Source organism: Gallinula chloropus, assembly GCF_964237585.1.
Source record: "Gallinula chloropus genome assembly, chromosome: 10".
Taxonomy (NCBI): Eukaryota; Metazoa; Chordata; class Aves; order Gruiformes; family Rallidae; genus Gallinula; species Gallinula chloropus.
In genome coordinates this window covers 5,380,802-6,534,234 of record NC_140095.1, presented here as the reverse complement: position 1 = coordinate 6,534,234, position 1,153,433 = coordinate 5,380,802, and the positions used below count along the sequence as shown (strand labels likewise).

General features: G+C 41.7%; 6 protein-coding genes across 12 annotated transcripts in view; 3 read left to right on the top strand and 3 right to left on the bottom strand.

Moving 5' to 3' along the window:
- The window catches only part of SLIT3 (slit guidance ligand 3), a gene marked incomplete at its 5' end in the record, with an annotated part of 502,705 nt that extends 155,062 nt beyond the window's left edge, over window positions 1–347,643 (top strand). The window contains 32 exons of the mRNA XM_084268563.1: window positions 101,598–101,669; window positions 126,731–126,802; window positions 147,915–147,986; window positions 153,066–153,229; window positions 167,972–168,113; window positions 182,914–182,985; window positions 188,974–189,045; window positions 199,407–199,478; window positions 210,126–210,269; window positions 212,890–213,053; window positions 226,903–227,053; window positions 228,252–228,326; window positions 237,841–237,984; window positions 241,045–241,188; window positions 246,346–246,509; window positions 248,632–248,764; window positions 258,682–258,750; window positions 259,885–259,956; window positions 260,140–260,211; window positions 266,964–267,035; window positions 271,556–271,719; window positions 275,371–275,495; window positions 291,705–291,802; window positions 298,058–298,197; window positions 311,085–311,178; window positions 316,718–316,855; window positions 323,740–323,980; window positions 326,335–326,465; window positions 340,357–340,511; window positions 343,547–343,832; window positions 345,924–346,132; window positions 347,259–347,643. Of these exons, the coding sequence (XP_084124689.1) occupies window positions 101,598–101,669; window positions 126,731–126,802; window positions 147,915–147,986; window positions 153,066–153,229; window positions 167,972–168,113; window positions 182,914–182,985; window positions 188,974–189,045; window positions 199,407–199,478; window positions 210,126–210,269; window positions 212,890–213,053; window positions 226,903–227,053; window positions 228,252–228,326; window positions 237,841–237,984; window positions 241,045–241,188; window positions 246,346–246,509; window positions 248,632–248,764; window positions 258,682–258,750; window positions 259,885–259,956; window positions 260,140–260,211; window positions 266,964–267,035; window positions 271,556–271,719; window positions 275,371–275,495; window positions 291,705–291,802; window positions 298,058–298,197; window positions 311,085–311,178; window positions 316,718–316,855; window positions 323,740–323,980; window positions 326,335–326,465; window positions 340,357–340,511; window positions 343,547–343,832; window positions 345,924–346,132; window positions 347,259–347,497 (4,162 nt within the window). The 3' untranslated portion in view covers window positions 347,498–347,643. The remainder of the gene's footprint in view (window positions 1–101,597; window positions 101,670–126,730; window positions 126,803–147,914; window positions 147,987–153,065; window positions 153,230–167,971; window positions 168,114–182,913; window positions 182,986–188,973; window positions 189,046–199,406; window positions 199,479–210,125; window positions 210,270–212,889; window positions 213,054–226,902; window positions 227,054–228,251; window positions 228,327–237,840; window positions 237,985–241,044; window positions 241,189–246,345; window positions 246,510–248,631; window positions 248,765–258,681; window positions 258,751–259,884; window positions 259,957–260,139; window positions 260,212–266,963; window positions 267,036–271,555; window positions 271,720–275,370; window positions 275,496–291,704; window positions 291,803–298,057; window positions 298,198–311,084; window positions 311,179–316,717; window positions 316,856–323,739; window positions 323,981–326,334; window positions 326,466–340,356; window positions 340,512–343,546; window positions 343,833–345,923; window positions 346,133–347,258) is intronic.
- Window positions 347,644–362,794: 15,151 nt separating this feature from the next.
- On the top strand, window positions 362,795–382,013 carry PANK3 (pantothenate kinase 3; the record flags this gene model as incomplete). The annotated part of the gene is made up of 7 exons (XM_084268941.1): window positions 362,795–362,822; window positions 372,034–372,386; window positions 374,196–374,449; window positions 375,093–375,269; window positions 376,689–376,812; window positions 380,476–380,601; window positions 381,963–382,013. The coding sequence occupies 7 exons, from the start codon at window positions 362,795–362,797 to the stop codon at window positions 382,011–382,013; spliced, it is 1,113 nt and encodes a 370-aa protein (XP_084125067.1).
- A 20,316-nt stretch (window positions 382,014–402,329) lies between these two features.
- On the top strand, window positions 402,330–453,655 carry LOC311195459 (rho GTPase-activating protein 7-like; the record flags this gene model as incomplete). Its single annotated transcript, XM_084268867.1, has 11 exons — window positions 402,330–402,444; window positions 441,545–441,616; window positions 443,098–443,179; window positions 444,272–444,335; window positions 445,855–447,212; window positions 447,677–447,847; window positions 448,561–448,720; window positions 450,386–450,584; window positions 451,196–451,415; window positions 453,086–453,200; window positions 453,638–453,655. The coding sequence occupies 11 exons, from the start codon at window positions 402,330–402,332 to the stop codon at window positions 453,653–453,655; spliced, it is 2,574 nt and encodes an 857-aa protein (XP_084124993.1).
- A 2,093-nt stretch (window positions 453,656–455,748) lies between these two features.
- RARS1 (arginyl-tRNA synthetase 1) lies at window positions 455,749–473,459 on the bottom strand (the record flags this gene model as incomplete). Its single annotated transcript, XM_084268428.1, has 15 exons — window positions 455,749–455,883; window positions 456,229–456,476; window positions 457,048–457,220; window positions 458,386–458,491; window positions 459,311–459,420; window positions 459,933–460,111; window positions 461,124–461,228; window positions 461,547–461,676; window positions 461,992–462,112; window positions 462,425–462,546; window positions 462,984–463,084; window positions 464,077–464,188; window positions 467,678–467,866; window positions 468,336–468,470; window positions 473,415–473,459. 15 exons carry the CDS (start codon window positions 473,457–473,459, stop codon window positions 455,774–455,776), a joined length of 1,986 nt encoding a protein of 661 aa, XP_084124554.1. The 3' UTR covers window positions 455,749–455,773.
- Window positions 473,460–473,813: 354 nt separating this feature from the next.
- On the bottom strand, window positions 473,814–543,514 carry WWC1 (WW and C2 domain containing 1; the record flags this gene model as incomplete). 2 transcript variants are annotated; one of them, XM_084268545.1, is made up of 23 exons in its annotated part: window positions 473,814–474,546; window positions 475,061–475,182; window positions 476,022–476,252; window positions 477,096–477,188; window positions 478,615–478,779; window positions 479,478–479,646; window positions 480,353–480,453; window positions 481,051–481,203; window positions 482,537–482,729; window positions 483,438–483,524; window positions 484,342–484,422; window positions 486,171–486,279; window positions 490,305–490,858; window positions 493,146–493,235; window positions 494,718–494,960; window positions 499,856–499,929; window positions 500,979–501,125; window positions 501,682–501,811; window positions 502,708–502,787; window positions 503,576–503,652; window positions 505,306–505,509; window positions 510,891–511,000; window positions 543,396–543,514. In XM_084268545.1, the coding sequence occupies 23 exons, from the start codon at window positions 543,512–543,514 to the stop codon at window positions 474,480–474,482; spliced, it is 3,399 nt and encodes a 1,132-aa protein (XP_084124671.1). In that variant the 3' UTR covers window positions 473,814–474,479. The 2 variants fall into 2 exon arrangements, with proteins under 2 accessions (XP_084124671.1, XP_084124672.1); XM_084268546.1 differs by having other exon boundaries at window positions 479,478–479,625.
- Window positions 543,515–558,790: 15,276 nt separating this feature from the next.
- Window positions 558,791–1,067,855, bottom strand: TENM2 (teneurin transmembrane protein 2; the record flags this gene model as incomplete). Of its 6 annotated transcripts, none has more annotated exons than XM_084268596.1 (30): window positions 558,791–559,552; window positions 560,742–560,872; window positions 563,741–565,355; window positions 566,225–566,521; window positions 570,392–570,627; window positions 572,178–572,353; window positions 578,133–579,007; window positions 579,501–579,655; window positions 581,163–581,395; window positions 585,391–585,411; window positions 588,336–588,585; window positions 590,114–590,257; window positions 591,370–591,637; window positions 592,408–592,669; window positions 594,168–594,287; window positions 598,515–598,725; window positions 609,347–609,493; window positions 637,457–637,669; window positions 639,026–639,226; window positions 644,711–644,905; window positions 663,977–664,078; window positions 666,419–666,614; window positions 674,327–674,532; window positions 684,639–684,761; window positions 723,087–723,325; window positions 735,919–736,153; window positions 783,645–783,854; window positions 859,191–859,274; window positions 1,023,812–1,024,087; window positions 1,067,630–1,067,855. In XM_084268596.1, 30 exons carry the CDS (start codon window positions 1,067,853–1,067,855, stop codon window positions 558,791–558,793), a joined length of 8,409 nt encoding a protein of 2,802 aa, XP_084124722.1. The 6 variants fall into 6 exon arrangements, with proteins under 6 accessions (XP_084124722.1, XP_084124723.1, XP_084124724.1 ...); XM_084268597.1 differs by having other exon boundaries at window positions 637,484–637,669; XM_084268598.1 differs by lacking the exon at window positions 859,191–859,274.
- Between the last annotated feature and the right edge of the window lie 85,578 nt (window positions 1,067,856–1,153,433).

Sequence of the window (1,153,433 nt, the reverse complement as noted above, 5' to 3'; positions counted from 1 at the left end):
GATCTTACCAAGCTCCGGTGTAATTATTTATCCCTAACTTTTCTGCTGTAGCCTTACATCTCAGGGCCATATCTGTTGCATCTGTATTGTCTCACTTTCCCCCTTCATTTCTCTACCTCATTTTTCTTGCTTTTGAAATCTGTGAGAATAAATATCATAGTACTTTTTATACCTTTAGCAAGTTGCTCCTCAGAATTTTTCTTGGCTTGTCTCATTATTTTTCATTTGTTACTGCAAAGATGGTATTTCTCTTCCTTGAGATCCTTATATGTCTTCAATCAATCCTTCTGCTATTTGAAATACCGATTTAAAAAAGAAAAAAACAAACCCAAGTATTGTATCTAAAAATGCGTAGTGGCTAAAAACTACTTCCCAACACAAAAAGTAACTGATCTATATCAGGATAATTCCTACTGCCAGTATAGAAATGAATGTGTTTTGGATTTTAGTCTGGTTGCATGAAGTAATTTTGCTCCTTTTAAACGAGTGATCAACTGGTACTTGTCTCCAGTCTCTTCTGTTGCTTATTCATTTTGGTTGTACATTAAATTAGGACGCTGCAGAATTACTAGCTAAAAAGTCCATTGGTCAAAGAAATTGTTTCAGTGGTTGGAAATTTCAGGACCTATTAATTTAGGATGCTTAACATTTAGAATCAATTGAAGAGTCTATAATTATATATTCAGATAATTTCTTGATCGTATCTTTGTTATTTCACTAAACAGAATTATCTTTAAAATATCTCTGTGTGATCTAGCCATGCATATAAAATAATAGTTATATGGGCGCGCTCAATACATCACGTGCAGATCTGAGGATGACAGCACACTAGTGACCAGACCATGCTACCTGTGAGTGGCAAAGCTGCTGGAAAGTCACATCTGTAAGGATCCAGCTTTGTGCTATTCTGCTGCTGATGTCTCGTACTAAGGCAAAATAATTTAAAGGAAATTTTATTCAAGTGCCGTTGCTTGGTTCAGTGCATCTTGTAGGTACTTCTAGTTTTAAAAAGGAATTGCAGAGAAGAATTTTCAACTGCTTTTACCACTCTCTTGATGTAGCTGATGTAAATTTTCATGAAACTCTTAAGAAAAACTCAGTATTCTTTTAAAAAGTTACCCGTTGCTGCCTTGGCTTATAGCTACAGCCTTTCTCATTCTAGTGCTATGTTATTACCTGCTGACCTTTGCTAAAGTCAGATTAGTTTGATCTTTATATCTCCTATGCTGGAGGTTATGTTTGTGTAGTACACAGGTAAAATTTCATTGCTGTGTCAACATTTATTTTCAACTGTGCAAAAAGTAGTTGTTTGCCTATCAAATAAGTGAGGTCAGCAGCTGCGTTTCATAAGCAGCATGGCTACAGTTTCCCTTTTTTCTTACTGAGCTCAGTGTGTTCTTCCATCTGATGCTCAAACCAGCTCCAAGCAGCACTTAAAAATAGAAGGCTGTGCTTTCCTGTGTTTTCAAGTTTGTTTTGACCAGTAACTAAAGTATCAGATGCCCAAGAGCAGTCATTTCCCTTTCATCTCAGGTGGGCGCCTGGCTGCAGTGAGACATGGAGCTGCTGTTCTTACAACAGCCATCTCCTGCGCAGACCGCATGGAACGGCCTTAACACGGATTTCTGTATTTCCATTGTAGGGGGGAACAGTGTTTTCTGCTTCCTATAGGATCACAGACTTCCCTGTGTGATCCCCTGGTGTCCATATGGCAAATATCTGCCATGATTGCTAAAACAGCTCTACCAAGATTATTATTTGCGTAATTAGAATGTATAAATGAAACCTGTCACATGATTTTGATTCTCTTGCTGAAGCTTTAGCATATGATGATGTGTTGTGATAGTGTGCCACAGTAAAGGCAATAACTGAACCGTCAGACCACAGTTTCCTACTAACATCTATGCCTTATAATTATATTTTTCCACGGCTTAAGAGAAAATTCACAGGGGGACAGTCTCACTCTGCGTGGCTTTCTGCTTCATAAATCAGTGTCAGCAGTTTAACCTGGGGCTCATCAGCCAAGTGAGCTTATTGCCTCTTAGCGGGTGTTCATGGTACAGAAAGAGATGATGAACCAAAAAGAAGTGGTGCAACAACTTATGCTTTTTCCAGAAACTACAAGGAATGAAATTCTAGGGATCTCATGGCTTTGAAGTTTATTTCTGTTTCCACTTCACTCACAAAACTTACACAGTAGCACATTTGTAGAACACTAAGCTTTGTGTAGTATGTCAGCTCTCAGGCTTCCTAAATCATGAATGTACTGGTTTTGAGCGTCTGTCTGCAGCCTGTGTTAGCAAGGAGATATCAAATGGAGATGAACTCAGTTGCTCCTGGCCTTCATGAAGTGTAGGATTGGTACTGTTTTATTTTTCAAAATGAAACGTGCCAGTAAAGGCAGAACTATGATACCATTGGAATAACTAAGAAGGGAGGTAGCTCATGTGTTCAGTGGTGAGAGGATAGACGGTTCTCAGTAAGGACAGGTAGGGAAGAGGGGAGTTTGTCCTTCATGTGAAGGAAAGGTACATGGAGAGGTAATGCCTCTGGAAACATTTCTAGGCATGTGAAAGAGGAAAAGGTGAATGGGAGCTGCCAGCACAGATTTTCCAAGAGCAAATCACACTTGACCAAGTTGACTGCCTTCTGTGCCTAAGTTACAGGGTCTGTGGATGAGCAGTGGGAAGTAGACATTTTCCACCTTAGTTTTAGCAACTTCTGAATTTGGGGTAGCCTGGTGCCTTGCACAGGCTGGGGGCTGGCCACCTGGGAGCAGCTTTGTTGAAAAGCTAAAGAAGAGTCTGGGGGCTCTGTTGGATGCAGGGATGGATGCGAGTCAGCTGTGTGCTCTGCCAGTGACTGAGGTTGACAGCATAATGAACATCATTAACAGGAGTATAATTAGTAAACTGAGTTGATTCTCAGCCTGTATTTGGTACTTGTTAGGCCAAGTGTAATACTGGGTCCGGTTTTGTCCTCCCAATGCAAGAAAGTTGTTCCTAAACTAGATGGGCACCAGCAGGGCAATCAGGATGGTGGGGCTGGAGCACTTGCCTTGGGAGGAGAGGCTGACAGAGCTGGGCTTCTTCAGGCTGGAGAAGACAGGGCTTGGGAGGCCAAACAACAGTATGCCAGTGCCCCAAAGGCCAGCGGCAGGAGCTTAGTTGGGAGACATGAGAGGAGAATGAGCTACATGAGCTGTGAATTGAAATGGGGGAAGGTTTGAAATAAGTATAGGGACAGAAAATGTCACTGGGGGTAACAAACCTGGAACCTCCTGTGAAGAGAGGTGGGAGAATAAGCTTGGAGGTTTTCCAGACCAGACTGGACCTTGGAGCTGACCCTTCTCTGAGTATGAGGTTGGACTAGAGACCTCCACAGCTTTGATACCCAACCATAGCGATGGTCTGATATACTGTGATATTTTCTGATGTTGTGGGAGGCCATAGTGCTGGTAAAGTGTTAAATAACAATCACAAGGTTGATATAAGTGAGGAGCCAAAGGACACTGCACAGTAAGAGCAAAACAGAAACCCCAAAGCAAAGGGGGAAAAAAAGCAGAACAGGAGAAAACAAAGGAAAACAAAAAACTAAAAAAACCCAGCAAAAAATATATGGGAGAAAAATAAGCAAACCAAAACCAGCACCCCCCAACAACAGCCCACAACAACAACCAACCAACTAAACCCAAGAGTTGGGGACCTTTTTTTTTTTCCCAGCACAGATACGTCTCAGCAAGTACCAGATCTGTCAATGAAAACATTTCCTTGTCTAGTCAGAAATAAAACATGCCTTCCTCTGCAATTCAGAGAGCAAGCCTCTCGGAAGAGCAATAGTAAATATTTAGTAGTAGAATGTTAGTTCTCTAAGTAGTGAATGTTTGTTTTCCCCTTCTTCCGCTTACGGGAGTAGGTGAGCTGTGTTGATCTCACACCAACTTAAAGATGAGGAGCCTCTTGGATTAAAAATCAATTCAGAAGTATTTTGTATAAAACTACATTGAGGGTGATTGGGAAAAGGAAATTCTGGGTGGAAATGAAAATGCTGAAATTCATGTACATCCTTACCTAAACCAGCCTTTGCTTTATTTGATGGAAAAGCATCATATTGCCAGATTCGAGTTACAAATTTATCCTGTAAATTGCCATTCATTTTTTTGATGATTCAGCATTTGATACTTAAATCTGAACAGTTGTATGCATTTATTCTCCTTTGTTGAATTGACAGAGAAAACAAAAACATTGGTAAAGTAAGTATTAGTTTTTATGGGTTTGTATTTATTAAATAATTAGCCTGGAGGCCTTTATTTTGGTCACTAGTACCTGTGCCTTCAGGAAAATATTTTCCTAAATATCCTTTTATATTGCAACCTGGATGTTTAATGGATGCACAGGTAGAACTAAAGGTTCTCAGTGAGAGATGCATATTTTTGTACTTGTATGATTTTTAAGTCATCTCCAAGCATTTCTGCTGAGGGGGGAAAGATGAGAGTGTTCAGAATTCGTATGCAAAAGTTCTGGCAAATAAATTAACCTTTCAGACTTAATTGAGGATATGCACTGTAGAGTGGTTAGCAGGCAGTGTGTATTCAGCCTTAAATGAATTCAGAATGGGGTGTCTAAAATTGCAGTAATGGCAAGCAACATCTTCGCTCCTACCCCATTAAACTATTTAAATGCCAGAATATTCCCTGCGAGTTAATGGGCAGGTTGTGATTTATGGAACTGCCTTTGTGCTTGGTGGCTTACAGCAGCAGAGCACACTGGAGTCCTGTAGTGTCTTTTGGCTTTCCAGCTCCCGCCTCAGATCTGCTGAGGAAAGGCAGCATCTAAATTACTTCTGGGCTGGGAGAGACTGTCTGAGATCCTTGTGTCAGCTTTCCCAGGCCTTTTAACACAGCTGAGTAGTCTGTAGCAGTGCCTTGAGCAGGTTTCATCAGCTGGTTCGCTCACCCTAATTTTTAAGCATCCAAATATTCCATGTGCTATGACTTTTATATTTTCTGAATAACTATTTTCTAGCTCCTTTGACCTTCTGCAGTGCATCGTAAGCAGCTCGGCAGTGACAGCAGTGCTTTCAGCAGCATCTGTGGCATTACTCCACTGCAGCAGCCCACAGTCAAGTAATGTGCCTGTGTGATAGTGTGGTACATGCAAACCTCTGGTATCCTCTTCACACACTTCCAGAGAGAAGGTTTTATGGACATTTTTCCTTCCTGGGAGGCTTGAGGACTGGAAACTTACAGGTGATGGTAGGTTGTGTTTGGACTGTTCTGTGAATGTGCTCTAGTGGCCTCTGTGAATCTTGTTTAGGCTGTGTTAGCCTGGTTTGGGTTTTTTCCAAACTCATTTGGATGGAGAGCATTTTTTGTGTCAGTGGGTAATGCTGTTGACAGCAGAGTTGCGAGGTGAAGACTTACTTCTGTTCAGTTGTCCTAGTGAAACATGATTGTTATTAAATCTGCAATCACGGTTTCATGAGCAGAAATAAAAGGTTTGAATAGGAATGTAGAGAGAGAAAAAAAATATTTGAGTACATTTCTTCTTCCCTTCCCTGCTTCCAATAGGTCCTTTGCCTTGTTAGAGAGATCAGTGATTCACTGAGCATATGGCAACAAATCTGTCGAGCTGGTAATCCCTGTGGCAGCAGTGGCAATTTCCAAAAGTTAGGTTGGGTGATTTTTGAGGGGAAAAAGTGTTACTTTCTCTGGACACTTACATCAAACAGTATCTGCACAGGAATGCTTCATTTCGTCTTGAACTTTTTGAGCTTGCCTTCCTGCAGTGCTGGAGCAATGCCTTTCACAAGAATTGACTCTGGCAACACATGCTTTGCTTGGAGCTAAGGCATATGCTCATGGTTCTGACAGTTGTTGCAGTGAAAAAGTGTTATAGCTCATCCTCCACCAAAGGTCAGGAATCGGTTTGAGCCATTCTCACACCTGCTTCCCGTCGGTCCCGGCTTCTCCCCTTCCTGAGCCTGAGCAGGTTGCTCAGTTGGGTGGTGGGAGAGGCGAGCGGCCTCTCCCCTTCAATAAAAGAAAAAGGAGAATCTGTTTGTGATTTCCTTTTGAAATCAGCCCACACATATTTTTTAGTAACTGGGACTGATAAATGTGGGTGAGCAACGACTGGTACAGGTACCTCATGATCCCCTTTTCATTAGATCCGAGAACATACATTGCTCAATAGCCTCGTTACAACGTCTCGGCTGCAGCAGAGGTGCCCAGCTACCACATTTGTTGGCTTTTCATAGCAGCAGATTGGTCTCAGCATCTCCTGCACAACCTGCTCTTGAGGTCTTCAACTGGCAAGTGCTGCTTGTATGAAATGTGGCTTTGTTTTGTTTCTGGAATATGGCTTTTAGCATGATAATAGAAAAACATTTTATGAAGTATTTGATTTGTAAGTGTTATTAGCAATATGTGGTCCCTTGGAATTGGTGTGCTCTGAGGTTGTTTTTTCTTTGTTTTATAAATAATTATCGCAGTCTGTTAATGGTAAGCCATAAGTGCTAAGCTGCAAGACATGACTTGTGCTCTGATAATCACATTAATGAATTAATGAGCCTTTAGTATTGCAGAATCCTATGTTAACATCATATGTTTGTGTATGGTTGAAACAGTCTTGTACTTAGAGCTGTAAAGTTGTAATTATTTCCAAGTAAAAATAGAGAAAAGCGTCTGTGATACTCAGTAATGAAGCCAGAGTTCCTAATGTGATGACTCCCATAATAAAGGCAGACCTGATTGTGTTATCACAGTCCTGCACCCTTGATTTCAGAAATAATGCCTGCTGTCTTGCCAGGAATGCATCTAGAAGACAGTCATTTTCCACTCCTGGCCACAGGAGGAAGACACACACATTTTTATGTGTGTTGGGTGCAGCATCTCCTATGATTCAAAGTCCATCCTGCTGCTGATGCTGACTGTATGACTCGTTACTAGCTCGGTGAGATTTACACACAACTCTGCGCATTGAAAAGGAGGGTTAATGCTAAAACCCAACCGGTGATCTTAATTCTAATCTCACAGAAGTAGTTCTGATACAACTCTCATCACTAGAATCAAACCATTACTTATCAATAAAGCTTTCATTTGGAAGAAAAACATGAAGCTTTAAAGCTCTAATGGATGTGAAGCTTGAAAACCTGAATGCTTACGTGTGCCGAGGTTGAAGAATAATTTGGGGAATAAAATGGTATAAAATCCATGATAACACATTTTCTGAGGGGTTTTACTGATAATTTCCCAGTATTTCCTGGGTTTGATGCTGTTAACTCTCAGATGGCTACTATCATCTTTGATAAAACACAAAGCCAAGTCCCTAGTTGTGGGACTTTGGAAAGGAGATGCCTGGACCAGGATTTCCCATCAGTTGCAAAACGGGATTGGAAGAATATCTAGAAGAAACGTTTGCTAAACATGGATGTGCAAATATCAGAACTTTTAAACGTGGTTTTAATGAATTATTGGAATTTACTTTGCACTTTATTTCTTCCCTGCATCATTTATAAAGCTTTATCTAAAATATTGATTGCTTGGCTTGCTGCACTGATTTTGGTTTTATTTTTCCTGTGTGGGATAAAGAGTAAAAGTGACTTAATCCTCAAAGGCTGTGAGGAATGTTGGATCTGGCACGGAGAAAGAAAATAGCTGGTTTGCAGTGGGAATGGTATGGAAACCAAATACTTCTAATGCTTCCTAACAGAAGAAAAATGAGCAGCTGATGCCAATGTCTTGCACTTTCAAGTTTTTATCACAAATAATTTAATAAAAGCGCTTGTGTATTTTGTCAGCCATTTTTGCAACAGTTTCGTGCTGTTACTGGAATAAGACGTCACTGGATTAGTTCCTGTTTACACAGAGAGAACACAGTTTGGCAGATAATTAAAAGCACAGATAAAATTTGGCAATAAGTGGCCTCGAGATCATGAGTCTGTAAGTGGGCGTAATGACACCAACGTGTCTGTGTGTGAACCTGTGATATTGCTGCATGTTGTGGAGCTGACAGCGGCCGCTCTTCGTAGATGGTAGTGCCTCACTGAACACTTCACAGACACACATCGCTGCAAAATCCTGCAACACCCGTGTCCCAGAGCACACAGGGTCTGTGAGAGAAAGCATGGACTTTTAAACCCCTCTGTGGAGTGGGCCCTTAAAGCTGGGATTGCGGGAATTTGCTATACATTAGGCTAATTTTCTATAGAGTGTAGATGTTCCTTTACAAAGCTCCTTTAGACAGCATCGCAAGTCGTGTGAATTAAGTTTTATATAAAATTGGACTGGTTTGCTCCCAAGTTTTCATACAGTTGTGATAGGATTTGGTTTGGCTTAAAACATGTGTTTGACATTTGTGGTAAAACTAATTGATGGTTACTGTTTTTTATGGTAGATGTCCCAGCATATTTTAGACCAGGATTTAATGCTAGTCTGTATATATCCTTTCTAATCTCACTTTTGTACTCCTAGAGTATTATATGGGTTATGATTAGGGTGCTTCCTGAAACTCGAATGCTTAAAGGTCGTGTGGAAAGAGATCGATCCCTGCTGTTATCCCTGCTGTTCTTGTATTATTGTTCAGGTTTCTGCACCACTGACTGCATAATGTATTAAATCTTTTTCTCCCTTAGTTGTATGTAATGTTTTGTATTCCTACTAGAAAGTAATGAAAATATTTCCTTAAAGGTATGAAACCTAATGATTAATGTTAGCAATATTAAGTATTGCTGTGTTTTAATAGTGGTTGTCGAAAAAGAGAAGGTAGAAAGCTAGTACTGCAGGGAGAAACACAAGTTTGAGCTTCAGATACTTTGAACGATAAAAGTGGCTTCTTTTTTCCCTGCCATTGTCTCAGTTGCAACGTAAAATATTGCCTATTCCTGCAGATGTGGCCTCAATGTAATGGTTGTAGACCATAATTTAAGCTAAGATGTAAGGAATTGGAGCTTTCCAGGCAGTGGTTCCTTTGCTTGTCATTGTATTGGTGATATGTCAGAAGTCTTGGGAGAGAGCAGGTGGAAGTTTGGGTAGCTTGTTCCCAGCTAGGGAAGGTCTGGTTGAAAGAAGGCAGAGATGTGCATTTTCCCAATTCCAGGTATAACAGAGAAATCCATATAGCTTTATTTTTTACTGAGGAGATTCAGTGCTTACCGGAGTGGCTGAACTATGCTGTAGACTGCAAAGAAGTAACTGTGAAAGTTTGTTTTCTCCCACCAGAAATGTTGCAGGTTTTCTGTACTTTGGTGGTAAGGGATAAGTAGTTTAAACTTCCCTTGGCGTTTTCTATAGACCTCCTGCCAAATCTCTCCCAGAAACTTCTGGGATTGTAGGCTCTGGAGGTGGTAGACCCTACCTAGCTTACTCCCCTCAGGCTCTTCAAGACCATGGGTTGCGTTAGTCCAGTTGTAGCAGGCAAAGAAACTGTTTTGTTGTGGTGTCACAAAATGGTGCCAGCGTTTCATTTCACTGTGCTCCCTGGTAATGGACCTCAGAGAGCACTGCCCATGCCATCTAATCCCATACCCTGTTCTCTGGGATCATGTTCTAGAAGACTTCCAAAGACTAAGATTAAAGAATATATTTAGATTGTATTACAAATGTATTTTTTTCTCTTTAAAAACATATATATTGATAATTGCTTCCATTTCTGCCTGACTCCCCACTCTTGTATGCATTCAGTTATGATGCATCCTTTGCCCTACTCTAGTAAGTGTTACCCTATGCCACTGAGTTCTTCAATAATAGAGGTGCTGGGAATAGGTTGGGGACTGATAGTAGTATGTCACTGCTGTTGAATGGTAAATGGCTTCACTGTTGATAAAATCTTGCTACTTATTTGATGCAGTGATGAAAATCTATACAACTTCTGCTTACCTGAAGGTCTTGAGTATTTGAATGAGACTGTAATTTAAATAAGAAGAAGAATTTCAGATTTTAGATTAGAAGAATAGACCATGAACAAGGAAGGCCACTCTTACAGCTGGTGTAAAGCATAATAATTCTGTCATTGAGTTGCTGGCTTTCTGCTTTCATGTTAGTGTCTTGCTGCCGCCTTCTTTTCTCGTCTCTTTTTGCTTTCTCAAGAAGGATATCAATTAAATCAGTGGTATCTTTTACCCAAGCTATGGTTTTCTTTAAAGCTTTGTTTTGTTTCTTTATCATATTATTTTTCTTTGAAGTTGACATGCTTAGAACATTCCTTTGGGCAGCAGCTTAGAACTAATGAAAAATTTATATGATCGTACTACACCTGGTACCTTATTAGAGGTCTAACCTGCTCATGTTGGGTGTCAGTGATTTGCAGTAGTAACAGGGAGATGAGTCTGGAGTGGCGTGGAACCCAGTAAAATATGGGTGTTGAAGCGAGGGTCAGCCCAGACACTGAGGGGAGCTGAGAGGTAGTTCATTTGTTACCTGTAGTAAGATCACAAAATCTAGATGCTGCTACCAAAAATAAAGAGATCACAGTTTGGAGGAACTGTGAGGAAGTCATAGGTCCAACCCCTTTTCTCCTTCCTTGTGAGAAGGAAGGTGAGTCTCTTCCTACTGGTGAGTCTCGACACCAAGACTGGCGTAACAGCTACAGCGTTGAAGAAACAAATAAATGGAACTTGACAGTGCAAGAGTGAGTCAGACCTCCTGTTTGTAAGCTAGTGGCTTGGTTAAAGCAAGGAGTAGTTCCAAGGTGCTGTGGCTTTTCGAGTGAGAACTTTCTCCCAGCGAGCAAGACATAACTCCAGTGGAAGCAGTCTTCAGGGAGAGCTCTTCAGTTGCTTGCTTTTTTCTAGTCAGTCTTTGCTAATGTGTAAATCAGTGTGTACAGTCCCCACTGAATGTAACTCAAGCATATTTTCTTGAGATTTCCTAAATCTTTGTCAGTGGAACAAAGGTTTCACAATTGCTTTGGTATGATGAAATGGTTTCAAGGTGCTCTATAGAGAATTGGGAATTCTGGTTTGGATGTTTAATAACTTATGTAGAGATGCATATGTATTATCACTGTTTTCAATCTCCCTTCCCTAAAAGGTGGGTAAGGTTTCTGGCATTTCCTTTCATGCATCTTGCGCAATTTAGGAAACTAAATTGCAAAAGAAAGAGGGAATGAAAACTAAGAGACACACATAATTCTCACATACCTTATGGCCCAGTTGATTTGGGAAATCTGTATTTTCCTGTATGCTTCACAGCTTCTTGTGAATATTAATTTGTAAGATGAGTTGCTGATTGATTTCCACCTGAATCACTTGCTACAAGTGTGTTTCCAAAGAAACATGCATTTATGGCTTGAGAAGTAGTTCCAGGGAAGAGAGTAAAAACTCCCCAGGTTGATTTATATAGAAGAAATGCTTCCAAAACTCACAATGCTCCTTCATGGTAGGAAAATATTTGTGTTGTCATTTCACTTTCCCATTGATTTGGGGCAATGAAATTCAAGTATTAGTGGTGTTGATTTGGAAGTAGAACAATTTGGCAAACCTGGGTTACAAAACCCACAGGAAGATGTCATTCAAAGCATATTATCAGTCGAAATCCATCCAGCTGGGTTGGGTTGACTGAGGTGAACTTCTCTGTAAAAAGGAAGTCCTTTCTCTTTCTCTCTCTTGTGAAATATGTTAAATGAGCTTTTAATTTTATTTAAGACTTTTTTTATTTTCTGAAGTCAAATGTAAAATTCAACAAATACTTTTCAGCTAATTCTCATCTGAAGTTGTTTTAAGCATCCCAAGTGTAGTCAAGCTGAATTTCCTTCACTTGAACTTAAAATCTGCTTTCCTTGGCTGAACCTGTTGTCACCACAATTTTTGGTTTTGTCTTCCCAGAATCTTTCAACTTTTATCTCTGTTCCTGTATTTAATGCTCTCCCTGGATGGGATTTTCAGATGCAACTGAGGAACCAGATGGCATTAAAAAAAATAATGGGATTTGGCTACCACATCATATGAGGTTCTTTGCCAGTCCTACCATATTCTGTTCACTGCATTTGATGCATTCTCACCTATGAAATATTGCCCTTCTCTCTGGCTTGGAGAATCTGTCATCTTTTACCATCACTTTAAGTTGGACCTCCCTCGTTCCAATCACTTATAAATGTGGTGTGAAGAGCATCAGAGGGGCTGCAAATGCTTGGCCCCTTTTGTACATGAAGACCTTAGTTGTCTTCTGGTTTCATGTAGTTAGCATAACATGTATGATCCTGGCCTTGTACCACTGTGTCTAAACCTGTAGTCCCTCTGAGGATGTGACATGTAAAGCCTAGAATTGTGAGCAAGTGTGCCTTGATTTTTGGGTGACATTTTAACTGAATCTCCTCTCCTCCATTGTTGGGGGGTTTAGGAGAATTAAGGAAGGAAATGTGTGGTATGTTTGTGGTTTGAACTTTGTGCTAAATTACTTGGCTTAGGATAAAGCTTAACTTTATATGCTTTTTGTTATTGCTTTGTTGTAATGCAACAGAATCACAGGAACATTGACATTATAGTTCTGCCCAGCTTTGATGGAGTAGATTATGTTGGGCAGTCTCTGTTAATGCTTCTTCACAAACTAAGCCTCTGGAGCAAAATATGTTTCAGAGCAGATGGACAAGGCCTCAGATGAGTTAAGTTTTCTTTTTTTATCCTTTTCAGAGGTTGCCTAGTCAAGTATGTAAAGCACCAGCAGCCACTCCACTCTAACTTAATGAGTGTTATGTAAAAATAGATCACATCAGAGTAGTGGTTTGTCAAGCCCAACATTGCATTCTGCCTGTGGTCATGTTAGGTGCCTGGAGATGCACATAAGAGGCGAGCAAGAATGTGGTGCCTACAGTCCCTGCCATATGCTACTGGTCTCCAGCCCTGGAGACAGCATAATTCCAGGAGAATTCTGTTTGAATTCGTCTTGACTTTTGCATCTAGAAGATCTATTTCAGCAAGAAGGTGTCCCCAGTTCACCATGTTTGAACAACTGCTTCCACAGTTTATTTTTGCCCCGGCTTTGTTTGGCAGCCGATCTCTGGATAAGAAGCAATAAACGTTTGCACCCTGTGGCCATGTCACACATGAGTTTGTAGACCTCTGTTGTATCCCCTCTCAGTTGCTGCTTTTCTGTCTTGAGTAGTCCTGATGTCGTTCTGATGTGGAAGCAGGTTCTTCCCAGTGGCCTGTCTGAACCTTTCCCAGTTCCACCAGTAGGATCTTCCTCAGTCATTCTTAGCTCTTTGTGTAGCGAGTATAACAGAGAATGCTAAAGGTTGCATTGAAGGTGGAAAGCACATTTGGGATTTAAAGTGTAATATGATGGCTCATTCTTTGTGTTTTGCTTTACTCTTGCTAATATCTCTTCCTGTTTTGATTTTTTTTTAAATAAAATGCTGTTGAGGTGATGTTTCCATGGCTTTGACAATTTAATCCTGGAAATCCTGTAAACTTTTAGGTTGAAAACCTCTCATCCTGACAGTATCTTGCTGTTCACTTCACTGATATCTCCCCTAGTCTAATGATGCTGCTGAGGCATTCACTGAACAGAGGTGTCCTGGAACCAGAACTTCCTTTCAATCAAAGCACAGATACAAAGAAAGTTTCTTCTGGTTTTGTTCTGTCATTATCTCTAGAATGTTACTGGTTTGCGTAGATCATCTTGTGGTCCTTTAGGCTTTCTGGGAGGGTTCTCACTTTGGCTAAAGGAATATATTACTGGTTTTGAGGATTTCTGAGAGTTCTTTTCTGAGTGTTGTTTATGTGGATTTTTCTTTAACCTAATTGTCTTTTTGCACTTAACATGTTGGATTTCATGATCCTTCCTATGACATTTGGAACTTTTGATGCTTTTTGAAATTGATTTTTTTGTGGTGTCCTGTACCATATTTTCCAGCTGTGATGGCTTTCTGTTAGTCTTTCCAGACTTGTCAGTTGGTTGTGGGATTTTTTTTGATAAGTGATGTTTTCTCTGAACCTTCCATGTGGTGTCTTTAAATAGCTTCTGTGCTGCCCACCAAGGACTTAGTACATTGACTGCTTTTTAAAACTCCTTTAAGAAGCTCCTTTTGCTTTCCTGTAGCTTCTGTTTTTAAAGTTAAACAAAAAAAGCCCACTAAGCTACGTTTTGAGTCTCTACATGGATATTGCATTCGAATGTGCTGCGGTCGGTACTGCAGAGCAGTTCTTATGGTGACATTTACCTGGGTACCTCACAGGGTTAAGTGACCTGTTGCTTTTCTGTTTGTGGGTTTCCTGCTTAGCTGCTCTACGAAGCTGCTGCTCACCATATCCTGGGATGTGTAGGCTTTGCAGTGCCTCCTGATGTGCCGTTATCTAGTTTCCATGGAGGTGATGGAAGGCTCCCATTACTGTTGTGTTCTCATTCTTTGCAACATTTCTGCTTTCTTCCTGTGTCTATTTACATGCTTCTATTTCTGTGCTCTCTGTTGCTACTGCTGGCACAGCAATGTCAGATTCTTTTTTTTTTTTAAAAATACCCAGAAAAAGCTACGTGTGACTTGAACTTCTGGTGCAACCTCTGGTTGTATTTCAAGGAGCTTTCAAAAGATTTAATTAAGAGATGGTGCATATGAACTAAAGCTGAGTTACAGAACACATTCTCACACTATCCCTAACACAGGAAATAGCAGAAGTCTCTGATAATTCATTTCTAAGCAGCGATTGCTGCTGTGCTTCCCCGGTCTCATTCTACTCCTGTTGCATGTCCATGTATGCCAGACTTTGAGAAGTGCTGTCATTGCTCGTCAATCAGCATTATCCAACACCGCGACTGCCAGTAAGTGCTTCCTGTAATAGTTCTCTGTAGCGGTGCCGCGGAGGGTGGGAGGGTTTGGGGGAGTATAGCCTCCTTCCTCTTCGGTCTTGTGTTGGGAGCTGTGGGTGATGTGATGGCAGCTGGGGTGTGAGCCACTGAGTGAAGCACATTAGAACTCTAGAAAGAAATTATAAGATGTGTGATGCAGTAAAAATGGGGATGGGGAGGAAGATTAGTAGAGGAAGAGGAGAATTTCCCCAGATGTGGGGAGTGAATGTGAGGGAACGTGGTGTAAAGCCACCTCCTGTCTGTGCTGGGCACCCATGGGTGCATGGCTGAAGTATATGCCCGGCAGGGCAGTTTGTACTGCATAGGATATTATTTCATTGGCACGTTAATTAATGAAGTTGATGCTTCCCTACCTGTTTGTGAAAATATTGCATGAGTGCAATGCTGTGTATGGGCTTTGATTTGCCTTTGGTAATGTGGCTTTCTGCAGAAACCAAGTCTTCCCTGCCTTGTCCTCACTACTGTGGGAGGATCCTGATCCTCTCCCAGAGGGAGACACCTGTAATAGATAATTAGATGGAGGTAGCTGGAAGAGATCGGCTGCAGAACTGACCAGAATTAGGACAGGGGTGTATCACGAGCTTGGTTTTCTTAAGCAATGGCTAATCTACTTTTTAAATGCTACAACTGCTGGAAAAAGCTCAATCAAATCTGGCTTGCTAACACAGCAAAACAAGTCAGTCAGGAGGGACATGGTTGTGGCCAAGAGAAGAGGTGTTTCTACTTCTGTCACTCACAGAAATCAGCTGCCTTTGCTCCTGCTTTTCCTTTCTTTCCTGTTTAGAAGACAGGAGTGGTAATTTACTTGGCTTATTTTTCTCTGCTGGTTGGAACCCTTTCTGAAGTTGGACAAACTTCAAGAGGGACAGAGTAGGGAACACAGTCTCTGCGTACGGGATTTCTTCCACGGGCAGATGAAGGAACTGAAGAATATAATTTGCAATTAAAACCAGAACAAATGTGCACTGTCAGTTCCCGATGAGCTCAGATTTATATTTAATTTAGAAATATTTCCATAAAAAGAAAAACAAAATCTAAAAATACATTTTCCTTTGGAGCATAATTGCTGTTAACTGATTTTACGGAGGCCAATACCTCGGCCCTGGGTGCAGCCTGGCAGCACTGGCTGGTAACTGCCCTTACACTTGTCTGTCTGCCCTGGCAGTAGGAGCGGGAGGGAGCAGTGTGGATTCCTTTGCTGATGAATAAAATCCATATAATGAAGCACAAGTATAAGATAAAAATTCCATAAGGGAAAAAGAACCAGAAACACAAACAAGGAAAGCAGCTGAGCGATGAGGCTCACGCTGAAGATGTCTGTATGTCTCATCAATTTTATAATATGAAACTGTTTTACACTTGTCAACTTTCTTTGCATCAGACTTGTTGCAAAAATTATTTCCCTTTACCCCGCTAATATGCCAAGCTGTTCTGTAAATATAAAATGTATTTCTGTGTAACATGTTTTTTCTTGCTGTTTGTTTGCTGGGTAACGCTGTAATGATGTTAATGTAGTTTGTTTGATCTGTTGAGGTAAAAGCAAGATGGAAAAATGCAAAAGAAGTGTTGGTATTTTAATCTTCTTTGCTATTGAATGTAATTTGCCCATACTGTGCTTTTATTAGGAAAAGCTGTGCTTGAAAAAAGAAATATATTACTAGTAACACAGATTTCCTGGAAGCTCCTCTCCCTCTTCTAGCTTCTTTATTCTCACTACTTTAAAAAAATATATATATATATATATATATTCAGCGGCTTTTGTTTCCACCCAGCTAGAGCTTTGGGTTTATATATATTTGCATACATCTGCAATAGCATTTTTCCCATCAGCCTGGGGTATTTTTCTGAAACATATTAGTCAATGTGGAGAGAGGAGCTCAGAGCCGTTTCTGAAGTAGCCAGTCTCCTTTTACTTGGAATGTCTTTTGGAAATGAGAGTAAATTGTTCATCGGGGCATTTAGGAGCAGTTGCCTGGGAAGGAAAGGTATTAGAGGAAGAAAGAAGGAAAAGGAGAACTGACCACCTTTCCTTTTTTCAGTTCTCTTGAGCTGTGTGTAGCATTTCCTTGGAAATGATTTGTGCTTTCATTCTTTCTTATTTGCATGTCAAGCTGATTTAAGTGTGGACCAGTATTTAATTAGGGATTAATGAAAGACAAATCACAAATTAGTGTATCTTCAAGCTAATTTCCTCTGTTTAAAATCCCACATTGCTGATCGTTAAAAGTTTGAAATAAGTAAAATAAGTTAATCTCTTTAAAAACCCCCTCTAATTATGAAGCTGTACAAATCTGTGCATCGCTGCCATCCCATTTCAGTCAAGCAGTACTCAGCGAATTTGTGCTGTGTCTAGCTTTTCTTTCAACTCCCTGGAGCCAAGATAAGGGACCTCTCGCTGTTGAAATGACTCTCTTGTTTTGTAAAGTTATTTCCAAAAGTCTGGTTCCCAGTTTAGAACTCGAGCTGCAGTTTTGCTGCCCGCTGTCCCCATTGGCCATGCTTATCTCGAATGGCCATCTGGGGGGACGAGAAATGCCAGCTCTCCCCCCAGGCTCTTATACTTCTTTGAACCAAGAATGAGCAACGCAGGAATCAAAGCAACAACAGTGAGTAACTGTGCATTGATTTCCATTTTGCCAACCTTTGCTTGAGATGATAAAAGTAACTGGCAAGGGCTGTGTCATTCATTGTGCTGGCTGGCCCCCTGAAAGTCAGATTTTTCTATGGCACAAATCTTTTCTGTTTTCTCCCACATATCTTTCTCTTCATTTGACATCGAACAGCAATGGGGATTTGAGTCCCAATGAATCCCCTATCACCAAGAAGGAATTTCAAAAGAATTTTTTTATAGTTGAAAGAGCATTCCACAGCATGTGAGCTGTGATTGTACGTATGCTCAAGCATCGTTCACAGCCTCGGCCTTCATAGGTCTCTGGAGGAATATAAGTAAGCCTCAGCAAGCTCATTAGTTAATTCTCTCCATACAAGCATTTATTTTCCCTGCCCCCTTTTCTCTTTCTCTTTGGTGGGTAGGGAAACCCTAGGATTCGACAGTGAACTTTTGGTCTCAATAAAGCAGTTATACAGGGTTCGGGTGGAATTTCTCTGAACTTTGCTAAGAGGGAGAAAATGTGGAAAATGCTTCCTCCAAGCAAAATATGAACAAAATGTTGTGATTCATTAAACTCCTTCCTATTTGCCTGTGAGTGAGAACCTTACAGTTATCCGGCTGAATAGTGCATGGCCCTGAGGGGGCAGAGTCAGAAGAAAAAGAGATGGCATTAATCCAAAGAGCAAAATGCATGTTTTCAGGAAAATCAGCAAATTTTGCTCCAGGCACATCCCTACTTGCACAGCAAGTTTGTTATATTGGGATTTTATGTTGCTGTTTACTTTGGTTTCAAATAAGAAGTGAAAGCTGCTTTTTGGTGCCACATGCTATCTGGAGGGTGCTCCATGGAGCAGAGCAGCTGCGTTAATGGTTCTGTATACATTTGAGTGTCCTACTTGAAGTGTTTCAAGTTATTTTGACTGATCCAAGGGCCAGTTACTTTGCGTGATTTTGGAGAAAGTTTGTATCAGCTTTGTAGTACTATTTTTTCCTGAAATACGGAATGGTATTTACTCACCTGTGAATAACCACATTGATATCCCATTGTTTAATATTAGTCTAGTACCTCATTTGTTCACTGTTGCTTGGAAAATTCAAATCTTTACCAATTTTGGAAGAAGAAAAATGTTGAAAGCTGATCATAGAAGTTGAGCTGCTTCCAGGAGAGGGCAGTAGTGTCATGCATAGCATTGATGGTAGCCTTCCAGCGCCAGCTGCTTGGTGAGGTGTCTTGAGTACTAGTTTCTGTATTGTCCTCAGTGTGCAGAACAGGAGATCTGTATGGTCCCTTTCTCCGTATGGTCCTGTTTGTGACGTGCTTGTGGAAACAGAAGCCCGACAAGTCCTGTCTTCCAATTCAATTAAAGCTCTTTCTAGGATAAGACTTGCTCAGGTCCCTTGTAGTTGAATGGAAGTGAGGGGTGGTTTGTTGCTGTGAGTAAGTAACTTTAATCCTAGTTAGCACACGGGACTTGTGTTTGCATTTTCCTCTTTTCTGTAGGTTGTGTAAAAGTCCTTGCTGATGAACATAGTACTTGAGGTGCTAGCTGGGAAGTGGTGGTCCCTGGAGCTGGGAGTATTTCACCTGGACACATGCCTGTTCCATGGCCTAGAGTAATTCCCGTAGTCTCCCCATGCGGTTACTGCGTGTGTATTGCTATGCAGAACACATTGCAGGGTATTTTTAGGCAGCATTTCCTTTTGAAGTAACTGTTATCTATTTACAAATGCAAATCTTGTTTTGCAAGTGAATTTATGTTCACTCGTGGTATATTACGTTCAGATGCTCCTGTAGTTGTGCAGGTCCTCTTACTGCCAGCAGAACTTTCAGAGAAGGATGTGGGACCGTCTGCCCTCTCCTGGCAAGCAGGAAGGCTCGTGTTGCCATCTCACTGCCAAACTAAACACCCTGGAAGCTGCTCCTTCTCACTATCTTGCTTTATCTGCCCAGATGGCAAACAGTGCCGAGCTGTAGCTGTGTTTCAAACCACAGAGGGTCTGATTGCTTGTCCTCAGTGCCATTCAAAGTGTTTGAGCTGCATGTATGGGACACTTTACAAGATTTCACATTGTGTTACACTACTGTCTGTGTTCTCTATTAGACAAATAGTGGAAATGACAAAATAGTTCCTTTTCCTTTATTTTCATTTAGTTGTGGCCACAACTGCCTGAGTATAACTGCAGGCTATGCTTCACTGGTAAGAGGAAACCTGGGGAATGTGACATGGGGGAGAGATAAGCAGTTAAAAGATGAACTGTGAGCTTAATACCTTTAAGTAGCCAACAAGAACAGGACTATAATAACCCTTTATGTTCTCAGCTTGTCCTGCTGTGGGGTCTTGGCACAGCAGCTGGGGAGCCTTACTAGAGTACCTATGGAGGGTGCTGCCCTAATGAATCACGGTCTCTGAAGTGAGACACTTGATGCTGACTCTCATTAACTCCTTGTTCTTTGCTTTTTGTTCATGTCATTGCACTTCCAAGTGAGGTGTCTCAGAGTAGCAGATCTGTGCTACCTTTATTTCCAGAGCCCTCCCAGTGAATCAGGCCTCGTAGTTCCCCTGTCCTGGACACACATGGAGAGATGTTGTTCTTTCTCTACTAGCAAGAGGCACAGGATTGTACTGGTCCAAATTTCAAAAAAAAACCCTAAACAACCAAGACAGTCATTATCCTTATCTGAAGAAAGGCTGTTACTTGAGACTACCCTGTATTTGTTTTATACCAAGTTGTCAACTTTTCAGACATTAAGCTGACTGTGTACAGATGAACATGGTAAATTCCAAGAGACATAAGCAGAAAGAACTCCTGTGGATATCACCACATAGAAATTTTACATTAAAAAATTAGAAAACCTGCTGAAAAGCTACTGGCTGCTGAAAAGAAATGGAAAAGAAAATACTGATGCCACATGGATCAACTCTGCATTGTGGGAAAAATGTTGACAGCCCCAAATGGTGAGGAGAAAATCTATGAGTGCTCCAGGAGCTGCAGTGCCAAAGGAAAGAGCCTTCAGCAAACGCCAGGGAGGGAGGCAAGGGAAATCTGAGCAGCACACGGCCCCGGCAAAGCTGATGTGCTGTAGCTGGGCTCGTAGCTGTTGGGTACGTGACAGTAACACAAGCCCCCTGAGCTGGCTAGTGGTGGGAAGGAAAAACTTGGCCAATCTGAAGCTACGCACAGTGAGTGTTGGAATTTCTGTTGTCTCTCTTCAGGGGGAGATATGTGATAAATGCTTTTTGCCTTATACATCTTTAAGAAGCAAAGGAAAAGATTCATCTGCATTTTTTTGTCACTCCTGGGTCTGCAGATGCCGTCAATGGAGGGGTCTTTGAGGAGTGTCCATAGCCAGGTCATGGGATCACTCATAGTCCCAGGCAGATGGGAGTTCTTAATTTATTTTAAGCGTTTGTTTTCCTAGATGAAAATAATTGTTCAGCAAGTTGAGCTCAGAGTTTTAGAATGACTTGTCTTGAGTACATTACAGCACCCACATCCTATTGAATCACACTGTGTGTAGGCTCTTGGCAGGAGTGACTTCACATCTGTTTTAAAATTTCTGAATCTCTCTTAATATAATAAAGATAATGTTTATGAGCCTTTAAAACTGTGGTGTGGGAAAGGGTCGGCTGTCTGCTGAAAAGCTGGTGTGATGATGAAAATGAAATAACAAGAATAGACATGGTCTATATTATAAAAACATGTCTGACATGAAAACAATGGCTTCTTCTAATCCTTTAAGGCTGTGACTATGATTTGTCCTGTAGATGCTGCCTTCAACTTCGTTTATCTTTGAGTTGGAAAGGGAAAGACTATATAAATACAATAAGTTGATCTTTGTTGGGATAACTTGTGGTGCCATGGTACTATCAAAAGAAACAAGCAACCAAGAGTGTAGCTGTAGGGCAACTTCTCAGTGCTGCAGCGGCTGTGAGTGTATGTCTAAACTTTGCTGATTTAGCTGTTAATCAGGTAGAGGAGATGAAGGCACTAATCTAGATGTTCAGCGAGGAGAGAAATGATTATTGTTGAATAATTTCAATATGGGTTTTTGAGTGTAATCTCAAATATTTGTTGATGAAATATTACGAGTTATCTATGGGCTGCTATGCTGATGAGAATGAAGAAAATGTTACATGGGTAATGCAAAACAGATGGGTATAACCAGGCTTCGTTAAAACATATGGGAAGTAGTTATTTGTCTTAGTAAACAAAAACAGTTGTTTGTTCAATAACTATTTCAGCAACCCTCCTCCTCCTCTTTCCCTCCTGTGCTACGTTTTAGGGAAACTATTGGTAAAATTTGCTGTACTGATTGTCCATTGATGTGCCTCTTCACTGTACTTCGCCTGTCAGGCACTGCAAGGTGTCAGTGATGCTGGTTCAGGAGCAAACTTAGAGCTATACCAAAGGAAGGACTTTTGATTAAGGTCTGTGTTGGGCAAAATAAATTCTCTGTAGTGGTGAAATATCTTTTCTTTAAAAAAAAAAAAAGGTGCAGGGTTTTATTGGGAAGAAGCATCAAGTAAAATTGCTTAACGTTCTAATACATCATTCCAGAATCCATGTTGTTTTTCCAAGGATTTTTCAATCGCAATTAAACTGAGCGCTGCCTGTTGCACACTTGGTTATTGAAAGGTCACTGCCAGACCTTCTTTTAAAGTTTAGAACTTTTAGTCTCAGTCACCATCAGTTACCAGGCTGATGAAGCAACTAAACGCTGAATCCCAGAGAGGGTTCAGGGACAGTTCTTTACCTTCATGTTGTGTAAAAATCTCTAAAAACGTCTAAGAAGAACAGAATAATCTAATAAAGTCTTTTTTTTCTCTGCACCTGTTAAAGATTTTGACCTCCTCCTTGTATAAGTAGATTGGTGGATGTGTTGGAAGGGTTTTCCCTGAGAGAAGTGGACCTGTTTTCACAAACATTTTTTTTTTACTTTTTTTTGGTGTTTTTATATCTGTCTCACCATCTGAAAACGGTGTCATGTCAGTGCTTTGGGTTTAAGAAAACTGAGTCAGGAAAGCTATGGTTTGCCAGAATGGTTTCTTTCAGGAATATGTTTTTTAAATCACTTGTGTGTTTTTTTCCTCAAGAAAAAAATGTAATGTGGTTCTGAATATAAAAAATGGATTGCATGGGCCATGAAAGTGATTTTTGACACTGAGATTTCACATTTTATGGCATTTTGCTCAGTGCTGTGCTGGCTCTGCTCCTTCTGCAGCCATATGCCAGTGTGTATCAAGGAAGAGATCCAGCATACAGAAAACCCAGGGGTTTGAGTCTCTTAAAAACAACTTGTTGAACTGTGTTTGATATCAGGTGCTTGCCACAAAGGTGGTCCACACTTGGATGCTATTTTCTTACCCTTTTGGAAAGTTAAGATGGAGTACTGTAGTTATTGTAGTTTTGTAATTATTACAGAGTACTGTAATTATTACAGGCTATAAGGGGTCAAGGTTCTGTTATAAATGTAATGTGATTGGAAAACTTATTTGTTTATAGCAAAGTATCATGAGAAGGATCTTAGATGCATTTAAGGTAAACAAACAAAACTGAATCTCTGTGGTTACCCTGTGGCTCCATCGTCATTTTTCCTTGGGATTGCCGCAGTTGTTTGGTAAATTGAATGTTCTTTCATGTTATTGGCTCAGCTGAAAAGTTGAGAAATATGAAACTAGAAAGATGTTGATGCTCTTGACATAATAAATGGTATAACTCAAAGGCCAAGCCAAGCTTAGATAGCAAGCCTGCTCCTCTAATTACCAATAGTTTTGTGTGGGTCTTGAAAGCAATTGCTTGGTAGTTTCACAGGTCAGCGTCACGTGTGATGTTCTGTTGTTTAGCTTCTTACTTACACGTGAACAGAAATGCCTCACTACTGCTATTTCCAGAATTTTTTGAGTAAAATTATCTGCTTAAATCGTTCTTTTGAATTCATATGCTTCTACAGCTGCAGTGTAAGCACCTGAATGAGGTGTCTCGACAGACCAAGCACGGTGTTTGAAGTATGGAATATGTAGAACTAAATCACCAGCTTCTGATTATGACAGAAAAGCCACCATCAGTCTTTTCCATGCAAAACATTGCATCTGTCAGGAGCAAGGCTGCTCCTTCCAGAGGGGCTTCAGGAGAGAGAGATCCATAGCTGTCATGTGATGAATGTTACTAATTAACAGGTGGCTTCCAGTAGTTGTAGTCATTGCTGATCAGAGGGTATATAACACATGTTGTGTTATGGACCAACATGTGCTAGAAATGGAGGGAAAACCAACAGAAATATGTCATTCTTTGCTTTCAGTGATGGCAATAGCCTCACTAAATAAATATTGAAAGAAACCAGACACCAATACTTCCCTGCATGGAGACCAAAAACTAAAGCTTTGTTGGTTCAGTTCAGTCAACATATAATTCTTGGCCAGTGAAGAGAATTCCTTGATGTGGCTGTGATAGCAGTTTCTCTGAAGATGTGTCACTGACCAGAAATTTCCATTGTTGTTGAACATTACTCATATTTAGGCTCAAGACATGAAATATCTCCCGCTGGATATGACAAGTGGTGGTGGTGGTGAGGACTGAGCGTTACCCTCAGGAGAGCAGGGACCATGGGGCAGGGCAGCACAGCTGGCAGACGGGTGGATGGTGCTGGCTTGGTGGGACTGAACACAGGAACTGGCTGCTTCAGTGTTATGTTAACTTGTCACGGACACTTAGTCTCCTGTGGAGTTGGGTAAAGATGAAGGCTATCCCAACTCTTTGTTCAAAAATCTCAGTAAGAAATGAATGATGGTGCAGCCAGATGGCTTTTCTTGGAAAAGCGATAAAATGGATGGAGGCTTGTAATGCATCCCTGCATTAGTGAGAAAAAGCATCTCTTGAACCTTGAAGCCTATCCAGTACTTGATTTGTCTGGTGAACTGATGCTCTGTTAAATTTTAGTGAGGCAACAGTGACATCCAAAATTAAAATAGGTGATTTGGCATTATTTTGTGTCTGTACTTTGAGTGCATTTTAGGTTTTCTATTGTAAGATGTGTTTAATTTATAGAATACGTTGCCTAGCTTTAAATAAATTTTCTATGGTTAAAAAGTGACATAATGAATACCACTACAGGAACACTTATGTGATATTTTAAATTAAACCAAACAATTACAATATGACTATTTGTAAATTATAGTAGTAGGAGAAAAATCAATTAGATACTTGTTGCAAAAACGATTACATCAATTGCAATTTAGATTTTCTTTCATTTGCTTAATAGAGAATGGGGATGACAAAGTCAGTTACCACTCTAATAGTTTTCTCTAAGACAAACAATTACATTTGTTACCAACTTCATGACAACATTCACATTTTCATTATTTTACACTGCAATACACGCAGCCAAATGTAACAGCTATGAGGATTGTGAATTGATGGTCATGGCTTTCTAGTATCTTGCTGTATTGTAATTACTTTATTCCTTCTAAAATGGTGAATGTTTCCAGGTTTTAGTAGCTACTAAGGGGAAAAAAGAAAAGCTGCTTCTACTTTTTTGGGTATGGAATATTTTAGCATCTCAAAAGAGTTTTCAAGGAAACTGGAATATATTTATATAATTTTAAATCTATGTGTATTGATATATATTTAATATCAATATGTGTGAATATATATATTTAATATATGTGAAATATATTTGTAAACGTGTGTGTATGCAATGGCAATAACCACATCCTCCTGAATTTCCTTCTCCGTCTTCCTCCTCAGTGCTATTCCTAGCACACTGGAATCTCTAGAGCACCTGGTCAGTGTTTCTTGTTCACATGCTTGGGCATGTTCAGGCTTAACAGGTCAGGGTTTGTACTCTCCATTAAGCCATGGAAAGGGGTCAAGTAGACCCAAATTAGTGCAAATCAGCTGTTAGTACTATACCAACTGTTCTCAGTCCCAAACTGCATCCACTGTGTTCTGGCATGTGAAGACTCATGTGAGCAGCTTTCCTTGATTCTTTCTGCAAAAGAGAGAGAGAGAGAGAGAACACCCTGTAGGCAACTCAGTATAAATACTATTAGAAGTGAAGTCTTCAGTTTAAAATCTGCTTCTGAGTTTTTCTGCCACAATTGACTTCTCTTCAGGATGCCTCATTGATCTGTTATGCCCTGAATCTTGATATCTGGACATAAGGAGAAACTTGTTTGCCTTGGACACAGTTAGCAGCAGACCCCAGACTGTGCATACAGGTTAGACAGTGTCTACCTTGGGAGGTTTTGAAGACCAGGCTGAATAAAAGCATGAGCAACCAGGTCTGACCTCAGAGCTGAGCCTGTTTTAGCCCAGGGAAAACCCAAGTTTCTCTTCCAACCTGAGCTGTGTTAAGACTCTAGAGTCTTGGGTGAAGAGTGGGAGGACATGGAGACCCTATTTCTACTGGTTTTAGCTGCAGTATGAACAAAAAGATACTGCTCCAAAGACCCAGAAATTTGTTCTGGTATAACTTTAACTGGTTCAAAATATTTTTCCCATGTATTCCTTGTGATTTAGTGTTATTTCGGTCCCTGTGAATATGCTTAGTAGAAAGTCATGCAATTAACTGAGTCATCTACATTAGTCACTCCATTTTTATTGTATGAAGAGATTTCCTTACACTTTTCTTTGCTTATTTTGTTGTGACCCTCCTAAAATAACACATTTTCATTCTTCAAGAAACAGAGAAATGGCCAGTGGATCTGGGTTTATAATGCACTGGGTTTTAAATTAGGTTCTGAACTAACTAGGTTCTGAACTCAGAAATGGATTTCTGAAGAAATCCTTCCCAGTAAGGATTTCTGTTTTGCCTTCTCATTATGTTTGGATTTCATTATGAAATTAGGACTCTTTTTTTTTTTAAATCCAAACCTGGTAGGATAACTTCTTTTTTTGGAGTGTATTTCCAAAATAAATTTCACTTTTTTCCCTAAGTTAAGTATATCTGTTTTGTGAAGTTTTGTTTAAAGAATTACTCAAATGCATGATGATTATCTGTTCTGACTGAGTCAGTGTATCAAAAGCAGAGGCACACAATCAGAAGGAACACTTGTGCTGGAGATGATACCATTAGAATGTCATGCTCACACGCTTGGGCTTCATACCATGATCATTTTTTCAGGGCAGTGCAGTGTGTATCAAGTAGAACAGACCAGTCTTTTGGAATGCAAATGGGTATCTAATTCAGTGATTGATTGTACTTAGGAGTACCACTAAATAACTCCAGGTGTTACAATGCTGATGAATTTCTCTACTTGTTTGTACACTCATTTCCAGTGGGATCAAACGAAGAGAGGAGTGTGAATTTGTCATAGTTTAATGAGTCAGCTGAAATACTTCTGCTGTAATTAAACTCACTTTTAAAGTATATTTTGTTATTCAGTAATGAAAAGGGTAGAACGAGTGATTTAAAAGTAGGTTTTTGTTGGAGTGGCAGTTTGGTTTGGTTGGTGAGGGTTAGTTTTGGTTTTCTTCTTTATTTTCCTTTTTTCTTGTTGTTTGTTCTTGCTCAGGGTGATGGCAGCAGCTCCACAGAAAATTCCATTTGGGTTTTAGTAACGTTCACGTGGCGTCGAGACCTCGGCTTTATTTCAAGCAGCTGGGTTCAACAGTGGCGTAATACCACCGATATCAATGTCCTCTTTGAAAGCAGCCAGTCCCATAGCAGAAACTTCAATCTGGTTAGACTAAAGCTTGCCATAGTTTAGATGTAGTTAATACTACCGGCCACTTCTGAACCATGGTGCCCTGCTCATCTAAGAGCACAGTTTAGTACAGACTAAAAACAGTGTTTGTGCACGGTTTGTCCTGCATGTGTGAATATTCATTTAGTTTCATGTAGGATGTAAATCCTTTTTAAAGGCTCAGAATAGATGCACTGTGGTATTAATAGTTCAGATAAATTACTAATAGGTAAGTCTGTGTTATACAAGACTTTGTGAACACAGGAGTCTGTTCTGGTCTAAAATCTGTGGATAGATGCTTATTTGGTTTCTGGGGTTTGGGTTCGTGTGATGCATCTGAATTTTGACTTAAGTAGCATTAATGTTTGTTCTCCTTTCTCCTGCCCTTGCAGTCTGAGAATTCTTGCTTGAAATGTGCAGTTTAGACAAATATTTATAGTATGAAGAAAAATTAATTTCATTTGTTCGTGTTTAATGGAAGCAATGATTGCTTTCGTGTGTTCTGCCATGAAATAGGACTTGGAGGACTTGATTCTGAGAGGTGCAGAGGGAAGCAAGCAGGCACTAGGACCGTTGTCCTGTTGTGTCTTTTCCTTTTATATTATTTGTAGATGATTCTTGATATTCCTCTGATAATTGGAAAAAAGAACTGTCTCAGCCTTTTTCCAGTGCAGTCAGAGCTGTGTGGTACTGCTGGCTGTGCCTGGGCAGGGACAGACAGTCCTTGGTATGCTTCCCCAAAGGCCCTATTTGGGTAACCTGCTTTAGATCGTGTCATCTTATCTACATTAATAGTAGATGTGTTCAGTTTTCCCAGTGCTCTGAATACCCATGAATTTCTTGGGACAGACCTTACAGGTTGGTTCCACTGACCATAAGGCTTATGGAGGGAATCAGAAATGTGCTAAGAAGACCTCAACAAGGTTGCTGGGCAGGGCTGGATTTTGCTTGGTGTGTGTGCATACACATCTTTGTTGCATATCCCCATAAATATTTCTATGCAAATATGTGTCTCCCCTATAGTGCCTTGAGAGTAATTTACAGATGTCTGGTAGAGGAGTTTACTTTGCAGCCCCGCATACCCTTTCCCCAGATGACTGCTTTCAAAGCCTGCTTTCAAAGTGATGTTTGCATACACAAAACAGAGGGAAGCAGCTTGCTGCGTGCCTTATGTAAATAGAAAGAAACAAATATATATTTTGGTTACTTATAAATGTATAACTATTTGAAGAATGAATTTTCAGGAAAGGGAAGTTGAATCTCTGGGCAAGTGGTTATGCAGGCTGCTGGCTGGAGACCTTTAGTCTTTCCTCTATGCGTATCCCCTTGTTTTCATTCAGGTGCAAAGAGAAGACAGAGCTCTCTGTTTCTGGAGAGTGGTGTTAGATTCATTTTCAGTGAGTAACACCTCCATTGTCATTGAGATAACATTAAATCTATTCAAGATCAGTGCAAACAGTAAAAAGAAGGTACGGATTAAAACAACCCCAAAGCTGTATAGCAAATACAGCAGGATTCCTTCCTGGAATTACTTTCTTTAGCCTGAGCTTGTTCCACAGTGATTTCAGATTTTTTTAAAAAATAAATTTCAACAATAAAATTAGTATATGGTACCTAGTAAAAACACAGTGTAGTGAAATGGCAAGTAAATCTCAGGATCAACAATCTTAGAATTATTTAAGGAAAAAATAGTCTAAGCAAAGGTACTTTCCTGGGAATGGTTATCAGAACCACTGGTAGTGTGAAGACACGCATAACGTGTTGTTTGTGATTCCCATGCCTTCTCCGCCCAGAGCATAAAGAGAAACAGAAAAATCCCAAAGTAAATAAGAGGCTTTGCAAAGAAACAGTTGTGCAGTCAGGACTGTACAGCTTCAGCAACACAAGACGTGGCCAAGAATGGCATTCTGTACCAGATGCTGTGAAAATCAACTGCTGTAAGTGCAGATAGATCTTTAAACATCTTATGAAAGACCTGAATGCTTGCAACAGATCTCCAGATAAAGCAATAAAAAAAGAAAGCCTCTCTCAGTGGTGTTGCCCTCAGTTTAATCACAAACAGGCAGCGTGCTCCGTTGGTGAAACCACGCTCTGTGCCATTGCTTCTGTGCCTGAAGATGGTACGGCGCAGCTCTGCTACACATGGGGGCTGAGGCTGAGTACCTGGGGGGGTATTTTTATGACTTACTCTTAAAGGAAGAAAGCACAAGTAATCTTACACATTGAATCACCCAGTGATTCTCAGGGTATTGCATGTGGTACTTGTGATCTTTGTGAAAAGTTTGTCCTTCCTGGTGCTAGAACCATCATAGAGTCCACATAGAAATAGTTCTAGCTGCATCATGCAATTAAATTTCAGGCAGTTAAAAGGAGGGAAAGGGAGTATGAAGGCAAGGCTGCCTGCTTTCACTGGAATTTTTTGGGAATCCTTGTCTTTGCAAATAATTTCATGGAGTCTAAACTTAGACTAAACAGCGTATTAGAAATGTATCATTGTATGGAAGATTGCTTCTGCCTTGGTAAACAAAAAGGGGATAGAGTTGCTCTTTGTTTGATGTGCCTTCTAGCTTCACATAGTACATTTAATTCTTCCCAGAATGTACTCTCCTACTAATACAGCTCTTTTGAAGGTTTTCTTCCATGTCTCTATCCAAATTACAAAGTGGTTACTAGGCACACACACACAAACACACAGAAAGAGCTCACCACCCGGCTTTCCGCTGTTGTTTAAAGCAAGCAAAACATTTATCCTGCTTTTCTCTTCTGCCTAACAATTCGGAGCACAGCATGGTTTTATTAGCTGGTTGATTGCAGTTGTAAGCCGTTCCCTTCTACTCCATCACTTCTTGTTTTTCTGGGAGGTTCATGCACCATCAAAGTCCTAGTGGGAGTGAGACCAGAGGGCAATGCTGTCAGGGAGCTTAGGGGCAGCCTTGCAGTGGGAAGGGAAGGGGATTTAATGCTGATAGTTCTTGGGCAACAATTTGGGGGGAGAGTTAAAAGATTAGACAATAAATTTACTTAATAGAGACTAATCTACTGGGACTGAACTTCATATCCTGTTTTGGGATAATGTATTTCCTTCTGTCCTCTGGAATGAGTCTGTCATCTCAAGTCTAATAATGAGAGGCAGAGGATTTTTAATCTCTGACCCCCTTCCATATAATTTAATAAAGGCTAGTTTTGTTATCTTGTTTGGAAGCTAACTGATTAAACTGGTTCTTACGGCTCTTGTGAAAAACACAATTCAGGATTTTGCTTTTTAAGGTTTTTAAAAGTGGAATTGGATTTTTATTTAATTGGGGACAGTAATGTACTTGTGAAGTATTTGTTATAGCCCTCGTTCCAGAGTGCAGTTGTTTATCTCTCAGCATCTCTGGTGAAATGCAGAGATGAGAAGCAGAGTCAGGCATGCTGTTTGCACATTCTTGGCTCCGCATCATCCCCGGATTCCATCTGACTGGGGTAGACACAGGCGGGAGACCCAAAGCTGGCGTGTGACTTTCTGTAACAGGGAATGATCGTTATGTGGGAAGCAGAGTGGGGTTTCAAATGTGGTAACCACATGCATAATTAGCTCTAAAATCATAAAAGTTGTCCTCCTCCCTCCAACAGGCTGCTTCTCATGTGGCAGTGATTACAGCTGCTGTGGAAGTGCCGCACCACTGACCTGACACGTTGGCTTTGCCAAGCCACTCGGTCCTCTGCAGTTCTCTGGAAAAAACTCTCTCAATTCTTGGGGCCCCCAAACCCTGTTTTGCTTACAAATCACACAGTGGGACTGAAGATGAATGTGGAAAGTTGTTACTCCCAAGGAACATCTTGTCAGGTCATGCCAGATCTCTCTTCTTGCTGTACCTGATTAAGGAAGAGTCAGTAAACCTAAGCAAAGTACAAGGGTGACTTTCCAACTGCAACATTAGGAACAAAACCTAAAGGTTTCAGGCCTGTGTGAAGGACTGGCATCTTCTAAGGATCTCTGACCAAAAGATGTCTCCAGCAGCAGTCCAGCTCCTTCCGTGCAAACTGACCAGTCTCTGCTCATCACAGATGTGTAGCTGTGATGCTTAAAGTATTTCTGAGATTCTGCTTCCTTCAGAAGCCTGTTTACCATGGTCTTTCTATAAAAAGCCTTTCCATATAATTTATTTTTGGCTTCAGAGTTTTTACTTTGTTTTCTGTATTGCAAAAGGACCAAACAGGAAAGGGGATGAATTTCAGATTTGTCACAGTGTATTTTGGAGACTGAATTAGAATAGTGCAGGGCTTGTGAGTAGCCACACAATTGATGCTTAGATACCTGTCAAGAATAAGCGTGTAGTCTTGACTGATGAAGAAATTCTTTCAACGCCTCCCTGAACCCCTTTTCCAAACAGGCATCTCTTGAAACTTGAAGGAGATGAAGTGGTCACTTTCTTTTTAATCTTCCAGGTTTATGTGCCCTGAGAACTTTTTCACAGTGAGGGTGACAGAGTACTGGAACAGGCTGCCCAGGGGGTGTGGAGTCTCCTTCTCTGGAGATATTCAAGACCCGTCTGGATGCCTATCTGTGCAATATGAGCTGGGGAGCTGCTTTGGCAGGGGAGTTGGACCCGATGATCTCTTGAGGTCCCTTCCAACCCCTACAATTCTGTGATTCTGTGAGTTCAGTTCGTGTCTGTACACTCTGTTTGCTGTGCAGATAATGTTGAGCTGTGGGAGTTTGAGTGCCCTGTGGTGATACTGCACGGTCGATGCGGTACGTTATCCATTCCTTTTCAAAAGGGTGCTTTAGAAAACATGGGCACAGCTAACACAGGACGGTATGCTGAGAGCTAAAATTAGAATTAGTAGTATCAATGTAGAGGACAGTCCTTTCTTTTTGAAAAGGGAGCTAAAGAAGTAATTATATGTGTATGTTGGAGTCCAGATGCTCAGCAACGGCAGTGCTGGGTTTGGCGTAACCGGCGTGGAACTGTACTGCCATTCAGCCTGAGCTTTGTGTATCGGGTGTGCATGACGCAGGAACGGACAAGCACGGCTCTTCTGTGACTTTCTAGGTGACTCTTTTGTGGTTAATATTGGATTAGTAGATTAGCAAAAATCTTGGATGCAAAAATAGAATTAATTTAGGGATGTCAGCCCTCTAGGGAACACGATAAATGTGAATATTTTGTTATAATCGCTGATTTCCATAGTAACAGCCAGTCATAGACTCATAAGATTGCTCAATCTCTTTTATAGCCGACTGTTACCTTGTTGTTGAACAGCTTTTCTCTGCAGAGCAAAACCCAATAACTCTTATTTTCCATTAGCTGTAACAGGTCCAGTAATTAGAACAGTAAATTCTGTCCAGTAAATAGAGCATGTACTTAGCTGTGATACTGCTGTTTTTACAGCAGAAGAAGAATGGTGACAGTGGCAGTTTTAGAACTGATTCTAGTATTTTTGTATAATTAAACAGCAATTATGAAAAAAAATACTGTTTTGCCTTGTCTTGATAATTACATATTGTGGATGCCTCTGCTATATAGTATTTTGTCTTCAGAGAGACTTTTATTAAAATGTTATGTATACAAAGTACGTTTACTCCTTCGTTGTGATTGTGTAAGTGGAAGAAAGAAGATAGATGACAATTGACTATTCATGAGTGGTAATGGAAACAAAGTGCAGGTTGAAAGAAAGACAGTGTTTTTTCATTGGGAAAGGTGATTTTCTGTAGCGTAGAGACAAGAACACTGGCTTAGAACATCTGGAATGTTTGGTTTATCCCCATTAATCTTGGAAAAAATCAATCTTGCGACTTCTGTGGATTTATTTCCCCCCCCTTTTTAGCACTCTAAGTCATTAAATTGTCTCCTTCATTATACACATTAGTACATCACACTCCATAAATCTAAATAGTAACTGCTATTCTCATGAATGTAGCGATTATTTCTGGGTTTGCTGTCCGTCTGTGTGAATTCATATACTATTCCCCTTCCCCCTCCCCCTCATTTTTTGAAGGTTCTGAAGTGATCTGTTTGTTTAGTAACAAAGACCTAAAGGCACATCAGTGACTTCAAGGAGGTCTGATGCTTCAGTCAAAGCAGGCAGGCTTTCAAATCACATTTCTGAAGAATTCTTTGAACTGTTCCTAGATGGCAAATTCACTTTTCACATGCTTTCTCCCGTAAAAAAAAGAAAAAAACCCAAGTCATAGGTGGAGTGGGAGGAGACGAGCACCCTGTGTCACCTCTGCCAGTTGTCTCTCCAGGTCAGGTCCCAAGGGGCTTTTAACTGGGCTCCTGGGGCAGGTGCACATGTAGTTTGTGCTTGTTCTGTGGGTAAATAAATGACTTCAGTCTCCAGGACTGTCTCCAGAGCCTTGCTCCAACACTATAAATCCTTATTATGCAGACAAAGTCAAAACCTATTTCTAATAGAAAAAAACAGCTCTTTTGTTTCTTTCCTTTCTGAAATTCTTCTAAGGCAAAAGAAGCCAAGTAAAATTGCCTAAAATATGAAAACTCTCACACAAGTTTCATTCTGCTCCCATGCTTGGGCTTCTGTACGGAATCGGGTCGGACACTGAAACACGTGGGGGTTTTTGGAGAGAGAAGCAAAAGCAAGCGACTCTGTTCCTGATGTACCCTACAAATCCTGTGAAGAAATGTAGTTTGCAGCTTATTTTCATAAGCTAGGATGTAATTTTAGCATTTAGAGGGTTTATTTGGCTGATCCTATGGCAGGAGGACAGCACAAAATGCTCAAATTTTTTTATAGTTTCTTCCTTACTATACTGGAAGTAGAAAAAGCCAGGCAGGCTGACGTCTTCTTGATGTTGTGTGTCACTGAAAAGATTTTGTGAGAGACAGTTTTGGGCTCTCTATTTTCCATTTTTAAGTTAGTGAAGCTGTTCAAATAGCAAAAAATCACTCTTCAGGCTGCCCAGAATGAAAAGAGGTTATGGGCTGGACTGCCCATGGGCTGGAGTAGAGGAACAGTAAGCCATTTTTAATATCTTTGCGAACATTTCCTTCCAGAGTTTGCGTTTGTTGTATTCTGGGTGTGTTACAGATGAAGAGGTTTTACATGTTGATCTCTAAGTTTAGAGTTTTAAATGAAAGTCTGGGAAAGACTGTTACTCCTTGTGCTAGTGCCACTTGGAAAGGATTTCTCTAGTGGTAGTTAGGATCCACTCGCAGTAGCTGACCTGAGACCCCTTCCTTCCCTTTGTCTTTTGCCCTGCTTTGACCCTCACAAAGTTGCCTGAAAGGAGTTTTCTCATCAAGTCCTTTTCAATATTGTGGGGCGAGGTGATCGTCAGCTGTTGCAGAGAAGCTGGTGGCTGCTTGCGGCGCCATCAGTCCCCCGTACCGAGTGTGGCCTGAATCCGCATGACGCGCCTGCGTGGCTGGCTCTGTGTCAGTTCACGTGTCTGTGACGGTGTTCGCAGTGCCTGTCGCATCTCGAGCACTGTAAGTATGATTGAAATGGAACCATAATAATCAGAGCATGGTTGCTTATTTAAATTTATAGAAGAAATGCGTTGGGGGTTGGTTCAGTAGCTGAACAGGGACCGTTAGCTTTGCGGGCAATAGGTGTTGCGTGCAACAGGCTCTTTAATCCTCACGTTCTCTCTCTTGGACTTATCATGAGCTGAAGAGCCCTTGACAGCTGGGGTGGAGGAAAGTAACTGCAAGTTTTGGAAGCACAGAGGCACCCACCTCTTACTTTTGCTCATATTCTCAACCAGTAAGCCTTAGCTTTCTTCATTGGATCTTCCTTTCAGATCTTTCATGGGACCTCTGCATGGGCTTGATTTAAATTATTTTTGTTAGAACAGTGTTCTCTGTTTATACTAATAGTGGAAAACATAGCGCAGAGTGTAAATAACTTAGGGAAGGAAAAAGATGGAGCTCTGGCCAGCAGTGTGAGACAGGCAGAGAATAAACATCTTCCTGGTGCAAAAGGCTGTTGTAAATGGAGGGGAAAAAAAGAAAAAAAATCGATGTAAACACAAATAGTAACTTAATGTCATCACTGGAAGTGTTAACTATTTCAGTAGTTAGGATATTTCTGCGGCAAATACATAATGAGCAGCAAGCCTATGCTCTTTGTGACAACTGCCTGAAAAATATTTCACTTTTAACTGTGTATTAGAGTTATAAGTATAAAAAGATGCTTTAACATGGGGACGATGTGCGTTTGTTTCATACCTTTGCAAATACAGGGGTAACAATAACAGAAATAACAGAGCTGCAAAACCTGATATAAAGTTTCCCACTGTGGTTCACCTATTAAGTTTATAAAATACAAATTATAATCAAAGTAGTACTTTTCAGCAAGTTCGGGGGATGTGATATCTGTGCATTATAGGAGAAGTTGCAATGTGTCTGTTTCTCTCACTCAGACTTCTCCATGAAGCTTTATATAGTCGCACTCATCTATTAGAAACTATAGGTGCTGGAAAAGTTATGAAAACATTGGCTAATATTTTACAGACTGGAGTTTATTTTTCCAAGGATTTTACCTTTCATTTATCCCAGAGCCTTTCTCTCACAAACTGGGTGGTGAAAGTATCACATTACATTTGAAGGATAGTACATGGGGGTCAGCTTTCTCCAGAACGGGTGATGTACAGAGGGGAAGTGTGTGGGCACTGGCTCATCGAATGTGTCCGGCATGACCTGGCCTTAGTGTCTTCTCAACGTGTTGATGTCCTGACAGATGTGCTTTGGTTATTGCTGGAGAGCGAGGGGATGTCATTCTGCTTACAACCCCCCACACAAACCAGCCATATAGCTCTGTTGGGGTGGGTTGATGAAGACATTTCTGTACCTGGATCTGGATCCAACATTACCGACGAGCTTGTTTAGGTGGGATAAACAGTATCCTATGGTTGGGAGCTGGAAAAGGCAAGGTGAGGACAGGGTGGGAATTAGTTTTATCCAGAGCATGGTTGCTTCCTTTACTGACAGAACCTACAGTTACAGAAGATGACTCTCCTGCTTTGCATACACATTGTTTTAAATGAGTCTCATATATTTATTTGTGAGAAATGTTTTTTTCCTCAGGATAGCAAGCCAAATCATTATCTGTCGTGTACTGTCAGTTTTTTCAGGCAATGTAGGTAGATAAACATTGTGTTTTGTTCAGAGTAAGATTTGTAATAGCTAAATTGTATGTTTATTATGATAGAGACAAATAGTTATACAATAATCTTGCATGTTTAAGTGTTCGAGTTGCAGAAGCAAAACCGAAATATACTCCAGTCCTGTTTTTAACAGTATCAGTGGCCAAGGCAGCGTATGACAGGGTTTTTTATAGTGATTGATATGGCAAAGGATAAATACAGAATATTTTCTTGAGTGTAGCCAAGATGTTGTAGAAGCCTTAATCTGAGAGTCAAAAAGAGGTGTTCATGCAAATATTCTTGGAATAAAATTCTTACTGTGAATAATTGTGTGAAGAACAGATGTTAATCCAAATTAGAAAATGCATAAAGACAAATAATAAACAATTTATAAATGTGATTATTTGTTCTTGAACCTAATTTTAAAGGATATGTTCCAGTTTTTGCACAAGGAGCCATTCACAGGATTAAATTTTTAGTATTTGAAGCACTTTTAAAAATGCTTTCAACATTAACAATGTCAGTGTTAGAACTGTTATTTATGGAATGTAATTGGCCGGTTTTGCTGTTTGGAAGTCTGGGCATACAAAATGGAATATCAGAAAACTTGTCAGTGCTGGTAGGAACCTTTATAACCTGCTGCAGTGGAGCAGTTTGTTCTTGAGAAGGAGAGTCGAGTCGTTGCAGATCAGGAGGTCGGAACGAGGTGCCAGTTTAACACTGGGAATGTGGCAGTTTGCATTTGGGTTGTGTAGCCTTAGGAAGCAAAATTATCAGTAGGTAAGAGTTGAATAATATGTAGTTTCATGGCTTTTGGATTTTGTTATCTTTAATTCTCACCCTGGGTGCCAGTAGCGGCTGTGAGTAATGAGTCTGCCCAGATTGCAGTAGTGGATGAAAACTGTGAGCCCTGCATTCGATCAGTTGTCAGTGCTGTACTTTAATGAGACTTCATTCGAGCTCATTACCAGGGAAGGAGCCCCGGCGTTTTGCTGGCAGAAAAGAAGTGGTGGTAGACCAGCAAGCCAGGATCGTTCTTCCTCTCGGTAGCTGCAGGAGGCCAGGGCTGCTCCAGAAACAGGCTGCTCTGGCCCGGTGCTTGGAACTGGGCTGCTTTAATCCGCTTCTGCTCAGCAACATCTGAGAGTGAGGAGGCTGGTGAGGCCTTGCTGGAGAATTGCGGCCTGCTGCCGCGTGCTCGCCGTGACCGCAGCAAGGTGCGCAAGGCTCTGTGGTGGCGGAGTGATGAGGGGATGTGCACCTGGACCATGAAAACTTACTTTCAGAGGACGCTGATCTATGTCCTGTCTGCTTAAAGCAGCTAGTAACCAGTTGGCGGCTGTTGTGGTTACTCCCGGGGCTGCTATCAGCAGAGGGCACCATACCCTCTAAACACAGCGCCTTGGTGAAAGAGCATCACTTCCCTTTGCCTTATAACATACGTCCGATCTTCAACAGAGATTGAAGTTCGATGGTTTCAACACTTTATACATGCTTTCCTTCAAGCCTTTTGGACTGTAAAGTGACGTTATTTCAATCCTACAGTATATTGTTCAAAAGAAAAATTCAGGCAAGTCGCCTGCTCCAGTATCTCCTTTCCAAAGGCTGTGGGGCTCCTCAGGATGTACTCGCAGTGTTTAGAGGCTCAGCTGCCCTGCTCTGTCATTTCAGAGGGAGTAAGAGTACTCAGTGTGACTTAAAATTCTAAAACCAAGGAAAAAAGCTCTATGGTGGGTTTTTTCCCTCTATTTTTCTAATGGCGAAAGGTCTAAACAGACCAAGAGGAGATGATTGATTGGAGAGTGAAGATGGTATTCATTTTGCATTGCCAGAGCTGCTGCATGAGGAAAGCTATCAGAAAATTAATGAACAAAGCTTTTTAAAACAATTTCCAGCTTCTGGCTTGTTTTTTTGCAAAGAAATTAATGTTTATTGACATTAACCTCTGCAAGAGCAAGAAAAAAGATGGATGAAAACAAATGGTTTGACAAGGGAAACAACTGTTTAAGGAATGAAATGCTCACAGGTGTTCCTGGAGGGTGCCAGCCCCGCAGTGGCCTGACCCTTCCTTCCCTCTTGCAGTACAGCAAAATGTCCACAGCTTCTTCTTGCTATTCCTAAAGACTGTGTGAGTGTTTAACTGCCATAAATTACTATTTTGGTGGAACAAAAAGTTGAAGCTTTTCTAATACAAGAATAAAAGGAAGAGTAGGCAGAAAATCTGCGGATATCAACTCTGTTTTCCAAACTATACAAGTTAGCTTTAATGTTCTTACCAGAGAGCATCACCCCACATAATTTTCCAAGCTTTTTATGGCTTTACTAATGATGTTCTCATTTCTTCTGTAATCTCTTGCAGTCCTACATATTAGGTTCAGTGATGACTTTGCAGAAAACATAGGATGCGATGTTGGCTGGGATTCCTTTCCCTGGAGGTACGAGACATTTGAGTTAGGTGAGAGAGGGCAAAGAGTTTTCAGTTTTTCCTGGCAGTGGTTCAGTGCATTTCTGTATTTGTTGTGACTCTGATAAAGGCTTTTATTTAGTCTTTGTGTGAACTACTTCTTGCCTTTCTCTTTGGAAACAGTGAAAGTTGAGAGCATCATATATCCTTGGAGACTTTATATTTTTTACTGGTGTATGTCACTGTGGCAGGAAAGTTTGATTAATAATACCTGTGGTGAGGGAATGGAGGGTCTGAGAGATTCGCAGTTTATTCAGGGAGAGCAAGATTAGGGTGTTGGTTGCCAGTCCGGCCACTGCTACGGGAACAGAGCAATCTGTATTTAATTTACCTTTTCTGAGGGTGACACGGAAAGGAAGAAGTCATTTGATAGACCGGACAAATGTGAGTGTGTTATTTTGATACATTGTCATGGAAATGTTTTAAGAGACCTGCTTAGTTAATAATACATAATGCTGTAGGTAATACATTAGTTAAATCTATGAGTTATACAGGTCAATGAGCTGAAACCAGTCTTAGAAGGAGCTGAACAGAAAATTAATAATTTAAGCTGTACTGTATGTATTTTATAAAGCTGAAGATAGGCAGAAGAAGAGATGGATAAACAGCCTGATGGACAGGAGGAAATGGAGAGAGACAGATGATTTGTGTAATTCATCCAGCTGTCGCAGTAAATATGAAAATCTGTTTTCTGTCCTAGATCAGCTGCCTTCACTCATAGGTTACCTTCTCTCTGCCTTCTGTTCCTCTCAAACTATTTTGCAGAAGGTTAAAGTCTCAGGAATTTAAAACTCCCAGTGTAAACTTGGTGTTTTTAAATACTGTTGGTGTTGAGTTGTGGGCACTATGCATTGTCAGCTTCCCTCCCTTGTCACTTAAGGAAGTACTTTCAGGAGGACGACATGGATTGATACGGGTCTGGTGCAGGAGGGCGTCCTTAATGCATGTCATGTGAGCACGGGAGGTTTATTGTGAGTTGAGGACTACAAAATCTTACACTGTGTAACACTGGCTGCAAAGCTATTGAGTATGGTGTGTTGGTAGAGCTTCTAGATTTATCCTAGAGCAATTTTATTTGTTCTTCCCTTACTTTTCTGAACAGAAAAAAGTCAGTGACTGAAATATGTAAACTGCTTAAGATACCAGTACATCATCTCCCCACCCTCCACTATATAAATAATGTTTAAAAATTAGTATTTGCCTACCTACAGCAGTCAGGCCATTGAAGTCTTGCCCAATGAAATTAAACAATGATTAAAGTAACTGAGGGACCACAATATCCTTCAGGGTTTCTCATGAAACATCAGTAGAGCCCTGTGGAACAGGCCAGGTGCTAAATGTTACCCTTCAAAGGGTTCTGTGGAGGCACTACTGAGTGTGAAGTCTTGTAGACCTTTTTTTCTGAACTACTTGTTTAGGTAAGCACTGAGATATTTTTTTTCTGGAGTCTGTACACGAACTCTGAATACAAGAGATCAAATTAAAAAATATTAACTGCCTTCCCAAAGGAACTATGTTACCTATAAAACTTGTTTTCCTTTGGGCTACGATTAGTGTTTCAAATAGCTTGAAAAGGAAAGGCAGCACAGTGATACTTGTGCTTATAGTATCAATATGAGAAGGGGGAAAGAAGGGAAAAAAATTCTGTGAGTTCTTGTTTGATCATTCGTTTTGTCTGAGTTTTGTTTGCCACTTATGTAGTAATGGATGTCATGAGAAATATGTGATGCTGTGCTCTTTAGTGGAGAGCAACGTACACAACAGGTGTGTACGTATTTCCAGTGTAGTTTTACTTGTTTGTTGACCCATGTCCTGGTTCGTGGGTCAGCATGGAACAGTTATATAAAAAATTGAAACCTAATGGTCAGGGCACTTAATTTTGTAAGAAATCAACACAAGTGTTTGAGACCCCTTGGCTACCTTAGGCATTCTGCAGTGGTAGCATTCTTACCCTTCATATGGCTAGCCCAGAGAAAATGAGGAAACCACATGAAGAAGGTACAGACCAGCACAGAGTGATAAATGGGGTGGTGCAGGTCTTCTCATAATGGGTGCCAGAAAATGGAAGAGAGTTGATTACTTGGGAAATGTAATTAACTCAGATTCTGAATTTGGATTCTGTAAGCCTTCTACAGGTGTCACTTCAAGGTGGTATGTTTTGTAAGTAGCAATACAAGCTGTTCTGCTGAATGTTTTTTTTGTGTCATTTGTGGTTCATGTACATTTGAATAATGTAAAATATCCCTTGTAAAGTGATAGGCCAGTGGATTTGGAACATCCCTGCTTGGAATCAAAAGTCAGACAAGCAGATCAGTTTCTGCATGTGTTTTTGGAAAGGTCTAAGGAATTAGAAAGTTAGTGGAAACAGCATCTGTCAACTATTATTGTGGTGTTGCTCTTCCTTGCTCAGCAAGCTGTCAACCCATAAATGGTCAAAAAATCAGGGAATTATATTTTTGTGTATAGGCTTTGTCAAGTGGAGGCTCGTTTGTGTCTTGTCTTGGCAATGACACTATAGGTTCATGCAAAAAAAAATCTCAGCAACCTGTTACTTCACTGAGAAACGTTGAGTTAGGACAACTGAGAAGACTTGTGTTCTCCTACAATAAATATTTAATAACTCTACTGTAAATAAGAACCAGTTGGAAAACAGAATTTCGTAGCAGGATACTTCAGATTTCTCTGAAATGAGCTAAATGCTCCTTTTAGCAGTTAAGCCTTTACAGATGTCAGCTGAGGAGAACAAACATCTTCATAATTTATTTATCACAAGTGAAAGCTGATTTGCTACTTGTTCACGTATATGTTACCTTCATTTCACTTTCTCTGACATGACCAATTCAAAGAAAATAATAAGCTGAGATTCTAAACTAAGTTTTTTTTAACAATGTTTTTTTTTAGACCTTAGGCAAGAGAATCTAATAAAGGAAGGACAATCACCATCTGAAAAACTTTTCCAGGAAATGCTCTTTTTTCATTAATTTGCACATTATGTTGTTTGTGTTAAAATCACCATAAATACAGTAGGAAGTTACATTTGCTGATGTGAGATCTCAGCCCCCTAGCCTCAGAACTACATGTCTGCAAGAAGTGTGTTCAGACCTACTGAAGAGGAGCACCTTGGCCCCAGACTTTTGGATTGAGCATTTTACTTTGTCTTTGAAAAGCCTTTTTCAGCATATGTGATCAAACAGTATTTTTAAATTCTGTGATTTTGTGATTTAGTGGAGATTTTATGGTAACTGCAAGAGGGATGATAGGAAAGATCACTGAAGAAAGTGGTAGGGGCAGGACACGCCCCAAACCATTCTGTACTTTTGTTCCCTCCGAAGACTCTGAGTTGATACTGCAGGACATTTCTCTCACTAATGTAATGTTTGCTTGAGGAAGATGGTGTTGAAGAAAAAAATCTCCCCCTTTATTTTAGCTGTAGCATTCCTAGGGTTGCTCAGCTGCTAGACTGTGCTGTGCACTGTTTCAAAAGCAGCAGAAATTGTGAGATAAGATCAACTGCTCACCTGGGGAGACTTAGAAAAGTTTCATATTTGAAGCACATGTTCCAAATGCTAGTCAGGGGTGGATAGCATTAAATTCTTACATCTGGTGCAGAACTGCTTGCTTTTATGTTGGTTTCTTTTCTTGTTTTATTGTTTAGAAGGATAATAAAACCTCACAATAATATCTCATAATCGGTATAGCATATCTCCAGGCACCTTTTGCATGTTGTATTTGCCAAGAAGAACATACGTCCTAGTTTATTTTGCCTACAGAAATGTGGAAGGTTTGCATCTGGTTCCCTTTGGAAATAAATTTATGATTTGTACCAGTGCAAAAAAGGAAGAGAAAAATATTCTGCACTGGATGAATATATGGTAATTAGTTTTGGCTGGGTGGTACACAGGATTAATTATCCAAGCAAAAGATAACACCTTTTGGCACGACTTCAGCTGCTGGTTATTGCTATAAATGTCTCAAAGCCAAAGTTCCAGCCATTTTTATTTGGCATTGGTATTATTTCAGTGACATAAGTTAATTCTGAGTAAACTGAAGATGTATGGGAATGAGTTCAAAATCCACCTTAAAATGAACAGTAATTCCAACTCTTGTTCAGTGTATTTCAAAGCAAATCCTAGCTGTGCTTTGGACATACTGGTTTTCACTGCTTGTTTGTAGGATTGTAGGGAATGCCTGAAAAGCAAGGAAAAGAGTTGAACAGTGTTCAGGGTGTCTTTGTGTGAGCTTTCTCTTCAGAGTTCTTTCCAAGTAGCCTCCTTTGTTTCCACTAACTCCTTTTTATTTTATGTGTTTCTTACTAGCAAATGTGTGTTAGCTGGGTAGGTATCACAGCATGTGTCCTGTTTGTACACTCCTCTCTAGATAGCTGCTCTGGGCAACTGTAAGAAACAGGTGCCAGAGCTCACCAAAGCCTTTGCTAACTCTGGGCATCCCAGACTCTTCTTATGTTTCTATTGCTGAGGCTTCTGCTCTAGATTTCTTTCACCTGTTCAAAGCCCAACTCTCTCAGCATGTCCTTATAGCAGAGATACTCCAGCCCTCAGATGATCTTTGTGGCCTCTTCTGGACTCGCTCCAGCAGTTGTATGTCTGTCTTGTACTAAGGACCCCAGAGCTGGACACAGCACTCCACGTGGGGTCTCACCAGAGTGGATTAGAAGGGTAGAATTGCCTCCCTTAACCTGCTGGTCATGCTGCTTTTGATGCAGCCCCAGATGCAGTTGACGTTCTGGGCTGGAAGAGCACATTGCCAGCTAATGATGAGCTTCTCATCCACCAATACCCTTTATAATTCCTTTATAGTTTGTGAAAACAACTGTTTCCTTAGGAATCAGAGGAGATCAGGAACAATCAGCCTTTGGAAAATCCAAGTCAAAATGCTTCCAGCTGGTGATTTTAGTGTCATCTTGTCTCTCAGTTATGTTTAAATGGCTGACGTTAGTCTTTCCTACAGTTATTCTTTAATCCTTCCCTTAGTCTGATGCAGCTACTTTTAACTCTAAGGAAAAAGTTCTTTTGAAGGTGTCAGAACGTTATCCCATGACTGTCTGGATAGTTTTTCCAGTAAGAGGAAAGCCATGCTTTGACTAGTGCTATTTTATTATGTTTGCATGTTCTGATAACTTCACCCCCTTGACTGGAGCCAGAAGTTGAACAGTGATTACACGGACTTGTACATCCCCTTTATCCTACATCTTTTTAGGTGTGTTTAGTATATGGCTGATGGAAGTGGTTTTGTGGCTTGTTTTATCCACACTTACAGCTCCATCAGCTTGACTTCATCTTAGATGCTTTGTTCTAGCCACCTAGAATCGCTGTCCCCTGTTTCATCAGTGCATTGTAACACTGCCCGTGTTACAAAGGGGCTTTTCACTCTTTTTCTTATAGATGAACTATCTGAAAACATTCTTTGAAGATGCTGCTTTTCCTAACAAGGTTCTGATTACTAAGCAGTTTATTTTTTTGCCTTCAGCAAGTGATCATTCACTTACTAATATAATGAACCATCTTCAGAGACTTTGTGTTGTCTGTCTTCTCTTAGTGTTTCTTATTATTGGCTGTCTGATTCAGTCCCGTAACTCCATGCAAATTCTTCCCATTAAGTTATATTTTTAAACTATGACAATGCTAAATCCAGTTAATCATTTATAGAGTTTTCTATAGCGTAGTTATAGAGATAATTTTGATAAATCAGGTAGCTGTGAAGCATACAGATATATTACTGCATCAATATATTCAAAAACTCATTAGTGTTGCTTTGAAAAGTGCTAGTCTCAGTTAAAGGCATCTGCAAATTTAAGGGGAAAACAAAAAAAATCTCTTTTAAAATCTTGGTTTAATTTAAAAGTTGATGCTGAAAAGCATACAATCAAAACATATTCCTTTTATTACACCCACTGATGACTGTCATTAGAGCAATAGGCTAGACAGGGGATTAAAATTGTGTTAGTTAAGTAATTTACCAACTACTATACCACAATTCTACTCTTTCTTTAGACTGCTGGCTTGAACTGTAGACATGAGAATTCTTGCACCTTTAGGACACTTTGCTAAACAAATATTAATTTAATATTACTAGTTACAGAATGGAAACTATAGCCTATACTGTACTTATAGCATTTCAAGGACTGAATTTAATACAAAATCCAATCTTTCATAAAAGACGTAAATTGAATTCTTAAAGAAATACTTTCCTACTAAATCTTTTGGTATAGACAGGTGTTTTCCTCCAGTGTGCACTGAATAGATAATGTGAGAGTCAAGGTGGGAACATGTCCTGAAACAATACTTCAATTTTCCACGGGAAGTTGTTACACTGACGATAAATTATGTGACTTCCTCATGCTAAATAAATTAAAAATGAAATCTAGACAAGTCATTAAGAAAATAAAGCATTGGTTTAATTCCATTGTATACCAACACTATGAAAAGACACATCTTGGAACTGGAATGGCTTGAAAAATTTTAAGACCAAATAAGCTGATAGTGAAATACAAGTATTCCTGGTCTAGCAGAGGGTGTCCCTGCCTGTGGCGAGGGGTTGGAATTAGATGGGCTTTAAGGTCTCTAACAACCCAAGCCCTTCTGTGAGTATATGATTTTTTTCTGTAGATGCTTAGATACATCAACTTTCTGAGCTGCCAGCAAAGATCCTGTTTGCATATCAACCATCTTTCCCAACATCCTGATCTTGAATGTTCCTCTGGTATTATAGACCAGAAGCATTGTCCGTGTCTAAATAATTTTTAACCAGGACAATATATGTTGGCATTTCCCCTGTGTGGTCCCCTTAGGATCCCTGGAGAAACTCACTGGGTCCAGTTTGTCTTTGATACAGATCTCTCTTGTCTAATGTACTTGTTTTACGGGGTCAGACTTTACAAGGGCTCATGTCGGACATCTTATTCCTGTACATTCAGTTGGTGAATGTACATTCTCAAATTGCAGGTTTCCACAGCATACATTTGTCCTCCCAATTTGCTCAGTAACAAGAGCAAACTGCAGTCTTGATTTTGGAGAAGCTTATCCTTGGGAGTTCAAATCCATCCTGTGGTGTCTGATCACGTATGGAAAGGGAAAAATCTTTCATTCCCAACAAGTTACTTTTGTTTTAAATATTTTTCAAGTGGGGTTTTTTTGGTCATTCAGTAGTAAAGATAAAATCATTAATAAAGTCAGAAAACTCCCTTGCCTTGGGGTCCTTGGGGTTTTGTCTCTAAACAAAAGAAAGGAAACACTCGGGCCAGGTGGAACCATGCATCCCAGGCTTCTTCCACACTGTTATTAATATGTTTATATGACTTGGCAATTTTGATTAATAGTATATGAAAAAGAGGCTACTCAAATGGTTTATTGATTAATGGTTAGCCAGGGATATGCCATCTGTCACAAGGAAGTTTTAAAGAGAAATAGAGCAGATCTTATGTCTCTGTCCATTAGGAACCAATATCAAGTGGTTCAGGAAGAGTATCCAGGATCATTAGCTGCTGTTATGACTGAAGCACTTAGGTGTGCCTCATGCGTCAGAGTTAACGATGCCTACAGTTTTGTGTTTGCATCCAACGTGTCTTCAAAAGTAGGACTTCCTTTCTTCTGCTTTGAAACTTTCTGTTGAAAGGAGAAACTTTTTGTGGGCTATTTATCTTTGTTATGTTTTTAGGAACTGAAAAATTATCTTAGTCTTTCTCATTTAAAAAAAAATAATCTGAAAACCACCTCATCTTATGAAGCTCAGCTGAAGAACTGGAAATTTCTCCAAGTTCGTGTTTTTCTGTTGCTGTTGGAGATTTTTTTAATGACTGGAGTGTATTTTTTAGTCATTTTTCTGTGTATGCTTGAAGTAGAAAGCCTTGAGGTATGTTATATTTGTCAGATATGACAAACCAAAGCAAGGGTTAAACAGACTGCTTCAGAAATGTCAAGTTACATAAAACCACATGCCAAGTGTTTCTACAGTGAAAAGCATGTGAGAAAACAGGTCATAAATCACTACATCTCTAGAAGATATGAAGTCTTTGGTATTTATTATTTATGCAATATTTAGATTTCCCAGGAAGGATGCTCCTTGTCCAGATAAATACTGTAATTATAGTGGTAACATAGTTGGAGCGTCAGCATCCACAGCTAAGAGAACAAGTGTCCTGCTAACATGTTTCCAGATACGAAGCTTAGCATTTGCTTCTAGCATGTTTTTTTCTTGTGGGAATCTATACATAAAACATACATAAACTAAAGGGAAAGGAAAGAGGAGTTAAAATGCCTCAAGGAAAGATGCATACATCTTTTTCCTCGTGTATTCCTTGATAGCAAGGAAGAACAAAGAGGGTTTTTTTAAGAGTTTTTGAAAAAAAATGTAAATTTATATTCTAAAGATATAATTTCATATTAATTTATATGGAAAGTTATATATCTATTTTATGTGTACACATTTAGATCTAAATATCTTCATATCTCTGGCTAGAGCCCACTGACCAAAGGCAGACACAATGTGAGCATTCCCACTATACCTCTATCAAGACCCACACATGGTTGCCCAGTCCTTTGAGAAGAGGCTGCCAGATGGAGCAAAGTGTCTCCATATAGATATATCTCAATATGTGAAAAAACAGGTTTGATACATATTTAAAAGGTCCCTGAGTGATCTGAGAAGGTTTTAAAGCTTTCCATGAGATCACCTGTTTGATTTTAATTTGTTGCAGGTATCAGCTATTTCATTGCAATCTGCTGGCATAGAACTCACAGTGCTGGTTAGTTCTGGTTTAGCCCTCTCTTGTGCTGTGTCTTTTTGGGATTGAAAATGAATTTGTTATTCAGAATCCTAATAGTCACTGAAGAAGAGCGGGTTGTTTTGTGACATTGAAGTGTGCGTACCTACAAAGCATGTTCAGCGGCTGGGAAATAGCGGCTGTGTTCTCAGCACGCCTGGACCTTCTGTAGATGGTGACATATGGGGAGCTGAAATTGTATGACACATTTTTTAAATTACAGCGACTATTCTGAGATAGATTGGCTGTATGATTCTTCTGGTTTTGACTTTCATTTTGTTTACAAGTTTTTAATAATCGAGTGAGCTTTTATTTAGAATGGCGCGGGATGATATGTGCTGCAAGAGTGGTTTATGCACTCTAAACAAATGCAGATTAAGTTTCAAGTAAAAATTTCAGACTTTTTTTTTTTCATTGTTAAAGGCTTGAAATGTCAGTGTGGAAAGTTTAGGCTTGCTTCTTTTTTTTTGCAATGGTGTTTATTCCTTCCATCTAATCTGTAAGATGTTGATGTGCTCCCTAGGGACAATGCACTCAACCAGTACTCTGCCCCCTTGGGTTTGATCCCTAGTTTGTTCTTTTCTGGTTTTCTCCTGAATAAGTCACTTCGTGTTTCTCTTCATCTCATCTATAAAGTGAGAATAATGATACTGTGGCTTCCATTGAAATAAAGTAGAAATTTCTTCATGAAAATCAATACGTAAAATCTATGTACTAGTGAACTAAGGTGCATTCACTGACAAATACGTTGCCTTGAGAATTTTCTTCTCAACTTGGGTAAGATGCCTGTGGAAATATCAGATATCTTGGTGTCATAACAGTAAAAAGCGCTGTGAGAACTGAGGGTATTTTCTAATTTTCAGACAAAAAATTATTTTAAAAGTTTTCTGAGAGATGTGTGATTTCTCTCAGCTGGAAGAGAATTAGATTCTCTCGCTGCATTCATGGAAGCTGTTTGCCAGCAAACGCTTTTCCCCTCCATATTCCCTAATTCTAAATCTCGGAGACATGGGTGACTTCTGAAAAGGCTTTTCCAAAAAACAATGTAGCAAACCCTTGGTGGAGAAAGTTTGGTGTTAGGGATTCCTTCTCTGCCATTTCAAATATGTCTCCATCTCCGTCTAGAATGGCTCCCTACTGACAGCACAATTCCCGTGAACTCTGTCAAAGACGAATGTGAAAGGATGTGAACTGCAGCAAGTATGAGTAGCAGAAGACACAATGAATAGCTCCTGAGGGTGTACAACACGCAGGAAGACAAAGGAGATAGCACTTCAGCTCCCAGGGAAGAGGCATTATTTCTCAGCATGATTAAGTGCTTCCACAGAGCTGTAGCAGCTACAATAGCACTTACATCTGGGAACTTAGCTTTTATAGAATTCTTTTGCCAGATTTTTCAGTATTTCAATGAACATATTTATGTTTATATTGGCAAAAGGAATTTGCTTTAATGTCACCCCTTCTGAGACAGTCTTGGTAATAAACAATTTGCATAATTCTTGCATCAGGAGTGAACTCAAAATGTTATGCTCAATTTCAGACTAACGCTATTTATCAGTTGACGGTACACCTGGGTTTTTGAAAAATGCAAGTCCCAATGCAGGATCAGTGTGCAGAATTTGGGTCCTCTGAGTTGGTTATTTTCTTGATTTTAGGCCCTAATATCCTTTGGGTTTTGTCACTGAAGTGATCAGAGCTGAATGAAACTTCATTTGTACAGGTTAGGGAATGTGAGGAATTGGTGCCATGTGTTTCCCATTGCAGGAACCTTTATGATATCAAGGTCGGAGAACATGCTCAATATGCCTTGTGGACTTGGCATGCTTTTGGGGTGTGTGATTGGCTGGGCCTGTGTCAGTACAATATTCTTATCCCCCTGGGTACACAAATAGTAAAAAATTAAGACATTTAAAACATTAAATCCATAGAGGGTAGGTTTACTGCCACCACCCCCCAAAAAAGAAAAAAAGGAAACTTTGTATTTCTAGTGAAAATGTGTATCTCATGTAACTGCTTGACCTCTTTTTTCTGTGGGGATTTTAGGAAACTTTCTATTCAGTGGACCACAAATTCTTACCTATCTGTCCTTAGGTACTCACAGAAAAACATATTTCTGGTCCTGGTTGCTGTGTCAGCATGTGGATAACAGCTGTCATTACCACTAGCCAGTTACGTCGTCTGCCGTCCCAGTTCTTTATCTGACCAACTCCAGACACTAATTCAGAAAATAAGAATAAATAATCAAGACGTGGAACTGAGGCCAAGCTTCTTTTATTTACAACACCTGCTGCCTTTTATAGGCTTGTCACAGTGAGTCTGCAGCCGCAGTGGCGTTCTAGGTTTCATGATTACTGGACTTTCTGCAGAGTGTCTTTGCCCTGTTTTGGGATAACTTCTTATTTTGGTTAAAAGTAAAACAAAACCCACCACCAACAGCCAGTGCAAAGCAACAGGGAAAAAACAAAGTTTGAAGAGGTCAGAACTACACACATGTTTACATTGAAAGGTGAATTATTGCTTTCACTTGTAGCACTGTAGTTCCATTGCTGTTGATGCCTGTGCTATGGTGGGGATCATTAAATGCCTCAGAAAACTGCCTTAAGTGTCCTTCTCCTCTTTATTCTTTTTCTCTTTCACTAACTTGCATCGTCACCACAATTCTCTTGAAATACACCTGCATTTTTTTTTCTCAGTTTTCTTTTCTCATTATTTCAATAGTTTCACTTGATTTGTGTCTTAATTTCTGCCATGTCAATTCACACTGAGAATTTTGTTGATGTTTTGAACTAAGCAGATCTTGGACTTTGAGTATTTGAATGCAAGATCAGAAGAGCCTGGGCTGGCTCCTGGCTGTTCGGTCACTGGTGGTTTGAGATCGTGCTGAACAGAGCTGCTCAGTGCAGCCATGTACAGCTGTCCTTCCTTAGGTGTGATGGTGGGAATAAATCCCTGAGGTGTTTTTTTCAGGCAGACCTATAGACTGCCTGGGTTTGCTACCAGTTTTAACCAAGGCAGAAAATGTTGTACTCCAGTTCCCAGTATCGGTGATTTTATGTGCTATTGAAAAACTCTTCATTGCTTTCTTGAAAACTGGTTGGTGTCTGGGTTTACAGGTACGTAAGTACAGGATAGAAAGGAGAAATGGAAATACATCCTCTTGATCAGATACATGCCTATGTTTACCTGAATTTGAAATAGTTACTTTCGGCCAGTAAAGTAAAATTTTGGCCAATGATTTCTTATTTCTGTGTGGAAAAAAAACCCCTTTATTATAGAGCTAGAAAAGAGAATACATTTTGGGGAAAATGTCAGTTACAAAAATCTTAGAATATTTTTGTTAGTTCTACATAGAACATCTTTTCTGAACCAAAATTTTTTGGATCCTATTTGAAATAGGTAATCATGTGGGGCTTCTACTCACCTGGGTTTTTTCTGAATCATTTAGTATATTTATATGTAATACAACATGTGTATTATATATATAGCATGTATATAATAGGTAACTATAAACATACATATTACACTCAAAGTAAAACTGATACAGCAAAACTCTGAATGTTCAGTTTCCAGGTGAAATGACTCCACTGCAAATGAGCACAGAGTTTGACTTGAGTGCAGGGCATGACTGATGACCTGGGCTTGCAGCCATTTCAGTGCTGCTTGGTGGAAGGTATGCATGTACAGGGAAGAGAACAGGGAGCTGAAGATGTTCTAGGAGTCTACAAATATTTGTTGATTGTCCTGGCCATGTCCCCTCCCAGATTCACCAGGACAGTTGATCCAGAAGGGAAAGATGAAAGGCTTGCTCCAGTGCAAAACTTTTCTATAGGTACAGTTAGCATTTTCTAAAAATGTACCTTTTTAAAATTGTTATTATTTTTTAAGCCTTGGCCTTGGGAACAAAGTGAGTGCTGTGCTATTTACACCTCACTTTTAATATATTGTGCCAAAAGGAACGTTTCTTTATAGGTAGCAGAGAGCCATAATAGTTTGTGGAGGGAAAAGAAAATGCTTTGACCTGAGTTCTCACCGAAAAGCTGTAATTATATTGTATGTAAAGAAGAAAAAGCATCGTTCTTTGAGATCTGTTATGTTTTGCCAGCACATGTCCAATGTTGGAAACCATACATACCACCAGAGAAAATGTCATTCTCGTCATTTCTTTTTCTTACAATGTCAAAATAAACTCAAAACTACCTGCCTGTTCTGACATGTGTTTTCAGGACCATGAGTGCCTCTAAGTGGCAGGAGTAATAGACTGTCAGAGTGAAAACTTTATGCAGTGCATTCCAAATGGGATTCAATGTCAGCAAATCTGTACTGAAAACACCTCTCAGTTCATAATTTCCCCAGTTGGAATTGCCACACTTTGGAGGAATAAACCCCAAATTGCAGGCATTGACTGAGCTGTGAATGCAGGGAGATGCTGCCACTTCCCTGCTGGAGTTGTCCTCTCCCCTTTTCAGGAGTGCCTCAAATGTACCCATTGTTAGCAAACCACACCTGAGATTTTCAGTGCTCCTAGAAACACTCGTATTATTTGGCATTTAAACACTGTGATAGACTAGAGTAAAATGTATTAGCAAAACTATTAACATTTCAGTTGTTAAAATTGTTTTTTAATGTATGTTCCTACTGTCTGTTCAGTAAATGTTCTAATAATGGGCAGCTCATGGGGGAAGTTGGCATTAAAGTCAAGTCTTTGCAAAGCTCTGTGGGCTCAGTAACTGTTACCTTAGCATGGGACATCTGTTGAATTTTGTGCATTTCATATGGGCTCACCTCTCAAGACTGTTGAGGTCTCTCTGGATGGCATCCCTTCCCTCCAGCTTATGAGTATCAACCCCACTCATCACTGGTCTCCTCTGTTTTTGTGATGGGGTTACTGATCTCATGTGCTGATCTATGATTTCATACATTAGCCACAAATTCCAACCTTCTCCAACAGTTGTAAGTCTACCCCAATGTAAAGGTTCTCTTTGGACAGTACCACAACCACCCCTGAAGAAAGTATCCCATTTTCTGAGTCTTGTTAGAAGCTTTAGCCGGTTTTTGTTCCTACAGAGTGACTTTAACTAGATGTCTTTTTTTTTCTTAACTGAATAAATATCTATTAAATGCCTACAAGGACAGTAGAATAATAAAATGTTTCTAATTTAGATTTGTTGCCTTTGTGAGAGGAACATTCTCAACACTCTGTCCCTGACAACTCCTTTGGCAATTATGTAATTTTTCTTTCACTCTGTAAGATTTCATTTAACTTTCCTGTATAAAAGCTAGTGTGAAACAACTATTGACTGATTGAGACAGTTTAGACCTTTTTTTTTTTAGCCAGTAAGGAAGACATATTCTATTACAATGACAAATTTGACTTCTCCAACCCTAAAAAATCCAGAACTTTGTTTTTCATTAATAGCAGGAGTGGAAGATTCCCTCGGGTTTTAAAACTGTACTTAAGCTAAAAGTTTATTTTGTATGTTCTCAATTAGTGTGAAAATGTGCAAATGTCACAGATTGTTAATTACTTGAAACTAGAAACATGGAAGAAGGAAAGGAGGCCCTGCAGTTTTTCTTTGATGTAGACGTGCTTCAGAGGACAGCAGCTTCCCCATAACTCAGAGCTGAATGAAGGACGGGGGTGTCTCCCAGGTGATAAATTTGTGCTCTGCAGCCAGAAATTTATTTTAAGCTGTGGAAGCTGAGATATTGGCCATAGGGTCAGTTTAGGAAAATGCTGCCAGCAAAATGGTTATCTGGGCCTGGTACTACCAGCATGATATAATTAAATATGTTGTTTGGCCAGCAGATCAGAGTGGGAGCTGGAATAAGGGTTATGAGAGTGGAGCTGGCACAGCCAAACAGTCAGGCTGTCAAATCAGCCCTTCTATTTGCATTCTTCCTTACTTTGGGAAAAAAAAGTGAAAAAGATTTGTTCATGTTGTCATTACCTCTTGAAAGAAGGTCTTGCAGAGTATGACACTTAGAGGAGAAGGTAGGAGGGCAAGACGGGGTGGAATGGCAAGGAAGATTGATCCTTGAGAGGCTCGGGGAGTGGGGGAAACACGTTACAAATGGTAATAAGGCAAGTTAAGAAAAATGATACCAGATGTGGCTGTAATGCCAACAATCAGCAAAAAATGTAAACATACATAAAGCTGTAGTAATAAAGCTGTTACAGCTGTAATGTTCAGGATGGAAAGAAAAATGAGGTCTCTCTTTTTAACTTCAGCTCTATCAGGCTCTGGCCTGTACGTGTATTTATTTTTCCCCTTGTCCGTTTCATCCTTTTAGAGTAGCCATCCATCTGCACTGCAATTTGTTACAGGCCATTTTCAGCGTTTTGAATGAAAATAAAATACGATACTGCCAACATCTTTCACAAGAAATGATTGTATTTATATCAAAGAACACTTTGAAACTCTTCAGCATATTTCACAACCAATTAGATATTTAAGTGTGTGGAAGCCTTTGGAAATCCATCCTGTTCAGTTAAAGAACCTGTAAGGCTTAGGATGAGACCTGTCTTTCTGCACACCCCTGCAAACACCTGCGCTGCGGCTTGTTCTACTGTGTAACTGCTCAGGGGTCAGTGATGCCCACTGATGTTGGTGAAGCAGGGAGATGTGATAGATGTGGGCCACCCAGGAGGCTGCAAGTCAGCCAGTGAATCTTGCTCGAGGGATTTGTGGCTCCCGTGGTCTACCTGGCCAAGACTTTAAATCGCTTGTCTTCTATTCCAGATACACAGTACTGTGCCCTGACAGCACTATAATAAAGCCTGTTGACAACAGGGTGATGATTTTAAGCACAAGCTTTATTTCCTCATCAAATGCAGGAGCAGGGAAGTCCTTGTACTTTTAAAATATGTATTTATTTTCCATATGCTGCTCTCCCTTACAAACGTGGTTTTTCAAAGGCTGTTGAAGTTTTGTACTCGTGCAGCGTAGGGAGTGGCCCATGCTAGCAGAAAGCTTTCCTTCTCACTAGCTATAAATATAGTGATTCAGTATTTGATAATTAGCGTTAGTTTTCTATTGATCCCACGAGTCTTTCTAGACTTAAGAATGCAATAGCATTTGGATCATTTATTGTTAATGATTAAAACTTTCAGGACTTTCCATTGTTCCCTGACCAATCGCTTTTTGGGACTCTCTAATGATTACAACACATCAGCCTAGTGAGCTAGTGAGTCCTAATACATCCTGACTGCAAATGACCAAAAAGTCATTTGGCTGTTGTAGAAGCTGTAGATGTTGCATGTAACCATGCAAAAAAAGTATTCTCTTCTTTGGTTTGTGGGGGTTGGTTCACTAGGTCTGCAGCACACTTCCCTCACTTTGCAGGCTCTTGTATGTATGATTAAGGGAAATGTTTTCAATGAGCTGATTTGTATTGCTGTCTCTGAACTTCAAGGGAATTGGATGAATTGTAACAGTGGCTGGAATTTCCAGCCCTGTTTGTTATACAGTGTTGCTCAGTAATTTCCTTATTTAGTAAGGAACTCTCTAAGTTTGGTATAAAACAAATGTTATTTCTCTCAGCTTCAGTCTTTTATTCATATGTATTCTTCCCATCCTTATCATGGCATAAATACTTCATCCCTTTTGTCTTTATTTGTTGACTGCATCCTTTATTTGCACCCAAGAGGGAAATAGCCTGATGTCCAGGCAGAAATATTACGGTTGTTTCCATCAGGATGGATTCAGCTTTGCACTTGGCGAGGTTAGCAGAGAGAACTGTGTATGGTTACCCTGACTGCAGAAGGATTTCATTCTTGTACTACGTGAGAAGTGTTGCTGTCAAGAGGAGATGTTGAGAGCAGGGAGATTATGCTTTCTTATTTGGTACTGTTTGTATGTTGTGTTGCTTTTGCCTGTGATGGTTTGATTTGCTGCTACAGCTGACCACACAGTCACTGTTTCTGAGGTGTACTCTCCTCCTGAGAGGAAATATCTGAAATTTGTGACTTTGATTAGTATATCAGAATTGTTCAAGTAGATTTCCATTTCTCTTTTGGTCTGACTACATGAAGCATCTTCAGTAATCCAAATTTTTGAGTCATCCTTCACAATCAGTTGTCCTAGTAGTGATTTAAGATTCCTTAGTGTTACTGCTTCGTGCCAAATAAGATCACCAGTCCTGTCTAGCAAACTTTTCAAGTACCTGTGTTGGCTTCTGCTTCCTCACCCTAAGTATATAAATAGGGAAGTCTTAAGAGAATGATCTTCAGGAGTAACAAAAGCTTTTACATGTTGCTGCTACAGCAATAAGAAGCAGAACCTGTCTGATACTTCCTACTGTATGTAAGCATCGATCTTTCAGTAGTTTCCTCCCCACACTTCTTTTGCTTCTATTTGATCATGACATATCCTTTCCCCAAGCCTTGTGTACCCTAAGCACCTGCAGTCAGGCTCGCCGCCCCTCTGTGCCCAGCTCATGGATGTGAAGGGGAGAGGCTGCAGCACTGTCTGGTGACTGTGGCTGTTGCTCTTGGAGGGGTCGTCTGCTCAAATCCCTTCTGATGTCATGTCATGCAATTTCAACAGCACTGTAAACCTGCCCTGAAGAGTTGATCTCATGAGTTTGTCTAGAAAGAGTCAGTGGTCTGGAGTTGCGGAGGAGCGTATTTCTGAGAGAGGAAATAGCAGAACAGTCAGATAAGGAGAGGAAATAGGTGTTAGAGGGGAGAAAATTGCTACAGGATTGTAATGAGCCACTTCTCTCAGGTGTTGGTACAGAAATATTCTGCAGAAGAGTTTGAGTTGAAAAAAGTAATGGCCCCTGAGAGCCATTTGGTATTCACTTGAAAACAGAAAAAAAATTAAATGTTTTTATGTAAAAGCCCCGAAAAAACATAGTTTGGAGCTGTGGATGGCAAATGAAGTCAGAGAGAAGGAAACTGCTGTTGACAAGTTAACTTTCTGCTGTGCAATTTGCTATGATTTTTGCTGATCAGATTTATAGTAACTTGGGATATACTTTTAAGATGACAGTGTGTTATCAGAGATATCTCTGCAATTGATTGGAATGCTGAAATAGTTGTTCAAGATGTACAGTTTATTTTTAGAGAATTAATCCTTATTGTTAGGGCCACCCACAGAGCACTGCAACTCCAGTGACTTAACTGGAAATGCTCATTTTCTGTTTTATTTCTAATGTGTATGTAGCCACAGAAACTGCTGCTGTCCCGCTGGTGTGCCCAGCCTTCACTGACCATGCCACCACTCCTGAGATTCCCCCTTCTGTGTCCGCTGAAGCTGCCTTGCTTCCTTCATCACAGTGGAGACAAGTGGGGAGATAATTCAGTGCAGGCAGGAACTCTCTCCAGCCCTTTGCCCTGAAGATAAGAATGAATAAATAGCGATGCTGTGGTCAGGGAGGCAGGTTGGTTAGAAGGGAGGCAAGAAGTCCAGTGTGGGAGTTGAGAGGCTGGTGCAGGTTCGGAGGGGAGAAGATTGAAAGTGTGGGATGACATTGATTCCTTTATTGAGTGCACTATTAAGTTTACATTTTCACTCGGTGCTTAACACAAACAATGGAGTTTTTAATAGGGAGTTTTAAATCACAAAATACTGTAATAATCCTTTGAAAATCTTATTATTTTGGTCCAAAATGATACTATAACTTTTTTCATGGCACTTGATTTCTTTTTAAGATTTCTTTAAAAGAATCTTACACCTGTTATAAGCAAAGTTTAAAATTGCAATGCTAATTGCATGAATACAAATATAGGTGTGGTTTTTAATTTCAGTCATGAAGCAGTGCTGGGTGGCCTCACTCACTCCTCACAAGCTGGTGCTCCACAACTGAGTATAAAATGCCTAAATTCACTGCCAACAAATTGGTAGCCAGAGCCTAAAATTTAGGAAGTCAGTTACTTTTCAATAATGAGTTAGAACTCATCCAGGGCTGAAAGGCCGGGTGTGGTAGGGTGGGCAGTTGGGTGCGGTGAGCTTCCCCGCTACTGGGGATACCTGAGGGAAGGAGCAAGCTCCTCTCCTCCCGCCTCTGTCTCCCCCAGGTGTCACTGTTGGTCCACACGAGTGAGGATCAGATACCACTCATCTGGCTTTATGGCACCTCTGCATGTGGCGGAGAGGCAGGTGCTGGTAGAGATCTGAGGCTGGGCACTTCTGATAACGTTTTGGTCAGTATTGGGTGATAGTCATGGAAATACCATAGGCTGGTTAATTATACATTTGAAACAAGAATCATTTGCTTTCCTAAATACCCCCACTGCTCATGCACTCCAGAACTGAAGTTCTGACAAAACTGGTCAGAAGGTGTGTGGTGGGACCTCCCATACATGACTATGCCCAGGCCGATTTTGCTCCCCTGTAATGGCAGTACCACACAGGGCAGCATGCTTCCCTTTCTCAGCAGAGACTGAGCATTGCAGAATGGGGCCCAGAGCTTTGCAGCCACTTTCCCAGCAGCCATGTCCCTGTGGGGCAGCTGGTCCATTGGCCAGAGCAGCCTGTCCCTGGGAGGCCCAGCTGCCACCGTGCTGCCTCAGGTGCTGGACCCCATCAGGGTGTGCTAGCAGGCAGCCCACCCGACTTGGCAGCCAGGGTTTTCCCCTATTCCTTCTTGGAGCGACACGCTGAGAGGGAAGAGGCAAAAAGGAGGGAAGGTGAACTGAGCAGAACCAGGGCTGCTGAGGAACCAAAGCTGAAGAGATTGTTGGAAATGTGAGGGAAAAAGAAGTCTGTTGGGATATTGTGGAGCATCCCAGAGCTGGTAAGGTAAGCTAATTGGCTTGTGGTCACCAGAAACATAACACAAATTAAATTTGTCCTAAATGCGGTTTTAATTTCTGTGAGGCCACCGGTGTTGTTATGATGGTCACCCTCAGGAGCACGGGCAGGGAGCGGCCCAGGGCTGCCATGGCCCATCGGTGCTGGTGGGCGTCCCCTGCTCTAAACAGTGTCTGCTGCCGTAATGAAATAATTACAGAATCTCAGGCTGTTATCCAATTACTCTGACATTCGCCATTCTTTGCCGCTAACTGGATTAAGTTCATTGTAAAAAGATTAGCCATGGAATAGAGCTGAGCGTAAGGGAGTGAGGCGCCTGCGCCGCACGGGCCCGGCGGCGGGGACGGCTGCTTGCGGCAGGAACTCTGTGCATGGAGTCACACAAAGTATTAAAAACCTGCAGCCGTGGTGTTGAAATCTTGTGCGTCCTTGAGAAAGGTTTTTCTAATAAATAATTCAGGGGAGTGGAAAAGAGAAATGTTTCTCTGACCATTTTCTCTTCATGATTACTGCTTATTGCCATCTGCATTGCCACAGTAGTTAATGTCCATTTTCTAGAGTAGCAAAATGTCTTAAATCTCTTTATCTGTTAACACTGGAATTCATTTTGCCTGTAATAGTTGTTGTGATGCTGTGCCTTCTCTCTGACAGATCTGTTTTTAAAAATATTAGGCAGATTAGTAATCATTTCAGTTATTTACATCACAGCAGGCTTGATACTTCTGTAAGTTCTTTCACTTGCAATTTTTTTTCCTTTGTTTCTCTCTTCTTGTTTTCCAATTTGGATCAGCATAAACATTATGAGCAATGGTTGTTATTAACCAGTCAGACTGTGCAGATCTCCATTTCCAGCTTTACACTTCACTCACATTAACCACGCTGTCACTAAATATGTTTTTGCTTTGGTTATTATGATCTTCCATGCATCATGGACTTTGGTGTGTTTTCTCTGAAAAAAACTCAGCATTTTAGAGGCTGCTGAAGAACCACTTTCTCTGTTAAAGTACGGTAGCTGCAGCAGCAACAATAAAAAGAAGAGAATAAGAAATGAAAAATGAAACGGGCTTGTCAGAGTTTTGAATGGAAAAGTGTATTGAAATTGTTTTGAAACTATTTAATTCTGCTTGTCTTTCTTGTGCCAAATCGTACTCATTGAAGTCAATGGGATCTTTGCTGCAAAATTAAATAAGGACATAATGGGACATTGCTAACGTCACTGCCTTGGTGGCTTTTCCCCTCCCCTTCCTAAAATGGTTTTCTTCCCTTCTTTAATTTTTATTTTTTTCTTTCAATGAAAGCCAGCATAATCGTCTGGAGCCATATTTAGTGAGTGTACTTATAGTATCTTTTTTCATATATATTTACTCTAAAACGTTAAATCTGATTTATTTTAGTTCTGGATAAGATTTACTACTCTGTACGCAGTACTTGGATGCCTTTTAAATTACATTAATTGTTTCAGCATCTTAGAAAGTAAGTGTAGTAAAAAAAGTTTAACAGCTGTGCACAAGACTTTTGTGCACATATCAGAGCCAGGTTGCCAGCCCACAACCTTCCTTCCCAGACCTGTTCTCTAACTGGCTTTAGTTCAAGACAATGTTACTTGAATGAGAAGTCTGGCTGGGGACAAAATGCAATTGTCTTAGAGACTTCCTTGGTGTTAGTGCATGGATTTGATTCAATAGCAAAAATCACTTGTAAGCTTTCTTTTCTAGGAAATTTAGACATTTCCAAACCTTTCACTCTGTATAATTATTTGGGAAATTTCTAAGTAGGTTTTAAACGTGCTTCAGCGCTTATTTTCTTGTTTAATGCAAAAATGAAACCATTCCTGTTATATATGTTTGGAGTTTTTTACATGAAAAGCTTATCCTATTTGGAAGATCTCAGCTCTATTACATTTCAGTTACCCAACTTCTTCTATAGAGACAGGTTTCAAGCTTAACTAAGCATAACCTTTTAGTCTTCCTAAATGGGGATATAGTTCAGTAGCTCAGATTCTGGAATTTTAAAAATTTACTGTGAAAACTGCAGCTCTTGTTTATGCTGTAGTATTCATTTCCTGATCAAAGCCAATCAGCGCTGAATTTATGAAGTATTTGGGGTTTTTTTACTAGGTGAATTGCTGAAGGACTGAACCTGTATTTCTTTGTAACTGCTGTAATAGAATAGGTGTAGGAAACGAGACATGCAGAAAGCTTTCTGTCAAAGTTTTCCCAGATTCGGCATCTAATTTTCCTTTAAAGTACACAGCGTAAACTGTTACATTTTTCCACTTCATGCAAGATAAACCTGAAGTGTAAAGCACATTTTGGCAAATTCCTCCTCTTGGTGCCAACCAATGTCCAATAACAGCAGCTGTCCCAAGCAGGTGACACTTGACCTTTTGTAACTTTTTTCCTACCTTTCTCCCTACCTTTCCACTGCCATCATCCCATCATTTTACGGATCCTGTCTCCCCCATTTCCTAATTATGTCTGTAGAACTCGATCATTATATGAGTAATTGGAGTTCTGATACAGGCTTACAGCATGCATTACAATGTAATATGAAATGTAGACACTTCTGCTGTAAGTGGAAGTGACAGATCAGAGCTTACAAATTGCATTCATTCACTTAAGAACCGCCTGGGACCTCTAAATTGATCACATGTGTTGTATGGATTATGTAATATTAATTAGGGTGGTATCCAATAGTGCAGCTGTGGTCCTTTTGATGGTTCTATTAAATCTCTGTTTTCAGGGGGCTGTAATTCAGTTCTGCAAGTCTTTTAGTTCAAGGGAAGAAAACTTGAAGTGTAATTCTTTCTTCACAGAAATTGAGAAGGGTTAGCATAGGTAGATGTAAATTTAAGGGTGAATCAAAGAAAAAGAGTATTCGGAAGGTCTCAGAATTCCAGGTACTTTTGAACCTATCCTCAACTTTTATATCTTAACAATGAACACCTTTTGTCTCAAAACAATTTTCTGTTTTAATTAAAAATAATAATGTACTTTGCCCTAAAGCATTAATACTTTATGTAAGCTGATAATACTTTTGTGTTTCTTGAAGTATGCTGACAATTGTTACTCTGTATTTATGGCATATTTGTATAACATACAGTATTTGTGATTGACATCTATGATCGTTATTAGAGAAGGATTAAGCAAAGGCATAGGTGATAGATTGTTTGTCCAGGACACGTAAAAAAAAGTTAAATCTTTAAGACTAAGGTTATATCTTCCTGATTCCTTCGCTCAGTCTTTCTAACTTCAGCTTGTCAGCAATATTGGCCTGATGTTAAAATATTTTTATGAGTGTATGAATATGTGGCAATTATTTTATGCAATGTTTTTAGTTGCTTCTGGACTGGATGCTTGTACTGAACTATATATGATGTTAATGTTTTGAAGTTAATTAGAATTACTCACAAACTTAGCTCTGAAACTCAATTTCTGTTGAATCTCAGAAGCAGCATCCTAGCTGATTTAATTTGCAGTACAAGTAGTATAACTTCTGATTTCACACCTTTAAGCTCCAGTCTTCCCAACATAAACTAATATTGAATAGTCATAAAATAAATTAAAGGATCGTATTAGCTTCCTACAAATTATATTAAGAATTTAATAACTACATTAGAGCTCTGTAGGCTAATGAGCCTGGCTGGGTGTCGGTGATTTCATCTGCAGTGTGACTGATACTAGTGAATTCCTGTATGTGACCTGTTTTCCTTCATATCTGACTTTCAGTTCAGAACAACACACTGCGTCAGGCAGGTTGCTCACAGCACTGCCCAGGCTATTGGAGTGTTAAGACTTAGGCAGGATCATCTTACAACATGATTAATTTGCACTGTTTTCCCCAGGCACTATATACAAACCTTATTATTTCAGTTCTGGATACATGCTTTTTATATATTAAGAAGTTTCCTACTTTAGTATGTAGTGATAAAAATCTGTCATTATGGGGCTATTTGAGATTCCTTGCTTTTTTTTCTTCTTAAACATACATTAATATTCATATTGAAATTACCTGCTAATTATTATTACATTATAATAATTATTATTAGAATGCCTCCTTTTGTTTCTTGTTTTGAAGGAACAGTGGCCCTTGTTCTCTTTCCTGTCCTTTTGCATTTCTATTCAATGCTATGTTTGCTCTGAAGTTTACTTAGATAGAACAGTTCTTTTCCTTCTAGCCACTTTCAGTATCTTTCAGCCCTGAAAAGCTGCCCTGCAGAGCCTAAGCCCACATGCATGTTACATTTTCCCATGCACAAAACTAGTTTTTTCCTCAAAGCAATGATGCTTTTTATGTTTGTATAAGCATTGTGATCCTTACATTAGTGGTGTGAAAATAAGAAGTTGTGTTTCTTTTTTTCCCCATTTGTGTGCCACTTTAGTTTCTGGTATATACAGTAACAGTTTCAGTCTGTACAATATCATGGCAATGGTTTTTACCTTTTTCTTTCAAAAATTCACAAGAAAAGATTGGACTAACAGATAGAGTGGGAGACAGATAAAAGCTTTCCTCTGGGATTGCTTAATTTTCACTGTGTTCAGATGTATTTGATCACAGGATATCAGAGATACTATATAATGATATAGATGATTAACACTCAGGCTCGTTAGCTGCAAACTAAAAATGCTCATGAATACACATGCCTTCTTGTAGGGGATTTTTGTTGTGAGAACTGGCTTTATCCATTGGGGCACATATTTATATTGTCAGTCTTTGTAGTTGATACAGAAAACTAATTTTGTTTTTAATCTTTTAGTGAATGCAAAAGATTATCCTTGTGTTAAAAGGAGCTCCTTGATTCTGAAGTGCGAATCGTGTCACCTGCTGAATTAAATTTTAGCTCTATCACAAAAGTAATTGCAAGTAGAATGAGCTGTTACCATGCTTTAGTCTTCATATTTTTCCTCATTTATTTTGGCTTAATTATGATTTAAATATGAACAGATACCACCTTTGGCTTTTGGAAAATAACTTCTTTAAAAAATGCCCACTTTGAAAACGCTTCACAAAAACCCATCTAAAATTCTACAGTAGGATTGTTGCCAACAGGAAAATATGACTTCTGCACACCAACATAAAGCATCACCTTGTGCTTATTGGAGAGAGGAGTGTTTCCAGGGGTGTTTCTGTTCGAGCATGTACTTAATGGATTTTATTTAACGGAGTCACTCCAGCTCACTGCTTACTCAGCCAGCTGAAAGATTTGTTATATCCTGAATATAAAATGTGATTATATTTTTAATATAATCCTCTCTTCTGAGGAACAGATAGTAGCTTTTATTCCTAAAATAAATTATAAAACGCTGTCTTGGATAACAGTATTTGGATGTCTCAAGATGACAGATTACAAAGCATTCAGAGCTGGGTCTTTCCACCTTAGTAGTTGCACGTGGGTTTGTGTTTAAAACACAGGCAGCTACAGGGTGACTGTCCCTCCTGCTCCTGGGTTGGGTGTTTGAGCCCAAGTCACAGTTTTCAGCCTGTTTTGTGCCATGCCATCTCAGTGCTTCTGAGCACTCATCTTGAGGCTGTGCTATGGGATAGTCAGGGGGAACACAGCAGGCACACCGCTGGAGAGGGGGACTTGGGTAAAGATTTAAGCCAGGAGGGAAACTTGCTCTGCTTCTCCCTGGCTCTTCCCAGGCCAACAGGACTCTGCAGGGAAGAGGTGGGTACCGTTAGTAGGTACTGGTGCAGTGTTAACTTTTATGTCTCAGTTAATTTCCTGTCTCCTGTAGGGTGGATTTCCCATCTCCCTGGGGAATTTCCATTTCTGTGAGAAATCAGACTTTTTTTGAATTTATTTTTTAGAGAATTAGATGGACAAGCTGGATGGCAGCATTTTGCAGCTCTTGGCATGCTGCATGATCTGTAAATGTGTGGAAAAGCCTTTTTCCACCACTGAAGGAAGGCTTCAGTGAACAGGCTTTCCTATCTAATGTGGCACTTGACCTCACTGGTTCCTAGTATAAATTACTGCAGTATTTTGCATTTTCAGAGTAATGAATGAATAGGGAATATGTTGCCAGAAACAAAAGACATCACTGTGACACAGGCAGCAGGTATCCTCAGAGGCAGCCCAGCCCCAGCCACACATATGGCCAGGGTTACTTTCTGGGGAGCTGTGAAAACATGCTCTGAAACTGTTCTAAGGTTCACTCCATTGCTGGTTTTGCAGCAGGTCTTAAAGCAGATTTCCTATAAAATCTAGTGGATACATACATGTTTTAATCATCTAGCTTAATAGGGTGGCTCTTGTATTAAATACTCTGCATGGCTGAATGTTTGAACTATATTGTATTGCTGGAAAATCCATCTCTAATGAGATTTCACTGGAAGTTAACGGAGTGTTATAAAGAAATAAAGTTAAAGGGCAATTTAACAATCTACTGTTTATATGAAATTAAAACTTTTTGGAAGGAAAAAGACTTTTAACTTGAAATGCTCAAATCAAAGAAATGAATCAAGTAACCATTTATTACCGAGATTTTTATTTAATCCTTTTTGTGACCTCAGGAGTTTTGTTTTCATAAAATTTCTCCTTTCTTGCTAAGCATGGAGTTAAGGCATTCCATGATTTCTTATCTACATGAGGAATTTCTGGGGTGTTTTTGGAAAATGAAGTCTGTTGATTGTGTGGTGTCGATGGGATTTGCAATCTGTTTCCCTGGTTTGTAGAGATTTTCCTACAAAATGTTTTGAAAGATCCCAGAAGCATCTAATTACTTTAGGGGTCCTGTCTTTATTTTACTCAAAATAACAAGGAAAACTTGATAGATTTGATCAAGACTAAGACTTACTTGAGACACTTCTTTGTATTGTTTTATACCAGCAGCTTTCATTCCATATAATTTTAAACTTTGCATATATTGAGAATAATGTTCCATCATCCAGCAAAAATTTAATACCATGTAATACTATCTGCAGCTCATATTTAGTTCTTAAGCTATAGACAATTTTTAGAGAATGCCATAAACTATTAAGTAATTTTTTCTATCCCTTCCTGAAGGCCGTAAAGAGGAAATGAAGCAAAAGAAACGCTGTTATGCATGACAAATAGTTGAAGCAACACTATTAAATAACTAGACCACTAGTAGTTAATGAGCAAGCTACAGTGTATTTTAATATGATAAAGCAAACTATTAATATTTGTTTGGTTTTCTCACTGTAACAGTTTGAGTGTTTAGTCCCAGAGTTCATAGGCTGCAGATCATGTTTTACTCTGCGTAATACCATTTGTTTTGCTGTCTCTTGTCCGGGGTCAGTTCAAATGTTTGAAGTTTACCAAGCCATTCCTGTGCCTCCAGCTAAATGTCTGACAGCATTGTTACTTATTTCTGTTTTCATGTTAAGCCTGCTGGAAACGTGGTACAGGTGATGCAGCAGTGCAGCCCCCGGTGAATATCAAGTTAGTTCCCTCACAGAAATAAGAGCCTTTTTGTGATTTCTGTAAGCCAGTTATGTTTATCTGGTGAAAGGCTCATATCTTTTGCCTTGTCCTGTGACCAACCTCTTGATTTTCTGTAGCTCATATACCATGTTTGCATTAGTCAGGTAGGACAGTCAGTGCTGTATCAACAGCTTTCATTGCTGATGCCATGTCTGAATTCCTTGCTCATACTAATGTTTTCAGGTCATTAGTACACAGATGAATACTGAAAAAAAGAGACCAGTGGTGATGGTTTCCAATGTTACGTAGTTCCCTGGAGGAATTTCTAATTTTCTTTACTGTGCTCCTCCTGGCATTCACTATAATGCTTTTATTTTTTTTCTTTGCTGAAACAAGAGTACTTAAACCTGGTGTTGCTCCAAGGTAAGGTACTGGTAAATTCTACCCCTTCCAAACAGTAGTAAGTTCTGTTTGTCTGATGGATTCTTCATATCTAGATGGCTAAAAAAGTGCCTGAGATACTGGGAAGTACTAAACTTAATGTTTCTTCTTGCTTGAGTCCTTGATTAGGTTGCTTTGTATAAACAATTTATTCAGATACTATAGATGAAGACTAAATAGGTTACATAGGTCATTCATGTGGCTGCTGAATAATACAATTACAATTCTAATTTGATAAGAAACTCAATTTTCTGTTAAATATGTCAATCATATATAGTCATGTTATACTATCAACAGGTCCATAGCCAAACAGCTTTGTAAGCTGAGTGGCTTTCACCTTACAAAGCTGATCCCTGATCAATGATAACAACGTCCTTAGATTGGCTCCAACACTTTCTGGTCTGTGGTTGTGTCAACAAATGTCAGTGTAGCACCACAGTGCCTTTTTACCACCACAGTGCCTTTTTCCTCACCAGCTTTATTCATGCCTGGGAAACTACTTAAGAATTTGACTCCATTTTAGCAGAATTTTTCGGACTAGTTCTTGGTTTAAGCAAAAGTCAAGTGGTCAGGGCACTAATGTAGGGCGTGGGACATGCCTGAGACTGAGCAAGTGTTAAAGTACATCTACCACCAAGGCAAGTGGCGCACTATGAAATGACATGCAGCCATCCTGCTCAGAGGGACTGCTCCATCCTGTGTGAAAAGTCAAACACTGTTTGATGGTTTCTCATCGAGTAACACTTGCTAAAGATAGATCCCAGCTAAACTCCTGGTTTTCTTTGTCCTGGGAATAATAGCGAGAAAAAGACCTTAAATGTTTATGTATCGGTGTAAGTGGAAACAAATCCAACCTTTCTTCCTACGCGCACTTGTGTCACATAAAAGTACTTAAAACTGTGGGGATGCTGAACCAGGCCTGCAGTAATGGATGGGTTTGCTCTTTTCATCTTTAACATTAAGCAGAATCAAGTTGAGTGGAAGGGAGTGATAGTGCCGAAGAATTATGTGACAGTTGCAAAATGATGTTTTGCGTCCTCTTCTACCCTTTGCAGTATTGCTAAACATTAGGAAGTTGGCAAGACAGATGGTTTATTGGAGCTCTGTGGAAATACACTTACCCCCAGACTTCAGTTAAGCTGCATTTTTTAATAATATGACTAACAAATAGCACTTCTTATTTTGGCTGCTAATAATAAATGATAAAAATACTATTTATACTGTAAATATGATGATAAAAATGCTATTTATACTATAATAACAGCATAAATGGAAGCCTTCATCTTGAAAGGTGCTGCCTTTTGTAAGCAGGGATCTCCCAGTTTGCCTAAGTAAAATAAGGATTGCAGACTCTTCTGGTGGGATGAAATCCAGATTTCTTGAGTATTTGAAAACTTAGGCTAAAAGTGAATTTTCCAAATCCTTCCTTCCTTTTTAAAATCCAGGGCCAGCATTGCAATATAAGGCTGTTGAAACAGCTGAGCTTTCGCTCTAATCTATGCTTTAGCTTTAAGCATCATCAATTAAAGTAATTAAGATTAATAGAATTAAGTTGTAAATAAGACAAGGCATGCAGATTCTGAAATCTTGTTTGCATTTCCAGTTTAAGGAATATTAAGAGTACTGGATGGTTTTCCATTAAATAAATGTGTGTAGTTGTACTAACTGCTCTTTTGCTTCTTTTGTTTTTTTTTTTTTTCCTAATCAGCACAGACTGTTACAGGTAAGAGAAATTACTGTGAAGGGCAGGATATGTATTAAAATGGAAACATTTGCTTTTACAGATTATTTTGCAGGGTGGTTTTTATCTCTTTTTAAATATATTTTTTATCAAACTATCAGATGCCTCAAGGTGAGGATTTGTAGAGTTGAGAACAGAAATTTGGGAAGGTAGAAGGTTTATTCATTGTTAGTATGGAAAAGTATTCATTGAAAGTGTGGAAAAGTACAGGTTGTGAGAAATAAATTTCTAGAAAATGTCATAAGTGATGACAGTGAAGTGTGGTGGCATTAAAGAAAAGGTTTAGTTAATAAATGAGGAGTTATTTATGAAACATTGTTATTTTTGAAATGTTGTCATGTGTAAACTCTGTGTACATTAGTACTCATGTTAAAACTGCTGTGGCACGTTCTCTGATTGCTGATGCACCTCCTGGGGGGGTGGCTTGTGTGCATGGCACATCATAGCATGTTAGAGGGCCCAGGGTGCTCATGTGAGGATAAATAGTGGGTAGCACATCTTCTGACTCCTACAGGATCTAAAAATCCTCTGGCTTTTGAAAAATATGGCTCCTTTCAAGTGGGAAAATGAGCAGAAGGCAACAACAAATATCATCCTTTTTATCCAGGGAGCACACAGAGCAGTTTCTGTGTTTTTAAGAGAGACAGATTAAGATTCTCGCTGAAGTTTGGGACTGTTTTCCCAGATACATTATGGAAAGCGTGTTTTGCCATGTAAGATTTATAATAACCCTCTAAGTGTTTTGTGTGACTCGGGCCTGTTGGATTTCAACAGCAAATCCCAGCTATAGCAGTGACAGGCAGAGTGCTTCACTGCTCCCAGGGTCATGTTATTGTACCCAGAAGGCAGGAGGTGACGCTCAGTGTGCGGAACCGGCTGAAGAGCTCTTGGGATCAGAACATCCACAAAATACATATATTCATCGTATTCATGGTGTCTCCCAGGCAACCCCCAGGCATGCCCCACGTGAGGAGCCCTGCCTGCCATGTGTTTCAGAGAGCCCCCAGGGAACAGCTTGTCACCTCTCAAAGCGAGCGTAGATATGGAACGCCTCCGATTTCACCCTCTTCACCAAGCTCAGAAAGCAGAGCCCCTCTTTTATTATAAGTAAGCATTCATGCTCTTTTGACCTCTGAGAAAACAGCTTTTGTTCCAGAGTGGAGCTGTGTTTTTTTCTCAATCTACTCCATTATATGAGGTACTGAAGGAAAGGAATTAAGCGAAGTTGTAAAGTGATGATGACTGCACAAATTGCTGGGCTCTGTACTTGCTTTGCTCTCGTGTTGAGGCAATTACAAAGTCGATTTAAATGGAAAAGTTAGAACGTAGCCAACTGTTATGTATGTTGAGAGAAAATTGTGTGCATGTAACACAGATCGCTCCAGCAGTGCTTTCCGATTTATGGTGCTTTCGGGAGTGGGATGAATCCAGATCTTCGCCCATGTTTCCAGCCAGTGCTTCAGAAGTGCATGTCCTTGGTCAAAGAACAGACATGTAACTGAACTTCTGTGTGTTGGTGCTGCCCACACACTGGTTTTGTTCTTGTCTTTGCCATGGTACAGTGGGATCGTAGGGAGGGAGAGAGGTTCTTTCAAGGCTGTGGTGGGTGTTCAAATAAACTACTTTTCCAGTGTTCAGTACACTCCTTGGCTTGCCTCAAGATACATCCTGTTCATCTATCCTCTTGTCATGCTTTAGTGCAAGACTCTACTGATTCACAAGAAAAGCCTGTGTTACACCACAAAGGGGTATTAATTTACTATATGCTGCTACTTTTTTTCCCTGGTATTTGTTTAGTGGGACCAGGTCAGAGCGACATCTGTTCTTGGCAACTCAGGAAGTTGTTGTGTTTGTAGCTGTACGTACTTAGTTGGACATCTGAACTGAGATCTTTCAACATAGGCAATATTTTTTAATTAATGTGAGGAAGAGAAAGGTCTTGAGAAAATCAGTGCTGGATCTTTGGGAGCCAACACTCCAATGTACTTTTAGTACCTGTGCCAGTAGTTCAGTGTACTGTCATTTATAATTCATCATCTGTATCCATGATATGTGAAGAACAATTCCCATGAATGTCATAAAGTTTATATTGAATATTTGAATGCCTTAACTTAGTTGCCTAGGAAGGCAATGCATTCTAATGATGATATTTTGATTCTAGCCTCTCCATACACTGGAGAAATCCCTATTTGCAGGCACAGACTTGTAGTAAAATAGCACTGGAGAATTGCAGAGAAGTAGATGTGCAGTAGCAGGAGTGCCAATGTAATTATATTTTGTTCTTCTGTACGGCTACTCCTAGGGGAGAAGGAAGTTGGTAATTGAAATGATTAGGTACCAATATTATTGTGGTATTAGATGGCACACAGGCAGTACTCAAAGCTTTGTCACTCTATAGTGGAGCTTTCTATATGATTCACTCAAGGTAGAAGTATTTAGAGTAATTAAGGGAAATAAGAGCTTAGCTGTTTAGGGGTAATAATGACTACAGAAGAAGTAGCAGTAGTAATGATAATTTGAGATACCTGGTGACAATCTGGCCCTGTTTTTATTTCTTCAAGATATGGTTAGACCCCTTGGTAGTTTTGAAAGCAACTGTATTATTTCTCTGACAGATTTTATGCAATCAAGCACCTTATGCTTAACCTCTGGTTGTATTTGCCCTTATTTTTCCCTGACCTTGAGTAAATGATTGTCATTTTCTGTTCTAGCCAAAGTCCTTGAAATGTTCCTCTCCAGAAAAGGACTCAATATCACTGTTCTGTTCCCAGAAGATTGCTGGGTACTGTGAGGGTGGAAACCATTTGCTATTACTTAATGAAAAAATGTCCTCCATAAATCACCTCTTCAAGTGGAGCCCACAGTGAAACAGCATGAGTCTTTAGCACTGCCAGCACTCTAATAGACTTATATATCCTGGGTACTCATTATTTGCTGGTTGTTAATTATAGAGTGTGTTTAAGACAGGAAATCTGGTGTGCTTCTTAAGGAAAAAGCAGCATGCCCTATGCTACTCTTTAAAAGGAGAGGAGACAGGCAAAGGAGGGAAAGGAAATGTCTTTTGTTTTAATTTAAAGGAACGGACTGTGTACTTCACACACAGTGACACACATCTGATGATTTAATATGTGTAACTTCTTAAGCCTGGATGTTGATGCAAAAAGATTTTAAAACCCCTGGAGAGGTTATTGCTGAGGCAATTTGGGTGCATTTTAGGGAGAATTTGTTTGTCATCATGGTAAAAATTCCCTTTGGGTAAGTGTATGAAGCATGTCTCTGGGGAGGAAAACTGGAGCTTTAAGATCTTCGTGCAGCCTCCTGCTTATTAGATCAGTTAATCTAATTAAGTGGTTTACTCTGACTTCACGCAGGCATGAATCAGAAGCAATTGATCTTGAAAGTCAGTTGCATGAAATCATTATAGTGGTGGTGGGGGCTAAATCCAGTGTGAAACCACCAGCTTCTACTCTCCTCTCCAAGAGATCACTCTCACGTTTTACTTTCACACGTAAGTCACTGGATAAAGTATATAAATAGCTTTACAGCAAGAATTGACAACCCAGGTTTTCCTTCCTTCAGGCAGCTCTTCTAACTGCTGCTCTTTAGTCCTGCTTTGTTCTGATTCTGTCTTTCTGGAAAGTGCATTTTTTCTTTCTGTGAATGGCACAGCTTCAGGAGGGAGGCTAGAAGAGACTGTCCTCCCCAGCAGAGCCTCTAGTTTGATGTTAATGACTCCCTCTTCTGATGGGGAAAGGCAGGTTTTGAACCCACTCAGATAATGTCTGATGCTAGTGACTTGCATTCCAAGCTGTCTTACAGAAGAGTGGAAAGCTTCATCTTCCATCTCCTTTGGTTGAAAGTGTGCTTGCTCCTTCTTGTAAGAGAGGATCTGGAGGGTAAATATAAAAGGAAAAGACAGGAAAGTTGGTGCACAGCTGAAAATTCTAACCAAGCTTCATTAGTCACCTCTTTATGTTCAAATGTTATCAATAACAATAAAAGCCAGATGTTGGTTATACATAAGCTCAGAGGTGATAGTGTTGCATTTAGACATTAGGGAATGGAAAACTGACTGCTGTATTTGAGATACTCTGTGTGAAGTTGTGATACACATGGGAGCAAAGAAAGTAATTGTAACAACAGAGGTTTCTCTTGATTTCTTGCTAGCTAATGATGCTCATTTGTCAAAATGTGGAAGAGACAGTGTTCCTTTCCTCATGGAAACTCTTGTATCTTAATTTCTAAAGTATATGCACATTGTTCAATGCACATTCATGCTCAAAATTTGTTCTTGGCTCCTCTCAGATATCATTGAGCATGGAAGGTGCTTAAAAACTCTTTTCTGCTGAAATAGTAGTTGTATTGTGTCCAATTCATGTGTTTTGCCTTGCAGCAGAAAGGAGCTGATAGAAAACTGATGACAGACTTTCTGTAAGGACAGATTCTTGTCTTCCTGCAAGACAAGGACAGTACATAGTCAAATTGTTGTGTGAGCCCAGGAAATGCTCTGTAAAATCATGGGTTATAACTTGACAGTTAATGTGGCAACTTTCTTTAACAGCTTTATTGTACTATACGTTTTAATAAAGCTAACTGCATGTAATTTATATCAATATTCTATCAGGCTTTAAGACCAACAGTATTAGAGAACTTCTATTAGAAACATCAATTTCCTTGGTGCCATTGAAGACATTCTTGTTTTGAATTGATTGATGCAACATAACGATTATATAATTGATGTATAAATGTATATTTATATTGATGGAATGTAATATTAATAATTTTGCAAAAGGTGAGTGATTTTCCAAAGTCTTGTGGACAGCAGCACTATCACAGTTGGGGATTTGACTCCACCAGAAGTGGTGTGTGAAAAACTTTCCAAATGACTAAGACAAAATATAACTAAAATGAAAAATCTTACCTGGAATGTGTCCTGGAAATAGGCATCAGTATCTGTGACTTACAGCACGTGTTTGAGCGAGGTTAGTAGCAGAAGTGCCATACAAATACTGTGCTTGTGTACTGTGGTGTGTTGTGCTTGGGGTTTTAAGAGAGTGTGTTTCCTAAGGCCATACAAACTGAAAAAATGTATCTGAAATTTATCTGGCTTTTAGGGAAGGGGATTCTTAATGAATAGCAGGGTCAATGACAAGATGTATGTGATACATTTTTTAGCATCAACTCTGTTGCTTTCTTGATCTGTAGAGTTGGACAACTACATGGACATCCATACATACAGGAAACATGTATGATTAGTTGAAAGTACAGATATCCAGCTGCTGGAAGAAACTGGAATCTCTTGTTCCATTTAAAAACACACATCCATGTCTGGCACTGGCTCCAAGGGCTGACCCTTGCTCTTATCGAGGCTTCTGAAACTTAGCCACAGGTTCAAAGATCCCAGCAGACGTTGAGACCAAGTTATGGCCTAAGACTGTAGCAACAAGCTGCTAGTCAGAGTTCATCCATATCTCCTTCCCTGGAGGCTTGTTTTTCTAAGGAGTCATCCTCTGAATAATTTTATTGCTTTGTGGGCATGATGAAGAGTGGGAAGCTTGGCCTGTCAGTCCAGGAATGGTCCTTCTCTGTTCAGACAGCCACCAGCTATATAGCTGCTGTTGATGCCCTAAGATGTCTTTAAAAATCACTGTTCAGACAGCAGTGAGCAGCACGGCTGCTGTTAGAAAAAAAATGAACCTCACCCAGTGTCCACCTTCACCCCAAAGCAATCGCTGGAGAACATCATCTGCTTACCTGTCTCATGATTAGGTGCAGTGGTTGTGGGAAATAATGCAGGTCAGAGCTGTCATAAAGCCAATTGGAAATTTTGACAAACCACAGAGGAAAGATTCTTAATGCTAAGATTGGCAGTCAGTTGTGTTCTGTATGCTATTAATTAGTACTTCTGTGTTTGTTAAGTTTCAGTGGGACTTGCAGGCCTATGCCTTTGCAATGATCTTTCACAGTATTAAAAGGCATTGCTCTAAACAATGCGTCACTGCAGTTGCTGTGGGACATCATTATGTTGTGCAAAGGAGGCTGCTTAAACCTGTGAGCTCCAGCTGTGACTTCAGCACATTAGTTACTGCCAGGAGGTGGTGACAGCCCTGTAAGGTTGTTGTGTGGCCGGGGCTGTGAGGGTCAGGGGCCACCCCTGTTTGGAAAGCTAGGTCTAATAGTTGGCAATCCATAATAGTCTCATAAAGCAATTCTTCTTGTGGTGTTTGTGAAGGGACTGGTATTTGCCGTCTGATTTCCAGAAGGCCTGCTGAAGATAAGAAGACCTGAATAGTCAGATGGCATAGGGAGCAGCAAAGAATGCAAAATATGGTAAGGACAACCAAGTTGGGACATAAAAATATATTGCAGGGAGAGAAGGATGAGAGGAGCCCTGTGTCCTGCAAACCCTGCTGTAGGAAAAACTGCTGGTTTACGTGGACTGTGGCTCTGCTCCATTTTCATCCTGCCAGCCAGAGAGGAGCTTGCTAACCATCCCAAAGCAGTATGTTACACCCAAAGGGTTTAGAGGAAAATTACTTGTTTGAACTTTCTCTCTGCAAAGTTAACATCTATGTAAGAGTTTATGTGGCTAATATAATCCATCTTCTTCTATTTTCCCCTCAATAAAAATGAAAGTTGTCTTGAAGTGTTTAGGATCCAGCCAGTGAAGTACTTTGCTATCACCATGAGGAGGCTGAAGGTCCTTCTGTTTTCCCATGTATTTTTCCAGCCTTTGGATAAGGAGCAGCTACTGGTATGGCATATACTACCTCTCTGCAAACACCTTCTTCTGAAAGGAAATAATTTTTCATATCGAGCCTGCTCTGGCAAACCTACAACAAGCAAATAAGAAATGTGTATTTTCTAACTAAAAGCATACTGAACATCAGATAAAGTCCATCAGGCTCAAGACCCGATTCTCCATTTAAAATTTTCCTGAGAGCAAAAAGATATCATAAATAATACCTTTTTATGTCTCCCAATGAAGGAAAGATTAGAAAAAAGCTCTTTTTTTTTCCCATAAACTCTTTCTGAAACACACGTGAAGCATTGGAAAAGTTAGTAGGCATATGATAAATTGGCCACAAGCTGCAGATGCAGTAATCTGTGTGCCTTACTAAAATAACTCTTAAGGGGAAGTTTTATGTCATTATTTCTTTGCTACTCTGGTTATCAGAATAGCTTTGCACTGTGGCATATATCATGCTTTTATTTTAATTAAACATATCTCCAAGAAGAGCTTGTAAAAACGTAGCTAGAGGTACTTTATAGGATTTGAACTTGAGGTCATTTTGTTCTATCCATCTCATTTGCATCAGTAGCTTCTTCACGTTCTCTGTGAGCAAAGGGTACTGGCCCAAAGGATGTTGGCGTGGGTAAAGATCATGGGTTCTGCAAGGCAGCAGTTTCTACTTGAGGAGACTTCTTTGTAATGTAGCTTCTGTATAACACTTACACATCTATTACAGAAGAAGAGTGGCCATTTCCTTTAGAAACGTGTCTTCATTTTCCAAAACAGGTTTATGTATTGTCACACACGTTTCAAATCACCAAGGTCTGCCTGGGTTCCTTCATGCCATCCCTTCACAAATGCATTCACAAATGCTTGAGTTTTGATTATGTTTCAACATTAATATTTCTAGAGTCACCTTTTATAAATATTTTCTGTTGTATTCTGTAGTAGCAAAGAGGCAGATGAGCAAAATGCTCAGTTCCTCAGAATTATCAGGAAGGAAAGGCTGAGGCAGTTGTTTCAGTACAAAGTAATTTTAAAGTAGATCGGTGTAATGGAGTTTTAGTGGAATGAGCATGAATAAAGAGATATGTGAGAGAGTATATTAAATGGACTTGTGTCAGAACTCATTTGTTCTATTTACTAGGGATTTGCCTGCCTGCTGTGCAAGTACTCTTTATTACTGTATTGAATTTAAGCATCATCTACTCCTTTGGAAGATATCTTTTTTCCTTTTGTCTGCTGCAATTTACCTTTTTATTATCTTCCATCTAATATCAAAACCACAAATGATATAATTCATTATCAGTAATGCAGATTAAGAAGGTATTTCAGTGCAGTGACTTCTGCACAGTGCATTGGTAATCTGGCCTCTTCCCTTGGAGAAAAACAGGTAACACTTTACAGTTGGGTTGTTGGCCATGCGTGATATGGATTTGATAGGGCAGAGAAGAGGGATTCCATTGGAATTTTCAAATGAATATTCTAAACCATCATATCTGCTGTTATGTTGGACAAAGCCTTTGCAAACTTATTTGATCTTTAACAGAGAAGCTTCATACAGACCTTGCATTAGCTTTTAAAACAATTCTTATGAAAGACACCAAGTAATTAAGGCTGAGGTGTGAGCGATGTTTTTGCCATGAGACAGATTTCCTAAGTTCACTTAAATACAGAGAAGAGATTATTTTTCTAGCTACAGCACCGTGCTGCCACTGCTTAACTTCACGGGGCTTTCATAGTAATGTCAAAGGCTGGGAGATCAGCCACACTGTGAAAAAGAAGCTCAATTCTGGTAAATATGTTTTAGTTGATTGCTAAGTTAGCAAGGTCCAAAATACATACTTTTTTTTAAGAGCTTTTAGGGTTTTGCATGTAGTTGTACAGTACATGAGCCAGACTGATACCCATTTTTCTCCCTCTACAAGTGTAAATATCCTTCAACCCCTATTATTTTAGTTGCTTGATGTTATTAAATCCAAAAGAAATCTGAAAAAACCCTGAATTATTCTTATGCATGAAACCTGATTGCAAAGGAATGGTTCAGGAAGCAAAATTCTGAATAACCAGGTTGTTCCAGTACAGCAGAGCTGAACTTTTTACATAGACATAGTTGTGTCTACTCTAAAATCGTATGATAATGTGGTGTGATTATTCTTGATTTAAAAATTATTCTCTGATGATAGCAATAATTTGAACTTTTATAACACCTTTAGGCTTAGACCTGCAAAGTTAGTAATGGGCTGTTAGTTTTTCTAAATAACAGTTGCTCCTTCATGAAATGCAGCTGTTCCATGTTTATTTTGAATAAGTTATATGTGTATTTTAGAGCTTCTGCAACTAATTAATCAAATGCGGTCTGTGTTTTAGTGATAACATTTGAAATATATGTTATTTATATATATAATCTCATAGTTAATATGATGTTTATGTATGCTCACACATATATGTTATGAGAGGGAAGATGTGGGATCTAGTGTTACTGAGCTGATCCAATCCTGAGCTGAATTTTAATCATCTTGTCACCATCTAATAGTGTTGTAATGTACAGAGGAGGGCTAATATTTCTGAGTTTTGGTGAGTTGGGGCAGTTTAAATTCTGCTTGCATCTTAAAAACAGTAGGAAGTTATACATTAATTGTATCATTTCTCCTTTTGCTGAATGTTTCTTTCTAAACTTCAGTTACTGTGGTGGTAACAATGGTCTTGTTTAGTTTTCTACACTGGCCACAGAGCTGTTGACTCAAGAAAGCCCATATTGGATCAACCCAAGCTGGTGGGAAACATAAATGTAATATTCAGCAGAGCCACCTCTCTTCATGTAAAGTGAAGCATGGCTTTCCAGTCAACCTTTGAAAACAAATCTACGCTGTCCCTCACAATATGTACAGTATATATTGTTTCACTGGCTATTTTCTCTCAGGTACTTAGTCACTTCTAACTAATCTTGTATGGAAAGGGATTGAGAATGCAAATCATTTCAGGCAGTGGAGGCTGAAAGAGTAGTGAGTTTTTCTGAACTGTTAATACTTTTTTGACAGAGGTTTGTCTTGCACTGGGTTAATAATGCACATCACAACCCTTGTATCGGTTTGTGGTTCGTTTAGCTTCTGTTAGCAACACAGTTGGGCTCCTACATTGCTTTTACCTTTAAAAAAAAAAACACTAAAGAATTTGGTCATTAAACTGCGTTAGCATCGATAATGAGCCCAGGCTTCTCTTTTCTTGCCTGTATTCAAGAAGCCTCTGTAGGCCTGTTTGATGCAAGCAATGTAGTGAAATGCAAAATTTTCTAAATGTTCTAAGAAACAGTATGATAAAATTTTAATTAGGCTTGTTATTTATTCTGATCCCTCAACAGCAAATGAATTCTTTGACTGGAATATTTACTGGTTTATGGATTTATTTAATGACCCACTGCTTCCATGTTGAAGCAAATGATTTTTTAGTTACTAGTAAAAAATGCATAGGTATGACAAGGACAGCAATATATCAGTCCTCGTGTTTAGAATCTCTCTGCAACTTGAACATTGGACTTTTAAAACTTATTTTAATATGTCTTAATTTTTCTTTCCTGTCATTAGCTGATTTCATGTGAAAATTTCTTCATTGGTTCTCTTTTTCTTAATTCATTAGATTTGGCATGACTGTTTATTGTATCAGCTTGGCATCTGGCTAATGTAGCTCATTTGAAACAAACAATATGCTTGAACAAACCCTATAAAATTAACCCTTATGGTCAAAACAGACTAGTACGTATTCGGTATGACTGTAGTTCTTGCTCTGGAAAAATTACTTAGCCAAATGAAAGCATTTCTGTGTTCTCTTGTTAACCTGTTCCCATCCAGTGTATGAAATGCTTAACAACATCTTCAGTCTGTTTTTGCATGCAGTATTTTTCTTTCATCCAGTGCATTCCATTGTCAAAGACGTTTCTTTCTTGCACTGAGGAAAAAACCCCAAAGCAACAGACTAAAAAGAACTTTGTGCATCTGCACTACAAATAAAGAAGTTTCAGTCTAGTTTTGAAATGTTGTAAATCCCTGTGTTATAACTTATGTTCTAGGGGAAGGTAGAAATCCGTACGCAGTTGTTGATGTTTGTAGTATCACCCAAACTGGTCAGACTTCTGAATGTAATGCAGAGGAATGTAGTGTGTTCATGCAGGAGTGACAAGTGTCATGAAGTTAAGTATTTATACCTATGATCAGAGGCTGATGAGCACAAATGAGTTTTTTGGTGGTTTGTTGTTTGGTTGGGGATTTTTTTGGGGAGCGGGTGGGGTGGAGGAGGTCATGGTGGTGATGTTTGATTGAGATATTCCTTCTTCCTTTGCTCTTGAACTGGCTGTCCACTGCAATGGCCTCATGCTCTGTCAGAGGATCGTTGTCTGGTGCTTTCCTACTCCTCTGCTTCTCTTCCTTTTTACTAAATGACCCTTCCTTTTGAAGAGAAGATCTGATAACTACACAGTATCACTTTCTATTTAGTGCAGAAATTTGTTTTCATCTTACTTATTTTCAGTGTACTGGAGAAAACCAACATTTAGTTCTGTCCTGGCAACCTGTAGCTTTGTTCAGTTCTTCCTTCCTCTCCCTCTTCTAGGAAATCAGTTCTTCTCTATGATAAGAATGAAATATTTGAGACAGCAGTTCATTTTGAATGTAATCAAAATCAGTGTGTGCTAGGACCTTGGGATGAGTTTCCGTGTTGCTTAATGCAGAGAACACATCACTCTATCACTGCTGATGCTATGCTTTAAATCTATCCAGCACAGCAACTTTCTGAGCAGAGTTGGGCAGAGGGGGGGGATCATTTTGGGGTTTTGTGGGTTTTGTTGTGGATTGGTTGGTATTTTACTTTTCTGTCAAATTGTTTTCTTTTTTCTTTTTTATCTACGAATTCAAACATGTTATCCTGCTGATGAGGACTGTGGGTTATTCTTAATGACTTACAGCTGTTCTGTGCCAGAAGGGACAGACATGCAAGTTAAAAATACAAAAGATATGTTTTTTTAATAACAAAATGCCAAAGAGTGTTACAGTGCTGTAATAATACCAGTACTCCCACCAGACACCTCATACATATGTATGATAGGAGACCACCACGTGGGAGAAATGCTATGAGCATGGGGGAGAGAGAATGAATATTGATAAAACATGTCACAAACTGTGAATAGCCCACAGGAAATATATAATCTCAGTGGGTACACTTAATTGAAACAGATTAAAATCTAAATCCACATAGCCAATAATGTTTTTATCTTGAAAGGTCAACTGGGTTTTTGACACTCCTAGGCTCACCAGAAACCTGTGTAAAAGACATTGGGCAGGGTGTCTTCAATACATTTTATTTAGAATGGACATTTATGGCTGGTCGTTGACCTTGAGATTCCATTAGCAGTAATGAAGGGCAGTCGGTAATGCTTTGTGGAGAGTACAGTAAATGATGCATATACACAGATGAGAACACATCCCCTGCTCCATGCTGTGTTGGGATATACCATGGTACTGTCACTGCATTCGTAGTTCTAGTAAGATAAAAGGAAGCAGTGAGCAGCAACAGTGAGACTACTTTAGGAATGGTTTTAGTATAAAGTGTTTTCTGTTTCCCATTTACACACTTTCTCCATTTCCCTTCTCCACTCTCACTCTTCTCCCTATTCTTACTGGTAAATCATTAGACAAAATTCCAAATTCTCTACAGAAAAGAGAACAAACCCCATTTGCCTAATCATCTAAGGTAGTTAGTTGACTGCTATCATAAGGAGGTATTAACCAAGAAATAAAACACAATAAAATGTTTGTAGAGAATATTAACATGTTTTAAAACTCCAGCCGATCAAAAAGTTTCAGACTGGCTTGGGGTGACAATTAGATGAACCAGCAGTACAATGTGTTGATTCAAGGATTGCCTTCTCCAAGCTCAGTTGCTCATCCCAGTGAGCGGGAACTCAAAGAAAGGTGGCAAGGAGGAACAAGAAGTCCCTGACAAAACTCAAATATAAAAAAGAAGCATGTAAGAGGTGGAGGCAAGGAAAGGTGGCTAGAAAGAAATACGTAAATACTGTCGAAGCATTTTGGGTGGGACTGAGAGTGACATCCCTGTGGGTCTCAGTTATTGTTCCTATGTGGTGGAATGCAAGGCTGGTTAGACCCCAGAGAACTTTAAAGCAAATGAAATCAGCTGCTTCATCGTGTGGCTTCTTCAGTCACGTTACATTGTTTGGTTACTCATAATGAGAAGTCGCAGTGTCTTAGGTTAAAACCAATAGCAGCCATATGCAGAAAGGCTCATACATGATGAAAGAGCAGTAGGGGAAAAAAGCATATTCTAGGCTGCAGGTATTCAATCTATCATAGTGGTCATTCAGTATTAAATATAGAATTCCTTATAAAATACTGAATTCTTATTGGTCATGATAGTTGGATTCAAACTGAGAGAATTTTTAATTCTCTAGATTGTCTTCCCTACTCTCATTATTTAATAATTAATGTGGCAGTGAGGGTTTGCAATCATGAAGGGCATGTGTGTATTTTTGTTTTTCTTGTTGGTTTCTTGTAGAATGACATATTTTTAATTAATATGTTCCAGTATATAAAATTCCACTAATTTAATTTCATTTTATTAAAAAATGCATATATGTATAGCTGTATGTGCTCCAAAGAATACTGACTACACAGTGCTTCAGTTTAGCCCTCCCTGAAAGGACATAAGGACCTAACTTAAGGATGAGAATGTAAGTCGCTCTTAAATGATGAAGAACAATGGAAGTTGAGTTCCATACTTAAGTGACTTTTATTAATTGTTTCTCCTGTCTCCACTTGGATAATATTTGCTTAGAGATAATACCTTCAGCAGTATTTTTTTTTATCCTGCAATGTTAGGTAAATGCGTGGTCATGACAAATTCACTCAGTGGACATAGCAAGCGAATTAGAACCATAAAGGTGGGTGGTCAGACTTTAGAAAGTACAATGTTTTCTAAATGAAATAATTTGCAAATAAAAACCAATAAAAGTTTGCCACTTAGATTTCATTGAGCTCTGGCAATCTTGAGAAAAGGATAGAGCTTGGAAAGGTTATCTTGCATAAATCTTATTTTTAAATGTAAAGTCACCTGAAAATCATCCATTTCCTTGAGAAAAGCAAGTTTGCTTTTGGAAATGAGCCTTGCCAACCTTTGTCAGTATAACAAGCTGAAAAAGCAATTGTGAATCCCCTGCAGACTCATATTTTTCTCTTTCAAAACAAAAGGGAGAGAGGGAAGAAAAGCTGCCACCACCTAAGCAGCAAACTTTACCAGTCTCATGTTTTCCAGCAGGTACCACCAAAAAGATCTTTTCCCGAGACACAGGGATCATCATTTTCTCTTTCCTTTGGAGGCTTTGTAGCCTTCATGATGTGATTGTCTATGATGATAGTGGCCTCTTGGTGCGCAGTGGAGCTAGATGAAGCTACTTAAGCCTAAGCTGTCCATAAGACAACAAAGCTCAGGACCTTAAAGAACATGATCTTAAAACTAGGCATGAAGCGTATGGAGGTTTCTAATGTGATGACCATGGTATTGGAAACAGTCTTGCGCTCAGAAAATGTTATCCCTGCTCTAGTTGGTTGATTTATAAGCACTGCGAAAGAAAGGGTGAGGAGACAGAAGGAAGTGCAAATGCTGACCTCTTCATCCCCTCCGAAGTGGAATGTGGCAGGTCAACTCGCTATGAAGACCTTTTTTAATTAGGTGCACTTTTTTATGCTCTCTCTCATGGAAGGAGCTGAGTAATTTTTAACTTAGCCCTGCTAAAGGTATGTAAGGGAATCTTTTCTGCTTATAACTGGGAGCCCAGGAAAAAGGGACTCTGGTAACCACTAGATATATCTGTCTGGGATCTTGTAACACCTTTATTTCATGTTCAAAAACCGACATGTTGAATTTTAAGGTGCCCTGATATACACTGTTGTCTCTTTGGCCCAGATAGGTGAGAGTTATGCCTGAGTCATACTCAGAGAAACTCTTTGATATATAGTAACTGTGACCAGACCCCCCAGAAAGGTGGAGCATATTGGGTAACCTTCTTCCTTTTTACATTAGTAAGCATTAAGTCGATCCCTTATCCGATAGACATTGACTGTATGCATCCTTGGCTCATTTAATCTTAGCTGATTTGATTAAAAATAAAGCATTTAGTATTCCTGTTGCACATTAGAAATATTTTCTTAGTTTTAGACAATATTTGTAATATGTTTTCTATTTTAGCTTACAGAACACTAGTTAAATAAAAGAGTAGGAGTGCATTATATGCTAAAAACTCGTCTATTCCTGTGCCTGCCTCTTCTGTATTATGGCACACTTGGATTTGAAGAAATATCATTATTATTTTAAGCATGAGTATATTAAAAATATACATATTCTCTAATTATTCTTGTTTGGAAAGTATGTTTTTAATAATTAGCATTAAAATAAAATACTCTGATTCATCTTGTAAAGCTTAAAGTAATAACTAATTAAAGCAGTAGTTCTCTTTTTTTTGATGAACAGTTATTTCTTTTGGAATATAGTGTAAGCCTAGTTTTAAAGTAAATTAGCCTTGTTCTCTATTTATAAAATTGAAGTGTTCCATTTGGAGGTCTTAATTTCCAGTTTACTGCAGCAAAGTTGTTGAGTGGCATGAGCGGTGGTGCACTGGGAAGCCGGGGGGGGAGGGGTCACTCAGAACTTGGGAGGCAGCTTGCAAACAGAGTATAATTTTCTTTTTGAAGCTATGTTTTAATAGAGATGGATTAATATTTTTTAATATATTTCTGATGCTTGCAATTTCAAATTAGAGTACTGTGAAGCACCAAAGTACTGGAGAACTTATGCAGAAAATGCTTTCTGACTCTTAGGACAGCGTATTTTGGTGTTGCCTGCAATTTTTCATTTGCAGAGAATTCTACCTTTGGGATACTGACCTAAAATTCTACGGCATCTAAATAGTTGAGTTTCATGTCTGCCATTTGGATTGTCCAAAACCCCCCATAGCTTCTTTTTTCATTAAAATATATATATATATATTCCTGAGCAACTTCTTTAGTAATGAGAAAATCTGCTCGTTAGGGCATTCCAGCTTTGATTCCTTGGTTTCTGTGATTTGGAGTCAGCTACCCAAATCTTAGGTCTCATTAACACCGAGGTAAAAACAACCTTCCTCTCAAATGTTTGGGTATAATCACTCAAATATTTAAATAGTCTAATAGGACTACCCTCTTAAGGATGACTGATGGTCTAGCCCTGTATGAGGTCTTTTGATTAGATGTTTTTCTTTTCTTTGAATACACATCCCTCTCTGGGCATCTTTTTCCAAGAACATAACCTATTTTATAAGAATCTTCTATGGTTGGCTTAGAGTAAATACCATGAAGAAAAATTGAATTTGCTCTCTCATAACCAATCAAAGCTGCCCCATTATTCTGTAAATGTGGAACACTCCAGTAATTATCAGGGATTTTTAGCTTTGCTTCATATTTTTGTCTAAGCTGAAACAGCACTAGTTTCGCATTTTTAGGGGATGAAAAACTTGGGAAATAAATGCCTGTTTGAAAGTTACATATGCCCTGTCATTTTGTTGTATTCTCTTTCTTTGTTTCTTGTGTTCCTAGGAAAGCTAAAAATTAAGAGTAACCTCTGATAATCACGCAGGTACTGAAGTCTTCTAAAAGTGGTATATTGAGGTGTCACACCTGTTAGCCATTTTTACATAAAATGAAGGTTAGTCTTAAATGAAATCAAAACTAAAACTCTAATAGTTTTTATTTAAGTTAAAAATCTTACCCTTATATCTGCAGTTTCCATGAGAATTAGATTTGGGCTGAAGTGAAAGAGGGGAGATTTTTCAAGAATGTACCATGGGATAACAAACCAGTTGTTTCATCAATACAGACAAAGAGAAAAAAAATACTGAAGGAAAGAACACATTCATTGTGGTCTGAGTTTTGGAAGCAGTATTTACAATAGTGTAATAGGGTTTAAAGTCAACTGATAAAGGAAGGAATGAACGTAAATTACATATCATATAAATAATTTTGCATATGTGAATCGTATGTAAGAGTCTTAGAATTTTTTTATTCCTTAGCCCAAAAGCCTCCAGCAACAGCATAGCATGTGAACTGTTGCTGCCGTTGGCAGATCTAGTGATGCTTTGCTCATCTAATTTTGCATTTTACTAGGCAAGTAGAATATCACAGAGCTGCTCTTCATTTGCAGAGAAAGCAGACTCACCTTGAAAGTAAGCGACAGCGTAGACACCAGTTCTGACACACTGGTAGGTGTAGAACTGTTGTGGGTATAGACACATTCACACACGCGTCGTAATGAAGAGACTCTGCTAATGAGAGGTCACAGCAGATAAATCAAGTGGAGAAGCTTTGACTTTTTTGTATTATAACATCTTATTTAGGCCATCAGCTGGCTGGAATGAGTTATTTCATCTTGAAATGTACTTTATTAGATACAAATTTAGAAATGTATGATGAATCAGTGTTTGGTATTTCTTTAGCCGTACTTGTCGACTAGCACGGTAAATGGATAAAAAGCTACACTGAAATGATTAGCTGTGATGGTTCAGAATGTAATTGAACAATCTAAGGGGAATAATGCAATTTCAACAGAAAACAATTGGTTGCAGTTGAACTCTATGAAGTAAACAGTGGGTACCCTAATCAAATAAGAAATTATTTCCTGTTTTATTTAAATAATTGTACTTCAATATATGAGAAACACTGCTATAAAGACAGCAAATTGTGCTTGTATACCCAACTGAAAATCAGTTTAAATCTTTAATATTTGTAAGAGTAGTGGAGAGAGGTAGGATGTGGTTTATATAAATTATTCCTGCTCCTCTTCCCTGACGTTTGAGCCATCATTCTTGGGATTTTTTTAACCTAACAAACTGTTATATATCAAGGAGTTTATCCTTCACTGTCACAGATGCTGCTGCTGTGGAATTCATCTAAAGAAATCAATTTAATGGTTTGACAAAGGAGAAAAATTAGATTGGCATTACAGGGAAACATTTAATAAGGGTAAGAAATAAAGTCAAAGCACTTGTAATGCAAGAGTCTCTCTGTTGTTCAGGAATATCATTTAAAATGCTATTGGTAGATTTGGAGTGGGGAAAATCTGGGGAATGTTGTGTCACAATGAAAGTCAGGAGATTTTGACTTACATGAAAAACCATATAGCTGCTATGTTTTTTACTTCTGAATGACCATTGTCAAGTCACAGTTGACTTTAATTATAGTTTAGGTTTACACAGCACCCAGTACAGATCACAGAATGACTTAAAATAAATAATTTCTTGAAATACTTTCAGACAAAATCTCTCACCCAGCTGGAGTGTAATATGTAGAAACCTGAAATTTAAATTACGCGAAGTTTTGAGCTGGACGTGATTATTCAAGTAAAATTCAGTAAATCATTCAGCTGAAATAAAAGATAAAGGCATAAGTGCTCCTGTTTTACTTAGGTTTGTGTATGCGAGGCTCCCCTGGGATGATTTTTGTTATCTTCATTTTTTCTGTATTGTTACTAGGCAATGAGAAGTGCACATGAACAGAGATTTTTCCTTAGTCTGTTCTTGGCACAGCAAAAGGTGCTTTGTGTGGCCTGGTCACCTGCAGTCCTGCTGGGGTTCTGCTAGCAACCACAGGGAAGGCACTTCTGTAATACTTCTCACTTGAGGATGTAAACACATTTTTATGTGTGAGTTAGGTCCTTCTCATCTATGAAGTCAAATGTCCTTTGATATAGCCAGGCAAAAGTATGTTCAGGACAGCACCAGGAGTTTGGCAGCATAGGTAGCATCCAACTTTCTTCTTCATACCCCACCTCCAGACAAGAATTGTCCAGAATTTGGGACTGCAAGAGGCTTTTGATTTGGTTCTGTTTTTTTCTGAGGCTATGTTGTTTTGGGGTTTTTTAGATATGTTTTAATAGTAGTGGATTAGTATTTCTTTCTTTATTTTAACAATGCTTTCAGTAGCAGGTTAGAGGAGTGTAAAGCATCAAAGCACTAGAAGAGCTTCTTCTCCAAGATGTATTTTCTGACACTTCTGCACAACTTCTTCAGGTATGGCCTAGGTTTTGACCAGGCATAGTGGATACAAAATCGAAACAAATAAAGGATGGGAGTAAACTCAGTGGTTTTGGTGGGGTAAGATCCATGCTCGTCAAGGCATTATGCTAATGTGGTCAAATACAGAAGTCTTTATAGTAATTGCATGTCTGGATAGAAAAGTTTTACTTCCTTTTTACTTAGAGGAAAGGCATAATAGTGAGCCTCAAAGGGGGAAAAAGGCCTATAATCATTTAGGTTGAAGTGCTTCTTAATTCAAATGGTGTGCTACTTAGAGAATTTGATAAGAAGGATTAGAACTGGAAAAGAAAGACATTTTTAAAAGCAAAGCTATTACAGGGTTCATTACTTTATTTATATGTTCTCCAAAATCACATGAATGAAGGAAAAAAATGAAAGAAAAAAATACTGGCTTCAGTTCAGAATGTCAATTACTACTTTTTTAATCCTCTTTTCACAATTTATTTGACATCTTGAACAGTGGCCAAAAAAGCTATTATAACTATAAAACATATTCATTGGTATAAATCTCATTAAGTTGAGCAATTTAATTAAGGTATTGACATGCTTAATTGATACGCGCAAGGAGAGACCATTTTTATATCTAATTTCCATATGCTTTCTGCTTTTAAAAAAACTAGCTCCGTAAAAATGTTATAGATTCAGCTAAGCCCTGTCATCCCAAAGGAGCACTTGCTACCATTTACCTTGATTTAGAGCCAACTACTCTTCTAAGTGGAGCTCCATTAAATGGATCTGATGTATGCCTGACTCAAACATGCGTCAGCTTCTCTTATGATCAATAGTGGAATATTTATATTAATAAAGCACCAAGTTAATTAAATAAAATAGTCTTCTGGGTAAACTTAAGATACTAGGGGATGGGCAGAGAATCAATATATTCTGCCATTTGAACATTAACTATGTGCTCTGAAATTTTATGTTATCTTAGCAAGATGCTTGCAATGTGGAAGCCTCAGATGCACAAAACTCCCAGTGCAGAAAGTTCCTCTGTGTCTTATGCAGAATTTGCTTCCTGAGTTGGAGAAAAAGAAACAAAAACCTTGGATCTTCTTGGCTTCTGTGACTACCCTCTTCATTCCTACAAACATATTGGAAATCCTTTCTTTTGGGTTGGGATTGGACACAGGCAAGTAGGTACTTTCCTGTTCCAGCCTTGCCAGAGAAGGGGCATGCATGAGAAATTCACCAAGTGAGGGTTTATCAGGGATAGCAAAGGGTCATAGGCCATCTGGTCTGTTTTTGAAGAAAATACCCTACAGAAAGCTTAAAAATTGCCTATAAAATCACTTGGCCCACTCATGACTGTTGGAACAGGCTGCCCGGGGGGGGGGGGTGGAGTCTCCTTCTCTAGAGATATTCAAGACCTGTCTGGACGCTGACCTGTGCGACCTGTCCTAGGGAACCTGCTTTGGCAGGGGGTTGGAACCCGATCTCTTGAGGTCCCTCCCAACCCCAACGATTCTGTGATTCTGTGATGAGCATGCCTAGTTCTAGTGTACTCTGTGTTTCAGCCAAAGGACAACCGTTCTTCAGCCTGCTCCAGCAGCATGGCCTGCAGCTGCCCCCATAGGCACAGGGACAAGCGCTGGAGCATGCAGGGACCATGCTGCTGGGCCTCTTCTGAAACCCACTCTGAGCTTTGAGAAAGGTTGCTACATGTGGGGGTCACTTCTGAACTCTGTGGAAACCTACCCCTGTTAGAAATATAACAGTCAGAAATTCACATCATTATTTTGCTCTGAAAAGCCAAACTCCACTGTCCTTGGGGCATCTGTATTATTTCTATAAAATGTAGATGGCCTTTGAAGGAATTATGTTCCTCCAGGTGCCATTGCAATGCACAGATATCACATTATTCTACCTTTTATGTACATTTTAAGGCTCTAGTTCAATACAATAAAGTGAAAAATGTTTCTGTAAATAATGCCACTTTAAAAGACTGCCTGACTTTGATAACCAAATGAGATGCATGCAAGGAAAAGAAAATCTTAAGTCAATATTAATAGGTTATTCAGTCAGCTTAGAACTTTTTCTGTGCACATGTGATACCATCTGTTTAGTCAAGGGCAACATGGCATTGCTAGAAATACTGTCTCTGGTCCAGAGGTGAGCAGTTGTGTGCCAAAGCCCTCAGCAAAGGGGGAGAGCGGAGTGCTCCTGCCCAGAAGCTTTGCTGGCCAGCACTAGGCTCCTTTCTGCTCCCCCCTAGCACTCTTCACACTTGGTGTGAAGGTGGTGAGCTAAAATTAAGGCAATAGGAGAGGTCATCTAGGCCTTCTCATTTTGAAAATCTCCGATGTGCTGGGCTGAACAGCAGTCATTGCTGAGCATGCAGGGATTACTGAGTGTCTTATGACTGTGAAATGGGATGGGTATTGGAATGGAAGATTTCAGCAAGCCTGTTCTTTTCTAACTTCTGTATGAGAGATGCTGCTGACCAAAAAAATATTATGTAAACCCATGGGAAGGTAGCATATGGATTGACATACTGTGAAAATAGTCAGTAGTAGTAGTAGTTCTGGGCGGTTGCAGGAAAATGGTGCCAATACATTCCTGTGATGTAAGATTTTGAATTGGTGAAAATATTTCTCATTTCCAGGCATTGTGGAAAAGCTGAAGGAACAGTCTCCCCTGTCTTACACTGAATTTTGGTCTTCTAGTAGCTAATACCAGCATTTACTGAAAATGTGTTGGTTTGTTTCTATGTTTGCGTTAATATAGAACCTGCTGAAGAAGGCAACTTTGGTGTATTCAGTATTCCCAAACATGCTTCATATATGGAGAAATATACTTTGGCTCTAATATTTCTAGTCAAAGCATCTATGTGACATGTGAAAACTCAAAATATTTCCTGGGTGTAAAGCTATCCTTCTGCTGTATTAGTGTCTTTGGTAAAGTGTTGGTAATGCATCCCAACCATACCATTTAGTATTTGTTTTGCCTTTCTTCTTTTATATCATTCTTATGTTCTATGATTTAGAAAGACTGAACAGAGAGTGCAAGCTAGAAACAACATTGGAACCATATGTGTTATAGTTGTATATAATCTATAGCATAATCATATAAATTGAACAGGGTGGAATAGGTTCAGTTAGAAAACCACTTTCTGGGTTAGACATAGCTCCCCCAGTATTTAGAGTGGTCTTTCCAGAAATTAACTGTTCAAAGAAAGGACAAGTGATTGCATCTGAGCTGGGATAAAACCAGATTCTGCCATGAATTACTTTCTGGAACCAAACAAAACCCTTTGTGTGTGGAATGGTGATGCAGAAATTGTTGTATTTTTCTGACTGACGTTTAGTTTCTGCTTCGTGGTTGTTGGTTTCTGTGTGTACATCTGGAAGTAATGACGTGAATAAATAATATCAGAATGTAAACTTTCCAGGTTTTATAATGAAGTTAAATTTGAGGGGTTTAGGATAGAACTGTTTGCGTCATATGAAAAGGTTTTAAATTTTGTAGTATCAAATAGAGGATTTAAGGGAAATCACAGGCTTTGTGTGCGAGTGTAATGTTGAGCAGCTTGCGAGATAAGGTGCCTCCCTGTTCATTACTGGAAATGGCTGTGTTTAGTTCCAGTGTTCTTGGGCAATCAGTTTGTTTCTGTGTTGTTACTTCTTTTTTTTTTCTTTTTTCCCTTTTCACTTTGGTAGTGTGCATTGATTTTATTTCTAAAATAATAATAATTCTGGATGCCAATTTCCTGGTCAGAAGCTTAGTCCGATCAGTGCTGGGTGGGGGGCATTTATGATTTGAATGTAATACATCTAAAGTTGCAAATAGAGAGGCTTCCACTGTCTGTATGACACGAGTTCTCTCTACCTTTGCATTTAAACATCATTTTTTCCAAGTCCTATGCTTTATTTTGAAAGGAAAGAAAAATATCTTTAGCATTGAAAGCTTTCTTGTGAATGATGTTGTACGTAGTGCCACATATATGCATGACACCCCTTAGCTAATTACGTTAAAGTAGTTGAACAGAGGTATCATAAATTGAAGAAACTTTAAGTTTGGGATAATTGAAAGCCAAGTGTTGCTGTCATGCATAGTTTCTTCTGCAGACTCACATAGCCGTAGTGGGCAGTCATCATCCTTCCCAGCAGTGATGAAATCAGATCACTCTGAAATTTGATATTCTTTGATTCAAGAGTGCTTCAATGATGAAACAGCAATGTGTGGACTTCTTGCTGCTTCCCCTTGGAGTCTGTTGTGCAGGAGGCCCTCCTCCCTCTACTCTGTCAGCTATCAGCTTTTCTACCTTTAATTTAATTTTCTGAGCTGACATTGTCAATCTGAAATTCAGCAACATGCTTGACAGTGAGTCAGAGGAAAGCCGAGCTCATTTTTGGAAGTGGCTTTATGCAAATCAATCCTTGTGCAGATCGCTGAAGCAAGGCATTTGCTGATGAATCACAGTGGTGCCCTTGTTTCCTTGTCATCTTCAGGATAAAGCTCGAAATGAGCCACAAGAATCTTTGTGAGTTACTGTAAACAAGTCACACATGCCTACATCCCCCTGTGATTACTTTGGGTGTTTGGAGGTAAAAACTGGATTTGTTCTCAAAGTTGAATCTGGAGGTTTTCACAATGCCCCCTTTGGTTGGCTTCAGGGAACTTACCTCAGTGTCTAACTTATTTTGCCAAGCTGCTTTGAAGTGGCCATGCAGTCCTAGGGAAAGTGTTCATTCTTGTGAATTATCGTGATCTTAGCTTGGTCTTCACTGAAGTTTTATCTCCTCGGTAGAAGATCAACCAAAATATTAAAACACTCAATAGGCTGAGTGACATGATTAAAAGTTTAACTTTTTTTCTTGTTTTTTTTTTCTCCTGTGATGAATTTCTCATTTTGTGTGAACATTAGCTATAAGGAAATTTAGGTTTATGTCTATGTTAGGTTAGTTAGCATGTTTGTTCTACTAGTATACGGTATTTTCTGTATTTAAAACACCTATCTGTTGTTTAGATGCCTTTTTTTGAAGCATAGCACTGTTGAATAATAAACTTTTTGTGCATGGGGTGGGATGCTTGAAGGTGCTTTGCTTACCCAGACAGCCACTGGAAAAAAAAAAAAATTTGGTTGTGCTTCAGTGAATCTTTTCTTGGGTGTGTGGGTAAGATAGCAGGCTAAGGTTTGTCAGTATCATTGAGCTGCAATGGTCAGGGTGGACTTGCTCTGAAATAATGGAATAGCTTGTGGATTCGTGGAGCCTGCCATAAAAAGGAGGAACTGGCACTAAATAGTTGCATCTTGCATGAATACCCCCAATAGAGTTAACCACTTTGTGGTATTACATTGTGGTCTGATAAATGGAGATGCCATGTCCACATAGGAAGATGAGTTAAGGCTACAAACGCATTGCCCAGCCTGCACTGTATCTTCTTACATCTGCAGCATTTCACGGAGGCTTTCAGGGACTAAACGATTCATAGTGGGGAAGATATATAAAGCTGAAGTTGTGGATGAAAAATAGAAGCCAAAATGTCATGAAAGAAAGAAGGGAAAAGATCCATGAAACACTTTGGTCCTTTGCCTAGGGCTTCAGCACCTGTTAATGGAGTGCAGGCTGCCGACTATCACTGCAACAGACACTACTGGTCCAATATTGTAATTGATTTTTAAAACTTTAATGGCAGCTAAAGCAATAGTGTATTCCTCTTATGCTGGTACATGTTTTACCACAGAGTAATAGCCTCAAGATAACCAGGGCTTAGCTGTAACCAGAATGTTGTTTTTCAGATGAATTTGCAATTCTTTTCTGCCTCACTGGAATAAATGGGGAATATCTCTGTAGTTGGTTTTGCCAGCCATGGATTCTGTATAATTTTCATTACTTTTTTGTAGCCACAAAAATGGCTATGGTGATCATGCAAACAAATAATTGGTCTCTTTCAGGAGAACTTTGTAAAAAATAAAGCTTCAATCTTTACACATGCAATGGCTACTTAATCCTACAAAAATAATCTATTTTCATACCTAAAGTACAGGATCACAGCCTCAATTAAATAAATACCATTATGACCATCATTTTCATTCTACTGTGTGATGGTCACATGTATCAGAATATAACTGGCCAGGTCAGTATTTTTATGAATACATCAGTAAAGTGCAAAAAATTCTTTACTATAAAAATACTGGTCATTAACAAAGACGGAATTAGGTCAAGAAAGATCATTAAAGACTGAGTCTTCCCGCAGATGTTGATCAGCTGCAATACAACTTATTAGCTCATGTTACAAACTTTTTGTTTTCACATATTTATCTCCTAAAATACCATATTTAAAAACATAAGCAATAAACTGTAAATACCTTTTTGCTAAAAGTGATCAAGCGGGGCTTAAACAGGAGGTCATTTTTGGTTGGTGGAGGACAAGGGAGGGTGATATTGCCTAATGATATTTAGAATTTGCAAATGCGTAGGATTTCTCTCCAATACAGCTCAACAGACAAAAGTATAAAACAGCAAGCAGCATAAAAATTGTTGTGGGTTTGTTGGGGGGTGGAGGTGTTTTAATTAACTTGAAATAAAGGAGCCTCCATATAGCTGAATTTCCACATTAGAAAATATTAATATTAATAACCAGCAAGAGAACTTTTTAATTCGCATCGATTTAGCAGCAAGCACATCTTTACAAAACTGGAAAAATCAGAGATTTGTTTCTTTATACTGATGCCAGTGGTTCCCTCCTACCTCTTTGAGGTGTATGTTGTTTCTACTAAATTATTTTAGTGGCTCTGTGTTGCAATCTCCCTTTTTCAAAGGACAGTGTAATAGAAATGTGTTGGTAGAATTCGGTATTGCATAGGAACGCCAACGCTTGGGATCGCACCGCTTTGCTTTGCCAGGGATTCAGTTGCAAATGCATCCTACCTCTGGATAATTTCACAGTAAAAAGGATTTTCCTAGCAAAATGAATCTCCTGCAAATAGATTGTCAGAACCGTGGGTGCTGTTTTGCTGCCAGCAGGCCAGTCGCACCATAAGCAGTAAGACTCGGCGGGTAAATTGTATCAAGTGGATTGCCTAATGAATGTGAGGTTTTGTCTCTTCCCCCACCCTGTCAGAGTACCTTGCTGTAGTCACATACCACCTCTCACTGGGTCCCATTGTCCCATCTATTAAAAAATTTTATTAATTATGTTGATTCCATTTTGCAAAGTACTGAAGAAATACGTTGGATACTACCAATGAAGAAAACTTGTTGTCATTAAGTCAGAAGCTTTACTGTATTTCTGGAGGGATGCTTCTCTTCAAGCATTTCCTCCAAGCCTACTGTCACCTTCTTTCCTGCCCTGGACACAGCCAAACTTGAATATAAAGACATCGAGGTAAAATAGAATTTTGTGCTTATGTTCCAAAAGACAAATCAGATGCTGCTTGCTGAAATGAAATCTCTGTTCTGTCTCAAGTTGGGTGGTTTCAAAATGTGTCTTCTAAACGCTGTCTGAGCAGTATTTCCCAGGATTTTGGAAATGGCAGGAAGAGGGAGGAAGACTTATAAAAGTCATGAAGGCAAACGTTGTATTTAATTGGGCATTGACACATAGATTATTTTTACAATTCATTTAAAATAATATAAAAATATTTGCTAATCTTGTAAGAGATGTTCTGGAGGATTAATTTTTTTTCTGGTTTTGTTGGGTGCATTGATAGCCAAGTGTTGTAGCACTGTGTCTCTTTTACTGAAACAGTGGGATTTTTTGTTGCTGTTGTTTGAAGTGACTAAGAAGGTTTAAAAAGGCTCTTATGAAGTGTGCAAAAATGTGTATCCCCTGTTCTTTTAAACATTTAGAAAGGCTCCACCATGTCCTGAGTGATCCTTGTGCTTTTATTAGGACAGAAGTTATGAATCTGTCAAAGTCCATGCAGGTTGGATCTCTTGAAGGGTCTTTATTAACAGACGGTTTTTAATTTGGCCTTGGAGGAGGCGGAATATGATGCTAAAATAATTACCTACTGCTGAGCTATTTACTCCTTGATTGCTTAGTGAACATCCTTCCCCAGTCTTTAAGCTCGACCTCTGTTCACTGTCATCGGCCTCAGAGAGGGATGTGTATGTGACTTTGGTTAATTAGACTGCGAGAAGCTTTGAATGTTCAAGTGTAGAAGTACAGAGTTAGCATCTGTCACCTCATAGTAGAACCAGATCAACAAAGAAATCATGGTGTTTATCTTCTGAAAGCTTAGCAGTAGTACTTGTGCAGTAGTGCGTGGCTGTGTGGAAGCAGTGAGGACTGCTTTAAGTGGAATTTTTGAGCTAAATTCTTTCCCTTAAAACAAACCAACCAAAAAACTAGAAAGCGTTTTCAATGGCATAGCAGAGCATGAATTGAGAGCCAGCTGTGTTATATTTAGCAAGAACACAATCACCTTGCATTGTTCAGGGTACAAAACATCTGTAGGACCTGCTCTTGTTTTGCAGAACTCAGATGCTGTCAATATCCTTGTATTGCAGTAGTAGCAAGATTTTTTTTCCCTTTTAGAAACCCAGCAGTGATGCCAAGTTTCCACAGAGCGAATGCCAGTACTATTGTTCTTAAGCTCATGCCTTGTAGCCCACTGGCAACCAGAGTTCTCCATTTTTCCTTTGAGACAGAGAGCTGTAACTGCTGCTTTGTGGTCAATACTGAGTCTTTGATACAGAACACACAGGAAGGGTGAAGCTGCTGCTTCCCTAAGTGCATAAGGCCCCTCCTCGGTATAGAGGTGCTGATGCGAGTGTCAGACTGCTGCAGCCTGTACTTATTGCTATTGTATTTAAATGATTTCATCAGTATTTTTTCCCACCTGGAAGAATAACTTGAATTTGTCTTGTATATGTACAAATTACCAAATCTTCCTCAACAGGTAACTCAGTTATTTGTTAATCCATTTATAGAACAGGAAAACCTCTGCTACTGAACATTTTGGAAAATATATAGCTCCTACCTAAGAATAATATTTAGCTGTTAAAAAGTTAAATATTAATTTTAACCATTAAAATCTACCATGTAATTTTTGGCAAAACGGGGAAAGAAATAACCATCTGTACTTTGCTGTAAAAGAAAGACCAGCTGAATGTAATACAAAGACTTTTTTTAAAAATTGTTGTGGTTGAATATATTTACAGAGTCTATTTGATCTGATTGCCACATCTGTGTCCTTGAGCTTGTGCATACTGGCACTTAGACCTCCAGATACATTTACCCCCCAAGTAATTCGGATCCATTTCTTGCATACCTCAAACGTGGTGATTGCTCTCTTGGATCAGTCTTAACACGCTTTTAAGGCACAGCAGCCTTGGCAACTGCACGCTTACTGCAGGGGAGACAGATCTGCATCCTCCTGCACTGCTGCTGGGAAGAAGTGGCTGGAGCTGCAGAAGAGGACGTAGCCAGATAAACTGTAATATTTCTCACTTCTTTGAAGGGACATTGTACCAATGGGCCAGAAGAAATTGTAGCAATTAGAAGGCAATGTGTTCTGCTGGTCGTTTTATGAGCCTGGTTATACCATTGAATTGATTGTTACAGTTGTAATTGAGTAAATTTCTTTTTTTCCCTTTGTTTCTCTATCTCTTTGCACATTAGCCCCTTTGTCTTGCAGACCCTTCCCTTAGTAAGCATTGCTCCCTTTGCCCTCTTGCTTCACTGTCTGTAGAAGTTATCTTCCCTCCAGCTCTTGCTCTGTGAAAAGAGCTGACTTGTGTCATTCCCCACTTCACTGACTTGCTTATCTTTTATTACGTGTTACTTAGAAACACCTATTCTCTTTGCATTATACTGTTTTTCACCCATCTGTTACTCTTTAACTCCTTAATTGTGTTATTTAACTCAGTAAAACATTGTAGGATAGAGTTTGTGTGTAGCATACCGTACAAATTAAAACTAATTCTAATGAGACAAATTGCAGTGACCAGGTTGTGTTAAGTATGTGACCTTTTGCGGAGTAGTTCAGCCTGATTTTACTCCAGTTGTAAAGAAATTTTGGTTTGAAGAATAGTCACTAAACTTCAATAGTGCACAAAACCTCAAGAACTTTCTATTTTATTTTGGTAAATGAGTAAGACTGCAACGTTTTTAACCCAGAAATCATATTTGGTAAAAGAATGTAAACAGTCTACCATCACAGAATAACTAATCCTCATTTTTCTCAGGTGCATGTCCTATAGCTGGAGTGAAGCTAGCGGTGAAAGCCCTTATTTCTTAGCATTGGTGGTAGTTGATGCTCTTTCTTAAAATCAGGATTCATACCTTTCCATTGTTTGCTTTGCAAAATAAAACTAAAGGGCATCAACTTTCCAATATGATTGTGTCAGGAAAAGATGATGGGAAACGGTTATTTTGCACTCAAGCCACAGACAGCTGAATCAAACTGTTTTATGGTTTGGTGTCAGCTGATGCACGAGTTGTGTGAGAGCTCTTCTCTCTTACTGCAGTTGAGTTGTGGATAAGGTACTTGAAGGAATTGGGTTAGTTATTCTGGATTTTCCCTTCATTTTAGCTAAACATTGGTTCCGTGTGTTAATGGTGTAACTGTCAGTTTTATAATGGGATCAACATACAGTAACATACTGGGAAAGATACATGCTTGACTGTAAAGCATGTGCTGTTAAAAACCTAGTTCTTTAAGTCTCTGCAAAGCCTGGTTCTTCATGGGATGACACTGAATGGTGATCTTTAGCCCATCTGAGCGGAAGAAATTGAAGCAGATACTCCTTAATCAAGCTGCTTTTCAGGCAGTTCTTTGTTTAGAAATAGTTTTTTTAATTTATAGAAATTGTATGCCAAAAAAAGTCTTGAAAATAACTGTAAATGCACAGAGAGATTTTTTTGGCGTAATTTTTTTGGTGTGTGGTTTTTTTCTTTGTTTTGAAAAGGAATACAACCTAGGCACAATGCTGTCAGTTCCAATTTTTTGATTTTCACATAAAATATCTTTTCAGTAGAGCTGTAATTTGCAAGTTGTGTTCAAGTGGCTGTTTCAGTGTTTTAGAACTGAATTTCATAGGGCGTGTGTTCCACTTCAATATGTTCTCTTACTGGCAAATTAAAAACAAGAAGAGTCTTGATGTATTTTATAGCTGTGGTAGTTGAAATTTCACTTAGGATGCCGTAACCATCATTAAAGTAGTTAGCTAACACCAATATCCTAGCAAAGACTGCACTGAGACACGAGCAGTTCTGGTTGGTATTTTGTTACTCTTTTCCAATCCTTTTATCAGTGAGGCTCTTGCAATTCACCTTTGAAGATCAGGAAAACAACATTGTACTTGCAGAAGGAGTTAATCTGTGTCCAAAGCATTTTAGTTAAACTAAAAACTAAAAAAAAAAAAAAATCAGTTGTTTTGTGCCAACTCTTGTTGGAGCCTGGGTCAGACTAACATGTGGTCTGCTGTGCTGCAAGGGCACGTGAGCCAGAGCTGCTGGATTTCTTTCTGATCTATGCAAACTTGAAGCCAGAGAGAGGTCTGTAATATCTCTGTGGCTCTGTTGGTCCATCTCTGAAATGAGAGTGCTGTTTCCTGAGGGATGTTCACTGCTCACTGCTGGCTGTGGAAGCTGCTAGTTGAATGTACCCAGTATCATTGCCTGCTGTGCTTTTCACCTCGTTGGTTGCTCTGTGATCTGCTGCTGGGGTCTTTTCAAGTGTGTTTCCATCAGACAGGACCCCTGGATGAAGGCAGCAGGGGTCACTTGCAAAGAGAGCGTGCACTTTATGTAGGCAGTGCCTGGTGCCTGGATCCCTCTTCCATTCATGCTGCTTGCGGGCTGTGTGGTGGGATGAACTGGATGAAACTTCCTTGGATTTACCAAAGTAACAGGAAAAATACTTGAACCCTAAAGTGTTCATTTAGCTCAATGTGTGCATTTTGTCAGGATACAAAAGAACCTGTTTCCATTGTTGTTGGGCTTGCTGCTTTCTGTACAGAGGAACATGAAGGAGGGCGCTGCTCACATCCCAACACCTTTTAGATTGTCCTTAGGTCAAGAGCTTTTTGGTCAGCTCTCTAACATCATCTGTCAGGGTGAGCATTTTTGGAAGTGTATGTTTCTCTAAAGCTGGTATTTTCAGATTTCCTTCTTATGATCCATCAGGCATGCAGGCATTGGACTTGTCTTCCATTGCAGAACTAGATGGCTTGAAACACCTATCTCAGAAGTAGGAAATGTATTAGTAATCATAATCTATTTTTCTCCTGATTCATTGTTTATTTTTTTCTTAAATACCACAATTGGGGTTTTTTCTGTCTTTTTTTTTTTAGGGTTTTGTTTTGATTTGGCCTCACATTAGTTTATTTGGTTTTATGCAGTTACTCTTAATAACTAATAGTTATTTTAGGTACTGTCAGTGAGAGCTTCCCATTATATCTGTTATGAGAAGTAGGGAATGAAAAGCCAAAACTTTAAGACAAACAGCATAGACAAGTTGCTTGTTCCAGCTTTCTGCTCCCTTAGAGCAAGTTCTGTGAAGTGCACGGGCTGAGCCTGGTTGGTGTTTGCTTGCTTATGAAAGACGCCTAGCAAAAGTTTGGCAGAGTGTTAGGAAGAAGAGATGAACACCATTCCTAACCAATATTCCTCAAACAGGGAGGATTGTGACTGGGAGAAGGCAGTTTTGGAGAATGAAATGCATGGCTGTGAATTTTCTTCCATGCTGTGTCACTGATGCCACGCAGGCTGTCAGTTCTTCAGGCCACTAGAGATATTTATTAAATCACTCCATGATCCTGGAGGTTTAGAGATGTGATATTGTTAGCTAGAGGTGTGTGCCTAAATAGAAAATAAAATTAATACAATTTACAAGAAGATTACCATAAAGAATGGATGGATTTCCTACAGTCCCCTGGTTTTGCCTGACTGCAAGTAAAAGCTGAGTGCAAACACAAAGCAGAACACATAATATATAAATTAGACCTTTTAGACCATAGTAATATTAGAAAAAAGTACTTGAAAATTTAATTTCTTTTTAAACCTGGTTTAAAATAGCACACAATAAAACACCAGGCAAGTGCAGCTTGAGGTGTTGGTGCATTTAGTAGGGTTTTGTTTGAACACACAGTTCCATTTTGGCAAGCCTCTTTTGTTGTATTTGGTGTGCCTCTTGCTCTCAGACCTGATTTTTGCTTTCCTAAGCCATTTTCCTAAGCCTTTTACCACTGGCTGTAGCTCTGCTGTGCCTCTCTGTCACACCAAAGTGACTCCCTGCCATGAAATCAGTCTTCAGCGTAAGACTTCCTTCTCATAGGTCTGAAATACACTTTACTTTTGACTCTTCTCTGTTCGGGTTGCCTGATCATTTGTCTGGGTTGAAGGTCTGTCTTTAAAGAACTAATATTTTGTTGCTGGCAAAAAAAAAGGGAGGTGAAGGAAGGGTCAGAGTGTGGATCAGTGTTAAACAAATTGTGAAGGTCACAAAGAATTTTAATCTGGCTTGAAAAAGAGACTTGTACCCAGCAGCACATTTTTGTTTGTGATAGTCTGAATGGACAATTGTGGCTACTTTGAGAATTTGATGTAGACTGCATGACTGGTATAAATTGAATTAGTCTCATGGCAAGGACATAGTCCCCTTTTTTTTTCTATCTGCCTGATGGAAAGCAGAAGAAAGCCCTGTGTGACACGTCTTGACCCGCAGTGTCACTGTGGGCTTTTGTGACAGGCTCTGATTTCTGGCCTCTCATTTGATAAAGCCAATTTGGTAGAGACTAGAAAGGAGGCTTGCTGCAACACAAAATGTACTTACAGAAAAGAGTATCTGGTGGTGAGTACAGATGCCTGCCATTCCATCTTAATAACCATTAAAAAGGCAGAGTTTCTTTCTGAAAATGGGACACTCTTGGGTTTGTGTGGTATAGGAACACAGTCACACCACACGATGCACTGTGCAGTGTTCCACGCCACAGTATCACCTTTCTTTGTCCTTTTCTCCAGCTATCCCTGTGCCTTCCATTTCCTCTGTTTGCTCATTTTTTCCATTTTTCTTAATCAATCTTCTGCCTTCTTTTCATCTTCCTACACTCCTCTCTTGCCCCAGCTATGTACTGTGGAGTGAAATTCTTCCCTCTTTTCCATGTTGACAGGGCACCAGCAAGGAAATCATTATGAGTGTTGCTTTTCCTTAGCATGAAAACATCTCTTCTTTCTGATTTTGTGTCCATTTCCCTCCCATTCCTGATTCCCTGCTTCCTGCCTCTATTAGAGCTGGGGGGGGGGTTGTGAACTTGGAAAATTCCAGTGGAAATACCTATAGTGCATCAAAGGAAAAAGCAGCTGAATGTGGGTTGTGTAACACAAAACGGTAGCCTGCAGTGCTCGTTGCTCTACCTGCACTCACAGTGCAGATGTGATGATTTAAATTGAAGCATTTTGTAAAATTTTAAGTACTAGAAAGACATCTTGAATTGCTGTTTTGTTTCTGTTTTCTTAAACAAGGTTAAAATTCTGCTGTTCCTGTTGAGGCACAGTGCAGTGGGGGGATTTACGCAGTGGATCGAGATCTTTTCATTGTAAATTTGCAAAACTCACAAAAGAGTGATTGTCATGTTTTTCTTGGATATTGATTTCAAATAAGGGTCTGTCATCTGAGCAGGGGTAGCCAAGTACTTCTGCAGTTGGTAAACAAACAGGAGCATGGTGAGAAAATGACAATTACGCTACAGGGTTGTCATTTCAAGGCATGAGACTTGGCTACAGGTACTCTGACAGCAAATCATGGCATTGTGCCAGCGTCATGACCATATTTGAGTGATGCTTTCTGGAAGTTCTGTCATTTGCATGATGAATTTTGGTGGTTTTCATTGGAGAGTCATTCCAGCTCATGCCACAGACCTCTAGAGGAGATAAAAGAAAATTGGAAACATTATGTGGTGTAACAAATCCAGAAAGTTCTACTTTTCCAAGCGTGCTTTTGTCCTCTTGTAGGTTTAAGAAACGTGCTCCCTTTGTTAACACAATGTATTTTTTTTCCTCTTGCCTTATTCAGAGACCTGAGTGAAAACCAGATAAAAGGAATCCCTAGAAAAGCCTTTCGAGGAATCATTGACGTGAAGAACTTGTAAGTGACAACTTCATTAATATTTGTGGTGAAAGACATTCTCCCTAGGTTACATCTGGCTGTTAGGATTTGTTTGAGTACCACCACATGGTACTTACTGTTCTGTGCTTTAGAAGAGGGAGCTGCAGTCCCTGCTGTGTGCAGCACGTTATTGTCAAGGGCCTCAGTGCTGCTTTGGTCCCCGTGTGCACTGCGCAACACACCTGGGGAACTTTGGAGCAAAGGAGAAGGTATACTTAAAGGCTTTAGCCCTCCCTGCAGTATTGTCCTGCAAAAAACAGTGAGATCATGGTCCAAGCCTTAAAGCAAGATATTCTTAAGGAAAGGGCTGGTAGAGTTTGGGGTTGACATGGAAATATTCAGCTTAGATTTTCTGTCCCACCAATTGGATGAAAGGTAAAAATGGCAAAATGTGGCAGCCAGGCACTATAGCTGAGCACAAATATCCCAGAATGAAAAGGTAATGTGGGAAATCAACCATGCATGATCTGACAGTTTCTATATTAAAATTTAAAATAATTTTTAGAAGTCATTAGAGAGAGAAAAGCAGGTTTTGCTGTTTGTGCTAATGAAGCTGGCCTGTCCTAGGTGTTTTTAAAAGTATCCAGTCTGAAATATGTGTATAAACAGACTTTCAGCTCTGTATTTCCAGAGCTGCTAAAGGCTTCTTACGTGTTACATACCAGAAGTGCATTTTTGTGCACACCCATGCACTAATACACCACTGGCATAATTAGAGTCAACACAAGGTGAATTGAAAAAGGAATGAACAGCCTGCAAGTGGGCAGTCAGGTTTTCCTCCCAAAACCTGGGGCATCTCAGAAGAGCAGTTAGCATTAACACTGTGTTACCACACCAGGAGCTGAAATCTGATAACATGTTAAATATGGTGAGTGTAGCATAAATGGTGTGAAATTTTTTTTGTTTATTTAGAAGACTCAGCTGAAGGAGATCTGAAAAGAAGCACCTTTCTGTGAACAGTTTTGCAATGTACTTGTGCTCTGTTTTCATTTCTTGCCCCAATGAACAAGCTCTTTAGCGTCCAGAGTGGATTTTTTTCTCTAGGCAGCATGGAAGCTGTTAAGGGCAGTCAGCATGACTCAGACCATGACCACATCTTCATCCAAGGGCAAAGCACAGTTCTTGTACTTTGTCTGGTGACCCTGTGTTGCATGGAATCTCACATCACTGGGGGTTGTGCAAGGGAGACAGCATGGCAGAAGACCAAAGCAGGACTTCCCCCAGACTGGAAAACACGGGCACAGGAGCGATGCTGAGAGAGGCCCCCTGCTCTGTCTGAGCACTGTGTGAGGTTCCTTTGGAGACTTTAGGAAAGACAGAACATAAAGACTTTTAAACCTCATGTCACATTTACAGCTGTTTCTGCAGGCACTCAGCGTACTGAACTCGTGTTTCTTCAGTGGTTTGTTACTTCATGTATATTCAACACTGGCTTTAGCTTTTCATATAGGCAGTTTCTTTACCTGATTGTCAGCCTGAGAAAACACAACTTGAGGAACCAGTTAAACTCTCCTAAGCCTGTACTTTAATATTCCTCTTCAGAGGGTGAGCAGGTCTAGTTTTTAAAAGACACAGGAAAATACTGGAGAGTGCAGTTTATATTTAGACAGAAGCATTGCTTTTATGTCATGTTAGTATGAACCTCACTTCGTGTGATCTAGAGGAACAATAGATGGTGCTTTGTTTCAGAAAAATCTAGCTTGCCCAGCTATAATTCACTGCTAGTTGTCTAACTTCATTTAAAATAGCAAAGTTTGCATTCAGAGTCCATTTCACCTCTGGCAAGCTGTCAGAAAAATCACAGGTATTCTTTGATTTATGAACCTAATCTTGGTGCAGAAGGAACCAGCACTTCACCTTTACATGAGCTGATATCAAGGGATGGATGGCTGGAGTTGGGATCTGAATGTTGGGATCTAAAGCTTTAATAAAAACCAGTGACTTTGAAGTTATGCAGTATCTATTAAAAGACATGGTGTCAGAAGAGCTTCCCTGTAGCCAATGTTTCTGTCTTTCAGGAATACTGAAGTTATCACAGAATCATGAAATAATTGTGGTTGGAAATGACCTCTGGAGGTCATCTGGTCCAACCTCCGGCTCAGCAGGAATGCAGAGCTTAGGAGTCTAATTAATAGATTTGCTGACGTGAGCCATGAGTACTGAATGTTTAGACAGGTAGCAGGAGAAGGAGACTTTTTTCGTTAAGGAATGGTGTATCCAGAGTGGTTCATTTGATCAGATGAGTGTTGCTTCCAGACTCAGGCTAGTGGCCGATGGGTGGCTGTGACAAAATGTTGAGCCAACTTGCAGCTGGAAACGCATTAAAATTTCTGCAGCAATAACTGTAAGGGTGTGATGCAAGTCAGACCAAGTTAATATTTAAAGCTCTTAAAGCTTTAAGGACTAAGCTTAAACATGCCAACTCCCATTCTCAGTCTACATTTGGCAGCCAAACTGCTCCCTTCTGAGTCGCAGAAATGACCATGCCAACGAGCGGGAGTGCTGGAGCACCTAGAGGGAGGGAATGAGGCTCTGCCTTTCGGTGCCGGTGCCGTTCAGCTGCTCGAGCACCTGCCCTGCGAGTCGCCTGGTGACTCTGACACATACGCGCTAACGCGATAGCAGCAGGGTTGGCTGTTTCTATGGTTATCACTTTGCAGGTTCATTGTGCTATCTCAGAGCTCTTGCACCATATAAAGCATGTTTTTGAGTGAACTTGCAGAATTTTAGACATAAGAACTACAGCTGTGTATTCTCCCACACTGCCCAAGCCTTTCCAGTATATCTTTAAAATTGACATAGGGAAAGGCTGGCCTGGAATTATCTCTGTCTTCATGGCTCTGCATTTAACAGGGCTTCAAATTCTTCTGGTTTCTACATAAAGTGCCTAAATGTGGTGTCTAGTAAATGTGGTGTCTAGTAACTAGTAACTTTGTAGATATTATAATAGGGACACAGACAGTGCTAGACCATGTGAAAGGCTCTAGATGAACAGTCAACGGCAGCTCGGAAAGCTTCCCTCAGGAAATAATGCAGAGAAGTTGGTGCAACACATGAAGCTGGGGCATTAATTCCTTTTGGATACAAGCTCCCAAATACACAGCTAAAGGGCTTACTGTAAATTACTATGGGTGCCATTTGGAAACCCTGCCTCAGCAGGGCCATAGCAGTAAGCAGCACAAGGCGCCAGGCTGTGTCCAGCTGGAGCATACTGGCATTTAAAAAATTCCTAAATTTAAGAGAAGAGCTTCTGTTGCACATGCTAAGTGATGAGAGTCTTTGGTGATGTCTGTCTATCACCAGGGCTGCAGACCTGGCTTGGTACCGATGAATTTATTTTTTATTAGAAAAATAAATGGTAGGATGACAGGAAAGGGAAAAAAAGTGTTATGGAAAGCAGTGCTTCAGGATATTTTTCACCATGTCTTTCTTTTTAAGTGGTAAAAGCTTGCTGTCTTTTGTCATTCCCTTAGCAGAGCAGTGAGCCCAGGAAAATGGGCTTGTGTAAGGGCTGTGCTAAGGAAGAGCTTTTGAGCGTCAGGGAGGACAGTGTTTTTTGCACACCACAGAGCCAAGGCAGAGGCTGGCGAGGTGAGGCCTCAGACCTCCCAACTGGGGGAAGTTTTGTTGTGTGACTCATTTTCATGTGATTTTTGATTTTTGTAAAATCCAAGAAAGAATCTGCACACAAAGACTTAGTTACTACATCTATTTCTAATTAAAATACAGAAGTAATTGTACAGCTTTTAGAAAGTTTCGTGAACTCATAATGTCCATTGCTATTAGTGAGCTTACATGGGAATTTGATGTCAACTGATACTTTGAGCATATTGCTGCATAAATGACACTCAGTGATTCTAAAAAAGTTTAGAACCAAGCAAGGGCAAGAGAGGGACAACTTGCAGCATGCACCTGTATCCAATTTCTGTTACTTATTACTTGGAGAACAGGAAATGTCTCTTGCAGGAATCTAGCCCCGAGTAAGCACATTTATTTCAAGCATTAAAGTATATGGATTTGGGTCTTGTTGAACTCAGCACTGTCAGCTGTGGCCTTCCATCATAAAAATATATGGAGCCACTTCTTGGACTTCTGCATGCCTACCCAGCTTGTATCACATCTTGGCACTCAGAGGAGTGTTTCTCTGGTGAGGCATTCCTCCAGTTTCTTTTTAATGAGCTTGCTCACCTTACTGGGGGCAGCCAGATTCCCAGAATAGGAATACGCAGAGGTTGACTCAAAGATCCTGCAACAGCAGCAACTGTTCTTTCAAGGTGTTTGTGGTTGCTGGCACTATGCTCCCAGCTCTTCTCCCTGTGCTCTCCCCACATCTGTGAAACTCACCATTGGGTGAGGATTGCAAAGCATTGTTGGAATGTGATCCTTGGAGGCATGGTGACACCAGGGTGTTGTATCACAGGGATTGTTCCTCCATAAGAAAGGCATGGGACAGATTTTGAAGTCCTGCTCTTCCTGGCAAGTCGATGCCCTGTGTCCTTTTGCCATCTCTTGACCGAAGTTTAGTCCCTTGTTTTGCAGCATTGCAGGAAAGAAGATCAATAGCCCAGGACTTTCCAGTAAGGAGAGAGCTGTCTGAGACTGTAATGGCTCTTATTGTGTGTTTCCCTGAGCCTTTGCTCCTTTGTCACCCATTCACATCTTGCACCTTCCAGACAGAAGGAAAAGCTGCTTCTGTAAGCAGCAAGAGTGGGAAAGTGCATCTCATACATACAGAGTGTACAGATGTGGTGGCAGGGTCAGTGCCAATGGGGCCTCCATGACTCACGTTAGGAGCAAGTGCTGGTGGCAGGGCTGGGTGGTGGGAACTGGCTCAGATCCATACGTTCTCTGGGGTTCCAGCTCTGCTGTGCATGGTTCTCTCTTTCACATCAACATCTCCCAGCTAAGGAAACTAACTGGTTCACTGAAAGGCAAACATGAATACGTATGCAGTGTGGATGTGTAGGGAATGACGCAGCAGTAGAGCAGAGGGGGAGCCAACCTGACAGTGTAGACACTCTGAGCACCACACAGAGCTAGAGCCACATGAAATGACACACTTACTGCTTCTTCTGTGAGGACTTGCTGCCAATTCACATTCCTGATCCACTGGAACTCTGTTCTGTGCATATTCAGCTTCTGCCTTTTTCCTTTTGTAAGCTTTGTCTAGAAGAGAGGATTTTGTAGCATTGGGATTCAGAAAAACAGAAACTAGCAGGTTCATCTGTCATCATAATCTAGGCTCATTGCATTTCTATCTAAATATTTCTCAGCCACGCATAAGATAATAGCTCATATTACTAGACCTGCAAGCTGCTTTCCTGGCATCCTGGGGCCACTTAGGAAATTGTGGGTAATATCCTTCTTTATAGCCCTAAATGTTCCTTTGGAGGAAGGAATGAAGCACTTAGATTTGGAAAAAAAAGTAAAATATGCAGAAATACATCAGCACATATGTAACATCTAACACTCTGTAAGTCAGGACACATTTATTTTGCTAGTGGCTGCATTACCTACGCCATGTAAAAAATCAAAGCTGTGCGAGCGCTGTAAAATACTTTTGTGACTATTAGTTTCAGATTCTTATTTGCTAAATGGCTTTTCCTGGAAGATCCTCGTACTTTTTCTGCATGCATCTACTCTTAGCATTGATCCATGTGACTTTTACAAAAATTAAACATCTAGATTGCACATTCAGGTTTTGGAAAAAGCTGAACTTGCTCTTTATGTTGAGAGGGATTTTGCATTCACCTACACAAAATATAAAAATGTTCTGTGCCATTTTTTTCTCCATCACAACCAGCACTGCAGAGCATATTTGTAATTTTTGCCATTCAGCCATAGAATAGAAATAATTAAGCATACCTGTCAAGTTAAAATAATGGGTAAACCTAAGGAAATAATGATTGATTTGTGTGTAGCCATTTCACTAGCAGCAGCCAAGCAAGTGATTGTGAATTATTTTCTGTACATAAATATGCAGTATATCTTAATGAAATGTTACATGAGAAAACTTAACTCCTTTAGTCTGGGTTCTCAAGGGAAGCTGTTACCCAGAGCACTCTGAAACTCCTGGCCTTGGTTTCTTGACATTTGTGTACAGTATCCAGTGTCACTATTGCAGTTTGCAGTATAATAAAACAAAAGGAGGAAGATAAACAGTTGGCCAAATTTTTCACTTGCTCCATGTACTGAAGTCAGTGGTTGGCCTAATATAAAAGCAATCAAATGGCTAGAGGAGAATTTATTATCACATGTTGGCTTGTGCATTTGCTTATGTATCTTTCAATAGACTGCACAATATATGTCTGTAGTTAATGATGTGCATGAAAGGTGCAGTATATTTTAATGTGAATACATGAAAATTTAAAGAAAGGATACATTTCTCTTAGAGGACAGATTTCAGGTTACTTTGATCTCAGCTGGTATTCTTGAGTGTTTTCAGAGCTGGCAAAACAGGTCAGAGGTATTGAAACAGTCAGCTATTTGAAAATACTCATTAGAGCCAAGCCTTATGCGCTCTTTAGGGGGTGAAAAGATCGTATTACTTCAACCTTAAAAATTTGCAAATAATTCTTCTCCTCCTTGTCCATAAATTCACACCACGCTCAATGTATTCCAACAGTGTTTTCCTTTCTATCTCCTGTAATTGGTATTCATTGTGATAGTGACCGTAATGAATTCAAGAGAGATCTCTGTGGCCATCACATTTGCTTTCCTAGAAATTCCGTTGTAAGGCAGCATTATTATAACATTAAAATAACACATTACCAACTTACCACCTTCTATGCAGAAACATCACCTGCAGCGTAAGTTAATTTTATGAATATATTAGTTTGAGCTTTTGCCATCTGTTCTACCCTTTGTAATAAATGCAAAAAGCATATATTTCACAATTAACTCATTAAAAAGATATGATTGATTGAAATGCACATGCATGTTCCCTACACAATGCAGAATGCATTTAAGGTGAGATATGCAAAACCAATCAAGCAGAGAGTCTGACTCTTTGCAGTGGATGTTTTGTGATGCAGTAGCCGTTTATTTCTTTATATCTTCTGCTGTCCTCAAGCAAAGGGCCAGCACACCTAGTGCCACATCAGCTGGTTGCTTTGGTTGCCTCTTGAGAGTGCTGGCCCACCTTTGCAGGGACTGACGGGCTGTGTATTGCAGTTTTCCTTGGGGAACTGCTGCTGGCTATACTGTCTGAGGACAGTTTGCCTTGTATCATCCCTTTGCTTTGCTCTGTTCTAGTGTATCCAGTTCAGAATAACTAACTGTTAAAATCTACCTACCCTGATCTTTCTTCTCTTTTATAGTAAAAATCTGAGGGGGAAAAAAAGCACAAAACCCTAAATGCTGTGCTGTGTGACTTCTGGTAGGCAGGGAGGTGTCGGGAGGAACTGTAGTTTCATTAGTCCCCAGCTGAAGATGCCATACAGCTCACTCTCCATTTCCATCAGGAACATCACAGCTGCTGCTGCCATAGCCAAGAGTTAAACCTGTTAGGAATTTAAAGATTAAAACTTGGATCTTAAATCGGGAACCACATCCTTTTTTCTACAGTGAATAGGCAGTCTTTTTTCTTGTTTGAGAAGGGTGCCATTGGTACATGCTGACGGCAGGTAGGAGAGCAGGATGGCTGAGGGTGAGCAAAGTGTCTTGAATAAGGCCTTAACTGTGTATTTTTCTGGAGCACGATACCCATTGGCAGTGCCTTCTGAATGGCTGTGCTTTCTACCAGTTTATCGAGATTGGCAAGGAATGTTACGTTTTGCAGGTGGCAATATAGTCCTGAAACTGTGCATATATCTCTCTTTACATCATAAGGAGCAGTCATTATTAAAAATTACCTTCTTGGCAAGAAGGTCTTGTGGGATTTTTGCATTGTCCACTGATGCTAAAAGATGCCGGTTCAGCAGTGCTCTTGCTGGCTAGTGAGCTCATTTCAGTTTTGATTTTTGCAAATGCTCTGCAGTAATCTTATGTCAGCTCTTCACATGGTGAACTGCAGGGCTTGGTCCCAGTCTGCAGGAGTTTCATGTATTTTATGAGAAGAGCTGCTAAAAGGAATGTTGCTTCTCTGCTTTATTCCTGAACGATTTGGGATTATCCCCTGTGCATCAAGGAGCAATGGCAGAAACATGCAAACTAATAACCTGCAAATTCTGCAACGCATGTGATAAATACTGGAAAACTCCAGAACCGTTTCATGGCATATTTAAATAGATGTCATATTTGGTAGTGTGATTAGACTATACTTGCATTTTTTTCAACTCATTTTGGTTTGTGTAATCCCCTTTCCCATGTTGCTCACTAATAAATAAAACACCAGGTGGACTAACCAGATCTTAAATCTGTTGAATGTGCTGAACTACCACTTGTACTTCACTTGAGATTGATTTCACAGATTGAAAATGCACTGCTGATTTTCTTTTTTTAAATGAAAGCATCTGCATTAAGTAGAGTGGATGTCTGCCCTATTCTCCTGTCCAGTTGCATTTCAGGAAGGATTTGTTTCATGGATGCCCGTAGTTGTGGGCTCAACTAGCCACAAGGGATCTGTCACCAACAACTCACTGAAAGCCAAACCATCACTCCTGAAAAATAGATTTCCTCACTGTAAAGGTTGCTTTCCCCTGAGTAAAATGTCAGATAAATAAAAGCTGAAATATCTCTTAAGTGGGCTCTACCTATAAAATAGAAGTACATAAGCCAGCAGTACTTAGTTGTGGGAGGATGTATGGTTGTTGGCATGTAATATTTTTATAATTTTCTTTTTTTCTGATGCAAATCAGAGTTACATGATAATGTTACACATAATTTTGATTCACCTGATTTCTTTATTCAGTGTATTCATTGCAAAATACTGTTTTCAATATCAATTTCTGGGCAAACTAAAGCTTTTTGAAATATTTCTTGTAGGCATAAGACAAACATAAATACCAATTGTTTTTTCTTTTTTGGGAAATGTATTTCAAGCACCATTTAAAGGGTGCATTTTCCTTGTACTTATGCTAAAGTGCTGATGACAAGAAAGACCAAGTGTAGTATATAGGTCTAAGTCATCCTTTCCATCTACTTCAAATTCTGTTCTGATCTTCCCAGTGCTTTCTATTTTACATGATTTATTGCCTTCTCCTGCCTAAGAGGGCTGCTTCTGTAGCCATTAGCAATGCAGCTCTGTAACTTTGTCATCAGTGGGGGTTTTGCAGTGTGACATGGATGTGTCATTCCCATCAGGAAGAGAGCACACCTGACAGCGTGATGTGAACAGTAAGCAGAGAGACTGAAAAACTTCTGTATTTGGGAGTGAGCACCCCAGGCTTGATGGTCACTTTTCAAATTTTTAGTGAATTTTCTGCTTGATTAGGTGGAAAATAGTTAAAAAAAACAGTTTCAGAAATCTAGATATTTAAGTTGCATACTATTAACTTGCCTAGATGTGTCATTGGTGTAATTTTTTTAATGAAGCCACAAGGTCCTCGTCGTTAACAAAGGAAAACCTCACCCTGAGTTCGGATGGGATCCATTATCTGGCTCTGAAATCTGCTGCAAAAAGTCAGGGCAGCTATTGATTTTGCCAGGGATTACTTAGCTGCTTGCTGAGCTCCACTCCGTGCTTTCTGGGCTCGGTATTCTTTTATCCTAATAAAGCATAGATAAATTTTGATGCAGCACCCATGCTGCAGCACTGCTTTTGTGCAGAGGGTAATGAATAGCAGATTTGGCCCTTTTCTTGATTTAATAGTCTTACAAAAGTCTCTTTGACAGAAACAAACTCCAGAAAATGCCATGATTTCAAAACAGGCTATGTGGTATTCTTACTGTCCTTTTGATACAAAGCTTGATTAAAATGGGATGTGACATCAGTTGAAAAAGTATGAAAATCAAATTTTCTTTATTTTGTACTTTTTTAGGCTAACCTATGCCTACAGTTTATCTTTGGATGATTAATGCTTTCTTTGTGCCATACCTTAATTTTGAATGCATTTGTTGAAAATTTCCTGTAGCGTTTATCTCTGATTGTCAAAAGGAGCTTTTATTCTGAAAAAAAAATATACTACTGGTTTTAATTATAATTCTAAATAGCTTCATAACCACTGTGAACTCTGAATTTACATCATTTTTATGATAGCCACACCATTGCAGGTTTATTGATTTTGTCATTTGCTTCATTACATTTAATGCAAACCTTTTGTATGGAATTATTCTGGTGCTGTGCTGGGCACGCAGGGGTCAGCGTTATGCAGTCTCTAGCCAAAACAGCATAGCAATATCATTTTAGTGCAGACTCCATGAATAAATGGGGGTTGTAAATACTGTCCAGCAGCAGAACAAAGTTTGCCTTCTCCTCCTGACCTTTCCAGCTGGACAAAGTTAAAACCATAGCTTTTTTTTTTCCCTTCCCCCTGTGTTTCAGCTCAGCTCTTCAATCCCTGCAACACATGGCTTTGAGCTAGAGAGAAAAAGCCCTTTGGCATGAGAACAGGCGTTGGGCAGTGCCTGCTCCTTCCATGGCATTGCCATGCTTTGCCAGGGGACCCGACTGGCAGGACAAGTGCAGTGCAGAATGGAAATCTTGCCTGTCGTGAGGGGATGCACAGGGAGTGCTGACCTGCTCCCGGAGTCAGTGTGGAAAAGCCAATGTGCCTTTCGGCTTTCAAGGCAGAGATACTGTGGGTGTCTGGAGTCCCAGGGTCTTTTAACATTGCACTGGGACTACATTTTGGTATTTCAGTTTGTAAATAGGCAACACTGTCCCTGGATTTGTTGTAACTTTGAATAAAACTTCCTCAGTTCTTAATTAATGCTGCATCATGATTCGGATAATCTGTTATTATTAATCTAACTTCATTGAAAAAAAGTGATAAGAATACTGGTGCAAACGAGGTGAGTGAGTGGATTCTTGTTTTCTCCTGAAGGCAATGACTTAGGCTCAAAAATTAATTTCAGTAATTGGCTGAGGGGACTAGATTTCCTGCACTGCTCTTCTTTGACCACAAAATAAGATAGATGGCCCCCCTTCTTGACCCCCACCTCAGCAAGGCTGCTGCTTGGCTATTGTCAGTCCTCAACTCAGCTGCAGCTTTCTATGAGAGAGCAGAACTGGGTATTTAAAACAACGGCCACAACAATGGCAAAGCCTGTTTAGTTTCTTGCCACATTCAGCACACAGAAGGGAATGATTATGTTTCTCATTCGGTGAGTCAGTCTGTTGTAAGGCTTCACTATCTTGCAGTTGGGTGGCTCCATGACATCAAGTGGCTGTAGGGAAGTGAAGCCACCTGTAATTCAGTTCAATCCAAAATTGTTATGCTTTGGAAGGAAAACATTTTTAGAGGGGAAAAAAATTAAACTGTAATGGTATAATTGTATTTTACAGTTTTTTTCATCATAAATTGGTTTTATATGAACATGTGGTCAGTGCTTGTACAGCAAGGGATGTTATAGAGCCCTTTTAAACAGCTAAATTGCTGTGTCTTTTGAAAATTTCCTGGAAAGAAGTTTCAGATCGTGTAAATCCTGCAAGTGTATTAAGAACATCCTGTGGAGGATCCTCACTTTATTTTCTTTAAAAAAAATCATTTTTGTGCTTGGATCTGCACTTTTCTTCCAAAGTAAAATAAGGATCTAATGCTAAGTGAAGCACAGAGACAGTGCTCTCAAATATCTGTTATAGGATTAATAGAAATAGTGTAAAGTTGATTATCTAGGTGTAAATCTGAGAATGGCTTTAGTAAAGTAGCTTTGAGGTAGGCAAGAATAAAACCCCTTTTGTTTAAGGTCAGATGACATAGGGTGATGCGTGATGCAGCACTGGAAAGGGCTGTTAGATGATGGTCTCATTTGTACAACTGATTTCTGCTACCGAATACCATTTTCCTCCACTTTTTTCCCTACCAAAAGCCTATGGGATCTAATTTTGCTTTTGTTTACCCTTTGGTAGTCCCATAAATGTCAAAGAAACAAATGAGAGAATTCTATCTTCATGTGGAAGTAACCTCTGTTCCAGTCTTTTGTGGGTTTTTTCAAAGCTCTTTTTGGAGTTATTTTTCCAAATCATTGAACAGTAGTACAGTAATGCTCTGATAACACGCAGACACAGCTTGTCCAAGGTGCTATTTTCACACTTAGAGTTCTTCTTCCTTTTATTTTACAAGGGAAAGTGAGGATTCCTTAATTGTTCTTTTGAAGGAACATGAGGCTTTCAGTGATCGAAATGACTTCCCCATATAATTGTACCTCAAAATCCTGTCAATCAGACGTTAACTTGCAAGCAAAATCCTAGAATTTAACTCATTTACACAGTTAATGGTGTAAAACTGTGAGGTGGCATACAAGATTTCTTAAGGCAAATGGTTTGCATTAGGATCCCCATAAGCAGTTCTTGCAGCACTTCCAGGCACACCGCATGCCCGTCACCACATCCAGGCTACTCCTCAGTGCAGTGGGACATTATTCCTTTCATATATGTTAAAAATTGCTTGTGGTGGTGTGTGGTGGGAAATCTTTCTGGTGTGAAAATCAGCTTTGCAAAGTAGATTTCTTTTTTTCCCTTTTTTTCTTCTTCCTCCTTTTATTTTTGGTGACCCCTCAGTACCCCTGTACGTGAGTTTCACCCTTGAACCTACTTTACTTTATATTTAATTTATATGCTTAAGCTCAGGTCATACACAGCATCAGCTATTGATTAGGTCTTGCTTTTAAAGCCAGTCTAGTAAGGAAGGTGACTGCTCCAAGGAGGTCAAGTGGTTTCCCTGGAATGCTTCACTGAAAAGGGGTCTCATAGTTACTGGAACAATTTTGGTGGGGGCTTTGGTGACAGTGGTGGGGTTTTGTTTGCTTTTTAGTGCTCTGCCTTGAGCTCATGTTGCTTTGCAAAGACAGGGTGCTCTCACTTCTTGTGGAGCAGCTGGAAAGCATAATTAAGGGTTAATGGCCGGGCGGGGGATAAGCAGCGGGCTCTTGCCAATAAGTTAGGCAAACAGCTCTCTCAGGAGAATGACTGAGAAGGATGGGAGAAATGTACAGTGAAGCCAGTTGTGCAGGTATCCTCTTTACCTACTTACCAAAGATTTGTTGCTTTGATTGCAAGAAAGAAAACTCTGGGGCAGGGCTTTTTTTCTGACTGGTTAATTTAAATGCTGTCACATTGCAGTGTAAAATAGATGCTTGGGATTTTGTTTAAAGGGTCAGGGAAGGTAACTGGTGTGCTCTTTGGATCCAAGCTTGCTGCCTGATCCTGCTAGGGAGTAGAAGTTTTCTTGCTTATGAGTGCCTTTTTGTTAATGACAGTCCTGGCAGAGGAAGCAGCTGTCTCTGCTACAAATGTATTTATGGACTAATGTCTGGAAAAAAATAATAATTAAAAATATCACCTAACAAGAAAGTTTCAAAGTCTTAGGGATTAAGATAACTTTAAGATTCTTTTATTAAGGTCTTCAGCCTTGTAAGACTTGTAGAATGATTATTCAGTGGCTAATAAGTAAATGTGAATGAACAGCTTAGATGTCCAACCATTTAAGAAATGACAATGTCTAAGACATGAAAGTTGATAGTATTAATTTCAAAATTAAATTTATTCTTTAAAAAAATAAAAATCAGCAATTTGTGGAGAAAACTATTTAAGCTTATGCCTTCTAGGAAATTCTGTATATAAAACTGCATCTGCGTTGTTTCCTGTTGTTGTTAGATGTAAGGTGTAAAAATTAGTTAATAACACTAATGATTCTTCTAATAATAAGCCATCTTCCATCTATTTTTTAATTATGCAGTTATTTAATTATTCTGTTTTTACAAGTTTTAAATTATGTAATTACTTATATTTTTGTTCATTAGAGTTCTGCATTTCTAGGTAAATACAGACTTCTAATTTACCTTACTCAGGTTTCCTACAAGATGGAGTAAAGCCCTTCAGAGGTGACCTATCATCCTGTTTTTGCAGTGCATGTTGTCTTAGAGATTATGGTAGTCTCTTGGTACTGGGATTTCTAAACTGTGAAGTTTCAGATCCAGGCTCAAGTTATTCCTTGTCCAGCAGTTAATCTCTCCAAGTGAGTAGTGATCCAGAGGGAAAGCTGAAAGAGAGACTACAGCAAATTCTTAGGCACCCTTTAAATGTAACCCAAGAGCTAAGCTTACATGATGATATTAGGAAACAATAGAGGATTTGATGATATTTGTCCTAAGTACAATAAAATATTAGTGCTGTGATCACTGTTTTACCTGTATCTTTATAAAGGTGCTTTGTGACAATAGCAACATTATCAGTAGCTACTGCAGTGAGTGGTGTGCAGCGCTTCTGATCCAAGCTCTCCCTGTTAGTGTTTTAGGTTTGTTCTTTACGTGTCCTGAGGCCAGGGAAACAGATTTTAATTTAGAAATGATGTGGCTTAGTGGACCTGGAAGTGCCGCGCTCAGTTCCTGAAATTTTGTCAGACCTCCTTCTGCTGCTGACAGCTGTGCATCTGTGGGGCCAATGAATGAATATATTAGAGGATGAGGGACTCCAATACTGCAGCAATCACATAAATGCTAAAAATAGATGGATGCCGTTTGCTTTTATGAATTAAAAGAAATAGACCTGTGGTTTAATGTAGGGGGAAAGAAACACTCCCTGGTGAATATGCAGAAGAGTTGTCACATATGCTCTGTGCCCTCTTCTTGCAGGATCTATAGTAGTGCCACATTGACTTGATAAAATGTTTTCAGAAAGTTGAAGATCTACTAACAAAAAGTGAATGCAGGAATCCAAACATATTGGATGCTTATGGTTCATACGGGTGTTCGAATAGGAACATTTGTTCCAAGATGCTTATAAACATAAATCTGTAGGATGGATTGCTGTCCTTACCCTGGGTGATAAACATTTCACAGATGACATGAATTTGGCTCCCTTGAAATCAATAAAACAAAATGGCTTTTTTTTTTCTTTCAACTGTGATTTGGTTTGCTGTGTATTTCCATAGCACTTTTCTAAGTATTTCAAAATTGAAGTAATTACCAAGTCCCAAGGTTACCAAGCACAACATTATTTTGGGTTCACATTTAATATGTCAGGTCTTTTATTTGCTTTCTGCTTCTATTATCTTTTGTGGATTTTCTTTTGACTGACTTTTCTTTAAAGTTCTCTCTTCCCACCTTCTAGAAACTAGTTCTTTCCTAACCCTACTTGTTCTGTACATACTTTTAAGTGGTTTTGGCTTTTACTTTTTATGTGCATGTGTTTCATTGACAGCACAGGTTGAGTTTTGCAAGTGTTCCAGAAATGGTGTAGACTTGGGCAAAGGAGTGGATGGCAGAGGAGGACACAAGTCACGGAGGCATAGTTTGTGTGACATTTTTATTTTGAACTGTGTCATGAGATGATTAATTTGAATCTGGATAACTGCTGGGGGAAGATTGGATGGATCTTCAAATTCATATATAACTTCCCAACAAATATTATATGTCTGTGGGTGGACTTTGGCAATGATGATAATGAGAAGTCACCTGTAGGCTGGCTTGCTCAGGACTCTTGCATGAGGCTCAGAATCCACACCAAATTAGGGTTTCCTCCCCAAGGACCTCACCACGTAGCAGACAGGATGTGACACTGCTCACATCTGTGAAATGGAAGGTTGTGAGTTTGGAGAAGGCTATTTGGTGAAAGTTCAGCAGTCAGAGCTCAGTATGTATGGTGTATGGCCCAGAGCAGGTTCCAGTTGAGTCTTTTCCGTCCTGTGATTGCTCACAGCTTTCCCTACAGATAAGATCTCCTATGTTTTGGGGTCTCTGTGACACGGGTGCTTTCACCACACTAGTCTCCTAGCTCCTGGGTAAGGCAGTGACCCAGCATCCTCTGGTGCTGGAGTTTCTCTCAGACAATCACTGCTTTTTCACTGAAGCTTCTACCCTGCAGAGTACTGTTGTTATGAGCGTAGAACCAATAGCAGTAAACATGTAAAAGCAAACAGCAAGGACTCAGCCTTTCATCAAAGCTTTTGTCACACAAGCAGGTAATGCCGACGTCCAAAGCACATGGTATGCTAACATAGTTCTCTGAGATCACGGAAGGTAGCAAGCAAATTAGGGACAATGGAGTCAGCACTGTAACCATAAGAGGTGATTCCTGTGGGAATTTGGATGTGGAACTTGAATTCATTGCCTTGAGTAGTGAGAATGAAGCTTGATATAAATGCCTTAAAAACTGAGAAGCTGCATCCCGCCCCCCAGCTTCCAATATCTGGAGCACCACTTACTCATCCTAAAATTGGAGCCCACAGCTGTACCAAAGATAAAATGGTCTGTGCCTTGGGACTCCTTAGAGGAGTTTGTGAGCCTGTGCTCAGGAGCATCAGCACTGGGAACCTGTATCAGTGATTGAAAACTAATGTAGCATCTTGAACCATGTAGTACTCATTAGCTGTGCTCCAGTGACTGGGTTTCGGTTATTATGTAGCATTTCTCTGATGTTGAGGAACTGAATAGAACCATGTCCAAAAAATATTATTCCCCCATACCAGAATGGGGTATTGAGACAGTGAAAGCTGTTCTTCCCTCCCTAGCATTAACTGACCTGCTTTGTTTTTTTAAAACTGGGGTCTTATTGAAAAATGAGACATGATTATTACTAAGCATGTTATACTGAGATTCTGCAGTTTGTAAGATGTTAGTTGATTGGGTATTCATCCACTAGGTATTAATATTAATTTGTAATTTAAAAAGTCACCAAACCACGAGAATCTCTACTGTCTTGCCCAGATTTCTCAGTGTTGTAACAAGGTTGACTCTGCTGTGACTTTACTCACAGCATTTACTGTTTCAGTATTATTTTCTCCTAGCTTTTGTCTTAAGAGCTAGAAAACGTATCAAATCGTTGTATGACTGCAGGTGATAGAATTAATTTAACGTAATATGTGATTTGAAAGGGGACACACGTCTGGAGATCGAATGTCAAGATTCCTTTTTGCTCCATCATCTCCCTAAGTGTTCAGAAGAGGTGCTTCTGGTGCCTGGCCCCCGGGCACCTTCACCTTTGCTTCATTATCAGGGCCTCTGCCACAGCTCTATCTCATCATGTAATTGTCATGTTTCCTGAAAAGGCCTAAGCCTCTAAAAGTCCTGAGAGCCCAAGTTTTCCTCTCAAAGCTGAATGTAGTAAATTAATAATAAAAATGTGTAGACGATGACACACCAGAATTAATAGGATTTTTGCTAAGCATCCCACTGAATGACCATCTTGCTTTGCTACATCCTGCCTTTGTCCTGGCAGTGTAGGTGAGCATCTTTAGCCTCTTGTCCAGCCAAGCTCTGGGTAAACCAGAGCGTCCCTGGGCAGTGCTGGTGTCTTCTGTGTCCAGAACGTCTCCTGCTCTGCGTTGTGCATAAGAACCAGGAGAGCACTACTCCTGCCTTGTTGTGTTGCTCTGCAGAGTTTCTAGCAGTCCTCTGGCCTGCTGAAGCCCCACCTTAGAAATACTCGTAGCTCCAAACAAATTTTGACTGTCTTTGACAACTGACAGCTGATAGAAATTTTAATGTTGAGGGATGAAGCATTCTGTGTCTTCTTTTTAAGTCTTGTTTCCGTAGTGAATGTGTTACTACACAGAACATACACACAGAATAATTTTCAAGGAAAAAACCCAAACCCCAGTCGTGTGCTGCTGTATCGATCTGTCGTAACAGCTAGCCTGTGGAGGCTTATTTGTTTTTCCTTCAAAACAAGCATGACTTACGTACTATTAGTTCCATGTAAGTAATTCCATGATGGTACATGAGCCTGTGTAAACACTGCCCTTGCTTATGGTGAGCATCTGGGGCAGCAGGGCAATCAAGGCTGGCCATGGTGCAAGTGGTGCCACTGCGCTCGAGGAGGGATGCAGGCAGGGGAACTGGTCCCTCTGTCTCCCCAGTTCACCATGCAGGTATGCTGAAGGGGAGGAAAGGACTTGAAGTTTGATGGAAGTGATGGCCACAAATGTGTAAACAGAGCTAACTTCCAGCCCTTACTGCAGGTGAGGGTGCGAACTGGTGGTTCTTAGTGAGCTGATTCCACCTGCAGCAGTTAGGTGGGTTAACCTTCTGCACCTCCTCTACCTCGTGCCCTTGGTACATTACAAATTTCTACTGATTGCTTAGATTCAGCATCTGCATGCTTTTTCTATGTAAGTGCCATAGTCCAGATTTTCTGGTTTCATAGTAGAATCCCTACTGACGTGATTTCCTGTTGATACTCCTAGTATGATTTCCTTGTATGATCTCATATTAATAAGGGAAATATTTAGTAACATTTTGGAATTAAAACTTTTCCTTACATGTTGTATTTGCTACTTCTCAACAATAACGTTGCAATAAAATAGAGATTTAAGTAAGTGTAAACCACCTGAAAATGTAAAAACTGCTATAGTAAATAACTTTCATATTCTCTGTCACCCATTTTATCTTCCTCATTTCTTCCCCTTTTCCCCTTTGGGGCTATGGCAGAGGAGAACAACAGATGGTTATCAGTCAAGAGTAACTAGGGAAACCGCAAAACCTGCCCAATTGCTATGGAGACAGCCATTTCTGTGCTTGGTATGCACTATTTGTTACATCAGCAACCAGAGAGAGTTAAAAAAAGAAAAAAAAAAAGATGTTCTAACCCCCTGATATTGAAGGGAAATGTTGGGTTTCTGTGTACATACACTTGTGGGAAGAGGCAGGAGTAGCCTTACTTGTTCATTTGTCACGTAAGTTCTGCATTAAGCGAATATGATGTCTGGGTTTTGACAGCAGCATTTTGAATTGTGAGTTAATGTAATAAAAAAACTTAAATACTTAATACTTTTGAATAGTCTGCAGAGTAATTCTTTATAAGCAACTCTTCTCCCCCAAATCAGATATCCCTCCCTTCTTATTTAACAGCCTGACAACATAGGTCAGGTACGAAAACCGAGGACAGAGAATATGACAGTGCCCAATTACTTCATGCAGATGAGTTCCCTCTGCTCAGTGCTTCAGCTGTAGCTTTTGGCAAAACCACACCTTTAGGGAATAAACAAGAGAAAAAGGAATTTTGGAACACTTGTCAAAATCCCAGAGGGCAATTTCAGCTTGATCAACAGCAGTCATTTGTGTTTTGCACCACTGATGTACTCCACTTGAGAATTATTTTACTATTGAATATAAGGTATCAATTCTTTAAATTTTCCTAATATAAGTAAGTTCTTAGAGAATTCTTTTAGTAAAATGTCAATAAAGAGAAAACATTAAACATGAAAAATGCATTAATAGCTACTTGGAAATTATTTTATTTCAATTTAATTTAATTTATTGTTAATTCGGAGGAAATATTAATATTTATGGTGCTTCCTTATCAATTTAATTTTAATGATTTTATTGTTAGTTCAGAGGAAATATTACTATTTATGGTGCTTCCTTATCAACTTAATTTAAGGATAAGGACTTCAGTTTGGTAGATGATCAGTTTTACATAGACGTATTGGGTAACTCTCCTTTGAAATTTTACATTCTCAAAGTTGTATAAGGACTGGTTTGGAGGCTGGACACAAAGTGTTATGGAGTATCTCTCTAATTTTTAGAGGTTATTGAACAGTTTCAGGATAAGGTTGTAAACTTAGAGGAAAGTGATGGTGTAGCCCTAGCAGTTTGTATTAGAAAAAAACTGGAAAAGGTTTTGGGGAAATGTTGTCCCAACTGATGTTCTTTGGGAGATGTAATTAACAAAATAATTTTTTCTCTAAACAACTATTTTATAACAAGTGACAGTGAATTTGCCTTCCTGTGAAATGGCTGGTGAAAACTCCTCTAATTACTCAAGTGATACAGTGCCCATCGTATGGATACTTCTGGTTAAACACACGAGTCTCTTTCTGATGAGGAAATGGCTCCTGCTTACTCGGGGATCTACAGCAGTAGATACCTATGAGAGTGATAATTTCCTGTCTGTAACAGAAGTTTCTTAAATATGCAACTACTCCACCACTTCTTTTTATGCTAAACATGTAAAATAAGAGAAGCAAATCTGCAAAGTATTTATTACAAGTACTTCTAAATACAGCCTTTTATTTAAATTTTTAACTAGATTCTGGACAAAATATATAAAGAGGTTATAGTAATTAAACTACTGTCACAGTATAATTAAAAACCAGATTAACACTTGAGCTCTGCAGTGGCCTGGGTAATGTTTGTAAATGGAAAAAAAAATCCCTTACTGAAAAAAACCCAACGTACAAAACACTAACTGTGTAGTTTGTGATTGAGAGATGTTGGTGCTTCAAGGACCTCTTCATCGTGAATGTGAGTGTGGCTGATTGTAGAAGAAATATTGAAAGCTCTTAAATGGCATGAGGTTAGTATTTACACTATGAAGAATTATGCCAGAGATATAAATGGAGGATTTTAAACATTAACTAACTTTTCATGTTTGTAAAAGCTTAGATTATTTCAGTCTTGGAAAGTTGTACCCTGGATTAGTTATTTTCTTTATAATTTTAGAGCAGTTTCATGGGTTTGTTTTTTTAAAATCTTAAATCTAGTAGCATGATAAAAATTACTTTAGCTTCATTGCTGGAGATTTTTCTCTCTCAAATGTATTTGAAACTTAAATATTCCCCATTGTTGTGAGCAAAACCTCCAAGCCTCCGTATTTAAAGGATTATTTCAAATGGCAAAAGAATATCAACATTATAAATTCCTATTCCTTCCAAATGTTATTTGAAATTTAGCTCTCATGTATGATAGATAACGTACAAACCTAAGTGGATAAGCTGGAGTTATACAGTGTCAGGGGAATTGTGTTTTAAACAGTTAAAGCGGGGTCTTGGCCAAACCACAGACTGTCCACTGATGTAAATCTACGAGGATGCAGCGTTATTTCTCATTTCACAGAATAGTGATGTGTCTCGTTTTTCTTCTTTAAAACATCAATTTTAAAGATAGAAAACGATCAGTCAGTTGTGTATAATTCATTCACAGTCTTCCTGCTTTTTAATAAAAACTGAGATTAGCTCTTGAGCCATAGCTAGAGTCAGACTGTAATAATATGTATGGCATTGTGTATGCCATATGCTCTACTGTAGGCAAGGTGCCTTTTTCTCCGAAGACTTTTGTAAACTCTCACATTGTTTATAAACATTTCTCTGTCAGACTTCACCTAACTCCCATATATCTATTCAGTGTTTTTCTTGCTCGTGTGGTTTGCTCTGAGATCTTCTGGCATTGCTCTTTGGATCTGTTAGTATTGTCTGGTTGGTAATTGCCTGTCATGGAGATCTCGGATCCCTGGAGCCTCTTAGGTGAGGTCAGAGTAGGTAATTCAATCACAGCTGAGCTGCTGGGTTTCCCAAGCTGGGATCTCAGCTCACTGACGTTGGAGCAAGCGCCCTCCTGACAACATCATGGAGCCTGCTGGGCATCGTGTCTAAAGTGTGAGAGACTGGACATTTAACCCAAACACTGTAACCCAAGTAAAAGTTAGGTATATAACATAGCAAAAACTTGGAAGTTCAAAGTTTGGCAGTGGTTTTTTGTTTGTGCCTCAGGTTGTACCCCTGGCAATGTGCCCTAAGTATTGTACGGCAGTTTCACACAGCTCGGTTACCGTGGTTTCATCAGCCTTCAGCCTCTTTTAGGTAGAGAGGCTCACCTTTTCTGCACGAGACCCCTTATTTTCTTCAGAGACAGTTGAATCGCTTCATAGTTTTAGATGAAGTCTGAGCTTAGTGCTGTATTCCTTCAAAAGGAATGGAGGTATCAAATTGTGTCTTAAATGTGAGTTTGTGCTATGCCACCGTATTTTTACCATTAAGTTACACTGCTCTATGCATTGCATCCTGCTTATAATGTTTAGGACAAGAAGATCTTCCAGAAAGGCTATGAGCACTGACAAACAAGGTGACATTTGAATAAAGGCTGCTACTGGCTCAGACCATTGTTTAAGTTTACCAGTAAGCCTGGAGCAGCTGATCTATGCCTCAGGTAGTAGTGCCCCGTGCGGGTCTGAGTGCTCCCTTCAGACAGCAGCAGTGAAGAAGTGTGAGCATGTTCCACAAGGGAATGTATGTGCTGCCTGGTCTGAAACACCCAGGGGCTTGTCTTTTTTTTAAAAAAAAAAAAAAATTGCATTTTTCCTTTCTCTGCATACGAGGGAAAGCTGTTCTTTTTCACAGCTGTTAGGCTGCACGCACAGCTTACCCACCTCGAGTGTGTGATCTGGCTGGTAGCCCACATCACAGGGTTCTTATTTTTTATTCACAGGTATAAAATTATGTTGAACACCTGTCTTTGCCTTTCTGTCAGGCTTTACCTGAAGTTTTCTCAAAACTTTAAATTAGCACATTGCCTTGGAAGGAAGACTTCTAAATCTTAAACTCTCAAATCTCCGTTCTCCCCTAAACCACTCACCAGAGTGCTGTACAGATGCAATGAAACCGAATTTCCATCTTTGCACAGAGAGAAATAAATGGGGAGGTGAAGGGTCTTAAAAACAGTCATGCCTAATTCTAAGACGAGTAACAGTTCTTTTCCCTTTGAGAAGAAGTTCTCATGCTGAAATACAGATGTGAACGTTTTGGCGGGATGGATGTCAAGAGGCAGGAGCTCTGTTACAAAGAAGCGTTAAACATGTGGATCTCTCCCAGAGACTCTCCCAGAGACTGTGCAGGTTTAGTTTGTGAGGCACGCAGACACAGGCTGTGCCTCTGAAGAGTGTTTCCCCTATTTACTGACTATCCTCCTAGGTGCCTGTCTTCTGGGCATCTCGAAGTTTCCCTTGACGTGGTCCCACAGATTAGTCACACGAACTAAACTTGGTTGTTAGCACTGGCATGGCTGGACCTATAGAAACATGATTAAGATTGCTTTTGCAACAAAAATCAATCTTTAAGAGTAGCATTAAAAAAAAGGCAAAACACAGCTTATGAAGCCCTCTAATCAGAAGACTGTGACTAGTACACTGGGTTTATTTGCTTATTTTAGTGTATTTGGCAGAAAAATCAATAATATAGTATAACTCAAATAAAAATAGGCAATATAGAGTACTTCCTGTAGAAGAAGAGAGAGGTATATTCTGAAATTGCGCCTGCTCTCTCTTCATCATGCCAACTTTATGCTTAATAAAGCCAACTGAAGTGTAAAGTACTTAGTCATGCAACCAGCATTATATTTAACTCATGTTAAGTTTATCTGTCCTGCAAGGCACCATCCTTTCTGTTTGAGCAACAAATTTTTAACAACCCACACAATTAAATAGGGATCTCAGAAAAAGCCACTCAGCAGCCCCTGGTCCTCCCAGCAGTCAGAAACATGTAGTTTTTAGCATCTTTGCTAGGTGGTGGGAGAAACTGAGAGAACATAAATATGTTTGTATATACGTAAGTAACTATACTAGGCATGGACTCTTATGCTGCAGAAAACCCCCTTTTGAATATAGTGCATCCTGGTATCTGTCAGCATAGGAGACTTCACTGAAGTTTTACCAAATTCAGCATGTTCTTCAAAGTTAACAAGAGAAGCTTCAGCTGGGATTTACGCTTGCTAAGGTTTTTAGTGGACCTTGTAGTGCGTATGGGTTTTCATGCGCTTTAAATCATAAAAAGCATGGTGTTCATCGAGACCAGGCTGCGTTCTAAGACATCAGTTTCCCATGGTATCCAATTACATACATATTCAAGATGCTCAATGTTAGTAGATCAAACTCAATCTTTAAAGGGTTCCATAAAGACTGTTTGCTTTGTCTGTGGTTTATTGTTTTATTTGCTGCACAAGAAGAAAGCTGTGGCAAATACCTATTTAGACAAAAAATTAGGTACAGTAAATGGCTGGAAAGTTGGTGAAAGTATACAAATGTATTAAACATGGGTGTAATCTATTTGCTTTCTCTGCATATGTATTTATTATTTTCTAACAGCAACCAGAAACAGCAATGCAATCTTGATAACTTTGTTCATGATGCTTTGCACACACAGAACCAATGGTCCTTCTAAAGTTCATGCTGTGCAAAGAGCAGTATAATATAAAGTCAGGAGCCTGAATCTATTTTATTTTTTTTTAAGAAATGTAGATATTTTACTTACACATGGGTAGATATATCATTTTATTCCTCTAAGTGTAAAATTTAAGAGATCAGATGTCAGAAAATATAATTGCTAAATTATAAATTACAACGTACTACTTCAGTTTTGCAGGCAAAAGAGACAGATGCAGCTGTACTGCCGTATCCACGTATATCGTAAAATATATTTAAATCATCTGTATGCAGGGAGACAAATGAGAGACCTCCACCATCCAAATATTAAATTACACATTTTGAAGCAAAATAGTGTTTTAAGTGTACGTGTGCATAATGCTTTCTGTCACTGGATTGCTCTCCCTGATGCAGTTAGACAGAATCTGTATTTAGTCAGAAATCTTTCAATAGAACGGGCTACCAGATGGGACCAGTAACAATGCAGAGAGGCATCGAACCACCACAGACATTTGGTGCTTAGAATAATAAAAAGACTATAAAATTAGATTAGTTGAGTCTAATTTGGAATTGGTATATTCCCTATGCACTCTCACAGCTCTTGGGCAGATAAAGCCTGGAGATTTAGTACTGTCAGGACAGAGGACTCCAACTTCCAGTAAAAGAAAAAAAGGCATTCTGGGAGGTCACGGAGGGCAGCACAGTGACCTCCAATGATTTACAGGCCTTTAGCTTAATGAAATTGTTTCACTGACATGACGGTAAAAGCTCATAATGGATTGGATGCCCTAATGTAATGAAATTACTCCCTTCTGCCTTTAAAAAAAAAAAAAAGAAAAAAAAAAAAAAGGCGCAATTAATATTTACTGAGACCTGACAGGCTTCAGTGTGCGGGAGCGTGCAGCGCTGTCAGGCAGCAGCCAGCACAGCCGGAGCAGCGTGGCAGCTGAGCAGCCCTGCGCCGGGGTGGCGAGCAGGCGCTGCGAGGGGGTGGAGGGACACCTCGGTGACGGGGGAGCCCCCAACCTGGCACGCCGAGGCAGCTCTGCCCGTACCGGCCAGCCTTCATCCTCTCCCTTCCTTTCTGCAGGCAACTGGACAACAACCAGATCAGCTGCATCGAAGATGGAGCCTTCCGAGCCCTGCGCGACCTGGAGATCCTGTGAGTTGACTTGGTGCTGTGCTGGGGTGGCGGGGAGGGGGTGGGGGGTGGCTCTCCCCGTGCTGCAGTGCTGGGCGAAGCTGGGGGCTCGATATCCTTCCTTCCCACCTCTGACCGGTGGTGCAGGTAGCAAAGTGAGATCTCGCACTTCCCCCAGGCTGGGGGCTACTGCTAATTAAACCACAATAGACGACTTCTCTGCTACCGCTCCTGAGGAGCAGGGATATTGCCGTGCTTGCTGCTGCGTGGAACAGATGGGGTTCAGCAGTATTCAGAGTGCGTCCGATGTAAGCTCTGCAGCCAGAAACCCGGCCAGGTCTGCGTGATGTCGAGTAGCGGATGGGTAACAGGTTCGTGGGGAGCGATATTATGAGATATCTGACAATTGCCCTAGACAAAAAGCTGCTTAAAAGGTGTTCGGTATGTAAGAGGGAGGAGAGACGGGCGTTTGGCAGGCTTGTTCACTGCATTCATTGGCTTTTGGGGAGGATCCTTCTCTGAGGGCTGAAATAACACCACGTTGTGCTCTTCATGTGCCACAAACTTTACACATCGGCTGTTAAAGCTGCAGCACAGACCAAAGAGAGAAATGACAGTGAAAGTTGACTGTAGCAGAGAAAAAGGACATTAGAATTACAGCACCGTCATTGTAACGTAAAATCCAGTATTACCCAGAAATCAGTGTCTGAGCAGATCATTTGCTTATTGCTAACACTTGGTTGTCCACTTAGAGACCTTTTCTGGAATCGGTTTTGACTCTCTGAACTGATATAAAGCTTTCCCTGTTACCTGAAAGTTCATACTGCAAAGCTGAAGGAGTTAATACTTCTGAAGGACGCAGTCCTAAGCTGCAATGGAGAGGGATGGGGGGGGGAAGAGACCCTTCCAAAATTCAAACCTCAGCATCTGAACCAGAGTTAATACTGGTCGAGCACTGAGCAGTGTGCACTGAAACGCAGGAGGGAAGGGCTGCTCAGACTGCTGAAACCCTTCCCTTACGTTACCTGGTATGAAACAGCAAATGGTAGATGGTTAAAGGAAGCACCTGCCTCATGCAGCCGTGGCACCTGGAGGTTCAGCAGAGTCAAGACATTGCCTTTGGCTTCTGGAACAGGCAAACCAAAAGGCTTTATAGGCACCACTGTGCCATGCAACATAGTGGTTTTAATAGTACACATGTGATAACATGAGGAATTCTTCCCCAAGGGTTCTACCTGCTTTGTACTGATGCTCAAAGGAGTTTTACCTTCAGCTTCAGTAGAAGCAAGTTTGGCTTTCTGAGGGACCTGGGAGTGGTGGCTGCATGTGTGGGCTGTCAGAGTCCTCTGAGATCCCTTTGGCCTCTCTCTCTCCCAGGCTGGAATGCTGATGTTGATCAGGTAGCGTGTGTCATTCATATTGAGCTAAAAGTAGGTATCTGCAGAGCATCTTATCTGGGTGGGAACTTATGTTATCAAGAGTATTGTTTGAATTCTATATTAATAACACTTTTCAGGAACGGTAATGTGTTACCACTATAAAGTTTTACTTGTCAGTCAGATTGAAAAGTCTACTGTGTGGTGAAAGAAAGGAAGAAAAGAAAAAAAATCATGAACTCCTATACAACTGACTTTTTTTCTTTTGACAGACTGATTTTCCATATCTGTGGAGAGTGAATCAGTCCTCCACTCACAGTAGTCTGTGCTATAACTTTCACTAAGACAGGCTGGACAATAAATGGAGCCTTTTTTGCAATATACTGAATTCTGTAGGCTCTGCCAAAGTCGCTGGGAACGCAATCCTTCTCCCCAGGATGTTGTAAATGATGAATTAGTTTATTTACCTCTCTGCTTTGAATTGGTTAACTGTATGCCAGGTCTTTGTGGATGGGAGAAGAGGGAGGATATGTAAAATACATCATAATCTATTCTTTAATAAGTTTTTAATTTTCAGCACATACCACTACGCTGAAAATTACTCTTAATTCTAAAAGACGAGGAAATAGACTGGTAGTATCTATTTCTAAAGGTACATTTTTTGCAATACGAGTTTTACACTTCCAGCCTAATCTAATCTTCTTTTCCAAGTTTTTCTTCAAAGAAAGTTTGAGCATTTAAATCTCTCTATCAAAATAAATTTGCTTAATGCCCTGGAGAGTATCATTATCTTCAGTTGTAAAACGGTGATAAATGGTAAAAAAATTAAAGCAGTTTGAACCATCAAAGAATATTAACAAGTGAAACCAAATTGCAGCATTTCAGACCTGCTATGCATTTTATGCAAATATATTTTAACCTGTAATGCAAATATAGAAAATATGTAATTATTCTGTCAGAAATTAATCTAATAATCTATTTGAACAGTTTGCAAGGGTACCAAATAATGTACTCCTCCTTTATCTTACTGAAATCTTGTGACCTTTCTGATAGCAAACAGTTACAGTTCTGCATCTCTTCTCTGCACACCCACCTGTCTACAGAATTTTAAATTCTACAGACAACTCGAAGCAGAGACAAATGCTTAACATTACCCCCAGAAAAACAAAATTAAGAACACTTTCTTTAAAAGCACTTTGGTTTCTGCATTGCACTTTTCATTCACCTTGAACTCCTTGAACAACATGTGGTGATTTGGTGTATGCAAGAACAGAGGGAAGTTGGGCAGTTATCCTTCAAATGAAGAGCACTCCATCATTCCAGGTTACTTATTTCTGCTGTTTTCATTTACTACTCTAATTTTCTTTCTCTGTGTTACAAATACGTTCCTATACCAACAAACAGCACAGAGGCAGAGATGAAAATGAGGGAAATTTGTGGCTAATTTCAGTACTGGATGGGGTGTAATGGACTGTGAACTTCAGCCAAAGCCTGGACCAGACCAAGGCTCCCAGCACAAACACCACCTTTCGATCACTTCTTTGCTTATGAGCTTCTGTGTTTTGAATGCCCCAAAAGGTGTCCCTGATCCTGTGAGCTGAACTATGCAGATTGCAATGCAGGTGCCAAGTGCTGCTGGTGACTGAGTTTTGGGTTAAAAAGCTGTGGCAGTGTTGAGTATCAAGTGCTTCCGTGCCTTCTGTTGATTGTCTTTGTGCCTGCAGCAAGGTGAAGATAACGTCTGAGAAATTACATGCAGAACTGACATGCTTATTTAAACCTCCTGTTGTGGTGGTTTTGTACAGGGGCTGGGTTTTGTTCATTTTTGCATCACATTTCCCGTACTGCTGCCCATAAAGGTTTTGGTTTTAATCTGCTGAGAAAATAGGGATTTTTCTTGTTGACACACTTCCTTTCCCCCTTTTTGTAAAAGGCTAAAGCATATTTCAGTGGGTTTGCTCTTGCACTGGCACTTAAAGATGTGCCCGACCACTGAAACAGTATAAAATGTAAAAGGGGGATGTATTTGTAAAGGGAAGGGAAAAGTTATTAGATAACTTATGACCTGTTGGAACAGAAATGTGCAGAAAACTTGAAGAAAATTGATGTGAAAGTTTCACTAACTGATGTGTCATTTTTAATAGAAGAAGGTTTTCTGCTCTGCTTAATTTTTCGTTATGTCCTGCGGCAATACCTGGCAATAACTGTGTTATTGAGAAATATGTATTACTGTAGCTGTAAGCACGTTTAAAGATTATTAAAAAACCCCCAAAGAATTCTTAAAAATAATTGTCTGGTATTCCTTATGGTGTGTGGCAGCACAATGTTCATATCCTTTTGAGATTAGAAATTAGTCCATAGCTTTACTTCCAAGTATCCACAGTTATGAAGAGTAGGAGATAAAACTCTTTCAGGGATTAGATTTTTCACCTTCGGTCTCTTAGGATGCATGAAGAAAAGGAAATAATTTCCAGGTGGTTCAACAAGCCTGGACAAACTGGTAATTGAGTGGATGAGTGTGCTTTTATCATTGGACTGGAAGTGCTGGACAATACTTGTGGGTTTCGGATCTAGTTCTCAGTATGACACAGAAGTCAGTTTAGAAAAAAAAACCCCACTTTAAATTACGTATTTATTATTGTTTTGCCTCATTGGGGTAGCTGGAAAGCTGCTTGGTGACATGGCAGTTTGTGCCATGTGGACAGGACGAAGAGAATTATGAGTCACTGTTGGCAGCTTAGGTGGAGTGTTTTCCTTGGTTTATATTGTAAAAGCTGTTCTTCTTCCTACTTTATAATGGTAGCCAGAGGGACTGGTGCTTGAACGCATTTTGTTCATTGCAGATTTTCTGTAAAAATATAAAACAAAATTCCCAAACCCAAAATCAAGAGCTAATCCTGGGAGGTCTGGGGATAGTATTCTATTAAAGGAGGTAAATGAGTTCTTGCTATACAGCGCTAGTACAGAGCGATGTGGGGGCTGGTTTGCTGTTAGCCATGTTAATATTTGTAGGTCTTTCATTTAATATCTCTGAGCCTGAAAATTCTCTTTCCTGAGCTTCATCTGCTTATTGAAATGAATGAGCACTGACTCTGCCCTTCAGTCTGTAGCAACAAACTGCGCACGCAAGAATCTGCCATTCCAGGCTGGGTCCTTTAGTGTGGAAAATCGTGATCATTCACTCACAGGTATTACTGAAGAAGGGCAAGTGTGGTCACCCAAATATTCACAGCAATTTGAAGTTGTCATTCCAATACTAAATGAGCCCTAAATACTTGATCTGAACAGTAAAGGTATTTTTTCAGAGTGTTAAACCTAAACATAAATGAAAACATACCAGCCTTCCATCCCCAAAATCTTAGAAATTAAAATTATTCTATCAGGGTTTGTATGTGGAACCTTTTCTCTCCAAGCATTGGTGCCTCGCTCTCCCTGCTCCATGACAAGCACCCACAAGTGTCACACACTGGAGCTTTCCAGCTCCAATTCGGCACCGAGTCGTGTTCAGCAGGGCACTGCGTGATCTGCCAGACCAGTGGTGGTCTGCATCCCCATTTCTTCTGCCACTGCCACATCCAGTCATCACAGGCATTTTACAAGGGGAATAGCATTACTCACACTTTCCCTTTTTCAGTCCAATACACTCCTGTTATAAAGGGTTCTGTTTCATTAAGAATGTAGTAATCTGCACGGTTTCTTTCTGATGCAGATGTCATGGATGAGCGTGCTTGTAACACACACTACCTTTTGTTCTAGCAAACTTTAAGGAACTTTTTTGAATGTAAATCATTATTTTGTGCTACAGCCAGGATTTAATTGTTCCTAGGGTGGTCTTCTGTTATACTGAATGTTGTTATATAGCCAGTTTTACTTCTCTGGATAATGCTATTCTGGGCATGTCTTAACTAGATAGGAGATGTTTATTTGCTTTCCCAACCTGGAGAGACAGGGAGTGAAAGTCATGACATAATTCTAAATATATGAGATGTCATTGCTTAATGAAAGCCTGAAAATGCCACGCAAATGTGATTTCCTTCTCTATTTTGCTGGAAATTATGGTTGGTTGGGGTAATCAGGATCAAATTTGAAGTCTGTAAATTGTTTTCCTATAACTGATATCAAAATACCTAAATGCAGTAATGAAAATGAGATTTCTATTTAAATGTTGTACATTTTAGTTTCTCAGGCTCGAGTACAGTAAAATGAAAATGACTGGCTTTTGTTTGTTTGTTTTTACCCAAGACTACATGTTAACCCAAATGTATGCAAATTAATAAAATTAATACCTTTAGTCATTTCACCAGTCAGCATGTACACCCTATGTGTCATAGAAAGAAAACTGAAGGGACTAACCATTGGCAGCACATGAGTAATTGAAGTATCTACCAGCTAGGTGAAATTGGGTGAAAAACAAGGAGGTTGGCTTTTTGGAGAGTACCCTCAGTTTTCTGTGCAGAGCTTGTGTCATGGGCAATCAGATTATGTCAGAGGAAGAGCAGAAGTTAGTTTGGCAATTGAGAAATGGTGTGCCCAGTGTACAGAGCTATCAGTGGAAGAATGATCACTTCCAATTTTTTTTCCTCCATTACTTATTAGACTGTGCTGTAGTTGATACCCTTCCCATTCTTCCTGCCTCCTGTCTCGCTTCAGGCCTTTAAGGGAAGAAGTGATGCTCTTGAAGAACCTGGCTGTCATTCTTACAAGGTTTCTGTTATATAAATCAGTTGGAGATAAGCTTAACTACAGAAATGCCTTTTTCTGGAGAACTTTGCAAAAGTACTGCACCCTCAGCGGACCCTAGTGAAACGAGAGTTGTAATTAGCATAAAGAATTGATGGAGGAAAGATGGGGTGCTCTCATGGTTGCTTGATAAGGACAGTTTTTATTTGCTGATACATGTTTATGAGAGACCTGGTGTCATTGCTCAAGATATGGAAGTGAAATCTGAGATAACCTCTGTTATAACATACTACAAAATGTGAGGTTGGAAGTCCGGCATAGTGAAAGGAACACTATCCAGATGGCACCGTGGTTGACAGGCTTTATATCAAAGAGCAGCTGAGGTAAAATAGGAGCGGGCAGGAGAGGGCCTCTGAAAATCACTGGTGCTGTAATGTAACTCTCTCTTTATGGGGAGAATATATTTGCATAAATTCATTGATCAATGATTTTGCTAATCCTGCAGTATTCCAGGCATGTCCCAGCAAATTGATGAGCATTTCTATCAATCCTCAGTGCGGATGCCTAATTATATTACATATTTAGAAAAGATGGATTTTTCCCCTCCTGGAGCATATGTAGTAGTCGAACGCCGAGCTCATTCTCCCTTCCTGCTCCCATTAGGTTGGAGAATTTTTTCCCTATAAGAATAGCCTGGAGCCATGCAGGCTGCAGAATTTACCAAGATAAGAGCAGTGCCAGGTTAGAATTATTAGTTTCATGAATCACTGACCAATATGTTTTTGAGGAAGCCCAGTTTTATGGCTTGTGTAGTATAAGCCCTTTATTGGTGCTGCAGTCTGCTCCGAGAGACTCCAAAGTCAGAAGTCCAGGAGAGAAAGAGATTTCTGGCAAACCTTCTCTCCCATGATATTAATTGTTTCATTTGCATGCTCTGCTCATCTTGTGACCTGCCCTCCCTCCCCTTTGACTAATATAGTTTCTTCGTCAGTAATATAAAAGATGTAGAACAAGCATTTTGACTGCTGAAAGTCAAATGAATGTGAACGACTTAATCCAGAGGACACTCCACTGTATATTTAATGCAGATGTGCAGCTCAACACCTTAACCAAGAGCTGAGCTGAAGAGTACTCTGGGAATCAAAGCCCCCACAGATAAAGTTGAAGTGATGACAGAGTTCTGAGAGAAAGGAACAAGTTTGAGGTGGATGAGTAGTCATTTTATGCCATAACTTGCAATTCATTGTTTGTATGACTCCCCAAAGCAGCCAGGTGACGATGCTACAGTAGCTGGTGCAATCCTATCAGAATTAGTAAGGTCTCTTTGGCCAGGAGAGGAGGCAGCATGACTCTGCGGCTCACAGTTCTGTGATACCACTAACAAATATACCAGCACATCCTCAGCCTTTCTGGGGGTCCAAAACTGCAGGTGAATGAGGGAACTCCTGCTCACTTAGGGGTTGCTTACCACCTGACTAAAAAAATAATGATTTCAAAACAAGTGATGGCTACCTTCTCTTCTTTCTGGGTGCAATTAAAGGTATTGTGTATGACTGTAGGGGTACAAATGTTTTTTCAGAGGGTGTGTTTGTCCCTCTGTTGTGCTGATAGAACAACGCAGACAAAGGCTCTGCGCTGTAGCCAGCCTCTATACAAGAGAGGACTCAAAAGCCTCGTTTCTCTGGAAAGAGGGTAAAATTGGCATGGGAGCTCTTTGCACCAGAATTCTTGGTCTGCCACTTCGAGCATTGTGTCTGATATTTAACCTTAAGCTGTAGCTGTTGGGATCAGGGTACCATGCATTTCTTATTGTTAGCATTATCCAGTCTTTGTAGCTGGGACACCAACATTCTATCTGAAGTAAAGTAAAAATCAAAACAGTAATATGGAGATAGCTTGCAAGTGAAGTTGGTAATTACATCTGCACCTGAAAATAATGCATAGGTAAAAGCTTCTTATGATCTAAAAATCAAGTGGTGTCATCTTTTCCTGCTGTTCACGAGATTATGCCTGCAATGTAAATATGTATGTGTAAGCCTGTGTGATGAAAAGGGCATGTATGTTATGGTTAAATCAGGGAAAATAATCTTTAGATCTTTAAAAAAGAAAACCACATGATTAGTGTAAAATAGACTTTGTGTATCCAATTTTGTGCTTAAGAAAAAGAAAATTTAAGAGCTGTGGTATGGAAGTATGAAACAGTTACACAGTAATGTGAAGCCAAATAATCACAATTTCTATGTTAATTTAGTTACCGTAAATGCAGCAATTTCATGTTAACTGGTTTGATACCTTGGAAGTAGAGTTACCTTTCTTAAGTTTCTGCTTTGGGGTGAAAACCTGAATGCCTTGTTTTAGTATGAACGAGTATTGATGGCCACGCTGAGGACTTCTGCCGATCCCTAGAAACAAATTTCACAATGCTGTACGGTCATCCAGAAACCGTGCCTGTGACATACTGTGCTGCTCTTGAGTATTTTCAGAGGTGCCTCAGAAAATAGCTTGGTCAGTTGAAAGAGCATCAAGTGGGGTGGCTACATAAACTCATCGAAGGAAACAAGGACAGTAGTGCCGTTAATTTTTAGAAATTGCTTGCATACCTCTTCATGGTACTAGGTGGTGTGGTTTGCTGTGGTTTGCAAGTGCCAGACTCTGGCTGAGATTGGTTTTTATTTGAGGACAAAATAGAAAAGAGCATTATGGAAGACAGGTTGATGGCAGGATGTGGGAGCACATACTGGCCAAGGTCTTTGTTCGACAGGTTGATGATTTAGATTTGCTTTTACATCTTTTGCCGTTAGAATCTCAGATTGTGTCTGTCACCAAAAGTGCGTTTTTGGGGAGAAGGGAGGGCGGGAAAGCAGATCTTCTTCATGGCTTTCAGCTTTGGACATGGCTACCGTGATCGATAAATTGCCGCAATGCAGCATCTCTGCGACGGTGCTTGAAGGCCCCTGAGAAGCCCTCGTTGGTGCAAAAGGCGGTTGCGGGCTGGGCGGGCTCTGGGGAGGGGGGTAGTCCACTCCGCGAGCACCCGAGCTTCTTACTGGCTCCTTGGGCAATTTCACTGATGTCTTAAAAGGGTTGGATCCATTTTATCTGCGAGACACCCCATCTCCCCATCCACAGCCAGGGCGTTAGAAACCAGGTGAGGCACTACAGCTGATACTTAGGCTGAAACAGGACAGACCATCCACAATGGCAGTTCTATTTTATTTCGCATGCATGCCGATATCACAGACAAACAGCCGCGTATGGAGAACAGTTGACTCCTTTTATTTAGCTACTTCTTGCTCTTGTAGAACATTCCTGACCAGATCACGAGTGCTTCGAACTTTTTTCTGTGTGTATTTTATTTTTCTCCATTTCACTCTGTGGACTGAAGGCAGATGAAACACTGTGAGTATTTGCTATTCAGATTGTTGCGGTTTCTTAGCTGTGTTGCATCCGTGTGCATGAATATAAGCGGGTAGTGCTGCTCCTCATGGGCAGGTGGTGTTTGGGAGAAATGTAAAAATTGGAAAGATAGGTGGTTTTAAACATATTGACCTTACTCTTGTGTGATGCACACAAGCACTGCCTAATGTATTATTAAAAGAAAAACTCAATGTTTAATTCCTGATGGAAAGCAGATCCCTTTCCAGCTTCACCAGGAAACATGTAATTGCCCTTGTCTAGGAACTACGTGTTGTCTTTGTTCTTTCAAAACATTTCTTTCCTCTATAAATGTAACTTTTCCTTAAAACTGTTCATACATGGATGTTTAAATTCACAGAATGTGCATATCACACGTTCCCTATTTCATCCACGCGGAATTATGTTATCCTTAATTTCTGGCATGTATGAATTGCAGGTAGGGGCATCGCGTACTGTTTGCATATGGAATTACTCCATGAATGTGGTCTGTGTCTCTTGTATCTTGGGGAGGTGCTTTTGGCAGTAAAGGTGAAGTTCCTTCTTTAAAAGATTTGCTTCTTTCCCTTCTGCTGTCAAAAGTAGAGAATTGCCTTTGCATTTCCATGCTGTACCGTGCCCATTGTCATGCTGCCGGAGATGGGAAAGATCTCTTTATGATTTCCCAGTGGGAATCATAATGGTCTTGGGAGCTGAGAGGCAGCTGAGGCACTCGCTCCTGAAACCAGGAGGAGCAAGGAGCACACTTTCACCTGCAGGACCTGGTAGGTCTGCCATTGGAGGGAAACAGGAACCTGGGGTTCTGGCAGCAGGCTCTCCATGGATGCCTCCTGAAAGGATTTTGTAAAACCTTTTGCACTGGCACCCAGACACTCAGGCTAGACTGCTGTTAGTGCCATGTCCCTTCAGTGTTGTATTTGTGCTCCCCAAGAGCTGTCTGCCAGAGATGTGGGGGTTTGGAGCTGGTGCCTCCTGTGGTCCCAGTGGTCAGCATGGGAGGAGCAGGACCCGCAGTCCCGCAGACAGTGCCGCATTGCGGCAGCTGATGAAGAGGTGGCAACAGGCTGGCGCAATGACTGTCCCAAAGAGATTGAATATTGTCACATCACCCCTTACAATGGGTGCAGAGGTGTAGTTTTGGTCGCTTTCTCTAGCTCTAAAAAGACAACTAATTTTTATCTGCAACTTGGAAGGACTTTTCCATCCCTGAGTGTGTTACATGGACAAGTATTAAAGGATGCATTATTTGGGTAGGGAAGCCTATCAAAATAGGGGCTTTGCCCACAAGGTTAGAATGTTAAGGTTGCAGTGTATTCAGAATGGGACAAATTAAAACATGGTTTTGAAGAATGTTACTGTTCCTTTTTAATCTGAATTTAATCAGTTTCTTTAGAATTTCTTTTGGTTGAGTGCTGTAAGGAAACTACAGCACTCAACTGACTGAATGCTGAAATCTTTTGCTTTGGAAATCTTCATCATTAAATGCCTTCAGCCCAAACTAAGGTCAAAAGTAGTTTTCTTCTTTCAAATCAGAGAATCAGGCTGTGTCAGTTGGAATTGGATTATGTTCATAAGACTGCTTTAGCTTCAGAAAGGACTGAACAGAAAAAGCAGTTCAGGTAGGAACCTGAGAAACCATTTTATTTTGCTGAAGTCCTGATGCATCAAACCTAAGGTTTATATGATCTGGCTCTGTATTGTTGATTCTTTTTCATCCTTTCCACAAATACTCTCTGGTAGGCTTTCAGACCTCTGCGCATGTTGAGAACCCAATCCAGTTTCCATTGATTTTGGCAGGTGTAGCTCAGAATCCATAAACTACAGTACCTGACATGCATGCAGGTGGGTAACACCAAGAGCTGTATTTAGTAAAAGAGATCTCTCTATAACCTAAAAACCCAGAAGTATTTAACAATTGCTTTATATGAAAGCAATATAATTCTATTATTAATATTATCATATTAATTAATTAATTGAAAAAGATATTTTTAAATTAATCTACAGAGCAAAATGTAGGTGAATTGAAGTTGGATACAATTATATTTTTGATTGCTGCAGGTCCTGTGAAAATCTGCACCTAAATAAATAGATTGCAGAGACCAGATTCACTCCTGGCTGAAATCAGCAACAGGATTAGCACTGACTTCACTGGACGTTGGTCTGGGTATTATGATAATTGGGCTTGTTCCCAGTGGTTCTACACAGTAATTTCAGCCATGGAAACTGGGTACCATAGCAAAACATCAATACCCCCCCGATGATGTAAAACCTTCAGTCAGTGTTTGCAGAAATGCTTTTTTTTTCCTCTGAGTCCAAATACTTACAGAAAATTATGGATGTAATTGGGACTTAGAGCCACAGCAGTCATTCCCAATGTAGTCAGCTGCAATTTGTGTAGCCTTTGGGCAAAGAATTGAAAAAATTTCTTGATTCAAGAGCACGTAAAGGCAGCATTTCCCGTGCCATCTTTGAGTTTAGAAAAAGAACTCATTGGAGAATTCTTAATTTAAAATAAAGCAGTGGCAGAATAATTTCAGCCTCCGTTCTTTTGTCTGCACCAATGCTTTTATAGCTAAAATTTCTATTCAAATTGAATTTGTATTTTCTGCCTATAATTCAAATGCCATGTAAAAGATTGAAAAGCTGATTGAAATTTTGCTAAAATAAAGCTTTTTCAACTCTCACTGGGCATAGGCATTAGAAAGAATTGGGGGATGCAACTGGTACCTGTATTTTGTGTAGCTAATAGAGGTGATTTCCTTGGTATGACTTCCCATGGATAGAAAGAGCGGCTTCTTTAAGGGGACGTGGTAAAACGCTTCATGTGAGACCATGAGAGCGGCATTCTTGACTTAACAACTAACAGAGCCCACATCCTAAATGAACTGTGTACCCTTATTCTCTGTGTAACCTTTTTTATGTTTTATTTTACCTTAACTTGCTTTAACCTTTTTTGTTCCATTTTATTCTGTTTTTCTGCTTTATCTTGTTTTAACAGATTTTACTTATTTGTGTGTTGGTGTAAGTAAGAAAATTCAGGCATAATGATACATGTGTGCACATGTCCATGCAGGCCTAAAGGTAATACAGGAAAGGTTTCAGCATCAGTCACCGCTGGAATCCTTTATTTTTCTCCCACTTGTATACAAATGACAGTACAATCTTTGATTCCACAGATGCATACAATTGTTTTCTGGCCTCTTTTACCCATTTGCACTGATTCCTAGCCCCAATCTCTGTACCCAGATAGCTTGCCCAAGCGTTCTCTTAGCTGTAGGTCCTGTCTTTCCCTCTCCTCCACTCCTAGCCTCAGCTCCCGCCCTCGCCAGGCCCAGGGACTCCAGCCAAGGCACAGCCAGTCCCTAGGGATGGTTAATGCAGCAATTATAGCACTTTGGTTAATATGCCCTAAAGTTATCACTGTAGGCAAATGTGATCGCCCTGCTTCTTGCCAGGTGACAAAACAGGCATTTTAAACAAAGAATTTGTTATTATAATAATCCAGTTTCCCCAAAGCCTAATGTTTTTGAAAATAATCTTACTCCTTCAAGGGAAAAAAAAAGAATCTGCCATAAACATCTGGCCTTTATAATAAGCTTAAATAGTTAAAATCTGACAGTTATATGCAAATTAAAATCAGCCACAGAATGGGAAGAATCAGGCAATTGTAGCAGTAAACAGTGCTGGCAATTTTGTGCATAATTCCATACTAAGGTTATTTTATTTTATTTGTTCATACATTTCTAAAAGGAACATTTTCTTTCTTCTGAACCCTTGAGACTAGTCGTATTTCTGATGTCAGCTTCCCAAGTTAACAATGCCACAGCCTCTTGCAGTGCTCGGGTGAGAACATTCGTGAACACATTGGCGAAAGGCTGATACTGGAACAAACCCCACGGCCTGGCAGCTAGTTGTTTTTATTTATTTCAGAAGATTTTATATGTCACCTGGAGACTGTTTAGAAGATTATTTGCCTGGGTTAACATTGGGTTTCAAAATAGCATTTACATAGTCCCAACTCATTTTAGATTTGGGTACAAATATTGAGACAAAACCCCAGCTGTTAGTGCTTTTACTTCTAATTTGAGGTGTCAGATCGGAGCTGTGCTGCTCCATGTCAGCGGATAAGGCGCCTTGTGAGATCAGTATGTTTTCTAACAGTTCAGAGTAAAGGATTAATCAGTGCAGCATCATTTGTTTTCATTACGTGCCCATGTGGTAGTTACAGGCTTTACCTTAATCTGTGGGGAGATCAAGGGATTGAGTACAAGAGGCACTGAGGACTCACCGAAACTCCAAAGAGGTCCAGTTGAGTTTTGGACCTTGATTGATGAGCATATCTTGCATCCCTTGAAAGGTGAGGGTGAGGATCATGCTCAGAGCTGAGGATGGAGTACCCAAGCCGCTTTGCTGCTTCGTCAGAGGCCACGGAAAGCACTAAATATTTAATTTAATGCAAATTCCTTCTGACCTTTGTGAAAAATAGCTCTGCCTTGCAACTATTGAAAATATAGCTCCTTTTACCCTACAGTCTCAAAGTTAATTACAAACATTAATTATGGCAATGTATAAAATTCAAGTCTTGGTTTTAGTACTAAAAATAGATTTAGATTCACTTTCATGAGTTGGTGGAATGTCCCTGCCATTAGTTACATTAGGTGGTACTTAGGGGCTGGGAGGGGTCTGAAGTTGTCATCTCTGTTCCCACCCTATGACAGGACCATCCAATCCGTTCCTGACAGGGATTTGTTTAGTGTTATGACAGGTTTCCGCTGCTGCTGGCTGCACACTCTGCAGCAGCTCCTTGCTGTAATTTTCCTGTTCTTATTGCAAGAAACATTTCCCCTGCAGCTAATCAAAATTCCCCTTTCTGAAATTTAAACCTGTTCCTGCTTTGCTTAACCCCTGTCGAATACAAGGAAGAGAGAACTTCTTTTCCCTTTGCAATGACAATTTCTGTAGTTGGAGAGAGGCCTGAGAAGCAGTCTGCTACCATAGAAGTCGAAGGTTCTGTCACTGTGAGTGGTCAGTTAATGCAGTCACCCAAGTGCATGTTTCATCTCAACATTTCAGACAGACCCCAGGATCCTCCCCTTTATGTGCATACATACTGATGGAGATGTCTGATCTTGCAGGTGTTCAACAGTTTCAGTCCACGTGTACGCTGTGAAAAAGATTCCTTCATATAATTTTATTTACCAGCACTCTGTTTCTGGCCCCCTGCCCAAACCTTTGGGGTCTTGGAGTTGTCTTTCTGTCACGTCCGGGGCTGGACTGCTGTGTCCCCTTCTGAGCTCTGCTGGCAGCTTGGGGTGAGCTGCTCAGTCTTTATGTTGGCATCAGTTTACCCGCTTCTGAACAGAAGTAGCATATCAAGGAAACTATTTACATCAGAGGCTTCATTATGCTCGGAGCTGCCTTGGTTAAGTCTTAATAAATTTTCCAGTCTCATTTACTGGATGTATAGTTGCACTGGGGATAGGAAGCCTGGAATCTGCGGCAGTTGTGGGAGAAGCAGTAATGGGGGAGTATGACAGTAATTCACTCTGGGGACTGTTACAAGCCTGCAGATGCACCATTTGTAGCTCTCTGTTGCATGCGCACAGATAATAATCTTGCATTAGGCCCAATTACATGGTGTTATGGACACACAACACACGGATTACATACACAGCCGACGAGCGGCCTGTGACAGAGGAGGGGTGTAATTGAAGGAGACAGAAGGAAATGTTAGACTTGTTAGCGCTACCAGTGCTGCAGCGCCTGAGACGGCTGCTCCCCCCCCAGCCTTCCCCATTTGCCTTTTTGCTCTGTTTCCAAGTCTTGCTTTCAAAATCGAGCTGTATCACAGAATGAGGTAGCTCAGCACCTTGCTCCTTCCACTGTGTATTTCGAGAGTTTTGCACAGAAAAAGGAAATGAACATCAGTGTTTAACTCCAGGTGAAGCCCACAGACACATAGAAGTATGTGCTGCCTGAGGAGGATGGTGGTTTGCAGGATTCCTGCTATCCTGTGTATAGAATTGTCTGTGTCAGAAGCCTGTAAAGAATCTCCAGTACCCAAACAGCATTCAAACCTAGAAATGTAACAAATGAGCTGGTGTCTTTTCAGATCTCTTTCTCCCTCCACCTTTCAGTAAATGTGCCTGAATATTTCCTTCTAACTGAGAATTTTGCAAATGCTACAGCATCCCGTGGTCAGCCAAATGTGACACAGAAGCAGCCTGGCATACATCAGAAACCTGACTGGCCAGTGGAGCAGACCTCTGGTAACATGGTAGATGCTTATTAAGGCTTGGGGAAAAGTGTTAATCAAAAATCTAATCTACCATATAATTTCTCAATTTGATTAGCTCTTTGTGCTAATCAGCTGCAGAAATGGAATGTGAAAGAAAATCAATCTCTGTTACCATCAAAAAACAAAGGATGTCTTCAGCGTGTGACGAGCTCACCCCTTCCCCTTTCATTTTAATCCATTCAAATTGTAAACAAGAAGGAAGCATCACTGTGGATGTAGTACTGATGCACAGCTACTAACCTGTGTGCATTATGGAAATGCCGTGTACTCAGATAAAAGGACATTTGTGTGGTGGTCTTTCCTTTGCCAGTGATAAAACAGGATACCATAACTTTTTTTTTAAGCCAGGAGGTAGCAGGTGGTAACTGTCATCAAACAGGGTTACGTGTTGAAGAAAAAAACCCAACCCTCCTATGGATTTACCACATGAAATACGACTGGGAAACATTAAGGCAGTTACTGCTTTACAGTGTACTTCCTGAAGTACTAATTGAAGAAATGCAATAGTTAATGCTTAGGTAGTTCTGTTGCTTAACTTTTTCTGGCATTGTTACCAAAAGAGCCTTTTCCTTCATGTCTAGTGCTTTACTGGAACAGAGTGGGTAGATAGGTTGTAATGGAAGTCTTGTTATTTCAGATTAATAAGTCACCAGACATTCTAATGTTCATCGTATGCTTTTAATTATATAATTACTTGAATTCCAAGTAAGAAAAGCAAAATCTTTGTGTACTCTGTATTTTACAGAATTCAGAGTGTTTGACTGTTGATTTGACAGCCTGGGATTTCTGCTCTCTGCATGAGTCTGAGAAACATGAAGGGGTGCTTAGTTCCTGAGTTTTTAAAATAAAATACTTGCATTATTAGTAAGGTGCAAAATTTAAATCCCTTCCTTTATTTTTTTCCCCCAAAAAAGTATCTTCTGTGAAAGTTGTGTGATTTTTCTTTTTTTTTCTAATGTATAATTTTTAGAGTATAATTTTTTTTCTGGCTCTTCTTCAGTCTTAAATGCCTGTATTCCTATTCAAGAGGATGGAGAAAACGGAAAAGAATACTGCATAAATATTATTTTAAAAAAACACACATGACGGTAATTTCTGCAGGTTAATGATATTAATGTAATTACATTGAGTCTGGAATTAACAGCTCTCCGTCAGGGAACTACAACAGTGGTGTACATGAATTTGGAGCAAGCTGGAATAGACCAGGAATGCGACTGCATGTAGTTAAATTTGAACAAGGGGTTTGAAGAAGGAGATAGGTAATTGTTTTCGAATCGTGACAGGATTGCAGACTGAGCATTCTTTCCTTTCAAAAAAAAAAAAATATGTGATTAGTAGGAGCTATAAATCAGCTTTATTCTTCAGGAGGAATGATGCAGCTCCATGCGTGCCTCTAACCAGTTTGGGCAACTGGCAGAGGAGTGAGTTAGTGGAGCAGTTCCTCTGGGGTTGTAAATTGAAGTCAATGGGACTATGACAGTTCATACCGGTGGAGGATGTACCACCTCGAAGATTGCTGATCCCACGTTCTGCATCTTCCAAGTAGTCCTTGGAGGATCCTTAGGACTGCTGCAGTCTGCTTCTGCTTAGCTGGCAAAATCTGACAAGGATCATGGCCCAAGGTGGGAAGTTTCCTGGCATAAATAATATTGTCTGTAACCTCAGTTTCCTGATTCAGCAGTTTGGATGCGAGTAGTTTACAGGGAGAGGACTTCTAAATGAGAGGACAGTGCTTTTTCAAGGGACGAGGGTATATTGGGCTCTGGAAGATGGAGATGGCATAAGGCTGGGAAAAAACTAGCAGAATTCAAGTTTCCCCATATGATGTTGGAGGAGTCAGAAGATTCTTAATTGGATCAAAATGAGACCGGGGCCTTGAAGCAGCTGGCAGTTGACTGGAGCACGTTTATTTTTGCCCTTCACATGTTAAAATGCAGCTGTGTTGTGTGCTTACCCCTGTCAGGACATGCACTCCTAGGAATCATTGCTGGGAAGGCTTCACGTCCATGACAGAAAGCTTTGCAAACGCCTCTAGAGCACACCTCTACCTGAAAACATCCCCACTAGAAAGGCAAAGAGCTCTTACTGCACGGGAGCTGTGTGCTCTGCACAGCCAGAGCAGCAGGGTTAAACTCCCGCGGCTACGACCAGGCTGTAACGCAGCCCATTCGCTGTCAGTTAGTGCCCTTTGCAGTGTTTGGCCTTATTTGTCCTGAAATAATTGCTGTTATCATAGATGTTTTATTGCCTTCATTATGGTTAACATTTAAATATCAATGAAATAGCCATGCTAGTAAGTCATCTGTACAATGGCTATCCACTAGAGTTATCCCTGAAATTTGTGTTTAAGGAATATATTAATTCAGCACTGACTTAGGGTTCTTAGGATGAATATACATTCGTTGGTGAATTATTGGAAACCTTCATTTATTAGGGGCAAAACCTGAGCCCCTCATCTGATATAGTGTGAGTGGAAATACTGCATGAACAGAATAATGCTTTCTCTGTTAAACAGAAATATTTTAAGAAATTCAAAAATATTTTTCAATCATCAAACCAGACAGGGAAGGCTGACCTTTCTGCATCCAGATGAAGAATTGCTCGGGGAGATGGGGATGTGTTCTCTACCCTCAGCACAGGAGGAAGCTCGCTGTCACGTCCTGTTCTGCCTAAATCTAATCCCCATCCTTTTGAAATCAATAGGAAGTCTTCCTTGAATTCCTGTGGTTTCTGTTGACTCCCATAGCGCCACGTGTGACCTATTCAGCCATCAGCTATGTATATGATTTTTGTGAGCTGACTTTACATGTGGCTTTTATTTGTAAACGTATTCCTAAAATCTTCCAAGCAAGTGCATAGCTCATTTTCATATAACAAGCAACTGAGGCAGAGAGTGAAGTGTATTTTCATGTTCACAGAAAAAATGTGGTGATGCAATTAGAAATTCCATTTGTGACCTCTGTTTGCACTTCCCAACACATATGTGCAAATGCAACTAGCAAATACCAATATTCAGGGCTGGGGTTGTTGATGTCTGTATGTGTGCACCCTTAGAAGAGGTTTTGTTTGCTTTCTGAAATTGCTGTGCATGTTTATGTACATGCTTATGCTGGCTGTCCACAAAAGGCTTTGGTTTGCATCATGGGCTAAATAAAGCAATGAAGCAGTAGCAATTATATGACAAAGAGGTTTATCTGTGCCGTATGAACTGCCACAGTGGGACATTTGTGTTGTCATCAGGACATTAGCAGGAATTCCAAGGTGGAGCTCTTCAGCCCTACAGGTCGTGTCTCATATTCGCTTCTAGAGCTGAAGCAGTGGCATGTAGGCTGGTGATGCCCAGCTGATGAACTGACATGGCTGATAGCTGTAAGAGCTTGCTTTCAGGTTGACTTCCAAAGTTGTCAGTTGATGATTACTGGATTTGATGACAATCCAGTACATTGAATAGAACACAATAGACTGTGTTTGGGGAATTGAATATCAAACCTGTAGCTCTGTATACCCATTGATCCCAGTACTAGCTGTGTTTCTTGTCCAATTTTTGGTATCATCAGGTTTTCCAGAGGATCTGGCATGGTACTATATATTCTACTCTAAGCCATGATGAACTGAGGCCTACAGCTCGTGTCCGCCTGGTGTGCGAACGTGTGTGACTTGACTGACAGAGATCTCTGGGAACAGATTTCACACGCAGGCTCCAGATTTCCCAAACTTTGTTTTTACTCACATAACTCGCTCTCCTCGTGCATTTGGAAAGGATGGGGATTTGCTGTGCTGGTGCAGTTTGCTGTTGTGGGTATGTCAGCCCCCAGGCTGGCTGCAGATCAATAGTGCGTCCATCTGGTGCAGCGCTGTGCTGAAATACAGCCGTGATCCCGGCACCAGTGTGAGCTTGTTCTGTCCTGCCGGGCTGCAGCACAGCAGCAGCACAAACCCACTGCTGCTGGTGTCAGAGACGGCTCACACGCCTCTCCTGAGCGTGCCTGCGCATAGCGGTGCTGCTTGTCAGCCTCCTGGCTTTGCCAGCGTGCCTGTCGGTCTTCCTGTGTACCAGGAAAACAGTCTTAATAGGGTATAATCTAATTTAGCTTTAATCTGCTGATGTTGTGGATGATGATTTTGCCAAGGGACTTCTAGGCAGAATTGTAAAAATGTTTTAAAATTGGCACATGACCAAGAGGGCTCGTTAACGTCTGTAAATGTCTTCAAGAGCTTTTGATTAGATGTCCTATGTAAATACAGAACGTTGGAACAACTAAATAGTTCAGGGAAAAACGTAATGTGCGTTTAGGTTGCTTCAGCAGGTATTTTCTTCAGCACATCCACAAACACACAAATGCGCTGCCTCCTGCCAGTGCTGCTGTGGAGTGCCGTGGGCCTCACACGAGGCTGAGGCAGCTCCGCGCTGCAGTGCTAAGGACACCTCGCCTTCCAAACAGGCAGCTGTGGCAGGGCCAGCCACACTGGGACACAGAGTCATCACCAGCCCTGTCAATTCTCATGACAAACTGGGCTATGGTACTTGCAGGTTTGGTGTGCTTGGAACACGGCAATTACGCCCTGTTGGAGTGTTTGCCATTTCCTGTGCCATCTTGATAAACTTTATAGCTTCTAATTTGCTAGAGAGTCATTGATATAATTAGGAGCAACATAAATGGGAGCAGCACATTCAGCTGATGATAACGTGCCAGTTCATTTTTCATAAGAAGCACTATGAGGTCCCTACCAGCAGCTGAGGTCATTTTCTCTTTAAGCTCTCCTTTGATAGAGCAGCAGAAATCCTGCACACCTGGGTCGTGACCTGCTTTATTACAGCCCTTCCACTACCCATGTATTTTTTCGTAAGGAAACCAAAGGAAGGGTCCCTGTCCAGCCATGTGTTTTCAAAAGGCAGCCTGAGCTGTCTGTCTGCGTAAGCTGGCTGCCTTAACAAGCCTGTGAGAGTCAATAGCTCTCTTTTTGTGTGAGCGGGAGGGCTTTGAGTGCGAAGCTTTCCTACTGCAGCGGGGGAGCTGGAAGTTCCTCTGCTCAAGTTGCACCAGGTTTTCAGGCATAGTTGGGGCTTAACCAGAAAGTCTGGACCTGTTCTAATAGTCGATAAAAACTCATCTCCTGTACCCCTTGATACTCGAACATGGTAAATAACCTTCATCTGTTTTTAGGCAGCTGTTGGTTGCTTTGCCCTAACAGTATCTTTCACTTGTCGCAGATCGTCTGAGGTGTCGGTCAGCATGTCAGTGTGTCTTACTGCTTGCAGCCTGGCAGATTTATTACCAGGAGCTTTAGCGGTGTTTCTGTAAATAGTGTGTTGGTGAAGACATGTAAATAATTGAGCAACTATTCTCTTTTTTTCTCTTAACAGCACTCTCAACAATAACAACATCACCCGCATTCCTGTCACCAGTTTCAATCACATGCCAAAGATCAGGACCCTGTGAGTAATATACTTTTAAAGTATGCAAAAAAGATGGTGTAAGCCAACTTTGTTGTCTTGTGATAATCTTATTTAAGTCTGTTTCCTGTACTCTGATGTAGAAGGTCAGTGAAGAAGCCTGACACTGTGAGGGTGGTGGTGAGAGCAGCCTTGGGCTCCTCAGCTTCCTCTGCAGGATGGGGCACAAGCCCCCCGGATGGGGACCCATAGCCAGGGTGTGGGCTGGGACAGGGCTAGAGACCCGCAGGGCTGAGACATCACTGGGACAGGGCTGGAGACCCGCAGCTCTGTGGCATCACTGGGACAGGGCTGGAGACCCGCAGGGCTGTGGCTTCACTGGGACAGGATCAAGAGCCCCTGGCTGGGCTGGGGTCCTGGGCAAGGCTAGGAAGTCAGGCAGGGTTGTGAGGGTTGCTGGTGCCCTCGGGGCCCTGGCAGTGAGTTCCCTGGATCTATCCAGGGTTAAGTGAGATCCAGGTTTGACTTGGAGTTGACTGGGAACTGAAACTGGTATTTTTTTTCTACGGGAAAATCTGTAACATGAAAACATGTTCCAAGCTGGAATACCATCAACATGCAGAAACCTGCTGGGATGGCTCAAATTATTTAATTTTGTTAATATCCTGTGTTTAAATTCTATTTCTTCATTTCGAATTCTGAATACTAATTTATAAAAAAATAAATGCTTTTTAGAACTTGAAAAAAGCTTCTCTTTCAGACACTTTCTGAAACAAAATGTCACTCATTCTGATGCATTTTTTTATAAAAGGCTTCTTTTACATTAAATCCATTTTTTGTTGCCAGAACCATCCCACTAGCAAAGCTCTGATCAGCTTTAATAGACCAATATACAAAGATTGTAAAATTAGGCTGTGTGCATCTGTATAATTTAGCCATAGCCTACCAAAACCATTTTCTCTAAAAAGAAATATTCCTTTAAATTCCTTTGGGGAGTACACAACTTAAGGAAAAGTCATGTTTAAGCAAAGTCTCTGTTTTTTATTCCAAAAATCTTGAACTCAACCAAGATGCATTTAATCCTAAAAGGAAAGAAAGGGAAATAGTAGCTGCCCTGAAAATTTTCCATTCCATGACAGGCATTGAAAAAACGAAATGCATCAGGGATACTACAGATGTACATGTAAAATAATATTAAATAAGTTTACAGAACTAAAGAAAAATGGCTCTATGTCAATCTATGTAAGCATAGCCTCTGATTTAAATTCACATTCTCCCTCACAGATCTTAATGTAAGTAATTAAATGGAAATTAGATGTTTGTGTTTTAGAAGAGAATGGATAAAGAAGATAAAGGTAGGGTTAAGGTTCCTGGAGCTTTGCCTGTTCTCATCCAGTCACAGTGGTCCAGAAAATTTGCCTGGCTTCTTCAGATTAGTCAGTCTTGTCTGTTACCAGAGCTCAATGCCTTCTGCCATTTTCCTTTTAGTTTAATTTCGGAGATGGCTTTGTATATAGCTCCCCGGAGACTCACCCTGACTAATCCCCCTCTGCTGTAATTAAGGAAAAAAATAAAAAAGGAAAAAAAGGGGGGGGGGAAGGAAGTCATAAATAGGATTTATAAAGGGAAGCTTTTATATTGAATCCTGAGAGCCACTTTTTACAGAACATGAATGCTGACCCACTCTAAAAGGATTTGCTGGAAATTTAATTTAGGGTCTATGGCTAAAAGGGCACCTTTGCAAACTTGCATTCGTATTCATTCACCTCCTGTTCTGTAAAGGTAGTTTCATCAGTATCAAGTGGCATGTTTCAGTCCCCAAAGGCTGCCAAATATCACAGAGTACCCTTCTGAGCAGTTCAATACAGGGATTAAAAAATCCTCCATAGACAGGTGGAAATGCAGTAAAATGGTTTAGTTTTCTATGTTTCCTCCCATCTGTTTCAACAGAGGCAGACAAATCATCAAAATAGCAATTAATGTAAGATAAATACAGGAATCAAGCAGCATATTGTAATTTCTTCTGCTGTTCCTTCCTACTAAAATTTCTTCCTCTGTCCCCAAGTGCTCTTAGTGCTTTTCAAAATTAATGCTTTATTAATTATATTTATTAATAAAATCAGTTTGCACAGCTACGTATCACTCAGTCTTTTGTGAGTATCTTCCTTTCAGAATGTAGGCTAATGCTGCTTTGATTTAACCCCGTTTGTGTAAATGGATAGTGACACCCTCACAACTGGCATACACCCGAGCACATGTGAAACTGATAGTTTTGGTTCATGTATGTAAAATATTTATATAAAGATATTTTATTGGGAGAAATGTTAATGCTCTGGCCGGTTTCCTGAGCTTTATTTCACTTGATAACCTGGTTTTCCTGCGTTAATATACAATCTCTAGGAACAGTTCCCATGAAAGGAGCAAGCTGCAGATTCAGTCCAAATGGATTACAAATGTTCATGGCAGTTTGGTGACTCTTCCAGCTTTTTAAAAAATTATCAGCAGTTTGGGCACCTTCTCAAACAGCTTCACACCTTGCTGGGCTTTTTTTTTAGCAGCTCCCATAAGGAATCTCTGGTCTGAATGTTATTTGAGTAGGGACAAGCCATTTTTGCCACTCAGCAGAGGCCCAGCACAGTGTGGATAGTCTTTTCCCTCCTTTATGCCTCCCTTACACACAGATGAGATCCGTGAGCAAGACATTGGGGCTGTTGGTGTCGCAGCTCTACCTGCTCTGCCAGTTCTGGGGATAAGTTGTTTTTCCTTCGTGGCTCTCAAAACAGTCTGCTCATGTAAGAGGAAAAGAGAAAGGAAAATAAAAAGCATATTCAACTTGAACATGAAGTCTCAGGGAAAAGAAAAAAGATTAGAAGTGTGATTAAAGTTTTGAAGTACTAGCAGAATTCTTTTAAGAAATAAGTGCTGGCTTTAAGATAACTGGCTTTTATTTAAGTGTCTTTTCTTTTGCTGTTTCATTGATCTTCTAGCCTTGATTGGAAGTGACAGGAATTAGTTTTTATTGATCTGCTTTGCTTTGCTTGAAACACCTTTATTTATGTTAAAGCATGTTCCCCCATACCTATTTGCTTAATGGTAAATGTCCTCTTGTCACTGCGTGTGTGAGTGACTGCCAGGATAGGTCAGTGCATCATTTCCTTTATTTTTTTTATTTAAGGTTACACTGAATACTTACCAAATCCCTTCAGTGCTTTTCATGTCCACCACCAGGGAATTGGTGTATTATACTTTTGAAGTACTCCGAAAAGGCTTTTTGTGGCTGTATTCATCAATATAATTATAAAAAATACATGCTAATGAGCTGTTTTGTTAAGTTTGATAGGCTCTCTAAATAAATGGTCACCTCTCAGAAGGAAACCATGGATTATCTGCACAAAAATTCTGAACAAATGACAAGGTAGGGCTCTCTTGGGGCAAGCGAGGTGGCAGAGAGGTGAAGATTCACATTCCTAGAATGGGAAAACCCAGAAACCAGCTATACAAATGTAATGAGGAAAAAAAACCCCATTCTTGGAGCTGGAAAACTTCCCATTTTGTGAAGTTGCAGTGTTATCACTCCTGCCTGCCTACATCCATATGGGAGATGCAGGGATGGCATGGGATGAGCTCCCTTTCAGATGAAAAGATGCCGCTGAATATCGCTGTTGGCCGCTGTGGTGGGAAGGGCGAGCGAGGATTGAATGAAAGGGTAACCTGCTTAAGTTAGAATGAAGTCTTCCTCAGGGCCATTTCTGGAGAGATGATACTCGTTGCCTTGTCTTTGTAATTGTATTTTTCTTTCAATCAACATATTAATGGTTCATAATAACAAAACATCCTACTAGAAATCCAGCTTACTGCAGTGTCAGGTAAATAGCTTCCTAATCCCTAAAACCAAGGTCTCCTGACCATCCTTCTGAAACAGTTACATTTTGCAGAGCTCCCTGGAGACTGCCGTCTTCCAGCACTACAGGATAAGCTCTCTGTTCCAGATTTGTGGTCTTTTACTGCGCCTGCCCACCCCAGGCATAGGAGTCTGGGGACTGTCAGCCTGGGCGCCACCGCTGACCTGCTCTGCTGCTGTGCGATACAGAGATCTCACAGATAGACAGTTAATTTCTTTGGTGGATGGACAAGGCTAAATCCTGTGCACACCAATTTTGTGGGGGTTTTTTAATGTAATGTCTGTAATATTAGTGAATAATGCTTTGTCTAACCATTTCTGACAGGATTTTCAATCTGTTTTATCATTTCAGCTTTGGTATAGCACTGCAAATGTATGACTCATTACAGGGAATGAAATAATTAATGTCCTGGGCTTTTTGTTTTGACCTAAAATTTGGTAGCTATTAAAATTACCAGATTCACTCCCTAAACGCACCATAATTTTGCAGACTTCCCCCCACAATGTGATAATGCTTTTCAAGGCTCTAGTGCCAGGCATGAAGCAGGCTGGGAAGAGAGCTCTGTGGCTATATCTTCTGCTACACAGAACAGCCCCAGCACTGCTGTGTGGCGTGACTCTGTTGTGGTCCCCTTCTTCAGCATGAGCTGAAAAATCCTGCCTAGAACCTGTGCATTTGTGTTATATTGCCACAGTAAAAAGTGCATTGGTGAGTTTGTGCAGGCAGCAAGGTATGAAAATCTTCTGGTATGTGGGGTCTGTCTCTCTCTCTGTCCCTCTCTCTCTGTCCAAAGGAGAGACAAGAGGGAAGGATCAGCTATCATCCCATGTTTCAGCCTGGTTCTCATGCTTACACAAGCCTTCCTTGGAATTCACTCAAAGATATCAGATCCATGTAGTTATTTCTGATATGAAATGTTAACTTGGATGAATCTTAAATTCTTCGTGCTCTTTTCTCTAGAATTGCCAGCTCATGTTTTACCTGTAGCCAGGTAATTCCTTAGCTTCGTTCTCCCAAGACATTGTAAATAACATCACTGATTTACATGTCTGTCTCAGAAGGCAGACAGTTGAGATCTGACCCAGCTGTAAGCAGCAACTTGCAATGATCCTACCGACACTGCAGTGAGGAGCCATGCTGACTTGCACTTGATCGCTCTGGTTTCTGTCTTCTGTTTAAAAAGCTGCTGATAATTTCAGGGTTGTTCTGTGTTTTGTAGGCGGCTTCACTCCAACTTCCTGCACTGCGACTGCCACCTGGCTTGGCTGTCGGACTGGCTGCGGCAGAGGCGCACCATCGGGCAGTTCACCTTCTGCTTGGCACCTGTAAACCTGCGGGGTTTTCTCGTGGCAGAGGTTCAGAAGAAGGACTTTGTCTGCTCTGGTAATGATGCCAATTACTCATTTACCCACCAACTGATGGTTTTGTATTGATACTCACATACAAACAGCGAGTGGAAATCATTGTCTTGTGTTTGAATGCTGTTCTGTAGCAGTCCTGTTTGTTTTTATCACTGCTGAACTGTTTGGGAGTAGACCAAATGGTTATTTTTTCAGGTTTATAAGAATTATTGTTTTCCAGTCAATCGTTCAGTTCTCAAATTTTGTCTACTTTAGCATTGGCAATGATCTTAACATGAGAAATCATTAAAGTGTAGGTAATTTGTTATTTCTCAAGGGAAGAGCTCTATAGCGGACTGGAGTACGAAAGAAGTGAAATAGAAAATGCCAGTTTGAGGCTGTTGATAAATTATTGGACTGTAGAACAAGAGGAGCAGATTTTATCCCAGGGACTGAAACAGGATTCTTAGGGAGCCAGTGCACTTCTCTGTTCTCCAAGTTCCTGCACTGATAAATGAGACTGATGATGCACAAACCGTGTGTCTGTATGTTGGGCTTATTCATCAAGTCTATGAAACTGCACTTGGCTCTTTTGTGATAGAAATGCATTTTCTTGAAGAAAAAGAAAGAAAAAGGAAGACAGAGAAAAATTGGACAAGGAAATTTCTAAGGTTGGTTGGAAGGAAGAGACCTGGCAGAGGAGAAACATGGCTGCATGTTTACTGCGGGGCGAAAGAAAAAGAGAAGATACAGGACAAAAGTTTGGAGATAGTTTTGCAGGGCAAATGGTAAATGACACAAGGAGCTTGTTATGAAGTGGATGTGAGTTGTCATCTTCAAGGACTGTGGGTATTGAGCTGTTTATCTCTTTCAGCCTGGGAGCCCTGAAACTATTCTCTTGGTACATGGGTTGACTGATTGAAATGCAATACAAATATGCATACTAAAAATGTGTTAGGAATAATTTTTTTTTAATAGTTTGATTTATTTGTGACAGAGAAATAATTGTTCTTGAAGAATAAGGGTTTGATCCTCTTAAGTATATCATGGATGGTAAATTAATGCCCAGCCCTGGAGGTGTGCAGGAAATCTTATTGGCAGATGGAAAATGAAGTTGTGCACCAGTGATTTCTGTGATGTACTTTTCATGAGTGCTGAGCAGCTTCTACACACTTTTGGAGATTTGAGGATACCCAAAATAGCTGATAAATTACATCAAAAGTTTAACTAAAAATTTAGAAATGTAACCATCTTTGGAGAGGAAGGATAAAAGAAATGGATAAATGAATTAAGCTATTAGCACAATCTAATTTTATCAAAGATGTAACCACGGCATTTCTTTCTTATGAAATGAAGTTTTACATAGAGCATGAGTTCAGATATTTGGGTTTATGATATAGTGAAATAAAGGAAAAAGAATTGTTCTGATCAGGATTGGGAATTACAGTTGTGGAATGAGAAATGTAACATGTCCAGAACTCAGCTAAACAGCTTTCTGGGCAGACTATGACTTCCAAAAGGGAAAAGGTTTTTAACAATTGCCTGTTGGACCAAGAACTCCTAATCTTTTTATTAAAACATAAATTAATAAAAATTAAAGGAAAGAAGCTTTCAGTGAGACAGTCCATCAATCATATCCCCTAGCCCTCATTTGAGAAATGAAATATACTGAAAAAGAAATCCATCTGAAGAGCTTGTTTCAGTGGAGGATTTAGCAGAGGACTCAGCTTAGTATGTGCCAGTTCCAGAAAACCCTACATGGGTCGCTAGTTTAAAGAGGGTATAAATCTTCCCTGCTCCTTATTAGAGTTCCTATTTTATGGCATAATTCGTTCGTGTTTGACTACGAAGTCAAACTAGGACAGGAGGTGAATGGTGAACTGAACTTGTCCCTCTGCAAAGGAATCGTATGCGGTTTGAGCCTGTATGAATCACTGTAACTGGCCTTGAGCTGGCAGTGAAAGCAGCCCTTGTATCGCAGTCGTGAAGCACTAAAATGCAGTGTAGTGAGTGAACTGCTCTGTTTAAACATGGGCTCAGCGTTTCAAGTGCCTGTGTTTTTATGGCAGTGGGAACATCATTACAGCAAAAGAAAACCCAGCTCTTCCTCAGTGCAAAATGGCTTCATCAGAGCATTCCAGTTCAAAACTTGTGCCGTTGCATGCTTTAAAGCAGAAAGAGGAGAATCAATCAAATAATTTGGGGAAAAAAGAAAGACACCCTTGAAAAACTGACCTCTAGTTATCTTTTAGGCAATAGTAGGGTTAGGGTTTTTATAATTCTATGACAAATCTTCATTTGGTAACAAAATTTTGAATGTTGCATACCAAGGAATAGCCTAAATTGGAAAAGAAAAAGTGAAACATTGATAGAGAAGAGACATAACTGGGATGCAAATTGCTTGATTCCATTGCACACTATGCACCAGCCCTGTGCAGTGATGTTTATAAGCATTAGGTGCGAAGTCTCTTAGGATAATGTTGCTGAAGTCAGAGTTAAGTTGAGATATACCCGTGTAAAGTGAGAGTCTTTCAAAAATGTTGTTTGACTTGTGCACATAAAGTACAAAAACACTAATTCAAACAGCACTCGTAGGCAAATCATAAGCAGTGGAAAAGCTATTCCAGGTTTCACTTGTTCAGGGCCCTGAGCATTTGGCTCAGGACCGTCAGTAAATGTGTAGGATTAAATAGTACACAGTTGCCTGGAGAAAGGTTTGCAAATACGTCTAATTGGATTTGTGTTACTGAGGAGGCAGGGAGAAGGTCGCTAACAGAATGGAGCAGGGTTGGGACTAGATCGCCACTCGCCATCAGGGGAGAGCGCTGCGTACTGCTGGTATTCCTGTCACCCACCAGAGCCTTCTGGCTGGCTTCTTCAGCAAGCTGTCTCCTCCAGAGCCACCCCTGACAGAGCAGCCTTCCTAGGCCTTTGCCTTAAAGCCATCTGCTCCCAAAGACATCTCCAAGCAGACTCTTTCTCCCGCCGAGCCGCTTAATGAGCCCCGGGATGTGTTTGGTGAGACAGTCTCCTACCAGCCAGTATGTTGTAGAAAGGGAGATTGTGTAGCACCCGAGGATGAGTACCCCTGGTGATGTGTGGCACACAGCATGATGTACTTCTCTGCTCTCTCTACCATGACCTTGCCATTCACTGCTGCGTTGCTGTGAGAAAAGAAATAGTGCACTAAGCAAAGACTTAATGTCAGCTGAAATACTACCTGCACTCTCATCCTTGGTAACTGTTTATTTTTATATTCCCTTAGCTAACAGGGAAGCATCTGGGGGTGCTGGCTTATGCTCGTTACTTCTTAAAGCCTCCCAGTCTTTGCTTGGATCAAACCCAGCTTCCTTCCTGTGTTCAGATGTTTCCCTGTCTCTCAAAGTCTGTGTCTCTCAAACACACACTCTCTCTCTCTGCCTATTTGCCTGTTGTCCTCCTCTGACCTCCTTAGGAAAGTAATTTTATTTCATTTTCCTCTCATATAAGTTTTATTGTAGCTCTTTGATTTTTCTTCTATCTCCTCTTTACTTATTGAAGTTCAAATTAATCTACATATTGATCAGTTATGTCAAGTTATAATGGGTTTCTCATCAGCGCTAGTGTGGCTGTAAAGCTTTACAAGCTGAAGCAGTGGGTTCATGCAGTTATATCATGCACAGCACCTTGGTCTCTTCAAAGCTCTGTGCAGGACCTCCTGAGCTGACCCCATTTGGATATTTTTTCTTTTTTTACAATGACAAATCATTCTGGTTTTCCCAAGTATATACATAAGCAAACAAATGTGCATCTGACTGCATACCTAAGAATAAAGGAGATGCATTCAGAAGCCTGGTATCTCATACTTCAACCTGCTGTCCTCAGGTAGCCACTGTCAGAGCAGCTCGCTCGTCATCAGTTCTTAACTGGTTGCTTGTGGAGTGACTACCTGACAGATAATCAGGCAGAGCCTGTGGGTTCATTTCAGTGGGTAGTGAGAGGAAGTTGATTTTTCTCTTGTACTGTAGCTGTTGGTTCTAAGGCCGTATGTAAGGACTCGGTGTTGACTCTGAAGGTGCAGGCTGCTACAGATTTGTTATAGTTTTGGTCAGTAGCTTGAGGTATTTTACAGTGGACAGTGTTTACAATGGAATATCAAGACTGGGTGAGGCTTCCTAGACTAGACCAGAGATGGATATTTCTAACAGTTAATGAATTGATGCCGTTCTCTTGTAAGAAGCGCCAGGTTCTAAAATCTTGGAATTTATCTGGAGCTGATTTGTCCTATATGTCTTGTCATGTGAAATTTATAAGCATAAAATATATGATTTTGAAGTACTTTTCTAAGATAGTTTTCTTTAATAATGAAACAAGCATTATAGAAAGGGAAGATGGATCCCTACTTCGTGCTCTTTTTCATTAGAAACCACTTTCTCTGATTCTTGATCCTCAGCTCCCATTTGGAAGATCCACAAGAACCTGAAGAAAATCAAGATGCATAATTTGGATTAAATTAAAATTTACCATGAAATCATTACCAGAGCCAAGTGTCTAGTGATTTCTGGCTAAACAAACACATACTGATTTTAAGGAAATAGTGGATTGATTCAAATCCTCAAATCGAGAGTTGAGTTTCTGATTCATACAGTGAGACTGCAGAATGAAATATAATAAAGAGGGAAATATGTTAGCTTCCTGATGCTTAACACAGACTGGAAGCTCTAATGAGAAAGCAGATTTATTTATTTATGTGAGGTCAAACCATCTTAAAACATAACTGTTACTCTCTGGCCCAGCCCACAAAACCCTGTCTTGCTCCGTTTTTCTCCTAATAACTTCACAGCATATTGTTGAACAGAAAACCAACAATGAGTAACTAATAATCAGCACTCCTCAAGCTTAGTGTCTTAATGAGAACATTCAGAAGATGCCAAAGGAAAAGTGTGTGGGGAGAGGAACTCCCCCCATCTGCTCCTATTTAAAAGACTGTGCAGTAGTGTATCTGCGTAACTAGCAGCAGGTCTGCTGCTTTCAACATGGGACCTGAAGGTGCTGCCAGCAGGGAAGATCAGTGCTCCCTGGAAACTAAAGAGGGGGGCGGACTATCTGGTAATGATGAGATTTTGCTCGTTCTGGGAAGTAGCAATTGCTCCTGTGGGAGCAGAGCAGTTTCTCCCCATGCAGTCCATCCCAGTTCATGCAGAGAAGGGGCTGCTAATGGCCCTTAGTTTTAATGGTCACGGGAAGCTGGATAAACAGAGTGGGAGGAGGTGGCCTTTTTCTCTGTGCCTGTGAATGGTCACTTTCTGCCATGCATGACATCCTCATTGTGCAGCTGGTTTATTGCTTTTTGAAGCGAGCATAACCATTTCATCTAACTCTGACCTCCTTCTAAGAGATAGACCTGTGATTCTTATTAGACAAACATTTTTAAAGCATTTTGGTAAAACACATACTTTAAATTTGGTCCCAGAAACTTTCTGTGGAACTCTGATGGAATTTTTACCTCCTGTAATAATTTGCTACCACAAACGAACATCAATATCTACTCCAATGAAATGCTTCAATGCTGTACATTTGTTACTTACCAAAGTTTGCTTGTTTTAAGTTTTCTTTAGGTTTCTTCTTACAAATTTCAATATTGCTTCATATTGTAAGAATTTACTTCTTGAATTGCTTCATATTTAAGATGCCATGTAGAGTGTTTTTTATTTGGGGGACCATCTTGCAAGTCTCAGGGATAAATTTCTCTTTATTAAGGCACTTAATATTTCTTTAAAGACCCAAGTTGAATATTTGCTTTAAATTACCACTATATATATATATATATTTTTACTGTCCAAAAATGATACCTTCCCTTTTCAGTATAATTACCCTTTTTTTGGGATTCTCTTTCCCCCAAACCGGTGCTTGTATTTCTTTAATGCTTATTTAATGATGATGGGTCGGGCGCTGATTATTCAGCCATTGAGCTTTTGAATAAAAATGCTATTATGTTATTTATGTTACTGTGCAAAACCACTGACTAATTTTATTACTAGTAAGTTGGTAGCATTTTGGTACAAAATGGAAATGCATTGTGGTGGTCTGTCACGACACGGATCAGTACCACAGCCTTGCTCTGAGCTAGTTCACAGAGATCAGCTGTGTGAAATACAAAGGAACAGGGTTGACTTGGAGTTGGTGGCCAAGCCTTCCTATTGTAGACTGTTTCTGTTCGATGCATGTATGTGATCGGCAACAAGAGTAATTAAAAGAAGTATGGAGCTGCTTATTAAATGACTGCAGGATTCCATAAATGAATAGGTGGCAAATACAAAGTTGCATACAGTAAATATCAGGTTTGTGTGAATTTCCATGTTATTGACAATGAAATTTAGTGCCCTTGTGTAGTTGTATTGAAACTGGTGGGCGGGCGGAGGCCAGCTGCCGGGCACCCACCCAGCTGTTCTCACTCCGGCTGCTCAACACGACCGGGGAGGAAACAAGATCTGCCCCACCACCTCCTCCAGCTCCTTGTCCTCTGCCCTTGCTGCTAGCAGGGCTGTTTCTCCCTCCTTACTGCCTGGCACCTTTCTGCCCCGTCTCAAAGGCGCAGTCACAGAAGTGCCACCAGCTTCTCTGGCCAGCTCAGCGGTGGCTGCAGCGAGGCTGCTGGGAACCGGCCAGAACAGGCCTGAGGCAGCCCCGGCCTCTCCTCAGACAGGCCCTGCAGCCCTGCTCTTAGCGCCTGGGCACCGACACCCTGTACCAAAGGGATCTCCCGCCTCATTGAATTAATTACTTGTAATTGCAAGCAAATTTGTTTAGAAGATCCATATGCATTTTATTCTGCAAGTTCCAGGCACCATCTAGAGCTTGAATGTACCAGAGGTCTCTAGCAAGAGACCAAAGGCAGCAGCCTTGGCCTGTCCCAGGAGGAAGGTGAGAAAGGTCACTATTGCCCTGCAGTACTTTAACAAGTCCCAAATGCCGAAGAATTTAGTCCAAGGAATTCCAAGGTGGCTCTGGAAAGGGAACAATGCCTCGTTCTTCAGTCCTTGCCCACTCATCTGGAAAAAAATGCTACCTCGCTCCAGACCTGGCCATGGGGTGAGCTTGTGACAAGGCTGAACCCCTCGGGGGTCCTCATCAGGAGAAATGTCACGTTCTGCCCAACTTCCTCTAAGTAGCTGTGTCACCCTGTAATGCTTCTGACTGCAGTGAATCCCTCTTTCCTTCTCTTCTTGAGAAGAGCGGTGTTTGTGCTGAGGCAGGGAATTTCCTATGTTAGCTGGGGCAGGACACCAGGAGCTAAGGCAATCATGCAATCAAACAAAATCAAGTCATGTTTAGAACTCCTTTTCACATACCAGCAAACCCCAGGAATTCAAAGGGTAGTCTAAACTATTCCCATCCCTTCCATAACTTTATCAAACTTCATTGTGAAATGGTTCAGGTTCTTTAATGGATAACCTGTTAAGAAGGCCACTGCAGAACTATACTCCCTTCACAGACTTATAAGTGATCATGACCATTATCTATCATTTAACCTTGTATAGGTGGTATCTTTTCACTTAAATAATTTGTCTTCCTCTTCATTTTTATGCTTGAATATATTTATAAGTTCACCATATTATTTCTGGACCTATTTTTAAATGTCACTTCATATGCACCTTCCAGACTGCTGATAGAAACTGTGGAATTTTCTTTGAGATTACAGTGTATAGATGCCATTTGAACTGCAGGGGCACTACATCTTTTAAGACCTTCTAGTAACTTTATTTTTTTTTTTAGTCTTTAGCCTGTTTTGGGAGAGCAAATAGTATAGGAACTCAGAGAACCAAAGAAATGGTAATAGCCTTCCTTAGGGTGCAGTGGTCAGAAAGTTATGACTGGTTGAGGTGAAAATGCCTGTGCTGAAAAGGCTGGAGAAAGACATTCAGAGGAAGCTCAGAGTGGGTACAGGGCATAGGAGATGTTCAGACTCTACCTTTTCAATCCCTCCTATTGAGGACTTAAATGGAATCAGTTTCCCTAAGAGAAACAACATTGCCATAGATTTGAAAGGACTCAAGTTGTAGCATGGATTCTCTTTTGTTAATCCTTCAAAAAAGCAAATCTACCTTTTAGATCTCAGTTGTTACAGGTGAGTCTGCTGCTTTGTTCAACTCTCTTCCATTTTGTTTAGAAGTGTTCCTTCATACAGTATCAGTGCTATTACTGTTTAAATAACTGCAATATTACTTCTTTCAGGATAAGACAATGGGGAAGTAAGGTCTCACTGTCAATAGTGTTACTTTACCGATGTATTTCAAAATATGCAAAATAGGTCTTTTGTACAATAAGGTAGTCTTCTCTCACTAGACCTTTCTTTCACTGCAATTTAATATTTCTTTTTTTATTCCTCAATATTTGTTTGTAAAGCAATTGGTGTTGACTTTGTTCAGTTGTGTTCATGTGTCATGAATTTTTTAACAGATAAATTTACCATTTGGGAATGTTCAGCAAAATAGTGAACTTGAATCAAATAATGAATATTCATGACTAGCAAATTTTTTCATACTATGAACTTGATGGTATTAACATCATCAATCAGGAGCTTGAGTCACTAATCATAAATACTTAATGTGCTCGGTGAAAAGATGTTGAACCACCATAGATGGAAATATTTCTGGAAACCATTTGCCACACAATCCTGTAGAATAAACACATTGGTGTAAATTTTTCTCCATTAGCTGAATATTTGCCATTGGTAAGGAATGTCAACTTAATGGATAGTCAGTGGAGACTGACTTACCCATATCTCTTTGCAGAACTGTGCACACAGAAGTGTATTTTAATATATGATGCAAACACCAATCAGGAGCAATACATCTGCTTTAGGTATCTTGTTTTGAGATTGTATTACTGGGAAAACTATAGCTCATGTAGTAGTAATTGATTTCAGATGTCCCAGCATTATAGAAGTTCCAGTGGGTTATTTAATTAAACCACAAAAGGTCATAATATATCCACAGATCTCCAGTACTTGTAGTGTTTTGTTTGTTGATCAATAATTTCATGTCTGCTATACTTAAAGTGATTTAATGTCACCACAGATTTTTAGCTGGTAAATCCTTTTAGATTAATCTTAAAAATCTATTAATGTTTTTTATAAGTAACTAAAAAATTGGTAGTGGAAAGAACTGCTGGAAAGGCAACTGGATAGATGAGGAGGTAATAAAGCACACTACTAAGCGTGCTGTAATTGGGTGTCAGTGCAAATGAGATTATTTAGTTTATTTAGTCATTGCAAAATTTATTTTAAATGCCTGTGACATTTAAACTATTCATTTATACACCGTAACCATTCTATTCCTAATTGTAATATCATTCCATTTGCAGCTCTTAAAAGGCTAGAGGCCAACGAGATGCTTATTTGAAAAAACACTGAATTTCTCTGTAAACTGCTGGGTCCTAAGTCACACCCCGTCTCCTCTCTCCCCTGAATCCATAGTCTCAGACTGTGAAATAAAGTGGTGCAGCCTAATGCCATGCCATATATTAACCAACATAGTCATTGAGGCTGTCATTCCATTAAATCTGGCACAAAAAGCCTAGTAATTTTTGTTAATCGTGTTCCCATCCTGGCTTCCCCTTTTTCTTAGTGTTGTTTTTTAAATAGCAAAATGTATAATTGAGTTGATGATTTTTATCTTTTAGGGGAAAATGTAATTAACATTGTGAACTAGTGCTGCTGTGTAACAGAAAAAAAAACCTGAAATGACAAGGTGACAGATAGTAAGAAGAACTTCAGAATTAAAAGAATATAAATGCAGATGGCTTGTCTATGACCAGTTTGTTGCATCCACTCCATAAGGAGTTCACTGCACTTGCGAAGGATGCAAACAGAAATAATGAAATATTTTTGCTTTTCCTGTGTCTTTCCCTTTGAAGAAATATGGGCAGCAAAAGGCAAATTCAAATACCCGTCTTTAGAGGCTGTACTGCCTTGGGGCCTTTCATCTATCTGTATGCTTAAACTCTGCACAACTATGAAAATCATCCCCAAATTTTAATTTTGAGAACTTTAGATTCCACAGTCTACCTAGAATTCTCTTCTTGACCACTCCTCTCTTTATCAGCTCTCCACAACTATACAAGCAGTAAACTGATTAAACTCTCTTGGGTTTTTTGTGCTTTAGTTCTAGATTTGAAATTCTGTTTATAGCATTATTCAAAAAAACTTCACCTGAACAGATGACTGTTTATATGAGAGCTGATGGAGTAAGTAAGAGATGCCTGTTCAGTGTAATGCAGTATTTTGTTCTTTGCACAGGAAAAAACACAAGCAAAAGTGTTGGTAGATAATGTCAGCAATTTAAGCACAGGCTTTTTATTTCATTAAAGTTTTCAGAAATCTACAGCCTAGATCTACTTTTCTTCATGAAGAAGAAAGAAAATCACCAAATATGGAGGGCTGTGCTCAGCATAGAATCAAAAGTATTTTTACTCGGAGCAGTATGTATTAGTGAATGCTGAGAAACATCCATCTACTCTGGCAGGAGAATCAGATATTTTGGAGCACTCAGAGAATTCAAGTTTAGAATGAGAAATTAAGTTTATAAAAATACTCATTTTTCTGTAGTATTTGAAGTGAAATGAGAAAACTGATTACTCATTATATGTGAAAAATAGAGTCCACACAAAGACAGCCTCTTTCTTTATCTTAGTTTCTTTCAGTGAGATGTAATTTTTTTCCTGCCATTTTAGTTGCATCTGCAGTAAAAATAAAGATATCATATTGCTTTCTCTACTTTGACATCATGTCATGATAAGTCCCTGGTAAATTAATCGGTTATTTGTTTTACTCACTAGCCATAAATCAAAACTCTGTTCACATAAAAGTTTCTGGAAAATCACAGGTAAATGCTTTTTGGTCCAAATTTGGGGTAAATAAAAGGAGTCCTATTGGCTTCAGTCAACTACGTATCAGGTGTTTGGAGAGGATCCGAAAGGCTGAGTGAGTGGGCAGTGCAAATAATGTTCTGACTTCCCTTTTGGCCTTTCCATTCAAAAAGTTGCTGGAAAGTTCCATGATAATTAGATGTAGTGTGATATTATCACCCTGTTACTGTTGCTACCTGTATTTTGTGCAAGAAAGACTGGTGTTACTGTCTTTTTTCTCTTTCCAGAATGCTTAATATAAGAACCTACTTTCAATCCATTCCTTTGGTGTAGAGCACTCTGCAGTATTGTGTCACACAAAGTGTGTGGGGGGGGGGTGGGGGGGGAACGGGTGCGCTGAGTTCCTCTGAATTGCCTACTGTTGATTTTGATTCAGTAGAGTCTTAAAACTCCAGCTGGCAATACATCAAGTTTTTTGATCTTACGCCCTACCGCAAAGGGAGTGTATTAGTGCTTCCTTATCCCCCAGTGATACCTTGTAGCCTTACAACTGTGCAAACTGCATTTTCCCCTTGCTCCAAAGCCTCTTCAGAAAGCACCTTGGATCTGTGATGATAAAGGGCATGTGGAAGGTTTGACCTTGCTGCCAACTTTCTTTTTGCCTCCCAGTGAGCAAGGATTGTTCTGAAGTGTTTCTTCCCAGTTGGATAATTTCTCCCTATCTGTAAGAGCTTGCGGTAGCTCGTCTGCACTTCCCTCCTCCTTCATGTGGTTTTGGGCATTGCACCACAAGGTAGGCAGGCAACTAGGAAGTGTAAAATGCATGCGATCAGGTTGTAAGAACAAACCCCTTGTTCCTCTGCAAAGATAATGGTGGCCTGCGTGCCTTTTGAGGCAATATAAGCTACTTTTGGAAGTAGTCACTGCTGAAATCCTACAGAAACCTTGCGCTCTGTGAAAGGCCGAGCTGGCAGTGCTGCTGGTGATATGTACCAGAACTCCATTAATTTTGAAGGAATTCTATTAATTCACAACGATGGGATGTCTGCCCTGAATTTCTGTAGCCAGAAGACAGACTCAGAAGAACTGCTTGTTCTGCCTGCTTTACATGTGGAACTAGTGAAGATGGGTTTTATTGTTTATTTCAAATTGCTACAACTTATTACGCAGATGCTCACATATGTTAAGGCAACGCCTAATAAGATTTTGAAACTGGAACAAGTCTAAGTTCAGATTGGCTGATAAATATGAATTTGGTTCATTGGACCATATGTATTATGATTTAGATTTTAATTACATTATTGAATGTATTTTTTTACCGTAGATTTTTGCCCAGTGGTTCTGTAGGGTAAAGCTGCTGTAGTACAGAAAGCAGCTCTGTGTTGTGATAAAAGACTGTTGCTGGTAAAACTCCTCATCTGCAGCTGTCATGGAAGCTGGAAAGTGGACTGTAAATGAGACAGGATATTTCAGCAAGGAGAAAGGATCATTAGGATTGTCTCATGATGAAAGCAGCTGCCCACTCTCATAAAGTATGAATTTGACTCCTGCCCATGCCACAGATATCCTGCGAGATCCATTATTTCAAGAGGGCCCCTACCTCTGAAAATCTAATTTCTGGATGCCTGGAATTCTGAGATCTGGTCTGCCAAAATACAGTCACTCATAGTTCTGAATAGCATCAATGAAAGCTATATTTAAAACACAGCTCTGTGAACCCCGTGTTTTTCTCCTGCTATTCAGACAGAAAGTCAGCTGATGTCTCCATTAAAAAAAAAAAAAAACAACCCAAACCACAACAAATTCCAACCTAATACTTTAATTTTGCCACATTTCATAGTCACTTGAAAATGGTCGTCTTCTACTGAAACTCGACAGAATACTGTAATGTGAGGCAGTTCAGTCATCCCTGGCTACAAAGTGATATTTAAAGGGGATGACTCCTTGCTTGAACCAAGGTAAATTCAGACAAACAGAAATGAATTCACATCAGAATTCAGTACCTTGCTAATGGAAGGCATGGTCTTGCAGTAGTTGTCTTTTATTCCCTCTGCAAGTGTAAAGTCAGCCTGTAGAAATTTTCAGCTGACATCTTTTCAAACTATATCTGCTTTTCAAAATAATAATACTTCCAGGTGCCACTGGATGTCTTTCTGGTGTTAGCTTTTGTCCTCATTCTGGCCAGGACAGAGTCAACCTCCCCAAGCAGGCAGCCCAGGTGAGCTGAGTCAGCCCAGGTGAGCTGAGTTAGCTGGGGCTGTTTCCACACCACCTGACATCCTCCCCCATAAAAGGGGAGTCAGGAGAGGTGGTTCTGGGTGCTTCCAGGGCAGTCAGAGTGTGGCTAGGGACATCAGGTCAGTCTTTGCATCGTGTGGTACTCTGTTATTACTGACTGTACATGGTATTTACTGCAGACTGTTGCTGTTCTCCTTTTGCCATGATTATTTTTTTTTTTGGTAAAATGTCCTTATCTCAGCCCATGGAGGCTCCATCTGTCAGGAGTGAGCAAGTGGTGTCTGGTGCTCAGCCACTGCCTGGAGTTAAACCACCACAGTTTTTCATTGCTGTTTACCAAACTTTGAAAACATAGGAATCTATGTGGACTTGGTACATGAGTTGATTTATTGTGCGTATTGAAGGGCTAGACCAGAGGGTGTATAGTAATGAAAGAGAAATGAAAAGAGAAAATTTATATGAAAATTTCATTGTTATAGAACTTTAATTGTCCTAATGACATTGGATTGCAAATTGATGTGAATAAAGATTTTTGGATCTGTTGTCACCTGCAGGTATAACTTCGAAAGTAACACTCATGAGTCCTTTCCAAGTCAAACCCCAATCACGTACAGCTTTGTAGTTTTCTGTGTTTTCATGCTTTTGTGATTTGACAATGTTGATGTTTTAATTTTTCCAAACAAAAGACCAAATATGTTTTGTGATTATGTTCTACTGTAATCTAGAAAAATACTCTTTTTTCTCCCTTTTTCTGTTGTGATTTTGTCCCTTATTACCAACACAAACCCTTACGTTTAGCCCTCTGTGTCTGGTCAAAAATCTATTTCAAGTTGTTGTGTTATGTGCCCCTTGGAAATATGACTTGCCATAAATAAGTCAATAACTGCCACATCTTGATAAACCATTAGCTACACTAATTAAGGTTATAACTGTTTTATCTGCATCTATATATATGTGTATATCAAAATGTTAAATGTAAGGATCATAACCATTTGAGTAGAACTGATATAATTGCTACAGTTTTGAAAAAACTTAATGACACTTAATTAAATCTGAGTCTCATGGATTGACTAGAATGTATATAGAGCAGCATCCTTACGCTAAGTCTTTGCTTCTAAGTACCTTCCCTTTTGGTGGAATTATTAGATTAAACAAGTATTTGAAGGTTTGAATTCATTTTTCTCTAAATTCTTTCCATGTTTCCATTAACTGCACTGTCTGATCATGAAAAAAAGTAGCTTTATATTTTTGGCCTTTATGACATAACAGGTTAACTCACTTCAAAAATGTAAGTCATCATTGATCACAGCCTTCTCTCAGTATGCAAAAATACTCAGGGAGTGTTTGTGTAATGGAAACTTTTAAGTAAAGAGCACTTTCGTAAATACTGCTTGATCTTAAGGCTTATTTTTTAAATCCTTGAATAAATTGCTATGGCTGATCATGGAGACAACCAAGTAAGTGTTCATGAGGGAAAGAGATTGATAGAATGGCTACTGAAAAAAGAGTAATAACGCAGTCACCTTTTAAACACTTTCGCTGCCTCTGAGTTGGAGCACATCATATTCACTGAATCCATATAAATTATTACTTAATGTAGTGAAAGATCTGGAAAACTCAGAGGCTGATGTATTTTGTTGTTAAAATCTTAGCCGATCATTTCTCCAAACTAACGTTTCTTGTTTTCATTATGTCTCAGGCCCCCAGTCTGAACCTCCATCATGCAGCGCCAGTTCCATCACTTGCCCATCTGCCTGCACCTGCAGCAACAATGTAGTGGATTGTCGAGGAAGGGGCTTAACAGAAATTCCAGCTAACCTACCAGAGGACATTTGGGAGATGTAAGTGCCAGTGTAATGCGCCGTTCTTTTCCATGTCTCCCAGTTTTTAGCTTGTCAGTCTCCTGCATGGAAGATTGGCACCTGTTTTGAAAACTATTCTGAGCAGGTATCTGCTATCAGGTGTATTGTACTTGTCCTCTTTGCTTGCCTTCTTTTGTTCGAAGGGCGCAAACTGAGATTTGTTTGAAGTTGTCCTACTCCAAAGCAAGATGAAATTCTTGGTCTATTATGTTCAGATTGTCTTTAAATCTTGTAAATCTCAAATTGCAGTTCTATAGACAGGAAAAGGAAATACACAGCTTGCTTTTTTTTAATGGAATTGTTTTAGTTTTAGTTAGTGAATTCCACAGAGGCAGAGGGATTTCTTGTAATCTTGGCCGGATTCTAATGTTAATTTCTAATGAATGGAAGTATGACATCAGAAGATGTTACCGTCTATTTCTTGTCTCCCACGTTTTTTAGTCCCAATTCTTCAATGCTTTTGTGACTGTTTGTCTTGTGAAAACAGATGCTGGTTTTACCAATTTCTCTTTGCTACCTTTAGGAATTATAATCATCTATTTTTGAGTCCGTGACTTTATGGTACTGTGGTCCTCAACTACTGTCACGTTAAACTGAGTTTCTTTTTGTTAGTCTATAGAGTGTGCAAGATCAGTTCTTTCCCTATTTCTTACTCTCTCACCCTGTCAAAAGGAGTACAGATTTTCAGGAGTGGCTGGAATGGTTCAATAATAAGAGTCAAAGGATGAAATCTGTTCAGACTTGCTCACAAATTAGGATTAGGGTGGGGGGAGTTGTGAGATTTTATTCTGTAGCATTGAAAATGCTAGCAGAAGTCAGATGAACTTTGTGGCTGCAACCTGCAGTCACATGGAGAGCAGTGTCTCCAGGAGGACTGGTGTGCCCCAGCACTCTTCTGACAGCCGTGCATCTCGCTGAGATGAAGCGAGTGAAAAAGTTCAACTTTCGTGTGGTTATAAAGCAACAAGTATCCAACTCTTGTCTCCATTTTGGTTGCTCTAGTCCACAAACCTAGCCCCAGCAACTTGTACAAAAAGCAGCTTAGGACATCTGCTTAGGAGAGCAGAAAGTGGAGGAAGACTTAGCCTTTAAATTAGATGACGAGGTAACAAGTCAAGATGCAAGTTCAAGAAATTTTTGTAATCTGGAGGTTCTAGATGCACAGAACAGCACATAAAGCTCTTGGCACACCATTTAATGAGCCAGGTCTGTCAGGCTTCTTGCATTTTTGGCGGTACACTTTTGTGTCTTTGTAGATAAACCTCTTAGCTAGCTTTAATCCTACAGGTACCCTTTGCTATCACAGGAAGTTTGGGTGGGAGAAGTTCTGCAGAACTTCAGAGTGTAACCCTCATAAAAACATTTATTGCTCACTTTTTGTAGGAATCAATTCTATGGAGATTGCATTTTTATGGAATATATATATAAAGGAATTGAAGTAATTCTATAAGAATATGTCTTAGCAAGTGACAACACTTGCATATGGCTTTTCCTACTGGTAAAACAGTGGTTTCATTGTATAAAAGTACTGGTAAAAAAGAGCAATTAACCTTATATCCAAGGGCAAGGTATTACATATTGTTACATGGAGTGAAGGATGTAGTCACATAGAAATATGTTTCTGCAAAGATGGGAGAAGCTGACAGAGTGTTTCTTGAGAAAACTTCTAACATAAATTTCTTTGACCATGAGAGCTGTTCTGGTTTATGCAGAAGTCTCTCATACTGCTCAGAAATTCAGTTTGTCTGAGGCTGCTCTGGTCTTATTCAATATAAAATCCATCCAGAGGTCTGGTTCCAGCTTCACATGGAATAATGACTGTCTTTTGATTTGATATAGTAGGCAGAATAATACTTTTTCACTGTAATGTTAAAGCAATAGGGTCAAGTAAATTGTCTCTGCATGTTGCAGCCGACCTCTCTTGCTCTCACACAGCAGTACTGGTGGGGTATTTTCCCTTGGGATTTTTCCCTCCCGTTAGCATTTAGACTGACCCGTTGTATAAGAGGTGGCTGTGTATGGTGCTGCCTAACAGTTCTTTCTGGAGTCTCATTCTATGATCTGATCATCTTTTAGAGATGGGGCTCCTCCTATGGAATATGAGGTACTGACAAGCTACGTGGCTGGGCTGCTATTACCTGAGAGGATGTAGTTTTCATTCAGCTGTTCCTATCCAGCATTGTAAATATCATTTCACTAAGATGTGTTTCCCCTATAGACTCTAGTCCATTCATAATATTTATATGATAGTATTAAAATGTTGTGCCTTCCTCGGTTCCACTTGGGGTGTTTCCAAGTTCCTTTGCTTGGTTATTAGTCGCAGTCAGTTACAGCTTTCTAGTTCCTGTATTTCTTTGTAAGCTGAATTGTACCCAGTAAGAACCCTTGACTGACACACTGTTCTACAAAAAATAAAACACACAGCTGTTACTCTAACATGGTTATTACAGGTGACCTACGTTTCACACTCTGTTCCAGTATTAATTAAAGATCTTTTCCTCAGCCTTCCTGCCTGCCTACATTAGCATGGGTAGGCAGAACCTTCTCTGACAAAGCTGCTAACAAGTCCTAAGTTTGGTTTTGTTGATAAAAGTGCATCACAAAACAGGCAACTCACTTGTCACTGAGCATAAAACAAGCTTCATATGAGACTAATTTTCCCTTGGTGCTGACCTCTGCCTTGTGTCACTTAGGAAGTCCAGGTGTTACTCCCTGAGGTGCGTTATCCCGAAGGCCCTCATTGCAACACTGTTTATTATTAAAGGAATTTGGGAAAGCCAGAAATATGTATCCCAGTCTTGTTTTTCTATAATTTCATAAGCTTGGTAGCTAAAATGTACAGAACGCAATTCACTTTTTTTATAAGGCTTCTTGTTCAGTGGGGAGCTGACATCAGCATCCAAATTGACAGAGGAAAAATGAGTTACAAGAAATTGAAGCTGAGGAATACAGACTGTGTGTTGTACATTATAAAAGATTCTCTGCTTACAAAGTAGTTCTCCTGCTTTTTTCAGAGGAAAAATGAGCAGTGTGTGTTAGAGAAACACATGAGAATAAGCACAGAAAAGTTTTGTGTGACTTCTTGGAAGAAAACAAAAGTCATTAAGCACCTGGAGGCACTTCCTGAAAAAGAAATACCAAAACAAATACAGCTTGATGGTTTGCTGGTAAATGAAGGATATAGTCATTTCACTGCATTGAAACAGCATCTGCAATCAAAGGAGAAGTTTCCATTTCTTTAGAAAGGGTGAGAGAAAATGCAAGTGAGATAAATAGGGAACACAGTTGGAATGAAGAATGGCCTTGACCTTGGAGGACTATAGGGAGTGAGGGTAGACCTATGAACTACCAGGAGATAAAGTCACCAAAGAAAGTCTTTTTCTCATCAGGCTTGATCACAACCTCACAAGCAATGCCTGCCAGACAGAGTGACAGCTCAGCCCACAGACAGCAGAGCCAGGATGTAATAGAGACCTGTAAAATCCAAAGCTACCAGCCGTGCCTGTGGGAGTCCCTGCCCTGCAGCCTTGGGAGCTTGGGAGGGTGTTGTGAGAAACGCGTGCCACAGCAGCGGTTTTCACTCAGCATGTGGTTTGGGCTGTTGGTTGGCTCATGACATTGGGCTGAATGCATCTGAGCTTTGGCACTGTCTGCCTGTTCTCAGTCATTAGTGTTTGGTTAGGTTTATTCCAGGGAAAGGACAACTTTCCTGCACTTCCACATGTGTGGCACTGGGAGTAATGGCATTGCTAGGCCTGTCTGTAGTGGTTCAACGTGCTGCCAACCAGGTTTGGTTTATGCCTCTCAGTAATGGAAAGTGATCAGAAACTCCCTGTTAATCCTTTCACCACCTCATCTCGCTTTTCCTCTGTCCCTTCATTGATGGTTTCATGCTGTTCTTTGTCTCAGGCTGATCTGTGTCTTTTGTGTTTTGGGTTTTTTTATTTATCACTGCACACAAGGCTGTATTTTGAATATCAATTCTGATCAGCTTTCATCTGAGAATGTTGTACACCTTAAAAGAGTAGAGTGGGGACTACTCCTTCTGTCTTCGTGTTTTGTGAAAGTCTATGTAAGTCTTTCCTGACTGAAAGCAGGGAACAGCCCCCAAAGGCTGGGTCTCCGGTCCAGAGTATGGGGTGTCACGCTGTGGTACCCAGACACAGCCAGGCTCTGGGGCTGCTGGACCAGCAGACACTGGCATCAGTGCTAGCACAGGGCACTGCTCCTCTGAAGGATCCTCAGGTTGTGTAAAAGAAAGATCTGATGAATTGCTAGTGCTAAGGGCTGGATTGTGAGTTGGGACAGACACTTGAGAGAATAAAGAGTAGCTGGGCCCAGTACAGAAGCTGTTGGGGAAAAAAGGATTGCACTTAAGTGAGAAACAACAAAGCAGAGGATGAGAAAGTCTGAGAACAAAGGAAATTAAGGCAGTTTGATAAAAGTGCTATGAATCTGAGAAGGTGAGGAATATTTGGTGATAAGGGCTGAGATTACTGATAGTGAGCCTAGGACACAAGCTTTGCAGGGTGGGCTTTGGGGATGTGGCAGGAGGGCCGGGACATTGGATGGCATGGATTGGGGTTGGGCAGTCTGCAAGGCCAGGAAAGGGTGGTGCAGGAGGAGATGGAGCCAAGGAGTGTCTTCCAACCAGAAAGTGCACACATCTAGAGTCTTCCTGCTTTGTCACTGTGTATTTGAGAAACACAGCAATTTGTGAATTTTTGTCCCTGTGCACTAGTGACCATCTACAGAGAGATGAATTATTAGACTGCACAGGGTTTACTGTTTTAACTGCTGCCATTCCAGTTAGACATCAATGCAGAGGTCTGCATGGTGTACTTCTGTTACACAGGAGTTTTCTTGTGATGGAATTAATTATTTCAGCTTTTGGTTTTGAATCCACTAAATTAAATAGATTATAAATAGAAAACAAAAAAAGTGCTGTGGCTTAACCTAGCAGGTGGCTAAAACAAGCACACAGTTGTTTGCTTGTCCCCCCACCCCAGGGGAACGAAGAGAGAATTAAAAAGGAAAAGGTAAAACTCTTGGGTTGAGATAAAGGCATCTTAACAGGTCAGGAAAATGGAGGAGAATAATTATGATGATAAAAGAATATACAAAACAAGTGATGCACAGTGCAGTTTACCACATGGATCTGGTCCTCAGCTAGTTCTGGAGCCACAATACTTCCCAGCCCACCCCACAGTTATATATGGAACATGATGTCATATGGTATGGAACATCTCTTTGGCCAGTTTTGGTCAGCTGTCCTGGTTGTGTTCCATCCCAGCTTCTTGGGTGCCCTCTGCCTTCTCGTTGGCAGACCCATAGGAGAAGCTGAAAAGTCCTTGACTGCTTGGCAACAACTAAAATACTAGTGTGTTATCAACATGATTCTCATCCTAAATCAAAACACAACACTACACTAGCTGAAACTAACTCTAATTAACTCTACCCCTGCTGAAAGCAGGACAATTAAAAAATGCCAAAGTTAATGTTTGTAGCTGCAGTTTTAATTCAGTGCTTTTGTGTGTATTTGTTGTAGTATGGAGTTCAATTACAGCCTAGTCTGGTGTTGCTGAGAAAAGACTGGATTAGTTTCTGATTGTCTAGTGATGCACCAGGGCTGTGTAGTGGGAGAGCACGTGTATATAGGATCTTTTTAGTTGCAGAAACAGGAAAATTCTAAAATAGGGACTGTGGGGAAGGTAATCTCATGAATGCTGTTCAGAGAATTGGGTTGTATCTCGTCTTGCCAGTGGTTTTATTAATTGATTCTGGGCAAGTGACTTGCACAAACTTTGCATGGGTGGTCACTAGTGACGTAATTCTTGGTTTCTGGCTGACTCAGCTGAGATATTCAGAAGTGCTGAGGACTTACAGCTGCAGCAATAGGAGCTGTGCTTTGAATGTGTTGTGCTGTGCAACGCTAATTACTTTGAAAAGCCAAGTCCCAATCATCTGCAGACTTATAAATCAAACTCCAGAATCTAAAGTATATCCTTAGGTCTTGAAACTGATCTTCAAATTCAGACTGGTGCTTTTTCATATTAAGCTTGCTTTTATCAATGTTACTTAACCTTTACAATGCGCTCTGGTGAGATCAAGAGAAATATAATTGTATAAACTAAGATTAATGCTGGATAGGATGGATCTAAAGAAGCAATGAGGACCTTTTGTCTAAATGCTGATGTAATTGCTCCAGACAAAGTAGAGAGGCTGGCAGTCCCTTAAGGAAAAGTGCTGCTGAAGCACCCATATCTGGTGAGATAATAACCACAGCTTCCTGTCTGGCTTCTGAGCAGAGTAGGAGTAAAATAGGATGGCAGCCCTTCCACCACCATCTATGTTTGGCTGAAGGTCAGTTTTGAGTCACTTGTTCTATGTTGGTTTAGTTTGTTGTTGCCATTATGGACAGCTTAGTTGGTGACTGGTATGTTTGTAGGTATATGAGGCTTGCTTGCTTTTGGTGCAGAATTCCTATTATTGGGAAGAACGATAGAGTTGGAGCACTAAGGAAAATGTAATGCATTTAACTGTTGGTTTTCTCATGGTTCTGTCAAAATGAAAAACCAAAGCTGCTTTTCTGCAAGACAGTCGCTTTGAAATACAATGTTTGACTTGCACCACCTTCAGTTAATGCTTTTCTGTCAAATTTAATATTGAGATAATTGCGGTCATGAGAGCACCGCTGTGCTGGGCAGGGGTGCTGGATAGCAGAGACCTGGAGATAGACAAGTTTGTAGCTTTTGTTGCTCAAGTGATTCTCTTGGGAAGAAATCATCTTCTCTGTTCTTCAGTACCTGTAGGAGTGTGTGTTATAGGAGAGCTGGGACTCCTGTCAGGAAACTTAATGAAGCTTTTGTGATTTGAGGAAAGTGATCAACAAATTCTGGGCATCTAAATTACTGGTATGTTCAAAATCAATTTTCCACTGATTAAAATAAAATCTCAGAAAGGCTATTATAAGAAGATTAGCACTGGTAACTCTACTTATTGTTATAAAATTAATTCTTATATGAAATACAAATTAATTGTACCATTGCAGTTTCATATATATTAACAATTGGTTTTGAATTCCTCATCTTCTTAAAGGCAAGATGTGCATGGTTTGCTCAAGAATATAAGTGTAGAGAAACTATAAACTGTAGGGATAGAGAGAAGACAGTTCTGCATTTAACGTCATTCTACCTTCTAAAAGAAAATTATAATTATTCTCCCAGGCTTCCAGTAAATACTGTAGTTGAAGCCAGCACAGTATTTTTGAACACAGTAATAAATGTTCCATAATTGCCTCTGGTGGCAAGTTCTCTGGCTAGGGAATCAGGTTGGCTCCTGTAGTTAAATCATATAATATGATTTTCATTCAGTGCTGTAAACTCGCTCTGGACAGCTTCACATGTCAAATTTGACTACTATTTCCTGGATCTCACTAGGCACACTGTGTCATTCAGTCCTTGCAGTCAATATGAAAAAAAAAATGATTTCTAATGTCAGACCAAAAATACACAGAAAATCATCTATGAGAGCAAGACACAGAAATAATAAAGAAATAATAAATTAAATATTTTAGATTGAGAGCCAGCAGAGAAAATATAAATATATGAGAAATGTCAAGAATAAAGGTTTTTTCAATGCTGAGACAGATTAAGGAAAGCAGGAAGGCATGTTTCACAGTTTTAGAAACAAGCAGTAACAGAAGGGAGTTTCTGCTATAAGATCAAGGCTGGGTTTATTTCTTAGATCTCTAGTATTATTTGTGAAATTCAATGTAGCTATGTCATCCGTAGGCTTAGGAATATGTTTTTGTTTTGAGACATCTAGATTTCATACACACTATTTTCATTTTGACTGTATACCTTTTTTACCCTGTTCTCTCCTCTTTATATTTCTGATATTTCTATTAATAATGAAAAAAAAAAGTTATGTGCAGGTGAATTTTATGCAGGCAAGCTGTGGAGGGGCAAGTAACCTTACAAGGTTTGTAGGTTTTAGGTGGCTGATTTGTTTGTTTGTTTGGAATTTTTTTTTTGTGCATGTACTTTTTTTTTTTCTGAGATGTCACTTTTGCCCAGCAGGAACATAAATTTAGCCTTGTTAATAAAAATGAATGATATCAACAAAATGACATGTATCTGTATCTAATACAAATATCACTCAAAAAGCTCCTGTTTTGCCAAGCAAAATGAGGAGGTTGTAACATATAATGAGTTTACACGTCCTGGAAGTTGATTATGAAAATGTAGGAGGAATCACAGAAAATAAAATAGGGACCATAAAATCATAATTTGAAATAAAATATGCTAATCAGATTTTCTTTACTGCATGAGACACTAATTGTCTTTTGGCTTACATGTGTTCTTCTGTTTAGTTTCAAAAAAAAAATAGGTGAAGAACACAGGATTTAAGGAATGTTTATATTCAAGTTCTAGAATCTGTTTTCTTGACAAAATATTACAGGTGGCAGAACTTCAGCTACCAGAAAGCCATTTAATTTTCCTATTTATTTCTTGTGTTTTACGTTTTCCTTGTCAGTATTTGTAAATGTGTGCTTAAAATAGATGTACAGAATGCACAGAGCTCTTCACATTAACTTAATTACAGATTAAACAGTTAGTTTTTTCCTTTCTCTCTCTTTACTGCTTCCATTTCCAGTAAGTCTAAATTATCTTTCTGTTACAAGTTGACAAATGTAATGCAAATCAACTCAAAACCCTCAGATCCCTGAGCTCTACTCACTGAATTGTTAGAAAATGTTGGAAGTGATCTGTGCTGAAGTTTCTTGAAGTAATTGGAAGCCAATGGAGTTTGGGCAGGACCAACCTACTAAAGTACCAGTGAAACAGCAATGCAACTTGTCTTTCTGGAACCTGATGAAACAAGTAGTAAAGCAAATTTTGTGAGTCTGGTGTGTTAAAACCCATTTCTGTTTGTTTACAATTGTGAAATTGTCATGGTTTAGACAATGCTTTCCAGGAGGCACTGTAGAAACCATGTGTCTGCTTCAAGTTTCAGATAAAATAAAAACACCCCCCAAATGAACCCAATAAATAACATAAACTGTGCAGCACAGGTCTAAGGTTGAGTCAGCTTCTGAGCAGATTCTGTGTAGTTGATGTGAATGCAAGAACCTCATCTGCAATGTAGCACCTTGTGAACTGGGCTCCTTGGAACCTTCTGATCAGAAATTACTTGGTCTGACCTGGAATCAAGCCTGGCATCCATGCTTCTGCTCTTTGCTGTACCAAAACATCTCAGAAACACAAAACTCATCAATGCATGTGTGGTGGTTAAATGAAGTATGCAATTAGGCTGTTTTGCAGCAGTAGGGAGTTGGGAGTTGACCAACCTAATGTCTCTTTTTCCTGGGTTTCTGTGCACAGCCACATGCCTGTATACAGGTAAAATTCTTCCTGCAAACTCTGATCCCTACTCCATGTGACCCACTAAAGACCGCTGAGATGGGAAATTATCTGAATGGACACATTTGCTTTGCAAAATACCAGTCATTTCTCTGGTGTCTTCCTGTTTTTCTGTACCCTGTGTGAGGCAAAAGTAACATCCCACAACAGAGCTGGTGGATTCATCATGCAACTGCCGTTAAAAGTTCAGCTTTTACAAGCAGATACCTTAACCACCTGCTCAACTACAGAGTATTGTCAGCTCAGGCTGAATTCACTGTGTTATGCCAGAAAATCCAGTATCACTAGCACTACTTTCAGATGAACACCGTGCTATCAGGGAACATATCAAAACATCTGTTTTCATTCTGAAATATGTCTTCTGATGAGTAGAATTATCTGTGTAGCTTCCTAGGTAGATTATTTTGAAAAGTCACTTCACTCTTGACAGGATTTTGTCTATCGAAGATCTGCCCTTAGGTGAATAGTTAAGAAGTCCTTTTTAAACCTGTAGCAGGAGCTCAACAGCTAGACTGAAAATCACCACCAAACCTTGGAATAGGAAGGGAAACTCTAGTTGTCACCCTGTATTAATATAGGTGGACAGTTTACTGGCTCTCAGCTCTCCACTTCCTAAAGCAGACTCCATGAGAGGGATTTATAATACATATAATGAATTTTATTTGGATGTCGTTCAGGCACTGTGATGAAAGGCAGCAGTATAAAATTCTTGAAGAGCCATGCATGTTTAAGGTTTTTATAGTGGTGTGGTGCCCGATGTAGAGATTGAAAGTTTAGCTGCCTGTCAGAACAAGCAGCAAGCACAGGTACTTTAAACACTGAGTGTCCTGCCTTCACAAAGAACTTTGTTGTCTACTTGTCAGAGAACTGAGGGTTGAGAGATGGAGCTACAAAAAGGCTCATCTTTCGTGATGTAGGTCCATGAACTTTCAGAAGCAGCAGGACTGCAGGTGTTTCACTTCACAGCTTGCAAGGCAGTGCCCTGTGCAGTGCTGCAGTGTAAGGGGGGGGATAACTGTGCCTTCTGGGTTTTTTACTCGCAGAATAAGCCACGTGTTCTGACAGTGTAACTGCAGGGCAGGATTCCTACCTTCCCAGCAAGGGTGCCTCCCATCCATGGCTATCTTTGGGTAAATACTTCAGTGCAGCTCTTGGAACCTGTTGTGCATGGTAGGAATAAAGCTTTTATTTCAAATAAAGAGTCAAGAAAGGGATCAGGACAAGCATCAGATCTAGACCATATTTGTACTAAGAAGAACAGATAATAAGTATGATTTATTCCTCTTAAATAAGGAAAATATATCTGTGGAATTTTCTTCATCAGAGTCCAAAACGTCTGATAAGATATTTAAGTCCAAAATATGAGATAAATGTAAGATAATGGTCCAAGCAGCTTTTATAATCCAGTTGTTCTCACTCCTTGGCAAGGAGAGGCAGTCTCTTGATTGTTATGTGCTGTAGAGGTTTCCTCCTTCCTTCCTAATATAAATGTTGCTTCTCAGCCCTGGCCGTTATCGCTGTGAGGGAAACACATGCAGCTCATTCCCCCCAAACAGTCCTTAGCCAGTTCCCTGCAAATTCCTGCTCAAGGGGCAGGGGAAAAAGCGAGAGTTTTGCCCTTCCTAACGACCTTCAGACAGGTTGTGTGTATCCTGGTGGGGTGAGTGTGCTACAGCTTACTACTGCACACTGATCTGATCTTATGCTTTCTCTCTCTCAGAAACTGCTTTTGGTTATTGGCTGCCTGAGTGATGCAAGCCTGAAAGAGCCCTGGCACTGGGAGCAGAGCGACGTGATCCAGGGAGAAATCTGGCTCATTCGCTCACTTTCTGTGTCTCCCAGCAGGGAAGTTCATGACTGCCCAATGCAGAGGGACATTTCTGACATGTCTCAGGCAAGAGCTTGGTGGCACTGTTAATAGAGCATGGCTGTCTCATTTGTAGGCTCTATTCATCTGACAGCTAAGAATTACCAGTACTGATGCTTCACTCCCTCTCTCTTTTTCTTCAAGCTAGTGATTTGTCTATGTTATGGGTAGGTAAACTTGACAAAACATTACACATTAGCAGCTGAGACGGTGTTTGAAATGGGAAAATTGCTAGCAAACTGCTCCATTAGAGACCCAAATAACAAATTCTTTCTTTCTCTCAATGAGAGAGAGATAGTTAAGGCCCAAATTAATACGTCTGTCTCCCCCGTTCTGCATGGGGAATCACTCTTCAAGACAAATGGCTTAGTCACTCCTGAAAGTGTGAGCTAGCTCCAGCAAGGCTGCATTAGGCAGAGCTTTTATCCTTTGTGTCTTGCCATCCTGGGTGTGAGCAGCACAGGCGCCAGATGAGGAGATGATGAAAAGATTTGCACCTCAGTGAACTTTGAGATGGATTAGCATGGGAATTTGAGTGCTTATTCTTTACTCTGGGATCGCTTGTCATATTTAACTGCATAGCTTCATCCGGTTTGTTTTGTTGGGTTTTTGCTCTGATATGTTTACTCTCTGCTTTTATTGCTGCAAAGGCATTTAAAGAAAGTGGGAAGGAGGACTTTAGCCTGTCTAACATCGTGTTATAACAAGAAAAATGCATCTGAATCCACTGGGTCCTCACACTTTCCAATCTCTGGTAATATATTAGTGAAGAGAAAGGAAATTGTTCTTGTTCTTTGATGTTGTTGTCAAAGATTCTAAAATAAAGCTCTGAGAGGCAGATAGAGCATTGCTGCCTGTCAGAAGTGGGGAGATAGGCTTCACTTCATCTAAGCGATATAGCTGGCAGCAGGCGACATGGCACAGTGACAGGGGTAACTGAAAGGAGGAGCAAAAGCCCCTGAAGGGTTTGAAAACCACCAATTTATTTTATCAGTTTTGCAAAGTCTACTTGTAGAGGTTTTTTTAATGGATGTTATTATGAAGTTCCAGAGGAAAATCAAGGAAAACTTTGTTGAGTTGTAAGAAATCTTAATTGTGGGGAATATTAGTTCAGATGATCAAAATTTAGCCTCTTAGGACTGAGTCTCTTGTACAGAGTTCTCAAATGTGCTTATTTAATGCAGCAGTTAATGAAATGTTCCAAGTTCAGCTGCTTTTTGTGCCCAAGTTGGAACCCACCTCCAAACACACCCTGATGTGACTGCAGGATATGTATGTTGCTTCTCTGGTAGCATCTGCAAAATGTAAAGCACTGAGCATACCATTATGTGTAGCCTATAGTCTTTCATTTAGAAAGAGCCTCATACAATTAAACCATAAGGTGCTAAGGTGAAAATATAGCAGCAGATGACAACAGCCTTGTCCATCTATTTCTGTACAGGCCATCTGCTGCAAATTTTGTAAGAAAGGGTCAAGAATTCAGTACTGCTTCAGAAGGCAGCTCTCTGAAACAGCTCTGTGTTCCTCTCCACCTTTTCTAGAGCTTTCATTTTTTCTTATTACTTGGGATTTGTGGCTATTCAAATTCTAGAGATTTTTTGCCCTTTAGGGATAAAATTGCTCTGTCCATTTCCACCCTTGGGTCACTAAAATTCTTTTAGAAATGCAAGTGATTATAAAAAGGGGCCATGTTTCCCCAACCACTGTGTCTGAGTTTCCCTGTACTGTTTGCGCCAGTGTGCAGCATGTGTGAACCCCCAGTTTCCCTCCAGAAGGCAAGGGAATTGGACAGGCAGGCCCCTCTTTTGTTCCTAGAAGTGTCTGCACAGAAACACTTGGGAGGAGTTACACACCAAGCTGGCAAGCTGACAAAAAACCTTTATGGGAAGAGTATGTGTACTGCTAATTCTGGTGACAAACACCCAACAATAGTAGCGTGCTGAAGCTTACAGCAATTTGCATTTCACTGTGGACTTGCCAGAAATGAAGCACGTTATATTTAGACCAACTGGAAGGGAAATCTCAGACACTAATTCAAATCACAAAACAAGGAATAGAATTAACTCTGATCACAACCATTAAAATAGACCTCTGCAGAAATAAAAGAATGGATGCACGCTGACTGTACAAGTTGGCTGTGTAAGAATCACAATATTCATGATTAAACAGCTTCTTAGAGCATAACTGAGCTGGCAAAATATCTTATTTTTCAAGGGGATTTTTCTTTTGTCTATTGAAAGCATGGAGCAACAGAAGGGTAAGCTGTTCAGTAGCGGGTTGATGGGCCTTACATGTTTTCTCTACATTATTCCCAAGTCCTTTAAAAAACATGATTTACTTTTCCTTGCATCTCACTTTATCTCAGTTCCTCATTTTAAATTTTTTTCTCCCCTCTGCATTGCTGCAGCAGCTCTAAATGACTAGAGTGATTCATTCCATCATTCCAGTATGTTTTTGTGTTTCAATTCTAAACCACTTCCCACCACAGATTTTTGCTATTGAAACTGTTTCTTTTTATGACACTTTTGGAAAAAATACATAACATTTGAATAATAAGTTAGAGCTGGGTAAAATGCAATTCTGCTTTGAGTTCCAATTCTGACTGTACAATTTTAGCTGCTATGGCCATTTGAATTTGTATGGGGATCCACTTCTATATTTCTAATGGAGATGAATATTTAGGGTTCATCTAAGAAGGTGACAATCCTTTTAGCAGGAATTTGGGGAACTTGCTGACAAATATTTGAAAATACTTCAGGAAGGAACAAAAATTAATCTCAGTGGTTACTGTATGTGGTATCTTAAAGCTTCTTACATTTTATGTTATTGATATGTGCATTTATGATACTTCATAAAGAGTACTACTTTTTAACCAAATCTCAGAAATGAAAACAAGTCTGAACTGTATTTCAGAACACCTTCAGTATTTTTTAGTTAGAATAGGAAGATGCAGCCCTGTTTTGCTCTGCTTTACCATAGACTCTCCTCCTCCCCCTTGAAAATCCGGATTCGTAGTGCAATGAATTCCATTTTGGCTTTCAGCATCTTCCCACAGTTCGATGCTCCTGAGTTACTCTGATAGTATTATTAATCTGTTCATTATAGGCATAGCTTTTAGGTTGTATATCTACGTTCTATTTACAACAGCTAGTCAAGGAAAGCATCTGTGTTTTCTACATTAAGTTTGATTAAGTAGTAAGAAAAATATGCTTACTATTTTTTATTAATCCCATGTGCTTTAAAAGTACAATTTCTAGGCCCTGTGACTTTTGTCTATATAGATTTAGTGTAATCAATGAGATTATTTTTTTCTAAGTTATTTTCTCAATTTTTTCTCCGTTTAGTGGCTTTCAAAAGAGAAAGTCTGTCTCACATAAAAACTCTATACAAATGTTTTATATTTATATAGAAATCTGCTATCATGTTTAATGTTATTCCTGTCCTGTAATTGTGTAGTTAACGTGTATATTACTTTGTTTGTTTTCAGACGTTTGGAACAAAACCTCATCAAAATCATCCCCCCTGGAGCTTTTACCCAGTACAAGAAGCTTAAGAGAATGTAAGTTTTAATAAGACCAACATGCAAGAGCAATCCTGAATCTTCTAGCTTGAAGTTCAGTATCTTTATTTTAGAAATGTATTGGCAATTTCCATGTCAAAATCTCTGGTGATTGCACAAATAATCTCTTCAAAGTGTAAGCAACAATGGAATTTGGTTCAGGATGCCTAGCCGTGCATGAAATCCTTAATAATGCTTAATTTCACTTCCTTTTATAAATGATGCGAGCTAATTAGTTGTTACTCTGTTTGAACTTTGAACAAATCCGCTTCCTCAGAAAAGATTTTAAACTCTCTGTTTTTCCTCTCATTCATTCTGGTATCTGTTTGCATCATGTCAGTTTAGTTGACCCCAGTTATAGCAGGAGTGCATGTTCTTGCAGTAGTCAGGATATGCTTTTGCAGTGCATTCAGTGTCCTGATGTTGAAATGGTTTGACTGTTTTCAAGAAAACAAAGAAACCTGCTGGAGCTTTTTTTCTGTTTCTTAATCACTAGTGGATACACAGACAATTCTTTTCTTATTAGCTCTTGTGTTTTCTCTTTGGTTTAAAAAGTTGTTGTGATTTGTAGCTGGTAATCTGGGCATTTCCCCTGGTTGGTCAGTCTCTTCCTTTTTAAGTGGTATGTAAAAGATGTGACAGTAGTACAATGACAGAGACGGTACAATGAGTTACTCCTGCTTCACCATAGTATCAATATGTTGATGGGTACCACTGGTACAATAACTTCCACAGGCCATTCAGGTTTTGTAGCTCAGTGCTAAGACAGTGAAAAATGTGCCTTTGCAGTTCTTGTTTGCTGGTGTGAACAATACTTAATGGAATTAAGAAACTGTCAGATCGTTTCACAAGAAGACACTGGCTTACCAGATAACTAATGCTTTTGGAACCAGAAGACAGCTTGTGCTGTGCCTTTGGATTTGAGGGCAAAATTACTGTGTTTGCCAGTCCAAACTTACCAAGTTCCTAGAGCTGAAGAGCTGTAAATATGGATCTTAATATTTAACAAGCTAAATCATCAATCTTCTTGACTCTCTATTCTTCTGTCTTACTTTCAATATAGCTGTATGTATTTTTAAAGAAGCACTGTATTAGATAGCAAGACGGTAATTTCAGTGAAAAATGATGGATTCCTTTTCAGTGACCTAACTTGTAACTTTTTAATTATTAAAGTCATACTTACTTCTTTCTGAGGTATGACTACTTTTAGATTTGGCAATGTTTTACTGTCCTTTCATTTTTCATGATTGGTGAGCTCTAGTTTTATGGGAGTTGACCGAAAACTGTTTTTTAACTTTACTAGCTGCTCAACCCAATGCTGCAACACTTACTATGTGAAATGATTCATGTTAGAATTCCACGTCAAACTTCTATTAGCGAGTTGTGTGAGCAGATTTCTGGAGTGTAATTGGGATACTCATTGAGATGGGAATTCATGGTTACATAGTAAGATATTGTGCAAGATGGTCTGTATCAAAGCTTAGTTAATGTGGCAGCCTTGTGAGGAAGAACTTGGGACAGGGCTGCAGAATGTCCCATAACAAACGTGAGGTTTTGCAGTTTGTTTGTTGACCTGACTGCTGTATAGTGAGGCTCAAAATTGGGCATCTCTGATGTTACATGAAGTTTAACTGAGGACATGCATTCCATTATTTGACGAGACGATTCGCTTTGTTTTTTCAGAGTGCAAGAATCTCCATGTTTTTAACACAAAAAATATGCTCTAGTCAAAAGTTTACCTCTTAAAACAAAACAATTATCCATCTTTATCCTATAGAGGAAAGACATAGTCAGTATCACTGAAGTCCTCAACAGTTTTTAATTTCTGTTACTTTGAATTCAAGGACCAGTGCAATGGCATGAAGATTATTGATTTAATAATACCCACAGTATGAATGAAGAAAAAAATGCCTATGTGATATTATATTAATAAGCTTATTGAAATTAATACTTTTTAGAGGGTAGTTTTAGCATAAAATTACTAATTTTACTGTCTTTTTCTCTTTATGGCGAATAAACATTCGAGAACGTTGGAGAAAGGACTCCTCACTTGCAATACTCTCAGTATTTTGAATGTTTATTGATTATTTCCTGAAAGATTATTCAGTTTCCTTGTCTTAAATAATTGGATAACTGAGATTAACTATTAGGTCGGAGCTAATTGTCCAAGATAATCTTTATATAACTTGATATTAATAGTTCAAGATGATATCAGATTATATTAATTCAAGTGTTATATTTGCATCTAGCTGAAGTTAACTATTTAGAATGTGTCTTTAATAGCTTTCAGGATGGGAGAGTTATTTTGGTGATTGGGTTTTAGCAAAGGAGCTGAAATTTTTTGTTTCTTGGACTTCATCATAATTGCCCACATCTTCTCACACAATGAATTGCATGAAGGTAACTGTATCTGTCTCAGGAGGATGATTTGGCACCTGTAGGATTCAAATATGCAGCTGAATTACACAGTCATGGGTGATGGCTCACTTGATTTTTGGGGTGAATGTAACAGGTCCTAGTTGGGTGCTCAATTATTCAAGGCCCTTGAAGAGGCTTGAGGGGTTTGAAGGAGGAACCATCCCATCTCTAGAGATAGAAGTTGTTGTCATTATTGCATGAAGTATCCAAGCCCAGCTGTGCCATTTTGAATTAATTTACATAGCAGTAGTGCTTGTACCACAGCTCTGTCACTCCTACCCTGCAAGTTCCAAAGTTTATGCTATTATGTCCTGTTTCGTCTTTGCTTTTCTGAGGCTTTTAATTAACAAGTTTCTAGCACAATTATGAGCCAAGTACATAGAGCCACTTTGATAGATGTGGTTGTACCTCTCTAGTTCTGATGCTTGTAGTTGTATTTCTTATTGCCAAATTAATGTTACCATATATATTAGCTGAAAACACATTGAGATTTCACAGCCTTCCCAGTAGCTGTGTTTTGCTAAGTAGCTTCTAAAAACTGAACCATATATGATATGGATTTTTGCTGAGTAGTCTTGTCAAATGAGAATAGTTCATTTTACATGTTGGAGATAATCGAGTAATCTGTTTCTAATAATGTTAGTCGACAAAGAGAATATTCATCCAGTGCTATTAATAGTTTTGCACTTGGCTGCATCTAAAAATAAATCTGTTTTGTTTCAAACCCTTTTACAGTAAAGACATTTAAGCCATACAGTCATATGTTATACAGTGACTCACAGGGTATCCTTGCTCCCCTGTTGCAAAGACAAAAAGAATTTATGTCCCTAAGTTGTAACTGAGTGCAGTCACCCTCCGAGGTGTGTTAAACTACCTTTAAAGATCATCTCTGTGATGCTGTCAGAGGTGTGGGGAGACTAGAATGAGGTGATTAATCTATTCCTATTCCCTGCCTGGGTGGAATCTTGGTAAGCTTATTACAGTTCCAGCTAAAGAGCTACACTTCCACTGAGTGACTCAAAGATATCCAAAACAATGAATATGAACCTTATGTGATCCCAATTGCCCTAATCGTTCAGGTTAAAAAACCCTGTATCTCTTTGTCTTGATGTAAATCAGGCAGAGAATTGGATGATCTTGCCAAAGCAAACCAAAAGAAGGGAAAGAAAGCGCAAGGACATAAGGAAATCACTTTTCCTCGATCAAGTCAGAAGGAGATGGAGCCTCTTTATCCAACAATAGTGGAGCTTGAGCTCTAATGGAAAGGAAATAATGTGTCTAATTATCTTCTAATGCTGATTGTAGTGCATCTGCATGAACTGAGTGTCATCATCTAGCATGGCATTTATGCACGTTCAGGCACCATTAGTTATACACTCATTAGAGTCTGGACATGGGGAGAGAGAAAGGATAGAAATTATTCTGTGTTTCTGTGTTCAAATGTAGCTGAAGTTCAAATAGTGCTGAAGTACTTGTTTCAAAAATGAGGTGCCCCTTTTCAGATGGTTTTCATTGCTCAGCAAACTCATGATATCATGTCTTTGTAATAGGTTTTAGTATGTTCCTTGGTAAATGGATAGCATAGATTCACATCAGACTTCTGCTTACGTAAGAATTATTAGATAAAAAGCAGCAAATGCTACCAGGCAGTCTAAGCAAGTTTCACAAAAGCAAATAGATAAAAATAATCCTGCTTTCATTGTCACAAATTTGGCTTCTGTGAAATGAGCTGAAGAATCAGAAACCTTCACCGAATGCTGTCCTTGTAGGCAGGATGTTACAATAGAAAACCCTGGGAGATAGAAGAGCTGTTGTTTCACGAGCCTTGAAAAAGAACCAAATAAAATCCCACTGGGTGTAGCTAGATTTGAAAACAGAGAACTTCACTCAGATTTTAACCAATAGAATATGTAGCTCAAAACATCTAGAGAATGGAAACCCATCTTACTTTCTGATTCCTAAGTTCTCGTTAAAGTGACAGTAGAGTCTGACTGGGATCCTTAGCATGTGCCCCAGAAGAAGTAATGGTGAAGGTGTACATGAAATACCAGAAGCTGGAGTTCCAGGTATCAGTGAAACACGTTTGATAGTACTGATGCAAGCTGATACCAACTGTCAGTGAGTGCAACGAGGTGGCTGGAAGTTATGCCTGTAGCTAAGCACCTGGTTGAACTGATTTGCACAAAGTTTGGATTGCAGTGGCAGTCATGGCAAGGCACCCAGTTCTGTGTGTCTGGGTCCCAAGTGGAGTAAATTTGGCTCCATGTATAAAGACATTTGACATAGTCTGTATTTGTCCTTGTGTACTTCATTATGGTTAAAATTGAAGGGCATTTTCTAAACCAGGAACACACTTTTTCCCTTGAAAATGACAGCAGGCTGTAACTGAATTCCACTCACATAGCTGAGGTGGAGGAATCTTGCTGGGGCTCCCTGACAGGGTCAGCAACATGCTGGGTGTTCCCCACAATGCTTCTGGCTTCAAAGGTCCACGATTTCCATTTAGATGCTTGAAGACTTTCCCCAGAGCCTGCAAACTGTGCTGTGCTGTGTTGATCCCCATCTCGCCTGCCTCACCAGATCAAGTTCACTGTAGAATTTTGCTCTGCTTGTTTCCTCTAAAACCGAACGTGGCTGGTGCAGTGTGGAACTCCTCCGTGACACTGGTGTCTGCTTTGGCAATGGGGGCTGAGCAGTCTGTTTCCCACCCCGTTTCTCATTGGAGGTGGTGTGGGAAAAGTCTTATCTCAGAAGAATTTTATCATCCTAAGTATTATTGATATTGTTTCATGCAAATGGAGACTAACAGCTGATTTTTCCTAGGGTTTGATGGGAATTTTTTTCAAGTCTAACACATATTTCTGGTGTTTATGGATAAGTTCATCTTTACATCTCGTTTATCACGAAGATTCCCTTTCTTAGACAAACACAGCTTTGCTGCCCCAGAAGCCATTCCTCTGGTGCCTACACCATGCTGACACCATTAATCCCACTGCCTTCCTTAATGCATGTCCTGCCAGCTCTTTCCAGCTACCTTGGAACCTCTCCTCCCCTTATCTATCATTTCACTTAGAATCAAAATATGATCCTCTGCACTGTTACAAAGCTGGCCTTTGATGCCTGCATTTAAATGTTCAGACAACAGTTTTGCTTGGTCACAGTCTGCTCCTCATGCTTGAGGGCCACCCCACAGAGTCACAATGCTATCTCCAATATTAATAGTTCTTAAGATGGTTTTATAAACAGCTTTTATCCAATGGGCTACCTCACTGTTGTTCTGTAGAGCTCTTCATAAAACTCCTTATGTCACTGCCCATAAAATGAAAGATCTTATTAATAGGGAAGCTGATGATTTGGTGAGGCTATTGCCTGTTGTACTGACTGATGTTTTCTGATAATTCCTGGAGTTTGCCAATCTGTGTCCTCACATAGCTCATAATTTTTGTGAGGTAATATGAGCTTTTAGTTCTGCTTTTGTATCAAGTATATTCTTCCAATAAACTGCAGCTAAAATAGTTTCATCAAATTCCTGCTTACAAATAATTTTTTAATCCTTTCTTCTCTTTACAGAGACATCAGCAAGAATCAAATAACTGACATTGCACCTGATTCATTCAAAGGCTTGAAATCTCTCATTTCATTGTAAGTAGAAAATAGAACTGAATGGGCATTTGGGGAGAGCTTGCATGTAAGAGAAATAAAACCGATAATGTGCTGTCTGGGAGAACTTATGTTCCTGTGTGCAGTTGCCAGCTTGCGTGAAGCATCTAATCTTTCCTAAGTGAAAAATTGGTCATGAAGGTTAGAAGGAGAAACTGTTTACACATCTCTAGTAAGATCTTTTATAGATGAACACCCCCAAGGTTAGTGACTTATTCACTTCTTCAAAGCCAGCGCATTAGTTGATCTACTGTACATGTGCACCTGCAGGCAAAATTGTGCCCCCCAATTCATCATGGCACACAAACCCTTCATCATAGCTAAGGCGTTGTTCAGTGGTGGTAATTGGGGAGGGGCTAGGGGAAATACTTTCATACTGAATTTTTCTTCTGGTTTAAAGAACTGAGATTACACTCTCTTGTGAATTTTTTGGATTGTTTGATTTTTGGATGTTTTTTTCAAACCAGTCAGGGAAGAACTCTTAAGAAAATGTTTATATTTCTTAGCTGTAATTACTACTTTATTAAGCTGGAAGGGGACTAAAATATGCCTTCATACAGAAGATAAAACGAAGGTAGGAACTCTTGACAGCCATTTGTTTCTCTCTATAGAACACAGAAACTGTTTTAGCACCAAGCTGAATATAATGCAGCTATATTTCAACGTAGCTACCCAGAGCAATACTAAAACAGCGGAGCTTTTAATGGGTAAAAAGAGCAATACAAGGTCAGAAGCTGCATATAGAGAGTGAACTAGAATTGAGTGCTAGAAGGAGCCCCAGATTGGGATAAGAGGGTAAGCTCAACTGGAATGATACTGTGTTAATTTTAAAGACAGTTTTAAAACATTTAGCACAGTAATGTTCATATAAGAGTTTGATTTTTAAGACTGTGGTTCTTTCTAAAAGCTTACATATTTTATTCTCTGAATACTGGATAGTTCTAACAACCTATATGACTTGTTGACAAATGCTAATGTTAGAAGGCACTGAACTTATACATTGCAGTAAACTTCTGAGCCAGAGTGCAGAAGGACGAGCCTTTTTTTGTGCCCTGAATCCAACTGGGAGAATGCCAGAAGTATAAAGTGTTGCTAGCCTTTGCTGAGCAGTTAGGGCAGTGTTAATCAACATGCTGTGGGAATGGTCAAATTCCTCAGTGCTCTCTGGAAACGATTCAGTAAGAGAATGACGTTTACTGAACACTACAGTTCTGGCCTAGTATGAAACTACTGCTGATGCTGCCGTGCTACAGCTTTCTGGTCTTGGCAAACCTCCTGCCTCGGAGCAAGCTGGACAGGCAGGACATTTCTACTGGGATTGTCTTCCCAACTCAGAAGTTACTCAGCTTGAGCTGTAGCTAATTCAAATGCGCCAAGGTGGCCTCAGGAGTGGGACAGAACACACATGTTGGGGCTGGACTAGATGAGCTTTAAAGGTCCCTTCCAACCTAATGTGCATTCTGTGACATCAGAGTGGAGAGGGGTAAGAAGAATATAAACTGGGTGGAAATTGATAGTGAAATCACGTACAGAAGGAAGTGAAATAACTGCGTATTCTCTACCTAGTAATCCAAAATGATATTTTAACCAAATTTTAAGTGTTTTTATATCCAAGTGGGTAAAATAGTGCTTAAGTTAATGCCAGGAGGTTACAAGGGGGAAGAGAGAGCAGAGAGATGAGAGGCAGCACAGAAAGGGTTTTAGTAAAGGAACTACCTCTGAGCAGACTTTCCCTTCTCTGGTGTCTGAGTTTCCTTCTACCACAGCCACACAAGGCTGTTGTAACACACTCTGACTCTTCTGTCTTTGGCAGACTGGTTTCTAGGACAGCATAACTCCAACCTTGAAATTGTCAGCCTCTTCTGGGTTCAGTCATCCATTGTGCTTGGCTTCTACTTACTTTCAAAAGGTTTTATTCTTGCTGTTCATTTCAAGTAGATCTTAGAAATGTTTTCCCTATGGCTGATAGGCAGGGGTTGGTTCCCTGATCTTTCATGACCTGTCACCCAGACATCTGGCTGATTGTTCTCTCCTGGTCACTTCTGTAGTTGGTTCGTTATGGAGCAAGATTATCTGCTGTTCTGCAGAATATGGGTTTCTCTAAAGAAACCTTCCCCAAGTTTCTACTTCTGAGAAGTAGATGATCTCCTTTCATCTGATCTCTGCTGTAGCCACCATTCCAGTTCTGTGAGCTGCAGAAAGACAAGTGCAAGAGAAGATGACTTCTTTGAAGTGCTGGCTCTCCCAATGAAACCACCAAAGGGGAAAGAACAAGGAAGTAGGAATGAAGTAAGACAGTTTGCCTACTAGTGTTTTCTCTTTTAAGTGGCTCCATCTTTTTTGGTGCCTGAGGCCCCAATAAGTTGTCAGCTGCATGCCCTGAAGGAAGGCTGCTCTGCGTACAATGCTTCGGCTCAGCTGAGAGGAACTTCTATTTTCCATATATGTAAGTCAAATGTGATTGGCAGCATACATTTTAATGAGACACCGGTGAGGTTTAATCCATGCACAGAGCAGCTGGACTCTTCAGCTAGCTGAGTTAAAACAAGAATAAAGGAGGGGAAAATATTAATGTGCAAATCAAAGTAAGCAACTTTGTTTCCATTAAAAATGAAGTACTTCTGTACTGTCTAAAACCCTTGCTTGCTTTTCTCCTGCTTTATTCCCATTTTCTGCTCCTCCCTTTACTCCCTGCTTGCATGCAATTGCCGTGCTCCCTATGGGTCCAGGAGAGTGAAAGTGCTTATCTGGAAGCCAGCCAACATTGTTAGGCTAGGTGGCTAATGGAGGCCTATATATAGTGGGTTGCTACTCTGCTTAATTCTGAAGTTAACTTGGGTTAGTGTTTCCAGGCAGAAATGTTCCTCAGTGCACTCTGCCTATGGTAGTTATGTAGAGATGAAGGGAAAAAATGGTGTATTATTGTTTTCAAAACACAGGATTGTTTATTATAGAAGCATTTTCCTCTAAAATATATAAACCTTAAGTCTTTCAAAAGTGCTCAGCAATCCATATGCTAGCAGCTGGTCATAAGCTTTTATTTTAAATCCATGTATTTTCTCTAACAAGAAATCTGCCTATGGGAGTCAAACAGCTCACAAAATCTTAACGCTTTTAACTAAGCCATGCCTACCTTCAGTTCTCTCTGCATTTAGCAAAAACAAGGCAAGTTTTTTCTTGTTGAACTCCAGACTTCTCCATTCCCCAAATACAGGGGGGAAAAAATGTTTTCTCCATGCCTGGGATTTTGTTCCCTATTCATATAATGACTGTGTGGGAAAATACTTGGGCATGTGCATAACCTTTTTTCCCCTGGTTGTGACATCAATTAAGTAACCAGAATCATTCTTTAAGATCCAGCTTCTGGTTTTGAACAAACAAGGTTGTGGAGAGTTTGCTGTAAAGCTGCTGTGGAGACTGGAGAGCTTTGTGGAACAAGGCCTGAGAACAAGGGTCTTTAGTCTGAAAGATGCTGGTGTGGGATTTTAGAGGAACACATTATGTTGCATAACTTTGGTGATAGCTGTATGGCCAAATAAATTGTATGTCTATAGCAAAGTCTTCCCTCTTGAAAAAGTGGCATTGTTTCTCTGAAAGAGATGATGCCAGGATGTATACACTGCAGGCAGTGCAATGTAGCGATACTGCTGTTAGTTAGGACCATATGATGTATCCAAGATAGAAACAAATAACTAGAATGATTTGAAACACAATAAGCAGCACAGATGTCAGCAAGCCATGGTAATGTAGCCATGGCTTTTGTGTTGGAGGGATTAGTCTTGCCATCCAATACTTCCTTCCATATAAACATGAGCAAATAGTACCATTGTGTTGGGAAGAGTGTCAGAATTGTTGGATTGCAAAAGGATGTGTTAATTCTAAATAGAAGTTTGAGAACAGCTCCATTTGTAGTGCACTGTGTTTGCACTTCACTGCTGGAATTGCACTTTGCTAGAGTTGGAATGGTTAATAGCACAGAACGTGGGGTCTAAGCTATGAGTAGTTTCACGTTTCAAGATTGCTGCTTGCACTTTCTGAAGTAAATTAATTTTGCATTTAATCAACTCAAAATCTGTCTGATATCATGGAGAGGATTCTATCAGCATTTGGTTATTGTTAATAGTATCAAAGATAAATGTTATACTTAGGGTCACTAAACTTCCCACAAACATAGGTTTGGAAGAGACCATATCCAGACTGTCTGGGGACATTTTATGAGATATGACAAAATAGTCTAAGCCTTCAGTGTGTTAAACAGAATGAGGAAATTTTAGATGGGAGAATTCCTTTGCTTTTGTTCATATGCTGAATTAAGCTAGTGAACAATTTAAAAGCTTAGATCAGCCTCAGCACAAAGACAAGAGACAGCTTAGACTTTGACATAGCAGTCCCATTTAGACCATCATCTCCTGGGTGATGATGTATGTGGTGTTCATTCATGTTGATTTGAAATCTGCAATAAAACACTGTCTATTGCAATAACTGCCAAACTTATTTTAAGGTAACAAATTACTTGGGATAGTTTTACTGTGATTTATTTAGCCTAACTTGTTCTGAAGAAATATGAAATAGTGCAGGGGAAAAAAATTACATGTCTAAGTTTCTTTCAGATATTAGAAATTTATTGCTGTTTTTACCCCTATCAATTCCTCCTCTTCTGGAAACTTGAATCCTTATTGAGCCTGTGCCATTGTACATAGCTTGGGAAATATAATTCTTCCCAGCAAGAATTGTTTTCACAGTCTGGAGGAAAGTTAAAAGCATTCTGAGGACTGAAAAAGACATTGCATAAAGTCAAAATTTGACACATCAGTAAGAATGTTTCAGCCAAGCCAAAATAAAGGAACATTTAGGTGGAAACCATATGGTCTAGAGTAAGGGATTCTGTTCTAGGCTTTCATACCCCCAGAAGTTCTGTCTCACCTCCCAGGGAAAAATCTCTATGTTCTGGGATCTGGCTTAAGAAAGCAGCTAAACTGCAACTGCATTTGCAAGTAAGGTAGACCAAATTGGAAAAGAAAAACAGCACAGCAATTAGTGTTTCACACCCTTGGAAGGTGGTGTGCTAAACTGCAGTGCACATGAGAGGCCACGTGTTAGCACCGTCTCTGCAAATCCTTTCATTTTGACATTGTTGAAGAGGGGCAGAATGTTTAGAAAATGTGAAGAATCGCTGAGACTTTTCTGTACCAAGACCCTGCTGCTGAAGGTAGTTACATGCTTTAATTACATTCTCACCCAAAATAAGATACTTGGTGCTATGTGTGCTTCCAATGTTTTCTTTCTCTGGTACATCCCAAGCTTTTAGATGAATCTGTGCAGTGACTATTTTCACTGTTTAATCTTTATTTTTAACTGCTTAGAAAATCGTTTGGCTTAATCTACAGAACTTGAAGTTTAGTAGTAGCAATCAGTTGTTTAACTGGAAATTTAATATTTAATTCTGTGTTGGAATGGATACATTTTGGCAGAATATTAAAATCTGATGCCAGAATCAGGCTGGAGAAACATAACTCCTCGTTATGACTTTTATATATTTGTATAATTTCTTATTGTAGATCTATAATAACTCTTCAGCTGAAAAGAGTGCTTCTTCCAGGGATCTCCTCCAATGCTTGCAGTGCAGCCAAGGGTCTGTGCTTTGTGTGCTGCCCTTCCCATTGTTCGGAAGGTTGATGGCAGCCTGAAAACTGTTGCAAGTTGTGAGCCAATCTGCTGTGTACTTTTGAAGAACTGCATCTCATTGTTCGTGGCCATGCTGAAAGCATTTCGCTGAGAACTAGCAAGCTGATGGCTCTGTGTGCCTCTAGAATATAGTCCTCAGATGGCTCAGCTGCACCTCTGCCATAACAGCAGTGTGCTGATGTTGGAAAGCTATCTGCCAAAAAATTTTAAAATATGCTTGAGTTAAAAATACAGTGAATGGTTCTTCACACTGGTCACTGGTGTTAGACAGACCTGCCATGGGGAAAAGGCAAGAATGTAACTCATGCACTGGCAAGTCTGGTGTGTTTGCACATCTTTACAACTGTTTTTTCCCATTTGAAGTGGTTTCCATCTTTGTAAAAGAGAATCCCATGTGTGTTGAGGACAGAAAGAAAGGAGTGGTAAGAAAACTCTTACCTCTGCTCTTGTGAGACATCACCTGGAGTACTCTGTCCAGCTCTGGGGTCCCCAGTGCAAGAAAGACATGGAGCTGTTGGAGTGAGTCCAAAGGAGGCCACAAAGATGATCAAGGGGCTGGAACACCTCTTCTGTGAAGCCAGGCTGAGAGAGTTGGGCTTGTTCAGCCTGGAGAAGAGAAGGCTCTCGGGAGACCTAATTGTGGCCTACCAATGCTTAAAGGGTCCTACAGGACAGTGGGAAAGGGGCTGTTCACCAGGGAGTGCAGGGACAGAATGAGGGGCTATGGCTTCAAGCTGAAAGAGGGCAGGGTTAGGTTAGTTCTTTACTCTGAGGGTGGGGAGACCCTGGCACAGAGTGCCCAGAGAGGTGGTCAATGTCCCATCCCTGGAGGTGTTCAAGGCCAGGTTGGATGGGGTTTTGGGCATCCTGGAATAGTGAGGGTGTCCCCCCCCACAGCAGGGGGGTTAGAACTTAAGGTCCCTTCCAACCCAAAGCATTCTGTGATTCTATGAAAAAGGGCACCTATCAGTGTCCAGTCACTTTTTGATGAGTCTCTAATTACTACTTTTAAAATTAATATTATAGAATTAAGCTATAGCTTATAGCTGTCTCCCAAAATGTGCATCTTGTTTAGAGTAATATCTTCTCCACCTGAGAGAGAATGGCATTGTCAGACCTGTGGCTGACTCGGTCTCCCAGCAAAGTTGAGAAACAAATGAACAATCAGGAGCACATGATCAAAATTTTAGTAATTTTTTTGTCTCCTAATAAATGTTGCTCTGATTCACTGATTCGTTGTCTGTTGGCAGCAAGTACTGAGCTGAGTTTATTTTTATTAAATATTTACTTTGTTAGTGTATTTTTAATAAAAAAAAAAATATTTTGGCTCTAAAATTCCAGGTGCTAGAGAACGGAAGGGGGTTGTGTTCCTGTGCCAAGCTTGTGTCAAGCTTGCACAGGAGCCAGGACACCTGCATGTCCTGCAATGTATGTGAGGGATGCAAGTGAACATACATTTTTTAGTAATTATAATTCCATAGGCAGATCTCCTAAAATTTAAAGCATTGGAGGTTTCAATGATGTTCTTGAATTGTCTCAGCTGAGTTTGCTGTTACATGGCCTGTTTAAGTTACTGTTTTGTTTGGGGTGGGGTTTTTTTGTTTCTTTTTCTCCCCAAGCTGCTGTTCTGGAAACACTGCAGCCTGTGCTAGTGAGACAGGCAGAATGACAGGGCACAGAGGAAAACAGCTGCAGTAGTGGCATGTGCCTAAGCTGCCAGGCTGTCCTGCAAGCTTACTCATTCATAGTACTATTAGGAGAGCAGCAGTTGGTACATTCAGAACAAAAGCATCTTGGATCAAGAACCTGACCAATACTCATAGTTGTTGGAATGAGTATGCTTTCCTGTCTTAAGCAGGAGAAAAAGAGAACTGAGGAAAGCAAAAGTTTCTTTTTCTTTTTCCCTACTGGAGTCAATGGAAATGGGGGACTCAAGGAATGAGATGCAATGCATTATGCATCTCCCCTCCTCTTTGCTTCTTTCTGTAGGACCATTTGATTTCGGCTCTGGCATGGCAGGCAGACAATGGCATTAGCTAATTTGGCTCCATGTAGTGCTGAACATGAATATGAATTAGAGACAAGTGCCTGAGCTCTCATACTGACTTTTGTTTAGCTGTTAATTTGTTCGACTGTTAATGTGCCACATGCACATAAGCCCAATTAGGTTTGAAAATCCTTTCTTTCTTTCCATGGCTTTTAAAAATTGAAGCTTTGTTTTGTTTTGTGAGTTTTATTTTGCTCAAAATGATGAAGAGGATGTATAAACATATCCAGGATTTCAGCTTGCACTACGACCTTCTGACTCTTAAATTAAAAGTAAAGGAAAAATGACTCCTAAGAGTCTTATTTCAATATTTGTGTTTAGTAGTACTGTAACTAACAACTGCACTGGGGGTGTTGAGATTTCTCTAGGGTTTTACTTTACATAACTGTGTTTAGCTCTACAGGCAGAATACCCCTTAGTCTTGAGGGGTGATATTTTTTACTACTTTCCTATGGTCATTTTTTGTGAAGCTTCCCTGCTGAGCTCTTTCTTACGTGCTGTAGTATTTATTCTGCATAACTGATCAGTGTTGGTGATTCTCCTACTTCACAAAACCGAGGAAGATGTTCACCTCCCATCACAGAGCTTATCATCCAAACTTTGTATATAGATGATGCACTTGGAAACAAAATGTTGTTCAGAAAGAGTGGAAACTGTGGGTGTTAACTTAATGTTTTAATCTTTTATAAATATTTTCTTTGCCGAGGTTTTGCTTTTGCTTCCTGACACAAGCACTCACATCAGTTACTCTGGTCAGAAAGAAATCTGTGAGTCAGCCATTTGGATGTTGTTTTAGAGCCTGGTGAAATTCTAGTGCCTTGAATATTATCTCATGTTTTGAAACTGCTATGCAAACGGGCCAGATAGACCTTTCAAAGTTCAGCCATCATTGCTGACTAGGTTTGGGGGGACTACAGAAATCTGTGTGCATTGCATGACATCTTGTTGACGTAGGAAATTGCATGTCTTCTGCAGCTGAAATTAAGAAACAGTTGAAGCAATTTAGTGGTACTAGCATTCATTACTCACAACAAACACTAACTGTAACAGTACATTAAAAGCCAACCTCCTCGCTCCACAAGACATAAATAGAAATTATGTTACATTTGTTTAGAGAAAATATAATGCTAAATGATCATTATTTTCTTGGGGAGCAGTTCAGTTCCTGCTAAACTACAAAAGGAATGAATAATGAGGGTTCAAGTTTAGATTCTGTCATCTAAGTGGTGTTCTCTTATTTAGATTCATTTTATTTAGGCTCAGAAATAGCTGATCTGGGAACTCTCCCACAGAGGTGATACACTTCCAATGACTGATGAAGAGTAAATTGAAGTGGGAATACTCTGGGAAGGCCAGGGGGTATTGTAAATTGTCCGTCATGCTAAGTGTGTGTTTTTCACTATGTTCAGCTCACCGTAGTATTTTAAATGTTGCAAGACAGTGTAAGCCAGGATTTCAGCCAGCATCCAAGCCTCACATGACTGTTTGATTCATTGCAAGCTTATTACTCCACAATAAAAAGTTAGGGAATTAACCAGTTTAGTGACACATGAGCAGCAAAGCTCATTTATAACCATTTACTGCATTTTCTGTAGAGCATAGAAATACATATATACTGTTTTCCCGAATTTGAAGTCTATTAAAATTCTTAGGTAGGCATAAAATTTTCAGAGGTAGCCTAATCTTCTTCCTGTTTCCCAGGGCCATAGAAGCTCTTAAATCACTTTCTGGTTTTGACAAATTTTATGAACTTACAGAAATGACATGAATAAATACTTTAGCCGTGATTGAAATTCAGGTGTTCTGTCATATATGATTTTTCTCTGATCCTGGGGTAAGGCATCTTAGCATAACGGTGGTTTTGTTAGTTTTTCCCTTTGATTCAATTTTTGATGCTACTATATGTGCATTTTTCCATTTAAAAAGGAAATGTTTTTAATATTAAAACTGAATCGTGGATATCAGGTCATATATATTTGTGGTTGAATAGATAAATACAGGCACTGTCATTAGTGTTATTATATCTTTACTGATTTTTGTAGCTAAACCATACTTAAATTATTTTTGAGTTCCTGAAATATATGCCTATTTTCAGTTCAGGCTAAATTTCTTTATCTTAGCTAGCTGTATAGCCATACTATTTCATCCAACGTTGCCTGTGTCACATCTCATGCCAATTATAACTTAAGAGCTTTTGTTACATGCAATTTTATCTACAACGGGTTTGTGCTCCCCAGCTTTTAAATTCCACATCACCAAGCCGAATTCTAAGTTTTTTGCATCAGACAATGTGCCTTTCAGTAGTTAATGTATTTCTAAACGGAGTGCAAAAAATCCCTCAACAGAATGAAAAATATTTCAGATACAGTTTTTGGATGATGTCCAGTTTCTACATTAAAAATGCTTTCCAACACCAGACGAAGCCTGAATCATAACGACTCATTTAATACCGTGTGCTCTCTGAAAAGAAAATGAGATCAGTAGTTAAATGAAATGCCCGCAGATCCTGGGCATGGTGCACAAGATCAATAAAGATGATAATGCAGAGATGTGGGAGGACACTAAACTGGTCTGTTACTTAAGATTTATTTTGTCTTCCTGTATCTTTCAGAGTGCTCTATGGAAACAAGATCACAGAGATTCCCCAGGGCCTTTTTGATGATCTTGTGTCTCTGCAGCTGCTGTGAGTACGATCCCTTCGTCTTCTTTATTTTACAGACTAGCTACATTTACTGGGGTGTTTTTTTCAGCTTCTGGCATTAATATAATCACCTTCTCCTCTGAAAACTCACTGGGATGTGCTAGTCTGCTGTGTCTATTGTTTCTGTGTCAGGCAAGAGGGAAGCAAAGGCTGAAAATCTGAAAGAAAGTGCCAACAGTTTTATAGCACAGTGTGTGTAGTGGGTAATAGACATGGGGGATTTAAGCGTGGGGAGGAAATGAGACTTGGAGTCCAAGAAGGGAATTCTGGTCACCAGCTGACGTATGGGTGGGGATGCCAACTGATTGTTTCTACACATTTAGTATTTGTGGTTGAATACCTGGTTCCTTGAGGGCTACTGTATAGGAAGTACCTTTGCATGCAAGCAAAATGGCAATATGAAAGATTTTGTTGTTGAGAACCATCTTCAGTTCCATATTCGTATTATGCCAAATGCATCTTAGCTGCAAGACCAATTATTTCAGAATATATTGTGTATTTGAGTATTTTATGCCATGTGTGGTTTAACTCATGATCAGGGGTAAGACACATGTTATAGTCTCTTTAGTATTTATTAATGTAGCATAAAAAATTTCCTAAGCCAAATGTGAAATTGCAAATTTCACTCACTCCTGGCTCCATAATCACACTAGGAAGCAGGAACTTCTTCACAGGGAAGGAAATCAGCTTCTGTTTCAGGCAGTCAGTAGAGGGAGCAGAAGTGAAGTGAGTTTAATATGTATTCATGATGTTCTAATTACCATCATGGATGGTGCACCCAGAAAATGAAGGTGGTATCTGCTAATTTAATCAATTGTGGTTTATATCACACACACCTCTTCACCTACAAGCAATAAATAATATAATATATAAAATAAAAAGTAGCTTTTAGATGTGTTATTTTAAGTCTTTTTGGCTATCTTGACAAAAGTGGAAATTAATATCCAGGTGTTCATTATCATCATTGACTGTGTCACTCAGTAATTGCAGCCTTTTCTGCACTTACATGCAGTAAAAAATTAAGTATAGATTTTGGTTAGAAATCCATAAGCAGAGTCAAATAAAATACGAAATAGTGGAAATTGCACTATATATTAAGTGAAGGACTGTTCAGATGTGATTTATCCCTAAGAGCTTAATTGCAACCATGGACCACTCTAGAGAAGAGCAAGCAAGAGCACATAAGGTTTGGTTATGAGAATCCTTGAGCTGCATGAGTGGGAAGCTGTTGGTCTCCCCTCACACACAGCCCAGTTACTTTGTCTTCACCTTCTGCACATACATTTTCTGGCAGCTGAGCATGAAAGTGCTCAGAAGCCGGGACCCGCTGCCTGCTCTGGGGTAACTGGCGTGTTAGTCATTGTCAGACATCGGGGGAAGATGCTGCTAGCAAAAGGAGAGCTAAAACTGAGCTTGTCATTTTGACCTCTGAGAGAGAAACTATATTAAAACACTCTGAGCTTTATCAAATGCATCCCCTGCCCTACCCACCCCCCAAATATTTTATGGTTACAACTTTGAAGTGATACACAGTTGCTCTGTCTAACCCAGGACACTTTCCAGTTCCAGTCTTTCCCAGTCCCAGCAGAAAAAGAAAAATCAGTCCACCCATGGCTCACAGGTGTCCTGTAAAAATGTGGGCCCAGAACTTTTGAATAAAGCATTAAGCAGGTTTCAGTGTCTTTATACTATAGCCCGTTTGTGCATGTAGTGTAGGCATTCAATGAATTACATACTTAAGCCCAAATGCAGTAACTTTTCAGTCTCAATTAGCTCAGGTGATGCTTTTTTTTTTGCTATGGGGGCATAATCTATATGCCAGACATCCATTAAAAGGTGTATTTCAACCACTTAAACATTCTCAAGCTAAGAAGATATACACGGGTTATCCTGTTTTGTATTTCCCAGAGTATTTGGGCTCTGGAACCTTTCAGGGTTGTCATGAAACTGGTTGAATGTAAAGCAGTTCTTGGCAAGGACAGCATTGAATGATCATTCTTTAAATGCAAGCAAGTGTCTGCACACTTTTCTGATCGTGGCTTTGAAGCAGCTATTATGGGATTGCTTGTAGTATTTTAATGGATACCAAAAAATAAATGGCATTCATTGGGTTTAGACCTGCTGTTGAACAGTTGGAAGAGTGCCCTATGATTAGATCTAATTTAGTGTTCAGTGGCTCTAGATTGGATTTCTTCTTATTAGTCTGGAGACACACTGATAAGAACACTCTGATTAAGGTACCCTGGTAGCCAGGATAATTTCCTAAGCTTGAGCTGGAGTGTTTTTTTGGAAAATACACTGGCATTATGTTAAGGCAGTAGACAATCAGAAAAAAGGAGCTGTTGTGGGTCCTGTATAAAATTGCTGAGATTGTGTTTAGAAGGGAAAAATAATTACTGTGAAATTGCAGAGCAGATAATGCTGCTGTTTAATGTTTTGGATAAAACTCCAGTGAGTGTCTCAGAACTCTCATTATTCTTCTGTTTAAATACACTGTCACAATGTAGGCCCAGATTATTCCACTTCTATTCTGGCAGAATTGTTTTGTGTAAGTGCCTTACATCGGCAGACAGTACCACTGATGCCAGAAGCACTGTAGCTGGATAAAGTACTGCTGTGTTCAGGCCTGACAGCATCTTAAGCTGCCCCATTTGACTTTGGTGTATGGGAAATGGAGAATTCAGAACAAGCTTTAGACCACCTGGCTAGCATTAGAATTCTGTATTTCTGTCACATATATAAGACAGAGGTAGGTAAGCCAATATTATATTATACTTGGAGAGAAAATAACCAGGCATAGTTGGATAATAAGGGTTTTTTTATTGGAGGGGGGATGTGTGTAGTGTGTTTTGGGATATTATTAAAGGCTATTGATTTAGTTTAAAATGTTGTTTCTGAACTCTTCATTATAATTAGCTATATTAAGTAGTTAGCATTGCCTGCATAAATAATCAGAATTCAATTTTTAAATGGCTTATTTTGTAGAACTTATGTCTTGCTAAACATGCACTTGTAACCAGCATGGCAGCAGACGTTATTCTACCAGTCCAACTACACATCCATTCTATGGAACATAAGCTTTTCTTGGACCACATCATTTTCCTTATCCTGCTTGAAGTTTCCAGGAGGCTGGATGCCAGAAAGCTCCTGTACCCTATACACATGTATTCTTCTTTTCAGCAGGCAGGATCAAGTGTCTTCTGAGAATTTCAGGTCAATTTGGATTTGAGAGCCACTACACACTTTTCCAGAAAGGGACAATGGGAGTCTGATTTATTTTTTTAAGATTTGTTGGTTTTTAACAGTAAACTGGATCTTTCATTTAATTGGGGCAACAATCCATCGAAGCTGTGAAATAACATTTGATGAATTATCACTGTTTGTGTGACTTGCATTTGAATATCAAAAGGATGGAAAGGGTTTCAGTTTAAGGTGGAAGCTTTCAAGTAACTATTAGTTGTGGCCACCTGGAACTCCTGTCCAGGTGGCCTTAAACTAACCTTGGTCTGTCAAGAACCTGGAATATATTAAATGTCCTTCTCACCTGTGTCTCATTTTGCCTCGAATGTGGACAGGCTGTTTCAGGAGCCCCTGAGTTTGCCAAACTGTCTGCCAGTCACTGGGCACAGTGTAGCAGGGCACAGCTTGCTCTTTCTCAGCAGCCCTGTGACAGATAAACCCGACGGTTGCTCTGCTTGCTCCCAAATGAGCAAGTGTGCAGAGCCAGTCTGCAGTGAAACCTTGAGTCAAGTAGCTCAAGACGGTGAGCTGTGGATAATGGGCACCAAGTTTGTTAACCAGTAGTTTTCATAGCAAAGTAATATACTTTCTTCTCTTCAAGTATATTAAGACAAACATTCCTGGAGCCGTTTTATTTAGGGTCATACAATGTGTGCTTCACAGTGCTCTGTTTCTCAGAACAGGAAGCTATCATGAAATCTCTGCACTTTAAAGAGATTGTATATCAAAATATAGGGGGATGGAAGCTCGTTTTTGAAAAGTCTGTCAAGTATCAGTTCTCAACAAATCCTTTTCCTTGAGGAAATTTACTTTGCGTAGTTACTAATCATACAGCGTTCATGCATCTTCAGATTGAGATCTCCATGGCTTGCTGGTCAAGAAAGAATCCCTATAATGGACTGTTACGATGTTGCTCAAGATAGATTGATGTCTGGGGTGCATACATATTGAAATCAGAGGTTTGTTGTGTTCCCCTCTTGTAAAATGAAGCCAAAAGCTTACAGCCTTCTCCTAATGTCTTACCCTTAGTGAAAACTCAACATTGTAGTTGGAAAAGACCAATAATTGTATTGGTGTCTGGAGTTTGATGTGTTGACAGATAAAGTTACTTTAAAAGTCATGAGAAATTAGTCTTCCAGATGCAGTTGTCTAACCTAGGTTAAAATTGGAACTAGACCTAATATTTACAGCTTCAGCTGACCTTTATTTAAAATAAACTTGTATGAAGTGACAAGTCATGCATATACATTCAGAAACTGCTATTATCAGTCTTCCCAAAACTCAACCAGTCAATTTCTGCTTTGAGTGATTCTCCTGATTTTTATGCTGTTTCTCCTTGGATGAATAGTGCGTGACATACTTGGTAGTCCCATAGCTCTTCTGGTGAGGTTGCTTGGAAAATATCTCTGTGACAGATTTGCCAAGTTTGAAGTGCTTGTGTTCATTTGTAATTGTAAATTGAATCCCAGTACTTAAGAGCTTAAAATAGGATCTACCAATCCTTTATTGTATACTTTTGGAGCTTGTTAAAAGCTCAAGGAAAATCCAATGCATCACAAACCCATACAAAGTATTAATAATAAAACCAAAAAGAAATACAAAATTACTCTAAAGAATGTACAACAGTTCCAATATTTTGTATTGTATATGTTACACTGTTATATACATAAGTATCATTAAACAGTGATGCAAATACTGTATAAATGTCAGAATAAAGAAATTACAGCTTTCCATTTCCTAGTCTTTTATAGCACAGTAGCCCCTTCTCCTCCCCACAACGATCTTCTGAGCTTTAAGTGATGTAAAAATCTTGTTCTATGGAGTTCTTCATTTTTCTCTGGGAGAAGAGACAACACGTATTTAGAAGAGAGACCTTCCAACTATATGTAAGGGGAAATGTTTTCACAGGGACAAGTCAAGCAGTGGAGGAGCCTGCCCAGAGAAGTTATGTGTTCTCTGTCCTTGAAGATTTTATAGGCCAAACTGAATAAATCTGGAAGCAACCTGGTCTGACCTTATAGTTTACCCTGGTTTTAGCAGTCTAACAGGACAAGAAACCTCACAAGCTTCCTGCCATTCTGAATTATCCTGTGAGCTGATGAAATAATTACTTCTGAGATAAAGCAAACATCTGCGTGAAATAGCTATAAATTGGTCATTCTTTGAGTGGCATTCAGAGCAGATGATCCCTGGAGGTCCTTTGCAACTTAGGTCATTTCTGGAATTCTAAATTCTCAGCAAACTGACATACGAATTTTTCCCTTGATTACTTGAAATATTTCTGGCTGCATCAGAGATACTATGCAACCCTTGTCTTTCTAGTCCAGGACAGAATACTCTCTGCACAGACCTCTTTAATAGTTTTAGAATTGTTTTCAAGCTGTTTGCCTCAAGCTTTTTTCCTTCAGATTTCTGCATTTAGGCTGCTATTGTGATAATATTGCTAAACTCAATAACTGTGGTTAAAGTGAGGGAGCAGCATCTGCCAGACACAGAAATACAATTACAGCCAAGCACTAATGAAAGACTGCAACAGCATCTGCCTTTTCTGTGTCACTTCTGTAACCTGTCTGCATGCAACTTCCCAGAACAACTGCTAGTTTATACGTCAGTGTGCAATTCATTAGCACTTCTGACGCCAGTGCTGAGCTGGACTCACCTGACATAAACTCTCCTAGATATTATTACACAAGAATCTAACTCCCCTGTAGCACAGGAAGTTGATAAAGTGTGTTTATTCTGCTGTGCCTCTGAATTATCATGTGGTGATCTAAAATCAGCTGTGACCTTATGTGCAGGCGTAAGTTGGACAATGTTGAATTTTGAATAGCAGAAGTCTGGGTGCTATGACAACATGTGCTTATAATTCTCCAGGTAGCAACACTAGTACCATAGGGTTGTTTTATGGATGGTGTTCAACTGGAGTTGCAGTCTTTTGGATCAGGAATGAAAGGAGGCCTTTAAAATCACTCAAAACAGGGCTCTCAAACTGTGCTCTGTGCTTCCCTGTTCACTCATTATTAGCTTGTGACTTTTCCATTTAAATTTATGTTGAATGAATTTTTTATCACCATCATCCAGTTTCCTGAACATGAAGAAATACTTGAAACTGGTTCTAGCAAGTTTGATGATGATTTCATACTGGTTATTATCAATTAAAGCACTGAGAGAGCCTTTGGTGGTCAGTCATCACATTACAGAATGCAAATTTTAGAAGATGTCTAAATATCTTGACGCAGTGAGAGGCAGTCAGATGGCTCCCTTACACTCCAGACTGTTTTAAAACATTCCTGGAACCTAATATAATTATTTTGCCAATAAGTAAGCAGGGCACACACAGTTCTGTCATTAGATGTTGCTTGCCATTGACTACTGGGATGATGGAATACTTGACTAGATACTTCCATATTGGCACTTCAGCTGTTCTCCATGATAATTTGTGTTCAAAGGTGATGCTTGATTCCCTATATGTTTCAAGATAAATTGCTCAAAAGAAATGCCGAAAAAGTTTTTTGATGTTTTGTAACAGGTATTGTATATCCTAAGGACTGTTTTCTGCCAAGAGGCCTTTTTTTGCTGCCCTTTAGTCACTGTTAATGTAATGGAAGCCTTTGATTATTGGTAGTCTATAAAAGTATTGTATATTCCATTTGTATTCTGCTGTGACTTTTGCAAATAACTTCAGTTATCCTCTTCCTATGCATTTATACCTGCCTTTTTCTAGTAAGTTCTCATGTTCCCCAGTTAGTCTGGCATGTGGGATGTGCCAGCCAGTTCATGGGATGCCAAACATTTTCATTCTCATCATGTTGTCATTGCTGTCAAAACACAAAGCTAGTTGAAAAGAAAGAGAAGTTTTGCAGTCACTCTGTGCAACTTTTCTCCTTGATGTTCTCCTTTCGGCTCCTTAACCTGGGATGACTTCTGGTCCACCTTGGAGCCGTAGAAATCAACCTGCAGCCTCCTGCATGTGTTTGGGTTGCCAGACTGCTGTTCGTTCTGTGAGTTATGCAGTTATTTGCTGATAGTCTGATTACTTGACTTTGCTGAGTTGCAAATACAAACGTTGCTGAGGGTAAAAGCCACGTTAAACATCCCCATTCACTCTTAAAAAAAGAAATTTTTCAATCATTTTGGGTTTGGAGTTCAAAATGTTATTTAAATGTTAATCACTTGAAACTGTGCTTGGGCATATAATTCAATTATGGGACCATCTTAATTATGCAGATGGTGCTTATGAGCATCTGATACAATTACAGCGCCAATTCAGTACATGTTCATTCAAAGGGCTTAACTGAAGCACGTTATTATTTCAATGTGTGTAGACAAATTCACTTTTTCAGGAAATGGGCTCATGGAATGGTAGTTCTGCTCTGCTCATTGCTTTCAGTGGTGTGTAAACCACAAGGTCTCTAACCATTCTCCTGTATTCTGCGGTGGTCCTGGGCTTGCAAGAGAGTTCTTGATGTTTTAACATATCCAGAGGGATGAAAATGGAGGCTTGAGTTAATAATCCATCATCCCTCTGGGTAGCAGGCAGTTTTATTTCTACTTCAGTTTTGAACCTGCTTTTAAATGCTGCACCACATCTGGAGGCTGTGTGTAAATCTCATCCAATCAAGCTGATAACAAATAGGAAAATTAGCAGAATTTACTTTCACCATAAATTGATGCAAAATAAAAACTCTGTATCTCTTGCTAAAGTAAAACTCAACTTTTAATGTTGTCCCTTCTTTTTGTGTGAATCCTGTGAAAAGGAATTCTTAGTATCTTTTGCAGCATGGTTCAGTGGTTAAGGAAGATCATTGTTTCTGCTTCCTAGAATATGTTTTCCTCTTCTGCCTTTGTGTTAGTTTAAAAAAAAATTGCAAATATTAGAACCACTTTTAACTCCATGTGAGACCAACCTTGTATACCCAAATAATTAGATGCTATTAAGGAGGCTGTGACAGTGAAGATTAAGCAAAGAATTGGAATATATACAGGGAGGGGTTATTTTAAAATAACCAAGAGGTTTTGCAAGGAATATAAACCTTAATGCTTCTGGCCAAAAGTCATTCTCTAGCTCACAGTAAGTAGGATATTACTTATTCTCCTTTGTCACAGGTTTTCACTCCCCCTTTTCTCACTGATTCTTATCAGAAATAGGGCATCAATCTAACTCATGATCCAAGTATGGCCACATCTTTGTTACTGTTTGGCACGTTATTGGTCCTCTTTAGATTTAGGTACTACACGTATATTCTGTGGATGATACACAGGATAGGCATTGGCACCTCAGAAAAGCTGTGTAGTACCTGAGTTCCCACTTCTAACCAGTCTGCCCAAGCACTTTCCTGTTCCAAATTACTTTATGTGATGCTGAGAGGTGCCTCTCTATTTGTGGCTGTACATAGAATCAGTTGCTCACATTTTTGGTATTTGACTATCACAGAGATGTCACAGATTACATCTCTATGCATCTAGTAATTCAAAATTCACTCCAGAAAAACTTATCACATGGTCAATTCTAAATGCCAGCATTGGGTTTATTCATGTTTTGTTGAAACTAATCAGAGAATTAATACAAAACCTGTGGTTTCATTGCAGTTCTAGGTCAGCTTTGCTCTGAGGGTTTATTAAGTGGGATCAATGTTGCTTAGACTTAAAACCCACTCTTTGCATGGAGGTGAACAGCATGTGAACAACAGCTCTGCTATATGTGTGCTTGGGCATCACTCAAAAGACATGCTCGTTGTCCACATATACAAATACAACTGTAGTTCAGTTGTAGATTTGCTTATTACTGATAGTACATCAATTTTTTGCTTTATGCTTTGTTAAAAGTAAGGCTTGCAACAGAAAATATTACTATAAAATCAGTGGGGGTAAAGCATCTAGTGAAATAAATTGAACTCTATGCTTGGTTTCTGGCTTCTTCCCCTATAACTTTGGTACTAAGCCTCTGCCATGGAACAGCCAATCTAATGAGCACTACCTGACAACAGGGTGAGACCAGTGCACAAGGACAGAGGCTGGACACCAAGGGATTCCTAATGCCTAAGTACATGTCAGGATGTTGTTCAAAACTCAGTGGCTGATTCTGCCTTCTAATAACTTGTTAACCTGTTCTTTATGGAAAGGTAGTCTATGAGCTTGAAAGAGAAATGCATAATGCATGAGAAAGGAAAGAGAATGATGATTGTTTTGGCTTGGACACATGAATGACTGTAAGGAGCAAGTAGTGAGAGGTGACATTGAGGTTTGCTGCTGGACCAGAATCTCAGAAGTTGAATGCATGGGAGGAACTGTTCCTGTAGCCTTATGTGAAAATTACCCTCTTACTTCTGGTGGAGTCAACAGGAGTGTGGATTAGGTGTCACATAATAATCAGTCACAGAAATACAGGTTGCAGAGGGGTCAAACTAGTGCTGCCTATGATTTCATAACATTATTCTAGCTATTAGTTCATGCAAAAATTTAACCTTACTTATTTTTCCTTGCCTTCTGTGGGGCTTTCTCTTATCTGATGTCAAACTTCTTTTTCCATGACATATAAAGAAGAAAATTAATGTAAATTGATATTGACTTTTCTATTGGCTAGAAAGGTGAGTTTTGCTCTGATGCCCTCTCATTCCTGTTCAGTGCTGCATTCCTGTTCCCCTTGAGAAAAGGACTCTACTCAAGTGTGCTTCCATCTTTTACATATCATAATTACTGTAGCCATTTACTGCAGTAATGAGGCTCTGTCAAAATGACAGTAGGAGCAGAGAGCTGTAATGAGTGTATGATGTTCCAAAGGTTTCAGCAATGCAGAGTCAGGGCTCTGTGCAGAGGCAGCACCTCTGAAGTCAGATTTTGGAACAAGAGAAAAGCATCATGTGCAGCTAAGCAGCATGCATTTCTTCCCTGGTAGGTTGCCCTGTTGTCTGCAGGTGTGTACATGGCCATCGTTGAAAAGAGAAGGTCTCTGAGCTGTTAGAGGTGTCTTTTCCTTTTTACCTACACACACACACTTGTCTTCTGCTTTACAATTAGTGCGATGCCTCGGAGAGCCACACTGGTGCAATATTAAGCCCTTTCAAACTCACTGACAAAGTAGAAAGAATTTCATGGCCAAGAAAATGGAGTCACCAGCCTACACTGTTTGCAATGTACCATTTTTCTCAGCCTTGTCAATATCATTTGAGTATTTTAGGATGCTCGTTCTGTTATATGCCTGTATATTCCCCAGCTCTGACTGTGGGTTTTTCACCTTTTTAATGCAACAGGCAATTGAAGACCTTTCATTGTAGGTTGGCTTTGGTGACTGGGTTAATTTTTTGTTATTTTTTTTTTAGATTTAACACCAAAGTTATTTATTTGATTATTGTAAGATTAATGAATTATAAACCTTTCCTCTCTTTTCAGGCTTCTCAATGCCAATAAGATCAACTGCCTGAGGGTAAACACGTTCCAAGGTCTGCATAATCTCAAACTGCTATCTCTTTATGACAACAAGCTGCAGACCATCAGCAAGGGGCTCTTTGCACCTCTCCGATCGATCCAGACTCTGTGAGTATGCAAGCACATCATAAATGACAGCTCGCTCTTTTTCCTCCAAAGATGTTGCCTGTCTTTGCAAAGGCTTTACATCTGACATTAAGACAATTTGGAAGAGACCCCATGGGAGTAACCCCTCCTTTTCTGACAGAAATAATAGTAGTATTGCATAAAATCAGCACAGCCAGCTACCAGTGCAGCCTGCCAATAAGGACGTAAATGTCATAAGTGTATTAAGCTCCCACTGTAATTCTCATACTGTTTGTAGGGAAGATAATATGTAAATTTGACTCCATACAATACACCAACATCAGTTTCTGTTAAAACCATTGCCTAATAATTTTTAATGTGCTAGTTGAGAGTTGGCATCTCTCCTTACTGGGCCTGAGTGGTGCTGAACAGTTTGTGACTTCTGAAACCATATTTCAGCTGACATTCCACTTAAGGGAAATGATACATTTTATTATTTGACCCATTAAGAAAATCAACTAAACGTTTTCTGTCTTTGAATTGGAGGCCTTGGGCAAGAGAAAGGGATTGGAATCAAAAGTATAGAAATGATTCGATATTTTACAGAAGGTCTCATCCTAAAGCTGTAGGAGTAAGATAGTAAGGTAAATAGTACTTTCAGAGCTGGAGTTGGCAGCCTGATACAAATGAAGAACAAGCCCCCTCACCCAATATTGTCTGTGTTTATATGTGTGTGTGCCTATATAGATATGAGACTTGTGTGTTTACACAGCATGTAAGTATATCCTTTTCCAGTATTAAAATATCTATGTGTATGTATTTATGTATGTACTGGACTTGATATGCACTTTATAGATATATATGCATACACATACTGTAGTACTGCAAATGAATATATACACACATGTATATTTTAATACTGGCAATGCATTGGTCAAATTAGTTTTTTAAATGTGTTAATTCATGTAAAAACAAACTCATAGAGATGATTTCTAGCAGCAGGATACCTGCTACCTCCTCAGGCAGCCACAAGCACAAACTGAATTTTCAGCAGACACCTGTCCAGTATGTACTGCTCCAAATCATTATGGCACTGCAATCATCATGTACAGCCCATCCTGCTCCTGCCCTCCTCCCTGTGCTGTCTTCTGCTGGGACATGCTGTGTATGTCCATAGATATATATGTAAACAGGGGCAAGAGGGAAGGTTTGTTTACAGAGGTGTATAAGATTTTTTTAAATTACGCAACAGGCAACATCCTTAAGATATAACAAATTCTGTTTGGTTTCCATGGGGTTTTATTGGCACTTCTAGGGGTCGTTACTTAGAAGGGACTTCTTGCTTCACACAGAGACATTTTTTCATTAGATATTTTGATTCATTCTCCCCTTTTTAGTACTCCAAGTGATTGCCCTTTTCTGCCTTTTTTCTAGAGCTACAAAACCAGTCCCATATCCTGTCTCTATATCCTTGTTTGTTCTTTGGATCTTTCATAGCAGGAACAGCTCTACTACAACAGTAATCCTTAGTGTCCTCAGGCACTTTCTGCTATGTATGCTTTCACTTCCCACTCCTCAGCAGCCCTTGCCTGGTTGTATTTTATACTTACTCTGTTAAGTGACAGTTCATAAATATAACTGCAAACAGAAAAGAAATGAAGTTCCTACAGGTGTGAAAAAAACAGCAACAGAGCAGAGTTCTTGTGAGGGGATAACTTTATATCTCTGTCCAAACCAAATTTAAATGTCTGTCTTTTTTAACTGTCTTGGCAGTTATTGAAGAGTTGTGTCCTACTCCCTTGGAAGTAAGAGGAAGTGATGCAAGTTAACTTAGCTGAGATCAGAATCAGGTTCTGAGAAAGACCTGACAAACTTTCCTGATGCAGTGTTCAACTTTGTCAAATGGAATGAATCATAGAGGCAAAGAAATGGTGTTTCTCTCTAATATGCTCCAGCAGATTTTTGTTAACAAAGTCTAAATATTCAGATAAAATCAATGCTATGATACCTGTTTCCAATTGTGTAGGAAATATGCTGTGCAAATTTTGGTGAATGGTAGAGTCAAATTCTACCTTGCATCAACAGTTCAGCCTCAAAAGTGAAACTTTTTGGTCCAGGAAAAAAATATATGTTAGAGAATACAGTTGTGAATTATGAGTATATGCAAATAGCAATTTAACTTTGGAGAAAAGATCTCTGTATCTCTTCTGGTTTTCCTGTAGATCCAAGGATTTTGCTAATTCACATTTTGATCTGTAGGAAACAGGGTTTACCAATGAAATTTCTTTTAAACCAGAATACAAAATGATCTTTCGGTCAGATGCATCTAAAAAGGAGCATTTCTCTCAAAAGGGGGTGCATCAAGCTTTCAGGAGAAAACACTGGACTTTGTAGACAGGAGGTCTGTGTCCTTTAAAGCAGGCTTTGCTATCTTAATTTTTGTTTCCTCTGTGAAAAGACTTGCAGCAGTCTTAATGAGCTATGAAATGTGATAGCTCACAGAATTCTCCCATTCATGTGCAGCTCTGTGTGGTTTCTGCCAGGCCTGGGTTTTTGGAAGCTTATTCAATTACTCTACTCTTCAGGTTTGCGTTTGTGAAAAACAGTGATGGAGTACAGTGTCACAGGTCACTTCTGATTAAACATCCCATCCTTCTCGCAGACATTTAGCTCAGAACCCATTTGTGTGCGACTGCCATTTGAAGTGGCTGGCTGATTACCTGCAGGATAATCCGATAGAAACCAGCGGCGCTCGATGCAGCAATCCGCGTCGCCTTGCCAACAAACGAATCAGCCAGATCAAGAGCAAGAAGTTCCGCTGCTCAGGTAATTCATTTATCCAGGCTGTACTGCACTTTCAATTCAGAAATAAGCAGGTCCAGAGAGCCTGCTAATCGAATCTGCAGGACAGTGTTTGCTATAATGGATATTATGGAGCATCTTTGAAAATTAAATTTGGAAAATTCTGTTAGTTCTCCAGAAAGCCAATTACCTTGTGGATTAAAAAAGAAAAGAAAAGGAAAAAAAAAAGAAAAGGCAGTCTGTAGCTGTCTTCTGTGTGTCACTTAAAAACAAAGAAAAGAAAAAGAGAAAAAGCTTGTGACATTTAATTTTAAAGAATTTCTAGGTTGCAAAATGTCTAAGGAAAACAATGAAGATGTATATAAATCCATGTAGCAAATGCCATATTTTGAAAGGGTGGAAGGTGGATGAATCATTGTTTGTATTCAAGCAGAACTCTTGTTGACTTTAATGGGAGATGAGCTCAAGTTCTCAGACCTAAAAGGCTAAGTGAGATTTTTCTCTCACAGTATGAGTGAGATTTTTCTACAACTGGCAGTGAGCATTTCTGATCTAGGATGGAAATGAAGCTGGGGGTGGGGGGACAGCATCAATTCACATACTTTCATTTATTTTCTTATTTGTTGGGGGTTATTTTTATGTCCACAAATAACATGCGCTAATTCAAGTAAATCTGCCATCAACTTCAGTAAGGTGTTTGGTTTTAATAAGTTTTAATCAAAACTTGCATCACAGTTTAGGCAGATTTGTGTGTTCTGTGCTAGATTGAAAAATGTTTCCACCTGAAAATAACCTCTCAAATAATGTAAACACCTTTTTCTCAACCCTTTCCGTTGTTGATTTATGGTCCAGCTATCAGTAAAAGGACATTTATTGCCTTGCACAGTACAGCTGAGCAGACTGCTTCTTCATGTGTTTTTTTCCCTGCTTCTTCATGTGTTTTTTCCATTGGTTATATGTATTTTAGATTACTGCATGTTTGTATATTGTAAAGACAAGCAGGTTTCACTGAGTAAATCTATTAGTGTGTACTGAGAAGAAACATAACAGTTATTGATGGAGTACCTTGCAGTGTTTTCTATAAAAATTACTATGATTTTTGTCTTTTTCCTCTGAAAAAAAAACTAAACCTCCAACATGATTAATTGTGTTCCTGGTGGTAAAAGATTAATGACTCTAGATGGAGATGCAGCATGAAACTGAATGGCAGCAGCCCAAAACAAGCCGTTGTGCTTTGTGTATCTCTGTGAGCAATATGCTGAGCTAAACCTTCTCTTTATGGGGAAAATACAGTAAAGATAACTTCATTTGCACTCAGTTTTTCTTGGGCATGCTTGTTAAAGTCTTCAATCACTTGTGACTCAAGCCACAAAATTTATGACCAGAACTGAAATTACGAGATTCTTTTATCTAGGATTTTGGATTGTGTCCATCATAGTAACAAGATAATTATTCAGTAATATTCATATTTAAAGAAACTAGAAATGAAAATGCATACATATAATTTAGAAAGGAGACTGCAAAACCAGATCATTATAAATCTGTACCAAATTTGCCATTGTTATTTTCTTCTGCTTTTATTAATAGGCTAAATTACTGTTCTGTACATGCATGCATGTCTTGAACAATGGTGCAGGCTGTTGGATAAGGCAAACACCATCTGATATCGTTTATGAAAGCTCATAGCTAAGAAGAGTAACAATGCAGCACACAGTACCTGGTGACGTTGAGAATAATATTTTGTGTGAGTTCTTATCTTGGGTGTCCTTTTCTTGAGGCATTAGGCTTTTTTTCCCTTGGTCTCCAGTTCTACAAGTATATTAAAACCACATGAAGAAAGCATAAACCTGACTTATGAAGGAGGAGAGCAGGGATTGTACAGCTTCACAACAAAGATTTCAGCTGGATGAAAACTAATTTTATTCAAAAGCTCAGTAGAGAAGATTTCCTTGCCTGTAGAGTTTCCAGATGGCGATGACATACATTGAAGTCGACTCACTGTCTGCTCACATGAGACAGGGGGTATGTCTAATGGTTCAGAAGAATCTTAGTTTGTAAATCAATCCAGAGAACAGGCATCCTTGGCACCTGTTCTGCTCACGTTGTCCCTTTGAATCGTGGCTGCTTCAGACTTGGCATTTAGCAAGAATTCTCCATGTTTTCATTTTGAGGAATATGTTTCATCCCAGGATTTAATACAGCATGTCTCTGTGCAGAAAAGTCCATAAGGTATGAATCTTCATCACTCAAAGCCCGACTATTGAGCAGTGCTTTGTGTTATCCAGGGATGAGCCTGTGCAATCCCACTTGGATGGCAGTGCTTAGTAACTTGTCAGGGTTCTTGCTCGCTGTGGGATTCTCCCTGTCTAGTTTTTACATCTTTTGCTCAGTGCATGGGAAAAGAATTTTTATTTTAAAACATATTGTAAATGTTCATCTCTCTTTTCTAAGGCTTCTGGTTTCAGGATCATGCTGTTTTCATGTAGTTTGTTTAATTCATTCAGTACATCTCAAGGGGCAGAAAGATGGCTTTGTGAATATGAGAGGTTAGTTAAGTGTAAGGGATCTTATCCTAACCCGGTGTGCTGGTTTTGGCTGAGATGGAGTTAATTTTCTTCCCAGCACCTAGTACAGGGCTGTGCTTTGGATCTGTGCTGGAAACGGTGCTGACAACAGAGGGATGGTTTCGTTCCTGCTCAGCAGTGCTCACACAGAGCCAAGGCCTTTGCTGCTCCTCACCCCACCCCACCAATGAGCAGGCTGGGGGTGCACAATGAGTTGGAGGGGACACAGCTGGGACAGCTGATCCCCAAGACCAAAAGGATGTCCCATGCCATATGACATCATGTGCAGCAGATAAAGCCAGGGGAAGGAGGAGGAAGGGGAGGACATTCAGAGTGATGGCATTTATCTGCCCAAATCACCATTACGTGTGACAGACCCTGGCTGTCCTGGGGATGGCTGAACACCTGCCTGCCATGGGAAGTGGGGAGGGAATTCCTTGGTTTTCTCTGTTTGTGTGGCTTTTGCATTACCTATTAAACTGTCATTATCTGAACTCACAATTTTTCTCACAGTCTTACGATTCTGTCCCCCATCCTGGATACTCTGACTTTGGGGAAAGGAGCGTTTTTTATGAATTCATAAAATTCCGTGTTTTCCACATCCATTTGGATTCCAGGAAGTATCATAAAGGGAACTGTCATGAAGGACCTGGCATAAGAAAAAATGTGATTGTTCATTAAATGAAGAGAAGAAAGGGAAGTGCATTCTGTGCAAGGATATGATAGAAGAGTGGTTATCAGGAATGGGGAAGAAAAACAGATGTTTGAACTTTCATCAGTCTGAGATGGTAGAGGAATATCAAGAAGTTAATGTCAAGAGGACACATTCAGAGATGCAAGTGGGCTAAATAGAGCTATATTTGATTAATTAAATGAAACAGCGAAGACAAAACTATATGGCATAGGGAAAAAAATCAAATCTAGAAAACTTATTTCTGCATATTGTATTGTTCAGCTTTTATTCCAACTCCCCCTCATCCTTTTGGAAAGTATTTAGCAAGAAGAACTTGCCTTTTATTTCAATTCACCTTTAAATCACTATTCCCAGATGCTGTTTCCTCCCTGAACCAAATGACTCAAACTTTTACTGATCATGATGGAGCAACATCTGCAAAGGTTATGAGTAGGCATAGGAAGGAGATTCTGTGCAACAGGTAGATAATGTACATAATTCTTTTTAGGAAGAGAATTGGAAGCATTATAGCATGAAATGAAGGAACAGCAGGGAAAGGGGCATGTTTTTGCCTGGGGCTGCGAGACAGGCAAAGCTGTTGAAAATACTATCAAATATGCTTAAGCCTCAGATTGCAGAGGATCCATTTCCTGTGTTTTTCTGCCTTCCATTTAATGCAATGCACCAAAATAATAATAAGCCTCCCCCTTGCTCAACTCTCTCCCTACAGCTATAGAATCTGAGACTAAAAAAAGGGTTTTCTTGAAAGAGAAATTGGAGGAACAGGCTGTGACTAATTCTCTCTCTCCTGTTTAGAAAGGAGGAATACTGTCATTTTCAGTGGCAATAGTAAAATTCTGATGATCATTTTCTCTTTGGCTACATCTGCCCACTAGGACCACCCAAGGCTCCAATGGTACTTGCCAGCCTTAGGTCACTGGAGGCTCCCATTCTTAGTAGGCATGGCGGGGGGAGCAACAACAAAAGTCTTCTGCCCAGTAGCATTTGATTAAGTTCACTACAGCAGTTTTGTTTTCGAAAGCAGCGCAGGGATTTAGGAGGAAGGAAAATGAATCTATGAGCAGATTGTGTTGTCTCCGTGGTAGCTTATTGTCACTTCAAGAGTTGGCAGGATCCTTGATTGCTGTGTGACACTGTGTATGAAATAGCTTTTGCAGAGAGCTGCCCTTGTATTCAGCTGGATGTCTTTTTTTTTCCCCATGATATGTTTGGTTTTTTCAGTATATTATGTATTTCAAAAGCAATGAAAGTTCCACCTGCTGTACCTACACAAACCATATCTGATAATGATCAAAGGGTATGTATATCTGCGAGCATTGTGCCACAAAAGCTCTTTGTCTTCTAATTCTTAGAAATAAGGTTACTATTTGAAATACCATCAAGTAAACCTGTCTCCCTGCTTTCTCTTATACTGGGGCATTCATCATATCTAACTGACTTTAATTAGTTGCTTCAGTTCCAGATAGTGCTGTACAAATCAAAAGCACAGGAAATAACCAGAGGAGGACAATGAACCATCTGCCAGCACAATTCTCTCCTTTTTGGACACTGTTGCTTGTTAACCCAGCCCAAATCAAAGCCATCCTCTGTGGTACATATGGATCTAGAGCTTGCACGTTTGGGGCTAGTTTTGTATCTCTCGTGTTACAACATAGTAATGTAGTTTCTGTTTGTTCACTCACAATTTTCCAAGGCATTTCATAAAACCACTTCTTACTGGTTTTGGTTTTCCTCCTAAATTTTTATCTGTCTTTTTTCCAGCCTCTGTCTTCACACATATTCACCTTCTTGGGTTCCCCTGTCTACTTTGGAACAGAGTTCCTATTCCTTGTGATCACCTGAAATTTCCTTCTTTCTTGTCTCTGTTGTTTCAGCCTTAGAAACATAGACCTGCAGTGGATGGAGTGTTCCCAGTCGGGAGAGCACAGGCTGCACATCAGGGCATTTCGTCCAGTCCCAGTGGCAGTTCACATGTAGCTGGTCCCTCGGTTCATCCCCTCCTGTGCCTTAGCCACATGCAAACACTGTTTAATTTCTTTAAGCTCTTTGCAGTGTATTGCTGCTCCTCAACCAGTGTTCAAAACTCATGAAAGGCAAGTGAATTTAATCCAGATCTTACCTAATACATCTGATTGAAATACTTTCAGTTGTTCCCATAATTTGCCAATCACACTGGTAACAACTTTGCAAATTCCATCCATTTTTAGTAAGCAAATAGTTATTTACAGCCTCTATTCTCATTCCTTCCTTTAGAGTTTTCTGCTTGATGAAAAGCACTGATAGCCCCCTGCTTGTCTGCCTTGCTACCGTGCTGAGGAGGCACCAGGCCCCAACAGCTTGTAGGTTTATCCATACTGGAGGTGACAGTGGTGGGGATTACGAGTCCTGCCCAGGGAGCTTTAGGCCTTTGCAGGAAGTCTTTACTGAGGCCAAACTCCAGGATGTTTTTCACCAGGGCCTTTGAGTAGAATAAAGAAATATGAAACATTGCCTGTGGTCTGGACAACTGGAGGATTAACTGCATTCACATTTCTTTCTGTGGGGTTTTTGAGTGTTGTGTTTTGTTTTGGGTTTATTCAGTTAAATGCTGGGGGTGTTTACTCTTTTATTTCCCCCCTGAAAGACACAACAGCTCAGCAAAAGTACCTTTGGAAACTCTGAATCTGGCAAAATTAAGGATATGTGTTTGTTGTGGATAAGAACAGTTCTGTCTGAACGGAAGGCCGTCTAACAGCACAGATCACCTGCAGATTAGATCCTAGACTGAATTCATAATTATGAACCTGAAGTCTTAATTGCACGCTGTAGCTGAGAGCATTTGAGCTTTGGTTTGCATGAAATGTTTCTGAAGTCGAAGTCATTAGAGCACAACACGTCTGCTGTGTTTAATAGCTGAAGTCCTTTGTACTATAGAAATGTTCCTGTTGAAACCAAGTAACTTGGCTGTACTGTATACAGGCTGTAGCCCTCCCTTTTCTGTAAATCTTTGATAGCAGTTTGGATCTTTATGTTAACATTTGTATTAGTTAGTCTAATCCTTCACTAGCTTGTAAGGGACAGGATGGTGAAGGTTTCCTGCCCTGCTGTAGGCAAAAGTAGGCAGAGTGGAAACCACTGTACTCTAGGGAGACAAGCTTAACATGAGCAGGTGGGGCTGTTTGGCAGAGAGCATGGTCTTTAGCAAGAAAGTAAATTAACATGTCCCAGGTAAAAAGTTAATTTTAAGGCTGTGCCTAATTTTATTTTTAAGTTGAAGTAGTCTTTAAAAAAACTCAACATCTGAACTGCATTGTTATCAGGCAACGTTCTTATCTGCAAGTACAGTAAAGAGACAATGAAAAGAGGGAGAAGAAATGTTGACTTGCAAATGCATCCATATCACTTAGGCATCCAAACAACAGTTGTCCAAGATTCCCCATATAGGCAGAGTAAATAGCAATGTAGGTTCCTCACTTGAGATCCAAGTTGTCCTCTGGAGGGATCTTCATTATGGCCAAAACCTCAGGTCCCTCAAAAACTAAGTTTGTTCTCTCCCTTTGCCATTGTTTGTGTTGAGATTAGGCTGAGCAACACTTAGCAGAGATGCAGAGTCAGCACTTTGATGTGTGTGTAGCAGTCACTTGAATAGGATAAAGAAAACAATTGGAGAGATGTTGGCATGAAGGGAGCTAGTCAGCTAAAACTAGTGCAAGATTGTTTGAGCTGCAATTGGACAATAAATTTTTAGCTGACTATTCTGAGACTGCAGTGGTCTTCTGAGGTGTTACAGCTTGATGGGACAGTTAAAAACAGGGTCCTTTACAAATTCTTAACAAACTGAGGGTTCAGTGACCGATAACCAAATGGATCTCAGATTCCCTGAGGTGAATTAACACTAAGAGCAAATGACACACTGCTGCTTGGATGACAAGTGTATCTAAAGGGTGTGGGGGCTTTAATGAAAAGCAGTAATTATCTTGAGATATGATTATTCCTTTTTCAAGTTTGATGAGGTTTTCTTGCAAACATTTATGCAGAATGCTTTTATATACATCCAGAGGCTGATGGAATAGGTTTTAAAATGTAATTTAATTGCTTTCCTGATTTTGAGGGGGTTTTTTCCTGTTCTATTTGTCAAAGAAAAAAAATAAAAGGAGGGGACTATGTTCCTGTACATTTTTTGTGACAAGCAGGAAGGCCAGAATGTGACTCTGGAGTATTTTACCTCTTATGTATTCTGGGGACATAAATTAGGGTTTTCGCAGACTTTTCTTTTTGTGCTGGTACCTCTTGTTCATTGTAGTTGATGATTAGCTTAGGCAGTTATTGTAAGTGATGTTTAATTAGTGCAGCAGAGGAATAGAGACTTGTTCAAAATATTCTCTTGGGGTTTCTCAGGAAGACGTTTGCAGGGCTCTGACTGCAGTTGTTTCCAGTCTGACTGAAAGAGTTCATTGACACTGAAATTACAGAGTTTATAACAGATATTCCATTTCATACTGGAAACCAGTATAAGGTATGAACTAATACCTCCCATTGCTTAACAGAGTATTGTGGATGAATTTAGTTGAAGAGCATGTGCCGGAATTGCTGTGTTATTAAACCAGTGTAGGAATAAGGATGTGGAACTCTGCTTCTTCCTGTGCTTGAGCCATACAAAATTATTGGCATGAACACTATTTAGAGGTGTAATTTCTAAAGAAACGAAGTGTGGATTCCAGGTTTATGCTTACTTTGAATAAATCATGGAAGAAAATTAATGCTTTTCTGTCCCGTGTTGCATGAGTCACAAAAGACAATTAATAATCTAATTTTTATATCAGTTTGGGCTCTGGGTGTTTTGGCAGCTTGTGGGGATTTGAAGGGTTATTGTGTTGGGTTCCCCTAAAAAGCTGCTTTAGTTTCTTTCCTAGACTGTAAAGATAGTAAATTGAATTGTCTTACTTCATTGCTGTACACAAACCCATAGTGTGAGGTGGCTAAGTTAACACTGAATTTATTTTTCTGGTGTTCCCATGGAATTGTGTGTTGACTTTCTGCTTAATAATGCTGGTTCATAGCAAAATGGTGAAGCAGAGTCCCTTGCTGTGTTATCTGTCATCTCTGCTCGAGTACTTGTATTGTTCTCCATGTAGGCAATGAATAATCTGCTTGATGCTGACTTTGTTCTTTGGGTAATGCAAACTCCTTACTAAGGAAAGTGATTTTTATTTTTGAAAAAAGCACAAGCATTGACCTTCACTGATGTCCAGCAAAATGTTCTGAGCAGTTACAGAGAACAGCCACTTCCTCTCTCCTTCATGAAGCCTGCAGGAACATTTGAGACAAGGCTTTCAGAAGCATCCTCCACTGGCATAGCTCTGCAGACATTAAAGTCAGTGGGAGTTTTATTTCAATGGGAGCAGTCAAGCCACAACCAAGTGTCCTACTTTATATGTCGAAGTTGCAGCAATGAGTTACAAGAAGCTGTTTGAAATAACCCAGCATGTCAGAAAGAAAGAACACCTCCATCAGCAAATGATGTACAAAACCCAACAAATATTATGCCAAGAAACAGAATGCAAAATATTCCTGTTTGCCTTAATATGTGTGCAGTAGTTTGTGTGTGCTACCTCCCTGTAAAGTGTGGTTGGGAAAAAAAAAAGGAAAAGCAGTTGTAATTACAGACTGTCAGTGTAAGTGCCACCAGCATGAAAGGCCACCGTGAGCTGAAAGCAAGCTCAAAGGGAGCTTGGGGAGCATTTAATGCCAGAGCCTGGCCATCAGCTCAGAGTCTACTGTTATTAATGGGAGCCTCGGCAGTTCTGAGTTTGCATTTAAGTAAATGGAGCAAACCAAAGTGACATTCATACTGAAAGGAGACACCGGCAGTGAGAAAGTCGCTAATAAAGAGCAGTGCAGATCGGGCAGTCAATTCCTGGTGGAAGTTGCACATCCCTCCTGGAAAGGGCTGGTTTTGCAGTGCTGTGGTAGTATTTTCTGTCATGTTAGTTCTGTCTCTGAATTCGCCTGGGCTCTGTTCTTGTACACTAACCCCGATTGTGCTCCAGGGTGTTCCTGCAGTTGTAGCGTAAAGGATGACCTCTTGTGTCCAGCACCTTTTTGCATGGGTGGAGTGGAGAGCAGCTCTCCGTGAACCTTCAGCTTGTGCTTCTCCATGCTGCTTCCTCTCAACGCTCTTCTCTCTTTGGCGCTGCCTAACTCTGACTCTGGCTGTTCATGGGGTTTTCCTTTGTGCTTGATCTAACCATGTGGTAGAACAATACAAATTGAACATGGTTCTGTCAAGCACCATGGAAGGCTGCATACTCCCTGCCGCATGGCATGCTGGGATACTTCTGCTGGTTTCAGAAGCATCAAAAGGTGAGAGATTCCCCTTTTCTCACAGGATAAATGAAAAAGGTGAAGTGCTGCTTAACCAGACTCCGGGGAGCTGCAGGGGGGAGCCCTAGTTTCTTTCTTAGACTGTTTGTGACAGACTTTCCAGAGGGCTTGCATGCAGAATAACCATTTCTAAGTAATTAATCTATTTTAATTGCTCTTAGATGTTAGGCATCCTGTTGATTTACATGATCCAAGGGTGATTCCAGCCATACCTACCAAGATTTAAAATAATTTTTGTCGTCTTATGTTATAAATACTGTAAGCTACATCTCTCTATTTGCACTGTCCAGTGAGTGCTCCTCCCTGAGGTGCACATCGGTACACTCTGTATGCCATTCCTGTAATACAATGCCTGCTACTTAACATGACTTTGGACTTGATCTGAGCTATGGCAATGTGCTGGCATTTCTTTAGGAAGCAGTATACAACAAACAAACTTCAGAAGAGTCTGCAAATCTTTACCTTTTATCTCTTGAAAAAACACGTGTAACAAGGCCTGTGTGAAAACAACATCGTCCAGTAGCTGCACAGCAGAAAGCTGAGTCAGCGTACCCAAGTGGGCCATTTTAGCTCTGACAGCTTAGATAACATCTTTAACATACTTCTGCCTAACTTTACCCCTATGTAAAGCAGAGATAACTACACCTATTGGTAAAGGACTGAGAGCCTCATACAGAAGTTTTCTTATACGGAAATGCTGCCTCGTCTTGCAGATCTGTTACATACCTGTTGTGGGGCCATCAGAAGGAGGACATGTGAGGTTCTTCGATTTTCTTTGGTACTATTAATGTTGTTTGTAATTACAGTGTGAAATTATGACAATGTACCTCCTTTTTGTTCCTGAAAACCTCTTAGAATTGTGCTCTATTGGTCATGAAGAAGTGTGTCAGGATTCCTGCTTTTTCTCAAAGTTTTAGAGCCAGTGATCTAAAACTTGGTGCCAGATTTGAGGCAGCTGGATCCGTATTTTCTAGAACTAATATATCAGGTCTGTATTGAAGCCCCTGTTGAGACAGCTTAATTTTTTTCCAGAACGGATCATCCAGCACTCCTTTTAAGTCCTCTGGGTAAAGTTTTAAAAACTGAAATCAGATTTGCAAATTAGTGCTTACAAAGAACAGGATAAAAAAAGTATTTATCTCTTAATTTTTCCATGTAGGTATTAAACAGGCACCTAGAATGTTTTGGTACATGGAAATATGTTTCTTTATCTCGCTACTGCTGTTCTGTAGAAGGGCATGTGTGTTTGTTTTATGATACTGAGCAATTGCAGTGCCCTGGTACCTGATAATGGTGTCACATAGGTTGTGAAATGAAAATGTTATCAGAGTAACTAGCAATTCAGATAAACACAGTTGCCCTCAGTTAAACACAGGCCTTGCTGTTGCCTTGGCTACTCATTTTACAACAAATGTGGTTCTTTTTAATTTTGGAAATGACCAGAAACTCCCAGGTTATGTTTTAAATTCAGCCAGGCTTCACAGGCTTCTCAGCTACAGTGCACACATGCTTTCAGGTATAATAAAATGACCAAATAGTTAGTCTGGAACAGTAAAACGAAGCCAAGTGTTTCTTCTGTGCCTGATCTGCATCTCTTTTTCCATGGCTTTCCAGAGGTGATTTTATAGCGTGCCAGAAGTACTGCGTGCATGTGATGGTTAATTGTACTTCCTGAATGCTGTCATGTTCACTCAGAACCCTGCAGTAGTACACTGATAGAGCCCTCTGTGTAGAAATGGATATATGCACTGAAACAGTTCTGCAAGCAGATGGCTGAATTTCACATTAATACCCCAGATGGGAATATCTTAATAGAGCAGCCACCTGTCCAAGAGATCTCAAAGCTCAGGTCAAATAGTAAATTTTATCTAGTCTTTGGCAAGTGACTCCTGGTGCCTCACAGTCCAACGGATGACTGAGTATTTGCTGAGCATTTATATGCTATTGATTACTTTTGACTCAGGGCTTACCTGGGTAACTCTTATTTAAACTCATTTAGAAGAAAGATATTTAAAAAAAAAAAACCTGAAAAAGAAAAGTATGAAGGTGATGTTTGCTCCCTTCCTGTCCTGCTGAACAGAAAGGGCTTTTCCCTGCTGTAAGCGTGGAGGCAGTGGACTGATGCCCAGGCAAGATCAACTTCTTATAGCTAATGCAGTGTGGAAAGCTGTGTGAAATCAAAAGGGTGAGACTGCTAAGTCAAAATGTGGTAAATATTCTTTATTTACTCTGCCAGAAAGCTTGAGAGAAAACCAAAACTGATTTTCACCCCATAATGTTATTTATACCCCTTTTTCTCCTTCATAAAACTTTCCACTTGATTTCCAAACATTTTTTGTTTCCCATAGGAAGATAAATCTTGTATCCATCAGTAGACTAAAAATTGTACTTAATAAATACTTACCCTGTGTAACTTCATGATGTTTGTAATTATTCTTTCAAAAAAAAAAGCTCTTACAATGGAACTTAGAAGTGCTTCTCTGAGGGTAAATTTGGGGATTTCCAAGACGCTTTCTGATCACTGAAAAAAAAATGTGGCTTTTTCAAGGCATGCTGTAATTGTAGAAGTTCTAATAAACTCTGGTTCTGATAACTGTTCATCTTTGGCATTATTTCCAAGGAAACATAAACAAATGTACCGTCTCATAGACCTAAGAAAGAATAGCTGTATGTTCTTGTAATCAAGCCGTGATGTGCTCATCACTTGACATTTTAGCTTGACTACCAAGAATGGAATTTTTAGGGCTGGAAATCAGATGGCTTTTTTAGCACGTGTAAAAGTTTAAATGATGGTGGTGTGGGGAAAGGCTTAGAATGTCTTTTTATAATACTTTAAAATGCCCGGTGTTTCTAGGGTTTTAAGTTATCTGCTGTCAGTAGCCAAGTCTCACTTTAGATGTATAATATACAATAAACATGGTAACCTGCCAAGTATTTAGCACCACAGGAATGGCCATGTACAGAGCTGTATGTGATTTTTCTCATAATCTGGTTTGTACTTTAAAAGGTAGATCGAAGCGTGTCTATGGAGTCAGAATATTAGACTGCCTGCAGAGTTGCTTGCTTTCCCTGCATCACCCTGTGGAGATAACGTGTAACATAAATTAAAATAATAGTGCCTTTAGGTGACTTCTTTTCTCTTACAGAAAATAGTGTACCATCATAAAAGGAGCAGTGGTGTATTTATCAGTCTGGGAAGGGGAAGCAGGTGATGAATGTCATCAAGTCTCTAAAAACAAATTTCAGCTGAAGTTTAAATTTTCATGGATGTTTTCAGGCTCTTAAAAATCGAATTTACATCATTCCTGCGAAAGCTTTTCAATTGACTCTTAAAACTCTCAAAAAGTTTTAAAATATTTCTTGGTTGTTACGATCATAAGGTTCCTGAGACAATTCCGGTGCTTCCATTATGAAATATGAAGTAAGTGGGCAGGTATAACATGGTGGGGTCTTGGAAACACTTTGCTTACATACATGTTTATTAATACTGCTGGTTCCTTGAAGCACAGAGATCAAGTTTCCAACCTGCTGTTATTAAAACAAACCTGAAAAGACAGATTAGTTCACTGAGCCTAATTGGAAAAGCATTTCATTAGAACGGGTCAAAAACCTAGTCAAAGAGGTCTGGCAATCATGGTATAATGGTACATTAGGGAGTGCTTCTCACTAAGTATGGCCTACTCATTCCTTAATTAAAATGAAAATGATTTAAACTGCTTTACTTTCCTCTGCTGTTTATGTAACGTAGTTAATAAAGATACCTAATTGTTGGAAAATTGACAATGTTCTCTCACAAAAGATTGCTCTCAGAAATAACTCGAGTAGCTGAGGTCTGAAAATTTTGAATGGTATCTTTGAAAATCCATTGTCATTTGATTGCCCCAAGATAGCTCCTGCTTTTGTGAGATCCCTTTTCCTTGTTGCTGGACCAAGCTCCAAGGGGGAAAAAGTGACTTTGCTGGAGCTCCTTTGAAGCAGACTCCAACAGCTAATTAGATGTGCTTCAAAAAATACCGTAGCAGGTAGGCTTGTTAGACAAGGAATTAATCTATCAAGGGAAGAGTGAAAATACAGAGGCTGGTCTTGGGAGTAATTTGAAAATTTGCTGAACAAAAATCTTTGGCAAGTATTAAAATTGTATACCAGAGATGGGAGCTGACAGGAGGCAGTGTTTGAGAGTTGATTCCATAAAATCTCTTATTGCTGCAGTTATCAGGAGCTGTTTGCTGTATATATTTTCCTTTTATTGCAGGGTCAGAGGATTACAGAAGTAAATTCACCGGGAAGTGTTTCATGGACCTTGTCTGTCCTGAGAAGTGTCGCTGCGAGGGAACAATTGTGGACTGCTCTAACCAAAAACTCACCCGATTACCCACTCATCTTCCTGAATATACCACTGATCTGTAAGTACTGGCTCTCCAAGTTGTGCTCAGCCTGGCATGCTGGTTGTCCTAGTTTTTAAAGGCTGTAAAAAGGATTCAGGCCAATTCAAGGCACCTTCTACGTTCATCCCTGTCTGGAAAAGTTAATTTTATTTCAGAGGAGCTCCACAACTCCCTTATTTCCTTAAGCATTGATGCCAGCTGTAGGGCTGAGAAAGGAGCAATGGCGCTGTGCATCAGCTGCCTGTGTGTGTCTTCTTGAAGCGTTGACCTGTTGTATGGCCTGAGTTCCATTGCTCCTTTCCATTCTACCATTAAGTCCTTTGTATCTGGTCATTTTTAAGGGGTTAACCCTTTTGAGTTAAATCTGTGATCAGGAACTTATTCCATCCCAACAGTGCCTGCTACTTGGGTGAAATGGCTCTCAAAATTAATGTATTGTTAAGTTGTAAGTGGTTTTGTGAAATGTATTTCTTTTTAGAGATTCTTAGGAATTATAAACATAGTATACTGATAAGCATTGTGAAAACATATGTATTACCCAGTACTTAACAATCTTGTTCTTTTCTTATATTAGATTTTGGTATATTGGTAGCCTGTTAGACTTAAGTTACTGTATTGAAAGCCCCATAAAAATTCAGATAAAAAAATCTGAAGTTAAGATAGAAAAGTAAGAGGGGCAGACATCCAGAAACACAGTAAAGTCTCTACATAGAAAATTGGAGCTATATATAACCAGACAAAGAATTTGGCATCCCAAGCATGACAAGACAGTGGCCTTTGCATTCATTTTGAAGACTACACTTTAATGGAAAAGGACCTGAAATCAGATCCCTTCTGCTTACATGAACCACAGCTCCAGCTCCATGTCTTCTGTAGCAGAACATGTGAGGAGGTTTAGTCACACAAACAAGGCTTTTTAATGGTTAAGGTTAGTAATGCCCTACCCCAGTGCATTGGAAGGAGGCGGCATTCTGACACTGTCCTTTGGCATTGCACTCATAAAGGCATCCTATGGTTTTACTAGAGACAGTCTTCAGTGTTTCCTCCCATTTCCTTCAAAGTGAAACTCTTTTCACTCTGGAAGTCTTAGAGAGATGGCAGATAGTGTCTTGCTCAACAAAGGTCATAGTTCTCTGTATGGCAGCCCTGTATGTCGCAGAGATACAGCCACAGACATCTGTTAAGTATTAAATGTCTTTTTGTTTGTTCCTGTCAGGCGATTGAATGACAATGATATTTCTGTTTTGGAAGCTACTGGACTCTTCAAGAAACTGCCCAACCTCAGAAAAATGTAAGTTTGAGTTACTTGATTGCCAGAACATATGCTGCCTTGGGTTATAAGGAAGGAGTTTTAGTTTGGTGTGACGGTAGCAGAAATCACTTTTTTTAATGTGAATTTAAAGAAACTAAGTTGCCTGTTAGATGGACAGGCCCAGTTAAACCACAGTGACAGATGAAGATCCCTAAGCTGACATTTCAGTATTCTTTAGGCTATATTTCTTAAAGTCTTCAACATGTGGGGACTGAAGGGAATTCTGTCCCAGGATTTATTCAGATGTATTCTTATCGTTAGAGATGACTACAAAGTTTAGCATTTTGGTTTTGTCTTTTGGATGTATTGTGCAACTCCAACTAGTGTGATCGTTTCAAATAGTCATAGAAAGATATACATTACAAGACAGCTTCTTACAATTGTCACAGTTTTAAAGAGGAGAATCAACTAGATAATTTGGAGATCAATCATTCAAATATATCTGTATAATTCTGTTAACAGTCTAAGTCCTGGCACTTTACAATGCACATATTCAATAAGAGCTTTATTTGCAGAAGAGGATCATATGTTGGATACCTCTTGATAGGTATCTAAATTGACCTTTCTGAAGTCATTTAAAGTTTTAAACCTATGGGCCCATTGCTAATGTCTCATCTAACTGCTTATTTCAGTAAGATTTTACTGTGAGAATCGAGGTGACTTGGGGAAACCAACCAACCAGGCTTTCTGCTCTGCATTCATTTGATGTGGTTTCTGCCATCTGGAGCTTCCTAGCCATTTGAAGCTATGTAAGATCTCAGGGGCTTTCTCCAAATTGTAGTGGGATTCTTATGTGAGTTTTGTTCCTGCAAGTTTCAGATGCAGCACTTCAGGTTTGGGAGTAGAGGCTGTATTTGTGCAAGTACAGGTCATCAGGCTGGGGGAATTAAACATATACATTAACTTCATCTTTATGAATGATCCATAAGTTGTAGCTACAGTGAACTTAAAAGAAGTTGTTGACACTGGAAGTGCTCTGTTGTCTATGTAGATAGTAAAAGGGAATGAAAAATGTATGGTGTGTAAAAGTATACACAAATAGGAAAGCATCTGTCCTCATCAAACATTAAGGATTTATGTTTTAAAAACTGGAGAGGTGTGATAACTGGAATAATGTCTTTCATTGTATTTAAAACTTACCTTAGGTAAATTATAGTGCTGTCTTTCCTGTTCCCATCCGTCACTCAGGTGGGAGAGATGCCTCACAGGGCTGTATTGTTAGGCATAAATGCTCCATGAAGCAGTTACAAGATGTTTTTAGGAGTTCATTTCTTGTGAAGCAGGAAAAAAAAAATCTTTCTGCTCTTGGCAGGTGCTGAGAACTGAGGGGTACAGGGGCAGTTCAGATGGACAGCAAAAAGTAGCTGTGCCCCACACCTCATAAAAAAGTGTCCCCCATTTGGACTTTTAGTGGCTCTTTAGGTAATCGGCATAGTCGAGCTAATTTCTTTTGCTCTACCCGGTGTTGTCAAGGAGTGTCTTGACTGGAATAAAGGGATTTTCTGAAAAGGGTGTTTTCTCATGTAAGCAGACCAACGTTTCAACCATAACCTTAGTCAGTAGCTTGATCCTTAAAATGCCAGGTTAGGCTTCTTTTTCCTAGTTCTCCTAGTTCTATTTTGTGAAGGGAAGGATTTACAAAAAACTCCCTCAGCAAGCACCCCTTTGCTTCTATGTTATTATTTGGCCTTTACTGTATGTCCTTCTGCTAATTAAGAGGCCTCCTTCCAGCATGCAAGAAGGGAAATGCAGGGAGATACAAGTGGATGGGATTGCCGCTGCTAATGGTTCTGCGTGTGTGGCAGGAATGTGGTCCATGTGCTCTGCATTAAGTCTTACTGCTGCTGCTAAATTAAAGAGGAATAATATTGACCAAAGCCCCATTTTTCACTGTATATACAGGACAAGAAATTTTACTGTTGTTTTACTGGCAATATTGTCTCTGTCTCATCATATTCCTTGTCTGTTCAAGTTTTAAAGGTAAAAAGCAGGTGGAACGATCTGTCTGGAAATTGCATTGCTTCCTAGGCTCAAGAAACCAGTTCAGAGCTTTGCAGTGGCAGGCCACTAACCTAAATCACCTCTCTTTTTCTTTTGTTTAATTTTTTTCCACCTTTATTTAACCTCTGTAATCCTCTTTCTTCTGAAATGTATCTGAGTATCTGGGCTCTGGGTAGCTGAATGGGCATTTGAGTGGTTGCCCTCTCTTTGTCCTTTAGTTTATGACTAGTGACAGATCCGCGTCTGGGAGATTTGCAAAGAAACTACTTTAACAGCACATTGGTTCCACTGTGGCTAGTAAAGCTCCAGTATAGTTCCAGAGCTAGAGGAATTAGCTCTTCCTTCCTATTGATATGTGTTTCAGCTTGGTGTCTCCTCTTACGTTATGCTCAAGTGTAGCTTTGGTTCCTGAGGCAGTCAGTGCCCTGGGCCTTCAGGAGCTGTCAGATTGTCCTTGTATTCCAGGTGTAGGCTCACACTTCTTGGTCTGTCACTCAAGCTCTGCCATTTGTCCCTGACTGAATGCACGTTCTTGTGTATCACAGCCCCTTGGATTTTCTTACACTTTCCAAAGGGAAATACTCATAGATGTGGTATTTATGTAGGATCACTGCACTGTATATATGTGAAAATAGTCTTTAGTTTTATAGCTATGTAATACTTTTCAGTTGGGCTCTTTTCCCAGTCCTTTGCTACATTCCTCATCTCTGCATTCAGTGCAGTTTCAGTTCTCACTCTGTTTGGCCTCAGTGTAAGGCCAGTGTGCTTTCCCACCCCTGGTTACCTCTCTCTAACTGCTGACAAAATCCCTGCTCTTCTCAGTGGGGCTCCCTTCCTAGCCCTCACACATGGTTACTCCACTGCATTGCCTTGAGCTGTTTTTATAGCCTTCACAAATCTCCCTGGGGCTGCCTCTCTGTCCAGCCAAGGACATTTCTTCTCAGGTTGGTAGAGTAGATACTTGGATAGAGAAATGTACGCACTCTGTAGCTCTGTGTCCTGCACTGGCTTGAGAGACATTGGAAGGAAGATAAAATCTGAAGAATAACCTGAAGTAAAAAAAAAAAACCTCTGGAAAATTAGCTCCTAAAATTAAATATAATTAAAAAAAGTCACGCATGCTCCTTGAATTGTGGCAGACATCTTCAATCTCTTTGTTAAAGACAAAGTATTCAGAAAAATCCTCACAGATTTTCACAGGGAAGATGCATCCTTTGAATAAAACACCTACGTGGTATTTACCAGTTAAGAAATTTGAAATCAAAACTTGCATGTTTCGGACTTTTCGCAAGAAAGATTTATCAGTGTTTTGAGGTAGGAGGAAAAACATGGTGTACTGGTTCGATTTCTTCCCTGGAATATGTCCTTTTGATTAAAGAAAAAAAAAGAAAAATTAAGCTAAAAACTCTTACCTTTAAACGTGAAAGGGTCATCTGCCACTTCATTCTGTTAAATGTTGCAGATGTTATAAAGGAAAGATAAAAAAACTGGTAAGGGTCAGACACCTCTGCATCCTGCCATCCCCATGTCTAATGTATAATTAGCAATTTTTCTGTAAATATTCCTCCTAAGCTGAATCATACTATATGATGTGTCAGCACAGGATTGAATACATTTAAATGTAAAAGGTCACAGATCCATAAGGCAAAGTTAGGCCACATTTTATTTAGGAATTAAATTGCTAAGATTACTTTGCTGTTTTTTAAAAAGGTTAACATGTCTGCAAATGCCTTCTATCAAAAAAAAAAAAAACCCATCAACTGGAATGATTAGCTGCAAAATCTCATAATGCTATTTACATAACCTAAATTTTAATCCATCTTTATGTTTATTGCTCTGTAGAGTAGAATAAAAAGGTTGCTGTAGATTCTTGTAGATCTAACCCAGTCTAGAAGTAACTTCCTGGGTTCTCCAGTGGATGTTGCAAAATGCCCTGAATTCTGTGTTGCTTTTACTGCTTTCATACCACATTACCTCACCTCATCTTGCAAATGTAGAGGTAGGACTTGTCTGCAAGCGCTGAAGTCACATTGCAGTGACTCCAGGCTCCAAGCACTGTGTTACCAGCATTTTGCACAGTAGTTAAAAAAAACCCCATTTGGAATCTGCGTGAAGTGCTGGAGAAATATGAGGGTTCATTTCTGAGCGCTGTGGGAGTGGGAGCAGCTCCATGACTGGAGGTGTGAGATAGAAAGGCTCTAGGACCTGCTGGAACCTTCTGCCCTCCCAGAGGACTATGTTGCCAGAGGGAGATCTCACATCAGGCAGAGGTGAGGGGCAGCCCTACCACTGAGGGGCAAGGTTTAACTTTTGTGGAAGCGAGCAGTTCTTTGCTCACAGCAACTACCTGATTCAACATGAATCAAACAATGGGGACCCCATGACTCCCCAGGACTACCTGAAGTTGTTAATTAGTGAAAAAACTCTCCAGGAATTGGGATCTCCCATGACAGTGGGAGCCTGGAGGGGTTTTCTGGCCATGGCAGACAAGTTCAAGCTCCAAAACTCCTTTGGTACCTAATTCAGTGGGAGCAAGGCAATCCATTTGGTTGCTGAAACAGGATGCTCACACATAGGGAAAGGCTCCAGTTCCTAGATGTCAGCTCCAGAGCCTGATTGCTCCCCAGTACCTACAGGGACTGCCCATTCCCACTGAGGTCCCGGCAGCTGTTTATGCAGAGGAAAAATGTCTGTGAGCTCACATTCCAAGTAAAAAGGTGAAGTGCCATACTTTATGTGCTGCTGGGGAGAAAGGGGACTGACTTCTTTCATCAGAGAACAAGAACAATAAAAGATACTTATATCAAAAACTGAAAGGGATATCTGACAGTTCATTCTGTAAATCTTGCCAAAGTTACAGAGTGAACATAAAATACGTAGGAAGTGTCAGGCTGTCTTGGCAGTGGCTGGTCCTGCCAACCCCACCTCTAGTATATAATTGTCTTTGGAGGCTTAGTTTGTCTGTAAATATTTCTCCTACATTAAATTGTGTGGCGTGTCAGCACGGGATTTAACACATTTTACATGCAAAATAAAATTGAATAATGATAAAGTTTGCAGGGTAGAAGTCAGCTTAAAAACCAGAATCTCAGGTTCCTTGGGGAGGTAAAAAGTAGTTTGTGTCCTTGGAAACAGCTGTTACCTGCTGTTCTTTCCCCTAAGCGTAAATTTTGCCAAGGCAATTGAAGTTGCAGTCATCTGTCATTTGGTCTACAGAAATGGACTTTATTTTCTGGAAATGATATTGTAGAGAGTGTTGTGGTACATGGCATTTGGGTTCTTCATGTGCCTTCAATTTTTTTCCAGTGAGACCATCAGTCTGCTCTGCTGAAGGAACATAGGAGTGTCACTGGGTGTACTTCACTGTCTGTCTGTAGTATTTAAGGCTTTCAATGCCTTCCTGCTTCTGAGGAAAACTCACTGTATAAAAGCCAGCCAGGTTGTTGGTGAAATCTGTAAAACCCTCTCAGAGCCCTCCAGAAGAATGCAACAGCACTGGGGGGTTCCTCCTAACATATACTTAGGAATATTCTAGGGAACCCCCTCAGAATGGAACCTCAAGGTTGAGGTGAGGCCAAGCAGAGCCTTAGCAGTTGGACTGTGCTCTGGTGGGACGGTAAGGCAGCGATGAAGGGCGTGCTGAAATGTTAGAGCTGACCCAGCAGGTACAGGGGATGAATGGTTCTGTGAAGCCTGAATAGAATCCAGCTTGTTCTGCGTTGAAGTTACAAGATCAACAGAAATATTATTATTATAAACTTTAGCCATAAAGTAAATAAGAAGGGACTGAAAAGTGAGCTGCGTGAGCAATGTCACCTTGATAGTTTCTTAGATCATTTCCTATTCGCAGCCCCACATAAAGTAAACCCAGGCTTTCTGAGAATTTCTTTTGACCTCTTGCCCAAAATCAAAGCCTGGAAATAGGATTGAATGTTATCACCAGGGTAAATCAGGCAGTCCTTATGGAAACAATAACCATTCTTGAGTGACCAGGTTGAATTTAGATTCCCATTTGCATCCTGCTAGAGGACATAGGTATCTTAGGAAGTATGAAAGACTCTTTTTTTTTTCTACTGTCTCCAGTATTTCAAGAATTTCATATAGAAGCTTAGTGCTGCGGGAGGCTGGGGCTTTTCTGTAATGGCAGTTTGCTGTGGAGTCCATCAGAAGTCTTTTTCTGATTAAAAAACACAATGCCTTGTCAAGTGATATGATCATATACAAAAGATTCTTTCAGTGCTGGCAGGGATGAAGTAGAGCTCTCCGAGTTGCAGAGCAGGCAAAAGTTTCACTCCTTTCCTTTTCCAAGGTTTGTATCAGCTGATTATTTTTGCTGGTAATTCTAAGCTGACAAGTAGGTAATGTCTCATGATTATTCTTCTTGTATGTCAGACTTTAAGGAAGGTACTTTTATTTTAAATGAATGACTGGTGTCATCTACCTTTGTTGTTATTGTTGTATTCTGATATGGGAAGCTTTTATTCAGGAAGACAAATAAAGAAATCCAGGTTGGCAGAACATCTGCTTTGACAGTACTCCAAGTGGAATTTGCAGGGCAGTGTTGTCTTTACCTATTTACTATTGTAAAGCTTGTCTTTTCTCTGTTTTGGAACATTGATTTCACCATAGCCTTTAATCTTGGATTTTCAGATATTGTGCATGAGAAAGGTATATGTATAATTGGCTGCTTCTGAAACTGCTGGCATGTGTTTGGGTGATTCGTGGTGTTGAAATGATCAGGAATTATTAACTCAATGAGTAAGTTCCCTAGCTACAGAAGTTCTCTGGCAGCAATTGAAATTCAGATGGTTTGGATGTTATAAAGGTGCCAATTCCTTTGCAAATTATGGCTAGCCTTTCTCTCCAATATTAGCTCTTTTTGCCCTGAGCATCAAATCATCCAGCAAAATTGCACCCATGTTTTAATATATGTGACTAAATATCTTTTAGATGGTAAAACCTGAGTAATAAAACTTTGTAACTACAAGTGTAGGTCGCTCTGTGTTCTGGGGATTGAAAGTCGAAGTCTTTGTTTATTACAGTAACTCACCCTCCCTTCCCACCACAAACATTTACATACTTATTAATTTATTTTATGAGCAAATATGCATAATGGCATGATCTTTACCAGGAAATGGATCGTTGGGAGCATTTATTTATGCCAGCATTTAAAAGAGATGCTGAGCAATAAACATTTCCACTAGAGAAATAGCTGAGCCCCAAAATTAAATGCATATGTCAGAATATCCTTCCTTGACTTGCTTTGACACTGAACATAAACTCTTCATGTGAGTGTTAGCACAAAGTACTAAACTTCTGGAAAGCAAAATCTGTATGTAAGTATTTCTATATGTTTTTATGTTATTTTTGGCTGATTGCTGGCATACTCCTATTCTTTCTGATCACAGAATGCACAAGAGGTGATGGGCCACATGCTGTAGGGCCCGCTATCTGACAGTTGTTCAGCAGACATAAAGCAGGGTACTCAAGTTTCCCACATGAAACATATCTTCAAGACTCATTTTTTTAGTTTTTGGTGGGGTTTTTTTATTATGTGATGACTTCTACAAAGAGCAAGACCCGCATTATTTCTCTCTGAGGCCAAGCTGTCCTGTTGCCATGTCTTCTGTCAACTTTTATCCCAACAAGATTGCCTGTTCTTCTGAGCAGAGTGGCCCAGGTGTTAATCTGATACCTTGTCATTTGTTTTATATCACCTGGAATTGGATTTTGAGACTATTACTCACGCTGCGTGTGTACTGGGATCATTTCTGGAATAATGTGCTATTCACTATGAGTAATAGTGTTGGAATTTGGCATCTTCTTGGGAGCAAGAACTTGTCTTTCACTTTCTCTTTTTTTCTTGTAGAGAGTAAAACAAAAAAAATAGTGTTCCCTGACAAATCTAAACAGGATTATTCATCATAATCTATATGGGGCATCAGAGGAGATGCTTGAAGGTTTTAATGTGTGTAAGGCCATTTATATAAATTGTTTAAATAATTAAATGCCATTTATTTTTATACATCTCTGATGGCATTTTATCATTCAGAAGTTTTCTGTTCGTTGTTTTTTTTCATGAACATGAAATATTCAAAAGATTACTTTTGCATTTCATCAGAACTTCATTTGACTTTGCAGATTGAAGTTTTCCTGTGTTGATCTATAAGCAAACAGCCTGAGACTGTGTCGGCCAAGTAAATATTTAGAATATCATGCTGGATCTTGCAGTAGCTGTGAACTGAGAATTGCGTGATGCCCATGTCGAATAGTGGTGTTCACTTTAAGTGCCTGGGAGTTCATGAGTGCACATACTAAGATCTGTTTCAGATCCATGCAATCACACAGTTTTGTACATTACTCCAGTGTTGAGTTTCAAAAGAGTGAAGGTCCTAGAACACTAGAGAAAATTGGTCTGTATCTCAGTGTATGGTGCCCATTTCGGTGGTAGGAATATTAACTGATTCTGGCCAGATGGGCACCCAAGCCTAAGCAAGGTGCATAACTTTATGGATGTAATCAGATGTTAGAGACCCCCACGTATTGCATTCCTGAGACCCATGTAAGCAAGAATTACATAAAATCACAGAATGGTGTGTGGGGATGCCCTCCACTAGCCCAAGGTGCCCAAAGCCCCATCCAGCCTGGCTTTGAATCCTGCCAGGGATCCAGGGTCAGCCACACATTCTCTAGGCACCCTGTGCCTCACCGCCCTTTCCTAATACCTAATCTAAGTTTCCACTCGTTTAGTTGAAACCCATTCCCCCTTGTCTTATCACTCCTTGACCTTATAACCAGTCCTTCCCCAGCTTTCCTGTAGCTCCTATAGGTACTGGCAGGCTGCTCTAAGGTCTCCCCAGAGCCTTCTCTTCTCCAGGCTGAACAAGTCCAATTCTCAGTTTGTCTTCACAGTAGATGTGTTCCAGCCCTCTAATGATCTTTGTGGCCTCCTCTGGACTTGCTCCAACAGGTCAATATCTTTTTTGCACTGGGGACCCCAGAGCTGCACGCAGCACTGCAGGTGGGGGGGTCTCAAGAGCAGAGGGGCAGAATCCCCTTCCTCAACCTGCTGAACTCGCTGCTTTTGCTGCAGCCCAGGTCACTTGCTTTCTGGGCTTCAAGAGCACATTGCTGGCTCATGTTGAGCTTTACATCAATCAACACCTCCAAGTCCTCAGGGTTGCTCTCAATCCCTTCTCCACCCAGCCTGTAGTTGTGCTCAGGATTACACGAGGTATAAAAGCTGGTAATTCCATTAATTTAAATACTTTGATATAGCTGATATAATTATGGTTTTGATGAGTCAAGGGGGGCTGTTTGTAAGTACAGTAATTATACTTTTGAACCTCTGAATGTTCTCCTTGCTGAATGAATGTCTCTAGATAACCACTAAAACAAACATTCTTCCTATCTTCCTCCTTCCAGTGTGATGATATATGTTTGGAATAAAGCACTAATAATTTTCTTGTTGTGACTGGTTATGTCCTTCCAGAAACTTAAGCAATAATAAGATCAAGGAGATCCGAGAAGGCACATTTGACGGAGCATCAGGAGTGCAGGAACTGATTCTGACAGAGAATCAACTGGAATCAGTGCATGGACGAATGTTCAGAGGCCTCACAGGGCTGAAGACATTGTAAGTGTGAAGACCTGTCTTTCTCTCTTCCTCTGTAAATTGAGCAGGGTTGCTCAAGTTCAGCAATGCCTGCTAAAATGCCTGTTCCTAGACAACAGGCTCTAAGGCAGGGTCTTCTATCACTGTCATGAAGTCTTCAATATAGTTTTAGACCTGGGTAATTTTGAGATTTATTTCTGTGAAAAAAAGTTTTTCAGTAATTTCAGGAGTAATATGATGGAGAACATATCATGGGTCAAATTTGGGCACTTTTAATCATTTCATGCTTTTGTTACTGACTATGAAAACATGGCATTTAGGAACGTGTTTGCTGTCTATTAGTCCATCCTCCCACTCCATCTCCACCCAAATTGGAATTGGTGGTCTGCTTAAACCAAACCCCAGAGCAGGCTAGGAGCCTCAAGGATTTTTAATATCCTACAAATCGTATGAAATCAAGAGGTAGGGAGAGAAGAAAAGCTCAAGTTATTGCTGCCACTGAAACAGCTGCAGATAAACAACTTTAAGGCAGACAACCAAATTGCTACAGGTCCTGCTGAGAGAAAGTAACTGGCCACTCTGCACCAAGTGGCTATGCAGCATCATGGCTATGGACTAGCCACAGCCTGCTCTTGGTTGCCCACACCAAGTACCGTAGAAATCATGTTTGCCTATACCATTAATGTGGTTGTGGTTGGGGAGAGAGTGAGAGAGACATAGAGCCCAAATGCAGAGGGAATCGGTTTGGTGTTACTTTTGCAGCTAGACAAACTTTGTAATTTATTTCTGAGAACTAACACACATAAACTCTTAGTACCTTATTTGCATGTTAAAAGATATATTCAAAGAAAGATCACAGACTGGGTTTCAAGATAGTGTCTAATCCACCCCATCCACCGTCCTGAGAAGCAGTCAGGGACTAAGCTTCCTGTGGTGGCAGACTGCTGGTGCATGATATGTATGCTCTATACAGGGAAAACACCTCTCTTGCATAGCCTTCCCTGCTGTAGAAAGCAGGCACTTGACTAGGTGGGTGCTGTCAGTAAACAGACTCTAGGAATCAAAACAGAATTTAAAACCTGCAATTTATTCATCAGCAGCAAATACTTCTTATGTTGCAAAGTATCATGGCACGATTACTTCAGTCCTTACTCAAGTGCAAAAACAAATCCAAGTTTCACTTCAAGGTCTTTGGCCTGTAATGACGAATATGGAACTTTTTTTTGCTGTTCCTTTAAACATTTTTTTTCTGTGGTTACAGCCATCTGTTCTTTAATGTATGCACTTTACTAAGGGATTTGAAAATACTGTCCATAGATACTCAATTAATTTTTATACTGTAAAGTGGCCTGTGGCAGTGCTCCTAAACAAAATTCAGCATTTTTTAATAAAAAGATGCTTAACATCCAAGCTATCCTGCTGACCTGACCTACATTTCCTCCTAGCTGATAAAGCAGTCTAAATATACACAGCATGATATGAGGATCTGTAAGTATAAGTTTTCCTTCAGGAAGGGCACACAGTGCATGGCAAACCATGATATGAAACCAAAGGCTTTAGCTTGAGGGACATACATTTCTACCCATTAATTGAATTTCTTTGAGCATTAAAATTGCAGTCTTTTACGAAGAGGCTGCATTGGACAGGGTCATGGTCCACTTTTAAAAGACCAGATGTTTCCTGAAATGTAATAAAGCACTGTGCAAGAAATACTGGCATCCAAATTCAGTCATCCCATTTTGCAGTCCGGCTGCCTGATACTTTACATACAGAATGGAGGAAATGCTTCGTACTGCTACTGAGTCACTGAGGACTTTACTTCTCTTATTTACTACCCTATTCATTTTGGAGCTTGTGGTCTTGACCTGGCTTTCAGGCAGCTTAGTACTCCACGTGTAAGGCGCGTGTCTCTGTGCCCTGCTAATCTTTTGTGACGCAGTTTCACCCAAGTTGTAGCACCAGAATGATGGAGGCCACAGTGCCTGTGGTGGTGACTGTACACAGAGAACAGTAACACAGACCAGCCTAATGTTCAGGTCTGAAACACCCAGTGTTCATGATTGCACTGAATTTCTTCCCAGCCATATCTAATCTCTCTTTGGTGTTTTTCAGCCATCTATTGATGCAGCATCTATATGCCCAGCTGGCAGACACCAATCTAACATTTAAATCCAAGCTTCTAGGGGAGTCTGAATTTTCATTGCTCGCTGCATGAATTTGATACCAAGGAATTAACCCTCCTCCTTTTGGAGGATCAATTCACTGGAACAGCATCATGAGCTGCGTATATTTTGTGGATTCCAAAGTAGGAGAATCACAACTGTGCAGCGATGTTTACAGCCCCAGATGTTGATTGGCGTGCAGTGTAACAAATACACATGAGCCTTTTTGCTGTGGAGTGAAACAAGATATTACTGTCTTTCAGATTAATTGGGCTTTATCATCGAGTTCATTGTTACCATAACAACTCAGAGAGATGTTTCTTCCAAAACACAGCACTGATTCATCTGGTACAAGCAGTGAGCAAAGACCGTTTTATAGGATGGTTACTGCTTTCTGTCTTGTCAATTAATGATTATAATGACATTTCAGAGCTTGTGTTAGGTCTGGAAATCTTCCCTAAGCTATTCCTTGATTTCTGCTGAGGATGCTGTTTCCTTCCATACTTCTGCAGTGTGATTACAAAAAACATGCATGATAGGAGTAATGCAGCTAGTATTGTTACTGTCACACATTTCTGACAGTCTTTTTCAACTATCTGTGAAGTACATCTTCATTTAGTCTCAGATATTTACTAAATTAAGACTTCAGTTTTTAAGTTTGCCACTAATCATAATTTTAACTGCATACTACTTTAATCTCCTATCAGCCTCTAATGTTGTTTTGTAGAACTCTGTATTAATTTCATGACACAATGTTTGCATGAATCTAACTCCTCCATAGCTGTGTAGTAATTGAGAAATCAATAAAAACGGAGAACAGTGCTTGCCAAAGCATCTGTTGATGCCACAGATAAAGGACCACCTATCCTGAAATTATACCCCCTCCCAGTAGTTTCTAATTCCATTTTAATCCTTGCAGGATGCTGAGGAGCAACTCTATCAGCTGTATAAACAACGACACCTTTGCTGGACTGAGCTCAGTGAGGCTTCTTTCTCTGTATGACAATCATATCAGCACTATCACCCCTGGAGCCTTCAGCACATTAGTTTCTTTGTCTACAATGTAAGTTATCTTTTTATGGTACAGCCATGTCATGGTGCTGTTATTCTATGTTTTCCTTTTAAGAAGACATTTGAGTTTAAAAATCAAACTACTTTCTGTACACATATGGAAAACCTCATTTAGGGAAAGAAAACCCCCTTCTATTGAAACCACAGGTTTGGGGGATTCAAAGTGTGATTTAGAAAAACATTTCAATTGCTTCAGCTGGAGTGGGTGAAAAATCTTTGAGGTTACAAGGCTCAGACAGGATGAGCATATGTTTTGCTGTGTCATAGCCTAGTGCAATGCACAGTAGATGTTCGTGTAAAACAATCTCTGCAGATTCAGAAGGGCATAGCTTATCATACACTCTAGATCACTGAAACTACTTTAGTTTCAATAAAGTCTAATTTTGTAAAAACAGCTTTCTTGGATTTCAGGTAAGTTAGTTAAATATCTGAAGACCTCTACTAGCTAATGCTTAGATTTTTCAGAAAAACCAAAGAGGGCAAAATACTCAAGTCCTACTGAATGTGAATTTGAAAACCCCAGCCTAAGATTTTCCGATAATTCCCTGGTATTTCTTAATCCTTCTTTGAATTATTTCCCTTGCTTCTTAATTATGTTTACATGCTTTTTGTAGTGTGTCTATTTTAATAAAGTACAGACTGATAAATACAGAAGGAAAGACTGTTCTCTGTTTCCAGCTGTGAATGGGGACCCTGATGTTGCTGTTCATGGAAATTGTCTGCTTAATTCCCTTCACGCTGCCCTGAAAATACATCCTAATTGTCCAGTCAAAATAAACTGTTGGTGCTGTTGCATTTCATTCTCCATAATGTTCTGGGAAAGAAAGAAGCCTTGAATCTCAGCTGTCCTGTTGCTTGCACTTTCATGTTGTTATAACTTTTCACCAGCAGATCAGTTATCGTTTTGGCATGAGCTCCATGCAGCAAAAAGAGCTCAGGCTTTCCTTCCATTTACTTTCTGTAGTCCCAAAAGCCTCCTTGAAATTGATGGAGAAAGAGAAACACAACCAGATTATTTTTATTGATTGTTTTCAAGTCCAAGCAAGTGGAACTTGCTGAAAGCTTGTTCTCCCTGTGCTGCAAGCAGTGCCTGCCTGCTTCTCATGCATTCATCTCCTGCTTCCTTCAGTGGATCTCTTAATAGCTCTGAATGTCTATAAAGTTCCTACCTTGTTTGCATAGAAATGTCTTTGCCATGTTTTGTTAGCAGATAGCCCGTTTTCCTCTTTTTTCACCTGTGGATAAAGTGCATTTACAATTTCTAGCAAAAGCAATTAAAGCTGCTGCTAGTTAGAATGAGTTCCTTTGGCGCTGACTTATGTTGGACATGGCAGGGCCCTTGAAAAACTTTATTTGACACATATTCTCTCTGTGCTTGATCTACAGACAGGAGGAGGTGTGCTTTGGTCTTCTTTAGCCATTTGTTTAAGGCCATAGTGATATTTCATGTTATAAATGCAAAATTCAGACGTGTTCATTTCCTAGCAGTACTCCACTGTAGGTGGATATATTAGATGACAACACTACTGAAGATAGATAGTATGACTGCTTTTCCTGTTCAACCCACACTATGTGAGTTAATCAGGTATTGTAATGACTTATTTTTACATCTATTAATGTGAGCCAGAAATTCACGAAGTTTAACATTTCCATTTTTATCTTGGCATATTTAGCGCCCTAAAAAATACTGCTCCTTTTGTTAGGAGCCTGTGAGTCAGCCTCATTGATATCAAAACATGGACAGCTCTGAAAATGATGCCCTGACTCATAGTTTTCAATAGAGGAAGAACATCTGTTGGAAGTTATTGGTAAAAAAATAGCAGTTTTATATTTGTTACTAATCACAGTAGGTGCTGTAGCATCCTGATTTCTATTGTGCTTACACTTCTACATACAGAGCATTCAGTCATATCTTTCAGTCTTTACACAGCCAACTGGGCATATTTGTGAGCAGAGCTGGTTTTCCATGAGCTATAATAGCTTCATGGAGTTAATGCCAGAATGATAACTGGCTCATAAGAATGACATGCAACTGTTCTAATATAAACTTATCCCGAATTCCAGGATATATTTTCAACTTAATGTCAACAATATCCAGATATATTTCAGCAAATGTTTCTAACAGGTAGCTAGAGTCCATTTGCATAGTTGATATTCTATGGCTTCTTTGCTATTTTTAAGAGACTCCTGTAGTAGGAGATGCATATTTCATTCCTCAAGACTCCTATTCCCCCTTGATTTTAAATATGTCTGTGTCCTTGAGTAAACACATTTGAATTTAATGTGAGTCCATCATCTTTGCTAAAAGCTTGATTGCTTTGTTTCTGTTTGAGTGGTTAAATCACTAGCTTAAATGTAGGAACTCTGATTACTAATTAAGAATTTTTATAACAAATTGTCTGGCCGATGTTACTATGTGTGATTTGAGAACTTCCACTTGAATATCCAGGTTCCAAAATAAAGCTTTTGCAAATAATTGGCTTTTCAGACTTCCAGTTGCTTTTCAAGTGAAGCAGGGCATCTCTCATGCCCTGTGATACTTTATAGAGAGCTACGATCTTACTTTTTTTCCAAAAGTTGCATCTCAGTCTTGCCATGGAAAGAGCATCTATACAGGGACGTGTATGAACTTCATACTACATTAAAACAAAACATCGCTGGTCTACAGGCAGACAGAGAACAAAATTTAGGTGTTCTAAAGTGGCAGGAGGATATGTGTTATGTGACAAATTTGTCCTCGTTTTATCCAGTTATTTGATTGCAAACCAGTAAATTTGTTAATTTTACATGTAACAACGTAGTTCTGTCTCAGTCCCTGAGAAAAGCAGAGTCCAAATTCTAATCCAAGTATTTAATAAATTTTAGGTCATATGTTAAAAATGGGGGGTCTATGGGGGTCTGTGGATAGTTACTGCTGCTGAACTAGTGAGCAGTAGCACGTGGAGTCAAAGCAACCTCTCCTCTGTAGACAGGGAGAATTGCTAATTCCATGATTGAATGTTCGAATGTTCCTGAAGGTTTTTGATATATCCCAGTAAGATGCTCTCTGGATGAGCAAATGTTCTTTACAAATGTTCTTTACATCCAGAGCTGCTGGTTTTCCAGAAACCTGATTATATACACCTGCTGTTTGTTTCCAGTTGTGGATTATTGCATTCTAAGGGGTTGTGTCACAGGAGTTGTTCTGTGAATATGATCTCACTGTCTTCTCTCAGTGGAACAAATGGGCTTTGAAGCGTTGGTTCCCTTAGCGTTGGAGGTTTAAACATTTGGTTTAAACACTCTGTTCATGCCAAAGTATGTCAGTATGGAAAATATACAAGGCATCCTGCATGTGGTCCCATTATGGATTAAAGAAGATGGAAGACCACTCAGAAGGGAAGTAACTGGAATTAGACTAATGTTTTCAGTGCTCTTCTGCACATTCTGTGCGAAAGCTCCTCTGTAACCTGTTCCCTTTCTCACCTTTAGATTACAAGTTCGTCTTGTCTTTGGATGTAGTCAGTGTGAAGTTGAGTATTTTTATTATTGAACAATATGCTGAGTTTTCTCTTCTCCTCCAGTTCTCCCCTACACAACGTGCAATACTCTGTGCTAGATCTACATGTAATTAGACACCCAAAGCTCCAGGCTAGCACAGCGATTGAAGTATGCTTTTTTACAATGCAGAAAGCAGCTGTAAATCATATTGTGGGTATTTGATGTTGGCCTAGAACCTATATAATTTAGGAATTGGTTTGGGTTTGTTTTCTTCCTGCCACACCTCAATTGTGCCATATGTTTTTGCCTTCAGCAGTATGGTTTTCTGTAGGAAATGCTTGGCTGAAAACCTAATGTGATTTTGACTACATGTTTAGGTTTGTAGAAGTTGCAAGTGAAGTTTTACAAGGTCTTCAGCTACTCCACTTGCATTTGAAGTGCTTGTTGCTTTAAGATTTTTTTGTCTTTAAGATATAATATGCTTTAGAGAATTATTTTTTTTTTCTGTACTACCAAAATAGTAACTCTTGGACATGCTCACATATGATGTGAGAATTCCATCAGTGTTAGTTTATGTACTTCATTTTCTATGCAAGGGACCCTGACAGCTCATTTTTCTTCAATGGGCAACCTAGGACTGAGGCTATTGATTCTCCCTGTCTTTGTACATAAGATAGCCTTCTTTATTTACCAGGGATATTAGCCTCTTTCTTCATCCCAACTGTAGTTGTAAAAAAGCTTGCAAACAAACTATGGATAGGCTTTTCAGTACAGGACTCTAGAAGACTAAAGGTTTTTTCCAAGATTCTCATCACCAATTCTGGTTAGCTTAGGAATATGCTTGCCTAAAGTATCTGTCACCTTACACTCCTTTCTTTCGAAGGATCACAACCTATTAAGAAATTTAAATGAGTAATATTCTTTTCTATACTGACTGCTCCACTGACAAGTTGCTTTAGATCTATGTTTTCATGCTTGACCACAGGATGGACAGGGCTTTCCTGTTTGAAATGCTGCTAACCCAAGCTATGTTGAAGCTCCATCCCTCTCACAGAGGCTGTTGAACAGTTGCTTTGAGCACTGGACAGAACAGTGCCACAGCTGGGCTGCAGTCAGATTGGAAAGATACCTCATGACCTGTAGCAAGATTTGATGTAGAGCTCACAAAGTTCACAAGGCAGACAAGCAGATGCATTTCACTACAGCTATACTGGCATTAGGAAGCTTCATTAAGTATCTCAAGCTGACAGTACTGCTTTATATATGTGTATATGTACATATAGAGTGCTTTCCTTATGGTTTCATTAAGAAATCCAAATTCAGGTTTCCAGTTGCTCCCACCTGGCACTGGTTTGTATGGACCATGGCATGGGTGAGTATAAAGTATGGGTTGGACTTGATGATCCTTATGGGTCCCTTCAAACTCAGTATATTCTGTGATTCAATGATTGTATGATTTTGGTTTATGCATAAAAATATGTTTGTTTGGACATATATTTTAATTACAACCCTACTCCCAACCTGCATAGACCTTCCTTGATCTGTAGAACAGAAGAGGATCTCACAGAAACAGGTGGTAGGAAAAATCTTGGTCTTGAAACCTTTCTGTAGTTATTTCAGTATTTCTCTATGCTCATGTTTGATGCTATTTTGTCTTGTTCTGTTTCAGTAATTTACTGGCTAACTCCTTTAATTGTAACTGCCATTTGGCCTGGCTGGGAAAATGGTTGAGGAAGAAGAGAATTGTCAGTGGAAATCCACGCTGCTTGAAGCCCTTTTTCTTAAAGGATATTCCAATCCAAGATGTAGATGTCCAGGACTTCACCTGTGAGGGTAAGAAAATCCAGGTCCATTTGGCATTTGTGATAAAATTGGTGGTTCTTTGAGGACCTCCCTTCCTATCAAGCAATACTGCATGGTAATCTTTTAAGTTTAGTGATGAAGAAGACAACCATCAGCTGGAGATCATTGTTCCCTATCAGGAGTTTAGTTTGATACTTGATTTCCAGTTTCTGAGTTCCTACTATTTTACACCTAATGATAAGAATGAATTTCTCTCTGCTTTGTGTAATCCTAATGTAATTCTGGCCCTTCTTCTCACTTCCTTACTCGTACACTTAGCCAGTGGGGATGGTGCTTGTTTGGAAAGTCTTTTAGTTTTGGGTACTGTTCAATTTCACCAATAACAGGTTTGAATATTGGGAAATAAAAACCGTAGATATTATTTGAAAGGACTCAGTGATGCTTAATGCTTTGCCGGGTCCATATAGGTTTAAAAATATATGTAACCTGACATTTCTTTCATTCCCCAGGTAGTTCTTTGTCTTCTGATTAAACAGATTTTAGAGAAAATAGTAAGGAGAAAACTTGACTGATGAATGCACTGTTAACTTGACTTGTGGACTGTGATTGCCTGTTTAGACCAGATACGCTGGAGCTGCAGTTAGTCATACCTCTAAAGAGACCATAAGAGTGATAGAAATTTCCTACTTAGAGTAGAAATTAATTCCTGTCCTAGTCAAGCAATCTGGCAACAGGCCCAGGTGCTTTGACTCAGAGCTCAAGGGACTCAAGTTTAGTCATAAAAGAATAATTCCCTTTTAGTTTGGGAGGAAAAAAAATATGATCCTGGTCCACAAAATGACATTCCTTGCTTGGGAGCTTTCTCTGTCCTGCAGTCACTCAGCCAGCCATGGTGAATGGCAGGTAGGTGGTGGCAGGGAGTAAAACAGAATATAGGGGGGAATGGTGTATGCTGAAGAAACGTGCTCTTTCTACAGGTTTGTGAAAGACTTGGAATTTTGTTTCCAGTCATTGAGCTTGTTAAGCTCAGCTGGGGAGAACGAGGGAAAATATCTTCCCTGTTTTTCCATAGGCTGGTCGTGTTTCTCCATCCCTCTGAAGGCATATGATTCCCTACCCATGCATTTATGGATCATTTGATCATCCTGTATCAGGGCTTCCAGTCTTATTCTTTAGTCTCAGTGGTCATGGGTACATCCAACAGAGAGAAGAAACAAACACATCCATCTCCAATAGTCCTTGCATCAGTTTAAAAAAAAGGTGGCACCTAATGACAGCTCTTGGGTCACAGCACGGTGTTTCCATGCTGGTCAGCTTGGGCTGCCTGGACTCACAAGCAGTTGTGTGGTTCCTCTCACTGTCATCTAGAGAATGTGTCACTCAGTCTTTCCGTTCATACACGTTGTGGTACTGTAGCATTTGCCTTATGTTTTGCAAAGCCTGTTGCTTTTGGGGAAAATCCATGCTTTAATGTTCTTAACTTCAAAGAGTTGGTTTCTTCTGCAGCAACTCTATTGTTCTTCAATTACAAGATTTAATCTGCTGTTTATGGACCTTTGAAGCCATTTTTGGAGAAAGTAGTTACTTTTATGTGTGCACAGATGGATCACCAGCAGCTGGAAGTATGCTGCTCAATTTGTTGTTTGCCTGGTTATCCTTGTCAGAAACAATGAGGTTTTACAATTCAGATGACAAATGAAGTGCTGGGCTGACTTTAAAAAGTAAAAAATTAACATGTAAAAGCTGAATTTAACATTATTTTTAAAGTCTTTCTAAAGCAGAGTAGATAATGAACATCATCTATATGAATTTAAGGTCCAGTTCTTCATTTCAGCTAGTGCATTGGGGGAGGATTTGGGATTCACACAATTGATTTTACTGTAACTTGCAAGATTACAGAGTAGACACTCTTCAGAGAAAAATATTTATTTTAAAATACTGCTATTCAGTTTCTGAACTGTTGTCCATGTCACCTAAAGAACCTGCACAAAGGCAGGTTGATCCAATGTTTTGGATCTACTTTAAAATATTGTGATGGTTACCGTGGATTCAGGGATGTCACTCCTTGGTCCTTGTAAGCAGTTATCTGCAAAGTGCATGACTTTGGGCTGTAACACTGACTTCCTAACACTCTGTTTCTCTCCCTCTGCAGGTAATGATGAAAGCAGCTGCTTGCTTTCACCTCCTTGTCCTTCACAGTGTACCTGTGTGGACTCAGTGGTACGGTGCAGCAACAAAGGGCTGCGGATCTTGCCCAAAGGAATTCCCAAAGACGTGACTGAGCTGTAAGTTACCTTTTACATAGCTCCTTTCCTGAGACGTTATGTCCAGTTTCATGAAATTACCTCATAATGAGGCTTTGTATGTCCTTGGGGGTTTTGTCTTTGACTTTAGTGATGGTATTTTGTGCTTTGGTGCTTTCCATATGTTTTGACTGTTATTTTAATACTTCTTTGTCCCTTGACTGGATACATTGCTCTGTAATGGGAATAGAGTTTATCTATCCTCCTACCCATTAATTTTGCGTAGGGAACAAATACATATATCGGTGTCCAGTAATCCTGTAGTGCTTCTGAGAAGCCTAAGCTCACAACAGGCAATTTGAAAGGATGATGAAAATATGTGCCTGACTTACGCAGCTGTGAGCTAATTATGCTCTGAGGAGATTAAAAAAAAAAGCAAGCCAGTAGTGGAAACAAACAATGAATTCTTTTCTCTAAACCTCATGAAATGGCTAAAATAACAGATAATTAGATTAAATTGTAAAGTAAATTCATCCTAGTTGAGAACCATCTTTCTAGTTGTCTTTTCATCTGACTTTGCTTCTTTCCATGGAAAGAAAATACACTGCTGGAACTGCTAGGCTTAAAAAGTTGGCAATAGAAATACTGAGCTTTTCCCCTTTAGGTCCTTATGCAAATCTATCCCAGGTGAGTTGTTACTGAACCTTGGTACAGTCTCATCAACGTTTCTATGTGAAAGGAATTGGTTGAGTTAGTTGGTATGTTCAGTGAATTTTGTCATGAATTCAAATCTGATTCTCTTTTTTAGTATCTGATAGTATTCTTACTGTTTAGTAACAAGGCAGTTGATGAATGAGATACACATCTTTTTACGCCCTTCACAGTGGTAGAATGAAGTTTCCTCCGTTTTTACCAGTGTTGTAGTCAAATATGAGACTGTTGCTGAATGAGGAGTGTAGTGAAAGTGTATGTGGTAACTCTAACATGGAAGTTTTGCAATAATGAATACATCCTTGAAACTCTGTTAACCAGGGCATTGGTAATAATGGTTTGAATTAAAAGCCAAGTCCTGGCCTGCATTCCCTTATATATTGCCATGAGTGATAAAAAAGTATGCAAGGTGGTTTCTGCTCTGTTTTTGTTCAGGTGTGACTTGCCAACAATAAGATATCACAGATGTTACTTTGATTTCCACTACCACAATGAGGAATTTTTATGTTAAAATTTTGCATATTGAGTTTTACTGATACTATCTGATATGCTGACGACATAACTTTCACAAAAAGAGTGAAATTAATCTCACATTCATCAAAACTGCTATATTTCTTAAGCTATTTCTTGGCAAATAAGGCAATAGCCTGGAACTGAGCAGTTTGAGTTCATAGGAGTTTACGTGACTTGTCTTCTTCAGTAGGAGCGTCTTGGCTGTGCAAGCCTCTAGTTCGCCTTTCTGCTTTCAATCCAGAAATGTGTCAGCAGAACACAGTCAGTCATGGACTGGCTGGCTCTGAATATTTCATGTTCTGCAAATGTAACCTTGAATCCGTCCCAGCTGTCTCAAAAATTCAGTCCTGATCTCACTCTCCTCTCAACCAGCATAAGCTGAGCTCCTTATTTGTATCTGTACCCAAAGATGAGCTGCAGGTACTGAAGCTAACAATTTCTTGTGTTTGTGGAAACTCTGACAGGAATGAAATGAATAAAAAATGCATACTCAGTCTTACTTGCATTCCTTCTGCTTGCAGATTGAGATACAGATGTTGCCCATAAGCTAGAAGGGACTGTATCACTTAGGTCCCAGGTTGCTAGTGTGAGCTTAAGGATTTTTATTCTGGCATGTTTGAGAATTGTGATTGCTGCTGTGGTAGGTAGCGTGTCCTGTGGAACCCCACTTCTTGTCTCATTCTGAGGGCAGCTAAAACTTGCCAAGGAAAACCCAGTAGATTTCTGCCTACGGGGTGCAAGAGATTTATCTTGTTCAATCTATTCGCATCCCTCACACCAAAATACCCCCATTTTGCCCAGGAGAGGCATAGATCCTTGACCTGTGTCCTAAGGCTGGAGTATTTTCTTAAACTGTTTTGGTTTTGTGGTGGCAAAGGGTATCTGATTAGTGCTTGAAACTGGAAAGTGCCTAAGTTACCTGCTGCAGAAGGTATCACAGCTTTTGCATGGCTGGAGGGAGCCACAACAGGATCCAGGCAGGATCTCATTGGCACAGCAGATGGCAGGGATGAGCATTGGTTGCAAGTGCTCAGATAAATAAAAACCCTGTCCCTGTGTCACTGCAGCCAGAACTGCCTTTCGCCCCTTCTGCACTCCCATGTCCGAGACCTCTGGGCAGTGTGCTGGAGTCTCCAGGCTCCCACCGGGCACTCTCACAAAATGATGGTCACTGAGGACAGAGGTCATGCCAAAGAGAGGATGAGGGTGCAATGAGGGAGCCCACAGCTTGTCCTGGTATCCCAGAGCTCCCTCCCTGTGGGAGGCCTGAACGGGGATAAGATGCAGAGGAGCATGTTAGTGGGATTTTTATGAATGGACCAGTCTGACATTTATAAGCTTCCATCACTGATGTGTTCATTCACAGGGCATGTGAGCTGCAGTGCTTTTTAATGAACAGCAGTGGGTTTTCTACAGTGTAGTCAAGAAAAAACACTGCCTGTATCTAGATAAACCTGTCTGTTGCCACTGAACCACAGCCTTCTCAGAAGCTCTTTTAAATTCTTTTAGAGGTCTTAAAATACTCTTTAACCAATAATTCTTTCATTGCCACACATACCAGATAGCAATGTGCAAAAATGAACATACCTCTTGCTCAGGCACACAGGGAAAGTGTTACCCTTTGCCAGGCCAACTTTCACTCTACTGAAGCTCAGCAAAAAAGATCACCATCAGTGGTTTATTACATGGTGGACTGGAGACATGGGCTTGTTCCTTCCAGCTTTCTTCCTGAGTCTCTGTTTTGCATGTGTAGAATGACAAAACATGTGAAAACCATTATCTCCTTTATATTTAGAGCTTGGAATGACAGGAGACATCCCCGTGTTTGGTTTGTACCACCCTTGGGAGGAGGGATTACCTTGGCAGGGAAGGCTTCCATTTAGAATAGAGTTGAAAAGATCACTAAGTCTCCTGGCTTTTTAGGAGGATGATGATGCAAGAAATGTCTATTTCCCAGCTATTCCTTCACAAAACCCCGTCATCATGGGCAAGCCTTCTCTTAGCTTCTTGGGAATAGGGAAATACGATGTCGTTTCTTGCAAATTCCTTTGCAGTATATTTACATACTGCCTACATTTTTTTCCCACTGTGCTTGCTCTGCAGAGAAGCCTTGGGGTTTTTTTTGAACATACTTAGTTTTCTAGTCCAGATGTTCAAAAGTAAAATGTTCATGCAGTGAACTAGTTTGGAACACAGCCTTGCTGCTGCTTAGTGTTTTAGGCTTTCCTTTTCTTCTTCCCCCCACCCCCCATCTCTCCCCCCAAAAAAATCTGTTTGAACTAAGTTTCCCATGCTCTTTTTCCTTTTACACATTACCTCAGTGTGTGAACACAAGTTTTTTTCTTTTTTTCACAAAAAGTATGGTCTATTTCTAATAAAGTCTTATCTGACAGCATCCAGCTGCTTCTATGGCCCTACAGCACATAATATTTTGCATTGGGGAAAAACATTGGAGGCAATTATATAGACGGTGTGTGCATAAACTGTAGCATAATGAGCATGGTGTATTTTAGAATAAACGTGTACTAATCATGTCATCTCTAGACTCCAAATGTTGCCGTGACACTGAGCTATATATGATAGCACCGATGGGATTGTTAGGAAATCCTGCATCCTTGCATCACTGTGATTGGTTTTCTTTCCATTTCCATTAATACTTACTTATTAATATTTGCATTCCCTTCACCATTTCTCTTTCTCTCCCCACAAACCTCTCTCCCATTGGTGCTGTTTGTTCTGTGTGTTAGGTCCATTTAGCCTCCAAGCTCATTCAGTGCTTGACACGGGTTTTCACAGGTGGCTGGTCTGCTTCCCAGCAGTGGGATCCCATTGAACGGGCTTTTAGCTCTTTATTCCCCACCTGTAGTTTGCTGCCTGTTCACCCTCAGCTTTAGCATGACACCTTTGTTCAGCTGAATCTCTGTTTGCCAAGATGATTGTGATGGCTTCTTCCCATGTATTTGCTGCCACTTCTGCTTGGGGGTGGATTGATTTGCCACCAGTTTCAGCCCTCCCTTTCATCTTCCAAGATGCTTGTGATTTTTCTTGACTTGCGACTAAAAATAGCAGCTTGTACCTGCTCTGTGCAAACTGTGGCAGCAAATGCACTCTCAGCAGTTAGTTACCATACTGACTGCAGAATATTGTAACAATTTAGGGCCGTTTTTCAGTGTGCCCATATTGCCGCTGATCAAAGGGGTAACTGAAGTCGGAGAGCTGATGAAAATCATCTGCTTGAGAATGCAAATGTTTTGGCTTGTCTGGCAATCTGCACTATTTTATACCCTGACCCTTAACACAGACATCAGTGAATTTTCCTTTGATAATATGGGAGGGAAGCAATTTAGATCAAAGCTTAGGCGTATGCAGTCCTGTGTCATAAAAGGCTTTACAGCCTGCTTAATGCGCTGAGGAGGAAAACTCGCCCATAGAGAGAACGGGTAGCTCTGTAGGAGGATGTTGTAGTCACAGCTGAAACAGAGGACATAGAGCCACATTTCAAGTCTGATACTTTATAAAAAGTAAATAGCATCAATGCTATCATATAGTGTGTTCAATGACTGGTGAAGCTTGAGCACATATTGGAAAAGTGACTCTAGCACTAATAGGGACTAATGGTAAGCTTTACTTTAGGGCCTTCGTTTTTGTCTCAAACACAACACATTTCTGTGTGGCAGATCTGTAGGTTGTGTTCTGACACACAAATATGGCAAAATCCAGAGTCCAAATTTGCCAAAATTTAAGAAAATTTGAGATCAGGATTTGTACCTAGATACATACCTCAATTTTGCTTCTTCTAAAAAGACTGTAATTGGAGCTCCTAAAATTTATGCTTGGTGGATGTTTCATCTATCACAGTCCAGTTATCTTCTAGGCCACTGTTTTTATGGAATGAAACTTGCCTCAAAATTTTAGGACATTGGGTATCTGCATAAAAAAGTTGAGTCTATTACTTAATTTTAGATCTGTATCAATTTGTCACGTGTCATCTTTTTTTTTGTACTGTAACATTCAACATGAAATATTTAAAGAAATTAAAGGAAAGACTTTGTGCCTTTTCAATTAGTGCCTGCAAACTGGTTTCTCTCTCCAGTTTCTTTTAGCACAGATTTCCACTGTGAGCTTGACTTTATGGCTGACTAGACTTTTCAGTACAAAAAATGTTCCAAGTGATTCAAACCATTACATGATGCTTTGGCACCTTGTGCTGGTTATATCACCTCCAATCCGAGAGGTTTCAGTATAAAAATAGACAAGTTGGAAAAAGAACAGCTGTCATCTTTTTGTGCATAGTTTTCAATTTTTTATATGTGATGTTAGTGTGTGTGGAAGGTGCAGGATGAGCCCCAGGGCTGCCGCAGGCACTGGGCTCCGGGAGCCGGCGCTGTCGGTACGGGTCTGGAGCGAGGAAAGGCCAGGCACCACAGTGCCAGCAGTCCTGGCCCAACAGTTATCTGTCACCAGCACTCAGTCCTGCTTTAGAAGAAACCCTTCCTGGTAGGCAGTTGGTGGCATTTTATGAGAACATGAACACGTGTTTGGGAGGGAGGGGGAGTGTCAGTTTTGGCTCAGGTAATTGCTGGTTGGTTACAAATCATTGCTGAGACTTCAGGATTCCCAGCAGCGTTCATGCAGTAAAAAAAAAATCCAATCTGATATTTAAACCACAGAGTCTGGAGACTTCAAGAAGCAAAGGATGTTGTTTTGGATGCTAGACAGTGTGTCTGTATTAAGGCAGCTGACACCCACTCTTGACTCTGGCTGTCTATTAATAACCTCACTCTGAGGATTAAAATTAGACATACATTGTTTTCCTTCATGCCAGCATTTCTTTGCATGCCATCGTTCTTTGTCTGCAGGATGCCATGTGCATCATCCTCCTTTGGCTAAGGATTGGAAAGAATTAAAAATACAATCTTCCCTCCATGTCATCCTGTTATGGCTTGTTTTCTCTTGTTCAACAGGGGGTCTGTAGCTTCATCTATGGTTTTTAATTTATATATGCTTCTGCCTAAATACACAGAGTTTTGTAACTGGGCTCTGCCCCTTCACCCTTATGAATACTCATGATGTCCAGCTTGCAGCCCTCTTGCATCACCTTCAGCCCACCAAGGTGCAGAACTGCTGCCCCTGCATCTTCTCCCTGCCCATGGTGGGCAACAGCAATTGGTTTCTTCACATGTTGCAGCTCAGATCCTCTTCATTCTTGCATGCTCTTAGGCTTAAAAGCTCTGGTTATTTCAAATTCATTCCACTTACATGTGCTCTCAAAATTAATGCCTTTTGCTGAGAAAATATGGCCACTCTTTGTACATTGTGTTGCAAGGTTGAATGGTGGCAAATAGTTCTTACACATGTGTGGAAAGTATATTATCAGTAGTTTTTCAGTGCAAAATGATGTCTGTTCAGAAATTATACCACTGCTGTAAGTATTGCAGCTTTCTGCTAGCACATATATAAAAAAACATCCAGTTGCTTGTGGTATAAATCCAAAGCTATTCAAAGCAGATCTTCTGTAGGAGCTTAACCCCAGGGGTCTGTGTGTCTACATTGGGCTGAATAATGAAGCACTCAATGAAAATGTACACCCTTGACTTTTGATTGCACCAGAAAGCAATGGGGGGGGGGAACCTTGGCTTCGGCACCATCAGTTTGTTCACTTTGCTGGCTGTTTCATACTGGGATCAACAAGAGAATACCCTGAAAATCTATTTCTGAAGATTTCAACACATTGCAAGAGCTGAGTTCCCTTTCCTGAAAGAAAATCCTAGAGAGCTTCCAAATACATAATACATGACCTGCTTTTGATTTCCTTTGGAAATTCTTTAGATTTTACATTTGGTATAAAGACTGGAACCTTAACCTACCCTCATACATGGGTTTAAGATTTGTGACTTTCTGGGATGAAGGAGAAGGCACAGGCTCCCAGCGGCTTGCTACGTCCATAGCAGACCATGACTGGGGAAATGAGACATGATTTTCCCTGTTTAAATGGTAACATATGTGGTTGAGTTGTGAGGATCTTCTGCATAACAATGTATGGTGTGAATTCACCAAGGAACTCCATTTTCAAAATAAATTATAACAAATTCAGTCAAAATTAAGGAAGTGACTTTTCACTTGCTGAATGTGAATATCCATGGGAGGTGTAAATGTGGCACAATGAACCCATACTCTGGTTTGTGATGCAGAGCAGCTGTCAGTACTTTGCAAGGGCTAACTGTTTGCTGTACAACCCTGTCACTCAATGCTTGTGATCTTTGTGAATGGAGAGAGTAATGTGTTTGGTAGAGGGTTTTTCATTAAGAAAGGATTTTGCTTTTGTTTCAAATTCAAAAGCCTGTAGTCCAGCTTGTCCAGCCTAATCCTAGCAGGAGCTAGGTCAGCACCAGCACATGGTTTAAGGTACAGCTGCCTTGCTGGGATCCTGTGCACAGGCAGAATGGAGAAGCAAAAAGCTGGGCTAGTTTAGCTGGAGTTGTTTAGTTGAAAAGAGAGCTGAGGCAGCACAAAGTGGCAAGAGGGGCATTATGTTGAAGTAGAAGGAGGGGGGGGGGAATGTGACAGTGTTGTGGTTTAACCCCAGCCAGTAACTCGGCCCCACACAGCTGCTCACTCATTACCCCAGAGCTGGGGGCAGAAGAGTGAAAGTGAGAGAACTTGTGGGATGAGATGGCAACAGTTTAATAGGTAAAGCAAAAGCCATGCACACAAGCAAAGCAAGACAAGGAATTCAGTTACAGCTTCCCATGGCAGGCAGGTGTTCAGCCATCCCCAAGACAGCCAGGCTCTGTGACATGTAATGGTGATTTGAGAAGATAAATGCCATCACTCTGAATGTCCTCCCCTTTCTCCTCCTTCCCCTGGCTTTATCTGCTGCACGTGATGTCATATGGTTTGGGACATCCCTTCGGTCTTGGGGATCAGCTGTCCCAGCTGTGTCCCCTCCAACTCCTTGTGCACCCCCAGCCTGCTCACTGGTGGGGTGGGGTGAGGAGCAGGAAAGGCCTTGGCTCTGTGTGAGCACTGCTGAGCAGGAATGAAACCATCCCTCTGTTGTCAGCACCATTTCCAGCACAGATCCAAAGCACAGCCCTGTACTAGGTGCTGTGAAGAAAATTAACTCCATCTCAGCCAAAACCAGCACAGGCAGTTGTAAAACATATTACATAAGAAATGCTGTTAGTGTTTATAGATTTTATTTTTAAATTATATAAAAATAAAGTTGTGGGAAAATTTTCTTGGATTTATTTTACATAAATATCTCTGTGCTGTTATAGTTAATGTCGAGTGGGAACATACAGCACAGTAATAATCTATTATTATTGTTGTTTGCTATAGTAAATGCAGAATAAGGAGGTCTGTTGCCAAAGAAAAGGAAATTGTATGTGTGGGATAAAAATTCTTAACATGAGTATCAGATTATGTTTTCAGCAGCAGAGGCAGCACAGTAAGTGTTCTGATTTCTGTGGGCTGTATTTCCTGGCTACAGTTGATTATCTTTTAAAACATCCCACATCAATTTCATTGCCCCATGTCTACCTTAGAAGTCCCCAAAGTCTCTTGTAATGAAGGGAAATATTTCATGTTATCCTCACCTGTGGAGGGAGAAACACCTTCCTCCTGCACAGTACTTTCTGAGGAGGTTGGATTTGTTTCCCCAGTAGATAGAGCTTCTGGCAGATGACCGGAGGATTGCCCTGACAGCATCATGGCACCATAGTGGACAAGCTCCTTCGGAGCCTTATTACGTTGGTATCGTAGGTGCAGTTACACCCAGAAGCCAAGGCTAAGGAAAAGAATTGCATCTCTGTCTCCTTTCCTTTGGAACTAATGAGAAAGGCCCACATCCTATTGCTGCCACAGGTCAGCTGGGGAGTCTTGAGCACCCATGCTCTTCTGGGCAAACTTTTGGAAAGTATGATGTTAGTCCAGGGTTTTTCCCATGACTGTTAAAAGCAAAATACAGGTACTTTGTGCCCATATGAGGAATAGGATTATCCCAAAAAGCTTTAGCCCTGCTGTGCATGTGTCTGAATAGACACACAGTCATTGTCAAACAACTTCCACCCTAGAACTGTGAGTCATTTTATTCAATATACTTAGTGCTTGTAGGAGGAACCTGTATTCAAAGAGAACTTGGTTTTGTGTCTTCAATTTGTACCAAATTTTCCCCTGTAGCAGCATAATTTGCAAAGGAAGTGTGAGGACATGTATATGCCATGGCAGGTATTGCTGTAATGAATGTGGTGTCAATCTCTCGGATGTGTGTGTTGACACACCTTCATGTGAGGCTTTTTGCACCACAGAGACCAGGCAGTGCCAGTTGTACAAGGTACTTACACAAACTAACACTTTGCTACAGGGTTCCTACTCAGTGTTCTTACAGAAACTTGTTAAAGGTAATGTTCAGTTCAGGGCACAAGCCATACAATTTTTCTGCCCTTCTTCAGTTGCTGACATAGAACCAAATGGCCCTTTCTGTTTGCTGTACACCAGAGATCCTTCAGTCACTGCCAAGTCTTAAAAAAATACATAAATCAATAAGCTACTGGTCATGATTTGCATGTGGGATAATTCACTTATAAAGGAGAAACTGTTGTAGTTTCAGAGCAATGAATCAAAGATAATTTCCTTAGTGACTGACTTTATATTTTCCTCATTCATGGTACAGATTGAGTGACAGGAGTTCTTGTTAACATGTTTGTGTAATTGTCAAACCTGACTCTTTTCAGATACTTGGAAGGAAACCATCTGACTGCTGTGCCAAAGGGGCTCTCCACCTTCAAACACCTGACACTGATGTAAGAAACATGTCGTTTTGATGTCAAGAAAATTACATGACTTGTGCTTGCACTGTGTTTTAGGTGGAACATAAATAATTGGTACTGGGGGTGGGGGGAGACAGGAAAAAAACCCAAACCACCACAAAGCCTAAAACCTTCTGCAGTTTGAATTTGGAAAGCAGCTCGCAGTGGTCACTGCCGCCAATAAGTGTTTGTGAAGAGTGGAGAGTGAGGTGACGGGGAGCACCAGAGACCTTTTCTCTGCAGGAGCTCCCAGCTTCTATGAGAGGATGCACCTCTCTCACAGCCTGCTACGGTTTCACTTGGCAGATGTACCTGGGGCAAGTTGTAAAGGTCTTTAACAGAGGAGATGGCATTAATTTGTTCTAGGTGAGGCAGTATTTATAGTGCTAAGGCAATGAAAATTTGCATGGCTGTTTCGGCTATAAACAGTCACACAGAGACACAACCAGACTGTTCCGAAAATTGCTCTGAAATAAAGAGGAGTGGAATTTCTTGGCTGAGCTATCCCTCCAAAATTTTCAGATCCTCTTTGAATGGGCTGCGTAGATACACAAGTCAAGTGAGCAGAACAACCTCAGACAAAAACAGCATGGAGGGAAAACTGGAATCCTCTGCTTTAAAAGAGCGTTTTATTTGGAAACATCTCTCATTTTGTTTTTCATGGGAGAGCAATGACAAAACAAAATGTTCTGTTTGAGCATGACAGACTTATTCTTAATGAAAAATAAAATTTTGTTCTAGTAGCTGATAATGTGAAGAGCATATGGCAATGGTATGGCTGTGACACACTGCACAGCAAGTTGGAACAGTAAATACTCACCCATGCTTGTATCATTTTTTTAAGTTATCCTTCAAAAATTTTGCTTGTATTCACTGATTTTTTTTTAAATGCTACACACTGGAAATATGTCTTAATATTTATGAGTTTGTGGCTTTCTAGGGGAGTCTGATGTGCTTTGCTTTTTAGAACTTATTCAAAGTCGGTTAGAAAAATATTATATCAGTTCATATGTGACTTTTCATTTCCTGCAAGCCTTTTGCTGCACACAGATATTGTGTAATCTTTTAAAAAATACTTACTTCCCAATTTATACATATAAATTATATTTTCTCTGTGTATTTCTTCAGTGATTTGAGCAACAACAGCATAAGTGTACTGGCCAATTACACCTTCAGCAATATGACTCAGTTATCAACACTGTAAGTAGTCCAAAGTTTTGATAACAATTTTAATTGCTCTTCAGACACCACCTTGGGTGTGGAAAAAATAGTGTATATGTTGTTACTTAAGCACGTGGCTTTCCACGCTTCTCTGGGGTTGAATTGGTAGTGAAAGAATCTGAGAAAATACAAGGTTGTAACTCTGTTCTCTCCTCCTCCCAGCATCTTGAGTTACAACAGACTTCGGTGCATTCCAGTCCACGCGTTCAATGGGCTCAGGTCCCTTCGAGTGCTGTAAGTACCACTTCTCCCATGCTGCTGAGTTGCAGCTTATTAGAATGCTGTTGATGTCAGGGAGGTTTTTAATGAGCAGATGGCTTTCACTTGATCCATAGTCATAAATATTTTCACACAATTAGCTTCAATGTACTTGTACTTAGGTGCAATATGTCCAGCAATGAATAGAGCAGGTGAATGCTAAAGTTTAAAAAGAAGCAATTACATATTTGCAGGGTGAATGACTTTTCTCTGATAGCTCAGGGACAAGAACTATGATGAGAACAGACCTCTTGAGGGACTGGATAGAGTCTGTTGTCTTTTCTACTTGACCAGTGTTTGGGTGCCCCACGGGAAAGGACTTTTCTCTTTGTTGATAGAAACTTGATCATATTTTGGAGTGTAAGTTTGCATTGGATGCTTCAGCAAGAGTGTCTTTACTGAAACCTTGTGCATTTTTTAGAATATTTTTTATTAATTTATATTTCTGCCAGCAGGTTTTTACATAAAAGAATGCAATCTGAAGGGATTATAATTAAAGTTTATAATTATCTGAAGCAGGGGATGCAGGGGGAATCAGCCAGCCCCTTTTCAGTGTCTGTGGGGACAGGACCAGGGGCAATGGCTGCAAGTTGGAGCACAGGAAGTTCTGCACCAACATGGGGAAGAACTTTTCCCCAGTGAGGGTGAGGGAGCCCTGGGACAGGCTGCCCAGGGGGTGTGGAGTCTCCTTCTCTGGGGATATTCAAGATCCATCTGGACACCTACCTGAGTGGTACGTCCTAGGGAGCTGTTTTGGCAGGGGGTTGGACCCGATGATCTCTCGAGGTCCCTTCCAACCCCTACAATTCTATGATTCTGTGATTCTATGACATTACAAGTCCCACACTAAAACAATGAGTAAGTCAAGCCAATGGTTGGGTGCCAGGAATGCTGAGGTGCCCCTCTCAAATGTTATTGTCATGAATGCAATTATTTGTTGACCGGTGGCACACTCAGAAATGTCTGTGTGTGGTTTCTTTCTTTGGACATCCTTTTCTACTCTCTTTCCAGCATAGCTGTTTTCAGCAGCTTTCTGGATTGAACAATGTGCTCACAATCTCTTCTGAAAGCCATCTTCTTTATATCATCTCATTGCGGGCTATGGGCCTGTTCCTTACTGCAAGCAGCCCCCCAGCTCCTGCTTCAGTCACATATTTACTGTTTCTCACTCCCCACCTGCCCCATGAGAAAAAAGCCCTGAGTTGGATTTGCTCACTTGTTTGGGTGGACGCATGACCCCATGTGCAGCTGTCAGGACAGGGTGAAGCCACATTCTTCCCCACTGCCCAGCAGCACAAGAGGGTCATCATTATTTGCCCAATAACCTGAAAGCAGACAAATTAAATAGCTCATCTGTGATGAGATTATTTGGTGTGCTGAAGGAAAAACGCCTTTGAACACTAAAAAGTCAGGACAGAGGAACTGAAGACTATGTCCTGAGTGCATTGAAACATCAAATGAGAATTTGTTTAATTATTTATTTTTAAATTAGATGTCATTCACATGCAGACATTCCTATGAATTTGTAGAGCAATGTGTTCAGTGCACTGACTCCCTAAGTATGGAATTCAGGTGTCAACGTGGGCATTGGAAGCAATAAGGCAATGCTGTTTGAGGGGTAAAATAGAGATCTAGGTTTAAACCTCCGAACTTACAAGACAGCTTTAGATTCCCAGTTTTCATTATTAGAAACAAGAAAAATACGTGCTTTGGATTTGTTGTTTTAGGTTTGGCTTGGGACTCTGATTTCTAGCACTCTAGGATGGTCACATTTGAGCTGTTATGAGAGTCCTGAAATTCAGCCACAGATGAATATATTCAGATTCATGGACCAATAAATAATTCCATATGGGTCTGTCTTCAGGCCTGCTTCTGATAATGCAAGCTAGCTTGATTAAAGCTAGTTTGGGACTCTCTACCCTGAATTACAGTGTAGATATACTCTTTCCAATAGCAACAATATGTCTTTTCGCTTCTGTTCTTGCAGACCACAAATGGACAGAACCAAAGGGCACTATTTTAATAACTGCTATCTTCTGGCTTTTTTAAATGATCTGCTAAAAAATTTTGGAAAAAAATACTTTCCTCTTTCAAGGGAGAAGCCCTCCCTGTCTTACCCTAGCGGCAGAAGTGAAATGAAGCCTGAATGGGGATCTCTGCCTCTGCTCCATGCATTTGGAAGCCTCCAGATTGATTTGATTTATTATGGCCTGCAATACTCTAGTATCAGCTACAAGTTTTGCCACATGTCCTCTGTGTTGTTATTAAAAATCAATTCTCCAGAGAGAAAATGGTTTCCGAGTGACAGTGGGAAATGTGTTATTGTCAGTTATTTATTATCCATATTCTCAGGGGAATTTAAAAGAGAAAACATCAGCAAAACAATTTCTACACTTTCTTCTCTTACAAGATGTAGAGATCTCACTACCTATGGCTGTGCATGCCTTTGGAGGTAGCAGCCCCTTCTTGTACAGGCTTATGTGTCTTCCAAATCCCTTCTTTTCTTTCCTTTTTGCTTCTCTAGTAAATAAGTTAAATAAGTGTTTGAAAATGCGAATAATCATCGATTTGGGATGAAGGTGATCTTTGGCACATACCTGGTTCCATCCTCTCTCTTACACTTTTCAGCACGAGCCCAAGTGAGAAGACTACAGAGTCGACGTGTTTGTGTTTAAGCCTGGCCATGTATCAGTGTTTGCACACTGAGGCCTCTAACCCTGAGTCGTCTTCACCTGGTGTATCGGTAACAGCCGCCAAAGTGTGCCAGGAGGGATTTCAGCATAGGCACCTCAGAATCGTTCTTAATAAGCAAAAGTTCATATCAGCAGGTTTTTGCAATGTGGCTGTTGCAGTGCAAACTTCTGGGGTGGTTTTCTTTGCTGCTTTGCTTTTTAGGTTGTTTTTTTTTATCTAAAGTTTTTTAGAAGCCAAATGTAACTGGATTTTAAGGGCTGATATTGAATCAAAGTAATTACAAATATTAGAGCTCTCTTGTTGACCTGAAATTATTATTTTAAAAATCATTTGTATTGTGTGACAATGTTGTAACTTCTGATATTTTCTTCTGATCTAATTAAGAGGCAATCCAGAAATCCAACTTCTTTCTCAGATCCCTAAAAAAATTTCCATGTTACATTTTTGAAAGAAATTATAACATGAGCAACAGAATATGTTGCTGGCGTGAGACGTTCCTGTTTTACTGAAATCTGATGGATATTTACTGCAGTTCAAAGCTCACACAAACATGGCATGATGTGATGATAAAATAAATACATCACATGTGTGATGATGAAGTAAATACAAATACTCTTTGGAACCAATTTGTGCAATGTATATAATTGCTGGATGCTACATTGGATTGACCTAAGAGAAATATTATTTGGCTTTAGTTTTTTTTGTTGAGGTTTGTGGGTTTTGGCATTGCAGAATGGCTACTTGTACTTACCCAGCCAATCTGTACAAGGTGCTGCTGTTACAAGCCTTGAGCAGTGACACTGCTTCCCACTCCCTCTGACATCCAAGGAGTGTTTGGTTCCTGAGGGGTTTGGCATCCTTTGGGGTTCATTGTAGGTGTCTAACTGCCATGGGATGTGGCCTTGTAAGCTCAGCCAAGCTTTTAGCCACCTTTCTGTCTTTATGGGGCAGATAATTGTTTACTGAAAAAGCATCCCCTTTCTGTGTCTATGGTAACTGAATGATACAAGACAATGGGCTAGGAGGCAGGAACCTTTAGTAAAAACAAAAACAACCCCTCAACCAACAAAAAAACCCAACCCAAAAGGGCATGTTGAAGACAAAGTAGTGAATTCCTGAGATTGCATGTCAAAGAAAGTTTTTATTTCAAGAATTCCAAGTGGTTTGTTACTCTGTGTGCTCTGGGAGGAGATCCCCATCCCCGTAAATTCATATTGCTGCTGCTTTCCAGTTTTTAGACGAGCACAAGTTGTTCTTTTGAGGGAGAGCACACACATTAATGTGTGTGCTTTAACTGACCAAATGTTTAAGCTTTCTTTGACCTTTTATTTATAGGATTTTATGGTATAAAAATATGTTCCTCTTGTTGATCCAAGACCAAAAAGATATTTTGCACTTTTGAATTCTTTTGCTACTATTTATTATTTTGAATTTTAAGTTTTTAGCACTTTGTCATTTATGATTCCAGTGTAGCTGACGATGTTGCCGGTGTGATGTTTGTTAGAAGGCAGACATTTGCATCCATGCAGCAAACCTCAGTGTTCAAGATCTGTAGTCAAGCTGTTCGTTCCAAATGGTTCTGTATTTTGATGGTTTTACCTCTTACAGCTAAATGGCTTTTTCATTCTTCGGTTTCTCTTGGAAGAATTTTCCAAGACATTTAGGAAAGAAAACGCACCCCTTCACAGAATAAACATAGCTGATATGACATGAAGATAAATAGAAGTTCTGCTGTCTGTTCAGAGAGAATAGTCTTGCACATCTTTAAGTAGTTTAAAAGATCATAATATAAGCTCATTATGAACATCTGCTTATTTAAATAAGCTCATTTCATAAAGGAGGGAATATTCTGATGACAAGTTGTTGACCAGGTCTGACCTTGCATCCTCATATGAACAAAAATACTTATTTAATAGCTGTGGGGTATGCCTCAGTCTGTTGGTCATTCTGTATACAGTTAGTGTGCATGCTTTATCTGGAGTTACTGTGTGGGAGCCCATATCCTTCCTGCTCCTGTTCGTATTAATTGCTTGGAGACACATCCTTATATATGCCAAGTGTTATCATTGATAGCCAAAACCTAGGTATGCTTAAAGGAACATTTCAGAATCAAGATGTTGGGAGGAGAAGTCTTTGGCATAGTGGCATCAAGAACTGGAGAAAGATGCCAGCAAGATAAATCTGCTGTAGTTTCTGTGGTTTCATGCTCTGTAGAAAAACTTTGCTGTACAATCTAAAGAGACTACAGCTGCAGTGAGCAGCTGTGCAACGTGATGGTGGTAACATTGCTTAAGCTCACATAGTTCACAGCCCCATGCACAGCTCAGGCTCGTGGGAGACAGGACAAGGTCTATTTTCCCCTGCCAAGTTTGGCTTTCCTTGTTGAGTATGCTAGTGTGGGGCAGAATGAAAAGGTAGAATTCAGAAGAGTCACAGGGCACCGTGTAGGTCCCCATGAAGCTTTGAGAAAGGCAAGAAAGGATGCAAAACCAGATGCTTTTCTTCTCATCTGGGGCTGTGGTGTGTTTCCATGGGCCCAGCTGTTCAGTTTGTTTTAAACAAGCATCTCTGCAGTCACAAAAAGTAAAAATAATAATAGAAGTGATTGCTGTGTTCCACAAATCACCAGGTAAAGTAGAAAATAAATGACTCAAGGGAAAGAGCTGCTACAAAACTGACTCACAGCAGGTTTCTGTTTTCCACTCTCCTCTGCCATGTCTGGAGTACTGACAGTAATTCCAGGACCTGGGAAAGAGGACATAAACAGTACAGCAGTTAGCTGTAACTGAACAAGCTCAGGGGAGAACTGAAAAAGAAAATATAATTTTAAAATATTGATGTCCTTTTCCTTTGCCAGTTTTCTACCAACTTTTGTTTAAGAAACAGCTAATGAGATCCAGCGGAACCGACTCTCATTGGCCTCTTACAAGTTCTCTCTCTTTTTCGAGTTAGAATACACTATAAATATTTTTCTCTCTGGTATTTTTTGCCAGATCATTATCTAGTGAGGCAGAGGAGGCAGTGGCTGGGTAGCTGATTGTATTTATGTACAAAATAAAATCTCACACGAATGTGTATCGTCTCTGGTGCATTGTCTGGATAGTTCTTATGCAGTTGTCACCCCCAGCATCCTGTGCTCTCCCACGTACTCGTTTGTTGCTGCGTGTTCTCCTGTCTGACCATAGCCTGGGTGCTACACAAAGTGCTCTTCCCTCTGTCTCTCACAGCCTTTACTGTGACTTTGTACCTGGGCCTTCAGTTGCAATTGCAACAAAACCCACAAGTAAACACAAATAAGGATTTTTTACCCTTGTGTCTGACACTCTGAACACAAGTATTGTGCTCTACAAGCTTCAAGAAAAGTCTTTCTGTTTATGCTTGCTATGTAACACATAAGTGTATTTCTTAGAAAAAGAGATAAAGTGGCTGCTTAAATTGTCCTGGAAACAGTGGAGAACCCTTTCATAAGAATCCTGAAAACCCTGCTAGAGAAATGCTGAATAATGTCCTAAAACAACTGATTCCAAGTATTTTCCCTGGTAGTATAAATGTATTTGTCAAATGGATTTTTAAAATACCACATGAAGAGGTATTTCCTACTGTAAGAATGGGAAACTAGAATGTGACATTGTAGATATGTTTTCCCTCATGGACCCTTGCTGTCTCCTAGGATATCTCTGAAGTCAATATTTAATTCAACTTTCCCGGTTCCTATTTGCCTTCTGTTTTTTCTGTTTCCTGCTAATGGGATTCTATAAGAGCACAGGGTCTGTATGTCATCAATATACTTTTAATGGCATAAGTATTATGTCACCTTTTTAATTTAAAATATTAGTCACCAACAATTCTGGTTGTATAATTATTTTAAATGTCAATATCTAGAGGTAACAGTAATAAAGCTCATGAGCTGTGGAGCTCGTGGAAACTCTCAAAGAAACAAACTTGAATATCCTTCTTAAGCCCCAATCCCTTTGCTTGTGGGGAGCAGATAAAATACTGTGGTTTGATGCCTGCCTGCTTCTCCCCTCTTCTAGGACGCTCCATGGCAACGATATTTCCAGTGTTCCAGAAGGTTCTTTCAACGACCTGGTGTCCCTGTCCCATCTGTAAGTACTTCTGTCTGGATTCATCTGCTTAATTGATGGTTTCAGATGTATGAGACAGTTAACATTATTACAAATTTCAGATTGTGTAGCTTTTCGCTTTTCCTGCTCCCTTTCCATATTCTGCTCTGGATATTCATAGCACATCTGTTCAAAGCAACTAAAAACACTAGAACCTATTGTTATTAGTTACTGAATTATTTTCTTAAGGGAAACCAAATGAGAAGTGTGACAGTTTGCTCTTGGACTTTGTGTGTAAGGCTTTCCTTCAGCATTGTCTATGTGAAATGCAGAGTGTTATTATGGTCTGAGGGTGAGACAGGAAACCTCCCACAAAGAGCAAATATTAAGCAAATGTGAATTCCGTGCTTAATAAGTGTCATATGTTTTGCATACTGAAATGTTGTCAGGTTATAAACTCATTGATGGATCGCTACTTCAGGCATATATATTTAATCATGTGGATACTGGCCATTCACAGCATTAATACTTCAGTCCATAATTTGCAAAAATTATTAGAAGTTTCAGATATCTCAGGAAATTACTGTCGCGTTGCTAGAGGTCCGGGGTATTTTTAACTGCAGCTCAGTTGAAAGAAGAGCTGTAAAGACAACTAGCAGTGACTGTTATTAAATAAACCTGAAGCAGAGCAGTTAGTGCCAAGGACCGAACAGAAAATGCTTCTTCACTGAGCTCACGTGTGACGCTGCGTATTGTCAGCCGATGGATGCAGAGGAAACGGAGTTCTGTGCAACAGGCTTCTTGATTACTGTCCTCCAGGAATCAGAGGGTCGGTTATGGCTTGGTCACCTTGTAAAGTGCCTGGTTTCACATGTTGGCAGGGAGATCTTCTGCCCTGATGCTGCCAGCGTGTGTGAGTGGATGTTGATGTGTACGTGTCGAGACATCTAAACAGATATGTGTGCTTTTAATGTTGGGTTTATATCTGTGTGTGTGTCTTTGCAACCTTAAACATGCCCTTCAGAATACATGGTTCAGTTCATATTTACATATCCTCTGGATACAAATATGTCCACAGACTGTCTGTTTCTAGAACAGCTTTCTGCCTCAGTTTCTCAGGTTGGTAGGGACAGAAATGTGTGAGCAACTTTCTTAGGCGATTTCAACGCCAGCTGAGAAGTGACTTTCTCTGTTTCAACCTTACACCTTGGTATCTAAGTCAGAGAAAAGATTTGTTTTGCACAAAACGTATTTCTTCACTGTCTTCCCAGTATAGTCAAGTCATTTTATATGTTGTTTTGGAATGAAAGTCTGAGTGTGCTGAAGCTCTGTATCTCCTTTTGGAAGCGCAGTGACACCTTCCATACTGAGAATCTGGCTTCTGAGAGTAATTTTAAAACTCAAGAGATAAACATATCATGCCCCATTTGCTTGGATTTTCCTCAGGGTTTACTTTAAATGAAGTGCAGATACAATTTTCCTGGGTAAACCATTCACCTTAGGGAGAGATAAAAACCCCTTTGGCCCAAGACAATCACTGCAGTCTATCTGTTTAGATGTATGTGCTGCCAGAAATGTAAAATACACAAAGCTCAAATGAACAGTAATAAATAGGATCCATAAAATAAATAAGACCTGTCTAGGGTGTAATTTGCACAGTTGAACAATTGAATTTTACAGTGCAATTGTGCTCTCCAATTTCTTAGATAGGATTCTGAAACTTTTAGCAACCACAATGATTTTACTCTTCATATGCCAGAAAAAGCTGTGCTTATTCAAAGAAAGTCATACATAATTGAAAATAAATTCATGTTGAGCTCTCCCTGGTACATCGATCTTGAAGGAGAAAGCATCCACTTGGAATAATTCTGAAAATGATAAAAGTGCTTGCTACTCATCAAGCTCATAATGCAGAGAACAAAATTTGATGTTGAATTTACAAGCTGTGTGGCTAAGAGGAGAATCAGTTGTATGGCTGGAGAAAGCTGCCTACCAAGGTGTTGAGCAGGATGAAGCCTGTGCTTTCTGCAGCATTGCAGTTCAGGGTGGGGGGGTATCAAATTAACCTTTAGAACTGCAAAGAAGGATTTGTGTAGCATGGCCAAAACTGTTGAGTTTAGTCAGAGACTTTTGTAATAGCTTTACATTGGTTCGTAATGGCAAGAACAAAACTGAGCTCTAGCTACCTCCAGCAATTTTTCCATGGCCATCTAAAGCCTACAGGAAAATGTTCACCAGATTTCATTTTCATCGTGGCCATCGTATTGTTGTAACGTAACTCTTACAACAAACTGTGCAGCAGATAGGCTTCACTAAAGACAGGAGGTTACTATATGTCGTATGCACACTGGTTTTGTTTGCTATTTATGGCTTCACATACTTGAATCATATAATCACCTATTTAAGCCATGGCTCTACTCACTTCTTTAGCCCAGAGCAGTGATAAAAATGTCATGGCCCTACTGAGGGATGACGTGTATGAGTGCTTTAAAAGAGCCCCAAGTCTGTTGGGGTAGAACTGGGAGCTTCTCAGCTCGGTCAGTTCCTCTGCATGCTGTCCTACCAATCACTGATATACAGAGCTCTAACTGATTCAGCTTCCCAAACTGCCCACAAATAAAACACCCTCTTAGCACTCCCAGGACTCCACAAAGACACCCTTGGTGATGGCTGCTGTGGGCAGCAGCTCCTTCCATCTGATAGATTTTTGATAAACAGCACTGTTTTCTCATCTTGTTGAATCATCTCATCTTTACTCAAATTTATGTTTATTACCTACAAAATTAAGATGTCCCATTCCCTGTTTCTCCACATTATCATGGCTAGATTTAGTTTAATTGACTTTATTTGAAGTTGCCCCCAAAAAAATTAACAATATCTGAACAAAAATATCTGCACAACATCTTGAATCTGCTGCTGCTGGTATTTCGTTGCAGCACAAGCCTTTTACCTTCTGGAAATATTTTGCTACAATGGGCAAAGAAATAGAGAGTGTGTCAGAACTCATGAATACAAGAATTCCCTGTAGTTCCTAGAAATGAAGAAAAAATATGAAAACCGCAAACAAATTATGGAAAGATACATGTGATACATCTGCAGTTGTGCAGCAGCGGTGCTGGGAATCATTTCTAGCATCCATACAGCAGCTCTATTTCTAATACAGTTTATAGAGGTGAATTAACACAGTAACTAGTTTCCCGTTGTCGTCATCCTCCCACCCACATTTTATATGTGGCAGTCGCTCTACACTGAAGTTAATTCCTCAGTCCAACTTTCACTGCTGCATTTTGTTTGACCTTGGACAAGTGAGCCAGTTGATCACAGTTACAGGGTCAAAAAGTCAACCCAGTAGGTTTTTTCCATTGTAAGCAATGGATTTACAGAAGGAATGGATGGATATTTTTTAATACTGTGCTGCAGTACGCATTTAATTTTGATGAATGAGCCCTAGACAGGGTTTGAACCTATGAACTCTCGTTATGGATCTGTCTAGGGCACAGTGGGTTCATTAGTCACTCCAGTAGAAATGTATCAACAAATTTACTGAGGTTTCTGTCTTAATATCCTGTATAATATGTATTTATTTGAAAGAAGCTTGAGTTTAAAATGCCATCTTAAAAATAGTAAAAGTGCAGAAATAGAAAAGTCTAAAACCCAATTTTAATTATCAGTTTCTGTAGTCTCTTTTCCCTATGCGGATATTTATTTAGTTAATTTTCTTCCCATTGCAATTCAGGTGATGTAAGGCTACAGCCTCACACTCACTTTTATCAAAATAAATTCAAACTTCCAATGTCCACATCTTCACGCTTTTAAAAATTGTTTTAAAATTATCTTTTCTGAAGTCTGGACTTTGTAATTGATTGTCTGAAAAACTTTCTTTAAAAGAAAAAATAGTCAAGTGGGTCCAGGCAGCACCTAAGTTTTAGGTAAGAAGTTTTGTTCTCTTTTGGATAAATCTCTGTGGAAAATGAAAAAGTTCTGTACGCTGTGTGAATGCATCTGCTTCGATCATGTCACCTAATTCAAGTGATAGGGTGACCAGCAGATGTGTTTTCAAAGCCATAAACAACCAGCAGACACCAGGCTATGGTTCTAAAAACAGGGGTATCCTCTGTTTGCGTGTTCTTTTAGTGAGGAGACAGTAACGTGAGTCATCAGACGCAAACTAAATTCTGCAATTCACTGTTGGAATATACTTATGAAGGCCAAAGACTTAAATAAAAGAAGGCAATGTGATAAATTTGATGGAAGCAATGTGCCTGGGGAGGCAACAGTGCTCAAGCAACAATGTTTGAAAAAAGTGATTTATTGTTTGAAAAAGTGATTTGTTGTTAGGTATTTATACAACCTCCCTAACTAATGATGGGAAGAAAGGAAAAGAGTGGGAATACTGAAGGAGATAAATCTAAAAGATTTCCTGGACACTCAGAAGAGCTTTCCCACATTTTTAAGTCAAGCATTCCTGTATATATGTAGAATAAAATGTGCCTCAATGGGATCATGGATGTTATCATTGCTGCAAGCCAAAATAACTGCTGTTAACTGTTTTGCATCACCAGGGCTCTAGGTACCAACCCTCTGCACTGCGACTGCAACCTCCGCTGGCTTTCCGAGTGGGTGAAGGCAGGGTACAAAGAGCCAGGGATAGCCCGCTGCAGCGGGCCTGATGCCATGGTGGACAGGCTGCTGCTCACCACACCGACTCACCACTTCCAGTGCAAAGGTAGGAGCAAGCTGAGAGGCTCTTGGTTCCATCCCATTGCTTTTCCTCATATATAGTGCTTTATTTTTATACTCTTGGAAGCTGTTTGGCTTTAAAATGCATTGCAGGGTTGTAGGGGGGAATTGGTTTGGCTTTTGTGTTCTGAACCATCACATCGCATACGGGCTGCATTTTCAAGTGTTCCTCCCCAAAGTGCAGTTAACAGCACCACTGGAAGGAAACCAGCACACCTCAGAGGAGTTGGTGTTGCTGTTGCTTGCACCAGATTATATAATGGTGAGTTAGCGTATATGTTAGATGTTGATAGAATTTATTTGAGCGAATAAGTTGGTTTTGGCCATCTACCTACCCCGGAAAACTTTGGTAAAATAAGGGTTATTTTAAAAATATAGGACACTCTAGTTGTTGTGTACATTCACTTGAAAACTGAGTATTCTTCTGGGAAACAAACATTTACCAGAAGTACATTTTCATTTGATGACCTGCACGCTGTCTCATCACTTCTGTATCAGAAACAGTAGACGATAGAAAGGGTTTCCTGAATGAATGCAGTGTGCGTTCATTCAGAGAAGGTTGGGGTGCAGCTATTAACAAGTAGGAGCAATCAGTGAAGGGAGTATGCTGCGTTAGAGAACACAGACAAATGGTAAGGGACACAGGGGGGTTTGTGGATAATGTATCTTACTACTGAACATAAGTTAGGAGACACCTATTGTTATCTTTACAATAAATGTTGTTATTGTAAAAAAACCTTTTGGAAGTTTAGGTTAGTTTAGGTTACCAGCAAGTAGGTGAAGATGGAACTATATTTATAGTGGAAAAGATGGGTCAGTAACCTCTCTTAGAAATGGAAATGAGGGCATAAAGCCTGGCTTTGTGTGCCTCAGAGTGTCATGCACATTTACGGTACTGCTTGGCAGCATGACTTTATAGAGGGATTAAACTGCTGAACAAACAAATGATGGTCTTGAGGTGAGTTTAGAACACAAGTGCCCAAGCCTGAGCTGAATTTTATACCCTTTGAAATATATAATGTTATGTAATGTTATAATTTAATTCCTTTGAAATGCCAGTCTCAAAACTATTGTAACTCTGACTATAATCAGAGCTATAGACTATAATAGTCTCTCAAAGGTGAAGTACAAATATACTCTAAATACTAAAACACCAAACAAGGTACTTGTTCATACAAAGGGAAACAGAGAAAATGTTCATAGTTAGATATTAAACAGGGTCTGAAAAATACTTCAGAAAGAGAAGCTAGATGACATCTTCATTCTGAAACTATGATATATGCATAGTTACACTCACTTTCTCAAAAAACCCAAGTAAGCAACTCTTAGATATAAGAAAACCTGTGATCCAGACTATTGAAAAGAGCTGTATGGATTTTTTATGTAAGTAATACTTTGGTCCACTAGAAAGCTGGTGGATGTTCTACTATCACAACTGTCTCCGTGGCGCTCTTCAGCTGAATAGAAAAGGGGAAAAAACATTGACCTGGAGGTGGTCTTTGGTCTTTTGGTCTTTGTTTGGCAACAGTTGGTGCTCTGGACAAGTGGCAGGACATGCCAAGATGCTCCAGAGCCTACCAAATTTCACTTTATCTCATCACAGCAGATAGATTTGGAAAAAAAAAAAAAGTGCATGATTTGGTAGTTTAACCAGTGTTTTCAGTCTGTGACTGAGCAGAAGGTTATGTCTCAGCAGAGCCAAGAAAATAACAGTATGTAATGTGCAAGTCATGCAAACTCAGCTCTGCTTTTTATTAAATTGCCCTCCTACTTATGCAGTAGAGGAAAGGAATGCGCTGGGCTGAGGGCATTTTGCTATATGGATTTATAAATCAAATCCACAAGGGCAAACTAATGAACTACTTAACTGCTAGGAACTAACACTGTTCTTATTAGCTCATAGGCTGATTAGCTTTGATCTATGCCATAGGCATAAATGGAAAATATATATATATGTGTGTGTGTGTGTGATGAAATAAATAAATAATAGAGGAAATTCTAGCTTACTGACCTCTAAATCTTGAAGAGCAGCACTGCTGCTTGTCTCATGAGCTCTCTGAGGAGCTGCATTCATATATTCTTTATATATTCTACCTTCAGGACAAAAGTGGCTCAGATACGTCTTATTCTACCTCCTGCCAGTTACAGAAATTCAGATGTTATTTCCTCTTGTCCTAACTCCAAATTAAAAACATGTATGGAATTTAGTTAGGGATAAACACAAAGACAGAAGAGGGTGACAAGTCTTTTATTTCATTTATTTGGATTTGTTACTTCTTGTGTGTGTTTGCCTCACTGTGTGGTACACCGTGCAGTCAGTGGCCCTGATAATGCCACCGTCAGCATGGGATAAGGATGTAGCCTTGACATCGCAGGTACTTTTCCACTGGGACTCCTTGGTACCCGTTTCTGTCCTGTTCTCACCTCCTGGTGGTGCTGTGCAGACAGTCGAAGCTAATAACAGAGGTTTATATCTCATTCAGGATGGTCCAAAGCAAAGCCTTGACTGTGAGAGATGTTTTCATCCCCAGCTTTAGTAACCTTCTACAGCTCCACCTTCTCTCTAGCATCAAGTATCAGCTGCTTTTCTTCACTTTCAGGCTGTTTCACAATTTACTTCTCCTTATTTATCATGCAGTAACAGAACCTCTGTTCCCACTTCTGATTAGCACAAAACTGATTTTAAGTTCTTTTAAAACCTATTTTCTTAAAACTGAAATAAAATACTTTCTGGCTCTTAAAAGTGTTAGGGTTTATTTTTTACATGTAAAAGCTGTTAACACACTAATGTCTGAAATTTAGCCACTTCAAAATCATTTCTTTAACCATACATATAACTTTCTAAATTAGCTTTCTGTATAATCTCATCAATAAAATACTGATTGGCTCAGTACCCCAAATGCCTTTAGTGTTGTTTTGGTCTGTGTTAATTTGCCTGCTCACCACAAACATCACTACTTCTCTGGAAAAGTTCTACTAAAAAATATGGTTTATTAAATTGTCTAAATATGGCCATGTATAATGACCTGCATATATTTACATCTTTGCATACTTGTCTTTGTTGCATTTTGCTGAGGTAGCTGAAAGTTGATAATCAATCATCCTTCTGGGCAGAACAGGAAGAAAATAAGTTTTGAACTCCGTTAAAATTAAGGATGGTAGAACACTTTGCACCTAAATATTCCCATAAGCCTTTAACTAAATCTCTCTTATGCATGTTTTTCATTTCTGCTGGTGCATCTGCACTTTCATTCTTGTTACCAGCCATAGAAATGTCATGTTATAGTTCCCCAGGGGCTGCTATCGCAGAACTTCCAGCACTGAGAGAAGGAAAAACTGCTGAAAGCCATATATATAAGCCCACTCTCTGGAGCAGCATGTTTTTTTCAGAGCTAATGTTTTGCACGTCCAGGAGAATATAAGCATCACTGAGACTTGCCTAGCACTGGATTTAAATACTTAAAATCTCTCTAATCCCTGGGAGTCCCATGCTGTTGTGTAAAGTTGCACCCACAGCATGTGTGTCTGTGCCAGCGCAGGGTGAATACCGCATTAGGAAAAAATGTATGTGTGAGCACAGGAAGTATTAATTTTGTAATCCATTTCTCTACTAATACACTGTGTTTTGCCTTTGCAGAGCCAGTAGATATCAGTGTTGTGTCCAAGTGTAACCCCTGCCTCTCCAATCCGTGTAAGAACAATGGGACATGCAGCAGTGATCCAGTGGAGTTCTATCAATGCACTTGCCCTTTTGGCTTCAAGGTACGACTCCAAACTACATGAAAAGCAGCAGAGTGTTCCCTATCCCTCCTGTTTTGTTAATTGTTGTACCGTGAGAAGTTAATTTTACAGGCAGCTAAGCTCAAAAGATTTCTTACTTAAGCAGGTTGCATGTAACCTTTCAAGTGTGCCCACTACAAATTTTATCCTGGCAGTAGGAAAGGCATTTCTTTCTCTCTGTGCCATGGCTGTACAAATCATCCTGAGAGACTTGCTCCAGCTGACCCTACTTCGAGCAGGGTGGTTGAACCAGAGGTCCTTTCCAACCTTGGGCGTTCTCCAATTCTGTGATGTAGACACCTATATCAAAAGGGAAATTGATCTTCCTTTTGATTTCCCACTCCCAATCCCACCCCCCCACACCCCCTTCCCCAGCAACAAGATAACCATTTCATAGACTGCCAGGCCTGAAGGGGGGCAGTTGAGATGAGAATTAAGGGCAGCTTTAGTGCATAATAACAGAATGTTGATACTTGCTAGCTTACATCCATCTCTCACAGACTAATTACCAGAGAGGTGACAACGGATTAGACACAACCACTACCTCAGGTGTCTCTGCCTTCTGAGCACTAATGTCCATGGAGCCATCTGCAGATGTGATGTCCTGTAGGTGCCAAGTGTTCCAAGCACACGGTGTCCGAGTCTTGATAGCGCATTAGAAAACTGGAAAATCTGTCATTGGGAAGTGCAGTTCCTTCGGTACTGATGTATAAACTCCCACTGTTAACAAGGCATCATGAGAGCTTAAGGCTTCCAAGACTTTGTTTCAGAGTTGATATAGCTGGAAACCTAGCTCAGTAGTCAGTAGCTTAAGGTTTATACATAAATAATAAATGAGGCATGTGATCTGTTCGCAGCCTGAGGGGAGATTGGATGTTACGGCCAAAGAAGTAGGTTGCATCCTGTAGTCTGTGATTTTATTTGCCTCATTGGATATTTCTTACATAGTCTTGGTCAGTTGAAGCAGATGCTCATAAAACAGAGTCGTAAGAACAATAGGGAGAAAAAAGACAGGCAAGAGCAGACGTATGTGTGGGAAGTAAGCACAAGTATCCACGTCGTACATTTCTGGTAGGATTTTAGGAATTAGTTGGTTCTGATGATATCACCATTTCCCTTCCCTGTTTGCCTAGGATACATCCCAGATGGTAACAGAGTAGTTGTAGTAGATCTCTGAAACATGGGAAAAGGGAAGATGTAAAGTTCATTTATTTTATTTCCCCCCGGTGCCCCCACGCTTGGTACACAAGAATAGTAACAATTCTCCAAACTGATTGAAAAAGCTGTTGGAAATTTCCTCTCATTCAAAATCCTTCCATCCATTTGCATATCATTCAGTAACTCTTCTAGGATCTTGAAAGACCATATTGTCAAAAAATCATTCATCTAAAAGTAACTACAGGGTTACAATTTGGTTTGGCTTTGCAGTGAGGGAAATGTGGCAGTTTATGTCCTCAGGTTAATGGAACAGTCATTTATTTAATTTGAATTTTAACATAAACTAGGTTAAATTCTTCAGATGGGACTAGGTCACAGGTGGGATAATTTGAAAAATTCAAGGAAAATGCATAAATCTTTGGATGTATCTTTACCTGTAAGTCCCATTTTTTAGAAGAGATATACAGATAGTTCAAAGGAGGTGTTTGTTACAGGCTTTTTTCCCTTTATTTTTTCTTGGGTTTTAACAGGATTTCTGTATTAACAAGTGTACTACTGTAGATGCATTTATACCTCTAGAAGGCATGTTTACAAAAGGAGGATTTATTAACAAAGATAAAGAATAATCCTCTAGTTATCACAGAATCACAAGGTTGGAAAAGACCTTTGTGATTGAGTCCAACCATACATGCCTTCTATTTACTTATATCCCTGAGCATCTCATCTACCTGTCTGTAAATACATTCAGGACTGGTGATTCAACCTCCCTGGGTAGCTTGTTCCAGTGCTAGATAACCCTTTCAGTGAAGAATTTTTTCCTAATGTCTGATCTGGCCCTGCCCTGGTGCAGCTTTGAGGCCATTTCCCCTCATCCTATCACCTGACACTTATGTGAAGAGACCAACCCCCACCTCTCTGCAACCTCCTGTTGGGTAATTGTAGGTGGTGATAAGGTCTCCCCTCAGCCTCCTCTTCTCCAGGATAAACACCCCCAACTCCCTCAGCCACTCCTTGTAAGGTTTGCTCACCAGCCCCTTCCCCGGTCTGGTTGCCCTTCTCTGTACATGCTCCAGGACCTCAATGTCTTTCTTACAGTCAGGGACCAATAACTGAACCCAGTACTTGATGTGTGGCCTCACCAATGTCAAGTACAGGGGCACAGTCCCTTCCCTGGACCTGCTGACCACACTGTATCTGATACAAGCCAAGATGCCATATTAGCAGTCACTTTCTAGTGTACGTTAGACCTTAACATACATAGTTTTATTTAGAAAGGTTTTGATAAACTCTTGAAGTGACTCCATTTAAACATATCATAGAGCATCCAGCATTTCTCGTCTCTCACACACTTTCTCAGGTGCCATTCAGTATGTAAATGTAAAACCTAAACCCACCTGTGTGCTTGTAAGCACCGAGCTGTCATCCAGGCATGGCAAAGAGCAAACAGACCCGGGCATGGCACTTAGAGCAGAGTTTAAAAATACTGACTGGATAACAGTACAGGAAAAGTTGGTGGAAATTTAATAAGCAAGAAAGAACTGCGTGTCTTTACCACAGGTTTTTGAATTAAAATGAAATTTGACAGGTCCAAATGCAAACCATATGAAAGGAGCACTCTATCTACCACGCAGTTCTCCACCAGAGATTCATGCTAATTCAATAACAATACCTTGCTTCCTTCTCACCAGCCAGCACCAAACAGCTCTATCCATCTGGAAGCCATTTCCCAGACCTTGATAAATTGCCCTAAATCTGCCCTCTCAGCATTTGTTTTTCCTTGTTTGATGTAGATTTTGAAAAAATCCTGTGTGGAAGAGTGCATCAATAAAGTGAAAACCCACCCTCTTTTCAAATATAGCCTCATTCAAATGAGCTGACGGCTTCACAGTGTCCCCTGGAAAGGGACAGACAGCTTTCTGGGCCTCCCTCTGCTCATATAGCCCTCAAAAAAACAGTGGGCCAATGAGCCTGAAGCCACCTAAGTTAGCAGCTGCCACACTGGTACCTGATGGAGTCAGGAATTTCAACCACTTAACTGTTGTTGCAAAAGCCCATAGTGTTATCTTTCACTATCTCCTCAAGGATGACTCGATCTCCTATTTTTCAGAATCACAAAAATGTTTCTGCTGTAGAATGCATACCTTATGGGGCTCTTAGCAGTGTATAACACTGCCCATGATGGGTTTGAGTAAACTTAAAAAGTGAGATAACTCATGGACCACCTGAGCTGAGAGGCCAGAGGGCCGGACAATGTGTTTGATGACAGAAATATGGATTGCTCACTTAGGAATGGGGCAGGCTGTGTGCTGATAGCTATCTTTGCTGCTGCTCTTTCCTTAAAATGCATGATGAATGTGTTTGCTATAGATAAACCCTGGTTGAAACAGTGGTTTTTTGGTGGTTCTTTGGGGATGAAGCCCCAAAGGCAGCAGGAGAGGGTGTGAGAGTGCCTCCTATGGCGACTGGCAGGCTGCACAAGCTTCAGCTCCAGGGTGCCACCAGCGCTGGCAGGAAACGTCTCCTAATGTTATGAAAGTTGTGTTTTCATATTAAACACAGGCATAGGTGTAATTATCCAGTGATTTCCACCCCCCTTCTCCACAGCATTCTTTGAAAGATGATTTAAATAATGTGTGGGTTAGATTGTGAAGTATGATTACACGTGGAGCAATGAAGCTTTCTTCTGCTCTGAAAGCTGCCGGCCACCTGCAGAGCGAGTGTGTGTGTGAGTGCAGCTGGTGGCTGATAAACAGATAATGGTACCGTGCTAATTCATTTACCCTGCAGAGTGTGTGGCTTGCATGTATTCCCATTGATACTGTAAAATCGAGTCCAGGGGTGTTAGAATTCAAGGGAATCATCAAACTTGTGATCAATAAGCCATTGAGAAAGGATTTACTTGAATAGGTGTAGTAAAAACTAAGGTGAGTGAAACCAGTGCTCAGTGTGCTTTGCCGTTGCTGTGTTCTGGAACACCCCTTTGGATTTTTGGCTGATTTTTGTGTCTTTCATGGTTTTTTTTCCCCTTAAAACTGAGGTAACAACAAGTGAAGGAGTTTTCTTTTTTTTACCAAAAAAAGAGTTATTTGTAGAATTGAGGAAAGAGCTTAAAATACATCTGTGCTTTATGTGAAATGAAAGACCATTGCCAACCTGGCATATGAGAACCCGTACTACCTAGGCATCAGCTCAGCCCCTGTGATTGCTCAGATGGATGGGAGCCTGAGCTGTTGGGGTGTGGGATGTTTGTCAGCTCTGCATTCTGCTGTTACCAAAAGCTGAAATGGAAAGTGAAGGTAGGTAAAAGCAGTAGAGCACATATCCCATGCTTCAGGCAACAGATGTGGATGCATGTCTGTGGTAGAGTTGCTCTGTAAATTTTATCTAACTCTCTTCACCTCCCTGTTGAGTTCAGCCAGTGTCCTGACGTTTCTAGCAGCACTGCGGTATCTTGAGCGTTCAAGTGATTTCACCAGTCATCCGGAGTGACAGATACAATTGGAAAAATCCTGGGTAAAGCTCTTGGGCTTTGGAGAGACAGTATTCTTTGCAGCCAGACTCTTGTGGTGGGAGGCATTATAGTGAAGCCAGAATGATATTCAGTGAGGAAACTGGCTCCAAAGTTCTGCTAGGAATTTGGCTCTTCCTCCTCCCAGCCCCCCCACGCCAGGTTTTTGTCCCTGAAAACAGGGTTAGAAATTGAGAATCTCGGGACAAAGTGTCTCTGGGATATGTGGGATTTGTGTCTATCGCATGTTGTACACATACAAATGATGTGCCAGCACTTGAGTGGATAGATGGAGCTGAGCAGAAGCTGTGACTGCTCAGCACAGGGCTAATAAGCAGGTTATGTCAGTACAGACCCCATACCTTCAGCACGGACTCAGTGCTGCTCATGGGGCTGCACGTGGTGCACGTGACCTTGCATTGGCTTGGAGCAGAGGTAAATGATGTTTGCTCTTTTTGCACTTTGCCATGTAGGTGTACTTCTGTAGTGCTACATGAATCATCCGTCAGAGTCCTAGAATAATGGCTGTTTTAAGAGTATTCTACACAGAACTGATCTTAATACATAGATATGGTAGTGTTTGCTTATGTACTGATACCCTGGCCAGCTCTTACAGGTCAAGGCCGAGACAGTGTAAGTTTAGTCCTATGGGCCAGTTTCTCCCTAAGTTATGCTGATTTGGGTGGGGTTCTATGAATGTAAGCGAGTGCAAAGCTTGGCTGCTGATGCATGCCAGCTGTATGACAGCGTGTGCCTGTTTTTTTAGGCTAATACTGCTTGGAAATGTAACTCCATGCTTTTGTTTCTTTGGATCCACTAACATATGCACATGAGTCCCCTTATGCATCAGTCAGTGCACAAATAAGCCCCTGAGTTGGAATTGCAATAGGAGGAGAAATGGGAAGAAGCTCTTAAACCAGCCTGCCCTCATCCATGGGAGACAGGAGAGCAAACATCTCTGCCTTCATGTGTTAGTCAGTCCTGGTCGCCTTCATCTCCCAGTGTCAGGGTCGGGGGGACAGACAGGGGAATGTAAGCTCAATGCCAAGTTTTCCTATGAAGAAATCAGTGCAGCTGATTCTGCCTTGAACTTTCATTGTGATAAATTCTCCCGGAGCGTGTGTTTATGTCATCTGGGCTGGTTTATTTTGTATGTTTGTTTTAACCAGACTTAAAACACTTATTAATGAATGTTGAAGAAGCATTTTCCAGTCTTAGTATAATAAAGCAGAAAGTCCCTAGGGATGAGGAATAACGGGTGGCCACGTAAAATGAGTAGACCTATATTTATGTATGGATTTCTAGGGCAAACACCAGTGTCAGCAGTAGATGGTTATAATTTCATATAGCACTCCTAGGGCAGGAAAACCTGCAGAAGTCACGGGATTTTCTCGTGTATGCTTATTCTGTAAAACCCTACTATGCAACAGTCAGATTTTTGTTTCTTTTTGACCTTTCTGTTATAGCAGGTCTAAAGAAAATGGAGATTTACATTTAGAAAGCATAAAAATGAAAGGCTTAAAGAGGAATTACCACCGCAGTTGCTGGCTGAAGGTGGTAGGCATGCATACACCCACCGTGAGCCCTGTAAAAGGCATGGTAATGTCTCGTGGCATGCCCTAGTGAGGGCTTTCACAGTAGTGTCACCTCTGAAGAAGTGTTGCCATTTTTGTTTGGCCAGCAAGAGAGCAGATGTTGAGCAGCTTCAGGCATTTGCTGTGTTGGTTCAGTGCTGTGTCAGACATAGCTGAGCACTTCAGGTGAATAGTGAGCCATACCCACGGGTGGACACAATCATATTCGTTCTTTTGTCAGCGTGGATTGTTCCCCCCACTTTGTTTTTACTACTGTTTTTCTGCTCTCGTTCTAAATGCCTTAAGAGACCAGACTTCCAGGCTCTCTTTTCCCAGGGTTAAGGAGAAGTTTTTGTTGGCGCTTAGTCTGAATTTCAAGCTCTTGTTCTTATGTTTGCCTGGTGCTATTACACTAAACAATATTTGTTTTTCCCTCTGTGGTTTGTCTGTCTTTCAGGTGATTGCTGGTTGCTATAACTCTGCTTAATAAAGTTCTCTAACCAGCTCTTAATTTTCTGCATCCCACCATTTCCACATAATTGAATCAGCTGAAGTAGTTGGTCGCAGCTGAAGATCTTTATTGTTAGATTTTCTTGTGATTGTCTGTCATCTGTTATCCTTGAGGCTTTCTTGGCATTGACTGTGTTTGACAGTATGGCTTTTGGGTTTCTTTTGTTGTCCAAGAACATGAACAGAGATTGTCCTGGGAGGTTAACTGCCTTATATTCCCCTCTCCTTTGGGGATGATGGAACTGGTGAAGTTGCTGTAAGCAGGCAAAACTGAGAAGAAAACTTTATTTATCAAATGAGAGTGAACTCTCTCCTGTTAACAGTGATGACACAAAGCCAGACTAGCTGGAGAATTAGTAGATTATTCCGAAGGTGTAAGTGCACACACAGTGCAGGATAAAGTTGTACCAAAGCTCTCTGCACTCTCTGCACTCCATTGTTGACAGTGCCACAGGCACCAGAGCTGAGCCAGGGCAGCACAGACACTTGGCTCCATGGCCATTGGGGTCCCCTCCTGGTACTTCTGAGTGCCTCTGAAATAGATGTTGTGCTCTTGCACAACAGAGTGGGAATGTTTGTTTTCTTTAGTAGTCAGAAACATTCATTTGCACATCTGCTTCTGAAAGCATCCCTGCCTGCCTGGGTTACCTGTCGCAGTGCAACCCACTATAAATTACAGTCTTGGGTTAGGCCAGAAAGGATTGTTGGTGTCTCTGAAAGCAGCCTTGCAGGGGAAGCTTTACACAGCTTCCACAACCAAAACACATTATGCTGTCATTTTTGCTGATATAACATGTATTTCAGTGTGAGACCTTTTATGAGTACAGAACTGTTCCACACCAAAAGCCTGCATCCTTTGCAGACAGGATTACACCAGCAAAAGTTTCTTCAAATGGACTGTGACTCTTCGAGCATCTTTAGCTCTGTTTATCTCAGAAATCTGGTGAGTGCTTTGGGGAAGTTGTTAGTCACATAAGCACAGCCTCATGTTAGGTTTCATTAGGTTCCTGCATGTGGTTCCTCCTCTTCCACGCAGGCTGTGTTCAGTAGCTTGTTAGGCATAGGTTAATTGCCTTGAGCAGTAAGTTTAAAAAACAACAATTGTATTTTCTTTTATTTCTTACTAATAAGAATTGTGTTTTCTCTACAAATGTCCTGGCTTTATAACTGTCTTACCCACATCCATGTTAGAAAAGAGCTGCTGGCATTGATAACCTGAGAGGGAATTTTTTTTTTGTCACTGCAATGTGTATTTTTAAAATAACTAGGCCCCTAAGTGTTTTGAAGGTGATCAAAATGTTCTCATTCATGAATATTGGTTGAAGTAGAGACTCCATATAAAATATTCAATGTCTTCTTTACTCTTTACATCAAATATTTTGGGTTGGATTTTATTTACAGAGGCAACCCTGGGCAAAATCAACTATTGTCAGTGTCCCTTAATTTTCTTCTTTATTTCCAAAAGCATTCCCAGAGTGACCTGCATCAGGCAGCTGATCAGATAACCCCGGAAGCTCTAGAGCACCTGCCCATCCAGTTTGGCACTGTGTGACTCAGAACAGCTATGTGCCATGGGAACTGACTCTGCTGTAGACAAATGACATCTCTTCTGTCATTGATGAAAAGCCCAAAAACCCATTGAAACCCAAAGTGCTTTGTAAGGAGAGGTTTAGAAGGACAATCAGGATTTACATGGTAATTAATATAATTGCAAAATAAACCTCAGATGTCCACTGAGAATTAAATTTCATTCTCATAGGAGAAGAACCAGAGATTTTAAAAAATAATATGATGAAACCTTGCACTTTGACTTTGACAGACATATTCTTGATTACTAGCTATGGAGGTAATGGAAGGTGTATTATACCCTGGAGGATCATAAATCTTTCTGATTTAAATAAAATGAGGCTTAAGAGAGCAGAGTTCGCCTAATTTGCTATAAATTGACAATTGTGATTTATTAACAAGGACAAGGAAGTCACTAAGAAGTGCTGCTGCCATGCCCAATTATTGTTTAATCAGATGCCAGATGGAGCTAGACTGGCATAGAGGATAACTACAGTGCTGAACATGGGGGGGTATGAGTGTTATATGTATTTTTACTTCAGACAAAAAAGTTTTCAGAAAGAGTTAAATCATCTGAATGTGGGGTGGGAGTGGGAGGCAGCAATAAAACCAGTATCAGTGTGTCTACTTTTCGTAATCTAGCCTCTGTGCCATTAACCAAGTAGTATTTCTCATGGTGCTTGGGAACAGTGGGCAACTTTGTGGTATTGCTGTATCAATGAAAGCACAGCTGTAAAAACAATGACAGTGAACTAAAAAAAGAAACCAGAAGTGTTTAGGTAGACTCAAATTTACTTTAAAACATTTTTTCAAAATTAGAAATTCATGAAATTAATTACTTATTAAATAAATTTGCTTGTAAATGGCAACCTTCAGAACATTTTCATTACCTTATTGGGACAGAGGACAGAAGAGAAATTAAAGTTAATTCCTCACCACTGTGTGTCCCCAAAGCTGGAGGCATCCGAGGTGTGGATGTCTGCGGCAAGGTCTGCATTCAGGAGGAGTCACAGCCTTTTCATGAGCAGCAGATGATCAAAGTCTTTCAACTTCCACCTGGCAATCTAAAAGCAGTCTGATCCAAAGCTACTGTGATATTATCCATGCCTTGCCAAATAATTTGTATATATGCCTAAGCAGATGGATCTAACATACACCCTGCCAGCTCTAGTAGTTGTTTGACCTTGCCAATGAGCGTCATCTACATCTTTTCCAGATTGAGGCTTGGCCATTATATCCCTGGCCAGAAAGAGCATAATCAGGGAAACACTGTTGCCTGGATCTACTGAAGAACTACAGGCTACCTTATATAGGTATACATGTGTCTACATATATCTTAGTGCAATCAGTTAGGAAACCAGTTTCAAATGGTTCCGTTGGTAAAATAACAGTAGAGTAATTCCCAATACTGTATTTTTTAGCCCTTCCTGCAGAAGAGTTTAGATTAATTTATATTTTAAAGTTAGTTTTGCTCTTCACTCAGATTGCAGCCTTTCTAATTATTTGATAAGTGTTCCCTTCAGAAAGCTGAGTGGCTGTGTTTGCAGTGATCACTGAGATGTCCATCAGGTCCTTCATGCTGCAATTAGCATAAGATAGCATACTAATTTTCAGAACTTGCTTTTAGATTTGTAGTACATGTAAAACTTTTTTTTTTCACAATCTCATTATTGCAAATACTAGGGTTCTTTGCCAGGAAAGGCCTGAAATACACAATCATGAATGTAACTTGAGAGAGTTTTTCCTACCAAACTTGGAACTGAGGGTATTGGCTGTGTGGCTGAATTTCTGGCATCATGTTTCCTTGGTTAATTGTGCAAAAATCTTGTTTTTCCTTGGCATTTATGGCTGCTAAATGTATTTATTACAGGGAAGCTGCTGAATATCTCATTCTTAGGTCCTAGACTAATTTTCTAGTGGAGTTGAGATTTATGTGATAAAACTTCATTCATGAAATATCTCATTCCCCTCCTGCCCTGGGAATATTTCTATTTACTCTTCAATTTTAACTATTTATGACAGAGGGATGAAGGTTTCACATAGTGAAAGCAGATGCTGGTAAAGATGCCACCAGCTAAAAGACTGGAGCATCGGTTTGTACCTTACTGGAAAGCTGTATGCCATAACTTCAGGAAAACTTTCAGTCATATTTCTCCCTTTGCTAGATATGAAAGAAGCAAAACTCAAGTAAAGAACCCATTTAAGAGCGTCAACTGGATTCTCTTACTGTGCTGAGAGTCTGTCTCTTCTATTATTTCTGGGTATTTTTCCCCCTCTCCTCTCATCCCATCTCATCTATTCTTTTATCTGAAGCATCAGGACTTGTTTACACACCACATTCAGCCCTTCGCTCTGCTATCAGGCCTCTGCAGGTCTGAATGTATGAACAAGTCCCACTGGCACATCCAGATGTTCTTTTAACACTCAAGTAATCAGTGTACATCAGAATTGTGCATAAAAATGTGTTTAATAAAACACTTTCCAAGCTCTGTGGAAGTGGAGAAAAACTATATATAGTGACTGTAAGTGGCCAATTTTTCTTAATTTTACAGCATTAGGAGGTTAAAATCTGAAAGCTGGCAGGTACTTGTAAGTTGGAATAACATTCCTGAATCCACACTTCCAGAACTCAGTTTATCTTCCTGTGAATTTTCTCTCAAGTGGAAGATCTACTTAGCCTTTTCCCTTAATGCAACAACTGCTTATTAACTTCTGACCGGGAAGTTAATGCCTAAGTGGCACCACAAGCCAGGTGTACTGACATTTGTGAGGCTGGGAGTTGGATGCGGATGCGTTACTTTCAGTATTAGGAACATTAAGGACTGGGTTTGCAACAGAGTGTCTTTGTAACTGGTAATTTTGTCTGATTTCCCAAATGCTTTAGCTGTATTTAGAGCTTGAAAATTAAGCTGTTTACAAAAATTCCCTAGTTCTTAATTTAAAGTCTCTATCAACTGTATTTGTCTTTGTCTAGTATTTTTACTAAACACATGAACACTACCATCTGTTCTGTGCATATACCATCTAAATAGAATTTGTTATGAACACAATGTATATTTTTAATAACCCAAATAAACTTTGGTATTTCTTTTGTGTAGCTCGTTTTTCCAGCATGCAGTGAAACACTGTAGGCATTGAACAAGGCTCTAAGAGCTGGAAAGAAGTCTCCGTACTCACAGACCATCAAAGCTGGCTTCTGCCTGTCCACAGGTGTCCAGCATTGGCCTGATCACACTTCTGTGCAGTCAGCAGAGAGATTTCCACACCAGGAGGTTTCTGCCTTGTGATGGCCTGTGGCAAGCTCCCTGCTGCTGCCTCTAATCTGTGCTGCTGCTGTTAGAAGCAGGTGAAGGACAGGGGGCAAATCTCCGCCATGCAAGCTGGAGTGAAGCTCTCAGTCTATAGACAATAATAATTTGTGAAAATTAATTTTAAAAAAATTAATCACTGCATTGGGTGAAACAGCATTTAAGCCAATGAGTGTGCTTTTCCCCCTCCTTTTATCCTTTGTTCTCCCTGATGAGGTCTTTATTAGTTTTTGCTACTTGTTCTTGGGTGTTTTACTGTCATGATGTAATGTTTTCCAGTCTTGGGTACTTGTAAAGGGGAGTATTTGGCACAGCTTTACTGAGGGACAGCTTGTATATACACTCATGCCCAGTACGTTTAATTACTGTTGAGTATGAAATGAAGAGCTGACACTTTCTAAGTATGGCAGATAGTTTCTGTTCTCATTCACTGAAATATGTAGCTGGAGCAGCTCAAATAAAGTCTGGAGCAGGTGAGGTAGTTCAGATTTAAAAAGGCAGCTGGACTCTGAACATATAAGGCTTCTGATCGGTTGCAGAAATTTTATGTTTCAATGCCTAATCCTTTCCTCTCCTGCAGAAAACGAGAGCAATTATATAAAGGTGGTTTTGATCTGATGCTTTCCTGGTAAACTAGACACAAATTTATTGCAGCTTAAAAAAGCTCTAGAAATAAAATATTGCACACAAAGGGACCTTCATCCTCTTTCTGTGAATTGCTGAGACAGTTGTGTCTTCCTGACTGTCCTTCACACAAAGTCTGCGCCTCTTTTTCTGGTTCAGGCTTCATTAAAAGGCTCTTTAGGCTTGAAGCGAATATACAATATTCTCCTTTGTAACAATAGTTATTTCCAGAGAATGTAATTCAAAGAGTTTTTCCCAACTCACAGGTAAATTAATTTTAGTGATGCTTGACAGCAATTCCATTTTTCCAGTAAGAACAGTCTTACTGTAAATTGAGACTAGAGAATTGCATTATTCATTTGAAAGATGTTTCTAGAATGTCTTTAAGCTCTTCTGGGTAGTGACAGTCTTGTACAGAAATAAAATGGCCTTGGTTTGCTGTAGATTTATTAGTACTGATATTTTCTGCAGCTTCTCTCAGAATTCTTTGGTTTTCATAGTCTTTTGTGTTAGAGAAATCGTACTTGTTTTGTGGGCTCTCGATGTGCCATTGATAAAGTCAGCTCACAGAAGATAATCCTCAGAGAAAGAGTAAGTGCTGTTTGCCTTTTTATTAAAATGAGTAAACTGAGTCAGAGAGACTCTAATTTTCCTAAAGCCACACAGCAACTTAGCGTTGTAATTAAGTCTGGTTCAGCAGCACATACTGATCGGTTTCCATGGTGCCTGGGGCCCAAGAAGCCAATAACTCAGTCATGTTCAGTGCAGAAACGAGAGCTGAGTCTAAGTCATGACAAATTTTGTGTGCCAGTGAGAGAGACTGAAAATGCCTTGCTCTCATTTTAACATTTATCTTTATTAAATTTTTACAAGAACTTTCAAAATAATCTAATTACAGTAGAAGTGATGGGACTGTTGTACACAATGTTCAACTGTGACAGAAACCTTCAGGAAAGCAGATGCTGTGGTTTCTGCTTTGCTTGGCTGCAGAGGGCTTCATATTTAGCAATGGAAGGGTGGAGGGTGTGTATGAAACAGAAGTAACTGATGTGAGCAAAGGAGCTATAAAATAGTTGGTTCTTCAGGAACACTGGAGAAGTACTTGTGGGATTGGAAATATAAAAGGTGGCATCTTCCAGCTTCACTGGGATAGCGTGGTAAGCCCACAGGATTCACACACAGATGGACAAACACAGGCAGTGTTGCAGAAGGGTGGCAGCGGATCAGCGTCGATGCTGCATGGCTCGGGTCCGTGTAGCGCTGTGGACCGCGTGGTGCCAAAATAAAACCTGCAGGAGCTTCCCTCGGCACTTTCCCAGCTCTTCCCCGAGACATTTGGGGGCTCAGGATTTCAAATGGAGAAAGACAGGCTGCTTGGCAAACACAGCGTGGATGAAGCAGAAACCCTCCCTGCCAGGACTTGGGAGAGGTCCTTGTTTGCTGCCCGCACTGCTGTGCCGGGGAAGGAGCTCACAGGGAGGTGGCGGGTTGGCCAAGTTTTTCTGGTGTTCTTTGGAAATGTTTCTCTTCTGATCCAAGCAAGGAAAAGGATGTCCCTGTTTCCTTGTATTTGCACAGGTTTTAAAATGCAAAGCTGCCTCTCCTCTCCCAGGGGAATGCTGGGGAGGATCCTCAAGAAATACAGCTTTGTCTCTCTTTTCTGTAACAAAGTTCCTCTGTGGTTTTGGACAAAAGTATAATTACTGCACGTCTGGCTTCTCCTCACAGTACCACAGCAGTATGTCCTACCTGACAAAACAATGAAGCCTTCAGGGGTATTTGGAGGGCAGAACTGAATGATGAGTGAATGGGAGAGCCTAGTATCATGTATGGGCAGATCAGAACAAATGGGCGCTGCAGAAAAGTCAACACTTAGAAGCTGGTTTTGGTTTTTAATGCCTTGATTAGGCTTAATTGAGGCTGCACCAATTTCTAGATAAGCACTCCAGAGACAAATTAAGATGCTAAATTAAGATTGTTACTATTATTTCTTTAGTACTTAAAGGAGGAATGGAGCTTGAGCTGTCAGAACCAGCACAGGCCCTGTCCTGCTGGTTTGTCGCCTCCAGGCTGGGCATATACTGCTGGAAATGGGCACACCAGTCAAGAGCTGGGCATCACCTTCCAATGAATGCAGGATCTAAGTGAGACGAGGGCAAGGGTGAGCAGGGGTTAGAGAGATGTCACTGGCAAATTTGTTCTTCACTCCAAAGGGAGAGTTCCCAAACAGACAGGCAGCCACAGACAAATGGATCAAACCCCACCTGGTGTGGATTTCTTAAGAGTTCTGTTCCCTCACAGTGCACAGAGCCACATAGTCTTTCTTCAGAGAGCAGCTGAGTTCTTTGGGGGAAAAAAAGTTAGGGAACATTTTCCTTGTTGAGAGCCAAATAAGCCTTTCAAACAACTTTGGAGTAAGAACACAAGAAATGCCATCATGAGTCTGTAGTACATTTACAGCAGCATTTAATCTCTCACAAGGCAGCAGTAAATCATTACTGTTTAAGGAGTAAGCACACCTGACCAACACTCACCTCCAGTTCTCCAAGAACCGACCATCATCCAGCTAGGGATGCTGATGTCTGCCTGTTGTCTTTCATATCTGTTTTGCATCTGTTGTCCATGAATTTGTCTAATGGCTTTTGTAGTATCTAACTTCACAACCTCTTGTGGCAAAAACACCCCAGAAGTTTGTAGTTTGGAAGAAGTATTTTATCTCTATTAAGTTCATCTTCTAACATCAGTAAGTGTCCCTCTGCAACTGAAGGATTTAGTGTGTGACAGATTCTGCCTTCACCACCTCCATGATTTCATAAACCTCAATCATCTCACTCCCATCAGTTTGCTTTCCTCCAGACTAAAGACTCTTAGTACTTACAGTATCTTCTTCTAAAGCAGCTATAATTATGTGTAACTATATACTATTGTTATTTCTCTAAAATATTAAGTAAATAATGCTTTTTAAAGCAAAGCAAAAAACCCCAGCAACCTTGACTGAATTATTTTATCTCCTGAGATACTGTTCTTGATTGCAGTCATGTATCAGCTTTCTAGTAGATGAGCTGGCGCAAGGCCACTGCTAACGGGATCTTTGGTAGGAAGAACAGAGATCTCTTGAACTTCTTGTGATTGCACAGGTCCCTTGAGTGTTGAGGCTTTCAGGTGTCTTTATTTCACCCTACTGTGCAATTGAAAATCAAGACCAAACTCTTCAACGTGTTTGCCAAATTTACAAATATCTTGTTCTAATCAGAATATAATGATCAGAGCAATATGTCTGTGACTTGAAGAGCCAGTAAGATGTCAGACAATAACAGAGCTGGTGAGGTTCAATTGGAACTGACGTGTATGTTGGGGCAGTCTTTAAGTAGGGAACCGATTCAAGGATGATATCTCCAACAGGATTCAGTGTGCTCTATAGAGAAATTCAAACTTGGCTCCCATGATAAAAATTAATTAGGTTTTGATGATGTGTAGTAATGAGCATGGTGTACTGTTGCAGTCTTTAACTGAGCACTTGGTAAGTAGAGTTGAATGAGTGCTGACTCCATGTGGTCTTGTGGTGACTGTGTGTGGCCTTCTGCCTACCTTTGGTCATGATTAATTCTTTACATTGTAACTAATATTAGAGATTAAAATGTGTTAGAGTAATAATGAAACCATCTGTTTCCTTAAAACAGTTAAATGAAAGTTAACTAAAATCTTGAAACTGAAATGGTACCAAGATACCCACCAGTTGCATTGGTCAGAACAGTTGCCTTACCCCCATTCTTACTTGAGTGATGAATATATCTGTCCATCAATAAAGAACATAAGGTGATGTGATAGGTCTGAAGACCACGGGCCTCGTAAATGGTCCACACTTAAGGTGAGGAAGCAAGAGGCATTGATTCAGATGACAAGAGTCTTACTAACCTTGTTTCTTTTGAATTTTCCCAAATAGGGTCGAGACTGCAGCGTGCCCATTAATTCTTGCATTCAAAATCCATGTCAGAATGGAGGGACCTGCCACCTCACCGAGGCGAATAAAGATGGATTCAGGTAGTAACATGAAAGTTCATAAAAGAGATTTTAAAATTAAACATGTTTCTACTTTGTGAGAATGAACTGTTATGGCTACTTTATGAAAGCTGCTGCATGTGACACGTATTTCTTATACAAAAAAAATTAATCTGGTTTCACTGGTGACACAGTTTCCTCTGAAACAGGGAATATACTCTTAAGAGCTATTTTGAGTGGTCTCTCTGATCTGCATTGTGTGTTATCTGAATGCTAATTTTCCTCGGGGCCTTTCAGACTCACAGATACCCTTTTTCATATTTGTAAAGTAAGCATCTGTTGCTTGACAACCAGATGCAAAATGTTTTCCTACTGAAGAATCTTGTAGACAAACAGGCTTTAAGGGAAGGATTAAAAAACATGGAGAGATTGCCACATCTTGGGCATTGTGCCTGCAAGAGTCCCCTTCACAGCTGGACATCTCCCATTTAAGGAGGATGTAGCACAAGTGGGGATATTCCAGAAGTCCAGAAATTTTCGTGAGATGACTGGGAGACTGGTGCAGCTGCAGGCACTATTTTGCAGCCAAGAAAAGCCAAATTGGAGGCTTTGGTCACTAGTTCTCATTGAGGTCAATAGAGACTTTTTTTTATATAAAAAAGTTGATGAAATTTTTGTAGATTTGCTCCTCAGTATTTATGCCATTTCTTCAAGAAAATATGAACAAAAGTACACCAGGCTGCTGGTTCAATTGCATATACAGAAGCCTCACTTCTAAAAGCTTTGATGCTGCTCCTTTGTCTTCAGTTATATATAACTTCCTACGACAACAGCTGGAGGGAGACACCAAATTACAGGGTTTCTAAATGGTGTAAACAGTACACTTTTTCAGTTTGATCCCAGTTAAGTTTCATCTGTGATTAAGATTCTTCCAACTGAGGTTAACTGCTGCTTAACCAAGTCAGCAAACCCATATCATCTTACATCAAAAAATAGGATATTTTTAATTTTTTTTTTTTTCAAAAAAGGAAGGGCCAGGTGCAAGTTTGGGTGACTAACAGGACTTCAGGTGCAATGGGGGTTTAGTGCCCACCTCCTGTTCACCTACCAATGGTAGGATGCCTGTGACAAGGCCCTGAGCGAGCAGAAGAGTGCATCTCCTGGGTAGAGATGCATCTGTAGGGTCTTACTGGTCCATGGTAGTTGGAGAGGATGAGGAGGTTCTGCAGATCATAGCAAACACAAGTGGTCATGGTGCTGGACAGGACCCCTGAGATTTTGGTGAAACTAGTACTCTTCACTTCTGATCTGATGTGCCTCCTCTTGATTCACATTCTAGCAGACCCAGAAATTTTTGGAGTTAAAGTTTTGGTTCAATTTCAGCTTGGGAGAAAAAAAGGTCTGGTGGTCTTCAGTTTGGGCTCCCTTCTGGTCACTCTTATGTAATGCTGTTCCAATAGCTTTTTCAAGCTTGTGCCAAAGCAAAATTGTACCGTATTAAAATATCTGTTTTCTGTCACTCATTACTCATTTTTCAAAAATCTAGCTGATATTAAAAATGTGCTAGTAAAGCATTTTATAATATTCATAAAATTGGAATGAAAGGCTTCAGCTTCTATTCTAGATCAGGTTTTTCTTTAGCATTTTTATCTTATTCTATGGCATCAAGTAAAAAGTTTTGAATGACCTGAAACAACAGCTGTGTCAGAATTTGTCTTGCAAAGTATTTCACAATTTCTAAGGCTTTGCCTTGGTTCCAAATGGACATTGGTTTTGAGACCCTTTACAAAACTGTAGGGGTGGTTTTGTTGCTGAACAACATTTGAGGCTTTTTGGGGAAGGTTTCTGCTTTTATAGTTGTTTATATAGTTTCAGTTGGTATAATAAAAGACACATAAAACCATATCTCATCAAAATCTTGCTTCATAAAATGTTCAGGTTATCCATTGCTCTATTTTCTCTCCCATGTTTTTAATTCAGGCAGTTCCCAGCTGCTCTGGAGAGCACGAGCACAAGGCTTCAGCATGTCTTAGAGAAATGTGGTGTAGGGATGGAGCAGTCAGTGAAGGGGAAGATACAGAAACGTTTTGAGATTGAATTTGGTTGGTTGATTTGGGGGGGTTTTGGTGGGAAATTTCATCTCTGGTGGATGGCAGCAGTCAGACCTATGTGCCTATAAATTGTGTTTTCCCATCAAGATGGGAAAATGTTGCCTTAGATTATATGCTGTGAGGAAGTGGATGTCAAAAACATTTTCATGAGAGGCCTCCTTGGATTTTTCTGTTGTGTGGCCTGTAAAAGAAATTATATCTTCTGTATATTCTCTTCCCTAGGGAAATATATTCATACACAAGCTCTGCTGCCAAACTTGTCAAATCTTTACTCTTGTAAAGAGGAAACTTAAGCCAAAGCTCTATCCCTATGAAATGCCAAGCAGTTTAACTCTCAAGTTTCTGTAGCCTTAGACAAGAAAATTACCTTTTAAATAATGCTAAGGTGGTGATGTTCCCCAGGCAAAGACAGGAAATTCATAGTTGTGACTGAGATTCCAGCCTGACTCGCCTGCTGTGCCTGGTACCCACAAGGTCTCGCAGCAGCAGGGGATTGAGCCGCTCAGATTTGTTGTAATAGCAGGTCCTGGTGAGGCAGCCGGAGGGCAAAGGTTCAGCTGGAGTTCTTCAGTCCTTCTTGGCATCTTCTATTCTTCCACTTTTATTCAATTCTGAGTAATTTGCACATTTGCTTTTTTTGGGGGACTTCTGCATTAAAGAGTCGTTAAGTGACATCATGTGGCAACAGGGGATTAGAAACATGAAGTTCTTCCTCTCTTTGAATCGCTCGTTCTATTCTAACCTAATCTGTATCATCTTTGACAAAAAGTTGCCAAAAAAGGTGCTTATTGAGACTGATAAAATGAGATGGTTGTCCAGACATGCCCTGGTCATTTAGCATGCCTGTGAGACTTTCACCAAGGAGGCAGAGCTGTCAGCTCTGCTTCAGACAGCCACAGGCAACCACCTCATCTTTGATAACCTCCGGCGTTGGGAAACAAAGTCTCTCAATTATTTGAACCTCTCTCCATATAACCCCCTCCATTTTCCAGAGCGTTTTCTTTAGCATTTTCAGCAAACTTTAAGTTCCCTCATAAATGTAAAATCCTGGAACTGATTAACTCCCTAGTGTTAATTCTGCCTAGTTCAAGGAAAAACTTTGCACTTCCAGACTTGCAGGCTGCTCCATTGGGATGTAGATGTAAAAAGGTCCTTTTCCAAGAAACTGTAATATTCCTGAAAGAATTTACTATCTCTACTTGAGTTGATTTTTTTTTGACATGTGATACACTGTATGTATGTCTGTTTTAATAAACAGATGCTAAACTGTTTTGTTAGACTTTATGAAAGAAATAATTTTAAATGTAGTAAATTTAGAAAACTGTCGATATCCTGCAGCTCCAAAGGTTTATCCCAAAATGTTGTCATTAAGTTCTGTGTTCCTTTGTGCCTTCGTGAAGACAGTGGAGTTTTATTTAGTACTTTACTCTTAGGAAGACACAGCACTAACAGAAAATCTCTAAACTGGAGGGATGGGGAATTTGGACCTTTATGCATTCACAGTGTCTTAGAAAATAGCTCTTTCCTGCATGGCTCCATTGTTTCTGAGGTCCAACTGAAATGCTGTCTCATACTGCTTCACTCTTTAGTCAGTACAAAGTTTTCATCATTGTCTCTGGAATTAATTTTCTCTCTTGGTCAGCTGGAACCCGTTTGATGACCTTCCAGTCACTCTGCAAACTTCATTTTTCTTCTACGCTTTTTCTGGGAAAACTCATGCAAACAGTCCCAAACTGCAACTCTTTCAACATATGGTTCAATCCGGGTCCCCAATTGTATGTTTTCTCTTTTAATTTCAGTTCTCATATTTGGCACATTTGAATGCAAATCAAAACAAAGAATCATACGTAAGCAATAATGTAAGGACTCCCTATAACATATAGGGACCGGTAGCCAAATGTCATCAATTATGCTGACATTTCCTTCAGTGTGGAATGTGTCCTAATACTGAGCAATTGTATGTTAACCATCCCATATGTATTGTTACTAATGGTAACTGTGCTGAGTTCAACCATTACTGGGATAGTATTTAATAATGTCAATTTTAATTGCATACATCCAAGCTGTCCCAGTCCTTTTGTGGAAGGAAAATGGTGTTACATTCACATAAAAATAACCAGCACAAAGCCACTCTTGTTGCTTTTCTTTAAATGGAGAGAAAAAATTGTGCTCCCAAACTGAGACCTTGGATGCCAAGTTGCAGCCTGAAGCGTATTTTTATGGCTGAGTTATAAACCCCTGAAAATGGGGTTTTGTAATCGAAAAGGGAGACATGATGAATGTGCCACTGTATTTAATTAGATGTCTTTAACCCTCTCCCCGACACTTACACTGCCACAAAAGATGGTGTGCCAGCTCTTCTGTCTTATCTCTCTCCTGTGATCCTCTGGATCATTGCAGGGTCAGCAAGAGGACATATTTTATTAGCAATGCTGAGCCTGAGACAGGAAAAGAAAATATTTCTTATTGATTTATTGTGTCCTAAATTGGATTTATTTGAGCGGTTTGGTTTTGGTTATTCATGGTGAAGGTTTTCTAGCTCTCACGACCTGTGAGTGGTCCCTGCAGAACTGAATGAAGATGACTGTTAGCATTTGACCTATATGCCTGTTCTGTACCCAAATAGAAGATTTTACTCTTGTGGTGGCTCAAGCCACATTCCCTATCCTTTTTTCTTCACCTCTCTTACTCCCTTAGTTTCTGAGGTTACCTGTGTCATGAGGAATCTAACCTCGTCCTCAGGATGCAAACTAGGACCTACTGAAGGTGGATGCAGGGCTCTGTGCCGTCGCTCCCTTGGGAGTCCCTGTGTTTTGCTCCATCTGTGTATCACAGGGGAGGGAGAGAAGCAGATGTCACACTGTGAGCAACCAGACCAAAAGTGCTGCAGTTTTCACAAATTCTGAAGATCTCCAGAGCATTCCCCACCTTAACCCCATGACACCTGCACACAGCAGGGTAACCACCCCGTGTCCACCTTTCCCATCTGAGCTAAAAAAGTACCCTGCAGCTATCTCTGCATTGGAAACCCTCTGGAAAGCAGTGGATGGCAGTACATGATTATTGCTCTAGTGCTTGCTGGCTTTCATCCTCAGCAGTTGCCAGTGCTTTACATTTGTTCAGTTCCTTTTCTGCCACCAGAACTTGCATGGGAAAGGGAATGAACAGCTGAATAAATGTGTAGTTTAGGCTGAAGACAACCTTTCCCTTCCACACAAACACTTGCTGTGACTTGCCAACAGCAATACTGACACTTCAGATACTATTGCTGACTTCTTAGAAGCCATTGAAAAGACTGGAGTACTTAACACTTGTTTTTAGACTTTTGTTTTAGGAAACTGAGGCCTCAACCTCTTCATCACTCACAGCTAGTTTAAAATACGAAGGTTTTCTTAGCAACCCTAACTTCTAGAGCTAGAGAGGAAGCGAAGATTGAAAAAAAATAAGGTCATTCTTCAACCACTTAGTTTCTTACGATTCGTCTAGGGACCATCCATCACAGGCTTGTGAGATAAAATGTTTAGTGTCCATGTCTTCACAGAACCATTACTAGCTCTGCCATTGTTTGTTTGTATTTTAGCTGCATTATCTGGACATCATCAGCTCTTCTACGAATAGATGTTGGAGGAGCTGCAGCAGTACTAAAAACCTTACTTATCATTCCCAAACATTTTGTGTTTGCACAAGTGACAGTGGTAATGAGACGAAAAGGTTCACCTCTGTAGACTCAAGCCATTGTTCTTTAAAGAGAGTGAGCTATCTAATGACTTCCAAGTCACCCTGTGATTGGGCAGTCCTCAGTAGGCAAGTATCCCCACACTCACAAAATCATCAACAGAGAAACCACGGGTTTGAATATTGTGATGAGTGTTTACTCTCCTGTCCTGGAGTTAGTTGCTTCAATTCAGGGCTAGGGTTATCAACAAAGAAAGCAAAGGGAAGCACAACAGAGGCTGTCTCCTGCTGATGCTTTTATGTCTCATGTAAATAATTACATGACCCCAGGAAACATCAGACTGCATCCTTTACCAAATGCACAGGATTAAAGCGCTCTGTACTTCACAGCAGCGCTAAGTGTGGCTCCAGCAACTCACTTTTGTATGTTTTAATTTCAGATTTATACCTCAAACCTCCTGTCCCTTCAGATCCACACTAACTTTTTGTTATTTTTTTCCTTTCTTCAAAGCTGTTCGTGTGTCCTTGGGTACGAGGGGGAGCGGTGTGAAATAAACCCAGATGACTGCGAAGATAACGACTGCGAGAATAACTCCACATGTGTGGATGGGATCAACAACTATGTCTGTCTCTGCCCTCCTAATTACACAGGTAACAACAGGCCATAAGCAAAGAGCAGGAGTCCTTGTGGGAGTCCCTTCAGTGTCTGAATGGAAGGGGCCAAATGTATGTATATTTTATCCACTAGTGTGTAATTAACCAAGAATCTAGTCCCATTTTAAAGCGACCTGGTTGTCTTGCTGAAATTAGTTCTACCAATATTGCAGTGCTTGTGCTCACAAAGACAGCCACTTTTCTGAGTCAAAATACTGACACTTCTTGGTAAAACACATTTAAAAACACCGATGTCTGAAGTGTTGGAGAAATTTTTCCTTCGGCATGAACGTTCTCTAGATGTATTTCGGAAATATTCCCAGTACTGAGCTGAGCCTGATAAGCATCTGTTCTGAATCTTGGCAAATAAAAATAGTTCCTCTTTAAATTATGGTAGGGAAACAGCTTTTGGGGCACAGCTTTCACCTGAGGCCTCAGAGGGCTGCATTTATTAAATAGAATGGGACTGCCAGTGTGCTGTTTCAACGCATTGTCTCTGTTTCACAAGTGGAGAAGCAAAGGCAGCAAAAGAAACTGTAGGCTCAGTTGTAGTCTTCAGAGTGCACCCATGGCAGTGAGCCCAGCTCAGCAGATGTGCAGTCACCTGCTAAGCCCACGGTGACAGAAGTTGGTAACTGAGTTAGAAATGGAATTAGTATCTCCAGCGCCCATCCTGCCTTTCAGATACATTTCTTCCTAAACCTTCTGCAAGAGCAGAAGACCTCCTAACTGGAATCTAAAAATGCTTTTTCTCAAGTCCTTACTGGAGCATACTGTTGACTCAAACTGCATTAGCACAACCTTCCTGGCTCAGCATGGAGTGGTAAGGAAACACCTGCAATAGTTCCTACTTCCATCCTTTGAAATGGGTTTATTACCTTCTAAGCATGGAGAAGTAATGAAGGGCTTCTTGTACACTGGAATATATTACATGTCAGGGGATTTAATGAGGATCAAGCTTGAGTGGCTGAGTAAGGCAGGAGGAAAGCTTCTAGAATTTCCAAACTCTTAAAATACTTCTGTGGCGGATACAAAGGAGGCCCATGTAAATCTTTAGCTGAGAAAAGCCTTATGAGTTGAATGTACATTTATTGAAGTTCTAAAATGATCTTTCTGCCAAAAACTGAAAAACTTCAGCTTACCAGATTCAAGAGTTTTGCTTATAGGACGTTGAGCCCATTGTGCTTACTTGTGCACTATTTATGTGAGCTGCTCTTGGGTGGTTTCAAACAAAACTCTCTACAAGGAGGCAGAGTCTTTTCATTTGCAAGAGGAAATATATTTGCCCAGTCAAGAAAGATATATCTAGTACAGAACTCAATCCAGTATACATACGTATGTGCTTTCGTTTTCACAGTCATGTTGCAGATTTATTTTATTATTTTTCTTCAGACAGAAAATGTAGTAAAAATTAGATTGGGATTTCTTCTCAAAAGGCAGTCTGGAGAACTCACAATACCTCAGAATCACTTTGGAAATACTGATTAATCAACTGCCAGCTTCTTTTTTTCTTTTTTTTTTTTTTTTTAATAGTCTGGGCTGTACTTACGCTTTTTAGTAGTTTATCCAACACTAGACCCTAGTTTTGCAATGTACAATTGCATATACCACACAGCAAGATTTGCAGTCACAGGATGGGCAATAGCTTTGACTGCAGTTGAAACAGACTGAATTTTTGAGGAAGAGCAGGAAATACTTCTGGAAAGTATAATATCAATCATAAGCAAAAAAAGTTTGCAAAAATAAGGGAGTGACTTACAGTAGGAATCTGAAGGGTTACAATAGTTCATGTTGCTTAAAAATAGGAAGAGTTTAGTGAACTGTGATAAAAGAATTGCCTTAACCTGCTTTACCTCCATTTCGGAGGGGGATATTTTATCAAACCTGATCAGTCACCTGGAAGGACTCACTGCAGTGCAGCTGGCCGGGCTGAAGTACCCCGTGGAGGTGCACCTGGGCCCCTCAGAGCAGAAAGGCAGGGAACAGCATAAAAGGGCTAGAAGAAATGAAGTCATCAGCCAAACAAAAGTTACATGTGAGCCAAGACAATCTGAGTCATGGTTTTGAGGGTCCTCTAAGAGTTGAATCCAAACACAAGAAACTGGACGTCATCTGAAGTTGCTTGATTGAATGAACAGCAGCTAAGGAAATGCCATGGAAACACAAAGGCAAGCCATGAAGAAGCACTTAAAAGGATTTGTGTGCCTGACCTGAAAAGAAGAGGGATCTGTTGACCTAAGAGTTTGGCTGAAAACTCCTGTGATACCCAGGGCATCTCTGTGTGTGTTCTCTTTAAGTAAACCTTTATATACCAAAGCAATACCTGGGAGCCACTATGGCAGTACCTATAAAAAAAGATGAGAAAAAGAAGTAGGTGCAGATGACTTTAATGTTTTGTTGAATATGCTAAGAATAGTGAGTGCTAACAGTTTGGAGAGAAAGTGGGTCTCTGGAGGAGTCAGGAATGCTTATTCTTTCACTCAGAATTGTGCTTTGAGCTACCTGCCTCCCTCTCAGGTGCTGACTCTGCTAAACATTGTGTTAGCAAGTTGTCTGTGCCAAGTGTATGGAATTTATATTTGTAGGAATAAAGAATGGATGATAGAGGGTACTTTCCAGGAAAGCAGTTTTTGTGTGAAGCAGTCTGGGGGACAGTGAGCTCTCCTTGTGTTACTTTGCCTTAAAGGTCTGTGATAACCATAAGCAGGGAGTATTTAGTAGGACAGACAATGGAGGGAACAGCTCTTTATGTTATGCCCCAATATTATATGTAGTTCTGTTGTTCAGAATTGAAGGAGCAAGTTGAGAAATGAGAAAGAGGATTAGAGGTGAAGCATTAAAAAACACCAGGAGTTTGAGAATAGGTGTTGAAGATCTCAAGGAAAATCTTAGTTGGTTTAACAAGGCAGACAGAGCAAGATCTGGTTCTTTTTTTTTTTTCCCCTTCTTAAATGCTTGTATAAAGACTAGAGATTTCTTTAAAGTTTCATGGGCTGGCCTTTGTGGCAGAGCAAATCCAGACCACACATTTTTATCAGTGGAGTTCTGCAAGAGTCGCTGGTTCTAGATACAAACTGGATTTCTCAGCAGATGCTGTTACACTGGAGATTGAACTGGATGTTTCTGTACTGGTAATCTGTGATGTTCTGAATAACATTCAGGCTGTTGGTTATAGATGCCCAGCTCAGCCATTGCAGGTTCCTTCTTTTCTCCACCCTAGAAGCAGAAAGCTCTGGTAGCACCGTGAAAGCTCTGGTAGCACCATGATGCAGGTAGTCTGAATCCCTCATCACTCTTGGGATGTCTTGGGTGCCATAATACTGGTAAGACTGCAGTGATATCAAACACTGCATGTGTGAAATAAATATGTGTTGTAATACAAGGACAGTGTGAATACAGGGAGGAAGAAGATCCAAGAGCATTGTCTGTGTGTGTGTGTGTGTGCTGTTAGTAAGAAGCACTTGTCCCTCTTTGTTTAGTTGACTAATGGTTAAATCATGATAGTAGAACTTCTGTTCCTAAATGAAATGCAAATTAAAAATGCATGTGTTGGAAATATTGACTCTTGACAGAGTTACAGTACCCAGGGTTTGGTTTTTACATACCTTAGTATTTTCCTGCTTTATCTTCTGTCTGTCTAGTTTTAGTTGTTACAGCCTTTTTAGGAAGCCGTATCCCAAATAATGATGCATAAATTTTGCTTTCACTGTCACTGGTTGGAATCATGAAGGCCAAAGATCTTTCTTCAATTAATAACTTTTTTTGCAGTGTTTGCAGTGTTTTCCTTTAAAATTCTTTGACAGGCTTTTCCCCCACTCAAAGTGGATGAAAAATGGCCAATTTGTTAAGTGGCTGCTGAGGGAAGGAATTTCCCACACTCCAGCCCCATTTCACTTTCATTCTAAAAAAAAAAGACTGCACAAACCTCAGCCCACATTCACAGAACAGTCTCCTTCTTAGTTTCTTTCTGCCTAATAATGTGTGCAAATACAAATGGATTTGATGAAATGGGTAAACATAAGTTAAAGACAACAAGCCTGAGGGGGAGGTTAGGCAGATAGGGGATTGCCCAATAAAAGATTCAAGCCTTTACCTAAACAGCCAGGATTCCTCACCATTTCTAAACTCTCTGTTTTCACTGTTTGTTGCCTGTATTTTACACAACCAAATTAATACTCGTGCTGTATAACAGAGCCCTGATGGCTTTTATTGTCAGCTGATGCCCTGTTTTTCCTCTTCCCACATGGTTATTTTAATCCTCAAGCTAAATTATAAAGAAGTCGAGCCTCCAGGATAATACCCATTATCCAGCCAGCTCCAAAGCCTGAGCAGCCTGTGTTTGCTGGTTTATAACCTGGTTGGACCACTTGATGGATTACAACTCCTCCTCACGGTTTTGTAGGCTTTTCTCCTCTTCAGAAAGCACCACACACAGGGACACTGAAAGAGGAAGCTATGGATTAAATCAGTCAACCTGGTTCTTTTCCTTTTTGTATTTTTGTAATGTTTGTCATCTTGGCTTTAATGTGGTCTCTCTCCAGATATTGCTACAAACATTTTACGTCTCCCTACCTTTGTGGCTTAGAAATGTAGGACAAAATTCATATAATTTTTCCCTTCCATTCCTTTTTCCTATTTGCTCCTGTCATAGACCTTTTTAAGAGCCATAAGAACTATAAGCTGTTTTCTTTATAGTTCTAGATCCAAATATAGAATTTCATACTCCAACTGGAGACCCTCTCAGCTGTGCTATTCCCAGTGCTTTTGAAAGGGTGCCCAAACATATATTAAGGATCAATTGGGCTGTACCAAACACATACTGGGTGTTTTGAATGGCTTGATGCTTTGCTTGCTAGTTTATTTGGTTTAGATTGTTTGCTGTGAATTCTCCTTGCTCTATTTGAGTTTAGCCAGAAGTAGAAAAAAGCAGTGCTTACACACAAAAACAATTGGGAGATATTTAAGGATCCTGAAAAGCCTGTGGCAAATAGCCACACCTCTGTGTTCTGCAACTGAAATAAATAAATAAAATCAGTGGCTTTTCTAAAATAGGTCTTTTGTAAAATACATGGCATCCCATGGTGGGGAGGAGGGGAAGTGAGTGTTTTAAAATAGTTTGTTTCCTTGGGAAAAAGCTGCAAGCACTTTGTTTAACAGAAAAAAATCTTTAAAAAAGGAGCACTAGAAACTATTTCTGGGTTTATGTTTTTGGAAGAGAAGGCTAAGATCTATTTTACCTTAGGGGACCTTGTGGTGTCCTGTGGTAGATGGTATCTGAGAGCTTTGCAGTTATGCTACTTTTAGACAGAATGCTATTTGCTGTTAGTGATTATGGTCCCTTCTTCTGGCATATCTGATGGTGGTAATGTTGCGTGGCCAAAGCCAAGCACTTAGTCAAGCCAAACAACTCCCAAAGGCAAGCACTTAGCCAAGCCAAACGGCTCTGGAAGACAGAAGTTGTGTGGTGACTTGTGGCTAACACTCTTTGCTGGAGCTCTTCAGCCCATTTCCCATCACTAACCATTGTGAGGTTGATGTGCAGCTATCCCCAAGACAGGCACCAGTGACAGCTGAACGAAGCTGAAGTGGGTCATTGCGCTGTAGGTTGTTAACTACATGTTTGATATAGGAACAGGTAACTTTTGGGCAGCGTGGTTCATCCTTGTGGTTCCACAAGGACCTGGACTACCACCAAAGGCTTAAAAAAAGCAATTTCAAAACATTGGAGTTTTAGCCATCATTTCCTCGAGACAAACAGAAAATTGTGGTCAGAGTTTGGTGTGGTTTCTTCCTTTTATTTGAAGGAGTTCTGCCTTACATGGAAGTTTCTCAGTTTTAGTTTTACTTGGCACACGTGAAGCGTGTTTGCCTTCTGTGCAAAAAATAAAAAGGCACCCACATTTCCCACTTGTGTAACTATGAATAAGAAGTGCTGGAAGAGTTGCAAGGTTTTTTTGCTTGGTTCAAGAGCCTGAGCCCACCAGCCCTGTTTCATTAAGACAGAATCACGTGTCATTGCTATCAGATTGGACTCATCTCGTTGTGCGGGGACCAAAGAAGGAAATAGCACGGCAACTGGCAGTGCTGCAGCCTGTCTTTAGTCTCAGCATGGGTGTCCTGTCATGTTGGAGCTCTCAGCTCCAGGATTCCTTTTCCATTTGTAAAATGTAATGTGTCATGTTTGGGGAACCAGACACGCTGGAGATTTTCTCTTTGTTCATCAGGACCACAGTATGTCTCTGAGAAAATGTACTCTCACCTATTACTGTCTTAAAGGATGGGTGGAGTGAGTATCATCCACAAAGGGGATTCATGATTCATTAAATCCAGTTTGTGAAGGAACACATCAGATCAGAAGATAACTGCCAGCCCGTTACCTACCCATGTAGTGGCGAGTGGTACGTATGGCACAGTTAATAAAGCCAGGATAAGTAGAGTCCACTGATGGACAGTGGGTGTATTCAGCACTCTGACACCACAGCAACAGCTGTGTTAGAACTGCCAGGAGGAAATACTTAAATAGCTTTCAAAGGTCATATTGGCAAAATGTTGGTGGCAGGGAAGGGCGGGAAGCTGTGGGGGTGGCTTCTCTATGAACTGATTAGGAGCTGCTCCCCTGACAGACCTGACACTGCCCAAAGCTGAGCCCATCAGCAATGCTGATGAAAAAACGTGAGAGAAGCAACTATGCAGACACCAAGAAGGGAGGGAGAGGTATTCCAGGTGCTGGAGCAGAAACTCCCCTGCAGCCCACAGAAAAGACCCTGGTGAGGCAGGCTGTACCCCTGCAGCCCACGGAGAGCCATGGCAGAGCAGATAGCCACACTGCAGTCTGGGGAGGACCCCAGACCAGAGCAGGTGGATGTGCCCTGAAAGAAACTTCAGCCCTGGAGAGCCCATGGAATGTGGCTCATGGAGAGGAGGAGTCCATGTTAGGAGCAGGTTTTCTGGTAGGAACTGTGTCCCTTCTATCTGTTTCTGAAAGACTGTATCCCATGGAAAAGACCTATGCTGGAGCAGTTCTTCAAGAACTGCAGCCTCTGTCAGGAGGATGGAGCCAGGCTTTTCTCAGTGATGGCAGCTATAGAACAAGGGGCAACGGGTGCAAGCTGGGGCAGAGGAGTTCCATGTGATTAGGAGGAACTTTTTCACTGAGAGGGTGACATAGCACTGGGACAGGCTGCCCAGAGACGTTGTGGAGTCTCCTCTGGAGACATTAAAACCTGCCTGTATGCATTTATTTCCCCTTTCAGACAGGAATGGGTCTACAGTGCATCCAGTGATGGATCTAACAGCCCTGAAAGGACATCTTAAGAAATGTATGGCAGCTCCAATGTGGCTGGATGCACTAGATTGTGTGAATAACTGAACTGATTCCTAATAGATTCCAGACAAATCACATAATTGTAAAACATGCATATGAAGTAATAGAGCTCAAAAATGTAGAGGGTCCATCAAGATTAGGTTCTGAAGTATTAGGTTTCAGGAAGACACGGTGGTTCTGAAGGATAATGCTATGTGCAGGTGTCCACCTTGTAAGAGCACTGGGAATTGCCTGGTTTAGTTTTGCATACTGTGGCACCATGGAATTTGTGATGTTGAGTGTGATTTCTCCCATGTTGGCAGTGTGCAGAACTGGAACATGTTCCTTGGTCAAAACTCAGAGACAGTGAAAGGATTGTTATTTTTCTACCCAGATCTTGTTTAATCAGTTACACCCTTGTTTAACCTCAAGATTAGAGATAATTGCTCTTTAATTTTGAAAAACAAGCTGCTTTGGGAATCTCAACGTGGAGTCTAAATTTAAGTTTCCACTTAATAATCCAAACCTGACACATGAAAACTCAGAAGTTTTTAAAGCATTAACTCACGATAAAAAGCATAAAGTAACTTGTAGTTCTTTGCCTACTAAGTATTGTGGGCAGTGTTCATCAAGCAAGAGCAAACTTAATTACCAATCCAGTCCTAGAATTCTGCCCTGGTGCATTCCAGGCAAATTCTTTTCTGTTTTGGTGTCTGACGTGGCAGCCAAGTGCATTTGCTACTGAAGGGTTTTGACAGTTTCTCTTTTCTTCATTGCAAGTTGAAACAGTTTGGAAGTCAAAAAAGTATTTTTTACTTTTTCTTAGATGAACCTCAAATCTTTTTCGTCAAACATCAACAACATTCACAGCTGATTTTTTTTCTCTTGGCATCATCTTTACTGGTCTATTGGAGGAACATCCTATGTCTGCTCCACCCAACAACTTTTAGGTTCTTTGTGCTCCTGAAATTTCCATTTGGCACTGGCTTCATGTTAATAACTGAAATGAGAGAAGAGGAAAACACAAGGCAAAAACCATTTCTTCCCATACAAGTTATTAGATAGAAAATGAGTAATCTCATATGAGAAAAGCCAGGGCAGTACTTTATTAGCAGTAAAGAGAAGAGTTCCATTCTGACTTACCTGCCAAAGTTTGGAAAATTGCAACATGCTGTACAAACCACTCAAAGACATCACTTCTCCCTGTGCAGCCTGTAAAAGTTGGCTCTGTGGATAAAGACCAGGCTTTCTTCATCCTTTCTTCACTGGAAGCACTTTCCTTTTCTCAAATAGTATTGTGAAATTCTTGATGGCATTTTTTTGCTTTTAGTCTTCCAGGCCCTACAAAAGCGTCTCTCACATTAAGGGTGAGAATATTTTCTATGTTTCTGTGCTGTATGGATTGTCTAGCCAATACCTGGAATGAGAGTGCAGAATATCACCTGACTGGCATATGAAATGAAAGAAAAATCACCAAACTCATCAGTTGCAAATTGGTGGTCTAGATTGTCTTCAGAACTGCAGTTTTACTTACAGATAAATAAATAAAATACTATTACTGCATCCAGTCTCTTTTACCCATTAAGGAGAAATAGTGTAACTTGGATCCTGGTTTTAAAAGTCTAATGTGGCATGAAATAAATAGCTCTCTTGATAGCACAGAACAGGAAAAAAAGAAAGATGATTATTAAACTCTGTGTAAAAGTTGTCTTTATTGCTCTATTGTTGTTTTGGCTTCGTTCTGAGACATGTGGAAAGCTACAGAAAAGCCTAAGCATGTTTCTTGGCAGCTCTTCATAAGCAGTGAGTCCTGTGAAAAGTGAATGTGGAAAGCCCCATGAAATTCTTGATTTTGCTGGAAAAATAAGAGCAGGGAAATGCTGCATGAGACAAAAAATATTTTGCTGTGTTTTTTTGAAAGGCAACTGACAACACTGGTGAAGGGGACAAGGGAAGGAGTTTCACAGAGGCAAAACACTATTACTTTGGGATTTTTTTGTCTCTTTTTTTTTAAATGCATGAGACAGCATCCACCTGTCAGTGTTCCACCTGTCAGTACAACTTGGTTCTGATCTGAAAGTTGCTTATCTGTGGCAGATCAGATTTCTTCCTTCATCTTTGGCTCTCCTAAATAAGCACTAGTTAGCTGCACATTGCAACTGGCCTTAAGAATTTTGAAACACAGTGCCCACACAGCAGAGGGTTGTGCCTGTCTTTATAAAGGTATCCTCTTCTTACCATGCCTCAGTTCCATAGACCACAGAACGTTATCAACCTGATGCTTCCAGCTTCTATGCAAAGTCAAATCTGATGGTTTAAGTGGTTTTCCTCTCGTAAAGCTGTGACAGTTTTAATCTGTTCTTCACTGGGATGCGTTGCATGTTGAACTGCTCTTTGGCTTTGATGAAAGAGAGTGAGATGAAACAAAAACATTATTTGAGATAAGAAAAAAAAAGGTTTAACTGATTAGAAAAGAAACACAGTTGTCACCTTTCTGTCTGTTATATAAGCACTTCAGAAACCCTGGTGTACCCAAATTGGAGCTCTGAATTGAGAATACATCAGAGAGCGGAAAATGAGGAGGTTGGATGGTTTTCTACATTTGGGAAAGCATTGCACTGAAGTTTTCTGTTGTTTTAGCATGATCAAATATCTTCCACAAAAAGAATCCGTGCGGCTGGAAGTTGGCCTGAGGTTAACATCCACTTTGTTTTTCGGTTCACATAGCTATCCAGTGAGGAATTTGGACCGGACCTTTAATTGCTGCACAGAGAACCAGCCCTGTGTCACTCCAAAAAAACAAGATCAGATTTTTCCTCTGATTCTGGCATGAAGGAGGCCAATGAATATTGCACTCTCAGGTCTGAGGGCAGATTTTTTGGCCTGGATATTTTCTGAGTGAATAAAATATGAGAAAGTCTTTGTGTAGCTGGTGTCTTGGGTTTTGCTTTTCAGAAAGTGTTTTATTTCCCTGGCACGCTTTCTGCAGCATCTAGTGAACATTGGTGGAGCCCAAAATAATCTGTCAAGAAGAATTTTCTTCCTGAGATGAGGCTGCTTTAGTTGCAAGGCATTCCCAAGTGGGCTCCCTAATGAGTGATAGATGGGACAAATAACAGGAAGGATCCTTAAATGTTCCAAGTTTTGCATGGAAAATGATAAATTTTTTGGGATGCTATGTTTGGTACCTAGCCTAGAATTCTCCTACATTTTGATAGTGGTGCCTTCAGAACGACACAGTGAGTCATAATATTTGACACTTGGGGAGATTTTTACTGGATCTCTAAACACTTGTCAAGACTTGAGAAGAATACTTTAAGAAGAATTATGATTTCCTTTGAGAGTTTATGAAACTGTTCTTATTTTTTAGAAGTCTGTTTCCTCTTCTTTTAAGAAAATAAATAGAAACTTCAAAAGCATATATTGACCATTTTTAGTGAGAGGATAGTTGAAGGCATCTATCCACACCATATTCAGTTATTAAATGATTAAATGGCCTTCCAAAAATATTTCAAGCTTTAGATCGTTGAGTTCTTTTCATGTCACCAGCCAGTTACTTTTTTCCCCCCCCTGTTTATTTTCACATCAGATTTGTAGCACACAAGAGACATGAGGAATACCAACAGGGCAAACTGGCAAGCTGTCCAAGCATTGTAGCGAGTTCTGACCTGCTTGTGTCCATGTCTGTGCAGAGGCCAAGGGCGTTGCTTTGCCTGTTAGTATTTGGGAGGGTTGCTGGGCTGTGGATTTGGGAATTGCTTAGTTAGCAGAGCTGTCTCCAGTTCTGCCACCTCAAAAATGTGTTAATGGCTGACCCAATGACAGCCATGCTCGTATTTGTAAGACCTGAACATGTCTAGTTGCTTTTGAGGAGTAAGAAAGTACAATGGCAAGCCTTGAGTCCAGACAATGTTCTGTTTCCCTGGTTCCCATGGATTTGCAGCATTGGATTTCATTCGCATGTCCTCCTTCCTGAGCTGAATACATGCATTACATTTGCCCAAGCTTTGTCCAGGGCTGTAAAATGGCTTGGTGGTTTTTAATAGTGATGGCTTCCTGGGATTCCTTGGCTCCAGATGGAATTGGTTGTCTTATACTAAGAACAATAAACTGTCCACTGCAGATTGCCATGCCAGACTTCTCCAGTACTGCCAAGCCCAGCACAGTAAAAGTCATGAGGGTATGTGTGCCACCTGAATGCTGGGTTTGGGAGCTGGAGATGTAGGAGAAACCACCTGAAGAGGAGGAGATATGGGGCTCTTACCGACTTAAGCCATACCTGTTACCACCAAAGTCATCCTCAAAATTGTGCTGTCATCCCTGCCAGATCACAAGAGTGATGGCAGATGGACAGTTCTGATTTGTGTTTTCCATCTGAATTTTGATCTTTGTGGTTTCCTTGGCTTGTGCTTTCAAGTGTTTCTGAGTAGCCACCTCAGTCAGAAACGTAAGGATTTTTGAAACTGGAGTTTCTCACAAGACAGGTGGAGCTGCAGCTTCAAGAAAATACTGCAAAAACATCGCTGTTCCCCCAGTGCCTCCCACATTATCCCTTTTCCCACACTATCCACGTGGCTTGTTGCTCATGTGATGGTATGTATCATCTACAGGCACGCACACAAAATATGCATAACCCCGAAACCCTGCAGATGTGGTGTTCTGGTATAGCTGCGTGGGGGACTTTGGGACTGCAGCTTTTGGGAGTTTCCATGTTGAGGGGGCCTGACCTTTGCTTTTCCTGCAAGGCCCTGGGAGGTGTGGGGTAGGTTTCTGTTGGTTTCTTGGGAAGGCAAAGATTTCTGTGGTCTTTGGCTGGATCTCAAATCCTGGGGTACTGAAGTGTGACCTAATAATTTAGAACTCAGAGAAGGGTGGTAATTTAAATAAACTATCTGGTTTTGAACATTCTAGAACTATTAATTATTAAAATTTATACAAATCCAGGGAGGTGCATGGCATGTAACACACCTAGAAACAGCTGAGTTGAGCTTACATGTGATGGGTGTTTTTCTGAAAAGACATCATCTCCTGTGAGCACAATAGAGCTAGTACTTTTTTATAAATAGTGAATGTTTTATAATTGCATGCAGCCCTAAAGCTGGTTCCTATTATTGAGAGTCACAGAGGTTTTGGGGGGGAGGGCTTGTGGGTTGTTGTTCTTTTCCAAAACGATGTCCAATCAGCTTCTTTGGCAGAGTATTAACTATGGCTAAAATATGTTTCAGTGTGAAAATGTTACAGTCTAATGAGCCACTTCACTTCTGTGTCACTTTCTTGCTTTGATATAAGAGGTTCTGGGTCAGGAACTGCCCATTTGATCCTTAGTCTGTCGCCAAGTGGAGTTTATGTGTCATTGCTTTTGAAACCAGCCTTTCAAATTCATGTGATAGAAACAGTGCAGTCACCAGAGGTCAAAGGAGCCCAATTTAATGACATCTCACGTGCCCTCACAAGCAATGTTGTCATTTCCTGCTCAACTCTCCATTTAGGAGGCTTCACCATCCCTTGAACATCATGGTTGGAGCTGCTTCAGCATTGTCCAAGTGGTGTTACAGCTTTATTGCTTTCTCTTTTCCCTCAGGTGAACTGTGTGATGAGGTGATTAACCACTGCGTTCCTGATCTAAATCCGTGCCAGCATGAGTCCAAATGTCTTCCCCTTGACAAAGGAACCAAGTAAGTGTACATGTATGTTGGTCTCCACACACTGGGCAGATCCATACATAGGCTTGACTAGGATTGAACTGGCAATGAGTTTGGGGGAGAAGTCATCAAAATCAGTGCAAATAGTGCAAGACTACTTATACTTCATATGCTGTTACGGTTTAATTTTAATGTAACCAGACTGTAGTTTCACAGAATCCCAGAACAGTGGGGGTTGGAAGGGACCTCTGGAAGTCATCTAGTCCAATCCCCAGCTAAAGCAGGGTCACCTCCAGCAGGCTGCATAGAAGAGTGTCCGGGTGGGCTTTGAATCTCTACAGAGAAGGAGACTCCACACCTCTCTGGGCAGCCTGTCCCCAGGGCTCTGTCACTCTCAAACTGAAGAAATCTGGGGGCTTTTTTCAAGGTTTCCTTGAAAATAATGGATGTACCCCCAGAGCAGAGAAATTACTCTGTAATAGAACATGGCAAAAGGAGTACTTCTGGAAGAGTTACTGCAGAGTGCCTTATCCTGCATCAGAAGCAAAGGACACTTCCCTTACACATTCTTTAGGGCATCCATCAATTCAAGCAGCATAACAGGAGCCTTAACAGATGTAACTCAGCCCTCCTCAGCCTGTGTTGGCTTAATGTTTAAATCCCAGTCCCTGTTGTAACTACTGAGAAAGGAAAGATAAACGTGGCCAGAGCATAAAGCTGGGGGCCAATTTTCAGTTGTATTCGCACTTCAGCAGTTGTCTTCTGAGAGAGCTCATGGTCTTGGGGTCCACTGGCAAAGGCCATCCTTGGCCATGCTGGGGCTTCTCTCACTGCACTTCCTCACCTCAGCAGAAAACAGCTGAACCAGATGTCTCTCACTCGGGAGACACCTTCTTCTGTTGAAGAAGAGGTGAGTCTCTTGTGCTTGCCTGTGTGGATTGGAATGACACTGACTGTTTCCCAGGGGCAAAAGGGAGCCTCACATTTTAAATGGCAGTGCAAGAGCTGGGGATCCAGGGTTTGGGGTGTTATGAGAGGCTCATTAGCAGCAATGGTCATCACTTGTCTGAAAAGGGAATTGCAGAACAATTTGGCAAATAGAGACAGTCAGCTGAAAATTCAAGCTCTGTGGAAAGCTTGTCAAGACAAGATCTTTGAATCAAAGAAGGAAAGGAGACAACTTGAAGAGAGTTCTGTGCAGCTGGGAGCTGTGTTCTGCACTTTCCACTAAGGCTGTTTCACAGCCACGATACAGTCCTGAGGCTCACCAGTTCCCTCCCAGGAGGGAGGGCTGGGCTTTTTGGGAGGGGTGCCCTCACCCAGCACAGCTAGTGTGTTGCAGGGTGGGATGGTAGCACTTTATGGTCTTCCTGGTAACTATCAATTGGCTTCAGATTGTGTCCTGTGAAGCAACCAGCATGTCAAACTAGTGTAAAGGCATAGAACGTTTCAGGGTAGTTAAAAGGAAGGAAACAAAAATTTTAGAGATGCTGACTATCCCAAGGGCAGCTGAATCTGTGCTAGTCAGTCAGTCAGTCTGTACAACTCAAGCCTTACGCTTGGGTGAAAAACCTCCAGGCAAAAATATTTCCAACTCGTGAGGAAAATGAAACTATTAAATTATTAGGACAGTTCGTGAAATGATGCTGAGGGACTGGATAAGGAGGTGTGTGCTGCTACATAAACAGTCCCTGATGGTCTTCCCTGCTTTCATTCCTAGTTAATCCATCATTCAGCTAATCCACTAGCTACATCATGTTATGAGGCAAAGGTTTGTACCTCAAATTACCTAATGCTGCTAGATGTATGAGGGGATGGAGATAACTGTGGTCCTGAGTGGTTTTACCCTTTCTGGAAGCATTTTCATACATCCCACCTAAAACATTTGAGTAACTAAGGCACTTTTTCCTTGCTTGCCTGCTAGAAAAATGTCCTTCACAGTGGGGCCATTAACTCACGAGGGAAGCCTAAATAACTACTTCTTAAATACTTTCTACTACTGTTTGTTGTGTTATTCTTCCTACTATTCAGAGAATGCTACAGAAAAATCTAGTATTTCTTTAGTACTTCTGTGCCATTTAGCTTTCTATCAGGCCAGTCTCGAGAGGTGAAGGAGTCTGCCCAGCCTTGAATGTAGATTTGTCCAAGTATTGCTTTTTCTTTCATGCTTTAGTTTCACCAACCCGTCAGAAAAGGGCTGAAAGCCCTCAGCACCTTTTGCAGTGATGTGTGGTTGCTGCTGGATCTTTGAAAATCACAACCACCTCTGGTCCCATGTGGTTGGTGATCCCTTGAGCAGTCTGATGTATGTGCCACACATTTAGCACATAACTGTGCAGTATAGTGCCACATGCAGAATGAGCCAGGCTCATGCACCAGTCCTCTGCTCTGCTTCCAGAGGTGGGGAGTATTAGTGGCAGGATCCAGGCTTGTTCCCAAGCTGACCTTCCACTCATCAAGTTTGTGCCCTGGGCATGTGAGTAGGACACACCAGTGAAGAGTATCATAGCCGCAAGGACGCAAGTCCAACACAAGCCTGTCTGTCCTGCCTTCAGCTGTGGTCTGTCTGCAACTCTGCAGAGGGAGAAAAGATGACAAAGGGGAAAAAAAAGGAAGGCAAGTTATTTATTGATACGGGGAGGGAAATTCCATTCTGGCCCTGCAATAGGAGCCATGATTCACGGCTTTAATACAGCAGACATTGAGTGCATGCAGATGCAAATCCCCTCGGACAGGCCAACGTTGGAAATACCACAAGACATGTTTTTAGGCTCTCCCTAATACTGGGAATGTTGCCATCACTGCAAGGCTGTAGCAGAAAACAAGATTTCAACTCTACTGGTGTCAGATGGTCACTGGGAGATGAGGTAACTGACCTAATCACGTAAATTAATCTCTTCCCAGGATTTGAATGTGAATATTATGCATTATTTGAATGTGCTGCCTTCTTTACTGCACACGTTTACTGAAGCTCAGTCACTTGCTGGCACTATGTGGGATAGGGACAGAGTGAACCTGCCATCACTCCCTGATAGAGGAGACCTTGGGTTTCCAGGAGGAGGCTGGGTGAGGCGCTTGTGTGGCTGAGTTTCCTACCTGCTATACTCTGGGCATGGAGTTCTGGTAGCTTCAGCCTAGATGTGACACATGAAGAGCTCAGAGATGATTGACCCTAAAGGAATTCCATGTTTGTAAAGGGAAAGCCAAGACTGGAAGGAAACTGGACTATTCCAGTGTGTGTTTGGCTGCACAGAGCTCTTTGCTTTCTAAGCTGAAATTGCAGGTGGCTTTCCTCACTTCCAGCCTCCACAACGTTATTGTGCTGTTACTGTAGAAGAAGAGTAGCTTTCTGTATGCCAGAAAACAGAACAAAACAAAGCTCAACAAAAAAATACCACTTAACACAATGAAATTACTTCTAAAAAAATAACTTCAGGAAAGGAGCGTGTTTTTCCATTCACTGTATTGATGTTGGAGCATGGTATAAATATACTTTATTATTCTAAAGCTTGGAATTATTACCTGACAGCTTAAAATGCTGATTTAATGCAGCCCTGCAGAGAAAAGTAGTGGTTCTGTCATTACTGAGATAGCCAATACACATCATAAAATTGATGCATGGCAGCCCCGAATAAGGAACTGCACATCGTTCATTATTACATCACTTTATATTAGGACTGCAGGGATCAATAAAAAGCAACAGGATTAAATGCTGCCAATTACCCCTACCAAGTCTTTTGATTGACGTTATTTGCTCGCAGGTCTGACTAAAGCATTGCCAGGAAATGTTGCCCACTTCTGACAGATTGGGAAAGGAACACGTTTTGGGTTTCCTCTGTTTGATTGTCTCTGTTATGTTAATCAGGGTATTCCCTGAGCCACAGAGGTGTAAAAAAGGGAATTCAGGTGTGCAGCACTGGAAGCATCCTGTGGCTGCAGAGGGTTGTGGTGGGGACCTCTCCTGTAGTGAGCATGGAGAAAGAAAGTAGCATTATGCAGCCTACAGCCCATGGGTTGGGGAGCTCTGCCCTGTGTCCTCCTTTTTTAGCCAGTCACAAGCTTCGAAAGGGAGATTGGAGGTCACATTCTTCCCAGTACTTCAGCTAGGTGGTTGCTGGAGCCCTGGTGCTGTGGCAGCCCTTCTCTGGTCATCAGCACACCCAGGGTCTGTTGGTGCACTCTGGCAAGCTTCCCCCACCGTGCTGCCTTGCCCTGATGGCTAGGGAGCAGCCAGGAGCCAAAACACAGTGTCTCTCAACACTCAGCTCAACACAGTGACTGCTGCCTGGAAAGTGGAAATATCTTTCCTCATCAGTTCCCATGTGTCTGGTTCCGCTGAAGAGGTTTTTTCCCAAGGAGCCTCCTCCTGCACTTACCCCACCAGGCTGCTGGCAGGTAGGAGGAGGAAACAAGCGGAGTAGGTTGGTGGAGCAGCAGTTTTCTCCTGATGCTGCCTCCATCAACTTTATGATGTCTTTCCTCATCCAGCTCTCAGTGGCAAGCATACTGGGTCCAAACAAGGGGCTCTAGCAAGAGCACAGACCTCTTTTTTTATTGCTGAAGTTAACTGTAGCTCTTCCCTTGTTTTGGTTTAAGTGATGTGCCTTTTGTTTTCCAGATGTGCAGTAACATGCAGCTGGGAGGAGTAAAATGTGTTTTATGGACTAAAGTATGCTCATGACTAAACATTGTCTACATTGTAGATTCAAAAAGTTGTTCAGCAGTCCCAAAAGATCTGTTCCAAGTCAGAGACTTTGGGATGCATTTTCTATTGTCAGGTTATAAACGTCTGCAGGGCTCGTAATAGAAATGCTGATACAGCCTTTGTACAACAAACTTGAGAATGTGTAAAACAAAGCAAAAAGCCAGCGTCACCAGGTTTGGGTGCATCCTGTTGCATTGCTCCTATGGATGGTGGTGCCCCATAGCAGGAGGTACATGCTTCACCTGCACGTCACCATGGGAAAGGACAGGCTTCAAAGCCAACATTCCATGGTTTGCAGCAACATTTGCTGTGCCTTGCGAATGGATGGCATACAGGTGGAGATCTCAGAACTATGGTCTTCTGCTTTGAATTGGCTGAGTTTTACGACTTGCCTGCAGATCACTTCTATTTGGAAAGTAGAGCCTTACTGTGCTCGGTGTAGCTGCACGGGGCCAACTCCAGACACTCAGCAGCATGCAGACATGGGCAGAGTCATAGTCTGAGACACCAGAGCAACTGCCCTTGCAGAATATTGCCCTTTGAGTCTGTAAGGTTAGGGAAGATGTTGTCATCTTTAGCATAATTGGGAGGCCACTACATGAGTACACTTCTCCACAGACTTGGCTGAGGAAATACAGTAGTGTGGTAATGCTTTGCTCAGCTTGAATTCAAGCAGATTGCAGAACCTCAGCTGCAGACTGATGGGAGGGACTGGAGAGTTTCTGAGGGCAGGAACTGTGCTTGATGTTTCCAGGAATAATTGCTAACACCTTTCCATCTCGAATCAGACTGGTGCTAGGCTGCCTGCGTGTGCTATTGTTGTGAATGTTGAAACAAGCTATTAACAGTGATCTCCCTGCATTTCAGATGCGAGTGCTTGCCGGGTTACAGTGGAAAACACTGTGAAATAGATGATGATGACTGCGTGGGCCATAAGTGTCGCCATGGAGCTGCCTGCGTAGATGCAGTCAATGGCTACACCTGCGTCTGTCCTCAGGGTTTCAGGTACGTGAGAGTCAGCTCCTCCTCCAGACTGTGCAGAGGGTGGGGGCACCTTCTTTAATTGCTGTCATCCTCAGAGATAAGCAGCCCCTAGATAGGGTATCGATCCGTCATTCCTAGGTGAAAGGATGGCTCAGATGGATGCCTCAAGTCTTGTGGCTGAAGTAGGTCTTAATGAGTTAACTCAATACAGGGGATTGATGATTCCTGCTTTGAAAACAGCAATTTGCCCTTTGTGCAGAGCTGTGTTAGCCTGTCTGCCTGCCCCGGCCTTTGCTGGTAAAACACTAGGTACCGCGCTCCCATCAATCTACAGAGATAAACGCTGCGTGCACCAGAGTGAGCAAAGATAGCAAAATTACACATATGGACCCTCAAAGCTGGCTGCCACAAAACATGAGCCTGAAGGGTTTGGGCCAGTATCTCAGGGCCTGTCAGATGGGCTCAGCACGATTTGGGCTGTAAATTTCCAGTGTCAGATTCTGACAGCTGCCAATATATCCGACTCCTGGAGATCTCTCTGTCTGTCAAAGATAAGTGTGCTGCTCCAAATGGATTCACTAATCATTGCCTGAGGCTGGATACTGGCTTCCTTCCAGCTAAACCTTTTCTGTGTTTGAAATACACACATGAGACAAAGAAGGAGTACCTGAAGAGATCAGTCTTGACAAAGCAGAAATTGCATGAACACTTACAAATCATTCTCTCTGCTTTGTATCTGCAACTGTTTTCATTCTTCTTGCTTTCATCTTTGCTGGTTTGGGGGGTTTTTTACCCTCTCAACACACATTTTTATTGCAAAGCAGACAGACTTCCCTGAATAGGCAATGATATATAACATGATGTCAGCCCATAGTTTCACAGAATCAGACTTGTTATTTGCAGGATATCAGATATCCTCTGAATTTCAAATTCAAACCCTCTCCTCTGTGTTTCATTCTCTGCTTCAATCCCTGTGACAGCCTTAGGGATCTTGCAGATCAGTGACTGGAAAGGATAACAAGGGGCTTGTCCCATGGTGGGATTGTAAAATGCTCACTGTTATCTAATAGTTAGAGTTGAGAAATCGGATTGCAAAGCTGTGTCTGGAGTCAAGGGTAACTCAAGCCTGTGGTCAGACAGCAGTGACTTGGATGCTTCTGCATCAGGTCCTCTGGCTTTTAAGGCACATCATCACTAGAAAGTGATGAGCGTTTTTTTCCCAGGAAGGCAGGGTCACAATGTTTGGCAGAGATGTTTTGAGTTGTGACAGCTGACCAGAGCAGCGCAGGCAGGTGGAAGCCTGTCCTAGGTCCCTTCCTGTGTACAATTTGGGCAGTGCCGTGGGTTGGCTGATTTCATATCAGGGACTTCAAGAGAAGAATCTGGAACAGCACAGCCTGCTCCCTTACTCAAACGAGGGGGCTTTATTCCACTATGAGTCCTCCAAGAATAGGCAACATCTTTCTATGCAAAGTTCCAAAACTCTATTACTAGGTTAGACAGCACTTCATAGCTTCATAGCTCAATGTAGACTTGGGTGAGGAAAGTAATCCTGCTGCCTGTCAGTAGCAGAGCCAGGATTAATATGAGGTTCCTGTTTGCTTTCTTTTTGTTACACTGGTCTGAGCCACCTTCCTAAATCCCCTGCGCGAGATGCAAGGGAGCCAAGGGTCTTTTAGGAGGAAATCATCGTGGTGGGCACAAACAGTGTCCTTTGCCAAGGCAGAGAGCAAGCTGAATTCCCTTGTGTTCTCCATGCAGAATAGTCCTTGATCTTGTTTGATTTCAGGATTAGAATTCCGCTAACAAAATACCATCTGCTTACTATTCTTTCCATGACTCCAGTAGTTTAAAGACCCACTGCTCTGAAGGAGGATCTGATTTTTTCCCCCTTTTAAGATTGCAATTGCAAAGATGATGATTGACAGAGTTCGGGTTTCTGATGTTCAGTGTTATAGATTCAGCTGCTCACAGAGCGTGCCTCCGGCACTGGGCTGTGCAGCAAGAAGATAACTGCAAGCACTTGAAGGCTGCAAATATCAATGGAAAGGAGAGAACACAAGGGTGGTCTGACAAAGGTAACAAGGAGACCTAGGATGATGATTAACAAAGTTTTTGGTGAAGTATCAGGAATCATTTCTCAGCAGTAGGTTTGCAGTGACCGCCCAGTTCTCTGGAGTTTGTGCTGGTGTAATAAATGCACAGCCCTGTAACAATTTTCTGGCTGTCACTATGCTGTATGTCAAAGCTGCCTGGAGTCACACATTAATAAGGACGTTAAGACTTAGATCCTCGCACGGCTGAACAAATGGCACTTAACAGTGTAGGAACTCATATGCACCTCTGAGGGCAGCCCCAAAATCCCTAGGACCAACACGCACACACCTCTCTTCCCACCTTAGCATTTCCTACCCACTGCTCGTGTGTAGTTCCCCACACAGCGCCTTTCCTTATCGCTCTGCAACCTTCTGTGACTACACAATACACTTCCTTCCTGAAAAGTTTTCAGTGTTTTCTTCCCAAAATAGCATTCATTTACCCCCTGCAGATGAAGCCATTTTTGAGGATTTGTGAATCCCATCGGGTAAAACCTAACTTATCAAGCCTTCCCTCTAGCAATCAGCCTCACAGTAGTGCTGTCCTGATGAATGTTGCTCTGGTGGGGAAGCGCACATTAAGGCTGCTGAGCTTGATAGAAAGCGCTGTTCCTCCTTGCTGTAGATGCTTCAGAGTTCCCCACTGGGATAGTTTGCTGTAAGAAACTCAGCAGTGATTATTTAAATAAATGAGATTGAACCAGGCAGAATGGGCTTGGCCAAGCTATGCAAGTCAGGCTGTGCTCCACATTCCACTGCTGGGGAAATAAACAGTATTCATTATTTCTAAAAATAGATTTTTTAAAAATATTTTTAAATAAAGAAAAAAAGGCCTTGACAGACACTGTAGCTAATGTCTCTTCGGGATGCCAGGAGCAGGGCAGCTGCACTTGTAAAGCCACCCACTGAAGGGGTTCCATGGTGCAGGAGCCAGACTGGGAAGTTGGGGTGTCGTTCAGAGCAGTGCCAGGCACAGACACGCTGGCTTCTTGCAACATTTGCTTCCCGTTAGCAGAGGCTGTTGTGGGTCACATGGATTTTTTTATTATTATTATTTTTAACTTCCATGAAATTAGAATTATATACACTGAGTTTCCTTCAGCTTTTTAGTTGTTGCTCACAGACAAAACAAAACGTTTGGCATTAGGTAGAACAAAGCCAACAGGCTGGGTTAGCAATGCTCCTTTCTGCCAGTCACCTCTGGAGAACAAATTAGATTTGACATCAGGCCAGGGGTGACAGCCATCTGTGGGGCTGATCCCAGTTTGATCCCATTGCTGGCTGTCCTGATGTGTTTGGCAGCCAGCCCCAAAGCCCTGCGCTGGAGAGAGAGATGACACTCATAATGAAACCAGGCTTTGAACGGGAAAGTGCTCCCGTCGGGCAGCCTGCTTTGGTGCCTGGCAGCAGCGGGGACGTGGGGCTGATGTGGCGTCAGCTCATCAGCTCCGGCTTGGTCTGACTGCTGTGCTGGTAGGCAGCTACCACAGTGCCTACCTTCAATTGGCAAGGATTGCTTTCTCTATATCTGTCTTCCCATGAGGTTGTTGCTGTTTTTAAGGCTTCCTGTGGTTTTTTTGAAAGGGGAATCCAAACCATCTCTTGCCCAGTGGTGCTGTGCCTCCCCCATGAGGTACTGTGCTCACCCCCCAGGAATGGGGTGACCTCTGGGGCTCTCCCAAGAAACTGCAGCAAAGTGTCTCACTCAGGAAGCAAAGTCTTTCAGTCTATAAATAATGCAGAGTTTAGGTGTGTTCACAAAGAAATGTTCCCAAGAACAAATTTACTTTGAGAAACGTATCAGACTGAGCAAAGACAACTGTTTCCCATATGCAGCTATTGCCCCATGCCATTCTGCCTGCTGTGCTCCCATTTCCACGGCTGCCCACAGCAGCCTGAACGCTGTACTGACCCTGTGTGTCCCCTCCGGATACTCCTTGGAGCAAAGCAAACGGAGTCTATTGATCAGCAGTATTGCCTGCCAGATTACACTTCTGAGATACCTGTATCTAAAGGGATAGATTGGCTTGTCCCTGTGAAAGATTCTGGTAGAGGATGCTTCTGTGCTGTTCTGGAAGAGTATATTTATCACTTGGCTGATGGGGAGCACTTTGCTTCCCTTCTCCTCCCCAAACCCTTTGCTGACTGTAACAGCAGCCTATGGCTGTGCCCACTCACAGCACCAAGAGTCACCCAGACAGTGAGGGGAGATGAGGGGTCCTCACTAACCACAGTGATGGGGCGTGGGGAGGCTGGCTGTGAAACATTGCTCCATCCTGTAGTAAATAAAGAAAGTTTAGGGCACTGAAAAGAGAAAAGTGTTGAAATGCAGTTTATCCTGAGAAGTACCAGGAGACATCCTGGCTGAGAAGGGACACCAGCATGTTTGTGTACACGAGCACAGCCAGCCCGAATGTGGCCGGAGCGGGACCAAACCCGCAGGGCACGCACACGTGAGGCCGGCGCAGCACTGGGCTTTAGGCCTTGAAACCCCCAGCCGTGTTGCCCACCCTCCTCATGCTTATTCCTGTGTAACAGATTTTTGATTGCCATACCCACATCACATGGACACAGCCACCACATACAGCTTTGGGCAGTTAAGCAGCTGGTTAGGGTGTTCTGTGCTGTGTAACGGCTTTGGGAAAGGAGAGCTTTTCTGGCCTCCTCCCAGGTGCCTACCCCAAATGTTTGTGTCTTTCAAGGCATTCTTCCAGTTTGCCTTTTGCTAAAGTAGCAATGTAAACCCATGTCTCTTCTCTCAGATGTGATAGAAAAGCAGAGCAACTCCATTGCTTGCGATGCAGTTCAGGGTTTAGACTGGCCCAGTTTTGTTGTGTCTTTCTCTCCCTTTTGTGTGGGAGAGGGTGGTGTGTGTTTGGGAGAACTAGGGCAGGGTGAGCTCTGGGTTCTCATTCACACAGTGCCAAAGACAGAGCTGTGATTCTCCATGCAGAATGGCACGTGAGAAAGTGGAAAAAAAGGAAAGCAGGGAAAGCAGCTGTCTCTGTTTCCTTCTGGCAGAGGCAGCAGGTTCTGGCCTCTGTGGCTAAGCAACATCAGTCTCAAGTACCTTGTGGTTGGTGTATTTGCTGTTCTTGCACAACCTGTATCAGTGCTACATACTGTAGGGTAACAGCTTGGGTTTCTGTTCTAATTGTATCTGGGAACGTTGCCTAGAAAATCACAGTTTCCATGTCTCACCTGCTTTGCTGGGGAGGAGTGAGGTTTTGGGCACTTGCTTTGCTTTCGTAAGGGTGCTACTATTGCACAAAGTGCTCCCTGAATGGCAGGAGACTCCTAGCAGGGCAAGTGGAATTTCACAGCTCCGGGGCTGGGCTGATGGGTTATTCGCTGGGTCTGCCACAGTCCTCTCCTGGTGAGCCCTCAGCCCCCATGCTGACAAACGCTGTGTGACACGGGCAGGCTGTGCGGGAGCTGGAGCCCACAGCCCTCACTGCAGCTATCCCCGCATCCCTGCTGCAGCACAGCCTGCAAGGCACGCCCCCGACTCGCCAATTTGTCATCATTTTAATTTCTACACATTTTCAAGCAGTCACAGAACTCGGAGCTAAGAGTTTATGTTCTCTCACCAGTACAAAGAGGGTTTGGACAGTGGTTGTCTTGAGAAATTTGGGGTGTAGGGGCAGGGGCATGCTGTGTGCAGCCAGGGAACCTGGCCCAGTCCCTTTGCAGTGCCCGTTGATGGCACAGGCCCCATGGGTGTGCTGGGCAGAGATGTTTCAGCTACTTTTTGCAGTTTAGTCTGACAACATGACATCACAGTGAAAGATGACGGCAGCTTTTTGTGCTTTCTCCCTTTTCCCTGCTCCTTCTCCTCTGGTGTCAGTTCTTCAGTGTAGCTGAGTCATTCCAGCAAATAAGGGGTGAAGCATGCAGCTGTGCCGAACCCCAGAAGGCAGCCTGGGGACTGAGCCACCGCTGCTCCCAGGAGATGTGCCCCTGGGACGTGTGGCTCCAAGCCTCAGAGGCTAGAGGTTCCAACATAGGGGTTTGGCTCAGCCTCTCATATAGTTCAGACTGAACCACAGCACTTTGCTCCAGCTCTGAGTATGATTCGATCTCACAAGTACTCAGATCTGGCATTTGTTTTTCAGATCCCTCTGGGAAATGTCCTTTCCTTTGCATTGTTCCTTTGCATTAGTCAGCTAAAATAAAGTTGATGATCCTGATGCTGTTAGAAACAACCAGTTCAGGGCAGCTGCCCATCAAATGGTGTGGGATCAGTGCATCGCTTCTGAACCTTTTTAGCAGTTGCCCATCTGTTGATGATACACTTGCTGATATACAGTACAGCAAGCAAGGAGGCTATAAGGAACACTAAAAATAGAGGATCTTCCCCTTGCTTACCACCAGCAGAAGCAGACTCAAGGCACAAAGCCTTGGGTGGGATTTTTAGCAGGGCAGTGGTGCATGTTTCTGGATGACAGGGAGAGCAGGTGAGGAAATTTCAGGTTTGAGCTTAAATGGCTCCCAGTTTTTGCTGGGAATGTCTGCATGGCACAGTGTGGGATGAAGCTATTTTAGACAGAGTGCTGTACCTTGCAGAGCTAAATAACCACTGTAGAGTGTGGTACAAATTGCTTTTGGGATGTGAACTGGCTCATTCAGATGGAGTGTGGGAATTTCAGTACAGCACTACGCTGGTCATCTTTCACGCAGCGAAGTGGGCACGTGGTAGCTGAATCTCAGTACCACAGCAGTAGTGTAACACCAGCATCTGAAAGTGTTTCCTGCCTTCAGAAAATAGTGATTGTTGTGGTGGCTTTGTCTTTGCTTTACCCTCTACAGTGGGCTTTTCTGTGAAACTCCTCCGCCGATGGTTCTGCTCCAGACGAGCCCCTGTGATAACTACGAGTGCCAGAACGGGGCCCAGTGCATCGTCGCGCACCACGAGCCCGTCTGCCGCTGCCTCGCTGGCTTTGCTGGGCAGAAGTGTGAGAAGCTCATCACAGTCAACTTTGTTGGGAAAGACTCCTATGTGGAGCTGCCATCAGCCAAAATTCGCCCTCAGGCAAACATCTCCCTCCAGGTACGTCAGGCACAACATCAGTTGCCAGCCCAGTGCTCTTCAAAGCAGTAATACATACACACGTAGATTTTCCTTTATCCTGAGGGAAGAGGATCTATTGACCAAGGTGCTGACAAAGTCAGAGACAGCTCATGAGTCACTTGTCTGCCCTAAAACTATCGAAACATTATACAGCACCGCTGGACCTTTGTGGACACGTATCCTGCCTCCAGAATCTCACCCCTGTCTCACTCCCAGACTGGCACCATAACTAGAAATGATTCAGGAAACCCCCACGTTGTCTTATTGATTTACAGCTTTGTGTTTCATCCTGTAGAAATTAGTGCTTAATATTAGGAGACTTATTAAAAGAGGCTGCTCTGAATGGCCTTGCCAGACAGTGTTTTGCTCACTCTTCCACTGTGCACATTCAGTAAAGGGCTTGGGGTTTTGTTACAGACTTGTTGTCACACCTTGGTTTGGGTTGAGGTGTAAGGCTCAGAAGGCAATGGAGCATAAATATCAAAGGTGCCATGACACCACTGTTGTCTTTGTGGTTGGGGATTCCTACTCCAATATGGTACTGAAGTGATTTGGAAGTTACTTGCATTCATAGTCTAGCAGGTATTAAACTGGTAATTTTTCCCCCCATGATATTTCAAAATAAATGAGGAAATCCTGCCTGGCTTTGTACTTTCTCTAATGAATAGATGTGTGGAGCACATATGTGACATGACACATCTCGCTCTTAGGCCATTGCTTGTTAATCTGGATTTTCTCTATGACAAACTATTCCTACAAATTAAGCATAACATTTCAAAAGGTACAAGAGGAAAACTCATCCCTGTATTGTTATTTCATTGTTTCTTTTCCCAGTTTGAAGAGACTGTTTTCCACAGTTGGAAATCGTACTCTACACTTACTTGATGGAGTTTGGTTGTAATTAAAACACCAATGTCAAGAGATGGGGAAAAGGGCCAAATTTCCACATTAGGAATAGATTTTTTAAATGCTGGTTCCCACAAAGTTTATTCTAATGAGAAAATTCTGTAATTAATATTTGTCTTTTCCTTAATAGCTTGAGTATACAGTTCACATGAAAACGAAGCTGATCCATGTATATTTGAAACTCCAGTTTTCCTTCAAAATTGCCTTTTATTTAATACCAGAAAAGAGATTCTAAAATATGGGCACTCTAAAATATGGGTCCCAAAGACTCCAAGGACTTTAGGTCAACCTTAGAGCTGAAAATCTGGACGTTGTCTTCACAAGCATACAAAACACATTACATCAGCCATAGCTTGAAGAATAAAACTGATTATTACAGAAAACACATGCAGATGACATTTTCACTTGTTTCCCAGGCTGAATATTATTCTTGCATCCAGTACTTAATCACTAGTGGATTAAAATTAGAATACAACTTCGATTATTAAGAACAGATAGAGGGAATCTTATTAAAGAGTGCTCAATTTAAAAAATTCTTTACAGGGAAAAGGGATGACAGTACTTAAATATACACATAAACATGTAAATATATATAAAAATGCAAACAGATTTTTAGATGTTCTGTTTAGTTTTGACATTTAATAGCCATTATAAAAAATAAGAAATCTCCCTAAATATAGACCCTGAAAATAACAGGCAGGTTGTATCCAAAAATCCCATTTTGTCTCTTTTTTTTCCCATACTACAGGGACATTTGAGAGCTGGCAACTGGGAAAGTAGAGTGCTTGTCTTTTGATTCAGTGTTAAAGATTTTTTTTTTCCTTGATACACATCAAAGCTACAGGGAGAAGGGCTATTCTATTCTTCCTGACTCTAAATGCCCCATTTGAACTCAGCATGACTTACTAATAATTCAGATTGAGTGAATAATTCATGGTTAAGCTAGATGTGGGGATAGGTCCTTCTTTCCATCTTTGTGTTCATAAAAAGTCTATGAACAGATCAGCACCTGCTGAAATTTGTTTGCTTGTAATTGTGACACACTCCTACTGCCAGAGTTGATTTTCTAAACCTCCACTTCAAGCCTGGGTAGCAGCTGAGGAATGAATTCATGTGCCGCCAAAAATACAGGAACACTCTATTGGCAGGGAGCAAATAAATAGCAGCTTTCACTTCTTGGAAAGCAGTTCTCATTTGAAATAAGGAGCTTTCCCTTAGCTGGACTCTGACCTGCTGGTGTATGAGCCCACTCAGTATCACCACCACCTTTTTATGTCTCGTGGCTCTTGCTCTCATTGTTGCTCATATATATTCTTTACTAAATGATACTTAAATTGCATATATGATCTTGGTTTGATTTTTAATATAAGTTTCTTTCTTTTCTAATTTTTTTAAAGCAACCTTACCTGGTTATTAATGTTTCACAGGTAGCAACAGACAAGGACAATGGCATCTTATTATACAAAGGAGACAATGATCCTTTGGCTCTGGAGTTGTACCAAGGACATGTGAGGCTCATCTACGACACCCTGAACTCGCCACCTACCACAGTGTACAGGTGAGTAGCTGAGCTCTACCGCGGCAGGCGAGAGCAGAAAGAGATGGGAAGTAGTTTTTTTCTAAGAGGTGTGCATGGGAAAAGAACCTTTATTTTACTTCCCTGTATCTTCTTTATGTATGTAATTAGAGAAGAAAATCAGGATAAAGACTTGGCTAGTGGCTGTGTGGTTAAAAATTGACATTAATTGGCAATACAGTGATACTGTGTCCTACTCTGATTGCAGAAAAATGTTGTTTTCTCATGTTGTCCTTGAAATGGTTCCAAATAATCAGTTTCTCTGGGGTTGATATTTAGTATTAATTTACTGCACCAAGACAGAGCAGTGACTGTGCAACTGCAGGAGTAGACTGTGTCACATAGGAGGAGGGCTGGATCCTTCTACAGGGCGAACATTTTTGGAAGAACTCTTACCTGTATCAGCAGTAACTATACAAACGATGAAGAAGCATAAATTACAGTGGTAAACTTTAGGTCCATTTGGCCTTCAGACTTTTGGGACTACCAAGCCCACAGTTTTTGTTAGTCACAAGAAAGAAAAGCAAATGTAGAAGTGAAACCCATGCACAGAGGCGCTTCCCTCAGAGTGGGAGGTGTGCTGCTCACATCTCCCTCTGTTCCTTTAGCAGCCTCTCCCTGGGTAACAAACTGCTGATTATTTTTAAGCCCTGTTGCTCCAGTTTGTTCAGTACAAACATGGAGTCCTTTTGGTTCAGAGCAAGGGAAATGATGCCACCAAGCATCACTGGCCAGGACGAGCCTTGTACTACTTCTGGCAAGTTTACTCAGGAGTTGGTAAAACTTGAGTCTTTCAAGAGAATGGTGGCACACAGAGCTGTCTTTGAGGAGAAGTGAGGAAGTCCTTTCTGTATAAAAGCGAACTGGATAATGCCAGTGCAGGGATGTCAGCAGAGGAGCAATGACTGGTCCACTGTAGGAATGAACAAAGTCGTTTGTTCACAATTTTCCCCAGCTGGATAGGTGTGAAAAAGTCTCTGTGTGTGGCTGCTAATCTTAATTGATTTCATGTTAGAGCAAAGCTGAAGTTGTTAAACAGTTTTATGCCACTAATTAGAACATAGGGAAAAGACTATTATGCGTGGGCAGCACAAGGGGTGATGGATCTATATGGATGTTGGCTTTCCGTTGTCAAGGGCAGAGCGGTGTGGTGACAAGAGCTGTTGCCACCATCACAACAACACTTTATGGATCTGCTGCCTTCTGGCAAAGATGCCAGAGATGGCAAGCTGCAGTGTCCTCATTATTCCTGCGCCCTTCATATTGATCAAGAAGGAGGTCTCCATTCAGACTGACACCTCATTACCATAAGATTAATGGTCTGTTCACTACATTTTGTACTGTGTGATCTGTTGAGATGGGAAAGAAGCTGCTTAATACGATGCCCTTTCCGAAATGTCACTCTAATCTTTTATTAGTTTAAGGAGTGGAGCAAAATGGGATTAGCATGGAGCTTGATGGGAAAAGATTAGGTTGATTGAGAAAAACTACAGCTAAAGAATGTCAAAAAGGGCCTCTAAATAGATTAAAAGACTTGTTTTCCTTAAGGGCCAAGGAGGGGGGAGGAAACCTGCTTCTCTCCTTACAATCACAGGATTTAAGGGTGTAAAGCGTGAGTGGATCTGGTCTGACCTCCCTGTATATCCTGTTTGACTTCTAGCTAAGGCGTAAGCTTTGTTTGGCTAAGACATAACTTCCAGCCAAGTTTAAAAAACGCTAAATAATAGAAATTCCCCTGTTTCATTAGTAGTTTGGCCAGTGGTAAGTTGTTTCCATTATTCAGGCATTGGCTGTAATTTCGGGTTTGTGTCCCGGCTGCATTTGTGGATGTTTTAAAGGCTTTCTCCAGGGAAAAGAAAGCCCTTGGGTAGTTGGTACTGCCCCCCATGAGTTTATCTGTACTTCTAATTGCAGAATCCCATAGCTTGCATTTTGATGAAATGAATACCTGATTCAATGCGATGATTTTCACCTAAACCTTAAGAATTTGGAGAACTCTTTTCTGTGTAGCTTCTACGATATTTCACTTCTCGTTAAAAATAAGGTTACTAGCAGAACACAAAACCTTCAGGTCTTAGCCTCACCAGTGGTAAAACTGTTTGCCTTCCCTACTGCCTACTCCTTTCTGTCTTGTTCAGGTGCCTCTTTTAAATCTCATTCTCAGCAAAAGTGGACTGTTTGCCTCTGAGAAGCTCGGTTGAGAGACTATTAGATTAATTTTCATGGGCAATATCAGGCACTGCTATCCTCCAAAGGGGTCCACTTCTTGGAAGAGATGAATGGTGCTTTGGCAAGTGCTTTTCCTCAGAAGTGTCTGCCAAAGGAGGATGCGGCCTTCAAATACAGCCTGGTGGGAGCTGTGGCTGCTACAGCCGCAGGGAACCTCTAACTCACCTGGTCCCGCGTTGTAACGGAGATGTTTAGCTGGCTGTTTCAGGCACTGCCATGATGTGATGCTGAAGTCATTGGCAAGCCACATTACCTGTAATTTCCTCAGTCTCCGTGATAAGATTTATTAATAGAACTTAGGAATGGTAAAATTAGCACAGTACTTGTCTAATACAGGTAGTAGAACCCTGTAGGGATAAGACAAAGCCTGTTGTCAGGCAGGTGTGGAAGCCACCAGCAAGTAAGACATGCTTTTTCATTTTATCTGCTCTGTGAAGGCATATTGTCTCTAACCATTGGTGTGGGCCTGTTCCTGCAGCTTAGGTGCTCCTTTGAGCAGATTTAGTTAAAGCTGCCCCGGATTAACTCACTGTACATTCAGATTTGCTTTACATGTATTCATTCCTATGGTGTGTTTGGATAGAAAGGTTAAAGTTGACATCAGACCTTCATTCTAGGCAGATAAAGGTCAGCAAATGTCCAGTGGAAAGGACTACCTAAAATACACTGCCATTTATCATCAGGTTAGAAAGAAAGGCAAGTTAATGCACGAATATGCAATGATTGAACTCGCCCTTTTAAAAGAAAAGCTCACTGGTCTGTGTGGGAACCCCTCAGTTGTAAGGTGAAGAATAATAGTATCCTGGATGTCATACTAAGCATCTTCTAGAAGATCCCTTTTTGAAGTAGGATTCCTATTTGTTGTTTCTTTTATTCTGAATAATTATGAGAACAGAAATCTGTTTCCAAGTGCTTTATTGACCTCCTGGTTTCTGCACTGGTGAGAGTTACTCTTCCATGCCATGGCAGTACTTAGCAGTGAGCCAACAGTGAGTTCTTGAAATAAAGTAAATCTTCTGCACAGATACCAGCTGATGAAGAAAGGGCTGCTTTGATTTACCACCACAGTCCAATTGTTAAAAGTTTGAGTAAAAAAAGCGTGTGCAGTTGTGTAGCTTCAGCATTCAGCCAGTGATACCAGTATGCATTTGACTGGATTCTGTAGGGAGAGCTTCCTGTTTTCTGTCTTTTTTCCTTCGTCTGTTCCTTGAACCAGAGATAAGACTTTACTTGTAATTTTTTTTTCTGATCTGTTTTATGCTGCTATACAGTCACATTGATTTGGATGCTAAATTAATCCTTCCTAAGAGAAATGGAAAATAGAAATTTGACACAAACCGCTGATGTAATTCCCTCCAGAGATCCCAGATTGCCATGTTGCATACAGACTGTCATATCTGGTAAAGAGCTAGATGCACACGTCATCGGAGTAAAATCATGTGTTTTCATGCAGGCTTCCTGACAGCAGTGAAAAAGGAGGCAGTTAGGAAAGTGTAAGAATTAATTGTATTTGTCTTTCTGCAGAGCCTACACCCAGATTACATTATGATTCCTTTTAAAAGCATCCTGGCATAATCTGTTTTCCAAAATGCTACATTATTAAACATATTTCTTATAGATCGTATCACACAGTTCTCATGGGCTGGCTAATTCTTAAGTAGCATAGATGGATGTTCTTGTGGTTAAAGCAAAAGGCCTGAAGTAAGGGAGCTGAAATTCTTAAGGTATCTGCCTCATATGTGATGGCTGTGGGATGACAAATTAAATCTGGTTCTCTGCACACAGAAAGCACAGAAATGCACCAAAAAAATAGAAAATGTGTTTTAAAAATGTGCTGTGGGTCTCCTGGCGAGGTTCCTTCTCCTCCAGGCTGGGGAGCAGCACAAGGCTCTTACCCCAGCAGCATCTGCAAACTGTCCGTGCTGTTCCGTGTCCCTCAGGCTCTGCCTGTGGTGCTGGAGCCCGGGGAGCAGCCGGCGTGGCCACCGGCATTCCTTGTCCAACAACAGGACCCTGACTGGGCCACTCCAGAAGTGAACCTCATAATAGTCAAGGACTTTGGTTCTCTACTCAGATCTCCTAGACCTCTCCTCTGCTCTTCTGGTGCTGAGATTGAATGATTGCTCTGGTGACAGAAGGGCATCCACATCTTCTGGAGATGCAGGAGATGGGACTTCTGTGTAATTTCCTCTGTTTAGCTGCAATTGCTTATCTACAAAAAACCCTGGGAGGCTTCACCATTAACACATTGCCTTCTAGGAAGGAATGTGCTAGAGGAGTGAAGGAATTAGTTATCCTTAGGATCATTATTAGAGCTTGTCCAACTCTGTTTTTACCAGAAGTCTATTTGCAGACTCACTGCATGACTCTTCTTCCTAATACCTTTGTAGTCCGCAGCTTGCGCTGTGCCTCTCCCCTGTGGGATTCCTCTTTGGTACTTCTGGATGGTCTCTAAACAGACTGTTTTTCAGATATTTCCGTGAGACATGACTGAGCTCTTAGCAATTCTGGGTATTTGCAATTCATTTTATTCTATCACACACACTTATTTTTCCAGGCACTCCTTAGAGATTTCGCATCAACTACAAGGAAAGAAATCGGTATTAATCTCTGACCTGCACAGTAAAAGTTGTAAAATTTGAATGTATTTATACATCTTGCATAAGTCAAGGGAAAGGACAGATGAATTGTTTTTTGCTTTTATAAAAGGCTCTGGTGTATTTGAATGGAACAAAAAAAAGACAGGTACATTCTTGTCAAACTGCAAACGTCACATTTCCCTAGTTTTTCTTGGATTTTTGTGTAGTAGGATAGTGAAAATGTAAGGCCAAGACCTTAAAATACCATCTAACTCTTAACTTCAGCTTCAGAATCAAATATTTGCGTTCATGAAATTCAGAAACTTTCTTCTGCTGACACAAGCCATAGGATGGGTAAAGTTTTCTCTTTCAGGTTGCCAGGGGACTTTGCAGGCAAAACCTTGTTAAGCTGAACTATTTTCTGTCTTAGTAAATCTCTTCAGTATCCATTGCAGGAATGGTAGTTTCTCATCTCTTCTCTGTCTCCTCACCTCCTCCCAGCACATTCTCTCCAGTGTAATATCTGAGTACCCAGAAACAGCATGCTGCAGACCCACAGCTTCATTTCTAACCTTGTGCATACACGTAGGGTGTTTTGGGGTGAGATGCTTTACACAAAGGCAGCAAAACCTCTCACAAAGCAAGTTGGTGTGCCAGTGTGCCAGGCACAGGAAGTCAGACAGAAGTCACCTAAAGCCACGTGCCCGTGGTAGTGACAGAAATAGAAGTTAAGTTCTCTGAGGCCCTGGTCACTTCTTTAGGTCCCAAAGTCTGGGGCAATCGGTGTAAGTTGCCCTCAAGAGGCTGGGCTGCCCAGGCACACACAGGCTGCTGACCTGCCCAAAGACAGGGCACTTCCCCTCACTCACACTTCAAATCTGGAGAACTTACACCAGTGTTTGAAGGAAATTAACTCCCTGGCTGCTTCTCCGTTCAGAGGGTCTGTGCCGTTTTAACTCATTCTTTGGATGAAGTTGTGTTATGGCCGCTTGAAGTCAGGGCATTGTTTGTATCCTCCCAGTTAGGAGTGTGGCCATCTGCACCATCACTGCATCCCTGCTGCTTACAAAAATCAGGGCACTGCTGCAGACCCAAGTCAGCCTCAAACAGGTGGCAGAAGATGTTCTTCCTCCTCCTCCCAAATCACCTCCTAGGAATGTATAAGAAAATTGTTATCAGTCTGTGTATTTTGTTGGGCAAATCAATTTGATGTTGTTTTCTAAACCAGGCACCCATAAGCTGGTGTGTCACTGTTCCTTGAGTCTCTGCACGGCTGCCCTGTATCTCCCAGCAGCTCTCTCCCGGCTGAAGGGGACAGCAGGGAAGCTGGAGCAGTTGGGCTGTGTCCATCAGTATTGTGTCCAGTTCTGGGCTCCCAGGTATAAAAAAGACAGGGATCTCCTGGAGAGAGTCCAGAGGAGAGGTACAAATATGATTAAAGGACTGGAGCATCCCCTGTGAGGAAGGGCTGAAAGAATTTAGGCTGTTCAGCCTTGAGAAAAGCCTGAGAGGGGATCTGATCAATGGTTATAAAATCTGAAGTGTGGGATACGGGGGGAAATGTCCAGCCTCTTCTCAGAGTCTGTCGGGACAGGACAAGGGGCAATGGCTTCAAGTTGGAGTACAGGAAGTTCTACACCAATATGTGGAAGAATTTCTTCCCAGTGAGGGTGAGGGAGCCCTGGGACAGGCTGCCCAGGGGGTGTGGAGTCTCCTTCTCTGGAGATATTCAAGACCCATATAGACGCCGACCTGTGCGACCTGTCCTAGGGACCCTGCTTGGGCAGGGGGGTTGGACTCAGTGATCTCTGGAGGTCCCTTCCAACCCCTACAGTTCTGTGATTCTGTGATCCCCATCAGTGGCTTTGCTGAGCAGCAGCCCTTTAGGAACAGTTGTGCAGGACAGAGGAGTGCAGCACACACGGTACACGTAACCTGAACGCAGGAACATTAGGATGCTTATTTCTTTCAGCACAGAACAATAATAAAAATGTAATGAAGTCAGCAAGACACCAGTGCTAATCCCAAGAAGAAATGAGAGGCGATGAGATGGGGATAGTTCCTAACTAAACAAAAGCAGGAAAGGGGAATGATGAGGACACCCAAAAGGAATCACTGTAGCAAAATACTCTGAGTTCAGCCTGTAGTTAGAGCCTAACTGCACAGCGCACTGGCCCCACGCAGCTCCCCTTTGCCCTGACCATAGTGAGCACTGAAGATGGTTGTGCCTAAAACAGAAAGCAGATCCTTGGCAGCTCTGACATTTTACTTTGCAGTAGAGAGCATTGACCATTCAAAGGCATCTTCAAGAGCATCAGGAAGTAAGAGGTTTGCTCTTGGAAGTTTGCTGAACTCTAGAAATAGTTCAGCACCTTGCAGGTACTTGCTGGTTTTCATGTTCAAAGTAGTCTTGGGTTAACTAAAAGTGAATGCTGAGACCAAAATCTGTTCTCTGCAGTGGTTTGAATGTAACCAGAAATAATACAGTGATATCTCCAGAAGAAAAGTGCTGCTTGAAAATGCAGAACTTCATATTACAATTGAAGGTTTTCCCCTATTTGTTGGTCAGTAGCTGGGGTAACCTTTAGCCAGTTCAGTTCAAGTCTTAAAACTGCCCAGCCAATCCCAAAGCAATTGTGACGTAAAAACACTCTCTTCCAATCCAGCAGATAACCTGATTTCATCATGAGTTTGCCCGTGATATGGCCTCACTATTTCTTCTAGTGAGAGCATTGGTGAAACCATGAGAGTGGTCCTGGCAGCTCCCAAACCGTCCTATATTAGCACTGCTGTCAGTCCACCCTCTGAGCAGTCGCTTTGTTTTCTGTGTGTTGGAAACATGCTCTTGCACTCAACAGTGTTTGCAGTGAGTAGGAGCAAGATGTGCAGATGGATTTTAAAAGGTGTTTTCTTGCTATATCACAGGTCTAAGTGGAGTAGTGTATTGCCAAAGCTGGTTGATACTGGTTACATCAGAGGAAGGTTGAAATATTCTCATATAGACGATGGTGGAATAAACCTAATCAGAGTCAAAATGACTTTATAAATCTCCCGTGCACCAGTGGCTGGTGCATGTCTTGAATTGTGAGGGGGTTGTCTTACAGCAACGTGTAGCAAGCTAATAAAACATGGGGGGGTGGGGGGGGAGCGGTATTTTGCCTGTAAATTTCTTGTGAACACGGTGACTGGATGCGTGTACCACATGTGACAGGTTTATATCCCGGCCGTACCAAGCACCAGGGTCTGGATTCATTAGATATGGCCTCTGCTAGAAGTGGTGCATGCAGGGCTGGCACTGAGGGTGACCACGGAGGTGCAGCATGGTTCTGTGTATGACTATAACTGTAGGTATATTACCACAGATGAGGTGAAAACAGTTTCATTTCCTAACCATGGTTTCTAGTAGTCACAGCTTTCCTTTTCTTTGGGCTTAGCCTGCAGTTTGAGGTAAAACCTATCCTGCTCTGTCCTTCCAATTGCAAACCCTTTTAAATGCACTCAGTAGCGGCCCTGCTCCCTGCTGCTAATGGGCAGATACCCTCCTGTTTTCAAGAGCTGCAAAGGGGATGGATGGATATAGATGGATGACGTATATATTCCCCTGATTAAATTACTCTGTGTAGACTCTTGGTGGATTTCCTCTATCAGGAGATCTGATATCCAGTGGAATGGCACAGCCTTTTGCAATGCAGCATGATACCAGGGATAAAAAGTGAGCCCCAGCACCCTGTTATGCAGGGGCTGTGCCGCTGCCTGTCCTGGCGTGTCCTGGCTGCATGCGTACGGTGCTGTGCTGGGCTGGCCTTTGTGCTGCTTGAGGTGCCGGCTTGGTTGGTGTTTTAGGGACAACGGAACGAGTCCCGGTAGCGTTGCAGGATCTGTCTGTGATTGGTTTTATACTCTGTATTTATGGGTTTGTTATTTTATATGAGGCGTGTTACAGAAAAGACACCGAGATGCAATAGCTCACCGCACCGCAGTGCGCCGCGTGCCGCCACGCGCAGACTCGTGCTGGGGAGTAAGATGGGAAGGCGGTAACACCGCGATCCTTCAAGAGTTCCTCCAAGCTACTAACACCACCGTTACGCTTGCATTTAGCACATTCCCAGCAGAATGATGTGCTCAGCTCTGTGGAGATGCTGCAGGAGGCCGGCGCAGGCTTCAGCTCCCCAGCAGTGGGGTTGGAGGGAGGCATCAGCCCCCTTGCCTGTGTTGGGGACCCTGAGAATTCACTGCAAACAAGGAGGATTTACCCTGGCCATGAATCTGACCCTTTTATGAATTACCCAGGGAGAGGGGTCGGGATTGTGTTAATTGCATCTTGCAGGGGTATAAAAAGGGTCCTTGCTTTTCCCCTGGAAGGTCTGTAATACAATAACTTTCTGTGTTGGCAGGGGTGCTGCAGGAATTGAATTATAACTGGAAATTAGATATGCATAGCCTGGCCAAACGATCATTAGGGGAGATACGGTAATCAGCTGCCAGTGTTTAAGGGCTGTAAACACCAAGAAGAGAAAGATGGTTTATTTGGGTGGTCTACAGAGTTATGAGTAGGAGAAAAGGTATAAAGTCAAGCGAATGAAAATGGAGGTGTTGAGGAAAAGAAATCTTAATGTCGAGGGCCCTCAGCCTAGGAGACCTAACGCCAGAGTCATGTAAAACAGGATCGAACATAACAAAAGGGAGTGTGTTTTGAGCTGAAAGTGAACTTGAGTGCTTTAATATATCTCTTTCACCTCTTATTTCCCTAATCTTGTGTTTCATTAGCATTTTTCATACTTTCTGCTCAACATGTGGTTTTTATTTGGCTTCAGAGGATGATAGCGCTTGCAGTGATGTGTTATTGTAGAGGTAGCACAAACACCACTCCAATTATGATTTTCCCTTTGTTGCCATGGAGAAGCTTAAATCTATTTTAGGCCAAGGACCGATTATAACTGGAACTAAGGGCAGAAGGTAGCTGTAGCTTGGAAAGGTGAAACACTGTCACCATTGATACCTGATGTCAGCCTGGCACAGAATGAGTTTTTTAACTCCCAGATCACTAACATCTCAATGCAGTTTCCTGCAGCTCTCACCTTGTCTGTCTTCATTTTGGTGGTACTTCTCTGGTCCCTGCCCTTGTCATGTCTTGTACACACCTTATGCTCTTTTGGGGACGTACCTCGGCTTATCCCCTTCTACTTCGAATGCTTTCTATCCGAGTTCAGTGTTCCCGTGGCCTTCACTCCCCGCTCACTCACCATCCTCGTGTTTGCTTTGTTCTGTGCTTCAAATGAGGCATGTCCCCATTAAGACTGAGGTCAGGAAAATCTGAGGACTGTAGCTAATGAATTGATGTCCTCATTTGCATAATTGATGTCTATACGTTTCCTCAGTGACATGGTTTGCTGCCATAACTTAAAGCTATTTTTGGTTTTGATTTCTCTGCCCTGCTGTTCTCTGCTGTCTACACTACAGGTATATTACATGTCAGTGGAACTAACCCCAAAGCCCAACTTTTACAAGTTTGAACTGAATGCTTTAATCCTTTAATGCATTTCTGTTCACTGGCATATTTACAGTGGCTCAGCTCTAAATCTCTCGCGGGTATCAGAGCAGGGGGAGTCGCTGTTCCTGACATCTGTGTGTGCTTGGGGCTGGAGCCGGGGGGAAAGGAACTATAGGAGGAAGAGAAATAAATCCAAAGTGAGAGTGGAAATCAGTTCTTTCGTATATTCCCTGGAGTTTTACATTTAATGCACGTCCCTTTCCCTTCGTTTCTTTGATTCTGGAGCCTGAGCCCCCTGGCAGAAGCCGTGTCTATTGCCTGCATGCAGTGCCCTGTGCAGTGGGTCCGTTGGCTCAACTGCTGGAATTGCTCGGACAGAGCCCCTGTGATATGCCATTGTAATGACACCTTACAGAGCCCTCTCTAGTGGCCTCCCTCCCCTGTGGGAGCATCCCACCTGAGCGCAGAGCTGCTTTCTTCAGCCCTTTCCCCTGGCCCTGCTCAGATGTACTCCCGATTTAACCAGAAGGTGCGGAAACCTTTGGGGAAGGAAGGAGTTGGGTAAGGTCAGGGCAGCTCTCAGGTGCGGGACACGGCGAGATCGGTGCCAGTATAGAACCGGGGAGCAGCGAGCCAGAGCAGACCCGCCGTACGGAGCCTGTATGGTCCTCCGGCTTGGAACCCTCCGTAAGCCAGGGCCGCGATGGCCATGATGCTGCGGAGTGCCCCCTCCCCGGCAGCAGAGTGCCCCCCTCCTTCCCAGAGTGTCCCCCTCCTTCCCAGAGTATCCCTTGCGCAGAGTTTCCCCCTGCCCAGAGTGCCCCCCCGCCCACCGTCCCCCTGCCCGCAGCCCTCCCGCCGCCCGCGCCGAGCGCCCCGCTCGCTCCGCGATGCTCCACCGCCCTCTGGTGCCCGCCCGCCGCTCCGGACGCTCCGCCTCGGCCGCCAGGCTTGGCGGAGCCCGGCGGCGTCCCCAGCTCGGCGGTCCTGGCTCGGGCCCACGGCCCCTGTTCCCTCACCGCGGCCCGTGTAGCGCGGCAGGCTTGGGGCTGGCAGCACCCGAGTGCCGGTGAATGCCAGTAACGTCCCGGCCCCGCGGCAGGTATCTGCGTGCCACGGGCCGTGGTGCAAGAAGAGCCCGGTAAAACCACCTGATCCCCAATAAGAATTCAATTAAGATTTTAATAAAAGCCTTGCAGAGAGCTGGGTCAGGAAGAGGCCCCCTGAAAAAAAAAAGCCGAGCGCAGCAAGTTTGTGCTGCGAGCTGCGTCGTGATGCGCTGCTCAGCGTCTGTGGCTTTCTTCCCTTCATCTCCAGCCAAGCCACTGTCTCCAACTGTCTCAGACGATTGCTGAGTCTCCTAAAGGCCCAGCTATGTGAGAGGCTCTGAGCAGAGTTAGTGCAGCATTTCTCTCACCGCCGGTCTCTCCCCCCGTGTCATCTCCATCTCTCTCAAAATCCAAAGGTGTCTTAACGTCTTCCTCTGGACAACAGCAGCGAGGCCTTTGACATGAGTACCTCCTGGCTGGGGACTTTGTGCCATCCCGGGTGCCCACCTACAGCTGTTCTATCCTATGGTTGCATCTTCTCAAAAAAACAAAGTGCTTGGCCTGTTCTGGCTCTATTTGCTGTAAATTGGGGTGCTGGGTGGTGGCTGGAAGTTACTTTGTTTCTCCAAGTCCAGGTGCAGAGATTTTACTTCCAAGTTAAGAAGGTAGAGTTAGAACTGCACAGAACTTGTCCAGGTGTGCCGACAGACAGGGACCTCTCACTCCCTTTCCAGTACCCAGCCCTGGGAGTACTGGAAGGTGTGAGCACTGCTGGGGGTGGCGGCCTGCACCCCCGCTGGGATGCAGAGACTTTGGTTTGCCTGTCAGCCAAGGCCTAATCTGGAAAAAGCACACGCTGCGGAGGAGTAGGTGATTAATGCCTGCGAAATCCTGGCCCAGGGAAGAGCCAGCCCTGCCAGATGTGATAATGCTGTCCTCTGACAAATGGTCATAGCTTGGCCTTCTTCAGATAACAATGTACTTTTGTGCGCTCACGTCAGATAGCGATCCCACAGGGGAAGGGTTCCTGCTCATACAGCCAGCCATCCCACCTCCTCAGAGCTCAGCTCGCAGAGCCGATGGGTTTTGGCTACACTCCTGCCTTCCCTTGGCACGCCTGCCTAGACTAGCAATCACAGATATGCACTTCCATTTATCTCGCACCTTTCAGCTGGGAGTCGGAGTACTTCACCCCAAGGAATTAAGCATTGCAACACAGCAGCGAGATACGCAGGAGTAGGAAGGATCACCCAGTCAGCGCCTCGCCTAGCACAGCTGCTTCTTGTACTGTGGCAGATACTTAGCAGGATTCAGGAACATCTAAACAGAAAGTTTGGAGCAGCTGTTTTCAAACTTAAGTTAAGTTGTCAATCCATGAAGTAGGCTGCTAGCGGTGTGGGCCCCAGTACAGCTGACCCAGGTTCTGTGGTGATAGGCTGGCCTTTCTGAGGTGCACACACTCATCACGTTTGGTGACGAGTCCAGGAGAAGCCCTCAGCCTCTTATCCCAGCCCACCAACTCACTGCCCTTGCTGTGGCCCTGATATAACTGTATTTTGAGCCAAACTGTCTACTGGATCAACTGGATATGGATCTTTTTACAATGTCAAGCTTTTGTTTTTTTTTTCTTAAAAGCACGTTAAGTGCCATCAGCTCCACGTTCTTGAGGTCTGGCTCCCCAGGGCTCTCTTGCCATCCTGAGGATGGGCAGTGGCCGCAGCCCAGCTGCTTCCCTGCAGGTCCAGGCCAGGCAGTTCAGCCACAGAGCTTTTCCCAGAGCCGTTCCATGACAGAACTAGCTTACCTCACATTTATGTAAAACCCCAGAGTAAAGGTGCTCACATACTGCTGTCATCTTCTAACCTGTGTAATCTTACGCAGACTTCTAACCGCACACGTGTTCGTGACACACCCCCAAAGCCTGTGGGGCCAGCAGCACTGCACAGCGTGCTGGTGCAGCTCGGGGTCAGTCGGCGCTGCGCTCGTCTCAAGTACATCCTCACTAGTGCTGCAGTGCTGACTGTCTGCTGGACGTTGCTCGTGTGTAATTGGTTTGGACAGGTCTGCTGTAAAATGCTATAAAAATGAAACTTCCTCCAGGAACAACTGACTTCTGGTAATTTCCAAGTTGAATGTGATTTGTTTCTGAAGTTGAGGTCCTGTTTCCATGCTGCAATGGCCTTAAACATCAGTTATTCAGTATTGGGTGCTAAAGATGGGCAGGATGTCATCTGGGTTGAGAGGTGGGTACATCTAGAAAGTGATTCGGCCTCAGAAAGGAGCCACTCCTTACGCATACCTGTTCCTCTCTGATGGTAGTAAAGAAAATCTGGGTAAGAAGCTCGGGGGCTGCTATGTTGGGACTTTACAAAACCCCTCAATGGAACCTGACCTGTGACTGTTACCACTGACAGAGGGTGCCAAGCAGAGACCCATTCTTTGGGCCAACCTTTTACACTTCAATACGGTGTTTGCAGCAGCCGTGCAGAATTAACCTCACCTTTTACCCTCTTTTTCCCTTGCAGTGTGGAAACAGTGAACGATGGGCAGTTTCACAGTGTGGAACTTGTGATGCTGAATCAGACGCTGAACCTGGTGGTGGACAAGGGCACTCCCAAGAGTCTAGGAAAACTCCAGAAACAGTCATCTGCCAGCCTCAACACACCCCTCTACATCGGAGGTATAGTGAGTTGTTCTGGACTTTATGATTTTAACAAGTTTTCCTTGAAGAAAACTACTTCCCATCCCACAGAGAGGACTCTACAGAGCGTGGGAGCTAGCAGTTTGCCTTTCCCCTCTGCCAGAGGTTGGTTCCCTGAGCAGGGAGCCTGGAAACCACCCCTCTGCTGTCCTGCTTCATACTCCATAGCCCAGCAACACCGCACCACAGGGCCAGCACAAGCTGAAGTGCCAGACTGAGAAGTTAACCTCAGCTCCACACAGGCAGCGTCTCTGTTACACAGCCACAGCAAAAGCAAGTAGTTTGTCATTCCTGAAGCTTTCAGGGCTGGCTGGCACCAAGATGAGGAGTTGAAGAATACAATGGAAGTAGCGCAGTCATGGTAAAAAAAGCAAGTCAATAGTCAGTAGGTTTAGAAATACCATAAATGAGCTGTATTTCTGATGGAAATCTTATAGAGGTCTAAAAATTCGGGTGGGGGGAAGATTAAAACCTCCAAACCATATCAGTGCACAAGCTAAGAACTTCTTGCCTAATAGCTTTCTCACTGGAGATAGAAGCCAGAGCCTCAGTATTAAAAAGATACTGAAATGGACCAATGCCCTGTTGGAGAGGAGCTCTGCAGAGAAGGACCTGGGGGTGCTGGTGGATGACAGGTTGGCCATAAGCCAGCAGTGTGCCCTGGGGGCTGAGAGAGCCAGTGGGATCCTGGGGTGCATCAAAAGGAGCATGGCCAGCAGGTCAAAGGAGGTGATCCTCCCCCTCTACTCTGCCCTGGTCAGGCCCTACCTGGAGTATCATGTCCAGTTCTGGGCTCCCTGGTATAAAAAAGCCAGGGATCTCCTGGAGAGAGTCCAGAGGAGGCTATAAAGATGATTAAAGGACTGGAGCATCTCCCCTATGAGGAAAGGCTGAGTGAGCTGGGGCTGTTCAGCCTGGAGAAAAGAAGCCTGAGAGGGGATCTGATCAATGTTTATAAAATCTGAAGTGTGGGATATGGGGAGATGTCCAGCCTCTTCTCAGAGTCTGTGGGGACAGGACAAGGGACGATGGCCTCAAGTTGGAGCACAGGAAGTTCTACACCAAAAAGTGGAAGAATTTCTTCACAGTGAGGTTGAGGGAGCCGTGGGACAGGCTGCCTGGGGGGGGGTGGAGTCTCCTTCTCTGGAGATATTCAAGACCCATATAAACACCGACCTGTGCGACCTGTCCCAGGGACCCTGCTTTGGCAGGGGGGTTGGACTCAATGATCTCTGGAGGCCCCTTCCAACCCCTACAGTTCTATGATTCTGTGAACTTCAGTTAAGAAGTGTTTTCCCATTCAGAACTGAATTTTGGGGTCAGGAGAGGCCAAGTGAATGGGGAAGAGATGCCCAGAAGAAAGAGTGTGCCAGTGATTAGGTGTTGAAGAGACAGAAACAATCTGTGCTCTGCCCAGTTGATTTGTGTTGGCAAGAACCCTCCCATCTTTATTCTGGGCTGGATGTTGAAATTTCTCCTTTTGGTGACATGGAGTTCTTGAATTTTTAGTCAGCCCATTCTAAACCCACAAGTCAGCAGAACATTAATAGACTCAGAAAGTCTTTGGGCTTTTTCTAACTAGATCATTGAAGCCAACAGTAGAAACAGCAATTTCACTTGGTGCTGGTCAAGCCTTTTGTAAATAATTCCCTTTAATAGCACTTCTGTAAAAGAACCCCAAGTATTGCCCTTGTAAATCATAAAACTGGCTAATCATGCTTTGTACAGAGCTGAACTTTTATAATTGGCTCCTATTAAGAATGTCACAGGCTATTAAAGAGCATTACACCTCAAAGACAATCTGCTGGTGAGGCCATCACAATTCCTTCCTCTAGCACAGCATAAAAGAGACCAGCCCCACAGCGATTTATGCACAGGGAACTTGGGAAGTAATCACGTGGAAAAGCTGTTTTAGTGGATGAGCATTGTGGATCGATACTAATTTTCAAAAGGTACCCACCAAAACGCGTTCCCAGGAGAAGCCTGAGGCCTGAAATGAGGATTGTTGGATACCAGGACCCGTGGGCTCAGTGAGGACTTGACTTACTGCCCGTTAAAATTATTCTTGCTCCTTTTGAACCCTCAGTGTTCTGCATGTGCCACCTCTCTGCATGTAGCGCTCCCTTGGATGCCAACTGCCCTTCCACTTCAGCCAGTTTAGTTAATTGATTGAATTACCCCAGAGCAGTTGTTCCTAATCTACACTAAGCTTTAGGGCAGACCTGAGCCTTCATGTGCCCACAGTTTCTCCCACCTCTCCAAATACCTGGTCTAGCAACTTCACCCCTGAGGCATGGTCAAAGATGGATGCTGGGTTTGGCTCAAAAACATCTTTAACAGTGGAGTTTCTTACGGAGAGTGAGTTCAGAGGCCTTACTCAGTTGAAAATGGAAGCACTGGCCTGTGCCAGTGTAGCTCTGCAGCCCAAGCGGAGGTCAGTGGGGAGGGTGAAACACAACATCCAAAAGAATCTGCTGGCCACCTGAGCATGTGGAAGCTTCCAAGTGCTTCAGTGAGATGAAGGATAGCTGTCCCCAGGACACGGCCTGGCCTCCTGAAGCACTGGTCCTTGGCCCTCCAATTCTCCTGCACTTGTTTCGATGGGGCGCACTCCGAGCACTCCAGGTGTAATGCTGGGTTTGGTAATGCTGCATCCTGGAGGTGGTAGCTACCTCCTGCCAAGTAAAGGCATTCTCAAATCTTTCAAGATAATTGCTGTGAAACCATAGGCAGAAGGAGCATTCTCTAAGGACAAGAACCACTGGCCAAAAAAAAAATGGGCTGCTTTCTCTATTTTTGGTGCTTTTTTTGTCATGTATTTCTTACATAAGCATGGGCAAGGGATTTTATTTTTGTTCCTTTCTGTTTGCAGAATGGGGACAGTGGAACTGTGTTACCTTACAAAGGTCCTATGCAAATTAGTTCTTTAAAGACAAAAGAACCGTTAGCCATTATAACTGATGTGCCATCACTGTAACTGTGAGTAAACCTTCCCTTTTTGTTCTTATCTGAAGGGATCCCGACCTCTACTGGATTATCTTCGCTGCGCCAGGGTGCAGATAAGACACCGAATGGTTTCCACGGATGTATTCACGACGTCCGCATCAACAACGAGCTGCAGGATTTCAAGGATTTACCTCAGCAGTCATTAGGAGTCCTCCCAGGCTGCAAATCCTGCAACATCTGCAAGCACGGTATTTGCCGGTCCCTGGAGAAAACAAGTGTGATCTGTGAGTGTCACCCAGGCTGGACGGGCCCCCTGTGTGACCAGGAGATTGGAGACCCATGCCTTAACCACAAGTAAGCTGATGGGAGGGTGGAAACTTTACAGCTAACACGTATGTTACATTTCATCTTGTAAAGCTGTTATTTTTGGAGGTGCTGGGTTTCCACAATAAATTAGTGACAGTTGTGAGACAGTATCCAGGGCAACTCTCAATTTCCACTTCTAGTTCCGATGTCACTCCCTCTCCAAATGAGCTTTTTGTCCTGGGGGAGCTAAGGTGTCAGCACTGCAGGTCATGCTTTCAGCTGTTACTCCACGCATTAAAATACAAACCCTCCTGCTAATGGGTGTGGGTGACCCCTGAGGTGGTGAGCACCTACACCTACCCGGAGCAGAGTGGGAGGCACACACCTTGGGGTATGCACATAGCAGCACTGGACCCCGTATTTGGACTGACTCCCTCAAGACCATCACGAGCTCCCATGTGGACAGTTTTACATTCCCCAAATAGCTGGCTGGCTCCCCAATAGCTCCTACACTCAGAAGCTCCCCTTTAAAGCACAAGCTTGCAGCATAGTGTAACACGAAGGGAGCGTGAGAGCAAAGTGCTCACAGTTCAAAGGCCAGATAACTGCAATTCCAGGAGAAACGCTGGATGAACAGCTTGCTTACAGCAGCAGCCCAGCCAGAGCAGCAGCCTGCAGAGTTCAGTGCTGGTCCATAAGCAAGTGGAAGTATTTTTGGTTTAGAAGGTACTTTGGTCACACTACCTGTGCTTTTCATAAGCATGTGCTCTTGGCAAGTAAACTGATGCAGTGAATAATCACCCTCTAAGGGCAGAAATTAAACTTGGCAGAGGTACCATCTTAAACTTCCTCCTGGGTCCAATTCTAAGTACTGAACCCAGGAAGGTGTTGAGAAGCATCTGACGGTTGACAGACCAAAAGTATGAAGACCCAAGTGAAGAAACACTGAGAAACCCAAACACTTCCTCGAATTTCCAACGCCAGCATGAAGCTGTGGTGGTTAGGCAGAGAAAGATATGGGAGCTGCAGATGTTTATGAGATGACAGATTGCCTCTTGTAATGCGAGGAGGGTGATGCAATGTGAAAGTAGCCCCCGTGCTAAGGGAAGTAGCTGTGTGTATATTTTTAAAGCTCACATACTGTCCCACCTTGCATTAAATCACTTCAGCCTTTTGGAGCTGTCTCCTTAAAGCCAAGCCCTTTGTGTCAGGGGCAGCACGGTGTCTGCCCCAACACTCTCAGATTAATCTCAGTGAGGACATGACGCCGTAAAGATCAGGTAGTTGATGATAGCACGAGTTGCTGTCCAAGCACACCATTCGCTAGCGGGGCACAAAATGCTGCTTTACATAGACTGTGACTCCCTCTATTACAATATTTTGCATGTTTTGGCCTGACTGAAACTATTTTTATTATTTGTGCTTTTTAGTTCAAAACTTAAAAATGGAATGTCCAAGGATTCAACAAAAGCAGGGAAAAATTGGAAAGTACCAGGAAGAAAAATGAATAAAAATAAGAGAGAGACATGGGTTTATGTCAAGTAGGACCTGGCATAGCAAAGATTCATAAGCACCAAGTAGTTTTCCCTTGGCTGGACACTTGCTTTCTTCCCTGCCCTTAGTCCATCTCAAGTCTGTCCCTGTCCCACCAGCAGGGATGGTGTCAGAACCTGCTAAGGATCCACACCCCTCCTGGTGGTATTCCTCAGAAACAGCAAAGCTCACTGCACGCCACATGAGCCAGGGAACCCTTCAACTACAACTGCTGTGAAATAGTCTGTGCATAGCTATTCTGCAAGCGCCTTCATTTATGGCACAATTTTTCATCACCTGGTAGTATTTGCAGAGGAATTCTACTAAGGAATTACGTGTAGGCTGTCTTGTGTGGGCCCATGCTCATGGAGGAGCTGAATGGGTTCCAAAGATGTCACTTGGGATCGCAAATACTAAATGTATGCTCTGACCATTACCCAGTATTCACTGAAAATTGACGGTTTTTTCAGTGTTTGATGCTGAACTGCTGGGTTTGGATTAGTAGCCTGGAATTAGAACAGGCAGAAATGCCAAAAGCAAACATCCCTGGGAAAGGGAACTTTCCCATCTAATACAGGCCAGCTCTAAATGCTTCTCTTTCTCCAGGTGCCTGCATGGCAAGTGCATGGTGGCCAATGTTGCTTACACCTGTAAGTGCATGGAGGGCTACACAGGCATGTACTGTGACAAGAAGAACAATTCCTCAAATCCCTGCAGGATTTTGAAATGCAACCACGGGCAGTGTAAAATTTCCGAGCATGGGGAGCCCTACTGCGAGTGTGATCCCAACTACAGCGGAGAACACTGTGACAGAGGTACGCTTGGCCGGAGCGCCCAGGACGCTGGGCTGCGGCGCTGCTGCTTTATCCCATCGTTTTTACCTCTCTTCTGTGTGACTCGTGCTTGGGGGTAAATGGAAAAGAGCAGAAGATAGAGCTAAGTCAGGCTCTGCAGGGCAATACAGGAGGAGGAAGGAAGCACGCCACAGCCAGCTAGCTGCTGTCCAGACACATGGGAAGGAGGGCATCTGTAGCGAAGGGTTTTATTCTCTGAATCCTCAAGGCTTGCTGCTCGCCAGGCTCTGGCGAGATGTTTAGAGGAGAGGCTGCTGTGAGGTTTTGCACTGGGAAGGGAGGTCCTACCCTGCATACCAGGGGCTTTTGTAGATGACCTGCGAAGGAACTGGGAGCAGGAGGTGCTGCTCCCCTGAAGTGGCAGGGAAGACTCTGGGGCTGCTCCCTCTGGTGCAGCTGGTTGGGTGTCCTGGGGAATTCCACAGGTGGGGCTGGGCTCTCCTACTAGGGCAGGGGCTCCGCTCTCCTGCCCTGACCTGAAAAGCCTCACTGGAAACCCAGCGAGTTCTAACTTCATCCCCTCTGCCTTTTTTTTTTTTCCTCCTGGACAGAAGGAAGGAGCCTGGCTTACAGGATTTTTATTTAGGTTGTGCCTTTCCTGTGAACGAACCACAGACTTTCCAAATTACACACATATACAGGCACACCAAACTGTATCTGGCTGCCACAAAGTAACTGCAGAGCAGCACAGATGTTTCCAGGTATCCCAGATCGCTAATGTCACACAGAGCAGGCTGACCTTTGATCCTGAAGAGCAGACACAGTAAAAGTAATTCATATTTTGCAGGAGTGTTGCAGGATTCAGCACTCAGCATTCATTAAGGCACTTCCAGAAGTGCTGATCAAAGCCAGCAGGCCTGCTCGGCCCCTGCCTGCTGCCGGATATTACACATTTGTGTAACACAAGCTCTGGTTTGATGGCAGGTACAGAGCAGTAAAAGATGAAGGTCCTTCTCATGCCATCTGTTTGCCGTGAATACCGAGCGGTACCCGTATGGGGCTGTCTGCTGATGTTTGGGCGATATCTGGCAAAATAGTCACCGCTTTTGTTCTCCTTCTTCTCTTTCCCTCTCTGCTGTCTTACCAGAGAATCTCTGCCAAGGAGAGGTAATACGAGAGGTAGTCCGTAAGCAGCAGGGCTACACGTCATGTGCCACTGCCTCCAAAGTACCCCGCCTGGAGTGCCGCGGCGGCTGCGACAATGGGCAGTGCTGCGTTCCTCTCCGGAGCAAGAGGCGGAAATACTTCTTCCAGTGCGTGGATGGCTCCACCTTCACAGAAGAACTGGAGAGACATGTGGAATGCGGCTGCTCAAAATGCTTATAAGCCATTCTCTGGTCTCTTGCCACTTTAATCGACTCAGAAGCGCTATCAAAACGGGACCTATTTACTTGCAGAGTGAAGAAGAAGAAAAGAATTATTAAGTATATTGTAAAATAAACAAAAAATAGAACTTATTTTTATTATGGAAAGTGACTATTTTCATCTTTTATTATATAAAGTATCGCACCACTTTGGGCATATGTACCATATAGTGAGTTATTTTTACCATGAAACTTTTTTAACAGTTGTAAGAAAAAAAAATTAAAAAGTTAAAAGTTAAAAAAAAATATATATATAAAGAAAACATAGCCTAACAGGAGAAACGTGGGGGGTGACCGATGTGTATGCACAGTGAACAAACGTTAAAGCGTTCCAAGGACCTGCCACACGACCCATCTGGGCTGGCGAACCTCCAAGGCTCTGGGCGGGTCTCCTCAGAGCGGCTCCCCGTGACCCACAGCCACCTCGCCTGCTCAGGCACCCCGAGAAAGCCTCCCCCTCGCTCCCTTGCTCTGCCTAACACTGCCAACGCTGTTTTGTTCCTGTACAGTGGCTCCGCTTGCTGTTCCTGAGCTGGTTCGCTGTAGCACGCAGGCACTGCCGCAGCTTAAGGCTAACGACATTATGTGACTATCCTAATACTATAATACATTTTTTTGCTGTGTACGACGTGTTTAACTGTGTTTGCAATATATCCTTCAGCAACTGTATCTATAGAGCACAGGCAGCTTTATCCAAAAGAAGGGGACGAAGGGAAAGGAAGTGGGGAAAAATAGATGTTGCTTTGGGAAGTTGGGGGGCAAAATGTGAAACAAGTGCTAAGTGATGCCTAATAAATGACACGGAACTTTTGTGTAAACTCCTCAACTGTTATTTCCCAAGTTTGTGCCTTCTTGCTCCCAGCCTAGAGCCCTTTTTTGTATATGAAATACAAGGAATGCACTGCTACATGGTTTGTCTTGCCTTGACACTTTAACTTGCAAAGGTTGTAAAGAGTGTGGAAAACTTGCGGGTGCCAGAGTGGACCTACTGCAGAGTGGCTCGTGCTACCACTGGAGCCATGGGTGTCAGCTGCCTGTTTATCCGTGCTCTGGTACCAAGCAGTTGGCTACTTCTCCACAGCGTTTTAAACAAGCAGAAGTTGCACTATACCCATGTGAAGGTACTCAGCCACCATCTGTCTGCCTTAGCAGCACTCTCTTCTCTGCACGGGGAGAGCGGTTACAACTCCAGCCCATCCTGGTCTCGCCTTCCGTGCAGATTGACCGCTCCAGCTGAAGCTTTCCCTCTGCGCTCCTTCTCATCCTGCACTTGTGCCTCCCAAAGGACTCCCATTAGCATCAGCTGCCTCCAGAGCAAAGGCTGCTTAGGAAATGGGAATTGAGGCAGGGAGAAATTCTCACCGTGAAGGTGAGGCTGAAGTGGACTCTGGGAAAGAATTTGGTTTTTGGCAGGGCTACCTTTTGTGTCAGTGAGCACGAGCAAAGATACCATAGATACCTTAGAGTTTCTTTTATTAGAAATTTCAAACATCCCCATCAACAACTGTCTCGTTACCAGTGTAACATCTGTCTTTCCCTAACACAGCAAGTATTGCAGTCCTTTCTTCAATTTCTCTAAGAGAGGTGAGATCCAGGATGGTTCCTAGCAGCTGTAGTGTCTTTTGGGAACACTCACTGGTCTCACCAAAAAGATTTCAGGTCAGAGGCTTCAGCAAAGGATGGGAAGGAAAGCTAAGTCAAATAAAGGGCTTGTTCTGATTAGGGCTTTTTAAGATGCACAGAAGGCGGTCCTGCCAGGAAAAGTGTAAATGTTTACTTCCCATTAAAGCAAAGGCACCATCTGGCCATCGTGCAGCTGAAAAGCTCTAACATGTAGGGTTCTTCTGCTACTTCTACTTAACTGCAGCAGTTCATCCAGATTTCTTTTGCTACTACCAGAGCAACTTGAGCAGAATGGACATCACCAGTACAATAGCTGTCTCACAAAAGAAGCACCTGTCCAGCAATCAGTGAGCATAAACTAGTCACTAGTTAATGTGCCTAAATCTGACTGAAGCACTACAGCTCGAGAGCCAAGGAAAAGCTAACCCTGGCTGCAAGGACTCAGGGCTGCTTTTTAGTTTGAATATAACGTCAGAAGTTCAGAGCAGCTGGAGTATGTGGCGGACAACAGAAATCACCCAGGCCCATGACATGCAGGCTTCAAACATTCGTGCAAGTCACCGCAGACACTTGTGCAAACACATGCCTGGCACACTGCTACCGTTAATGGTTCGTTCCCACTTAAAACACTTCAAACACCTCTAAAGAAGCAGCTGCTATGATGCCAGGCAGAAGGAACCCACACTGAGCAGCAGCTTACAAGCCCTCTGTGTTCTGCTGCATGGTTTGAACTGCCTGGGCCTGCGGAAACGCGGCCCCTCTCACACCGCTCAAACTGCCGTCGCTTTGTCCCTTGAGCAGCAATGCGTACGAGAAAGGTGGCCTCACACGTGCTGTAAAAGGAATGAGCTTGACTGATGAGGCAAAAGCCATCCACACCATCACTCTGGGATCCATCCGAGCTCGGCCTTACAGCAGAGCGACCAGCAGCAACGCAGCACGGCTGGCCCTGCTCTTGTCACGGCACCTCGATGTTAAGTGTTGGGATGAACTCTTAAGGGTATGTTTTGTAACCAAATGATGCAATTTTTTGTATGCTTTTAGGCAGCACTTGCCATTGGATAGTGATGCTTTATATCAATGATTCTCTGACTTGCTGTAGAATTATTTTATGTTAAGAAGAAAATAAAAAAGCATTCTGATGTGCCAAAAACGTGCGGTTAACTGAAGTGTAATTAGCTCTGAAAGTTCTTCTGCGACCTGCCTAATGTTACAATAGAGTTCAGGAACTGCGGGTACAATGCAGTAGTTTTTACCTCTATAAAGTTTTAATATAAAGTGAAGAAAGATGCTTACCCTTAAAAAAAGGCAATGCAGACTGGTGTGAACTGATGTATTTTATTAATAGATTCTCGTTGTGATGTAAGTTTAAATAAATTGTTTGGTTATGGAAGATTGTAACGTACCATGTGTTGTGATACAGATTATTTCCATGCGTGGTTGAGGTGTGGAGCCTGACCTTTTAGGGTGAGTGTTATGAATTTGAGACATACTCCAGTTGATAAAGCCAAACAACAATTTATTAATTAAGCAAGCCCGCAAGATATAGGCAAATATCAGCGCTGGGCGTCCGGAGGAGACCCTTGCTCCTGCAAACGGCACACACCTCACCCTTCTGGAGTCCCCTTTTTATAGTCCTGTAGTTCCGGGTACACGTGGCATATTCCGGTGTTTTTCTGTAGCTGTGTAAGCTGGTAGTGGGGGTCGTCCTGGTCCCCCGTAGTCCTCCTCTACGTTGTGTTCAGTGTCTTATTTGGTTAACTCATTTAATCCTATCAGGATGTTGCTAGTGATAAAACAATGGTTCCCCTTTTGACCTGGTTACCTATTCACAGCCATAGTCTACCACAGGCACCAACTCAGCAAGATCTGAAGTTCTTTCAGGGTGTTACTAGTGATGGAACAATGGTTCCCCTTTGCCCTAGTTGCTTATTTTACAGTCATAGAAGGTTTGAGAACAATTACTTATTACAATCTCCCCTTTCAATTTTGACCAATTTGTTTCTCAAACCGACTAACAGCTTTTTGAGATAATAGCATCGATGCCTCTTCTTTTTCTAAATCAATTTTGGGTCATCATTGAAGAAACATTAACGTGATTACCTTCGTTACATGGGTACTTGGCAGCATCTATGTATATACAATAGCTGGTATTCAAAGAATCCATTAATTCCAGTTCCTGTGGTTCTGGACCAATTGAGACTCTATCATCCCAAGAATCATACCTTGTCATGCCCTCACTGGCATTATAAATATAAGGACATCTTGCTATTTTACTCATTGCAACCTCAAAAACTTTCCAGGTGGAACTATTCAGTGGCAGTCCTACCAAACACGTGATAAATGGAGTACTTGGTGTGGGAAGACTAGCACAAAAAGTAGTAGCATTCAAAGGTTGAGATAATGTAACCCAATACGTTTTGCCTTGGATCTAATGCGGTCCCAGTCCCCAAATAGCAAAATACAAAATTAAAATAAATCTATAAAAATACAATTATTAGCCCCCCTTTATTTAAGGCAATTGGTGGGTTCATAATAACTATTCTAGAGTGGTGACGCTTGGACTCAATCGTTTTTGTTTGGTATTTTCTGGTTCTTGGGTATCTGGTGCCTTTTTCAGCCTTGGTGTATGGAGCCAACTCATGATAGGACTGGAGGGCTTAATACCCCACGATTTCCTTACGCCTCTGCCTCCTTTGCCTACTCCGTTGCTTGGAGCAGCAAGGTGTTCCATCTTCTTGACAGCAGTCATAGTCTTCAGGGGTTCTTCCTGTCCTCTGCTTACGAGTGTTATAGGCTTCCCAATTTTTATGTTTCACTTCCAGGGCTGAACAATCCAAATGTTTCACCTGGGACCGGCACACTACCCGAATTATTTGTTTGGGCTACCTTGTTTATATTCATTAGGATATGTACAACCTAATTTGGGATTTATCCCTTTTGTATATATCCTCCACCACTCTTCAGACCCTTGGATAATCTCTCCGATTTTTACTGCTAATTTAAGGGTTAATTCAGTTAGTTTTCTTTCTGCCCAATAACATTTTTCACAAATGTCTGGGGTATATTCTCTTTCTCTATAATGTACCCACCAATTGTCTTTACACACTTGACACTCAAAACAAAAGAAAGTATAACATATATATCCAACATTTGAACAAAATAAATTGTCATTCATAGACAGTTTTACTCGCTGGTTCTTCGAAAGGTGGCGTTTAAGTTGTCAGGATTGTTTGTAGTTTCCCACGGAGATTCTGGAACCGGTCTTTATTCTGCTCGTGCGTCCAACCTCTTTCGGCCGTTCAAACCGCAGTATCTGTGGTAAGCAACACAAGAAAGGGTCCCTCCCCCCCCGGTATCTTTTTTTCTGAGTTGTTGTTTATTGACCTTCTGGCATGTCAGGCACTTTCCCACCATCGTTTTGGCGATTTTATAAATTCCAATACACATATACTTGGTTCCAAAGTGGTCCACTAGTGCCTGTACTACCCAGTGGGTAGATAAACGGAGACCTGTTGGCAAGGGTATGTCCCTCAAGTCAGGTCACACTTTAGTATGATATTCTATTATGTCTAAGCAGTTATGCTCAAGTTCTTGGTTATTAGTCTCCCCTTTTGATAAAAAGGTGGCAGGATTGAGGCATGATTCAGCAGTTATAACTAAATCATCTTTTTCCATTAAAATTGCCTCATACTTCAAAGTCCTAGAATCAGTGAGACCTCTTCCTGCCTTTTGAGTCAGAATTGTCCTTACTTGCTGTGGAGTGCTTACTATAAGTGCTCTTCCAAAAGTTAGCTTTCTGCTTTCTACCACCAAGAGGGCTGTGGCTGCTATTGCCTGTACACATTCAGGTCACCCTCGGGATATTGGGTCCAGCAGTTTAGATAAATAGGCAATTAGCTGTCCTTTGCCTCCCCACTTCTGAGTAACCTCCCCCCCCCCCCCCCCAGGGCTGTTTCCTTATCTATGGTTGCAAACAAGTGGAATGGTTTGTTAAGGGAGGGCAGTGCCAACACAGGAGTAGTGATCAAGTTTTGTTTTAATCCTTGTATTAATTCTTTTTCTTCATTACTCCATACCAAGTCATTAGGCTCTTCTAACAATTTAAAATATAATCCCTTTGTTTTTAGTACAAATGATTCAATCCATAGGCGACAATAGTCTGTCAATCCCAAAAATTTTCACAGCTCTTTCTTAGTTTTCCGGAGAAGTAACTCAACTACTCCTCTTATCTTCTCGGGGTTTATTTTCTGTCTCCCTTCACTGATTAAATGTCCTAAATATTTAACTTTCTTTTCCATGTACTGCAGTTTGGGTTTTTTTGATATTTTTAGTCCCTGTTTCCCTAGGAAATTTAGCAAAGCATTTGTTTCCTTTACGATTCTCTTATTTTTCCCTGAGATGAAAAGATCATCTACATATTGTAGAAGGGTGACTTCAGTTGGGACTTTAAACTTTTCTAATACTTGTTCCAATGCTTGTCCAAATAAATTTGGTGATTCAGTGAATCCCTGAGGTAAAACTGTCCGTCTAAATAAATTGTTGCTTTTGTCCTGTGAAAGGATCTTCCCATTCAAAAGCAAACATGTCTCTACTATCAGGGTCCAGTGGACAGGTCCAGAAAGCATCCTTTAAATCAATCACACTAAACCATCTGTGGTCATCTGGTATTTTACTCAATAGAGTGTAAGGTTTAGGAACTACTGGGTGACGCACACTTGAACTATTTGGTTTAACTTTCTTAAATCCTGTACCAAATGATATGACCCATCGGGTTTTTTGTTTGGTTGGTTGGTTTTGTTTTGGGGGGGGGGGGTTGTTTGTTTTGTTTTTTTTTTTACTGATAAGATTGGGGTATTAAAAGGAGACATACATGGTTTCAGAAGCTTATCCTTAATTAAACTCTCTATAAATGGTTGGAGACTTTTACAGCCTTCCAATGAAATAGCATACTGTTTTTGGCAAATAATTTCATTGTCCCTTTTAAGTTTAATCTTTAAAGTGGTAATGTTTAATCCACCTCGATTACCCTCTCGCACCCACACTATTGGATCAATTTGGTTTTCATCTTCCTCTGTTAGTAAAGCCATGGATACCACAATTTGGTCATCCTGGGTTTTCAATTTCCATCCTAATTGTATTATCGAATCTCTTCCCAATAAATTAGTTCCGGAATCAGGGATATATAAATTGCCCACAAATTTTCTCATCACCTAATCTTAAAGTGGTATTTTCAAACATGGGGACTGGGAATCCTTTCCCTTTTACCCCGATACAGTTATACTTTGGTCTGATAGCTTCAGTCCTTAAGGTATAAAATTTAAGGAAGTCCTAGAAGCTCAACCAGGGAGCCAACGTCCTCCTCCTGGGGTCCCACCTTCAATTTTATCAAGGGTTCTTGGTAGGACCTTAAATTAATAAACCCCTGACTTCCCTATTCATGTTCAAAGGACATGAAGGGAATTACCCTTTCTTCTTTTCTTAGCTCAGGACATTCTGACTTAAGATGTCCCTGTTTGCTACACCCGTAACATCCTGCTGAGAGAAAACCAGCCCATAGGGATTGCCAAAGTTTTCCCCTACCTCAGCCAATTCCTCCTTCATTCATGTTTCTCACACCCCTCCGACTTCCTTTTGTCCAGCTTTTCCCTCTACCTCTCGGTGAGACTGGCTCTGTTCTTTTCTTTACTACCTCATCAACAGCAGATACCATCATTTTTGCTTTCTGCTTCTGCTTTTCTTACTCTCTTTTCACAAACACTTTCTGAGCCTCTCTTAGTAAATCTTCCAAAGATCTTTCACTCCAACCATCGATCTTCTGTACCTTTCGCCTAATATCAGGTCATGCTTTAGTCACAAAATAAACTTTCAGAAGACCTTGTGCTACAGGATCTTCAGGATTCATACCCGAATATTTTCTCATTTGATCTCTCAGTCGCTGTAAAAACACTGAGGGTGTCTCATCTTTTTCCTGCTCAATCTCAAAGGCTTTAGTAAAGTTTTGAGACTTAGGAGCAGCCTCCTTTATACCTTCTATGATTAGGTTTCTTAAATCTCCCATGTTAAAACAGGCTATTTCTGCTAGTTGGGGTAGCAAGTATTGTGATCAATTGCTTGCAGAATCTTTTCCTTTAGGCTTTGCACATAGATTTTCAAGCTATCAGGGAGACCCCTAATCAGTGGTTTAAGGTGGACCGGATATACCGGAGTGGCAAGGGGAATGCCCTGCCTCCATGGCTCATACATGCTTGAATACACACAGCCTTTTTGCACTGATTCTGCCAGCCCAGATAATTTAATGGAGCCAGCAGTTTTTCACCCAATCCTGTCCCTGGGGTAAGGGACAAGATCAGTGCATCTCAAGACTGCAAAACTTATCTATCCCCCAGGCCAGGGAAGAAGCATCATTAGAGATACTGACTGCCTTAGAGGCGGCCATCCTATAATTACGTACAAACTTCACAGGGGCAATACATCCTAAGAGGGCCACACTGTAGTATCCAAATTTCCCCTGTTCACTCTCAGGAGGTCACACTGTAGTTACACAGTTTACGTTACCCATATCTGCCAAGGGCCCTTGAGCATGCTGTGCATCCCAAATTCGCATCCCTGCTTTCCTAATCATATTTCGCTCCTCAGCTGTAAACAGAATATTCAATATGGATTGTAATTCTTCCCAAGTATAAATGCTAGGTCCCAGAAATTGATCTAATTTTTCTGAGACTCCTAGTGGGTCTTCTAAAAGGTTCCCCATCTCCTTCTTAAATTCCCGTACATCCCCCCGAGCTTAGAGGAACCGATACAAATCCTATAATTGGATTTGGGCCCTGGCCACCAATGGGCAATTCTTGGAGTGGGTATAAATTTTGTTGTCGGGCCCGTCTCCGAGTCATGGGCCCCTGGGTGTCATTCACTAATTCAGGGTGGCCTTCTACTGGGGGTGGTGCATTAGGGAGTGGATTGTCTTGAGGTGATACGTATGGGGGTGGAATTAATGGGATTTCTTCCTCTTCCCTATTTCTCCCTCTTTTTTCCTTCAGAAGAAATAATAATGTATCAGTACCTGGTCTAGTTACCCATACGCTAGCATACTCACTCTCCTCTTGGCTCAAAGGGGTCTTACTGTTTACCCACAGATTTAATTTCTGCCTAACCCAATCCTCCAGTGACCCAAACATTGGCCAAAAAACACTTTGGGAAATCTCCTTCCCTCCCCATATTACTACACAATAATAGATCATCCTCGCCTTTTTCTTATCCCCTGTGGTGGGATAAAGTTCCCAATTGTCACATAAAGCCCAGTGGACTATCCCTGGGTACCGGTGGAAATTTTATGGGATTTGGGGGCTTGCTTTTCCCTTGTCCCATCGTCTGGAGCGCACTCAGTCAACAATATATTCACTCGCTTCCCCTGGTTCGTGGCTCACGCCCTCGCGGGCAATGAGAGCCGCACTACTGAGGGTCCGCACTCGCTTGGGGAATCCGAGCTGCCGGTCCCCCTCTCATGCACACACACACTCGCCGCGCTTCCAGGATCCCCGACCCAGACCGAACGGATTTTGCCCACAGATACTCACACGTCCTGCGTCTTCGTCCGGACCTTTGTGCACAAAGTTTATAGGGTCTGACGGCCTCCTTTGCCTAATATCTTGGAATTTGGGTTCGTCAGTGCAATCGAGATGGGAAATGGGCTACCAAGGCCGCCAAACAACAGGCGGGGCCTGATAAGAGCAAGAGTCCCGTCTCGTGAGTTGCATCCGAGTCACAGCACCAAATTGTTATGAATTTGAGACATACTCCTGTTGATAAAGCCAAACAACAATTTATTAATTAAGCAAGCCCGCAAGATATAGGCAAATATCAGCGCTGGGCGTCCGGAGGAGACCCTTGCTCCTGCAAACGGCACGCGCCTCACCCTTCTGGAGTCCCCTTTTTATAGTCCCGTAGTTCCGCGTACAGGTGGCATATTCCGGTGTTTTTCTGTAGCTGTGTAAGCTGGTAGTGGGGGTCGTCCTGGTCCCCCGTAGTCCTCCTCTACGTTGTGTTCAGTGTCTTATTTGGTTAACTCATTTAATCCTATCAGGATGTTGCTAGTGATAAAACAATGGTTCCCCTTTTGACCTGGTTACCTATTCACAGCCATAGTCTACCACAGGCACCAACTCAGCAAGATCTGAAGTTCTTTCAGGGTGTTACTAGTGATGGAACAATGGTTCCCCTTTGCCCTAGTTGCTTATTTTACAGTCATAGAAGGTTTGAGAACAATTACTTATTACAGTGAGTATGGACCACGCAGAACACGATGAGAGGATGTGTTCCACTTGTGACAGAGAATGGCTGTAGCTGAATGCAGTGGTTACGCACTTCCATGCCATTGCAACCTAATCTTTCAGGAGCCTTACACACCCAGATGAATTAAGCCACATCATTTCTTTTGAGCCTGGGTATTTTCTTCAGTGTTTTATCTGCTGCCTTTAACTGGTCGAGAAAGGCCTGCAGTGAAGAGCTATGCATGTAGTAATGACAGGATAAACGAAGAATAAGGGGACTTGGGGCCAGAGGCCTGACTGAGGAAGTGGATGACAGGGGTCTTGTGATGTTCCAAATTTGCTGCCACACCACTGTAGCTGAGCATCATTCATGACCATACATAACAAACCTCTTCTGCTCGGCGCACCCCATCCTTCACACAGAGGAAAGTGAAGCTCCCACTGAGTCCTCCACCTTCTCTCACCCGAGCCCCTCTGTAGCGCTAATTATGCTCCAAACTACAGCCCTTAGGGCTGCCTTTGTCATTCCATACAAAACTGGTGACAGCACTCAGCCAATAAAAACACTCAACCTTAATGAGCATCATTAAGCCTGAAGTATGAAGGTTAATTACATAATTGTAGCAGATGGGAGCATTTTCACCTAAAGCAAACCCAGCTGAGCTCAATAAAAACCTAGTGGGAACTACTCAGAAATTTCTAGCTACTGGCCACAGCGACTTGTTTGCACAATGGTTACTCGTTCAGCTGGTGGCTTTGCAGCCTACGTGTTCCTCGGTGAGCGTGCCACGCGTGCGGCCTGGGGATAAAACACACTTGTTTGTGCTCCTGCCTGCAGTGCCGGGCCACAGCCGTTGTGTTTTAGCCACTGGCCTGAGGCAGCCAGTGCCAAGGAACTGTCTGTCCCGGGCTCCTCTGTGTTGGTGTGTCTGGTCAGCAGGAACTGGTCAGGTGATGGTGTTTGGCTGTGCAGAGTTTGCTGTGGGGGCTGCGGGGTTCTCTGTGGGCCCCATTGCTCCTGGGCTCTGTGATCTCTTTCACGATTTACCTCCCACCTCCAGCGTGCATCACAAGACCTGAGCTCAGCGGGCCAGATGGGCAGAATCGGCTTTGTTTGGCCAAGCCCGAGGTGCGTCCTAGTAACCTGGATACAAGTCGGGCATCCCCGCGTGCGAGCAGTGCTGGGTGCCTTCCGGGGTGTGCCCTGTCGCTTTTGAGCACAGCTGGAGCCAACGTCAGCCGAGGCGCCTCATGCCAGCCCTCGGGTTTGTTTTCCACGCGTAGGTATGGGTGTTGGAACCAGCAGCTGGGCGGGGTGCGGCTGTGCGGGACGGAGCGGGACAGGACAGAGCGGAGCAGCCCCGCAGCCGGGGCGCGGCGCTGCGCGGGGCCGGGCAGCAGGCGGCGCTCCCCGGCAGCACGGCCCCGCCTCCCCCCGGCAGCCGGCTTGTCCGCGCTGCCGCGGGCCGGGCTGCTCCAGGCTGCACATCGCCCGCCGCCGGCACCCGGGCCCTAGGCAGCGCAGGGAGGAGCTGCTGCGAGGACAGGGCGGCCAGGACGCGCCTCACGACGCCGGCACAACGGGAGGAGGAGCTGGGCCAGCGCAAGGCGGTTCCCAGCCCTGGGCCCGCCCTGCCGAGTCTCGGCGCAGAGCTCCCCGGCGGCCGGCGCAGGATTTCACTTGAGGCGCCTCAGACGCCGCGGGGTGACGAGCGGGTGAGGGGCCGTTAGTTACACGTGACTCAGCCAGGAGCCGCAGCCCGCACGGTCACTGACGCGATGGGATGGGATGGGCGCGCAGACCCCATCGCACACGCACCACAGGCAGGGACGGGGCTGGACCTGTGCTTCCCCAGTTACACACCGGCTGCTCATCCCTTAAACCAGGCTGGGTGCTTCTGGGCAGAGCGCTCCTTGAATTGGGGGAGTGGGGGTTGAAAACACCGTGCTGGGGTTTGGCCGTGGCTGTAACCACCGAAAAGTGGGGCTGAAGGCACAAAGATCCGGATAGATGGGGTTGGCTGTACCAATAAATGAGACTCTAATACAGCAATTTTTGTCTTGCCCCAAAGCATCTTTGTCATAAATACTGCTGGGGGGGTTGTTTAAATACTCCTTGCCTTCTGTTATGTCATTCCTGTAGAATCCCTCAGGTGGTTTCATCCCACATGGATAGCACTTTAGGATAGCTGTTAACAACTTTTCCTTGGGATTGGTTATATAGATAAATACCTACATACACTTACATAGTGGATCATACATTTATGGTCAGGTTTATTGTTCCTTGTGGGATACTCAAAGCAGCATGCTGGTTGATGTACCAGAAGCTGCGATCTAAAAGTACTTGTAGTAACCTATAAACCAATGTGGCCTGCAAATTAAGGAACGCTCTGAGCCTCTCACAGGCCAAACTCCTCATTTGAGGTGAAGCTCTGCCCTGGGACAGGCAAGAGGTGACTCCAAGTTGAGCTTGGCTTGTTTTTTTCATCTGTTGGGTCTTAGCAGGGATGACATCCAGCTAAAGCATGTCACCTTCTTCTTATGCAGTGCTTAAACTAAACCTTTGGATCTGCTGATCTTGTTTTTAATTGAACAGCCCCTCAGTTCATTATCACAGAGCTGCTCACTCACTCCCGTTTGTCAGATCGGCAGAAGAATTAGGAAGGCTTGCTAGAGAAACAGCTTGAAGTGGCATCCAGTGGGCTCCAGTCCAGAAGCCCAGGTACACCACCTCTAGTTTCAGCCCTGCCAGGAAAGCAGTCCCTGAACCTGCACTGCTGGAAAGGCAGACTTATCTCCTCAATGAAAGGCTGGGCCAGGAAGTTTTCTGCCCCTTCCAGGTGCGCAGGAACCAGGCAGTTGCCAGGCTGTACACTAGGATTCCCTCGTTTTCCTGGGCCGCGTGTAATGTTTGCGACTGGCACTTCCCAGAGGTGGCTTTTCATTTCCTCTGGTGTCAGCACGTGTGTCTGAAAAAAAACCCCCTGCCTCAGGATTAAGGTACCCAAAAAACCCCCACTGCAGACGTGTGTTCCCCAAGCCTCCCGCGCTGCCTGCGCCAGGCCAGGCAGCTCATTGTAACACGCGACATTCCACACTCTGTAGTCTGGTCACAGGCAGGAAATGAAAGACTGTATCTTACGATCACAGTGCGTGTTTGTGACCGGGTACAAGTTAACTTCCAAGTAGCAGCTAAATTCTTGTATTCCCCAGTACCTATGTAAATGCTCATGTTGAAAATTTTGATGGTAAATCACATTGCAGGGGGAAAACACAGAGCAGCACCAAAACTTCCTCTCTTCAAGAATAACACATGGGAATTTCCACAATTACACACAGCTCACAGGAAGAGAGAAGTTCTGCAGCCTTGTTAATACACTCAGCTTCCTCTAAAGGACAGAAGTAAGCACTAAGAAGGCTTCAGAGTAAGTTTTCCAGATACAGACATTTCAGAAAGGAAAAACAGTAAGTGGAGGGTGGCAGACATGTTAATATTGCCTTCGTTAATGTAAGACACTGGCTGAAAATGAAGAAGAAATCCTTTCATGACAGGTTTTAGAATGGGACCCAACAAAATACCAGTGCTCAGAGCAGATGCAGATCCCTAAAATGAGGCATCTGCGCCCCCTCACCATGCAGAAAGGTGGCAGCTCTGCTGACCTGAGGACAGGTCCACATCTGAGGGGTTTCCTTGTGGTGGGGTCGTAAGCAAACATTGTCTTCTCCTGGGATCTGACAGACAAAATCCTTTCCTGGAGGTGTGTAGTGTCCTGACCAAGCAAGGATGGCTTGTCATGGTGTAAAAGGCTTCTTGGTAGGTGTTAAGGAGTGGCGAGGGAATGGAGGATGAGGAGGCAGTGGTTCCTGTTTCTACCCAACAGGCAAGTAAAACGACTGAGCCAGGAAGGTGAGGATTTAGTCTTTCCTCGGTTTGTGAAGGGTGGCTTCAAACCAGACTTCACTGAGGCAGAAGCCTGGACACATCAAGAAACTTCGGCTTCTGAGGCAGAGCTGATGCCTAAACCCTGCTCCCGAGCCACGGCCATCAGAGCCACCCCAGACCGCGGGAGCTGCCCTGCAGCCACACGGCCCTTCATCCCGGGTGGCAGTCAGAGCCCTGCCCGGTCCCGCCGCCGCCAGCCAGCTGGCTGCCCGCAGCGACGAGCGGTTCTCCACAAGGCTCCTAACAGGGCTTGTGCCCTGAGGAAGAACTCCCGAGGGCTGAAGCCACCGGAGCCGGGCCCCAGCGAGGCCACGGAGCTGCCTCTGAGCGCGCCCAGCCCCGGCCGGGGGCCGTGACACACAAACGCCCCGTCCCCGGTTTGCTGACAGCGGAGCCGCGCACGGGACAAGCTCCGCGGCGGCACCTGCCCTCCCTGGGGGCTCCCTCTTGCCCCGGACCCTCCGCGGGGGCCCCTCGCTGCGCGCCGCACCGCCAACGCCGCCGCGTGTCCCGGGGGCGGCAGGAAGGCGGGGGGCGCTGAGGCGGCGGGGGGCGGCAGGAAGGCGGGGGGCGCTGAGGCGGCGGGGGGAGGCTCAGCCCGAGGGCGCCTCAGGGCCGGGAGAATCCCGCCCACCCGCGCGCCTCCGCCCGGGCCCCGCCCCCGCCCCGCGGTGGCGCCTCCCGATTGGCGCGAGGCCGTGGGGTGACCGGGGGGCGGAGGGCGCCGCGCGGCGCGCCGGGAGCCGTAGGCAGAGCGCAGCGGCGCGGGCGGGGCCGGACTGCGGCTCCCGGCGCGCCTCGCGCAGCCCCGTGACGGGGCGGGGGGCAGCGCTGCGGCAGCGGCGGAGCGGGCGGGAGCCGCTGCGCCGCCTCGGCCCCATTGTGTGGCGCGGCCGCGGCTCCCCGGTGCCGGCCGCCATCTTGTGCCGGAGCGGGGGAAGGGGGGGCGGGGGGAGTCCGTCTCGGCCGGGGCCTCCGCGGGGGCCCGGGGCCGCCCTCCTGCCGAGAGGGGCCGCGCCCCGGCGGGGGCCCGTCCCGCGCCTCCGCCCCCAGGGGCCGCTCTCCCCGGGCGCTGCCGTGCCCCGAGGCGGCGGGAAGGGCAGCCCCGGGGCCGACGCTCCGGGCCCGGTGTGAGGGCCGCTCCGCCTCTAGCCCCGTCTCCCCGCCCCGCTCCGGACGCGGATGCCGCCGCTGGACGAGCACCTGCCGGGGCCTCGGGCGTAGCGGTGGGCGCTGCCAGCGCCGCTCCCGAGGAGGGCGGGCGCCGGCCGCCCACCGGCCGCGGATCAGGAGACCGAGGGCCGGCCCCGAGGAGCTGCCGCCGCTTCCCGCCCCATCAGGCGAGGGGCAGGCGATCCACCCCGAGCGCCGCGTCGCGCCCCGCCCGCCCCAGCCGGCAGGCGAACCGGGCCGCCGCCGCACCATGAAGATCAAGGATGCCAAGAAGCCGTGTAAGGCCGCGGGCTGCCGCAGCGCGGGCCGGGGGGAGGCGGCGTGCGGAGCCGCCATGGCGGGCAGCGGGGAAGCCGGGCGCCGGCTCGGCGGGCCGCGCCGACGGGCGCGTTTGGGAGCTGCCTGCCGCGCCCGCCGCTTCTCGCTCCGGCGCGCCCTGTAAGTGCGGGCTGGGCTGGCCGCGCAGGCCCGTGTCCGCGCTGGAAGGGCTCTGGTTGGGCAGGGAGAGATGGAGCCAGGCTTTTGGGGGTGCGCGCTGCTGTTGATGGAGGTGGCACTGAGCACACGCACGGCGGCTGCGGGTGCCACAGTTTTGTTTTTCAAGGGCTAATCAACTTTTTTTTTTTCTGAGAGGATACCTGTGAACATTTGGGTACAGGCTCCTCGTTGGAGCTTGCTGAATGCTCCCATCTAATGGGCACAGCTGTAATATTTCTCACTGTTTAATCTTTTGGATTACCAGTTTTAATTTGGGGGGCGCAAAAAATGGTTCAGACTCAAGTCAATGCAAGCGAAATGTTTAAGATTAGCGGTATGTTTTTTATGGGATGAAAGAATTGGCTGGGGTGAAGCTCGCCTGCAGACAAGCTCTGCTTCCCCAGTGGAACAGATGTGCGGCTGCTAAAGTCAGCACGCTGGGGAGATGTGTCAAACTTAACACAGGCGTCCCTTACCTGAGAGGGATGCAGGCATTGCTCTACTGAGTGAGCCTGTTTTTTCTTTATGATGCTTAAAGCCTTATTTTCAGGGGGAGTTACTGTATGGAAGAGATGGCTAGCCCTAAAGAGCTAGGCCTTCTGTTATTCTGAGATGTGCTGTCTAACAAAGAGCATGCAACTGAGATGATACATTGAAAATGTATACTTTAAATGGATTGTTTGGGCAGCACAGCAGGAATATGGAATGTGTATTTAACGCAGGAAGTAGTATTAGTGTAGTTCTAGAAATAGCCATACACTTGAAACTGAGTTTGTCTGTCGGAATACTTTGTGGTGTGAGATGATGGAAACCCTAAACGTGCATCTTGTAGCAGGCAATTAGCCATCATCTCTTACTAGTGCAGTGTGTGGAAGTTGCTGGACTGACTGTGATCGTGTTTATGAAGAGTACAGTTCAGGCAGCAGGGTTTTTTTTCCCTGGTAGGATATTTAAGGAATGATACCAAGACTCTGAAGCAGTGTTTGGCTGTGAGATGTTACAGTAATTTAAATATTGTGAGATGTTCAGTACTTTAAAATGGTGAGAGCGTGGCTGCTGCTCCTGCAGAAAACTGCCAATTTCAGCAGTGTCTCTCTAACGGTGGCTTTCAACCTCGTGTTTAAAGAACAATGCCAGATGTTATCAAGAAGTGCTGGCTGCTTCAATGGGCTAAATTTGTAGCTGTGCTCTTCCAGTTCTTGAACCTGAACTTCGATGTTGATTTTAGGATGGAAGATATTGGAACTGCATGAGTAGTGGAGGGGAAGAATACAGCATCAAGCTACATTGTTTATTTCATCTTGACTCTTCAATGTATTTTGAAGCTGGTGGCTTTTTTAAAAGATAATGCCACAGAGTTTCTTAGTCAGTGAACTTTAGGCTCACCATGCAGATCTCTGCTCCTGGTTAGGCATACTGGCTGAAGTGGGAGAGCAGCAGGATGTTTGAAACCAAGAAGACCCCCAGAAGCACTGAAGGTGGAAAAGTCCATTGAAGTTCTGGGGTTTGGGTGTCTGGATGCTGCTGTCCACTTGGCTTGTGTGCTCAGATTGACTTGAAGACTGGCTTGGGCTTACAATACCACTTTTAGACTGTCTAGTTACAAATTACTTGGCTGAGACAGTTGTAGACACATTTCAGTAGGATTTCTGAGTGGGTGTAGGTTTCTTAGAGGAAGTGAGTGTTAAATCATCTGTGGGCTGGAGCCATATTTAATGCAGAGGGGAAATGGTTAATCATTCCTTAACAAGAGGTCATTAGTCTAAGAGCCTGCGGAGTGGAATTGAGAAGATTGCTTTAGCTTATCTGTACTTCTGTCTGTGCTGTTTGGCATTGTGAAAAAAGCAGGGTTGCACTGAGTGCCATATCTGTCCTAAGAAAGATGAGGGTGAGATGGATCCACCTAGCAAGGTTTGCTGGTGTGGGCCTCCCTTTCAGACCTCCAGCCTGGCTGGTGCCAGTGCTACTTTAGTGTTGTAAACATGCTGGGAAATGCCAAAGAGACTAGTAAAGGGCCATTTAAATCCTTTTTGCAGGTGATGGGGGGTGATAGATATTTTAGAGTAGGAAAGCCAATTCAAATTAGGAAAACCTTGTACTAACTTGTTAGCGTAGCAGTGGAAGCTGGAGAGGTGGTGGAGTCTCCATCCTTGGAGGATTCTTAAAAAACTTCAGAGGTCTTCAAGTCTCTGGCTGGACAAAGTCATGGATGACCTCATCTCATGTTGGCAATTTTCCTGCTAGTGTGACTGAGAGGCAGGGCTAGATGACCTCCAGAAGACCCTTCCAAGCTGCTCTTCTGACGAAATGCCTATGGAGAAGAATGGCTGGCTCTTGTAAGAGAAACTACCAAAGGTTATTTGGGGGTGGAGATGATGAATGTGAGAGCAAAGAGTCTTGCAGAACTGCTGCTGCATGAGATCTGCCTACAGGGAGGAGAGAAGCCACTCATTCAGAGAGCGCTCTTCATGTTGGCGGGGGAAGGCGAGGCGCGGGCAGCAGCGGAGTGCCAGCGTGCTGTGCTCTTCAGGGGAGGTAGAGTCCTTCGCCTTGGCTCTGGGGTGTGATGGACTGCTGAAGGAAAGGCAAAGACTTCTCATCTTTAGTATGCAGTGGATGCTGCTGTTTACAGTTTGTCTAATTGTTTATTACAAATAGTTTGAGAACAAATGCCTGCATTTCCCTTGAGGCAAATTGAGACATATTAATGTATGAAAGTACATAGCTGAGATTTCCAGAATGATGTATCAGTATAAAGAAAAGATTAAAATCTTACTTTTTCTAGTGTGGTTCTATGGACACATGTAGTCGTTGTGGACACCGTGATCCCATGCAGGATTTGCATAGTGAGATTGATGAAAAATCCATTCAGGTTGCTGGAGAAGTTGATGTTCCTGTTCATAGAACTTGCTGCTTAGTCTTACAGTGTCCTAGCCTTTTCTTGAAAGCTTATTTTTAGCCCATAGCAGATGTTAAAGGCTCTCATTTCTCTGCAGTTGAAAAGTGTATTTCTAATACTGGGTTAATACTGCCAGGCACAGTTTGTGCTGCGACTGCATCTGTGTTAGATTGTGCCTCTTAATAAAAACACCCATCCCCAAAGAGATCGCTGCTGTCAACAAAATTAACAGAATGAGCAAGCAGGGAGAAGATGAAAGGAGTGGTGTTTTGTCTTCTATTGGCTTTACTTGGTATCCACTTGTAGATGTGATAAACCTAATGGAGAGCATTTACAGTAATTGCCCATTACCACCTGCCCTTCCACTGGTAAGCCTGGCCTTTGTAGTGTGATTGGGGGTGGCTGAGTGGGAAAGTGGTGAGTCTACAGAGTTTGTTGAGGAAGTTTTCCCATGAGGGCAATGGGTGGATGTGACGGTGCAGGCCAGATGCATTTAATTTGGGTGTTGATTCTGTCCAGCCCAAATCTGTTTTGAGCTGGACTGGGGATATTTCAACGCAAAAAGCTGTTAGAAAGCTACTAAAGCAGAGAAACTCTCTGATGTCTCAGGGGCCAAGGACACTTGATGTGCAGTTCTGCTCTGTAGAGGCTCGTAGGTTCGACCCATGTAAGGTGGGCACAGCAAAGGCACTTGGCTGCCCCGACGTCAGGTTAATCCCACCCTGTTGAACAAAGGTTCAGCAACCTTTGATGTATTTTCTCCTTACTTGTCCCGTTGGACATGTTAGCTGATTTAGGCAGCGATCTGATTTAGGTGTTAGTTTACCCTTAATCTTCCCTCTGCTGTGGTGTTTTGGGGAAATACTGGAAGCATTAAGAATGTCTGCCTGTACATAGAGGAAAATGCCTTTGGAGTAAGTGCAAGATACATTGTTTCTGTGTTTATAAACACTGTGTAAGAGTTCAGTGTAACTTTTACATAGTTAACTTGTCTTATCATTAATTGGATAAGAATGGATCAAGGTTAGTTTTGTTATCAAAGACAAAGTACTGACCTGAATCAGAAGATAAATTTTGTGCATCAGAGCTGATAAAACTGCGTGTTTCATAAATAACTGTTGCAGTGCTGGCTTAAGTTTTCACGTGACTTCATGATAGCTTTCCTGTGTTTCAGGCCAATACAGAGCCATGAACTGCACCACACTTTGGCAGTTATTGCCTAAGCCATGTTTGTACTTGAAGTGCAGCAGTGTTACATCTTACTAATACATCAGCTTTCTTAGAAAGATGACACAATCTGATAGCCTATTCTCTTTATCACAGACAGCTGTGAGGTTTTTATTTTTTTAATGGTGCAAAGCTTCCTGCTTGAACTGAGGTAGCTGCTCTTCTTCAAAGGTTGGTTCTTGCTCATTTAGTGCAGGGTCTGCCCAGGCTGCTGTTTTATCTTACAGTGAGAAGGAACTGTTTCAGGGTGTTTGTTTCAAACGTGTCATTACATTCATAGGAAAGTTTACCAGTTATCTCTTGGTCTTTAAAAGCTAAATACAAATAGAGCATTAAACTGAGGGGTCTTTTGCTTTACTGAGTAAGGGAGGAGTAGTTAAGTGTTTGAGTGTGCAGCTTTGGATCCAAAGCAAGTGTGTGAAATCAAAATACTGGTGTGTGATCTGGGTGGAGAACCTCAAAGGTCTTCTGCTCTGCTGAAGCAGAACCCGTAGAAGAGGAAATTCAACCTTTGTGCTTGTATTGGCATGAGAGAGACTTCTACTGTAATTATTTCCTCTTGGCATGTATAGACCTTATGTGATAAGGTGCAAGTAACTTTTTAAGATTGCTGCAAGAAAGTAGGTACTGCACAGAGAGCTTGAGAAGTGCAAATACAAGAGAATGGGACCTTGCTGTTGTTCTAAAGAACAACAGCTATTCATTTGGGGTTTCTTACTGGGCAGAATTTGACCACAGCACCTTGTGGCAGCATTCTTCCCGTGTGGGAGGTGCTTTCTACACTGGGTGAAGCAGTTCTAGGGAATCGCTGGCTTTTTTTTAAACTCTGAGCAAGTTGCCTCTCACGGCATGTATGGAACAAGGTGTTGCTTTATAGCAAAGGTTTCCAGTTGCTGTGTCTGTGTAGGGACCACAACAGCTCCTGTCCAGAGCTGGGGAGTGAAAGAAAATCTGGATTTGGGATTAAGGAGGTTGGAGGTTATGGTGTTCCTCTTGCTTCCTCCTGGTGTGAAGTATCACATTAAACTGAATGAGTTTTGAATTCCCAGTTAGTGTTCTCCTTTGCATATTTGCCTCTTCTCAGATAGTAAAAATATGTAATTTGTGTAATTTTAGATAGAGCCTGGCTTGACTTCCTAAAAGCAGAATGCATGTGCTTGAAGGAGTTTTGTGTAGTCTAACCAAGACAACTGGGCTTGTTGAGTAAAAGGCTCCATTCCTGCTTTTCTTTTTTCAAGTTGCAGTGGACCTCAGCAGAAAGGAGCTGAACTTTGAAAAGACAGGGCACTGGGATTTGGTCTGCGAATAGCAGTTAAATTCTTAGCAAGGAATACTTCTGAGCTGTCCGTCACTCTTTGTAGAGTCTTTACAGGAATAAGACCAGTTAGAAAGATGAAGAGCTGAGAAAGCTCCTTTCATGACCAAATCCCCATACAGCTGCAGGAAAAGCTCTGTTTTAATGCAGATAAATTGACTCACCTGATGAATTAAAGCTGCAGATTGATGGTTACAGCTGTGCAAGTCCTCCAACCTGGTATCTGCAGAGCTGTAAGATTGAAACTAAGGTTATGCAGTTGGTACTGGTCTCATCCAGGCATGTTTCTTTAGCTATGAGTGCTGTAATGATCAGGTGGATAACTGGGGGTAACTTTTTTTTTTCCTCAAAAAGGTCATGTTGCCATCATTCTGCTCCTAAATCTCTTAAAGAACTGTGACCCACAGACTGTATAAAAATACTTTTAATTGAGTCATTTTTATATCCTCAGCTGAAGATGCATGCCACAGTATTGTCATGTTCCAAGACAGCTTTCAAATACAGGACTGTCTCAAAATTACAGTTTTCACTGATTTGAGAGACTACACCAGCTGCAGGTGCTGGTATGTGCTGCAAATACTACATGTGAGAGTGAAAACTCCTGTGCTTTGAACATGCCTCCAAGAGTAGCAACACAGTCTTAAGCAGAGTGCTCATATGCATGGTATGAATACAGAAGTTCCTTCTGTGATGTGACTTAAGCTAGATGTGTCACCTTCAGCCCTTGTCACAGCTAGCCTGGCTGTACTCTGGAGATGAAGTCTTGTAGGAAAATCATACATGCTCTTCGTGCTGAATCTTTGTGGCCTTACTTTAACCCTGCAAATGAAATCACTTTTTCAGTAACTGAGAGAGGAACTGGTGTTTTCACATGGGTTCCTGTTTTCTCCATCCCCCTGCATGCAGATAGGATGGATCCAAAGCCAAGATCCACCTAAAACAAACTGATTCGAAGGCTGTAGCAATATGAGGGTGGTTCACAAGGTTTCCATGTTGTTGTGTCCATCTACAGTTACATTCTAACTCAGTAGAATCAGTGTATTTCTAATATTTAAAGGTAGCTGAAGCTCAGATAAATCTTGTATCCTTGCAGTCACAGAATTGCAGCTACAGTGCAACTGATTGTGGGCTTGCCATGTGTACAGATGTGCATGTCTATCCCATTCTGCATTTGGGAGACAGATTGGCTTTAATGTTCCTAGCAAGACCTGTATATAATCAATCAAGAGCAGCTTATGTACCCAAGAATCCTTGTGTAATACCTTCTTCTGGGTTGCTGGTATAAAGGGTAAGTTAACAGTACGTGGGCCCAGTTGCTTGTCAGAACTCCTCCACCTTGCAAATGAAACTTGAGCAATGTACTAACCAGCCAAATCTTGACAAATTTTCAGTAGAGAAATGTGAAACTTCTTAGGGTTTGTCACAGAGGTGAAAACCGACCTGTTTCTTCAGTCACAAAGGCTTTAAATTGCTGTTAAGATCACTCAGTGAAGCCAGAAAACCAATACTGTACAGCATGATCCCATTTTTTTCAGCATAAAATATGTTCTCATTTCAGTTATGGAATAAACTTCCTGACAGTTCAACTGTTCTTGTTTTTCACTTGATGCACAAGCCTTAAGATTTTAGGGATGTGACTAACGCTCTGTTTGCAAAAGCCTTTTGCATCATTTAACATGGGATGCAGTGGATCTTCTGGCAAACATCTCAAGTCCATCGTTCAATTTACAGTTGCTTTCCCCCTCTTTCTTGTTGGAAGACTAGATCCTAGTTATTAGGCCCACTGAGCAGGAAGAATCCCAAGTATTTCAGGCAATGCTTGGCGCTCTGTGTCCTAGTTAAATTCTGAATGGTTTGGATTGACTCCTACAGACACTTTCTGATCTGCTGGGTGAATCAACTTCCCTCCTTCGGTTTTGGTCTTGTGACTTCTTTTTTTTTACCACAAGAGGCTGAAACTTAGTGAGAATGCTTAATACATCATCAACTAACCTTGGTCTCACAGGAAGGACTCAATACAAAGAAATTGGGTGTGCAGTCTTACAGTCAATGAAGTGACGTAGGCTTAGTCTTATGCTTAGATCTCAGTTTTATAAAACAGATAATGAGGTTTAGGGAACTAATTTATTCCCACTCAGAGCTAGATTTTATTTGCAGAATTTATCTTTCTATTTAAATTTTGATTTTCAATGTGACTGAGGTTATGGACTCAATCATTAATATCTGACGATATTCTCCAAATATCCACTCCTGCAAGTTGAGGCAACTTTTAAGTTTCTTTTAAACTCTTGCACTGGTGTTATAAATGAAGTGTCACACAGCCAGCTGGGACCACATGCACTGCAATAGTTTGGTAGGCCGTTCTTCTCCAGGACAGATCCCCACCAGTAATGTGCATCAGCATAATTACATCTTAGGAACCTGTTAACACCTCGGGTTTGTTCCTGAGTTTTGGGCTTGTGAATTTCATGTGAAGGTAGAAATTGGAACTCTGCAGGATATTAAAAAAAACCTTCAACAAGCAAAACCAAACCAAAACCCTGAAGGTGTGATAGTGTCAATTAGGACATAGTAATAGGGGCTTTCCAGCTGGATGATCAGGATCTTTAATCTTAAACTTACAAATTAAGTTTTTAAACACTGTTTCTGGCAGATGACAGTGGGGAAGCTTTCAGATGAAGGTGATGTCTTTGCTGTAGGGTTACTGAGTTTCTGTTTCATCACACACAGGAAGATTTATTGATACAGACATACTCAAATCACGTCCTAGATGGCACAAACCATAGAATACTTGTGAGGAAGTGCAGTCATCCCACAGAAATTCCGGGGTCAAAATGCTTATGTGTTAGTGGTATATTGTATTGCAGAAATTCCTGCTTCCTAGCCACAATTTAAAAAAAAAAACACCCCAAAATCCCCCAACAACCAAAACCCCCTAGATTCAGTAATATTAACGTTCTGTATTGCATGTACTTCTTAATAGGCATTTTTGTTAGCCCTTTGTAACTTGTAAGGGATACACACAGCTCTCTCCAGCTCCAGAAGCTGGGCATCTTAATTGCCTTTTTTTTTAAACTCATGCAAATAAATTAATGCTTCCCTCAAATGAAACATGTGATGTGAACAAAAGGTAGCTGTTAAAGGAGGAACACCCGTCCTGCTGCTGTTGTCAGCTGCAATATGTAACCTGCTTTTTCACAAGTGTGCATTGCAGTCTCTGCTAAACTGTGTCAAAGGTGTTATTTTAGAAGTTACGGTTATTTTAATCCTTTGTTCTAAAAACAAGTCGGATTTTGTTTATGAGTTGGTATGAAAGATGTCATATGGTTGAGGGAATTTTTAGTTGGGCTTTCTGAGCATGTGACAGCATTTAAATGTGTGAAAACAGTTGCTCATTTTTTCCTGTGGCCAGAGAGATGTAAGATCAGGTAATGGAAAGGAGTTCTAATTCTTGGCTCCTGGGAGGCATTTTGTTGTCTGGTGGTTGAAAAGTAAAGTGCTGAGTCCTAAGCTCAGTGTATTGTTTTTCCATTATGCCAAAGCTGATTGATCAATTCTTGTATCTTCACAGCTTTTCCGTGGTTTGGCATGGACATTGGGGGAACTTTGGTGAAACTGGCATATTTTGAACCTATTGATATCACTGCAGAGGAGGAGCAGGAAGAAGTTGAAAGCTTGAAGAGCATCCGCAAATACCTGACTTCCAATGTAGCCTATGGATCCACTGGCATTCGGGATGTCCACCTGGAGCTGAAAGACTTAACCATTTTTTCTCGAAGAGGAAATTTGCACTTTATTCGATTCCCAACTCATGATTTGCCTACTTTCATCCAAATGGGAAGAAATAAAAACTTCTCCACACTACACACGGTGCTCTGCGCCACTGGCGGTGGCGCGTACAAGTTTGAAGAAGACTTTCGCACAGTAGGTAGCCTATCTTTCCTCATACTGAGCCTGGTGCAAACAGCACTGCTAATGTTGGGTTAAAATAGGCAGTAGTTTGAGAAACTGTGAAATGCTCAAAGGTTATTAATTTATTGTTTAGTAGCATAGTCTAGAAATATGCCATGACATGATAATAAACACGAAGATTTAATTCTAACAGCTAATTAGAAGCTTCTGTTAATGCAGTAAATGCAGGACTCCTTTACTGGAAGTTGACCTCTAATTTGTGTTTTCTCAATGGGAAATGTGCTTAAACTGCTGAGGGATGTTTGTCTCACTTTGGATTTTCTTTCCTAACCAGTTTTTTGATGATAGGTTTTCAATGTTTGTGGTTTGGATTATCCTTATTTATTTAGTTCAGTGCTCTGTTCAGAGATCTGTGACAAAATGAGGATCTCAGTCTTTTCTCAACTGCAGAGTGGTGTGGGATTTTGCTGGGGTGTTTTGACTCTTCCCTTGATGAGCAAAATTGATTGTTTGTTTGGATGCAGTTTCTGTCCAAAGGTAGTTGTTACTGAGAATCTTGTTGCAGTATCAATGTGCACATGTCCTACTTTTAAATTGGCTGCAGACTTATTGTGCTTCTAGAGACAAGGGGATGTTCAGTAGCACAGAATGATTGGCTTCAAAACTCTGCATATATTTCCATTCCTGTGCCAGTCTTGTGTTAAGCTGGTACAGACATTTGTGGGGTAGGATCATAATTTGTACAGCAGAGTTAACTCATTATCTAAAACCTGACAAATATTTTCTGTTGGAACAGTTCCCTGCTCCGCTTAACACTGAAGGTAGCTTCACACCTGTGCTGTGGCAAGAAAAGCTGAGGGACCTGGGAGAAGAGGAGGGGGCTGGCAGTCTTGTGGTCTGGTACTGATGTCAGTCAGCAGCATGCAATCTGCTCTGATTGTGCAATTTTGTAATCTGGCTGCAGGCAGCTTTCTAAATGTCAGCCGGCCTGATGCAGGGATAAACTTTATGGGTGTTTTTCTTGGATTAGCTGCCTAATCTCTCTAACTGTTGGAACTCCCTGCGGCAGGAAGAGCAAGTGCGTGGTCACTCTTATAAAAGCAGAGAGTTAAAAGTGGATTAAGTATGTTGTGATAGTACATCCTTCCTGAAATCCACAGCATCACTAAATTGTCTTTGTGCTTTAGTAGAGAATGGCAGCTTAAATGTCATGTGCAAAATTGAGAACTGTAGCAAGCTCAAAGGCCTGTAGATTTTTCAACCTGTGTTTTTTTCTTTCAATCCTCAGAGTGTTAATAAAGTTGCAGGAACATAATGTACAATGCCATTGAGATTTTTATCTTAGGTTTTATCTGCTGACATCTTAGAAATGACTGTTTGACCTCTTAGATGGGGAGGAAACCCACAAACCTTGGAAAGATGTGCAGATGTGTCAGTTTCGTCAAGATGACGCTTGGTGGGGCCTTGAGAGTGTTTGGTGATGGGTTTTTTATTTAGATTGATGAAAAATGTTGCTATTTTTCAATGGATTCATGTCTTAGTATCTCACAAGTTATCTTAGGGCTGACCAGAGCAGATATTTATCTGCCTATCCTTGGTTCAAGTCTGACATCTAGATAGATAGTTGGAGTAATCTGTTAATCGACGTATTCAGAATTTACCTCTCAGTTCCTTGTTGGCTTTATCGTGGGATTGAAGTTCCTGAATTGGTCACCTGAGAGGGCTTCTTAAAGCTAGGCAGTACAAAGATGAATTTTTAGCATGCTTAAGCAGTGTTTGAACATGCTGACACTGGGTTTTTTCCTTTTTTTTTTGTCACAGATTGGAAACCTCCAGCTGCACAAACTGGATGAGCTTGACTGCCTTGTCAAAGGCTTACTGTACATAGACTCTGTCAGCTTCAATGGCCAGGCAGAGTGCTATTATTTTGAAAATGCCTCAGATCCTGAGAGATGCCAAAAGATGCCTTTTAACCTGGATGATCCATATCCATTGCTGGTTGTTAACATTGGTTCAGGAGTCAGTATTTTATCAGTCCATTCCAAAGACAACTATAAAAGAGTAACTGGAACAAGGTAACTTAAAAACCGAATTTGGAGTTGTTACTCTGTGGAATTTCCATTCTGTTTCCAAAGTGTTTCCACTCCCTGATGCCCCCACCTATCCCTTGCCTCTTCTGTAGAATAAAAAAGTGTCTTTCTGTCTTTGATTTATTTCTGGTTTTGTTGAAGCCCATCCCCATACATGTGTATGGGGATGCGCTTTAGACAGTAATCTCTGTCAGTCGATAAGTGCTAGAAGTGCTTCGTAGTGAGAGATTTGTAGGTTTTTGTCTTAAATTTTGAGGATGTGTTCAGTGAAACTGTATTTCTCTTGCTGCATAACAATAAATATGTCCACACACTTTACAATAAATACCAAGGATCAGAGTCAGTGGCATGATGTGGGTAGTTAGGGAGTTATAGTATCGAATTCAGTCTTCCAGCTTATGTCTTGAGAGTCTATAACTATTTGTTAACTCTTATTGTATGGTTAGTTTCTTGTGACTGTTAGAAATATTAATTTGATTGACAGCTGTTTGTGTAGTGAATCTTGACCAAGAAAGCATTCAGCTTGTTATCTTAAGTTGAAGGGCTTTGTTGGTTTTGCTAGTCAGAAATAAGAATCTTTCATGTGAGGAAATGCTACTTAAAAGCAACCACTTTTCTTTCTTCTTAGTCTAGGTGGAGGGACCTTCCTTGGGTTATGCAGTTTGTTGACAGGCTGTGAAAGTTTTGAAGAAGCTCTGGAAATGGCATCCAAAGGAGACAGTACACACGCTGACAAGCTGGTTAGAGACATTTATGGAGGAGACTATGAAAGATTTGGCTTGCCAGGATGGGCTGTAGCATCCAGGTAAGGAAGAGATCTTTTTGTTGGTTCCTTTGCTCATTGAGGGGGTGGGCTTCAAAAATGAGGCTTAAACTATGAATACAGAGAAAACTACTTTTTGCAAATGGTTATTGTAGTCAAGTTATGTTTCATTCTGAAAGTATATATGCTCAATTTTCCTGAAGAGCTAAAGCCACGTGCAACTGCAGGTGCCTGCTGACTAAGTATTGAAGAAACCTCTTGTGTTATGTCATATACAGCTTTACATTAGTCAGAGAGAGTCTGAGGTGACAACAGGAGTGGCAGGAACAAAGTGCAGAGGAAAATGAAGCAGCTTACTTTTTAACTTCTAGAATTTTTAGTAGGGCGTTGTCCAGGGGGAAGGTGAGTAGAAGGCATTTTTGCTGCTGTTACAGTAATATCTCTTCTTTTTTTTTTGTTTAAGACTGTGGGATTTTTGAAACACGATGGTCAGTACAGGCACCTGGCATAATGTTTTAACTACTTTTCTCACTTATGAAAGCTTTTGAACACAATGAGAATGAGTGTATTTTACTGCCAATTTCAGAGGATTTTTGTCAGAGCTGCAAGTTTTATTAAAATGGGGAAGGTTATTGGTGATGTTACAGCTTCTCTACCCTTAAGAAATATAAACAGAATAAACTTTGGGAGCAAAACTAATACATACATAAGAGAGTTCATTAAATCTTCCCTCTTATTCAGCAGTAAGAGGTCTTAATTTATGGTCATTTCATTCTTCTCCCTCTCCAGCCAGCTGAGTCCAAGCTTCTTCAGAGAGTTTATGCTGAGAGGTTTTACTACGTGCAGTCGTCGCCTTTTTAGTCAGTAAATCTTAAAGCAGCTGCCTGGATTTTTTTTCCCTCTTAAGTATGATTCACAGAGGCACAGTGACCATCCCTGATGGGTTCAGCCTCAGTCAACAATGACTCCAGCCTTGTGTCTGCTGGTGTTTACTCCCTTGGGCCTACAGCTTCTAGCTGCTTCTTACAGAAGTCACCCCTGCAGCCCCACCACCACCAGAACCCAGCCATGCAAAACTACAACAGTGAGGAAGCAAGCATGAGGAGTTGGAGGATTTACCAGGCTTAGGCATTAACTGCAGTGACTAGGTTTGCAGAGTAGTCTTGCCTAGGAATATGGCTACTTTTTGCTATAAGTGGTTGTTCATGGAAGTCACCAGTCTAAACAAATACTTTGTTGGGGGTCATTACTGTAACAAGATTGGCTGTTTGCTGTGAAGGAACACATACACAGGTCGTAGTGTCAGTTGTCAATTCGTTGTATTTAATACAGACTTTAAAAGGAGCCCCTTAAGGGGAAATGTGGGACTGAAATTCTCTCACAGCATAAAAATTAGATTCTGAAATTATTTCAAATGCACATGAATCACTTTGTACTTAATAGAAATGCTTCCTGTTTCAGTTTTGGGAATATGATCTACAAAGAGAAGAGAGAGTCTGTTAGTAAAGAAGATCTTGCAAGAGCCATATTGGTCACCATCACCAACAACATTGGGTCCATTGCCCGGATGTGTGCAGTAAATGAGGTAAAAACTTCTGACAAGGAAATGACCTAGCTGGAGGTCTGTTACATGGGTTCACATGAAATGACTGCTATAATGATGTACCTTTTTAAACTCAGATGAAATGAAGAAATTCACTTAGTATTAAAAACTAGGAAGTGCTTCAGAGTGTTTTGACTGCCTTTGGAGAAGTGTGGCGAAGATCTTTGCCAGTGGGGAGGGTAGCCTGATGAGGAGGGCTTCAAGCCAGCTGCATTAGGGTGTGAAGCCCAAAGCCTGCAGATGAGTGAGGAGCAGAGGATATTGTGGTAAAAGGCCCTGAAGTCCTCCTGCAAAAACACTGATTGTGGGCCCAACTTATGTCTCTGTACAGAAACACATGCAGTGTGGGATACAGGAGGACCCGTAAGTGCTCGTTTTCATGAGGCACTATCCCAGCCTCCTCTGGAAGGTTAACAGGGTGGGTCACAAGCAATCCGTGCTTCTCGGTGGTCTGGAGACCATTTTCTGACATGGGTGTTGGGCAGGCTGACCAGACAGGCATGTTGATGGATCCACTGTTCACGAGTGAAGAGCTGGTCAAGATTTCAGTGACAGCTTTGAAATAGTAGCATTTAAAGTTGTGGTGAAAGAGAAGGCAAGTAGTAGAATGGAGACTCCAGATGGACTTGAGTAGAACAGGATTCTGGTTTCAGGGCAGGGGGTGTGATTTAGGAATCAGGATCTTGTGGGAGGTTTTCCTAATGGCATAAGGAGTCCAGAGCAGCAACTCCGTTTTTCAGGATTGCATCCTCACAGCAAAAGGTGAGATACAGACTGGCTAGGGAGAGGCATTGCAGGAAAGAGGAGGGTGCTGGCAGAGGAACTGACTGTGAATCAGCAGCGTATGGGTGCAGTGATGAAGGCCTTATACTGAGGTACATTAGCAGGCACATAGCCAGCAGGTCAGAGGAGGTGATACTTTGGGCATGAGGTCTTTCTCCCTCCTCCCAGCCATCACCAAAAGTGAAGCACTGGCAAACTAGAGTGGAACAGGTTACCAAGACAGAGCCCTGACCTGGAGCACCTAACATACGAGCAGAGAAGCTGAAGCCTGAAATGCTTGTTGCTGTCTGGAGAAAGTTACAGGGAAGACACTGGCAGGCACAGCTCTGCACAGCAGAAGAACAGGAGGCAGTGGACTCAACTTGTAGTATAGGGAATTCTGATTGAACCACTACAGCCTTGGGGAAGAGTGACTATAAAGCTGCCTGGCGGGGAAGGACCTGGGGATGTTGGCTGACTGAATATGAGCCAGCAGTGTGCCCAGGTGGCCAAGAAGGCCAATGGCATCCTGGCTTGTATCAGAAACAGCGTGGCCAGCAGGTCCAGTAAAGGGATTGTGCCCCTGTACTCGGCATTGGTGAGGCTGCACCTTGAGTGCTGGCTTCAGCTTTGGGCTCATCACTGCAAGAAAGACATTGAGGTCCTGGAGTGTGTCTAAAGAAGGGCAACCAGGCTGGTGAAAGGGTTGGAGAGCAGTAAACCTTCTGAGGAACAGCTGAGGGAGCTGGGGTTGTTAACCCTGGAGAAGAGGAGGCTGAGGGGAGACCTTATCACCACCTACAATTACTTGAAAAGAGTTTGTAGAGAGGTGGGGGTTGGTTTCTTCAACCAAGTGACAGGTGATAGGACGAGGGGGGATGACCTCAAGCTGCACCAGGGCAGAGTCAGATCAGACATTAGGAAAAAGTTCTTCCCCAAGAGGGTTATGGGGCACTACAACAGGCTGCCCAGGGAGAGGGTTGTGTCACCAACCCTGGATGTATTTAAAAGACAGGTAGATGAGGTGCTCAGGGATATGGTTTAGTAGAGGATGGGTATGGTTGGACTCGATCTCAAAGGTCTTTTCCAACCTTGTGATTCTGCCAAGAGAAAAAAAGATTCTCACAGTGAGATTCGTTCAGCCCTGAAACATGAACTTAGCAACTGTGGACTTTGTGTCCTTGGGGAGTTTCAAAACATGTGACTTGAGCAACTTAAGTGTTGAAGTTGCTGAAAGATCTGCTTTGAGCAGTGCATAGGAACTGATGGCCTCCAGTAGTTTCTTCAAGCTGAAATTATTCTCTGATTAAAGCTCACGGAAAGTCTGCCTTCTAGTTAAGCATTATTTCTAGTTTTTACTGCCTCTTGAGATTTTGTCACCTGTTGTCTTACTGGTTGATACAATTTCCTGCTATCATCTGTTTCCTGAAGCTCCACTAAACAGAACCAGTATGTGTTCAGCTTTAATATGATTATCATGAGCAGTCAGGAATCTGTGGCAGAATACTGAATTTACCCATAGAAGGTATGGGTGTCTGAGCAGTAGGGATTTCCCTTTTGATTCTCAACAAACTGGATAGAGTGAGGTTTCATATCAGCTTTCCTAGAGCAGACTAAAGGTACCTGTATTTAGAGCTCTGATTGAAGTCTATGGACATTATAGTCTCAGAAATAACATTGCTGTAACCCTCCTTTTGCTTAGGAGCCAGACTAATACATTTTTCTGGTTTTAGTACTGCAAGTTCTCACTGAATTTCCTTCTCAGTTTCAGAGAAGAAAGTTTTGTGGGTATTGAGTGAACTTCCACTTTTCTTATTAAAGTGAGGTTGAAGTTGGCAGTACCTGCTGATAGTCTGAGGCAAACGTGTGCAATTTATATCTAAGGGTGGGGGTAAGTGAATACAAATCAGAATTCATTAGCAGCACAAATTAGCTTTATTCCAAGGGGTTTTTTGTATTCCAGCTATGTCACAGAACTACAAAGCATAAGAAATGCTTAATGGGGACCCACAAGCTAGTATTTTGAATTCAGGTATAAAGTGGATTTAATTATTCTAGCTTTCTGCTACAGAGCAGAACTATGTTTGGTTGGGTGCCTTAAGAGTGTGTTTATTTTGTCTTCACTGTGAACTAATCAGGATGGTGAAAAACAGTTGCACGTGAGGCATCTGAATACAGGCTGACTTGTCATACTAGCTTTTGTAGCAACTTGGATACGAATATTCAGCTAACACAATCAAGCACTTACTAAAGCACTGTGTTAAGCACTAACAGGATTACACTTTCTTTGGTTCTTGCCTTCATAACATTAAACCTGTGTTTAATGCTGCTTCCACTTTATGTTGGATTTATTTCAATGAAGGGGGAAAATTAAACGATTTTCACTTTTTTTACATTAGACTTGATGAGTATTTACAGCTCACTTGTAGTATTTCAGTCTGAGTCTAATTTTATACAGAGATATGAAGATGAAAGGAGCATCTGTCATGTCTTACTGTCTTCGGCTTCTTTACAGTGCTGCCTTGTTGCATATGGATCAAGCAGCATTGTACAGGGCTATGAAGACATTGAGGCTTCTCTACCATACACGAGTATTTTTCATTTATTTGCTGGGCTGTCTCTTTGGCTTACTGGAAACACTCACTTAATTTGAAATACAAATGCTACTTCTCTGTAAATTAAGTCCTGTACTTTCTGGGGGTTGCATGGTGCTTCCTTTCACCCAGGTATGCTGCATTTCAAATTTTGGAACCATGTCATAATGGTGGATTGTTTGGGGGTTTTTTTCACTTGCTTGAGACTGTTTTTTCATTACTTAATTTTTCAAAGCTGTGTTAAACAGTGGAAAGACTTAATCCTTGACTGGTTTTCTGTTCTTTTTAGAAAATAAACAGAGTTGTGTTTGTTGGCAACTTTTTACGTGTGAATACTTTGTCCATGAAGCTTCTTGCTTATGCACTGGATTACTGGTCTAAGGGCCAGCTGAAGGCCTTGTTCCTGGAACATGAGGTAAGCCATGGGTCATTTATCTGCATACATTGTCCTACCATAAATCAAAAATGCTTGTATTGAGTAGCTCTCATGTGTGTGATACCCTGAGACACCAAACACTGTAAACATTGAAAATAAGAGGAGGTTTGTCGTGCTGTGGTGGGGACAGTGTGCTCTGCCAGGGAAGTACTTCAGTCACTTCAGGGCATATCAGTTCACGCTGTAGGTATTTGGAGAGGGACAATGAGCTGTTAAGCTCTGCACTGAGGTTCAACTTCCTCTCCTTGGGTTGAGGTGGAAACAACAGTAAACATTGTATTTCAAAAGATTGCAGGGAGATCTAAAGCATGGGCCTCTGGAATATTTACTTTGTTCTCAGTTGAGCTTGAGCAACATCCTCAAAGTCAAGACTGCTTTTAATAAGGACTGCTTTCACACCACTACAGATACACCCTAAAGTTGTAGTGGTTTTATGCTCAGAGAGTAACCTGCTTTTAGGCAGTGTCTGCAGTCAAGATCAGTGTGTAATGCTGACACAGTTGACCTGTTTTAAATCTAATACAGGCAACCAGTATTAATTACAGGTGTAACAGTTGGGACACTTGTAGCTTCTTGGCAGTGGACTGGCAATTTTTGTCCTCTGTTGGTCTGCAAATATTAGAGCATTACATCTGTTCCATTTCAATTGATTCTCACAGCTTTTTCCATTTCTTCCTTATCCTGAGACTGACAGTAGTCTGTCTTGGTGCTAGTGTCTGCACTGATAGCAGAATGGTGCTTTGTTAGTGCTACTCCTTCAGATTTTTCTTGGATAAATTTTAAACGCTTGCATTTGGTCAAAAGTAGATTCCAGACACATCTGTATGTCACAGTCATAGGGAGAGGGAACATCTCGCTTCCCCAGGGAGAGGTGGATGTTGTTCTTTGAAGGCAGCTAAGTATACAATCCAAAGAAGGGTGTTGAAGCTGAGACATAATTCCTTAAAGATGTAAGGTGCAGGTAATTTAAGAAATTTTTGATGTGTACCTCAGGAGTAGCGTTGTTAGGGATGTCAGAGATCCCTTGGCAACTGAAATACACAGCTCCTTGGAAGAGCAAACCCAACCTTATTTCTGTGCTTCAGGTGTCACTGACGTGTCTTCAAAGTCCTGCTGTGTATGAGGAGGTTTAAGGTAAAATCTCCTGAAGTTAAGCTAGATAAGAAGAATAAATCATTTGTTTCATGAAGTTTTTAAAAATGCTCCTTAAAGGTTATCTTTTATAAGTGTATGACATTCTTCTCTAGCATTGGTCTGCCAGATGTCATTGAGCTGTGATTGGTGCAGAATTTAATACCCTACTTTGAACCTGAAATACTTTGTTTGTCTGTTCTGAACAGGGATACTTCGGAGCTGTTGGTGCTCTCCTTGGGCTGCCAAATTTCAGTTGAGCTACCAGATGTCACTGCACTGAAGTCTTTTCCACCCGAATGGCGCTTGTGTGTGGCAACAGGAACTAAATCTGGGGAGGGGAGGGGAGAAAATAGCAGATTTTCTGTAATTGTTTTTAAGAAGTGATGAGCTACTGAGTATTGCCATTATAAGGAAGGGGTTTTCACTTTGTTGGGCATTGAAAAGTGAACTGCTAGGGGATACCGTTTATGTTCCTTGGTACATGTAGCCAGTATTGAACCTTTAATATGCAATACATCCTCTGAAAACAAACTTCCAGGAGGACTGCAGAACCTTTTAAGTGCTCAGCATGAAAACATTGTAAGTTTACTCCTGAGGCTTTAGGCCCACTGGTTTTGTACGTAATTGATGAATGAAAAATTATTTTCATTAGTTATACTGTATTATGAGCACAATTTCACATGTGTACTTACAGAAAACAACTTCAGAACTGGTAAGGTACTATCTACAAGATGAAAAAACTGTAGATAATTGCTTCCCACAGTGAACATAGTCATTATTTTATTTGTATGTGTAGTGGAAATAATATTAATGCTTTAATTTTCAGTGGGAAGAATAGAAACACAAAAATCAGCCAAAGCAGCAGATTAAACCGTTGGTATTTTCAAGGTTTTGTGAAGAAATTCACTTGCCCTCTTCACTTATTTGAAGATGCAGCTGATATTTTGGTATGATCTTCTCTATCTTGGGTTGAATTTGGGAAATAAATTAATGATTAAAGAAGACAGACTTTTGGGTGGTGTTGGGGTGGTGTTTTTGAGGATGTCACTTCCCAAATGCCTTCTGGTTGGTTGAGGGTTTTTTATGCACGTCTCAAATTCTGACAACATGCGTTGTCATTTATAAAAGTACCACAAAGCCTGAGAGAACTGAAGAAATCCTTGAAAATAGACTAAATGTGGAACCTTTGTAATTCTGTTGCTTTGGCTCATTTCTGTGGAAGCTTGGAAAACTTCTGCCCTCTCCTACTGATTTGAAAATGTGTTTACTCTTCAACTTTAGAAGAGTTTGTAAAAAATCTAAGAAGATGTTGGAAATGAGAGGTTATCAGCTTTTGAATTTGGAAGTTTGTTCTGCAAAGCAGAGGACAGCATCAGAGTTTGTATTGCAGCACCAAGCGGACCAATATTTAGTGCACTTGCAATATCAAACCATTCATCAAATTGTGGCCTTGGGATAAAATCCGTACTCTGAATCTGATCTTTGGGTTTTTCTGTCTACTTTTAGAATATACAGTTGTGATTATTGGAATAAGTTTAGTCCTGAAGCCAGGGCATGAGACCTTAAACGTATATGGATATTATACAGTCATTAGCTGTATGACTCTCTGTGGACTAACGAGCTACCCAATTTTATGATACCATTTTAATGTTGAATATTTCCTATCAGTGCATGAGGAGCAACCAGACTAGAACATGTTCTTACCTTGGGTTTTAAGGTATTTTTAAAGCCAGTTGCTCAAGTGTTCCACAGCATGGCTGTGTTGTATTCATAGACATATTCACCTAGTGTGTTGGAAGCCTCTCTGTGCTATTTTCAGTCTTCTCTTCACTTAAACTTCAAAGCACCATGCTAACAGTATAGGGGTTTTTTTAAAATAAAAAGCTCTGTGATCCTTTAAGCATACAGTAACTTAGAGTAGCCAGTTCTGCAAGGTTGATGCCAGTCACAAATGCAGTTCCACTTACTGTTGCTTTCCCTGGCACGCATGTTCCATGTCCATTGTGCTTGCTTTGATGTTTCTTTCAGACAAAACCCCCCCAAGAACTGCACTCACAGTTCAACTGATCGAATCCTAAATCAGAGCGCTTCAGAAAACAAGTGAGCATAGTTTTTATAGAACGTCTTTATAAATGCTGTATACTATTCCTTTGATGTTGCAGACTACAGAATGCGACTTTTATTTGGTTATAAAACTTTGTAAAAACCTAATTTTCTGAATATTTTTACTGCTTCCTGAAAATTTTGCAAACCAACTGTGTATTTTTCTCACAAAGTGAGGTACTTTGAGACACAAACCTCATTTGGATTAGAAACGGTTCCTTTAGATCGTATTTATTGATACTTCACTTCTCATTTTGTGTTGAGAGCAGTGGCTAGAAGGGACTTGTATATTTATACCAGAAGCACATGTAGAAGATGATTACTTAATGACCATGGTTAGTTTAAACCATTTGACGTTGAGATGACCTAAAATAACATTTTAAAAGTAAATTGTACAGAGTTACAGAATAAATTAATGGAGTAATTCTTGAATAGCTGTACTGTATGGAAACTACTGTGAGAATCAGGAAATGAGCCCTACCTCTGTTTTACTTCCCCTGAGCTTCTAATGAAAATGGCTTCCTTTGGCCACTTTTATCAGCTCAGCTGTTACTTCGTTACAGGAGTGACTAGAGTTGTTTTCAAGCCCTACTGGAGAGCCCCAGGTCTTGTATTTAAGCCACATCTTTGGGTTTGATCTTGTGTTTTCTCTCAACTTAACTTGTTACTAGAGTCTCCAAAGATTGACTCTACCACCAGTAGAAACACGAGGCATCACAAGCAGTGGCAAGATAAGCCTTCAAGTCTTTTCCTCTAAATCCACTTCTAAATAGGTTGAAAAGGCTTGTTTCTTTTTAGAAATCACTGAAGTAACTTGCTTTTCCTGATCTCTGATTTCACTTTCATCCCCACCATTTCTTTTCCTCAAAGCTAACTGGTTGAAGTGGCTTTAGAATGAATTGAGTCCATGTATGTCCTACCCTAGAGAAAATTGGGTGTTTTCTCAGGGCTACCGTTGTGGAACCACTTTTGTAGAGGAGAGTTGTGTGATACTTCTTCTAAAGTAACATGTAAAGCTCACTTTGAATGTGTAATTGTTTTCAGCTCAATCAGCCATGTGAGTGCCTTTTAATTTTTTTCATAGAATGCCAATTTTGCTGGTACTAGAAACTTATCCATGATGTTTCCTAATTAGCGTTGCTTACCAAAAAAATAGCAGGTAATTTTATTGGCCATGAAGATGACCCCTTCAATCCAGTGTGGCTTGAGATGCTGGGAGAACAGCATCAGGTTTCTGGCTCCCAATCCCTGTACCCTCATCTCGGAGTAACGCTTTTCTGTTTCTTGGTCTCATTCCTCCAACCTCATCTTCAAGTATTACGCACAGTCCTATTGTATCAGTATCTCTCTAAAAATTGTGCAGGTTTTTAGTCAGATAAATACAGATTATTTCTGGCCAAATAAGTTCATTTTTAGAGGAAGCTATTTCAACTTGGTTTGGCTATTAAACTTAACCACTTAGACGTTTCTAGTTCTACTTAAGGTAACTGCAATTTGAACAGGAAGGGAATTTCAGTACATTTTTAACATCTAGCAAGCTGGAATGAACACATCCTCAGCATTCTTTACTGAAGCTGGCAGAGGTTTAAATATAAGCACTTGCTTCAATAAATGTAACAGTTCAGAGAGAAGCAGCACTGATACACTTTCTCTGTCTTACAGTTTGGTTGAGATTTTCAAAGGGTGTTTGGATGTCTGACCGGCCTTTTAAAGGTCTTTCCCTCTCTTGTGTTCTGCAGGCAAGCACCTGTGTGATCCTGCCAACACCTCTGTTAATACATTTTCTTCCGTAGCACAGTGAAATTCCTGCGTGTGTGAGAGCTGTTGGGAGTGCACACGAGGTGATTACAATTGCCTTGCACGGTGTAATGCTAGCTCTTTGACTCTACCCAGTATAGGTCTTCAGGAAACACCTACTTCCAGATAAGTTGCAATAACTGCTGGTTTTTAAATTTACCAAACAACAGTAGGATTTTAATGTTTGGAACTAATTAAAGTGTCTCTTACTCAGAGCAAATCGGTGCGGCTTAACAGCACGTTACCTTAAAGCCTAAATTTACACTTCACTGTTCACATGCTGGATACTGGATGGCTGCAGTCCTGAGGAAACACTTAGCTGAGTTCAGAATACAAACGGTCAGTGTAATTCTGTTGAGCTGGTTGTGGTCAGCTTTTATCCTGACTCCATTCACACACATAATGAGATGAGTTCTTTCTCTTCTCAGTGTTTTCCTAGCAACAGGGCTTTCTACATTTTTTTCTTTAATTATTATGTAGGCCTAAAAAGCATGTAACACGTAAGAGCTTTGATTAGGTTAAAAAGTGAACAAAAATCTGTGGGTCAGATTAGAAGTGTTTGACCAAGACCTGTGGGTCACAGTGCAGAACCCACAGAATTTAAGAACTTCAGTGCAGAGCACGCTTGACACGTACAGTTACTCTTTGGGTTGTATTCATTTCCTGTTAACACACAGTGAGTGGGGGCAGACTTAACAATTCTTGTGGATAAAATGGGTGAATTAAGTCCTCAGATGTGACCATTGTAGATTAAAAAAAAAAACCCCACCAACGCTTTATCACAGTACAGAGGGATAATTCCCTGCTTACGTGCTTTGTTTTACTGATATAGTCCAAAGTACATCGCCAGTATTGTCATCTGAGATAAAACTAGCAACTCTTTAAAAGAAGTCTAAAAGAAACTTGTTTTTAGTTTTGTTTACTTTACACACATAGACCATACTGAGTATTCTTCAAAACACTCTCTGCAAACATCTCAAAAGCTGTTGTAATATATTTGTAATTAATAGTGTGCTAATGGAATATGCTTGAGCAGTCTGGGTTTGCATAACTGAGTGCCAAATCTTGCTCACTTGAGTACATTATTCTCTTAAACAAGTATGAGCAAGATTTGGCCTCGAGGTCTTCTGCCTGGGGAGCACAGTGATGCGACGTGGCATATTCCTGCTGGTGCTAAATCATTTGTTGAGCATAAAGATTCTAAATAGAAATTGTAAATAAAATATTTATGGCCTGGTCCTTTTTGACAGACTTAAAATTTATCATTTGCAAATATGTTTGGGCCTTATTTCAAGTTTCCTTTTTGTTTTTTTTACGATATGTGGACGGTGTTTGTTAATGTGGCAAGCCACTGGCAGGTTGGGCTTCCTGTGCTGCTCTCTGTAACATTCCTGTGGTGCATTGACACGGATGACTTTTCATTGCTGGATTTCACTGTTACCCTTCATCTTGTTTTGTCACTGTAGCTGTTTAAACATATAATACTAAGCAGAACAGGAGTGGCGTTTGTTAGAACTTCCAAGAAAGCCAGCCATTACTGTAAGCATGTGGGAAAGTTGTTGACACTGCAGAAATACCTGTTGAAAAATAATTTTAAAAGCCAACTGTGTCAGTCTTGCCGAGAAAATAAACTGGAATCTGGGGTGTCGGTTGCTAATCTTTGCTATAAATTGCTGGCATTTCACAATTCTTTTAGCATCAATTAAAGAACACTGTAAATATAAGCTTTGGGAGAAGGTTTTATTAGTTACAGATTATACATTGCAAAATTTAATTGACTAGTGAATTAGTACTTTGAGACATACAGAATTACAACATCTAGAACATGAAAATCAGTGTGTGGTGGTGATAGAGGATATAGAGGGCTTTTGATAATCTACTTTTTTTCCATTTCCTGAGTTGGGCTTTTTAACAAATGAGTTTAATTTTCCATCTCCTGCCTCATCATACACAGGCCTTCTAATCACCAATTGCTGTCTTCAAATACTCGTTTTAGTTAGTTAGCAAAACAGACAGGCACAGTTCTAATTTGTAAACCCTTGTAGGAAGGAGGTTCTCCGAAGAGCCATTTGGTTAAGTTGCCTTATTCTATTACATTGCACTCATGTCTCCCCTTTCTTGTTTACTGTTTGGACACTGAAGAAGTGATGTAAAAATGTGTGCTACAAATTTATATTCATAAATTACCAATTAATACCTTTGTGTCACCTGTTAATACAGCTCTTGTAAATGATACCCTTATGCCATCTGTAATACAGCTCTTGTAAATTGTTTAAATTATTTTTCTTTTTATAGATTCTCATTATTGAATGTACAGACTAGATCCCTTTAATAAGTCACTGAGTAATTTGATTGGGGTCCAAATGTGGCCAACGCTGTAATTCATCCCATCAAAACTGTAAATAATCCTTGACTGCTTGTTTGCATGAATGAAGTTGGGATTTCATTTACTTTGTCATAACCCAACCCTGCTGTGATGGGCCTACTTTACAGTTTATTTTCCTGGGTTTATTACCATTTGTTCTGTTTGAATGTTGAAACAGTACTTTGTTTTTTCCTAATAAATAATTTCAGATTGTTCATTGTTTGCCTGTGTTTGTGCACTGGAGGGGAGGGATTGCTGGGGGTGTTTTTTCCTTGAGCATCATAAATTGCTGTGGTACTTGATACTTGGCGTCGTAGAACATTTTATACGAAGGAAACACGACTGGTATGGTTTTCATGCTCTGTTCTTCTGCCTTGTTCTTCTCTGTTCTACCTTGTTAAAAACCTACATTGCAAAAGCCTTAGATTCAGGTCCTGTTTCTACAAACATTTAATGTTCTGAAGAACATCAGATTCGTGGCTGGGAAGTAGAAAGCACGTGGTGAAGCTACCACAAGCTTTTGCCTTCCAAACTAGCTGGCGAGCGCATGGTGATTCATGCACACAGCTGCCTTGGAGTGATGTTTTCCTGTAGAACAAAATACTTTCTGTGTAACCTGTATGGGTTATATCTATAAAAATATAAACTACAATTACTCCTCTGTTGGGATGGTTCTTTGCTTGTGTTTTGAAAACCCCAGTTGCATTGTCCTGAAGTCATTCTGACTGGATGCCTGACGGGCAAGTAAATTGTCAGGAACGAGGTCTGCACCAGGACAGCGTGCTGGCAGTGCATCCTTTGACTCTGTGCTGTGTTGAGTTGTTTGCTTTGCCATTTAATGCAGAAATATCTTGGAGTGAACTGTGGTAGCCTTTTGTGGAAGCTGCTTTGCATTTCAGCGGTGGGCCTTCCCTGCTTCCTGGCGCAGCCTGTGTGTGCGCTCAGGGGATGGGGTGAGCTGTGTGAGCATCATTTAGTTCTCTCTGTCTGTGGATCTGATTTTTAGAAAAAGTTTTGTGTGAAACAAGTGACTTCCCCTTACTGTAAGACCACTCTGGCAGCTGTGTGTGAACTTGTGACTCGGAAGTGCAAACCTCTAATTTAATAATCCTTGTAACTTCCCTGTTACTAGAACCATAGATTGAAAATGAAGTTTGCCTTTCGTCCCAGAGTGAACCCCCTGCTCTAAAAAGGCATTTCTGTCCATCAGCAGGTGCTCAGTAAGTCTGTCCACCTTCTGCCAGTTCAGGCTGCAGCAGGATAAAGCAGAGCAGCAGCACCCAGTGGCATGGGGCAGCTGGCCTTCGGGGCACCGTGGTGACTGCGGCTGGCCCAGGCTCCAGCTGTGGGGCCTGGAAGGGGGAGCAAGGGGAATGGTGAGAGTAGCTCTGTTACAGCAGGGTCGTGAGCAGTGACAGAAGCAGCAAAATCAACTTTCTGTAGGTAAAAAATTCCCTTCCAAGGACACAGCAAAGCTCTTTGGGTTCTGATGGTGCCTTTGAGGAATGGACTTACAGCTGTGCTGCATACAAAGGGAATGTGTGCACTGTGTCAGGGCTCAAACATGCTTCAGCTGAGGAGCACCGGGGTGAATTTTTAACGTGTGGGGACAAATACCATGGTGATACACAGGCACTATCAACCCTTCAGCTTCTGGCTGAGCAGTGTTGATTGTGAGAAGCATTTCGCCATGGTTTATTGCAGCATTTGGTGTTGTTTGTCTTTATGTAATTATGAAGATTTACATACAATTATTTTGCCCTAAAACAGCTTGCACATTGAGCAATGCATAGGGAAAGTGTTCCAGCAGATTGTTGCATGATGAAACTTGAATGGAAGAGAGATCCAAAATGACAGTGTATTTCAAGCAGATGATGAAATAGATTCCATCAGCTGAGGGGGAAGAAGGGTGAGGATTCATAGCCAAACTTGAGACTGCAAGTCCCGAAAGGTGAAGGTCCTGCAGCCTGTAAGGCAGAGTAAGCACCTAAGAAATTATTTTGAAATGAGATTTTTAGTAGTTTCTCTACCACTTGTCATGGCCCTTTGAGGTTGGTTGTTCAACCTGTTTTCCATCTAACCTGTTGTCTTACCTGTTCACTCTATTTTACCAATTTGGGTCTAAGTTAACTATGAGATGATGTCAAAAGGCTCACTGAAGTCAGGATTGCAATGTCCAATGCTCCTCTGTGAGCTACAGAACCAATCACTGCAGGCAGCTGGCACAATTTGTCACTGGTAAAGCCATTGCCATTCTAATCCCTGCCCTGTCCATCGTGTGCCTTCCAGGAAGCCTTGCTCTGCCTGCCTGGGCACTGGGCTGAGGCTGTCCAGCCTGTAGTGCCCCACATACACCTTCCTGAGGATGGGCATGACATTTGCCTTTCTTCACCAGAAACCTTTCTTGGTGGCTGTGACCTCATCCTCAGACAGATGTGTGTGTGCCCAGCCAGCTCCAGGGCTCCTTAACTGTTCCCTCCCTGGAGTGCCAGGCTCCTGTGCTTCTGCCCCTGGGGACCTGGCTTAGAGGTGAGACCCTGAGGTGAAAGAGGTACTGGCTGCTGTAGGCTTTTCGGTCTCTCCTGTTACCAGGGCTCATGAAGCTTAACAAACAAAACAGTGTGGTTCTGCTGGAGGAGACCAGTATTCCAAGGTGAATGGTCCCCAGTTTATCTGGAGACTGGTTGCCAGAGGCGGGTGGCAGCAGGAATGCATGTCTGGAAGCAGTGAGGGAACAGGCCCTGCCAGCAAGGGTGCTTTGCACAGTAAATGCAAAGAGCTAATGCCCAAGCTGGTGGCACTGGAGATGGAGAGGGGTGTCGCTGGAGAAGCTGCTTGTAGCAAGTTCACAGCTTTTTAAAAGTACCTTATGTCGATGTCAGTGACCTGGCAGCAGTGTTAGCTGCTGTTACCCCCAGAACTGATGCCATCTGCACAATTCACTTTGCTTTGAGTTGAACAACCCCTTATCACTTTTTCAATGTGATCAATTTATTACAGCTTGTGTTTATTACAGGCCTTGTGTTTCTGTCAGCTCAGGAAAACAGGAACCAGAGCATTCTGAATTTCTTGTTTTGGGTAGAGACACCTTCTTCCAGGCCATCCCCTAGCAGTCCTGTCATCCACCTCTGTGACTTTTCTTAGAAGGTTTTGTTTCAGCACCTCAGGCTGGTGGATACACAAGAGGAAGTGTAACTTCTTCCAGGAAAAGTTAAGAGGCTCTGCACAGTTCTGTTTCATTTCCATGGAGTTACATTTCCCTGAAGGAGCACCCTGCAGTGGATCAATCTCTCTTAAAATCATAACCAAGATCTACAGGCTTGTGGCTGCTGACCAGCCTGCAGCCTGTGAGCAATGCAGTTCTTGCTGTTCTGGAGGGGCTGTGTATAAGAGGTGGTGAGAGTTTCATAACCCAGATGTGTCCAGATATGCAAATTGCTCAGTCACCGCTGATAAAGCCTGCGATATAAATGTATATGAGCAGGTTTTGGCCTGGGCTGCTGCCTGTGGAGACGTACTGATGTCGTTTGATAGCAGTCAGTACAGTTTCCCAGTGAACGTGCAGAAAACACAAGGGGTCACACCAGTAATTAAAAACTAACAGGCAAAGGCATTGCTTCTCACTAAGACCTTTCAGGTCAGCGTTGGATAGTGGCACACAGGGTATGGGAAAAGCCGAATTGCTGTTTTGAAGCCAGGTCTAGGATGTCAGACATGCTGGGGCTGGGCAGCACAAGTGGATGCCTCTTTTCCCTCTCTCCACTGAGTGCGCTGCTGTTCCTGTTTGTGCCCTGGTTAAGCAGCAGCTTTAGTAAAGGATTTCCCTTTCATGCAAGGCACGTGGCTGAGCTAATGGTGTGCTCAAGCACCTAAGTGTAGAGCATGGGGTAAGGGAGGAAAAAGCCACAACCCAAAACACCAAGCCCCCCCCCAGTCAGTAGGACTGGCAGCAGTTGGTAAGTTGGTACCAGGGAGTTGAAAGTGCTGATAACTCGAGCGCTTTTCTGGCCATTGCATTCACACAGTTTTAAACTGCAATTGATGAACCTTCCTGTTTGGGGTATTTAATGGCAGACAGTTTTTAAGTGAGCCACCACTCACCATCCCCTGGATTCCAGTCTGCTTTACATTCCCTGCTGCCCTCCCAAATTCATTCTCCCGTCAGTGCTGGCACAGGCTGCTCACAGGCAGGGCCCTCTGGCCAGAGGTGCTGCACTACTTCTGCTTCGGACCTACTGGCAACAGTGATGGATTCCAACAGCCCGAGAACTTTGCTTTTAAACTGGATCAGTTCAGAAGCCTTCTGGCCTCTTCAGGCATCATTTGCATGAGGTGTAGAGCTGATGGCAGCTGGAGGCCATAGCTGTTTCAGCTTTTCTCAATTAACCCATTACTACCACTGAGTTAAGCCCCTGCCTATCTCTAGCATTTCATGAGTAGCTGTCCACTCAGCCTGAGACCTACGTGAGCCAGGAAAACACTGCACTCCTGCAGTTCTCGCATCCTTTGAGGATTAGGGTTTGATTCCACAGGAAAAGCAATGGCATGGAGAAGGACAGGTTAAAAAAACCTTTGGACACTACTTTTGCCCCTCTACTCCGCTCTCCTGAGACTCCACCTGGAGTAAGTACTGTATCCAGTTCTGGAGTTCCCAACATGAGAAGGACATGGAACTGTTGGAACAGGTACAGAGGAGGCCACAAAGATGATTGGAGGGGTGGAGCACCTCTGGTATGAAGACAGGCTGAGGCAGTTGGGTTGATATCAGCTTGGAGAAGAGAAGGCTGGGGGGAGATCTTAGAGTGGCCTTCCAGTACCTGAAGGGGCCTACAAGAAAGTTGGGGAGGAACTTTTTAGAAGGGCCTGGAGTGATAGGATGAGGGGAAATGGTTTTAAATTGGAAGGGGGTAGATTTAGATTGGGCATTAGGATAAAATCCTTCTCTACAAGGTGCTGTGGTAAGTAGCGAGGCCCTGGCACAGGGTGCCCAGGGAGGTGGTGGATGCCCCATCCCTGGAAGTGTTCAGGGACAGTTTGGATGGGTCCTTGAGCAGCCTGGGCTGGTGAGAGGTGTCCTGGCCTACGGCAGGGAGGTGGGATTGGATGATCTTTAAGGTCCCCTCCAAACCCAACCATTCTAAGATAGGTCCTAAGCTTTTTTTACAAACCCCTTCCAGCTTCCCTGAGCAATGTAACTCACACCAAACTGCTGCTCTCTGCTGTAAGGGGTGAGAATAGGACCCCTGGGGATCCCATAAAAGGTGTGGGGTTTCAAGGTCTCTTTTCACCTGCTCTCCTGCCTCCCACTGGGACTTTGCAGGGGCAAGGGGGCAGAGAGCAGCCCAGGCAACCAGCCCGGCTGCCAGGCCGAGAGAGCCGCTCTAGGCAGGCGCGGCAGCGTGCGGGGGGCTCCCTTAGCGTGCGGATACACACACACTGCGCGGCTTGTTTCAGCCCGGGAGGGTGATGCCGCGTTTGCCGGCGGCTCACCCGCTCGGGGGGCGCTTCCCCCGCGCCAGCCGACACACACCCGCCGCCGGGCTCGGAGTTACCGGCTCGCTGCCCCTTGTCCTGCGGCACAGCGAGTGTCGGAGCCGAGCGCGTCCTCCAGCCGCGTTACACACGGACCCGCGCGGGCGCCTGACCCGCAGGGCGGGAGGCCGGGAGCTCGGGCCGGGCTCCTGGCCGGCCGGAACAGCGCCGAGAGTCCCGGCTTCGCACCGGCCCGGGTCGAGCAGAGCGCGGCTGCTGCCCGGAGATGTGTTACCGGCCGGTCGTTACGGCCGGAGCGTAGTAACGACCGAGGCACCGGCGGGTAATTAGCGCCGTTAATTAGCGCGGGTGATTAAAAGTGGCGATGAGTAACAGACGGGTTTCCCTGGCGCCGCTGGAGTAGCGGGGGTGTGCGCGGCGCTCCCGCTCCTCGTTAGTATAGTGGTGAGTATCCCCGCCTGTCACGCGGGAGACCGGGGTTCGATTCCCCGACGGGGAGATGCCGCTTTTTATTTGCCTCTCGGTCGGTCCGTCTGTCTGTCTGTCGGTCCGGCGGCGGGTGCCGTGCGCGAGGGAAGGGAAGGGGCAGCTGCGTGTCCGGCCGGACAGCCGCGGGAGGCGGCGGAAGTGCCCGAGGAACGACCCCCCCACCCCGTGCGGGGCCGGCCCCGCTGCCGCGGGGGCAGCTGCTTCCCCTTTCCCTCCGGGGCTCCACCGCCTCCCCCGGCAGCGGCCGGCGCTGGGCCGGGCTGAGCTGCTGGGACTGGAGCTGCGCGGCCGGACCGGCGGCGGCCCCGGGGTTCCCGGGACTCGCGGCGAACGCGTTTGTTGGCTTCTGGGGGCAGTTTCGGGCTGGCGCAGAGAGACCCCCTGTGTGAGGGCTGGATTGCTGGCTCCAGGCAGCGTGTGTGCCCCGGCTGGAGCCCGCTGCGAGCTCCCTCACCCGGGCTGGCCGGGGTTGATCTGCACTCCTGGAGCAAGGAAACCCAAACCTGCCCGGTCACCGTGCCGGTGTCGGCGTAACCGTGCGCCGGCTGCTGCAGCCTAGCGAAGGTGTCCCTGCTCGCCGCAGCGGGTGGGACTAGAGGGGCTTTAAAGGTCCCTTCCAGCCCAGTACAGTCTATGATTCTAGAAGCGGTGGTTGGTCCCAGGCGGGCTCGGCTGGGGGTTCAGACCCCCGCAGCGGTGACCCTGTATCGGCAGGTTCCGGTGGTGCTTTCACATACACTTGCTGAGCTTTGTTAATCTGTGTTTTAGCCAAACTAGACGGTCCTCTGGGACACTGGCTCCATCGGGGAACGTTTGTGTTGACACTGGGGTCTGGGGCATCCCTGGGGTGTGCCCCCACTCCACAGTCCCCACAGGCGAGGGCACGGCGGGGCTGTGCCCCTGAGCTCCCAGAGTCGCAGGGAGAGCAGCGGCTCAGTGATGATCCTGCTCGGGAGTGTCCAGCCTGGAACCTGCAGTGATGTAAAGGGAAGTGAGTGGCTTCTCTTCAGAGAAGGCTGCTGCAGGACAGGTGCGAGGGCGCGGTGTGTGATGCTGCTCGTGTTCCCGGTGTCAGCAAGTCTGGCGCTGTGAGTATGAACCCACGGGGCAGCTCTGGGGGAACGGCCGAGCCTTTGCTTCTGGAAAGGTGAAGTGCCGGCACAGAGACTGCCTCCCGTGAGCAGGTGCCGTGCTGAAGGTGAAGCTGGGTCTCATGCCTCCCAGCTCTCGTGTTCAGGATGCACAGTTCAACGCTGAAAGGGAAAAAAGTTACTGTGCACTTTGATGGCACAACGAGGCTTTTGGCCACTCCTGGAAATACTGGATTAACACATCACTGGTCTCGAGTTTTACTTACCGGACTGTAGGATGTGGAACATATTTCTCCAAATTGGGGGCACCAACAAAAACCCAGAAGAAATGCCACACTTAGAAGCCTCCTGCCCAGCCACCGCAGCCCGTGCTGATGGGAAGTGTTGCTGGAGCAAAATATTCCCAAGACTTCTTAACAGCTTTCAGCAGATCCCAAAGTAGCCGTGTTGAAATAACACTTGTCACTTACATGTTTATTTGAAATACGATTCTGGTTTGTAGCATTGTACATGATTTCATTTAAATGCCTGTGTTCTCTGGAGACACATGAGGCTGCTGTCCTACCCTCTCCTACTCCCAGGCGTACAGCAGCAGTGTTTTACTCAGAGGGAGTATCTTTTTCAGGCTCTAATGACTTGCTGCTTGGCTCTTCATTCTCTGTCTTTAGGGACATGGTGATCCTCTTGAGCTGCCAATTTTTACCCTGGTGTAGGCTTAGAAATGTATCGTTCTGAGACTATGAAAACTAAAGCTGGCGCTTTTTTTGGCACAATGTTGTCCTTTTAGAGAATTTCCCAGGGAACTGAAAACATTTTATTTTAAAAATAAATCAAAGAAATCATTCCTTCAGCTCTGGACTCTACCTTCCTTGCTACTTGGCTACGGGTGATAGTTGGGTAAATTGCTGGAAAACATGCCTTTTTTTTTTAACATTATTCTCCAATCTTTATTTTTCAAAAAAAATGGGTTTATTTTAATCCATTGACTCCCTCGTGCCCCCACGGAGCAGCTCTGCAGGGCACAGTCTCTCCCCAGTGTGTGGGGGAGTCATTCCTCAGTGCACAGAACCGCTGGTGTGGGTCTGGAGAGCACTGCACCTCTTCCAGGTCCTTGCCTCTCCCTGCAGATCCACCTGGAAGCCTGCAAAAGCTCGTGTGCTGGCCATGCCAGCCCAGGGCTCATTGGGCCATAAGCGCTTTGTTGGGTTTGGGTCTGGCCCAGCTCAGCACTTCTCACAGCCTCTGCAGCGGTGCCCACAGAGCCAGGCTGCAGCTGAGCCGGGGGTGGGCTGACAGGGGGGAGTGTGGTTTGCAGGCAGGGGAGCTGGTCCAGCCAGGACTAAATGCACTTTGATGTCTGTGTGCTCAGTACAGCTGCGTTTCTATCCCATGCAAAGGAGTTGTTTGTCCAGTGGTGCCGGTTAAAGCACTTGTGGGTGAGATGTGATGTGTGTAACCAGGCTGGAAGCACAGGGGGAGGTGTCGCAGGGGGTCTGACTGGCCCTTCCGTACCCCTGGCTGGGCAGTACCTACCCCTCCCCACAAACCCTGTCCCTGGCAGGACGATGACGTGAAACCACTCAAACAAGTTCCTTTAATGATTTACAATCTTCCTTAAGCCGCTGAATCGCTTCCACAGAACCCGCCCTCGGTCCTTCCAAGCTGCCTGTTGCCACCTCCAGCCCCGGAGCGGCTGTTGAAGCGGCTCTGCGTTCCCTCACCGCGGCAGCAGCCCGGCTGCAGCTCATACCTTCCCTTCTAGGGCAGCAGCTCTGGGTCTCGCCTGCGTGCCTGTCCAGGGGTTCTGGTTGCCACCTGGGTAATGCCTGGCGGCGGCAGCCGAAGGAAGAGCCTCCAGCTGGTGCTTACACTTCAATGTTTGCACTAGCACGTTCCCACCAGGCTAGCTGAGCAGCAAAATATTGAGTTCAGTGCACTCTCACTGCTTGATGTTTTTATCGTTTAAGGCTTGAGACAACTTGTAAATGCTTAAAATAGCGTGAAAATCCCTGTGCTGGCACAGACTCCCAGCCTTATTGGAAGGATGTCTGCTGTTCTCCTGGTGTAGAAGTTTCATATGCTCCACGGAACAATTATGGTAAAGCAAAGATTTAAATAACCAAACCTGCAGGACAGCGTTTAAGAGGGCAGCTGTAACCTAAGGGTGTAGGAATAACAGGTTCATTGAAAACTAAGAACTGATGAGTAACTGGCCATCCATCACGAGTACTCTGGCTCCAGGAGCACCAGTGATGTCATGACTTTTCCACAGAAGTGTTAAAAGAAACTTTGCTCATATGAAGTGAGCTGTTTCCAGGCTCTGTGTGTGGGGAATGTAGTGCCTAATGTGAGCTTCTGTTAGTCAAGGGGAAAGGAGGCAGGGAGAAGGGCTGTGGGGAAGTGTTTGTTCCCGATGGCAGCTGAGCTTCTGGAGAGACAGCTCATCCTGGTGCAGGGACACCGACCTTTGCCTGGTCACCATGCTGGCAGGTCTTTTCACATGGACAGCCTGAGCTCACTCCTCATTTTAGCAGCTTTGGCCTTCTCAGGACTCCACTTTTCCTAGCTGTTGATGCTCTGGGCTGTGTACTCCCTGGAGTAGCTCATGAGAGGTCTTTCTCCCCTGCTACTCCGCCCTGCTGAGACCGCACCTGGAATATTGTGTCCAGTTATGGGGCTCTCAGTTAAAGAAGGGCATAGAACTCCTTGAAAGAGTCCAGTACAGGGCCACCAAGACACTTAAGGGAGTGGAACACCTTTCTTGTGAGGACAGGCTGAGGGACCTGGGCCTCTTTCGCTTCAGGAGACCAAGAGGTGACCTTATTAATGTCTATAAATATGTTCAGGGGAAGAGTCAGGAGGATGGAGCCAGGCTCTTCTCAGTGATGGCAGCGATAGGACAAGGGGTAGCGGGTGCAGCTGGAGCAGAGGAAGTTCCCTGTGAATGTAAGGAGAAACTTTCTCACTGTGTGTGTGACGGAGCCCTGGGACAGGCTGCCCAGAGAGGTTGGGGAGTTTCATTCTCTGGAGACACTCAAACCTGCCTGGATGTGTTCCTGTATCGTTTAGTTTGGGTGATCCTGCTCTGGCAGGGGGGTTGGACTAGATGATCTTTCAAGGTCCCTTCAAACTCCTGATGTTCTGTGATTCTGTGAGTAAAGCTACTACAGGTCTGCCCTTTCCCTGCTGGAACCATCAGCTTGTCTGTGACCATCTGTCTCCTTCTGCCTGTTCTGAGGCTGATGGTAGGTCCTACAGCTCTCTGCTGATGCTTGCCGCCTCCAGTTTGGCATACAGGTTGACAGCATGTGCTGGCTGGTGTTTTGGGAACAACAGGTCCAAAATGGGAGGCAGGGACTTGAGCATAAGATGGGTGCAGTGCCCTAGTCTCTCCCACTGCATCCAAGGGGAGGTAAGTACCAGGGTCCATAGGACAGGCAGCAGCTGGGTGGGCACAGCCGCAGTACAGGGGGATGTGTGTTTCTGTGCAAGTAACCTTAAACAGGTGACCAAAGCCTTCCCATGGACGTCTCAGTCTGGTTTCACTGAGCACAGCTGGAATGTGAAGGCAAGTCCCAGAGCTGACTTGCCTGAGAAGACACAACTCCAGTGTCTGTGTCTGAGACACAGCGCTGTTTGTTCCTGCCTTACGTCATCAATCCTACAACCTCGGCTGAACTCTCCTCCTCAGGAGGGAAGGAGTGGTGTCCGTGCTGCTGTTTGAACAGAGCAGTATGACAGGGCAAGAGAGATAATAGCCCACGTTTGCTGCTGTGGTGCTTGTGAAGGAGGTTACAGAGGGCAGACAGCAGGTTTGCTCTTTGCTCTGGGCGTGCACGTGAGCTGGGGACATCTGTGTGGGTTGTAACCTGCCCTGCCAGGGACACCTCTCCCTTGGCGTGGCCCGCTCTGGGAAGTGACAGCGTTAGCTGTTAGGGGTGGGAAGGAAATCACAAGTGTGTCTTGATGCCACAGTCCCACTGCTCAGCGCCCACCTGCCCCAGACAGACGTGGGATGTTTCTCCCTGACAGCGTGCCCAGAGTGCTGGAAGAGGCTTTGGCTAAGTGATAAGCCTCTTACCTTCCACCCAGGTATTTTTATTTAGCTGTGAGTAAACACTCCTCTGTGCTGGCTAATAAACTTGTCTCTTTGGGCAGAGGGATGACTCAAGTTTAACCTTTGCTGGTAAGTCATTAATTATCTGTCTTGGCAGCGTGCAGATGCTCACACACACCTTGAAATGCTTCTGCTGGAGCAGCAGGACCCAGGCACGTGGTTCCCAGCTGCAGCTCACGCTTTCACATCACACCCACGGCCTCGCTGGCGTGCAGATGAGACCCAGACGCACAGTGCTCGGGCTCTCATGAGGGAGATGCTAAACGTGCTCACACCAGTTGGATCTTTAATGCTACAGCCAGGCTCAGACTGCTTTCACAGTGCTTCTAAGGACTAGTTGTCGGCCTTTCCCTTTTTTTTTCTGCAAATACATTGCTTTGCCATTCTGGGTAATTTAAAAAGGCCGTTACCTAAACACATCTGCTGAGTGAGGATGCCTGCTTCACGCTGAATGGCCTGATGCTTTGGGAGACGTTTCGCCTCTTGCAGGTGGTGATGTGAATGCCAGAAGCTTCTAGGAATGTGGAGTGTCTGCACTGCTTTTTCCTCACCACAGCTTTATTTTTAGCATGCCTTGTGTTTAAGGGCCGTGTCTGGGAGACAGCGGGAGGAGCTTTAGCTCTCTGATGTGAGCAGCCTGACTGTTCAGTCTTCATTTTTGTCTTTTATTTAGTTTTATGGAACAAATTTTCTTCCTTACAGCTGTACTATCCCCATGAAATTACAGGAGACTTCCCCAGACCCGTTAGGCGTTGAGTCAGACGTGAGGTGGAGCAAGGCACATCTGTACAGCACTCCAGGAGCGTGCTGCTGTGGCTGGGGTTGCCAGCTGGAGGTCATCCTGTGTTTCTGGGAGCATCACTTACTGTCTCCACACAGGGAGGTGCCAGCCATCCATGGGAGACCCCCAAGCAGCACACAGCCCTCATGGGCAGCCCCTGCCTGGTGCTGCCTGCAGCAGAGGGGCTGTGTGAAGCTGCCCCCAGCAGCTCCTGGCACCGTGTGGGTCTGGGTGAAAGCTGCCATGGGGAGGGGGACATCAGCAGCAACCTGTACCTGGCCTTCTCACAGCAGTGGAAGGAAACTGCACTTCTGCAGGAGTGGGCTTGAAGCAGAGCTCTGCAGGTGGCATGAGATGCATTTAACAGCTTTTTCATGTTAAAAGCTCTGTGCTTGGTTAGAAGCATTCCCAGAGTAACTGCACTGGGGTGACATTAAAGGAACATAATTTTGTTCCTTTGCTGTATCTGTCCCAGCTGCTCCTGATGCTTTTTCCTTCCTCTGAGCAGCAGCCCTGTCCAAGGGCCGTGTGATGACTCCAGCTGCTGTGGGACTGGTGGCAAGGAGCTCTGTTTTGTCCTCCACACTCAGGGTGTCTCTGTGACCCCCCCCACAGTCCACTAGGCACTGGGATGGAAACCAGCCTCTTGTACAACCTGTGATACGTGTGTCTGCCATTGCTCTTATGTTGGTTTTAAACCCGAATGCCTTCGTCGTGTTAAGCCTCGCCTTTCTGGAAGGGTAATTCCCTGTGGTGCATCCTGAGTGCAGGCAGGGAGGGGTCTGCAGACCACCTGCACAGCATGAACCCGCATTTGCCTGGCAGGGGGAGTGCAGCAGGGCTGCTCGTGTGGCCCTGGTACATGTGCAGTTACACCTGGGGATCCTGTCTGCCCAAAGCAAAAATCGTCTTGCAATGGAGTCATGTGCTTGGTGCTTTCTCTTCACCGTGATACTGACTTCATACGTCTTGGAGAAGGCCTGAAGTATACACCTGCATTTCCAAAAGTCACATGAGGGACATTGATTAAGTTGTCCTAATTGGGATGCAGGTTCGTGGCATCAGTCTGTAAGCCAAGGAATCAGCTGTAACGGCTCCTGTGGTGCACTCAGACCTTTCTGAGGCAGTTGGGTGCTTGGTGAGGAGCATCCAGCTGTGGGGACGGTTGGTGACTTCTCACTAGGGTGCAGACAAGTGCGTGTGTGGGCGGTGTGTGTGCTGGAGCAGCCCGCTCAGTGCTGCTGTGCACTGAGCTCACGTCAACAAATGCTACTGAAACTCGTTCAGACCCAAAGCTGCTGCCAAAAATGGAAGCAGTGGCTATGCACAGCTAGTTCAACAGTCATTCACAGTCACCTTCTGTTCAAGATACCTCCCCATTAACTGCGTTTTTTCCAGGACTGATTTTGCTTCATCAGGAGCTTCATCAGTGTGGAGCTATGTGTCAGGTATTTGCTTTCTGCACACAGCAGCTTCCTTTGCAAGCATGTTTCTTCCTCGTGTCCTGCACGGGGAGGAAATCTGACTTTAACGACTGACTGTGCCTCTAGCCCTTCCAGCATGCTCTTACAAGAACATACTTATGTGGGTGCTGTTTCCAGGCATGTGACCAAACAAGTATGTGGCCAAGGGTTTTTGTATGTACCTGTTGCTGCTCAGAGAGTGGATAGCACAGGGGAGAGGTATCCTTGGAGCAGGGCTCTGGGGATGTTCCTCAGGTAACGGACTCATCTGAGTCCTGAGCTGTTCAAGGGGTCTTTGCACAAAACCTTCACTTGGGTTAATCCCATAACACAGGAGAAACATCCCATCTGCTTCTAGATGGGGCTGCTCTGTTCAGATGAAATACCAAAAAGAAATGGCCACAAACCCAACAATATCCCCCCAAACGACTGCATACTACTAAGGGAGATGCAGGCACGCGACCCGCTGCACAGACCCTGTAAGCTGGCTCTCTCTGAAGGAGGAGGAAGCTGTGACGCAGACGGTTAGTGCAGCGTGGCTGGCAATGCAGAGGTGCAGTGCTCCAGCACCATGCGTAGCCTGGCTCTTTATTTATTACCCTGCGCAGCAAGGAACAGCTCTGTTTATGTGAGGTGGGAGCCCAGCCTCAGGGCTGGGCCAGGCTTCGTGGTTGGGACGTTCCCTTGGGCTCTGCTCCCCTGGGCTCTGCTCCCCGCTCTTGCCAGAGGGATGTTTGTGACCCACCTGCAGACAACTTCTGTGCAGAAACTTTTCCAGTAGAGCTTAAGAGGTGAACGCTGAGCGAATGGATTTGCTGTGGTCCTGACTGCTGCACTTTCTCTCCGAGGTGCTGGATCTGCAGGGGTGAGGAGGATGCAGGCGCCGGGGAAGCCCCGCCTGCGGAGATGCCTCAGCGACCACCCTGGGGGCTCCTCCAGCAAGGCATGGGATGGCTTCTGGAGGAGCGCAAGGGAAAAACGCCTCGCAGGTCAGTCCAACGGCGTGTTTAATCCCTTGCTGGTGTGAAGTGAACATCAGGGCTACAGCCTTGACCACGGAATGAGAATGCCCCGACTTTCTTCCGTGAGCGTGCTCCTTGTGATGCTGCCGTGTTGCATGTCATGCTGCTGTGTCGCACCTCTGCTGCTTTTTCCACTTGTGGGACCGAGTGGGTTTTCTGAACTGCTGTGTTGTACGTAGAGCTGCATGTTTCCAGGTTTACCTACGGCTGGATTCTGGCTTTTGGTATCTCTGCTTGGTCTTTGGCTGGAGTTTTGGTTTGGGCATGTTAAAATATGGTGTTGGTCAGCTGTGCAGGTGCGGGAGCAATGCGCAGCACCGTATGATAGCAAGCAGTTGTGAGGACAAGCCCAGAAATAAGTCTGAAGGAGTAAGTCAAGAAATATTCCCTCAGGTACCAGCTTTTGGGTGCTGCTGCTCAGGAGAATATAGCAAAAACTCATCTTCTGAGAAGTGAGACTGTGTAGAGAGGAACGTGCCGCTGGCCTGTTGTGGGGGGACAGACAGACAGACACATGTGTGAGCATTGTGGGAGGATGAGATCAATGCTTATGAAACACACGCTGAATAAAAACTCCTTCCAGGAGAGCCGCGTTGCTGGAAGGAGCTCTGGGGACTTTAAGCCTGGTATATTGTGGTGAAAACACATCTGCTCTCAGCAGCAGTGAGAAATACTTGGCGGGTGAATAACAAGGACTTCCTTCCAGAGAAATCTTTGACTTGAGATCTGGCAGATTTTCTGAGGACGTATCAATACAGAGGTTCTGGAGAACCCGTGTGGGATTGAGCTAAACCCTTCCAGAGCATCTCTGAGTGCACAGAGAATTGTCGCGTCCTGCTACCAGCTGCTGCGGCACTGGGAGGCAGTGTTGAGGTTATTTTTAAGCTGAACTCAAAGCTCTCCGTGGATGGGAGTTACAAAAAACACAAAAGGAATATATAAATATAAAAAGGACTGTTGTGGTTTTGCTCCCAGCCAAGAGCTGGGCACCACGCAGCAGCTTGGGTTTTTTTTGGGAGGTGGGGGAATTGAGGTGGGGGGAAGGGAGGGAAAAGAAAACCCAAGGGACCTAAACCTTGTGGGTTGGGATAAGGATAGCAGAGAGATAGATATAATAGTAACAGGACTTGATAGCAAAATATACGAGACTAGTGCTGCACAATGCAGTTTCTCACTGAACTGCACAACTCAGGTCATACAGCTCAGAGCTGTCCCAAAAGTGGACTGTCCCCAAAACGGTCCCAAATAAAAAGCGCCTATCAGCGTACTGATAAACACTCTTTGGAACCTCTCCGATGGCAGAGGTGAGAACAGGAGTCAGCCTGTCAGTGCCTCAGCCCTGCTGCTTCCAACCAATTTCAAAACAACCACAAAAGAAGTCACAAGGCTTTGCTGTGGCTGCCTGGCTGGTGTTTCATCTGTCTGCTTGACAGGGCTGGAGGGACACCCTGTTGTGAACGGCAGCGGTTTGCACTGGCTTCTCCAGCTGTGCTGCAGAGCAGCGTGGGGGTCTCGGAAGGGCAGTGGGACACACAGGCTCAGACCCGTTACCAGTACTTGGCTTTTGCCTGCACCAGCAGCAGTAGGAGCGAATTAGATTGAAGGATGAACAGGGAACTCCTGTTCCAGTTCATATTTGCTTCCTTCCACTGTTTGAGCCCTTACAGGCTTGTGTTCATGAGGACTCAACCAAACAGATTGGGTGAAAATGAGAGGCTGGGTGGTGGGGAGTGGCCTGACTAAAGCAAGTGAAACACAAATCTCCTGCTTGATCCTTTCAGTCTGGAAATCTGTGCCCATCAGAGCAAGGCCAAGGTTACGGTGTACAGGAACAGGCGATCCTGAGGACTGGTGTGGAGACAAAGATCTGACTGGCCTCATTCTGTTGGTGCTCCACAGTGAATGGTAGTGGATGTGTTACAGCCATGAGGCAAAGCCAGGGATCAAGCCAACCCCCTAGCACGTGGGGAAGGTCAGCTTTTGACTTTGTATCTGAGCTTCCCAACTGTCCTGGGCATTTGCACATAAGCTGAGGTTGCTCTGATCACACCATGAAGAGTTTAGACCAAGAGCTCACCTTTTGCCACCCCCAGGTGCCTGGCTTTGGCACTGCTCAATGTCTGCTGGAGCTGGAGGATGCCCTGCGAGGGCAGGCTGGGTGCTGGATGCCCCACGGGAGCCACGGTGCTGCTCAGGTGGCTGTGCCACAGCCCTGCCTGGCCAGCGCTGCCGGGAACCGGGCAAGTCCCAGGTGGAGCAGACAGGGGGGTCTGGAGGGTTTGGTATCACCAGGGAGCACTTGTGGTTACACCCCCAGGCTTGCCTGGTGCTGGTGCGTTGCAGGAAGGGTTCTGGGGTGCTGCACTGTGAAAGCCTATGGAAACAGCTGCTTGCAACATCTGGGGATGTGGGATTTTGGAGTGGCTGCTGCTCTGGTAACCAGCCTGGGCTGACAAGCTGAAGGGTCAGTTCTGGGCTCCTCAGCATTTGGGTGTTGGCAGAAAGATGCAGATGTACACGTGTGTGGCTTTTCAGGAAGCCTTTGTAGGTTATCAGAAATAATACCTCTGTCCACCTGTCTGTCCAGGCTCTCGGGCTGTGTGTTAGGAAGCACAGATGTGCACAGAGCAGACCCTTGGGGCCACTGATGGACAGGGGTTGGTGGGGCCTGGGGCTGTGCTGGGAGCCCACAGAGATGAATGCTGGGCTTGGTAAGCACAGTGCCTGTGGTCTTCCTCTTCTCCCACACGTGGTCCCCATCCCCAGCTGGGAGCTGGAGGCACGTCAGGAAGGACAAGGGTAATAAGTGTTCTAGTTGCTGAAAAATAGCTTTCTAAATTATTTTTTCAGAGCCTTGGTGGGTTGCACAGAGCTCTCTCCACCTGTGGCTCACATTCATCTTGTGGAGACAGGAGATTTTGTTGCAGTATTTTCACCTGGCAACTCGAAGTTCTCTTGCCAGTGGGGACTCGCTCTCTCGGGTCCCAAAACTGTGTTTGAAATAAGTCAAAGCTGTGACCACCAAACTGAGGCATTTATTTTTTTCCCCTGAGCCTGAATGCACTTCACTCTTTATAAGAAGACCTTTCAGAGGTGCCAAGGGGCTTAAATGTTATTGCAAATATCCCCCTTTCTCTTCCAAAAAAAAGAAGCGAGTTATTCTGTGGGCTGAATTGAAGTTTCTGCTTGGAAGTGTAGTGATGCTGCCAGTGAGGTATGGTATGCTCCTCCAGTCCTGCCAGACAGACTGGGGACTTTCAGTGAAGGAATCAAACTTCAGGAGTTGTACGATTCAGGGGGCTCCAGGGTCCTCAAGCTGCTTTGGAAATCCTACCTTGAACTTGTGTGGGCTGGTGGGACTGGTGTTGGAGCACCAAAGTGTTTGAGCTGGACTGAAAACAGTTGAACCAAACCTTAGTCACTGCTTGCAGTTGTGGAGCCCATTGCTCCAGACCAGCATTATGGTCCATCAGAAGCAGCAAGGGGTTTATCAGGTGTACATACAAAGTGATGGTCAGTAGGTGTATGGAGCATCAATACTACTGAAGTAACACAACTTGTGCCAGATGGATGGTCTGTCTTCTGTGAAACAATAGCCAGAACCAACATTCCAGCTCTTCCAGACAGCATGAATAAGGTTCAGCACGATTAGGAAACATTTTGGGGAGCTCAGGGTTGAGGCACTTGCAGTTTCTCAGGAAGGTTTGTGTTACCTGTTCTGCCCTTGGATGGTGGAAAGGCACAAGCTCCCAGTCCTGGGGCATATTATGAAGGTCAGCCTTCACCAGGGCAGTCTGTTGCAACTCTGGGTTTCTCAGAAAGCAAGCTATAAAATAGTAGTCCTGATTTAACTGGAAAATAAGTACACACGAGTGCACACAGATACTGTGAGAAATGGAACATCAAGGTATTTTTTACTTTAGAAAATAACACTTCAACAAATAGGAATGCTTCCCATAGCTTCCTGAGAAAAAGTACATACCTCTGCTTGAACTCAGCCTCTCTGTTCCCAGGGTGACTCAATTTAGGTGGCACTTAAAAACCCAAGCTATAACTGTCTCAAACCCCCACAGAGACCATCTCTTATTCCAAACACAAGCTAATGGGCTTTTGATAATGTGCTCTTTAAGGTATTTTACTGCTATAGAGCCTTTCACAGTGGCACTTGTGGCACTCTGGCTGAAGCTGCTCCTTGCTGCTGCTGCACGTGCCCCAGCAGCACGGGCCTTCATCCCAAGGGCTGTGCTGTGCACATGCTGCTGGGGGCGACAGGGGCGAGAGATGAAGTCTCCATACATACTAAATATGGTCTGTTATTTGTCAGAGGAGAAAATGATGGGTTTAATACAGTGTGTTTGATAGACTTATGTTGCGGAAAGATGGGGGAAAATTAGGCATGACGAACTCCTTACTTTGTCAAAGCAATTCTTCACACTCTAATTGTGTTGTTTGCTGTACAGTAACAGAGGCATTGTAAGTTATTGTGACTGAGCTCAATCATGACTGAGAGATTAGTTCTTCTACTTAATGGTGTTGAAACCAAAGCTTCCCACCAAGAAAGCAGCCGTATTCAGGACAGCAAGAGATACATTTTCTTCTGCCTAATGTTATTGCATTTGTTCTCCTATAAAAACAATGTTGTGAGAAGTCTTTCCAGTGAAGGAATTAGCAAACTCTTCAGTGCGTTTGTATTTCTGAGTCAATGCAGAGAAGAGGGGAATAAGGCCCCGAGAATGGTACCAGCCCTGCTGTTAGCTGGGTGCCTGGGCAGAGAGTGCACAGACCCTTCCCAATGTCTGCACCCCAGGCTTGGGAGGAGTGGGGTGCTGCAGCAAGCATGGCCATGGGTATCCTCTAGCAAGGATAAGAGCCCAGCAGGATGTCAACACTGCAGTCACTCGGTGCACTGGGTGACACTGCGTTTGGTCCTTGTGTCCCTGCATTGCACCTTGGCATCTGGGCTGCCTTTGGAGAGGTAAGAAACTCCTGCAGGCAGCTGCTTTCAGCCCTTTGTTTCTATTTTGGGACATTATATAAACCACATTGAGAGCTTTTGGGGGGAACCAAACCAGAGCCTTTTGGAATTAATCACTTTGTGCCAGTCCAGCCACTGCATAGTATGGAGGGCTGGGAATAAAGGTTTAGCAGCTGTTTCGGGGCTGGCTCCTCTCCTTTTCCCTGGGTGGCAGGTTGTGCTCTATGCTGGGGGGTCTTTCAGGCAGCTTCCCCCAGGCTCACAGGAGCAAAGGGACTGAGGCACATGTCCACCATGCTGGGAAGGGGGGGGAGGGCAAGTACATCCCATTTCTCTCCTCCTCTGTTCTGTCAGGGGCTCCTTCTAGAGTGTCAGATGCCTCAACAATTATTTTGCAGTGTTGTCACAAGCACCCAGGGAGACCATGGTCCCTCCCCTTCTGCCCAGGGACCAGCAAAGCCGTGTGTAATCCTAACAAACTGAAGTATGCCATAGCCTGTGCCACCTCTCTGCCCACGGCCTGGGTGCCAGTTGGTGCTGGGAGGCAGCACTGGCTGCACAGGAGGGTCCCGTGGGGTTATGTGGTGCCATCTCCATGCCCTGGCCAATGCAGCCCCCTGTTCAGGCAGAGACACTTGTCCCCTGCCTGTGATGCCTCCACACAGTGTGCCAGCAGCACACCAGGCCCTCTCCTGGGGTATGACATACTGGCTGTGGGAAGTTCCTCTGTGGGCATCACCAGGGAGGTCAGCGCAGGCTTTGTATTTACATTGTGACCTGGTGGTCTCCCCTCCTGCCTCTCCCCTCCTGCCTTCTGAGCAGAGGGCGTGGGGACAGTGGGGTTTGCTGTGCCAGCAGCTCCATAGGCAGCAGGGCACATTGCAGAGCCCTCAGCATGCCTGGTGGGAGCAGGAGGGAGGTGAGACCTGGCCTGGCCTGGGTGCTTGGGGTGCTGCTGGAGGCAGGCAGCTATACCTGGGAGTGGGACAAGGCTGTCAGCACGGTCACTGCCTCCTGCCCCAACAGCAGATGTCTTGCTGATGCGGTCCCTGGGCTCTCATTGAGCAGTGTGGAGCTCTGCCACTGGCAGCTGAGCTGAGACATTCGCCCTGGGCTGAGCCCACGCTGCTCTACTCCTCTCAGCACAGCTCTGACCTACCCAGCTCTCCACGCTAGGGCATCAGGGCCAAGCCCTCTGAAGGTTTTTTGTAGGGAATCTATGGTGATTTGGCTCCATGTGGGTTAAGATTTCTCCCCACTTTCTGGTCTTGCAGTCACTGACAGAGACCTGTGCTGGCCTAAGGCTCCTTCCAAGACATCGCTTTCCCTCCCGTGTGTATCAGCCACCCGTAGCCTGGCCCCTGCTGGGTTGTGTCTGAGCACACAGCTCTGAGGGGCCCGGCTTTGAGATGAAACATCTTGTGTTGACTTGTTTTCACCCGGGCGACCTTCCAGAACAGGCAGTTGCACGCAAGTTGTGCTGGGCTGTGAGAAAGCAGCATGGACATGTGTTTTCCAAGGGCAGGGACAGAGCCCTGCAGTAATATTTGGACTTAGATGCAAGAGCTCCGATACAAACTGCTGCTCTGCTCGACCACCACCTTCTGTGAAGAAGTGCAAGGGATGGCTACCTGGGCTGAGTCTCCTGGCTGCAGAGCGGAACGGGTCTGGTGTGTACCTGGCTGCAAGCCTGAGGACATCCTACATTCCCATTAGGAAGAGGTTCAGGGTCTGAGGCCAGGGGCAGCAGGCAAGCATGATGGACATCAACCAATGCTATGCTGCAGTCAATCCCAATTTCCTGCAACATGGGTGGATGTTATGGGTCTGAATGGACATTTGGTGAAGGAACTATAATGTTGTCCACACCAAAACTGGAATAAAAGCTGTCAGTGATGGAAGAAGAGCAAATGCTGTTCACTGGTGCTAGATCATGAGCTCAGCACATTCATACTGAACCAGACCTGGATGTAACTACCTGGTCTCCTCCACCCAGCACTGCCCAGGTGCAGGGGCATGAAGACTCCAAGCCCACCGAAGCACACCTGTATGCAAACAACATATGACAATACCACCCTGGTTAAAATGACCTTAAGATTTAAGGATATGGGCATCAGCAACCCTGAAGATGTCTGCAAAGAAAGGGGAAGATGATACCTGCTCTACGTATGACAGGACGGTCACAATGCTAACATGACTTGTGCACAAACTACAGGAGACTTCAAGGAGAAGCAAAGAAGGTTCATTACTTTTCTGGCCAGTGTTGCCATTGCTTCTGGGCTGCTGTGCTTAGCCTAAACACTGCACTTCAAGGAAGAAAATGGTGAGCTGCATAGTGCTCTCACTAGAGGCCATGTAAATGATCCAGACACTGGAGGCCTGTGGTTCCTTCTGGTCTCATGGTCTCCAGCAATGACAGAAGGGAGCAGCAGGAGCCTGTGGTGCTCCCATCCTGCTTCTCCTGCAGAGGTGGGTTTATCAGTGGGGCCAGGCTGAAACTTTTGTCACTTGAAGGAGTGTCAGAAGAAGAAAATTTTGTTAAAGGCATCGTGGTCATGTTCTCTTCCATGTTCTCTTTCCTTCTCTAATGTCAGCACCTACCCTGACAAACCACCTCCATGTTGCTGCCCAGATGGCTGCCTACTGACCCACCGACTACACAACTTGTGCTTGCTCACTGCAAGCCACACAGAAATGTACTGCTCTGTCTTTGTAAACAGGCTAAAAATATCATAGTGCCGTTCCTCTGAGGGCCTGGGAGTTCAGAGAGGCTGGGAAGGAAGCCGGGGTCAGGCGCCTCCGGGGAGCAGGCGTCACACGTAGGCATGGAGCCATGGGACAGTCCCCTCCGGCTCTGCACGAAGGGGGCTGGCTAGAAGAGACCCAAGACATCAGACAGTCCTGGTGTCCTGCTGCCTCAGTCCTGGTGAGTCCGTGGTGCCATGGAGTTAGTGCTAATTGTGTAGGAGTGCAGGAGATGTGACTCAAAGCCCCTGAGCTGCATGGGAAGCCCAGTGCGGCAGCCTGGGGCAGTGGAACTGCTCACAAAGCTTGGCTTTGGTTCTACTCCTCTTCTGAAGTGTAATTAATTCTCTGTGTCACTGTGTGCATTGAGTTCTTGTAGAATGCTGCCTTCTCCAGGCAGTGCTGTCCCCAGTCAACCAGAGATGACACTGTCCCCTGGGCCTCTTTCCCAAAGGGTCCCCTTGATGAGGCTTGTGTTGGATTCTTCTGGTTTCTGGGGTCAGAAAAGGCTAATTTTTCAGACATCATATTTTGGAAGCAATTAAAAGCTAATTTCTGTTCTCATCCCACCAGTGTGTCTTGCTGAAGTCCATGGCTATCCTAACCACATCCCAGTCAGGATAACCAGGACCCGTGTCTGGGTGTCTCCCGCCACAAGTGATGTGGAAGCGTGTTCAATTACTCAGGAGGAGTTATTTCAGTTTGCTGCATATGTCTGGCAGCCACGAGGACCTGGAAAGTTCTGGGATTTTTCTTTCATTAGTGCTTAACCTTGTTACCTGGTGTGAGACTGTGTGGCACGGAGTTAATTAGTAATGAGCTCTGGTGCCCCATCAGGCATCTGTTGTGTGCTGTGAGCAGCTGCAAACAGAGACCGGGGATCAGCTCTGGTCTCCCAGCAATAACGGCAGCAATCTCTGCTGTCGTACACTGCCTGGCTTCTCCGTCTCTCTGCTGGGCTGGTAAATTTAAATCTCCCCTACGTGAGCCATGGCGGTGGGAACCAGGGACTGGGAGCTGAATAAATGCAGGAGGTGGGCATTAAACATGCTAACGCCCAAAATGTGCTACCAGCACCCACCTGAAAGCCAGTGAAACCCCAAACTGCCTAGCACTTGGGTGGGTTGGTGTGAAGGTGGGTGCTGCTCCCTCACCACCCATGTTTGCCTTCCCGCAGCTGTCTCGCCGCGAGCCTGCTGCCTCAGCGCGGCCTGCAGCCGGCCTGCAGCCGGCCATGCTCTTCATGGCAACACCAATTCAAGCCTTGAGCCACTGCCTGTCCTCCAGCCAGGATGAATGTCATGGAGAGAGAGTTTTAAGGAAGAAAACCCTTTGCTGTGTAAGAGTTCCAGTGGCAAAGCGCTACGTGCAATATGCTTCCCCTGCTGCCTCTGGCAAAACTAGAGCAGAGTGTCAGGGGTGGTGTCCGCATTGTACACTCACCCTGAGCTCATGCAGCTGGGCCACGCTCCAGTTTATCGAGGATTTCTCACTGTCGTAACTCTAGTGCTTCGAGTACCTCTGCGCTTTTCGTTCCTCCCCGTCCCACAGCTCATTTAAACTCTCTTGTTTCCTGTACTTATCGCCTGACAGTGTTTCTTGCAGGGGCCTGTGCCACCCACACCTTTGGCACTGGCAGACTCGATCCGGGCTGCAAACTCGGGCGTCGGTGCTGATGCGAGATGGCAGCCGAAGGGGCTGCTGCTGAATGCTGAGAGAAAGAGAAAGAAAACAGCATGTCAGAGCCCCAGCGAGATGCGAAGAGCGTCTGGGAGAGGTTGTGACCGAGCTGCTCTTTCCCAGGGAGGATTCCCCACCCCGTCCTGGGTGGGATCTTGGCGGTCCTGCTTAAAGCCGAGCAGAGGGGGTTGGAGTTCAGTTGCCCGGGGCAGGACTTGCTTGTGAGGACACAGGAATAACTTCAGTGCAGGACAGTGATACATTGCCGTTCGCTCTCCCCATGGAAGGTAGGAGGAGGTTTATTTTCTTTCCTTGATTACTTTTAGTTCTTTAACGTTATTACCACAAAACAGGGCGCAAGCTGAATTGGGGGATGGAACGGCGAAGGTGTGGGTTTGGCTCTTCCCTCCTGGGACACTCTGCTTCTGCCTGTGCTCATTTAGACAGAAAACAGTGTGTTTTATGTTGTGTTGACTGATTTTGGTTGGGGGTTAGACAAAGAAAAGAAGTCATTATTAGAGTTCTGCAGTGTAATGCTCAATCTTCTGGAGGGCGCACAGGGGGCTCTTGGAGCTCTGGCAAACCCTGGCTGGAGGGGAGCAGCTCCCTGTGCTGTGCAGCGCCTGGTGGGCTAGCAGCAGCTGGGGTGGTGACCGGAGAGACCCAGAGGTGGGGTGACCTCTGGGGGGCATGTATGTGTGCTTGTGGGCATGCTGTTATGCACACAGGCGGGGTTTGGCTTGTCCGACATCTCACATGTCATCAGTCATGAAATTCCGCCTGTGGGCCAGGAAGCAGAGGGTCTAGTTTGTTAGATTAAAAAAATCCCCTGTCTCCAGTGAGTGCCTGCCCAGGGGGAGCCAGGCAGCAAGAGAGGGCACTGGAGGCTCCTCACAGAGACGCCCAGGACTCTTAGTACTCCTGCCTGTTTGTGTATGGCCAGGACAAGGGAAGGTTTTTCCCATGGGGGTGGAGAGCAGGGCAGCTGCAGTGGAACTGGGAAAGCAGCAGCAGTGCGTCATGGTGGGGAAGGCATGCCAGCCCTGGGGAAAGCATCAGCACTGGAGAAGTCACCTTAAATGACGGTGCTTTGGCCTGAAAGGTGACGACAAACATCATCTGTTTACCAGGAGATAAAAATCCAAGAGGACCTTTGCAATGGGTGTCCTCAGCCTGCGGCAGCAGGGTTGGGAAGGGGTAGCGAGTGCTAAGTTGGGCTTCAGTACTCAGCCATGCTCCTGAACCCTCCCCATCTTCCCCAGCACAGGAGGAGGGGTTTGGGTATGGGTTGGGCATGTTTGCAGTCTCAGTAGGCTCAACCCCCTTGGTTGCTCTCCCACTTCCTTCCTGCTGTACCTGGGTCCCCTTAGCAGGTCTGCACCCCCTTGACAGCACCCCATCTAAGGGAGCTGCTGCCCCTGTGCTGGGGCAATCCTGGTGTTCTGCCCATCAGCTGTGCCAGCTTCAGCTCCCACCTATGCCAAAGGCTTGCTCTGCAATGCTGAAAAAATCCTACAGCAACTCTGACAGATCCGTGGGAGGGTATTAAGTGTCTGTGTGTCAGAGGGTGGCTTTTATTTTATCGCTCCATGTAAAACATTTTGTATTCTCTGGGCAGGAGATGGAAGTGTTACAGTGAATGTTTTCAGAAAATGAATTAGTGTCATGTCGTCCCTTCCCAGCAACGTTCCCCTGACAGACAGTCGCTGTGGCTGTGGCTGCCCAGCCTTGCCGGCAGCTCTGCTGGGCTCTAAGGACTGTTTGCCAGGACCACAACTGGGAATAACACTGCATTTCTTGTCCTTTGCCTCTCTATAAAATAAATCAAGCCGAGTTTTCAACCCTCTGTTTGCTGATGCTCTCCGGCCAAGTTTCGAGTCCATTTATTTCTCATTGCTTTGCGTCACCCTGGCGTTGTGCCGGGCGTGAGAGCTGAGAAGAAACACAATTAGTTTGCTGCATTGGAAGCCAGGGCTGAGCATCCACTGGTGCACATGGGTTTTGAAGGCAGTGGAAAAAGGTGTATGTTTGTTTTAAGGGAGAAAATTACTTGACTTTTGGAAATGACTGTGGTTTTGACATTAGTGAAAAGTCTTACAAGGAGAATAGGTTACATTGCCAGATGTTCACCATAAGAACGTTTTGCATCTGAGTACTGATGCAACAAATGTGGTGGGAAATGACCCAGAGGGATGCTGGCTGGCCATGTCAGGCCCAGCACTGGGGAAGGACCCTAAAGTCCATAGTCTGGTAATCCCTTCTGGCTGCTGGGTCCTGGGGAGCACTTGTGAGTCTCAGCTTGGTTTGGTGACCTGAAGCAGGATTGGTGTTGGCCAGCTCGCTTTCAGCTTTCATGGTACACAGCACATCTTGCTTCTGCTTCCAGCATCTTCCAGCAGTGGGGCAGGAGCAGGGCGTTTGCAAAGGATGGAGGTTTGTGTGGGTACACAGAGGGTGGGTAAGACTCTGCTTGTGTGCTGCACAGCAGCTTCCTGCTCTCCTTCCCAGTTCTCACACAAAAATGAGGATCCGCTTCAAATTTGACCTTTTTATCAGTTTTACTCCTCGTATATTGGTAATTGTTCCTCCTTTCACGAAGCACCACGGTAATCAGATGACTTTTCTGACTCATGCTACCTGCCCTCTCTATTTGTTAGGCAAAGCTCATTGACTTCATTTCTGTGTCATTGTTCAGCCTGTGCTGAATGTGTGACTGATGGTGATGCATGGAATCGAACAGAGCCTGGAAAAGGGTGAAGTACTAAATCAGCCCTTGTCAGAGGATGGGCAGGAGGTGGAGGTGAATCTGCAATAAGGTTACATGGTGCTGCTGAGGTACACACATTGGAAGCCGTGTCAGATGGTGCAGGGCCAAACTTGCATCCACCCCCAGCTGGGTGCTGTGCCACTGCACAGCTGCCCTGGCTCTGGGGGGTGATGCCCTGGCTCTGGGGGGTGATGCCCTGGCTCTGGGGGTGATGCTGCAGGCGGCTTGCTCACTGCCTGGGGTGGGAGGAGGACGAGAGCTTTCCTGCCTAGTGTGAGGAAGGTGAGAGCTGTCTGCCAAGATGGGTGTACTCCAACGAGTCTTGGCCTAGGCAGAAATAGCTGAAATAGCTGCTGTACTCAACGTGCCACATAAGTATGTAATTTTGCATGAGGATGGGCCTGACGAGCATGTAGTAAAAACACAGAGGTGTGTGTGGTTGGTTGTCCAGGGGCTGTGGACAAGACCTCTCCCATACATCATCCTCCCGGCTCTCAGGGTGACTTGCCACTAGATGTCACAGTGTGCTTGGGTTTGCAGCGAGGGACCAGCCGTGCCACGGACGCTGGGACCCCCACCTAGAGCAGCACGAGGCTCTTCCCTAAACCCCTCTGTGGCAGCGAGTCACTAGCACCTTTATGTCCGTTTTGGACAGCGGTTTGAAACATTGTTAGTTATCCTGTGTCATTCAGTGATGTCAGAGAATCGCAGAAGAATGAAGAGGTTCACCCACAGGGGTGACCCCATGGGTCCCCTCCCCTGGCAGGTATTCAGTGGCCTTACTCCCACTGCAGCTAATGGAAAAGTCTTGTTAGCTTCAGCTAATTCAGTGGGATGGGTTTCAGAAGCCCTCCCTGAGGGGGACGTGCTGGCTGTCAGCCCCTCTCTGCAGTCCCTTTCACGCGAGCGCAAGGGAAATGGAGGCCCAAGCTTGTGCAGCTGTCTGATACTGACCTCTGCCTAAACCCTATCAAATAGCTATTTATAGGCACACAGGAAACCTTCCTGGACCCAGTGCTTCCTCTCTCACCCAATCTGAATCTTTAATCAGCTCAGCAGTGCAGGCAACGTTACTTTTGTGTGCTTCCTCGCTGAATGGTGCGCTGAGCGATGGGCAGGATATGGGATGTGGTTGGGTTGGGCAGGCTGGTGGTGGGACAGGCACATCATCTTCCAAACTTGTTGAAATTCTGTGAAAAACCCTGGGTGTATTGGTGTAAAACTGGAACTAGGTTGAAGTACAGTGCCTTTGCTGAAGAGATAAATGAATGACAGCATTTAAAACCTCCTGGTGGAAGTTGACGTGGGGGTATTGGACAGATGGTTGGACTTGATCTTAGGGGTCTTTTCCAAGCATAAAGATTCTGTGGTGCTATGAAATGGTCTACATAGAGATCCAGACTGGTGAGGCCACACAACCACTCCAAGCATGTTTTTGACGGTCTGATTGAACAGCCAACACATCCAGATGTTACCTGAGCTGGACAGTGATATTCTTTCCTCATGCTCAGCAGCACCGCTGATTTCGAGACCAGGATCTGCCCAGCCTGAGCTGCTCCAAATGTTGGTCTTTGACCTGGAGAGCAGCTCCCTGTACAGGACACTGCTCCTTCCCTGCTGCCTCCTTGCACACAGGGGTGTTGGGTGGGCACAGTGTGTGGGGAGGCAGGAGTTTGCAGCTGGGGAATCAGCATCATCCCACGGGGCGAAAGCCACAGCCTGGCTCCTGCTCCGAGCAGCCCACACCAGGAGAGACCACCTGCCCAAGCCTCAGTTACTGCTGGAGTGCGAGGAGAGAAGCTGTCTCCTGTGTGGATGTGCAGGTGGATGGGAAGGTGGTGTTGTCTGACAGGTTCACTTCTGTAGGATGGTGCTGGGACTTAGAACAGCAACTCTTTGGGAAAAAAAAAAGCCCTCAGTTAAAAAAATAATTTCTTAATTTTCTGCAGTTATCACTAATCTCAGATTAATTCTGCAGCATGACCAAACTGCTGCAAGGCTCACGCTGCTATGTGGAATACATACCAGCGTATCTCCTGACTGTGATTTCTGAACACATCAGGCCTTCCCAAGGAGAGTGCAGATAAGACATGGGCTGGAGGGCAGCGGCACCACCGGAGGAGTGTGTGGGCACAGAAACATGAAGGGCTATGAGTTTTCTTTCACTTGTTATTTTGGTTGTTGGGGTTTTTCCCCACTCAGGTGCTGTTCTGTTGCCCTTGGATGTGTCAGCTCTTGATCCACACCAGAAAAACAGTTGAATTGGGAGCCTGGCAGTTAAACCTGCCCAAGGAAAGCTCAGGGAACTGGAGAGAGGGGTGGTGAGGGGACCCCCAGTGCTGGGGGCTGCAGGGCAGGTAGCTAACTATCCCAGCAGCTCACCCTCCACAGCGTCTGCACAGCCAGAGGGCTTGACAGGCATCAGCGTTGCTTTGCTCCTTTCCCAAGGCTATGGAAATCTCTTGGAAGGGAAGTGCATTAGCTTCTCCTCCTCCTCAGGTCAGAGCCTGACTCTTTCCCAGTCATCCTGCCCTGGCGTTGGCTGGATTGATGCAGACACACTGGGCTCCCTGAGGCTGAGTGCAGTACCCTGGTGCTGTGATCTGCTGGTGCCAGGAGACTCTAAGCTCACTCGCTGCAAGGAAGCTGCCTCGTCATTTGGCTTCTAGGTGCTACCTTCAGAGCTGCCCGGCCTCTTAACATTGTAATGCATGATGCTGGGGAGTTTGTCTGAACTAAATCCCCTGTGCTGGGTCTGTTGAAGGCAGCAGTGTCCTTCCAAGGAAAGATGCCAGACCCTGGCAATGGGCAGCGCCGCCAGGTCCCCTCCCAGTATCCCAAGGCAGCTGGGGCTGCACTTGGTGCATGCCCACCTAACAGGACTTCTGCTCCTGCTGCATCTGTCATCTCGGTGGCCTGGGACTTCAAGCACAGCACAGGCCCCTGAGGTGTCGAGCTCGTCCCTCTCAGGGAGAGAGAAATTCCTCCCTGGGACTTTGGTGTGAAGTGGTTGGATGGCAGGGAAAGCAGTGGCTCTGCATCAGGGACTGTGCCTTTCAGATGAGCAGGCGGTGGTGGTGCCCCAGAACCAAGAGGTCTCCAAGTGGAAACAACATCTAAACCATTGTGTGCCCAGTGAAAGCACATAGGAGGAGCTGCCCAATACCTACCTGACTCCGTATCTGGCCCAACATCAGACCAATTGAGTCAGTAGGAATTTTCCTTTTGTGTCAGAGCTGTGGGGCAGCTCCTCCACAACCTGCTGACGGGACCTCAGGGTCCCTCTGCACGGTCAGGCTCGGCAGCGAGCTGGAATGAGGTGGGCATGCTCCGCTGAGTAGGGAGGACTTTGAAACCCCAAGACTGCTGAACATTTTAAGGCAAGCTGAGCACACTCCCCAGCACACACCAGTGGAGCTCACGTGCAGTCCCAAGGTGTGGGATCCACCCCGTGGTTCACCCCGTAGTCACCGCTGCAGTTGGCACACAAGCCTTCGTGTGTTGCCAGGAGAAGAGAGCACAGGATGTTCAGGGAGGAGAGGTCAGGTCTCTTCCTGTTTAGATGTTTTCAGAAAAATGCTCGAGAGTTTTAGTGGAAAAACGACTGCGGGACCCATCCCAAGTAGGAGACAGGAAATGCTGCACTAGCACACGTTTCACACTGACAGCTGCCGTGAGAGGCATGTCAGGTAGGGCTGGTGGGTGCTCTGCTGGGCCAGCAGCCTGTGCAGAAGCTCAGCAGCCCAGGGCACATTCTTTCTGCTCCACGCAGGGATGTACCTGCTCAGCAGGCATTGCTGTGCCATGTCTGTGCTCTCAGGCCCCAGTCAGGCCCCGTTCCTGTTTGTTGGAGCCAAGGCACTGTCTGTCTCCCGCTCTCAGGTTCTCCAGACATAGTGCCTTTATGCAGTAAGATGTGTCCTTCGAGTGGGGGACTCCTAGAGTTTCCAGTGGTGGATGGTGAAAACTATGACAGTCAGATCAGAAGTTTTATGGAGCATAAATTGGAAGCAGACTTTCCAGTGCCAGGTTACCTGTGTGATGAAATTAGCTGTTCATGTCTAATGTCAGCCCTGCCTTTGACTCTTTTTCCCCTTCAGCAAATCACTGAACCTCCCCAAGCCCCTTTCTAGCCATATGTTAAGTTGATGTAATGCCGCTCTTAAGTCTCTGCAATTACTCAATTACTCCTGCATCTGATTGCAGGTAATATGCCCTGAGGGCTATGATTTGGATCTGCCCATTGAATTGCTATGTGACCTTGTCGACCGCATTAAATGCACCTTTAATATTCAAAGGAGTGGTGCTCATTTATGCAGCATGATCATGCTGTCCAAACTCCTACTCTGTACCAAACTTTCCAAGCAGAGTCTGCTTGTTATTTACTGTGAAATTTAAGGACAGAAGCTAACCTCTTCTACAACACAAAAGAGATTTGGGAGAGCAAGTTCCATTCAAATTCACCTCAAGCAAATTTCAGTGGAGCTTGAAGAGTTCAAGAAATTTAGATACTTCTAAAAATGTCACCCTAGCTGTACCTCAAGGGTCTGATGTTACCCAGACACCTGAATTACCCAGGCAAGTTCCCTTTGCAGATCCAGCCTGATTGCTGCAGAGCTTGTGAAGCATTAAATATGCACATATTTAATGTCTGTGAATGCTGGAGGGGGAGGATGCCTCAAAGTGAAAACTATTGTACATTTAAATGTGCTCTTCTTCAAAACTTAGATAGCTCATCTCTACCCCGAGATGAATAGTAACAGCTTCTCCTAAATCCTGGGGAAGTCATTCTGGAGGGGCTGTCTGGTGCTGCTTTGTAGTTCCCTCATGTTCTGTGTACTGGGGAGAGGAGCTACTGCATCACGGAGTGGTACCTCTTTGAAGTGAGGGCTTCTGGAACAATGAGTGACCAAGAGAGACTGTGAATAGTGCTTGCCTTGGTACTAGGACTGGCCTCTGGCTGTGATGCTACAAACTTTTGGAGCATGATTTCTCTGGTGTGTGTTTGTCAAAGAAGCAACTGTGGTTTTTTTCTCTGTCTTTGTTGGAAACTCGCAGTGAAGTCATAAGACAAGAAGCAGATCTGTTTTCTGAACAGTGCTAAGAACTGGTAGCTTGCTCCATGTGTGCATGGTAGTTGAAAGTAAGAGAGGCCTGGAAAAGCAGCCAGCGTGGGTTTGACCCTGGGACCATTCTGGGAAACAGCAAACACAAATAACCCTTTCCTAAAAATGTTCTCTGCAACCCCACCCCTCAGGAACGCTGGTCTCTGCAGCGATGTAAGTCCAGACAACCTTGGCAGCCAAGGGCTGGACCTAGTTAGGTCTTATTTGGACTCAGCAGCTACTCTTATGTTACAAGCAGCTCCTGGGAGCTGGGAGGCGAGTTGCTGTGGAGCCATGTACCTTGGTGAGTGTGTGAGGATTACTGAGTGCGACTGCTTGTCATCCCAACCCATGGAAGAGCTGGGGCTGGGGGCACAGGGTTGAAGCAGGCCCTCAGTGAAGGCTGGGGGCAGGGGGTTGAAATGGGGCCCCCCGCAGTGCTCTTCTCTGTACCTGCATCACCAAGGATGTAAGCTGCAAATTCTCTGTGCTGCTACCAGTGCAGCGGTGGTGTGAGCACAGTGGTGTGAGCACAGCGGTGTGAGCAGCTGGCGTCGGCACAGCTCCACGTAGGAGCTCTGCCCTGCGAGTCAGGCCTTGGACGCGGTGACGTCTCCGCGCTCCTTGCCCGTGACACAGCACTGACATAAGGGCAACGTGTAATTTCTGCCAATACACCAGCTTCTACATAGCGAGCTCTGCACCCACTGACAGAGTTATCCAACACCAGGGAAGACAAGGGGGTGATAGACTTGAATGGTTTAAATAAGTAAAGCTACCAGACCTCAGCTGTGCTCTGATTATTTTCCTTGAATTTGCTTCCTTTTCACTGCTTTTTTTATACTAGAGACATAAATAATGTTAAATTCCGGATCACCCATGGGTCTGAAATTTAGCTGTAACAGGGACTTTTGCCAACTTTTACAAAAGGGTTTTGCTAACATGAAAGGAGAATAGCTCATGCATAATAAACACTCCTCCTGACCTATGCTATCCTTTTGCTTTGAAGGTCAAACATCTCTGAAACGAATGGAAAAAAAAAAAGATAAAGGAGATGCAGAGAGTCAGCTGCAACAACAAACCAAACCTGTGTGTGAAGGTCCTCCCATCAGGGTTTGGATTTTTAAATTGTTCACAGCTGCCACTACTTTAGTTCCTTGGCCTGAGTAACATAAATACTGGGCTGGGTAGTACTTTCCTTTAGGCTGGTGTAAATTGGGGTTGGAGCTCAAACCTTGGCTTGATCATGTGCATGCTTTATCTCTGGGGTCTTAGCAGGACAGTGTGGGGTGTAAAATTGATCAGGGGTGTAAATCTATGCAGAATGGTGTGCATATCCTTGAAGGGGTAGGTGAAGGGGCGTCCATGCCCTCAATGTGCCTCACCTTCCTTCCCTGGGCTTTCTCTGCCTGCCCTCAGAGAGGGGGATCTGCTTCCCCAGAGGTGTAGCCACCCTTTGGGGCTTGCTGCTGTGCTGACAACAAGGCTGAATTCCTCCCACTTCTGGAAATAAACTTGCAAAACCTTTGACCTTCTTGAGCTGGAGGAATATGTTTACATATTGTTTAATTTTGTTTTTCTTTCTAAGCGTGAGAGACAGTGGTGTGGCTAGGGGCAGGCGAGCCGGCTAGCTGTGTGACCAGCCCGTTTTGAGGTCAGAGGTAAGATGACAGTAATTCCCATCCACTGTGTAATTCCCATTAATTTTTGGAGGGGATCATTTAATAGAATCCCCTGTAATTTTTCCTTTACATGAGGTTTATGACACAGCACTATGCTGGGAAAATGTTAATTTTTGTATTAAGTTATCTATACTTGCAACGTCTTCCAGGACATGGGCGCTTGTAGCATTCTAGCAAGTATCATGAAGTAATTCTGCAGCAGGGTTACGCCTTGAAACCCATCTTCATGCTTGAAGTTGGGGTAGCCAGAAGAAACAAAACTTATTAGAGGACAAAAGAGGCGAAACACAAGGAGGGGAGGTTGCTGGTATACCTAAATTAACGTGTATAGCTCTATTTCAAGGCCTTCGCGACTGAAGGAAGCTCATTAAGACAGAAACCATCTTTGCTCTGAGGCTAGGAGGTCTCATGGGTGTCATCTCCAGGTACTTGTAATAATGTCACCGTTTCCAGGACTGTTAGCATGAACAGCATGGTGGGAGAGGAATTGCGAAGGGTAGCTGACTGAGGATAATAGATAGTGGGATGAAATTGAGAGGAAAAACTTAATTGGAATTAACTAGCTGAGAAAAGCCTCTTGATCTGTCAGACAGTGAAATTGCCTCCCAAGAGCAATGGTATGGTCCCAGCCACGTGGGCATTTAAAGCCAGTCTAATGTCTGCGATTCCCCAAGTTAACTGGAGTATCTGGATAATTGGAACTGACACAAAGATTTATCTTCTTTGATTGACTGGCTTTCATAGAGGCTCATCTCTTTGTGGTACTGCACAGAGCTTTCAGGGCAGCTGTTTGCACTTAAACTGCCAGAAACTGACAATATGTATCCATTTCAGCTCTTCAAATGTGTGCTTTGAAAAAACACTTAAATCACTGAAATAGACAGCACTAATCAGTCTGCAGGAAAATGGAGCATCCTTACCTGGGGCTCGGTGCTATAAATCTCCCCGTGCCAGTACTCGGCTATCATACAGCAGTAGAGAGCCATTTCAGTGCATTACTGCCAAATGCCCGATCAGCCTGAAAAATTGGGCTGATTTTGGCTAGAACAATAAAAGGAAGAGGTGTTTTGCCACGTGTATGAAAATAAATGGCTGGGATTTCAGCAGAAGCTCCCATTTACAATAGAGAAGGATTAATCGCACTGGGATGCTGGGTAGGATATCCCAAGCCGAGTTCAGAGAAGGCAGCGTGTGGCAGCTAGCTGGGCCCAAAGGGTGGTTTTTGTAGGGAGGCTTTGTGTTTGGCATTGCCCGTTCACCACCTGAGTGACCTTGCAGAATGACAGCGTGTCTCCTCTGCTCCACCTTCTCAGAGTCAGCACAGCTCTTCAGAGCAACGCCTTCCCCCTTATTTTGGTCCTTTCTAGAGTGTGCAAATGGGACCTGGGGAACTGAGATGCCTCCTTTGCTATGGTGGAAATCAGAATTTGCAGAAATACTAGCTCCCAAACCATATGAGATTTGTGAGATACACCTCAATGCATCAGGTTGGGAGCGGATGGAGGAACGAGCTGTTGCTACCAAAGATGAAATCTGTAGGCACGTGCACTAGTTGGAGCACCTGGATGAGCTTCAGGTAAGAGCTCGTGGCTGTTACTTCATGCTTGTGAGGTTGGAGGAGGGCTGACTCACAGCCTGGCCTCTCAGCTTAGTGACGGGGCCCCCTGAAAGCAGACCCACCTGCAGACATGCCCTGCATGGTGAGACATCACGCAGCGTCCGCCTGCGGGGAGAGGAGCCAGAGCAGCACTGCTGGCTGGCCTGTGACTCCTCTGACGCTTGCTCAGAGACTTGGGTGGGACAGAGCAAGTTTCCCCCCAGAGCCAGCACAGGTGAGCTGAGCTGGCCAAGGGGGTTTCCATCCCCTGCGATGTCATGCCCCCATAAAAGGGGCTGGGCAAGGGGAAACGGGCTGAGGGTCCAGTCTGCAAAGCACCATTGTGTATATTCTAAGTCCTGTTGTGGCTGTTCCCCCTCCTGGTACTGTCCCATCAAACTGCCCTCATGCACCCTGTGCTTTGCCTTTCTGTGTCCATTCTCCTGCCCTCCCTGATGGGGCTGAGCAGGTAGCCTGTGGTGCTCAGCCAGTGCAGCAAGACACTTCATCCCTGGCTGTTGCCTCAGGTGTCATGTCCATCTCCTGTTCCCAGGGCGGCTTTGCCATCCCTCCAGGGTCTGACCCCTGGACAAAGAAGTTTTATGCCCTGAGGACTTCTCTAAGGCTTCAGGCCAGCTGAAGTCCTGCCCTCCTGCCCTGAAGGTCACTGATGGGTGGATGTGCATGTCCTCACTCCTCTGCTCTCGTTCCCCCAGCACAGCCACCGTTTGCCCGCCGGCTGACTGGGAAGGTGCAGGTGTGCGAGGTGTTTCCTCCACACCATGATGCAGATGTGTGTGTGCAGGAGCTTTTCTCCTGCACGCTCTCCGTTGCTTCTTGGCCTTGCAGGGTGAGGGACAAAGCATCAGTTGTACTGTTAGGCCTCTGCTGTGCCCTGCCAAGATGAGCCCTCATTAGGGAAATGAAGTGAAATATGCTGATGCTTTGCCTGCAGTGTTGTCAGTATAGCCCTGTGAGGATCATATTCTGGTTTACTTTGAGGACTAACTGGTTTTTAAGGAGTTTGTATTTCATTGGAGCACTCTTTTCCAAACTACTGTTTCTTCTGCTATGAGAAGGCTGGGTTGAGTATATCTATGCAGAAACAGGGAGAAAAAGATGAAAATTTGAAGGGAAAATGGTTATGAAAAGGTTAAAACTATGCTCTGGGAAGTTTAGGCTTTGTGCAATGTCTGCAAAGCAGGAGCAAACAGGTACAACAAGGAGTCCTGCACAGACGAATCTTCCTTGCTACATTCCTATTAAGTTACTGATTCCTTACTCTTAAGTTTCTTTATTTCTTCTATTGCTTGTAAAGGCTTCTCAGTAGATTTTATGTTCTGCTGAGTGTGATTGCCTCTGCATGTGAGTTCTTGGGTTATCAAGTAAAACTTTTTTCAGAAGAAAAAATCGCTTCAGTCCAGACTGCCCTCATTGAGCAAGGTGGACATAGGCCAGGAAGGGTCTAAGGAAAGTCCTTTACCTGATGGACATGGATATGGTCCATGTTCGCTGTGTCCCAGGGGCAGAACCTGATGTCAGAAGGCCCTGGTGTCACTTCAAGCACAGTGAGCACAGCAAGCAGCCTCTGTGCTTGCTCTCTTCTTGGCTTTTCCTGTGTCCCACCATTCGCAGGCTGGTTTCCCATACCTGTGCTCCTTCAAAACTTTCCTGAAGGGCGCTGGCATGAAACTAGCTCCTGTTCCAAGCCACTAATCCTGCTGCTTCCCACGTTGGGCAAGGGTGCAAACAAACAAACAAACAAACAAATAATTTGTAAAATGATTCAGACTTTGTAAAATCCAGCCAGTCTGTGTGGCTTTTAATAGCATCAGCCCCGAATTAGGCGTCTGAAGTAGACACAGCGCAGAGATGAATTTCCTTTAATTTGTTCCAGAGTAACTCAGCAGTTAATTTAACTGAGCAGTTCCTTGTTCTCCCATTCTGGAATGATGGATTGTGAAATGCACTTCTTTAAATTAATCCAGACGCTTGATTTCTGTCAGCAGAGTAATCTTTCTCAGTGGTATGCTAAGTATGCTTTTAAAAGGTATGGTGAATATGAATGATATGCACTTGGTTGATGATTTAAGTGTTTACACTTTCCAGACATCGCAGAAAAAACAAATACGGCTTAGCTGCATTTTTAATAACCTTTCAGAAGTGATCATTCAAATAACATCAAAAGGACTTAAGTAGATTTCTAAATTTGATGGTACAAGTGAGGGCAACTCCCCTCTCATCAATTTGAAATGGGGCTGAGCACAGCTTATAATATTCCTGATTGCAGGGCTTTCATAGATCATCCAGAAAGCTTTCTATTGGAGCCATTAATGGTAAAATATTTCATGTGGGTGTTGTCGCTGCTTATGCTGGCTGGATGTTGCAAGGGAGCAGTGCCCTTTTTACTTTTTTTTTTCTTTTGTTGTTTTTACTTCTTAAAAATGAAGTGGGGCATTTCTAGAGAGGAGGAAGGAGGGAGTGTTTGAATACTCTGGGTTTCCATAATACTGCCTCCTCTGCAAGAGCTCCACAAATTTATAGTGAAGTCGGGTAAGTGATACTGATGTAAACCAGCCCATCAGGTCCTGTCAGTGCAGACTCTGCATTATCTGAGGTAAGGACTGAATGCCACGGCTAGAGACTGTGCAGCACTCCCTGGGCTCAGCTGGAGCCTGACAGCAACAGTCACTCTTAAATGGGGGAAGACAAGACAAATCTCCCTGTTGCTGAAATATGTGGCAGTGCTTTTAGTTCAGGTTAAGTGTCCCTGAACTTTTAGCAGCCCCTGGACTCTGGTACACACTTGCTGACCCACCCACTCTTGGCAGATTTGCACCCACAGGAAGTGGCATCTCTAACAACTGACCTCAGCTGAAACCTGGTTTCCAACTTGGGATGTAGGGGCAATGTGTTGGAAAGGGCATTGGGGGTCAGGCGGCCTGAGCCCCGTTCCTTCACCACCAGCTGCAGATGTGGCGTTGGTATCTTCTCTGCAAACAGGTCTCACTCAGAAATATGTATCAGGCTTCTATTATGCTAAATGTTAGGTCACTTTGCAGAAAGTGAGAAACTGAGCTCTTCTGCAGGGCACAACATAAAGGAGATTGCATCTGCTGGCATTCAGGTGTTGACAGAATAACCCACTTTTTTCCTGAACTCATACTTTGCTCGTTACCTTGCCTGGGTAGCTAATGTGCACCTTATACCTTCCAGATCTATTTCTACACCAGCCTGTGACATTGACTCAAGCAATTTTGTAGGTATTATGGCAAGCAGAGGAAATGAATTGTAGAATGATCTGGGTTGGAAGGGACCCCAAGGATCATAGAGTTCCAAACCCCTGCCACAGGCAGGGCCACCAACCTCCAGGCATGATCTAGACAAGGTTGCCCAGGGCCCCATCCCACCTGGCCTTGAACACCCCCAGGGATGGGGCATCCACCACCTCTCTGGGCAGCCCATTCCAGCACCATGTGTATGCAAATGGCATGTGTATTTTCTGTGATTCTGATCTAGCTACCTTTATCTGCCCCATTGCTTAAAAAAGAAGGTGAAGAATTGACATCTGCTTCATGCTTCTTGCCAGTCCTCTCTCAGGACAACACACTGCTGTGACCTGCCAACTCCACGTCCTGTAACAGCCTACACAGCCAAGCCATCTAAGGAGAAATTGTTTGGCTCAATAAGCTAGGAGTTGTGTATGCCTGGATACAAACAAGAACGTTACGCAGCTGCCCATCGTAAGCAGGCTGTCATCAAGCCCTACTTCAGTCTTAGACAAGGACTGAAATCTGAAGTGAGCTAAAGTGAATCAAGGTCTTTTGATCTGATTTAGCAGTTTACTGTATTTCTTTTTTGAACATCTTAACAGGAATCTCCTGCAAATTCAAAATGCATGAAATACTTTTCTTTTGAGTTTTGAAAGCCTGTTAGAGCAAAGCAGTTCAATAACCAACCTTTAGGGTTTTAAACTCAAGCTTTACTGGCTTTGCTATGCTTCCAAAACAGAAATTGCTTGTAAAATTGGTTTACGGTAGTGCCTGGATAGTGGATGCTATTTGCAACCCATTGCTTGGTAGTGGAGACCTCATGGTCAACTAGACATGTTTATGGAAGATACAGCTGTGAATCTTAAGTGGATGTTAAATTAGAATTACAATCTGTATGGGCTTTTGTCATCATGATGCTGGCCAGTAGGATCATTGGCTCAGCTAGTCTTCAGACCTAGGCTTACAGCCTGGCTTAGAACCAGCAAAGGTGAGTTAGGCAGAATAGGTGCTTCCAGCTCTTCTAGCAGAGGAGTGGGGGAGAGGTTGAAGGACCTGACAGAGGTCACAAAACCAAAACTGGGTGTGGATGTCTTCACTAGTGGCTTTGGGTTCTTTGCTATCCCATAGAATGCAGACAGTGGCTAAAGCACAATTAAGGCTTGGTAGCTCAGGGCGCTGTGCCCCCAGTGCCCAGCTTGCCTCACAGGGGACCTTCCCTGGGGTGCTAAGAGCCTCCGGGCTCTTGCCAGGGGCTTTGCATAAGCTGCCCTGAGTCATGGCCGCTCCGCTCGCTGCTTCGGTGCCGGGCTCGCTTTGGGCCAACTGGCTTGGCAAGTCTTGTCCTTTCTGGATGTCTTCTAAACATGCAATGCTGATAGAAATGTTGTTTAAATATTTGTGAGTTATTTAAAAATAGTGCGTCAAATAAGCAGCCTTGTGACGCCCGACAGATCTCTGGCTCAGGCGAGCGCTGCAGTGAATAAGGAAGAGGTCAGCATGAGTTATGTACACAACTTAAACACTGACGAGAGACATGCTGGGTCCATAAAGCACAGAGCAGTGTCAGTCCCCTGCTAGAAAGCCCCCCCATGCATGTGGGACCTGGGGTGAGGGAGTCTGGTGGTGCTGAGCAGCCCTACTCACAGGAGGAGGGGATGATCAAGTCCAGCAGGGAGTTTCTCCTCAGCATTATTCGGCAGTTTCAGGTCAGGACAGGTGGGTGCTGGACAGAGGAGACATGGGACTCCTGTGGTAATGTGAGAGCTGGGTGCTATCCATTATATTAAATATTTTTAATGAGCTTTAAGGTATTGATAAAGTGTTTAAGCTGTTTTCATATGTGAAGGGTATTCTATTCTTTCAATAAACAATTACCATGTAGAGATTAAAATAAGCTACCGAGCAATGCTGAGAGAGATTACTGCCTGTTAAAGAGGCTGAGCCTACGATAGCATTTTAATCTAGTTTTATGTTGCCTTGAAATCAATTTGACACCAATTCCAGACCTATTATAAAAATGAGATACATCATTAGAGCACCTCTGTCATCTTTCCAAGGTTTTTCTGCTTTTTAGAATTGCTGCAAAGGAAACGATTTTCAAAGCGTTGAGAACACTGACCTGTTTCTTGGCTCTTGTCACAATCCATCTAATGGCTGCGATGGGAGATCCTCTGCAGTTACGTGTCCAGACAGCACATCCCGTACACTTTCAAAATGGGTTTACAAGTCACTACTGCAATTTTACACTTTGCCTTACAGAGTCTGATCTGTAGTGTCTTTTCCCCCCTCATTGGTTGCTTTATGCTTGTTCTCTTTGATGACTTCTTCTCATTTAAAATGCCAAAATGAAAAGCCAAATGAGCCTCAGCCTCTTTGAACCCCAGATACAAGCTGCTTTGCTTTTCAGAGGAAGATGCTCCAGCTACCTGTGGAATTTGTTGAGGCTATTTATTGGAATCTTTTGCCTATTATTTCTCACGAATGGCACTAACGTTACTGATTCAAATGAGCAGTTTAAGCAGATGTCACAGGAAAGCTTGCACAGGGAAAACAACCCACAGAAAAGAATCGCAGTGTTTTCTGGGAAGGTCTCAAAGGTTTCAAAGAATTATCTGTTGATGATAGACTTGGACTGGGAAAACAGCAAATGATACATAAATTGTATCATAAAATCAGTCCATAATCTATAATGATAGACTTGGCTCAAGTTAACCACCAGGCTTTTTTCCGCCTCTCTTCCCTACGTGCTCCTGGAAATAGATCAGTAAATGCTTGTCATGTGTCTTTGTAAAGAGTTTCAGCCTGTGGGGGAATGCAATCTGCTCCAAGTCACTGCTATTCATTGGTCGTACCAAAGAGCAGATTTGCTAGCCACAGGTAACATCTGTGGGGTCCCCCCCTTCATCTGAGCAAAATTATGGTTTCAGAAATGCTTGTGAGTAATGAAAGTAGGATGTGAACTATTGGGGAGAGTTCAAATCAGTATTTCTTAAATCTATCAAAACCTCTCTACCTTTCAGATTTTACTGTTCTAATAAGCAATTTCACCCATAAATTACCAGTATTTCCAGATTTTTTATATTGTAGTGCTTCTTTTTCACTGGAACTATTGTACCTAGCTCTCCTGCAACAAAACATGGCTTTTTAATGTGCTGCTGGGCTGACAGTCACTCCGGGTGGAAAAGTAGTGCTGTTGGATGGGTGCCCCTGGGAAGAAGTGGATAGATTTCAGAATGCCTTCAGAAGACGTGGGACACCACTGACTATAGCCTGCATCTCAGAGGTGAGACAAAGGTGTGGTGTTTCTTTCCCCTTCTGCTTCCTCTGGGCAAAATTTAACTGCTGAACACTGGCAGATGAGGGCTGTGTTGAACTCCATCTAACTCACCAGAAGCTCTGATTTTTTTTTATCTCCCTGACTTGCACCCAATTATATACCATGTATACTGGTGTGTGTGTGTGTGTGTGTGTGGGTGTGTGTGTGTGTGTTAGGCAATCAAATCGAGTTGGGTAACCTGGCAGGAATGGCCACTTGCTGCTGGATTTCCTTCCCTCCCTTTTTTTTACACTTGTTTCTGTTGGCTTGGAATTCGCTACCGGCACACCCAGTTTTCACAAGCAGTGGGGCGTTACGTTGAAAAACCCAAGCAGTGGTGCCAGGGAAACACAATGATGCTCATCCCAGTTCAGAATTGGCATGCCCAGGTGCCTGGAGAGTCACTCAGCACCACTTCCACATCGGCATCCCATCAGGAGCCGGCCAGAAGCAGATGCCGTATCTAAGGAGGGAGGTAGTGATGGGCAGGGGGGCTGTGAAATGCAGCTTTGTGAATCAAAGCTAATTACAGTCTGTTGGCTTCTTATGTGGGAAGAGTTGAAAGAAGACACTTTCCTTTCCCATACAATTCAACACGTATTAATTAGGGGAGCTTCGTCTATTCCTTGACATTGTGTCTCCTCTGTGGGATCATCTGGCACTCCCGTTTAACATACTGCCTTTGGCAACCATCACAGGAGACCGTGTTCGCTAATTCCTCCCCAGGACCTGGCATGCATCTCCAAGGCTGTGCTGTGCATTGCTTTTTCAGGTTTGTTTCTCCCATGGAACCTTTCTAGGGTCCCTTCCTGGGGAGAGTAGCAGATCCCAGCCTGACCGCTTTGCTGGGAAAAGTATTCGGTGAAATAATACTGTACTGAATAAATCCCAAGCTTTAATGGCAGGGTATTTGTGAGGCCTTGTGTGGTGTGTGTGAGGAGAGTTAAGAATCATCTACTCCCCACTTCCTAGGGTCTAGTAACAAAGGGTGTGATCTAAAACTTCCTCGGGAGCAACTCAGCAGCTCGCTCCTACCACTCCATGAAGCAAGCGTCCTCCTCTGCCACGGGTGTAAATAACCCCAGCACAGCTGTTCTTGGGGATCTGGAAACGCACTTCAATGACAGGGATGGCAAAAACCTTTCAGAGAGGTTACTGTGCTGGAAGGAGCTAAAGTAAGACATTATAAGCAGATTTTTTTTCCACAACCTGTACAAAGAGGGCTTTGTTTTGAGCTTCAGCAGTGAGAGGTTGCTGGTTATTTGAATTCAGTATGCTCTGAAAACAATTCTGTATATCCCAAACATTGACTACATTTTGGCAGGGGAAAAACCTGAAATGAAGCTGTTGAGTTGAGTGCTGCCCTTTGGCAGAGGGGTCTGGAGACACGTTTTGTGGAGCTGTGCTCCTCACGCACCTGGGCTGATACTCTGCAGTGCCAATGCTTTTATGTAGAGACTTCGCAAGGGTTGGTGGCTCTGCCCTTAGTGGCACCTTTGCCTTTGGGATTGGCTCTTCAGATAGGAGAGAAAGAGACGTGATGGAGAGAATCAAAGTGTTTGCTCTGCTCGTTTTTCTCAGTAGTCAGGGAATCAGAGCTGTGATCTTGCTCTGAGTACCCCGTTCTCTGCACCAGGCAGTTAAACTCTTCTCTGTGCTGTTGCCAGGTCTGACATGGATGTACATCCCTGGAGAGGAGACTCTGCAGGGAACTCCACGCACCCACTACAAGCACAATTCTCCTGAGTTTCTTTTCAAGTTAAGCATTCTTGGCAAGTCTATGAAACAAGATCTTACGTTCTTTGTTGCGACATTCTCTCACCCACGTTTTAGGAACTTCACTAGCTCTGGAAGATGTCTTCAATTTGTTTAGTCTAACCATTAAAGATCCTTGAGAAAATCCCTGGAATTCATTGTGATAGCACAGTGTTTTCTCTTCAAAAAAATGCTTGACTTTTAACCACAGAAGACAAAAGTGAAGTTCCAGCTTGAGATTTGACCTGCTCTGATGAGAACTGGATTGCACAATCTAAATGGGAATAGGAGCACAGGGATTTAAAAGAGTGAAGGTCAGACCGAGCCATTGTCACCTGCTGGGCAAGGCAATACTCTGTGCTGGGTTTCAGGATCAGCAATTCCACAATATTTCCCTTCATAACAACACAGAGCAGTGGTGGTTACTGTAGCAGCAGGTAAACAGCTGTATAAAAGGACCAACTCCTTCTATGGGATGCAGGAATAACAAAAATGCTTTAGCTTTCCCTTAAAAAAAGGGTGTGTGTGTTGTGTTCTATTTCTAGTTCTGGTGTCTGGTATTGGAAGTGGAATTGTCCCTGGTTTTTATTTTGCAGGGATTTCTACAAGAGGTAAGGGGTACATTTCCTACCATTATAGAATCATGGAATTGTCTTGGTTGGAAAGGACCTTTCAGATCATTGTGACCTAACTCCTGAAGGCTCAGTTTGGAAGGGAAGACATAAAATGAGCACTAATGATTACCTGACCTTGTCATGGACCGAAGCCCGTAGCAGGAGTATCTCTAGAGTTCAGGTCTGTGTTTCCAACGCAAGCTTGGAAATGTGAGGGCTTTATCTGCCACAGGTTTCACCAAAAGGTCCCAATGAAAGCAGGCAAGCAAAGGGGATGGGGAGGTGGAGGAAATACTGTGAACACCATTTGAAAGATTTTAATCACGCTTTAAGATTTGTGATGGTGAAGATTGTAAGAACCGGGTCTGAGTGGGTTTGAATGCCTACAGCCTGTACAAACCATGAGGATGTGTGCTGCACTCCAACAGCTTTTTGACTGACTCGGAGCCACACCATTTAATCTTGATTTTTGGGGAAGATGGGGAATGTACTGTTAATTTCAGGGTGGCATTAAATGTGCTTATTTTCTCATGCTCCTGTTCTCACACAGATGCTTTCTGGCAGAAAGGAAAGACCAGAATGATAACCAGATGCTACTTTTCTAATACTATGTGTTAATGTTTTGTCTTTGTCTCAACACCACTTTGGTGTATCCAAGAATCTATTTTTAACAGTATTATTTTCCTCTTTTTTAAGCAAGGTTAAAGACTTTATTCAGCTCACTCTTGTCACGGGAGAAGAAGAATAGCCCCGCAGCCCAGGTTTTTGCTTATACATCTTTGTTCCCTGAAATACACATACTAGCACTTTTTCTAATCTGCCTTGAGTCACAGATGATAAAGTTTCAGTCTTTGTCCTCGGGAAAATACTTTTCAATCCATGGATTTCCCTGTCGGGAAGTTTTTAGTTTCCTAAACCTGTTTTTAATTTGTTTTATCTGATTATTTCCTATTTTAAACCCTTTTCTATTAAGCTTATTAATTGTCTTTGTAACTGACAATTCTCCCCCACTACCTTTACTATTCATCTCTTTTAACTCTGTCTTCATATGTTGCCTTTGTTTCGTTCTGCATTTTTCCTCCCAGCTGCTCCAACTCCACAATCCATCATGCAGCTTTTCTTTGCACTTGTTTCCATAGAAATACTTGCCTTGATGCCTACTCGTGTAGTCACAGCTCAGGTTATAGTTTTTGATCTCCTCTGATAACTCAAGATCATCAGGAAGGGAAATGGAAAACAATTACTCTGGGATCTTACTAAGAGAAAGTCAGAAATGCAATTCCTTTCAGTTTTGATTCCTGAAAAGCGTTTGTTGTGGGAGGTGGTAAAAGAGAGCGATGGGAAGAAAGGCGTGAGGCCATCATGGGAAATATTCCAGTGATATCAGAATTAAAATATGTGAGAAGCTTGGCTTTAATGAGATGTGACTCCATTTCTTGGGACAGTGCCTGTCCAAAATAACTTCAGTAACTTGGGGGGTTGGGGTTGCACAGTTTTGGTTCAATGTGATCTAGAGGGATTTAGAGGCGACAGGCTCATTTATGAAAATGATTGATTTTGTTCATGCAGTATTTTTTAAGGTTGTTTAACGTGCCCAGCCCTGGGATTGTTTTTTTGCCATATTTGAGCAATCTCAGTGTCTAAGCAAGGTGGAATGTAACTGGCTTGGAGACACCGCGTACACAATCCGTACATGTGCTGACCTGCGGCAGGCTGGTGGCTGGAATTTTGGTCAAGTTATGTTGGCTGTTAATGCAACCTGCCAGAAAGGATCTGGAGAGTCTTCAGCAAGGGGGAGTGGTTTCAGAAACGGAAATCAAGCACTAATGACCAACCATTTGGGGAGAAGATCCCATTTTCCAGGCGTCAAATGATGGCGTAAGCTTTGGAGCTTTAGGAGTAGGTAATGGAGTGGACCTTGGTGAGCAGCACAGAGGGAAGGGAAGAGCCCAGGTGAGTAGGGAACAGCTTTTCTGTCTTCTTTCCCTTTGGCACAGCAACCTCCGTTGGCAGCACCATTAGTCTGCAGCCAGGCAGCTGGGTGCAGAGGGTTTGGCACACTGTGAAAATGCCCAAAAGCCTCTTCTGAAACTGAGATGATGTCATTCCAGACATCCTGGTGAAAACAGCAATTCCTACTTCAGGCAGAGGTGCGAAGGACCAGCTTCTGCAGAGTGTAACCCTACGGTCTGTGGGCCGAGCCTCCTCTGGGCAGAGGCTGGTGGGAAGGTCCAGGTTCATCATAGAATCGTAGGGGTTGGAAGGGACCTTGAGAGATCATCGGGTCCAACCCCCCTGCCAGAGCAGCTCCCCAGCTCATACTGCACAGGTCGGTGTCCAGACGGGGCTGGAATCTCTCCAGAGAAGGAGACTCCACACCCCCTGGGCAGCCTGTCCCAGGGCTCTGGGACCCTCACTGGGGAAAAGTTCTTCCACATGTTGGTGCAGAACTTCCTGTGCTCCAACTTGCAGCCATTGCCCCTTGTCCTGTCCCCACAGACACTGAAAAGGGGCTGGCCATTTCCCCCTGCATCCCATCCTTAAGATATTTATAAACATTTTTAAGGTCCCCCCTTAGTCTTCTTTCTCTAGGCTGAACAGCCCCAGCTAACTCAGCCTTTCCTCACAGGGGAGATGCTCCAGGCCCTTAATCATCTTTGTAGCCCTTCTCTGGACTCTCTCCAGGAGATCCCTGTCTTTTTTATATCAGGGAGCCCAGAACTGGACACAATAAATCATACTGTAGGATGGGTGATATCATCAAGAGGAGAATGTGATTCCTTCCTGAAAAGCCTCCAGAAATTCTTCACAATGCTGTGCCATACTGAAGTGCCCCCTGTAATATTTTCTGTAGGCTTTTTCTACAACCCTGGGAATCTTGCCCTACATTTGTTGTTAAAGTAACTTAACAACAACCTAAAGGAGAGAGAAAATGAGCATTTTAGGGCTGTGCAGTGTCATCTCATGGCAAACATTGAGGAAGATGAGAGTGAGGAAGAGAAACCACATGGTCTAGTTGGAGCATTTCTGTCATGGGGATGCAGTCTACCGATGTTATTCCTAGATTCAAATGATACATTCCTAACCCGAGCACATAGCTGAGAATTTAATCAGTGCAGGGAGTGTACAGTTCCCACTGCTCTGGGTGGGTCTGGCAGAAAGCACTTTCTTAGCTAAGCACAGGTAGATGCCATATATCACACTACCTGATGTTTTTTTTTTTGGTATTGTGTAGCCTGGTGCTGATACCCAACACCTTTTTATTGTGCAATGTAGATTGCTGGTTTAGGAACCAACTGCATGGAAAAGAAACCACAAGTCTGTGCAAATTTTGCATTTCATTGCTACATGTAAAACAAACAACTCCAACACTAATGAAACACACCTATAAATTGCAACTTCATTAGGGTAGAGTGAACCTAAATGAGATTTGGGTGAATGAAATTTAACAGAAAGATGTATGACAACTTCTTAAATCTTCATTTAAAAAAAATACAGACACAATCCAGAAGAATCCTTGTTTCAGACAGGAAATTTGTGCTTATCCACTGCATTCAAGCTCCTTTTCTTCCGCTGTGTTTCAGGTTCTGAACTGTAAGAGCCTCCACATTACATGAAGTTATTGCACAGACATTTACACTTGTGTCTATGCCCTGTTGAACTGCAATGCAGCAGCTAGAGAATTATTAGTGATTTAAGTCTACCTTCCAGGAAAATAATTTTAAATGTATCAGCACTTTTGATATGTTCTTCAAAGACCAGCCTCCAGGATGCTCTGTGCCTTGCTGGGCATCCCCACACGATGGTTGTTCAGGTTGTAAAGGCTGATCATGTATTTTTATTTTCAATTTTGCGTTGCTCTTCTTGGCTTAGGAATCACATCAGGTGTTTTTAATTTTTCTTTTAAAATTTAATGCCACAGAAGGGACAATCCACAGCTTTTTGGCGGGGGAAGGGCTCTATTAGGTTAGGTCAGTAAAACAGCACATTAAAAGCAGAAAATAAAATCATAGCAGCATCAGCTACAGCAAAGGCAGGGAAAGCTGGTTAGCTGCCAGGGTCACAGAGCACGCTGGTGCTCGCAGCACACAGATCCATTGCTCAACTGCCTATGAAGTTTTCAGACCACAAACTATTTTTTGTCTAGACCAAGTCTACATCAGCAAAGTAAAAGTAAAATTAAAGGTTCTGTCTGGTCCCTGCAAACCCGTGGCAAGGGACCTAACTGCAGCACCACAGCCGCATCGTGTGGCTGGGTCACGCTCAGGAGCTGGGATCAGGCATTGGCATTCAATCAGTGATCCCAGCTCCTGGTCTGCTCCATCTGTAGTTAAAGACTTTGCTGCTAGGCAGAGAATCTACTTTGCAGGATGCAATACCAGCCTTAATTTTTTGGGGGAGAGGATAGAAGCAATATTGATAGGAAGGCAATAATGGTACAGTAACGAGTTTTGTAAAAACTTGAGCAGTCTATCCAAATGGCATTGGTGAAATGTTCCAACACTGGGGTGAGCCAGCAACACAGCCATGAAGGGTTCATTTGCCTTCAGTTAGTTACTCCTTCACGCTGAAGGAATGCAGGTAACTGGAATGAGGTGTGATTCTGTGCAGCCAGATATGCCACGTGGGTAGATATCCATGAGACATCCGTCCTGCGGTGCAACAAGGTGCTGTACATGTGTGTGGGATCTGGGCCCAGGAGGTGGCCCCAGGCCAGGGCCACTAGCCGTGCCCTGTGAGGGAGCAGTGCTGGTGCTGAAGCTCAGCCTGGGGTCCCTGCTCCAGAGCCCCTGCCCTTACAGTGACCCCAGCTTGGGATGCAGAACACGGCATGCCTCGCAGGCATAGCTGGGTGCATTTAGGAAACACTCAGCAGCTTTTCTGACTTTGCTGCAGGTATGTGAACACCAATATATTTTTTTAGGGTATATTGACCAAGTGAAAGATTGTCTATCGACCCGGACTCAGCAACAGCTGTCAGCAGGCTCAGCACTGCATACCTGCAGCAGCGCTGATTATCTGACTCTCTTAAATGTAATCCCTCACCAGCCAGCCTCTGATGGGTTAAATAGTCCCTAACGTGTGGGTTGAATGTGTGTCACAGGCAGTGGCATTATTGGCTTTTTGTAGACATAAAGATAACTTAGTGCTACACGACGAAGGAGCACAGACAATGCACTTGGCTGGGTTTTGTTCCTTCTGTGCTATGGGTTTATTGATGTTGGTTCTATTGGGAACAAGCAGTTACCCTCCTGTCACAGCTCCTCTTAGGAATTTCACGTCACTTATTTGTTTCTCAATCACGTACAAGGGTCCTGTAAAAAAGAAAAAAACAGTTGTAAGGAGCTTCTGCACCAGAGAAATGTTGTGCCTGCTCCTGTTGCAGAGCCAGCAGGACCAAAGCATGGAGAAGCAACATATCTGGCCCGAGGCTGCTAGGACCTTAAATCCCCTGTCTCTCACCCCACTTACTTGGGTAAGAATTTTCAAGTGTGGGTTTAGAAATTGGGGAGTTTCTCCCAAAGTTGATGGGCATTACATACCTAATTCTCTCAAGCCCTTTGAAATTCTTGTGAAGCAAACACTACTTTCTCCAGCTTACGTAGAACAATTAAAAGATCAGCCAACACTGACAAGCCGGTTAATGTGCTCTGAGAAGAAAATGCCTTTAAAGTTGTCTGGGTCCCAGTAACTGACACGGGAGGGTAATGACAAGGACCTGAGCAAAGATCCTAATGTCAGCTGGGGAGTCCGGGTAATCAGCTTGGGAAGCTAATGCCGAGGAGCTGGATAAAGATGCAATTAAAATTGCCACCAAGTACTGGGATACATTGCAGTTCCCAGCTGTGATAACTGAAGAGTTGGCCGCAGTTCCAAAACATCAGTGTGGTAGTAAAGCAGGAACGAAAGGACAAATAGCTCAGCCTTTTCATTTTCCAGACATTTATATTCACTATCTGCATGGAGCCTAAATTATCCTGGCAAAATTCCAAGCAGCAAGCCTTTTTTTTTTTTTCCCCTCTTCTTCAAGTGAGTTAATAAAGTTCAATTAGGCTTTGCTATTTTACATTGCACAAGGGACAAGAGAATAAACATTTCCACTTATTTATGATCCGTGTCAACTCTGGGAGCGTTTGACAGTTTTACAAGTCCCTGACTGCTCACCCTGGTCAGCACAAACAGCCTGCTTCGAAAGCACCGCAGCTGAGCCGCCAGCTTGGGGTAGACAGAGTGTTCAGACTCTTTCAGTGAGAGGACATGACTGAAGGAAAACCAGCTCTTCAAAATACTGTCAGTCACAGGTATAATCAAGTTCTAAAGGTCTTCGAGAAGCCACAGTTCTAGTGCAGCACTTGTATGTATCTATAGCACCAAATCCCTTATTAGCAGCTGTAAGTCAGAGGGGAGCGGTAGGAATTTTTACAGCCCCAGCAAGATACACAGACCGGGAAGCTGCTATGGGAAACTCCTCATTTTACCTTCAAATGGACCCTGAAGAAGCCTTGTCACTTCCTCCACTGCCAGCACAACCAGTAATGGCAGGATTGAAGCTGCTGTGTAAAGGGCCTCAGCGCATGGCGTAGAGACACTGCCAAGCACGCCCGGTGCTTCTTGGCTCCGGTTCTGGAGGAGGCTGGGGGTGGTGATAGCTCGGGATGGTTGGTGATGGGGGAGGCAGCAACATCTCACTGCACTGGTGGTGCTGTGCCAGAGAGAGCAGGTTTTGAGGCAGGGCTCTGGGCGTCTGCTTGTCTGCTGCCATTGTAGGAGGATTAGTGCCACGTAGGAAAGAAATCTTCCCTATAATGACAAAAAGAACAAAATTATTCGGGTTTTTTTTCCTGTTGCCTTCCAGTTTGGTGCAATACATACATCAAGGTCAGTCCTTTCTTCTCTGTTCTTGGGGGAAGGAGAGGAGGGATGGGGAGGAGAGGCTGTGTGGGTGCCATCAAACTGGGCACTTTGGGAAGGAATCTTACATTGGAAACTGACCTTTGGCCACTTTTAAATGCACACCTTGAAGCACCGTGCAAGTGGCCAGCGCTGCTCCATCGGGGCAGGGTTTCCAAGTATCTGTTGCACGCATGTAGCAGCTGCTGCCCGAGGTGGGTATGTTAGTGCTAGCTGTTAAAGCTACTCATGGTTATTACTCTTATGTCTATGTGACTTTCATTCACAGAGCTTTAGACCTCTCTGGGGTCTCTGACGGAAAGTACCTCTGGGCTGCTTCATCTGTATCCCACCATTACTCTCTAACAAGTTTTCTTTCATCTTTCATGCTGCACGTGCCATAAAAGTCAAGCAGTCTTGCCTGCCAGTGCTGAGTGCAGCCCTGTGGAGAGCAGTTATTTCCTTCTGAGCAATTACTTCTTATTTCCTTTTTATTTCCTCCTCTCCTCTTGATCATTATCATAGTAAGGCAAGCTGGTCTGGGAGTTTCCTTTCATCAGAGCAACATTCCTAGGCATCCATCATCCCTTTATGACTTTAATTTCTAGTGGCACTGAAAGGAGGCAGCATAGACGTCCCTGAAATACAGAGGTGTCAGCAGGACCCTTTTGGTTCTTATGTTAGTGCTCAAATAATTGTAGACCAAGAATGTATGAGTGTTGACACCTAGCAGAGCAGGGGCATTGCAATGTGGGTCTGTGTAAAGGTATTTACATCACATGTCCTTGTCCCATGGAAGAGGCCATCTTGCCATGGTGTTCATTCACATCCTGTCATTCACTGTATTCTGTCATAGTCATTCCAATGTCATCACTGGCTGCAAAATACTTTCTAGCCTGTTCTTAGTAGCATCACTGCTCACAGCGGGGTTTGCTCTAAAAATAGAGTTCAGCTTTAATGTGTTGGGAACTGGGGAAGCTCCAACCCCTGCACAGTCCCTCTCCCAGAGCGCTCCGGAAGGCTGGTATGTGGACTGGGCTGCCATGAGGACAGCTAGAGCTTCTCCACAGCTAGAGCTGCTCCACAGCTGAGCTGGGTCAGTGAGTCTGCTGGGTCTGGCTGAGTGAAAATCGCTTTGTCTTTGTGGAGGCTGGTCACCCCCTCGCCTCTGTTCTACAGAGTTCTTTTTCTTTCCTATTTTGCTCTGTGAGTACAATGCTTGTGTTTTATCAGTCCCCTGTCTTGGTATTCAGTAAATGCTGTGTTATGATAAAGATGATGATAAATTACGGCACTAAGTATAGTAATAAAGGTAGGAATAGTGTATAGAGGCTATTGTGGAAGAAATTAGTTTCTGTTCTGCAGCTTGGGGAAAAAAAAGGAGTCACGCATCTGTTTTATGTAGAAATGTCCTTATCATCCCCTGATATCACTTTATTCTCAGATGAAAAAGCCATAGAGTTCTGCACAGGAAAGCCATTGTTATGGATGGCATTGTCCAAATTATTCAAGTGATAATGGAAATAATTTAAAGTTTAGAAGTAGAATAATAAAATCATGGCAGTTCTGTAAGTTTTTTGATGAGTTTCTTCAGTCAGTTGCACTGATGTCTTACAACTGAGAAGTTAGAGCAAAGCAGCAGGGCATTTGAGGAGGTGTGTATGATGGGAACTGCCTCGTAATCTACATCTTTGAGTGTAAAGAAAGCAGTTTTAAGAAACAGGGCTGCTCCACTAGCCTCACATGCTACTTTTTAAGGTGCTTTCAAAACATTCCTCTCTACAGAGCACGTTTGATTTTAAGGGAGTTTTGAAGCATTTCTTTCCATGGAGTCTTTGCCTTCTGGTGTCTGTGGTGCCTTCATGCAAAACATGTGGTATGGGAATCCTCTCCTTCAGCAGACCCAGAAATTTCTACTATTTGCAGAGTTTAGAGCCCGCTGGCCTGTGCTCCTCCCAACCACGTTTATGTTTTTGAGGAATGTGGTGAATGCTGTGAAGTTATGTTCTGCTCCAGTGGGAATGTTGGGGTATTGGCCATAGGGCTTTATGGATTGTCACAAAAGCGAGCAGTTAATTCTTGACATCTGCTGAGCTGGAGTGACTGCCAAGTTGCGTGGGTAGTTGGCAAGGAAATAAATATTGATAGACCCTAGCAACAGGTACTCCTGAGAACTCTAGTTCTGGGAACGTCATGCACTGCTGTGCCCAGCGTTATTAATGTTGTGATAGCATTTAAAGTGTATTTATAGGATTTGTTTGAGTCTTATCATCATCTCCCAGAACCGGAATGCATGAATGGGCTTTGCTGCGCGAGGGCATAGACATGTGTATCACACACCCTTCTCTGGTGACTCATTTCGACACAGAACAGATGCTGCACTGTCCAAACACAGGGGTAGCTGATGTACACGATGTGTGACATCTCGAGTATGTGCTCGTATCTACACTCTAGTATGTTCGCTGTCAATCCTATGCTGGAGTGACTACTCCAGAGCACACGCAAGTGAGCTGGATACAAGAGTTTCTTCCCTTGTAGCAATATACTAACAGAACTTTCATATTCAAGATGCACTGAGAATCCAGCAGATAAAATTAGCTCGCTTAGTCTGAGAAAGCTCTGCTTCTTGTGAGCACCATGAATGAGCAATTTCATGTTCTCATTGCAGAAATCGAAGCCAGAGAAGCCTGCGACTGGCTGAGAGCTGCTGGGTTTCCCCAATACGCTCAGCTGTTTGAAGGTATGACCCCCCCAAAAATTGCCAAGATGCTGAATTCAAGTAGAGTTGTTTCCATAAATGATATCTCAGAACCTGGCACCTTTGATGGAAGCACCTCCAAAGCCTGTACTATCTTCATGCCAACCTGTAGAAAAATCACAACGACCTGCCATGTGTTCTTGCAGAAGTGACACCTTAGGTTAGCAGGGACTCAGGAGGATGCTGTAAAGGACCAAATCCTTCCTGGATATTGTTAGACTGTAACTTGGTCAAGTTTCTGCTTTTGTGATTTTGTTTTTTTTAGTTGCTTATAATTTTCTCAGGTTCTTTTCCTTGGAGTGTTGGGTTTTTTTTCTCACTCACTGTTTGCAGCCAAAACTCATCTAAGGCTCTCCAGCCTGTGGTCTTGAGCAAGATTGTTTTATTGGTGCTTTGGAAAAGAATGTTGGAAAAATCATCTTGCAATCCTCAGTTTTTGAAACAGATACACAGAAGCAGTTGTCCAGTTGGCCAATGCAATTTCAGCATGCTTCCATGTTGTTAAAACTACAGAGGAGGAGATAGGGATTTGTTGAGAACTTGTATAATTTTCAGACAATGCTTCTGCCTACACCTCAAAGCTGTTCTTTAAAATATGCTTGTCCTTACAAGCACTGAATGGAACAAAAGCTAATTCTTAAGAGAGAGAATCACAAGAAGTTACAAGAAGTAATGGTGACTTCTGCCTGCTCTCCTTCCTACCTTCCCCGTTCATTGCAAAATTAAAACTTGCAAGCCAAGCAGTAGAACCAAATCTGAAAGCTCTGACCTATGAAACAAGACATCTCGTGGAAATGCTTCCTGTTTGAGGCCACCAGGTTTCCTTCTGTAAGCTGCCAGTCTTGTGGTCTGTTGGAAATGTACATTGCTTTGCTTCTGGAGAGCGAACTCTTTGTGTCCTGGCTTGGCTGGGAAAATGAGTTTAAAAACTAAGCCAAGACAATGCTGATGAATCTCAGTGGTTCCCCTCATCTGCAAGGCTTAAATCCCAGCAGCTGAATCACCGCATTCCTCAGTGGGTGTATGGACTAGCTTCAAGCACAGCATGGTTTGTCGGGCTCCCTACAGCTCGAAGAGCAACGCCACGAGCTGCGCTGTACCTTGCCATCAGCAAAGCCCATGTACAGTCCTCCTAGCTTTGTACTGCACATGAAGGCAGAAAGGGCAGGGAACGTTCCAAAGCAGTTCTGGATTTTGCCTTTCCTGGCTGTAGCACTTGGTCACTGCAAGCTCCTGGGAATGAGCAGGTACCTGTCTACCTGTAAGTGAGAACAGCCAGCAGATACCTGCCTTTGCTCTCGCGCTTGCTCCGAGGAACTGAGCCTCACTGACTTGACGGACACGGGCGTGCATACATAGGTATAGGAATAGATTTAGATGTACTTCACCTATGAGAAATATGTTGCAAAATTCAGTCTTTGCAGTTATAACCTGGATTTCAGATTCACCTTCTGTGTTTACAGATATGCAGTTTCCCATTGATGTTAAAACTGTGAGGAGAGATCATGAGTTTTTAGATGGAGATGCGATTGAATCACTGTTCAGGTAAGTGGTAATTATGAATCATCTTTAATACCTTCAGGCTCCAGTTGTTTGCCATTCATCTTTTTGTGCCTTAGTTTTTGTCAGACCAACAAAGTCACCAATGCTGTGACTGAAGGAAATCACTTAAGCACATACTTCAGCACCACTGGGTGTTTTAAGAATTGAAAGGTATATTAAGTGTGTGTCTGCACATCATCTTCAGCAGAGGGCTCAGTGACGCTATGCTAAGCACCAGAGCCGCCTTCTCCATAATGTAAAATGTCTGCAGGCTGGGAAGGAATAACCAGTTCACAGAATCACAGAGACACGGAACGTCAGGAGTTGGAAGGGACCTCGAAAGACCATCGAGGCCAACCCCCCCTGCCAGAGCAGGATCACCCAGACTAAATCACACAGGAACACATCCAGACGGGTTTGAATGTCTCCAGAGGAGACTCCCCAGCCTCTCTGGGCAGCCTGTCCCAGGGCTCCATCACCCTTACAGTGAAAATGCTTTTCCTTATATAAGTTCCCCACAAGCATATTACAGGCTGCCCAGGGATTTGTGGAGTCTACTTCTCTGGAGATATTCCAGACTCGTCTGGATGCTGACCTGTGCAACCTGTCCTAGGGACCCTGTTTTGGAAGGGGGGTTGGATTCAATGATGTCTGGGGGGGGTGGGAGTGTGTGTCCCTTCCAACCCCTACAATTCTGTGAATCTCTGATTCTGTATGGTCACACGACAGTTTGCTCACATGTGACAGAGTGCAGGGCTCTCCTGTGACTTCCCCAGAGCTCTTCCAGGAGATAAACAGCAAAAATGACCTGCAGAGGAGACACATTTTCTGTTTTGTTTTCCTGATTATTCTTTTTTTTGGAGTGAGAAATGCAGGTATTGATTTGAAGTCATTGTTTTGAAGTCATTGCAGCTCTTCACAGCACACAAGCCAAACTGCATCATCGGTGCAAAGTCAGACTAAGTATGAGCTTGTTTAGCAGGCAAAGCTCCAGCCTCTAAATAAATAAATATGCTACAAACAATCAAATAAACACACAAATAAATGAAATAATAGTTTAACTGTAAAGCTTCTGTCTTTTTGCTTACACCCTAGACGGTTGAACACCCTGAACAAGTGTGCCTCAATGAAAGTGGAAATCAGCCATCAGAGGAAGCGGGTATGCTTGTAAAATATACCTAGTGAGCTCGTTCAAAGTCTGTTTCGCTCTCATATCAAAACCTGGCTTTAAAAGGAGTATGGGATCCTGGGGTGCATCAGGAGGAGTGTGGCCAGCAGGTCAAAGGAGGTGATCCTCCCCCTTTACTCTGCCCTGGTCAGGCCCCATCTGGAGTATTGTGTCCAGTTCTGGGCTCCCTGGGATAAAAAAAAAAAAGGGGATCTCCTGGAGATAGTCCAGAGAAGGGCTATGAAGATGATTAAGGGCCTGGAGCATCTCCCCTATGAGGAAAGGCTGAGTGAGCTGGGACTGTTCAGTCTATAGAAAAGAAGACTAAGGGGGGACCTTAAAAATGTTTATAAATATCTTAAGTATGGGATGCAGGGGGAATTGCCCAGCCCCTTTTCAGTGTCTGTGGGGACAGAACAAGGGGCAATGGCTGCAAGCTGGAGCACAGGAAGTTCTGCACCAACATGGGGCAGAACTTTTCCCCAGTGAGGGTGAGGGAGCCCTGGGACAGGCTGCCCAGGGGGTGTGGAGTCTCCTTCTCTGGAGAGATTCAAGACCCGTCTGGATGCTGACCTGTGCAGTATGAGCTGGGGAGCTGCTCTGGCAGGGGGCTTGGACCCGATGAGCTCTCGAGGTCCCTCCCAACCCCTGTGATTCTATGATTCTATGAAGCAGTTTCTGAACTTCTCGTTCTCTTCCATCCTGCAAAACTCTTCTCTTTACATTCTCTGACAAAAAGCACAGCGATGGAGACATCATGAAATTATGTGATGTCCATCTGTAGCTTTGTGCTGGGTTTGAGACAGCTTTTAAAAATAATTTGACACCCATTACTGGCCAATAGTCACAGCAGGGCCCAACCTCAGAATGTCTTTTGTTACTTTCCTAAGGAGTTTCACATCTTGTTTAAGGCCTGAAGTGAAATTTCACTCTTATCAACTAAACAAAGATAAGAACTTAAAATGGACAATGCCCATTGCCAGTGTTAGACATCCAGCCGTTACAGCTGGATAGGAGCGCCTGGGGCAAAATGGCTGGTGGGGCTGAGGTCTCCAAGACATGTGCCAGATATTGGTGTTGCCACAGTCTCACAGCCAAATGCTTCTTTACCTGAAAATAGATTAGTTTTGGTCACAGAAATGTGAAAGAGCATTTGATTTACTTGGCTATAGGAAAGGCCATGCAAATCCAACACCGTTATCTTTGAAAACCCTTGGATCTGCTGCAAAACAGATTTTTTTTTCCTCAGATCAGATCTCTCACCTTTTCCTGTGGTACAGTTACTGGATTTGTCAGCATGCTTGGGAGTCAGTTGTCAGGGTGTTTGTCAAATAACATTGCTCAGGGTGGCCCTTCAGTAGCCAAGTGGTTACATTTCTGTCTGTTGGTCTGGGGGTTTGGAGGCAAGCACAGAATTTAAGTCTCCTTTTTTTGTTACATTTTTTGGTAATTTAAAGTTTGCCATGCTTTGTCCTTCAACTGTACCTTTTTTTTTCTCTCCTTCTCTAAGAGTGACGACTCTGAAGATGATGAACCTTGTGCAATAAGTAATAAATGGGCTTATGAGAGGTCCAGTCAGAGATGGTCGCGTATCGAGAGCCTAGAAGGTTTCCCAGTAGAGGAAGGGGCTAGTGCCTCAGTCCCAGGCAGCCCAACACTGAAGAGCAGCAGCAACGAGGATACTGTCTTCCTGGGTCATGGTGAGAAGCATGATGCGTCCTCAATTCACAGTACCAGCAGTGGTGACAGCGACACTGTGAGCTGCACAAAACCTTTTGAAGATGTGGAAACCAGCACGAGCTCCTCAAGATGTTCCTCGGTTAAGGTGGTTTCACAAGACTCTACTTTTAGTTGCTCTCCTCCCCCCAGTGAATTTTTAAGTATCACCAGTGAGGAGAAGCTTTCGGATAAGTCACCATATAAGAAGAGGAAGAGTCTTTTAAAGAAAATGGAGAAGCTGCACTTAAGAAGCTGCAACTTAAGGAGCGGTCAGTCAAAGACCAAACCCATAATAAGTGAACCTGTTCTTCTGGAAGGACTTAATGAAGAAAAGATGAAGATGCTGAACTGTGTAAACATTTCCGACCTCTCTGGCTCCCAGACAAAGACCAATTCTTCCTTTTCTCCCCAGCATTGCAACAGCAGCAATCAGCCTGAAAACAGCAGCACAGTGAGCACTCCAAGTCCTGTAATAAAGCCACGAAGCCGCTGTGAAAGAAGGGAGGTGTGTGCACAGGACCTGGATTCTAGCAAGCTTTTGCTGTGGGATGATCTTTCTCAGCAAAACCTAAAAAATGACATGAAGTTACAAAGGAACCAGATATTTCAAATACCACAAGGCCATAAACCTGGCACTTTCCCCAAAGCACTTACGAACAGCTCCCTGTCTCCAGTAGACAACTCTTCTGTCAACTGGAGAACTGGGAGTTTCCATGGGTGTAGGAGGAGCCGGAGCAGAAGCAGTTCCAAGGAGTCCAGAGCCCCCAGGAGTCCCCTTTCATGCACAAGTAACAGGCTGAGTGTGTATGACAACATGCCCAACATCGAACTTGATCCTTTGGAGGCAGCACACGTGGGTGATGATGATGTTTTTTCAGACCTGAACAATGTTATAGAAGATGTCAATGGTCTCAAGAAGTTGGTTGATCAGTGGACAGAGAAGTTCTCAGATGAGGGGGATTCGGACTTTGCCAGTGACTCGACCTCTTTGTATCCATCCTTGCCTAGAGAAACCTGTCTCGAAGCAGAGGGTTTGGAAGACAGGACAGCAGACCTACCAAAAACTACAGGAGAGAGTAGCCATGAACTGGGCAAGGCGGTCAGCTCTGCAGGCCTGGCATACATGACAGACTCCAAAAAGCCCAACAGGTCAGCCATCCCTGGGTTCCCCAGTAGATTGCCCCTTGGGAACTCTTCCTTGTTGATTCTCTCCACTCAAAATGCAGTTGCTTTTCCCGACCGAAGTCTCCCTTAGCAAGGCTGTTGTGGGCAGCAGGGTCTGCACTGCTGGAGCCAGGTACTGCTGGTCTGTGGGTACACTGGTGTCTACATCTGCTCTGACCTCGTGTGAAAGTAGAGTGCTCATAATCTGTGTGAGCACTTGGATGTTTGCAGTCAGACTTCACAGCTTGCTTGCTCTGCTTCTCTCTGAAGCATTGTGCGTTGCCAGAGTGCCTCCTAGGTGAGGGGTACCTTGCTTAAATGCAGCTCATGGTGTGGTGTCTGGGGAATGCCAGTCATTCAGAGCCTTAGGTGCTTCACGCTTACAGGCAGGAAGCTAACAACAGGGATGATGGAAACAGTCCTAAGCTTGAGCAATATTTATCTCCTAGGCATGAGAAGCGACACTGGTCTGTAGAGGACAGTGTGAACTTGGAAAGCCTCTCCATCCAGATGGATGGCCAGGCAGCTGCCCAGCTAGCCCGGACACAGAAGCTGGCTCTGCTGAGACTCACGGCTCTCATGGACAGATACTCCCCTTCCAGTAAGCAGGGCTGGAACTGGTAAGTCATCTAACGCTAATACGACCTGCGTTGGGAAGAGGGTTTGATGTGTGCGGGTGAATCTCCTCATCAGCCTGGATTACACCTGCCCCCCAATGAGGAGTTTCATCCTGTCAAATCCCCAGCATTTTTGTGGTTATTTCAGTGGCTCCAGGAGTCCTCTCCTGAGGACTGCACTTTCACTGGTGGTCGTTGGAATTTTCCTCCTTCGATCTGCCTGTTTGCAGGGCTCTGTCAGAGGTCCTTCCCGGACACTGTGGGCCTGAGGTGGCAGCTGGCTGGGCTGCAAATCCAGCCAGTCAGCACCAGGGCCTGGCTTGAACTCAACCAGGGACAAATTCAGTCACTCGCAGAACTCAGAGGTACCAGTTAGTTCCCATCTTGTGACAGGGAGCTGGGACTTGAGCATGGAAGGAAGTGGAAAAAAGCCTGCAGTGTCCATAAGGACCAGCCCCTAGTGCACATGAGGGTGCTGTACTGAAGCTAACCTCAACTTTGAGGTGAGACAGTCACGCCTGTGACCACCCGTAATGATCTCCCCCTGTCTTATGATGCTGTGTGTGGCAGGCACAGCGGGGATGTGTAACTAAGCACAGTTAGGACATCCAAATGCAGTTAGGGTGACTAAGCCCTTTTCCACACGTGGAACTGAAGTAGCAGGAGGAGCTGTGCTGGAGAGCCAGGGAGCTGAAGGCGCTGGGTTTTGTTTTCAGGACCATACCAAAGTTCATTAGAAAGATAAAAGCCGCTGACTACAAGGACAAGAACGTGTTTGGGGTTCCTCTGCTTCTGAACGTTCAGCGAACAAGCCGCCCGCTGCCTAACGGCATACTGCAAGCACTGGACTACCTGAGGAGCCACTTTCTTGACCAGGTATGAGCTTGGGACAGCCCAGAGTAGCTCCATGTCTGTAAACAGTTCTGCTCCAGGGAGCCAACCTCTGCTCCCAGCTTTGTGAGGGACCTGCCTGCTTCCTAAGGCTTGGAACAGGCAGGGATGTGTAAGTCTGAGTGGGGCCTGCAAGGCAATACTGATGCTGTTTCCTTCTGGGAATGCCTTCAGTCCTGTGTCGTGTTTTTGCACCTGGCCTCGCTGAAATCACCTCCGGTCCAGTCTCTCAGGCAGGCAGTTGAGCTGCTTCTCCTGGTGCAGCACCTTGTCTCTGCTCCCTTGGGAAGTAAACCTGCCCCACGGTACTGTTACTCCTCTGTCCTGGGGCCAAGCGACATGGCAATGTTTCTGCTGCACAGTATGGCTAGGCAGAGACACAGGAAGCACCTGAGGGCAATGCCTGCAGCATCTCCTCTGGATCCCAAACCCCTGTTTGTCCACTGCCTGGAGATGTGAGCACAGCAGTGGGAGTGGGTGCTGCCTATGACATGGCGGTGACACCCGTGCAGGAACGGGACACCCTGTGAGATGGGACATGTCAGTTAAAGAAAGAGCTGTTTTGGGGTTCCCCCCATGCTTTGCAATTGTACAGGTGTGTGGTGTCACGCTGAGGTAGGCAGAGTGCACCCTGTGAGGTCACAGGGCTGTTTGGTGGCACACACTGGCAGCTGCCTTACGAAGGTATCTCTGAGTTACCAGGAGTGAAGTGATGACTGTCATACCGTCTCAGTGGCCCACGGGCAAGCTTTCAGCAGAAGCTGTGCTGAGATGGACTTCAGGGGAGACTTCCAGCTCTAGATGTTTATCTGACACTCCAGTGACATAAATAAAATCCCAACTTCCCACAGACCCATAGTTACCATTTGCCAGCCCGTGGAGGTATTAGATGCTTCAGACGTATCAGCTGTCAAACCTGACCCTTGTGGCCCTCACAGTGAGCTCGTTTGCTCCAGCACAGCATCAGTGGACATTTGCTTTTGGATGGACACAGTCGGTGCACTAGCTGTGACCGTAGCGTGCTCAACTGAGAGATGCCAAGGAATTTAAAAGATAAAAAGAGTAATTTTGCATTAAATAAGTTAGCTAGCAAACATTAAAGCTGTCTCTCACATGAAAATTTCTTTTACAGCTGGTTCTGTGGGCGTTAGCCACAGTTAGCCTGGAGGAATATCTGTGCTGCTCTAATGATACAAAAGCATGTGGTGTTAGATCCCACTCCATAGGGTCTTAGCTCCAAAAGGAAAGCAAAGGACCAATTATAAAGTTATAAATATGTAAAGGGCAAGAGTCAGGAGGATGGAGCCAGGCTCTTCTCAGTGATGGCAGCGATAGGACAAGGGGCAGCGGGTGCAAGCTGGGGCACAGGAAGCTCCATGTGAATGTAAGCAGGAATTTTCTCACTGTGAGAGTGAGTCCTGGGACAGGCTGCCCAGAGAGGTTGGGGAGTCTGCTTCTCTGGAGACACTCAAACCTGCCTGGATGCATTCCTGTATCATTTAGTTTGGGTGATCCTGCTCTGTCAGGGGGGTTGGACTGGGTGATCTTTTGAGGTCCCTTCCAACTCCCAACATCGTGTGACTCTGTGACTGACTTGGCTGAGATTTGATTCCTGTGACTCCTACCTTTGTCTTTGCTATGTTCCCACAGGTGGGCCTGTTCCGAAAATCCGGTGTTAAATCCAGGATTCTGTCTTTAAGAGAAATGAATGAAACCAACCCAAACAACGTGTGCTACGAGGGGCAGTCAGCATTTGATGTGGCAGATATGGTGAAGCAGTATTTCCGAGACCTTCCCGAGCCTATATTCACTAGCAGGCTCTGTGAATCCTTCCTCCACATCTACCAATGTAGGTCACGGAAGTTTTCCACTTCCTTGGATACCCTAATATCCAGCTGTACAAGGCAGCAGCCAGAATATGACAAGGGCCACGTCCCTTTGTCTTTGTTGGAGACAGCTCAGGCAGGACAGTTGGGAAGAGACGAGTTAACTGTGGCTCTGGACTTGGGAGCTTCCCATCTGCATCCTGTGGGCCAGCTATTTTCTAACAGGGTGTCTTTTCTGTTCTTGGAAGGATGAGTGCAAGATCATATGCTGAAAGGGAAAGAGAGCAGAGTAACTATCTACTCCACAGTGTCCTTCCTGAGTAATATTGTATGGGAGACAAGCCCTTGTTTGCATTGTATCCAGAGCTGCTTTGGGATCAGCTCCTTAGTGTGATGTTCAAGACAAATTGCAAGTCAAGCACCAGCATCACTGGGTGTGCACGTGCATCTTGGCTGGAGGGAGGAGAAAACTCCCTGGGTGATGTGACTGTGGTAATGGCCTTGGCCTTGTCTGTTGTGAGCTCGAGTGACAGGAGAATGGATGTACTTACAGTTTCAGTCCCCTGCTTGGGTCTGGTGATGGATGCTTCTGCCACGTGTTGCGTGTGAGTTGCATCATTTCTTCTCTCTTCAGACGTGCCAAAGGACCAGCAGTTTCAGGCTGTCCAGGCTGCTATTCTCCTGCTCCCAAAGGAAAACCGAGAAGCTTTGAAAATCCTCCTGTTCTTCCTGCGAGACGTGGTGGCTTGTGTTGAGGAGAACCAGATGACCCCAACCAACATTGCTGTCTGTCTTGCACCATCTTTGTTTCACCTCAATACCCTGAGACGGGATAGCTCCTCCTCCTCCACTAGGTAGGAGCACCTCCACACCGGCATTGCTGCTGTCCGTGGCTGGAGCAAAGCTTTCTGTAGCTGGCTCTGCTTTTGATGGGGCGATGGCATCGATGCCTCAGGGTTTGTCTCAGGGCCAGCAGGAGCTGACTGCAGTGCACTCACCATCCAGCAGACTGCTGTCCAGGGCACAGCGATGGCACAGCCCAGTGTCACGCTCCCAACTAGTCCCCCCTCCCCGCTGTACTCTGTGGTCACCCGCGGGCCAGTGGCACCCCAATCCAGCTCGTGGGCCACCACATTCATCCAGGCAGTGCTGGCCTTTGCCAGAGCAGCCCTGTGCTGGCAGCCTAAACCCTGGCACAGCTTTAATGCCCCACAGGTATCTGGCAGGCTGCAGCAGCTGCTGGCACTGGTTCTGCTGGGTGATAAGGGGATGTTCCTGCCAGACCAAGCCACGGGGATTCTGTGCATTTATCTTAATAAGTAGAAGTATCTGGGTTGCATAACATCCCATTTGTACGTGCAGGGAGGAAGGTGCCCTTGGGCCAAAGCAGACAAATAATCTCTGAGAGCATTCATGTCTTATCTGGTCTCCTGAGGCAGGGCTGTTGGCTTCACTCCACGCTCCTGCGTACCGACAGACACGTACCAGGATAGAAAGGGGCAGCTGATTTCCACTGTGCACCCACCCCAGCAGCGAGTTCACCGCCTCGCTCGGGGATGTTTGGACAAGGACTGGTTCCAGAGCAGAAGCTGTGGGATGTGCCATTGGCATCTCTCAGGCTAGAAATAAAGAGCTGGGGAGGGAACACTGAGGCCTCCTCTTCTGAGGAGCATGAAACATCTGACAATGCCCAGGCAGAACCAGAACTTAGGGCTGAGCAGGGGGAGCACACGGTCCTTGCTGGGGATGCAATGGAGCGGCGTGGCAGCAGGTTCTCCCTGCACTGTGGTTGTGTTTGTGCTCCTGGGAGTCGTGCTTTGGGAGCTGCACCTCTTGGGCTCTGTGTGAGCATTGCTCTGGAATACTGGGACCAAAAATAGAAATGGAGTTTTCTCTTTGTTGTCACTGTTTGGAAGCCTGGATGCTTTGAAGCTTTAACTTTTTTGTAACTGGGCATTAATGCTGCAGCACAGGGCTCTGACTTCAAAGGGTGGAGCTGACGGGTCTGACTTTGAGGAGCAGCGCTGAGGACTCTTATCTTCCATGCAGTTTTCAAGCCATATGGCAGGAGCGCACATAGATGAAAGTATCAGAAGCCAGGACTAATGAAGTAATAGAATGATTATGAATTTAAAGAGGGGACTGTTTTTGAAATCTGTTCAATGTGATTTGGCCCAAAGGACTTAAAAAGGTTCTGCCCAGGCTTTGCAGGGTATCAAAGCAGCTTGACATTTAAAGGCTGCACACAAATCAGTTTGGGGTCATTGCTGGCTCTGGCCAAGCATGTGATGTGCTTGGGGCATAACAAGCCTCTACTACTTGCCTTTCTTGGGCATACCTTATGAGTGGTCATTGCTGCCCCGGGCGCTCTGGGTGAGATCGCTGCCTGTGGCCTTTGCTGCAGCAGTGTAACGCCAGCCCCTGCATGGCACGAAAGGGCCCCCACTGCAGTGTGGGTTGGCTGAAGGCGCTGGTTTCCAGCCCTGGGTCACACAGCTTTCCTTTCACCTTCCCCTCATCACAGGTCTAGCCAGAGGAAGTGCAGCCTGGGGAAGCCAGACCAGAGGGAGCTGAGCGACAACCTGGCAGCAACACAGGGCTTGGCCCACATGATAACAGAGTGCCACAGGCTCTTCCAGGTATGTCACATGCTGTAGCAATGCGAATGTGTTGAGCAGCTCAGTGTAGGCACCCACTTGGAGCAGCAGTTGGGGCAGAGCCCTGCCAGCCCCACTGCTTCTCTGAGGCTATGAGAGCTGCTGACTGCAGCACAGGGAGGCTTGGCACTGCAGCTCAGACAACTATCTGCAAGGGCCATGAGAGCCCCTTCTGTCCCCACCTCTGCCCATTTGCTGCTCTGGAGGTTTGACTCCCCAGGCTCAGGGCCAGCTTAGCAAGCAGGTGGGGCAGAGGCTGCCATGTGCTCTTGCAGCGACATGCAGGCCATGGCTGACCATCCCACCTTGAGGGAGCAGGTTCAAGTCAAGGGTCTGCTGCTGGGGCTTGGCCAGAGCAACAGCCATGCCTGTGCCTGGCCATGAACCTCAGTAATCAGGACCTGGACCTTGGCCCACAGACTGACTTCCCGGCTTGACCTTGGCCTTTCCTCATCATTATGGACTCGCCTGGCGATCACTAGACTGTGGCTGACCCTGGTTGCTGTCGCTGGACCTGATCCTGACCTCCCTCGCTGACCCACCTTCCTGGCTCAACCTCAGACCTCATGACTGTGAATGTTCCTGATGATCTGGACTCTTAGCTGACCCTGGCTGCTGTCCCTGGCCCGGCTCAGGTACCGTGGGCCCAGGTGGCTGCCCTGCCAGCCCTGTTATCCCACTTGCCCCTTTCCCTCAGGGGGCTGCCAGCCCTTGGAGCATCGTGACAGTTGGCTCGGGCCTCCTCGTGCTCCGCTCCAGCACCACGGCTGGGCAGGGGCTGCTGCCTCGTGGCTGCCCTGAACTGACCCACAGCCCTGCCCCATGGCCCCTGCCCCATAAGCTCCCCCATCACTGGTTCCCCAACCAGCCCCTTGCTTCTGAGTGACACCCAGCACCCTCAGCCCAGCCTGGGGCCTGATTTCCCCATGACATCCATCCCCCGACTGGCCAGGGCTCCTAAGTGACACCCTCCACCCCTAGCTTGACCATGGGTCCCATGTCCTCAGCAGTGGTCTGAGCCCCTCTGCCCATCCCTGAGGCCCCTTGGGGTGCCCTGACGCCCGCTGCCAGCCTCGCACCCTACAGTCAGCCCTGGGCACATGGAAGCCAGCCCCATCCCTGGCTGCACGGTCCCTAAAACAGCCCCACAGGGACTCTGAGCTGACCTTGGACCCGCAAGCATCCTGCTCCCACTACGGCCAGGGCACTGCATAACAAGTGCTGCTGACACCAGGGCCTGTGAGCTGTGGGGCTGCCCCTCATCAAGGGGTGCCAGGGCCCTGCTGGCTGCCGCCTGCCCTGCCAGGGGATGGGTTTGGTGCTGGCACCCAGGACCACCTGGAAAGGACTGTTCCCCTTCTGCTGGTGACCACAAGGAGAGGCTGCCGGCAGCGCCATGGGGCAGCCTCAGCCATGCCAGTGCCTGGGCACCCGCTGCTCTGGACCCACACCCAGAGCCTGGTGCTTGGCCCTGTCTGGTCACCGTGGCTGTCACTGGCCATTGCTGGAGTGCAGCTGACGCCATTACAGCCACTGAAGACAACCCTGCCTGGCTTGACTGCGGCACTGATGGATGCGCCTGCGACTGGGACTCGTTTGGTTGCCACTGCCACTCCTAGGCCTGCCCTGCATCTCCCTCAGGTACAGTGGGATGAGATCCTGGCTGGTGACACACTGCTGGGCCCTACCCTGCAGTGCTGTGCCTGGCCCTGGAGCAGCCAGCCCCGGCTGCTCCCTGACCACGATGGGTTCTCTGGGGGGCCTGGCCTCCTGCCCACGCCCAGCCCAGGGAGGAGGAATGGCATGGTGTGCCTGCACCAGCACTGCTGGCAGCTGAGGGTGCTGCTCCCCCAGCACACAGCCAAGCAGCTGTGACCTCTGGGGCACTTGGAGCCATCCCTTCTGAGGGCTGCTACAACCCACAGCAGGGATGCACTGCGTGGGTTTGCTTGCAGGCTGTGTGACCCACAGCCTGTACTCTGTCCTCCTGGGAGCATGCAGTTTCCCACCTCCCTGGTGTGTTACATTGAAGTTCAGTGATGCTTGGTCTCTGTTGCAGGTACCTACCTGCCTGTTGCCTCGACGAGCTCACAACTTCCACCAGACGAGCATCCTGAGAGCACTGGGGCCTCCCCACTGCACGGCTGGGCTGTGGCTGCCTGCTTCCCTTGAGAGCTCTCTGCTCTGACGAGGGATGCCAGAGATGCCAGCAGTAGCTGGGTGACCTGTTCTCACCTGGCAAATGAGGTACTGAGGCTCATCAGAGTAAGGTGGTTGGAGGGATTCCCAGAGGTGCTCTTGGGTGGTCATTCTCAGGCCTTAAACTCTGCAGGCTGCAGAGCAGTCCTGTGGGTGGGCCTGTGAGATATGGTTCCTGCACAAAGAACAGCCCCTCCTGCCTGTCTCTGGACCCACAGCTTCTGAAGCCATGCTCCTGTTCTCTCCCTTCTCTCCCACCCTTTCTCTCCTGAGGGGGTGCTTTTCCCTTACTACAACCCCAAGAGACACAGACAGCTCCAATTTTAGTCCCTTTATTGTGGCCCCACAGGGCACAGCTACATCCTCTGCACAGGCTTAATCCCCAGGATGTCGAATCCTTTGGCCATGACGGTGGCAGTGGCTTCGCACAGCAGCAGCCTCCACATGTTCACCTTCACGATCTGGCCTGCAAAACACCAACGTAGAAGCTGGAGCAGCAGCTCAGGGCAAATATGGCCACCTTCCCAAGGGGAACCCCACCTGCTCACGACCCAGCCCATGGCATGCCGAGCCCCCTCCTCTGCTCCCCAAGCCAGGCAGACAGAACAGCTCCTGCCTTTCCAAGTTCCCGCTTGCTCGCAACTCTCTACTCAAACTGTTCACAGGCAGATGACAACACAGCCCTGTCAGCCACCTTCAGTACTCCCACACCGACACTGGCTCTGCAGGAGCAGGGAGCGTGACAGCAGCATTGTGGCACAGTGGAACACCCTGCAGATCGCACATGCAACAGCCCTAGCCCAACACTCACCACTCTGCCTGTCTTTCTCGACACAGTAGCAGTTGTCGTAGAACTCGGTGAAGGTGGTGGCCAGCTCATAAAGGTAGTCACAGAGTGTGTGCAGTAACAAGTCCTCCAGGATCTTCTGCAGAATCTCAGGGAACCTCAGGATGCACTTGCCCAGTTTCCATTCCTTCTCATGGTCAAGGATGAGCACCTCCTCCCTGGCCGCCTTCCGCAGCATCTGCTCGTCAATACTGGCCAGGCGAGCAATAGCCCTGAGATGACACGAAACAGAGTCTGCTCATGAGGCTGTCACTGTTCAGCCTCCCCAGGGCCAGCCCACCCTGCGCTCCTGGGCCCCAGGAGAGCACCAGTGCTGGGGTGCAGGGGAGGCACAGCCCGCAGAGCGATCCAGCAGGAACAGGGAGGGATGTGCTCTGGGCACCTGCACCAGCAAGGGCCACTGCTGCCTCCACACCAACCCGGGCTCAGGCTGCCAGAACAACATTGGGGAGCATGGCAGTACCAGAGGGGAGCAGCTGCTGGAACACAGGCTCACCCCTCTCCAACCGCCTAAATCCTCTCATGAAATTACCAGGAACTGTTCCCTCCCTGCCAGCCAGAAGCTCGGGATGCACATGGCACAGAGGAGCTCTGTTTCCCATAGCAGAGGTCAGAACTTCCAGTGACAAAACGTTGCCCACGGTGTGCAGCTGGCTTCTCCTACCCATTACCCCAACAGCATGATGTCACCAAGTCACCCCTTTCCCCACATCTCCCTGTGTGACAAAGGTGCAGAGGGCCTCCGAGACCAGCTCCAAGGGGCTCCCAGCACAGTCAGCCTACCTGATCCGCGTGAAGGCGTACAGCAGGTAAGCGGCTGTATTTCCTCGGTCATCCAGCATCTTGTCAAAGGAGAACACGTAATCGTTCAGTCTGTTGTGTGAGAGGTCTGCATACTTAATGCACCCAAAAGCGACCGAGGTCTGGGCAGCTTTCAGCTCCTCCTCTGTGAGAACCTGTTGCCATTTCAGAACAGGAACGAACAATCAGGAGGAAGAACGCAGCGTAGGCATCTCCAGCCAGGACAGGCAGCCTGGGACACTCAGCAGCTCAAGAGGAAAGCCCAGGCTGCTGGATTTTACCCACGTGGTACTTGGTGAAAGGCTCACACCCACTGTTCCACCTTGGGGCACCAGACAGCCCATACCCACCCCTCCCTCCCGCCATCCAACAGCACTGCAGCTGCCTCCCTCCACTTCTCAACAGCCGTAGGACCTCCATGCCCTGTGACGGACCATCTGCTGTACGGGTCTGACACCCTTACTGTGCTCCTGCTTCTTATAGACAGCGAGTACACACACCAAACGGGTCCCTCCTATCTGTAGAGCACACTGGAAAGCCAAACACTCACAAAGCCCGGTGGAACAGTGCCCTGTCAGCATTGCAAAGGGCTTTGTGTTCCAGTCATATGAGCCCTTGGGAGAGTCTCAAGGTGGTTTTTTTATGCTTCCTCACATTCCTCTATAAAAATGGACCTTTCACCCATCAAGGAGCTGCACTTCCCAACTCCACTGCCTCACACAGTGCTTGGAAAGAACTTGGCCTTTCTGTTCCATTCCACGTCCCACTGTCTGTTCTCTCCAGGCTGTCAGGATGCGAGACAAACAGCAACCTCATTAAACAAAGGGCTTCCAGCAAACTCAGCCACAGCCTCCAAGGGCAGGGTGAAGCCAAAGTCCCTGGCAGATCCCCAACCACCCATCACCAGAAGTCACCACTAGCCCAGCAGGCCAAGGCTGCAACGTTATGTTCTGCCACCACCTTCTGCATCTTGGGGGAGTCACTGCTTGTTGCCATTACACTAGGGCCACCTGATGGTACCCACAAGCCCAGCTCTCCCACCAGGCCCAGCTCTCCTCATCCTCAAAAACCTCTGTAGTACCAGCCAGAAGCTGGGGTGCTGCCTGCAGCTCCCACTCCCTCACTGCTATGTACTCAGGGATGCTCTTCTTGCCCCATGACAGCACCTGCCCAAACCGCTATCCAATAACCACACCGACTGTGAACACATCCCACAGCATCTCCTGGGCAGTGTCCGTATTCTCAGCTCCCATGGAAGCTGTAAATCTACAAACACATGTGGGAAGCCTTCAGGAAAGATAAGCAACTTGTCACAACTACCTTGTCCCGCTCCTTGTCTTTCAGCTTGTCCATAGCTCGCTTCAGCCCTTCTTCCAGCAGATCTATAAGACGCACTGTATCCCCTGAACGAGTTTTGAACTTCTTCCTGAAAACACACACCCAGAATGACCACCTGTGTAACAGGCACAACACGTCCACCCTCTGCCCCAGGTGCCACGTGTGCTCAGGTGGATCCAGAAGGTGCAGCAGAACTTCCTGCATGGATTCCCACTGCTCACACCTTAGGGCTTATTAAAAAATATCACACGCCCACAAATTCCTCCATATTGAGAAAACAGACACCACACAGCTACAAAACTGAGAGGACACCCACGGGGTGCCAGGAGGGGGACTGGGAAGGCTCCAACAGTCAGAACCATCCCTGCTCCAGACATCAGGCAGGACACACCACCCGTGCCAGGCCCCCACCCAGCCCAAGTCACCTTCAACTGTGAACAAACTAACAGCAAACCCACTGGGTGTACAATGGCACCTGACCTCACAGCAGGCTGGTTCTGCCACATTTTCACAGAGATACAAATCCAGAGCCTGGCTTGCAGGCTGGGACATGAGAGGTTCTTTCATTCATCCACCACGAGGCAGGCAGAAAATAATGGCAATTGTGGCCTCTACTAACGTTGCCATCTCCTGGCATTCACACTGGCTGCCACCAGATGTTCCCAGCGCCTCATCCCAAACACCAGGGGAAGAACCCAGGCCCAAGAGGGAACCAGACCACAGCACCAGTGACTACGTGGAACAAGGACCAGGACACACAGTTCCAAGCAACAGCAGGGGATGCGGTGGTGGGGTTTGTTGTCATGCCACATCCGTACTTGTCAACACGCAAGAGCAAATCTTCTGTGTTCACTCAAACATCCCCTTCAGAGCACACACAGAGGAAGAACCACATCCCAAGACTTACTTGTCTTCTCCCAGCACCACTCCGAAGGCAGCATGGGCCACTCTGGTTACTTTGGGATCGTACCAGCCGATCATCTGTCCAGCTGCAAACACTGTTTGTAAATGCACCGACTGCAAGAACAAATACCAACAACTGGTTCTCAACCCATTCCTCCAGGTACTGGCCTTCTCCCCAGCTTTATCTCCTTCACAATCAGACTTAAAATGTTCCTAGCTCCACAGACAAATTCCACTTCAGAAAGTTCAACCTTTCGAAGAGTTTTCCTGGTTTATAAAAACAGCAACTGGCCAGTTCCCCTCACTGCTCAGACGTGGAGCTGACAGCCCTGCATCCCCTCAGGCAAGGGAGACCGAGTACAAGCAGTGCAAACCTCACTCCAGACTCACCTAGTGAGATCTAGGCTTCACCCACCTCCAGTGGTAACTGTGTCTCTCCCTAGTCAATTGGTTCTAGGGGCCCTTCATGGAGACCACCAGCCACCAAACTAGATTCACCATTATACCAGTAAGGACAAGAGCAAATACACCCCCCGCCCTAAAATCCCAACAGTGCTCTACCTATGTTACTGTGTCACTGAACAGACGTTCTGATGGTCTGTGCCAGCAGAGACTGGCACACTCACCTGGCCGCTATCGACGACATAGATAAGGATATCAGCCTTCTCCTCACACAGCCGGTGTTTAAGGGCAGCCAAGTCAGATGTGTCATACGTGTAACCGCCGTCTGACTTCATGATTGTCAACGGGACAGGGAAGCCAGGGACGAACACGATCTTCCGGCCATCATCGACCTGGACATATCCTAGAAAAACAATGGACAACGCTCTGGTTTATCACATGGGGAGGTCTGTGGGCAGAAGCACCACCTTTCCCAGATGCTACCAGAAAGAAAAGGCCATGCACTCAGTGTCAAGTAATTTATGAGAATGATTAAATGAGAACTCCCTCACCAACCAAGTCACATCCTGTACTGCATCTGAGTTTCAGACTATGCATGAGGAATTGGACCTGTACAGATCCAGCCTTACCAGAAAAGACCTAATTGGATTTAAAAACTTCTCTCACTGGCATCCAGGTTCACCTTTACAACCATGAAACTGCCATCACAAAGTATGGCAGTAAAGGCTACAGGAACTTCATGGAGATGCAACAAGGGCTTGGCACAAAGTCCTTCAGACATACGACTGGTCAAAACACTTCAGATGGTGAGGCTCATGCACTGCCAAATCCAGACAGGAACACACAAAACCAGAGGCTTGTTATGCTCCATCTGGCTTCCTGCCAGTCTCAAAGTCAACATGACCAAGAACTGCCACTGTCTTCACAGAGATGTCTTGAAGTTCCCATATGGTTACAGCACTAAGACCAGGAAGTGTCATATATCACAGAAACACCAAATAGTTTGGGTTGGAAGGGACCTTTAAAGGCCATCTAGTACAACTCCCTGCAATGAACAGGGACTTCTTCAACTAGACCAGATGGCTCAGAGCCCCATCCAACCTGACCTTGAATGTTTCCAGGTAGGGGGCATCCCTCTGGGCAACCTGTGCCAGTGCTTCCCTCATGGTAAAAATAAATAAATAAAATTCTTCTTTATATCTAGCCTGAATCTCTTTTAGTTTAAACCTATTGCCCGTTGTCCTACTGCTACAGGCCCTGCTAAAGATCTGTCCTCATCTGTGGCTGAGAAAAAGAGCACAGGTGGGGAACGTGCAACTTCAAAAACATCACTCCTAAGCCTTGCTGAACAGGAGTGAGGTTACCTCCTCATCCTGACAGCGCAGAATTTCTGACTTGGAGACCAAAAGCCTTACCTTTATCTTCAAATTCTTTCACAATGTCTTTCATCATCTCGTGGTAGAATGATTCACCTCTCTCTATAAGTGTGATGTCCAAGCAGTTGTAGATTTTCTGGAACTCTTGAGGAGGGAAACAGAACAAAATACTCCCATTAAATGTACACAGTGGGAATTAGTGGCATACGTTTACCAATGAGCACAGCAAGTCCCTAAAGGCATTTCCCATCTCTTGGTGAAGCCACCAGAATGGGACTCAGGAGACAAAAGACTCTGCTGAAAGCCTCCACAGAGAGCCCAGCACTTTGGTTGTACTGGCTGTGACCTCTAAAGTTTCTGTAGCAGTCTGGCAGTGATTTTCAAAAGAAAACCAGAGGCTGGACTCAGACAGGAAGGTGAGGAAAGCCTCCCTGTTCTAGTTTCCAGCTCTGGCAGGGTCACCTGTCCGCGACACGTCACAGATGAGCTCCCACGCTTTAATGAAGTCTGGGTTCTTGCTCTGCAGCAGCACCACGCACTGGTAGGCACGCTTCTTAAACTCCTCCTCCGTGTCAAACCTCCTCTTGGATTCCTGCAGCAAAACACACCACATGAAGAAGCGCCTCTTTCTCCCCTGAAGCAAGCCAGCGTGAGTCACAGGCTCTCCAAGCACACCCAGCTCAGAAGGCAGGGGCAGCGTGCCCACAAAGCCCTTTAATCATCCCCCACACAGACAACTCAACACCCGACACCACAGTTCGCTTCCCAGCGGTGGGTTTTTGCACTGGTTTACTGACAGGGAGTGAATCAATTCTTTTGTTTCTCCAGACTACACAGCAATTTGTAAAGCTCCTCAATCTGCTTTTCAGATGTTGACATAAATATCACACTTATTTACTACAGATACCTTGTAAAAAGCTTGGAGATCCCCAATGGGAGGAGAAACAGTTAAGTAATCCGGAAACTTGTCTTGGAGGTGAGCAATGAGCATTCCAAACTGGGTGCCCCAATCTCCTAAATGGTTTAACCTTGAAGCAATTGAAGAACACAATAATCATTACTTCTTAAGCATGTGCTTTAAAATACATGCATTTAAAAGTACATATTCTAAAAGAAGCACAGAAATAACATCAGAAACCAAAACCAGGCAAGCCCCCCCTGAAGCTGCTGTCCATATTGACTCCTAGCCCTGTGACACCTGCTCAGCATCGAGCACCTCTATGCACAGAGGATTATTTGTCACATACTAATAAGAAAGGCCAGTATGGACCAAAGCCTGGAGATGGGTGCTACATAGATGTAGCCAAACAAACCCACCCCACCCAAAAGTCGACTCTCACCTCAAAACATCGTAACCTGCAAATTCGAAGAGGCGGCACATGCTCTCCCCGATGATGGTGGAGCGCAGGTGCCCAACGTGCATCTCCTTCGCAATGTTCGGGGATGAAAAATCCACCACCACCTTAGAGACAGCACCAGAGGGAGCAATGAATACCCCATCCACCTGTTGGTCTGGGGCTTGTTGGGGGCAGGGGGGAACAAGGCTCATGGCCACTGACCTTCACCCCCTTTGCTCCCAACTGCACACAGCAACAGAGCAGGCGCAGCGGGGACATCAGAACAGGCTTCCAGCCTGTGGGAATCACTCCCACACCGGCCCTGGCATGACATGCTGTCCCAGGGAGCCCTGTCCCTCACCCTCCAGAGACCACACCAGGAACGCATACGGCTCCCATTCCCCAGTCCCATGCTTCTACTCCGCTCTAACAGCCAGCTGACATGGACATCTGCTCAACAAAACACTTTGGGGTGGGGCTGGGGCTGGGAATTTAAAGCTATCCACAGTGTAGCATGTTCCCTCTCCAGGGGAGCAGGGTGAGTACGTGCTTGCTGCCCTACCTTTTTCCTTCTGCCCACAGCCGGCGGTTGAACTCCATTCACCAACAAACTACTCAGCTGCTTCGACACAAAATCCTTTCTCAAGTGGACATTGATAAAACCTTTAGAGGACAAAACCAGCAATGAGTGCTGGGGCTGCTGAAGGGCCTCCAACCACTTTTTGTTTCCTTCCCCCTTGGATTTCTGTTTCCTTGCATCAAGGACAAGAGTGTATGAAGTCAGCTTGACATGTTTCAGCAGGAGGACAGCAAAGCTGCCACTAGAAGACAATTTCTGTTCCTGGATTACAAGACTGTTTCACAGCACTAAAGCATTTACTTCAGGAGTTAGATTCTGCAAGCTGCTCCACTGACAGAATGCCTTTCTGCACACTGGCACTCAAAGGTGAACTTATACAAACTTTTTTTAATGAGAAAATAAATAATCTTGCAAGGGTTTGCAGAATGCAAAACCAATGTTTGCCTCGTCTCCTTTTATAAAGCTAACATCCTAAACCACACAGTTACATCTGGGATACTCCATGCTTGTGGGGTGACAGTGTTGTACTTCTGCTTCACAAAGCTAATGAAAGAGCACTCGCAGGGCTGTGCCACGTGATTTCTGTGCTGATGCTGCAGCCCAAAGGAGTATGAGCCTTTGTACTTCTTCCTGGGTCACAGGGACAAACCAGATGCAGAAATTCGTAACCTCTGTGCTACACCAACATCTGTGTGCTGAGACAGCAAGGTGTCCTCACCATGGCCAGCAACAGCAAGAGGCTATATCGACTTCTGCTGTGGTTTCACAACTGTGGCCTGACAGGGATCACTGATATTCCAAGGGGAAAGGCTGGTCCCTTAGGGATCAGTGGAAAATCGCTAATTAAAGGGCTCAGGGTTGTACTTGCCAATTCTAATACAGAGGTAGATTTCCTGCTGCTGCACAAGTGAGGGATGCAAAGCTCACCGAGACACAGGACGCTAATTCCCACCATAGCTGCAGTTTCAAATCACAACCAGTTGAACCCAGCTCAGCTTCCCTGATCACCATCCAGTACAAAATTGCTCTCTGAGTTCTAAAACATCCAAAATGTGTAACCATGAGACTATCTCACCAGGACCAGCGATTTCAACCTTCTCAATGCACTCATTGGCAGGAATGTTTTTTGTTATTCTCTCAGCGATCTCCCTTGGGCTGACCTTCTGCTCCTTGGTTTTCAGCAGTATCTGAAACAAAACCAGATCAAGTAAAATTCAGACCTCCAAAATATTCTACAGAGTGAACCAGAAAGCACAGATACTGTGGCGCTGAAAGATCCTTATGAACCTTTAGCTCCATAATGCTAAACAACACACACACACTAAGGAAAACATCTTTAGTAAATTTTACAGGTTAAATCAGCTCTGTCTATGCAGCAGAAGTCTAGTCAGACCCAACACATTGACTAACTTCTGCTAAGGGCAGTTCAAGAGTAGTCCCTATGTCAGAGGAAAATCCTCCAGGCTAGTTTTCAAAACCTGTGGTTGGCAAATTTTTATTTCTCCAAGCTGGTAAAAGGGACAAACTCTTTAAAAATCAGCACAGCTGGCACAGCTTTCGCACTGCTTCAAAATCCTGGGTGGGGAGGGGTCTCATGGGCAACCTCAGCTCTGCCAGCATTCATTTTCGAAGGTTTGAACTGTGCCTGCAGTAGATGCTGAGCGTGGTTCCAGAACAAGTCTGCAGACATGTGATTAAAAGTGACCAAAGCAAACTGCCTTTAGTCCTGCCTTAGACTCCAACTTAATAAGTTCATAAATACATAAAGTCCAACAATGCAAGCAAAGATAATGCCAACACTGCTCAGTTTTCTCCAAAGAGCATCAGAAAAACTGCTGGTACTGTAGCTCTCCTCCTCCCTTCAGACATAAACGTTCTAGTGAAAGGAACACCAACACCACCATGCAAGTCCTCATGGGATGTCAGAATCATAATGGTCTGGGTTGGGTAGGCCCCCCAAAGATCATCTAGTCCAACTCCACAAGTTCTCTGTCTGTTCCCACAGCACCTTCCCATGTAGCTTTTGGCACATCTCAGAAAAGCACATCCTCTGGAGGACTCTTGTGAGCCAGCCCAACCTGTCCCTCACGAAACACCACATTCCCAATGTACAGAATGGGAACTATCTGTTTCTGAGCACATGATTTTCCATTCTTACCATGATGAATCTGAAAATAATCTACACCCTCCTCATCCTACCCAGGCCACGAAGAGCACACACACCTCTTTGTCCAAAGTTACACTCACTCCTGGTTGTATTTGCTAACTTGCTGTCTGCTACAAAATGTGACTTCTACTGAAGCTTCAGCTTCCTGACTGACCTGCTGTACAGCTGATGGTAACAGGATCCTTACAGGATGGCCAAGGTTTACCAGGGCAAAGAAAGAAAGGCTATGTAGCCTTTAAAGCTACTCAGAGTGCAAGCTACAGGAAAAATAAACGCAAAGCCAGATTAGGGGCATGCTATCTGAATCATCCCCAACCAGTCCCATACTCCCTGAGGAGCACACGGAGCTCCTGGCCCAAGCCCCTGGCTCAAGCCCCAGCATTACTCTGCTAACGAGCTCCCAGTAAAACAATCTGTGCTTGTGAGGGCTGTTTCCACATCAGTGCACTGCAGGGAGAGGTTGCTGCCTGGCACGTACCAGTGCTGCCCACGAGTCAGGGCACTTCCTGCTCCCCCAGCAGTGGCAGAGCCAGTTCCCTGGGGGAGCAAGGCTCTACGGGGAGATGGGGCCTAAGAGTCAAATCCCTAAAACCTGGGCTGACAGAAAGTGACTGACACAATTAGCTGCTCTCTGCAGGAAACTACTGCCCTGCTTCTCCTGGCTCTGTGGTGCTGATACACTCTGAGTGTGCTACGTGGGTGAGCACTGCCAAACTCAGGCCCAGCTCACACAGCACAGCCTCCCAGGGAACGAACCCTACAGCCAAGGCCAGTGTGAGGAATCCTCACCCACCAGCACAGCTGACAATCTGGAATTTGAAACCCTGGCTTGAAGGGGACTGCTCAGACACCAAATTATGCAAACAGCATTGACACTGAGAAGCCAGGTCTGCTTGAGAATCCCAACCGCCACTTAATTGGGGTAAAGCAGCGGTCAAAAAAATGGCAAAGCTCTGAAAGCCCGTGTCAGTGCAGTCACCCAGGGTGCTCCTCTGGCCACAGCCCAGTCCCAATATGCTAACGAGACCAAGGGGTGACATTTATGAGGGCACTTCAGACCAGGAGCCTGCTGGCTGGCACGTATTGGTGCTGCTGGGGAGTCAGACTCACTGCGGCTGCAGATGACAACCTGAGAGCACCTGTGTCGGTGCAAGCTCGACCTCAGGATTACTAGTCTAATAGATTAATAAAGGCAAATTGACAACAGAACACCTTGAAAAAAAACCTGCTTCTGTTAAGACTGCAAACTAGAAGATCTGTAATAACAAAGAGTCATCTGCTCACTCAAAAGCATCAATGCATCGAAGGTTTGGGCACTCCAGCACCCATACTGGAATGCACTACTTTCTTTCTCTCCCACCTCCTGGTTTTACTTCAGCACAGTTCCAGCCCACCAAGCAACTCCTTGTCTCTCATTCTGTTTGGGTCCTCTTTGGCCACATATCTTCCAGAAAGCAGCAATGCTGTAATTTTCAGAGTAACCATTGACACCAGCCTGGTTAAAAGCCCTCAGTCCTTCCTCTGCACACACCGAACAGGTGTTCTGTGAAGTGGAACCATTCTCAAAGCTGTCTGACAACCTCCAAGATCAGAACATTGTAACAATGACCTTTTTGCTCAGTTAAAAGGAACTACAGATGCCATCAGAGATAGATGTGGGGATGCTCACACAGCCAACCCTCGGCAAATGCTCGGATAACAACAGCCAGCAAGGCAGGAGCAGGAGCATGAGAAGCATGTGGAACAGCAGCCTCAGGTCCCTCTGAAAAAGCATTTGCCACAGAACTGAAAATTAAAGGAACACAACCACCATCAGCTAAACTCAGCTCTAACCAGGGAATTTACAGGACACTTCTGCAACAAAGGAGTCAGCTAGAGCAGTTTGAAGGACGGTGCTTGAGCAATAGTCTGCACCTGGCTGGACACTGCGAGGTGCTTCACATGCAGCACAGCCTCTGCACAGGCACAAGCTCGCCCAGGGCAGGTACTCTGGGATGCAGCAGGCAGGGACCCCCACCCACCTGGGCACACCTGCAGCTCCCACATCAACAGGAGGTGTGCACAACGAGGGGAATCTGCACTCCCAGAGATAAGGCACCTGTTTGTAACCCACCTGCCCTGTGAGAAGGGGAGGTGCACACATCTCTGTGCAAATGATCTGGGACATTACGCTTTCCTGGCATGGGAGAACAGCATTTAGAGGTTTATAGGTGTATGCAGCACTTAAGTCCTGATTTGCTATAGATGCCATGACCTGAACGGTTTGTTCTGTGTGACACACAGGACTCTGTCATACCAGTCATCACAAGAGAGGTTCAAAGGTCTTTTCTGAGAAGGCCAATGCTACCCCTAAAATGCCACTAAGTATTCAATGAATTCTCAGCCTGCAGCCCTGTAAGGAGCCCAAAACAGCTCCAAGATTGCCACTCTTGCTGTCCTATCTATCACTTAGCTTCCAACAGACAACATCCCCATTTTTTCTTCTCTTTGTAAGATCATTCAGATTTACCTGTGTTATGCCCATGGCGCTGTTACACTGGTAATCCCCAAATTTGGGCTGCTGACTTGGTGTCACCACCAGTGGAGGGTTTTCTAAATCCGGGTAGGCAGCCTGAATAGCAGCTCCAAAGATCTCCTGAAGACAGCTGTTGATATTAATCATGCTTTTTGCTGTTTTACTTCTTTCCTCTTGAAGGCTCTGAAAAATCAAAATCCAGAAGGCTAAATTCACAGCATCTGAGGAGCCGTTACATCCCACTCTTCCCCGGGGCTGCCTGGCAAAGCAGAGCTCACACATTTGGCTGACACCTCTAGGCACAGGAGCAACATACACAACATAAAAACCCGTGTGATTGAAGAGCTGCTTCTCCCTTTGCACCTCCTGGCACAAAGATTTCCCCTGAACACAGGCTGCACTTCTCACAGCTTGTCCAGGGATCCTGGCAGAGAGCTCAGCCGGGCTGCCCGTTACACGCCTGGCCAGGACTCGGTGGCACAGCCTTGTTTACCTACTGCATTTGTCCATGGAGCAGGTTTCTGCTGAAGGAACCAAGAAACACCTGATGTGCCACCAACAATTAAGGCATCAGAATGCAGCCACCACGCTGCATCACTTGTGTAATGAAGCAACCCCCCCCTGCCACAGCATTAACCCTGCACTCCCTCACCTTCCGAAGGAAATTCAGCCGATACTTCAGCTTTGCGTTCTCGTCCCGCAGCCCTTCCAAACTGGGGGAGACTCCCAAGCATCCAGAGTTCTTCAGATGCTCAATTTCTGCAGTTAGCAGCTTGATCTCGTTTTCCTGAAAAGCAAATTGTCACACATGAGGTCTTGGAGTGGGGGGGACACACACACAGAAGGCGAGGAGCTGCGGAATCTCTGATGAAGGGTCTGGGCTTGCCTCATAAAGCTACCAGCAATGACATGGAAGTTGAGTATTTCCAAGCAATTAATGTTCAAAGGTGATTTGTACTGGTGTCAAACCCAGGGATTCTGAAATGTCCCTGCAAAAAGTCAGTGAGATGATAATCTCACCAACAGCAAGACAGACAACAGGTCACACAAACAGAACACGTTCCCAAAGTCAGCACTCTGCCCAGCTTTTTCAGTCTAATAAAGAAGTGAAATGATTTGACTCAAAGTCCTTAAAGCCTCCCTAAAGCCTCCCTCAACCACTCACCACCACACAGGCCAGTTTCTCCTCCAGAGGATGAAACCGTAACGGCTCACCCAAGCCCAGGACACTCAAACACCAACAGAAGACAGAAACGTCCCAAGTACAGGGTGCAGGTTCCCAGGGGAAGCCACAGGCCACTGCTGCAGCGTGCACTGGCTCCCACCTCCCCACACCACCTCTCGTCCCCCCGCTGCGGCGTGGCTGCGCCCTTAACACCGACACACGGGACCATCAGGGGCAAACAGCTGTTGGAGCTGGACCCCTTCCTCCAACAAACTCCCCTGTGCTTTCCCATGCCCCTCCAGACTTCACTCCCTGGGATGCAGGCAAATGCTTCAGCAGGCAATCTTAGCCCAATTACTGCAAGGGGCACTAATTTTCTTTGCCCTCCCTCTGCCCCCCCCCAAAGAAACCAAAATGCTGAATCTTTGTATCTGCTGAGCACCTCTTGCCATGCCCCCTGCCAGGCTGTGTGCCCACCAGCCACAACCCCTGCTCACACACAGGGGGATGAGAGTGACAGAGCTGCTCCAAAGGGAGCAGCAGCCAGAAGCAGCACTGAGCAGTCCCCAGCCTGGCTCACAGGGGCTCCCCTAACAGACCTCCCACAGCAGGAGGCAGCTCAGGATACTGTTATTTGTTGTGCTTGAAATAATCAGAATATCTAATTAAGGGAAAAAATGGGCCATCTAATGTGGTGTTGCACATCCACCTGAAGAACAGTTCTCACCAGTGCCACTACCTAACTGCAGATGTTCCAAAACCCTATGCTGAGCCAAAACAATCTTAGATTTGTGAAAGTGAGTACTCCTGAGGTCATTCCTTTGTGCAGCAGCTTCCAGCACACCTCTTTTACAGCTTCAGGCTCTCCTCTGCCTTGGGAGAACAAGATGCTTCCTGCAGGTTCAGATGTGAAGAAACAGGACTTTGAGGAAAAAAAAAAACCCAACACCTTATCAAAATCTCTGGTTTGGCTTTTAGCCAACTAAAATCACTGAAGAGCATCTCAGAAACCACTCACTTGAAATACTCCATCACAGCTTCATCCTTTTCCAGCCTATTGCTTCTCTTTTTAACCCAGTGCAGCCCCCCCAATCAGACTGCTCTTCTCTCACATACATACACATCCATCTCCCCACGTAACCAACAGAAAACAGACTTATTGTTTGACTTTTCTTACTGGCCTGGCAGCATTTCATGTAACTCACACACCCATTTGAGGTTTTTTTCAAACTGAACCTCCAGTTTTAAATAGCACAGGACAGATTTCACCATGTTAGATGTTCCTGTCAGTTCAAGTGAGCATTATTGCTACAAACTGCCTTAAAGGATCACTGGAGCAGTGACATGCACAACTCATCACCCCCCAGCCTACAACGAAGGCACAAGAAAAGCACAAAGATAGGTCCTTTTTCTGGCTTTACCAGTAAACTCTGTGCCTGTCTGGTATTCCCTTCTCTCTAGCAAAGCCCTTGGCTTCAGGGCAGGTTGGCAAGTCAGACCCTGGGGGAACTTGTGCACTGAGGACAAACCTGGTCTGGATGCAGCAATCTTTTGAAATTAAAATCACAGTGCCTGCAAGCCAAGGAGCAGCTCACACTTCTCCCACATTAAAAGATCCCCCTCCAAGTCAGAGCTACAGAGACATTTCAGCACTGTTGGCAAACGTGCCAGAAGAGAAACTCTATTTGGATTTTTCTCCATAATCAGATGCCTCTGGCCACCCAAGTTAAGACTTGCAGGAGACAAGATGACTGGTATCTTACTGGAGCTTCTTTCCAGATTGTCAGACCACACGGTGTGGATGAGGAAAGACCAAGAGCAAGGCCAGGACCCAGAAAAAGGGTTCTCAGGAATCACCATCCCCTGGGGCAGCCCAAAGGGCTTTCCCCACACAAACACAGAGTGACAGCTGCTTAGTCCCTTGCACCTGGCCAGGAGGTAACACACTCTAACCACCACAGTTCAGTAAATCTCAGCTACTTCTGACCCATGACAGCACCAAACCAGTACATTCTCAGCATGATGCCTGCAGTTAGGAGGCCTTCAGCTGGCCCCACTGCAGATCTCACCAAGCCCGATGTGTTGGCCCAGTGGCACAGGTCCTGTTGTGTTTCATGTTCCTCTTCTGCAGGTTTGGTCTCTCTGTGATTCGTGCATGAACTGAAAGCAAAAGGTTTCACCAGCCTAGCTGCCTACCCCAGCAGTGCTGCTGCCATTAAGTCTCCCTTTCTGTGCTCATCCACAGCTAACACAGGTGATGAAACAAACTTTTTGTTCAAGTCTGGCCAGCAGAAGAGCCCCAACACAGCAACGACTCCAGTGAGCTCCAGAAGGGATGGGGTTGAGATCACAACAGCCAACACCTCCAGAACTGGCAACCAGGGCACCTTGGTTCATGGGCCAGTAACGAGGGGAGCACCACTCAGGACCTGCCTCTCCCTGCTGACCAGAGACAGGATGCGTGGAAGTGGGATGGAGCTGTGTCAGGGGAAGTTCAGACAGGGCACAAGGAAAAGGCTCTTTGCTAAGAGGGTGTGCAGTCACTGAACAGGCTCCCCAGGGAAGCAGGACTGGCCCCAAGCCTGTCTGAGTTCAAGGACCATCTGGAGGATGCTCTTAGTACAGATGGCCTAGCTTCAGGTCTCAGTACTGTGAAGAGCAGGGACTTGGACCATATAATCCTATGGGCTCCTTCCAACTTGAGATATTCCATGATTCTATGACCACCCACAACCATGTTGCCATCCCTTACCACAGCAACCTGTGCTCACTCTAACCCACCTATGAATGCCAGGTGTTATATTAAAGGGATATCATAAACCCTATGTTCTTTCTGAAAAATAAACTGCATTGAGCTACTGACACTCTATGTAACTCCTAAAGCAAATGGCCTCAGGTTGTGTCAGGGCAGGTTTAGACTGGGTATGGGGGAAAATTTCTTCAGGTAAAGGGTTGTCAAGCACTGGAGCAGGCTGCCCAGGGAAGTGGCTGAGTCACCATCCCTGGAGGGACTGTGTAGATGTGGTGCTCAGGGAATGGTTAAGTGGTGGCCTTGGCAGTGTGAGGTTAGTGGTTGGACTTGATGAGCTTAGAATCACTGTGGTTGGAAAAGACCTTTATGACTCTTTTCTCACAGTACCATCCAAGTGAGGGAGGCAGAGATGGCCAGTACACCTCTGGTGTACAAAGCATGTGACTCACAAAGGAAGGAAAAGCTGCTGTCTGGGACATGACGTGTCACCCCCTGGATTATTCTCCCTGCACAGCCTGAATGTGTCTCAACTTGTGAGTAAAGGGTCATACCTGATGACCACCTCATGGGAAGCTGCGGGAATTACATGAGGCCATGCTGACATCTCCAAGGGCTCTTTGGTCAGCTGAGTACTAGAAATCTTCCCCTCACCTGTGAACACAAAAAAACTATAGCTTTTTCAATACAACAAACCCCATCCTTCCATTCTCCCTTAGCCTGGAAGAATGTCCTCCAGAGACCCCACCGATTTTACATGAAATCTCAGACTTCTGTCTCCTGGCTTTAACACGATAGTGCTTTTCTCCATCACACTGAGAGAGAAAGTGGCCTATAAAAGCATGGCAAAGGGGGCACAGCATCCCTTTCACTCTCTTTCTTCTCCTTCTTGAGCCCTGTAGTGTTTTATCTCTGCTCCTACTTGGCCAAGCCTTTGCTGAGGTGGTTAATGCAGTAACCCTGCACACATCCTGCCGGCTTATTGTCCCAAAGAGCTAATGAATCCTGCCAGCTGGCTCACAGGAGCTGGTGCCAGGGAGAACGTGGCTGGGAGCAGCAAGATTCAGGCTCGGGAGCTCCACACAGCCTCCTTCAGGCCCCTGGAGTGAGAGCTGAACGCTGTCCTTGCTTTGCTTTGGGGTGGCCGGACATTGTTTACAGCCTAAGAGCCAGACAGCAGCGATGGCAAAGGAAGAACCACCTTGCCAGAACAGCCCGGCGCCCTGCCTCTGCCCGCAGCTGCAAAGAAACACACAAACAAACGCAAAGAGGAGCTGCAGGGGCTGAACAGCCAGATTGATCGCCTCGGCAGTTCACGGCAGCACTTACCGCGTGTTCGAGCTGCAGGCCACCAGCAGCCCCGACCCGGCGCTTCCCTGCCGCTCGCTCGGGCGCTCCGCTGCCCATAGGGGCTCTGCCGAGGGCAGCCCCGGCGGGCCGGCTCAGCCCGCCGCCGCTGGCAGCCCTTTCCCCAGCCCCACGCACCGGCGGCTGCGCTGACCCGGCGCCGCAGAGCCCCCGGGCTGCCGGGCGCACCCCGCCGCCGCCCCGCTGCGCGCCCCCCGGCCTGCCCGCGGCCCCCAGGCCCTCCGGCCCCGCGGCGGCCCGTGCCGCGGGCAGGGCCAGCCTCGCCCGCCACCGCAGGGCGCGGAGCGGGGCGGCCGCGGCGTGGCCCCGCCGCCGACCCAAAGCGGGAGCGGCCCCCACACGGCGCCGCGCCCCGCGCCCGCCGGAGGAAGGCGCCGGCCTCTCGCCTCCCCTCGAGGCCGCCCCGCCGCGCCCCCGCCCGGCCGCCTCCCGCCGCCGCCGCCCCGCACCTGCCGCGCCAGCCGAGCTGCCGACTGCGCCACGCGCGCCTCCATCCTCGAGTGGCCGGAAGCGGATGCCAGGCGAGCGGAACGGGAACGGCTCGAGCGCGGCGGCAGCGCCCCCGAGCGGAAGGGAGGGCGCGCGGGGAGCTCCTGCGGCTGACGTCAGCGCGGCGTGGCCGTGCGCCTCGAGCCCCGCGGGCAGCACGCAGGCGGCCCCGCGCCAAGGGCGGGGCCCGGGGCAGCTCCCGGCCCTTCCCTCCCGCCCCGCGCTGAGGCCCAAAGCCGCAGAGCCCCGGGGCTGCAGCATCCCTCCCCCTCCTTCCCCCCGCCCGCAGCACCGCCCCCGGTCACCCCCACCGGCCGCGCCCCGTCCCGTCCCCCCGAGACAAGCAACGAGGCGGCGGGCCGGGCCGGAAAGGTGACTTTATTGGGACTCGGAGCCTGCAGCCCTCCGCCCCCAGCCGGGGTTTCACCAGGCGCCCCGCGTTCCTCCCCGGCCCCGCTGCGGACACGGGCTGCAGCACAGACACCACACGTGCCAGACCCTGGACCCCACAGCCCGGGCGGGGGCCTGGCAGGCAACACAAACGCTTCACGGCTCACAGCGAATTCGTTCACAGCACTTGGGAGGCGGAACGGGCTTCCCGCGTTCCCCACAGGGTACAGGAGACGTCACTGGGCGGAGGGGCCGGTGCCGAGCATCATCGGCGGGCAGGGGTGAGGTTCCTTCGAGGGTAGTTTATTGCAGTAAAACCTCTAAAAGACAGAGCTGTACAAAAAGTCTAAACGGCGTTATTTAAGAATAACAGCACCTTACGCTGCGTTTGTTCTTATTTAAAATTCTATTTCCCAAAAATACATTCCTAAATATACAAACTATACAATCTTGTCACTTTAATGCTGGTTTCTGTGCTGATAGAACTTTTAACCTAAAAATCTTCAAAAACATCCACATACTGACAAAAGCTCTAATATACAAATGCCTCGGTACCTTCATAATACCACATAAATAAACTTCAAAACCCAAATTGCATTTGTAGAACTGTCCAGAAAGTAAATACTTCATGGTGCTCACACATCATCCGCAGAGAGCGCTGGAATGTTGATCCTGGGCCGTGTGAAAAATGCCATTTTCTCTCTTAAAGGAAGGGGAGATGGTGAGTTGTTAATGCAATAGGAGCCTTGCCAGAAATGTTCATCATCCTCATTAAAATTTACCCCACCAGAAGGAGCAGCAGCACGTCCTCTCACAACCTACACCTCCTATTGACGTATCAGAACTGAGGCGTCCTTGCTGTTGAATTCACAATGCTGAGCTCATCCAAAAGCCACTTCAGAAAGGGTAGGGGGGGTTGGCTTTTCAGGCATGCTACCAAGGGAAGCAAAGGGCTGCTTCTGTATTAAACAAACGGGTTGTGAATTCATGGCCAGGTGGGGAATGGCTTGGAGGGCTGCTGGCTGCTTTGAGATCACCTGCAGCACATTTCCCTGAGTCTCAAGCCTGACACTTTGCTATAAAAACATGGAAGGTTGTTTCAGCAGAGCAAGTTACTTCTGCTCAGAGTAGCTCTCCCCAACAGCACTGCAGTCATCTCCAGAAGAGTCACAGTGGCAGCCAGTTTCTCCTCCCTGTACCAGCGACCCACACTTACCTGAATGACTGCACTTCCAGGGGCTCCTTCCGACTCTGCCCTCGCAGCCTGTGGACATCCTTGGCTGCAGCTCTCATCATCTTATCAGCCTTGAGCTCACACTTGTGTTCTGCTTTTTCCACCTAAACAAACAGTGGAAAAGGATTTGTTTGTGTTCCCAGGAGGAATCATTTTATCCCAACTAACCCCTCCAGTCTTTCAGCTGCAGGTCTGAGGGGTTGGAAGCTGCTGACTCTGGAAACCATGAGCCACAGAGCAGAGTCATACTTTAAAAAACCAACAAAACCACAACAGAAGGCTGCCCACCTCACTCATCACCTACTCAGGCTTATCCTGACATTTCTGAGGCTTCACATACCTCATCCATAAATGCATTCCTTTGGAAGATGATCATTTTTATTTAAACCCTCTCCAGAAGAATAATAATGCAATGAAAGAGAATGCAATTAAAAGCTTTCATAAAAATCAAATAGATTTGTTTAATAAACTGTTTGTTGAAATTCTTGGTCATCAGTTCTGTCTCCTTTCCACCCCTGTCCAACAGCCCACCCTTACAGCAGAAAGACAGATACTGTGAAGCTCCTAAAGCCCAAAGTCTGCCGCCATCTGACTTAGCACTTCACAGCTGTAAAAATCTTATCCTAAAGCCAAGTGCCATCCAGGCACAAGTTTTATGCCACCATTATTTCGATTAGAAATAGGAATGGACATAACTGCTGTCTTCCCACCCTCGTGCCAGTGGGAAGGGAGGCACAGACTCTGTGGTTTGGAAATACCCCACCTGAGAACAGCCACTCAAGGACTGCAGCTCCCATTATCCATTGCTTGCTTGATGGAGCCCTAACTGGTAGACATGAGTCCTGTCCAGGCAGGACTCTGGACAGTCAGGAAACAAACCTGGTTCTCCAATCACGTCTCAAACACCATGACTGACTGAAATCCAAAGGCGGGTGTAACTCACTTGTTTTTCCACTAGCCTCAGCAGCAGGCGGTATCTCTCATCATCCTTCACCCACTGTGGCAGCTCCTTTTCACCCTGGTTTTGAGCTTGTTCCAACTGTTCCTTCAGCTCCCTCAGCACCGAGATCTCCTGGACCAGCCGATCGTGCCAGGTTTTCGACGCCTGCAGGTCCAGCTCGAGGTCTAGCGAAGTGCGGATCAGGCGCTCGGCACCAAAGGACTTGATGGAAGGCTGGAGAAGAAGGGGGTATGAACACAGTGAGAACTGTCCCAGCCGCTCCCCAGCAAGGGCCAAACACATCACAAATCCTGTTTTTCCAACACTTCTCTTCGCACAAAGCGTCTCTATTGATCCTGCTTTCAAATTCATCACAAGACAGAAAGCACAAACTCAAGCAAGTCAAGCCACTGACTTCTTGAGATAAACCTTTTGATTTTGGTGGTTCCACTAAGTTTCTTACTTGGCAGCTTCTCCAAGGCAAACAGGCCTTGCTTGCACACCTGGCTCCTAAGCTTAATGTCTCCTCTTCAGATGAACACACAATGCAGCAAAACACCCCAGCGTTTGGTTTTCCCAGTTACAGATCATGTTGCCTCCTGCTAGTTTCAAACACAAGCTGCCTCAAGAAAACCCTCTCCTTAGGAACTCAACATCAGTATCCTGGGGAATGTCAGTGATTGCTGCCACAACACACAACGGGATTCACTGTGTGCCACAGAGTCACCACAACAGGGTCACCTGAGCATCTGAGATGTCATTCTCCTCACCCTCTCCCCCCATTTATTGGATGTGCTGAAGCACCTCACAACAAAACTGCTTGTGCTACTTCTGCTCTGACAAGATGGAAAGTACCAGGAACCATCTTTCCAAACTGATTGTTCTGAATGAGTTTGGATTTAAACATTCCTGTCATACTCTGATGCCCCAAGGAAAAGCAGCCTTGAGAGACTTCTCACATACAAAGAAAAGGTGGTGAAAGCACGTGGCAACCGACTCATGTTTGCAAACTCTTCCTTTTAAACCAGTTTTCTGTTTTTTGGAAGTGTCTGTGCTAGAGGGAGAAGATGTTTTTACCCGTTTCACTCTGACGCTCCGTCTCTCCATCGCGTTCCGAACGAAGGGGGGCTTTTTGGATAGCGTGGAGCTGTCGCTATCGCTGCGATTCAGCTGAAAACAAAAGGCAGGTAGTTTTCATGAAAGAAATGCAAGCAGTGCACACACGTTATCAGTGAGATCAGAGGGTTCTGCAAGTGACTGTAAGCGGTGATGTAAGCAGAACTATGAAGCTTTGCGCAAGGCTGCCGCGGACAGCTGCCACCATAACCTGAGGGCACAAAATGCAATTCATTTGGCACAGCCAGATCCTGCCACAAGCCTTGAACTCTGTCCCTTTTTGGGAACAGGCTGCATGGAGAGACACGCACCAAGTTACAGCATAAGGCGGGACTCTACCCCGCTGCCCTTCTCTTGTGCAAGTACCTAGGTTGGGCAGAACAGCCTAGACAAAATAAGCTCTAAATAATATAAACCCCCTACTCTTTCCAAGTGTCTGCAAAACATGAGGCTTCTTTATCAGAGATTGCTCCCTTTTCTCCAGTCACCTGCAGTGCAAGAGGTAGGATTACCTGTAAGCTGTTCCCCAGGGTTTGCCAACATAGGAGTTGTCATGTTACATGCATACCGCCTGCCTTCTTTTGTGATTGCCTTGAGACCCCTAAAAGGAGCTCAGCTCAAGCAGGGTTTAATTCCCTTCTCATGTTCCTTCTCAAAGCTGGGGCCGGGGTGGGGAGCAGGCTCATGGGATCTGCATGCTGGGACACAGTACCTCTACCACCCAAGCACAGGCCACTGCTTCACATGGAACAAGATTTGTTTCTATGGAAAAACCTGCTTCTGAATTAGAGGAAACCCGCACATTGAACCCAGCTCAGCTCTGGTAAGACCATGCCCACACAGGACAGGTCACACGTGATAAAACACAGGGCTGCTTATCTTTTAAATTGTATTGGCAGATGAGTTATTTATAGTTTAGACTGACCCTCAATCCAGGAAATAATTGTGAACAAACATTTCAAAGCAGTGGAAATGACATCCTGACCCTGAACGTGGCCTGTTCTGTTAGTTCCCTTCAGACAAAGCACAATGGAGACTTTCAAGCTTTCTTGGGATTTTTTTTGCTGACATTTTGCAGTATTTACCTTTCCATTTCATGTTCACCTTGTCTGAAGTCAGGTGCACACAGCTAACTCAGTTCAAGTTAGCACAGAATAATCTTAAAGCAGCGGAAAAGGTTTGATATATAACTTATTCATCGCTGCCTTTGAGCAGCCCTTCCAGCTTAGTTTGGGCATCTCAACATGCCCCATGTACCACACGTACACGTGCACATATTCTATACTTGTGTGCTTAATTCTATTAATTCCAAGGGAAGATACTGTCTAGGAAGTGAGGACAGAGCAACTTCTGAAGTCATAGGGAGAGAGAAGAAAACAACATCGGGTCACTCTGAAAAATTCATCCTAAAAGGGCTCTGGTGTCACCTATTCGTTAGTGAAATAGGGCATCTATAACCTCAGTACTGCCATGTCCTTACCTGGCACACGTAGTGACTCTGCGGTCCTGGTGAAAATGTTTTCGAGCGGATGATGGTGCTGCCTCTGACAAACTGAGTTTGGGGGGGGTTTGCTGCTCTTTTGTCTTTTGGACGAACTACAGTAGAGGACTGTGCAAGGCTCTCTGTGTTTGTCTCCTTATCCACCTGAAAGACAGACAGTGCAGTGTAAATGCCAGCTTGCCACCTTAGCAATGCTACAAACCCAGGGCTGTCTGACAGCCACCTGTGATGGGTCTCCGCTTTCAGACCCAGTGGCATCGCATTCAAAACCAGCTATTCTTTAGCCCTTTTCATGCAGGGTGTCCTGATGCTTCACTCTTTAAACTCAGCAGCTGCTGCATTAACTGTATCACTCCCTAAGGGCTCTGCATCCATCGATTGCTGTACACTACCATTGATTCCAGCCAGCTTTGCCTGTTGATCCAGTGCATCAGCATGACCCAGCAATCACGTGCAGAGCAGAGGTACGATTTTAAAGCCTCTCTTACTTGTGCATCTGCAGCAAAGATCCAAATCGCTGTATGTACATGCAGAGAGTGCCCAGGTACAGCACACCTTTGTCAGACTGCAACTACACTGAGAACTGAACAAGGTCAAAGCCACAGTCATGTTAACGAGAATGGTTTTTGTGAGCAGCAAGAAGGCGGCATGAAACAATGCTATGTTAACTGGGGGAAACAATGGTCATGGAGTTATTTAAAAATATTTTAGATAGATAAACATTTAAACACCAACAGTAAGCTTTCAAGTTTGCTCTAGCTTTGCTCAGCTCAACAACAACCCAGTCAGATGAGCAATGGGAAGCTGAACTCATTTTCTGTTCAAAAGGCCCTTGACCTTACCTTCACTGCTATCTCCATGTGCAGCTGGGAATCCATACTTTCTTCTGTTTCCCACGGCGATTTTCCAGCACAGAATTCTTCCTCCTCCTCTGCTTCATTTTCACTGATCTCGTCCTGTTCTTCCTGATCAGGAACCTCTTCATCTTGCCTGTTAAGAACAGCTTTGTTACTGAACTGGCCTATCGTGCACAACGCTCTGGTCTTGCAGCAGGAGTTACCTCCTGTCAGCTGCTGGACAGAAACACATCCCTAGGACAGGTCCTGCAGCCACCAAGATAACACCCACACAGGCTTGTAAAGGAGTAACTGAACCCGGGCCAAAGCTGCAACAGACAGCAGCCACTACAGCCAACAACTTCACACTGATCTTGCTTCACAAGCAGCAAGCTGAGGGCTCAGCCATGTGGTCTGAGCCTAAGGTGAGAACATCTCAAGGGGAGCTCTCAGGTTGCCATTAGTCTTTTAAAGAGCAATGCTGAACAACATCGAAGCTTTGTTGAACATGCTTTTCTGCTCCTCTGAGCTCACAGTTGCTTTCTCCAGCAATCCACTGGTCAGACTTGCTTTATACTTTAAATGTTTGGCTTCATTAATAAAATCTGAATCTTAACCATGTAAACAACAGCCAAAAATCAATATTCAAGCAAAGCCTTGTACAGTGGAGCTTTCAGGGATGTCCAGAGAACACTGTACAAATAACAAAATTACATAGTGCTATTGACTATTTTCAACATTTATCAGCCTTGTTCTCACTTCCCAAGCACAATGTGCAGAACAGAAGCAGGATTTTTCACCAAAACAGAAAGACACAGAAGCCTACCACAGCTTTGTGCCACCCGCTTTTTTCTCAGCTAAGATCGTGGGATTCTACCTACCAGCTCTCTCTGCTCATTAAAGTGCTTCTGCTTTCCTCCAGTTTCTTCTCCACAGCTTCCAGTTCAACAGCTGTCTGCTCCAAGAGTGCTGAGACAGAGTCCTGAGAGGAGATCAAGAGGCTTCTTGTGAAGATACGACACAAACTGCACAGCGCCCAGCCTTTCTGGTCACAACAGCCCCAGCCAGCTTTTCTCCAGTGGCAGGAGAGAGTTGCAGTCTCTATTCCTGCATTGTTCAAGCAACCTGCTGCACCCACAGTACCCAGCACAGCCTGTGTGCACGTACCTGGCCTCCCTCCCCAGGTTACACTAGCATATGCACGTGTACAGATATAGGATGAGCATACTGCATGCCATGCACGTGCAAAGGTTAAGTCTGCCTTGACTTGTTCAGCAAGTTTGTTGCAGCAAGGTGAACTGTCTAGTGAGGAGAAAGGCAAGGGCTCACACATCACTTACACCAGACCACATCCCCCAGCTTCGTGAGGTGCAGATTTCAGTATGTATTTAGCCCAGGACAAGGGCACATCTGCAATGGACATGTCAATTATTTTGCTGCACTTAGCGACATTTCCACCTTCTAAATATAAACACACCAGCCTTCACTTCTCATCGGTTACAACAGTCCTTCAGCCACATAAACCCTCTCCCGAGTACTGTTTAGAAAAGATCTGTTTGATTTCAGCAGTTGTTCTTACTGTTTTTTCAGTGCAGGGTACTTCAGAGCGAGTGTTTCCTTGTTTGCTTTTCCTGTTTTGCTTCTGCAGATACTTATAACTAAGGAGGTTATACCAACGGATTGATTTCTCTCCGGATCTACATATTTCAGCAAGGCTAATTTGTGCTCCACCCTATTGAGAGCAAAACCACAGTTTTAGTGCAATACTAAAAATGAACCACTACCACACCAGTAAGAAGAAACAAGAGCGAAAATCCAAGACTACTTGACTTTGACAAGTTTGACAACAAGAAAAATTGCCCTGTTTATCCCCAATTCAACAGCACTTTATGTTTAATTATTTTAACGTTGTCGAGGACTTCCAATCCAACTAGCAAGTGCTTCACTACAGCTCTTGTGTACAAGAACCCAGAAGTATGAACAGCACTACTGCAGCCAGGATAAATTACAGACAGAGCTTCACAGAAGAAGGAACAGGAAATGAAGACTCCCTTTCAAGAAATGTGCAAGGCTGACAAAAATCACTGCCTCAAACTGAGAGGCTTTCCTGTTGTACATTCTATTCCTCTTCACCTGGCTTGTCATTTTTTACTTGCATTTAGTTCACACCCTAACATACTCAAACCCAAAGTAAAACTGGTTTTTAATTTATTGAAGCTATGTTTGGATGAACTCCACTGCACCAGCCCAGTCCAGCAGGCTGCACGCTGAGCACCTCCTGTAAGGCAGTGTCCTCCCACCCAGAGCTCAGGTACTGCAGGGCTGGACACGCTGCCAAAAGAGAAACCCATCTGGGAAACAGATGCCTTCCCGACCCAAAGCATGCTGGAAAGCAAGGGGATGAGGAAGTGCACAAGCACAGTAAAACATGTACCACTCCAGCCAAGGGAGATGCTGTGGAACAGAAGCAGGACAAAACATAACAGAATTCTCCTGTAGCTCAACAGTTGCTGATGTCACAGCTCCACAAAAATGATCTGGAGTACAGTACTCCAGAAACAGTTCTATTACAATTAACTTGTTCACCTACTACTAAACAACAAAGGGCTTCTAACAAGAAGCAGCTGGCTATACCAATACTACGACTCAAAAACCTATACTGACATGGATTTTAACAGTGTAAATTAATAACAATTTGAAAAAATTCCTTTAGAGATCTTTGATATTCTACAGTGGCTTCCAAATTCCTGTGAGAAGTCCATTCTCGATTACACTACCAGTATTCCCAAAAGGAAGAAAAAATAGGTAGTTTCCCATTAAACCACAAGAGACAGGAAATATCTTGTAGTCTGACCAAGTCATCAGCAGGTCTGTAACAAACCTTTTATCTAATTTTTTTTCCTGATCCAAATCGTTATTGTGAAGAACACAACCTGAGAGAGATCACCTAGCTAAGGATTACCAGGAAAACTTCCAGAGAATTCACCATACTTGAGATGAAAATATTGCCTAATTCCAAAGAGGAAACAAACCCAAAAGACAGTAAGAGAGAGATTAATACTAACCAAACATTCTTCAAGGTGAGACTCATTTACAGTGCAAACATCGACTCTCAAAGTCTTCTGGCGTAGAGCCGGGTAAGAGATAGAAACCCAGAACACTTCGTTGTACACAAGATTGTCTGAAGCTTCCACCGGCCTCGTGCGGAACAAGCAGCTGGTGCTTTCTGAGCAGGGCAGGACAGCCACGCGAATGTTCCTGGGGGAAAAAGCCCTGCCATCAGTACTACCCAGCAGTTCCCTCCACTGCAAGAGCTCCACAAATCTGTAAGGGAAATTCATCCTAAACACTGTGGACAATACTGTCCTACCCTATTCTTTGGAATATCAGTCAGCTGAGAAAAAAGGAACACCTCATCACAACATCAGAGACACCACGTGGCATGAGTTGCTGTAGACTTCAGCCAGGATTGTTTTACATGGCTGTTTACATCTGTGCAGCTTGTCACGCTGCTAACATGCCCTTCTGTAGATAGAAACAGCTACACAAAAAGGAAGCCAGTGTTTGGCAGCTCACTCAGCACGCAGCTGAATTTAACAAACTTGTGCCTAGACCGAGTCCAGCAGCAGCTGTGCATTTCCCCACACACACTGAGGCAGCTGCCCAGGGGTGAGCTCTGTAGCAGAGCAAACACCCCCTGCCCACCCAATGCAGTTGCTCTGGGAACTTTGACAGTTCAGAATCTTGTGGCTAGTGCTGCTTCCAGGCAAGTCTTTGTGGAAACACAGAGCTCTGTGTGGAAAGAAACACATGTCTTATTTCAGTTTGGGGGGGGGGTATAACTTTACTAACGTTGCTGCACATGAAGTGTTGACTCATTTCAGAAAGGGAAAGAACAGCATCCAGCACCCATTTGGTTCTTAGGGAATCTCATGGAAATACTTCAAGCGTGTTTTTTGCACTTACACTTTCTGATCTTGTTGTAACAGCAGAGCTGCAACATTACTGAGCTGGATGACCAGTATTGCAAACTGCTTATTTTTGTCATCATACCTGAATTGGAAAGACACAAAAAACCATTTCTTATTAGAGAAGTCTGCCATGGACTCCAGTTCATGCATGAGTAGTCCACTTGTCTCATTAACACAAACAAACAGCTTTAAAAATTTACAAATAAGACAAAACCTTAACAGGACCATGGTTTGCCTATAGTTTAAACCAAACCCAATCTCGTATTTCATGAAGCTTTGCTAACAGAACATCTAGAGCTTAGGAATTCAGGCTCAGTGGACACACATTGTTTGTAACTAAACATTTTCGAAAGGCCCTGTATAGTGACCAAAATGTTACAGGTAGAAATACAACAGTGAGGCTGTTAAGGATAACCATTGCTTTACTGTCAGTGGCCATCACTAAAGGGCTTTGTGCTACTTATTTTACCTCAAATCATAAATAAACCTCCACTACAGCATTTAAGGAAGATGTGTCTGTGCCTGCCTTCATGTGCCATGCCCACTACTTGTGGGATTCAGCTGTGGTAGGTGACTACAATTGCCCTTTGCTCAGAGCAGCTCTTTCCCACAAGCTGCACACTAAACAAGACTGCAAGCCAGCAAAAGGCTTTCTCCTGCACAGTGCTGTCAGGGCTCCTGTTGCTGGTTCCAACTCACACCACACTGTCACCGGCTGATTTCCACTGGCATGAAGGAGAATAACTGGGCCAAGGACCATTAGATTACAAAGAGGGCATTAGTTACTACTAATAGGAGAAGATAACCAGGACAAGAAACCAGAGAGTGCTATCTTTTAAATCCCATAGATCATTCTTTCCATTTGAAGGCATATCCAGTAAAACATGTACAGCGCTCACCTCGTTGCAATTTGAACTTTAGCTGTCCCCACTGCTTCTGCATCGTCACTGTCAAACACCATCACTTCTGACATGCATGGTCTGAAAGACAGACAAGACAATTAGGGACCTGATTCCCCTCTCCTTGAAGTGCTACAGCATTTAGGTGATGCAAGATCTCTTTGCTTCCATTCAGGGATTGGGTGTATGGATTTTGTAAAGTTAGCAGCCAAAACAAAGCCCATTTAAGAAGCGAGTGCAGTCATCCTTAGAAGTATGTATTACAGCACTTATCAGCAGAAAGTCATATGCCTTTCCCTGTTGCTGCCAAAAAAAGCCACACAAAAGACTGTGCAAAAATAAGTTGGAGGGGATTTTTCCAGGGTTCCCTTGACTGGATTTTAGTAAAGACTTTGACTGCCCAGCAACAGAAATAAGACTTAACAGCGCAATCCTGTCCTGCATCACGACAGCAAAAATTCTCAAGTTTGATTAGATTTAAGTCATTCCTTTGTTTCTTTAAGAAATCACACTTCCCTAAGCACATTAAAAGCAACAGAGTACACTGACTGGCCCTCCTTGAAACAGCTGCATCACTTTCCTCCCAACGTTCTCCTCCTCCCATGTTTTGTGCACTGAAAAGTCCCCCCAGCTACATTAATTTTCCGACTTGGAGACTACGCTGTGGCACACGAGAACAGGATCAGTGTTCTAAGTGTTTCCCACATTCTTTAGCACTCTACTGTTTATTACATTTCCGCCACAGAGGACAAGCGTATTGCTCATCCCTCCCTCACCGTTTATTACAGGCATCAAAGCAATACTGGTAGTCATTGCAAAGGTTAGTGAGTCAACAACCCAGAGAACACGAGTAGCATTAGAGGTGTGAGTACACATGGGATGCCTTCTGCAATCCTCACACGTTATCCCTCCTCCCCTCTCTGCAGAGTGCTTTATCCTGATGGGGGACCACAGCGGCCCAGAGACACCCAACTGGCTGGCTTGGCACATGATGCCTACATTCCAGAGGCACTGCACATCCTTATCAAAATGAACTGTGCTGTAAACATAAAAATCTACTCATTTAATCTAGAGAATTAATGAAGATAATGAATGAACAAGGGTGATATGCCAGGAGCGATTTTTCACCTCTACAGTGGTGTCTTGCAAGAAATGATCCCATAATTCATCTCAACACCAATAAAACACTAAGAAAAGCCACATGAGATACAGCCAACCCAGGCACCAGTAAGATTGGTGCCTTCCAGTTGACTTTGTGAACCTACCTGAGAGCTTCAGCCAGCCACGAAGGAGGCTCAGAAGCCCAGCAGGAGCAGAGATGCCCAGCTCTGACTGAGCACCACACACCAAAGGGCAGAAGTCCCATGGCAATTGCATGCTGGAGCCCAGCGCTCAGGAACTGCATCACAGCCTGTACACATCCCTGAGGCAGTTCAAGGTGCTGTCTGCCTTAAACACACCCAGGTCCTCCCATGCTGACCGAGGGCTGTCACCAACACCAGAACGGCCCACTGACAGGAGGGGACTTTACACTTGCCAGATGGCTTCGCTACCCTCGTCAAGGCAGCAGCTACAGCTTACCAGCACCTTCCCCACACACCAGCTGTTCAGTCAGTCTTTCGCGAGCTTGCTTTCAGCTACTGCTATTATGGGAAGCACGGGTTGCTGATAATCAAATTCAACCCGCTCAGAGCTTTTTCAGTGGCATTCAGAAATCTGAGATTGAGCCACCAAGTTACAGAAAAGGTCATAACCAGCATTATTCCAGGTGACTCCTGCGGGCAAAGCTGAGTCATTGGCTTCTTGCTAGAGAGAGATCTGATAACTACCTTTGTACAGATGCCTCATATACCCCGCTATCTCCAGCAACAGATTCATCAGACACCGCAGCTGACACACACGCCACCTTCAGTGCTGTCCCTCCAGCTGCATTTATACCTATCAGAAAAGCACAGAGGAAAATCAAAAATAAGTGTTAATGAAAAGGAACCAACTGGATCAGGAGCAGCTTTTATCTCATCCTCCCCCTGAACTGCATTTCCCCCCACCCAAGAAGTGTGAAGCAACAGCACATTTCTGGAGACAGAGAAGCTGGAGGTAGGGCAGGCTGTGCTCCAGAGCCACCATCAAGTTAGTGCTTCAGGAATGTGTTACTGGAGAACAAAAAGCCCTGGCAACCAGAGGAATGGCCTGCATGGTAGAGGCCAGAGCGGGCTGTGCTGCAGTCAGTGTCCACTTAATACCTGGTCCTGCAGCAGCATAACCAGAGGCTGAGGTCATGCACTGGCTGTGCCCAGTATGTTACAGCTCGCTACCCCTGGCTCTGGGTACCCCTATGGGCACAGGTCCTCACAGGCAATGTGACAGGCTTTCAAAGCACCTGAAGGGCACAGAGGTACCCATGATGAGATGGGCAACGTGCAGAAGCCTCACAACTAGTAAACTCCAGTGAAGTTATAAATATGAACCAATAAACCAGCTTCTAGTGCATGTCCCTCTCAGCAGGCAGTAGGCCTTCTGGTCCCAGCTACCACAGAGCTTTGGCCAAGTATGGATTATGCTGAGGGCTATATCCCATCCACAGAGCTCACACCAAAGGTTTAGCTTCAAGGAGGGGAAACAGCAACACCACCCCACCCACCCACCCCGGAACCCAAAAGGTCAGTGTAACAGGACAGAAAGTAGGTCCAGGACCTGGGTATCTGGCTAAACATGGAAAGAAAGAGAGATTATAAAACTGATAGTAGCAAGCACAGGCAGGAATACAGGGAAAAGGAGCATAAAAACCGAGGAAGTTGAAGCCAGGAGTTCTGCATAGAGGTTTTATCTCACTTAGATTTCTTGTGCTACAGAACAGGGAGATACATCCTGGAAACTTGTGCAAATTCTGCCCCTTTCTCTCAAGCCATTGCATTTCTGCAGGGACATGCTTCATCTGATGCTGGAGAACTGCCTGCCAAGGTGGCTAACAAGGGCTGGGACATGCACAGATCCTGGCTCTCCGTCTGGCAGGGTTTTGGGACACCTGCTCTGAGGGTGAGGAAGTGCGACGCTGTCACCCTGGGAACAGCTGCCCCCACCACCGAAGTGTGGCAACAGACTCCTCTCCGAGGGGTTTTCATCTCACAGGAGTGGCCCCTCATTCTCATAACCTTAGGAATGTCCCAAAAGCAGTATGTGCTTTCCATCCCATATTTTCTTCATTACAAAGCAGTCTGGGGCAGGTTTTTTGCAGTCTCAAAGCCACTTGAAGAATTATAAAAAGGATTGGAAAACACTGGTGCAAAAAGCGTGCACGCTCAGCACAGAGCTATGGACTAATGTCAGGACTTCTACAGTCAGCAGCAGGGGGTGCTACAGGTAACACCAATCTATGCAGAGCACATGGACAATTTGGGTCCATTTATTCACTAATTTTTTGACCATGTCACTGAATGGTGTTTTTCATCTTGGTGTTCCCATGGAACTGTTGGGCAAAAACTAATGCCCAGACCTTTTTCCCATAGGCCAAACCACAGGAATACAAGTTAGCACCTGTAACACGATGTGTCAGTCACTAACTGAAACAAACAGACTCATGTAACACTGGCACTCAATTCAATCCAACCCCACACCCCCCACTGCTGTGTGCAAGGGCCTGGCCCCGGCTACACTCCACATGCTCTGGGCCATGACAGAGATATGCAGGAAGGGTCGTAACTGTGTGTCTCATTTCCTCAAGCTGCGTTGTACCCCTCATTCCATGGCTTTAATATGACAATACTTCCCTCCCCACTGTCGGGCTCTCCAGACCAACTTGAGCTTTATGCACCTCTCCCAGAAACTCTGTGAACCCCTCAGCAGGAGGCTTCCTCACCTCCAAGAACACGTGGGCATGGCTCCAGCAGGCTCAGTCCCTTGTTCTCCATCACTTGCCAATGCCACTGAGCCATTTCGACCCAGGAAGGCTTCATTTTCAACTGCTTCACCCAAGCGCTGTGCAGCCAAGGGGTGCAAACACCCCTCGGTGTGCAAAGCCCAGCAATGAAGCGGGTATCTGTACAGCACAAACCCAGCAGTGGGTGGGTTCCCTGAAAAGGACTCATCGGGCAGCCATCCTCTTCCTTACCTTGTCCTTTGCAAAGGACTCAGCCCTGCCAGTTCTACCCACACGCAGAGCACGTAACTCTTTCATCCAGCCAATTAACACAACACTTTGAATTTCAGTGTCAAGTCTCTAAAGTGCTTTGACCTTGAAAAAAGCTTATGTTGGAGTTCAGAAATGACTCAACTCTTTGTATTGCCATTCATATCAAGAATCCAAGTTTCTTCTTCACTCCTGCCATTTCCCTTCGGCAGGCTGTCCCGGACACACTGCCACAAGGCCCTGATGAAGAGCCACACCATGCACTGTCCTCACATCCATTTCCCCAGGGAAAGAGACTCTGCCAGACGCCAGGTTTTGCTATTAGCTTCACCTACATCGCTCAGGTATCCCTCAGGTGAGAGAGGAAACCTTATTTTAGCTTCAAAGGTATCAGAGGTTCTGTCCTAACAGGAACAAAAAGCAAATCCCTTGTATATATACTATTCAGCTCTACTTACAGCAACATGTGAGCGTGCTTTGCCCACGAGGCCAAGCACCGACCACCCCAGATCTAGCCACCGTGTTGTGGGTGTTACGCTGAACCCCCTGCAAAATGCCCGACGAGTAAAATCTCATCTCGTTATTGCCCTGAAATAAACTACTTATGGTGATTATTTTGTCTGCTGACTGGCTAACAGCAATAATCACTTAATCTGCTTAGCACCTGAGCTTTCACTTTAACAGCCCTGACAAATCTTGAAGAGCTAAAAAGGTTAAAACTAATCAGCACCCAGTTCTAATAAGAATAATTACTGTTTCCTGCTTTTGCTTGGAGGAAAATGGCAGCTCTAAGGGGAAGATCTGCATGTCTTTTATTGTATTTTAAGTAGTATCAGCCTTCCTAGCGCAGAAGGTGGTGGTAACACAGTGTCAGTTCCCTTCATTCACACAGGCTGTATCATAATCCTGTGAGAACCAGAAACAAACTGCACTGCTGGTTCATACGACTATGGCTTGCGAGTTGATCTCACCTTTAAAGCTCTTCTTCACTTCAGCTACAAACCCAGGCATTTCACTCCTCTCCACTGGACTAAACCAAGCCCGGCCACAAGGACTTCAGATGGGCAGCAGCCCTGATGCTGTTTTAGGCTTCCCACCTGCTTCAGCCCAGCCATCACTCTGAGAAGGGATGAACCCTTCCCACCCACCAATAAACCACACATATGTAGGGGAACATCCGTTATCTCTAAATGTCTTATTCTATCAGGCTTACAATCTAAACACGTTTTTGTTGCTAAGAGACCAACCCCCTCAAACCAGCAGAAATTCAAGCACAGCCTTGACGTGTCTGTTCAGCTGAAGTTAATAAATTCATTGCTGCTGATTTACTGGGAACCGGAGCAAGACATCGTGTAGGCTGAGGTGGCAAGGAAGGATTTTTATTATCATTTGTTAACTATTACACTAAACCCCTTTCCCACTCTTCCTCAAAAGCTTGGCCAAAGAGTTTCAGTCTATATGGCATTGCATGTGACTCAATTTCAGACCCAAAACACTAGGTGACATTCTGAACAGTCCAGTGCCAACTACAGCCGGCATCCCACCACAACCATTTATATCCACACATGAAATGCCTGCAATTTGGGTACACAAGTACACTAAACCCACACCTAGAGAGCGCCTTCCCTAAGACTCATCAGATCACCACTATATTCTGAGTACAAATTAAAATACCAACCCTTTCTCCCAAGCAAAGTAGAACACACACTTGAATATGCTTTTCAACACAGAGATACCCAGATAACTGACAGCTTTTGAAACACTCACTTCTCATTGATTTGTAAACAACATTAAAAAGAAACCCATGCATGTGTGTGCAAATGGTTTGTTTCCATACCTTGACCTAGATGTTTATCTCCTGCTCTAGGCTCTTCCAGTCTACTGCCACTCCCAGTGTTTAGGGTGAGTTCTGAGAGATTTGTACTTATCTCCGTATCATCAAAATCCATATGGCTTGAAAAGGCATCACCAGTTAGGAGTGGGTCTATCACCAGTGGAGAGCAAGGTGGAGATGGAGAAGAGAGAGATGACCTTGGAGACAGCGATGTCATGGATTTTGGAGTACCAGACAATGATCTCAGAGCCTGTATGCGACTAGTGGCATCTGCTGTGTGAGTTTTCGCTACTTCATTTTCATGAATAGTGGTGATACAGCCTGATGGTCTAAATCCAGTGGCTACTTCTAAGAGCAAGTCAAGCTTATTTTGATAGTCCGAGTCCAACTGCTCCAACTGCTCCAGGTGCTCCAGATGCTCCAGGTGCTCATAGTAGAGATCAGTGAAGCTGGCTGAGGTGGATGAGTCCTGGCTGGAGGTGCCAAGAGATCCTCTGCTAGATGCAAGAGAACCAGGGCTGCTGCTCGAGGACAGGGAAAGCATGCTGGTGGAGAGACTGAAGGGAACAAGTCAGAAAACCATTATACCATCTATCTCCTGATTTCTTGGGGAAACACTGCCGTGTCACCATTACACTTTGTTAGCTCAGGCCATACGCATTAGTCCCACAACAATCCAGAACCACAGTTCGTATGTTTTTCTACTCACCATATCAACCTCATCAGAGTCTTAGTCTAGCTAAAGCAACTCTAATGAATAGTTTCAAATCAATTAAAATTAGTGACAACATTCTCCTCCCACATCTATCTAGAAATATCTGTAGTTCCTGTCAATCTCCAGAGCAAACCACAAAACCCAACAAGGCCCACGCAAGATGATGAAGCTCCTGCAACCAACTGTATGTCCATATGGAAATTTTCTTCCATTCATTTGCCTCAATCTTGAATCCCCCCCAGCCAAAATGCAGTGCCACAGCTGCCTGGAGCTGCCCCTCAGAGATCACACCAGCCAGCAGCTACCAGAAAACAGACAGGAATTACCTAAGTGAAAGGCTGCTAGATGGAATCCAGGGCTAGGAGAGCAAAGGGAAGAGCTGGGGCTGGGCTGTGAAACCAGTTCATGCAAATTATTTATCCCAAGAGATCCAGTTTCAAAACAGAACTGACAGCAAACTTAATTTTAAGCAGGTGCTGAGTAGAAGTTTGTTCAGATGACAAAGCACAGACTCAGCACACTGTTTTCTGCGCAGAGGACCCAACAAATCCTCCAGCACTGACTACCACCTATACCATCCCTAGAAATTCCATTTAAACCAACATTCCTGCTCTGGATATTAAATACCTTGCTCGTTACTGTTTAAAGACCCTTAACCCTTGCTTCAGATATAGATTAGCTATTGAAAAATTTCTGTGTCCATTTAAGTGGCTTAAGCTGCCCCACTGCAGAACAGTGAGAAAATAACAAGCTTAATAAGCCTTTATTTATTATTTATAGGGTAAAAGCTAGAAGCTGTATTCACGTAGTTATGTCCATGACCTCCTACAAAAAGGCAAGTATGCAGAATTTAGTATAATTTTTGGCAGAAAACACCTTCTGCATTTGTATGACAGATGTGCACCGCATCATGCTTGTTCAAAAAGCTTTTGGGTGAAACAACTGAAACATGATAAACATTTTTGCATCTTGGCAGTATATACAGATCTGGCAAGGACTAGTAAATGTACAGCCTTTCAATGTATTTCTTTATCAAAAGGAAGGCAGTTTTAATTAATCTTTTTCCTATCAACAAACTGGGCTCAACTTCATTTTGTGCATACCTCAATGCCAGACATTTTGCATTACAGGGTTAATAACAAATGCTTATTCTTATGAAGGAGCATGCCAAGAACACTGTGCACATAGTTAGGAAGAAATTAGTTTCACATGCTTCTTGGTCACCTCAGAAGATCCCTAATGAGCTAGATGAAGTGAAAATATGATGCATTTCCACTGCATCACAGATAGCTAGTCTCCATGGTGGCTTATGTACACGTCAGTCTTGCACTATGATTTCTTTCCAGTCTTTTCAGTGTCATCTTCACAAAATGAAACAGAATCCAAGTGGAGCAGAAGCTACAAACAGAGTAAATTCAGTACACACCAATAGGAAACACCAAACAAAAATCCCACTCTCTTCCTAGTCAAAAAGATAAACCCCACAGTTTTAGCTAGTGATGGTTTGGCCTTACTGCAGGCAGTCATGTGTTTGTCTGGAAACAGTAGTGCTGTGCTTTTCCAGAACTACAGCCTCAACAACCAGACCACATTACAACCGCAGAAACCTTTCTATATACCATATGGATCCCAACACAATCGGGGGTATCTCAGTACATTGTCTACATTACAAGTGACCACACACTTGGAATCAATTTAGAGAGGTATTATCATGACACTTGTACATGAACATGTAGTTGCATTACTGAGATTCACTTCACTTGCTGTGTGAGTGTTAATCTGTCTCTAACATACTCACATTAACATAATACTTGGGTAATTCAAAGATTTGTTAAAAAAATTAATCTCAGCTGTCCTTAATCACCTAAACCTTACACATCCAAACCAGAAGGGACTGCAGAAAGTCCTCCTGTTGTCAGACAGGGGCGGCACCACCACAAGGTCATTTACCCCATTTTAAAGCACCCATCCGAGCTGAGTGGGGCACACAGTCCTGGAGGTCCCCCTTCCAGTGACCCCTCAGGGGCCTTAAGTCAACGCCGTAGCTGACAGGCCTGTCACACCTCTCGGGGGAGATGTCACACCACCTGCAGTTCAAGCACCTACCATTTCGGCAAAAGGTCACGTACCTTTTCAGCAGGGTGTGCAACATCACAACGAGCCGCGTTGTTTCTTCCAGTTCTCGGACTAGCTGATTTCTTTTGCTATTTAACTTCAATCTAAGAGAAGATAGAGGAAAAAGACAAACCAAAACAGCATTTACTATTTTAAATGCACATAGTGTAAAGAAAAGTTCTATTATTTCTACAAAATCCCACGAAAGTCAGGAAGAGCTGAACATGGGACAGAACCTGGCCAAGGTGTGTAAGTGTTTGCCAATTTCCAATACTCTTAAAATGTGGAACTCAGTCCTGCAAACATTTGTAACGGAGAAAACAATTACAGCTGGTACTACAGAAACTAATGTTTCTCAGATTGGGCTGCAAAAAAAGTCGAGCAGATTTTGCTTGCTATCCACCTGTGCTTTTATACTGACTCTGTGCTTTTATACTGACTATGCTAATAAAGGTGTAAACGCTTTCATTTGCTTTCAGTAAGGCTCAGGGATGACTGAGGTTTGTATGATTTAGTTATTAACCATCCCATTATAGCTGTACGTGAATTACGGACTTCAGCGACATCTCAGTTTTATTTCACACCTGAATTGGTTTGAGACAAACATATGCACTTGGGTGCTCAGTCTCTAATTATACAGGCCTCTGGACAAGAAATCCTTCACCAGGAACATCCTGGTCCTTTGGCACACTAGAACAGGACCATATTGCTACAAATCACAAATGAAGCGTTCATTTTACAGCAGGAACAGCTGTCGACCCACAGATAGTTCAGGCTGGTAAAAGTCTCGCATCTGAAACATGTGAGATGCCTACAACCCTCCCAGCATGGTAACACCATGAAAAGATTATACAGAAAACTAGTGTAGGCTGGACACAAGCATGGAGAAGAAATGAAAATTGGGGAAGTAGAGCAAGTGCAACACACCTACTCTGTATGACTGCAGCTGAAAGTCATGCTGCTGTAGCCACCCGCATTAATACATCCAGACTGCAAAGCGCTTGCAGGCAATGCCTAATGCAGTATTCATCCTCACAGTACGTTCCCATGAGATCTCCCCCTTCAGCACAAGTAAAATTAGAGAGGATGGTTGGATTTTTTTTTCAGCTGGTTCAGATTCACAGGATATTCCATGCAACTCCCACAGCCCTACCAAATACCAGTTCCTACAGGAATCACATACAAGGATGCTCAGAACAAACAAGCAATTTTAAGACTTTAAAATTCCATCTGCTGACATTTACCAGGCTCCAGACTGCACAGCAACTGTAGAAGCTGCTGCAAGGAGCTGGCTGCACACAGAAACATTATAGTACACGAACACTCCACTGGGCTATTCTGAGCCTTTCTTACGTTCTCAGAGAGGATCTGTTTGTAGGGACAACCGCCTCCCCCCACTTGGTAAGACAGACTCGCAGGCAGTTTCTTTTGGGAGATCATTTCAGACACCTTGTGAGTAGAAATGGTCTCCTGGGAAATCTGAGGGCACCCTGCTGGCAACATTCACCTCAGAGATGCAGCTGCTTGGTCCCTCCCAGTTACCTCTTGTCCAGCATGGCACGCTCTGTCCTATGCCAGTACCTTACCTCTCAGTCAGAGCTTTGCTCTGAGTGTCTCTGGCAGCCTGAAGGTCTTCCTCTAAGCGCCTTCTCTCCGATTCCAGTCTCTCCACCTCTCCTCGAGTCCATTTTCTAGGGCTAATGAATCGCATTTCTTTCAAGAGCTCCTCCTTCTCATTAATTAATATCAGACGATCCCGCTCAGAGTCCAGCACGCCAGGCCAGGCCTCGCTGTCAAGCTTGGCCAGCTGGATTTTCAGGTTTGCTATTCTGCAGCAAAAAGAAAGCACAAAGACACAGGATGGTGAACTATGATGAAGCCCATCTTCCACTGCCCTGAAGAAGGCTCTCTGCTCAGGAACCCCTCACACCCTCTGTGCTGCCAAGTAATGACACGGCTGGGGGCAGATGCACAGAATGGGATTCTAACTGGGGTTTGCTCCCAATGGTAAGCCAAGTCTCTGGCTAACCTGCAGTGCTCACCAGTCAGGGAACAGTGAAACAGAAATTCTGTATATCAAGAAATGCAGAGAAAAAAAAAAATGTATCCAAGATACTGTAGGGTGGTTCACATGCCTTACATCTAGTGACCTTATGGAACCTGGTGTGGAGAGCATCACGTATCTAATCCTTCGCCAGCTGTATGGAAAAGAACTGCATACTCTCCATGTAAGAGCCAGGCAGGCTGATAAAGATCAACAGTTACTCCAGAAGTTTGGAAATTAATTTTACCCTTACAATGAGGAAGTTAATCAGATGCACACTGTTACTGGAAGAATCCAACTACTGACTCAATACTAAGGATTCAGGACACATTAAAAAGCCAGGCTACTTCTGGTGCCACACGCAGATGCTGGAGGCAGCACGACCCCACCTAAATCCAGAGCCTCTTACGTGCACAAAATGTAAAGTCTGTTTTAGTTAGAAGTATCACTCCAGATTTTAGTTTGAAGCCTGTATCACTAATCCTTCAGCACCACAGCACATTATCTCAGGCAGAAGGATGATTACTGAAAGCAACAGCAATACAGACCTAGAATTTAGCAAGAGCTTTGACAGCAGAGGATAGCACAGTTCATGGCAGGTAAGGAGGCTGCTCACACCAACTATCTGTCCACTCCCAAATTCCCAAGTACCCAAACTGCTCATCAGCTAGCTCCAGAAACCATCAACTCAGAAGTGAAAAAAAAAAAAAAACAGCAGCAGGCCAGGACAGAGGAGCAAGGGCAGTAACATCAGGCTTCCCAAAGGAAGCTGTCTCCTTCAGACTCGTTGCCCTATAGCTCTTCATGACCTGACAGGGTGACCTCGGTTGTTTGGTGAGAAACAACAGTGCAGCTCAAGTCGATTAAGACTTAGCAAGGACTTGTATTTCTGGGACTGGCATAACTGAAAACGATCGAGTGGAGAGCAGGGAATGGGGAGGGCAGAATGAGCTGGGAAGGAGAAATTACAATCGCTTTGCAGGTAAACAAGGACAAGTATCTTGCAATATAAAGCAAGATATTAGCTAAAATAATACACGTGCTTAACAGAGGTTAATCTCTCACTCAGGTTTAGTAAAGGCATAAGAAATGGAAGTGAAATGCTGCACTTGTAAAATGAAAGTCCAATATTTATCTCCCCTGGAAAAGGGCTTTATGATCTGGTGACAGAATTACAGGACTCAAATCAGGCACAATAAATAGTTGTGGGTACTAATCCGGATTCATCTTTTTCTAGAACTTGGTGTATGCTACAGAAGCACACAGGATGGCACACACCTCCTCCCCCAAAACCAGCACACATGCAGGCACAGAGAAAACTGAATGCCAACTAGCAAAGATTGAAGCATGTGAAGTAATAAGAGGCAAATCTGGGCAGCAGCCGCTACCCGACTGCTGAATGCCCTTGAAGACTACAAGCTTTGTCTTCCAAGCTCTGGAGGCCAAGGGGAACTCGAGTCCTGAAAGAGCCCATAAAGGATTAGGCTCATACAGCCTGACCTGCCTCCTCTATCACAGGGGATGACTAGAGAGCACCTTTTGGAAGAGAAGCCTCCTCAGTCTAATTAAAGTTCCATAACTGATTGATAGATATTCAGCCCAACTATTTTTAGGTCTTCTTAGGAGCTGTTTTGGTTTTGAGTGCATGATTAAGTACAACCTTGTGCTCCAATGAAGAATTAACAGTGGCATTCATTCATAATCCTAGAATTCCTCTGTGCATTTTGAAGGGATATGAGTTTAAGAGGATTGGTTGGCATTAATCTGATCACTTTTGGCATACATTTGCACGGATATGGCTTTTCCACTGGAATTTGTTCTCTGTGCCGAGTCTAACAGCTTGGTAAAACCAACCTCAAGTTTTACTCTTTCTAAATACTCATTCTTTCCCCCCCATGTCAGTTAAAAGGAGGTTTATGTGTTCTATTTTTCCCATAAAACAGCATCACAGACTGTCCTGCACTTGGCTGAAAGCTCCAACCCTTCAGCATTCACTGACCGCGCCTGACCCACGCCACTGCCAAGCCACACTGGGTCTGCGTTCCAAAGAAATCCGTGATGCTGGGCTCAGGTCACACCGTCTTTCTGAGTGGCCACGAGCTTGCCAGGCTGAACTGAATACAGAACAGGAAGTTCAAGTTTTATTTAACTGTTTTCTTTTTATCCAGAAAAGGTAGTTCGATAGTTTATTTGCTGTGACTACCAAGCTGCTTCTTTTTTTACCAGGAAAGGTGGTACTTATCTGTGACTCAGGTGTAACATGGGAAACGTTTAGTCTCTTTGGAGCTCGTTCCAAGCACATGCATCTTCAGGGTGTGGAAAACAGATCCAATCAAAGTGGGAAGTGTGGTCTAAGAACTGACCAGCCAAACACCCACGGCTGCTGCAATGCTGCTGAATGTGCCACAGAAATAAAAGCCCAGTTACCATCTGTCCCACAAAATCCAAGCTGAAATTGTAGCTGTTGAAGGAACTACAGCAGCGCAGAGAGTGCAAGTGCTACACAACTGAGTCACTACTCTATGTCTGATGGTACAGCACAATCTGGCTGCCTCTCTGATCACATTTATGCTGCAGTAGGCTCTCTCTGTGTTCGGATGTAGCACTGACATCTCTTTTGACAGGACACCTGTTATCAGCTCCCAAACTGATCAGGCTAAAGGTTTGCCACTGCAGCTGCCCCTGCTCTTTTCTGTGGCTTTAACATTACCCACTCCAGGGCTCTCATTTCAAAGGGTTGCGAAAGACAAGGATTCAGTGGTAAGGGAATGGGAGTGGTTGTACACTAACAGTTCTGCAGGATATTCACCTACATCTGTGGCTTTAGTCTGGTCCATAACACTATCAACAGTGCCCGCTACAGTCCGCTTCCAACATCATCATCAGCCCTTAAGTAGTTCTAATTTAATATGGGTTTATCTTCATTTCAAGGCCTTAAATTTTACCTTTCCAGATAATGCAGAGCTAGTAAGACAGATGTATTTCCAGCATTTGGCTCCCTCCATAACTTGTGCATGGGCCAAGTACCTGTTCTTCTATTGTGTTTTTGAAGCATTTCAATATTGTGCTGCATGGACAGGAAACACTTGTAACATCACAAGGAGGAATTTTCGCAGGAGCAGAAGGCTCCTTGTGAGTCACTATATTCATAGCATTGTTCCAGCTTAAAACCAGCTAAGGTGTTTGCTTCTGCAGCTCCTGCTAAAGACAATGCCAAAGCCACAGTGCTCTTGTAGCTGAAGATCTTTTCATTTTAGCATCAATTATTCATGCCTATTTAGCCCCATCTTTCCTCATGACAGAGCTCAGAAAACCTACATACAATCTGACACAGACATGAGCTATCAAACCTTCTTTAGCTGCAAGATAGTGTTGTAAGCCCTCCATCATGACTTGAAACAAACTACTGTGCTGGCTTTACAAAGTTCTGTATTAATTATCTTCTCAAGCTTGTCACTAGTCACTTGCTCCTCCTTGGAAAAGACAAAGGCTAAAGTAAGAGTGCTCCACTTTAATCTGAAGATGCCAAGTAGCCTGAATTAAGCAATCTTGAGCAAAGTTCTAAAAAGCAGTTTTAACTGAAAAATTAACTACTGCATCTGGGAGGGGGGTTAATATTATAAATGTTGTTCAAAAAAGAGATGGAAAGGAAAGATCTGAATGTTGAGGTAGATGCTTCTCTTGGATTGGCAAAAGAGACAGCTCTGCTAAAACCGCTCCACCTAGCAAGAAAACTGTAAGCTCCTGTCAAAAGCAGCTGGGCACATGGAGTCAGTGAGAGCTGCCACAGAACTATGGGCTATTGACCATGCCAATACAGCCAAGTGAGGACAATGTTCAGCTTTAAAGCTCTTATCTCTGACCAGAGACTGGAGGAAAACCCTTCTCTTCACACACAGTGCAAGCATGGGTTGTACCACGCACCTGAAGTTTGCCTCTGTGGAATTGCAAAGTCCCTTTAGAGCAGTTAAAAATGGAAATCACCACTACTGTCTATTACATCACTGAACTAGGACCAGCCCAGCCAAAGTCTAAATACTGCTTGTGTTTATTTGTTTAACTATTTATCCACAAAAATACAGGTACTTTCTAAACAATCGAATTAGCTGTTATCTAATTAAAAAAGGCCAGAAAACTTATGCCTAAATTAGCCTGCTAAGATATGAAATTTTTAGATCTATTCTTCATCCATTGGAGACCTGAGGGCAAGGGTGAAAGCTTACATTTGTACAGATAAGCAGAGGAGCTCTGAAATGGTATTCAGTGACTGTATTTTGATGGGTGAGGTGTTAATACAGCACATGTTTCTCCTTACCTGACTTACAGCCACACAAACACTTGTTTCACTTTGAATAAGGCACGGAGATGCCCTGCAGTATGGTCTCCTTATTAGGCATGGGGAAGCACTGGCAAGAGGCAGCACAACCACTTATGTCCCCACAGGTGTGGCCAGACCGAATTCTTCCAGTGTTAGTCACTCCTTAGTAATTCCTAGGATGGTTATTTATTTCTTGAATGATAACACTGGCCCATAAAGCCTATTGCCTCACTTGTTTAAAATTTACCATGTTTATTTAGCAGTAACACTGGGTTTCAATCCGAGTGGCACCTTTTCTAGTGACATGTATCATCAGAGTAAGCCGTGTGGCAGCCACGAGGTACAACAGGACAAAGCATTACCTTCGCTTTGCTTCTTCATACTGAAGGCGCAGTCTCACTTTCTCAGCCAACTGGTTATTGCTGCTGGTAATAAACTGAGGCACAAAACATAAAATCAGCAAGTTAGTAACCACTCCCCTTTTGAGATTCACAATTGAGCTGGTGATGTGACAAGAGCCAGTGTAGTAAGTAAAACTCATTTACTAGTTATACCAATCACAGCATGGGAAAACTAAATGGATTTTTTTTTCATGATTCATTCAAATGCACTCCAAACCCACAAGATTCAGTTTCTTTTTAGCCTAGTTTATCAGAAAATTTACCACACCTATCTCAGGCTTGTATTTTCATGCACACCCCAACAATTTTGTAATCCTTCTCCTTAAACGCTGCTCGCAGTCCTTAGGTGCTGCGTTGCATTTTGGTTTGGATGACACCTTGCTTTGTTTGTAAAGCCTTAAAGACAAGGGCCATCCCATCATGCCCAAATCTGCAACTCTTTACTCACACAAGTGGCCCTGACTGAAAGTAGCTGTAGAGCTTCAACTGAAGACTCACAAGCAGCTTCTGTGATGTCCTGTGAGACACAGGATGTACCCACAGCACCCAGTCCTTTCTGATGCTGGCATTGACCCAGTATCTACCATCATTTTGTAGAAGTGGGACTGAAGGTTTTTGAGTAGTACCCATGTCTGATAGCATCAAAACATCTGCACATAGACTATCATTCTCACTCGTAACATTTACACACTGAAAGCAAAATGCATTCCTAAGGGAAGGCTCCTCATTAGAGCTTAGCCCATAGGTAGCTGGGGAACGCTTCTTGCCTAGTAGCTTACCCACGCTAGAAAGAGCTAAGGGAATATTCCTATCAGGAAGCTACACCTACAGGCAAAATAAAATTTACTTCCCTTCTATTCCCAGCAGGGTTTTTCTAACAGACACAGGGCAGGGAAATAGCAGGGATACAATCTGAGATACAATTAATACCGCACACAAAAATGAAGGTCACACTGAAGTGTAACCCAGGGGAAGGTCTCCTTTCATCCACACTGCCCGTGCTTGGGAACCTGTACTAAGGCAGTGCCACACAGAGTTCAGGGGAATGTCTCCACATGCCCTTGGCTTCTCATGCATTACTCACATTTCCCGAAACATCCGTCTGGGAGCTGACATCCAGGTACTGCCGGGGTAGTAGAGGGCTGGAGCTTTCCACAGACATGCTGCTGGCCCACAGGTCTGACTGGGATCCTCTGTCATTCTCAAAGCTCTCTCTTAACCTGGCTAAGCTCTAAAAACACAAAGAGTTGTGTGGTGAGCTCCCTTCTGCTCAAAATACCTCCACTTCGACCTAACTTTAGCCTATACTATGTGATGAAGACATGCCCATGCTCTCAGTGCTGGCAAACGCAAGGCCTGGCACAGCTGGACTACAGCTCCCACAGCACAGGGCAAACCCCAGGCACTGGCACACCATCCTGCCTGGACAGATGGGCTCTCTGCTGGAGATGGCACACTGAGTGCCCACAGCCTGCCCGTGGCTTCTCCAGATCTGCTCTGATCTACAGTGGCACAGTCACACTGGTTCATTTTTGACCAACAAACACCAAGACAAGTGCTGCTCTCCTCTAAGCAAATGCTTACTACTGCTAGTTGTTATATTTTATGGTACTTGTTTCCAGGATCTGAAGAACAAAAAAGCTGCAGTTCCAACCACTACACAGAACTGATTTTGTTAACAAAAATCTCAATTACACATCTGAAATACATATGTTGGTGTTACTTCTCAGAAACTCAATCTGATAGCAATGGCGACAGAGTACTATGAAGTCATCTTCTTCCAATACCTGAATGAGGTCTTGTTTTTCCTTCTCTCCTGATGTGATGGCCTTCTTCAGAGCTTTCATTTCACTTAAAATGGCTTGTGCTTCATCAAGTTTGTAGCCACCTTGAGCATCAGACATTTTCATGTCAATTCTGCATGGAAATTTTAAAGAATACCATGAGCTAAAGGGTATCTAATCATCCTAGACACATGCACTTGTCATGAATTCGTAAGGGAAAAAAAATACTTCACAGTGTAACAAAGACAACAGAAGGACAGAAGAACCACACTCATCCCTGCCTAAAATACTCCACTCCGAAGTATATTACACCTCAGAGCTCTGACTTTAGTCACATCATCTCTTTGACTCCTTAGGGAGGAAAAAGATGCACATGAATGCCCAAAACAGTACATGTAGGCATACTGCTGCTATTACTTTCTAACCCAGACAGCATCAACTTAATCAACTGTAAGAATTTCTTTACATTCAGTCATGACTTCAAAGACCAGACAGACCTCACGTGCATGGAGGTATTTGCTTGCACAACCTCATTACAGACCGCCTCATCCTTCCCTCAAAGGAATTATACTGCAGTTGCTGCTCATAATAAATATTAACCAGAGGCATTACTTAGAACATGCCAGATGTCTATTCATACAAAGGTAAGTACCTGAAACTTTTGCTCCCCTTCCACTCCACCCCAAATTTTTCCTCAGTGCTCTAAAACAATGGCTCCTGTAATTAAGGCTGTGAGCTGCACAGTGTCATGCGTATCGAGCCACACTGAGTAACACAGAACTGGCAGGATCCTGGTTCAGAATCTTTAGCCATGAAGTCAGCTCTGATGCAGTCAAACACACAGAGACATTGATTTGAGAGAGCTACCCCCACGGCTGTGTACTGCTTTCGGCTGCACATGCCTAAAGATAGCAGCAGCAACATGTTTCAGCTTATGTTATTTAGGCAGCTATTTATAATTGTAGAGGGGGATGTATTACAAGCCAGAGACGTTCTAAACTGAAAATAAGATCTTGAGAACAAACTTACTTCTTCAACGTTTGAAATCCATGCTCTTTGTACTGGAGCTCTTGCTTCATGTGAGCTACTTCTCTCTTGAGTTTGTTAACCTGTAGGAAGGTGTCACATTTTTAGAAGGATACTTTATATGAATGTTCAGGTACAGCACTACCCATTCAAGTCCAAACCTCAAGGGCTCAAGGGAAGTTCCAACCTCATCAGCAGAAAAGCTGAGAAAAATTCCAGAGAAAGGAATGAAACACATGTTGATTTAACTCAGTAATGTTCCTAGTCATTAATAAAAATAATTAAGCGTCAGGACAGGAGCTAGGCTGCAGCAATAGATGCCATCCTCCAAGATACCAAACTCAGAGGCCCCGCTGCATGAGCAACACAGCAGGATGATAATATGTATTGTAAATCCATTGACCCTACAGCTTGCTGTTTTATATTCCTTCACAGAGGCCAGGCTGACCTACTTTACTTTAGTCCTTTCTTCTTCCCAAACCGAGCTCTGCATGACAGGGCACACTGCCGCTGCTAACAATCCACACTAAGCCCAGGACAAAACAGCTGCCAGTCCTCTGGAGAGAGCTCACAGCTCTCCAGCATTGCAGCACTCTGAGGAGCCAGCACGCAGCTCAGTATCCCACAGCGTATCTGTACAGCAGCAGGTAGTGCCAGCTTCCAAGGAAGTCTGAAGCATTAGGGGAAAAAAACCCCTGCTTTAAATGCTGAAGATGGCAACATTTGAGAATTCTGATAAATGATCTCCTAGATTAAGGATGGCAACATCAGCTCTTTCTACTGCTTGGGCATCTCCTTTAGTATCAGCCATGCGGGTTGGAAACATCTGAGGGTTACTCATGGCAAGCAAAGGTCCATTTGTACTACTTACCCTGGATTTTGTAGTAGCAATCTCTGCTTTGAGAATCTCCGGGTCATACTTGGAACTTGATGATGAGCCAGAGAGCACTAGAACAAATAAAACATCCAGTTCAGAAGCTCAACTTTCCTTTCTACTCTTCTAGCAGCCCTTCCACAAATCAAGACCCCCCATCAGTCCTGCACACCCAGATCTCCTCACATGGCTGGAGGCCTTTTACCCGTTCTCCACTTCTCACCCATTGAAGGCAGGGGAAGGCATTAATGCACTCAAGTACTCCACAAAAAGCGTGTCCTAAATAGGCCAGAGCATATCCTGCATCTCCAAAGTCTTGATTTGTTCCAGGTGAACACGCTTAACTCGGAGTCCCAAACATGCTCACTCCACTCAATAGCGTGGTCTCCTGCATCTCCAGAGGCACTGAACAGGACCCAAGGCACAGGCATTGCACAAAGGTTTACTCTTCTTGTTTTAGACTCTCACTGAATAAAGAATCCACCGAATGTTTAGAAACAAAGAACAGCAAAGAATAAGAAGAAACTGCAAAATGTGATGAAAGCCCTCTCACAGCCTTGAGGACATGACCAATCATACAGTGTGTCACACCGGATTAAATCAACGTCCCATTAAGAGCAGAATTCTCTTCTCAGCAGCAGTTAAAACCCTTCTGGTTCAGAAGGTGCAGAAGCTCCCCAATGTGCAATGCTGTTAGAGGTAGCTGTAGGCAAGGGAGATATTTTGATCCTTGCAGCCATCAGTTTATGCCCTATAAAACATGGGAAAGCATTTCTAGTTCTTTCTGTTTGGTTGTGTTTTTAAAGACAGATCGCATCACGCCAACGTAATTCGCGTTCGCAGCACTCTTAGCGTACTGTTCTGGTGCACCAGAGTGCTCCTCAGAAACAACCAAAAACTCTATTTCAGAGGTGATGGATGGGATCCCAGGCAAGTAATCCATCAGCTGACAGAACTACTTCAATACGTTTTAACATCAGGCACAGGGTTAGCCAGGGGAATTCACCACTGTAAGATGTAAACTGAGCCAGTGAAGCAGGGGCAGGGCAGTCAATTGATGTGGCTAGCAAGAACATAAAAAGCCTGCAAAACTAAGGATTAAAAAAAAATTCTGGGAGACTCACAGGAAATAAATCTCCCTCCAGCTCCTAACTAACAGTAAGGAGGGAATTTGGCCCTCTAGAAAACATTTCTGCACTGACTCTTGAAGCAACAAGTATTGCTGTTTCCGGTGCACAAAGCACATGGAACACAGAATGTTCCTCAGAGAGATAATCCACCAATCTACATGGCATAAAACAGAGACCCTCATCTCTCCGAGACAGTCACTAAATGCCTGGAACGTTAAAACTCCAAAAGGGCCTGGGAATGCTGTCTGAGATAGCCTTCCTGCCTTGTTTCTATACTTCAGACAAGGGAATTGAGGAAGATACTGTGTAACTTCAGTTCTTCATGTTGACCCAACCACCACATTTTCCCATCTGTTGAAGCCCAAGCTGAAAATCAGCACACCGACTCCAGCGACTGAGCCAACCCCCGTAGTGCTTCCCAACTATTGTCCTTTGCTGACCAGGTGCCAGGCAGCTCTTGCTTTTGAGAGATAACCTGAGCCAGCATGGAGAATGACACAGCACAGCACCAGCCAGCACTCCATCAGAGGGCCACCTCCACTGTCCTAGAGCGTTTACGACGGAGAAAGTTACTGGTAGGAGTCCACAGCTACTCACAGCTGGTCTGAGAGCCCAGTTTGTGCTCCCAAACATCATGCAGCTCTCGATACTCTTGCTGGGCCAGTTCAAGCCTCTGCTGTTTCACTTGATAGATCTCCTTCTGCGCAGCAATCGCCTCCTGGGCCAGGACAAGATAGTCCTTCAGCATGTGCTCCTGCTCCTGGCGCCATTGCACACGAGGGTCTTCTATCTGTGTAGTTTCTTAGAGAGAACAAAAGGAGGAGGCAAGATCAGTGGAAAGCAGGTTTGTGTTGCTGTCTGGAGAACCTCCACCACTTACAGCAATGTTTTACAACAGCCCTTTGCCCCACCTCCAAAGAAAAAGGTGGAATAAGGATATTTTCCTGGGGTTTTTTTAGTGTCTTAGGAGGTGACCACTGCTCCACAACAAACCCCCATGAGCTCTGCCACACTGAATCACTGTATAGAACAATTCACGATGAGATCGTTGTACAACTCTCCAACTGCCCTGCTGCTGAAGCCATCCTGGCACTGCCTCTTAAAACATCCATGAGCACACACAAGCTCTGAGATACTGACACTGACTGTTAGACTTATCTTTATTGTAACTGCTTTATAACTTTGCTAATAAAATACCTCTACTATTTCACTGATAAAAAAACATTCAGAAAATATCGTTGGCACATGACTGCATTATACTGCATCTGACAACATGAAAGTGATTACAGCTCTGCCCGTCCTCTTGGGCTGCCAAGTGGCTTTTATTAAAAAGGGGAAGGAAAACCTCCTCACTCAGATTCCACAGGTAGATAAAAATAAAGATGCATAAAACCCCGGAATGTATTAATGAAAACAACTCAAATGACACCATACCTAAACAGCATCTCAGAAGGGGAGCAGCTATTCCCCCCGCTGAAAGCAGGCACAGCAGTAAATCACTGAAGAATACAGGAGGCGGAGTTTAGGAAAATATTTTTGGTAACGTAGGCAACGCAGCCACCAACAGCCCCACCGCTCCCATCCTCCTTACCCCACCACACCACCACGCTGCTTTTCAGGTCTCTAATCATGAAAGAGGCACAAGGTCACAGACACGCAGCTAGTCCTAATACTAATTAGGCAAATTTATTGTCAGTATTTGTCTCGGTTTTGTGGAGAAGTGTCCAAAATATTTTTCATCTCTTTTTCAAGGCTATTATACGTTCCTGCTTGGAACAGGTTCCAACATTCAGTTGACTAAGTGCTCTAAACTGTCTAAACCACCGCGCTTGAATAAGGATGCCTAGTTACCACGTAATGAATAATTAATACAAAGGAGCTGCTTGAAACTATCAGTAGGAATCTAATCTGCATATCTTAAGAGCCTCTTTAAATATTTAGTAAAAGCTGCCACGGTGGAAGGTATGAGGAGCTCTTAAGCGAGTCAGGGATAAGACTAACACCACAAGGCACAGGATGCAGGGAAGAGAACAGTTTGACAACAATCCTAGGAGCACAACTAGAACTAAAGGATCACACCCCAGGGATGGACACACAGCCTTTTTCACAAACTGTCCGTGATCATGCCAAGGAGAAATATACCTGGATACTCCAGTAATAACTTGTTTTAACAGTATCTCAAGACCCAAAAGAACACATAGCATTAATTTCCACAGAAGAACTTAACAGAAGCTGCAGAAGATGACTAGAAATACTTCTAGGATACTAAGAGTACAGTTTGTAGAAGCATTTCAACAAAGAATCCTTTCTGGGCCCTGCTAGTGAAAGCAAAGCTTCAGCCTGGACCTGAAAAACTGCCCCAAAATAGCCTGATGAAAAAGCAGCACTCGTGCCAAGCACAGGTGCTGGTGCTGCCCAGACAGCACTGCAGGCTCTCTGAGGGAGCAGAGGTCAGGAAGACACCACAGTGTACCAGCTCTAAGAGTCTGAGAAGGCTCCCATCTCTGCTTTGCCCCCAAGAACCCACCACCCGCATGCAGGAGCAACTCCCTTACTCCACAGTTGCGCAGAAGGGCGCAGGCTGCTGTGAGTTACCCAGCGAGTCAGCCCCAGGCTCCCAGGCACGCAGCCTCCCTGCATCAGACCCTGCAAACAAGCACCAGCAACCACAACTCAGCACCTTCAGCTTCAAGCACCTCAGCAAAGCGCCCACCGCTCTTGAAGTCCACATCAGGACACTGGGTCCAAGCATACCCATACCTATGGCTTCTTCAAGCTTGGGCATTTCCAGTGTTCCCTTAAACCAGCAGCCCATTCCCCCTATAATCCCAAGAAGGGCAGTGGAAGCTGCTGCAGGGAAACCCCTCCATTACCAGCACCAGACTACAGAAACCCACAATCCTGCACACCTCCCTTCAACAGTGAGCCACTGACACTGCCCCAAGCACACACACCACCTGACACGGGAACGCTTGGCAGGCAGCCCACAGAGGGGCTGGACAACACACTTAGGGACTGAAAGGGCTTTGATCCTGTTTTTCTAAGTGCTCATGTCCTCTGCTTCAGTCATCACAGCACTGACCAGATCCCCTGACTGCAGCTTTGATTTTGCAAACATAGTAACAATCTATGAAAATACTGGCTGAGGGCCCTTGACCTGCCCCAGCTACTGAGAAATGCCAAATACATCCAAAGTCTCACGGAAATTCTTTACTCTGAGGGTGGCGAGGCCGTGGCACAGGGTGCCCTTGAGAGGCTGTGGAAACTCCAGCCTTGGAAGTGTTTACGGGCAGGTTGGACGGGCTTTGAGCAGCCTGGGCTCGTGGAAGGTGTCCCTGCCCATGGCAGGGGCTGGAACTAGGTGATCTCTGAGCTCCCTTCCCACCCAAACCCTTCTATTCTACAATTGGACTACAGAAATACAGACTATTACATCATTTGTTGCCATGTGAATTTTTAATTTTATGGTGAGCTCGTCATAGACAAATCTGGTGGTGGTGTTAGAGGAGGGCAGTCTTCCTGTGCTTGCATCAGCATCTGGCAAGAAAATCATTTCTTTGTGCAAATCAAATTCCAAAGTTCTCCCAGAAAGTGACGCTCGGGGCGATGCATTAATAGTGTGTTAGGAATATTCTGGGTACTCTATTCTATTTAACTGTATTTATTTTGCCTCAGAGAGAAGGTCAGAAGTGTACTGCATCTCACTTTTTGTAATGGCTCCTGGCTTTAGATTTAATGTAGGTCTGTCCCTGGGCTTGTTCATGATAATTAGTCTCAAATGCTTTAAGTGTGCAACAAGAACCAACATGCCTCCATTCCCTTCACACCCTTGGATGACAGATCATTCCTGCAAGTGACCTGGGAGAGGAAGGAGGTTCTGGATATTCTCCAAAGGATAATTTAACATGAACCATGAAAATGAGCCTCTTGATTAGCTGAAGGTAAGCTGAGATGGTTTGCTGGATCATGGTTTGGATTAGAGCTGGCATGAGAAATAGGGTCATGGTCTTGCTTCTTTTCAACCTCTTCATTGAAATTCTAGGTCAAGTCTTACAGCCTCTGGCATCCCACAGAAGTGAAACTTTTTAAGACCAACTGCAATAAATGAAGCGTGAGCACAGTTTGAAGCCTTCCTCTGCACACCCTTGTAGCCTGTGGTGCATCTGAGTGGACCTGCAAGCAGATCTTTCTGCATTAACCCCAGAGCCAACTGAAGTGTACACCTGAGATCATGCTTGGTTTGTTCCCCCCCTGTGTTCCACTTGCTGCTTGGGAGGTCTAGCCAGCTTCCCTGTCCCACAGCAGGCTTCAAATCAAGGTTATTTTCCTGTGCCTGAACTGTGATCTCAGGACCACAGCTAGTCATCCTTGTTCAGTCAAATACCTGCAGAGTAAGTCAATGGCCTGGAGCACCCTGGCAGGCAGCTCCCACACCCCAGCACCTGATACAATAATCCCCAGCCACCCAAGGAAGGATGAGCAGCTCAGCAGTATCTTTGCCCCTCTGCCAAAGAGTTTGTCCAGGTTCTTCCCTCTTCCTGGTTGCAGAGTCATGAAAGCATTAAACCATTGAGAAGGTGGCAAAAAGAAATCTTAACTAGACTTCTACACAAGGAGGAAGAGCTGAGTAAGTGCAGTCAGCACAGGAATAACCCAGACCCAAGCAAGACTGGAAAAGGTTCAGACTGCCTTTAAGAGCAGCCTCATCATTAACCCTCCAGAGAGCTTCCTCCTGGAAGTGAAACAGCAATATGGGCACAAGACATGGTCTTACAGACCTATAGCAGACCCACCCCAATTTGTGGCTTGCAATATAGGGCTTCTCAAGCAAAGTCTGTCCAGTCCTCTCCCCTGCAGATCCCTTTTGCCATTTTATAGGCTTGTTTACCCTTTCTACCCCACTATCCTTTCTGGTAAATGGAAAAATCAGCATCTCCTGTATCACAGAAAGAGAAACAGGACAAAGCCATTTAAAGATATGCAAATACTGTGACACTAGGATTGCATGAGCTTGAGCTCTAAATAAAAATATTTGTCACCTTCATATCTGGAGACATTTGATCATGAAAGTTAGTGCTTTTTGAGAACAGACTTTTTCATTTTGCATTTTTAATACCCAAGAGAAGTTGCCAAAACCTGGCAGGAGCAGCCTCAGGCTAGGTGAAAATGGCTTTTCTGAAAAAAAGGGAAGGGTGTGAAGACAGCCAAGGAAAAAAAAGACTTCTCCATTTTTATTGAAAACAAAACCTCATAGCTTGCTGAAAGAAAGTTACTGAAGTTCTCAGTTGAAGTCCTAGAAGCAGAATTAAAAAAAAAATCCCACAACTTGAAGGCACTTTTGTCTCTTCAAACAGTTTTGCTTTTTGCATGAGTTACAAGCACCCCCAGAAGAGCCTGGGCACAGTTCTGCTGTGAACTTCTGAACTGCAGTTCGAGCTGTTCTGTAAGGAGAACCAAAGTCACTGGTTTATTTTGCTTATTACTTTTTTTCAGGGGATTTATTCTAGCACAACTCCACACTCACTTCCTAACAACATCTGTAACGATATATCAAGTTCTCTATTTTCTTAAAATTCAGAGGAGCCTATAAAGCTTAACACTGCTGGTCTACCCAGCAATCCACAGAGACAGTCAGCAGTGGCTTAGCTTGAGGATACAGAGGAAAAGCATGACAAGCCCATGCTTATACCCTTCAACAACTTGCACCCCTCTCAGGATAGCCCAGGGATACCTGAGAGTTCCCTCAGCAGCAAAGGCAGCGAGACCTCCTGCAGCAAAGGGAGCTCATGCAATCAGCCAGCTTATCCCTGGCCAGGGGGAGCAACACAAGACCTTTGCACTGTTTCAAATGGTCTTGCCACAAGGACAAATTCCAGGCTAAGAACAAACTCCAGATCACTGCCATCTAGTCAAACTCCTCAGCAGAGCCAGCGCTTACAGAGGTGTGTCCACAGCACTGGCTTGAACAGGACCCCTGACTTGAAGACCGAAAGGTCTCAGATTTCTCTTTTAGAGAGGGAAGGAACCCACACAATGGAGTAGGACAGGATTTGATTTCAAGAGCTGCAGACCTCACTTACTCTAAAACGTGCTGTTAGCCATTTTGTGGTTGTGTGTTCAGTGTATTTTAAACACAGGCACAAGACAAACACTCTGAAAAAATACAGTAACAAGTCACTTACTGGTGTTGTGGTCTATGTAATAGACTCCAACCTGAGGGTCATAGGCTTCTTCCCATCCTAAGGGCAATTCATCACTAATGCAGTCTGCAAACGTTAGTGGTTTAGTATACCTGAAATGCAAAATAATATTACAGATGAATAAAAGAACACTCCCACAACTGACCAGAGAACAAGTGCCACAAGGGCTTCAGCATAGAAAACAAAGAAAGTTGAAAACAACTTTAAATCTTTTGTTCTTATCAAACAATACTCCACAAGCTCTTCCCTTTCTTCAGCTGAAGTTACAGCAAGATGAATTCACTGTGACAGAGCTCCAGAGCCTTCCCGGCTCCGACAGTTCTCACTTGACAAAGGAACATTAAGAACTTTGCCAGAAACAATCCTCCTGTCTCAAGTGAAAGAACAAGACTGTTTGCAGGCAAGTCCTGTATCAAAAATATGTAGACAAGGAACAAGATGAGAAATGCAATTTGCATAGCATGAATAATTAAGTCTGCACAATCAATAGCAAGTGCTGAGGACTGTGGGACCACTTGTCATGCAACTCCATTCATTTGCATTGCAATATGTTCTGTTTCATTAATGACAAACTGGAATCGTTTCCCAGTATCACAAAAACGTGTAACCCACTCCATCCAAACAGGGAAGTGGTTCCACAATGCTGCTCTGATGAGTTTTTCTATTGGAGACCACATCCAGCAATGGCCTGAAGGCTGGTTCAACTGAAAACAAAGCTCAGAGTAACCATTCCTTGGGCAACCCCACAGATTTTAGCCCCCAAACCTATTCCCCTATTTGTTGAGATTCAGCTTGCACCAACAAGGCTACTAACCATACCTATCACTGTAGGGAGACACAAGCCAGGAGGAATTAAGCTGCCAAAAGCAGGATACATCACAGGCCCCCAGACCTATCGCACAGCACAGCACACATGGTGTACCTGGAAGGGGGGCTGTGACTTCATGTTGGGGCTCACAACTCACACTTACCAGAAGAGTCCTTTGGGCAGAAAGTACAGGTCATGCTGTAAAAAGCCCACAGTCCACTCTGGTAGTTTTGTTGCACACACACACAGAGGAACTGGGTCAAAAAGCAGCCACAGAGCTGTACCAAGCTCTGCCACAAACAAGTGGCATGCTGCAGGAAGGGAAAGTGGTTTAGAGCCTCAGTTTCCAACCTACTGTAAAAGACCAAACAGGTTTGCAGGAAGTCTTCCCCATCCAAAGGTAATCCAGCAAGGCTGGCAGTTAGATAAGAGTTTTATTAAGTTTTGAGCACACTTGAGCATACTTCACCTGAAGGCACTGAGCAACCAATTGGTAACCCCCAAATGAACATCCTACAGGCATCAGCATCAAGGGGAACTTGAGGAAAGAGTCTCCAGCTATAAAATGCTCGATAAAAATCAGCATTTAGTGACTAACATAATTCCCCCCACAAAACACGACCTGGAAGTTTGGTACACAGAAAGAATGAGGTGGAAACATTTCTGTACAAGCCACATAAGCCACTAAGTATCTCTACTTACCTGCTGTTGCATTTCACCTCCAAAACATCGCCTTTGCCAGCTGAAACATTGCTTGAATCACTATTTTTCTCCGAAAACTGCAATTTAATTTAAAGCTCTGCAGAGCAAACAAGAACTTAAGAGGTTTACAACATAGAGCTGCAAAACTTTCTCACTGAAGTTGCTCCAAAAGATCTGTTTTACACTGATCTAGACTGTACTAAAGTACGTTTGTATAGAAAACAGATGACCTGAAAATGATGTAGAAGCTCAATACTTTGGTTGCTATCCCTTATGCCATGTTTCTCCATGTGGATCAAGCTGTTTCCTCAGCACAAGCACCCAGTAGGTGCTGCTCTGAGTCGATCAAGGCAATGATGCCCGAGGGTAAAAATGCAGAGCAGGGTCAGACATAAGCAAGTCTCTGGAGATAAGAGAGATGGAAGTGCTCTTGCAAACCTGCTGGCAACTTTAACTTAAACACTGGGGTTCACGCTTTCACCTCTCCAAAAACAGCATCTGCTTTTCCTTAATGTTAGGGGTCCATATGGAGGCAGGACAGGCAGAGAAGAGGGAAAGACCTACACTGACCTATGGAGAAGCTGCTCTCACACCTTAGAGGGGCAGTGGGATGACAGGACAGGCCCTCCCCTGGCTCTTGTATCACCTCCACAGTGCCACGCTGCAGGGCACAGCCACCAGTGGTGCTCCTTGGGCACAGCGTGGTGCTACAGACCACTGCTTGGCACACGCTGCCCACCCAGCCCAGTACGCAGCACAGCAGGGACCTCGCTGCTCTCCCAGTGCTCAGACATGGGGTGCTCCTGAGGGTGCCTTCTGCAAGGCCATCAAAACAAATGCAGAAAAACAGTGTTTTCAGGATGGCCATGCATTTGTAAAAAGCAAGAGACAATGACAAGAACTTGTCTCCACTTATTTTCTCGTGACTTAAGAATCAAGCTGGTGTTGAAAAGCTGTCTAAGGGCTGGTCTCAGCTTCATACACATCAGGAAAACCAGCATGATGATCATAGAATCATGGAATGGCATGGGTTGGAAGGGACCCCAAGGATTATAGAGCTCCAACCCCCCTGCCACAGGCAGGGCCACCAATCTCAGGCCTGGATCTACACAAGGTTGCCCAGGGCCCCATCCAAACTGGCCCTGAACACTTCCAGGGACGGGGCATCCACTACCTCTCTGGGCAGCCTGTTCTAGCCCCTCACCACTCTTTCTGTAAAAAACTTCCCCCTAATATCTAATCTAAACCTTCCTTCCTTTAGCTTTAATCCATCCCTCTTGTCCTGCCATTGTCTACCCTTTTAAAAAGTTGAATCCCCTCCTGCTTATAAGCTCCCTTCAGGGACTGGAAGGCTGCAATGAGGTCCCCCCGCAGCCTTCTCTTCTCCAGGCTGAACCAGCCCAGCTCCCTCAGCCTCTCTTTGTAGGGCAGGTACTCCAGCCCTCTGATCATCTTCGTGGCTCCTCTGACCCCTCTCCAACAGTTCTACATCTTTCTTGTATTGGGGCCCCAGCTCTGGACACAGGACTCCAGCTGGGGCCTCACAAGGGCAGAGTAGAGAGGGACTGGCCACCCCTACTTCAGTGTAACTGCTGAGGACTTGTGGAGCAGTAATCATTTTGTTGCCCTGATATGTATGACTTGATTCTTCAGTGGCCCAATACTTAACAAAAACCACCCCAAAACAATGAAAAATATTCACCTATAGTCCATGGTAAAGCTTAGATACCATGCTTACTAGATGCTATCTGGGACAAGGGAAAGGAGGAAAAGTTAGCATTTGTTTGTAAAAATATATTTAAAGTCAGCAAGGGTAGAGTGTGCCATCAAGGCCACACAAAGGCCAAGTGGTCTTTTCTGGTGCACCACTTCATTAGTGATACTCATGATATGGCTGTGAAGTGGCTTTACAATTGCTGCTTTGCTACTTCCACAGAGACCTTTGTAAGAAGAGGTGTAATTTCTTCCTGGGCTTGCAGAGTCCCTGACCTTACACACCAGCTCCCGTTCAGCCCTGTGGATCTATTTTGCTAGAAGCAGCTGAATTCCTCCAGATGTGCTCAGGAGCTGTCAGACACAACAGAAAGCCAGGACCAAGCAACTGAAGGATGCTCATTCCTATTTTTCATATGAAGTGCAGTGCATGAACTACACCCAGTCTGTTCTTTCAAGTGGAGTTCTGGAAAAAGGGGAGAAGAGGACCAGCATATTACAGCGATGGTACAAGCCAAGGGGAGACTTATCAGTTACTAGGGCTCAGAAACAGGCAAGAATTTCACCTCTTCAGACTCATTTTCAGCAGATGTCAGAAGAAGCACCTACCACCAACCACAGATTAGTCTGTCCTCCCTGGCTGACCGCAAGCTTGTGACTATCCCATCTGTACAGAGGAGCAAGTACTCATTAAAGGAGAAATCTGTCATTCAACTAGCAAACAGAAGAGTAATTAGGTTTAGAATTAAGAGAGTAATTCCATTTATTACAGGCAACATATGTCATATAGCTATTTCCCCAAATAACTGCAGCTTCATAACCAAATTAGTTACTCTTCTAAGCTCCTTTCCCTTACTGCTGTGGGAAAAACTGGCACAAATCAAAGCAGCAATGCTACAATTACAGAGGAAAGACGTGCAGCATGTCGTGCAGCCATGCTATGAAGAAAGCATAAAAAGCAGATATTCCCCCCTGCTTCCCCTTGTTTTATAGTATGATTTTTGGGGTTATGAAGACTGAAATAACCCAATTTTCCAGAAGGGGTCCAAAAATCAAGCATCTCCCTAAGCACACTCACAATGTGGCATGACGAATTAAACCAGCAAAAGGTAAAGGGTTTTCTTCTCTCACAGCAAGCCATGATTCAGTTACTGGGCTATTTCTGCATTTGGGAAGTTAAAGCTAGAGCATAGCTGCAGAACTATTTCTTTTGAAACGTCCTTGGCAATTCACAAAGGTTCTTAACAGCCTCAGAAAAAAACCTCATCAACTCAGTCAAACTATGTTATCATATTAACAGATCCTGTCTGTAGGCAGACTGCAAAATGATGGACCTCTTTCACCCACTGTTCTTGTAACTAAGGGAGGGAACCAACAACATGATTTATGCATTCCTTACCCTCCTCCATTAGGGAAACTTCCAGGTACATTTAGAAAATCCTGACTTTGACTTCTGATCTCTGGTCATCAAGAGGTAACCAAGAGGGAAAGCTTAGGAGTTTGCAGGTATAACATTCATTAAACCCAAACTGGTGACCATTTCAGACACATGAGCTTGTCTCTATCTTCCAGCCAAGATCACTTTGCTCCAACACCCTTTAGAGCACTGGTTAGAACACAACTGCTCCTGAAACGCATCCACTCTAACCTGGAGGCTAAGCTTTGAAGGAAATCCACACCAAGGAAACCCACCTGTGCTAGAGAAGATACTTGCAATTGACAGCCTAATTCTGACCTTGTTGTCCACACGTTCATCTTGTACCATTTCATCTGTACCTCACATTCATCCCACCTGTGACTGGCCTCCCCCATCGCTAAGTTCTCATCAGGGTCATTTTCAGGAACATTTAATATTTTGAAAAAGACACATCAACCTAGATTTAGCAGTTGCCATGGTATTTTCAATGTTTTCACTATGCTATTTTCTCATCTGATTTCAATCAAGAAATTAAAATTTCCTTCAGCAAATACCGTTGCCCATTACGACACCTGGAAACCAGGTACCACAGCAGGTCAAGATCACCATTTCAGAAACCAATCCTGCTAACAGAGCTAAAAGAGCACAGCAACATCCAACACCCTAACCCGAGGAGTATCTTGGCCTTCACACAGAGGAAGGATGAAGGGAAGACCACTGCCTGCCCACCCATGAACACACCAAGACACTTCCATCTTTGCGAAACGCTTGGCCCCAGTAGCTCCAGTATTTGTACAGCAAATGATGTTCAAATCCCACTCCCATGGTAGGAAACACAAAGTTAGTTTTCTAGCTCTAGTTTATAAGTCACATCACTTTTAAATGAGAAGGGTTTCTATATTTCATATTTTTGATCACCCTCAGCTTCTTCTGCAGATAAAGCTGGAAGCCAGTGTTATCATGTGCAAACACGATTAAATGGAAACTTACTCATCTCAGATTCAGAAAGCCTTTCTATAGTCTTTAACTCCTCCGTTGTCAATCAAAAACCTCATTACACAGGAAACTGAAGGCAAATAATCCTTGTATAACAAGTTTTTGATTGACAGAAGGTTTGTTAAACATGGCTGTAAGATCACAGAGGTTCCTGACGGGAGCCGGAGATGGGGGAACTGCGCCGCTTACAAGTCCGGAGTTAATACTACAAAGGTAACAGAAATCAATTCTCAACTCCTTAAAACAGGAAATATTGTTTTTGTAGTTACTGGATTTCAGTGCCAGCTGGGGGCCGACAGTCACCTACCAAACCCACAGGCAGCTCTCCAGTTAGGCTCCAGCCGTCAGCACATACGTGTACACGCAGCCAGCCAGCCGCTTGCTTGGGTCACCAAGACGTCAGGCATGTATAAACCAACAGCGGAGTGCCAAGTCTCTGCGCTGGATGTAAACCCACTTAATCCCTATGTTTGCAGGGTTCCTCAACCCCCCCCCCCCAAAACACAGTAAGGCCTTTCAAACAGCAGGGCCTTGTTTCAATCAGTTCAGTGCGGGTCACATGCCCCTACACGAAATCCTTCCCCGCTCGATATGGGGGAAACTACAGAGCAGGGGATTTCCTAACGTTCACAGCACCCAACAGCAGCGGCTCCCTGCGTAGAGAACAAAGGTAGCACTGGATCTTTCGGGAGCCTCACATCAGCCACCAAAACCTAGCATAGCTTAACAGCTCGCATCCTTGCTCCCATCCTTGCTCCCCATCCCGCCCACACTCACAGGTGCACAACCCTTCATTCCTCACTGGAATAAAACTCCAGGATGTGCCACAGACCAGGACAGACAATGGGCTGAGGACACCCCGTTCCAGCTGCCATCCTCAAGATCCCCTTGGGTGAGAGTTCAGAGGATTCAGAGGAACCTGCTGATGGGTAGAGCTCCTACTGTAACTTGTAAGGCTGCTGCAAGAATCACTGCCAGGAGGCTCGACACGATGACATACAAGCTGCTTTGTTTTTAATGAGGTCATCCCATTCTCAAGACAGACAGTGATTATTTTTAAACTTCAGCACAGAGAAAACTATCACTTTGCAGACAAATTTTCTAGGACTACAGCAATCTCCTCCTCACAAAAGCTTTTAAAAATAGCCTCCTACACATTTATTACTCAACTTGGTGATCCACCTGTAATACGCCAGGGCTATTTGTCACTATAGTAACTATTTTCCCTGGGAGCATCTTCTCTGACTGCAGGCAGAATTGCCTTTGGAGGCTGGAGGTGTGGCAGCAAGGCAGCCCTGCCTTTACAATCTGCTGGCAAAGCCTTCCTCACCTCATCACCACACTCCTGGGCTAGATGAAACGCTCCTTTGGATTCCCACTCCAACTGCAAATCAGAAAGAGGTGATGAGAACAGCTCATCCCTAACATGTTCTCAGCGTGGCACGACAGGCTGTTCTGGGCCAAACAGCAGCTCAAGTGCCCCAAACTCTCAGCAGCTGCCATGGGCTTACAAAGGGAACAGTAATTCAGGACACCATGAGCAGTGAGAACAATCAACAGGGAAGTGCTTCCCAGGTAACACAGAGGAGCATTTAAGTAGTGATTACAAATATGAGAAGCTTCTTAACTTGGCTCCAAGGAGCCTGATGGGAGATCGAAATATGACATTTCAAAGTTTTGGAAGCCCGACACTATTCCAATACCCACACACAGCCACAACCACCCTACATTTCTAGTCACCCCAAAGAGATGTCATGGCAGTGACTGTCAGCGAGTAGAGCACTGCAGTCTGGTCCTGCTCTGACAAAGGATAAATAGGAACAGACTGATTCCCCTTACAGTAAAAATGGGGTCTGAGAAAAAAGGCTTTTGTGAAGTTGTTGCTGTAAGCCAAACAGATTTGCTTACTGTACAATATAACCATCACCAATAGCAACACCCTAAAAAAAACCCAACACAACATCTCAAGCAACTCGGACTGCAGAGGTGTTTTATTTTCAGAAGTGGTTTCCTTTGTTGCCATGGTTATTGAGCATCGTCTCAGCCTCCCAAAGATCTCATCCTGCATCTCCTCCTGGCCCCTGACACACCATGCACTGGGCTACCTGCGGAACGATTAGCAAGCCCAACATCCACCCTCAGAACTTATTTTCCAAGCTGTCATAATTTTAAATAGTTTTACTGACACTCAAGAGCTCAGTGATGTCCTCTACAGCTCTCTGGCCAGGACATGAGAATAACCCTTGCACATCATTAAGGTGGTCCTGAGTTGTGCCTAATTTGCCAATTTAGACCCTCTGCTTCTTTTGCATGAGCAGGTAACATCCAATCCTTCTTTTTGTAGAGAAATTAGTCACATGCTGCCCAAAGCAAATCAGGAGACAAAGACAGGCAACAGCCTGCACATCAAGCCTTGCAAACACAAATACATTCACACTTTTAATAGCAAAACATTTCTATTCTCAAATTCATGGAAGCATGGAGCTGTGTAATATCCAACTTAGCAGCACACCAGACACAATGAGCACGCCCAGTACATACCAGTTCAACTCTGCTGCTTGCTCATTCTACCCACTTTTGAAAACCTAGATGTCTACAAGCTCTACTCTGCCCACAGTGATAGTCTGTTTGCCCATGCATTTCTTTTCAGCACAGATCGTTTACCCCAAAAGCAAAGCATTACTGAATTATTTGCAAGGAGAAGACTGTCAAGAACCACTTAGAGATTTTAGATCATTCCCAGAGATTAACAAACTGGTTCTGCAGGAGAGAGGCAGGAGGTCAGTCATACCTTCTTAATCACTCAAATGCAAAATTCCTGGGATAGTTCAAGGTTAAAAGTCAGGAAATGGGAGCTGAGGCTTCTCACAACATTAACTTGCCTGCCAGCATGCTTTCCTGAACCAATTAAGCAGAAAGGATACAAAAGAGTAAGGTACCACTTGATGAGAACAGTGCAACACTACTAAACTAAAAGCATGCAAGACTTGGGAGCTTAACCACGCACGTAATTCAAATGCCTTCAGCCTCACCTATTTAGAACTATTTAAGTTTGCCTTTGCTGCTTCTAAGATGAGAAGCAGCCGCTGTGCCACCTGCACAGCCCAGAGTAACTAAAGCCATGTCAGCTCTCTCTCCACTCAGTGGTTCAGCTGTTCTCCCAGGGGACTGGCCACTGCACAGTGAGGAGTAAGTTGTCTCCAAGCATCCAGAGTAGTCAGACTAGTTTCTTGACATATTTGGGAGATTATGAACTGGAAGGCTTGTCTCTGTTCTTACAGCCTGCACTCCTACTTCTCTGAAAGGCTGCCTAGTGTGGGTGGCAGCCGTTTACATTGGCAGGATGCCTCTAGATAAAGAGGTGTATAGGACAGACTCCCCCCAATACAGCTTCTATAGCAGGGAACCAATAGCTACACTCAGAAAAGATAAATATTTGAGATTTGGGCAATGAGGTAAGTATTGAACAACTGCTGTACCTCGGCGTTCAGAACACGTTATCCCAGGGATGGCAGCGTGCAGAGGCAGGCAGTGGCAGCACAGGAAGCTCTCGGCTGAACATCTGGCTGGCTGTAAAGGAGAATGGGTTTGGGGTTCCCCTCACAATCTGACTTCATCCAGCACTGAATTCTCACCTAATGTATGGTGGTTAAAAAACCTCATACACGTATAGCATGTTGCTATATTTCTTACCAGCAGGTTCTCTCTCTACTGTGAAAGGAGCAGTTTAACAGCAAATACCTCCTCTCCTGCAGCACTATCAGCTCCCTGCCCTTTATGCACATGGCATTTGAAGTAGGAAAATAGACAACTCTAGGATGGCATCACTGCACTCATGCAGCCTCCCTATACCAACCAATGTAGGCAGCAAGCATCGCTGGTATGGAAGTCTACTTCGGAAGGGGCAAGGGAAGCACAGGAGGCTGGTTTCACACACATGCTTTGTATGCTGCTCCCCAGTTCACCTCCCACCAGCACCAGGCTGATTGCTAACTCCATACAGCAGCTTTAGCAGGACTGCCTGCTCGCTATTTCTGCATTACAAACATTGAGTTATGCCACTATTTGACATTCCCCGTCTCAAGCAGTGACATTAGCAGGCTCTTTGTTCTGCATCACTTGCAAGACACAGTCTAGGCAAGCAGCAGGACTTCACCACAGCCTCTTGGCCCTCAGACAGACCAGCTGCAGCTACTGTGCTTTTATGCAATGCCTAGACCAGCTCTGGAAACATTACTTCACTGAGCTCTGATCTGAGAGCAGCCTGTCAACCTGGAAATCCTGTCCACATGGAGCTGTATCCAGCTAGTCACAGGAGGCTACCAAGGCAAGCGAATCCCAGAGAGGCAGTCATAGGGGGACATGAACAGAACATTTCTGGCTGCCTCTAAGAATTAGAGGAGATGCCCAGTGAAGATGATCTTGGAGCACTGGAGAACACAGAACACAAATCCTTCTACTTGCAAAGCAATTGTGAATTGAAGATACAGAACATGTACTTAAACGTAAGCACTGTCTTGCTACTAATTGTAATCCATGTCACATCCTTCCAAAACTATTTCAACAGACTCAGCCTGGCGGGTCAGCACTGAGGACAGCTTTTGGAAACAGAGGCATGGCACCACACTTCCCTTCCAAAGAGGAGGAAGCCCAGGTTACACAGCACTCGGCTCATGGATACACATAAGCTGCTGAAATTCACAGTATCAGCTCGACTATCAAGCACTGTTGCCACCAGTGTTGATGCAATGCCTTCTCAGTTCCTGAAAAGTCACACTGTATAAAAATAAACAGAAATGTCAAAACAAGGACAGATGTCTAGAACAACCTCGGGAGAGTAAAGCTTTAGGAGATGCAAAGAGTTAGAGCCATAAGATAAGAACATGAAGCTAATAGATTTAGTACCTTGTTCATCCAAAGCCTTGATTTACTGTCTACTTAAGCCACAAAAAAATTATTCCAAGCTGTGCTTATAGACAGAACTGCACAAAGCACAGAACAGCTCAGTACTTCAAACATCACAAAGGGGGTCAATAGCTGTTTGCATTGAAGCCTGCTCGCTCATTTGAGGAAAGCAAAAATGAGATTTGTATCACCAAGTGAGGTTAATGGATTTACAAATATAATTTATTTGGAATCATCTGCTATCAATATATTTTACCAGCAGGTTAAACTTGTGTTCACGTACAAGTGGCAACACCCCTTGCTCCTTGCATTCTCCCTCCCCGGCTCTTGCACAGCTTGAAGCCCACCTGCAGTCCCCCATCCAGCCCCAGCAACACTAGCAGCCTGGAGACCTGCAAAGCCAGCACACAGCCCAGGAAGGGGGAGATCCCCCATCCACTGAGAGGCACAAGCCAGAGTCCTGGGGACCACAGCTCAGACCAGACCAGGAAAACTACTGCCTACTTCCAAGCCTCTGGAATTGCCACTAAGGTGAAAGCCTTCTCCAGGGTTAGGACAAACATGCATTTCACCACAGGCAAAGACAAGCATATCAGCACCATGGTACCCTGAAGCCAGGATACTGCTCTCAGCAGCCCTGCAATTCCCACCCAGCTGCCAGGTCTGGGGTGGTGAGGGAGACCCCTGTGCACAGGGAGTCTCCACAGCCAGAGCATGCGTGACCGAGCTGCCCAAAGCACAACCCACAGCCCCTCCAGGGACACCGTGGTCCTGGGGGGCCCTTCCCTCTTTGCACAGCATTTACACAGCCACAGGTAAAACAAATGGGTTTTCCTAAAGCCTTCCACACTGGTGTATGAGGCTGAGAAAGGGGACAGTAACTCTGGAACCCAGCAGAAGTTTCAGGACAGAGCTGCCTCATCCCCTGACCAGGAGGAATGGTTTCATCTTACTCAAAATCTGAAAAATTTGAAACAAATCCCAGAAGCACCATGTTATTTACCAGAACTCAAGGGAAAACTCCTTATGAAAAATTAATTTCCCAAGACTGTTCACAACTCAAATATTATCAGAATATTATCTGCAGACCTCTATGAGCATAGTCTCACGGATGCCATCTGTGTAACTTGTTCAAAGAGGAGGTAAGTAGTGGGCTCAGAAGTTAGATACAAACAATAAATGATACCCAGATTACAAATTATAACTGGCTGCCAAAAAAAAGCAAGGTGGCATCTTCAAACACGTCTGTGTGTGTGTGTCACCTCTCACCACGGGGTAACTGACAGTCATTTTGCCGAACAGGCCTCGTGGAGAGGAGACTACATATTTTAGCTTGAGGCAGTTAACTAAGGCTCTGCTTAATGCAGAGTATCACTTAAGTGCCCTACAGAGGTACCAGGAATCAAAAGCTGTTCAGTTACTCCTCGGTTCAAAATGCATAGCATTTCTTTCCACTGCGCAAAGACTCAGCATGGGTACAGTAGCACTTCGTCACCGCTGCTCACACTTCATGGTCTAGGTATGTGTCACAGACACACCTTACATAGTCCTACCATTAATGTTTAGCTACAATTTTACTTCAGTATGAGGAAAGAGCTGCCTTCCAAAGGACCAGCCTTCTTCTTTCCAATATACTCAAGTGAAGGTGACTAAAACCACCTTAGATTGTGTCTTTTTGGTACTGCTGCGTTCCTACTTTTTCCACCTCGACATCTTCCTCATACAACAGATGTGCAAAACTCACTCTGACCGCAAAGTTAGCTCGACTACTCTCAATCTCTTTGGTAGTAATAAAACATTCTTAGAAATATTTCTAAGAGAAATATTCTAGACAGGAAAAAAAATCACTTGTCAACGGTTTTAGCATGTTATTTTGCTTCGGTGTGCTGAGGCTTCTCATTGCTACCAAATTGATCTTTCTCTGTGGTCAGTCTCCTGCTCTTCCTGAGACTCAACTCCACAAGCAACGCCCTCAAACTTTGAGAAAATAGCAACCTTCTTCCACATTTCAAAAAAAGGCCAGATTTACAGCAGTCCCTCTCACAGGGAAGAGCAGAAGATTGCAACCTTTTCTAAAATAAAATCAGAGCAGCCCCTACAGACTAAATTCTGGGTTTGGTGATGGCAGTATAATCTTACTGGTGCTGATGCTATCATTCAGGAAAGTTTCACTTCAACACTGGTGGCCATTCATTGCTGAAAACTGCAGAGCTAATGAGAAGAACCAAGGCCACCTACACCCATAATACGGTTTCCTGGGAGAAAGCCCCCAGCACCCTGCTAGGTCAAGCTGAGAGCAGGCCAGTGGTCCTTCCTGCAAGCACTTCACTCCCCAGAAACGCAGGTCACAAACCCCACCCTGGGAAGATGTAGACTGATCGGCATTTTATGATCATCTCCCCTTGATTTTCATCATAACTGAATGCCTGGTGGTTGTTTCATTGCTTTCAAGGTTTATAATGACAGCCTGCCAAAACATTTAGCTTCAAGTCTCTAGAAGTTCTGTATGTCATCCAAGCTTCTGGCTCATATGCAGCAGAGACACCAGCTTCAGTGCCATCATACTAACTGCTCCATGTTAAGAAGTGAAGGAGGTGAATCACAACAGTGCAGCTGCATTTCATCCTGGCCTTAAAAGCAACATAACCTCAAAGAAAAAAAAAAATTAAACCACCACTACATTTGCCCTATTCCAGTAGCATGGCAAATGAAAGCTGGGGTCATGGCATCAAGGTCAGACCCACAAGGAAACTGGCTAGCAAGGCCACCGGTTCTGTGGCCGTGCACCATGATATATAGATATAGCATATGCTATACACCCAACTAGATACAGCACATGCAAACCTAGCAGTCCTGACAGCCCCACCATTTGACAGGTCCAAACACACACTCCACCAGAGCAGAGGTGATGGCAAGACTACTCATTATGCTCCTCAGCAAGTCCATTTGGCTCAGTCATCTGGGAGATGAGTCTTCACATAAAAATGGATGGTTTCAGCCAGAAGGAGCAAGTCAAGCTCCATTTCCTTGAGCAGAAGGCACACAGCTCCACAGTAGTTAAACACAGACTTCCCGAGATGATTAGCACCCATCCAAACCCTTAGCACACATCTAGATGCCCTAAAATTTCAAAGAATCTGAATTTCATTTCTGCCCAAATGGTCTACGCTAGGCATTCAGAAATTAACCCTCTGAAAGACACCAGCAATACCTCTATTCCTCTAACAAAAAAAAAAAGTCACACAGCACACTAGAGGACATCCATGTAGCCATGGAGAAAAAGAGAGATTTTTATTCTGTCCTTATCAAGAGGAAAAAAACCTAATTTAAGTATCTGCTCCCGAAGTTCAAACACAGTCTCAGCAAGAGAAGTGTCACAGCCAAGCTGTAATGGTACTTGGATTTCTTCTGGGATGTAGCAGTTCCCATTTTTCAGCACACATTCACAGCCATAGTAGTAAGCACTGATTCTGTTTTTGCACTACAAGGGTTGCTTTATCTGTACTGTGACACTTTCCTGGGATGTGCTTCAGAATGAAATGCACCCAAAAAGTGTTTTAAAAAAGGTTCAGTTTCTAGGCAATGCAGTTTCTTAGCCTGAATCAGCATGATTCTGTACAAGGATACGTGCTAGTGCAGGGGAGGGAGGGAAGGAGAACTGTGTCACATCCACAGCACAAAGACATCAGCAACTGAGCCAGGCTAATGGTTTGTCTCTCCCATAAAAAGCATCATTCCCACTTTCCACACTAGGCACCCTTCCCTTGCTCCTCTCCCCAGCACAGCAGCCCTGCTCTTGCCATCACACCCCCAAGTCCTCCCACAGCCTGCTTCCACTCGGGAACACAACACAGGAGCACCCAGACTTTTCTGCCGAGTGAGTTTCCAGTTGGGTTAGCAGGACTGGGCAGTTGATAGCACGCCAGCGACAGGGAAGTGTCAGGAACAGAAGCAGCACTGGGGAAAACCACAGCCCCCCCTTGTTGGTTGTGATGAGCTGTCTGGCTGCTCACCAGATTTCTGGGCACCAAACTTGTAGATGAGCTTCATCTGCCACAGAATCATAATTAAAACCGGTCCTCTGGAATGGCCCATCTTTTCCAGCTGCCAGACTCTGCCCTGCTACTGCCTTCGGACTCTATTCCTTTATAAATTAAGTGCACAGAAACTGACTGCTTTAGAATTGGGTCTCTTAGATTTATGCACATCTTTAAATTACACCAGCCCTGCAGCGGGACCAGCGGCCACCCTGACAGCCACTGCTGTCAGGAAGGGATCTCCTGAAGCCAGGACCAGGAGTGTTTGTGGGAGCGCCGTGCAGCCGCAGTGCTCGCTGTCAGCCCAGCCAGGCAGCACAGCCGGCGCAGGAATGTGCTCGCTGACTGCACCTTTTCATCTCGATAAGGATTTTCAAGGTCATGTTCACTTCCCTCCCAGCTCCTCCCCAGCTCCAGTGAAATCCCAAGCACGCAGCCCTGGGCCCTGGTGCATGTTCCACCCTCGGCATCTCCCGGACACCGGCACAACCTGTTGCATTCCTTAGTGGCAGTAAACCCCAGCCTTCCTACTTGCTTGCAGCCAGCTCCCTGGGTTAGTAACACCTCTGTCCCATGAGAAAGACAGCACAGCACCATGGCAGCAGCTGCTTTACCCCAGCAGTTCCTGCATTGCAGGGTTCAGGTAACTGCAGTGAAGGTTGTTTCCTCCAGGAGTGGTATTTCTGAATTAAATATTTTATGTAGAACAGGTTGCAACCTGGGCCAAAATGTAAGCAAACTCACAGACCAAGAGAAAAGCTGTGGTCGTAACTCATGCTGTGCATACTAAAGCTACAGGCTCCCAGTGAGGCACTGCATGGAGGCTGCCTTTGGGACAGCCCCGTCACCCTGTCCCTACACCCACAGAGCAGCCAGCCAAACTAGCCCAGCATCGGCAGCCAAGGGGAAGAGCTGCCTGCCAGCCCAGGGCTTGGAGGAAAGGCAGAGGTGACAGTGCCAGGCCTGGGAAGCCCCTCTCCTCCAGGCATAGGGGATGCAGCCCCCTCTCCTCCACCCAGCAGTCGTGAAGCTTAAGGACCCGCAGACACCCCTCACACCACATAAGAATTCCAGATAACTACTGAAGAAGCGTACACGCTGCCTGCTTACAAAGCCAGCTAATTATACAATCTGTTAAGCATGTATGCGCGCACAACAGTGCTTTGAGCCATTAGAGGACGGGATTTATACTTCACTGCACGCATCTTGCTCTTTGTGAGTGCGTGCCTGGATACAGCCAAAGTGAACACAAGTATCTGGAATGTCTGCAGCTCGCCGGCCAGCGCATCTGAATACAAAGCTGGGCCCTGCGAGAGTGACTGGCTGTGCATGACCCTCAGTTGCTTCCCCAGTGATGTTTAAAATCCTTATTCCCTCTTCTCCCCCTCTGAGCATCTGAACGCAGAGTACAGCACAGCATTTAAGCCATACTCCTAAGATGCAGGAGTGATGTCAGCGAGGAGAAAGCATCCGTGCAGGTGACGGGTTGCGAAGACAAAGAGCTCGACATGGGAGCCAGCAGCAATGCCTGCCACAGCGCGGCTGCCCGGGCTTCATCCCGGCAGAAGGCCTCGGCTCTGGGGCAGCGGGGACCTCCGTTCCCATGGCAGCAGCCACTCCTCCCAGCCAAGCCCAGGCCAGATGGAGATCCCTGCCCTAGGTGTCTGCCAGGCAGATAATGCTGCCCATGGCACAGAGTCACCGTCTCTTCCCTTCTGTCCCTGCGGCTTCACCTCCTAGCACCCCGGGGGGAGTTGGGCCCCAGCATGAACGCTCCGTGGGGGAGTGGCCCAGGCCAGGCCCCCACAGCCGCAGGGCCGCAGCTCGGACCAGGGCTCCCTCACACACTCCCTGAGCTGTGCTGTGCCACAGGGTGCTGCAGGCAGCAGCAGCTGCTGAGGCTAATGACAAGTGGGCATGGCACAGCAGCACCAGCTGCACACGTCTGTCTACCTGTGCGCAGCACTCAGCTGGCTGCCTCTGTCCCTGTGCTCACCAACAAAGCATCTGGGGGCTTCTTATGTCAAAACTGAGAGCAATAGCCATGGTTTTAATGCATTACATGGCGTTGCCAGCATTTCTTACTCCTAAATGAACTACTATTGCTAAGGATTGAACTTCAGCTTCACAGATCTCCACATATCCAACATTATCTACAGGTGAGCTCTACTCCTCCTACTTCATGCTCATAGCATGGCTCCATCCTACAGAAAGCCTTATCCTAAGGAATCATATACCTTATGCTATACTTTCAAAAGGGATCTACTCAGCACCAGGAGAGATGGCTCAGTAGATAGCCCTACACTCTTCACACAAAATAAATCCTCTTTGTAGACCAACCCAGCAAATAAGTCCCAGGATCTTCAGGTGCTTTAAGGCACAAGAGACTTCCGAGACTTCCCTGTGGGGCACAAAATGCCCATGGACATCAGCCAGAGCACACCCTGCCTTTCCAAGAGGAAGAGGACAAAAGGCAGCATTATTTTTCCAAAAAGCCATGTTTAAGAGCCAAGTTAATCAGCAACTCAGCTGCTATGTTCAACTCTCATGTACATCCACCTGCTCACACAAGAAGGTGGCAATGACTCTAATTAAATCACCACCACTGGATTTCCAACCTAACACCTCCGCACAGGTGAAATTGCAGAACAGGCTGTCCCTCCATGCATTCAGCTTGTTCTCATCCCCAGTCACCTTAAACTGTATCATTCCCTGAAATTTAGGGAGCAAGGGTTCTGAAAAACCACTTCCTTGACAGTCAGCCTTCTCTAGGCACAGTCCAAATTCTATACAGCTGACCTTGTCAGAAAGGCATCCTTGTCCAGCTTACCCCACTCATGTTTTCTCTTCTTCCACCCATCCAAAAAAAGTGGTTATGTTTTTCCGGACTAATTTGTTCCAAGATCTCTCAGTAACATTTTTTCTTCACAACCATCATTTTGTGTGGCCTTTATAGCTGACAAAGGATTAAGTTGCAGTTGAGAAAAACCTCATTTTAAGTCTTACTCAGTGAAAATCAGTATTTGTAGCAAGGTATTTCAAGTACAACTCAAGCAGCCAGGAAGGTGGGAAGTGTTAGAAACCAAACTTCTGTGGTTACACCCCCAGAAGAGAGCTCAGGACACACCAAGGAGCACAGCCTTAGCCGTAGCTTGTTTATAACTTACTGAAGCTGTTAGAATACAACCACGACTGTTGCTCAAGGCAACTACCTAAAATATCTCAGCCGTTCATTCCCACCCTTCTTTTTAAGCCAAAGCTGTGTTTAATAGATCTGACATGGTGCCTTATAGCACTGTGCATCTGGTGTTAAGCAAGCCATCGCAAGAGCTCACAGGTTTGAAATTTGCTGCATAGCTGAGTACTACTTCACCATCAGCACCAGAATGAGCTGCAACTCCCATGCCAGTAATTCCTTCAGCATACAGTTTCACTGTATTATCCATTTTGTTCATTTCTACCCAAAACCTAATCTACACCATCAGCGCAGAATTCCCACCGCGTATATTAACTTGCTCCTATCAGTTCAGCTAAATAATCGTTATCCATAGTTCAGCTTATCTGCAAAGGCCAAGCTATAGTTTTCTGGCAAACAAAATACTCCTGATGCCCTTGCCTAGTATCCTGAAGTTAACCTACAGAGTGATCCAGAGGACCAACTTGTTATCAAGTTCCAAAATCAGTGATGAAACAGCAGAACTATTAAAAACACAGACCATACTGGCAGAGGTCTTTGAATAGAGGACATTATTAATGGAAAGGAGGTGTGTTCAATGTCTTTCTAATAACTGCCAAATCAATGGCATAAACAGATGCTGCTTCTGTTCCAGAGCAGAGAAGTCAAAAGACAGTGATACTGCAGAAACTGCAGTGCTTGGGATGAACCGAGTGTGACATTGAAATCCTCTAACAGCATTTCAGAGAAAAATGTTGAATGTTTTGCCAGGCTCTTGAGCAACAACGTGCTGAGCAAGGCCAACACGCAGGTAAAGTGGTGCCTTCCGTTTTCCATGCAGAAGATACCAGGAGGGCACCCAGAAAGCAGCACACGTTTTCTTCGGTGTCACCTTCACAGTGTCGCAGCAGATGGAATTACAGCCCCCAGCGCAGCACTGGGAAAGCATCAATCTGATATTTAAGCTGTCTGCTTTGAAAGACAAACTGCAAGTGACACGGCTGCCTCACCGAACCCACGGTGCCAGGAGAGTGCGGCACGGCTGCACCCACCGCAGCTCAGGAGCACGCTGTGACTGCCAGGGGAACCACGTCTGCAGGAGGGAGACTCCAGCCCAGCAGATTACTGCTGCCAAAGACAGTCCATGGGCATTTCAACTTACAGCACCAGGAGAGACTGTACTAGAGCAGGTTAAAGAAATAACCAAATTCACATATCATCCAGCCTCTACCTGAGCTGTGCTCATTTAAAAAGCCAGGTTTGTTAATTAATCCATCCTATTTCTCCTCATTAACATATAACCCGAAGTACTGCCACAAAGCCAGCTCACATAGCCTCACAGCAGTCAGAAACATTATGCCTCACACATCAGCCATTCCCCTGCCTGCACCCAAACTCCTTGGCTTTAGACAGTGGACGCTTTGCCCATCTAGGAGTCACCTACTCAGCATTCGGTCTGAGGACTGAGTTTGTTGACCCCAATTTTGTCCTTTCTACAGAACTAAGCCAATATCCTCCGAGTACCCAGCGCTGCATTTTCATCCCTTTACTAGCCACCAGCTCAGACGCGCTGATGCTCTGACATGGCAGAGGATAACAAATTCTCAGTGCTCATTGTAAAAGCAACAACTTTTCACAGTTACCTGGAAACGTTCTTTCAAATCAACTGAAGTAGAGCTTTGTACAGCAGAGCCCCCAAGCACCAAAGGGACATCACCTCTGCTACATGCCTCCCTCATCACAGCCCAAGACAGCAATGGGGAAATCTAGGGCTCTTCTCTGACCACCGAGGAGCAGAACCTACCTGTGACTGAATGAGAAAAACAAGTAAACAGGACTAAAAGGCCAATTTGTTACACCTGTGCCAGCCAGAAAAATACATGTATAGTCCTTGGTGAATTGAGTGCATTGCCCTGTTTTCTTGTTCAGTTGAATCAAAGCATCCCAGAAGCAGGCTGTTACAAAACAGGAACAGGAAAGCTAAATCAGACAACACAAGTTTTCAAAGAGGGAGACTAACCTCAGTGGTGAGGAAAGAGCAGGAGAACATTGCTGGCTTTTCCCACCCAGCATGGATGTAGTTTATATTCTCCTCAAGGCAAACCCGATGCCCAAAGGAGAAAGAGCTCACAAAGCTACAAAAAGGAGGAAAATAAGCTGTCGCAAATGTCAGGGGAGAGAGTGGTAAACAACACTGATGGTCAGCTACAAGAACCAACCACAGCTTCCCCCAAGGGCAAACTTTGGTTGATGTAACTGAACATGCTCAGGTCCAGTTCTTAAGAACCAAACAAATCTTTAATAAAAAAACCCCAAGTGGTTCTTCAGTAAGTGCCCAGAGCACTGCAGAAACACCTGCCATCACAACCAACACCAGGCTGCAGCACAAGCAAACCGGCTGGTGAGTCTGCAGAGGACACATGCCTGATACTTGCAGTGCCAAAGGGACCTGAGGAAGGCAAGAGCAGGCAGGGAGCATGTAGCACAATGGCAGGACAAGGCCCAACCTCATCTTATTGTGCTACTATCAAAGGCATACACTGAACTCTTTCTCCCATCAGGATGCCTGTCAGTTGCTGTCCCATTTGCATTTTGTCCATCCTTTAGTCCAGTGGCTGAAGGGCAAAATAAACCATCACCCCACCCGACCCAGAAACTCCACACTGTCACAGAGTGCTCACCTGCCCTAAAAGCCCAAGCTGCAAGAAACTGTTACTCTACAGCAGTAATCTTCCCTATTTGTGATGTTGAAAGGCATATGTTTTGTCTAAACACTTTAAAGCTCAGAAAATCAAAAGCATCAGCAGCAGTACATTGATGTTAATTTTTTCAGTGCTCCATGAGGGACTTAGGCTACGTCCTTTAAAGGTGATTCACTCTGCTTGTACAAAGGCCACTTCTTTCAGATACTGGCACACCAAACTCTATCAGTCATCTGCCTTCTTCCTTACAGACAGGATATGAAAGTTTAGACAAATGTATTTGACATTAAAATCAGCTGAGAAAAAACATCCTAACAAGTTTCCAAGTCTATTTGCTTTCCATCACATGATAAGCTTTGCAGCATTTCTTGCGAGTCTTTGCTTCATGTGTTTTGTTCAAGACCTACCGATTATCCTAATAAAATAATACCCAAAGCACACCAAAAATCTTTTAATAGAGTGAAAATTAGACTATCAGATCTATTACACCACCCAGCCTTTCCCCTCCAGCGGAGAAGCATTAGAGCCTTTGGACATCTCATTTCAACAGGAAGGTTATTTAGTTCTTGAGTTTGGAGTAAAGTATTTAATCGCTAAAGGATTTACAAATTACACATGAATATGCATGTAGCACTTCTCACCATGACATAAATCCTATTGTATATTTATGAATGGATTGCTTTGCCTCCAGCTTCTACATGTATATAAACACTGGTTTTAATCTCCAATTCCTTCCTCCCTCCCTCTTTTGTAAAGAGTTGCTTAAACAAATTTGCATTTTTGGAATCTATTATCTCCAGTGCATTTCTTGCCTTTTTTTTTTTTTAAAGCTCAATAGAACCTCCTTCTTCCATCAGGCAAAATGCCTACTTTGGGAAGGGTTTTAGAGATACTGTACGCATGGCCATAGGAGAGCTAAGCAGCAGTGCTGTGCAGCTTGTCAGAGGCAACGGTCACTGAAAAGAGAAGTGCTCTGTGCATCAGAGCCAGGAACAAAGGCATGAAGTGACAGGTCAGCAGCTTGCCTTCCAGTGCTAGGGGGAATAAACCCTCCGTAAGCATCTCAGGAGCAGCATAAATAATAAAACCTCATACTGTAAAATCCTTAATTCGCCCTGACATAACTCCATGATTCCCTACACCTTCCATCGGGGCTGGTCATCAGGCAGCCGGATCAAAGCAGCGTTTCAGCCTGCCTTCACCAGTGTATTTGGTCAGAGGTGCTTCAGAAGGCTGCTGCCATACATCTGCCCAACTACTCCAGGCAAATCATTCAAACTAATGTCTGCAAAGGTCATTGTTGAAGTTATTTCATTAAGGTTATTTCTTTGCAAATCTATTCTGTAATAGATCTGATTGCAAAGAAACACGTAACCAACTTGTGGCACTCCACAAGAAGCAAGTGCCACAAGCAGATTTCCAAGCAGGCTGATTACAGGTGTGAATTACCACCTGGACTGTTCTCATCGTTGTTGCTACACACCAAAACCCTATACACAGAGGAGTTAACTGCTCTGGCAGTAGCTAGGAGACAGATGGGACACAATCTGATGCCAGACCAAGTCATCCTGCCCCCAAATAGTCACTGCCTGTTCACACCTTAACACCGGCAGCAAGTTATGTCTGCCTCCAATGAACATGGGATCTCTTTCCCATGGGAAAGCAGAACCACCACGGCACCTGACTCAAAACCCACAGTGACCACACTGAAAAGGACCACCAGCCCATCTCAGCTACTGAAGATGAAACACAACTTGTCAGAGCGACCATCTAAAACTGCAGGAGCCTGTCTCTGGGAAGTAGAAAAGAAACCAGGAAGCACTATGGGGTATTAGCGACAGACTACTGCACAAATAGAGAATAAAGATGAGAAAATTCAACAGAGAACATTTGCTCTAGGGATAACAGTGGCATTTACAAAGGATATGTGAAAACAAGCCTGAGTGGAGGACTCGGCAAGACCAGTTCAGCGGCAAATTTGTCCTTGCAAACTTGCAACCCTTCTGCAAATGACCCACGCCAGGTTCCTCAGCCCCATGCTCCCCCTTTCCACCCACACATTCTTCTCCTAAAAAGAAATCTTAAAAAGGAAGTGAGCAGTAGTGTCCAAGGAGTACAAGAGATTAGGCAAGCCAACAACGTGTGCATTAAGAAAGTGTTTACATTCAGGTTATGCTTCCCTTACCATCAAGCAAAGACCATGATGGCAGGTATCTTCTAAACCAGACTGCTGGTGAGCCAGTTGCATGGGAGGCTAGTGATGCCATGCAACAGCCTATGAGTAATTAACAGATGACATTTGATAACGTATCTACCTTTATTCGGAATTATGGGCCAAATCAACTGAAAGAGGTATCACATTGATCTCTGATAGACTGGATTTAAGTTAAGTCTGGAATTGAAATTAAAAAAAACAAACAGAAATGTAGGAAGTCTAAGGTACCTTGCCAAACCTTGGGGCACAGAAAGCCATGGGACATGGTACCAGCCATGACATTTCACCTTCCTGCATATAGGAGTTAAAAGATGACAGAATAACGCTCGCTGAGGATTGTTAGGAGATCTCTTTACCAGACAAATCTGCATGTAGCTAGACTATTGGAAAACTTATTTTCTGAGAATTAGCTGTTAAATAGCCTAGAGCCTTTTATGTCTGTGTCCACATCAGAATTAAATAGTCAGTGTCCCATCAAGGCAACAGATAGTGTTTGATGCTTAGATCTTGTGGTGTGACATTGCGGGGACATAAGAAAAGACAAACTGCAGGTCTGGCTGACTGCCTACATGGAGGGAGAGGTAACTTCAAGGAATTGAAGAAAAAAATCTAAACAAATGGGTGAACTGACAACTGGGGAGAGATCAGATGAACCTCAGCGTTTAACCTCCTTACCCTCTGCAGGGTTAACACACCACTGATCAAATACACCCAAGCATCACCACATACATGCTCAAAAAAACCTGTTCAAAGTGCTGACTTAAGTTCAAGTTTAATCATGCCAAAATCTGCAATACAAAAACTATATTATTGTTAAGGATTATTTTAAGACAATTTAATACGAAAAGCTCATCTGCAATGCTATATACAGTACAGGTCATCCTAATTTGGATAAGCCTTATAATTTCATCTTAAAAATGCTTCCTTTTCATGCCAAGTTCTTCCCTGAGAAGTTTCCATCTCCATTTTACAGGAATTCATTCAGAGCAAGAGCTGGCAATGAAGCCACATCATGAGCATCACTTCACTGGTCATGGGGGGCACTGGAACATCCTACAAAGACCACAGAGGCTGCCGTGGCAGCAGAGACATTCCAAATAAAACAGGTCTCAGGCTAGATGAGCCACTCCCTTTCCATCAAAACAAGCAAGCTCTAAGTAGCAGCCAGAAGATGGTACCAAAGTCAAACCAGGTGCTGAGGAACAGAAGCAGCACTATTCTGAACAAAGGTCAGGTCTGAACAGTGAAAGCCTGTCTAAAGAACACCGCAGCAATCTAACAGCTGGCAAACTGGAGCAGCATCACTAATTGAGTGTGGACCTTACCCTGCGTGCCTTGCTGCAGCAGCACTGTCACATCTCCCAGATCAGTGACACATGGTGCAGGAGCACAGCACACACACTGCCTCAGAAACCCCAGTAACCCCTCAAGGGCCCACTGGAGCAGGCTGGAGACAGGCTGAGCGTTTCCCTCAGGGAAAGCAGCACCAGGGTGAGCAGAGGCTTCAGCTTCATAGAACCACAACACATGCAGGTGCATTCCCACAGTGCAGGCAGCAAGGAGCCCTTCACCCCACTGCCCGTGTCCTGCCAGCCCAGGACAGGAGCTGCCCCTTCCCCACTCCCACCCACACCTCCTCCCCTGCACTTCAGCAGCTGCCGAGCAAGCTGATCCAACCAACGGAGCATGACAATCTCCACCTCCCAAAGGCTTCTCTGTAGCCTGAATCAGCACCACCCAAGCCAGGCCACCAACCTGTGTCACTTCAAAGGAAGCAGACTGTACAATTTGCAGAGCTGCATTACACGTGACAGCCAAATACTTTCCATTACCATCCCCACCCAAATTCCCCTTGTCTTTAAGCTCCTTATCCACATTACCTCATACTCAATCTTTCAACCCATTCATCTACATGAACTTCAAGTGTCCAGGCTCAACCTGCCAGTGAGTCAACTCCCCCGTTCCCTCAGGGGTTAGCTGCCACGCTCCAAGAGATCACTGCTGCCAGCCCTTGCTGCCAGCCTGCTCAAGCCCCTCAAAGACATCCACAGGACTGGTGTGCTGGATGGCCTGGAGGCTGCATGGCCAAGGGGACAGCCTGTGCAGCAGGGCCACCAGCATGTTGTCAAGCAGCTGCAGTGTCAGCAAAGCCATCGCAGCACAGCTCTGTGGAGCAGTTCTAAGGTCACCTATCTTTTCCTGTGCTGTTCAGAAAGATTATTCTATCCACTGCCATTCCTCTGCAGGCCATCCTCCCTGCAGTAGGGTGTGAAGGATGAAATAGCTGAGAGCCCTCTCCTTCGCAGGGGACCACCCTGATTCTGAGTAAAACGCCATTAAGGCAGTTGTAAGTCACATATGAGAGATTCACAAGTTGTTCATAGACATGTAAGCAATAGTTTCACTTACATTTTAGTTCAAAATAGTTATGTGACCACCTAACATCTCAACTCTGCATAGAGTATATATGAATGACTGCTTCTTGCAAATCAATACTGTTTATTGCGTGCTTTAAATCAATAAAGCTTTCCTCCACAGAGTAAATTCTTCTAAAACAGTGATTAAGCATTTGAGGAGAACTAAATAGTTTCACTGAACAATGCCATTAGTCCTGAAACATCAGCTCGGCATCCCAGCCAGAAAGCACTTTGTCAGAAGTAATTAATCCCCACAGAACCCCTATAAGATTGAGAAAGCAATTCATCTGCTTTTTAAATGTGTTGGGTATTTATGTTGCAGAACATCGTGGCTGGGGTGGAAGCCGTTGAGCACCAGCATAAACAGAGAACAAACCAAGCCAGCAGAACCCATCCAAAAGCATGAAAAACCAGAGGACAATGACAGCTGTAGGATTTGGCTTCTTTGCCTCTTCCCGTTACACACCAAACCTCCTGTGACTATCCAGAGACTCTTCCAGATGTCATTTGACTGGATGAGTGGCAGTGAAAAGCAGTTATTATTCTACTGGGAGCAGTTTTGTCTGTTGTTTGTTCAGCCAATTATCTATGCACGTAGCTTAAAAGGGAGGGGGGAGTAGTAACCTTAGGCTCTGTGAACAAGAACTCCACGTTGTATTTGAGCAGTTAAAGCTAACTCTTCATTACCACAAGCAAAGCATGCAACCTTACTAAACAGGTCTCGTGAATGGCAACCAGCCAGCACAAGAGGTATTTCTCTCCAAGCAAGGGATCAATCTACATACCTCTCATACAGGTACATTGTAGCACTACCGCACATATGTCACCTGATTTCTGTCACCCCACTCCGCTCATTACTTCTGCAGTTAACACTTGCTGTGACAGGGGGACACGTGAGGCAGCCAGGTCCAGGCAGCTGGGAGCACACCAGCAAGGTTTCCCCAAGCTGGCTGGGAGATCTCCCCCCAACACACACCACTTTGGGAAAAACTCAAGCTTCTCCCATACTCAACACAACCAAGTGTCCAGTCAAGCCCAGGACATTTCAGTGCTGGCAGACAGCAAGCTCAGCAGCCTGTGTGACACAGGCAGGAACGTGCCGCGGGGCAGTGACGCTCCTCGGCATGCTGAGCAGAGGGCAAGGCTGCCCCAGCAGCGTGCAGTCACCTTCAGGAGCACAGAGGATGGATCAATCATTTACTAATAGATTCCTCCAGTAACCGAGATAAGAGCCTGGCCTGAAAAGGCAGCGTGGCAGGTCAGTGACAGGACCACCCTCGGCCACCCAGCACACATCACTTCTTTATGCACACGTTATTTCATTAAGAGTTTTTTGGACAAGTCCTCCCATGTCTTCCAATTAATTTTCTGGCACAAGCTAGAGGAATTTACATGTGATTCAGACGCAGAAGAGCTTGCTGCAAACTCATCTCCAGTAACTCTACTAGCTGTGAAGACACCACTGTGAATGACACCTTCAGGAGATGCTCTGCCCCCCCACTGGGTTCCTCTGGGCTCCAGCTAGCAAAAATCCACTCTCCCTGTAAAACTCTGTCAGAAATCATGGGGCAAAGCCAAGCACCTCCAGCTCAGGGAACACCTCGGATGGGCTGGCAGAGCACCTGACCAGGACAAGTGCCTGGGAACGGTTTCACAAGAGCACCTGCATTCCCGGGCTGTCCCCAGAGCCAGCTCCACGCCCACACCTCCTAGACTGCCACTCAGCCCCAGCTCTGCCAGCGCAAGATTCTGCACAAGCGTACACAGACTGATCAACTCTTCACGTAAAATCACCCTGGACAGTAAAGTAACATTCCCCAGTCAGACCAGTATCCAGACCTTGCCCCTGCAGTACCTCAGAACTTCCTCCAGCAGCAGCTGTTTGAGATGCCCCAGCAGCACCTGCCCCAGGTGAAGCAGCCACCTCTCGCCTGCCATACCCACATCTTCTGGGGCTTACCAGCCAGTTTTCTGCCATTCCACCCAATGAAGATCAAGATAACTACTTCAAGTTGAAAATGACCTACATAGGGCCGAAATCCTTGATCCCCTTGCCAGGTAAGGTCCCAGTCCATGGCAGTGTCACTGTCTCCACAAGCCATCAGGCTGTGAAGCAAAATTACAGCACTGATGTTGCGAGCAAGATGACCTTGCCAGAGCAGAAGATGAAGCTCAACCTACATATTTCTAAACAGCGTGACTTACAGAGATTTCTTCAAAAGCTATCTTGATCTTTTAACACTCAGAATTCCCCAAGATGCATTAAAAAGCTGAGCTGAACAAAGCTTCACATTTTTCATTTTTTGCCACGTTCCACAGGGAAGGGAGATAAAATAATGCTTTCAGTAGTCCTGAAGTCACTGCCAGCATCCTCTGCCACTGCACACACGTGCGTACCACCCCGCTAGCAGCAATGCCCTTGTTAAGAAGCATCATACCTGTTGTTCCCAGCCACCCATCCCAGTTCAAAATGAGTTTACACAGTGAAGCAGCACACTGGCTCTGAAGGTGGTCCCTGCAGTTCCAAAGAGATCAAAACATCCTACCACAAGGTTTGTCTGGGGAGTCCCAGGGAAAAAAAACAACCATCAAGAAACAGTAAAGTTTGATTTTTCAAAGCTCTGATTGATTTCAGCTCAATCCACTTCCAGTTACAGGTGGAGCCTGTGCTAATGCATCTTGGAAGATTCTTGATACTAAACACATTTTTTAAAAAAATCAAGCATTACAATAATCTTAGTTGCTGCCCTCGTCTCCCTATATATTAGTACCCTACACAAACCAATGAATTTTCATTTACTGTGGGGAAAAACCTGTAAGAACAGCACAGGTCCTACACATTAAGACACCTGTTCCCAGCGATGGTGGCACCTGGATGGCTACAAAGGTTCCATTTCTGTCACTTCTGTACTTGAAAATGGTTATCAACGGCTTCTACAGACACACACTGAACTGCCTGTTCTTTATAAAATAATTAGATATTTTGGGCATGTAAACATGAGAAAGCAGCAGATTCACATACATATGACAGGTGCTTGGCTAACTATCCGTAAAGAAAGGCAACAGCCAGCACCAAACCAGCAGCCTTCAGCCACACAACCTACACTGCTGCCACTGATGAAAGAAAAACCTAGAGAAACGGTCCATCTTTGAGATGTCTGCTCTCCTTACTCATACTGATTTTCATCTACAGAAAAGCACAGCTCCTTTTATTCACGCTGCTTTTCATTGCCCTCCCTTCTAGCTCTTTTGGAGAACTCCCACATCCAAGGTAGCTATATTTAGCTTATTCCAGTCATTACAGTCATGCTACAGGCAAACAAGCCAAGCTGTGGACAGTTACATGTGACATTTTAGCATGATTGCCCACATTGCTAAATCTTGAACTCAGGAAGTTTGGATAACAAGCATGCTGAGCAGTCTGGGGATGGAAAGCTTCAAGATTAGAGTAATGCAGAGGAGACAGAGCACTCTGCAGGCTTTCACACCGAGCCCAGAAGGCAGGCTAGAGGGGCACAGCTACAGGTGACAGTGCTCTGTATGACGTGCCCAGCTTTTCTTCAGGAAGATCCTCAGGCTCAGCAAACCTAAACTTTCCTCAGTGAACAGGTGGCTGTAACTATTTTAAAAACACAAGGTCTTTTGCACATGACAACACATACATTGGCACATATTGGCCCTGAGCCCCATCAAATCTCTTCCCTAATTCTCTTTACCAAAGCTCTGCTTTGTAGGTTCAAACTGGAAACACACCATATGGCACAGGGAAGGACTTCAGGGAGCAACTGAGGAATCTAAGTTTTCATTTAATAAACATCTTCTACCCTTTACGTCACTAAGAGCTTTCAAGAAATGAAGGGCCACCAACCAACGCACCACCGCCTCCCCAAACTGAAAACATCTGCTGCTGCTTAGCAGCCTCACCAAGTTTAAGCTAGAAGTGCTCCTCTTTCAATAGCTTTCACTCTCAACTGGAGTCCAGTGGTTGGTGTAAAATGAGAGGTGAAGTCAGCTCCATCTAAAATCACCCAAAAACCCTCCCTCCATCACCACACCAGTAGGAAGAGCATGAGAACAGAAATACTGGAGAGTGGGACAGGTTATTGGGCATCTCCCAAATTCTTGGTGCAATCAGGAAACTTCTGGGTTGAAAGGCAAGAATAAGAGAGGGGAAGAAAAAAAAAAACACACACATTTGCCAAGATACTTTGGGTGAATGCTGAGGTGCCCCTGAGCCCTGTGTGAAGAACCCAGGGACAGCACACCCACAGAAACCCAGACACCCGCCTCTCGCCCTCATGCCTGATGAAAGCAGGAGTCTCCTTGGGGCACTGCTGGAGCAACTCCCGAGCCACAGCGCGGGCTGGGAACGGCAGCAGGTGCTCCTCCTGCTTGTGACACCCTTCCTGTTCTATGTTGGTCAGCAGCACAGCAGCTCCCAGTGCAGATGCACCCTCTGGGTTACGAAAGCAGCTGGGACAAGTCTCTGGGATGTTGTACCAAATGGTACGTACTGGCATGTACCTGGGAGATGGCGCTTGCTTTTGAAGCTGGGAATGACAGATTTCTTCCCCTAGCTCAGCAAGGCTTGATCTCCCGTTATGCTGTATCCAAGCCCTGAATTAATCTCTTTTCAAACACATCTACAAAGACGTCAGCTATGTGAGCTTCCTGTTACACAAGGAAAATCAGGGCAGGGTTTGGGGGTTTCCCCCCGGTCACCAGGACTGCCTTACAGCTTCTTAACCTGAAAATCCTGCTTACAGGGTACTTTGATTCTTTTCCATTACACCATACCCCAGGTACAGCGACAGTTAAATCACAAAATTCTTCAGATTACTTCACCTTAGATGATTTCCCCAAAAACTGTAGCACCAGCCCAGCTTTTGATCTCACACAGCCCAAGGCCAGCTGCAGTCCCACCCCAGACCTGAGTCCCCAAGGGACCCCATATGCCCACAGCCCAGCCTGCTCCCCTGGCAGCCCATGCACCAGCCCCAGCCAGCACCACAGCCCTGACATCAACTGTCACCACAAAAACTATGGGCAAACCCATGCCCTGAAGCTAGATGCTATCCCTGCCCATGCTTATTTCCACTCAATTAAGCTAGAAAGAAAGATTCAGGGAAGGTCCTACCTTTAGCTCTGGATGTTGCTCCCCGAATAAACCAAATCAGACATTACAAAGGTACTGGCCAGCACCTGGGTTCAGAGCAAGCCCTAACACATACATCTTTCTTCACATCTCTCAGACCTGAAGTTTTACAGCCATTTTTCCTAATACCTAGCACCTTTTGCTGGCTAAAAGGCACCAAGTGCAAGCACAGCATGCTGAGCACTGTAGCAAATGCACAAACCAACCGCCTGGCCACAGCAGTTTTAGAGATGACTTGCAAAAGGCTAGGGTTACAAATATTTAAACTTAAAATACACTGGTAAAGTTCAATGATCAGTGCATAAATCCAAGTTCACTACCACAGGGAGTAGTTATCTCATGACTTGAGCTGATGAAAAATTCCCCATCAGCTGTTTTGCACAGACAGTGGTGCCTGGTTAAAAGAGAAACTCCTTTCCTGTATGACAGCGCAGGGTTTCAACTCCTGTGAGCACATGGTCCCCCAGGTGATGGGTAAGCATTTTGTCACACGGCTGCTCAGACTTGGACCAATAAACTCTTCAAAGCCTTGAGGATTTTCACCAGGGGGTGTGTCCAACACAGCTTTTCTTGGTAGCACTACTGGAAGATGACTCAGGCACAAAGCTCGTCTGGGCCATGTGTATTCAGGTGTATTTCTATGTGCACAACAAATGTGTCATGCGATAGGAGTTATCAGTATAGGTTTGGATATCCTCCTGTAACAGTGGTGAGTAGGCAATGTTTCTGCCACAGCTCTGAATGTATGTGTAGATAAGGCACCCACTTAGTCGTTTCTGTCACTTCTGAATCGCTAACCAAGGACAGATGAGAATTTGTTTAAGCTGCTATTAGGCCTATTAGATTCCTCACTTGTCTTCATCCTCTGAAACAGAATAAAGATGCCAGGAGAGCATTGCTAATTTAAGCTCGTATTGTACTGGCTTTTATGAAGGTGAGAAAACCCACCTCGGAACAACTGTGTTGTTACTAGCACTGCTCAACCACACCACCAGAACAGAAGCCCCAAAACAAGCCCCAAACCCTGTCTGGCAGCAGGTGACATTTGTGTCCGGGACACACCAGGATTATTCCTGGGATGCAGAATACTCCCTAAAACCCTGCACAATTGGACAGTCATTCACTTCCAAGCTTTACAAGAACACATCAAAGTAGCACTGGAGAGAAGGAAAAGTACTGACACCCCCACCAACAGCAGAAGCCCCATCAAACAACTGCCTGCCAGGGCAAGGAGCAGGAAGCAGAAAAAACTCAGAGGTTACACTAGCTGCCCCACAGCAAGGAAAGCACTGTCAGATGGGGGGAAACGCATCAAATTTACCAGCAACAAAACACAGATTCTGACTGTTGAAACTTCCAGCTTATCTAGAGGGATTTTTGAGTTGCTGTGTCCAGGAACTGCAGTTTAACAGACTTGAAATGTGAAATTTGGGAACTTCTGGTCTCATCAGCGATCCAGCAGTTGAGCCTCTCGCTGGCTTACAGTACCTGCCCCACCGGACCTGCCTCGGGCAGGGCACTGGAGCACGCCAGGACGGAGCGCTGCTCGGAAAGCCACCCGGGGTCTGGAACAGTAGGCTGCTCTCTGCGTTTCCTACTACTCGACCGAGCGACGCAGGGAAAGAGCCGCTCGGCACAAGCGGGGGCATGAGGAGGCTGCGGGGAAGCACAAGGCAGAGGGGGCGATCAAAACGCACCCTCAAGTTGGCGACCTCGGCAATCACCGCGCTCACCACAGCCGCGGAGCTGCCCGCGGGGGTGGGCCGACCCCCGACACCCCTCTGAGCCACCTCTGTCAGCCCCCCCCCCCCCCACTGAACCCCGCTGCTCGCGAGGGGTGAGCCGGGCGGGCGCGCCCCGGTGCCCAAGGCGGCTGCAGCAGCCTCACGCGCTACGGGCGGCGTGCGAGGCGCGTCCGCGAGATGCCCGAGGTCGGGGAGAGGACCAGGGGGCAGCGAATGCCCCCGGGCTGCCCCCACCCCGCGCAGCCAGCACGCACTCCGCGCTGCCGGAGCCGTGCGGAGCGGAACGGCCGTGCTGCCCGCGCCCTCCTCCCGCCGAACAAGCTGCAGCCGGCCGAGGGACGGCAACGGTCACTGACCGGGCAGCTCGGGAGCGAGGAGAGGACGCGCCGAGGAGCCGTGGCGGGCGGCTGGCACAGCTCCGACCGCGGGAGCCCCCCCGCCCCCCGGGACGCGGGGAAGAGGACCCCGGAGAGGCGCCCACCCCCCTCGGCGCCACCCACCTGTCGCGGGGATCGACCCAGCTGGTGGTGCGGCTGCCGTGGTCGATGTAGTACACCTTCCCGTCGTAGTCCCGCGCCTCCTCCCAGCCCTCGGGCAGCGGCAGCTCCTTCCGCGGCATCGTCCCCACCGCCGGCCGCGCTGCCCCATCCACCGCTCCGCTCCGCGCCGGGGCGGCGGCGGTGGCGGGGGCCGGCCCCGGGGCAGGGCCGGGCCGGGCCTCCCCTCCCGCGGGCAGCGAGGAGCTGTGCGGGGGCCACGCCGGCCCAGCCGCACAGGGAGGCGCCGCCGCCGGGCAGCCTCACATGCCGGCCCCGCGGCAGGGGCGGAGCGCGCAGCCGGCCGAGGAGGGCCGGGCGCCTCGGCCCGGCCCCGCAACGAGACAGTAGGCGGTCCGGGGAGAGCGCCGGGCGAGCCCACGGTCAGCCCTGCGGCACGGGAAGCCTCGGCCCGCCCGGCCCCTCACGCCTCCATTTCCTGCTCCGCGGCGTCCCGGCCAGTCCCGGGGCGGCCCCGCCCCCTGCCGGAGCCCCGCCCCCCGCAGCCGCCCGGGGCTGGAGGTGCCGGGTGCTCGAGGCTCCGCCCGCCACGCCCCGCTGCGCGCGAGAGCGCCCTCTGCCGGCGGGGCGAGGGCGCGCAGCGAGATCACGCGGGGGTGGGGCCAGGCCGGGGACTCGCTGTCGGGGCGCTTGGGGCCGGCGCGGCGGGGCGGCTGCCAGGCCAGCGGCGGGGCCCGGGCTCGGCTCGGCGCGGCCCCCTGAGGCGAAACACAAAAGGGGGAGGATGGGGGTGCGAAGGCGTCGGACGCAAACCCAGAGCAGGGTGTGTGCGGCGCCCAGTGAGGCACTCGGGGGTGTCGGGGTGTCTGCCAGCCAGGGGTGCCGGCACCCGCGCGGAACGACACGGACACGGACACGGACACACACACCCTCCCCCAAAACCCCACACGTACACCCCCCTCCCGGTCCCCCCACCCCCGATACGCGCTTCCCTGGCTTGGGCCCATCCCTCAGGTTGCCAGGAGTCCCGGGCCTGCGGGACACAGCCCTCCGGGCCACGGCTGCCCTACCGCCCGTGCGGGGTCCCTGCCGGTCCGGGCGCCCGGCAGTGTAGAGCCCCCGGCCCGGCTCCTCAGAGGAGCCGCCGCTGCCAGGCCGTGTTTGCCGGCGGTGAGTGAGCAGCCAAAGGAGCTGCCCAGGCAGGGGTGACAGCGGTGGCTTCCCCATCGATGCGGCCTCAGGAGAGAAAACTCTTGCCGCGGGGTGTGTCGACAGCCAGGAGAGCATCACCCGAAGGCAGGGCTACAGAAGCGAGCGTGGGCAGCTATTAGAAGGAAGCCCCGGGCAGGTGGCATGGGTGGGTGGCAGTGCCCCTTCCAGAGCAGCTGCCGCCACGGCCCTGCCACAGCCGGCCCCTGACTGTGGCTCTGTGGTAACCACAGCACAGCATGGAAGAAGGTAGTAGGACGTGCCCTCCCAGTCTGCTGTCCCCAGACTTGGGTAATACAGGCTCAAACTGCCCACGGCAGAAATGTCATGATGAAAGCTCGTGCAGTGGAATGCGACCAGACCATGAGCTAGTGCAGGTGACCTGCGATGAGGGGAGTTTTGCCTGAGGTAGCGTTTCCCCCGGGACGTGCCCACAGATGTCAAGGGGGGGGGGGGAAGCAAGAAGTTTGTGGAGCTCCAGCTACTGAGGCAGCAGAAGGGAGCGGGGATCCCTGGCAGGCACAGGGAAACTGGAGGATGAGAAGAGGGGAACCCCAAAGGGCTGGAGAAAGCAAAGCAAGCAAGACAATTGAAAATAACATCTCATTTTTGTGCCGGATTCTGAGGGTAAGATAACTTGTTTAAGGCTCTCTGACAACCCGCTGGGAGTGGGAACCGCAAATTCTCTGGAGGCCGAAGCAGAATGCAGTAGCAGTTGGCTGAAGAAGTGGTTGAGCAGGGAAGAAAATGAAGACAAGTAAAACCGAAAGTGAGGCATTTGGAAACCAGCCTGATTTAACCCCATGGTACCTGAAACCAGGCTTGGAGGGTGCCACTAACCCTGCTGCTTTTGTAATGGGGCCATACATATGGCTTTTCAATTGGCAGCAAAACAAGGGTCAGGGAATAAACGCTGCATGCGTTCCCGGCTCCGAATGGAGCCTGTGGTTTCTTTGGGGCCGCAGGCTGGGCGCACTGGGAGCAGTGTCGCTCCAGCGAGCAGACACTGGGACCGCCGGCAGCGCTGGGCTGACGCCAGCCGCGCGCAGTGGGTTTCTGCGGGACGCTGGGCTAGTCACTGTGGCCGTCATTTTCCCTTTACTGCTTTTAATCCCGTGGATAATGGTGCTTCTCTCTTTGTAGAACACTCAGCAGAGTACTTAAGACATTTAAAAGGGTGAACTGTAACAACAGAGAAAAAAATATGAATCACAAGTAACGTTCTTACTAAATAACCAAGTGAGAACAAAGTAATCTGTATGCCCATGTCCCTGTATTTGTGGCCTTATGCACAGATACTGCCCCAAACGCACGCTTTATGTTAAAGTGGTTCTTCAAATTCTCAGGTCATGCATAGGCCAGATGATAGAGAAAGGCTGTATGTACAGGAGCAGACCAAAGACCTTTTATTTACCAGATATCATCGACTATGTGAAGAAAGTAATTGTGTATTATTGTTTATTTTAAAGATAATTGCTTCTGAAATAATTACCTCAGGAAAATATTTGCAGGTAGTTCTGACTCAAGTCAAAAGTTCTTATTTTTCCACTCCTCTGGTTTTTTTTAACTTGGGGGAGGAAAAAACCCCAACCAAACCCCCTCATTGAACCATATGAATTTATGAATGTAATCAGGAATGTGTGTATGGTAACTTACTCCCTTTTACCACCTACACTCACAACAAAAGAATTCAGCCTTATCAGAGTCTGTTTGAACTGTAAAGCAATAAACAAACAGGTGATTGTTTTCTCATGAGCAAAGAAAGGGAAGGTTTGGTTCGTAGGTAAGCCCTTGCCTATGTGAAAAGGAAGAACAGAGCAGAGAACAATGTCTGCAGAAACCTTTTTTTTTTTTTTTTTTTTGCCCAGGGGCAAAAAAAAAAAAAGAGGTTTTTGCCTCCAGCATGACCTCATGTGCTGCACAGCACCAACCCGTCCAGCTTTGCAGAGTCCTGGGTAGGACGGGTAAAAAATGTTTCAGTAACAAGAGCAGCTGTTTTCTGGGGTGATTCCTCTTTTGGAGAGCTGGCTGCTTGCTGCCTGGGGATGTTTTCCCAATACAGTCAGAAGGCTGTATTTTTGTATGGACACTTACAGCTCTGTTCATAACTGACTGCAGAAAACAAAGCCACAGGTGTCAGGAGCTACTAGAGCATGGTGTTGGTGGTCTCTTACACCCAACAGTTTTCTTCAGGTGTCTGAACTGAAAAAGGAGGAAATAATGGGTTTAAATTCAGTTGCCAGGGATCAGTTTTATTTCCCTGAAATTCCACATTTGGGTTAAAACCTCCAGCATTTCTCAACTTGCAGCAATCATACCAGTTGTGTGGGGAGGGTTAGCTCATCCTTCTAGAGGACCCTTCCCCACCCCACCTACCTCAGACTGTAGGTGTATCTCTTTTTTCCACTTTCCAAACGGCACTTCAGTTTTTTGAACAGTCAAACCCAGGCTTGCAAAGATGGGCCATTGCATTTTGGAAGCACCCCAAAGCCTTCCCACTTTCAGAAGCAGTTTCCAGCCTGGCGGGAAGAGCCGAGGTGCCCACAAGGCAGGAAGAGTGCACACAGCCAGTCCCCACGTGAAAAAAACTCTCTATAAACATTAGCAAAGCTGGTCCATTGTTTTCTGTCAAACTGCTCCTTAAAATGCCAGTTGCTGGAGGCCTTACAAAACCCCAAGCAGCTGACGTGGGCAGAGCCCTGCAGTTGCACTGGCAGGTACTGGCTGGGCCTTCACACTGTCCTGACAGTCCCCCTGCCCCTTGTTCCAGACATTTGGTTCTATATGCACACAGCAGTCCCTACAATGCTCCCTCCCACATGGGGATGGGTAGCCTGGGAGGGCTGGAGCAGACTCCAGGTTCACTGGACAAGATGACTCTTAAATGGGACCTTCACAGCTGGGCTGGGTCTCCCCCCACCCCACCCTGGGAAGTCAGCTGGAGGGCTTTCTGCTGGCCTGGCCTTTCCAAAAAGGGTCATAAGCAGCCCCTGACTAGTTTATTTGTTTAACGCGATGCTATTTAGCTGTGCCCTGTTTAGAACAACTTGTTTCACCTAGGACTGGCTCTGCTGATCTCTCTCCCACAAAGCACATCCATGCAGGGAGCTGCTGTGAGGGCACAGCCCCAGTGAGCCAGCAAGGCTGTGGAACTCTTTGACTTTGTTGGATGGAAAACAAAGCTCTGGGGTATTTTGTCCCTTTAGGCTGTAGTTAAGGTTTTACTTTCTGACTGGTTTATTTTTTCTCCTGTTTCCCACCACAGATTGCCAAGGAGCTGAGCTGGGAGCAGTGGCACCAGTCAAACCCCTGGGGGTTTCAGTAGTCCCCCAAAGTGTACAAGAGAGCACACAACCATCTTGCTGTACTGAAAACAAACCCACATCTTATCTTTTATTATGTTTTCTGATTCATGGTTTTGCACATTCTTAGGTGTCTGTGCAGGAAATAAAAAGCTGAGTAGTTCTTAGCAAATATTCTTGAACACACCCAAGGTAATGCACTGTACAAAGGCTCTCATATCCAACTCTTTGGGAACCCTAAATTGTATGGAGGCACTGGCTGCATCAGGTGCCGGGAAATCATGCTCAGAGTGCATTGGGGTTCCCAGGTGAGGAGTTCAGTTCCAACACAGGGTTCTGGCTCTTGTGGCAGCACCCCAACTCAAGGAGCTGCCCTGCCCTGCAGCTTTGTTCCTGTTCCCACCCTTACTGGCAGCTCCGGCCACCCTAGCACAGCTGTGCATAGGAAACACCGCCTTTCCTCCAGAGAAACCACCTGGGCCCTGACCTTTCCTGCAGGAATTCCTTCTCTTTCACCCCATCAGCCCAGGTTGCAGAGTGTCCCACCAGGCGCCTGCACTTGTACAGCAAAGAAGCCGACAGAGTGACTTAAACCACACAGGCTTCTTCAGGGGGCTGGTGTCAAAGCTAGCAGGGAGCAGAAGAGCTAGCAATAAAGAAACTGTTGAAAACTAATACAGTCAAAAGGGCAGCTGGAAAAGAAGTGTGGGAAGGTTTAAGACCTGCTCACCAGAAGCCAAGCTAACGAAATAAAAATTCAACCTCCTGCTTTTAGCAAAGCCTCAGATAGCAGCTCGTGGCTTTGGTTCTAATGTTAAATTTCAAGCTACCTTTGTCATGCTGTTTCTCATGAACAGGATTAGCAAACAATGCGGTTCTCTATGCTACCCCAAGCATTGAAAAGAAATGAGCAGAGCCCTCCCCACTTGTTCATTAAGTAGTAAATACAGTACTTTTGTGAGTGCATAGGGTAAAATTCTGTATCTAAGGGAAAAGTCAAGAATATATCACACAGCATATAAAAAAGGTGTGAAAAGTAAAGGTAAGAGAGCTGGGGTGAGTCCAGGAGCTACAGCCTGAAGAAGCCTGAGGCACTGTGAGCCTTGTGACCATACAAACGTGTGTTGTAGCACTAGGTTCATGGCGGGACTTGATGATCCTAAAGGGCTTTTCCAACCTAAATTAATCTGTGATTCCATGAAATAATTTTTTCAAGTCCTTTGCTCTGGGTGTTTGCTGGTTGCTCTGTTCCAATGCAGCTTGCCATGACGGGGAGCTGTGTGGTGGGGCTGTTGCGTAGGACTGCCGATCAAACCATCTGAGCTCCTGCAGTCTGCAGGACATTCCCAGCCCCATCTGAATCAGGGTTCTCCCAAGCCATGGTCAGTGTTTACACCGGCACAAGCGCCCTGCCATCCACTGCCCCAGGCCGGGCTGGCTCTAGCACGGCAGCATCCTTCACCCCCAGAGGCAGGAACCCTGGCAGGATACCCGTCAGGACACCTGCGACCGAGTCCTCGTGATGCCTGGAGGGACATGCCACAGGCCTGTCACTCAGCCACGGGTTTGCTCTCTATTGCCTTCAGGATCCTTGGCACTTTGTACACCTGCACCTGAGATCTTTATCTTTCAGCAAACAAGCCTGCAGAGAGGGAATAAATTCCTAACTGTGACCTTCGGGTGTTCTGAGATTTTTTTTTCACCTCCAAACAAACCAGGATTTATTTTCCCCCCAACAGCCCTTATCCCTGTTGTTTTATAGAGCCTCATGTGCCTGCTGGAAGCACCGCACTGCAGCCTTGCCTTGACATTGGGCCTCTGGCTTCCCTGAGCATGTGCACATCCCTTGCAACGGGCACTGAGCTGAACATGTGTTTCCTACCTTGCAGTACTTGGGAGCTGCTTAACCTAAATGGGAGACCCCAGTGAAGCTGGGCAGAGTCTTCATCCCAGCATGAGCCCCTGTGCCAACCCGTCAGCCCACACAGCCACTCAGTGTGGGGCTCTGCTGAGCTGAGCTGGACCTGAGGCCAGGGTGCCAGCACTGAGCTCCTCTGTGCTGAGAGAGCCGGCCCTTGGCAGCCAGCCCCAGCACTGAGGGTGGGAGTCAGGAACGGCATCAAGCACCCTGTCACCCTCAGCCATAGGGAAAAAAGCATACAGCTTTCCATCTACCTGTTATGGAGAGCACGTATGACAGAAAAATCAATTTCCTTGGTATCAGTTGCTGTTTTTACTGGCCCATTATTTGTTTGGACCTCGTCCTGTAAGCAGGTTTCTCCTGGTCATCAGCTCACCAGCCCCAAAGCTGCCACAGCCCTCCACCTTTCTGCCCTGAGGATGTGAACTTTCCCATTGCTGCTGGCGTGGCTTGGGACTCCCGAACCCAGAGGCACGCACAGCCCGTGCAGGTGTCCCGCAGCAGCAGAGCGGGGTGCTGGGACGTGCGCAGGATGCGGCAGGGCAGGAGCTCGTCCTTATCATGTGTGACAAGTGAGGAGGGAATAGCCTGCACGTGCCCAGGCTTGTAAAAATGAAATGTGTCCATGTGCACTGATACCGTAATCAGGCTGGAGCTGTAAAAACACCACAGTGCCACTGTCATGCCGTGTCAAAACGAGCTGGGCAAGCACCACACCAGACCAGAGCTGCCCAGGCACCACTGGGATGGCAATGTGTGCCTAACCCACGGCAAGGGGACCAAAAATACATTTAGTTTTGCCAAGGTGCATTATGTTTCTAAGCTGACGTAGGCAATTTTTCTGTTATGGCTAATTTTGCACTGTGATAGCAGGAACAGGGCTCTGCAGGTGGGTTTGCTCTTGTCTAGCATGAGGCACAGCTTCCCATTAGTGTTAAGGAGCGGTTTCAGCAGTGGGGTTTGGGGACAGCAGCTCATAGCAATGAATGGCAAAGGGATACGTACCATCACTCCTCAAAGTGGGCAGTTCCCGGGTGAGGGACTCCAAGGCTGCTCTCATGAGCTGGCTGCTGCGCAGCAAGGCAGTAGCAGGGTGCGAGCCAGCTGCTTCGGCAGGCTGTCCTGCCCTCTTGGCTGTCTGGCAGGCAGCATGTCTACATCTATCGAGGGCAGGGCCGTGCACTCCGTGGGGTACCATGGCTGGCCATGGCATGTCAGGTCCCAAAGAGAGCAAGACCACTTGTACCAGCGAAGGGCAAAGTACTGCAGAGGCAGAAGCAAGTTCTCCGAGTCTTTCCCTTCCCACCGATGCACAGCTCATGTGCTCAGCTGCATGGTGTTTCGGTCAGATGGGAACCTGCATTCAAGAGCTGTGGTGGAGCTGTTCCCTGCAGCATGGTGGGGACCCTGCAGCATGGTGGGGATCCATCCCCCTTGGCGAGAGGCCAAACGGCTGCCTGGCAGCGCACTGGCATGCAGCAGCCATGGTGGTGGATGCCTGTGCAGAGCCCTGCAGAGGCGGGCGGGAGCTGGAGCACGGCTCTGGTCTGTCACACGGCCACCTCAGAGCTGCAGCAGCAAAGAAAGAAACTCCCAAACCAAACCCCACCTGGTTACATTGCTGTGTAGATTGGAGACACTAATAAAGCACCTGGAACAGTAGGCTGCACCTTAATTTCACCTAGAAAATTCTTAACAAGCGGCTAGGGCTCTAAGGACCACTCAGTCCATGCTTCAGTGACGCACACGCTGCGCTACCCTCACCCCAGTCATGCAGCACTACGCTTTACCAGCAGTGTGGCTGTCCACACCCAGGCCCCCAGCACCAGACTTGTGCAGCCGGGCGAGCCGCAGCATGGGGCCAGCAGCACTGACCTCCTGCCAGTGGTGAGGCGGCGGCCGCCATCCCACCACACCCCAGGCCGAGAATGGGCAGTGGAGCCGGGGTGGGAGCCAACCACAGACACAACTGCCCAGCCGCTCCGTGTGTGAGACCTCACCGAGCGTAATGGGGCTGAACAGAGCCCAGCGCTGAGGCAGCCCTGTGTCCCACGGACCCGGTGGCATCCCCGCAAGAGATGAGCCCAGGGGTCTGCACTCAGCTGAGAGGAGCAAAGGCTGGCATGGCCACAGCTGGGGCTGAGCTGAGGCTCCCAGCTGCCCCACAGCTGAAGCTGCTTTGTGTGACTTGCTGAGGGGCTCAGCACAGGCAGCACAGACTCTGTGTTTCTATAAGGATCGGCATGGCATCAGGAGCTCTCTGCAGAAACAGCTTGGTGGCCCAGAACAGGCTGGGACACCCCACTGCTTTGTGAAGTGTGGAGCTTCCCGGGGTGACCTGCCTTCAGATCTATGAGGTGCAAGTCTGGAGAAAGGAAGGTGTAGCCTTGGTGGAGCAGGGTCAGGTATGTGAGTAGCAAAAGGGTCATGGAGAAGTCCCTGGGACTAGCTGGGGTGCACCCCGGGGTGAGGGGCTTGGCCCATGGCTGCCTCTTGCTGTCTGTGGGGGCCGTGGCAGCTGGGGGCAGGTCTGGGCAGAGTGGCTGGTGAGGTCCTGAAGCAGTCGTGGGCCTGGGCGGTCACACAGAGGGCAGCGGTACAGCCAGCACAGTGCTGCAGGCAGAGTTTCTTGTGCAGCCACCGAACCGGACTCAAGCTTGCCAGAAGCTGTCATCTGAAGATGTAGGACTTCCTAAGTGTGGCTTCTGCGATGGCAACGCTCTTGAGCTGCTGTAGCACAGACAGCGTTACAGTACGGTGCCTCCCGCCTTCTGCACTCGCAGCAGCTGAAATACCACTGCCATTGTCAATCCTATTTGTTAAGGATTTATAAATTGGCTGCATTCACTTGCTTCTCTCTGAAAACTGGCACACAGCTCTCTCCCCCATGGTGTTTTTACCACATTTTACTGTTTCTTTCTTTCCCTTGTCACAGAAGCTCCACAGAAGTAGCCTGACTTTAACCCCAGAACCATCAAACCCTCCTTAGGGGCTAAGACACTGCACAAATATTTTAACAAAGAAAGAAAGAAGGAGAAGCCTAATCTATTACATTAGATACGTATTTTGAAGAGCTATTGCTTACTCCAAATAACTTCTGGAAAGAGGAGCACCGCACTCCTGCCGAAGGAGATGGGGGAAGCCTGGGCAGGGCTGGTGGCACCTGCTGAGCTGCAGGTGACCTGCAGTGCCTGGCTGGGTGCAGGGCCTTGGTGCAGACCCCACGCTCCCCAGAGTCTGCAGTGGCTCTTGGGGCTGGTGGTTACAGGGTCTGACCTGCCTGCAGCATGCAGGGTGCTCGCGGCAGCCACCCAAACGCGGTGCCTGCATGGGAGGTGCCGGCAGAGTCGAGTCCCTGCCCTCTCTGCCAAGCTGTTTCCTCACCTGGGTCATCTGGCTGAATGCCTGACCTGGGTACCTGAGCACATCACACCGGGGCTTCCACCTCCTCCTTCTTCTGTGCACTTGCAGTGGTGAGGATGCAGAGCCGATGTAGTGAGCGCTCAGTCTGCTGACATTAGAATTCCCAGTTTAGCTCCACAGCACAATGGGCCCAGCTATGAGGGTGCTGCTGAGGACACCTGTGATGTGGCTTGTGTCAGCCAGCCATAGCTGCCTGTAACAGAGCAGTTACTCTTGCCAGTGGCTCAGGTAATCAGCCGTTGGGTATTCCTGTAGGCACACACAGTTCACGACTGCAGCTCTAGGTCTGCCCAGCACCGTGGTGATGGGTTAGGGAGAGCTCTGCCATGAACAACAACGGGCCCAGAAAAGGCTTCACCGACACAGTGGAGTTTGTGCTTTGACACTGGCAGCAGCATTTGCCTTTCCAGAGCTCTTAGCCATGTTCAGGTGTTGCATAAAACTATGTGTATTAGAGGGGTGACAGACATAGGTGGTAAGGGAGAGACAATTTTTATATATTATGGACCTAAACAAGTAATTACAGCATGTAAGACATGTCTACTGGCACCTGCCAGCACCAGGGGCCTCCTGTGACAGTGTCTTTTCAGTGGAGCCACCGGGTCGAGCCAATGCTCCATCACGATTTACCATGGGCCGAAAGTGGCCGTGAGCTCCCTCTGCCAGTTCAGAGATCTGGAGAGTAAAATGGCTTTTGCACCTGCCTCAGCAACTCCATTGCAGTGGATGATGGCCCTATCTTAAACTTTTCTGGGAGCACACAGCTCCTGTCCTGTGGTGCCACAGAGGAGCAGCTGGCTTCAAATGTCCATTTACAACAAGTAAGGTTTGAGCAAAGTAATGCTTGTGAATAAAAACACCTTTATGCTGCAGGATGTACCTGAGGAGGCTGGGAAGAAACTCCCCAGACAAGCTCAGAGGCAGCTCGGAGGCAGATGAGTCCTGGTACTTCTTTATTACCCCACATAGCTAAAGCCAAGGAGCTTCTACAGCCAGCTAGTAGAGCCCCATTTCCACAATCAAAACTGCCCAGGGACATCTACTCTTAGTTCCACTTTGGAGAAGAAATTATAGCTATAGAAGGTCTTGTCTTCTGGATAAAATCTGTGTTTCCTGAGGTTAAGGCCCTTCAGCTATCATGTGAATAGCATAAGACACGTAAGGCCATCCCACCTTAGTCTGTACGGTAAGATCTCTCTATTAACAGAAGCACAGCTAAAATACAGGCTCCCTGAGTATATGACTGACCTTACCATGTGGGTTTGGTTTAGGATCACCAGGTGAACATGGGACAGTACAAAAGGGTGACAGAAACTTTACCTTTTGAGTTTCCTAGGGCTGTAGCATCAAAGCTGAATGTCAACCACTTTCCCACATTCAGTCATCACCAAACACTTTAGAAGCCTTTGCAAGACTGTCAGCAAAAGGGTCAACACACAGAGCAGTTACTGCAAATTAGTCAATGGCACTTAGTTCTGCAGTGGCTTTCCTGGTGTCCTGGGGAAGGCTGATGCTTGTTTGCAGAGGAAATTCTTGACTGACAGATGTAGGAAGCCTTTGGGAGGAGATGCTATGGTCATGTCTGGGGCAGATGAGGGATATTGAGCTCTTCAGCTCCTACAGCAACTGTGAGCCTGGGCTACATGAAGATCAGGGGCTTACAGGGTAATACTACTGGCATGGACTGCTGTTGGCACGTTCATTTCTGGCAGGAATTCAGAAAGGCTACATGACCCGTGGGATAGGAGGAGTGAACTAACAGGTCCAGAGCCAGGCTGCCCTTCAGGTTTCAGGCTGGCTCTGGTGCGTGCATGTGTCAGCCCTTGTGCTTCAGGTAGCAGAGAAAGAAAACAAAAGGGTCTAAATGCTTCCTCCCTCACGTTTGTTGCCGGGCACTGGTCTGGCCCAGTTTTAGGAGGAGCTCCTGTGGGTGCCTCTGCTTGGAGGCCACAAAGGCAGGCTCTGCTGGGGGCCTGCCGCAGGCAGGGCAGTGCAGGAGGCAAAGGCCAGTTCCTCTCAGCATCTCCTGGGCAGAACTGCCATCGTGCGGCCACAGGGCTGTGGGGTGGCACCTCGAGAGGTGGTGGTGAGGAGCAGGGACACTGACAGACGGGTTTCGGGCCCTGAGCCAAGTCAGGAACCAACCCGGATTTCCAAGCTGAAATGCACAGTTATAAATACCAAATTCCCTCAGTTACAGCAGTCCAATGGGGAGGAAGCAAACAGACTCTGGCACTGATTCTCCATCTGGTTTTAGCTCTGAACAGAAGCTTATCTTGGATTTGTGTTCACTCTGCAGACACCTCAGCTTATGCTCAAGTTAGAAGGGCCAGCCTACGTTCCTAGCTCTTGGGCTAGTGTGGGCTCATGTGGGCTTCCTATGGCCAGGAGTGCTTCTCAGGCCATGTCCTTAGATGGCTGTCCTCAGCCCACCCTGCTTGCCACACTGCTGGGGACACAGCCACAATGTCACTGCTACAGGCACTGCTTTACTGCTCTCCCATGTGAAGGGCTCCGGTTTGCATCTCCTTGGTCTTGCTTTAGGTTAATTACCTATTCTATATGGCAAAGCATAGCAAGGAGGAGAGAAAAGAGCAAGCAAGAGCTTTGAGGGGAACAGGAGATACCAATCTGTGGGGAGCGAGGAACGGAAGAAGGAGGGTTGGAGTCAGGAAAAGGGAGAAATGGGTAAGAAACAGAGGAAGCTCAAGTGGGACCACAGGAGAAGAGGCAACACGTGGTTGGCCATGGCAACATCACTTATCTCCCCCATTTGTTAAGTGAAAAAGCTCTTTAGGATGGCCTCTAACCACCAGCTATTTTTCCAGGCATGAGAGCATCTAGCTCCATGTCATAATTACAAACCAGGGGAGAGCTGGCCTATGTGGATGTGGTGTTAAAGGGGGCAGGGAGCCTGCCTGGAAACACAAGGACAGCGTAGTGACTGACCTGAGAGGGAAGGTGGGGAATGACCTCAGTCAGGTCGAGCACCATAGTTAGTTGAATCCAAGAGCTGGGGCTTTCCATGCGACCTGTGCAAAGTTGCACACGTGCCCTGGAAACCACGGATAGGTCTGGATAAATGGGCTGAGCATTTAGGAGGACTGGACCTCTTTCAGAAGTTGTGTTTAAGAACACCCTGACAATGTTCTGTGTGTTGTTTGCAAAGGAGCTGGACAGGGACCCTTGTCTTTCTGGAACCTGTCACATCTCATCCCATAGGAATTAATAAGGGTATTTAATTTTTAGTTTAAAGTTTCCTTTTGCAGAGGATAAAGTCAAGTAGAGGAATCTCCAATTCTTCAAGCTTTAGGAGACTGGCAACAGAATAAAGGACAATAAAGGACACTGTGCAATCAATTGGTTCTCATGTCAACCCTCTCAACTGCAACCCAGTAGAGGGTAAGGGTAATCCAGGCAGACTGTGATGATGGCAAGTGTCTCCCCATGGTGATTTCATGTTCTGTGCCTCCATTTAAAAACAATAATAAAAAAAAAAGATTAACAAGACTTCACTTCTTTAAGAGGTTTCACTTGTAAAGAACAGTCTGGTAACTAACAGCACTTCGAGTCCATCACCACAGAAATCCATGTGTGATGGTGGACATGCAGGACTTCACCTTGAGATGTGCCTGGACTCATCCTTCAAGGGGAGCAGGGCCTGGGGTCCTGGTGAGTGTGCTGCACAGGGCAGGCACATCAGTCTGAGAGGGATGGTGTTGGTTTACACAGCAAAAATCAGATGTGCGTAGTGCTGCTATAGGTGCTGAACAACACAGCTGCTGAACTGTCCTGCTTTAAAAACACCCCGTGGTGAATTAATGCCCATAATCAACTTGAAGATCTCTGTCGATATCATGAATCATTAAAAACCTCATTTGCAACCCCAAAAGCAAAACTATTCTCAAGATTAAGTAGAGCTCCCTGGCTATGTACTTAAATGAGATAAAAGCAGCAGGGTCCTGGTTGATGGATAGCTCCCTTTTAGCATCATCAGGGGTGACTGTTTGCTTAGGAGACTCTCTTTGATCTTACCTCCAGTTTTCAAGCACAGCAGAAATAAGCAATCTCCCAAAAAAGGCAGATGTCACAGAGGTTTCCTGGCTCACCACACAGCCCCCCGTGTTCCAGCCCCCATTACGGTGCCGCCTTTCCAGACTGTCCACATGTTACCTTCGTGCAGTCGCGAGGTGCCGGGCGGGAGTTTTCTGCTGTGTCCTGAACAGCCCTTCTGATGGTGTCTGTAGGACTTTTCTTACCCAGAGGTGAAGGGCACGTCCCTCTGTAGAATCCACAGCAAGGTGTTGTCCTGTAAAGTCAGGTGCTGCGTGTGTTCAGTGACAGGAGCACACTGAGAGTTTTGTCACTTCTTAAAAAGATTTCGCAGGGAAGACAAGTATTTCACAGGAGTTTTAGAGACTTTATTTATGTATAAACAATTTAAACACTTTGCCATAAATTATCTTTGCCTGTCTCTAGTCTTTGCTTAGCAGCAAATTAAAATTAATATAAAAACTCAATGAACAATTCATACATGTATATTACAAAAAAGTTCTTGTACCAAAGTTCTTATTAGACTTCTTTCTTTTTTTTTTTTTTTTTTCTTTTTTTCCTTTTTGTGGTGACTGTAATGTGATTGTCTCAGTTTCTCGACCAAACAAACACACTAATAATTTTTAAATCTGAAACAGTGATTGTGCCTTCTGGCTGATGTATGTACAGGGTGATCTGACGTGGTGCCCATTTGCAATAGTGTAACACAATGCCCACAGCTCTACTGGAACTGATACCAACAAACTACTGAATCTAAACAGACTACACCCTGTAACTGTGTTATACTGTCCACAATGGAAATCTTCAAAGACAAACAGAGTATGAAATTTATTTGTAGTGATTTATAGCCACCATTTTGAATGTAACTTTACACTCTGCCCTCTTTGAATACGTTAAGCTTCAGGCCAGACAAGTGGAGGGTCAGAGTGCAAGTGTGGTTTTGTTACTTTTAAATATATTTTTCTTTACTATTTCCAGTGCGTTCTCACTTGCGTTCTCATTGTCCTCCAGTTGCTACACACAAATCACCCCAAAGTCATGTTTTAAATGCACCTGTATTTTGCTTTAAATGAAAACCTCTTGGATATTTATCAAACAAGCAGTCTGAATCATCTGTGTTTCATCAGCTGGTTAGTGAAAGTGGCCCACTTGGATTTCTTAGTTTGCTCACGTGTGAATGGAGTGAGGTAATACAATACGAGGCCTTCTGTTTGTTTTTCTTTAGACCCAGAACAAGTGGGTAATATTTCAGGGGTACTTTTTAATTTGTACGGTTAGAGTTTTCAGTCTGGCTTTAGTCCACTTCAGGATGTGGTTTTTAATCACTTGAACAGTAGCATTTAACTCAAAAAATATGAGCTTTTTGTGCCACTTACTATCCCAAAGTAGCTCAGCCTAGTGCCCCCATTTAGGTCTTCATCTCCTTAGGAGAGGAGATAACAGTTACGACTACTGATTCATCCAGCAAAGGATGACAGCAGGTTAATTTGTTACCTCTTTCCCATTTCATTCTGTCTTAAAAACTGGATGTTGCTGCTACTGTCTGCTAGCTCTGGGTACTGCTCCACGGGCAGGACATAATATCCCTCGTAACCTTGAACCCTTCCCGTGCTCAGAAGCTGTTGCTTCTCTCCGTCTGTCCATACGCGGCTGCCCTCTCGGCCGTCCCGTGCCTTCTGCTGCTCCTTGGCCCAGGCTGATGCCAGGGCTCGCTGCCGAGCCTGGTCCAGCACTCTCGCCTTCTCCTCGTCCAGCGTGTCGGGGGTCAGCCCGTAGCGGATGTTGATCAGCAGGGTGGAATACTGAAACTCAATATTCGTGAACCTTCGAGTCCTTCCGTTGACCAGGAGAGTGGGCTGGGAGACGGTGACGTTGACTCCGCTCTCCAGGACCTTCCGCCCGCTGGTCATCGCGAGGGTGACAAGGTCGCTGTCAGCTGAGCCTATCTTGACAAAGTAATGGGTGTCCTTCCCCTCGATGCTGTAATGCATCTTTTCCAGGTAGTGAGCACTGCTAAGGACAGAGGCAATCTTTCTGCTATCGTCTGTGGCTATGCTGGAAATGCCAGTGGTTACACGGCCTTCCTTCACAGCAAACATGATTCCTTTCCCAATGATAGGAGTGGTTGTTGCAAACCAGTGACCAGCTTTTTCTCTAACGCTGGCGTGTAATCTCTTAGATATGACCTGTCCCTCAAGAGCCATGAAAGCTTGGTTGTGTCTTTCTGTCGTCTGCTGAACTCCTGTAATGAGCTGGGGAAAACAAAAACACCAAAGAAGATATAGATCTGAAAATACTCGCTGCAGAGACCAGTACTAATCTTTGCTTTGCTTTCTTAAAAGGAAAGCCATGCCATGAAAAATCCTATGCTATGGGAAGACCGCCCTTGGTTACCAGCCCCCATGCAGACCCCATTCAGAATCAGGTAAATACTCACTTGGCAAATTATTTTGCTATCAATAATATCAAATACAATGTTTCCCATTCATAACCCTCCATGGCATATGGGTACTGAAAATTTCAATTTTGGCCAGTTACATGATGTCTGTTACAAGAGTAAGCCCTAAGTCTAGCACAATTTTAATCAGACCTTAAACCAAACAATCAGTTTATTGGAAGATGGCACTTCTGGACACTTTTGTTCAGACATTTCAACCAGTATAGAAGACCTAAATGCTTATGAATGTAAGCCCTTTTGAAAATAGATGATATCTGGGCTCCAAAATAACAAAGCAATTCCTCAAGAGGAGATTTAGACCCTTAAATGACTTAGGAGCTCGTGAAAGCAGCATGTTTAGGTCTGTATGACCGTTTTGGTTCTATTACCACAAATGTGAAGTGAGCCTAGCATAGACCTGGTCTGAAATTGGCTTAGTACTCTAAGTTCATTAAATGTGTTGGAATTTACTGTAAAGCTGGAACACATACACCATTTTCCACCTTAACCTGACAAGTAAGTATGAACACTGCAACTCAAGTTACAACAGTCACTGGAGTAGCAAACCAAAAGTGTCAGGCAAAACCAGCTGAGAAACCCTATTACAGGGTGAGAAGTAGAACCATTTCTTAGCAGTACAGCAAGCAGCAAGCGAAGTTTATTGCAACACATATGGAATTAGGATGGTTTTACCAAAGGTACAACAGATGATAAATTACCCTGACAAAGTCTCCCTTTGTCATTGCTAATCAAGTTAACCGAGTTACAATTTGTTAATCAAGGAAGAACTCAATAAAAGACAAACTAATGACACTGTAATTATGATAACAACGAAGGTTGGCAAGAAAGGCATATGTTCATTAGTATAAAATCTAGCTCTACTCACGTCATTTTACACTGAAATAAATTCTTGGCCTTCTGCTAAAACTATGGAAGAGCCAGCAGTTGTATTTATAGTGTGGAGCAAATTTATCAAGAAAAATAACTTCCATGTGTCTGCCTACCTGTCCATTTTCACATGCTTGAGACTCAGACAACTCGTATGGCGGTGACACAAAGTACATTTTTGCTCTAGGGAAACCAGGAATAATGTTGCTAAGCTGAAATCCAAACATCACCAACCAGCTTTTGACATCTAAAAATCAAAAGTAAGCAGGAAAGTGAGAAATAAGTGCGTATAATAACCATGAGAAATAATAAAAAAAAGGAAATCCATCCCTGACCTCCTTAATTTCAAGTAGCAGCAAACTCATAATTTCTATTACTTGACAGAACTGTAGTAATCCACCATGAACAGGCACAGGAAATACTGCTTAAAATGTACCCCACATACTTCATCAGGGATCTATGCCAACTCTTTCATTCTTTTTCCATTATAGCACATGGATTATCCAAACTCTTTGCTTGTTCCATCTCTGATACCTTCTGATGTGGCTACTGAACCTATAAACTGTATTGTAGAATGGTATTTTATTAGGTTAGTACTCTGAAAAACATCTGCAAAGTCCTCTGGGAGAATACTCCTCTATGTCCTACTTCTGTAAGCTGCCATCAGGTCTCAAGAGGCTCTATTAAATGCAGTAAGAAGCTAGACTTGGAATTCAGAAGTCTAAATTTAGGTGCCATGAATACCCTCCCCATCCCTCCAAGCTCAGTATGGAGAAGTAGGAGCTGCACAGGAGGGTTACAGCCAAGCTCCGGAGCGAGCTTTGGGAACTTCCACCTCTGGGTTCAACCAGTGAAACTCTGTCTCCATAACTAGCTGAGAAAGCTAAGGAACTAAATTAATAACAGTCAACTCAGCAGGTATTAAGAATTAATGATGTATTTTAGTGATCAAAATGATGGTTTTAACCAAAACAACAAGCCCAGGGCCCTGGTTCATACTTGTGTTTCCTGCTTCTTTTTCTGGCTGTCAGCTGTGTGGGAGCAGGGCACTTCCCACTTGATTTGCACCTATGGTTGTGACCGGTTTTGTTTCAAAATCTCTCCTGTCTTTACCCGGTCCTCCTCCCCTTGCTGGCCTCTGCTGGCTCCTGATGCTGCATTTGCCATCTCTCCATGTGAGCGCAACTCCACGTGTGATGAGAGACAAGGCATTCTGGATGAGAGACAAGGCGCTCTGGATGCAAGGGCTGCTGGCTGAATTTAGCCCCCTCCAAGGATGGTGTCTGCAGCAGGTAGGTGTTGGCTGTCCACAGCCACCCGCCTGGACATCCAGACTTGCTCAGCCACAAAGCGGCTCCTGTGTGCTGTTGTGAAGCCTGCCTTCCCAGAACCTTCAGCAGAGGTAATGTCACATCATAAAAAGTGTAATACTTCTTGGTCGTAGACATTTGACAGCAAACATCATCTTCTCTTAGCCATTCTGACACTAAAACCAGTAAGATACCCTGCTTCTATGAAGATACTTCTCTGCATGTCCAATCACACAGTGCCTACCACATTCTTCCTCCCGCTTTGGACAGCACAGCGTTACCGCTCGGTTTTAAGGCTTCCAATTATTTTATGGCATAATGGTATTTCCTGAACAATTCCCTCCAGCTGCCCTAATTCTGCAAAAAAAGAGGAGAACCTATATACAAAGTCACTGCTATTTTGCTTGGCTACTGTGCGCTGCACAGCACTGCAGCTGCTACTGGATGGAGTTCCTTTTCCCTGAGCCTGAGAATAAAGTGGTGCTAACAGCAGGAACACATAGGGGTGCAGAGGTGGTTTTGTCTTCTGTGGGTTTTTTTTTTTTCCTTATCTTTTAAATAAATGATAGTCAAGGAGCCACCATAATCACTTCTTGTGCAAGAGTATGTCTTTAGTCCACGCAGCAATGAGAATTTTCATCACCAATGAAGTATTTTTACAGACTACAGGGCCGGTTACACCAAAGTGCAATATTTCTTCCTAGATTTCATCCAGTGGACAGATAAATGAAATGAATGCAATTTCAGGAGGTAGTAAAATACCATGACAGTGAAAATGTAAATCAGACATTGAAAATGTAAATCAAACAGCAGTGGATGAAAATAGGAATTTTTTTTTTAATTCAGGACAACACAATTTGATCCCAAGGTGTTGTCAGTCACCAATATTTTCACACTCTCAGATAGAAATCGCACTGTCTTGCAGAGTAGCTCCAGTAGAACCCATGGTGTGTTCCACGTAGGAGCAGGTCCCACCATACTTTCTGCGAAGGCAATGCATGCTCTTCTTGAAATTCGAGTTACTGCTGAGATTAAGATGGCTCCTTTTAAAAATTATATCACCACTCTAAAAGCTTTTCCTGAAGACATATTAATTACCTTCCTCTTTAGAAATTGCCAGCAGCTAGTTCAAGTACTGTGTGATCTCACTAAGTGAAAAATTATTACTAATTAAGAAGAGGTTACAAGTTGTACCCGATTCTAACATACGTGATCAAAACTACTTCATTGTTTCTGTCTAAGCTCTATACATTCCATAAATTTTCCAGTCTTTCAGGAGGAAATACATTTTAAAAAAAATCAACATTTTTGTTTTAAAGACTAAAGACTGTTTGTGTATTAGAAGTTAAATGGGGAAAAAGAGGTTTAATTAAATCCATTCTTGGTGGTAATTCATAATGTGCCCGTGGGCTCAATCAGCAGTTAATTTCGAAAGTCGCCCTGCAGGGATGAGATGCTGAGCAGTTTAGTTCCTGATTCTGCAACTAACCTGCCAGTGAATCCTGCAGGTGACTTCACTTTTGTTTATATAAAATTGGACTGAACACATCTTCATGTGTTCGTCTGTGCTGACAGGGAATAAGAATTCTTTTTTCTTTTTTTTCCCTTTACCCCCCATAATTCTCTGTGGCTTCTCATTTAGTGTCCTTCATTCACAGAGGAGCAATATGAGAGAATGAGAACTAGCCGGCCCTTTTCATGGCACAAAAAGGAAAACGCAAATAGCTAGTAAGGAGCCTGATTCCATTCACAAATTTACTTCCAAACAGTAGTGTCTCTTATAAGAAAATGTAATGAAGACTCACCTGTTACATAATTCTTTAGATCCAGTTCATTGCTGAGAGGGTTGTTACTCTTGAACATATACAGATTGAAAGGAGCTGGTTCTTTACCAATGTTTTTCCACATAGTGTAATCAGGAGACGTCCAGCGTCCAGCCAGGACATCGTAGTCCCTTTGGGTAAAATGGACGAGTTTGGTTAAAGGATCATACAGCCCTCCATGGAACCCAATAACTAGCTGGAAATCGGGGTTAGAGTCGTAATAAATCTCCCCGTATGCTGTGTACTGAAGCTGTTTGATCATGAGGCCGTTGATGCTGAACACGGCTAAAGGCGTGCCTGTGTTATCAGAGGCGACATAGTACTCCTCCCCGCTGCTACTCTCCATTGCAAAGAGATGGCCTTGCAGGTCGTAGTACAAAGAGGTAATTTCTGAATTGGAATGATTGTAGACATGAGTTACCCTTGTTGGATTGTGAAGATCAGCATAAAAGTACTGTAGATGATGCCCCAAGTTAGTCTTACAGGAAGCCCTTCGCCCGAGGCCGTCGTAACGGTACTGCACACTCCACCCGTTTGCTTTGTTGTACGCTCTGGTCAGGAGCCCTTTGGAGTTGTACTCAAATACGTCTGAGCCTCGCTGACACAGGAACCCATCGTCATCGATTTTGTACGGAATGTCACCCAGGCGCGTGATCCTGTCTCTGAGGTCATAGCGCAGTGGCATCAATCGGACGCTGTTTCCAGGGTTCAAGAGATGAAGGTTTCCATTCAGATCGTAACTGTAGCGCCAGGTTGGCCTGTCATTGACTGCTACGCTTTGCAGCTGCCCATCTCCGTCATAATCATAGGTGTACTTGGTTGTGTTGGCGTATGGGCCAAGCTTCAGTTCCCTTTTAGTTACCCGTCCCATGCTGTCGTATTGCACAGTCATCCAGTACATTAGGGACCTGAACATTTCGTACTGGACTTCTTTAATGCGCCCGTGGGTATCGAAGTGCTTACTCAGGGTCATAACTGCTGTAGTAATAATTTGATTTATATCATAATAAATAACTCCAAATTTGCCAAAATGCTCTACTTTGCCAGAAATCTCGTCGTAACGGTAAAGATCAACTGGAAGAGGCGTCTCGCTTATTATGGGCTTGATGCTTGCGATCCGGAAGCTGTTATCGTGATACGTGTAGTCGAACCTCGCATTGACCATCCCTTCTTCAGAGAACCGGTAGATTTGTTTGTCGACCAGAGGGCCGATTTTCCGGTAGCGGATGGTACAAGAAAATCCTCCACTTTGCAAATTCACCATTTTTAGGACACCTGTAGTTTCATCATACCCAAAAGTGACGGCAGTGCTGTCATAAACAATTTCAGATAATTTGGATAGCTTCCCGTACTTGTAGAAGACTTGTCGGCCGGTACCTAAGAACGACGTTTTCAAAATCCTCCCGTCATCGCTGTAATCAAAGATCACTGATGCGTTGCTTTCAGGAGGATTATAAATGTTTCTGATGTAGCCAATAGAGGTGTGAGTTGACATGCTGTGCCGAGCGACGCTGGGCATGGTAACAGCATGAAGTCGGTCTGAAGAGTCATACTCGAAGATGTACTGTCGTTGACTCTGAAGCAGTAGTACCATCGACTGTGGGGGGGGAAAAACGCAGTTACTATCCTTCAGCACGTGACCCCTGAGAGAGGATTTACTGAAGAGGCACCAATATTAGGTGAATACACAGAGAATCAGATACGTTAGTGAGGGGCACAAAGCTGTTCAGGAATTTTGTCAGACTGCCAGATGAGGGGATCTGCTGCTTGGAAATCAATATGCTGACATGCCAGAGAAAGCATAGGTTAGCAACTGATTAAGCTGCCCTCCCTTTAGCAGGACTTTCTCTGAGGGATGCAGAGGAGTTAGAGAAATGACTTGATGCCTCTCTCCAATAGCCAGTGTAAATCACAACTACTGCTGTGAAACATAGGAGAAACTAAATGGAGACCATCAGCTCTGGTTTGCTAAAAACAACAGATTCAAGGAAGGGAAAGGGAGAAGAACAAGCGGTTTGGAAGTATTTAAGACACTTTTGTGATTGAAGTGTCTTAATTAGGCTAAGTAAAAATGCATTAGCACGTTTGCATTTAATAAATAATCATTAGAAATGAATTACCTGTTTCTACTTGAACCTTTTGTCAGGTTTAAGTCATGCAGTTTTGGTTTTAATTAAGCACGATTCATTGTGTTAGTTTATGTCATTATACAGCGGCCTAATCGCTTTCAGGAGAATATCAAAAGACACAAACCATGAGCACAGTATTTTCCATTAAAAATGAGTCAAAGTTGGTTGGCTAATTGAAAAATAAGGAATTTTGAGGCCAGGTGCAAAGGCATTCTTAACAGCTGGGACGTGTACAATTCCGAGATACTTTGTGTGTATGATTATGTACAGAGCTTAACACGAAGCCAAAGGGTGTCTCATTGTAACCATGGCCAGAAGGTAAAACCACATCACCTACTTTTTCTAGGTAGGTGTAGCTCCAAACTTTCCCATCTGCAAACATGCGCGATATGATCCTGCCCTGCTTATCGATGTCCGTCCTTTCACTCATGGCTCCGCGCTGCAGCCCCGCCAGGCGCCCGTTGAAGAAGTACGACACGTTGACAGCAGCCAGCCCACTGCTGGGTAACCAGAGGAAAGGCCGGCCGAGCTGATCGTAAATTATCCTCAGAGTGAATTTCCGGTGATCATCATAGATCTTCTCTGTGCGTATGTTCCGGTCGTAATCGATGGACAGTAAATTCCTTCCGTGCACCTGTGGAAGGAAAGAGGGCTGCGTTCAGCAGGCACCAGAACAGCACACACAAAGGAGAGAGAATCCAATTGCCCCACATTTCTGGAAAGTGTAGGATGTCTTCCTGTTAACTGCCTTTTGCTTTCTACTTCATGGTATATTCCAACACGCAACTTTGAGTGTTTTACTGGGAGCTTTCCCAGCGCTCTGCAACATGGGAGCTCTAATCTGACAGAGAAAGGCTTCCTTACTGCCAGGACAGACAGACATACTCCACACGTAGGTCTTAAAGCGCAGAGTGTTAACACTGAGCAGAGAACACATTATTTTGCATGGAAGTAATTTTTCTTCTCCTGCCCATCAGTAGCTCTCAGCCTCCAAGAACCGCAGAGGAAACTGTAATTGCATGTGTGCACTGAGATTTAGCCACTCAGGTTCTGTAGCTGCAACACCCCGCTTACGGATTTGTTCATTTAATGTCTTCTTCATTTACTTTCCAAATATTAAATAGATCCCTCAACAACCCAACCACTTGGGATGGGTTTCATTTCTTTAGATTAAAAATCTTTATCATACAGGCTGGGAAAAACGGACTTCTAGTTTTGAGAAACAAAAGTATTAAATAACTTAAATATTTGTCTCTTCTTTTTTTCCCCCATTTTTTCCATTACAGCTTTCAAATCACAGTACAGCATGAAGTGTTTCAGTCACAGATTTTATTTTTTTTATATTATATTTTAATAGAAAAGAAAAAAGAAACAAAGGCGCCTGAATGCCAAATGGAGAGGCTTCTAGTGAGAGTGCTGCATTGAGAGATACATAAATATATTCACTGGAGGCTAAGCCGCAGAATGCAGGCTAACGCTGTAATCTGATAAAGCCTCTTAAGTAATTTAATTGTAGATGCATCATTAATAAAGTAGAAGTCTTTAAATTAGATATAATTTGAGAGCAACGACTACTTAAAAAGTATTCATCAGTTTCTGGGAATTTGTTCTTCAGCTTATATTTTACAGTAGCTTTGATTAAGCAACGTTTTCTCTTATCCAAAATTAAACTGCACATCAAACAATATGTAAATTAACCCCGAGCCTTTCTCGAGGACATAAAAGTTGTTCTGAGATATATCCACTGGCAGGGGTAAACCCAATTCCCATCCCAACCGACTCTGCAGGAATTCAGCTACACAGAAAGCAAATTTCAAATTAATACAATTTTGTGTTTGTAAAGAAATAATTATTTCAAATTATCGCTCATTATCCTAATTTTTTCCATTAATAAAATGTAGCTTTTTAAGAGTTTGAGTTTCCTCAGTGGGCAAGCGTTAGAGAAAGCTCTTTTCTGTAGGGTTTCCCAAAGGTTCTTCCAGCAACAACTTCTCCCGTGATTCAGAGAAAAGATGTTTCTTTTTAAAACACCTTAGTGAAATAAATCATATTCTACTCTGCCATCCTGATGCAAATGAAGCCAGGGAAGCCAAACTCATCATCGGTACATTCTCAACCGGTTACTCTAGGTGTGTAAATGTAGAATCTATCCTGGTGACAGGCATATCAAACCCTTTCCTTCACAGAACTCCTGGGGAAGCAGAAGAGAGCTTTCACTTTTCCAAAACCTGTAGCTGTAACATTCAAATGTCAGTGTATGACTGAAAGAACCTCATCTCTTAAGGACCCACAGATTTTCTTAAAAGAAACAAAAAAAGACAAAAATATTAAAAATATTAATAACCTAAGTTTTAGCTTTTGGGGTTATTTTTGTTTGGTTTTTGAGTTTTTTTTAATTTCTGAAGCTCCATAAAGCAGTTGGGACTTCTGGGGCTTCTTCCCTCCGTTACAGTAACTGCAACAGCAATCTGCCTGTAGGAAAGTCTGGCTCCAGGTATCCTGCCCTTTCTCAAAAACTTTGGAAAGCTTATTAGGCTTTTTGGGCCATAGAGAACTAAAGCATTAGGGTTTTTAAATCATTACGCACAAGAGCTATGTACACATACAAACTGGGAGAATAAAGAAGCCCCTGCTTGGCTAGTTCAATAACTTCATTTTCATTTGTAAAATAAGCAAAAGGACAGAGTGTAGTTTCAGTGTCATTAATTACATAGAAAAGCAAACAAAATTATTAACTCCCCCCTTCCTGGGAGCACTGACACCACTATTCCAAGTATCACAACTGGAGATCATCTAACAGGCTCTTTCCCTGCCTTTCCACTCCTGATATGCATGTCTGGTTTTCCCGTGGCTGCTGTGGACCCTGTGGCAGTAGGGATGGGCACTCTGTGCCTTGGGTAAAGGTCTCAACAAAAACCACTTGTGTGATGCTGCACGGTACCAAACCTCTGGTGGCGGCGCTGTGTTAGCTCTGCAGCGGTGCCACAGCTGTCCCAGCTGCCGTAGCCTGCCCTGCCCACCACCTGCTCCCCCAGTGCTCCCACTCACTCGAGTTCATTCACTAAACGATTTATACAGATGAATTAGAATAAATGAGATGCAAATAAATTCTATGCTTTCTCCCTCATTTTCAAATTTCATTTTCAGTCCACTCAACCTGTTATAATCTCATAGTGATTTTCATTTAAAAGAGCTAAATGGATATGTGATTATTGTTACAGGAACTAACACCAGACAATTAAATGTTGAGGTGTTGCTAGATAAAGCAGTGTTTTGATTTGCATAAACATGATGCAAGAAAACCCATCTCCAGGAAGGTTTCAGCTCCAAGACGTGTTTAGCTCCAGCTAATTACCACAAGTACCTCTATTAAATTTTTAGTATTGAGAGTTCGGATTACAGCAATTTCATTCCAGGGTCCTATTTATTTTTATTTTGAACACCTAGTCAAAATGCAGAGCCGATCTATTTCCTACTTACAATCAACTTCTGCAGGTCAACACATCAAAAATCAATTACACAGCCATGAAATTTAGTCATTAAGGATTAGCTGCTAATCTCATTCCATTTTTTGTCTAACCTTTCCCCCCTCCCCAATAGGTGCGTTTGGAGGATTTGCAAGAATAAGGCAAGACTCGTTAATTCAGTGTGTGACTCAGATATTAAGCAATAGGAAAAATACCAAAATGTAACACCCAAGTCTTACTTTTTTTTGGAGGGGGGAGGTGTGTGTGTGTAAATTACTGCGTAATTCCTTACCTATATTGCATTTAATGTATCATCTTGAACACACAGAATTGTCCAATGATGTTGAAAAAATGATTCAAAGAGCCAGGGCTACGTTTGCTTTCTGCCCAGCATCTCAAAGCCCTTCCACAACCATACACACTGGCTAGCCAGCACAAGTTTAGCTACTTAAGGGGTGAAAAACAGGCCAGCTAAGCACAGAATGGGATTAATCCAGCTGTGGGAGATCTTTAATTTGGCAGGGGATGGATTACATGACCTGAGTGTCTCTCTTATCCTATGCTTACGACTTTGTAATTATGGCAATTATTTTCCAGTCGTGCCATGTGGGAAAGGGAATAAACACAATATGCCTGTCTTGGGGAATCTGCAGGGGGATTGTATGGAAGCAGAACGTAACTGCTCAAGCTGGAATCGGTTTGGCTCCCCAGGACTAACTGTGCTAAGTGTGCACAGCATTTTTACCTGTGGTGAGTGGTTGGTTTTCAGAAGCGGGGTGACTTGCAGCAATGTTCTGGGTATTTTTAACAACCTCTTTAGGACTACTTTAGTAATGACGCTTCTACGGCTGATTGCAGCAGACAATCCCACGCAGTTAACTGACCTCTCACATAAAGAAAAGATTGTCGTGCCAAAGGCAGTCCCGGAGTTGAACATTTAACACATAAAAATAGGAAAGACACATCCTTCAAACTGCAAGGTTAATTTTCTGCCCCCAAAAGAAAAGATCATTATTTTAACGACAGATTCTACTCACCCTGAGCTTTCTTCCAAACACAGTCACTTTGCCTTTAATCTGTTCCTTCCTCAGCCGCCATTCAATTGAGTTTAAACCATTTTCCATTGGTAGAGAAATATTACATCGTCCTATGGTGGGAGTCACAGTCCCAGCCAGGACATGAGGTTCGCTGTGAAAGCTAATGCTCATGCCATTGGCATACATCACTCTCAAAGTACCATTATTACAGAGCTGGTAGCTGTTCCTCACTTGATCTACAGCAATAATGAAAAGAAAATAATTTAGCTACTCCAGTCATAAAGAAAACATATAGCTTAATTTGATTGGTTTTTTATTGCACTCCTGTCGATGTTAAATGAAGTCAGCCTGCAATTACCATTTACGTGGTACTATGGTGGAAATTACAGATGTTACTGATTCACGTAAAGAACAGTAGTGTAACAGTGAGCCTGCAGAGAGATACTGTGTTTATTTCAGTACGCTTCCCCTTTGGTCTTAATTGTGAATCAAAATGCACAGTGATATGTGTTCGACCACGTAACTTATTTCTAATGTGAACAAAAACTCCTGAAAACTGAACTGTTAGATAAGCAGCAAACCATTAAACTCCAGGAAGAAAAGAAAAAAAGAGAAAAAGAAGACTGCTGGACTGTTTCTGGGTGGGAAGAAGTAAGGACCTCTTTCCTTTCCTTCCTTTCCCTCTGTTTCAAAGCCATCTCCAAGCAGAGACTCTGTGCGGAACTCCCACTTGGCTTGAAGGTGTGTGGCTCTGGCACTGCGAGCCAGCAGCCACGACCCTTCGCTTGCCTGCCTCCTGCCAGCCCACTAGCCTGATGCACAAACCCAGCCCCTTCAGCTGTCAGAGAGGTGTTGCACTTCTGGGGCCGCACAGGTCTCCAGCTGTTTGGCAGCCAAGTCCAGTGCAGCCGGGATGGAGCGCTCCAGGAGCGACTGCACCCACAGCATCAGCACGTCTGACAGAGGGACAGCACCTACATCATGAATCATCTGGTATGGGAGACATAACGCCTTTGTAACCAGACGGGTCATGGTGTAACAGTCTATGAATGCTGACATTTGTGTCAGGAGGAGACTGCTGTTCAGTGATGACATTCTTATTCTGGTGACATTATATCTTAATTAAAAAAGCCCCGTCACTCACCAAATTCGTTTCAGTCTGTCTTTGGTAACTGACTGGTTTTGCTTCATCAGGTACGATGCCTGGGCAGTGCTGGAAAGCTCTATGCTAACATCTAACCACTTTGTGGCTGATCTTTCCTGCCATACTGGGGCTGTAACAGTGTCCTCGCAAGCGCTGACCATGGCTCAAGGTGACATCCCCTGGCTATTCTGTGCAGTTCATAAACTGGGAAGATTTAATTTCCCATAGCAGGAGGCTCCCCAAGCCCCACTCCCCTCTCTCAAGGAGGAATTTTAGCCAGGCAGCCAGTGGTCAGACTGCATCTTTGGGGCACTGAAGGCAGAACCAACTTTGCAGTGAAGTAGAGAGGAATAAGCATGTGGGTAAAATGTACCTGACCCACGAGTAAGGGCAGGACAGCACTACCTTACACCAGGAGCTAATGATTGTACATGTTTGGCACAAAGCATGGTTGTGAAATGTCTCTTACCTGTCCTGAAGACCTGTCACTTTAGCAATGAGCTTTATGGGAGCTTTTCTTGCCAACCTTATGTGTTTTTTTTCCCCTGCTCATGAGTGTACTAATGACACTGATCTTTGGCAAATTGCTTTCTCAAGTTGTGTGTGTGGTTAGGAGATGTGCTGTGAGGTGTGCTTTGGTACCTTGAACAACTGTATAGGAAGCCTCCACAGAGGAGAGATTTGTGATGACCGTGACATCGTCATCCCGATTAGAATTCTCAATGTCGATGGTAATAGACTTTTCCATTTCTCGATGAAGGCTAGTTACCACTCCAGTGGGACGTGTTACATTGGTCAGACGCCCTTCATGATCATAGCTAATAGAAAAGTTAGTGAGAGCAGAAAAGCATAAGGATATATGTTCATTTCAATACCCAAAGTATTAATAATGCACTACATTTGTGCAAAAAGCCCAGAACGAAACAGATTTTCAAGAACATCCTGGCCATACCTATTTCTCTGTTCTTGAAAGAGTCTATTATGATGAAATAATAATTTTTAGACATACTGATCTCAACTACATGAGTGTAAAGCCAGGCTAGAATGTTTTAAATTATTCAATTAATTAATTAAATTACTACAGATATACAGAATGATATTTGGCTCAAAAAATTATAATTAGTAAATTCATATTCAGTTTTAATAGTTGCATTTCACTCTAAGGAAGCGCACTTGCAATGAATACTACAATATACAATGGTATACACTGCACATTTGCAATTGAATACTTAGTGGAAGCTACTAAGTATGGTCTTAAGTGACATTTTGAAGAATAAACTTGCCATAGAGATTAAAAAAGACATCAGCTTGAGAACATAATAATTTCATTTAGATCTTATCTGTGGTATTGAACTGCATTTTTGGGTCAGTATTTTGGCTTATAAAGATGAGTGATGAAAAGTTAAAGCACAGGATAGGTTGGAGTTGCACAAAGGGCAGCAGTCAGCACTCAGAATATACCTTAGAAAATGAATTAAGTGCTCCAGAGGCATAAAGATATTAAAAAAGAAAAAAAAAAAGAAAAAAAAAAAGAAAAAAGGGCTCGCCATGAGTTCATAGTGTTAAATCTATTTAGAGATATAAAGCCTGAGGAGGGGGGGAAAGAAGGAATGCTGCCTGAAATCAAATCATCCTGTTTCTCCCTTTCCTTTCGGATGCCCTATTTGTGTGCATACGTATGCCAAGGAAGCGAGCCCTTGGATCTCAAGGGCAAGAAATGGGACCTGAAACAAAATCAGTATTCCGGTCTGACACTCTGCTTGCTGCAGTTCTCTACTTGTGCAAGAGTCTCTCACCCAGCCGCTACCAAAGCGCTCATACTTCTAAACAGCAGAAAGGCAAGAAAAAATGTCCTGTGTAGATAAAGGGAAAAGTTTAGGTAGAGATTGAAACCAACTGGTCATCCTTCGAACGCAGAAATCCAGGGAGCGGGAAGCCTGGAAGAGAACTGGTAAATCCATTGCACTGCCTGAGAGTAACAGAAGAGAAGAGGAGCACATTTAGTATCATGGAGCTAGCAGAGTTCTTTGTACGTCTGTCGTTAGCTGTAAAGATGAAAAAGAATCAGTGCTTTCAACAGGACTTTTTACAGTGAGATCATTCAAAGTAGGACGCCTGAACTGTACAGCACATCTCCAAAATTAACACACACACACTGGCTCCTCAGTCAATACAACTACAGCTTTTAAATCCATTGCAAATGGCTGCACCCATTCAATGAGTATTGGAGAGGGAGGGGAAAAAAATATTCACCTGTGGAGCAACAAGCCTTACCAGGACCAATGAAGAATTAGGCAAAGAAGTAAATCAATAAAACAAACCATCATGCGACCTAAAAGGGACCAATAATAGTGTTCATTTAGGCAGTTCAGGATGAAACAAAGATTAAGCAGCATGATTTTTCTTACTGTAAAAGTCACAAGTTTCTACCCATATATAGATATGCATATATATATATTTACCATATCAACAGGATGCTGGATAAATGATAATACATTGGGGTGATCTATGAAAGGGGGGTTGGTTAAGTCTATATAAAGGTCTTCACCCAAAAATTATTGAAAAGTGCTGGTGAAGCACAGGTGAGGGAAGAACTTGACCCAGACAAGCACCCATCCAGCAAGGAAAAACAGAAAGTGGAAAAAGAGCAGTTTCAAAAATCTAAGGGTATGTTTAGTGATGAGCACAGTGACGAAGAGAAGACACAGGTGTCAAATATTACAGAAGAGACACTGTTATTTATGACAAACTAGAAAAGTCTATGAGTGGCCTCAGACTATGCAAAGCTTGGTGAAAAATGGCTGGAGAAACTCTCCATCAGCAAATATATTTTAGGCAATGCAAATGAGACATTAATTTAAACTCGTCACTCACATTGCTGGGGCTTTAATTAACCCAGGAAAAATTCCTGGGGATTGCTGTGGGCTAACTCACTGAAACATCTCTGTTCCAAGTGCAAGGGCAGCCTCAAAAGTAAATGTGGATGAGGCTGTACGGGACCGAAACAGAGAAATGAAAATAGGTCTCTAAATCAGTGTTTTGCCCCCTGCCATGGGGTGTGTTTCCCCGTGCTGGTCACACCATCCGTAAGCAGCCATGGCAGGGATTAAAAGGATTTATAAGCAAGTGATGGACATGCTTAAAATGAGATATATACAAAAATACTCTCTATGAAGATCTACAGACTGCCTACTTTACAGGCCAGATATATAAAAAATTCACTACTTGACATGAACACACTGCAATACCAATGCATGAAGAAGGAATTTATATTGTATCCAGTGCATCAATAAAAGCTTATTTAAAAAAAAAAAACCCAAACAACTTTTAAGGTAAAAAAATTTCAAATTAATAAACCAGAAACCTTTTGTTGAGTACATAATTTAGAAGTGACTTTTTATTGAGGGATTTTTTTTTTTTAATTTATGTATTATGTGAGAGCTTAGTAGAATACAGCCCCCAGAGATTTATCTGAATAGCAAGAATGAAGCTGTAGAGGAATTAAATGGCTGTATACCTTTCTTCTTCACGACATGAACCGAGGTCTAAGGAAGTAAAAAAGAAAAATTTGTAATGAAAAATTTACTAATCAGCCTGGGACTTTGTGATATGTGGTGGCTGCTTCTGAAGAAGAAACCAAAGTCTATGACACAGCATCAGGCTAGATGAATCAGCTCAGAGAAGCCAATCCTTACATCTTCAAATGAGGTGGAGTCTGGATACACTGTATTTCCCCAGCTTTTCTTACTGGCTTCAGTTAGAGCAAGGTTTCATCCCAAGCTTTTCTACCAATAAAAATATAAGGGGAGAGATCCTTTCTGAATCCCAGTATCTCCCTGTGCTCACTGCTAACTCACTAACATATAGCTACCTGCCACCAAGTCTGTCTGGGCAGACAGGTGTCCCAGAATGGCTCTGGGTAACACCAGCCACGGCCACGCCAGGCAGACATGGAAGCTGTTGGCTGGTTCTTCCGGTAGCCCGGGGACGGTGTCTGACAACCCAGCAGCTCTGAAGCACCCACAGCCAGCACACACCAACCATAGCTACAGCTCAACCATCGGCTACAGCTCAACCGTCAGACAGCCGGGCACTAGCTTGTCACCTTCCCAGAAGACTACATGCACCTGACCTGGGCATCCCTTTGGCAGGCTCGTGATGACACACTGTGGGCTGTTCTCCCATGTCCAGTTTGTGGTATCTCTACAGCTTATCAGTTTTTATTGCTAGCTTTCTGGTCTGGGAGGTTTGAGACGCGTGCTGCTCGCCAGCTTGTAGGTGGGAGTAGCTAAGGCAGGGCCACATATGCTGCTGCAGGAAGGAGTAACAGCAGCTTTTGACTTAACGTAGAGCAGGGCAAGGTGCAGATCCACATACATTTACATATATCCCTATTTTCTCCCCCTTATCAAACCCAAGCTGATTCAAGAAGAAAACGGCAGCATTCTCCTAGGATGCTGCGAATACCACTGAGGACTACTTCAAAGAGCTGTGCTTCATGCCCAAAACCAAGCTTAAATTACCCCATGTGAGCCTGCTGATAGCTACTGTATTATTTAAGAGCCTTGCCTGTTCCTGCTGCAAACGGACTGCGTGCCTATACACACAGGGGTTTCCATTCACATATAGAGACACATCACTTCTTTTAAGGTCTCTGTGAATGGCATCTTATGGCTTTCTTTCTAACCCAGATAAAAGTCACCCTGTAGAGTTTGTTTTGCACATGTGCTATAAATTATATGCATTTTTAATGTTAAAAACATGTCTACACTGTCTTCTTACCAATGGGCTCTATGCTTATGACAACTTATGTACGAATCTGGGAGAAAGTAAGCTATTTCTGCTACCTCATCAAAGTTACTAATCATCTAAGACAGTACCTCAGGCTGTATTATTTATACCTAAATATAGTGCTTCACTTCCACTGACCTGACGCAAGCATTACACATCTTTTCTTAGTTAGTCTTTAGTCAGGTGAACATGTCAGCACTAGACAGCACTATATACACAGTAAATTGTATTTTCGGATCAAAGCATCAAAGCCCCTTACTTCTATATTTACTTAGAAACCATAGTACAGTTTTTCTAAGAAATCATGCTAGCTTGGTAGTTCATGTGACTCTCAACCACTGGTCACATCAGGTTTGCAACTCCTAACTTTCTCATGCCCCTTCTTAATGCCTCATTGATTTTCATGTGGAGTTTTAGATCACTTTGCTACTGAATTTTCTAAAATTAATTACTGGTATTTTGAGAAATGACTAGTTTGTATGACTTCTGGTTTCAATCTCAAGCCAGCTATTCTGGATAAAAACAGCAAAAAAGCTCCAAACTTATCTAGAAGGTGTGGTAAAGAAATACTGCTTGCAAAATACCGAGAAAATACCTCCGCATCTCTAACCTGGATGTAAAATCACAGCGGTTCAATTTCCAGGGCCACACCGCAGGGGACCACGAGAGGGCACTGCTTTCCTTTATACGGAACCCGAACACCCAGTCGGCACAATGCGGGTGCGCAGGGCTGGCGTGAACGTGTTGGGAGCATTTTATTTCTGCGTTACTTACGTCTTCTTTAAACAGAGAGTAAGTGGTGGCCGAGATAAATGCGTTAATAAACTAAAACAGGTGTCCATCTTTGCTAGCCTGTAACCTTAAGAAGAACCCTACAATTTAAAATGAAATATAAAGCCCTTTTCATGCCATCTACCCTCTAATTTGAGAAACTGTATTTAGTAATCGTTAATTAACTGTTTCAGACAACATATATGGCATCAAACTTGCCATACTTAGAAGTTACATATATTATCAATATAACATTTAGCTTCTACTTTAAAATTCCTTTGACCAATAAATGGCAGTAAGACCGCTAAGAATAGGATACCTATTAATAAAAATCTGACTAGTTTTTCTAGATTTTTAATATACTTTTGAGCTTCATCTCTGATGAATTTTCATTTAAAGAGGAAGTTCTGTCTTTTTAATCTATATGCTCATGAACACCGTCGTGCTTCTGGGTTATCTACAAATTATGGAAGTTACTCCAGGGGTCTGACAGATAGCTGGGGATCTAATTTCCTCACTTGTCTCAAGAACGAACAATCAGTGAAGTTAATCAACATTTTATCAACCATGGGTAATATATGAGTCTGAACAGAAAGATATGTAATTTGAGATCCAAAAGAAAGTGCAGAATTAGGGTTCCTAGAGAGAGGCGGCTCAGCAGGAGGCATGGCTCACCAGGGCTGGTGTGGATGTGAGTTACCTGCAGCCAGGCTGATGGCCAGGGGCAGGGGCACAATGTGGGACATCAAACAGGGGTTCTGAACGCGGTGCAGAGCCAGCCCTTGGTGCTGGAGGGGCCAGCTGCCCCCCCAGCCTCACACTGCTGTGGTGCAGCACCCACCCAAAGGGCATGGCAAAACGGATGAAACCAAGAAGCTACTTAACCATTTCCAGTATCACACTAGGCTGAGATGCAACGGCCTTATTCAGAACCCGTGCAAGGCCTACAACCAAGGTCAGCAGGGTCAGGTTAGGGCCTACTCACTACCGTTTGAAAAATAAATGTACGCTTAATATATCCAAAAACATTCTTACTCATAAAATGTTGTCCATCCTGTTTCATCACTCTTCGTTGCTAAGAGACCACTGTTTCCATTATATGTCATTAATCCGAGCTCCAGGGTCTGTGTTGAGACTAGCTTGAGTCCACCATTAGTGCCAACAGCCAGCGTGACAATCTGATTATCCGGCATCAGTAAATGGCGGGGCATCCCACTGGAATCCCGGCGGACCTTCAAGGAGTTGCCATTGTTGTCCATCACCTCCGTGACATCGTTATCGCTGCTATAGGTGAAATTGTACAAGTACTCCCCGGTAACGAGGCTGAGAGTGTACTGGTGAATCCCGTCAGCATTGAAGACATACAGCTCCTGTTCTCCTGGAGATGCAGCTTCATATTGGTTAAAAGAATTAAGAACGGGCCTGTTTTTACTGACAGCCCTAATGCGGATATTTCCGAGATCAGCTATGTAGATGGTACCATCAGGGGCCACAGCTAAGGAAGATGGTGAATTTAAGATGGCATCAGTGGCATACCCATCATCCCCAGAATAGCAATTACAGTTGACATCATTTTTGCAATCACAGTCTGAAGCCGCCCCTGCAAGAAGGCATATTTCTCCATTGGTAGTTACCTGGCGTAGCCGATTAATTTTTTTTTCATCTGTCTCACTGATGTAAAGAACTCCTGTGTGTGAGATGGCAATGGCACTGGCTGATTCAAGTGCAGAATGAATAGCCAGTTTGCTAAGAGAGTAGTCTATACCAGGAACCTGGCAGTGCATGGGGCGTCCAGCAATAATGCTAACTTGATGATTTTCTGTGATCCGTAAAATAACATTGTTCTCTAGGACATAAAGGGAGTTGTCCATGGGATTGACAGCGAGATCAGTAGGCCACTCCAGCCGTACCTATGAGTTGCACAAATTATTACTGTAAAACTCGTCACTGAAAAGTACACTTCTAGTGTTTAAAATTCCATGTGTAACAACAGCAAATTAGTGAGGGGTTTATCAGCGTAAATCATGAAACCAAGTCATGAACGGCAACTATTTCAAACAATGATTTTGTTTCCGGAAATATTAAAGCTACGTGCAGTGGCAACTTTGGCTAATTGTGTTTCTGTGCAGAGAATGAATGCTACATTGTGGAAGCTCTACAATAATTACAGAAAAACAGGCAATTAAGACAATAACTCCCAGTATCTCAACCTTATTTCTCTACAGTTGCATAAATAACCTGTGTTAGCCACAGTAAAAGGCTGGTTCACTCATTTCAGTAATGAATCAAATTTGCTATCATCTTGCGCTGCATAATGTATTTCTTAAGTGGCCAGGCAGTCATCCAAAATAGATGCCCATCTCTTCTAAGGCAGAGAAGAGAAAAAATGCAGTAAGAGTCTACCTGGGTGACATCCATGCTGGAATCACAGCTGAGAGGTCGAACAGCGGTTAGGTCATTGGAGCCCAGCAGGGTCGATATGATCCCGTTCTGATCTACTTTTCTAATCATAGTGGCATCAACGAAATACATGAGTCCATACTTATCCACTGCAATTCCTGCAAACGTAAAAACCAGGCATCAGAGCAGCAGTGAGGCTCCTAGTTTCAAGGCAGGCTTCATCTTGCTAACAAGTTTGGTGACGCTTGTTCTTTTGCCCCATTCTTTCCTCCCTTTCAACCTGGGCACAGGTCCTGGAACCCTTCAAGTACTGTACTTCTGCTGAAGAAATGGCATCAAACAGGTCTATCCTTTGGGGCTTTAAAGGAAAACCGCTGCAATGTCCAAAACATGCCAAAGAGACAGCTGAATGCATCAGCTTATTTCTAAATCCAAACTCTGATTTATTACACAAACCCAATTAAAAAATAAATCTACTAAATTTTAATCTCAGAAATTTAACTCATTGCTTTCTTCAACTGAAGGATCTAATGAGGATGAAGGACTTTTAGAGATCTTTTAAAATTGTTTTAAAAGTTTTGAAAAATTAAGAGGACATTGTATTCTTTCAGGATGTTTTCTAATTCATTGACCTGGTGTGGTAAGGAACATGGGAGGGACATCTGGTCTTTCCAGATGAAGACACGGGGTGTTCCAGCCTAGAAAAAAAGGAAAGGTTCGGTGCCTGTCACATCAGGACTCCTTAGAGAGGAAAGGCAGAGAATGAAAGGGTGCTCCCTTGGAGGAACAGAAGGATGCTGCTGCCTGTTGTGAAGGAGGGCAGGCTTTTTCTCACTCGCCTTTTCTGCTTTGATTTGGTGCACTGCCTTGTCCGTTCCTTGGGCTGAAAATAAAATATTCATCTAAAAATTTCATCTTCAAATGGTTGCAGTGCTCATCCTATTGGGCAGTAAGAGAAGATTCAGTTTTATCTTCTTAACTTCTATGTGGAGGCTTAGCTGAAGACATGCAAGCAGCTCTATCCTGTTAATATGCTCCGTATGTATTAACGGAAACTATTACCTATACAAGTAAACAGGACCTTTCATTTTTATTCACTTTTATCTACTTATTTTCAACTATTGAAATAAAACCACAAGATGTCTGAAACACCTGGCAACAGACCTGATTATCTCATCCTTACAATTAAGATGAAACAATGGAAGAGAGTCTTAAAAAGAAACACATCCTCAAATGTCTCCATCATCTTGAAAACTTTTTGTTAAAGATTAGAAACTGGAACGGGCAAAAATCCTTTTTATTTTTGCTCAGCCTCTGAAGAAAAAGGGGCTACACAGAATAAAAACTCAGAAAAAAGCCACAGCAGGCAGTTTTTCTCCCCAAAGGCTGTATCTCAAACGGTAATTTGTTTCCCAGTTTACATGCTTGCTTCTTGGAGTGAACGGTACCCTGCTAATTTGTGTTCTGTTCTCCTTTTGCAGCATTCAGTGTTGGGGTAATAAAGTTTGTTTTAACTAAACAAAGCACGAGCACTTGCCAATCCACTGTAATTAAAGCCCAGAATAAAAATTACCGAGCAAGGAGTGATTTAATTGCCAGATAATTATTTCCACATCCAGCCTAGCCTCACGCAGTCATTTTCTCCAGCTTCTTTTCCTACTTTACCTCGGGGGCTCATTAGAGTTGCGTCCACTGCCTTCCCTCCATCCCCACATCTGGCTTCGTCAAAGGGCAGGCATTGCTCTCCAGTCCCAGCTACCACCTCAGAGTTACCAGCTAGGTCTTTCGTGCCAGTGAGGGACTTGACTTTGTATATCCGTCGACTATTGGTGTCCGATACATACAGTGAGCCTGAAACAGGGTCCACGGCCAGATAGTATTTATGAGCGGGATTGTTGCTTTAGAGAAAAAGAAAGCATAAAACAAACAGCTGAGCAGTCTCGAAACTTCACAGGCTTTCAGAACTTAGATACTCATCAGGCACAGAGAGATCTGGAAAGAAAGTCTGACACCTTCATACAGCAGTGGGGTCGGAAGGACTGCCATCTGAGGACCTAACGCGATTAGGCCTGGTCAGCGTTTCAGAGGGATTGTCATTGTAAATCTCATTCATCCCGCGACACGGAACCTTGCGCAGCAGAGCCCAATAAGCCAATGCTGCACAGCAGACTTTCCTCTTGATCTCTTTAGCCCTTTAGATCTGCTCCAGGTCAATTCTCTTTGGCTTATCTCTACCTGTTGCCACCCCCCTCCCCGCCACCTTGTTTAACCTCCTTCAGAAGTAGAAGTCACAGGAGCGAGATCAAAGAATGAGCTTCTGAGTTACTTACATTATGCCACAAGATTTGTGAGGTCTTGTATAAATAGGAGGCAGAGGCATAACAAATTTATTCCTAAAGCAAATTTGTTCTCATTCATTCTTATCAAGCACTTCATTTATGGCAGATGAAGTTGGTTATACAACTAAAACCAGAGACCCCAAGTGTCTGACTTTAACTCCAAACCTTCTGTTATTGAAAAACTGGTCCTCAGTTTGCGATTAGGACAGATGCTGATATGGAAAGCTACTGCTCTTCTGAAATACATGGTTTTTGACAGATTGTCACATTTTGGAACTACTTTAGCAAATCATCTGCAAATTGAGGAATGTCAATCTCCATGAGATATATATATAGATATATATATACATTCACACACACAGAGCTGCAGCACAGAAATATTTTCAAAATCTTGCCTGGCCAGTTTAACTCATTTGAGTTGGATTTTAAACATGATGTGAATTTTCCAGCCTTTGGAGCCTATGGGTGAGCGTAAATAAGGTCAATGGCGGTTTCAAAGCATAGAAGACAAATGAAGACAGGAAGAAAAAAACCCAAAAACAATGAGGGTTACTTACCAGTAACCAGATATTTGCCTCCACATATCCACACTCCTAGTTTCATGTGGCAAAAGTGCCCATCTCCAAGAGTGAGGATACACAGAGATTCGTTACGATGGACATAAGCCATTTCTCAGGCAGACTTGCTGAGACTACAGTAAGGCCGCTTTCCGCAGATGGATTATCAGCAGCACAAGCACAACTGCGTTCATGACGTCATGACCAGGGTTGGAGGAATGAGGAGGCCCAAAAATATCACTTTCTACAGTTATCCTCCTCTATGCTAGTCTTTGACATGTCATGGTTTTAGGTCAATAGCAGTTTGTTCTAAAACTGTCGAAAGTAGGAAGGAGACTGATTTGATCAAAATTTAGTAGGCAGAGGTAATACCGTCTGCTGAAGTCTAGGAGTGTAGAAATTAGAGATGATAAAATACAGTAAAAAAAATAATACTTGGCGGGTTTATTTCATGCATGGATCCCAAAGTACTTTAAAAAGATGGGCATTGTACCCATTTTACAGAGGAGGAAACTGAGGCACAGAGAGGTTAAGTGGTATAGACAAAGTTATGCAGGGAGACTAGTGACATGCTTGAGATTAGAGCACGATCTCTTTATTCCCCAAGTTGCTCTCCTTATCTCCAGCAGCAGACTGCACCTCTTCACTAGACCCTCAGCACTCTCCTTCTCATCCCTCCAAAACAAAGCTCCATCTTCTTTGCCACGTATAAAATGATTCCTTTCCATTTACCAGATTTCTCCCGTCTCTTGACTATCTGAGCCATAGAAACACCTGTGCATTCGTCAGTGTTTTGAAACCCTGCTCTTCCTCCACCATGCTTGTCCCTTAACACTGAGGAACAAACTTCCCTGTGACACGAGTGTTGTGCCATTCTTCACAAACACACCCAAACTAAGCTCAAGGCTTTGCAACAGCAGCAGAGGAACCACCAAGGGAGCACTGCTGCTGCCGGCTGGCTGCTGCTCCCTCCTGGCTGGGCTCCCACCCTGAGTGCCCTTTGCCTGCCCCTTCTAAAGCAGGTGGCTCCCCCTCCTCGGCCCAATGGGGAGACCTGGGGCAGCTGCTTGCTGTCAGAGCCAGGGGCTGTGCTTGGTGCCAGTGATGGGAGCTTCTCACAGCAGTGCCTGGGGGAGCTGCTCTGCTGCTTGATGGGAAGCAGCAGCCGCTCAGTGAGACTAGAATGGTCTCTCTTCTTTTTGTACATGATTTTGCCAGCCTCTGCCTGCCTTCCTGAGTGAGCATGCCCCAGCTTGCCTTCTGCCTACAGCTGGCTTTGGGTACGTCTCACTGTTACCATCCTGCAATAAGGTCTGAGTCAAGATGAAGAGCAATGGCAGAACATGGGGTTCTCTCCCTCTCCTCGCCTGTGGCCATCATGTGCCCATGGAGCTCACCCTGTCTTTCTCCTCCACAATCTCCCTTGGGTAGCTTTCCCAGGAGTCAGCTGGGAGCCTTTGCTCCACACCAGGGAGCAACTCAGTGGAGCTGCAGGCCTGCTGTACAGCCCTTGGCTCGCTCCTGAGCTCTGTAAGGGCACAGTGGAAGACTCTCCATGCAAAACATTTGAGGGACTTTGGCATAAATGACTGGTGGAAGGGGATGAGCAGTCACTTCTGAGTAATAATCTGTGTAATAATCACTGAGATTATTACATCAAACAGGGATGTATTTTATGAATGAGTAGTAAATATTTCCAGAACTGGCCTCTGAGCAAAGACTTCTGCCTCTTTTCTCTGTGCCATTGCAATCTTTGATTTGAATGACAGGATGCAAAGGAATGTACCTTGTTTTAAAAGATTTCCCATAAATATTTGGTCTTGCTCAGAGGCCTCTACCCATGTCTTCTCCTCTAGCCCTCTTGGGTGGATGCAGCAGTTGCCACCACATGCATCCTTTCTCTGGTCTGGGAGGGAGCCTGGTGCCTGACAGCAAGCACAGGCAGGATCAGCTTCTCCTCCCTCTTCTTCTCGTGCATCAATCTCTCAACACTGGCTTTGCTTTAAGTTTAAAAGAGAAGCTGCCCAGAGCAAATCTCTAAGCACCTCAAAAATTAACTAAGCTTATAGTTGCAAATGAGGAGCCTCCAGCATCACCGATAATAATTAGAAATTTGTGAATTAATTCATCCAGATAAGAAAATTTAGTGGGGTTATACTTGCCCTACAAGAAAATATTTTAACAGGGAAATCCTACTGTTTAGTCCACACATCTTTGACACCTAACTTGAACTTCAGAATTGAAAAGCATGGCTTTACATGGGTGATGCACAGGACACTATGGAACAGTTTACCTTGGCTCTTGCTGTTCTTGCTCTTGATATTCCCCAGGGTAAACATGGCCCCATCCCAGGTGTGGCATGGAGGAAGTACGAGCATTTCCTACCCTGCAACTGTCTGGATGGCCTAGTGCTGGTGAGATGATGGAAAATCTTTTCTCCTAACACCTGGAAAGGTTATGCCTCCCTCATGAATCTTACAGGGATTGCATCTAGCCACCGCACACAACCAGCCCCACAGGTTGACTGAGTATTAAATGTATTTGATGAAAGAAAATAGCAACTAAATTATGAAAAAGGACAGAGGGTTCAGAAAATCATTAATGACCGGAAAATGAGTTTTTGACCTATTTGCAGTCATTAGTGCTTTTGTGAACCTTTCTGGCATTCATAAAACTGCTGTTGTAGTTTACCTCAACCATTTAGCCCAATTATAGACAGCAGGGAGAAGTGTTTATATAGAAGTTAGCTTGGGGTTCATTATACTTGCATTCTACTAGAAATTTCTAATTACTGTCAGAACTTATTTGGTTGCTTTTTGACTGCATTTCATAATTGCTAACGCTTATCATATTCATAACACACAATTAGCACATAAAAATGTTTCTATATATGGTACATGAAGAACATAACATTACACAAGAAGCACAACACAAAAAGCAAACACAATGAAGCAAACAAACCATATCAAATTATATGGGAAAGAGCTCATGTCTTACCTATGTTTAAACTCTTTATTTCTTTATAGAAAGGGAACAGAAGAAAAAAGAACAAACAGTTAGCTGAAGAATAGATGGTAAAGCAAACATAGTATTTTTTTTATTTTACAAAAGGACACAGGAGAAGGTATCTCTTTTCAGTGCTAGCCTTAGCTTGGTTTACGGATGAAGAGCGACTCGAAGTGATAGAGAGGCAAACTAGTTCCCTAGTAGGATACCCCTGCCCCAACCCACCACCCCCTCATACATTTTACAGGAAACTTTCTGAACCATTGAAAGAGTTTTCACGTGGAAACAGGTGTAGCTGTGGGCCAGGAGCAAGAGAAACTGGCAGTTTTCTGAATGTGGAGCTGGGGAGGGGGCAGCACGGAGCTTCAGATATTGCCTGCCAGTTGGAGGCAATCTCTACTCAAAATAACTTTCCAACAGGCTATTTCTAAACAAATCTCTGCTACACAGTTTATTTTCCTCTCCCCCCAGTCTCTAAAATAATTGCTTAAAGCAAGTTTGGATGCTATTTGATATGTATTTAAGCCTATGAAAGCAAATCTTATGGTAACAAGAAACCTCCAAAGCAAGCAGTAAGATGCTGTACAACAGGAGATACACAGCATTAATTGATCCCTGCTACTGTCTAAACACAAAGTTAAAGTGTTCTTTGCTTCCCAGAAGTAAATTAAGACATTCTCCACAACCACAGCATTTCACTGTGTTGATGTAATTTCCATTCAGGAATATCCACTGAAGGAGACCAAGAGGTGCATGACTCCCGAGCTGCAGCACGCAACGCGCAGCCCCGGAACTGCAGTACCAACATTAAGTGTGACATGCAACACTCTTCAGTCCAAATTAATTTTAGGCACTCAGATCAGGCACCTTCCTGAAGGAGTGTGAAGCAAATATGCACACTGGGATATTCTGACTTGAAAAGTTACTCAAGGTTTATATTTGCTTATGTAAAACCAAAATTACATCCGTTGTGAACTCCAACTACAGTGATGCATTTGGTTTGTGAGACTTATGGCCATACTACTTGGAATGTTATTCCAGCAGTGAGACACTAGCTGAAGACTCTGCTCCGGTTCATACTTAAAAGGTTCAAAACTTGAAACTCTTACCCGTGCAACTCATACAGATTTTAGGGTGAGCCCTGAATCACAATTACAGCTATAGATGATGCTTGCTGGAATGGACCTTAATTCCTTTAGAAGCAAGACATCACTGCAAGTCCTAAGGAAACTGTGTGCCAAGTCTTTTGCAGTTGTCCAACAGCACTCAAAATACAATAGCTTTATTGGTCTTTGCTAATAGTTATATGAGAAGCTAAAAAATCCTATGCTGTGGTTAACAGGCTTTGATAAAAGATAAGCGAAAGTGGACAAAAGCAGAGTGAGAAGTCCATCTTCTGTTTCTTTATTGATGTGCTTTCCCATTTTCCCTCACTTGCTGAAAAGCCCAAGTTCTCTCTTGTGTAGAAAGTACTCAGTTTATTACTGTTGTAAACTTGGAGAAAACATTTTCAAACGTCAGGTGTCCTAGGGAGCTGTGTCACTGGCTGATATTGGGAAGTGAGTGGCACATAAACGCTTTATCTTACAGATCCTAATTTGAAAATGTTTCTCTTCACCTATAAAGCTGTAGTTCTATTTTCTTGAAAGCTAAACAGAACTGAACAAGCTAGAAAAAAGATATCATTCTATATGATGCAGAGTTCTAGTGTATATTGATATAAATATTTATAGTAGGTCACACATCCGTACCAGCTACCCACTGAGCTGCTAGCAGAAAGCACTGCATGAGCTATGATTTTTCTCTTCTTTTTTTTTTTTTAATATAATGAGGCAGCCTGATGGCATATGAGGTAGGTGTCAGAGAGGGATTTCAGATTACAGTTGGCCTGAATTGGATCTCTTTTATATAAATCAGAATTCACAACAGTGACATCAACAGAATGACATGAATGGAAGAGAGGTGTAAAATAGAGCTAGGCCTCCTGTTCCCTAACAGTCCAATCATTTTGCACTTTTACCCACTAATTAAAAACTTAAAGTACAGTGGAAGCAGAGGAATTGGTTATGGGCCATATCATTAAAAAAAAAAAAAAGCTAATGGCCTAAATTCACTCATTGTACTTTGCAGCTCTATCCAATTTACACGAGCACTATTCCCATTGCCTGAGAGGGCTGTGGAAGTATCAGAAGACAGCCAATGCAAGCTATTTTTCCTCATTTTCTGCAAATGCTTAACAGTGCTGTAACTATAACGTCCAGTGACACGAGTTATGGTTTGAAGCAACAGCTCTTGCCTCTCCAAGAAGAATGAGAAAAGGAGATGGAACAGAAATGGGTGAAGTGGTACACTCTACACTCACGCCTTCCCTATTAAGTGACCGAATTGGAATGTTGGGGAAGGGGGTCGCAGGACGTGGGGACAGAGATACAATCTTCAGAAGAGTTCTGATGATGTGAAGCAACTCTGTATGCCAATCTGAATGGCACTTGCCAACCTACAGAAACAGACTTCTGAGTATGGGAAAGAAGTGGGAAAGTGGCTCTCAAAACCACAGACAGGAAATCCTTCCTTCTAACCTTATCAGACTGTTACACCTTTGTATATCACTGTGGCTCAACACCTAAGGGCAGTCTGTTTTCACTTTCAAACAAAACTAAAGGATGGATAGTACTGAGAGGTTGTATTGAACGATCATCAGCAGGACAGGAGGTGGGTCGTACTTTTTGTGCAGGTTCGTTTGTACTCTTTAGTCCTTCTCTACAGTCATTCCTCTGACAAGCTACAGACTTTGAACTATGCATTTCTGTGCCCCATTTCTCCACTGGAATTTAAATAGGTTGAAAGTGACAATGTTTTACAAAATTATAAAAAGTAATGGCAAAGGCTGATTTGAGCACAGGCTACAGAAAGGAAGTGCTAAGATTACCTCTTACCTCAGCTCTAATATACTAGTAACGTTCCTGGATGGGAAGATACGCCGAATGTAGTTAAAATCTCCAACAAAGAGACTTCCATCAATACCCACTGCCAGTGCTACAGGGGCCAAAAGCTTATTTCCTTCTGCCAGACCATTGCAGCTAGGACAGGATATGCTCCTTCGTCGCCCATTCCCCATAATGCTGGTTATCACAGCTGGCTGCTGAGTTAGGAACTGATTTTCTCCATTGCCTTTGTGCAGTATACCTAATAATGAAGAGGAGAAGTGGTTAGTACAAGCATTCACTGCAGGGGACTCCAGGTATTCTCTTTTCCATGGCTGCTGTTAAGGACTGGACACTGAAGTGACTCCAGCACTTGATTCTTCAACTGAGAAAGGGAATTAAGGAGCTCTGCAGTAGTAAAAATAAAGATGTAATGAAGATTCTCTGTTAAAAAATGCACAGATACACAGCCACAGACCCAACCCTAAACCCAGAGTCCTTTGGTATTCATTATGAAAGAGAACATGGCAAGCATCCCTCTGGCCTGGCACAATGGATAAGACTGTCCTACTAACTGGGAAGTGAGAAGGCAAACAGCAGAGAGGACATGTTCCTTATTTGTGTCCCTGGATCCTTCCATTTCCTAGGTTATGTTTTGTTTGGAACTTCGTCCCATCCTTACAGGTCTCTCTCCAACTCTCAATCTTTCACACTTTTTTCATGGGAAATGAAAGACGAGCAATGGAGATGGCAGAGGGGAGGACAGCACCGAATTTGGAAAGACAGGAGAAGCTAAAACTCCTGGAAGGGCTACTAAGGCACAGCGATGAAAGGCGAGAGGAAGCTGCTGGTAAGGATCTCAGTGAGGCTTTAAGAAATGCCTTTAATACAGGACTTCCTTTCAAAATATTTGTTCAAAGAGCAGACCCATGCTCCAAGAAGGGAGCAGAGTCTCTGACAGTGACCATTTTCAATGTATCAAACATTACAAGTATCTGGCCGGAGACTTTTAGCCTCACATTCTTTTGGAAATGCAGTTGCATAATCCCAATGTCAGGTAACTGCCTCCCCCCCATGAACAATGGTGACTATCACACACTATCAAGTAGCTCTCTCGACAGTGTTTGATCCGCTGCACAGCACTCATCTTGTGTTCAAATAGCCTGATCTTGCCTGTTCTGAACACTGCTTTAGATTTCTTCAGCAACAATACAGTTTGCAATTTGTTAATGCAGGGATCAGCAGGGAGGCTGCAGAAAACACTTTACAGGGATCAAATGAAATACCTGCCAACCATTCAACTCCCGGAGAGATTCTTGTGAAATATGAAGACCGGGAGGATTTCGCTCAGGATATGTAAAGGCAAAGAGAAGAGAGGGAAAAAACACACTGGTGACAATATTAAAAACCAAATGAGACTCTTGCTCCTCACAGTCTCATCCTCCTTTCAAGACCCATCTCAGAGGGAAAAAGGTGGAACAAGAAGAGCCAGGAACAGCTGTGGTTAAGACCAGAAAAACAGGGAAGGAAGACAAAGACATTACAGGAGAATAATTGAACAACCCAATAAAGGTTTGGACTTTAAGAAAGGCATGTTGTGCAGCACAGTAAAATATCTGCTGAAATTCTAGGAAAAAATTCTGACAACTGAAAAACATCCCACACTTCACTGAGATAAAGATGAAACCAAGAGAGTGGAGAAATCACATTTTTAAAAGTGAAAATATAATGGAAATAAAAAGTGTTCACAGACAAAACTCTAGCACAGAAAACATGTGGAACTAACTCACCACTCTTGACATTAAGTACATGATGTTTATCCAAAGACCATCCTCCTAAATTTGATGGATCTAGTTCAAAGCCTTGCAGCAGCGCTGTCCTCTTCTCCCATAAAATGAGACTGGGGCAAGTCTCATATTCAAAGCCCACAGAAACTGAAATAAAAAAAAGAATAAATCTAATATACTTGCTGAAAAAACAGTGAATTAAACACCCAGAGCACATTGAAATCATTCAGCATTCCAGTTCCCCAGCCCCCTCAAGAAGATGGAGTGATTACATTCCTCTCCTTTATTCTACAATATTAAATTCAGATCTTTGACTAGACACAAATTTAAAACTTCATTCACATGTACTCTGCAGGGATCTGATCACTTTAAATAGCTGGCATTGGGAAGTGGCTGGTTTGGTGACAGAAGGGTGAGAAATACAATTTTTTAAATATAATAAAATCATTCTATCTGATAAGAGGACAAGATCAAACTCTTAATTTGCCAGATGTTCACAGGAGTTATTTAGTGTGTTCATTTCACATGCCACATACCAAGGAACAGTGAAAAGTTTGTGTGCTTTTAAGCACACCCCCCCTTATGCAACTATGTAAGAAAGAAAAGCTACAGCAAAAGCAGCTATAGAAAACATGGGAAAGAAATCAGATTTTTCAAAGTCAGTTTTCCGTTCCGCACTGGCCCAGCTCGGATGCCCATTTTTACCCTCGTTTTACCAGAATTGCTCTGATCTGCAAATGAAAATGAAAACGTAAAAAGATTATGATGGCTATTTCTTCCCACCCACTGGAACCAAGAGAACTGAACCCAGTTGTAGAACCACAAGACTGAACTGCTTTAGAAAAACACCGTTTCCAGTGTGTTACATGCAAGAGCCATAACAACAGCACATGTGAAAATCCAAACACACTGAAGAACGCCAGCCAGTCCAGCATGGGGTTCATTTGTTAACTGGAAGAAAACAGAAGCACAGTGATGGACTGGGTTTCATCTACGTTCCTGTGGCCAGTTTTTCCCATTGTCTGGTCTAAACCTTCTAAGTCAGCTACCGCTCAGGAAACATGGACATGTTAATGGAGTTTAGACCTGCTGAATGTGATCTTTAAAGCAAAAAAGAAACAATACAAAGACAAATTGTGTCAGGAAGGCAAGAACTGTTGAGTCTGTATTTGTTTCTCCCTAAGAAATCCTTGACGTTTACTTCCTAAGAAATACAGATGTTATTTGGAAAGTTTTGAAGCTTGTTTATGCTGACTTACCTACAGCGTCTGACAACCCATAAACCTTCTGACCATACGCATCTGTTTTGTCCCAGATAAATGTATATGCCAAGTTGGGTGATGCTTGAAATGATTTTTGAAACAGATGTCCTTCTACTGCTACCATCAAATGAACTTTGATTAGATTTAGTGGCACGAGTGACTGAGTCATGGCGATCTTAAGTAAGGATTTGTATCCAGCACTCCGGGAACTCAGGTAGCTGAGCTTTATACTAGAGCCAGGGATCTCAATTTCTTCATGAAGAACCTGAATAGGAAAAAGTTCAAATGTTTTACATTAGTGCTTTCTTTGCTTTGGGGTTTATGGTTTGTTCCTTTTCTTTTTTTTTTTTTTTCTTAATCTTTCTTTGTTTTCAGTTTTTTTGAGTAAAGCCTTGCATATTCTGATGACTTTCTACTACTGGGAATGGTTATCCTCAAATCAGTGCAGTGATGCTGTTCAGATGACATTTCTGAACTAAGATACTTGGCATCTGTGTACACTTATGTTTAAGAGCCCACTGCAGGCAGAAGTGCAGAGAAGTATAAGGAGTTTTACCTCAAGTTGTATGGGAGGAGAACATAAGAACTACAGTCACAGGAACCCACAACTTCCACTAACAGTTAGTATAAAGATTTACTGAATAACATAGAGAGACGATAGTACCAGTAGAGTTTTCCTTTGTCCTGAATAACATTAAAAAAAGCAGCCTGTGGAGTGCAGCACGCACCAAGCCTTTGCAAAATTGTCTTGAAACACCTAAGCTGTCAGCTGCAATACAGAGATAGGATTGATATATTGTATGATGATGAGGAGGTGCAAGGTAGTCAATGATAAGTGTGTCTGGCTGACATAAACCAAGGGTATCTCTTGCAGACCTCATCAGAAAACCTGGTATCTCTCAGAGCGAGCACTATCTACAGAGGCACTGCTGGAGCCTGTCCTGGGCACAAACGGTGACTCTGTGGTAAGTGCTCACATCAGCCCTAGCATCTCACCACTGATTTCTACATCCTTTTCACTCACATTGTTCTTACCTGGGTTTCTGGTACAATGGGATTCCGGCCAGGAGCATCACTGAAGAAAGTTGATAGTGGTGATGAAATGATGACTGGGTCAGGACGGACAAAACCACTGAGATCACAGCTGGGAATGGAGTTCTCCTCTGTCTTCATCACAAGCGTGTCCATGGCATAGAAGCTATTCCAGGGCAACCATACTGTCCTCTCCTGACTCATAAAGGGGGCCCGTTCAAAGTGCAGGGTTAGGGATGCTCCGCCATTTGCAACCAAGTCAAATCTAGAAAAATGTGGGCTTTAGAAGTGACAAGCCTGAATAATTCCAGTAACAGCATTCCTAGCTAATGATGTATGCATGTAGGTAGACCTATAGCAGTAGGTTTATTTTAAGTGTCATGCTCCAAATGAACCTTAATGGGACGTGAACCATGGAAACTAAATGACCAAAATCTAGCCAACACAAGCAATGATGTGAAGTCACCTGGACAGACCTCATTCCTATATATTATAAAATCTGCATAAATAATTAAAAAATACACAACCAACCACTACATTTATTATTACAAGCCAGCTTTCAGAAAAATCAGCAGAAAAGCCAAGTTCATCTGAGCTGGACACAATTATCCCTTTCCTAAAAGATGCTGTCCATGAAGCACAGTACGGGACACGTGGCAGGAAGAGAACGGGAATGAAAAGCTTTGCTGTTTGTGATGTACAGTAAGACAAGCATTCCTGTCCCCAGGACAAATGATCTATCATTTTTCAGAGAGATTAGGTATTTACTGCACCCCTCTAACATAATCATAGCGGTGATGTGGAGCTGTGCAGGCATTTTAAACCTGGGCTAAATGATTAAAATGCTCAGGTTGTTCTGACAGCACAGGTAGGTACCAGTTGTTTCATGTAAATGCTGGCAACGTAACGAGTTACTCAACGATCTATTCAGATCTCAATACCGTTCAGCTCACCATTTGCTGTAGTAGCAAGCCACAGAAATCAACAACATTATACTTTTATTAGGACAGAATATTCTGGGAAATGGGAAACAAAATCCCTATAGTTTACTTGATTTGTATTAATTATTTTGATTGCATTGTTTGCACGCAAGATCAAGATAAAACGGCAAATGTTTACAATGCACATATCACAGATCTACTGCCTTAGTTACCACAGCCAGTAAACTAGATAAACCACGACACATTGATTTTTGTTTATCTGAATATGTGTGCATTTCAAATCAGCTGATACAAGGGGGGAAAAAGCACTTTTTTGCACAGCAGGAAATTGTCTAAATATATTCAATTAGAATCTTTTGATTACATTCTACCCTGAAGAAACTCAAAAGATAGCATATCTTCAAAAGGAAAGAGAGGCAGAAGGCAAATTTAACAGAATATACTATTCTATAATGGCACTTTTTTTTCTTTTTCTTTTTTTTCCTCTAGCACTGTTAGCCTGGCTTGCATTTTAAAAGAATATATTTTTGGTCTCAGCTGGATAATAGTGTAGTCCACAAATGTTTTCATAGATACAAAGCAATTTCTTTGAAAGCAGCCTGCCCTCTAACGCATTATTATCAGAAGTCAGCCTTTTCATATCTACTTGCAGTTAGAATTCAAAATGCCACGTGAAAAATAACTTTTGTGTTTACTTAATAGCTCTTTGCCCTGGGAGGAACACGACGCATGATACCGCCTGGTTCCATGAGATCACACCATCTGCTAATCAGCAAAGATACTCCAAATGAAATAGGTACTCAATGAAGCAAGCAAACTCACGTGCCATCCTGACGAGTGATGGTATAGCCGTACTTTGGATACTTGACAAATGACACATTGACCCCAACTAGGGGAGTTCCATCTGTAGTCACCACTTGGCCTCTTATAAGAGACACAAGACTGAAAAGGAAAGATAATTAAAGGTATTACAGTGAGTTACAAAAGCAGAGGTACGTTGTTTATCAACTGAGTAGTGGAACACTTGTACTCTAAATCCAATTTACTCCAAAGATTTTTAGAGTGCTGAAGATACCACAGGGTTGCCTACCTCCCTCTATGTATTTAAATCAAGAAACTGCTTATCTTTGTGAGGTCTGTGTATACAGAACAGGAGTTTGTGCCTTGTCTAACGAGGCTTTGCCTCATTGACTGGCTTTGCAGAGTAGAAAGTTATCTCACACTCAGCCAAGACAGAACCCTGACCCTGAGGTCCCACTGAAACGAAGATTGGGCACTTTTCTAAAACCTCCCTGGGCACAATAGTGTGTCACACAATAGTGTGATCCAGTATTGGATGCCCAATACTCTTGAGAAATATAATACAAGGCTGTACCTCTTTCATACAAACAGTTTTTCAAATAAGGGTTGATGTTCCTTCATCCTAGGGAGTGACTGATATTTCTACACTGCAGTTGGTCCTGATTTGTAACTGTTGCTTTTCACCTTGTCAGTGGGAGAATGGATTTGGTTTTAGGGTCAGCTTTAAGCACAGGCAAAATAAAGAGCTCCCTTAGCCAGTAAGGTAAGCAACTTGGCTTAACCTAAAGGAGATGAAGACGGGTCATTCCTGCAAGAGCCACAGCCAGTCTTTGACAAACCAGAGCTGAAGTCTGGGATGGCTGTCATGCTTGCAGTGCCCCCGCTGCTTCCATTTCTAAAGTGATGGACATATTGGGGAACATTTGTAATATCAGGGGTTGTTTTCAGGTCTTTTCTATTAATTCTGAAACATTCAAGGTGCTGGGAGGTTTGTTTCTGACTGTATTACACTGGCTATTAAACAGCTACTTCCTCATACTTGTATTCCAAACAAGGAGCAATATTTCCTTCAACCTTACATAAAAAAATTAATTTATTAATGAAACAAGCCACTTCTGTTACTTTTCTTTTAGAACTTCAGATGATTTCTAGACCCTCCAGGTCAAATTTTCATTTCCAAAAAGCAACATTTTGTAACAGAACGTGAAATTTAATAGAAATCAGTTATGTGTTGAGAAAATCTACTTGGACCAAGATAATTCTCTTGGCATTATTAATATTACTTGAAATATTTTGTGTTACAAACACACAGAAATAGTTGCAAGAAGACAGTCACTCAACCTTCTATGGGGCAACCGTGCAGAAAGCAGATTTAGACAGAAATCACACAGTTAGAAGGTAACTAAAGATGTTTGTGACTTTAATTTTTTCCTATATTCAGTGTTATTATTTCAGGAAATAATTTGAAGAAGTTGGAGTGTGTTCAGAGGACGGCCACAAAAATGATCAAAGGGCTGCAGCACCTCTTCTATGAAGCCAGGCTGACAGAGTTGGGTTTTTTCAGCCTGCAGAAAAGACCTTGAGACCTCATAGCAGCCTTTCAATACCTGAAAAGTGCCTATAAGAAAGGTGGGGAAGAACTGTTCCCAGGCGTGTGGAGCAATAGGATGAGGGGTGATGGGTTTAAACTTAAAAAAGGGAGATTTAGGCTGGATATTAGGAAAAACTTCTTCATTATGAGGGTGGCAGATCACTGGAACAGGTTGCCCAGAGAGGTATTGGAGGCCCCATCCCTGAAGATATTCATGGTCAGGCTTGATGGGACTCTGAACCACCTGATCTAGTGAAGATGTCCCTACTCACTGTGTGCAAGTTGGACTAGATGATCTCTAAAGGTCCCTTCCACCCAAACACATCCTGTGATTCCAGTTCTAAAATGCTAAAATACAAAACACAATGGCTATTAAAATTTGTAGCTAAAATCTGGATTTATAAGTAGTATATCGGGTAATGGTCACACAAAAGAAGCTTTTTTTGGTAATCTTTTAAGAGTGTAACTGAAGAGTGTAGCTGATGCATTAAGTCCTTTTTCTTTCAACACAGAAGTTATATTTGTAAAAATAGGTATTTAATCTTGTTTCTGCACAGAAACAATCAGTGAGATCTAAATAATTTTGCAGTCAATACATTTTGTTATTTATTGCATTAGCAGAGTAGGAAATAACTTTTTCTTATACTAGTAATGGGAAAAAGAAAGCATTAACTACTGTTTAGCCCCACTTTTTCATCTCTCATGATGAAATGAGAGGTTGAACTGAGAAAAGAAAGAGGCCATTATCTTTCACAGGAGCTACTTCCTGAGACTATGGAGCTTCAATATATGTGGAACTTGGAAACCTGCTAACCTGGTGGCACTTTTAAAAAGTCAAACCCCTTAGTTTTAAAATTTTCACTTTGACACCATGCATCAGATCTTCCTAAGATTAGTACCAAAAATAACAGCTGAGCTGTTGAAATCTCAAAAGCACCTTCACGACTCAAGAGCCTAAGGCCAATTAAAAAATGTCATTAATATGCCATTTGGAGAAATATGTTAAGATACACGATGTACTTCAGATGCATAAACAGAGCCACCAAGAACCTTAGAAAACATTAAAAAATAAGAAAAAGACTAAAATTGCAAAATACTTGTTTTCAAGGAGCCTCAGCTCCCACTTAGCCTATGGCTCTAATTCTCAGGTGTTTTGAAGTCTCCAACCCATATCCATACTTGATTATTTCTACTCTAATTACTAACATTTCTTGGATAGTGCAGCAATGTCTGCATACAGCTACAGCCATGTAGAAATCTGGAATGCTAATCACCTGCCTTCGTACAATACGTCATGATCTAGGAATAAAGTGTTGGATGATGTTAATAACACAACAAAACATGTGCAGATGATAGTGGAACACAGATACACAGAATACATTCTCATTTGCATTCTGGGCAGCTTAACGAGGCAAGAGCTGAGGCACTGGGTAGCATACAGTGTGCAACAGGAATCTGTCTGCCCCTCTTCACACAAAGAAATGTGGCTGGCTGTAACATACAGAGCAGCACTATCAACCAGGCTGTGGACTATACACTTTTTAAGCTGTAGCCTGTATTCCTTTTTGGACAAATTATTCAGCCTTATTAATTAGTAAGCTTCTCTCTTGTCTTGTTTTCCTCTTCATGCAGCACTGCAGAAAATTGCAAGAATTCCCCTATTTTATTTTTACAGAGATGATGAGAAAAAACCCCAAAACAACCCACAACAAACTTAGATGAAAACAGAACAATTTTCTCTCATTTTCCCAAACAGCTCCATGTGTGTGTACGCACAGAGTATTCTACAGAACAGAATAAAGCCTGTATTATACAGACTAGGATCCAACAGGGCTTTTCTGATAGAATATGGAAATGGCTGTGTGATTTGAGCATCATAGGGACGCATACAATGGGGACCTGCCTGGTGTATCCAGAAACATTATGATCCTCATTTTACAGACAAATATTTAGTGACTTGCTCTACATTACCCACTAAGCCTATAATGAAATCCTGACTGCAAAACCAGCTTCGTGTAATGAAGTCCAATCTTTTGTGCGTTATCTCTAATGAAGTTCTTTCTTCAGTTTTAACTTTAGCAATGTGAACATAATTAACATATTCATCAATTTCTTAGCATCACTCCGTGGAGACATACTTAAATAATGTTGATAAATAAGAACACCACTCTTCTTACAAGCATACAACGGCATCAAATATCTATTAATGATGTGCTGACTTTTAGATTAACTGCAAATATCTAATTAATAGTCACAGGGAAGACAGACATAGAAGAAGAAAATTAAGAAAATGAAAACTTTTTCAGAGATCTTGATGATGCAAATACAACAGCAAGTAAACCAGTTTTATATTCTATAACACAACCCCTTAAGTTAATGTATTTTGAAAATAATTTTAAATGTTATGCCATCAGTGAAACTAGTGTTAACAGCACTAAATAAAATATGAACTCTTTCTAACTGCAAACTAGTTAGCACTTCCCATTGTTCTAGATTGCAGTCTTCATAAAATAAAACCTCAGAAGCTCCTGCTCAGTGGAAGTAACCTTCTTCTAGGTGTTGCCAATGTATTATAATGCTAATAAAACTCAGTGTTATAAAACAAAGGCCACACCACGAATTGCAACCCAGTGCCCGCAGAGGGAACAATGCCTGAAACAGAATCACACGTAGTGCTTGAAAACAGCATCTCAAGTTCAGACATGAATAAATCCCTGGGATAAATTTCCTCATACAATGCAACTGCACAGACACAGCATCACATTTATAGCTGGTACCTGCTGTTGAAGGGATTTTCTCCTGGGATGATATGAGTGCTGTCCTTCCCCACTAAGAGCTTGATTCGATCATAGAATGACTTCACAGCTGGTGAACCAGAGTGGCTCTGTTGTATGATGTCAAGAGGATCACGTGAACCCCGGCACAGCAGGCTATTTTGACAAGTAGACTGGAGGCAGCAGTCTGGGTCTAGGCAGTCAACCAAACCATCTGGAAGGTAAGAAGCATCACAACTCAGCTGGCTGCACAGCACTGTCAACCAGTAATATCTAATGCACATCTTAAGGCGCTGGGAAAAATATGTTAATGCTGACTTTTAACATCTCTATGCCATAAAACTGGTGACTGAACCAAGAACACATCGAGATGGAGACTCTCAAGTACACTGGTTAAACACCACTACTGCTACAATTAATTTAAACCAGTGTCAGATGAGAATCAATCCCAATGAAATTTGTAAAGGGTTCAAACTCGGAAGAAGGAATAGTGGAAGGAGTGTACAGGATTTTCTGGTTAGGTTTTTTTTTAAAGAAAAAAACAACTTTCAAGTGCTTGTTTTACAAAGTTCTTAGATTTCCTTGCAGGGCTATATGAGTCTTGAGAATTATAATCTTCAATTTAATTTGTTCCATTTGGGGAGATAAGGGAAGGATATGGGAGTGACATCATAAATTACCATTACCTAAGTAAAATAAAAATTACATTGTACCCAGCATGGCAGTTCATAGGGAAGTGGTGCTGGAACTCCGAATCAGAACTTGTCTGCTTGTTTGCAACAGGAAGGATCAGTCACAAAGCTGGTGGGTTCAGGCATTGTAATACACATTAGGTTGTTCATCAAGAATATTTCTTAAGAAGTATTTTAAAGAAAAATCAGAAAGTAAACACCAGAAATTAAAATGGATTCCACAAAGGGGAGATCAATCTGTATATTTAGGTAGATGACAACTGACTATTTTTAGCACATACAGTAACCTCTAGCACCATCCTTTCATCTGGTATCCTCATTTAACTGGAATGTCCTCTCAGTGGAGTTCTACTATAATTTAGAAATTAATAACCGTTTACTTCAAAATATTACCATCAGTAACAATTTAGAAACATTCATATACTCTGGAAAGGATCAGTCATTCAATCTGCAATCAACTTAGGTCTGTAAACTTTCAGACTCCCCAAGGCATTTTAATCTCATTTTTGAATACAAATACGGCCCAGATACGTACCACATGTCCTACACTACAAAGAACATTCCAGTAGGTTAGCTGACAAAAGTACCCTGGAGTAATATCATGACTCATGTATTTTCAAGATTTTCAAATGCACAACAGACCAGCATTATCCTACAAAGTGATAACTGGAAAAACAACAACAAAAAAAACCCCTAACCCAAACATGTTAAAAGCTTTCTTGTTTTACAATTAGCCTTGTATTTCCAACGGATGGTGTGTGCCTGAAATGGCTGTTTCTGATTTAAACCTCAAATTGCCAAGGTATGCTGACAATGTTTCATTCAGCCCTCTGAGGAAATTTAACTTAGACAAACTATCTTGTTGCAAGAGCTATACATCACTTTAAGGTCAGTCACCTATTCACATGAAGAGCTCCATTCATCTCGAAATCCTTTCCAATGTGGCGGTAGGGATTTTCTCTTTTGCTACCATCCATTTTCCACCCACTTTAGACAATCACTGTAAGGACACCATTAGCTTCGGAGGATAACTCGAGGCAGTTTTCCTATTAAGCCCTGAGAACTTTTTTCTCAGCATCCTGTGTTCTTTCTCAGTTTGTGACACCTCTACAACTATGACCATCAAGCTGCCCCCCGTTTAGTCCACTCAGTTCTTTGATTCAGATGACCACCAGCCAAGAGAATCCTATCAACATATTTGAAATAACAGAAGCAAAACAGAGGATAGAAATTACTCCCTTTGAAGAATTCACATTTACCTGTTCAAGCTGCATCATATTTCTGCTATACCTGTTATTAGAGGTGAGCATATGTTATGTCTGTAATGACCTCATCATGCAGCAGATTATGGGATGCTGTGACCGAACACTTCTGATGACACCATGAACTTTCAATTGGCATATCAATCTCTCAGCATCCTGTCAGTCATGCGAATCACATCTTTATGCTCGCAAGCCCCCTTGGATATAGTCTGACATTGCAATCTTCAGTAAATTACCCTGTCACTGCCAATCTCACCGTTATCTCACAAACAATCAAGCAGGCAATCAAACTGCTCTGAATTGCCAGTTCAAGACCTGGGAGCCTAGAAACATCTCCATTTAATACCAGGGAGAAAGCTGCGTATGATTCTTTTCATGTTGGAAGGGTTTTATGTGGTTCTGTGAATTCAGACTTAGCCACTTTCAGATGCTTACGAGAACATTTAGAAATGACAGGCATATAACCTCACATAAACATGCACGTGATGCACTTGTTTGGAACATTATTACTTACAATATATGGCTATATTCCCCTGTACTAATTTATTCCCAGATGGCAGGATTCGGCAGTTAGGATATTTTTACCTTATGCCAACTACTTGATCCAGCTTGTTGCAACAGCAGAACGGAGGTATGGATCTGTTCAGCGTACGCAGCCAGAATCTGGGCATTGCTGTTTGGTGTCAAAGGCTCATACACTGCTATATAGTTTGCATTCATACTTGCATTGCTGCTATTATTTTCTCTGCTGCTCTGAAGTCTCTGTCGCTACGTATGAAAGAGCACTGATTACTGACAGAACAGACCTGTTTCTAGTTTTCCTACTTTGCTGTGCAGACATACTGTGACAGACTGGCTGAGGTTGGCAGGGACCTCTGGAAGTCACCTGGTCCAATGTCCCCAGCTCAAGCAAGGCTACCAGGAGCTGACCACCCAGGACCGTGCCCACACAGCTTTTGAATGTCTCCAAGGATGGAGACTCCACCACCTCTCCGGGCAGCCTGCTCCAGTGCTCTGTCACCCTCACCATAAAAAAGTGTTTCCCAGCATAAGCTTGTGCCTGGGGTTAATTCTTCCCAGGTGCAGGACCGTGCACTTCATGAGGTTCCTGTCAGCACATTTCTCAAGCCACACTGTACCATTATATATGAAGTAAATTATTACAGAATCATTTAGTTGCATTAGGCTCGGTTGATTAAAACAAGGACTAGAAAAAATGCACCTTCTGTAAGAGAAAACTCTGCCATAAGCATGAATTTTAATTAGAATTCAGTACTTTGTTTTTTAATATATATTTCAGAGCTTCCAGATTTCCTCAGGCACACTGAATTATTTATATGGTTAATTCAATGACAAAAACCTCACCATTAGGCTCACCACAATATTGCTGCTTTTCATAGCATACGGATCTGAGTTTAAAGTGGCCAGCTACCAGCTCTCTGAAGCTCTGTATGCTAAAGGGAAGAGACTGTGGAGGGAGTTAAGATGGTGCTGAACCTCCTCCCACCATCTGAGACCAAAAGAAGTCCTGACTTGGCCTTAACTGACAAGAAAGCAATGAGAAATTCTGATCTGATTTAAACAGGCAGCACAGGATTAGCTCTCCCTTGCGGTCCATGGTTCTTCAGAATCTGAAACAAACCCAGTGGCAAGGTATTTGTCTTGAAGACTTCACTTCTACTAACTGGTACACACATTTCTTGACTTTCCATGAACTGGTCTCACAAGCTTTTTGGCAGTCTTAACTATACAGCAAAAAGAAAAATTAAGTGCTATGTGTAAGTAAAATAATCTACTCATGCACAGCATACTTTAAGATGGCCTTATTATTGTGGTATTCTTGAACACCGTTACAAGGCCTGCAAAGCTTTCAGTAGAAATGGTGATATATATTACTGCTAATGTATATACAGCTTCTTGTCATCTGTTTTCCTTCACCACTGAATATATTTCTCATCGCATTCAGACGACTGGATTCCAGGTTGTACTACACCTTTCTTTGGAAATTTGATGCTTGAGCTATTGAGTAAACTATCTTTAGTTTCCATTCTTCATCAAATACTTACAGGTTGTGCTTCAGGTTCGATCCATGATGCATGGAAATGCTTTCTGTACCCGGCAGGGGACAATTTTGTTTCCAGAACAAAACTTCCGAGCACATGCTCAGTAGAGGGCATCCTTACACTTCACTAGCTGCAGGAGATGGGGGCCTTTCAGAGCCTAATTCCTGGAAATTTTTCTTTTTCCAATAAACATTTCAGACTGATGATTAAAATGGGGAGTGGGGGGGGGGAGAACAGCAGCTACTAAGAACCCTAAGGGCAAAAGGGCCTTTGATCACTCTAAGGGCAAATTAGTTAATTTATCATGATCCGATTTTAATTATGTGTAGTATTAATATACCCAAGGTGAAAGAATTAGAGATGCTCTATCAGATTATCAAAAGAGTAGGCCTTCTCTCTGCCAACACAGAAATATTTTAATTGAGCTCTAAAACCGCATGCAGAACTGTTTCCACAGACAGGCTATTCCACAGTCCAGTATATCTTATTACCAGGGATTTTTATCTCATATTTAACCCGAATTTTCCCTTTTGTAGCTTGATTTAATTACTGTTAGCTACACTGGCATGCCCGGTCCGGAAGAACGCCTCAGAAGCTGCTGGTGCTAAGAGGAAAGGAAATGCTTCCAAATCCCGTTCCAGGCCTGTTTCCCGTTACCAAACTGGATAGTCTCTCTGTAAACTGCCAGGTGATACCCCTACACCACTGGCTTTCAGAATAAACAATATTTTCAGAATGAACAGTATTTTCAGAACCATTAAGCTAAACCAAAACTGCCTTTCATGAAGAGCTGGACTGCAAATCCCAATATGTGGCAAAGCAGAATAAAGCTGGTTCCGGCCTAAACTGGGCGTGCCTCCGAATGCCTCCAGCGCTCCCTAAGGAGGCTCTGAAGTGCCCTGGACTATGACATGGGTAGAGCAGCAGTCCCTCAGGACCCCCACACTGCCCAGGGCCCCGGGAAAACCCTCACCCCAGAGCACAGTGGACAAGCCAGCCGCAGGCCTAGCTCCAGCCTTGCACGAAGCACACGGTGGTCCTGTCCAGCCCTCAAGTACCAGGGGCTTACTGATGCTCCAACTTCAAACCGCACATCGCATAAAGCAGAGCTGACCTAGAGGGCTCCAAGACAAAAGCAATCGTGGGGAACACAAAATCCCTAACGCTTGTTCAGTTCCAGCACACACAGGGATAGCTACGCAGCAGCCGGGGCCTACTTAAACCAAAAAAAAGTTGCAGCCACTGAATTTCTCGCTTTTGCTTCTCCAGGAGTTATAAGAGCATGTTACTGCAGCAGCGTGTCCCATGAGGGACAGTGTAAGGATAAGCTGGCTAATGTGTGCAAAGGCGATTAGAGGCTGACAAGAAGTTTTAACAAAATCACATACAAGCACACTCATTAGCTCTTGTCAAACCTACATAATGTCTAGTTTTGATACAGATTTTATACTCCAGCCTACATGACTCACTCTGGCCCCCATCCACAATAGATTTCAGCTACTCATTACATTTAATATTCTAAAACTGACTATTTTACAGGCTATGGGAAGGTATTTTCTGCACCGAGAGTATTCTGGGTATTTATATTGAGAACTTCATAAAAATCTTTTGTCTGTGCTGAATTAGAGACCCCTGCTGAGGCAATGCTTGTTGAGGCAAGCTAAATTACATGATTTGCTTTTGTGCTGTGAAATACTTGTATTATCTTAAATGTCACGAGCCTGATGCAGTATCAAGTCACAGGATTTGTAATTTTCTAAAAGCAATTTTTTTCTAAATGTTTATTGCAGGAAGACACTTCTCTTTTCTTTCTATTTTCTTTCTGTCTAATTTCAGAGATGAGTTTTCTAAGACAACTCAAATAAACAGCCTTTCAATCAGTCAAGTGCACTGTCCTGACAGTGAACTTCTCTAGAAATGTATTTTTCTCATGAATTGAAGAGAATTCATACTGGAGCAGATAGCTGCCTTTCTCTCATTCATTATCTTTAATGTATTGTGCCAAACAGAATTACTGCCAACTGTACTTCTTGGTGGGGTTACAGCTATATAGTAACAAACTGAAGGGCAAAATTTGCCTTCCGAGATATGCACAACGCTCTTTGGAGAGCCAAGTGAAAATAAATTGAAGTGTATTTTAAGAAGAATTTCCCACTTTGCATAACAAACAAGGAATTCCTCATTCTATTTAGCTTAGCATCCTATACTGTTACGGGTTCCTTCCTTTCCTTCCCCACCCAATTTTAGTCCAGATAATTACATTTTGAGGAGAAATGTGATGTGAGAAGTGATATAAACAGTGACTGCTTTTAAGCCTTTTTTTTTTAACCTGCCTGCACCTGCCCTCTCCATCCTGATCAAATCTGAAACCAATTTAGCAAAATTTTTGCTATTTTCCTTTCTCTGAGATTACATCATTTAACTGTCTTGTCACAAAAAATTATAAACACAAGCAGAGTAATTTTGAAAGGATGCAAAAGGTGGGAGAAAAGAGAAAAGAAGGAAAAGGAAAGCCTGGAGCAAGTAACCTGAGTGGATGATTCGGGACTCCTGCCAAGGCTGCAGAAGCTGTTCATGCCACAGAATTCAGGACAAGGGCTCCTCACACATCACTTCTTGGTATCAACTACCTCCAACATCTAAACTATTCTTTAGAAAAGAAGTATGATGTTTTCTATGCATTACTTTGTTAATTTTATTTGGAAGCACTGTAAGGTCTAAGGTTAAATCTTCTTAAACGTACCTAATTTACAAAGTCCGTTTGTTCCAAGCTACCAAAACTGTTTTGCAATTTAGGAACTAAAGTATTATGAAATAGCTATTGTAAAAAGATGGGTATAAACTGCCCCTATAGTGATTTCCTTATGCAATATGTCAATTGTCATGCAAACTTAAAAGTAATATATCTTCTCCTATGCCTCAAAATATCATTTCTAATCCCTTATTTTCTTAAAATAAATCCTCAATGAATTAAATGGTTTCTACTTGTTTATTGGGGGAATTATACATTGTAATCACAAGTATAGGTCTTAAAATAAAGCTATTTCTAATCCCGCCAAAAGATACTTAATAACTATTAGACTACTGAGGGACTGATTAAGGAAAGGGATTAGATTTAGAAGTGGCCACAGTAAGTAAACTATGTAATGGAAACATGTTTTGGAAAACAGAAGCATTTTCCAATTAAAAAAAAAAAAAATCTTAAAAGTGAGTTGCCGCTAGAAAACCCTCACCTTTCAGTCAGGCTTCCTCTTTCAAAATAAGAAACCAAACAGATAGGTAAACAGCCAACTGAATAATTAAATAGCAGTCTTTCAAGGTCTTTCAGCCAAGCAGCCAATGCACCATTGCGACCCATGAGAGGCCTGTAACGAAAACTCAGTGCAGGCTGTGTCTGGATTTGCCATGCCGTGGTACAGACAACTGCAGCGGTACCTTGAATCAGGCACAGCTCCACTTCAGCAGTGCTACGAGGAGCAAACAGCTCTGGACACTCTGCTCTCCCTGCACTGGAATCCTGGTTTATTTATGTGAGTAATACACACTGACATCTCATTTAAAATGAAGATTTGTAAGTCTCAACTAGACAGGGACACATCTGCCTCTTCTAGGAATAAACCAACTGAAGGGCATTAATCTAAAATGGAAAGAAAATATTAACTATAATCTTTCATTTTTCTCTTTTTGAACTATGGTATGGTATTTGCATTGTGGCAGATAATAAGACAAAATAGGACAAATGGGAATCCCTTTGGAGTCAGAGGCAATGCTCTTCTTGATATCCATGAAATGAGGACTTGGCCCAAGGCCTTCGAATCTGATTGTGAGATAAAATTGCAGTAAGAATGGCTGAACAGCAGAAGAGCACCAAAATATGTCAAATCTGTTGCCGCATGGGGAAGAATGGAAGACAGAAAATGATAGTTGCATTTCAGTGATGCACTGAAGCAACTATGTTTTAACAACATGAATAAATGGATGGATAAGGATGAGATTCAGCTGGCCTGATAAGGATCTTGTATTTTTAGCTACCCTACTGCCTTTCAAGAGAACAGTACTACTACCACCTTCAGTACTACTCCATAACTACTCCCTTATGTTAATGAAACAATGTTGGTAATGGAGCTGCAAACAGATTCAGCCTTTTGCTGCAAATAAACTTGGGTAAGTTTCGAGTGAAAAGAGAGACTGGGAGGAGAGATGATTTCTTTAACTTCCGCTAATCTTGTGCATTATGTGAAACTTGGGGTTCAGGTAACTGGCTGGATCTTTAGCATTGATTCCCATAGCAGTTTTCAGCCTTGTGTAATGAGAAAACCTAACTTTAGAGGTTCCTTTATACAGAGTCACCATTACTCAGAGGTGCATCTTGAAACCGCAGCACACATCCCTTCTCTCCTCTCCATTGCCACACACAGTAATGCGATAGCACTAATCAAGATGCAGACCACAGGAGGAGTTCCTGGCCAGAGGAGTAGCACACCAGGCCCACAGAGAGTAGCACAGCTTAAGGCGAAGGCAGAACTGTGCTCTCAGAGACAAAGTACTAAGTGACTAACATTATGCTTGGTTCTGAGTTCTCTTGCAGCTTTTGTGACCAACAATCTGAGAAATGGACAGGAAGGACACTGGCCCCGTCCTCGAAGCGTGTATCATGCCATGGCTGAGATCTGAACCCCACAACACAACCAAGCAAACTCAAACAGCGAAAACCATGACAGCATGAGAGAGACAGATGCGTACTGCAGTGGTTTTGGGGGATTTCTGCAAGTGTGCAGAGAAGCAGCTAGGTGAGCAGGTGCTGAGCATCACCTAAGCTCCCTTGTAGAAAAGCTCAACACAAATGTAATGAGGATGAGACTACTGGAGAGTAGCAATGACCGTTGGATTAGAGCACTGAGCTACGGGGCAGAAGACAAGAGATGCATTTCTGCCTGTATCACAAAATCCCCATGTGAAAACGCATGGGTCAGATGGATGTTTCAGGATGCCTGGACCTTGGAACAGGCAAGATTTTCAAACCACCTACACTCCCACAAGAAGCAATGAACAGTAACAGCTTCAACCTGCAAGCGCTGCGAACGCCTGGAGAGTTGTTCCCTTAATCTGTAAACTCGACAAAACTGCTTTGTCTCAGCTGTGGGTATGGTAAACCACAAACCATGCACCTTGCCTGGTAATGCTGATTAATATTGTATGTCTGTTGCATAGTGTATTTATTCTACATATTCCTCGACTTGGATGACCTGCTATTTGCCTTCCATTAACCAAGTTTTAGAATTCTGCAATTGTAAATTGGTATGAACGGTCCCACTGGACAACTTTTCCCATTTACCTGTTTTACAAGGGCAGAGTGTTGTCTTGGGTAAGTAAATAACCATCTCATTTCACTATTTCTAATCACATTTTCCAAACTCTCACCTTGTTTGGAGGAAAATCTGATGATACATCTATTTTCTAATTTTCCTTCAAAGCCTCTAAAAACCGCACACCTAAGCAGCTCACCTTTCAGTTCCTTACACTGCATCTTAACACACGTTAGTGGGGTTTTTTATACAGTTAAATGTCACATAATGTAATTTGGCAGTTAGATTCTGGTCTCTACAATTCAGTAACAGCTGTAAAGCAATTTCCAGTTTTCTGAAATGGAATCAGCACTGGCTCTTTAAAAATATTTCTGTGAGCACCGATCACATGTGAAACAAAGGAGCTAACAGGGGATTTACAGAGTAAAACTAGTGGATTATACTCAGATGTGGTTAATATCATATAATCAAACCCAAATATACCCATTCCGCCGTTTGGTACTCACGAACAATTTCTATACCCTGAAATTTTATATACAATTAAGCACTCATCTTAATGACAACTTTACCCTAGAAGCAGCCACTCAAACAAGCCAAGTGGGTTTTTGCAGTTTTAGGAAATACCAGGAGTAAAACATTTATTAATCAGCAAACAACAGATGCACTCTTTAGATTAATCACTGGCCAAAGAGAAGTGAAGGAGTCTCAAAGCTGTGTCTCATGTTTGACTTTTAATGAAGAGCAGAGGTGAAAAAGGATCTACGTGACTGACTAAAGACGTCGTAAAGAAAGGGATAAAGAAGCTACTTCAAATTAAGGCGACAGATGAAGCCATCTTATTCAGATGGCGCCGCTTCGCAAAATGGAGAAACTTCCTAATGCACCGTGGAAAGCTCTATAAAATGAGACAAACTAAAGCCATCCTTGAAGGTGAACACAGAACAACAATTCTGCATTTAATAGGGATATGCCTGATGAAGGAGAGGGAAAATTGAACTGGGAACTCAGCGCCTTCCCGCTTACGACTGCTCAGTGCACCTCACTCATCCCCTTTATGCCTGGCACATAACCATGTGATGTGACAGCAAGCTACAACTGCTTACACAGGTTGTGTACACAAGAGCATGACCCTGGCCTCCAGCACAGAGCAGAAAAATGCTGCTAAATATCCTGCTCTGTCAGCTGCTATGCTCATGCGCACGGGCACAGGGACTTGCATGTCTATTTGCACACGCTAAGAGCCCATGGGAAGAAGTTCTGGTCCACAGCGCCCACCGGTGGGCTTCGGTGTAGGACTGGGTCTGCCTGTTGGATCCCGAAGCAGGCGCTGCAGGTCACCCTGTCTCTCCACGAGGCCACAGCTCACCCGGTCTCATTTGTTTCAAAAGAAACGTAACAACAACATTTGACAACAATGACAGCCGAAGCCTTGCTGAGGGAAAATGACTCACGAAGAAAGCGCGTATAACCCTCTGTTCTTTAGGGACTGGGAATTGAAAGACTTTTGCTCACCTCCCTCATTATCCTTGTTATCGGCACAGGCGGTTTCCATGGCAACGTTGCATCCAGGCCCCCTCCAGCCGCTCTGGCAGACACACTGCCAGCTGTTCTGACCCAGCGTGCATCTCCCGTTGCCATTGCACAGATCAGGGCAGCCATCTGGTTGAAGAAATGGAGAAGGTAAGTACAAGACACACACTCGCGCTGCCGCTCAGGCTTCTGACAACATTACTGTGCAGACAAAAAGGCTCGTTCCTGCTGGTGGGACAAACACTCTCCTGGCCTGCAGCCACAGCCCTGGGGTGGGGAAGGAGGGGAATGACTGGGCATACCTCAGGGACACAGGGATTCACCTCAAGCCAAGAGGCAGAAGCAGGCCTGCCATCAGCCATAATACATGTCTTAAGAATCTGGGAAAGGTTTGGAGCGTGAGCTGATAGGAATTAGTCTGCTGACAGAAGATCACAGCTCCTTATTTTTCCCACTGTAGGTGCATACACATATAGAAGGGAGAATGTCTTCTTCAACAAGCACGGCAGCGCTCAGAGTGCCTTTTGTACTGTGTCTTGTGTAATTCTCCAGAGCTGCTCTAAACACAAAGTTTAAATAAATAGCTTTGGAAATATTTTCATTCTTTAACAGTCACTTTAAAAGACCTCTTATTTACCACTAAGTTTACTTAGGTTATGGTGTAACACACTCCATGCTTTATGAAAGACACGCCAGAAGCCCACAGAATATGCATGGTTTGAACTCACTATGGATATGATGCAACTTACTGTATAATAAGAGCTGAATTAGGAACACAATCATTAATTAGCAAAAGAGCGTATACGTTTTGACAATGTCCATAGGTAATAGAATACCTTGACTGCTTTTCCCTGAAATTAAATGAGTATCAGGAGGTACTACTGTATCTTACTGAATATTCATTATGAAAAGGGTAAGAAAACCCAATTCTAGCTGTGGTAGCTACATCAACACCTAGCCCATGCAGGCATGTGTATATGCCTGGGGAGGTGGTGGAAGATTTGAGCACCCTGTAGTAGACCTCTCTCAGCTCCTCCTCCTCTTCAGGATGCTGAGCAGAAGGCTGTGTTACCATACTGGCAGTAGATACTGGATTTCAATCACTCATAAGCATTCTCATTTGGGTTGGAGATATGCTCTAACCCTAACATCTCCGCAACCACCACAGCACAGAACAGTGATCTCATTGCTGTTGGTCTGGGGCAGAAAATTCCACCTCAAAAGAGCTCACAAAGCTTCACGCTCTCTCATTTCCCACCCCAGCAGTGATGAGTCGCTGTTCGCATCTAGCTTTGCAGGGACCTGCTGCAGCCCCCTCGGGTCTCCCTGACTCGCTGGGCTAGTCCTCAGCAGTTGTTGCTGGGAGCCCAAGCTGTCAGTATTAAGTACTGCACCCCCTTCCCCAGGTATTTTAAGAGCACCAAGGAACTAATGGACACCCTACCAAGGTGTGATAAGCTTTTCACCACCTGTGAGCGAGGAAGGCGGTGGTGGGAAGTATCCTGAAAGCAAATGAATATGTTTCCTTGGAGAAGCGCCACTTGAGATGCACAGTGCTGGAGGAAGACTGATATGACAGCATGTCACCTTGTGCCCCTTGGCCTCTGCAGGTGACTGGGGACAGAAGCAACTATCAAACCAGCACTGCTGTCATACTAGTGCTGAAAGGTTGAACTGCCTTCCAGAAATCACCAATTTAGACTCTCTGTGTGTTTCCCTAACTGGCTCAGAAAGCCACAGCTCTGTGCTCCTGTCTCTCCCTACTCCTCTGAGCTGGCTTTGTGGCAGCCAGGCGATGCTAGAGAAGTTCCTCTGATCCCATGCTGCTTTCCACACTGCAGCAGGAGGTTCCCATGTGGCCTTGTGTCCCTGGTACTCGCACAACCGGTATCACAATACGTAAGCATTCACTCTTCCTCACTGGGTTGTGATCAATTAAATTTTAATAGGACTTAGTCCACACCCACATTAATGTTCAATGGAATTCTGACCTTGGAGACCTCAGCTGTCCCACTGCAAAGGTTCTTTATAGATAATAGCCACCCAAGTTCCTATGCACTGCCCTACCCAGGTGCCTGAACCTGCACCACTTCTATCACCAGCACAGCAGCTTGGTCTCCACTGAGGCTCCCGGGAGTACGACACCAGGCCTTAGGACACGGCCAAGGCACTTCCATTTTACACAGAAAGCTCATCAGTAAGTAGAAATCCTAGAAGTTTTACTTCAACACTGTTGTGGATTACAATAAAACGGTGCCCCTATCACTCAAAAGTAAGGCTATTTTGGCATTACATATTTTGGCTATAAGAAGCAGCGCTTTGCAGCACAGGTAATGCATTTTCAAGGCGTTCATTTTAACTCTTTTGTTTGACAGGTTGTGTGAATGCCTAGATTATGGATACTCTTTGAAGGGAGGCACCATACTGTAGGACAAATTATTTGGCTTAAACAAAAAACAAATAGCAATTGTGAGTACACACACACGCGCTTGGTTTCTATACTGGGGCGCTGAAGAGAATTAAATCACCGAAGCGGTTTGCTTTGCAGCACATGAACAAGATGAAAACACGAACAGTAGGGAGCTAGCAAAATCTCTGAAAAGTTTTATGGGCAGCTGGGGATTAATGGACATGACTTTGCTTTTAGCTTAGAGAGAAGGAAGCATCACTGCCATAGACATGATGTTGCTAGGAAACACTATGCTTCCTCTTTAGAGTTTATTTAACTGTGGCCTTCCATAGGCAGACTTGATGTTTCAATAATGTAAATATCAGAGAAGGGAAAAAAACAGCAGCAGAGTACAAAAAGATTCAAGTCCTTTGACAATAATTTCTTCCCTAAAAGATCTATTAAATTATTGGCATATTGACAGCCAAAACAGCTGTAAGTACTGGAGAGCTACTGAGGGTTGTATGCATTTCTGTACATGCCTGTGTGCATGTGCATATTTCTGTTTGTTTACACAGCGTTACAGGCTGCCAGACCAAAATTTGTTTGAGTTGACCAACCTGACAGCAGGCCTCCAGTATGATCTATTAATAACAGGTTTTCTGAACATGCCTATTGAAATCTTCCTCCACGTGCGCGGATCAATACGGACAAACACACTCTGCGCACGCAGCATTCGCATGTGGCGAACGGGCCTGATGCACTTCCAGGGGTGTTGGCAGTGGACAAGATCACAAAGTGCCCAAGGAGATCTCAGAGGCCCCATAAATGCTCGGTGCTCCCAGCTGGACAGATGGCCTTTGCTGGAGACGCTGGCTGTACGAAGTATGTCCTACCGCTAGAGCTCACCTCCCTGCCAAGCAGCGCATTACCGGCACGGGGAATTCACTCGCAGGGAAGGCAGTCACAGGGGGAAGGGCTATCAACATCTAGCCTTAAGAAGTAATCCGCCGTGGTGCGAAGCTCTCAGTCACCGCACAGAAAAGGGCCCTTCATGCTAAACAGACAGGTTGCTATTCCTGGGGTGTAGAGAAATTCTACTTATCTTTTCTATTACAGTATGCTTAATGGAAAATGTCAAAAAGCTGGCTTAAAGAAGAAGAAAGTGCTTGTTTAAAGTGCTAGATTGACAACCTATTTATTCACAGAACAGGCAGAGTACGGGCAACAGCAGTTCAAGTGTCTCACACTTTTCTAGCAATGTCTCTGCACAGGTTGCTGCCTTGAGAAGTGAAAAGCTCCTGTGGCCTCCCTTCTCTTTCCAAGGCTGCTGTGCCTGTGGGACCGGTAACGGGGAGCTCCTATACAGGTCTGCACGCATTAACAATTAAAACAGCAAGAAAGATTTCAGTATGTTTTGCAATGTAGTGTCAGGAATCTGTCACCAGCATCGTGACCATCAAAGAGGAGGTTTCCACATCAAAATACTAAAATACATTCTTCTCCATAGCCACAGACTAAATGCCCAGCATTCAGGGAAAGTGAAGGCTGGAAGGTGCTGGTAAAAGGAAAAAATGTACCTCTGTATCTAACAGAAAATGATGTAAAGCTGGTGTTTTGTACACATGAGATCCCAAAACACTTTTCAGCATTCTCACTAAGCAGAAAAATCTCTATAGCCTTGCAGTTCCGAACACTGGGGTTAGTGCTTAATGCCTGAATTTATTTCCTCTCTTCATTTTCTTTCCCAACTACATTGGAGTAGCAGAGCAAATTCCTTAGTGGATTTCATGGTGTTTCTTGGTTCAAACAGGCTGTTAGGTTCTTAACTTGCTCACAGTTTAAAGACCCATTGCTTTGCAAGCTAACATCATATCCCATCTGCAGTGGTAAGCAGCATGAGAACACTGATTCATGGGGTCACAAGGGCCGGAGGACAAATCTGAAACTACAATTTGGTAAGTAAAGATTCAGCAATTTTCTCTGTTTCAGTGCAGGGGGACACTTGCCACGTTGTTTCTCAGTACTTGCAATTTCCTCAGCGTATCCGTTCCACCGCACATACCCTGATAGTACATTAAACAGAAAGGAACTTCTACCACGTAGAAACCAATCCTCAATAAAAACCCAAGAAGCCTGTGGCACGAGCGTGGTAGCTTTGCCATAAAATACTTGAGTTCCTTTGTCTAGGAATGAATTAGTTTTCTATCTCTTGACTGCTCCTGATACTAAGAGGATCTTCCACAGATGCCAAGTAAATAATGTAGTATCAGAACAGGATGATATTGAACAAAACACTATGAGAAATGAGAACGTATCAATATTGCATTCATCTTATTTCACATTATTAATATTCATGGAGAAAAGGGATCAAAACGTTCGAGACCTTTGGTTAGATGCAATAGGAAAAGAAAGATCCTGTTTGAAAGCCCTTATAATCCAAAAGACAAAATGAGCTTAAAATACGAGATGCTGTTATTTGTTTGCAGAGCTCCCCACTGCCACAGCCCATGATGGGGCCCAGAAGATGCTATAGCAGTATAAATTAAAGGGCTTTTCACAGCAACAACAGAAAATAAATAGCAAGTCTAGCAAACAACAAACACTGCTGTAACCGAGGTCATCGTGAGCAGAATTGTCTACTGCTCCCTCCAGGCCTATGTAGGATTCATTTCTATAGTTTCATATTTTCAAAATTTATGAGAGATTTATGAAAAGCCAAGTTTAACAGGAAAGTTTGCAGAATCATTATGAAGAGTAAACAAAACCAATACGGACAGCACTTGTTTGTAAGAAAGTGATAGCGCTGGATATATTTACAAGAGAATCCTCATAGGTTTTATTGACAATGAATTATTCTGACACTAAGTTGTAAGGTGATTAATTCATTTTTGAACTCAGCAAATTAATTTCCAGTACCTAGGCAGTACATCACAAATTCCAATCTCATTTTGCATACACTCTGCACAGAGCTCCTGGTACTTCCACTGGCACTGACAAACTCCCGGTACAGACACGCCAGCTACCCAGACCTATGCAGATTTTCCTTTGCATAAAGTAGTTCAAAATTCCAAACCAAACATTTTAAGTAAAAGCAAAACATAAAGACTCACAGTCCAATTAATTTGTGGTTTCAGTCCAAGCCTCAATAATAAGCACTCCCACTTACGGAGGGGCCAATCACTCCGAAAAAGAAGGAAGGGAAAGGGGGGCCAGGGAAAAAGGAGTTAGAGGAATCTTTTTAATTTTAAAGCTTTCAAACTTTGAAGGAGTAGGTAGCCTTTTAGTATAATTAAAAGAAAAAGTGGAATAGGAGAGACGGAGGGAAAAAAACTAAAACCTCTCTAGGTGCTATCTTGTAACTACTCAGAAAAGCAGGCAATGTTTTTAGACTCTCTACACAGAAAATCAGATGTAAATCAAGAGGCTACACCTCATTCAAAGCTGTCTATCAGCCATCTGTCCTCCAAACTCCTCCAAACAGAATCTCCAAGCAGCTAGTACAGGTTGGCGGCCCCTCTACCCACTTAGCACACACGTGTGTGGCGACAGCCTGGAGTGCAGCGTCTTGGTTCCCTTTCCGCCCATCCCCGTTTTGCACATCCTCGAACCGCAGCAAATGAAAGCAGTCTGGGGTACAACGGTATCTACAGAACACAGAGGAACACCAGAAAGGCAGCAACGATAATAGCCTGTTTAATTTGGATTTTAGAGGATAATCACTGTTTTCATATTTTCTGTTCATTCCTTCAGTGAGTTGCTGGCATGCCTGCAGCTATCTAGCAAATAATAAATGAGGTACATAGCAAGAGGTACCTAGCAACATTGAAAATAAAATTATGCTTTTTATTTGCTATCGTTACTTTTTAATCCTTCAATTCCAAAGCCTACAGGGCTTAGTTAAGGCCAAAGAAAGGGCATGCAAATAAAAATGACACACAGCGTTTTGGTAGGTACACACAAGGGTTTTTTTCTACAGAGTAATATTTTAACTAAAATAAACACCAGAATACATCATATGCCAATGCAAAGTGGCATGGTTGAGGGAGATGTGAGGCCCCTTTGAGTGAGCCTGGCCAGTTCCAGAAGAGGGTACAGCCCCATGCAGAAGCACCGGCTCAGGTCTGCAGAGCAGGACAGTCACCCAGACTGACAGACCATTAAGAATGTATGAAAAGCCCGACTCCACTGCCCATGGCCAGAGCAGCGCTGCTTCCACTCACATGGAGCAGGAGCCTCGCCGGGGCACTGAGGGATTTGTCATTAAGATGCTGTGATTTGCTTCATTGTTTTAGGTTTTTTTTTTTTCCTTTTAATTTATTTTAGAGAATCACAGAATTAGAAGGCTAGAAAAGACCTTTGAGATCAAGTCCAACCGCACCTGTCCTCTACTAAGCCTTATCCCTAAGCACCTCATCTACGCATTTGTTAAATACAGCCAGGGTCAGTGACCAAAGCCCCTCCATGGGCAGCCTCTGCCAGTGCCTGGTAACCCTTCTGGGGAAGAACTTTTTCCTAGTGTCTAATGTGAACCTGGCCTAGTTCATCTTGAGACCATTCCCCCTTGTCCTATCATCTGTCGCTTGGGTGAAGAGACCAACACTCACCTCTCTACACCCTCCTTTCAGGTAACTGTAGGCAGTGATAAGGTCCTTCCCTCAGCCTCCTCTTCTCCAGAGAAAACATTTTTCAAACTACCCAGTACCCTAAAGGTGACCCCCACCCTGGAGGTGACACTCTTGTGTACAGCCAGAGCTCTCTAATGCCCAGCTGTTGGTGTGACCCTCCCCTTCAAGCTGCCAACAGCCAGGCAGGGAAAAGAGGATGGTAGTTTGTGCTGCACTGTCCCGAAACTTGGGGAAACCAAACAGACCTATAACCAACCCCCCCAGTCTGCTCAGAAGGGTGGATATACACAGAGAGCTGCAGCTGAGCAGTTGAGCTCAAGAATTTGGGCTATTTATGTGTAAAGAAGACAATTCCAAGAAGGAAGGCAGTCTGCACTAATGGGAAGTTTAGTCATAGGCCTGAGAAACGTCTGCAAAGTGAAGGGACCAACTGCTCTGCTGCAGCCAGGGGGCCAGATCCAGTCCTGCAAATGTGGGGTGTCCACAGGATCCCATCTCCACACAGCCCCCACAACATACATAGACTGCAGGCAGGGGTAAGGGATGGTACAAGCACAGTGGGCAGGCAGTGGGCTGTCTGCATGACCCAGCATCACTACCTGTAATGCAGCAGATGTGCCACATCCTGCACAAGAACCAACTCTGCTCATGGGGTGTAGGAGTCCAACTGAGCTTTATGGTCATTTAGAACCCCCATTTCCCTTTCGTCCTTTTCATTACCCTCACAGGGACTGTTTGGAACACATGAATGCTAAAACAGGACCTTGGTCAGGCTTTGGAGATGAAGGTCTAAGTATGTCTTGAACATCTGCAAACCACAAGAAAAGGAATTGCCTAAGCACCAACTCAGCAATGCCCATGATAACTGAGTGAAGCGAAGGGGGAAACCATAACCACCAACCCATAGACCACCAGCCCAAGAAACTCAACCACTCAAAAGTTCCCTTTTTTGAGCATGCCTGCTAACCTAACACAGGAAGCAGAGCTGGGTTTACATACAAGATGGAGTTCATGCAAATGATGAAAGAGCTACCATGATGAAAGGAACCACCATGACAGAAGAACAAAGCACAGACTTGGGTAGGGGCACTTCACACACAAACACCCCTGTTCGCAGGACCAATGCTGGATCCAGGACTGGTCATCTCCATCTCTTTTTTTCTAAGTAATGCAAAGCCTACCTTGCCCCCCCACAACGCCCACCTTGCCATCCCATAAAGCCACATAGCTCACATAGACCTAATTGTGAGGGTGCCAACGTGAATAATACATTTGTTCTCTCTGTTCCTATTAAAGTTAACATTTGCATACAGACCATAAGCGTTGTCTCACTTCAGTTCCAAAGTGAGTCGGTAAGTGTGTGTCGCCTGTCCCTGCTTTTGGACAGGGATGTGACAGGTGGCTTTATCTACGATCAGGTGATGATGGTTTCAGATGTCTACCAGCATAGGCACAGTTATCCAGAACAGATGGACATAAGTAAAGACATTGCTACAGCCCAAAAGCTACAGCTATAGAGATTCTTCTACAGGCTAAGCAGATTATTTGCTGAGATTTTGAACAAGAGCTAAAATTTGACCGTTGCAGCACATCCAAGCTACACACCGTATTCCTTCTGAACAAGGCTCAAATTCAACTCATATTCATATAGCAAATAAAGAGATACATAAAAGATGCAGTAAAACTTGTATTCAAGATAGCCAGTTCGTTTGAATTAATCTTATGGTAAGAAAATCAATTTAAGAAAATAATTACAGGTGAAATTGCATCCATAAAAACACTACTGCAGCCATAACCTTTTATTGTATTAACGTTTCTGATATGGGGTACAGGGACTGGCATCATCCTTTGTAATATGTAATATAGTTTCTGAGAAAGAAGCCTTCTCCAGTTGGATTTATCTCCAAAATAATGCCTATATAAATAGTTTAGTGGCAGTGTAATGAAAAAGTGACCTATCAGAAAGGATACGTAAACACAGTCAATTGAAGAGTAACAAGCAAAACACTGACCTCGTATTTAAAAGAATATATAACCTAATTAAAATGTAATAGCTAAAATCCCTACATTAATCACAGCGTTATGGCAAGGAGTTTCAGTAATTTGTTCCTAACAATTAGGACTCGCACATTAATTGCTCCTCAAGCTCCTTGCACACAATGCAATTTCCTTTGTGAAAAATGTGGCAATGATATTGCTTCAAAAATGTGTGTTTTACCTTTTTTGAATAGATGTTTTGGTAAAGTGTCAGTATACTTTTGGATATACTTATCAACTACAGAGCTTCGAGAATCTCCTACATGCTGAAGCACAGATTTGTGTCACCTTTCCATACTCCTTCCCATTCCGCCCTCTTTGTGTTACAGGGAGACAAAGAGGAAAAAACACAGCATAATTCTCATGTTATGTGGTATCTGTACCTGGCAAAGGGACATTTGATGCTGTCAAACCCCAGACATCGAATTCAAAAGCTCCGTTTCGTTTGGCTAACTGAAATTTATAAAATTCAATATAAATGACCTAATTTTTCCTCATTTCAGACAGAAAACAGTGCAAAGCCCTAATTTGACTCGTTACCAGCTCAGACTGTGTATGAACTCAGAATGACATCCAAACTACTGAAGTAGCTGTATTATTCAATTCTACCTTTGGAGGAAAGCAGGAAGACACATGTTCCAAAGGTTTTTCTGGTTTCCTGTTCCCTTTACGCTGTTTTCCTACAGAGCCCAGACAAATGATGCTGCTCCTCCATCCCGTGCTCCCAGGCAGACCAAGCCTGCAGCTGGAAATGGCATGATGCCATGCTTGTCTGGCGATGAACCCCACTGAACGATGCGGTACCCCTATGCCTGCTCAGATACGAACTTCTGGATTCCCTGCATGCACCAAAGTGCCGCCAAGGTAAGGCTTAATTTAAAATATTGACCATCTGAGCCCCTGCTGATATCAAAAGTACAAGATCAGGCTTGTAAAGGGCAGGATCACTTGTGGCTACCAAGGCTCTGTCTGGTAGCACCCAGTGCCCCCAGACAGAAGGCCTCCAGTCACGCTGATGTACGCTTCTCCACAGCTGCCCTGACAGGTCAGCAGAGACGACCTCATTGTCCCTGGGTGGCTGTTTGCAGGACACTAATGCCAGCCAGCCTTTCTTGTGGTCCACATCTTAAAGGGAGATCACCCTCATTACCTTTATCACTCAGAAAATTTTTTAAAAGCAAAATTATTTGTTGCAACAGTTTCAGAGCAGAGACAGAGAAGGTAATCACAGAGCCAAGTTAAATCAGACTCCCCTGGTAAGCTGGTGAACAGATACATTAAATAACTGCATCATGGTAATTCTCTAGGACTGCTGTAGAACTAAGTGTCCTACAAACAGGATATTTGTAATTAACTGTGAAACCCTGTCTTGTGCTGTGCTCACAGATTTGCATCTGAATCTAGTGCTCTGAAGCAGATTTGGTAACAATGAAATTGTTCCTAGCATTCTCCTAACACAGGATGAGCACACTGTGAGCTTTCCCACTCGGGTATGGGGAGAGGAGCAGAAGCAGCAGCAGGTGCCCTGTGCAGAACATGAAAGCTGACGCGATGGCACAAGTCACCCTTCAGTCCGAAGCGGACAGACCCGTTGGGATCTCATCCTTCTTTGTGAACCAGATTGACTCCTCATCCTCCTCGGTTGCATTGCATCAGCTGAGGGCCACGACACAAGCTGGCCCAGGTCTGCACAATTCAGCCAAACTCCAGAAAATCCTACAGGTTCTGATCAGCTCCAGGACAGCCTTGGGGCTCACAGCAGTTTGCTGTAGGCAGGTCTGTTGTACGATCATTACAATTAACACAGTGTTTGCTCCTCAGAGAAGCATGGCTTTTCTCTGGTTTCTGGCTACTGAGCGTGGGGAGTGAGAAGAAACAGTGCTAATACTTTGGCTTATGAACTGCTGCTGGTGCTTTCAAAGCCCTTCCTCCTTGGGTCACGGATAGAAGCGCTTCTCCTCTCTGAAAGGCAATGGATCACTCAGAAATGGAGAATTCCTCTCAGCAGACTGGCGTGAGCCTGACCACTCCACGAGGAAGCGACCCTTGGACAGATCCACTCCAGCCAAATGTCACAAATAACACTAGTTTAATTTTTTCCATTTCCAAACATTTTTATCCTACTAAGCCTGAACTAATGCTCAAGACCTAATGTCATTCAGGATTTTCCTGCAAGACCCAGTTCTCAGGTCAGTCATGAACTTCAGAACACATTCGTTCACTTCACAAGCCTTCCACACAGGGCTCACAGCAAACCAAGGATGTCTGAGGGACCACCGGTCCTCACTTCACCCTGTCCTCACAGTCCACCCCACAATGCCATACATGCGGGTGTAAGCCAAGTTCGCTGAGTGAATAAACACTGCAGCATTTCTCCTTAACAAGCACAGGTACATCAAATACTATTTTAATTCTCTCACTGATGGCTTACTAAAGAAATTCAAACCCACGAAATTCAAACCTAACTTCTTATCTGGTAGGCTCAGGCTATTTCAGAGACATGTCTAAGGTACCGGGATGGAAACTGGGGTCAGGAGCTCCGCTAAGCTGACAAAAGCTAATCTGATCTGTGTAGGAGGCAGAGATTTTAAGAAGCCAACTCAAGACTGTGGAATAAATTCCTTTGCTCTGTAAATAAGAACTTACACACATGTAAATATATATATATAAAATCACATATTATCCACCTTTGCTCCAAACACAAATTGCATTTTTTGACCATAACTCCTTTAATATACTAATAGCTTTACAAAGCTGAGAAGTTTAAGTCAAATTGCTTTAGTAAGCTAAGCCAGCATTTACAGTGACCGAACAGAACAGTTCCCCTTATGCCAGTACCACTTAACAGGAGTTTACACCGGCACTTCTAATCCTGTTTGAATTCAGAGATGCGACGCAGTGGGCTGGGTACACACGCACAGGGTGCTGCAGTGAGAATAGGCAGACATTACGTACTTAAGCTGATACTATGTACTTATGTTGGTCCATATGCTATAGAAGATACCTTGCCATGGCGCTGAGTGGTGAGTAACAGCCCAGCCAAGGAAGAATAAAGAGGGCTGTAAAAGACATCTGCCTTAAAAACTATGGGTCGAGTGTCTGACCGACCTCATAACTAACCCTGCCTCAAGGAGGAGGTTGGACTAGATGTGGCCCTGACATCCCTTCCAGCCAAAATTATCTATGAACCCTTCAGTTTTATGTCTTGATAATTCGTAATTCTCAGGGCAGGTTATCCCAGTTTTCTCAGGCATTATTACAATATTATTACTTGCTATTCATCAGATATTGATGTCTGCACAGAATTTATAATTTAGACATTAGCTTCCAGGTATGCAGATGTAGACCCTGTATAAGTGTGTAGGTTGTCTCTATCAGAATAAATACCAGCCTTAACATAATTACACATTTTTCTACCTTACTGTATTAATGCTCTCTCTGAGAATCCATCCTTTAACTCAGTACAGAACTTTGGAATCCTTTCATGATGAAAAGCAGTACTATATAGACAGAGGTGTCACATTCTGCTGCTGATCTTCCTAAAGGATTCCAATAAATGGCAGCACACTGTATGGTTTCAGACTACAGAGCCTAAACATTTCAGCTGTCCCAAAAGAAAATCAGAAGAAAGCACCAAAGAAAAAAAAAAAAGAAACTGTTAAGGAGTATTGTGGGATAGTTCAGAATTAAAATAAACCCCCCTGGATAACACACTCAATGGTTCTTCATAACCCTTCTGGCTTGCAGGAATCTTCATGACAGTAAAATAGGATTAAGTGAAAAAAAACAAAGGATATTTGAATATTAAAATAAATATATCTCACCTGTTTGTTAGAGCTAGAGCTTATGGAGTTTAAATACATGCAAATGAAATGGATGAAGTAACGCCCACAAAACAGGAGCAGTATTTGGCCACATGGGTGACACAGGTAAAACAAATTAAAGTACATAAACAACAATGTGTTTGGAGGTACGTGGGTATTTCTGTATGCTCACTTGGTTGGCAGATGCAGAAGAGAAGATGAATATTTCACTACATTAAATATGTTTGATAAACATGCCTTTAATTCTTAAGTGCTAGGCATACATTCTGCATCCCTTGTTAATATACATATGCCTCATAAATATCACAAAACTTTCCCATTTTTATGGCTACCAGCCACACAAAGAACTAATAAAAGCTACAGAAATAAAAATGTTGTTTTCACAAACAAGTGTTTTAATCCTGCAAGCAGAGACAAAGCGCAGGACAGCTCTCTCTTTGTTCCTTCTCTATCTGCCTGAGCGGTAAAGGAAAAACCTCACAATCCTTTGACCACAGCCAGCTGCCTTCGTATTTCCACACTAAATGTATCTGGACAAATTATTTTGATCTATCAGGGAGACAATTTTCACCATTTCACCATACAAGAGTACATTATCTGTACTTGGAAGGGTTCTGAAAGAGGAAGGACTCTACGCTCCTCTTGCTTGATATTAAAAATATTTACTATCAGGCAGCTGACAGCTCTGCTCCTCCCCTAGCCTCATGAGACAGCCTTCATTCTCTGCACCAAATACTTAAGTCTTCCTGAGTGCAGACAGTATTTCTTCTCCAATTCTCTGTTGCAGCCATGAGAAGCACCGACTAGGCTTTCAACTTACTTGCCTTGCATCTATATTTGATGCAAGTTTTTAACCATGCTGGGACAGGCAGGATGTTATTAGTTATACTGGGACTGTTTGCTAGGAGCACTTCTCTTGGGAAGAGAAACAGAGTTATCTAAGCAAGAGAGAAGCAGCCAAGAAATCTAGAGACGCTCCACCTTGGCTGGAATAGGGTTCTATGATCAATACATTGGATTAATTCTCTTCATTCACTGATTTATACCAGGCAACAAGGTGCACAACTGTGTATTGTTATGATATTTGAGTCAGTTTAAAAAAAAACAAAACAGAACCAGGGAAAAACAGACTTAACATGATTAGAAACAAAGACCAGTCTAAAGGTATTTCCAATTACAAAACCAAAAGGAAAAAAAAAATTAAAATCTAAGATCTGCTCATGGAACATCTGAAGAAGAATCTGCTACAGTTTTTGGTGATTTGCTCTTTCTTTGCAACACGAAACTACAGCAGGAGTAGCCAATAGTGTCTCTAAACATATGAAATGGATGACAAAGAAATTTTACTTTTCCGTTTTCTATCCATGCTATTATCTTATGAAAGTTCAAGAGAAAATTGATTTATCTGAAGATGAACATTATTTACCCTTGCTGTTCATATGAAATCCTAACTTAGGTTTCCCATAATTTCAATGGGATATAGTATCATCTTTCATTTTTTATACATAGCTAAACTGGTATCACATCCTAAGGAAAATTAATTAGTCGTCTTTGAGACAATACCAATTTCATAGAATCCCAGACTGGTTTGGGTTGGAAGGGACCTCAATACCCATCTAGTCCTACCCCTGCCAGGGGCAGGGACACCCCCCACCAGCCCAAGGTGCCCAAAGCACCATCCCACCTGGCCTTGAACCCTGCCAGGGATCCAGGAGCAGCCCCCCCCCAGCTTCTGTGGGTACCCTGTGCCAGGGCCTCACCACCCTCATTTGCTCCAAGCTGTAAAACCAAACAGTATATCTCACCAGTATTTCACCGGCTCAGAGCACAAAGTGCTAGCACTGCCCTAACCCAAACTGCAGAGGGCTTCTGTAACACTCCCCTCCACATTCCTCGAGGCACTAACAAGATGACACCTTGCAACTTCAAACCAGGAGTTGAAGGTATCTCACCTGAGGATTGATGCTCTGCTGATCTTATGAGAGCTCCACAGGCCCTAATCGGGGCGGCTTTCGGTTTTGGACATGTATGGGGGTATGTTTAATCGGGCCCAGCATGCAGCCAATTCCCTGTAATGAATCCTCTAAGTGGTGAGGAAGTTTTAGGGAAGATCCTTCTGAACTACCACTCCCTGGAAGAACTACCCCGCAGTTAAATGACAACGCTTCTCTCCTCTGGGCACGAAGCAGCTTTCCAGCGTGCAGATCTGCTGCTCATTCTGAATGAAACAACTTCCTAATTCTAATTATTTCCTAAGCTGGAGTCAAGTTACCTAGTTCAAGCAAGGGAACAGTAGCAGTAGCTCTGTATTAAACCTGCAATTTTTAGTCATAAGACACAAAAAATCATAAATAAAAGCAATGCTGAAAAGAACAGAAACCTTCTCTTTCTCTTCACTATCCTTTGTTCACACCTGAATGATATCTCACATTTTGTAACATCTTTATCATGCAATAAAATATAGGGAAAAAAATTAATTATGATCTAGGGGCAGATTCTGCAAATAACTTTTAAGTAAAATCCCTGATATCCATAGGAACATAGAAATCAGACACATTCTATTTACCTTGCTAGAAATCTTTAAAAACACAGTGTTTATTTCAGAAATGCTGACAAAAATCTTTAGCATAGTAGGAGAAACTCTAACTATAAAGACTGAATAAACAGATGCAGACTTAAATGGAAGGCAAATATGCTAAAGTATCCCTATTCTGCTGAATAAATATTTCCCTCTACAAAGCATCTGATACTTAAACCTTTCTGTGCAGGAACACTTCCACATTAGGTAAAAAGGATTTCAGGAATTGCATGGTGGTGAGAAACACAAATACTGGTCAAAGATGACAGACTTCACTGACCGAATTCTGTGTATGAAGGGCTGAAAGATTACCAGGAATGGGGAAAGCAGTGGGGTTTAATAACACTCTCTTAATTTTATTTTAAGAAAAATTTAATGTTGTATGAGAATTTAGAGACACTTCAGTGCATTCACTACATTTGCTGAGTGATGTTTCATACGTATTTGGGTCTTTTGGTACAATATATGAACTACTGTTGGAAATTAAGGGGGGGTTTGTGACCAATTCTGATTCACCTTTTTTCTTTAGCCTAGAAGCAATCACAATTGTTATAGAATATATAACAAAATATTCCACTGAAAAAATCCCAGACCGATAACCTGTACTGGACTTGGATTAAGGAAAGCTGCAACTGCAAGTTAAAGCTCAAGGAATACATATAGATTTTTTGTTTCCACTTCCCCTTCAGCCTTCTAGCAACACATGTGGGAGTAGCACACTATATGCATTGTTTAGGCTTCTGGTTCATAAGGGTGTCTGCAGAGGAGTACTGCAGAAACAACCAGCACAGACCTGCTCACACAAACGTCACATTTCCACTCAGCTAGTATTCCCTCCGAGCAACGGCTGCCCTCTCAGTCTTCACACAGTGACCTTGACTCTAATAACCTGTTTGCTAAATATGGAAAGCTTTCTCCATTCTAAATCAATATTTCTGACTTATTTTGGGGAAAAAAAAAATAAAAATTCAAACACTCACAGGACACAATGAAGATATATATGGATCAGCTTCATGATAAAGAATCAATTAATAACGATCCAAGGGAGGCAGTAACAAAGAGCAATTTTACCCCTAGTTTCCAAAGAAGCCAACAAAAAGATGAATTGGATCTAAAAATCTATTTCACCATGTCCCCCAACCCCGCCCAATCCAAGTACCTATTAACAATGCTGCACGGTGAGCAGTGCCAACCTTCATTTCATATTCCTAACAAACTCCTAGGCACTGATTTTCTGTCTGAAGCCTAAACCATCTTTTCAGGTTTTCTGAAACAAGAAAAAGCACATTGTCATTATTTTTCCTCTACTGTTATCAAATTACTCTGAGGAAATAAAAAGTAGTAAGGAATAGAATTAATTGGAATCTGTTAACATTTTAACAAATTCCTGTTATACTTTCACTTTTCAGCAGCAAGTAATGATCCACAGCTTCCTGCTTTCAGAAATACCTTCCTTGTTCAAATGCAAGTCAGTCCAAAATTTAAAAATAAAACAGGAAAGAGGGAGAGAGACATCCAACTTCTTTTTCTATAGCCGCTTAATTCTGGGCACACTCTCTGCCATTGTAAAACTCTGTGCTATAATGCTAATTCCTCTATTAATTTCAGAGAGAAGTGATCTGTAACCCAGCATACACACATTTTGCCTTGCTTTATTAAATGGAAAGCAGAGCAGTCAGATCAGTTTATAGCTAAAACACGCTGAAAAGTGGATGGCAACACTGAGGTCTGCTCTCTGGTATTCGCAGCGGCTAGAACAAAACATCAGCTCTCTCATCTGCACTAACGTGTCTCTGCTTTTAGGAGAATTGGCATCTTCTGGGACATTTGGGTTTTTGTGTTTGTGCATGCTGAATTTACAAAAATAACTTCATGCTATTCTTAAGGAGCTCATCCACAAGCTCACCAGTCCCTTCTAATTCTTAACAACTGGGAAATCAGTTTTAAGGCAGTTTTTAACATCAATAAATCACCACGTTCTAAGTAAACATGTTATTCCTAAGCTGATGGTCATGGTTGTTAATTGTTTCTCTTGGATAATTGACCTCTTAGCATTGTTTCTAACATAAAATCACAAGCTAGTAATATTTTTCGCTACAAACTGATTTAGTCTTAATTAAAAAGAATGGGTTTCAGTCATGTCTACACCACTGCACTGTATTTATTCGGAAACAAAGCTATATTCACTACTATTTCTCTTCAGAACAGGGACTGCATCTTGATGCGCTGTGGTCCCTTAGCTCAGGTGTTCAATGCTCCAAAAAACTGACTACTTGAAGGCAAATTAAAACATTCATTAAAGCATAGATGCTGTATGAATCCTCTTCATTTGTCACACTCATGAATAACTTCACTGTTTCAACATCTACCTAGAAAAAAAAAATCCCATCTGCAACTTTATAATTAACTGGAATGAATACAGAAGAGACTGATCTTTACTTCATATGGGTTTCTGTAATAATATATGAAGATACTAGAAGCATATACACTTTTTAGTTATATGAAAGACTGGCAGCTCATGTAGCACAGTCTATTCTCATCACTCCAGAACATATAAGAAGCAATACATAAACTTTTCCTTGTAGCTACTTTGTAGGGTATCTCATTTTAACAGCATCTTAAAAGCAGGCCACAGTCTCTTGATGCCAAGCTCATCAACCTACTCTGTGCTGGACTGTTAAAAACCGTGAACAGAAACTAAAAGTACAATGGGATGAGGAAAAAAGCGATAAACCCTGATGTTGATTGGCAGTTTGTCAAAATTACAGCTCCCTGTTTACGGCACACAGGAACCCCACGGCTTTTTAAAAGGCACTGCAGAGCAGAGCTAATGCAGCTGTGTGGGGCAGGCTCGAGGTGCCATTATGCAAACCCTATCTGAGAGAACACAGGAACCGTTTTACACTTGAACATCTGGGACTCGCTGCGCAGTCCCAAAAAACCAATGAGACACACAGGGAAAGGCAACGGATCCCAGATGTTCAGCACTGGTCACGGGCCATGGAGCTGGCAGATTGCGGAAAGGCGGGAGGAAAAGCACCTCTTAAGTTTAGTGGAACGAGAGGGAGAAAAGAGAAGCAGACAGCCATGTCTCCTCTGCCTACATTTTCATCAGGGGTAGTGTTATGAACCATGGCACAAATCTTTGAGAACGCAAAAGTTACTATTTGTTCCTGAAAACTCTTAAGAGAACTACTTGCTTGCAGTGTAATATTTAAGGTAAGTATGTAGCACCCGGTGCTAAGGCCCAGTTCTGAGATTTGAAAATCTTCAAGGAACAGCTGGACGTGGAATCCTTTCTGCTCTAACCCTGTTACTGACCGAAGGGAGTCTGAGGAGAAGTAGAGTAACCTTCATTTCTTATGTCCTGCTTTTCCTGTGGCTTTCAGTGCTATGACTGAACTGCTGCTAGATTAACGAGACACCAGTGCTGCTTTGTCTCTCTGCATCCCAGCATGGATGTGGTTTGAATACACCTGACAGAATGAGATGGACAGTAATATGTCAATCAATACCGTATCACTGAAAACACTATAGAAGGACATGCTGGAAATTGTCACAATCTACACTCTTAGTCACAATTTTCACGGCAGCTATACATCAGGCAATAATGACCCCAGGATTACTCCAACTACCTGCACTTTCAACTTGCAGACACGAACGTGGACGATACCCTCAGGCCTGAAGACATTCAAGAACACTCAGGTCTGCATTTAGTTCTTATATTTCAGTTACTTAAGTGATGTTTGCAATTTCTCTGGGCAAATGAGATATGCTACATTATACGATGGTGTCTGTTGGACAGAAAACTGCTTCTTTTTATACATATAGAAAAACCGTACCTACAATGAAATACGCTGAGGCTACCTACTTCTCCAGAAGCAAGGTTATCCTAATAAGCATTTCATAAGCAGGTCAGAATAGGGAAAAAAAGAACAAGAGAAGAGTGCCAAATAACAAAAATTCTGTAAAAACTTTGTTCAATAAGAATGGCTCAAGATACCTCATAACCAGTGCCCTGAACACGTCCCTGTACTCAAACCCTAAGATTTTTTTTTTTTTTTAAATCATCTAAGTAAGGCTTTTAGTGAAAGGAGGATGTATCAATATTCAACATCAGTGTGTATTTCATCCTTGGTGAGTAGTTACTGCATGAGAGATAACTGACAGTTTAAAGAGAAGCTTTCAATAGTCTCATTTTTTCCCCAAAGCCCTAAATAGATCACACAGCAAAATCCTGAACTGACATTTCAAAGATGCTGTGGAGACCGCTTTTTTTTTTCCTCCCCTTTTTCATTCTGACATTAGTATTTTTAATACAACATTAAACTAAGAAAATATTAAGTAGAAAATTTCAAAAGCATCGCCTATCTTAGGAAGACAAGCCTCTAACTTCTAATGCATCCTACTCTTAATTTGATACTAAATTGACAAGACGCTGAAAAGGTAACGTCTTGCGTCTGAATTGTTATTCCATGGAGTTTGCAGCAGTCAGGCAAAACACATTTGGCTTCATTTGCATCTTCAAGCATGAAAGATTATGTGAAACTGATATTAAAGATACAAGAATTATACCTTGAGAATGTATAAGCAAGAATGCAAGTGATGGAGGAAAAGATCTCTTGAACAAGAACTCTAACAGCAGGCCTACAAAGGACGGGCAGACATTGTTCTCCTGTGGATTTGTTTCTTAGCAAGTATAAATGCTACATAAACGCATACACACGTATATACATACATACCTCAAGGTCTGGCACCACCTTTCTATCTCAATGCAATCTGTTTCTGACCTCTCACAAGCATTCCCGTGTCTTTGTTGTTTTGTATCCAGCAACACCATGTAATTCACTCGCTCGCTGAAGCTGTGCTTGACACCGCAGGGTACAAAATAACACAGAAAACATTATCTGGGGAAGAAGATAAGATTGCCTGATGCTGTGAATACTCCTATGAACAGCAAAATCAGCTTTGCCCTTTCAAAAGTTAGATCAGCTGCTTGCCTGATTGATTGCCCTCCCCCTCTTTTTGTGGTCTTTTAAGAGTTCAAGAATTGGCCAGAAAATCAATATAACTCATGTAGAAGCCCCTCCGAAAGGAGAAAAAAGAAATGCGATTTTAGTTTGGGAAACTATTCACTACTTTCTGCTGGGTGCATCTTTGAAGTACCAGACAAAATGCAGGAAGCTTTTCTGAAAACACACTCATTAAATTTTTGGGGCTAGAAAGGGAAGAAGGTCATGTTCTGCAAATATCCTATAGACAGAGAAAGAAAAAAGCCGCTCAAGTGTTCTGACACCGTGCTGTGACATATTTCAATCATTTACAGGAAGCCCTCAGCAAAGATGCAAACAGGAAAGTTCTTCCTCATGAATAAGCTTGCCTTTTAGCCAAAAAAATCCCCAGCTGCCCTGCCTGCATTCTGCAGATGAAAAGGAATTCTGTTCCTAAATTCTCTGAAACTCAAACCACTCTTACAGTACACAAATCTCTACAAAGAATATTCCCTTCCAAATACATATAATCATCTATATTGCTCAGCTATGGTAAAGGAAGAGGATGCACAGGATGGTTCTGGATTCCTTAGTGCTACAGAAGCTGCTCAGAAAGTTTACTCATCCCTGCCACAGACAAGTATCCAAATGTCTTTTACTTACTGGGATGGGAATTTACGAAGTTACAAACCAGGAAAAAAAAAAATCTGCATGAGAGTCAAAACAAGAGATATTCATACAGTGTGCAATCCAGGACTTCACAGCCAAGAGATTTTACTCAGAAGTTTTGGAGGTGAAATAAAAGGTGACACATTTAAAAGCCCAACAAATGTAGCTCAAAAACATTGGCTTGGGGAAGAGCAGCTGGAAAGCTGCTCAGCAGATAAGAACCTGGGGGGTGTTGGTGAACAGCCAGCTGAGCATGAGCCAGCAGTGTGCCCAGGGAGGGCAGCAGCATCCTGGCTGGTAGCAGGACCAGGACAATGATCATCCCCCTCTACTGGGCATTGGTGAGGCCGCAGCAGACACTGAGGTGCTGGAGCTTGTCCAGTGAAGGGCAATAGAGTGGGAAAGGGTCTGGAACACAAGTCTGATGCCTCTGATGGCTGAGGGACCTGGGGTTGGTTAGCCTGGAGGAGGCTGAGGGGAGACCTGACTGCTTTCTGCAGCTACCTGAGAGGAGGGTGCAGCTGGGGGCGGGGGGGGGGGGGGGGTGGGGGGTGCAGGTGTTGGTCTCTTCTCCCAACTAATAAGCAACAGGACAAGAAGAAACAGCTTAGTTGCACCAGGGTTAGATTGGGTATTAGGAAAGTTTAGATTAGCTATTAGGGAAAAATTCTTCACTGAAAGGGTTGCCAAGCACTGGAATAGGCTGCCCAGGGAAGTGGCTGAGACACCATCCCCAAAGGTATTTAAAAGACGTGTAGATGTGGCACACAGGGACATGTATTAGTGGTGGACTTGGAAGTGTTAGGTTTATGGTTGGGTTCGATGAGCTTAAAGGTCCTTTCCGACCCAAATGATTCCATGTTTTCAGGAAGAAATATCTATCAGCTTATTTACTGGGAACTTGCATCTCTACTGAAATGTGGTGACACTGGACTAGACAACCACTGGTCTAATTGACTAGCCCATTCCCTTGGGTTTGGTTACAAAACATGAGATAATACAAATTGCCTGTCCAAAACATCACTTTACCTCAAGAGTTCCTCTAAGCTCGTGTGACGGAAATGAAAATGTAAATTATGTGCAGAGAATGACAGAAATCACTGAGATTCTCCCAGATTAATTCAGGAGGTATCTGAATTGTTCCATTTTGCTGAAGAGATACATGGAGGGGAAAACACCCTATCACACTCCAAATGAAAGCTTGACACCCTGTACCTAAAAGACAACATCACTGATGTACTTATAAGGGAGCCTGCTTCCAGGTGTAAAGACAAAAGGATGACTGTATTATACAGGGGAAGAACCTGAATCTACAGATACAGGAACCGTCTCTAATGGTTTTGGTCATGTCATCATATATATTACCAACATATTTCTGTATCATCAGTAATGAAAAGTGGTCATGACCCAAATATTCTATGCATTTTTCCACATTACATTAAAATATGTGTTCTTCCCTCTACAGAGCATGCAATCTAAATTTCTATCATCGTCATTAGAGGGGGTTTTATGCCTTGATAGGTTATAAACTGTTACAGCTTAATTTTAAGTTAGAAGTGCATTGGAGAAGTCTAATATATCTAGCTCCTTCTAAATTGCTCTTTGTCAGATACGATGGCTTTCCACCGCTCCTCCCACACACTTTCCATCTCTCCTGAAAATTGCCTCATCTTTGAATCATTACCGTTGTAATTACAACAAGAAAAATCAGTAGTAGAAGAAAAAAATCTTTGACAAAGAGCATTATCATGGGACAAAAATATCCTGCTAAACCCAAAGATAACACAATGCTGCATTATTAATGTTTCTATGGACTATTGACTTCACGATAAAATAAAAATCTAAATCTTGACACTTTATGTGTGGCATTCCTTCCAGTCTACAAAAAACATAAACATGCCTAAAAGCTGGAAAGGGCACAGTCATCCCAAAACCCTCAGGGAAAACAAATTTTTAGCAAACTTTTCTTTTTTTTTTAAACTAAAAAAAGAGGTGGAATACTATCCATTAGTACTGGGGGAGTCTTGCTACTTCAAAGGGAGAGGATTTATACTATTTACCTACTGGGTGTAATATTTACTCTTTGTTTGGATGTCTCAGAGTGGCTCAATAAATACATTGACAACCCATTGTTCTGCAAATACAGAACACCCTGATTAGTCTCTTTGGCTAGATAAATGATCAATTGTACTTCTAAGAGTGGCGTTAGATTCTGAAAGGGGATGGGAGTACAAATCTTAACACAGGCCATTATAAACCATACTTAGAAGGAACGCTTCCTTTTCAGCTCATTTAAAATCAGGCTGGAGGAGAGCTCATATAGTTCAGTGTTCCTATCAGCTTCCTGCCCCCAGGCAGGGTGCATTACCTCTCTGCTATTTCTGACTGGTGTTTGTCTGAACTGTCCTTAGAAGCCCCATTGCTGAGGATTCCACAACTGCCTCAGACAACGTACCTCAGTTTTTCATTTACTGCTACAAGGTTTTCCTAACACCTAACCCAGATGTCCTGTACTGTAACTCAGATTTCATATCTTAATCATGGAGACCATGGAGATCTCTCTCTCTCTCTTGCACATTCTTATATATTTGAAAATTTTAGCTTATTTCCAACAGTGTAGGTGACAAAGTTCGTTGTTCTTTCAAGTTCTTTTCCTTTATTCAAGGCCCTGTAAATACAGCAGATAAGGCATAGGGCTAACACAGATTTCCAGCTCTCTAGTTTAGTAAGGAACATGTCCTACTGTTGGCCAGTTTCAGTAGAGAGGCCAAGGACTTGGTGGAAGGAAGAGTCTGCAGAGATGCATGCAGCATCCCTGGCTGTGTCCTGCCTACAACGTAATTAGTTGGAGGTTCAGCTTCTATGGCTATCAAAGGGGGGACAGCTCACTTGCATTGAAAATTTTAAAAGAAGGAACAAAATATAAGAATTGTCTTGATCACGATCCACAGTGGAGTATCCATAGAATCAAATACCCTTTAGCACTTCTCTTTTGCCACTTTCTGTCCCAAAACAGCTAACGTAGGGTCTGAGCAGACAAGAGAACATGACAGCTTGCCACAGAGAAAACCTGTTGTGGAGAGCTTACCTTACAAATACAGTGTTTGCAGACTTCTAAATTTTACTTACAAATATTAAAGATTAAATCCCAGTTTCATGGGTCTAGGTGAGATTTTTTACCAGTGTCTCAATAGGAATTGCATTTCATCCTGTGGGGATATGGATTACAGACATCACACTGCTCTTACCATACAATCCTGCTAGTTTGTGAGACTGCCATCCACAGCAGTTTCAAATCAACAGTTTTAAACATCCAAATATTATTTTCAGTGAAAGTAACAGACCTGTTTTATACCAGCACACTTTAACAACACTTAGATGATTCATGAAAAAACCAAAAGCCTCCTCTTAAAAATTCTGGCATGAAATTGGTTCAAGATTTAGCAACTGCTATACTTAAGTCTTTTGCTTTGTTATTAGTTTTCCAATATTTTTTTTTCTCATCTAGATTACCCTCTATTATTTAGTTATAACTTCCTCCATAATTGCAATCAATGAATAATAATCACTTAATAAACATATCCTGACAGGTCTATTTTTGCACTGGGAAAAGATTCATTTTCTTTATCGTCACTCCAGTAAGCAATTTTTCTCCTCCCCTGAATTAGCAAAGCGAACTGCCTGGCACAGAGCTCTGCTCTGCTCAGCATTCCAGCCAGGTCAGGCTCCACTCCCTGCATCTACATCTTGGTTATCAAAACCTGAGTAACTTGGAATTTGCATGCAGGTATTTTTATATGCAATTCTACTGCTGCACAAAGGTAAAAGGGGTATTCTCAGAGACTTTTCAGAGTGTTTTTCTTAAAAGGCAAGTAATACAGAGAGAAACTGCAGTTTTGGTAGGTTTTCTGAGCTTCCACACTGAGCATCAAAATGCCAAAGAACGCGCATCCTGTCAACCACCTATAAAGGCCTAATTTCCTAAAAATAGAATAAAATATCTTGGATACCTGCAGGTTGTTATGATTTCTTTTCCACTGCCATGTGAAAATAGCACATGAAACTGGTAAAGAAACACATAAGAAAACATGGTTTGGTTTGCATAAAGAAACCTGGATGTTTTTCCTCATGAATCAGATCAGTCTGCCCTAAGTGGGCTTGGCCTCAAGTCACCAGCATCGAAGCTAGTTTTGCTTCAAAAGACTTCAGACTGGTCACAGCAATATATGGAAATATTAGGTAAATAAACTCTCCTATGAGAGTTTCACATTTTTCTACTTGAAGTCCATAAGGAGAACTTCTCAAATGTCTCGTGAGGTGAAGACCTGCTATAGATATTAAAAAAGTCAAAGTGTGTACAGGGAAAGAGATTCAACCTCTGCTAATATGCTATTATACTCTGGTCTGGCCTGACTTCACCTCAGGACAAACATGCTTTGATTTAAAAAAACAAAAAATTTAAAAAGAAGTCAAGGCTGGAATAAATTAAATTTTCATTCCTGAATATTGCCTCACTCCTCAGTTAGTAGCTCTGACATTAAATGGTCCGTCAACCTTGCAGTTGAAAACAAAACTGTAAAATAAAGGAGTTTTCTACATTGAGTTTCTGTAAACTTTTGAAATGTACTTTAGTTCCTCACGCTAACATTTAAAACAACTTGAGCAACTCACCCTTGCTCAAAAGTATCAATCCACTCTAAAGACAAATCTTCCACCAGTAACTTGTAGCATTTTTTGTACAAATATTGACAAAACGTGAGTTTTACCACCCTTATCCCCCAAACTCCTGTTTCAGCCCCACATAACACAAGCCAGCAGGATGAAGCCAAGCCATCCCTCTGAGCTGAGGTCTGTGCCTGGCAACCCACTTTCTGCCCTTGTCAATGACCTCAGAGTCATGCTTGATGAGACCAGCATCACAGGATTCTTACTAGGACAGGTCTGGCACAAGGATCCATATCTGTCTCTGTACAACAGGCAACTTCCACATGGATTTAATATACGATTCCCAGGAGGGCAAACTGAAGTTTTCTGCTCTAGTGTCATCTCTGCACAGCCAGAAGTTTCAAGGAAATCCTTCTGATATATGCCAGATAAAAAAGCTTATGCAAATTCTGATCACTTCAGCAGTAACTCCCTCACTGAAGGCTTGGTTATGTACATCAATAATATGAAAAACACTCACTTCCCAGCTCTGAAAATTAGACTGAAAATCTCACTTAAGAGTTCACCAGTTCAGCTTGTAATGTTCAGAATTCTTTTAAGATCTCGGTACAAAGCGCCTTTTTGTGTGCACAGTAATGAAGACTTTAGATACACTAATTACAGCTAAACATAGGCATATTACTGAAAGGTTATAAAGCAAACCAAATTTTGCGCAAAGCAGCAACTTTTAAAATAAGCAATTGTTACATAATTTACTGCAAACAAAGATACAGATGCCAGGCATTTTGTGAAGGTCTGGGAAGTACTTAATATGAAAACAAAATGCCTGGATTAATCTAGGAGAGATATGTTGATATGATGGAAGTCAGAAAGCAATTGTGAAAAAACACTCTGCATCTCTGCTGGTGACAAAGTGTTCAGTCTTAAAAGCTTTGATTTGAATTGTATTAGCGTAGTGTGGTGGAAGCATGCAGCACCACAACATCAAAGTATAGGCCCCCAAAATATATCAGGGATTTTTTTTTTTTCCTCTCTCCAGTAAGAATATACTTTAAGTTTCCAATTTGTGTATTGGAAATGGTTTGTATATCCAGGGAGAAATCAGAGGGGAATGAAAAAAGAAAAACAGCTTGAGGGATGCAAGAATCTCACCATACTTTTAAGTAAAGAAATAACAATTCACTTGTAATAGGACTGTCCCATTAGGGTCCCTGATTGCCATGAAAATGTCAATTGACCTGCTCCTTTTCTTTGTTAAATTTACCACATTCAGATAATGGAAACAACATGACCTTTGATTTGGACCCACTAGGTGTCTTTTAAGGTACTCCTCACAGTCCTCCAAAAATCCCGCCTGAATCCCACATTGCCTCAGCAGTTGGATGTTCTTGTTCCAGATAATTTTGCTCAGACTTCTCAGAAGTGACGTGATCACTCAGAATTCCCCATTTATGATTACAGGCTGGGTAAAATAACAATTTTAATCCTTTGCTTTCATTAACTGTATAAAATCATCCAGACACACTACCTGTCTGCTTACAGAGACAAAATAACGAACTTCATTTAGAAACAATTAATTCCTCTTCAGTATGAATTTCCAAGCAGGGTAACTGAGAGGATAGAACATCCTTTTGCTTTGTGTAAGTATAACCTTTTTGAACTTCCCAGGCTGACACATGGCAGCTGAGATGCAATCGTGTTAGGCACGGCACTCTGCGTGATGCCGGTGCTGTACTGAGCAGCAGGCTATTAGGAAAGGGTACAGCAGCATGCTGCACTACCGGCGGGGCCCTCCCATGCTGGGATTGTCTATATGCAAACACCATGCCCACTGTCACAGCACAACACCGGAGAATGCTAGGGAGCTATTTCTGTAACACCAGGAACACTTATTCCTCCACAACTTGACCCCTGCTCTGTGTGGGGATGGCGGTGATGTGTTTCAGATGTGATGTATAATAGCAGGAGAGCACTGATGCATCAGACCAGGAAATTAAAAAAGATGCCATTCACACAAAGGAATGTTTAGTTAAGTTTGAAAATCTTGGCTCAGACGAGACCGTAATGGACCATTTGTTACATCTTTACTTACTAATGTTCGTTTGCTGTGGGATTTGTTGTTGGGTTTTTCCCTCTACCAATCAGTTTGTTACTGATTTTAAATGGTTCCAAGAGCTCATCTGCATTTCACCCAACGCATTTCGAGTCGGAGATAATATCCAAGAGCACTAGGGTCCTTAAAGGAACAGCCCATTACAATACACGACAGTAACTATGTTTCTACGATTTATGAAAAGAAAGCAATATGTGCCTGTTTCGGTGCCTGTCGTTTGCCTACCAATGGTGCAGTGCTCCCCATTCCAGCCCTCTCTGCATTCACATTTCCCATCTTTACAAGTTCCGTGCTCTGTGCAACGGGGATGACACACACGCTGGTCACACGCAACTCCTGTCCACCCATCTTCACAGCGACACGCTCCGCCGATGCACACTCCGTGAGTGCCACAGTCTACAGAGCACACTTCTAGGAGGAAGAAAGAGAAAGCAGGTTACAGTTAGCTTCTGCCCTTGGCAACGGGGCAGCGGCAGTGGCCGAGTCGGGAAGGGAACACCGAGTGGAACATGTATGCTTTTGCTGCAGTTAAAACTGGCTGATCCACATGCTGAGCCGAAGTAGAATTTAACTTTTGCTTAAAACCAAGCTAAGTTATATTAAAAAGGTGTTTCAGGAAGAAGCACAGTCTTACCCTGACCTGGACTGCTGGCAATTTCAATACAGACACTGATTTGCAAAGAATGAAACTCACCTAAAGCTCAAAGACCAGTGACAATTCAGGGTCACCTGGACTCTAGGGCTGATGCGTAAAAGACACTTTCAAGGGAGAGATTTTGGAATCCTATTGCTAAAGTGCTCCATTATCCGGTGTATTACTCCAAGTCTTTTACCACTCTCTGCCCCCTGAAGTTGTAGACAAGCAAGCAGAGGGGTCTTTTGGCTCATGCAGCACCAAAGACATTGACTGTGAAACTCTCATTCATGAATTTTTTTTCTGTCTGCTGCTGCATGAAGCAGAAAATAACACATCTTCATATTCATTTCACTTGTGGGGTATTCTAAGGCATTAATCCTAAGTAGGAACTGAATAAGTGTGAAAACTAAGTATCATTTTGAGAGACTTGCTTATGGCCTCCAGCTCCATCTCAAGGTTCAGCTAACAATATAAATGCTAAATTCCCAGGATTTTTTCCCCCACAAATAGAACATTTGCTATCTTGTCAAAACTGTTTTTTTCTCTTTAGCTCCTTCTGTTAGAAGAATCAAGTTTTACGAGCGTAGCTTTGGAGAGGATGACATTTTTTAGCCTACACTTTTGTGCCTGCTTTTTAGCATCTCTTACTCTAAAATTGTGGGGGGTTTTTTAATATGCCATAAATGATTGAAAAGGGAAAAATACCGTTATTTGGAAAGAGATTTTTCTAGTTTTTAATGTTCTTAATTTTGATGTGCAGCAAAGCAAACACAAAAACCATACTTAATTTAGTGTATTCTGTTCTTCAAATGTTGTAAAACACATTTATAAGGGATGGGGGTTTGAATTTACAGTTGGGAAGCCACATGTGCAGCGCTTAAGTAACTGTTACAGTTCAAATGGGGATCAGCATCCGAATGAAATACAAACTCCTGACTTGCATCTCCTGATCCCCCTGCTGACAGTCACATTAAGGACATCACAAAAACCAGTATCAAAGATATACACACTTCTCCCCAACATGAGTAAGTCCATTCCAAAGACAATCTTCTCACTTGACACAGATATTAGCATTTCAACAAAACCAGAATATTATTGCACAATGGGGGAAACGCCCCCGTTTTTCTTACCGACGGAGCAGTCAGGACCCATCCAGTTGGGATCACAGCTACAAAGACCTGTGTCAGACAGGTAGGTACCATGCCCGCTACACTGGTCTGGACACTGGGCTCGGGGAAGCTCACAATTTATTCCACCCCAACCCGGGCTGCAGAGACATTCCCCATTCACACAGACTCCGTGGTTGGAGCACGTTGGATCTAAGCAATCAACTACAGAAGAAAACAAGAACATAGAGAGAGGTCAGTCCATGCAATAGGATGTTAGGAAAACATGAGGATGTGTGCTCTGAAAAGTCTGTATCACTGTGATAAATAAAGCAAATGGATGTAGCTCTTCCAGTCATATTAACACCTGGTTTGAGAAAGAGGAAGTGCAAAGCACTTTACATTAGCTCCAAATCAACCAGGGTGTGACAGAACAATAAAGCTTACTGCAGGAATGCTGTAGTGAAGAAGCACAAAGACTTAAAAATAACATTTAAATATATATAGTAGAAGTTCCACACAGAAATTGCCCCAACCTGGGGATATTTCTTCTGAAATATGTTGATGTTGCAATGACATGTTATTCAATAATTTTTAAAAAACCCAACCCCTTAAAAAATGGCACTTTTACAGGATGTTTCTCTTTGGAGTATCTTCATCAATACTGCAATTGTTACTATTGAAATGCTAGAGCACTGCGACAATAACATTATGATATCCACTTTGAGTACTTAGAGGTCAAAACATCAGTAGGCTTTCAGCTTCACCTAGACTCCTAAATCATTCAGGCACTTCTGAACATTTGATTCTTGGTCCATGAGTAGCTGAGCTGTCAAACTGAGAGTCCTAGATACTTCAACCCATACTCTAACCAGCAGATAATTCCTCTTAAAAGAAAAAAAAACCAAACCCCACAAAACCCCAAAGCCCAGGTACAGAAACTGATTTAATCTTTTCTCAGTCCAGAAACAACAGAATAAAAAAGTGAAAATATTTATGATTGGAAAAATCTTCCGATGAAAGTTCAGTTGCTATTTCAATCTTAAATAAAGGGGTGCTATGAGCTGTCTTTCAAATAAATGGTGTCAGAAACATTACAGTTTCCCCAATTTTTACTTTCTATCATAAATTTGTATATGTATACTATGCTTTACCACAAATGCCAACATAGAGGCTTTACCAACTTTCCACAGACTTTTGCTGTGGAATTGAGGGCCAAGGTCAAATTCGTGTCCTAAATAAAATGAATTCATTGCATGACTCACAACAGAAGAGCCAAGAATGATTGGCACTCTCTCCTGCCGCTCCAGGAAGATCTGAGTTTATAATGAAAGTGATTTATCTCTCATCTTTTCCAAACTGATCCTTCTAAATTAAGGCAGAGACATTTTCACTCTCCCTTATGTGAACAATACTTGATCTTTCAAATCTCAACTTTTCTATAAGCAAAGAGTCCTGTCAAATTATTTTATGCAGTTGCAGAACATTTAAAGTAAGGATACAGATGAGATACAACACAGAACTGAGGCAGGCACATTTAGAGATGCAATAACATGAGTTATCAGAATAGTTTTGATTTTAATTCAGATTACAGTAGTACTGGAATAAATTACTATAAGATTTCTCAGGAGATTTTAATTTTAATGACAACACTGGCTATAGTGTTTCTTGCTTTTTTTTTTTAAGATTTAATGCCTGTTTAATTAGACATGAAAGCACTAGATTTCGATTTTGTATTTATAGGCAAACAAATAGTGTTTTGTGGTTCAGCTCAGAAAAAATGGATAAATTAATAAATTGCTTGAAAATTATCCAGAATGCTTGTCCTATACTGTTATTGCTTCTTCATGCTCAGCAAAATTAGAAACTGTCCAATGTTTAGATGATGCCTTTCATAGTATTTCTGTTGAAGCCGATAGACACAGCTTCGATTAAACAATCTGACCAAAGAGATAAAGAACACAAACATTTAGGTCAATTTATTATTAGGATGAAGGTTGCTTTTTTCCTCCTAAAATTAGTCTATTCAAATATTTTTTTTTTAGATGATGATACTTTAATGGAAGATTTAAAAGGGTAATATGTATAACATCGTATGTGGCAGGACATCTAATTTTAGGAGTTACTGATGAGTCCTAACGTCCTCACCATGTCAGAAACATATCATCTCCCTTCTCCAGTAAAAGTACTAATGAAAGCAATGTGGAGCATATGAAAACCACCACCTTCTGCTACATAAATTAACTCTCTATCCTGAATTACAGAATTCATGCAGCTGAGACTTATTTCCACAGAATAAGCCTATCAATACCCTGAAGCCTCCAACCTCCCTCATTTTACTGAATAACACACTAACCACCTTTGTCCTTTGTTCTAGACAAATACACTTTTTAATTGTTTTGTTCCATTACATGGGTAAGTAATAGCTTTCAAAGTTTAAATTGAAGAGTTTTTACTTTGAACTTGATTCTTGTTCTATTTTAATACATGCTTTTAGAGTTTCCATCTTGGGCCAGATCCTCAGCTGCTAAAATTAGCGTAACGCGGTTACCTGCAATAGACTTCACTGAAGTATGCTGCAAAGGTTCTGGCCCTGAGTCTTTAGAAGAGTTTACAGTGGTATTTAATATGGATTTATAAACGGAGCTTCTTTGGTGTTTAAACAAAGGAGAGCGTGCCTTAGCAAGTAGGCACGTTAGACTTGGAAGTCACAGTCCCTTGGCAGCTCAGATCATTAGAGCTCATTTAGCATTGGGCCCTCTGAGACTTGACAAAAAAAGGTACTGAAAACAACTTGTATCCCAAAGGACAAGAAAGGAGGTCAAGGAGTTTCCTGAACAATATGTACCATAAAACCCCCAAAGAGCCATGAATTACAAAGTTAAATGTCATTGAAAAATGACTTGGCCACCAAACCAAGAAGAAACCCACCCTTAACTTAACCTCCATGGGCAATTTTACTTGTCTCCCACTAAACCAGATTGAATGAAACCTGACAAATAGGCCACTTCATCTCATGTGCACATTTGTTAATAGAACAACAGTGTTTATGCTGCAAAAATTGTGCATCACAAATATTGATTTTGGTGCCATTTTCATTTCAGGTAAATTGTTAGAACAACATGACCGTGATGAATATCAGAAATAAAAAGCTAACAGGAAGAAAAAACCCAAACCGCTGACCCACTTGTTCTAATTCAATATCCTATTGGAAAATGGCACATGAATCAACCGCCGTCACTCCTTTTGGAAGCTCAAACCAATCGAGGAGATTTCATATATTATATATAAATACAGATATATTTATTTATATCATTCTACCATTAGGATGCCAGAATTCTAATTCACGCAAAAAGTTCAAGTAAGATCAGGTGACTGCCTGCCACCAGAGAGACATAATATCATATTACACCCTTTTTCTCATAGCTCTTCAATTAACGTGAGAAATAGGTGTAGAAGACATGGAATGTTAAAGTAGAAACATAACGGTTGGATTTTACTTATTTGCAAATTATTTTATTGACTTATTTATTGCCCAATCATGTATACAAAAGGTTATTTTAACCTTTCTTGTCATGTTATTGGCCACTTCCAAGTTTGCAGTCAATATCTCCTGCCTTTGTAATCCATTTATCTTTTAAGACAAAAACTTATCCTTTCAAGCACACTGGTAATTAAATAACATGCATCCCTCACCTCACACAGTAATTCACCTCCCTGCTTTGTTGACTGGCAATGTTTTGCAGCATTGCCAACTTTCAATGGTGCTAGCATTAATGCCTTTGCAGAAAGGTACACACTAGCTTGTTCTATAAACTTCTCTGGAGCTAGTGATGTGTTTGTTTCTCCCATTTGAAACATCCATTTTAGGAGAAGCTGAATTAAGCACTGCAAGAGTCTGCCTTAAGGGAGTGCTAGGGGATTGAAGATGCCTAGTCCAGATATACCACAGCCATTGTAGACAAGGAAAGTAGAGAGAGAATTCCATGCAAGTAGCTGGAAATCATAATCTAAAGGAGGGAGGAATTCCCTACAAGGTAAAATTTACAGAATCAAATCAAAGATCATTTATGCATTCTCCATAGTCTCTCTAATGATACGAGCATGTATGTATCGCCACAAAACATGATGGAATTTATATAACTTAATTAGACTGAACAAACAATTGTAGTTACCAGAAGTAGGGCTTCTGCATCCCTGGGGAACAGACTGGATGCTGTCGAGCGTGCTGAAGACAGTCTTTCCATCTTTGATTTCAGTGAGAACACTTGCTATAGCAAGGCATTTCAGCTATTTTTTGAATAATTCCTATAATCATACACTCAGGGTGAACTGAGAACTATCAGTTCCAGCAGATAAAAAGGACACCACAGAACTTTCCGGATACAGCTTAAAATGTTAACCATTAAAAACAAAGGGAAAACTCTGCTCTCTGTCACTGAATTCTGGATTAGAGCTTTAGTAATCAGTGTCACGAAGCTCTCCTGCAAGGACATGACAGGAATGAACAAACAGTTGCCATGTTCGCAGTCCCACTAGTTGTAGCCTCCCCTCACCCCACTTTTAGCAAAGTAAGTTCAGGAACACTAATGTAAGATCTTGTCCTAAAGGCAATGACTGCAGTCCTCACCCAAAGAGTAAAAACCCTTAGTGGTTTAGGTCCCTATAGCTGTCTTCCCTTTGTTTTTTTTGAGAGAAAAAGCAGCTGTTTGCTATAGTGTAAGATAGAAATCGATACAAGTGGTGGACAGCTCTGCATCCCACTCAGAATACACCACAGAGACTATTTAAGTCCTAAAACCATACAGCTCCAGTCCTGTCACTTCAGTCCTCAAACCGCTCCTTCCTTTGGAGGATTAATAAGCTCTGGACTGTTATCATAAAGTAGCTCCAACAATTACTGCTCTGAGAAGTGCCAAGGTATGCTGCACTGTCTATTCAGCAATGCTCCAGGGAGCTAAAGGCCCTTTTAAAACTGTACTAATACATTTTAAAAAGAAAACCAGTCCAATTTATGTTGTGCACTCTAACAGAAAACACCATGAATAAAACCAGTATCGAGCTTAATCTGTGACCACATTTTGCATGGGTTATTTTGTTAAATTTGCTCATTCTACGTACACAAGGAATTGGACACTTTCAACATGAAAAGCTTTTCTGCATTTACAGGACAGTTATCCTTTGTGTGCACCATCTACCTTTCTTTAATCCCATGTGATTGCAGCTAACAGGAGTAATTTGCCCTACACGAAATCTGTAACACGGATACCCAAGTCTTTCAAATTTGTTTCATCAACTTCTCTCTTAATAGTGACTGATATGTTTGCTTTGTGTGGAGCTGCAGCTCTACAATTTTCTCTACCACTGCTCCTTTTTCCTCTGCGTTTCACATCTAAATTGTTCAATAAATATAATCCATAAGAAAAGATTTATCTTGACTCTTCAACAAAGTAATTATTCCAGTTTACTTGTGGCAGACATTCTTAATACTGCAAAATAATGTATGCAGAAGGTCAGAAGTTTTGTCTGAACTTTGATAGATCAGTGAAATTGTGACGGGCTACACTTTTTTACCCCTCTGTTACAATAACCTGCTACAGTCATTTTACATTTTACATTTTATTATCCTGTTCTTTACTACCCATCGAATAACTCCAAAACTCAGAACACAATCTCACAACACAGAAAGAAAAGGTCCTGCAGTATTACCTTCTTCACAGTTTTCTCCTTTATAGCCCACAGAACAGACACAGTTCCCTTCGATGCAGGAACCGTGACCTCCACACGAGGGATCAATACACTGGCTGATGGGGACATCACATTCGGGACCTTTCCAGCCACTGTAGCATAAGCAGGTGCCTTTAGAGTATTGACCATTGCCACTGCACAGTACCGGGCAGGCAGCTGGAAAAGCGAACGAAAGAAACACAGCACGCAGGGTCATACAGGTATTCATGTAAGAGTGCACTACAAACCCACCACCAAACACTTACACCTATATTCTAATATGCTCATTTACTGGGCGTAAACATCTAAGGTAGCTTGTAGTAGTTCAGTTCTTCATTTCCCAAAGAACCTACGTGATTGCTGTTTAACAAAACACACGTGCGCTCGGCACTCTCAGACTGCTGTCCTTTACAGACTAGCAAAGATGTTTGGGATAACTAATGAGGCAGTGTGAACAGATTTGAGCCTGACATTACTCTGCTTTGTTCATCACAGCTAGCAGAACACAAAACATTCACCCTCCAGAACATGTTCTTATATAGCATCTTTCTTCTTCCACAACAGTTTTTTAATGTAAGTCCCAAAAATTTTTTAGTCTTTGACTTCTTTTTTCCCCACACAAGAATCAGGAATGACACAAGCTTTCACCTACAACAAATGCACCTCGCCACTGACATCCTTTCTGAACCTTGTTCTCCCAAATCCCAGAGCGACCGCAAAGCACCATTAACCCGTATCCCTTCCTCTTGTATTATTAAGGGGGTGAGACACATTCCGAAGTATTCATTTATGCAAATGAAGTGAAGCCTATGAATAATAAAAGTAGTCAGCAGGTCTTGGATGCCAGGAATCAGATGTTGTACATATGCAGAGTGATGGGAAGAAACAAGTGGTTTATTAAAAGCCAGTTGCACACAAATGTTACACTGAGGCATATTCACACCCCTATGTGCTCACGCCTCCCACGTGAGCACGGCAGCCTGTGAACTTACATGCCCACCAAAGCCCAAATGTGTGGTCACCAGCCAGGGAAATGGAAAAAATAAATAAATAACTGAGGAGTAACAGAAAATGGTAGCAATGAAGTGAATCTTGGAGAGAAGGTACATTTCTGTGCTCTTCTCTCTGATGCAGTTTGATAAAGACTGAAAAGTATTTCCCTGTCTTTCACCCTTCAAAGTAATTAGAAGCTAACAGCTAGTTTTACAGTGCCAAAAATATACTCAAAAGCTACTATTAATCATTAAAAGGTCCTACTGTCTTCTTGCTTCTATTTTCCCTTTAACCTGAACCATCAAGAAGAACCTGAGTAATTGATTTCCTACAAAGAAATGTGTAATTGTACAGTTGTACAACTTCTCCACTGTTCAGTCCCGTAACCCTTATTAATCTTAGCTGTCCCATTGATCTGCTGCAAAAACACATTTCAGGATAGATTATTTCAAGAATTTTCTTATTTGAAATGGGAAAAAAAATTGATCTGAGAAAAACAATATTCAGATTTGTAAGCTGAGATGCTAAACTGCAAACTGCTGGGAATTATTTCAATTAAGGCTACAGGCCGATGGGTCACATGTCACTCATATAAATTATTTGAAACTATTGTTTCTACAGTTGAATAACAACAAAATCAGTATGTGGAAGTTTGAGGGTTTTTTTGCCACTCCACCTGTCTCAGGGCAGGATCGTCAGTCCTTTGGCAGTAATAGGACTTAACGCTACTTTGCTTTTGGAACCCTTCCCTCTTACGAGCCTTGCTCAAACTTCCTCTTCCTCACCCCCAAAATTAATACAAATCTGTATAAACCAGAACTTCCAGCAGCACCGCTTTGTCTTCAGATGTGAAATCCATTCACAAGTGCTTTAGTGAGCTCGCTGAACCAGCTGGATGGTTACGATGCAGTCAAACATCCCGCCCTCCGTGTCAGCCTGCTCTGCACATCATCACAGAACACCCTTCCACGGTATACAACACACTGAACTAGCAGCAGCCTTAATGCTGTAGGACTGTTCCTTCTGTCAGCAGGCATTACACCATGGCACCTGTCTCAGTTCCACAGCACACACTGCTCCACGCTGCCCAGGTGTGCTGGCTGCTGCTACTCCGAGTCATATCGGTGAGCCACAGAGACAGGGGTCAAACTGGGATCACGTCTACCCTTCAGATGGTTTCCTTCCTGCTCAGCAGTGCTTACACAGAGCCAAGGCCTTTGCTGCTCCTCACCCCACCCCACCAGCAAGCAGGCAGGAGCTGGAAGGGACACAGCCTCCCATGATCAAAGTGCTGGCTGTGGTTAAACAATGCCAATGCCAACCACTTCAGACCCAGTCTCTTCACTTGCCATGGTGTAGAGGAACTGTGCTCAGAAGGGAGTTTGTCCTGAAGAAGCATGAGTGGCAAGTTTGTTGGGGTCACCTTCCACACTCTGGCACACTGTAGACATATTGTCCCTTTTTCTGGGCCTCATCTTATTCCAAAAATATTTCTCTTGGAAACAAGAAGCATCTCTCAGCTCCTGTATGTGGTGGTTAAGCTTGCAGTCCCTTTATTCAAGTCCACCACTGAAGGAAGTAACAGTCTTAGATGCAATTCTCTACGTCCTTCTGAACCATTGCAGAGACCCTACATTTATCAGTATCAATGGCTTCTCACTGTGGTTTCTTCAATTGCACTGGGACACACCAGCTTATGGCTTGCTTTTGCCCATCAACATCCTTAACCATGCTGTGATACATCTCCATGGAAAGAAAAGGTCCCAGGAAGGCTAAACAAATCAGTAGACAGCTTCTTCAGATAAACCACATTACTGAAGCTGTTATGAAGACAGAAGGTTAGGGTTGACTTACAAACTGCATACAAGCAAGGAATATTTTTTTGGTTTTTTTTGTTGTTTTACAGGTCAACATGGCACCCATCACCAGAAAGGGGTTCTGTTCTGCAAACCTCTCCTCTGGAGTCAAGACTCAAATGCAGTTACTCAATTAGAACAACACAGTCCTCTGCCAGAGCGGCTGAGCAGAAATAAATCTATTATTTAAATAAATAAAAACCAAACCCAAACCCCAACAAGCAATGTAGCTGTGACCACTCTAGGCCTAGCCAGATAATACTGAGCCAGCCAGCTGGTGTAAGTCTGTTTCCCTCCCCCTGCCCCTAAATCTCATTAAGCAATGGGGCACTGGGGTCCAGCTAAAAAGATGAATACCTGTATTTGGGACATGTCCTTGGGAAGGCCATTCTTAGATCCTGCTTTTGATCTGAATTTGCAGGGTTCAACTTCTGGGACACCAGAGACTGGCAGAGAGATTCCTACATGGTGCTGGGTCTTGGGCCAAAGAGCAGCAGCTTTTTAGTGTTCCTTTGCTCTGCTATGGTCCTTCAGGAATTTAAGTAAAGATGAAAGCCATGCCACAGCTTTTCATTCCTCTCTTCACACTTCTATCACGTCAGAGGTCTTGCTATGTTTCATAAACCTCTTTAGTCCTTGTGAAGCTCGCATGTAAGCTGAACAGCAACCTGCTTTCAGCACCCTGCTGCTGCAGTATGCATTGCATGATGTTAGTGACATCAGAACTGACTTGGGACAAAGCAGAGAATTCCTCATTTAACCTTAGGGTTGAAATGAGTAGTTAAGATTAAGACCCTTGCAACCCAAAGACACAAAATTTAATCTCCACCTCTCTGCTGGGGTTACTCTGCTAACTATATACCAGCAATACCCCTTTGAGAAGGGGAAAAAGAGACAGAGGTTCTCTTGGTCAGGTGTGGGCATTTCTGAGACTGCAGGAGAAGCAGGTAAGCAAGAATGCAAGCATTGGTTATAAGAAGCTGGATTGCCTCTGCTGTAATAAATAGCTCTTCATTTAATGTTGCTGCCCTAAGTGAGGAATAGGGGAGAGAATCAAGCTGCTCTTCCACAGCCAAGAGAAGCAGGCAGTCTGAAAAGAAGTCTGCTGTGCTCATTTGCTAGACCATGTTGCTGCAGGATGAGACCCAGAACAAGACACTCTAATTTTGCATCAGGATGGTGCCAATTAGCATGTAAATGACTCAATAGTCAACTGGAGCTCTTGTTATTTAGGACTGCTTATTTCTCCTAGGTGAAATGGATGGCTCCTGTTTTGACTGTTCAAAGTCCGTTGGAGGAACGTGAAGGAAGGTTGGTTTATATAATGGAACAGTTGAGTTCCATCTCATTTCTGGGGACAGACAAGGTGCAAAGACAACATATACCACACACCCACACTGTCAGAAAGTGGACAGAGATCTTCAGGAGTAGTTATGGCAACAATCAAGTTAAGCACAAGGCTCCTGAGTGAAGTTTAAATAAGCACAACAGGTATTAACCCTAAATAGGGTTTTAGTGACATGATTCTACCCTGGTGTTTGAACAAACCCAGGCCAAGTTCTTAATCTGGGGCTCAGCTGATCAAATTACAACCAATGGACATGACAGCACTTTGAGTCCTATGGGCTGCACACGTTTAAGAGCATGGATTGAGGAGGAAAGACCAAGCACCTCTCTAAAAGTTCTCTCTCTAAAGGTTATCTTGGATAGGTATTCTGGAGCAACGTTAATATTCCTTGATGCATGAGAAGAGGTGGTTTGATAGCAGCCTGTTACACATGGACTAGGAGGGGAGATGACGAGGGATAATGCCCAAATGGTCTGGCATCAGAAGTCACCATCTTGTCCAGTGACTCTGAACACATAGGTACCTCAGCTGCAGTCTGTACACACTCCTCTCACTCACCCTTATGATATTCACACATACATATTCACCAGAGGTGTCCTCCTAGAGCATGGCAAGAAACCAGTAGAGGACATCTGAGGAGTCAAACTCTTGGAAGCTGCTGCAGAACTTGGTTTAGTTAAACAGCTGCTTGATGGAAAGGCCTTCCCCTGCTACTTGAATGTCCAAACAGGACTTGAAGGCAGAGTTCTGTTTTGGTTCCTCTTGCGGTAGAGCAAACACTACCCTGGTGCAGAGAGAGTCCTATACCACTAGGTCCTACGCTATCAGTTCTCTACTGCAGACTTTTTCCAGTTCCTCCCCATAAAATAGACAGATTGGTATATTTCTTTTGAAATTTAGTTGAATTTCTGGACATGCAGAAATATGCAGACTTGAAAGGTTTTTGAACTTGTATCTGCAAAGCTTCCCTGTCCTGGATCAGATCACAAGCAACTGCTCTTCTTTTGCCAAGAGCTCAACCTACTTCTGAATGTAAATCTTCAAATGGAACATAAGGAGGTTACTTTCCTTTGTGCCATCTCCAGACTCATTTGGAGCCCAGACAAGCTGTCAGGAGTCACCCCATATCAAGTCAAAATGTTTCAACATATGTACCACAGGATTCTGGGGTTAGATGCTCAGGGCAAGTCAGTGAGGGAAGTCACTGGCCTGGATGGACAACATCGCATTGACCCTGTTGGAGTATGGTTTGAGTAAGGATCAGAACAGTTACACCCATAGTGCTTGCAAGCCCTAATCTTGCATATAAACCAAATTCTTCTTACCCTGAGCTGGTGTGGATAGAAGGTGAGCTCGACTGCCTATTCACAATGCAAGCAGTAAGAAAAAATAGGACTCAGTGTTGAAGTGCAAGTTTAAGGCTGCACTAACAGAGCACTTCAACACAGTCTAAAGTGCCCTTACACCCTAAGTACCACTAACTGTTCCATCAATTAATTTTAACAAGATTATCTGAAAAGTTAAAGCTCATGGAAGACCATTCCCTGATTGAACACATAATTAGGCCAATTCACGGAATGAAAATCTATAAAGGCTACTGTACACAAAAGAGACATCATTTACTGTAGGAAGTCCTAACACAAGTTCCCTCGAACCAGAAGAATTTACTGAAGAAGCATCAAAGACAGGGACAATTTTTACTCTTCCTCAACTATCTCCTGTGTGCCACCATTAGAGCCATCCTGGCTAAAGCGGAGTTTTGGTCTGACTCATTAGAGCTTTGCTTCCATGCTATAACCTCTATACAAACACGTGTAATTCAGAAAAAAAATTCTGAATAGACACTATTTATACTCTATGCAAGGCACATTCATCCATTGTTGAACTGTACAGAACTTTATCAGACCCAAGAGAACTAAAAGATTATTTTTATCTGTAGATGTTTCTGTTTAGGAGGAGGAAGTGAGTTGCAGTCCTGAAACTTCTGCTAAAGTATGTAACTTTTAAGAAGTGTGCCTGACAGTGTACACACTTACAAAACTGCATAAGGATCACCTGTTAGATACATGTGATAGCATACTTCTATGTGTAGTCGATCTACCATAAGAGGTACGACCCAATGGCAGAGGATATGCATGAGCATGCACAGCGCTTGTGGAGGTTTATGCAAAGTTTGCTCAGGGTCAGATAAAAACCTGGTTCTACATCCAGGCATAGGAGCACATTTTGAGTCTCCTCATCAAGAATTTCTACATTTTTTGAGTCTGGTTTTGTCTAAATAATTCTTCCCTGTATCACTGGTGCAAGTCAGCCCAGTGTCCCTGAACATGGGGTAAGTTGTTATGTACTGTGAAACAGAGTAAGTGCTTTCAGCCACGCTAACATTCTACAGTTGTTTCTCAAAAATCATCTGAACTTAGAGATTGAGCTGGTTTGATATGCTCTTTGGACAGAATTTCATCAATTCCTTGTTACACAGAAATCAAATATACACTAGCATAATAGAAATGAAGTTGTTCGTTGTTTCACTGACCCCCAGGAACCGTTCTGAAGGCAGGGGTAGGTCAAACTTCTTATCAATGAACCTTACACCAGTGGCCTTCTGGGTGCAGTTCATCTAGATGATAATTAATTCAGACTCTGTAACAACTCACACTTGGACTTCTTTTCACAGAGATTAAGCTGCTACTGTTGAAAGATTATGCATGATTTTATGCCAGTGTATAAAGATGATAGATTACTCTTTATGATGGTCTAATCTGAAACCAACAAATGCATTCCAGGTCAGCTCCAAACTGGAGTAAAAAAACCCAGAAAAGATGTCAAAACCAATGTAATACACAAACTGCTGGTTTAAAATATCTAAAAAATATGAATAGGGTCACATTGTATTGGCATTTTTTTCTTTTTGGTCTTTATCTTGGTGACACATATATAGCGTTTAGTCTACAAATGCAAATTTCTCTTCAATGGACAAATTAGATTAAGATGTAAGCAGATGAAAATGCACTTTACTGATGCTAGAGCTGAATCCTACCACAATTGTATACCAAAGCCCTGCATAATTTTAGATTCCCTCCAGAAGCTACAACCAAGACATTGCCTACAGTCATCCTCCTGAAGTGAAGTATTCCTACTTAGATATAAACAATCTCAATTTCTAAGAAGTGGCTTAAAATCAAGAAAGCCACTAAAACCAAAAGGAATGGCAAATACTTGCATTTTAGAAAGTCAGCCCAGTTATTTAAGAAGATAATTTTTGACAACCTGATTCAAACTGTTGGTTCTAGACTTTACTTTATTATTTTAAACAAAACACTACTGAAACATAACAACTTATGACATCCTTTGTTCATCCGTAAGATATTTCTAGAAAATCAGGGGACACTAAACATATGAGCATTCCTATTTGTAATTTAAAATACACTTCCCTTCACATTTTATGTTTAAACCTACTTTCTTCAGCTGGGTGCACATTTTGCTGCCTGTCTGCATGCCTGTTAGTTTTAACTGGAGTTTGTTTGTGGATATGAAAAATTTGAACTAATTTGTAACACCACTCCCTGGTTTACACTGTTTCAATTTTACTAGTTTATGCTATTTTTATGCTACTTTCCTGGTAAGAACCTGCCTCACCCACAGCAAGTTTAGGAATGGGAGATTGAATAAATCCAGTCCATTTTATTTCACCTGTTCTTTTCCCTCACAAACATAGTATTTGCATGGCCAGGAAGAATGGTGCTTGACTCGCCTGCCTGCTCTTCAGAGACCACTAACATCCACCTGGCTGAAGTGTTCTTGAGAAAAGGGACTGTCAGGAAGATCTAGAACAGCTTTTAGGTTGCTCTAAGACCCTGTGGCTCTTCCAAGCAGAAGTCATCTTGTAGAAACTCACCCAGAAGCAAAGCATGAATGACTATGAATAACCATAATGGACATTATATGCCTTATTAGTTACTTCACAAACCTGTCTAGTTTGACTACGGAACACACAAATAATTTAGATGTTTAATAGCAGCGTTAGTCCATGCTTGCTGGCAGCAGGCTGGTGTCAAAATCAAGCAGCCAGCCTTTCATAGCAGTTGTGCTCTGCAATCCTTACCTCAGTTGCCCAAACCTGAGCCTTCCCAAGCTCCCTCGTCTAGCTCTGTCAAACTGCACATTAGTAAGCGAGGAAGAGATTCACAGAAGAATTTCCAGAAGGACAAAAAACCCATCAGGTGTGTCAAATCTCTGACATTCAGAAACCATTTGGGGAAAGCAGCACACGCTGACTTAAGCACTAAAGTATGGATGCTTTAATTAATCCGGGGTGAATTTAATTGCTTTAGTTAAGTGGAAATCGGGTTAAAAATGATGCAGAGCATGCTGGGGTGTGTTAAAAACATGACATATGAGTTGGATGAATCGATAAATTAAAAGCGCACAGATGTTTTAATTAAACCCAGGAAAGTTAACGAAGATCACTAGAGACTTTTAAGCCTATGATTAATTCAATTCATTTAAAATACCTGTAGAGATATGGGGATGCCTCCATTTTGGGAGTTATAGAAGTTCTCAATCGATAAGTACTTAAGCTGTTCTACCAAAAAAAATGGCAGTGAAGTGACTGAGCAGCATTAATTGCACAATGAATATTTAGATACCTCAGCAAACTTTTGCTTTGGCCAAAATTTATCAAAAAGGTCAGTTTTTCTCGTTGCCTTCAGTGTAACCTAGCTGTCAAGAAGACCACACTTGCTGTTCCCTCCTCTACCATTCCACAGTGTCTATTTCATTAGATTCTAGGTAACTGTTTTGCTTACAACTATTACACACAAAAAAAATAATAATCTATCTAAGAACTATTACTGTACCTTCCCACACTACCTAGCAGCAATTTCCAGAGCCACAGCAAATTTTAAAGTGATCTCTTTGGGGTTGTTCACTTGGTACAAGAAAATTTTGCTGCATGAATAAAGCCTGGCAGTCTGTAAGAGGAGGGAAAATAAAAATTACATAAATTTCAGCTACATGGGAACTACTTTAGTGGTGGAATGAAAAGGCTGAAGTTATTATTACCGCTACCACGACTATGAGGTTAGACAAGCTAGCTAGCCATCAGCAAACATCTATGTCTTGGTACTCTAAAGATACTGGAGTCCTGAGGGGACATAGAGAAAGGCCCTTGTGCTGTCTCTGGAAAAGCCACAGCTGAACATAAAAAAAGATTTTCAAGTGGTATAAACCAAATTGGAGATAGAGAAGAGGACATTTGACTTCAGCTAGACACTTGAAAAATCAGCCAGCTGTCCAGGCTCCAAATGTCTTGAGCCTTTTCTCATCAGCATGTCTGGATTCAGCACTTGGGCCAGTCCACTCCCTCTCCAGTATAGCAGGAGCTCTGCAGACATCACTACTCACCATGTGAAAGGGAAGACAGGAGTTCCCCATGCAGTACAATAAGATGAATTAATCTACAAAACAGTAGATTAATTTGCAGCCAATCCAGTTTGGGTTCTCCCTATCTCCTACATCCTTAAGCAGCAGCACAGTTCAGTTGCTTTTTCATATGCATCACTGCACTGAAGGAAATGTATGGTACCCTGCACTCGGTTTACCACAGGAGAAGGTGACTGATGAGTTCACCATATATTTTGTGCCTTTGCAAATGAAGGGGGTGACTAGAATTCTTTTTAACTCTCTGCATGACATGCGGGATTGGAGGGACCTGTAGATTGGAGATACAAACATGCTGAAAACATTGCCGTGCAATCTATCCCCTTCTTCTGTGGGAACTAGTAGCACAGAACCAGAGCTGTGAAATTCTGGCTTTAGATGCAAGCAGTAAAGTTGGTACAGCTACAAGAACATGCAGAGAAATAAATTTTACTTTCTACCAACAGATGGAAATAAACAGATGTTGAAATCGAGTACTGTCACAGACACGGATGTAGATCTTCATTTGTATGTCTTGATAACTTCATCACTAGAAAAACTGAGGAAGAAAGGAAAGCTAAACTGTTTCAGAGGTTTCAGTAGCTATCTCAGTGGAAAGATCCAGAGCTAAACCAAAGACGATGCTTCACGCTCATGAAACGCAGCAATAAGGACAAACACCAAAAATTACGATTTTGAATTGCGACACGTGTTTGGAAGGATAACAGAGAAGCACCAGCAGCATGAAGTCATTTATGTGTCTAGAAAAAGAAATTAAGAATTCAAACTTTACTTCAAATATTTTGGTAAGATTTTAGACTGTTTCCAGTGAATGAAAATGGAATTCCTTCTGAGGAATTCCGCTGAATAGTGGAACAGTAGATGTAGTATTGAGTGCAGTATTCAAGGTATTTAAAACCCAGACTGCTCTGGTCTCATTTTAGATCCTACTATTTGCCTTATTAAATTTACCAGAAAATATTTCAATCATAATATGATTAATTACACAGTTGCACATTCACTGCAGGTATTTTTCTACATTCAAACAGATTTGTTTGTTTGTTTGAGAAAGCAGAAGGGGTGACACCTAACTGAATTTCACCTCACCCAAACAAGCTCTAAATATAGGAAAACATCTGAATTATAGGTTCAAATCTAGATAGAATGCAGATATGGAAAAAGTCATGCATGCTGAAATCTGCAGCTGTGATTTAGGGCTGTTTCTGTTACTCAGGGATGGCAAATGTCTAAGGATCTCTTAACAGCTGTATTTCTAGAACATGACTTAATACACTACTTAATCATTGCTGCTTCAATGACATTTACCGTCATCGCAAGGACTCCGAGATGATCCCAACACAACTGCAAAGACAAACTCCTAGAACTTAATGAAATAAACAAATACAAGTCCACGGAGACAATGCAATCGAACACCAAAATGTAGATTGCAACACAATTAAATAAGCTAACCAATTAACCACAAAAGCAAACGGAAAAGCATACATCACATCAAGCACAATTCAGCTTGGCTGAGCATAGCTCGAGCAGAGAGATTCTTAACCACCAATGGAAGAGTTGTATGGTGGGAAGAAAGATTTCTGGCTTGCCAGAGCCTCAGCTGCACAATGGTGTGCGGCCTGTGTGTATTTGTATGCATGTCGGTCTCCTCACTGCACCGGGAACCTTTTGAAATACTCCATTTATTGGAATCCCATTGAAACAGAAAATATTTGTGCAAATAGATGTGCTGCTGCTGCACATGTATAAGAAGAGAAGAAAGATAAAGTGAAGAAACTGATAATACAGTGAGCTTTGAAAGCAGCTGGGAGAGATCAAACGGACGCAGCCGGCTTTTAATAAGTATGAAAATATTACTCTAATGCTGTTGAAGAAAAATCTATTAATAAGATTTCACTGTGTTTCCATATGCTTTCTACCCTGGACAGGAGCAAAGCAAGCTTTCTTATCATCCTAAGGCAACAAACCTGCTCCAGGTGCAGGCCTCAGCTACTGAACCACCTGCAGTCTCTCAGTTCCTACAGGTTGGGTAAGGAGCGGATGGATAAAGACACACGGGTGTTCCCCGAATACACTGAGTTGTAATTACTTATGTGCCCGCTTACCTATCATGTTTTGTCCAGCAGTAGCATTAGCAACTTCTCAATTATTTCCTTCCTCCTTCATTAATGAATTCCCCAGCATTCTGCAATGTTTTCTTAAGCTTTTTAGCTTTGTCTTCTAAGTTTTCTCCTACAGAAGTAAACCTGCCTTCTCAATTGCACCACTGTCCCGCAAGCTCTTTGGGAGAAGGAGTCCTATGCAATTCAAGTTAGTCGCTACCACATAAATTTAGTAACAGGGGCAATGAGAGGACAATACAATCCAAATGCACCAAATGCAAAAATTTGGTTGTATGTTTACCGGTAGTTTAATATAGAAAATGAATGCTAATTAAGTTACTATACTAGATGCCAGTACTGGGAATAATTAACAACATTAAGAAAACTCATTAAAAAACCCCCAAAAAGCATTTCTGCTGCCCTGCAAAGGCACAACTATAGCAAACAGAAGGAAGGATGTGCTTCTAAACAACAGGAGCATCCCCACTTGAAATTCTTCAGGACAAGCTCTTCTGTAGATAATTTCTTTGTAACACTGAATTCAGTGCTGGAATCAGCAGAAGCTGTACAAGCTTAAAGAACAACGGCAAGTTAATAGTTTGCATGTTGAAATTCATATGTTTAATGTATTCAAAATGCTACAAGTAGCTCCTGGGTCTTATTTCACCTTGGACGTGTTCCCTTATGAAGAACGCAAAGGATTGGAAGTACCAATGTCTAGCCCAGCGCAGGCTGGGGAGTAGTCTGAGAACTTACTCTGTTACTGATGGCATATGTCATCTACTATGTGGGGATACAGGGACAGGTAGACGCTTTTAAAGAGCAACCAAGTGTTAGGATGCTAAATGACTTGTGTGGCAACAGAAATATAACAAGGTGTCTGCTGTAGGATTCACAAGTCCAGAACCTCCAGCCCCCTGTTTTTACCTCTAATCTCCACAGAGTTCAGGAGGATTGATGAGGAAAGCTGCAGACGAGGAACGATGGTTCCTGTATTCTATCCCTTGTCGCAGTACTGACTGTGCGCCTGGAGCCCCTTTCGGAGCCGTGACCACTAACGATCGGAAAGAATTCAGCCTGTGACCGCGTCAGCTCTTGGCTCATGTCTAAATTGCCAATTAGAAGGAGTTAGAGTGGTGGATTTTGCATTGGCTCTACCTGACACTGGATCAAAGCTACTGTCTCATTTCATGCAGGCAAGCTAGCAGCTGATAGATGGCAATGACTGTCAATCATTGTCAAAATGGGTTACACGGACATTTATTTATTCTGTAATTATTTTAGGCACAGTTAATGGCACAAATCCCTTTTTGGGGTGCACAGCAGCTCCACAAAACTAAAAACTGAGGGCAGGCAGGCAGGCAAGCACTGCCCTGGACAGAGAACTTACTGGAAGGCAAGCGAGGACACGATCAGTCTGCCAGCAATGAAAAACTTCTGCTAATAAAATATGAGAAGAAAATTTATAACAAAGGCATTTTAAAGGTTCTGAGTCAGAGAGGTTGGAACTGCTGGAGAGGAACATTGCCAAAGACAGCCTTGTCTGTTCAAGAATCAAAATGACGCTTCCCCCCACTGAGAGAGAAGATTTGAGTGACAAGCCAGGGCTGTGCTGCTGCTGCAGCACGTATAGAAGTTGGCACACATACACACATAAACACATAAAACCCAAAAACAAACCCACCTAGAAAGAGATACTAAGAGAGAAGCTGAACACACTGAATTTTGTCAACTGCAAGAAAGGATGCGAGATGTGTGGGTGACAAGTCATGAATGCAGTATTGCCAGAGAAAAGCACACTTCTTTCTGAGTACGGTGTAAGTGATGAGACATGCTATGATTATGACACACGTAATGTTTGCCAATAAAGTTGTTATTTCTCCAATTTCTCTTTTCTCTCTAACCACCACTTCTCAGTCCTTCCCTGCATTCTTGCTCTACCACAGTGGACAATACCATCGTCCTACCTGTCAGTCAGGTTCATTACTTGGCTGTGATTTTTGACTCATTCTTTTCCTGGTCTCGCATTGAGGCTTTGACAAAGTCTTACAGATTTGCTCTGCATGGTATCTCTCTGTCAGAAATCTTGCTGTAGCTTTCAGCAAATAAAATCTACATTAAATCAACACCTTTTTTTGCCAGCGTTGATAAAATCAGCCTTCTTCAGTTGTGTCTGTGTACAATGGTGCTGGAAAAATCATGTCATTAATCTGTTAATTTAACCTTCAGTTATGTGGCTCTTCATTTCCAGTGCTGTTTCAGGTCCTTTCCTCTTACGATGTGGAACACGAACTCAATGCTCCAACTTCGTTTACAGACCCGCTTCATCCCAGCCTGCTTGCTGCTCAAATTCCAACTTCGAACTCCATGACCCACAATGTTTTTGAAAGGCAAATTTAAAAAGAGCTTTTTTGAGATCTTCCCTATACTCTGTCTCCTTTGGAGGCCCCGTGCCCCCTCCACTATTCACATGATGTTATCTAACTGCCCCGTTCTCTGTCTTTAAATCTGCCTTTTACCACACTGTTCCCCCAAACTAAGAACAGTCACGCTGCTCGTGTATTTATAGCCCTGAGCACCACATTATTGCTTTATATCTCTACACCTGTCAACTGGTTCCCATTCGCTCCCTTGTGCTGACACGGTAAATTTCTGGAGGTAGGTGCTGGTTTTACTCATTTGTTTTGCTTGTAAAGCACTAACCACAAATAGATTAGCTTTAAGAAGTACTATTACTCTTGACAATCTCTTCGGAGTGCCTTAACAACGGCAGTTTTCCTACGCTGTGGTTCCTCCCCCACTCTCTTCTCTGCCAGACCAATCTGCTTTGGGTACCATCATGTTCACTCCAACCTACTTCACTTGCCTACAATCTGTTATTGCATCGATGTGCCATGACTCACACAAACAGTAAAGACACACGCTCGCCAGTTTGACGGGTCCCAGCTCCTCTGTGAGGCTACAGAGACATGTGGGGTCAGCAAGGAGAGAGGCTATTAGGCATCACCTCTCACCTCTCCCTTCAGAGCCCGGTGATCTCCTGTCTGCCCATGCTATTTTCAGTTCTTAACGTTTCTAGCCAAGTTAAAGGCAAATATCGTTTTCCGTACTCACACAGAGAAGTAGAACTACCTCCTATACATTACTAGGACATGCCAGACACTGTTCATTCACTTAGGCCATGTGCTCTATAGCAATGAACCGAGTACTGAATTATTCATCAAGATGCACTCCTAAATTCATGTCTTCCCCACTGCAATCACTTCCAGAACTTCTTATGCCACTGGGAGCATTCTGGACACAGCACTAAGAGAACAGTTTCAAGCAGAGCATTCAACAGAGGAAAAAACCATTACTTTACGCACTGTTGCCCAAGCACGAAGCCTCTGAATAACCTCAGAGCAAGAAGAGTCCCAAACAAGTGAGAAAAAGCAAGAGTTGCTACTTCTAGCAATTATACCTTACTTACCTAATAATTGATGGCTTCTGACATTTTTATACAGAGATTAACAGTACACACATAGCAAAGAAAATGGCAGCGGTAGGAACTCTCATTGTGGTGCGGGCATTCATCAGAAACAGCAAATCCATTAGAATCAAGTTTTTAAAAAGAGACACACTACACTTTACAGCTTTAGTAACTATTTCAAACTAAATAGATGTCGCAAAAGAAATAAAAAGAAATTTTAAAAAAACCTACCCTTCTTTTTATACTTATTAAAGTGGCGCCGTCCTTTGCCAGTAAGCCAAAAACAAACAGAATGAAAATAAAATAATGAAAAACCCACACAAGGAGAACAGGAAAAGAAACCGCGAATAACATAAATCTGAATCATTAGAGTTCTTAAAATCAGATTAAAACGTCAACTGATCAAACATGGTATAAATTTCTCGTTTAAGAAACTCTAAAAGCCTTCAATCCATTTAGATTAAATTATTAAACATATTTCTTATTACATTGCATAATAAACTAAGAGTATCTGCTAAATGGCAACTTCATGGCAGTTGACATGAGCTATTTGACTGGAGTTTTTACCTTCTTTTACAAATCAGACACCACCTCTTAACAGGCTACGCTCATCATGTCAGTGCAGAAATCCCATGTGATGGTACATTGTTTTACCTGTTCAGATTAGCTAAATATGCTTATGATGCAAATCCTGGTGGTTTAAAGTGCAAAATTAAAGGAGGCTCTGAGCACATTTGCGAAACAGCATATGACAATGTCTTTGGAAGGACTTCTGTTAAAGGAGTGGAAGAGTTGCATGCCCTTCAAAAATATTGCGAGACGAAACAAAATTATAGCCTGGCAACTGATCTCATTGTAACACTGAGCTCTACAACAGTGAGAAGCAGGACATGATGGAGGATGCCTGCTTGAAGATTTACCACAGGACTTGGCAGTTGAAAGACCAAACTGTTATCAGACACTTACAGTGGAAACACCAAGTAAGGAGGACATCTTGATATACTTGGGTGGGAATGTCAGAGGTTACAGAAAAAAAAGAGATGAATATAAAAAGCGACAACATACCAAAATAATAGTTGCATGCCTGATTTTTTTTTAATCAATCCTTGGCTGTGGCATTGCTTCTTAGGAATATCTCCTACTGCTAATTGCGCACAGGAGGTTACTCACAGTGCAGTTCAATTTACAGCAAGTCTTCCACTGGCTTTAACTATCCACTTTTTCTTTATCAGGATACATCTACACCCACTGAATTATCTTTTGATTATCAGGCTTTCTTTTTTTATATATGCCATACTTTATCCACATGAGATTAAAGTGTATCATTACCCTTTTTGTGTGTTAGATGGAATCCTTAATTAGGTTAAACTCCAAGTGATTTCAAAGGGAATACTGCCTGTGCAAGGACGGAGTAAATCTGTTGATACTGGCTCCCTAAGAATAAGTTATTTCCACAGATAAGGGCGAGTAGTAAGACCGCAAAGATTTGGCAAGGGTATGAAAGTGTATTTCAGCCTGTGGGTTGGGTTTAGAGTTTGACTCTCTAACAACTTTCATGGTGTTTTCCTGGAGCTAACAGTTCTGAAGTCAAATTTGTGCTGTCTCCCAGACTCCCTTCATTTTTACCTTTTGGACCTATGTGGATTGAGTAAAGCACTAGAGGCAGTACCCATTCACTGTCTGGAAACAGTTGGCAGCTGACTCCCCTCAAGACTCACTGCCTCCGATGCCCTCAAGATCAGTCCTGTAACAGGGAAGTCCCTGCATCATGCTTTGTAGCTATCAAACTCAGGATCCATCTAATATGAAGTTCTCAGACTGTTGTGTCAATGCATGAATCAAGTTCTAACTACCATCTGAAGAGCTAGCTCACATTTTCTCCACATTTTCTACTCCAGCCTTGCCTCAAATTATTTTACAGTGGAAAACTGAGACATTGAAAGATGTGTTGCTAGGGAAATAGTAATAAAAAAATCAGTTGGAAAGAAAATCATTATCCTTCTATACTTGTGACAGCTTAAATATAAGTTTAACATTATGGTAAATGTACATTAAACATGTGTCCATATATATGGCATACTAGAAAAGGTTCAATTCTCTATCTCAATCTCATTTTCCTGTGTTTTACCATGCATAGAATCCCAATTTTGATCTCTGTCTTCTGAAACTGCTCTGACATATAGTCAGTGTTCAAGTAAGCAGAAAAATCTGTGGGCATGAGAACAGGTATGACAGTGCCTGTGAAATGGGTGAGGCACACCGCCCTCACACCCTCAGACACACGCTTCTGGGGATGTCTCATAGATGTGCAGCTCTGTGCTCACACAGAAAGACACGAATTCTGTCAACACACCCATTTTGTCAGTTTATGTAGCTTTTCAGGCTCCTTTGTTCTTTAGAAATACCGTGATGTCTGACAAGAAAACAGCAAGAGTTGAAAGAAACTTCCAAGAAATCATTTCTGCTTTTGAGGGGAAAGAGACAACACAGAAAGGACAACGCAGGAAGCGGGGGGACATACTGAGGGGGACGAGAAGCCTGACAGATACCGTGTGACAAGTACCCTGCCTGACACAGCCTGAATGAAGTACTTTCTGGCGTTAACACAGAATACAGCGTTACACAGAGGTTTGCTACACAATGCAGGATTGCTCCACAACTTGAAATGCAAATGAGTTGATTTAATGGCCACGTATATGGGAAGAGGGTAGTGAAGCACACAGTCACTGCATGCATACTTTCACAGGTTAACACCACAGAAATGCATATAGCTGTCAGTGCATATTTATAGCACATGTTATCACACCACTTAATATACAGATATCTCCTCTATATATTTGCCAAGTGTCTTAATTTCTCAGGTAATCAAACAGCATGCACGCTGTATCTGAAGTGCTCTGCAGTGCATAGGGCTAGCACTGAAACATCATTAGCTTTCCAAGGCCCTCGGGCTCTTTTTGGTTCTTTTTAGTGGGGCACCTTCAAGAGCCAAATGGAGAAAGAGACACAAAATGGAAATTCCTCCTTCCAGCACGACTGTAGCAGCTATTCAGGAAGCTTTTGTGGACATGGACAGGTATGGTCTGCTACACCAATGAAAGAGGTGGGGCAAAACAACCCACCCTCAGGACTTGGTCAGTGGTCTAAAGGGAAATGAACACATTTCTACAGCCCTTCAAGGCATTTCAAGAAGTTTTCAAGCTCCAGTCTTTCCTCCTTTGAACACTAACAACCCTACCCTTGTGGAAAATAGTTGTAAGCAAGTGATATTGATGGTGTGCCTAAATTTCACACAAACTAAGGGAGCAAACTCTTGTGTAATGACTGTGCTCAGGAACTGCCCGCAATTTGGCCAAGCCATTGGTTTTAGGTAACGTAGGTGCTACTAGCTGTATAAATTAAAGGGGTCTTTCCTTTACGAATCTTTGCCATCTGCAAGCTATCCAACACTCTCACAAAAACTTGGTAAAGACACGGTGCCAATCCATAGATGTCTTTTAGGTTTCTGTCTAACTCCTGATAATTATGCATCTCCCAGTTTTAGTTGTTAAAGCTTACAATCAACATTAAGAAAAGGTTTATTTTTAAGACTTTATCAAGTCCTACTTATTTTTCCTAAAATGGCAAGCTTCCTTTGGTCAAAGACTAATTGTATATTCAAGAAAGATGCTATGTCCTAGAAGTAAGACTTAGCCATGCCAGAATATATATTACATGCTATTGATGAAAATAATCAGTCTTCTGCTGCAGACCAGTTAATAATTATCAGAAAGCATTGGTGATAAATCGTCTACTTTTACAGGAAATAAATCTTTTCTGCTGTTCCTGCCTACTGCCTTTGACACAAAAAGAAGTGGTAGCTATGTGAGCTCATGAGCGAGGTAGCAATGCTTCCACATGGTCATATTTAACTAAGAGGTCTAAGAGAGGGGAAAAAAAGCATATTGATCTATTTGAATCCTGCTTGGACCCATGCTAACTAGCAGGCACTGTAGATCCATACAAACACACACTGATTATTTGTAAACATGGGGAAAATGATACCTTTGGCACAATCTGCTCCATGAAATCCTGGAAAACAGTGGCAGACACCCGATACACACTCGCCGTTCCCATGACAATTACGTGGGCAGTCTTGCACTGAATCTGAAATACAAGCCAGACAGGTATGTTAGCTGGTTGCTATTTACAACACAAATAATTTTTCTTCATTTTGTCTTCAATACCTAGAAGAACAATCCCTAATCATACTAAGACTACATAGTTTAGGTGGAGCAGAAAGGTACCCACTTTTATAGCAGCGTGAGTAGGGTATCTCTAGATCTCTACTAAAATGTTTGTCCCCACAATTTGGATAATATATATTATCCAACTATTTATAGATAATATCCAAATAATAACATATATTATCTGCATAATAATATATATTATCCAAATAACTGAGAGAATCTATATATTTACTACTTTGCATAACAACAATGTAGAAATAAAATTCCACTTTTGAAATTAATTCTTAAAATCACTTTCATTTGAAAGCTGTTGGATTTCTGTAGAACGTGTTTTTTCAACACTGAATTATTGCAACAGAAGTCTCTAATTAGAAAGCTGTTAAGTCTTCACTATTACTCCCTGTTGTTGTGGGACCTCAGTCAGTCCCCAACACCAAACAAACAGCAACTGTACAACATCGAAAATGAATACTGGATTTGGAACAGGCAACAATATATATAATGTTTTTGTGTCAAACTCAAAAGGGGAAAAACGTTCAAACACAACTTTAAATCTAATTCCACAGTTGCAGGACACAAAATAAAAAGATCTACAGCAAATTTTCAAAGAAATGTCATTAGCTTGGCCTCTTGAAATAATTCACGTAAATAGTGAAAAGAAAAATTGAAACATAATGCTCAAAAATACCAATTTGTCTCATGAAGAAGCTTGTCTATAGATTTATTCATTATTTAGCTTCATGGCGCACAAAAGCATTTTCTATGCATTCAAAATCATGGAAATTTAGTATTGTCTGGGAGTTAACACCATTTCAGTTACTCTTTCTCCTCTTCCGCATCAGAGAAACTTTCAGCTGTCTCAGATCCTTTGATTATAAAACGTCTGATACTAGGTGTGTGTAGGAGAACCTCTGAACTGGATAAAACACCATACTTTTCTCTACATTTCAGTCCAATTACTATTATTGCACTATCAAGTAGTCTACCTGACTATTAGACCTTTGATGCTCTTGAAAGCTGTAGCCTAGACCAGGCAACTCTCTTAAGGACAGCTCATCATATATCTGAAGGATTTCTAAGCACAGTGGGGGCATAACAAGACATAAGCACAAACATCCTTGTTGGTTTTGGAGAAGCAGAAAAAGCCTTCTATGGGCAAATACGCAAATATATAGAGCAACACACACACAGTGCCTAATAACTCTTAGAAAACCACATATGAGCTATGGAATAAAGACCAGTTTTTCATCTTAACCTCAATTAAGAGAAACAATTACATTCGTACTTAATGACACAGTATTGGCTATCCTCCCACACCCTTTGGGATTTAAGCCAACGAACTGAATTTTGTACTAATGTAAAAGGAAAAAAGTTAAGTTTCTTACCATCAATCAGGCAAGACTGAAAAAGACCTCCAACTATTTTATTACCAAGCGTAAAAATTCACTTGGACTTTTTGGGGTTTCTCATTCCCTCAGAAATTACAGATTTATACACTATAGTGTCATTTAACACTTCAGCAGCCAGGATGGATTAGTACAGACTATCTCAGAATTTTTTATGCCACTTTAACAGGATATTCAGCAAAGTTCATCAAGTGCTTCAAAGTTCAACAAATCTTCTAATAATGCCTGGAGAATTTCAACTCAGTTTGATTTTTCAACCAAACAGAACCCTATTCTTCTAATAAAATGGCCATAGCCTAAATGCTCTTCTGCTCTTGATTCCACCATGTTGGAGAGATGACCCACCATTAGGTGAGTAGTAAACTGTAAACCAGCATATGGCTAATTAACTGACTCAATCTCTGGGGTGACTGCAAACAACCTCATGCACGGGTGACACTTTCTCGTGCTCACTTCTCACTAAAATTAAACAGCTCTCCTGTTGGCTACTCTTCCACCTGGGTGTAGAGAAGATTCTTCAGAGAAGCAAATAAGAAGTATAAAAATGACAGACATAAGGGAGAGGACAATTAACTAGGGAATGCTTCAACCCAGACAGAAATTATCAAAGTCTTGTTTTGCAGAACTAAACTTGAGATCTATGGGAATACTAAAATCTTAACAGAGAATCCAGCAATTAAATCAGCATTACAGACTTTCTGACAGAGCAGTGTTGAGGAAAAAAAAAGAAAAGCACAACATAAGGATAAACAGTCCAAATAACAAAGACTGGGGGAAAAAAAGTACAATGACTTTAAGTAAGGGAAGGTACAAAGAGAGAGGAAAAATGCTCAGCTTGTGGAGATACCTACCCAAAATAACTGTACTGAAAGAGACCACTTCTTTGTCCTTGCCATCATTGTAAAAAGCCAGGTGCCACAAACCCACATCCAGGTATTGAACAAACACGGCCTCATTTTGAACAAGAGTCTGAATGCTTCGACGTTCCCGCGGGGACTCCACCACACTCCATTTCTCTTTCCCATCCAAACGTTCCATGAAATCATACTGCAGGGTAGAAAAACAGGGAAAAAAAAGAAAAAAACAACGAACACAAACCAAACAACCCCCCAAACAACTGGAATACAGAATGGTATTTCAGCTCAAAATCTGACACTACTTTCTCTTCTACCTTGTCATGAAACGGTGTTTCTGGAACATATGTCAATGTGAAACTAATAGTTACTAGTCAGCCACAGAACACACAGAGATTCTGTGACTCATCCTTTCTCAAATAGTGACATAGATGAGGCATCTTTGCTCTGCATTGGTGATCAAAAAAATGTACAAACATATTTCTTGACAGGCTGGGTTTCGAGAAAGAAGTCGAAATTGGTGATCTGACCCATCAACTTTTAAGTTCCTACACAGCTTTCAAAGTTGGAAACTCTCAACCTATGAGGCACACAGCCTTCTCTAAGCAATCGCTTACATCAAATTCTTGCTGCAAGAGGAACTGAAGTTGCAGATATAGCTCCAGACACATAACCAAATGGAAGCCCCCAGAACGTGAAAACAAACATGAACAGCACGAACAGGAAAGGTGTTGCTCTAATATTAGGTCACTCAGCACATGATAGAAATGCACTGTACGAGTGCAGATTAAGACAGATTAAGAGTTGCTTACCTGAGTTTGTACGTGGAACAATCAGGAGCAAGTACGATACAAATACCAGAGGGAGCATGGAAAGGAATAACACAAATCAAGTGGATGAAGGAATTGAATTTATATTAAGGAAAACAGAGAATTTCTGGTTGGATGGTTTCCAAGTAAGGTAGAACATTACATTAATCTTTGGGAAAGGGATCAAACAGAGCAAGTGATTGTTTAGGGTATAAGAGGGATGGCACCATTAATGGCATGAAACTAAAAGAAGAAAGAAATTTAAGATGAATGTCAGATAAGCTTCACATCTATTAAGCTCAGTAATAGCTTCCCAATGGAGGTGCCACCACATCACACAATTAAACAGGACTAGAAGAAATATTAGTTAACTTACAACAGGGACTAACTGCATAACAAAGCAGCTGGAGTAGCTGTCCTAATAGGCTTTTTTGTGTCTTTAATGTTTGTGATCCTAGGGCTCTCAAGCTGATGCCATGCTCAACTTCCTAGCTTAGTCCCTATCTAAGGGAAGCCCTTAAGAAACAACAAACCCAATATATCTAATCTTTTGATAGTTGTATAACAAGTCCCCTATGAAAACATATCTTGTTTTAGACACATTTATCTACGTCGGAGCAGATAGAGATAGATAGACATGTCTAAAGAAAGATGTATGCGTTCAATAAAATACAGTAATAGTATGTGCTTGCTTGCCAGCAGTTTCACTGCATTTCCCTCTGTTATCTCCAGCACACGCAGCCTGTGCTTGCCACAGCTCTGAGAAAACATACACCTTCCCTTGCTTCCAGTTTAAACAGCAAACTGAAGCCTTGCATCCTAAACAGACCAAACACCTCACACAATGAAATCCTCGGGAACAGAGAGTTCTATCAAGTAATACAGAGAACGCAATAGCATCGTGAAGATTCTCCCTTCTAGGAGGAGAGACAGACAGACCGACCGATGTAACACTTCAGTGCCAAGCTACACAGCGATCTACAACTGGGCTACAAAAGCTGACCTCCCTATTTTGGTAGCGCTAGAGCCCTCGATACACGCCGCCTTACACCAAAGGGGAAAGCATGGAAGTACTACTACCTTCCTGCTAAACACGTGGGACTACAGCACCGATATGCAGCCACAGAGGAGGTTTGTCATGCTAAGTGCATTGTCCACTCTCTCCTATGCCCTTTATCATGGGAAAGGGTAGGAAAAGTGGAAGAAAAACTTTCAGCAGACTATTAGCATCCAATTGCCATTCACTTGAGATTTTCCTCATGCAGGATTTTTGCAGGAGAAAGTAAATCAGGTAAATTAGTACATTCTAGCCAACACACACAAGAGATTTAGAGAATTCTGGCATGTCAGTAACTGTCAGAGGTGCCAAACACACAGATATCTCTCTCTTAAATCAATGACATTTGGAAATATTGCTAAAACCTATCGTCCACCATTCAGAGGTTAAGGACAGACTCATCACCTCCTTGGGAAATGTTATTACTTGGGCAACATCTTGGGAAAAAGAAATCTTGCTCTTCAGAACAATCGTTCACAAAGGGTCAACTAAGGAAGTAGCAATAAAAGCTGACATTTCTCACTGGCAACATGCTGTTCGTCTCTGCTTGTTCTGGCAGGTTCCTCTGCCTCCCCTCTGTTTGATGCTGATTCTACCTCATATAGTAGAGAAGGCTCAGCGGTTGGCAAGATCGAAGGGGAAGAGTATTCAGGCTGAAACTGCTTGAAGTAGTTTTAGCTGCAGAATCTCTTTTCACGATGATGGGGTGCGACCCAGCGAGGGCAGCTCCCTTGGCACGACTCCCCGTAAGGCTACAATTTTAACTCTGGCAAAGCTCAGATTGATATTGTGTCTCTTTAATCAAACTACGAAGAACTATTTTATGCTCAGGCAAACCCAAAATGTCTAAATTGGAATAACTTTATGAATGGTGAACGGATATAGAATATAACTTTCTTCCCTCTCTTTGAATTCCCCAGGACTGATAAAGAAAAAGGAGGAAGATAGTATTTCTGCTGGTGGTTCCCTGGGTGTACAAATCTTAACGTATCAGCAAATACTTGGTGTATGTACCCCAAAATCTAAAACCCCTGACTGAGGAGCTACCAACACAGTGCTGTGAATTCATAATCAGGTAACAGTTCTTCACGTGGTTGGCTGAATCATCATCTCCCTTCTTGTGGCCCTCTTGATTTTCTGATTCACCATGCTTGCATGATTAATTACTTTATATAATCTTGCTATAAAGCTACTTATTGACAAATATGCATAGATTAGAAGACCCATCTAGGACGAGAAAGAAAGTATTTTCACGATCATTAAGAAGCAACTGTGGAGTTTTTAATCACACACAACTGCTAAGGAAGAGACAACTAAATCACATCAATTAGGGAATTGATCTGTCAAGCCAAACCAAACCTCTGAAGTAATTTGCAAGTTTCACTGACATTTTTTAAGATCCTTTATATTTTGTGGTTTCATTCCGAAAGTCACAGGAAACCAGCAAAAACTGCTCAGAAGCAAAATGCACACAAAATGCCATATAACTGCATCTTCAGAATTCAATTTTGCAGAGAGGAATACTTACTATGATTAAAGCCCTGTATAACCAAGTGACTTGCCAGTTGCCTCCCTCTGAATAAATTCCAAATTCACATTCCCAGCGAGTTTGTTTACTTTTAACTACACAACATACCCGAACCCCACTGCACGCTTCTATTTACAAACCTAAATCTCCTACTAAGCTCTTTCTGGGCAATTTATTTGTATAATTTCTCCATTTAGTGCTTTCTATCCTCTGTTGATGCATTTTATTCATAGGCTAATAAGGACTTTCTTTTTCTCATAACTGTGGGGGGTCAGGAAAAACAGTTTTGGAACTTCAAGTACGTGGTAGCAAATACATGGCACAGTGTAGCCCAGATCCGTATCCCACAGATCCACTGACTAAGCCCAGTTGCACAGAGGGTGTGAACTAGTTGCGAAAGGACGGCGAAGCAAAGAGCTTGCTGGGGTCAAGGCAGAAAATGCAGAGAGCCTGCAAAATCTTTGTTTTTTTCTGAGATTTGAAACTATTTGTGTGCCTTCACAAAAGTCCTGACAGTGTTAAGAGACCAGGAACTGAAAAGAAAGGTTTCTTAGAGCTCTTATCTTAATAATGGGCAAGTGAAGGAGGAAAAAGGAAAAGCCAGGTTTGGCGTGGTGGCTGGGATTAGTCTTTATGCCAAAGCCCTGTAAGACCTAAGCAGCCAAGAAAACATATGTCAGGGAAACTTGTTTGCAAAGTGCTTTAAAATTTGTTCTTCATAAAACCCAGGTGGTAATTATTAATTAAAATACACTCATGAAACATCTGATACCCACAGTGACAGCCAACTGGTTTGTTTCAACACGTGAGCGTGAGCCAGTCCAACCAGTACCCCGCAGCGCGGCACTCCGCAACGGCGACGCAGCCGCTATCAGGTGACTTCAGGGTGTGCAAAACACCTGAAGATGTTCGAGTACTGGCTTCAAAAACAAGGTAACACTGAAGCTCCCCACCTCATCCAGTTGTTTCAAATAAAGCTATTTCTGGATCTAAACAAAAACCTGTTTTCATTTTGACATGAAAAACCTGTAAGTACAAACCACTCTGCTGGAAATGAAAACAATACAACTCCATGCACTGCCTTCTCCAGCCATTACACTGATGTTTCTATAAGGTTACCTTATTTCATGCGTCATTTGGAATGTTCTACCAACGTGTAGTAGCATCATAATTGCTGTAATCTCTGGAGAGTCAGTTCATGCATTATTTGACATTTACAGTTCATTTTCTATACCTTATCAATTTTATTAATATGACTATCTTCTACTAATTGCCTTCTGATCATTCAAGCCTGCAACGTGTGTTTTGTTATTTGTAGGCAGTACTATGCAGGTGGGGAGGTTTTTGCTTGAAAGCAGCGCACGTCTGCTGCCCGTCCGCTCGCCGCTCCGACGGCGTTTTTCCCTCTCCTCCAGAGCCCCATTCCCTATGCACATGGCACACAAGGCTGCTTCCAGACAAGTTTACAGCTACATCACTTTGACTGACTAAACCAGGCATTTGGAATATTTGCTAAACAGTAATACTGAGAAGGTTAAATCTCAGCAGGGCACTCAGACAGGAACTGCATCTTGTTGTCTCAGGTTAATCATGTTCCTAATTTGCTGATTATTGACTTGCTCCCACAAAGGATTTTACTCGGCTTGACATATCAGCACCGATCAGTGATGAACTGTCAAGTGTAGTTGTTCACCGCTTTACAGCTCATGTCCCTAACCTGCAGAAACAAGGATTTTAAATTTCAATTTTAAAATATCATCTGGTGTCAACTTCAGACTATTTTCATTAATGCAAAAGCATTCTGCTCCTTTCTGTCAAAAGGAGACTACTTTTCACTAACTCAGGTCTGTAACTGCTTCCCTTTCTTTCTCTAGAATTATTTCTCTCAGTAGCAGCTTGGCTGAATTTTGATTGCTGGTCAAAAAATGCCAAGCAATCTTCTGCTGTACCACCCTGTTGACAAGCACCAGGACCCTGCATGAACACAGCAAAGTAATTCTGCAGATGATACCGGTGGAATTTATTAATTCCAGTTACAGAGCAGGGTTGGAATTGCTTCCTCCAAACACTGGAAAACAGGTTCTCTGAGGAAGAATCCAGCTCAGTAGCAGAAATAGTTGCTAATTCTCAGTATTTAATTTAACAGAACAGTCACTATATTTGTATCCTGCCCATGCAAGGTGGGGTGAAAGAAAGAAGAGGAACTTTGCCTGATCATAGCCTTCTCAGATCACAATGCAACCTAGAACAAACCCATTTGATCACAGTGCAATAGAAATGAAAATTCAGCTTCAATTACAGGCATATTTTGTACTACCATACCAGTTACACCCAAATGGATTCCTAGTGCAAGATACAGGTATACTTCCATCATACCTTAGACAATTATAACTAACATGTATTTATAGCAGAACTTGATGATTGTTTAGGAACTCTGGGTTGCCCTAAGCCATTTCCACTTCATGATTTATATTTTTGTTTGTTTTTCTCAACTAAATCATTGTTTTTTTTCATGGTGGGATGATAGGAGAAGCAAGTGCCAACATTCTGAATTAAATGAGACATGCTCAATGAATTATGCCATTACCTCACTGCAACAGATCAAGAGCCACAGACATAATTTCACCCTCAAGACCACATATTGAAGCATTACAGCCAAAATTAAACATTCTTAGGAAAAGCTCCCACCCTGGAACATATTTGTCTGTGGATATCTTCTGTGCTGCATGGATGTCTGTCAATGGCTGAAAATTAGTCAACAGCCCTCTACACCTCCCCAGTTTATCCAGGCTCTTTACAGGGTGCTGTATGCTAACTTCCAGCTGCATGGAAAGCTGTCCACCTTCCCTCCCCTCCTTGGGTTGTGGAATGCTGAGCTTTATGCCTTACCAGTCAGATCTATCTACTCACAGGGCACTGTAAGAAGAGTTAATAGAGTTTGGGTAGTCAACAAATTCTTAGAAGCAGAGGTCAAACTCTGTAAACCTTTTCTCTCCTCCCAACTCAGTTTGAAGATTTTGGTTCTCAATTCAGTCACAACACCAAGGAACAAGAGGCAATGCAGAACAGTTCTATAAATTAGCTGCACATGGAGAAGTGGATCCGAAATTCAGTTAAATGTACATTTCCCCAGAAAATTAATTGCCTCACTGTTTGTAGCATGAGTTCATACATGCACATGAACACAGTTCACTTAGGGTTGCTATCTCCTTGCAGGCAATATGTAGCAATGAAATTATGTTAAGGCCTCTGGGCTTTTTAGCTTAGATGATGCATTTTAACCATTTGTGTAACTGCAGTCTGCTTTGCCAAAGGAAAAGAAAAAAAAAGTAGTAGTTCTTTGGAAATCAGGGCAAAGCATCTAGAAATGTTGAACAGGGCTTTCCCAAAAGGGGTCACAGAGTTCTATATTTGCTTTTTAAAAATCATAAACTAAATAAAGCATTTTAAGTTAGGGTAATATCTGAATGAGCCATCAATTTTTAGGAGCAAGGATATGCATGAAAGAAGTGGTCCAGCCACTTCTCTCTCAAGAATGGAGGGGTCCAGCCCTTGCTCTCTAAAGAATGGAGGCTCTTCCCTTCTTGTACGCGTAACTGCAAATACACTATTTCTCATTACAGTTCTAATCTAATCAATTCACATTGATGAGTTTTTAATAGAATAAAAAGTTTTCTCTCTTTAACAGAAAACAAGGCTTTATCTTCTCACCACAATGAAACTAAAACACCACTCAACCAAGAAGAAAAGGATACTTAAGTTTGGTCTTACTGACTCTAAAACTGCCTTTACCTCCAGCCCTCAGCTCTGTACTACAAGGCCACTGTAAAACTACAGCGTTCCTGAATTTTCTATCCCTGAGGCTGGTTAGAAGTCAAGAAGAATTGGGTTTCTCAACTGCAAGACTTGCCCCATGTCTGAGCCAGGTGATATACATAAATACCGCCCGTGAGGGAGTGCTAGTAAAACTAGCTGCCTTCTGCTCCCAGTACAGCTGGGCAGCACTGACACTTGGGTGTTGCACACCCTGGCAACGCCATCCTGACAGCCCCTGGAGATCACAACTTCTATGAGGGCAGAAAATTACATGGTAACACACCTAGCTGTGCAGACATCCCAACATGCAGGGCTTGGCTACTCTTTGAATCTGACCACCGTCACTAGTCATTTCTGACTGGTGTATAACTGGACAGGTTTATCCCAATTGGTGCCAAGATTTTGTCAGAGGTTTAAAGCCTTGAGTGCCAAACTACAAGTTATTTTAAAAATAACCTGAAAGGCAAAAACATCACCATTGATTGCTACTTTTATCAATGTACTGCTAAGGTATGTAATAACCTAGAAATCTTAGTATCAGGGTGTTCAGTCAAACATGACCAATCCAGTAATTCCCAGGGTACTGCACAGAATCCCTAAACTTTAGCTCCATAAGTTCCAGCATAAATCTAACACAGACGCTCTAAACTTTTGCGTTTTGACATTTAAAGTCAACAAATACATTGATAAAGTACCTGGGCATGTGATGGTGGGAGTCCTCTTCTTATATAAACACCAAAAAGAGCATCCTTCCCTAAGGATATGTTGAACTTCAGGAACTGTGGCTGGTTGATGTGTATCTGAGACCGCCAGAAAACTCCAGGGGGGACTTCCTGGGTGACCCTGCGGCCAACTTCTGTTTCTCCACTATCTATGCTGCTATTCCTAGTGACCCATGGTCCTAAAAAAATAAAAGCAAATACAAATCACATAACTGCTTTTAATACAGATATTGTTATTAATTCAAGACAAACATCATTGTCAGTGCCACCTTTAAAATCAGACATTCTTACTTGGATGCACTTTGCCTACCGTTTCAATCTGTGTGTAAGAACGTGTCCCCTACGTTTGAAGTAAAAAGGCTGTGAACATTTCCTGTGGAGCATCTGCAGTCTCCCAATCCCTCCAACCCTTTAATTCTGCAATTGTTCTTTACCCATCAAATATAGTAACAGCAGAGTCAATTAAGCGCATACAAATCTCCCCGTGCTCTTTTCAGCTGCATCTTGCATGCAACCAGGCTATAAAAAACCAAATGTATCAGGAAGGTGAACTAAGGGGTAACTTCAGTCTAGATGAACCGATTGCTAATTGTTATTGCCACTGCTTTAAATAGTAAAGCAGTTCACTAGAGTCCAGGTCATAGACAGGAGAACTGAAATGCATGGGATAGGATTTAGAGAACAGTGTCTGTACTCTGACGTGCATCCTCTCCCTCCTGAAAGAGAGTACAACTCAATGTGCTGCCTTTTTTCTCTCTGCCTGAAGCAGGGACTGCCAAGTCTTTCTCCCTTGTGCTGTGGTTAGTTAATATCCATCATCTGATGGTTCTTCAGCATGCATTATTGAAGACAAGATACCCGACCTTTCTGGTTGAGTGCTCTGGCTTCCAGTCCAGGAAACAGCCAACCTTTAAAACATGGTGCAAATCCCTTCTGTTCTCAGCTGAACAGGGTGGTGCTGAGGCTTTAAACATGGAGGGTGATACGTGAAGAGTTAGCAGTGCTATCAAGCTATAGCATAAAGCAAGGTTTGATTTTGTGTTCCATATTCCCAGACAGCAGGGTGGGAAATATATTTTAAAAATATTTGTAATAATTTTATTACAACAGACACTATGAAGACCAGAAAACCACAGGAAATATCTGCTAACAATCACAGAAATTTAAAGGTATCATTAATATAACTAATCCTACACACTGGATGGTAGGGATACCTCTGATACAACCTGACAGTAGACGTTAAAAGCTCCCTGATATGGTTTTTTCATGGTGTAATGCTATTATCAATAAATGCCGAGTTACTTTTGAAATATATTCAAGCTCTGTATGAACGTACCAGGACGGCACAGAGTGACACATAATTCCAGCAGGTAAGTACATAACAGCTTTGCCATCTTGACTATCTTTAATTGAGAGTGCTGCAATAGCAGGGTTTCAATTATAGATTCCAAATTATCTGTGTTAGCAGCACTTACGCTTGTACATAATGAAACAGATATTATGTTCGCAGTGTTTTGAAATGGAAAAAGAATGCTCTGAATACCAACTGCTACAGTTTTTGGCAACTTGTTTGTTTTTTTCCTTCTCTGTGTTTATGGCTCTACAGTAATGTCGCAGCACTGAGGGGAAAAGGAAGCAGAAGCTGCTGCAAAGGCAGGCTGCAGAGAAAGGGAAATGGCCGAGAAGGTCAAGCGCTGTGCCTTTAGAGCTGCCCAGGAACAGACAGACTGGCCAGCTTCAAACACAGGAGATTTTATAAAATACATGACACCATTTCTAATGGAGTACTGCAACAGAGGATCTCTCAAAGCTCCTACCTCAGGGAAGTCAGGAATCACCTTACTAGAATTTAAATTAGTCCTCACCCACGTGGAAAACCAGGTATGGAGCACATAAAATCACCTGCTGAATGCTGTACTGGAATCACATGCGGAGCTGGGAGTCAGCCTAAGACCAAGGCTCCTTCATCTGCTTGGAGTACAACATCACACTTAATTCACAATTTCAAGTTCTGATAATAAATGATGATTCTTTTTTTTTTTTTTTTTAAAAAAAATATCTTAAGAAGTGTGCTGCAAATTATTTCTCTGGAGGCAGACTGTGCAGACTTAAACAAATATCAACTGTACCTAACCTGAGACCGGAGTCCTTGACACTCTCTGAAGAACCTTGTTCTTCAGGATCAGTATAGCCAAAGTCATACAAATCGGTCAGAGAAAAAGCCATTTGCAGGAAGCATTACAGGAGGCATTATTATATGATAAAAGCTGTATAAGTAATAAAAGATTAACAGACCAGCGCCTCTTTCAGTATCCTGACTCTGTCCACAGGCTCCTTCCTTGTACTCAATGAACTATCTGCATTACATACTTGTTGCAATTTGGCTAATTTCATGACTACAATACAGCTGCTCTGGCCCATGGAAGCTAGTGGAAGGCTTGGACTTAAAGAATACTGAAATCAGCAAGTGCAAATCTGTCGCTGAAATCTGCAGGTGAAATTGGTGGGCATCTGGAGCTTCAGACTGTTTGAAATCAGAAGCCTGTTGCTGAGGTCTGAAGCCGCTTCTCATTTAGTTTCTTTATGCAATACTTGATACTTTTTAATATAGAGTGTGTGTAAATCTATATACAACACTTCATCCTTTTAGTACAGTTCTAGAATTCAGTGGAGCAGTGGGTCAGGTACATTCAGAAATTACTCGTATTAGCAGCACAAATCTAATATTCCAATTAGTTCAAAAATAAGCAGTTTACAGTCACTAATCTCATGTCACAAACATACAAACATACACGTATATAACCAGAGGTACTGAGTACTGAAATGGCTCCTAACACCTCTAAGCAGCCTAGCCACAGGATAAGCTTTAGAAAAGCGAATCCTTGCCAGCACCTGCTGAGAAGTGAGGCGGTGTCAGAACGCCCCCCCACATGCATCTCCCCTGCAAGGTACTGAGTCACATGTGTTTGACCCACACGGAACAGCAGTGACACCGCTGCAGCCCTTGCACCTCGCCTTCAGCCAGTGCAGCAAGCTCACTGGGCATGCGAAGGACAAGGCCACCAGCATCTCTGTTGGTGATTCTGGTTTCATTGGCTACTGAAGAAGCTGCAAGACACCATCATCAATGAGTTTTGATAATTACATTGCTTCCCAGTCTGCCAAATACATATTCTCCAGAATTGTAACTTTACAAATTACTTTAATTCTTACGGATGTTCAGGTTTTTGTATTTCTGGTTGAATTTAGCCATAGCCTCCTTTGGTTTTCAAAATTTCTATTTTCTATTTCTATCTGGGACAGGGGCATTTTTTAGTAGTCAAGAATCTTTAAATATATCAATTAAGCTGTAAAGAGAATATTCCAGGCATCAAGAGAACCAGACTTACATTCACACTACTTCAGCACGCACCTCAGATAAACAAATACGTTGGATGTCAAATTTTCAGAACAAAAAATTGTTAGAAAAAGACTATTCCTTTATATTTCACATGAAAAGTTTGAAGTTATTAGATTAAAAACTGTTGAAAACTGAAGATGAGACAGTTGATTTTGTAATTCTCAATCAGTGTAGAGACATGATTCCCATTCTTAATACTGAAACGATTCTGCTCAGTTGGCCATTATCTTTGGGATCATCTCCCCACAGATGTTCTTATGTTGCTCTACAACATAGATTATTTGGTTTCTAGCTGTGAAAACCTAGGAAAAGACCTGCAACAACTATAAGGGTTCAGCACAGCAGAGGGTTTTAAGAGCAAGTTTGGTAGGCAACCATCACAAGTGATCAAGACACTTCACCTACAACAAAGAATGGAACGGGTTGGGTGACTCCAAGTTTTCAGGCCTGTATTTTTGGTGCATGGCATGCCCCTGTTCTATAGCCCACCTGTGCCACGTCTGAGGAGCAGCTGCTGCCTCATCTCCAGCTCGCTGAAAGGGTTCCTTATCTTTGCTTTTAAGAATTCAATACATGAGATCCTGGGTTTATGTTTCTACATTATAATGCTGAGATCACAGAATTCAGAAATTACTGAAGTTTGTGATAAAATCTAAGTGTTATATTTGCAAGTTTAACTGGTAATGTTTTAAGTCTAGCTAACTAAGGGAGCTCTAGAGATTAGGTGTTATTGAATCATACTCATAAATTCTGAGTTACTTTTGCTGGTATAAGACACAAAACTAACACACTTGAGTTGGTCATGATCTTGATGTTCTCAGATGGCTACTTGTAAAACAGAGATATTAACAATGACCCATTAAAAATTCTCACCTTAAAGATGAGTAATGCAGAGCAGTCATACAAAGTTCCGCACCAACATGCGGAAGAACTTTTTCACAGTGAGGGTGACGGAGCAGTGGAATAGGCTGCCCAGGGAGGTGGTTGAGTCTCCTTCTCTGGAGATATTCAAGTCTCGTCTGGATGCCTATCTGTGTAATATGAGATAGGGAGCCTGCTTTGGCAGGGGGGTTGGACCCGATGATCTCTTGAGGTCCCTTCCAACCCCTAAGATTCTGTGATTCTGTGATTCTGTGATTCTGTGAAATACTACTGAGGTGCTTTCTCAGCTTTGGCCTCTTCCTGTTCTTTCCTCCCCAAGTTAGAAATACAGAAATGAAAAGCAAAGTAGGTATTACCATAGAACCTCTTTTACTAGTCAACTAGCTTATTTTTTTAAATCTGAAAAGCAGAACATCCCTGTTTGAGCTGCAAGGGTTTTTTTCTGCACTAACAGTTTCACTTATAAACTCTGTCTCTAGAGACTCTCCAACTTTTTTATAGCTCCCTTCAGTCTTCACCTCCTAATGTAGGGAATGTATCTTGCCACCTGGCTCACTCCCTCCAGCTATTTTTAGAAGCTTTTCCATGCTGATGGACCACTGCAGATCACATTCAAAGAACATCAACTGCACTTAAGTGAAGTTACAGATGTGACAAACTGACAAATCTGGGAAGAAAGACTAACCCGAACAATTCATACCACTGTGAACAAATAAATCCCCACATCATTACTGCTGCTGTGAGTGACTGTTGTAGAGTTTCATCTGTTTATCTCATAACGCCACAGACACTTGATTTTTTTTTCTGTGATTTTCTCTCTATAAATATCTACAAAAGAGAGTTTTAAAAGCATACTTCTTCATCTTACCCAGGGGAGCCATTTCAATCGCTCAGTCAAACATATATTTATCAACTAAATAACACTTATTCATTTAAACTGCTGTGTTATTTACCCAGTTGAATTACTATTTTGGCATATACGTTTGAAAAGACTGTTTTAGCACTCAAGTATATTTGCCTATGAAGCTATCAAGTAGGCAACGCATGACAACAGCACCGCAATCCCCCCATGCCCCCCCAGCTTGTCAGCAGGGCTCATCTCTGAGCTGGAGGTCAGTCTCAAGGTGGCAGCTGACAGGACATGCCCAGTCAGCCTTTAATTTAACTGATGTCAAGCAGTGTCAGCTACGGAGGCAGAGCTTTATTTACACTGAAACCAGATATACCCGAGTATTTATTATAGGCTCCTCTCCCATACTGTAGTTAAAATTAAAAAATAAAAATTAAATCTGGCTACCAGCAGTGTCACACTCCAGACATCACATTTAAACAGCAATTAACTCCAGCGCTTTGACTGCGCGCGGTTATAACGGTGATGACTGCAAATTGGGTCTTGATAACACTTGCAGAATATCTTGCAGAATAGCCTTTCCAATGGATCCATAACAAACTACCAAGATAATCTGGACTATTTCAAGTTATATACAAGGAATACTTATCACCAGTGTTGGTTAAAGAGAATTCCTTTTCACTTCTTTTCCTGTATCTCTGCACCTCTAAAAAGAAAAGGAAAGCTGCGACTGCAGCAGTGATCTCTGTGTAACCTGTTTTGCTGTTGCTGTTTGTTACATAGTTAGGGATTTTCACAGCTGACTCGAATTCCAAAGAAATTTATGATACAGCTGTGTACAGTAAACCAATTGATATAAAAATACACTCCACTGACTTTTTGCCAAAAAAGAATGTGTGGGAATCACCAGGGTTTTCAACAATAGCTTGACTTTTTCCCCTTAGGTAAATTTACTACTTACCTGACCAGGCACTTCTTATTGTTTCATAAAAACAAACAAAAGAGGAGAAAGTGCCTTTTGTATACAAATTTCTTCAGTAGGAAAAAATCTGTGCTATGGATTATTACTACAATGATCACTTCCTATATGAAATTATGCTCCAAAATATCTACTACTAATACCTAAGTGCCCTAGGACCCAAGTGAAAACAGATTCTTTTAGAAATGTGTACAATAGATTGACTGCTGATGCAAAACAAATTCCCACAGCTATAATAAAGTAAAAAGCCAGGAAATTAGAGTTTGTCTGGAGAAGCTGCTATGACACATCTTGAACTTCAGTTATGCTGAAGATGCTGGGATACTAATGAGCTCTATTTTGTGAAGTGAGGAAGGAAGCTTCTGAATTTGTATGAGCTTTCAGCGTCCAGTAAAACAGCTTCTGAAACAACCCAAAATCTCAGGTTTCCTGTTCAGCATCCCATGTTTCTACTCTGGCAAAGAGAATGTCTGCTTAAGAGCACTGGTCTGGCTCGGCTGCAGCCAAACCATCTGGCCCCACAGGTGGAATTAAGGAACATGATTAATACCCTGATACACCTATAAATTGAGGCACATCTTCACATTCGTGTGGGCATGGCTTCACAAGATTCATTTTTTCATAATCAGAAGCAAATTAGAACAGAAATGAAGTTAAGATCTGTTAGTTCGCTGCATTTCACAGGGACCAGACATACTGGCATAAATTTCTTCATCAACACAATCTTCTCTGATGGTACATAACACACCTCACCCCTTTAAACACAGCAACTCGTGCTACCACCATCAGCAGCATCGCAAAAATAGAACTCAGATTCTGTTGAACTCAAACCCTTTGCTTCTGCAAAGACAGTGCTGGAGCCTGCTGTATCTTCAGACAAGCACACCACAAGCCTCCACAGTGTCCACATCAATACCTCTGCTCACTAACGTGTTAATTAAGATCTACATTACATTAGCCACATAGCTACTTAGTAAGATTAATCCACCTGGAAAATGATGGCATGTCTTGATTAAACTGAATGCAGGTAACGGAAGTGACATTTAAAATACATTGATTGTTATTACACTTTGATCATCTGTTTCAAAGTGTCTGGAAGGAAACAGTAGAAACCAAGAGATTCATGTTGTTAACATTGTTAATGAGGTCTGAGTTTTCCAGCATTTTATCTTTTGCCTCGTGACAAGAGAGTTCCCTCCAGATGCTCCTCACACTGTCTGAGCAGGATTAGGTTCAGGCAAAAACACAGCTGGGGGTAGCAAACTGATGGCCAATTCTAGTTGTAGCTGAACCCCCACCCAGGTTACATGTAAGGATGGCAAGTTTTCCTCTTTAATAATTCTGTTATTCCTTTAACACTGCACCTCTGCTGCGCTGCTAATAAAATACCTTAACTATTATGAAATGCTCATTTCTGTGTGCAAGCCAGCATGTGACTCAGAGGTGCAGCACTGGCAGGGGTCCCACCATGATCTGGAGAGAGCTGCAGACAACCTATACATCTTTGCAGGGGGGCTGGAACTCTGTGATCCTTGGTGTCCCTCCCAACCCCGACCATTCTGTGACGGCTCCTTAGTTTAGCTTTCTGTATCTATTCAAGGAAAATTTCTGCTACATTAGTAGAAATATGGGGGTGTCCCCCTCACCATGTCCAACAAGTAAAATCGGGTCACATTTAACTTTCTTCTTTTCATTATTGTCCTTATATTTAGAACACTGAATGTGGTAACTTGCCATGTACTGTGAAGCGATACAGAATTACTCCTCACTTCTGCCTCTTACTCTGTATGCCAGCTGAGGACAACTTCTGAAGCCTAAAGGCAACACTCCTGCTTTGTCTCCAGGCAGAGCACGGTGGACTTCACTTGCAGTTTTACAGCAGCACTGAGGATTTTTCTACCCATTGTACTCGCCTGTTCCTTTCAGACATCCCCAGTATTAGCAAGATGTAGTGTGTAATTACAAAAAAACCTGCAACTGTGTTATCTTAATAGTGAATTTTGTTTTCATTCAGATAGGAAAACACAGTAATAAAGTAATTTACATTCCTCTTAAATTGCAGTTTTATAATTTCATACCAGAATTTAGTCTCTTAATAAGGAACAAACCGATCAAATTGAAATATCTGTGCTTCCCCTGCTCCCCCCCCCCCCCCCTTTCCAAATTGCTCTACTTTAAAATGCCTTGCTTGCTGAGTAGGCACAGCTTGTGTTTAAGTGGCCGTTCTCAGTCTAGGGGTTAAAGGTTTCTTTGGGAGACCCATGTTTTGAAAAGAATGGCTTCATCCTGAGTTGTGTCAATTATAGAAAGGTCACTCTCCACAGCCAGAGACCTGAGCCCTGGAATGGTTGTTGTGTTAAAAGCTGTCAGAGGCTTTCCTAAAAACTGCTGTGATAGCAATATTAACTTGGACTTAACAAAAGGAAAGGTAAGGTAGAAAAAAATCTCCTTGCCTTTGTCTTGTTGACATTCCTTATGTTCATCCAAACCTGTCATTTCTATTATTCCACCATAGAAGATTGCTCACCTAAATATCGTTTGTTCCCCTGGTTAGCTTCATTTCAGCAACCTGCTACAAAGCATCAGCACAACAAGTAAACTCGCTCTGAGGAAAGCTAACTGCAGCAATCCAAGATAACTAGCAGCTCTGTCTCCTTCCCTGCTCTCCAGGAGGTTCCCGCTCCCCCAACAGTGCATCTCAGGCTCTTCACATGAGTGCAGCTAATTAGAGCGGGGCTGGGAACTGCCCGAAATTCACACTGAAGTGCCCCAGGCAGATGAGCACATTCCAATTCAACAGTCCTCCTGCCCTATATTTGCACAGAGATGGCAACAAAAAGCTGCAGGGGAGGGAATTGGGAAACTGTTATACACCGCAGTTTGTCTGCTAAGTAACCCTAATTGCAGGCTTGAGCTCTTCAGGTTCCTGCCCAAAACCATAGGGTCCCTCACCTGTGCCCAATTTGGGAGAAGTTCAGCGGTAATATGAACATTTTGCCTTGTACTTAGGGGTGTGCTGTCCATCTGGTTTGACCTACAGAGGTGAAAGCCAAGCCAACAAACCACTGTTCAAAAACCTGCAGTTGTTTGGCCACCACCAGGATACAGGATTTCCTGAAAAGGGGGAAGCCAAAATCTGTCCCTCCACAGAAAACCTGAAGAAGCTGAGATGCAGCAATGTTTACTGAAAACAGAGGCAAACCCCTGAAATGATCAGGCACCCCAAAGAGCAGCTCAGTCTCCCAGTGTTAACTGAATTTTCCCAATACATGCAATGCAAGTATCCTATGTCAGCATTTGTTTCTGACATTTGCTTTGAACTTGCCATTTGCCAACGTGAGCCACAGGTCTGGTCTGAACCAAACTCTTCTGTTGACCAACAGCAAACGCTGTTACTGCTGTTTCATCACCCATCCCATCCTCACCCCACACTAAGGCCTATCAGGTGTTCTGTCTTGTAACTTTTGCAGTAACGAGGGAAAGCCCTACAGCAAAGAAAACACCTAAACCTCACCAGTAAAAACCAGTCAGTCTAAATGATTACAACCTGGCATGTATTCTCTCTATAGCTCAATGTGTACTTTCTCAGTTTAAGAGAGTATTTGTTCCCAAGCTTTTCTTCATTCCTCCCGTTGCCCGGTCCCTGCCATCCCCCACAGGAACACAGCTTTTCTTTAAGAGAAAAACAAAATCCATTTGTTGCCTGTATCACTCCCACCAGCACCATCAGGCAGATCATTTACCGTGGGTCCAGTTCTGCTGCCCCTGATGGTTTCTCTTAGAATTATATCTGAGAAAAAAGAAAAAGCCCAGGGGTTTGGCGCTGGCTGGACCCCCAAGTTCTTGCCTTCTCCCAGGCAGTACCTCTGCTCAGGAAAGCTTCTCCTCCTGCTTTGAGACCTCCACGCTACGCCTGGCGACACGGGGCCAGCCGAACCCCCTTTCCCGGGGCGGGCAGCAGCCGAGGCTTGGGAGCGGAAACGCTTCTGTGCGCGATACGCAAAGGGACAGAGCAACACGGCCGGGAGCGACCCGGCCCCGCTGAGACCAGGCGAGACCCGGGACCCCAGCCAGGCGGCGGGCACCCGGAGCCTGGCGCTGAGGCGAGCCCGGCGCTGAGGCCTGCCCTGAGCCCCCAGAGTCCGGCGCGGAGCCCCCGGAGCCGCAGCCTCACCTCTGCCTCCAGATGGCACCGTCGCCCCGTCCTCCGCGCCCGGCAGCCCCGGCCGCAGCCCGTTGTGGAAGGTGTGTCCGTCCGCCGGCTGGAGCTGCCAGTTGAGCCCCAGGAGGTGCATCGCTGCCGAGACACAAAGGCGGACAGGTGAACGCACGGCTCGGAGTGCTGCAGAGGCTGCAGCTGATCTCGGTTAAGCGGCTTTCGGCAAAGGCGGGAAAGCAACCTGGGCTGGAAGAACGTTAGCAGGCTGGAACACAGGCAACAGCAGCAGCAGCGAATACAGCTCTGGTGACTCGTATCAACCTGTCTGGGTTTGTTCAGTTATCAGATCTCCTGAATTGTGGAAACACCAAAGGAAAAGTGCTCGCTGGACTGTATCAAAACACAGCAACAAGTGCTTTTCGTTCGGCTGTCAGCACGGCACAGCACAGCCTGCCCCATCCACACGCTCTAGGGAGCAAAGTGCTACCGCAAACACAGCTCCCAGCTTAAGTCAGATGTTGAATATAAAGTCAGCTTTAGCCCTGTGTATACTAGTGACAGTGTAACACAATCGTTTTGTGTTTGTTACAACTTATCTAAAACAAGAGAGTTATCAGCCTCTGTCTTCATTTGGTAGATTAAACCTGCCCAGCAAGCCTGGGACTTTGCCAGTCCTCTGACCTCACGACTTCAGTCCCCAAAACTCATCCACCTGGGCCTCAAGCAAAGGGCCAGTGCAGTCCCAGCCAGCCAGGGTGTCCCTACTCCCCACAGGTATGGCAGAGGTCACACAGATGCTCCGACACGTAAGATATGGAGTGGGAGAAAGGCCACGGCGTCACCTTCGCAAGTGGATGAGTTATAAGCACTGTGGAAAGGGCTAATTGAATAAGTCCTATGCATAATGCATGAGACTTGACAGGTCTGAATCATTCAGCTAGTGGATTTATGTGCATCTTCACCTTGTATAAACTGAAGCTACCTGAATACATCTCCATACTTTCATCATATAATCCTTGTGGCATCCTCCCAGTACGGAGGAGTGCTGAGGAATAGGAAAGCCCACAAAGCTGGTTTTATTCACTTTAACCATGTCCCCCATCAGCACTCTCCCTGCTTACACAGGATGCATGTAAACCTACACACCACAGGGAACAGCATTTTCAGTCACATACTAAAATGCTGTTTGAGGGGATTCACTGTTAGATTAGGAGAGAAAATATGTCTGATGATGGCATCCTCATCGTTCACTTCTGCAGTGTCAAAGGCACCTACGATTAGCAGACGTTTTGTAGAAGAGCTGGTGTGGCCACAAATGGACAGAGAGAGGTGTTCAGAGCTTGAACATTAGGATAGGTAAAGCACAGGACTCAGCACAGGAACGCCAAGTTACAGCCCTTGAAACGTCACTCAGATAATCTCTGGATACAGGGAATCCATTTATAAGGGACCAATTCATATACGTGTTCTTAAATCCTGAGAAAGCCAAACAAAGCACCCCCTGCCCCCACAATCCATCTCTCCCAACTCCTGGCAACCCCTCAGCACACACAGCATGCCAAGTGACCAAAGCAGAACATCACAGACCAAGCAGATGTCTAAGATTAGTAACTACAATCAGGAGGCACCATGTGCAAAGAGGGTCGGCACATTTTGTGTTCATGTTGAACTTGCACAATTTTTTTCTATTAGGAAAAAATATGAAAACACATTAAAGCATCTGGTATTTAAAAAAATACCAAGTATGAACCTGAAAGGGTGCTTGCCAAGATACTACACAAAGTTTCTTTCTAAGAAAGGTTTTAAAGAATTCCTGGAAAACACACAAGTATTTGATGTGGGATCAAGTGGTGCATTCAATCACAATGTTTTTGTTTTGCCAAAACAAATGTTTTACAACAAGGCTTTTCAGTCTAATCTCAAGCAACTCATTTTCTTTTCAGGATGGCAAAGAAAACTGAAAAATGAGTCAGACAGCTCAAACAACAAACAAGCTGCTATCTCCTACAGACCCGCCACAGGAAGCGAGACATCGTTGGTGCCATAGATGGGTGAGGGCCGGGGGTGAGGGCTGGGGGATGCTGGGCAGCTGGTACCCGAGGTGTGTTTGTGCTGACAGCGATGCCCACGCGATATGTGCTCACACTGGGGCTCTGGAGTGTGGCTGGCCCACCTCTGAAAGCACAGTGTGGCACGATGGAGTGCATGTCAGAGCCCCCAAATGAAAACAAGTCATACAGTAGAGTGAGATTCCTGCCTTTAAAACTCTCAGTGTGTGGATTAAAAGTTGTAATTATTTTGGTTTTATTGCCAGCCTAACCATAAACGTAGGTCACCTGCAGAGATCAAAGTCTGCTCCTTGGAGCTTGAACCATTCATTACAACTCAGAGACAGGAAAATCGTAACTAATAGTCTGTCCAAGAGAATTAAGGTTGCTAACTTACAATTGCCAGGTAAATTCAGACAAGGAATCCAAAAAGACCTTATTTACATGGTATTAAGAAAAACGTGGATCCATCTGCTTCCACGTACACCATGATTTCTTTAATAGCACTACTGCTCTCTTTTAATCACAGATGCACATTAGGTAGGAGCAGCAAGAGCTCCTTCCAAACGGGCAGGGATTTGCACATCTGCTCCGGTCCCTCCCAGAGACAAGACAAGTCTCCTGCACAGCTCACGTATCCATTACGTGATCTACAAACTTCCACTAAGACAACTGAAGTCACACACATGAGGAACGTTCACCTTCTGCCATGAATACCTCGAGAAAAGTATGTCACAGGGGCCTGGGGGAAAGCTGTGTGTTTGCACTGCGCAGAGCAAACCTGACTGGCAGCCGAGCAGGGAGCAAAAGGAGCTGCCTATTCTATCCTGCTTCTCAACGCTACGAGATGGCAAATTTATATGATTAACCTTTTGTTCTGTTAATCAAACAAAAATGCCTCCAGCAAAGGAATAAGTAGAAGCCCATTTAATTAGAAATACAGGGATTCACTCAGAAGTTGAGTGCGTGTGTGCCAGATGAGAAATTTGGGCTGGTAAGTTTGTGCTTGTTTCCTATTTTTTCTATTGTGTTTTCTTTCTTTTGTTGGGGTTTGTTTGTTTGTATGTTTTTTAAACTCCAAGCAAATCATCTGTGATGCTGTGGCTTTGCCTTCTTCCCCAGGGACACACTTTCATCTGATCTTACAGTACTGGCCACCTTTTCTCCAAAGGGCATTCACCAGAGTGGGGACACTCAGCTAGGTCCAAAACTGATCATCACAACAAGTGCTAATTTTCCAAAATGCATTTCCAGAGCTCTCAATTTTTTTATTAATCTTCAGCAACAAACCCATCCCTGAAGATTTAAAACTCAAAATTTGCCATTTTATCTGTTAAACGCACAGTGCATTCATAAATTATATTTTACAGAGTACATATATATACTTTGTAGGTAATGCCTGGGATGGTTTGCTTTTCCCCCTCCACATTTAAGTGCGTTTCCAATGTTCTTGTCTCTAATACCTGATTTTTAAACATTGAGCTTGTCAGAATTCATCTGGTTCATTTAATGCCAATATCTGGTACTCAGGATAGTGAACCGTGTATTCATATTCTTTGAAAAATGGGAATATAAACCAAAGAATTTCTGAAGTAAAACCTTTGAGGTTTATGTAAAAAGTACTATTCAGCCTCTCACTCCCACCCCAGCAACACCCTCATACATTCAGAGCGAAAGCCCTGGAAGCCAAACCTGCACACGCCATCAGGAACAAAAGCAGAGGAGGAGTTCATCACTCCAGGTGGTAGAGCTGTCAGGGATCAATCTAAGACTTACATAAGACAGAGGTTGCTGGAGTGAATCACACATTATTTTAAGAAATCCCCAGAGGTATACAAACCTACAGAAAAATGACAAAACTTCCATGCAAATTTTCCGTGAGTGTTCTCTAGGACCCAGTAGCGTCACCACATTCCTCTCCCCTCTGGCCATAAACCCAAAGCTCACTCCATCTGATGGTTTCCAAGTGGAGAGAGCCTCTGCCTTCCCTTTGTGCTCTCCTGTCACTCTTGACCATGTATTTTTAATGAGAAACACCTCTGCTGTCTTCATGTGCCACAGATCTCCCTGTACCACAACCTGGTGCCTGGCAATGGTCAGGGCAGAATCAGGTTGAGCACGTACCCCTTCACTCCATGGTATTCTCCCAATTTCCATCCTTTTCCCCATTCCTATTGCACCTTCCCAGCTGGTTCTGGGAGGTATGTTCCTCTTGTTTGTTAGAAATTTCAGTATCACAGGCACAATGAAAAAAAAGGTGCCTAATAGATCTTAGCAGCATGTAATTTTATAGCTTATATATATGTATATGTAGACACATTCAAAGAACTATCTTTACAGCTATTTTTATTTCATATGCCCTGTATGTTCTTTTAATGCACCATGGTATTTGTATGATGCAAAACACGTTTGTGTATATAGACAGGTCACCTAGGCAACTTGAAAAGAATAAATGTATCCCAATAAATTAAAACCTGATTAAACATTATTGAATGCTTGCTTTGTAGTAAACGTTACTGCAGCTGAGGCTCGTGATTCCTTTCTAGCTATTGCTTCCTGATCACGCAACAAGACTCCAGGAATACCAGAAATTGATCTTACTGATCTCAATTATTATTCATAAAATAACAGTTACTAAAAGACAAGAAACACAGTAATTCAATTCTGTTCTACTATTCCTCTGGAGAAATAGGTTCAGGTTCAACCCAAGTCACAAGTGAAATGAGTGTGTTAGGCCTACTCCCTAGGGGTGCCTTGCCCCCATTACAAAATGAACGCACAATTCATCACAACTGACAGCCGCTCCTCCAGAGATGCCTGAGACAGGAATAGCAGGGCTCTGAAAGTCAGGAAAGAGCAGTGGAGGAACTGCAGGGTAAAACTTGCATAGTGCCTGAAAACACCGTGCTTGGTTCTTACCAGTGCTTGTAGGTCTCTGTCTGAGGAGCACAGACTGTTGGGTAGCTGTAACAAGAGAAGAAAGAAGCCTTCCCCAGCCCCTCTCACATCCAAAGAGGTTATGAGACGACTCACAAACACACATGCACAGTCAGAACTTGCTGAACTAGCCTCAGCTGAGATCTGTATTTTGCCAACGTGTTTTAGGGTTATTGGAAACTGAACACGGAGGACAGCAGGCCTGGTCAGACGGGCAGTCCTGCCAGCGTTATGGAGGGGCCATCACATGGCCATCGCCCTCTCCCACAGAATCCAGACTGGGCATCAAATAACCCGGACAGAGTCAGACTTTTTAAGCTGCAGACCCTTTGCTTGGGATTTTGGCTGGCCAAGCTTTGGCCACATTTGCAGCAGGAGGAACACAAGTGATGTCAGCCCTGCAGTTAGGTCAGAACGTGTATTAAGGGGTGCCTGAGGCAGCTGGCTCAAAGAAAGCTGCTGCATCCAAGGACCTGGACTCACAGTTACACTAATGCCCATTCATATTCTGTTACTGGCAGAAAGGGACAGCATCTTGGGGAGGTTCTAATCTGAAATTCTGCCACTTTAACATATAACAAAGTGCTTGGAAAAATCATTACCAAAGAATACAAGTCTTTGTTACTTAAAAGAAGTAGGCCTAAAATAAACAACATGAGCAAGTATCAGCTTTCCTTGCCAGGGAAATAACAATGTCTCTCCTAAAATTGTGGCCCAACTACCAGAACTTTCTGCTCTTCTTTGAATATGCAGTATGACTGTGACAAGAATGCCTGAGTCCTCCTGAGGGCATCCAAGAGATCTCAGAAGAATTCATCACATTCTCAGACCTTTTCTAAACACAAACCAAAAGCCACATGCCTTGCTGGGTGGACGGCTGCCATTTCTGATATATTATCTCCAGGAAAGTTTGAAGCAGTATTTAAAAAAAGCCAAACCTGTGATATGATGGGATTCCAAAGAGAAAAGAGTCCGCTGCTGATACTGCTTTATTCAAAAAGAAAGCTGACTGAGACTGTGTAAGGACAGAATGCAACCAAGCGACTGTGCCATAGAACAGCAGATGAATTCCAAACCCAGTTAAGATGAAGAAACACACTGGAGGAGGAATCTGAACTCCACATATAAAATAATGAGCAGTGAGCTGGCCATTTTAATCTGAAGGGAAATTTTGGGCTTGATGATAAAAGTTCCCTGAAAATTTCAAGTCAAACATCAAATCGTTATGGGCAGAGCAAACAAAACAAGAAATACTGTTATGCCACCTCCCCTCATCTCAGACAAGACCGAGAAGAACCAGAGAATGGAAAACCAGTAGGGAAAAGTACATTTATGATTTGCCTGTTCTTACCAGTCAACCACTTCACTGGAGGTAAATTAATGGATTATTTGACTTGCATCTGACCCAGCACAGCTGACTCTACAAATATACAACACTCCTCAGTGTATCCACGAGTCTAAATGTTTCTGGAAGGGTTCGCTGCATTTTTCTCCCCTATATTGTACCATAGCATGTCACTACCTATTCACCCCAGACAGTCTAAGGAATGTTTATATCAAATGCATCACAGGCAGACCCTTGAGGCTGAGAACATAGTAGATAAAGTGGGGTCTGCTTACATGCCACAAAGTTTGTGCAGGTTTCTCAACCTAGTGTAGTTGTTCATCAGCACAACATAAGTACTCTATTTAATTAGCAGCAGAGTCAGTTATGGTCATGAGACACATGTTTTCAAAATACTTTGTTGGAGATGCCAAGGAAAAAGGACATAAGAATTATTTTTTACATTTGCTACATGGGATTAAATATCAGGTAAAAAATAATACTAAAAAAGGAAATCTCTTGACTACCAGTACTTAGGGAACTTCTGAACTTGTGTTGTAATATTAATGAGTAAGAATCCTAGGAACCTTATGTAAAACACTTGGAAGTGCTGATCATATTGTCTCCTCTACTCGTGAGCATGCAACTGTTTGTGGGAGAGGTTAAAGCAGCGTTTCAAAAATAGACCAGTTGATCTAAATTTAACATTTCCGTCATAGATCGTATGCAAAACGGACTGACTTTTGATTGTGACCCTTGAAGGTCAACAGCAAATAAATGGCTTACTTTCAAGGTCATTCATTCTCAGTAAATCATCTTGATCATCAGTATGCTATTTGGTATGCAATTTCTTAATAAAATTAAATTAAAAGTTCATTTGGGAACACCATTTGAAGCCTTACCAAAATATACAACTTTAAGAATTCAACTGGCTGGGAAGCACAATAAAGAACCATTGTCTGTCTTATTTATCCTACATGTAACACTGAGTGAGACCTCAGAGTCTGTATTTTTTGAGTTTACGATGGTAAAAAAGGACAATTCCATTAACAATGACACTGCTGTGCATTTTTATATCTGGTAACATGTCTGTTTGCACTTCTCCATCAGCTAAACTAAGCTGTTACCCACACACAAGCTTCAATTTGTTACCCATCTACAAGTTTAGACTCTTGTTAACTCTGCCTGAGCTCTGCAATAGTTTCACTTCAAGTAACAACAGCAGCTTCTCATTGACAAAGACAGCTACACAAGGAAAGCTGTGAGCTCCAGTCACCCTGGAAGTTTATGAAAGAATGAATGGAATAAATACCTGGCTACCGGTTCAGCTCTGCACTTCCCTAATCCAAGAGTGACCCTACAAACACAGTTGGGGTAACACCCGAATCTCAGCACCTTGCTTTCAGGGAAATAAGCAGAGGCAGACCCTTATCTTTGCTGTAAGGAGAGGGTGGCTGTGCAAAGGGGAAGCACAGTGCATCCCTTCTGCGCAGAAATGCCAGGCACGCTCTCACCGGGGAGACATGAGAGGCAGGTCCTGTGCCTTTCTGAAACACCATGGAAAGAAAGGAAAGTTGACTTCACACAACCTTAAATGTAAGAAAGCAATCCTTAGGCATAATTTCACCCTCAGCACATAAACTCTTTTAGACAGTAACATATTTGGAGCAGGGCTTTTGCTCCAAAGCATCCAGCCCGAGAAGCATTTTCTAGAAATACCATAAAGGATCTACAAATAAGTGTATTGTTATAACCAGCAGCAAAACTTCTGCTGGGAATTATTAACTGCTTTCTTTTGAACAAATTATTAAAGATTAAAAAGGAGATGGAAGGAAGGCTACAAGATGGACCCCTAAAAAAAGCAATCTTTTTTCCCATTGGTCACCCCCCTCCTCCAAGCTGACTGATTTCTCTCCCCGTGCACGTCAATAAACTGAATGGAATGAATTTTCAAAGCACAGCATGAAAGATATACCCGGCAAATCCCATTAGTAGTAATGTGATTTGTGTGCTTATCTGCCATGCAATGCTTTGAAAGTTCATTCCTCTACGTCCAACTTCAGTCTTCCTACTTCTAAACCCCCTGAAAAGCTTCCACAGATGTGCAGTTACTTTGGGGGTGGGGAAAATTGGAGGCTGTGAAGACCTGGCTCCCAGGGTAACAACAGGCAAGCAGAGTTCAGCTGGCAGGACCAAGAGGTGCAGGTTGGGTGGCTGTTAGTGCCCCAGTCACCATTCTGTCTGGGACTGGGCAAGACCCCCTCGTGCAGACTTTTCAGCTTTTCTCGTTTCACTCTTTACTGAAATGTTTTGATTTTGTGCCACTTTGAGCAATCTTTTGCCACAGGAAGGGTAAGAGCATTGCATGCTACCTTCAGAATCTGGAATCTCACAACAAAGACCTTAAAAGCAAGGCAGAATACGGTGCACTATTCATTTATTCTCGTGACAGGCCTTAGATTGTACGGAGCGTAGAAAACTGGCACAAGATTAATCAGTTCCTGAGACTGTATAAAATGAACCCACTTCTTACGGCAATTTTAAGAGTCAAGGCTGCAATCTTTTTGGTCTGAACTAGAAGCCTGTAACTAATAAGAAAAGTGTTTATATTTTTATTTACCTAATACAGCATCTTTCAGCCTGGAAGGTCCCAAATCACATCATACAATATCCAGTTTACCGCTCTTGCCAAAACACTGCCACTTTTGAAACAGGCTTAGAATAGAAGAAAGGGATGCTCTTGACTAAAACACAATGGACACCCCTCCCCACCCCTTTTTTTTTTGAGCAATTGTGAGCATTTAACGTTAATACAAAGCAAACTGAATCCAATTTTAATTTCACACCTAGAAGACACCATTATCATCAACAAAGTACCCAGCTCGGCTTTATTCTGTTTCCAAGAAGAGGAAGAACCCAGCCAAGACTTGAAGCTCGTGTTCTCAAGAATATAAACACAAATATAGTCTCTTAAATCACTGATGTCTGAACTTAGGATGTTTAGAATAACTGCCATACTTTTAATACAGATTGCAACCCTTAGGGATATCATGTCAAACACTTATTTGATTACGTTCATCTTCTGAAACGGCAACTGCCCCAAATCTCTACAAATATGTTCAACAAGATTTTCATAATCTAACTGCTCCAAAGCATTCAGACCTTGACTCAACCTCTGATTGCTAGCCATATTGATAAGAAAATAGTTTTTACCTTTATTACTCCTTTGCACACACTAAATGAGGCGGAACGGCATGATTATGAATGGCCAAATTTCCGTTCACAGTGCAAAAAAGTAGTTTCTAACCACAGAGCATATTCTTCCCTTAACAGAAATTATACAGAATAGTTTAATTTAATCACCTGATTGTAAAACCTTGCATGAAAGATAAAATTTAAGGTTTTACTCTCTACACAAAGTAATTATTGGAGTTAAAATTTCATTACAAAGAAGAAATAAATCTGAAGATGAAAAGTAAATATGATTTCTTCTCCCAAAGCTTCTCACTCATTTTCAATGCTATAAACTGTTCATACTTCTTTTATGATATGCTTCAAAAGATATATATAAACAAAGCCTAAATCGTATCTTGATATTGAGATAAAAGTACATATCTATTCTGCATTTAGGCAGATTTAGACTGTCTATATGCCTTGAAAATCTGGTATTATTAGTGTATTGTGAATTAGATATACTACCAATACAGAATAGAAACATATGAAAATCAAATATACCGTCTTTAGTTGATAAATATCTGACACAACCAGTCCCTTGCAGCCTCGTAACTCATATTCCTTTGTGTTTGCTTTTTTTTTCAACGTCAACTTTTAAAAATTCTTTTTTCTAACAAAGCAGAGACTGAAAGCTTGCCCTCTTCTGTCCTAGAGCAGGGAAGGCAGTGCAAGCTGCAAGTGAGGACATGGTGTGATCCCACCTGTATGAAGCACATTTGAAAACAGAAACCAAAGAAGGGTTCATATAATGCCTGGATTTTCGTTGCAGCTTGCTGCTTTACTCTGACAGGGCAGAGTTGCAAGTGTTCAGACTGTAGCAATACACATTTTACAAGGAATTTCTCTGTGTGTATGTGTGTTCCTACATGATTCTCATCTGCATCACCAAAACATCCCATTATACAATTTCCTCAGCCTCTGCAGGAGTGGGGAAAAGCTTGTGGATGCATTCTGAGTCCCGAGAAACATCCTGGTATCGCACCAGTCCACGTAAGTCCATTTCAAGCACTGTGCACCATGCATAATGGAAGACAGCTATATTTAATTTGGATACCTACATCCCAATTCATCTGAGGAACATCACCATAATACACACTTAATTAAATATTAATATTTGTATTACTTTTCTTTATCTATTATGTCTTCAATTGCCTTTTATAATATGGGTTTAAGACTAGCTCAATTTGATCATCTTGATGTAACAAAAGTCACAGCAGAGACAGAAGAAATCACTTTTGCAGATGGAGCCGCTGTCCACAACAGAAAAACGAAGCCAGCTTATTATACAGAACATCTGATACCTGATCATTTTAATGAAGCTTTCCGTCTCGCATACAAAATGGTGCAGAAGCCAATTCCACTGTCTGAGGTCAGCAATGCAGAATGCTCATCATCAGTCAGTTTAGAGCTGCTTAAAATCAAGGCCCATTGTAATCAAGGTCAAAATTGTCACTGACTTCGGTGGAGAGCGCTTCGCTTTAGAGTTGGTCTATTTATTTTAAGTATTTGAGACAGTGAATATCATAACAATGCCTGAAAAAATAGTGTTTTCTACAGGCAACAGCAGAACAACCCATAAAAAAAACTTTTCTCTCCAAAGTCATCAGTTGAATTTGCAGGGTGAATTGAACCTGAGTGATAATGCGTTAGCATATGCATCACTGTATACAATTAATTAATGAATCATAGAATGAAATATAAACTAGACTATATACCCTCCAAAACCTTTGGCTTCAATTACGTACACTTTGCAAAGCATAACTGAATTCTGTGAAATGATAAATACACTAAATGTTAACATCTGTAACAATATTGCTAAATAACACCGATAGAATAACTGGGAATTATCCTTTGAAGAGAAGACAGCTTACACTACAGGGGGTAAAAGGCAATATCTGGTAGTTAGAAGTGTGCATTGGTACTTCATAGCTAAGGCTCAAGTTCTGCTTCATGCCTGCAACACCCAGCTGGCCAGCTACCAAACCAGGGCTGTAGGTAGTTTTCTTTGATGGATGAAACAGTACATGCTATATTAAAACCCCCTCCAACCTCCATACCCTTAACTGCCTGGCAAATCCATCCAGCATTTCAGCCTTACTCTTCACTACAGATTTACTTTTTTTCCTTTCAAGAATTTGCAGCTTCTTGGAAGCAGGTATCAAAACTGTTCCTTGATAACTGAAAAGAAAAATGACTGGAAATTCCTCAGCGTCACTGTATCTGACAAGTTACTGCAATGTATTTACCACCTTCTTTCACAACATTACTAGCATTTAAGTACCCAGGAAGTGAGGCAGCTGAGGATGAATGCTACATCCATTTCAATGTGAAAATGATGCATTTGATTTTATGGTCTAATAGAGAAAATCTGTTTCTGTCTACTGGAAGTGGCTGTCCATACTAATTAGTGAGAAATACACACAACCCTTATTTTGCTAGGGTATGAACAGAAATGAAAATGAAGACACTATGAAGCCTATTCATAAATCTTCTCAAACCTCACCTTCTAGGACAGGTTTTTAAAAAAAAAAACCAAAACAACCCACCAAACCTGTGATAACACCTACGGAGTTACTTCACCTTTTTTTTTTCCCCCCTTTAAATGTGATTTTGACAATTTAATGACTGCATTCTTTCAAAAATAACAATGCTATTATATGACTGTCATGTAAGTGCAGCTCAGGGCTGCTCCCAGTTCAGAAACGTATTGCAGAAGTCTGCTCCCACCCCCTGTTTTTGCAGCTTACACAGACTGCAGCGCTCGCTTCATTCTTGGAAAATATTTTAACATTTGCATTCCGGTCCCCAGAGGTGACTTTGTGTTTCGGATGCAGGATTAGCAAACTTCCATCCCTCTAGTACACTATGGAATTTATGCAGAAGCACTTCTCTTTTTAGAGAGGACCAGAGGCCTTTGGGATGAAACAGCCGCCGGAGCATTGCATTGTGAGCACTCGGGGTGCAGAAAGCACCATGGAAAAAACCTGCTTTCACACTGAGCTTTCTAAAACGTTGTATTACCCAATGCAATAAGTAATGAAGCTGAAATGATGGGAGATTGTTCTGAACGATGTAATGACTGCGCAGGACCGGCGAGGTCCGGGGAAGGAACAGATTCTATTCCGCTGCGAATTTCTGAGTCAGGCCTATGAAGTTCTTTGAACCTTCCCGGAGCCAATTTCGTGTTTGAAATATTTTCAGAACTTCTCTTCTCCGTTTTAGCAAGCCAGACACAACACACTGGGTGACTCCTGTCAGGGAACAATGGGAGGGACGGAGCGCGCGGTGGCTAAGCACTCTCATTGAAAAAACCAGAGGATGCTGCAATAATTGTCCTGAGAGGCTAGAAAGGAAACAAGACTCTATGCTGACAGCTTAGCTCAGCGTGAACTCTCATTTTTCACACGGAGCTAATTAAAAACTGAAATTAGTTAAATATGGAAATGACACTTGCAAGCACTTTAGCTGAATTCTGGCAAAATCCCTCTAGAGTGCTGCGACACTACCTGCTGCTTCAAAACTCCCCAACTGAATTTCACAGTTAAAAGGCTGAGCAAAGGGAAAGTTATTACAGAGATTTCCAATTCAAAATGTGTCTTTAAAATTCTAAATTAAATTTCATGGTAGCCCTTTCAGTAACTAGGGACATACTGTGCAGTCCAACGATATGGTGCTCAAATAACGTCCCTGCATGTATTCTCTGATTATCTCACCTTTAGGCACTGTGCTGGTTGTGCCAGAACTGTGAGGCTCACAAGGATACCAGCACTACAATGCTACAAAGATAAGCCACGTACGGCTGCTGAAGTAGTTAGTTGGAAAGCATGGATGCGCAGCGCATAAAGGAATCGCTTCCATAGCTTAACAGCAGAAATCTCAGGAAATCAGAACCCCACAGCCAAAATATTTTATGTGCTGTGATTTTAATTTATATTTGTAAGTGCTGAATACATATCAGAAGGGTCTATACTGCAATAAATTACATGGCGCATCTCTATATATATATATATATATATCAGTGCTTTACAGGCAAGGTAATAATAAAAAGCCCTTCTGCATATTTAAATGGGCACAAAGAACCAAGGGACTGGATATGCATAAAAGGTATGATGACTGACATTAGCTTTTTGACTACAGCACCATGTGAATTCCATTTTGGTGCACGTGACTTGCCTAGTATGCATAAAAGCAAGGGTATTTGCCCAAGGGCAAATATGATTTCTGAATGCAATTTAACGAAACCCGCCCATGGAGCAGATCATTTTGGATCCATACCAAGGCATTCGGGATAGCCAATCACTTTCAAAACAACTGGAGCGTTTTGATTTTATTGTTTTTCCTACATTCCATCCCTTTACCCTTGAGGCAATCCCCTCCCACTGGCCGGCCGCCACTATTGCACCAACAAATTTCTGTCTAGGAAAGCCAGCAAAAGATGCCACGTAGCATGAAAGCCTCTGTTACTCCCAAGTCTGCTGGCAGGGGCTATTGCTGCACCTAGCCTGCCAAAACCTCTTCCCTGGCAGCTAGCTGTATAATCTGTATATCACACCCAGGCTTTGCTAGTCCAGGGCCTTGAAACATCTCAGCTTACCCAGCTGGAGGGGATACACTGCAGCTGCACCATCAGACCCTCTTATTTTATTGAATTTTGAATATGCAGTTTCAAAGCAATTCAAATGAATTTGCTCAAGGCCTCAGATCAGTAAAACTACCAATACCATCTGCAGCAGGCTTCCTAAATTTGAAGCATTTAAAAACAGGTGACAGGATAGGAGCTTTCAGTGTAAGGACTGATACTCGTGAAAAGCCCGCTACACAAACTTGGTTATGCCCCATTTTGGCAAGGAAAGAACTGTGTGGCTTTCAGCCCAATTCTCACAATAGCACTGGTAATAATGGGAAGTTCCTTTTGAATTATTTACATCATATATATTTTTCCAAGTTAAAAAGGAAGCATTGATTTGATCACTGAGTTTGTCTACTTTGAAGCACCTATACGAGTAGAGATAAAGAGCAAATCATGATGAACATCATGAACTCTTCACAAGCAGGTGTACTAAGGAATCCAGAAACCAACGTCTAGCAGGTTGAGGCCTCTTTCAAGTTCACGAGGCCATTAAAACATGGTTTGCCCCAAAGGAGGAAATCCAAAGGCCTGATTGTAATACCCTTCCCTCCAAGTAATGCTTTTAATAATGCCCATTTTCTAATCACACTCAATATGAATATGAACTCAATATGAATTAAAATATATGTATACACAGCATGGTTTAAGTCCTGCAGGGACACACCACAAGACTATAGCAAACAGACACTGCATTTCAACAAAGGTCCCTTGTTTAGAACTCTGCTTTTAGAAAACAGCAGAACTGTCAACATCCAGAAAGGACAGAATAATAATAAAAGCAACAACAAAACAAAACAAACCAAAACCAACACAAAAACGAGGGGAAAAAAACCCAAAAGCAACCCCCCCCCCCCCCAAAAAAAAAACCCAACCTTGATGCCTGGGGACATATGCAGTTCCATGGAGCTGTCCCCCCTACAGATTCTGCACTGCCAACCTACCCCAGACCTGCCAGCTAGGAAACCTGCAATGTTTCCCCACTCACCATGCCATCCAATTCTTCTTCCAGCAAGCAGAGGCAAAAGATTAAATTCCCTATCTAGCAGTTGTCCACACCCACAGTCCATTTAGAATATGCCTGATTGACACGTACAGGCTTAAAAACTGCTGGGACATCTACCTGGCTGGCTATCAATCCAGGAGCCCCAGCCAGAGGAAGCCGAGCGTGCCAGCCAAAGTCCTTTGCAAGAACTGTGGCGAGGTGGTTGTGGTCCAGCCTGGCACCTCACACTAACCTCACACTGAACAAGGAGGCAGTCAGTGTGTACCAGCTTTGTCCTGTCATTGCCCCCACTGTACACAACCCTGTCCAGAGCACTGATACAGCAGATAGCTACTGCTTGCTTCTCCTGGCTGGAGGTTTTAAATGCACCCTTAAGATCTGTACTGGCAACTACCCTATTTGGGGATCACTATTCTTAAAGAGAAAAATTATTTTTATCGCTGGCTTCTCTCTCTTCTGTTGTCCTACCTGAGTCCATCCACAGGAAGATCCAGCTCGGTGAGGGAGCCAGAGCCAGAAAAGTGGAATCTGGGAAAGGATACCATCAGGCACAGGCAGACAGCTTACTCTGAAGAGCAATCATAAGCCAATGACAGGTGCCTTTTAAAAGATCTGGAAAGAATAAAGAACTTGCTAGAAAGAATAACGTATATTCCAATCAACTTGTGATTGTGCTTCAAATCTGCAATGAGCATTCACTCTCCAAAGTGCTGTATGCTACGCTCAGCACGTGATGCAAACCTGGATAAGCACCACTGGGATAACATCTAAGACATGCTTACAAGGGGGATGTCCACTCAGCCAACTGCTTGTGTCACCAACGCTTCTGGGAAAGTATTTACTCAAGAAGAAATGAATGGTGGCTTAAAGGTGGGAAATTAAGACTGGGGATTTTTGTCTTGAGGAAAATAAGGTATGTGAGTCTCTTGTTCCTTTCCTTCCTCCTGCACTCAGAAAAAAACTGATAAAGTTTAAAAACTTGAATCAAAGAAAAAACCTGAGCCTGTGGCCTCCCTTTGGGGAGGGAGAAGAGAGGAGGGAGCTAAGGGGGCCGACAGACAGTAATACATCATTTATTCTTTCCATAACCAGTATAGCATAGCGATGTGAGCCAGGGAGTTACATCCACCAAGCACACATGCCTCAGCTATCTTTGCCCTTGTAGGAACTATTTCAGTGCTCGTAAGACACAGCATGTGCAACCCAGCACTGTCATCCTCGTGACAGAAATCAGCCTCCATATGCAGAAGGCAACAGAGCGAAGATTATTCCCAAAGCTGGGGCCAATAAAGGGGTATTGGTTCCAGGAGGCTGGTGAGCCAGATACCCCCAGAGAGATTACAAGCTGGTTCTTCGAGCTATAGGTGAGAACAAGACTCCTAAGATCATTCAGACACACTCTGAACTGCTGCCTCATCCTGATTTTCTTCGTAAACAGAGCCCAAGCCCATCCCGATGGAGGAGGAGCGAGGTCCTTCCTGACTCTGCCGGGTGCACAGTGGGAGCTACACAGTTCTGCCCCATAAAGTGATTCCGTCTAAGTCATTAAATGAATTCTTTGAATTGCAAAACTAAAGTCAAGGTCATTTGCAAATGCAAACCTTGAGTTCAATTATGTTTTACCAGTGGATGACACAATTACAAGAAAACCCTGTTTTTATAACTCAATCGTCTTTTCCCCTTGGTTATCAATTTTTAAATACAGGGCAAGACAAAAGTGTGCTTTGGAGAAAATTCTGAACACATAAATGTTTCAGATCAGTTCTACGGTGCAGAACAAGAAAATGTTTCTTTTAATGGTGTGATTTGATGTAATTTGCCTTCTGATTTTTCTTAAGGTACAGCAAATGCCGAACAGAAAATGGCACATATTTCAAGACACAGAGCCAAATTCATCCCTGCATCCTCTTCATGCCCCATTGGTGTAAGCCAATTATTTTCAATGTAGCTATATCAGTGTGAAAAAGGAATAATGCAATCATGAATCAAGTCCATACTATTTTTCATGACACTTCCACTTCAGCAGCGCCTCAGATATAACCTAGTGAACCACAGATCCCAATAATATTTTATAAAATTTATTCAACAAAATGTATTAAACAAACTTACCTTTCTGCCTGTATCTTAGTAACTTAGCAGCCCTTAAAACACCAGAAGACTGAGAACAAGCCTACAGAATCTTACCTACAAATGCAGACCTTGCTTTTGAGAATAGCTGCATCAGCGTTGATGGCCGTAATTGCAGGAATAAATTTTGCAGAATGGAGCTGTAATGCATACATTTTACCTGTAGGTGCACCCCATCCTTCAGGTATCTCTTAATTAGTGGTATCATTTTCTCAGTTATTCACTGGATCCATCATGTAAATTCAATGGTAAGGATATTAAGGTTTAATTGGAGGAGATATCAAAATAAAAGTATCTTTAAATAGTTTAAATGTTCCATGGCCACTTGTCCCATGAATTAATAGTTTCCACTGATTTCAGTAACAGCCCTCAAAGTGAGCTGGAGAAAAGAAGGTGCTCTACAGCACTGCATTCTGGGCACAGGAATCCTTCACAGCACCAGGTTTACACTCTTACAAGCAACAATGGCCAAAGACGTAGCATACATGTGTTATACCTCAATACGAACCCATTGCTAGAGAGCTAAGAACAGTGCTGTCTGGCTGAGGTTCCATAGCTGCATGCAGAACAGGGAAATGAAATGTAATTTCTCATGGAGAAATGCAACAGGACTGTATGAAAACCCAGGAGCAGGTCTACACCAGTTCTAACTATGTCTTTAGATCGATGTCAATAAATCCTTACTATTTGCAAGGAAAACTGGTTTACACTGAAGCATCCTGCACAATTCCCTTGGAATAGCGAAGGAGCAACTTCACTCTCTGCACATAAAGGGCACACCCACTGCCAGCTTTGTGAAATGAGGGAGAATCCTGTGTCAACAGGACCATGTCTAACTGATAAACAGACCAAGTAAGAAATCCGGGGTTAAACCCTGTAGCCTTAACTCAAGATTGTTCCCTCAGTAGCCTTCCATTAGCTTCTGCATGACTTAGAGTTCAAATTAAAGCTTGTAACCCTGAGAAACTGTGAAAAGAAAATCATTGCAAGAATGCCTGGTCTTCGCTTGGCTACAGACAGGGTCAGATCCTCTCTGCTTGAGCCTCTGGGGCTCCTCATCTGCTGCGGGCAAAACAAATGTCTTGTGAGCTGGGAAACAAATTTATTCGTGTCAGGTTGACGTAGCAAGGGTGCCCCTAGTCATCCCAGGTCCTTGCACATTCGTGGCTTCTGCCTGGTGTGGGAGGCCTGCTGTGGCTGGGCCACGTCCCACTTGGTCCCAGTCAAGTCTTGGTTCCCTGCCCCGCCAGCCCTCAGCCCGCACCCCGGCACCAGCCCTGTGTGGGCTTTCAGTGCCAGCTGCTCAGTTGAGTCTCTGGAAGTTATGCTCAAGCAGTGCAAAGGCTCCCTGTTCCCCAAGAGAAACTAGAGTAACTTGGCTCCTGCCACTTCAGAAACACTGCACCAAACCCACAGACAACGTGTTTGTGCCTCGTGGCCATGAAAGCCAGGGATGCAGTAAGAAGAGCATGGCCAGCAGGCTGGGGAGGTTCTCCTCCCCCTCCCTCCCGCCCTGGTGAGGCCACAGCTGGAATATCATATCCTTTGGCAGGCTCCCCTGTTCAAGAAAGACAGGGAACTACAGGAGAGAGTCCAGGAAAGGTACAAAGATGATGAGGGGACTGGAGCCTCTCTTGTATGAGCAAAGGCTGAGAGAGCTGGGGCTGTTTAGCCTGGAGAAGAGAAGACTTGAGAGGGAATATTATCAATACTTATAAATATCTAAAGGGTAGATGGCAAGAGGATGAGGCCAGACTCTTCTCAATGGTGCCCAGTGACAGGACAAGAAGTAGTGGGCACAGTCTGGAGCACACAAAGTCCCACCTCAATGTGAGGAAAAACTTCTTCACTCTGAGGGTGACAGAGCCCTGGGGACAGGCTGCCCACAGAGGTGTGGAGGCTCCTTCTCTGGAGAGATTGAAAGCCTGCCTGGACAGTGTCCTGTGCAGCCTGCTCGAGGTGATCCTGCTTCAGCAGGGGATTGGACTAGATTGTCTCCAGCAGTCCCTTCCAATTCCCATCATTCTGGGATTCTGTAACACGATAAATGTGGGAAGGAGTGCAGGTGACTCTGTAAGCATAGTAAATACTGAGGCTGTAGACATGTATGAAATTACTTTAGCAACATCCCTTGTTAAATATCCTCATGTTGGATTCGTCAGAGATACTGTCAGTGCTGTAACTACACATCTGACCAGTACTCAAGCAGCCAGAGCGGTACTACCGCTCGCGTACCTAAGCACTGGCACCTTGGAGACAGAGTTGGCAAAAAATCAGAAATAAACCACCTAATATTGGTTTTATTCCTTTCTTCCTAAGTTAAAAAAAAATTACCATTGGTAAATAGTTTTCTTGACACAAGCACTGGAAAAGACAACTGGTTGTGACAGGGAAGCAAACCTCACTTGCCTGGGAGCTGCTGGAAGGGTGGCTGGGCAGGAGGTGCGTGGTCCCGGACCAAGTCCCGTGACAAACCCCAACACAGAAACAGGCTCTGCTTGGTTACCCTTCCTTGACATCTTCCAGCTGCTAGCTGTGGCATGCTGCTTAGCTTGGTTTACCTTGAAATTTCCTCATGGGTGTGAAGGCTGATGATATAGTGTTTGCCCGCTGCTACCAGAGAGAGAAGCATTTTCGCTTCAGTATCTGCTTTGTAAATCAGTCACTAAATTATGTGATATTTCTTTCACCCTCTTTTGGGCCTCTATCCAACGTAAGACATTTCCTGTGGTAATAACTGGCAAAATATAGGGAGCCCTGGCACAGGATGAGGAAAAGACTGGACTGAGGAGGACTATCTTTGTACATGCAACCCCTTGGCAGAAATGCTCAGGCAGGGGCATGCCTTAGCTCGAAGGTACTGAATTTCTTAGTAGTAGAACTGCTCTTGTTGTGGCTGGGATGAGTTAATTTTCTTCCCAGCACCTAGTACAGGGCTGTGCTTTGGATCTGTGCTGGAAATGGTGCTGACAACAGAGGGACGGTTTCGTTCCTGCTCAGCAGTGCTCACACAGAACCAAGGCCTTTGCTGCTCCTCACCCCACCCCACCAGTGAGCAGGCTGGGGGTGCACAAGGAGTTGGAGGGGACACAGCTGGGACAGCTGATCCCCAAGACCGAAGGGATGTCCCATGCCATATGACATCATGTGCAGCAGATAAAGCCAGGGGAAGGAGGAGGAAGGGGAGGACATTCAGAGTGATGGCATTTGTCTTCTCAAATCGCCATTACATGTGACAGAGCCTGGCTGTCCTGGGGATGGCTGAACACCTGCCTGCCATGAGAAGTGGGGAAGGAACTCCTTGGTGTGCTCTGCTTGTGTAGCTTTACCTATTAAACTGTTATCTCAGCCCACAAGTTCTCTCACTTTTCCACTGTCCCCTCTCTCCTCCATCCCAGCAGACCAACATGAGTGAGAGGCTGCATGGGGCTGAGCTGCTGGCTGGGGTTAAACCATGACAACAACGCTCTGCAAACCACTGCTCTTGTACCAGAATGCCACTTAAAGAGCAGTCTTCAAAGCAGTAAAGTAAGGGCTACCCAGCTGTGCTTCCACTCACATATGTCAGCAAGAAAACTTGTACTTTTCTATACTAATTCTGCAGAGAAATCAAAGAATAAAAAGCTATCAAAATACTGAACAAAGTTCTACAGAGTAAAATTTAAAGATCAAGAAAAATAAAGGTAGTTTTATTAATCTGTATTACGGAAACATGAATGATTTAGAGCAGCTTTGCAACATCTTTCCTAATTAATGTGTATCAGGTTATTTGGATAGAATCATGATCTTACTGTCGAGATGAAAGTATTCACTGTCTTCTCCAGAAAACAACTATTAAAAATTTTAAAAGCAATTGGGGAATGTTGGCAAACAGAGTTGTCAACATTACAAACAGAAAGGTATTGCTAACATTTACATCTCTTTATATTTTATCTTTCTCTTCCAAAGCCTTGTAATTTTTTTTCAGTAGTAACATACAAATTACTTTCCCTGGAATCAGCCTCAAGATTCCTGTGGATTCTTAAATGAGAAAACACATTATGACCACCAAAGGTAGCGCAAAGAAGGCAGAACTACTTCTACATGTGATAGGAAGAGTGTGTACTCTCTGTGTTAGAAGATGGATGAGTAAACCGGAGTTGGGAATGGGCAGATTACTGTGCAAGCAGAGTGATTTTGAAAGCTTCCCTAGGAGGTTGGGGTCTGCTCCCTCCAAAAGAGTATCAACCAGAAAGGAGAAATAGCACACTGCTCTTTTTCTTTCCAGAAAACACTTCATTGAGTGCTCTGGGGACAGAACAACACTTGTCTTCCCTTCAGAACTGAGGATTAATGTAAAATTATTTTTGTTACAGCTTTTGCCATATTAGATTGCATTTTAATTAATTTTCTTTTAAGGTGAATATCCTGCTAACAAAAGACACTAGACTGATAGCCACAGAACCCAATATTTGTCATTTATTCTCAAAATAGGAGTAGCACTGACATTCCCCAACCTGTCCAGTGTCACCCCTGCTCTGAATCAATTGCTCCTTTATCATTGTCTATTACGGAAAGAAAAATATACCTCTCCTAAAATAATGGTAAAAGGTGACTTAGCACTGACTGTGGGCAAAGGGGTCATACCTGATATCCTGGCAGAAATGCAGAAATAGCTGCACATCCCTGAGGAGCAGTGTTTCCCCAGAAAGAGCCTCAAAAGCAGTGCTTTTCCCCACAGGGACAATAATTTGGGGTCCTGAAATAAAAATGGATAGATAAGGTTGTGCTGGGAGAACAAGTCCTGCATCCTGAAAGGCCAAAGGGGGATTTTAATTGCTTTGGTAACACCCAGGGCTCCAGCCCTCTCCTTGTGTCAAGTCATGTGGGAAAACCAAAGTAGCTGGGGAGCAAGTGGTTAGGTGGAGCAGGACAGCGAGGACAACAGGACACAGGGGGAAATGTCCAGCCTCTTCTCAGTGCTCTGTGGGGACAGGACAAGGGGCAATGGCTGCAAGTTGGAGCACAGGAAGTTCCGCACCAACATGGGGAAGAATTTCTTCACAGTGAGCGTGAGGGAGCCCTGGGACAGGCTGCCCAGGGGGCGTGGAGTCTCCTTCTCTGGAGATATTCAAGACCCATCTAGACACCGACCTGTGCAACCTGTCCTAGGGACCCTGCTTTGTCAGGGGGGTTGGACTCAATGATCTCTGGAGGTCCCTTCCAACCCCTACAATTCTATGATTCTGTGAAAAACACCCTGACACACAGATCCCCAAGCTCAGCCAACCCTCATATTAAGCTTCCACAGGTTAGCAGAACTCACCTCACAAGCAGCATCCTGACATTCTTCATTAAAAATCCTAACGAAACGGTGGATAACATTATTCCCTATTCCACTGCTGAGATGTTAGTTAGAAAACAAAATGACTGCTCTAAGTGTGATGGGAACACCTTGGGCTCTTAGAAAGTCAGTGTGCTGTCTCTCACGCTGCCGTTACCGACGCAGCCGCGTCACGACCGCCAGACACCAGCACTCAGACGCAGACCCCGCACTACCTGCCAATAGCCCCGCATCGGCTGTCACGCTTCCCTACCTCGAGCTGCGATTTCTTTCTGAAACCCAACGCTGCTCATCAGATGTAGTTATCACATTCCTTGTAAACACCAGAATACAGAGCCTGGTACTACTGAAAACAGACCCCCAAACCCAGCAGACCCAAGATCCCTTTTTTACAGGAATGTAAAGTACAGACATCACTGAAACCCAATGCAGTCATCTGGAATGTAGGCACAGCCACATTTACTTCCCTCACAGTAAAGTGTTTCTAAGCCAAATTAGCATTAACTATTATTCATCTCAATTCTAGAAAACAGTGAATCACAGCCTTCACTTCGGGAATTATTTTTTTTAATGACTAAGTAATTTCACTCAGCAGAAAATAAAACTTTTGTATTTCTTTTCAATTCCTCCAACTATCATTATTTACCAGAAGCTAATTTAGCCTATTTACAGAAAAATCAAGTCCTTTTTTTGGCTCCTCTGTGCTAGAATTAATCAGAAGCAGCGTGATGCCACGTTTAATTTCAATCACAGCAGCTATTGCTTTACAAATAAATAAAACTTACAAAAATTTTATTGCTCCTAAATAAGATGCTCACTTTTTCTTAAGGAAAATAAAATGTAGAATTACAGTTTCTACATGACCTTTTGTTTAATTATGAGCGTACCACAGAATACGTGTTTTCCTTTAATAGAATCCAATTGCATAAGTAAAACTGAACTTTCTTGAAATGCAACAGCAATATCTGGGTCATCAAGAAGATGTCCAGACTATCAAGAATTACACCTCCCATAAGGAAATACAATTTGGGAAGGGAGGAAGGAAAAAAAAAGAAAAAGAAAAAGAAGTATAACAATGAAATTTATCAACTCCAATCACAGAGAGAAGGGCTATGAGGTCGTACATGGAATTCCTTTTGTGGACCTGGGACTTGGTTTATTTCAGTTCAAGTTGAGAAAGCTGGTTATCAATTTTCTAGCTAGATTTACTAAGAGCACAGCAGAATTTAGCCCCATCTGTTAGTCCTTGGCTAGGACACCAGTGCTATTTGTTTTCCTAGCATGGCACTGCAGCCCATTGCTGAATTGCAAGCTCATACAACAGATTGATGGTGCCAGAGAGACACTGTGAAGTGGTGCCTGCACCACTGCCAAGGGCAGGAAAGAAACGGATGGTCAAATCCAGATGATCTTACATTAAGAGAGGAGGAAATGAAAAATCCCTGCCTCTCCTCTCACCCCATGCTCGCAGGAGGTTGCATCTAACCTTTATCCAGTGAAACTGAGAGAAAAATTTCCTTTAAAGCTTTGAGGTGCCTAAGAATACTTTCAGCTTAAATTCTGCCTGACCATGGGCTGGTTTTAAATCCATACTGTCACAATGAAAGTCAGAGGGGTTTTCCACAACTTCCTTCGTGGGACAAACCACTCCATCCTAAATGGCTTTTGCCAGTTCCCGTGGGCCTTCTTTCACAAACCCACACACAGCTAACAGCTGTAGGCCCAGCTGATCTGTGGATGTGTTGGGAGAGTCTGAGTGTTCAGTGAGCTACACCCAGACTTACACAAACCACCCCACTGAACCTGCAGGCAGCCCCGCAGCAACGATGGCTCTAGGTCACACCTGTCCCTATCACCGAGCACAGTTTGACAGTTCATTATCACTATCGATGCCCAGTATGTACCAGAATACTCCAAAATATGAAACACTTGGAGATACTGTGAATTGCACCCAAGAACATAAAAGTATTTCCAGTTACTGCCTGAGCTCTTTTAAAAACTCCCCCCCTGCTGCAGAAAAGCCGACACAAACCCTGATCCATTTTCCCATTCTCCCCTTCACTTCCATGTGCATTTCCAACAAGCTTCAGAAAGGTATATGTGGAATATTTTCCAGAACGGGCCTAGAGTAAAATTCTGACAAATGCATAAAATAAGCAAGCTAGAAAGCAAGGTGAGCATTTTCATTGTTTCTGTCAATTTATAGTAACTCTAGTTACTTTTGGTACAGCACAAAAGATTATCTACGAGTGATTCAAGTGCATCCACTGACTCACAACAAAAAGCAGGGGAAACAAATCAGTACAATGTTGGTAAATAGAAGTGAGTTCAATTTATAGATATCTATACACAGAAACACAAACAATATGCAAACTAAAGACATGTATAATATAATTCTGTCTCCTAAAATTTGGCCTTTTCATAATCTGCAGCCCAAACTCTATTATAAACTTGCCATTTCAATCCAGACCTTTGACTTTCAAGAAAAGGCTTTCGGGAAAGACGCTGTTTGTATCTAGGCAAAGCTCTGAAAGGTAAAGTGATCACAGAATAATATTATCTTTATCTTACCAGACTAGTCACAGAGTTCAAACTGCAACAGCATTTCATACCACGCAGTAACGTCTCAATTTGTATGTAGCATGTGGGGCATCTGTGCTACTGAAAGCTGGGGGTAACGACAGCAGGATTTCCAGCTCCTGAGCTGACAATGGGACATTTCCGGGAAGGTGACACATCTGGGTTTCAAAGGCCTCCCCGGTCCATGGCTGGCACTGCTGAGTAGCAGGACTTCCTAAACACTCAGTACACATTGCAGAGGGCATAGGCACCTTGATGTAAATCGGATTTAACCAAAGAGGGTAGGAAGAAGCCCCACAGCCCTACAGAAACTTCAAGTGAGGAGAAAGCAGCTAGGACTTTGTGTTTTATATTCAGCCAACAAAGGACATGACTGTGTTTAAATTTCCAGCCAGGGAAACAGATTGACTGTTACCTTCAATAGGATTGTATGTAGTCACACTTATCTACAAGTACCCATGTGCCTAACCATTGTGCTGAGGCTAACTAAACAGTGACTGCTGAAAAGAATCAACTTACTTTCAAAACCTTTCTCCTGCCCTCTGATGAAATAATGAAATCCTTCACCAGAAGGTTTTCGTGAGCAACCTTTCTGGGCTAAGTGACAGACTGAATCGTTGCCACCTCCAAATTGCTGTAGCTTGCCCAGGTATTTCAGGCCTGTTTTGCTTTGCAAGAAATGCAGAAAGTCTTTTGTCTCTGAAAACAGAAAGATTTGGGGTCACACAGCAAAACAGAGGATGAAAAAATGAAAATTTTGGCTAAAAGCATCAACAGAGAAACTTAACAGTGATCTGCTGTGTTCAATAGTTTGCCCATGTGCCAAACCCCTGAGTACTGAGCTTGGGAAACAACTCCAGGATCATGATTATACTAAAGAAAGAGCAAGGTATGAAATACACACAACAGTTACTTCTTTTGCAGACTTCTCTGGGGTTGTCAGAAGATACAAGTTGTAGCACACAGCAGAGACTGTTAACAAAGAGCATTTAAAAGAAATAAACACCTGAAATCTTGCAAAGGACAGATGGAAAAACCCCTCCATGTTAAGAGCACTAGAATTCTTAAGCTTTGGACCCTGAGCTTCAGGTCAGACCTTTGTATTAGGAAAAGCTAACATCTGTGCTCAGGATAAGGCTCGATACTCAAAGGTCAAAAATAGGATGGATTTTATGAAGCTAGTCCAAGGCCATGGGCTGCCTCTTCCCTGGGAGTGTGCCCTGGGCGCTGTGTGAAGGCCATATATCCACCCCGAGAACTGAGAGCCAAGGTCCAGCTACAGAGCTGGCAGGGCAGGGCTCGTAGCACAAGCCACAAGCCGTTCACACTCCTTTCCCCATCTCCAGGGCCCTCAAAAAAGGCAGTGCCCAAAGGAACCCCAGGACCACGTGGGCTGTTCTAGCAGGCTAGACCTGCCCAACGACACCGATTGCTCAGCTCTGCGTGCTGCTCATCAGCTCAGCACTGCTACCGGGTCTATTCAAACTCGCCATGAAACACAGGCTGGGATGCAGGGAGCTTTGCAACTGGTATCCAGGGAATCCCAAAGTGGTGAATTCCATACTACGTTTATGGTCCTCAAATCAAAACTCTACACTTTCAAATGCACACACAGTCAAAGTGAAGAAAATTCCCACTCTTTCAATTTACCCGTCCTGTAACTAGTATTCCAGGAGTTTCAAAACAATGGCAAGCCAACTGCACCCTGTTTAAAAGTCTTTTTCTGTTCTAGCTGTTTACAGCTTTCTACTGGTAAATAGGGGAGAAAAGACGAGTGATTTATGAACGCTCACTTTAAAAAGTCAAACAACATATTAAAACAATACTTCATAGCATGGTGAAATAGAGTTAAGCAGACCAGTTTCACAGTGGTTTTTATAGAAAGAACATGCAGAGATTTTTGACAGGGGAAAAAAAAAATCTAAAGATGAAGAGAACTGCGTGTATTAGATGATGTTAAACCTTTATTTGTCCTAAAGCAAGAGATAAAACTCGTTCTGTCAGAGATCTATATAACATCTAAAAGGAGAGATGAAAATCACAGCTTTCCAATCTCAGCAATTTCCATGTACAAATATTCTAAGATGAGGCTGAGTGAAACCCTTCACCAAACCACATCCTGAAACCCAGTGCTGTTTCCAGCCTCCCTGTTAATACCAGCACGCAATGCTGATCAAATGACAGAAAACCAATCAAGTAGCAAGATGCATCTTGCTGTTCTCTTGAACGGCTGTAAACTCCCCGCTTTCAGTAACAGCCACACACTTTCTTAGCCACAGGCCTAATTGGCAGCGCTTGCCCATGGCTGCTTTGGCAATTGCAATGACCCAAGTTGTGCAAGCAAATAACAAGACCCTGAATTGACTAAGGAGTGTAAGAGTGACAGAAGAAAATATTGGCCAAGGGAATGCACAGGGAGCTGTATGTGCATCCTCAGGTGGTGCTCAAGGAGAACGTATATTTTAATTTGTAGCCCATTTGCTGCAAAAAGGATCGAGGTTTAAGATATGCCACGGAGTAGAATATGGCAATCCAAGCAAAGAAAAGGAAAACAACTTTTCTGTGTTTCTGAGAACAAATAGCTGTCTCTACCATCACATCATTGTTTTACTATTACCAGCTAATACAACAGCAGACAGAAAGTGCAGCTGCGGTCCACAGAATATTTGGCATTTCTGGCCCAGGCATAATCCCTCATGTAATGAAAAACCTATTTCTATTTCTGCATCCTCGCTACTCTTCATACTGAAGAGGCTTGCGTCTGTCTCCCATTTATTGAAGCTTATTCTTCATCCAGACAGCCAGGTCTGGTTTGTATTAGAAATTAGGTTTTAAATCACTATTTTTCCATTATTTATTTTAGGATTTTCAGGAAGCCTCCAGAGGTGAGGGAAAAAATTCTTCTTGTTGAAAAAGACCCTAATATGCTTAATGAACCAAGCCCCAAATCCCTGACCCATGTTAAAGAAATTTCATATTTTTGAGGTTCAAAACAAATTCTGGCTATAAAGACAATATTTTATTTTAAGAATTAAAAGGACCTAAAAATGTAAAAAAAAAAAAAAAAGTTATAAACTCCCCAGATCCCTGAGCTTTTCTTAATGAGCAGGGTCCGCTCTGGGCTCTTCCCTTCTGTTTTCTCATGTGGTTGGAGTTTTGCATTTCAGTGATTAATGGAGTCTCTGGATGTGGAAGGGGATATATATATGAAGAAAGAATCAACAGGTGAAATAAACTTTTGGCTCAATAAATCTTCTGGGCCTAAATTGCATCTTTTCTCTTTATGCTTTCTGCTGCCTTGTGGCCAGCTTTAACACGATTCTCTATTTTTAGGTCCCAACTCTGCACCACATTCCCATAAATGTGCAAGTTCTCTCCCTGGGAAAGACCTCCTAGGATACAGGCACATACTCCACTACTGTGAGGCGCCTGCACTGCGAGGCCGCGTTGCCCGTGTCCGGGACCTGTTGATACACCTGCTGTGAAACTCTTCAACTTCTGTTTAACTTTAAAGAATTTGGCATTTACCACAGACCAGAAAAGATGTGGCAAGGTCATATCTACCGTTATATTACCTTGGGACATTTGCTATGTACTCCTGACATTTTCCCAGCAACTATTAATTTTCTCAGCATCTCAGGCACTGTTTTCCTCTCTTTTAATGACTTTTAATAACTGAGCACAGAAATCCTCCAGCAGCAGCACATTCTCACAGAAGATCTATCTCTTTTCTTCTGCAAAAGAAAACATTACTGCTGTATTTTTTCAAGGGCCAATTCCAGCTGTGAGGAGCAAAACCTGACTTTGCTGATAAACCACACACCTTGGATCAAACTAGCTCCCCTAGAAGGACCCAGGGAGTTTATGGTTTCCATGTTTAGGAGGCAGAGCACAAAGTTCCTGATTTCAATTTGAAGATTTTTAATTGTGGTGTTCTGCCCACACAGGCTTCTTGCCGCTACGCTGCCAAACCTTTCAAGAGCAGCAGGTTGGCTTTGCACTTGCTCTTGGTACGGCTGTGCTGAAGTTGGCTGCTACAGCCAGACTGGGATACTGAGAGCCAGCAGTTCATGCCTTGCCTCCTGCTGAAGTCGACATGGGTAGGACCTGCTGACAACCTCCTGCCTTTCTTGTCCAACTCTTCAGCCCCTGATTACTACCTTAGCTGTAACACAGTTGTCTGCCCCTCGCAGGCAGTAGGAAGTCTCTCACAGGAGAAGTGAGGCAATTGGAAGGAGAAGATGCAAACACCCAAACTGTAGAACATAATTGCAGGAAGAGTGGGGTACACTCGGATCTAACCAAAACGACTGTTAACAGGCAGGTACAGGCACCATGTCGGACCTTTCAAAGGGTCTTGTCCAGTCCAGATCAATTCCTGAAAGGAATAAAGTGCTGTGGAAACAGCATAAACCTTCCCTGATGGCGAATGGGGAACAACTTCTGCCTCTGGCAGCAGGATGCAAAAATATCTTCTACGCTGTGGCTTTCCTCAGAAAGTATTTAGCAAGAAAAATGTTGGAAGAAATCAGCTGATCAACCAACCAGCAAATTAAAAAAAGCTTAAAATTAAATTAACTGCAGCACTGTTATGCATTATGTATATTACCTTTTAAAAATTAACCATGGCACAGAAGGATAAATCTGGACATCCCAGAGAAGAAAACAAACTAAACCCAGAGCATATTTAAAGCTTTAGGTAAGGTTCTGTAAGATCAACACGAGAGAATGAAATTCCTTTTCCATTTGGGAACTATATGAATACAAATGCTTGTCTCTCCTAGTAATTATTTAGTAATAGCCAAGATAAAGACATTAATAGTGCTTAATAATCACGCAGTGGGGCTCAACAGTGATTCTCTCATCAAATCTGCTCACATACAAGTCAAAACATGATTTATCTAACCAACCACATTCTTCACTTTGGCATTGTAATTCAAGCTTCTGATGTCAGAAATGATGATGAGAAACGAAGGAGGACAGAATTCGCTGAATATTAAGAAAGTATACATGCATCAAACAAAAAAAGGCCCTCTCCTTCCTAAACCTCTTACTCTATTAAACAGAATAGGCTTTGGCTTGCCCGTGCTCATGGTGGCCAAATTCAAAAGCAGCCTGCTGATACCTACAGGTTATCAAGAAGATAGAGCCAGTGTCTTCTCAGTGTATATCATAAGAGCAGGAGAGACAAAGGATGTACATTGAAATAAGGCTAAACCTGGATAAAAGGAACCAACAGTTTTTCTTCATGAGGACAGTCAGGCAGTGGAATGGGTTTCCTAATCTCCATCCTTGGAGGTCTTCAAGACCAGACTGGACTTCAGTGATGAGCCAGGTGTGGAGCAGAAGATTGGACTAGATACCTCCAGAGGTGTCTTGCAACATGAATTGTTCTTTAACCTTGTAAACCTAAATCTGGAGTGCAAGATGTGACTCAGGGATCCAACAGGGATGCTATTTTTCCTGGTTATAGCTACAAGGCTATCATATAAAGAGTGAATAACAAGGCACAACGTAAGGTGAATATGGTGTGCTAGGTATTCAAACTCACTGACCTTGGCAAGTCAATGACTTCATTACAAGATATACAGAATATAGAAGATGGCTGGGATTTTTTGTATCTGAGCAGTGAAGTGAACAGGTAGCTCCAAGTATGACGCAGCAAGGCTATACAGAATGGAAGTGTGAATAAGGAAAGCTGAAATGAACCCAAATCCTGTTTCTTAAACAATCTTAAATTACTGAAAGGAGGTAATTTCACCACAGTATGGTGAGTAAAGTTTTCTGACATTTCATGGGGATATATCGTTTCTCTTCCCACTGCTCAACTTCTTTTGCCTCATTATTTCTGTAGCCTGTTACCCTGTCCTATTATTTTCACAACTTGAATTTAATTCTTATTTTATTTTTGTCTTTCTGCAAGTTCCTTGAATACTCCTTGAATATTCTTGTCTCTTCAGTACACTTAAATATTTTTATTTGTGCTTTTTGCATGGCTTTCACAATAGCACAGTCAGAGCTATGTTAACCACCCATACAAAATCCATGTCACATCTTTCAATCTGCTATCAGCCCATTGAGGGTTATATATAACCCCACTGAGTTATATTCCTAAAAGCAAACACGCATTTCTACACTTAAATGAGTAAAATCTCTAAGAGCACCAATTGCAAAACAATGTGATGAGTTCCCAAAGAAGCACTGCAACAGATAATCAATATAAATGAATCCATAAACGATCAACTGGTGATCTCAATATAAACAGCTGCTAACAGAGCCATGTTTCCCTCGAGGGAAATGAGACGTTTTACCCTGATATTGAACATTGACTTTTCAGAGAGAATGACCACAGGTTTATTTGATAGGTATCTCTGGCTTGGTATTATATTAGCAAAATTTAATCTTCAATATCCCTTATGCTCATCCTTACCCTGAAAAATGGTCTCATCTCCGGATGCTGGGCTAGGTTATAAAGCATGTCTCTCTGAAGTATCTTAAAGCTTTTTCATCATATTTCCCCCTGACTTCCTCCAAGATTTGTTTTGCATTTACTTATCTCTGCTATCTCTTTACCCTGACAAGACTTCATACCTGTGATTCTGGGATTAAATCCTAAAGTACTAAAAAAATTCATAATATTCAGTATTTACACTGATGAAAGGGAGAATGGGCTCTGTTCCCCAGCCATTCTGACACCCGGGAGATTTTCCAGTTTTTCCATGGTTAGGATGATGAGAGTGCACGTAAAGCACAGCATGTGCTTCACAACTGAGAAAAAAAACCCAAACAAAAAAGCAAGCATCTCTGAGGAAGCCATTCTTGCAGCTTTGAGGAGAAGCAGCCAAAACCTGTACTACTAACTGCACTACTAAAGTACTGATTTTTAATACTATCTCCATAAAACTTCCAAAGTTAGCCACCGCTGTCCTGTTACACCACTTTGCTCATTTCTGTGATACTAACCTCCACCACAGCACATCCTTTGAGTAGAGCAGCATCATCTGGCAGAGCCTGCATCAGCTGGGCACTTACATCACTTGACACTATCACTACCAGCAGTTGTGAAAAATGTTTTCTCAGCTCCATCCTAGATGGTATTGTGCAATATGCATTAAAAACCCAACAAAAAGCTGCCCCTGAAAACACCCCCCCAGTAACACACGCAAGAAGACATCCTCTTGCCAAGGTTCCAGAGCGTGTTTGTTCGGCTGGGTCGCTAAGCAGAAAGGGTTTTCAATTTCAAGCGCTGAGCACCTGACAGCACGCTGTGAGTTACAGAAACATTAGTCTCACTCTAGTTTCAAGTGCTGAGGTTTACTGTATGAAAATCCTTGACAAAGACAAAGAGAATTGAACAGGCTGATAAGACTGCCCCTTCACACTGACAGGTAGCTACTTCCATTAGCTCTGAAATCTCTGCTCCGCAAAACAATAGGCACGTTGGCTTTTCTTGGAACAAATCTGTAGATCGAGCTCTTATTTTTTGACTCAGGAAAAGAGCAGGCAAACTATACCCAAATAATTCCACATAAAAATCCTCCTGTTCTTTGTGCCATTATACGTATACAGCAGCTGAAGCATTTTGTCGCTAGGAAAATTGTCTCCTTCACCTAATGGATCTCTCACACCTCTGGACTGTGAAATAGGATGCTGCGAGGCTAGAAAGCCATATCCAATGTTCCCAGAGCCAAGTTCTGCAGTTCCCAGCACTAGTGCAACATTTTCTTATGGAATGGGGCCAGATGCCTTTCCTTGAAAGGCTCAAAGTCTCTGCTCTCGGAGGCAGCATCAGACAAGCTCACTCTTTTTTCTCCCAGATTGACTGATACCAGTCAATAACAATCAACCACCGTGTGACATTTAAAATATGACAGGCATATTCGAAAATTTAATTATTGCCCCTGAACTGACACCTATTTTCAATGCAAATTTAAGAACAGAACCTTCTGTCATCAGCTAATCTTGCAAGATGCAGAGCTCCCTCGGTTTACATTGATTTCAAGGGAATCTGATAGCAGTGATTGGCAGGCAGGTGACCTCTGCCTCTCAGAACTTCCATCCTTGCATGATTTTCCCTATTTTTTCAGTCTTGGCTTCCAAAATGTCTAACATATTAGATTTCAGTAAAGTCTGAACAAGACAAAGTCAGTGGTTTTCTGACTCTACAAGGCAAAAACAACAAATGCAACGTAAGAAATCAAATGAAACGAAGGATGCCATTCATCAAACACAACTCGGAGAGAGAGAAAAAAAATCAATTGATAGATAAGATAGCCACTTGAGCAAACTGCTTTGATGAATCCTGATCTGTGGAATCATGGTCAAAAAGACAATTGGACTTACAAGTGGAAGAAATTGCCGATATGAATGAACAAGAACCTTCACACAAGCACTTACATTAGCAAATATCTGACTCATTGGTGGGAAGAAAATAATTCAAGTTGATAACACCTGAAGAATGCAATTTTATGCAAACTACGGTATGTACTCATCTTTGACTTAAAGATGATACTTCTACTTCCAAGTCTAATTTTTTCAGAAAGTCTACACATTTTATTGTCTGACTGCCTCAGAAACAAATTAATACTTTTGCATGTACAAGAGGGATAGCCAAATCTATTAACCATTTATTTGCCTGTATGTCTTTTACCTTGCTATGATGCTTTCTAACAGCAAGATATTTACCAAAATATTTGTTCAGTACCTAGCTATTTTTCAGCCTTTAATTTTAAATAATAAAAAGACATTTCCATTTGATTAATTGATTCACTTTGACAGTTCAGCCCTTCCTATAACACAGAAGTGAATATGTTAAGTTTACACAGAAAAATGAAATTTATCTTAAACCTCATCTGTCTTCAAGGCCAAGTAACATTGAAGAATAAATGAGAAATAATATTTTCATGTGTAGCATATGCACCACAGTGCAAGCATGCTGTTCTCACAATTTCTTTCTATCGTTTTCCTTTTATTTTCCCTGTATCATCTTGCACATCATAGCAGCAGATAAAGAATTACCAATACTCTAGAAGTTATCAGTGCCAGTCTATTGTAGCTTTTAATTTCCAGGACAAATAACAGGGTTTAGTTTTTATTTTTTAAGGAAAGTCTGAATTACCACATTTTAACATGCTGACATGTTGATGGTCAGATGTTCTTTGGTGCTCAGAATTAGATTGGCAGAAATCAGAACAGCGCAGGGGCTTAAAAAAAATGTGGTATTTATGTTTGGCAGCAACTCCTTTGAGAAAAACACAAGGTGACTCTCTTTTTCCTCTCCTCCGCCTTTTTTATACTTCTTTCCCCTCTAAGTTTGGCATGAATCTAAAGAGCTAAAAACTAATTTAACATGACAAATGCTTTCATCACTCCCTTAACCTCTGAAGTGAACACTCTGACAAAGACAATATGTGTGGGATATGCTTTCATTTTGACACTTTATAAATTACTTTCTTGTAACTGGGTTTTACCACCAGTCCAATATCTTCAGGATGACCTAATTTGAATGGTTGGTTCTACATTCTTCATATGTCACCCCAAGATAATAGGAATAACTCCTGGGCTTTGTGAAGTGACGTAGGTCTCAGACAGGACCATAGGAGGATTTTATTTAGACACTGTGTGCTGGAATATACCAAAATGTTGTGCAATACTACCAACTTACACCTTGCATTTCATTTACATCCAGCTGCTGAAGAAACAGGAGAAGCAAGAAACCTGGCTTTAAATAACCAGACAATATTTCTACGCCACGTAAGGAACAAGGTAACTGAAGTGATATTTTCCTATTCTCTGCTATTAAAACTAGTAGAACCCTCAGCCACAGAAACACCTGGAAATACTCTTTTTCATGGGAATGATCTGATTTTTTCCCCCTCTGTCTATTCCTTTAGAGAAAAAGCCACAAAATTGCTTGATTTATTTTCAACTTGGTGAATTTAATACCTGCTGAGGTTTCAGAGGTATCTCTGCCAGTAATTCAGGTATAGAACAGTACGTCTCAGATGGCAAACTGTTTGCATACAAGACCAAATATATTTTACCCATATATATGTCATATCAGAGCAGACCAGTTTTAGAGGAAGATTTAGGAAAATTCAGATAACAAAAGAGTCTGTTTAATTAGCTAAACTTTGATGGCAATTTATAATCTAGCCCATCAATCTACATGCATCTTAAAAAAGAAAATAAAACCCAAAGGTTTTTTTTTAAACAAGACATACTGTGATCATTTTGAACAATGTTTTACTTCATACAATCTCAGCAGTATCCTTATTAAATATCAATTATGCAGGGTGGGAAAAAGTTCGAAGGGTTATTATGCACTATGAATTTATTTTTAGAGCTTTAAACATATTGGCTTTTCATTTTATTTTTATTTTTGTGTCATTTTATTTTTATTTGTGTGTCATCAGAAAGGCAATAAGAATGCCTAAATGCTGTTTTCAATGTTTATTCTTTTCTACCTGTTATGATACTTATTTTGCTTGTCTCTTTTAATCACCCCTCATTAGAAATGTTTTTGTGCCACCCAAACTCTTTGACAACCCTCTGAACGTCCAACATTTAGACCTGTAGACAGCATTGTTTTCCATGATCTATCCATATCAATTCCCCCATCTCTTATTACAGAACAATTAATTTAAAACTCCTGAAGACTGTCAGAACTTCAAAGGATTCTTTCAATGTAATTTACCTCACGTTTGCCAGCACTGCCTTTGTCATTGAGCCCTGCAATAGCCTTGATTAGCACTGATATGATCATCTAGCCTAGATATAATGACAAACCTAAGCAACAGAACCATTTGCTGCAAAATTTTGATGCCTTTTACCATGACTATCACTTTTAGCTGATGTAACCCCAGTGACACAACCTCTGCTACGGTGGAGAGCAAGAAGTTTTCTTTGTGGACATGTATGGCACAAAAACTTTATGGGCACTTTTAAAGCCTCTTCTATGCTCAAAGTTTGGACAGCAAAATACATCAGGAGGAGCTACTGCAAAATGGAGCATTGCCCTTCCTCCTGCACATCCTGGGAGGACTCAAGATCTCTCTTCATCACAAGACTGCCAGCTCTCCTAGTAGATGACCAGGTCTCGCTTTCTCCCTGTCTCAATGATGACGACAGAAGTGTCTGATCTGAACAATACTCTGGTCACCAATTTTGGAAATAGAAAAACATTTTTCCTCCTGACAGAGCAAGACAGAGTCATTTTGTGTTCACAGCGGTTCAGGGTTCAGTAGGTCGGGAGCTCCAAAAGACCTGCAGAGGAGTGGGTAGCTGGTATTTTGCATCGCTGCTCCTTCCCAGGAGAGAGGATCTTTAGTTTTCCCAGGGCTCAGGTTCTGCACATACCCAGGAGAAGGTAAGCTGCCAGAGAAGGCAGAACAAGGAAAGGTTCTTCAGGTTTTTTACATTAAAGGAGATGATCTTGTGCCTTCAGTAGGAAGCACCTTCAGTTGCACTACTGCAGGACAGCAAGTCCCAGAAATGTGATGTATGGATTAGTTTATGGCTGATGGCTTTACACCTGCTCTTTGCCACGTGGAATGAATCGTGTAAGTCTTTCCTTTGAGTGAGAGAATTAAATCACAGAATGGCCTAAAGCACATTCCTTTTACCTTTCTGTTGTTCTCACACACCTAAGGCAATGCAACTTCTCCCTCTCCTCTCCCATCACTTTCAATCCTGATCACAGTGGATCCATCAAATTTATACAGAGGATTAACTGCAGCTCTTTGCTGGCACTCACAGCTACTCTTCAATCTATTTACTCTTTACTGGGTATGGCATCAAACTTTTCTGGTAACTTTTTATTATTTAATTCTTGAGCCAAATAACTGTCTTCCTAAAACCTGCTTTCTCATGTTCACTAGTCAACTCTATCGTGCTCATCATTCTTTAGTCAGGAAAGACGACCTCAAAAGCTTTTGTCAAAACTGATCACTTATGTCATTACTTGAAACGATAGATCATTCATCAATTATGAGCCAATGCATTGCCTTACATTCTCTCTTGTCTTAGCATATGAAAGTGTATAAAGCAATATTCACGCTGCAAAGCTTTGCTTTAGATTACAGTAACCTAAAGACCAAGGAAAATACGTTCTGTAATCCATCACTTCACAGTTACGCAGACGATTAAAACATTCACCTCGCAGTATATCATCTCCCATGTGCATAATCACTCAGAGCTGCTGTACAGTAACTGTCAAGTTCAATAAATCATCTGCTTCCCAATCTTTGTATTTATGTATTGAACTAAGCCTGTTACTCTTCCGAGTTTTTCTACAGAAGGTATAGAGAAAGATGGTTAGCCCTGCAGCATGGAGTATGCTGGGATATAGGCCTGGCATGAAGAGACAGCAGCAGTGACAGAACTAGTCAGCTTGCTCAAATAGAGAGAGCAGGAAGAAACTTCAGTACATCTTTATACAGCTTCTGGGCGCTATATGTGAGATGAACTAAAACCCACACAGAATAGGTCTGGAAAGTATTAACAGCAAACATCAACAAGCTACCCTAATTATGCCAGTCGCTCAGAGAAGCTAGAGAGTTTGTGCAGTATGTTATTTTCATCAACATATTGCTGAATGCACTTTAAAAGGTACAAAACACACAGCTACTTTGTGTAGAGACTTTAAAAAAACCTGCTAAACAGCAGACAGCAAGGAGGATACCGGGGTGGGGAGGGAGCAGCCATCAGAAATAAATTAAATTAAGAAAGAAAAAAAAATTACAAGTGCACATGAAAAGGTCTGGAGAGAATACAGGAAGAATTAGAACATGGTATAGTCATTATTAGTATATTAATCACAGGAAATAAGCACAACATTTAGAGTTTCCTTCCTATTTTTGCCCATAATATACTAAGGATGTGTGGACTATGGAAAATAACAGCATACAAAAAGGAATGATCTAACTGTTCAGATCAAACACCACCAGTTTAGGCATGCAGACAGATATAGACTGATACTTATTAATCAAAACAATTCTGCCTTTTTTCTCTAAGTGCACTGTGCGATAGCAATGTCTGAGTTCAAATGCCAGTAGCTTCTTATATTTGTCTGAATTCAGCACCTGCCACTACTTTTTCCAAACATTTTTTAAACATATGGTAATTAATCAGCATAAGGAATAATAATTTGATTTGCTCAGTAAGAACATGGATTTTGGAAACAAAGCAATCCTTTGATCTGCTGACTTTGCACGTGCCGACATAACCGCGTGACGCGAGATGGAAAACGCAGCTTACCTATGAAGTATGCTAGCAGGATGGCCAGCAGGACTGCAGCAGCGATTGCAGATAAAGCAGCACATTTCCAGCTACAGTATTTGGAGGGCTTTTTCAGCTTGAACGCATTCCTGGAGAATGTATTTCTAGGTAACAGTCTGGGAGGTGGAGTATAAACTGTTCCTGAGGTCAGCGGGTAACCAGGGGAAGAACTACTGAACAGCGGAGTAGTTCCAGAAGATGTCTTAAACAAGAAATGCCTGAAAAACATCAAATGGAACATAGTTGAAAATGGCAAGTCCTGCAGTTGAGAAAGCATATCTTCCAGCTGCTGTAGCATGTTACATTCAACTGAAAAGAGACAGCATTTTGAAGGAAAAATAAGGAGATGGGAACTCGCACAGTATTTTTGTTACTGGAGATAAACTACACTAAAACACATTGTCACAGATATCTCTGGTCAGGGTATCTTAATCCTTTCTGTGGTGAGATGCAACTTGACCAGACACTAGCCATCATGCCACCGTGACCAGTGACCTTTGAGTACCAGTTGGGACTGTGCCTGCCAGAAGTGTGAGCAGTCCAGTAACAAAGCTCCTAGTTAGACATCACATCACCATCAATTCCTTTTTGTCTGTGTTTGACTAGGACAAAACAACCGATTCCACTACAAAATACCTGTAGACTTATTATGACAACAGAACACTCGACTCTAGAGGAAAGCACCCATTCTGAGTTCACAGGTTCACACAGTCTCCCTGTGGGACCTGCTACCCAACAGATAGCCTAAGGAAAAAACTAAAAAGCTGAGTCTCATTATCACCATTGGCAAAAGCTGTCAGCAATAAATATTAAGGGCATAATAAGCAGAAAAAAAATGTCCTGTAAGAAAATATTTTTGCCAGAATTAGAATGAACTTTCTGGTTTTGGTTTGTTTGTTTTTGCTTTTTTTTTTTTTTTTTTTTTAATGGTATGGAGTTTTGATTTGAACAAACTAAGACAATCATTCAAAGCAGAAGACTTAGCAGAAAAAAAGAGGACTTCAACTGCCCATACTTTTGTGAAGAAGAAAATAAGGGACAAAATATACTACCCAACAAGTTCTCAGAAAATGCTGCCAACACATTCCAGATGGAGAAAATGGAGAGAACAAGCTAGAAGTCTGGATTCTCTAGATCAGCTTGCCACAATCAGGAAGAACTGACTCCAAGCAAGTTCCCAGTAAGCAATAAAAACAGAACAACAGAATAAAGGCAGGGCGTCTTCAAGACAGACACTTGTTTTGAGACAAAAGAGCTTTGAATATCTGTTCCATACCCCATTCCAGCATTCCAGTGCTCCCCAGAATCAATGAAAACGAAGATGCCCCAAAATAAAACCATAGCCAAAAATAGCCCAAATCTTCCCTCAGATGTAAAAAAGTGTAGTCAGATCAGAATCCATCATGTCACTCTCAAACTGCCTGTTACAACTTTAAATCAGTTTCAGTCACTACTGCTTATTGCAAGAATGTTTTGGAAGTTTGAAACCAAAGTATGTTTCCTAAGTGCATTTCCCACCCCATCACCATGCCCGTGTATACAGGATACTGTATCCGTATTATACAGAATAACCAATGTGATTTAAAACTGTATCAAAGGATCTGTTCTGAAATGAAACCCAGAGCATAGGAAATTGCATGGAATTTGCATACAGGTAGGAGATGTTACAAAGCTTGGCTGGGTTTCCAAGCTTTATGATTAAACGTTCACATTTGAGGACAGTCTCTGAAAACATGCTCTTCTTTCATTGAGGTCATTTATAAACCCTATTAACGAACATGAAAAATCACTTCCTTTGACACTACCTTTGTTTTTGGGTGTGGTTTTGGTTTTGTTTGGTTGGGGGTTGTTTAACCCCAAATGCCCAGGTACATCCCTTACAACAGCGATCAACAATTATCCCCTGAGTGCCAGCATTTGCTGTGGTAACTTTTCTCTATGATTTAGAGACGCCACAGAGAAACCTTCAGGCACAGGAGTATACAACCAGGAGTGGTTGTTATCTCAAGGAGACTAATTCTGTCGATTTTGTTGTTGCATTTTTAAATGCAGTATTTGTAAATCAAAGAAAGTAGAACAGAAAGGGAATATTCTAACCAGTTCCTTAAAAGCAACTGTCCATGAGTTTTTTCAAATAGCATTGCTCTCTTTCCCTCGTCAGCGAGGCTCATTAGATGTTAGTAATTTCTTTTCTGCATATTGGACATTAGCAATGGGAAAACACAGTAAAGGCAAATGCTAAAAGGGTTTCCCCCTCTAAACGACTGAGACTTTTAAATTAAAAACCAGACCTTCCAGTTACAAGGAAGCAAGAAATAATGAAAGTCTGATTTCACAAACACTTCATTTTAAATGTTTCTTTACTTTGCAACAATTCAATTAAAATAATGGTTGGAAAAATGATGTTATCAGGCCAGTTGTGTTACACTAGATGTATTGACACTTCTATTCCTTTTGTCTGGTTAAAACCCAATTAACACGTGTTAGCAGAAGCTGTTTTAGTCCTTTCTCTTGCTCTCCGGTGTTGGGAACAGAATAACATTTCCATGATGGGACACAGAGCCAGAGGAAGGAAGGACAGAAGGACAGGGAGACCTGGTGAGACAAAGCCAAGCAGGAAGGCTCATCTCTCATCCCAGTTAACTCTGAATCTGCCTCAGCCCAGGACCTCTTGTCCTTATGAACCCCCCTGGCATCAGCATCCCATTTCTGGTATGGAGCGAAGGGTCTACAACAAACACTTCCCGCAGTTCTTTCTCTCTTCCTGTCCCAAAGCAGATCTCAGAGAATCCAACTGGAAATTTGCAGTCCTCAGCACTGTCTTTATGTGAAATGTCAAAGTGTTTAAATCCAGGAAATTTGTGCTCTCTTTAGGTGAGAAGGCAGCGACAGCACCAACAGGAATTTTAATATGCAGCACTGTTAAAGTAAACTCAGATATATAATGAAACTCTGCTCCCATTAAAACTGAATTAATGACTGCCTAGATATGTTTTAATAGAACATGTCAATCACACACTGTTTCATGTGAGAAGGAAAAAAAGTAGGAAAAAAGTAGTTCTGCTGTCATCCACTTGGAGAGACATAAAGAAAACCAAAACACTTACCCCTGCAAACATGATCTCTATTATAATGTTAAAACTGATCCAAACTTGATAGAAGCACAAAAGGCTGACTGCAATGGATACATGGAACGGTGTCACCCTCAAAGGAAAACTCAAAAACTAGTTGGATAAACTGAACTTTGTCACACATGCAAGTGGTAACCATGAAGAGACAGCACACCAAGATAAGGGATAGTAATTATGCCTTAATTTTTTTAGAAAAGACATTTAACTGAGGATATGTTAAATATCCACCAAGGCCTTTGGAAAACTGGCATTGCATTCCTAAACTGGAGACCAGATTAGCAGAAACACAGGACTGAGAACGTAACGGGCAAAATACTGGGACCCCTGAGTTTTGCACCTAGATTCAGCTATTAATGGAAATAAATTGACTTGTCTCAACTCTATCCCTAAACCAAATGATCTATGGCTGTATTTTTATGTGGGATTTGACATGCTCTGGCACAACCAATTGTCTGCGGGCCCAAGCTGCACAGAGAGAACACGAACATTTATCAACATTAATTACTGGCTCACAGCGGTAAGACTGGGAGGTATCGTACAATGACTGCTTATGAAAAGAAATGATCTTATATTTGTACCCAGTCAGTTAGTTTCAAATAGATTCCATATTAGAATTAAAAAACCTGTATGTTCTCTGTCTTACCTGTTCACCTATCAAACACTATTAAGTCAAACACACCTTCTACCTCACAATTAACACCGGGAAGATGTTCCCAGACTGGGAAACTACAAAAATCTGATTGTCAGCATATGATTCAGTAATTTAAGCATCCACAAAAGCTATGGATGGTGCTTGCATTCTACTCACAGAAGATAAGTTCACCCTGTAGCCCTCGGTGCTTTCCGCTACCCTCTGCAGCTTTTGGGGCTGCAAATGCACCCCTCTGGTTTTAAGCAGCATCTACTCTGATGTACTGGATCACAGGCAGGGACCTCATCACCAATGCCAGGAGAAAGGTGACATCTATTAAAAGTTGAGCTTGCAAGGGAAAATTTGTCCACAGTTGTGTGGACTAATGGCAAATGGAAAAAGCTATATTTTTCTTTGTTCATTAATTCAGAGCTCTCTATAGCATTTATTTTCCCACAGGTCAAAAGGACCTCTGGTGTTCAGGGAATAGTGGTCTGACAGAGACTGTATTAACTCCCATATTCTTTGAAAGAACAATCTCTTTTTTTTTTTTCTTTTCTTCCTGCTTTCTGGCCAGATTGTCATGGCAGCACACCGCAAGAATCGGCTGAGAGAAAAAAATAAATTGTTTTTGCGATGAAAAACTGTAATAGGAAGGAAGAACAAGATACTTTCTAACATAAATTGCTTCTTTCCCTCCTCATACTATCCCCTAAGCTTACACCATATGACAAAAAACCACAGAGAGCTGTAATGCTCCAATTGTCTTTCTGCATAGGGGTTTTTTTTATAGGTTTTAAATAGTAATTAATAAGTAGGAAAGATACATACTGAGAGAATAGTAAGAGCTCAATTTAGTGGTTCTTGGACTTAAAAACGTCATAGAATCACAGAATGTACTGAGTTGGAAGGGACCCATAAGGATCATCGAGTCCAACTCCTTCAAGCTGTGGTAAAATCACATCTGTCTATAATTTTATAGGACATTTATTCTTAGCAGAAAATAAATGATGCAATATGGAACATAACATGCTGGCTCTCACCGGGGAAAAAATATCTTCTGTAGTCTGCTAAGTCCTTCAAAAGAGTAGCCATGAGTTGTTTTATGTCAGTGGAAGCCTCGAGTGGCTGCCAAATTCAGACACTGAAGTGCTGTGGCAGTTTTCTAACTTCCATGCAAAAAGAAACCGAGATTGAAGCAAACTGCAAGCTGTTTGTATGCCTGTTCAGGGTGAGAACACACCCTGAGCCTCAGACGGGTGCAGGCAGTGTGTCAGCTTAGGTTACCCGCACAGGGGCCTCTTGGTCTGTGCCCAAGTGACATTCATCTGCGTGTTCCTGCAGAGAAACATGGCATCATCAGCCAGGTTTGCAGAGCTGAGGGCTCTGTGAAAGGTGAAACTGCAGAGAAGTCTCCACCCTGCTCAGTGCCTGTGACACAGGGAGTGCAGCATCCCCCGAACGCACTTGTGTGCAGGTGACAATCTGAAGTGCTGTCTGCGTGTGCTTACGGTGTAGAGTTACAAGGTGTTGTCTAAATTGCATCAAGCCTACAGACTGAACTGTGAGATACATGTTCCCATGATGAGCTGTTTAAAATACACATGCAGATGAACCAGCCACTGTACACAAGCATGCCGATTGCGCCCTCACGCCCGGTGCCTGCTGCCAACACAGACAACCCACACACAAACACACTGTTCAACACGGCTCACCTTGCCACTGATAGTCTATCTGCAACTACCTGCGTGTGGTGTGGGAACTCAGGACACGCTACTAGGCACTGAAACAGTGATTTAGAATGAACACATCAACACCAACGAGACACTACTATCTGCTGTACCGTGACTGAACCTCGTCGCAGCCACCCAGCTTCCAGGGCAGCTCTAACTGCAGCTCTCAAAAGGTTCAGCATCCCTTGAAGTCTGGGTTCTTCCCATCCCTGGGCAAAGTCTTCTAAAAAATGCAGACCGTGAAGTGGAGTGTCACCAATGTCACCTTAAGTAGCAGAGCAGCTTGTCATTGCCATCTCTGCACTCTTAACGAAGAGACAGTTGGACACACAGAGGCACGGTAATCGCAAGCCGCCTGACAGGAAGGTGGGATGTTGTACAAAACGGCAGGTGCCCGCCTTTGGGCACCCTGGTCTGTCACACTATTAAACACAAACAAATAGGCAATGCTCACAAAGGCACAATTCAAAACCGAGTAGGAAAAGAATAGGCAGAACATCCGTATTGTACCATGGCTGCAGCATTAGCTCCGTGCCAGCTACCCTCGTACAGGACAGCCTGGCATTTCATCAGCATTCTGTCGAATGAGCTTTTCCAACCTTCTCTCTCTCTCTCTCTCTCTCTCATCCTCACTGTGAGCTGCCCCCCAGCACCCTCTGGGGTTCTTGCTGCCTGGCTTCCAGGCCTGGCTCCAGCACATCCCAACTGCCCAGCTTTGGCTCAGGTGCTCAGAAAGCCGCTGAGCTGCAACCAAGAGTCTGTAGAACTCACGAAGAGAAGAAGGATTGCTGAGATGGGGACCATTAGTAGCTTCAAAAACAGGAGATGGAGCACACCAACGTGGAAAGGCATTGAAGCTCGAAGGGGAAAAGCAGGGAAGGCTAGCAGGGAAGCACAGGGTCATGTGGCTGGTGGCAATGGGGCTTGTGGCACACAGCAGCTCAGCAGATTCAGGGAGCTATGGGGCCACCCTTCACCTTCATGCTGGTGCTGGCTGGTGAAAGTCAGCTGTGGTCCCTGCAAGGGGTGGTGAGCATGCTCACCCAGCCTGTCAGATGGAATCCTGTTAGCTGTGGTGGGAGCTGGCCAGTAAATAGCTGCTTTACGCTTTAAAGTCAGGAATTTCCTTCTGGCACTATCAGTTATTCTGCAGGAACACGGCAAGGAAACTGCCAGTTAACAGCCAGTGCAGAGTAACAGGAATAAGGACCAACCTAAACACCAAACCATCAGTTTCTCTGCATATGAACTTACATTAAATGGGAGCAGGATCAATAATGGAGATAGGGGAAGATTTAGGCAGCTCTGAATCGGCTCAAACTGTAGGATGGTTCCTGTCTTAAGTGGAAAAACTGTTCTGCTGTGAAGTTCTGAGTAGTATGCTACACGGCGCACAGTGATGAAATCCAGGAATGCCTCCGTTTGTTACTCAGTAATGATGATAATGACAACAGCATTTTGCATTTCAATAGGTCTGCTCATTTTCAGCTTTCTACATCCATTAATGAACACCATTTCAAAACACTTCTATTTTACATGGCATACATGTAAGCTGTTCGCTATCTCTTAATTCAACCTCTCACTTAACAAGAGTAAAAGTACTAACAACGGTGTTACTTCAAGGCTATAAATAGTAGAGTATAAATAATAGAATAACAGACTAATCAAGTGAAATCTCTAAAATAATTTTGTTACCAGTTTACCTGTAAATGCAAAAAAAAAAAAACCCCAAACAACAATTGCATCATTTGAGATGAACTCTTTTAAATTAACACCCTAAATGTTCCTGCCTCTTCCTGTGCAGCCACTGACGCTCCCTGTTCACTCTGCACGACCCACAACTTATGAAACACAAACCAACAAGATGGGAAAAACATGCAATTATCTGCAATCTGTAAAAGCTCTTTGGGCTTATCTGTACATGAGTAGGAGTACATCTAGATGGATTTTCTGAGCCATCATTACATACCCTGCTTTTGTAGTGTTTTCCTTCACCCTCTTTTCTCTCTCCTATCCGAGCCTACATTTGTTATGAAAACAGGTCTGCCAAAAATGACCTTTCTGCAGTATTTCTGGAATTCCTTGAGGTACATGGCCCAATTGTTTGTGAAATCCCTGGGCATGCTTCTGACTGTTTTACTCGACCCTTTAAAATGCTTTTGCTTTTTAGACAGCTCCCACATCTACCTATGCAGCTCCCCTTTATTTGGAAAGTCCCCACATCCTTCCTGCCACCCTCGCAGGCGGGACCGGGAGAATGAAGGAGTCAGTTCTGGCCCCAGCCCTCATACTCTGAGGACTAAACTCCTGCAGCATATGTGCCTGTAGCCTTGCAGTTTAAGTGGTAAGAGAATGACACATGACAAAGCAAAATTAGAGGAGTTATTTCACTGTTCCAAGTGGTTGTTTGTTATGCCGAATATATCCTAGAAATTTGCATTAACAAAAGGAAAAGAAATTTTGTTTCACTATTCTGTTCCAGAACATTTTGCATCGTGTATAAAGATATCAAAATATTGAGACATTATTCAAAATACGCAGACAATTGTGGAGAGCTGCTGCACCTTGGAACTTCTCCACATGCAGAAACTTCGAGCGCACACAGTGAGTTCTGAACTTCTCCAGCTGATCTTCACACCCTAACACAATACAGCATCCGAATTCAGCATCAACAGCATTTAAAACATTTATTTCATTAAAAATCCCCACACCCAGACCAAGAACCACAACCTTGGCCCTCCTCACATCCTCTCTTGGCTTTTTTGCCCTGACTGCTCTAGCCTGTGCAGGTCACCGTGTGCCACAGTCATTCCTCTGCTGCCTGCAAGGCTGCAGCTACAGAAATGCTGAGCAGAGATGCTCCAGCTGTGACACCCCACTTACTGCGTTGGGACAGACTGGGCTACAGCTCAGGCTGGTGCTCCATCCATTAATCTCCTAACCTCTGATGGAGCTGGACTGGCAAAGTAAGAAACATAACTTGAGCCTGAGGAGCAGGCAAAATATTCTGAAGAGCGAGTTGGGAGATGTTTAAGGGGAATTTTCAGATTGTTCAATCTTTAAACTAAAATTTGCTTAAACAACCCCATATTTGGATGGCTGCTCTTGCACTACAGCCTAAAGGAACTTCTAAGGAAACAGATTTTATAGTCACCAGAAGAGTGACCATCATCCGTCCTCCTGAGATGCAGGAGAAGCGTTAGAACAGATCCTCGTGAGCATCCTCAAAGAAATTTTACACATATGTACATAAAAAATTGTCGTTACAACTAAAATCTCTGGACTGAAATTATTTCCATGTATAAGACTAATTATAAGACTAAAGAATAAACCCAAATTCTATTTAATTTTGTCTTTTTTCTTCTGGATTAAGTATTATTAATAATGATGGTACCAACTAAATTGCTATCAATATAAAGTGTGGGAACAGTCATTAGTACGTTAGGCAATCTTAGTCAGGCATCAGTCCATGAAAGCTCTTCAGCTATCCTCACTTATGAGCCATTCTGGTTTTGACCCATGCCTGCAGCTGTCCCTGTGTGAGGTTCCCTTACAGCTCGGACTCTTTCCGTGCAGAGAGTGATGCAAGCCTCCCCTGCAAAGCCATACTTTTCTCCCTGTGCCCTCAAAGCATTCTGAGCTTTAAAGCAGAGCGCTGCCTCTCCAGCTGTCTGGAAGTAATGAGACCCACACCAGGATGTTCAAAGGTAGTGTTTTCATCATTCATCCTCTTGGAAAGCCATGATTAAAGAAGCAATAAAGGAACACCTCTTAACTGGGAAACGTAGAAACCAGCACTTTGGAAAGGAGGAGGAGGAGATGGTTTGAAACAGACTGCAAGAGGACAATAAAAGTTAAAGAGCATTAAACAGCAGCTCCGAGCCTAAAGGTAAAGCAGCTAAGTACTACAGAAATGAACCATAAAAATAGCACCATAAAAATGCTACGGCGATGCATTACTACATCCTTAGTTAAAGATATTTCAACCCTTCCATTATGGACCCTTATTTCAAAGAAAACTGAACAATTATGCAGCCAGCCTGGGGGCCTGTTGCTGGCACAACGTAGCAGCAGATGACTGGGGAAGGTGCAGTCCATATTTGTTTGCCTTGAGCCAGGAACAAGCACACTAAAATCAAGCACACATCACTGGCAGTGTCCAAGGCAAGGCGGGTCAGGGCTCTGAGCAATCTCATCAAGTGAAGGTGTCCCTGTGCATGGCAGGGGGTGGGACAGGATGGGGGCCCTGCCAACTCAAACCAGCCTGTTTCTAAAAAAGTGTAACTAGCAACTAAGCAAAAGCATTTTGCCATTTTTAACTCCAGTAAAAGCAAGAAGGGTACTCCAGTACAGCTAAGCATACTTACATAAAATATACCGATCCACAGTGGGTACAAGGAAATTTCACAGGTGCCTGTGAAGGAGGGTACATGGAAACATGTGCAAGCAGCACACCACAAAGAAAATAAAACAAAGGTGATTAACTTCCCCAGTCAGTACTGACACAAGAAGGATGTGTTGGAACATGGGCTGTTTCCAAGCAGTCTGAATTTATCCCACACTGTTCCAGAAAGCTACAGAAAGAAGGGAAGGGGAAAACATTCTTACCAGATGCACTGCCCCACCTCCCTCCCCCCCAACATGCAGACATGTTGGATTATTCAACGATTTCAGGGTTCTGTACTGTTGGATAGAGGGGACGCCTGGAATCTCTAACTTGTGATCTGAGTTTTGTGGTGCTGATGGAGCAATCCCTTCAGACAGCTCAGATAGAGCTTTCTGCTTCATAACCCATAACGTGCCCACATGCACGTTATTTTCAGTTATATTTCAGAAACTACTGACAGTAACTCAAAGGTGAAAACGAAAAGTCGTGAAACTCTGTCCTGATTAAGCAGGTGCTGTCAGTGCTGGCTCTGCCTCCTGAGCACTCTGCTACTGAGAGCAATATGCTGACAACAAGGGAAAAAAGTCCAGTGCACTGTGAAGAGACAGTGTAAGAGGGATCAGTGTTTTGCAACAAGGTAAAGCTATAAAGTAAAGTCTGAACCAAAAAGTTAGCAAAAAGGCGTCACGTATTTTTGTGGCTGCTGGCAAGAATTTAGATGAAATACCAGTTTTGAGGGGAAAGAATTACGGGCTAATTGTGAAAGTCTCCAATGATTCTGCAGACACTGATTTCAGCAAAACCCACTGCAAACCAGAAGGAAAAAACAAAAAAAATCATCTTCTGAGTTAATATTCTTGTGATGAAACTTGTCATCAAGCCCTGTCAGGTGTGTGATTTCAGAAAAGAAGAAAAATCGATCCTGAAGCAACTCTGGAAGAGTCTGAGAACATGGACATACTGCCAGGGTATTTTCTAATATGTTAATGCTTGGCTATGACAAACCTATCTACGGAACAGCTTCAATTAACTGTGGCGTATCCTGCAACCTCCAAAAGTAACAGGTCTCACCAGGTATCCTTTTGTCATCAACATGAATACATACATGTTTCCAGCGATTTTTTGATAAAAAATAGAAGAGGAGGAGAAGAACCAAAGGCAGCAAAGGAATTGATGTCTCCATATACAGGGAAAAGACACAGAATCAGAGAGCAGAAAACAGCCAGTCAGGAAAATGCCATGTTCTGGTTCTCAGGGATGCCAGCACTATGAGGGTCCTTTCGTGAGGATCCAAAAGAGTTCCCTTCACATAATGTCCCTGGTAAACTGAGACAATCTTAAACCATCAGAGACGAGGCGTTTCAGGTGTATTGAGAACAACTTCACGTAACACCAAACAGACAAGGAAAAGTACAGGCTCACCCTACACTGGAATTACAAAGTATGTCCCAATCCCGTGGGCAATGAACCACATAGCAATGCCTGGGGTCCAACGCTTTTAATTTGGAATTCTTGATAATAAATACCAAGTCTATGTTCCAAAAATTAAGTTGTAAATAGTAGTGGATACTCTCACAGAAGCAGCAGTTAAGAGCAGACCTTCAGTCAAACCTTTTGTTTGATAAAGTTAGCTCCAAACTCTCAGTGAGAATCCCTTTCCTCTGTTTTTTGGACATGTCAGGCTTTGGATAATGCACATTTGCTTCTCAATGTCTCCATTTCTCTATGGCACCCATGTCACCACTTTGGTGAGGCAGGGCAACATGAAAGCTCCTCGCAAAGGTTCCACAATGGCACGGGAGCACAGACTGGCACGGGCTCTTTGCTCTTTTCAGTCTGGTCTGTTCCCCACGGTGCTACAACCACTAGTAACTGCTGGATGGCACCAGCATGGGTGTTGTAAGCTCCTCCCTGAGCTCCAAACCAGAAGGCAATCTTTAATCAAAGTCTGGGAGGGACTGGGCTGAGACTGCGTGCTGGTGTAACTATACTACACCTAGCTACTAGTGGTGTATTCCAGCAGGCTGGCATTCAACTCCCAGAAGGCTGCAATTCAAACGTAACATCTCAGAAGCTGTTTCAGTGAAGCAGCTGAAACAACGGTACGAGCCCATGCGGCAAGCAGTGCAGCTCCTCTCCCCAGGCGCCACGCCTCTGGCCAGCTGGGCACGGACACCCGACCAGCCCCATCGCTGCTTTCAGCTCCGTGGGGGCTAAGTTTAAATTCTGGGAGACCAGCTCTGCCAGCTCCGCTACTTAAAGCCCAAGTTAAATATGTCTGATGTTCTGTACCCTAAATGAGAACAAACCCCAATATTTAGAACGGCGGCGTGTCGGGGAGTTATTTACTCCTTTATCTATCTATCTGGCAGGCCTGTGCACTGCACCTTTTCATTTATATGCAACTGTTTGCCCCACGGGCATCAAGCTGTTACCACGTACAGAAGAGATTAAAATGAGCTCGCATGCTGGATGAAATATAAATTAAAATTATAGTACTGTCAGTCTTGAATCAGGGATTGCTTCTCAAGGTCTTCCAAAATGCATAATTTCAAATGAGCCTCTGTTTGCTACTTAGGAAAGGCAAAATGTATAATTTCTCAGCAGCACAGACAAATGAATTATAAGGAAGCTGTCCCTGAGCCTGCGAGAAAAATATGTTGCACGAATACCAGGAGATGCATATGCAGGGATGGTCCAGGCTTTAAAACAGGACACATGGATAGACAGATGTTGACTTGTCTAACCTAGCAATGCAAAGCAAATCAGCCACAGGTGGCAATTCTGATGTCGGCAGCTCCCAGTGCTGGGTCAGCTAATGCTGCCACCGACCCAAAGGGAACCAAAGCCCACCTCCCAACGAGCCAAGCTGCTTTCTCTGTGTGCTGAAGCACTGGCACCCCCCGAGACATCCATCGTCATGACCCACCTGGTCTCAAGGGGAACGTTGCTGTTGAGCACCCAGCTGTCCTGGAGCTGCACGGACTCGGGGGTGGTGGCCAGGTCGTTGGGTGCCGGAGCGGGCGCGTGGATCTGGTTCCGGCGATTTGTGAGCGAGTTCCTGTTGAGGGAGTTGGCAGAGGAATGGTGATGGGACAGCGAATGGTTGTGAGGAGGAGGGAGAGGCGGCCTCAGCGTTGACTGGCTGTGATGATTTGAAGGGCCTAAAATAGAAAAGAAAAATACATCAGAAAGGCGTGTTGCTGATCCCCTTCTCCTTGGCATTTTCCAGTGACACTGCCTGGAAGGAAAAGCCAAGCCCTGCAAACAGGAATCTAAGCCTGCATGCCTTTTGGACCTGTGGCATCAAAACATGGTTAAGTTACAGCAGTGATTATTAGAGATTAGAGATATAAACCAGTGTTTTGCAGTTGCACAGTTGGGATATTCACAAAGACTAGATTTAGAAGTACTTTTTCACGGATTCTCCCTGCAGACAGGCCTCTCTGCAGAGGAGCCAGGACAGCAGTCTCCCTGACCACTCTGTACATCCACCCAGAGGAACTTTTCCTTCCTTCTATTAGGACTTCGAGGAGATGAATCTTAATGGATTAAAAACAGCTTTCCAGAATACAATCTTTAGGCTTCTATAAAGCTTAACCAGGGATCTCAAACTGCTTTCACTCACTGTTACTTTACCAATCGGCTTCAAGGAAACAGTACTTGTGCAAGTGAAAGAAGATAAACTCCTAATATGAGAAGGGAGCAACAATGCAATGCTGATATCTTTGACGTTCTTCATGGGATCTGGATTTGGCCCATATTTTTCTATTTAGCAATTTCACAAACATGCACTGAGATCTGAAAATTATGCTACTCTTTCACGGAAAAAAGACAGCTGATGTATTTTATAGATGAAGATATACACTTCTCTCATTCTTTGAGTACTAACACTCTTGCATTGGTAATTAAAATACATTTTCCTAATCAATAAGGCAAGTAGATTAAATTAAAAAGCATGTGAGAAGAAAATAGAATAAGCAAGTATCATTCTAGCAGAGTCACTTTTCTAAACACAAAGACAGAATGGTAAATAAGTTTAAGTGCAATTCCAAGGATTGCAATAGTTTAATTCTAATAAAAATAGTGACAACAAACATGGTAAGTGTATTACGAACCACATACTTTAGTCATTATATCACGGTGTAGTTTTCTAGTGAGCAATAATCAGAAAAAGCAATATTAGCAAAATTATAATTATAATGATGTACGTTTGTTTTTAGAAACTGAAACACATTCTGTACTTAATGAATCAAACAATGAAAGAAAACAGCACACGGGGAAACCATTTGCAGCTAGACTGTTCCATTTTAATATGAAACAATGAAGTATAGAAAAACTGCTGAACTGATCAATTAACTGTAAGTTAATTAAGGCCAATATTTTGAAAAAACCCAGACCTGCCCAAAAAACCAATAAACCATTCAAGGGAGGCTAATCCTGTCTGAGAATCGGGCCAGGCAGCCAGAAGCTGGAATTGGTGCATCATTTCAGGCTACTGAATGCTGAAGCTCTTATCAAAGCACCTTCCATCATCAGGGAGATATTTTAGACTCTCACAGCATCCATCCCTTTTCTTCTGCATAGAGAAACCTGTCTTATCCTGCAGCAAGGGATCCACCTACAATCAGAGGGGCGAGCCGGCACGGCACCCCAGCCCTGGCAGTGACTGCATCCTGCCTGGTCCCCAGGTCCCTGCTCGCCCCAGGAACAAGCATGGAAATTACCCACTGCTAACAGTGATACACCATTGGGGGGACAGAGAGGGAACGGGGCTGTTGAGGAAGAGATCTCTCTCCTCCTTAAGTGAGTCTGTGGTCCAGGGAAGCACAGGCTGATGAGGGACAGACAGACAGGTCTCCTGCGACTGGCACAAGGCAAGTAAAAGTTGTCCTGGGACATGAAACTTTAAGAAGGGAATGATAATAAATTCTGTGTCCTTCACACGCCGCTTTAGACCTGTGCAGAATGTTTGCTATCTTTTTTGACTGCCTGTTGCCTGAACGGTGGCGCTACGCGAGTCTCCACTGCTTCAAACACAAACACCTTCCATTAACACGTCCTAAATTTAGGGCCATTGCATGTGCTGCTCTCCTCACTCTTCTTGCCTTGGCGATGGCTTGGAAGAGATGGTTTAGTCCAGCAAATGTTATGTTTAAGCCCCCCGTTTGGACCTCCTAAAACATAACTGTCTAATCCACAGTAGATCCCGTGCCATTCCCCAACAGCCTGTGGAGCGAGGCACAGCAGGAAGAAAATGTGTTTGGACAATATCCACACGCATAGAAGCTTAAGTGGAATTACTCTCCTAGCCTGTGTTCTGGCTTTAAACAAAGAGTGTTTGGATTCCAGTAAGTGGATATTTATGAGCGATAACATGCAAACGTGTGCCCTTGCGTTCACAATCACTTCAGGAGATTCATGTGCTTCCTATTTTCTCAACTTACTTCAGAAGGAGCTTTTTCTTTTGGAGGATAAATATGGAAAAGTCAAACCCACATGAAGCAAAAAGTTCTGCTGCAAGAGATGCATAAAGACTCTGAATCTTGCACCAACAAAATCATAGAGAGGCTGTTCTTAAAAGTGAGCCAACTGCACATCAATAGGAACAGCCAGAATTTCTCTGAGATGAAGGAAGCAACATCTGAACTCAAGTTACACAAATTAATTTAATCTGCCTCAAGACTCAGTTCCCACACAGTAAATAAAAAGTACTGCGCAAAGTTAGCTGTGTGGAGGTAACAGAACATACACTGCAGCTGTGATACCTCAGAAATCTGGTGTAAGATGAAGATTTAATACAGAATAACAAAACAAATACCAATATCAACTTTGTATAAATATTATATAGTTTCTATTAAAACATATAAAAGCTTATATACATATAAAGTACTAACTAGGGAGCATGCACACACTCTTGAATGTATATGAGAGAGAAGCTTAATACGCTGCTGCTTCATAAATCTGTTCAAATGAATCAAAAGCAGAAGCTGAACACCATTGAACTTGCCAGGGATATAAAATTGGATTCACATCCGAACATCTGAGCACTTCTTTATGAGCATCTTTGCCTAAATTAAAACTTCAGCAGCAGTACCTGCAAATCTGCTGAGCTCAGAGGTTCAGAAAAGTAAATCATTTGTCCCATAATAAAAGACCAGCAGCCTAAAGGACCGGCACGATGTACCTTACAATACGACATGCTCTGCAGCCTCTTGCCGACTGCGTTATTATTTGGAAGCTTAAACACAGTAAGTATCTTGATGGAGTACATCTGGCTTTTTACATCAGTAAAGAGGTTTTAGTTTTGATATAGCACTTGCCAGTATTGGTTTGGGGAAAAATACCGTGGAAATTATGCCTTCCCTCAATTACTGCATGCATTAGGGTTCTCCCCAGAGTACACTACACAATCTGAGACATTTAGGATTTAAGAAGTCCCTTAAAACCACAATGACATTCAGAGAACTGGAAATCAGAAACACCAGTACCTTGCATGTTTTGGCTTTTTTTTTTTTTTTTCCAGTTTCTGATTTAAATTCACAAACAGACAAACATACCTAATTCTAATGAAATTTAGTACACGCTGATTGCGCTGAGCGCTTCCGAAAAATCAGGGCCTGATGACCATACAATCAACACGCAATTCTTCAAGAGATCTTACTGCGGTCAAGAATATCAGCAATGCTCATTTCAAAGGTGCAAATTAGAAGCTGAGTGAGGATGAATTGTGTTCTAATTAAGTAATCTGAGAATACAAAGTCTGATCTACATATCTTTGAAGTAATTGTAAGTTAACGAATTGACTTATTTGGGTTTAATCAGAACCAGAATGCTAAAAAATAAAAAATGGAAAAAAAGTTGTGCTCTGTTCATTCTTTTATCCAGTACAGCAGCTAAGAAACCAGGCTGGCACAGAGGTGAAACTCAGCTAAAGAAAGATGCAAACCAGCACTCATCTCCTTCAAACCCAGCCAACGCACACAGAACCAGCACGGAGTATAATGCTGTCACTGTGCTCTTCCCCTCCTCTGCAAACACAAGAGAAAAGGACCCGCAGCCCAAAGTTTGCCCCACGGCCCCTGCCATGCTGCGTGACACGGGCTGAGAGCGGGGGTGCCATGGGAAGGTCGGCGTGGCAGAAGCCTGTGCTGCTGCAGCCCAACGGTCTCAGTCCGGCCCAGGCCTGACAACCTCGGGATCAGGGAGAGGCTCTGCAAGTCCTGCTTTATGGGTACGACAGAGATGGCAGCGCGTTCCCAGGCAGCACCCACTTCCAAATGTCGCTTCTCAGCTAGTTTTGCAGTTCAAATGTTGCCTAGAACACAGACTGAAGCTTCAGATCTGCTTTATGTGGTCAAATAATTTTTCAAAGTTCTTCCAAGGCTTTGGTACAGTCACTTAACACATGCACTAAATCCATGCAACTCAACGATCTGAGGAGGACAAGTTAATCTCCCACTGCAGAGATTAAATTCAAAGCAGAATCAGCAGCATCCCTCACCTAAGCAAAGCAATCACTATCCTGCATCCCAGTTCTTTGTCAATACTACCTCAAAAAACTAATGTAGATTGTATCTTAGTTGTGCTGAATTAGCCTCTGTGCCACGGTTAAATGCTGGAGACACATACAAACACCTCCTCATCAATCCTCCTCACAAAAGAGCTAAAAGGAAAAACCCCAAACCATACTATTTTTCTGAAATGAACAACGATGCAGCTGTTTCCTTATACATCTAAACAATGCAAATACTGAATGCAAAAAGATAATGAAGCTGATGCATTAAAAGAAAACGTGAATAAAGGAAATGCACAGGAAATCCTTGTGAGGCAGCGCTAGAAACCCAGCCCTTGGCATTCCCAGTTCCTCACCCAAATAGCTCTACCGCTCACGGAAAGCACATCATCCACGATCACAATGAGTAACAGGTCTTTCACAGAACCACAGGGCCACCTTCCAAGGTAAATTCATCTTCAAAGGCAGATCGCATTACTCAGAGTCAGGGAGAAAAGAAAGCACTGGAACACCCAGGGATACACTACAGCATCACGAGGAGCTGCCGTTCCACCCTGGGGTTTCAGCCTTCACTCGAGTTTGGCAGGGTGGGACCAGGGTTCCTTCCCAAGCAATATCCACTCTGTTTTATGCTAGGTCTGCTTCAGTTCCGTTCGTTTGCCTTAATTGTCTAAATTGTTTTGTGCAAGGCCATAGTTAAATGGAATCTAAATGTTCTGAAAATGTTTTGAACATATGCTGTAAAGAAGCAAGTTATCTCACTCATAACCATGGATATCATTAACTCTCTCTCTTGTTGTTGTAAACCCAAAACATTTGCCAGGTGTTCCCTCTTTTGTCTGCATGTTTTTACAGCGATCGAGGCAAGAATAGGTTGAATGACTGGCTGTCATCCCAGACTGTACATTTCAAACCGAAAATTCAGTAAATGTGCAGTATAAAATTGTAAGTCACTTATCAGTCTCTGCCAGTGCACTGCAGCCACCTCCTCGGCACAATATTAGAATTGAAAATTAAATGTTGCTGTGGCAAAAAAAGAGACAACAAAAAAACAAACCAAAAAATACTCCCTCGCTTACCCACAACATCCAGAAAGTCACAGAAAAGGGGAAAGGCAGTTTAATGGATAAAGTCTAGGACTTTGTCATAGTTTCTATATCCCACTCTGACTGAGCCAACCCTTGAGCGATTGTGGCCAAATCACTTGTTATCTACAAGCGTCTTTATCCATATCCTTCGCAGGAGTGCTCCAAGTAAATTACCTTACCACTTACAAGGCAATCAGATCCCACTGCAGTGTGAGCCCGTCAAACGCTTTGTGTCCCAGCCTGCGGGGCACGAGTTCATTGCATGGGAGGCAGAAGAAGCAGCAACCAAATTAACTCTGCCAGAGCCGAGCTGTTGCTGTGTACACAGAGAGCAACGGCTCCTCCCAAAACCAGCGGTGCTGAGACGCTCTGTGAGGACCTCCAAGAGCATCTAGACAGAGTTAGCCTGCTTGCAGCAGGAATATTAGCTTGTTCTCAGCATCACCAGTGCCAGAGAAATGGCAGATTTGGTCTTTGTGCTGGGTGGGTGGGTTGGTTGTGAAAAGCAGCATTCGTACTCATGTAAGTGAAAGCAAAGAAGTAGGAACCTTCACCAGGAGTCTAACCTGAGGGATTACTGTCACATTACCAATTTTCTCAGGGGAGGGTCACCTACAAAAGAGGTTAAAACCTGCTGCCCTACAAAACAGTATTATCTGAGATACCCTGTACTAATTACATTTGCTGAAATACATCACTGAAATGTTCATTATCACACCATGTGAGGTGCACTGGCTGCATAAAACAGTGGCTAGTCAATGGCAAAACATCACTTGAATAATAATGCTTTATGTAGACTCAGTGTCCTGTGATACTCTTTCTATAAACATAGTATTTACAGATACCTAAGGTAGGCATACTATTCCAGTTATTACGTGTCATAAAAATTAGTCCAGAGGGGGTCAAGAAGAGCTATCTAATTAAAAAACCAGTCCCTGCATTTCACATCTTTCTTAATCAGCCTTTTCATTTTGTCTTCCAATAATGAAATGAATATAAAACGTATTTCAGAGACTAGCGTGAATTTATTTTCTTTACCTTAGATATTTGACATGTTTCTGAAGAAGGCACTGATCTAAGAACTACAATGAAGAACATACAGATATTTCAAAGCAGTAAAGTTCATCACTACCATCATTGTTACTATTGAACATTTTAGTCCAGAACAGTGTTGCTCTACATACATGGTTCTGCAGAAGAGGAAAGAGAGGATCCCTATCCAGTGATGACACAACCCCTTCTCCAAAGCACACACAATCTGTCCCACTGAGAATCACACCAAACAAAGCAAAGATGTACATTCTTCTGTACAGAAATACTTGGGCCAGTGGTGTAAGCCTGGTGACATTTTCCTGATGGGAATACAGCTTGAAAAATGCTGTTTGCCTGGATAGTCCGAGGGGAAACCTGAAAATGTTCACAGTGACACAAGAATATCTGTACTGTGATTTCCAACACGTTGTGAGCCTGGAGGCTGGTGCAATACAAAGTCATCCCAGAGCTATTACAACAGGACTCTGGATTTTCCACAACCCAGTCAGCTAATACACACAGCGTTTCTCCAAGGGGACAAAAGAAATGCCACTCCTGGGGATTTTAATGGAGTATGTTACCTCTATTATTTCAGAAACATTAACAAATCTATTAAGAATTGTCAAAAATAAACCTTTGTTGTTGCTGTTATATCTAACCTCATAGCAAATAATACAGAAAGCCTCTCTAAATTACTGAGGAAGAGCTGATGGGAGACAGATTTCAGCAATGCCTAGGTGAGCTTTTCAACCAACCAGCCATCCGGGTGTTGCAAACCCTTTGAGCAGGAAAGGTCTATCTGCAGAGTAACGAGTTTGAATCCTTCTCTTGTTCTAAGAGCCTGTAATGTCAAGTCTCACCACTGAGAAGTTTGGCAGCTGAACTACTAATGACACTGAAGACAGTGAACATGGCTTTCAGCACCGAGTCATTTTTCTGTTTCCCAGGCACTACCATCATCCTCCCCAGCAGCACGAACTTTCATCGACTGCTTAATTTTTTTTATTACATCTTCCACTCCTGCCATGGGATGATTCACCACAATACATGCTGCACACCAAGCTATAATTTTTTAGGTTCAACAGAAGTTATCAACAAAAATACACTTGTTTTCCTGGTCAAATGAAAAAACCCTGGACTTGTGTCTTAGTACAATGCTCTTCCAGGGGTGTTCAGGGTTAGAGCATTTTTTCCAGAAATATTTACACTATTACCCCTTCAGCCCAATGAAAGCACCAATATAACATCACAGTTCTTCCTTTAGAATGAACCACCTGGTAATCAAATGGTGGAAATAAACCCTGACATATAGGAATCATTAACATGAAGACTTACTGACATGTACACCAGTAAATACAAGGTTCCTGGCGGCGCTTCCTGGGACAATTCAATTTCACAGCTCCTGGGAAGCCAGTTATTTATACTACCTGAGCAATCTGCCTCCCAACACATAGAGCAGGCAAAAACAATTTGTGTAAACTCCATGGAAAAAAGTAAGAGAAATGTTGTGTAATGCTGGACTAAAGCAAAGCAAATGTAATGCAATGTAGATGTTGCACTGAGTCAGGCTTTTCAACAGGCTCTTTCTCTTTCTAAGAGCAGGCAGGGTCCAAATAGCTCCAAGAAAGAAAGGAGCATCTGTCTGTCTCCAGAGTACTCCAAGCTGGAACACTACATGACTGGCATTACTACACAGGCTCTGGAATCAGGTTTGAAATCTTTACTGGTTGGTATGGGACCCCAGAGAAGGCCAGAGACCATTTGAATCACAAGTCCTGCTGGAGCTGCCTGACTTTGAACGTGCTAGAGAGGTTAGCTTCAATGACCACAAACAACAGGCTCCCCAACTCAGAAGGGGAAACTATGGGTTAATGAGTAAAAGAAAGGAGTATCCTACTGTGGTCCAGGGAAGCTGTCACACAGCATTATCACTCTGGAGCAAATGAGCCAACATTAAGCCACCAGTTATTCTAGTTTTTAATTAGAGTTTTTAAGTGTGTGAAGGAAAAGAATCCAAACCAACACCAAAATCACACATGGAAAACCAGAAAAATCAATATGAGAGAATTTCAGCTATGACAATGATCAGTGTTTGTCAGTGGGTGTCGCAGCTGGGCTATAACATCTCAAACACCATGTCAGATGTGATGGGTTTTGGGGGGCTGACCCCAGTCACCACCACCTATGGCCCCGCAGCCACGCGGGTGCCCAGCAAACTCGGGTCCCTGACTGATGCTAAACGTGGTGGAGCAAAGGGGGAGCCAAGGATCAGGGGACTGCATGTGGAGCAGAGCCACTCACATGGCTGAGCCAAGGCCAGTCCAGCATGGGGAGCATTGATGCTGGACTGGGAACCACCCCCCAGCACCATGCAAGGCAGGCTGCATCAGGCACAGCTCCCCAGGGACAGCAAACAGCTTTCAGCCAGCACTTGAGATCAGGAAAATGAATTGCCTGACACCATCGTGATGAGGCACCACTGAGTTTATGCTGTCCAGCAACTGACGCACTAGGACCCCATCAAATACTTATCCACACCTGCACTTACTATCACTGAATTTGCTCAAACTAAGAAAACACTCTCTAGCAAAGAAGAAAAGCAGCAGCCCACTGAAAACTTTGACTAGCTGCAGAAGACCAAATCTTATCCTGTCTAAATAGCCTCTTGCAGAAACTCCATACTCATCAAGCCATTAAATCTCAGTGCAACTCTCTACTATGTGAGCTTGAAGAGCATCTCAGAATAAGGCTGTGGGTCTTTTTTCTATTGGAGGTTTTATTTTGGTTTGTGGGTTGTTTTGTTGTTGTTGGGGTTTTTTTTAAATCTGCCTAATCACTTACTATCAGTGAAACAGCAAACACTGCCACTACTCATCCCTGGGACCAGACTGCTCACTTATCTGACATCCTCTGCCCAGTTTGCCCAGCCTACCTCTGATACCGTAATTATAATGCAACTGCTAGCTTTGGGCTGCCACTTCAGATACGCCCTGTTCTTACCTCTCCAGCATGGAAAAGGCAATTGAATTTACAACCTGGAGAGACTGTGTAATCATACTGGCAGACACCAACCACTGAAGTGGTCCCACATTACCAGAACAAACAGAATGCAGGGGAGTGTGAGATCTTTCAGCAAGGCTACTTGTTCCCAGTGTCAAGGGGAGCACAAATAGCACAGCCCAACCCGTTATCGATGTGGCATACATTTCTGAAAACAGAGCTTCATCACAGGCACTCAGATCAACACCACCTTTACTTCTCCTTCTTTGTCTCCAGGACATGATTTTAGGTTTCTGATAAGACCAGCAAAGCAAAGAGACTCAAGTAAAGAGCCACAGAAATACAGCATTAACTGAGCAATGAGGGAAGAGATTCCATTTTCTATTTAAGGTATACAAGCAGCTATGATGGCCAAATCTTACAGCATCCCTTCTGAAAGTCTGAGGCCACCACAGCACTAAGTGGAGTTTAGCACTGTGAAAAGAAAGAGAGAAAACAGCTCTGAGGTACAATTCACAGCAATGGTAGTATTAAAGAAGAATTTAAAAACAGGAAAAGAGGATGACTCGGATATTGTATCAAACCAAAGTCACAAGAGATTAGAGAGTAGCTACCTACTAAGATTGCAGTTTGGCTAGAACCTCTGGATAAACATCTGCCACCTTGCAAAAACTGCTACCAGCTTTTTCTAATGACTACAAGTAAACACAGCCTAAGTTTGAAATGCACGTGCATTGCTGAAATCCCCGTGACAGCAATGTGTCAGTTAAAGCCATAATGAGATAGATGAATTTCAGAAACCCCACAGACCAAGGGGCAAAACTTTTTGACACAGAAGTTGCCTTGTGAAATCATGACGGAAGAAAAGGAGATCAGGAGGGCTCAGAAGTCAGTCAAAGAATTTTGCTCCTTTGAGACCTGTGGGCAAGGAAAGAGTCAACAGAAATGAAGGAGAAAAGACACTACATAAATACATCCCATGAGCTCTTAATGTAATGTGATCAAAGTCTTCTACAAAGAACGGAAGCTACTTGATGATTATGTGCATCACATGTATAGGTTATATGCAATTAGAAAGTAATTCAGCACCACACTAACAGATCAGGAGATGAGAGCAGAAGGTCCTAGCGCCCCTCTTCTACACTATGTGCTGAAATTGGTTGAAAAATCCACTAAGATTAGTTTGGATTGATATCAACATTGTGGTATAGAACAACAGTACACAATCTTCATCTTTCTAAATTAATATGCAAGAAAAATCCGGTTCAGGTCTCCATAGCTAGCTATAGACATACACTCAACACATCAAGGCTTTTCTGCAAGGACCTTCTACCAACCACATCTTCCAAGGAACATTCAGAAACAGAGAAGTCAAGCTTAAGAAATCCCAAAGCCAAGAGGATATTTTCTTTTTACTAAACATCCCCAGTATTTTAAATTAAAGCTCTTTTCATCATATTGTTACCAGCAAACTGCAGCCATCTATAGGGTTAGGTAGTGGGATACTTACTATGTGTCCCTACTTTACACAGAACAAACCAAAACCAAATTACTTGAAAAAGTAAAACTGGCCTAGCTAGTTTGTTGCTGTTAGGTAGCAGTGACTCTCCATGCCAGTAACAATTATCTTAAGAATTTAGAAAAAAACCCAAACAAACTTTAGGTTCTTTTTCATAAAGAATATTTGAATAATGAATTTAAGTAAGCAGAAAAAAAATGAGGCAACTTTCACACTGGCTAAAGATCTAGAAATGCAGTATCGTGCTGCCTGACCTTTTTGCTAGCTGTTAAACAAATAGCAATAAGCTCCAAACAAAAACCCCACAGCTGATTTTCCAAATGATACGTAACACAAGCCCTACCCATTGGAGAAGATTACATCTTTAAGCTAATGTCTAAATAGAACATTTGAACAAAAATGTGAAAAGCAAAAGCTACCCTCTACAGGGCACACAAGTCAATCATCATTACAGCTTAAAGACTGCTCCACACACATTTTCTGCATCATAAAAATGTAGTCTGGAATAAAACCCAAACTACACATCTGTGTAGGATGCTGATAGACATCTTGATATGGTTTCACTATTTCAATTTACTTGCATATTGTTCGAAGCAAGCACAGGGAAACATGGCAAGCTGTGCCATGAACAGAGGGCAAGAGAACTCTCCGCTGCTGTACGTTGTCTTTTTATTAACTGGGACTCCACAAAATTCTGAATTTATGAAACAATCAAGAAAAAATTATTAAATTATTCATCAGTGATAAGACAATTAAGAAGCAAACTAAGGAGCAAGTAGAAGCTTGGTCCTGAGGGAGAACAGCTGGTTCTCTCATTAAAAGTACGTTTTGGCAGCAAAACACCCTCTGAACAGAGGGGACCTGCTGCTAAAGCAGCGTCAGCATCAAATTTAGGAGCAAGTGACGAAGAAAGACTCACATGAAGCGTAAGGTGGGTACACTCTGGGTACCACTGTGTGGCTGGTGCAAGCTGCATACCCCCTGATTCTGGCAAAAAAGGCATCATGACTTTATTGTACTTTGGGGCTACGAGAGTAGCTGCCTCAGTCACCGGGCAGCTTTGTGCTGCTGTGTGAATCTGCACGGAAACCCAAGGAAAGGTGTCACCTGCACTAAACAAACCCTCAGCGGTGCATGGAGTCTAGTGCCAAGGGTGGTGTCTAAATCACTGCACCAGCCTGCATCACCATTTCAACTCCCTGTTTATCAAATGGGAAAGTGCCCTGTGGACCATGAGTGGTGTTGGGTGGTGGAGCATTTCATGAGCATTCAGATCTCAGGAGCGGGTTCTGCAGCCATGCTGAACGTGAGCGCTGTCCACTGTCCGCAGTGGACACCCACCCATGGTCAGGAAGGGATGGCACCCTTTGTGGCTGAGAAGGTGCAGATGATACTGGAAAGAAAAAGGAACTGCACCATGTTAGTGACACAGAAAGCCTTCCAAAGGTGGAAAAGGGAAGGAAAATGAGTAATGGAAAAGACAGTATTTTGGTGTGATGCCTTTTATGGAGTCAAACAGCACAAGGAGACTCAGAACTATACTGCTCCTACAGACTGGTTCATAGCGCCAGAGCTCTGAGGGTGTCTGAAAATCTCATCATTGAATACCATAACCCCAACCCTTCTCATCCTCTCAGCCACCTGCTATTTCTAGTTGATGGTTTGGGTTTTTTTCCCATACTTTCCTTTTGCAGTTTTTATTTCTTTTCCTGTCCTGCCAGCTCACTATTACTGAGTCTGCATACTTCAGATTTACCCCTCAACTCATCATCTCTTATGACCTATCGTCAAAGACATCCATCTTAAACCTCTAGTAAAATAACTAGCTAACTAACTAACTAAACCCCATCTCTCACCACAGCATTGCAAAAGAGTTAATTTGCGTCACTCACATGATTGGTGACAAGCATGATTGGTGTTCTTTAAAGACAGTATTTTTAAATGCAGCTACAGCAAAAACAGCTTTCTGTAGCATCCACTGAAATGTGGCTCTGGCACACCTTATCCTGTATGATGGAGAAACGTCTTAAGAAAACAAATGTCCATAATTTGTTGGTGACACAGAAATGCAAAATAATATACTTTGCCTTACTATATACAATCTTACTTCCTAGTTTGATAAAAAACTGCTAAGAATTTTTGTCCCTAAATACCACCCCTTCTTTCCCACATTTTGCCGTGTGTGGAGTATCTTTACAGCTGAAAGTAGAAAAACACAACAGGTTTTTTTCCCCTAATCAAATGATTCTGCCTAAAATTGTTACTCAAACTCTTGCCTAAGTTTCAAACATCTTGCATAACTGGCAGGAATTCTGACTTCCCTGCACAGCACCAAATTAATCTCAGCCTGTTTTGAAACCTGATTCATCATATAAAATGTAACAATTCCCACTCCAATCCTTCAGCGACTATTTGCTCACTTGGGTCAGCTGGCAAAATAAACATTTTAGCCTTTGCTACTGCTCCAGATATGTCATAACAGAGTCAGGTTTGCATAAAAAGAAACGGCACACTACTGCCTTGGTAATATTTCCACGGCCTTAGTTATAAATACTGCAGATGATGCTCCAGACAGAAACTCAAGTGATGCAGCTTTCAGCTCTTTACGTGTACAGAGAGGGGATTTACAGATTCAGCTTGAATCTGTCCTATACTTCTTTACCCTACATAATCAACAAAAAAGGAAGCTCAGATAGAGTTGAATTTCTGCAGTGATGAAATTTATAGATATCACATTAACGTGTGAGGTACACACAGTAACCTGGCTGTACGCAGGTGCTGGGTAGTCTGGAACACACAGGACAACACTCCTGTATACAAATATGATCCCTGTGAGACAAAACCCATCCCTACAAGCTCGGAAACAACTGCCCAGTAGGTGAAGCAAGTAAATCCAGCTGGCCTGAGGGCAGGCTGCCAGCAGAGCCGCTGGCTGCTGGAGCAGGGGCAGGCAGTGCCCTGGCTTTGGCCAGCGCCAGGCACCAGCAGCCCAGAGCCACTGAGGCAACAGGGGAGGAAAGAGGAGCTAGAAGAGACAAGCTGGGAGGAGAGGAGCGGGTGGCAAGGGCAGCGGGAGCCGCCTGCCTGATGTGCCAATGGCCACACCGTTCTCAGGTGAGGGAGCGAGGAGAACAGAACAAGCAGGCTCAAAAAGGGGAGGAAAAAGGCATAAAGCTCCTCCAAGACAGTCTGTGTTTCTCCTCAGGCAAGACTCAGGGTAAATCAGAAGAGAGGGAAACAACCAGGAGAGCTGTCAGGGATGGGACAAGGGAATTGCCCAGGCAGGAGTGCAGCATGGAGCAGGGAAGACTATGCCACATGCTGCAGGCGTACCTGGATCACAGGCCTCAGCCACAGCTCCACCCGCAGCTATTCCGAGGCACACACCCGCTCTTACTGGTTATTGCTGCAAACGTGCAGCAGCTTGTGCAATGTATCACAGATCCCTAGGCTGGTTTGGGTGAGAAGGGCCCTCAAAGCCCATCCAGTCCCAGCCCCTGCCACGGGGTAGGGACACCCTCCACTAGCCTGGGGTGCCCAAAGCCCCATCCAGCCTGGCTTTTACGCTGCAGGGAGGGGGCAGCCATGACATACACCTATTCCCATAGCCCTGGCAATACTATGTTGTTTCCAAAGGCAGGGATGATACCAGCAGCATACCATGACACATACATTTTAAGTCTCAGTACTATTTCAGGGATGTTCCAAAAATAGGGAGCCAATAGCTATCCACCAGTAGTACAGAAAGTTTAAAAGATGCTTTCATGGACACATCATTATCTGTTCAACACTGTAGGTTTGGAAAATGGAATTATTTTTCTTTCTCACGAAGGAGCAGTTTCTGCAACCCCCTTTCTGCTAAGGGAAAACCCAAACCCAGGATCTTAAGCCATGTTCAAGAAATGATTTTAAACCTGCCACTCAGACATACTGTTTGAAGGGTCAACCTCACCCACAGCAGAGTCTGATAAAGGAATTATTTTAAACCAAACACTTCAAGGTACTACCTTCAGAGACAATCCTTTTCAAAGCAAGCAATGACAAGACAAAATTGATGCTTTTATATCTTCTGTGTTCTTCAAAGAATAGATTGTTATTTCCTAAGCTAGCATAAACAGATCTGTCTCTTCCTTACACATTAACAATTAATATGGATCCTGCTTATAGACATCTGTAATGCTTTGGGCTGTATTTATGGTGTGATAACTGTGTCATTTTGAGACACAGTGCACCAAGATGATAGAAAGACATAGCTGAACTGCTCACTCATGCTCCTATCTAAGGGACAACACTGTTATCTTGTTACAAAATACTGCCCCAAGCAATGAAAAGTTTCATAAATCTTTTTCTACCAGTGTTGTCAGCTTCTATTTTTGCCTGTGGCTGAATGTGATTATAATCTGTTTTCACCATGCAAGAAAACAAAGTGATCTAGAATATAATGACTGGGGAACATTTTGGAGCCCTCCTGAGCTGCAGGATATTTCCAGCTGCTAGCATAGCTGATAACGGACATAATAGAGCTAATGATTTCTAATACCACTAACACAAGACTATTTTCACAGTGGGTAAATAATGACTCTTTTGTTTTGGAAATAGTTAAGGAGTCATATAGATGTTTGATAAGTACATGATACAGTAGAAATGCAGCGATATTTGGGTAACTAATGGTAGATTACACCATAGCTAGAAGATAATATACTTCTTTGTTCTCTTTTAAGAACTTAAAAAGTTTATAACCCTGTTAACACCACTGTGACAGCAAGGACATTTCACTGTAAACAGTTACAAGTAATGTTTTAATCTAAGCATAAAAATGCATCCATTTGTTTCAGTGCACTGCATCTTTGTTTTTATGTTGGTAATTAGTATTAGGAATCTTTGCTAGAAATAAAATAAAAGCTAATTGGATAGTAAAAGAAATTTTCTTGAGGGTTGAATGCAAGAAGTGCATCGATGGGGTAAACTGTGAATACCATGGATGTCTACTGTATTTTACTTGATGATGACAGTATGTTTCTGACGAGGATTAGTGACATTTACTCGGTGTCTTTCTTTCCTGGTGTGCAATCTGTGCTCCCCGTTCAAAGACACATGATCCACCAGGGAGAACTTCACTCCACAGGCTGGAAGATTCCTTTTGGGTTTTTGTTGGCATGAACATATACACAAAAAATTTCCTCTGGTAAAAATGTATTTCTCTCCCTCTCCTCCTCCTCCTCTTCCCCAGTTACATTCCTAACTACGCTGCATGTAGGAATCTCCTCTTTTTCCTTAGACACATTTAAACATCATCTCACATTAGGTTCAAGGTAACTCTATGGACCATTTGGGACTTCTATCTTACTCACTGCAGTACCCTGCAAACCCAACACTTCATGCCTCTCCCTTACCCTCAACATTTTCCCTTCCAGCATCTCCTGTACCATGCTTGCTGCTCTGCTTGCAGGCTCTGTCAGGGGAAAGGCAGGAACTGCCCTGTGCCACCCAAAAGGCGCCTCCTAAATGTCACAGGGTGGTGTGAGACACCTGAGATGCCCTCTGCCCTGCAACAGGGCATGTAGCAGAGCAGGCAGGTCTGGCAGGAAGGGGCTCTGGTATGAAAGCAAAGCATTGAAAGCATGGCCATCAGCAGGAGCTTTACTGCCACTGGGTCTTCCAAGCTGTATTCCATACCCAAGGGGATCCCCTAAACGGGACTGTATTTCAGTAGGCTCTGTGCTCCTGCATTCCCCAAAGGGGCTGGAATCAAGCTGCTTAAAACCCAAACATCTCAAAAAGCAGACTAAAGTTTGCAATTCTGATGAAGGAAACAAAGCAAGGTTTAAGTAAAATAATTCAAGCTAGACAGGGCTCCTAAAGTCAAAATGAAACAAATAAAAGTACTTACAGCATGGACTGAGGATAATAAACGGTGTAATGCAACAAAACAGTATCTACCCATTATAAATGTTATAGATTTTGGGAAAGCATATGATAACCCCCATTGTGATTCATTTTCACATATCTTGAAATGTTACAGGAAGCAAGCAAAAATAATTGTGTTTACCAAACTGTATTTCAAGGTAAGGCTTCTACAGCTAAATGAAATGCAAACTTAAGCAAAGAGTCTAATACAGCTGCCAGTGTCAAACTGAGAATGCAATCTCTTCCCTTCTTTGCCACTGCCATCATTTCATTATGAAAAGAAATTGTAGACTGGAAAAACAGAAATCTTTTATGGTCTAACAGTTAATAGATTTTGTTTGTGCTGGTGATACAGCAGTTCTAAATGACAGGTCAAACATGCAAGGAACACCATGAGATTGTTCCACATCACAAATAAATCAGGTTAAATATTATGAGAAATAAATCTTGCAGGAATTCCAGGTTCCAAATCAGGTTTTGCATCAGAAGGCCAAGAAATATAGGGTTTTTACATTCCTATACCTAATAGACATGAACAAGCCAACGGATTTAATCATAAGGAGACAATACCATAATCAGGAACGCGACACCGGCATTCACTAACTTCAACGACTTGCTCAAATATTACTTCTCCCTTAATATACAGATGTGGAAATAGGAGAGCCACTAGACACAGTTATTTATGCAGTGTGAATGATAACGCTTTCAGAAAATACTGGCATTACATTAATTCCTAAGATTCGGAATTCAACAATTTTAATTTTTTTAAATAGCATTTGATACAAGACAGAAACTGAAGATACATAAAAACCTAAACTAGAGCACACAACATGCTGCTGACAATTTGAGCAGTGTGTCAAAGGGCCAACATTCTTAAAACTGAGAACATTGAACAACCCTGAGAACAAGATGGCTAAGCTGCTCAAAAAATAAGAATTAAGGTTTGCATAATTAAAATCAGCTAGAATATCACAGGGCAGAGAGATATTACATGCATTAGCATATAAAAATGAAAAAAAATGGGATTTTTGGAGATCAAGGAGCTCTTCTGTATCAATACAGGAGTTGTAATGCCAACTAAAATTAGATTTAAACATGTAGATCAGGGATTATGACAGGAATTGATAAGAGAAGATAGTTAAAGAAAAAGGTAATCACTGGACAATGAAATAAATATTTTCAGTATTTGAAAAAGTTTATGGAATGGAAAAAAGTCTAATAGAGAGTACTTAAAGAAGGTCTTGAAATTTGAGAAGATATATAGGGAAAAAATCTAGCTAAGTCTGAAAGTTATCATAATTACAATACATTATACTAGGTGGTCCTTGAAAAGGAAGTAAAGCTATCTAACAGGTGGTGGGACAATTCAGTGTTGACAAATGCAACAACTTATTCTGATAAGTATTGATTATAAATCACCTAAATGAACTCTAAGAAAGAAAAGGCGTGGAGGGATGAGTCTTTGTAAGCAGACCAATGAAAATAACTGTAACACATTAGTCATGCCAGGGTGACATTCTAAATGCATAAAAAAAGAAGGAAATAGAAGCACAGAACATCTGCCAAGCTCTGACATCAAGCATCCTTAGTACGGAAGCGAAAGGCAATCATCGGCTGACTTGGGACACACCTCGAGTCAGCAGGTTAGGAAATCCAGCAGCATTCCCTCGCGCTGCGGGGAAGGTGTTCTGTGCCAGCCCACACACACCCTGCCTCATTCATGCTTAGTGCTGTGAAAAAAGGAAAATGATTTAAAACGTCTCCAGAGCACAATTTCTCTCTGTAAGCCCAGACTGGCATTCAAAACGTGAAGCTCACAGCATCCCCCGCAGCAGGCAGAGCTGGTCCACGCTCTCCGGGAGGGGAGTAAGCTCAGAACTACCAAGGACCTTAATGCACACAGGTTGCCGTATCCAGGGGCACAGCACCAATGTTCCCCAAATCTCCTGGAGCTCTCTACATTTGCATCTGAGTATTAGGTGAGCACAATCCCACCAGTTGTGGTCAAATCCACCTGGCTTTGCCCCTGGAAAGTTTGCTCTCTCTACCTATAATGTGGACGTGGGTACGAAGCCTTGCTGACTCTGTTCGAGATCTAAGAACTGGAAAACCTACAAGGAGTGCAGACACACGTTTTGACCCTCGAGTCCCAGCTGAGCAAGGTCAATATTTACAAGTCGGTCAGTGATCTCTTCCAGTGAATCCCCTGCTAGTGTTTCAGCGAGATGTGTGTGCATCTGACCATGGCAGCTGAGGACAGGCACTTACTGTAACGTCACCATCAGATGATGAGCACAGAATTTGGCTTGGCCAAGTGACATGTCTTGGACTAATACAGGAAATAAACTTAACAAAGGCTCAGGTAGCCAAAAGGTGGGTTGTGACTGATGGGCTGGGCACGGGAGGAGACCATGAATAGTCATCTGGTCTCAGACCTGACCATCAGGCACACCCACTACCGATCAGAAGGACAGATGATCTTTCAGCAGTCACGGACCAACGTTTCTGTCAGGAGATCACCTATGGTGCCAAAACAGGCACAGTAACATACTTCTCTACTGGCATATATTAACCAGTTCTGTGGGAAACCCAGATACCAGGTACAAAACCAGTCAGACCTGTGGATCAAGCACAGTATGCTCTGTAGGTGTGCAGAGCTGTTTAAAAAAGATTGCGTGCACACCTGCCATGCTGAGACCAGACTTCTGGCAGGATGGCACCCACCTGAATATCTCTGCAGATGGTTCACCAACAGTGTGCAGCTGCAGCACCTATGACTGTGTGGGCTGCATGGCCAAGCGGCAGAGCCCAGCGGGGCTCTGAGCCCAGGTTGGGGCACCTCCAGCCCTATGACAAGCGGCCAACGTCTGGTACTTCAGCAGCCCTCTGGTTCACCCCAATCGGTCCCTCACCTGTCAAAGGGACTGAGGCATCCCCAAACTCCAAATGAAGGAGCAGAGTTTATGGCTGGACATAAACTACGTAAATTAAGTCAGATCTTCCTGTTCAACGCAGCTGCTTTGCTTTATATATAATTCTTCTCACTTCTGAGTCAAGCCAGCTACTGGTGCATGTTGCTAAATGAAATGCAGCCTCAACAGAGAAAAATAAAAGCAAAGGCATTGCTTCAGCACAGCCTAAGTGCTTGCATCGCTGCTGTAAATGATACACAATAATACACTGCCTCCAATTTTATAACACCTCATAATTCTTCACTGAAAGAGGCAATACTCTGCTGCTCTCCTTTTTTGGTAATTCACAAGATTCATCCTAACCAGTTCAGATGCAACTGTAACACATTTGTTTCTCAGATATTATTACTTTACACATCTGATTTTCTACCTCCGAGCAATTAGAAGCCCAGTGCAACTGCAAACAAAGCTGCTGGTCAAGGAGATGCAGCATAGTAGAAACAGAGTAAGGCTTCTCTAGATCATAAATTAAAGAGCTACAGTGCTACAGGCGTTGTTTGTTCACATTTGATAAGACTGTAGGAGACAGGCATGATGTCTGCCTCAGTCTTTATGGGGGATGCGGAGACAAAAAAGAATCTGGCGATTCATAAAAGCTAGAAATAGCTCATCATTTATTTGCGGTCCCTGAATTCTCTCTCTGGCACTGTTGGTGTCAGGCTTGTGCAGGCACACTGCTGGGCTGTTTCACTGCTGTCCCCCAGAACAGGGAACCTCCCAAAAAGGAAAAACCTATTTCCTTTTTGCTTTGCTTCTAAACACCACCGACTCTCCAAAACTGTATTAATTTCCTTGGTGTAAAAACAACAACTGTTACGTGAGAGAATTAAAGAGTAAGGGAAGAAACAGAGGTGGGAAACGCTGTCACTGACAAGGACACTGCTGGAGGAAATGCACAAAGTGTATTCACTCGCTTTGATGTTTTGTCAAATTAGAGCTTCCAGAGTTGAACAAGGCAGATGAATATTATATTTGTCTGTCTTTATATCTATGTAGATACATAGATATTGCTGCTATTGCCAAGTAACTCGCAGAACAGCTGAAATGCACTCTGCACTTCCTTATGGCATTTCTCTGACTTTATTACCGAATTTAGGCAAGGAGGTTTTCTCCCTTAAACACGTGCATCAGTGCTGCTTCCCACCAAGCTGGTGATGATTGCCTACAAATCAGTCCCAGGATGTACATCAACACATCTACTCTTCCTTCCAGACCATGCTCTTCCAAGCAGGGTGCAGCATGTTTTCCTTGTGCGAACCACTCTGCCCCACGGAGGGTAACAATGGTGAGCTCACTGTGCATGAAATTTGCCCCAAGCAAAACACAAGGGCCGTGGAGGCACTTGAAGGCTGCACAGTCGGTCACAGGTGTTGGTCTATAGGCACACGGGAAGGAACAGGCAGGTGCCTCAGCTACCTTGTCCCTATAACCAGCTCACCTCTGATTAGTGTATTAGGTTCCCATGATAAACCTTCACACCTAAATCAGTCTGTCAAGTACTGCAGAACCCTTTCTCCATGCTGTCTCTCTGCTAGGCCATCCTGACCACTCTCATTACTCCTTCTTTCCAACAAAGAGATATTCATTACTCAGTACATAAATCTTACTCATTCCAAACCTTTGCTTACAGGTCCAAATCTGTCGCTACACATGGATTATGCTAGTGTTTCTTACCTACTACATTATTCACACCACGGCTTTTAACTGAGCAGATTTAGGGAAGGAATTGAGCACAAACACTTAAAATGACTATTAGCAAGCAAAAAATCCCCACGATCTCTAACAGCTTCCCGGGGGCCTCCGGAAATTTCAACTTTTCTTGTCTAATTCTCACTTCTACCTCAAAGTTTTCAACCTAGTCATTTTAGAAAATTAAGCTAAAAAAAAGTCTTGTTTACCAAGACAGCCCTACCTGTACAGCCGCCTACGCGCTACAGCACTCCGGACTTCACTCAGCTCCCTGCTAAGAATAAGGAATAATGTCTTTAAACCATCAGCTGCTTCCATTCTGTGACTTCCCTTCGACTGCCCCAGTATTTCTCCATGTAAATAGGATTTATTTATTCATAGGCACTGGCATACCATTACTTTTGTCAAAACCGGTCTCGCACATACTGTTGTCTCTGCGTTCTTATAAACGAACTGGAAAAGCAATTAAGATTCCCTGGCATTTTGGAGAGGGGAGGGGGCAGCCACCGCACTGTTGCTAACACAATCTCCGTAGGCGTACGCTAGTGCAAAATGACTGCATCTCTGTGTAGAGGGAGATAAGAGAAGTGACACAGATTAAAACAAATTGTTGATCCATACCAGAGAGGAGCTAGGCAAACAATAGCAGTAAAAGCATAAATGTCAATTTGGGATGATAAAGGATACAATCTAAATGTAATATGAGAGGCCTCCAGACAAAAGGAAGAAATAGAAATTACACATTACTGAAGTACCAGATGCAATAAACAAACAAATATGTAAACACACACATGAATATGCATATGGAAAAATTCAGATCACAGGGTTGATTGCTCAAGAAACTAGATTTCAATTTAAAATACCGAACAATTCCAAAAAAGTTTCACTCTTAGATTTGAAGGAAAAAAATCTTATTTATACTTTTGGTAATTGTGTTTTAATTTTGTTTTAATCCGTGAGTATCTCAACATGCCTTCCCCTACACCCTGCATTTGCATATTGATGGTACGACTGCCCATAAGACATAGAGACCAAGGCCAGGAGAATCTCTCTCACAAGAATCTGGCTTTTTATCGACTAAAAAGAGCTGTCAAAAGGTTTCTCTAATTGTTTTCACCATTTCCTCTGCTCTTCCCCTTAAATTTTAGTAGTACCATGCAGCAGTTTGTCAGATGAATTAAGGTTTTAAAGCTCATTTAAATAATCATATGCCTGTTGTAGCCTTGCCAAAAAAAGCCAAATAGTTTCCTCCAGACTAGGACCTCACAACTAGTCACACTGGCCTGTTTGTTAGAAGACCTTTCCAAAATGTGTTCATTGCAGCCATCCCTGGCAGTCAGTAATACTGCTGCACTCTGAAAACCCATTAATTCTCCTTAACATAAGACACCTCAGAAGGTTAAAATTAACTGCATACAAATTTAACTTGGAACGGAAGTTCACAAACACAAATGAGAGTAGGGAAAGCTACAGGTCAGCAATCAGTGTGTACAGCACAGTACTGCAACAACAACACCCGCAGCACTGCCAAGCGGGAGACATCCCGCTAACCCCTCTGACCTCTGTTTGGGGTTGTCCACTGACACACACCCACCAGTCGAGATCAGTTTTTCAATGGGAACAAAGATCCACACAAGCCAAGTGAAGCACATGAGCAGACACAGACACAGAGATCCAACACAAGCCCTTGTGTTGTGATGCGATGGCTGTCACTGAACGGCCGTGCATGGTCACACACTGCAGGTGCTGCTGGAGGTAGTACCATGCTGCAAAGTGAAGGGGAACAGGGACCAGCTCCAACGCTCTCCTTCATTTTACGTTTCAAACTCTTCCCTCAACAGCTCGTTTCAAGCACAGTCTCTAACTATTAGGTGTAAAATTCTAGAAGCATGTAACATGGCATTGCTGCTGCTGCACTGGAGGGGAAGTGACTTCCAAACCTCTGCTGCCGGCAGCCCCACAGCCTTGGATCTAACACCCAGTGAGCCAACCTCCTCTTGGTTTCTAAGAACGACCTGTGCCAGGCTTGGATTATAACAGATGTGACAGTGTTCTGTTTCAAAATGTGAGCTTCTGGAGATCTTGCAGCACAGGGTGAGGTTTCCCTTCACAGCCATCCTGTATTCCACTAGTATAAACTTCCTCATTGTTTACCACCAAGCAGCACCAATACTCTGCGGTCTCAGCATTTTAGGTTTTTAGAGTATCTGACAAACACATTAAAAGGGAACCCCGATATGCGATACAGCTGTTTCAAAAATTGTATCTGTTCCTCATTATTCCAAGCAAAACTATACATTGATTTTGCAAGCATTCTATTATTCTCTGTAGAGTAATTAAAAAATATTTTTATGTTTCTTATTCTTAAAGGTTAATTCCAATGTAGATGCTCCTATGCAGAGATTAATAAGACTGATAAAAAGTTGAAAAGAAATACAGAAATTTGTACGTCCTTGATGTTTCTGACCATTTTCTGTCTGTACATATACCCTACACACTACACTCCAACCTTATCATGTATTGCCTGCTCAAATGTTGTGGATTTCTTCCTTATAACACCCCCAAACTGCCTGGTCATCATTCTATGAAAAACTCACTGGCTTAATCTTGTTTTGGAAAACACCAGGCAAAAGGCATGTACTTTTTTTTGGAAAACAGACAGGGGGAATATTATGGTTTGCCTGTACTAAAGAAAACATTTTGTTTGAACAGCTCAAATACCCTGTGCTCCACAGGCAGAGATAAGGCCTGAGGAAGTGCAGGGACTCCATATCAGGGAAATGCTTCTTGCCATCCCTCTCCCTGCAATACAATCCCCTTCTGTATTCAAGTCCTGCTACACCACCTATAGAAGAGGTTGGGAGGACTGGAGCTTACGGAGGGGAGGAGCAAGAGTTAGAGAAGAGGGTCTCCCCTCACAACGAGCCCTTGTCCAGGAGGTCTAATGGCATCATTAGACTTGCTGGTGATGCAAGACTTTTCACAGAATCCCGGACTGGTCTGGGTGAAAACGGACCTCAAAGCCCATATAGTTCAACCCCCTGACACAGGCAGGGACACCCTTCTCTAGCTCAGGTTGCCCAAACCTGGCCTTGAACACTGCCAGGGCGGGGACAACCACAGCTTCTCTGGACAATTTTTTCCCAGCTCTCAGTGCTGTAGAAGACACTGCTGCACACTGCACAGTCTCTAAAGCAGTTCCTGCTGGGCAGAGACAAAGGATCCTACTGCACATGTCCTCACAGAGGTGAGAGTCAGACTGGCAGAGGAAACCACCCAGGGATGCCGGGCTGTGGGGACAGACCACTGAAACTAGCCTGAACAGGGGCTGGGACTTGCCTCTGACAGGTTAGTCAGAGAAAGGGAAGCCTGGGACCCAGGGCCAGCAAAGACTGAGGTGGAATGAGGAGCTGGGAAATAGCTGTCCATCAGGGTGATGGAGCCAAAGAGAACAACGGATCAAGGTGCTGGAGGAAACAAGACAGAAAGGCAAATGTAACAAAGAGAGTGGAGAAAGAGACACACATTTGAAGATCCCAGTAAAGGATAAATGGAATGAAGACTATTGGGAATGGAAGAAAAAACCCCAAACAACAACTAAATCTCCACACACAGAACCAGACAAAGAAAACAGTGGAAGTCAGATCATAAGAAGTAGCAGAAGATAAGCAAGGGAAATGAGAATTAGGATTGGATAGACAAGTAAAGGATGCACTAAATAAATAGTAAAGCTGGAGAAGGACCACCACAAGACTGCCGGGAAGAGTGTCCAGCTTCCCTGGGCCATGTGCTGCTGGGGCTGAGCTGACCAGTGCTCCAGCACTCTGTACACCATGTTGTAACGTAAAAGACCAAATAAGTTCAGATTGAATACTTCGTCTTACTACTGACCATTAGCAAGCTTCTGCATGCTAGACTTTGCAACTTTAAACTTAAGATCTTTAAGTCCTGTGTATTTTATCTTTCTTTGGCCGTTTTGTTGCACAAGAGAAAATTACCATCCTGAACAGGGCACAGCAGCTTTGGCTGGGGAGCAGGAGCTGCGGCTGCTACTAAACACCACACAGCTATTAATTTATCTGTGGGTTATCATTATTATTTCTCATCACAATAATATTAAATATGCTATGCACATACGCTGATGGAAAACAGACTTCACAGTTTCTGTCAGCAGTGCTGTATTTGTTGCAAGTTTGAATTTTTATTTGAAGTCTCCCAAGCTTCTTTGTTAGCTAGTGAGTTGATCTCAATTTTACGTTGACACCAAAGCAGAGCAGATTAACTTGGAAACGATGCCCAAAGCTTGAAGTGCTGCTGGATCATTTGTCCTTATTGAATGAAGGCAGATTTCCCCATTATATTACACATCGCTACTGGTGCCACAGTTTTAAATATTGTTCTTTTCATCACTCTTTGTCAATTATCCTACATTCAGAGGATTTTTTAACTAAATAACGATTCCTGCATGGTGAATGTCAGAGTTAGGAGAAAAGTCCTGAAAAGCCAGCTTACAAATGAAATTCTGATTTCAGTAAATTCATTCTTCTCAGATAGCTACATTTCCAGAATAAATTATCATCTCTAATATCACTACCTGAATATAGCAAACCTGTATTGTAAAGGGTCTTGGCACTGAGTGATGATAGGCATCGGAGGCTTAATGTTTAATTACTGAACAGAGTTTTCGGGAGAGTTAAGTGCTGAGATCATTCACTTGCTGCTGTTGGCTATGTGGCAGAATATTGTGGTGGTTACGGTCTGTCAAGGAGAAGTGATTCATAAACTTTGCTGCGTGCTACTCACTCGCACAGCTGGTGAGAATAAAAAATGGACAGCTATTTATGGCAGCAAATCCCAGCAGGAAATGCCTGGCTTCAGACATACATGGAAAATAAACAGAAAGTCTTAATGAGAAGAGGAACATCCATTCCTATATGTCGTGAAGCACAGAAAACAAAATAGCTGCTGGTATTTCCCTTATATTTGTCTGGTTCAGGGGCTAAGAGCAATCTCTGAATCACAAGTGTAACTCTGACTATACTAATTCTCATGTTAATTACTGGAGGGACCCGCCCTACTCAGCAGAGACAGTGAAGTGAGCTGGGCTTGGCATCTTAATTTAAGACCCTCTTGATGCAAACTGCAGGGAAGGGAGGAGGCCTCTGACACACAGACCTGGGGTGATTTCTCCCCCAGCCTGCTCTGTCATTCCAAACCATTGAGCAAGCTGAAATACAGCGAGTTAAAAATCCACAGTGCAGCCCCCAATATATCAAGAACAAAATATATATATGAGCATTTGTTCATTTTGTCCACAAAAGCCACTGAGAGATCCCTCAGGAAGGTGGCAGCAGCACAGTGAGTGTTCCTGCAGCGCTGCATCTATCAGGGCTGCTGCTCCCCACCAAAGCAATCATTCTGCAAGTACAAGCTCTTTGCACCCCAACTGGTAACATTCACTTTCAAAGACAATTTCAAACATCATGAACACCTAAGTCTCATTTCTAGATATGTTGAACAGTAGGGAGAGCAAATATTTGTCCTGGTGGTAATGACAGGCCCAGTTTCTATGTTAGAGTCTGTTCTTTAAAAAAATCTACACTTTTGGGTATTGTCATGCTTCTTTGTATACGTGAGTAGGTGCATACATGTTTAAAAGCAAAGGAGAAAAGAAATCCTTCTTTTCAATATAGGAGCCTAAATGGAGATTAATTGCTGAAAATCTAAAGCTTGATTTTGGATATTGAACACAAATCTAAATTTGCCTGTCAGAGCTTGGGTTCCCGCTCTCATCTGTTTCAATCTAGCTAATGAAATAAAGTTTTCTATAGTAAGTAACAAGGGAATTAAGCTCTAGAGTGAATGGCAAGCATTAAAAAATGAACCAACGCAAGTCTTGCAAAACACATACCTTAAAGTTGTTTGCAAAATAACAGATAACTTTTGACCTGATCTTTAAAAACACCTTGGAACCCCAAGCTGTTCGGGAAGGCCACCATTCCTGTTTTGTACCTGCTGGCAGAAGGCCCTGTGAGTCTGCCATGGCTGCAGCCAGGAAGAACCACACTGGTCACCGATAACCGATAACTAGGAGAAGGAAGAATAAGAGGAGGCAGGAAGAGAAACAAAAACCATGCAGAAAGACAAAATGTGAACAAGACTGAATAAAGTACAGAGCCCTTTATCAAAGAAAAGGTAAGCAAGAGACCGGGCATGTTTCTGACATGAGCCCCAAAGAGCTCAGCAATGAGAACCAGCGTAGGCTTGCACAGGAGAAGACAGATAAGGAGCAGCACCTCCCAGCACGGTGGGACACACTCCAAAGGTGACACAGTCAGTGGACCCAAAGCAGAGGTAATTACAAGCTCATCTTTGCACAAATATCTGTAAGGTTGCAGCTTCCCACCTGGCTTGGATAAAGTCCAGGCTCCTGCATTCCTTCCTGGCTGCTGGCGAGCGATCCCGCAACGTGCTTTGCGTCAAACCGCCGGGTAATCCCCCTGAAAACAAACCCTGCTCTCTGGAGTGGCCTGTCAGGCACACTGCTTCACTGATCTGACTGACTAGTGAGCTTCTGGAGCTGGCACAAAGGGAGGGAGGGCAGAGCAGCGGGATGCCAGAGGCAGGGGAAAATTGGGCTGAGGCTTCTGAACGCAGCACAGTCCTGGGCTGGGGGTAACCACTGATAAAAACATACTCCCAGGTACGGATCTGCAATGGGATTCCCTGGCTGAGAGCTGAGTGACTTTGGATTGCTACCAATGCCCACCCTTTCCTGCCCAATGCCAGTGCAGTGGGAGCACTCTGGGGCCAGAGCCATCAGCTTCTGAACTTGGGCATTCATTTTGTCCCCGAGGTGGGATTGGTTTTCATACAGACTCCTTTGGGAGTACTGGTAAGGATACAAGGTGGGGATGGGCTGTGTTGACCTCACAGCAGCATGTGCTGACATCCTGGGAAAGTCAGAGGAAATGGATCAAGGACTTCTTAGGTCCCATGGAGGCACATGGAAAAGCACAGTGTGAGAGGTTATGTACAGCTACTTACATATACTGTAATTTCACTTTGCTCTACAAGCAGTGTTTACAGAAGGCCAAGATTTTTAAGTACATCATTAACAAAAAGTTTTCTGCAACTCCCAAAAGAAGAGAAAAAATATGAATGATATTGATTGTAGTCTTAGGGAGAGGAAAGAAAAAAATACTCTAACAAACATTATAGTAAATGTATTTAAGGCATTTTAAAGGATAAATATTTTGCCAGTGGATTTACAAGTGAAGCACTGATATTTGTTAACTGCAGCGACTTAATGTTTTGGTACAAGTGGACAAAATATTCCTGGCACAATGGTGCATTCAGACACATGTGTGTGAGCACACACTCACAGGGTTCCACAGTTTCACTAACTCCTGAGTAGTTAAGTTTGTGAAAAAGGGTCACACTTAAAGGCTGAATCAATATGAGAGAGTATTTCACTGTGTAGATGGGTCCCTATTAAATAATAGGATATTGGTAATTAGAATTTATGGCTTCTGTAAAGTACCTATTTTAGTAGTAAAAAAGGTACTGAAAAAATCTTTATGAACTCCTTCAGAGCTGGCTTCAGCCTTTTCTAAGTTTTTATAACGACTCTCCTACTTTATAGTCATTTTATAACGACTCGCTTACTTGATTAATTTATTACTATATTTACTTATATATAATTGTATGTATTTATCATGGTATTTGGCCAATATCGTACTGCACTTTAACAGGAGACACATGCAGGCTGCACTTACAAGTACATCTTGAAGCTGTACATCACTTCTACGAACACAAGGCACTTCAGAACCATTAATTAATACATTTTAAGAAAAGATGTCAGTCTTCTGCCAAAGTGACCTCACTCAGCTCCTTCTCTGGAGGGACAGGAAAGCTCAGCTCTGTGCGCTCTGCTCTGCCTCCCCTACCAGCCAGCTCAGGGAGAGCCATGGCAGCGCTGCCCTGTGCTGCCAAAGGAAGGCGAAGCTTTGCCCCTAAGTCTCAGCATTGGTGAGTGATCCAAAGAAAAGGCTCTCGATGGTTGTTGTCATTGCTGACACTCTTGGAAATGGAGGCTGTTTGGAAAAGCCTGGATCAGAGACTTGCTGCTTGTCAGCAACGCCAAGTGACCTGAACACAGGCTGTCTCTTTAACTAAAATACCGAGCAGTCTGTAATCTGCTCTCGTGATGTGTGTGTCATGGGTATAAATGAGAGCGCAGTGTGACTCCTGGTATCATCTAACTTAATGCTTCTGTGGGCTGGCCCTTGGTTCGCAGTGTCACATCACACTGACTCACTTCACCTTTTAAAGGAGAGAACAGGTTCCTATTCTTCCCACTTGCTTTCAAAGAATGGACTGCCACAAGGCACAGCACAAACATCCCTTGGATCTCCATAGCGTAACGTCTGTCCTCAGCTCCAAACTTTCCATTACCTTTGCAGAAGCAAGCTCTGTCTTGGGCTTGAAATAAACTAGAATTACTTTTAAAGAAGAAACCCAAGAACCTTTCTTAGAAGTTTCCATACAACATGAAAACATCCCAGCTGCAATGACAGCATTTGCTGTTGATAGAAAGACACTGAAAAGATTAAAAAAAATCTCAGAAACTAAACTGAAACCAAAACATTTTCATAAATCACACTTCCAGAAGTTAGCATCAGATGTCTTTTGGGTTTTTTCCCTGAGATGATTCTAGGGAAATAGGTATGGCACATGCCAATCCAAAACTGTATCTACCATATCACCTAATTTCCTTTCAAAAAGAAATCTATTATACACCTGCACTAACAGCACGGAGAGATGATAAAATGCAGCCTCGGATGTTACCAAAAAAACACAGGTAGTGGTCTCTTAGGTGTTTCTTACTGAAAATCTGACCTTACACAGAAAATCATCGCTGCTTCTTATGGCTTGGATCCCCTCCCCATGCTATATGGGCACAGGAACATTTCTAGTGTACAAATAGTGGGATATATTGTTTTTCTTTACTTCAAAAAATGAATTCTAATCACATGGGTGAGCTGCCATGCTCTGTGAGGAAAGCAGGTAATTAATGTCCTATCTGTTTTTTCAGAACACGCTTCTGATGGGTAACGAACGCTCTGTCTGAAGTGCTTCGGAACAGCATCTCTGGGCATCTTTCTGCAGAGATTTCTTAAAGCACAGTACAACTTGAGCAGTCCAGCATGACTGACCATTAAAAAACCCACCCCCCTACAAAAACAAACATGCAAAAATCCCCCCCCCTTAGATTCCCAGCCAACCCACGCCTCAATCTTACCCAACGCTGTCTCCTGGGAAATGGTGACAGATTCTGCGAGGAACCTGGGACCTGTAGGCATTAGAGATTCTTTCCTGCAGGGTTAGCAGGTGTGGGCTATGTCAAATAAATTTATTGCAGTCTGTGCTAATAACGAAAATTATAGAAAACCTAGATGAAAGTGCTCTGCATCCAGCTAATTTGAAGCTACCTTACGAGACAATAACAAGCTTCTAACAGTTTTTCCCTTTTTTAAAATACACTAATTATGCTTAATGTTCCCTGTCGCATTAGCTTTCATGGTAATTATATTTCAAAACTTTTGCAATTAGGGTACAGTTAATATTGTGGAATATTGCAATTATTTTTCATTGTGACACCTCTATTGAAAACTGGTGGCATAATGATCACATTGTTCAACTAAATCAGAACTGTAGAAATACGGCAAATGAACCAATTATACATTATTATTTCTAATTACAGATAATGCCCTTTTCCTTGCTTTTGTCCAGAAGAATTTCTCAAATACCCAGACTCTCCCTAATTTAAAAAAACCTCAACTAACCAATTTCTGGTGTACACACACTAATATATATGCATATTACACGTGAGCATGGACACGTGTGTGGATGCATCAGCAGACACAGAGATCATTTACAGTTGATACACGTTCATTTGATGCTAACCATAAAAGTAAATACCACCAAGTCGTACTCACTCCACGTAATTGCTGGTAACTCCTCACAAACGCACTCTACACTTTTTCTAACTCAGCAAAAGTTGCCCTAAGCAACATCTTATTTCTGCTCAGCCTTGCTCTATAAAGAACTCAAGATCTCTGGTGCTCTTTCTTAAGCCTCTAGCTCTCCTTTCCACCATTAAACCTAAGCACTGACCCCCAAACTCCGAGCCCTGATTCTGTGTTTATTGGCGCTGAATAAGCCCAAGCACCCCATGAGTGACGACAGCAAAGGTGTCTGAGAACTAATCCATACCACAGCTACCATGTGAGGTTTGCTCCTGGGCTTTGAAGAGGCCGTCTGTAATCCAGCCAGTCTATAATCTGGTCAGACAGGACACTGTGACGCAGAAGTACGCTCTGAGAAACACAGCAGGGCAGTCGGAAAGGATCTGCTACAACAAAGCAGCCAGACAGGTACGAGGAGACATCTGAAGCCTTTTCAATACTTCAGCAAATCGGAGACTAATTGTAATTTACCAATGTTTACATTCTTCGTATGGAATTTTAATCAAAGCTCGCTTAATTAAGTTTTCATTTAAATTACAATAAACCAGTGATAAATAAATCAACGCTCAAATCACCGACTTCAAACAGAGAAGACCTTTACCAAACGCACGGGCTTGCCAAAGCCCACCATCTGTACGTTTCCCAGTTACCAGCCTAATGAATTTCAAGGTTATATTATCAAGTGTAAGATGTAATTTCTAGCCAACATCAAACAACAGAAGTAAAACACGTATGAGATGTCACACCATTCCTGGCATGAAAAAATCTGGAAACAAATTTACATGCCTCCTCATTCCCCTCGATAAAGAACCCTGGAAGATTAAAGCAGGACCCCTTCAAAGACCGTTTCAGACAGAAATCTGAAAATTGCAAATCTCATCTTATTCAATCTTGTGGAGTAAGGTTTTTTTAAGAGTAAAGCCTCTTGGTAACCTGAACAATGAGCACATTTTCAAACTGAACTATAACTCTATCCCTTCTGACCCTCTGAAACTCTAAAAGCTGATTTGAGTGATTAAATGACAGCTGGAAGTCCTGAAAAATCTGGCACAGAATATAAATTTTAAGAATGCCTTCAAGTCCTGCAATCACTAATGTCTCAGCCGTCACCCACCTCTCCATCATTTCTTGGCTTGTATTCATTGATTTTATTTATTATTTTTAAGTTTATATGACTATTTTTCTGGACATCATATTTTTCATGCAGTTTTTATTTCCATTAACCCAAGCAGACAGTCTTTACCATCTGTACGGAGAAAATACAGGATAAAACCTGAGCAGTAATGCCTGTTTCTCCCATGCAGATATCACCACTTCAGTACCTGTATGGACATCATGACTCAGAGGGGTTAAGTACATATATGTAGACACGTTAGATATGAAAATCACCTATAAACTATATAGGTCCCCAGGCTGGATATAGGCAATAACACACCTAGTAACACTGGTATCTAGCCAATTGTATCTGCTAAAATAATACTAATAACAAAATATTATAAAAGCCATGAAATAGTTTAATAATAAGGTTATAAATAGTAGTTACTGGTTTAAAAATAGAGATTTAATTATTTTCCTCAAGAAAAAATACTAAGTATTTAAAACAAACAGCTCTTTCCCCTAAGCTAATGTGCACAGATAAGACAGTACTGTAAAGTCCATCATATTTGAGACAAAACTCATCTTCAAAGATGCCTCATACACATCCGTAACTGGCCAATTCAGCACTGATAACATGTTTACACAATCACCATTCTACAGGACAGTTGAAATGTTTGGTTTCCTATGGAATAATTCTGTGCAATGCTTTCAAAATTTGCTATCACACAACAGAAAAATGTTAAGGTAATTATCACCTTAAAAAGTGAGGGCTGTAAGTTTTGAAGATTTATAAAATAAAGACAATATTTATGTGTACCTGTTTAATTGTAGGCTCATCCTCTGTAAATGTATCATGTCTACTGGATCAATTTTCTGGAGCAGTGAAGCATGTAAGCATAGGTGTTAATTACCCTGTTCTTTTTAATGATAATTTTTGCTATTGGACAATAGTATTTGCTTTACTGACAGCTGTCAGAATATTCCATTAAGATCTCCAGAAGATATAAAATGTACACTTCATCCTGTGACATTGAATATCTGGGTAATGTAATATTTGAACACAGTGTTGCCCATCCAAAATGGGTGAGAAATTTGGCTTGTGTAATTCCATTACTTTGCAGTAGCAACCTGGATATTCCAAGTTCAATTAGAAATCCACCACTATTTTCATTTGCTTCATTATACACACACACACAAAATTATGTGTGGTGTTTATAAGTGGATATAGAGTTTTATTCCCTGAAATCTTTACTATTCAGTTTTAATTCTGTACAAATTCCTAATGAACTGATTAGCCCAATAATGCCCATGTGAGGCATAGCAGTTCTCTACAACATGGCAGAGCTGTGTGTCACTCTGAGCCACTGATATTTAAGTACTCCCAAAGTGAGTACCAATGGCTTTTTTGGAGCTCTTCCAGCACTCAGAAAAGCAGCCTAACTTCATTATCATTAAAACTAACAGGATTAAGTTTCTTTTACTTGTCTCATCTTTGTGAAAATTCAACTTTTTTTTTTTTTTTTTTAAAGTCCTGGTGATTTGATTTTTATCAATATCGAATCTCAAATGTCTCATGAAAAGGATTCAGCAGAGATAAATGGAAGTGCAGGAACCTGAAGTTCATTTCTAAATTCGAAAACTTCACCGTACTGTCTCTCTGTCTCGACTAAATATATATTAGTTGCAGTGGACCAGCCAATAAAACACTATTACTTTAAACTTGATTATCTGTTCTTTTTAAAATCCTGTACCTAAGTTTTTAACACTTTCAGCAAAAGAATGGTGGCAGTAAAATTTCCAAAAAAATCCTGAAGTTTACATCACAGACTAGTTTGGGTTGGAATGGACCTCAAAGCCTATCTAGTCCCAGCCCTGCCATGGGCAAGGACACCCTCCACTAGCCCAGGGTGCCCAAAGCCCCATCCAACCTGGCCTTGAACCCTGCCAGGGAATCCAGAGCAGCCACAGCTTCTTCGGGCATCCTGTGCCAGGGCCTCACTACCCTCAAAGGGAAGAGCTTCCTCTGAACATCTAATCTAAATCTCCCCTCTTTTAAACACGTTCCCCCTTGTCCTACCACTACAGTCCCTCTCCCATGTCTCCTCATCCAAACAGCATCAAACCTATCCATATTCTGGTATGGATTGCTTGTAAAGTGTAAGTAGTTTTAACATCTTTACTTGAAACAAAAATTCAGCTATAGAGCACATTCTTTTGTTGGGTTACACTTTGTACTTGTGAAGCAGAGATTGCCACGTGAAGAAGTGCTAAAAGCAGCAATAGGCATCGAGTTAGTGCCTCAAAGAAGATTGAAGAACAAATAAAAGCAGGAGAACAGTTTAATTACCTGAATTTTGATGAATAGGGGTGCAAACAAGGAATCATTAGAGAGCCTTTAACCATCATCTAATAACACAGATTAATAAAAAGCAGCTGGGAGAGCAGTAAGAAAATATGTTATCTTTAATTTTATGAAGGCTGTTAGAGCAGGCAGATTTGTGCCACAGGTTGTTCTGTGTTTGAGCAATTTGCTGTATGTCTGCTCTAAACATTCTCCATTGCTGTGAATTTTACTCATGGGAATATTTAGCAATGTTCACATATTGTTATTGTACTATTAAATTAACAATCTCTCATCTCTCCAAAAGATTTAAAAATGCAGATTGAAGGCGGAGAAAGCATCAAATCTTATGAAAATACATGTGCTTTTTCATATAGAACTTGCCAACTTCCAGAGGAACACAATCCTGCTCTCAGGGTTGGCTTCCTTGGGCAGTATTGGCTGGTTCCTGTCTATGACTTTTGCTCTGTGCTTGGCTTCCAGTAAGAACATGAAAAACTTGTATCTGAAAAAAAGGAACAGGAGTCTAACAGCTCCTTGGACCAATGACTAATGGGGAAAAAACAGAGCTTTTTGGTGTTGGGAAACACATGGTGGGTTTCGAAAAACCACAGAGAGGAAAGAGCTCTCTTTTCTGTTTATTTCTTTATGGTTTTTTCTTTTTCTGCTCTTTGACAAAACTACGCTCAATCAAAATCCGAAATGATACAACTTCACTCCAGCTTTCTCCAACCTTTAAGATGCTTTGGCATAAAAACCACCTGAGAGTATTTTCTGGGAATCAGAAATAATTAAACTCCAAAATTTTTGCACAGACTGAAACTTGATGGTGATATTTCTGTAGATTCTCATAAAATTAAGTCAACATAATAGAGCATTAATTTCTGAAAAGAATCAACCGCAACAGTTTTTTTTGTTAAACAAAAAAACTCCACAGGTTGGATACTAATGATCACTTCAGTATTAAGATTGGCAGAAAGATGACAAGGTAGTTAATGCATATATTTAAACAGCTAGCTAAAAAAACCCCAAACCAAACCCACATACATCCTCCCCACCCTCCAAACAAACCCCAGTCACCTAGAGAGAATGAACACCAAACCAGTTATCCAGGAACTGAATGTGGGCCTGCAGACCTCTTAGGAATTTGGAAATATCAATTGAATCTGCCTATTCTAGAAAGAAAATAACTATTCTATAAGCCAGCCTATACGATCCATGAATGAACCACTGAATGCAAAGATCCAGCAGGATCCATCAGTACTAATTTCCTCGAAGAAATCGAAATGTTAAATACTAAGAAGTTGCCATCATCTGCACTGGACTGAACTTTGAAGAGCTGGATACACTTTGGGGTTTGGGTCTCAATAAGCACTTGCTGTAGCTCTGCAGAATAGAACTGCCATGACAGAGAGCTGTGAATTAGTGACAGCAGGATAGCGATGGAAATTGGTAAAAATAAAAACAAGTAAATAAGATAAATGTATTTGTGTTTCTGGCGTGATCTTAGAGGAGCTGAATAATGTCATTATTGGAAGAATGTGGAATCTTTCCAACTGTCAACAACAAAGAAAAGAAAGAAAACTGGTGTGTAATTGGAAACATAAGTGAAGAAATAAGTTTTGCAGCCATTTATACACTTCTGGATCAAGAATTCTGGTGATCTGTATTACATAAAGTTTTCCTGTGGATGATTTGGAAGAAATGACTGTGCTACCAGAATGACAGGACGTTTATAAAAGTTTGGTTTCTGGCCAGCCTCTTGTGTGTTTTATAACTACAGGTCCTCACCCGCCTTTCTACACTACCAGAACCACCAGTTCCCAGCCTGTTTGTACATACCTCTCTCCAGATGCTCATCATGTTTTCAAGTCACAGTCTCACATTGGAAACCTAAGGTCTTGGAAACTCCTCCTTTGCTCCAAGGCAGTCTCTCTTTCCCTGAGCCCTCCTCTCCAGTTGCATACAGCACTCACAAGTACAACTGACTGGCCTTGACACGTTTACTAATTTCATGGATTTTTTTTCTGCCTAGCACCTGCTTCATACCACAAGGAGACAACCTATTAGTGAGCATCTGATTTAACTTTGGCCTATTTTCAGCTGAAAAAGATAAGGGAGGAAGGGAGAAGGTATCTGGAAAATTCAAAACACCTAATGAAAACAATAGTTATTTCATTTTGAAATGCTGAACCATTTAATTTGGAAGATTTTTAAGGAAATATTTTCATCTTTTGCTTTGAGGATTTGCATCTGTGGTATGGGTTAACCCATACTGAAAGCAAGGGTTAGTAAGTCCTTTTTGTTTAAGAAACAAAAAGGTTGCAACATAAAATGAAAAAAAAAACCCTCCACATTTTGCTGTAGATTGAAATAATCTACAAATTGAAAAAAATACAAATTTTTTCTTTTATTCCATGTAAGCCTTACCAGTTTCCTTTGCTGTTTTTTGTTTTGCTCTTCTGGCAAGGTTTTCAGCTGCATTGGAAATGAGGGTGCCAGGAGCTGATGGAAGTTGTATCGTGGGGTCAGCAGGGATTTATATGCACTCCTAAACCATCCCAGTCCCAATCCTCATTTTCACTGCTTGACAGAACAGCCCAAAGCCACTGTTTGCCATTGGAGCTCTAACACTCCAAACTCCCTTCTCTTGACTTTGCAAATTATGTTCTCAGACACATTGAGCTCACAATCTTACAAAGATTTTTCATCATTTCATGTTTGCTAGTCCCTATAATTGACAGATGCTTGTAAAATGAAACAGCTATCCACCTGTTTGTGGGAACATGTATTAACAAACATGCTCAAACACAGGCCTCTCTTAGGCAGGATGTTTCACACTTCATTACAGAGCATATCAAGTTAGCTCGGTGCTTGGAGCACAAAATTCCCTCTGATTCCAATAGAAAAAGTAATTTGTAAACCCGAAAATAATTACTGTGACCTATGCATTATGGATTTAATTGCTCCAGTGTGCAATACTAAAGTTCAGATAGCTGAGTTAGCCCCAAACCATGTGGATTAGCAGTTGGGACATCCCAGGTGTCCCTGCCCATGGCAGGAAGTTGGAACTAGAAGATCTTTGAGGTGCCTTCCAACCCAAAACATTCCATGATTCTATGACTTTGATACATAAACAACTGTCCCCTAGGTTTGAGGATTCAAGACTAAGAAGGACATTTCAAAATAACAAGGTCATAAATATTTTTCTTATGGAGCACTGAGACAATGCTGAACTTTTCTGTGGTTGTTACAAATGGAAGTTTTGGGGCATGGAAGTTCCCAATAAGCCAGTGCCTCTTTAGCAGCTGAGAAAGACCCCCTGGCTGCCAGGGGTTTGTGGTGTATAGGCCTCCATACCCACACATCCCTAGTTATCACTTATCAAATGGTCATTCTCATTTTCTACAGTGTTCCAGTTACTCCTCCAAAATTAACAAAGCATCAAGGACAGGGACCCTTCTCAAAACAATACAACTTCCACTGCCAATTCGCTTTCCTTTTAATGTATTTTTTTTTTGCCAGACCCCAGATAAGGCAGATAAATTCATACCAGCACAAAATAACATCTTTATGATTATAGTGATAGCTGCTACTTATTTATTTCACAAATCATTACACGTCTGACCCGAATAAAAGGAACACAGAGCTCAGTTACTGCAAACCCCACTGCTGCAGCCCTATGACACCCAACACAAACACATTAAGTAGAAAGGAACTGTTGTAAGGGGGTGATGTGTAAGGCAATACCTCGGTGGGGCAGGCAGGGTCTGAAAGAGCTGAATGACAAATAGCACCCCACACAGATGGAAAAGGTCACTGCAATAAAAGCAACCTAGGGAACTGGGAGCAAGTGCAGCATTTCTACAGACTGGAGGACAACACAGAACCCAAACAAACAGAACAGAGTGAGAGATGCAGTTTCATTCATGTGTGAATGCCACAGATTGAGCTGTGGAAACATTTGGGGAGCTGGCAAAACAGAACAGGATTCCCTCTACGTCGTGATGTCAAGCTATCTGGAAAAGTAAACGTTTACTCAGGCCAGTAGCTAACTTTTGCAAACATTCAAAGTCCTCAGCTTTTCTGCATCAGAATCTGGCAGAAAAATGAATTATATATATTTGCAATGTAATAAAGAGTCAATATTGTATGGCTTACTAGCTTACTGGGGAAAAATAACCCCTCATCTATGGCTGTAGAATGTAATTATTACAAACAACAGAGGAATTGCAAATAACTGGTCAGTTCAAGTCCTGAACTCAAACCCCTTCAGCTCTTGAACAGTTAGAGCGGTGTAAGCTGGCTACCCACAGTGCCCAGGACAGACAATGCAAGTGAAGAGCATCACTGCAGACAGGACCACGCTGCAATGCCGTGCTAGGCTCTGAATGCATCCCACAACATCAAAGCCTCTGAACTTTGATTTCCTCAGTTTCCCAACTCAACCCCCATGATGGGTACTTCCATTGTGCTCCCTCTACAGGAAACATCTGCAGATCTGCACCACCATAAAGCAGCTGTTTAACGGAGTTACCCACATACTTCTATCACATTTCCACTGTGCCAGTGGCTGCACAAGGCTGCTGCTAAAGGTGAAACTGTAAGACAGACAAAATCCTAGTCTAGAAAAGTATTCATCAGCAAATCCCAGCAGAAGATGCAGTGATGCAAGTGAAGGAGTCCTCTTTACAACATAGCTTTAATCCATTTGAGGAACTGGCTTAGGAAGTAACAGGACAGCATATTTTGCTTGGGTGAGCTGTATTTTCAGTGGAGGGTTTCGCCAATAAAGCTACATCTGCAAACCCTTTTAACGTACATACTCCCAGAGGGCAAGAGAGCTCTTACTGGTAAGCAGAAAGGGAAAAATATTCAGAGGAAAATGACAGAGTTCAGTTTTCTGTCTGTTTATGCTGAAGGGATATAAAAGACATGCATGGGAGATCTGTCAGGCATGAATGGGGGAAAAACCCCAAGCCCAACAGTGAGAATAATTAATAACCACTGAGAGCTTTCCCCAGCAATGTGGCCAGTTCTCCAGCTCTTGTAGTTTTTTTAATAAGATTGAACATCATCTAAAGGAAAAATAAATCCTGATTTATATTGATTTAATCATTCCTTATATGAAGACAAACTCAGTTTCATGTTAACATGATCAATACATGACATATATTTACAGATGTGCCTGATAACATGCGGATATTTATAAGTGTATTAGAAATAGGCATTCTGTAGCTGTAAATCTGTTGAACTAATGCTGCAACCAGGTGTCCTGGTTTGGGCTGGGACAGAGCGAGTTTCCCCCCAGAGCCAGCACAGGTGAGCTGAGCTGGCCAAGGGGGTTTCCATCCCCTGCGATGTCATGCCCCCATAAAAGGGGGTGGGCAGGGAGGGGGCCGTGCAGCTCTGGGACAGGCTGAGGGTCTGGTCTGTAAGGCGCCTGGTGTTATCACCATTGTGTATATTCTAAGTCCTGTTGTGGCTGTTCCCCCTCCTGGTGCTGTTCCAGCGAACTGCCCTCACCCACCCTGCAGTTTGCCTTTCTCTGCTGATGGCTCACGGTGCTCAGCTGTGGATGGGGCTGAACCATGACACCAGGAGTAAAAACTGAGCACTAGATAAACTGGAAATCTATCATTTAAATAAAGCAGAAGTGTATGACAGGAAATTTGTAAGACAAGATACTGACTCAGATGAAAAGCCTGCATGCCTTTCTGTAACAGCACTTACCAGAATTTCCAGGGAGAAAAGAGTAAAGTGATCAAACTTTTTTCCCTTAGAAAACCAACCAACCAACCCAGCATATGGAAAAGAAAAATGGAAAAGAGTTATTCTGCTTCTAATTGTAATATCCCCAGTGCCTTTCAGTTTTCAAGCAAGGTGCCAAGTCCAGGCACCCATTTTCTTGGCACAATGGCGTGGAAAAACACTATCTAGTCTTTATATTTCAAATGCATGACACGTATTGGATCTCAAACCAGCTGCTAGGAGACAAAATAAGGATAGGTAATGAGAAAAACCAAGGCCTGCCTTGCCATAGTAACTAAGTTGCTTCCCACCATTATGGTAGATATCAGCAAACAGCAGAGTAACAGGCTGGAGAAAAGGCTCCTTGGGAAGGTAGTACTGCAGCTGCTTTGCTGAGCTGCCTTTATTACTACAGAGGCTGCCAGTTTAGCACATTTACAAGCCTTCAACTGAAACGATGTAAAAGCAGCTAAGAAAAATCTCTGCAGCTCTCAAGACCATGGTGAGCTTAAGACAAGAAACAACAGAATTGGAATCTGTTCTCAATTCTATAGCTCTTTGTAAGGCATTATCATTTTTATTACCCTAGAACCTTCTGTTTGAGATTTGTTTGTCTGCTACAATTATGAATTCATAAATTAATAAATACAATGTTTCTGCAGTATCTTAATATCTAGAATCAGATCTGGCTGAAATTCAGACATCTGCTGGCATTGTCAACATATGCTACACAGATTAGCAGCAGCAATAATATCAGTAATAGTTGCAGCAACATAGAGCAAATACTTAAGAAAAAACACACCCTTCCGTTTCAATGGGAAAACACAGTTCATGCTGTTCCCTCCATTTCTAATTTCAATTCAAAGATCTAAAATTAGACATAGTGCTCCAGAGATGTAACAGAATTAGGCTCTGACTGGCCATTAAGGATTTAGAGAACTTAAGTATTAAAAAATAAATTGGAAAAAACTAATCTATTTCAAGACCTTGCTGTTAAATATGCACTGTTTAAAACAATATGCAGAGGAAGAAACTATTGCTTAAAGCCTCAGAGTGAGGAGCCAGCCTTCGTAGGATAAATGCTAGAGGTCAACAGGTTCTACTTCTCTTCAGTCTTATGTACTGTTACCAGTGGGATCTTTGCTGGGCACAGAGGCCTTTGATAAATCCTGCTCCTGGTCAAGCTCCCATCCCCAGGATCCCCAGGCAACACATCTGCAGCGCTGCTTCCCAGCTGGTCTGCCCAGGCACGTACTGGTACAGGGGGGAGGTGCAGAACTTCCCATTTCCCTTTGTAAAACTCCCTGAGATTCCTGTTGGATAGTTTAATGCTCAGTATTGAGCCCGGTTAATTGTGGAATAGCTCCTCCAGCAATGCAGCAACTGGGTGTCATGCTGGGAAAGCCATGCATGCCGAGGTTTCTTATCTACAGTTTAAACCCGTGTCTTGCTGGCAATGAGATGAAGGTGCTACCTACTGAGATACCCAAACTCTTTCATTTAGTCTCTTCAGTAAGCCAAAGTCAATCCTTTAGGAGAGAAGAAAAAAAAAAAAAGCTCTGGAGTCCAGATTTGTGTTGCTGCTGCTTTATTCTCTGCCATGTAAGCTGGCAGATACAGAAACTACTTTCTCCATTCAGTAGGGGGTGATACTTAATCATCTGAAGGAGATGTGATCATTTTTATATAGGATTCTTTATTTCTTATTATCTTCTGTATGGCTTTGCATTGTACATGAGAAACTGGAAATACCTGTTGATTTGATGCTGGAATGGGGAGGGCTATAACACATAGACTTCCAAGTACTCCCAGCAGAGGATCTGAGACAAGATCTCCAGCTAGAGTGCATTAATGAAAGTTCTGGGTTCCTTCAGAAAAATTAAGATTTTTACATACTGGTTTAAATTGCAAAGAGGTGGGGGTAATTATTAATTAGAAATTATTAAATCCTATAGACAGGTAATATCTGTGGGATGGAGGAGATCCTTCTACATATTTATACCAAATACAATGAAAGTTGCTATTTTATATAATAACACAAACTAGGGTCATAAACAGAAAGTCTTACTCTTTGTTTCAACTCTAACTCAGACAGTACTACACAACAACTATTTCACTCAAGCCAACCTATTTCTCCATTCCTTTCTCATCACTGCCAATATCTGCTTGGGAAAAAAAAAATCAAAGCAATCTCTGTCTTCTAAGCAGCATCCAGACTACTACGTGGGCAAATACTGCTACACTGAGCCAAATGCTTGGTATTATTGTCTCTGAGCCAAAAAGACATTTTAACACTGAAAAACTAGGCATGATCCCCCTCCTAGTCAAATTTCAGCAACTTTTTGGGGATCATGAAAATATTCCCATTGTTAGAATGGCTGAAGATGAATCTATCCAATTATGGAACCATTGTAACAAAAAATACTGTGCAAGATAATATATCCCAGGTGTGTTACTCAGGTTGAAAAACAAACAGGTTTTACGTTGGGATTCCAAAATTTGGTTTAATAGGAACGGATGCTATATAGAAAAAGTAAAGATAAAAGGTACTGGCAACAAAACCCCCTTGTGTTGTGTTTTTCTTTTCTTCTATGTAAGCAGCCTGTTATGTTGTATTGTGAAGGAAGCCATTAAAATGACATTTATATTACCAGAAAGAAAATACATGCAATATATGCAGGAAGAAGTAAACCTATTCTTGCCATTCTAGAAAATGGCGTGACAGAAACTGACCCTCTTTTAAAAGATCTGTTAACTTTTCACGGATAAAAGGTCTCATTTCCTTCTGTAATATTTGTGTTTTTCAAAATACTATCAGCAGGTGCACCAGATTTCAAAAACCTCTTGTCCTTCATCACATATAATTGTGCTGCATATTATATTAAGAAATACAAGCAGAGGAATGTAAGTGATGGGAGTTCAATTAAAACCAGCATAATATCTGTTGCATAGAAAATGATTCTGCAACTGAAATCAGGTTCTAATGAGAGTAAAAAGGAATACATTTTCACGTATTTTTAATTACATAGAATTTCCTCAAACATGATTTTTAATAATATATTCCATTAGGTTAACATCATATTTAAAGAAAGTGCATTTTCTGATTTCATTTTAAGTCTGATTTTGAGCAATTATTGTGTCATTGTTCTGCAGTAGAAAGGTTGAATTCATTTACTGTGTGGTTATGCTAGTTATGATTGATGTCGCTTCTCCAAATGATAAACCAATCACCCCGATGATGTAATGTCATTTTAAGAGTGCTATAATCACATTTCTCTCAAACTGGGAGCTCTGATGAGTTCTAACAAAGATTTATTGTAGATTAAAGGCCTTCATAATATCAACAATAGATTGCTCATTTGATGGAAGATTTGATTAGGTAATTTTTTTAGGCAAATGAGTTTTCCAGATATATCAAGAATGGCTATTGTGAAGGGCACAGGGCAGTACATGTGGATGACTAACACCTCATATCCAAGAAGACTCATCTTAAACTTGTTGAGGAGCTATCCTGTAATTGTAGAGGTTGAAGCAAGCATAAGTGTACAATCAGACAAACAAGAGGACACTTACTACATAATGTAATCAGTACGAGACTTCTGAAAATATTTCATCTTCAGCACACACTTTGAATACTGTGATAGAAATGTTTAAAGGAGAACTTAGAAAGTGCTAGCAAATATTTATTAATGACCAAAAAATATCTGGATTATGAGCCTTAAATCTAAAAATCTTCAACTCTTCCTTTTTAACCAACACCCCAAAAAAACCAAAAAACCCCCTCATTTACTCTCCCAAGTACCTGCATCTTTGTTGTTAAGTTTCCATAGTAATTAAAATAGATTTCTAAAAAGATTTTTTTAAATAAATAAATAAATAAAAATAAAAGCATGGTTGATCTTTCTATAGCATGTAGATAGTACCAGCTACCTGAGTATCTTTCAAGAATAAGGCTGAGCCACAAAGAAAAGGTGAGCTTTTCCAATTTAAGGTATATGTCACTATCTGTGGTATTTTCATATAAACTCTCTAAAGGAGACACTGAGAAAACTATAAGGGAAAAAAAATATCACTAGAAAATGCTTATCAATTTCCAGAGGATGTATTAACTCCAGAAGAGCTCATGCTAGAGAACAGTCTCAGTGGTGACGAAACACAAACACCACAAACACAACTATTACTATATTACAAGACTATGTACTACAGAATGAAAAGGAATTTTTTTGGGGAAAAAATGACAAAACCTAGAATGAACAAATCGTCCATTCATGAACAAATTAAAGCATATTTGATCATGCCAAAGAAGTTCCTTGGGCCAGTCCTGAATAACAAGTGTGAAACACCTTTTAAGGATATAAAGAAACAATGAGTATTATTTAAAGTGAAACATAAAGAGCTTTTCCATCAAACTTCCAAAAGTTGTTTCACTGCGACTGCCTTCATTTGCCTTCATAAGAAAAGCCACGCTGCCTCGCTGGCTATAAATACCAAGTACCAAGCATTCAAGTACCCTCCAAGTCTCTTTTTTTGGTTCACATTCCCTGACCTTGGTTTTCTTCTACTTAGCAACCCTCATTGCATCTCTCCCCCATTTACTTCTCCCATTCCCTTTTAAGCCCTCCTAACTGCCTGATCCACTACATCCTTTAGACAATGTTCTCTGCTTTGTTCTTTATTCCTTTCTTCAGCTGTCAACAATCACCTGTCCCTGAGCTCTGAGATGAAGCATGTACACCCCCAACAACTCACTCCCAATAGGTAATATTCCATCCCTAACCGGGGAAACAGAGCTCCTTTTCCCATGATTATCACTTTATGTTTCTCTGCCCTCAATTTTGTCTGCCATTTCACTGAACTGTTACCTGACCTTACAAGCTCTCTTTGTGATTCTTCACAGGATGACCTTGTCCTTAGCACCCTGCCATCAGCCACTTTTCTTACCCCACAGCTCACCACCTTCTCCAAGTATCTTCATGTCCCATGAAACTTTATCAGGGAGCTCCAACTTCTGCTTACCATCTTTCAAATAACTGCTTACCACACAGGGACCTTCCCTCTTACCCAGTGGTAACTTTGGTTCCTTAAAAGCATTTAGTGACAGATTTTGCTGAGACTACAAAGACCTGTCCGTCAACTAGATCACCCTTATTCAGAAATGGCTGACTCCTTCAAAGAACACTTACACGTTTCTAAGGCAGGACTACCCTTTACAGAAGCTATACTGAATCAAAGATCGAGCATACCCACTTATTTCCCCCTGATTTCTATGGTTTCCACTTAGTCACCTATTACAGATTTTGAGGTCTGCAGCTCTCCAGAACCTCCTGATCCCTCCTCTTAAGAAGCCCTTCAAAACTGGTATCATATTGTCCACCCTCAAACCTCAAGTACCAAGGAAGCATGCTCAATCTCTGAACTCGTATTTCTTTGTTTAATTATACTTTTAAAATTATATACATATATATATTACATTCATAGGGTTGAAGGATAATCCAGGATGGCAGGAACCCCAGGAATTCCCTAGTCCAGGCTCACACCAAGCAAGGGGCGGCTCTGAAGGCAGACGAAGAAGCTCAGGATTTTAACCAACCCGTTCTTGAAAGCTTCTGAGGACAGACACTGCACTGGCTCTCTGGGCAGCCTGTTCCAACCCAGTGCTTATATTTTTTACCCTCCATCCACCACATCTATCCATGTCTCTTCTGCCCACCACGCTCCCCCAGGCACTGTTTAGAGGACATCGATTGTTCATGTGTACTGTACGCACCCACAAAGGCCAAAACTCCCATGCCCCATGCTATCTCCCACACTGGTCAGATCTGTGTCATTACAGGACAGAGTGACCTTGAGCAGATCAGAAACTGCATACAAGATATAAACTTACAGCATTGAGTTAAATAGGTGGGAACTGCACAACAGATACCGGTGTTCAAGAGAAAAAGGAAAAAAACAAAAAAAGGCAAAAAATAAGGAGTTCTAATAGCTGCCTTTTGTTTTGTCTGTATTTCTAAAAATGGATTGCATCTTTATTCCTCAGTTTTTGGCTGTCAACATGAAAAGTCAGCATCTGTTAATACAAAGAAAGAAAGAGAAAGGAAAGAAAACCCTCCCCACTACGGATTACGTGACTGATAGCAGGGCTGCAAATGTTTTAAAACAGCGGCCTGAAAGACAAGGATTAATTTGCTGAAAAATAGCAGCATGTTAGTTAAGTGTGACGTTGGGAGCACAGAATCAGACAGACTGTGAAACAAGGACAGACAGAACGTCGGAGGCAGCACACGTCTTTATAGACCGAACCTCATCACCTACACGAGACGCTGGACGAGCGCATGCAGAACAAAGAACCGTTGTGCACACGCCTCTCTCACAAAATGCATCAAGGAGCAGGAAGCACACTTTAAAAAAATCAATCCCTCTGAGGACAAGGATTTGATATTTTTTAACACTACTTGTACCACTCGGAAAAATGAAAAAGCTCTCGATAGTAAAATGAAGGGAAAACATACACGATGCACGGCGCTTCCCAAAAAGTTTCTGTGAAATAAAAAAATAAAGGAGTAAGATTCTTGCTTGCCTCATATCTCTAGATGCTCTCAATTTTCTGGTGATGTAAAAATACATTTGCCAAAAAAAAAAATTAAAATCAAAAAGCATAAAACCAGCACAAACATGTCACAAACAAACTCCATATGTTTGCAATTTTCTTACCACTGCTGGAAGCCTGCTGTGGCCCTGAACACGCTCTTAGCAGATATGAATTAGGAGAGAACTCCTCATCGGGATTGGTGTCCATGATTTGATGGGACGTGTTGCTGTCTAGCAATGGCATCTGGCAGCTAACTGGTGGAGGATTATGAGAACTGGGCAGCTGAGCAGATGGGAGGAGGCTAGACGAAGATGTAGGTGGAATGGGACGACCTGTGAAAGAGGACACAGGGATCAAATATCAGCAATGAATGTAATGAAAAAAACCCCAAACAACCAAGTAATTGCACCGCAACCGTCCATCATTACACGTGATTACTGCTGCCCCAAGCCACTGAACCCCTCCCCACTGGGACGACTCGCCCCTTTGTATCATATTTGAGGCACTGGAAGCAGCTACATGAACTCCTTCCAAAATCTCTCCTCAGCATCAGCTCATACCTCATCAGGTTAGCAGATGCTGGGTGAGCAAGAGCAACCGCACACACACGGGCCAGCCGAAGCCCCAGGCTGCACTCTCCCGTGCAGCAACGTACGCGTCTCACCCACAGAAACTGTTTGGCTAAACACAACCAATGAGAAAGGAGATTACAATGAGCTGGTTCCTGGAATTACAGCGCATCTCCACAATCGTCTCTTAAAATAATGGTGGTGGTCTGTCTGGTGGCGGGTTTTAGGGATTGGTTTTTTGTGATGGTGTTTTGTTGTTCTGGGTTTTTTTCAGCCAGGGAAATTGCTCCAGTACAGGGATCTATCAGAGACACGTAAAGAACCCATATGAAATCTACCTCCAAGCTAAGGTTTTTCTTATTGTAGATCTTTCCAAACCCTGCAGACAGAAGTGGAAGGAAGCACGGGGGCAGCCGGGCTGCAAGGGAACTGTTCCCTCTGTAGAGGTGGCCTAAGCTGCACTATGTGCTAGGACCTCCAAGTGATCCTGCCCTTCCCCTCTCCATTCTCTCTGCACCCAGAATTTCCTGCCTAGCTCATGGGGACAGATTCACTTCAGCTCGGATACCCAACCCTAACGTGCATGACACAGAGCAGCCCACCTTAACAGCATGGTTTTGGTCAATTAGACTAGTGGTATCAAGCCCACAAAACCCCCCATTAGTACTTATTTTATTCTCTGCTTTTGTGGACTTTCCTCTCATAACTGTATGTCAATCCATTCCTTCCAACACAAACAGATGAAGAGAGGGGGTTTGGGGTTTTTGGTTGGGTTCTTTTTGCATTGCCTATTAGAAAATCACCAGTTGTAGGGATGAGAGGAAGAAGAGAAACATGTTTTCTGGTCTCTCCAAGTTGTGCGTTGGAGAAATTGTTCATGAATAATTTATACTTAGGAAAATATGACCTCTGCAATACTGCCAAAGTTTGTGAAGAAGAGATGTGCATTCTAGCTACAAATGCTAAACTGCAGCAAAACTACATAAAATGGTGCATCCTTATTTCTGTCCTTAAAGAACCAGTAGCAGAGCAAATGCACACTGGCTTTCTCATTAGCTTCATCTTCATTTTTGGCATGGAGAATGCTTCACTTTATATGAATTACACTAAAGTTCACACCATCAGGGAATCTTCTTATGGTATAAACGTTATATATGTGGTATAAACACATCAAATTTCAAAGGCAGAAAACAAAATAATCAAAAAAAAAAAAAACCCAAAACAAAACAAGAAAATGAAAAAAGATTCCAGCCATCACTTACAAATTTTATTTGGGGAACAGCAATCCACCAAAAGTGTCCATACATAGGCTGTGTGGTACTCAAAAATTACATTAACTACTTTCTTATCCTAAAAATGTTTGAAATAAAATAAATCATCCCTGCAGGTATGTAAAAGGTGGGTGCTGAGGGACATGGTTTAGTAGTGGATGGCAGATTAGGATGATAGTTGGACTTGATGATTTAAAGGGTCCCTTCCACCCAAGACAATTTTATATTCACATGACTATTGAGTTTATTTTTTATTATTTTTTTGGTACTGAATAAACCAGTTATAAGACAGCTATCCTGTGACAGAAACAGGTGTAAGCTACTCCATAGTAACTCCCATCTACCAGCTTCTACGCTCGAGAAAATCCAATAGGCATTGAATATTTTCACTGTGGACTTGCATTTATGAGGAAATAATTCTAATATTGATGACAGGGATAATTACTGTTATTATTAATGATTGTGCTATTCTTATGAAATACTACAGTGAATATCCTAAACATTCAAGGCAAGTGATTGAGCAAAACCAGCTTCTAATTATTTCTTTGCAACATGTTGGAAACAAGGAGAGAGGCAGAGGTTTGACACACCTTAGACAGGATGCAGCACTGTGCCCACTGTGTGCATTTCATTCTCATGTATTCTGCCTCTGCTTCAACATTATGAAGGTTTTGGGTTTTTTTTAAAGCAGCTTTATAAATCCAGAATCTGCACTTACTGTAGCATATGGAAACATATTACTGTATCATAGAAACGTTGGGGGACACATGAGGTGATGAGATGAAGGGAAAGAGTTTGTACTACACTACGTACAGTATTTCAGAGAAATTCAGGTATATTTTTGCAGAATACATTGAGAGAAATAAAAAAACCCCATGAATTATTTTGCCAGGAAAGCTAATCACATTGTTACCTTCGTGAAATAATGCAGCCCAAATCCCTGAAGACGAGGTAAAATCTCTAATTACTACAGCTCTGTTTGTAGCTTGGAGGAAAACAGAAGGTGTCAAGTTGTTAAAATGTTGCCTTATTTTGGTGGGAAGATGGCTCCTGAGGAAGATTTGTCCATAAGCAAATGTTAATTGAAAAACATAGATGTCTGCACCACAGAACCTATTGCCAGTCTGTCCTGTGGTCAGGTTTCCTAATAAGCTGCCAAATTTGATTAAACCTTTTCTTGTGGTTCAGGCATTCATGATCTTCCTGTCATACTTAACACCCACCACAGCCCTTCCCTGTAACAAGTGGTGCTCTAGCTGAGCTGCTTCTCCCTGGATGGCTCTCCACCCCCTGAAACACACAGGAACATCTTAAAACACCCAACTTTTTGTGAAACCTGATGGGAAGCAAGAGGAAATCTCCTGGAGAGGCACAGAAAAAGACACTCTTTAGCTTTGTTGCCTGAGGAAATGAGTCTAAAGGATAACTATCTGCAGTACCACAGTTGAGAGCGTGGCTGTGAAACTACCAAAGAGAATTGAACATATGCAGTTAGGCTATGAAAGAGCATGATAAATGCAATTTATTTGTTACTATATACTCTTAAGTTCGAAATAATGGCTTCAATTCACACTGCTGAATACTAATATCTTGGTCAAATAAGTTCAATGTTATTGTACCATTTAAAATAACAGGTAAGTTTTATGGGTTTTATAAACCCGACCTTCTTGCCAGACCCATTCATGTGCCTGCAGATACCTCAAAGTCGTATTTTGAAAGCATTTTTGAAATGATTTCCATCACTTCACAACCAGACTCGCAATACCCTACAGCATTATAAACCAGACTGCGGGATCAGTATTCTGTTACACGGCTTTGCAACCACAAAGTTACTTCCATATTGCAAACAGGAGTTTGTACAACCTGCATCCACTCCTGGTATAGTAGAGATACAGCTTCTATGAAGAAGATTTCTACCTAGTAGTAACCCTGACAGAAGCCCTGTGTAACAGATACTGCTAGTGATAGCAGTGCTGTAATTGTGCAACGCACCCAGAGAAAGACAAAGCAGTTACAAATGTGAGAGGGGAAACCAGAGTCTGGAAGGTGATATACTACAATTCCCATAGTGCAAGTTAACATTCGTTCTTCAAATATCTGTTCGCACCGCACACACTCGTGCACGGCAAAGACTCACACAGAAACCAGATATGGCATTAGAGAGGCCCTTTTCAAGAACACCAAGCAGACAAGAACTTCCCTCCCCTGTTACTTCCCTTGTCATTCATCTTACGTTACTACTTCGTGTTAAGGAAAACACTTGATAAGTCTCCTTCTGGGGGATGTTCTGATGTGGGATAGCTCTGGGCTTCCACACCACGTGGTACCTCATTCTGTAAGGGTCTTTTATACCCTCCTATCACTTATATTTCCTTTGTCCCCTACAATTACATAGTAGACAACATAGACATATTCTTTCTTTTTTTTAATTACCAGTCATATCTTTCTCCATCAGCGCAGAAACTTTTCAGAAACCATTCCTCAATTACTGCCATCCTTCAGGTCCCTAAGGCTTAAAGTCTGCCTTAGAGTCAACATGCAGAAATCAGGCCATGCTTGGAGCTGGCGATGATGCCACAACTCCCCAGCCATCCTCAGGAAGGCATCCACAAAAGATCAGCACACCGATCAGACATTGGCCTGAGAAATTCCTTTATTCTCCTTGCTAAGGACAGCTTCATGGTGACAGGGGATGTGCAAGGTGCAAGCTTCCCAGTGTGAACCTGTTACACACGGCCATGGTATAACTCTGCAGCAGGGCTATAGAGAAGCTGTCTTAAGACCAGACACTTGTAAGACAGCTATAAACAACTGTGTTCATCTTAATCACAAAAACACATTCAGGAAAGAGATACTACGGGTGCTGTTAGCGCAAAAGACCAAAACCCATCACCAGGAGGGGGGCGGGAAAAAAAGCACAGTGCCTGCAATCATGCCCAGCATTAATATACATAAATAAGAGACACAATCAAAGACGAGAAGCAAGCTGCTTATCAGGTACCAAAGGATTTCTGAGATGCACTTTCCATGCTCGCCCTTTCTCCCACTCCTGCAAACGACATACCGAGTTCTGTGGATGAACAAAGCCCATTTGAGTGTGAAACCCTGGCTTCCATATTCCACCACAGTGCATGACACAAAACACCACTAAAACTGCCAGAATTTAAGAATTTTGACACACAAACAGTCACTGTATAAACATACATTACAAAAATACACCTTGACGAGCTCTTAAGTAATGTTTCAGCTAACTGTAATATAGTATTACTACCCAACCACAACATACAGGAAACATAAATGTATATATATTTATATAAGTATACATACTTAAATACCTTTGCTCACACACATTTAGAGACATATGCATAATATTTAAAAAAGGAACATTATTTTCATTATTTTAAGATGGCTAAAGGATCAATCCAGACTCCTTAAACAGCCATTCTGCCATTACCTTTATTGTGGGGCATTATCAGAACCTGCATGTTGCCATCCTACACTCCTAAGATTTTATATTGAAACGGATAACTTATGTAATTCAAAAATACTGGAATCCCAGAGGTGGTAAATGCAGATCTCAAAGCTTTTTGTACTGCAATTGGAGTTCTCAAGATTTTCCCATCAGGAGAATCTCACTCCTAGGGTTAGCAGATGTGATGTTCAAAACCTGAATAGATTGTCCAACCCCATGCCTTCTCAGCACGACACACCAAGTGCCATATACCTAAATAGTGTATCTTTGTTGATAAATCACAGTTATGAAAGCATTTTCCTATGTGTAGATGCTTTTATAAGGAAAATCAAGTTTTGATAGCTTTAAACAGATGATAATCTTCTTAAGAGGTTATGATATAACCATTTTGAATTTCTGTAACTTAGACTACCAGCTACTCATGCAGAAAATAAACTTAAGTGATCTGTAACAACTACAGTCAGACACATATGTTATTAACAATAAAGTCACTTACATCTTTGTCTACAGGTCTGGTAATAAGGACCACGACTCAGACAGACAAGATACACGCAAGCCAAACACTCAGACTGCATTCCTCGACGCGTTAAGATTGCAGAAAGAAGGGAAACTTTAAGCTTACTTTTTTTTAAACAACCCTTTGAAAGATGTAGCAGTATTCAAGTATTGATGCAGGAAGCTAGGGAAGTGAAAAGTGAAAGGAGATGGGTTGTTTCTCAATAACTGATGCCATCAGAACAGAAATTGTAAACCACTTAATTGGCAATTAAGATTTTGACATTTATTGATTGAAGCTGATAGTCATGTTACACCAATGCAAAGTATAGAACCCTATACAAAGTGATCCCATAAAATGATGTTGGTGACTTAAATGATGGACAGTACCATTAACTGCAGCTGCTGCGCTGCTCATACGTACTAATATTACGGATGGAAGGCTATCTAATAAGGGTTTTGGCCGGACACTAACTAGAGATGACAAAAGAGGAGGATCATATGTCCTCCCCCTTTGCTCCCTTATTTCAGGAAACAGCTGGAAAGCTGAAGAGAACCAACACAAGGAGCACAGACAGGACACTGCTTTGGGGGGGGCGAACGCACACCGTCCTCCTCCTCCAGCACACAGCAGCTCTCGCTCCATTCCCAAGCCAGCCTAACTGCAGCACCTACACTGTCAGCAATGTTAAGTACACTTTAAAGAGTGAGAAACGTTGCTAAATGTGTCAGGAAACAACTAGATAGCGTAAGATGCATGCTTTTGCAGTGCAAAGCACTATAAATTAAGCAGGCAGCTGATGAAGGTGAAACTTTCCTGCAGTATGGCACATTCAGCAGACTTTCCTATTCCTCCCCAGAATAATTGATTTCTGCAAGAAAAAAAACAGTGTCCTTCAAATGTGGGCACAGTGCATCCCTTGCCAGTGGGCTGGGCACCCTCAAGCACGTTCATGTTTAATAAATTAAATATATATTGTCATAGCTGGCATAAGGAATATAAATATTTTGTATTTGATGAAATTACTACAGTTAACTGACAACAGGAAAAATCACCCGTTTTCTGTGCAGTAACAGCATCTATTACTTTTGTAGCTAAAATGGCATTTGCTCTTCAGCACAGCAGAGGCCAGCGGGGAGCCCAGCAGGCAAAGCTTTTCTCAGGGGTGAAAGTCACTTCCCCCCAGAGCTGTGCTGCTCTCGGGAGAAAGACTAGACACACCACCTAACAGTTACCTCATCTCATCTGGCAAGTGGCAATGCCAATTTCTCCATAAAGCAGACTCAGCTCACCCTTGATTAATCAGGCTGCACTGCAAGATGACAAAACAAAACCCCAGAATTAAGTACACAAGAAAGAGAGAGAAAGAAACCCGCCAATTTGTGATTATTTTCTTCAGCATCAAGTTGCTTTCTGTCACCTAAACTCCTGTTGCCTTTTTCTCTAAGGTAAACCACCTTCCAAACAGAACAGACAAATGAAAAGATATAAATCAGGATTTGGATGATCGAGAGTTCTCATTGAGGAAAAGCACTTCCAGTGCTTCTGAAGGTCCTATCTGTCTGAAAGCAACACATGGACAAAACCAGGCAAGCTAAGAGAAGTGTTTTCAGAGTCCATTTCACACGAGGCAAAGGGGAAAATAAGGTGTTCCTAAAAGCACGGCACTGATATTCCTGCACAGACCTGTTCATTGATGGGTTTAGGAATTTCTCTACCTCAAAGAGGACAGCCAGGGCAGCTAAGGACAAAGTTGATACCATCCTATCACACCAGGGAAAGACAGAAGGTGGCTTTGATACAATTAAAAGAGTGTCAAAAAAGAGTAACCACCCAGGATTTACCTAACAACGCGCCAGTGAGACAAATCAGTACTGTGGGTTTGCTTATCGCCGACGTAACAACATGCACTTATTGTCTTACTTTTTCCAAAAAATTTGTTATATAAAAAAGGATAAAATTAAAGCAATAGTATGAACAGAATTAATATAATTGGAAAAACATATTTAATGTTAATATGCAGGAACATACCCCAAAAGGTATTGCCTATCAATGTATAAGAAAAATTCTGTAATTTGTTGTCCGTAGCTCCTCTGAGAACAGGTTGGGGAGGCCTGCACAGCATGGACAGCCTGGCTATGCTGCTTGCACCAGCACTGTGTAAATTTGGTTCTGCCAAGAATGAAAGGGTGGAACTGTTTGTGGAGTAAGATGGCCAAGTTTGCAATACGCCTGTGCAGGCCGCAGGTACAAGAGGCTGGGTACTGCCCCTCTTCTCCCTGGGGCTCCTGGAGCCACAGCCCATCTGAAGGACTTGATTTGGTCCCCCTGGAGCCCGGAGAACTTTCTTCTTTTCACTTTTTCTGGTGGGTTTTTCATTTCAAGGAGGCTGAGGTGTTGACAGGATTGTGTGGCAGTTCCCCAGAGCAGCAGGAGCTGAGCAGCAGTGTTTCTGAGGGGCAGCTCCATCACATCATGAACACGTGTAAGCCTGTTGCACCCAGGGCGGTGAAATAATTTGCGTTGGTGAGATCTCCAAAGATAATATCAAAGCCCAATTTAGTGTGAGGAACATCCATTTGCACTCCTCTCAAGGAGGCAAAGGACCTAACTCTTCTCCCACCCACACTCGGGTTTTCTAGAACCTCTCTGTGAAACACCAAAAAGCAAAATCAACTCTAAGGGGACCAGAGCCCTCAGGAAAAGAGCACTAAAGAAATTAAAGCACACCTGCTAAAATCTTTACCTCTGAAACAGAGAAACGTAGGATGATCTGATGCAGTTTAAGATATGGTTTTGATAGGTACTTACTTCACATTATACAAGCAAAATAGTGCATTTCTGTAGAAAACATAATCCTAGAAGATGTGATCTTACCTGTATAGGGATTTCAAAGCTATTTCTTTTAGGTACATGTTATTAATTTGTATTTACATTTCTGAGCCATCCTCCAGGGGTCTGTGTGTAGGGATAAGTGAAGAACATTCCAAACAAACAAAAAATTTCCTAGATTCTCTGTGACAGCGCATAAAATCTCATTGGTTTAGCACTGACTGTTGCAGTTCTACTCAGATTTTGCTGGCAGGACAAGAAATTGTTTCTGAGGTACTACATGTGATAGAAAAAAAGAAAAATTAAAACACGCTCACCAGCTTCTGCTACCAAAAAAAGAATAAATTCCCAATGTTAAAACATATTCATATTTAATATGTTCCTCTTCCCTGTCCTCTGAAGTAGAACCATTTACTGCACATCCAGGAATACTGTCTGAGAACTGCAGATAATAGAAAAGGAATGAATGTAGAACCACCAGCAAGTCCTGGTCTCTTATTTTTTATTACAGATGCATTCTACAAGCTTGTTGAGGTTTTGTTATCTTCCTTAAACCATTTGACCTTTATATGTGGTTAATATTTCCTGAAGTACTGCGCATGTGTTATTCCTGAATATGAAAACCACTGTACCGGTGCAAGATACTATCATTACTAAAATCTATGCAGAAGAATAAGACTAACTTGGAAATCAATCACTTCTGACTTTCAGTGTTAAATTAATTTTCCTAAGCAATCCATCTACAAAATATATCCGTTTTATGGAATTTGGATATTAAAAATAAGTAGACAGTCATGACTTAAAAATTATCTAACCCAATTCAGTATGTAAAGAAATAATTTGCTGCTGTCAAAAGCTAATGTCACTTAATTCTTGTCTTGTTAAATCATCTGATGCCCCTTTCTTTTTTAGTTAAACAAAGATAAATAATAAAAACAATTTACAGCTAGAAGATGTTAGGGGTTTGCAGCTGTTCAATGTCTTTTGGGCAGATTAGATTTTGTAATGAGAAGTTATAAGCCTCATTTTATAAAAGCTGTTGCTGTCTTGGGAAAAACATCAGTGAATAAGATTAGAAAACTCTTTTCCTTCATGAACCTATTACACTAGCAAGCTGATTACTTGGCATATGTTTGATACCTTCATAGCTGGAAAACGGTAATTTGTTTCAGTGATTTTTTCCCATCACTCATAAAGTCAAAATCTCTTCTCTAATCTTGGTGTACCCCTGATTTAGCCAGTAAAATCAGAGCAAGAAGAAACAGACAAATCCACATGAACATAATTCATATGAATTTAACTTCCCTAAAACTAATAGTTTTCAAATAGAAAAGGGGAGATTTATACTGGATATTAGGAAAAGGTTCTTCATTATGAGGGTGGTAGAACACTGGAACAGGTTGCCCAGAGAGGTGCTGGAGGCCTCATCTGTGGAGATACTCAAGGTCAGGCTCAAGGGGGCTCTGAGCAACCTCACCTAGTGAAGATGTCCCTGCTTACTGCAGGGGGGTTGGACTAGATGGCCTTTAAAGGTACTTTCCAACCTAACACATTCTATGATTCTAAAAAAATTTCTACCAAAGAACTCTCAACCACCTGTTCCCCATGGGACAAAAAAACCCCAAACCTCCAAAAACACATTCAAAGATTAGGAATATATTTAGAAGAAACTTACTGGAAGATTCACCACCACCACCACACATGACTGGATTTCCACCTTGATACTAACATAATAATATGTGGAGCTTTTAAAAATGGGAGGAAAGAAAAATCTCTTATTTATCAATTGTGTTACCTCATAGAGAGCTAAGGATTCATGCCAGGGAATTCTGCTAATGAAAGGGCTGCAATTAGGCTCCTGGAAGGTAATTAACAGACACCTTATGAAATCTACCTCCTTACATAAATCTACAAGTACTCGATTTGATCTTTATTCTGGTGACACAGAGAGTTGAGACTAATCTGTGTTAAAAACTTGTTTCCACTATCCAGACATCTCCAGTTAACCTCCACCTTACTTTACTGAAATTCTAAGAACTGTTAAAAAAACCCCAAACCCCACTCAGGCCATCTCCACTACATATCCTCCTGAATGATGTTGGCTTTATTTCTGTTAGAGAAACTTATTTCCAGGAAAGTCACAGCAATTAGTGATTCAGGTGCCTGCAGTCACTAGTAGGTGGGAAAGATAACACTATCTTGAACAAACATGAGAAAACTGCGACCTGTAATTATTTACCAAAATCTGTGAAAGTCATACAAAGATAGTACTAACTGGTGGGAGTTGGATGATGATTAGGGAGCCTGTGTTAACTCTCTGCAAGCTGCTGAAAAAGCAGCTCTAATTCCTGATGAACGAATGTGAAAGGAACACAAGGCTCCATGTGAGCAGTACGATGCAAATGGCTAAATAATGTAAACGTTATGCCTAATCCCTGCTCTGTGGTACAGGGCAGTGCCAGTGCTATAGCCTGGCTAATTCTGCTTCAGGAGATCAAAACCTACGTTTCCTAGTTACACGCCCAGTCTGAATAGTGTTCTCCTCTGCTTCCTCATGTTCACGGACTGCGCTTCTGAATTAGTGTGAAGCAGCTGCTCGGTACACTCCAGAGATGTTTCTCTCAGTGCTGGGAGGTACTAGGTGCAGGAAGAACAGTATGATGGGAATTAAACTTCTGTTACACCTGATACTGATACTCACATTTACATGATATGATCTTGATATTTACATTTTTCTTGCTTGATCTGTTTTCTTGTCTCAAGATCCAATGTTGTGTTTCTCACACAACCCCTACTAACACTAGTAGAAGTTTGGGATGCACAAGGAAACTAAAGCTTGACTCTTCAGTCATATATGTCACTGGAGGGATTTTCCAAAGCACTTCAATTCCCTGTGTCTTACTGCATCTTCAGGCAGCTCAGCATCTTTTTTTCTTAAGCATTTAATGGATGCTACAGTTGTTTAAGGCTCTTCTGATATTTTACATTGAACATTTCTGTGCCCCGACAAGAAGTTATCAGGCCCCATAGCAGATCCTGCTGCAAGAATGAACACTCCACTCTTTAACAGCAACTCACAACAGAATCTCTGCTCCTTATAGGCCGATACAAATTGTATTTTTGCCTTTGGCACAGCCAGGATTTCCCCCTAGAGTCCTTCAAAGCTTTTGCAGACAGAGAAGCTCCCCCAACAGCAGTCTTTTCCCGGCTGGAATACCTGGCTGCTGCTGCAGTTCATTCAATTCAGGATGCTCCACTGTGCTCAGGTCTAGAAATAAAGCTTGGAGCTAAACTGCAGATCAAAATCAAAGGAGGAGAGTGAAATACCGCCACTAACATGGAGGTGGGACTATTTATCCCTTTCAAACCTCCCCGATGTCTTCTGGCAGAGCTGACTATTCCCCAAAGAGGACACAGAATACAGAAGGCATCTAAAAGCAGGATTATGGACAAAACTACCAAACCACTTAAAAATGAGCGATTTAAGTGCAGATATAATTTCGTTCATGCCCAGTATTGAAAACAGTTTGAACTATTCCCATCTTTGTAAAGTTGATTTCCAGTTCAGAGTTCAAATAAATAAATTATAGAAGAAAGGACAATATCATCCACTGTTTGCGGGCCACACCTTAAACAGACACTGGAATCTGTTCACTTTTCCTTACACAAAAGATCAAAAATGTTGACTTTTTTAAAGTAAGGTTTATGTCAGATTTCCCTTTCTGTGAAAAGACTGTGCCAAAACAAAGCCTGAGTGGCAGATTGCAACACAACAGATATCAGACCATTAACTATTTTAGCATTGCTGTACATCACCATAATTAATGGCACTCTGGGAGAACAGTACAGGAAATTAAGAAGATAAAATTTCCTTTTAATGAAAAGAAATTGCAGCCATGAAAGACTGCTATATGGAATCGGGCGAGTCGCTCTGCAGAACTAAGAAAACCTGTAACCTGATTAAAAGGCGTTCGTTCACGAGCACAAAATTAGATGTGTCTAAAAGGTAAGAAATCTTTTCATTATAGCTACAGTTAAAGACACATGTCCTTCCCCTCAACACACCAGGGCTCTGTTCCACTCGTTTCAGTAAAGCAAAACCTCACTGAAAATCAAACAGGCTACAGAACAGCTCCAAGGTCCTGTTCTGTGTTTCAGCGTGAACTCTACCTTTAAAATAATGACAGTTTCTCTCATCTTTTTGATCTTAAAGCACTTTATAACCACAGCTCAGAAATACACGGACAGAGAAGAATTAAAGCAACTGAAGCTGAAATATGCTGCTTAGGAATCCAAAGTTTGTTTACACCATTAGAAGGCACTCAAATATATATCCCCATAAATGACAAGGTCCCAGCAGCAAATTAACAGGAACAATTTTCCCGTCTCAGGAGCTGTCAAGATGGGCTCTGTTAGCCAATTTATCTTACTCTAGCACATCTCTGGTGCTTGTCAATCAATATGTGAAACATTTGGTGCTGATTGCCATTTTTCTATCCACTTCCTTTTGCCTCTCGTACCAGGCAATTTACGGCAAGTCAATCAAGGTTGAAGCAGACCTTGTTTAAATAAAACACTGTTGAGTTCTTTTCACACCAACAATTTCAAAACCAGAATGAGCTGTAGCTTTTCACATTTACATTTATACTACTTTTTCTGTTTTTCCCAAATGCCATGCTCAAGCTATAAGTCATAACTGAACTCAGCCGAAGGCTTACAGAGAAAACAGTCAGGGAAGATGAACGGAATATGCCTGTATGTGCTCTCACTGGTAAAAATTCACTCTATCAATGGAGATGGAGAACGTTAAAAAGTTCTTAAGTAATCTGGGATTATCTCTTTTTCACCTTTGCTTGAAATCAGGTCTGCACACAACAAAAGCAACTTCTGACCTGTCTGAAATTCTTAACTCAGGATGATTACTTCAAATATTCATTTACACCGCAATTTTAAAGTAAGGAGGAGATTAACTACTGTATTTGTAACATGCAAGGAAAGTACGACAAAAATCAATTCTCCCAATTAAAACCTTACTCCTATGTGACATGCATGGACAACTTCCCTCATGAAACAATCCCATAGCAATCCTAGATCACATCATGTTTAACTTCATCACTACCTTTGCATCACATGTAAGCAGTGAGATAGAAAAAGACCACAGAAACAACTTCCTTTGCAATACTTATTACCTGACGTACCACTGGAATGACAGACACTTTAAAGTACATAACAGCAAATAAATTTTAAAGACTTTGAGTTGTTTCTCCACAGTAAGACTCAGTCTCATAAACACCACCTACATTTCTGCTATTTCAGCTTTTAGGTTCACCATGGATTGCAAAATTAATGATGTTATCATTCACAAAAATGGAGCTTAAAACTACTGCCTTCTGAGTTAGAACGGCAATTAAGTACCTGAGGAACGCATTTATGTGCTACAACCACTTGGACTGACAACAATTTATTCAGTTTAATCCCATTTTTATTAGATCCACATACACTACATCCAATGACGTACAACAGCAACAAAAGCAAATGCAACTTAGATCAGCCCCTAAGATCCCACAAGTAGTAATCTCCTCAGAGTAACAGAGGACATATTCCTCTCATAACTGACAAAGAAATTGGATATGTTACTGTTCTATTCGTGAGGTTATCCATACCTCCTCTCTTTAATTTTAAATGCTGCAAAGGTGTCAGACACTCCTCTCCCAAGCTCAGTAATGTATACTTATGCTAGCATACATAAAATATCTATTACTACATATATATTTTCTAGTGCATATGTGATAGAAAATAAATCGCTGTATTTATTTGTTAGAAAGTGATTGGCTTTTGAAAGAGAAAAAATTATCAGTCAACAATTTACAGCTACCATAAAAGTGGAAAAAGAACTTAGATTACTCAAAAGGATGCCTCGTGTAAGAGTCTGAAATCTGCCTGTAGTTAACACCGTGTGTAATTTCATGACAGGGACATCCCTGCTCATTTGTTAGAGCTTTAATATGAGACCTAATATCTTCTCAAGCTATAGTATATATGATAAAATACATAAAACAGCTGTAACAGAGTACAAGACTAACTGAAAACCAAAGCAAGCAGGTTATAAGGCATTTGCAGTCACCAGCCCATTCCTGTACAGTATTTAAACCCCTTTACATTATGACAGCGTAATGCACGATACAATTCAAATTGGGTTGTATTTCACTGTCTTTTGGATAAAGAATGCACTAGTTTAATTATAAAAGAAAACAATTTAGAGCATTAGTGCCATAAGAAGGAAACCCTCCTGCTGTTAGTCCACAGCAGGGGGTTACTGCAGGTAACCCTTCTCAGGCAGCCCTACATTCACACTGCTGCAAGGAATAGGAAAAACACTTCCACATAATGTATCAGTTAGGTGTGTACCACAGGTGTGGGTAATCTATAAACACATACAAATACAGACCTAAGACATTACATAAACACAAATATAGACTTAAACAGATAAGTTATTTCAGAAGAAAGTTCTCACACTCCTGAGAAGGAAGATGCTATGTTTTACTTTATATTGATGTCACCAAGGAAAAAAACCCAGCCCAAACCAAAAACATACCACCAACAAACCAGCAAGCTAGAAATAAGGAAAAGTATTTCCTAGGAGGGAAAACCAGTTAGCCTGATTCACGGAAATGGGCTCTAAGAATATGCTTCAGTAACAGTAGCCAGCCCATAATAAAAGTTATCATAAAGTCAGTATAACAGTTCCAGACGCCTGGTTTAGGCTTAACTAATGACAAAAGGTAACGGGTGAATTTCTTGCCGAGTCTCCAGAAAGACGCCTCCTACACTAAGGCACGATGAACCACTCTTATGTAACAACTATTTTATCATTTTCAGTGATGGGAGAACACTTATGTATTGAGAGATTTTCCATTCATTCCACCTCACATATTTAAAACATCCCTGAAGAAAAAAATAATAAAAAACCCCAAGCCCTTTTAATCCTCAGAAATCTCTGGGTTTATTCAAATTCAAACTTTGCCTAAGGCCAATCCATGCACAGTGTTTTTACAGTCCTCTCAGCTCTGTCGGGAGCTCATGTCGGGAATGTAGATTTACAGTTGGGCTCTGTCAATTCACTGGAACGGCCTTTCCCCCCAAAATAAACACAAACAACAAACACCACCCCTAACACTTATGAACTGTTTCACTTTGCTCATAGCAAAGGTCTTTCCATCACTAAGGTTTTTCCCAACAGTTACCCAGTTTCTTGGTGTATGCCTTTTGATTATGAATGTTGAAGGGAACACAATGGTTCCTGCCATAGAAATAAGCAATGAATGACGGCTGAGGGCAGTCAGCTACCAAGTACCGTACATCAGCAATTGGCTTCAGTCAAAACGTTTAGAAGACTGCTCCCTTCCCCCCGTCAGCTCCTCCATCCCCCAATCATCTCAGACTTTCCATTAGGGCCCCACAGAGACTGAACACAACATTTGATGGATATTAGGGGAAGGTAGATGAAGTTAGCAGGACAGAGAGGATCGATAGAGAGGGAAGCAGCGCACACAGCCTGACATATCACCTGCCAGAGAGTTACAAAGGGAGAGTTAGTTACAATTCTCTCTGAAAAGTCGATCACGTATTTCACTATCCCTACCATTAGCCAAAAGTCCAGGATTTCTATCTGTTCCTATCCCCTTTCTTTTCCCCCCAATACTAGATTGTTTAAAACCTTAATTTTAACCTGAACCTGCAATTTTAGCTGCTAAGAGAATTGCACTTTCCTGTCTCTCTGCAGCCCCAGGGACTAATTGAGAAGATTACCTGAAGGCTTGAGGTCTAAATGCTCAAGGAAGAAAAACCTGCTTAAAACGATTTCTACAAAGAAGAATGACAGAAATAGGAACAACTATATCTCAATAGGAGATCTTTCTGTCACTGTAGGCTTTTATATTATCAATGACGGTATGCTGTATGTGATCATGTGCTGGGAAAACCAGTAATAACAGTGAGTTCCAGTGATTTCTTTCACTGCAGTGTATAGAAATCTAATTGATAGATAAGGAGCTTGTTTTCGCTACAAATCACAGAACTTAAAAGTATTCTTGATCTAAAAATATAATCTAAGCAGGGATCAAGTTTCTTCTGTCTTTGGTAATGTGCCATGGTGAATAGATGAAATTTGTTAAATGTATAAGGCTGAAATAGTGCTTGCCTCCAGCGATCAGGGAGGGCACGTGAAAGTGGTATTGAGCACTAAATGGAGGAGGTGTGTAAGAAAGAGCCAAAGAAAATTTTAAAAGATGCCATTTTCCCTACACTTAACGAAATGAAAACTAGAAAATCTACACTCCTCTTCTATCAGAAGTCGTGACCCCATCAAAAACTGATGTACAAAACTATTCCAAGCAAGGTCAGTTAATAGAAATAATACATCACAATCCAGTCCATTTGGGGCTTTTGTTCTTAAACACTTCAGTAAATGGGCCTGTTTGTTAACTCCAACAGATAATTATGAAGTGCAATAAAAAATTCAAATTATGTTAATAGGCCAGAGAACAACGGCTGTTTCTGAAATCACTGGCAATTACTAGACATAATGGTTCTCAATTAAGCTGGAGGGTATTTTCGATCATTCATAATTCACTATTTTAAAAGTATCATAAAAATATATAAGTGTGAGCTGTTAATAAAACTTTCAGACCAACAGCATAGCTTTTGTCACAGAAAGTAATACCTAGTTCATTTTGGTAGTGTTTTTACTTTTGTGGATGATCTGTGAAGATGTGTTAGTGAAAGGAAGGTAAGTACCCAGAATTTATATCTCACGGTGCTCCGAAGTGCAAGAGGAGCTATATTCCTTTCTTAAGCAACTTCAGCTTCCCTGAGGAATACAGTCAGCAATCATGCGTGTCCTTCCCAATTCCATGTTTAGATACTGTTGCTCACTGTATAAACTCTAATGCATATGTGAACATGAACCAGGGAACTCTCTGCTTATCCACAGTCAGATTTGTATTTCAGATAATTTTCAAAGGAATAAAATGGACACCCCTTTTTTTTTGGGGGGGGGGGGGCTAAAATAAACCAAGACATCCCCTAAGGATCACCTTTCAATTATAAATTTGATGCACTGAACATTTCCACCACACTAAATAAACCAAACAACTTTAGTAACTGAGGCCTCTAAGGACAGATCAATAGGCAATGACTACTGCCCATACTGCCACTAAAGCTACCACTTATCCACCACGTGTGTAACCTTGCATTAGGAAAATGGCACATTTAGCAATTGCTAAATTCTCATTATAGTTTTACTACATATGATTAATGATCAGTTTACTGGAGACATGCCTGACTACCCTAAATAGATATATTTAAGGACACCTGTGTGAATATGCATTTCATTCATTTCTCTCAAAAGCAACCACACCTTAAAAACTTTCTTCTCTAATCGAACCACTTCAATCTTCCTCCTGCCAAGAAGCAAATCTTGCATTTTTATTCAAATACATTTGCATACATGTTCCTGAGGAGTAAATAATTCAAGAATAGTGTCTAACTGTAGAATATTTTCGTATTTAAACAGCAGCTCAAAGACTTGAGCACACCACTGTGAATCAGCAGTGGAAGACAGCCGTTCATCATCCAGACCTTAGGATCTGTTGAGACTCTTTATTGCTTTGACCTCATTAAAACTGTGCAGACCATGAGCTAACATAAATCTGTCTCTCTAAATACTTTCCCCTTTAATTTTTCTAATAGCTCCACACAAAGGGAAAGGTTAAAGCCAATTAAAAGAGATACAAATACCATTATTATTGCCCTGAAAAACTGTTAGTTATTGGATTTGGTCGTTTCACTTTAGAAACCCATTACTCCTATTTCTGAATGAATTAGTAATTACACTTATTGACTTTCCTTGGGTTTTTGTGTTTTGTTGTGGGTGTATGTGCATGAGCAAGCCTGTTTGTTTGTTGTTTGTTTTTTTTTTTTTTAAATCCCTACTTTATTCCAATTTCTTTAACTACATACTCTTAGTCTCAAAGCTAATGTAAATCTCGAGTGTTACAGCTGGACAAGGGTATCCACACAAGGACAAAATTATCATTTTAACTTCATTCCAAGTAGGGAAGAAAAAGTCTTGATTCATTTCTATGCAGTAAAAACTTGGTTTTCTATCTCATTAAGATCATCATACAATACTGACAGATGCTTAAAAGCATCTAGTGCTGAAGGAACTGTTGAGAAAATTGAAACAAAAGTCCTGATGAATGATAATCTTTCAATCTGCAAGATTTTGCATCCCTGTATTATGTCTAGCAAAATGCACATAACCTAGAAAACCAGCACCCAAAACCCCCCAAACTACCCCCCTCATGAAATAGCTACCATTTTTATGTTCCTTCATGCTGTTTGCCACTGTGAGCAGCAGTCATCATTCTCCTAAAAAAGGAAAAAGGCAAAAAAAGCGTAGGGGTGGAAGGCTCCCCAAATTCCCAATGACCTCAGTAGCTGCTACGCACACAGAACTGTGAACAAAGTATTACCATTAACATTATAATCATAGTAAACAAGCATCTGGCTGTCATTTAAAATACAGCTTTTTCTGTACTGATAATAAGAAGCATTTTCTGCTAATTTCTGTTATCTGTAAATCTCTCTTGGCATTCCAACTCTGCACTTAATGTGCTGTACACACTTCACTTTATGCACAATGAACACTAGCATCAAATGCCAGCGTGTCTTCTTGTTATCTTAAAGATAGGCAGCGATTCATTCAATAAAACCTCTAAAGAATAAGGAGATAAGGAATAAGGAGGTATCTATTTATTATGCCATGGATATTGAACAGAAACACATACATATTTATCTTTACATTGGGGAAATAATCATAAACTTTTGCAAAAAAAACCCCACTTTTATTTCTTGGCTAGCTCCATTAATTTAACTGCAGAGCAGGAGCTGCAGTCAAGTTACTTATTTATCCACGCACAGCATCTCTAAATCAGTGAAGTATCACAGTAAACGATCCCCAGGTTAATTGTACCTCCTCACTTTCGGGTACCACGGATGTTCTGTGCTAGCCTGTTCCTACAGGATAACTGCCAGAGGTGCAAAGCAGAAATTGAGTTGCAAACAACTACCATGTTTTGGTTTTCATACCTTCTGTTCTGTTAGATTACTTGAAAGCTAATCTGCAAGTGACCCTTAAAAAATACAAACACTAACCTAAAAGTTAAACTTGTGTCACAAATTTCTCTCTGGTGTAAATCACACCCAGCCCAGCTGACTGAATTCACTAATAGGAAGTCACTACAAGGAACGTCACAATTCCGCCACAGGTTCTGAGTTTTAAAATGGACTTTACCAAGTATTTCATACACATCAAAAATAGCAATGTGCTTAATAAACAAAATTTTAAAAATCTAAATTGACTTCAAATTGAGTGCCTATCTTTTTTATTTTTATTAAACTTTGTTTCTCATTCTCCCCCTCATTTAGATGCTTGCAAAATAAATATAATTATATCCAACTTTAATAACTTTGGTACCTTGAGCTGCAGGTGCTAGTATGCTGTATCTATTACCATATTTTAAGCCCTTTTAAGAAGATTGCATTAATTTCTATGATAATTTAGAGCCCATAATGCATTCCAAGATGCGAATAGATGTTAATCACCACAGAATGATTTTCCTGTATACTAACGAAGTCACGCTGTAACCAGTAACTACTAACTTTCAAAATTCAATATTGCCACAGAAAGGCTTGATTACAATTTTGTAAGTGTAACGATACCCTGGAGAATGGCTAAACCCCCCAAACTAATCAACAACTATGTGACTTGCTACATCCTTCCTATAGAAATTATTAGGACTAAAGGTATTTATAGTATCCAGTCCATTCTTTGCCCAGTGTGATAGTTACCCATATATATTTGCCTGCTTGCCACCGCAACAGACTTTGTACAGCAGCTAGATCGAAGCCAGCAGGCAGAAGAGAGCCTTCACTACTAAAATGGTGCTTTGTTCAGTATTACAGGTACATCACTGAGGAAGAACCGACATCACCAATTGCATTACTATTCTGATATTAGAATATTTGGATTGATAAAATAAATCACAGAGGCAAACTCTTGACTTAAGTCAAGGCTCAGTTTGTTTCATTCACTTGAACAACCTCTAACAGAGCAACACAAACTGAAATACCTATGCTAAGAAGGGAACGTTTTTTCCCTGAACAAGCCCATTTAGCTTCCTGCAATCTAAAAGTAATTAACGGATGCTTCTTCTGCATTAGCCTGTTCATTGTTGTTGCTTCTTGACAGTTATTTTAAAGAGAATGCACTAAAGGCAGTACATTGCTTTGTCACTACTAGAAAGGTGATCAAAATGAAGGAATACTCCCATCTGTTTCACAAACGTTGCTAAGTGACCCATTACACAGGCTGAGAAAAGCTTCCAGCTCTGCTAGAGTTCACCCTCCACACAGGAGGGGACACTGGCTGTTTCACTGCCACGTCGGGATCCGTGGTACTCACTATATTAAACATCAAATCTGCATTCAATAACCAAGACAGACACAGCCCTAGCAGAAATCACTGCAGTGCTCCACAAAGTCAACAGTTTCACAGAATCACAAGGTTGGAAGAGACCTTTAAGATCATCAAGTCCACCCATTCCCGTCCTAAGCTAAACCATATCCCTGAGCACCTCATCTACCCTTTTTTTAAACACATCCAGGGAAGGTGACTCAACCACCTCCCTGGGCAGCCTGTTCCAGGCCCTGACAACTCTTTCTGGATGTTTTTTTTTTTTTTTCCTAATATCTAATCTAAACCTGCCCTGGCACAGCTTCTTGTTTCACTTAACAATGGATGGCTTCAGCCACGCTATTCTGCATGAAAGTTGCAGATCCATCTCCCCAGACACAGAGGAGTAAATCTAGAGGACTGTGTTCAAAGAACATAGCTTTGGGGAGTTTACCACAAAGCTGGTTTTCTGCTCGAAGAGTTATAACAGACTAGACTATTTCAACTGGAAGGGACCTACAATGATCACCTAGTCTAATGGACTGAGCAATTCAGGGCTGACCAAGTTAGAATGTGTTGTTAAGGGCATTGCCTCAAAGATGCACAGGCCTGGGACATCGACAGCCTCTCCAGCAAGCCTGCTACTGTGTGTGACCACCCTCTTGGTACAGAGCGCAGTTACGACATGGAGACCACCATCTCTCTGTCTGCCCAGGTGCTGTAAACAGCAGAACCAAGTTGGCATTTCTAACTTTCCATGTGGTTAAAATTTCATACACTGAGTTCTCAGAAAGGAAAACGACTGTTTTAACATTTCGTTCCCTGTAGACAAGAAGCAGGTTCAGGCGAGCAGCTGAAAGCCATTATGACATTGAGCCAATTCAAACTCCATCAACAATTAACACAGAGGTTTAACTGGGTGCTGGGATTCAACAGCATGTACCACCTTCTCGTTATAAGGAGGATTTTTCCCTAAAGTCTCTTACTTCTTTGAAGATTTTCAACCTAGCAATCGCTTCAGGGCCGTGTGCTAAGCTGGGTTTCGCTTTCAGAGGTCTCTATAATGTTGTCAACATAATCCTTGAAATACAATATGATGTGTTGGAAGAAAACCAGCTCCTAAGTGAAATACACCTCGGGACAAAAGAAATAAATTGGGGGGCTTCTAGATCAACTGTTACTACGATCACTTGAAAGACTTCATGCTCTTTCTGGCATCACGTTTGATACCGTTTAACTGTTTCAAATTCCACTGCCTTCACCAGAACTTCATTAGTTCTCCCTAAATGTGTCAAAAGTAGAAGAAAAATTTTAAAAGACAGCTTAAAAGGTCCCAAAAAAAGGGTACAAGTGTAACCTTAGTATTCCACACGCAATTTGACTTTTAAAAGATACATTGAAGGATTCTGTAAGAAGAGTTTATTTACTTTTTTATATTTAAGCAGTTCACTTGACAAGATTAACATCTAATTGAGAAATTAAGTTTTTAAAGCTAGTTTACTTTTGAAAAAAAAAATAACAATCTGGGATTTATTTCATGGTTGTGTATTTTTGTAGCAGCAGTCAATGCCATTTGAGCAGTGACAGGATTTAAGCTGCCACCAACACAAATTAAATCATTAGCTGCCGCCTGCAGAAAAATTCAGAATCCTGAATTTAAGTCTCAACAGACAAGCAGAGGAAGAATTTATTCTCACACGTTTTATATAAATAATCACTTAAATCTGTACATGTTAAGTACAAAATATGCGTTAACATAACCAAGTATCCGGTTCACACAAATGTGATTCTTGCTTTCCTCATTGAAAGACAAGAAATTATTAAAAAAAAAAAAGTAGTAGTATAAAACAAAGCAGTGTAAAACTGCTTGAGAAATCAAGTAACTCAACAAGCAAGTGCAGTCTATTTACTGAAAAAATACTAGAGTGGCCACAGGAATTTTATACCAGAGAGCCTACAGAATTTTAGCACGAAAGAAGAAAGCCAGGAAAGATGATAAACACCTCAGCAAGGGGCGCTCATCATGAAAGAAGATGAAGGGAATGCAGAGCCCCTCAGTTCGGCTCAAAACTCTCCAATTCCTCCCTAGCTGCTTACAACGCCCTGTTGGACAGTGGTTCCAGGAAACTGGACACCACTGAGGACTTACATGCACACCTCTGGGTCTCTTCCTTGCCTCCTCTTCCTCCAGACAGTGGGATCCCCAAGCCAAGCCCGTAGGTCTGAGAGGGGATGGAGCAGCCAAGTCTGGCAGGCAGGGCACAGGTTTCCTGGCCACAAGCCATCCCAGCTCACAGCTCCTGAGACCTGCTTTATCTTGGATTATAATACTTTCCTTGAGGATAGAAAGATGCAAGGGACATAGGAGATGTGGGGGTGTGGGAAAGACTGGCAAAACACAGTTAAAGTCGAAAAGGTCAGAACAACAGCTCTGGAGCTGTAAAATCAGCCATAACCCATGACTTTCCACTCTGATAGATCTTAGACATTCTAACAGCATAACCTTATGACCAAAACATTCCTAAAGCAGCATCATAAAGACCCAGACAACTCTTACTAGCTCAGTGCTCTAACTCCGCTGATTCAACACAGCTAAACTCAATACACAGCACTGAAATGCAGGTGAAAATCAGGCCTACCCACTACTGGAGCAGAACACAGAGAAACCCTGTATGAGTTGAAATAGCCAGTTCTCATAGAGGAAAAAAAATCTTTACTCCACACATTACTGCTCTGCACCGCTGGAAAAACCCAAGGTCCTGAACAGGCAACAGGCATTCTGAACCTCTCTGGGAGTGCTGGGGTCTGCGCGGGACTGAGGGAACACAAGGATTAACACCCTTGAGAGGAACTGAGGAGAGGACCAGGTACAGCAGGCAATACAACTACCTCTAACAACTAAGTACACATAAGGACTCTGTTCTGGTTCTAAAGTTCTCCTTCCTGCTATCAAGTGCAAATTGGGTAACTCCACAAACAAGATAAACAATAAAATACAAATTGAAAGCAATTCTTTAAAATAGAAGCAGTTGAATAACGGTGACTTGTTTTCTCTTTTAAACAGGGCACCCCTGTAATATCAGTGATACATATATATAATACATATGCAATATATATCCATAATATATAAAATGCACAACCAGACGTTTAAAAGAAAAATAAAAATTTAGCCCTTGAGCAAAAGGCAGACAATAAAATCCAGTACTTAAAAAATAATCACAATCCACGACAGCAATTTTTTCCCACAATATTTTACTTAAATTGTAAAGTTGAGGAATTTTCTATTGTATAATTCATGATGTCAGTCAACCCACAAAAAACCCAAGCTAGAGTTAGCAAATGGGAAAATTCTTACAGCATTCACATTACAACATGTGTACACTATCGATATTTTATGACTTGTAATAAAGCATTTGCCCTTTGTCACTGTCAAAACCAGACAATTACTGTAGCTACCCCTCCAGCCTGTTCTGCTGTAGAGTTGTCCGGTATATCTTAGAAGATGAAAAATGTTTTTACATATTTTTAACGTGAACTGCACAATGGATGCACTTCTAAAAGATTACTCTGCATCCCTTTTTCAGGAGGTATTCCCCAATTCCAAGAATAAACAAACAAACAGTTAAACAAACACATGTTAAAAGCTTTAAGACTTGGTTAAAAATTAAAATCAGTGATGACAAACAGAAAATGCCAACCAAACACTTGATCAGCATTATTTCCTAAGAAATCTGACTCCTTTTCTAAATAAAGTTTTTCTGAATGAAGTTTCTTCATCAGTCTAACAGTTCCCCCTAAACTTCTTTCCCAGTTGAGGCTGTACTACCTAACAAATGGCTTCAATGTCCTTTTCCTCCCTTGAACGGCCATGCATATTTTGCCAGAAACATGAAAAGTAGGAATGCAATTGCATTTGTGCTGATGCTAAATGTTAATAGATTTGCCTAAATGTCTGCTAATAGCACCCCTAGAATTAGCTAGACTAGTAGTGCATGCCTAATGCGTTGTTTTTGTTGTTGCTGCCTTAGCTGTTTTCTCCTCTCTTTCTCAGCCACAAAAAGAAAGGGTTTTAGTAAAATGTTTCTGTACATCTGCAGCCTGTGCAGCAGGCAGGCCACTAACATCATGGAGCACTGACACAGCAGCATTAGCAGCATAAATCCCAACATTCTACTGCTTCCTGAAATTAAACATGGAAAGTCGAATGGGTTTTTTAAATTAAACATGAAGCTCTGACTTTGCCAGCCAAAACATGTCCTCCTATCACCTCTTCTAATTCCTCCAGGTCATTTTTGTTAGAGAATTCAGCTCTGTGCAGAGGATGATGCTCTTTTATTGACGTGTGCTTTCAGAATGTTGTGGGTGAACAAACCCTCTGAAAAAGATTTTCTGCATACCAAAACATTTAATAAATCCACTTTACACTCCCAGAGCTCCAATTTGCATTTTACAAATGTAAAAGATTTTTAAAATGAACAGTTATAAGTGGCTCCCTTGAACAATCATATCTTTAGAGGTAAATAATCTGTGAAAATTAGGTAATGCTATATTATGTAAAAAGTCTACTTTACCAAGTTAAGTTTGCAATAGCTGTGCAAATGCATCACATTATCAAAGTCTTCTTCTGTTTCAAAATACAATAAATGTAAAAATATCTTGGAAAACAACACCTTTCTTTTCCACAGGACTGCTAATTTCCAGCTGTCAGTTGACTAAGCCACCTTTAAGTACTATTATTGAAGTGCAGGACAGACTCTTAGTCCTTCTATTTCTGAAAAAAGTACATAAAAAGGCTGTTTACTAAGTTTAGTTTGCAGAGACACTGCTGACAGAACATTTATGTTGGAAACGGAAAAAAGACATTGAAGAGAAACAAAGCCAACAGTAGCTCCAGGTCCAAGAAACCTTCAAATCTTTAATTGGAAATTCTGATTCGATCTATGATAATATATATTAAAAACTCCCACCCACCAAGTCTTTTAATCTATGCCTGTGGAAACACACCACTGTAAAGGGTATGAAAAATAAGAATTAAGACTCTGATTATATTACCTTTCAGAAAATTTGTTAGCATGTTATTAGCAAATTGTTTATTTGTTAATTATAGTTTTAATTAAGATACAACAATAAATTATCTTTGCAACATTTCTGCAGCTATTTACAACCCCTGAGACTTAGATACTTCATTCTATATCTGTAAGGCTGACTGAAGTAAATTAAAGTTATACCGCAACGATCACCCTTTGCTCATCCAAAACGCCTCCCAAATCTTCAAATGGGGAATGAAGTGTTCTGCCAGATGCCTCTGCAAACCACCACAGCCTCTAACCTGGTTTTCAGGAAGAAAAATCCTAATTTTTATTTTATTTTTGTTTTAAAACTAATTTCTACACTGTTTGCATAACCTGGGATCTCAGCAATTCCAGTCAAAATTACAGAGATAGCATGCAGGGGGAAAAGAACCCTGTATGTAATGGATTCATTTGCTACCCTACTTTGCTGTTACCTGTTTCCCTCATCTCCAGCACTGAGCTCATCCTTCACAATAAGCTTTGGTGGCAGTTCTGCACACACAGCGTATTCTGCCCGGACTGACACGGCAGGAATGTCTAAAAAAGTCAAAGCGTAGGAAGGTTCTACCAAGGCAGACTGCAAGGAAACACTATCAGCCATACGTTTCTGGTGTAACGTCTGACTCCAGTTTGGGAGCACAAGACCCATCACAGAAAAATAAATCCATCTGATTTCCTATGAATTCAGAGATTGCCAGACCATTACAGAGAGCAGGCTGCATGATGAGGAGCGCACCAAATAGAAAACAAAGCCCCAAACCTCAGCACGAGATGCAGGAGCCACCTGATCTAAGTCTCAGTAAGACCTATTTTCAGAAATATGCAGGTCAAACGTATTTTTCTAATTACGATTATTAGGAAAGAAAAGGCAACATATATCTGCCAGAAAACCTGCAAACAGAAACAGTTTTTATAAACAAACCCAGCAATTACTCAGTTTCACACCACTGATGAGGTCGCTGCTCTGCTGACATAAGGAGTACTTTCTCACGCTGTGCATCACAAGTCTTAAAAAAATTACCTAGAGATATGTGCCTAAAATAAAAATTAAAGTTTTTAGACTGCATTTAGTTAGTATTTCCACACAATTATGAAAAATAGACAGAAATAGTGATTTTGTTCTTTAGTAGCGGCTCTTGGAAGTACACAGGAATAAAGCAATTGTACAGTATTATTCAAAAGCATAAAGTGCATTTAGCTGATGAGGTTTCATAATTTTCCAACCAGGTCTCCTCAGCAAGGAGAATTGCTCCTCTTCCCTCCTCTACAGAAGAAAAATGTTTTTCCTCTCTTCAAGTCGAACTATTGCAGTAGAATGGTACTTTAGTATAAAAGGTACTGAAGCTGCTTCCATTCTTCTGCTTTAAAACGTCTTTCAAGTGCTGCTATTTCTGTATCCCTCTGGTAAGTATATTGCGCTGCCTTAGTTTTGCATAAAAAGGAACAAGACTAGGTCAAGGATGCAAACCAAACTCATGGTATAATGAAGACGACCTGCCCAGTCCAATCTTTCTAATGTTGTGTTGCTTATTAACATTTCAAATCTTTTCTAATAATATTTTGGTATTAATGCCACACAGCTCTTCATAATGACAACTTGCACTTCATAAATATATATACACATACTTTAAAAAAATAACTGAAAAATATCCCCAAAGAAAGATGTTTTCCTACAGCAGCTGACAGCAAAGAGCTGTTACCCTGTTACCTCGCATTTTCAAAGAGTGCATTTAACATCATTATTTCTGCAGCCATGTTATTTGATTTCATTATAAAGCTGAATAAAATCTTGAATTTGAGATGTCCTACACTTAAAAATGATGCTTAGCTGGTAAGAGGTCTATTAGAAACTATCACGTTCAACCAGGGAAAGGGGTGGGTGTGAATCTCGTATTTTCAGTAGGCGACATATCAATGATGAAATGCTATTCGTGTCACAGCAGGAAAAACACACATGGAAACATATTTATTTATTTATTTACATTCACCCTGTGTATTCTAGGAGAAACTAACCAAAGCTGAACCTTTGGATGATGAGCTGTTTGACAACCCCCTTAACACTGCAGTCACTTGAAGCCTGTGCTACACACAGACATCCCTAGCAGAGAGACAGGAAGGTAACAAAAGGCAGTTACCCATTTCTTCAAGGATCCTGTCATAAAGTACTAATAAAAACACAGGCCATACTTTTCTCTACCAGGCTGTATACCGCAGCGTGTTCATGGGAAACATGCGCATCTTTTCCCCCGCTCACCTCTGCGAAAGCGTTCACCATCACAGCCAGTTTCTTTAGTGGCACTGTCAATACAGCCATGAGGAAGTATGAGAGATATTCTGTACTTAGAATGTGTCACCTTCACCTGCAATTCCTTTAGGGATTCCTTTAGCTCAGGGAGTAGCTGGTGATAGAAAAGTAGACCACAGTTGGCCATCAGAAGGATGGACTGTAGTCCATTCCCTCCCTACCCAACCACTGCTAGTAGCCCCCCTTGCCTTCTCTTTCTCTGTCAATCAGCAATGATTCTCCAAACTAAGACACCTACACCTTTGTGAGGCTGTAAAATTATTTTGGGAACATGTAAAACCATAATGAAATAAAGACCACTTAAGCATGATATGGTTATCATTACAGAAGGCTTCCTTATCATACCTACATCTTGCAGCAGTTTAAACGCAACTCAAAGCTTTAGTGGATTCTAAGCAGCAGGAGTCTGTGGCTTCTAAAATACACAGTCTTCGTATAATCTGAGACTTGATCTACAGCGTGTTATAAAACATCATTCTAGTGCTGTCAACCTGCACAAAAGTCTCTGGTCTTCTTTGACATTAGCAGTCAATCCTCATCTTAGTCAGATGGTCACCAGTACAGCCTTCCTACTGTGATCTCCCAACCTGAGTAAGGGATTTGAAGCCACAAAGATTTGATGCCACAAGCTTTACTTCTTTACCTAGTTACATGCTTCGTTTGCCATATAGAGCTTTACAGAGCTGCCCTCCCTTTCATATGATACTTTTTGTTACTCTGCTTATCCCCTGACATTGCAGTCGTCTGCTGATTACTTTCCTCCCACCAAGTTTCCAAGATGCCTATTGACAACGACAAGAAAAGGGATGATAATGCTACTGGTTTTTGATGTAGATTACAGGATGTAACCTCCATGCCATCATCGTTTTTCAAGCATAAGCTGATTCCAGTATTGGAGATACAAAAATACTTTAAGCCTATCACAGAATGGATTCCAGTTCTTAAAACCAGTCATAGCCTGGATTAGGTAGATGATTCAGGTTTGTTAACATTTAGCTACCTGTCTGCCCTTAAAAAACAAACAAACAAGATGACAAAAAAGCAAAAGCCATATTCAACTCAGGCCTTACTCTATGTCTACTAGCACGCTACTCACTTTCCATTTAAAACTATATATTTTATACAACTGACTGTGCTGTATGTTGACGCTGCAGAAAACATGCACAGAAAAATATACTTAGTTGACCTGCCTTAAGGTGAAAACATAACAAAGACCAAAAAGAACCTCCTGTTTGTCACAGCCCTATCATGACCTGAAACCATACATCAGGAAATTGCATCTTTGGTAACATCTAGCACATCCCTAACTTTACATTGAGAGGCAGGCTTACTGCCCCCTGGGATCTAGTTCTTGAGCCTTGTAAATCCTTTGTGCCCATCACACTGGCACAGGCAGTCCTGCTCAAGTCTGGCCTTTTGTGAGGCACCTGGAAAGCCCCTTCGTTCCCTCCCACCAAGCCTGGTTCTGCATCTGTTTACACAGACTGACACTGTCATTTCAAAAAATGTTCTGTTTTCTCTGTAAGCCTCTCAGATTCATACAGAAATACTTCCACGCTGCCTCCTGATCACGCTATTAATGCGTGCGTTACCTTTAATTTGGGCTTCATTTGTTTTGCTTATCCATCCCATTTCCTGTCTTCATGTTGTCAGCTTATGTTTCATTCTTTTAATAGAAAATAGTTTGTGAGTGAATGCCTGGAGGAACGAATCCTGAATGATGTGTGCTTTTGCACTTGTCAATCTTTTCCAGTCTTTAGCTTAAGATCTTTTGATAATCTTTATATTTTAAATGCCAGCAGCATGTACCGTAGTACCATTTTGGTTTAGATGAACAATAGTGTTTAGAGAAGAGTGACAGAGAGGATTACTGGTTCCTGAGAGTTGCTGTCTGCCAGAGACCCGACCTGGATGCCTATATCCACTACTCACATACAGGAGAGGAACTTGTAAACATGGCACTCAGCATAATTAACACAGTAATTCCCAAACTTCTCAAATCTGCATTTGTTTTGCTTCTAGGGACTTACTCTTTTCTTTTGCTTCTTTCTCAGCTCATGTGTGAGAATGTTTACTGCCTCCAAATTGTAATTTCTCTTTACTGACTCAAAATTTAGTCTCAAAACTTTCTTTACATGTGCATTTTCATATATACGCAGTGTAAATTTCCAGCTCATGTACAGGTTTCTTGCTCTAGTCATAAATTTTTATTTTGGATAGGACTAACATCACCTTCCCTGAACAGTTCACAGCTTGCTTCTACATGTGTACACATTTGAGCATAACATCAGTCTCACACACTTTCACAGCGGCTGAGAACTACTGACCCACACCAGCATCCTGCAGCCCAGGGAAGGCACAGAACAACTGCAATGTTATGTTTGCACTTGGCTATACTCCTGTATTTTTAAATATGGAGATTAATTTAATTTCTGATTTGACTGTTAATTAAATAAAGTTTACTGTTCTAGGCTTAAAATTTAATAATTAGGATTTAATTTTATTTTAGTACTAATAAAATCTTAATTGGTACTTATTACCGGTAGGAAGTGCTAAGCTGAATTCGTCTGCCTCTCTCAAAACCCTGAAAACAAAACCCATTATAATAACTTTGAATCAGTCCAACTCAAGATGTTCAGTATTAAAGAGTTAGAACTATTGTAAAGAGAATAAAGAGAATGTTGCAAATGAGGAATGCAATTCCACGTTCTTTGTCAATATTGCAACTGCAGTTTCAGTTAAAAAAAATGGCACTACTCTGCTCTGTGGAAAACAACTCTGATATTTTGGGCAAAAATCCTTCCAGGGGTCTTAATAATTTGCAATAATTTAATTTTTTTTTAAAAAAAGAATTCTTCACTTCTCTCCCATTTCTATTCTCCTCTACTCCCACAGGAAACAAGTTGTTCCTCACATTTGGAATGTTGTCCTGTTTATGCTGCTCAGACATTTGTCAGTTTGGTAGGTGCAAAGTGTAGTTTGCACAGGCTTTAGTCACCATCACTGATGCTGTACGCTGATAAACAGCACTGGGACAAAAGAGACCTCTGTGCCTTTCTGAAATAATAAAGGTGCATATAGTGATGTAATATGCATTCAATAGGAGAATATTTTCACTTAACCCTTTGTGCCTGACTTCTACTGCCAGATACTAACACAACTGCTTCCAAATATCACCCATCAAAATCAAAGAAATGGAGAAAAAGCTAACACAACCATTGGGAAGGTTCCGTTGTGAAACTGAAAAATCAATTACATATGCTCCTAGGCAGTTTGGGAACCTGTCCTCTTCTTTGCCCACAAGCCCATCAGGGCAGGGATCAACCACTGAAAAGCACTTAATACTGTATACATGATGAATAAATAATGCAACAACTCTCAAGGTCGTAAGGTGAAAACAAGACCTAGCTAGGAACATGAAAATGAACTTGTACCTTTGTTGCCTTTATGAAGCAGAGGTGATGAAAAAATAGCATGTCAGAATGGAGACTGTGAGAGTAGTGACACCTTTCAGGAGTAATGGCTTAAAAGGAAAATTTAAAAAATAAAAAAATTAAAATCTATATTTACACTAACTCCAAACCCTTAGCTCTTGAACAAGGAATTGTAATGGCTCTGTGAGCACTTAGGTATATGTGTGAAATAGCTCAGAAATGCCTTATTCCCCTGACTGCTTTTTCCTCCAAGTGTCTATACTCATAATGCATTTCTCAGCATAAATTGTTTGCCAATACCCACAACAGCCACCAGCACTTCACTGGATCAACAAGTAAACCAATACACTTGTTCACACTTACTTAGTTTAGGGAGGTTGAAGATACTCTTCAGAACCTGAGGAAATGAGATTTCTGGACCTCTTGTGTATGTGCTATCACACAGATACAATGACATGTACTTTAGAAAGGTAAGTGGGTATTTTCCATTAGCATTCTGCCATTTGGAAGTTTCATTGTGTGAAGATGCAAGAAAAATAAGGAGAGGCAGAAAGGAATCAACTGGTTTCACAAACTGACCTACAGTACACAAACCAAGCCCAAACATTAAGTCACAGGGAGACTTCAAGTACTACAAGAAATGTTAATCGTTATGCATTACTTCAAAAGCCTCTTATTTTTACTTGTAGAGTGGATGAAAAATGCTTCTAACATAGTTGAAACCTAATATATTGAACTGTTCTTTTCATGCCTGAGGTGACAGGCAAACACCTTGTTCACATACCACTAGTTGTGCTAGAATGTACCAACACTTCCTCAGAGAGACCTGAGCTTATTTCCAAGCTCACAGGAAAGGCAGATGAGATTCTCTGGCCCATCAGCACATGGAGCAGGAAAACATTTCTTTACCAAATTCCATCAAGTCAAATGCCTCCCACTCAAAATCAGTAGGCCATCTGCAAGTATTAACACCATCGTGTTCCAACACAGAGGTAAATTTAAACTGACCAAAATTACTCTTTTACAACACTAACTCAATGCAACCTAATGGGCTGGCCTAAACCCATCAATATCTGTCCCTCACAGACCCAGAGAAAACCAATGATAAGAGGTCTCATGTTTACAAGAAAATTAGATAAACTTCTGACAGGACCCAATTCCACTTAATCCAATAGTAGGCTTCATTTGAAGGTGATATCCATTTATGATACAAATTTTACATTACCTTCTATGTAATCAAGTAGAAAGATAGCAATTTGACAGAAGATGATGCTCATGCTCCTCTAAGTCTATAAGCCTTCAGTGGGTATCCAAACTGTATGAAACCCAAACTTAACTGGAATCCAACTGAAATGAAATGCCCAGTATTCTGACTTTGAAAGCTCTTCATTGACTTCAACAAACAAATACTGGAAGAGGTATTTGTTCTCCTACAATTCAAACATCTCAGTTAAGTACTGAAATGCTCACATCCCCTTTGACAATAACATGCAGAGAGAAGGTGGCCAACCCAAGTGCTGGAAAAGGCATTTGCTCTTCAGGTGCCTTCAGGAGAGCCACAGAGCCAATCATTAGGCCAGCAGTCCCTGGCTGACTCAACAAAGACCTGACCTGAAGAAGCACCTTCTCCATGCACCTAACAAAATGCCATCGAAAACGTTGTAGATCCTGATAAGAAGCATTCTGTACATGGGTGCTGAGCACTGGTACTGTCAAGTCTCCACATGTATCATGCCATTAGTCATTACAATTAACACCCATAGGCAGACTTGGGTAGGAAACTGTTTTTAGTCTCCAAGACAAGCATCTTAATCTTTGGACATAATGTCCTCTAAAAAGTTTTAAACAGAAAACAAAGGGCCACTATCAGGCTCATTTGCCATTGATATTTTTAAAGCTTTACTTTATATGAAAAAAGAAAAAAAAAAAGAACTTATTTTGATGCAGCACAAAAGAGTAAAGATTAAGAAAAACTCAAAAGACAAAGAGGGAAAAGAAACTGACTTCAGTCCTTGGGAATTCAGGATGACCTTTTTGCTTCTTACACTTAAAATTAATGAACTAGTGTAGCTTTCAGTCATATTCAGAAAACATGTAAATATTTGTTATTTTTTGAACATTTTATTATATATTATTTTTTTGAATATATTAAATTATAGCAAAGTGTTTCTATGAACAAGAGCAACAGTAGCACTACACAAAATGTAACATAAGCTATAGACAATTTAAAAATGTTTACAATCACTAAGATGACAAATTTTTCCTTAGAATAAAACCAACTAAATGGTATTTCACTTATTATGGACACTAGGAGTTTTGTAACAGAAATATGCTAAAGAAAGTATGGAAACTGCACTATGAATATCACAAAAAACTCACAAAAAGACAAAGTTAATTTTATAATTTCAATTACCTCTTTGATTTACAATGTCTTCTACTAGATATTATCTTTCTCTTTTCAGCCTGAAGAGATTTAAGAGCTACCATGTAATGGTGACACCATTATAACATCACTAAAATCTCCTAACTTATTTCAGGTAATTGAACAGAATAATTTTTGCCCAACTGATCAGTAACTGCACTTTATCAATTTATCAAACTATTTCTTTCCCTCTTTCTTTCATAGGAGCAGTTCATTTTGACATGACATCAGTTCAAATTCACTAGAACAAGATTGAAACCCAGTAACAAGGTAATCACAGTCATCTGATGTCCAATCTGAGACAGAATAATGTCAAATGAACACGTTTATGCTAAAATGATGTCCATATATATTAAAAAAAACTTCAAAAAAACACAAACCCAAAAAACAAAACCACAGCTACTACCAAAGTATTTTAAATTATCCTGGGGCATCAACAATTTGCAGTTTATCTGCTGGCTTCCAGCTATTACATAATGGGTAATTAGATGCTGAGTCTTCTTGTGACTTAGAAAAATAGTCTACATGTTAATTGCTTTTATGAGTCCTTTAATGTAATCTGGGGACAGAAAGAATTTTGGACTGTCTCTGAATAATAACATTACTGGCAGCTTAATTTCTTTCCCTTTTTTCCCCAGACATTTCTTAGAGGTTTTGACAGATTTTCTTCCCTCCTCCTTCTATACTATATATTTATATACATATTTTTTTTTACCTCCACACTATTATATCTTTTATTTAATTGCAAGCAACGGTCATTGACCATTTTCACTGTAGAGTCCTTGCTACCACTAGATTTCCATCTCCTCCATGAAGACAACTGTATTTTCCATAGGTTAGTTGATCCTAATTAAAAACTCTTCTTTCTTGTTTAGTTGTTGTTTTTTTTTTTGTGAAACTAATTTAAATAAGGACATCTGCTTTCCTTTCTCCTTCCAAATCCTCACAGTGATCTTTGGACTCTGGCTTTCCTACAAAGAGGGAACCAGGAGCAATCTCATCATGCTCTCGGTAGGCTGACGGCGGTGAATCTACTCCTGCTACAACAAAGACAGTTAGAGGCCTCACATAGAGTGTTGCTTATAAATACCTCAAGAAACGAGGTTAATGTCTAGATCTGAATTTTCATAAGTGGAACGTTCGTGTGATTTAGTTGAGAAAACATGGAGGGACTTTGAGAAAATAGAAAGCAAAAAAACCCACCAAAAAAAATTATCCCAGAATATTCCAAAGTAATGTGGGAATATACAAACACAGGAACTTCTGGAACACTGTATCAACACTGTATCTTGTCCTCAACAGCAACAAGCATGTCTAACAAAAAGTGTACAAATAGGACAAGTAAATAGCTAGACTTCCCCCAAATTTTCCAGTCTCCACCAGCTTACGCCTCTTGAAAAAGGAAGACAATTTTATAGTCAGAAGAGGGGAAAAGAGCTAAGCAAGAGAAAGAATGTAAAAAAGGAAATAAATCCTATGCTTCAGGTAAAAGAGTAAATAATGGAAATTCATATACATGCTGCTACAAGAATGTTAACTTTTTGCAGTGCTCTCTCTCCACTTTGGCCTCCCAAATGAACAGAAAAAAAAAAAAAAATCTAAATTTTTCTCACAATCTTTCACATGTATCAGCAACAGGACAATCCAGAAAGTTCCCAAATTCCCATAAATCTATGATCCTCCTTAAGGACCTACTGTAGTAATGCTGCTAGCCAGTGGCAGGAGAGTAGGGTGCAAGAGACAGAGGTTTCTGAGAAGTCTGGCCTGAACACTGAAACTCATCAGCACGAGACAGAAGAAAAATGCTCATTAACAAAAAGTAATCAGAAGTGTTGACATTAACTGCAAAAGGTGAGGTTTTTTTCCTGTTTCACTATGCTTTTGGGGATGTAACGTGGAGACATGGAGAAAATTCCACAATTTCCCTGAAACCTCTGCATTCTCCTTAGTCAAGTACAGAACCTGAATCCACCTCTTTGTAAACCCTCTGCAAATCTGAGCATCTTAAGAGCCATACTCACCATGCCTTGCTGAGGAATTATCTTTAATCACACAGTTCTTGAAGGGAAGAAAAACTACCAAGAAGCAGTCTGTGCTACTGGGAACAACAGGCTTCTGGGTTAAAGCTTGAGCTCTCAGAAAAACTGTAAATCCACAAACTCCTTCCAGAAGATACCTAAAGAGCCCAGTTGAAAGTGGTACCTGGATTCTCTTCAGGGGAAGTTGGGGTGGTGAGGGAGATGCATGGATGCACACTGCCTGACTTCAGTCCAGTATGTGCTGGAATGATAAAACAGTCTTACCAGAGCTCACTCCAGCCCATGTCAAAAAGGTTTGACCAAAGCACAGACTAATCTCTGCCAGAATGAGTAGGGTTATTATCCTCAGGACTATGCAAACACTTAGCTTGGGGAGTTAATTAATACCCAGCTCTTCAATCGAAGAGGAGGTGCAGGAAGGCAGATACCGGTTGACACAAGGAAGAACACTTTTGCAGCTTGAGAACTCTGTAAAGGTAGGAAGCAGTCTGAACTCGGGGTCCTGCCCCTAGATTCAACATGACCAGGGCTGCACACGTGACAGTTCTTTTAGGTTTTGCCTTTTAAAGCTCAATTTTGTCTCATTATCTCAAAATTTCCTGCTTGTGATCCTACTGCTTCTGTACACTTCTGATCCAGTAAAAAAGCACTGCCATCACAGAGATACTGAAGTACCAACATACCTAACTGCCCAAAGCAGGCAGGCAGACAGACCTTTATGCAAAAGCAGTTATCAAAATTTAGAGGACAATATACTGCTGTATTACACAGTACTAGTGAGTTGCAATCAGGCCGTGTGCAACTTAGTAAAAATCAGAACAAGAAAGATTTTTAATTAAACTAATCAAAATCTTACAGGTGGTATAATAAGTACTTCTGAATTTTTGATGTGGCATGCTGATTCTTAAATTTTGAGAACTATTGCTCTACATGATACAAGCACCCCATCGGGCTCCATCAAATAAAAGTCTACATCTTAGAAATCTCAATTCCTTAACACAAATCTGGATGTCAGGCTAGAGACTGATGTGTATTGCTGAATGAAAAACTGACCTTTGTGCAAAGAACCTAAGGACTCCAAGAGTGCATTATGGTGGGCAGAGTCCAAAAATTTACATGCTTATTCTTCAGTGCTTAAGAACATTTTCTTTCTAAACATACAAATAAAAAACCCCAACACCCAGCAGAGCAAAGGGTTCTCACAAAACTTCTATCAGAATAATTTCCTAAAAAACCCCACTGCAAACTCTGCTTCTTGTAGCTTTGAAATAGGATGTCACATCCGCCTACTTACTCTTGCAGGGTTAAATCTACATTCTATAACCTGCCAACACAAACTAAATAATTTTATTATAGTTTTATCTCTACAATTTTGACTTCATTTGGTGGAATTAGGACGCTCTATTTTAATGTGTACCTGCCTTCAGATTCTGACATGTGAATTATTTAGAAGTTACTATTACCTTCTAAGAAAGACACTGCTTCACACTAGCCAACATACACTGCCTGGCATCCACAGAATTCAACTGCATATACACAAAATAAAATTAAAAACTTTGCTATAAATACTTCTTAAGTATTTTTTAATTACCTTAGATCTAAAAGCTACACTCCCTCTTCATAGAGAAGCATCCCTGACTTTGCTTTATCAAACAAGCCTGGGAATAGAGTGGGAACGAAGGCTGTGCCAACTCTATTGAGGTCAAGTGGATTGAAGTCTGCTTGTGCTATCTGAATCACACATTGGCAGATGAAAAGACATGCCTTTTACCATCTGTAAATTTTAATGTGCCAGATTTTGGCTGCCATACAACCTAAAGTATTTACTTCACTGAGGTACACAGAAAGAAAAAAGAACACAAGAAGTTTTTATCTAGATTTAAGCTGACAGCACTAGATAAAAGCAGTTTAAGCTACAGTTTAAACATCAAAAATGGACCACTGAAGAAAATTTCTCATCCATATAGAGGTGTTTGGATGGAAAAAAATAACACAAAACTGATTTTCAGCATTTTACAGATTTTCAACATCTTGATGTCTCCATGGCTTCCTTGCTGCATTTCAGAAGAAAACAAATATGTGGATTTTTACAATGGCCTTGACAATGCCATTTCACTAAAACTGAAGGTACATACAAATGTCTGATCCTTTCAGGGCTTGGTAGTCTCAAAAGACCATTTTAAATGCAAATAGCTATAGTTGTTACTGAGGAAACAAAAACAATGAGAGGAGTAAGAATGGCAGTGGCAGTGAAGACAAAAAATTTGACAGAAATTATCTTCATTGCAGCAGGAAAGCTGGAGTCTAGCTCTGTTTTGCAATACTAAGTCACGTGGAAGACTGAGGATAACTTCAGTCAGCTCTACAAACCTCACAGTCTATTTTAAATGACGGTGATTTACGCTTTGTCCAGAAATAGTACATAGTGGAGCAGCAAAATACCTTTAGCATATCAATACATTTGGTCTGACCCCTTATTTCTCAAAAATGTGTACTGAATAAACTGGTATTATATTTTTCCTGTATTTGTCAATGATTTTTAAGGAAAGCTTTTTGTCAATCAGATGTCTACTGAAGCCAGAAGGGTATGGCAGCATTTCCACTTTGGCACTGCTGCTTCTCCCTCGACACTTGTACAAACCAGGCGGTAGCTCAAAATTCCAAGGTGAAAAATACAGCACAATTTGAAAAAGTACACAAAAGGCAGGTGTGGAGACATGTTGTCTCTCTGATTGCTCTTTTTTTGCTTGTTTTCATGTTTAGCTTCGAGAGCAATAAACTTCTATCTTCTGAATTTCCATTACGTAGCATGAATGTCAAGTTTAAGCGATATATAAGGAATTAGAGAAATTCTGCAGATAAGCTGAAGTTCTCAGCAGTTGTACTCTAAAATGGAGGAAATTCCTTCACAGATATGTCAGAAGCAAAACCCACCATCCCTGGAACAGAAGGAAGAAAAGCAACAAAGTGTACCACGGAGACACTGCAGTTTGTGTGGAAAAGCCTTTAAGCAAATGCAAATCTGGCAGGAGGGAACTATCTGAGTGTAGGGAAGGAAGGCTGAGACAGGAGACACGCAGATCAGGTATAACAGCATGCTTTTCATCTAGCTAAAGTCACTTGTATACTTACTGAAAACAAAAGAGGAATTCCAAACTGCAAAGGTTTTTCTTTATTCTGTTCTCTGATGCTGTAAGCAGCATCAGAAATGCCACATGTCTCGAAACTGAAAGACATTCCACTACCTCCCAAAACTAGAAAGATTCGAATTGTGAGCCCCGTGGCTACTGGAAAGCACAAGACCCCTTCCCACAAGACCATCCCCACAGCACAACAGTAACTTTTCTGTTCCACAGACCGGTTTGGTGTTGTGATGTTTCTTTACCCTGAAGAAAGTGAAAACGCAGGTGCAAACCCAGCCTGAGAAGCGCCTGCTGCAGCTCTCCCGGACCGCTGCCGGCCACCTTCCCCACTCAGACCTTTTGGCTTTTGTTGTTGCCATAGACAACGACAAACAAGCAGGATTGTCATACATACACAGAATATACCAATTTGCAAATGACTTTCATATGTTAGAGATCCAAACATTTCTGAAGATACACACACACACGTTTCTCTCTGTACTGCATTTAATCCCTTGGTAAATCTTTCCTAGCAGTGACCACTACAATGCACTTGCAGACACTACAAATCCACTGTGGTGGTGGGAACAGACTTAATATCCCAGCTCTGATTTCTGTGATTTTCAATTAAACTTCCTTTTCTGTTGGAACACGGATCACCTGCTCCACCATGCATACTTCTGTATTATTAATTTGTTAGCTTGCTCGAATCACAGTTGAAAACCTTTCAGCCTTGGTTTGCAGCAATAAATTCAACTGACAGCTGAAATTTGGAACGCTCACTTAATATTGATTCTGAATGTAATAACAAGCGACATGACCTTTTGGAGGGTGTAAAATATGGCTGCCACAACATCTGTGCCACATTTCTTGCTGTTTAGTAATATGCTGTAACAGCATGGAGCTGGCATTGAAGTTAAGCTTTATTATCAAGCAGATCTCTGGCTTCATTAAAAACCGCCACAAAACCTTAGTCCTCACCCCACCCCCAAAACGTTTCCCACATCTAGAACTTGTGCACACATCACTGCTGCTAAGACCTAATTTATCCTGCAGTAAGAAGAGAGATACTGGGCTGCTCAAAGAGACCCCTGTCAGACATGGCGATGCCAGCAGACTGCGGATCAGCCCGTGTCTCTGTCAGTGAGGAGAAGGGATTTTAAATCAAGTATCCTACCCAGGTATCTATCAAGTGATACTGTTTACAGTTACCTTCCTACATATAAGGAAGTACATCTTTCCTTCCATTCTGACCAGAAAAAGAACAACCATCACACCAATACCATTCTTGTGTGCTCTGACACCACAGACACCGTTTCATTTAGCATTACCCCAGGACACTTTGAACTAATTTTGCTAGGCTGGATACAGGTTGGTTTCTTTCAGTAATTTCCTTTGAAGTGCTGGTATCTTTAAAATATAGTCCAAATAAGCAGAATATCCAATTTCTGTAATTTTTGAAATCCTATTTAAATAACTTCAAATTACTGAAGCAGCCTAACCAACATTCAAACCCAGTCTTCTGCTGCAGAAAACACCCCCCTTAAAATGCATTACAAAACCTGTTTAAGCATCTCCTGACTTATTTTTTTGTTGGCATAACAAGTAAACTGGAACAATGTATCCCCTTAGCCCTATGAACAACACCTCCTCCATCTCTTGATGAGCAATAAACACAATGAACCGTATCTTTACCATGACATTTTAATTTTGTATTTTGTGATTTAAGTTTCTACACTGCCAAACACTTGGTAGCAGCTAAAATTTTAAATGCTTTAAAACTTAATGTTCAAGGAAAACTAAAAACCTTCATTGTTTGCAGTTTGCATATGGAAAATAACTTACAATTTTATAACTGACTTTGGTAGTACATGTACCTGTGGTGGCCTTGGGGCCATACACGTGGAGCCTCTATCAAGCAGAATACGAAACCCTCACAGTTACACACAGAGAACCAGAGTTTACAGCAATATACCAAATACATAAAAACGCTCATCGTGGCATAATCCAGGGAAAGTGGGAACAGAGTCCAAATATGTATGTTTTAAAAGGTATTAAGCATCACTGCATACATGTACTGACACATTTCACTAATTCACACATATTACATTTATTAAATTGATGTATATTTGATTATTACTGAAGACAGAATGAATTTTAATGATTATTAGATACTTAGAAATTGAAATTCGTCTAGATCTATTATATATACACAGTAAAATGGCTAGTTACTGTCTTTTTCTCCCCTGCTCTGAAGATAACTTAATTTGATTATGAGATCAACACCTGAGGCAATCAACTGTCCCACTGTGCCACAAGAGATGAAGCTTAGCCTATAACAAAACACAATGAAAGACTGCTTGGGCAAGGTGCAAGAGAACGACTAAAAGAACTATTAAATTGTTTCAACTACAATAAAATCTGGGACTCATTTGAAGGAATTTGGAGAATGAAATATAACACTTTAAAAGCTGTAACAGACCTTTGAGTTCCCTCCAACCTCATAATTAACTGTTCTCATAGAGAAATAAATCCCAGGAAGGGTGAAAGTAGTAGACAAAAGCATTATGGAAAGACCCAGAGAACCCATGGGTTGGATCATTACCCAAGCTTCCCTGTTACCTACAGTTTCCAGAAAGTCCCGTAGTTTAATCTCTGCTTAAGTGCCTTTGAAACCCACACACTTCCACTGCGTGCCAGTTGTTCTCCTGGAGAGCAGTACTTAGAAGTCCTACACGATGGAATCAAGCAGAGCATCAGACGGGCCTACACGTGCAACTATGGAGAAGATTTCTTGCTATGTAATTGTATTAGATTTCAGAGTTTAGCTGTACAAACAGGCTTTTGAGTTTTAAGCAATATACACTAAACCCACTGTGATTAGTCTTAATAGTTGCAAACATGTCGTCCTCAGAGACTTAAGTGTTGCTTTGCACCAGGCAACCAGCTGCCCTCCTTACTGAGAGGCTGGTGCGGCCTTGCTTGCTTCACCCTTTGAGGCATCGAAAAAAGCAGAGGCAAACAGCCACCAATTGGATTACTCCTACGTTCTCAGCTGAGATAGAATTCAAAACTAATCTGGTTATATGTATATTATGAGCCACTAAGAATCTTTTTGCAGCAATTACCAAGCTTCCACACATAAAAAAGGGCATTTTATTTAGCACCGGGCTAATCTATCAAGCAGTGAGCTTCAAAGAGAAGGGAAAAACAACAAAAAACCCCCAAATTAGGTTTTTAAAGCAGGTATTTTTTTTAATTGAACTATAAAGAATTATTTCGGACTCTCAAATGCACCGAAAGGCTTTCAAATAAAATGAACTTTCTTCTTTGGACTTTCAAATCTTATTTCCCAGCAATATACCTCCTGTAGGTTCCAAAAGGCTCCAGAGCAGCAGCTGGAAATGCTGTCACTGTTTCTAATATGCACCTCTGCACCAAGGGCTCTGCCTGGTTCGGGCAGGGGGAAGGCATGCTGACTAGCACTGCCTGACACCTGCCTTCAGAATTCACAGCCAAGAGAATACAACAAGAGCCACGCTTTTTAATTGTGATTAAAATTTGTCAGGCAAGCAAATGTGAGCTATATGTCTGTTTATAGATAAGGCTGAAAACAAAACCCTGAAGTAATACTGGATAGCATTATGTATGTGTATATGCTCGCACACATCTGTGAAACTAGATTTTTACCAAAGCTGTCAGTGAATATATTAAATCAGCTGTAGAAGTACAAACACTGAAAAGCAAAGGAGGAGGAGATGTGAGTGGAGGAGGGATGCAAGAGGGAAACCACAAGATGCTCAGAAGTGAGAGCATTTGAATGCTCCCGCTCCTGTGCACAGGTTGGGCAACAACTAGGAAGAAATTCAAGTTCACTCAGAAATCTGTACATTGATCACAATCACAGAGACACAGCAGAAGAGCATGGGAAAAGGATCACTGATTTACACAGGACAAGCAAGGATGAGAGAGGGATTACCGCTTGACTGCCCAGATAAATTACCAGAGTTCGAAGAGATCTTGAAATGACTGAGTTCAGGATCCTGAGAACGCAAAGGAAGGCAACTAGTAAAAGTCTGAACTCTGAACTTGAGAGCAGGCTTTGGTTAGTCAGGGAATTGCTAGAAAACCATGAAGGCTACATCCTGAGGGTACAGCACCCAGTGAGGGGACAGTGACCTGGGGTTGGATGCAGAGGACTGGGCTTGCCAGCAGTGCTGAAAAAACTGATGGGTATTGTCAGAAGGTGACACTTGCTTGTGAAAAATCACTGCCATGGGGACCAGCCCTTTCTAACGTCATGCTTGTCTAAGGAAGGCAGGAAAGAGAACCTGGGGAACTACAGGCTGATCAGTCTTACCTAGAAAGATGTCTGGAAAGAATTTGAACTATTTCTCTTTGGAAAACTTTTCCAAGAACATCAATGACAAGAAGATAATCAGGAATAGTTAACCTGGATTTACCAGAGAGCAAATCATGTTTGACCAAAATAATTACATTCTATAGTGAAATGACTGGCTATGGAGGCAAGGAGAAAGCAATCGATGTTGCAGTTAGTTTTCAGTGAACCTTTTCACACCCTCTTCCACGGCATTCTCAACTGCAAGCTGAAGAAATATTGTTGGACAAATGGACTTCTTGGTGAGCAAAATCAGCTGAATTGCTGGGCTCAAAGGGCAGGAATTAACGATTTGCTGTCCAGCTGGCACCCAACTGCAAGCAAAGTACTGCAGGGACACCAGAGCCTGTATCAATCATTCAGCATCTTCATCAGAGACCTGGACAATGAGACACAGTACACTGTCAGTATATTTTCGGTTGGTGTTAAACTGGAGGAGTGCTGACACAACAAATTGCCCCATTTCAATCCAGTGGAACCCTTAAACTCGAGGAACAGCCCACAGAAGCCTCGTGATGTTTTTCAGGGAAAGCAGAAAAAGTTCTCCAAAGGTGGCAGAATGATCCCAAGCACCAGCACAAGCTGGGAAGTAAGCACAATTCACAGAACTGCTCTGTGACCTGAGCCTTCACAGCCAAAAGAAAATCCCCTTTGTTGCTCTCAGTAAGCAAGGAAATAATAAACAAACTAGTTTGCAAAGATCATATTATGAATGCAATTGCGTACAGGTTGGTTAAAAAATAAGATCATTGAGCCCATTAAATACTGGACCCTTAAACCCATCAGTTAGCAAATACAATTTTCAATACCTGGGAGTTATAATTTTTAAAGTGACTCCAAAGAGTGGACAATTGCCTTCTTACCAGTTTAGACCCAGACAGAATGAAAGACCCAAGGACCTGCAGTTAAGCACCATAGCACTCCCTTCCAGTGAGACCCCTGTGATTCTCCATAGATAATTTGCCAAGAAATAGGTAACACAGAAGCATGAGTAGAAGCAGCAACAGAAGTTCTGGAGTACTGCCTCCAGGTAGTCAACAGGAAGCAGGAAGCACACTCAAGCATCCAAACCCCACCCGTCATCATCTTCCCTGCAAAGCACAGGCACGCAGGTCAGCATTGTCGGATGCCTGCTGGTTCATCTAGGGTCTAGACTTTTGAATGTTCAAATCTATAAGCTTGGAATGGTTAATCCAAAACTTTACTTACAGAAATGGCATGTTTTATAAAGAAACATAAAAATGCAAGTAGGCATTTAAAGCAAAATCATAAATAAAATATACTAGCTATGGAGACTGAGGTGAATCCTGATCATATGAAATAAAAAATTACATGTATTTTATACAAATAAGTAGCCCTGGCTGTAGAGAACAATCTTTAAATTTTCATTAAAACATAACTGTATATGAAACTAAAATTAATTATACATAATGGCAAAATAAAGTTAAAATCCATGTATGCCATCCATCCAGTGCTCTTTTGAGAAGCACAGCTGTGGAGCCTGGGCTCCAGCAAAGTACTTTAAGTATTACCAAGACACCCACTGCTGTTGCCAGATTTCTTTCAAAAAAATAAAATTTGTGAGAACTGTGATAAATACTGTGGTCCTGAAGTATTTCAACAAAGTATTTGAATTCCTCACTTTTAGAACTCCATTTCTAGGGTAGCAATGCTGTTGTTTTGGAACTTGGTTATTTGCCATTGTTAAACTCACCTAACATAGAAGCTCAGTCAAAGGAAGACAAGAAATAGGGTTACTGTTTCTTATCCAGTTTCTTGAGCACATTCACAAATCCTTGGGATAGCCAAATCTGGGCTATGTGTCCATGGGGCCCACAGGAGACAGCAGCTAAAAATTAGCACCTCTGGTCTGCCAGTGCCCTCCATGGAGAAGCAGAAGGCAACAAGGCAACTGATGCCAAAGCACAGAGCAGAGCAATTAACTAGTGAGAGAAATTCAAGTGACACACACTCCTCTACCTGAACTTCAGTGCTTAGGACAGGCTTCAACTAATTCCAACAATTTAGAAATAGTTATCTAGCCATAGCTACTCAAGCAGTTAAAGAACACACCACAACGGGGCAATTTCTCCCATGCCATCCTAAGATGAAGCATGCAGGAGGGACCACTCTGTCAGTGCCTGTCTTATTTTACTGATGATTAACTTTGATTAATAGCCTAACTTTTATATTAGTGCAAATTAGACAAGATGAATTCCATCTTTATTTTCTTATCTTCAAGTAGTAAGAACCTTAGCCCTCAGGCCAGAGATTATTTGGAGCCTACAGAATGGTACAACAATGTAATTTGCCGTAGCATGTCATCTGTGCCACCTCTCTTTAATCTCTAACATATTAGCATATGCTACTCTTTGTTACCCAGCCGAATTTGGTGCTATTTATGTCTACTGAGTCACGTACGCTCTATTCTGTTAATGTGACTAACCTCCTTATTTGGTATTTTGCTTGAAGCTCTCACTCCTAGAAGGAGCTGATTACTTGAAAGCCTCAGCGTTACAATCCTCCCAGCTTCAGGAAAAGACTTTCTAAAAAAGGATGCGGGTGTAGCCTGAGGATTTAAAATAAAAAGGCCTCCAAAAGTAATCTGTTTATAGAAGATAAACTCGTGATATTGTCAGACTTTGCCCATAACCTGCACCTCAAAATTCTTATTTTTAGACCCGTTATTTAACTATACATATATTTTAACCTTGTTGATGGAAAGAGAGATGACAGCCACAGAATCATCTAGACAAAACACCAACAACTAATTTGCATGTTTACAAGTATTACACATTGAAAGATGAAGTTACCTTCTCCCTAGTAAACTTCCTCCTAGAATGCTACTGTATTAGTGACTTCTCTATACACTTTGAGGCCATTCTTTCATTTCATCTCTTTCCTGTGTGGGGAAGCTCCTAAGGGGCACAGCTCCATCCACTCATCTAACCTTAATGCAGTACTGAAGGCACATGGGCTGGATGCACAGCCTGATCTGCTCCAACAGCAATATGAAACCAGCTCTCTTCCATCACCCTCGTTAAGAGTTTGGGCACACACATGACATTGCACAAGTGCCAAGATGCTAATCTCAGGCTGTAGGTAAAATTTATCTCCTGAAGCTTTATCATTCAATATCTGTAGTAGATAAACCTCATGGTGGCTGTTTACTGTGAGAGCTGAAGAGTTCATCTACATATCTATTTGCATGCGCATATCAGTCAGTCACAGAAAAAACAGAAACCAGGACTGGTAGAGCTCTCCATTGACACACTGAGCATGAACATTCTCCCAGTGATCATAAATATGTATTCTGACAATGTTCTTCCATCCCAGTATGTAAGTGGAGACCAGAACAGCAGGGAGTAGTGAGACACACCCTCAGAAAGCCATGGCTTCCAAGTGTTTTCCAGGAATATGAAATCGCTAAGAAGAAATGCAGGACAGTCTCTGGAACCTCTATAACAATGCTTTTTTGTACAGGTGAAAACATATTCACACAGTCAAGTGGAAAAATATTCCAAGCAGCTTATTAATCACAAATACAGAACAAACATATCAGTGCGACTGAAAATCATCAATGCTAATGCAGAAGGCATCTCTGATTAGAAAATGTTCAAAAATGATTATACAGATGAGCAAGCCTGATTTTTGGGATCATCTTCTTCCTGCATCTGACATGTAAATGTAACTATCTGATAAATCAGAGTAGGAAGTGGCACGGTACATACCAAAAGTTGTATTTCAGCTTAAATTGATTTGACCAACTTTTCAGTAAGGAAGCTGTGATTAACTGTGTGTTTATCTGTCGCTCTGCAGACAGGTTGCAAAGTGGAGATACAAAACATGCAAACCATGCTTTGCAGGGTGGGTCAAGCCCCCTTCTCTTCATACTAAAACACTAGTATGCTTGTGACCTTTGGGAAAGCAAAATTACATACATAATTTAAAAGAGAAGGAAGAATTGAGAGCACCAGGGAGAGGAAAAGGAGTTAAATCTTGAAATGAGTCTAGGAAAAAACCTAGGAGCCATTTCCCATTAATTCAAAGGACATTATATGTAAAGAATAGTAAATGTCATCCCTTTTTTTGTCTGTGTTTCTCTGTTGAGGCATAATCATGTCCCATTTCAGAGAGCTGGAAAGCGGGCTGACCCCCAGGACACATCTCGTGGCAGGGCAGAGCTGGACTGGCTGGGACACGCGAGCATCCCCACATCCTGCAGCGTGCTGCCTGGCAGCTGGCTGGTCACACATACACCCCCCCGCCAAGATAGAGGAGGAAAATATGGCCCAAGGAGCATGAGCAATACTTCTCAGGCCAACAGACAGGTGAAGAGGAAGCAGCTGTCACAGTGATGAAAGGGTAAAGAAATCTTGGAGGAGATGGAAAAGTGGGGACCACTTGTGACACCTAACACTGGTGGCTTACAGCCTGCAACATGCCCCCGCAGAAGGATGCACGCTACTCAGCTCAATGTCTTCCCCTCTCCATTTTAGGGCGTGTTTACTCAAAACATCCACCCAGGTAATTCCCAGCAAAACTCAAATGACATTACATGTTAACAGTTCCTAGGGCGGTTATATCTATATGAGCTCACCCAGGCTCTCACACCTGCCCAAGGTAAGGAGGGCTCAGCCAAGTACATGGAGAACAAAAGCTGGAATGCCAAGACCCCATTCCTACGAACCCCCGATGCTCACGCATTGCACTTCGTATTTCGACCTCTCAGGAATCAATTAAAAAAGTCACATTCAGAATGCAGCACTTCAATAGCTCTGCTGGCAGCAACACTTGGATTTGTTTGACATTTACTGATCATCTGGTAAGCCGAGCGCTGTAAATTCTAAGTTGCAGAAAGACAAAGCTAAGGAAGGAAAAAACAAATGCCAGCACCACGAGGCTGGAGGAATGGAGCACCCAGGCTGCCATTCTATTAAATAGCTCAAGACAACTCTACACAGCAGCATGAGAAAGTGAAGGATCAAGCACTAGGGATAAGTTGTACTCACTGAAGTTTTTTACTCGAGCACCGAATGTCTGAAATGGTAATGCTTCCCACTAAAAAACCTCCATGAAATCCTCAGTGTAAACAATAATTCTCTCTCTCTCTTTTGTTTTTTAATTAAGCCCCTCTTTCTGCCACACTTAAGAGTAACTTATCAGGCTTTTAACGCAATGCCATTAATAAAACATTGTCTGAAAATCAGGATTAAAATAATTAGAGCACCATGGAATCGCATCTTCAGATCCCATTAACGCTGACTCAGACCATCATTCAGAAACAGCTACAGAAAGATGTATGAAAATGACAGTATTTTTAAACATTTAAAGATTCAAAATACTTTTCCATTTGTTCCTCCTCTTCACTAGTGCTCAGTTTCCATTACTAAAAGGTAGCCACAGGTCACTTCAGTGCTGATACATTAGTATGACAGTTACAATCTGGTATTATGGAACCTCAGGTGTTTTGCACAGCTTTGGAAGCTGTGCCTGATTCCATGTTTAGATACCTCAGCCTTGGGACAACTATTTTACTAATCAAACTACAGAAGAGAAAGCAGATCACTTCTTAAGCCAAGATTTTGAATAAAGTTTTATAAAGGGAAAACAAATACAAGTTCAAGTTGATAATGTAACACTTGGTATTGAGTATGAAAAATATGGTCAGCCACAAAGCACCACTGATGCTCTGAAATATCATTACTGGATATTCCAAACTTTGGTCAAAGTGAAAACTTAATGCAGATACCTCTGCTATCACTGAGGCATAAAGCTCCATCACAAATGCTGAAATATTTCTGAGGAGGAAAACACAGAGAGAATAAAAGCAGCAGACACCTCATTTCCAATAAAAATAAAATCATGCACTACATGAGATTATGGGAGAAATATACCCCCAGGCCACCCCACCTGCAAGCTGGTTCAGCTTTTTGCCTTCAAATAGGGTGCTAGATATTTTTTTTCAAATTCAAGGAACCAAAGCAGCTAGTACCAATCACTGGAAAAGGGAAGTGTAGTCCTACACAGTACTTCTTGGTTCTTAATAGAAATCTGAGCACATTTACATATTGTAAAAATATTAAGATTCCAATAAAAAAAATTCAACACCAAGATAAAAAAAACCCATGAAGGAATCTAGAGGTGTCACTGGAATTCTCCACAAGCATCCCCAAACTATCAAATGCTCTTCCTCTTTTACAACACCAAAGAAAACAGACTTTTCTCTATCTAGAAGTTTAAATGGTCAAAATGACTTTCATTTCCCAACCCAACAGACAGAGTGGGAATCAAAGTATGGTTCAGAGGAACAGTAAGCTCCTCAGGCTAGCCCCAAGCACACTGAAGAACTACAGCTGTGGAATTTTTTTCCTTGATAAGCACACTAGTTATAGTTGTGCTCAGGTTTCATTTGAGAAAGACTCTAAACCAAAGTAAAACTGTGCAGTTTTTGGGTTGGTTTTTGGAGGTTTTGGTTTTTTTGTTTTGGGGGGAGGTGGGGGGGAAGGGATGGTGTTTAAAAAAAACAAAAATTGTTTCCATAGAACTACGATTTTATAAATGAAATGAGATTACCACATCTTTCCCCCACATCCCCTTACAGCCATTGCATATCCTCTGCTCAGATGCAATGAAGTTTAGTAATTACCTTTAGCCTTACATTTAATCAAGTATTTACACAAATGAGCTTGCATCATGCAACATCTTCATGTGATAAAAGAATGTGAGTTGTTAATCAGTAGTACTGGTTTCCATTTAGGAAAACTTAAAAATACGCCTAAAGATATTTGTGATATTTTTCAAGCTATTTTTCTAATTAATTTAATTCTGTTCCTCAGTAAGGCTACAAATACTTATTGTATTACATAAAAAGTGTGGTTTGATTTCAGTTAACATTGGGATTCTAAAAGTATTTTTCCTATTAAAAAAAAAAAAAGCAGCTATTTTTCTCCCAGTTAGCCCTTGTGACACAAAAATCACAAAGCATTTCACCCTCACTTTAAGGCTGGGCTTCACCACCAGCTATTGCACTGTCCTGCATGTTTCTTTGCTTAGTTTCAGGCAATGCATAAGGACAGAACAGCCCTACTGCTCAGAAACCTGCGACTGCAACACAGTAGGTAAAAATTCCATGTATCATTGAGTCTCCTTTGCCTTAGCGGGGCGTAACCACGCTGCAGCCACGCTCGTAGGTTGGCAGCAAGACCGTGGAGCTACAGATCTGGGAGGAAGCGCTGCACAGACTGCACCAACCACAGCGGCATCCCAGGAAAGAGGTGTTTTGATGGGTGAACGCTGACAAGCACCAATCTTAAGCGATGCTCAAACAGCAGAATACAGAGCAGGTCTCCCAGGGAGAAGCTGATGGAGCAGCTCAATAAACTATCACAATCCCCGTTAATTTCTGCATGTGCTGGTGTAGCAGCGATGGGATCAGGAATGTGGGTGTATGGGGACCAGGAGCACGTGCTGAAAAGGATTTCAGCTGAGGAAAATGTAACAAACTTCTGTGCCTGACAACACACTGCTGACTTCATAAAGAGCAAGAAACATTTTTAGCACTATGGACCAACTACACTGTCTCCACTGAAAGACCCAAACCATTGAGGTTTTATATCCTTTTTTGCAATAATGTGCAGTCCTCCAAGTTAAATAACTTTGAACACATGCTTTGAAAACCTCCAACAATAGGCTTTTATCCTTCATCTACTAATGAACTATTTATCAAGATTAAAAGAGCGCTTCACTATCTCCTACTCCTATTTTCCCTAAGTAGTTAACTACAGCTAAGAACACCGAAAAGAACCTAGGAATGCTGAAAGGTTTGTGAAGAAGTTTTGTGGCTTCTTCCTAGAGGAATGAGAGAGCATTCGTTTATTTAGATAGAGCTAAAAAGCCATAGTCTTTTTTTTTTCCCCTTTTTTCTTTCCATTTGTATTTTTGGATTCATAACAACAAGATGGACTCAATTACTGCAGTTTATTCATGTAACAAAATGTTGCCCTACTCAGAGAAAAATTAATAACAGAACACATCACTTCCCTAACATGAGAAAAGACATTTTTCCAACTCTAAAGTCTATATATTTTCTGCTCATCAACAACAAAATTTAAAGCCATATCTACCTGAACCAAAGGCATACCTTATGTCTAAAATATATTAATGTTGTTTTTTCATTGCATTCTGACCATAAGAAGTGCATCTATTAGCAGTAACCAAGATATATCAAATAACTCTGGAAGAAGTTCTGCAGTTAGGAGAGGAAACTATTTGCTATGAATCTGACTTGCCATTCAATGTCGCTCCCCTATTAAATATTGTTGTTAAATTTGGATACTGCTGCTACCGATATTTAGAGATGATAGTCTGAGGGAGGTTAAAAATTCTAACTCTGTATTTATGGTGTACCGGTGAAGCTCTCTGTGGGAGACCTTGATGTACAAACTTAAATTATAACTACCCTCCATATTCCGTTTATTCATTACTATATTGATTTTATGTGATACTATCCTGCAGGAGGTTTGGGTTTGAGTTTAAATTCCCTTTCCCTGCCACGCTCTTAAGCCTCCATTCTGTTCCAATAGTGTCAAATTAAACATCTGCAGCTGAAATAAACAACTGTAACATCATCGATGGTACTGCTGCGATAGCGCACGTTATGGGGGCCGACATTTCCATCTAAACTCAATTGCACAGGAAAGAGGGGGTTTATTGTCTGGCAGCAGCAGGGGGAGAGGAGGGAAGGTATCTAAGCTGGTGAAAGCAGGGCATCAGTCCTCCCCCCTTCCTGAGCCTGAAGAGAGTCCCCAATACAAGAACGCTAACCCACGTACCCCTACAACTGCCATAATGCAGCAGTGGATATTTACTGAACTCATTCAATATGCAAGAAGAGTTTTTTAACCCATTTTATATGTAGCATAGTAGTATTTGCCCATTTGTACCTGCAAGACTAACGAGCTGCACAGTTTGATTCATGTTTTGCATAAAACATGGATTTTATTCCAACTCCAGAAAATTATCATACCGCATGACTGACACAACTCATGGTCTTCCCTTAAAGAGAAAAACTCCTGTAATAAACCTCTAGAAAATAAACAATATATGCTTCTAGCCGTAGCCCTTCTTCCTCCCCGCAGACAGACTCAGCGTGTGGTTCCTGAGGAATTAGTTGTAGAAGAACTCCCCCGCTGACAGCAAAATGCCAAATGCACGTCCTGCACATGTAATGTGTCTGACATTTCCACATCTCCCCAGGTTAACGTTTCTGACAAGTGCTTAAAAATATATATCTTTAAAAATGTGTGTTTATTACTACCTTCCTATCTCCATAATGTTTTAAAATGTTTTCTTACTCATGAAACCACCTTCGCATTTGTCTTTTGATTTAAGTAAAAGTAATTGCTTTTTGAGTGTCACATACCTTTTTGGAATCAATGGCTATATTTCAGTTGATGGATGGTATAAAATACCCAAATGTTACCTTCTTCATACACAACAGAACTGTTAAAAACTGAAAAGAATCAATATGATTGACAGATGAAACAGGGGCAGCACTGCAATGTTTTAACACCCTGCCTTCTTTAATGGTGTTGTTCTTTGTAGCGGGAGACCTGGGAAAACCTGCAAAATTTTCAGGTGTTAAAGCATCATCTTCCCTACTTATATTTTCCCCATGCAGGTACAAATCCCCAGTTGAGAAATTTTACAAAGCAAATCGGGATCTGGATCTATCTACTACAGTAGCCAAGTCAGTACAAGAGTTGTTCTGTATTTGCAAGTGCAGTACTACCACTGTACCTAACCGATTTTGTGCACGCCTTCCAAAGAGCCTTATGGCATTACATGCAGTGGACATCGTACCAATTTTTTTGGAGTCCTCAACTTTATAGTGTGAATCTTGGAAAGTGATTTTATTTACCACACCCAGAGAACGCCTTTGTTGAACATCTGGCTTCATATAAAATAATTCCAGTGCACATATTTATAGCTACACGCATTTACTCATGTTTTAGATATGCTTCTGAATTAATATTTGAAATATTTTCTCCTCATGGAGTGTAAGTTTTCCTCTCAATGCTAGCGGTATTGCCAGTGACAGTAACAGTCACTGATGCTAATTAAACTTTATGATTTTGCAATGGGATTCATAAATTACTATAATTTCTTTTAGAAATCAAATTCAGTAATTAACATTCCTCAGTAACATGCTGCACACTATAAAAATGACAAAGCCCCCCAAAAAACAGAGGTATTTAAAACTCTGCTACAGAATATCTGCACCATTCAGTAAAGGCATTTTTTCCTTTCGGTATGTTCAGTCTTACACTTTCTCACTTTGTCTGTCCCAACAAGGACAAAAATAGATTTCAAGGAAAATTAGAGGGTTTTGAACTTCCTTGGCATTCAGTCAGAGAGGTCATTCCTCTCTCAAAGGAAGACAGACCTCAGTGGATGCAACATGGAATGCTGGGTTCTCTCTAAGTTCTTGCCATCTGACCCAGCCACAACTGCCCATTTTTCCTTCTACCTCAGCTACATACTGACAGAGTTATAAGGTGGACGGCAAACAGTCATAACAATATTTTTCACTTGAACTGAAATCACAGTATTTCAAAATATTTCTCAAGAATCAACAAAGGAAATGAAGCTTATCATTCTACTCAGGAGATAATCAAGCTCAACGCCTCTGGTGCGTAAGAATGGCTGCAGGTAGGGAGTAAACTTAGGGACAAGAATTCTGCCATACACTGACACAAGACAGTCATGTTATATAATTTGCTGGAATACATTAAGACTATAGAGCACTATAACACATGCACTACAGATGATATTTTTTTAACCTGGTTTCATCTGAGTTGACCTCATCGAACATTTACAGAAATAAACCCAGAGTACTGACACACTTTCTTAGGCCCCATGCACACCCTAGCAGTGAGCCCCTGACAAAGATAACTGAAGCCATACCTCCTTAGACTGCTCCAACTGGATGGACAAGAAGTGTGTATTTAACTCCCTACGTATATCACAGAGCACTTCCCTGCATCTTCTCTGCATATTCTTTAGAAAGACAAAAGTCTCCAACAGTCCACTGGAAAGAAACTCTAGAACAGGTCATTTTATTATGCCAGATGCCTGTGATATCTGTAGTGGTGAGGGCACCAGGAGACAGGACAGAGGGTCTTCAGACTAGCCTCACCTTGATGGCCAAGGCAGAGTTATGTTGAAGACATGCACTTCAAGAGTTGAACTCCCTTCCCATCATCCCCAGCAGGATCGGGCTGCTGGTACCCTGTTAAGAAGTGCACATCTTTCACTCTACAACTCGAATGACAGGCTAAACTGCATTGATTATTCTTGGCTACAGACAGGAAGACTTGGCCTTTCACTATGGGTGTATGCTGCTCCTGCTTGCTTTCATCAGAAACATGTTCTGGATTTAGAAGTTTCCCCAAGTGGTAATTTTTAATAAAATCTTGGTTACACCCATTCCAGGCTCTGTCTCACGACGGGCTGTGAGCACTCCTGACTGAGATAAGGATAATAAAGTTCTATTATCTAGCTAAATCATTACCTGGCTCTGTCTTGTGAATCTGACCATGTGCAAGGGCCTATGTAACCACATAATCAGCTATTTCTGAAGGTATCAAAATGATCAAATGTCCCCCACTTAAGACATTCACATACTCATTATGTGAGCTCTATTCGATATTTGGAGAAGATGAAAACTGAAGTTACTTTAGAGACTTTTTCTGATAAAATGTTACTTCATTATATGTTAATATAATGTTACTAAAGGTATCACAGCTACCGAAGAGTAATTTTGCACATCACAGGATTCTCAGGAGCTAAGAATGGATTTCTCTTTCCCTGTTAATATTAAAAAGAAAAGAGAGTAAAGGCACATATTACTTGTAAGGCTTAGATGTAACTTTGATTTTTCTGCAATTTGTAGGTTTTACCTTTGAGCCCTTTAAATTATCATCTCAGTTTGAGTAATGTCTTTCCTTGGCATATAATTGTGTTTTTATTAAACATAACTGTAAATATCTTACTGCATTGTTAACAGTGTATTAAATTGCTTCATTTTGTTACAAAGTTCTTAAAGCTCAAAAAAATTTCTTAAACTCCTATCTAGCTAACAGATTGAATCGTGATTGTGTAACAGATTGAAATCTCCATAATGGGAGATCATATCAAAATTCCTCTGGAAGTCTGCTACTTCTTAAATGAGCCATTTAGATGCGGGAGAATACAATTGTGGGGGAGCAGGAGCAAAAGAAGAAAAGCAAACTAGTGGATTCCACAAAGGAAAGGCACACGGCATGTACGATAACCAGACGTGTTGACAAGGGAGCTCAAAAGCACAGGGAAGAAAAAGCTGCAACTAATTTATTTATTTTAACCAGGGGATGATAAAGAGTACCTGCCTGCCTGATTTAGGGATCAATATGGAAAACACAAGTCTGCCTGTCTGAGAAACTCTGTCTTATGTCAGACGCAGCAAACCTGCCTTGTTGTGCCATCTACAAATATCTAACAGCACTCACAGACCTGGTGAAGGGAAGGAGACAAAAAGACAGCACAGAAACTTCTGTATTTTCATTTTGCTATTTCATTTCCCTATTTTATTTATGAACAACCAGATAGCCAATCAGTACAGAGTATCAGTAGAAATTCAGATGCTAATTTCAAGAATGCTCTAGGTGCTCCACTTCCCTCCATAGCGTATGGAAGCAGTGAAGTGCCCCCCCAAAAACAGCTGATACTTCCAACACGCAGGTTACCAACACCTCCAAGCTACTGTAACCAGAAAGCAGAGCCAGTACGGCAAATCACCAGTTAAAATCCAGGCACTCAGCTTGAGCAATCAGGTCCAAAGATTCCATTAAGAGTTTAGCAACCAGATTCTGTCAAGAAAAGCCAATTCAGGAGGGGAGCAAAAGGAACGCTGCACTCAATGCCGAGTTTCTTCCAGACATTCTGTATGATGGTGCTGCCTGAGGAACCAGCACCACCCAACCCGCACAGAGCCACAGCTTCCTAACACTGAAACACTGAAAATCACACACAACTTTATTATGCCCCTAACAGACACAATCTTTCCTTTTTCTTGCTTTTCCACACAGAGCAAAGCCAGCTGCGGTACTCTCCGTCTTTGTCTAAACTCCAGCAGTGTGATAATGTGATGTCACTCTATTTTAACCCCATTATTCTTTTGTCTTTCCCAAGTGAAACACCACTTCTCTTCTTCCCTTTGAGGTTCATCTCAAACAACTTCCTTTGTTCTTAATGAGACCGATCCATATGTTTGCTCCTGCATATTGTGTTCAGTTAATGGGAAGATATTGGAACACTACAAAACCCCTTCTATTATTTGTTCCAGTCAGCTTTGTGCTCCTTTCAATAGCTGTTGTAACCGTTACCTTTGATAATATGCCCCATATCTAACATGTTCTCTTTCTGAATAGTCATCCCTCCCACAAACTCAAGCTTATTTATGTCCCTTCAGCATATGTGTATCTCCTTTCTGCAGTATCTTCCTTTCACATTGTATTGCATATATTTAAAAAACTAAAACCAGAATGTACAATGAAAGTATTGATCAGACACCCTGCCGCAAAGCACCATATATGGGCTGACGTATCAAAAACATCATTTAGGTTATTAGCCAACAATGATACTTTTAAACATTTATTTGCCAATTACCAATAAATCAACAAATAGCCGTTATTAGAAAGCAGCAAGTTCATCTCATTTACTTTTCCTGAGTTTTAGCTACTAATGAATGAACAAGAATAAAATACTAACAAGAATAATATACTAACTACTCAGGTGTTTTGGTTTTTTTCCTATAAAACTCAAGAATATATATAAAAATAATAAAAAAGTAACTAGATTAGTGAGAGATTTGTAGGAGTGTACATGCACAGTGTGAAAATATTATAAAATTCACTGAAATTACTAGCTTCCCTTCTAATGTGAAATAGCTTAATGACTTTCTTGATTTAAATGTAGACTCCTGTGGCTCAAACAAGTTGCTCTGGCAGCCAGACATTAACGTGTTATCATCAAGTCTCAGATAAACTCTGTTTCCACGCCGTGCCACCTTACGCCAGAAGCACCAGCGGCACAAAACAGTGTGGCTCAGAATGGTAGCCTTACACTCACCAGGAGAGAACAGGACTCATCCTGGAAAACATCCAATGTTATCAGACACCCCATATGGATGCTAGATGTCTGCTGCTGCTTTGCTCACACAGCAATGCTGAAGAGCGCTCCTGGTTTAAGTAATATTCCCTATTTCCATTTTAAATTGATCTCAGGGCTCTGTAACCAAAATCTAAGACAGAACACAAACTCAGAAAACTCATTCTAACCCCTTTGCGTATCACATGCATTGTGGCTGTTTTGTGTTAGATTATTATGAACATGAGTCCAACGTTATCTTGGTGAAAACCTAGTAAACTTATCCAGCACTGAGAAATGTCTCCTGGTTCCTGTTCCTTCAGTTTTCTCCTATGTCCTTTCCCCATCAGTATCATTCCAGTTCTCCCAAACATGCTGTCCCACTGTAGCCTAACCACCAGGACACTTATCTTGAACAAGTTTTCAATTTTGCATTCTAACCTGCAACTACTGCAGGGTTTACTAGAACAGTCTGCCTTGCTATATTCTAATCCACTAACAAGAAAACATGCTTCTTCTGAAAGGGCTTTCAACATCATTATTCAAACATCACCTTTCACAAAATTTTCTTGCTTCAAGCAGGCTTATGCAACTTCTGTGATCAATTTTTATTCCCCCAAAAAATAAGAGTTAGGGCTGGAAGCTGAAGAATTCCTACTACAGCCTGAAAACCTACGTCATACAACAATTAAGCCCCACACAACCTCCCTGCATGGGACTGCAATAGCCATACAGTAACCATAGATACTCTTCTCAATGAAAATAGGTATCAAACAACAAGAAGAAAACCCTAAAATACATTATGAAGAATGATACCAAATCCTGAAAGCAAAGAAAACCATCTTAACGTAAGGGTGAAGAGTGTGCAAAACTGCCAGCTCACAGGTGTACACTTCCATGGACACATTTATCCCTTCAGAAATATATACATAAGCATCCTTTCAACATTTTTGGGCAGAACAAACCAGGAGAATTTACCAGCTGTGTCCTGTCTGATAAATGAGAAGAAACGTGCAATTTCTGTCATTATCCTGTGACACCCAGGTAGGTAAAGCAACATCTCTAGCAGAGAACTTAATGCGAAGGGAACGAAGAAAACAGCTCATTACAGTCCTGTGGGACCCAGCACAGCACCAGACTTTCCACTGCAGACATAGACAACACATTCCAAGCCTAAAATTAGGTAGCAGTGCCAGCAGCCCGCCAGGTTCGTAGAGCAATTGTTACTGCTGACCTTCCCTCCCACCTTGCAGATTTACTAAACACGCCAGGCAGGGAAAGATCAGCCAGTTCTCTCAAACACAACACGGGAGGTACAGGAGGATTTAGATATTGCTACTTCTTGCCTACAGGGTAACTTGTAGTATTTGAATTCTCGTTCATGTTAAGAGGCAATGCATCTTTTGTTACCGATAGCAATATGGCTCCATAACAGGCCGGCCTTTAAAGAGATTGCTCCTCAGCTGGCATCCTCCCACAATTTAATGCTTCACTAGCACAGAAGTTGAAGTACAGCAGAGAACACTGTGATCAGGTTAAGATTTTTGATAATTTTTAAGCTGAGTTCTGGGAGATACCATGGGACAGAGGTGCCATTTATTTCAGAACGGTGGGTCTCTGCTCCTTTGCTAGTCATGCCACTAGTCTACCCGTGATGGCAGAGGGCTCAGTAGCAGAGGCCTATGCTTAGGCCAAGATTATTTGGATTTCAGGAAACAAGTTACAGGGCTCACACAACATTAACTATTTTCTTCCTATGCCACAGAGATATATAAGGAGAATTTAGCACAGACCTGCACAATAGTTAAGGTTAAAAGGGACCTGTGGCACTCATACAGTTCAAACCCTCGCCTCAAGAGCCCATTTTCTCAGTTGTTTTCATTCCCATATATTCCCCAAATACCCATATTTTGTAACTTCAGACACCTATTTTTGGCACCTCAAACAGGAGCAGAAAGAGGAAGAGAAGGGCTTAGAGTCTTTACCTTTGCTATTGACTACGTTAGTGGTCTATGTTTTGTCGGCACAAGCATATTGGATCGCCTCATACATGCAATTTAAATAAGCATTCTTTTTGTGTACCCTATTTTTCTATGCTTACCCAAATTATGCAACGTGCTTTTATCTAAAGAATGGAGATTGCTTCTAGAACTTAAAAAGTAGGTATTTAATGAAACCCATACGAAATAGATGTCAGCAAGACACAGTGTTCAAGTGACTCCAGCGTCAAGAGCTTCAGGCATTAGAATAAATGTTTCGCTTTGTCAGATGTGGCACATTCATAACTTATTTGTAAATCGGGAAGACTGTTTCAGAGCTCTCCCATTCAATGATGAAATCACATTTTCCCGGTAACCCCAAGCATGTCATTTATCTCTGTCAGAACAAAGCCCTCAATGAACAACAAAGGAAAGTGTCAGCCCTTTTCATTAACAAGAAAACTGTCCGTAAACCCAACTCCTCCAAATTACACGATATACCAAGGGGTGGGAAAATAAAAGAAATGCAAACATATATGAATGATGATACGTTAAAGAAATAGGTGTCACTTTAAAATAATAAAATAGCTTCAAAAAATAAGGACTTGCCTCTACTTTCTTATGTTTTTGCAACTCTAGTATGTTAAATAATACGCTGTCTTCATTTTTCCATTGCTGTCTCAAACCAATTCTTGCAGTTTTTCATTAGTAATGAGTAGCAGGTTACATTTACAACAAGTACCAACATTTCCTTGAGGTCAGATTTTTTTTTTCCTTTAGAAATAGATGATGAAACAATAATGATTTGTCACATCACTTGACTGAAATATGTGCCACTTAAACCAACACTGAGCAGCAGGTGCACTGCTGCATGAAGTACTCCCTCCTGCTATTACTTGCAAGGTAAAATTTATAATATATGAAGATGAAAATTAAAAGTGGGATTGAACAGCCTTACTGAGCTACGGAACTCCAGGGTTGCAGATGTTTAAGTACAGACAAATTTAGAAGAAAGATGCATTTATACAAAACATATTAATCTATCAAAAGGCAACTGATGCAACCTCACAGGAATATTTTAAATAGCAACAACCTAGGGTAAAAAAGAAAAAAGAAAACATTCAAAACACTGCTTAGGATATGGGAAAGCTTGAAGCATGGCACACCACTCACCAATGTAACTGAGTGTATGAACATCACAGTGCTATGCAGGAAATCCCAGCTGGAAGCAAAACAACAATTTGAAAAAGTCTAAGCTAATGTCTGAGTTGAATTTAAGAAAAAGGATTTAGATTAAACCTCTAAACTCAAATATGATTATCACATTATACATATACACAAAATCTCCTTGATTGAAACTTCAGAAGCATTTATTTCAGATATATAAGAAAACTGAAGGTCATGCTGCATGAAAAATATTACTTTAATCCAAGGAATAAGTTACAGAATTTATATCTGCCTAAGAGAAAGTTCAAAATCATTGCTATACTTTTTTCTGTATGTACCTGCTATGACACAAAAACCTGAAAGGTTAATGCCTTGTTCCACTTTGGAACAACTGGGATATCTCTCTCAAAATAAAAAAACCCAAGCTGTTAGAGGTTACCATGATGCTGACTGAGACTAAGCCTCTTGCAGAAAAAAGAAAACAAAACCGAAATTCAGACTGAAAAGTTAAATAACCCATCTCAAAATGTACATCTGCAGAATAAATCACTCTTACCATCAAGAAACACAGGTCTTCAATTAGCAGTCTTGCTTTTGAGCAAGCAAATATGGCATCCCTTGATTTTACTATAGAAACAAGAAGAGGCTATTTGCATTTTAATTTAAATAATTGAATAAAGTTTCTCTGCTTTATGAAGATATACTCAAAATGCATTTAAAGATATTTCTACCTGTTAAAGGTTGGCAGATGCTGTCCTGAAACACATGCAGGAGAATCCTACTGTTTTACGTGCTTTTGCACTGAACTAAAAGAACCATGTTAAGTATATTCCCACCTAAAAGAACCCATAGGAACTGTTTCAATCAATGTATAAACTGCTTGCTTGCAACACAGTTTTGTTGGCTTTCGATTAATTTTCACTTCTAGCGTACTAATTGTTAAGTCCCTTAACTAGCTGATTAGAATCCAATACAAAGTGCAGGCTGGACTCCTTTTGAGCAAATTCTTCAGCTTACTGAAGCAGAAATTGGACTGAAACAGCTGCCAGAACACGTTTAGTACTTGGTTTCCTCGTCTACACCTTGTGCATGTTGAGCATGTTTAGCTTAGACCAGCGCTACACTGTCACTGAGCAGGGTCACTCGGGACAGCACAAACCTGAGTTGCAGTCCAGATTTACAGTCTTGTCTTCCCTTCCACGTGCATTCTGGAACAACAAACACCTGCACACTGTACCACTCATGAACCTTTCCACAGAACAAGCCAGATTTGGCAATGGTGATGACAAAACACTATGAAGGCAGAGGATTTTGTGAGTTACACATAAACAATTCATGAAGTATGGGCACATCTTGGTTATTTAAAAATATAAGTTCACTGGAAACACAACTTAGTTTTCCTTTAATGGAATTTATTTTTCACAGCATGGTGCTTACAGTACAGACACTAAGCTGCTGTAGGTTTTCAACTCACAAATACATGCCCACCTGCGAGAGGCATTCTAGTAAAGACAACCACACATTACATTCTCCTCCAACCTCCAGTAAAGTGCCTGCTGAACAGAATAAGTTCCTTGAAAACTACAGCCCAAGAGCCCCCAGAGAACACCTCAAGAAGGTTCAGATCTTGAAAAAGGACCTCTCTCAGCCCCACTGCCCTCTTTAGGCAGCACACTCACAATGTGTTGTTGCTTCTTGAGGCACCCAGGAGCCAATCCCTCTGTTCCTATCTGGTACCACTCACGAGATGTACATACATACACACACACAATGCATGTGTACCTATCCTACCACTACAGTGTGACACTCTTCAGTGTACATTTCCACCCCCCTTTCTGAACCCGTAACCTTTCACCACAATAGAAGTAAAATTGTTTTTGCTTCTCTAAATTACGAAGAAACATCAGGTTTAAAGCCAATATAACTTCACTACCCCTTTCATTGTATCTTCTGATGTAACATTGCTTAAGAAGTGATTTACCTTTAAGCTGGTAAATTCAAACATTACTTCAACAAATTAATGATTAAGAATTAACTGTGCAGTGAACCACAACACTGCATTTGCTGACACTAGTAAGTGTTTGCTTGTGGGATGTGCTGCCTGGAGAGCAGGCAGCCCAGCTTTGCAAGAGAACACCCAGCTATAAGGTGACACAGGGCAATCTAAAAATGCAAGGTGAAATAGAAAAAAAAATAACTCTTTGACCACTGGAGCTTACCAAGTTGTGGATTATGAAACCAAATTGTTTCTTATTTTTAGCCAGTATCCCTCCAAATGAAACACAGCCTAATTACCTTAGCTGTCAGACAGTAACAGTTACAACATAAGAGATTCAGAGTTAAGAGAGACATACTGTTACTTTAGACTAAAGAGAAAAAGCTGACAGATGAAGTTCAAGAGTTCACATCATTCTGGGAATTCAGAAAGATAAATTCTGTGTGTTTTTCTATCAGAAATAACAGAAGACTGGAATTCATCGCATATGTAACTCTGAAACAAAATGTAACTACATTACATCTTCCACTCCCAACTAAATTAAGCAGTTGTCTGTCACACCTGCACAAAGTGGCACCCCTTCAAGAGCAGTACCTTCGTTTCCCACCCTAAGCCTGCAAGGTGAGTTGTTCTAGCCACAGGTTCACATGGTACATCTCAATAACAACCAACACAGTGTTTAAAAACAGGAAATTATGGTACATCGTTGTACAGTTTGACTTTCCTGTGAATGAAAAGAAGGCTCAAAGAGTCACACCCCAATGCAACAGATGGCAGATGGATATTAAGATAAGGACATAATGCTCAGTAAGTCCTATATGTCACTGTAAACATGACAAAGACCTTCTATACATGACACTTCTGGGAATGAAGGGATGGAGATGTTACTCTGAAAAGGTTCATTTTACTAAACACAAATTATTATTCACTAAGAAGTCTGCATTTCAATAAGCTTTGTCTCTAATCATTATGTGATCTATAATCTTTCAACTGCACAAAACATTCATTGGCTATGCTCCTTCAGCTTAACCATGGCTCTAAATTTAAGTAGCCTGAGAAAATAAAGGCTTAAAGAAAACATTTTGTCTAGTACACAATAAGAAGCCATACATCTTTTCTCTGCAGGCATCATTTCTCTGCAGGCATCTCCCACTTCTGCAGGCACCAGCTGAAGGGCTGATCCTGCCAAAGTCCACAGAGGTTGGGGACACAGAGATGTATGTATCATCGTTCTGTTCCATAACTGTGTGTGATCTATTTCTGTACACATCATAACCATAGCTAGGCATGTCACCTCCTTGACACACTACTAGCACACACACTCCTGGAATTTGCACAGAGACTTCTTTCATCTATAAATGAAATAAATTTGTTTAGGAAGTCTAAATAGACAAACTGAAAACTACAACCAAAGCATGGAAAGTTCATGTTGGACAGGAAAAGCTACGCAGCCTCAAACAGCACTCTCGTGTTTTGCTCTTACAAGTTTAAAATACACTTGTGGATACTTCAAGTGTTCAAAATTTTCTGGTTTATGTCATAGTGACCTTGTAGAAAACATGTCTGGTTGGTTAGTTTTAGGTTTGCTTGTTTTGTTTTTTGAAGACCCTCAATAGGTTATTAAAATCTTGTCCAAGAACAACTTTTAGGAAATACCTGTACTTTAAGCAGTTAAAGAATTTTAATTTTAATAAAATCTAGGATTTCCAGATTAATTTTAGAAATCACATACCTTTAAAGACATCAGGTAAATGTGATTCTTTTTAATTTTCTGAAATGGATCATATTCCACTTTTGCATCAGTTGAGCTCCAACGGATCAAATAGTGGAATTGAAAAGACTTCCTGCTCTCTAGATATGAAATGACTTTCTACACAGTCCAAAGAAAGAAAAACCAAATCCCAGAAGCAAACACTAAAAATATATTTATGAAAATAGTGGTACTACTCTATCTTAATTTTTAAAAATGTGTTGTTCTAACTGAAACAGACAAAAATATCTGTGACTGATAATAATATATCATTGCAAATACTTGTAGGATTAATCGGTTTTGGAACACGTATCCACAGGCTAAACCACACACACTAGATTATTCATCTGACTTTTGGAGTCAGGCTTCTACACATTTCTAGCCTGCTTATGTTAATACCACGAGTCTTAAGCTTGGGCAGTATGAATTTACAGCAGATATGGGAAAAATAAAAGGAGAGTAGGTCACTATGTCAAGAGAAGCAGCACAGCGGTCTGCCCTGTATTACTCCCTTGGGGATCCCTGGTATATTGGGTAGGGCACTTCTGAAAGTTACAGCACCTTAATGATGACAGTTTCATAGAAGCCCTTATAACTCCCCAATACAGCTATCCACAAAGGACTTGTATGTAGGGGAAAATAAATGTATCTTTTCAACCTATGGAATACATATAAATAACGGTTTCCCACAGAAACACGTGCTACATTCCTCCTCAACAAGGAGGCTTAATAACTCCTCGTGTCAACAGGGCTTGGAATAAAGAACCCCTATCTTTAGTATACATTGGGCTGTTTTATTTGGAACACATTCAAAATGTTATTAAAAACACAGCACAATTTTCTGGAGGTTGAACACACTCTGCATTCCAGGGGTCTGTCCAGCCAAGGGTTATAATCATAAAGTCAGGTATTTGTTACTGAACTTCTGTGACTACAACACTAACCTTAGCTGGCTAACTCATGGCAAGACTTGACTTCTCTCTCACAATCACACTCCAGGGTGAAAGAAAAAGGCACGTTTCAGAAGCGACAACGTCTCGAGATCCACAAAGTAACATAAAGTGACTGACAAGAAACAACAATTCCAAGAGATCATGAAAAAGTCAGAGTACCTAATACAAGCCAAATCTAGAAAACCTTGTATTTCATAGGAATTCCTGGGACTCTCACCTGGAATTTGTACCTGAGGCTGAGGTTAGGAAGAAATAGGAATACTGAGATAGGTATTTTTATAGTGAGAAAAATGAAGGTGAAAAAACGTGAATTTCAAAACTCTGCCATGTAAAATAATGCTAAAAAGCATGACCTGGTCAAGAAAACCAATTTAAAACTTCATTTCAATTAATTAAAAGCAGACTAAGGAATTAGCGAAGTACGCAAGTTCAGCACACAAATTCTAAAATATATTTTCCTATATCAATTTGAAAAGGAAAACAGAGGTAGAAGCATTCTGTCATTATGCCATCTCCATCTTGTTAACATAAATCTCTCAATTTTCTATGAAAACTTAGAAGTCTCATTAGCTCAAATTCAGTCATTTAATAGCGTTACAAGAAAGCTAAATCACTGAGCAATGATGATCTCGGGAAGGTCTGAGGCCATAGTGATGTCTGTACCCCAACAATCTACTCCAACAAACTGACCACAGAACTAATCTAATGCTTTATCAACCCAAATACTTCTTCCCAGCCCAACTTCTCAGTTTAGAGAGTTAAGCCACTGTGAAGTCCCATAGAACTAATGAACTGCTGAACTTTGTAACTGAAATGCAAAGTTCAACTATCCCCAATGGAACCAGCTATAACCCAAGCAGCTCAACTGTTCAGATTTGACCACTTTCAAGTTTTTGTCTGCATGAATCTCACATTTAGATTATCTGTGCACTCACACAGAGATTTCTGTCCTTCCCCATAACTTCATAGTTAACTTGAGACAATTTGATTTCTACTAACACGAAACATTTAGGACATATCTGAAAAAAGCAGTAAAGGAAAGCAAACACCATTTACATCTTTTGCAATAACTAAGACTGGCAGTACTTTGCATATTACTACTACCTTATTACTTAGCCAGCAGAACTGACCACTCTGACAACCACACATGCCTGAAATGACATCGCCTCCTGACGCTGCAGCTTTCACCAACCCTGAGCCACCTTTAAAATCAATGTCAGTGATGCATACCACAGAAGCAACCAAGAAAATGAAGACATCGATACATGTCAATCCTATCCATCTTCTTTCAATTCACCTCAATCTAGCTGAAACTTACTTACCTTATTTCAATTCAGTCTCTCTGTATTGGAATCCTTAAGCCTCTATACATGTAGCTATACTGCACAGCCAGGGCTATTCTGGTCTTAATTTCCTGTTTTAATTTTTTCCTGCATTGAAGAGACTGTTGATACAAGCCCTAAATACAAGCTATGAAGCACACAGGTGCATTTAATACTACCTTTAAGATGTGGATCAAGTAATTTTTTACAAAACTAACTTTTAATTGGGCATAACATTCAGAAACCAACCAACAATGAAGCTAGCCCTGAGTGAGATCTATGAAAGGAAAGACGCAAACCTTCTTGCCAAGAGTAAAGACAACAAGAATTTGGTTGCAAGTGCAGTTTTGTTACCTTGGACACACAGAGCACGAGGCCTGACAATGCTAAAAGAGATGCCTTTTATTACTGTGAGCGTGTCTGTTCTGGCGACAAACCCACAACAGGTGGCTGCTCAGCCCGTGCTGGGCAATAAGCTGCAGAAAGGTCACACAAACCGGTTTTGCACCAATACATGGTCCCCCAAATGATGCTGTTATCACATGAAAAGAAGTCCAATTTCAGAACCAAAATGCAGGGACAACAACTAATCCTGAGAATCACCAAGCGTGCTCCAAGTAGAACGAGGGCAGCAGTACAACTCTGCCCCAGCAATGAATGTATCACTCTGCTCAAAGAAGGCTCAAGGTTTTGCAAGCTAGATCTGTGACAGATGAAGATTTCTGGTATCTAAAGTAAAAGAAGCAACCAGATTTTTTTTCCTAGTTGCAGATCATTTAGCTTTCCAGAGTGCACTCTATTTCCCTCTTCCACATGCTATTTAATCAAACAAAAATCATGCTTTAGTGTGAAAAAAAAAAAAAAAAAGAAAGATGTCATTAAGTTTCAGTAAGTCCTTCTGGGGCCTCCTGCCATTAACACCACATTCAATATTGTCATTAATCACGACCAGGTAGTTCAAGCCATATGGGATTTGAGACTCAGTATTTTCCTACCCCAGACCTTGGCTGAGAAAGCAAAGCTTTCACTCTAAATACAAAAAAATGAACAGAGTACAGTCAAGCGTGGCCAGACTCCGAGCACACACACTACAGAAAAACGTGACTCTGAAGCACAGTCACCCTGCTGAATCATCACTCAAGAGCTGAATTATTACATCAGGATCAAACACTAAATCCTAACGAACCTGTTTAAAGAAATAAAGTTTGAAGAAGCATGAAAACATATTACCAGATATGTCTGTGAGTCTTGTTGGCAGGAGAAATACTGAGAAGCTGGTTGAAAACGCTGATCTTGCCCCCCTTGTCCTAGGCAGAGTTAACTCTTCAGATACAAACCGCCCATTCACTATCTATACTGTCATGAAAACGCCCGGCCTTCCACTGACAACTTCTGAGTGTAGCTGTGCATCATCTATGTAAAAAGTCCTCAATACAGGGAAGGTTTCACAAGTACTTAACTTACTGTCATCATTTCCTCATTGCTTCTCCATATTTAACAACATTATGTAATTCATTTTCTTTTATTTACTATTATGACACTAGAGACTATAAATATTTTGCCCCAGATGCAGAACCACTGTGGAATAAAGCACCTGGTATTTCCAGTTCATAATCCAAACAAAAGAAAGTGCCTATAAAAGCAAGCTACAGAAACATGCAAAGCAAGCACTGGTCAGCTCCCTCCACTTCTACCCTAGCAGTGGGTTTAAGTAAAACTAAACTAAGGAACTACGGCATTAGTATAAAAAATGTTGGGTCTTTTTTAAATAAGCTTTTCTTGTCTTCCTCCTTATTCAAGTTTCACAGCATACATATGGGTATGAATAAGTAAGGGATTCTTCACCCTAACTTCAAGCACAGCAGCTTGAGAAACGTTTCAGATTAACATAAATGATAATACACGTACATAAGGCTGTCTTTCAAAGAGGTTTGATGATTTGTAAGCACAGTGTTTACGCAGATCAGGTCAAGTCAAAAGTCTCATAATGTAAGTATTTAACTTATGTAAATCTGTTTATCACTCCTAAGGAACGGGGATGACTTCAAATGCTCGCTAATATACACAGTACACATTTAGTGCAACTTGCATGAATTCTCATTCCAATTTTTAATTACTATGCAGCCTGTAAAGACAAAAATCCACTAAGTCAGATTGTTCTTTTTTCATTTTATCAGAACAATTAACTTTAATCATGTAGTACTTCACAGGCACTGCTTTTCTACACATGCATTAGAAAAATAATACAGTGAATGAAGTTTGAATAAAAGTATTAATATAAGTATGGAAGTTTACCCTTAAACATATTTCTACCAGTATTTCCTTAGCCAGCATTCATAAAGAGGTAACACAAGGCTTCACTTGTACTCACTATATGCTTCACAACTCTCAACAAAAAAACAGAAACAGCATTTCTTTTTAAAATATTTTATATTATGCTTTTTTTCCAGAGGCAAATTTCTATTTATACTGTAACTTCTCAAGATGCTTTGTGAAATTATAGGAGGACTAGGAGGAGAAGATTTTCATACTGTTAAATAGCCCCTGGTACATTGAATTTGATTTTACTTCAGATTTTTAAAGTTTTAGACAAAGAGTCTGAATTAATGACTTTCTGGACATTAATTTTCTTTTTACCTACTTAAGAATAAACTAACCTAATGTTTCAAATCCATAGCTTTAATTTCTGTCTCAGAATCTTAAAATTAAATATCCACCCATCCGTATGGAGATCCAGGCATTTAGGTTTTTGGATTTATTAAAATCTACTTACACTGATAACAGCACAGGGACATACGATTTGGCACAGTAAACACAGGTTTAACTGCCTAATTGCTTGGATTTTGTATAGTGGATCATTATGTTAATGCCTCTGCAGTAAAGTGCTAAAAGGGAATTCCCACAACAAGGCTTCTCAGTGCTGACTGAGAAGGACAAGGTAAGACACACTGGGCTAATCTGGGAAGAGACTGCTTTTCAGGGACACAGGAGAGGAATCTTCAAACCAAAAGGACTGCCAAGCTCTGCCAAAGGGAAGTAAATATGCCCCAACACAAGACTCCATGAATTATGTCTTTGTCTGAATAACCCAGGGACACCAGATGATTACATACTGGGGAGATAGCTTCCCAGCACTTCACAGGATAAAGGCACTTGATAAAAGCTCACTCCTCTCTGCACGTATGCAGACTTGCTTATTATACAGCATTCAACTGGACCTTAAGATAAACCTCATTAGTTTGTTCATCCACTCCAATGATGACACTGTACATTATGCTCCCTTGAATCCTTTCTCCCATGTAAATAATCTGACACTGATCCCACACCACACCTGAACCTGCTCCGTCTTCCCAACCCCAGATTCACAGACATGACAGAAAACTAGGCTTGTGTAGAGGATCTAAGAATGTTCTTGTAGAAACACTTGTGCTTTGGTAGAAGAAAGACTTAATGAGAAGTTTTCCATAATAACCAGGTATTCTGAAAGAATAAATATACCTTTAACATTTTTGATCCAAGAATAAACTGGATCAAAATAAAACATAAAAGGCATTGCCATAGCTATATTTGCTAAGAGCCTTTTAGCAGTTCAATATTTCATTCTGTTTCCTGAAAAAAGTTTTATTGTTGTTTTCCTTAAACTTATGTCCACATTTAATCGCCCAAAAAGCACCTCCACCGCACAGCAGATGTGTCATTAACTATTTCTGAAAAAAAGTGAAATAAAATCACCCAGCATGAGAATACTATGGAATAAGTCAACACTAGCAGATGGTGTTTATTTTGTCACCGCTTGTGTTAAAAATTACCACCTATTTCATCAGTTCCTTTAAGGTAGAAGTTTCGTGTAAAAAGTGGAAAAGCAATTTTTTATAAGCTGTCACAGAGCTCCTTAAAATATGAGCTCTTGTTTTCATGGCTTCCAGTTTTCTAGGACATGGTGCAATACACAGGAGATGGGTTTGTATAAATCTGACATGATCGAGTATTTTGCTAGCAGCTCAGTCTTTCAACACACAATCTGTTTTGTTTCTCAAGCAAATTTTCAAATTCTTTAGTTCAAATACCGCTGTTTTCAAGACAAATTCTGTAACAAGTGTTAAGTCTGCTCCTCAGAGAGGCACCTGGTAGAACTGTCAGCTTGTTTTCTTCTAGGACTCGACATGTAAGAGAGCTTTATTTCCCCCTCAGAAGTTCCTGTGTTCTCAGTATTGTATCACACACGTTTGGCTCTGTGGTTTACATTTGCTGTTTGATTGTTTCTTAACAAAACAGCATGTTGCACGAAGAGCAACTGTACAGCCTGGACTCAAAGAAATTTCTAAATTCCCATCATACAATCAGGTTTTGCTCATGCATCTTGGAAAGATTTTTCATTAAAACAGAAATGCACAAAACCTCCCAGAAATGCCAACCCATACAACCCTCACTAAGGCAAACCCACGCTGAAAGCAGCAGAGTGAACTAAGTTCCTCACTACTGCTATTTAAACAACATTACTATAAACACCATGCACAGTATCCATACAAAGCATTTAAACAGTTTTCAACAAAGCAAAAACAACTTATTTAAAATATCTGAAGGCTACTGGCCATCAGGCTACCATTCTCACTGGTGATTTTAGACGTCATGCCACAAAGACATCATCCTCCCACATCCCCATACAACCAGTTGCATTTTATATCTAAGTCATAAGCCCAAGATAAAATCAATTCCATTTTCTTCCCCCAGAAAAGTCATAATCCCCATAATTAAATTCCAGTTAAATTGATAATGTCACGAAATTACTTTAAGAACTTACTCGCACATCCCAACTCACCACAGATCTGAGACAGTAGTATGCCTGCTGCAGCTACGTATCAAATACACCACTTATTAACTACAGTCACTCAAATCTCCTTTTGGTATTGATGGGATTACACATGAGCTCAGAGACAACAGATTCCACGACAATGTCCAGATTTGTATGTTCACAGTTTACTCAAGAATTCCATGTCAAAACAGCAGAGATGCTTAAACCACAATAATAGTGGCTGCAAAGTGAACCAAAAAGTGGGGAATGGTAGAAAAAAGGCTGCCTAGACAACCACTGGTACTGCACTGCAGCATGTTTTTTTAATTTCTAGACTCAATCCTTCCTCCCTCCCCGTTAAGTCTTCTATTGCAGTTAATGTTCAGGTTGGCTTCCACACACTATTCAAGGAACTGATCCTTTTATCTTCATTATTTAATGAGAAGCGCGGGTCTCTGTTAGTCTCCCATTCAAATCATACTCTAAGCTGAGTGATATTAAATTTCTGCTTTTGTATATTGCTCATCATTACACTATCTGAATGCTTTAAAAGTGGTTCTGATAAATCTCTGAGCTTTTGCTACATTATTTTACAGTTATAAAAAGATACTCAGGGTAGATTTGTTTCTTGGTTTTAGTTTTAATTCTGGATGTTTAGCATGAGAGAGATTTGAAAGGGGTTTGGTGGATTTTGGTTTTGGTATTTTTGTTTGTTTGTTTAAAATCTATTAAGAATTCTTTTCCCAGAAAAGAAGTCAGAAAATGAGAGATTTAGAGCTACTCCAAATACTAGGTGGGGGAGAGATTTTCCTATAGAGGCTTTTGTCCTTCTCCCTTCCAAAGCCTGAACATAGATTTCTGAAGCACTGACCATTATAATGCCCAGCTCAGCACTTATCCTCCTTTTTCCCCCATTACCTCTTGGTTTGCATCAGCAGCATCTTTTTCCTTAGCAAAGCAAAGGCTGACTAGATGAAGAAACCTCACATTTTATTAGAGCACAGCAAAGCAATGCACCCACTAAATGAGCACCCTTAATAACCGGGTACCTTTAAAACGAAAGCCTGAGGCTCTACTTACGGTGACACAGAGTCCTCTTCCATTGAAGCAACATGCACCCCAAAAGCTCTGAAACACAATTTCGATGTACTCTTGGCCAGCTGAGGCCTTGAACCAAGGTTAGTGCCATCTGTCTGGTTTTGGCAGCATCCAGATATAAAAAATCCTATGGCACTTTTTAAAAGGAATAGAGATGAAGCCTGAGTTTGGTCAATTCCTTTGAATTATTAACACAGCACATTTGACAGACATCAATGCCAGCCAGAATTTGGATCTTTAAGCTCACTCCACCTTTCTTACCACTTTTAGAGCATGCAACAAACTATTTCACTAGGCATATCAGATTTAGTATGTCCAAGTAATTACACTCATAAAAGCCATGGAAGTACAAAGTTTTTCTATTGCTTGGCTCAGTTTAATTATTTTCTTAAATGCATGCTACTGACAAGCCAGAGGTGCAAATTAATACAGCTGTCAAATAGTAAGTTGCTATATAGTTATTAATACATTCTCATCTTTTTCTTAATTTCTAGAGCCCTGAACAAACACAGTAACAAAAATTAAAAGCAATATAAAAATCAAATTTGTTTGAACTGGGAAGGGTATCAGATTGTCAGAGAAAAGAAGTAAACCACAGAGAAACTGCTTCATGAAAAACCTCAAAGCTTCAAACAAGGAAAGACGTTCAGATGGATGTAATTTGTAGGGCAAAACCTTTCCATAACCCTGGAAAATGCACTCACGTTTTATTTTTTGTGATTTAGTGTGGCCCAAATAGCACAGCCCATTCATTTTACCTGTGCCAAAGTCCCTTCTGCAACACTAATAATCATTAATGCCTCAGAAATGCAGAGATATATCATAGGATCATAGGATCATTTCAGTTCTTTATTAATTTCATCTTTATTACCAACCATACACATGCCACCTTAGGCAATTTTTAGCATTATATATGAGCATTATGGAAATTTAATTGCACTACCAAATGCTCTTGCTCACACTCTTCTAAGAGGCATGGAAACAGACAAAACAGTCCTTATCTCCAGTTTGAAAACACACTAAACATTCACGGGTTGCATCAGCTATGAAACGGTCACAGATCCTCAACACGTCCAAGAATCTGATGTAAGAAACTGTCCTGATGTTTGTTCAGACACTGAGATTCAAAGCATAGTGCCATTCACTAGTTTATACCAACAATCAAGGAATTATGGAAAGAAATGTTTGAGAAAAATCAAATTGGGGGTGATGAGAAACCTTATTTAAATATTAAGCAAGCAGAATATTATTCCTGCTTAGGGCCTTGCTTCAGCAAAGCTGATGCTTAAGTGCTTAAGGGAGAAGCCCACCTGGAAAGGTACGTTTCACGTTTGTACTGGGTCAAGGTTACAATGAAAGAAAAGAATGAAACAGCAAAATGTCATTAGGCAGTCAAATAGGAGGCCAAAATTGCACCATGGAGGACAAAAACGGCCCCACTAAATTCCTAAGGGTCTCTACTGATACTGTAGATAGTGTAAGCATACCTAGCTAATGAATGAAACACAATTTTTGAGTCTGAAAAACTTGAAAAGGAAGATGCCACTGAATCAGTATCTTTGTACTAAATTCCCTTCAGACACCTTTGGATTTATATTCCTATAGTTTATTCATTTTTTTCCTTCTGCTAAAAAGTACATTGCAAGTTTTCCAAATGACCTCCTCCTCCCAAAGGAGTTTGGCTCTCAGGGAAACAAAAGCTCTGTGCATGTAGTAATGGTAATCAAAAAAAAAAAGAAAAAAGAAAAAAGAAAAAAAGGAAGAAACTATATCAATAAGGTAATTCCCTTAAAAAAAACCCAAAACAACCTAACAAAACCCTGCAGGTGTTTTGCACAGCCCGAGACACAAAGCTTTGGTGTCACACCAAGTGAGGCTGGCTGAATCTGAAACTCTTAGATCAAAAAAGAATTCAAATCAGGATTAAAGATGAACAGAGCTCTCACTAAATCTTTCATTAGTCAGATTTAAGAATTGCTGAAGCAACACGTATCACACACAAGCTTTTACCAATGAGATAAAACACAAGTAACTGCCCTTGTGAAAATACTGCTAGATACAGGTACTATACTGCCTGCATGTGTCCAGATCAAGCACCTCTTACATGTCTTTGTTCTCTTTCTCTCCACATAAGGTGCCCAGTCCCGTGAAGCAACATTAGCTCAAGGAACATGTAGCTCCTTCATCACCCACTGAAGAGTCCCAGTAAAAACCCCACCCTTACCTAGTTCAGTCAAATCAAATCAATTGAGAAGAATGAAAGATAAATAAGTAGTAAAGAGAGATCAGGTTTATTCAACAGAATATAAATACCTGGGGGAACAAAAAAAAACCAAGCAAACAAAAAAAATCCCACAACACACGACAATCAGAACAGAAACAGAACTAGATTAATCATTCCAGACTCCACAAATTCTAAACTACGTTCTAAGTTTACAATGTACACAGTTTAAGCAAGATAAAAACCTTACGTATTAGAGAGTTCTTTGTCTCAGCCAGCTGCTGCCAGCTTGTCTGTCTGTCTTTCAATTTCTCAGAAAGGTGTGTGTGAAAATCTAAATGAAATAAAACAGATACATTTTAGAGATGGCTCTTTTTCTCCTTTTCTTTCATTCCATTCACCTTTGGTGTAATACAGCCCACAGAACATTTCACCTCCTCCCACCCAAAGCATCGCTGAATAATAAAAAATACATTACTCATTATTATCTAGAGATTGAGGATTCTTTTATCTTGTTATCAATGACACATAAAAAGGCATATTGAGTAGCAGTAGTACCGGGGAAGTCTTGCTTTGCAGGAGGTACACATACCCACTGTCAGTATCACTAACCATGAAAAAGGACAGAGTGCATAACAATCTGGCGATAATACGTGCGTTAGAATTTAACCTGATGCCCAAGAGTTTCCATCCATGCCATACAGCAGGTACTTAAGATCATACTGACTTATTTTCAATGTATTATCTATTACTCCAACAGTCAAGTAAGTATCATTACATCCTTCTAAAAGATAATATTTATTTTCTAAAAACTCAGCTTCTTAAGATACATTTGGAAAACACTTCCTGCTGGAATAAATCACTTCTTACATGTTGATTGCAGCAGTATGATGACTTTTACATTGACTACCAACATCATCAGGCTCATTCTGCTGTATCTCAGCTAGACATGAACCAGTGAAACTGCACTGTTGCAAGGATGCAATTTATTATTTTTTTTTATTTCTCTCATAAAAACTCTCCAACTTTAGGAAGACAGATTGAAAGATTTATTATATACAAAAAAATAATCCTTTAGCTTTGAATAGCCTCGCTCTTTGACTAAAAAGAAAACAGCTTTCTTTGGTTGTACAACTAATTAAAGTATACCTGGGTTTTGAAAACAAAGCAATTAAGGATTCTTCTTACACTTGAAAAGCAAAAAAAAAAATCAATTGAAAATTGTTATTGATTTCATAACAAGAGAGTTTTCAGATGTAGTAAACAGGAAACATAAAACCTATTTTTATTTATTTACATGAATTTCCTTGCACAAACCAGCAACACAAGAAGCCAGATAATTAACGTGCGTTCACTTCAATTCTTGTTCCTCTTTGCCTTTAAAGCTTCACCAGGAAATTATTTTACTAGGTACATCTCAGGTTCAAACCCTTAGTAACTTTTAGAAGATAATTTAATCTGGCACCCAAGCCTCACCAGAATCTACAATGAAAATATGCTCCATATACTACAGTAATTTATTATTTCCAAAGGAAAAAAGGCAAAGCATTGACACTTGAAGACATAAAGACAGCTGGCCAAAACAATAGAAAATAAAGCACTCTGCAAGCTAGAGATGTAAAACAACAAATTATCTATTTGTTTAGGAGCACAAATATTCTGGACTGAAAATGCATGTAACAGAATTAATGTGAAAGAATGACAGCTACTGAGTCTTACATTGCTGGCTTTGAGGATAAAAAATAAATTTAGAGGGACAAGTTATAATTGCACAAACAAAAAACAGGTTTTTAAACATCTCCTTGCCACACATGAAATTCAAGTTTGATATGCTATGACTGTAAGCAATTTTCAGGTATTTTGGTTCATGTCCAATTAGTTCAGCTTTACTTTTGATGATAAAGACTTTTGATTCAAAAGTAAGGAAGGAAAACTGTTATCAGGAACACAAAAAATAATTCCAAGAACAATACGCAGGTGAATGCAGAACACAATGACTATCAATGCAGATTTTGTTAAATAAATAATATCACAGCAAACTTCTTCACTTTTTGTGTTCCTATCAATTTCTTCAAAACCAGAATTCTAAGTCAATGAGATTTCATCTTTTTTTTTTGCATTTTAAAAGTAGGAGATTTGAAATGTAGGTAAACACATGCATATGCAGGAGTATATAAAAAAGGGAAGTCATGGATGTGTTTCACTGAGGTGTTTTTCATTTCAAAATGGGATCAAGTTCTTTGATATGATGCAATTCTTCTCTAGCACTAAAGCAATTGTAGTAGTTTGTGATTTAACAGCTTCTGTTATGTCACACCCTATAGCATGCAAATTTAACTCTTTTTGATTTCATTTTTCTTTCAAGAAACCTGAATTAATCCATCCACAAGTTATCCACTGACATTTTATCACCTCTAAGCTCGTGTATGTTACTGAACCTGTTATTTTACCTGTTTACCTGTCTGGCCACCTTGGGATATTTGTTCCTTCCAATTACAAGGGGTATGGATGAGGACAACAAACTGTTCCCCCAAGGAAGCTCAGCCATCCCTCTTTTTGATGCGAAACATCTAAAACTAATAGGTAAAGCATAAGTTTCCAAGCTCTAGTTCTCAAACACACATAAAAAATAAATAAAAAAAAGGTTGTTGCCAAAGCCCAAAGGACAGAAACATTTAAATGCTGAGACACTTTAAAAATAGTGTCATCTGAAGGGAAGTCTCCATGGGTATTACCTTCCTTTGACACTCATAGGGAGTTAAACCTAATTGCATTTAGGGTTATCTCTAGCAGCTACACTCAGAATCAAACATCCTCATGAGGACTATTGTTCTAACTAATCTACTTATTAGGCTTTTATTCAGATTTAGTACAGTCTTTTATAAAAAAAATCTCAAAGGGATAGTAATGGATTTTGCAATTATCAGACAGGAAAGAATAGACTCTGACCTACAATCTTTGGCCTTGCCAAAAATTGGGAAAAAAAAAATCTTTTGTAAGGAAATCACCAGATCATCAAGTTAATTTTGGTCCCTATCAAACACCACTCTTTACACCTGGAAAAAGCAAAACCTGTGTGAATTTACAGTGCTCTCCTCTTATACATTCCACAGAACCACAAACACCCCACTGGCCACAGGTCCATCTGCTCCTCAGTACCTCATAAACCTGCTTCCCTGACACGACGCTCACAGGTAAGCACGCAGCAGTTCCCAGCTTGCTACCTCAAGGCCTGCTTTAAGTTACAAAGCAATGCTGAGACAGCCAACTTTAAATAGCAGTATAAATACCAGCAACACGTTTTGCAATTTGAGAAAACAAATACTGCAACTCCTGCACCAGTCTCCTGCGATGCACACTACGGCCAGAGCAACTGCTTGTCTTCTACACAGCACTCTGCAGGCTCATTTTCCTCTCCTTCCTTCACAGCAGCCCCTTCAGAAAACGATGCTCTGCTTCCACCCACCTATTACTTTTTAACATCCATCTGCCTTCCCTCACACCCAACAGTCTCCCACAGGGCCTGGCACTGTGACAAGACCTACGTGAGGTCTCCTTGCTGTCCGATAGGCTTGCTGACGAGGCCGGGCTGTAATGGCTCTCCCCACTCCCGCTGCCTGTCGCAGCAGGAGGCAGCCCTGAGCACCACACAGAGGTCCTGCTCATTAGGGTCCCACAGCAGGGCAGCTGGGGGCCTGCAGGACACTGGGCTCTCACTTCCTGAGGTTGATCCACCGAGTACCATGTTGTTCTTATTTTACAGCTCCTCTTTTGAGCTGGCCTAATGACGACTCACAATCACCACCTATCCAGGACCAAGTATCACCCTATTTCCCTTATTTTTTTCCATAATCCTTACACCTCTCTGCCAATATTCATCTAGAAAATAACCGTAGAACTTAACATATGACCAGAGCCTAAATATCCTCCTAAACTTTGTGCTACCTTTTCCTCTTCTATTTATTATTTATTATTATTTATTTAACCCAATTTTTCCTGGTAATAAACAGTAAGAAAATAGTTTATATTTATAAGCACTGAAAAAAGTAATAAAACCCCCCATGCTTAATTTCAAGTTGCTTGTGCTCCCTCTCAAGGTTCACACAAACCCACAACACTCAGTAACACGCAGTAGCTCTGTCTCAGTCACACCTGCCTGGCTGAAGCTTGTCCCAGATGTCTTCCATACCCTCTCTACTGAAACAGATACATGTATATATTTATATACATATATAAAAAGAGCCTATCACTCTATTGATAAGCATTCTTTGGAACCACTCTGATGGCAGAGGTGAGAACAGGAGTCAGCCAGTCAGTGCCTCAGCCCTGCTGCTTCCAGCCGATTTAAACACACTTACACAGCTGAACTTTGCTTAGCCTGAATTATTCTGATTAAGTACTGTATATTAGTTATTACACCATTACCCTTACATTAAATTAGCTTAATTTTTCCTTTTTGTAATAGATTTGAACTGGAAATGTTGCTATTTTGCCTGAATATGAAACATACAAACGTTTCATGAATGATTCCAAAGAGCAGAAGTCGCTCCTTTCAGCACCTTAATACACTTTCATGGCTATTTGCTCAAAATTTATTACCGCTCATTAAGGTTTTTGAGGAATAGGACAAAAACCATTACAGCAGACAGACCACTCTCAGTACTTGGCAGGTCAAAGCTCTATGTTCTCCTCAACCAGCCTTGTTTGGTTTTGGGTTTTGATAAGATTCTCCCCTCACATATCAGCTCAAGCATCCTGGACAGACATAACAAATGTACTTAACCTACATGAACACTATTTCTGGAAGCAAAGAATGATTATGATGAAATTAGAAAAAGCCTGTAACACAAAAATCATGCACAAAAGTATGGGAATACAAACTGTTCTGCAATAAAAAAGCCATTTTTCTTTTCTGATACTGTCTTGACAGAGTTACTATCTGCTGTTTTACTTGATTACATTCTATTGCACAGTTTATATCCAACATTTTGTTTGATCTTATACAAAAGTTGTTTAATTTTTCTCTCCTCTGAAGCACATTCACCAAGCCAATTAAACTGAAAAAAAATTTACCAGCATACATAGCATACTAGCAACTCTCAGGCAGAATTATTTTCCAGCACAAAACATCCTCAAAGACATCACCAAAAATTCATGCAAGAATGACAAACACTACAGAGGACAATGCTTTAGTACTAGTTGAAGTATGTCTAGAAGCCTACTATAGTTCAGCAAATACCCCATTCCCCCTTTCCTCTGTCTACCAAAGGTAAAGTTAACAAAATGGGAGTAAGAAGAATTTTTCATTCACACTTATTTATCACGTCCTAAATGCCCAGCAACAGATCTACTGCACCAGGAGCTGGATTTTCTGAGCACGCTGCCCATGTCTCTTACACAGATCCAACCCAGATCCAACTAAGAGATTAGCTACATTAGTAACAACAGTACATGATTTAAAACCTTCATTTAGTATTGTCATTTCCTATGGACTAATAAAAGCATTAGGTTATGCTGGTACCATGAGAATCACAAGGATGTGCATCATTCAGATCAGCACAGCAGAGTGCATAGACCTGTCTATTGCCCATTTCTTTGAGCAGCAGTCTGTCTGCACTTACGAACTTAAAGTGAACTGACACTAAATTTCAAATGGGTTTAAAGTCAAATTAAATGGTTTCAATTTGTCTTATTTCTACAAAGAATTAGATACAAGCGTTCTTAAGTCCAAACGAATACATCTACATAGGAGTTTCAATCAATTTCACAATACCGCTTTAAAATCATACCACAAAATCACTGGTAATTTGGACAAATCTTCTCAAATGTCCCTGAACAGTCAAGCCCTAACGTCTACGTAAATCAACCTGGTTATTGACTCACATCAGAAAAATACTTTTAAGTGACCTCCATACATTTTTTTTCCCCTCTTTTGCTGTTTTCTTCTAATTTTGCTTTGGTTTTTGGTTTTTTGAAAGGAAGAGCTAATTTAACAACTATTACTTTATGCTGTTAGGAATGGGTTAGAATCCCATACAGGTCAATGACAGTTACAGGTCAGTGCCCCCATAACTTACAAAACCAGAAGTCACACCTCTCACGGGAATAATATATTGAAAACCAAGAAAGCTTCAGCCTCAAGTCTTTCTCTTTAATACCATGCACATCTTTCTCTGAAAAACCACTTCACTATTAGTTCAGCTTCTGTTCAAATGACTCTGCTTTTAGATCAAGAATTTATGCCTGAAAGACCAATAACTGAACTATTAGGCTAATAGGGAGAATTTAATTTATCGAAGTATAAACTAAACAGTTCCTGGTGAAAGTCTGTATCACTTTTTCAAACCTAGCTATTTGGAAGACAAAAAAAAGACAGACATTAAATAGTTAGAACCAGTATCCTGACAAACAGAGCAACAAAATTCACATTAACTAAAATTTACAACAGAAGTATTGTACCAAAACCAACCAAGACTTCAACTAAAGCACCAACTGCTCTTCTTTATTGCTTTTGGAAGCACATAAAACTTTGTAGATAACAACTATATAGAAAAGCCTAAAAAGAATTTTACGAATTCTAAAAATAATTACTTCACAAGAATTTTGCTCCTTACTGTGGAGCAATTCTGACATCCCATTCTTTACACTTTCAAGCTGAAAAAGTAAGAAACAGAAAACAAAAACACACATCAAAATTATCTGCCACGTACTAGTTTGTTGCTGCTCTTGTCAGTTAGGGAATAAACCTAAGTTAGCTGCTGTTGCTAAGACTGCTCTTGTTTTCATTTATCAACTAATGTCAGCAGAATAGAGCACTGTGGCAGCTGTGAAAGAAACATTAAGGGTTCCTAAAACAATGGAAAGAAGGTTTTCCAGTACAAATGTTCAACTCTAATAGTGCTAAATTATTATAGTCACGTTGGGTGTTGCATCACCCTGCCGCTCCTCCAAAAACAAGCCACTAAAACATGAATTCTTGTATTGAAAGAACACTGTAAAGCTAAGACATATGGACAAAAAAAAAAAAGGTAAGGACCAAAGTGCTACCACATTAGTCCTACTGACATGCTATGCATTTTTTTCAATGACCTGAATATTCCATAGGCCCTACACCATCCTGTATGCTTCTAGCACTCTATCTTATTGCTCATTTAAAATTAAGAGGGTACCTAAAAATAGAAAGCCTAAAACAAATACATGCATGTGTGTTCCTAGGGAGCTGGCGATTGAGATCAATATTCTACAAATAATAATGCCTTCCAATGCAAAATGGAAAAAGTTCTCAAAAGTAGTAACTTCAGCATCTGACTTTCTCATTATACAGTTATGTTATTCATTGTTAAGAATTATTGTTTTTAAATTAAGGCACATTAATTAATTTATCAGCCTCAACCACCTTTAGACCTACTTTTACTTACTGATGTCTCTTCTTTTTACAGCAAGTCCTATTAGTGGAAAAAAAAAATCAAATTATAGTTTTCAAGTAATTTAGTTGGTAAAATCTGATTTGTCAACTGTGCCTGTAAACAATTTTGAAGAACTAAGAGCTGACACACAATTCACAGGAAGGCAAGCAGACAAACTTACTGTCTTACTGTGTTATTTGCTGGGGAAAAAAAATTACAAAGGACAAGATTTCAATCTCAAATTTTACCAATTATCTCCTCAGCCTCTATAATGAGATCACCAGTAACTCTGAAACAAATTTATTCTAGTATCCTTTGACAAAGAATGTAAGTGCAACCTGCAGAAAGCCAGATTAAAGACCTTTTATCGCATCTCTAGCCTAAGGAAAAGTATAAACTAGAGTAAGCGTGCAAAGATACTCATTCAGAATAGCCTCTGAAACTCCAGGAGTTTCTCACAGACTTCCTAAATCCAACCCTGGTTGGATTTTTCTTCCATCAATTATAATCATAGACCCTTCAGACCACTGAGTTCAACTAAAATTTCTCAGGCCTACCTTTGAATCAGCGTCTGTCGCTTGTATTTACAACGCCCAGGGACAAGTAGTCAGTCCAACAACTTTCCTGAACATTACTTGAAGCAGATTCTTGATCATTTTGGATCTGCCATTTGCTAATTTGATGTTGTATATTTCCCATATAGTGAAAAAGCAATGAACAATTGCTTATTCACATTCTCTATGTCACTCAGCACCGCACAGACTCCAATCACCTCACCAGCCACTGGGATTTTACACTAAAGAATATAAAACTACAAAGTCATTCCTCAGAGGAAAGCTATGCTGTACTTTGGGTAACCCATCTCACTGGCTTTTTTGTATTTCTACTATATAATTTTTAATGGAAGAACAAGAAATCAACAGTGTCCAAGGTACAGATATCCCACACCTTTATACAGTGGCAGTGAAGATGTTTCTGGTTTGCTCTTTTGTTCTTACCAACTTGCACTGGTTCCTTCTCTTTGTTGTTTGAAGGGGGGTGGTTTGCATTATTGCAATATTGCATGGATATCTTTTCATAGGATTGCCCACTATCACACTGGCATGACTTTCCTGAACAGGGACAGACAATGTGGAGCCCATCATATTTCCTTATCAATTACCAATTTAACCTTCTGGTTTCTCTCTTACCCACTCAGCACCAAGAGATTCTACCGGAATTTCTCCCTGTCTTCACTACCCTGGGTAGTATCTGGCATACAGGAAGTTATCACCTTGATAGGGTGTGATCACTTCATCTATTCCCAGATAGAGTCTAGCCTTAAAGACTCTGCCAGTTTCCAACAAACCAAACAGTTTATAGAAGAGCCAGAAGAATTGCCTGGACAAGACAGATATGCATAAATGTATTATAAGTTCATGTTGTGCACTGTTAGACACAATGACTCAAAAGGGATATACCATTTTAGAGTAAATAGACAACACATTCTACATGTACCAGAAGGATATTTGTCATGTGAAAAACACTGCAATATATTCTACCCAGGCTACAAGTAACTGAGTCATGTGGTGAGTGACCTAGTTTCCTTTCATTTTAAGTGTATTTTTAGTTATTCCCTGTTGATTTATATTTTCATTAAAACCTCAGGGGTATGTCCTTTTGCAGTCTGCTGGAGACTAAATGAACATACCATGCTTTGTAAAGAACACCTAGGCATTTTCCCTCAACATTCTAAGTTATATTTCTAACAAGACCTCAACTGAAGGACAAATCAGCATCATTTGTTTATGGCTTATCTTATTTTTCCTTCACAGGAATTGAAACATAAACCTAAAGCAGAATGAACACTAACAAATGCATCAACTGGTAGTGCAGCCTGATGACTGCAGTCAACAAAGGACAGGACACCACTGTGCTCTCTGCTGACTGTCACAGCATTCTGCAGTTGGCACTACTGGCAGTGTTCTGCGTATCTTTTTTTGCAACTGAATTTATATAGAACTACTTTGAAAATCATCCCGGTACTTATACAGAAGAGATGTCATTCATTTCTGTAACCTTGTGGAATGGCATTAAGGAGATTATATTGATTTGAAATGGAAAAGACAACTCGCCTAATAAAAAAGCCCTCCAATCACGCAGAAGGTGCATTAGATGCGTTTAATTTTTGGAGAATTCTGAGCTTAATTTGCAGTAAGTGGAAGCTTCTGATTGTTCTGAACCAGAAATGTGAAGTCAGTGAAATGAGATTCACTGCTGTCATTTTTTTTTTTTAAGTATCAAAATTGACCATACAACTTCAAAATTTGCATCTGGTTCCAAAAGTTCAGACCAATTAGTCACCAAATTTGTGTTCTGCCCCTTCTCTACCACTGAATTTAGTTACAACATTAGATTTTATATAACAAACATGCACAAAATATTGCAGAATGACCTAGCTTCAAATGAAGGCTCAATTACAGTAATGATCTTGATAATTATATTAGGACAGCCTAGGTTTCCCTTCAGCCCTCTATTTTTCAAATTTAGGGAGAGTTATGTGTGTGATGACAGCTCTGTGTGCTCATAAGACTATTCTTGCTTTATCCTGTCTACTTTTGCATGCTCCACAAATTCAGTTTTAAGCCGCAGTTTTCAAGTATTTTGTCAATCACAGTTTATCAAATGCATTCTGCTAAGGCAGCTGTCAGGACAAGATTCAGCAGTGACAAGCTGTCTTCACTCCTGTTCATTCTATCCTTAAGTCACCAACTTTTATTTTTATCTCTGAGGAGGAGAAATACTCTGGCTAGAAAAGGCTCTACCTGTTCACTAAGCAGGCAGTTGAGTCACTATGTTGGCAAGGCTCCTGATCAACAGAACTACGAGTACCAATAAATTCTCAGCAGCCCATTTATGCCTACTTTTTCCTTATCATAAGTGCTATTCTGAAAATACTACTGGCACTCTGAACATAGAAGTGATTGAGTAAAAAGATACAGTGCAGGTTGTCAATTTATCCTGAAATAGCCTCTAGTGGATAGATAAAAGCCATCTAAACCACAGCAGAAGACAGTGCTATTACAGAGGATCACCAAATTCCCCACAAAACATTCCTGGTGGAATTCTGGCCGGTTCCATGCACGCCAAACAGCAGCATACATCACTCTGTGTGTATACTGCAAAGGATTGGCACGTGCTGAAGTATTTTCTTATAAACCCTGGCAATGAAGAACTTCACAGCATCTTACTCTGGATGGATGTTGTAAGTGACATTGCATAAAGGCTAAAACTGGAATTCCGCCAATCTTGCCTTTTAGCATTAATTATTTTATTGACTACAGTACCTAAAATTATGTTCCCTTCTAATGAAAAATCATGACTGGGGAACAAAGTGTCAATTTGACTCTTCCCCTGGTTATCATCACAGAAATGTCAGAAGCATAAGGTAATATATAGTTTATCACCAAATATTTTCTGTTGATCAAACTTACGATCATTTGAACCTACACATGGTCTGCTGTGGGATGAAGGAGGGAGTTTGAAAAGTAGATCTAGTATTAATCCTTCTGCTTGAAAAGAAGAAAGTTTCAATCTCCATTAAAGAGGAAGCAAGAAAGAAGAGCTAAATTGTGACTTGAAGTTTAGAAGTGTTGAATATTTCCTGCACCAGTTTACAGAAAATAGTATTTCAAACAGGGTGGCATTTCAAAATAGACATTATATGAATTTATGACAAAATTTTCAATTCTTGTCCATCCTTTAAGTATCCATCATTGACCGTTTCTGTCCTATAAAAAGGAGCAAAGCAATAAATGGCCCAGAGTAGTCTCAAAATTATGTGAGAAATCAATAGGATATGAAAAGGAGACATCAAGCTACCTCAAAAGAAAATAATGCTTTATTGCCAACCCTCTTACAAGGGAAGGTTGGAAACAGAGCCACAGGTGAGACTGAAGGTGCGGGAAGAACACATCTTGTTTTCAACACTACGCCAAAGTTACTCCTTTTCATTGTTCTGACATTCTTTGTTTGCAATACCTATTTAGAAAATATGATTGTGGATGTGGTCCAAATTTATCTTATCATAGTGTCCATATCAGAATCATCTACGGGAAGAGGCAAGGCGGGTAAGTTATCAGGAGACACACAATTAGACTTCATTAACCCAGACGAAAACCTATTCCCAGGTAGCTAGTAGTAAGAGACAAGTCTGGAAAGATTACAAAATGACCTAAAATAGATTAAACAAATATGCAGTTACTGTTTCTGATAAGAGTATTTCAGAAGTTAACGATATTGTAGGAACAGCTCTGCTGGATTTTCTTACTGTAGCTCATGCAGCACAAAAATATAACTACAGTCAAATAGCTTCCTGAAAGTATAGGAAAAAAAAATCCATTTCTATGCCTCAAATTCCTATTTTTAGGACACCTATATCAGCTCCAGCTTGGATGGCAGGGGAAATAATCAAGGAAAAAAAAAAAAGTGTCCAGAACATTACTCTAATTCTGCAATCTGCTGCAATGGCTTTGGGGGCTCAAGGGCGGTTGGATATATAAACAAGCTGAGCTGACTAAGCCATAAGAACTCTTCTGGCAGGGCTTTTTGTAGGGTGGTGGTGGGTTTGCCTCTGATGTTTTGCATCAGCAATAGCTCATCCAAAACAGAGAAGCTACTTCTAGAAAAACTAAACGTTCTTAGAAATACACTTAAATTTAAGATTCAAACCATTTCCCTAGAGTAAGCACTGTTATTTTTGTAAGAGAGAAACTGAGGGCACCAAATGTTTCTCTGGCTTGCCACCCCTGTTCATCCCACCATAAAAGACAGCTAAATCCATCTAAAACTAGTGACAGAATGTAGAATGGGTGCTCCTGAGTTAGCTACTCTGCCTAGAACGATAAAGGAGCAAGAAACTCAAATTCCTGCAGGAAAAGGAGGAGAGTCAACATACCTGAAAGGACAGCTAATCAGGTGAGAAAAACATGCAATGTAATCAGTTACAATTCTGTTAGATCTAGGAAAGAAACTACACAGAAGCTCCAAGGACCAAGAATCAGAGCAGGCTGTCCTGAAGAAAAATGTTCAGACTGTAATAGATGTAGCTGTACATTTTATTCCTCTAAGACAAAAGAGCAACACCTCACACATCCTTTCTAATAAAGGGTGAGATACCACCCAAACACTAAGGCTCTATTTCAGTGAGGCAGGGAAGGCATTGGCTCCATGCTGCTACCTTGACACTTTTGATACAAGCTTCTATCTCCTTTTTGTGCTGAGCACAAATACTGAACACATCACTACCTTTCAGTGCACCCAAAGAGTGCATTAGGGTGGAAAGAATGGCTTATGTATAAATTACTACATGGAACTCCCAGTTCACCAGAAATATAAAAATATACCAAGAAATAAATTTAAGAATAGAAAGAACTTCCATGTGCTGGTATTTTAATTTTTTAAAGATTTTCTTTTTAGTACTGACCGAATTTTCATCAGGATGTAAACGTGTGTAGTATCTCTCAAATAACAGATGATGACACAGTATCTCCCCTCAGAAGCAGGCATACTAAAGATGCAGCCACAGGACTCTTCCAAAGAGACATGTTAAGTGTTGCCAGCAAGCTGACCACTGATTCCTGCTTGCTTTTGCATGGAAAACAAGGGGAGGGCAATAGAAATGGATTCCAGTCTTCCTAGAAGGCTCTATGGAGATACAAGAATTCAGGCATGAGAAAACCATTCAAGACAGTGAATGGGTCACTAGAAACCTGTTTTCTCAACAGTGGACAGCCTGTGCCCCAGCCCAGTTGCCATTTCTTTTACCACAGTAGCTCTGATGTGCGTAGCTAGGGACTGCAGGGGCATTAAACATCCAGCTGTGGCTCGTGAATTGCACAACGGGCTGTGCTGTTGTGAGGTGCATTACAGGTACTCAGGCCTCAGAGAGCAACACCACATATTAGTATGAATTAAAACCAAACCTTTCCATCGTGCAATGTTATTCGTCCTTCATGAAGGCTATAATGCTGCTGACCACATTCCAACACAGAGTACACTACAGTTGTGAAACCAGCACTCTTTGGAAGCAGGGAGTGAACAGAATTTGCCAATTATGACAAAGCAGAATTTCTACTTTATAGAGTAGGTCACAATTGCACAAATTCACCTTTGGACATAAAGTCTTACGGAGCAGCACAGTGTGATTCCATCCAGATGTTCACTGATGAAGGGACCAATGACACTCTGACATTTTAACTAGACCTTCACAATGGAAGGGCCTTTTTTGTCTTTGCTTCTTTAGTCTTATCATCTCCTGACAAGCATTTGCACCTATACTGTTTTCCACATATCAAATCCTATTTTTCAGTAAGGATAGAACCTAGCTAATTTTATCTGGTACCTCCAGGCCATTAGGAAAATCAGCCTTATGATAATCATCATCATTCACGACAGGTACACAAGGTGGAACATATTGCTTATGAAAGGTGCAAGTGAGCAATGTCACAGCTAAAGTAGCCTTTAAAAAAAAAGAAGTTTATGACTTTTCCTTTTACACACTGACAATGAAAAAACCCTTTTCAGCTGTTACGTATTGGTTAGCATCTCCCATATTCATTAAGAAAACATATGGATAGGATTTTGCTCACCTACCTTAGACACTGTGACCACGCCCAAATTATTGACCGTGAAGCCAAAGCTCCTAATCCCTGCAGTCAGCAGAGAGAAAGGAGCACTCCAGAGACATGTTTGGAGGGAGATCTTGCCTAACTTAAATGAGTGAACTCAAGGCAGAACAGTCTCTCTGTGGCAAGTATCCAAAAGCATCTACCGCTCTCTACTGACTCTATAACAAAACCAAGTGCTTTAGTTGCAAAATCGCTTCATTAAGCACAAGCCAGGCACAGAATTAAGCAGACTAAACCTGTGCCTTGGACACTGCGTTCTTTTAATCCCCAGAACAGAGTGTAAAAACAACTCTGCTAAAAAAATGTTCTTGCATGACTGGGTAATATAAATTGATACACCAGACAAGGAAAAATGCTAAATTTAAATGTCACTAAGCATGAACAGCCCTTGGCTGCATTAAAGTATGAGCTGTTCAGCTTGAGCAACGATACACTGTGAAGAGGACTCCAGGCCTGTGACCTCCACTATGTCAGAAAATTCTAGAGAGCCACTTCCATTGCTTTTCCCCAAATTTCTGCTGCTTTGTTCCTGGATTCTGAACATCCAAGGAACGCTCATTGCACAGTTACTCGGATTTCCTAACACATCACCAGTTTGAGGTAAGAAGCATACAAAGGGCCACAAAATTTTCAAGTCACACTTGAATATCATGTCTAATGATTCTTTAAATGGAGAAGTGGAACCTTCTTGATATTGAAGTAATGCACTGACCTTTTGAGTATCTGTGACAATTCATACACAGGATTTGCCATATGCCCCTTCACAGAGGAAATATACTGAGTGAACACTTACTACAATGCCAATATGTAAATAATAGCAACTAATACTAACACAACATTCACACTCTAGACTACTTATGTATGCATACAGATTCAATGCTATCTAGCATGATATACTATAGATTTTTAATATACTATACATACAGCACACTGCATATAATACACATAAAAACACTATTTAAAATATAGAGCATTATATACACCATATTATAGCATACCAGTTCTATTTAGACTGCCCCATTTTATTCCAAGTTATTTTTTCATACAATTTTTGAAGGTTTAAGTGGTGGATTTTCCCAGAACATCTATGATGTTCCACGAATCTGTACCTATAGATGTGAGATTAATGGATATAAGTGAGAAATTTAGGACAGTTACTACATTACATAAAGCAAACTGAATTTGTAAATATTGCTGTGGACTCCTTTACATAAAATTAGGGTACAATGGAAGATTATATCAACAGAGCTATGAGCTATTGAATTAATTTACCTGAAAAATATTAGAAGTAGTAAATTTTCTACTCATTTCCAGCTTTCTAAGACTCATCTTAATACTAAATACAGTAATGTATCTGTAGTAGTTAATGCATTTTTATACTACAATGTTCTTCATAGGACCTTGTGGTTAATAAACATTATGTATGTTTATTCAGTTTTAAATTTTAATTATCTTGGCTTTCAGAAAAAGATAGTGTTCTCGCTGAATGTCAGTCTAAAAGTGATGCAAGTGAGGAATGGAAAAGCAGCATTGTTATAAAGTCTCTTTGTTTCCTTTCCATTCAGTTCATTTAAGCAAGCTAGATATATTAAAAAACAGGGTGATTAAAAAGAATATTTTGGACTGGTTATTCAGAAGTACCTGTGAGAACTGCATAATCAAGATGGACAACATCTGTCCTACAGCAGAAGCATTTCCCCTCTTTACAATCACCATTATAATTTAACTAGGCTGAAGATTCTGTTGATGTGCAAGAACTAAAGATAAAGTTACTGTGAATTAGTTAATTTCTGGTTCCACTCATCATCACCAAACAAACAACTGCACCTCCAATCGTCCTTGCTCAACTCCCAGCAAAAATTCTTATTTGCACTAACTGGACACACACACACAAAGATGGGAACAAGCTGCACAGATAGGGGCAGCAGCATTCCTTGCACCATCACTGACATATTTCACTATTGGTTTTTCCACACTTGGGTCACTCACCTCTCACATCTCCACAAGGCTACTTTAGAATTGGCCTCCACAACGATTAATTTGTTCATGCCATTAAAGTTAGTAAGCGGTTTTTGTGTCCCATTTTTCCTCAGCAATTCCCCTGCAGAGACCCAACCCCCTACGCAACCAATCGTTTATGCTTTTTCCCCTCCTTCATGGTTTTGTTGTGTCAGACCACCATCCTCTTCAATTAAATGTAGATATGGACATCTACTTAATGTCTTGACAGTGGGAAATGACAAGTTATCACTTCTCCAACTACACTAAAGAACTGCAGGACTTTTAATTCTCCACCAAGCGAACACTTAATTTATCTTGCTTTGCTTATTTTACAAGCAGAGTTTTTCCCTTCCTGCCCCACACTTCTGAGAGCACCTTCTTCTTAAATGATATCAATACTATCTAACAATCTATGTGCTGCTCACTCTTCCATAAATCTAATACTTAATTGCTTCAGCATGTCCCTGACCTTCCTATTTTGGGGAACTGAAATACAGCAAGAAAGGACAAACTGAGGTGATCAGGTAAATGAGTTTCCCAAATCATTAACATCACGAAGAGCAAGGATTCAGTGCGTTACTTCAGCTTCATAGGATATAATTACATGTTTTGATTAGCAGATATATTTTCCCAGCCTCAGGTGTCAACAAGGGTTCAAGTGTATAACATGTATAAATGGGTGCTAATTTTACTAGTCATGAAAATGTGCTTCACTAATTACATTTATATCCTCTTAGCCAATTTTCATTCGATATTGCTTCTCTGTAGTACATCTTCCTGTTTATTTCCTTACAATGACATTTGAGCTCTTCCAAATGACACGGTGATTCTAAAATTCAGTAGGCATGACAAGTCCCTTCCCCACTGAACATCTGTTGTAGTCATGAAAAAGAAACAAGATTTAGAGAAATCTACACCATTTTGTGGTCATTTCTGTGTCTCTGTGAATTGTATCCCATTTAGGATATTATCACCTGGAATTACTGGGGTGATTCTTGCTAGGAATGTAAGAGCTTCTGATTGCTGACACCAGGCAGCAGGTCTGGTTTGATGTTTTTTGAGTTTCTTCCCTGCCCTGCAGTTTCCTGACAAAGCCCTTCATGTTCTGCTAACCGAAATGCGAGGAGGATTGCTAAGTGGAAGTCTTTTCAGACCACCAGCCATAGAACGGTTTGGGTTGTAAATATAACCTACTTCCATGCCTTAATTAAAACCATTATGGAAAATATTTAATACTTTAAATAGAAACATGGGATAAAACGATTAGCCACAAGTTGCTGGAAACTGGGATGCCTCAGTAAGAGCATATTTCTATAATACAGACTGCAAAACACAAGAATGAACCAAAAGGTTTCTAACAGTGACACTATTATCTACACATCATGATCTCTTGAAGTATTTTTCCAAGAGCAATCTAGTGTATGAACAACACACAGACCAGATTGTGTGCTGCTCCTTGCACCACCAGCGTTATTCAACGTTACATAGGAAATGGAGTGGTATGAAATGAGCCCACTAACTCCTCTGCTGCTTATGCCTCTCAGTACACCTAAAAATTCATCAAGTTGCTGCCACTTGCTGCTACTACAGCAGCACAAGGAATGTGAGCACTGTTTCAGTCTTAGTCTCCAGGCATCTTTGCCGTATATTTCAACATGAGGCAATTCCTTAAAAAGTTATGAAGCCTAACTTTTCAGTGTGAGATTGGCATCCTCAAACTAGCACTAAGAACTGTTCCCTACCTCGTGTAACTAAATGGTTCATATGAAGCCACAATTCGCTGAAGAGCAGGAGTGAATTTTAGGAACCAGCTGAAGACCTCATCAGTTCAGTCCTTCCAGTGTGGCTGCATGCAGTGGTGTTGGCGTGGCTGAGGGAAAGCTTTAGAGCATGTAAGTAAAACAGGCCAAAACAATTCCACAGTATGGCTTCAGGAGCTGCAAGAATGCATGTGATAAAATATTAGTTTAATCTAATCACAGTCTGCTCTTGCCACTGATACTTCAAGACCCTTACTAATAATCATAAATACAACTAACTCCAAAAAATAATTAAGGGAAAAATCACATGGAGATTACTAACATCCTCAGACTGTGTTATGTTATTGCAGAAGAGTGCTAGCGTAGGGACTGGATTTACAAGCTTGCACATGGATTGATATAATTACTAACAACTGACTTAAAAAATCATATTAAGAACTTAATTTATAAACGTTCATAGTGAATGGACTTTTAAAGAAGCCTTACCACGCTGTCTGAAAGCAGTATAGGTGTTGTACATTTCCCTTGTAACTATTCTGAAAGATTGTTTACAGAATAAATACTGTTCTTCTGGTAAGACCTGACAACAATTTATGCTTCCTCGGTGCATAAGAACAATCCTGTCTCAAACCCTAACTGGCACTTAACAAATACTTGAGCACTGCTGAGAATATTTTTAAAGAATACAGTGCTAATACCCTTTCAGAGAAAGGTAAAAAAAAAACAAACCAAAAAGATTAAAACTTTCAACTTGTAATGGGCACAGCATGACAAGTGCCTGAGCCATGCAACACCTCACTGAAGATGCACGCAAAGCTTTTTATAAAATGTAAGCTTTAAAAACAGCAAGTAGACATCTGTAAAGTATGACCTTAAAGCTACTATCATATGGCTGGCATAATGGACCAAGTGGGATTTCTTTTTTTTAAACTTCTTCATGCTCCTTTGCATGAGTTACACGTCTCCAGAACTATCATCTACTTGGATGCAAAAACATAATCAGCTTTATGACATGAGGCTTCTTTTCTTTTGCTTTACTCTAAAGGCTGCAGATTGCTTAGGCCCTGTTTTAATATTTTCAATTTGAAAAACGGGAGCAATAAGGACAGAAATTCACTGGCATTGTATGTGTGCTCATTTTAATGGAGTCATCAGTACGATTTTGTTACCAATGGGCAACACCTCTTATTTTGTCTGGACTTGCTAAAGGTTTTAAGCATAAGCAGCCTCATTTCAGAGAATGCTAATACTCACACATAAAGATAAATGCAAGTTTAAGTGCTTTAATCACAAGGGGATTAAATGAGGGTGTTCTGCACTGGGCTAAAATATTTTTAAAAAATACATTTTTTGGGGTTTATTCCTTGCCATTAAAGTTATTCTTACTACATATGTTAGTTTTTAGTAAGCACAAACAAAAACCTTGTGGTTAGCATAGCATTTTGTGCACGTGAAGAATGTTTAACAATTAATTTTTCATGGGTTAAATAGTATATACATCAAATCAAATCAGCTGCCACAACGGAACAATTGATACATTCATGCTGTGTGTTATGAACTCCAATTACTGCAGCCCCTTTTCAATCTTGACAAGTTACATATTCATTTGATCTGGAGTTCTTTGGGTTTTTTTCAATGCTACTTCTGTAATAACAGAGTAAGGTTACATTTTATACTTTTACTCCTGATCATTAGAAATGTAAAGTACAATAAAAGACAAACTGTAAAGGGGAAGAAGCAGCAAAGTTGTGGTAAAACTGTATGAACTATTAAACATCAACAGTGCTCTTGTTTTCAAAAAGGCAATTATTTACAATTAAAGTTTACAATTCAAATAAAAATCGTGTGCAGTATTTAAAAAAAAATAATAAAATCTGTAAGTTAAGGAATATTTCGGTATTACAGACGTACTCACGTCAAGAATAACACAAGCTAAGCCTACAGCTTTCAATGAAATACTTGAGAAAAAAATCCCAAAATCTCTAACCAATTAGTGATCATCTCAGATCACTCAGAGAGGATGAAGCATCCCAGAGGAACAGAAAGCAATATCTGCCTTTACAAAGTGAGGGGTAGGGGAGAAAAAGGAAATTAATAGACCTGTCGGCTTAACTCTGATATCAAATGACATGGAACCAATTGCTAAACATGAATTTTTTGAAGATAAGAACTGAAGATAAGAAACAGTCAACATAGATTTGTTATGAGTGAATTAAGAACCAATTCAAATATATTTATTTAGCTAAAAGGGATCTGGTACTCTTGGAAAGCTTTTCAACATAACGTGCCAGATTATATGTTTTATAGCTATTTAATCTTCACCATGGAAAGACAACAAAAAGACACCTGGCCCAAGGCAGGACTAGTAAGTCATTCCTGAAAGATGCTGTAAAGTGTTTGTAAACTTAAGGACTACAAACTTCAAAGCTGGTTATCCTAAGGGTGTGGTATCTACATTTTATTTTATTTATTAAGTTGACAATAAGTCTTTCAGAAATCACCCAGTAAATCCACAAGTAAACATATGACCCAACTCAAAGAAAGGGAATAAAATCCGGGTATATATTTCAGTCATGCATACTGCAAAACACACACTGCACTAAAAAACACTCTATGAATATTAAGGTATAAATATTATTTATGACATTTCCTACAGTGCAGATTCTCAAGTGAAAAAGACCACAAAAGTGCTTCAGAAAAACATGAAGAAAACTAAGACTTGCTAGAGAAGCCAAAGAAGGAAAACAATCCCCATCCCCTGCATCTCCCAAACTTATTTTGAAGTGACAGGGAAGCAGATTATGTGCCATGTCCTTTAAATTGTTGCTGAACAGGCCAAGAGAACTGGAATGCATCCTTCAAAAAGCTATAGACACTCCCGGTTCAGGAACATCCAAAAAATAAAAAAGCTTCCCTCTACATCTCTAAGTACACTCAGAGAACAGTACTAAGGATTTGCTATTTTGTGTTATACTAATCTGGGGAGTCCTTGTTGGAGTGTAAAACAACAACAACTTAGGCCTGGATGGGATATCCCAGAAACTGAACTGTGAGGTAGGAAACAGACACTCTGATGTTCCTCATCCATCTCCTCAGGAAGCGAAGGACTGCCTGAATAGCAAGCCAGTTCTGAACACCCAAAGCAGCACAACTATGGGGTTATTACAAGCCATGTTACCCAAAAGGCCAGTCTAGACTTTAAAAGCTCAGTGGGGTTTACTGTGTATTATGGTAACTAACTCACTCATCTCTTGTTAACATCTTCTGAACATACAGAAATGTGTCAGTCCCCATTCGCATAAATTCTGCTGCCTGATTTCAGAACACACACACACACACACAATTAGGTACTTGGTTATGCTTATTTTTCACCTACAGAAGCCTAATTTGGAGAGAGCACTATCTTCAGAGACAGAGATCTGACACTTGCTCTGAAGGATGCACAGCCTGTCTCTTTGCTGCACTGAGAAGACCGCCAGCAGACGCACAGCGCCTTTCTCCTCCTGTGCCGTAAGCCCAGCCTGCACATTAGCAGCTCGACGAGCTCCTGCTAGAAAATATCCTGGCTACTATTTATTTGCTTAATTCACAAATTAAAATTTTCAAGTAAAGCATAAAGACACCATTACCTTGCTCAACCTAAGCACACTTTTGCTATGCTCTCAGTCTATTATTAGCACATCTAGTTATTCAGAAACAACAAGACATAAAAAGTGAGTTTCTAGGTTAGCACAGCATGCCTTTGGGTAGCATTATATAGCCTGGGAAGTGAAATAATCATCATAAAAATACATGCCCTGCAGTGCAGATGTTACTTTAACAAAATTAACTCTGTATTTAAAAATCAGAAATAAAAAAGATGAACAGTATTTGAGTATACATGCAATGACATCACTACCACAGCTTTAACAGCTCTCAAGTCTCATAAAGGTTTTAATGCTTAATTAGCTTATAAGTCATTTCTATTTTCCTACCATGAAAATCATTACCAGCTTTTGGCATGAATGACACTGTTTTCAGGACTTCTGTCAGGGGAAGTGTTATTTACAAACACCTATGCACTATTTAGCATGCCTAAAGTGAAAGAAAACCACCAAAAAATCCAAAACAAACTCAAAAAGGCATCAAAAGAAAACAGCCTTTCCTGTCAGGTATCTAATACATATAGTGTACATCTTTGAAAGGCTAAGAACCTTGACCTAATTTTCTCCTTTTCAAAGGGCAAGACAAATTATCAACAAGAGAAATAACCCAAACAGACACGATGCTGCCCCATCGTCATCTACCTCTTTCATAGCAGTGCTATACAGAACGTAGAACTGTCTTTACTGTAGCTAGTAGTATTTACACAGCAAGTGTACTGCAGAACAACAAATATTTTCCATAATTAATTCACAGTGTTACATGTGGTTTGTTGCTTAGCTATTGATGAAAAGATTTAATTTAATAAAATTCAGCCGTTTCCTCTGTATTCCCCTTCCACATTCTACTGTCACTAATTACAGCACCTTCTCTCTCTCTCTTTCACACACACACAGGGAAAGCTGCCAAGCATCTCCCTCCAGAGCCAATGTCACGGCTACTTTTCAGATTACTAGGAGGGAATATGAACACAGCACTGCCAAGAACCCCATCCACTGGGATTAAAGTGGAATCCGTAGACTCAGGTGAGTCCATGTGAAGTCTTGTTGCCCCACTCTGGTACCCCAGTCAGGTCATCCCTGCTGGCACCCAGTCACCTTATACTCCATGCTGCCAAAGTTAGACAACAAACGTTTATGTTTAAAATGGGCACTAGTATATTTTGGGCACCAAAGCCCCTCATTCCCAGCTGAAGCATTATGTAATTCATATTCAATTTATATTCTGCAGTTTTCAGCAAGAGTTCAGAAAACCTGAATTTTGGTTACAGACAGATGTTAGTTAACCCAATGAAATGTGCTGCATCTGCAAAAACTTCTACAACCTTGTTTTGGTAATGCTTATTTAGACACACACTTGTGAACTAATTCAGTCATCATTCCTTACTTCTCATCAGGTTATCAAACACCGAACAGAAACCCAAGCAGTCCCCTCCCTTTACCATTTTAAACATCTGACGTTCCTTCAGATGTAAATTTGTGAAATTAAAAAGAGAAAAAGAGAAAGGAGGACTTATTGTAAGCCTCCTTAGGTCATAGCTTGCTCATCCAGCTGCAATCAACTCCTTGAATTCAAGTGGGAGGCCTCAGTTCCAATGATGCTTGCTACTGCAGATAAAGCAGGAGCAACACTTTTTGCTGGTCAGTTCTGCCCACAGCAGGTACGTGCTCCCACACTGATACACAGCTTCACTGAATGCAAAATTCTTATCTGCTAATTTAAGAGAGACCCATCAGCTTCACCCCTCTGTCCAGCAAGATAATGGAGCAGATCCTCCTGGAAACTATGCTCAGGCACACATAAAGTAAGGTGGTGATTTGCAGCTGCCAACGTGGCTTCACTAAGGGCACATTATGCATGACAAATCTGGTGACCTTCTGAGATGGAGTTCTTTTCAAGGAAACACCAAAGCCATGGACAGGCAGAAGTGTCCAAGGTTTTTTTATTCTATTAATGTTTGTTCAACATGAATAGAAATGTTGAAGAAAGGGCTCGTCCTCTACAGAATATCGATTTTCAGCAGTGAACTCTGACACATTCAGTATCTTCTTGTCTCCTTGAAATTTTAATATAAATAGAAAAGTCTGAAAAAGCAGACACGTGTAGGGATTTGGGGCAAGGCAGATCAGTTGAGGCCTAAATCTCCAGTTTTTGACATTTGAGTGAGTGCAGTCTCTCACATTTCAGCACACTATAGCTGGTTGTGCCACAGAGAGAATTTCAATGCAACCACACATTTATCCATATAAACCAGGTGCAAACGAGTGACCCTATTTGTGTTCTACAAAGTGTGCTTTGTGTGTTTGCATATGCAACACTGGGATGCAGCATGCAAGGGACAACATCCGTAAGCTGCCTACAAACAAAACACTCTGAAATAAGTAAATCAATAATCAGATGAAGTACAACGTCACTAACACAGAGGTTTGTACCTGAAAAGATTCCTCCTGTTACTGTGGCAGTAAGGTCTAAGCATGCCAGTGTTTGACAGAGCATTCCCCTTCACAGCTGCTTACAGCTCTCCTCCTGTTCTGCTGTAGAAACACTGTGCGGCAACACAACTCCAAGTGTGGACTATCCCTGTGTTTCCTTGCTGCACTGGTGAACTTACATGAAAAGCCTTTGAAATGGTCTATTGACCACACCCCTTCCTTATTAACTTCAGAGGCATGATGATGCGATAATCTATAAACCCCAGGGCTCCTTTAACAGTCCACAGAACAATCGTTAAGTTACCCTTTCCTCATATATCCCTGTAATCGTATTCCAATATGCAGCGGAATGCAGTAAAAATATTGTTAGAGGAGTTCAGTGGCAAAGATGAGAGTTAGTTGGAAAACCCAGCTGTCACAGTTCATTATTTCCAACAGATTCCATGACAGCCTGCCAGAATTTCCCTTACAAATTGTTCCACGCTGCATTAAGAGAAAAAACTCCAGAAAATGCCTATAGGTTTCAAACCCCACCTCACCTTCCTAGGGCATCAGCTGATCTGAGCACGTGATGGACTGCTTGGGGTTCATGCTGAGCAGTCATGAAACTGTTGGGGATTTCATTTCTTAACCAAACCAGTGTGTTTTGGGCAAAGAAAAATACAGAAATTTCTATATTACAGAAAATTAAAAAAAAATAAACCAGCTTGACTTTCACACTGGTTTGGAAGAATATCAAATTCAAAGACCTAACTGCAGATTTTGATTAGCTTAGCAAGCAGTATGTATTATTATTATACATCATATGTTCATGGTTGTGTGCAAATTCCAGTAAGAAATAACGTTCAGAGACATTCTCTATCAAGCTTGGTGTACTAAACATGCCCTGCACTGGTTAATGGAAACAAACACTCAACTGATCATGTCTATTAGGAAAAAAAAATACAAACCAGAGTGGAAGAGGAATAAAGCTGTGATGACCAGAGGAGTGTGTCTTCTCCAGCCACTGAAATCAGAAAGCCACTGAAGCACAGAAATCAGCATCTGCATCCATCTCACGATACAGCAACGAGAGAAACACATAGTATCTAGATAAATCTTTCACTTATTTTCATAGGCTCAAAATAATCTGAAGCAATCACTTCTCACCAGTAAACTCTAATTTTAATGGGATCTTTCTAGAAAAACCAACACACAGAAAAGCTGTTTGGAGGCTTCAGAACAGAAGCACTACCACACATCTGCAGGGGTAACAACACCCTGTTTCAATGGAGGCACAGGGACTAAAGCCTGTATTAGCATTGCATTTTGAAACACACTACAATTACCTTTTTCAAGAGGAGATTTTATTTTAGTAATCCATTCTTAATTTAATTAAAACAGTGAAAATAAACCATCTAATACTTGCCAACGTGGGGAAATTATCAAGAAATCGGAAGCAGAAATTCTGCTACAGGTGGCCCTGCCTGTGGCAAGGGGGTTGTAACTATGATCCCTGGGGTCCCTTCCAACCCATACTATTCTATGATTCTGTGATACAGAAAAAGCTGTGTTGAAACCACTACTAGCATTACAAAAAATATCAGGTACTCATCCCCCCCCGCCCACCCCCCCTCGCCCCAAACATAAGCTCTTTCTGGAATAATTATTTGCAAAAACAATTCTCAATTTTCTGTGAAGAAAATCATCCTCTGTTTGGGATTCTATAAAATGAAAATTTATTCTCATTTTATAGAACATGGTAGAATATTAGCACTATTTCTCCTGGGTTTGTGTGGTATCTTCAAACATAAAACAGATGTGATTTTTGAATACCTACTTGCTAAAAGCTTTCAAAACTCTTACAGTTGGGGGGTAGCATGACTGCATCCAGGGAAGCGATTCCATTTCGTTCTAACACCTCATTTTTGAGAATATTGGAGTGCACCAAGCAGAAACTTGAGATCAGAAATCTAAACTGAGCTGAGATTTCATAGATCAAAAAACTGACTTCTAGAATTTTATGTTAGGAAGAATAGAAGAACTGGAGTTTTAATTAATTCAGGAAGTGGAGGTTTATTAAATCCACCAAATACCAATGAGTGCATAAAAAGCAGAATAATTCTGTTTCTTATGAGCTCTTAAGGAAGAAGCTTTGTAACACAGAAATCATTGTAGAGGTCAGCTGTTTCTTTATGGGATAATGCTACTCTTCAGGAAGAACAAAATCTGCTGGTCTGTACAGAAACCACTGTTTACAGTGATTAAATTTACTATAAAATTATGATCTTTCTGCAGAATTCCTTAATTATGATGCAGAAATCTTCAGGGGAATTATACAGAATAGTAAAACCAAATAAAAGCAAACCATGGGCACATAAAACACACAGAAAATCATTCTATTTCATACAAGAAAATGACACTAAGCACTCTCCTAGCCTACTTCTTAGACTACAACCTATGCATATGGCCAAGATAAGGAATCACTATACTGCCTGGTTTAATGGTATTCATAAACTTCTTCATGGATTATGGACATTCATTTAGTCAAGGCACAGAGAAGCTTTCTGAAAAGTCAATCACTGTTCATCGATGCTTCTGCTGCCTTACAGACAGAAATGGATGTGCTACCTCTCGATCTGCACCTGAAGCTTGATGTAAGCACCATATTGGAAGGGGTTTGGGTTTACATGCATTGATTCGTGCTGAGGTCTATTCCACACATGTTGAAAGATAACTCAGGTTTTGAAGATGACTATAGGTAAAAACTGAAGCAGCACAGGCTCATATCTGTAGTTGTATTATGTAAATAAGTATTCAAAACATCTTTCTTGACAAAATTAAACAAGCATTCTAAGTTGAGGCAGACCTGGTTTTGAATGAAATACATCAATTCCATATTTACTTCACTTTTTATGATAAAGAAATCTGCCTTTTAAAGTTCCTAACTTTCCATATACGTTCATATACAGCCCTCAAGAAAGATGGGTGAGATGCAAAATAAGTATTTATGACTGAAAATATCAGTCCATATCCCATTCTTCAGTTACTTATACTTCTTAATGAATTCTTATTCTAGTGCTTCTCCATTAGCCCACAAAAGAAATCCCACCCCACAAACCAGCAGAATTAGGCATTCCATTGAATTCTTACGGGGTGCATTAGGCATCCTAGAGAACACAGGCTCGCAACATGCTTCAGGTAGCCAAAGCACTCCAGACACTTTTCAATCAGCTATACCCAAATCTGCAATTCTCCCTGTTTAATGATTCCACCGTGCTCCACAAACAGCAAAGTGTTTTCTGGAAGGACTGGTCAAGCCATTTTGCAAATCTGCTGGCTCCTGCAAGTCACAACATCGCAAGCTTTAGTCCATTAGTATGACAGGTAGTGCTCTTACTAACAACTGCTTTTTACTCCCTCTGACAAATGTGCTCTGTGCCATGGCTGACGTTTGTGTAGTAATCAGGACTGATGGATAGGGACGCCGGTGCTGCCGAAAGTGCCCCCCATTTTAATGCGAGCGATTTGTCAAATGTGCTGCTATCGCAGCGCTGTCAGGCGCGGCCGGGAAAGCACTCTGTCATCTCCCCACCAACCAAGGTCACTTTGGCAGGGACACCAGGACTCGCCAATGAAATTTTCATCTTTACTGGCTGTGTGCATGGCCTGGTCTTCACAGCGTTTCATTCTAAGCAGACACGAGGAGTTTTTGCAGATGTCCTTGTTGCCAAATACTAAATTAAAATATAAAAATAAAAGCACATTGAAGCTAAAGTTGCACAGCCAGCTAACGTCCAATTTTTACTCCTCTCCAAAGAAAAAGGCCAATACATCTCAGCAGGAGCTAAAAGCTTCATGCTCTAAAGTACTAGATTTCAGACACTTCTATTAAAGACACACCATCTACATTCTCACCAGCCACTGTCCTCCAGAAAAAAAAAAACAAACAAAAAACCCACCAACACCTAATTACCTTCAAGTATAATAATTGTTATTATTTTGTGCTGCTAAAGTTTTTCAGTTTCTTTTTTGTTTATGAAGCACAGAACCATTACAATTACATTTTTGTAGGGTACACACTCCTGCTGAAAGACAATGGCTTACAAACAAATCTCTACTCCAAGCCCTAGCCATTTCCACACCTATCCGTTTCATCAGCTATGCTTTTGGAGTTTCAGCAGTGCAGGGTTACTGTAAATTCCTGCTTGTCAAGTTCTCACAAGAGAGATTTGAGAATTACAAAATGTGTGTGTATCATCATGAAATCCTGAGTAAGTTGGACTCTCTGAAAACAAAAGGAACAGAAATACAGAGAAAAAGTAGAGCCTTTACTCCCTACCATATAAAACGTAGAATGGGTGTTTCTGCACTGTCACCTGGAAGCATATTAGAAGCCTTTTCTGCAGTACAACAGCCTCCAATTCTTAAATGTATATATATTTTTAATAATTTTGTTCATTTTTTGTGCCAAAGCTAAAAAATGCAAACACACCAATGGGCTTTAGATGCTTGTGCATTTTATAGAACACATTATCTTTATAAAAACATATATAAAAACCTGATCTTCAGCAGTGAAGAACTGAGTTGGTAACCTTAACGCAAAACATGAAAGAAAATTATACCAAAGGCATTTTTTAAGTAGCAGATTGCTGAAAAACCTGTCATTTACAGATCAGCCCAGTGTGCAACAGGTAAGTCAAATCAGTCCTGTCACTTAAAGAAAATGAATAGTCTGAGTTTGTCCATGAGGCAGAAATCAGCACACACATATGTGCCTACAACTCCATCCTAAACCTGGAGTCTTCACTGACAAAACCCAAAGCCTGTAAGAAGATACCACTAAAGGTAAAAAGCCATAAGATACCCAGGCAGGAAGCAGCTGTGGTGATGGAAAACGAGATGAATCAAGCCACACTCACCTTTTGCCTAATACAAAAACCTGAAAGGTGGTGGCAGCTCTGCACAAAGTTACTCCCACAGCTACATCCATCTCAATCCTGTCAGCAACTATTTTTGTTTTCAAGGATTGTAAAGGTGAATTAAAGTGAGTGTAGTTCACACGGACTGCTGCTACATCCTTTCTTGCTGTGCATTCCTCCAGAGCCCCAGATGACTGACAACAACTGAGAAGCCTCTACTACTGCAAAGTCACTCTCAACGCTCCTACTCACATCCTAAACCTCGAGCACTGCTGGGTTCTTTGATAAAGCCTTCACATACTGTAAACACGCTCTCTAAATTGAGTGGACATTCATTCTGGGGCTGTAGAACAAACACACACTGTTTCAGTGACCACAGGAAAAAAATACTCTCTTTGTTCTGGGGTATATCATCACATCAAGAGAAACTCAAGGATTAAGAGAGCTGATGGAAACAAGGCATTGTTCATAACCTATTTAGAAATTTATCTAGCCAAAGAATGACTATCTTGTATATAACACGTTAAAAACCTAACAGAGTATTTGATTAGTCTCTCCTGAAAGGTCTCCTGCTTTTCTTCTGATGATTTGTTTAACAAAAATTTGGATGAGGTAGTGATCTCAACTTGCTGTGAAAAGTGTAAACATGCTTTCTGTGCCAGAAGGCCTTTGTTTGGCTTTGAACTGTGGCTTGGCATTACTATAAGCATGGAATTCTAGTAAAAAAAATAGAGTAAACAATCTAATAGTAAACACTGATTAAACATCTACATAGTTAAGATTGTTAAAAACATTCTACTCCACATCACATTTCTGGGAGCTTCAGAAAAATGTGGCAGTGGTATCTAGCAGTACAGATATGGGAAAACACGATTTCTTGCAAAGGAAGAATTGGTGCTGTTTCTTGCACAGAACTCTTGAATGCCCATACATCAGACAAAGAGCGAGTCATCCTGCAATTGTGGGAGAAACTTCTGCTCTTATAAGTTCAGACCAAAATAGTCAATGTATGAGACTCCAAAAATTACCACTTGTACAGCTACAGCAGAGAAGTACAAAAGGAGAAAGATATCCCCAAACCCTATGTTCCTTTAGAAATCGGTATCACCACATAAAAGTCAACCAAACCTTTGTGAAAGTACAGTAACAATAGGCATGGGACAGAAAGGAAGAATATCTGCTCTGCTGTACTTTAAGTTGTGGATGCCCAGAAAATAAAAAATAAGAAAGCAGCAGAGCTTGAATGAAAAGACTTGAGAAACAGCAGGGGGGGAGAGTACAAAAAACCCCTAACCTGAACAGGGCAATAAAAACACAGACAAAAGTAAAGGACAAAAATCTAACTACAGCAAAGATAAATGTACATATTTGGGAGGTAGGTATGACTATGCATATACATCTCATTTACAGAAATATATATGTAAACCCTATAAAATAAAAAAACCCTATAATAAAAACATTTCAAGTTCATCAACCACAACGATGGGAAGATTTTATTGGTTTTGCTTTAATCTCTCTGCTTGATAAATTAAGGGTATTGTAACCAGTCCTTAAACATAAGCATGTGCACAGATTACATTTGGACAACTGTATGTAAACAACTACACACATTAATAACACACAAATAAACACACATGAAAAAACACCCCATACGGAAACATTTGAGGAAGGGATGACTTTGGAGCTGGAACAGCAGCAATTCAAGGTCTAAAAGTTGAAGGGTTTGAGATTTTACTTTAGAACAATCCTAAAATAATGTCTGTTTCACAGCTCCATCGAATATCAAATCAGCAAAATTAATACCTAATCACATGAGAAGTAATATTTTTTTAAAAAATTAATTACCGCACAAACAGAAATTATCATAATCAAAACTGAAAAAGAGCAATTTCTAATCTACACTGATATGAGGGAAACTGTTTCAGCACTCCTCATCAAACAGCAGATATTCAGAGTCTCACTCTCACAGACATCTGGCTAAGGCTATTCCCCATGCAGGGGGTGATAAATGGAGCCCAGGTACATCTTCCAGTTTCCCCAGCTAAATGCTTCATGCTGCCTATTAAATGTTTGAAGAGTCTAGGAATTACCACATTACTGAAAAAAATGAAGCTGAAACAACAAAAAACTACTTTCTGGAAAAGTCAGCATAAACCAAAACTAAGAAAACAAAATTGTAACTTCGGACAAGATTAAGAGTTGGGATATAATTATATCTCGGTTCAGTCTATATTTTAGAAGGAACTGGAAAATTACTCAACAGACAAAGAGTTATTAAGCACGCTAAATAATGGTAAAATGATAATTACGCTGGAGATTTGTTTTAATAAATGAGATGCAAAGGGGTTTTTATTATCCACCCATGTACATGTAAAATTTAATTAGTTATCACCTATAAATGCTAATACCAGAGCTGCCAATCAATCTGCTACACAGTAATTGTGGAAACTCCCCCAAATATCATAAGTGAGCACTGAAGACCTCTTTGGTTAGAAAACAGTTAACCCAACAGCAATATGGAGAGAAGGAATTCCTCAGAGAGCCTAAAGAAAGAGATGTTTTCATCTCATTACATCTACCTTCATAATTATAACAAACTCATCAGCCTCTCGATGAATACCACATATAATCATTTTCCTGCATATTTTCCAAAGCAGGAAACTTAACAAGATATAAATGCTACAGACTAATTCAGGCTATTTGCAGTTCTCATCTCATCTTGAACTGAAATAAGAAGCCGCATAGTTAAGCTAAAAATAACTACACAGAGACTTCTGTTTATTTATTTACTGTAATCCTTGCTCAGAGCCAGGTAAGTTATAGTTTTATCCTTTTTAAAGGAAGGTAAATCTAGAGCATGCTTAGACTGTGGTATTTAAATAAGAAAAAAGTAATGTAAATAAGTAGAGAAGTTGACCTCTAAACTACTGAAATGGCTACTTTCATTGAAGTATTTTGAAATACAGAAAAAAGAAAAAATACCCAACAAAAAAACCCCACAAACAAAACCAGACAACCCCAACCCCCAGAGCCCCACAAAACAAACAAAAATTGAAACTATTCCTCCCAAAGATTAACTTCACTTACACTAATATGAAAAAAACCCAAGCAAACTAGAGGATTACATGGAGTTGAACAAAATCAATCACATACGAAGTACAGTAATACTAATCAGGAAAATCCTGACCCACCCAGAGAAAGTGGAGCTCTGCCAGAAATACATTTCTTGGCAAGGCGCTGTGCCCACTAATTAGAGACTGAACCATTTGGGGAAAGTTACTCTGTGTCCTCAGGAATTGATACAGAGCTGTCCAAATCCACCTACCTCTCCAAAAGCGAAATTGTGTTGTTACACATATTGGCACAGAAAAGGATCAGGCAAGAGCGTCCAATGCGAATCAGGAGGATTACAGATGAACTGGGGGATAAAGGGTGGGTGTATGGACACATGCACAACACCTGCTTTGTATTCCCCCCAGAAAGGCAATATTTTTCTTCATTAGCTGCCTGTGCTGGGGAGCACACAAAGCTGCCAAACCTTTGCTTCCACAGTGGCGATGCTACTGCAGAGCTCCTGTATGAAGATCCCTGCACAAAGTAATAGTCTGAATACAGCTATTTCTAGAGACACAAACAGAGAAGGACACCAGTAAATATCCATGCACTCACTGGACAGCAACCACAAATTTCCTGTTTAATCCAAAATCTTTCAAATCTACTTCCTTCACAGTATCAACACGGGACTGTCGGGAGGAAGGACACGAGGCATCCCAAAGAATAGCCCCAGCCACAGCTACCCAGACATGTATCCTGGCTCCACATGCCCAAGAAGCAATTTTGTTGTAGAGAGTCAGTGTGCACCACTCCAGTCAGCATCACCTAAAGTTTCTGAAGTACTACTATGAAAAGTGGTATGTGACCCCATTTTTAAAATAACTGCATTTAGATGTTTCAAAAGTCACCAGGGTGGTGGGGGCTCTGCTTCAGCAGCCTCAAAATCTGGCTTGATAAGGAAATTGGTTTTTAACACACAAAATAGAGGAAAGCCTCTTTTAAGGCTTAATAAGCATAATGGGGGTCTGTCAGGTGTGAGATGGTTGAACAGGACACCGAAGGAAAACTCCACTTGCTTTTCCTAGTCTGCAACTTAGCAAACTTAAATTTCATACATTATGAAAGTATTGATAAAAATGCTCCCCACCCCCAAATCACAAGTGGTATTAACAGGTAATTCACAACAGATAACAATGAGTAAATGCATCCAGATAGAGGATTTTAAGAACTGACACAACCATTGGCATTTTTGATAAAATATCCAAGCAGTTTAAGAGTTAAGGTTTTAAATTTCATTTTAAATGATTATTTGCTTGCCAAATGAATACATTACACAAACGATGAAGATGATAAACAGCTTTGCAAAATAGTTACTGTGGCTGAAGGGCTAAATTTGACATGAAATAGCAGGCTGAAGTTGTGTGAGTACAAAGATTTAATGACTCTTTTATAAGCCCAAACATATTAGCATAGCAGGTGTCTCCCTGTCCTTCCTGTCAGCAGGCTGTGCGCTGCCTTTGCGCACCGATGCTATGCTTGAAAAGGTCATGAAAGAGAAAGGACAAAAAAAGCAGAGGGAATATCGGAGAACATCATAAACCAACTGGAAGTGCTGACTCATGCTGTATTCCTACAAAGCTGGAAACTAGGCCACCGCAGAGAAAATGATGGAAAGTCTGAAAAATTCACTGCCTTCAGTAACGTGTAAAACTTGCACTTAATAGAACAGCATATGAAGAGGAGCCCAGCTTTCGGGCAGTAGCTGTTAGTTGGACAGTCTCCTGACAGCGCTGCTGTGGTTGATCCTCGTGCAGACGACAGCCAGGAGGAGCAGGGCGGCAGCCTCTCCCCAAGCCCCTCCAACAAAGGGCAGCCCTGTTTCCGTGCAGGCAGCCCCAGCTGCTCCCGGTGCGCGGCCGGGACCGGTTCTGGAGAGCGCAGTTCGGAGACCGAACACTGATGGTACACCTGCCCCCCCCGACCGGCCTCTCGGTGTCTTTTTAAGCTGACTATTATTCTGTACTAATCAAGTAAAGCAGACTAATAACTTTCCTATTCAGACATAATTCATTATCCTTATTTACCCAAGCTGGCAAAATTTAGAAAGATTATTCCTTCCAGCCTTTTTAATTACCAAAATTCTACTTGCTTTAAAATACCATAGTCTCCCTTGAGTATTCAGCGGAGCTGAAGATCACCATGGCAATAAGAAAATGGTGCCAATGTTATCTTGGCACTGACTGTCTACAGATCTCAGGAGACTTAGCACAGGAGAAAATTGAGCTCACGTAAAAGCAGGAACTCACTCTAATGATTTTAATATACCTTTTATTTTTGCTAATTTGATGTTAAAGAAGTTGAATTAAGAAAAAAAACACCTTAGAAGCATACACTTTGCTAAACAGAGAAACAAAATAGCTAACGAGTTTACTATTTCACAGCGAAATCTACTTCCCTCCCAGAAAAAAGGTAGGTCCTACAGGTAGTGTCTGGATATGTTTTAAAGAGTTGCCAAAGCACTGGAAGAAAGCAAAACAACTCACGTGAAAACAAAGTTTGAGCAAAAAAAAAAGTGGAGTTCTTCATGTCCCTTTAGATCTTAGCTTCAGGCGCACGATCAAGCTTTTCTCTACAACCTTATCACACAGAAACCTGTAGTTCTGCTGCCCGGCATAACAATGCCCATCTTCGGGGTTGGTTGGCTTGATTCCCCCCCAGCTGTGTCAGGGAGACAAGGGATACCTTTTGTCAGGATTATATCGGTAATCAAATCCACAGCACGGTCAGACAAAAACCGCCAGCAACACAAATGAAAGAGAGATGTGTGCAGCACTGCTCCGAACTTTTAAACTAGGCTTTCTGTAAAAAGCCACTGCATCACGGGAGTCTCTCCTCAAGGCCAAGTACCATGCAGGCAACAGTGACAATGTACACTAGAAGAAACTCCTTCTAAGCCGTGGAGGTCAAGATATAAACAGAGAGCAACTTCCCTTCAAATTTACTGTAGTGCCAGTACAACTCCAGGTTTTCTTTTTTATGGTATTAAACCATCCACCAATACATTATGTTCTTTTGTAGTCAGCAAACAGGACAGAGGGAGAAAACAGACTATCTGTCATCCCAATGCCTGTACACACACACACACACACAAACTAATTCTGTACTGGTTGAAAGATGCATTTGAAATTTCAATGCAGAGTAGAAGTGCTGTATTGCAAACACCAAGAGGGATCTAACTCCATAGTGCTGAGCGGGATAATCACTCTGAATTAGCAGACTTCAGCGTGAAAAGAAAATGCCAATTCCCTCAATTCTCATTTTACAAATCTGGTTTCCAATTTGTATGTACCACTCTCTCCATATACACATAGAGAATAATTTAAGTGGTTGATATAAACTTGTGCTGACATTTTTGTTTAGGAAGTAAATGGACCATATTAGAATATTGTTTTACAATGATGTGAGAGTTGCAGCAGCACTTCTGCTTAAGATGTATTTTGGGGGAGCAAGGAGAGATTCTAGTGGGGGAACCAACAGCGACTCCTCCACTTCCTCCATTCTGGTGGTCAGAACACTGGCATCAAGTGTGCAAAAGCCATATGCAACGCACGGCTTCCACAGAGCAGGAAGGGGCTGGGATATTCAAATCTTTGATTTGAATTAGATACTTGCTTCAGTCACTGTCACTTGTGTCTCTCACAAATGCTAGAGCTACCAGGCTACAAATTCATTCCCAAATGAATGTTTTAATTCAAAAAGCAGACAGACATTCTGACACAGATAGGCTTTTTGTTAATATAGAAGAAATGGTCTTTTCTCATCAGAAGGCAGGGAAGGAATAGATATTAAAAATCTCTACATATGCCACCACACAAAACTGTTGACACCTGGATAGCTCTGTTTAATATACAGGTATGGCAAACACGGTGTACAAAACCTGGAGCTTAGTATGGGTTTGAAATACAATGCCAAGATTGCCTAAGAGGATTCCTACTTTGCAAAAAGGATATTGCATTTCACAACATTAAACGAATTCAAATCATCGTAATACCAGTTCCACTAGCGGCGTCAGAAAAGGCTTACTGCTTATGCAAGCTCATGAGAACATTTCAGCAAGAACTATCCCAAGTCATACTTGGCATAAGCATGGCTGGAAAAGGCAACAATCCTCAAGTCCTTGTCATCAAGTGAGGTACTGGAGTTAGACATGGAAAAACATGTTGTCCTTTGCCATACCAGCCTTAATTATCTAAAAGGTCCAATCACACTGTTCAGGTAACTTGAATTAAGCAGGACTATGAGCTGCATGCCACTGTGAAAGGATGCTTAGCTGCTCTCCACCAGACAAAACAAAATCTCAAGCACTAATCACCAATTCTTATTTAATAACAGAATTACATAAGGACAGGGTATTTTCTGCCCTCAAAAGACATGTATTTCAAATAAACATCCCTGGAAGATCTCTCGACTTTTCAACTGATCAGTTTGTAACTGGAGGTCCTGCTGTTAAAAACCAGTGGGTGGGGGGTGGGGGGAGAACTGCACCTTTGAAAGTGCTGAGCCTCAGGATTTTGTTTAGCAGACGCATTTCTGCTGGATTACATTTAGAACAAAGCTAATCCTGACTCAATTACCGTCTTGGCTTTCCCCCGATGTAGTATGCCAGAATCAGAAAATTTCAAGAAAGAATTAATCAATTTGCAGTTATTTTTAGATATTAAGCCCAACTTCTCACGTTACAGCCTTCCCATAAGGAGGCTCTATCACTTCCAGATCAGTTCCTCTAAGGAAGTTATTTCAGATGGGACCGAGACAAAACTGTGATCCAAACAAGAACAGTTTGTCTTTCTCTGCTTAAACATCCTATGCAGACAGAATGACTGCACCAAGGACATACAAAAGTGCAGAATTTAGCTCTTTAAATACAGATGGATGCTGCAGGTTACAGTCCTTTGTGCAGAACATTCATGCATTTTGGTTCTTGATTCATCATTCAGACCCACACAACTGAAAGCATATTTGGAAAGACTTTTCTGCCATTTGAAACAGAAGAACTGTGCAGTAACAGAAATGTACAGAAAAATAATGTTTAGGTGAGGAACACTCCTCCCCACAGTTGAAATTTATTTTGGTTTGAAAACACTAGACTACTTTTATAGACATCAATCTTTTAGCTGAATTCAAGCAAAATTAAAGTGTTATCAAGTCCAGAGAGGATCAAATTTCATTTCAAAACAATTACTAGGTAGAATCAATGATCTTCAATAATCAGATACACTATTTTATTTTCCAACGTCAGAGAAACTAGACCACAACTGAAGTTATTAGCCCAGGCTTTAACAGCTGACCACAAAATCGGCATGAAATTATTTCATCCATGACTCTGCAGTTCTTTACCCCTATGCTTAGCTACTTCTGCCTTCCCTGAGTGCTTCCCCTAAGCATCACATTTTTGTTTTACAGATGAAAATGAAAATACTGCATGCTTTATTAGGTTCAGCTCTCTTATAATTACATTTGGGCTAAGAGACCAATGTTGTTTGTCAATGTAAAATGCAGTTCTTTGGCACCAACGTTTTATTTGCTTGCTGTTTCCCCCTCCACCTCTCTGGCATATGTCAAATGTTTAAACAATATGATCTTGATGGCAGATTAATGTTAGTACTTAATATACAAGGTCAGCTTTCCAATGCAAAAAGCAAACTGAAAAAATGCAGTTGTTTTAAACTGATTTTGAAAAAAAGCTTTAGGTTTAATCACAATGTATTATAAGAAAATAAAACTCACATTTAAAAAACCCAAACAACATAAACCCATGTCAGCACTTTTCAGTTTATAGTATATTCTAAACCAGCAGTTTAGAAGCACATAAACAAAAATATAGTAGTGTAGGCTTGAATCAAAAAAGTTGTAATAAGCCTCCTATAAAACAGGCCTAACAAGCTGCAGCAGTACAACACACACGAGGGTTTCAAAGCAGAACTCGGTTGTATCATAGGAGGGAATCAAACTGTGTTATGCTCACTTGTGACCTATCAGCAGGCTAGTGGCTGAACCCCAGTTAGATACACAAAATAGCATTAACTAACTGGAGTAAGTCTGAAGGCTCCAAGGATAACAGCACTCAGACAGTTCATCTATTTACTGGTCATTACATCCCTGAACAAAACGTAGCCTCCTAAAAGCTGTGTTTCCCTCTGCTTGTTCTCTTGTACATGCACTACATGCATCTGCACAGTGCAGAATCAAACCCTCCTTACTCGTGGTGGTCATCATGCACATCACCTTCATTCACAAAAAGTGCAAGCAAAAGGCCTGTAACATTGCCCTTTGTTACAATTTTGTTATTAAATGATTTAATATTTTTTTGCAACACCTGCATTGCAAACCTTGCTTACCGACTTCCATCTTCTACATGCCTGAGGCTATACACATTAACTCAGAACTGTACCAGTACTGGTAAATTGCTAAATTGTTGCTTTACTAACTGTGTTCTGAAAGGATGTAGCAAATTTTGAAGTGAATACAAAATTCAAACAAAGAAGGGGAATATGTACTCCCTCACTCTATCATTGCCATCCAGCAAGGATGCTTTGTGAGATTTAGTAGAACTAAGTTTTCTAAAGTAAGCATGTTTCTCTGGATGACATCCCTTCCCCCCAGTGTTGACCACACCACACAGCTTGAGGTCACTGGCAAACCTGCTGAGGGTGCACTTGATCCTACTGCCCATGTCAAGATGTTGAACAGTGCTGGTCCCAACACTGACCCCTGAGTAACGCCATCACTGGTCTCCACTTGGACATTGAGCCATTACTGGATACTCATGCTGTACCCACAGTCATTATCAAACCCATACTGTGAGGCATTCAAGTTCTACTACTTGTAAAAGAGAAGACAGCCTATTCCACAATGAAGAAACTGGGCTAGTGGCTCCTGTTTTCATATTTCAAGTGAGCAGATTATATAGACGCAACTCTTAGAAGTTATGAATTCAGGCTTTCTCTTTCCAGAATTCCTAGGAAGGATGAGAAATTGTGATATTCCATTCTGGGAAGTAAGAAATGTGGAAGGACAAGGAGCTACCCAATCCCTTTACTCCAGGACCCAGTATTAACAGTGGCAGAAAACAGATCTAAGTGCCTGTCTGCATGTGAGTAAGCACACGTGTGTAACAACCACAGGGTCCCACAAAGTTAACAGAGTTAACTGCAAACATAATTTAATTCATATTATAAAGCACTCAAAGTGCTTCTGTAAAGATATCTCTCTCTTGCTTTTTTGGCTTCTGTTATCCAACATGCAAGAGGCACAAACAAACACAGGCAAGAGGCAAAAAGCCAGTCAGATGACTATTACTGATTGTGCTTTAAGTAATCTATTTCTATCAGATGCTTCTCGACACCTTTTTACTGCTTGCATGCAAGATCCTAGCTATTCATAATCAAGGGAGCCATTGTATTTATAGGCAACACTACAGCAGAACCAAACAAAACCACTGATGAAAATGAAAACCCACTTACGACTATTTCAATCCATACGCGTGTGTTCTGGTTTCTTAAGTAACTTAAGGTAAAGTAACTGCCTTGAATAATGATCCCTTTGTCTTTACTTAAAAGGAACTATTAGCTAGAAACATTTCATGAGCCAAACCAACCCCAGTTCAATATGATATGCACATCAATATATCAGATACTGTTTATCTGAAAAGTTACCTTGACCATTCCCTCTAACTTATCTTGCAGTATCTGTGTGAAATCTTCCCCTTTTTGATCCTGCTCTGAAATCAGAAACAAGTTCCTGTAGCTTTTGGAATTTAGCTGTCAAATATGTCTCTATAAAACACTTAAACCCCCCCCCCCCCCCAACCTTAAAACAAACCACAAAAACTCACAGAGGGGCTGAAAAAGTTACATACTGGCCCCATTCACCCCCAAGGGCAGACAGAACCTCTTCCCACCCTCCTCCCCAGCATAACTGTCAATGCTTCACTTTCTACTATAACCTTGTAAGAAATCATTCCTCTCGTAAGACACTATCACTGGACACAGTTTATACAGACCAAACTAAGCAACTATCACTCCATGTACAAAAGTGCCTCTTACACCATTTGTTTTCCTCTTTTGCTTTACATTTTGGTGTACACTTTTCACACTGTACATTTATGGAGAAAGAAACAAGGTGCTCTCATGTTTTTGGAAATCAATCTGAATATTACGGTATCAATCAATTAAATAATTAAAAATATAATGATCTTGACTGAAGAGGTATTTCAATATACCTCTTGGCATAATGACAGCAATTGAAAACCCTTCTAGACTGCAGCCTACTTGGCACTTGCTTATTTATCAACTTATTTCTATTCTGTTTACAAAGTGGAGGTAATGAAGGAAACCTCAAGGGGTTTTGGGGTTTTTTTTGGGGGGTGGGATAGTTCTGGTAGAAGCCACTCTGCCTGCGTTAAAGAAAAAGACTCCTACTGAATGATAAAGGACTCACTGTTACACTATTACAGAAGATGAATTGCATTAACCCCTGCCCTTCCCCATTGTACTCGCTGCCCACTGGAAACAACAACAGAATTACTAAAATCCCACACTCTCTAATGGGATGGTAATAGGATTCAGAGGCCATTAGGGTAAAGGCAATCCATATTTTACAGTTTAATAAGCTCTTGCTGAAGATGCTGGATCCCTCTTCAAAGCCAACAATTACTGATTTAGTATTAACAAATCCACAACGACTGTCAAGACTGCAGAATGCATTTGAGATGAAGTCAGCAGCTTATAGTGACAGACTTTAAAATGTGTGTAGAAAAACGAAGCCACTTAAATTGAAATAATTTGTAATTTTACAGTGATACTGGTTATTACTGTCATTTCAGATTTCTGTACATCCAAATGTCATGGTTCCTCAAGTTTGCATACAATTCTCTCAGAGTTCTGTGGTGTTTGTTTTAGATGGCAAGCACTGTTGTCCTCTTTTCTAAGCAAGGACCTCATGTCATGAAGAAATAAAGCAGTAAACACACAATTCAGAAAGACCAACTGAGTCTGGAAATCAAGTTCTCTCCAATCACAGATAATCACACAGACAACTTACTAATATTGTGATTATCTATAAGTGAACGGTCTAGTAGGCTGCAGTTATAGAAGAAGCTGTCGCTCCCCGATAGCCTGCTTTGAAGTGTAGGGTGCAAGATAAATACTCTGCCCACTGCTATCTTAACTATTCTTTAAAAACACCATTTAATGTATCTTGGAAATAAAAACAACATGCTGAATATTTTCTTAGGTCCTTTTAAGACAGGTAGGATCTGTCTGTAGCTGTATCCAGTTATTCCCCATTCATTTGTGTAACTGACTGGGGATATTATGAACACCCCACAGAAAACCCAATCCACTCCTTATGTTCCTGAAACTAAAAAATAGATCCCACCGTAAGCACTGATGGATCTAAGCTTCCCTTTTCCACTGTTCTTTTGTTTATGTTTCTGATAGGGAAAGATACCCCAATGAAAACGGATGCACTTTTTAGAAATAGTAATCCTGAGACTCCAGTTTTGTGCCCACAAACATTCACACAGCTCTCAGCGAGGCAGACAGGAGCTGCTGTATAATCATGTAGTGCCTTAGAGCTCAAAAATCACACAAACACAACAAATAAGCAAAATAAAATATACAGGCACACAACAACTAACACCAAAAGCCTGCAGTCATTTCAAGCTAAGGAAATCGATTCTTCGCTATTTGTTTCCAATAGCTCTGACAACTTTGCCACATTTTTGGACTTTAATAAATATCTATTTACAGAGGTAATATTTCTCTTTTGCTTATATCAACTTCAGATGGTCTTCAGTGTTACAGATAAAGTGTAAGATCGGGGTCTTGAGCATTAATCCCAGCACATGAAGCTCTCTGTAATGAAGGACACGATATAAAATTATGAAGGGACATATTAATTTGTACTTAAAACAGAAAAAGAAAGAGGTATTCCCCAAGACAGTGGGTCTCCAGATGCTAACTGACAAGTCCCTCTCAAAATCCAGCAGCGTGACAATGGAAACCGAGTTTAGCCCAGATTTCTTTCTGAAAACATCGTTTTGTGCCATATTTCAGTGAGGTGCTTCAATGTGACCAGGAACACACCAGCTTACTAACAAAACACCACCCAAAACCACACCTCCCCAGCTCTCTGAAGAGGAACGTCAAACCAACTGAGCATTTCTCTGCAACAGACTGAAAACACAGGCTTTTCCACAAGTCTCCAACCTTCTCAGCAGCACCCCATCTCAGCACGGCTGTCACTAGGATCCCAAGCAATGGAGAATCAGAAATGGCATGGCACCTAGATCTCTTTCACACAGACACATTATCCACTCTTCTTCTCTGAGGTCATTTTCAGGTACTCAGATATTGCAACTTCACACACTAGGACAAGGCTGATCTCTCAACTGCTTACATGGAGAGCCACCAGACTTCACTACTTACCACAAAATATTAATAACAAACATAAGCATTTTCATTACTTCTGCAATTTATGTTAAAACCATATGTTTAATGAAAATTTAGAGTTGACAGTGTTCCCACTCCTCCAAAAGTACACATCTAGTTAGAGCTCCACTTCCACATCTTCGTTGCTTTGTCATATCTAACGCTTAATGAACGCTCAAAGAGCCGGGGCAGGAGGGGAAACGATTCCTGTAACAATTAACTGTTTAGCACACTATTAAAAATAGTTCCTCATGCTGTTTTGAAAGATGCCTTCCAGAGTACCTAGGGTCATCATAGAGATTTTTGAAGTACAGCTTCCAGGCAAGCTAACAGAAATAACTAGAAGCCAAGCAAAAAGGGAATTGATGACCTAACTAATTCTAGGACAGGAACTGTCCCATCAATATTTTACAATACAAACCCAGACTACAACATGAACAGAAGACAGACATCGAATGACACACAAATAGCATCTCTGCAGAGAAAAATAGCAAACAAACCAATATTTTCTAAGGACCTGTATATATATGGATACATTGAACTGCCTAAATACACTGTTTATACAACAATATGTGTCACTGTAACATGGCCTGGCTCCAGAATCAGTAAACCTATTAAAACATCTACTCTTTCATGCAGCTAGCTCACATAGACTGCTCTGAACAATATGAGTAAGTTGATCCCTTTTCTGTATGAAATTCAAAATTTTGCACCCAAACCACAATAATTGTGAATAAAATAAAGGATAAATTAATACCCTCCTCACTGCTAAGCCACACTTCATCTTTACATGTTTTCCTACATTTCTATTCTTTATCTTTTCCTACAACTATTCTTTAGCACAAAATTATAGTTGGTTTATATTGAGGTTAGATGTGTAAAACACCAACAAACAGAAAGTTCCTTTTCACTTGCAGCATAAATTAAAAATCAAATCAGCTTCTTCAGAGATAAAAGTTCTGCATCTGCTCAGTTTCCCAGAAAACAAACCAAAATAAAACCAAGTAATGGACTGTTAAGAAAACCTAAACTTGCAGATTGTCATAAGAAACCACCAAAACAATTTTAAAAAAAAAATAAAACGTCCAAACATAAGTGATCAGTTCATTCAGGAGATGTTGTTTTCGAAGGCGGTGAACAAGAATAAAGCAATTAATCTGTTAAGGCTGGCCAAGCCTAACTGGGCAAACACGAAAAGAAAATCTGTTGCCTCATGGTAGTCCTGATGTGCTTAGCATTTGACACAGGCTGTCTAAAAGACTACTATAGTTTTTATTTCAGCCATTCTAAAAAATCCTCTCAAAAAAGGTAGCAAGGAGATGCAATATAATGAACTAAAATACAACAATCATGGTTTGGATTTCTGTCAAGTTTCTTAGAACATGAATGAGCATTTATCAAGAATTTGCCCAAAACAAATAATTTACACTCATTTCCGTAACAAGACAAACATGATTCTATTTCATTCAGGTCTTTGTTAACTCTGATTAATTACTTCACTTCCAAATTTCATTAGAAACATATTCATCTTTTCTAGGTAGCAACAACTGATTTGCTGCACCTTGAAGTGTTGATATTAAAAAAATTGAACATCTGCCCATTCCTTACATTCTACTGACCTCTAGAGACTGTATGTATATATGTATAGCACATATACATTATTTATGTGCATGTACACATACTAGAGCAATGCCACAACAGGCTGACTTCAGAGAAAGCTGCATGCAGTATTTGATGTTACAGGTTTTAATCTAATCACAAATTGTTCTTAGAAACATTTTCTTTCCTGTGTTTTCTAGCCTTGAACAATCTCTTGCTATTTCCTTTCTTTTTGCTTTCATCTCTGTGTCCTTCCAACCCAAACATGTCATAGCCTTCTTGAGCTGTTATGTACAGAATTAAGCTACAGATATTAAAATAATCCAGGTTTCACTTAAGCACGAATACCTGCTGAGGAGAGAGCAATACAAAACCAGGATCTTCTGGTTACTGAAAAACAAGCATTAACACACGGAAGGAGAGAAGACCAGTCAGACACAACTCAGTCTCGACACTTCTTCCCCCACCAAACGATAACATCTTGCAGCAGCTTCCTTGTCTCCACTGTGCCGCCAGGAAAAAACCTGTACAAAAGCCTGTGGTGAGTTTGACATTTAGACCAAACAGAAAGGGCTGAAGGAGTTGAATTTGTCAGCTAAAACCTATTCAAAATAGACATCAATCCAATAATAAAGAGAAAGGAGGGGAGCAGCAAAGACTGTGTCCCTCCATAACAATGTTAAGTTAACTGACACTGTTACGAGCCATTACTTGATAATACCTTGTGGTCAAGTGTAACAAATGAACATTACACAAATAAATGAAAAATTAAGATGTGAAAGGTTTAGTACACATTTTCCAACTGAAAATATTTTCTATTGCGTTTCATATCAAAACACCCAGAAAAATCTACAAGGGTTTTGCTAATACTCCTCATGTTTTACTGAGAAGGGCCACTCATAAGATACTTTCATATTACTTTATCCTCTGGAACATCACAAAGATAATATTTGGAGAATGACCTGGAAAAACAAAATCCTACTTCAAAAAGCTTTAGCTAGTAAGCTTTTTAGCCATTTTGATCACCACCCTCCCCCCCCAAAACCAAACAACCGGGAAGGATGGGGGGGATAAAGCTTTTTAATGCAACATTTTACACTGTTATAATTATATTGCATATGATCACAGAATAAAAATTTTATTTGATTTGGAATCAGCTATAACCTAAAAGTTGAATTTTATTAAATCAATATAAGCTATAGATAGCAACTGAACTCTGTATCTTTGAAAAATTCCATGCATAAAGATTAAGAGCTGAGTTAATTAAAGCTATTTTACACAATACAGCCAAAAGAGAAGTTACCACTACTTCAAGTACTTGGGAGTTCCTTCAGCATGAAGAAAATAAGGAAACTATATACATCCATGTCTTTTCCTTTAGCACTACCATCCTTAAGACAGCTTCACTGCCAAATACTATTTCTACTTTCAAAAAATATTTTTTTAAACCTTATATCTAATTTTAATTATAGTATCATAGTGATGGGACAAACTGTATAGACGACTTTGAAACAAGCTGCCCAACTAAGTAATTAAGTTACTATTATCTGCAATACATTCTCCTATGCACACATCACAGCTTTCCTTTTCAGTAACTTTCCGCAAACTCCCAGACACCCGTTCCTCCCATATTCCAACAATGTAAGACTAGGTATGTATTTTTCAATATATAATAAGGTTAAATTAAAATACATAGATTATAGATTCATGTGTTTACATACATTAGACATCCATAATATTGCTGCTACTGAGAAACGTGGCACTTGACTCAACTGTGGCCAGAATTATTTACAGCTTCTGAGCTGTTCCTAGTGTACTCATAAACAGAGCTCCGCTACACAAGTATACTTGCTTTTCTCTTCATGACTTTGAGAACTGAGAAATACAAAGATAAAAGTTTATTCCTTAGGGCTATATTGTGTCATAAGCCTTTAAACTGAATTTGCCAATGTTTTCAACAGGGAATTCTCTTTAGAAACTGATGACATATTACGATCTTTTAAACTAAATTACGTACCATTTCACTGAACTGACAAGTCTGAAAGTAAACTGAAGTAGGAAGGTACAAGAACATAATTCCGGTTATATTCTCTCACTGACAACACTCAGGCTTATTTTTCTGAACGACATAGAGCTGTAAAAAAGTAAAGGTGCTCATGAGCTTTTGGCCATGCCCAGCTGAAATGCACAATGTGCAGCATCAGTCACTAAATGTCTCTAAAGCCCTAGGAACTTTGAAGTTTGAGGAAAAAACCCACAAAACACCCTACACATGACTAATTCAATGAAAATATATAGCAGTAACATTTCCTAAACCATACTCATGAAACATGGAGAGATTTCACTTCTTCCGTGTATAAAGGATGTGAACAGCTTTCTGCAGGTTAAGATATTACCTTAATATGTACCCAGCTGTATGCCTGCACAAATTCAGCAGTAAATTAAAGAGGCAGAATATCAAGGAAAACCCCTACTGGCAACAGTAAATCTGTATGGGGAAAAAACATCAACCCAAAACTTGTCAGATTAAAGATATCTTGCACACACATCAATAAAAACCCATAAAAAATACTAAAACCAAACTAGAACCCAAATTACATGGAAGGTGACTACCAAGATGTGCCACACATTTTTCCCCCATTTATAAGCAAAAGCTGAAATTCTCTTTCAGTTAGTAGCAAACTAAAGCAAGCACACTGCTATGTATTATACAATACAGTGAAACACAGTAATTTTAATTCTAAAACCTGAAAACTCTTCTCTAAAAGGTCTTCAACCAATTCTTGTTTTTTCCTTTTCTTATTTAATGTACAAATAGGTACAAACCAGCTGAAAGCAGAGAGTTCACATTTTTATTATGACTAGCCTAAGTTTGGCGTGTTTATCCTATTTTACATGAAAAGCCAGGGCTGAAAAAAGCACCACACAACACACATTAGTGTTTTGAATGTGAAATCAGTCACGGTTGATGATCGTCTCCAAAAATAAATATTCCCACAGATAGAGGTCAGTGGTTGCCTGAAATTGCATCAGTTAGCGCCTGTATACTAGACTCCTCCACTCCTTTGGGACTGCTTTACCTTTTTATCAGATTAATTAATAAAAGAGTAGTTTCAGCACAGGACATCACAGGTTTCTATCCATGCACTTGCCATTAGTTACTCTACAATTTATTGTCTGAGACTCATCATATGATATTGCTCAGAATTAAAGCACACGAGATGACAGTAACTCAGAATTGCTCATAGTTAAAAAGAATAATGTACAAATTAAAAAAAAACCCAACAAACACAAACCTTTAAATTAAGAAAGAGGAGGGGGTTGTGCTTTTAGTTATTCTGTGTTGACCTGGTGAGCTCTCACTGTTCTCAAAGGAAAGCAACTTCACTGCACTGGAATTCTAATTCTGATGTCGCATGCATTTACTTTCCTAATATATAACTCAACATTTATATTTTGTGAATGTATTTAAAAGACAGAACAAACTCCTAGGGATGCCCTTTCAGCCCTTTCCCTGAATAAACATGGATGTGAAAAAAACGTTAATACTAGTGATAAAAGTGGCAAGCAAAAACTAAACACCTTTAAAAAACCCAGTTATCTCCAAGTGCTTCATTTCAGCGTATGGAAATCTCCTCAGATTTCCAGACTGAACAGAACCTAGGATGATGATGTACAAAAATCATTGATCTCATTATTAAGCTACCAACAGTCTGTATAACCATTCGCCTTGAGATTTTTCTTTAGCTTTTGTAATCTCACTGCAATTCTTTTCTTCTATGAAGTAATCTTTACTTTGCTCTCCAGCAACATCTACTGGAACATCAGTAAAATGCTGCTATTTATATTAATCACCGATTTAACATCTAGTAGGGCAGAGTTAGCAAATGCCAAAAGGAGAGGAGACATAAAGCATCTGCAATCAGATTCTGCGTTCTGGGCTCAAACAGATCCAGTTAACGTGTCTTCAACCCTCTAGTTTTCTGCCATTTCATGAAGAGCAAATTCTTTATAACTAATTCATGTCAGTAGTGATCTACCATTTACACTCAAACATACTTTATTTGAGCCATGAAATATCATTTCATTGAAAACACCACATTTCATCCAGGACTTCCATTTTCGATGGGCAAGTTACTTTTAATATCAGTTTGATCCCACACGTGCTTAAACAGATCCAAAGCATGAAAAGAGCTTGGAAGAACATACAGAAACATTTTGAAAGGTGAAAGAGAGGTGTAATGGCAATTCCAATGACAAATAATAACTAAAAACAAATTTAGCAAAACTCTAGTTAAAAAGTAAAATTGTCCACTACAAATCAGTGAAACATTTACAAGTTCTTTTGTCTGATTTCAAGTCCTCAGAAAAAAAAACAACAACCCTGTCCCTTTCTATGAGGATGAATATATATGATTAACTACCACCAAAGTATTAATGCAATAGTCCCTCTCCACTGATGGGCGACTGGGCTTCCCTGGGGGCTTGATCCCATTCAGCTCTGTGTGGCTTGTCGTTGCCTATCTTGTAAAATCAGCTCCTGCAAACACACAGAGAACGCACTGCCCCTGAATTTTGCAAGGTACACAGCACTGCGCATACGTACGCCTGCATGCGGGATTGAGTCATTAGGGTAAACTTCCATAAAGACAAAAGTTCTCAAGTAAACATTAATTTCTACCTGCAGCGTGCTCATTTGTAGGTCTGCAACACTAAAATCTACCTATAAATGTTTGCTCTGTGACAGCTTATAAAGTTATCTTTTCATAGCTCTGCTTTCAGAGCCAGTTAATTAGTACTCTACTTTTACAAATAATTCCTATCATTGCAATATTATTTGCCTTCCTTTAAATCCCTAATAACTGTCTAACTCTCCTGGGCTGCTGGTTCACTCCTCAGTATGACAATGAAATTCAGAACACTGCTGCTCAGAATCCCTTCCTTCTATTTGGAGTCTGAGTTTGCTCATATAGAGACCAACTGTAAAATGTAAGCGCAGAAATGTAGGCAGAGAAAAAAAGGCACCAAAGCCAGCAAAGACCAGAACCAGTCCCAGTAGCTAAATATTCCAGTTCTGAATTTAAAAAAAGCCTTATTGTCATGTAACATTTTAAAAGTAATTAAAATTACTTTGCCTTTGGAATCCCTACAGAGCCTCAATATATTTTTGTAGAGAATAATAGGGCATGTTTCCCAAAACCACAAACACTTTAAGCTATATAATTTTCTGTCATCGCATGGCTTGAGTTCATAGGCTTTGCCTGATAAATTAGCTCCTCTCAATAACTGTTAAACAGAAAGCCCTTTATTGTAATCCAAGCGCTCTCGTGGACAGCACTTTCAGAGTTAACTCCATTTGACAACTGACATAAATCCATTATTCTAATTTGGTGATTGCTTTACTAAACACAGATGCAGTTTATGAGTTTTAGTCACGTATTTCATTCAGGATGCTACTTAATCTCAATTTACAAAACATAAACACGAAATAGGTTTTACAGTACGTCTGAAAGGGTATATAGCTATTCATCCGATGAAATGCCAGGCAAACAATCCATATTCACACAGACCTCAACTCGATGCTTGATTTTACCTCGCTAAATAAATAGTAAATAAGTACAATTAATTTTTAGTTCAGCTGTTACAATCCTCGAGGAGCTTTGCAATTTGGTTGCAAGACTCAAAAGCTTTCCTCACACCGAGATTTAAGCCCTGAATTTAACCTTAAGCAAAGTCCAGCTTTCACAAAAGCTGGTTCTGTGATTTATTTCGATACACAGAGAAAAGGGGGGGGGGGGGGAACAATCATTCACTGTGAATACAGCATCTTCACAAACCCATTTCTAATTCAATTTATAGCACATACTTTACATCTTAAACAAAAGGAATCTGATACAGCACCGGCGCTGCCTCTCCCTGCAGTTGCTTCCCTCAGTTACCCAACGCAGAAAATCTACCGCCCTGACCAGCCACTCCATAAAACACTCCGATTCAGGCACTTCTTACCTGCCTCAGTTGAAGGCTTCCTTCCCTTGTTAGCAGTATGAAGCATCCTCTAGCCTTCCCAATCCTCACCACCAGCCTCAAATTGCACAGCTAAGTCCCTTTTTTGCAAGAAAACGCTTATTGAAAGTGATTAGTTTTTGTTGTCCCTTTTAAGTCCCTCCTGCGGGAAAGAGCAGGGGAGCGATGTGACGCCACCTTTTAATCTTTTGCAAGAGTGAAAAGGCAGAAAAGGAGCGCTCGATCAAACTGAGCTTCACACATGACTAAAACTCGCCGGAGAGGCTGCAAGCTCTGGCTAAAGCACCACTAGGCGTGAGTGTAAGAACAGAGAAGAGGGGAGAGTCAATGAAATGTGACAACGTATGTGCATCAAAGACAGGAAAAGAGGGAGAGAACAATAAAAGAGAGATGGAGACAGCAACGAGAGGAAGAGAAAGAATGAGAATGCGAGGGAAAATAAGCATGGAGAAAAGATAGGAGAGTTTTGAAGCAAAGAATTCGCAGAATAAAGCCAAAGTGTCTGGCAGCTTCTGTTTTTATCTCAGTGAGCATGACATACTGCCTCTCTCATTTAGCAACACATTCTTGTCTCTTCCAGGTTTGAAAACTGAGATAATCACAATGTGTGCCTGTTTTCGCCTGATTGGCATACTTGTGTGCAGTATACCTGAGATTCCCCTCAACCATCTTCTAGAGATGCATTTCTGCGCAATTAAGTTCATATATTCATTAGGAAACACACCTCCCCCCACCCTCAAAACCCAGGAGCTGCTAATTTCTACAGCAATTTACAATATAGTTTAACTGGCAGATGGAATTCTACTTATAACTACTAACAAACTGCCACTGATAAACAAATGACTGAACAAATGTTTAATGTTGATAACTGAGTTTTCATAGCAACAAAACATATTAGCATTGATAAATCTGTGGTTTTTTTTAAAAAAAGAGGTAATACTGACATGGTCTTCTATTTATCTTGTTATTTCTACAGAAAGTTGCCCGAAGTAGCGGGAGAAGAAATAACGTGACCCAAAACTAACACTTTTAAAGGAAGCCATCAGAGAGATGATCAGATTTCAAATTTTTAAAAAAGGAATCACAAGCTAAAACCCTAAATTTACATTTCAAATGTAATTACCAATCCCTACTCCTTTAGGAAAGGTGCACAGGCGAAGTCCTTACACAAGTGGGGTTTGTTCTCATGCAAGACTGGGGTGGTGTATATGGGGGGGGGGGGGAGGTTGTCCTTGGGTTTTTGTTTGGTTGGTGTTTTTTTCTAACTATGGATACCACAGCAAACATCAGGACGGCTTCTGTGGTTTGTTTGGGTCATACCTTTTACTTTGGGTGGGGTTTTTTGTTGGGTTTTTTTGGGGGGGGGGATGGGGGAGAGTTTGCTTTGCTGTTCATTTGGGTTTTGTTTGGGGGTTTTTGTATGTGGATTTGGTTTTTTTTTTTAAGGTAAATGCAAACAGGCTGTTAGCCATCTGGCAATTGGTCAGCTGGCCAGAAAGCCTAATACTCATCTGCAGAGCCAACACAAATCCACAATCAGCCTTGGCTGTTACGTGGACATGTGAGGTTATGAGGGCAGCAGAACCATAAACCAACCTGAAACGGAACAGACGTTTTCTCCTTGCTGCAGCACCTTCTCTGTGCCTCCCCTTGGACCTTAGCACCTCAACTGTACCAGGGAAAAGGAAGGACTATATCAGTGATACAAGCTTCTGGAAGTCTGGATCTCGATCTCAACTGCGTAGCATACCCTTCTGTGTCCTTACGCAAGCCACATAGTGACATTCAGGCATCTGTGTCTTAAGGCACCTAGCTAATTTAAAAACGTTTTCACAGCTCTACACAGCTCAATATCCTCTTCTGTAAGGATCTCCCAATTCCAGAGAAGAGGTTACAAAGAAATTCAGGAACTGCTCTAAGGGAGCCAGTGGCCAATTCCAACACTGGATACTTACATATTGTTGTACCACAAATTTTACAAGAATTCATGTCTTTCTATAAACGTTCAACTCCAGGGTCTCACCACAAACCATCACACCAAGCTCTGGGCGGACAAAATCCAGTTTTCATATTTGTTAAGTAAAATTTGAAAATCAGCTCTTTAGGCTTGTAAACTGTCCCAATATCCCACACTTCTTGCTAAATGTGTGATTGCTTCACTGTTTCACCTCATTTTTTTTTTTTTTTTTGTCCCCTGGGGATTGGCAACACTCACATAAATATGGATCCATCCAAACCAGATTCTCACTAATCTTCTTGAGCAACCTTCATCACGAGCTGAAGTAAAATTTACCGTACAGAGAAAAATATTCACAGGAACACTGGGGCTTTTAGACCTCTCTCTGTACGTGTACCAGCATTAGCCTGACCTGGCAAAGGAGCATTCTGTGTGATGGCTTACATCAAGTGTTTCTCCTTGCTCTGTTGCTGCAAGGAATCTAAAGCGCAGCTGCTTTAAAGGCCTTCCTGTTCTTTTCCAGACTCGAAGGGAATAAATGCGACCTGAAGATTTGGAGGGGACAGAAGGAGAGGGAGAGATCCATGTGTTCACAGGCACATCCTGGGCAGACTTAGAATGACTAACAGGAACAATTAGGGAGGAGAGCTTTCCTGTCTATTGCCCATTTCACTTCGCATTTTCTCACCCTTCCTGACAAATTGCTTTTCTCATGGAACTCTTGATAAGCTGTTTCCACATACCTTACAAGGTACTAGCCTATATTCATGACAATAACTTCCACAACATGCAAACACATATATACATACTACTAGAAGTATTTACTCATTCTCACAGGCTTATCTACAAATTCACAATGCAACCAAACCCCTGTGTTTATACGCAAGGTCAACAAAACCCTTTGAAACATGCATGCAGTTGGTTTGTTTTCATGAAAGATACAAGTTTGTGCGGTTAAAACTAAGCATAAGCTTACATATTATACTAAATAAATCCTTTTTTACAACAACTGACCTTGTTTTGGAACTAAAACGTTTGGACACTGAACTGCTCCAGTTGACAGCTCCGGGGAGCAAAGCAAGTTATTCTCCTGTGGAAGTAAGGTATTCTATACACTGGCCACATTTCCAGACGACAGAGTAGGTCTTTGACTAACCAGAATGCAAAAATTGGATTGTACTGCTATTAAACGTGCTTCACATAGCAGCACTGCACCACAGAACATTACAAAGTTAACTGTACAATGAAACCTACTACTGATGTCATTTTGTGCAGAGGTATAACTGATTTCCAGCCCATTTTTAATACTTGCACCATTGTAGAGTCAACAACTACTCAGAGCTTCCCCTCAGTCTCACCTGATGAAGTCAAGCCAAGCTTTACCTCCGAAACCCTCCTGATCACTTGCTTCTCTACTCTGGTCAAAGTCTGGATCCCCCTTCGGTTTGCTTTATGCCTGGAATTTCATGAGCCTGCATGAAACACATCCCACAAGCCTCTGAGCTCAAACTTGCACGGTAACGTAACAGCGAAGAACATCCAACACCTTGCACTGGTTCAGTGACACCCAATCCCCTTCCCCACAACCCCCTGCCAGGAAAAGGCATAGCAGGGTGCAGTGTCATGACAGCAAATTATGGAGAAATAAAGTGGCAAGAGACTCATACCTACTAAATGGACTAATGGCCAAAACCACTCACTGACTACACGCATATCCTTTGGGGCTGAATGAAGCCCTCCGACTACACAAAAGAGCTAATGATCTCTTTCTCTTACTGATAGCTTTCTGTACTTTACATCTAGGAAAGAGTTTCTTTGCCAACTATCTAGTTGGGTGCCACAAACACAGAACTAGTGTTTTCAGCCTTTTGTTTCTTTTGTTTCAGACATGAAGACAGACTATGTCTGAAAGCATTTTGTCCCCGACCCTCCGACCCCCATTATATGGGTTGGTTTAATAAAACATACCACCTCCTCCCCCATAAACCTTGCTTCAGTAATACCCCTGCATCTTTTTTTTACACCACAACCACCATGGAAGTAGAACAGCACTGCGAGGCCCTTCATCCCTCCCTAACCACCATTCCCTAGACTGCAATCTGTTCACTGCTCAGAGGAAATACAACAGAGCAGCACAAGGGCTAGAACAGAGGCAGGGCATACAAGAAAATCCCTTGTGTCTTATATTGTCTATATTTAACTTCCCAGCATCCAATTTATAACAAGAAAGGAAATTGGCGTGGTAAAAGAAGTATCACGGTCAGACATAATTTTACTGGTGAGAGGCACAAGTTAAAGACCTGCACAAGCATAAGCGACATGTAACAACCTGGCAGGGTGAAGGAAAACACATGATGCTGTTGCTGGTATGAAATATAAAACCACCTGGATACTGCTTTTTGAGCATAACAGAATGCATGTGATATAATCATTATAAGTTAAAATTGTTTATGACCTCCATTTGGTCCAAACACTACAACCTTACTCACTATATGCATGGTTGAACAATTTTATCTATGACTGCTGGTGCTGTATGATAGAGGAGACAGCCATGTGTCATGCAAAGGAAACAAAGAGAAATACCAGCAGAAGCTTCAAGTAGAGGCAGCTCGTTATTTGGCTCTGAGTCATACAGATTTCTTAACAGCTACTGAGTATAATCTTTGATTCTTATCATTGTCAACTCTGTAAGTGATAATCACTAATACCTAAGTTGTTATTTGTTTATATAGTTAATTTTTAGTTTTCTCTCTTTCATAAAATAAGTGTTAATATATTATGATACCAGCCATTTCATGAATGAATGGAAATCAGTATTTCTGTACATTTTGCCTGTCAGAAGAACTAAAACAGTAAATAATCAGCATGTTCCTGTTTTTTGGGGAATGCTAATTTCAAAGGACATGTAATTACCCTCTTCTCCCCCCACCCCCTGCCATATTTACTTGTAAAACCACAGAGCAATATGCATTAAAAAGACACTTCAAAATTCAGACTCCTGTGGCACCAAACTGTACTACTGTCTGGTTGGTAGATTTCTGTTTAGAATTTCTGCTCTAACTACAGCTCTGAATACAGTTACACACGTGAAGACCTTTAAAGACTATCACTGGTACATCAAACAATTCCTTCACTATCTCCCACAGATTTGAATTTTTATGACCAGCAATGAACTGATTACCTTCATCTGTGCCTAACTGGCAGCTAGCTCACACGAACCTCCTGTGCCTCATTAGGGATGGAAAGAGTAACTTACCTACAACACCCAGGATTGCCTGCCATGATTTCTTCTCAACATGGGCTGAGAGCTCCTTCACACTGTATAGATATATTCTGCTTGCAGAGACAAAGGCCGCCTTCCAGGAGAGAGGTGTGCGGCTCATAAAGGATTTTCTTCACTACTAGATAATTTAAGTTCTCTACGTGAAGTACAAATCTACACTGAGTCAATAGAGTACATAGCTACACAGAGCATACAATTTATTCTAGAGTACCGGGCAACACACTTAAAAACTGAATAAAGCCTACTTTTACTGCCCAGTCCTCTGAATTAATATGCAACATTCATGCCGTAAGTATACCCTTGAGCATTCAGTACTTCTCTGAGCCACAGCTTTGAAGATATGTTGGTTTCCTATGCACTAACTTGACCTATATTCAGGCTGACTTCTATTCTGAGACTATTTCTGCTGTGAATTCAATTCCAGATGCTATATGCAGTCCTTTGCTACACCTATGATACAGATGCCAAAAAGATGAAGGATGCCAGCAAATTAAAGGGCTGCCGCAGTCGTTCCCTAATAACCAGGGCTCGTAAAAAACCCCCCATGCTTTTCTGCAAGCTGATCTTGGCACAACCTTATTTCCTTGACAATGTGGAAGCACAGAACCAAATCCAGAAGTGCAAATAATTTATTTGCTCTTATGTCAGGGCTCAAAGGCCTGCTGCCTTGACTGGAGCAGACCTTGACCTGTACCATGCCCCAAGGATGCCTAAACACTTTCAAATGGGGAAGGCTTCCCTGAGACAGGGCAGTGGAAAGTTGTTAAAGAACAAAGTTCCATGATGAAAACAGAAAAATGGTTCTCCATCTCTAAGACAGTAGAGGAAATGGAAAACAGGGACAAAAGCCTTACTTTTAAACACTTGCTTCTGGTTACTCATGTCCTGATCCACAATTTTTGCACCAAAACTGCGGTATTCACAATTATAGTGCAAAGGTCTTACAGGATGAGGTCTTAATTACTATTAACACCTGAAAATTCGTGAGATGCTTGAAACTGTTTCATACAATAATCAAGTAAGATAGTCATATACTGTAATAGAACACCTAAAATTCCACTTATCTCATGAAACAAAATTGAAAACTCCTTTAAGTCTACTGGGTCAGCCAAAAGACCCCTAAAGAATTCCTCAGACTTCCATTTCTTCACATTTGTAACTGAGCCAGGATGAACAGTTAACTTCACACCAACAGCTACCTCAGAAGTGATGATGTAAGAAACACCAGAGTGATGATGTAATAAACACCAGAGACAACTGCACAATCCCTACGTGCTGCCTGCGTGTATGCAGAGTCCTACTTATGAGTCAAGACAGGTTTTTATTAAACAGTTTAATGCTGTATCTATACTATGACTCAAGCAAACGAGCAGATAAAAAAAAGGGTGGGTAGTTTCAAAAAGTCTGGTGTACTATCTGTCTGCTGTGGTTCAGAAGAGTGAGTAAAATTCCACCAAGGCAGCTTGACATGGCATATAAAAGTACCCTAAATACACTTGTCTTGGCATGCCATCAGCTCTCATCAGGCATCGGATATTGGTTTTGATGAACCATTGGTATGAACCAGAACAGCTGTTCTTGTCTTTATCCCTGTCACACTACTAACAGAGAAGGCATAGAGAAGCAAAAGACTGAAAAAAAAAAAAGAATTGTAAATACTGATTTCTAATGTTGAGAACAGCAAGAACTTGACATGATTGACTCCTGAGAACTTTAAGACGTAGTATTTTAAGTAAACGGTTAAAAAGTGAGAGATGTTCAGAAAAGCATATGTATATTAAAAGTTCTATAAAAAGCAAAGATGACGTTACATTAGAAATGATTAAAAAAATAACATTAAATGCACGTTTCCGTTTTCACGTCAAGACAACTGTTTCACAGCTCTGAAATGCAACCAGATCGTGTTATAAATAGCAAGATGTGGGGTTTTATGCATGTTCATTCTCTCAAAAATACCCAAAATAAGTAACTTGATGCATTTAAAAATAAACAAAACTTAATAATGTCCTTTCTTCTTCCTATACGTTTTTCTTTAGAATATACAGACCTTGATTCCATGGAAACTCCATTGAGACTGTGTCAATTCAGCTGACTAAAACTACCAGTGAACTATCTGGCTGTTATTTCAAATGTTCTTCAACTTTACCAAGTCAAAGACATTAGAGCAAGAGCTTTCCAGTAAACAGCTTCTGACAAACTGGAGAGAGTGGTTAACAACAAAAAAGCATTAACTACTCTTCATATTTTTCAGCCAACCGGATTATAACAGCCATTGCCGTTTTTTGACGTTCTCTCTCCTGTGACAACGACGGGAACAATTCAAAACTTTACGTATCAGCCAGCTCTCTTTCACAGTAATCTGATTCTTACTTGTGAAACCTGGAATAGAATGGTACAATTTCAGATGCTGAATACCCACTAAAAAGCCTCCAGAAGCTGCCAGGGATAGACACGAACCACGCGATACAACATGGTGGCATCACCACGCACATGTCCTGGAAAGCGCCCGTCTCAATGCACACCACCAGAACTTGATAACTAAGGGGTCCAACCACAGGGAAAAAACCCAAACAAACCAAGGGTAACTTATAAATGGTCAAACTGCTTAATAACTGCTATTTCCTCTTGCCTTGAACACCTGATTTCTTTCTTTAGGGCTTTTAAATTTCTTCTCTGTGTGACTCAGTACCCCTATCTACGAAGGGAACAGAGAGATACCAACTAGCATGGGTGGATACTTTAAAAAAGCTACTGTTGAAAATATCACCGCATTAAAATAAATACCAGAACTTTTTTAGTGTCCCACTCCCCAAACACCCCATTTTTCTCCATTAAGACGGTACTTACTGACCTCAGTGGGAAAAACTTTGCATCCCTGAAGGGATTTTATAAAACCTTACCCCTTATTCATGATAGATTTTCTGCTGATTAAGGTTTCAAAGGAACAATAATAACATAAAGCGATGCTGTGCTGCTGTGATTTATTTTTAGTGTAAAGGATATGGCTGCAGTCAGGCAATGCATAAGTCACAAAGGATGTTTTAGACGTTGTGCTGCCCTGCTTATCTCTATCGTATCACCTCCTTTTCGTCTCTAACAGGTTTTCTGTGAACAAAATTCACAGAGCATTAATTGACATCAACCAATGCATGCTCACGACAATGGGGGGGGGGGCGAAGAAACATATAGTACTGTGAAATTAATTTTAAAAACACTTCTGGGTTTGGTAAGAGTCACCCAAACCCAGCACAGGCAGTGCCCGAGTCAAGGCCTTGGCAGCTCCAACACCTTTCCGGGCATTCGTAGAGAACGCCCCTCAAAAACTCCTTCCCGAGCCAGGGAAGGGCGTCGCTGGAGCACTCTGAGCACCCGCTGGTGTCTGAAGCTCGCAAACAAAGTAAACGTTCACTGAAAAGGTAGCGGGAAACAAACGTTAGCCCAGGGCGAGCTCAAGGCACGCAGGGGTCTGCGCCACTCGCGGTGCCGGAGGAAGGTCCGCGCAAGCCCCGCGCTTGCGGAGCGAGGTACCCCCGCAGGGAGCTCCACCCGCCACGACGGGTCGGGCCAGCACCGAGAGCCACTGTAGAGACCGCCCCTGAAGCGGGGAGAGAGGGGATGCCGGCCCCCGGAGCGCGGCCCGTCCGCCCACAGCGGGGCCGGGACCCCACAAGGCTGCGCCCGCCGCCTACTCCTCCCCGCGCCCCCAGCCCCGGGGGCAGCTGACGGGCACCGCGGCGCCCCGCACCGTACTGAGCTCACTCGCTTCTACCGACACGGCTAACGGAGCGACCGAGCCTCCCGCGCCGGGGCTGCGCGAATCGCTGGGGCCGTGGTGCACTTAGGGGCTGTGGTACCACACCCGGTACGTGCTGAGCCGGCAAAGCAAGAGAACGGCGGTGCTCAGGCTACTCGGCCACAGACACGATGCTTTGCCCCCCAAACCATCACAAGGGAATTTAAGTTCAGCGCAGCTGCACAGGTGGCACCTATAGAGAGCGCGGGGGGCGGAGGTTTCGCTCAGGCACTCGCCCTGCAGCACCAACCCCCCTCTGGGCTCACCCCTCCGGGCGAAGGTGCTGGGGCCGGAGCAGCCCGCAGCTCGCACCTCGTCCCGCCCAGCCCCAGCCGCGCCCGGCCGTCCCGGTAAGCGCCCGGCGGCCCCGCCGCCCCTCCCCCGCTCCGTGCGCCTCGGCATCCGCCTGAACTCGGCATCCCGTGAAACGGGGAGACAAGGAAGGACCAAAAAGAAAAGCAGAAATGCCGAGTTCTGCTTCGGCCGGGGTCGGTCGGCTTGTTTTGGGGCGCGCTGGCATGGCGGTGGTTCTCTAACTCGGACTGCCACACGAGCTGCAAGGGCAGTTCCGCGTCCCCTCAGCGAGGCGGGAGCAGCCACGGCCCGGCCGCAGCGCAGCCGCCCTCCGCTCCCCGCCCAGCCCTCCCGCACTCGCCATCCCGGAGGGGCAGCCCCACCCCGCCGGCACCGGGGGAAAAGCCCCGCGGAAGCTCCGGCACCGTCCAGCTGCGGGAGCCGGCAGCACCCCTCGCCGCGCCTGGACACCCCCCCCACCCCGTAAGACGAAGCACACACCTGCGGGCGCGGCGGAAGCCCCCCGCGCTGCCGCCGCCGCCGACTTCTCCTTTCCCTCCGCTCAGCGCCGGCTGCCGCCGGGCCGCGCTGGCCGCGCTCCGCGGGGGCGGAAGAAGAGGGGGCGCCCCGCCGCCTCCACCCAGCCCCGCCCGCGGGCGCGCCCGGGCGGGGCCGATCCCTCGGCACCCACCTGCGGCGGAGCAGGGCCCGCCCGGGAGCGGGAAAGCCAACGCCCCGGGCCGGGAGAAGGTGGCGCGGGTGCCCAAGGATCGGGGCGACGCCTGGCCCGGCGCTGGGGGAAAGGTGAGGGGAGAGGAGAGCAGCGCTCCTACAGACCGGAGCTGACCAAGTCTGAGCCAGAACGAGCTCCAGAAGCAGCACGAGGAGAGCCTCTGGGTACCGGTCGCGCTGAGATGTGCGAGGAATACCTGAGCAGCGCTCACCGATCAGAAAGAGATGCCAAAGGGCGAGCGCTAATGGCAGGCCTGTCTAGCCACAGCCATCACCGTGACGAGCTTGATGCCGAAGGTGCCTGAAGAAGCAGATCTTTTATTTTCTTAGCTAGGTACAGACTGGGGGCTCTGCTCATGCATAAAACCAGAATTAGCACAACTGATGGCCCCTAGTAACGGGAACAATTAAGGTGTATAGTTTTCACTGGCGAGTAACAATTTTAAACAGAGGATTCCGGCAAAGTTTTTGCTCCGCTGCTGCTGAATGAAAAAAAAGTTGCTTTTTACACGAGTCCCGGTCAGAACTAAAAGCTTTAAATTGAGTTACAGTCAAATACAAACTTCCCAGAATTTAGTTGCCCTGTTAGCCACTTGATTAAAATTAAAGCAAGGCTAAGAACACACGTTAAAAGGCACTCCGAAAAAAGAGTAGGAGATTGAACAACAGAGGGAGACAGGGACATGCAGAATCAGAACGTGATCCAAAGAACAATATGCAAACATGGAATCGTGTCGGCCCTGCCCACAAAGACCTCACTCAGTATTTGACTGTTCCAGTCTAAGCAAAGCGCTTACTGTTCCCTAATGGCCTCAGATCGCACTGAACCCATTTCCTCAGCTGAATCTTGCACCCGCTTGCAGATGCACCCCAGCCTGTAAACACCCCGTGCCACCCATCGCAGGCTACCTGCACGGGCCGTAAGGGGCAGGGGCGTGCTCTCTCCACCCGTGCAAACACACCGTGCCATTGCATCACCTACCCCTTCCTAGGAAAGGATTGTTACTTCAGGTAGTAAAACAAAAAAACCCCACCAAACCCCTCTTGGAAACAGCAGAAGCACGAGCCCTGACTGAACTTCCACCTCTCAGTCTGTCTGCACAGGTGACAGATGCTACCGACTCCCATACCAACACTCACCGAGCGGGAAGGGAGGCTGCATCTATTTCATTTATTAAGTGGATAATGACTCCATATGCTGTCCTGCAGCCAAACAACAAATAAAAATTATAATGTACAGGCCAAATAACTTCCTTGGAACCCAGACACATTACTGTGCATAATTCCCTTCGTAATGGTTATAAACAGACCGGAGCAATATACAAAAAATAACATTCTACACAGAAGCATGATTATAATCAACTATGTATGACATTTCTGTGCCATTTGGGTTAACTTTCAACAGCATTCTAACATAGCTTGTCATTTTTCAGGTAATATCTTGCTTCAGTAATTTTATTTCAAGGTAGAAAACACCACCTAAGGTTACAACTACTAAAACATTTATAGAAGTCATCCCAAATGCAAAAACATATTTGCAGTGGGGCCCCCCAAAAAGACATGGGGCTAGTACTGACAGCTTGCTGCTTGTGTGGTGACTAGAAAATAGAATGTAACCACCGATGTTTTCATTTTTCGGGCAAGTTACACAGAACTCCCGGGAGTCAGTGTGTTAAAGCATGCAAAATCCATGACTGAAATAGAGCTTTGGAGATCAAATCACATCTCAGTTTGTGATTCACTGCTGGATCTTGGGAAAGACGATTATCTTTGATGTGGTCAATTGTTTCTGTTTATGTAATGGTGGTAATGATACCTCATAGGACCCCTTTAAGGGTTTAATAACTAATGTTTACACAAAATGTTCCACTTGCTAATTATGATTATTTAGCTAAGTGTTAACCTAATACATATGTAAGAAAACACTATTAATGTATTCCCAAAGATGATTACGATCATAATTACTATTAATGCCACATGCACGAGTGCAATTGTTCCTCACTTGCCAAGGCATGACGTTTGTATGACATTACTGGTACCCGACAGCAAAGGCGCGGCGCTCAAAAGCTGTGACGGGTGGGAACTCTTGTTAGGAAAGGGAACGCTGGAAGGAAGCTATGTTAGCAAGCACGGTTCTGAAATGCCTTAAAAAGCCCCATTTAGAGTCAACCTGAATCGTTTTGACTTGCTAGCTCTGCCACTGGGCAGCAGCAGCACCGGTGAGGTCAAGGGGAAAGCAGCAGGAGCACCAGCACTGACAACCAAGGACGCAGCTGCAGCCATCCTGAGACAGAGCAAGAAGTGAGGAACCAGCAGGAGTCCTGGTGAGAATGGGAGAATGCTGGGAGAGATCTGGGGAAAGAAAACACCATGGCCAGTTTTCCCAGGTCGTGTTTCACCCAGAAAAGACTGGGAACCACTGCACTTGGTACAGCCCTCCTCAAAACAGAGCAAGGTTTTATTCTAGCAAATACGAACACCTTAGGGAAGCGAATAATTGAGAAGACTTTAGAAGGCCCTGGGAAAAGAAAAATCCTGTAAACAAGATTGAGCAACAAGTCTTTGAAAGAATCCTTTTGTTCCCAGCACAATGCTCCCAAAATCTGCTTCTTCAGAATAGTATTCATTTAAGTCAAAAAAAAAAAAAAAAAAAAAAAAGAAGAAGAAGAGAGAGATAAAGGGAAAACCAAGAACCAATTTTAAGGAAAATGCACTTTAAAATAATTTTCTTACTCTCCAGATTTTTCACACCTATGCCGGAGGGTACACTGCCCACACTCCTAAATGCTGGAGGTTCTTGGGCATTACTGCTTGTGTGGCTTTTACCCCAGCTGAAACAGCGTTTCCACACAGGGCCAGCATGATTTTATAGTCAGCAAAAAAAAAATACTCATTGGTTGGCCTGCCAGTGTCTAAAGGACAACACATCCCATGCAGCCTGTCCTGGTGCTGATGGGCAGCTAACCAGTACATAAAACAATATATATATATATATTGACACACAGTTCTTAGGTGCAGCTCACCGCTCAGAACACAAGCAATTCCAGCTGTAGTTAACAGCAAGCATTCAGCTGCAGTTAGGATGATGTTGTCAGTGTCAGGCTGGGATAAAACCCCACAGCATCCATTTACCAGGAGTGTTTCCAGAAAAGCCAGCCACCTGCCTTGGGCCAGCAGTACCTTCTGCAGGGGCGGGGGGAGTGTGAAGATGAAGTTTCAACTAAGGCTTCCGAGGGGAGAGTAGGAGGCAGGATGGGACGACAGCAGTGGCCCTTGGCGCTGATAAGTGGGAGACCTCCAGTGACCCTTCGCTCTTATTGGGACTGATGCAGTGCTTGCATCATGGGGTATTAGGATCAACTTCCCACTGACCAGCTTACCACCGTGTCAGATTGGAGCAAAGCTTCAACGTAATAAAGATTTCCCTAACAAACAATCAGGGACTGCTATCAGCATATCAGACAGAAGCACGGCTTTCATTCTATTAAGCACTGCAGAAATAACCCTTACTACCTACACATCCTGCTCCTGTAGTGGACTTTCAGCATAGCCCTGAGGCTGTAACAATTATTGTCACCTTTACTAAAGATTATAGGCAATCTGCCTCTGCCCAGGTAGGCTCCTGCTTCAGCTTGTCACAGTCCGCTGACACCTAAAAATATCAACACTTGAAAATCACCATACAGTCAGAGGATTTTATGACTCTTAAAGAACAAACGGTATGGTAATAACACAGAGGAAAAAGGAAACTGTAGCTTGTGTAATGAAGACCAATGGCATTAGTCAGCCATTAGCACTGGTATATTTTTACTCCCTGTCTCTGAGAAAATCTACCTCTCTGTCAGTCCTCCCTGAAGTATTTAGCCAGCGCGGTACACACCAATCTGTGTGAGCCTCAAAGGCCTGACACACCTGAAGGTTTCACAAACCCTGTAAGATGAGTGCAGAAGAGGTACCACAGTTGTCCCTCTGACAGAAGGGTTTTGACAAAACAGAGGGTGATGCTTAGGTGTGGGTTGGGTGTTTTTCATTCCGACGTGCCAAAACCCTGAAGTGCTGTACACCCACTGAAGTCTGCGGGGCTCTGGCAATGGGCACTAGTCTACAATGGGCTCTTAGCAGCTGTCATTTTTCCTTCTCTAATGCTACCACCATTTATCTCGCTGCAATTAAGTCTTTACTAGAGTAAACTTGTTTTGAAACTCCCCCGAAACTCCCAAAACAGTTTCTGCAGCCTTGTACACATGTAGCATATTTCTCAAATCAAAAATAAAACAACTAGCTTTATAAAAACCACAAAATTGTCATTAACATGTATGTATTTTGGCTGCAGTCAGTAGTAAGAAATATGACTTACTGTGAGGCAAACACAATTAAACATATTCATGGCATTCAACATATTAAAATTAGATGACAAATCTAAGATAAAAGTGACATTTAAGTGAATGATTTCCATAGTCTATGTCCCCGTATGTTCCCAATGTTCAAACGCCGTCTCTGAAAATATCATACTGACATGGAAGCCCACAGAGACTCCTTTCGGGGCACTTAAAAGTTTTCTATTAATAACTAATGAAATTCAGTGACTTATTGCAATATTTTTATACAATGCTCTTCCTGCTTTGAAACAGACTCCAAACCCACACCATGAATGAGCAACAGAAGCTGCTCCCTGAAGGGCTCCAGTGGCTTGGGTGATGTGCTTTGTGTCTCCCCAGAGGTGAAGCATGTCACATCCTCAGCACTTCCAATCTCACCCATCTACAAAACTACTGACTATTCCCAGAGCAAAGCATCTCATACCCACACGTGCTTTGTACGTGCTATGGGACTAACAAAGCAACCCCCCAATTTCCAAGCACACATACACCAAAAGCTGGAAGAAATGCGTACAAGTAAACGCATCTGAAAGAAATCAGGGAACAGCTCTGGTGCTGGACTCTGTGTGCACCTGTCTAAAGCAAGCAGTCAGCCCTGGCTTCACTGACTTGGAGGCAGCAGGCCCTCTGATTCTAAGGAAGCCAGGATTTCATCTAGAAAAATGCCAGTGCTCTTCTTGCAGGACAGGGCAGCGCTGCAGGTTTGGCAGGGGTACATAAAAGCGCAGCGGGTATGTCACAGATAGACAGGCCGTATCTCGATGGGATGGGGACCCGGCACGACGCAGCGCTATATATTGCAGTCAAAGCTTTTTTGTCTTGGTCATTATTAGCATCTGTTATTACTGGGTTTTATTGAAATTATACATAATTGTAAATGATAATGTGTTATTATATCCTCCTCTGTGTGAGAAGTAATGGCTGTCCTAATTTAAGGGAAGAAACAAACCTGCAGATGAGCACAGGCTTGTTCACACTGCGGCTTATGGCAGGGAAGCGTTCATCATCCTATGGCCTGTTTTAAGACAAAAGGCAGGGTGACAGTTTCTGAGGGTTTTTCTTTTTTAACCAAAATGAACACTAAAAGTTTGGGGTTCGGTTCTGTTTGAAACACAAATTAGGAAGCGATCAAAAAGGCTAAAAAGCACAGAGTTCTGCTTGATTTATTTAAAGTTTCAAAAGTAATCATTTAGGTAGGTACATTTTCCAGTAGCTCACAGGTAGATCTGGGGAAGCTGTGGGATAGGTGCCACTCACTCAGACATATGCTGCTTTCCTTAAGTAACCCATTATACAAAAAAAAATAAATATCTTGTGACAGATTGTTTTGACAGCTAAAAAAAATTTAAATTTTTTTGAATGCATTTGACTGAAAGGCAAAAATGTTAGATAGATGTTAATTTAACAGATGTCTAGTTTTGCATCATCAGCCTGAAACAGGCAATTTCTAGCAAGTGTCCTTGCTGTATCACAACATGAAATCCTATGAATTCCATACGGATATGCCTTTCACAAACTTCAAATGAGCCATTCTCATTCAAAGGGAAGTAAAATTGTTGTGAGAAGATGGTACCACCTGGTTGTAATTCTGATCAAGCGAGTAAACACATCCAGGGATAATAAAACTGATACACTATCATTTACATTACAGTCTGGAACAGAACATTATTATTTGAGACTATATGTTAAAAGCATTAATTTACATGAGAGAAATAAATTAGATGGTCTCCCAAAACCCATACAGATTCTTGCAAATCTAATTATCATGCGGCTAAATATGAATGTAGGACTTTTTCCTTAATTTTGCTTTGCATATCTTAAAGAAAAGTTTCTGTGTGTCGAGTATATTGCCACACTCTGTATACGAATGTCTGCAAAAGGGTTTAATTCTGGGTTTGTATTGGTTTTAGAAGAAACTGAAATAACTATAGCTTAACTGAAGCTGTTGTTGCTAGCACCGGTACCTACACTCTTAGGAAGGTTTGGGATTCAATCATCATCATCAAAACAAGTTTGATGGTTTCATGGCTTCAGTGGGCTATATTGAATAAAAGAAGTTTTACACAGCAAGAAACTTCCCTCAGAACAGTACGACACAGTTGGCTGTATCCATTTAGGATCTCACGAGTGGCAAAAGCTCTTCTGTGCGGCTTTGTACTGAGTTTGTGTACAGTATTATTGCTCCCATTTCACAGAAGAGAAAAAATAAAGAGATTAAATTACATGGGAGATAAAGAAGGACTTTCTACTGATTCAGAAAAGATCCTAACATTCAACTGACGAGCTTGAAAATCTGTTGCTGAAATATGATATGCGTTTCCTAGTGCTATCTGATCTCCAAATGACGAGGATCAATGATATTTACCTACTTAATAGGAGTATTATGAGACAACTCTAATTAAGGAAAGGGTACTTAAAATGACACTGATTTATATGCTTAAATAAATCGCATTCGCCTGTTCTAGTTGTGATGTACATACTGTGGCAGGCCAATCTATTTGTGAAACTGAATGCAGACTTAAAAGCTGCAGTTTTGAAAATGGAAAATGTGCTTCTCCAGGAATGACATTCAGCTGCTCCAGATTGTTTACTAAGTTTGTTACCCTTTACTAAGAAGACACCTGTGTTTCGTGACCCTGACTCAATTGTACCTCTTTTTTTAAAGAAGCATTTGGGTTGGATTTTCCAGTTATCTGTTAATTGGCAGCATGACCCATTTTTTATTATGAAATAATATGGCAACACATCATTTCCACAGTCCGATTGGTATTAATGACAACACACAGAATTCTGAAAGACAAAATAGAATCGTTGATTTCGAAGATATTTTTTTCTTTAACATAAACAGGGTAGAAAAACTCTAAGTACATTCAGATTATCCAAAACCAACTTTCAAGAATCAGAAAAGTCGAGTTAAAGGAAGGCAGTTTCTTTCCTTGGTGTAGCCACGCCCTGAAGTGACTTTAAAAAGGCTTTGAAAATTATGGAAATGCTTTTAGAGTCACCTTTTACAAGAGAAAGGTTAAAAACACAAGGGAACTGTAAGCTGAAAAGTAGGAAACAGAGTCACCAAGGAACCTGAAAGTAAGGTTTTGCCTACCTATCTTAAATACATTATGCCACTGCATCAAGCACAAAATATCTTTTTCTTTTAGCATATCTTTACAGTAGCAAGGAGAAGAATGAAATAAAATGTAGAGATGAAGTTTTCCCACAAGCAGTAAATCATCACGGGGTATCCGTCTGCTTATGATTCATACCTGCGATCTGGTCATTGGTGCTGTACAGACACATCTTGAATTTCTGACCTTGCTAATTAGGCTCTGTGGAAATAACATCAAATGTTTGGGGCAGATTGCAAACACCTGCAAAACCTACCATGAGTTGATGTTTAGAAGCTTGATTCCACCTGCTTAATTTAACAGAAGTCTTCTTACAGATACTGAGAAACTTTACCAGTAAAGGTATTCTTTATTATTATTTTTTTGACTAGTAAAATGATTCAACAATACTATTTTCATTTGGCTTGTTATTCTGCTAGATAAAATCAAGATGGAACAATAAACCTGTGTATATGTAGCACATCTCATGTTGACCACAAAAAAAAAGGGGTTTAAATTAAAACATATCCCCCCCCCCCCTTGCTCCTGGATTGACACAAAGTAAAAGATGGCACGCAGGACTGGATCAATTGAAGGCATTTCTAGAGATCCTTTGAAGACAAGATAACAGCAGTGTCTCAGTATCCCCATTACCCATGGGGGGGTTGCGTTTGCATTTTCATTGACATGTCAATTACTTGGAAGGGGAGCAGGAATAAAGCCTAAGGGTGTTGAGTTATAAATTAGGACACTCGAGTTGACAGAGAGATTAGCTCAGTCTTTGAGGAAAGAAGAAAGACAGCAGCGTCCTATAGAATACCCGCTATCAACTGATTGTCTTTCACCTCTGAGTGGTGTTTTAAGACATATATTCTCCAAAAGTATGACAAAATCCTTGTCCTGACAAACCTGCCCTGCTCTGACAAACAGGAGGAACTCAAGAGAAGTAACAGACTCTCGCCAAGTTTAAACAAACACAAAAATTAAACCCACAACCCAGCAACAAAAATATGCTTCATCACAAGAAAACCCTCCTGTGTTGCCTTCCATACATCTACTACATTTAACATAAGCACACTTATATTAAAAAAAAAAAAACACACCTTAAATGCAGTTATATGAATATTCTATTGTGTAGCTTTAAAAATAAGGAAAACCCTGTAACACAAGATTGCTTACCTAAACTCAGCAGCACACACTCAGTATATTCGTAAGGTTCAGAAATTCTCTAGTTCTGACAATACAGCAGTGAGGACAAGTGACTACAGAAACAATCTGGAGTTTGGAAAAGTAGGCAATATTCTCAAATTCTCTTCATTTGCCTCCCTCTTCCTAAGTGTTCTCATCTCCAAATGGAGATAATGGCACCAACCTTTTCTACAGAAATGCCTCACAACCAGCTGATTACAAGCTGTCCCTGACAGCTAAGCATCATTACTGGGAACAGTGGGTGAAATTAGGAAAGTCACAACATACAGCACGCTGCCGTTATGCAGCATTTCGATGACAACAGACTTGTGCTGATATGTCCCCTTAAATTCTGAGGAACACCTGGGGACCATACCAGTGTAAATCAGTCTAGTCCAGTACTGCTGTTTAGCCCCGCATGGAACCTTCCCTAAAACACACTCATTTTTCCATTTACACAGATTCAATGCAGAGAACTAGCATCTCCTCTATATACACTTCATTTTCCAGAGGTGTCTTCCTAAATTTCTATGTTTTTCCAACACTGGTATTAAGTCCTCACAGGCTTTGTAATCTCAGCACCATTTTTCACCTGTTTGAAAATTTCAGCTGTGTCAATGACCCACAGTTTAGGAACATGCAGCTGTTTCAAAGAGGTGAAGACAGAAAGCAACATAAACAACACAAAACCCCAACAACCCAGGAAATGAAGCACTCAGTGGGATTGAATATGGGGAATACATACTTTAGTCAGCAGTTATCACGGGTTAGATCTTTAAAATGTTGACGTTAGATCAAACAGTTGAGAGTCCCTTCTGTTGTATGGTAGGTGGTGGTGACCTATCCATGGCTTTACTAATAAACTTGGGATAGAGGTGGAAACCCCACGCAGATCTGGCTGCCCGAACAGGAAAAAGTTAAGCACATTCAGCCCTTGTGCTATTTATTTACATCTGTTTTCCATTCAGCTCCTTCCACAAAACAGACTACTCAATTTCTCTAATATTTAGGAACCAGATTCTGGGTAGCATGACAAATTGATACTGTGCAAATATTGCATCATTTGGAGGAAACATTCTGCTGAGGACAGTTGAAACTTCAGTAACAAGCCATTTCCACTGAAATGGAAATCAATTTAGTGGAGATCACAGATGAATTGCTTTTTTCCTCCATCCATCTAAAAGCTACATTTTGAACCCACATTATCTTTAAAATTAAACTGATAGTAAACAGTTATTGAAAAATATTTATGAATATGAATAAAAGGCACCCAGATTTGATACACAGACATTTCAGTTTCAGAAAGTTGAGCAAAAAGGGTTGCATTATCAAATTCAATAGAATAAAAAAAAGGACTAATTCTCCAGTCCCCCAGCACCTTTTAATACTTTGTTGCATATTTAAACCATACAAGTATTTTATCTGTAACATTGTTTTCATACATTTCCTACAGTGCAGTTATTTTCAAAATCAGACTCCTCTTTATATCATTTTAGAGTGAACTCAGAAGTGTTGCCAAAACCAGGAATGAAAAACGGTTGGTTTGATTTCCTCCTGCCCGTCTGTAACCTCGGTGCTGACAGGAGCACAGTGCTGTACACCCAGCACTGTCTCTGTTTCCAGCTAAATCGCATTTATCTGCTCCGTGACAAAATTAGGAGTAAGGCAGATTTTGGTTATCTAGAATTCATGTCTCTCATAAAGGAAAAAATGCAAAATAAACCCCACATTGCTGAATAATTAACTATCATAACAAGAAACTTTATCAACATGACATATTTGAACTATAAAACTTCAAACCAGTGGAATTCCTACAGCACTGTGGTTATTCCATCCTCAGCTGTGCTACTGATTGAGGGGGTGTGTATATATATACATGGAGTTATCTGCTTTCCAAGTAGGAACATTACAGACAGTTTTTCACCTGGAAAGTAAGAACAAATCAAATTAATATTATATTCTGCTCTGTCTAGCAAATTTACCAGCATGTGCAGAAGTTTCAGAATACCTCTCTCTCTAGTTTCCTGGATCTTGCCTCACTCCCTATCAATACAGTCATTTTCCCACCCCCAATTATCAGAGCTGGATTTTGCTTTTTATTTTAATTCACGCAGTTCAGAGAAAAATAAAAGTTAAAGTTACTGTACCTTAGCAAATGTACCTAAAGTGGCACTATTTTTGCATGCATGAAAGCTCAAAGCCTCAACAACTCCCATGAGCGATTACTCTTCTAACACTAATTAGATATTTGCTAATTAGTGTCTGATGTGTGAAATGAAAAACATTTTGAAGCTGAAATGGATAGGGTCTATAAAGATAGCGACGCTATCCCAATTCCCTTTTTTCTGTTATCATATTTCATAAATATTAATAAGATCACATGATACTACCCCTTCTCTAAAATTATCTTTCTGAGAGAAGTCTATTGTTTGGTATAATAGGGCTGTGTCAATATTTTGCATTTAGTGTAAAGCCCTCAATGGAGGGAAGTGTTTCCTCTCAATGTTAAAGAGATGTCACATTTCATGCATCACTTTTATGCTGCATTAACTGGTCCCTTCTTTTTAATAGTTTATCTTTATTGCACTGAAACTAAGAACGTGAAACAGTACTGAATAATCCTTTACATTTCTGAATAATCTTGCTAAATTTATCGCATTTCAGATGTGTCTGGAATAAAACAAAAATGAGGACATGGGTTTTTTTCTTAAGCAGATACTGAGAACATCAAATCAGTGTCCCTGCTGGTCATTTCCAGGAAATGGTTTGCAATGTTAGAATAGTTAAAATGTAATAGTCTCTTATAGTCACTTATAAATTTATACAACGGATGTGTGAACAATATCTCGCTTTGATCGCGCACAGAGAGTAGTTCCAGACTGCCAGGGAGTGTTACCGGTGTCATTTAATGACACAAACCTATTTATCTATCAGAATATTAATATTTAGATCCAAGAGTTTCAAAGAGGGGAAAAAAAACCCCCATTAAAGTGACACAAGCACCTAACTTCAGAGGTGGGAGTTAATGCTGAGCAGGAGGAACAGAGAAGCGCTGTGCTGTTGTAGCTGCTCACCTGTGGCTACCGGCCACGTGGCAAGTGACACCCAGTCACAGGATGGGCACTGAAGCTGCAGAAGTAGCCTGGCGTGCGCTGACAAAGGTGACACTGAGACATAATAATGAGTTGATGATCACTTCCCTCAGGCTGACATTCTGTAATTATAGTAATACCGATCAAGGTGATTGAAACGATAATAAAAGGCATGTTCTGAGAACCAGAATGAAACCAGGCGCAGCCAAAGTAATAGATGGCAACCAAAGCTACAACGTGGCATGACGCTTTTTCAGTGAAATGTCGTCATTTTGGCTTAAAGCTAAGCATTCATTAGTCCCAAAGGTATTTCTGAAATAGATACTGCCTTTTCCACCAATACACAGTGCTTCTCATAGTTCACATATTCGACAGAAGAATAAGTTCTTCAATGTCTATTTATTGTGAGACAGCTTTTTATATTTCATGTAATCTGATACCTTTATCTAATAACTTTCATCATTAAAGAATCACAGTATCATTTCACACTGATATTCAGGGGCAAATTCTGATTCCACTTTATTTGTTTGTCTACTGATGTAAACATGCTAATGCCACCTACAATAGCCATGCCCCCTACCCTTAATTACTGCTCTCTCCTTAACAAACGTTATGGATTATCTCCTGGAACATCCTGGACTGTTTTGCTGTTTACAACCCCAAGGAACGCTTCTACAACAGACAGTAAGAGGGATACAAAGGAGACCGACCTGGTCCTGATTGAACACACACACACGCAGGTGCCCCACTGGGGAGGCAGAAGTCTGAGACAGACGACAAGTACTTTCTGTGTGGCTTCACAGGCAAGCAAGAACCAAGCGAGCCAGCTCTGTGTGACGTGATACAGGATGCCCATATACTTGTTTTCTACAGGACACCAAACTCGGGAGCTTCAGGGCTCCTATTACATACTCCCTTACACACAGCAAACCACCTTCAGATTTGCCTTGGGGATCATTCAGCTTCCAAGTCCATGACAGAAGTGACAGACATCACCAAAGGCAACTTCATTGTGAAGAGCACTGCGTTCCCTCCTCGGCTGATAAACACGATACCCATTAGCTACTTTACCTACAGAGTCAGGACTTGCTTGGCTGGGGAAGGCAGGGCTTGCACTCTCAGCTGCCAACTAGCATGAGCCAAGATGCCCGCAAATAATTCATCTTTACATTTGTGAGTTGTGCACACATTAATCTGGTTGTGCTCTGCTGATACTGCGAAAGAGTGAGAAAGCCACTGCTGCTTTGTTTCTTTGATCTGCAAAATAAATGACTGCTTAGAGCCAAACATCTCGCAAATACAGTATTTATGGTGCATCTGATTAGGGAGGAAGACAGCAATAAAATGTAGGTACTTAGGCAAATGTTTAAGTTCTTAGGGAAAAAGAATGTAAGAGCTACTTAGATTTAACAAGTTGCTGTGTTCAGGGAAGTACAGGCTGGCACCAAGCATGCCTCTAATCCAGTTCTTCACTGCTCTGGACACAATGAGGACATCTTTCCAGCAATATCAGATACCGATTCTGGTTTAAACACATCACTTCCAAACCTGAAAGGAATCAGCCAGTATTTTGACATATTATAAACCAGTTTTAGAAGTCTGCACTTGGACATTTTTAATGGCAGTTTTGCCAGTACAGTGAGAGCTCAGTTAGGTTATGTGGCTGCCTCCGTAAGCAGTGAAGGCAACAAAGTGTGCAGGCTGAGGTAAGCGTGAGATATTCTTTTACAAATCATTATGGTCCTAAAAGATTGATCATAAGCTCATTGATAAAATTTACCTATCAATAAAGTAGCTAAACTGCTTCAGTAAACTGCTGTCCTGAAGCAGTCTGCAAGAAACAGTTTTACCAGGGATGATCAAGGGACACATCAGATTTTCCTCCGAGCAACTCCTCCTGATGTAAAAATGGGAGAAGTCCTGGGAGGGCAGGACTGTATCTATTTTCAGACAACACACAGTTCTAGCAACAAGCTCTATTTTTTAATAGGTAACTTCAAAGAAAACCTGCATCATTGATGTGTAGAACAGCAATAATCTGCACCTTTGTGTTCTTCTGTTTTTTCATCAGTCTTACAACCTGCTAAAAGGTATTTCGTTAATATATTTAAAATGTTTAATATTCAGTAGCTAATTCTTTTAATTTCAACTGCTTTCTTGACACAGCACAAATGTATGGGACTGCAGCGTAGGGCTAATCAAGCATACTGGATGGCTTAGGAAAAAAATCCACTAATTAAAATGAATCTTTGATAAGACTTATTTGGTGAGCTATCATCTGTACCACCAGGAAAAGGCTCATGTAGTAGCTCGTAGCAGCTCACTATTTTCTCTGCTATTTCTGCCATTTCCTTGCAAAATACAGAATTCAATGAACCTCTGGAAAGGCCAGTTTACTGCGCTCCCCTTCCCTAGCAGGGAAGTTTTTCCTGAAGAACAGAGGAGAAAATCACAGCAGCAAAAACGTGCAGCCTTTACTTACACTAAAAACAAACGTTGAAAAGTGTTTCTGTTATGACCAAACATTCGTTCATTTAAATGTCTGGAGAAAGAGTAATAGCTTAAGTCTTAAGATAATGAAACTCACTTTCTATGAAAATGAAATGGTATTATATTGTGTAATAAATGATTGTTTCTGCATATTCACTCTCTTTCACTAACTGAAATTTGACTTTCACTGGCAAAGTTTAATTATTGAACTTTTTATCTAAATAAAAATGGAGAAGAAGAATTTGTCAGAAGACTGATTTTATACAGCTGTCAAAGACTAACAAGAACATATTCTTAGTAGGTATTAAAAGTATTTAATAGCCTTGGATTCACACAGCTGCAGATCTTTCTACACCGTGGTGGAAAGCCTAAAAGCCCAACTGCATTTGCATGCTGTCCTAATGTTTCCTGGCACATGGAACCTGCTATTTTTTATCAAATGGATTTTGGTGTTTCACACAATTCCTTCGTACTTTGGAACTGTTCAAGTTTCTACATTCTCTTTTTTCCCCCAAATATTTCCAACCACATGAGCTTTTATTCCAAGAATGAGTTTTGCATGACTGAAAGTTAATGAGCCAAGCATTCTGCTTTAATGTGCCTCCTAATGGATCAAATGGAGAATGAGTTAAAAAAGAAGCAAACAAACAAAATCCCTCCCCAACTCCACCTCAAAGGAGTCTGCAAATGCCATAAAGGAGCTGGCTGATAAGCTGTACAGCAGTATCACCCCAGCCCCACAGAGCCATTGTCCCCATGCTCTCCTCCACCAGCCCTAAGCCAGCTTGTTGCAAAAATGCTTTGTGCTCAGGAAATTCAGCAAGTTTCTCTGTCCCTGTTATGGCCATGACTGTTTCTAAATCTGATCTCACATAGCTTAACTCCATGGAGGGGTGAGGCTGTTCTGTGGTTAATGAAGGGTCAATGGTAAGAAGTGTACAGGAGAAAAAGAGAAACTGAATAAAAGCCACATACATTCATATCATATTTATATACGTGGGTGTAAAGAGCATATAGAGCATAAAACATTGTTGTTAGACAATGGGTATTGCTCTAAGGGGTTCAGAAGTGTTATTAGACTCTCTAAGTACATAGAAAAGTTATATTTTTCATATTTATTTTCACTTTTCCTGTTCTTTGGTTATCCTTCTATATATATTTGCTTGATAATATTACTCCACTCTGGAAGCAGCATGAACAAGTCCCATACAGCCCATGGCACAGCCGTGCTGTCAGAGTGCCCAGGCAGCAGCACAGCTTGGGACTTACCGGGGAACAGGGGATATGACAGTAGAGGTGACAGTCACGCCATCCCTGGGATAAAACGCCTCAACGCGGAAACCCGCTTGTAGGGAAACCCCAAACAGGAACAATCACAATCACAGTAACACTGCAAACAATAAAAATGGCAAATTGTACATGTCCTCATACTAGTAACGCTCTAAGGTTTAGATTTTTCGACTTAACAAGGTATGTACTTACTGTTTAGGTATATGTGTGTGCATGTATATATATATATATATATATATGAATTTGCTCAATATTCCTATGACATATTTGCTATATTGACCTGTAGAAAGAGAAAGCTGACTGGTTTCACCTAACTCCTACCCCAACAGCAGAATTCCCATGGTAATAGCTTGCAGGACAAAGCTTGGCCCTGGAACCTAGGGTGTGGACATGGCTGAAGATCCTACTCACAAATGGTGCAAAGGAGGTACAGCAGCAAGAGGATTGTAAAATACAACCAGATGGACACAATGTTTCTCCTAAAAACAACTGATTTTCCTTTTGTAACTTCAATGTGATAGGTTACAGAAGAGCCGCTCTGCTGATCAACAGCAACTCTTCATGGCATTTTTGCTCTTTCAAACTTATTTTTCCTTCACTGTTTTTACATTCCCTGTACCCAAAGGATGAACCTCTGCCTCCATTCATAGAAGACTCGGGTTTAAAAAAACATAAACATTAACTTCCCATCTGCAAAAATCTATGAAAACTATTCTTATCACATCGTTATTATTCCTACTATCATCAGGAAAAATACAAGCAGGTAGAGAAGACAGAAGCCATGGCTGAGCCTATCAAAATAATCAGGCAGCGGAGTTCTCGCTGCCTCAAGAGGAGGGTTGCCAGTGCCCATGAAGACCCCAGGCTCTGCGCTGCCTCTGGCCGTCCTGCTCTGTCAGGACAGGTCCTGGCCTTGCCAGAGCTTTGTCTTTAGCTCTCATGAGGATTTTTTAATAAGGAAGTGGCCATTGCTTGTTTCACTTTTCCTTAGCTTTGTATACTTGTGTGACACAAGCATGACTTTAAAAGGCACTGCAGTGACACGAAGTCAGCTGGGGCAGCATCCAGTGTTTCTGGCCGGAGCAGAAGAACGCAGCGTGCTGCAGCGCAGGCATGACACAGGGAGCATCGCTGGGTGATGGGGAGACCCCAGCACTAGAAACACTCCTGGGGCCAGTCACAGGAAAGCAGCCCTGAGACAGGACTGGCATTATGAACGAGTCGATCGCACACATGAGCCATCACACATGCAGTAAAGCCCGAAGTGACACAGAGCCTCACATCAGTGAAGAGGGACCAAGGAGCAAAAGCAAGTCAGAAAATTAACAGGAGCCCCAAGCATGCCCCGGGGCCAGCAGGATGAAAGCCCACCCCTAGCAACACCGTACTGTTCCCAGGAGAGGAGCAAGGTGCTCCCCCACAAGCACTGCCCTGCCCCTCCGGCAGCAGGGGTGTCACCTCAGTAACCCCCCTCCCTCCCAGGCTGCAGGGGCAGGGCAGCTGTGGCATTAATCGAGAGAGGAGGAGGCAATGCTGGGCAGCACGTGCTGCAATGTTCACTGTACTGGTATCCAACTTGCATTATTTAATGTGGGGGTTTTATTGAGATTTCTCCTGTAATAGCTTTCTTCCCTCTCCCTTTCCTTCTTTTCTGTAATAGCTACATCTGGCCTAACAATAACTTTTTTATTAGCCTGTTATGATTTCAATTACATTAACAATAAATTCCTGACATTACATACAGCTGTGTTTCTTTTTTGTCCATAATGAAGATTGGGGAGATAAAAATAAGGAGCTAACTTGCAGTTAAGGCTAGGTCCCCGGTTCCAGCAGAACTGTGAACTTTAACAAAACCAGCAGATCCAAATCATCTTCTGCTTCTATAAGGAGGAGACAAAAGCAGAATGTATTCTTTTAATTATTCATGTTCAAAATCCATATAGATTTTGTTTTGAAAGGCTAACAGTGTGATTAAAGAACAGAAGGAAAACATATGTCTAAAGAAGCACTGTTAAAAAAATACTTCAGAAAAATGTTGCCTTGCATAAAAAGTCTCTAACTTCAGGAGCTATTTAGCCAGATATTTGCGCACAACCAACAGGAAAAAATGACTGAGTCACTCCAAATGAGTGCGAATTGGCAGGTCTGCAGAGCTCAGCACTATCTCTGTTGCCAAGTGTCATGCTTCATACAGAAGACTCACGCATCAGGTGTCCATGTCACACTTTTATTTCACTCTGCATAAATCTCACACAGAGATATCTTGACAAGGTTTGTTTTATGCCAACACAAGTACTCCATAAGCATTGCTCTGATGGGAACTGGGAAGACCAAGAGCTGGCAGCTAGATCAGCTGAGGTGCAGTTTTGATTCCTACATCAGATGCAGAAGTTACCCAGCAAACTGCTGTGCCAGGCGGTGCTGGAGCCACAGCATTTGCCCGGTAACATGTGTGAGGTGTCCGGAGAGCTGCTACAACCCCCCGGTTACAGCCATGCTCTGCTGCCCTAGCAAATCGAATCCATGCTGACTTTGGTAATACTTCTGCTTTTAGGCTCCGAAGCAAACTTCTTTGTTTGTCTCAAATGAATGATATAATGAAGCCTGTCATGTGGCAAACCACATTCAAACAGATTTTAGTGTGTCAAGTGACTAGTATTTTATGTTTTATTCTACTTAGTGTTTTGGGTTCACTCTTTTCTGCAAGAGTCACGTGTTTTGTGTAATTCTGTCTGTATTTTGTTCTATTTTGTCACATCTGATTAACCTCTATTTGAAACTCTTACTTTGCATTAGCACACTGGCTCTATTCATATCTGGTTTGAGCTACATGGATAAATCGTGTGCTTGGAGCGCTGCCTCCGTAATCAAATTGGCTGCTGAGAGTGCAGTTCCATGCTGTAATTTTTGCTGGTGGCAAACCCAGTGTAAACAGATCCTGCCCTCCTCCTCTCACACCCACTCGTTCCTGCCCGGCCAGCCGCTCTCCCCCGCTCAGCTCACTCAGCTCTTTGTGCCGATGAAAGCGGCAGGAGAAGGGAGACAACCGTGAGGATGCTAGCTGAGGATCTGACTTCAACTGAGGAACTAACTCTATCCTCAAAATAAACCCAATCCCAAAGCAAACAAAGGCCCAAACTAAAGGCCCCCAAGCCTCCAGCCCAGCGCCAGTCAAGATCTGATCTGGATGTTCACTGGTGCCATCTCCCCTGCACAGCTACAGGGACTGTCACAGGGGCAGGAGTGGGGGGAGCTGAGCTGAAACTCAGCAGATAGCTCCCACCTCAGCCTTGCTGGAAGAGACTGCCTGGAGGGCAAGAGGGGAATGGGGACAATGTGCATCTTCAAAGTGAAAAAAGGTCAGGACTGATCCTGCACCTCCCCCGAGGAAGGGAATTATGCCAAAGTTTTCATCCTCTACAGAGAAGCGCTCGCAACGTGGAGCTCAGCTTCCTTTGCACACTCGGTCAGTATATATCACAACATCCACCCAGCATTTCACATGGTGCTTGAAGAAATGCTCTGCAGATGATGGAATCTTTGAAATACACCATGGCAGTTTTACATTGTGATCATGCTTTTCCTCTATGCATTGTCCATGAATATTACCCAATTATTTTTAAAATAATTTTTATATATATATAATGCCATACCAGGAAGAAATCTCTTCTAAGAATTCCCAGAAGCTAACAACTCCACAGCTGTCTAAGAGAATTGCTCTTCCATTTATAATCCCTGCAGTACCTACTGAGCGATTTAGACCAGAGTTACGCTGACACCTGCTTTACAAGACTCAGGAACCCTCTGCATTAGCACCTCCAGGTCTTCTACTTTAATGTGATACTGGTTCTTCCTTTGCATTTGCTGCCACCCTTGATCTTCCCAGCGCTCTGATGCCACACACAATTTGGCTGCTGGCTTACCAAGAACGGTTCTTGTAATGAAATGCACCCTCCAATCATTTCACTCGGAGAAGGAGGTTTCATCCTGGGAAGAGCAGTTTTCAAAAAGAACAACATTTAGCAGGAAAAGAAAAATGACTCTTCCTTCATGTTACTTTATGAAAATTCCTTTGAAGAGCATCTGGGGTAAGCAACCAAAGCACAGTGTCTTTTTAGGCAAAGGATTCCTTGGAAATTTTGTTCTCCAACAGACAGAATGTGAAATCTGCCTCTGTTACATCCCTCCTCCACTTGCACATTTATATATTTCATCTTTTTCTCTTAGTCCTTTAAAATAGTTTTCAGCATCCCTGATTCTTGGACCAACTCAGACAGGGAACTCATTTGCCTGTTAAAAATGACACGCACTATCCTGCACCTGGAAATGTACTAACCCGAGCTAATCTGAGGGGAATGAAAGCTGCTTCATTAAGCATAGTAACTCCCCTTGCCTTTCTCTCGCCAATTCCTTGACTTGAGTTTCAGCACGCATCCTATTCTACCAGACAGTGGAAAGCTGTAAGAAGAATCACTGGGACATTAGTATAGTTTTGTTTACCATGTGCGGTCAAACATTCTTAGCTAACACCTCTATTTGTCAGTGACACAGCAGGGAGTAAATGAAAATGTTTATTCTGACCCCTCAGCAGAAAGAACTCCCTTAATCCACTCACTGATGAGATAACACTGTAGGATTACAATAATCAACTTGCAGTATGTCCTCTATTAGGGCACTAAAGATACAGCATTTCATATCCACTGGGAAATGATTCTTCGCTTACATAACAGTGACAGGCTTTCGCCCTTTGAGATCACATTTTTCACCCCATGCTGAGCCCTCAAACCGCGTCTGTATCAAATGGCTAATATTAAGCTAAACGCCACAATCCTGAAAGCCTGCAACTAAAAGAAAAATTGTTTGCAATGCCCACTATTGATTTAAGTAATGGAATGATAAAGAGACAGATGTTAACAATATACTTAAGCTTCTAAGCATCCTCATAGGGGTAGAGTTACAATGAACTGCTTGTGAAGGACTCTTATTTAAATGTAGATACAAATCTCAAGCGCTTCCTGCCCTAACAAATTTCAAAATCGCTAATACGGCGGGTGAAGCGATTGCTACCTGGGTCGGACCACAGTTCAAGTCATGACCACTGCCTAATGTCATGCAGGAATTCTCCATTTGCTACAGAATTAATGAGTTTTGTCAAAATTCAAATAATGAAACGCGGGGAGGAGGGGAGGGAAGACGAGAGAATTCAGATAATTCATTCAGACCTGGATTTTTTCCATACACTTTCTCTAAAGGAAATTTTAAGTGTCAAAAAATACATATCTTGTGCTCATTATTAAATGCTAAATACCACAGTGTTTTGAGCTGCCTTGTGGCCATTGTAAAGAAAACAGGTGTTCTGATAGATTATAAAGTGTGAGTCAGAGGATGTGCAGAACAGAATTTTAATGAGGCTGCGAGCACAGAAGTCTGACTAGCCTTTTGAACATGATGCTAAAACACTGAAAGTAGTCTTAAAAGAGACAAATAGCAGGAACACAACTAAAAAATCCTCATTAATGTACACCAAGCGAATGTGATATAGAAAGTCATTAAATCGGGTTTTGTAAGGTGCCGGTGGAGCTGATTACCGCGCGGTCTGCGGTAGAGGAGTCAGATGCTCCGGACAAACCCCTCGGAGGTGGGGTTGGCTGGTTCAAAGGGGGATTCATCATTTTCGCCTTTGGTCCGTCCGACTCCTGCTGCTAAACATGCAAATTTCCTAATGATTTGCTCGGCAGCGTAAAGGTCCAGTCTGACGTTAGAGTAGCAACCGCAGAAAAATCCTCACTGAGCACCTAATCCAGCCTCCAGTCTCCACTCTCTCGTGCACTAGCAGCAGATGGCACAGAGCCTCTGTGTGGGCTTGCTGACGCCAGCTCCAAGACCTTCCCAAAACGGGAGCTAAAAGCATCCTTATCACATCAGATAACCATTCAAATCACTCCTATCATTACAGTCACACAGAGCCTCTCCAACAGTTTTGAAAGATTGTAAACAAAGACATTCTGTGATTGACATTTAGGAATAAAGTAATTTTGAAAAAATTAAATAATTCCTGCGAGCCTGGGATCTCAGCAAAGTTTTTTTTTCCTGACTGATAACCACATTGTTGGCGGAAAACCAGACACGGGCATTACTAACAGGAGTACATCTGGGTGGGTGTGAATGAAAAGGACTGAAAGCAGCCTTCCCAACTGACACAGCACCAATTGCCCTTTAGTTTTACTCACGTGATCAAACCAAAGGAGAGGACGGCAGAAAGAAACCGCATCTCGGCGCACAGGTCGGATGAGCACTCGCACACGTACTCGGGGTTGTGGGGATGTCTGGTTTGCGATCTGTGAGCTCAAAGTTAAGCGCGACTGTAAGTACAGGAGCGGGTCTGTAGTCACAGTAAGAGGACCGACTGCATCAGATAGAAATTCGTGTGCAAAATGCAGAGAAAAAAATATTTTCAGCAAAAGGATGACATTCACTTTATATGAATTTACTATTTCAGTGTAATACCATTAGACTGTTAATTAACCACACACTTTACTGAGGTTATTTTCTTCCTATAAACTTCTGTCAAGCACATACTATCAGTATCAGTACTGTGTTTCGGCAGCTATCTAGTCCATGCTTTGTGAAGCACACAAGTTGTTAAGTGTATGCATTTTGTGCCTCCCACACGCTCTTGGACATATGCTGTTTACTTTTTAAACTCCAAAAAGTGAGCATAGAAAATTACTTCTATACAGAGAGGATTTCTTTAGCTCAGCCTTAGAAGCAACATCGGCTTGGGTTCCTGACGCTGGAACCTAACGAGAAATGACACAGCATTAACAGCAGAGGGAGGGAGCTGCTCAGCACTCCAAGACCCACGTGAAAAAAATTCAGGTACAGAAGTCAGAACAAGAAAAAGAGCAGCAGCCTCCTTCACAAAGTTCACAGCTATCCCAATGGGCAATCTCTTTTGACAACGCCAGATACATGGTTTGTAACTCAGAACTGCGGGTCCACAGTTCCAAATCCAAATGCAGTACTGGGCTGTACTGGCTTTTCAATAGAGAGGGAGAAGGCTTTGACTATTTTCCTGAAGCAGAGAAGGTAAAATGGCAAAGCAATGGGGATCCCATACCTTTTTGGGGTACAGTGAGGACTTTCAGAAAGCCTGAGTAAGAGCCAGCCCTGGGGAAGGCAGGCTGCTGCCAGCTCTCTGGCCTGGCTGGCTGCTGCCTTCAGGGGACCTAGAAGGTACCAACATCTAGAGTGCCAGGGAAAGGTCTGGAACCCAAAGTGTCACAAGCTGCTTGGAAAATGTGGTCACACGTTATTTGGGGGACACACACCCCATGCTCTTCCAGTGTCCCTGTGGACATATGGATGTATAAAAGAGCGTTTGTCTATTTGTAAATACATGAGAATATATATCCTGTGAGCATGAGAGTATATATCCTACGGATATAGCAAGGACAGCTTCAGCTTCCACACAAAATATCCTCTACCGGGGCTAAATCGGGAGCACATCTCTCAACAGTAGAGCTTGTAAAACATGGGGCAGGTGTGTACAGAACACTCTTAGGAGTGGTTTAATCCTGTCATTAAGCCTTTAACCTTCACACTGTATACTCTGTTATTTTCTGTCAGAACAGAGTTCTTTTAGTTCTGCTGTTGTTCTGGATAATTGCATATTTTTAGAACTATGTCAAATTAAACTTCCCCACATTTAGATATCTTATGAAAACTTTAAGGATATTTCCTGTTCACTTTCATTCTTCTCCCTGCTATTAGAGCTTTGAAAAAATATAGAAGGAAGCAACTTGGGAAAGCCTAATTAAGAAAATTCTGAAGTGGAAAGAAGTGCATTAAAGAAAGAAAACAAATAATTGAAAGAGAAAGTATGTTGAAATTCCAGTTTGTATCCGAGTAAGCAGAGGAAGGACCTGCAACTAAAATGTATGCACCAACGCCTTAGTAAGTACAAATATAATGAAACTACAGTGACTTCCACTAAAGTGCAGCCCACACATAAAATGCCTCTATTATTATAGCTTAAAGGATACATGTAGGTGGTGGGAAAGGTGACTGTGAGTTTCATTTTCCTTGGCCATACACTCTGATCTTTCTTTACAAGAAAAAAAAAATAAAATCACAACAAGAAGGAACTGGAAAAACAAGAGTACCTCAGAATGAATGCCTCTAAATTATTCCACACACCCACCTCTCCCAATCACATTCAAAACAATTCATGATGCAGAAAACCTGTGACCTGAGCACACTTTCTGCACTAAAACCACAATTTATATGACTTATTTGCAATGCTCACAAACAATGCAACCCATACAGTGGGTACATCTGTACCACAAGTATTCAGTCTATAAACTGCCAAGCACCTCTTGCTAATTCTTCAGCGCTCCCGATTTCCCCCTTCAGTCGGCTGAGGATCAGTGGTGCCAAGGATACCCATTCAGCCAGGAACGCAAGATCAGCTCTGAGCACTTCACAGAATTTTTCTCTTAAGAAGCATTTAATGTACAGTTCGGGATTTCTGCACCAAGTGGATACTTGTTAGCACTTTACAATCTAGTGCAAAAATATATGTTCTAAAGGAATATTAAAGAATAGCTTGAATGGCTATTTCAGTCATCTCAACAACAGTTCCTGTCTGGATACTCCTTTGGATACTGGGCATTTTCAAGGTGTCTATTTCCATACACCCAGCAAGAAAACACAAACATTAAAATTGAATTTATTCAGATGAAAATAAAAGAAATTGCTAAGATATCTTTGTATCACAGCCTTTATTTTCACTAAGGTTTTTCATTGCAATTTGTAACATGAACTATACAGACTGAGATTTTACAAGCTTTCATTGCTTCCACACCTATTTCGCCAAACTCGCTGTTCTCTCAAAATCTCTATTAGTATTACCCACCTGAAGAGCCTGGCTGCAGCCATTAAAGATTGATATTATTCCTTCAGTTATCACCAGATGGCTTTCACGCATACTTATTTTCAGTCTCACCTTCCAGTACACACTTGCTCTACCAACAACTGCTTCCATGGTTCTGTTTTCGAGAGGCGAGGTGGATCAAAGGGAAGGATGCTCTAATAACAGCTTAATGGAAAATGCCTACTTGATTATATCCTGAACAGATTTCAGCAACAAATTTTTGTGGTAATAAAGCCCAGGCTCAGAGCAAGGAAATGTTCTTCAGTTTTAGCACTAGTGTGCTATAGGTACCATTTAAGTTACATTTTAAAATGAGTCTTTTGTTGCATATTAATCACTTGCCTACAGAGAGGAGGTAGGAGTTGGACAGTGTTGCCAAAGAAATGTCAATAAATGAAAACTAAAGGCCTAAATTTTGGATGGGAGAACAATAACCTTTGTCATTACTGCACCTAAGTTATAGCTGTTGTGCAGTGAACATTAAATAATCAGTAATCAAGTTAACCCTTTAGGTTTGAGAAGAACACATTTTCAATATTTAGTCAACACCACTAGTGCTATGGCCTCTTAATGTGACAACGTGTGAGGTTTAATAGCTTACACTCTGACAGGTCTCTAGTCCAGTTCAGAATGCTCAGACCTTCAGGGTAATAACCTCATTACAGCACTTCCACTCCATTCCATAATGTCTTCCATGGGACGTAAAAGAATAATCAAAGCAAAAGAACCATATACCATGGATGGAGCACCATATGTATCACCCCACAGATCTTCCCTTGGAGCACAGAGGGGCACCTGGCCATGCAGGCCATTTCGTCTGGATTTTAACGCCTTAGAAAAAGAGGTAGAGGCAACAGAGTCAGTGACAGTGCTGTGATAATGGCTACAGGCTAGCAAGCAGACAAAGAACCCCATTCTAATCATTAATGCACTAAAGGGTCCACCAAACTTTGTCCTTAAATGAAGGAAAATGCACACTAAGGTGTAAAGAACACTCCTCCCTTTTCCCAAAGGTTTCACTTACAAGCACAAATAACTTTCAGAGGATTTCCATATTTGAAGCACAGCCCAAACCTGTACAGTAGGAAACAGCTGTAACTCAGCCTGCTGGATGTATTCATTTTTGTTTTCTGAGCATCATTCCAGTGGCACAAATGATATTTCCCACATGCCCGCAGTCTACAAAAATGATGATGGAAGCTTCATAAATTACTGATGCATTGCTTAGACATACTTTATAAAAATAAATTCTTCATGAGGCAATGGAATGATGTGAAAGCTTCCAATAGAGACTCTATGTAGGTCTTCCTTGGGTAGCTGTTAAAAAGAAAAGTCCCTTCAGAATTCAGATGGACCAGCTTCATGCTTATACTGAATACTCACACAGCAAAGAAATCAGGAACAATTCCATTATTCTCCAGCATCCTGGAAAGAAGTATGCACAAAAGACTAATAAAAATTATACATCAAGAGTGAAAGAATGAGGAGAACCAAGACTGCAATGGCTGAAGACAGGACTTGGCGGTGAATGGAAGAGTACGGTAGCACAGGCTGCCGTGTACAACTAGTGTCTAGTAAAAATAGGCCCCTCTCTGCCTTCTATCATCTCTCCTGGAAAACTGTCAATTGAGAAAGTAACTGTCTTTACGGTACATTAATTAGTACATGTGCGTATTTAGCAACAACTTCAAGTTCTCACTTGGATCACAAAAAAATCCACAAGGTCTGTGAAGCACATACCAGCACGTGCTCTAATCTGTTTCCATTGAATGTACAATTTTCCAGCCCTAGAAAACTCAGGGAAGCAGCACATGAGAACAAACTCTGAGCGATACGTATTAAATAAACATTAAAATGTTTTCAAATTATTTATAGAAAGATCAGCTCTGCTCTCTCTCAATGGATGCTAGCGTTTCAGAAGCTGCTATTTCCTTTTCTTCTCCTAAACGTCAGATGTTTCTTGCTTCTTATCTTCACTCAAATTTGCAGGACAGACCTAAACCTGCTGCTTGGATAATCCCGCATGGCTAATACACACCAACACCCTGAAAACAGTGTACGCTTTTCTGGAGTGGGTTTAGAAATAAGAGGCCATTTTCATATAAAATTCATACAGCAAGCTTGTCTTATGCCAGGGCAACACAGGAAGAGAGATGGTAGCCAAGGAAACTATATCCACACACCCGTAAACCATATCAAAGCTGATGTTCTTCAGCTCTGACGTCAGGCGGTCAGGATCGCTGTGCGCAGAAACTACAGCTGAGGCACCACCCATCAGGATAAACACCAGAGTCTGCAGAGACACACAGCTAGAGAATTCTTTGGGACAACAGGACAAGAGAGAGAGAATCAGACAGTGATACCGAGTGCTCTGATAGAGCAAGGAGTACAAGCACACGCTTAACTTTCAGACTGCACAATGGACTACAAGGGCCTGTAGAAATCCTTGAATAAAATGTATGCTTAATTGCTTTGCTAGGCGTGGGGCTGGATTATTAAAGCATCTGGCAACCCTCCTGCAAACAAGATTTGTATGTGACCACACTCGGTGGAGCTAAGCAAGCCTGCTGCAGAATGTCAATGCTTTCAGGGTAAGGGCGTTGTTCGTTTGTCACAGTCTTTTCCTTGCTCTTGCTTACATTAGCATCGCTCAGAATAAACCCTTAAACATCAAACAGAAACACAGCACTTTCTTTCCAGAAGTATCATCACACACATTACCATCACTCGTGTGGCAACTGGCTCACATCCACCATGGGCTCTATTATTTCTTTGCTGCAGCTGTCATGGCTCCTGCGATGCCGTAAATAGGCCCAGCACTTAACACGCTGGTGTCTTCCTCAAGTTTCTGGGACAGGCAACCACAATGTTGAGCTGTTTATGGCTACTGGGTGCTATGAATTCCTCCGTCATTTCTTGGAACTGTTTCATTTAACCACATCTCCTTAACCACCTTAAATGTATGTACGAGAATTTAATCCTTAAAATACACAGTGGGCAGCAGAGACTGTTTAGTCTACGAGGGAGATTGTATTTGTAAACCTGCCCATCAGCTTGGGGTAAATCCATCCTTTAAAAGACTACTGAAATGGAAACACTTTAGGTGATGGCATTGAGGAATGCATGCATTGAGGAAGCAGAGATAATGATACAAAAAAAAAAAGAAGTTTGCAGACTGGAAAAAAGCACTAAAACCAACACTTTCCAGAAAAAAATCAACCAACCAAACAGGTGCCTTATTATTTGTAAAGTATTTGGAGTTCACTGGTTCTGAACTACTTATTTCACAAGTAAATTAATACATCATTCAAACACTACAAATCAAAATTATGTGCAGAACCTATGTTTGGCATATCAAAGTTATTCAGGAGAATGACAAATTACATTTCTTTCTTACTGTTGGCAGACTAAAACTAGAGAAGCCTTGTGCAACTTCCTTTGATCAATATTCTGGGCTGACAGTGAGACCAAGGTTAAAACATGGTCATCACATCTTAATGAGGACCTTGCTGGCAGAGGAACCCCATATGAACTGATCCCTGAGTGTAACCACATATTATCAACATTCTTCTCTAACAAGAAATCTGGAGTTCAAATACCTTTACAACCCCAACAAGGATTGGTAGTAGTTTCCAGCAGGAGACTAGAAACAGATTTAATGAAGAAAACAGGTAATTTTTTTTAATGACCTAAAAGTTTGGTGTCAGAAGAGAGATCTGAGAGCGAAAGGAGGGAAGGAGCTCACTCAGCCCGTGTGAGTCACCACATAATACTAGTGGCACATGGCTCTGCCAGCATCTTGCTTGTCTTCAAAGAAATTACTAGTGTGTGAAACCTTGTAGTGTCTGTTGTCCAAACATAGCAGGCAGCCCCTATCCGCAGTATAACTGTGCACAAACAAGGACCTGATGATAGTTCTTGAACTACCCACTGCAAAAACTGCTCTCATCATCCCTCCATTGAAATTATCGTACCCGTGTTGGAGTCTGGGCACTGAAATCAGTGAAAGACCTTCCAACTGAACAAGAAAGGCTACTTCCACGGATTGTTAGGATTAACAGTCTGTTTTATTGCTTTGGTTTGCAGAAGGAGCTCTGTGGGTTTTCTATCAGTCACGTGCCCTGAGTACTTACAAACCTGTACATCCCTACAGACAGGTAACATGCCCCTAGAGCCACACAGGGAACCTGCTTGGTGATGGTTTCTGGAATACAGCCGTGGCAAAGCCAGCACTGCTCTGTAGCACTACGTTTAGAAAACCACATGGAAAAAATCTGAGAATGGCCTGGCCAGTCCTGCTGGGTATAAGATACTATGGTCCATGTTGGAGCTTCCTGCTCCTGTGCTACAGAAAGACCTGATGCTGACCGGCGTGAAGGATGGACACATATCAAATGACTCATTATTTGTGTCAATTCAAGAAGGTCACATCCAAACTCATACGAAAATACACAGCACAGTTCCATGCAGACAGAAGAATGAGACTGTCTACTTCCTTGAAAGTTCCAGTACATCACATCCCATGCAACACAGAACCCTTTTTTCATGCTGCAAATACTCAATGCAATGGCATTTTTGGTTTAGAGACAAAAAAGCACAGCCAACAAGATCAGCTTGAACTGTTTGGCAGGTTCTTTTCCCTTCTGAAAGCCTCAGATTGTGAATGTCTATCAAGACATCCTTTCTCATTTAATTGGGTTGTAGTTTACACTCACAACCAAACAACAGTTAGAGTAATGAGTTCCAATCACAGGACTGTGACTCTAGCAGAGAGTTTAATTTATGCAGGTAATTAAATTCACCATCGCACTGTCCTTTCCTTGTTCTTGGTACTGCACTAGAAATTGTAGATAGTGGAACATTATCACCAGTGATGACCTCACAGTATTAGAAACTTTGTCAGAGATGAACAGCAATTTTCCTACTCGAAAGCAGTAGCAGGCTTCACTACACTGAAATGAAATGAACGGAGCACAATCCCAACTTCTTTTACTTATCCCATTTCTTGAAAGATCCAATAATACCTTTGGAAAGGCTTCTAATAACTTCATAGGTTTTAATAGCATTTTAGCAGTATTAATAATTAAGCAGTGATTTTAAATCTAAGAAAAACCAGACATGTCTTCAGAGTGAATGATTAAACAGGTACCGGCCCAAACTCAAACAAATTTAACTTGGCATCCACTATTTTATTTAATTTAGACTCATGAGCATGTATAACATTCAAAATGCTAATTAGAAATGTGAAAATAAAATCTTTAAATGGTTTCAAAGAGTCATATTTTGCACGATTTCTGCATTAACCTAAGCCAATCGCTTCTTCCTCCTAAGAATTAAACAAGAATTCAATTAGACAAAACCATTAAACCGGCAGCTTTAAGAGCAACTCTTCTTTTTGCATTCGAATATAAACACTTATCTTAATACCAAGCTAGGCACTGTTAAAATCCCTTGTATTCAAGAGAATCCTTGACTCTTGTTATATGAAGCAATTTTGATATCAGGAAATCACTTGCTTGATTATTTTAGTTTATTTATTTATTTTCCAAACTAAATTAGTATTTGCCAAAACACTTCAGATTAGAAAACAGCTTTATTATGAAATTACAGCTAGTTGTTTCACACTTCTTACAATCCCCAGTTCATGCAAAATGTCAGGTTTGCATACTTATAAGTAATCTGAGCAACCAGTACCAGAGGAACCCCGACAGAGGATCCAAGCTTTTTTTCCATGGGATAGGTAAGGACTTTCCAAAATAAAACACTTGGGAAAACTGCATTCAGATAAGGACTGGGAAACATGGACTACCCATATTATTGCTCATATTATTCTGGGATCCCAGAAGGGAAACCTTTTCCCCCAGTTGCACAAAGTTTTGCACGTACTTCATAAGCCACATGTGCAAGGGCCGCGATGATGGATTGAATCTGCAGGTTGTGGGCAAGGATGAGAAGAGTTACAGGCACTGTTCTGCTTTACATGGCAATAAAAATACCAAATAATTAGTACGTTATTAGTTGCTTCAATTGCTATTCAGGTTCAGCAGGGTATTTTCTTAGGACCAAGTAACACCAGAACCTGCTCGCTGTACAAAGGAGAGATGTCTTTAAAGCAAGTAACCACTTGCTGCCCCTTCTCTGCTAAGAGATACTCATGTCAGAAGAACACCCAACATTAGTACTTGCTGAAAGTGAAAATAAAACCCAGCGTAAAAAGCAACCGCTGGTACCTCCCTGTACCAGGACACCCAAATGTCCCTCTCAGGATTTCTGGAGGCATGTTGCTGCTGGGGAAGCAGCAGAGCACGTGAGGAAGAGGGAGTTGTAGCCCTGGTCACCACACTTCTCTCTGACCTCCCTTTCTGAGAAAGGGCAGAGGTTTATTTCAGAGGGAAATAGCCATGAAGAGTCAAAGGAGAGAAACCCTGAAAAGTAGCAGCACTAACAGGCCAAGGCAGAGCTAGAAGGAAGCCAGGATAATGAGGGCGGGAAAGGAGCCAGCTAGAACCAACAGTCAGGGCACACTCAGCAGCACTCCTTCAAGGGCAGAAGCTCTCTGGTTTGGATACCTTTTCGGCTGCTCAAAACACCGGGGTTTCCTCATGCTGCATGAGAAATGGAAGCAAGACCTTGTGTGTCACATTGGCCTGGCAGTTCTGCTTTCTTGGGAGAAGCTTTGCACGTTAATAGATAATTAACACCATCTGCTTATTGCCCTCCTGACGAGGGAGAGGAGCATCTCCAGAGGTGCCTCTCGTTGCTCCGCTCTCCCCATGCACACCCGGCTCCTGACCACAGTCGCTGTGCAGGGAAGGGAAATACTTGCACAGCCCCATCTCCCTGTGTGATCAAGTATGGCCAGGCTTTGCCTGGGATGAGCAGGGCTTTTTTTTTCTCACTCTTGCATTGTTGTGTTGCAGTGTTTTGCTTTTCACTGTGGCTAGTTAGTAGCTTTGTTGCAACAGGTTAATTATATTCTATTTTAATAAGCATCTTGGTTTAACCTCCTCTTGTACAAGATTAAACTTTCAACCTCGCCTCCACATTTTTTTTTCAGCAGGGGAATACCAGACTCTCTGTGGTGCTCATGAATTTTGCTTTAACCTTTGTGATAGTTTTTCCAATACATCTTAATTTATTAACTATTAGTGCCAGTGTTCTGCATGCAGCATCAGCTCCAGTCTTAGTGATTATCCCAGGCCTCTGAAGTTTGGTGTGAGGAATTCCCCTGGGACAAGTGGCTGGTGAGAAACCACTGGCTCTGTATAAAGCCCACTGAGGTAATCAGGACAGTGAGGAGCATCGAGATCCCATCATCCCTTATGGAAGAGTTTGTGGACAAGTCAACCAGTCCAGCTCCCACCTCAACCTGCTGAAAGCGTGTGATAGAAGTGCCCATGCTCAGGTTACAGCACTGAGGCACCTCTGTGGCACAGCGGGTCTTGGCGTGACTGAAGTCAGGGACAGCCTCTCCAATGCCCTTCCCTGTGGGAAGAAATAAGGAAGTGGAATTCAGTTCCACAAAACCACCAAGGGGCAAAGGGAACCCAAAGGCAATTCCTTCTGATCAAAAGCATGGACATGGAAGAAAAATAAAATCTCAATTTTAACCAGATATTGGGACAGGGGATTGGGGAAGGTGGATATCCCAGAATTGTCTTAACTTCAGTATTTCTACAGTCCTGTGCTGTACAGGAGCCCTTAGTCACTGCTGCTCACTGGCAGGTTAAAGAAGTATTTTCTCCCACAGGATGAGTATGATTTTTCACACTGTGGTTTTAAGACCAGGAAACAACAGGAAAAAAAGAAAAAAAATCAATGTTGTATAGTGTTTAGATTCTGCATATCTAAGTAACTGTGCTGAATTAATCACAGACACAATGAACTGCAGGGGAAAAAAAATTAAGAAATACACTGAACTTACAATTTTTACATTGAAGCAAAATAAACCCCTCAAGTGACACAGTGCAATTGCCATAACACTGTTTTGGCTGTGCACAGTCAGTTAAATAAGATTAATTTAGCAACTTTTAAATATCAGTAAGTAATAAACATCTTCATGTATAGGCCATGCTCGCTCATTCATGTGCTCTAGAGTATATTCAGAAATGATTTCTTCAATTAGCTAGACATAGTGTCTAACGAAGGACCTACTTCTCATTAAGGATTATTTAATCACATGTGGAGATTGGAAGGCATTTTCATCAGCTATTTTTGAGTTCTTGATTAATTTAAGAGGCGCTTCAAATGTTTTTCAAATGTATTTTCGCCCTGTAATAACGCCAAAGAAGTTGCTCTGTCCCAAACCAGTTTTCTACTTCATTCAAGCACAGGAAATATGCAAACGTTGTCAGAGATGTGCCACCATACCCCCACCTACAGCATTCACTGCTCTGACGCCTGAAAGCCTGACACAGGAAATGGGAACAGTCCTTACAAAATTACAGGGGGAAAAAAGGGCAAGATACAGTCCCGCACAACTCCACTTTCTCTTGTAATAGATTGTTGGGTTTTTTTTTAAATCTGTAAACCTTCAACAGTCCTGCACTTGATTAGGATTTTACAACTTAAATCAACACCTTCTAGAAACGGGAACAGCAGTGATATTTTTAGTTTTACTTGCAACTCATTATTACTTTGATTCCCACCCATGAAAGATCACTGTACAGCAGGTGCGCTGATACTTTTTCAATGACCTGTCCTGAAATCCATACAGAAATGCATTACACACCCAAAAGGTCTCTTACAAAATACTGGTTTTACTCTAGACAACGCAGACAATGAAGGAGAGATGAAATTCACCGCTTAAGTACTGGAGTAAAATAAATAAAGCAGTAGATGTCAACGCATTAACAACAACCTAATGTCCTGAAAATGAGAAGCTGAAACGAAATCAGAAAAAAAATCTGCCTGACAGCTACGGTTACAAGTGACACACACAAATCTTGTTTATTGTTCTCTTTCCTTGTGAGCTGGTATTTTATGTATCCCACTCCTTCGGAGCTGATTATGAAAGCAATGCTGGGGTCAAAGATCATCTTACAACTATTCCCCTGGTTTAATTCCCACAAGAAATTCAGAAATAGGTCACACCAGCTCCATGCAGCTCTGCCTAGCTAATTTAGTATGCTAACATCTATTAGCAGTACACTAAATTCGCCTGTAGTACATCACATGCTGCTGACACTTTCATACACACAAATAATTGCTTTTAAAGAAAGTATTACCTCATCAGTACTAAGTTATGGAGTACTAAGTATTTCGTGAGAAGCTCATCTGAGAAGTCTACCACATGGCAGGGTTTCCCATTCATTTAAATAAAAACAGCTGAAAGGAAAAGTATCACACTCTAATTATTCCTCTTCCCTCTACTATTATTTCCATAGATCATCATGAATACTGAATGAGCTATAGCAAATACAGACTGACAAACAGCGTTGCTTTTGGTGAGATAAATCCTTCCCTCAACAGTCTGATAACCAGGGTCCTTTTCTGCCTTACCTCCCAGCTCTATTCCCCGCCTGTCCAGACCACTATTTTCTATCAGCCTTCCAAGTCCTTTGCCTTTTGCAACTCAAGTTCTTCACTTCACTTTACTCCCGTTACCTCTCCTAGTCATCCATATTTTAGCTTTATTTCTCAGATGGGTGAGCGTGTCACAACACCTAAGAAATGGGGAACTGGAATGAACAAGTGCTAGCAATCCACACTCCGTACCTGATGCTGCCTTTCCTGCACACCTGTCACACAGACATCATTTCAGAGCTTGGGTGCGAGACACCAACGTAAATTCCCCAACATCAGTGATGTTCCAGGTTCCACACTTCCCATAACTAGACAGCAATGTCATTAACAACAGCGCGTTTTCTGTGACATTTTCGCCCGAGTCCTTTTTTCCTTGAACCGATAACGAGAACAGAAAACAAATTATATGGTCTATACACTTAAGTGATTTGTAATGGATTCGTTTCACACCAAGATGTGGTAAGTAACACCATCCAGCATGCAAAGGCAGTATCGCAGGGTTTGTGATTGAATGGGAACAATAACTGTGCAAAACGCAGGCGAGATGTCAGGAAAATGCACTGAGCTCTCCCAGTGCCCCTGGATGACTGATGCATCAATCTGCTTCCTTACAGCCCAGAGTGGCAAAGCCCCAAGGCCGTTTAGTTACAAAGGCATGTGGCTGTGGAGTGGTTACACTGGCCTGATTCCTCCTAGGCAGCAAAGAATCCATCTTCAAGAGCACGGCAGTGGTCAGTCCAGAGGGACTGGGAAAGCTTGCTGGATGGCTGCAGCAGCTCTAAAATATTCAGTGTACTCAAAACGAAGAAAAAAAAAAAAACCCAAAACCCAACAAAAAACCAAACGATCCAAAAAGTCAACCAGCTGTTTGTAAAGGGAGATCTTAGTCCATTTTTGTTTTGAAATTTGTTTCTGTAATTTCTCTTGGCAAAGGAAATTAAGTTGCCTCTCAAGTTGGGAAAAGAGTGTACAGGGTTAAGTCCCATGCAAATCCATTTTCTTTGCCTCTGAAACCTTGTGGAGTCTAAAGCGACAGAAGAGACTTCAGGATCTCTAGTGATATGATTCCCTAGCTTGGCTTCACAGATGAAAGGAATGCCCAGCATTGTTATTTTCACATGATGGAAGAGTCTTTTAAGAGGTAAAATTAAGACATATGACAAAGAATAGCAAAGCAATAGTATTTATGCTATGAAGAGCCTTAGAGTGTAGGGAAAAAAAAAAAGAACCAAGGAAGCTATAACTAAAATCTGAATTAAAGAAAGAAACTAACACCCCTACAAAGACTGCTAGAAACGCAGAGGTCACCCATTGCAGATCAAAATCTGGTCATCAGGATGACGCTGAAGCACCTAGAAAACTAATGACTCGAACAGCGATGGCTGAGGCAGATCACTAGGTACACACCAATTAGTATATTACAGTTATCAAGTAAAAGGACTGGAATGTTTCCAGTTTATCTGAGTTCTGATTCAGTTTATTGTTGATTACTGAATCCTCCTTGGTCTTGCTTTCCCATTGACAAAACAGAGAGAGAGAGAATTGCAGAACCACTCAGGTTAGAAGGGACTTCCAGAGATGATCTGTTCTGAGCTGCTGCTCAGATGAGGTTCCCCACTGACTGGAGGGCTGGCTGCTCCCCACCTTCCTCCAGCTGCTTCTTCAGGACCTGCAGGGGTGGAGATTTCCCCAGCCTTTTCCTGGCAACCTCTTCCTGCAGCTTTTCGACAAAGGAGAACAGCCTAACCAAATCTAAAGAGAAAATGGTTTAAATGTTCACAGATTACGAAGAGTTTGAGCAGAAGTTGTGAGGTTTAGAACTGCATTTTCAATCTGCTTTATGTGAGACTATCTACATACAGCAAGTATGTCAGTGTGTGCAGCCAAGTGCCTCCTGCCTAAAGAGCTACCTGAGCTCAAGCATCCCACAGTCAGGATTTCTCAGTGGGATCTTCTGCTTCCTTTAGGGGGAAAAAGTGAGCAAACACAATTTTAGAGGGAATAAAAATGAGTGCAAAAAATTGTAGTCTTTCCTTGCGTAGACTTTTTCAATCCTCAGCTACGACAACTGATAGAGACAGCACATACATGGAACCCACAGCATTCCTTGAAGTGATTCAAGGTCACTGCCTCAGTCTATTTCTCTGAAATTTGTACATAATCCTTGGTCTGAAATAATATACAGTCCCAAATAACAAACCTAACACTGAAATCAACTGACTTGTGCCTCCTTTGGCCAGACTCAGCAGTCAAGACAAACATTACAAAGGTTTCATACTTACTGTAAGGTTGAGAAGGAAGAAACAGAAACATTTCAGGTATCTCAAACACAGCTTCTGGAGACACTTGTGTAGGTACACAGCATACCATTATACAGGTGGAGCCTCTGCTCAAGGCAGAACATCTTACTACCTTAGAATTCTCCATTGCTGGACAGCTTAATTTCCAAACCCTAGAACTGCATTAACCTTATGGCAGCGTTTGCACTTCCTAGAAGACATTTTGATTTTTTAAAGCTTTGTATCCCATGGGAAGTCAAAGCTCTTGCAGCACGTGGCAGATAGGGAGCAACTCTAGCCAGGATGGGGCAGGAAAAGTTTTAGAGACAGGAGTAATAAACCCAAGTACATCATAGTAACAGTCTTCCTCCTCACATGGAGAAGAACAACATTGGTGACATTACATAATCTTCAAATAATAGAAAAAAAATGGAAAGAAAACAGCACAAGATTCAGCTTTAAAGATCACAGTCACGGCCTATTATGTTGACTAGTATTTTTACCAGGGGGTTACCTTTGATTTGGTTTTGAAAATGCATTGCTTGAAGAATCAAGCAAAATTTAATCCTGGTATTATGTTTCTTATTAAAATCCTAGATGGTTCTACACTTGTGGATTACGACGATTTGGAGAAGTACAGCTACACTGCAGAAGCAGCTTCACAAACTCCTCAGCACACAAATCCCTACTCCTAAATATTACACTAACTCCTGCTCAGGAAATCTTATCACACTGAACCCTCTTTTATTAGAAACTTTATGACTATCAACCCCAGCACAGTTTAAACTGCCTGAATACTTTTCTCACATAAATATATTAGCTATATTTTACTGTAGCATAATGCATGTGCTCAGCTTCAAATCCTACTCATAACAGTTATACTGGCAATAATACAAATGACACGTAATTGGATTTTTTTTTAACTGCTAGTCTTCCCCCCACGCCAGCAAAGATTGCACAGACACCTTTTCCTTATTAAAACTTCACATTTTAAACTTTTAAATTTTATTCCTCTTATCAAATACCAATAGACATGCACACATTTGCTATATAGCAAATTAGCAAATCTTTACAAAACTTCTGGTGATGCTGAAAGGAAGTGGTGTACATTTGGGTTCAGTCTATCTTAGAACATTCACTGTACGTGAGAATGTATTACAAGAGAATGATGTGCTGAATGTGTAATTGCATTATTCCCTTTGAATATACAGATGGTACTAACAAAACTTTTTTTACTGTAAATAATTAGTGCATGGATTTTTTAAGTTATGCAAAAATATAAGAGCGTAAGATTCCTTTTAAGTATGATTTATGCTAAAAAGTTAAAATTTCAGGTTTTCTGCATAGATTAAGATGTAACACATTTCTCAAAGACACTGCAATGCCTTTTTCATAAGAATATTTACTTGGGATAATTTTGATTATTTATCAAGTACTATCTACTCATCCACTTGTGACTTAAACTAGGTTATAAAATCTGTATCAAAAGGAGAAACTCAAAATAAGATGCACTTTTTACTTTTGAATGAATTCCATGAAATTGCTTGTCAAAACCATTCACATCCTGACATTTCTATTTCTGCCTATTTAACAGAAAACGGAGTCATCAAACCTGATGTAAACAGTTCTAATTTTACCTAGCTTTACAATCTACTTAAAGGGCTATAAAAAGATGAGTTGTAAAAAGCCGGAATGATCTTCTAGATATGGGCGTGGGAAGGGAAGCTGGTACCCCATGGCTGAGATAACATTCCTACCTTATGGCATTGGGCAGACAGACTCATCCAAGCAAAAAAATTGTGTAGTGTAGTCAAATCTTTTTGGAAGAGGAAAGGCATAAATTACATTGAAAGCAATTTGTTTCAATAAAGTGAAGAATTAGTAGCATCTCCCTTTCAATTCTTTGGGGTTTCTAAAAGATACTGACTTGCCTGATACACAGAATCATCTCAGGCAAGCTTCCCTCTCTGTACTGCAAACCCAAACCTAGTCTCATTCCAGTAGCTCAAGGAAATAAAAAGCAAGAAATAAAAAGCATATTGGTCTTCTCTAAAACACTGAGAAGGGAAAATTCAAAATGCAAACAAAAATCATGCACAGGAGAAAGAAAATGAATCTGTTAAAAAACTAATCTATTAATCACGAATAATGGACCGTGGTTAATGATGGATTTTTGTGTGGGGTTTCCCTTCTCCCCCTCAAAGAATGACATCACGAGGTTCTTCAGGGACATCAACATTCTGAAAACTAAGGTCATTTGCTTCAACTGTATAAGCCAGTTTGTGAGGTTTTTTTTTCCTTCCACTCCATTAACAGTATAATTATTTGTGGAAACTAATCATTAACTTTGTGTATTTGTCACAGCCAGAATCTGAGTCCATTTTTTTTAAGGGTTTTTTGGTTTTTTTTTTTTTGTGGGGTTTTTTTTGAAAGCTCCCCGTGATTTTTGACATTTTGGAATGAAATGAGTGAGTGGGAGGTAATGTGCAGGTGAACAGCTGTACTAACTTCGCTAAGAGCTGTAAAATAATAATCCCCAGCACTGCATATAGGGTTGGCAAGGAGTACAATTACGGAGCTGCGCTGCAGGGGACCACAGCATCAGTCCAGCACGCTGGAACAGTGAGCTCAAACACCTGAACTGGCCAAAGGCAGTCAAAATTAAAGAAAAAAACAACTTTAACATTAAAGAATCTTTAGAATCTTTCAATTCAAGAAAAAAAATCCCAAGTTTTCAGCAAAGAAAGGGATCCAATCTTTTGCATTCCTCTAGAATCTCGGGCATTCCCTTTGTGTTTCTCATCCTTACCCCACAGAAAGATAAATAGATGCAGATTTGAACGTGCCTCAGGGCCTCTGAACAGCCTTTTAACATGGATGACAGACCTAGTCCCGGACACAGGAGGTAAAACAAACTCTCAGGGGCAGCACAGGAATATATAAAAGAAGTAAGATTTTATAGAAGTGAAATTAAACAAAAACCCCACATTGATTAATGCAGCACTACAAAACGTACATGTGGAGTTTAATACAAAATCAATGTTGCATTTATCATTGTGGCAAATTCCAAATTTCATTCCTTGTAGTTCCTTATCCATTATGTATGTTTGAGAAACCTACAACGGTATTTGTACACATGAAAAAGACCACAGGAGTATCCTGAAAATACCCCTTTGAGAAGAAACTGGGGAAACTGGAAAAAAAATACCTTAGGAAACAAGCATTATATTTACAACACAACGTAACATCTTTATAGTAAAGATACACTGGGAAGTTGTAAATGACAATATCTGAAAGCAAAACAACTGTGAAAATTTCAACCACAGCCACAGTTTCGCTGAAACTGAATTCTGAGATTTTTTTTCTTAATAAATCAGAGTTTGTTTTGACATGTCAAATATAATAGATAATTTCAAAGTTGTCATGGAAGTCAAAGAATATTTAATATTTGTACTGCAAAAACAATAGCTACAAGAATGAATCACTTGTTCACAGTCATGAACTGCTAAACAGAACAGTCTGTGAGATATTTGATAAGAGTCTCACATGCCTATTTGCCAGAGCCAAAAGCTACACTTGCTATAGTTTCTCTGTCTTCATTTGTATGTGTAATTTATTCAAGAGACAAGGAGGTGATAAATTATCCATAAACTTCATTCTAGCAACAGAACATCGAAGGGTTTTGCAGATTACCTGCAGGTGATTTGCTATGGGTGGTTCTCCATATCTCTAGCACGCTATCACACACACTGCTGGCGCAGTTCTTTGATGAGCAGCATCAGCAACGAGCAAGTAAAATCCACTGACAACACCAACTCAGAAGAGGAACCTATTTGTGCCATCCTACTCTACATATTCACATGTGGAAAGGGGATAAATACTGTTACCCAGTTGACACCACAACAGCTGGAGGTAACTGCCCAGCTTCTCATTTTCTCACATGCCACCTTTAGAGAACAGCTCCCTTTTGCACCTCTGAGCAAGACTGGTCAAAAGTATGCTGCTAAGTACTATGATATCAGAGTATGTGTGTTGTAGTAAGCAAGAACTAAAGGAGAACTTAGAGCAACATAGAACAACACCTGGTCCCACCGTCCTCAGTGGGAGACTCTCAAACCCCAACTGTTGCTAAACATGCTTTAAGCACATCCTGACTTCCTGTGACTCTACCTGCGAGCAAGTCACTAGAAATTAGCTCCTGCTATTAAGCCTCTGATCATCAAGCAGATTTTCAGCTCCTTGACTTGCGTCTGGGTAAAAGTAACGCTCCCGTTGAGCTCCTGTTATACCTGCCTTTTGTCATTCCTGAATAGTTCAAACAATCCCAAGCCCCATGATGACTTCATTAAAGATTTTTATTGTAGCTGTTGATTTGTATCATCAAAACAGTTTTCTCACATCGAACTTTTTCAAAACAAGACAATATGCATTGTGAAATCAAAGAAAAACTCAGTTGACTTTAAGAACTAGGGCAATTCAAAGCAGTCACTTGCTTGTCACTTAGGAACATGATATTCTATGGCATGCACATTAAAGTACCTGAAAAAATATATTTGGTTTTTTCCCCCCGCTGTTCCCTTACTCAGAAGCATACAGTCTCCTTGCCTACCAAAAAAACTCCCAGAGCTTTGATATGCAGACTTTTCCTGACCAGTGTGACTGATGCTGTTTTTATCACCATACATATCTCTTTCAAATGCTCCATTAGTTTCATAAATATCTCCTCTGCCTATAGCACTGATAGGTATGATCAAACAGCTCTACGGGAGTAGCCTTACCGAGCCAGAACGTTCACCATGATAAACATTTAAGGAGAAAGGGACCCACTCCACACCTGGTGTTGAGCAAAAACATCCCTCCACATTGACACTGGTTTCACTGCTAGAGCTTGGACCTCATTCACAGACTTCAATTTACATAGTCAGAGGAAATAGACCACAATTAAAAATGTATTCTTAAATCAAATAATTTAAATGAATCCTGCGATTACCTTTTAAACATCTGATATTTCTATTGTTGCCTGACTGGGGATTATGTGTTATTAAGGAGGCTTTCCTGGCACTTCCTCGAATCCATGAGTTAGGCATAGGTAGCACTGCTTTTACATATAAAGCCTACATAGAATCACAGAATCGTAGGGGTTGGAAGGGACCTCGAGAGATCATCAGGTCCAACCCCCCTGCCAAAGCAGCTCCCCAGCTCATATTGCACAGGTCGGTGTCCAGACGGGTCTTGAATCTCTCCAGAGAAGGAGACTCCACACCCCCTGGGCAGCCTGTCCCAGGGCTCCCTCACCCTCACTGGGGAAAAGTGCTTCTGCATGTTGGTGCGGAACTTGCTGTGCTCCAACTTGCAGCCATTGCCCCTTGTCCTGTCTCCACAGACACTGAAAAGGGACTGGCTGATTGCCCCTGCATCCCATACATAAGATATTTATAAACATTAATAAGGTCCCCTCTTAGTCTTCTTTTCTCTAGGCTGAACAGCCCCAGCTCACTCAGCCTTTCCTCTTAGGGGAGATGCTCCAGGCCCTTAATCATCTCTGTAGCCCTTCTCTGGACTCTCTCCAGGAGATCCCTGTCTTTTTTATCCCAGGGAGCCCAGAACATCTGCCCTGAGAACCTGTCTGGTGACTATTCCTCCTGAGTAGCAGCATTCAGGTGGGTGGGACATCTTCTGGGAATAAGGTCTGAGACCCTTAGTTTTACTTCTTGAGACTGCTGCATTCCCTGGATGGCAGCTGAATACAACCAACGCTGTGAACACCGTGCACAACTGCCTGGCAACACACGGCTCCTGCAAGGCTGACAGATTTGTTTAATCGCGAGGAACTCCTTCCCTCATAAAATGAAATGGCTTCATGTCATTTCAGCGAGTGTGTACCTGGGAACTACAGTGTGAATTAGTCTTAATTTATCTGCAGCACTGCCTCGCGCTTTATGAAAAGTATATGTGTGTGTATAAACAGGGTAGGAATTAACTTCTGCCTCAGGCTACCACCCAATGTCAATTAAGCTGCCAGACTTTCCGGGGTTGGTATTCCGTCCCTCTGCCTGGGGAAAGCTTTGTGTTCAATTTATTGTTGAGTAAGACAACCAGTTTGGCAGGGAAAACAGATTAACAAATTATACACTATTTTTTTTAAAAAGGTGAACATAACTTACTGAAAACAATTTTAAGGAAGCTTTCTTATTATTGTTATAACTATTTTTCAGTGTATAACACTGGAGAGGGAAAAAAAAACCATTAACTGTCTGTAAGCAGGATCTAATACAAGCAATATAAGTTAAAAATGCACTCTTGGCTTTGTTTTATTATTTCACTATTTTATTAACATATAAATATTGGTGGGAGAAGCTGCTGCCATACCCTGCCAGAGGATGTAAAAACCAGTTGTGCTCTAAACAAGACAACAATTCACTGACTGTTAAAAATGCTTTGTTCTTTCTATTAAGCAAACACATAAATTATCTCTGTCTTTCTCCTCACAAAGAAAAACTACTTACCATTTCAAGCTTAGGTCTGTCTTTATATTGCAATGCTTTTAGAGATGCTCAAAGAGTTTTAGGTGCCAGGTGCTATCCCAATTCTACCTGAACAATGCCATGGAAGTGCAAACTAATTAATTTCAGACAGAAAGGGTACGATGTTTGGGCTCATCTCACAGAATGCTGGTGGTTTCCATGTATGTGTGCTGTCCCTCCCAGGCCTTACCCTGCAGACCCCAGAACCAGTAAAATTTCCACATCAAGTAGAACGTAACATTTCTGGCATGCTTCCACACCAGGTTCTCCCCACACTGATGCTCTTGCTCAGGTTGCAGTTAAAACAGCCTATTTTTGGCAGTGGTTCTGCTGAGATAAGACCTGGTTTGTTTACTCATGTCATTACAGAAACTCTTCCTCCAGGGTGTACACTGAGCCGTTCTGAGGCAAACTGTCCACATGTATGGAGAAGACCTACACCCAACTACACGTCTTCACTGTCAATCTGAGGTTCACTAATATGGCCAGGTGCCAGAAGAGGAATAGAGTCTTTAGTGCTTTGGGTTTCTTTTTTTCCCATGGGATTTTTTCCTAATTTTGAGTAGAACTCTGTTGTATCTTGTGATCTGAAGAAAATTGGTGTTTACAGAAATTATCTATGACTCTAGGAATAGGAGGACTTCTGTCTCCTCAACATGTAATTAATTCAGTGCTCTGAGAGGCTGAAGAGAAAACAGGGTTATAAAAGTCACGATGTAAACATACGCTTTGTTTGGAGAGCACGAGAACATCTTCCCATGAGTGCTGGGCTCCCACAGTATCTATATGTACTGTCTTACACTGGTGAGGAACTTCAGACAGAGAATAGTGTGACTGATTGCTGGGTTACACACATGCCCAGGTGCTGCCTGACTGATGCTCACGCAATGAGTCTCCTTTATCTGTCTGGCAAACAGGGCAATGGGGACAAGGGGACATTTCTTGTCTGAAAGCTGCATTTGGTCTGCTCCCTCCAAGTAACAGTTTTCTTGCATTTAAGTCTCATTACAACAATAGCATAGGGACTAGAAAATGCCATCACTGTGGGTGTCCTGTAGCTCAGATGCTTGGAGCGCATTCTTTCACACTTCTCTCCATACCCTGAGTATATTACACAGTGTCTTTGCCATTCAGTGTATGCTCAGCTTATGCTTTTCCAGGATCCACTAAAGGTTACCAACACGCTCACCATCACATCACGGTGTTTGGCAACAAATATTGGCTAAAGAGTTCTTTGCTTCAAATAAATGATTTGCAAAAACTTACCAGTTTATAAACACAGAACATCAGTAATAAAAAGGCCTGAGTGCTGTGGCAAACAAGAAAATCCTCACAGATGGAGCATCTACTCTCTCATTTTCTCTCCAGGAGTATTTTTCACTGCTTAGATTCTTCCCACATTTAGTTGTACAGTGAAAATATCTTTTGCTGCCTCTGCTCAAGCCATCATTTTGTAAAGGACTCAAACAAAAGTCTAAAAATTACTAGAAAAGAATAAAAATAACTGTGTGAAACTGCTCTATTTTCCTGCACAATATTTTCCTGTCACGGATATTCCAACTTTTAGTCTCTCTTTTGACAGAGCCCAATGGGCATTAACCTTTGTGATGCCAAGGGCATTCCTTCTGCAACTGTGTAGCTGCCCAGTGAGCTCATCCCTCAGCGAGTGGATGTTCCTGCTCCCATGCTGATGTTCTGCCTGTTATTCTCATGGCCTCGCAGCTGCAAAGCCTGATATTGTTGTTATGCTAAGTTTCTCATGGCATGAAAATCACTACTTTCCTCCCTGCTTTTCCTACCCCTTCTTTTGTAGCTTGTCCTTTTCTTTAGAGGAAAACAAGACCTAGTGGATAACGAGGCAGACAACAGGCATTTCAGTCGGCGATGAGCGTGGCCCAGTAACATGACTGCAGGAAGCTGAACAGTCAAGTGTGTGCGATACCTGCCCTGGTCACATCTCATGCTGCAGCTAAGGAGGGCATCTCAAGCAGGATTGGGCAGAGGGATGCCTGGTCCTGACCAGACTCACACAGCCCCTGTGGGAGAGGTCCATGGAGAAGGCACTCCTCTGGGAAGTTTGTCCCTTTTTCTGTCTCTCCTCTTTTCCCTTTCGCTACGTACACCCTTACAGTTACACGCTACATACACCTTATGTGTGTCCCACAGAGCAAACCTTGCACTGTGTGAGCCTGTCTCATCATACTTTCTGCAATGTTCTGCAGTTACATTCACCAACTACACCAGACTAAACCTCAGAATACCTCCTGGCACCCTTTGCTCATGCTGTGGAAGACAAAAGGTACGTTCAACAGGAAACCGTTACCACATTAGCAAATCACCTGGACCACTCTTACTTCAAGCAAAAGGGGCAAATGGAGATGTACAGCAGAAGAATCAAATAAAGGAAAGTAAAATAAATAAATAAAATTGAGTCAACTGTACCTATCAAAAATTCTACTTTTGATTGTATTTTTTTCCATAAAATGCTAACTATTCATCCCCATGGCAGCTTTTTTTGTTTGTTTTGTTTTGCAATTAGGTACAAGTATACTATTTACTGTGGCAGCAGTGCTCAAATCTCATTTATTGAATGGACATCATTAGAGTGAGCAGAGCTTAGAAAAGTTATTAGAGCCTCATCTGAACTATGAAAATGTCAAGTCAAGTGGGAACGGTGAATGGTGATATGAAACTTGGTGCAGTTATCTTATGTTAATGAGAAGAAACAATGCAGAGTTTTCAACAAAAACAAAACAAGGAAAATAGCAACATGAGATGCATTTGTGACCAAAGCCAAAAATATATTCAGTTTTATATATTCCCAGCATCATTAAAATATGTCCATCTAACCATTAGCTGGTCATTGCTTTTACCTCCAAGTCAGCTTCAGCACATTAGAGGTTGTGAGTCACAACACTGCCAAAACCCAGCTGTATATAAAGGCAAGTAAAAAACCCAGCACAAAGCCCATGTGAAACCGCTCTGGTCTCACTAGTCAAAGTCATGTGCCATGTCACTTCTGTTTTCATACGGTTTCCTTTTTCTCAGAACACATTTCTCAATTTATTTGATGAAGTCAGAGAGGTCTGATAAGACTGTAGAAAGAAACAAGTATACATTAATTCTACACATTTTAAAAAAAGCTGGTGGTAACACTCCAAACCGCTCTTTTTCCTGTGTTGCACACATTTACTGTTTCAGAGTGAAGCTCTCTCAATACAGTTGTCCAACAAACATGTGACTATGAAGATGCACTTTTTACATTGATTTTAGAATAATATGCTGTAATCCACATTAAACTAACTGGGACTTTGTGGTGGTTTGTGCTTTTTTTTTTGTTTTGGTTTGGTTTTTTTATAGAGAATATAACCTTCCTGTTTTACAGAGAGTGATTTTATACAGGTAGGAAGCACACTACCTCAAGCCGAGCCACACATGTAAAACACACACTGCCAAAAACCCCAGAGCCTTTTGAAAGAAATACCACTGCACACACATTGCACACACGGGGTGTATTGAGGTTAATGTGCACAAAAAGAGGTTTATTCCAAGATCACTAAAGGAAAAGTATTGGCTATGGTAGTTCTTTACTTTAGTGTGTGTCTCAGTGTTGTTTTTCTTTCACATTCTGTTCTACAAGAGATCTGTAGCACCTGTTTTGGCAGAAAGCTTAAAATACTGTGGCAATCAGCAAAGGAGGGTAACAGTGACCTCTCAGAAAATTGAAGCTGAGCAGCAGAGGGGAAAAAGGACCTTCAGTAATCCGTGTAGGGCATCTGTTTGTTGTTTGAGTTAGGTATAATTAATGCCTAAATCTTGGACTTTCTTTTTTTGGTAAAACACCCTCTTTGGCTTTTCAAGAGCTGTGCTTACGTGATATCTATCTATTGCCTATCTGCAATCCCATCAGTGGGCACCCAGACAAAGCAAAACCTACTAAGCAGGCAAGACCTGAATTAGAAGACTTGATTCTTGGACAGAAAAAAAATGAAGTGTTATTAAAAAATGATAATTAAAAGCTCCCACTGTAGTCATCCTATTAATTTCACACTAAAAATGCTATGAGAAAATAACATTAAAACAAACTGACAGATGACTTTCAGAAATTACTAGGTTAAGATTTTGTATATTATAACAAAAGTTTCACATACTTATTTCCCTTATTTCTGCTTGTTTCAGACCCTGACATATTGATTTGAGGTGTGGGGGGATTCCAGTACCACAGTCTTTGGTGGGACTGCACTAAATATTGAGTCTGCAGAACAAATTTCCAACCATAAACCTGCAAGTATTTATACAGGTGTGGCAGCCAGGTCAGTCGCACTGTTCCTGTGCTCAGTTTACTAAACTAACATTTAAAAGGAAAAGCTCCTGGAGGCCCAGTATGGCCATCACATCACCATAACATAACCCTCCACACAGAGACTTCACACTCAGGCCTAAATATAATGATGTCAGAGACAGGACAATAGTCAGAACGACCGGCGTGAAGGCAGAAAGGGCACAGGCACCGTGCAGGGGAGAGAGGCAGGGAAAAGCCAGAATAAAGAAGCAAATAGAACTTGTGCTCCAGGACTCCTGAAGTCTTGGTTGCATAGTTCATACAGTTGGAAATTTGAAAGGCTATGTTGCCTTATTAAGAAATGTTATCTTGATCTATAATTACATCTGGACCATATAAAATAAGCAATTAATTTTTATCAATACAGATTAATACAATTTATGTATTTAAGATCCAAGGAACTGATCTATGTGTTTGTAATCTTTGCTCATTTCATTTTGTGAGGCTGCCTATTACTGGCTTATTAAAGCCTCATTATATTATTAAGTCCAAATGTCAATCTTGGTTCCAGTCCAGGCTCTTCTCTCTGTATTTAGTAATTACCAACAGAAGTAATTTCCAATCGCAATGAGTTTTGCTGACCGATACAATGTTTACAGTAACATTCTGAGACTTCATCTCTTTAGCTCAAGGAATATATTTACTCAAGACTAACCTGCAGTATTAGGAAATGTGGAGCAAGGAAGATCTTTGTGTCATCTGTCTTTACATGCAGGTGACACATACGCCTATATTTTACATGGGGAAAAGTCTCAGCAGGGGTATCCAGTTTATATAACCATCGGTCTCACCCATGACAGAATAAACCACTTCTCCTAGTAGACTGTCATGTGTTGATTAGAAATGGACAGTAGAGTCTACCCCAGCTCCCATCTCCAGCCACCATGCTGTTTGGAAGGCAGAAACAATCCTGTGTGTTCTATCAAGCTTGTGCTATTTCTTATTATTTTGCATCTTCAGGGAAGCTCACCTCAGTAGCCATTACCTTGAACCCATCAAGATTAGCTCACTCCAACAGGCAACATTTTGTTGTTTTAAAGGTATTGTAGCATGAAATAATAATTAACACAAAGAAGTGAAGACTGTTGTTCAGCATTTCAGAAATCAATGAAGTAATGGTTTCATAGATAGCCATTGTGCAGTGAGGAGGACTATCAAGATCTCTAAATAAACAAACTGATCTATCACCACAAGCCTAAGAAGCATTTCATAATTACCCCAAATTACACCGGATCAGGAATTTTAAAAATATTCTTCATATTGAAACAAGACAACCTAATCTACCAGGAACAGCTTCCAGGATTCTGTCTAATGTGTTGTCAGTGTATTTCAAATTCAGAAATTTGATTGTAAAAAGCAACAGATTTTTCAAAGATTATTCTCACACTGGCTATATATGATACCCATCTGTGAATTAAAATAAAGGAAACTATCAAAATGTTCCTTAAAATCAAACATATGGTAAGTGTTCACTATGTCAGGCTCGAGCTAATTTCTCCAGTAGCTGGGCCTCTCCACATTTGACCAATTTCAAGGGTTTTGTGGGATTTTGGTTTGGGGGATTTTTTGTTGTTGTTGTTTTTGTAGTTTTTTTGGGTGTGGTTTTTTTTTTGTTTACCTTCATTTTAATCTGTTGCAAAGGTTTAATGAGTTGAAAAGGAACATGTGTAAGATCTGAAAGAACAATTTAAGAATGTTTCATTCTACATGCAGATCAGAAAAGTGTGGGTCTATTTTCAGCTTCAAAAAATAAACACCATACCGATAAAGGGATGCTTATGATTAGGTGAGAACGGACTTTTTAAAGGTTTTTTGGAAGAACAGCCAAACGAAAGGAAAGGACTCAGCTACTCAGCTTGCTCAGTAATATTTTGCTGTGTTAGGATCTGAACCAATTCCAAATGATAAATTTAGGACACAGTTAGCAGGAAATAGAAAAAAAAAAAAAGGGGGGGGGTCCTCAATTCTCTTGTCAATCTCTCCATAGGCCCTGAGCCCAGCAGTTTTTATACCCATGTGGAGAAAAAAGAAAACCTAGTGGGAAATTTCCTGAAAAAAATCCAGTGTATTAGGGGAGAGACCAAGCACATGTTTCCTTTGCCAGAACACAAACTGCCTCCATCTTCCCTTCCATTTGTACCTCTAGTGGGGCATCACCTGGACAAGGGGCTCAGATAAAGATGTCCTTGAGTGGACAACGTTAAAAACGTGAGGTTTTTAAAATGAAACTTTGTTTTTTACAAAAAAATGGGAAAAATATTATGAATAAACCATTTCAGTAGATCAACAGAAGAGACAAAGCAAAAACCCAGTAGTCAATAGCAATAAAAATGGAAGACGACAATTTCCAAAGTTAGAAGCCTTCTTGAATGTGATCCAGAATCTCCCACCAGCATTTCCCTTTCTTGGTTATTTATTAGCTTGCTTACATTTCAAGGTGCTATTTTAAGGACTCAAAGCTGTACTGTTTGGGGACACCTGTTTCTCTTGGAAACATTGTTGGGTGATGGATTCTAAGGGACAGTTTATTTATGCTGGCTGTCAGGCTTAGATCAAGAGATCCAAAGACAGATTTTTCATTTTTCCCTGGTTTTCTAAAAAATGGAACACCTTCAGTAATACTTTCAGCACATACAACGGGTACAAGTTAGTAACACCATGGGAATGCTGCAGAAGCCTTCTCCTGGGCTGCAGGCATAGAGGTGAGTGCAGTTTCTCAGCAGCTGTTGGAGAGAGGCTCTAAAATAGAGCACGTGAGTCTTAAGAGTTGTTAAGACACTTCTGGACACCTCACCAATGGTTAAAACTCCCTGATAACGGGTTTCTCAAATGGAGGTTTTTGGCTCCTTAGCCTGTCCTGGATTTATATAAGAAAACCCAACAACAAAACCCCACCAAAACCCAAAATTAAAACCACCCCCACCTCGCCCCCCACCTCCCCCAAGATAACAACCACCACCACCAAAACCAGTTAAAGCTGATCTAGTCCACTATTTTTAGGCAACTACCTTTGGAGGTCAGCGGATGACAACAGAATGGAAAATTCTTTCCTTCTGCAGCTCTGCAGGTACACTTGCATCATGAAGGAGCTTCTGAATAAAGCAAATTGCACATTGCTACTGTCTTCAAAACAGCTTATGAACTTTTCAGTCCATTGTGATCACAGTTCCCTGTATTAGAAGGGAGCCCATGCCCTAAAATCTTAACTCTGAACTCTTCCCTTTAAAGTACCCAACATGAGAACTTTTCGGGAACAGGAAAGTCTAAACTCTAATGAGATCCTCTCTGACAACTGTAGAATAAAACCTTCTATTATATATACTACAGAGATTGGAAACACATTTGCTATACCACTCATTTTTCTTTACGATCCTCTCAGTCCCTTAACTAGAGTACAAAGTCCCTGACTTGAATTTATATCATGCTTTTCAGGATGCAATGAGCAGCACATTGCAGAACTTAACTGCTTAAGGAAAGATAACTTCATGGGGAGACCATTGTGAACCAGATTAAACGAAGCCATATATTAATGCCTGCAGTGAGAAATATATAAATATGGACAACGCAACACTTCTTCATACTCTCACTTTGAAAATCAAACAATTGAGTGATTGGGCAGCAAACAGCAAAATTTTATTCTGGAGTATCCAGCATTACACAGATTTTCAGAGGTGCAGCAAATGACTGAAGAAGGTAAAACTTCCTCTGGAAGATGTGAGCTAAATATCTGAGTCTCTGTGTATCTGAGAGCGTAAGAGAGGCAATGCACAACACTATGACACAAATCTTGCTATCTTGTCTGTATATCCTCTGCTATCCTGCCCAACAAATTGAAGTGTAAGGTATGAGGAATAAAACGAGGGGGTCTAAACTTGGAAGCCCACCTAAGGAGATCACAGTGCCATGGGGTTCAGAGATCGAGAGCTCCCTAAAGCTCTGCTAAAGCCAGAAAGGAAGTAAAATTTCCATTCCCAAATGAACAGGATATCAGCTGTTGCTATTTCAGAGCCATGGAAACAACTAAAACTAAAATCAATAAAGCTTAGAAACTGTGGCCTTCATAAACTAACAAATAATAGGTTCAAGTGATAAAACTGTATCAAAAACCTAAGGCAGAGTACAAGCTTGCAAGACTTGTCTTGGTACATGCTGTGAATTGTGGCCAGAAATTAAGACTAAATTTTGAAAGCAAGACAGTGCCAGTGTCATACAGGCTTTTTTTGTTCATTTTGGGTTTTTTTTTTTCTCCCCAAGAGGATGAGAAGGAGAATAACCCAGCAACTGCTGAAATATGTAACTCTACTCCTCATTTCCACGTTCCTCTATCTCTGTTTAGATGGAGCCATCTGACCACGCAACATGGAGCCTCTTGAAAACTCAATTTCTGCTGCAAGTGACCAAATGTCCCCACCTCTTTATTTGGGTAGTGTCATCAAAGTTTGAACTGGGACGAGGTAATTTTAACTGCTCACAAAGGTGAACTGAAGATTTAGTTACAGTGTGAGAGAACAGCTACAGGCTTCCGAGTGGAACCAGCCCTCCTGCCCCCACTGCCAACTGTTGAGTGATGCCCCTCAGCTGAGTGCAGTAATACTCACCTGTGTAGGTCAGTACACAGGATGCTGCACTGAAGGATACTGAACAAATTTACACAGGAATGACTTACAGCTCAAAGCATTCTTCTAGTTACCAGACCTCACTGGTATTACTGCCATCCAGACAAGGCGGGGGGGAGGGGGGTGGGGTGGGGATAAAAAGACTAAAAACTATCCCCTATGTCAGAACAACCACAAACCCAAGAAGCAGCACACAAGTCTTCCTCCTTCTATTCTATGGTCATTATCATTTCTTGCAGCAGCACCCTGTGAGAGCGCTTCCTTCTGCCCTTACTACTGCATGCATCACTTCAGAAACTTCTATTTCAGAACAGAGAATTCTTCTGGTTTCATCCCAATATTCTGTTTTATGAAATTGGAAATGTACATCAAAACCACTGAGTCTCCAGCAGACCTATTCAGACTGTGTCTACAGCACTGTGTGCTCCACGTGAGGGTTTCCAGAATGGCAAAAGAATCCCCTATTAGTTTTTTATTTTTATTTTGGGGGGTTGATTTAGTACTACATGCCCTCCTGTGCTCATTGCAAGCTCTCATCACATCTGACCTGTGCAGGTTAAGCACCTGAAAACAAAAAGCACAGTGTAACCGAGAAGTATATTCTCTCAAAACACTCCTCTGAACAATCACACCATTTTGGGGGTGTGTGTGTGGGTTGGTTGGTTTTAAATAAATATTCTACCTTCTTCTATTTTTACTTTTTTTTTTTTGTAGGGAAAGCCATTTGATGGAAGAACTTGATGTGCCATACAGTATCTCCTAAAACTAAATTTTAATGACTGTATTAAATAATGGCTACAGGCCAACAGGAAAAGGGCTTGCATGGCAGTTTAATTGACAGAGTATCTGAAGTGCCCTTGAAAATTATTTAAAAGTTTATTACAGTCCTGGAGGTCAAGAATGAAAGGCTTCAAACAGCAGTTCTGCTGAGGTCCTTCTTTGACCCAGATGCCGTATCTTTGATGTTCCTATTAATTTAACTTAATACACAGACACCTTCAAAAACTCTCCTCTTTTGAAAATCTGCAATCCTTCATAGGCTGTAGAGCTCAGCGCTGTTTGAATCTCTGACGGGAACATAAATCTGTGATGAAGCATAATTACTTTAAACCAAATAACCTACAAGATGCCACAAGCTATGTGAGAACACACTTTAAATGTCACTAATTTAATATTTAAGCTGTAAAGAAGTGAAATATGTTGAAAACAAGTATAGAGTGACACCACTATTTTATGTATTTATGAAATACGTGACAGTGTACTTTGGCATTCCTTTCTCATGAACGTTGTCACTGTAATGAATGTTGCACAATGGTATCTGCTAAATAAGTATTGTTGTGCTTAGGAACAAAGATTGCAACAATTAAATCACTCATGAGAAAGGGATTACACTTTCTACATTGGCCTTGCCACCACTGGACATCTCGGGACACAGTTTATGCATCAGCATCGTTCTAGCACATACATTTGTGCAGGAAATAAAAGTGTGTTCTTGCTGAATGGGAAACTGAAATTTTCATTCTTCCAGAGGACAAAGAATCCCTTAATGACTCTACCGTACATACAAAATTATCAGCATGGCAGGCTGACAAAAAAGAGGTTAACTGACAGATACAATAGCTTCACCTTAACCCAGATGTCAGGAAACATGTCATTATTGATATTCAAAGCTGGAACAGAACAGTTAAATGAGTCACATAAAGCTGAATAGGCAGGTATTTAAAATATCACGCGTATAAGAATAAATTCATAGCTCACCTTATCTTAGAAAAAAAATGAGGGGTTTTTCTCTTTTTTTTTTTTTTTTTCCCTTATTTCAGAGCTTATCATTCTGTTAAATATCTTCTCTATATGGCTTTGGATGATTCTACAATATCCACATGTGGCCTAAGATAAACTGAGTGATTTTTTGCTGAGTTTTCTGCATTAAATCAACAGAATTATTTAAAGTCTTAAGAAAATCTGAGCTTAGAACTGGGCTTAACTGATCTCACCATTATGTATGAATATAATCTCCTATTCAATCCAGCACAAAGTGCAGTTTAAACACATTGGACAGTTGGTCAGGAAATGTACATGGTGAAAAAATATCTGCATACTTTGCTTGACTGAGTTTCAAGAATGCATTGCATTTAACTCATGTTGTAATTGTGACCAAATAGGATAAACATTTCAAGGGAAATGAAGGACAATGCATAGAAACTCTGGTTTTAATAAATTTCTCTTCTTCCACACGCATCAGGTATTCTTAAAAGAACTTAGGAACCGTCAAAATAGGACTCATCCTCTTATTGCTTTCACAGCACCTACTTTGACATGCACATCGAGCGTCATGTTATGAATCACAGGGCCTGCTCACATACACAGAACATCCATACTGATTCCCTTATTACATTTAACTGTTTTTTCCTATTTCCAGCAAACACAGAGTTATAGACATTTTAGGAGAATTTACTTTGAAAGAAAATAGCCTTTTTCTAATATCAGCAAAAGGAATATGGATGGTAAAAGGATATCTGGGCTGAGTCTGAAAACAGCTATTGGCTGTAAACTCCACATACTGAACCTAAGACACAAAATAGTATCTTCAAGACATGTTAGAAACCTTTCTTCACTTTCCTTAGAACAGATTTATAAATCTGGTCTCCTTAGTGGAGGTGAATAATTTACAGTTCCCCACCCCTAACTTGATAATGAAAATGAGTCCAACTTGAACTTTTAGCTCTTTGACATTGGTGAATATATAATACAGAATTAGAATGTAATATAAATGCAGGCTGGACCAACCTATTAATCATTTTGTGATCTTAGTAAAAAAAAAAAACCTAAAAAAACTATTAAGGAAATTGGTCATTCAAATGAATCATTACATTTCAACAAATGTTAGCTTTTATATTCTTCATTTACAAGGAATCCCTACTCTTACCAGAAGCAGCATTTGTCCAGAGTCACCTTTTTTCCTAAAACAATAGACAAATATCCTCCCACAGCCTTAAATAACAAAGATAATTTTTAACCCAGAAAGAAAGCACTCAAACATTTCTTCTAAAAATAATAAATCCTTCAAATTCTCTTCCATTTTTTGCCCACTTCTGTAACTGTGTGTGTCTTTATCACAGAAGGGCAACAGTGCAATAGCAGCAAGTTTACAGTTGCCGATACCCAGGTAGTGAGATGACTTGATACATAGATTAAAATGATGAATGATGATGTTTTCACCCCATAGAATGATTTCTACTGTGAAGATCATGAAATTCATCACAATCTTCACCAAAATTCATACCCTGTTGAATTTGAATTCATAATAAAAGGGATGATAAGGTCAATGTAGGGAAAATAGACAACACCCGAACCAGACACGGAACATCCTATTTCAAGCATCCATCTTTGACAAGCAAGTTGCAATTAAGATAAGATTTACTTTTATGCATCTCAAGTCCTTTAGTTTGATCTGTGTAGCTGCACACATTTCCCCCTATTGTTTGAAGCATCATTTCAGAACATTCAGCACAATACATAAAACACTATCAGAAAATACAGTTGTTTAACCCTGTCAGAGCTGGTCTGAACCAAGGACAGAGAGGGTGATCTGAGCAGCAGTACACACAGCAAGAATCTAAGACTCCCAGCTTTATTTCCCAAATCAATGTCAGCCTTACATAGCCTTGGACAAATCTCTTCCCCTATCTCTGTTGCCCTCTCCAGTCTATAATGATAGCATTGAAGTGATACTAAAGGAAGAAAACATATTCATTAATTTTGATGCTATTTTACTACCACGTGATGGGACTAATACCACTCAACACACAGGCATTTATTTCTGCAAATGCTGGTATTACAGCAGAGCAAGTTACTCAGCAAGTGCCCCATTTCCTAGTTCCTAACCCTACTGAAACCAATGAATTTGTATTATATCTGCCCACTGAGCTTTCCCGTGTCACTGTAATGGAAGAAAATCCTACAGTGTGAGTTCAAACACAGCTTAAAAACGGAGCCCAAAGCAGCAAAAGATCATGCTGCCTAGTATAACCTAATCTAGATTTGAACCTTCTTCCAATACACAGATATCCCAAAGATTGACTGAATCCTGTAGATTAGAAAACAACTCAAGACTCAAGACATCATCTAGTTCAACCTGCTGCTCAAAGTAGTTCCAAATACAGCAGGGTCCTCAGGACACCTTCCAGTGCAGCTCCGAGTTTCTCCAAGGATACATAATGAGGGACATCTCTGGGAAACCTGCTCCAGTACTTTTCACCCTTACAGTAAAAACATCTTCCTTGTATTGAACTAGATTTTCCCACCTATTGCCTCTTGTCCTATGGCTATAGACCTCTGAGAAGAGGTTTGTCCCCCTCACTCTTCTGTTTGGTAGTTGTGAACAGAAATTGTTTTCTTATAGGGGAGACCAAATCCAATTCTAACCGTGTCTCTTCTAGTGTCGCACGCTCCAGATACGCTCTGTGTGGAGCTCCTGTCTGCACATCTGCCTTGGTTATAGACAGCATCTCACATTAACAGTGATCAGACCTGTAAGGTTTCTCCAGTCTGTCCTTTCTCTTTTGCCTTGGAGTCTGACTGAAGTTAGCAGTTCAGCTGAATGATATGCCACTCTGTCACTGAGTCACATTAAGGCCTGCTAAGAAAAAGGATTATATATCTTTAAAAAGGATGGCTCTGGCTCCCACATCTCTGATCCTAATTTCCCCCTTCATGTGCAGATTTGTCAAAGCCAAATGTCAGTTAGGTCACTGGTTGATGTACTCTCAAATACCCAATACTTATGATAGGTGTTCTCACAGTACCCAAATATATGTTCTGTACGAAACAGGAAAACACCACAAATAGGCAGAAGATGGAAGACTGGGATCAGTTTCTGTGCTGCACCACCCAACAGCAGGGAGGCAAATAAGGCTTTAAGCCATTGTTCACTCAACTTCGTAGCACAGGAGCACAGCTCAAGGAACACCTCATGAGACAGATGCAAATACTGAGGTAGCATAACTGCTGTATTGCTGTCCACACACACAGCACTGCACACGTGATCAATTACTTCTCTCTTAAAAACATTACCAGGACTGAAATCCAGCTCCTTCCTCTTCCTCCTCATTATGTGAATGCTGTGCAGCAAACAGGTATTCTTGATACATAAGAGGCCAGAAAGGAGAATGAAGGATTCCCAAAAGGTTCACAGAATAGCAACTTAATAACCACATAAATGATTAAGGAGATGGAACTGAGACCCACCACCTAGAAATTGGAAATCTGCGATGCCTGGCAAGTTGCAAGACAGAACTGCACCTTCTTTGTATGATGTAAACAAAGATCAAGCACATGTATGAAATGAGCATCAGAACTAAAGAACAACCTTTTAGGGACGCTAAAACAAGAATTTAAAGAATACAAGTAGCTAAGAACGGATATGGCTTAAAATACATATTTTTTCTTTGTCATCTGAGTAGCCAGTACTCTCTTTAAAGGGGTATATGTTTGGATTGGTTTTGGGGGGAGATTTTTTGGTTGTTTTTTTTCTTTGTCATCCCCCCCATTTCTATATTCAAGATGTTTTAGCCCATTGCTGCGTACGTTAGTTAAGAACAAACATCTTGGATTAAGATGTAGCCACTCAGATTTTCAAGAGCCTAAAAACATTCAGAGATGCCAGATATTTTTACACAGACCCATTCTCTCTTGTGTATTACAACCAAGAGTGTATGAGTAAGAATTACCATTGAGGCCATTGGAGCAACATTTTCGACTTACCTAACTGCCCTGGGAGCCTAAGTTCCATTGATTTTCCACGGGACTTATCCACCTCAGTCACTCCAGGGCTTTTGAAGACGTCATCATTAAGCAGTAATCTAATATTTTTCTTTTTTTCTTTTTCCTCCCCTTCATCAATTGCTACCAACCCTGACTAGTGGAAGTCAAAACCACCCCACTTGCTGGCTTAAAATAAATACTTGAAACCAAACCATACAATAAAATCTTGATTTGCTATAAACAATGTTGACAGAAGACCACAAAAACCCAGCTTGAGAAGCTGATGGGTGTGCTCAGTGAAGTGAAACAGATTAAAAGAGTCAGAAAGGTGAATCCCCATTAGTCATCCAGCTTGTGAACAACACGTAAAGCTCCATTTTGCCATACTTTTTTTCTTTTAATAAACTACTACCTTCAAGACTAAGATGGTTCAGGACAAATAAGCTGTTATCTCAGATAGGTTAACCTGGCACAAAATTTTAGTCACGTGGCCATATCTGATCTATTCCGATCCATTACAGTGGGATGAACTGCATGTAGGATGAGAGTGAGCAAAAATCCCCTCACTATGCTGCTAATAATGCCAGTACCATGTTACAGACGAGCATGTAAGCCACACAAAGCATCAAAAGAAAGGAGAAAGTTAATAAAATGTACATTTCTCTATTTCTTGTGGTTTGGGGAAAATCTGCAGCAGCCCAAATTCCTTTTTATGTATATCTCAGACATTACAGGGGAACTTATTATTTGAAGATGTTCTCTACATTTGAATAAGACCTGCCGACAAATGTGATCAAGGAATTAGTCCCAATATAATCAACAAGATACAGAAATAAGGAAAAATTACCAATTTTTTCAATTCTCAACTCTAATTTTCATCTCCATAAACTACAGACCAACTCCCTGCCTGCATGGGCTGGTCATGCTTATAATACACTCCCTTACAGCTTCTGAGTCCAGACATGCCCCAGCTCTACTTCCTCTCTCTTCACCGTCCTCTTTCGGGCAGTGGCAGATATTCAGCATGTACCAACAACATGTTCACCAAAAATTCGGAAGGATTTCCTTTTTCCCAGAGGACTGTTCAGCCCTGTCCACACTCCTGCATTCTGTGAAAACATTTTTCATCTCTTTTGGCTTGGGCATTTTGGCAACCTGGATCAAAAGAAGCAGAAACCAGCACTGCATTTTTTTCAAGTTGGACTTGACTGAACGTTTCTGCAGTATAGAATGAATTTTGGTGATTACTCCTTGACTATCGTGTTTAATGTCATCCTACCCCCAAGAAGGGAGAAGTGTATGACTACACAGCAGAAATGTTACAATTTCTCAGAGACCTCCAGTTGCAAGAAAAGCTTATAACCCTTACCTTGCTGCAACATATTGCTCTCTGGAGGTCAGTATAAGGGGATAAGGAGATAACGATTACCCTGCATCCTTCTCACCCACTTGGTAATAATTTCTTCCCTTTATCCCCTTTCTACATTTGTCAGCATATCTAGTGATAGACAAATGCTACTTCCTAGTGAATGCTGAATTATTCCTACCTATTTCTCAAAGGCACAAGAGAAGTATCACGAGGAACATTATGAGCTGTATTATTAGCCTGTTTCAGGTTCCCAGGTTTAGCCAGGTTTCAGCTATGAAATGAACTAAACTGCCAAAGTGTCCATTTGACATTTATACAGAAGCTCTTGTGATGAATCTGTCTCAGAACATCATACATGTAGAACTACTCTCTTAAATTTGCTTTTGCAAGAAAGCTGTTTGATACATATTTCAAGCTGATGAGACCCAAACGCCAGTTGCTGGTTGATTTTTTGGACCTTCATTTCAGCTGTGCTAGCTCCTGTTTATTAAATTTAAGATATGTATTTTTTATTTTTAAACTGCACTTTGTAGTTTTTTTCCATTGCTGGCAATTAATTTGTTCAGTGAAGAAAAAAAGAATACTTTCATGTATTGCTATGTTTTTTAATTCTCTGCTGATGTGTGATTAAGTATTCTCTTTCACACAGAACAAAGAGACTTGTTTCTCTGTTATTTTCTTCTCTTTTGTTTTAGGAAGTACAGATGAATCCATTTTATCTTAATTTGATATTTCTAGTAGAAATTAAACTGATGATTTACTTTGCAAAGTTTTTTTTTAAAGTGTCATTTTTTTTACGAAGTTATAGATAAGCTGAGAATTACATATTTTCTGTAGAACTTCTTTTGCCTGACTGATAAATACCGTGAAAGGAAGGTTGCTGTAGAAAGTATAGACACAAGTTTCATAGGAAGGTTAAAGCTTTAAGTCCAAAACCACTTCCTATTCCACAAGGACCTGCCAGTCAGGTCACCTTACATATTTTCACTCTCAACCTTTTCCAGAAGTCAAAATTGTTTTACAGAAAGGAAGGGCCACATAGCTGATGACTTAAAGCTTAACATGGCAGAGCAAGAAAAAGGCAGTTGGATCTAGTTTAAATTAGCAAAGACGAAACAGAGTTCTCATCTTGATCCCACATTTCGAGATATGAAAATTCAAATCAAAATGAAGCTGCAGTACTTAAAAATGACAGATGTCAATTTAAGAAAGAGGTTGAATAAGCTCAAGGAACCGATTGTCATGATTGAATTCAAGCAGCTAAAAAATAACTGTGATAAATGAAGAACACAAGAAATGAAGACTAAAAATGTGGATGTCATGTTATGGTCTGGTCTTATGAAAAAAAGAAAAAAGCAATATTAAAGAGAAGGCATTCTGCTGTAAGTTTAATAAAATGGAAATTGGATATTGAAAAGACTAGATTATTTTTGGCAGCATTAACATTTACAATAGACTGCATCCCCAAACCTGTATTTATCCAGGCATTTATGATATTTTACTCCTGTTTGGGGTGGGCAAGTATTTTAAGGAACAAAGACACTCTGGGAGCAAGAGAAGAACAATTTTATATGGAGTTAAGATATATTGTCCAAAAAAGGCTGGCTCAAAAATGTGAAATGCTAGCTAGGTTATGTATGGCAGTCAAATCTTCCAGGGTGAGAAGACAAACAAGTGCAATAGTGGTAATAGAATGTATGAGAATGGCTTCGGAAATGCTGCAAAACCACAGCTGATTCCTATAAACTCTGTAAGAGGCAGTCCTTCATAATGGCAGCAATTAAACAGAAGCAACTCTAAGTGACTGGCAAAAAGCATTTGATAAAATATAATCTGACACAACTTTTTAAAAGCAAATGTGTATCACTGGATTTAATAAGCATCAACATAGCTTATTTTAGAAAGGAAAACGTTGTGAATTGCTAACACAGGTAAGTTAAGTAGGGAATTACCTTTTCAATATTTTCTTACTAATTTTCTTCAACTGCACAAAAAACACAAGCCTTGCATAAAGCAAAATCTAGCAACCTACACACCAAGGTATACCTTCCACTCGCATCTGCATACCTTCAATTACATTAGATGGTCTCATTTGAAGCAAAGTTCTAACTACCCTACAATTTCGGCTTTGCTTAATCATTACAAGAATAATTCATTGAGTTGCAATTGGAAACCTGACTGTATTATTCTTCCATTTTAATAAGCTTTACAAATGGAAATCTATTATGCCTAAACAGCCTGTATAAAGCAAAAAATAAAAAGTCTGAGGATAGTAGAAAGCACTGCTTCCTTTAAAAGCGTGCTCAAAGCCTTTAGAAAAACATTTAATAGTGCTTGATAAAGTGATTCATTCTCTTTCCACTCCTCAGCCGTTGGCTCTGTAACAGAGATGAATTCCTATAGAAGAGGTCCGCAGGACGGGTCTGCATACCCTGAATGCCGCGATGTCCCTCTTTGTTGGGCATCCTAGGACAGATGGCTCTGCACACAGTCTCTTTCATACAGTGTATGGCAATGCCAAAAAATCAGTTGCTATGCAACCTCAGTATCCCTTCACACCAACAGAAGAAGGTGATGGATAAGCTTGAAAAAGCTAGTTGTTTAGGGCAAGGAGCCTGCAAAGATGTTGCAATTCCAGGCGCTCTCACAAGTCATCATCAAAATAATGGTCTGAAATGGAGCACCACGGCACCCTGCACCACTGCCTGCCGACCTGAACCCCACGCGCCAGCTGGCAGTCTGACAAGAGGACAGCAAGGAATCCTGCGACAAGAGCTTGGTCAGTGGATCTCCACATGCTAAAACAGTGATTATTTTTATTGCTTAAGGAGCACCAGGCAGTGAGATGAGTTCAGCAAGAGGAATAGATACTACAGTACCCTACAATGTGACACAAGTGTTTGCCTCCCTCTCACTGGTTGTGGAGGTGGGGAAGAGAGGATACCCCCAGAGGTGTAAATGATTTAACTGCTAAGTAATTACATGAAGAGGGGACTCCGACCTTTATTTTGCTAACTGTCTATTAGAAGACCTTCTCTAATTTTGACTAGGACAAATTAGACAATTTCCAGAAATAGTTCTTGACCTTGAGCACATAAACCTTGAAGGCAACTATTGCACAGCAAATAATTAACTAAGTGATATATTACCAGATCATACTATAGCATCCTTTAACAAGATGACATTCTACACATTCAAGCAGTGAATTCCTATCTTCCAAGTCTGAGTTCTGCACAGATAAAAGTGAACATTAATAAGGGAACAGAAACCAGAGGCTCAAGTATCTGAACCATGAAGAGGAGAATCATTTAAATTGTTTCAATCTTTTGTTTCTGGCACCATGCCGTCTAGTCGTATAAAGCTGTAATTGAAACCATGCCGTGTGTGTAGTGGGTTCATTACTGGCTCTGACTGAGTCGTCTCATGTGCTAACCATGTACTGATTTTTTGCATCCTTAGGGTCAAGAACTCTTCACCCACGTATTTGTTATCACATATGGGTTCTTATTCCTTCTAGGAAATTAAAACTATCTAATATTTAAGAGCCACAAATTGATTTCTGAGTCCAGCTCCCATGTGATACTGACTGGTATGTCTAAGCATCACTAAAATAAATCATCCATGAAGATATGATATATTCATAACCTAAAATATAACAACGGTTTAAATAATTGATTCAGAATACTTAGCTATATGATAAATACTCAGTTTATGGCAAATCCTTATTTGCCAAGTAATAGCTTTCCACTGCTAAAAAGAAGGCATCCATTTTAGAATGAAGTACCTTGCCTAGAAATAATTAATATATGATTTTAATAGTAAGTATGATTTTAATTATGTCTGGAGGAGATACCATCTAAGTATCTCCTCTAATTTGCCCTGAAATGAAACCCATATATTTTGCACAACACATAAAATTAAAGCCCGATAATGGTACATTTGCAGAATTTAACACAATCATATCTATTTCATTAGACTTTAGTCATCAGCTTCAAACTGTTAGAGAATGTAACTTTCATTCAGGAAATACAGGTTAAAAGTCTGCTACTGTTCCCTCCTTGTCCTCTAAAGTAAGGCACTGCCAAGCAAGCTGAAACAACACAAAAACACAAAGATACAGGTCTCTGCAGTGCAAGAAAGCTGTACCTATGTTCTGACCTGAGAAGAGCAAGAGCTTTTCAGTACAAGTACTACACTTTCAGGCTTAAGTCTTGCCTTTTTTTCAAAAGTATGTTTCGCACAATTGATGCATTTACTACTCTTAACCACTAGGCATTTAAACTCATTTTACTATCATGTTCTGCTATCCACAGTAAGATTTTGTAATGTTTCCATAAACGGTTCAAAACTGAGGAGGACTAAGTAAAGCTTATTGTCAGAGGCCCGTCCTTATCCCCTCCCTAAAATGTTTTTAATATCTAAGGTGCTGTCATGAAGGTAAACCAAATCTATGGTGAATGCAAGAAGAAATATCCAAAGTCCCTCTTTTTAGTTTTGCAAAAGTATCAAGAAATATTGGTGTGTGTGTGTGGGAAGATATAGGGAAAGAAGTCATCGAGTGCTGCTATTCCACCCCGAGGTCAAGATTTCACCTTTCTTCTTTTGCGCAGTGCTAGCCATTTCATCAGCCTATGAAACCACAAGCACTTTACTTTCATATTTCAAGCTCTAATAATCCATGGCTGCCCTGGGAATTCATGGGGGGAATAAGTTAAGCACGTCAACTTAGGAAGCAATATTATTAACATGAGGTATTTCAGATTGCATTTATTGGTGGGTATGAACCTGGGCTGTGCCGCCTGCAAAACTACTTTATTTAAATATAAATGGAAGTAACTGCATTTCTTAAATAAAAATGTATCGTTCTTTCACACTATAGAGGAGCTGATCATATTCACGTCTGTACATGTCTGACCAAGAACCTCCTTTGACGAAGAAGCTGATCTAAGTGTAGTTGTTTTGCTATTTATAGGAACAAGTAATCTCCTAACAAGTAAAGACAGGAATATTTTTAAACTAAGATGGGGGCTTTAAGAAAAGCACCCATTTTATTTACACTAAACAAAAGCTAAGCTATACCATGCGATTAGTGTAACATTTGAAAAGATTCTGTGCAAACAGTCAGCAACTTGTAGATTTCCTCCGCCCGATCCGTTTCCTTCTGTAGCTTAGCAACATTAAGACTATAACAAACAAAAATTAATTGTGCCAACGCTAATTTCCATACGGGATGCTCATCCAAGTGCACTGGAACCGTTTACATTCTAACCTGCAAGGCACTTCCCCATCACACGCACCCAATAATAAATTATGACAATGCGGCGCGGGGAAGCGTGGTGCTGTTGTGTTGCATGTAAGCAGGAACCGCGCCGTATCAGTACTGTTGACTGTACTGAGGGAGCCAGTGCAGCTGAAGCAGATGTTTTGTGTTGATAAGCAGAGGCTGGAAAAGGAATTTGTAAGCCACTTTTTCTTTTTTCTTCAGTTTCTCTACCGCGCTTGGCAGTAACCGATCTCGTACGTTTGCCATGTGCAGCCACTTTGCTTAGTGTAGACTTCCTCATCTCTCCCCATAAATCCAAATTAGCATTAGTCATATGAAATCACAAACCTCCTCCTTTCAAAGCTCCTTCGCGCTCCTCCAATTGGGAACTCTCGCTTGCTATCAGATAGGGGTATTTAACTTGCTTTTGGTTATCCTTTCTTAGGGATTTAAGAGGGTAAGACTCAGCCTGTGTCAACACTATTTATCAACACAGCTATAAAGATTCACGTACAATGAGAATCTACAATCTAAGGCATACATTATCTTATTGCTGAGACATCTGAATTACAAAATGCAAATTTCAGTACAATTCTATAAAAATGTAATTATACCCTGCCATATTCACAGTATTGGTTAAATCCTCCACAGCATGAGTAGTCAAAACTACAGACTAGCTTTACAAGCCAGAACTAAGGTAATTGAAACCTCATTCTGAAAATAAGCAAAACAGGTAGGTTGGTTCAAAACCTACCCTAAATTTAGTGGCTAGTTTATGTTGGATTACACCTCTGGAGGTCTAGCCAAACACCCCACCTCAAAGCAGATCTAATAAAACCTGGCTGATCAGGACCCTGTCCAGTCAAGCTCTTGCTATGGAGAGACTCCATACCCCTTTTTTATTCTGGCATTTCACCATGTTGATGAAAATTTAACCTCTATCAATTGAACTTTCCTGTGACTCAACCTGTGTCAGCTGCACCTAGTCCCATAGCTGTGCACCTTGAAGAAAAGGTTAGCCTCATCTTCTTTACACCCTTCCACTTGACAGCTGTGGACAGCAACATATGTGAGAGGGACACGGGAAGAATATCCATGCCAGTCCCGTGTGTGCCTGCCCGGTGTTTTTTAGAGCAGGAGTAGATCCAAAATGCTAATCACTTATCTACCACCATCCCTGAAGAAATAATGCAGTTTGCACTGAAATGGTCTCAGTTTAGATGCCTGATTGTGGAGTCCCTTCCATAAACGGGTAACTTTCCCTACTGCCCTTATGGCATGACTTTGGATGTCCACACAGGCTACAGTTGTCCTGGGCAGTGCAGTTCTAACCCTTCCCTCCATTTTTCTCTGACCATTCTTCAGATCTGTGAATAAACTCCTTGTAGGTGACACAACAAACATCTACGTAAAGGACAAACTACTTTTGCAGTATTTCTGCAGTTTTCCTCTCCTTCCCTACATGGGCAGGCCAACTTTTGGAAGTCAACTGCACTATGTAAAGCTTTAGGAACAGTGCATCAGCCTGAATTTTGAGAGAAGACAACCTTTTAGATAACAGTTTAGCCATACAGAACTATCCTGGAACACATTCTGGAAGATGTGAACACACCACCCAGTCTCAATGCAACCTGAGCTACAATTTTAAAAAAATACTGCACGGAAGTTTAACAATAAGATAAATGATACCTTCCTCTGTGCTTGAAGTATTTGAGGTAGAAAAAATAATTAAAATCTATAAAACACACTCTGGAATTTATTGCCCTTTAAAAGCTCTATAATATTACTTGCAATCACATCCCTACTAATTAAATATATATTAGGCTACAGAAATCAATGTAGTTAGAGAAAGTAAATCAAAGGCAGAATATAGCTTACCGATTACAGTGAAAACAGCTTGCTAGAAATGTAAGGACCTCTGTGAAGCTTTTCAAGATATTTCCTTATCATTAGGCTGCTAGTTTTGTGAAGTCAGAAAATATTTAACATTTAACAGAATTTAGTTGTTAATATGTAAAATTTTATTTTAAGAAGTATAATTTATTTAATTAGTTGACGTGCTAGGATAAAAATGACAGATGTTAGAGGACATCAGGGACACATTTTTAACACTAAGCTAAACACCAGGGGAAAACACTTTGCACAAGCCATTATCTAACTGCATAATCTACATTGCAAAAGGTTTCAGAAGGAATGCAGGTAAACAAGGTGGTTGTCCTCACCATCATTGTAACTGGGTAGCCTTTTCCCAGTCATTCATCAGTATCTACCCACATAAAAACAGCGACGAGGACAGACTAGCTATTCCTAAACTCTGCTTTACCAATTCCCATGCTACGAGGTTTGGTTTAACTGGGACAATCAATTTACTACACAGAACCTGATACAGGGCTGTGCTTTGGATTTCTGCTGGAAACGGTGCTGACAACAGAGGGATGGTTTCGTTCCTGCTCAGCAGCGCTCAGAGCCAAGGCCTTTGCTGCTCCTCACCCCACCCCACCAGTGAGCAGGAAGTGGAAGGGACACATCTGGGACAGCTGATCTCCAAGACCAAAGGGATGACCGATGCCATATGACATCACCTGCAGCAGATAAATCTGGGGGAAGGAGGAGGAAGGCGGGATGTTTGGACTAATGGTTTGTCTTCCCAAGTCACCATTACGTGTGATGGAGCCTGGCTGTCCTGGGGATGGCTGAACACCTGTCTGCTATGGGAAGTGGGGAAGGAACTCCTTGGTTTGCTTTGCTCGGGGTTGCAGTTTCTGCTTTATCTATTAAACTGTTTTCATCTCAACCCCTGAGTTCTCTCACGTTTCCCCTTTCCCTTGTCTACCCCATCCCACCCGGAGACAGTGTGTGAGTGGCTGATAGTGCTTTGCTGATGGCTGGGGTAAAGTCACAACAATTTACATGCAGTGTCTACTTTTTCTTACTCTCTGAGGCAAATCCAGCCTGTACGATCCACTAGCCATAGTGAGATGCCACTCTGAGAGGCAAGTCAGGGGTTGTGATGCTTCAGAGGCTTCCTGGGACTGAGGGCTCTGGGTACTCCATCAACCACTGCCAAGAGGACAGCTGCAGAACCACTGGTCTGGTACAGCCTCCACTGGTGAAAGTGTGGGAGCCAAGTGCATGGTGCAGAGGAGAATAAAAGGGGGAAAAAAGGGGGACCACTGGCTTTGTCCTGTTGGAGAGCTGGCTACAAAATGGCAGAGATCACGTAGGTAAGAAAGGCTGCTCACATAGACCTAAAATGCTTTGGAGCCATGGTTTTGGGGAAATATTCCCAGTTTCTGCTATGCAGGGAAGTGGGTAGCTGTTTTGCAATAATGGTACTGGACAGGAGACAGCCCTCAAACAGAAATCTTTCCAGAAAAAAATAATTGCCACACAGATTTATTCAGGCAAGCAACATGAACAATTAAAGTAGGGGAAGAAACACGGTAAAATACTCTGAAGCACCTACATGACTTGGCAATCTTCATTTTGGAAACAGATCAATTTTAGTGGGTGTCTGAAATTCCTGTCTGCATCTGATGGTATGCAAAAATCTCACTTAAGTCCTGTGAAAATGGTATCTTGATGTAAACCTTTAAATCTGAACCAGGTGGTGAGCTTGATTTCCTATTTTTTGGTACAGTATATATATAAAAAATAACATTTAGCTTATTATGCAAGTAACAAAAAGAACACCACTGGATTTCTTAATTCTTGGATTAAAAATTGTAGCATTGTTAAGACACCCTAAGTCTCTGATGAAGACTTTTGTACATGTTATTTGTATTTTAAGAGAAAAACATGCGAAATCAAACCGAACAGCACTCCTGCAATGAGAAACACCATGAACCTGGAGCTGCCTGTCAGACCCGCGCCTGCAGGTATAAATTGGTATGCTGATCTAACTTCATAGTCACACATAAAAAAGAAGTATCTTTCCATCTGGATGTAAATGAATCATTTAAATACTGATAAGATTCTAAACTTGGTGATTTCTATATACACATAACGCTCTAATCTGTTTTCCTTTCTTTTCACCCGTTCAACCTTTGTGGTATTTATGACTGGTCAAACATTTAGGCTGGTTTAAATTAACTAATGGCTTAGGGTTTTCTGAAGGTCATCATCCTGGTTTACACACATGGCTGAATTACACATCTCCAGAGCTGAAAGCATCAGATATTAAATTCTGAGTTAAGTATCCTCTATAGCAGGGGCTGCAAATCACCGTCGGCAGCAATGCCTTCCTTCAACCTTGACATCGCCCTAAATGCCAGACACCGCCACCCAGGCGTCAAAGCCGCGCGCCCTTCTGAAGGTCAGCGCTTTCACACCGTCCAGCCGGAGCTCAGACACTCCGCACAGCTTCCTGGCCTGAGCAAACCACCATCCCCTGCAGCATCCTGTGGTGAGCCGGGCTACACCTGCAGCCCTTCAGCACAGTCACAACACTCCCAGCTCCCTCTCCTTCCATGAAACAAGGGGCTCTGTGAAGAAAGGAGCCTGCAAACCACGCTGATCTGACATGCCACTGTTCCACAGCCACTATGGGGGGGTTCTTGTCCAGCCCACAGACAACTGAGAACATGAAAAGGATCCCGAGTGTCCATTCAGACCCACAAATATTTCTAAAACCCCAGGACAGACTGAACACGTGAAAGGCTCACTTCTGCCAAAAACCCAGCACGGCTATGAGCGATGCAATGCTCACTAATGGCAGCGCCTGTCTTTTCCCCTGTCACAACTTTGCTATAGCTACTGCTCCCATAGCAGGCTTCCAAAAAAGACAAGAGAGGAGAGAATGCGAAGTAAAGGGAAAGAAGAAAGAGCAAAAACTTGGCCAAAACTTGCTTGGCTTAGATACTTACAAGAGGAAGCAGCCATCTCCCAAAACTACACTTGACTGCAACCCATCACAGAAGGAAAACACAACAGGCAAGAAGCTGCAGCTGTTACTGGAAAAGATGTATGAAGAAACGCTGCCAAATTTATTTCCAAAAGTATCACAAACCTGAACATCCCAGGAACACTGAATGTCTGCAATACGGCTTATGTAAAGGCAATAAGAAGTGACATTATACATGTTTATCTGCCTGCATGAAATAAAGAAAACTGTAAATATTCATTCTCTCTTTCAAAAAAAGTAAACAAACAGAAATCCCACAACTTTTTAGCAACTAGTGTGAGGCCAAAGGAAGCAGCAGCAGCAGACCTTGCCTGGGAAGGCAGCTCTCTTGAGGGAATCTTGCAGGCTGCTGGAAGTTTCGCTAACCTTTCATTTCAGAGCTCTTCCCGATGCGTTATTTAGGGGCAACACATTAAGCTTTTAATGGAAATGCTGAGTCATATAAACGTAGGCAAAAAGCAACAGCAAACGCATACTTATAAATATTATAAGCTACTGCTATTTGAATTGCTAATATTTTAATTACGTCCAATGATAACTAAACCGCTACAGGTTTCTCACAGCATGGGGTCGCCAACGTACTGTGGGCAGAAGCCAACACATGCTACAATCTATCTGAAGATTTTTTAAAATTTCCTGCATAATTGTACTTCAAAGTGTAAGTTAAAACAATTCTTTGTGATCTCAAGCAGAAATGCTAACCTTTCACGTATTACACAGATGCAAGAACATTTTGTTGAACACAGAGCCGCCCAGAAAGACAGCACTTAGAGATGTTAAACGCTGCTGCTCATCACAGCCCAGCATTACATCCAAACCCTTCAATCACAACTATTTAGCACTCGACTTTGTTAGCCACCTCAGCTTCTTAGCTGGTTCAGAGAGCTGATGCTGGTCACACCACCCCTCCTACTTGCGCACAGCCAGCTACTGGGGTGACCTCAACACTGGGTCACAATGCTCACCTTTCCCTCATCTGAAAAGAATAGGAAGGAAACTGATCAGTTCCTTCTCCTGTACCAGAAGCCTTAACCACCCTCCAATACTAAGAATGTATCTCAGAGTCTGAGCAGCTGAAGAAAAAAATATATTTAAATTGTGCTGAATTCTCTGAGAACAAATGACAACATTCATTTTGAGTCATTATTAACCTAACAGACCATCAAATGCAAATAACTCTCAAGTATGACTCAATTAACATTTTAACAATTACAGCTTTTCTTAATAAACATATCCGTGCCTTCTACAGATTTAAAAAACATTAAAAGGAGAAAAAGCAGCTCAGTTCCATCTTAACAAACTTATTCCTTTTTAATAAATGCAATGTAACCAAAGCAGTGTTTCAAATGAGGATGCATTTGCGCAAAGAAGTTGAAGAAGACACACTCTCTGTACCCAGCCTCACCAAACCAGGTAGAATTTCAGCACAATCTAGTTTATTGTACTTCTTCTAACGCTCAATCCCCATCAATACTGAGATGTACCATGCTTCTGTTACTTAGCAGCTCGAGAGAAGGTCCCCAATTGCTGGATTGCCAACTGCACTGCCTGGCTGTGCTGTGGGGGGACTAGTTCTCTCCTTTGGCACTGCAGGCGCTGCTGCTTTGGGAGATACAATGGCAAAGTTAGTTTGAACTTTGTTCATTGATACGATCCACCTCAAGCTGGCAGGTATGAATCTGTGTGGGTGTGCTACATGCGTACGTATGTATGTTCCCAAAGAGTGACCAGAAAGCTGCATTTGGAAATTCAGTAACTAATCTTGAGAAATAAAGTAAGATTTATTTTTGCTATTTAATGAGGTAGCTGCATAGATACTAGTGATGCTGGCTGTACAGCAAGCAAGGGATAACAAAACCCTCTGTCACACAGGAGGCTGACACATTAAATGACAACAAACCAACTCCAGAACATTCCAGTTTACTGAAGTCCATTTAAAATCCTGAAATGCACAACACTCTTAAGCCTTGAGAAAATTAAACTTTGCTTTGGTTTCAAAAGATTTGGCTTTGATACCAGCAAAGGTAATATGGTAAATAAATGGAAAAATTTGGAGCTATTTTAACTGCAGCGGCTTCTAGAGGAGGAAATCTCGGTAGAATTACTATATCTCTGGTTGGAAGTCATCAGCCATGGGCTAAGAAGGGAACAGTGTTTCACAAGCAAGAAAGCAAAGGCATTGCAAACACACTGGGTTTTCTTACTGCACCTTTCTTATCCTGAACTTAACTATGAAAACTAATTGAACCACGTTACCCAGGGTTCTATATGAGGGGGAAATAAAAAGTACACACACACACACACACACACACACAAAAGTTAATGGGGATGTGTGTGTGTGAAATGAAGCTGTAATATTTAATTGGTATTAAAACTGAGTTGGGAGCCAATCAATATTCAATAAATTAATTTTGGTGGCAAACTATTTAAGTTACAGGCTATTAAAGGATTTCTCTCCTCTAACGAATTGATGTCTCACTGATGGAGAGAATTTCTGCAGTGTTTTATTTAAAAATCCAATTAACCCTTTGACGAATGAAACAGTAATTTTTTGTACTGCTCTGACAGGCAAAGGTGTTTTAGACTTAACTAATGTCTGGAATAGAATTATTTTTAAATTATAAAGAGCTTTCCTTTTAATATTATTTTGAAAATCAATCACTTTCCCCCCCCCCTCATTTTGCCTGATATCACATCAATGGTGCCAGTGACTTCAGCTGAAGTGAATTAACAGCCCTCAGACCCTTGTGAGGTTATTACCTTCCCTGCACCATGGACCTTCACTTCTCCATCGGCTGCAGATCTCCAGGCACTCAGGCTGCTTCCCTGAGCCAAAAAACTACAAAACCTATTGCTGCTCTCCAAAATACACCCATACAAGCGGTGTTAGATCTACAGCAGAAGATAAAATTGCATGCAACCATTGATCAGTACCGTCTGCATAATTGCTGCTAAAAACCTCGGGAGCTTCACCAAATTTTGTATGCAGCAGAGGCTCTTTGTCCTGTACCACTGCGGTTTTGTTATGATAATTTAAAATTGACGACATTATTCTTCATGACAGAAACAGTTCATGATATTACATGAATATTAAAATTGCAACAAAATATCTGCATTTTGAAAGGATAAAACACAAAATTAAGAAAGTTATTAAAATAACCCCAATCAGATTTTTTTCTCAAGCTACACAGTATAAAGGTCCTGACATATTCTAAGTTCCTTTTAAAGTATGTGTTGGTTCCTTATCCTTTCTTTTCCTGTGTCCTAAAAATAAAAACCCTTTCATGTCTGCTTGGGTGTGTGTGAGAACATCACTGTAAGGCTTAACTGAATCAGAGAGAGAAGAATGTTTGTCACATATGAAAAGCAGCACCAATAATTATTCAATGAATTTAGAAATCAACTCCAGCAGTGAAGTATATGAGATTCCCGCTGATCCCGGTCATCTGAGAAATAATGATTTATTGCTGTTCAGTTCATGCTTACTTATGTGGATACAATTTTCCACTAAGAAATCAAAACAAAATAAGAAGCCCAAACATTTGCATGGTTCCTTCAAAGAGACTGAGAAATAAATTGAATACTAATAAGTATGTTTAGTACAGCTGATTTAGTCCACGTCCATGAAGTGTACAACATGCAAAAACCCCGATGCAGACAAGTTAACTTCACATACTTTTTTTGTAAATGGGTTAAGAAATAAGTACTCTTCTGCACAAAATTAGAGGGAAACTTTATAACATTCATTTCAGAGAACATTCTTAATGCTTGCTATTACTTATTTTAACCTCTATTCACAACTTTGTTCATTTGAATGCAGCTACTTTTGATTTACAGCAAGGTAATCAGACTCTACATGTGAAATTTTAAATCAGCTCTGATGGCTAAACAGGGGGGTGGGGGAAGAAAGAAAAAACGACAAAGTTTCAAATCCAGCTTTTCAATCTGTGCCTTCAATTGCATACATATTTGATGGCTGGATGTGAAAATGAAATGTAGCCAGGCACCACGATAATATAGAACCTAAAAACATGCAGTGCTATTCCCCACCGACTCATCATAGCCAGGGTTAGGGGACTGGATTACTCAGTAGAAAAGTGGAACACCCCCCAAAAGCATTATTTGGTTTGTTTGTAGGTTGTTGCTTGTTTTTTTTCAGAGTAGTACAAAACCTACCAAGTCACAGACTTAATTCCAGTACGTTGTACCTTATGGACAGTTCTAAAGCATCAGTAGTGTCAGGAATCTTTGCAGCCAGCACCCAAAACCAGCCCCCCTCCAAACACATAAACACACCCAACCCCATGGCAATAATAACTGACAAAAGCCTTGCAACATGGTGAGTGAACATTAAACCAGTTAAAATTAAATGCATTCCTTTTGTGAGCAAGAGTTTTGCAGTTCTGTGAGGCAAGGTTAAAGAGTTACCACTGATTTCCTGGAGCGGTTCTCCGGAGGATACATCCACCAGGGAGATGAGACACGTAATTCTTGCGGCTTTTCTCTACACATGAGCAATACTATCCCCATTTCTGTGTCTCTTCAGTTGCCCAAAAACATGTATCAATAACTCTAAGGTTCCTGTTTCAACTACAAAATCACATTTGAACAAATAAAAATAAAGTAAGTTTTCATGAGAAAAGTAAAACAATCAGAAGCTGTATTGCTTTTAGTCTATAATGCTATCTCTATAATTTTATGTGGTTAACCTACATGGTAGCAAAATAACCTTAACTTTTTTATCTCTGAAGCAGATCTGCCTGGTCTTCACTCTGTTTTACAGAAAAAGAAATCCAAAAGCACTGTCTTAACTGCAATGCTTGGATTAAAGAGATTTTTAAAAACAAACCAAAATCCTCTAAACCTTTGCCTGCAGATGTGTTTGAGCATTCCCAAAGTTGGTAAAATTAACAATTCTAAAAATGTACAGTAATGCCAGATGCTGCAGCCAGTTGTTGTTGACTATTTAAAAAAAATGTAAATTTGAACACATCCTGACAGTATGATGCTCTCTTACAACTCATGTTTCTTACAGAGTTCCAGCTGGGAAATTATAACTGGAAGACATCTGTCCTTATATCTTGTATTCCAAAAACCCACAAAGGACAAGCTTTTTATCAGACTGGTGAGAGCCTTTTGTTGAAAATATAATTTCTCGGATAATCAATTATCTATCCAATTAGATAGCTTTTTGAACAAATCCATCTTTTCCGAAAAGCGAACGACAACTCCTCAGCCTCCCACTAATATCCTACAAATATCCTAAGCAGCTTCCCACAGCCATACATGTTCTGTGAAGTAAAAGCCTGATCGACTCATCTGGTAATTGTGAACCTAACTTCATCTAATAGCTCTTGCAAAGTAATAAGCTTACCAGATATCACATGAAAATTACGGCACCACGTTGAATTCATACTTTGTACTGCTCCCGAAAGAATACGAATGCCTGTTTAACTTTACTTAGCACTTGGTCCTGATTCCATTCAGCTCACAGCAGAAAAACAGTCCTTGATATTAATGCAGCAGAATTAAGTTGGTAGGCACGTAACCCACTCAATTTCTACAGAACACTCAGTTAAGAGTATTTAACTCTGGTTAAATAGATGCCTATGTACTCCTAAAATTAGGTTTCAATATTTTAAATTCAAGAGGCAAATATTACATGGTGAAAGACCACTTCTGATCCAGCTGTCACATAACTGTTGACAGGCTTCAGTCAGGAAAACTGGATCACTCTACTGACCAAAGTGTCTAGGACCTTACCCTGCAATCAACACACAGAAGACAGCAGAGGGTCTCTACAATACCAGGGAACACAAGGCAGGGTGAATAAAGCACTTTGTGAGTGAGATAGTGACCGCTAGATGATCTCCTGCCATTCCTTCCAACCTAAAATGTTTTATGGTTCCCTAACACAGACTTAAGCCCAAGACACCAATTGTCTTTTTAAACCTTAAATAAATAAAAAGATCTAGAGAGCTCCTAGACAAGCCTGCAAAAGAGAACTCGTTGTTCAAGAGACCCTTACAAAGAACTCTCCGTTTTGATATCGAATTTAATTTATGCAGTCCCCATAAAACATAATTGTCTGTGCAGTCCCAGGTGCATAAAATTTTACGCTTCCAATTGAGATGCGAGCAATCTGGAATGGACTTCATTCTGCTCACACTGTATCACAGATTGCCTACCTCTTCCCCCTGTAAAACTGCATGCACACTTAGGAGAAACTCACAAGTTAAAAGGGTTTTGATGATCACTTTACCTTTAAAATTCCCCATTAAAGTAGCTTTTTTTCTATATTATTCCCTTCAAAATCTTCCCGATGTTTTTAGTAAATAGAAATCTTGCTGAACATCACACAGTCAGATGTTAGATACTTGTTCTCCATCAATAATTGCACTTTCAATGGTCAAACAGCAAAGTCAACCAATTGCTACTTTGTTCTATTCCTCCAAACAGATGAAAAAAATATTGCAGTGGTAAGCACAAAGCAGCAGCATTTGAATTTTAACTGGAACTAGTAAGGTCAAAATGATCTGTGCTTACTCAGCCAAGTCTAGTAACACAGGGTATGAAACGACATTGGGTGAGTATTCCAAGAGTTAATGAATACCAAGGGGGACACAAATAAATTTATGTTGATATTTTGATGGAGAATTTGAAAGAGATTAGGTTCGTGGCATGCTCCTGGGGGAACCATGACTAAGATAAGAAGTATGAGCTACGAGACTTCATTTCCGAGAATTACCTAGAAAATAAATAAAGCAGCAGCTATGGAAGTTTTGATGACTGGTGTACAGAGACTTATACCTGGCTCGCAACCCTTGGGGAAGAGTTTAAAAGAGAGTCCAAGAAATAATGGATTTCCAAGCAAAAATAAGATACATTGAAAACAGGTGAATAGAAAACACAAAGGGGGGTAGTGGAAATGAAAACAAGATGATTCCAGTGAACTACAGAAAAACACCAAATTGTAAATAACACATTTAAACCATGTGAAGTGAGATTCATTGAAGTCCTTGGTATCTAAATGTCATTGTTCTATTTTTAGGTGCCTGGTATTTAACAAAAAATGTGACCTGTACTAATTGATATTTAAGTACTGTATTCAATTTGTAAACATGATATAAAGGGAAAGACAAGATGAATGCTTTATAGACATTAAGACGACAGCATCAGCAAGGACAGTGATGAAAATTGGAAGGGTTTAGTTTACATCCTCTGAGATAGCATACTGTACACATCAGTCCCTCACTGTCTGTTTCACTAATTTGCATGAGCACTATAATTGACAGCTTGTTAACAGCTTATTAGGGACTCTGAAACCCTGTAAGCAACACCACACACAAACACAGAGTGGACAGAGCCTCTGGTCAGAAATTCTATTTTAACAATCCCAACTGAAACCCGCAGGTCAGAAACTGCATCTCCATTGCCTAAGCAGTAATTAGGACTGGGGGCTGGGGGTAGCAAACCCACAGATACCGGAGGGGAATGCAAGAACAGCCACGCCAGGTCAGGCAAGCGGTCCGTCCAGCCGGGTTTCTTGTCTCCTGCAGCAGCAAGCGCAGCGATAGCCCCTGCACACGATCTCTGCCTCAAGCAATCTGCAGCTCTGGGACTGCCTAAGCCAGGAGTGGTGTTTCATGTTTAATAGCTACTGATGGATTTTCTTCTGCTATGAATCCCTCTAAATGTATTTTGAATCTGGGTAACGTTTGAGCACAATTAAATGGTTTAAAATATCTTGCTGGTGTCAATCTTTCTGTGGATATTATCTTAATGCTTTGTTTTGGTTTGATCGGGGTGGGTTTTGGGGGTAAAACAAACAAATGAATATGTAAGCTGCAACTCTTATTTTTCAGCATTTCTAAATATAACGTAGTCACAACATGGCCTTCCTGCAGTCTACCATGGAAAACGTCTATTAGTATGAATTGCAACATATCACATGAAAGACAATAACGGCATCATAACACATAGAGAAAGCTATTTGTATTTTCTGGTGAGGGAGTACAGAGCTACTGAATGTTGTCCTTCCTTACTTATCTTAGGATGAAAGCCTTATTATAAGCTCATTTCAGTTGAACAAATCTCTCTGGGCTCCCTGCTGAGCAAAGCATTTAAACTTTAAAGCTAAAGGCATTCATTTTCCTTTGCTGACAGTGAAAACCTTACTGCACCAGCTCGGCGATGCACATGGAAGCTTTCAGCTTGGTCAGTGGCAGAATGCATTAAGGCATTTAGCTGCTTACTGCGTTCCTCTGCAGTGCACGGACATCAAAGGCATTCATTTCCACGGGTAGCAAGAGTGGACTCTTCAGTGCAACTAACATTATCGCGCTCAGGTTTAAGTGCTCTTTAGATTCCAACTACAGAATACAGTGACAAAATATTCTGAGCAATGTTTTCCAGATCATTCTGACTTGCCGTTATTCAGAGGAGTATTCAGCACAGTGGTCCAGACACTGGAGATTTGAGAGGCCCTTCCCTGGCTTGAGGCACACAATACCCATCAATATGGAAAAGATGCATGCTACACAACCACAGCTTCCTATTTTTCACTGTCCATGTTCCTAACAAAGCTGTTTTTGTTATCTTTTTAAACAAAGTAATCTTTTGCTTATTCCAGCTGGTGAGCTCTGTCTGTGAAAAGCAACTTTCAAACACAAATATTCAAAAGCCTGACTGCACACCACAAAAGGGACCAAGTGCTTCTGTATACACACTTATGAGCAAGATCTTCAATGCTTATCTTCTTATGTATTGGGTGACTTGGGGATCAGAGACAAAGTTTAATCACTCCTGTTCAGCCAAGTGTAACACGTCCCCAAATCAAACACCCACATCATAAGAACTCCCTGCTGCACACAGCAAGGCAAATAAAAAAATAATTCATCTCATCTACCTCTTAAATTTTACTTGGCTTATATGGAATCACAGAATCATAGGGGTTGGAATGGACCTCAAGAGATCATTGGGTCCAACCCCCTGCTGAAGCAGCTCCCCAGCTCATATTGCACAGGTCGGTGTCCAGACGGGGCTGGAATCTCTCCAGAGATGGAGACTCCACACCCCCTGGGCAGCCTGTCCCAGGGCTCCCTCACCCTCACTGGGGAAAAGTTCTTCCCCATGTTGGTGCAGAACTTCTTGTGCTCCAACTTGCAGCCATTGCCCCTTGTCCTGTCCTCACAGAGCACTGAAAAGGGGCTGGGCATTCCCCCCTGCATCCCATGCTTAAGATATTTACAAACATTAATTAGGTCACCCCTTAGTCTTCTTTTCTCCAGGCTGAACAGTCCCAGCTCACTCAGCCTTTCCTCATAGGGGAGATGCTCCAGGCCTTTGATCATCTTTGTAGCCCTTCTCTAGACTCTCTCCAGGAGATTCCTGCCTTTTTTATACTGGGGAGCCCAGAACTGGACACAATACTTCAGGTGGGGCCCGACCAGGGCAGAGTAGAGGGGGAGGATCACCACCTTCAACCTGCTGGCCACACTCCTGCTACACCCCAGGATCCCATTGGCTCTCTTAGCCACCAGGGCACACTGCTGGCTCATAGCCAACCTGACTTCAACCAGGACCCCCAGGTCCTTCTCCACAGAGATGGTGGATCTAGTCCTACACTCACTAAAAGGAACAGAAGTTTGCTTTGCTTCACAAGGGCAGCTTTTACATCCATTCTCAGAAGTTCTACCGTAATACCCAATAAAGTATTTCTAGATAATGGTGCTGTAAATACTGCAAAATGAGTAGCTCAAAGGAAACATGCTGTCTGTTATGATTTGGGGCAGGGAGTGTTGTTTGGTTAGGTTTATTTTAAAACACCTCCACAGTTTATTGTTGCAAATAAGCAAGACAGAAACTTAATACTGATAGTTATCAGTACACAGATCCGGAAGATTAGGAAATCACTGTGTGACTGTGGTTTTCACTACCAAGACTGTGTGCAGGCAGCAACAGAGTTCACAATGCTGCAGTAATAAAGCATGAGACCAAGCCAGAATCTTACTGGAACACTGACTGACACCTGAGAAGATAAATAAATGCAGCGATTATAGAAACACAAGGTTATCAGCCTGTATTTTTTAATATATTGATGACAAAAGTAAAGGCAAACCACAAACCAGAAACCCAACACCAGGAGCCATCATTATTATAATTAGGCCACAACATGAGGGAAAATTCTGTCCAGGTTAGTCCAAAAAGTAGTCCCAAGTGTTCATTTTGTTAGGTGACACATACTTCATATTAATCTCCAGTAATATGTATGTATACTACTAACTTTCAAATGTATGAGTATCTGAACTATTTTACATTGAAGTCAAAGGACTATTTGCTTAAACTCAAGAACTGTATAAATATTTTTCTTAATTAGCACCAATATTAACAGTAGTATTTAGCACTTCACTAACATTAAGACTTCTACCAGTAAAATAACAAAACTGTTGCCAGTTCATGTTACTGAAAACTGTGGTGGGGACATTATTTTTATGACTACATTATACTACATGTTTTGCTTAATGTATTAACACTAAAAAATTAACGTCTGTGACTCAAAAACAAGATTTGAAATGAACCTAATAATTAAATGAAGAGAGAAAATCTTAAGCAGAAGGAACTGTCCGTTCTTCATTTGGGATTTTTTTAAAGTGGGCTTCAACTGTGGTAGGAAAGATTGAAATGAAACAAAAAAAACCAAACCCAAACCCTTTCTAGAGCCAAAGAGAGTAACAGATGACTAGAAGTGGTTAGGTCTTCATTGTACATATAAATGGATAAGCCTTGCCTACAGAATAAGCAATCTTTAGAGGTCTACTTCAGATTACTGCTATGAAAATGCTTCCCTAACATCAAAATAGCATGTGAGATCATTTTATGAAAATGAAGAATTGTATTTGTTCTTTAAGCTGTCTAACAACATGGGTAAAGAAGAATTTGCTGGTGCAGACGTTAAGAGAAAAGCAGTTCTGCTATCTGGGTGCCACGTAGCACATGTAAGTCTGAAGAATCATCTCCAGCTCTTGGGTATCAGGATACCAGGAGGGATCAGAAATTACACAGTGGTTACCTATAAAATTAAGAACTCTTTTTATAGGACATCATATAATAACTAAAACTGTAGAACAGAGTATTTTATGCCTTTGCTTTTCTTCACAAATGTTTAATTGACAAAAACAGTATTAACAACAACGACTTAACAATTCAATTTATAAAGTCCAACAAGAGTTTTAGCCTGGCGGTCATCCACAGCATTACTGATACACCAATTAGGCACCCTGAACGAATGAGTTAACTGTACAATCTGTTGTCTTCTGGTGTAGTCTGCTTGCTTTTATAGTCAGACTCTGCTTGTTACTACTACTTTGAAAATGTATTTGTAGAATTGGCTTTAATGATTAAGAACATTACAGAGAGTGCCAACCTACAATATGGTGAATGTTAAAGTGGCAAGATTTTAAATTTAAATCCCAAGAGTCCAGGAACTAAGCAGGGCAAGCTGAAAGGAGTGGGAATTGCTACAACGTTGGCCCTGAGTCAATTTTTCCATGCTGATTACCTACTGTAACTAGCAGCGATTTTGATGGTGTTTGGCAATTTTTATTTTACTTACAAACATTTGCATAAAGGCAAAATAAGACATTTTAAATAGCCTCAAATCAGTTGTAAGAATAAAAACCAGCTGTATTTACTGTCCTCCTAAAAAGACCTTGCTGCCACACCAAAAATTCCTGGTGCCTGTTGAAATTGTGATACAAGATTGTGCTCACTTTTATCTTACCCTAAGTAATACTATTTCCTACGACTGCAAAGGAACTGCACTATCGTATCCTATGCACTATCATATCATAATCTATTTAAAAGAACTGGCAGAGCTACAATAAAAGTCATCCTTTTCTGTAGATGCTTCTTTGCAAATCACCCAAATGCTAGCAGTTGAAGAGAGCCTTTGATTTCTTTTCATGTTGGCACTGTAAACCCCTCTTGTTCGATACACACATATCCCTCAACTTCTGTCAAAAGCAAGAACAAATTTCCTAACCAAAACTGAAAAGTCCTTGGCTTTTCAAATGACTATAAATTGCATGGCTAAGTGCATATGGCCACAGGGCTGTCACAGTTACTTTTCTTGACAATTCATCATAGCATACTAATTCTGTAATATCATTACTGTGTCTCTTCTCACTGTACTGATCCAGCCAGCTAATTTAATCAACTAATAATAGATTCAGAAATGGATGCAAAGGGCCCTAGCACTTCAAATTATATTACTAGAGATGCACAGCAGTGAAAGCAATGTATTCTGTACTTGCCATTAAATATAACCCCAGCAAGTTATATTCTGCTTGTAAGTTGGAGGTTTTCCTTTAAAAGGAAAGGAAAAAATATTTGTACAAGTTCAGAAAAGGTCTTTTCCAACAACATTAAAAAAGCAGTTTATTTCACACTAAGCATAACTTAGAATTACAGTGCATTAATTTGAAGAAAAAATTAGAACCAACTATTTAATCAATTATCATAATTACTATAGGTAAGTTTCAAGGTAAAAAAAAAACACTGCAGGAAAGAAATATATATCTGTAGTTGAAGGTAAAGGTGTGTGATTAACTGCAAAGTGAGCCATTCAAACACGGACGATTAATTTTATTAAATTTTAATCTTCTCTGAAAATGTCAATGGTGATTAAAAACATTATTCTCTAACATCTCAGTCTATTTTGCATGTCATGAAGACTAATACTAAAAAAAGTAGCCCAAAATGTAGGCAAAACCAATGTGGACCACGTCCAATTTTCACTTCTTGAACACCGATGGCCAAAGTAGCCCCCCACGAAACTTCTGGGTACGCAACAGACTCTGATCCAGCACCTGCTCACGTCAGCCAAGAAATCCACACAATCCAAAGGACACAGCCCTAAGATGCTACAGACCTAACATGAGGTAGGAGTGCTTTGTAGGCACCTAAACGTTTGTCATACCTCCAATGAGCAGGGACTGCATGTGCCTGAAGCTGCTGCCTGCGCAGTGCTACCTCCTGTTTGCACTGTCGGAGCGTTGAAAAGAAGGATGCTACTCTGGATACGGCACACTCTGACGACACCATCCTCAACAGCCCCCACTTCAAACCCCACATAGTACTTCCTACTCAAGATTAATACTAGATGAATTGCCATTGCCAACCCAATTAATCTTCTGGGGAGCTTAGACTAAAGTCAATGAATCTCTTCACTTGCTGAGGTGTTTTGTGTATTGGGGCCTAAACCAAGGCAAAAGTGTGTTTCCTGAGGTAAAGAGTTAATTTTGGCAAAACTCAGTGAGCAAGGGTGATAGAGATTTATAGACTCACTCTCTGGCCATGATTCAGGCGGGCAAACGTTTAACATTTTAAAAGCGATTAGAGGCCTCCGAAATGCAATGAATCTTCTGCACCTGCCAAAGCACTCTCCCTGAAACGAGGGTGCCTGAATTCAGGCTTACATTAGGGCCAGACTAAATACATATTTCTTAAAACACGTTACGCAAAGATCCCCGTGAACTCTCCCTTTAAGGTGTCCCATGTCACTTGTTACTACGCGCAAGTCAAACGATGCCTACCCAGCCTAAAAGCAAAAGGCATCTGCTTGAGTACCGTAATCTAACAAAACAAATAATTTTCCTTTCATCAATATACAACAGCTTTCTTCATTACTGGGAAACGTTAGGTGGTGAAGTATTGAGTGCTATGCATTTTACGCTTAAATCAATGTACTGTCTTGCAGTTATGCCACCTAATGTGTTTTTAAGCCATGCGCTACAGAAATCAATGTGGTTCTTATTTGATATTCAGTGTTAAGTTCAGCCTCATAAATTTAGAATTGCACTCTGTTATTTTGATGGTTATGTATTAACCATGTCCTGTAAGTTTTATGATTTTCTATTCAGACATGCAGTAAATCATGCCAGTTATACACAAGTGGCATACGGTGGCTTTATTTTTACTGTCCATTCTGGAAGAGAAAGAAAAGGATGATTCATTTGACCTATCGGGGAAGAAAAATACAGTATATCAGATAGATTTCAGAAGGTGTATCAGTAACAAAATTAGGCTCCATAAAATTTAACTGAGTCTTTTCTGAGACAAACTGATTTGCAGCAGATAAATGTGTTTGATATACTTCATCTTACCAATATTTTACACTGGAACAGGCACACAACGGTTGATCATTCTTTGTAACACATCTAGCAGGTGCTATGCTATTGTCTAGAAATCAAATGCTACACTGTAAATATTTTTTTCTAAAAAAGAATATTCTATTGGTACACAGAGTAAAACCCCAAGCCTTTTCCCAGCAACTTCCATGATATTTTAATAATGGAAAAACTTTTCTTACCCTGTTATTTCTTCACAGTATCTAGATAAACTTTATCTTCTACAAGAAGCCAGAAAACTCTCCTGCTCCACAAGGCATGCTTTTTTAGTGAGTGGAAAGTTTGTTTTTTCTTCCTATTTGCTATCTCATTTCTTGAGACAAAAAAAACCACAGGTTCCTAGATCATATGGCAATACAAAGATTTTTGCTTCATTATTAAATGGGGCTTCTCTTCAGCATTTTATACCACTTTTTTTTTTCATAGAATGGTAGTTTCAGTGCTTACTGAATATTTTTCAAATCAACTGTCATCTGGCATCAGTTTGAGAACTGTATTTCACTTTACTATTGCACTAGTTTTGGCTGGGATGGAGTTCATTTTCTTCATAACAGCTCATATGGTGCTATATGGTCCACATCTCCTTCTGAGGTCACAGCAGTGCTGATGACAGAGGGATGGTTTCGTTCCTGCTCAGCAGTGCTCACACAGAGCCAAGGCCTTTGCTGCTCCTCACCCCACCCCACCAGTGAGCAGGCTGGGGGTGCACAAGGAGTCGGAGGGGACACAGCTGGGACAGCTGATCCCCAAGACCAAAGGGATGTCCCATGCCATATGACATAATGTGCAGCAGATAAAGCTGGGGGAAGGAGGAAGAAGGGGAGGACGTTCAGAGAGATGGCGTTTCTCATCCCAAGTCACCATTACATGTGATGGAGCCCGGCTGTCCTGAGGACAGCTGAACACCTGCCTGCCATGGGAAGTGGGGAAAGAATTCTTTGGTTTGCTCTGATTGGGCATGAAGCTTTTGCTTTACCTGTAAAACCATCTTCATCTCAACCCATCCTCTTTCATTTTCCAAGAGCAGTTAAAGAGGGGAAAGGCCACTGAAAATCATGGTGTGCAGCACTGCAACCTTTTCTTTTTTTTTTTTAAATATTTTGTCACTATAGCTTAAAACCTAAATGGATAAATATCACAGAAAGACTCTGTGTTTCTCCTGATAGCAATTCAAATCACAGAAAATAATCTGACAGTATCTACAGTGTAATCCAGGAGAAAAACAACTAAGCTTTTCTTTAGCACTAACAATGCATATGGCTAGGCATTTGCATGGATTCTTATCTAATCATACCTCAATAACAGGACAAAAAGTGTCACTTTATGTCATTTCAAGGGGCTGGAGCATCCTGATTCTGGGGTAGAGGCACTGTTGTCATCTGCCCGCAGTTTACCCTGCCCAAGTCTCTTGGAGTATGCCCCATATTTTCTGTATTACATGCTAGCTCCCTATCCCAGAACCTGCTGCACTTCACAGTTCAGAGTTCACCCTGCCACTACAGCAATAAAGCCAAAACACAAATGAACCATGAAATGTCTTAAATGAGGCACTGCCAAACAACTGCATTTGGTTTGCCCTGCTGTCGACCAGGCAAGTCAGCTTGGCTCATCAGGCCCCACGTTTCACAGCGACGCGGTTCCGCCTCTGAACTTCTGTTCATCAGCTGCTCTTCTTCACAAAGCCAGAGTGATCACACAGGTCTAATCTGGGTGAGTTAAGTGTCACAAATAAGGCCACTTCTGCATGGCCTCATTAGGGGAAGGCAAGGAAAACGTATTCAGTTCCTGGTTATGCAGCCTGTGCCTATGCACTGGGATAGTGCCCCAACAATTCTTTCAGCAGAACTTCTGTCCAGCAGAACTGCAAACATCCTGTGGTAGGGAATTTCTTATTAAGGCTCTTCCAAATTTACTGCAAAGCTAAAATACAGCCTATGCTATGCATTATTAAAATATGGTATAACATTTGATTTTCCCTGATTCTGCTAGTAAGCTACCATCACCTGGTGCTAGGAACTAAAACCTGATTCTCCCGGGGGCAGAATCTATCTATTCTAGAAGCTGCATCAGTGCAGAGAGCTCCAGAGTTTCAGAGGTCCATAGTTCCTCCTTTTCCTTTAGGAACAGTCATCAGAGACCATCCAGTGCACTGCACACACAGAGCAACGACAACAATTGCTAAGAAATTCCACATAACTGATAAGAAATATAATCCTACCCAAATTAACTGTCATAGCATTTACCATATATACAGTATTTTTCCTAAAACACATCGACATGCTGGCAAGCAAAATTAGATGCTCTTATCTTCCAATTTTTACTATGATCTTGAGTCCTGATTTTCTCTGCACAAGCCACATATAGATTTATATTTTGACAGTGGGAAGTGGGAAATATTTATAGTTAAATAGAAGGAAAAAGAAGAGCATGCTACAAAGTATGTTACATAATAATTATCTCTCCCTAAATGAGAAATGTTTTCATTCATCATATGTGGTAAGTTGAAGGAGTTCACTGCCACAGTAATTTATAGAAAGGATTCCCCAGAACCGAAGTAACTTGCTGTTTGACTAAAGGCTGCAGAAAAGTATCGTGAGGACTGCTGCACTTTTCCTTTGAGGGAAAGCTTCGGTTTTTGTTAAAAGCTCAGATCAACATCCAGGTAAAAGTCACTTCACAGAGACACAGAAACAAGAGAGAGCAAAGGGAGGGAAGAGAGACCATAGTGTGGAACAGAACTTCATTAAAAACATTTACCTACAGGGTCACTTTCTCCCAGACTCCTTCAGCAAAGAAGTTTCCAGGCAGGGTTCACTGGCACTCCAACAGCCCATATTTGAACCACCCAAGGGGTGATATAAAGGCAGCAGACTCGAAGGATAAAGAGAACATCTGTGGAACACATTTCCAATTTTGCTATACTTATAGGAGAAAAAAACCCAACAAACCCAAAACCAAACCAAACAAACAGCAGCAACAAAATAAATCCAAACCATGAACTTTGCTGAATGACTTAGCCACTGGCAAACGAAGAAGCCAAAGTCTTTAGGAAAGGGCAGGGCTAGATCAGACCAACACAGTGACATTCACAGAGCATGGGAAGATAGGCCAGACTGAAGAAAAGCCAGGAAGAAGGACTCCTCTGCACTTCCATTCTGGATCACATGGGCTGGCAGCAAGGACCAACTTGAGAGGAACCATCAGGTGACCTGGACTTTGCATCTGAGAAGGAAAGGTGGGAAAAACATGATCCGGGAACACATACTGCTTGCTAGAAAGGGGGTACAACAGGAAGATGCTCAAAAAACCTTGTTCCAGGTATTTGCTTATCATTTTCTCTGAAGGAGGCAAGAAAAAGAACAACCTTCCACTACCACCAGCCTTCACACTGTACCCATGCACCATGGCGCAAAGAGCTCTGGCTCCTTGCACCTACAACAGGATGCCATTATAACACTGGGGAATTGGGATATGATGTGCATTTATATATCCAAGGTCATTAAAACTTGCTTCTGCTATACATACCAATGCATTACATCCATCTTTTTAATCTCTGCTTCTCACTGGGAGAGCACTGTGCTTTCAAACCTGCCGTGTATTTTTTTATGAAATGTTCTTCCTGCCTACCATGGGAAAAGATTTTCCAGCAGCCATTAGCTACAGCCATTTTCACATCTCATTTTAACAAGCTATAAAAGCAGAACAACATGCCAATTACATGAAATAAATAAAATGAGTGGGTACAAGATGGCTAAGAAAACCTCTTGCACTGCATAGATTTGTTAGAGAGTGTATTAGGGTTTCACTAATGCATTTATAATCCTGCAGAACAGCCTGGCACATCTGCATCTTCAGTATAACAGAACAGCAAAGATGATACAATCCTCGGAGAATTTCTATTTGAAATAATTTTAGATCTGTTTTATGTATACCAAGGAAGCTGCCAGTCAATCTGATCTTCAAATACGCTGAACTCCTCAGAGGAAACTCTGGTAAACTGCAGACTGTTCACCTAAATGCATTTATTTTAGCAACATGAAAACTAGTTGCTGTGTTTGGCTAATAATATGTTGCACATTTGGAACTTTGTTAAATACCTTAATTGTGTAGCAGAGAGTAAGGCAGTTAATTTACACAGAAGGACACAGAGGTGAATTTTACGTCTATATCTCAGAACAAAATAAGTAAATTCACTGAACATATGGCTTATTAAATTTAATAGTTCCTTTCCAAGATGATTCTGATTGCCATGTTTTGAAAGATAGGATTTTAAAAAAAAATTCTTTTGGATATTTGCCGTTAAGCAGCGATGCCATCTGTCTCTCCAAATGAAAAGAAACTCAAGACTTTGATTACTATTTTTCTAACCAAGACTTAGGGTAATATATTTCTAGTACACTGATTAACTAGATCTGACATCACATTGCAGACCTGTTTATTATCCTTTTTCAAAGAACTACCCACGTCTATGTGTGAATGTGATATAGGATGAGAGAACCATAAGGAAGCGCCATCACCTCTTGCATCACTTCCAGGCACTGTTGGTGACACTGTGTTATTCAAACAGGCATCTTGTATTTTCACTCAAGTTTTTAGGAGACAGATGTCTAAAGCATCACACTCCAAACTGGACTATAGAATTTCTGTCATAAATGCTCACATTAAGAAAGGGGAAAAAAAAAAAGGAAGCTCCTCACAAATTTAATTTTTACAATATATATCAGAAATAAGATGCTGAACTGAGCACATCACACCGATTCTGTGTATCAAGGGAAAAAATGTAAGCTTGACAGTATGCCAAAATCTTGGAATTTACATATTTTATACTTCAAATCCTCAGAAGTCCAAATCATTTTTCCTGTCTAGTTATTTTCTAGGGAAATCTTTTTTGCTAGTAGCCTTTGAGCTGACACGAGCAGCAATTCACCTGTGCCTGAACCAAACCGATTATTTCATTCCCAGGGATAAATGTATAGACTATGCATCTACTTCTTAAGTCACCGAGTATCTCTTTCAAATCCAGCTTGAAGCAGGAGAGGAGCCCAGGAGCAGTGATCAATGGCCTACGGGCCCCTGACCAGTCACTGGGACCAGTAAGGTAACACAGCTACCGCTACCGCAGAAATGCTGTACGGCTGGGGCCTGACTCGGATGTTCATTTAAATCACAGGAAGCTTCACGTGGGACTTTGGGGCATATTATGTTCAGCACATTAAACAGAGCTGAGCAAAAATAAATCCTATATACAGTCAAAGGCATAGTGGAAAAGCACAAGTGTTGAATACCCCAAAATAAATTAAAAAACTAGGTTTCATCACCCAAATCCTGCGTATATACATATATACATATATATATATATATATATATGGCACTGATTTATTGCTACACCACTTTTTTTCCCTTTTAACAGCTATATTAATCAAAGTAGTAATCAAAGCAGCTTCTGGAGCAGAGCTTGGCTCCTTACTCAGGCCCCTCAAGCCACGCAAGGCTCTGTGGCACTGCTCTCGGTGCCCTGGTTCCACCGCGCAGCAGGACAGCACAAGGCGAGGGAGTGGAACTCTGTGATCCTTGGGGTCCCTTCCAACCCAGATCATTCTATGATTCCATAAGGCAGGTGCAGGCAGCTCTACCTGCTCCCTTTGCTGTTTTTACATGGACAGAGACAGGTTGTGTGAAGGTTGTGATGAAGTAGAAAAAAAAAAAAAGTTGGTTTAAAAGTTGCATTTTGAGCAAGCATTTTTAAAATTTACTTTAGTCCTGAGACAACACAGCCAAAGCAGAGGCTGCTGTGTCCTAAGGCAAGATGTCGGCCTTCTGCCTAGACAGGGGGGCTATGGATAAAACCTGAACAACCTGAAACAGCACAGAAGCATTTTGTAACACCGTTAAATTAAGTACATAATATATAACTACACAGAACAACAGCAGAGTTTTGTTATAGTTGGACAAATGGGGCACGGCATGTGCCAGAAGTAGAAGCTGCAAGCTAAGAACAAGGGCTGTATTAGAAGCAGGACAGATGTCCAGAGAAACAGGGTCATAAAAGACAGACCATGCTGGGAGTGAATGAGATCCTTGATTTTGGGGGAGGAGGACAAGTAGCACAAAACAACCAAGGAAGAACAAGAGAAACAGGTGAGGGTAAGATACTCACCTTGGTTCATGCCCTTCACTGGGCAGACCTCTGTGGCTGTTGGCCAGCCCTTGGCCGCAGAGCACGCAGGGGAGCTCAGCCCCCGGTGCCGCACAGCTACAGCTGGCTCAGCGGGGCACTGGCAAGCACTAGCTCTGCAAGCCTGTAGTGAATCACAACCAAGAGCCATATGTTTGTAGTTAATGAGTATCGATCTTGCAAAGCCTTATTTTGAACCTTCAAACTGTCCGGTTGTCCCAACACTCCCCTAACTGGCAAACAAAGGTCCCTCAGGGAACGGCAGTTTCAGCACAGCGGGCTCTTCACACCGAGCTCAGCAGTGGCAGGTGGGAAGGGACGGTCCCACAGACTAATGCAAGGCAGCTCAATGTCACCACTGCAGTACAGGCTGTGCCAGTCCCTCTCTTCTAGTGCAGAATAAGATTAAAAGAGAGAAGGTGCAGCGCAACGCTGGGAGAGCTTCAGCCGAGGGGCTGTGCAGCACCCTCACCCCATCAAAGGGCATCCTTAATCCGGACATAAAAAGGAGGAATGCTCAGAGGCTGGCTCAGTGCTGCCCTATGTTTGAATCCAGCACACAGTGCAAGCATGGTTACTGGGTTGCTGGTCACGGCTCCAAGTGAGAGTACACCTGGGTGACAGATACCAGTAATTCTTATGTAACAGCATTACCAGGAGATAAGGCTTCTTCCAAATATTCGATTTAGGGTATGAAACAGTATTCAAGCACATGTTCAACCTCCCTGATGATCTTGCTCTTGCTACATAAAGGCTGCTTGGCAATAAGTTTATATTATCACTAATAATAGCAGCTGAAATGAATTCACCTAACAGGATGGACTTCTGGAAATTCTTGTACAAAAACATCAGAAATCAGTTCCTGAACTTCAGGTTTGACTAGCATATGAAAAAAGCCAGTCATATTAATTCCTCAGACTTCAGAAACTCTTTAAATGAGTCAAGTATTTTGAGACCATCACTATACAGAACTGGTGTTATCAGGTTTGCAACCATTTCCCAGACTGAGGGATTTTTTTGTGCACAAATAAACGGAGCTCAGTGTACTCACCAGTACGTTCAGCAGTGCTAGCCCTGCACATGTTTGCATCTACAACCATCCCGTTCTTGCAGCACTGCCATAAACTCACAACCTGTATGCATGCAACCTTATTACTGAAAAATCATAATAATGAAGTCATTCTGATTATTTATCAAAATCTTCCTTGAAATACCATTAGATTTAATTAACACTTAAAGGGACTTGCAGAACCAAGATTTTTGCTCCTAATTCTTGCAAAATTCCTTTGAATGTTATAGTTTACTGAACTTGATGCTCACAGAAGTACTGTAACAGCTCTCAGCGTTGCACAATCTACCTTGCCTTCCATAAATAACTAAAATAGATCTTAAAAAATTAGATAATCTACAATGAAGACTATAAATTTAATTACAGAGTACTTTTCTTTTGGGGAAGGGCGGGCAGGGAAGGCTTATCTACGAACCAAATATGGAAAGCTACAATACAAATTCTCCTTTCTGCTGCTAGCTTTTGTTGAGGCTGATCTGTTACAACAGGTTTTACTATATTTGTATTCTGATGCAAAAATTATTAACTAACCAAATGATAACTCCATTCACAAATGCATTTTAAGCATGAATGAGTCATACACGTGCTCACGGAAGGAATGTGAAGCAGAAATTATCATAGCATTAGGTGGCTTGGTTCAGCATCTGCCTTTGGATACACATATGTCTCACTGCTATGAAAGTCCATTGGGCTTTTATAAAACAGCAGAATTTTTTCATAATTACGGAGTCAAGTCTGTTGGCTAAACCTGTCAGAAGTATGCACCTTCTGTCCATAGATATATGCTAGTTAATTACTTTCAGTTTTGAGAAACACCTTTTTTTTTTGCTTTGAAGAAATGTCATTTCCTTCACCCTGCTTGGTGTACAGCTTATACTGCGTGGGAAGACATGAGTGACTCCAAAGGCTGACGCTGGGCTGCCGAACAGTCCCAGCATTGCTCCAGATTATTTTATGTCAGAGCATTCCAGCATCTCCACAAATATAATGAAATACCTTACAAAGCAAGGTATTTGTGATCACATCAATGATTTCTCTCATCATACACACCCTGACCCAGTTCAGGTTTCTAACAAGTGCGTGAGCCACAGTACCCGTCTGTGGGTTTATAAGGAACTCCTGAACACGTGCCTTTGGGTCTGTGCCTTACTAATTTCAAAGTCTCCACTTCCTCTTCTCTCTCCTTGTGCAAGTTTGTACATCTTCATAATACCTTCTGATTAATTTATCACATAGTAAAGATTTTAAAAAATCATTATCCTTTTGATCTAAAAATCCTTATATTTCATCTTTAATACGTTCTTTTGAGAGGATCTTTCTGGAGAAGTTGCCATGTATGTTCTGCTCCTCTGAGACATAACAGCAGAGCTCAAGTAAGACTTCAGGAGCTTCAAATCACGTTTAAAATTGTCTGAAAAGTTTTTGTTTGTTAAAAACCCCCGTTTCTTTCATGCTAAGAAAAGCAGTAGTATTATTGCAGTACTATATGGCACAAGACGACTAACAAAAAGAAAATCACATAAAACCAATATTTGAAAGTGTGTCAGAATTTGTCACCACAGCAGTGATTTGGAGCATTTCTAACATGCAGTTACTTTGTGAACTAAACTCAAATAAGGAGGGACAAAAGTAGAGAAGAGAAACATATTGATTTCTTTCGATCGTTTTTCTATGATGATCATTATTTCTGGAAGCTGACCTGTTCCTCCTTTTTTTTTAGCCATGCAAAGAATTCATCAGAGGTAGGAAAAGTAACCCTCACTCTGCACACTCGTACTGCAATATTCTGCTCTCTAAAGAGGGCTCTTAAGCCATCATGTGTCAAACAAAACTAGAAGATTATCAGGAACCACATTAAAGCCTTAAGCTCAAGGCAATACATTCTATTTTTTTCAAAATGCAGGGAGGGAGAATAAATGGTTTCTCAGGCAAAGACTAGCAAACACCATAATATTTTTACCGAGACTGAAAATAACATGAGAAATCTGTGGTGAAAAATACCAGTAGAAAATGAAATACCTAAAATAAAAAGTGAATACATATTATCAGGGGACTGACCAAAGCCACAGAAAAAGTACAGCTACCTGTCCTACCAAGCACAACTATTAACGATGCTGACTGTGAAGTCCTCAGAATTATTTGCAAATCGTTCCCCCCACAACTCCAGCCTGCAAGCTAAAGAGCTACAGTACTGTTTGCTCTCAAAGGTTTTCTCAGGAACTTCAGCAAAACAGCTGGACTGAGGAGAAGATAGAATATACCGATTATTAATGTCTGCCTGCTGTGGTTGTGGGACAGTCTTCTAACATTTATCATAGGTTTCTTGTTTAACTTTTTCTCTTACAAAAAAGTGCCATCCAAAATATCATAATTGTAATCAGGCTGCCTTCATCTGTCATGATATCTACAGAAGTAAAATTAAATGAATTAATTCAAGCCACTCAAAAGTCTGAAAACACAGGAGAAATTCTGCTCTTAAATTATTAGAAACATTCACATGAAAATATTAGAAGACATTCTGTCACCTATGAGCGCTGATACAGCGCTCCATTACGTATAAATGTCCTTACTTCTGGGTAAGGACATTAAGTCCACAAATATAGAGTCCACAAGGGAGAGGACAATGAGTCCTGATTGAGACGGAGGACAGGCTAGGAGCGTGATCCAATCCCAAAATTCAGGATTAAACTGAATATGGGTTCTCATCTTCAGATACTCTTTGGGAAGTCAAATTATAGGTTAAGAAATAAACTATCTCAAATAATAAAAACTGCCTAAGTGTCATAATAGAAGTGGTCTTGAAGTATGCAGTAATTATCCAGAAAATTAGAACTGGCAAATTAAACTAGATGATCAAGACTCAAGAAGTCTTTGAGCAGCTACCCAGGGATATATTGACAGGACTGGGCAGATAAGGTTTAATACTTCACTATTTAATGCTGAAAATGTAGACAGCTCCACAAAGGAAAATGTAGAAAGCTCTACAAAGGAAGGAAACTAACTGAATATTTAGATATATTGTTAGCTTTAGAAATAACCATGAAACGCATAAAAATGAGAAAGAAAATAAAACCCTATTTCTATCTCCTTCACAAACACATAACACAAATACAACTATTCAATTGCTAGCAACCTCACGGCATTCACTGACATATTAACCCTTCAAGGCCAACAGCTCAGGTGGCTTACTATAGTAGAAGAGGTTATAAAGGTGAACATCAGTATTTATATACAGATAAAAGACATCAAAACTTACTCTGTGTATTGCTACAACATGCTTTTGAAAAACAACATACACATTTGGTCAGTGAAAACATTTTTGATGGCATATTAGTACTCCCTTGCACACACGTGCTGTTTCCTTGGCCATCCAAAGCCACATCTGATGACTTCTCTCCAGCCTCCTCTGACTCCTCTTTTTTTTGCACCTTATATCCCACTTGTCTTTTGCCAGTACAGGATGTCACTGGCTTAGCCTTGACCTAGTCCTTCCCACCACACACCTTCTTTCTAGACATTGTACAAAACTGTTCAGAAACAATTTCTGAGCACCACTGTTAGAGACCTTGTGTTTAAAAAGAAAGAAAAGCAAGCTACAAAAGAGAAATTCCACTATGTTAAGCAATTATATCCATTTCCTTGTTTTCTCCTCATTCACACCAAGTAATATACCTTAAAGCTATAGCATTATGTAGGAGATACAAAAGTAGCATACGACTCCTTCAAAATAATTCCCTTCTTTTGAAAGAAAACTAGAAAGAGTAACTTCATTGTAATTCATCTTATTTCAGATTTAGTAAACAGAAGTGTTCTATGGAAAATTGATAAACCCATTTCTTATCTAGTACCACTCAAGATTTTTTATGAAAAAAGTATTTTTCCCCAGGAATCATGATTACTCATTCTTACAGCTCAGCATCTGAGGAAACAGAAGCTGTATTTTCACTCTTGAACGCTAATTTGATGTTGAGAAAAGTCCCTTAACCATTTGCGTGAAAAAGATCCAACTGCTACCTTTCAATATTGCTGAATGACAGTCATGGCTCTAAGCAAACAAATGATGCTCACATATTGTGCCTTGCCTACAGGCATGTTGTTATAATTGAATGATATTATGCCTTCTTACAAGATGGTATCTCAGTTTCAATAGGGCAAACATGGCAAGGAAGTATCAGTTTCCATTGGCGTCTTGAACTTCCTGGCAGATACAAATTCATCAACCCAACGGTCTTCCTCACCGTATCAGCAACATGCCACTGGAAAGCATCATAACAACTCCAACAGTCGGCAACTTCTGAGATATTTATAACAACTTCAGAAATCAAAAAGCCATCCTCTCCACTGAATTGCTGCTCAGCTGTAAAATCTGTCCCAGAGATGTTATTTGAAGGCCCTCAATAATACCAGCACAGTAATTAATAAGTAAAAAACAAAACCCTACAAAAATTTCCTCTTCCATCTTAGCCTATGAGAAAATAAAAGCCTAGTAAGTTCATATTTTTATTTAATTTACCTGGATAGGTGCATTTTGTATTTGGGAAAACACAGAAAATCCCAGAGGACAGAAGGTATAAACATGAGTTCATATGGAATCCAAAATACAGTCTGATATACTCAGACTGAATAAGCTGTGCGTGTGATATACTCTATGAATCAGTCTTTGAGCCCAGCTTGTGTAAATCTCTCCCTCACAGCCAATCACCTGACCACAGATGGATCACCACTGTGTAATCATGGATTAAGGTGGACAGATAGGACAGACAGCAGACACAAGCCCAGGGTTCTTACACATTTTTAATTCTAGCAATGGGTCCCTGAAGTGGATGCCCTGAAAAGCCAGCACAAAGTTTATCAGCAAGTTATTGTATGGTAACTATACCTCTTTTCGTGGCTTCATGCACAAATAAAGCTGCCTCTTCTGGCACCAGTGTTCTGCTGTGCAGTAGTAAGTATTTAGAAACTTCAGGTGATCTTGGTCAGAAACGAATGATACAGAGCTTGTAAAAAACTGCAGTGTAAGAGGTGGTAGTTAAATGTAGTTACATAGCAAACCCAAGTGGATAACCAGGAGACAGTCCCTTCTTAGGACTTCGTTGTGCCAACCACTGCTTAATTTCCTGAAAGCAATAGAACCTGGATAATTGAAGCTACACACTGCTCTGCTGCTAGTTGTGGAAACTGTTCTCCATAAGGCCACTTTTTCTTGCCATGGCTTTACACAACTAAAGGAAGAGGTACCGAAAAGAAGCAGTGCCTACCTCGTCCAAAACTCAGTGGTTTTTAGCACAAGAACGTGGAAGATCACAGCAATGGCACCCTCTGGTGACAAACAGTAACACACTATAATGAGATAAATTATTCAGCCTGGAAAAACATTACACCTATTGCAGGGAAAGCATTCCTACAGCAAGTCATAAAAAGTAGACAGGTATTTTTAAGAGCCTTCATAGCAGGCAGCTTCACTGAGAAGGAAGGAAAGTTCTTCAGAATACATCTCTCCGGTATCACCTTCTCTTCCTTTAATGAGTTCTAGTCTGATCTTCTTTAAACATCAGATAGACAAGCTATACATTGAAAAAGTGGTCCTCTATTTTTATCATAGATAGTATTTCATGTTCATGTGGTTAAGATTTCAGCCTGGTCTCTGTAGTGCTACCAACAGCTTTCAAGATGTAGAAGAACACTGATGAGAGGTCTGTGAGCCAAAGATTTAACGGGCGAATGTTTGGGAAGTGGACAAACAGCTGCTCATAAGAAATCTTTCACTTGATTCAAGAGGCAGAACTTCAGCCTTTCTGAAGCACTGCCAATCATCCTCATGGCTTCTTAAAGCAAGAATGTCAGAGAGTCAGCAATTTCAAATGCTACAGAAAGACTGAATGAATATATAAAAGTATTACCCTTATCAATGTCAAGGAAGGAGACTGACATAGAATGTGCAAAAGCTTAAATTAAGCAGAAAGTTGTATTTAATCCACGTGAGATATAATAAAATGAAAAGTAAAGCAAACAGTTAATTTCCAGATTGCTCCTATCCTTTCTGACAGAAGAAGTCCAGTTGTTGCAGGAGCTTTTGAAAAAAGCTGTGTCACAGAAACCCTTTATGGGTAAAAACATAAAACTTGGACTCGTGAATTATATCGCCTCTAAGGTAAGGAATGGAACTTATGGGGCACCTTTAGCATTTACTACTTAAGAACTAAGGAAAGATAAAAGTTTTTTAACAAAAGAGAGTAATAATGAAAATCATTCATTACAGGATTATTTATTTTTCAATACATTTTGTTTATTCTAATGTATACATACTAAAACTCTGGCACTAGAAGAGCTAAACTGTCATTTCCTATGCGTTTCCTAACCGAAGATGAATTCTGTTCTACCTGAATCAGATGTTACATTTCAACATCCCCTTAACAACCAATTCAAATACATTGTCTTCAACAAGCTGCCACATGACTTGAAGTGTGCAGAGTGTAAACACAAAGCTTCTCAAGTTGTCACTATTTAGATACAGTAATAACACTGAAATAGCCACGTACATGTGTAGTTCTGCACGGAAGGCAAGTGTGCATTCACTGCACTATCAAACAGAGCTCACTGGGCAGACTCAGGCAAAGCTCCATAAAGGAAGGGTTGGCTAGAAAGAACAGCATGTACCTCAACCTAATTATCCACTAATCAGTGAAATATGCAAGTCTTTGTAATTAGGGAGATTATTAAGAGTGGGATATGCTACATGAGCAAAGGTGCCAGTATCTGGCTTGACAAACGTAGAGGAGACTTTTGGTAGAATCTCAGTCTTTTGCAAGGGAAGAGCGAAGCCGCCTGCAGCGCCTGGTTCCCGTGCTGCGTGTCTCCGTGCAGCGCGGAAAGGAAATGCTGCCTTTTGTTTCAGCACGATAAGTTCTGTCAAACGCCGCACCCAGGCAAAGCTTCCCACAGAGGCTTTATCGCTCATCAGCCACTCACAATGCACTTATTACCAAGCTGGATTAACTTTATCAGACACACATCTCTGTTATAGAAAGGTATAAAAAGGCATTATTCTAACTCAGTTATACTTCGAACAAAGGCGCCGCTGCTTCCTTACCTAGGTGACCTATATCATCTAAGTTTGCTTTACTATAACTAATAATTGACAAACTGAATGATGTGCTGTAATAGAGTTCTTGTTAAACAGAGTTTCATCGTTCCTCTCTAGTAGATGAAAAGGCTCATAATTAAAATATTGAAAAATCTCATGGTTATTTTGAGAGCTTTTCAAATGTTGTGACCTTCACACAATGATGTAGATATAGCTGCATGCAAAAGCTGTTTCCTTATGAATTCAGGAAAATGTAAGATCACAGCTGGCCTCAGCAGTATTTCCCAGGTAGCCCTAATTCCATCCTGCATTTCTGTTTTCCTCCATTTCCTGGCAAACTACTGGATGTCATTTCCCAGGTGTCAATTCCTGGCTGCCATGGTTCACACAGTTGTGCAGGGGGCATTCATATATTCCAAAGAAGTCACTCTAAACACAGACTACAAAGTGGGACCCAGCTTCAGCCAAGTCCTTGTATAGTACACGGACAGAAAGCACGATGGTCAGGGCCTGGCAGCCAGAGCTTGGCACAGGTATCAAATCACTGACATCTCAGAGAAATGACAACTTACAAACTTCAAAAACTCTGACTGATACGAATAGTCAAGAGGTTTACAGACACCCATGGCGTAAGAATTCCACTCCCTTCCTCCCTCATTCCATCCATTTCTTCCACAATCAGCAGGGCTAGAAATACATCTAGCTCTTGGAGCATAAAGACTGATATCCTGGTGTACATCTCTCTGCTCAACACCTAACTGAATGGAAAATCTAAGGGCTGGCAAACTGCTGAATGTCAGTTACAAGCAACTGTCTGTCAAGATGTTTGATTTGGGTGTTTTTGCCCTTCAGATCACCCAAGCACCACCATCACTCCTGCCACATGTGCATCCTTACTCTCATCACCAAACACTGGGTTCCCAGACAGTATTTATTTAGCACTTTCAATATACCTAGATGCTTAGCACTACTTCCATTGCATCATCCTGCCAATCTACAGTACAGTGTTATTGGGTTATATTAAAATTGTAGCAAATGTTTAAGATTTTATATACCGTCATTTCATATTCTTGTCTTCCACAAGGCTTTAAAGTTTACCAGTTCTACATATCCATCTTTTGTCCTTAACCCCATCCTCTAGCCTCCCCCTGCACTGAATGCATAAGCCATTTACCTGGACAAAATTGTAGTTGATGTGTAGTTAAGTCTTTAAAAGTCATTCCTGCTAGTCAATTCCCTCATTAGGAAACCACTTCCTATCAGAAGTGCCCTCAGGTTTTGAGAGCACATCAAAATTGGATCCACTTAAGCAACCGAGCTTTGATACTGTGCTTAATGACTTTCTAAATTTGTCATTTACAAAGTACTTTACAAGCCTTCCTAAAGAAGAGATGAAGTATGCCCATGCACGAGCTAACCTCCCTAACACTCCTTCTTAAGAAGTCTAGTTGACGTATGACGTATGCGATTTCATTTTCTGAGTGTATGACATTTCATTTAAATCTCATAATTTCCTTAGAACCATCTGGACACTTTCTCAGCTATGAACAGATCATACAAGTGTGGCAGCTCTTCCTCTCTTCTCTTTCATATCTGTTCCTCCTGCCGTTTCCAAGCTACCTGGGTTGATCTGGGAGGGAAACGGGCACATCGTTCCCCGACAGTACTAACAACTGAAATTACCACTCTACGATACAACATACAGTAAGTCTACAGCTTCTTACACACAGAACACAGAAATACTAGCTCAAAATGATAAGGGAATATTATCCCCTCCACCCAGTTAAGGGCTACACAGATCTGCTCCAACCATATCACCACTGTTTCAAACACACCATTTTAACAAGTATTTCCTATAGGCAGAAGTGACTATTTCTTAGTGGGAATATTTAGGAAGCAACCTTAATCTCTCACTTTAAGCCAAACAGAATTCTGCCACCAGGAACATTAAAACCTTCGACTTTCAAAGTGGTCTCACTGCTCAGACACATTAGCATACACATAAAACTGAAATTTTCTCAAGAGTAGAATCACAGTTTCACCATAACCTTTCCTGCAAATTATGAAGTGTGAAATTTAAAGCTGAATAAAAATTAAAGTAATAAAATACTGAGAACAACATGTCAAAATTAAGAGAGTACAAATAAGAAAATAAAGTCCTCAGCTGTCAACTGATGGTGTGGTGCCTCTTTGTAAACTCCTTTGATGCAACATCATCTCTTCTACTAAGTCTGTTACTCAACAACATCCCAGGAAAAGCCCAGACTATACTGCTCATAAACGTGAAGCCACAACAAAACATGAGGTCGATTTGAATTATGGGGCTTTTTTTTTTGCTTGGGTTTAAGATTTACTTTACATATGAGAAATTGAGAAATCTACATTGAGAAATTACTATATGAAATCACACCCACACCACTGAAAACTTCATAGTAAAAATATTTTTTCCTTTTTTTCATAAGATTCAATCAGAATTACAGCACACAAATATAGTTTCTCATGTTTTACCTTACAATTTTCTGAATTTCATTTTACTTTGTTCATTGGGCTTTATTTTTTAATAATAAATGACATGCACACATGATGTCTGGTTTACAAACAATAAAGCCCACCAAAGTAATGTGGTAAGATACTAGAATTCATTGTCGCCAGTATGTCTAGCACAGCAAATATGAACCTGATATCGAACCTGGAAAGTATCTGTCAAGCACTCTACAAGACTTTCCCATGGGACCTGAACCCTCACCCCTGATGCTGGACACAGGCCGGATCCCATGGTGTAGGGAAGATCTCCAGGAAGAAAAGGAGATGAAGTGGGGAAGGGAACACTCAAGGCACAACCAAATTCAACATCACGACTCTCCAGGTTGACTGCAATAATCCATCACTTTTCCACACCTTGCAAGGTACAGCTGAACTATCAACACAGAAATGCTTCTGTACATTTGAAATTATTTCCTTTTCATAGGCATTATTTACAAAGAGCTACCAAAATCAGTGCTTTATTAGGGGTTTCATAAAAAAAACCCATGCACAAGGGTGACTACAGTACAACCTTGAACCATTTCCCTTGTTTTGCTGAAGTTTGAGATCGCTTTACTTCTTCCCATTCATTCTTGCCTTGCTGCTTAATTCCAAATCAGTACTAGTAAGATGCAAGCATTCCTTGATCATTTTTTTTGGTCTGACATTTTCATAACAGGTTTGGTTTGGGGTTTTTTTGGGTTGTTTTTTTTTTCTTTTCTGAGACACAAATCTAAACCAGAAACATCTCAAGTGTTTGATATTGTAATATCAGAGTAGAAAAAGTTTATCATGAGATTTATGTATAGCCCGATCTCCCAGGAACATGATCCGTTATATACAATAGCAGTACTAATACAAAAAGTGTCAAGGTAACATCCTTCTACCAAAAAAAAACCCAAACTCACCATTGCCAATGTTTTCTCTTTTAAAACAGGAGAATTAACAAGATCTAAATTCACATCCAACTGAGAGCCCTCTTTGTGGATTCTCTGTGGGTCTATCAGTTCATTTCAGCACTCAGAAATATTACCGAGATCTGTTCTGAATTTACATCCTGCTTTTCAGTACCCCTGCCTAGGATTATGTTTTCTCTTCTGTATTACCAGTTTGTTCAGCTTTTCACTCTCAGCCAAGTAATGTGTGTTGAATTTAATTGCCTCCCTAGCAGCCTGTAACTGGTCATTCAATAACACAGAAGCCAGGAGAAGAGAAACTGCAGATCTGTTAAAGCATTCTGTACATCAATCCTCCTTAATCTGATCATTCTGCTGACATCAGGTATTTTAATTGAAAGTTATTTTACAATGGGTTTTATATTTTTGAGAATAACATAATTTTCAACTCAACTTTAAAAGAAGAAAAAAAAAGACTCTACTTTGAAGAAAAAAAAACCCAAACAAACCCTGGAAGAATATTTTCAAGTTTTCCACCTAAACATAACTAGAACCTAAGCTTTACTGTGCAAATAGGAATACTATGGGCTCAGGAAAGAACACATGACAACTGATGACCAACGTTGCATTTGAAAAGTTTTCTGAGGTATTTTGGAATAAACAGTTATAGAATTTAAGAAAAGGAAAGGGAAGTACAAGCTTTCAGGCACTGTGGTATATTCCCTATACTCTGTACCTGCAAGTCCTCCTAAGCAATTCCCTCTACAAAGCTGGCACATGGCATCAGAGGTGAGCTACTGCTAGTTGAATTTTTACAATTGTATGTATCACAAAAAGATTCATTTACTGAAATCTCACAACTCAATACACCATGCTGAATAACAATTTGGTGATGGATTAGCTGCTACATATTCACACTGCCGTGTCTACAGAAAAGATGGCCAGATTGAGACAGTAGTAAAAGCTGTGAGGTATGATAAGCATTTAGAGCCTAATCCGATTTGTGAATATAAAAATGTTGCTTTTCAAACTGGTTCATTAATAAGGTGTTTTGTTAGGAAGAATTTTAGTATACCAAGTAAAACATTAAATTCAAATGAGTTTCTATTATTTCAATTTCTCTATAAGTATTTCAAACTTGCTAATGTTTCAAGGTTCAAAGACTTCTAATTCATGATAAAATTACATCAAATTAAATCTAGAAGTGCAGAAAATGGTCAGAAGCTTTGTGAATGGATTTGAATAGGAATAAAATCAAACTGTTATTGCAATTTTTCAAAATTAAGCCGCCTCTGTGCTACTTAAAGTTGTACTGAAAATGACAAAATAGATTTAGTATTATGAGAAATGTGAGAGGTATGGCTTGTTGTGGTTTTTGTGGGTTTTCTGATTTTTAAGTGAACCAATATAAATTGTGATAGAATCTCAATATTAAGAAAAATAATCACCTTTTGGAGTCAAGCTTCTGTTTTGTAACACAACAGTTGAACTGCATCAGGGGAAAAGCGTTGATGGTACTTTAAATAAATTCAGTGGTCTATGCATCATGAGTTCCCTCTAATTTTCTTAGGCATAAATGGATAAAATCTCATAGCAAGAAATGTCTTGTTTTATGCTAGTATCCTGCAATTCTGAAACCATATCAGACAGCGAATTTCTCTTGAAGTATAGATTCTTGTTACTTCCTCTTCAAGATGAATACCTAGCAGGTTATTGATCTGCTTCTGAAGGACATAGTGTTTATTATGTAGGAAACCACCGCTGGGCACAAGCGTGAGAAATTAATGATGGTTTTGTAAGTGTCCACACTGTGGTGCTGAACCAGTGGGGCAACTGTCAATCTATATGATAATGCATCCCAAAACTTCATAAAATCAGTGATGTGAAGAAGCATTGATTTTTGAGCTAACCAGGATTTGTGAGAGAGCAAGACTAAAAACTTTCCTAAGTTAACACCTCTGTGTATGTAACAGTTGCTTCACACTTGCATGATTTTTTTTTTTTTATTTTTAACCAACCATACACACAGCACCCTTACCAACAAAGCCTAAGTAAAAATGGATTCCACATATTGGCTTGTTTCTTGTGTGCTGGTTGTTCATGTCCTCTTTTCTCTTATTTACATCACTGTTAGAAAAATCACCCATTCAAAATGGATTCACTGTGCTATATTTCCACTTACTTAACGAGTTGCTTGTAATAAGCATTAAAACGAAAAGCAAGCAAACAGACTCATTCTGTTATCAAAGCCCACGACAGCATGCATGAAAGTAGGTCCTGAGACTAAATTTTCCCAGAGAAAAAGGTGTGGCACAGTGCTTCCACTGAAATGGAGAACTGAATCCACGCTACAGAAACTAATCCAAATCGTTTAATAATGGCAGAATTTCATTAGTCAGCTTTTATTTTGAAATTATGCACAGGAGCCTTATCAAAACTATACTGAAGTCAACAGAAGTTGTCATATATTTTGTGAATAGTATTATTAAGAAAAAAATAAAAGGAAAAATAAACTAATCAGTCACTGATTCTTATTAAAATACTAACTTCCTTGTATGCGCTATTAGCACACATACAGCATATTCTGCTATGCCAATGGAGAGGTGATACTACTTGAAGATCCAATTTAAATCACCAAAAGACTACTACTGTTACAAACAAAAATCAATTGTGCTTCTCTGAACTTTTTCCTATCGATATAAAACCAGTAATCCAGCGGTGCCTTGTTTGCTCTGACAAGCGGTTGCTTGTGTTTCCAGTGCCTGGCACACTGGCTTCATTGACAACTGTCAGCACGCACAGGGAGGAGCCCAAAATAAAGATGTGAAAAAAATCCACTTCTGAGAGGCACCCAAAATGTAACAAATTCAATTTTATCACAAGTAACGTGCATAGCAGAGAGCTGGTTGCGTTAGCCGGTACCAGCTGACAGAGTAGCTGCTCGGGGGGGGTGTGTGACATAGGGGAGATTCCTCTTCACCTTTTCAGAATGGCAGCTACCAAACCCTTTCGTTCACATTTTAACTAAGCTGAGTTTGCACCTTTGTCACCCTGCAGGATGGGGGGAAAATTCCTGCAAATCAATTTTTAGTATATTTCCTTTTTAGTTTAATTTACAAATATGTGAGCACAGAAAACTCCCCAGATTAAAGTTTTGAGCTGATACGTAAGAACAGCACGAATCTGTGTTCTAAGCATTTGAAAGGCCAGCTGGCTCAATGCAGTTTGCTTCGAGAATCAAACAATGTCCAGATGTTTTGTCCCAAATTACTGTTTCTCATTTCTATGACATCAATAAACTATCCTGACCAGAAGCGCTCTGCCTCAGTTTGAGGCACAGGTTTGTTTTCTAAAACTCCCAATACTTACCAGGAAGCAAACAGCAGATTAATTTTATTTCTTTACAACTTCAAAAACATGAAAACCCACACAAAATTAAATCTGATTGTTAGAAATTAGCACCATTGTTACAGCTACTAGCATAGCATAGATAATTAATATTGCATCAAGCTATGTATGAAAATCACATAGGAGAAACTATTTCTCTTAAGAAATTTCTTTCTCCTTCTCATCCTTCAGTTGCATGTGATGTACTCTCAGTACAAACTCCTGTGAAAGATTATTGTGGGGAAAGTAAATTGTAAGATAAAACACAATATCTAATATACACGTAACAGTTTCCTGACATTGATGTTAGAAACTCCCAAACATTAAAAAGCAGCTTTAGTCAAACCAGGAAAGAAAAGTGGATGAAAAAACCCCTCTTTTGAAGAACCCTCAAGTATGATCACGTTCACATACATGTGCATTAAGAATATATTGAAGAAGAAGGCCTACCATTCTCCTCATCTGACTTATTTTCGTTGTCGGAGTCGGTAAGCGTGAGCGCTGAGTTTTCACGACTTGACAGGCCGGAACTTCGCCTGGATTTGATCCCTCTTCCCCACAGCCTGATGGCATGCTCCGGAGACATTCCTCCCTCTGTGTCTGAGTCAGCATCAGAGCCAGTGCTCAAGGAATAGCCTTGATGGAGTATTCCTATGTCTGAGCAGTAGCCACTTCGATGGGGAGAGGGCTCACAGATTCCTAGTTCTGCAAGGGTGAAGTTTGTTCCTAGAAGGGCAATTAAAAAAAATAAATAAAATTAAAAGCTAGGAGACTTACTAGAAAAGAGCAGATCTATTGCAATTCTCTTAACTATGCTGGATGTGAAGTCTTTGTAATGAGTTACACACAGAGCTCTGGGGCACAGGTTTAGCAAGACTTAACTAAGACACATTGAATATAGTTAAAAGGGATGAAAAAGAGAAAACAAGGCAGGAAATGTCTCTAAACTTTAGGTTACTATTTTTGTCCCAATAACTAATGACTTAGCTAAGTGATTAACATAAAGCTCATGACAAGTGCTAATGACAGGACCTGCTTTATTACATATCAAAACTTTTATTTGTCCCACATTATTCAATTACTTTGTTTACTCAAAGAGAGGAATTTTTTTTGGTAGTAAGCTAATTTTGTCATACTCAAGTCTTCCACAGAGATAGGATTCTAATTTTCATGCAGCTCCCTGTTCCACAGAAAATAAGCACTCCTTTGGGAAAGCAGAGCTTACAGACAAGGACCACTTTAAAGAAAGCAAATCTATCGGGGATGCAACGGGGAACCTTGTCACCAGTTTTGCACGTCTACATTTGGTGAGATTGGTACTTTAATACCTGCTCTAGAAGCCAAGACACATCTCACTCATCGGAATTTTTACCTTTTTTTCATGACATTCAAGAAGAAAGTGTGCATCAACCCCAAAACCAGGAGGTTTCTGGTCTTAGAGGCAAAACTGGCAGGAACAATGATCTTTAGGAGTTAATAACGACTCAGTGGATACAGTCTCATACATTTTTTAAAGCACGTGGAGTTCCCCTGGGTTCTCAGAAAGTCTAAACTCACCAGCTGATTTCTGTCCATGTATTAGTTTTCTACAGTAACGAACAGGATGGTAAAAAATAACACAGGGAAATACTCACTGGTCTCTAAGGCTTTCAAAAGCTGTGAAAAATGAAGCGGCTTTAGCTTTGTCACTACACTGGGCTAGAAATGAAGAACAGACTGAAGTCGCTGGCAGTGTAACTGCCAATTATTTCATTATTTTCTTTGTTCACAGGCAAACCAGACCTGTGGTCTGTGGTTCTAAAATCATAGTTACATTTTGCCCAAAAGCAGGCTCTCTATTTTCTCTTCTTTATATAAACATAGCAGAAATGAAGCTATACAGCAAAAGTTCATGCACTAAAAAAGCTTGCTTAAGTGTCTTCTGTAAAAAAACCTGATAATGCCCTTATTAACAGAAGACACTTAAGCAAGTTTTTTTATTTTATTTTTTTTTAAACTATTACAATTTTGCACAGATTACCCAGGAGAGATGATACAATATTGAATCTCTCTGGTTCACCTCTCTGCATCAGCCCCTCCAGTCTCACAACTAGCTGTTAAGGTAGTTTTTGGTTACAGGATGTCTGCACACATCTGGGCCCTAGTTAACATTTAGTCCTAGAACTCATCCATTAAATGATGGTGATTAATTTCTGCTGTAGGACTGAGGTAGGCCTTCATCCAGCAACAGCTAGACAGCAACAGTGAGAATAGTGAGAGGGAGGAGACACGCTCTCTTTCACCCCTTGGTTAACCACTGCACAGGCAGCAGCAAGACAGTGGCCAAGAGCATCCCATAAAGAAGTATCACCAACTGGATGCTTCTAGAGAAATTAAGCATTTAGTGGCAATTACAAGAAAAAACAAAACCCAAAAAGGCTGACATTAAAAACGGTCAGCTCTCATCAACACCAAATTAGCCCAAACCTTCCTAGTTAAGACTATATTTTAACATGCCTTCTAATACTTATTCTAGCAATCAGAAGTTTTGTGATTTAGTCAAAGGCAATGAACTGAACAGTCCTAAAAATGAGCTTGTCGAGTGCACTTCAGTCTAGAGATTTTTTGCCATTTTTTAAATAAGAGCTCTACTGTGACACTTTGATGAAACAAAGTTTCTTGTAAAGAAAATATAAATTTTAATCATGTGCAATTTCAGTAGAAGACATTTAACAAGAATAGCTCAATTGATTAGAGTTTTGCTTTAGCCATATTAACAAACTAACCTTAGACTCATAAAATAAAAGGTCAAAATCAACTCAAGATAGAAAATAAATATTAAAAAATTGAGAGAACGGCAGCCTACTAGCTCCACAGTTTCTCAACAACACAGGTAGAATGAATGTTGACATTAGTTACACATTAAAATTACCAAACTTATCACGAAAGTGAAGTTTTTCAAGTTTTCTTCTTTGCTGGTGGCATGTCTACAAATACACGCCAGTTATGAATATATTAGCTTAATTAAGCTGTTTTACATACACAGCAAAATATTTTAATGATATTCTGTGGATTTTAACATCTATTACAAGCCCAGATAATTTCACTCTGATTAGCATCCTGTATTGATGTAAAAATCTGACTATAATGTCGGATGCAAAAGCAATCCAGAGAAATTCTTACTGCCTTTTTCTGAGGAAAATGGTAAAGGCACTGAAAGTCCAAGGAAAATAAAGTATTCACAGGATTCATTCATCCATGTGAGTTTTATTATCTGGGAACTTGGCATCTTCCAGAAACAGAGAAAAATATTTGAATACTGACCAAATAAAAGACCTGTGCATTAGATCAACTCAAGAACACAAATGGAAGCAGCCTCGGAGAGAGGATTTTCAGTACTGCAGCTCAGAAATCCCCTTAAAGTCTTACAACAGAAAATCTCCAGCATCCTCATGATAGAAATAAAATATTCTAGAGATTTGCCTCCCTGGCTAAAACATGTTCTTCTCCTGTAGACTATAGTTTTATTTATTAATTTTCAGTGTTTGCTTTTGCAAAATACTATTTGAGACTGTTCTGTTCGACAGTACACAATGCCAGCATCCCCACATAACCATACAAGAACATTTTTAAGATGTTTTTCATAGCTATACACATACATATGTGAAAGCATTTTCCATATTTATATTTTGTATCTAAATATATGAAAATGTTTTATATCTAAATATATGAAAACATGTCAATGTTTTACTTCCTAATACATTCATAGCCCTAATTTACTGTAAAATCCGAGGGAAAGGAGATAGAAACACTACAGTTACATCCCCTACACCTTTTCTTGATCTGGTTCATACTCCCCTAACATGCCTCCTTTCCCTAAACTGAAACTGTGCACATCTCTTGAACAGTGTAAGAACTGCATTCACTAATGTAATATTCTCTTATTTGCTCAGCCATTACTGCACATTAAGGTATTAATGGCATTAGTAGACCACCCTTGTAAATTCAGACAGAGGATAAATACAGCTCTGGATGCACAGAAATCATTGAACCACTAATTCAGAGCAGAAAGAACCCTACTATTACTATAAAGTATAGTCTTACAAACAATGAGAAAATACCTAACTCATTTCATACCCACTCACACTGGCAGAATACTCCACATGGGATCGGGATGACAGAAAGGTCACCAAGAACACTGCAGCCTTCCTTGTCCCCGCTGCCAGGAACTACAGCACCTATGAGCTGGAGCACGGAAACACCAACACAGCCTGGGCTGGGGTTAAGAGTTAGTGTCTCCTTCACAAAGTGTCTTCCTTACAGCTCTTTAAGTGATGAGATCAAGCAAATCAAGACCTCCTGGAAGAAAAGGGAAGGAGGGTAGCAGTACCTGTTGCTTGCCACACCCTGGGAATTCAAACTGAGCTGCTGTGTATTCACAGAGGGGAGTCTGGTCAATGAGCTAACATTGCTACTAGCACAAGCAGTCAAGGCAGATGGATGGCTTCTTACAGTGTTACACAGCATACTCTATTTCTAGGGCTCTCTAGGTGTTGAGAGCAACTGTATTTTACTGAGACTTTGCTTGCAAAGCAGGACTGAAAGGTGTGGGCAGAATCCATTCAAAACTTAAGGGTGTTTTCCTTCAGGTTCTTGTGGCATCTACTACATCTACTGGTGACACTGTGGAAAGAGATAAACAGCCTCTTTCTCTCAAAGAGTACACCACCAAAAAGAAGTCACAAGGGTTTTGCTTTTTCATACACAGGAGAGCTTACCAGCTCCATCCCCTGCTCCTTCATCCCCCCTGCAGAAATCACTAGAGCATTTTCATTACAGAAAACCAGTGAATACCAGCTGCTCCCTTAAGGTGCAGGCAACGCCTCAGACAAAACCAGACCAGCAGTGTATACTAGCTTAGAAGTGTGTAAGTAATATGATGTTATGCACGGGGTCATCACTGCCCATAGTCTACATGCTGTGAATAGTTTTGATATTTTTCTTTTTCACTAATACATTACTTCTACTATCTTCTGAGCACATTTCATTTTACAGACACTTACTACTTAAGTTATTTAGTACATAAATGCTTACTAAAAGCACGTTTAATTCAATGATACACGGTTCTACTCATTATGTTGCTAAGACTAGAAAGTATGACAGGCTAAGCCAAGGTTATTTTCACCTAACCTCTAGGCAGAGGTCTTATTTGGGTAATTGCAAATAGAAGGAATTGCCCTTCTGGAGATGAATTTAATCCAGCTGTGATGGCTACAGGATGCCTCAGACAGAGCGAGCTGGAACCGCTAAGACACAGATGTGATAAATCTGCCTTCAGCACAAGATCAGAAGTTCAAAACTAACCAGTTTAAGTCAAAAATCAAAAGGGTAAATATCACTTACAGTCTTCGCTACTCTAATCAATTACAAGAAGTAAGGATAATAAGAATACATTTAAGACAGTCCATCCTTTCTCCAACTTTCATTCCCCTCACAGCTATAATGATTTCTGTTGGCACGAGTACCAGAGCTCAGCTCCAATCTGTGGTATATGAAGAGGTCATTCTTTTTAGCAAACTGATGCACACTTCATTTTCTCAATTGTTTATACATTCATTTATTATAATGACAGGGAGAACAGATGATTACAATCTCATGTTTTAATCCACTTGTCTTTCATATTTTGAACATTTACCCTTTCTTCTCACCTTCTTTATGCAATAAATAACTGTCATCTCTTCAATCCTTCTTTGTATTTCACCTATCCCAATACTATTCTTTTCCATGGTTAAAGACCAGTTCTACCAAATGTTTTACTTCATTTTATTTCTAATTCTACCCTATCAGACACTCTAAACAGACTCCAAACCTAAGCTGAGGGATACACTACTGTCTCCTGCATCTTTGAATCTTTTCCAAGGTTTTATTTATGATTTTAAAAAATAAAAATAATATAAGTTCTTTCTTTTATAAGGGTCCTCCTCTTCCCATCCCTCCTCAATGCATCATTATAAAATATATTGCATCTTGCTGGTGGTTTAAATATATTGAAATCAAAAATACCTTTTTTTCCATGCAACACAAATTTCAAACACATCACAATAAGTAGCTTCTGTGGCAAATTTAATATCAGCATGAAACATGCCTGGTGAATTCTCTCTCTTAACATCACAGATACTATGACTACAGTATTCCATCTCTGAAGAAAGCAGAGATTCAAAAAGAAAACCACCAGGACTAGATAAGCCCTTCTTTCTCTATGATCCCTCCAAGCAGAGTAAACATCATGTGGTTCGGGAAGCCAGGTATGAACGAGCATCTTCAAGCCACTTGAGCCATGAGACTTGTCAACCTGCAGCAGGTTAATGGGCTAGCTTTTCCTCCTCTTTGTAATATTCAGAAATGTTATTACATAAACTAAATGGTTGACCTGAAGCCTCCCAACTCTATCCACTTTTTCCCTAACAATAGTGAGGGAGGAGGCGCAGTGTAAGCTCCCGTCAAACAAAATCTCCACTGATTAAACTCTAAACATACCAGAGAAGAGATTGCTCAGAATTCAGAAAATAACAGTACTGAACAAGCTGTACCTTGTTCTAGCTTTCAAATCTATAGCTGAGGGTTAACTGTAGCCAGGCTTCCTACATGTGTCTCTTACTGCCTACTAAAAAGATTCATGATGACATATTTTAATTGAAGATTGTTAAATTCCAGGTATCACGAGTCAGTAAAGCTAAACATTTCATAACTAAGTGAACCTGAACTTCAACCACTTAATGATGATAAATCTTATTTTCACAGAGCACGCTTGTGACAAAGGCATCAGGAAATGCTTCAGACATGTTACTGAGCAGCATGAGAACACCACAGAGGTCTTGATGCCTCTCACCATTGTGCTGAGACCCAGCCCGCATGTGCATACAGGCACACACAGCCCCCTCCAGTAACAGCCCCCGTTACCATACAGGTGCACTTCCTGCTGGAAGTACTAACAAAGTAGCACAAAGACAACAACTTGGAAAATTCAACAGAAACACAATGGTTTTCTTAAGTGAAGCTCCATCAGCCTGGGTCTCCTCTGCAGCAAACAGCAATCCATACGCACATTACGACGCGTGGTTTGAATCTGAAATATATTTTCTAGCTTCTCTCATCAATGACAGCAAAATCCTTTAATTGTCTTTTTTATAATCCTCTTTCTGCCTTGCCTCTTTCCGAGTGGGAGATCCCCAAGCCTAATGCCAGGATACAGATGTTTCTCTTTCTGACAATAAGTCTGTTGACAGTATTAATACAGTAGATTCATATCCACTTAAAAAATTATGAGGTTTATAAAACCATGCATTTAATGAGATTTCACTCTAGCTCACAACATTATATAACCTTCAGTTGTGTGATCATATTCTATTTTTTCAGTAAGATTTCATCCTTCAATGAAGTGATTGTGGAGCTCCTCTCTTTTTGAAACCTTCTACATTTGGTCTTTATATAGCAAATACAGTGTTTTTAATTACTTCATATGTATTCTCTACAGTTCAGCTGAATGTAGCCTCTGAGAATATCTCAAACACCCCTTTCTTTATCTTCACCTCTTGCGAGGTGAGCTTTTATCATCCCCATTTCATAGCAGAAGGGAGAAAAGGAGAGCCTCTTTCCAGAGTATACACTCATTTCTGCAGAACAAGAACCATCTGAAAATTATATTTCTGGCAACATCTTATGGTGATGAACTTCTTTTTAATGATACACTGGTTTAGGGCAGAGTATGCATTTATCCTTTTCTCCTCATGTCCCCCTGTTGATTAAGGACAAAATTGGATTTGGGAGGACAAGAGGATGGAGCATGATTATTATATATTATCTAGCCAATAAAGCCCAGGTTAAACTGCAATTCTTTAGGCTACCATTTTGCTTTCTCAGGCAGTCTTTCATTTATTATAAGCTTTCCAAATTTTTCAAGTGCTGAAGAATGGTAAAAGGAAAACAGCTTCATTTGTTAAAGAGTGATGTGTCATTCTTATAGCGCTGCCCGTTCGGAAACCTGAAGGAGACAGGAGAAGTATGCGGCTCTATAGGCAACTGCTCTGCTGCTTTGCCCTCCCGTGTTCTGCCCAGCCATGCTTCTCCCTCTCCTTGCTGATAAAGTGCTTGCAGAAAGCAAATTGAGGGCTGAGCCTTCCCTCATTCCCCATGGCAGCTGTGCAGGAAGAGCAGCTACAGGAAAGTCCCTCTCAGCCCTGGCCCCCAGGCTGGCAGCAGCTCCCCAGCACACCCGTGAGCTGGCATGGCACGGGATCTGCAGCCCGGCTCCGGTCACTCTGCCGTGTATTTCAGCAGAGACGCACAGACAAGAGAGCAGGGAAAGACTTTCTAGATGGAGTCTCTGATTCAAAGGAAGGAGATACTTCAGTTTAATCACCACAATGGTTGTGTGGCATTTGCACTGCAGGCACAAGAACCCATTTTTCCTCTAGCATTATTCTCAGGAGCAGTCAGATACTCTCTGTCTGGTATCCATACAAATCAACCCAAAGTAGACACGATTAATGGAAAATTTCCATCTAAATAGCTCAACCTATTAAAATTTTGAGGTCTTACTATAAGTAAACTCAAGTACATGACATATTAACATGCAAATAAGATAGTCCTTTCCCAAAGCAACTTTAGGCCTCTCCATGTATCTACTTACCTCTAACAAAATGTATCATCGATCATTTAGAAGGCAGTGACTGGTGATCAAAATAAAACTAAAAATCCACAGAGCTGTGTGTGCTAAACACGTACAGCACACACCTTTATTTGCATAAGTATGTCCCATGTCAATGATGGCTTCCTGGGCAACCGCCAGCAGAAGGGAAAACAATCTGCTCTGTTTAGGGCTACTTAGTGTCCAGCGAGCCCATGAGTACGACCAGCCCCCTCAAACAACTCTAATCCCATTTTCTGCACTTTTTGTCAGAATGACAAGAAAACATGAGAAATGTTTTATATTCAAAACTAGTATAATACACTTTTTTCCTCTGTGAACAAGACTGGAAATGCTCCAGCAGATGTGATAATAGACATTTTAGCATTCTGAAATTAGTTGTGCCACATTACTCATGCCAATGTACATTCTTTTGAGTACAAAGTTAACAACTGGGCTGTTGTGCAGCACTGGAGAACAGCAACTTCCACATACTACACAGGCAGACTGAAAGCCACCCATAAAAACTGTGACTGGGGGAAACAATGGCATTAATCCTGTTCTTTTCATCTGTAAAGTGTAGACAACAATGTTGTACTAACACAGCTGTCCCAATGATCTGCTGTACCTCTGCTGCGATGAACTGTACATTTTAGGGATAAAATCTGTACCAACTCACAGCTATGTGCTGTGATATACTCCAACAAGAACATAGCTATCCATGGCTAAAAATCAGTTCCCATTACATTTTCTTTTACAAGCAGCAGAGAAAGAACATAGCATGAAGCTTCACTGCAAGTAATGATGTTCTTGCTGTAAAATTCCCAGCCCTAGTCCAAACACCATCAAAGTAACAGTGGGTTTTGGAGGGGTTGGGGTTGGAGGGCTTTTTTGGATAGAACTATAAAAAGGAGGTAAGAGTGACTATTTTTTATTCCCAGCCCAAAATGACTCAAACTGTGAAATAATTGTGTTATGTGCCTGTTTGCTCTTTAGAAATCATGAATTTCTAAGAAAAATTCACCTCAGAAGCACCAAAAAGATGAAGAGAATACCACATTTGTGTACATAAAGCAATAGCTACCATAAAGGAACACAGAATTATTTTCAAATTGCTCTTTCATGTTAAACAACCTGCTCAACAGCAGATAATATCTCCTGTCACACCAGCACAGTATTTTCCTATGAAGGAAAAAACAACTCTGGCTCCATGGAAAATGCAAATCTCAAAAGTTTTAAAGTTAGTATAGGGAGAGAATGAAGTGCTATCCCAGCAGAGAAGAGCTAGCATTTAGTGTCTGCACTAACTAACCATGTCTGAAATGCATAGCTAGGCTCAATCAGCACAAAGTAGAACAACAGTTACACCATGGTACCCACATCATCTCTCAGTTTCCAGCACCAAAAAATGGTACAAGCCATTTGCACTCTAGTCTAACCCCCCAGGATGCCACTCCTCTGTTGTATAAGCATCTCAGTTGTGTCAAAAAGTACAATGAGTTCTCCTTGGTCTCCAGAAAAAAACCCTCAGTTCCCCTTAAATACATGAGTACTTTTGGATAAAACCACTGTACAGCTACTAGGTGAGCAAACCAGAGTTCAATTACTAAGAAAGATTTTTATGAAAATCTGCAGGAAACTACCAGGGGATGAATTAGCTGCTGATAATTTGCTGAACTCACGAAAAGCCTTTTCTGATTTTTTATACTGCTAAATCAAGTTTTAAAGACAGTAAAAAATAAACCACTGTTCATGACTTGATAAACAAACCGTGCTCTCAAGAAACAGAAGTCACAGGTAATAAGCTTTCATACTTTCACAACGGTTTAATTGGGAACTCTTGAAAAACCTGAATCAGCTGTCATCACAGAGGAAACCTTAATTGTTTTCTTTTATACCTTGCTTTGCACGTCAGGAACACGGATACTCTATATTTTATGAAGGTCCCCAGGCACATATAAAGATTTCTTGGCACTAGCAGCTGTCAGCTGTTTAGTCACAAGGTGCTTCTTCACTGTAAACATCATGTCACCTAGAAATACGGGTAATGTAAATTGAATCCTGTGCAGTAGAATGAAAGCAGTTTAAGCCGTTATTTGACTCAGAACTTCTGTGTTTACATTCCAAATGGTGTTACTGATATCAGGTTTTAGAAATACTGGAGATGCCAGCCTTTAACTGCATTTTGCATGGAGGGCAATCAGCAGACCAACGTGAATGACTTCGAGAACTGCTCAAGAAATGCATCTAAAAGGGAAAGAGCTTCCTTCCTCAAAAATTCAAACAATGGCAACGCAGCAGCACCGTATGAATTCCAAAAGCTTATCAAACAAATCTATATAGATGTTATGCCAAATTTAAAGAATAATCAAAAGTATTTGAGCACCATAACTTTAAAGATATATATATAAATAATTTAAAAAAGGGTATAAAGGAAATCAGATTTAGTTCTTTGAGACAGGATACCTACTAAGAAATAGACACAACCACATTTCCTTTTATTCATCACTTGTGTTCATTTTATGACAGAGATCAGGAAATGTCTTTATTTACTTGATTGAATTATAAATTGCTTTCAGCTTTTAATTTTTAATCCTAGTAAAATAATTAGTTATTTTCATGGCCAGTCAGTTGTGGTATTATAAATGGAACAGCTGGCACCAATTCAGATTACTATTGGTCCTGAACTTTGCTACAGATAAAATACACAGCCTTAATACAGGATTTCTTTTATCTATCAGTGACTGTAATTTGTAGAGTGCATATTCAATCGTGAACACAGGAACTGAGTACACCCTGGCCTTTCCAGGTGCACAGTAGCTGCAACGCTGCAGGCAACAGCACAGCAGAGCCATTGCTGGGGCTGACCGGTCTCACCAGGCCTCTGCAGAACTATGGATGGAAGAAATACAACCTCCTTCCCCACAGCTCCTGTCCTTCCCTAGAGCAGTATTCTCCACACACACACACAGAGCAGCAGCTGCTATCCTGAGTCCCATTTGCTAGCCGCTGTATGCCCATGTGGAACTCCTTCAACTTCGCCTGCTGTACTCAGCGCTGTGCTGGCTGGCGTGTGGCACCTGGCTCCCCTTCCCACCTCAGCAGTGCAGCTCTGCCCATGTCACACAGCCCTGTCTGCATTTTGTGTAATGTTCTGTCTGTGCCAGTGAGTTCGAATTTCGGTTCTATTGTTTAAATTTAAATTACTTTTCCCTTCTTCAATGACCAGAAGTGAAGATTTGTGGTACATGAGAATGAGTAACTTATAGAATATGTTTATCCTATCTTTCTACTGTTAGAAACTGTGTCTTTGTTTTCATAAAACTCCATTTCAGCAATAGGGCTGGTTGTTGCCCTTCCATTGTCCTTTTCCCTCCGCTTTTGCCTAGGACCACTGGGGCACTGACTTGAATTTGGAAAACAACAGAATGGAGATGCAAATGTGCCACACTAAATTAAGCTGCAACCTCCATTCAGCATCGATCCTCTGAAAAGCTGATATCAAGATAAGTCAACCAAAATGATCATTTTGTTAAATCTTCCTTTATGTGTGGGAAAACGCTGACTCTGACTTTCAAAAATTCATTTCAAAAACTGATTTTCCCCCCCATAGGGCAGCTATTCTACACAAGAGCCAGTTGTAACCAAAGACGTTTTGCTGCCTAGTCCTTCTTTATTGCTTAGTTCTGTGTTAAAAATCTTGATTCTAACCCCAAAATTTTAGTGAGGTGTTATTATTGTCAGGAGATAAACCAATAAATATTACAAAGAGACCCAGACCAAAATTCAGTTCGTTTCAAAGAGAGTTACTGTGCAGGATGTTATTTGACTATTTTTAACACACACGTCATCTTACTTTATAAGTGCCTTTACTTGCTTCATAAGTGCCTTGCAGATCAGGTGAAATGATAACTTCACATCACTCTGATAAAGGTCAAGTACACTGAGGTATCACACCAGGCTTTTTTTTAATTATTATTTTCTTTGCAGACTGCAACTATAGAATTCTTTGGATTTAACAGAACAAGATTAGATTAGATTGGATTATTAATTCATCCTCACACTAGTTCATCCTTTTTAACCTGACAAACTTGCAAAGAAGCATTTTAGTCTATTCACATATTTCCTTTTGGCTATAGGTAATACAGAGTCACAGGCAGTTTTCAACCTAAAATCAGGTTTGTTTTGAAAGGGCCTATGGAGTAGGCAAAGAGAACACTGAAGACTAGGGACAGGAAAAAAATCTTGTGTCTCCTGCTCGGAGGGTACGTTGGATGAGAGTGCCTGCCCAATCTGCTCCCAGTCTCTTGCTCCATTATGTGAATGCTGACAGGCATATCACAAGTGTGTGGGACTGTTGCACATCTCTTGCCTGTGGCCTTTCCATCACTGTCTTATCTGGAAAAAAATTGTTTTCTTAATTACAGTGTGATAGAGCACAAGAGCTAAGGTGGCCAGTAGCTTCAGATGGCTTAAGCTACCATGACAGGCTCTGGATACTTCACAGATTTATCCATCACTTTCAGACTGATGGACCTCTGATTCAGTTAAGCATATTAAAACTTGCCAGCACATCTATTGAAATTTCAGATCTGTGGCTCTTAAAAGCATTTGGTAGCTCTATTTTCTTTTTTGTCACCTCTTTAAAAGACTTCGGGACAGGGAACAGGAATTCATGATGGAAAACTACCCTTGATTTAAGTTCTCTTTCAAATTACTTTTTTTCATGGAATCTGAACACAGTATATGTTTTACAGGGGTGGGGTTTTTTTTTAATATATATATTTTTGTAAAACCTAGGAATTGGGGAAACAATCTGCCTGGATATACAATCAAGGAGAATGCTATTTCACCCTTCAACAAGTAGGCCAAAAGAACAAACCCTCAATCCAAAATAGTGAGCAACACAAATGTTTCCAAGGAATTCAGATCTGGAAAATCAAATCCTAAAGCTAGATAATCAGAAATATACAGTACTGATCTACTGTGGTCCTCTCAGTTGTCATTTTAAGGATAAATTTAAGAAGTCCAAAATAGGGGAGTTGCACATCAAAACAAAGACAACTATGTGCTCTGTACTGGGGAAAGATACTTAAAATAAAAGCAGACATGATCTGCACGAAGTCATGAAATGGTACAAAGGGGGGGCAGGTAAAAACCCAAGCACCAAACAAACCACGTTGATTCTCTTTAAAATCACTAACATCTAAGAATATGTTTGAAAATGACCTGCAAAGGGAATTTGCTTTTAAAAACAAGTGTGAGATAATATGCATGGACAGCACGTACCACACATCCTTGGGAACTACTCACCCGAGTAAACACTGTGCACTGAAGACATACAGAACAGGGATTTCCCAACGTGGTTTTGCAGGCTGGAGATGGGAGTGTCCCACATCCCTGTGTCCTCCACTTCACAGGCCTGGCTCCACCAGCCAGGTGAAGCCGGAATGAGCAATGCCTGACTTCACAGGACTGGCGGCACAAGGTTTGGGAACCAGGAAGGGACCCAGTGATCACAAGGCATATGCTCTCTTCTAGCCAACCCAGCCGAGCTGTATCAAAATGATAAAAGCCCTGTTGTTTGGTTTCAACTCCACCTAAAATTTGGGCTTTTTCTCTTTGACCTATTTAACAACATTTGCTTCTCCAGAGCTCCACTGCAGGCACAGCACACAGCAGATGGGTAACACTGCCGGAAATTTGTTTCCATTGCAGGCTAATGCCACTGCTATTCTTTTATCAGCTTTTAACACTTCTGTTATCAGCAAATTGCCCTTTTTGGAGGGGAAGAACAAACCCTAGAGAAGTCTGCTTTCATGAATGCCTCAAGCCTTCAAAATTAACGGTGAGAATCTTGTGGTCACTGTATACTCCTGTCTTAAGAGCAGATGTGGCACTGTATAGTTTTGGTATTAAGTACTGTCAAGCTTCCTTTCAAGCAAAGAACTATTTATCTACTTAACACAGAACATAGCTAACTTTTGTAACTTTCATATATTACATTTATTTCAAAATGCTTGGCATTATTAATCCTTTTTATATTGTTAATATAAAGATTCTGCTTCAAAACCTCAAAAACCCAGAAAGTTTATTTTTTTCTCTCTTTTTTGCATTGCATGCACTGATGAACTAGCCTGCTCAGCAAGCATTTAACAGATTAGACACTTGAACATGGTTTCAGGCAATGCTCTCTCATGTTTCTGCGTATTGCCTGATAAACACTTCAAAGTAAACCGCTCATAAATATGAAATGAAAAGCCGAGAAGTCGTTATGCACAGCTTTGAGATACAAATCTCTTTATTCCCCTCTGAAGTGGAGTTTGATTGACATAATGAGTCATAGATCCTGTCCAGGGACACACTGCCTTATCCCCTTTTCCTCAGGAGACAGGGAGTCTTTAAAGAAATCCACTTCAGAACTTTCTGATAGACAGCTACAGAAAAGTTGAACACTACACCAATTTATTATTTTGTATGAATGCCTACTTTAACAACTATGACACATGTCAAAGATTGATTCCAAAGCCATGAGTGGGCCCCAGCACCTGAACCTTCCAAAGGAGGCCAAAGCCAAGATGTATGTTCTCTCTAGTTATCACTGAAATGCCAACACAGTCCTTGGATCTGCAAACAAAGGGCCATTCTGAGCTGGGCACCACGCCCTGTGCTGCTGGGACCTGCATATCCACAGGGCCCTTCTACAAGTTTGGGGATTACCAGCTCCACTACACCCATTCAGGAGCAGCTGTGACTAAGGATGGTTCATGAAGAAACAAGTGAGTCCTTGTGGCTTGGGCTAGTCCATTACGGAGCCTCACGCGGCCCCTTGGACGTTTGCGCAGGCAGCTCCTGACTGCAGAGCTGCCTCTGGAGCATCTGCGGCACAGACCCCTCCCTCTACACCTGGCTCTACCTGCTAGGCATGTCTCACCTTGGAAGGAGAGGGGAGATGAGGGGGTGCTATTACCCTGAAGAAGTCCACATTGCTACAATCCTCATTAGAAGGCACATTTATCAGGTATAGACTCCCTACAGTCGTTCCCTATGCTGCGCGGGTCCATGCTGTGAGGGAGATTCAGGCTTTCATGTGACAAGGAGCAGTTCAAATCACGTAGCCTGAAAAAAACTCTCAACTGCTAATTTAGATATTGCTGTTAACAAATGACAAGAACTATGGCACGTGTAATCGTTGGCCATTGCTATTCCACAAAATATCTTCTCCACAGAAAGCCGAGCTTCAAGCCACCGCGCTGAAACTGCTAATCAGTAGAGCTATAAACAAAATTACGGTGTAAGAAATTGCTACCCTACAATGTTACATTCACAACCTGCATTTGTAGCATTTGTGGAGGTTTTTAGAAAGAATCCAGCAAATATCTGCCTAAACTGAGATGAAACTTCTAGCAGTTTATTTCCCAGCCATACTGTATGCATTAAATTATACATCATTACTGGCTTTTGTTAGTTGCTACGCCCTACGTATGAAACAACCGTACATAAAGGATACAGGATCCACCACTCAACAGCACTTTCTTTTGTTAACGGTAGTGTTATTATTCACATTAGACATGAACCATTCACAGGATTTATACACTAATACATACGTCATTAAGATGTTTTTTATTTTGCCAGTAAAATTGAAATGGCTAGTATCTATAAAAAAGCATACAGTCAGACAATGAAACGGTGAGAAGGCTAAATATTAAAAGAGCTGAATTCATATTACATGTAAATAATGAAACATTCAAGCCTAGGTTTGCAGCAAAAGGCTGAAAGGGAGATTTAGAAGCTTAAGAAGATGAAAAAGCCACAATGTGGTATCGCCATCCATCTACAAAGAACACTGCTGCCTCTTCTCAGTCCTTCGTGATTGGGACCACTGAAACACTACTTTCCCCTCTGAAACATTTATTGTTAAGAACTTTTACTGTCCTTACTTATTGTTTGCAAATTGCAAACATATTTTGACCCTGCCCTACATACTGTGAGCACTTTTCCTTCTCTGCTGTATACCATCATTCACATCTTAAAAGGCAATAGCTTGGCACTGGCTCTTCTAATCTCTAGTAAGCAATACATATCTACACCAAAACACAAATACAGTAATTGCAACAAATATTGAGCAACACGGGGAAGTACTGAAATAGCCAAAAACTAAATCAAAGCCTATTACTACAAACAGGCGTTCTCCAGTTTTGCCATTTGTGGTTATGGATTGCCCCTTCTATGTAAATTACAAATCTTTGGCCCAAATTGCAACTGTTTCTGACTATTTTGAATATTTGTAGGAAATCATTATCATACATGCAACTAAGGAATTATGGGCATGCCTCTTGGCACATATCTCAAAAAACTGTCATGCACAAGTATTAATTTTAACACATCTATTTTTCAGGGTACTGTTGACAGATTGCCACACTGAAAGGCAAATGAGGCATCTGAAATAGTCTGAATTACTGGAAGTCTTCACAAGATTTTCTGCGGCACTCAATTCATATGCAACTTAATTAAAATTAGACATAGGAGTAAAATTAGACACTTCAAAAAAGAACTAGACCCTAAAATAAACAAGCCTTTTTGATGATAACTATGTTAGAAATAAAGTGTGTTTCTATAAACTACTGTTATTTTAAGAGATTATACCTCTGTTACTGAGCTTCCGTTACAAGATGTGAAATATTTTGATAGGGCTTCAAGCAGCATTAGGTATTCTGATGAGGTCCAAAAAGCACAGCTGTCAGTCATACCCTTGGCTCTGTCAGTCACTTCAGCACACTGAAACCAAGTTGTCTCCAGGATAAGTGCTCCTCTGAGATCTGCGGTTGCTGCTTGACCTACAGCTGAAAAGCAAGTGCTTCACTCACTAGATCTATTAGCCCTTTGACTTCATTCATTCACCAGTTAATATAAATACATTGCTAAAGTGAGTGATTAATTCAGTTTCTTGAGAGAGAGTGCTAAATTCTTGAAGCCTCTGGTACAGCTATCAACGAAGGCTCCAAAACATTCATATAATTAGTTATGAATCGTGAAATTGCAGTTAGAAATTTAGTAAGAGCCACTAAGTTTGCATGTTTTTCTTTCCTCTTCCCTCCAAAAATACCCTTTCCTTACATCATCATCACTTCTTTCAACATAGAAATTAAACCAACTATCATCTCTACCTATTTTTATGCCATTATCTTTGCATTGGAAGCCTGTTCAAAAAAATCATCCTTCCATTTCTTGTCCATGCTTTCTAAGTCTGACATCAACACAACAGCTTAAACAATAGTTTACTGTTGCTCCTGAAGGAACAAGACTTCTATTATGAACTACTGGACTCGGACAATTTAAGAGACAGAAAGAAACACCAGAACATTTACACAAGGACGGTCAAAGGCAAGCCTTTTCCACCTTTACTGGAGAGAAACAACAAATATTTTAAATCACCAAAGACATCAATGTGTAACAAGCAGCCACAAAGCATTCTGACACAAAAAATGTGGGAATCTGACCTGAGGGTCCTTTGATGTGACACAGAAAGTGCCATCCTTTTTTTCTGTACTTAAGAGACACTATATACATCTTGGCATCTGATGCAAGCATGGCACTATGGCAAATATACCAGACAATGTAAGTGTCCAACCTGTAAGAGGAAGTTCCCTTCCAAACATGTTGACATTTCTTTTTCTGTTCTAACCAGACAGAGAATATATGTATCTATATATAGTCACCATTGATTCTGACTTTTTAGTTTTGCAAACAAGGCCCATGTTAATCAGTTGAGTTCTATATAGACAGACTTACTGGGTAAACAAGTCCATGACTTTTTTTGGAAGCATCTGTAGGGACTTTCGTCCCTGCTTGAATCTCGCTCTGTGCAGAGGAGAGGAGGAATGCTGCCACATGTGCTCTGCTCAATTCTAGTGTCACACTCTGAAGAGCTATCACTCTAAGACAGGCCATACCTGCTAGTTCACCTGTCTGAATTGCTTGAAGTTTTAAAAAAACAAGCCAAAAACCATGCACAAGAATGCTACAAACCCCCACAGAAGTCTGCACACCATGCCAAGAGGAGCACTTAACTTTTAAGTCCGCATTGCTCTGAGTGCACACAGGATGGCTGCAGCTCAAGCCAGAACCAACAAGCAGGAATGTTTTCACCTCACACGTATGCTCACATTCACCAAAACATCTTCCCATTAATGCCAGGAGCTAAAAAATTCTGATAAATAGTCAAACATTCAACATCATACCTCAGAGCTTATTTAAAACAAGGCAACAGGTTGGAAGCATAGGTTTATTAAGTCAAACAAAAAAAAAGGCAAAATATACATGGCTACAGGCACTCCTTTGGCTGCTGTTTTCAAAGTGACACACATATATAGTACCCTCAACCCAGGAAACTTTTTTTTTCCTATGAAAAATGCTTACTTGGCTGCCCTGCTCTGCCTGGTTGTTGGCACATGGGCCAGGAACCACCTGAGCTCAACATAACTTGAAGGATGCCTTCAGAAGGGCTGCATTTCAGTGATGGAGAGCATGATCCTTCCTACACAGTATGCATTGCACTATGCATTTAGTCCTTTGAGAGCTTTCAGGATGGAAAGACTATAGTTATTGCTACCATCATTATTATTAATGAAAAATACACATGTAAAATGAGGTTTCGAACACAATGTTTTATAGCCCCTATTTGTCTCCGTGGACATACGCCATAATGGCTTTAACAGACCTTTAACACTCACTGACTAATTAATCTTTACACTCAGGACCCAGCACTGAGTTTTACTCAGTAAGGAGCAGAAAATAGCATCAGTGGATTGGGCTTGCAAGGTCCAGTGCATGAATAAATTGACAGGCTACAGGAAGAGTTGGTATTAAACAGCTCCTCTCCTCCCCTCAGTACTCCTGTAACAGCCTTCACCAGCCACTGAAGCTTCCCTTCACAAACTTCTTACATAAAATTTATTTTTATTTCCTAAAGTGACTCTTTTCAACCTTACAGAGACTCAGTCTTCCAAATACATTGACAATGATAGAAAAAAATATTACAGGGACTAGGTATCACTTTAAAACATAACTGCATTTCCGACACAACCAAAGTATGCACCAGCAAATTCAGCTTTCCTATGGAGAGCACAAACGAACCATACAAATTAATAGACCCCAGCAATTCGTCAGAAAAACCTTTAGGCTTCCATTTCAAAATCAAACATGTTCTAAATACAAAAAAGCGCAGGGAAAATATTCTGCAAAAAGAAAGCACAAAGAGAAAATACACCATGCGATTTCTTAATAGAATAAATTTAATCTTTACTCCTTTTAAAAGAATTTTAAAGGTATTGTACAAGAACAAGCATGTAGGGGTAAATTTCCCTTATCTCATTTGCATGATACAGTTACAGTCAATATAGCCTACCTGGAAGTCTTCCCTTGCTTTAGCTATAAAGCCAGGCAACCAGAACACCATCTTCAGTTACAAAAAATAAAAGTTATATGTTTTCTAGTCAAGCTTCAGTAGCAGAGATTTTGTCAGGATGAAGTTATTAAAGATCCTAATTGTCCTTCCAGTATAACGACAGGTAAACCCTGGTAACACTGTGAAATTCAAGAGCACGATATCTGTTTTATTCCATTAATCTAATTTCAAAAATAGCCTACTCCAGTTCTTCTTCTAAGTAAAATCGTATTAGGAAACAAGCCTTACAAACTGCAGCACAATAAGCAGTAATGACGACAGGACAGCACTCATTTTGAGAGTGACCTTCCCAGACTGTGGCTTTGTCAAGGAAGATCACAATTAGTTATGGTACATTCCTTACAACAAAGCATATACTTCTCTGTATGCCTATGAAGAGAATATTTGTCAGCTGAGCTCTTTCTCCTTTGGAGTTGTTCACTACTTGTTTAGCGAGTCTACTTCTCACAGCAAAGAGCAATTAACTGAAGTCCAGGAGGACCGAAATCCCTGCTTACAAACAGCTGGACAGACCCAAGACACATCCACTCCTACCCCTCAGTCTATTCTCCTCACTCCCCTTGTATTTCCTCACTCGTTGAAGCACATTTTCAGTTTCCCTCCATTAATTCCACAAAACCCTCCCTATCAATGAGCCACATTCTGCTCTCAAGCCACCTCTAACTGATTTCTCAGCCTGGAAATGGGAGAGGGAGGTGAATCAACTAGGAAACAAAATCCCCAGCTGCCACTGCTCGATCAGTTACAGCTTATGGCTATATCTCCCCAAACATTTTCCCATTATAAAAAAATAAGAGATGAAGGTCAGTAACGCTCTATGCATCAGTATATACATAAAAAAGAATTTAAAATTTAATAGGAGATTATAAAGACTCAGCTTTGTGAATTACACTCTCACACACATGCCAGAAATCTAAAGTAAATTCTATTTGCCTTGAATCCCATTTCTGTATGGCAGTATCTGCTACCTTCAGAGTCCCTGGCAGGAACAGTCCAGCTGAAAATCGCAAGCACATGAAGCTGGCAGCTGGCTCTCTGCCCCCTTACCTGCAATCCTCTCCAGTGGGGAGGTATGTTACCAAGCACTGTGTGAGCCTCCACTCATGCTTTATAATGGAAACAAACACTGGCATAAAAAAGAAATAAGGAATCCAGTAGGTTAGTTTTCATTCAGATTAACTGTTTAGTCAAAGCTCAGGTTTAGCCTGACTTTCTAACTGGCAACACACCATGTACATGTTTACAAAGCAACATGGTCTAGAAATAGATGTTTTGTGACCAGCTATAGAGTGTTCATCATTAGAACAGAGACAAGCCTAGTCCTGTCCATCAGAAAACCACAAGCACAAAGAAAATACAATTCCAGCATAAGATAAACTGCTGCTTAATTCCAGTCTACTGGTCCAGTTTGTCAGAAAACACAAATAATGATCCACAACATACAACAGGAAGGGTATGGTTCAAGAATGGGAGTATTCAGACCAAAAACTAACTTTGGTACTCTACTAGCACCACCTCATCTTCACCATGACACAGTCTCCCAGCCAGGAAAGGATAAGCTATAGGCTGCTGGGAACAGAAAACTCTATTCCATGCAAGTCAAAATGAAGGTAGGACTGCATCTAGATGGTATCAGATGTGCCTTGATTCCTTCTGCTTCATGTATATGAAATGAGGCAGAGGACCTAAAGGTATTAATCACTGCTCCAAGCTGCAACAGTAACAAGGTTTCTTCCAAACTAGAAGAGAAACTGATGGTAGATTACAACATAAAGGGCACGACAGAGGATTCTGGTTTAGGCTTCTTCGTTGTGCTACATCTGTTCTGAATGAGAAAAAATCGTCACCAAATGTCTCATAAACCAGGTCAGAACATACGTTCCTGGTAGAGCAGTGCCACTAAAATGCTTATTTTTACAGAACATTTAGTTTTACTCAGATCGTATCTCACTATTACTTAGAGCTCCTGAGAAAAATATTCACCCCCTCATTGTGTGGTATTGGTTCTGTAGCTGAACAACATGTGCAGCCACAACTGTGACATGGGAACAGGAGCTTGACTTCTGTTGGGACTTCTGCATTGGGTCGCTACCTTAAATGTTTGACAGCCAAAGTCTATGCAAAACTGGATTATCTATCTAACTGCCTGGGTAAGAACACAACTGCACAAACCTAGAAATGTTGAAAATTTGAAGATACTAATGTATATACCAATACAAACTGCAAATTTTAGAAATGTAAAGGCTTTGACGTTGTGTCTTTCTAAAAATATCAACTAATGAACTGAAGATCATTAAAATTCCAAATAACAGTGCCTGCAGAGTGAATGAACACAGCTTACCTACTATTTCGAGCACCTAGGATTATTTTTCTTCGTGTCTTTCCTTAGATACACCTACAGTTTAACTTTTTTGGAGGCACTGGTAGTTACAACCATGCTTTGACTTGTATGAACAGGCTTTTAAAACACTCTGATTATGCATGGATGGGATTGTTTAACCATGTACACTGAAGATTGCCTGGAATTTAAAACACCTCTTGCATACAATTTTTCTGAAGTTCCATGAATTCTGAGGATTTTATCCTGCACTTTAGAGTTACATGAGAGTGCTGTCTCAATATAAATCGGTGGATAAGGAAATTCTTGTTCTCCATGGACAGATGAGGCTGGCTACCACACATATAATCCACACAAGTACATTTAGTACATCATGCTTTGTAAATATATGAAGCATCACACAGAGAAGAGACTCATAACATTACCTTCCATGTTACAGACTGGAAAACAGAGCTCTTAAACAGATTAGAAGGATTATTGGCCAAAGCACAGCTTCAGTAGCAACTCAACCTCTGCATTTTAACTTTATGTTTTAAATCAAATTGGCTAGAAAATTCTCTGAAAGGAATACTTGTTTTTGACAGTGGGATGTGCCCTGAATTTCAGAAAAACAGAAAATTATCTTGTTTCGAATTTTAATGATTGCAAAGCAAGATTTACATTGCTTATAAGCCAGCCTGGAAGTCTTAACTACTCATTTTTTGCTAAATACTGTAAATATTGCACATGGGACTGCAAATTATACCGGCAGAAGCAATATAAGTTATCAACCCCAGCACTGCAAAGAATCAAGTGAGAACAACAGTGTACTTGCAACACAATTTTCCTTCTGCACTTCAGCCACAAAAGCACTCATCTGCTAGAGTAACCACCCTCCCTCAAATTTAGCCCAAGAGGGTGTCTGAAATGCTTGTGGCTAGAGACTCCAAATGTGACAGGGCCGTATCCATGCCATTACACACAGTCTTTTTTTCTTCTCTGGTGACACAAGGCCACCCATGCATTTCCCCTGCTGTCTTTTTCCCAGTGGAAAGCTGATTTTTTATTAGATCCCTTGATGATGCAGGACACTAGTAAATAAGAAAGCATTACTGTAATGGTGATGTGGTAAATTCTTTCAGAAGATATTCAACAAAAAATCCTGTCTCTGGAAAAGACCCTGCACAGTGAATTCTGGATTGAGCCAGCACAGCAAAAGCCTTAAAAAAAAAATCATTCTTAAAAAATGCTCAGTCAAGTAGCATTTACATTTTTTGAGAAGCCACCACAGTGACAAAATGAGCTTTGATTTACAATGAAAGACATGGTTATCACTAACTTTGGAGATCTTCCTCATCTCATAAGTCTGAGCAAGACGACTCCTAAAAATTTTGGTGAATTCAGCTCATTTTTTTTCTTCACTTCTTCCTTTAATTTCCTTTTCCTTTACTTTTACATTTCATCTCTAAAGCGTGAGAGTCCTCAATCAGCCTTCACTATTGTGTCTCTGGAAGCCTACCTTTCGCATTTCTTTGACTATCTTTTGTTCTCTCCAATCCAGCAGTGTCAGACTTCTTTATTAAATAAATTATATTAATAAAGCTGTCAAACTGCTTGAACATGAGTAATTCCTATGTTAATAAAATCCAGTAAAAGCATGTCTTTGACTTCACCTTCATATTTTTAAAATCTATTTTGTAACAATAAATAAAGCACTCTAAGCTTTATTTTTTCTGAATTATTATTACATTTCTGTGATGGATAAAGGCAATATGTATTTGCCAGAAACACAGAGAAATTAGATGAAGGCAAGACACATGGAATTAACTGAAGGGAAATTCTCCCTTGTGATGGATGGCTGGAAGTTTTGCTAATCAGTGAAGTTTGCTTAGAATCAAAATAATTTTGATTAGTTAAGAATACTTGCTGCATAGACAATAGATAAGGAAGGAAAAGCACAACAGTGGAAATCTTGGCTAATATAAATAAAAATGGATTACTAATCTAAGTGCAAAGAATTTTCCCCCCTTTTTCTGCTTACAATGTTATTCATGCCCTTAAGCAACTCACTTAATCTTTTTTCTCACGCACTTTGTCTGTAAAATGGGAATGAACTAACATAATTTATCCCAATGGTATAATATGGGAGTTAGAGTAAGACAAAAAATAACAAAATCCAAACATCTCATAATTATTTAAATAGGATTTGGTACATCAGTATGACATATATAATCTTAGCTTTGTTCTCTTCAGGAAAAAAACCCACAAATTACTTAAAATGTATACATTTTTCACTCTTAAGCATTCAGCTGAGTCTTTGTCTTCCATTTTATATTATTTTCAGCCACGTAAAAGACAAAGTAAATGCATTTCAAGTTGTTTTCCTTAGACTTTAAATCTCTGGTAATTCTTCTCATTTACCACCTTTCACCACAAATTAACATGCACATCAAGACAAGTTCATTATCATTTAGAGGCCTGTTAAAAAGATGAAAAAAAGAATTGCACCTTAAAGTGCCCTGGATTATCTACTGGTTAAGAAAATTAGGAGTGAATAATTTTATAGTCATAATAATCAGTCTGCTTTTCTTCTTTTCTAATCAAAAAGCTCTGAAAGTAAAATTTACATTCTAAGTAAATAAACGCTCATTATTGGAAAGCACCATCATACCTGTTTTTCTGAAGGTAAGAATGTTGCCTGTATAAAACAATAAACACAATTACATAAATAAAACTATCATATGAATGCATTTTGGCACTTCAAAATGCAGTGCTTTGGGGACCTGTCATTGAAAAATTACTCTTAGCGTGTAACAATCCCAACTCAGAGAAAAATGTCATCTGCATCTTGCAGATTGATATAAAAGTTCCATTATTAATACATTTCAAATGTTTGTACACTACCTAGGAGAATAATATATTACCTTCTTCTGGAACAAATAAAACCACGCTTAGCACAGGATTGTCCTGCTGACATGAAATTTCACTGCGGGTTAGCGAAGTGACAGTTGCTTTATACACAGCCCCAGCACGGGAGAGCTGCAAAGGGAACGTGAAAAATAGTGCTGGCCAAACAGGCACAAAATCACTCTGAGCAAGCATTAATAACGTCCTAATGGAAAGTGCAAAAATCAAAATGGATGCTTTTTACAGTGAACTAAGGTATTCCGTGGCTATTATTGAGGGTTTAAAAGGAAAAGATGAAAACAAAAAGCAGCCTTCTAGCTCCAGGCCCTGCAGCAGCAAGGTACTTCCAGCTCTGAGGGAACTCTCACTGAGTTCAGTCACAGGCGTGACAAATACGGATTGTGGGGAGAAGAAAATTAGATGGGGAAAGATGATGCCACAAGAGGAACTCAGAATCCACAGATGTCAAGGCAAGCACAACCCACTGAGTTCAGTACTGCCTGAGCCTGAGAGAGCACCGAGTAACTTTTGGCACACATTAACTCGGCCTCCAGTCGACTCTGGCACCACTGTGGGTTTTTTTGGTGTCAGTACTAGAGGAATTTCAACCTGCACTGGAGTTTTCTACAAAACATTTTAAAACAAGTTCTTCAATAATATGCTTTTTTTTTTTTTGGGGGGGGGGGGAGGATTGTTTTCCACCGTCCAGTACAAGTTTCCACAAATGTTTATGTTCTCACTGTATTTTTAAATGCACCTAGAAATTTAGATCACAAACAAAAAACCCGCCTATGAAGGGTGTCAGGTAATGAGAGAAATCCTTATCCTGCTAAAGAATGTGCTCCCAGACCATAATGCCTTTTAAAGAAAAGACTGAACTTCCAAGGTTGATAACACAGAGTGACAAAATATTGATGTAAAAATATCTACAGCATTTCAATTACTCACTGTGTTGAGATCTTTTGCTTTGTGTGATTTTTCCTTTTACAGACTCTAATTGTTCTAAAATGCTTTTGAACGTTTTACTATGATTTGTTCTGGAAAACAGACACACCAACCCCCAACACCGCCCCCCCGCTCCCCCAAATAATCTCCAAATAATCTAAACATCATGGTGTTTTCACCTGGCAGCAAGACACGTTGAAACTTCATCAGGCTACGAAAAAAACCTGAACTTGGCTTCAAATTGTGTTCCCCCAGTGAGCAACTTGAATAGAGCAACTGATACGTTCCAAGTATTTTCATGTATTTTAACCTGCCACTTACTAGCAACATCTGTCCTACAAAACGACCATAGGATGACAGGCAAGGTGGAACCATCATACCTACTTCATAATAGTTTGTAAGTTTAGTTCCTCAGTCTTCTAGAATATCAATGCATTTTTGGTTGACAAAAACTGGAAACACACATAGTGCTTGTAAACACATTTGATTCTGTTCAGCATGTGAGAATTCCTCCTGAACTCCTATTTAATGATCCAATTAATTCACACTTAATAAGGAAAGATTTTTTTCCCTGAACTCTCCCAGGGGGGAACTGCTCTCCAAGATGCCAGCAGCCACTTGCCTGTCCCACATTCTGCGCCACAGTACCGGGCCACCCAGTCCCTCAAACCTGGTCTCAGCACACCGCTGCACACATTGCAGGTTCTGGGCAGGTCATTCACTTCTGCCTCATCCCTCCTGTCTCAGACAATGCTTTCCCTGGTGCCTGTCTGATAGAGCACTCCTCCACTTACAGGCAAAGCCTTCTATGTTAAAACCTATGTTTTATTGTGACAACTGTATGTTTAACATAGGGCTATTCTGAAGTCTTGCACGTTAGATATCCCATATAAATATGGACTTGACTATCGCTGCATTTCAGAGGGACTCCCAGTTAGACCATTGATTTTTTCCTACTGTCAGTCTGTGGTTTTGAAACATTAAACAACTATATGGCAGTATGAATACAAGATGTTTTTTCCCCTCAAGTGCTGAGACAGTATTTATATTTGTAGCCTAAATACTTCATGAAGGACACCACTGAACTCAAGAATTACTAAAACGCCTCTGTAGCAGCAGACAATTTCTTAGGGTTTTTAGGAATGGCATTTTGAACTATTTTTTCCACATTAACACAAAAAAGCCAAATGATAATTTAAGAGAGCCAGCAGCAAGATCATTTGAAAAAGCTCATTAGCTGTTGTTAAATTAGAAACTCACAAGCTGAAGAAGAAAGGGAGGATTGCTAAATGCAGTTCAGTCACATCACCTTCAGGTAAATAAAGCCAGACACATAAATTTCATCCAGCCTTAAGCATCAGTTGTGCCCTATGCATTAGAAGTCTGAACATCCATTGTATTTGATACCACCACTCCTAGCCTCTTCTGGGCTTGGTCCATGGACAGCTCTGGGAACACACCCTGTCCTTCTGCCCTTCTCAAGACACTGTCAGATAATGCCTCCAAGTTGTAGAATACGTGATGGGTTTTCATGGCTTCTACCTCCCAAACTGGTAACATACTGCAGGTAACAGAAGGAGAGGATCCAACAAAGTGTAAAGGTCAGAGGGGTTACAGCAGCATTTGCCTTTGCTGCTGAAAGTACAGATGCTGTGGTGAGCCTCAGGGTACTGCCTCTACTGCCACGCTACCGGCCGCTCACAGATCTATTTTTGTGTTGGCCATAGCAATTCTACTCTGTAGGCAAGAGGCAAACCCCAGCCATGTATCATCACCACCAGCTGCTGCTCCCAAGCTGTGCAGAGCAACAACAACTGGTACCACCATACACATACTTTTCCTATTTCCTTCTTCTGGGTTATTTTACAAAGCTCTGTTTCCAGCTCCCACCACTGCTGGGATGGCCTCTTTCCCACTTTATTGATAAGATTTCCAAATAAGAGCTAGTCCTAAAAATTCTGCTAATGCTTTCTCACTGCTTCTGCCCAGAGTTAGCACCCTAAAGCCCGTACTTATGTCTGCATTTCCTTATCCATCTTTCAGCACTGCTCCTGACTTGCCTTACTTATCCTCTCTTTCTCATAGCTCAAAATTCACCCTGCCTTTCCAGCACTGAAGGTACTGCCACTTCATTTAGCTTCACTACAAAAATTTTCCAGGATTCTAAAAGCCTTTATTTACTTACTGGTATCACTGTGCACTGGTTAGGTGTCCTTAAGGAAGGACAACCTATGTGAGAAAAATCATGTAATTGGTTGGTGAATGCAGACAAAAACCCCCCACAAATGCATTAAAAACATTGTGCCCAAGACTTTTGCAAAGAATTCCTTGAGAGAAAGAAGAACTAGAAAATTTGACAGACACGCTCTACCACCTGCACATCCAAAAATATCTACAGATTTCAGCAGAAACATAAAACTTCCAGAATAACAGTCTCCTTGACAGTAAGACAAGAAGCCACTTTCCACAAGTGCCCTCTCTCCCCTCATCTACATTTCAGATTACGCTGTATGTTAATTTACAACACGGAGTCGTCAGAAATTCAAGATAGTCTGTCCAAAGATGTTTTTCAGTGGCACTGGTGGAAGCTAAGTGACAAGGATACACAGCTCACCCTCCAATGCAACAGGGTCCACTTGTTACTTTCGCTGCTCAAACTGCTAACAGATTTCCTTTGGGTATTTTTGTTTTTTGGGGGGAGGAGGGGGAAAGCTGCAGCTGCCAAAGATCACAGGCAGAACTAAACCACAACATTCTCTTCTCGGAGCTGCTGACAACAGAAAAATATCTTTTAATAAAAAGACTGTAGGAAAGGAAAGTTTGTACAGAGACTTAAGTTCAACCTCACCCTCGATCTTGAAAATTCAAGTGATAAAGGCCTTTTAGATATGTCATCTCTGTAGGGGAGAATTTCTTTTACATGAGCAAACAATAAATGAAACACTTATTTTAAACATCTCATTACATACAAATGGGATTAATTTGAACTGAATAATTTGGCTTTTTTCAGGCATACTGTATAAGCGTAGCTCTGAGGAAATGATACTGCTGGACTTACCAGAGGCTTTAAACATACGAGGTTTTTTTAAAAAGCCTACTTGATATTCACCACTGCTACCAATAACTACGCGCCTGTTTCCTTGCTAAATAGTCATATGACCTCCTGAGACATAGATTTTAATTCCTATTCTGAAAAGACAGTGCCATAAACATGTCCAGGGGCTTAATTTATTCAATCGTTTTGTGGAAACTTCCTGTGCATTTTGGCAACAGATTTTTTGATATGCCACTGTATCTTCTCTCTTGCAGAACATTATTTAAGTCACATGAAGAGAATCTACAGTAATTTAGTACTTTGAGTCACTTATTTAATGGCAGCACATTCCTGGTGTGAACACAAGTACAGACATCTCCCATGCCTGGGAGTAAAGGTAAATATACTTAACACTGGGATTTCTCTCTTGTCTGGAAGATAGATATAAGGAGAAGGAGGGAGAAAAAGACTACCAGCCAGTTCTCCAACCTCTCCAACTATAGCATAAACAATGAGAACACAAAAACAGTGATGCTGGGATAATTAAAATGTTTTTAGAATAGCATTCAAAACCACTGTATGTAAGGAAAATCATAATTTTCAGGAAAACAAATTTGATTCTAAAAAATTCCTATTCCCCTACTCCACAGCTGAACAGCCGAGCAAATTGATACTTTAGATTCAATAACTGAATCAGTACTATTAAACAATATTTGTATATTTTACAACACAGTATTACAACTGTGAAAATAACCTCTTAATTTTGGGTTTCTTCTATCTGCTTATTTAAAGTTGTTCCTATGCATAGATACCCCATCTTGTTCTACAGATAATCATCATGTTTTGGAATGCCCAATTTTCTGCTTTATACACATCCTATCTGTACAGTAAGGGGAGAGAGGTTGCCACACTTCTGAATTTCGTTTAGGCAAATATTTTCTTAAACTTGATAGTGAGATCCTCAGCAGTGAGAGAGGTACTGGAGAAAACCTGGATAAATCCTGTCCCGTTATGGTTTTGTGAGCTGTAGAAAGTATGAGGAAACATACAGATCGACAGAAAATTCACTCTAAAACAGGATTCTATTCTAAAACAGGAATTCTAGCAGTAAAGACTGTTCTGCCTAGTCTAGTGACATCCACACAAAAAACACCCCAAAACCTTCATAAAAACCCCAAACAACCCACACAGAAAACTCCCTATGTGGGATAGATACATTTGGATCAAGGTATAACATTGTTATGCTGTCAGAAGAATGAAGGAGAAAGCTGAATTTAAGCGACTGAATTTCGGATGGAGGAGTCTGTCAGGCAATAACAGCTTATAAGAGTTACAAAGCCAACACACGGAGAGAAAAAGCAAAGCTGACATATTTGATAACCACAAAACCTGCTTATTTCAAATATACTCTCAATTACAGTCTTTCTGGATTACACAAAATGAAAAACCAAGTGCAGAGAAGCGCAGTATTACAATGCTCATCTCTGTTCCCATGCTGCCCACCTCCCAAGGCGTCTCTCCACATACCAGCATCTCCCCAGCCACCCACCTGGGCAGAGCTGGAGGGAAGAGCAGGCAGTTGCCCATCTCCCAGCCCCTAACACACATCCCACCCCTGCGGTGACACGCGGGGTAACGCAAGAACACAGAAGCCGTGTCCCAGCAGCTCCTTGCAGTCTGAAGCTGAATGCCATCCTGGAAGTTAGATGCTTTTCTTCCCAGGTCAGTTCTAAAAGCCAAGCTGAGCCCTACCTGTGCAAGACTGTCTCTCAAAGGCGTGCAGGCGTGGGGAGCGGCCTTTGTCGGAACGACCATTAGTACAGCAAGCCAGCACCTCATCGCGTGGCTCTGCTGCAGTTACACAGAAGAGCCAATGCACAGGAACAAAAGGTTCGTGACAGTTTGTTAATAGTAAAAACAAGCACATGGGTTGGTTTTACTTAAGAAATGGTGGAGAAACGGGCAAACACAGATGAGAGAGAGTGTTGCACTGAGTCAACAAGAGAGACTCACGTAACTGAAGTGCTGAAGACATCTAAAACCACAATCTGTTGTGTACACAGTGATTTCAGAGAGCAAATAACATTTCATTTTGCCGTGCTGTGGTCTGGTTGAACCGTCCACATTCAAACAATCCTAAACACAGGTACACGATTTTAGTCCTCTATCAATACTGGATAATAAATATTTCCAAGTCCCTCAAATTTAATGTTCTCTCTTCTAATTAGACTGCTGCTAGATCTGTAGGCAGTCTTAGAAACCACTCTAACCTTATTTTAATTCTTCATTATGAAAATTATAACTGGTCATTAACTTTGGAAGACACAGCATTACAGCAGCGATATATCATTCCTCATATTATTAACAATCTACTTTATAAATTCAGTGCTTGAAGCAGATACTGGTAATAACGTCTTACACGCTTTATTTTTGTGTTTATAAGAATTTAGAAAAGAACTTAGAAGAGCACACACACTTAGTTGCTTATGCATACACAAAATTCACTCACTAACCCGATTTTAAAATCGGTGCCAAAAATTAACCACACCAAATTTAGCAGACCCAACACCCCCAAAACAAGAAACGAGCTAATACTTCCTTCCCCAGCTGTTCAATTCCTTGGTAAGATTACTAAAGCAAGAATGATGTCCACAGTATCACTTTTTGTGTAGTAAACTTATAGCATGTTGTGAATTATTTTCATCAAAGCTAACAGTTTCCCACAGAGATTAAGCACCATTTAGTTTTGCTTCCACACTGTTTCAAATGCCTATATTAGGGATACAACAACTCCAAGAAACAATTAGAAATCACTATGAAATCAAATGGAATACTACTTATAAAAAGTGGCTTTTCTGGTCCTGTAACTACATAGTTTGAAATATTAATGTTGTATTTAAAATAGTTAATATGTCAGCTTAAACTGCCATCTTTAACACACTATTTTACTGGAAGCTGTTTAAAAAAGCACAGGAAACTGTGCTGGACCACTTACCACAGTGTACACAGGCTGAGTGAGAGAATGAATTTGTGCAACTTGTTCTACGTGATGGGGTGGGGGTTTCTGGTGGATTTTCTTTGATTTTTCTTTTTTTTTAAATTATCAGACTTAAAGCTGTCTCTGGTTTAAAAAGTAAAACCTAAAATATTTGTATTTTTTACTCCAGTAATTATACAAAGCAGAGCGATTACTGTACTTAAGAAGACAAAGTTGTACTGGACTGAGTCATCCTGCAACCGAGCACTTACTATTTCATATAATCAAATATTAAACATCTTTTGAGCCATCAGTCAGTACAGAATTCACTAATTCCCAGGTAAAAACTGATCAAATGCTATTCTACCTTTTTCACATGGAACACAGGAAAAAACCCAACCTACTGATGTTGGACACGTATTTAAATTTTCTTCACACTAGTCATTTATTTGTATTTTACAACAGCTGGTGGAACTGCCAAACCACATCACCTCTGCTGTGGCTCCATGTGATCCCATCACATATGAAACTCACCACACAGTTTAGGTCACATAAGAATTACTGTAAAGACACGCTAAGAGCAGCAGCACAGTGACAGCAATGATCAAGATTCAGAACTGATCAGGAAAGAAGGAATAGGACAGTGAGGTACATGCAGCTAAAAGATGTTTACAATACTAGGAGTGGCAAGACATACCTGGGCTGACGACTTAGATAAAGGAAGTAATACAAGAAGTAGACAGGATGGATACTGGTGAAGTCTTCCAAGAGAAAATTTTACTAAGCTGAAGAAACATCTTGCATGGCAATCAATAGAAGACCAAAGTTTGACTCAACATTACACTGGACAAACTACCCTGGAGACATTTCAGTATTGATTATCAAACTGTTCTCCCCTTGTGATCTACTTCAAGGAAGTATCTTTATGAAACTAGTAATCGTGGAAACATTTGATTGTTGTAAGGAAAACAGGACTAACCAGCATCACTGAACATGATAGTAGCTACACAGAGCTCAGAGAGCAAAACCAGAAACAAGACAACAGGCACTGCTGTTACTGCTACGTCAGGAACATTTTCAAGGTTCAAATTCAGCTTGTAACATCCAGTTTTTGACCAAAGTTTAGAAAGCAGCCTAGTTCTTAAATACTGTGTTTCCAATACCATTTCCAATACCATTTCTTTAGGCAGTGAATTTCTCCCTCTGTTTTCTGGACTTGCTAAAATTTAGCTGAAATGAAATCTCTTTCTTTTCCCTGCATTAATAAGAAATGGAGAACTTTGTGTGTGTGTGTGTGTTACAGTTTTCCTGTATAAGTTTTCTGCGTCCTTTTTAACAAGGTTCTATCACACACACATACAAACATCTGAGACCCATTCTGCACCACGTACAAGAGACAGAACTCCACTGAGAGACTTTTTCTCCAAACAGTTTTGAAAAGTATCTTTTGATTCTGAACTAAACAGGATGTGAGGATTGCCACCAGCAGAGGACTAGGAATCACAAACAGCTATAACCCAAATACTGTAAGGAAATGTAAGCAAGTAATTACAAATAAAACTGCTTACATTCATGCAACTTGTTTGGCAACAGCAGTATACCATAAGGAAAGCTGCTACAATTCATAACAGCATCTTGTAATAAAACAGCTTTATGCATCCCTCTCAAACTGTTTAGTGCTCAAATCTCATCAGCTGACTGAGTAAGCATTACACTTTGGGACAGTAAATCTCTGTTTCCAATATGGTCTGCATTCACAGGCATGTACTTTTGCATTCACTGTAAGACACTTCCAGCTAAGCACTCATATAAAAAAATAGCAATATATAAAAATATCTGCATGTTATTTTGTCTAGTCAGCTATGTAGACTCTGTGTAACTCAGGAACCGTGAAGGACCCGCAGTTCAACAGGAACTAAATGCCGCCTTAAAAGGTTAATTTGTAGTTTGGATTTACAAACATGAAAATAGTATGAAGGCAGTATCTTCATAGGTGGCACCATCTCATCAACATGTCTTTATCCATGGCGCCAAGGCATATACAGCATTGCCATGGTACAGTTAGGAAAGGTCTTAGAAACAAACCTGCACTCATGACAGATGATGATACTACACAGGCAGATGCTTGAAGAGCTGCCTAGTTAGACAGACAGATAGATTGATCAATCTTAACTGCAGCATCTAATTGAATCTGTAAAGAAAAAACACTTGGTATTATGGGTGTTTCAATAAAACAGAAAAGGGCATCACCAGACCTAATGGCTAGCAATTTAAGCTGCTCTCCAAAATCCAAAAAGCAGCTGGTATCTGCTTTTAACGTGAAGGTTGACTTCCCACAGACACTACCAGCCAGTGGAGACGATGGATTTTCTGCGTATTGATGTTTTCAAGACTCCAGAATGTGCTTCATTCAAGGACAGATTACTGGGATCAATGTAGAAATAATCTGATGAAAGTTAATGAGGAACTGGATAGCAGACCAAAGAAGATAACTAGTAAGCCTTCTGACCTTAAGCTCTGAATCCAGAAACAAATTATATTACCAAAAAAAAAAAAGCTTATTTGCTTCTTGCTTTCTTTTCTACTAATTTTGATTCCCATTTAAGTTAATTGGTCATTAGTACTTTGACCAAACTCCCAAAATTTCCATGTGTCCCTAAGGAAGAAAATGAGCTTTGGGTGGTAGGTTTTGTTTGTTTCTTTCTTTGAAAGTTTCCTTACAGTTTTATTTCTAAGCAAACCGTGTGCACTTGGGTCCAGTCACAGTATCTGAAAAGCTTCTAAAAAATAACTTAATCCATTTGAGGTACTAGGAGAAAAAACAGGGATGAGAAAATAAATATATAAACATAGTAATCGTCACCACAGACCAGCCAGTTGTCCACTGATTCTAGAATTTAGTCCCCAAAAATATTAAGGTGTTTCAAAAGAATGTGGAGGAAAAAACGGTGTAAGACAATTATTGAGCAAACTCCCAATGCATTTGATCTGAAGAGTGACTCATGCCTTGGAGCGGTGCATACACTACAGTGCTTAACTCAGCTTCTATACACACCAAAAATACACAATTGTCTAATCCTTTCCATGTTTTTCCAAAGATGCAGACCTTAAAAGCATCTGATACATTGTTGAAATCTTCAGTATAATCCAAAATACTTTTTTTGTCAGTTCAAAATTTATGGATTTCCATTTTATTTAAATATTTCTGCATTATGATAAAGGAGGAGGAGAAGCAAATGGCTTAATTTCTCTTTACCAGAAAACAAGCATTAGAGGGGTCCCCAAGTTAAAAGCAGAAACAAAACAATACTCTCTAATGTAAATTCTGAACTACAGGACTTCTAAAGACTAATTTTCTGGTACATTCCTTAGGATGCAAGGACAAAGATGCCCAATTCAAACCCAGATCAAGCGTAAAAGCTTTTTCAATCTGAGATTTTCATGGTAATAGGTGTATTAGTAAAGCCTCTCAGTCCCTTCCTTTCATCAGTCTGAGAACATTCGCCAGTAATCAGCCTCCTTTCCAAACTCCTCTTGATGGAAAACACACCCTAAAACAATATCTATGTAAAACTGCAGATCCTTCTGAAGACAAGAACCCAGAGAAGGTGGGTTACTTGCAGAATTTAGACATTTTTGTTAGTAGGATTACTCTAAATGAAAACACGTATTTCTTTATTATCTCATTTTACAAAGAAAAATATTATTTCATCTCCTTGGACAACATTTCCCTTGACAAAGGATTTTAATGTGAGAAAGCACATCCACATGGATGCGCCTGAATATTACAAACTTCTCAGAAGAGTGTGTACGTGTGTGTGTATGAGCAAATGCAGACGGATTTATAGGATCAAAAATTATTATTTTCAGTATCCAAAGTCTTAGAGTTCTATTACATAGCCAGGCAAAGAGTTGAGGAGAAAAAAACCCAAAGCAATGAATAGGTTTTCTTCAACATTCGGTTAGGCCCTAGCAGTACACGGTGAGCAAACACTACTCCTCTAATCTGAAGCACATGATCTTGATAGAAACTAAGCATAAAGCATAGGAAGCACAATTCCTGTTAACTCTGACTTCCTTTTGAAAACGTTTTTGCATTTAAATGGTTACTAAGCCTATTCTAGACTAACTAGAGCTGCATTTTTTCTAAAAACTTCTTTTATTCACGTGTGCTAACTACAAGAGTTGGTGAAGTCTACTTTTTAGAAGTTATACTTTCGTATCTAGTTTACACAGAACCACAGATCACTTAGTCCCATCCCTGCCATGGGCAGGGACACCTTCCACTAGCCCAGGGTGCCCAAAGCCCCATACAACCTGGCCTTGAACCCTGTCAGGAATCCAGGGGCAGCCACAGCTTCTTCAGGCATCCTGTGCCAGGGCCTCACCACCCTCACGGTAAACAATTTCCTCCTAATATCTTCTGTTTCAGCTTACAGCCATTCCCTCTTGTCCTATTGCTCCCCGACCTTGTAACCAGTCCTTCTCCAGCTTTCCTGTTGGCCCTTCAGGTACTGGCAGGCTGTCCCTGGAGCCTTCTCCAGGCCTAACAACACAACTCACAGGACAGGTCCTCCAGCCCTCGGATCATCTTCATGGTCCCCTCTGGATTTGCTCCAACAGCTACGCATAATGCTCTGGGGACCCCAGAGCTGGACATAGCATTGCAGGTGGGGCTCTCACCAGAGTGGAGTAGAGAGACAGAATCCCCTCCCTCAACCTGCTGATCATGTTGCTTTTGATGCAGTCCTGGATATGCTTGGCCTTCTGGGCTGTGAGCACACACTGCTGGTGCATGTTGAGTTTCTCATCCACCAGCACCCAAAAGTCCTTCTCCGCAGGGCTGCTCTCGATCCATTTTCTGCTCAGCCTGTAGTTGTGCTTGGGATTGCCCGACCCATGCCCAGGGCCTTGCACTTGGACCTGTCAAGGTTCCTCTGGTTGGCATCCTTTCCCTCTAGTGTGTTGACTGCACCACACAGCTTCGGGTCATTGGACAACCTGCTGAGAGTACACTTGATCCCACTGTCCATGTCACCAACAAAGATGTTAAACAGTGCCAGTCCCAACACTGACCCCTGAGGAGCACCACTAGTCTCCACTTGCACACTGAGCCATTACCCACAACTCGAGTGTGACCACCCAACCAATTCCTTATCTACTGAGTCATTCATCAGTCAGATTCATGTGTTTCTAGTTTAGACACATGGATGTCATGCAGAACAGCATCAAATGCATTGCATAAGTCCAGGTAGATGGCTTCATTTGCACTTCCCTTATCCACCAACACTAATAATGTTCATGTAACTTTGCAAGAGGTTAAAAAATAATAGAACCTATTTTAACTTTATAATCAACTAACGAGGAGTCCACTACAGAAGTGGTGGCAGAAGCTCTTTCTGAAAACTAAGTAACTGTTCAGAAAAAAGAGCACACATGTATACATACCTATATATCTGCACCAGATTTTCCTGCATTCTGATTCTCTAATTTAAACTGTAAACAAATGCTGATTTTTAATAATGATCACTAGACAGAAAGTGCCAAGAATAAAAATTATTCCCTGAGAGAAACTGTGTGCGTACACAGAATCCGCATATTATGTCTGGCTGCTTGTTGTTTATTCTACAAATACATATTAATATTAGAAGAGTACTGTGTTTTTCAGCAGTGGTCAAATTAATTATTACTGGGGTCCTCTGTCAGTATCATAGCTTCTCTACATCAAGTTTCAGAATGCTGTATTTTATTAAATTCAAACTTCATCTTTATCACATTCACTTAGTACAAGACTCCTAGTAATACTTTAACTGATTACATTGTGTATTTAGCTTGCTAGGTGATTACACAGCAATGGCATTTCCAAGACTCAACAGCTGTATTGCAATGGCCACCTCCGAATTGCCATGCTGGAATACATCTCCCCTCTCCCAGAGGAGGACTCCTAACGGCCAAAATGCTGACCTAGAAGATGGTTCAACTCGGCAGCAAGTAAGAGAGCACAAGTCACACCTTCATTCAGTAAGTCTGTGTTAGATTTCTCAGTGGTCAGCTCCAGTGGGTCTGAGCAACCTTCTGCACCCAGCAAATTAAGCCACAATGAATAAAGATACAAGCGGTGAGACACCAAGGAAGGAGGATGGAAGGGGAATGAAAGGCAAGTGGAGAGAAAGAGATTATCAGAACTTATCTGACTGTTTACAAAGCAAGGAGTTTGCCACTCAAACCAGAAAACAACAAAACAAAAACCACCCACAAAAGCACACAAGAAAACGATTTCTGTGCCTGTACTTGGAAGCTCCCTGAAGACCGAGAGTAAAGTCCACGATGCTTCCCAAAAAAGCCCCACTTTTAAAGAGACTTCCTTCTGATTTTATGTTACTGTGACTGAGATGCAATATACAGAAAGTTTTAGCTTAATTCTATTTATCAGCCAATCCTAATAGTACAGCTCAAAAGGCTGACTGATGCTAGAGTTTAACTGAGAGGAGACATGTCAGATTTTGAGTTAGACTTGTTACATTATTCTTTCCTAAAAGCATATTTGGGGAAGGATGCTATAAAGATCTGTACTTTTATTTATTCGCTGTCCTAGTAACTCTGCTACATAGCTCCATTATTAATAACATCAACACAGATGAAAAGTGCTTTCATGATTTTAAATCACATAACAATAAGAACCATATAATCTTTTATGATTTGGGAGGCAGAAGGTAGGGGGAGAGAGTTTTTATTCAACATCTTTGCTTTATTAAATAAAGTATACAAATTAAAATATAAATTATTTCTCACTAATGCCATGCATTCTGGAGAAGAGAAATTGAGAGCAGTTTTCTCACCTTAATAAATATTTTACACTGGGATTGCATATCTCTTAGGTAACCATTAAAACCAAAGTAACTCTTGAGTCAACAGCAGCGCAAGTTACCTTGTGACTGGTTGTAACAGGAAATTTGCCTTGAGGCCTTTTCCCACACAAGCCACCCTACATCTGATTCCATTAAGGGCTTCCTCCCTAAGCTTCTGCCACCTGTCTCTACCTCAGATTTGGTTTGATTATGCAAGTGTATGGATACACCAAAAAGCAGCATTTTGCAGAATGCCACTCAGAGCCCAACATGAGAAAAGGAAAAGTAAGAATGTGTTCCCACTCTAACCAGAACACAAGAAAAAGTTTTCTTCAGTGTCTTTAACCCAAATCTATATATAGAACATCATTTTCAAAAGGTCATGGGTTCTAGAAAATAATATTAAAGCTAGAATTGTAAAAATTCAGTTGGAAGTGAAAGGAATACCCTAACTTGTGCTTAAAAGTTGTGTACAGCTTGCATTTGATGACAAGATGACCAAAACCTCATCTTGGTGTTACTGGGAACATAAGCAAAAAGACTAAGTCTAGTTAGCCTGAAAACCTGTAGCAGCAACTATCCCCTCTACGCAGCAGCACATAAAGTGTTGCTGAACAAGGTGCCCTGGCCACTATAACTTTAAATAACTTTAAATCTGACCAAGTTTAATCACTCTCATGAAATGGCCTTCCTGTAATGTGGTTCTTCAAATGTGTCCAGTAAATTTTTGGCGATAGATTTATGATGCAGAGAACAAGAAGGGAAAACAATGTTCATTTTTCTCAGCACTCAGACCTGCCCTAGAGTAGGCTGTAAAAAATAAAATAGATTCAAAGTGGTTTGGGTTGCTTTGGGGTTTGGGGCTTTTTTTTTTGGCAAGTGAGTTACTGATACTTCTTTTTCCTTCAAGAAACTTCTTCACTGTATATTGAGAAAAGATACAGCATGAAATACCCAAGCAGAGATGAGTAGCATGGCACAGTAGCACAGTTTCATGAGTGCACTACCCTTCCAAGGCGCCCCTCTTTTTTACCATGACCACTTAATTATCTAGTTGATGTTAACAAAAATACTAGATAATCTTAAGGGACATTATAAGGGATTAATCCTAATAATTGCCAGTACCTTTTTCTAACTCCCCTTAGCATACCTATAGGGTTAAGTAGGATACAAAACACACATGTTTAGAAGTATAAAAACAAAGAACTGGAATTTGAGCCAACATAAAGTTATTGGTTGTTTTTCTCAACTGAAATTATCTTGCTATAAAGAAGGAGATGCTGTGACATATACAAAGCAATTCAACTGTGGTAAAACATTTCAGAATATTTCAGAAGACTGTGTGGCCCAGTTTTATATGACTGAGGATTTTAGACTAATTCTTAATAACTTAACTCATATACTCCAGTTGTTCTAACGTTTCACAGCAGAGATTTACTGCTCAACCAGATCTGATCAGAGAATGAGAAAGCAGTCAATTCAGTATAACTATTGGTTAATAAATGTTGCATCAGCTGAAGCCTTGTGTTTGACACTGATAGAAATACAAAAATCCATGAATGCCAAGTGGGGAACTCTGGAATAGTGAGGTTTGCAGCCACCACTTGGAAATCCAGTTCAGACCCCTTAAGGACACAGTAGACTTTTCTTTCCAACACGATTTGGTTACAAAGTGTACTTGGAGAACATTTGTTTTTCAAAGCAGTCTCCAGAAAGAAAGGTTTACCAAAATCTTCATTTGTTGCCTTAGACATCTACTGTCACCATGCTGTGTCAGCAGACGATGTGAGAAAGAATGTATTTGCTTAAAAAGAAATCTAAAGACAAAAGCAATAGCTCAAGTATTCATTGGGGCTGTCATTTTAGACAAGAATCCAAGCTCCTGTCTTGAAGCTGATCAGAAAATAAGCTTGACAAAAATACTAAACCTATTCTGAATTACTTTCTACAAATATCATTACTGAGATGTTAAAAACAGGTTTTAAAAGGGGAATTTCATTACTTAAAAAAAAAAAAACATGTTGCCATCTTAGGAAGAGCACAGCAGAAGCAACACGAGACTAAAGCGCTTCAGGTAACATACAGTGCTGCCCTACACACCTTTATACCAAAGCTTCCAAACACCACACCAGAAAGCAGTGTCTGCAACAAAGAGAAACTTTCTTTGTTAGAGGCAGATGCCAGTGTTTAGTGCCTAAGAGCTTATTTCAAAGCATGTGAACTATGACAGCACTTAAGTTGTACTCGCAGAGCTGAACTCCCACCAACGTTCCATTTCCCCATCACACGCTTTATGCACTCCAGCTTAGAGAAGTATTTATACTTTGGAGATCTGCTTTTTCATGAAGAATGAGACAATCAAGTTAGACCAAGACAGTAAAACAGTAAAGCAAACCAAGATGAACTGTTTCAGATTTCTGAGGTCTGGATATGGTTTATGCTGTTAGTGTTTCACCGTCGAACCGCCGTTAACGCAAACGGAAGCAGAATTTGCTTGGGTACAACTTGGTCTTATGCTTAACAGATTGTCACACCCAAGGAAGGTAAAATCAAGCAGCACTAAGGATAAACCTAACTGCTTTGTGTAGTTCCAGTGTGATGGTTGAATAGGATACTTTTCAATAAGTCAAATAATGCGTGTGGCTTTACTAGCAGAAGAGACAAAATATTGAAGAAACTATCAACAGTTGCTTAAAAAAGTCAAACTTTTCATAATAGAATAATAAAAAAACCCTCTAAAGACTATTTATTTTAAGCATGTTTATTTCCTACAAAATTTAATCCCATCAAAACACCCACTCAAATTTTGAATAAATTTACATGCATAAATTCCTAGATGTCAGCAGCTGGAAACTGCATGCATAAGGTGTAACAAACAGTATTTCCTACTGTACAAACCACATTTTTATCTATATAGTAGTAATGTAGATAGTGAGAACAAGTACCAAGTCTTAATCCAGATGTACTTGTCACAATAACTCAAATTTTATGTCAGTAGAGGAACTTTTCAATGAGAAAGATACTGAGCGTTCAAATACAAAGACTCATCCTGCAGACTTATTTTCTACAGAAATTTGCTTTCTAAACTTAAGTAAAGCAGGAAAATAAGGAGTTACCACTCATAATATTTAACAAAAATAAAATTACCCCAGCTCCCTAAAATAAACTTTATTCATCTAGACATAACACAGACTAGCAGGGAGGAAAAAACTAATAAATCTTTGGAGTGTTTCAATTCAGTTACCAACAATTTGCACTCCCCTTCATAAGGAGGGCAGATAAGAACACATTAAGAGCAGGAGGAGGATGAGCAGTTGTCAAATCAGTAATCAAGAGAAAAAGAACACCCTCATGAAATGCCGAATAATGACCTGGAAACTAAAATGAGGCACTTGAGCTGAAGCATCAATCATCCAGATAGGGAAAAGTAATATTTAGATGACTCCTGTACACAAAGGCTGAACAAACCACAGTGAAAATGGCTCCACTAGATTCTATGATCTAGTTGCAGTTTGATGCATTATCTCTGGGTAAGCAAAGAAAAGCAAAGAGAGACTCTCCAAGAACAGAGATTACCTCAGAAAATAGAATTGGGTGTTTGATAGACCAAGCACAAAGCAAACACTTCCAAATGTCTGTACACAAATGTGAGAGAAACAAGGGATTAGGCAATAGTTTAATTAGTGATGCTAATTAATAGGTATTCTGATTTAAAGGTGAAGACACACACTGACTGCTGGCAGAAAAGCTTTGAGCAAGTTGCGTGACATGGTATCAAGCATAAAAATTGACCTTTCATTGAGTGATCTCCACAGAGAAGTATGATAAATTAGAATTCCTGAGTCACAATATTAGAAATGTGCAGTAGAGAACAAGCATGTGCCATTTCTGAGCACACATATATAAAATAGTTGTGTTTCAGCAATTTAAAAACTGCTAAATAATTTACCTTCCATTGAGAGGGGCAGAAGGGGCTTTAGATTTATGCTTCCAAACTGCCTATATCCTGCTTGATAGAAACCATATCTGGTTCTTCAACTGAAACTAAACCAAGTGTTTTAATTTAAAACCCGTTTCTAATTCTTGACTGAGTGACAATTTCAGCAGGCTATTTGGTCAAACTAACCAGATGATTAAATGCTGTTCCTAGGAAGCAATGTTCACTAATGGTTTCAACAGACTTATGATTTATTGAGACAAGTAAATAGCTGAGAGTAAAACGCTGTGAGTGTACAGTGCAAAGGTATAATGACAATTTTTTTCAACTAAAACATTGAAATTCTTACTTCATTAATTCATTGGAATAGCAGGCAATTAAAGTGAGGAACACTTTGGAAAAGAAGAGATTACTTCACCTTGCTTACAAGTTCACACAGGCAGATTATTTTGGGTATTAGTTCTAGCATCTCGATGCTGCAATAACGTATTATAGCCAATTATAAAAGTCATTAGATGGGTTTCCTCCCTCCAGTTTTTATGAGATGAAGGGTAAGCAGTGACAAAAAGTCGTCAGAGGAAACAACATTCCTAGTCCCACATTGCAATTACACAGCAGTTAGAAAAAAGGAATTCTGAGGCACCTGATTAATAATGAATATACATTGGCCATATGGGGTTTTACCATAATAGCTTTAGTTATCTTTTTAGTACAGGTACTCAGTTAAAGACAGACAAGTTTAGGTGAAAATGCCAGTATTATTTCTAAAGTGTACCTAGGAAACAATACAAAGTTAGCATAGTGCCCAACCCTGAGGTCCATAACAAACACATCTGGGTAAGGGTCACTAGCATTTGTGTTTTGAACAGTGGATCCTGGTTTGCCTCATTTACAAATAGTGAATTCCAACAGTATCATGAGTCTGAGAAGAGAAAGTTCTTCCTAACTGAACACAAAACAGTTGAAATAATGCTAAAATGTCATCCATTATTCTCCAGTTCTTTCATTAAAACTCTTTATAACACTGGTATTCTCTTAGGGGTATGGTTTAGTGGGGAATGGTTGGACTTGATGGTCTTTTCCAGCCTTGTAGTTCTGTGATTCTATGACATAACAGAGATTGTCTACCAAGGATCACTGTAAAAGAAACAAGTTCTGACTTTGGACATACCTTGTCTTGGGAACTCATCTGACTCCCTGTGAACCAGGTCTGAAACTCGATTTCCATAGTGCATCCTGGTGTCGTGATCGTACGCCTTCAGTGTCTCGCTTGAGCTGTAAGACTTCTGAGTCGGGACTCTGCAGTCTTCACTGTCCAGTGAAGAACTGGTATAGCGACATTCCTTTCCACACCGGCCCCTCGTCAGGGAACGGTGTCTTCTATCTTTTATATCCATTATTAGGAGTCGGGTAGGACGTTTTCAGAAAAGCCACTCTTAGGTTTGAGGTCAGTCACTGTCACCTAAAGGCAGGAAAGGATAACAAGAGTGAGCAGTGTTGCTACTACATTTTAGTTTATTCCACATCCCCTGACTTATCCTTGAAGAACAGTGCTGCACAGACTGAGGAGAAAGAAGATCCACATGATCCTTAGAAATTGAAGTAACCGACTCGAATGGCTGGGGGAAAGAAAACCAAATTCCTTAAGAGAACTGCATTCTATCTAAATCATCATCTCATTGAAGAGTTTAAAAAAATAATGATAAAACAAAGCCACTGTTTTTTTCTGATTTTTGAATGAGCACTGATAACACAGAACTGACAGAACAGTATTTGTTCCTGTTGGCAACAGTACAAAGAAAAGCACACTCAAACCAGTCTTATTTCCATTCTTCCTGCAGGAAGGCTTGCAATTAAGAATGATGCATGCAGGAGAGTAAGATTATTCCTATTTACCAGCATTAATGCATTACAAAGGTGTACATTATCCTTTAACAACGCATCCATGGGCAGGAGGAAGTGATTTTACTGCCCCTGGACAACACATTCCAAGGCCCTGTTCTCAACAAAAGGTTGGACCAGATATCTCCAGAGATCCTTTCCAGCCTCAGCACTGCTGCTTTGTCATGACTGTCTGAACACACTTTGGGAATTGGCTGCTCTTGTGCACCAGGGAACAGGGCTCTTCTTCCCTATCCCTCTACACGACCAGTTGATCCATCTCAACACTTGGAGCTCTCCAAAACTGTTTAAGTATCTTGTTGCTTGCTGGACAAGAAAGAGATATATTCTTACAGTCTACTTAATTATGACACTCTGGCTTTATATATACTTTAATATATGCACAGTTAGCATGCATAAACTGCTAAATGAAAGATATTATAGAACGCAAGAATAACTCTTAGTATGAGCACCCTAACGACTGGGGTACTAATTACTTCTAGTTGGTATTTGTATGTACATCTTTTTCGCACGGCATTCTATGCTCAGGTCTGTACTAGTCCTGAGAAATCCTCATGACACAATGTTTTGCTGGAAATTAAATCTTCTCCGCCCCCCCCCCCCCCCGAAAAAAAACAAATCCAGTTTTGATAATAAGAAAAAAAATCAGAACAAATTCTCAGTGTTCCTATACATGGCAAAGGAAGTGAAGAAATGCTTTCAGCAAATTTAGCTGTGACAGCTGAAGACCTTTTCTATCCCACTGTCCAGGTGCCTAAAATCAAAAGCCCACGCAGCAGATCAGGAACAGGTCGTGCACACCAGCTACACTCAGTCTCAGGACAGATCTAACTGCCAAAGCGTGATTCCTTCTGCCACCAAGGTAACCTACTCCAGCAGCAGGTGATAAAACCCCAGAAGGCAGTCATGTCTTCTATTGTTGTAGTTGTTTGCTCCAACAGGAGAGGAGGTTGTAACACTGGCTTAAGTATTGGCTAAATCACTGCCTTTTGGCTGGAACTGAGTACGTCCCTAAGAGAGAATAAATAAATGTACTTTGCCAGAGGAGGTAGTGAACTTGAGAGAAGGTTTCTTGGCTCCATTTAGACTCTGACATTTAGACTTGTTGTGTCGTGGGTTTGTTGATGGTCTGTTGTTTAGGGTTTTTTTTTCTTTTTAACTTCTCTATTTTAAAGAAGAAAGTTAGGTAACCAGGAGAAACAGCTGCTTTAAGCCACCCACAGGTACCCTGCAATCTGTGAGCGAGAAAAAGCATAAACATGCTTACTTTCTCCTCCTTTTTCTCTTATTTTTAACTACAGTGGTACATTTCAGGGGGGAACAAACACAAAGCAACACACATAGAAAAGCCAAAACAAAATCAGAAGACATTCAGCACTTAAAACTGACTGAGAGGGTTAGTTTTAGAATTTTAGATGAAACAAAGACACAATATACACTCCTGTTTCTTACCTCTCTGAACAGCTACTGGCTAAGCCGACTTCCCTGTATCTGAATTATTTAGTTCAATTCTTTGTTCTTGTAATATATATTAAACTGTAAAACTTGTTAACTATAAAGCATGTTAACACTAGTGGCACAAACACTTGCTTGAAGTTTGAGGGGATATATGATCGTTTAGATTAACAATGCCTGGCTCTTTCATCCCAGTTCGATACTATCTCATCAAATTCAGATATCAATAGATCACAATTATAAAACACAGAAACAGATGAACACGGTACAGTATTGAGCAAAACCTGCCAATTACTCTCTGGATGTCTTCAAGCTACTGTTCAATACAAAAGCCTGTTATTCCATATGAAGGTATTGCCTATCAGAAAAACAAAGTGGTTTGTTTTTCTGATTGCTAAACTCTAAGCTGTCTGGCCTGATTTCTATTGTTTCTGAAGGAACATTTAATTCCTTATAACTATAGTTAAAAAAGGATTTGCTGTGGGGGAGGTAGAACTGCTTGGTATCTCCATGGTATTAGCTTATTAACGCATCTTCTCAGGCAGACAAGAGTTTTTGAAATTGTTCCCTCAAGAAGTATTTTTTCGTAGAGTTTTATGCAATTACCTTACAAATACAAAAATAAAAGGAAATAATAAGACAATGATCTACTCTTGATAATGCCAAGAAATATTCCTCAGTCACCCTCATGTGCAGAATACAAGGTGCAAGCCTGCACTGTTGTTACCATGACAAGTCCAGCAGGTTAATACAAGAAAATAAATGTAGAAATACCGTAAATATGTTCCAACAGCCTTACTTTGACCTTTTTTTCAGGAAAATCTTGTTAGAAGAATCAGATTTCATACTAATTTGGTGAATAAGCCAATAGTTATAATACATACTACACTATTAAAAATTTCCTGAACTTTACTAAATTTTAGGAAATTATGAAAAATATTACAGATAATCTGAAAACAATTTTTTATTGGGCTTTTTATTCAATTCCATGTTCATATTTATCACAACACTGCTAATTTTTTGTCCTGATTTTTCTATTACTTGAGGACAACTCCCAAGCATCTGGGATTGAATACACCTCCTAAAGTTAACAAAATATTCCCATAGATTTTTCTCAACTCTTCATCACTGCTTTGGGGGTTTCTATGAACAAACCAACAATCCACTGTTACAACTCAGACCATACATGGCCTAAAGTACAATTAAATGAAGTAGTAACCCACTCCTACAAATCTTGTTTCACATTTTTGTCATGCTTATCTTAAATAGATGAAACACTATCTGAATTCAATGCTGAACACCTTCCCTGTTTGTCAAATCTTTATGCAACGCATTCCTGGAAAGGTAAAATGTGATAGCTTTGGTTACATGAGAAAAATAGTGAGGTTCAATCTGAGTATCAAATTCCTGGTACCCTTGGACTTGCCTGTCACAAGGGCACTCACTCTATGAATGGTTTATTTTGAGGAACTGACCTAAATTGTAACTGATTTAGAAAGTTTTTTGTTTTGAAGGATTTCACAAAGACTGCTCATATTGACCCATTTATACTATGGATTAGTACAACCACTAACAACTGACTTCAAACATTCTTCTCATCTATCCTTGTTTTATACAAAGCACTAATAGGACCCCATCTAACTTTCTGAATAAGTTAGGAAGTTGCAAAAGGGTTGGTCAAGATTCCAAGATGTATAGTATCAGCTGATCTAAACGTTCAACGGATAGTAAATCTAAAGGAATAAATGGGACATGCTGGATTTGCTGCTGGTGCACAGACATACATCACATGTGTCACAAGTTACTCACGTCTGGCAAACTTTGGACTTACAGTTCCTCCAACATAAATTTCTTCTGCTCAGGTGCAGCAACTATTGGCAGGGACATGACTACAGTAGAGGTAATGAAAGTGTGAGCTGTAGCTGTGGGGTGGTCCACAGGCACTAAACCGCTGTATGTCCTGCAGTGAGAGGGGGTGGGGGGAGGCTGAGAAAATGCAGAAACTGGTTTTTGCTTGGGGGGGTGTGTGTGTTTTAAAAAATTCACCACTTCTTTGTGTTAGCAAAGTCAAATCAATAGGAGGCACGGAAGGAGGACTCAAAATGAATTTTAATGGCTTAGCAAAGCCTACACTAAAACTCTTTAAATTTGAAGTTGATTTGTACAAGGATCTTAAGTTATGTGCTTGTTTCTAGCATTTTCTAATGATCCCGTACACTATTACGGTGTACATGGCCATTAGAACTGCCACTCACAATAGACAGAATGCAGTAATCACTTGGAAGTTCAAGACAAAACAAAGCACTTCACATTTACTTTGTGCCCCTAAATAACCTAGCACAAGTAGATCAAAACATTAAAATAGTGCATACGATATTAGAAACAGTCTTTTTTTTCCTCTTTTTTTTCTTAAAAGAAGTAGTACACCATGTACCAATCTGTTCATTAAAAAGCAGGTCTCCTAAAAGCCTGTACTTCTTTTCATCATCAACAATTGGAAATAAGGTTGTGATTTAGAGATTCAAATGCTGTTCATTATTTTATGCAAAGACTATTTTTGAAATGAGAAAATTCAATAATTCTGCTTTGGCACAGTACAAGTTTTCAGGGAATAAATAAAAGGGTTATTTAACTGTTGTATTTTTTTATGATTTTAGTATTAGTGAAAAAGTACATCTCTACTGCTGCATCACCCCTGGCTTTCAAAAAAGGTAATAAATAAAATGTAACTTTTTAATGAAGTACTGCTATATTATGTACACTTTGTAACATGAAAAAACGTTGATGGCAAGTATGGGGGTTTTGATTTGGGCCAAAAATCAAATATTTGGACAGTCTGTCTGCTGTAATAATGAAACCTCATTTTCTATTGATAAGTCTTTCTTTGATTTCTTTTTCCTAGCCAAATGCTGTATTTTCCTTTTAGTGTAGCTCCTCTATGTATTGCACTGAAAATTAGATGCATTTAGTATGTCATGTGAAATAGCTATTTCAGAACAGTTTTGATGAACGATCCAAGTTTAAGTACTAGAAGACAGAGTGCTTATAGGCGTTCAGTGTTGTGCTTTACTGCAAAGAAAAACAGCATTTCTTTTCCTTTGAGTAAATAAAAGCTATAGGAAGCATTTACAAACTAAGGGCAGTCAAAATTGTAAACATAACAACAAAATCAAACACTGTGCCAAATATTTGTATCATGTATGTATTTTTATCTACTTAAATATACATATTTTTATTTCCAGACTATCTTCTGAGATTTCAGTACTCCAGGAGCTTCTTACAAATCCCAGAACTGTTTAAATCTATTATGAAAATAACATCCCATTAAGAAAATAACATGCCATCAAGAACTGATGAAAAGCCCAGGAGCCAAGAGACAGCTTCTAACAGCCTTCGTCTCACACCATTCGCTGACGGCTGAGGATTAACCCCTTATTGATACCTGTGAGCACATCCTCTTCTCTGTACCACGAGGCTTCCAAAGGACAGTTGGCCAGGGGAAACAGGGAGTTTCTTTCTTAAAAGGTACTTCATGTCAGTTGTGAAAGCAGCTAGAGAAACTTGCATATAAATCCTTAAATGTTATTAAATGTGGCTTCTGGTTAATGAACTCCATGAGCTGGAGATCACCACAGATTTGGAAACTGTACCTGTAAAATTTAACTATTAGCTAAGCATGTCCCAGTGTCTAAGGCCTGAAGCAGGGTGTGGCACATGTAAACCAACCAATTCTTCATTTTAATTTAATCTGCTATGAACTGTGTGCTTTCCCTTCTCCGAGGACACACGAGAAAGAGCAAGCTTCACAAACATGTGTGATAGGTTCCAAACCAGGAAGAAAAAATAACGGACTTTAAGCCTCAACACAAACCAAATTTTGTGCCTTGATTAGCCCACACAGTACATTATGTCATTCTCCTTGAAAAGTTACTTGCATCCTATATATTCAAGTAGTTGGTCATCAAAAGAGTACAGCAACTGTTGACTCCCATCCTTGTTGTTCCATCAGCTGTCAGAAATATGACAACTAAGACAGGTATGTTTTGTCAAAATGTGACACAAGCAATGGAATAGAGACATAAAGAAATAGCAAAAAGATTAACTCCTTTTTCAGAGAAGGGCTTACAAACCCACCCAAATTAGTGCTAAGCAGAACATTATCAGTTACATGAACGAGGCTGAAATGACACCTACTGTTCTTCCTAGATACACAGTGGTAAAAGAGTAGAAAGAGTCTGAAGGAGAAGTGAAGTGACAGCATGAAGAATTTTCTGTGTTCCAGAGTTTTTCACCTGTGTGAAGCTTTCAACTTTTTCTTCCTGCCCAGTGTTTTTGCTTCCTGAACATGTCCCCCATTCCAAATAGAAATGCAGAGGTTTTACCATCGGATAACGTATTTCCACTTCGAACTCAAAGCTATTTACAAGCAGTCATTAGGTTCTAGGACAGCCATGAGAGCTCACTGAATTATCCATCAAACATCGAAAGGGTAAGTGTCCCACCTGAGGTCATACGAGTTTGCTGCACACTGAGAACCCCAAGTTTCAGTTCCTGGTGTCCTCCTTGCAGCATAATTGTTGTCTACATACTTGGGCATTTTAAGCAGTTAGATTAAAAAAAAAAGAATCAAGTCACCATAGAACAATACAACAAGCCAATTTCTCAATTAATATAATTACTTAAAATTAGTACAGCTGAACAAGTTCACAAAATGGATTTAAAGATCAAATGCATACTGGCCACTTCAAAAGCCCAGGTTTGCTAAAAATAATTGCCTAAAGAACATTATTACTGTTCTACTGCCTAGAAAGAACAAACAATACTATTATCTACTGCTAAAAAGCTGTTAATGAAGAAAGGTAGAATAATTTATCATTGCATAATTAACACAATGCAGTTAAGCATGCTTTAACGATTGTGTATAATCGTTTCCTATCACTAGAGAATACTTTTGAATCAGGAAATAATTGTCTAAATATTTTTTTATTAAGTCTTTGATCAAACTGATCAACATTTAGAGAAGTGAGATCTAAAGGCCCATGCAGTGAATGACAACTTGCTTTATTTAATTGTCCATTGGTGATGTTCTTTTTCCCTTCTAATCCTAGGATAGAATGCTCTCTTTAATTAAGTTAATGGGATTTTTGACCTTATTAGCAATGGAGCCAAGACAACAAGCTGGTTGGAGCACAAGTTGTGCTCCAGTCATTACCCCTTTCTTTTGCTTTCACCAACACTTAGTCATTAGTTCATATAATTTTTTTACCAGCACTTCCCACTGTTCTGTCCTTCTGCCAGGTTCTTCTGTCAGGCTTTTCTGTCTCTCCATTTTCTCAGAAACCCTCTTTATCCCCATAGCTTCAATTATGGATGTGAATGCTTTTCCTTTCCACAAGCCTCTTCCTTCATATCCAGGCCAATCCATCAGCTGTCTCTGAAAACTCCTGATCACTCTGCTTCTAGATTAGACTCTAGGGTTATGATCTTCAACATCTGACCGTGCTATAAAGGTAGAGAAATGAACCTGACATGAAGGGACTCGTACTTTTTCTGCACCCAAGCAGGTCCAATGCCAAGAATTTGAAGACAATTACTTCCCAATTCCTCTCCACTTCCTTCTAAGTTCAAACACTCTGTAATTCTACACCTGTTGGACACCTTCATTCCAGCTGGCACTAGCAGAAGCATGGGGTAAAAGAAAACCACTAGGAATGTACATGTCAGTTATTGTTTAGTCTTAATAGATGACTACACCGTTACAGAGGAACTTTTCCAGAACCTGAAATCCAGTAAAGCTCTAGTTTACATCTCATCAGAGGATGGTACTATAAGACCATGCTGCTCAAGACGTTTCTCAGTGATTTTGAGACCTACAAACTATCTTCAGAAGTCATCACCCGCAGTAGTCATACAACCAGTTATGAGTTTATTTCAGTTGAAATATTTACATCATTCTCTTTCATTATTCCCCAAGAAATACTCCCCCACTTTCTTTAAGGCTTCCATAGTACTTCTCCTACCTCAATATGATACTAACCATTTCCATATGCTCATTAACAAGATGCTTTAACATGCTTTCTCCCCGTTAGCAGTGTCAGCCTACAAAGATCTCTGAATAAGGCTTTACCAGACACTGTTTAGAAGGCTGTAAAAACCTATGATAATGCCACAGTATTTGTAAATGTCTAATATTATTTAGTGAAATTTCAATAAACACAACTATGCCCTATTACAAAACTAAATAACCCACTCAGCTAAGCTCTGACGCTCCCTTTTAATGGCAGAGGGGAAGAGTCCTTTTGTTTGTATAAACTATTAAGCTTTACTCCTTGGGAGTTCTCTTTGTAAACACACAGATTTATCAGAAATAACTTCCTAAAGTGACCCTTTCTTTTAGAGGTTCGAGGTAAGCTAAGAAAAAGTTAAAGGGAAAAAAGAAATATGAATGGAAGGCAATGGAACATCCCATTAGGGCCCATGAAACAGATGATGCTGCCTCTCAACAGCTTCCATTAAAGTATTTTCTGAACTATTTTAAATTCTCTATCAGCTCAGGCAGCAGTGAAACTTTGCAGAATGAAGTAAGAAGGCTGCACTATAAGTTTCTCAGCTAATAACTATACCTCAAGTGTTGTTCCGTTTTTCAATAAAGGAAAATGAATTGCTTTATAAAAACTAATTAAACCTTGCAGCTATGGATAAAATGAGTAGGACTACTGTATAAAATGCCTGAGTATAACATAAAATGTCTGTAGTGAATTTCCAGTGTCCACACAGCAATGGCTTGGCAGGGACAGGACTGAGGTCCTGTCACCCTGAAAGTTGGTCCACCTAAGCCTTCAGTGCAAGGTTTGCTTGCATATTATCACAGCTAAAAAGGATAGAAAGGGATATATTGATTAATTAAAATATTTTTAGTATTTAATATGGGCTTTAAAAAAAATCTTAATAAGCCAAAAAAAAAATAAATCAACCAGTCCAAGGCCACAAGTAGCAGGAAATACCTTATAGTATTGTCAAGTCACTGTACAGACATTACTACATTCTCTCTTCCATCTCCAATCAGTAAGAAAAAGACCACATATCACTCTGGGGCAAAATCTATCTAATTAAAAGGTAACATGCTTCACGAAGTACTAGCTTTGTTGTTATTTAGGACAGGGTATGTAATTTAACATATACTCTCACACTGCAACTTCCTTCTGCAGACTTCTCTGATAGGACCATCGTTTTGCTTACTATGCTTATCTGTGGGTGTCTCCAAAGCAAGCCTGGCATTTCCTGGTGGATATGAGGTTTCTTATGTGTCACTCTGTCAGCAGTCAGTGCTCCCCATGGCTAAGTTGCCAGAAGCAAACCCATACTGATGACTCAGCTGCCACAATCCTCAACCCTGTATGTGATCTTCTTCCAACACCTAGCAGGAGGTGCCTAAAAGCACCTGGAGACAGCAAGGTCTTAAGCTGTACCAGCACAGACCATGGGAGCTCACACAGGGATATTCTCAGACAAGCTACTTCCCAAGAAATGAAACAACCACCTCCTATTTATCACATGTGGACAAGTTTTAGAAAGCAAGAAAAGGCACAAGGAAGTAACCAGTTAAAATACACTCTAAAACCTGTGAGGAATCTTTACAAAGTCCATGCTGCCCTTTCTTTTCAGCGCCATTCCCCAGAAAGAACAACAAAGCTGCAGTGTCTCATTTCTTCTCGAGACTAAGCTCACTGCACTAAAGCCAGCCCCCACAATCTTGCCATCTGGTGCCTAGATTACCGTGTATCCAGATCAGAGATGCCTACATTCTTTGCCATGGTCAAACTTTCCAGGCAAAAGCATCAGAATTTTATGACAAGGATAGAGATCAAACCTAAGGGAGCCTGGCAAGAAATATTTACACTAAATCTAAACCCAACTTGTTTCACCCACCACATTCAGCTGCATCACTGACTGCCAAAATAGAATTTATAATGCCAGTGAAGGTGACTGGGTTTAACTCAGTATCTATTGCATGGGCACAGATATATGGAGATCCTGTTCTACATCCACAGTGTATGGTATCTAAAATGTTTTCAAGTTACCATTAAAATTACTTACTCTCTAAAGATACTGTAATTGAAACATCTTAGTTGATTCTTCTACTAAGGATTAGATGTTACATACCAAGAACAACAATAATGCAGCTTCACAAAAATTACATCCCAAAACTGGAATTCTCCACAGTCATAAGCAACTTGTCAGAAGTTAAACATGAGCCTTAAAATGCTGTCTTTGTTCCAGTGCTGCATTAGCTGCCTAGGTAAATGATTTCTTAATATTATTTTTAGCAGTACTTTACAGATGGCAACAATATTGCATGGAGTTCTGCTCCCCCCACCTTGAAACAAGAAAGATGTTCCTGAACTGGAGCAAGTCCAGGGAAAGATGCCAGTGTTTCAAGGGACTGGAGCATCTGCACAGAGAAATGAATGAACTGGGCCGGTTCAACATGCTGTGGAGATGGTTAAATGGCACCTAGCAGTGGCTTTCCTGCACTTCAGAGGCTATGGACAAGAGAAAGACAGGGTCTATGAGGAAGGAGAACCACAGGTGAGTGAGAAACGATAGGCACAAACTGATGTACAGGAAGTTCTGACCAGAAATGAAGTGGTTAGAAAACAGTGGGGCGGGGGGGGGGGAGCGCAAAAATGCCCTGGAAGAGGTTGCTGCAAGGGCTGGGGAATTTTACATGCTTTCAAAACTCTACCACACAAACCCCTTAGCAACCTGGTCTCAGTTCAGTACTGAAGAGCTCGGGTTAGGTGAGCTCCAGAGGCCCTTTCCAGTCTCACTGGTCTGTGACTCTATAACATTTTTCATTTAGGAAAAGTTCTAGGGTCGCTCAGAGAGGAAGAACACCCAGCATTTATTTAGGAAACAAGCCTGTAAAGCCAACATATGATTAAAGCTTTGTAAGCTGCACACACAAGGCTTAAAAGTCAGACCTTTTTGAAGTAGAAAATTCAACTAAGCTTGCAGGTTTAAAGCTGAGTTCAAAGCTTCAGCAGCACAATAAGGCAGAAGCTACGTTACGTCCCCACACGTGCAGAGATTGCAGAGGACCAGCAAACATCACTGCAGTGGGGTCCTTGCTGCACACTCATGCTGGTGCCAGAGCAAGAGCAAGTCACCCAGAAATTGTATGCCAGAGAGAGCAGCATGGGCTTTCCTGCTCCTTCAGTTTCACAATACAAACCATCTGAGGGAACAGAAAATGCCTGAAATGCAGTTCTAGAGTAAAGAAAACCCACAGGGACTAAAAGCACAGCTTAACAAAAGCAACAAGCATGAGCTCTATCACAATTCCCAAGACAGCACTGCAAGCTCACACATTTCCAAACATGTCATTTGACGGTGCTGACTATGAAACAATCCCTTAAAAATAGGAAAATAAACCTAAAAGAAGAAATCTCTGCCACCTGCTATAATGACACTACCATAAAGCTAAAGAAAACAGTGCATGAAAAGTAACTGCAACCTCTGACACCCGAGAGTCCACCTCTCCACCAGTCACAGCCACATTCCCATGTCATGTGTATGACATACTCCTTTTCTACTGAGGATTTTGTCTCTGGTTTGGCAGCCCAGCAACATGGCATTCATCTGTGCCTATCCTATGAATATGTGCTAATGACCAACTTCAGCTGCTAATCATCAGATGTTACATCATTGTCTGAAAAATTATTCATTGTCATAAAACAGAGAAAAAAAAACCCAAAGTTGAAGTTGCTGTAGAGATTTACTTACCAAATCCTTCCAATTCTGTGCATGCTGGAGAGTATGGCACAGACAGTAGGTATAGACCCATGACACCACAGAAGTGAACAGTAGTTTCTCTTCCTCTGTAATCCTGCCTACCCAACTGCAAAAGGCTGGATAATTTCGATCAATATACCAGGGTGCTGGCAGGACAACTAGTTATTGGCAGAGAAAGAACTGTTGTTCTCTGAGTAGGTCAGAAAACCAATTGAAATTTTGATTTTTTTTTCCCCAAGTTTTACACACTACAGTCTCATTCTTGAGGAAACCCAACAGGACTGGAACTGACCTCCAGCGACAGCAGCACCAATTTTAACTGCAAAGACTTGTGACTGCTTTACCATAAAAAGCAAATAAATTAACTAAATATTCTTTTTTTCTTTTTTTTTTTCCTCCCAGAACCTGTATTTTCCTACAAGTTCTTCAAAGAGCTATAGATCATCTGTGGAGCGTTAGCAACAATTTTGCTAGCAGAAATTATGAAGGAAGGAATACTTAAATAGAATACCTTGGTAGTTCTTGAGATGTGCAGAGTCAAATTGTCCTAATTAACCATCTCCTTTGTAACAGGAAAAAAGGCAAATTACACCTGAGATGAGTTAGCACTGATGTTGAGAATGAGATGTCCCAAATTTGAAGCTGTGCATTTCTATGTTCATGAAACTTGATCACCTAGAAACACATTTCTGGCTTAATAGTAGTCACATGTGCACCTGAATCCCCTGGACAAAAAGGCTACAGTAAGTAACATCCTACTACATCTTTCACAAATGATTTTACTAATGCTCCACCATTTAAAGCAGTTCTCTTCACACAGAAAAGCACTGCTAGCATGTGCTTCAATACATACAGTTACTGAGGCAGAGAAAAGCAAAACTGCAGAGCAGCCCTGCTATTTAAAGCTTCCTTTAGCTTCAGCAGGTTGCTCTGCCTTACAGGCAGAGGGAGAGTGTCACCTATCTTGGTGTCTCTCGAGCAGGAAGGAAATTGGAAACAAGGACTGTAAATGCTTTATTATCCTGAACTGAGATCATTAAGCTATATAAAGTTTTAACCTAATTTACTAGTAAACAGAATTGGAAGAGTATTGGAATAAGCTTTTCATATACATTAAGAGCCATCAGACTGCAAATGTAGGTCAATACCGAGGCACACAACGACCTATAGGTAAAATGCACCATTCCCAATTTACTCAAGTTGTGCAATTTCCCTCAGTAATTCTACCTTACAGGAAAACTTCTATGAATCATTAAAATAAAAAAATAAAAAGCAAAAACTCAAGGAGGGAAGAGACACCTCTCTCCAATGCCCTTCTCAGCTGCATGCATGTGTCGCTCTTCAAAAGCGCCTGACTGCCAACTCACGGAGGGCGCGGTTGGGTGAGCTCAGCCTGCAGCCAGGTAAGGTCCCCAGGTACCGACAAGAGAACTCAGGAACCTAAGAACTGAAGGCCTCACACCTTCCATGCTCCCCCAAACCAGTGCCTCCAACTAATTTTAATCCAAGAGCAGGATTAAAAAGTGTATGTTTGAGTATTTCTTAAGCAGTGCAGCCAACGCCGCTCGGAGGGACAGCGCTTCCAGCACCGCTGAGATTTTACGTGAGACAGAAATCACTGAAGGACGCTGGACAACTTGTGCTCTGCTCCTGCAGTAACACAGAACAGCTGGTGACAAAGACTACCTGAACATAGTGCATTAGGCATCAGAACACTTCCCTCACCAGTAATCATGCTGACTTCATTCCAGAGAAAGCTGCTCCCTGAAGCACACAGCCAACTTTCTACAGACAAGAGTTTGGTGCTTATACGAGAAGCTAGAATCTAAACCAGAGAAAGTAAACAGGTATTAGGCCAATCATACACAATTAGGCTAAAAACCAAATGAGAATCTGTGAATAAACCACTAGACTGGTTTCAATTCTATCATCATTAAAGATATTATTATAATTTTTTTCATTTAATCTAACAGAAGAACAAAGGGTTTCCATTTAGATACTCAGCTATCCCATTTCACTCCCATTTCTTGAGAACAAGCACAAAGAATGACAACCATCTGACTGTCTGACTGAGCCAGCACATTAAGAGTTAACTGAGAACAGAAACTACAGAAATCAAGCTTCACAAATTTTACAAGACTGTCCAACGCCACAATTTTGATTGAAAAGTAAGGTTTAGACATGATCTGATATACACACACATCTGACAAATCTCCTGCTTCAATTTCTGCATGGAGTATTCTTCCAAATAAACAAGCCATTTATTTCCTTTGGCTGCAAGTCCCATTCCTCATTCTCATAGAAGTACTGTCAGGGGCCAAGCAGTTTGTATGAACCTTTGTTCTTTTGATATATATTTTTAAAATGATTTAATTTTATTTTTAAGCTTCAGGTCAACCTTCAATTTTTTTCTTAAAGTTATGTAATAGCATGGTTATACACTAAAATAATAAAATGAAAAAGAAAAAAGCACAAGGAAAAGAAATACAGTTCCTTAAAAGTAGCTTGCAGACCAGGTTTATATTTCTGCAATTTAGAATTGGTGGTTACATTTTTATATTACAAGATCTGCAGAGGAACGTTTCTACAACACAGGAATCTCAGTTCCTGAGACTTTGGCAACCTGTAAAAGACAGGCCTTTAGTAACCAAAATCACAACCGAATTTCTCTCTGTGGAATTACCTTTACTTGAAAATAAGAATTCTAAAGCATTAAACAAGTTCTCATTTCTTAGAAATACCTTCAAGGAAATCTATAAGCTTGCTATCTTGATGATGATCTTCATTTTTTTTTTTTTCAGTTGGATTTGCTTAAATTTTCAGAACTCGTATTATTTCTCAGAAACTCTAACCTGAACAAGCAAACTTTCCCCTCTGTTTTGGAAAGGTGACAACTGTTAAATGTCTGCTTCTCTAAGTCACTGAGCCATCTGAAATGTTTCTCTATTCAGCATCAAAAACTTAGAGGAGGCTACTGGAATACTTTCCAATAATCGAGACTACTGAATTAGGAAATGTCCCATTTCACAATTGAGTTTGGAGTGATAAGAATGGAATACAAATTGGGCCGCAGTTCCATGACTCCATTTAGACTGCACTAATGTTAGTTCAGAATCAGCACAAGTGCATCACCAGGCAGATGGTGAGATCAGGGCTTCAAATGGGTACGACTTAAAAACTGTAATTCAACATGAAAGTATGACATATCAGTTAATTACATTTTCAAAATGAAGAATAAAAATGCTTTTAAAAGTTATTTTTTTTAATGTAGAGACTTCCTAAGAATTCCAGAAATCAGATAAGTCTACAGTTAAGTCTAGTTACCTACACAGAACCACACCAACCCTCATCTTGCTAAATAGCATAACCAACCAGAAAGGCTAAAAGCATGCTTCCTTATCGTTCCCAGTAAGAACCTAAATATGGAAGAGCAAGGTGACACATCATGAAAACTACTCATAGTTTCTACTAAAGCACACACACATTAGGTTACAAATGCTGTGTTTAAGTTCCACAGTTGGACCAAACCTCCCTGACTCACATGCAGTATGAGCAGACAGGGAAACAACAATGGGACAGTATTTGGGGCAGCAGTGAGTTCTGCTGTAGACCAGTGTCTGACAAAAAGCAAAACAAGTCACTCAAAGTGCCCCAAACATATACAGTGGACAACTACTAGGTAGAGAATTTGTAGTGCAGTGGGTGAAATAAAAAGATTAAAATAAAGAAAAAAGAAATAAAAGGAAATCAATGAAGGTCAGCGTACGACGCACACATTCCACAGCAGTATACTGAACACTAAGATTTTCTTTTTTCTGTTTATAATCAGAACTTCATTAGCATTCCTTGGGTTTCAGCTACTTCATTTTGACCCAATTTTGCCTCTCAGCTTTTACAAGCTTCTTAATTTTGACTGTTCCCCAAACCCATCTGCATTTCTGGAAATCCTATATTTCATTCCTCTTGGTTTCACAAATTCTAGGTGGAGTTGCAGTTGGAACAATCTACAATTCTCTTTATACATGAATCCAGCACGGGGCAACAGCACAGATTTGCAAAATTCAGCTATTCCTCATGTGCATTTCCAAAATTACTGAAAATTAATGAGTTTCTACTGTGTATGTTTATATGCAACTCTTTGAAGTAATCATTACAAGCCGGCAAAAATCACAGAGAGAAATGGGTCGATAGAAGTACCAATACACTATCCCTGTATTGGCAGTGCCATTCAATAATACTTGCAGATGTTGCCCAAAATTCACTAATAGACCAAACTACCTGACAAGCAATGCTGACCAAAATTATGAATTTTTAAGTATGCTGAACATGCCTTAAAAAGTGAAGTCTAAAGACTTTTCCTCCCCGGAAGGTAAGTTTTTTTTCTACCAAGACTCAATTCCCTTTTGTCCCAAAATAAATAAGATTTCATGCACAATTGAGTTTATCTGCCTCAAATCGATATGAGCATTAAAATCAATCTTTTTGTAAAAAAAGTATAGCTAACCAATCTGATTATTACTGCAAGTCTTGTAAGAACACAGATGTGCTGAATATGAAATTCACTGGTTGGAAGGTACTTGGGAGGGTTTTTCAGGCATTACTTGAATGCTTTCAAAACATGTGCAGCCACTTACACAAAGTATTCAGGTGCTTTACCCGGTTTGAAAAGGAGTGCTTGTTCCCAGCATTGGTTGTATAATGAGTCTTTTCAGGCAAATTTCAAAAAATGTATGGTTCATATACTTTAAACTGAATTCAGGTATAATTCAGTATTTGACAGAGCTAATGCTTAATTGTTTTTAAAGAGTCTACAAAGGAAAATATTTCTTTTCTTATTCAATAAACATTTAACTAAAATTATGTTTTGCTTTGTTTTCACACTGAGGATTGAATTTGACACTATAATAGAGAAAAGCAGCCTGTGATAGTTAAAGTGACTTTAATTATTTTAGTCACAATTCTCCTTGTTTTGTATTAGAAGGAATTTAATAAGACCTACATTTTGGAACATGCCTGATAGAAGAGGCCTGTTCCCAACAAATTCTGTTTCATCATCCAAGCAATTCAAAGGCTGACACGTGAGTCAGCACTGGCAGTGCCAGATTTGAACCCAAACGTGGACACAACGGCATGTTTTCAGAAGCCCACAAAACCATGTTTTAAGCCCTAAGCAATGTTAATCAGAATTCTAAAGTTATTGTTCTCTTTCCCAGTGTTACAAATCTTACATTTTCCTATAACAGATACCAGAAGCTTCTTTCTGTTTAACAGTGCAAGGTTAATAAACACTTTTCAAATAATGTCATAATCTACTGTGTAGATCTTCAGAGCCAGTTTTATCTTCTTCACACAAAGATAATGATGATTATCAGCTCTGCAGCTCCTATAAATCACTTCACCTCCACTGAGTTGATGGAGATATGTTGATTTGCATCAACTGAGAATTCTGTCAGTTTCTGCCCCCAAGCAGGGTTAGCATCATCATTTTGAAAGCTCTTTTTCAGTGAAAATACAAAGTTGCATACCAGCACAAGTTTGAGCTTTGTCAAACATACGTTTGCATTAAAATTTAAATGTAGCATTTAAAAACTGTAGTCAACTCAGTACAGAGTTACATGTCAGCTGATGCAAAATGCCTGAGCAACAGTGCAACTCTCCACGCCACTGGGCACGTGTGCTGCGTTCACACCGGATCTGCAAACTCAGGTGTATGCACATTTTTAAACCTAAAAAGTAGAGAGCTGTGAACTGTTGTGTTGCCTTACCTAATAATGCAAGAAAACATGGTTGTCAGGATTGCAAACCCATCTCCAACTCTGTAAAAGGCCCTTCCACTTCATACACTACATACGTATTTAAATCCCAGAAAAACAATGTTGTTCTCATACAATCAGCAATGGGAGTTCACCAACTTCTCTCACTACAGGACACTGCTAGAGCACAGACGATTGAAATTTCAAACTAAGGCAGCTGGTAATTCTACCAAGACCTGAAGTCTGCAGTTCTCATGCATCCTGGGCCTCCTCACCTCCTGCCCCATGCTTACTGCTTCCCAGGCAGAACCTGAGGAGGTCAGAAGTGTTTCTGAAAATGAGTCCATCTCACCCAACATCCTGTTTGCAGCACTGGCAGTAAGTAGAAATCCAGGGAAAAGGAAGAAGAGGACATAGGTCTGATGTGTTTTTAGCTCAGGATTCACTCAAACCGATGTGGGCTACAGTACATGTCAGTGGGGAGGCTGACAAGCCCAGGCTACCTGTTGCATGAAGAACCACCTTCATTTGTTCATTTAAACTCCAACTGGAACCCATACTTGGTCATATGGGGAGTGAACATGCCTGGAAATGGCATGGACTTTACATTTTTTGTAGAAAATCTTCAGAAAGGAAAGAAAAAATGTCTTACATAATGCCAGGGGGTGGGAACTAGAGGATCTTTGAGGAACCTTCCTACCCAAGGCATTCTATGATAGTCACAGAGGTAGGGCAAGATGACCTCCACAGATCCCTTCCACACCCTCCACCTCTCTGTGACTCTGTGCTTTTTACCTCTGAAATTGTATATTCCTTTAAAAGATAATGATGAAGAATTGTCAGCAATTCCCTGTGTACATAGAGTATATACAGATAATGCAAAATAAGATGTAAGGTTTAAGACTCCAAAGTTGTAGTTCTTCAAGGAGACATAGACCAACACAGAAGCAACTCGATGAATATTTACATGCAAGTTTTAGCTTAGCTTTCTTTCAAATCCAAAGGTTTTCATCCTCATTTTCTTTTACAGATGACATACAAACATTCAAATACAGAACAACTTTTTTCGTTATGGAACATATGCAGGTGGGAGAATAAATTCTGCAGATTGGACAGATGGAACAGAAAACTATGCAGTCATTTATAATGGACTAATCAAATAGCATATCTTGTGTTCATTTCTGTAACTGTGCTCTTCACCTATTTGGATATCTATTTATTTCTACAAGCAGGTACTATGAGTAGTTTTAATAATAAACCTTCAAGTTTGTTATTACTTGATGGATTTTTAGTCTGAATAGATAGAATACTCTCTTCAGATTATTTTCAGAACCTATGGGAGGCTCTAAAACCTCCCATACACCTCCAAAGGCAATTACAGCAGAGGAGGTTTTCAGATTTACACCTGACTGGGATGGAAAGGTCTGTGTACATCAAATATTAAAAACAAACTCACTATAAATAACCTCTAACTGAAGCACAGCCCGAGTGACAACTAACGTGGGTTTTTGTTTTTTTCTTTTTCTCTCATTTTTGCCCCTTGACATAGCAGTGTGAAAACAGTAAAACAAAAGATGGAATGTGTGTCTAGAGAATGACCAAAAATTTTCCAATGCTCATGATGTTACTAGTGAAGGAAATGTACAGGCATGTATGTGTGCACTACCTTCACATTCCTGTTTCTTTACTGCATAAAGAAATAAAATTGACCAGAAAACAGAGCACAGTCTAAACTACAATGTAATCCTGCAATAAAACTTCTAATAAGATATTTGCTTTTTACTAATATAAAAACCATAACTGTTCCACATCACTCCTAAAATATTTGCACATTATATCACAGATTAAGAGGTGGCCCTAACTATCTGAGCACCACTTGGTATTTGCTTTAATAGACGTTCTCTCAAGTAGCTGTGCTCGAATATGTTATAAAGAATAAAAGGAAACAGTATTTAACAGTGTTTTTAAAACTCTGAATTATTTCCATAATTTGTGACAGCTGGCAGATTTTGATAGTATCTCATATTGATTTTTATGTTTCAAGATGACAATCATTACACTATTATCTGCAGTTTGAGCAGTGGAACCTAACCTCCTAATTAGGATGAAAAACTGTTCCAGTTGCAACCCCAGTAAGTCACAACAAGTCAATAATTTTAATAAGAATTAATTTTAAAAACTCTACAAGGTTGTAGTGGAAGTTATTCTGGCATGTCTATCGATTAACACTTGGTATTACATCCTATAAAGGGCTCATTAACTAGAGCATCAATCTAAGTGTAATACTTTGGTATTTCTTTGATTATTTTTTACTTATTATAAAGTGAAATAAAATAGAACAAAGCACTAAAAGATTATTAAGGCAAAGTAGCTTTTTGATTGCATGTGTTAACTTCACCTTACACTTGGGAGTAATACAATAGAAGACCACATGCTGTGCTACACTAAAAGGATATACGACTAAGAAAACTGGTTTCCCTTGTTTGTCAGCATGAATTATCTCAACAAATTCACAAATTTCCAGCTACAAAATGACTAGTTGCTCCCACATACAGAATCAGTGATGCCTTGATTGCTGTGATGCTGTTTATTACCACCCCTCCAGACATTTTTCTTTTTAGGAACATCTAAAACTGGGGTATTTGCACTAAAAAAAGCCCCAAAACCAAAACAAAGCACAAGGAGCTTTCTTAATGCTCCATTTTCTGCTTGATTTTGGAAGGACATCACTAATTGAAAATGCAACATTTCATGGATAAATAGTAACATTTCTTAATGTAGCATCTACCAAGACAAACTTGGAAACCATTTATATTATTTAGAATAGCAGTGTACCTATTTAAGAAAAAAGCTTTTACTGCTCCTGTTCCCATTTCCCTGAATTAAAAGCTTTTCACTTAAATATTACAGGTTTACCATGTAAGCAGTGCCATTTCACAGCACATACATTTACACTTGTAAAGCTCATAACAAGGTTCAACAGAAAAATAAATTTAAGTCAGAGCGCGATAGTTGTAGCTCTACAAACACACACAAATCTGTGAGCTGATGCTAGGTGGCAGTACTGTGTAATTAAACCCCGAAGATTTCTTCACCGAACCTCATTCACTTCAGGCATTTTTCAAAACAACCAACTCGAACATTTTGAATAATAATTTAAACAACAAATACATCTTTTTTTCCCCCTTCAGCTTCACCTCCTGAGAACTATATCCCCTTATACGTCAAAGGTCTCAAAATTAAATTTCCTATCCGTAAACCTCTGTTCCAGCACAGCAGCATTATATGAAACAGCTCACAAATTAGGAGCCAGCCTTTGTTTCCATCCTGTGGTATTACACCCCTATTCCTTGATATTACAGAATTTCTGACTTCCCCGCAGGTTCTGACCTCGCTTTTCTCTGCATCTCAGAAACAGAATTACCTGGCCTTTGAGGTATGCACTTTTAAAACCTTTTTTAGTCTCAAGATGTATTTGATTGAAGAGGTTACTTCTAATCATTTGATCCCTTTAAATGCTACTGCTTTTACCAAGTTACCTGTTCATCACGGAGTAGTTACAATTATTTCTAGCTCCACAGATGTCCAAGGGTTATACGCAGTTTCCTATATAGAATTTTGGGAATGTGTCTAATTTTGCACAATGATTATTTCCAGAAGGACAACTTGCTTAGTTCACACATTCACTTCCAACACAATCGAAACCAGCTTTCCCAAGTAAGGTAGTCAGACTGTTCAGAAAGCATCAGTGACAGAAAGCTGTTCGGGAAAGTTTTCGCATTGTTATGACTACAGTGATTACAATAACATACAATGTCAGTGAAATTCAGCTTATTCAACAGCAAGTACTGCTTATATATTATGCAGCATATGTAAATAATACAGTGAGGATTTCTTCTTCATTTAAACACATATCCAAATGGGGATACAGAGGAGCTCTTAATATAATATTAATACAAGAACAACATATTTGTTTTCACTGTGAAACAGACTGTTAAGGACCTGAGAATCACTGATTATGTATGAAGAGGTATCAAATCTCTCTTCCCAGATTTTACTAATGATGCACATACATTTACTGTATTCATTACAGAGTATTAACTGAGATGTACAGAGTCCCAACTCAATAAAAAAGCAGAGTAGTCAATTAATAGGCCTCAAAATCACAGCACTGAGACTTACAGATGAAAGCAGAGGATATGTGGCTGCTCCCTTGTTACCAGAAGTAAACTAGTCCAAAAAGTTCTGGAATTTAGTGACAAACACATCTGATGCTGTTGATTACATTGCCTTCCCATGTAAGGAGTTTTCTTGTGCAAACTGACCTTAGCATTTATTTCTAGGATGTTAATTTAATGTTCTAGCACTCATATCACACTTTCTTTCCAGGTTTGACCATGACTCCACACTTTATTATTCAAAACCTCTTATTTATTTGAGGGTTTTCTAGTGCAGAATGTGAACACTCTTGTGTCCAAGGACATCTAATGAATCCTCCACAGTCAGAGGGTTCCAAACACACCTACAAGTTGCCTCTAATCGTACACTATAGAGCGTGTGTTGTAGAACAGAGCATCTCATTGTGTCACTGAAACACAGTAAGAACTACTTACGCTGACTACTGATACATAACAACAATATACTCTGCAGAAAAAGTTCAATAATAACGAAGGCAGTTCTATTCTGGTATACATTATTAGTATTTACATATAAGAACGCTAAATTCTGCAACTGAGGTTCCTCACTCAGCAGCTTTACTGCCTGCCTGAGTTCTTTGAAGGCACACCAGGAAAAGTTACTCAGAAACAAAGAAACAACAACAAAAATAAGAGGTTTGTAAACAACCACACTCCACATCTGCTAAAGAGCTGAGTCAGTCCTGTAATGCCTGGTGGTGTGCTACCCTGCTGAACGACTGCTTTAGGAACTGAACTGCAGCTGTGAACGTTTTTCTCAAAAAACTCTTTTCCTCTCACTAGTCAAACAGTAATTGTGGCCCCTGTGGCCCTGCAAAGACAAAGGCTCTTCATTTCCATCTAGCATCTCAATCTAAATAATCTCAGAAGGAATTGGAACTCAGCAAAGGAGTGCTGAACTTTCTAGCTCCTATGCAAGTGAAAGCAGCACCACTTTCCTATCTTCCAGCAGCTTTTCTAGATCTTTCTCACTGAATCATAGTCACTTATTTTTGCAGTAAAAGGTTAATCCCTTTCTGGATATGACATCAAGCCACTGTACTATGTTTTTTTCCACAATGCAACAGTTCATAATTGACTGCTTATGTAGTAATTGCCCTATTTATAGTGATTATTTGCATGAGAGAAGTGATTGACATCACCTGGTATTAATGACAGAGAGGTTTATTTCACATTTATGACCTAAAGCTCTTACATAAATAATTTTCCCTGAAAAACATGCTGATGTTCTGCAGTCTTCGGAACGTATCTGTGAGATGAAATGTCAACCTTATCTTCTGTACATTAAGTAACTAATAAGTATTACTTACTATTCTTTCAAAATTGCTTTTACAGCCTTCTCTTTCTGTAGTTGTCAAAAAAGACCCTTCCTAGTAACTTCAGAGTTTGGATTTCTGCCTTCTGAGCGTCCATGCTTTCCTAAGTATGTCAGCACAGTATATACACATCCTTCAATTGTGATGGACAAAAGCTCTGATGTGCTATCAAGCAATAGCATTTGGCTATCACAGAACCAAAGTAAAACAATTGGCAAAGAAAATAGGGATGGAGAGAAGATCTTCCTTCACCCAGGAAGGAGAGCTCTGACTCCCCAGCACTGGAAAGACATAGGGGAAATAAAAAAAACACCCCCCAAAACACCCCTGTGAAAGCATTATAACCATTTTCAAGTGCATAACACGGGTCTGTCCCAGAGGAAAAAGTAAAGCCAACAAAATTGATCAAAGACTGTTTCAGATTGTAACGTGATCAGATTCACCTCTCATACAACTTGACTGAGGTCAAGTGAGACTAAACAGTCATTGTTCAAGAAAGCAAAATATTCACAGAAGGCTTATAAACTTGCAGTGTAATTCTGCTATTCATTAAAAGGATAATAAAGACCATGGCCCTTGAATTATTATGCACTTATATTCCTTTTCCATGACTGTGCTCTAGAAACGTAGCTTATAGATATTTATACTTTGAATGCTAACACAAAGCCACATTTTATTGGAAGGAATGAAAATACTGTGTCCTGGATTCATTTGCTGAATTAATTTTTAAGATATGAGAGTTTGAATATGATTATAATTAATCCCTAACAACACCTTCTTCTTCCTAGAGGATGAGCCTATAAATTAAAGGGAACACCCTGTTTTATTCAACACACTTGTTCTTTTCCACCACAGAAGGCACTCACCTTATTGTTAAATGAATTATCTAAAAAAATAAATAAATATCAAAGACCTGCACTTGTGTGGCACTATCTTCTTAATGCCATCACAAATCAAAACTTTACATTTTGGGAAGTTATACTGGGTTGTTACAGGAGGGATTGATAAGAAGAGTTGTACAAAGCTTAACATCTTAATTCAAGGCTTAGCTTCACATTTTACAAGCTACTTAGGAAGTACTAACACCTCTGTTGCTCAAAGCAAACCTTTGAAATTTATCAAGGAGATAGCCTAAGGGTTAAAGAAAACATCCCTTTCTCCCCTTATGAGAGTTTATTTAGCTTCAGCAGAGCTTTAGCACAGAATTTTGCTTCCCCCTCTCCACCTCTTTCTCTTGGCTACACACAGAAGTTGTCAGCAGCACAGGAAAAATGACAATTTAGGATGAAATTTCTCAGCCAGGTCCCCTCTCTGTCACCTGAGCTGAGGCCCTGTGACTGTGGAGGGGGTACAAAGAGGTAGGTGGAGGTGGTACAAAAAAGCTTCCCCCAGAGCTGCTGCCTTCTCTAAAATATAAAAACTGAACCAGCAGCTGCACCAGCTGTTCTTCCTCTTCCTACTCCATACAACACACAAAGCAGAGCACTTTCTGGCCATGATGAGGGAACTGAGACCTAGAGTGACCCCTCCAGATACCCTCCGAGCTGGGCATCTGCGCTCTGCTTGCTGTCCAGCTCGCTCACCTTCCTTCCATGCCAGCGAGCTTAAGTCCCATTCAACTGCAAAGAAAATTCAGGTTTCAATTTACTATGAGATTATCAGTTGGGTTTATTATAGAGGTGTCATTTTGGAAATCTGGATGCTATGCTTTTTGGAATTTCTTTGAAGCCAATTTATAAACTCCTGCACACTCTCATTCTTACTTATGGGTGGACAACCAATCTTAATGTACCAATGCAACTCATTAGGGTTTTTGTTGTGGTTTTAAAGACAACATTAGCATCTTTCAAGAATACACTATAATATTTGAACTTTCTAGTTAGCTGAAATGTATTTAAAAAAAAAAACATAATAGGTTAGGTTAGATTAGATAAAAAGCAGAATATCTAAATAAGTGCTTTAACAAATTAAATACACATCATGACCCTAAGCCAACTGTTAATTCTGTGAAATTAAAGGCAGAAAAAACAATTGTTAAATCATGTTTGTGAGTATTGGCAAGCCATGAAGAAAAACCTTTGCTTCCCTCTCTCTCTCTACATAATTTTTATTTTTTTCTAAAGGCAATTTTCATCTGTTACCCTGTATAGAACCAACATCCATTATACGAAACGACAGCGTCTTAATAGAAATCACTTCTTATACAAGTCTATTTAATAAAAATTCATTGTTTTAATCTAGTAAGTGTAATATTCATGAAAACTAAATGGTGTCTCTATTATTCAGTTACTGATGCTCCTCTGCAGCTTATGGAACTAGTTCTCTTGAAGTTGAATACACCTTAAAACACAATAAAAACCTCAATGACATTTTCTAGCTCAACAAAAAATGGCTAGTCCTGTACCATCAATAGGCTCTGCTGCTATGTGACTTGCATGCCGCTTCCAAAACATCCACCTTATGCAGAAAATTCAGACACAAAACCTACACCCACATAGCTAGGATGCTTAACAAGTATATTATTGGTTAATAAGAATTAATGTATCTTGGAGCAAGCAAGCAACATGTAGTCATCTGTTGGATGGATACGCTTTACTTGCCATAGTTTTAAAGCACATTTCACCACATATGTATGCTCTGAAAAGAACTAATGAAAATGGAAATAACCAAGGATAAAAATAGCTGTTGTGATTCTGCATGAGGAAGTCTTTTTTTTTCCCCACATCACACTTCTAAATACACAATCGTGTATCAGCTTGGTCAGTGGGACTCCTGCCTCAGTGCACAAGTTCAGAACACAGAACAATAGACAATTTAAGTATATAACTGCAGCATACAGTCATTTCTCGACAATGCCAGTCGCAATAAAGAGCTGAACAATTGCAGCTATTAAGAAAATATTCAGTATGCAATCTAAATTTTTTATAGATCAATAGAAAACTTCACCAGTAATGACACACACTAAAAAAAGAAGTCTCTGTGAGTGGGACCTCTACGCTTGTCTCCTAATGTAGGCTTCTCATTCAGACCAACACCCTCATATGGTAGGGGAAGCATGATTTCTTTAATCTCCCATCTGAACTCTGTTCTTCAGATAAAATCAATTTCTTGGACTTCTTCCAGAACACAATCCTACAGATCTCCTAACGCTACTCAGACTCTGTGCCCCACTACTTGCAAATGCATTGAAGCCAGGGACCAAACTCTAATTTGCACCTTTAAGAGCTTCCCCATTGGAAGCCTGTGTCCAGCAGCGTAGCAGAGTAACTCAAAGCTCATTTTCCCTAACAAATTTATTTATTCAAACAATCAAAACCACAAAGGATTGCTTTCATTCCTACCAATAGCTCCCAGCAATCATTTAAAGTTAACTGCCTCAGAAATATGCCACATAGCCACAGACTGCCTGGCCTCATAACTAGGCCGTGCTCCCCATTTAGGAAATAGTTTGTTGCTGCTTAACAATTTTATCTTTATCCCTTGCCCTCAACCTTTGTGTACAAAGTGTGTGACACTAGGACACAGAGGAGAAAAGAAGAAACGACTAATTAGTGGTCCAGTCATGGCCCTAGACACTCTCTTGAAACTATTTATCCTGAGACATTTTTTCTCTGGATGTTGTTTCATTCATTAAGTGACTAAAAACATGAATTATGATGAAGCAAAGTCACTAAACACACTTGAAAATAGACGTGCAGGCCTCTCCCACAGCTGTCACACCAACTAATGCTAAACCAGGCCAGAGCCTTGAAACAAAAGGCAACAGGTTGGAGACAAAGTGCAGTGTGTATCTCACAGGCCAGCAAATCCCACCAGCACTTCTTCAGTGCTGACACTTCCCATCCCCACAAGCGATGTTTTACCTGCTGGTGTAAATAGGAGGTGGCTGAAATCCTCTTCTAAACACACTTTTGTGAGGAACTTCATTGCTCTCATCTTTCCCTGCCAAGTCACATTACTGCCAAGTACAGCGGCTGAGGTACGAGAAGTGATGGTGAGATCTTTTGGGAGATGGCGTCATGGTATAGCTCAGAGCTGTTATATTCCTGGTACAGGAGAGGGTTGTTTCTTTTTCCTCTACCCTCTCTGTCAAATGATATAAAGAAGTAACAGCATTACTTCTACGTGTTTCATGTCACATACACCAATGTTTTCTAGGCTATGAACAGCACTTTAATACTGACACTTGTTTAGAAGCCTTTCGTTCCCTAACTCCTTTATTTGTTTCAGGCCTGGTACCAACTGCATTCTCCAATTGCACATTACCTACAAACCCTCCACCAGATTAGGCAGCACTCTCAAATTTCTTCTAATGTTTAGCATTAAGATTTCTTGATCTCCACAGAATCAAATGAAGCCTCTCTCCTCTGGTGGTATCGAATGCAACAGGGAGGGCTTATTTCGATTCCTTTCACTGAAATCTGAGGGAAAAGGAAAGGAGAACTTATTTTCCCTCTGCAGGGAACTGCCATGCTTAATGGTTGACAGAAACGCTGCAGACCTCTCCCGGCTGCCTCCCTCACTAACTGTACTAAGTTGTAGTAGTTTGCTGTGGTGGAATTGTAATCATCTTAGGATACAAGCAAGGTAAGCAGTAAAAATGGTTGTCATCAGACTAAATTACAGGTTAAAAAAAAAAAGTGTTGGCAAACAAGCTGTTATTTTTTAAGAAATTGCTCATTCCTCTTGCAACTAAGAAGCGCTCACAGAAATTTCAGCCCCCTGTCCCACACAGGAATGTGCAATGCTCTTTCTACTTCCCATTATCAACTTGTAATAATGCATGTTTTCCTTCATGCACAGGTCAAACCTTCACATTTATAAGCATTTAGAATTGAGATTCCCTTAAAATCTAATAGGAAAAGAGAGTGTGCTCCTCAAGACATGTGTCTGGCAGTCAAAACCATGGCTGACAGCAGCACTAGCTGACAGAGTAATAACTACGCTGCACGACTACATACATTATCCATGCTAAAGTAATATTATCCATTACAATCAAAATTCCTGAAGCTCTACAAAATGCCAGCTCAAGATGATTTAAGTGCCATTTTATATTCTGGTATTTACAAGTGACTGTTTCACAAACCGGGTAGGATATGTTCAGTAGCATGGCGTTTACTTCCTGTGGAGGCACTAGCTAAAGCACTTCTAACTTTTATGTTAAGATAATAGTTGAAGGGTGTTGACAGTTTTAACCTACATCCTTTTATTCAGAAAGACTTCTAATCCCGAATCTTGGTTCTTTGTTTTAAATCAGGGATGTATTGATTAACTGTGAGGCTGAACGTATCTCAGTGGTGGCTGAGTCGGGTATCCACTATGGAATTAGGACAGTTAAACACTGGAATCGATCCTCTCATTGTAGAGCCACAGCTGCTGTGGCAAGCAGTTTCTCTAAGCTATTAATTTTATTATTAGCACACCTGGAGACATTGTTTCCCTGAGGGAAAAGCAATTCAATTGTGTGTGCTGCAAGGACTAGTGGCATATGATCAATGAGACAGCTGGGACCACAAGCTTTCTGCTGGAGCTTAGGGTTGGTATGACAAAGTACTTTGTAAAACAGTGACGATACAAAGTAATATTGCTTTATGTTTTATGCACCTCATTGTAAGCATAAAGAGAGCTTATACATTCCAGTGTCTGGCACTTAAAAGCTTTGTTGGCTTCAAAAAAAGTTCACCAGTCTCAGTCTTTCAAAGGTATCTTCCCTGTGACATCTGATATCAAATGACGATCATCCTTTCGCTGAGTACTGACTCCTTCCATCGTTCCACTGCCCCTACATGGGAGCGACATGGCACCCTCCTCTAAAAAGCAGCTGCAACACTTAGTTAACACTGAGGAGAAAGGCTAGCTACAAGTTTCTGAACTTTTAGTTCATAAGCTTGGTAACAACAAAACAATGCAAAACTGAAAGTCCTGGCAGCAAAGCATCAGCTATAACTGACCTTCTAAGCACAAAATGACTGATGTATCTCAAAAACTCTTATCCAGCAATACCTGAAATGTTAAAATGCAAAAGTCACTAGAAATTAGCAGGAGAGGATAAAATAGGGACCACTCAGGTATTACAGGCATCTATAAACAATGCACCAGCCCTTACACACAAAACCCAAACCTCCCAAAAAGAAACTGAAGATGACTCTGCATTTAACAGAAACTGGAAAACTATAAAATCCCTGGCAAACCTTTCAGGAGCTTCAGAGCATTAACATGTTTCCTTCTGACTGCCACTGCAGCCAAAGCAAGTTCTTTGCTGTGAAACCTCGTAAGAGATGCCACACAGGTTGCAAACATCACAAACTAACAAGTTTTTTTAGCAGTTAAGACTTCCTGAGAATTAGTCGCTCAAGTCGGTTCCCAAACCACTTCCCAATTTATGCACTTTGACCCGGGGTTACATTCCTGAAGACAAATACAGTTCACACAAGTCCATCAGAAGTTATGCTACATTTGGGAAAGCAGAAAGAGAAATCAAAATAAGAATTACTTTTGGGAAAATCCAAAGCTATTACTTCAAAAATAAAAAATAAAAACTTATATGTTTCCTTCTAAGATGCTTCCCCTACCATTTTTAATGTTGTAAATGGCCTTATTTAAGAAGTAAACTATCGTAGAGCAGCAAATTAACAGCAGATTCTATCCTTTTTCAAAATACCATTTTTTTTCCTGCAATTTATCCTAGTGCTTACATAATTATTGAAAAACATTACTGTGTGAAAATCCCCCTCCCTCCCTTTCCACCAAAATCCCTATAAACTTCTTTTCATTCCACAAGCATCAAGAGTCCAGTTAAAAATAACCTTTTGTTCTAAGCACACACTCTGAACTAGGATGTTATTTCTGCTGCACAACCCAGACACGTACAGGAAACAACAAGGAACTCCCTCAAACACGTGACAGCTTTTAAGTTTCATTCCACCCCATCTTTTTTCCTCCTCCTGTTCAGTATTTTGACTAATGCAATCCAAGATGATGTAGATACAATGGCTTTTTTGCCTGCTCAGTTCGGTTTTTGTACAGTTGACTGGCATCTGGTCATCAGCAGTCATCTATTCAATGCTTTCTGACATGTTCTGAGGCTTTCTCAACATCAGGCTAAATGCCAAATGTTGAGGATGTACTAGCACATGCTGTCCAAGAGAAGGGAAAATACCTTTACAATTTATATTGTTTATCCACCTTATTCATAGAAGGGATTTGTTTGTGCTCAATCACCTTTCATCATTCTGTGTACTTATCTGGAAGGGCAAACTGCTTCCCACCTAAAATTATCATCATGGTCACCTGATACAGGCTAAAGCTGAATAAACTGCACTACACAAGATGAAACCCCATGGTTTGGTCCAAATCCTCCTAAAGCAGAATAGCATAAGAAACAGTACAGAAATTAAAATGAAAAGGAGAACTAAACCCATAGCAAAAGAAAATCAAGTAAATTCTTCCATCTGCACACCTACTCCCAACAAGCTTTATAATAAGCATTAAACATTTTATAGAGAGAAAAGAAATTTAAAGGTAGGGTTACATGCCTTGAGAAAGACCCCTGCCAGGAACAGATACAACCCAACGGCCAGGTAAGGCTCAGCTATCACCTCCCAGGTTGTGCAGTCACTGACACTCCTTTGCAGGTGGGTAGTGCTCACAATTCAATCTAAGCTCTTCAAAAGTCCACCTGGGACCATGTGAGGCTGAAGGTCAATCAGGCCCTTGGATCAAGCCTGAACAAACACACCACCTGCAAGTAGTGTGCATTAGAGACCTTAAGTAACTGCAACCTGACCAACCCAACCACAACATATTTGATCATCATGCCAGCAAAGGCAGAAGCTTGTGAGTGTCTGCAGTGTGTCCAGAGGGTTATGAACTACTCTGTGATCAGGTAGGCAATAAGAGGAAAAAAAAATCAGCAGGCCTCTCTAAAGCCAACAAATGAGCAGACAGGGTACGTGCTGACTGGTTGTTTTCAGACATGGAGCCCCTGCTTACGTCCCAGGAACCTGACAGAACTCAGTTTGACTTCTGAAAGGTGCCACCTTCTGTGAGCACAATAGAAAGACAACTAACAGGGTGAGGCCTTTTGGTTTTGTTGAATACAGAAACTAGATATACACCAGCTGTACCCTGTGACCCATGACCTCCTGTTACACAAATACATTCTGCTCTGCCAAAAGAAAAAGGCACCCAAGGCCTTTGGAAGGTGCTCCAGACCCATGTTCAGCGCCCAGAAAAAGTTAAAAATACAGCGCGCTCTTCTGCTGTCCACACATACTGCTTTAACCAAACACAACACACCATAGTTACTCAGCAGATGGAACAGTGCCACCAATATAGCACATGATCACAAATAATCATATTCTTGGGGAAAAAATGTGGAAAGCAGGAAAGCTTTAGGAACCATGAGGAGAAGAAGCAGAAAGAGGAGGATGATGGGCAGCTTCATACCAATGTACTGCAGTAAGCTTTACTGACACATGTGGTCCCTGAGGTAGGGTTTTGCAATTCAACCACATTAAAACACTTCTTGGTCTATCCATTCACAGCCCACAAACTTAGCCAGTGTCCTACAGGCTGGCAATCAAGGACAACTCCAGCACTGTATCCCATGCAATTTCCATTGCAGGCTTGATGAGAAAACATTGACTGCGAGCACAATGAAATTCCCAGGCTTTAATGATTATTTAATATGTTTAAAATTATCATTATTGCCACTTCAGAGCTAAAAATCATTCTGTTGGCCTGCTGTATCCATTTGTGTGTGTGCAATCAAGAAACGAGGAGACTTGGAATTCACTACTCTGATGTTGACAAGCTATTTCGCATAATCTAATCTTTGAGGCGTATTTCCCAGATCAGTCAAACAATCTCAGTGACTAACCAAGGAACATGAGGTGTCCTAGTCAGCAGATGTTGTAACAAAACCAAGACATCACCTTTAGCCTTGAGTTTTCACTATTTCTGAAAGTGAAATAAAGTAACACCTTTGTAATTCAATGTATGCATACATAAAGCTTTGCGGGGGAGGAAATCCAGCCAAACCTTCCAGTTAGTTCCTTGAACTTCAGGATCCTTGCCCCAGTGAGAATTTTTCTGCATAGAAAAACTACAAGATACCTTCATTTCAGTAGATTTGAGACTTCACAGTTCTAAATATTTTGACTGCAACGCCAAGCTTCAACAGTATCATCAGCATTATCTCCTATGCAGGACAAAGACCAAGTGTTTTGGGATTTAACCAATTTAATTTACTAACCAAAATGAAGGTCTGAGTTCAGAGTCATTCTGCAATTCTCAAAGATAACATCTTAACATTTTTCCTTAAAAGGAAGCAAAGATGATGGATAGATGCCTGAGCAAGGCAAATTTTCACTACCATATATATCCTACAGCTTCCTAAACCTTAGGGCGTATTTGCTATTTTGCTTGTCGAATAGGAAAGGGAATGACTAAGGAAATAGTTTTTATAACAACAGCACAGTTTTAAATCCAATAAAGCATGGGCATAATGTCTGAGTTGACCTTATGAGAGAGGACCGCAGTTCTCCTTGGAGGTCCACCGTGATTAATCCATAACAGGGAAGAGGTTCAGGGGCATATTTTTCACCCCTCAGAGAACTAAAACTCTCACTGCATTTAGAGAGACCCATCTGATGTTTCCTTAGTTTCCCTCTGTAACTTTGAGATGCATACCAAGTACCTTTGTAATAAAAGTACAGTAATTACATCTCACTTGTGGAAGTGAACCAGCCCAAGACCTGCCATGATATGCAGTATTCACCCATGCCAAGGAAAGGAAGAGCCATGGATTTTTCTCCATTCATTCCAAAACCCCTCAATCCCTTTTACCCTGTTTGAAACATTAAATTAAGGGTAAAATTTAAAGATAACTCAAACTGCAGTGTAGAAAAAAGAAAGCAAGTTGGCATCCACGTAAACATGTGCAAATCCTTTACAGAGTTCACTCCTTTTGTAATAATACTAATAAAAAGACATCTGCTCTATTCCTTTCTGTTTGATTCCCTTCACCTGTACAATGCTTAAATGGATCTGGTGAGACATTCACAAACTCAAATGAAATAATGTTCTTCCTCCATGTGGCTTTCTCTCCAAGTAAACTGGTTGCTGTTGTGCTGTACTAGTACCGGACTATGAATCAATGAGACAAAGAATTAAATCAGTCACGTGCCAAAATACATCAGCAAATCAAGATAATATTTGTATTACCAGAAAAAAGCAAAGTACTGAAATTAAGACAACGTTTTTTAGATTCTCTGGTATGAATTGAAAACTCCTGCAGAGTTGAGTAAGTTGTTTTCATATGACTACCTGCCACAGTAAAGCCTCAGAGAGAAGCGTATGTAAGTGCTGACCCCACAAACACTGAAAGGGACAAAACTGATACATAGTTCCCATCTTAAATGGTGGTACTCATCATCCACAACACAAAGCCCCTGTACTACCTCAAGCACTGGAAGAACCATCACGTGTAGTTTCACAAAGCATATCAGAGATTTATTCCATTTGCTAACTGCAGTATTTGAGTAATTGCAAATAAACTTAAAACATGATACTTCTTAAACTAATGTTTTTATAGCTCTCCTAATAATGTTGATGTATTTTTCACCTGCTTTACCTTGTTATTAAAGTACAAAGAGATGTTAACAGTAATATACTGATGTTTTATATAACACTTGTTTGTAAGCATACCTTTTAAGATTAAAGAAGAAAGATTAAGAAGGAAATTTCACAAACATGTGAGAAAACAGTTCGGATTCCTCCGAGTATTGCAAAATGACTACTATTAACAACAAATACTCATCCATAATTTTTTACTTATCTGTGTGTTTCATTCCTGGTTCTATAGTGTATTCTCAATGGATTTCAAAGCACACTCAAATGTTCCAGAAATATGTCTTTGAGGAAAGGACTTAGAAATGTAATTTCTACTGAAATGTTTTAAGTTCTGCACTGAATGACAAGATGAGTATGCATAATTCAGGGGCTAGAGCTACTCTAAACTGAAGCGTATTTGGATGGATGTAAGAACAGCTTTTTTTTTGGCAGAGAGCAAATTGCTACTAGTATGTAGAGACAAATATGTATATGAACAAATAAATCTTTAACCCCTATGGATACAGCATTTCTACGGGCTCTCCTAAGCAGGGACTATAGCTGCTTACAAGGGGCATATGACTGTAGCAGCCAACAGCTCAGCTCTGTGGGCAGAGCTAGAGAGCAACACAGGGTATGCAAGTGAACCTGATTGGGAAAGGGATGTATTCCAGTGTTACATGGATCTTTCCATTATACATTTTACATGCTATGAGCTGGAAGAGTGTTGTTTGAGAGTAAGATTGCACTCTGTGTCCCAGACTGGTTCTGCCCCAATCCCACCACAGCGTTAGGGTAGCTTGCTACTACCCTGCGGGGTATAGCTGGAGTTAAGAGCCACTAACTCACACAGCATATCTATTTTTGGCATATATGAACAGATTGCTTCATGTTAAAGCTTACACAATGTAGCTTCCACCTAAGATTGCTTATAGGTTGTTTTAGGGGTTTTTCCTATATTACTTCATTAAGGTTATAAAACTTCTGTCAATAGAAAGCTGACAAGCTTCAGATACAAGTGAGAAGCTGTTTAATAACTCAGAGCATTATTATACTGTAGTTAAGAACACAGAGCAAAGAATTAAACTGGTAGGAAATTTAGACCAAAACTAATTTCACAAGTTGGAATTTGTCCAAGACACTGCATTTAACACCTTTACTCCTGTGAACAGTGAGCAAGTTCTTTAATGACCACAAGTGGTCAAGACCTCAGTTTTTAGATCTCACCTGACAGACAGGCTAATGAGATTTCCACTTCTACGAGCTCTTGCTCAGATTGACAGCCACTATTCCATAATATTTCTACATTTCCAATCCCTAATGGAACCAAATAGCAAAGCTAAGCAAAAATGATAATTCACAATTTTTCTTTCCCCTCCAAATCTCACAAGCAGTTTGACTCGGGGTCAGGATGAGCTTTAAGTGCATGCATGCAGCCATTCTTGCACCTTAAATATATTTTGCAATTCTTGAAAAACACCCACACCTGTCTGAAAGCCACCACATCAGAAAACCCCAAACATTCTTTCAATATATCATGACTACAAAACATGCTTTGCACAAATTTAAGGGATTATTATTATTTTATCTAAGTCTTTCATACATAAAAGCATAATACATACACGATAGACTGGAATGTCTGAAAAGGATGTGCCTTGTGCTAGCTATAAATAATTCAGATGGAAAAACCCCAAACTGGAATTAACCAGAATATCAGAACTGAGTAATTATTCAGAATGCTTCTCTGAAACACAAGTATACCATTTATCCAGTGATTACTGCTTTATCAGATAGTCATTAATGCTTTTTTATGAGTATTAATAAAAAAAAAAAGCAGCCCTAAACCCTGAACACCACTCCATGTAAACCACACTACTTCCCAAATGCACAGGCAAAGTGCTGCTAGTGGCTGTGGAACAACTGTTGTAGAGAAGCTCTTAACTTGTGAAAACAAATGTTGCCTCCAGTCTCCTGGAAGTATTCATCTTGCCCCATGATCCTCACTTAGAAAGCTTTTTTTTCAGGACAGAGAGGTTTAGATGTACAGAACAACCGACTGGGACCAGTCTCTGTCCATTCACAAGTGACATCTTTCTTTCCAGTATCTCCCTTACAAATGTAGCAATGAGCTTCTGGAAAACAACGTGCCTGAGAATTGCACGGAGGAAATTCCCGCTGTCAACTACTTACTCCCAGCTATTGCCTTTCACAAAGCAAGGTGTGCAGTAAATTCTTCATGCACGTGTAAAAAACACCAAGTGTGGTGCTCAGGGACAGGGGTTTAGTGGTGGACTTGGCAGTGCCAGATTAATGGTTGGACTTGATCTTAAAGGTCCTTTCCAACCTAAACGGTTCAATGACTCTGAGCACGTTAAGGTGAAATTATTTCCAGCCATGGATTAGCAAAATGACTTGTGTGTGGCTCTCCTCAAACACTATAAAACACCCCTAATGGTGTGACACAAAGCTTCTAAGAGATCAAGGAAGTACTGCACATTACTGGGAATTACCAAATGCATACATAATAACACAGGAACATTTTTCCCTAAAACCTTAATTCCTGTATTTGAGCCACTGCACTGTTATATTGTGACTATGATGCATTGTATGACTGTTTTTAAAGCAGTGGCAGCAATTTAATGATTTTTGTTAAAATTACCACATAATGGGTTTTTATCCAAAGTCTCAATATAGTTCAGTAACTTTGAAAAGCATGTGAGTTTTTCATTTATTTATTTCTACTTTGCAGGCACAGTTCTATTAACTGGCTTGCCCATAACATTTGGCATGTCAGTAGCAAAAGCAACAACTGTTTCAGTTCCAATTTACCAAACCAAACATCCTATGGCCCTTTTTTTTCCCCCCTCTAAATATTCTTGATTACATCTCACGGGTAGATAAACAAACTTAGAAAGAGATAACAAACATCGATCACTTATAAACACTGGTGGACCAGGGTACACTCTCAGCAACATTGCTCATGTAAGTAGCCACACTTGCCAGTACTCTTGTTTATAAGCAGGTTATGATTTTTGCTATCAACCACCCTCTAAAAAGTTTCAACTATCTACATCAGCAAGGAACTTATCTGCCAACTATATGTTGCATTTTAGCAAGTATCTCTCCAGTCTACACTTCCAGGCCTGGCTTCATCCTCAGACTTTAATTAATTACAGTTCAATTTATCAGACCTGCAATCTACACCATAGAAAAGAGCTTTATTAAGGTGCATATTTTCTTTACTTAAACATAAAAATAGAATACTTTAACAGTATTATTTTCATATCATTCAGCAATAATGATAATTAATTAGATACTTCAGTACTAATTTAATGATTACGTCATTAGCACCAGAGAACCAGAGACTTCAAAACAATGAAGCACTTCTCTCCTTTGCTCCAAGATTGTTAAAATTGCTCATAGAAATAAAAAATTCTGCTCTTACTTATCAGACACTTCATAGTATATATTGTATTTTCTAAGCTCTGTGAATTACATTCTATGGCATGTGCATAACAGAGATCTTTTTTAATCTATGCACTGTCAAAATAATGGGAAAAAAATTATGATTACCTGGGTTTTGCCCTCAGAATTGATTTTTATAACAACTCCTTTAATCTTGAATATGTATTTTCTAAAAATATACCTGTACCATATGAAACAAAAAGAACAGAATAGCGTGTTAAGTGTGACTTCAATGACAGTCAATTACCAGTTTGCAGTCATTGCTTTGCTAGTGAATAGTAATCTATGTAAACAACCTATTCGGTGGATCACTGCACTACAATCAATGTACTTCACTATTTTCATTACATCTAAAATTGAATACAAGGGATTTTAAAGTTTATTCATGCTATTCATTATAACCACTTACAGGCAGGAGAGTCTAAGACTGAACCATCCTGAAAAGCAGAGTAGGAGAGGGTTGATACTAATTTCTGAGAGATATTTTGTATTACTCCTGTCCAAAGTTAACCACTGCTTTCTTCCCAATTCACTCCTCAATTTCTCATCCGGACAAATTATCCCTGGGGCGAGAAGTCTTCATCACAAAAGACACAGGACTGACTGAGAATTTTATTTGCAACTCCACTATTTTCCAGCAGTCGTTGTATTTTTGCTTCCACATCATCAACATGGGAAATTTTCCTTAAACCACAGGTCACGTAATACTTGTTTGCAAATTGTTTGAGAGTACAAGCTGTAACATTTTATTAAAGAAAGTGGGGGAGTACAAGTATGTTGGTATCTAGAACATGGGTTGGGGAGTGGGGTGGGGGTTTGCTTGGTTTTGGTCATGGGTTTTTTTCTGTTGATGTTTTTTTTTTTCCAAAAGAGCACACTCAAAGTCAGTCAATGAAATGAGTTTAAGACCAATTAAAGTTTAGCACAACGTGCTTAAGGCTTGGCTGAACAGTTAAGGCACAGGTATAGAAGTGCTCGTTCCATAGGTAAAAAGCACTGGAAAGCCACGTACGAGCCAAAGCTGCACAGCAAAGCCCAGGCATTGCAGTCCAGGACAAATGCCCTTTGGGTCTAGAGATACAGCACTAGGCTATGGAGAAGAGGGTGTGACAAAACACCACGACCACCACTTGAACACAACTCTGCCAGCTTCATTTGGTTTTTCTGACCTCAGCTCTGCCTCAATCATCTGAAGATCACGTACAGAGCAGTAAGGCAGAGAATAGCAGGTACCAGCTTCAAGTCAGACCTACAGCACTTGAGGCTTTTCTGATGACTTTCAAAACAGAAATTAAGATCTGGCATATTAATACATTTCTCAGTTAAGTACAGGCCAACATTTGAAGTGAGAATCTGCATGCCTGAACTACAAGTCCTTTAGCATTCTTCCGAAAGCCTGGGCCACTAATGCTCCAAGTGAGTACTAGCCAAACATTTTATAAGTATTTTTTGTAGCTGCTGCAGCAATGGAAATGTGTCTAACAGAAGAGGGAATAACACAAAAAATATTTATGAAAGGATGTCTGACAGTCTTTTGTTAAAGCTTCAACAATTTTTGTTCACTTCTACAGTACAAACCTCCCCCCACCCCCCAAAACGAGTAAGTAAAATATCACAGAACACAGGGAGGAATGGGAATTTGAATTCTCTAGGAATGCCGTTTGGTCAAAGTTGAAAACACTTTTTCTTTTCTTTTTAAAGCTATGCTTTATATAGAGTGAAGCTGGCCCTATCACTTGCATCCACAGATATAGGGCTCAAAAATAAATAATTATTCCAATAAATGCGAACTTCCACTCTGTGGAGTTTTTATCATGTATATACTAAAATGCCAACAATATGTCATGCCTAAGAAACATCCTTTTATCCAATTTTCAAGCCAGTATTCAACTTAAATGGAAAGGCATATCTCTTGATCTTGTTTTGTAAAGGTTGTACTTGCTACAGGCTTAACACAACTGTGGGAGACGGTATGGAAAGGATCGATAAAGCAGTATTACCCTTTGTGATAGTGAATCTCTGCAGGACATTCCAGCTTAACTCTGTTGCCTGCACTTACGCTTCACACTTTCCCACTGGGAGAATGGGCTAAAACATAGTAATGGACTAACAAGACAAGAAGAGGTGTGTAAAAATTCCCCTCTTGTTCCTGCTGTACTGTTGCTACCTTTCTGTAAGAGCCATACAATAAAAAAATATTCTTTTGAATTACAGGGTTTGTTTATTAAGACAAAACCAAACTCATAAACCCTGCTGAACACAGGCCCTACCTTCATCACACAGTGCAGATGCAATGGGTCATGATTTGAGCTTTAGCAGCACAATTTAAAAAAAAAAAAAAAGAAAGAAAAAACACAGTGCCAGAGATCTATATATTATCACTGTGAATTTCACTAAATAGCAACTCTCATTGGTATTATAGAAACACGTAACAAAGTTTCTGTTTCAATACCAACTGGACTGATAGAAATCCCATGCGGGTGATTTTAGCAAGGCCAGTAGTCTGTACTGATGGGAAGTTCTCTATAGGAGAATCTGACTTATAAAGAAGGTTCTTGCTGCCTGAAAAAAGATCTGAAGAGATGTATTTTGGGCACAAAGCAAAGTAAACAGCTTCAATTATAAGTAGTAGCATGGAAAAAGTCACAGGCACTTAAGTGGGTCAAACATAAGATGAAGACTGGAACAAAGTCAGCAGAGAAGAACAGAGGAGGATGCTAAAAGCATACAGTTTTAAATGCAGTTTAGAAGAAAAGTTTCAGAATTAGGACAAGTGTTTTCAACTTGAGTCAAGACAAAGTGCCTGACAGGTAGAGGATACAAAGGTGGAGATGACATAGCTAGTATAGCAGAAAAGGAACCTGCTTTTAATACCCACACAGACTGATACAGAAACACAGAGCAGAGCATTCGAAAACACCAGGACAAAGACTAACGCCAGAGCCAAGAGGTAGTTGTGTAATAGTACTTTATCAAATGTGCTAGAGATATAAATACGTCTATATAGAAACAAAATCAACTACCCAAATCTTAGCAACTTTTAAAACTTCAGCATTCTAGAGCAGACTGCAGTGAGCCACTCATACAGCACGTCCTCGGAAAGTGGCACATAATACCTATCTTATATTCTCACTCAGACTATTTGGAGTTTGAGATAAGAAACTTATTTTGAGTTTCTCTAAAATGGCACAAACTACTATAGAAATAAATCCAGGAATGAGGTGGGCATGGAATGGCAAACAGAAGAGTTAAAAACCAGGTGCTAGGAGCAGGTGGAAAAAGTAAATGACCCATTTGGAGACAGACAGAAGTTAAAGGTGTTAGAGTGAAAGGAGGCATGGAAATAACACTCAATGCATGGAAATAACTGAAGAAGCCCTAAACCTACTGCACCTGGTGGGAAAGCTATTATGTAAGTATGCATCTCTGCTTTCACCAACCATGAGCCATCATTTCCCTTTTGTATCTTCTCCTGTCCTCTCACATCAACAAGTCCTTCACATGCATATCCTAACCCTTCCTTTTTGCACCTTTGCCTGCAAACAACTAAATCCCATGAGGTTATGCTTCAAGCAGTGTCGGATGCAGTGGGTACATATCTCAAAGCAGTGACCTGTGGACAATTATGGCAGTCAGAGCCAAAAGCAATTTTAAAGAAACAAGTCTGTGTGAGGAGTGACTGTACAGTGCTGAGGTTTCTTCCCATGGCACATTATGATACCTCCTACAAAGAGTTTCTAACAGCAAAATGGCAGTGCTCTGCCTCTTAATGGGAGGTTATAAAACCTGAGTGTGCAAATGGTGCAGTACGAACAGCCTAACAAAGGAGCAGAAACACCTCTACTATCCAAAGTTCAGTTTTAGTCAATAATTAAAATGAAATCCAAAAAAGGAATTAAGATTTTTCTCTTCACATAAACTCTCAAGCACAAGTACATTACAAGAATGTTTCCAGATGTGCACGGTATTCAAGTATGGATATGTTGATAACTTCATAAAAGAAACTTCAAATCAAGCCACAGAACATGAAATGTTACCTGCATACCTTCAGTATGCTGTCTGCACTTCAGAGCTGTACCCTTTTTCTGCTGTTTTATTTTGTTGGGAGGAAGCTTTTCTTTTGTATTGCTGTTTGATTGTTTTTTTCCTTTCAAAGAGCAATTGGTCATGAGTCTGAATAGTGTGGAAGATAAAGTGAGCACACTGTTTCTTCCCAGGGAAAAGCCCTGATTATGCAGATAGATGCCCTTCTGAAAGAGCCCTGTATGATGCAGATGTGTTCAGTATGATGCATACTGGTTCATGATACAAAGTTTTATTCCGTGCATTTCATTTCCATGTTTCAGTATGGACACCACACTGCAGCGAAGGAAAGGGGAGGTTATTTTTCATCTCAGCTCTTTTGTTAATTGTCGTAAAACAGCTACTATACTCCTTCTCTTGCTGGCTCTAGCTCTGGGAAATATGCTCCAATACTGCACACATGAAACCATTAGGACATTTTTAACCTGCCCTATGTTTTCTTATATGTGGTCTCAGATCACTCAGGAATATTTTGTCATTTACTGATATGCAAAACTCTCAGCTTATGAGCCAATTATTGAACTTCCCATCCCACTAAGCACAGGCAGCAGGAACAGCTTTCTCCAGAGCCACTGTAAAATCACGTCTGATATAGCTGATGTATGGAATTGAGTGTCATCGTTGTGCTGAAGATGAACTGTGCTGTAGATAAAACTAAGCCAGAAGTACAGGTAAAGCTCTATTCTCTGTACCTTGTTATGAAGCTAAAACAATTAAAATACAGTTATTTAAAAACATGTTGAGGACCACAAAATTATTTCACACAATGATAGTTAACAGCCCACAAAATTAGACTTCAGAATCAATCTAAAGTTTTTCTTATGCTAAATAATACAGAAATATAAAACTATATCTACTGCTGTGTATGCATCTATATTTCATATTTCATGTATATAAAATAAATCTATGTAATAGATAGATGTTTATAAAATAAGGTAAATAAATTATAGTACTTTCTATCTTTACTTGAAAAAAATTATACTAATAATATTTTCAGACCTTAATCATTGAAGATTTAAAAGAATTATCTCTCATTTCCTAATAAGCCCAGACTGACTGATGAAATTTCAGCAAAAAAGTGGTTAAAATTTGTCTTAGCTTTTCAATGCAAAATTGGATTCCACTTTATCAGAAAACTTTCAAATGCAATATTACTTTTCGTTACATATACAGCCTGCAACTTACCTAGGGCACTATTTATCATTCAGACAACTTAAGTACAACACAAAAAATCACCTTGAGACAAATGAGAAATTCTCTCTTGGGAAACCCAAAACTGTATTAATATGATAAGCAGTAGAGTTTCACACTTCCTTCATTAACTCAGGCCGACATTTTGGATACAGCCAAGTAAGAAGCTTTTTAAAAATAAAAACAAGCTTTAAAAATAAAACCAAAAAAATCCTCCAAGGTTCAAACATCCTTGTAGTCACATCAATCATTTTCAGCTCAACCAACTTTATTCATTGTTACAAAAGCATTAAAATCAAGACGGAAATCAGCAGAAAAACTCAATGTCCATGGGGAACCCAATGCTTAGATAATTGAATCCATTTGGGAAACAAAAGGTTTATGTCAGATATTTAGCAACCAAAACAACCACCAGAAGCTGACTATTGAAATTGGGCTGAGTGGTATTTCATCAGATTCCATCAATCCTGCTAGAGCAATGCTAAATGCATTGCTTAACATGTACCAAAGGCAATGCTCTCAAACCAGTGAAATACGTGTAGCTGAGCAGTCAGTTCAATTTCTGTCTCTGCAGAGCAAGTATGATACCCGAAGACTGACATACATTGCAACACACAGCTCTCACCCTTCTCAGTCTCCTCTTAAGATCAGTGAAAAGACCTACCCCGAGTAAGATGTTTAACAACCGAGAATGAATAATATTAAGACCTTTTAGTTGAGCAGTTTGTAAGAAATGAGTCTGTTTCATGTAATCAGGGGGTTCAGAAGCAGAAATGCACCCACAACACCTACCAGAGTCCTAGAGATGACTTTCACTGAGGATTCTTTAAGTTAGGATTCTGTAAATAGTTACCATTTCACTGAAAGAAACTCTCAGAAAGTACATTTAAAAAAAAAAAAATCACTGAAAAAACCCCACATTTTCAAGCAAACCACATCAAGTTCAGAAATTTCTACCCCTGAACATAAACTAGCATCCACGCAAATGTGGTTTATGCCTGCAGAATCTATCACACCAGGCGTTTCAGTTTGATTAAATGTTTTATGCTCATAGTTTAAGGTGGCTTTTTATTTAGTTTAAAATAAAATCCCTCATCATCTTAAAAGATCATCAAGTAGGCCTTGAACATACAGACATTATGCAAATGCATGTATGGGTGAGTATTACACACATCTGCTTGTGAAATGTACTGAGTCATACTTGAGAAGCTAGAAGAATTTCCACTCAAAAGAGAATTTCTTTGGTATACTAAGGGCCCATCAGCAGAACGTGTTTTTTCACAGGAGCTGTGTGCTGAGGACCTGTGCTTACTCATTTAGCACCCGCTAACCCTGCACCTCTGCTTAATTAAACTGAACAGGAAAATCAGAGAGAAGTCTACCGCTGCCAACAAGCGGTCTCACACCTCAGTACAGCGAAACACCTGAGGCACCATCCCAGCTTTCCTCACCAAACTGTTCTTTAATGCACTGGAGAATCAAGACGGCCACTTAGCAAAGAGCACGACTAGTTATCAATCCAGAGCCAGGAAGGACTGGTAAATAGAAGCTAACATCTTTGGAGTGGTATTCATTTGGAACAGCTGCTGCTTTACTGAACGATCAGCGTCCAAGATGTTGGAAATATCTTAGATGAATACCAAAGAAAAACAGAATGCAAAATGATAAAAGGCTCTTCTGAGAAAGAAATTAATAGCACTCGCTTGGTTTGCAAGACCAGTTTGTCTGTGTAAACCTTGTTTAATGCTTAACATAAAATCTCCCTATCAGCTTTGTCCCTTAGCTATGTTCCTAATCAAACCTGTTTGTTTCCCAGAGTCACTAATAGAGAGAACAAGGACCTGTGTAACCCTCTGCTTTTGCACCTTTTCCTGGTTCCAAAGGATTCTGGTGCCCAAAGATTTTCCAGTGTTAGCAACTCTGTAACCGTTCATCTTTCTAAACTGTTGGGAAATACAGAATTTATTCTAGGACAAATGAGTTCTACTGGTTCACATGGCAAATTTTTGCAAAGAGTTTTGATACAAAGTTCAATGAGTCAGTGTTGGTATTAGAACATCAAAATGTTTTAGGCTAAACACCAGGTCACAGACATTTCCAAGGAAAAAGATACATCTTCAGCACATCTAAAGCCTTCTTGTAGGGTATTTCTAAGGCCATGATTCACAATTTCTCTGAAGAAAATAATGAAACATACCAACTAATAAAAAACCCAAAACAAAGCTCAACCAGTATCAGGATATTCATGACTTGCTAACGAGCATAGCAGGATGGACAGAAGTAATTTAAGTCTGCCCCGCTGAGTCACTTTGGCTGTCCATCTACACAGAATGAACCTAATTAGCTGGTATCAAAAATGCCACAGCTTGAGCAATGGGCAAAATGTATGAGGGAAATAAAAATCAATCAGCATGAGACACCTTCATTTCCATTTACTAAATATTAAGTGCAGTATTTTGTCCTGTATTAACTAACAGCTAATGAAGGCCTTATTTAACAGTATTGTTCTCAAACTCAGAATGGAAGAGAGATTATTTCTGAGTACCCAAGCTTATTCATCCATTTCAAATTCTTCCCAAGTACACTATATCACAGCGTATTTCAACTTGCATTTGTAACAAAACATTCAACCACAGAACACTATATTAAAATAACACTAATGGTCTGTCTTTTACTCTTAAGCAGATAAAAGTAGAGACTAAAATTCATGCTGACATTTTATTATGGTCTTCTACTGCTGTGCAACACACAACCCCTTGCCTCCACCAGACAGAATAGCTTCTATTAAAACAAGAGTGTCTGCACAGATTTGTAATCCTTACTCAAAATGCTCTTGCTGTACTATACATACACAAGCAACTAACACCTTAACATTTTCTGTAGGTGCCTGTATTCAAGAAGCATATCTGTATTTGAAGATGAGATGCATAATTTTAACTCTTTTGCTGTATTAACCATCACTTCACATAACAGCACAGCAGCATAACTAAAGATACATCTTAGTTTGTATACAGACACTGCCTCGTTGATCCTTCTATCAACATGGGGCACGCTGCATGCAGTAAGAGGATCTATTCAGCACAGATTTCAGTCTCTCCTTCAGCTTTTACACAGGTTCTAGCTGACATTTCTGCCTAGTCCACACAGCAGCATTTTGACCTTGCTTTTAGAGGCCCTTTAGCATAAAATAACCTTTGTGGGTAGAGCCTGCAACTTATGCTGAATTATGGGTACTTTATAGTAAGGAAATAAAAAAGTGTAGTTGAATGCTGACAGTCCTCCAGTGCTTTTCCCAGAAGCCCTCTGAAGAACCAGCCAATTACCCTGCAATTGACACAAGTGACTGAAAAAAGCATCCTCATTTCTAGCATTCGTAAATTTATTTGCAAGTAGCTCATCAAAACTAAATGTATACTTACTACAGACAAACGCATGTTTCAGTCACGTTAAAGGGATAATTTTATGATACTTGTAATTATTTTTAAAAAAATAAATTTCTATGCTGTTTGTAGTAATCCTCTGCAAGCTTTAAAGTTAAATCTGTTTCCTTACTGAACTGTTTTCTTGCAGTGTATGTGAATACTGGTTTCCCATAATAGGATTGCTCATGAGCATCAGGCTTCTGGCACTGATCTTTATAACTGAAAAGGAACACTGAAACATTTGCTCCTGGGGGTAAAAAAAAGAAAATACACAGAAAGGACTGCACTGTGTTCTAGGAAAAAATTGCAAAAAAGGAAGCAGATCAACATTCTGACTCAATCAAAAAAGGTTGCATTTCTTTTGCAGTCATGAAAAACTGTGAAACATTACTGACACTAAAGAGTTTTATCTAATAAGAAATCATTAAGATTTGGTATTAGGTAACAAACATTTCTGGCAGAGGACAAAAAAAAAGGAAGATAAAAGCCAACATGACAGGAATAATGGTAGCACTTGTGACTGTGTTATTCTAAGCTTTATAGAATCCCAGACTGGTTTGGGTTGGAAGGGACCTGCAGTCCCACCCCCTGCCATGGGCAGGGACACCCTCCACTAGCCCAAGGTGCCCACAGCCCCATCCAACCTGGCCTTGAACCCTGCAGGGAGGGGGCAGCCACATCTTCTCTGGGCACCCTGTGCCAGGGCCTTGCCACCTTGGACATTTAGTTAAGCATGTATTTCATTTTTATATTCCTATCATACATACAATAATAATAATGGGATGATTTTTTTATGGTTAAGTACAGAGTAGTGACCAACCTTCCAAGCTGTGACGTGTATAAAATAACTCCTTATTGTTGTGGTTTTCTATATATAAAGCAATACAGTTCTCATCTATTCTTTGTGAATAAGTGGTGCCTCTCTCACTTGCAAAACAAGACCTCTGAAAGATGAAGAAGCAATCACAGTATGAAGGGCATGTTTCGCATGATGTAACGTAGTCACTGGGGCTAGAGCAGAAGATTTTCTCCTGCCACAACAGATTGTCAAATTATCACATTGGGGTAATGATTTCACACTTAACTAAACATTTCTGCAATGTTAGCCCCACAGACATTTGCTGCAAGGGCAGTGACTTCAACTGAGGGGAAAAAGCACGATGAGAGGGAAGTTGTAAATTACTGACTCATGCAGAGCTAAAGCTTTCGTGGAGACTGAGATCAGAAGACACAGGGGTCCGGTCTAAAAGTGAGTGCCAGGTGACATGCAACTGTGCAAGATCTTGGGGGGGGAATGGAAAAGTGTCATCACTACTCTTACTCACTGTTTGAATCACAGAGGAATTAAAATGCTACTTAGCAGTCCACCTTAATCAAAGGTGAAAAGATAAATACTAACTCTACAAATCTGGTCCAATTCCTCACCCAAAGACTGATTACTTGAGATCTACACAGAAAAGGGTAAATTTAATCTTTCATCTAAGTCGTAGCAGCTAGATAAATTACAGAGGCCCACATAAAATTGACCTTCAACCACACTTTCTGATAACAGAGAGGAGTTTCTCACCTTTTCTTTTATCAGATCTGTCTCAAAAGTTCCTGCAGCAAGTTTTCCCTATATTTAGAAACCAATCAGTGCCAGCAGCTGCAAGATTTGCCCTCCAAGCAATCAAGGGTGGGAAATGCGCAAGTCAAGAAATCCAGTGAGGCAGAAATTTGTGATCAGGCTTTAGAGGAAGCTCTTAGGAACCTACATTCATCTAGAAATTAAGAGGCAAAACCCTGACTCTCGCAAAGCACACCTCTGTGGCACAGTTCTGAGGCTGGGAGTTTTCAGGCTAAATTTCAAATCCACCATTTGCACCAGTGGCAGGAATCTACCAGGACAGTCAGGAGAATAAAAAAAGAATAAAAAACAATAAAAATCTTCACAACCATCTGGATACAAGGTAGTTAATGCAGCAGTGAATCTATAGTGTTTGATCACATTATTTCCAAACACTTTGTATTTTGAAGGCTCCAGAATTTGGGTTTTCCCACGCACAGGATGCAGAAAGGGATGTTACTAAAAGAGAAAGAAATATTTGCTTTTATCCAGCATGATTCTATCATCTCATGTTCGCTCTCAAACTGAAACATGGGACAAGGGGAAATATTCGTTATGGTATTGTCACAGGAATTCAGCATTAGCCAATCCATCTTAGGCAAAACTACTGCATTTCGGAATTGCACGGAGGCCAGAGAAAGGCTAAGACCTAATACACAGGGTACATCATAGGAGCCAGGTTTAAGACTGAGTACATGTTATAGACACTTCCTTATCAGTACAGAGGCACACATTTATCTTAGGGGGTTTTGTGAGGTTTTTTTTCTAGTGACAGCACAATATAAACTCAGGGCATGCCTATCTCTCACTCTTCTCATGGCACTAAGCATTTGAGCTTCACCAGGAGCAAGATACAATGAACAGCCTCCAAGACAGGCAGTTTGCAGTCGCCTACACGCTGCATTTACACTACCAACACCCGTAACAACTCACAATCCTCTCTCAGGATAGATGCAATCACATTATTTCTACAAGAGAACCCTAAAAATAATGATTTCAGTAAATCAGAATGCAAATTCTAGCACTAAAGGTCAAAAACATTTCATAATGTGCTTCAGAAGAAAACTGTCTTTGAACTACTAATTGATTTAGAAAGCACGCTTCAAGACAGAGAGGTGCTATCAAAGAAAAAGGTACACTACGAAGTTCCACAAACTCTACTTGAAATACTGCCTTAGAAGACTGGTGCTCTACTAAATGATTGTTAGCATTTTGCACAGAGTATTTTAAGATGCAACAAACAGTATCTGCAGTCTGTGACATACAATTGCCCTTGTGAAAATTCCGAGATTTTTTATTTCCTGTTTTTCACAAATACAGCATTATACAACCATTTTACTTGCTAATGCTTTAATGAAGCTCTGATCATGAAAACCAAGCTATTTCACTTGTCTTCTGCAAAGCATATACTGTTATGAAACTATGCTTGCTTCTCAACCATTACCACTTAGCTTCCAATCACTGTTTTGGTATCAACAAGCTGTATCTGGTTTAGACAGAATAAAATCCAAACACCCCAAAGAACTAATCACTGTTCACTCTCACTTAAGGGAATGAGAAATTATAAAAGCTGCTTTCTATTGATTTTATGTTACACTGAATTTAAGCTTCCATATACTTGTTAGAAATTCAGAACTTCTCCATAAGTCAGAAACATCCACCCAAAAATTAACAAGTTTTTCTACAGAAACACCTAATGAATCTGATCTTCACAGATTCTTCCATGCACATTTCAGACTATGAAGTAGAAAAACACCAAACTTCTCTGAAAACTATGAATAGAAATATTTCACCAAAGCTTTTTTATATTGCTGGACGCACAAGTAAAGTTCCCTCAAGGACACATAAGCAAAGTTCCCTCAAAAATAAGGGGTAAGAGGCTAACAAAAAACCCATCAAAAATACCAAACCCACAATCACACACACACAACCCTCTCAAAAAGAAAAAACAACACAAAGAAAGGCAGCATGATTTGATCTAAAAAAAGAATAATAATCAAACTGCCAAGAGGCTCAAAATATGTAAATCTGTACTCAAGTCTTAAAAAGGTTTTAATATCTTTCACAGTCTCTCTTCTACAGCCAAAGAGAAGAAGGGAATTCTTCTGCTCATCAACCAATTCCCACAACCAGTAACTGTGGACAAGTGATGAAACTTGTTTTAATTTGATTTAATTACACCAAAGGGCAGCTATGTTCACAGCCATCTTCTACCTCTACACGAACACCACTGTTGCACAACTTCACTGCTGTAGCCACACTACAGAGCCCATTCGCATCTAGCAATACAAATACATCCTATTCTTAAAATGTATGATAGGTGCTAAAGGACTACGGTATTCATTAGTTCTCCCAGCTTCAGAAACCTCTTTCCATAAGAAGCCTAAGACTGATATTTTGGAGATAAAACCTCGAATCTTGTGCAATAACTTCAAAAACACAGCTCAGTGTGGAATTGCACTTTTACAGGAAGGAGCCAGAACATTCTGTGATTCTTCTTTTTTGACATGTTAATTGTTCTTCCATACACAAGGAGAACAAAAGCAGCAGCATGCCATATTTATTCAATGAAAGTTGAGCCACAGGGGTTATGGTACATTCTTTCTCCAACATCAGCCAAATTATCTCAGTGCCCAACTTTTAAGAGTCTGCAATAATACTCCATCATTTGAGAATGCTGGTAAGCTTATGCATCATTTTAACAGCATGAAGGCAGATTGAGATCATCTCCCTGTTATAGGAACCTGGAGACGAGCGGCAGCCCTGGTGAATCATTTTCATACGTTCTTACTCTGCACAATAACCTTAAAGAGACACTACCATACCAGTCAACCTTCATTCAGCATGTACAGTAACTTTAGGATTTAAAATGAATTCATGTTGTGCCTACAGTAATACCAGCTATTTTCTTTCTCTCTATATATACACACTTTTATATATATATATAGATATCTATAATTTTTATAGATACATATATATTTGGAAGACTCCAAAATAAGATCATTCTGCCTCCTGAGAGAACCCCAGTTCCCTAAAATTAGGGTTTTTTTGGGAAAAAAAAGTTTTAAAAAAAAATTCTTTCCTGATATGAGAAAATGCATGATGCACAAATAGTAACTTGAGTAGATTTAACTGGAATGTTTCAGAAAAAAATAAATAACTTCTATGTAAAGTTATTACTAATTGAATTAGGTGACTACACACACAAAGAAACTGTGCTTGCAAACCTTCACACACACAGAGGTATTTCTTTAATAGGAGAATCTTAGGCAAAAGAATGGTGACTGGTTAAAAGGTGATAAATTAAATTTAATTCTTAGTGAGAAAGTTCATGGACCTTATAAAATCAGTTTATTTAAATACAAGGTTTTAGTCTATGTTCTTCTCAGAACATTAATCCTTTAAAGCAGGTAGTTGTTTGTTTGGTGTCCCCCCCCAATTTTTTTTCCCCCAATAATTTTAATTAAAGAAAAATGGACCAAACCTTCTCTTTCAAGGAAAAAACCAAAACATTTAAATGTGAGGGCAGCAAAATTTACTTGAAATTTTGACTTCATATTTGTAGAAATGTTTGTATTTGTAGGAAAATACCTCAAATTTATTTTCAACTTGACTTAAATTACAGGACCAGAAGGGCTGCCAATTTTCAGTCAGTAAGCAATACTTACTCTTCTCCTTCCAACATCACAACAGCAAGCACAACAGTAATTCTAATCATGCCATGGAGATTATTCCTTCACTTTTCTTGCATTAAAAAAGCCCCAACCCTACAATGCTTATCTCATTAAATTGCTTGGATAAGCTAAGTTTGGAGAATCCATCTAAATGGCAGTTTTGGGAAGAATACTATCCTCAGTTTTAAAATCCAGCATATTTTCCTAGAGCATGGCAATCACCACTATCTTAACATGCATCCTCCTTGAATTTACACAGGAAAGGAGGGAAGACCAGAAAGACAAATATCCCTTGAACACAGCAACTGCTTGTGTCAGAAGAAAAGGCTAAGCACACTCCTGAGCAAGCAGTGGTTTAGAAACTGGGTAACTCCCAGGTATCTGTGCTTTAAAAATAACGTTAATTTTTTCTGGACATGCAACGTTGCTCTATATGCTCTGATACACCACCTTGTACGTGATGCATGGCTGTAGATTTGAAAAGACAGTTGTCATGGGAAAGTTTGGCAAGCAGGAGGATAGCAAGGCGAGCAGGAAGAGCTGGCTGGGCCCAACGGAGAGCCTCATGCTGCTCCACCACAGCCCAGGAACCAGATCCAGCAGCGCAGTGTTTGTGTTGCAGGGTGTCTGAGCTCGGGACACCAACGGCCCGGGACACAAATGAGAACAAGAAGTTGGTTTCAAGAAGTGCCTATTTTTGGTACAACTTCATATTTAAAAAGTACAGATCAACCCAGGCTGTTCTGAAAACTACACTCCTATGTTAAAGACTTCTTTTCTCATCCAAGTGAGAGATGTCCCTCCATACAGAAACTGAGGCACAAGGTATCACACAAACCAGCCTACAGAATGTCATGATACACAATCATCAGTGAAATTCAATGACTCTGGCCCCTCTTTCCACCCAGGCATTGCCAGGCTGAGTCACAGGCTCCTGTACAGAGTTTTATTACAGAAAATGACAACCATGGCACCCAGAGTGAGATTATAGCAGGTAGCTCGTTACCCAATAACATTCTGTTCGCAGGCGAACAAACTGGCAAACTACAATCTCTCAACAGCCTTCAAAATTGAAAAAATACAACAAAAGGCTCATTAATAAAAATACCCATCAAAGGACCTATATACTGTCTGACTTTGGACTCAAGCTAAACACCAAGAACAGTACCTTTTGTTTTCTCTCAAGAGAGATGCTCTGGTTCTTGAGTCACGTGGTAAAAATCAGCTTCAAAAGTCATGTTCAAACAACCACAGATATTCAGAGCAACTGCCCCGGGTAAATTTTTAATGCTAGCAGGAGCCACTGTTGCCAGGGAGGAAGCATGTCACTATGTGAGAACGACTAGCACCGGGGAAAAAGGAGGTGTGGGATCCTCTTCATGGCCCACTTTAAAGGGATGTCAGTATGTGCTTCAGATTGTGACAGACAGTAGCATTAAAGGCTTGGCAGGATGTGCCTGAGGGCTTCTACTTGATCTTTCTTTTAAAGAAGTGCCAACAAGCTTAGAATCATGGAAGGAAAAGGGCATTACAAAATATATATCCTTATCAGAATTCTTCTCCAATCTAGGAACAAATCCATTGGAAGAGTTTCAGAAGAGGTAGGTTAATGTATGGTGTGACAAGCAGTGCAGCAGTATACATAATCAAAGGGAAAACATTCAAGTCCCCAGAGGACCATATGGTCAGTGAAGACTTTGTGCTTCCCTGACCATGACACAACGTTCTGGTTTTTGTGCTGTGCATATGCTTCCTTGGAAAAGCAGCGGAGCCAATAATCCCATACCCATGGGTTCCTGCATGGCCAGCACAGGAAACTGGGAAACCCACATCTTCCTGTAAGGTAGGAGAATGTTTACATTAAAAAAATACTAGTCCAAACATAGGACTTGGTATCATTTTGCTTAATAAGTCACATGTGTAAATGGTGCAAATGCCATATGAGAAGGGTGAGGGTGAATTCCCTTATATTCAGCTCAAATAAATGAGCTATTCTATTTCATGCAGTCTCAACTTGATTGTAGTCATCGTCCTTCCCTTTTTGGGCAAATGCATTTGTCTCAACGTGTTCTAAAATGAGTTCAGCCAGATACATGGGTTGACCAGTTAAATTTAACAGGACTGATGATGGCTTTGTTCATTTAACTCTCAAACCAGTTTCTGTTCAATATCCAGTTTCAGTTCTCAGGTAGTCTTCAGCTCAGAGAAACGAATAGAGAGGCAGTATGAATACTTGCTAATTCAACCTCACAAAATAGCAGAAAGAAGACAGAAGGCAGCCATACCCAGCTCTAGGAACGGTGTTAAGACATGCTGCAGCAGCTCAGCGAAGGCAGAGCTGTTTGGGAACAGTGCATACTGCTGATTTTATGTCTATGAAGGTACAAATGGCCAGGAATCAATTGACAGTTACTACTTAAGTGGGAGAAGACAACCCAGGGACTACTTGAAGGCCAAGTCAGACCTATTAGTAGAGACTGAGGTGCACGTGGCCAAACATAGGCTTTGTTTGCTTGGTGAAATAGCTGCTATACAAACGAACCAAGTCATATCAATGCAAAATCACAGACACGATTGTGAAGTCACAAGAATTGCTCTGTATGCCAACAGGCTGGTATTTAAACAACAGTACTGAACAATACATTCACAGCTGTTCAGGTGTCCACTAATGAAGTAAAAGATTCATTATGTGGCTGGATTCAACAGCAGGTACTGACTGAATACTGCCTCTTGGACATGTCACACTTGGTGACATCTAACATCTAATTGCAAAAGGCTGAGCACAATCAATTACATCTTTGCCCAGGGCTCAGCAAGATGTGATGTTAAGCAGACTGGTCAAGCTTGATACAGGAAAAAATACTAACCCATGGGAGCAACTAACCATCAAAACAGGGTTTGGTGGACAGAAGAGCACAGACTTCTTCAGGCACAATTTCCCTAAGCCATTCGGACTTAGTGATTTTGTCCTATGGCTGAAATGTCAAATTTTTTACATGCAAACTCTTTGATGTACACAGTTTCCTTTAAACTGCTGTAGGCCATTTGCCCTGGAACCCTGTGCTAGGGCTAAGCAAATCCTGTTGTGAATACAGAACTGATATTTACAGCCCTTGTTCTCTGCCTGCTTAGCTCTAGCAAGGAGGATTAGGAAAAATAACGAAAAATTACGCGTCTCTACTAAAAAAATAATTCCAAAATATTTAACTTCAAAACTGATATATACCATTTAAGATGCAGCACAAGAGGAATGAACTACTACCAACCTGCAAAACACTGCATGCAAAATGAAAGTCCCTCTCAACAGCATAGCTGGGAGCCTAATGCAAGCTAACTGTACTACTGAAGAACGTCCATGATTACATATAATAATGGTGTAAGAAGGTCATGAACAAAGAAACCAAGTTAGTTTTGGTGTCACTAAAATACTTACACTGTTTGTATTGCAGCCAATGAAGGACTCAGCTGTAGGTGACTCAGGGCAAGGCTTTTCAATTGTTGTTATCATTGTAGGTATAGGCAGCATTTTGCCACCACTGTCCCTTTTCAAGTTCTCACAGAATAAGTGAGCTTCTTTTGGTTCCTTTAACTGTGACAGTGACTGCATCCATTAAGGCTGAGGCACTATTCTTTAACACTTTACTTGCATTATTATTTACCCATAGGCCACCAGCCCACTGAAAACCATACAGCTGTTACAACTGCAGTTACTGCGTCCTTGCAGACTCTGTTCAGCATACGGCCAACAGCTAACTCATGGACAGAGTAACATCCCCCAAGAAATGAACTGTAAGTGTCCCTTAACAGAGTGACTTAATGACATTTTGATTTTGATAATTCATTCAATTCAGCTTGATTACCAGCCTGCTACTTTGACATTATCTACTTACAAGGTACTGAACTGGTATTCAAATGTTGACATTAGAGTGGCAAATCACTTGACTGACAGACCTTGACCAAAAATATAATTAAATCATTTTATAGATAGGCATTCCTACTAAAACAACCCTACAAGATATCATTACTGGTCAAGAGACTCAGCTCTGTCTCACCTATATTCACAGATGTGCATTACTCAGTGAGACACAAGAATGCTCTCTAACAGCTGCAGATTGCACTCATCTCTCAGGTTAAAAAAGCACCTATACAGACAACAAAAACTTCTGCTGAGTAAGACAAATAAATAAATACACCTACTTTAGACACCAGACTGGAATAAAGGATTGAGTTGAGATCAAAGACAGATATTGACACTGTACACGAGAACTCTAAGGAAAAAACACAGGCGTAACAGATGCTGAAGAAGGCCATTACTCTCTCACTATACCAAAGTCCTGCTGTAACAAGCCAAAAGCATAAAAAAAAAATCTGAAGAAAACTAATAACTTTACCTCAGGTTTTTCTCATCTTTTACTTTCTGGCATTCTATTTCAAATGTTAAAATTTCTATCAAAAAGCATAGTTTTAATGAGATAGCTACATTACAACTGAATTCTCTGCAACATAGGAGATAAATTAATTACAGTGTAGATTGATTTCCATCTCTGAAACTTATGCACACTCATGCAAGTACCTTTTTTGTTCTTTTTTATCTTTCTTTTTCTTAAAGGTAATCATTAAGAGAAGCAGACCATTAAAAACAAATGGTACTGAAAACATTTATAATCACAGATTTTCCTATGATAATAATCACATGAGATTTGATTCTTCTCCAGTTAAGAAAAAGTCAGGTATCTTCTCTGGGAGGGAAACTTATAAAAGCTCCAACCACAAAAGGAAAAAAAAAGGGCAAAATAAGTAAAATCCACCAAAAGTTTGTAATCCAGGAAAACAGGATAAACTCCAGGGTTCCTGTATAAAGGCTCTCTTATCCCTTCTCTACCACAGCATCATCCAAAAGACATTTACATTGTATATATAGCATGTAGCACAGTCCCAGTATTCCTATGTTGGTTTTTTTTAACCATTGCAACACAGACTTCCAACACTTCAGACTTGTTCTCACCCTGCAAGTCCCTTCCTGCAGGTTGCCAATCAGCTATGCATGCCTGCAGGCTACAGGATGCTAACCCTGGGCAATCATTACCCCAGACACAGCACTGCAGGTGTCTTGAAATATCCACCTTAGAAAGGCTGCCTGAAAAGAACCACCCAAACAAATTCCTCACAAGGACAGAGGAGCATCTCCAGGAAAGTTCTGTTAAACTTTCCTTTTTCCAGCAATGGGCAAAGTAATGCCAGTCTTCCCTCAAGTTTATAGGATCATCTGTTCTGCAGCCTGACAGAATTTATCCCTCTTTAGGACATTTCCTCTTCTGTCAAATTTGAGAGTAGTTAATCTAAAGTTTAAGAGTGAGAACAGGGAGAGGCAGAAGCAGGGAAAACAGGGATAGATTGACAGCATTATCACATTAAAACCCAAGCATAAACATCCTTAATTAAACAACCATGCCTTGCTCTCTGCTGTCAAAAGCTCCCCAGATACAAGGTTGAGCCAAAGGAATATAAAATTTTCTGACTAGATGGTCAATTCATCTAGTAGGCAATCCTGCCTACTTACTGTTTTCAGGAATTCTAGTCTATTAGCTTCCTTCAAAGGCAGCTACCCTACCTGTGGTGCTTTTTACCATATTCAAAAATTTTTGTTTTCTTCCTACTATTACAGCTCTGGAGGATATGTCATTTCATCTATGGCCTGAATTTTCTGACCTCCAGTTTGAATTTTTCACGTTCCAACAGGATATTCCATTCCAAATGTAAAACCCAAACCAACCCCCCCACCTCCTAGCTATTCTTAGCAGTCTGTTCTGCGATGCCATCAGTACCACAATGTTTTTCCATGCCACTTCTGTACACTCTTCATTATTACGTGCTTTGAAACAAATAAAGGAGGAACATATGGGCCATCAAGGTCACTTATTAGTGAAAAGTCGTGCTATGAGGAGGGACTGCTGCTTCGAGAATGCTGCTGTGAGGGATGACCTTAGAGATGATAAATGCCGCTGTTCTTTACTGTGCATGTCACAGATTAATTCACTTGATCTGATCTGATGGTTCCACAGAGTGCTAACAGGAGCTAAGTGCTACTGGCAATAGGAACTGATTGGTTCAAGAGATGTCATTATCTCTGAATAAATGCATTGATAAAAGAGAATCATTTCAGGCCGAGAGCTGACGGAAGTAACTAATATATCACCATAAATTTTTCCTCATTCATATAATTCCCAACGAGGCGCATATTTGTCCATGTGTTTCATCACTTGAGTTGCTTCACTTTAAGAGCATCCTTTCTCTCTGAGCATTTCTCTTAAAATTCATGCATTTAGCATACTACTGAAGTAAGCACAACTCCTTGCACAATAATACCCTCCTTTTGCACTCACGTTGCTCAGGTAAAGAAGCCACACCAAAACCCACAGCGGTCTAACCACACAAGTAAATGAAACTCACTGCCTCTTTCCTGTTCTGCAGCTCTGCCCAGATGGTTCAAGTACACACAGCGGCACATCCTTTACACCTAAGATTCGGAGTAAAGAACACAGCAACTGCCAGTGCCTACACGCAGAACCCACGCAGTGCCTCTGTGCAGCAACCCCAGCACAAACCAGGTACCTGGCATGAATTCCTCTTAAAACATCAGGCAGAGAACAATAGAAAATAAGTGAGAGCAATGCTGATCTTTTACACTGCAATATGTGATCTTATGAGAGGACTACACTCCTGGCTTTAAGTTGGCAGAGGCATTATGAAGCTTTAATTCTGCCACGTACATTCTGAAATGGAGTCCAAGTCTATTTGTCTGCCCAGCAGTTCTGACAATGACAGCTGGCTGGAGAGGCATCAGCTGGCTTCATGCTCAGCACTGACAGCCCCTAAAGGTACCCAGTATCACTTTATCTGTACCAAAATCCTAGGAATCTGAACTGAAATATAAAGAGCTCACTCTAAGTTTTCAACACCACTGCAATGGTACTTTATCTGCCAGGTGTTTATACTGACCTAAGAAAACACTTAGGTTTATATCCTACAAAGACTCTACACACTCACTGCAACTACTCGCCATTTACTTCTGGATATTCACAGAACATACGCAAAGTCAGCACCACAGAACTCAGTGCTTTATGGACCAGAGTTAGAAATGCCACAATAAGAGTCCTCCTAAATTTCTCAGTAACCTCTCCAATAATTTTTCCATCGTCCAAACCCAATCAATTTTTTTCTACGATGAACATAAGGTTGGAGCTTAACTACTTTATTTTAGCATACTCTCCCTCCACTATTATAAGGGAGCGTTATCTGTATCACAGTGATGTTTCTTAATTACATTAAGCCCCAGTGGAGTACCCATAAAAGAACCACTCAAAATTCTCATTTTTGCAAAGCATAGTTACAAAAATTATAGTGTGATAACATGCTAACTACTCTATCTTAGAAAAACACAGTTGAGTTTTGGTTCATTTTAAAAATAAAGAAAACTTTAATTTTGAGCAAGTGGAATTTACGTTGGGACCAAAAAAAAATATAATTCTAACCCCATGGGAGAAAGGATCCTCTTAATTAGGACTGTTGTTCTTTTTCCTTTTGCCATCTAGGCACCAATTCTGGTGTAGCACAGCCTCTTTAGTCCTAAAGTTATGCAATAGAGTACTTAATTTTTATAGGAAGTCAAATTACATTTGGCTTTAACTTGAACACTGCAATTATTTACATTAAAAAAATCCAGAAAACAGAAATTTGGTATGATAGACTAACTGTGAACATTTTTAGAGCACATCTTCAGTAGCTCTTAATAATTAACATGATCAATAAAAGGTTCCTTAGCTATTCAAGTACAATGATTACCACAATTATTCAAACCGTAAATTTATTCCCCCGTACTTAGGGGCCAATCCACATAGTCTGGTCCTTCACTGAATTTTTTCTGACATTTTCCCTTAGAATCCTGGGAATAAAATACAGTTTTAATTGCCCAGGAGAGCAGATTACCAAATTACAAGCATATATTAGAAAACTCTAAAAAGCAGTAACTTACATATTTTTTTCTGCCATCCATGAGATATTTTACAAGTACAATAACAATATTATAATTGAAAGAATATCCTCTGTGAATGCAGTTGGTTGTGGGTTTTTTTTTAATGACCTCTTCCACACACACAGTGGGATCTATGTAAGAACTTACCTAGAAGCAGAAATTACATACTGACGTTGTTAAATGTGTTAAATATATTAATTATTTGCAAACCCCACATATCTGACATGAGAAAAACAAACAAAAACAAAGAACAAAACACACCCAAAAATTCACAGAACCCAGATGCTTAAACTTCCCAAGAAATTTAGGAATGACATAATGCTTTTATAGAGCTCATTTAAAATAATTAGGATGTAATAACAACGTAGGGCACATGCAAATGCGCTGCAAACAAAGGATAATGCCATGTTTTCCTAGCTTCAGTAATTTCCCTCATTTTCCTCCATTGTACATGCTAGACATAATGCTTATAGTCTGAAAAACGACTAGAAAATTGTACCTTTTATCAGCTCTTATTGTTTCCCAGTCATTCCATATTGCATTTGTTTATCAAAGCAACTCTCATACCATACTCACACAACTCTAGCATTTCTTTTATCCCTTCTTTCTGCCTCATTAAAGGATATTTAACAATATCAACTATGAATTTCCTTGTCAGGTTTAAATTAGGACAGCTATTACCTGATCAATCAATTACTCATTCAGACGAATAACTATTTTGAAATATCTCCTGCTTTCAAGAGTTCAAGCTACCTTCTCTCCTATTATGCTGGGCAGCTGTTACTTCATTGCTTCCTTTTACTATGGCAATATTACACAAATATGTTCACAAATGTCTTGGGGTTTCTGAGTTTTTGTCACCTGGACCCATGAATTTATTTATCCTTAAGATAAGGAATTTAATTTTGAGTTGCCAGCTGAGATGCTTCACCTGAACACGTCATCTATTGGACTATGTAGGAGACACATCTGGACTCTCCCTACCCATAACAAACAGTAACAGGGTACATACCTTTTAAAAAACGGGCCAATACTCTAAGGAACAAGAGCTGTAGGTGCTGTTACACATTTCTGTTCTGTGGTACTTTTTGATAGGCTGATTACAACATTTGGGAAATACAAATTACATCTACTTTATAGAAAGAAAAAAAAATTGCTTGCATCTCCCCAACAAAAGTTCCTTCTTGAGTAATTAACACTGAATTACTGTATCACTTGATAGTTTTCACCCTCCTGTTGACCTCTTTTGAAGCAGAAGAATCTCACAAAAACTTTTAAACCCACCACACAGATTAAGAAATCTTTTCTTCGTGATTCAGAGAACCTACATTTTGATATCATGGATAAGATAGGACTTTATTGACACCCATTAATTAGATATGACTTTGCTCTAAAGTAATTAAAAGTATGCTCAGGATTTATGATAACTCATGCACTTAGAACAGAACTGTCCTGTACATTCTACACTGAAATAGGCTGGGTAAGTTTCACTGCTTTAGGAATAAATGGGTACCATGTGCTAGCTTGTTCCTGTGGTTTAAAAAGGAACCACTAGAAATGCCTGCTTAGCTTAATGAGTTGTTTTCTTGAGAAATTAACTTCAGGCATGCATCAGAGGCTTGTACATTCTCACATGTAAACAACTACAACAGACAACAAATCAGGAAGCAAGGTCAGTGAAAATCCTTCAGATCAGATTTCATTTACAAAAAATAAGCATATGTACTGATCAGCATATAATAATCTCGTACTAACATAAAGCTAAAATAACTGAGCAACCTTATGTTAGCTGCCTTAATTATTTCCATTCCTATGTATTTAGGTTCTTCCCTTCTGTTAATCCATTTATTTTCCGTTTGTTTAATTTTTGTTGTAAGCTCCCTGACTTAATTTTAAGGTTGTGTTTTAGCCTTTCTGCAATTATATTCGTATTGTTGAAAACTGCACAGAGATTATTTGGTCCTTTTTCCAGGTGATATATTAACTCCTAGATGAAGACTTGCATATTACTCAATTAAAAAAAAGCATTCATAATGCTCACTTCAAAATAATTTGTCAAAACACGTTTGCATAAAGCTATTTTACTCCGATAAATTATACACATTGCTTTTTGAATCCTCCTTAAACAGTTGCTTTTGTTCAACTTATCAATACTGCAATTCTCATTTAGAGCTTAATTTAAAATCATATTTTTAATGTCAATGTTTTCCTCTATTTTGGTACTGTGCAAAACTAATTAAATGAGCATTTATTAGGAATTTCTTTTGCAAATTATTCTTTTTTTATGTTAGAGGTTAAGACTGCAGTTGCCCCTCCCAAGAACTAAATCATTCCAGCTCTGTCAAGTATCATTTGTTTCCCACAAATATTTTACACTTTCTCAACTTTTAACCACATTACACTGAAGTTATTTATATACAAGGAACAAATCCAACTGCCTCAGAATTTCAGCACTAACATGCTGTCTACCAACACACACGTTGAGGTTTACATTAAGAAAAGGATCATATCATCTTACTGGACTGTAGTCAGAGCCCAATGACCGAGAGAAAAAGCTTCATGTTCCATCAAACTCAGTTGTGTTGCCTGTAATTCCCAGTTTTGGGAGCTCTTTCCAAATAAACTCTTTGACAATTAAAGTTGAGAAACAAGGGAAGTCAGGGGCCTCACTCACCCGGTGTGCTGAGGCCTAGCTGTCCAGGCCTCCTTCCTCTACATACACATCACCACACAGGGAAGAAAAAAAAGGCAGAAACAGCCATTTGAAAAAGCAGCCATGTAGCCACTCTGCAGAACAATTTTTTTTTTAAACTGCAGCAACTGAAGCATGACATGTACAATACGGAGAGAGAGAATTTCAAAAGGCATGTATTATCACCGTGTCAGTTTGATGGCACATAATTCCTGTATCCACAATGGATACTGGAAGCCTGTTCAGACAGAGCAGCAAACCAAAGCGCTAAGCTTCATCACTTCGAGGACCACTGGTCCCTGACAACTTTTGTGACAAAAAATGTCAGAGACTCAGGAAAGAAGAACATTTTAAGTTCACACCAGAAATTACAGTATAAGGTGCTTTCCACATTATGGAATTATTTGCTCACTACTGTGGAGCAAATATGAGCTTACTACAAAAGCAGCTTGTCTATGTCAACACAGTTTACATCCAAAGAAGCTGCAAAACCATCATAGTGAAAAGCTCTGTCTAAAAAACAAGCTGTCAAAAGGCTTTAGAAAGTAGTAATGCAATAAAAGTGGGAAAACACTATTCAAAAATAAACGTGACAGAATTGGTTAATTGACAAGTGATTCCAGCCCTTAAGGTAGTTACAAATGCACTGAAAACCTGATAGAAATACACACAGAGTGTCCTGCAATGCCAAAATCCTTGCAGGATCCTATCAAAGTTTTTGAGGACAGGCCTTCTTTAGGTTAGCTGCAAAATTTGATACAAGTCCACCTAGAAATGCTATTCCTTTTACAGTAACAAACAAATTCTGTAACTAACAGTTAATTGAAAACAAGGAACTTCTGCTGGTAGGTGGCAGCTCCAAGAACCAGGTTTCCTTGCTCAACAGCCCTGGCTTTTCTACAAAACACCAGAAAAATCCAAGTTGTGTTTTTACTTGCAAAACAGGGTAATATGCTTTGATAATACCTAGGAATGTTTGCATCTCATTCTTTTCCCATCAATTAATCTATGGAAGCACAAGAAAAGGCAAGAGACAGATACTTAAGGAAAAATGTTACATTGCAAGTAAATGATCATGAATAAAATAATGTTTAATTCCAACAATTGTGGGAGTATCTTTACCCTCAAAATTTGTACAAATTTCATTGCATGTTTGTGCACAAGAGAAAAGCAAGCCATACCTAATTCCATTGCACTAATGGTCACCTGAATGTGCTCACCTGAAGCTCAGTTGCATTACTGGCTTACTGCATCCTTAGCAGTCTTTTAAGAGGACACATCAACAACAAAAGCAAAAGGATATGCAAAACCTGAACTGCAAAGGGAACAGCAACAGTGCATTTGAACTGAAATTGAATAGCACAAGTGGCTTCTTTCCTTTATAAACAGATGCAAGATCCTGGTTCACTTGGCAACCAAGATTTATAAGTCAATTTATCCTCTTGTTAGCTAGAGGCAGCAGGAAAACATTTTGGACTGGCTGACAATGGCCTATAAAGGCACATGATGTGTTGCAGGAGGCCAAGACTAAACTCCATCAACTGCTCCTTGCCTTTCACTCTCCCTGAATGACACTCAGGATCAGCAATTATTAATACAATTCATGGAGTTATAATCAAATGATCAACAAAAGACAATGCTAATTATCACTGAAAAATTTCCTTCAAAGAAAATACCTAAGTGTAAGAAACTGTTGATACAGGGAACCATCAACAGTGAAAGCCTTGTGACAGCGTACTAATACAGAATGACATCAGCTCCTCCTGCCCCCCCCCAAAAAGAACCCCAAAAAATCAGTTCAAATCACTTCAGACAGCTACTAAACCCAGCAAAGCAGAGTGTATACATCTGTTATAATATTCACCATTTCAAGATTTTAGACACTTACTGTAAGAATTGATACAGGGCATTTTCCTCGTGAAATGTGTTCATTTTTCTATATGTTCTGTACCCAAATGAACTCTGCATATGTCCTTTCTCTTTGTAAAACAGTCAGAGTGCTTCAACAGAAGGTAAGCTGGAGAAAATGCCAGCATTTTCTATGGAACTCTGAACACTGGGACTGAAATAGTCGGGAATGTCTTCCAATTATTAGGCTTCCTTAAAACAAATTAAACTCAAATATTTTTTATTTTTAATCAATATTTGTATAGTGGGAAAGAGTTAGATACTTTATTACTTCATCTAAGTACAAATATATCACACCACCTACAAGAAACCACCTCAGAGACTGAGTATAGATTTACCTACAGTTATACTACAACCTCATCAAATTTTATCAAGTCCATACACATTTTCACCTAATTTTCCCAGTAGTAGCATTTCATGAAATATTTGAGACAACTTCTATTACAATTTCTAGCAGTTAGATGCGTAAACAAAATACAACCACATTTTTAACCCCCTGATGATGAAACCTTGCCTTCTATGCAGTAGAAGTATTAACTGCATATTAATCATTATTAACTTTTACAACACCTTATTTCTCACATTCATACCTGCAGATGGCCCTTGTTCTTCCAGAAGTATTTCCCTACATGCACAACAGGCTCTGAGTTCTGATAAAAAAGAGTCTCTAATTCCTGAACTTCCCATATGCCTGATTTTCAGTCCTTCAGCATTTTCCTCCCATCTACCACCTCTAAAGAGAAATGAGCTGTAAAGAATATGTATGACTGACTCCCCAAAAGACCCTTCCTTTCAAGGAGCATAAACCACATAAATAACCTGGATTTGGATCCATGGCAAAAGGTAAATGTGAAAATGCAGCATCAGGTTGCATGAGGACAACTGTAAGAAGTTTGCCTTCAAAGACCACACAGACACATGCAACAATAGAGACAGATACTCGACCTGTGGCTAAGGAATGAAAGCAGCAACATGACAGGACCAACCAAGAACCTGAGCAATGGAGAGTGACCGTAATATATAGGCTACTTCTACACTTAAGCTCTGCAACACGTGGTGCACTGACAAGCCAAAGCAAGAAGAACAGAGATGCTCAATAGCTACATATTTAAAAGCCTACTGTATTTTTAATTGATATTTCAGTGCTATATACAATTATGCAATAAAATTGGAAATGAGACATAATTCAGAAGCATCATTTAAGAACCTATGACAAAGTTTCTTCTACAACAGCTATTAATCTTCAGACAGCTTCTATAAAGATTTACTGCATTAAATCACATGAGGCAAGAGGGAGCAATCCTGATTTACATTAAAATAGAGAAAAACCCAACAGCTCTCACATCTACCCAACTAATCAAGCTATCCTCACGTAGTTGGACTTCTTTCAGTGATGAAGTTGTTCAGAAAAGAGCTCCTATATGTCATATATAGATTACTCTGCTTCTTGCCAAGTAAGCTCTCTGACATATTTCTGGTATCCCAAACTAACATGTATTTTATAATGTGTGACTACTGTGTTAGCTCAGAAACATGGCAGCAAAAGAATAAGAGAAAGAATATCCCCCAAATTAAGACAAACATAGATGAAAAAATTTCCCATTAATAATTCTTTCAGGTAGACACATTTCATTCAAACAATGTTAGCAAGAGAAGCACATGGTTTGAAGGAAAAAGGAAGGAGGCAGGTGCTTCCTAAGGCACTACATATATTAATATATATTAATATATATTTTAGATTTATTACTTCTATTACACACATAATAGTTATCTATAGCATTAACAGTCCAATTTGCCCCTTGCTACATACACATGTATTTTCATAGTTGTGGAGCTTTGAATCTTTCATACATGAAATAACATTTTAAAGGAAAAGCAATTTCTACTTTGTTACACATAATAAACTTATTTCTATCCATGCAGGTCTTCCTGAACATAACATTTGTACAAAACATGAAGGAACCAGACCGGTAATTTTTTTTCCCCACTTGTAGCACTGTGTATTTGTAACCACAACATGATACAGCTTAGCATTAATTTCTATTTAGCAAAATACATTTATTTTTAACAGATCTCAACTTTTCTTTGAATGTGTAAGTAATTCCATTCTCATTCAAGACATTGTAGCACAACCTTACCTTCTGAGCAGACTCATAAGTTCTTTTGCTGAACTAAACCTGAACACTTCAGATTTTTTCTTTTAATACTCTTGCAATCAGGAAAGCAGGCAATGACAAATAAAGATCTTGTTAACTTCTTTGAGTAAAGACAACATTCAATCACTCTAATTCAGGAGATACTTCACCTGGCTTGGAAACTTTTGCTTTGCTTTGATTTCACTGTTTGTTCTGTACTTCCAAATTACAACTGAATAATTCGCACATATACTTATCACCACAACTAGTACCTCTTAGGTTGATGCAGTCTCAAAGTAACTTCACTTTATTGTTTTACATGAAAATCTGGAGTCCTCGGATGTGATTTTAACTTTAAGCAGCAGTATGAAATAAGGGTTTCTGTAATCCTTTCCCTGAACATTACGTTACACAACAGAACTTTAGACCCTTCAGCATACACTAACTTACTTTCAAAAACTCAAAGGGAGACTCGTATCTCTCAGAGATTTGAGTTTTGGGTAACCTTTTCCAAAGAAGAATTCTCTTTTTTAACAGCTGTAAGGGCTAAAAGCAGCTTTGCACACGCTGAATTTTTTTTTTTTTTAGATTAATAAGAAATTGACAGTCAGCAAGAAAAAACTAATTGTGTCTTCTAACACAATTGCAATCATGAAAAAAAAAAAACCCACCTAGAAATTGAATAGTAATTCCTCAGCGTTGGCATTCTGTCTTACCAGCCTGCAAATTCCTGCTCAGAGAAGAATCTCGTACGGCTCTGTGAGAGTCAGAGAGGCTCAGCTGAAGACTTGTGGTTCACACGTGGCTATGGGTAACACGCTGAAGCCACATGACTGGCAAAGCATTACAGTGTGAACAAGGACCGACACCTGCATCCATCAGCCACGCAGTTACGTACCCAGATTTAGCACAGCGAGCAATTCACCAGAACTGTACGTCACAGGAAAACTAAACACACCAAGACACAGCAGCAGCAGCTGAATTACAAACTACAGAGGCATTCTTTTACATGCAGAGGTAGGAACAGAAGCCAGCCTCTCACACCTCAAACAGCACATGGCTGCGGTTTATCACTTCAGCTAAAGCAATACCAGTTTAAGGTGTCCTATCAAATGTCTGGCTTCAAATTAAATGTATTTTATCTATATATAATAAAAGAAGGTTGATATACAGTGTCTGACAAAAAAACACTTTATCTACAGATTCTGATAGACAGCAAATCAAAATAATTCAAGCAACAAAATGCACTTTGTGGAAGTAGCTTATTTCCCTGTGTAGGCTAAACGCATTTTGAGGAAGGATTACATTTTGTTTGGCAATTTATTTTATTGACAAAGCGTATTTCATCAGATATTGCTTCGCATTTTGTAGACAAATGCGTGTTGTCGAATACCCTATTTCCTTCAGTAGATGAAAAGTATTTTTCCACAGATTCTAAACTTCTCTGGAGAGCACAATGGATTCCACAAAACAGTAGATTCTAGAGAGAAGGTGTTTGCATTATAAATTTGCATTAAAGATTTTTTTTAAGAGTATATGTGGAATATATAATAGATGGCTTTTAGTATGGATATGTGTTATTGCAATCTTTCACAGTAATGAATAGTCATTGAAGTAAAAAAAAAAGTAACTGGGTTCTGTAATCCTAATTTCTGCAGTAGTTTTACTGAAAATTTACCCCCAGCTCAAAGTAAGTATGAGCTCTTAGAGCAGTAACTGCCAAACATTTGAAGCCAATTATTTTCATTGCTTTCTTTCCAAAATGTTTTTGTTGTTACTGGAGTACAATGTTACTTTATCAGAAAAGAGTCTGCTCTAACAGTGTGACGAACCTAGATCCAACTTAAGGCATTTCCTTCTGATTGTTCTTAGGCTAGTTTTAGCAAACACACACAAAACCACCTACAAAAACACTCCACCAACCCTCCTGGACCCCAAACCCCATACACAAACCACAAGTGAAATAATCCTTGCAAGAATATTGATTAAATTAATTCTATTAATCCCTACTATTAATACCTACTTCAAAAAATATTACCTTTATTTAAATAATTTCTCCTCTCTGTTACCAACTGTGAGTAATTTCTTGTTAAATCAGAATTAAACTTGAAACAAGCAAAACTGTGTCTTTCATTAACATTAAACTGACTGACATCTGTTCTTGGAATATCAAAAAGTATTCTTCCTAAGAAGCCTGTCTTTAAAGATAACTTCTGGGCAGCAGAATTATCAGCTACTACCTTTAGGGGTAATTTACCCAGAAGGCTAAAAAGGCACCCATTTCCTATAGAAGGAGTTGCAGAGTTGTATCCCTTAAACATACGTGGAAGCACTGCTCCTGTTTTCATCAAGCACCATTTGCCATTTCTTTTTCAACCAGTCTTATCTTTTTACTCCATTGTAATGACAAAAGAATTAGTTCTTTCCTTCTAAATAAATTCTATTCTAAGCAAGGAAGCAAACCCATGGACAGTAACAGATTGCATGCTTACAAAACTTAAACACACAGAGAGCATGAAAAGAAAATCTGCAATTCACTCTGCAATACTCTGTAGCAATCAGCTCTATTTATTTAGAAAGAGCACTAATATCTAAGTAATGATTTTTCAAAATCTAGGAAACATTGAGACAGCTCATGCCAAAGGAAAATTACCTTTACATGAAGGGTAAAATGGGAACAAGGAAGAAAAAAAAATCAAAACCCTTTCATATATAAAATGGCTGGATGGTCAACAGCAACATCAGGGAACTGAAGCATCTGCTCTTCTGTTCTCAAACCAACACAATCTCTTTTCACCTTGCAGTCAAACTTTTGGGCATTCTTACAGAAGTAGGGTATCTTGCAAAGACCCATACTAAATGGCTCTATTATTTCTCCAAGACACAAGTGTTTCCTCCCTGCCTAATTTGTAGCTATCATGAACGGATTTACACCATTTCATGCTTCCAAGAACAGGCCTCCCATTCCAACACTTCAACTAGAAGAGAGTCAGAAGCTAACCTAACAAACTGCAGGTGCACGTTACCATGAAACGCGTGACCACAGATGTCAGCCACCTGTTCTATCTATAGATGCAACACCAGCAGTGAGATTTCAAAGATTTCTTATTTTATAGTATCAGTATTCACTCAACACCTAATAGTATTACCTATCTACTTACATTAGCAGCCAGCACCAGGCAGAAGAGCCTGCCTCCGGAGAAGCAGCCTGGGGTACCTCCCTGCCTGCCCAGCAAGACACCAGGGTTTTGTACTTTTGCTCATTTTTCTAACACTGTCCTTGACCAAGACCAATGAGAGCTTTCCCCTTCTGAGGTCCTCAGGCACATACCTTTTCTCCTTCTCCATTCACATGAGTTACAGTAGGACAAACAGGAAACAGTGCCCATCTTCACTAAAATTCAACCTCTCCCCTCCCAGCCTTCCCAAAACCATCTGTGTCTACCCCCCTACAGCGACCTCATCCCTGAGGGGCTCTGACAGCCAGCTGCTCTTTCAGCAAGCGATGGACACCAAGAACGAGCACTTCCTGAAGAATCAGGACCAGTATGTTGTTTGTGATTTGGACTACTCTGTGTACCCAACATGGATGCAGAGAGCTTCCAGTATTGCTGTAGCACAACATACAGGGGGTGTACGGATGGGTATCTAAAGCTTCCAGAGAAACAGCATTTGGGCAGCCTGCCCATCTGTCTGATGTGCTGGCCAGTTAAAAGGATTACAGCCACAGTTTACTGCTCGCTGCTCCACCCAGCTAATCAGTTCTTCCATGGAGGAAGTTCTCTGTGTTCTTGGCCCTCACACAGGCTCCAGATGGTTCTTTGGTAAAGCTTCTGAAAACCATTTTTGCCACCTACACGTGCCAGTAGTAGGCTCATGCAGAATTATTATTTTCAGGGATGGAGAGAGACAAAGAAAGCATCAGGGAAGGTACAAACATGATTAAAGTTTGTAGCACAACAATAATCATCTTTACTTTTTTCTTCTCTCACTCAAAGATGTGCTGGTCCTTGGCATGAAGTCTAAATCAAAGGGGTTTATTTTCTTTTTCCTGCTGTGCACATGCTATACCCAGAGAGCATTAGAAGCAATAAGACAATATGCCCCCCTCCAAAAAACCTCCACAAAATAAAACAGGAGAAAAATTGTGAAGATACATACTCTACAGAATCATCCAAGAAAATCTAGTATGTGGCTTCAGCGTGCAAGTGCACTGAAAGAGCTCAGCTCTAAAACATGTAAAATGGCTGATGCTGCTATTCATTTAATTGTAGAAGGTAATCAAATTGATAAAACACAAGTATCCCTTCAGTAAATCCCCACTATTACTGATTACCTTCTCATGCTTGACATGTTTGCAAGTGGATTTCAAATTTAGAATCATGATCCTCCCAGGGACAGAGGTTAGGTTGGCCATCATGTACAAAATGCATAAAATGAAGTCTTTTGTCAGTCTGGTTGCACTTCTCTTCTTCAAAGATGACATACACACAGGTCTGGAATGAGACTTTGCTTGTAAAGAGCAAGGCAAAACTGGCAACAGGTACTTAATCTTTCTCCATTGTGTCCATCATTAAGCTTTCTGCCCATCCATCAGTGGGCTCAAGAACACAAGAAATGCATTTTGCAATGAGCATACATTCCTGTAAGATCCTTGTTAATCCTGAGAGCCTTCACTATATTAGCTCCAGTTGAGCTTAACCCTTTCCTGTCTCGCCCATCTGAACATTCCCCCCCCCCCCCCCCCCCCCCCCCGTGCTGATGAGCTTTGAAGGTTCACACCATGAAGAGACATCATTTCTGCCCAAGTGGCCAGGCAGGTGTGCAGGCACACCCAGGTGCAGTGAGCTCTAAAGGACACTCACTCAAGACCACAGTATCAGCAAAGGTCTTGCCCTCCTGACACTGCAAAACAAGTCTGTTCCCCTTGGTTTAGAGAGACAAGTCATACCCTGGCCCTGCAGTCACAGGTCTCTTATTTCTAAATCTCACTATTACCTGACACTTTCTTGTGATTTAGGAACGCTCTGCTGCACACACACCTGAAGACTGTAGATCAGCAAGACTTTTCAAATCCAAATCTACAGAAAAATATGCAATACTTGGAGTAAGAACATCACTATAAAACAAAGTCCATATTTTGAATTAATTATCCTGCTACACATTAAAGATTGACGTACCAACATATATATTTGTAAGGCCATGCATATTTAGTCCTCTGTCTTCAAGGCAAACTCTTCACTGACTTGCTTTGAAGTTGCAAATTAATAAAACATTAGGTGCAACAATCCACACATCGATACTGAGTATCTCCTGAATAAACCAGAAATGGGGAAGCTCACTCTTGTCTTTGTCACGCAGAAAAATCACACAATAAATGCACTATAAGAGCTGATAGATTATAGCTCACCTAACCAGCACAGGTTAACTAGATAGCTAGATTTCAATTAAAGAAAAAAGCCAATTGTTGCATGTCTTGTTATCATACTAAAACATCTCAGCAACAATTAATAGCTACCCGATTCATAGAAATTGCTTTCATTATTTTTGAAGCAGCTACTTTCTTTGAATGTAACGACTAAGAGAAAAGAAACAGATGTTTCTGTTGCTAAGGAGATCGAATAAAAAAAATGAGATAAAGCAAATATTTAGAATATTTTTTTAAAAAAAAGAAAAATTCCTTCCTCTTGGATGTAACTATAACCAGCAGCACAGCCAGCTACCATATAACAAAACACCAGTGCCTTTCCCTTTTGCATTGTGATTGTTCTACTGCAATATATTCTGCATATTTATTCTGGGACAACACAGCATAACGAATGAAGAGGCCTAAACACATACACCAGCATCTCTGTGCCTTGAGTAGCTGCAGATGCTCATTGTCTAAAGCGGATATTTACATAATAAGCTAGATTTCTGCTAAAGTGAAGGAAACTTCAACTGCCCGTGAAATGCGCCGCAGCACAGCTATGACAGAGCTAATATTAAACACAAAATAAGAATAAAGATGTAATCTTGTAAACCAGAAAATCTCTCAACAGCAGACAGATTGTGTTAATGTATATGTCCACATTACTGCAATTAACCTCATGTTGTACAAGTACAAGCCAGATTGCCGGGGGGTATGAAAAGCTAGGTCAGTAAAGACCTGGATGAAGTAAAGCTGCTTCTACTCTACATGCTGCAGAAGGGAAGATTATACTCGTCTCCCAGTAATACAGGTGAGCACGTGCTAGGTTTAAGAAAAAAAACAGCTCTATTGAATTTTATTCTATCAAAAACATAATTTTTAAATTATTCTGCTGAATTGCTTTGCAAGTTAGGTATGTTTTGATTTTCTATAGGAGATCAGGTCAGACAATGGTAGTTATGCTGTTTTTCCACTTCAGGTCACTGTAAATGCACTAACATGATGGGAAATGTTTATGTAAATGACAAACTTGCATAAGGCACAGTGAAACAGAGAATAAATAACAGCTCGAAGACAACCAGCAAACCGCAACCCTCCCTGCGTACAACTTCATATTTAAAAGAAGAATAAAAGTGCAGAACAAAAATTATTTGTGCTATGAATCATCTTGCCTCATATACCTACTGGAATTGCAACACTGCTACAGCACAGCATAATCTTGTCACTCTCCAATGCCCTACTGACATGTTTTTCTACTGCATTATTAGCACCCTTGGAGGACTCCCTATTACTCAAAACTGATTTATTCTTGCAAGGTATCTTGCTCCCTCTAATATCTCCCGTTCCTGCAGTCAATAGCAGCCATCTCCAGGATGACATCTGAGCCTGTTTTCAGGCTTATTGTAACTGATTCATGTCCTAGCTTCAGTGGCAAATATATATAGCTGTCAGGTGGAGTACTGATGGAGGTAGCTCTTTCCAATACCAAAATGTCTGTAAACACTGAGCATTTAGATTTCTCACTGTGATGGCAGTTTACCTCTACCTACTACTTCTGTTTTCCTTCTATAAAGCCTGATTTTTGAAGCCCCATTCCAAGCTGATTCAGCTTGCAGACTACAAGCTAACCTGCGATTTTATTTCAGACCGATTCAGAACTGGAGTGTATTCTGTAACAGGCATTCAAAGCCTGATGAACCGCTTTATACACGCCACTTCTATAAACACAGCGCAGTGAAAAGCAGAGGAAAAACCTGGAAGGAAACATCTATTCACACAAGACTCCCTTCTAAATATTTTTTTTTTTCTTTTTCTTTAAAAACACAAAAATAAACTGCTCATGAGGGCAAAGGCATCAGCCTGGACTGGAATGAATGGAACTGAAATGCAGCTTTATCCACTCATTCCTCACATGTGGGCTCTATTCCACCAAAAACATTTATCAGACACCTACACAGGCACACAACCTCAAACTCCAGTCACAAAGCAATTACAAACAGAGAGTCCCTTCCAAGAAGGATGCTGACTGCAAACCTTTTCATTTCAGAGCAATTCTGTGAAAAGATTTCAGTTAAGGATTCACCATCAGACACGAAGGGGCTATGTTGTTCTCAAGCACACAGGATTTCTTTTGGAATCACACCAATACTACTTCAGAATCAGTTCCACAAAAATCAAGAACTGACAGTACTTTGTTTTCAGTACAGGCAAGAATGGGTAAAACCATAAATAAAGCAGAGATTACCAAGAGCACCACAGCTAGGATTTTACATTTCCCTTCAGGTCAGATCCCCTAATTCAGTGCTTTCAGCAGGTTACACAGAAGTATTTCATACAGCATCCTCGGTGTCAAGCTATAACTCTTCTCTGTGCTCACCAGAGGGCCATTTCAGTATTCCTAGTCAAGAACTGTCTGTTTCAAGCCTCACTTCAAGAAGTAGTCAGATAGTTCCAGTATTATTTCCCTGAAGCTTGTGTTCTAGGTCAGCCTAAATACCTACAGCATTTCCCCCCTTTCACCCACAGTCCTATATTCCCATACATTCTTCTTAAAATTATGACATATATTAAAGCCTGCCTATAGAAAAACATCAGAGGTCAAAGCTCAAATGAGGTTACTTTTCATCTTTTGGGTTTTTTTTCCTCACAGCCCTTTTATACAAAAGCCCCCATCTCACTGAAGTATATGGGAAGTGTAAGAATTACACAACTTCATGGCACAGAATGCAGATTATTGTTAGTGAAATCTGTACCTAACTCCAACAGAATCCTTACAAAATACTGAATTCTATCAGCATGTACTTACCAACACTCAGTTTTGCATGCTACATAACAATCAGTGAATAATCCAGGTTTTCAACCACCTAGTTATCATAGAATCACAGGGGTTGGAAGGGACCTCGAGAGCTCATTGGGTCCAAACCCCCTGCAAAAGCAGCTCCCCAGCTCATATTGCACAGACAGGCGTCCAGACGGGGCTGGAATCTCTCCAGAGAAGGAGACTCCACACCCCCTGGGCAGCCTGTCCCAGGGCTCCCTCACCCTCACTGGGGAAAAGTTCTTCCCCATGTTGGTGCAGAACTTCCTGTGCTCCAACTTGCACCCATTGCCCCTGGTCCTGTCTCCACAGACACTGAAAAGGGACTGGCCATTCCCCCTGCATCCCATACTGAAGATATTTATAAACATTAATAAGGTCCCCCCTTAGTCTTCTTTTCTCCAGGCTGAACAGCCCCAGCTCACTCAGCCTTTCCTCATAGGGGAGATGCTCCAGGCCCTTCATCATCTTTGTAGCCTCCTCTGGACTCTCTCCAGGAGATCCCTGTCCTTTTTATACCAGGGAGCCCAGAACTGGACACAACACTCCAGATGGGGCCTGACCAGGGCAGAGCAGAGGGGGAGGATCACCTCCTTTGACCTGCTGGCCACACTCCTCCGGATGCCCCCCAGGATCCCATTGGCTCTCTTAGCCACCAGGGCACACTGCTGGCTCATGGGCAACCTGTCATCAACCAGGACCCCCAGGTCCTTCTCCATAGAGCTCTTCTCCAGCAGGTCATCCCCCAGCCTGTACTGATACAAGCAGTTATTCCTTCCCAGGTGAAAGGGAACATGCCAGTACATTCTTACTTGACATTTAGTGATAATTCTGTACTTGGATGCAGTTAGTTTTTCTCATTAGAGCCTCTCAGGCTGAATACTCATCTAGAGTCCACTAAAAATACTGTAAGATACAGTAATCAATAAGATTCAATTTCTCATCTATCCAGGCACAACTTAGGCGATAACAGTGTTTCATTTATATCCTCAAATCAAATCTTGGGTCTTAAGAAATTCCACTAAATAAGTTTCTCTCCCAAAAAGTATTTTCACAGTGCTAAAGCCAATGTGTGGGCATATGTCCTGATAAATTTAAAGCTGATCCCAAAACTAAATAGGTCAAACCCCATTAATAACCTACTAAGCTCCATAACAAAGACATAAATGTAAGGAAATTCTGCCTCTTCTTCCTCAAAATGTGTTTTAGTAAAACAAATAATTAGCATCATTTGCAAAAGCACGGGTTACATCTTAATTCTACTTCTGTAATCACCATTCATACTACAACAATCCATTTAAATTTATACAATACACATATCCTTGCTCCATCATGCTGAATTATTGCTGAGAATTCCAGGAAGCATTTATTTTGCTATACACATTGAAAAAATATAAAATCAAACCAGTCTTCTGATGCATTGCTTCTTGTTTGGGATACAGATTTTAGGTGAGGAATGGGAGAACAACACTGTAGCAATACCGATTTATTGGTTAGCTTATAATTTAGAGTAATTTACTCTAAGTAAGTTTTATGCTTACACAGAATGGTATTCTGCCTTTGCTGCCAAAATAGTTACACAGGAGAAAAATCAATAGCAGAAGTTACATTGGTTTTGTGGTTCCATTTCTGAGTGCAAATATTTTATTTATTAAGTTGTGATTGTGAATTTGCTGCTTAGGAAATAAAAGACACAACTATTCAAAAACACAAGTATACAAAAAAAAAATCAATGTAAAGGAAATAATTTGCTTTAGGGAAGGATAAAAGCATTCTTAAAAATAAAACTGTTTACAAGACTACATATTTAGAGTATATGGACTTTTTCCTCGTACCTATTGACCACTGTTTCAGCAAAATGATATCCCTAACAGAAATAACAAAGGGCATTCATTCAGTCTCCTGTAAGTGAATCCTTCCATGGAAGGGGAAAATTGGGGGTTGTGGGAGGGTTGGTTTTTTGGTGGTTGAAGTTTAGTTTGGGGTTTGTTTTTGCTTGTGGTTGAAGGGGGTTTTGCTGGTTTGGGTTTTTTTTTTGCTGAGGGAACAAAAACCATGAGCACAGAACTACATTAGAAAGGGAAAAGATGCCTGAAAATTAAATAATTATGAAAAGCACTAAGTGCAAGCACACCAGAAACTACTGTTAACTCTCTGAAGGTACCTCTCAGGAACTGAGCAAAACACAGTACAGGATACAAGGGTATGTGCAACTGGCAGAAGTAGCCCTGGAATTTGGCAGATGCTGCAGTCACTCTTTGATCCAAAGGCTCAAAACCAGACCCCTCTGTAGGTGCTGGGTGGTGTCACTCAGAAAATCCATGAACATTTCACAGTACTTTGTGTACTGTTGCTCCCTTCAAAAATCATTGGAAACTAGGAAATCAAATATGGTAGTGAAAAGGGGGCTACTTCAGCAATTTTCTCAAGTACTTTTGATGACTCATACCAATGTGAGTTTATAGAAGGTTTTCAAACCATACAGAATATGCTCTTCTGTACAGTGGCCCTCAAAGTGCAAAAAATACTGCATCCTCCAGACCCTGGTATAAGAAAAGCACCAAAGATGACAGTGATTGAGAGACTTTTTCTTCCCACTCCCTTGAGGGTAAGTCCAGGAGAGTTTTGTTCAAGTAGTTAAGCTCGTGTTTTCCTTAAGACAGTTACTTTCTTATGGCTTTGGTCTACCACAGTGGGATAATAGAAAGAAAACAAAGAACTCCAAGCCAAAAAGCAAACCTAACAAATAGGCTGAAACACTGATATCACAGCAATGGCCTGCGGATAGCACGGGAGGTGTTGGAGCAGGACGCAGCGGAGGGAAATGAGCCTGGATATTTGTTTGGGAACCGATGGTGAGTCTGTCTCAGTTGTTTAAAGAACAAATCAAAAGGCAGAAACTGGCAGTGCTCAGAGGCTGGGCAAACACCACAAAAGAGAAGTAATTGAGAAGTGCCCAGCACTTCATCACACCAGCAAATCCACGGGAACACAGATTTAATGAGGGAAATAAAGAACAGACGGTACTCGCTCAACGCTCCAAAGTCAACATCAGAGCCTATGACAGGCTGAAAACAGGAGATGTCACCAGCACCTGGGACAGAACCCAAGTCAAATTCCCAACCCCAAACCCCACAGCTAAGGAAAATTCATTTGGCATATAAAGACAGAGTGTCTCCCAGAGCCCCCCAAATAAAACCTTAACTCAGCTGAAGCGATACACTGCGTGGTATCTTGTGGTTTTGCCCCCATCCTGGGTGTCTGTGAGGACTCCTCTCTAAGCTGGAGGAATTTGTGGAAATCCTCTTAAGCAACTACTTCACTGCTAGCAAAGGATGGCTCTGCTCCTCACAAACATCACAGCATCTAGCTGCCTTATCCTAGCATACATCTTGACCAAAATCAAACCCATAACAAACTCCCAGAGCTACGTGATGATGCTGAGCAGCAGGAAGGATGGGTGTTTTTTTTTCCTCAGTACCTCAAAATCCCTCCTGGCCTCAATATTTTCTAGAGCAATGTAAAAAACCCCAATATACAGGATCTAGCCACCATATTGAAAGGTTTAAATGGTCCCATTTTCAACCTCAATTACTGCAGGGAATTATGAATGTGATTTCACATTCAAGCTTTGCTCCTGACCTGCTGTCTGACCTTGGGAGAGCACTTGGTGTTATTTGGGTTCCCTCAAAGTGCAGGCAGCAAAACATCCAGCCCTACCTACAGAGGACTACAGCAGCAGATTTGGGGATTGAGCTATCAGGTGTTTTTAAATTTTCACTGAGGACTGACTTCTGCAACCTTTGCCTGACAAACTGCAGTTGAGATACAGAGCAACAGCAAGAGCTTCTGGACCAATATCCTTTATCACCTAATGTTTGTTCTCCAGGAATTTGGTATGAGAAGTACTTGTCAATCTGTTGTTTAAATATTTGAAGATGAGCTACGGAGATCCCTTAAAACAGAAATATGAGCTTTTACATAGAGAACACAGATACAGTTGTAACAGTAAAAACAATTTTCAGGAATCTATTTAATTTTTTAATATACACAATGGGCAGAAAACTGTCATGAAACTTGGACTTTTTAAAAGTAATAAAATAACCTCCAGTAACTCCTCAGCCTCACCAAATTTTCTTTCCTGATGTGAAGAATTACTTGTACTGAAGTATTTCTGGTTCTCTTATTTAAATATTTTCTTATACCACATAAATTTTGAAAATTCAACGATTCAGACACTGAGGATAATTTACTTGATAAGCAGGGACAACAGCTGGTAATGGTCTAAAAACTGAAGAGCTACAGAGTCAGAAAATAACCTTTTAGTAGAAGATAGACAATGTGGATAACTGACCCACTGCAAACAACGCAGCAGAACGTGGTGATTTTATCAGCATGAGTGAAAACTTTGCTTGGAATTTGATACCTGTCATATCTAAACCCCGTAACTTTTACTGTGCCTCAAATGACATGCAATACCATTTAAAACATTATATTAAACCAACTGCAAAGAAAAGCTTTATTTTACAGGAGGACCAATCTAGAATTAGTTTCTAAAGAAATGCTGGCACTGAATTAAATGGCTTGAGCAAGAACTTCTAAGTGTATCATAAAAAATATTTGGTAAAATGAAAATCTGTAAGAAAATAAAAATTTTTAAATTAAAAAAAACCTTTTAAATCTTTTATAGCAATTGATCAACTGAAGGTTTTATTTCCTTCACTCTTGAACTACTCCTAAACACTATAGCCTGCTTCCTCTGCCGAACACATTGGGGTGTGTATGTAATTACATGAATTCCCACAGTGTATGTACAACATTAATTAAATTATAGGGTGTCTTGTGAGCATTCTGTCCAGCAGTTAGAGACACCACAAGAGAACAGATAGTTTGGAAGGTTCTTCTCTTTGTTTCTTTCCTTTGTACAGCATATATTACAGAAGGTGCAGATTTACAACTTCATAGTTTTTGTTAAGGATCTGAATAAAAAGCCCACGTGAGTGAAGAAAGATTTCTATTGATGCCAGGAGCAGTGAATTCCTAACAACCTCATTTGATCCTGAATTCCTCAGGATGGGCAACCCCAGCAAATGAGAAACCAGGTAGGCAGGAAAAAAGGTGTATTTCTCCTAGTGAAGCATTCTAAAGTAATTCAGTTGGGCTGAAAAAGACTGAAGTAGATCCTGTAAAGGAAAGTGCTGAGACAAATTGCTTTCCTCTACAAAAACACTTTCCTGCAGAGATCTTTCTAGGCATTTTTCAAGCATAGATAGAAGCACTTTGGTCGACAATATAAACACATTTCAGAGCAAAACAACATACAAAACTGAAGTTGTGACTACTCACTGAACGGGGAGGTGGGTAATGCTCTCTTTTGCAGTTGTTATGGATGGTGTCTTTAGCTCATCAGGTGAGAAAGAATTCTTAATGCATTGCACAATGAAAAGCAAGAAACATCTGTCAGGAAGAAAAAATATAACATTCAGCAAAAAATAACTGCAAAATACTATTAGTAAACAAAGACATGAAAAGTATTTTTAGGTACTTCTTTTGGGTTTTAGCTATCAGAAGGGCAACACAATCTACCTACTCTAAGATGTAAAAAAAATAATCTAGACAGATCTTTCCTTATGCCTCTCATTATACCTCCTCCCTGCCCAAATACAGACACTGAAATCAGATTGCTTATTTAAATTCTTACAGTGCTAAAACTAGCAGATAGCAATAGACTATGGCCTCTCTAGTCCATTCCCAAAGAATGAAGAGACATGATAATCTTGGAAAGTACTAGTCAAAACCTTTGGATCAACACATTGTTTTTCTTCCAGGTATCTCCAATGCAAAAGATTTAAAGTACTCTTAGATATCACCCCTTCACAGGCCACTTGTTGCTTCCTCTGCCCATTTATTGTTTTTTCTCTCTCAGTATGCAATACTCTATAAAAGTTTCCCACATATTCTTCAGAATTTTAATTATTCTCAGAAGTATCTTTACGAAAGAAAGAAATTACCTAATGTATCCACAGCCTCGGCTATTTATTTATTTCTCCCCTGGTCAGTGAAATGCTCCAGGTAGAGCCACTACTACTTGTTAGACAACTTGGAAAAACACACATTTCACCTATGAAATAGGTGTGTGAAATTAAACAAGAAGAAATAATGGTGAGGAAGCGACTGGTCATGCTGTCAAAGAAGCTCATACAGTTGATACCTACCAAAGAAATAGAAAATCACCAAAGGCTGGAGGTGGGAACAGAATAAAAACCACTAAAGCCAAATATTTCATAAATACCTATAAAAATGTATAGAGCCAGGCAAATGCTTTCCACTGTTACACATGCAACTTTCAAGCCGTTTTCTTTGAACATTGAGAGTGTTTAACACTGCCAGCTTTATCTATTGCTTTCACTGAATTTAAATTATTGGTACTTATTTTTGGTTAAAAAAGAAGCTTGATGTACTAGCACTACTTAACTGCTGAGGTCTATCTCCCTGGAAATGAATAGGCATAATTGTATTTCAGGCCAACAGCTTTCCATAAAGCATCAATTATTTAAATAAGACAAAGAATTCGATACACATTGTACATTAGTATCATGTAAAATCTTTAAGGCCAGAATCATGGCGCAAGATCTTTTAAGAATATGAATCAATGTGGAAAAAGCCAGTGCTTTTAATTCACAAATGCAAAACCTGAAATACAGATAACCTCACTAATTAGTGGTTGGAATTCAGTCTTTACTTTCGTAATCTCCTTATTTTCACTATTATGCTTACTTTCTTTTGTGAAATCCTATCAACCTATGCCTCAATGCAAATTACACTTCTATTACATACCTCCTGCTTTGGTAATTCTGTGCCATTTACAGGTTTTGCTTATAATTGCTAATTCTTTTATACCTTCCCTGCTTGTATATCACTATTTCAGGAACTGCTGAATTTGAAACAGAAACATTCATAAGAGCAGTATCAGGCTACACTGAGATACAAACACTGATAATCTACCCAGAAAAAGAACAATAAGTAATTTGTGAGAGCTGAAGTTTGCCTCAAGTCAGACTCATGCAAAAGCTGCCAAACAGATGCATAGGATCATCTTTTAATCCATCAGAAAGACCAAAAGGTCTTTTGATTACAGGGAATTGTCGACACAGACAGACACACATGGCCACTCCCAGCTCAAGTTGAGAAGTATTTAACACCAAAAGCCAAAATAATGGGTGTACACAGCACTCCTGCTGAGGTCTCAGCCACAGCACAGTGTGGTCCCTGCTTGCCCAGGAGGGAATGGTCCTGAAGAGCCCATCCTTTCTCCAGAAGAGGCCTCTCAGCCACCAATCCCCATGACACACCATGCCCAACCAAGCAAGAAGCGGCTGCACACAGGCTCTAACTTGACTCCTGCACCACTACTATTATGTCTTCTTATTCATCAATTTGGAGAGAAGAGACAAAACAATTATGCAAAAGGGACTTTAAAAGACGACTAAAATAAGTACAGGCTCTCAGAGGAGATTTCAAAGCATTTGAATCTTTCTCCTCTGACGCTAAAAACCTGCAGTGGTGCTAGAATTACATTTCTCAGCTTCTCCTTTGGCCATCTCGAAAGAAAGATGAAACCATCCAGCTTTAACCAAGTAATTAAAACAAATTTTAAACCCCAAACAAATACCAACAAACAACAGTCATCCTAAATCCATATAGTAAATTGATTAGGTAACAAAAATAAAACCATGTTCATGTTTCATTAAAGAGTTCTTGGTAAGTTGCCTGTTACCAAGACTGACTAAAAACACTATCTGACAAGTTGAAGTGTCTCTCTAAATTTTAATAAATCATTTTTTACCTTGGCATGCCTTTCTGTAAGAGGACAGGTGAGACATATTTGTATACACCTACAAGTATTTACAAATAAGTGAAACCAAGCAAGAAAAGCAAAAACAGACAGAACAAGAGCTGTTCCTTTCAGGCTTCTCTTACAATCAGATATAATAGCAGAATCTTTAACAATAATTTGGCAGATAATACAGAACCCACCCAAAACCTGAATACAATACGTCTCTAAGAGAAGGCAGGTCCCACATACAACTGACACCAAGCACTTTAGGAGACTGAGAGACTGTCTATCTTCTCATTTATCAGCATGCAGTGTTGAGAGATGATTATTTTCTGAAGTAGCTGGAGGAACAGGGGAATACCTTTCTAGTTTCTGGGAAAGCATCTATTTCCTTCACAGCCATACCAAATCACCCAGAACTACACAGCGGTGGGCATTGGAAGGGACCTCTGGAGATATCTAGTCCAACCCCCTAAAAACTGCAAGTTCATTGACAAATGTCATCAAATGGTCAATTAACTGGTGAAGATGATAAATGAAATTGTTTGCATTGAAAATAAAGAAAAAAGGGCAATATCACCAGCTACACTCTTGACTTGTAGGAGGTGCCAGTGCCCAGGCACTGGCTGCAGGGCCTCTCTGAGGAGAGGCCGGGCCAGTTCCCACTGGTTTCTGGGTGGCCCCACCACAGGACATCCCACTGTAGTGGAGCTTGCACACTGCCATCAGCCCTCCTGGCGCTGGAGAAACCGAGGCACACACCGAGGCTGAGCAATGCCAGCCAGTGCCTACTTGTACTACAGGACACAGAACTACTCGCCACGCGTCAGCCACCGTCTACGTTGCCACTTGGGTTTCAGCAAGTAGCACCAGTGCCAGTGTCCACAGTACCAGCACACCTTGTGAGAGCACAAAGAGTGTGTTAATCACAGGGAAAGAAAGGCTGTAAATTACTTTGAGTGCCATCAAAGTAATTGATATAAAAATCCATAAATTCACTATATTCTGCAAGATCTAGTCCTTCCAGAGCAATCTTCCAGGACTACAGAGATGGTATCTGCATCAGCAGCAGGCAGACACTTCCAAACTTTGAGAGAGGACTTGGCACACTTCATGCTGTCGCATGTCTCACCCTTGTTAATGATTAATTAATGAGCCATGTTTCTTAGATGAAGGTTATAGATTACACAGGCAGTAATGACAGAAATGGAATATCACAGCTGCAAGCATATAAAAGTCAGGGAACTGCAAAACCTGCACAACACAGACGATCTGTACTGGTCAGTACATACTTTATGTTGCAGCCTAGTATTAGTATTTTTACTTTCTGGGATTTTTGATAGCTAGACCATTTAGTGCCAGGTACTAACCCACAGAGTTCACTGGACTTTAATAACTGTACTCAGTTGTACAGTGCAAATTGTATTCAATGTTTGGCATTATCATTCTCAAAAAAGCTAAGCTAAGGCTTTATAAAATACCAGGCATTCAAACAAATTAGGGAGCACCTAGGTTTTGTAAGCATTTGATATTTAACATAGATGCTAATGCTAAAAGTGATATTGATTAAAACCTAATACCCTTGACAAATGAAAGTAAAACTTTCAAGATACATTTTCCTCATCCTGACGTCGATTCATGTAATGGAACGTAAGTTTATGAGCTTTTGACTAAACATGAAAGGAAAAAACATATGGTACCTTCTTCCTAGTAGCCAGGAAAAGACCTAAGTACCATAGATTAGTAAATGGAAGTAAACTGAATTTTTGGCAATGAATAACAACTGCAACAACAATACAGCTTTTAACAGGCATGAAAAGATAAACACAACTATACATACTGCAGCTGTAGAACAAAATAATAAAATTACAAACACAAGTTATAGATTTCTCAAGTTCCATACCACTTCATACTTCTAGTATTTAAAAGAAAAAATCCTGTTTTTCTAATGAATATGAGTAATAGTCGAAGACAACAGTTTAAATTTTCAAGAGAAATATTGACCAAAGTCAACAAGAATGGGAATGCAGTCCTTGGCTGTAACAGAAAAGATCATGGAAAAAAATCTAATAGCACTGCTTGCAAGAGGCAGAGAATGAAAAATGCAGCTGAATCACAGCTGAATACAAAACACAATACACTGGAGAAGTAACTTTGCTCACATCTTCAGAGACACAGCAACCTTAATCCAAATAAAAAGGAAAGCAGTAAAAATGAAAAATGTATCAGCCTTTGTGAGATATCTACTGAAATATATATCCGTAAGAGCAGGGTGAAGGAATGCAGAAGCTGAAGTGAAGCAATATGGTCATCCAAAACATGAAAGAGACCATGATTTATGAAGATGATGAGGGGACTGGAGCCTCTCTTGTATGAGCAAAGGCTGAGAGAGCTGGGGCTGTTCAGCCCAGAGAAGAGAAGACTAAGAGGGGATATGATCAATACTTATAAATATCTAAAGGGTAGATGGCAAGAGGATGGGGCCAGACTCTTCTCAGTGGTGCCCACTGACAGGGCAAGTGGCAGTGGGCATAACCTGGAGCACACAAAGTTCCATCTCGGTGTGAGGAAAAACTTCTTCACTCTGAGGGTGACAGAGCCCTGGGGACAGGCTGCCCACAGAGGTGTGGAGGCTCCTTCTCTGGAGGGATTCAAAGCCCACCCGGACAGCGTCCTGTGGAGCCTGCTCAAGGTGACCCTTCTTTAGCAGAGGGTTGGACTAGATGGTCTCCATCAGTCCCTTTCAATCCCCACCATTCTGGGATTACAGGATTCCATAAATAAATTAAAAATGCTACAAAGGAGTAATACTAAGAGTTGGTGCTTAACAAGCGACAGGTCTAGGACCATCCCTGCACCAAGAAGCCTCTTCTAGCATATGAATCAGGAGAGCTGCCATTCAGGGGGAAATCACACTCAGTGTGTGTGTGGGGAGGAATCATTCAGCACAATTGTGGGTGTTTTATCCACAGTTTAAACCTAATTACAAAACATTGCTTAAGATAGATTAGAAACGCCTGGATAACAACCTTCAAAGATTCTGTCCTGTTACAGGGTACCAGGAGTTCCTAAAACTGCAAGGGGAAGAAACTGAAAGAAAAAGACCATAAAAATCTTGAGGAGAAATTACAAGACCAAATATTTACCTGTGAATTCAGCAATACAAGCCTGAAAAGAAAGTTTATTAATTTCTTCAAGAACAGGTACAGTGTGTATTTAGCACCTACAAATAATACTTGTTTGCAAATGAAACAAAGCAAAGTGTCAAGTAAACACAAAACATCTATCAATAACCTGGAGAATGAAGAACAGGCCAGTTGTGAAAAATTCATTAGTTTCTCAAGATGAAGAGAAAGGAGTTGGAAGGAGAAAGCAAAGTGTCTTGAGTAAGATTCATGCAAGGCGGTGTGGTGGTGTGCTGAGACCAGCCAGGGACACACTGTGGGCTGTGCCCACCACAGCTGGTGACAGTAAAGCCTCAATCTGTACAACTAATAAGAAAACCACTCTCTTAATAGTTCTTTTTTGGTTCAGCTTTCATTTTTAAGAAGCTCAACTGAGCAAAACGTTTGTCACTGTAGAGTACAGACCACAACATAAACCCCAGCAACTACTGAAAGGTGCAAAGCCTTAGTGTACGTATACACACACACACACACCACCTAACTAGC